The following is an 875,000-nucleotide window of genomic DNA, read 5'->3' on the forward strand; positions in this document are numbered from 1 at the left end:
TTGTTGGGCTAGTTGGTTTTTTCATAATTGAAGTAGTAACTTAGCGCGACAAAAGCACAGAGACAAGAAAGGTGGAGAAAGACAAGCGCTTCTCTTTGGCCACCTTTCTTGTCTCTGTGTTTTTATCGCGCTAAGCTACTACTTCAATTAAGGTACAGTTCCTTTAAGCACTCTTTTATTCCGAGAACGATAACAGAGTGGAACGCATTAAAAGAATCTACAAGATGTTGACAATGTGTAACCAGTCTGCAATATTGTCTCTGTTTACTTTTTTCTTTCTGCCCTGCTTCCACGGGCAAGCCTATAGGGGCATGTAATAAATGAACATAAAAATAAAAATGACTGACCGGATGGCTCAGACTATGGCAAGTGTTTAGAACTTTTCTCTTGCGCTAAATAGGCCCAAGCGCGAGGAGATAGTTTCGAATCCGTGACGTCATGATGACGTAACATTGCTGTGGTACGGGCGGGAAATCTTGACGTTCATTCTTTACATTTAGCCGACCCTTTTCTGCCCAAGGAATTAACACTGAGTTTTTAGAGAGCGCTTCATCAATATAAGCGAACTCTTAATGTCAACACGTAATGTTTTTTTTTTCTTTCTTTTTTAATGTGCACTGTACGATAAATTACGTTAGGCAACACCGCAAAACTAGATCTTTTTTTTTAAAGTTCGCAAGATGACTACACCATTGACCCCAATATTTCTGAACAAAAGAAAGCGAGGTTTGGTATTATTTTGTTCTTCTTTCCTAACGAGAATTGTCCTTTCCAGCAGAAAAAAAAAGAAAGAAGAGTACGAAGATTTTTGGATGGAATTCACAGATCTAGTCAGATTTGGTGTTTCTCGATCTTTTGACCCTCTATCACATAGTTTAATTTCTGAAAATAATTAACAGAGAGAACACTCGCGTTGAGATTGTTCAGCTATACTATGAGGGTGACCTGTCGTACATGCATCTGTCTAACCTTCGTGTCTGTGGCCTCAGACGTTCTTGTGGCTTTAAATTTTTACGGCTCACCTACATATAAAGCCGTTACAGAAGCCAGAAGTATGAAGTTTATACAAATCCGTCTGTTCTGCCCATCATTCCCCCTGCTGGCTGAACCGCCACATTTCGCAGCTGCCCCTAAATAACACTCCAAAGACAAAGGGTGTAATAAAGTTGTAAACGTGACTCCATCACAGTAGTGCCAGCATGCCATATATAGGACACTTTTTCCCCCTTCTTTTTGGAGTACGTGTGCTCCGTGTACTTCAAATCCGCCCCTTTTGGAGTCGACTACACTGTAGTAATTCAACTCCACTTTATGGAAAGGGAGTAACCGCAATAGTGCTGATATTAATCTATTGTGCAGCTGGTTAGTATGCCGAGCTCTGGCGCTGGAGTTACCGCTAGTAATTTTTTTTACGCATTTGTTATACTCTGACCCCTTCCTCTAGAGTGAAAAGTAAGTGCGGGTTTCTTTGCCCCATAATATCGAACACAACGGCGAGAAACGTATTCTCCAAGAAGAACTTTATTTCTTCGTTCTACACCATCGCTTGGGGCTCGGCAAACAAACTCACGTTACCGACCGGCAGCGGCTTGTAGCGTATAGTCGAGAGACCATTTTCTCCGTAGGACATATTACCCCACATGCCCGAACAGTTCACCGAAACAAGTGCAAGCCAATGTGACACTGCTGCGACGAACGTAACAACATACACTCTCATAACGCGACAGAAACCAGTAGCAAACAGAAAAAAAAGAGAAAAAAAAATAGACGCACATCACACATAACACATTTTAACATTAAGAGCACGTGAAACAAACTGCACAGGGCACAGGAAGACTTCCTTATTCAGTTAAAAAACTAAATCTGCTCTGTCAAGAACGTGAATAAGGGGAGAAAAAAAAAACGATACCAATACCAAGCTTGCCGATTGCGCTTTTATACAGCATCTCTGCAGACTGTAGTATACAAGCTCTAGCGTTGAATCAGGAGCAGACATTCTTGAAAAAAAATCTGAATGGCAGCATGTGACTGGCTGTACGCTCTATTTCTTCTAGGCAGCAAGCAAAATAGAAAAAAAAAATAAAGGAAAGAAAAAGAAAAATATTAAAGTAAATTAGAAGAGAGTCTCAATCGCAATCATTGCACTGAAGCACCTCTGAAAGCTGGCAACCGTTGGCTACACGCTCCTGCCACGCCCTGACAGCATAAGGACGTGAAAACTAACCACGCCCATTACTTTGCAAGACGTAATCAACGAAACAGCCGTAACACATGAAATAGTCATGCTAAGTAAACATTGTTTGGCATAAGAGAGAGGGAGAGGGGGGAGGGGGCATCAAACGCAACGGTTTTTGTTAGAGCTCTGAGCAGATGGTTTGGACGCACGTACGTGTGTTAACAAGTGCTAACCGTGAAATGGGAGTTGCCTACCCTTCACGTGTAGTTTGCCGCTTAGTACATGTTAGGTCATGTCGACAAGCACTGGAATCATGCAGCTGTACCTTTTCACAAATGCTGGAGCACGGTTTCTGTGCTTAGGCAGCGTTCAGATGATTAAAGAGAGGTCGAAAAACGTAACGAGGAATTGGAAATTTATGGACCATCTGCCATTACTCACCGGTACCTATGCCGCCCACATTCACTCTGATGGAAATTAAATATTTAACGGTTTGCACCATAAATCGAAGGTTTACAAAAAAAAAGTCAGTCGTATTCTAGACCACGCATTCTGTAATCACTTTCGAAAAGAAGTTGCGGGAACTGTTGCTCACGATTGCGTGCACTTTTCTACTTGCATCCTGGGGCTTTTACTTCCCTTTCTTTCTTTATCTCCTTTCTTTGTATTTTCAAGCGAACAGTATCTCGTGAACGTAGACTGGGACCCCACCTGCATTTGCATTGTCTTGTCTGGCTTCCTGCCATTCAATTACATTGCGTTGCCGGTTCGTTTCTTGCAAACTTCCATTCTAACAACCTGGCAATGGCTACAGCAGTATCGTAAATAAGATTGCAAGAAGCAGCTAAGTCCGGAATCCAGCCGCCATGGCAGTGCAGCAACAGTGAATCGATGTAGAGCATTCGAGGACAATGAAATACTCACAGAAAAGAGAGTAGAACAGTGAGTCGCTGTTTTGAAAAGTTTACGTATGCAGGCTAGTTTCCCATGCATTTCCTCATTCCGCGTGCACACGGAATCACGGTTACAAAAAAAAAAAAAAAAAAGAGGGGCGAGGGAGCAGAGTATTAAGAAAAAGAAAGGATCGGAAAAAAACCATAATGAGTACAGAAAACCTGCCACTGTCTTTCCCGAGGACAAGCATAACGACATAACAAGGTTTGGATATGTACACATTCTTGGTGCGATGAGATGTGCGCTAAGGCTACAAATCCATCACAGATACAAAAATACAAAGAGAGACAAAGCTTTATGATAACAAACGGTAACATTGTGCACTGATAGTCAGCACCATTGGCGTCGACGCCTTTCAAAGTGAACACCCTCACGCGAATAAATTATGAGAATATCGCAACCAGTGTAAAGAACAACTCTGGCGGTAAGAACAGCTTGACAATAATTATGAAAGAGCACATAAGGTAAAAAGAACCTGTTGTGTATATCATTCAAAGTTACACAGTAACACTTGTGTTTCCGTACACAAACAGACGCAGTCAACGAACGTTCGACGTTTGAGTGAATGGCAACAATTCGAGGTGAGATAAACACCCAAGAGTCATAGCGAAGGCCCCCGTGAAGCCATCGTGAACACTCGCTGCGAACACACGGACGATAACAGCGTGAAAAAAGTATATGATAACATCAATGTCATGGCGAGTCGCGTAACGTACTCATCTCGGTGCGTACAGTCTGCGTAATCTGCGTAGAAGAGACAAGTGTGTATCATACAAACAGACCCTGCATGCAAGCACTCTGTATAGAGGAAAGCCATTCCAGTCCTTATTGCTTTGCTCAGATAGTTCGAAACGAAAGGAGGCAGTATACATAAGCGATGTGAAAACAACATGGCGCATGTCTCACAAGGCGTCTAAGCAACACAGAAAACGTGACCAACGTTACACACGTTGGGCCAAAGTTGGCCCGACATTGGGCCAGCTGGAGCTCACTTGGGCAGAACATCAGCCCCTCTTCCTTGTGACAGCTGGATGAACGCCGAGAATCCATCGGGTTGTTTATTGTGTTGAATTTTTAACACCATCATTAATGCGTGTGTTTATTGAACAAAAAAGTCGACTGATACAAAGACCCAAACAGACCACAAGTGGACGCAAACCAGTAGAAAACACAGGGGGGTTCGAAAGTGAACATTAACCGTCCTGCTTTGCGAGCCCAATTATTATTGGTAAACGTGATAGCGAAGTTATATAGCAGGTGAGTACACTATGCCGAAACGCATCAGGCTTCAGCTTAAATATCAGTGACCTCCGGAAGCAACCGTTAACAATTGTAGTTCATGAGTGCAATAACGCGTTAGTTACAGTTAAGTGCTATTGTAACTCTAGGAGGGTAACTGTAATGCCGGAGTTGTCGAGCTTCATATTGTTCGCGCGTGACGGCGATGTCAATTCGTCTACAGTCACCTCGAAGTCATGTAGGAAACAAGTATAACTGACCGACAGCTTTCTGCTGGGAAATATTAGAGCCATAACACGCTGTAACAAAGTATTGTAAAGTGTAAATACATCGGCACTGTGGCAGTAGTTTGGCATTCAAGCAGATGAAGTTATCGCGCGTTTCTTTACATGCTCGCGGATGAAAGTGGTGATAAGTTATGTGTTGTAGTATAGTAAATTGTGAATTAAAATACGCTCACGCGAGGCCTGTTGCCACGTGACGCCTTTCAACGGTTATCATGACCACGTCACTACAACCCCTGCAGAAGTTCAGTGCAAACAACATCGTGTCTGTGCGCCTCATGAATATCTCGTGCAGGAGTTTGAATGTCGTGGCGAAGTCTCGATGCACCGTCCACGACTGCTCTCCAATTGACCTTACTTGGCTAAGGCTGTATATGCTGCAAGAGGTCTAAATGACCGCAGTAAGTTTTTTTTTTTTTTTTTAAGAAAACAGGCCACACTGTTCCAATGCGACCGATAGAGAGAGAGAGAGAAGTTGGACCCTGTAACACGCGCGCGACCAGCTACAAAATGTCCCCACGGAATACTCATTTGCGGGCCACAGATGTCACAGGAAAACAAGCGAAGGCTTGTCACCAACTGAATGACCGCGCCACCGTATCCGTGTATCCGTAACAGGATACCGGCTTTGTAGCGACTTTGGGGTGGTGCCGTGCTTTTGTAGCAATTTATTTCCTTCGCTTCCCTCTCCGTCATTGGCTCGCAAGCCACCGCAACGATGTTACAACGGACGGTACGAAGAAATTAGCGTCAAAGAAAAGGAATCGCTACAAACTACTCCCTTGGGCAAACTTTTTTTTCTTTGAGCTGTCGGTATTATATAATGAAAGAAACAACCCCGCGGCCAATGAAACTTCACGTCAGAACTACGTTACCCGTGGAACGTTGCGTGGCTGCCCCGCGGTGTTATTGTGAGCACTGTCGAATTCCGCCATATTGTCAAATTCTGAAGTGGCGGCGTTCTGAGCCAGTCAGAGAGGCTGTAGCCGCCCTGCGAGCCAATAAGAACTGGCAATGGCCAATTTAACAATCTGGCGAGATTTAACGACGTCTAGTACTATACCACCCCCGCACTCTCCCAAGAGTTTCTGAACTATTCACTCCATAGAGTTTCCTACGAAAACCACTAGAGAAAACTCTGGCGCTAGTGTCTACGGGTGCTGCAAGCATGTCGGCTTAGCCAGCACGGGAATGGTGGGCAGTAGATAGATAAGCCCCATCTTCGTCCCTGTGGCTTGAGACGGCTTAGTCACTTTGCAAATCGATCAACTTCAACAACATATTGCGTTATAAGTGAAATAATTTGCAATGATTACGCGTGCATGAAGTGTTAGAACGCCTTGGTGTGTTTCGAAAATGACGAGTGCTTTAGAGATCAAGAAAGGTAAAGAGCAATAAATATAACGTTACAGGAACGTTCGAAGCCACAGGCACGAATATTAGACAAACCCAAGTACTAACACCTATTCCCATGGCAGCTGGACGAAACGCAGCGCCAGAGCTTCCTCTATAGTGAATTTCGTACGAAACTCTGGTTCACTCCTCCCCGTCTTCGTCCGAGTCGCGAACCGCAGCATGGGCTCCGAACCCAGCGCCACCACCACTCGAAGGCTCGGATGGACCTCCGTGAAAGCCCTCGTTGACGTGGCTTACGGCGCCGTGTTCCTCAGGCGGCTTCCAGGTCGAAGACGTGGCGGCGGCGGCGGCCTCGGAAGAGTGGTGGTCCTGCATCGGCGCCGTAGGGGGGCCGTACGGTTTGGTGAGGCTCACGGGCGTCGCGTAGTCCGGCTCCTTCTCTGCCGTCAGCGGCATGCCGCTCAGGTCTTCGTGGTGGTCGGCGTCGGGACTTCCGGGCACCTTGATGTCGGGCACGTCCAGGTCGTGGTTGTCCAGGCACTGCGTGGTCGAGCCCGAACCCCCGGGCCCGTCGTCGTCGCAGTCCTTGTAGTTGAGCACCGGGTACAGGCGACCGTGCTTGATGGTCGAGTTGGCGTTGATCATGCCGTAGTCCTTGGTGTCCGAGCAGAAGCGCTTGAACGCCACGTACAGGCCGATTAGCGTGATGCTGATGACGACGAACAGCACGATGCCCAAGATGATGCCGAAGATCATGGCGGCGGCTGGGGGGTGTGTCTCACTCTGCGAGGGACTTGGCGGTCAGCGAGTGGAATACTTGTGCCTGCAAAGACAAGCAGAGAGCACGGTGTCATAGGGCTGTTTACAACATCGTTCAAAGGAGGTTAAGGAAATCGGAGCGAAAAGCTTCTGCACGCACGAACTGCTGTGCTGCGCAGTTATGTGCATTGTAATCCTGATTTAGCTTCAGTGAGGGAGACCTAGTGGCAACTGCAACTAGAAGAGTGCGGAACTATTGATCAAGCGATTTTCTAAACGCGCAAAGTGTTTGGCTGCACATTAAGCATCCGCGTGCAGAGTGCAACAGAAAATCAGGAAGTGCAGAAGAAAGGAAAACAAGCCACAAGCCAGACGTGCGAAAAGTAAACTCAAACCAACAAGACCCCTCAGCAAGCAGACGTGAACTCAAAGCCACCCACAAAAGGTTCCTGCTCTTGCTGTCATGCGTTATCCTGCTGTGGAACACGAGACTGCAAGATGTGCGGAAACCGTTACCATAGCTAGCCTATAGACATGTGTGTCCCGCACTTATGGGATGTCCTTCAGGAAGGCACTGTTCACACGTCCCCTAGCCGTAGTCTGAACCGACGTGTCCGCCACAATGCCGGCGTCGACGTTATCGTCCTCCGCCGTGAGGTCGCCCGCACCGGGAAGCACGACACCGTCGTCCACACTGTCACCCCGCCAGAGCGGTCTCGTGTCCACTCGGGACGCGTGCTCCTTGAAGAGTCCCACTGGCATCTGCAGCAGCTTCGGCCTCGACACGAGCACGCCGTCTCGGTCATCGTGGTTCACGTCGTGCACCGTGAACGGGTCCGGCGTCTTGGTGATCTGCGACGAGACGCCGCTGTCGGCTCCGGCCGACCTCTCCGGGCGGTCCCGACTGCGCACAAAGAACGGGTTGCCCACGTCCTCGTCTTCGTCTTCCTCCCGCACGCTGGGCATCGGAGGTGCCGGGATCGGAGGAGGAGGCGGATGGGGCTGTCCCGGAGGAGGTGGCTGCCCCGGAGGCGGCACGGGGCCGTGGACGTCGCACATGTGGACGTGGTAGACGCCCGGGTCCTGCTTGCACGGCTCGTTGCACTGGGGACAGGGCGGACACTGCTGGTTCCGGATCTTGTTCTGGAAGTGCGCCCGGCGCTTGGCCCGCTTGGACGCCGTTATGCAGACGGACACGCAGAGGACGATGATGACCCCTACGGAGATGACGGCGAGGGCTCCGACGAAGATGGCCATCCCCGGACCGGCGTCGCCCAGGAAGCCTCCTTCGTTACCGCCTTCATCGGGACTCGGCGTCCCTTCGGTGGCTGTCGCCGACGCGTTGTAGTTGGTGCTGTTGGCGAGGATGGCAGGCGTCGCTGAGCTCGGCAGGGTCGCCGCGCTGGCTTCCGTCCGCTCTGGCGGAACCGTCGGTGGGTCACTCGTCAGGTTAGCTGCTGCCATGACAACTTATTTTATTCCGGGTGTAAGGTGAGTGGTTAGTGGGTGAAGTTGGCGTGTCTCGAGGGCACAGAGATAGAAGTACAGAGGGCAGGAGTTACGGATGCATCTGGAGAGAAGGGGAAGGAGAGATAGAGAGAAAGAGGAAGAAGGCAGGATATGGTAATCTTGCGCCATACAAATGGCAAAGAAAGCATGCCGATACGGGAAGAAACAAGGAATAGAGAAATTGAAGAATGAAACCATGAAATAATTCGTCGGTTAATATTTTATTTCAATTCTTCAGAAATGTTTCTCCCATACCGTGCGCAAGCGCAGAGTAAAAGCTCACGATAATTGTGAAACTGATAGGCAGAAGGCCCTTTCTTCCTGCCGAGAAACCAATACACTTATATCTTTGTTTTTTACCCACCACACTATTACTTAAGTGTTCTCTGCGGGGACAATTGTAAGCACATCAGTGCTGCTCATATATCTCAATTGAAAACTCAAAACACCACATCACAAACGACAGTACTTCTTCCCGAGTTCGTCATTGCCATGACACTGTCATCGCTTATTCTTTCAAAGTGCCCTTTCGCGTCTATTATGCAGTAAACAAGACAAAAAGAATGCTCATCATAGTCACGAACACACTAGAGTGTTGATTTGAGCTAGTTGGTTTGTTTTCACGCTGAAACGAGCGCAAAAGACGAATGGAAAGGACGACACGAGAGCTTGTCTCGTGTTCTAGGTCATCCGTGTCTTTTGCACTGCTTCCATTATGCGTTATAGGTACAGGGTTCTTCGATCGCACCCCGTTCCGGAACTCTGCTCCAAACACCGGGCGCGTTCCGGTGCCTTTCTGTTGGGAGTTAACCGATGACGCGCCGCCAGCGAATAACAAGTTGAAACTCGCCGTCACCGATCGCCTGCTGAAATGATAATATGCGAGAAAGAAAAGAGGCGCGGTGATTGATTGAAAGTATACGTATTTGGCTTTGCTGACAGTGCCTGCCTAAATCGTGTGTTCTTGGTTTATTGCACTTTTTTTGCCTTTTTTTCCTGTGCTCGGATAATGTCATTCTATAGTTTGCCTTTTTGTCCGCAGGTGTCGCGAGAGTTAGCAGAACACCATCCCCCTCCCCCTACATTGTGAGCCAGTCACTGTTAAAAACAATAAATTATGGGGTTTTACGTGCCAAAACCACTCTCTGATTATGAGGCACGCCGCAGTGGGGGACTCCGGAAATTTCGACCACCCGGGGTTCTGTGACGCGCGCCAGTCACTGTGTCCATGGAGTTCTGAAGCACTGTTCCTATACGGGTGGTTTCGCAAATGGTACGAGTGGTTGAAGATTGGTTATACGCATACTGTCCGCGTATATGTAATGCTACATTTCATAACTTTACATCACGCCAGTGTAAGAGTCTTTATCGGCCAAAGTAACACATTACGATAGTGATGTATTCTTGCGTAAACAATACGACATCACGAATATATGAAGGACCTACACCGACCACGCCCGTGTTTGCGAAACTATATAGCTGGAATGATTACGTAGCACACGTCTCCTTTAATGCCGCCAGCGCACACATTCTGCTGGCTCGCCTATCGCAGCAACCTGAACAAGCAGCTGTGCGCGTGTTGTGATGCAGCTTCGCATAAAAAAAAGTAATTTCTCTCTGCTTATACGGGTTCTCCGCCAGTAAACAAGTTCGCTCGAAACTGCTCGGCGCGCTTTTTACGTCTTCTGATTTGCAACTCTGCGTTTTTATTTTTTTTAACGTAGAAACTGGACGTGCAGCATTCGTAGGGAAACCTCGGCGATTAAACGCAGTGCATGTGCATAATAGAAGCTTCTCGGAGAGTAAACTGCAGGAAAGAAACACCACTGGGCTTTCGGTCTCGTTCCGTTTCCCTTTCTCTCTCTCTCTCCCTCCCTCCCTCCCCCGCCGCCCCTTCAACGACCGACCTTGCGATAGCAGGCCGTTTTACTGTAGAGGCCAGAAGGGTTCTAGTTTTAACGCTTCAGTGGTGCCCGGCTGTTACTACGACACACACAGAGTCCCCTTCGCACGCAGAACACTTTGCATCGCTGGAAACGGCTCGCGAGCTTGACAATGTGCGCTGCCGGTGGCCGCCCAGTCACGCTCGCGTCTCCGTGAACAGCTACAGGAACAGCCCATTCCCCCCTCGAAAAAGAAAAAGTGCCACACCAAGGTCAGAGCCGTCAAGGGGGGGGGGTTCAAACCCGCGCCCCCTCGCCTCCCCAGCCTCTCTCCTTTTCCTTTGTCTCTCCTTCTTTCTCCCTTTACCTGCCTAACGGGCAAGAGCTCACCCGGCAACGGCGGGGCAGCAGGGAACTGCAATTAGTGATATTGGGGAGGGGAAAACGAAAAAGAGGAACGAGCAGGCGACAGTCAGCGCGGCCATGCGTGTTTCCCATTCCGAAGAAGCGCGGTGAGGCCACGTCAAGGGGGAGCGGGGGGAGGGGAGGGGGCGCACATAATTTGACCTCGCAAATGTCGCCGGCGAAACCAACTCGTGCGCGATGCGACGCTTCGTCAAGCAAGGAAGACCGGCCGCCTGCGGCGGGTTCAGTTCGGCCACATGCTCAGACCCTCCCCCTTGCTCTCCCCTTTCATGCTCTCTCCCCCTTTCTTTCTCTCTCTGTCCCTTGCGCACACATCGAGGTTCTCTCTGTCTTATCGTTTTGTTTTTCTTTCTCTCTGTTTGTTCGGTGCTTAATCTTTCCGTTTAGCTGGCGCGGGCGTCCGAACCTCCTCCTCCTCCGGTGTCATGCTCGCTCGCGGCGCGCGCGATTCGGCCATGGGTGCCGCTTCTGCCGCCGCTCAATGCAACGAGGCCGAGCATGCGTGGCGGCCTGGTCACACAGCGCTGACCACACATGGAACCGCGCGCGCGCGCGTTAGGAGAGTTGTGGCCTTCGCGATGGCCCCGTCTTTCTCGCCTCCCCCCTCCCCTCTCCTTGCACTCTTTATAAAATTCGGGCCGTAATTCGCGACTCCGCCCGTGACCCGGCTGTACGCGGCTGGCCTCCCGCTGTACATACATATGCGACCGCTTTCGGCGCCGGGACAGGCCGCGTTATTTTCCCGCGCCGGCGTCGAAACAAAAGCATGATCGCCTGTGTAACGAGAAAGGATGACCTGGCGGGCCGTTTTACTCGCTGCTTCGTATAATCTCGCGTTTTTCGCCCGTATGTGCGCGGAAGAGCTCCAGAAATACAACGTTTCGTCGAGCGTTTCGCTGGTCTTTCGGTCACCATAACGCTCTTCTTCTATCAGATGACGTTTCACTGCTTGCTACACCGTCGACAACGAAGTATTATTGTAATCATTACGATTAGTTTTACTGTGTAAAAACTAGTGTAACTAACCATCGCCTTTCTTTTCATTTTTTCCCCTGTAATCAACAGTGCGCTCGCAGTGTCAGCTCAGTCGAGATCTCCAGCGCAGACAAGGCACTGCAATAGTCGAAGGATTGCCGTGAACAGGTTTGCACTGAAGCTGCCAAGAATGAGTCCTCGGATGCAGCGATCAATGAATCTACAGATCGAGGATAAGGAACTGTACAGATCCTGGATTACTGTACAAATCCAGGATCAGTGTACGGATCCAAATTGGAAGACGATTCAACCTCTGGTTGACGTCGATGAAAGACGATGTCTTCCTGAGTGAGTTGGAGGCGAGGATACGGTAAGTGAAACATATAATTCGCGCTGAGAGGCCCGCAGAGTCTCGAATGACCGCGTCTGCCTTCAACGAGGGAGAGCAGCGTATCAAAACGCTAAAGGTGTCACGAGAACAGAATGCGAGAACGCTGTCCTTATATAGAACAGCACCACCGGTGCCGCACGGTGGTGCCACCGATATAGGCCCATTTTTTAGATCGCACCGTCTCCAGGATCGGCCCACGAAGAGGTTATAGCAACTTACAAAGCCTATACGGGAATGTGGCGATATCAACTCGCCAAGAAATACATTGTCTTCAATAACTTGAGCTGTATTTGCAGATTACATTTTTTGGGATACCAAGAAAGCCAGTTTTCTCGTCAGATGAGACTTGATAAGGAAGAGCAAGGAGGGGGAGGCGGGGATGAAGTATTGGAAAAAGAATATTTTAACAAGCCTAAACATAAGAGTCTCTGGGTTGTGGGGATAACTTTTTTTTTAAAAAAAGCGTGCAGCTGCTCTTGTCTCAATGACAGCGCAGCGACATTGAATGGTGCGCGAATGTTAAAGATGCCTGGAACAGCACACGAGTTCGTTCACTTGCAGTCGCATTCGCTGAAACACATTCAACCGCCCCTTCTCTGCTCCAGTGCTCGTTTTTTGGTGTAACGAACCGTGTATCTTGCTCTCACCTGAAACGACAATGTACCCTAGAACGACGCCAGCACGCCGGATGAAGCATCAACTCGTGACCTAGTCGACCCCGGAGGGTCCAGGCATTCCAAGTGATCAGGCTGCACCGCCAACGCAACGGGTAGGCGTTCCAAGCGAAACAAGATCGCCTGCCGGCAAAGTGACGGCCAGCGACCCTGCAACTCGCGCCTGTATAGGAAGCCCCCGCCCAACAGTTCGCGGCAAATAGCGTCTCGCTTTGAACGACCCGCACAGGAATACTTTTACACACGCCCAAACTGTCTTCGCAGGAACGCGCGTGACAACAACAACAACAACAACAAGAACATTCTCTTCTTTCGCGCGAATCCCGTCGTCAGGCGTTGACGCAGACGTAAAACAACGACACACTCATCGCTGGAAGCCTCCTGCTCGACCGAACGAGCGGGCGTGGGCGTCGCGCGACAGCAGGCCCCGGTGTTATGGTATTCAATGAAAACAGTGAACAGACAGTGGAGATACAGGGCCAGGAAATACCTCGGGTAACAGAATATAAATATCTTGGTATATGGATAAACGAAGGCAATAGATATATGGAAACACAGGAAGAAACAATAACAGTGAAGGGGAAGAGAAATGCAGCCATAATGAAGCACAGAGCGCTATGGGGATACAATAGGTACAAGGTCCTCCGAGGTACGTGGAAAGGTGTAATGGTTCCAGGACTTAATTTTGGAAGTGCGGTTGTTTGCTTTAAATCAGGGGTACAATCAGGACTCGACGGAAACCAAAGGTCAGTGAGTCGGCTCGCACTGGGCGCTCACGGGAAGACTACAAATGAAGCTGTGCAGGGTGATATGGGCTGGACTAGTTTTGAAGTGAGGGAAGCTCGCAGTAAAATTGAGTATGTAGAACGGCTGAGGAATATGGAAGAAAGTAGATGGGCTGGGAGAGTGTTCAGGCATCTGTGCAGGAAAAACATTGATTCGCAGTGGAGGAAAAGAATTAGGAAGCTTACCAGCAAGTATGCGGCCTGTAGGGTGCGCAACACAGCAACAAAGAAGGTCAAGCGGAAAGTCAGAGAGGCTGAAATAACCTCATGGGTGGTGGCAATGGAAAAGAAACCTGCCATGAGTAGCTACTTAAGTGGAAAAACGAAATAAGGAAAGAAACAATTTATGATAACTCAAAGGGAAGCTCATTACTTTTCGAAGCGAGATCGGGATGCCTTAGAACACGCACCTATAAAGCGAGATATAAGACGGAAGAAGAAGCATGTGCTTGCTGCAGTAAAGCTAGGGAGACTATGGAGCATGTTTTATTATAATGTCAAGACGTCTACCCAGCGGTCGATTTAGGCGCTACTGGCCTCCTTGAAGCACTTGGGTTCAGCGAGAGCAGTGGAAAAGCAAACATGTGCGCAATAGGCATTAGTAAGAGGCGATTAGAGGATTGGTGGAAGTAGGGAAACGACAAAAAACGGGGACGTACGAAAGCACAGTTCGAAATAGGGGATCGGAAAATTTGGGTGGGGTACCTATAGGTAGGACATTAGGCAGTGTAATAGCAATAGCTTGGTGGCGCAACCTACCGCCCCGTTCCAAAGGGGACGCTCATAACAGCCATCCAGCAGCGCCCAGCTAGCCCGCGTACGAGGCGAGCGACTCGGCGCGTCAACGAAGATATAGTGCACAGTGCCATCTCAAAGCCAATGCCGAGATTGTGCGGGCCGCCGCGGGTCAAGGCGAAAGCACCCTCTTGTCAACGAGTCCGCGTTTCAAACCGCCGCGAAACGCAGCGCAGCTCTCGGCTTGCGTGCCCGCTCGCTGAACTTGGCTGTGATGCGCCTCCTATCGGCGACCGGGTTCGCCGCAACCCTTCTCGGTCAACAGCAGCGCGCCGGCGCGCCGCGCTCGCGGCGCGTCTGTGTGTGTATTTCCCCTTCTGGATGCGGCGGCGGGGCCAACGTCCGTTGTTCCCTCCGCGGCAAACAAGTTCTGCGAGCGCCGCCGCCTCTCCGGCCGAATGCGCCCCAGTCGTAGTCGCGTGCGCCCGACGCTCTCCCCCTCCCAATCTCTGTCGTTTTCTTTCTTTTTCCACACACATCGGCACACCCCGCATCTCAGTATCGTTACAGTGGCTAGTATGGCCTGTAGCGATACTGAGATGCGGGGTGTTTGTGCATACAGGCGCATGCACGAACTCCTTTTTTCTGCGCTATCTTCCGCAGCGCACGATTGCCCCCTTCCCTCCTGGCTTGTTTTCACGATGGTTGTGAGTGCGCTCCGCTCGCTGATTATCGCGGAGGCGCTTCTTGGGCTGTTGGGGCCCCCATTAGTTGGGCCAGGCCGTTTCGTGACACCCGCCGGGCTGTTCTCGTTCGTTTTGAGTGGCGGTTGCCGCCCGACACGCTTCGAGTAAACGTTCGGCCTCGTTTTGCCATTCCTTGTTCTCAAAAGCCAGCAAACTTGACCTGCTGAGTCAGGTATGGTTCTACGCTCGGTCCACAGCCGGCAACGCTCAGTTGGAACATTGTTGGGTTAACTTTAGGAAGCTGAAACTGTTGACTATCCTCCTCATCATCATCATTATCATAAGCCTATTTTATCTCCGCTGCAGGACGAAGGCCTCTCCCTACGATCTCCAATTACCCCTGTCCTGTGCCAACCGATTCCAACTGGCGTCTGCGAATTTCCTAATTTCATCGCCCCACCTATAGTCTTCTGCCGTTCTCGACTGCGCTTCTCTTCTCTTGGCACCCATTCTGTAACCCTAATGGCGCACCGGTTATCTAACCTACGCATTACTGAAACTGCTGGCTCTATAAATTGTTAAAGTACTCCATCGTGAACCGGAACAAAATAAAATATTGTGCAGAACCAACGCACATGTTAGAATCAACGTGAAGCGAAGCGTTTGTGAAGTCGGTTAGTTAAATCCTGTAGAAGAAAATTAGGTGCACTCAATCGTGTTTATTGGTTCTAAAGACGTCTACGAACTGCTCTGAAGGCCTTTTGCATAATATTGCTATTATTGCTAGTATTGTAGTATTGCAGTGTCGAATTATTTATATACAGGAAACTTTAGCTTTCTAAAATTTATTTTTTGCTCTTAAAAATTTTCCTCATATTCTAGTTCTTATTGCTTAATGATTGATCTGGCTTTAATGATGGCTCGTTTTTCTCACACAGAATCGCAAAACTGCGCGATGCCTCATATTCTTTCTCTTTCCTTTCTTGTTGAAAGGGACTGTTCGTAACGTGCCTGTGAAAGTGTGTGCGAACGCTAAAAGACTGTGCCATGTCCTCTTTTTTTTTTCTTTGCTTGCAAATTACTGTCCTGCGTTCCGTAAGCAACTGCTAAATAGGTGAAGGGATTCAATTTATACCTACAATCATGGTTCGATTATCTAACACTTCATGTCGCGGTGAGGCCATCGCCAAACTGCATTTGTTGCGAACATTCCCGTTCTCATTATAAGCAAATCGCTCTGCTCTGAACGTAAAAGAAACGATGACAATGATGGTTACACAGCGCCTACTACAATGATGATGATGATGATGATGATAATGGCAATGGTGCTGATTCGTGGCATCGACATCAAGATATATATATATATATATATATATATATATATATATATATATATATATATATATATATATATATATATATATATATATCCCTAATTCACCGCCTTTATACTTCGCGAACCTTCGAGCATTTCCTTCACATACCAACTCCGTAGGGCGGTGTTATACCGCGTACGCACGCAACATCTGTTGCAAAAACCTCCTTGGGGAAGCAGGCTGCCGAATCCAGCAACAAAAGACACCCCGCCGTCTGTGTACCACCCCAAGGTCTACATCCCACTTCCGACCCCTGAGATCCGCACGCCCCCCCCCCCCTCCCCCCTCTTCCCGAAGCGTTAGACAAGAGCCACAGACTTCCGGCCCATAACGAAAGAACGGCGAGCCTCCAGTCAAGGCAACCTGCGAACGCGCTTTGCATCCGAAACGCGTCGCAGCCAGCGGCGCCCCTTGAATGAGAGACACAGCCTGCGATACGCGGCGGATCGAGCGTCTCGAGTCCTCGACTGAACGTGTCGTAAACATCGCGAGATACTATGTGTACTACCTGGAAATGCTGAGGCGTAGGTCGTATGTAAGGCGCAACCTTAAGCTCGTAAACGTGCCTCCCTCTTGCGATTCGTGCAGAAAAAAAAGGGGGGGGGGGAATATTCAGCCCAACGATTCTGACGAGTGTGTGCCTCTTCGTATATACGTTCGCTATACTTTCAACAGCAGTGTTCGGAGAGCGATGCTTTGTTCGGTCGTGGTTCGGTCACAGCCCGTTGTTAAAACCACGTGAAGTCGACAGACTATGAAGCCAAGGAAAGCACAGGGGAAGCTAACTGTTCATCCAACTTCGACTATAGAAATAATAAGGAAAAAATTTAATTGAGAATGGACGAAAAGACAACCTGCCTCGATTGGTAGCCGAACCCACATCGTTCCGCCAATGGCCATCCTCCCGCTCATTTTCTTGGATATCGCTGTATGTGTGCTAGCTCTATAGCTCTGGGAGTGTTAGCCAGCGCCACTCGTGGGCATGGCGGAAGAATGTGGAACATTACTTCAGCCGCAGGCGTCAGGAGTACCATGTGACCTTAGGTGCGAAATACGAAGCAGTCTAATACTCACAGCAAAACTGTAAATTGGGAAGAAAAAAAATGCTCACATGACGTCTGGTATTATCGTCACTTATTCGATTACTCAACATGCAACACGTTCGTAATATATCTCGACTGAAACATTACGCAAAGAAATGATGCATACATGGAGGCATGAGGTATACGTGTTTCGTTTACCTCTTGCTTATCATCTTCCTGCGTTGTTCAAGGAGTCGCAAAATATCTCATTTGTAGACGCGGTTCAAGCGAGTTCGCTGTTGGTATAGTTGGTACACGACATTCAGGATAAAAACAGTGCAAACAAACTGGACAAGGAAGAGGGACAGACGCAGCAACGGCATGCAACTGAAGTGGCCAAAAGTGGGGCGAACAAGAGGCATAACAGCCAGTGTTTCGACAAGAAGGAGTTGCCTTCGTCGGGACAGTCCGAACACGTGTCTCCTTGCCGAAACGATGGATCGAGGTTGTGGACTCTCCTGCTCGCCCGCTGTCGGTAACTCCCAAGTCTCCAACTTCCTGCGAATCCTTTGTCTCGAGCGGGAGCACTGCGAGTCATTTGAATACCACACTGTTGTGAATGCGTGGATTCAGGTCACACAAAGCAATCGCAGCAGTCTTTTTTTCTTCAGATATTTCTAGTCATTGTACGACTCGAGATAGAAACGTTGCAAGCGCATGGCACGAGAGATAACTGCTCTTTTCTTCTGCGCTTAGAGAAACACACAAGCGCTCCACCATTGTGGTGCATGCATGCTTCAGGGGAAACGGAACTCTATAAATAACAAACCCTTGGGAAAAAAAAAGCAAAGTTAACACACTTAAAGATGAAATATAGTGAAATTACAGAAAACAGTAATTAAAAGAACATCTGAGAAAAGCTCAACAAAAAGATGGAACCCTCTTACAGGAATCTCCCAAAGAGCAATTTTTTTGCGATGCATGCAGCGTCGCCCACGTCCGCCACAGTGTTGTTTGCTGTGGCCTCCGAAGTACATGCACAGACGCCGCCGCTCTCAGAGTCCACAGCGTAGCGCACAAGACCCCGCACAAATTGCTGCCAATCGATAATATTGTGCGGCAGGTCAGTGATTAGCGCGTCCGGCTTCCAACTGCAGAATACTGCAGGGACGTACGCTGGTGTCCACTGGTAAAGGGAGCACGCGAGTGTTTAGCACGTACCAATTGTTCCCTTTGGCAAATGTATAGAACACCCTGGATATACATGCAGCGCATGACCTGCGGTTGGTGTAGCCCTAGCATCGCTCTACGCACCTGTGCATGCAGTTCAATCACGCGACTGCAGCAGGTGCTTTCACTTACAGAGCCAGCAGAGTGAGAACCGCACAACAGAGTGTTCGCTTTAACAGTGAACCACACGAGCTCGAATACCAGTGGTGGTAGACAAGGCAAAGTTTCGTTTTTCTTTTTTCTTCGCCATATGGTAAAAGGAAATCTGAGGATGAGGTGACCTAACGACGACGGCGACGCAACATGTACGACAGACACAGCAAACACAGTTTCAAGCTCTTAACTGCACGTCGCAATCAAAGGGAAATCTGCCTCCTGCAAAACTACACCGTTACTGACTCGCTCATCCCTAATTTCCTTGTAGAGAAGTCAAGGAACGACGCGATTATGCCCTCGCGGAATTCTTGGTGCAGCGGTCAGGTGCACGTACGCGCAAACGGCCCACGTCTGGCCTTGGTTCGAGCGCTCCTCCTTGTGACGCCCATCGCGAGCAAAGAACCAAAACAACGACCACACGTCGAGGGTGCAAGCGAAGCGCGCCCTTCTCGGCTTAAGCCTATTTCCGGCATACGCGTGCTATCGGCGCGGGCGCCCGCAGGCGCAGCGACAGACGCCGTCGCCGCCAGGCCACGTCCCTGGTCTGCTGTGAACTCGATCGTGTGACAGCGACGAGTCGCGTCAGCGCGCGCAGGCATGCCTGGGAGAACAGTATGTAGGTTCACATGCACGCACCTGCCACGCAGGCGTTATCCATGCCTGTATGTATACACGCATGCCATCGTGGTGGTATAGTATAGCGGGACCATTGTCTGCAGGAGACAATGCCCTGGGAAACTCGCGGGACGTTCCCGCGGAGAGCAGGACGCACGGCGTACACAGGAGAAACCGACGCCGCTGTCGAACAGCCGCCGCCAGGCTTAACCCGAACACCGGCTTCTCTCTTTTCTTGTCTACAGAACCTTGCAGCGAGTATACTGTAGATGGTTTGTATTGACGTCACCGCGGCCGCCATCGTGCGTTATTTAGCGCATCGACAAGCTGCGCAAACGAGAAACGTGACGGCACCACACTGCAGGCGCGTCTTGCGTCGAACGAGGAATTAATAACGGTGGTAATCCGGTGAACAGAACGGTCGCTGCGATCCCCGAAAAAAAAAAAGGCTAAACAATGTACGCGCGATAATACGTTGCACTAAAGTCATGTAATGCGTGGCTGAGATGGTCGGATACTGTAGCACGGCGAGACGCTGCATCCGTGACGTCATGTGAAAACTATCTAGCTTCGTGCTGTCTGTTCTTAAACGTACGGCTTTTAACACCTTCGTGCACATATATATATAAGGTCGTAATAAAAATTAAACCTGGCATTTCTGCGTCTTAAGTGTGACGGCATGTAACGTATGTGGGCACAACTAACCAGTCTAACTATAAAATGTGGCAGAATATTTTTAGAGTAAGTAGGCAGGTTTAGCATCGTTATACTGCTCCCGCCCCGCCCTATAGCTGCAGCTACTATAGGAACTACTTCGCGCGCTACCTAATCTGCGATGTGCATGCATCCATGGCACCGCCACAGGAGCAGCAAAGAATCGGCTAGCAAGCACGCAGACTTGGCAGCTGGCTTGGAAAGTATACTTTCCAAGACAGCTGCCAAGCCTGCGTGCGAGCCACCGCTATAGCGGTGGCTTTGCTACAGCACTCCAACAAGACTGCTTATAGTATTAACGCATCCTACGATTTGCCATGCTTGTTTGCGCCAGGCGTATGAACACGGTAACCGCAGTACAAAAACACTGCGCGCATTCACCTTCGCGGCACAGTCACTGTATAGATCACCCACCATGCCTCCACTGCGAGGGCTATCCCAATTCAGCAGCACTTCAAGTGAATTTTTTAAACTGCGCGATAAAGACAGGACGTGAAGAGAAACATAGATGCACACACGAGGCGCTTTGTGTTTGCATCTGTGTATCTGTTCGCGTCCTGTCTTCCTCGCGCAGTTTAAAAATTTTGCTGAATCTACGAACCGGCTAGCCCAACAACATGCCTTACTTCGGCTATCCCAACGCGCCGCACATACTTTGGAAGTGCTCCTCATCCTCGACCCCTCCCCCGGGTTCTTCTCCGCTATTTAACTCCAACCCAGTGCATGCACTTACCCCTTTCGAAGCGTCTACTGCGCGGCTGCCTTAAGCGACAACATACGGGGACCTGGCGGAATTCAGCTCGGTGAAGCCCTGAGATCGCACCGGCGCGTTCACCTCATCCGGAAAGCGCCGGCCGAGGTGCGATCTCGGAGGCCACGGTGAAGCGTGAACTCCGCCAGTGAGGCCCTGCATTAATAACCTTCAATAATGGATTTACTGTATGCGCTTACCGTAATCGAATCTGCCAGGGCACTGGCTATGGGCACGCGTTGTATATGTAATGAGCGCCGGGCATAAGCGTGGGTGTTTGCACGTGGCGGGGGCGGTATACAAAAGATCGGCAAGCCACTGCGGAAGAGGCAGGAAAATTTCGCGCTTGCGAAAGGTTCAGACCCATCGCCGAGTAAATGTACTGCACGCCACGTCGCCTCACCTGATGAATCTCGATCGTTTTGCGGGTCGCGTCGATGTCCGCAACAGCATGGATGCGCAGCACTTGAAACTAATTCTTAACGACTTTACAGCGAAGAAAAAAAAAAAGAAAAGCTTCTCCGGTGCCAGGATCAAAAAGTCGAGCGTGGTGCCAACTTTACGTAAACAAGTGGCGTTGACAGCGATTGCATCTGGCATATCCGAACGCGCACGCGCTCGCATGGCGCGGATCCGGCCAGAAAGGGAAGTGCTTGATAAGGCGGGCCCGACTTACTGGCACGCCAGCCGGCTGCGTTTCCGCTACCGCACGTGTCAGTGTTTTGGCTATATGGAAATCGTGGGCTGGCGTGATGTCGATATGGGTGTTCGCGTTGCTTCGAGTCGTCCGCAACTCGACTGTTGGTCATCCGAACACCTATAGCCCGCGTGCCCGCGGTGACCATCGCTGACGTACGATACATGCATGAAAGTTGAAAGCCTACATTGCGAGACGTCGATACGTTTTCATCAGAGTAACAGTTCACAACGGTCGCCCTACTTAAACGCTTCATGGTGAAACACCTGCATCTGTAACGCGTTTCTTCTCTGATCCATTAGTATATCTCATGCGTACGCCAAGACTACGCACGGACTGGAAGGAAGACCAGCCGTGCTTTCTTTGACCGTATAACGCGATCATTATATTCACGATTTGTTTTTAACTCTACGCATGGGCCGACACCGATAGTTTACTAAGGAACCGAGTGCGAACAAGGCAGGCCTCGTCTTGAGACGTTTCGGCAATGACACCTGGCTATGCCCTGAGAAATTCCTTTGTCCAAACGTTCGCTCTAGCGCTCCTTGTTCAAGCGATGTTAATCACTACAAGTCCCTATCAACCTGCGAACATCCGTCTTCCTTAAATTTCACTGTGCACGTAACACTGAAGGCCCCATTGCAGTGTTTTCCCTATGAGACCTTTTGGGTATGCATGCTCGTGTAATGTAAAGTTTCAACGTACAAGGATAATAAACGTCAACTTCAACTTGGCTCAACTTGATTGGCAAACGACTCTGCATGCTTATTGTAAGCAGGTGACATATCCATAGAGAAAGAAACACGAAGTCTGTAAAGAAAAGCTCTCTAAGTCAGCCATTGGTCGTCGTCTTTCGAACGTGTTGCGTTCTCCCTCGACGCGGTCTGCGACTGGCACCTGGCGACAGCCTCCGCAGATACAGTCGGCCGCAAAAGTTCATGGGGCACGGGCTACGCGCGACAAATGCGCATTTCTGCTCTATCAAGGCGCGGCGCCTCTGATCCATATATGATCGCTGCATTGTTCGCTAAGGCTTCTAACACAATGACATTCCGAACCCGGGCTTCGCGGGAATTCAGCTTCTTCGCAAATTCCGTGTCCCGCAAACTTATGCGGCCGACTGCATGCTGCGCACCAACGGTTTCGCAACTAACACGTTTCTTATACTATACCGATTACCTTCCCAAAGACTCATCAACAGTTAATAAACAAAGGGCCAACAAAATAAAGTACACGCGCTAGGGAGACGAATACGCATTAAGGAAGGCCAACGACGTAACGGGTGTGCCTCTGTCCTTCGGTAACAAACACTATACCTATAGGCCAAGAGCAAGTTCTTCTGAAACGTTCCTGTTATCGCAAGGAACGCATTTCCCTATCGTTCGGCCCGCAGCGACGGGGAAAATGCTTCGCAAGTTGCCACCAATGTACCTTGTTCCCGCTTTGGTTATACCCGTTACATCGGCATTCCGCAGCTATCGCTGCGGCGACTCGTTTTCCAGTCAGTGCTGATTTGCACCGAGCCTGATGCAACTGTTGTACAAGGCTCGCGACACGCGAAGGGGGTCGTCATGGCGCGACACGTATACTACTGCGCCATGAAACTCGTTCTCGGCTTTTTTTTTTTCTTTATCTATTACAACCTCGAGGCGTTCTCCCGGAGGACATCGGTGGCGCCGACAGTGCGTGCTACGCATGCATATATAAGTATACACGTGCACTCTAAATGTGCGTCGCCCATCGGCCCATATAGAAGTCTCGGGCACGCCAGAGAGCCGCATGCATATGTGTGTACACACTGTATACTATCGTCTATAGCAAATCCGACCGCCGGCCGTTTCCTGTGGGTGCTACAGTGTTGCGGAGCGCTTCTCCAGGTCTTCGTTCACCTTGTAACCGTGTTAGCATAAATATATACACTACGTTGCATATATATATATATATATATATATATATATATAGGCTTTTTTCTGGCTCTTAGAATGATGTTAGAGCAAGGGCGAATTCAGCTGATGTACAACTATGGCACCGCTCACACACACACACACACACACGTATATATATATATTCTCACATCAGTAGTGATCTGAGAAGGAGCTTAATATTTGCGCCGTCTGGGCACGCAGCCTCGTACTCAGACTTAATTGCAGCCGTTTAATACGGTTTCCCTGGATATACGGTCACAAACTGCTCGAAAGTTCAACGTTTTTCTCGGATATCGCGGTCCGGCAAACTCTTTGTCGTCCACTGCATCATATGCGTGCGCGCGCGGCCCGACAGAAGCAAATTTGTTTTTTTTTTTTTTCCTTGACCGGCGGACGTCGGTCGTGCGCCTCTTCGCGTTCGCGTCGGGCGCTAAGCAGGAAGCTACGTACACGGCGGCGGCAGCGGGTATGCGCAGCTGCTCAACACTCGGTGACAGAGCTGCTACGAACGGTGCTTCGGTGCACCGTTCATCGGTGCCCCCTCTGCTCGAGGAGGAGCGGAAGTTTGCACAAGAAATGTGAACATATACGTAAACTCCCGACGAAGAGAGAGAGAGAGAGAGCAAGGAGAGGAAAGGCAGGAAGGTCAACCAGGCGAGCGCCCGGTTTGCTACCCTACACTGGGGGTAAGGGAAACAGAAAGAGGGAGAGGGGGAGCAAGGAGTGCACGTGGGATGATGTACAGGGACTCTACAAGTGGTCTCTTAAACCGGTGCACTTCAAGTAGTGTACGAGTGCACGAATAGCTTTTTGTGCCAGTGACGGGCGTAGCCACGGTCCGACGAAATACGAACAAAAACGTTCGAGGTGAATACCCTTTTCAAGGTAAAAAGAGGAGGATAAGGAGGAGGAGAAGGAGGAGGGAAAAGAAAGGAACGAAAGACACGAGGGCGATTCAATGTAAATAGTGCTTGGTTACCTTGTGCATGGGGAACTGGATAAAAGTAACACAATAGGAAATAAATTTACTTCGGGGGTAATACTTAGCAAACCGAGAAATGTTGGGCTATAAAGGGCGTTTTGCAATACCTGACGAGGGACCATGGCCTCTTCTCGGTATAGTTCAAGCACATGCAGTTGCAGCATGGTATTCGCAAAGCGACTTACATAATGATGTTTACAATTGCGCTGTAACTAGGATTCGAACAATGTTATGAATACGTGCACAGCTATAATAAGAAGAAACAGATACAAAAATAACATGCATACTTCAGTACGAAACGACAAGGGTCTGAAAGTTGATTGAAAGGTGGCTAAAGGACGGACGAGATTTCTTTCTTTCTTTTTCCTTTTTTTACGCAATAGAAAGGAAAACAGTGTGGCAGCGATGAGACGATGAGACATCCCCTCTCAATCTACTCCCGTTACAACGTGGACAGAAAAGCGCTTGATAAAGTGGACGACCGCCCCTTGCTGGAGGAGGGAATCCTGGGAGACAGGTCCAGGCCACGCTCAAAACAGAAGGACTTGAACGCGTTGTTTCGGTACTTGAGGACATGCGGATTGTGTGATGGACTGTAGGGGTTGTATATTCTCCGTGCACTCAAGGTAAGAGAAAACATGTTGCCCCAGGCCGCTGTGCTAGTTTGATCTCGCGTAGCTGCTGAGGTTAACTAGCGCTGATGCGACTCCTGCATGCAAAGAGGGAGACCAAACCAAGCGCTCTAATTTGGTCTCGCTTTCTATGCGTGCTGCTTTTTAGATAGCCTTAATTCACTTCGACGTTGTGCCAGCGCAAGAGAGAGAGAGACAGCTCTTCGATCCATTGCCTCAACAGTATGAGAGAGCGGGGAGGGGACATAGATGCTCATAATATTACCACTTTGGGACAAAGTATTAAATAATCAAGTCGGCAAGCGAGTTCACAAAGCTTCTTTCTACGCGAAAGAAGTTACTACACAAAATGGCGATCTACGGTTGTTAAGAGAAGAGTGCTCGGGAGAGGGATTAACGATAGTAGAAACATTGATTGATTGATTGATTGATTGATTGATTGATTGATTGATTGATTGATTGATTGATTGATTGATTGATTGATTGATTGATTGATTGATTTTAACGTTCCAAGTGAACACAGGGCGTACGGAAGACGACGCATATTGCGGAGGGTTCTGAATTACATTGAACATCGGATGCTCTTTAACGCGCAAGCAATGCTCGGCGCACACGCTTTTAGATTCCGCCACGTCCGACTACGGCCGCCGTCTGTAACCGAACCCGCGACCTTCGTTCTCAACAGCGATTCGCCATAAGTACTCAGCCACCGCAGCGCCAAGAAGAGGCAAATTCCATGAACATGTAGCCCGCAAATAAATGTCCAGTAGTCAAAGACGCAGGCCAGTTGACGCAAAAAAAAAAAAAAGTGTATAATATAACAGATGCAACACCCCTCCTTCGCCATTGGTTTTCGTAAGCGAACGGCAATGCCTAATAATCTGACCGAGTAAAAATGCAAAACACTTTACCCGAACGCGCCAGTGGTTTCCCCAGAGGACTAACATCTTATGCGAGCTCTTCCGTTCATTTTAGATTGCAATTTATTCACTCCGCGCGTATTTGATTCACGCGCCAAAGAAGTCATGCGGAACGAGGGATTCCAGCGGGGGAGGCGCGCCCGCGCTCCTCCGATTCCTCGCATTCGTCATCCGTGTGACCCGATTAGCACACGACTATACCGGCGACCATAGTATATACTACCGGTTACGGTTAGCTGTAACGTAAGTAATGTAAACAGTAGACCGCAGACAAACGCTTGCTCCATCGAACGAAACGTGCAGATCACGCTCCCCGTGTCCCCTGCGGAGCCGTTTCCGAGTCTGCGAGAGCTCTCGCTGCTTGGCCTGCGTGGCGAATGCGTAGTGGTAAACGATGTCAACTCTCCGCGTGAACAGCGAGAGTTCGGCGCGCGCGCGCGGTTTTTTCTGAGAACGCGGTCACCTCGGCGAGCGGCGGTGCGTGAGAAGGTCGCGCAGTGCCTATATACCTGGAGGCCACGCTGCTTACAACTACGTGCATACACCCCACTTGCAGGATTAGACACTTGGCTCTCGATCCGGTGCACACACTTAATTTGTGAATTGGAGGCGCGCGAGCGCTGACTACAGCGACCGTGGTATTCGTTCGTGAAACGAACAGTGTATACAGGGATCGACGAGCGTTTGTCGATCGTAACCGTAGAAAAAAAGACTTCTGCGCTTACCGCTACCGCTCTGTTCGTATACCCACATTTTCTTGCAGAATGATCGCGTTTTATGGTCCGGATCGTTCAGCGTAACATTTGGCACGGTTAGTGGCCTAGCTTTAAAGGGGGAAAATTAGAAATTGCTTTCGCCGGTGTGGAAGTTGCCCGCTGAGAAGGCGGCGCTGTGTGGATGGATCGATGAATGGATGCTATGAGCATCCCCTCCGAAACAGGGTGGTGGGTTGCGCCAGCAAGCTCTCGTCCTCATTTTGCCTAATGTCCTACCTATATATATATATTTTTTAGAAAAGACGCAAACACGAAGAATTCCCAGCGTCAAACTTTTTGAACGCTCACTGGAAACTGTTTTTGCATGCCTGCGTTTGTGGTCTCCCTTCTTCTGCCACCAAACCTCCAATCGCATCTTACTGATTTGTACTGCGGACGTGTTTACTTTCCCCCTGCTATCCCTGAACCCAAGGGCTTCAAAGAGGCGAGAGGAGCCTAAACCGGCGCTAACGTAAACTTGAGTCGCCGCCTGTCGGCAGCTGCGGAAAGCAGCGATTCCGGGGTTGGGGTTCCCGCGTGTTCCCGAGAAGCGGGCAACACGCGCGGAATCGCATTTTTTTTTTTTTTTTTTGAGGCGTATATTTTCCCTGGCCAGCGAAGCTTCGCACAGAGGACAGCCGAAGCTGCGCTTACATATGCTGTTCGAATGAGTTTCAGCAGTCGCTCGAATGCAGCGTCTCCACGTTTTAACTCGCAATGCCTCCAGCTGCTCATGCAGGCCGCGGAAGGTCACGGTAGGACAACGCGAGTGATACAACCCCAGGATGAGAGCTGATATGATGTGAACATTGGGCTAAATATCTCAGTTCCTGCGCTTACACATGTTACACACACTAACCCGCCGTGGTTGCTCAGTGGCTATGGTGTTGGGCTGCTGAGCACGAGGTCGAGGGACCGAATCCCGGCCACGGCGGCCGCATTTCGATGGGGGCGAAATGCGAAAACATTCGTGTGCTTAGATTTAGGTGCACGTTAAAGAACCCCAGGTGGTCAAAATTTCCGGAGTCCTCCACTACGGCGTGCCTCATAATCAGAAAGTGGTTTTGGCACGTAAAACCCGAAATATTGTTATTATTATTACACACACTTAACTGACAGTCGAACACATCCGCGCGCAAGTCACGGCGCATAATGTTAAACCAAATTCGCGATTTGCTATATGCGCGATTGGTGTACGGCACTTAATTTGGCCTACGAAATTGTGCCATTAAGCACGCATCTGTTCTGCATCATAAAATATAATAATAATAATAATCGCCTGTTCATTGCGGTACATATGCAGTCGACTCTTGAGTACTTATGAAACGCACAGACCACTTAACTAATATAATACCACGTGACATTCAACATTTCCTTTGCAGAAGATGTGACACTCGAAATCGGCATAACGCGTTCGGGGTCGCTAAATAAGCGTTCGCGTGCTTACAGGACCTCCACACCAAATGCGGCGTGCGATGATGCTTGGATACCGAAAGACAAGCTACTACATTTTCCATACTGAAGCACATCTGTCCAGCTTCTGACATTGACTGAGCACCGGCGTGAGTGCACGGAGATGATGACCCAGAAGTGAATCAAGTCGGATCACGGTCACGTTATAATATAGGTACGGCAAAACGTTAGCGCATAATGGATAATTAGGAAACGCATTCAACCCAATTCGTGTTGATAAGATGGCTAACTTTTCCGTATTACATCCAGCTGGACGTGTTGCTTTGGCTCACTGGTTTGATGATTGCACCTGAAAATATTGACAAATTTTTACGGCAGATGACAAATTCAGAATATCAGTACGGCAGTCAAAGGTAATAATTTAGCCAGAAACAACGAGCTTTTATTTTTAAATTTGCCTAACATATATATAGAGCCATAGCACTTGAGCTAGATCTGAGCAGACTCCAGCTGTCGCAGCTGTCTTTCAGACAGCTGCGCTCGCTACTTTTCTGTCGAGAATGCTCTGTCATGCTGATAACGCGCATGCCGTTCGTGACTTGGAAGTACCGGGCTCGCAGCGTTAAATAAAGGGAATGCGGACAAGACAGATGACGACCATTCTTGTGTGCACATACACTCTTAGAAAAATTTACACCCTTTGGGGCTTATCTTGTCCCACAACGATAATCGTCATCTGTCTTGCCCGCGTTTCCTTTATTTAACGCTGCGAGCCCGGTACTTCCCAGTCACGAACGGCACGCGCGTTATCAGTGTGACGCAGCATTCTCGACAGGAAAGTAGCGAGCGCCGAGTTTTCAGGAAAGGAAACGCAAGCTAGGCAGATGACGATTATCGTTGTGGGACAAATATACACCCCAAAGGGTGCAACCGTTTTAAGAGTGTATACACCCGAAAGGGTGTAACTGGTTGAAGAGTGTGGCTAGCGCTGGTTCGGAATAGCGGGGGCAGCGTTTATTGAGTAACACTTCATTTGGGCCTAGTTGGTAGTGTGTCGAGTCTTTCTTTTTGTGGATCTTCTTAGGTGTTTGCGCTGTAACGTAAAGTTCAGAGCGTATGTTGAAAATCTAGAATGCGCTGTACAGGGCCTTAGCAACCGCGGTATGACGCGATTGGCTGAAACGCCGCCGGTAATCTACGCTCTGATGTCACGCCGTGATGATTACTGCCTCTCGGTTTCGCGCACGATAGGTTAGGTTAGGCTAGGTTCGGTTAGGTTACGTTAGAGTAAAAGGTGGCGCGGCGTACTCTCACAGCGGTTGCAAAGGGCGTCAAGCGTCGCCGGCAGCGTTTCAGCCAATCGCGTTCAAGCGCGGTTGCTAAGACCTTCTAGATTTTCAATATATGCTAGCGGGGCATGCAGTGACGTCATCGAGCCCGCCATATTGCAGTACAGCCAGCACGGCGAAAAGCTGCGCTTTATCTCGATTCGCTTATCTTCAGCATCGCAGTGGAAGCTGTTAATACAATTTTTTTTTATGGCATATACGGTGACGTCACGCGAATAGCAGTCGATCGCGCCGAGCGGGTGCCACCGAACAGTATCTCTCCGTGCTTGTTGGCGGCGAAAGGGTGTTGTGGACGCGCGGACGTCAAGTCGTCGACCTCCTTTTCCGCGAATGATGGTCGCGGCGCCTATGCAAAGACTCGAAGAAGGGGAAAAAAAAATAAAGATAATAAGGGAGCCGGTAGACCGGCTCCACCACCATTCTTTCACACTGACGTTCCTCCGCCGCAGTTTCGCCGACGCCCCGTGTGCGCGACTGCGGCGAGGCTATCACCGAGTGACGTGTGCCCCGAGGCACTCCGGCCGTTAGCCGCACAGCTTGTTTCCGAATTCACAGAACCAGAATGCGTCCTAGGAAGCTACAAAGAGATAGGTGCATCAGGTGACTAAAGTCGAGCTGTTCTTGCTGACGCAGGCCCACATGATGGGAGGCTCATTCCGCGAGATGTGGGAGTCGGGGGGAAAGTGTTTCTTGGGTGTATTTGCATCGACAGGCATCCGCGGCACATCGTCCGAGGCTCTCTAGTAAAGTTAACGTCGCATTCACTCGAGTAACATAGGCGCGAGGTGTCATTCCTAAGGGATGCGGACCGATGAATGAAAAAGGGCACGCTGGCTCACAAAAACAAAGGTGCTAGAATTTTGATGACGCATACTGCACTTGGCGTCCGATCAGTACATCCATGCTTGACGACATGTTGCAGTGAAGCTTCAGCAGACAGCGGCGCTGACTTTAGTGGGAAACTGAAGAAATGACAGGACTCTGCATCCCTAAGTCAGAGCCACAGCTGACAAGGTTAGGTCAATTAACGTGCGCCGAAATCCCACAACACGGATTCGAACCCGCGGCCCTGAGCTCGCCGCCGAAGAACTCCCGATGAGGCACCGCAGACTGTTTTAGGGCGAGCACCTCGGCGCGGTGATTCAGGAACTATACGGTGTTCCGCTGCTGAACACGTAGTTGCTGGTTCGAATCCCGCTTGCGGCTGCGGCGTCCGGACTGGGGCGGAATTAAAAGAAATGACAGTGTACATAGATTTAAGGTGCACGCGAAAGAACTGGTCGGAATTTATCCAGAGTTCTCTACCGTGGCACCTCCGACAGCACCGGCCTTACTTTGAGACGTTAAACTTTATCAATCAATCAATCAATCAATCAATCAATCAATCAATCAATCAATCAATCAATCAATCAATCAATCAATCAATCAATCAATCAATCAAAAGCCGTGAATAAGCAGGAAACAGCAGAGAGTTTTAGATTATAGGGGACGCAAGCGTTGGGGCCCCATGGCGCTTGGAAGCCCCAAGCGAGTCCTCCTAATCTAAAGCTCTCATAGTACCGACGCGTCCAAAGGCGCGCTGACTGAATACAAAGTACATGGTGGGCTAGCTGTGCCAGTCGCGAAACTATATGCCGACTATATACCGCGGTGCGACAGCGAAGGTCCATTGATACTACCGCATTTATTTAAAAAGAGGTCGAACACGAATGTACACCGGCCCCTACACAATATTGGACTCACCGAGAAATAAAGAAATAGTAACAATTCGAATGCAGATCGACCCATATCTTTTTATTATTGAGAAAAAACGACAAAATTAACGCGACCACTCTTATATACCGTAACCTTGGTTACTACATAAACCTTCCTAGTCGGCGCCACACGTTGCATCCTCGTCGGAACTGCCAATAGAGTCGTTCTCCAACGGATGCTTCGCAAGCGGCGTCCCCGGCACCCCAAACGACGTCGTCCTCGCGGTGCCGTCGAGTACACGTCGGATAGATGCAGCATTTCTTGTATACACAGTCTGGATAATCTCCACACTGGCTATGACGAGGGGTCACGACGAAGTAAGTTCGTTAGCTCGAGATTCGTTGGTCACGTATATATATATATATATATATATGTCGATGGCTCATTTTGGGAAACTTTTTCTGAGGGGGGGGGGAAGGAAAGGTCCCCCTAGTTATATTCGAACAAACACGGTAAATCAATGCGGGCTTCCATACAAAGTGTGTAATGCCCTGCGCGTATGTCGCACGCAAGTGAAGCCTCCTTTGTAATGATTCGTCAGGCGTGACAACAAACGGGATGAGAAAAACGTCACGGCGAGGCGTTTGCCCCTGCAGTGGGCGCCGTGATCGCTCTTCGTTGGTACCTCGTCACGTGTCCGAAACGTGTCGTGTTTGCGTAGTTGAAAAGATTATCGCCAAGCAAACGAGCGATAAGGTATTCCGATGTTTACTGCTCTATATACTTTCTCACGATTCTAAAAATCTTAACAAAAGCAAATCGAATTTCTATGCGCCAAGAAACATAGAAACAAACATAGCAAATGACAAATAGATAACTAATATTATAATTAAGCAGCGAGTTTTCTTTTTCTTTCCACAGGCTTCCAGATGCCATCGAGAAAAATGAACAATGACCGTTGCTCGATATCGCAGCTCCAAGGACCTGTAAAAGCATCATCTACCACAAGACCAGTGAGAAATTTGCCGAAGTTTTCGCTGCGGCGTGTCTGAGGGAGCTGCGTTGACTTACCGAAAAAGAGAAAAAGAAAACACCACAAGCCCCATATGCAATAATCCGGTATGAACACTTATAAGGATCCCACATAAAAACCCTTGTGCTTCCATATGGGGCAAGGCCCATATGGTTATGTCACCGTATGGGAATTCCATGCGAAAACCTAAATATACGATATGAGGGAATACCCGTATGATATATGGGAACGTACGCGTTTTTATAGTGAAGTTCAATATGTACATACGGGATTATTGGATACGGGTTTTATGGGTTCACCGTCTTTTCTATTGGGTGCCGACATTAAAGAAAGACGCTTAGGAGGAAAATGGGTTAGGCTGTGTTAGCAAGTTACCCTTGCACAATTAAAAAAATAAAAAAAAATAAAGAACTCTTACCGTGAGAAAGTTTTGATACGAGCGAAAAGACGCATAAACGAAAGACGGGTGGCGACGTCGCCTTATAGTTTCCGCACCATGCAGGTCGGCGTGACGTCATCAATTTTGTCGGTTTCTGATAGGGCCCCTGCGTTGATCTTTTATCGGTAAAGATGGACTAAAAATTGAAAAAAAAAAATCCAGGGACTGAACATGAGGAAATTTCGAGAACCTTTTACTAAGCCACCCAACTGCCCAAATTCGCAAGAAATAAAGAAGAAAAAAAAAGCCTTCGTAATCCTTGACGTCACGCTGACGCGTCGGCGCTGAAGTTTAGGCGCGAAATTCAACTTTGACTTTCATTTTCTTTTCTAGTGAACAGTTTCTCACTGCGAGATGTCAACGAAAATATAGTTCAGAAATATAGTTTATCAGAATACAAGGTGATTCAGCGTTTATCTACTGTGTCCGTTTAATGCAGATTAAATGAATATATCAGTGTTGATCGCGGCTGCGGAAAACTCCACTTCTGCTGTCATATAACTAATCTTGACGAAAGCGAGCTCATTTTCTGCATGACAGGACCTCGTGGTTACTTTCCTAACATGGTTCAGTTCAGGTGAGTGCAAGACTCTGAGAAATCTTATTTAGAAAATCTTTGTCATAATTTTATAACCAGACGACAAGCAGCATAGCCACCGCCAGCACACGGCGACATCCTCGAGTACATATATATTTTCATCTCTACATAAAAAAAAAAGCGAAAGGAAAAGCGTAAGTTGCGTTGCATATGGTTTTACATATAGTAAAGTGAAGTCAAAGCGACCCCGTAAATGACTTGCGTGGGCATCGACGAGCCTACGACGATCAAAATTTTATGTAAATGAGCTCAAGTGCACGCAGTAGCGTTGTACACGCAAATAACGGGGTGGCTATACTCGCATTGACTGTCGTCCAATGCCACGATGAGGACCGTCGCTCTGTGCATTTTGACAGTACAGCGACACACGCGTGTCACCATGCAATCTCAATGTTCGCAGTGGATATCCGTGCGTCGACACTTTCTATTATTTTTTGCGCCAATAGCGAAATCAATGTCCTTTTAGCTTTTTCTCGACACTCTAGAAGAGCTACGCAACTACACTATACATGCGTTGATTTGTTCGAAAGCGTGTTGAACAGCACCAAACTGCACTGCATGTGAACATCAATAGCCCATATGATGGGAATATTAGCCCGGAAGCGCAATATACATACACCTTTGTTGTTCCGAAACAGTTGTATTCTTGCATGCGCTTCGCCTTTAACCTTCACCGACGCAGGCAGTCTGATTTTAATGCGCTTAGCATTATTTGGGAACAATACCAACTTTGCGGTATGTCCGTATGTAACCCCTTTCACTCAGTGTCCCAAGTTGTCTGCCAGCTTGGGTCACATGGGTATGCATGTGCAGTCTTGCCGAGCAGGCGACAAGGACCGCTGGGTATGTGACCGGAACAACTACATGCTACTGGCTGACCTAGTAGAGAATTTTGCGTGACTGCATATGTACCAGAAAAACAAATGACTTCGGAACTGCGTGTCTGATAATTGTATGTGCCCATTCTTGTCAATCATCCAGAATGGACGTGTCGCTACATTGCTTTAACATTAATCGCTTTAACGTCGACATTCACCGTGAGATGGGTTGTGCCGTAATTTTTCATTTATGTTAACTTACAATAATTCAATTCAAATGAAGAAAAAGAAAGGTCATGCTAATGTCAGCTAAGGCTTTTACACATACGTTCCAAGCGCATCCATTTCCCTAAGGCGCATACTGCACGGTTACGCGCGAGACGAAATGACTGCGCGCAACGAATAGAGATATAATCAGTGAAACGATGGATGACTATACGCACGCGGCCAGAGAACGTAAGCCACAACCAGCCAACGTGTACGCCCCATCAGAGCACTTGCAAACATAGCTTAGCCGCTGGCGTCAGCGACGCGGCCGGTACTATGATGCATGCAGCCGACCGGCGGCGGCGGAACCAGTATTCCGGCATCTCTTCATCCCCGCGGGAACACGCGCGTGAGCAAGTTTCAAACAAGAGCAAGAAAATGTGAGGCGGCCTCCGCGAAGAGACGTCGCTTTTTCGCAACAACGAGGAAACGAACTTTCTTTTCCTCAGCACACACACAGACGCACGCGTAATGACACAAGGCGTCGTACCTTTCCGAGCGACAGTCCACAGAGCGCGCGTGCCCCCAGCGACGAAGACGACAAAAAGTTGCGCGGTGGGACAAAGAGCAGACGGCGCACGCGGCTTCCAGTCGATTGCAGACGACACTGGACGCGATGTGACGTTATTCCATCGTGCGTCCCACGGCGGCGATGCACCGGCGGCGTAACGCACTCACTGCTTGCGGTCTGTGCGACGATCGACGCACGATGAGGCGGCGGGCTTTTTGCGAACGCACACCAGCCAGACGCGGAACGGACGACACCCGATCGGCGGGGCTACGCGGCGTCGCGCTGCTCCACGTAGAATGACGAGTCCCCTCCCCCTCCTTTTTCTGTCCCTCTCCAAGCCCGAGCCCTCTCAGTTACCACCCTCCACGAGTGCCCTCTCTCGCCTGAGAGTCGTCGCTCTCCTCTCACGTCGCATGAAAGGGGGCTAGGGAGAAGGGAGGGGGCGCGGAACAGGGGAGAGGACCCCAGAACCAGAACTGGCCGCGCCAGCTCGGGTGGAGGGTAGCTTCAAGTCAAAACGCCGCCGGCTCAGCCGGCCTACGTCGCATCGGGAGCTGCGTGCGCGCCGGGTCGCGCTTTGGGAAAGCGGAAGCTGCACGTGCAGCGCGGAAGTGACGTTCAAGGTCTCCCGCCGCATCTTTTTGACCTGTTTGTTGCGCGAGCGGGTGGGCCCCGCTCGAGGGGGCATCGTTTTGTAACGAAAAGAGTGACGTGTAACCCCTTCACTTCCCGCCTGAATGCATTTTCGCCGCTTCAGAAGCGGGGACTAGGTTTGCCTAGTTTGCGTGCTCCCTGCGCATTATACGCGAACAGTTAAAATACACCCTTCCGAACGTTCGGCGCTTAGATAGACGTGGATTTCCGTGGGGTGTGAACGCGGTTGCATTTTTTTAGACGTTGCACCCTTTATGATGCCAAAGTTGTCCCGCCACAATTCACACGATTCATTGGGGCCTTTCTAGTGCTCCTTTATGTGTCGTATATTTCTGCATAAATACTCATAAAGTAATAAAGGAGCATAAACAGCTCCACTATACGCACTTTTTCATTCGCTAATGTTCGTGCCCGGTGCTTCCCTGTCAGGAGCACTGAAAACTTGCAAGCTGCGCTTTCCAAAGTAACTGCTATTAAGAATTGCGGCGGTCATGTTTCTGTGACACAGTTGCAATCTAAAGAGTGCAACACCTTTGGGAGTGAAATTCGTGCTTGTGAGGGGTGGCGGTTCGGCCAACGTAGTAATGATTGGTAGTACATGGATTTGCCTTAGTCTCATCATTCTGGCTTGAAACGGCTTTCTGCGACTTTGCAATTTGATCATGGAAATTTTCAAAATTTAGATTGCATTAGATAACGCATGTACTTATTACCTTGCTGTGTTCATACAAGTATGACTGCTAGGAAATTTAGAAATATAATGCGTAATATGTAACGTCAGAAGAAGGTTTGAAGCCACAAGCACGTATGGCAGACAAATCCGCGTACTATAGCCATCGTTCGCATGACAGCTGAACGATTCAGCACCTGTGTTCCCTGCAGTAATTTTTTTTCTAAGAAACTCTATGATCAAGAATACCACTGGCGCAGCCAGTACAGTAAACTGCATTTGGAAGCTCCTAGGATTAACATGAAAAACATGACCACACGAAGAACCAAGCACTGAATGAATAAAATGGTCATTTTCCGCTTAAAAACAAAGTTTAGTTCTGTCGTATAACAGCTAAATGTGCACGTCAGTGCTTGATTATGTAGTTTTTTTTTTAACAGTCTGGAGAAGGAAGGTGCCTGTGCGTTCAAGAAATGCATGTAACCGCTCTATCATCATCAACAGCAGCCTGGCCACGCCCACTGCAGGGCAAAGGCTTCTCCCATACTTCAACTACCCCGGTCACGTGCTAATTGTGGCCATGTTGTCCCTGCAAACTTCTTAATCTCATCCGCCCACCTAACTTCCTGCCGCCCCCTGCTACGCTTTCCTTCCCTTGGAATCCACTCCGTAACCCTAATGACCATCGGTTATCTTCCCTCATTACATGCCCTGCCCATGCCCCCCCATTTCTTTTTCTTGATTTCAACTAAGATGTCATTAACTCGCGTTTGTTCCCTCACCCAATCTGCTCTTTTACTTATCCCCTTAACGTTACACCCATCATTCTTCTTTCCATAGCTCGTTGCGTCGTCCTCAATTTAAGTAGAACCCTTTTCGTAAGTCTCCAGGTTTCTGCCCCGTAGGTGAGTGCTGGTAAGACACAGCTGCTATGCGCTTTTCTTTTGAGGGATAATGGCAACCTGCTGTTCACGATCTGAGAATGCCTGTCAAACGCACCCAAGCTCATTCTTGTTCTGATTATTTCAGAAGAATAAGAACGAGCTGGGGTGCGTTTGGCTCTATAGCTGCTCTATGGCTCTATGGCTGAGGTCATGCACTAATGAAGGCGCCCACTTTAGTTTCCTTAGATGGGAACCTCCATTACACAGTAGCAGACATGACCATATACAAGGAGAAAAATTACGGTCTGCCTTATTTAACGCTTGTATATTAACCAGCAATGCCCTACATATCGCTGCAGCAACAAGCCGCACTATCCAATTTTTGGGGAAAAAAGAAACAGAAAACCTGAGCACTCCATACATACACGCACAGCGAGGTAATTGTCACACAGTTATCTTTGCGGTGATTCAAACTTATTGGCTTTAATAACGGCGTAGTGGTTCTATCCATTTGGACAAGAACGGCAACAGCAAAAGGAATTCACGTATACGCGCGAGAACGTTGAAGCTCTTTTAATTTCCACGAGTCGTTCGCAGGTAGCTTTAATTAAACGCGTTCGAAGAAGTGGGTCCTCGAAGTAACGTTTACAGTGGATCTTGGAAGCAGCGCTTACACGTATACCGGGCGGCTTAATTAAATGCGCGAAGTTGCAAGAGAAAAAAAAAAAAACACTTGTTTGTTTGATTTGGACACGCTGCATCTTGTACGCTTTACATGTGCTCTAAATACTCCTAGCGCTGGCGACTTCTTTGTATGGGAGTATGTGGTTGTTCTGTGTTTAACCCCAATTTAAGGAGTTGTCGTGCTCCCAGAGAAGAGGTGTGTGTTTATTCTGCTCCTTGCACTGAACCATGGCACCGACGTGACGAGACTCCCCCTTTCCTTCTTACTTTTGGACAAAAGAAGGGGCAACGTCACCCCCGTCTTCCCTATACCGGTTTCATTACACCCGGTGTTCGTGTACATACGGGGTGATCAAATTTAGGTTTTCCGCAAGTTCCGGAAATCGCCCGTTGCAGATAACATAACTCCATATAGTCATTGAGCTATAGATAATTCAGAGAGGCGGACATTACTTGAACGAGAAATCGAAACAGGTGTTCAACGAATTAACGAAAGTTCACTAATTAACTGGCTCCAGCTGAGGTGTTTGTCCGCTCTGACCTTGTGCTCTGCGTTTTGACGCTAATTGCAGGGCGACCACTTTCCACTGAGAGAAATCGAGAAATAGGAGACGAAAGACGGGGAGGTGAACCGCAATAAATGTCCGGTTGACGAGCCCAAATGGGGAGACGAGGAAAACGTATCGAACAGATGTGGCGAAAGACGTGCTGTTGTTGCTTGCAGGCTTCCTGCAGGCGATTGTGAGCCTTTGTGAGACCCCGCCCACCCACTTCTACACACACACACGCGCACAACTGGCGTCACTATTAAATCAGCGATTAAAAGAGGAGGGTCGATCAAGCCTTCTGTGTGTTCCGTGTAATCTGAGTGTTGTTGAAGCAACTGTAATTAAGTTGCTCTTAATATAACTTACGTTAGATCAGGACCGTGTAGTCCAGATTGGTTAACGAACACCATTAAAGATGGAAAACAACGTTAAGCATCTTGCGAGTAGGTAACCAAGCAGAGACTTTCTCCATGTACACATACCATCTGCTCTCGCACGAGGTGTCCGACAACTGCAGTAGGACAATCGTTTTCGAACGGCGCGTAGTACACACCCACTTTCAGGAGCTGCTTCGTCCGTCCCACTTGCTTTCGCGAGTTCAGCGCCGCGAAGGGTGTCTATTTCGAGACGAAACAGTGTCGCGTGGAAAAGGTGATCGCAGAGAGGAGCCGCTAATGTCTACAATGGGTCACGGAACAGTTCTCTTTTTTTTCTCTCTCTCTTTCGTGTACACGTCTTCGTCGAAATGATTTGAGGGTCGAAGCGACCGTTCGAGCCTCTTAAGCATCGCTAGAGGTCAACGTGTTCTCGAATCTGTACAGCGGTGCTATTTTTTCAGGGCGACTGATAAAAAGCAAAAAAAAAAAAGGGGGGGGGGACGGAGGAGCCGTGAGCACATTTGTTCGGCGAAGAAAGCTTAGCTTAATAAAATGTTTCGTGTATTTGAATTCAAACTTCGGTACTATATGAATATCTCTCCGGACACGCAGCTTGATCGGTGACACAATTTCCCGGCGCACAACAGATATGAGCCGCCGTTACCGAGGGGTCGTCAACGACCGCAACCCAACCAACGGAACCATACAAATGGCGAGAAGAATCTTGCCCGCCACTGCATATGGCTCACCGAGTATCAGAGATGCGATTTCCAATGCCACCAAGGTAAATCAATCAATCAATCAATCAATCAATCAATCAATCAATCAATCAATCAATCACGTGGTGCACCACGTGCGCTCGAGACCCCTGCGCTATGTACTGTATATGTAACAAGCTACAAAGTGCTACACTGCACGCTCAGTCATAGCGCTGATTTAGACAACGAAATCCAAACCCAGCGACGTGGTAAAATCCGCTGCAGCGAGAATACCCACTTCGATGCCCTCAGCATCGAGGAGCAGTTGCGTATATACCTACGGTGGTATATCTGCCCCCTCCCTTAAAACAGTCTGCCGAGATAGCTATAGGTCATGTCTTATAATTTAAAGGGACATTAAAGAGGAAGGAATAAGCTCAATGGCATTAGTAAATTACGCTTCGTCAATACAATAAAAAGAACAGGCCCCTCTTAGATTGAGACGAGGCATGCTAAGCGAGAAAATACCTCCCCCCACAAAAAAGATAAATAAATAAATAAATAAATAAATAAATAAATAAAATAACGAGAAAGGGCGAAGCCACATTGAAGTTCCCGCTCCAGGTCACAATGACATTATGGACATTGACAGGCGTCTGCAGGGACCTAGTTAATTATTTATTGGTAAAGACAGACTGAACTCTATTCTACAACGAAGCCAAAGATTGAACTTAGCATATTTTGAGAACTTTTTCTGCACAACAACGGCCCAAATACGAGGAAACACCTTGCAATACAAGACGTGACACTCTCGTACTGTACAACCAGTTATCTATAGCTCTACGCTAGAACCAGTATCTAACTATTCTACACTATCCGGCAATTTCTAATCCATACTTCACGCCACCTGTTTATCGTTTCAATGCCCGTTGCTATAGGGCGTTAGAAAGCTTATCAAATTTCCTCGATATGTTCGAAGATTCCTCCCCATAAACTAGTACTGTCCACATGCGGCGACAAGTGTAGAACCGTCACCAAGCTCACGCACATGACCGCCACGACGAAATGAAAATAGTGTCGCAGAACAAAAAAAAAAAAAAAAAAGCTTATATAATGCCCTCAGTTTCGCGGTTTAGTGACGTTCACAGGCTGCAGCGCGATGTGAACGTGCGCGCTGTCTCTGAAAGCAAATGGAAAGAGTGAGAGGGAGAGAGAGCCAATACCACTTCGGGGCTCCGTGACGTCTCGTGACGTCGCCAACGTCATACGGCATACGCACCTGTCGAAGAAATCCCGGTTGCCCCACAAAAGCCACGAGTTGGAGGGTGAGGCAGCGAGCTGGCCTCACTGTATATAGCTTTTCCTGGCCACGCACCATGTGGTGCTGGCTCGCAGCGCTTGCGCACCCCCCATTAAACAAGCCGGTCACGCGTCCGCCACGCCATACTGGGAAAGGGGTGGGAGACGTCTTTATCGTTAACGCCCTCCGCGGAGTTCGTATCCCGCGGCCCAGAGCCCCCCCCCGTTAGGGGCCCCGCAGCTGGAGACGAAAGAGAACGAAAATGTTAACGAAAACAGAAATCGATTTGCAGAAGAACCTCGTCGCTTATACGCCCAGCTTGGTGGCGCGTTCCTCCCGTTTGCGAGGGGCTGCTGCGCTGCTATTAGCGGATAGCAGCGTCACGTGACGAGAAAGCTGCACAAAGCGCGTACTACACGGACAAGGCGCGTCGCCGTTGCCTGTGCGGGTATCACGCGCGGGTCGGATGCTTCACTCGTGGATTTTTTTTTTGCGGGTTTGAGAGATTTCCTCCGTTTCATCGGCTCCACTTGGTTGAAACTGCAGTGGGTTGTGTCGCACTTTCACTACTAATACAAACAGCCAATTTAAAATTTTTTTCTCCTCGCCTCTCCTTGCGATAATAACCTTAATATCATTGACGTTACTATAACGTCAATGACTGGGCTAGTTGCTTCTGCATAAAACAACTGGCGTTTGTCACTGTCTTTTCCTCGGTTTTGTCCTCTTTAAAGAGACGCGCAGTTGTGCTTTGAAAGGGCAAAGATGATTTCAGCAGCAGCAACAAAATCTGCGGAGTATACGCGCAAGCAAATGAGCAAAGAGATTATGACGGCCGTGACCACGGGATTCGGAGGAATAGACGTGGAATGTGGCGAGGCTACAAGACGATCGATATAAACCCGTTGTTTGGATCGGACTGCTGGTACGATCTGTTGGGAACTCGGCGCTGACGCCCGTGGTTGTACCTGGGTCGCAAGCCCCAAGGGTAGCGTTGGCCTGGCGGCCTGGGGTACAACTGCAAGCATCCGAAGGTCCCGGCAAAGCATGAGTCGACAGGTAACAACGAAACAACTTGTTTATTTTAACATTGCAAAGAGTTGGCGGTCAGGTTTGACCGAAGTAGAGAGACGGGAGAGCACTTCACTCAACGGAAGAAATCGGAGCCCTCCTCTGGCGTCCGGGGGCAGCTGTTTTTATACTCTCGCAGTTGAGGGCAAGAAGGAACCCCTCAAAAGACGAGCACGTGAATGTACAATGGGCTAATGGTGACGCACACTGTCGTAGCGACGCCGTAGCACCATGTCGTGGCGCTGCGCACGATCTCGTAGCACCTGGTCGTGGCGCTGCGCAGCACACTGTCGTGGCGCTGCCGGTCGGACACAATGACTGTAACGAGAAGATGGTCCCTGCTTTGGCATCGCCTGTTTCGGGCACAATGACTGGAACGAGATCCCTGCTTTGGCATCGCCTGTTTCGGGCCCAATAACTGGAATGAGATCCCTGCTTTGGCATCGCCTGTTTCGGGCACAATGACTGGAACGAAATCCCTAGGCGGTCGCATCGCCGCAGACGCGCCTGGAAACACCTGGCGATGAGTGTTGCGGTGACGACGATCGGGCCAAAATGTCCGCCGCCCCGCCGCCGTCGCGCCGGCAAAACCACGTGTCGCAGGCGAAACGCAACAGACCGCCCCGCCGGGGAAAGGAGATCCCGATGGACAGGGGACTGCATCCGCTGTCCGGAGGGATGTCGCTCGATGATGCTCATAACCGAAGTCGGGCGTCCCTTGACGTTTCTTGAGCGCAGCGCACAGAGAAGGCCTCGTTCTCTCGTTCAGGTTCGCACGGGACACTGCAAAGTGACTTCGGGAGAGTTCACATTTTTGTTCTCGTTCCCGGCAAGCGTTAGAACTACGCTGAAAACTCAACCGCTCAGTCAGCAAGCACGGCACAACCCTCACTAAGCCCTGCCAGGCTCTTTCCCCTTTTGATACCACTGCCTAGTTCCTTACAGTACTCTAGCATCACTCAGAACGCGTCCACAAATTGAAAAATTGCACTAGAAAGCATATCATCACTTTGAAACACTAAACAAAAGCAATATGTTAAAAAAAATCCTGCCTCAGGAAGAAAAACATCAGTAACAAACAATTTTGAGGCTGATTCCTACGTTAGGGGCTTCGACTTAAGCCATCGGCGTTACCGTTGAGACTCCCCTTTTTGTAACGCACCTCAAAGGAATATTGTTGTAAAGCGAGGCTCCAGCGCAGGAGGCGGCCATTTTTGGGAGAGATGGTCTGCAGCCATTGGAGAGGGCAGTGATCTGTCTCAATGATAAACCTCGAGCCGGCTAGATAGCATGACAATTTCTGAACGGCCCACACGAGACATGCACACTCTTTCTCGGTGGCGCTATACGCCTGCTCACGACTGGTCAGCTTACGACTAGCATACAGGACGGGGTGTTCTACTTCTCCATTTTCCCGTTGGCACAGTACAACGCCCATGCCTCGCTCACTAGCATCGCACTGAACAATGAACCCTTTTGTATAGTCTGGCGATCGTAGCACAGGCTGGCTTGTTAGGGCACTCTTTAGGGCGCTAAAAGCTCTTTCCTTTGTCTCGTCCCAGACGACTGTTTGAGGCTCTGTCTTTCTTAGAGCATCCGTCAGGGGAGCCGCGATATCAGAGTACCTAGGGATGTACCTCTGATAGTAGCCGGCGACACCTAAGAACGACCGAATATCGGTCTTTGTGCGCGGTTGCGGAAAGTCTCGCACAGCGGCCACTTTTATTTCAGAGGGGCGGCGACGACCCTGACCAATCACGTGACCGAGGTAGACAACCTCGGCCTGTGCTAACTGGCACTTAGGAGCCTTTACTGTCAAGCCTGCTTCGCGCAGGCGGGTTAGCACTGCCCGCAAGTGTGTCATATGCTCAGACCAGGATGCGGAGAATATCGCTACGTCGTCTAGATACGGTAAAGCGAATTCTTGCTGTCCCCGCAACACTTTATCCATGAGACTTGAAAAACAGTATGGCGCGTTCTTCAAACCAAAACTCAACACTTTAGGACGGAATGTTCCCATTGGTGAAATGAACGCCGCATACCTACTAGCCTCTTCTGTAAGTGGAACCTGCCAATAACCCCTGACAAGATCTAGGGTGGAAATAAACTGAGCGCTACTAACTTTCTCAAGGCGCTCCTCGATGTTAGGGATCGGATAAATTTGATCCTTAGTGATGGAATTAAGCCTGCGGTAGTCGACGCAAGGACGAGGTTCCTTGCCCGGTACCTCAACTAAAATCAAAGGGGAGGTATAATCACTCTCACCTGCCTCAATAACACCGAGCTGTAGCATTTTCTTTACCTCAGCCTCCATAATATCGCTCTGGCGGGGTGACACCCGATACGCCTTGGATCGTACTGGCTCTGGGGAGGTAAGTTCTATATCATGAGTAAGTACCGAAGTCCTACCAGGCCTCTCAGAGAACAGACCTTGAAACTCTCGTAATAGCTGGTGTAGTTCGGTTTTCTGCTCAGGCGACAGCGGTGCTTTACTGATAAGGTCACTAATGACTTGACCGGTGTCTTCCCTGTTCGTCACTGAGCCTAGTCCTGGAAGCTCGACCGGAAGCTCTTCAGGAACGTTTACCATCATGCACACCACTGCTTCCCTTTGTCTATAAGGTTTGAGCAGATTACAGTGGTAAACTTGCTGTGCTTTCCGCTTTCCTGGCAGACTTACCACGTAGTTAACGTCCGACAGTTTCTGAACAATTCGCGCTGGGCCCTCCCACTGCACGTCTAGTTTGTTGTTTAGCGATGTGCGCAATATCATGACCTCATCGCCAACCTCAAAACGACGGGCCCTGGCTGTCCGATCATAATAAACCTTGGCCCTCTGCTGGGCCTTTGTCATTGCTTCACCTGACAACTCCTGTGCCCTTCTTAAGCGTTCGAGGAGCTTAAGTACGTACTCCACCACGACTGGGTCGTCGCCCCTACCTTCCCATGATTCTCGAAGCATGCGAAGCGGAGATCGAAGCGAGCGACCGTACACCAGTTCAGCTGGCGAAAACCCCGTAGCCGCATGCGGCGCGGTCCTTAAAGCAAACATCACCCCAGGCAGACACAGCTCCCAGTCAGTTTGATGTTCAAAACACAAGGCTCTCAACACGCGCTTCATGACGGAGTGGAGCTTCTCAACGGAATTCGACTGTGGGTGGTACACTGAGCTGTGTAGCAGCTTTACCCCACACCTTTCGAGAAAAGTTGTCGTCAAAGCGCTAGTAAACACTGTGCCCTGATCTGATTGAATTTCTGCAGGAAAACCAACTCGCGCAAATATGGACAGTAGTGCATTAACTATCTCAACTGAGCTGAGTTCTTTAAGCGGCACTGCTTCAGGGAACTTTGTCGCTGGGCAGATCACAGTCAAAATGTGTCTGTACCCCGTGGCTGTTACCGGCAGAGGTCCCACTGTATCAATAACGAGCCGTCTAAAAGGCTCCGTAATGATAGGTACCAATTTCAACGGCGCCCTCGATTTGTCCCCTGGTTTGCCCACCCGCTGACAAGTGTCACATGTCCTCACGAAATGGTCTGCGTCCCGAAAACACCCTGGCCAATAGTACTCTTGCAAGAGACGGTCCTTAGTTTTCTTAACTCCTAGGTGTCCGGACCACGAACCCCCATGTGACAAGCGCAACAGATCCTGACGATAGCATTGAGGCACGACCAGCTGATCGAACTCCACTCCTCGGCGGTCTAGATACTTCCGGTACAGGACTCCACCTCTTTCCACAAAACGCGCAGTTTTCCTGGCGATACCTTCTTTGACATTGCAGCGCACGTTTTCCAGGCTGCCATCCTTTTTTTGCTCGGCTATCAAAGCCGTCCGGCTGACTTTTAGCAACCTATCAAGTCCGTCTGACGTAGGCGCGATGAGCAAATCAGTAGATAGCTCTTCTAACTTTCCCGCGTCGGGATTTTCCTCTCCAGTATCTGGCGCCTTCAACGCTACAGACTCAATTTTATTCTGTTCGGGCGTGCTCTGAATATCAGCTTGCTGCGCCTCTGACCCTTTTTCGTTGTTTGATAACGTCGGCCCCGCAACTACCGCCTTTGCAGCGAGCTCCCGAACCTTCGATCTGGTTAAGGCCTGAACACTAGCTTCACCAAACAAAAGCCCCTTCTCGCGCAGGAGGTGATCGGACCTGTTTGAAAATAGGTACGGGTACTGGGGTGGCAGCATAGATGACACTGCCGCCTCCGTCTCAAGCGCTCCGAAAGGTCCTTCAATAAGCACTTTTGCTACCGGCAGACACACGCTATGAGCTTCCACGGCTTGCTTGATCCACGCGCACTCGCCCGTGAACATATGGGGTTCTACGTAAGACGGGTGAACTACATCCATCGTAGCTGCGGAATCGCGAAGCACTCGGCACTCTTTCCCGTTTACGAGGAGGTCTCGCATGTAAGGCTCAAGAAGCTTCATGTTCTCGTCAGTGCTGCCTATTGAAAAAAACACAACTTTTGGTGTTGTTTCCGGACACTGCGCCGAAAAGTGACCCGGCTTCTGGCACGTATAACAAACGCCCGCTCGCCTCATCTCGAACCGCTTTCTGCGTTCGGCTTCGGCTGCCGTCTCTTTACGTTTGGTCGGATTGCTTTCACTCGCATCCTCACTACGCGTGTCCCCCTTAAATCTCATGGGCGTGAACCTTGGCCTCTCAGACTTGGAGCCAAATTCACCCTTTTGACCGTCCTTAGCTCCGCGAGCTCGACGCGTCACAAACTCCTCGGCTAGCTCAGCGGCTCTAGCCACCGTACTCACGTCTGGCCTATCCAAGACCCAGTATCGCACGTTCTCCGGTAACCGACTATAAAACTGTTCTAGCCCGAAACACTGCAGAACTTTATCGTGGTCACCAAACGCTTTCTCTTCTTTGAGCCACTCCTGCATGTTCGACATAAGCCTATACGCAAACTCTGTATATGACTCACTTCTGCCTTTCTCATTTTCCCGAAACTTCCGACGGAACGCTTCCGCAGACAGCCGGTACTTTTTTAGCAGACTCGATTTTACTTTGTCGAAATCCTCTGCTTCCTCTCTATCCAAGCGAGCGACTACGTCGGCCGCCTCGCCGGGTAACAAAGTGAGCAAGCGCTGTGGCCACGTTTCCCGAGAGAACCCCTGCTTCTCGCACGTTCGCTCAAAGTTAACCAGGAACAAACCAATGTCCTCTCCAAGCTTAAACGGCCGCATCAGGTCAGTCATTTTGAACAATACGCGTTCTCCTGCACCGTGTGCCTGACTTCCATTACGAGCGCGTTCCATCTCTATCTCGAGACGCTTCATTTCCAAAGCGTGTTGACGGTCACGCTCTTCTTTTTTCTCTTGTTGCTCTCGCTCTTTCTGTTCTTTACGTTCGCGCTCTTCTCTTTTTGCAGTCTCCCTCTCTTCAATAGTCTCAAGGCATTCCGACAGCTCGTCATCCTCAGCCTCTAACTCAAGAATAGCCTTTATCAGGTCTGGTTTTCTGAGTTTGTCTGAGACATCCAGACCCAACTCTCTTGCAAGCTCCAACAATTTCGGTTTGCGCAACGACTTCAAATCCATGGCTGCTCTGAATGCTGCTTTCTCTACTGCTTACTATTGTCTTGCCGCAAACTAACCCGGCAGCAACGACAACCACAATTACCAGCTCTGTTTCTGACACTAACAAAAAGCCTGGCAACGCTCAGAAGAAGAAAGTCCCGCACTCACCAAACCTCGCAGGCAGGAATTCCGCGCAGTCGTTCCGCTGCAGGCAACCAGTCGTCACACAGGGCTCGTTGCACTGCTCCCGGATCGTCGTTGAGCTGCTCAGCATACTGTCAACTGCATCTCTTTGCTGCTGGCCTCCGTTGTCGCGATCTCGCCGCTGGCAGACCGTTGTTTGAAGTCGTAGGCGATCTCACCGCTGGCAACCAGATATTTGGATCGCGACACTGGAGCGATCGGATGGGAACTCGGCGCTGACGCCCGTGGTTGTACCTGGGTCGCAAGCCCCAAGGGTAGCGTTGGCCTGGCGGCCTGGGGTACAACTGCAAGCATCCGAAGGTCCCGGCAAAGCATGAGTCGACAGGTAACAACGAAACAACTTGTTTATTTTAACATTGCAAAGAGTTGGCGGTCAGGTTTGACCGAAGTAGAGAGACGGGAGAGCACTTCACTCAACGGAAGAAATCGGAGCCCTCCTCTGGCGTCCGGGGGCAGCTGTTTTTATACTCTCGCAGTTGAGGGCAAGAAGGAACCCCTCAAAAGACGAGCACGTGAATGTACAATGGGCTAATGGTGACGCACACTGTCGTAGCGACGCCGTAGCACCATGTCGTGGCGCTGCGCACGATCTCGTAGCACCTGGTCGTGGCGCTGCGCAGCACACTGTCGTGGCGCTGCCGGTCGGACACAATGACTGTAACGAGAAGATGGTCCCTGCTTTGGCATCGCCTGTTTCGGGCACAATGACTGGAACGAGATCCCTGCTTTGGCATCGCCTGTTTCGGGCCCAATAACTGGAATGAGATCCCTGCTTTGGCATCGCCTGTTTCGGGCACAATGACTGGAACGAAATCCCTAGGCGGTCGCATCGCCGCAGACGCGCCTGGAAACACCTGGCGATGAGTGTTGCGGTGACGACGATCGGGCCAAAATGTCCGCCGCCCCGCCGCCGTCGCGCCGGCAAAACCACGTGTCGCAGGCGAAACGCAACACCGTGCAAATTAGGTAAACATATGCCCTGCTGGTGCCAATTTAACTGAAGATAATTACCGAGGCCCATGTGTATCCTTTGCCCCTGTTGGCCGGAGCTTCGTTACTGGTGCGTTTCAGTGCATGGCAAGATGTCAAGCGCAAAACCGCGTGAACTTTTCTGCCATAGTAGAAAACTTCGGTGCTGGAAATGTCGCACCTCGCGCGAGGCGTCTAGCTCTCGGAACACAGGAGTTTTAACATTCTAATGAAAAAAACATTTGAAAAAGTGATGTCGCAGGCGACTAATGACTAACCAGTGAGCCCATGAATGCCACCTTGCGCTCGATCGCAGTAAACGCCACAGAACGAGTGCTTCAAATTACAGATACATTTGTTTTGTGCATGTGCACTTCCTGAACTACTTCAGGGGCTGCAGCACTTCGGTACGTTCGTGCGCTGGATGCGATGCAAGCGTTGTCGCTTAACGGCAACACTTGTAGTCTTACAGTGTGCACGGCTTGTATATACGATCACGCTGGCTGCCACAAGGCGTCCGAAATTTCCTGTGAGGTTCAGGCCTGTAAATGGCGATTTTGAGGTGACTCGCTGTGTCGCTCCCCGCATAGTCTTGGCGACGAGAAAACAACTGCAGTTTGGCTTTGGGAATGTGGTGGCGACAGGAGCGCGCAGACGCGCCAAACTGTGTATAATACGTGCAAAGTGCCTGACACATGTGTAGCAGATACAGTCGAGCGTCTCTATACAACGAACACCACTACAACGAAAGGACCTGTATATAACGAAGGAATAATTATGTCCCGGTTATATCGTGAGCTGTGCGGTGAGTTACCTTTACAACAAAGTGACCTGTACACAGAATGATCTTGGAGGCCACAAGCACTTCCTTATAAAGGCGTTCGGCACTGCTTGTTACTCGTCCCAAGCACGTCGGTGAACGGTGGGCACCTGACTTCTTCTTTAGCACGAGTTAAGAACAGGCCGTTGAGTGAAAATGTGTTACTGTGCCCTTAGGCCGGACGTCACGTCAGCGAAGCGAGTCGCCCCCCCCCCCCCCCCCCCTATCAAGGGTCTAAGAATTTTTCTTCAACACAGGCTATAAGCGGGTCCTTCGGACTTGAACGGGCCATGTACGTAAACTTCGTTTACGGGAACTTGGCGCGAATACTATTGGTCGAATCAGAAGTCGAGCTGACCCATCCCGACGCGACCGCTTTTGCATGCGTCTTTCCAAGCGGGTTGGGCGGGTAAACCAACCCTTTGAGGGCAGCCTGACGGAGCTGGGCTCGACGCTCGCTCGACTCGACCTGCTAGCGTTTCCACGAACACGACAAGCCGGCTCGACACGACTTTACCGCATTCACGTAAACGGCACTTTCTCCTCCTGTGCCCTCTGAGTAGCAGGCTAGAAAACCCCATGCCGACCATTCACTGGGTTTCGTCCAATCCATTCTCCCCCCCCCCCCCCCTCTCTCGCTCTCTCCATATATTCGCTTTCACCAGTGCTACATGGCGTCGTCTGCGCATCGTGATTATTTTTCCCTCAGTGCAGGTTTCCAGCAGAACGAGTTCACCGCGGTGATGCAGGTCTCGTGCACGAATTGCCGGACCTATTCTACAGAAGCGTGAAACTGGCACTGAACTGCCCCGTGAACTAGTTCACGAAGTGCACGATGAATCGAATGGAGGCTCTGCTATCAAACCTGTTAACTGAGCAGCGACGACCGTTGCAAGGAGCACTCAATCACCAGCGGCTTAAACGCTGGCTCAGAAACGGCGATATAACTTATAGTGCCGGCACTCGCTGTACTTCGTCGCTCAGTGACCCAAAAAAAGAAAAAGAAAAAAAAAAGAAAGAAAGATTGAGACAGCCAACAATAGACCCGCGCCGCTCTCAAGCGTGTCCTCGGGAGACCAATCCGGCAAGCCCTGGGCGCGGGTCCGCCCAGCTTAACCGCTCGGTTGCCATGGCGACACGTGTGTGCGGGTCCGCTTGTTGGCTGAGCGATTTGGTGCGGCAAGGCACGTACGCGTCGCACGTGCTCCGACAGAAGCGCAGTTTTGTCACCGTGTCCTCGTGAAACGCGGGGAAAATATGGAAATAAAGAACGAAGCAGCGGCAGAAGAGAAAGAAGGAAAACAAGGAATATCGCCGAGAGAGCGAGAGAAAAAAGTGAAATGATTGCGCACTGACTGATCAAAAATTAAAGCGAGTAGCCCGGGCTGAGTGCGCGCAATAAATTTTACATTCCGACGACTTCGGTCGTGACATTTGGAGCCGGCTCGTATACTATCTAAGCTGGTAAATTACTATAGCTAACAATGATTCCGTGCAGCATAGAGCGCAAGGCTCACGTACGTCATTGCTCATTTCATGCAGCGCTAAATGCAACTGAACTGTGTATTCCAGTGACGTCATTCGGTACTGTCTCCACGGCGATGCCATATAGACACTGAGAAGCACGTATTCTCTGGAGAGCCGTTTACCACTTAAGCAGCAATAACGCGGTACAAAATTTAGGGCGCGTCAGAACGCGTGTGCAGCCATTGGTCGAAGTTCGCTGGTTTTATTGCGATAGCAATTATATGGACACTCCAGGCGCACTTCTATCGTTACCGTCACCATAAGAGAGAGAGAGCGCAAGGACCGGAAAGGGAGGAGGTCAACCAGACGGGCAACCGGTTTGATACCCTACACTGGGGGTGGGAGAAAGGGGACTATAAAGAGGAAAAAGGGAGAGAGTAAGCACTCAGTACGTGTGGGTGGATGCACATGGACTCTTAAGCCGGTGCACTACAAGTATTGGACTAGTGCACGAATCGCTTTTCGTGCCAGTGACGGGTGTGGCCACGGTCCGAGTATCTTTGACTCGGAGAACGGACTTGAGTCCAGTCGGTTTAAAGTTGCCCGCAGAGAGAGGCGTTGTAAGTCGTAGCAAGGGCAGGTACACAATAGGTGCTCGATGGTTTCTTCGCACACACAGGAGTCGCACACCGGGCTCTCGGCCATTCCCATACGAGAGGAGTAGGTGCTCGCGAACGCCACTCCCAACCACAAGCGGCACAGCAAGGTTGTTTCGCCGCGGAAAAAGCTAGATGGCAGTTGTAGCCGTAGCTTGGAGTCCAGTTTATGCAATCGGCAATTGAGGCCTACAGAGGCACACCGAGGCCTTGTTCTCAGAGATAAAACGCCGTCATGGTTGCCGCCCGCTGAAGCCTGGCTCGCAGCTGAGGGCGAGTCGCCGCACAGGATCAGATGCAAATGTCGACAGCGTATATTGAGGCATGAACCGTCCGCGGTAAGTGCTCCGCTAGCCCTACCAGTACGAGGTTGAACAATATGGGGTTCAACACTCCACCCTGCGGCACACCACGGCAGATGTAGTGTTCCGAATTTGGGCCGTCTTCGGTAGATCTGTAAGAAAAAGCTAACCTCTCAGTCAAATAGTCCCGAATCCATTGATACGTCCGGCCACCAACTCCCACAGCCTCCAAGTGCGTTCAGTATGGCCTCATGGGCGACGTTGCCGTCGCCGTAACGTCCCGCATAAAGTCCAAGGGCGATAACGTCGCTGTCTGGTGTATATGCGAGTGAAAGCGTGCGAAGGTGAGCCGACGATGGCGGCACAGTGCCATGAAGGGAGGAAGGCGCTCTACTCCAGTGGTTGCCGTGTATGGCACGGCCGTGCGGGCCCTGTCTAGAAAGCGATCTGCGATGAGTACAGAGGCTAACTGCGCCGACGGCTCATAGCTTCGTTTGCGCTGTGATTTCGCCGCTTAGTTCGCGCTGAAGCGAGAGGCAGCACGAAAGTCAATTAGCTCGCTGCTGCTGCCGCGTTTCCTCACTCCAGTGTTTTGACAGTGCGTTTCAGCGGTCATCGAGTAAGATGAGTTCACGTTTGCTTGTGCGTGCGTGGCACCGTGCTTGTTAATTTAGTTAGTGTGCCTGCGTTTACAAGTTTATACGGCCGATAAAGCTACTATCCTTACTTCGTATACCTGTCTACTAATTTACTATCGCAATCGATGCTTCGCCTTTCGAGCGAAAATGCTGCTTTTTGTTTTCGTAATTTCATTTTCTTTTTTTTCTTTTTGTTACGCAGTGATGTGCTTGCACTTAGTGTGTGCTTTGTTGTACACTCAGTTTGTTTAGCTTTAGCTTTAGCTGTAGTTAGTCCAGGTTTCTGAAGGGTCATTTATTAATGATAGTTTCTTTTTCTCTCTTTCTTCGTGGTGGTGTGTTTGCTGCGGCACTTTATATTACAGGGCGGAACAAATTATCTGCATGGCCCTGCAGCATAAACAGTACCGTAACCAGCACCGCCATGGAACATATATGTGTAAAGTACTTTTTAGCCATGGAGCCCAATATTTCGTACTTCAGGTGCAACCTAAATTTATGTGATTGCGCAGAATTATATAATACAGGCCAGTGTATTGTAAGAGGAGCACGAACCTCTTGAGCGACCAAATTTTTTCGCAAATTAAGCTGTATCGAAAAAACTGCGAAAGAAGCTTGCCATTAATAGATTTCTTTTCAAACGCTGCATGCCTCTAAAGGGACACTTCAAGGACACTAAATCAGTCTAGCGTGATAAAATATTGTTTCGGAACTCCACATATAATTGTTAATTTCGCAGTTATTGGTTGGTTATTAGAAAAAAGAAAAAGCAAGGTCAAAGTTCCATTCTTTTTTATTTCGCGCCGATACCCCGCGTCGGTATACGTCAGTGCGACGTCACAAATTTCAAAGCATGTTTTTGTCGTACGTATTTAGGTCATTTTGATTCAGTAAAAAGTCCTTGAAACTTGCTAAGATCACTCCTTGGGTCCTTTAGAATGAATCGACTTCACCTTTACCGATAAAATAGCCAAGTATGCCTGACCAGTCACCGTGAAGAACCACGACGCCACGATCAGCTGGTGTGGGAACGAACATTAAGGTGGCGTCGCCACCCTGTCTTTCGATGTTTCTTTTTTTCGGCTTCCCGAGCTTCTTGTAACGGTAAGAGTGACCTTTCTTTGGTATTGTAAAATAGTAACTCACTACTGCAGCTCAAATAACGTTTCTCGTTAGTGTTCCTTTAGTGGTTCGTCTACTTGCGCGAAAGTTACCTCCCTTCTGAGGCCGGCATTCAAGGCTTCTGAAACATACTGTGCTCTTAACAAAGGAGACGATCAAAGTACATGCGGATCCGATAATGCTGCGACAAAAACAATTTGCTTCGCCATGCCCACGCATGTATATCTTCACATTGTGGACGGCAGTCCAGACTTGGAATTGCTAACTTTCCACTGCATTCGTCAATTTCAGTTGTTGCATCTCAGTCATAAATAAATTCAGTTTTATCGACGAGCCTGCGGCCGGTATACTTTTGTTCATGAGTTTACGTGCAACTGCAGCCCTACCATGGCGGACTATACATTCAGAAGTGCCTGCAAAACTTCGCCAGCGGAGCCGTGAACTGAGGATCTCTTATCACAGTGAGCCCTTACGACCACTATTTGTTTATTTGTTTACTTCCGTGGTCGGATCCGCCCGTGCTTGTCAGTGCATCGGTTAATTCGTAGCCGTCGTGCCGGAAGATACTAGAAATTTAATTTTTAGTGCTGCTTGTGCACTATCCACCGCTAATACTATACCGTATGCGACACCGGTTGAAGAAGAGAACCACGAAAATATTTAGAAGCGCGCAAGGGAAAACCTTCATGTTTTAGAAGCACAGCGGTTTCTCTCATATCTGTCCTAATTGTCCTAACCGCATGGGAATTGCGTCGGGCGAAGTGCGTCCGAAAAATAAAAAAATTAAAAAAAAATGTCGCAGTTTCGCCCGAAATGCAAAGCATCCATTGCGATAGCAAATTATTAGCCCAGCTATGCAAAGTAAGGATAGTAGTTTTACCGGCCGTACAAACTTGTAAACATTCGCTTACTAACTAAATTAGCAAGCATGGTGTCCTGTCACATGCGCACAAGCAAACATGAACACGTCTGACTCGATGATCACGGAAACTCGCTGTCAAAACGTTGGAGTGAGGAAGCGCGGCAGCAGGAGCGAGCGAATTGACCTTCGTGCTGCCTATAGTCAACTATAACAGATAGAGTGGACAAGGGCGATCCGCGCGTCGAGGTCGTTTGCACGGAAACCGGCAGGCGGCGTTGCAGCTCCTTTCGCCTAAAGTCCCTTGATTATCAAGGGGCTTTATTTCACCTTAAAACCCCGTGAAAATTTGAAAGCAGCGGCACTCTCCTCAGTGGCGTAGCAACGGGGGGGGGGGAGGGGGAAGTGTTATATACGCCTGAAGACACCCGAAAATTGTCGATATTCTCGCCTTCCTCGACTACACCCGGGGAGGTGACAGAAGAGCTATCGGCCCCGGTTGCCAGATGACCTATAGCTACGCCACTGACTCTCCTCCACTTGGCGCTTTCCTCCTCTATTCTCCTCACGCGCTGGCTGCGGGCGCTGCGCACGGCACGCTTTCTCCTTGGCTCCCGCAGAGGGGCCGCAGTATTCGATGGAGGCGCTTGATTTTGGGCCAGTTGCGCGCTCCAATGGTGTAGAATACTTGTAAAAATAGTGATAACAGCATCGAGAATGCTAAATTTTTTTTCTTGCCTGTGCGCGCATGTGCACCACAGGTATTATATTTAGCGTGCCTTCTACTAATAAATTAGTCGCGAGTGCATCGTCCATCCATGTGTTTGTCTTCTCAATGTGAAAGTAGCTTTTGCGCTGTGGCTTCTAAACTGAATGGGACGGTTGCGCAATTTCAGTGCCAGTAAGCGCGCGCGATCACGTGAGCACGTACCCCCTGCACATTGACTGTATCCGTGAGAAAACCAAACAATAATCGTCATACCCACTCGTGCGTGCGTGCCAGCTCAATTTAAAGCAAATTCAAGCACTGAAATATAATGCACATACTACACTAGAGTTGTCTAAGTACGCGTAAGCATTACTCCAAATTTAGGTTGGCCTAAGTCCAAATTTCAAGCTGGCTCCCCCTCAGATTTCAACTTGGCTTATCCCTAAATTTAAGTTGGCCCCACCAAATTTAGGTTGTCGCACCTCCAAATTTAAGTTGGTCCACCCCTTAATTTCAAGTTGCTCCCACCCTCCCCTAATTTTATGTTGCCCCACTTCCAAACTTCAGTTGGCCCACCCCCAGATTTCAGTTTGGCTCGTCCGCAAATTTCAAGAGCAGGGTGTTGCGTTTCGCCTGCGACACGTGGTTTTGCCGGCGCGACTGCGGCGGGGCGGCGGACATTTTGGCCCGATCGTCGTCGCCGCAACACTCATCGCCAGGTGTTTCCAGGCGCGACTGCGGCGATGCGACCGCCTAGGGATCATCCTCGCATTCCAGTCATTGTGCCCGAAACAGGCGATGCCAAAGCAGGGATCTCATTCCAGTTATTGGGCCCGAAACAGGCGATGCCAAAGCAGGGATCTCGTTCCAGTCATTGTGCCCGAAACAGGCGATGCCAAAGCAGGGATCTCATTCCAGTTATTGGGCCCGAAACAGGCGATGCCAAAGCAGGGACCATCTTCTCATTACAGTCATTGTGTCCGACCGGCAGCGCCACGACAGGGTGCTACGAGATCGTGCTCGACATGGTGCTACGGCATCGCTACGACAGTGTGCGTCACCATTAGCCCATTGTACATTCACGTGCTCGTCTTTTGAGGGGTTCCTTCTTGCCCTCAACTGCGAGAGTATAAAAACAGCTGCCCCCGGACGCCAAGGGGGGGCTCCGATTTCTTCTGTTGAGTGAAGTGCTCTCCCGTCTCTCTACTTCGGTCAAACCTGACCACCAACTCTTTGCGATGTTAAAATAAACAAGTTGTTTCGTTGTTACCAGTCGACTCATGCTTTGCCGGGACCTTCGGATGCTTCCAGTTGTACCCCAGGCCGCCAGGCCAACGCTACCCTTGGGGCTTGCGACCCAGGTACAACCACGGGCGTCAGCGCCGAGTTCCCAACAGATCGTACCAGCGGTCCGATCCCAAACATCTGGTGGCAGCGGTGGGATCACCTCCGACTTCAAACAACTGTCTGCCAGCGGTGACATCGCGACAACGGAGGCCAGCAGCGAAGAGATGCAGTTGACTGTATGCTGAGCAGCTCAACGACGATCCGGGAGCAGTGCAACGAGCCCTGTGTGACGACTGGTTGCCTGCAGCGGAACGACTGCGCGGAATTCCTGCCTGCGAGGTTTGGTGAGTGCGGGACTTTCTTCTTCTGAGCTTTGCCAGGCTTTTTGTTAGTGTTAGAAACAGAGCTGGTAATTGTGGTTGTCGTTGCTGCCGGGTTAGTTTGCGGCAAGACAATAGTAAGCAGTAGAGAAAGCAGCATTCAGAGCAGCCATGGATTTGAAGTCGTTGCGCAAACCGAAATTGTTGGAGCTTGCAAGAGAGTTGGGTCTGGATGTCTCAGACAAACTAAGAAAACCTGAACTGCTAAAGGCCATTCTTGAGTTAGAGGCTGAGGATGACGAGCTGTCGGAATGCCTTGAGACTATTGAAGAGAGGGAGACTGCAAAAAGACAGGAGCGCGAACTTAAAGAACAAAAAGAGAAAGAAAAAGAAGAGCGTGACCATCAACACGCTTTGGAAATGAAGCGTCTCGAGATAGAGATGGAACGCGCTCGTAATGGAAGTCAGGCACACGGTGCAGGAGAACGCGTATTGTTCAAAATGACTGACCTGATGCGGCCGTTTAAGCTTGGAGAGGACATTGGTTTGTTCCTGGTTAACTTTGAGCGAACGTGCGAGAAGCAGGGGTTCTCTCGGGAAACGTGGCCACAGCGCTTGCTCACTTTGTTACCCGGCGAGGCGGCCGACGTAGTCGCTCGCTTGGATAGAGAGGAAGCAGAGGATTTCGACAAAGTAAAATCGAGTCTGCTAAAAAAGTACCGGCTGTCTGCGGAGGCGTTCCGTCGGAAGTTTCGGGAAAATGAGAAAGGCAGAAGTGAGTCATATACAGAGTTTGCGTATAGGCTTATGTCGAACATGCAGGAGTGGCTCAAAGAAGAGAAAGCGTTTGGTGACCACGATAAAGTTCTGCAGTGTTTCGGGCTAGAACAGTTTTATAGTCGGTTACCGGAGAACGTGCGATACTGGGTCTTGGATAGGCCAGACGTTTGTACGGTGGCTAAAGCCGCTGAGCTAGCCGAGGAGTTTGTGACGCGTCGGGCTCGCGGAGCTAAGGACGGTCAAAAGGGTGAATTTGGCTCGAAGTTTGAGAGGCCGAAGTTCACGCCCATGAGATTAAAGGGGGACACGCGTAGTGCGGATGCGAGTGAAAGCAGTCCGACCAGACGTAAAGAGACGGCGGCAGCCAAACGCAGAAAGCGGTTCGAGATGAGGCGAGCGGGCGTTTGTTATACGTGCCAGAAGCCGGGTCACTTTTCGGCGCAGTGTCCGGAAACAACACCAAAAGTTGTGTTTTTTTCAATAGGCAGCACTGACGAGAACATGAAGCTTCTCGAGCCTTACATGCGAGACCTCCTCGTGAACGGGAAAGAGTGCCGAGTGCTTCGCGATTCCGCAGCTACGATGGATGTAGTTCACCCGTCTTACGTAGAACCCCATATGTTCACGGGCGAGTGCGCATGGATCAAGCAAGCCGTGGAAGCTCATAGCGTGTGTCTGCCAGTAGCAAGGGTGCTTATTGAAGGACCTTTCGGAGCGCTTGAGACGGAGGCGGCAGTGTCATCTATGCTGCCACCCCAGTACCCGTACCTATTTTCAAACAGGTCCGATCACCTCCTGCGCGAGAAGGGGCTTTTGTTTGGTGAAGCTAGTGTTCAGGCCTTAACCAGATCGAAGGTTCGGGAGCTCGCTGCAAAGGCGGTAGTTGCGGGGCCGACGTTATCAAACAACGAAAAAGGGTCAGAGGCGCAGCAAGCTGATATTCAGAGCACGCCCGAACTGAATAAAATTGAGTCTGTAGCGTTGAAGGCGCCAGATACTGGAGAGGAAAATCCCGATTCGGGAAAGTTAGAAGAGCTATCTACTGATTTGCTCATCGCGCCTACGTCAGACGGACTTGATAGGTTGCTAAAAGTCAGCCGGTCGGCTTTGATAGCCGAGCAAAAAAAGGATGGCAGCCTGGAAAACGTGCGCTGCAATGTCAAAGAAGGTATCGCCAGGAAAACTGCGCGTTTTGTGGAAAGAGGTGGAGTCCTGTACCGGAAGTATCTAGACCGAAGAGGAGTGGAGTTCGATCAGCTGATCGTGCCTCAATGCTATCGTCAGGATCTGTTGCGCTTGTCGCATGGGGGTTCGTGGTCCGGACACCTAGGAGTTAAGAAAACTAAGGACCGTCTCTTGCAAGAGTACTATTGGCCAGGGTGTTTTCGGGACGCAGACCATTTCGTGAGGACATGTGACACTTGTCAGCGGGTGGGCAAACCAGGGGACAAATCGAGGGCGCCGTTGAAATTGGTACCTATCATTACGGAGCCTTTTAGACGGCTCGTTATTGATACTGTGGGACCTCTGCCGGTAACAGCCACGGGGTACAGACACATTTTGACTGTGATCTGCCCAGCGACAAAGTTCACTGAAGCAGTGCCGCTTAAAGAACTCAGCTCAGTTGAGATAGTTAATGCACTACTGTCCATATTTGCGCGAGTTGGTTTTCCTGCAGAAATTCAATCAGATCAGGGCACAGTGTTTACTAGCGCTTTGACGACAACTTTTCTCGAAAGGTGTGGGGTAAAGCTGTTACACAGCTCAGTGTACCACCCACAGTCGAATTCCGTTGAGAAGCTCCACTCCGTCATGAAGCGCGTGTTGAGAGCCTTGTGTTTTGAACATCAAACTGACTGGGAGCTGTGTCTGCCTGGGGTGATGTTTGCTTTAAGGACCGCGCCGCATGCGGCTACGGGGTTTTCGCCAGCTGAACTGGTGTACGGTCGCTCGCTTCGATCTCCGCTTCGCATGCTTCGAGAATCATGGGAAGGTAGGGGCGACGACCCAGTCGTGGTGGAGTACGTGCTTAAGCTCCTCGAACGCTTAAGAAGGGCACAGGAGTTGTCAGGTGAAGCAATGGCAAAGGCCCAGCAGAGGGCCAAGGTTTATTATGATCGGACAGCCAGGGCCCGTCGTTTTGAGGTTGGCGATGAGGTCATGATATTGCGCACATCGCTAAACAACAAACTAGACGTGCAGTGGGAGGGCCCAGCACGAATTGTTCAGAAACTGTCGGACGTTAACTACGTGGTAAGTCTGCCAGGAAAGCGGAAAGCACAGCAAGTTTACCACTGTAATCTGCTCAAACCTTATAGACAAAGGGAAGCAGTGGTGTGCATGATGGTAAACGTTCCTGAAGAGCTTCCGGTCGAGCTTCCGGGACTAGGCTCAGTGACGAACAGGGAAGACACCGGTCAAGTCATTAGTGACCTTATCAGTAAAGCACCGCTGTCGCCTGAGCAGAAAACCGAACTACACCAGCTATTACAAGAGTTTCAAGGTCTGTTCTCTGAGAGGCCTGGTAGGACTTCTGTACTTACTCATGATATAGAACTTACCTCCCCAGAGCCAGTACGATCCAAGGCGTATCGGGTGTCACCCCGCCAGAGCGATATTATGGAGGCTGAGGTAAAGAAAATGCTACAGCTCGGTGTTATTGAGGCAGGTGAGAGTGATTATACCTCCCCTTTGATTTTAGTTGAGGTACCGGGCAAGGAACCTCGTCCTTGCGTCGACTACCGCAGGCTTAATTCCATCACTAAGGATCAAATTTATCCGATCCCTAACATCGAGGAGCGCCTTGAGAAAGTTAGTAGCGCTCAGTTTATTTCCACCCTAGATCTTGTCAGGGGTTATTGGCAGGTTCCACTTACAGAAGAGGCTAGTAGGTATGCGGCGTTCATTTCACCAATGGGAACATTCCGTCCTAAAGTGTTGAGTTTTGGTTTGAAGAACGCGCCATACTGTTTTTCAAGCCTCATGGATAAAGTGTTGCGGGGACAGCAAGAATTCGCTTTACCGTATCTAGACGACGTAGCGATATTCTCCGCATCCTGGTCTGAGCATATGACACACTTGCGGGCAGTGCTAACCCGCCTGCGCGAAGCGGGCTTGACAGTCAAGGCTCCTAAGTGCCAGTTAGCACAGGCCGAGGTTGTCTATCTCGGTCACGTGATTGGTCAGGGTCGTCGCCGCCCCTCTGAAATAAAAGTGGCCGCTGTGCGAGACTTTCCGCAACCGCGCACCAAGACCGATATTCGGTCGTTCTTGGGTGTCGCCGGCTACTATCAGAGGTACATCCCTAGGTACTCTGATATCGCGGCTCCCCTGACGGATGCTCTAAGAAAGACAGAGCCTCAAACAGTCGTCTGGGACGAGACCAAGGAAAGAGCTTTTAGCGCCCTAAAGAGTGCCCTAACAAGCCAGCCTGTGCTACGATCGCCAGACTATACAAAAGGGTTCATTGTTCAGTGCGATGCTAGTGAGCGAGGCATGGGCGTTGTACTGTGCCAACGGGAAAATGGAGAAGTAGAACACCCCGTCCTGTATGCTAGTCGTAAGCTGACCAGTCGTGAGCAGGCGTATAGCGCCACCGAGAAAGAGTGTGCATGTCTCGTGTGGGCCGTTCAGAAATTGTCATGCTATCTAGCCGGCTCGAGGTTTATCATTGAGACGGATCACTGCCCTCTCCAATGGCTGCAGACCATCTCTCCCAAAAATGGCCGCCTCCTGCGCTGGAGCCTCGCTTTACAACAATATTCCTTTGAGGTGCGTTACAAAAAAGGGGAGTCTCAACGGTAACGCCGATGGCTTAAGTCGAAGCCCCTAACGTAGGAATCAGCCTCAAAATTGTTTGTTACTGATGTTTTTCTTCCTGAGGCAGGATTTTTTTTTAACATATTGCTTTTGTTTAGTGTTTCAAAGTGATGATATGCTTTCTAGTGCAATTTTTCAATTTGTGGACGCGTTCTGAGTGATGCTAGACTACTGTAGGGAACTAGGCAGTGGTATAAAAAGGGGAAAGAGCCTGGCAGGGCTTAGTGAGGGTTGTGCCGTGCTTGCTGACTGAGCGGTTGAGTTTCAGCGTAGTTCTAACGCTTGCCGGGAACGAGAACAAAAATGTGAACTCTCCCGAAGTCACTTTGCAGTGTCCCGTGCGAACCTGAACAAGAGAACGAGGCCTTCTCTGTGCGCTGCGCTCAAGAAACGTCGAGGGACGCCCGACTTCGATTATGAGCATCATCGAGCGACATCCCTCCGGACAGCGGATGCAGTCCCCTGTCCATCGGGATCTCCTTCCCCCGGCGGGGCGGTCTGTTGCGTTTCGCCTGCGACACGTGGTTTTGCCGGCGCGACTGCGGCGGGGCGGCGGACATTTTGGCCCGATCGTCGTCGCCGCAACACTCATCGCCAGGTGTTTCCAGGCGCGACTGCGGCGATGCGACCGCCTAGGGATCATCCTCGCATTCCAGTCATTGTGCCCGAAACAGGCGATGCCAAAGCAGGGATCTCATTCCAGTTATTGGGCCCGAAACAGGCGATGCCAAAGCAGGGATCTCGTTCCAGTCATTGTGCCCGAAACAGGCGATGCCAAAGCAGGGATCTCATTCCAGTTATTGGGCCCGAAACAGGCGATGCCAAAGCAGGGACCATCTTCTCATTACAGTCATTGTGTCCGACCGGCAGCGCCACGACAGGGTGCTACGAGATCGTGCTCGACATGGTGCTACGGCATCGCTACGACAGTGTGCGTCACCATTAGCCCATTGTACATTCACGTGCTCGTCTTTTGAGGGGTTCCTTCTTGCCCTCAACTGCGAGAGTATAAAAACAGCTGCCCCCGGACGCCAAGGGGGGGCTCCGATTTCTTCTGTTGAGTGAAGTGCTCTCCCGTCTCTCTACTTCGGTCAAACCTGACCACCAACTCTTTGCGATGTTAAAATAAACAAGTTGTTTCGTTGTTACCAGTCGACTCATGCTTTGCCGGGACCTTCGGATGCTTCCAGTTGTACCCCAGGCCGCCAGGCCAACGCTACCCTTGGGGCTTGCGACCCAGGTACAACCACGGGCGTCAGCGCCGAGTTCCCAACAGATCGTACCAGCGGTCCGATCCCAAACAAGGGGGAAAGTAAACATGTAGTAAGATGCGATTGGAAGATTGGTGGAAGTAGGAAAACAACAAAAGAACGAAGGCGTACGGAAGCAAAGTTCCCAATAGGGGTTCAGAAAGCATGGTGATGGAAATTCATCGTGTTTTTTTTTCCCTTTCTTTTTTAACATAGGTAGGACATTAGGCAACATAGTAACAAGAGCTTGATGGCGCAACCCACCAGTCTGTTTCAAAGGGGACGCTCATAGCATCCATCCATCCGTCCATCCATCCTGATTCAACGTTACTAGTCTAGTAACGTTGTCCTGAATCGCACCGCAGTGCGCGCTTGTTCGCCGCGTACTCATCAGAAGAGTGCGATAGGTCTGCAACTCATGCTTGACTCCTGAATGCTTACGTTGCTCACAGTGTCGACAAAACGAGAATAAGTTGTTCTGTTTACAGTGAATAGATAGTTTTGTTTCGAAAGCTCCCAACCTATGGACTATAGGTATCAGGCACGTACTCAGGATATTTTTCTTTCGGGGGGGGGGGGGGGCAACCCAAGGTAACTTTCCTATGCAAATGAAGGGGAGGGTACTTTTACTAGTACAAATGTGAATAATGTGAATGTCACAGGTACGCCTGTGAGATACACCTCTTCTTTACTTGGCAAACAGCGAACCACATGAAATGGGCTCGCGCATGAAAGATGGGCAGGAAGAACCTTTCCAAGAACAAGTTAAGAAGCGAAAGTGCAAAATAAAGATTTCTAGCAGCGTTTTTTTTAATTGGCTCTGGAAGAATTACAGAGAAATGATTATTTTTGCAAGAATCACAGTTCTTTTGGATCCCTCGTTTACTGCTCTACCAAGTGCCAAAACCGACTTGTGTTGTTATTTGGGAAGTTACGTAACGATGCGTGGTCACGAGTCCCGTAAAACCGCGTAGAGAGCAGGACGCTGCGGTTCTAGACGTACTGCGCCCATTACGGAAGGTTAGAAAAAACACCCCCATTAGCGCAACAGGGAAGTGACTACGTCAGGCGGCTCGATTGATAATTGTAGAAGCGTCATTCAAAACACACGGAATTATTCTCCACATCCGGTGGCGTTTTCTCTACTTCCTTTTTAAATAAAAAAGATGTTGATTAATAAATACTTTTACAAACAGTTTTCGCTTTTTTTCCCTGTTTGGCTGTCACCTTGGCTTTCTCCCTTAGTAGCTAGCTTAATTTCTCATCTCCTTGCGACTCTTGTTCCCAGTTGCCAATTTTGCTCGAAAAGCTAGTGCTGTACAATTAGGGAAAAACCAGACGAGGTAACGGGTGACAGTCATATTGCTTGTGGTTTGAACGGTTATTGCAATGTCTGAAGTTGGACGCTGTTTCGCAATATTTTATTTTCCACCTTATCTAACGCATATCGCGGATATATGGTTCCGAGGATCTGCCAGCGTCGCGGCGAGCCGTCACTCGAGGAAATAATGAAGCAAAAGGAAAAGTTAAACGCAATTGTCGTTTTCTCCGACGACAACTCGTTCCACAAGCATACAGACCAGCTGACTATGAACCTAATCCCTTTCCTGCCCCCTGGATCAGTCTAAACAAAGAAGGACGAACTAACGAAGCAACATCATTGCGCGTGATCGTTGAATAGAGGGTGAAATAAAAATTGTGTTGGGCATTATAAATAAAATACTATAATTAAAACAATAAACTACACCCTGTCTGCTGCATTATATGGTGACAACTGAATTGATCTTGAGTTAATCGCGCGGGCACCGAATCGATGAGAAAACTGGCCTCCGCACCCCAGAAGATGCCGATAACTACCGCCATCCAGAAGGAGTGAAAAAAATTGACGACTATTCTACTCTGTGAAAATGGAATGGCACTGAAAGCTGACAGTTAAAGCTCTCAAACGGAAAGCAAAGTGTTTCACATCCGCTGCGGGTCGGCCTGAAGATCGGCCTTCACCGTGGCAAAGGTGAAGCAGGCGTTAAGCACTCCCCATACGTGGGCCGCTCCCGAAGATAGTGCATTACCGGGCCCACCCGCGCCGGAGGTGAAGCAGGCGTTAAGCGCTCGCCATACGTGGGTCCATCCCGAAGGTGGTGAAATGCCAGGCCGATCCGCGGTGGAGGTGAAGCAGGCAATAACAACACCCCATACGTAGGCCGATGCCGAAGATATTGCATTACCGGGCCCACCCACGGCGGAGGTGAAGCAGGCGTTAAGCGCTCCCCATACGTGGGACCATCCCGAAGGTACCGAAGGGCGCGTTACAGGTTACCGAGTCCACAGGGGTATGTGCCATTGATCTTGGACCCTTTTTGCACTATCACCAGGATCGGCCCACATGATGATTTTTTCTGGTAACGGACACCGAAAAAAGAACTACGGGAGTTAGTCATACACTGCTTTCGCTGTAAAAGGCAGCAAAATGTTGACTGCGAGTAGATTGATTTGTCGGCGCTTTAGGAATGTGTGGGAGGGTGGTGGCGTGGGCGGATAGGGGGCGGGGGGAGGGGGCCCGGGGCTCCCCCCCCCTGGGCACGTGCCTGATAGGTATACATATCCGCCTACGAGAAAGTTTGCCGAAGTACACGTGGCCACTCGGAGTAAAGGGGTGTACAGGGACATAGAAATGCGACCGCCGATGCCGTGATCGCAAAAAAAAAGAAAAAACCAGAAAAGCTCTGAAAGAATGCATGAAACGTTAATTAGGACAAAAGCACTCTGTTTACAAAAGAAACGTCAAAACAATACCAGGCACCTAAGTCGTTCTGCTCAGCTTAATGTGCTTAGTTCTCTGTCGCTCGAACTCTTAATACCTTTGACTAAGAAGTGGATCCGCGTGAGGACATAGAAAGAAACAATTCTCATGCTTCTTCATTGTGGACGTCGCATCCAACACCATTGCCGCAGAGGAAATTACTCTTTGCAAGAGCCACAACATCGCCGATGCTGTTCGTGGTTGAAGCATTTTGTGAATCTGTTCTTTAGAGCTTCGATGAATAAGTACATACGTACTACAAATCTTGTGACGGATACAAAAGTCCACCCCAGTCACACTGCTCAGTGTACTCTGAGGGTAAGAGGTGTGTTTTGACTTCTGTTCGCCTGACGAGGAGAATGTGCTCACATGAACAACAGTTAATCATGACGCAGTTCCTTGCAACGTAATATATTAGCCGCGAGTCACTCATCTTCATTACTAACGATGAGTGGCTAGCACAGGGCTTCTTCTAACCTCCCTTGGGCGAGTGTCTCGTATGTAGTAGGTATACGTGCGGCTGCGGCAAATCACTGCACTAGGGCTCTCGCCGTAGTTCACACCAGCACAGTCTTCTCAACGCTGACAGTGCTTTTCTCACTACCCGCCGTGGTTGCTCAGTGGCTATGGTGTTGGGCTGCTGAGCACGAGGTCGCGGGATCGAATCCCGGCCACGGCTGCCGCATTTCGATGGGGGCGAAATGCGAAAACACCCGTGTGCTTAGATTTAGGTGCACGTTAAAGAACCCCAGGTGGTCAAAATTTCCGGAGTCCTCCACTACGGCGTGCCTCATAATCAGAAAGTGGTTTTGGCACGTAAAACCCCAAATATTATTATTATTATTAGCGCTTTTCTCACTGTTCAATGAAGCCAAAACATACCCAACGCCGTCATAGTTCGGAAATGTGTGCACTGCCAATGCTCAGGGGTTTTGTGAATTTCACTCAGCTCAAAGGCGCGATTTTCAGCGCCGAAGCCGACGCCGCGTCGCTATTGGCCTAACGGAATCACGTGTACCCTCGCGCCAATTTGGTTTGTTTATAGCCGCGCTCCACCGCCATTTTCAAATTTCTCTTGAGAAGCGTCTACCCGATTGGCGAGGAGCAATGCCGTTGCTCTTCAGTGTTGTTTTGCAGGTGGTTTGCGAACGCCTTGATCTAAGTTTTGTGGCAAGTGCGACGTCGCTTCACGGCACTTTCCATCACCATGACCTGCTGCGCCTTCGTATGCCAAAATAGTTTCAACAAAGGCATGAATCTTCTCGACACCGCCCGGTAAGCGCAGCGAGTCAAGAAAACGTACTGCACAGTTCACTGAGCATGTTGCCATTTGCCTGCACGCTTTAACACGATTCCTACGCGACGTGTACTTTGTTTATATAAGCAGTGCGCGGTCGTATATGGTGCGCTTAATCGTTTTGTATGCCAACAGGCTTGAATTCGCGGGCACGCGAGGCTGCGTGCGGAAAAGTGATTACGAAACTTTTTCAGCCCTGTCCTTTTGACAAAGTTTCAGCCTCGAGCGTGAAAACTTATGTTAGGAAAGCAACCCCTTGCCTTTTGTGGTTACTTACTAGCCTTCTTTAGACTGAATAGCTTTGTTTGTCTCTTTTGTTCGTGTTCGTCGTTGGCGGCCGCCCTGTGGATTTGCAATACGAAGGAAAAGAGCGCGTGCTCTCCCGAAGCCGAGCTACGAGGTGCGTTCGTCGCCCAACGACAGCGCCACTTGCCTTTGAGACTTACTGTACGTGCTAATTAGCATGAGCTTTAAAGTGCGTGAAGGTCAAGATGCGCCGGTGGAGGACTCGCAACGAGAACGTTAGGTCGCGCGCTCGTTCACTGCCTTGTTTCTAGTCGTCGTTTGCTCCTTCGTTTAGTCGTTCGCTTGCTCGTTCGTTCAACTAACAGTCTGTACGGCCACTATGTCTCCGAGACGCTCTTGCTGTAGGGCACTTAGGCTGGTGCGTTTAATTACGTTACGAGACGACAAATGGTGCCTAAATATCAACGACTACATCATTTTCACTTACCGCAATTTCGGCCGCATCATAGCGCCGCAATTATTTGCGCAGTCATCACTTCACTAAAGTCATATCTCGCAAATGTTATTTCAGAGCGAGCGCAACCGCCCCCCATGCATGCACCTTAGTACAACTCGGTTCGCGACAAGCACGTCACTTTTTGAACGGACGAGCCAACACACGTTGAAATGTTACTCGGGATGAGTTGCTAACCTGAAAAAAGCCGGCAGATCCCACGCCCTGTGGGAATCTATGTTATGCGAACCAGTGTGTGTGGAGCCTACCAAGTTAACGAAACGACCATGAGAGCACCAAGATGTAGGCAGCTGTTTCATCACCTACATGACATGCATGTCATGACCTATCGTTTATGGCCGTCATACACTCTTATCATACTAAGCCAATTTTGGTACATATCAAGTTAAAGAAGCAACCATGAACACCAAGATGTAGGCGGCTGTTTCATGACATACATGACATGCATGTCATGACAAATCATTTATGTTCGTCATACACTCTTGTCGTACTATGTCAATTTTGGTACATACCAATACGTAGGCGGCTGTTTCATAATCTGCATGACACACACGTCGTGATATCCATGTCAGGACTGATCATTTATGTTCGTCATACACTCTTGTCATACTATGCCAATTTCGGTACATACCAAGACGTAGGCGGCTCTTTCATGACCTACATGACACACATGTCATGACCAATCATTTATGTTCGTCATGCACTCTTGTCGTACTAAGCGAATTTTGCTACGTACCAATACATAGGCGGCTGTTTCATAATCTACATGACACACATGTCGTGATATCCACGTCATGACCGATCATTTATGTTCATCACACACTCTTGTCATACTATGCTAATTTTAGTACATACCAAGTTAACGAGACGACCATGAGAGCACCAAGATGTAGGCGGCTGATAGATAGATACTGTCAAAGTAGGAAATGTTTGCCAAGAAATGGTTTGCATTTAAAATAATTTAATCAACATAAGCTTGCTATGCACTTGTATGAGCCTGAATGAAGTGCTGTTATCGCGTTCCCGCTTTGCAAATGAATACTCAAAAACTTATTTCATTTTCTATGTGTCCTGACTGGATGATTGGCCGCACATATTTTTGTCGACTTTGAGGCACGAGAAACATAACAGCACCACTGCCCACCTCTGGACTTTTGCGCGTGCTTAGAAGATTGGCACGCACGTTGGCGGCACTGTAGCTTGTAATACTATATAAAACCTCCAGAGCAGTGATTGTGCCCTTTGCCAGCCTTTGTGCGTCATAGATGATACGCATCGCGAATTCGCGTGGTACATGACAGCGTGGTATATTTAGGTTACTGAGGGCTTGCTGGAGGCCAGTATGTTGGCATTCGATCATAAACGCATTATTTACACCCATTCGCAACAACTTGTGACATGCTTCACAAACGTTGCCTACCTAATCGTAGCGCACATGATACTTTCGGGGCCGTCATGGTGTGGTGTTAGTGCTCGTTTACTTTTCTTTAAGTATAGTTATCAAAACGGGGGGGGGGGGGGAAGCTGCCATCACTGAACGTGTACAACATACGGCGCACGGTGTGATGTTATACCCGTTGGATGTTACACGGAACATGGAGATGGCAGAAATGTGCCTCGAGTGTCCATATAAATGTTATCGCAATAAAACACCAAGTATTCGTGTGCACAGTCCAGGAGGTTGTTGAAACAGTGCACTAAGAACTGTAACTGCGGCAAGAGGAGTGTGCATGCAGGGCGGGGAGATAAGGTGCTCCAGCGAGCAGTTTGTACGACTGAAACCAGGTGGTGCCACCAGCCTGCTTTGCGGTTGGTTTAGTAAAAATATGAGACGTCTGGGAAAGCCGATGCGCGGGAACTTCAAAGGGGCCTAGGGGTGTCGCCAGACTCGCCACCTGCTTTTTCATTCTGTGCATTTTTTGGCTTGCTTCTACTCACAGCAAGAGTGAACTTTTTTTGGTATTCTACACACGTAATTTAGTAACACAACTCATCTTAATATTCCGTTTGAGTGTCTTTTTACTATGTGTACAGAAGGTGAAAAACTGCAGATCACATGCACTTTGGGTATCAGTGTTATGCAAATAAGTTTTATACGCACAAGTTAGATTGACATTGTTGTCTATGTCATTGCTGTTGGCATGCCCTTGTTGCAGTTGTCATCGGCTGTCTTGTTATTGTCATCACTTTTGTTCGTCTCCGTCATGCCATTGTCATATGTCACCATTCAATGTAGCTAAAACCAAACTTTGGTTCTAGTAAGGCTGGTAACAATAGTCATTGCCATCATCATGCTTAATCGCTGCAGTGTTATTATGTCATGTCACCGTCATTATATTTTCTTCATTATCGTGAGATTCATGACTTATCGGCATCGCCAATTTGCTGCTGTTGTTGCACAAAGTGTCCGTGTCACACACAATTTCTCGCCTTACATGGACACTTAGTGCTATCTGTTAAAACGTATTGGGCAACCCCAAATGAGGCTAGATAGCGAGGTACTAACAGAGTAGGAGGGCGGAGAAATGAGGCTGCTGCAGAAATGTAATTTTTGTGAGATAAAGGTTGCCTAACTTGAAGGACTTATTGGCATCAACTGCATCAATCACATCAATGAGATGTCACACCAACATGCGGAAGTCATCACATTTATTTGAATTCTTGTTCACAGTAGTACGACCGAAAGTCGACAATGGCACGCATAGGGAGCACATGCACAGCTGTGGCACTAGGCCTTGCAACACTTTGATGCTACACTTCATTACAGCTTTGATAACAAACATTCAACATAGGGAATAGTGAAAATCAAGGGCAACATGAAACAGAAATACCATTTTATAAAAGGGCATGACGAAGTTCCCATCTTTTTCACACCAAAATGTGTACACGCCATCTCAGCAAGCAATGTGACAAAAATGTTCAAGAAAAGTTCATCCGCAAACAAGAACGCTCTAGTAAACTTTAAATGAACAAAATCTTTCAAAATGACAGCACATTTTATGTTCATTTCTGAAGGTACAAAAGCTAGAAGCAATAACAATAAAATTTTAACAGACAAATGAAAGTCATGGCATGTACTTAACTATTTCAATCCTTGCATACCACTTTCAATCGTTTTTGGTCATTAAGAAAAAGAAAGAGATTGTAATTCCATAATGCCCATAGCTTTTGGCAAGCAAACTAAGTGATGCACAATATTATGTGCACAAGAGTTAGTCGGTACAAGAGGTCTATTTTGGATAGGCCCAATTCAAAATGAAGGTTGTGCACATTGTGCCATATTGAAAGAGAGATATAAGTCAACTTGCATAAGTCAACTTGCATCAAGAAAAAGAAAGAGCAGTAAGGTTGATCTTTCTTGATGTGAACAAAATGCTTTCTGATAAGCATTGCCTTTTGCAAAAATTGCTTGAATGTATTGCCAAGCAAGAATGAAACATTACAGACAAAAACAAATCGATAGCCCTGCCTTGCCTTCCCTTATAAAGCTTGTATTGGCAGACAATTCTTTGTGGAGCCGGGCCAAGTTCATATGCTGATTACAGCATGGTCACAAATTAGAACTATAAGTAATTACCTATGAGATGGATTCTACTTTGCTTCTTCCCGTTTGCATTTCAATACAGCTTGCCCATATGGCTTTTGTTGGAAGTTTCGAAGCTGCTCCACGAGTGACAAAATCTGCTGCGTGGCTCCTGAGGCAGGCCTGCTGCTCAAAGTTTCAAAAAGATGCAGCATGGCAATTAAAAACCTTGTTGGCTTTTGAGTAGCTGAAGTGGTATGTGGCCAGTGACAGGTAGTCATAAACGCAGCGCCTTCAGAACTTTACAGACTGCATGTCAGAAGCTCTCACTGAGGAGAGACTCTGTGTCAAGCACAGATTCTGAAAGAAACTCGCCAATACGAAGACACAGGGAAAAAAAGAGGTACGCGGCCCTCATATGTGGGGTCCAGTAACAGGTGCAGTGATGAACGCAGCACCTCTCAAACTTTTCACACAGACTGCCCATCACAAACTTTCGCTGAGGACAGACTGTGCGATGAGCACAGAGATTCTGCAAAAAAAACAAAACAAAAAAACTTGCCAATATGACGAGCCAGAAATAAGGAACGTGCAGCAATCTCGACTGTTCAAAACGCCAGAAGGACCGTGAAAAGTGCCACATCTAACAATCTGACCACATAACTGTTCTGTGGAAGCACATATATTCGACAATGTGTGCCTCGTTTCAACCAGCTGCAGCAAGCTGAACATGCTGTGCACGGAATGCTCAACGTTGAATACAAGCATTTAACAAGCAAGAGCCGACACAGCCTGGTCGCTACTTTCAGTCAAAGTGGACCAGCTGCAATAACTTTACAACAACCAATACGCATGCAACACAGAAGATTAATACTGGGCAAAAGGTTAAAAAAACAAGTATGCTGAGGCAATCGCACTCTTAACATTTACTGACAGATTGATGCCAGTTCAAAGTTGTTTGATAAGTTGCTGTACATATTTTTGCATGGACTGTTAGGTACCTACAGTCAATAGCCAAGACTGTTATCCTTTATCAGACATTGCAAAAAGACAGAGGAATATTTTACATGACGTTGATTAGGGCATCACACATGCCACAAAAAACAGCTTAAATAGCTGCCAAAGGCTTCCTTGGTGCATGTGTGTTCTTTGTCATTGTAAAGAAAAGTTACATCGCTGAAGACTGCCATGAACGAACTTCACTAAAAAAGAAAACTAGCAAACAGTGGCTGCGATCCAATAGCCTAATGCATGCATGAAATAAATCACATGACTAGCTAACTACTGCAGACAATGATTGTACATAATGTTAACACACATCCTTGTAGTAGTCTGTCTTAAATTTCAAGACATACCAAAGGCATCCGTACTCCTGTTAATGGGTGCATGGCACAAAGAAGCAACGCTAAATAACTTTGTCCAGATGATGTGAAAAAAAAGGGAGTAAGCCTTAAGGACAGCACATAGTTGTTGCAGAGTGCACGGACACCGTAACAAAAGCAACTTCATGTGGATTCATGTGACAAAGATGCAACACACACTTGATTCTGCCTTCACAACAACAGTGATTTGTATAACTCTCAAACCAACACTTGTCTTGCCATGCAGCGATTACACACAACCAAAGGAAGTATTTTTCATGTTCCGCACACACTCTAGTTGTCTCCATTTGACTAAGCTTCTACAGTCAGCTTTTTTCTTTACAATGCTGCAAAAAGAAATTAAAGGCTAAGAACAAATGCAGCTGTTCCCATGCCTGGTAATACAGAAGTGTGCAGCAGGAACTTTGCTAAGGCACTTCAGCCTAAACTAGACACAAGATACATACACAAAAGAGAGCAACATAAAGCACCACATTCCTTCGTAGGCCATGCAAATCAATTCGTAGGCTCAGCCGTCACTTGAGAGCGCAAGTACCCACCTATCCCTAGCAAGACAGAAAACAAAGGCCAATGTCAACTCACATTGGCCCTTCATTGGACAATGTTGGACCAACATTAGTCCAGCTTACAAAAGCCTACTTGGGTATGAGAACTGTCAGAATTGGAGAGAACTGTCAAGCAGCAGAGTGTAACAAAGGGTCAAGATATCTGAGGTTGTATGTTCTATTGATTTTTTTTGCCTATGATTCTGTTCCTTCCTTATCATCAACCACATTGAAAGACCGATTCTGGAATGAATGATAGCATGGTGATACGTCAGCCAATGATAAAGGGCAAAACAAACAAAAAAGAAAAAATAATCTCTGATCATGTTAGCACTGGTACTCGCACACAACGGCTGACTGTGTTAGTCCTAAATTGTGTGCAATCCTGTAAAAAAACAGCTACTTAAACCATTGCAGTAATGTGCTGGAAGCCATAGAATGCCTTGTTGCAGTGTGCTATAACATTGATCGATTGAATAAATGTTTTATTTTGCAATGGATAGCTCTCCCGCCGAGTACGACGAAGGAAAAAAGGGTAGAGTGCTGCAACTCAAAACAGCCTTTGCTGCTCTCTGCCAGCTCCTGTGCCTTGTCAGAATTTCTTAGTCTTTGCTGCACTCGGTGCCAATCCTGTCCACTTGCTGCTGTCCATGCTCAAAACACCTCACTCTTCTTTTCTGAAGATAGAGAAGTGCCACTGCTACTTTTATCCTAGCGTGCCACATTTCACCAGGCAGTTGTAAGCCAGCAACAAGGTGAACGAGGTTTGTAAATGCTACTGACAGCTGTTAATTGTTTATGATATGTTAGCTCGTGAAAGTTGCACACTTTTCGCTAAATTTCTTCTGGAACAAGTGATGCAATGTGAAATTTAAATGGTAACAAAGGAACACAGGATAAATGTTCTTTGTGGATGCACATTAGTGTGGTCCAAAATCAAAGATCATTCTCCTCACTGCAGTTCTTACGAAGACTGAATTATGAGGGGGAGCCGTAAAATGCAGGAGTCTCATAGAATCCCATTTTATTGGGGACGATCACAGTAGTTAACTGACACAACTCTGACCAAAATAAAATTTGTTAATAGACGTTTAGGAGACTGTAAACAAGGTTCCTGTGGAACAGCTAAAATGTCTTTTAATTGTACCTTGCTCAGTGTTTGGTCTATTAAATACTGTGACCATATGCTGTGTGCTAGAAAAAAACAGAAATCGGATTCTTTCATACTGCAAAGCTGGGAAACTTCCGCGAAAAATAAGAGGTGTTATGCGGCACAAATGTGTTCGAAAGGAGATGACTATGCAAACTGTCGGACAATTGCACCACCGAAAATGATCACAAGGCAGTGACAAAATAGTAATGGATTTAGATAAAATCGCTGCTGTTCTCGAAAAGGCACAAGCTTCACTTTTATGTGTGACTCTCGGCTAGATGGACGGAAATGTGCAGTGTAGGCAGTGTGTGCTAATATGAACATTAATGCCGTGCCGTGCAGAGCGGAGAGAGAATTTCCAGTCAAGTGTGCTTCTATCTACCAGCAACAGTGCACACGTTCCATGTGTAAGTGACTCGAGTAACGCACGCAGAACTCCGAATCATGCATTGTGGCATGGAGCAGACATCACTTCCAGAAGGCTACCTCTCGCAACTCTTTCACATGACATCCACACACAATATGCCACAGGCTGCAGACCAGGACCACACATTGTAGCAGAAATACACGATGCTTTCAAAGAACACCTAGCAGACAACTTAATTGGACACTCATCGTTATCCACAGTAGTAACCTTGTACAAGGTTCAGCAACTGCTGAAGACACCAGTACCCGCCACGAGTGAAGAGACGCACAGAGGTAAACAAGGACACGGGAAGTATACTTATGTGTGAGCATTGTCATAAAGCAATGAATGCACCTGTTTATCTTCACTTTATTTTCTACAATGAGAAAAAAAAATTTTAGTAGATGATGAATTATGACTAACGGGCCAGACTTACAGTTCTTTCATCTGGAATGCACCTATGGTACAAATGCATCAACCACTTGCAGAGGGTTGTAAAACTGTATATGTACCATGTACCATGAGAATTCAAATGCAAACAAAAAGCAAACATAATGTGAAATTTTCGCTCATACGTTGTGTATATAAGGGTGCTTCTTTTTTTTTTTTGCCAACAAATAACTGTGCACAGCCTGCTCCAGTTTTGTTCAATGACCCTAATTTGTCTTGTGCTTACAGTACAATTTTATGATTTGCTGTTCTAATTTGACTTACTTGGATTTTAATTTGTTCATGGTAGTACCCCTTTTGCTAAAGGAACAGAGACCTGAAAATTTAGGTGTAACGTTTCTTGCCAGAGTATTGATATCCAAACAAAAAATTATAAATCACAGCATGGAGCCCACTGCTGAGAAGTGATTAAATGAACAATTTATTTTTCGATAGCGATAATCTTGCATTCTGAAGCTATCAAACACTAATATTAAATGCAGCAAGTGTTAATGTTACTGGTTAGGGAAATGTAAAGTGCACGCTACAGCACTACTGTTTCTAGAGGCAAACTAAGATGAGACTTCAGCTGCGAAATCTTTTCAACATAGCACTTCACAACCTAGGGTGATATCATCTTGAGCAACTTGCTTCCAGGAAACAAGAACAGAAAGCGGTGTAACAACAAAAACCTCACTTGCATTTTGAATCTCGACCTTATGCTCCATGATTTTTAATGACATTTCTATTACATTTAAGGAAGCGAAGAGCTGAAAGGTAAAATTTTGACATCTCCACTTCTTTCATTCAATGTCTGACATGTTGCCAGGTCGCAAGTAATTTCATCTGGATCCAAAAATGGGCATTTAGCAAGTTCCCTATATAAATGAGAGAGAAAAGAAATAATCATTCATGTGTGGTGTGGCCAGATGGAATACAGCCTTTGAGTCACAGGGAGCAACTGATGATTTCAACAGCATCGGCCTTCATATTTTACGCTTCACATTCAAGGGCAGTCATGACCAGTCCCAACATGTACCTGTGCATTCTGACAACTCGTCATTATGCATACAGGCTGATATAACCGAGCCTCCTGGCCCCACATTCACAACAGTACTTGGCTGCGGTAACTGGGTACATGGTGCCGCACTGGTGACATAGGTAAGGAACTTTGGTCTCCAGGCCGTGCCCCAGACCCTGCAACGAACCGTCGCTACCACTGCTGCTGACGTGAACATCACGGTCACTGATAGAGAGTGTTGCCACAGCATTGTCGTTCATCCGCTTGGCCCAGCTTGGAAAGAAAAAGATAGAAAGGAACAGGAAGGTGTTTTCAATTAAAAAGGACACGACAGCCATCACCTGTGCCATGACAATGTATAACTATATCATGGCACAAGCTTCATACTCAAAGGAACACTCATAAATACTGCATTTACTTGTCTAAGGCTCATACCCCCACTTAGGAGCACAAGCGTAAACTTTATCTTCAAATCAATGAGATTTGAGACCAACAAATTGCGAAAAAAATGTTTCCCTAACAGTCACACATATAACCGCATCATAACCATGTGCTGGTTCATCTCTGCAAACCGCTAATGGATGGTACTAGCTACTATCCTGTTGATAATGGCATCATCAATGTCACCGTATTCTACGAGATTGCGATCACGCTGCATCTTATATCCAGTGTGTTCCAAAGGCATCAGCTGTGCTGAGGCGCGTTGTTTATCATGTGCATCGTGCGTTCAGGCACACATTAAGAGGGCATCGCTGCAAAGAAGCATGTGCTTGAATTGTGAATGCATGTCATGCAGCTTCATTCGAGGCCATCGTTAAGAGCTTCAAGGTGGCAGGAATCTCAAACAGTTGTGGACGATGCTGAGGATGAGTGGCTTCAGGAGGAAGCTGATGAGGCAAGCTTGTCAAATGATGGGAGCAGCGGAAGCGACAAAGATGACTGAACAGAAGTGCTCATAGTTGGTCGCTAGTGGGTGCAACATAATGCATAGCTCTCGGAGCGCGCTTCAAGGATTCGGTGCATAGCCATGAGCCTGCCTCGTGTAAGGCTCGCACCCTATAAGAAATCCAAAGGAGTGCCAGCATTACACAGGTAAATTCGGTATTGCTTCTGAAGTTGTAGAAACCTGTCAGATGCTTCAACAAGTGAAAAGATGACACTTGGCAAGTACAGTAAACTCTCAGTTGTATGAACGTCGGTTTATCGAATATTTCAGAATAACGAACTTTTTAAAAATCCCCGGCAGTTTTCTTATAGATTCTATGCAAAAATGTTTCACTTGAACGAATTTCGGAACAGTCAATATTTCAGTTTAGTGAACTCGCTCAGAGGACCAAGGCATATTTTTGTGATCACAACCGATGCCTGCCCTCATCAAACCGCCGTTCCAGTGGCAAATGTAACGTCGCTGGCGCTACAGCACCCCTGGGGCAAAGTGGCGGCATGGAAAACAAACGGGCAACGAGGCATGGCCTCCGAGATCGCCCGCACAAAATGAGCAAGCATGTAATCTCGGAGGCCATGAACAAAGTAACATCGCTGGCGCTTACAACGCCGCAAGAGCAAAGCGGCGATCTGTCACACCACAAACCACGTGGTGTGTATTTTTTTCCGACTGGTTAGTCGTGGCATGGTCGCCGTCTCTTTCGAAGGAGAGGCGAAGAAGACGAAGAAGAGGCAACTGCCGAGCCAGTTTCAAGCCCTCTAACTCCAGCTGAGGTTGTAGGGTACATTGGAAAGTTGAGAGACTTTGTGTCTCAACAGCAAGCTGTGCCAGAAGTGTACAAAAACATTGACTCTTTGGACAGTTTTGTTACTTCCTGTGCTTTAAAAGTACAAGCGCAAGAATAACATTACAGATTATTTTTCTAAGTGAGAAAGGCAGCATTATAACTGTTATGAACCTTGTACTTGTTGATATGTACAAATTCCATTTCACACATTTCTAACACTATGGATGCCATGTCTTTTGCTCCATGAATTGCACTTCAAACTTTTGACTCTGTATGCCATGTCTTATGTTGGTCTAGTGAATGTTCAGTTTAGTGAACTTTCAGTTAAGCGAACTATTTCCTTCGGTCCCTTGAAGTTCACTCAAGTGGGAGTTCACTGTATAAAGGTTGGGCTCAAATAGTCAGAACTGCCTTTACTGACACTATCATGATATCACGACACCAAGTCAATTTGTTGTCTTGTAGCAATAAGGCTGGGTATGATGACACTGCTTCTAAAAAATGTAAACATGGATGATGTGCGCATGTTGTAGGCGCAGTAATCACAGGGGTGCAACAAGCCAGTGCATTGTGTTGTTTTACGTATTCGTCTCCTGGGTGCTGAAACTGAAATTAGTCCATAGAAACAAGTATGTACTATTACAATCAATTATTTAGAGTGCTGTGACACTTGCCAGTATTTGTTCTAGCTCAGAGGGCTTGGTCCTTCACTTAATACAAAACAATGACATCTCTGCATGGCTATCTCACACTATGCATCCTCCTGATTGGGTGTTGACATTTTGCCACAGCTTGTGAGCAATGTAGTGCATAAATATGGAAATTGCATGAGCTTAAAGTTATGACCTTAGCATTGCATAAACATAAGCAATTTATGGGATTACATGTTACGTAGAACTAAAATAGACGCAAATGTATGCATCACTATTAGTTGCATAGCATTTAAACAACTGCTTCACTTTATGAAGATTCCACCATATCACAAGGTGTGTTAATGGATCTGCATTTTTTTAAAAACTCATTTCAGATTATGAAGGTCATCAATATTTGACAATACAGTCAAACATGGATATATTGAATCTGAAGTGGATCACAAAAAAGTCTGACATATTGCTAACTGGATGTATAAAATAAAAATTTTATACAATCATTTTTAAGAGGCTTTTACTGCTGTTCACTACACACAATAATTCATTAAATGTGGGCTCAATATATCCGTGTTCGACTGTATTTGCAGAAGAAAGAGATAGGCAAGATGCGGATATGCAAGACTTTTGCAAGCCCTGTTGCGGGCTGATGATTATATTGCAATAGGTGGAGGCAGTATTTACCTCCTTTTCTGCACAACATTGACAGCCCTTTTCAATCCGACATTGGTAAGCACAACCAGGTGAACTTATTTCTAAGTGTACCTGGTAACGGTAGGTTGATTTGTTCCATTATTACCAATGGCTGACCACATAACCTGGGATGTTCATTCGGTTGTTTTATTGCAAGCAGTGTGCAGTGAACTTTGCTTATCCTTCCTTTTCCTTTATTTATACAACTACTGGAAGTACAGAAGCATTGAGTGCTCAATCTATATTTGAGGGGAATTTTTTGTTACAGAATATTTATAGCCAATTAAATTTTAGAATTACAGCATTTGCACTCACAAAGATACATGGAATCATCTATTCTTCAGTTCAGCAGCAAGTACCTATGAACTTACTTGTTTGTGAACTCCCCCGTAAATCCTGGCCTTGAGAGCTCAGCAAACTTTGCATTGAGGTAGTTCATTTCTTCATCCAGCTTGTTTTCAGATCCACTGGACAAAGCAAAGACAACTCTGATAAATGAAAAAAGTAACAAATTATTTGTTGAATCTATGTGCTAACTGCCTTAGACATATCAATTCTGATGAAGAGTCAGAGATACCTATACATATTTTATGAATGCCATAAAAATATGAAAGCACTAATAAAACTGGAGTGGCGATCATAAGAATTGAACGTCAGTGTGTTTCAGTGAGCCGTGCAGTGTCTGACACTGATCACTGCTGCTCTAAATAATGATCTCAAGCCATGACAAACCTCAAAATAATCTGATATGCCAAGGGGTAAGAATTAGTTACCCTCATGTCATGCCTCCTACAATTGTCATTTTTTAGGAGCGCTCACAGTGAAATAACTGAAGTCAATGATTGACATGTCAAAAATACACAGTTCAGAAAGTTATCATGCTGCAAAAATGCTGTAAGGGATCCTTGCAGCATTATTGAATGGAGATACAAACCCTACAATAAAAGTGGAAAATACAACATTTCATTCACATGACTGATAACATGAATAAAATATTATGCTCAGTAAAGCCAACTGTTTGAAAGGCTTATGTGGCTTTCACACTATAAGACTGCCTGAAAATGAGGAAAATGTTAGGACTATCTTTCCACGTTATTGGTACAGCCACACAGCGATGTTAAGTTCGAAAGGCAGTTTTCAAAAGAGGTGCTGCCCTGTCTACAGCCAGCTCTGAAGCCCTTTTTAAGCTTACCCTTTTACATTACATTACCTATGCACTATCATGCATTGGCAAGCCCTTAGAACCCAGACACAAAATCCGATTTCTCTCGTATGATTATTAGCACATGAGACATCAGTTTAAAGTACCACTGTGAATGGCACACATTAGAATTACAAGGTAGATGTTCACAGGGATGTGGATACTTAAAAGCATAAACAGTGTTAAAATGAGGGATTCCTCAGGCTGGAGCCAATGTTTTGACAAGAAAATAAGCTTTCCTCAGGGCCCTGGCACTATCACCAAGACAAGTCCCCCATGTAAAAAAAATTGGTTTCAAATTGAGGCATCCGTTGTTGTTGGCTGTTGCTCACTTTGTGCATTATCATTGTTGTTAGCACTTCAGGAATCTAATAAGTATAGAAAAAAAAAGTTGGAGGTTCAGTATAGCAGGAAAGTACTTTGTGTGCTTTGCATGTAAATGCTTTCAAGGTGCACATTTAGTAAACTGCTACGTGAGATGACTTGTAAAAGATTGTCACACCACATAGTGAAAACAAAACAACATGACGAAGGCTCAAGAAAGGAGATCAGCTGTCAATTGCCAAGCACAGTTTATTAAAGTAAATCAGAAACCTCCAAACTTGAACTGGATTTCTGTTTCTAAAAGAAGCGAAAACATACAATAAGACATTGCTGAAAGCTCAGCAATTCTCTCAGCATCGTGTTCCATTACTCTGATCATGATGCATGCTTTTTTTTATTCTCACACTTCAAAGCAAACTGATGCAAAGAAAAAGGCGCTATCACCATCCATTACGAACTGGCAAGCTGAAATGGCAGCTATCGCACTATTTGAATGACAGCATGGTTGCTCTAGCTTCAAAGTGCACTGTGATGTTTTCATGTAAAGTGGCCCTTTGATGCATCTGCATCTAAAACGGCTCCAGAAATTAGAGGACGGCACAATGCACTAATACGGCCTTGTGTTCTGGAGGTGCCTGAGGCATGGTTTTAAATATTTTCTTTGGGTGGCTTGCTTCTGCTTCCCTACACACAAAAGCCCTCTATTTAGGCAGGCGACAGCCGCAGGATGAGCTGAATGGCTATGGAGGTTATGTAGAACAGTTGTCATTAGTACTGCAGAGGAACCGCACCACTTTTGGGACAACTTTATCAATGTGAAGAAATGCAATTCTGAATCGGGACTTCATTGAGCATACTTTACAAATGTATGGAGCAGTGAGGAAAAGGCTTTGGAATGACAACCTTCAACATAACCATGAAGAATTTTCATGTGGCTAATATCTGGATGCCAGGAGGAATCTGTACAATTGCAAGAAAAAAAAGAAAACTAAATCTTGAAACAACCACATCATAGGAAATGGCCATTGTCACAAACACAACTTAATCACCTTCACAAAACAACAAAACATGAATTCATTCCGCTGAACAGATAGATGGCAGGGGAAGCCCATTTGGTAATGTAGGGGTGTGCAAATTTGTGTACGAAACTTTTGAATAATGAATTCAATATTGTCTTGTTTGATTTGGTCTTTGAATCGAGTGGTCAGTATTCATAAATAAGAATATTCTTAAAATGGTTTTTGAATAGAGGTGGGTGAATATAAATTTTTTAGCATATGAATCGATTACGAATAGTCGGTAATGAATATTGAATAGTCAAGCACAGATGCACATACTTACAGCAGGGATAACTATTTTGTTACAATTAGTTAATACCCCTTGACTAGTGAAAAAAAGTCAGTAAACTTTCTGGAACAAAGGATCAGTTTTAAACACAAGATTACAATTTTTGTTAAAGAAACTGCATGAATAGTCTGGTAGCAAACAAATTTTCCAAGAAAGAATGGTTGCTGTATGACTAGCTTTCCAAATATGCTAAACAATTGGTTATTGAAAAAATATCAGAGGTCGTGGGGAAAAAAAATCTGCTGAAGGACTTAAGTGCCGCAAGCACATGTAAAAGGGTCTCTTGCAAGAAAAAGATCATAGGTTGTAGCATAAAGCATAAAACTACTAAATGATAAGATTTCCAAAAATACAAAATGATAGGCTATAAGCAAAAAAATCACAGGTTGTCAAGTAGGATTTCCCTGCGAAACTGAAAACAAGGCTTTCAATACCCATTTTGTTTCTGGGCATTACTTCAAGAACTTATGTTGCTGTCATAACTTCTGATAATTAGCGATACCTTGCTTAGAAAATGCCGAACAGTAACTAGGCTTTAATATTCGGTTGTTCAGAAATATTTATTTAGTTTCTATATTCAAAAACTCCAAATACTTCCTTTTGGAATTTGAATATGAATAGTTAGCTTGTAGAATCCAAGTAGCATTTGAAACGTCAAATATTCCTCTTTCAATACTTCAAATCGCCAACTGTGCGCAATCAAGCATAAGATTGGAGCAAAAGTGCAATAAAGTTCATCCCAGCAGCTATAGTAGTCATAAAACACGAGAAGTTACGTAGCAGATAGTCCTACATCACTCGGAGCAAGACTTCTGCAGCTAAACCATTATCATTTGCACATGTAAATAAGTCTTCAATGTGCAAATAAGGTGCTTAATTGCTCCTAATGCTTCATAACATTCAGTGTAATGAGAGAAACTTGCTAACATTATGAATCGACTAGGATGTGAAGATCGTCTTATATTAACGGGGTAAATAGCTGCTCATTCATCAAGAGCTATTCCAAAAGTATTTGTTATTCATTTCATTCAATCTTAAATAAACTATAGGTCGTATGTGCCAAAACCATGACCTGATTATGAGGCACGCTGTAGTAAGGGACTCCGGAAATTTGGGCCACCTGGGATTCTTCAACGTGCACCTAAATCTAAGTACATGGGTGTTTTCACATTTCGCCCCCATTGAAATGTGTCCACCATGGCCAGGATTTAATTGATTCTGATTCAATCTTGAAAATTACTATTTCCACAGGCCTAAGTCACTGTGCTTCAACAATGTCTCTTAGCAATTTTTATGAAGAGTTGCCTCGAAAACACTCTCTTTCCAACATGAAAGCATTGGGGAAGCTGCAGAAAAAATGCTTCATTAAAAAATTAAATCCAGGAATTTTAATTACGCATTATTCAAGCATAGCATTCAGTTCAGTCGAGGTTGGCAGTGAACTCCACCTGGCAAAGCTGAAAAAACATGTTGAATCAAATCGTGTTTACGAATACTTGATTGAGATCACTTGCTAATAACAATGAAAAAATGCAAGAACAGCAGAAAAATGTGATTAGAATTCAGGTTAGCCTGACAGGAGGTGGCCAGATACAATCCAACAAACCCCTCTGAAGACTAAATGTTTGTGAAGCAAACAGAATAGGAGTTCATTTTACTCTATGCAGCAAACAATAGCAAACAATAGGAGTTCAGTTGACTCTATGTGAAAAAGGGCCACGGCCATCAGCAGAATAAAGCTCCTTGAGCGGGGATTCCTTACCTGTTGGTGCTTGTGAAGCTGTTGGAGTCACTCAGGTTTCCATTTATGCTGTTGCTACTTAAACCACCGGTTCGCACCCCTGGAACTGTCCTGGGTTTCTTGAGTGCCAGATTGGAGCCTTGCATCAGTTCTCGCATTTGCATATCTGCCTTCTTGTATGGATCATAGCTGTCATCAGAAGGATACCTGAATGCAAATGAGATCCATGAAAACGGGGATAATAACTATACATAATGAATTTCTCTGTAACCCTTGCATGCATACACATTCCCAACGAGAGCTCCCTAGGCAATGTCATAATGCCCTCTGTACTGTTGTAAACACATGTGAGCCCCCCCATCAAAAGCACTGCAGAAACTGCAACACACAGCTTTGTAAACCCCGGCAGCAGTCCACACAGGAGATGCTCTCTCTCCCTCCGATGGAAAGGTCTATATCAGCAGTCTGAGACTGAGAACAGTCCCTCGACATACAGATATCAAACCTCAGAAAATGGGTAAATATGAAGTGGCATCACTGGCTTTTAACTGCGACATTTAAAGCTAAGCTTTCTTTGCATCGTCTGGCAGGTTTAGATGCTCTGGTCGGTGGTGGTGGTTCTGATTGTGGTTGGACTGTGAACAGAAGGTTGTGGGCAGGGAGGAGGGCACATGTGCGACGTCAAGATAAGGACGGAGGGAAAAGAGATGGTAATGCATGTTGAGCGGTTGGCTTAAGATTGTCATCAGGGGGTGAAAGCGGAGTAGAGACGTCGCATGTGCTTGGGGTGGCATGATACGCTTGCACTTGGCCAACCACAATGGCAGAGCGGATGCAAGAACTTCACTTACACTGATAACCACAGGGTGTGGGATCTGTATGATTTCTCATACTGAGGTTTCATTTCATGATGCGTTCCTTTGAGAGGGAAATAATATACTGCACAATGGTCATTACCACAAACCATAGATTAAATATAAAAAATCTAGAGGAACAGCTCCCATGCATTGAAATCGGCAGTCACAAAGGCACTGCCACATGGCTACTCTGTGCAGGCTTGAAGGCACAGACGATGAGATTCGGTTCAGACATGATATGCAATCAACACGATCCCGAGCCTCCCTCATTATGGTGGCGACATCTAGTTCAGGCGCCTGTCAACACATCCTTTCACACACCGTAAATTATACATCAAAATTTTACAAAAGCCATCGGAACATTCTGAAGAATATATGAAATCAACTTTAGACATTGTCCATACGTATGTGCTAAGTGTAAACCTTTGTTTTTGCATCATATTATGAATATTTTCTGGCGTTATCAAAATGAAAGGTAGCAACATGGCAACGCCTTTGCGGTTGCCATTCTATTTCTCTAGAGTTAGTATACTAACTCTATGCCACAAATGTACAGCAACGTCAGGAAAATATGCATTAATAAATGCTTATGGCTTTTTGCTGGAACAGCAGAGACCTAGCAAGCAAAAATTATGCAGATCCCATGCACTGTGAGGAATCGTCGTAAGCGAAGCATTCCATGCTGGATGCTTTGATGGACGATAATTAGCAGTGATGTTGACGGCTAAAGCTTAATTTCTTCAACGTTCAGTCTAACACGAGAGTGGTGAGTTGATGTTAAACATTACGTTGCGTGCACCAATGCTGTTTGTCTGCGTAGCACACAGAACACACATGGAGAGGTGTTTGCTTGAGGCGTTGCTGTGTGCCATATTTCATAACCTCTGAGAGAATTGAGCACAATAATTGCCTCACATGGCACATCGCATTGTGGCAGAAGTATTAAACTTGGATTGGATTAGGGGGCTGTACGTGCCAAAACCAGAATTGGATTACGAGGCACGCCGTAGTGGCGGACTCTGGATTTGTTTTGACACCGTGATGCTCTTTAACATGTCCCAAAATCTAAGTGAACATCCATTTTCTATTTCGCCCCCGTCGAAATGCGGCTGCTGTGGCCGGGATCAAATCTGCGAACTCGAGCAATGCCATAGCCACAAAGCTACCGCAGCGGGCACAGAAGTGTTGGTTTGACAGTCGACACTTCTATAGTGTCACCTGCACCCTGCGGTGCGCTTTAATTAATGCGGCTCTGCTTCTGCACGCCCTGCATAGTTTGTCCGCTTGACATATTTGCATGGTGTTTACTTTTCAGAAACAGCAGCAAGGTACTGTACGGTACCTTGAACTTACGCTTATTGAGTTTCCCTGCAACCTAAATATTAGGATAATAGGGTTTGCTTGCCTTCTCATGTCACCTCCCCCCCTCCCCCGTCCTTTGTTAGTAGAAAGGGAAGCACTGCAGTTTCCTCAATGCTTCTGAGGAGAGTCACAGATAATTACAGCTGTCAGGAGGCTATTGTGGCACCCCCCAGGGGGCTCTAGAGGGCATTGTGCACATACGACGCGGTGGGGGTGAAAACCAGTTTTTAGTGTTGCCTTGCTCCTGTCATGTATGCACACACTGTGACCCTCCCTTACATGGCGTGCCTAACAGCAGCAGCAGAGGGAGCAGCAGGGGGAAAGTCAAAGGAAGTGGCAAAGAAAGCTTCGCTTTAAAAGCCCCTGTTTATAGAGTTACAATTAACTACCATTAGAAGTGATTTCTCTAATGCCTCTAATCCACAAACCCTAAAGTTATCATCCCTCCCTAAAATTAATTTTCGCCTAGCACTGTGTTTCAGTCCAGTGATTCTTAAAGACAACGCTAGGTTAAAGGTTGAGGGCTAAGATGGCTACAGCTTTTTATCAAGATACAGGGAAAGGGAGCCTTGTAAGCATGTCCCGGCTTAATATTGACATATGCTCTTTTTGCTTGCACTTGTGAGGCATGGCCATTGAGACACTGAGCACTAGATGTTATTGAAACCTGTCTTATCTAGTGCACTGCACACAAACCCTCTCAATTACAGCTGTGCTCCCGCATCGGACGACATAGTCATAACGTCATATGTTTACTAACTTTTGCACAAGGTGCTGCATAATGCTTTTAGTGCCTCTGTTTGCCTTTACTTTCTAGCCCTTCACTCCATGAGATGCATGCTCCAAGATTGTAGGCACAGTACTGCTACAGTACTCGAGCACAGACAGTATTGCTTGCCATAGTAATTGCATGCACTGAACCTCACTAAACAAATGCAAACAAATTTTCCGTATCTGAAACAGCAATATTCAGGAAGCTACACTGCAAGGAGCTTTTGCTCATTAAAGGGGTGGAGACATCAAAATTTTCGTTCATGCGTTTGTTGATTCAAACGTTGCGTCATGCTTCAGGGAGCACGATACACACAGCGGGATTCATATATATCCGATAAATAATTTAATAATAGCATTATTATACCGAGCGATTTCGGTTTCGGTTTCTGGGCTCCGGGGGATGCTAGACGTCACAGAGGAGGAAACGCAACATGGCTTGGTCACGTGGCCCACAAAAAATAGTGACGTAAAACTATGCTGCGTCGTCTGCTCGCGCATACGCGTGCTCTGCCAGCAGAAGTCAACCACTGGTGATTCGAAGTGCATGTCGCGATTATTATAATTATTGCGAAGAGCGACAACAACGGTAAGAAAATATTGCGGCTTGTGAGAGTCGGTGATTCATTCCGAAGCGCCGTAAGCTTTAGCTTTGAAGTGAACCGGAAAAGGCCTATCGACGATATCGGCGGCGCCGAACGATCAGAGGCGGTGAAGCTGCCGTCGATGCCAGAGCGACCACTCCTCGGTCGCTGATTGGCCGCTTCGCCGTACGGCTGCCGCACAAATGGGTCCCGGGCCCGTCCTCTCTACGGCAAGGAAATCTCGCCGTTCGCGAGCAAAACCGCCGTCACACGGGAGCCCGCGAACTGCAAACGGCTTGCGGCGAGTTTCCGTGCCGGTAACGTGGACGGGCCGTGTTGCGTTTCGCCTGCGACACGTGGTTTTGCCGGCGCGACTGCGGCGGGGCGGCAGACATTTTGGCCCGATCGTCGTCGCCGCAACACTCATCGGCAGGTGTTTCCAGGCGCGACTGCGGCGATGCGACCGCAAAGGATCACCCTCTCATTCCAGTCATTGTGCCCGAAACAGGCGATGCCAAAGCAGGGATCATCCTCTCATTCCAGTCATTGTGCCCGAAACAGGCGATGCCAAAGCAGGGATCATCCTCTCATTCCAGTCATTGTGCCCGAAACAGGCGATGCCAAAGCAGGGATCATCCTCTCATTACAGTCATTGTGCCCGACCGGCAGCGCTACAACAGGGTGCTACGAGATCGTGCTCGACAGGGTGCTACGAGATCGTGCTCGACATGGTGCTACGGCAGCGCTACGACAGTGTGCGTCACCATTAGCCCATTGTACATTCACGTGCTCGTCTTTTGAGGGGTTCCTTCTTGCCCTCAACTGCGAGAGTATAAAAACAGCTGCCCCCGGACGCCAGGAAGGAGGGCTCCGATTTCTTCTGTTGAGTGAAGTGCTCTCCCGTCTCTCTACTTCGGTCAAACCTGACCGCCAACTCTTTGCGATGTTAAAATAAACAAGTTGTTTCGTTGTTACCAGTCGACTCATGCTTTGCCGGGACCTTCGGATGCTTCCAGTTGTACCCCAGGCCGCCAGGCCAACGCTACCCTTGGGGCTTGCGACCCAGGTACAGCCACGGGCGTCAGCGCCGAGTTCCCAACAGATCGTAATAGCGGTCCGATCCCAAACATCTGGTTGGCAGCGGTGAGATCGCCTCCGACTTCAAACAACTGTCTGCCAGCGGTGAGATCGCGACAACGGAGGCCAGCAGCGAAGAGATGCAGTTGACTGTATGCTGAGCAGCTCATCGACGATCCGGGAGCAGTGCAACGAGCCCTGTGTGATGACTGGTTGCCTGCAGCGGAACGACTGCGCTGGACTCTTGGCTGCGAGGTTTGGTGAGTGCGGGACTTTCTTCTTCTGAGCTTTGCCAGGCTTTTGTTAGTGTCAGAAACAGAGCTGGTAATTGTGGTTGTCGTTGCTGCCGGGTTAGTTTGCGGCAAGACAATAGTAAGCAGTAGAGAAAGCAGCATTCAGAGCAGCCATGGATTTGAAGTCGTTGCGCAAACCGAAATTGTTGGAGCTTGCAAGAGAGTTGGGTCTGGATGTCTCAGACAAACTAAGAAAACCTGAACTGCTAAAGGCTATTCTTGAGTTAGAGGCTGAGGATGACGAGCTGTCGGAATGCCTTGAGACTATTGAGGAGAGGTCAAAAAGACAGGAGCGCGAACTTAAAGAGCAAAAAGAGAGACAGGAGCGCGAACTTAAAGAACAGAAAGAAAAAGAAGAGCGTGAACGTAAAGAACAGAAAGAGCGAGAGCAACAAGAGAAAAAAGAAGAGCGCGAACACGCTTTGGAAATGAAGCGTCTCGAGGTAGAGATGGAACGCGCTCGTAATGGAAGTCAGGCACACGGTGCAGGAGAACGCGTATTGTTCAAAATGACTGACCTGATGCGGCCGTTTAAGCTTGGAGAGGACATTGGTTTGTTCCTGGTTAACTTTGAGCGAACGTGCGAGAAGCAGGGGTTCTCTCGGGAAACGTGGCCACAGCGCTTGCTCACTTTGTTACCCGGCGAGGCGGCCGACGTAGTCGCTCGCTTGGATAGAGAGGAGGCAGAGGATTTCAACACAGTGAAATCGAGTCTTCTAAAAAAGTACCGGCTGTCTGCGGAAGCGTTCCGTCGGAAGTTTCGGGAAAATGAGAAAGGCAGAAGTGAGTCATATACAGAGTTTGCGTATAGGCTTATGTCGAACATGCAGGAGTGGCTCAAAGAAGAAAAGGCGTTTGGTGACCACGATAAAGTTCTGCAGTGTTTCGGGCTAGAACAGTTTTATAGTCGGTTACCGGAGAACGTGCGATACTGGGTCTTGGATAGGCCAGACGTTTGTACGGTGGCTAAAGCCGCTGAGCTAGCCGAGGAGTTTGTGACGCGTCGGGCTCGCGGAGCTAAGGACGGTCAAAAGGGTGAATTTGGCTCGAAGTTTGAGAGGCCGAAGTTCACACCCATGAGATTAAAGGGGGACACGCGTAGTGAGGATGCGAGTGAAAGCAGTCCGACCAAACGTAAAGAGACGGCGGCAGCCAAACGCAGAAAGCGGTTCGAGATGAGGCGAGCGCGCTTGTGTTATACGTGCCAGAAGCCGGGTCACTTTTCGGCGCAGTGTCCGGAAACAACACCAAAAGTTGTGTTTTTTTCAATAGGCAGCACTGACGAGAACATGAAGCTTCTCGAGCCTTACATGCGAGACCTCCTCGTGAACGGGAAAGAGTGCCGAGTGCTTCGCGATTCCGCAGCTACGATGGATGTAGTTCACCCGTCTTACGTAGAACCCCATATGTTCACGGGCGAGTGCGCATGGATCAAGCAAGCCGTGGAAGCTCATAGCGTGTGTCTGCCGGTAGCAAAAGTGCGTATTGAAGGACCTTTCGGAGCGCTTGAGACGGAGGCGGCAGTGTCATCTATGCTGCCACCCCAGTACCCGTACCTATTTTCAAACAGGTCCGATCACCTCCTGCGCGAGAAGGGGCTTTTGTTTGGTGAAGCTAGTGTTCAGGCCTTAACCAGGTCGAAGGTTCGGGAGCTCGCTGCAAAGGCGGTAGTTGCGGGGCCGACGTTATCAAACAACGAAAAAGGGTCAGAGGCGCAGCAAGCTGATATTCCGAGCACGCCCGAACTGAATAAACTTGAGTCTGTAACGTTAAAGGCGCCAGATACTGGAGAGGAAATGCCCGACACGGGAAAGTTAGAAGAGCTATCTACTGATTTGCTCATCGCGCCTACGTCAGACGGACTTGATAGGTTGCTAAAAGTCAGCCGGACGGCTTTGATAGCCGAGCAAAAAAAGGATGGCAGCCTGGAAAACGTGCGCTGCAATGTCAAAGAAGGTATCGCCAGGAAAACTGCGCGTTTTGTGGAAAGAGGTGGAGTCCTGTACCGGAAGTATCTAGACCGCAGAGGAGTGGAGTTCGATCAGCTGGTCGTGCCTCAATGCTATCGTCAGGATCTGTTGCGCTTGTCACACGGGGGTTCGTGGTCCGGACACCTAGGAGTTAAGAAAACTAAGGACCGTCTCTTGCAAGAGTACTATTGGCCAGGGTGTTTTCGGGACGCAGACCATTTCGTGAGGACATGTGACACTTGTCAGCGGGTGGGCAAACCAGGGGACAAATCGAGGGCGCCGTTGAAATTGGTACCTATCATTACGGAGCCTTTTAGACGGCTCGTTATTGATACTGTGGGACCTCTGCCGGTAACAGCCACGGGGTACAGACACATTTTGACTGTGATCTGCCCAGCGACAAAGTTCCCTGAAGCAGTGCCGCTTAAAGAACTCAGCTCAGTTGAGATAGTTAATGCACTACTGTCCATATTTGCGCGAGTTGGTTTCCCTGCGGAAATCCAATCAGATCAGGGCACAGTGTTTACAAGCGCTTTGACGACAACTTTTCTCGAAAGGTGTGGGGTAAAGCTGTTACACAGCTCAGTGTACCACCCACAGTCGAATTCCGTTGAGAAGCTCCACTCCGTCATGAAGCGCGTGTTGAGAGCGTTGTGTTTTGAACATCAAACTGACTGGGAGCTGTGTCTGCCTGGGGTGATGTTTGCTTTAAGGACCGCGCCGCATGCGGCTACGGGGTTTTCGCCAGCTGAACTGGTGTACGGTCGCTCGCTTCGATCTCCGCTTCGCATGCTTCGAGAATCATGGGAAGGTAGGGGCGACGACCCAGTCGTGGTGGAGTACGTGCTTAAGCTCCTCGAACGCTTAAGAAGGGCACAGGAGTTGTCAGGTGAAGCAATGACAAAGGCCCAGCAGAGGGCCAAGGTTTATTATGATCGGACAGCCAGGGCCCGTCGTTTTGAGGTTGGCGATGAGGTCATGATATTGCGCACATCGCTAAACAACAAACTAGACGTGCAGTGGGAGGGCCCAGCACGAATTGTTCAGAAACTGTCGGACGTTAACTACGTGGTAAGTCTGCCAGGAAAGCGGAAAGCACAGCAAGTTTACCACTGTAATCTGCTCAAACCTTATAGACAAAGGGAAGCAGTGGTGTGCATGATGGTAAACGTTCCTGAAGAGCTTCCGGTCGAGCTTCCGGGACTAGGCTCAGTGACGAACAGGGAAGACACCGGTCAAGTCATTAGTGACCTTATCAGTAAAGCACCGCTGTCGCCTGAGCAGAAAACCGAACTACACCAGCTATTACAAGAGTTTCAAGGTCTGTTCTCTGAGAGGCCTGGTAGGACTTCTGTACTTACTCATGATATAGAACTTACCTCCACAGAGCCAGTACGATCCAAGGCGTATCGGGTGTCACCCCGCCAGAACGATATTATGGAGGCTGAGGTGAAGAAAATGCTACAACTCGGTGTTATTGAGGCAGGTGAGAGTGATTATACCTCCCCTTTGATTTTAGTTGAGGTACCGGGCAAGGAACCTCGTCCTTGCGTCGACTACCGCAGGCTTAATTCCATCACTAAGGATCAAATTTATCCGATCCCTAACATCGAGGAGCGCCTTGAGAAAGTTAGTAGCGCTCAGTTTATTTCCACCCTAGATCTTGTCAGGGGTTATTGGCAGGTTCCACTTACAGAAGAGGCTAGTAGGTATGCGGCGTTCATTTCACCAATGGGAACATTCCGTCCTAAAGTGTTGAGTTTTGGTTTGAAGAACGCGCCATACTGTTTTTCAAGTCTCATGGATAAAGTGTTGCGGGGACAGCAAGAATTCGCTTTACCGTATCTAGACGACGTAGCGATATTCTCCGCATCCTGGTCTGAGCATATGACACACTTGCGGGCAGTGCTAACCCGCCTGCGCGAAGCAGGCTTGACAGTCAAGGCTCCTAAGTGCCAGTTAGCACAGGCCGAGGTTGTCTACCTCGGTCACGTGATTGGTCAGGGTCGTCGCCGCCCCTCTGAAATAAAAGTGGCCGCTGTGCGAGACTTTCCGCAACCGCGCACCAAGACCGATATTCGGTCGTTCTTGGGTGTCGCCGGCTACTATCAGAGGTACATCCCTAGGTACTCTGATATCGCGGCTCCCCTGACGGATGCTCTAAGAAAAACAGAGCCTCAAACAGTCGTCTGGGACGAGACAAAGGAAAGAGCTTTTAGCGCCCTAAAGAGTGCCCTAACAAGCCAGCCTGTGCTACGATCGCCAGACTATACAAAAGGGTTCATTGTTCAGTGCGATGCTAGTGAGCGAGGCATGAGCGTTGTACTGTGCCAACGGGAAAATGGAGAAGTAGAACACCCCGTCCTGTATGCTAGTCGTAAGCTGTCCAGTCGTGAGCAGGCGTATAGCGCCACCGAGAAAGAGTGTGCGGGTCTCGTGTGGGCCGTTCAGAAATTGTCATGCTATCTAGCCGGCTCGAGGTTTATCATTGAGACGGATCACTGCCCTCTCCAATGGCTGCAGACCATCTCTCCCAAAAATGGCCGCCTCCTGCGCTGGAGCCTCGCTTTACAACAATATTCCTTTGAGGTGCGTTACAAAAAGGGGAGTCTCAACGGTAACGCCGATGGCTTAAGTCGAAGCCCCTAACGTAGGAATCAGCCTCAAAATTGTTTGTTACTGATGTTTTTCTTCCTGAGGCAGGATTTTTTTTAACATCTTGCTTTTGTTTAGTGTTTCAAAGTGATGATATGCTTTCTAGTGCAATTTTTCAATTTGTGGACGCGTTCTGAGTGATGCTAGACTACTGTAAGGAACTAGGCAGTGGTATTAAAAGGGGAAAGAGCCTGGCAGGGCTTAGTGAGGGTTGTGCCGTGCTTGCTGACTGAGCGGTTGAGTTTCAGCGTAGTTCTAACGCTTGCCGGGAACGAGAACAAAAATGTGAACTCTCCCGAAGTCACTTTGCAGTGTCCCGTGCGAACCTGAACGAGAGAACGAGGCCTTCTCTGTGCGCTGCGCTCAAGAAACGTCGAGGGACGCCCGACTTCGGTTATGAGCATCATCGAGCGACATCCCTCCGGCCAGCGGATGCAGTCCCCTGTCCATCGGGATCTCCTTCCCCCGGCGGGGCGGTCTGTTGCGTTTCGCCTGCGACACGTGGTTTTGCCGGCGCGACTGCGGCGGGGCGGCAGACATTTTGGCCCGATCGTCGTCGCCGCAACACTCATCGGCAGGTGTTTCCAGGCGCGACTGCGGCGATGCGACCGCAAAGGATCACCCTCTCATTCCAGTCATTGTGCCCGAAACAGGCGATGCCAAAGCAGGGATCATCCTCTCATTCCAGTCATTGTGCCCGAAACAGGCGATGCCAAAGCAGGGATCATCCTCTCATTCCAGTCATTGTGCCCGAAACAGGCGATGCCAAAGCAGGGATCATCCTCTCATTACAGTCATTGTGCCCGACCGGCAGCGCTACAACAGGGTGCTACGAGATCGTGCTCGACAGGGTGCTACGAGATCGTGCTCGACATGGTGCTACGGCAGCGCTACGACAGTGTGCGTCACCATTAGCCCATTGTACATTCACGTGCTCGTCTTTTGAGGGGTTCCTTCTTGCCCTCAACTGCGAGAGTATAAAAACAGCTGCCCCCGGACGCCAGGAAGGAGGGCTCCGATTTCTTCTGTTGAGTGAAGTGCTCTCCCGTCTCTCTACTTCGGTCAAACCTGACCGCCAACTCTTTGCGATGTTAAAATAAACAAGTTGTTTCGTTGTTACCAGTCGACTCATGCTTTGCCGGGACCTTCGGATGCTTCCAGTTGTACCCCAGGCCGCCAGGCCAACGCTACCCTTGGGGCTTGCGACCCAGGTACAGCCACGGGCGTCAGCGCCGAGTTCCCAACAGATCGTACCAGCGGTCCGATCCCAAACAGCCGGTAACGTGGAAAGGCCAAGCGAAGGAGAGTCCGCTCCGAGCTGCCGGACTACGCGACTATGCGAGGAGAGAAGCAGACAACACGAACGCCGCATATCCTGGTCCCTTTCGGAGTCGGCCGGCTAGTGTTACACTCAAACGTGTAAAGGCCCGTCCGCAGGGCAACTCGCCGCACGCAGTTTGCCGTTCGCGGGCCGGCGTGCGGCGTTCGTGTTGTCCACTTCTCTCCTCTTGTGTCCGTGTCTGCACGCCTTACCCCTTCTTTGCATTAAGAAAGGATTTCTATATGCCTGTAGCTCGGTCGTAGTGGAGGCTATGCTCGGTTGCTCGGCTCAGCAGGCTCCGTAATCGGCATTTCATCGCTACTCATCATACGTCACGTTTTTGTGCTGGTGTGCTATGACGTCAATATTTTCGTTCCTCCTCTGTGACGTAGTAACTGCCGCGCTAGCGATGGGTCTCGACTACGAGAAGGAGTTTTTAATGACTCTTTGGAGCTCAATTAAAATTCTTTTGAAATGTTTGCAGCGTCCAATACCTCGTTCTGGGTGTCCTTGCATACGGAAGTAGCCTACAACATGCTTTTTATAGCCTCAAAATTTGGTGTCTCAACCCCTTTAACAAACTAAGAAAAGAAGCAAGCCTTACCTATATGGGCTACTGACGTGGTTTGGAAACTTTTCCTTGAACTTCATGACGCCTCCTGGCTTGAGCGGCTTCGGCTTCACAGGAGCTGGTAGCGGTTTCACTCGACGGCTGAAAAGTGAAATGAAACAGGAGTTGACAGGTTGCAGCCCCTTTTAACAGAAACTGTATTGTTTATATTTACTTGTGTTTCTACTTGCAGTAGCATAATATGAAATGAACACATCATAATGTATAAAGAACTGCGATACTTTCACAAACGCAATGCTGGAAGAACAATGTTTAACCACAGTGGGACTTTCAGGGTAGAGTTCAGTGCATAGCAGGGATTAAGGGAAAATTTCTTCAATGACAATGTCATTAGCAGTAGCAGACATCATGCTCCATGCAATAATCGCTAACCGAATAATAATATAGCTAAAATTCATGAATGAACTGTTCAATTCAGTTTGGGAGACATGTTTCAATATTGAAGTGATCTAGCATGCATAAATACATCCATTTACTAAAAATACCCAGACTAGCACCAGTTCCAAGAGATAAGTACACTACTTGAAATTTGCAGCAAAGTGCCAATGCAGTTCTAGTCAACGCTTTGCCAAACTGCATTTCTATGCAATGTCCGTGAGCTTCATATTTAGTGCAATCATTTATTCATAATTATGCTACTGCAGGTCCATGTATACTGCTTTTAATGATCACTTCCTTCAGCAACATGAAACCTTGTGCTGGTTTAATGAAAGAGCAGATGCACAAAGCAAATAATATTCTCTTTTGTATTTCAAATACAGTGATCGAACTGCGAATATTTAGCCACATAATTTTGGGGGGACAACCTAACATGAAATAATATGTAGTAATGAAATTATACAGATCAAACAATAGGTCTCTGTACAGTTCCAATGTCTATTCAAAAAGTTGTCGCTATTGATTTAGCCCCACAATAATTTCCTGCTTTCTGTACCATCATGCTCAGTACATATTGATGTGTAGTACTAAACATAAAAACGCAAAAATTATCAAGCGATGATTACTCCGATTTCTGGCTCATAATTTTCTCTTTGCACGTTAATATGTAGCAGTAAATAAGCTCTGCAGAAATTCACGAGCTAGAGGAAGTTTCATGAAATGAAAAAAATTGTTATCCACTTGACAGTAGCACGAAGCTACAAAAGAAACCCATTGTGCGGAGGTACTGCATGTGCTATTGCGTGCACTATGACACGGAACACATAAATTTGTATTTAGGCTGACTGCAGTTAATTTTCACTGTGACTGAATTTTTGCTCTTATTATAGATGAGTAGTGTATACATTGTCAAAGCAATGTTGGCAAGGCTGCAAAGCTAGTAAATGTCTAATTTCTTTATTAAAAGCCTTTATATGGCACTTGAGCAGATGAAACCAGCACTTGATGGTTGGTGGATATGACGCGAATTCTAAACCACGGCCTCAGAAAATTTCAACGTGTCTTGGGCCCCACCTAACCTCGGAAGTCACACCGAGGAGCCTTGCTGGTTCTCAGCATTCTGGGTTCTGTAACCTTTCTGGAGAGTGGCAGGGGTGACATATTTTCCAGTTTTGGTGTCAAAAGCATCTGTATATGCTAGCCCTCTGCAACGCACATGCTTTTATTTAAAACGTAAAACTTTGCATGGGGATTGCATTACACTGACACAATGCGAAACTAGGCTCTCTTCATGGTCTAAAATTTCGTTGCAGTTGGTCTTTTAAATATAAAATGGCGTAACATCTGTGTAAACACTTGTTTTCCTTCATTCAACTAAAAGCTTTCTTTCTGAGGGATCCACATATATTCCTTTATAGCGTCATGGTCCTTCAGGTAGATGAGAATGCTTGCCTTTTATAAATATACATCAAGTAACCTTCCTGCTCGACAGTTAGCAAAAAGCAGACGTAAGTTAAACTGCAGGGTTCAACACCCTGAAGCTCACAATGGGCTATGAGGGATGCCGAAATCTCTGGGCTAATTTTGACCACCTAGGCTTTTTTAAATGTGCACCCAAAGCAAGGTACATGGTTGTTTTGGTATTCAGTTCCCATCACATAGTGGCCACTCCAGCTGGGATTGGGACCTATGATGTTTTTTTCAGCAGCATAATGCCCTAGCCACTGAGCCACCGTGGCTACAGAGTTAGCACAGTGTAATAAGTGTGTTTTATGTGAAAATTAAGCCATTTTGGCCTTTCAAATACAAATTCACAAGTTTCCTGTCATACTGCCACACCACTGCACCTGCAGTACTTCTGCATGATGCATGCAGGAGTAGTTAGGCTTCACCACCCAGGGATGAATGAATATGCAGATTTCAGAATTGTCTCACCATGCTCAATGCCTAGCACACTATTTCTTTTCTGAGCTGCCTAAATGCTAAGGTAGGGCTTAATAATTCTACAGTGTCATATATGTGCTATAGAGTGCCAGCCCAACTGCCCCAAGTGCGGGGTTCTATTTAGAGAGTGCCATACCTTCCCCATTATAATCGGTGTGTCACAATAAAATGACAACTTTCTTTCAATGTCTGCCACTGCAGCTCATGAAGTCACATGTAGGCAATAAGGGAATGGTGGTCCTGCACGGTGAAAGCTGTCTATGCTCTAACAGAAACAAAGATCAACTTTCTAGGAAGTTAGCATCACCGCAACAAACCATCGACCCCCATGCCTATTGTTACGAATGAACAGGCATTGTATGTATACATGCCTCACAGGGAGATCAAAGCAAATCATTGCGTGGATCAATGTTCCATGTATACCATGGTCCACTGTTAAAGTATGGTTAAGGCAGTGGTACTGCGGTAGCCACCTTGCCAGTAGCCCAGATTCCACCATCAGGCAAGGCCACTATGTCATACCAAAAAAAGAAATGCTCTCTGCCAATTCAACGCAGGTGTGGTGACAGGGGATTTGCTTCGTTGGATAGAAGTGCTTCCCCACCCTAATCCCCACACCTCTCGTGAGAGACAAGTGCTATATCCAGTGGCGTAGCTAGGTCGTCTGGCACCCGGGGCCCATAGGTCTTCTGTCACCCCCCTCCCCGGGTGTAGCCAGCGGAAAGAGGGGTGTCTTCAGACGTATATGACACCCCCACCCCCCCTCAATGCCCCTTGCACCTGAGGCCCACGGCCCCCCGGCCCTCCCTGTTGCTACGCCACTGGCTATATCATACACCATTCTCACTTTGTTGCTGGGCACAATGACAATACTAATACAAATGAACAATGGCGCGACTGCTTCCTCCTCAGCGTGAAGTGCACTGCAGATCATCTCCGCAGCGCTAGTCAATCATTGTCCAAGAATTCTGTAGCCAAAGTAGCATGAGGAAACATGACACAAAAGAAAAGCACTTTCTTTTATCTATAGACCCAGAGTGCCTCCAAGAGACTCAGACATGCCCGGAGAAGGCCACTGTGTTCATCTCAGTGTTGTTTTCTCTTATCCCCTTCTGTAGGGTCGTCTTCCTGACCGAGCAAAAGACTTGCCTTGAGCAAAAGATAAGGCATGCATTTTATTTGTTGTCTTGAGAAGAAAAAGAAAAAGGAAATTTTGCTGGTCGGACTATAACTGCCTTGTGGACAGCTCCTGTCCCAGATGCTTGAGGTCATGGCTCGGTGAGGTGCTGCCATCAACAACCAGGGCTGATGTTCAGCTTCCTGTCTTGCCTTGTCTACATCAGACAAGCACCTAGTGCCATGAGATCATGGGCCACGTCAGTGAACGTGCCCTGCCAAACATCGCTAGCTTGCCATGAGTGACTATGTTTTGTTCGTGCATTCAGTTTATTGTGGCCCGTGTAAGTGTGCCGCTCATGAAAGTTACATGATAGGGAAGGAGGGAATATGGGGGCGGGAGACGAAAGCGGTGGGAAATATGAAATAGTATGAGGAGGTAAAACAGACAAGACAGGCACGATTATGCAGATATGACATGAGGCTGGCTTTCCACAATCGTATTTTTGCCATCATGATAATCATCAACATTTTGGCTACTGGTCCTGTGCACTTCGTGGCACATCCCCTTTTCAGGGCTATTCATAATGATGATTACGAGACATTTAGCAATAATTTTCAGCAGTAAGTTCGTGCATGGCTCTTACAGTAGTGTTGGAAGAGTTTGAATAGCAAAATTGCGCTTCAGCATTTAACAGCCACTGAAAGCATCTCAGAATGGAAAAATAAAATCAGCTACAATAAGAATCTGCCGAGTGTGCCTACCGGACATCTATAATAACTGTTGCGAGCACATGTGCGCATACACATGAAGTTGTGAAGAGTTGAACTTTTTGTATATAGTGCCATGTATTTACGCACCGCCATGCTTTCACCTGCTGCTACTGTTACGAACGACCTGCAGAGGCACCGACCTACAAAATTCTCCCAGCCCACCAATCTGCGGAGGCTGGAGTTCTTTGGGGAAGCGACCGATGGAAAGGCGCCACTAGGTCTGCTGCGATGACTCGTTTTGAAAGGATGACCAGACGTCAGTCCCCAGCCCATCGGTGCCACTATGGCTGTGGCGACAACCTGCTTTGTGAAGACAAGAATGCGCCGCGTCGACCGGGGGACAGCGCCGAGATGGCTAGACGCAGTCGGCAGAGCAAGTATCATCAGTGTGTACGCCGCCACCTTTACGGTTCGGTTTGGAGCAGGGTGGCTCCTGGAAGATATTTGGCGGTGCCGTCTCACGCAGCTTAGAAGTCGTCAGTAAATGGACAGACGCGGCGGCCATTGTCTGCGGCGTCGACTCTGGGATAAAGAGGCGCCTGCTCGGGTCAAGCACCGTGTCTGTGAGAACCCTCTCACCTTGGTGTGGTCAGTGCAACCTGTGTGAAAGTGGAAGCGTAAACCCTCCCCCTCAAAGGATACGATGACTTTGGACGTTCCAAATTAGTCGGCAGTGAACTGCCGTTTTCCCTTGCCTAGGGATCTAGGGGAGGACGGAGTGTATTTAAGGAGCGTTGGCTCATCAGTGTGCATTCCTCTTTCAGCCATGTTAGACTGATGAACTGTAACATTCTGATGTAGATACTGTAAATAAATCCCATATTCCTCATTCTCGATGAAAACAAGTCTCTCCCTTCAACAACGTCCTCAGCGTGGATAAGTTGGACGACGGCATGGGCCAGCTACCATCTATTTAATGCCCGAGGCCAACCATTACACTACGCACACCTCATCAGCCAGTTGAGCAGCCGTGATTGCGAACACTGTCAGATGCCTGAAACGCTGGAACGCATATGTCATTGCCTAGCATATATGCTGGAGCGACGAACGTTGGACAATTTCCTAGCCAGCAATGGCAGGTAACTACAGTCGGAGGATGCTATACCTGTCCTATAGTCCGACACTGGAACTGCAATGTGGACAACAAAAGCACTGTCGAAGTTCCCACATGACAAAAAACTAGATGAGCAACTCCAGTAGGGACACTGTCTAATGTAAATAAGTACTCACTCATGTTCTCATCATCGTCATCATTCATACCAATACTTTCACTCCCCTTCCCTCATTCCCAGCGCAGTGTAGCAGACTATAGCACAACGGCTCAGGCCGACATCTCTGCCTCTCCTGTAAATATAATCTATCGCTCTGTTTCTCTGGACACTGCCTAATTTCAGCCACATGAATAAGGAAAGTACTAAAAACACATCAATAACATTTTGCATTCAAACAGGACATTATACGAGCTATAATTGCTCCGAATAAGAGTCTCTTTTAGGTAATAGTTGCTAGGCTGTTTATACCAGAGATTGTTATATCTGGCTATTTTAGAAAGCAAAATTGGATAAAAGAAAAAAATCCAACATTATTAAGCTCTGTCTAGGAAATAGATAACTATGTCCTAAAGTTACAGCACAAGTCGCAAGGCTGTGAGTGCGGTAGATTTTTAAACATATATTCACAACTAAAACACAGTTAGCAATAACCGTGTATCTCACGCTCATTCTGGAAAATTTATTTCTAAAGCTTACATATCCAGTCACTTATACATTATATATATTTAAAATATACAAGCATTCAAATTTTCAATGGCACTATATATGACAACTTTATAAGGTAAGCAGAGGAGCTGCCATGGCTGTTCAAAAAGTGACAAAAACGGAGTGTTCGTGGCATTCGAGCGGGACCACCACCTTAAAGGGAACAACACCTAAACAGTAATAGAAAGAACATACCAGCAACACCTTCAACTTTATTGAGAAAAAAGGCTCCCCTGTGAAGCATTAGGCAGACATCCGTGCATATGAGCATAGCCTGCACACCGTGTCGCATCTCATCTGTGATCTATGAGTAAGTTCGAACTGGGTCTTCTTTTTATGAGAGGACTGTACTGTACAATAGGAGGTTGCCTAATAACAAGGTTTTTCTAGTTACTTCACAGCAGACAGCTGTGCAAATAAATCAAATGTGCCACATGTTTGCTAGTTAAATTACTCGGTTTTACGTGCCAAAACCATGATCTGATTATGAGGCATGCCGTAGTGGGGGACTCCGGAAATTTCGACCACCTGGGGTTCTTTAACGAGCGCCTAAATCTAAGTACACGGGTGTTTTCACATTTTCCCCCCATCGAAATGTGGCCACCGTGGCCGGGTTTCGGTCCCTCGACCTCGCACTTAGCAGCCCAACACCCTAGCCTCTAAGCAACCGCGGCGTGTCACATGTTTGCTCAGTTCCTCCCTAAATCAACAATGCGTGCTACATCTGAAAGTACTGTACTGCTGCTTTGCATGTTCCTGTGCCTTTAAGTGGCCATGAAAGCATTCTGGTGCTTACCTTATAGTTGGCTTCTTTGCCTTGTTTGTAGTTGTCCCATTGGTATCAAGCGTCGATGGAGATGACTTGGTCCTCTGGTGGTTTCGGTTGACCGCAACTCTACTCCCACTGCCTCCATCCTTTGAACCCTGAGAACCTGAAGGGCTCACGGTACCATTCTTCTTGCCTGGCGTTGGGACCTTATACTGCACAACCAAAATATAAATACAGGTGGCTGGTTAGAGTGGTATGCAAATACTTAAGTTACCAGAATAAGGTTTTTTTTTGAGGAATGCACACATTCAAGAAAACCGTACTTACACCAGCGGAGAGAGAGGGAGGGTAGAGAGAGAAGGCTAGAGACAGTTAGAAATACAGATACTATACGTAAAGGGAGGGAGAGCTATAGAGATAAAACAGAGAGAGAGATGAAGGCTAACAAAGATGTCATATATTGATATATATATCTTTAGGGTGGCTTAGGGGGAGGGATCAACCGCGCTCCTGACGAAGGACAGAGTCAGTACAGCTGAACACTTGTCGACTGATCTTGATCGAGATGAGATCATGGGATTCAGAGAACTAAATGTATTGCACCACTGCCCCTATCTCTCCCTAGGGAGGACTTGTGCCTCGTTAGTAAAGGGCCTTTGATCAACTAATCTGCCCACAAGATGCCATATAACAAATTCTTTGTTCTTAACAGATATTGCTTAAGAAGAAGTGCCTAGTACATTGCTTAAAAAAAAGGAAACAGTAAAAATTGTGCAGTTGGTTACTGAAGGCATTAAAAAAAGTGATGTTATAGAGAAATTATAAAGGCTTTTTATCTCCAACCTGAAAGGCCAGATTGTATGAAATAACTTGAACTAAGGCTGACTGCCAGTTATTGAATCTTGAGCCCTACCATTCGTGGCAAACTAGCAAGTAAGCATGCCCATATCCAAGCGTAAACGGAGGCATACCATTGTCTTCATTATCAGTTTAATTTAACTCTACTGTGGGATGAAGAAATTTCCTAGAGATATATAACCCTTGTTGTGTGTTAACTGAAGGTATTATGTGCTCTTAAGTTTTCCTATTTAAGTGCACCACTTGATCCTCTAGCAACCTCTACTTCATTCTTGTTTCCTTGGCACTAGTTCCATGACTCTGATGCAGTGAAATTGCCACAGTAGCAAATTGCTTCTGGGATTGTTCCCTACTGAATAAGTCCACACAGATTCATAATTCGGAAAGGTTTCTGTATCATACCTATTTGTATGGAAATCATGCCAAACTGATATGACGCCTATACTAACATATGCGCATTACAAAAGCCATATTAAGATATAAGGAACTACTTCAGTAGGGTGATATTAAGTTACCATGTGACAGACAGAAAAGGGAAGAAAGGTTTTTTTAAATTATTTTATTTGATTTTTATTAGTCATATCATAAGAAGCCAACAAACACTACACCAAGGACAACATACGGGAAATTACTTGTTCTTAATAAATTAAATAAAGAAACGATAAATTAATGGAAATGAAAGTGGATGAATAGACAACTTACCGCAGGTGGGGAACGATCCCACAACCTTCGCATTACGCGTGCGATGCTCTTCAATTGAGCTACCGTGGCGCTGTTTCCCCATCCACTTTCTTGGGTATTTATGTTTCCTAGTAGAACCCTGGGAGTGTTAGCCAGCACCACCACTCACGAGCCTTGGCGGCGGATGTGGAACGTCCTTTCTGTCGCAGGCGTCACGAGAACGTGATTTTTTTGGGCGAAGGCAACCAGTCAATAAACCCACTCGTGCTACCTGAACGCATCAATGTTGCCGGATTCGAGATCCTCGTTATGTAATAATAGAGAAGAAAGGGGGTTAACTGAGGGGCCCGATTTTTATTAGTAATATCATAAGAAGCCAACAAACACTGACACCAAGGATAACAGGGGAAATTACTTGTGCTTAATAAATTAAATAAAGAAACGATAAATTAATGGAAATGAAAGTGGAGGAATAAACAACTTGCCGCGGGTGGGGAAGGATCCCACAGGTAGCATGTGTGGGTTTATTGACCGGTTGCCTTCACCTAAAAAGATCACATCCCCCCATGCTGGGTTCCAATGCTCCCATTCGACCATGCTGGTCATTCGAGATCACCTTTATAGAGCCATCGAATGAGGTGATGCCAGTTGATAAATATTTAACTTGGCAGAAGTGTCAAATGGATTTCTTAAATTTCAACCACAGATAACTAAAACCAATTTTACATGCTCGCAAGTTTTAAATGCAGGAAAGTCAGCAAAATGAGGCCACCAGACTAAAATTATTGCATCAAACCCGGAAATTTCATGGTTGAACAGCTTCCATTTAAGTGCAACAATTTGAATAGTTCTTTTTGCAATAACCTCCGAAAGATACAAAAAATGAACTAGGAGCAAAAGCTCTGATGGTATAAAAATAAAAGTGAAGCCCTTTTGACGCAGTCAAATTTAACAGTGAGGCATACACAGTATACAAGATCACCACTGACCTTAGTCCTTGCCTTGAGCCTTTCCACGGCCTCAGCGCTGGCCGGACTCTTAGGTATCCGATTCTTTTTCTCTTGGCACCACGCAATGTGTCGGTCAGCTGCACGGTCGCTGAAGTTGCGATTGCAGCTGGGGCACTCAACATATCCTGGAGGCACAAAGAACAGGTGAGGCATGACTACAACAACATCCTGAGCCATCACCCATCACTCGGATGCCGCCCACTGCCTTTTTGTCAAAAAGTATCATTTTCCCCCAAAACATGCTGATAAATCACTGATCCAGCAAAAGATTCGCATACCAAGCAGTGCCACAACTTATCCATGCACACCAAAGGCAGCATGCAGCAGTGGCCTTAGGTTGTGTTTCTGTTTGTTTGTCTATGTTATGAGTCGACGCACGCACTTGCTAGTGATATATGGCAAACACGTGCTGGCACAGGAGTTTACAAAGCATGTTGAGCACAGATCACTCTAGTCAGTTCTTCACAATAAGCTTATGAACTTCCTTCTGGTCTTACAATAAGGCATATCCCAGTCCCATTTTCCTGACCATTTACATAATCTGGGGGCAGGATGTCAACTTAGGCTGTAATGGCAAGCATGGTCAAACATTATTATACAAATTTAGTTGTGACCATAAATAGGGTAACCAGATTTACTTACTATGAGCAGATTTTATCTTACTGCATTCACGGAGTCACATGTTGTTTATTGGGGGGGATGTTGTTTTGAGCTGTCCTACAAAAATAATGACAATTCAGTGCGTATTCTTACAGTAATTAGTTCCTCGTACGACCAAGTGCATCAGCACTCAGAACTGGAACCTAAGTAGCACATATGACCTGGTTTGCAATAATTTGGAATGAAAACAGACAGCTTGGAAGATGGGAGGGACTCTTTATACTGCATGCCAGCATAAAAGCTGTGGCAGATGGCATGCAACTTTTGTACACATCATCCACTAAGCTTCATTCCGGTGTTAAGTGGTCCCCTACAATTGCGGCTGGGAATGTCAAGCATCTGCAGTGAACTTGAAAAATTAACTTTTGCATTCTGAATTTAAGCTCTCCTTGAAAACGCAAACTTCAATCTAGATACATGTATACACACAGCAAACACTGCAGCAGTCAGCCTGAAAAACAAAACAAATATCGGCACGGTTCCTGGGATCTCCACATTAGAGTCCATGTTTGATAGTGGCATGTCAGTCATTCTGAGCAGGAAATTCATTATGGACTGACATCTGCATGCTTTGAAACAGGAAAGTAGGGCAAACTTTGCAAATTGCGCAAGATGACTGGATGAAAATAGCGGCAGGAGGGCAGTGAACTTGCCTGCAGGCACTGCTGGCCGGCTGCCATTTGAAGCTGCGTCGGTTGACGGCCCGACGTCCTCACCCCGCGCGGCGCGAATTGTCCGGATGAGCTCCTCGTGCTTCTCTTTCCAGTTCGCCCTGGGCTTCGGCTTTGGCTGCAGGAGAAAATCATTTTGCCATACTCAAATTCCAGGCTGACATGACAGATGCAAAGCAGCAAAGCTTACGAAAGAGAAAGATTATTTTTAAACATTTTCGTTGCTCAGAGATCTGAAAAAAATATCACAGACGTAAAAGAGGAACTAAATAGTTGCCGATTTGATTGACGAAATTTTGTGTCCCAAAGAAGAGCTCGGATTATGGGAGACATCGTAATGGACGGATCTGCATTATGGTAATCGTGACCCCCTGGGTTTTTTGAACTTGTCGATAAGTCTAAACGCATGAGCATTTCACTCGCATCAAAACGCAGCCTCATCCTTTTAACAGCACAATTCCATAGGCACTGAGGGAGGTACTAAAGGTGCAATTGGACTGATAGGTGAATGAGTGGATGCATGGCCGTTTAGCTAGGTCAACTATGCTAGTATCATTTGGGACCCACACACTTAAGAAAAAGAATGGCGCTTTGGAAATGATTCAGTGGAGATCCATCAGCTTTGTCTTTTCTGAACACCGCATGACGCACTCCCCAAACTTCTCTGATGCAGCAAAATACAATTTTGGAACTTCAACTGCGCCATAAAATGGGAAGATTAAAGTTTCTTTTTCACCTGAAAAAGAACCGCCTCGCCTTATACCCTGATCCATACATCAAACTTCTGATGCTACAATTAACCCGAAATTGTCATGCTGAATTGATAACACTATTAAGATCATAAACTAGCATGTTTAAGTTCTCCTTCTCTCGCGCTATTACAGAGTGGAACATACTGCCGTATGCTTCATAACAGCAATTCACTTCACATAATGACATCATAACATGCAATGTCATTTCTTGGTTTATATTTCTTTATGTTTTTAAGTACTGCCTTTATTTTTGTAGCGTTCATAGTCACGGCTAACCATGTACTAATTGTTGTCTCCTGCTGCTTTGTTGTACTACTGTCTTGCAGTTATACTATTCCCTTTTTGCAAGGACTGCAAAACTTTGAAACAGTTGTTGTCATGATTAATCAAGTGTCCATTGTTGTGTCACAATGTATTTTTAACAATGTGGATAGTTTGTGGTGCACTACTACGTTGCTGTTTTACACCAGTGCTTGTCGTATGAACTCTTTGATGCCCCTCCTGCAAAAGCCCACACATTGGGCCTGTGCTATTGTAAAAATAAATAAATAAAATAAATAAATACAAGCATTACAAGGTTTGGTTAGAGTAGAGTCGTTGACCATACTCCTGGATGTCTCTTTGCATTTATGATTAGAAAAGAGATGGGGGGGGGGGGCAGTCACTGAGAATTTCAGAATCAAAGACAGTTCGTCTTATCGTCAAATTAAATTACTCCAGAATGGAGAGCAGACTTCATCTATACATAGCTGCAGTGTAAGAACTTCGTACCGCTACAGCAATCAGACTACTGCCAGACTTTCTTGTCAGCTGTGAGTTATGTTAGATGTCATGCACCCCAGAATGGCACTGACAGGTTGCTGTGAACAGGTTCTGTAGAAAAGTCTAATTTATTTCGTCAAGTTGCATTCTCATTCATGTATAAGTGCAACATAATTTGCTCTACGTTATTGTCTGTTGACTAATCTTGACTAATTGCTACCAGGATAACTTACGTCAGCAAAAGTTAGATCTGCATTTCGAAATCAGTGGTATCATTCCTTTCCGATGTTTTATGCCTTCCTTTTCTTTTTCATTCATGAAATATTCATTCTTGGCAAAATAACACATTTATTCTTCTAGAATACCAATCTGTCAATTGACCTTGGCCTAGTTTTCAACTTTAGTGTACCTTTAAGCTTCCAAGCATAAAGTAAATGTGTATCATTGCCATCAAAGCATGGTGTAAGAAAACTAATGCTTAATTGAACAGCCAATCCATGTCATGGAAACAAACGTCCCTTAGCTAACATAAAGAAATAAACATACGCATTTACTTCTGTCATCACTCTGAGTTTGGCACAATCTAGACAGAAAGCAACATGCCAATGCGTGGTACTTCTTGTAAAAGGACACGTGGATGACAAGCAAGAAAATGCCAGGTGTTTTGCCACCACATGAAAAACACCCGAAAGATTGAGAAATAGCTTCAAGTGATTGATGCTCGCTTGAAAAGAAACAAATGGTTCTTGGCAAACGTTTCTGGCCGCAGAGTGAAGCGAAGGAGCAGGAAAAGAACATTAGAGCAACAAATGTGTGCTGCTGAGTTAAGTGAAGAAGCAGGAAAAGAATGTTAGAGCAACAAATGTGCGCAAAGCTAGACCTTTGGCAATAATATCTGAAAGGGGGAGTCGTAAAACATTCACATGCTGGAGTTTTGGTTTGTCGCCAAAAAAAAAAGGGAGGCCGTGAAAAATTTGAACGATGCAACAATTTGTCCCTCAGAAAATTATGTTCTGTGCTTACTATTGTGCTTTCTGGTTATCATTTGCAATAAATTTTGAGGACACATAAGCTTTGCCTTTAGGAACGGAATGTGATAGAATTCAAAGATCCCCGACTACTCGTGCTTCCTGGCAACTGCAGCTTATGCAACTGTAATGTTTACTGGGAAATGCTGGCGGTGAACAGTATGCACATAGGCGAGCTTTCTGGTAGAAACATGGCCTCTTGCATGGGCCGACCTCGGAGGGAGTGCGCAGCCACCCAAAAAAATTTGCACAATTTTCAGGTTTCTGTTATTGTTTCACATTTTTAATATGTAAGTTTAAGAACACCGACAGTGCATGCCTTTTAGGTTAAGTCTGAGAAGATTTGACCTAAAAGGCATGTACTGTCGGTGTTTTGTTTCATAACATTTGTTTGTGGGCTGTCATTCTCAAAATTCTAAAGAATAACTTTGTCAAGAATGTAAGACAATGTATGAGCAACTGTAGTGATAGAATGGTGTGGCAATATAACCCCCATATACTGCATGTCGTATATCAAGGCGTGGCATATACACACACCTAAATATATATGGAAATTTTCGCTAACGGACAAGGAAAACTCCACTGACAGCAACACTGGCACCGGATTTTCTGCGACGCGGGGCTTTTAATACTATCATGTTAAAACACGAGTCACAGGTGTGAAGAATGGCTTTGTCAACACTAATTTGTTAAGATTACTGAGCAACAACTGTGTTATCTGCATGAACGGTAATACAAGTTCTACCTCTTAATTGACGCACCTTACTTTGTGTGAATTACCATATTTGCAGAATTCTAACGTGCACATTTTTAAAATAAAAAGTGCATTCAAATTTGCATGCGCATTACAATCGTAACTAATTCTACTCAAAATCAAAAATGAAACTTATTCGTATTATATATAAAAGAAAGCTCAATGCAAGGTAGCTACAGTCAGACTGCCATTGAACAGACATTTATTTATGCCTTGGTTTGTGGTCGGCATTTTCCAGTTTGCTGTACGTGTGGCATTTCTAACACATTAGATGGAACTGAAGATGACTTTCTGTGGTTGGGAGACAGCGAAAAGGAGGTGTCGTCAGACTCCGATAGCAACTGGCCGCTAAGATTCGCGTGTCTGCCTGCCTTTTTATGATCCATAAAGTTGTTTCAGCACGGAATGCGTCGACTCAGGTTCCATTACTCAATGTGCGCAGTAGAATCGTCACCAAGTTAACTTTTTGGGTATTTGGGAGGTAATAGGCGCGGTAAAATTGCGAAGACACAGTAGCCCCGCTATACAGCAGTTATCAAGAGTCTTAATTACTTCACCTTTCCCATAAGTAATTAGCATACTGGTAAGTTGCCTATAGATAAGTGATTGGATTCGGAAAAAAAATGAATGGGTGTTGTGTGTGATGTTCATAACAACTGTGTCGCTCATAATAAAACAATGCTGCAATAGTAAGCCAAGTCAGTCACCTTTGGTGTAGGAGAGGGACGCTTGGGTGCATTCTTGATTTCTGTTCCTTCAATCCTTTGCTTTGAAGAATCAAAAACTTTGCGGGGCTTGGATTTGGTTTTGAGGCATACTTGCTCATGCCGGGCCTGAAATACAGAACGGAAAGTGCTGTGCTACTGTTTCATGGATTAGCAAACAACTGTAATCCAATATATATACCAAATGAAGAAACACTCCCCGAATGATTACAAAGTTTGTCACTGGTTTCAACAAGAACTTACCAAAGCATCAGGACGAAACGTTCTCCCACATATTGAACATGGAGTTAGCGCTGACTGTGTTGAGGCTGCAGAGATGCAAGCACAATTTGTTTTGTGAATCGAATGAGACCTTTAAATGTGCCACAATAAAATAATGTGATTGCCACGATGGATACAACTGCACATACACTGCTGGAACTACCTTCAAGTTTCATCTACACACAAGCTGAAACTTTCAAAGCTTTTGCCCAGCGCACGCTTTCACATCTACGTCAGTCAAAATATCTGGCGTACAATGTAACGCAAATATATGCCATTCAAATTCACGAATGCTCTGCTTTATATACCTGCACACCTCCCCTGCGATGCTTACATTACAATCCCAGTATCATATAATAAATATGCACATTCTCACGAAGACTTCACCAGGAAGACTAAAATACTCGCAACGTTGAGGTAATGAATCGCGAGCAACTCACCCACATCCTCCATACTGCCGCTCGGCGTGTCGCTCACATTCTGCACAGTGAAGCAGCTGGAATGAGCAATGGACAAGTATTACTATCAGGATTGCGTGTAGAAAGAGAGAAAGGTTTATTAGTCAACTGGCAGGCTTCAGGCACAACACGATGACGTATCAAAATGGTGCCACGCAGATCGATTTTTGACGTATCGAGATGCAAATCGCGCATTCCATCGGCAGAGCAGAATATACAGGCGAAGGAGCCGCGATCGCGAAACGTAGCGTTATATGCGAAGTTCAGCCGCGGTCGAGCAGTGTTCGCAGCAACGCACGTTAGTCGGAGGCAGCCGGCAAAGACAGGACAGCAGTCAACGAGCACGCACGTTTGAGACAACGCAGTCGCTTTCATGCCGAGGCGAGGCCAAAGCGAGAGGTGACACATTAACGACCGCCAGAGAAAGCGCTCAAGTTCTAGACGGCTGCCCATATAAGGGAAAGGATGGGCTATCCCACACAGTACCTCGGTTAGTCCACACCCAGCGAGCAAGTTGCCAAGCAGGCACACCAAACGCTGGCGACGGTACCACACCGGTTCTCAAGAGCCTGAGGAGTGCAAGCAAAATCCGTAGCGCACGCCGCAAACAATTCCTTTCGAGCAAATGCGTCCGCATCACCATGGCAACCGGAAGGCAGGCAACGGAAAACACCGCCGCGACGACGGCGTGATAGAGGGGGCGGGAGGGAGGACCTTTTACCTTGCCAGTCGCGCGAAATAGACGTTGCACATCGCTGCCACGCCAGCGCGAAAGCGACAAGAACTGGACCTATAGTGGACACTTACGCACCGGTCCACCTGGCAGGAATTAGCGGCTCCCGAAATTTAGGTTAGGAAAACTAGTCCCGAAGAACGGTGCCGACGCACTCTCCGAGCGGCTGCCGCGTACGGAGACCGAGCGTGTTTTGTTTTTGTTGTCAGCGTTTGCTTTCGACCGCCGTAGCTTTTCTTTCTAAGGAATTCTTGGTATGGCAGTGAAGACCGCGCTAGAATTGCGGCAATCCAAAAATCAAACTAACAGCCACGAGTTTCCTCTAAAATGCACGATCAAAATTTTGCCCTGTTCACCGATTTTGATTTCTTGCGCTCATCAGTAACAGTGATTTTGCATTTGCCAGATACTCTAAGAGATGGCGGTACGATCGCAATAATTCTTCTCTTTCTCTCCTAGATGGCAGCACTCGCCTTATGTGGCTTTTTCTTTTGGACCGTCCGTGACCTCTCACCGTAAACAGAGAGCCTTTCCGTGCGCGAGAGGTTTTGTAACACGGGGTGAATGTGTGTGTATGTGTGTGACTTGATTTGACAGTGAGCCCAGCGCTTTGGATCCGAACTCTGCTACTACGCTTTCCCCGTGCTATCGACGCAGCTAAAGGACTTTGGAGTCGCGAAAGAAAGCATCGAGGATTATCATCTGTCGGCGAAGCTCACTACGTTCAGAAGCGAAAGGCTCCCTAAATCTGCAGGTATGTGATGGAATTTTTATTCTACCCCTCGAGGAATCGCCAGTAACTAGGAGACATTTCAAAGGCGTATAAGGAAGCGACTATCAATGAATAAGAGCCGAGTGACGCTATGTTTTGACGCCGTTCGCCTACAAACAAAATCACAGCTGGGCTGTTGCCGAGGGCCTGCTAGCCGCTCACTATGGCTGTGATTCTAGGTCATTTACATCGTGCGCCCAGACCTGCATTTTAGAAAGCTTTAGTTAAACTTCGCTTTAGCATTCTTGCATTGGTGCCCTCGTTGGTGAGTTTTGTGTTTTGTAGTCCGCAAAAGCTGTCTTTCTACGCGAACCTGCTTTTGATGCAGCGAGAACGCGCGCGCGTTTCGTTCTTGCGACCTTTGTGTTGATCGTCTTCTCAGTCCTACGGTTGGTGAGCCCGAATTGATGGTTTTGTTCAGTAGTCCACTGCACTCAGCGAAGGCACAAGTGCGGATTAGCGCAGACGCATCTGTGACGTGACAGATGTCACAGCGAAACGCAAAAGCGTGACGACGTCTGAGAGACTCCGCACCAGGTGTTCCGACCACCAACCACATCTGACATGTCATCGTCTCGGAACAGCTGAGCAGCAGCCGCTATCGATTACTGCTGTGGGTTTCGCTTTTATGAGGTGGCCGACGGGCTGGCTGTCGATGAAAAACACTTAGAACCACGAGCCTTTTAGCGCCTGAAATTCTGTTTTTGATAACCCGGATGTCAGTACGCGGCTACGTTACTACAAAATTCAACTGTAGTTACATACGTTTGGTCACGGACAAATTAAAGAAGGGGAGGCGGGGACACAGTGGCGTAGCTAGGTCGTCTGGCACCCGGGGCCCATAGGTCTTCTGTCGCCCCCCTCCCCGGGTGTAGCCGGAGGAAAGAGGGGTGTCTTCAGACGTATATGACACCCCCCCCCCCTCGCTGGCCCCTTGCACCCGGGGCCCACGGCCCCCCGGCCCCCCCTGTTGCTACGCCACTGCGGGGACATTGTCTTAATTGTTCCGGCAACGTGTAAAAACCTAAATGTGTGTGAATGTGTGCGTGTAGTGGTGAGAGAGGGTAGTGTTGGAGGAAGGCGTGTGTGTGCGGAGGCGAGTGGGGGGTGGGGGGGGGGGTGAGGTCGTGGTAGCAGCATTCGGAGCGTGCGCAAGGTTGCAGGGTAGCCACGTCGTAATTATGCACTACTTTATGTCAAACCATAAGCTGAATCACCCTTGTGGTTTAGCTGCATATGCAGGTGTACCCCTTATTACCGGGCTCTTAATAAAGGCGGGAACGACTGACACTGACATCCTTTCTTGATGCGCCATAGGTGAACGAACACGCTCTTATTATATCACCCGAAAAAAAAAAAGTGATCCTTTATATAATGGAAGGAGAGAAAGGGGGATATGGTTAAGGGCAATTACTCATGCGCGTCTAACCCATTCTGCCACGCTGTTGGCTCAAGCGGGCGTGCAACAAGTTTGTTATGCTCGTGCGCGCGCGCGCCCGAGCTAATTTGTTCTCTAGAAAGCATGCGAAGGCGTCCTCATTTCGTGTGGAATTGATGTATATGGTTGATATGATATCTCCGGACATGATATGATATGATATGACAAACGGACACTTCGGTTCAAATTCACACGGCGCACAATTTATTTTCCCGCTTCGCGATTCAAGCAACAAAGAGTCAGTGGCAGTCCACGAATTCAGGGGCAAACATCTCGAAACAGAACTTGTATAGGTGCGCCAGCCAATTAAACGTTAGCTCACTACCGTGACGTCATGACGGAGACGAACTCCTTTCTGGGGAACTATTTCGGAACGCGGAAGGCGCTGATGCAGCTGTGTTTTTGGGGCGGAGGTTGTCGCGAATTCTTACCATGTTTTTTTTTTATTATTCTGTGTTCTTACACTCTCAACGAGTGCGGGTGATCATCGAATAGAGAACACAGCGCCTTGACGGCTTGACCTAAAGCACCGAGTCGTCACCATCTTCAGGACAAAGGCCTTACCTAGAGACCTCCAGTTCTATCCCCTGCCTGCGGTATGGATCAGAGTATCATAGAGAAAACGGGTGTAGCCGATATCATAGTTCAGAGGTAGAGGTGGACCGGGCCGTTATAGCGATTCCTTTCGTTCGATTCTATTTCTTTATTATCATCCACCGCTCACGACCAGCTGATCCGCGTGAAACCGTAGGAAGAGCGCCTTTGGGATCACTGACGAAGCTCGAAACGGAAAGCAATTGTAATAGAATCGCTGCATTTACATTATCGCGATTCAAGTTATGTAATTAATGCGTAATAAGCGCCGGTCTACTAGAAAAACGCGGTGGCGGACGGCAGAGAATTAAACGGTGCGTTGAAATTGGGAAATCTACAACGGTATCAGTTAAGGATCACTCACGCTAGACCGACCCGACACCGATTTCGGTCTGCCGACTTTCGGCGACAGCGTTTTTCACCTTCTTATCGGCGCCTCTGTCACCTTGTACAGACGCCGAGCTCTCCACCAACCGTCGGCAGATTGTCGGCGTCGGTGCAGTGTGACAGAGGCGCCGGCACGAAGGAAAAAACGCCGTCGCCGACAGTATGCAGACCGGAATCGGTGTCGGGTCCTCCTAGTGTGTGTGAGCCTTCAATCAGTCAGCACTTGCATGATACCGAACTGGGAGTGCGAATGTTGAACCGTGTTGTGTGCAGGATATCAGGCCGACGTGGAATGAATGGCACACAGCCTGTTGAGTAACCTCCGTTTCGAATCCATTATCTTCGTTAGTGTTAGCGTGTGTTACGATATGCCCTTGTTTGTCTACCTGGTGCGTCGCGTTATCAGATGTATTGTGACGGGCTGCGGACCCTACCGCACTTGACGAGTGGCGCCCGTGCGGAGAAATTTCCGCAAGTTTTCGCTAGGCTATGTCCCCCTGCAGCAAACGTTTTCGCTAGGCTATGTCCCCCTGCAGCAAGCAACGATCCTCATCATCCTCCTCTTGATGCACTTGTTAATATTTTTACTTGTCTTTTTAGGAGCGTCTTATGCGTGAAGATTGGAGCTTGCGCAGTAAGCGTTACGTGTGAATCCCGTGATAAAAAAAAAAAAGAAAAACGTCGCTCCTTCGCCCGAAAGGCGAAGCATCGATTGCGATAATAAATTAGTAGACAGCTATACGAAGTACGGATAGAAGTTTTATCGGCCGTATAAACTCGTAAAGGTTCGCCTTTAACTAAATTAAAAAGCACGGAGTCACGCGCACACAGGCAAACGTAAACACATCTTACTCGATGAGCGCGGGCACTACCCGTGAAAACGCTGGCTTAAGGAAGAGCAGCAGTGAGGGGCGAATTGACCTTCGTACTGCCTCTCACTTCAACGCGAACTATGCGGCGAGAACACACAGCATACGAAGCTATCAGCGCTCGACGCGCCTAGACTTCGTACTCATCGCGGATTGCTTTCGAGATAGGGCCCGCGCGGCCACGCTCAGCCGCGCCATAAGCAGCCGCCGCCGGAGTATAACGCCCCTCCGGTGCCTTGCTCGCTGTGGAAGACGGTGCGCTTCCTCCCCGCCTTCTTCCCTGGCGCGCGTGAGGCGAAGCCGCCATTCTTGGCTCACCCTCGCACACGCTTTCACACGTAGTACCTACAGCATTACGGCGCGCGGCCACGCTGTTATCGCACTCGGGCTTGATGCGGAACATCACGGCGACGCCGACGACTGCGGCGAAAACGCGTCTGGAGTGTCCGTATATTTCCTGTCACAATGATACTCGATGAACTGTGGTTATGCGTACAATAATTAAACGTTTACAGCTAAAAGTCGTTATGGCGAGATTTCGTTATAACGGGGAGCACGTATCCTTCACGGCAACCAGAGTTCTGTACCGTAATCGTACAAATACCACGTCGCGTATCTCGGGCCGAATTAACGTGTCCAGTTATTTTTTTTTTCGATCGCTCTGGCAATGAGTGCGTTTGAGTTTCATTCACTAAAGCGAAACAATACATGCGTACTCGCTCAGCCCCACTTGCGGCAAATAACCTTCGTTCTTTTTTTTTTTATATTGAAGCTTTCCTTCCTTACCCCTATGGAAAAAAAAAATCAAAAGGAAGGTTGTTTATTTTTTGTACTGGCAATCGACCTGCTAACGCGAAGTTAACGAAAGGAGGCTTTTGAAAGAACTTTCATCTGCCATAACTAATTCAGTGTTCCTCTTTGAATCCGCTAGGTCGAGCAGAAAATCTGCTAAACTGAACCCAGCATTTGATGCTGGGTTCGCGTCGTTTGCCTGTAAGCCGTGGCGGAAAGAAAAATAGCGTTAGCCACCGTGCCACCTTAATTCAGCGTCGTCATTGTCGTGGGTTGAGCTTATCGCTTTTTGACAGAATGCTTTCCCAGCCTAAACTGGTCTTAGTGTTTATCTTTAGGGTCCCTTTAAGGGCTTCTTTTTCTTTGAGCGACTTTTCCACAGTATTTTGTATTATATGTTTTTCGTTCGCAAAATGGGATCAGCTGACCAAGACAGGGGTAACTGGAGATCGCTGGCTAGAAGCCGTCGTCCTCCATGCAGTGGACACAAATAGGCTGCCGCTGCTCATCATTTCAATTCTCCACCAAGTTGCGCAGCCCCTGAATATGTATAAAAATAAAAAAGAACTGCCTTTTTCACTCTACATATTGAAAAGGCTACGTCATCGTCGCCCATCAAATATAAGTTTTTCGTTGCAACTTAGTGTAGACGGTCCGGCGTGGTACTTGTGCGCGCATACACGCGCGCACGCAAAGCTAGGCTCTCGCGGTAGATTTTAATCCGAAATTTGAATCTGAAATCTCTGACTCTAAGCTCCTCCTACCGACAGCGGCCGCCATTTCGGCATGGCGCGTGTGACGTCACTGTGTTGCCTGCTCCGAAACTCCCGAACCACGTGGGCGGTGCAACCACGCTTGGCCGGCGAGGGTGCCACCTATGCATTCTGTCGCAGCAATTGTTTCATAAGGAGGTCTGCATGCGGGGCAAGTCGGAACGGATTCGTTGTAACTGATGCGCTGAAGCAACGAGGACACAGACAGCTCCTTTGCTTGCATTCGTTCCTCTCGCGCGTTAGGAACAGAAAACCAGAGAACGCCTGCGCAAAGCGTCTCGGGTCCATAGCCGAGACACGTGTGTTAACGAAACCACGTTAGAAGCGCGCGGAACGCGGCTCCCGTCGTCACGGGTTAACGTTACCGGACTTCTTTCTGTACGATTTGAGCGATATATATATATATATATATATATATATATATATATATATATATATATATATATATATATATATATATATATATATGAAATCGTCTATGAGATATGCGCCTCGGCGAATGCGTTCAAATTTTACAAGGTTGCTATGGGGTGCCTACGGACGAACACGCAATGCAAAGTTCCGGTTTGAAAATTTGGCTTCATGGCCCGTTTAATTAAAAGCCTGTGCCCCTCTGTCTCATCGATACTGCGTATTGACGGCGCTCTTGCTTCGCTGCATGTTTTAGCGGAAACCCGCAGGCCGGCGCATTTTTTTCACCGTGGCGATGCCAGCGAATGGTAAACACAGTGAGTAAGGGCTTTTTGAGATCCATCATGGAACTAACTGCTCGGGGGCAGTGTCCGCGGGTGCCGAGTACCACGACCCTCCAAGCTGCTCCGTTGTTTCTTTTTTTTTTTATTCCTCCGCCTTTCTCGTCGCTCTGTAGGTGCACCGCAAACAAGCGGCAGTGCAAACCCGGAAAAACACACAGAAGCTTCTCGCTCCATAAATTTTTTGCGCCCCGCTCACGCCCAACGTGTGTCAAAACGTGACGCTTAGAACTGCGGACCAACCGGATCCCCAAACGGGTTGCGGCGCTTAGTCGAACCGAATAAGAAAAAGGAGGATATATATATATATATATATATATATATATATATATATAAACGCGCACACGTGCACTGGGCAAACGCAACCCAATCATCGCTTCCGCACTGGCAGAATTCTCTTTTTTTTTCTTACGCTGGCGCCGTGCACGTTTCTCTGTCAACAGGGTCCTTCGGACCACCAGTGGCAGCCAAGCGGGGGAATTTGCGAGGTGGTTCTCTTCAGTCTACGTTTTCTTTCTTTCTTTCGTCCCTTTCTCAAACTGCCGCTCTTCAGACACGCTTCCTCGGTTCCTTGGACCGGGGCCAAGCGTCGCTCGGCCGTGTGCTGCTGCTGCTGCTGGTATAGAGCCACGCGCCAACCCGTCGGCGAACTGTCGGCTCGAACGGGCGTTGATCGACGTACGCCCCGGTCCGGTAGCTGGAGCGCGAACGAACTTGGGACTCGGTCGAAGGGAGACCGGAATGCTTCGCTTCGACGGAATGACTCACACTGCGGTGTTCTTTTCGAAAGGTTGCGAGTTTTTCAGTTTTGCCGAATGTGTTATTATAAGGTGTCTGGCTTCTACAAGGGCGCGCGAACTCGCGCGCGCTTTTTGGGATACTACTAGACTTCATTTAATGGGCTTCTTTATGTAGTATTACAATTAAATGAATGCTTAAAAATTAGTATTTTTTTATCCTTCTCTCTCTCTCACCTATCGCATCCTCTTGCCCATCCCCCAGTACATGGTAGCCAAGCGGAGATAATCTCTGGTTATCCTCCCTGTCTTTCTCTTTGCCTCTCTCTCTCTCTCTCTGTGAAATGAATGCTCGCGGGCCTTCATCGTAAAAGAAAAAGAAAATCTACATGAGTGTCCTGTCGAGCTAATTGTTTATAATTAACTGTTGATATTCAGTGGGCTGGTGCTGGGCTGTCTGTGACCGTTAGTAGGCTGGTCTGTGTGACCTTCTGAGTTCTTTCTCTTTCGTACCCCTGGGCACAACCATAGCTCGTGGGCAAGAGCTCCTTGGGCACTTCACGGGGACTTCGGGTGCGGCGCCTCAGGCCCTGGTGGTTACGGAAAGTGCAGGGCCCCGTCCCAACCCGAAGGCTCCGGAGAGAGACCTCCTCCACCAGAGTTACGTAACGAGGAAGGCAGCATGCGCCGGCACACTGGAAAATTATACACCACGTGTTTCCGGTCGGAGAAGAGACTTTCCGGGCTACAAAAGATGGAGAAGGGGTTGAAGGGAAGGGGGAAAGTAGGGGGGGGGGCTGTCAGGTGAAGGCTGTGAATGAGTGATCGTGTCCGTTGTATTATTATAGTGGTTGTGACCCTGCATCCCGGGCACTTTGATGGTGAAGCGGGCAAAAATGCTCGATTCGGTCGCATTCTCGCTGCTTGACTAGTTTCGAAAGTGCGGTAAGTTAACTAATAAGCTAGCTGTTTCTACGTAACAGCTTGAAACAAAATCTTAAACTAAGAAAAACACTAAAGAGGAAGAAGTAGCAAATCATAATGAAGTAATTACGATATAGACGTAAGAAGAATGGATGGATGGATACAACTTTATTGAACGTCCGGCAAGGTTTAACGCAACCCGGACTCAGGTTTCCCACGGGGGAATGTTAAGGCCTTGCCTCAACGCCGCCTCACGGACTTGGACTGCCCACGACTGGATGCCGAGGTCTGAGCTGCGCAGAGCGGCGGCCCACCTCGACGACAGGGTCTTCGGAGCAACTACCATCCAAACTCTATCGACATTGCACTCCTACAGCATGTGTTTGAGTGTTGCTGGTCCTTCCTCGCACAAGCTATGAATTTATAAATTTGTAACGCATTGTTGCAACTTTTTAACCCAACATTCTCGTGAAAGCTCTGCTGGCGAACTATGGAGTTTGTGCTTATTTCTCTCTAAACGTGGACATTCTATCTATCTACCTGGCCATCTGTCTGAATTACCTAGAGTTAAGAAACTAAGAGGCTGGCACCGCGTGTGTTGCTTCGATAACACGGTGCTTCAGGTCGGCGGCAACCAAACGAAAATACGCGAGTTCGTGTGGTTCCTTTCTGTTTACGTTTTTCAATAAATACATTATACTTGCCTCCTCCAAGTTACCGCTCACGCTGCAACTATTTTCTTCTGAGGAAGCAATATTTAAAAGCTGGAAAGAACTTGAAAGTCTGCATGGACTCGAAAACGGGCGTACGGCTTTGCGTAGACGTATATATACATTGACGTGACGTCAGTTCGAATGCTCTTATATATATATATATATATATATATACTGACCTCTCGTACGTGTTCCACTAGAAAGCGATTTTACACTCTTGACAGGTATTCGCGGTGCGGGAGATCGGTTGCGGTTTATGAATCGGCATTTTTCTCCAGGTGTTTCGGCACCGTTAGAGAGAGCCTCGATCTTTTACGTGGCCTGGTTGCCGTCTTTTTTTCCAGGTTGATGTGTGGTCATTCAACCACGCAAAGCTTGGGCGGCCGCGTTAAGGTGACAGGGGTGTTTTCTTTTTTCTCGTCTTACCTTCAGTGTGAACGAGTTCCAGTATTACGCTTTCCGCTCCAAAATGACGCCCGCGAACGTGCGCGTAAGCAGGAAAACTATATTCGGTGGCCTGCCTGCACGGAGAGGAGGGAGCCGAGATCTTTGCATCCTCGTCAGCATCATCAAGAGCCGTCGGCTCTCGTCTGTCGCCTGCGGATGGCCGCGTTCAGAGCTGGCATTTCCTTGTGCTGACATCTGTGCCTTTACATTTGTGCAGTGGGCAAAAATAAAACGAGCACTCGTCTAAGGTGGAAAGAAAAAAAAATGTATTTAATTCATGTTTTGGGGCCGCAACGGTTCTCTCGTGTTCCCAGTGAAGAGCAACGCGAGATGATCCGACTGTCAACTAAATTACCGAACGCTCTGGCGTTGCTCTTCTGAACAAGGGGCCAGTAGCGCCCCCCCCCCCCCCCCTCTGTGAGTTGGCGAGTTTGAGTGAGTTGAAGTTGGAAAGGTTTGCACCTAATTGGTCCCCCCAAACAATAAATTGTTCAGTAATCAGCAGTGAACATGAGGTGAAATGAAAAGCGTTCCGGCATGATAAAACACCGAACGTAAAGTATATGTATACTTCTTTCAATCATTAGCGAGTGCTTGTTTTATTTCGATCATGCACAACCGTCGCCTGACGTGCTTTCGTCGAAAATTGCGCTACGTTTGTATAGGTGGCCGGCCTACCGGCTGTACCGGGGTTACAGCTGTGATCAACACGAATGGGAACACCTAACCTGCGTTCAAGATAGTGTACTTGTCCTTCCTTATTGCGCTGAAACCGTGGGAGCAGAAATGGACCATCTCTTCAAGTGGTTAGGGCTAGGAGTACTGATCGTTTGAAATAGAAAGGCCGCTTTGAGCGCATATATAAAGTACGCCGGAAGTGATGTCGGTACTAACTGTACGTACTTACGTGTCATCGTACGACGTGTAGGTGCAAACTAATACTACACGTCATCGTAACGCCTGAGCCAGTGCGTTGGTAATACACGCAGGCACGGAAGAGGTGCATCCTGTAGTTATACCGCGCCGAAGACCGTCCCATCATTCGGCGCCCCTTGAGCGCGAAACGTTTCACTCGAGGTAACTAAACAAGCCGACACCGCTGTTGCCGCGCGATTGCATGTTCTAATGGACTTATAACTACAGTGACGCTCAGCGAGCGTCCGCGGAGCGAGCTCAATGGCCCCGTCCGAACGAGATATATATGTGCGCCCACCTGTCTTGGGCGTCGACGCCTCGAAGCCGCGTGCCGTGATCGGACCACTTCATCCCGATGCCGCCGTTGTTGTGGCTTTCGTCGCGTCGATGATGCGGTGGAGGAGGCTTCTGCCGAGAGCAACTCGAGTGGCGCGAAGAAACAAGGACCACCCCACCTGGCGCCCTGGTGCGAGCAGCCCGGACGCCGTCGCAAGGCGAACGCGCGCACCGACAGCATTGCCGGAACGCGTGCGCACCTTCTCTTTTTTTTTTTCCTTTCTTTTTTTTTGAAGGAGTCCTCCGCGAGGGCCGCCTGGCTGTGTACTACCCAGTGTGTTGCGAGTATACACACACACATATATACACGCACACACACCACTGGGCGTGAAGGCGTTCTTCGCTCCGGCGAGTTTTGTCGCGGTAGGGTTCCGGCTTCGGTCGAGCGTGTAGAGACTCTCAGTACTTCGCCACCGTCACACCGTGCATAATGCATACGAAATCGGCGCGGCCGCCTTCTTGCCTGGGGACTGGGGGAGGGGTTTCTATTTTTAAATGCAACGCCCATGCACGGCAGCGCGAAGTCGTGTGTAAACAGTGGCATTATATGCGGAGTATGTGCGTTCACTATACGCTGTCGGTGACAGTGTATCCGAGTGACACCGCATTCGGATGCTACCGCGACAGAATGGCAGTATATGTGGGGTACGTTGCTTTCATTGACAGTACATGCGGAGGCGGTCGGGACAGCGAAGCGTGCTTGCAGTGACAGTGTATGCGTTCAGTGTATTATTTCAGTGACCGTATATGCGGATGCGGTCGCGGTGGTTGATGGTACACGCGTTCGTTGTATGCTTTCTGTGGCAGTTACGCATGCTGATGCAGTCACGTTCCCCGCTCTGCGTAGTTGCGTTGAGGCGCAGCTTATATAGAATCGCGTCTTGCCGGTGCGATGCGCTTTCTCTGAAAAGCAGGGTGGAAGGAATATTTTCGAAGTGTCGCATTCCTTTCGGTATACGGTGAATTACTTGCGCCGTGAATCGCACGCAGCGAAGCGACGGGTTCGCATACTATACTGACGCGTCGCGCCTTCGGTACGGCGCGCCTCTTCGCAGTGAGGAGCGTTGACTTGGAATTCCCGTCGAAAGCGTACAGTATAAGCCGTATGTGCCGATTGCGTTTGATGATTCAGTCCTTGCTTGAAGAGACTAATCGGTGAATTAGCTCTTTGGCCCTTCTATAGAGTGATTTATCGATCCATCCATTGGGGGCTGATTCCTTCCTTTCTTTATTTTTTTTTTGACATTAGAAGTGAAGATTTTAGGTTCGTATATATAGGGAAAGATTCCGATAGAATTTTCGCCGCCTGTAACTGTCAAAAGTATAACGTGATTCTCGAACGCATCACTTCATAGGGGGTGGGGGGGAGATGGGGGGGGGGAGGGCGTTTGAGTGCCGCATGCGTCTGGAAAAGGCTGCTGTACGCGTAGTCGGGGGTAGAACCCGTGACCTCCTGCTCGGCAGCAGGAGCGCCGCGAGGAATAATGATTCGTGGTGTGCTTTCTAAGGCGTTGGACAGCTGAGCCTTCGCCCGCAAGTGAGCGCTTATTTTATCGAAATCACGCCTGGAGCTAGCCGCCTTTGACTCGTGCGGCACGCTTAGATCACGAGGCTGTCGAGGCGTTTTCTTCGAGATTGAGTAAAAAAATCCTTGCTCCCCGAAAACGACGTCTGATTAGATTAGCGAGTCGAGCTGGGTGCGACGCGACGATCCGGTGCCCTCTTGACTCGGCATGCATGCTGGCACGGTGCCTTCGAATCAGTGGTTTGCTTTCGCCGTTTCGCGAGAAGGAGGTGGGCAGTTGGCGGCCGTGCAAGGCGGCTGATTGAAAGAATCGCGAAAGAGAAGCGCTGTAGTCGATGGCAACCTAAAAGAGCGCAGTGGTATATGTATACCGCTGTCCAACTTGAGGAGAATATGTATAAATGCGCCGGCCAATTACGTTCGCCCGCTTGCATGACGTCAAGGCGGAAGCGAACTTCTTTCAGTGTTGGCGTATGTCTCGCGGAAGCTACGTTTCGGTTCGCGGAGACGCAGGGGGTGGGTGCAGTGCGGCTTTTTTCTTATTTCTTTTTGTGCGAGGAGGTCGGGATGAATTCTTAATTAAAAATTGATTAAGGACTGCAGGTTTACGGGCCAATTAACCACGGCATAATTACGAGGCACGCTGTTGTTGTTGGGGACTCCGGAATAATTTTGAGTACCTGTGGTTCTTTAACGTGCACCCGAATGTATAAGCGCTCGAGCGTTGGCGTTTCTCCTCCATCCGAATGCGGCCGCCAGGGCAGGGTTCGTACACGCGACCTCGAGCTTAGCAGCTCAAACGTCATAGACACTAAGTAGGATGCCGTGGCGGGCCGTGCTAGGTGTTCTCGCTATTTTTTTTATTTTTCGCACATCACTTGTCAACCTGCGTGACAAGGACATTTATCCGCCACTTCTTCGTCGAAATGCGACCTTCGCTGTCGGCAAGGGAAGCCTGCCTGGACGCTCGTCACCGCAAGTTCTTATATAGGTCACTCGGGCAAGTTTGGAGGAACCGTACCGAGAGTACTACGTATGTACGGCATAAATTATAACGAGGGTGACCGCGCACGACGACTCATTCGCGTTTCACGTCTCCTTGGAATACCGCTTATATCATCCGTGTGGTCTCGTATAGAGGGTCGTAAAAGTAGCGGCAGCATGGGACGTTCGCTTTGAGAGAGAGAGAGAGAGAGAGAGAGAGAGAGAGAGAGAGAGAGAGAGAGAGAGAGAGAGAGAGAGAGCCATTTAATGAAAGGCGTGCACCCGGTTCCGGCGGCCCTCGTTACACCAGCATTGTGACCATCGAGCGGTGGCCGCATTTCGATGGGGGCGGAACGCAGAAACGCTCGCGCACTTAACATCATCTTTTTATTATTTATTTTATGAATTTCGTGCCGAGACCCAACGTTGGAACGTCAGCTGGCGTGACGTCACATATTTCAAAGCATTTCTCTCTTCTTTTTTTTCCTATTTTGACTGTTGTGCATGGCTCGGTAAAAGTCCTTGAAACTTGGTATGTCTTCGGCTCGTGTAGAAGTTGATCGTTACTGATAACAAGTTCACTAGACCAGAGCAGACGCTGTCTTAATCAGTGACGTAATGGTGACCTATAGTACGGGAATTTCGAGGTGGCGTCGCCACTTGTCTTTCGTTATTGCACGTTTTCTGGCTTACCAACCCTGCTTTTACGGTGTGTGTATATATATATATATATATATATTAGTCGGGCACTTCGCTTTACACAGCTCAAACAATTTTTCTCCTAGGCTTCCCTTTAAACTGAGAAGGAAGGAGTGTTTGTACTTTTCCGACGTTGCTGTAGGGCAGGGCGGAATCGCGGACACTTTTTTCCATGGTGTACACTGCGCGTGATTGATAAGCCGCCCTATGCGTCGACGGCTGCAGCGCAGGGCTGCGCCTTGACGGCGAAAACATAAGAGGAGACAGCAGAGGAGGAGGAGCAGGATGATGGGGTGCCGAGAAGACGAAGCCGTAGCCCGCCCAGCCAACTTCTGGCTTCTCGGATTTCACGTCTGGCTGAGCAGCTGCAGCAAGCCGCCTCGAAGCCGTGCAGACGAGACGGATAGCGCCGCGCGATTACGCGCGCTACCCGAATATGCAGCAGACGAAGAAAAGAGAAAGAAATATGTCTCGAATTGCCGTTGCGCCAGCGCTGCTGCTGCTGCTGCTGTTATATTGCTGTCTGCGTCGCGTATGGGATGTTATACTCGTTTTCCTTCGCAGATTTTCAGGAAACGCAGGGAATCCTCTTGCGCCACCTCGGGATTTTGCTTTTTCTACTTTTTGTTTTTGCTCGACATGCTGTAGGCGCTTCAACGGCGATAAACAGACGATAGTAGACGCGACCGTCGGCTGCGCGGAGCAGACGGCGACGTCTTGAAGGAACAGTAAAATATAAACTTGAAAGAAAGAAAAAGGAAAGATAGAAAGAAAGGCGAGAGACTGTTCCGAGGGCGTACAGTGTATATTGTCCTGGACAGTTTACGTTAAAGCGGGTATAATGCATCCTTGTTTCTTTTTCTTCTTTTCGATCCTGTGTGAGCGTATCGCGGCTGAAAGAGAGATGTAGCAACAACGCGTCTCGTTAAACGCGACAGTCGATGGCAACGGGCCAGGACTTTCTAGAATCTCAGCATCCGGCCTTGGAGAAGAAGCGATAACAGAAAAAAAAAAGTTCTTTCGAGAGGTTGGCCAATTTGTGCTCTGCTTTCACACGCTTCTGGTGTTGCTGCTGCTGTATCGTACGAGTTGTATTTGATCGAATGTTTATTACATACAGCCTGCATCGGCGCCTTGACTGTTGCATTGCCTGCTTTATTGAATAAAAGCAAGACTGGGCGACGGGCGCGTTTAGCGGCAGCGTTCCGAGCGGAAGCGACGCGTGGCTGTCTTGTCGCCGTTATCAAGTTACTTTTCACTGCGACCGCGCCAATCCGCATCGATTAACTTAAGGATGGCGCCACCGGAAAACACGCTCCGGAGATTGTGACATCGCCTGCGACACTACAGCCGTTCGATTAGCTGCTGCTGCTGCTGCTGTTCGCGGCGTAACTTTTTCTTTGCCCCCCCCCTTCCCCCCGCCTTTTTTCTATGTGCCTCGCAGCTAGCGCATTGACTGCGCTGTCGTATAACGTTGATTTCGACATGTATTATAACGTCGTAAAGGTAGGTCCTGGCGCGCTATGGTTGATTCTGTTAAACATTCCGCCGTTGGCACTTTTTTTTTTTTTTTTCGCAGCATCTGGTCTCGACTCGCGAAATGAACCTTGCAGCCTTCGTGCTGACTCATCGTAGTCGGAAGCCATGGCCTCCGAGATCTCCGGGGGGCGCGAGGCGTCCTGGCGAACAACACCGCGTGATCTTGGAGGTCAAGCCGCAGGCACCGAGTTTCGTTACTAAGATTACTAGAGGAAAACCCGTTGCTTCACTCGTTCGACAGCCCTGGGAATCATCGAGTCGGGAACAAAACGGCTTGCAGCCTCTGTTGTTCCCTGTGGTTCATCTGCATTGCTTTCTAGAGAAAGAGTTCATCATCGAAAAACAGATTGTTTAACCAGCGTGTTAGTCGCCTACATGCTACTCGGCATTGAATGGGACAAAATAATGAAAAAAGAAATCGTAGAAGAGGGGCAGTACAATAGAAAACAAATAAAACGTGCAGGTCTTTTCATGTTATCGACAGAGTAAGTGTCCTCGGCGATGAAGGCAAGTAATCCTGTGAAATCTCGCCGGTTAATGCGGAATAGAAAACAACGTTCTTGGCGGGTGAAACGGCCTGGTTACAGTCTAGAGAGCAAGCCTATTGAGGCGATGTATGTGATGTTATGAACACGGAAGTACAGGGCTCTGCGCTGCTTCGATGCGCTATAGGCCATGCATGGGGCCAGCAATCCGCTTTAAAATCAAGGGGCCTTGGACGAGCTTTTTCAGGTTCATCCGATATCCGTTTCCGTTGTCTCTGTGGGTTGTTCACCCAAGTAAGTGTGTGCTATAGCCTCACATACATCTGTTTAGAGAGCATTAAAGGGATTCGCACCTGCCGCGGTAGCTCGGCGGCTATATGGCTTTGCGCTGCTGCAGCTGCAGGTCGCGGGTGCGATTCCGAGGCCGCATTTCGACGGGGGCTAAATGCGAAACCCGCGTACCTAAATTTAGTTGCGTACACGTTAAAAAAAGAAAACAGATGCTAAAAATTAATTACGAGTCCCCCATCATGTGCAGCGTGCCTCATAATCATATCGGATTTTTTTTTTTTTTTTGGAACGTAAGACTGCAGATTATGAATTCAATGTTCAAGTGTTTCACGTTCGTGGGTAATTCCTTACATTACGAAATTCTCGGTGCACGATAAACCACCACACATTGAAGCACGCGCGTCCCTCTCAAAATGCAGATTATGTGTTCGGTATGACGCTCGATATGCAGAAATCACGAGCGGTGTTGGAACAGCGAAATTCCGGAATAGAATGAGAATATTCGACGAAAACGACCTTCAGGTATTGAGTCTAATGGCGAACGCGTTTGTCATTTCTAAACAAAGTTAAGGGGCCGGGTTTTTTCGTGGAGGCCAATTGGTAAACAAGGTTTACTTACATTATTTGATACACACATGTAATGACGATCGCGACTTGGATGTCAGTTCAACTGCATGGAGCCTCGTAAATGATAAACATCTTTCAGTTATCCGGTGCACCGTGACAGTGACATTAATTGTCAACACAAGCGCGTTGAACGCGTTGCATTCGTTGAAGGGGTCCAGTGTATTATATGGCACCGTACGTCGGTTTAAAGAGCTGCAATCGTTATTGAGATTGGCCGAACAAAAAATAAATTGCTTGGCTTAAATCTTAGCAATAAGTTCATAGTCTGCCTCAAGGGGAGTCATTCACGTTGAAAGACGGCCAGTTATTGCATATAAAGTGGCGGACTCCGTGCGTTTTCTTGTTAACTGGATCCCCTGCCGTGCAGCATGCCCGGGTGACCTGCAGTAGGAATATTGAGAACTGAGTCCCAGCTTGCGTCGACATTCCGTGCGTTTTGTGTCTTATTCTACGTAACAATGTGCTATGTACCACCCTGCTATGATCTTCTGAGATAGCAGTTTTCACAAGCAAGCAAGCAAGCAAACAAACAAACAAACAAACATATAAATAATCTTTTCCCCCCCTATAAAAGTGTTGTTATAGTCGAACTGAGAAGAATATTCCACTATTTCTAATATTGAATTTTCATATCGAATACGAAACAATTATAGCAAAAGCTTCTTGCTCTCGTATTCGAGACACGGCAAAATCAGTTTTTGCGGTAATCCCGCAAGCTGGAAGAAGGTTCATCCCGGATCAGGGCCATATTTTTTTCTTGAACTGCGAAGCTTTTCTTTCTGAGCAATCCGTCTGGGTTTCTTTTGTAGCTTCGTGCTACATTCGGGTGGGTGACAGTTTGCCTTTTTCAGGCGTATTCAAAAACATCCAATGTTTGCGCGCCCTTTGTAATTATACGTCCTCAAAGATTGCTGAGATCCATCCATCCATCCATCCATCCATCCATCCATCCATCCATCCATCCATCCATGCATGCATGCATGCATGCATCCATGCATGCATGCATCCATCCATCCATCCATCCATCCATCCATCCATCCATCCATCCATCCATCCATCCAATCCAATCCAATCCGTCGGGACTGTTCGGAGCAATCGCGGAAGTGTGTCAGAATTCGATCCGTAAGCCTTGCGAGCGCGTCCTGTGTGTCCGGCGCGATCGTGGTTTCTCTCGCATTGCACGGCTTCACTATGGCGCGGGACAATGGAGACGTCGGTGTGTCGGGGGAAGATGTCCGCCCGCCTTCCCTTGTTGGCAGACGTGGAAGACAATGCACTCCGAGAATCGCTTTCTCGTGTAACGTGAGCGTAGCGTGGTTTTCGCACCTGCTGCGTGTTGCACGCCCGCCAAACCGGAACAGGCTCGCGTTTTTGCCGAACCCGAGGCTGCAGGTCTAGCTGCGAGCTTTAATGTGTCAGCCTTCTCGTGTTCGAGCGAAACTATACTGGTTCGTTTTAAGCGGATGCGTTACAGTGCAGGATTTGCTAGCGCCACTCTACATAGCCTCATATCTCTTTCGATCGGAGGCGATCCCGTTGGTAATCTTCGCGATCTTTTTCGGGCCGAACTGGGGTCCATTAAATGCTTTGGCTTTGCGATCAAGCCAAAGTAATATAATTTAAGAGAGAATTAAGCTCTTCAGTTTTATCCTGGATGACATGGCGGTAAGGATGCAAAATGAAACGATTCGCACAGCGCACTTCCACGTGCAGGCACACATCTCGCACGAAACACACCGCAACACGCAATATGCACAGTCTACGCAGGGTATGTCATTATGACCACCGATGTCTCTCGGGTACGGTAGACGTCCCTGCGCTAGTGAGGGCGCGCAAACAACTCCGTGGACAAAGTCTTTGGGCGAGTCTTTAAGCAAGATTATGGCGAACCCGCCGTGGTTGCTCAGTGGCTATGGTGTGGGGCTGCTGAGCACGAGGTCGCGGGATCGAATCCCGGCCGCGGCGGCCGCATTTCGATGGGGGCGAAATGCGAAAACACCCGTGGTACTTAGATTTAGGCGCACGTTAAAGATCCCCCAGGTGGTCGAAATTTCCGGAGTCCTCCACTACGGCGTGCCTCATAATCAGAAAGTGGTTTTGGCACGTAAAACCCCACAATATTAAGTTTATGGCGAAGTCTTTGATGTATATTCAGTGCTGATATTAGGGCTGCCTTTTACATTGTGGTTGGGCTGCAAGAGTGGTCTGAGATGGATCTGTCTTCCCGTACGTTGCACTCAGTGCAGAATGGCGATCTTAACCGTTTGATTTTAGATGACAGTGAAGGCAATGTAGCCTAAGGCTTGGCCACGAGCCGGAGCACAGTTCCTTTGAGCAGTCACCGAGACAATGAGCGGGGCATTGCTTATTCTGTCTGAAGAACAACTTAATACCAGTGCCGCGATTGTTCAAAGCACTGTGCATTGTTGCATAGCGGCCACCGGCTCCGCCTATACAGGTCGGTCAGGAGCAGTGTATAGCGTGAAGACAGGCGTACATATCGTTCTCGCGTTCCTACGTAGGAACGTGGCCGGGAACTGAACCGCGGCCCACCCGCCCAGCGCCGGAGCACCGAGGTCTCAGCGCTACCGTGGCCGGTATATAAGTGCGCGTCGGAACGTAAAACGTGATTGCCCTTTTCTTTTTTATCCCTCCGAAAACATACCCCTAAAATGCACTTTGGGACAAGCGCAGTTCGTCTTCTATAAAAGGGTCAGCTTATAAGGACGGCCACTCGCGAGGGACACACATACACACGTGGCGGTCACCGAAGATACAGCTTGGCGTGTCCGACGTCCATCGTCGGAGCGACTGTGACCCCCCGTGTTTCGATGCGCGTCCCCCTCGTCGTCGTCGTCGTAGGTCCGATCGATGACCGCGTGTGCACGATGTTCCCTCCCGGAGAGGGGCGCGCCTCGCGTGACCAGCGACCAGCACTGTGTCCGCGCGGACAATGGGGCATCGCGCTCACGGCGCGCGCGCGCTCCGAGCGGCTGCCACAGGCTCGCCTCTCTCCATTCCGCGGTGCTCGTCTCTTGTCGTTCTCCGGCACAACAGCGGTTGGCGCTGGCCCCGTTGTCTTGGCGTAGGCCGCTCGCAAAGATCGAGGCTCGCCTGTCGGCACACACGCGCTCCGTTTCGCCACAACGACTCCGTGCAGTGCGGCGAACGCTATGCGCGTCCAGGAACAAGAATCTGATTCAGTACAGCCGCCGTTGGATTTGACCCGAACAATAGATAGTTGATAGCTTGTTCGTTTACGTACGTGTTACTCTTTACGGGAATAACGATTAACCGAAAGCGTGGGCGGCGGTAGGAAAGCTGGTAGCGGCATCACGTGACGCTTTGTGCAACCATAACGCGTTTGAAACATGTGCGCGCGCACGTGTGTGTTGCGTTGTCGTTCTGCTCGAAGGAAGATAGTAAGATGAGCGCATGTTAGCCATTATGTCACGTGCCGACTCTTTACGCCAGCAACTAAGTAGAATACGGTTAGTCACGGCAATAACAGCCCTCTGCCAACTCTGGACAAAGTCTGCGCCGCAAGGTGGTGCCACCAATGCAGCGGCTCTAAAGCCCCTTAAACTTCGTTGTTTAAGGGGCTTTAAGCGGCTCACTCCTACGCAGGAGGAGCCATAAAGTGGCTTAAGACGTGCTCGGTTTGAGTGCGACTGTGACTGCACACTCGGCAGAACCGCTGTGGTTTGGGCGTGTGTTACGAATGTTCTGTATTGCTAGCGTTCTCGCATTACTCGCATGTCCGGATGAGTCGTATGATATGGAGGAGGAGTTGTTGTGTATAGGAGTTGACAGTGCTGTTGGCCTCCTATCAAACGCGGTGCGATCTGGAGACCGTCACGGTGCATTTGGTAAGAGCAGCACCGGGTAATGCAAAGTACTTGACACGTGGCGCAACGGCCGGTTTCCCATTACCCAATCCCCGTGGAGGACCCACCACGGCTCACCAGACCCACTTCAACGCCGCATCACCGAGGGGTACTTTTAGGTAGAGCCGAAGCACCTCTCCAAAATATCCAGTGTCCACGTGGGAACGAAGGGTGTGGGCCAATTCTGGCCAACATCGGGGACAGCCTAAGTTTGGACACGTAAGGAGACAGTTGACGGCTTCGAGACCAAGTAATGCAACGCGTCTGAAGCCGTCTGGAAGGCGATGGGAAGGCGTGATGGATGAAGGTGCCTTTGCGAGTTGACGCCACCTACCGGCGACAAGAAAAAAAGAAAAAAAATAAGAACCTACGAAAAGCATCTATTATTTCTCTATTTTAACTCGTTGCGCTTGCGAACCTATGAAAAACACGACGTGACTTACATTAAGCGCATAATGGGAAGTGTAAGCCGAATCGAGGGGGCTCGATGTGTTGTTTGTTACAACCGTACGAAGCGAACAGACAAGTCGGAAAACGCCTAGATGAAATTCCGAGAAAGAGAGATTCAAATGGAAGGCTGGCAGCAGCGTGTGGATCTAATTTTTTTTTTCGGTAAAGGCGAGCGGGCGGCCGCGTCCCTTGCAAAAACATCGAAGCTTTAGCGAGCTGATATAACCTACTGTTATACGTGACGCAAGTTATCAAATAAGTAATCAAAAATAAATAAAGCTAACTTTCATAAAGGTACACGCGTCACCTTTCACTGTCGTTATTACCTTCTATAATGGTAATATCCGCCCTAGTTTTGATATTTTGAACATCCTTCGCAGATATCCGCGCAGTGGCTTATTTGGCTACGGCGTTGCGCTGCTGACCACGGGGTCGCGGGTTTGACACCGACCGCTGCAGCCACATTCCGATATAAGCGGTATTAAAAAAAAAAAGAACGCTCGCACATTTCGGGTGGTCCGAATTAACCCATATTCCCCCACTGAGGGGTGCCTCTCATAACCAGATCTTGGTTTTTTTCGGCACGTAGAACGCCAGAATTTAATTAAATAATATCCGCTGGGTCCACCCATATAGGCTTCGCCACACTGCAGCGAGTTGCTGAGGCGCGGACTATGTACGGGGGAAAGAGGAGCGACGGCTTGCTTTGCGTGTCCAAGGGCTTTCGAGTCGCTGAAATTCGTTGTTGTTCCGTTCCTCAAGCAGGGCCTTAGATATATACGCGAGGGTGGGTTTCTTATAACTTTTGCTTGTAACTTCAGGGTTCCTGTCGCGTGCCTCGCGTGGCATGCACGGACCCTCGCGTGAGGGACGGAAGCTTATAATACAGAGCTAGTTGGGGCGATAGATGTATATCGCGCGAGTCTGATACGCGTTTCCAGTTGAGCCGCACGTGAATTGGTCCCGTTGAGGGCGCGGCGCTCGCTGTCGTTCCGTGCTTCGACGCTGAGCACGTGGAAGGGTAATCAAGCGCGCGAGGAATATATAAGGAAGTTCGGATTGTTCGGAAGCAACGACCGCGGGTATAGCAAGCTACATTTTGTATATATTTACGGGTGTACCGTGATCGTGACTCTGCCTTTACCACGTACGGCTTCCAAGGCCGCGGCCTTCGGCGTGGGTATATCGGTCTTTCTGTTCTCTTTCCTCTCTTTCTCCCCCCCCCCCCCATTTTTTTTTTTTTTTTGCTTCAGTGATCGTTTTGCGCTTGTGCGAGCGAGAATCTTCCTTAAAACTTCTTTCTGGGCGAGTTGGTGCATGACGTAAAAATTGTAACAGCGCAAACACATGCAACCACAAGGTAACAAGGACGAGACACACTTGTTACTTTGTGGATGCATGTGTTGGCGCTGTTACAATTATGTAAAAAAAAAAAAGCGAGAATATTCCACGTGTCCTGTGCGTTCTTTAGCTAGGTTTCGACGGGATGACGGCTATCTCGGCTGGTGCTTTTAATAACGTCGCGCAGCGCGAAGAGAAAGCTCCGTAAGAAGCGCTTGTCTTGGCAAACGTCGCGACGCCCTCGTGGAGCGCTACTTCATTTAGCCTCGATTGCGCCGCGCACGTTTACGCAACTCGTCGCGGCGCGCGCGCGCCGCTGTGCGCTGATCAGCGTGAAATTAACGCGCGTCCCCGACGCGACGCGTACTTTCTTGCATGCAGCGAAATGGCACTCGCCCTGCCGCCCACGCAGTCCGTCTTCCCCTGCGATTTGCTGCGTCTTCCACGTCGTGTCACTACGTAGTTGCGTGCAGTATAGAGCGAACGCTTAGCTGGCGCGCACGGCGTGCTGTGCGTTCTTCGCGAAATTCGTCTCGGGGCCTCGACGTGACATTTGTGACTTGTCTTTCGTGTCTCGCTCCGCCGGTTAGCTCGGGCTTTGCGCATGTAAAAGGAGTACTGGCCAGAGGGATGTCCGAGAGCCGAGGGTGTACCCAAGAAATGTACAGATGTCCTCATGCATTACAGACTATAGATAGAAGAACGTACTTCCCAGCCCACCCGAAACTAGCAAGAAGCAGTGACTCTCCGAAAAAAACCAAACCAGCAGTCACGTCCGCATCGCACCTTATACTGCACGGGATCTGGCCCACTACTCGCAGCTGCGAATGCACATTCTGCAAAGTACCAAACAACCTACTGCACATGGTGTGGGGGTGTATGGGACCACAGGGAACCATCGGAACGAAAGACATAACCGAAGAGCAGTGCGAGGTTCAGCGGTCAAGCCCTCACTACGGATGATCAGCGTAATCTGATCGACCGGACTGGAGAAATGGCTCGTGTCTTCCTGGACTGAGGAGGCTGCCTACCTAGGGCGTCGAAGTCATTTCGCCTGCTCTAAATATTTTTTTCTCTCTCTCTCTGTCTGGCTGGCATATTTGCAGCTTCTCCTTTTCTTTCTTCCCCCGCCTCCGTTTTATTTTTATGCATGTCTGTGGGTGGGGCAGTGGTGCGTTAAACGGAGGTCGTATCCTAGAAGAATACGGACAAGCATGAGAGCGCCCTAATTATTATTTGCCTTATCACTTATTGCTCCGAACCTAGTTTATGTTTCGGTGCGCTTGCAGGGGACGGACGCGTCATGACGTCATGACTCTCTCTCTCTCTCTCTGTCACACACACACAGTTCGCGCTCTATCGACGCGGCTGCCTCGAGCGAGCGCCGCCAGGATAAACACGGTTGTTTATTTTGTCTTATGCAAACATCATTATGCCTGTCCTCTCACTGTTACACAACGTCAGCGAATTCTCCGCTTTGTCATGACGTCGCCGCAATGTGGATGACGCCAGGCCCTCATTTAAAGACCCGAGTTTAGCGTGAAATTCATCTCGCAAGTTTTTCCCAACGTTCATGCCTGCCAAAAATGATCAGAGGTGGTCGGACCAGGAATGTCGCACGGAGTAAACGTTTCCACGAAGGGACCCACGTTAGTCGGTTCTGCCACTGTTGATCGCTTCAAGCCCCCGTGTACTTCTGTATTGTTTCTATATTTAATAATAATTTTTGCTGGTTGAATAAACATCTTAATAGTGATTTTGGCTAAGTGGGACCCATTCCCGTGCTAGAAGCGCGTGGTAGACGTTCTACAACTTCGGAAATGTAATAGATATGTGGGTACTTCTTTAAGATAATTCGAAAACATAACGAGAAGGGTTGCCCAAAATATGGCGCCTGGATGTGTTTCCGGCTCTCTTCCGGTTCACCTAGTCGGCAAAAATCATAGCCTTCGAGATCCGTTGCCGGGGCGTGGATATTGAGAACACGTATTTATGTGCCGGCACAAGTCTTTTCGACACAAGAAAGCATTCTTCTTTTTTATTTTATTATGCTCATTTTTCAGATAGCAAAGTAGCATGACTACTTTCACGAAGCGCGACCCGAGTCGTCTCGCTTCCCGATCGGATGCTGAGCCACCGCCGGTTCCGCTTAACGGCTGCGCGCAACCGACGGGAAAGTGAGCGCCCCGTTCCTCGTTAGACGCTTACGCAAGCGGTGTGGGTGGCCAGTGAATGCGAGCTCGTTGCAGTTTTACACAGCCGGTGGCGCTATTGTGCGCGCGCTAAAAGAAGGGCATTCCTCGCGAGTCCGAGGAAACGTCGCCGCCACCGCCTTCTTGTTCTTTGGCTTCCTAATGACTGCGCCATTGAAGAGGAAGCCTCGACGTTCCTCGGGTTCTTTTCTCGCTTTTCCTTTTATTTTTTCTTCCAAGGACTTCTCGAGTATCGCACGCTCGTTTCAAAGAAAGCAGACCGACGACACAGTTTCGTGAAGAAAAAAACGGGAGCTTGAGGCTAAGCAGGCGCTATTGTGCGCAGTCTGAGTGGTGCGTACACGTTCGTGGCGGTGCTTATTCGTCGCGGCTCGAAATAACGTTTCGGAGCGCAGCTCTTTGGCGCCCGATCCTGCGTTTCGCGTCGCCGTCGTGCCTCGCCGTAACCAGCTCCGTAGCCGGGGCCAGCGCGCTGCTCTAGCTGCGCGCGCTCCTGGCGTCATCTCTCGCGCACGGCGCGAGCCTTGCTTTCTTCGCTCCTCCTCCAATGCCACCCCTGTGCGGCGGCAATCAAAGCGCCGGCTCGGTGGCGGCTAATCTCGATCATGTGCTGCTGCCCAAGCCGCCGCCGTTCGCCACGTGTACCCGCCTCCCTCCTCGTCTTTGGCGGCGACCGCGCGAGAGCGCGCGGTTGTTCTCCGGTTGCCGAAGCGCCGGCTCGGTATCAGCGGATCGCGCTTCCCAAGCCTAAACGCAGAACCACGTTCAGTTGGCTCGCTAGCAGCGTCAGCGGCGTCGGTCAGTCGCTGCCATCTCTTCGCCGCGCAACGTTCCTGTGCGCCGTACTTCGGCAGCAACTGCCGCGCTTGGTCGCGGGGGCTTTACCTTGAACGCGATCTGCTCTCGCCGCTCAGCTTGCGTTGAAGCGATAGAGACAGCACGAAGGTCACTTCGCTACATGCGCCGACGGCTGAACGGTAAACTGAACGGTGGTCGGCAGAGGAAGCGACGTACTGTAAGGAAAAAGAAAAGAAGAGAGGGGCGGGCGAAAGTTTGGATAACAAGAGAGAATAAAGTACGCAGGAGGAAGAAAAACTACCGTATTTACTCGTGTAAGGCCCGCGCTCCCACTTAGGAGTACGGTGGAGTCGGCAGTAATGTCGTTATTTTCGTTTCCTTCGTTTAAATTGGAATATACAACCAGATAGTATACTATATGATTAGTGGTCTGTGTACACGCGCCCACCCGGTGGAAACCTATATGTAGCGACATATTATTGTGGTACTCTAATTGAAATCACGTTCATTCTCAGATGTTTTCACAATACCTACGCGTATTTAAACCTTTCTAACATGTAGTTCACGTGAAGCGGAAAGTCTGTCCGAAGTCCACGTTTTCGGACCGCCTGATGCACGGCCGTATTGGTAATCATCAGCGTTCGTATGCGACCGGGCCCAGACGGACACAGCACACCTAGTTTCCAGCTTTTTTTTTTATTTTTTAAACTGCTGTCGCGACAAAAAAGGAAGTAGTAGATTACATTCCTACGTGAGCCACGATTCAGCATGAAAACTCCTGTGGACATTTTCTTCAAAACAGTCAAAATATGCGAAAACAACTAGAAATTGTACGATCAGACTGGTATTGCGCTACTAGTGTGTACTAGCTACTCGATTGTCATCGGCGTCGCTGTTCGATCGCGGGATTCAGCTAAAAAAAAAATGCTGGCCGTAGTTTCCCGCGGTCTTGCTCACGATAGACACAGGTTCCGAAGCAATGTCCTATCACAGTGAACTGATTTAGTGTTTCTTTTGTGTTACTTTAAAACTGAGACCAGCCGACATGCCAAAAAAAATAAAGAAAAAAATAGCCTACGATTACGGTGTTCCCTAATGCGAAATTTGAGCACAGCTGATATACGTGTTCTCGTTTCGCGATATATTGGCTGGCGCGGCACGTTACAAACGGAGCGAAGTGTGGCGCATCTGCCTCGCTAATCGGTAGCTCGCGAGAGGCGGCGCGTGGGTGACGTGTGGGCGTGATGCACAGCAGCGGCCGCAGACAGACTTCCGCTCATGCAGCGCTTTGTTTCCGCACAGACGACGCGCGCTACTCTGGCGCCATCTAGTAGCTAGAGCCCCTTAAACTTCGTAAAGCAGCGGCGCGATTTGAAGAATGCCGGCCTCCTCCTCGCGTGCTCTGGCCGACGCCGCGTCGCTCTTGGCCGGATAGCATCACGTGGGCTCTGGCGCCGTGCTTCAGCGCCATTTTTGCTCGAGAAGGTGTCTACGGAGTGGCGAGGAGCGCATGTTGGCGCCGTTGCTACGCTCGAGCAGTGTAGGCGGCGCCACGGTCGAGGAGGTAGCGTGAAAGAGTGGAGAAACGAGGAGTGAAGTTGGTGGAGGAGAGTGTCGCTACTTTACGAAGTTTAAGGGGCTCTACTCGTAGCCATCGTCTCCGTAAACTGCGGCACTACGCTTATCTTCTCACGCTTTCGCCATGCCCTCCTCCTCCTCTTTCCTCCTCGCGCTGTTCGCTAATGTCGCCTTTCATCTCCCGCTGTGCTCCGCGTTCGCTTTCATCCTTCTCTCTGTTCGCTCGGTTACGAGGGACAATGCCGACGCCCACCGCGAGAACGGGCGCCTTAAAAGTTCACTTGAAAAGAAAGAGAAGAAAAGTCAAAAACAAACGAACAGGACGTTTGATTGCGGAGAACAGATTGGGGCAGTACGTGCAGTTCTGCGAGCGAGAGAAGGGCGCGTTCTTTCGGTTGGGTGAGAAAAAGGGGTGTTATCTGGTAGCCGTGAATGGGCAGGGCTGTTGGTACTAATTTTGAATTGTTACTAATCGTTACACGCAAACAGGTGGCGCAGTATACACCATTGGTGCGCGCTTTATGGAAAACGAGGGACCTTGGTCCGTCTTTATGCGTCCTTCTTGACTATCATGCCTCATACATGTGTTTACACGAGAAAACTGGCTGCGACTGCTCTGTTTACAACGCTCAACGAAGCGTATCCCGTTTCTCCGCGTGAAACAATTCGTGGTGTTAAAACTGTTGCGTGTATAGTGGCCCTATGCGCGGAAAGTGGCCCCTCAAGCCCCACGTTTGGCGTGCGGCCAGAGCTATATACGCTGTGCCCAGCCCGAAGGAACCCGGCGAATTTGCCTCTATTGTTCCGGAAGCTGGCCGTCAGAGCGACGTCGTGTTCGGGTGACGTTGCCGTTACTTCCAAACCGTAGCCGACAGCTTTTGGCAGCGGTACAAGCCCTGCCGCGAGCCAGATAGAACGCTCCACCGCACGCAGCAGCGTACGTGCAAATTCTGGATCAGGTTAGAAGATCGCGGTATAAGGAGGCTGAAGGCGCTATAACAAAGGCGACGTCTGTGGTGCTTCGACACAGAGAGAGAGAGAGAGAGAGAGAGAGAGAGTTTAAACCGAAACAAACAGAACAATACGCTCGTACAATTAAAGAACGAGAGGAGGGGAGGAAGCGTGCGGTTCTACTTTCGGGGGTATTTTGGGGGGCCCCCTTGTTCGGGCCGTCGGAGTAATCTCCCTGGCACGGCAGCGACGCTCGAGACAAAGAGTGTCGGAACACAGCGGGATGCCGCGGCGGCTTCGCGAAGACGGACAGTTTTTATTTTACTCCTTCGTGAGAACTAGGAAGTGAGGAAAACGGCTTTCGGAGCGGTAGCGGCGGTGACGTGCCACGTATGCACGGCGTGGTCTCAAAAGCAGTCCCGTCGTTGGTTGTGTTAGTGCGAGAACCGCGTGGGAACGCGTCGACACGACCTACGCGCAGCGTGCAGACCTCGTGGTATACTTCCGCCCGCGGAAGTAGTGCCGGATTATATAAGCCGTCTGTTCCGGTATGAACGGCCGCTTTAGCAGTATTGAGGGAAACGCTTTTCGCGTTATACGGCGTGCGCCTTGCTCTACATCGGCATTAACGTGGGGCCAAGTGGTTCAAGGATATCGACGGGTCTCTTTCTTTAGGTCGGCGTAACGGTAGTCGCTCGAAAATTTTCCGCTCAACGTGACACTTTAGCAAACCGAAGATTTTGGACAACGAATAGCTGGCTCTGCGTCGCAGGGTCTTTCGGAACGTGTTCTGCAAATCGTCTGCAAACCACACAAAACCCATTGTATCGTTTTCGATGCGATGAATTTGATGTCTGAAAACATCTTGAGGGGAGGGGGGGGGGTATTCTATAAGAGACCACCTAGTCGACTGTCCATTTCGGTCGCTGCCGATTGGGTGCAGCTATATGAGCGAGGAGGATACGAGCGGCCCCGGCCAATCAGCAGCGGCCGAAATGGACAGTCCACTAAGCGGACTCCTACAGAATACGTCCGCTGGTTTAGCGCTGTGAACCCAATGTACAGCCCATACTGGCGTTTTTGATATTCTGGAGGCGGTGTTGAGTGGTGAATAGTTCAGAAAATGAAATGCTAATTAAATAATTACCATACTGCTTAATTTTTACTCAAATATATTTCGCCGTTTTCTTCATACCGATATACTCTCCGTGGCTAGAAATACGGGTGAGCAAGTTGCTTTAATTTCCTTTGACGTGGAATGCTGTTCGAGCCTTTGTGGGATGTATTACCTTAGAATTGTCTTAAAATTTAATTGAATGTCATTTTCGTACTCCGTCTGGCGTGTAGCTAGAGTTATTTTATGTACTGATATACAGTAACTCTAGGTGTAGCGTCGCGGGGTGACATCTAGCGTCATCGGACTCGGAGATCTCCAGTGCGGAGCAACGCGCCGCGCCGGGAATTTCGGAGGCTACATATCTCAGCGGCCAACACGTGCGTGAGTTTCTTCTGGCACCTGGCGGCGTTCGCAATTTGGACCAGTTTCACTGCTACCTGTGAGGTGTGCACAGCGTCTGGTGAACACGACGTCAAGGCGAATCCGGGGCACCATACTTGTTTGGTTGCGTTTGAGCTTGCGAGGAAAGAGTGAGTGGTCAGTTAGGCCTCCTGAACGAAGTGAAACCCGTCAAAATAAGTGATACAGTGGTACAGGGTTACGTCGCCGGTGTTCTTTTAATTGAACTCTGCGGGTTTTACGATCTGATTACGAGGCACGTTGTATGTGGGGGCACTCCGAATAAACCACCTGGGGCTCTTTACCGGCCCCCAAATCAAAGTAAAGCAACGTTCTTGCATTTCGCCTCCATCGAAATGCGGGCACCGCCGCCGGGGATCGAACCCGTGACCTCGAGCTTAGCAGTGCAATGCCGTAGCGGCGCCGGTGTCTAGCAGTGCAGCAGCTCCTCGAAACGATTCTTGCCACCGAAGCGGCCAGGCGACGGTGGCATTGACTCGGCACCATCCCAGGAAAAACTGCAACGTGAAACTACTTTGCGATTGTCTCAGTCCACGCGTGCTTGTGCCTACCTGCATTGTTAGCCTCAGTTGTTACTCGTCCAGGTGTTCCATTTCTGTCCAATCTGCACGCACTGTTTTGAGCGGAAAGCGCGGCTTTCGAACCGATTCGCCCGAACGCACGGGAAATACAACAACGACGACACAACAACAACAACGACGACACAACAACAACAACGACGACACAACGACAACGACGACACAACAACGACAACGACGACACAACAACGACAACGACACAACAACAACGACACAACGACAACGACACAACGACAACGACACAACAACAACAACGACACAACAACGACGACACAACAACGACGACGACACAACAACAACGACGACGACACAACAACAACGACGACGACACAACAACGACGACGACGACACAACAACGACGACGACGACACAACAACAACGACGACGACACAACAACAACGACGACGACACAACAACAACGACGACGACACAACAACAACAACAACGACACAACAACAACAACAACGACGACGACACAACAACAACGACGACGACACAACAACAACGACGACGACACAACAACAACAACAACAACAACAACAACAACAACAACAACAACAACAACAACAACAACAACAACAACAACAACAACAACAACAACAACAACAACAACAACAACAACAACAACGACGACGACGACGACGACGACGACGACGACGACGACGACGACGACAACAACAACACGACAACCATTGGCACAATGTATCCTTAGGCGCAATCATTTATCAACTGACGACGCATCATTGATAACCTAACGCTGTAGCGGCGTCCTTTCGTGCCGGCCGAAATAGCTCAGTTGGGAGAGCGTTAGACTGAAGATCTAAAGGTCCCTGGTTCGATCCCGGGTTTCGGCATACTTCTTTTTGTCTTTCTTTTTTTTTTTTCAAGCATACGTTGCTGCTGCATATGAGCACTTTTTCATACTTTAAAGCAAATTCAAACACGTAAACATGACTTTTGGAATTTTGCGTGCCAGTCCACGATACGATCATCAGGCACGCTGTAGCGGAGTATTCCAGATTAACTTTGACTGGGCCTCGGAATCTTTAGCGTGCACCTAAACCAAGTACACGAGTGCTTTTTCTCTCTCTCTTTTCTTTTCCTTTTTTTTCATTTCGTCCCCATCGCGGCCGGTAAGCGAACCGGCGACCTCGTGCTTAGCAGCGTGACGAAACCTTAGTGTAAAGATTCGGTAATGAGAAAACATGTCGCGTGTGTGTACTGAGGCTGTGTTTGGAGCTATGCGGAGACCATGTGTGCGACGGTCAAGGCGCATTCAGAGTTAAGAGGAGAATATATGGAGCACGAATTCTCGTATACTTGTATGTTCCTCTGTGGCGAGGTCACGCTGTAGGTCGTGGAAGTTTACGTGCCTCTGTTGCTTGCGTGTCGACGTATCGTGAACATGACATACCCAGAAAGAAGGGTTGAGGCGTATAGTGCGCCAGTGCGGAAAGCTACACATGGCTCGTTATAACGTTCCTGGAATTCTGATTACGCAATAGCGATGCGCGAACAATGAACTGGTCTCTTGTGGTACTCAGTAATACGCATTCCCGATGCGACATAAATCTATTAGCTACTCCAATTTATGTAACCTGGAATAAAAGTAATAAAGAAGACATCGGAGGTAGACGCGAATAAAGAAGCACAGCGCTGTTCTCTTCGTCCCGATCTTCCGCACTTTCCTTCGAGATCGAGAACGTGTCAACTGGGCCAATTCGACACGTTTTCTCGGATGAGTTATGTAATCGCATCTGTATACTGCTCAGTATCCCCGTCTATCGCCAGCTCTCCACGAAGTGCTGCCAAAGGCCTGAGTCGCGTCAGCTATAACAAGGAACGACGCCTTGCAACGTGTCTGTGTTGGCGACCCGTTGTGCTCCGCTAATCCATCCGTGTACCCTTGATCCAACGGGCGCAGCAGACGGGGGGATTAAGCGGCGCAGAACGGCAGTCAGCTGGTCTAATTCCCGATTGGCTTACGTGATCCGACGGAAATTTTGCTGCACTGCGGGGAGTCGGTGAGACGCTCGGTCGTTCTGTGTTCCGTGCACGTGCTCGTGTACAACGGTACACACAGACGATTCGTTCACGTAAAGGAACCTCAGGTGGTCCGAATTTCCGGAGTCCCCAACTACGGCGCATGCCTCATAATCAGATCGTGCTTTTGACTTTGACTTTATTGAAATTTAGACAATATACAGTTGTCCAGGTGAAGAGGGCTAAAGGTGACACACGTGGTCACCTGACCAGGCCCTTGCAAGTGAAACCCCATAATTGTAAAACCATAATTTAAGTTTAAGCAATAACCATCTACATGTAAAACCCCATAATTTAAGTTTAAAGCCAATTCGTAAAGTGTTGAATTGGGTTATAGTTGCAGACGATGCACGCATTGATGGCGTCTGCGGAGTCGCCACTCTATTTGGAGCCGTTTTCGGTGTATGCAATATAAGCGCTAACCACATTAGACAGTTTTAGCTGGACGTCGCGATACGCTCAACTCCGCTCACGTTTCACTCGCCGAAGCGCTGGAGGGAACTGCGTTGAATTCGAATTTTCGACAAGCACGAGTGATCGCTGCTGCCAGCTTGGCTTCAAAACGACAAAGACGACAAATTGAGGTTTTGTTTTCTTTTTAACCCTTGCACCACCCAATTCATGGCCGATCCGCCGCAGTGGGTTGCACCATGTCATTAAGGAACAACAACAACAACCACCCTCACGTTCCGCTCAGTTGGCTCTGAAGAGGAGCGAGGGGCGGCGCTCTACGTTCCGCGACAGGCTTGAGCGTTTTATACACGCGCGCACTACTTCGCAATGAGGAGAGGCTCTGTGGAAATTGCTGAGGGATCCGTAGCAAATTGCTGCGTACTTGCTATTCTTGGCACATTCAAATGCCGCCACACTGTTCAAGTTTTTGTAGCGGCTGGGTTTTGAGCCAATCGGAGAGGCCGTAGCAGCACCATGAGCCAATCAGAACTGACAAGATGGCGGATTTGACAACGTGGCGGAATTCGACAAACGTCCAGAGTACCGATCCCGGTCTGAGCGGACCGGACCGTGATCAAGGCTCTCCGCTGGCGCCGTCGGACAGAAGGAAAGCCGGCGTGCCCTCGTAGTAAACGATCTCAAGGACAACGCGGAGAGGCGCCGGGTCGTTCTCGTGCGGAGCCTTTTCCCGCAGCCCGCGACGTCGTGAGCGACAACTCCCCGCGGTCGACGCGATGCGTGGATTGTGCGCGGCGTCGCTTGGCCGTGAATCCTGCAAGTTTGCGGCTGCTGCTGTTGATGCTGTTGTGTCGGCGATGTGCGGGAGCGTGAGAGGTCCGATTCGACGGTCATGCAAAGGCATCACGTGCGTGGTGCCTCCAGCTTACTAAATACCGTGGTGCCCCCGTCGTGACCCGCCGAAGCCTTTGGCAGCCTCGCCGGCGCCTCGGTTTTCCTTCGCCGCAGCTTCTTGCCGTTGGGCCGGGTTACACTTCTGTGTGTCATTTTGTTAGTTCTTTCATCGCATTCCCTGCTGACATTCAATTAGCGTGCGCTTCCTTCGTGCAGTCGTAGGGAGGCGCCGTGAACAACGCGCATAGTTGTTGCGCAAGAAGGAGCTGCCTCGGTGTTCCGTCAGCGGCGAGGCGAAAGGAAGGGGAAAAAAAAGGAAGAAAAAGAAAAGCGACTCTCGAGCGATGACACCGATGGCGACGTCGCCTCTTTTTTTCGCTCAGGTTGCCGGTCATCGCGTGACGCTTCTCTTGCGATTTCGCTCGCGCGCTTGCTTTCCGCGCGGGAGCCACTGCGTTCTTTCGCGTCTTGTGAGCGTGTTCAGCTCTACTTTCTTGTTGTTTTTTTCGACTCGTTTGTAGGTCTGGTGACAGAGGAGCTCCTTTTGCTTATGCGGAGCAACGGCTTGTAGCTGAGTCGCGGCTGCGTTGCTCGAACGGACCGGCTGCGGCTGGTGACGTTCGTTTTTCTAACCGGCGGCTGATCACCACGAGGGTTCTTTAGCTGGTTTACGTTCGCACCTTGGATGACGAGACTGCCGATAAGAACCGGAATGAAGCGCTGAACGGCACGCAACGCATCTCTATTCGCAAGTGATGCTGAGCGTCTGAGCCTACAGGTCATCGGGAGGTCCTGAGTGTGTTGATTCGCACGTGTGTTTCGCTGTAGTTCGAATGCGGCGAAACATGTAGATCAAAAATAACGTACAGCGCGAAGGACAAGGACAGCGATAGACGACATACACAGCGCTGTCCTTGTCCTTCGCGCTGTACGTTATTTTTGATCATGAATTACCAACTAGCCCAAGCAACCACCCTAGGAAACATGTAGGCTCATTGGCTGTTGCGCCGCCGGCTGCCGCATTCCGATGGGGCTGGAATGCAAAAACATACACGCGCGCATGCGTGCACTCACTCACTCACTCACTCACTCTCTCTCTCTCTCTCTCTCTCTCTCTCTCTCTCTCTCTCTCTCTCTCACTCACTCACTCACTCACTCACTCACTCTCTGAACCCACGTGCGCCCACACCAATGCATGCGCTTGTGTACTGTTCCCGAGTGCAAGTAGAGAACTCCAGGTGATTGAAATTAATGCGGCCTTCGCCTACGGTGTCGCTAGTAGCCTGTGAGTTGTGTGGACTGTTTCCACTCAAGCGAACATGGGTTTTGTCGGTTTGCGAAATGGGCGAGGCACGGGATCTGCGCGAAAGAGCTCAGTGTTAGCTGGAGCTTGGCCACGCAACCTGCAAGTGAGGCTTGCGTGTTTGCTTGCAGATAGGCGACGACGTTTACTATACAAGCGTTTTGTCGGGCTTTCCGGTCAAGTTGAGCGGGAATTGGCTTTTCTCGCGGAAATCTCTGTTATGCCGCCTGTACTATCGCAAGCGAATGATCGCGTGCAATGCCGTTGAAACTCCCAAATCTTTTGACAAAGCGAACGCTTGAGCTCTGGCGCATTTTGTGATGTCACGAGGTATCCATGTTGCGCGCGAAAGAGAACATAAATTATTTTTAAGTGACTCTTAGTCCCGGTCATCGCTGTCGGAATCCGGCTGGGTCCTGGCCGCTGTAGGTGCCGAGTACAGCCGTCAGGACTTGTTTGTGTGTTTAGGGTGAACCACCTATACAGTCAGTGTGGTACACTAGGCACCTACCATTCTCCCCCTAGAACTTTCTGTTTCAGAAAGTACCTCCCCCTTCCCTTTCAAGTGCCCCCCCCCTAAAAAAAAGAAGAAAGACGCTACGGCTCCGTGTTGTGGCATAGCAAGAGCTACGCCACAATAGTGTCGGCCGTAGCGCTTGCGTAAGAGTGGTACAGCTCTCCAAGGTGCCATCATCATAAAAGCTTTATTGTAAGACTGAGGAGTTTGGAGCACGCAGGCTCCAAACCTACCTACTCCACTGCACTCAAGCGCCCATGAGTAGGTAGGATGTGATGCTTAAACAAGGCAAAATGTAGATATAGCGAAAAATCTAGCTAGTTACACAGGGATCGGCGCATCGCACCGCCTTCCGCGGGCATTTCCCGAGCCAAATGCTGACTCCGAAGGTACCGCGCAAACGGTACCGAACTAAACCTGTGCTGTCAAATTATTGCGTTTCATTCGTTGCTTTATATGTACTTATTATACTTTATATGTACTGTCCGAGCTTCGCGCTACATACATTTATGAACGTAGTGTTATTTCGTTTGGGTATGCTGGCATATGCAAGACGTGGGCCTCAGGTTCTCAGTACGGTTCCGCTCATGAGAATAGCTTGCGGAAGACAGAAGCGTGCGTGTACCGGGGCAACCTAGCGGTCGTCGTGTTCTGCGGTCGAGCTTCCTGGACCAAGCAGCCAATTTTGGCAATGTTGCTGGACAGGCGCGGTACCAGTGAATCGGTGTGCGCGACAGGCCCAGATGCGTGCCTCCGAAAATGCGCTTCGTTGGAGCGAATGCCGGAAGGTGATCGTCGCGGACACGCGCGCACACACTCGACAGACTCTCCACAAGGGTCGTCCTATCTGCAAATGCTTTGAGGGGCCGCGCATCGGACAAAAATACGCCGTGTCGGATGCTCTTTCTTCGCCGAAACTCGTCTGCCCGCGTGATCGACTCCTGCGGGTCGACCTCGTCGTCGCCAATTCGCCATCGCAGTCACTCCTGCAGCCACCGACCGCACTGCACCAATGACGTCGGGCGTCCCCGCAGCGCGAAGCGTGGAGGGCATGCGACCCCAATCACGACGGCCGGTGTCCAGGCATATGCGGCATGCCGAGCGAGCGAACGAGTTGCGTTATTCAGGCGCGGACGCTCTGGCGGCAAAGGGCATTCCACTTTTGCTGCTTCTCGTGTCCGCCAGAGGGCGCGAAGGCGCTTTATAGAGCTTGGTGGCGCAACTCGCCGCCCCGTTCCGAAGGGGACGCTCGTAACATCCATCCATCCGCGCGCGATGCCTGCCGCACAGCCGTGCGCGTTCGACGTCCTGCGTGACGGAAGCGCGGCCTTTCGCCGCCGCCGCCACAGGCCGTCGAGCGGGTGGCTTTCCCGTCGCTCGTCGTCGCGAATTTAGAAACGCGCTCTCTTCTCGCTCGCCTGAAGTGCCCGTTTGCGGGGCTGGCAAGCGTCGTTGGCCTCACTGCGAGGCAGCAACTAACTGTACGAGGCCATTCGCACTTTTCTCTTGACGGCCATGGCAGGCTGTGTCGTTTGGACGCGAAGACAGTCCCCGGCCGCTTTTCGGAGCAGGTTGGATTTAGACTCCTTCACACGCCGCGAGCGCGGTAACGAGTTCCGTGCAGCGCGTCGAAAAGCGCGGGCGCTCGGGCGAGAGCTTGCCAGTTGCCGCTTGTGGCGAACTTTTATTTCTGAACGGCAAAATAATACCAAGTGTGTTTGTTTGTGTGGGCAGGGGGGGATGTATACATTTTTCATGAAATGTCGAAATCAGCACTCCTGGTGTATACACGAAGCTTGTCTTACGCATAAGTGTCGTCTGTGGTTAGTCATCGCCGCTGCGATCGTGTCGTTATCGCGTCCGTTGCCATCAGGCGAGAGCTACGGCCACGATACCGGACGACACGCCTTGGTACATTGCGGTCCAATTTTATATGACACACATGTACGTAGGGAACGTGCGAATGTTTGCCTCTGGCAAACATATAATTGCCCGGTTTTGTAGCGGAGGCCTTGCTGTCGGTGGCGCTGACGACTTTCTGTACACACACGCGCGGCGCGTTGACATGTAAGCTTCACCCGGCAATTCACTGCCACACCAGGAACAAATTGAGAGCCGCGTGTAGGCTAGTGTTCCCGTTAACATTGTACGGTGCTGTACGCGTATTTGGCTATGTCTTCGATATTTTGCCGTCTTTCCGCAATGCGTATCGATGGACCAGCTTGTTTAACTGGCCGTATCGCCACACGTGCGTTACCTTCACACTCACCCCCCTTGATTTATACCACTTCTCCTGCGCCGCTTCCCCGCCAACATCCCGCATGCATTTATTTGCTGCGTAGCACAGTGCATTTAGGACGGTAAGCTCTTACGGCCTTGCCTACAAATCCGCCTCTGCTTGTAGCCAGTACAGGCTGCTCGTCGCCTGCAGACGCGGGAATGTAAGCTTCCTGAAAGCCCAAGTTAAAAACGGAAGAGGTAGCGAAAAGCGATGGTCGCACAGCGACCCAGCCACCTTGGTAGTGCGCCTTGACTTCCGACATACTCGACCTGCCGGACCAGATTGGTTCGCATTAAAATAAACGGGTGAAGGGCGGGGAAGCGGGGTTACGTGCCAAAGCCACTTTGTGATTATGAGGCACGCCGTAGTGGAGGACTCCGGAAATTTGGATCACCTGGGTTCCCCCCCCACCCCCCTCTTTAACGTGTTTTCGCATTTCGCCCCCATCGAAATGGGGCCGCCGTGGCCGGGATTCGATCCCGCGTCCTCGTTCATGGCAGCCCAACACCATAGTTGGTTTCGCATCACTGCAGGGAACTAATCAGATGTCCGAGTGTGCAGTGGGGGAGAGGAAGCGTTTTGTGCGCGAATGCGGGAGAGTTTTTCTGTCTATCGGGGAGGGCGTGCCTGCCTGCCGTGGTCCGGGGCATTTCCGCGTCGGACTGCCACGGGCGACGTGCTGCGGGTCATTTCTTCGCGATCGATCAATTTACTCGGTGACGGGGGGCCGACCGATTTGGAAATGTCTTCGGGCCGCGCTGATTTGAGCCCCGCCACCATCACCTCGCCCGGTTCCATCCAAAGTGTTGTGACGGCTGTCAGAGGGGCCTTCGCGTTCCACATACCGTCGAACGGGACGGCAATAGCGGTGCGGTGCGTCTGTCGTGGCGCTCAGATTTACTTGACGGAAATGCGTGCGCCGCGGTTCTCGGAACGCTGCTCAACTTGCACACTTTCATGCAGAGATTGTGCCTTCTGCCGTCTGAGAATTAGTTTTGATCAAAGGAGGGTGTTTCGATTATGCGTGCGTTCACAGTGATAACTGGGGTGGCGAAGCCTGTTACTGCACGTTATTCGAGCAAGCTTTTTCTTTATTCTTCTAGCGAAGCTGTTTACTTCAAGCCCCTGTATGCATCCCCCTCATGCGTTCCCAGAGGGCGGGGCTACCCTGGCCGGCTTACGTCCGTATAGGCGACAGGGATGTGTGTGCCGATCCCGGAGATAGTGCAATACCCGGCCGACCCGCGGCGTAGGTGAAGCAGGATTCAAGCACTCCGCCAATATCCAAAAATAAGTTTAATATGTTGGGTCCAAATAGAACTACGTTAATTCTACGTTGTAAGAGAAACAGTATATAGATAAAGTGTTGTTAGTGTAGCAAGTTTGCGTTCATGTGCTTTATTTGTTTTAAATCCTGTTAAATCATGTGCGCGTTGTAAGGATTGGGGTCGGGCATGAAATAAATGGTAGCTGGCCCATGCCGTCGTCCGACTCATCCACGCTAAGGACGTTGTTGAAGGGAGGGACTTGTTCTCATCGATAACGAGGAATACGGGATTTATTTACAATATGTACATGAAGACAGGAGATACATTTCGTCAGTCTAGCAAGGCTGAAAAAGAAGTACCCCGAGCAGCCCAAAGCGGCTGCTTAAAAACCCTCTGTGCTCCCTAGATCCCTAGCTTAGCGAAAAGTTCCGCTCAACCTTCGTCCAATTGGAGCGTCCAAAGTCGTAGTTAACTCGCCTTTAAGGGGGTCACACACTCACTTCCGCACTTTGGTTTCACTGAACACACCGAGGTGAGAAGGTTCTCGTAGCAGGCGCCTCTTGATCCCAGAGCTCACCCCGCAGCTAGCCGCCGGGTCTGTCCATTGACTATGACGACTTCTGGTGCCCGTGAGAAAGCGCCGCGAACACCCTTTTCCAGGAGTTCTCTTGCTCCAAGCAAACCGTGAAGGCGACAGTCAATAACCTACAATACTCGGTCCGCCGAACGTAGCTAGACATGCCGGCGCCGTTGGGCTGTCGAGGAGGCGCATTTTTGTCTTTACAAGCGAGTCGTCGCAGCGGGCCGGGAGGGTTCTGAGGTCGCTTATCCGAAAATTGCCGCCCCTGCAGGTCCATCAAAACAACTGCAGCGGGCTGGGAAGGATTTGCAGTTCAGTACCCCTGCAGGCCGATTGTAACAACGTTGCCTGGGCTTCTGTGGTTGTGACGTCACGGGCGTCGAAGGTGCCGGCGCGGCTGCAGCAGCGGTTGCGGCATATGCACGGGAAACGTGGCGGTTGTGTCGGCGTAGTGTGGTGCCGTATTAAAAAAAAATGTATGTTTTAATAGTGTATGCAGTCCATGTGTGCAGCCTAAAACGCTTCGCTGGTAATCCGTCCCCATATGAACGTTGCGGCCACACGATTTTTTTTTCTCCTTACGCGCAAGGCGACACGCGTATTCGTGCTGAACGCATTCAGCTCTATGTTGAGCTGCTTGAGCACGAGGTCGCGGGATCGAATCTCGGCCACGGCGGCCGCATTTCGATGGGGGCGAAATGCGAAAACACCCGTGTACTTAAATTAACGTTAAAGAACCCCAGGTGGTCCAAATTCCCGGAGTCCCCCACTACGACGTGCCTCATAATCAGAAAGTGGTTTTGGCACGCAAAACCCCATAATTTAATTAATTTAATTATTTCGGCTCAAACCACGTCGGTCGTAAATTCGACATCCGATGGGCTCGGGCACCGCCGCGCCTGCTTCATTGTCGCGCAGTATGCTCTTTGTGAACAAGGTTGAAAGAGGCTAACCTGTGGTTGTATAGCATAACTATGCGGCTTCGTGTCATGGCATTGCGCAGCAACTCGCTGCCAACGCGCGTGTGTGTTTATGTACGTGTGCTTTCTCAGCCGCGGTTAAAGCGAGGCGTGAAATAGGCGCGGCGACACGTACCGCTCTGGTAAGATGCAAGTACGCCCCCCACGTAGCTGCCGCCCTTTGTTTACCGTTCGTTCAGTTTAAACTTCATCCGCACGATTCAGCGGCACTCACAACACGGGCAAGTCAGTGTGTGCATGCGCGTGCGCGTGCATGCTTGCGGTGCATATAGGTATGTATAGGATGTTTAGTCTTAGCTAATTAGATGACAAACTCAATCATGAAGCTTGCTGACAAAAAGAAAGAGCTAGAACACACAAAATCCCAGGAAACTCAAGCACCCGATATTTAAAAAAAAGCAGTGACAGCAAGCCGATGCCTCAGTATAACAACATGTGGACACACGAATGCGAAGGGCAGCGAAATCGAAATGTGTTATAAGGTGTGTAATAAAACGAAGGTGACGGATAGAGAACTACAGATACAGGAAATTGTGTTTTAGTGTGTGTGTGTGTGTGTGTGTGCGTGTGTGCGTAGCGTGCGTGCGCGCACTCTCCACTCGGGACAGGCACCTCGCTTCTCCTCTCTTCTTTTTAATCCGAAACCTCTTCGCTGCTCGGTCGCCCGGAAACCGCCTCCCGCTCTTTCTCAGCGGCGCGTTATATAGGAGCGTTGAAAATGACCAGGAGAGAAAATAAACAATTTTCGCGGTGACCTCGACTCGCGCTTTCTCGTTTTTGGTGATCGCAGTAGCTTTTCTTGGACAGTTGGTGTTGGAGGAGCGGAGGCGATGGCGGTCCGTCAGCGATAGGCCGCGGCTTGTTTTTCTTTCCGCTGACCGCAGCAGCCCCGAGGGTATCGCGATGTTTGCGCTGCGCGTCCACTTGGCGTCACTTCGTTTGCGCGCTGAGATGTGGCCCCAGCAGAGAAGCGACGAGGGGAGAGGCGTCGAGCGAAGGCCACGCGTGGTGTGTCGACTAGCGCTGTTTGATTCTTCTTTTCGGTGTTCTGTATACGGTACTGCGGCGATGCTGGGTCCCGCATTTGTCCCTGGGCTAGAGCGCGGTGCTATTGGTTTTGTGAGAAGGGGGGGGGGGAGGGCTGGGTGGAGGGGGCTATAGGGCCGCTAAAGAGAAATACTGAGTCAGTATAACAGGAGCCGAGTTCTTACGAAGTTGGGGCTATATAACTGGTTCGGGTCAGGGGCGGATTTATCGTGATGACGTGCGCAGCGCAGCTATGGACAAATGACAGAAAGGAACGGCGGAGACGAGTTCCGACTTCATACTGAACTTTACTATCTAACGAGAGAGAGAGAGAGATGGCGCTTTAATGAAAGGCAGAGATTTTTTAATCGAGCGCACGTATATGTAACACGGGATCACAACCTGAAACTGCCGATGCATGTTGTCAAAAGAAAATGCTTTTGAAATCCTTTTTTGTCACCATGCGTCGGCAGCTTTTTAGCTCGTGGTCATGTGTGGTAGGATTATATGCGTATGCTTTCGATAATAAAAAGTTCGTTTGGAAGCCAGCGTTTGTCTCCGTCGTTGCTTTCCGTCCTTCGTCCGTAGTTGCGTACGCGCACGTGGTCTCACCATGCATGGATTACCGACTAGCCCTGTCTCAGAGCTTGATTTAGCGCATTTGTGGGCGGATCGAGAGGGGAGGAGCAAGTTGGGAACGTTATTGGTTTCTAGGGGTGCACGATTCTAAATTTTGAAACCTAATCGAATACGAATTGAATGGCATAGAATCGAATGCTTTTCGAAGGGTTTTCAAATAATTCACCGCTGTTTTCACAATTATTATGAAACTGAGTTCACATCCTGCAGCACTCGGAACGTTAGCGAGTTTTGCGCGTGATGAAGCGTTGTTTAATGAAGACACAGCTGAAATATTAGGAACAAATAAGCGGTTATTTTGCATACACCGCACTCTTTGTAAAGTGCATGCGATTGCTGAGGTCCATTTTCCAATCCATTTTCGAGGTGGTGCAGTTGCGCAGATAGATTTGAAACACCAGGAATGGGTAGGGTTCAGAGCTTCACGTCAGCCAAAGTCTACTTGATGAAAAGTTTGTGATCCCGCACCCTCGGGCTTAGTGGCGCAACACCGAAGCCACTACGCTGGTAAATAAATAAAACAAGAATTGCAGCTCTGCCCGATGTACGAATCATTCATCGCGATAGCGTAGTATTCGACAACTGCACGAAGTAAGGTTCCTATAGTTTCGTCGGCCGTGTAAATCGCAGCAAACATTCGCTTACTATTTACATAACGAGCACGGTGTCACACTCGCACAGGCAAACATACGCTCGATGGCCTCGAAAACTCGCCGTCACAGCGCTGGATTGATGAAGAGTGCCGACAGCGGGAAGGGAAAGCTTCGTGGTTGCTCTTGCTTCACAGGGTCTCCGCAACGCGGAATTCACAGCGCGCATGAATCCACCAGCCATCTCGGCTCGGCCTTAGCGTTTGCGCCCGCCGCAGATTATGTCCAGTATACGGCGCTTGGAAAGCGTATGCTCTCGGCCGCGCGGACAACCATACGCAGCCGCGGCCGGGCAAGAGGAAGAGACGCGCCGCTCGCCTCCACCCCCTTATCGCGCGCTTGATCACGTGACCCCCAACAGTGGGCGTGCGGCAGGACGCCGCGAATCAAGCCGCCATCCTTGTCGGCTTACTTTGTAGCTGGTATGCTTTCCTTCGCACCCACAGCTTACAGGGCGCGAGACGCGATAGGGCCTTATTGCACTTGGGCCGGGATTTTGTAGCGATGCCTTTTCCGATTCTATGCTTTTTCAGCCTTTTCGCGCTTGGCCAGTGGTCAGAGCGACGGTCTGCCCACATTATCAACGGGATCAGGCGGCCGTGTGTGGTAGATGATAAGAATAGCATAGAATAAGGCATAAGTCATCGCTACAAAATAGCGGCCTTGGACTTTATCCGGAACGGCACGGCGACGGCGATAGCCGCCGCTGTGTTTTTTCCCAATAATAAATGAAGCGCAGTAATATCGCAATAATAAATAAGTGTAGGAGCGGGTATTTGTTATTTCCGAAGAAAACGAAACCAAAACTCCCTTTTCTACCTTACGTTTCGTTAAGGTTTTATGGAAGAAAGTTCTTTTTGTTCCCATGTGGTATCGTATCGCGCAAAGCAAGCTTGTTACAGGCGAGTCTCTCAGAGTTGAGAAGAGCTGGTTTCTAATTAACGGAGTAAATCGCGTTCCCGTGCGGGTGTATCACTAGTTAATGCGGGGCTCTTCTCCGACTACGGATTATTCGTTACAGCGGATGTTTTCTTTATTCTTCTTTTTTTTTCTCTTTTGACAGCCTTTATAGCGCGCACGCCTAAATCTCGGCTCGCGGGCGATCATTCTGCGCGTTTCCGCACCACTGGCCAGCCGACCTCTCGCACACGCGATCTTGTGTCCACTCGTAGGCGAGAGCGAAGGCGGCAATGGACAAAGTATATGCTACTCGAGGCCGGGGCCGTTCGTCGGGAACCGCTATAGGGGTACCCCAGGGGCTCTCGCGGCGAGAGCGCGCCCGTCGTTTCGGCCCACTTTCTTTCCTTCTTTCTTACTTTCTTTCTTTCTTTCCCTCCTGGCGAAGCGGAAATTGGCTTCGCCGGCCGTCGCCCAAGATGAGTGTTTTCCGGCCGTGCGCGATGCGCCCGGCACTAACTGCGGGCAGCGACGACGGCGGCAGCAGTCATCGATGGCGCAGCGTCCCTCCACGACCCGCTGCTGTGAGGGGCGCACCCAACGCCGCGCCGTTCGTTTCTTGTGCGCACGACCTGCACCACCACGGCGGTGATACTTCGCGGTGTGTGTGTGTGTGTGTTGGGTTATTCTTCTATAACTGCAAAACGTCGGTGCTTCGGCCGCACTTTCGTCATCTGTTTTTGTTTCGGTTTTTTTTTTGCATTCCCAATCACATTAACCGTGATGCGTGAATTACGCGGTAACGATCGTGTCTGCGAAGTACTGAAATCGATGTAAGCCGCGAAAACAGCTGGAAATCGTAACAAGAGTCCACGCACTCTTCACCAACGTGGCCTCTCGGGCGGCGAGCATATACGACGACGCCACATTTAAAGGAGTGAGAGAGCGTTTGCAGGGGGAAGAGTAGCCGTGCCAGCTGCTGTTTCATTTGCTTCTATAAATCTGCGGCTACGGAACACTTTAAAAGGGTGGAGACATCAAAATTTTCGTTCATGCGTTTGTTGATTCAAACGTTGCGTCATGCTTCAGGGAGCACGATACACACAGCGGGATTCACATATATCCGACAAATAATTTAATAATAGCATTATTATACCGATCGATTTCGGTTTCGGTTTCTGGGCTACGGGTAATGCTATGACGTCACAGAGGAGGAAATGCAACATGGCTTGGTCACGTGGGCCGCAAAAAATGGTGGCGTAAAACGATGCTGCGTCGTCTGCTCGCGCGTACGCTTGCTCTCCCAGCAGAGGTAAACAACTGGCGATTCGAAGTGCATGTCGCGATTATTCTCCGCTGTTTTAGTCCTTATGCAACGAGTTCGACCCTCAGATAGCTAGACACTTCCTTTCGTGTTGTCGTACAGATTTTCCCTTCTAATTTATTTCTTCTCGTTCTTTCAAACCTCCGTGGTCCTTTTTGCATCCATTCTTTGCATCGAATTCACTGTCTCTGTTTCTCAAACTTTCTTTCTGATAACTCCTTGTTGTCTATTTGCACATTCAAAAACCCTGTACTTGGTTGCCAACTTTCTTGAGCTCTTCCTCCATTCTGTGCAAATAGTGAAGCTGGAAGCTACATCTTGTGACTTTTTGTGCAACTGCAGTGAGTTTGGAAAAGGTTTGTGCCGCGTCAGCGTCATCGTCGAAGGCAAATCGTGAAAGCAGTGCGCGTTAATGAATATATGTTGCTACGTACGCTTTGCAGCCTGCAGCATTTAAGCAGAATGCGGCATGTCAATGCAGCATTAGTTTTGCGTGGTCTCTGTGCGTTCACGAAGGAACTAAGGCTATATTTTAACTTGTTCGCAAACTTCTTGCCTTTCGCAGTTTTCCGGCTTAATTACCGGGTAGGTTTACGTAAGCAACAACGCCGGTAACGACATCTGGTGAGACTTTGTCTTACCGCAGTCACTTATACACATTTTCGAGTTACAGCAGTCGAAAAAAAAAGTTTAAAGGGCGACCTGTTCACGCGTTTACGCCGCTGGCGAAAATTTACGCCAGCAGCGAAGTAGATTAAAATTGGTTACTTCAGTAATAGAAAGGTATAGCTTCTCCGGTATTCGGGTAAAACGCAGGGGGCATTGGGGCGGAGGCGTAAACGAGAGCGGTCTGCATGGTGCAGCCACCTGGTGGCGCAGTGCTCAAACAGACAGAAACAGCTAATATTGCAGTAACCAAGTGTATTTTGCTTTGTAGCTGGTGTAAATTTTTGGCAGCAACACGATTAAGCCAGTGCCGGAAATATACACCGGCAGCGAAGAAGAATACGCTCGGTTAATGCAATATTAGCTGTTTCTGTCTGTTTGAGCACTGCGACACCAGGTGGCTGCACCATGCAAACCACTCACGTTTACGCCTGCACCCCAACGCTCCTGCGTTGGGGCGTTTGTGTCCTGCGTTTGTGTCTGTCCTGGGCGTTGGGTGTCCTGCGTTTCACCGGAATACCGGACAAGCTAAACTCTCTAATAGCTCTGTGTTTGTCCGGTTCAGCTCTGCGCCACCAGGTGGCGGCACCAATCCCGCCGCTCACGTTTGCGTCACAACATCCGCAAACGGTTAGAAGCCTGCGCCGCCTGCTAAAGCTCTCTAATAGCAGCCACCAGAAATGTGTTACGCTGGTCTCGCTCATCGCAGGAAAATGCAACGCGAGCCATCTCCCCTTTAGATGGAATGGATATGCGTTTCACGAAGTATGCATCCTCCCTCTGGGAGGGTGGGGGAGAGCTCTTAGCGGAATTCGAAACTATGCGCGCACGGCGTTCACGAGGAACAGAAACGACGGCATGTCGCATGCGTGTACGACACACGCGGGGGACCCGCATTACGCGCGAGGTTTTTCCGCTTTACCGGTTCCGTATGGAGCGGGAAAGGGTCGTTTCCGCCTCGGAAACTTCTGTAGGAAGAAAAAAAACACCGCGGGCGGGGCCCACCTTGCAGAGTGACGCCGATTACACGGATGGCAGTCGTTTCCTCTTCACGGCAGTCTTACGTGACGGGCGTTACAGAACCGAGTTCCCTAATCCGTCGCTTCGCATCTTTCATTTTATTTTTTTCCTACACGTCGGAAATACTTACGTGTATGACCGCGTAACCGGCGGGGAGTTCCAACGCCTGCGTTATACATGTAGCTTACGCGCGGTGACGTTTCGGATCCACGGTTCTCGCTCTTTTCCTTCTACGAGACGGAATCGCTGCCGCCTCGAGAGGCACGGGAAGGAAACGGCGCGGGAAATATTGCAGGAAGTGCTCGTGTGTATCGTACGCATAAACGCGCGCGCCCGTTGCCAAGATCGAAACTTTTTTCTTCTTTTTTTTTTCTTTTATCGGTTGCGTGCCCGTCGCTGCTTACACTAGCGAAACACGCGACTTTATGTAGCGTACATGCGTACGTGTCATATCTTCTTGGAGATGTAATCTTGAGATGCGGTCGCTGTTATAAGTGATCGGAACGTCGTTTTCGTTTTATTATATACGTATATTTTCTTTCGGCGCTGTTTTAGGTTCCATGCTCTTTTCTGCGGTCGCTCGCCTTATGTACACTCACGATTTTATTTATATGCACTCATGGTGTCATTTGTGTTGCAGGAGATATTTAAGAAACGAGCGGAGTACTATATTTGGCGGCTTCGTCGATGTGCTTGCAGCGCGCGTGCTATCACTGCTAATACGAATCTGAGTCGACGCGCGAGGAAATTACAGATTTGAAGTTTGCGGACTGTGCTTTCTCCTCATTTTTTTTTGTCGTATCTTTTTCTACGGTTTCCCGAGCTCTCCGCCCATACTTTGAATTATAGTAGGACGTATACCGTAATAAGTTCGCTATAGCGTGACTTCTTTGTATAGAAAGTAAAAAATAACACGCCGGCACTGTTTCAACAGTCATTTGGGTCGAAGCGCCAAACATGGCGAAAGGAAATGTTGCTGTGATGTTATTAGAATTACAGATTAGGAAAGTTCGTAACGATCCGTCTTCAATGAGCACAGCACAAGTGTTTAAAGAAATATAGGGCTTCACGTGCCAGAACCACGATCTGATTATGGGACAAGCCGTAGTTGGGGACTACATATTGATTTGGACTAACTAAGGTTTAAAGTGCACCCGGTGTAAGGTACACGAGCTATATTACATTTCGCCCCTATCGAAATGCAGCCGCCGCGGCCGGGATTCCATCCCGCGACCTCGTGGTTAGCAGCGCAATGCCAAAGCCATCACTATGAGCAACCACGGCGGGTGACATATGCTGTCCCGTGTTCTTTTTCTTGTCCCTGTCGTAACTGGTGCTGTTGAAGATGTGCAATGTAGTCGCCAGCTTCTTTTTTTCTTTTTAATATACTAAGTCTTGTTTAGCGATCGAGTTACCACCGCGTTTCCGTATAGGGTATGTTTGCAGCCTCTTTCGTGGGCCAATCCCGGAGATAGCGCAGTCTAAACATGTTCGCCGATCCCTAAGATCTTGTACCGGTGGTATTGCTGCCAGTGGCACAACTATGCTCTACTGGTGGTACCAGTGGTACTGGTTGTATCGATACTGGTGATACTAGTAGTATGGGTACCTGTTGTACCACCGTGCGGTATCGGGGCTCATGTAGTATTGGTGTCGGTGTTACCAGTGGTATCGGCACCGGTAGTACCACTGCGCGTTAAGGGTACGATACCAATCGCATCGGCACAGGTGGCAACGGGAGCGTTCTCGCATTCTTCGCGGCAGCGAGTGTTTTTGAGACGCTGTAGTGGAGACGCTGCGGGCCTCAGAAGAAATTCGATGGTTCATGAGCTGTTAGGATCGGCATGCAGGGGTAGTGCTCTGCAAAACTATCTCAGACCGCTGCAGGTGCTTCGATCGATCCGCGGTGTTGGCGCCCTTCAGAGAACTAGCGTGGACGACAGCGCTAACCGACCATGAACTCCCTTCGGAGAACTGGAGACTACGGCAGCAGGGCCGGCCATGTTTGGCAACCCGTGTATTGTTGATTGATTTGCCGGATCTTCGTGGTCTCTCTGCAGCAAGAAGAGCTTCCCTGACAAAAGGGTGCTTTGCGGTACGGGGGCCCCAGGATTCGTCACACTTTGTTGACACACGTGGCGACTACAGGAGAAAGGCAGCTCTGGAATTTAGAGGCGCTGGACAATGGACAACCGGCGGGCACGCTGCGGGGGTCAGCTCGGGGAAACTGACGCGCTTTTCAAGACTCAAGATAAAGGACAACCGGCGGCGACGCTGCGAAGGTCAGCCTGGTCAAGAAGCAAGCCCCGAGTTCTGCGAAGCCCGTCTGGCGTCGGTGGGGGCAGTGAAAGCTGTGCGTACGTGTGTGTGTGAGCCCTCCTCCTCCAAAGAGGCGGGTCAACTTCGATGACATTGGACGTTACTAATTGACTGGTCGAACGTTTCCCTCACCCAGGGAACTAGGGACCAATGGAGTGTTTATAAGCGGCTGTTTGCCGGCTGCTAAGTGTGCTCGTCTGTGATCGTGCTCGTCAATGTACTCGTGTTAGTGCTCGTGAGCTGTGTGCTCGTTTGCTGTATGCTCGTCTTGCGTGCTCCATTTGGCAGCCATGCTAGACTGTCTAATGTATCTCTTGTTTAAAATGTAAATACTGTAAATAAACCCTGTACGCCTAGTTCCTCCCAAGTTCCTCTCTACGACCTTCAACCCTTACAAATGGTGGCAGCGGCGAGGCCGTCCTCCAACTCTTACGGTGCCCCATTCTCATGTTTGACTGGTTCAGGAAGGCTTTGTCTTTCAAAGCTACAACAACCATACCGAGTAATAATGAACTTCTGAAATATTATAATCCGGTAAAAAGTGTCCATGAGAAAATTGTAGTAGCCCAAAATGAGAAACTCCCGATACAGTTTTCTGTTACTCGATATGTGCTACATGCAAGTGTTTCTCCGAGCGTGAAAGAAGCCCCCGAATGCATGCAAAGTGCCTCGAGCGCTCAGTCGCGCGGCAGTTGTGCGTGTATTCGCGGGCTCGTTTCGCGCTCGAAACAAACAAGCACACTTTTATGTAGCACGTATCGAGCAACAGAAAGCTGCATCAGGAGTTTCTCACGCTAGTTCTACAATTTTCTCATCGACTCTTTTCATCTCATTATAATCAGTTGAGAGGTTGAATAATTATTTAAGCCTAATTGTCTAATTAGGCGGAATGCAAAAAACAAAAAAAAAGAATCTGTGTATTTCCAAGCGACGGCAGACAACATTACCCCTTGGTTCTGACCAGCTACGTGCCATTTGCATTTTTTTTTTTAAATCTTGGCGCGCGATAGCTGGGACACACCGTGTAATGTAACTGGAGCGAAGTGGCAAGGCCGCCCGTACGGCGTTTGCGGCCGGGAATCGCGAGACTCGAGAGGAATGCATGCCGCGCATTCCGCCCTTCGTGAATGTGGCACCGCGCGCGTTCGATTTGGATCTCCCCACGCTTGACGCCATAGCAGGTCACTCGATCGCATTCTCTCTCCTTCTCTACCCCCCCCCCCCCCACTCCATTGCCGTAAAGCGATTCGTATCGGTGCGACGACGTCTTCGCTCGGCTCCTCTTCTATCGAGGCGATTCCACTTATGCATCGAAAGTGCGGTCCCCCCCCCCCCCCTCCGACCCTCGTCGTCGCTTCTCTTTCCCTACCCCATTTCGGAGTAATCGCGCGTCGAATTTCAGGTCTCTCTGCGAGTGTTTGTGGAACACAAGTACTAACTTTCCCTCAGGTACCCTCGCCACACTGTCGCCCGCTTTCTCCGTGATATATTTTTTTTTCTGTCGTAGCTTATTTCGAATTTCTCTTTTCACTTTCGACCGCTCGTCCTTAGAGTGGCGTCTTATCCTGTAGACGCATTGCTAGAGTTGCGATGACCTATTTTTTTTTTCCTCGATGGATTCAAGCGGCCCTCGATCACACGGAGCGATTGATTGATTCCGTGCTTGCCCATTATTGCCATAGCCGAGTGAAGCAAGCAATCGAAGCCCTGTCGCGCAGGTTTGAACGAGTGTTCTAAAACGCGTGCTCGGTCGCCAAGGGAACTGGGTGAGCCGCCGCAGTGGTAAACGTTGACGAAGGCGCTTAGTAGATGCGATTTTCCGCAGTTGTGGCCGCGTTCCGATAGCGAAGACGCCCGCGTGTACTGGCGTACGCTTGTTAGACATGTAGATGAGGTCATGAGGAGGAAACTTACAGATGAAAGAAAATTGGATTGTAGCGCATACAGCAGGCATTTATAATACAGACCGGCAGGTTAGTGCTATCATTGAAAAAAAATAATAATAAACTCGGCGCCCTTCCACTCTGTGATGAAGGATGACCAGTGAAGCTGTGTATGTGGGCCCCGTAATGGCCAACTGCACCTCCGCCGCGGGTCGGCCCTGTATTGCACTATCTTCGGGATCGACCAAAGGCTTTGGATCGACCCACGTGCGGGCAGTGCTTTACGCCTGCTTCACCTCCGCCGCGGGTCGGCCCGGCATTGCACTGTCTTCGGGTTTTTTTTCCTACACGCGGACACGATAGCGGGGAAAGTATCCCTTAACAGCTTCGCTGTAAGAAAGTGTGCAGTCATTGCATTCTACCGGTACTAGCATACATATGGGGAAGAAACTCGGAGGTTAACAAAGCAGCCTCATAAGGAGCTAATAATGACTGCGCAAGGAGCGATATAGCGATGAAATGAAAAAATGTTGCGCATAACGTTATGTTGTGCTATGCGTAAAAAGACAGCGGCGTGGGTTGGAAAGAAAACGGGGGTAGCCGAGATTCTATAGTAGACATTAAGAGGGAAAAAAAATGTAGCTGGGCAGGTCATGTAATGCGGAAGGTCGCTAACCGCTTTTCTACTAGAGTTACAGAATGGGTACCAAGGAAGCGAAGCGCAATCCAGCGCGGCAGAAAATTAGGTGGTGCAATGAAATTACGAAATTTTTAGATATATATATATATATATATATTTATTTACAGAAAGGCAGAGAGGTGGGCCTGAGCTGTAACTTGCTCTGGCCTGCTACTCTACACTGGGGAGAAGGGACGGGGAAGAAAAGGGATGATGAATAATGATGATAATATGAGGAGGAGGCGATGTTGTGGCATCTGTAAAACCGTTCGTCCAGTCCATTGGCTTGTTCAAATGCGACAGCGGCTCTTGTTATCAGGGCTTAGCTGTCCGCTACAAGATTTGTAGGCATAAGAATGGGGTCAGCTGGCGCAAGACAGGGGGAGTACTTGGAGCGCAATCGAGGTAATTGGGAGGAGGCCTTCGTCCTGCAATAGACATAAATAGGCTGGTGGTGACATTTAAATGTGCTGCGTTTTCGATTGTGCGCAGTGATATGCTTTACGCATAAGCGTATCATGTGTAAATAAAATTATGTGGACGCCATATAATGCGGGGACCATGGATATTCGTCAAGCTGCATCTGGTACCGCGTGGCATAATGTCACATAAACTGAATGAATGAAGGAGAATGAATGAATAATCTATTGAACCAGTAGAAGAACGTCGCGTAATATGTAAGGGGCACAGGACACCGGGGGGTCAAGCATTACCTGGCGCCGTGTGACATGATGTCATGTAAACTGAATGAATGAATGACAAACGAACGAAAGAACGGATGAACGCCATGTAATTTATGGCGCGAAGATCCCCGGGGGTTAGGTAGTACGGGGTGCCGTGTGACACGATAACAAGTGAACTGAAATAATGAATGAATTAATTAGTGAACCAACGAACGAAAAAAAAATGGATGCCTAAAATGGTATACTGCGGTATAGTTTTATAGAACAAAATACCAGCAGTATTGCATCAGTCATGTGCGCCTCACATGGCGATAACGTCAGCCCGCGGGGTCTGTTTGTAATCGCTAGACCCCTGTCTTGCACGTATATGGCGTATAACATCATAATACACTTTCTGTAATATACAGAACGCACGGTTCCCATTTTATCGGGCCTCCGGCAATATCTTCGCTCTTGGGGTCATTCACGGGCATGTCCTTAGCCACTTATGAGACGGTGACCGTACTGGAGAGTGCAGAGTCAAATTCAAATTCTTTATTTTTCAATGAAAATACAATAAAAGTGTGTCCAGTACTGTTTGGACCCGTAGCCGTAGGCTAGTTATGGATCCAAGAAATGAAATTATCCAATGCAGACACTTCGTCACATAAACAATAAAAACTTGGAAATGTGGAGAGGGGAATATATACATAATACATATGACAAAAACAAGGCATAACAAGAAACAGTTGATTCAATTCAAAAACATCGTGCACGCTATATATAATAAATGAAATGTAAAGAGCAGATAGATGTCTTGTAACTTGTTTAAAGCATTATTTTATTTCTAGCCACCTCCGTGATGGGAAAGTCGCAAGGGATTGGGACCCGTCGGTGTCCCTTCTTCGTCGTCTCTCTATCTCATTAGTTTTGTTTCAACTGTGCTGCGACTGTGCCTCTCGCTATATCTGTGGTACATGAAAGATGTTCTGTCCTTGGTCTTGGGTATCTTACATTTACTGGGATTGTATCTAAAGTACCCCGCTCTCACTCTGCGCTCTTCCGGCGATCCTTCTTTGAGGACGGTGTATGGCACTCAAAGCAGAGTGAAAGCAGGATGATAACGAACGCGGCGACGGCTATCGTTTCGCTGTGTCATTCTTAGCCTTTCATTGAGCGTACGAAGCGAGTGTCGCACATACGTCATGTGTTGCTGCTATACCAATTTCCTGTGCGCCCACATCTTTTTCTCGAGAGTATTCGGGCGATTTTCCGTCGTCGCGTTGTTTTTTTTTTTTCACTGTTGTCACTGTATCTCTTGTGTTTCTTTTCTGCTGGGGCCGTAGGTCCCCGTTTCTGGGCTCGATGTGGCTCTTCTCTTGCGCCTCCCCCGTGCCTTGACATTTCATTTCGACGTGTAGCAGGTGCTTTTGCTCTTAAAGTGAAAGCGTCGATAGTTCTTGTTGGACCATGGTTGATCGCTTCGAGTCGCCATATTCCCGTCACCCCATTGTGTCGTTCGAACGTCGCCTTTAATCAGCATCATTCATTCATGCCTTCGGGGCTATGTGTTCTAAAAATACCATGGTGCATGGCGATATATATAGGTGCATCGGCGAATTCGCTCAGGCAGTGACGGAATATTACCTACAGTCAAATATTTATTCAGCCGCGGCTTGTCACTACTCGCGGTCCTCCGTTTGTTCTATATGTGTCTTACCGTCAGTTTCTGCACAATTCGTTATGTTTCGGTCTAATTTTTTCTCTCTGAAGACACCTAGCTCCGCCTGTCGATATTGATGAAGATAATTGCGACCCCCATTAAACGATGAGCTAGGATTCGTCAGAAACCATCGTAACACTTTGTAGGCGTCTCGTGTATATCTCAGTTGTCTCTCAGTTGCGCCCCTAATCAAAGAATGCTTTCTGAAACGTTCCATGTGTATGAATAGAAGGCAAGCGGGAAGGGGGGGGGGGGGGAGAATCGAGAATGGCGATGCATATAGTGAAGACGAATACATGTGGTAACCGAATCGTTCTGTCGCTGTTCGTTGCTTGAAGCAGTATCATTCGCCCAACTCGTTTCTCTTTTTTTTTTTAAAGCTGTCTATTCTGAAGTACTACAGTATTACTGTTCCAGAAGACACTCATACAGGTAGATTCTGTCGCTATATATATATATATATATATATATATATATATATATATATATATATATATATATATATATATATATATCACATGCAGTGCAGTCGGTATCCGATGGCGTCGACATATCACCGTGACGTCAGGATCTCTATATATTATCTTGATCCTCGAAGATGAACGTTATATTTTGTGCAAGGGCAGCTGGCAATCATGGTAAACGCTCAAGCGCCCCAGGTTGTCCGCAGTACTTGCATCTGCAACCTTACGGCGTATCTGCACCCTTTAGTGAATGGCATACGGCGTTGCTTGTCCTTGTGCAGAATTCCGCGAGGCAGCGTTGCCCTTCATCGCTGAAATGGCCAAATAGGAGGACTTTATAGATGTTCTTGCGTCTTTTAAGAAAGCTTCGCGGAGCTCTCGAGAAAAGCCAGACCGCGCTGGTCGCAGTTTCGCCCGCGGTAAACAAGGCCATTTCATTACCTTAATGGCCCTCCACTCCCTGACGTACGCTCCTTCCGAGACAGTGATTGCTCAAGAGCGGGCCCCCCGGACTGTGTATGTCGGTGCACCACTGAGCTAATCGCACGGTTGAAAGCGAAATGTCTTCTCCACAGCTTGTCTCCTCGTTTTCGCCCGTATGCCCCCTGACGACCTTTCTCGACGACTCGAGCGAAATATCGCCAGCGCTGCAGTTCTAATACGGCAGAGCGTCGCTATATTATAACTCCGTGTATAGAACTCAGTTTGCGCTAGACGTAAATATCAGTGCCTATCCGATCTCTATGCTTTCAATGACGAAGGAGGAGGAAAAAATAAGGGCAAAACTTTATACATATTGTAGTCTTGTGTAAGCAAATAGCACATTATTGGCGACCTTGATGAGGGCATGCCGTTTGCATACCAGAAGCACACTTCCATGCAGATTAACCAGCGTTGATTCGCCTGAAGAGCTGGCTAGTCTATCGACGTTTTCTTTCTTTGCCAATCTGTTCGTATCGTTTGTTGGTGAGACAGGGCGAACATTTCTTGTTCGTTGATTGGCCGTGTGTCGAATACCAGAGACGCAGACGTCAACGCCAGCGCTGGTGGCGCCATCTTTGGACGCTGAGCTCAACCAGAGCGTGAAGAACTATTATCGCGATGATGCTCGGTGTGGTATACTTTGACTTTGTAAAGGCGTCGGCAGCAATGTGATCATTAGAGGAGTACTGGCACATATTTTCGAAGTCACAGAAACTTTGTCACGCGCTTCGTGTACTTAAAGAGGATAGCACTTCACTTGAAACTACGTTCGCTGATGTACATCATAAGATAGTTCACTTCGGTATATACTTATAAAGCTTGTGCGATAGACGTTTTCGTGACGTCATGTCACAGAGAAAAGTTGCTGACGTTGTGTAGCTGTAAGGCTAGTTATGGGGACGTTGATCCGATAATATAGACAAACGCATGCGTTTCTGACTTGTAGTAAGTTCTTTAGCGCGCACTGAATTACTTGCCAACTTGCCGCTATTTTTTTCCGTGGTTCGGAAGGATTGCACCTTTATTTACCGCAACAAAATCACGCGTGGAATATGTTATGCGTGTTTTAACGTATTGCGTTTTTTTCTCCTTTTGGCAACAACAGCCATACAAGACAAACGTGTTCCTAACATGTTGTGGTTGAACAAAGCACCGAAAGATGTCACTAACGGCGCTGACATATGAAATGCCTCAAGTGCTGCCCCCCCCCCCCCCCTTCCACCGTCTCCGGTGTTCCGATATTCCGTAAAAAGCAATACGTTATGCAGACAGGCTAAAACTGTCCAATATACTACTATCCTGTCTTCGAGTGACTCCGCTTACAGTATAACGTTGGTCGACGTAGTATAAAATTCCTATTACGGGCTTTCACTGTACGTAGCTAGCTGGACCTTCTTTGTGTACCGTGTGCTCTCGGGGGCTGCGAAATCGAGGAAGATGTGATCAGCGTCGGGCCGAGCAAGGTAATCACCGAGAGAGCTAGCGGTTCCGCCGAGCTCAGACTCTGGTCGAACGAACCTGCGGCGCGGGCGTTATTTGTGCCGCTGGTGTTTGGCTTGTTTTCCGTCCCACGCGGCTTGTTTAACTGACCGGTACAGAAGAGTGCGAGCGGTGATTCGGAATGGGAGAGAAAGAAAAGAAAAAGAAAAAGAAAGGAAGGACGTAAAAGCGAGTGGCTACTCTTAATGGAGGAGATCGAGTAGATCGGAACTGCTCTTCCGATGCGGTTGTAAAACAAGAAACAGAGGAAGCCGTCAGCTCTGCGAAGTCCGACCGAGTGCAGCGTTTCCTCCAACGTAGTCGACAGTGTTGCCAAGGTTATAAAAGAAATAAGTAAACAACTAAATGAACAGTCGATTTATTATGTTATGGTGACGCAGGTATTGGGGTGGGATGTGTATTATATACATCGAGAGAATCAGGCATTTGACGCCTAAGACATGCTAAATGTAAAATATAGAAGCTCACGAAGCCGTTATAACTTGTTGGGCATGCATGTAAATATCGTGTATGTAAACTCATTATGTGGTTCCATTTACCTACACGTGCAAATGAAGTATTTGACGTATAATTTTTTATTGTGTGCCATGGACGTTCGAACTCCTCACAAAGGGCTTTCACATCCCGGTCAAAATCGCTTTATTGCGGCAGTTTGCTTTTTTTCCCTCTCTCGCCCATTTTTATAACAGCAACAGCGATGGGAGCAATATCTTGTGAGCACACAATGTCAATGCTGCTGTGGCCTACCTTATTCCACTTAAGTGTTAGTGCAAAATGTTGATACCAACATAGTCGTTAACGTGCAGTCCTTTCATGATTTTCATTCAAAAAGATCAGTCAACGCCACACATATGTTTCAAACACATTTTAGTTAGTCAAATTGTCGTAAGATGTCGCTGCTACCAGTAGTGCTACTATGCTGGTAATGCGTAATCAGTAAGAAATTTACGGTCAAGCCGAAAGTTTGCTAGAGAGTTCTAAGTTGTCCGTAAACGGGGGCAATGCAGTTTACGGAACGCTATAGTCTATAGTGGTAGTCTATAGACTACGGCCGGAAACTGCACGAGGAAAACAAGTGACGCCTTGTTAGCTGCTTCGGTCGTTCATTAGGGTATTTCAGAAATACAGAAAAAAAAAGAAAGCAGAGAGAACAACTGTATGTACGCGCACACCGCAGTGTTAGGAATAGTTGAAGAAACGGTATTGAACATTGCCAAAAACACTTGAAGCAGCTAAATGTGAAAGGGACAGTTGTTGGAGGGAGCGCACTTGGCAGGTAACGCCGAGTGCTGATGGTGTTTTCGCCGTCCGTCCGTCCGTCCGTCCGTCCGTCCGTCCGTCCGTCCGTCCGTCCGTCCGTCCGTCCGTCCGTCCGTCCGTCTGTCTGTCTGTCTGTCTGTCTGTCTGTCTGTCTGTCTGTCTGTCTGTCTGTCTTATTTGTTTAACTAACTTAACCAAAGATGAGTCTATAGTGGGGCGGCCCGGTGAACGTCGTCGTTAGCAGCAGAGCCCCTGCGAGATTTAAACGGGGCAGCATTTGATGTGTACGCGCCGAGCAGTTGCACGGCAGAATGATTCACGTTTGGATGTGTGGGCTGCTGTATGTTCCGAGTGGGGGCCCATCGCGGCTGTAGTGGCGCGACACTGCACACAACTGCGGCGAGAGACGGCAGAGGGAGGCCGCGGCGTCAGAAGCCGAGTAAATGGCTTTCTCTGCGCTCCATTGTTTCCCATTAAAGCGGCTCAATCGATCGCAATTCCATTAGGCTGGCTAGAAGAGCCGAAAGAGACAGTGCGCAAGAGCAAGATATCGCACCCAGGCAGAGCTGGTGCACATTTCCTTTTTCTTTTTTTCTCGCACTGCGACTAGAAGGTTTCTAGCCGTCGTCCCTTACGCACCTAACTTATGGTATTTCTTATCTCATCGGATTTCGCTCCACAACTTCGGGCGGTGAGAGGTCGGGGGATTTCGGAACTCCAGGGAGGAGAGCTTTGCTTTGCCCTATCTTTTTCAGTGTTGGTTATCTGAAGCCGGCGCGGTGCAGAAGACCGAAACTTCGATTGCGGTCTCGCTGCCTCGGCTAATTTGCCATCTTCTCTTGTTGAGTCTGCTCCTCGTTTCCCATTTCAGAGTATCACCAATTGAAAGAAAGAAGGAATCGCTAAATTATGCGAATCGAATAAACAAATATGGTCTCGGGCGGTCGTGTGTGTTTTCAGTCCGCAGCATAGCGTCGGCGCTTGCATGTGTATATTCTTACAGTGGGCATTCCAATTTCCCTGATCTCAGTGTTGAGCGAAGCTCGGTGCGGCAAGTTAATGTTATCGCGAAACTTGAAAGACAGAAGGGAATAAAAGCACAATATGAGTTACGTCGTCCTCTCAATTGCAGTGGTTGCTGCTGTTTTTGAACTGTCTCGGATTGCGCACGGAGCTTGTCCCCTGGTTTCAATTCTACTCTTTATTGACGAACCGCGCAATTCCGAGCTTGACTTAGTCTAACTTGAAGCGTTTGCGCAGCCCATGCGAAAGCCTGAAGAGATCGTGGGTGTGTGTAGCTTTCTGTGTTTATTTCTCGTTTCATAAACGATAACAAGTGTGTACAAATGATTAGAGGGACTCCATTGTGTCTGCGCGTATGTAGCGTTTAACTTCAAAGCTGGCTTCTCTGCATAAGGAGGCTTTGTCGGCTGGAGCCCGCTTCTGTGCTTCCGTATACGTTTCACTAGCGATAGCCATAAGATTTAAGCTTGTAATCACTTCCCTTGGCATGTGGCTGAGAACATTACTGGTGGTGCAGCGTTACACAAGTTTTCCAGCGTAGCAGACACGGACAATCAAGGAAGGACGCGCTGTGATTGCTCAATGTTGTTTGTTCGGGTCTGTTGAGCAGAAAAGCTTTTGTTGTCGTTATCGATCTATAAATAACTGATAAGAGGGGCTGGTAAACCGCTATCGAGTCTGGGCCCTCTAGATTCTGAGTTCGGCGCTCGCTTCTAAGAACCGCTGGACTGTGTAGCTGTGCGCAACAACCAGTTGCGTCAAGCGAATGCGGACGCCTTATAGGCTAATGTAACAAGGCAACGTACCCGTTAAGGACACTAGTTCTCGCGATGAAGTTGCGACACCGATCACTTGCTTCGTTGACACCAAGTCGTAGCACTTAAAAACCAGCATTCTTTTTTTATACAGATTCTAGAATGAGTTAAATTAAATTAAATCTTAAAGCTATGCATATCGAATTACGACAATCTGCCCACCGGCTCTAGCTTGAAAGAAAAACGAAATGTATTCCTGAATTTCAGTAAGGAAATGAGAAGAACAATGAAACGCGGAAAAAAAAGTTAGCCAGACGCTCGTCTGTTTTGGTCTGCTGCTATAGGGATAGAGTACTCGGCTAATTAGTTCGCTTCCATTTATAAAGTCCGCTCCCTCGCTTAAAGTAACTCTGAGAAAATCACTCGTACGCACCCACACGCTATCTATTCATAGATAGCTTTGAAAAGTCGCAGACGATTCCTTTTGTAGGTCAGATTCTGGAATTTCCATGCAGTGCACAAGAGAAAGCGAATCGAGTTGTCCTACAACTTCGTTTGCACGAAGTCGACGCGAGCGAGTCGAGTCAGAAGTCGAGCAGACTCAGCCCGACCCGACCGCGTTTACGTGCATCTTGACGAGCGAATTGAACGAGTAAGCCCAGCCTTTGGCGGGTTTACTCGGTGGTATCACCGGCCGTATCAACACTCTAAACGTCTATTGCTTATCTCGGCGATATGTGAAAATCGTTTCAACTGACAATGGTCTATTGTCAAGGTGCGCTAGAACGGACGCCAGGGACTGTCTCTGAACATTATATTCAGGACAGTCGCATAGAAGACATCGCAGCTGAAGGCGACGAAGGGACTACGGTTTTTGAAAGAGACGGGGGGGGGGGAAGGGGGCTTGGAGAAGTGGCTGTGACAGTGATGTCACGTGCCACGCAAGAGTTGCGGACTGTAACTGACGATGTGTGTACTGTGCTATGTGCTTTCTCTTTATGCTCCCCATCTTTCACCCCCCAATCCCGCGCCCATGTGTAGGGTAGCAAACCGGTTGAGCTAAACTGGTTAACCTTCCTGCCTTTCCTTCTCCACTTTTTCCTTCCTTCCTTCCTTCTTGCTTATCTCGACTGCTGACCGCTTGATGTTTCCGTTCACATTAAATCCAAGCGCTTCTACAAGAGAGAAACGAAGAGGAAAATGTGCAGAGTGGTCTCCGGTCTTTTTGCTGCGGCATAGACATGCCTCATCTTGTTGCGAATATTTGCTCCGATATGTTCTTTTTTTCCCTAGGCAACCAACTCGAGCCTCAACTAGCAAGGCACTGCCTTTTGTGTTATCGAACAGATTTTGCCTTCTAATGTCTTTCTTCCCATCCTTGTAAATATCCATGGTCTTCTTTTTTTGCATCTATTTCGCTGTCTCTGTTTCTCTCACTCTGTTTGTGGCGACTCCTGGTAGTCTATTCGCACTTTCAACTACCCTGTACTTTGTTGCCAACTTTCTTGACCTCTACCTCGATTCTTTTACCCACGCTTTTCAATTACGGATACTTGTGCACTTTAGCCGCCCATTTATTTTGACCCATGTTCCTGAGTCTGTCTTCGAAACATTGTGCTCTGCGCTTTTCTGACTTGAAGAATAGAGGCCCGACCCAAGTCACCCTGCATTGCCTAATTTGTGGTGTTACCGTGGGCTGCCAGAGCAAACGGGCCTACAAATCCTTAGTTACCTTCCAACCCCGACGTGATATCCGATTTGAAGCGCGTAATGAATGGCCTTTGCAAATGCTAGCGCTGGCATCATTACTCCTTTGCAGATTCCACGCTACGCCTCATATTTATTGTGGCCACAAATTGCCCTATGTTTCGTTATTGCTGCATTCCGTTTCCCCTTTATTTTCACATTATCTTGGTGGGTGCATCTTGACTGAGTGTTTCCCTCGTTTATGTATACGCCGAGGTATTTATATTGCTTGACTATGGGTCTGACTTGCTGTTGAATTGACACCACGTAGTTACTCGTCTCTTCATATAAAGATCGATAATTCCCGATTTCTCGGTGCTAAACTTAAGGCCTAAATTTGTCGCTGCGGTGCCAAAGATATTAGTAAATGTCTTGTTGCATTTGGAGACGATCCCACCGCTGTCAACCAGTTGTTGGATCTGGAGGACAATCCCAATTGCTGTCCCCCAGATATATGGACCTTGCCGATGGGTGCGGGAGTTGGCCGAGGTTGAGGAGGACTTTGGGATGAAAACTGGAGGTTTATTTACATTATTTACAGGGAGAGTACAAAGAAATTAACAGTCATGAAGTCATTACGGGCCGGCAGCAACTCGGACGCTGCGGCCCGTGGCACGAAGCTCGAAATAGATGAATGAATGAGTGCTCCCTTGCTGCTCCCGGTCTCTGGCTTTTAAGCCCTTCGGTGTCACGAAGTCACGTCACGTTCGGCCAATCGGCGAGCCCGCTCAGGTGACGCCATTTTCTGCTAATCGGCGAGCCCGATCAGGTGTCGTCATTTTCGGCCAATAGCAGGCGCCCGTGCGATTGTGTCACACCGGGCGCAGAGGGTCGCTCCTTGGGCTCCAGTTGTCCGAGGGCTTACTTCTCTCTGCGGTATTGCCTTGCTGGCTTGCAAGCGCCGTCACAATAGGCGGAAGGGGGCGACTTTTGAGTGCTGCAAAGCAGCTTTGCTCGGGACCTGCGTTACCTGGAACCGTGCCAGGCTCCCGCTACACTTTCGGGAATAGTCAAGCAGTGAATAGCTCCACCTGCGGCGCACGAGGTGGGGGACGCCAACTCGTTTGCACGTGCCGCGCCTCGGGAACGGGGTAGATGTGCTTCTGCGCTCCTTAATTAGCTGTGGCGCGGTTCGATGTGCTCTGGTGAACTCGAATGAGGCTCAGGAAAACGTCCCGTATCGAACAGTCTGTAAATCACTCGCATTGTCCTCTAGTAGACCGATGTCGTCCCCATACATCGGTCTGGGCACCTTCTCTTGCACCATTTGCTCTTCCCTACGTGGAGGAAAGAGGCAGAATAAGAAACTCCCTGACGTAACGTTTTCGAAACCGGAAGTGCAGCTATGTTGGTGTGCCATCTACCTTTGCGCCTCCAATCAGCTCGCCGGAGCAGATAGGCGGCAGCTTTTGAACTTGCAGTGCTACGAGCCGCCGGAAGTGTGCTGCCGACGCGCGTCAGAACAAAGCCTACGAAATTTCTGCAACTGTTTTAGTGAAGCATACGCGCATCTGTGCTTTTCCGCGGCACGTAGAAGAAAACCCGCGCTGTGGTTACTTGAGTGTTTCTGTTGCTGGCTGACACTCACACTCGTAGACCATAAACACAACCTCCAAGCTGACACACCACGCTCCAACGCCATCTTGTCTCGCCAACAGAATGTGGTGAGAGAAAGACGCGGGCCGAAAAAAATCTAGTCTCACTTTTCAGAGGCCGATTGAGCAGCAGCGAGAGCTTCGGGAGTGCGGTTGCTATGACAACGTTGACGTTTGGGGTACCGGTTCCATTGCTGCTTTGCGAAAAACAGCACGTGACTTCCGCCAGACTTTCTTGAACGCGTCCGTGCTGGCCTAGGGCACTCCTACGCTGTCCTTATTACATGCTTCCCTACGAACACTCGGTGCCCTCCAAGGGCCGATTGGACTTCAGCGTGTATTCTGAACGAAGCAAAGTTTGAGTGACATTTACTGAGTCACAGTGGCCCAAACACGCAAAGATGCTTGGGAATTATTGACGTCATGCCGACGTCGCAGAGAAATAATAATAGAAAAAAAAAGAACTTCGACGTACATTTTATGCTTTAATTATTAGCCTTCTACCGCGAAATTAAAAAAAAAATATGTGAATACAATATGGTATATCAATTTAAATTGATTGAGTATTTGTGTTCAGTGTCTCCTTGAGGAATCTTCGAGTAGTCGTTTGCAAGCGTTCCGGTGGCACTACTGGTATGAAAGGTCCTATAAGACAAAACTCGTAGTTCTAGGATAAGTGGGCTATAACAGCCGATTTAGGTACATTATTCAGGTGTACGTCTGGTTTCCTTCCTCTAGTTGAAGGGGCACACAGTGGAAGTGGTACAGGGTGTATAAAAAGGGTGGTTACGTGTGAACAGGCTTGTTTAGCCTGGTTTGTCACCTCTACATCTGAAGAGTCCAAAGAAACGCCAAAGAAACGAAATCCGAAGAAGCTGGGGCTGCTAGGAGTGGCATTCCAGCCGAAGGGAGTGTGCCGGCGCCATCGGAATGCTGACCAGTTCGGCATTTCTGCGAAAAGGCGTGTCTCGATCCATTCTACCCAAATTAAGTGACTCATCCGCGACGTCATTACGAGGTTCAGCTTATGACGTGCGCCTGTCATTAAGGCGTGAAGGTAAAGTCTGCGTTCGTCGTGAGGGCGTCACAACGAGAGGTTTTCCCAGGACACGTTCCATATAGGTCGCCACTAAAAGGAGCCGGAAGAAGGTGTGCGCACGTGTGCAGGGAGGAGTGCCGCATCCAAAAGGCTAGCTGCTCTTCGCCGACGCCAAATTTTGATATTGAGGCCAACCTCTTAAACCAGTCAAAGAGTGTTTGGGCATTGTGGCAAGTGGTGCTATCCGTCAGGCGATCGTGTGACGTGGACCTCTTTTCCTGTCAGCACTGGGACAATGTGTTTGGTGCATCTTTTCGCTTTTTTTCCCTTTCGGCGATCATCTCGGAGGGCGGTGAGTGCTCTTTGCACTCACCTTCTCTCCTCGGAGGCATGCAGTGTGAGGCGACGGCTACGCAACATCTGATTGGCTGGATATGATGTCACCGGTTGCGTAAGTTTCGCGGTCTCGGGAACACAAGTGCTAGTCAAGAATTTTTTTTCTCTGTAACATTCTGTCTTCATGATGTAGCTATGTGAATAAAACTACTACTCGCCGTACTCCTCGACTCGACATCGCCCTCAGCGTGCATGAGGCGGTCGACGGCGTTAGCCGGTACAGTAAATTACAGTAGGACCTACTGCGGTGATCTGCGAGCCGGTGACGCATTAGACTGGTGGTCTCCTCAGAGTTTCTGTGTCTGATCAGGGTCTAATGTATCCGACCGGTCTAGCGCAGTTCGAAGAAGGCCGCTTTAGACATGTTGCGCACGGCAAGGACGCAAACGCAAGAGGTGGTTCGATTGTCTGTTGAGAGCCGCAGTGGCGCCGTACTACGCGGGCGTGTATTCTATTCAAACGAGGAATGGGTAAACTGTACTTTGAATACCCACCACCCTTGTGGCTCCTAATAAACAACAGCGTCGCGTCACGTCACCAGATCGAGTGGTTCGTCGTCTACAGACACCTAAGCTGGGCGCGCCGCGCGCTCTTCATCCTCTCCGATTCGGCTTCGCGCGTCAATCGCGAGCCAACATGTATCGGCGCCACGGCGTATCGCGAGCGAACCGAACCGAACGGAACCGTGCCTCGAAATTCTCCGCGTACCGGCAGACGGTGTGCGCAAAAGGGGGCCGGATGCAAAGTCTTGCACATCTCACAGCATATATATCTTTCTTTTTCTATCCCCGACGCTTTTTTACTTCCTACATGCCAACTCTCACCTTCCTGAACGCAGTGCATACGATTTTCTGCACCGAAACTGAAACTCAAACCCGTTCTTTCCCTTTTGCAAGAACGTGCATGCCTCTACGGCGTCTCGAGCGTTCGGTATACGTGTCCCTCTCCACGTACGGTTCGCGCCGAGAAATGACACGGTGCAACCCCCGCGTTACACGCTAAAGCGATGCGTGCAGTATAGCTTCCAGAATGGCGCATACAAACTTCGTCCCGAGCACAGTAGTACGTGGCCGCGCGGTCTTCCTGGTCGTTTTGTACCGACGAGGTGACCTGCTGCTGCCGCCGCCGCTGTATACTGTGCCGCCGTACTGTACGTGCATGTCGTGCCATACGCGAAAAAACGGCCCGGCGCTCTCGATCCCGGCACCGAGTGTGGGGGATGCCCGAAAATAGACGGGGCTGCTGCGCGCTGGCTCTTCTCGGACTTTCGCTTATGCATGCCGCGCAGAAAGTAGGAGGAGGGCGAGGAGGAGGGTGTGTACAAACTACATGCACGCATGCGCGTACAATACGCGTTCGCTCGGCCGCTGGCGTTTGCCTGTGTGCAAGCCTGACACAGATACAAAAAAAGCGCGACGTCCCTCGACCAGAGAGACCACGGCGCCTCGGCTTGCCAGAGTCTCTCTCTCTCTCTGTCTCTCTCTCTGCTCATTTGTTCGTTCATTTTCCTGTCTGCTTGGCCTTTCTCGCCCGCGCCAGCCCACTACACCACCGGCTGTTCGGCCCTTCTCTTCCTCGCCTTTATGGCGCGAGGCTCCACCTGGTTACGGGACGGTGTCTCGCTTTGGAGTGCGTTTCGTTCCTGCTTCGTCGCTCGGTGTGGCTTCCTGCTCTCCTTTTGATCAGATGGTTGTGGGAGCGAGGGCGGTTGTAGTCCGTTGATCTCTTTCGCCAACTGCGCTACCGCGTTCGGATGGCGCGCCAACTTGTGTGTGTCGCGCGGCTTCCTTTATGGACGGGAGTGTTTTACGTTGGATGTTGTTCTTGTTGTCGTGGTTTTGTTATATGGCGCGCCTTGTGTTGTGGAACGGGAACCTGCGCGGCTTCGGGAGACGCCGGGCCTTGACATTCGACGGCCGCGCGCTAAATGCCTCCGGTCTCGCCTTCTGCATCCTCGTATCCGCGTCGTCGTCGCCGGTGTTATTTGCGGTCGCGCTTCTGTGCGCCCCGCCGCGCGCGGATGTGTCAGGGTTCGAGCACGGTAAGCTCCCTTCTCCCTTGAAAGAAAGAAATAAAACAAAAAGAGAAAGAAAGAAATGAAAAGAAGAGAAAGAAAGAAAGGGGGTCGTATCAGCTGGTAGGAAATATCTGTCGAGCCGTTCGCGCTTTTGATCGACCGCTATACGTCGACGTACTTTTGCGATCACGCGCTGCCGTGTTTACTGCGCAGTGAAACAGTGCCGAGTTGTGCTCGAGCCCCCCCCCCCCCCCCCCCCCCCCCCAGAAACAACTGTCAAAGCAAGAGTCGTCCAAGTACGTGGAGTGCCATAGATGCTGTTGCATGGTGTCTGGTTAGCCCCTGTACGGGGTAAAAGCCGTGAAAACGTGGCGACGAGGTCCACTTCATCGTTGCAGCTCCTGTTTCCCCGATGGCTATACCGCGTCCTCTCGCTCGTGCTTATGCGCGTCTTCCTTCGTATAAACACGGGTGTACAAACACCTCTCGGCCGGTCTCGGCGCAGTGGCGCTCGCATTTTGCCGGCAGATTAATCTAGGGTCTTCATTATATCCTCTCTTGCAGGCCTTGCACTCTCTATGCATATGTTGACTACGCGCCTTTACGTATACGTGGCTGTATAAATAGGGTTGGCAAAACCTAGCTCCACCACAATAAAACGCTTTCCGAGGAAGAAGCTAAAAGCAAACTCGGTGAACCAAGAAGCCGACTTGTGCTCAACATAATGGGACCTGCTCACTGACCCGTGACCAGCAGCCACCTACTCTTGAAGAACGTCCCCTTCATACTCTAAAATAGTTTTCGAGGGGCTGGTAACATTGTCGACCAGCGGTTACAGCGTTTATATCCCGTGTAAATGGCTTTGTACGTTGTGCGTAATCTTCGCTTTGAAGTAGCGATGTATGCGCACACAAGTATTAAATACTCAATACTGAGTACTTACTAGAAGCACTAAGCGTTGCGCTGAAACTCTGTTCCCTATTACACTAATGTTCTGGCCGGTATAACGCTACAAAACCGTCATGGGGAAATTAAACAATATGGCAGGTTTACCACGCTCTACTACCCATTATCTGCATAATGTGACAATCGTTATAGCGCGAGCAATAAGAGATCCGTGGCCTGGGGAACCGCGTTCTTGTACCGTGTTATTCGGCTTTTACCGGGTGTACGAACATTTCTAATAACCTCCCGGGTCGATTAGGGAGCATTCACGTGACGTCTCCGTATGCCATTTTGTAGTCTTATTCACCGCATCCACTGTGCCGCTGAAGATATGCAGATCTGGTTTATGCGCAGCTTTTTCAGCGTGCTTTCTGTGGAGGAATATGGCGACCTCTATGACGTTCGTGCGTACCTATAGTAATCGAATAACGATATTCGATTGGTATTCTATCATTAGGATATTCGCACGGACCCGAAAGCTTAGGAAAATATAAGGAAGCCGTCGTGACTGGTGGACAAGAAAACGCTCATTTTAACGTTAAACTAGCAAAAGCAGTGGTGTGGATTAGATAATTAATGACAATAGAAATTATTCTAGGTGAGAGAAGCAAAAAAATGGAGTCGAGTGGGCCATGTGATTCATACAACAGAAAATCGCCGACGCACTTGAACAGCAGATTTGATGCCGTGAAACGCAGCATAGGGTGGAATACAATTAGATGAAGAAACTAGATTAGTTTTTTAGCCTAGAGGGTGAGTTCTGTTTGTTCAAGTCGGGGTTGATTGACGATCTGTGGGAGAGGCCTCTCTCCTGCTTTGTTGAATTTCAGTTGGCTGATTGTAACGGATATTATACGGAAAGATATCAGTGACATGTCGTACATTAGCATCGACGGCGCAGTATCGCAGCGTCGAGATGAATCACCGACGCCGTATGCTAATTCCTGCGCTGTTTTTTTCCGCACCCCGATCGTCGATCTCCACTCGAGCGATACGAATTTCGCGCGGCCTCATCGCTGAGGCCATCAGCTGGCTTGCGGCTGCCACCACCACAGCCGCGGCGGCGTTGCTCAGGCGACGACGTCACGCGTGACGCAAGTGAGACTGGGTCAGGTGACGAGGGAAGCCCCCCTCTTTGCTACAGTTGAGAGCGAGAAGGTGATGGAGAAAGGTTGAAGCGAAGATGGGGAGGAATTGAGAAAGGGACGGAGCGATGGTGCGGTTCTCTTCGCTCTTTTTGTTTCTCTTCGGCTCTTTCCTGTTTTCTCCCTCTCTCTCTTCCTCCACAGCGGCCCGCTTCCAACCCGCGCGGACCAGTCAGTCTCAGCTGTGAGGAGTCGCGTCGTGGACGGCGCGCTGAACTGAGCGCTTTGCACTGCGGCTGCTGCGCGCGCTTTCTGCGCGGCTGTGCTGGGAACGTCGCAGTGCGTGTGCGTGCGTGGCCACCTGGCTTTTCGAGCGTTGTCGCCTTTGCCGTTAAGCGCACCCGCGTGTTGAATGTATCGTTTCTTCGTGCTGCGCCTATTTGTTTGTTTGTTAATGACGGTGGTGCTTGGCGGAGCTGTCATCGCTTACCTGTGACATCGACGTTTCCTCCTCTGTGGATCTGATTCCAGTGATCGCATCGGGGAAGCGAGAGTGTGTGCTGCTGCTGCCACTGGGGATCGCGCTCCCCGACCTGCCTGTGTGTGTGGCTCATCACAACTGTGCGAGGTCAGTGTCTCCGTTGTTGTTGTGGAAGTGACCGCCGCCGACGGAGCCGAGCGGGAGGATATCGTCGGCTGCACTGAGACTGTGACTGCCGCAGTGACTTCCGTCGCACAGTCCGCACTGCTTACCTTCGGCAGTTCACGACAGGTGAGTTGGACCTGCACCGTCGTTCAGCTTTTCACTGTCTCTTCCGTGTGTGTGTGTGTGTGTGTGTGTGTTTGTGTGTGTGTGTGATTGTTTTCTTGGAGAACTTGAGAGCGAGGGTTGCGGGGACTCGGTGTATTGCGCACCTCTGGGACGATTAGACATCTGACAGTCAAGAAGCGAGCGACTAGGGCTTCAGCCGCTGACGTCAGACGTCATTTGAGATTGCCGCTGACGAATCCCCCCCCCCCCCCCCTACCTCGTCGTGAGCTCCTATGCGAGCCCAATGCAAATGCACGCTTCGTCTGCGCTCTCACGACGACGCACGTTCCTCGCGAAAGCGATCAACTGCCGAGTCCCACGTCATTACCGATTTGCGCGGTGTCACGGTCAACTCGTTGAACGACTGCTGCATGGAATGCAGGTTAACCTAGAATTAATGTCAAGCGCACGTAAACGTTCTCTAAGTTCACTGCGAGACTCGGGAACACGATCCGCGCGTAAACGAAGCTTGAGCCGCAACTGCACCAGTATTCTTACTTGCCGGGCAGAAATGCTTCGTTGCATCGATAACTCCGCAGCTTCATTGAAGACCGAATAAGTGAGCTGATATGTGAACGCTAGCCAGCGGGACACTGTGTTGTAGCGCTCGACAGCGAAACGTGCTTAGATTATAGCAGAGTTCCTTCGGGTGCGACCATCAGGTCACCAAGAAATGCAAACGCTGAGAGTAGGACTCTTTGATGTGCATGCAAAAGGACTCTTGATATGCATTCCGGCAATTCGCGTAGCCGCGGGACTGTTGTAACACCTGCGCGCTGCGGGCGCGTTGCCCTTTTATGCTCGGCGTGGACTTGTTTTCCTCCGATGTCGCCTGTCGCACTCCGCGCGCGTATTTTTTTTTTTCCTTTTTTGCGGGTCGCAGGGTATAGAAGGACCGCTCAGTTTTGACGGGCAAAGCGTTTCATATCGGTGTGTTGCAACCACGCTTCGTGAAAAACGTGCGACGCTCGCTGGTGTCAACAAAGTGGGAATCGGTAAATCATGTGGCGAAATCTCGCACTATCGAATCGGGCGCGAGGTTGAACTGGCGGACATTACGAAATCCCTGCTGCGATTTCTCGAAATATGCGTGGTTGGCCTAGTTCCGAAGAGAATAAATCGGGGCGTATGAATAAATTACGCATCTGCGGCAGCAAGGGGACCACATTTTACCTTGTTAAGTCCGAGAAGGTCGCGAAAGACGTAAGAACGATGGCAACGCCGCAGGGTCATGGGAGTTCCCGCACAAGCTTCTTATGACGTCGTGAATTTTGGCAGGTTCCCTATCGGTAAATAAATACGAACAACAACATTCCGTTAGGAAGGAACGGAAGAGTTCCGGGAACTTTTCCTGCGCCAAAAACAGCCGGAATGCCAGAAAATACTTCGAAATCCGTGACCTCACGCAGAGGCTGCGGCGGCGCTTATCTAAATAATTCGTATATTTAGCTTCGCGTTCTCTTCCAATAATAAACCTTCTTTGCCAAACAAATGAATATACAATTGGAAAGGAACACTTCGTCGGGATAAGCTGATTTACTGCTGCTACTCTTTCGTGTCGCTCTAAAACGAAGTAGGCACGTCCATCTGTCGGTTTTACCAAAACACCTCTGCTTTCCTCTCCTTCTCTCTCTTTATTGCTGCGAGCTTTAACCTGGCGTTTAGATAACGCCAGGTAACAAAGAGAGCGCGCGAGAGAGAGAGAGAAAAAAAAATGACCTCACAGGTAACGCATTTGTTCTGCATAGCTCGCTCGCTTAGAGGGACGTGTCACGAAGGCAGCCATAACGCAGTGAACGAACAAACTGCGAGGGCGCTTGCGTCTCGCCGCAGGGTGACCCCTCGCGCGCCGTGTGCGCTGGAAGAACCGGTTTGCTCTCCTTTCCATGCCGGCCCGATCAGCTGAGCTGACCGCTGCAGGGAAAAACTCGAAGGCGTCGTCGTCGAGCGATCGCGGGGAGACGACCGAAGTGGCGGGGGGCGACCGTTGTCGTTCCGCCGCATCAGCAGTTGCGACATGAGGCTGCGACCCCGGACAGTACGGGGGTGGGCACAAACGGCCGAAAATACCGTGTTTGCCCGTGTAAGGCACTCGTCTAAATACACACTTTTACCGTTGTACAGAGTCCCCGCTAAGCCGTTTGGTTTCCAGCGGCGACCGTTTCTTGCCGCGTGTTGCGGTATTTCAGGCCGTGCGTGGGCCTAGTGAAATATACTGGAATTGGAGCGTGCTATACGTGACACGTTCGCGCTTCGACGTGCTCGACAACTTTGCCTGCCTAAACGCAGTCCAAGTGCGTGAGAGTCAAACAACTAAGTTTTGGCTTTCGCTAGTTGGGTGGCAAAGGCTTACGACGAACGCGGTGAAGACGAACTTTCGGTTATTAGGAACAGTTAGTGAATGTTTTGTTGGTTACCTATAACCCAATAAAGAAAATTAACGCTTTATACGAACGGCGAAATCGATTAAGCCGAACTTCCTCAGCCGCTACTGTTGGCTGCTGCTCGGCTCGCCCGGAGGCCCCTATCGGTAGAATTTGGAGTTGCGACTCTGCTGGCAGCGCGCGAAGCAAATGTAGTTTATGTGGACGCAAAACAAGTACGCCAGCGTCGGCGATGACGTTGACACATGCAGCGCTGGCGGCACAGAAGCAACACTTGGAAGGATATCTTCGAAATTCCTCTTCAGTCTGCTAAACGATGGCGAGGATGCTGTGCTCCCCAAGATGCAGCTGCGTGCGTCATGTTCACGCGTGATGCAGCTGCTAAATGTCCTGAATGCTTTCGCGCTTATATATATATATATTGTTATAGCGAAATGAATATCTGGGGGGGGATGTGGGCTCTTCTATTTTTGTCTGCCAATGAGTGTCTATTGTGCCGCGAGCTTTTCGATGGCGTTATCGCCTAAGACTCAGAGGTACGAGCTTGGCGTCGGTTTGACCGCTTGCCTCTTAATATTACCTCCGCGTGCCTCTTTAATATGCACTAGCATTTCCGAAGCCGTGTATTGGCATCCCGATATGGCGTCCTGTAGACGCCGCGTGGTTGCTGACTATATTTTCGTTTCTCGCGACTTTGAGGACGCCGTATTAGGGAGTTTTCCCAGCCCACTCGTTCACTTTGACGTCTTTCTTAATATTCGTTATCGTTTGGTTTGGAAAACATTCACGGTTGATATAGAAAGTACAAGAAGTGAATGGGTAAGCATGCCCGCACTGGCAGCTGCCACCGGACATGAGGGGAGAGAAACGTATAAATTGAAGATAGGAAGTGAAGCAAGGAGGAAACGAATTGATTGAACGGTTAACGGGGTCCTTAACATTTCGGGAGCCAACGCTGCATGTTGGGTTATACCGAGAAATGCCGCTGTGTGGAGGGCTGCGGAATAGTTTTTGACCGCCCGGGGGACTCTACATATAATGCGCGCCTGAGTATTCACGCGAGCGTTTCTCGTATTAGTACGCCGCAGTCGATGCGGCGCTGCGGGTGTGCAAAAGAATATAGAAAAGAAAGAGAAAGAGAGAGGAGGAAGGAAAGAAAGAAAGGCAGGGAGGTTAACTAGACAAGAAAAGAGTAAAGTATGACAACGACAAAGAATAGAGTACAACAGCAGGAAAAGTGTAATATCACTGCAGGTTGCATTTAATCAAAAGAGGGGCATGAATATAATTTTATGAATAGATATTTTAAACAGAAATGAAAAAAAAGAGAAAGAACGTCTGCTTTATGTTTAGTCTTTAGTTTTGCGCATGCGGGAAGTCGCGCGAGCGATGAAAATCGACGCTCTGTAAAGTGTACTGAAATGTTGTGAAATTACCGAGAAAAATTGGAAAAGCGAGAAGGTGTTGACTTTCGGGCGAAGCTGAAGATTTTTATCTGGCTGGACGACATGGCATAAACCAGTAAGGTCAGTGCTACTCGGTAGATGTCCATGCAGGCTAAATGCTTCGTGTAGTTACCCTAATTTCACTCCTCAAGTGCCTACTGAAGCAATCGACGTACTGTGCCAAACATTATGTATTTTGCTACTGCAGGTAATCGCGAAGCTTCCGTCGTTTCGTCAGTTATTTCGCATCAATATAGGCTGCGTTCTTGGAAGTTCTTCCCGGACACATTTAGCCTAGAGAGAGAGAGAGAGAGAGATAAGATAATGCAGAGAAAGCCAGGGAGGTTAACCAGAGGTAGTTCCGGTTGGCTACCCTGCGGATGGGGAAGGGTGAAGGGGGATAAAAAGAGAAACAGAGTGGAAGGGGGAAATAGAAAGAGAGACAGTTAGCCTAAAGTCTATGGGTATTTAAGGTGAACTCGTGAACTATGTTTACGTTGCAGAAACGCTTTCGTTGTAAGCGATGTTGTTTTCGACCAAAGGACGGGGTCACGGGGACGCACGGCTTCTCAGCTTGCACTACTATCCATTGAGAAAATCTCGGGGGCGCACCCATTAATCGCAGCACCTCATCACTTTCGCTGCAGCTCGTTGACAATGCACCACACTGCGACAAAGTACTCAGCCTTCTTCTGCTCGTCTCCGCCATCTGTGCATACTGTAGGCCCGCAGCTAAAGGTTAAAAAAGCGTACAGTGAACCCCACGCTTCTCGGAATCTCTCCAGTTGAACATCACGAACTGACTGTGTTGACGGTATGCCACCTGTACGAATTTGAGAGAAGTACGCTGTCGGAAAGACTATTGTGCTTGAGAAACATACGCGAAGTTGGCTGTCAACTGCGCTTTGTTCTTAATTGGTTAAAACTTCGGCTTCGTGGAATGCTTGCTGGAGAAGCGATCGAATTGCACCCTATATGCGAAAACAGTGAACGAAATTCTTGCTTTGTGTGTGTGTGTGTGACCTAATTATTCCATTCGCGTTGAATTTGCACAGTGCAATGCGTCTCAGTCGTGTAAAAAACTGCAAATTTTTCATAAATAGGTTCCGTCTAACCACACGCTTAATGCGTCGTTGCTAGTTGTGCGGTTTACATTATTCCTATGGACGATTTCGTGCATGATTTAGCCTAACGCGTATCGTGTGGCCTGGCGGACTGATTATTTTTTTAAACGCTCGACCGCTCACTGAACAACTAGGTTATGCGTATATTTAACCAGCATCGTACCGTGCTGCTCTGTGTTTCGGTGCCTTGCGCTAACCGGTAATGATGGTGAACGTCATTCTATAACGCCATAAATGGACCACAGTGATTTCTTGCAGACCCCTCCCCAAATCGTTCCCGGTGTGTTTGTTTGCTGCATAACAAGTTTCGCGGCCATAATTGAGTTAGTAATTACAAAGCAGACGACATTGGTTCGTCTGGGAATCCTCCCCGCTGCGGCATCATTGCGAAGCCATTGGCTTCAGTTTTCTATATGTACGAGTCTAATCATGCGCAGCGAAGTTCAAGTGCGGCTATGGGAGCCGGGCTTTCTGGATATATATATAATGCTCACCACTCCGTTGCGTACTTCATGCATCGATACAGGAGGCATGGAACACTTTCCGTGTAGCCGTGTCCAGGCAACCGTTGTGTAAGGGGTGCTCTACTTGAGAACCTATTCTGATGCGTGCGTGCAACAGATTGCGTTTCCAGGGTGATCGGTTATAGCCCGCAAGGATGCCTTCACGTCTCTCTCACTCTCTCTCTCTCTCTCTCTCTCTCTCTCTTTATTTTTTTTTCCCCAAAGGAGCGTGGTGGCGCATCGTTCGTGATGATTACCCGCTGCGACATTGCAACAGACGCTAGGGCCGAGCTATATGATCAATTCGTAATTCGAGTGCGTGCTTTCTCTGCATCGCACGCTTGCCAATTTAACGTGGGAGTAGAGCGTAGAAGCTATAGGGTGGGGGGCACGTATAGCCGCTCTGGGGGACGTACCCAATGGCAGCACCGGGGTCACAGATGCTTTAGCACAGATGAAATGCTATGATGAAGAGCAGATTGGGTGAGGGAACAAACGCGAGCTAAGGACATCTTAGTTGAAATAAAAAAAAAAAGGAATGGGCATGGGCAGGACATGTAATGAGGAGCGAAGATAACCGATGGTCATTAAGGGTTACGGACTGGATTCCAAGGGAAGGGAAGCGTAGCAGGGGGCGGCAGAAACTTAGGTGGGCGGATGAGATTAAGAAGTTTGCAGAGACAACATGGCCACAATTAGTACAAGACCTGGGTAGTTGGAGAAGTATGGGAGAGGCCTTTGCCCTGCAGTGGGCGTAAACAGGCTGCTGCTGCTGATGATGATGAAGTGCTGTACTTGCAGATGCTCAGACTTTAGAAAAAAAAAATAAAGTTAGTATACTTGGAATATTTTTTGTAGAATTCCCACCTTACCATACCTTACTTTCTTTACTAAGTTTTATTCCCCTTCCGGCGAGTGTGATCCCTGCCCCGTTTATTGGATGGGGGCGAAATGCAAAAACGTTGGTGTAGGTTGTGCGGTAAAGAGCCCCGTGAGGTAAATATTACCCCAGAGTCGGCCTCTGCAACGCCCCTCACAATAATAGAGATACTTTGGTAGTTCAAAAGCCGGATTTTTTTCTTTCTTTTTTTCTGCTAGATATCCCTCGTTAGCTAATCCCCCGTAGTGGGCAAGCGCGAAGGTGTCATAGGGCAGGCAAGCATACTCGACGCTTTCGCATGGTTGCATCACGAGAGCCACGTATAACATTTTCCGGGTTCATAAGACAAGCAAATATTGCTCACCCGCGCTCATGTTTTGTTTAATTATGGGGTTTTACATGCCAAACCCACGATTTGATTATGAGGCACGCCGTAGTGAGGGAACTCCGGAGATTTGGACCACCTGTTCTTTTTTTTTTTTTTTTTTTAGCGAGCAACTAAACCTAAGTACACGGGTGTTTTCGCATTTCGCCCCCCATTGAAATGCGGCCGCCGTGGCCGGGATTCGATCCCGCGACCTCGTGCTTAGCAGCCCTACGCTATAGCCACTAAGCAACCATGGCGGGTATACTCGCTGAATACAAAAAACGACTATATGCTGCCATTAGCTTGGCAAACTATACGTAGCGGGTAAAGCGTTGAAATTATGCAAACGGTACATATCAGCGGCTGCGCGATCGTCAGGCTAAACGCAGCCGGCGCCATCATGTTGCTTCAACCTACCGCACCGTAAAGTAATTTACACCTCCGAGTGTGACCAAGGGTGCGAGTAGGTCTTACTCCCTTTTTTTGGGCGTAAGGGTAACAGAGAGTTTCAGATTAGGGGACGCAAGCGGCTTGCGTATGCAATAACTGTGGCCCACGGTAGTGCGCATGCGCAGACCCCTACGTCCGCGTCTGCGCATGCGCAGTACGGTGGCCCCTAGTTATGGCGCACGGTACCGCTTGCGTTCCCTAATCTAAAACTTTCTTTTAATTCGCACCCTTAAGCCCTCTTTGGAGCATATGGGTGTGCGCTTTTAGGTCGATTTGCAGCCTTATGTGCTCTTACGGGTGTAAATTAGTCTACCGAGCACAGGCAGCACTGACGAGCTATAACGCGGCAGCAGTTAATTGGGCCACAATCGTGGCACAGCAAATAGGACACCGGACTACAGAAACGACACGGACAATCCCGCACTGTACACCGTGAGTGTATAGGGAAGCCCCTTGCCGACTTCTTTGTCGCGCAGATCACGTGTCAGGATCCCCCCGTGATCCAGCGGAGGTTCCCCGTTAGGCCGTTTCCTTCCTCTCTACCTACTTTCCACTTTTCTTTTTAACCGTTCTCATTGGGCGCGTTTTTTTTTTTTTTCTTTTTCCCCGCCCGCTTTCGTACGCGGCGTATACGTTCCTGAACATTTAGCAGCGGTCTTCTTCGTCTCTCGCTAGTTTCAGAGCCCGTCCTTCTTTTGAAGCCACCGGGAGTGCCCGTTTCGTTTGGCTCGCCGAGCACGAAAGACAGCCTTGTTCCGACGGCGTCGCACCTTCCCCGTAAGATGTGGAAGATGAGCACAGCGGCGAAGGGACTGTGAAACGAAGCGATAAATGCGCGTCCTGTGGCGGGATGGGGGTGCTGGTGGCTCTGTGGCCTTTAAGCCGGATAAATATTTCGAGTATGGAGAGTTTTCGGCTAGGGGACGCAAGAACTAGGGGCGACGGTACTGCACATGCGCAGACCCAGACGTAGGGGCCTGCCAATGGGCCTTAATGCCTGCCGATGCCTGCCAGTGGGCCTTATTAATGGTCCCTTAATCTGAAGCTCTCTTATAACTTGCAGCAGCGCAAGGAAGACGATGGACAGGAATCGAAGACAAACCCAACAGGACAAGATGGATAGCAGTTCCGTTCTTTTTTTTTTTTTTTTCAGCGCCCGATTCCCGGTCGATCGCCCACGGAGCGGGTTGCGCCATTGCACCATAGGGAATAAGAACGTGGACCAGAGCGCTCGTCTTGTCCTGTTTCTTTTCGTTTCCCGTCCATCGTCGTCGTTGCGCTGCTTCGAGATATTTATACTCGAGTCGAACCAAACTTCCTCAATTAAGTTGTCGCTACAGTATAAACAACTGCACGAGTGGCTCTTTATTTTCTTTTTAATTTGTACCGTCGCCTTGTCTGTAGCACGCGGTGTCGTTGCGCGTTATGCCAGTGGCGCTCTCGGTGTTCGACTCCTGTCCACGGCAAAGAGCAACCGTCATCGTGTTCGTGCACTGAATTTTTTTTTTTTTTTTTTTTTGTGTGTGTGTGTGTGTGTGTGTGTGTGTGTGTGTGTGTGTGTGTGTGTGTGTGTGTGTGTGTGTGTGTGTGTGTGTGTGTGTGTGTGTGTGTGTGTGTGTGTGTGTGTGTGTGTGTTTGACGTGTCCGTAATGAAGAAAGTTATCCAGATTCAACGCGTGTGTTGGAATCTAGTATGTGAAGCGAGGCGAAGCTTTCGTGAAGCGTTCACCCGCCGTGGTGACTATAAAAGACTGTGGTGCATTGAGCTGCTAAGCACGATCGAGGTCGCGGAATTGAATCGCCGCCGCAGCAACCGCATTTTTGACGTGGGTGGGAAAAAAAAAAAAACAAAAGGCACCCGTGTGCCCTGCATCGGTCGCACGTTTGAGATCCTCAGGTGGTCAAAATCAATCCGTGGATCTTCACAATCCGGTTTATCTCATAATCAGGTAGGGATTTTTGACACAAGCGTTCAGTTAAATGCTATACAACTGAATACTATGCCTACCAATATGTTTATTTTTGTTCTATAAGGCTGTTTGCTTTAGATACTTATTTATCTGGAGGAACGCTGAACGACGGGACATGGAAAGATGACACAAGGGCGCGTATAATAAGCTGTTTTTTTTTATTTCTTAAGGTCCTTAAATTATCGCTTCTCCAAAATAAACTTTAAGAATGCACCCAACGAGCTCAATTTTCAATCATTTCTGCATTTAGAGATGCGTATAAGCCGTGTTTGGATCGCACCGCTGGTACGATCTGTTGGGAACTCGGCGCTGACGCCCGTGGTTGTACCTGGGTCGCAAGCCCCAAGGGTAGCGTTGGCCTGGCGGCCTGGGGTACAACTGGAAGCCTCCGAAGGTCCCGGCGAAGCATGAGTCGACTGGTAACAACAAAACAACTTGTTTATTTTAACATCGCAAAGAGTTGGCGGTCAGGTTTGACCGAAGTAGAGAGACGGGAGAGCACTTCACTCAACAGAAGAAATCGGAGCCCTCCTTCTTGGCGTCCGGGGGCAGCTGTTTTTATACTCTCGCAGTTGAGGGCAAGAAGGAACCCCTCAAAAGACGAGCACGTGAATGTACAATGGGCTAATGGTGACGCACACTGTCGTAGCGCTGCCGTAGCACCATGTCGAGCAGGATCTCGTAGCACCCTGTCGAGCACGATCTCGTAGCACCCTGTTGTAGCGCTGCCGGTCGGGCACAATGGCTGTAATGAGGGGACGATCCCTGCTTTGGCATCGCCTGTTTCGGGCACAATGACTGGAATGAGATCCCTGCTTTGGCATCGCCTGTTTCGGGCACAATGACTGGAATGAGATCCCTGCTTTGGCATCGCCTGTTTCGGGCACAATGACTGGAATGAGATCCCTGCTTTGGCATCGCCTGTTTCGGGCACAATGACTGGAATGAGATCCCTGCTTTGGCATCGCCTGTTTCGGGCACAATGACTGGAATGAGAGGGTGATCCTTTGTGGTCGCATCGCCGCAGTCGCGCCTGGAAACACCTGCCGATGAGTGTTGCGGCGACGACGATCGGGCCAAAATGTCTGCCGCCCCGCCGCAGTCGCGCCGGCAAAACCACGTGTCGCAGGCGAAACGCAACAGACCGCCCCGCCGGGGGAAGGAGATCCCGATGGACAGGGGACTGCATCCGCTGGCCGGAGGGATGTCGCTCGATGATGCTCATAACCGAAGTCGGGCGTCCTTCGACGTTTCTTGAGCGCAGCGCACAGAGAAGGCCTCGTTCTCTCGTTCAGGTTCGCACGGGACACTGCAAAGTGACTTCGGGAGAGTTCACATTTTTGTTCTCGTTCCCGGCAAGCGTTAGAACTACGCTGAAACTCAACCGCTCAGTCAGCAAGCACGGCACAACCCTCACTAAGCCCTGCCAGGCTCTTTCCCCTTTTTATACCACTGCCTAGTTCCTTACAGTAGTCTAGCATCACTCAGAACGCGTCCACAAATTGAAAAATTGCACTAGAAAGCATATCATCACTTTGAAACACTAAACAAAAGCAATATGTTAAAAAAAATCCTGCCTCAGGAAGAAAAACATCAGTAACAAACAATTTTGAGGCTGATTCCTACGTTAGGGGCTTCGACTTAAGCCATCGGCGTTACCGTTGAGACTCCCCTTTTTGTAACGCACCTCAAAGGAATATTGTTGTAAAGCGAGGCTCCAGCGCAGGAGGCGGCCGTTTTTGGGAGAGATGGTCTGCAGCCATTGGAGAGGGCAGTGATCCGTCTCAATGATAAACCTCGAGCCGGCTAGATAGCATGACGATTTCTGAACGGCCCACACGAGACACGCACACTCTTTCTCGGTGGCGCTATACGCCTGCTCACGACTGGTCAGCTTACGACTAGCATACAGGACGGGGTGTTCTACTTCTCCATTTTCCCGTTGGCACAGTACAACGCCCATGCCTCGCTCACTAGCATCGCACTGAACAATGAACCCTTTTGTATAGTCTGGCGATCGTAGCACAGGCTGGCTTGTTAGGGCACTCTTTAGGGCGCTAAAAGCTCTTTCCTTTGTCTCGTCCCAGACGACTGTTTGAGGCTCTGTCTTTCTTAGAGCATCCGTCAGGGGAGCCGCGATATCAGAGTACCTAGGGATGTACCTCTGATAGTAGCCGGCGACACCCAAGAACGACCGAATATCGGTCTTGGTGCGCGGTTGCGGAAAGTCTCGCACAGCGGCCACTTTTATTTCAGAGGGGCGGCGACGACCCTGACCAATCACGTGACCGAGGTAGACAACCTCGGCCTGTGCTAACTGGCACTTAGGAGCCTTGACTGTCAAGCCCGCTTCGCGCAGGCGGGTTAGCACTGCCCGCAAGTGTGCCATATGCTCAGACCAGGATGCGGAGAATATCGCTACGTCGTCTAGATACGGTAAAGCGAATTCTTGCTGTCCCCGCAACACTTTATCCATGAGACTTGAAAAACAGTATGGCGCGTTCTTCAAACCAAAACTCAACACTTTAGGACGGAATGTTCCCATTGGTGAAATGAACGCCGCATACCTACTAGCCTCTTCTGTAAGTGGAACCTGCCAATAACCCCTGACAAGATCTAGGGTGGAAATAAACTGAGCGCTACTAACTTTCTCAAGGCGCTCCTCGATGTTAGGGATCGGATAAATTTGATCCTTAGTGATGGAATTAAGCCTGCGGTAGTCGACGCAAGGACGAGGTTCCTTGCCCGGTACCTCAACTAAAATCAAAGGGGAGGTATAATCACTCTCACCTGCCTCAATAACACCGAGCTGTAGCATTTTCTTTACCTCAGCCTCCATAATATCGCTCTGGCGGGGTGACACCCGATACGCCTTGGATCGTACTGGCTCTGTGGAGGTAAGTTCTATATCATGAGTAAGTACAGAAGTCCTACCAGGCCTCTCAGAGAACAGACCTTGAAACTCTTGTAATAGCTGGTGTAGTTCGGTTTTCTGCTCGGGCGACAGCGGTGCTTTACTGATAAGGTCACTAAGGCACGGACCCAGCGAGCCGGCAACGGCGAGCGGAGACCCGCGCCGAGTAACGGCACCTTCGAGGATGACGTAGGCCCTCGTCGGGGCGCGCGAGCGCCCAACTGCAGGCATGAATAAAGTTTCTCCAATCCAATCCAATAATGACTTGACCGGTGTCTTCCCTGTTCGTCACTGAGCCTAGTCCCGGAAGCTCGACCGGAAGCTCTTCAGGAACGTTTACCATCATGCACACCACTGCTTCCCTTTGTCTATAAGGTTTGAGCAGATTACAGTGGTAAACTTGCTGTGCTTTCCGCTTTCCTGGCAGACTTACCACGTAGTTAACGTCCGACAGTTTCTGAACAATTCGTGCTGGGCCCTCCCACTGCACGTCTAGTTTGTTGTTTAGCGATGTGCGCAATATCATGACCTCATCGCCAACCTCAAAACGACGGGCCCTGGCTGTCCGATCATAATAAACCTTGGCCCTCTGCTGGGCCTTGGTCATTGCTTCACCTGACAACTCCTGTGCCCTTCTTAAGCGTTCGAGGAGCTTAAGTACGTACTCCACCACGACTGGGTCGTCGCCCCTACCTTCCCACGATTCTCGAAGCATGCGAAGCGGAGACCGAAGCGAGCGACCGTACACCAGTTCAGCTGGCGAAAACCCCGTAGCTGCATGCGGCGCGGTCCTTAAAGCAAACATCACCCCAGGCAGACACAGCTCCCAGTCAGTTCGATGTTCAAAACACAAGGCTCTCAACACGCGCTTCATGACGGAGTGGAGCTTCTCAACGGAATTCGACTGTGGGTGGTACACTGAGCTGTGTAACAGCTTTACCCCACACCTTTCGAGAAAAGTTGTCGTCAAAGCGCTAGTAAACACTGTGCCCTGATCTGATTGAATTTCTGCAGGAAAACCAACTCGCGCAAATATGGACAGTAGTGCATTAACTATCTCAACTGAGCTGAGTTCTTTAAGCGGCACTGCTTCAGGGAACTTTGTCGCTGGGCAGATCACAGTCAAAATGTGTCTGTACCCCGTGGCTGTTACCGGCAGAGGTCCCACAGTATCAATAACGAGCCGTCTAAAAGGCTCCGTAATGATAGGTACCAATTTCAACGGCGCCCTCGATTTGTCCCCTGGTTTGCCCACCCGCTGACAAGTGTCACATGTCCTCACGAAATGGTCTGCGTCCCGAAAACACCCTGGCCAATAGTACTCTTGCAAGAGACGGTCCTTAGTTTTCTTAACTCCTAGGTGTCCGGACCACGAACCCCCGTGTGACAAGCGCAACAGATCCTGACGATAGCATTGAGGCACGACCAGCTGATCGAACTCCACTCCTCGGCGGTCTAGATACTTCCGGTACAGGACTCCACCTCTTTCCACAAAACGCGCAGTTTTCCTGGCGATACCTTCTTTGACATTGCAGCGCACGTTTTCCAGGCTGCCATCCTTTTTTTGCTCGGCTATCAAAGCCGACCGGCTGACTTTTAGCAACCTATTAAGTCCGTCGGACGTAGGCGCGATGAGCAAATCAGTAGATAGCTCTTCTAGCTTTCCCGTGTCGGGCGTTTCCTCTCCAGTATCTGGCGCCTTCAACGTTACAGACTCAAGTTTATTCAGTTCGGGCGTGCTCTGAATATCAGCTTGCTGCGCCTCTGACCCTTTTTCGTTGTTTGATAACGTCGGCCCCGCAACTACCGCCTTTGCAGCGAGCTCCCGAACCTTCGATCTGGTTAAGGCCTGAACACTAGCTTCACCAAACAAAAGCCCCTTCTCGCGCAGGAGGTGATCGGACCTGTTTGAAAATAGGTACGGGTACTGGGGTGGCAGCATAGATGACACTGCCGCCTCCGTCTCAAGCGCTCCGAAAGGTCCTTCAATAAGCACCTTTGCTACTGGCAGACACACGCTATGAGCTTCCACGGCTTGCTTGATCCACGCGCACTCGCCCGTGAACATATGGGGTTCTACATAAGACGGGTGAACTACATCCATCGTAGCTGCGGAATCGCGAAGCACTCGGCACTCTTTCCCGTTCACGAGGAGGTCTCGCATGTAAGGCTCGAGAAGCTTCATGTTCTCGTCAGTGCTGCCTATTGAAAAAAACACAACTTTTGGTGTTGTTTCCGGACACTGCGCCGAAAAGTGACCCGGCTTCTGGCACGTATAACAAACGCCCGCTCGCCTCATCTCGAACCGCTTTCTGCGTTCGGCTTCGGCTGCCGCCGTCTCCTTAGGTTCGGTCGCACTGCTTCCACTCGCATCCGCACTACGCGTGTTCCCCTTTAATCTCATGGGTGTGAACTTCGGCCTCTCAAACTTCGAGCCAAATTCACCCTTTTGACCGTCCTTAGCTCCGCGAGCCCGACGCGTCACAACCTCCTCGGCTAGCTCAGCGGCTTTAGCCACCGTACAAACGTCTGGCCTATCCAAGACCCAGTATCGCACGTTCTCCGGTAACCGACTATAAAACTGTTCTAGCCCGAAACACTGCAGAACTTTATCGTGGTCACCAAACGCTTTCTCTTCTTTGAGCCACTCCTGCATGTTCGACATAAGCCTATACGCAAACTCTGTATATGACTCACTTCTGCCTTTCTCATTTTCCCGAAACTTCCGACGGAACGCCTCCGCAGACAGCCGGTACTTTTTTAGCAGACTCGATTTTACTTTGTCGAAATCCTCTGCTTCCTCTCTATCCAAGCGAGCGACTACGTCGGCCGCCTCGCCGGGTAACAAAGTGAGCAAGCGCTGTGGCCACGTTTCCCGAGAGAACCCCTGCTTCTCGCACGTTCGCTCAAAGTTAACCAGGAACAAACCAATGTCCTCTCCAAGCTTAAACGGCCGCATCAGGTCAGTCATTTTGAACAATACTCGTTCTCCTGCACCGTGTGCCTGACTTCCATTACGAGCGCGTTCCATCTCTACCTCAAGACGCTTCATTTCCAAAGCGTGTTGACGGTCACGCTCTTCTTTTTCTTTCTGCTCTTTAAGTTCGCGCTCCTGTTTCTCTTTTTGCTCTTTAAGTTCGCGCTCCTGTTTCTCTTTTTGCTCTTTAAGTTCGCGCTCCTGTCTTTTTGACCTCTCCTCAATAGTCTCAAGGCATTCCGACAGCTCGTCATCCTCAGCCTCTAACTCAAGAATAGCCTTTAGCAGTTCTGGTTTTCTGAGTTTGTCCGAGACATCCAGACCCAACTCTCTTGCAAGCTCCAACAATTTCGGTTTGCGCAACGACTTCAAATCCATGGCTGCTCTGAATGCTGCTTTCTCTACTGCTTACTATTGTCTTGCCGCAAACTAACCCGGCAGCAACGACAACCACAATTACCAGCTCTGTTTCTGACACTAACAAAAGCCTGGCAAAGCTCAGAAGAAGAAAGTCCCGCACTCACCAAACTTCGCAGGCAGGAATTCCGCGCAGTCGTTCCGCTGCAGGCAACCAGTCGTCACACAGGGCTCGTTGCACTGCTCCCGGATCGTCGTTGAGCTGCTCAGCATACCGTCAACTGCATCTCTTCGCTGCTGGCCTCCGTTGTCGCGATCTCACCGCTGGCAGACAGTTTTTTGAAGTCGGAGGCGATCCCACCGCTGCCACCAGATGTTTGGATCGCACCGCTGGTACGATCTGTTGGGAACTCGGCGCTGACGCCCGTGGTTGTACCTGGGTCGCAAGCCCCAAGGGTAGCGTTGGCCTGGCGGCCTGGGGTACAACTGGAAGCCTCCGAAGGTCCCGGCGAAGCATGAGTCGACTGGTAACAACAAAACAACTTGTTTATTTTAACATCGCAAAGAGTTGGCGGTCAGGTTTGACCGAAGTAGAGAGACGGGAGAGCACTTCACTCAACAGAAGAAATCGGAGCCCTCCTTCTTGGCGTCCGGGGGCAGCTGTTTTTATACTCTCGCAGTTGAGGGCAAGAAGGAACCCCTCAAAAGACGAGCACGTGAATGTACAATGGGCTAATGGTGACGCACACTGTCGTAGCGCTGCCGTAGCACCATGTCGAGCAGGATCTCGTAGCACCCTGTCGAGCACGATCTCGTAGCACCCTGTTGTAGCGCTGCCGGTCGGGCACAATGGCTGTAATGAGGGGACGATCCCTGCTTTGGCATCGCCTGTTTCGGGCACAATGACTGGAATGAGATCCCTGCTTTGGCATCGCCTGTTTCGGGCACAATGACTGGAATGAGATCCCTGCTTTGGCATCGCCTGTTTCGGGCACAATGACTGGAATGAGATCCCTGCTTTGGCATCGCCTGTTTCGGGCACAATGACTGGAATGAGATCCCTGCTTTGGCATCGCCTGTTTCGGGCACAATGACTGGAATGAGAGGGTGATCCTTTGTGGTCGCATCGCCGCAGTCGCGCCTGGAAACACCTGCCGATGAGTGTTGCGGCGACGACGATCGGGCCAAAATGTCTGCCGCCCCGCCGCAGTCGCGCCGGCAAAACCACGTGTCGCAGGCGAAACGCAACAGCCGACATGATTTTGCAGAAGTTTTATGCCGTGATTTCTGGTTTGGTTACGCCGAACAAAATGTGTTTTCACATTGTGGGTCCTGGAGACTGTGGTTCCCGTGCTTATCAGGCGAGAAACCGGAAACTAGTGCCTCCCATTAATTCAAAGTACATTACAGGGCTGTATCTGAAACATAGCCTGAGGTGGCTTGTGAAAGCAGTATATGGCGACGCAAAATATCTAATAAGTTCGGACAATACACGAAGCTTGTTAAGTCATCATAAATACAGGTAACAGTACAGGTTATGAAAGCGCGCACGTCAGGTAAAAGCGTATAGTTAACAAGAGAGGAAGCCGTTTAAGTACTTTACAAGGAGATGCGTAATAACCACCAGGAAAGTAATCGACGAGTTGTGAAATAGCGGTAACGAGCGAGGAAACCTAGCGAATAAGAATTTAGATCAAGAACATTGAAGGGGGCCGCTCTCAAAGCGATATTATTTATTATACGGAACAGCGTTATACCCCTGACACACGAGCAAAACTAAAGTCCTTTCCAGTAAACCCCTTTTGCTACTCTGAAGGACCCTTTGCAGAAAGGAGTTGCGCCGATGACACACGGCACCGCACTGAACTTCTTTAGGTAGTTCCTCAGATGAACGCCGCAAGAAAAATAGCGCTGGCTGTTAAAGCCACAAGAGAGAAAACATTCTTAAAAAGCTGCGTATTTAATTACACTTAGCTACTGTTGAACCTAAAAATATATTTTTTTCATTGTTGATGGCTAATAATGCTTATAGTCGTTTATTTTATTCGCGTTCTTGTGTTGTTAGCAGCCATTTAACTTGGTCCAGCAACTATGTGCAGCCGGTGTTTTGCTGTGCGTGCTGTTTATTCTGGTGATGCCCACGTTTCTGTCGTCCTTTTTCACGTCTTTGTCGTCCCTTCCTTTGTGCGCGCAGGCGTAACGCGTTTTATTCAATGTGTTATTCCAACAAGTGTGGTTTCTTCTCGGTATTTCCTGCGGGCGCTGATTGTGCAGTCTTCATCTCGCGACGTGAACACACCACATGCACGCAGCAAACGACGACGACACTGCCGGAATTCAACATGGCTGCACTAGCGACGTTATGCGAGCGTTTGAGAGTATAGCTAGAGAAAATCTTCACTATTCGACAAACTGTATTACCGCTAATAATTAAAACATTTTCGCAAGGTCAAAAAAAATACCTATCGGCACCGTAGTTGTGTGGCAGGTTTCCTTCTATTGACGAGTTGTACATTCTGTGTGCGAGAGTAACTCATTTTTCCGCTCGAAAAGTAGTTGCGCGATCTCCTTTCCCGAAAAGGTACTTTGCCGTAAAGGAGATACTCCTTTGTCGTGTGTCACTGCACTTGAACGCCTTTCCGGTAGATGTCCCCTTACCTAAAGGACTTTAGAGTGCCCGTGTGTCAGGGGTATTAAGCGTACAGGTCACGACAGTAACCTACAGAAACTACGATTTTTTTTTTTTTTTTTGTCTCATTGAGACTGTATTTAGGAAAGACCTGGGCCCTGGAGAAGCAGTGAGTGAACGGAACTCCGACGTATTTGTCGCGCCAGGCCACGCTTTCTTTTTTTTTACGAAAACGGGAACAAGACGCGACCGACAACGAACCGGGCGGTATTTGTTTTCTTTACTGTCCCTTTTTTTTATTCCTATTTGTTTTTCGTTTCTTCTCGTTTTATCTTTCTTAAAACGTTTTCCTCTCCCCCCTTTCCACACGCTAAGCTGCGTGCTCCGAAGCAGGAAAGAGAGAGGAAGTGTCTTTTTTTTTTTTTTTTCCTTTTCTGTTGCACGTCGCCACGCGGTCGGCGGGTTTCCTCTGTCGCGGTTGCCGCTGCGCGGGCGCAGATTTTTCTCCGTCCTGTCGCAAGAACCGCGTCAATGCGCTGTTGGGACGAAAGCTGCGGAAGAATACGCACTTCCACATCTGGCAGCTATCTAGCGTTGTAAGTAGTGCCCGCTTTTAGATAAAGAAAAAAGAATTTAGTGAATTATGAACTGAGAGGGAGGGACATTTTATTGTACTGTGGGTTGGAAGCGAACGCGTTAGAGAATAGATGTATAATAATTATGATGATGTATATTAGCGTTGGTATCGCAGCTGGAGGGGAGGAAAAAGAAGGGTAAAAGAAAGGTCACGACACGTCAGTGATTTTTTCTGACGATATCTTTACACCAACAGCTAAGCTCGACCTGGTCGTTGCAATTTCAGCCTCGTGGGTGTGTTCCGTTTCGACCCTGCGTCGGCGGATTCCGTTAGGCCAGCTGCTACGTCAGTACGTAGTCCGTCACTGCAGTAAGAATTCTGGGAGCCACCGTTGAACTCCGCGTCAAGAGTAGGCGCCATCAGTGCAGGTATGTAGACGCAGTAACACTTGGATTAGCTTGAGCAGGTGAGATGATGATGTGTGATCACTTGTTTCAAAGGAAATGTCCTTAGAAGTCATCATCGTCATCAGCATCATCATCACCCGAGTATGTGTCTCCGGCATTTATGGTATTCCGGAAACAACTAATACCTGCACAGGAGTGAGAAGGAGAGAAGAACGGAAAGGCAAGGAGAGTAACCAGACGCACGTCCGGTTTGCTACCCCGCACCGGGGGAAGGATGTTGGGATGGAGAGAGAGAGAGAGAGCGAGCACAGTTTCGCGCACCGTTAAAAGTTCGCACGGAGTCTGCGCACGGTGGCCAAGGCCTGTTCACTCGAGGTATCTCAACAGCGCACGGACACCAGAAACAATAGCTGCACGGACAGCCTGAAACCCCCTAATACCTCATACACGCTCTCCAGTATAGGGGCTCGGCTCGCCCGGCGGTGCGTGAATTGTCGCGTGACGACGACGGCGAGGACGAGTTGGCGAGGGCATGTACCGTCCTCCGACGTGGCACGCGGCGACACCGCGGTTGCTGGCCCCGCGTGACCCTGCTCCAGTTGGGGGGGCGGAGCGGCACGCGCGGCCCGCTTCGGGATTTTGCCGGCTCGTGACCGCGACCGACGACGGCGACGCGAGGTTGAACCTTCTTCTCTCGCGTCTCCCGTCGCCCGTGTCATCCGTCCGCGACTGCGACTCGGTGGCGACGACTATAATATAATATTTGGGGTTTTACGTGCCAAAACCACTTTCTGATTATGAGGCACGCCGTAGTGGAGGACTCCGGAAATTTTGATTACCTGGGGTTCTTTAACGTGCGCCTAAATCTAAGCACACGGGTGTTTTCGCATTTCGCCCCCATCGAAATGCGGCCGCCGTGGCCGGGATTCGATCCCGCGACCTCGTGCTCAGGGCGATGAGAAGCGTGGCGAGTGAGTCGGCAGGTTTCGGGCATCTGCGGAGAAGGGACTCCGCGGAGGCCGCTTGTTTGTCGGGAAGACGCCGCGCGCGATGTCGGCAGACGTTGGCTCATCTGTACCCGAATCGGCGAAATGGGTGCGGCAAGCGCGTTCGAGGATGTGGGAAGAACGAAAGTGCGTCGTCGAGAACTCGCCAGTGACTACGTAGTTGCGGAATTCGCGCGCGTGCGGATGTGGCACCAACCTGTACAACACGTGTCGATTTGAGAAAGAGAGAGAGAGATGAGGTTAGGCAGAAAAAATAAAGCACGGTTGGCTACCCTGCACGGGCGAAAACGACTAAGGAATAGGAGGGGAGAAAGACACAAGAAGGGAATCGGAAATCGGGGGGGGGGGGGCGCACAAAATTCTGCGGCGACGCACAATACAGTCTCGCGCAGGACCCGTAAATAACCGCAAGCTAACTAACGCCCTATAGCTGCCCTTGGCAGCTACGTCCGTTGTGACCGCTGCCCTGACTGCATTTTGTTTCTCAAAGCGGCTGGCTGTTCGGCGTTCGTTTGAATGCCGCGCCGTTCCTCCCAGGATACAAGTAGGGTATTGGGGAAACACTATATAGGTGACGCTAGGGCTCGAGTGGCGAGGAAGCCAAACTTTACTTGCGGTCGCTGCATACGCGAGCCGCTTGCATATCTCCTTGTCTAACTGTATCCCTGTTGTTCGCGTGACAGAGAGGCGAGTGAAGGAGAGAAAAATAAATATTCGAAGAGGAAGGATGACTCGGTCTGCTGTTTATGGTCGTGCGCATATACGGGCGAAAGACAAGGCTAGATGAAGCGAAACCAGGACGATGCAGGTCGACAACAGGAAATGGAAGGAAAGTGTGACACAGTGTCGAGGGGCGCTGCGAGGACACATCAATCAGTGCGACTGTTAATGCGGCGCGTTTATGTCTCTCACTTGAAGTGTTGTCTTCCATGTGTCTTTGATACACCGCGTATCTTTCTTTAGCTTTTTTTGTTCATATATTGTCCGTTCGGTGCGCGCGAATCCGCCCCTGGATCTCTGCTTCGCGTTGCGCGCGAAGTCGTTTGTTTTTGTTTCCCGGAATCTGGCCGCTCCCGTTGATTATTCGACCCGCGTATATAGAATATCCTCCAACCGCCGTCTTGGTTTCCGTTATTATTTCGGAGAAGAAAAAGAAGAAAGAAAAAGAAACGGAAGGAATATTTCCCAGAGTTTCCGATAGCGACGCTCGAGCTCACGTCGAGCTGTTGTGTGTAGTCTCCCTTTCCTGCCTGCATAGTCGTTCTGAATGGTACAGCGCCGACCCTTGCGCGCCTTTCTGAATTATCATTTCTGCAGTGTCGTCGAGGCTTATGTAAAATTACTCACGTGTTCCTCTTGGAAGTTCTTGCAAGTGGTTTGAGGACACAAACTCATGCTCCATTCCTGATCAGCATGACCGAAGCTACACACACAGTAAAATTATTTACGCTTTTTTTAACTTTTAATGGTGTGAATTATTTTACGGTGTATTCGTTGTCGGGGGTGCTCTCGTGTGCGCACGAGAACATCGTCCTGTTTAGGAGGAGTTTTTTTTTTTTTTTTACGCTGCAAGTGGGTTGTTATCTCGCTGATGTACGTTGCACGTGCATATATTGTCGGCGTAAGTTGAAACGTCAGCAATTACGTAACGCTAACTCCAATGCGTTGTTCCTTCTCCAGGTTCACCTGCGTTTGTAACAGCGGCCTAATTCAGACTCCTGTAACGTCGACAATTTGAAATGATCATCTTTAAAACGCAGGTTCCAGGTCCATCTCGCGCCGAACTTCCTTGTCATTACGCGTAACGGGCGATCTGATCAGTTATTTCACGTTCGCATTTCAGTTTATGCTGATGGTATGCACGCGTACGTGAAATCTTTCGCGAAAAGTTTTGGTGCCGTTGGATGCGGGGCCACATCCCGTACCCTTGCGCTGCGCAGTGAACGGGTTCCGGATAAAACTTTCATCACTCCAATAGCCTTGGGAGGCTGAGGAGGACAGATAAAGTGTTCTATGACTGAACAACAGCAACTACAGCAACAAAAATGCACTGCTTCATCCGCATAATCGGAACATCGCAGTGACAATTAATACCTCCCTCACTGCTGAGCTCTGAGCATCATCAGGCGGAGCTTCAGGAACTCTGGAGCGAACCTCGGTTTCGAGTTTTAACGTCCGATTAGGCGTTAATTAATTGGTTCTGTATACCATCGCCTAACCAAAGGAGAATGCGACCGCTCCGAATAGCCCGCGCACGTGGAGCGAGCGAGCGAGCTCTCGTGGGAGAAAATCGTGCGCGTGGGGGCAGCACCACCGCTCGGTTCTGTATTAGTTCTGTGCATGGACGCCGCCCTCCTGCGCTTCTCGTTCGTTCCGTGCTATTGCGGCCAGCACTTCCGGCATCGGTCTGTCGCGCGGCCGCGATTCATTACACGCCGCGGTTGCTGCACACCGGCCAGTACGCGTTCGTTTCTCTGATCGCAGAACGCTGACCCTATACCCATTTGTTCACTGCACGGTCTTGATTAGTGTCCTTGCGTTATTTCTTTCTGTGATATTTTTTGCACCTTTGAATTTATGCTCAGATTGTGTTTTTTTTTTATTCTGTACGTTTGCGGGGTCACTGATCTCATGTGAAGCCAGGGGGTTTGTTTTATGTAAACTATAGTTTGTTCTTTTCAAGCTCAACAGCTGTTAAAAAGTTTTGCTTGTTTCGTTATCTTCAATTCATTATTTGTAGACCTGTCAGGAAGTGTTTCCTTTTGCATGTGTTAACCTTCCTGCCTTTCTCTGATTAGCATATCTCTCTCTCTGCATGTGTGAGTAGTTCTGCCATATTATTTTACGTTGTTTTAGGTGCGCTTTTTGACGTTACTGGGGCACATACCTAGTTAAGCCATTTCTTTTTGCATTTTTGGTCCGTGCTCCTGACATTGTGTACACAATGTTTAATATGTCTAGAGAAGATTTTATTTTATTGTATTTGTTCTGTACTCCTTCTCACACGTCGTTTGTAGCACTGTGGATGCTCCAGGACCCTTTTATCCAATAGGAAAGCCGAATGCCCGTCGAGATGTGTTCGTTCGCGCTGCGTCGTCAGCCCACGGCTCCTGAATTTGCGGTATCCGGCGCGCATGCACAAAGTCCTAACATGCCACATGGTGCCGTAACGTATCATGTACCAAGCAAGGACAAAACTCTATAATCGTTGCCATAAATCATACAGTTGCGCCATGAACTATATTGCGCTGCGCAAGGTTGTTGCCTGTGTACGCCATCAGACCTTCGGCAGCGCTGCAAACGACTTGTGAGATGGTATAGAGTTCGTAATTTGCCGGGGAGACTTCTGCGTATCTGCTTCTATGAACCCGCAAAGACAGCAATTACCACGGCCACGGCAGATGAGAAGTACAACAAAGGAGTTTGGCCCGCTTTGGGAATCCGGATCTCAGCATGCGTACAGGCCGTGAGACAGCGACGTTACTGCGCTTCCCTTTCCTCCTGCGTGTCTGCTCTATTTGATTGTCCTTTCTTCGTGCGTGCGTGCGTGCGTGCGTGTGTGTGTGTGTGTGTGTGTGTGTGTGTGTGTGTGTGTGTGTGTGTGTGTGTGTGTGTGTGTGTGTGTGTGTGTGTGTGTGTGTGTGTGTGAGAGAGAGAGAGAGAGAGAGAGAGAGAGAGAGAGAGAGAGAGAGAGAGAGAGAGAGAGAGAGAGAGAGAGAGAGAGAGAGAGACTGTGCGAGTGTTACGCACGAGTCGTGTTTGGAGCTGTTGACCCCGGTTCAGGGATTTCTCTGCCTCGCGTGCGTCACAATGGCGTCTGTGCATTAAAAGAAAAGAAACTACGAAAAAAAAAAAGACGCATCCGAGCAACTGCCTTCTTTTCGTCGCTATCGTTCAATGTGTCGCAACATCTTTCGAGGGGCGAAAGGAGGGAGGGGGGAATGCCTACATTGCTGGCCCGTTATAATGCTATCCTTGCCGTGTATTGCCGCGGCGGCGGCGGCATGCCCAAGGAGCCGCCTTTCTCGACGTCCGTGCGTGCGGGGCCTGCTATACGAGGACTTGACAGCGCTCTCTCTCCGTACCTTGCGTGATGGAGAGTGTCAAGTCTTGCGTTTAGGGCCTTTTGCACCTGTCAAGGTTGTTTTTCTGAGCATCATTCACGTCGCTTCGCGCGAGCTTGTGTGTGCTGCAGGCTAAAATAAATTGAATTTTTGCAGGAAAGGGGGTGAGGTGGGTGAGGGGTGGAATGTAAAGGAGCGGTGGTTCAGCGCGAGTGTTTGCGGTGAACTTAAGGTATAGGGTAAGGACTGCCAGAAATGATCGGCGTACAACTTTAAAAGATTGGAACAGCGTTGTTGATTAGCCATTTGGCTAAAGAGCAGTTTCTGCAAAGACGACTTTAATGTATACCGATTGTGTGTGTGTGTTTTTTAAAGTATACCAAATGTTTTTCAAATGTAGGGTTTGACGGAATCCCGTCGGGTGTGGAGAAGGCATGATGTATAAAAAAGATCGCTGACCACAACTAAAAAAATATTTAGCGAGAAAATTAAAAGGACGTTTCGGCTCCCACGCGGGTTCCTTGTCATTGTAAACAATTAAGGTTCCCGTTGGAAACCGAAACGTCCTCTTACGTCCTCTTACCTTTTTCATAACATACTGTTTTTTAGTTCTTGTTCGGCGTTCATTTTCATTAGTGAACGACTGTTCTTTAACGTTTTAAATGTTCAGTAGTTCTTTTGTTTTGCAAGGCGAAGCGAGTAAAGCAGTGTGTTTTAGTCAAGCGCCAAGTCGGTCTGAATTCGGTATAGGTGCACGACATAAGCGAACCGAAGCAAAATCTCAGGATTAAGGACCCGCGAACTGTAGACATGGTTTCAAAGCTACGCGAAAGCTCCCTACATACTAACATAAAACAGCAATCGTGACGCTAATGAATGTTGAGGCACCTCTAATTATTCTTATTAGAGGCTCCTTCAAAACCGAGCACGAACCACCGCAGTATATTTGTTTCGCATTCTTTGAGGTCTGGCTGCAGCGTGAAGCTCCACACGACGGGGGACGAAAATGATGATTATAGCTTGTGGCGCTGACAGACACCCGGGTGTCGCTATATTCGCGACACTGTCCGAATTCCCCCGTATCGACGAATTCCGCAGTGGCCGTGTTTTGAGCCAATCGGAGATGCCGTAGTAGCCCTGCGGGCCGATCAGAGATGACGACGCGAAAGATGGCGAACTCGACAATATGGGTGGCCGAATTTGACAACGCCCTCTGGCAGGAGTGTCTCTCTTTATTAGGTAACTGGTGGACACGCGTCGAGCCGGCCGAGATGTGTCGCGAACACCACTTTCTCTTAATTTTTTTTTTTACTTTTTCGTTAGCGTGGTGCGAAAATGAGTCGTTCGTTCCTTCATTAAACTTCTTATTGTAGAGTAACCGTACTAATGGCAAGTGCAAGCGACGCATGGTCGTCATACTGTGAGCGCGCGAGCGCCGCGGGGTCGCGAAAAAACAAAAGAAACAAGAAACAATCGCGAATAGCAGCGGTACGTCAGCGCGAACCTCTTTAAGAATGGAAATGGCTTGGCCTGGCGACGCCGTAACGACGTCGCCCTTATTACTTGCGCGCGCGCGCCTTATACACCCTACATATACTGCAGTATTTCGTTCAGCATCCTCCCTCCCCCACCCCAACCCATAACTACAGAAGTTGCTCGGTGAAGCCAACCCGCGCTGCTTCTCTAGCTGCTCCGCGCGTCCTCTTTGGCTGCTCGTTAGCGCTCGGCGGTTCAGACCGCTGCCGCCGCCGCGCTAACGGCGTCGTTTCTTCGCTCTTGCCCCGCAACGACACGTGATGTGCGGCGGCGCAGCTGTCGAGGGCGCGAAGTGCGTGCGCCTCGCGCCGACAATGCAACTGGACCCCTGAGGAGCCATTTTGCCGGCTTTATTGGTGCGCGCTGATTACTTCGCCGAGAGCGCGCCGTACGGGCCAGCGCTGCAGCCTTTGCATACACTCTCCCGTAATGGTTTACTGTACTATTATTACGATTATTGCCGTCATTTCTTTTTTTTTTTCTTCGGGCGAGCATTCGGAGCGCGGCCCGCCCGGTGTTTTGAACCGCTTGCGCTGCTTACACGATGCCCCCCCTGCTTTCGCTCCGTTCTACGAGCCAAAGATCCTTTTTTTCCTGTGTCGCAAGCTCCGCCATTACGGTTCCGTCGACGTGGCTTTCGCTTTGTCGAACCTAAGTGGCTTTGTCGCAACGCCGTTGCTCTTCGACGAGAACCCAAGAAGCGATCTTGCGAGGGCGCATCGGAGAGGGTGGTTTGGTGTCCCGTTTGCTTTGTGCGTGGTGTGGTGGTTGTTTGTTTGCCCCGCTCGCGCTGCTGTCTCGTTTCCGCGGAGCGCCTTTGGTGTATAGAACTTTACTTCGCTCGTGTGTTGTACCACCGCTCGGCGTCTTCGAGCGCACAGGTGTGTGTGTCAATGCTCGTTCTACTCAAGAAAGAGTATATGGCCGGGCTCTTTACCGGCTCCTGCTGCTGCTTCCTGTCAAACGCGGATTCCACGACGTATTGTGAGTGTTCGCTCCATCGGAACCTTTCTTTCTTTCTTTCTTTCTTTCTTTCTTTCTTTCTTTCTTTCTTCGTGTCTCGTGGATGTAGCAATTGCGTATATAGGTCCAACATTGCGACACTCTTCGAAGTCCGCGCGCCAGTACACATTGAGAAACCTGCAACTTTGCCAGCTCCGTGAAAACGCCTCTTTTCCTGTCTATTTGTATTCCTGCACCCGCTGTTGTAAATGCAGGTGATGTTTACTCGTTACGCTTTCGGTAGTGCAGGACAGTTCGTGCGCCGTCGTCTGGTACAGCATCGGTTGTGCGCGTCACGTTGTGGACTTGCCGGCAGGCACTCGGAGTGTCTCGAGCCGATGCACTTCGAAAGCATGTTGTAGTGCGAATGTTGTGTAATCAACTGCGTAGCTCTGTCTTTTGGACATTGTATAGGCAGTCGTCTCGGCACTTTAAAATTTAAGTGCTGGTCTGTGCACTTTGTTTAGATTAAAGAACGCTCTCTTCTTATTTGTGTGGATCGCCGAGCTCATCTGTTTCTTTCAAGACAAAACTTCCAATATTCATAACCTGATCGCTGCTATAATATAAACGCTAAAGGTATTATATCGTGACATCTGTGGTTCGTATACGTCGAGAGAGAGAGAGAGAGAGAGAGAGAGAGAGAGAGAGAGAGAGAGAGAGAGAGAGAGAGAGAGAGAGAGAGGGGAGTTCATTGTGTTCTGCAGGGCGACTTATTTAGAGATCCCATTTACACCTGTTGCTTAGGTCACGTCTTCCCACCTCCACACTGTACCTTATCCGCCCATTGCAGGCAGTGGAGAATGTCGCTGCGTATTCATATTGCACATAGCGACAACCACACGACATTGAACAGTCATCACTTCTGCGTTGGCGGCGTATACCTGTATTTCACTGACATTGTGTCGTTTGCATTGCATCAGTAGTCTACATCGCAGCGATGATTTTCCTTTCGACATTTCTTTACCTGTCAGCAGCTGAGCGACTTGCTGGAAAGTGCGGGTTATCTAAATTAATAAAGCGTTAGAGCAGGTGTCACGTAGCGTTCGTGTATCGACGACACCTTGCACGATGACGTACGCGAATTCGCATGCAACGACTCTATGCACTGCAGCCTGGCATCACAGCGGCGTATAGGTTATCTCTCCGAATCAGTAAACACAGGGACGCTTTGTGTATATATACCTTAAGAAATGCATTTCCGTTGTGTCGGCATGGTATTGTTCGCAACAGCGACGTAACCAACCAAGCGACCACCGTAACCTAACGTCACTACCACGGCCTAATTGTATTTACGAGCACCCGTTATCTTTCATCGAGCGTGTAAAAAAAATTTTTTTTTTTTGCTCAACCGGTTCCTCCCATTATTCGTGCTCTTTCCTCGTGTCCCTGTTGCAGTGTACTCCAGTAATCGCTTACAGCGCCTTCTCGTTACGGAGCAGCAATTTAGCGTCGCTGGCGCGCTCTGGCGACTTCGTTATCTACGCTGCGTCTCCGCGCGCTGCTCGTTTAACCCGTCGCACGGCACGAATCTTTTCTCTGCATAACGCACGCGCACTTCTCGAGGCTGCGCGCCGGTACGCTTGCAAATCTTCCCTACTAGGCCGTCAACCGAAGCAGTAATTCCTGTTCCGGGTCGCGACGGAATGGCGTCGCAGGTGCGTACGGTCGTTATACCGTATTCACTCACGCAGTGTCTGCACCTTCGTTTGGTTTTCAAAAGAAAGGGGCCAGGTTTCCGCTTCTCTCCGCGGGCAAAAACACAGTGCGCCCGTGTGTCAATCACGTACGGATGTCATTGAAATAGTCAACCTATTTGCGAGAGATGTCGAGGGAGGTAGCTCAGTCGATTGACATTCACCATGTATACATAGTAAAGCGCAACTAAAAGCGAGGACCGTGACAGCCATAGTATAAGCGCTTATTAATTGTTCTGCGGATTTAAGTGTTAAATCTTTCGACATGATTTTAAAGGTATGTGCGCGATGAATGTCAATCTGCTTGACCTCACAGAATCTGTGTGGGTATACTGTACCAACGCATCTGTACCGTATAATCCATGTTTTAAGAGTGGTCTGTATATGTTCATGCCGGATGAAGTGGACATGAACAAGTAGAACGCGCACCGGAGTACGTAGGACTGTATATACCGTCAGCTCGCCGCCTTTAAAGCTGGAGGCGTATGCGTGGTAGATTCGACGTCCCAATACGTTGTTCTGTGCGCTATAGGAAGATGTCTGCAGCGAGTGGTCAAGCCTTTTCGAAACTCGTTGTAACCTTGTTCGCAAATAGTTCCAACCTGCTGCGGAGCCTTGTCGTATGCGGTTGTTGGCACTATATAGGCAATATGATAGGGTCACATACGCAGACCGCACGCCAACTCGTACTATGTTCGCGTCCTGCTTTATAGCCCCGGTGAGCTTTTCAATTTCACCGTATGTAAGGGCCCAAATTCGTTCAGTTCGCGCGCCGTGTTGCACGACACACAGGTAGGGCCACCCTAGCACAGGTGCACCGTATACCGCCTCATACGGAAGCCTGCGCGGACGTCTCTACAGCTGCACTCGGAAAGCTATAGCCTAAATGGCGGTTTCCACTTCACAAGCTTCGAGGTGCGCGCCCCATATGCAGGCGACATCTAAGTACATTTTCTGCGTGGAAATTTTTCGATCAGTCCGTGGCTATCCCTCTGCTGTGTATCGTGTAACCGCGAGGGCGAATCAGAAAGTCTTTGCCCCTGTCCTTTATTAGCCAAAATAAGGTCCATATACGGGTAATTACGAATATAAGTACTATTCTACGTACCTTACACTATTTTTCTACATAGTCCCCACGTCGGTTTGGGCATTTGTCCCATCGCAGTCGTCAGTCAGCGACGCACGCGGCCTGCTCATTGTCATGCAAGTCTTCACGGCCTTTTGCGAACTCTCGACACCACCACTTGACACTTCTCAAAGCGAGACACTTTTCCCCATGCGTGGGCTGCGTTTCTCTTCTGATGTCGATCGGCGTTCATCCCTTGCTCCATGGAAAACGAATCACACTTCGTTGCTCGTACGCCGTGGACGTGTGAAGCACAAGCGCCATCTTCAACAACTGACACCAGCGCCGTGCCGTGGAGCTATCGGCAGATAAGGCCGCGCCTGTCCAAGAGAGGTGGAATGGATATGTCGCTGGGAATGGATATGTCGACTTCATATTTACAGCCGTAATTTGGTTAAAAAACACACAAACGCACACACACAAACAGAGGGCAAAGAAATTCTGATTCGCCGTCGTACATAAGGCATATACCATACCTGCGCCTGGCTGGCTCGAGACACGACACGAGTCTTCTGGCCCGGTTCAAAAAGTGGGCTTTCAGAAGGCCACGCGCCTGGCTTATAAGATACCGGTCTATATAATGAACGCGAGGGTCTACGGAGAGGTTAGGAAGGAGGGATCACGCATAAGAGCGTATAAACGCGTGCTCCTTTGTTGATCCACCGCCGTCGCCGTTGTTCCGGTTTTCACGCCTCCTTTCCCGCTTCCTTCCTTCCTCTTCGATTTGCCGCAGCGGCGCATGGAGTGCGCTATTGTCTGCTGCAAGTGGCCAGTGCGGGCGGGGGGCGCTGAGGGGGAGGAGAGGAGAGGTTTCGTTATAAAGGCAGGACAGTTTGACTCGTGAAGCAAGAAAAGAAAAAACGAGGCCACGCTTAGCTGACGGCGCGCTATAAAGGCGCGTGCGCTGGTCTCATAGACTGCACTTCGTTGAGGCAGAGAGAGAGAGAGGGGGGGGGGAGGGGCTGTGCCGTTCATGGTGGCGGCGTGTGCCTTTTGTGAAGGCGCCAGCGGGCGGTCTGCAGTGCCGCGTGGCCTTGGCTTCCGGGGTCCGGCCGTGGCAACAGCGTGCGTGTGTGTGTATGTGCTTCGTGTACGGCTAGACCGGCGGATCTGGTTGGCTTCGGCTGTTTTTCTTTGCGGCGTCGACTTCTTTCGCGCCTGGGCTAGAGCGTTTGTCTCGGTTGCTGCCGCGGTGGTGCTGGTGGTGGCCTGGTTGTGGAGTTACCAGAGAGGTTGTAGCAGCGACGAACTCGAGGCAGAATGACAAATTATCCTGCGTGGATCAGCGTAGTTAATGGAGCGTCATGTCTCTCTCTCTTTTAACCGGATAAGCTTTGTTGTTATTTCTTCGTATCGTTTTGTGTTAAGAGCAGGGATCCTGTGACGTCGAGGCGGCTGCTTAATCGGTATACGCTATCTTGTTGATTGATTGCATCTCTTCTGAAAGAAGCCGGTACATCAACTACCGGAGCAATGTTTTTTATATAGGAAAAAAAAAGTGCTTGCTTTACCGATCTTACTTTGTTATTATTATCGTGCGTTACGACGACCGCCGCTAAGATCTTGAACCTAACCCATACCTAACCGTAGTAGGTGTATACATTGTATTCCGTTGACAAGTGCAATTGACTCAACGCTTGACCGACCCTCGACGATCGCTCACTACAAGTAGCGAGTCGTGTTGACTTGGACCCAGCGGGGACTTGCGGTCTTTTTCTTCTTTTTCGTTTTAATCCTGTCGTGGCGCCAATAGGTTAGGTTTTAGCAAAATCCTTCGTGGTGTATTTTGTTTGACGCTCGCTTAGCTCGCTAGCAAGCTAATGCAATACGCGTGGCGTGTTACAGGCGCGCTGCCGATCTTTAATTGGAGCCGTCCAGCGTCTTGTCGCTACTGGCTGTGCGACCCCACCGAGTGACATTGAAACTGCCGTTCTCATGTGCTTCCTGCGTGCTTATTCTGCCCTCTCTCTCTCTCTCTCTCTCTGTTTTTACATTGACCATCGTCCGCATGGACAGCGTCCAACAACGGTCGCATTGTCGCTCTATAGCGCTCCCCGGGGATTAGCAGCCAGTGTCACCGTGCCAGTCCAACCAGCATTGGCTCAAGGCTTCACCGAAAGGATTACAATTATCAAGTAGCCCACGTGGCAGGTCAGCCACTGTATCTCCTGTTTCTTTCTTTTTTTGTTGTTGTTTCCTTCACATTACTCGGCTGCCAATGTCGCATGCTACGCTCACGTATACTGCGCGAACTCTCCTGTATAGCCCACGTATGTACAGAGCTTCGCGGGCGGACGCTTCTGTAAGTAGGTCATGAATAATTGAGATACATTTCTTCGGGCTTCCTGTCTGTTTTTGTTTTGTTCCTTACTTTTCTTTTCCTCGTGGAAAAGTATACAGCGCTTGGCCGTGCGCCCGTTCGTGGTTCTGTGGGCGGGTTTGGAAAATGCAATTTTTTTTCCTTTTACGTTCACGGAGCGGCTTGCTTGCATGGCGAGCCGATGCTCCGGGTTATATACGACGCGAGTAATCCGAATCCGAATGGGGAGGTGGCTCGCGTTACGACGGTGGCGTTTATTCACTCGTGTGTGTGTGTGTGTGTGTGTGTGCGCGCGCGCGCGCGCGCGCCCGCGCGGTTATGCGCGCTGTACGAAGATGCAACATCAACCACGCGATACTTCAAGGACGACTCGAGGGCGTATCCTTTACATCCAGTTCCCCGCATTTCGACGTTTGACTTGCCGGTGAAACTAATCAACCACCGTTGGGGAAAGAGGAAGAAAAAAGAAAGGAATAAAAGCGCGAGTTAAAGGTGTACCGCTCGAACTGCGGATTTCAGCGGTGAACGAAATCGACTCTTGAGGGCTGAACAATTTTTCGTCATGTTTTTATACGTTGTCAATATTTCTTTCGGGGTGTTCGGCGCTGTTTGGCCGTCCGCCGGCCGTGAGCCACAGGATTCTTAGATCTTGTACCACGCTAGCTTAAAGTGCTTTAGCATATCGCTCTGTACTAATTGCTTCGGCCTACTGGTTGGCTTTCCTGTTAGCTCGCACGTGTGAAAAGGGCACGTGACCGGAGCTGTTAAAACAGCAGATCAGCGGTGGTGGGCCGAACTAAAGTGCAAATATTTCAAGGTCAAGGTGGTATGCCAGTTTGTCGCGCAGTCTTCTTAATGAAACAAAGCCCAAACGGCTTTTCACAGCAACGAAAATGAGAAAACTAGTTGACATTTTTCTTCTGGTTACGGTGAGTACGTCCGTTAATAAAGCAGTAGAGTGTTACCCGAATTAAACTTTTTCTTGTGGTAATTCATTAATTATTAATTGGTGGAACTGAAACTTTGTTCTAGCACACCAAGAAGGCTTTACTATGACATTTGCATTATGTTTCGCGCGCTAAAATCAGAATTTTGAGACATGGAATTCGGGGCGTCGAGAATTATACGTTTGGCTTTATGGGATTAAAGTATATAAATTCCCCCCTTTTATTTTTTAGTTCCTATCCCCCCCGCTCCTACTCCATTGTTGTGTTGTTTTGCATGACATAAAATGTGTGATTACGCGTTTTGGTGTAACGAGAGACCCTGCTCTTTTCCCTCCGTTTATTGATCCCGGTATTCATCTGTTTCACATGCTACTGGTAAATCTGTAATAATCATTTTTTTAATAGTCACTTTGCTGAATTTATGTGCTATAGTAAATAACGAACCCAGCCTTCACTTTCGCCGTGTCTCAGTGCGCGGTTCTGCACGGCGTACACTTGGTTATATACAGTCGTAATTATATTCTCAATATTTTAAACCGGTGTCTTCAGAAACCTCAACTCGGTCCATCATTGGTGACGCTACGGCAATTCCTATACTTGTCCTTCGCAAGGCCGATCGCCACCGATGGTTGAAGGTTGGCAGAAGTTTAATGACTTTCGCGTCTCATCCTGAAACCTTCAACAACAACCTTTGGCGATCCTGAGCACGATTTATCAATGGACACAACTTTCGAAACATCTGCGCCCCCTGTTAGATACGGGACCTTTTCCTGAGCCTCCTTCGAGTTCACCGGAGGATTGGCCTTGTCAACTCGGAGACGTCGATTCGGCTGTTTCTTAGTAATCGAAGCAGCTGCTCGCATATGGGATCAAAAGCGCACGAAGTTCGTGGCGACTTCTGATGGTCGACCCCCAAGGCGATTGGGCCCTCTTCTTTATTTTTTTTTTGAAGTGTACTGAAGGCCTCACAAATATCCATGGACCTGGGAAAACGCCATCACTGCGCTTTGCTATAGTGGTAAACTTGCTTTCCTGTCGCATTCATTTTTCCTTATTAGAACATGTTTGTCTGGCCGCAATTTTTTTTTTTTTTGCGAATGTTATTGCAGGATTGTCAATTTCTTCAAGAATTTATATTTATGATTCGATAAACCTCCGCGCACGCACACACTATATATATATATATATATATATATATATATATATATATATATATATATATATATATATATATATATATATATATATATATATATATATATATACTTGAAGTTTAATTTCACGAGGCCATGCAGCGAGTAGGTACCTTAGCTCAACGTGACGCATGCGTCCTCATCGGATGTTTCCTCGCATTGGTTATGTTGTCCGAGTCGCACGTTGATCTGAACGCGGAAGCGAGGAGGACGTTTGCATATATACGTGACTCGGTCGTGCCTCCCGTCCTCGAGGTCAGTCTTCCAGCAGACCTGTCGCGTTCGCGGACGAACCTACCTCGATGTCGTCGCGTGTCCGAGTCGTCGCTCTTAATATACGCGTGGCGAGCTCGTAATTAGAGTCGTGAGCTCTCGAAGCGAAGCGTTCGCTCTCTCCCAAGTCGACTGCGAGCTACAACAGCACGATCGTCTCTCGCGTCTTTCTTTCTTTCTTTCTTTCTTTCTTTCTTTCTTTCTTTCTTTCTTTCTTTCTTTCTTTCTTTTTTGTATAGCGCGACGTTTTGATGGGGTGGGTGAGCAGTCGCTGCTTCGGCTTCATCCCAAGAACTTCGCAGGAACGCTGTCGTGTAAAAGGTAAGTCCCGCGCGGTTTCGAAAACCCTGCCTGCACTCTCGTGCTAAGCGTCGTGTCGTTCGTTATCGATGCGATACTGTTTGCTGTCGTTTAATACGTGCTCGTGAACGGTAAGGTTAGCTACGTCAGAGCCCAAAACGCGGTTGTGAAATTCAGGTTAACGCTTTCCACACATGACACACGCGGACGTCCTACGGACACCGAAACATATATTAAGCTTACAGAAAAATAAATCTGTGAACAAATAAATCTGTGAATAAATCTGTGAATCCGAGAATCTGTGAAAAATGAATCTGTGAATCTCTGACAACCCTACGTGATTTCCTTGTGAACCCACAAGGAAATCACGTAGGGTTGTCAGAGAAGGCGACCACGCATAGACCAAGTGCTGTCGCTACCTAAAAGATTATGTCTGTCCGAATGGCTCACCTTATCGCTCAATTTGACGGTGCCACGTAGGGCATATTCGTCGCTTCATGTTACGCCGCGTGTCGTTTTGACTTCGCGGAATGAACTTACCGGTGAGTTACTAAAGCTGCACCGTCGCGCTTCGGGCAACGCGTATTGCAGCAGTGTGTATAGGTTAACCGCGCACCACCGCATGCACGAGAAGCCAGCGGATTTATGTACGGTGCTCCCTAAGCTTTAGTAGGACGTTCGTGAGGGCTAGTTGGTATAGCGCTCGTGATGCGTTGTATGTTTCTTTCGCTGTCCTTGTTGTTCGCGCAGTTCTAACCTACCTTCCCCATAGCTGATCGAGCCCGTGGTCGACCGCAAGTTCGATGCTTTATAGTCGCATACCGACTGGAGCGCATGTATAAAGGAATGAGAGAGACGCCCACTTACAGTTACGCCCAGTCTAAAAGAGAGCGCACTTGGAGTGGTGTACTCCGCCATCGATTACAACCGACGTAAGCCTGAAGTCATTATTTTTTTCTTGCGCATGCAAGTCTGCCCTGTATGCGTCGTATCAGCCATTTCCTTTTTTTTTCAGTAGAGCTGAATGAATGTTTCAGTTGCGTTGGTTTTCTTGCTGTAGTTAGTCCTTACGTCTTAGGACACATCAAAAACCGCATGGCTGAAGTAGTTTTCGAGCCATGCACTCTGCACGACGTCTCTCACAGCCCTCGTGCAGTATTCATAATCAATCAGTAAAACAATCAATGGTAATCGGTTTGTCGGTCGGCTACCCAGCCAATACACGTTTTCCTGTATTTTGTCTCCGTCGCCAAAAGTGCGCCCGTTGTCGTCATCAGCTTAAATAACTCCTCTGAAGAATGATGGCCTTTCCCAGATGGTTAGCAGAAGCCCCGCGCCCACATCCCCCCTCCCCACGTCTACAAATTTCCTGATGTCACTGGTCTACCTCCATTTATTGCACTTCCCTTCTTGTGGTACGCATTTTTTTGGTTTTTGACAGACCGCCTTTCCTGTGATGGTACGTTGGGCACGTTTGCTAATGTATTTGTTGGAAAAAGAAAAAAGCTCTCAGGGGGGGAAGGGGGGGGGGCGTCGTACACTGTTCGCTATAGTAGCCGTCGTAGCGCTGGAATAAGGCTAAAATGGCTGCTTGGCAATTCCTTGATGTACGTTTTGTGCAGCGCACGGGGTTAGAAAAACTAACACACAGACATTGCGGAAGACTGCGGCAACATTGCTTGTGCAACCGTGCAAATGCACAGGAGGACGATGTGGCGCCGCGCACTACAGGCAGCTAACGTAGAGTCACGCATGGCTTAGCGTCTTCGGAATAAATCTTACCACCACGCGTCGCAATGCTGTTTTAAGTGGAGCTGCGCTTGGAAACGTCGGCGAGACGCCTGTTTCCTGAAAATTGCTCCGGGGCTTCCCTCAGTTTCTCCGCTGCTCGTAACTCTTCCACGTTTTCGTCCCTTCTTCGTGCAGCGCAGCTAAGGCTGCGGTGTCTGAAAGCCACCCAGGATCGAGAATCTGTTGCGTGTCTCAGAGTAAGGAGGAGGTCTCGCCAGCTGGTGCTTCGCTAATCCTTTTATAATCCTTCCGTTCATCCGGGGCGGTGCACCAAGAGGATTAGCGGTGGCCACTGGACTACAGAACGTCTCTACGTTTCTCGTTCTTCTACAGAAATGGTTGGACGTGGGTTACGCCGCACTGCACGGATGTGGGCCGGGACCCTCCTCTTTTTCTCCTCTCCACGGCGCCGTTGGTATGCACTCCAACCACGCTGTCGACGACAGCGCGTCGTTACACTAACTACCCTGTCCGCAAGCGACCCGTTATTTTGATCGGCGATGGCGTGTCCCCGCTTCGCTCATGTATCTACCGCGCGCGGCCATCTTGGATGGTGTGCGAGCGTTGCGGAGGGGTGGCTGTTTCTCCTCCAATCTCTCGCATCGTCCCTCACCCCCCGTTCCCCTCCTCGGCCGTCGTGTATTCTGCCGCCGCCGCCTCGTGCAGTGCATGAGTTGACCCCGTTTCCAAACGACCGGTGCTGGCAAAAGGCCCCCCGTGCCTGCCTGCTTGCCTGCTGCGCGGTTTCGCCTCTCAGGATGGACGGGGCCCTGGACCTGTCCGTCTTCATTCCTTCTGCTGCTTCCGCGCGCTTCGCAGTGACGTTCATTGCCGCTGCCCGAAGATGAGGGGACTGCCGTACTTTCTTTCCTTTTTTTCTTTTCTTCGCGTGTGTACTCTGATGATGCAGGCAGCTAGCATCTTCCTTTATATTCGTGTGTTTGTGGGCGTGATGGGAAAGAGTTGAGCGCGCGCAGAGATTAGGCTGCTTGACACTGTTTGCAGAAGCGGTCGTCGAGAGGCGTTTGCAGCCAGGGGGAGGGCCTCCCCCTCGCGTCCGCTGTGGTGCGCCGAGGACCGCGTGCAGACGAGGTGAGTGAAAGGGTACGCGCATATATACTGCATACACGTTCGCCGCTCGTCTTGGAATTTTCGTGCCTGTCCCGGGCGGGTTTCCTTTTTCTGGGCCGACGAAGAGTCGCAGTCGGCGCGGGTCGGGTAGCTGACCTAGCGTTCGGGTCGGCGTTTGAATGCCGCGTCGGCAACACTTTGTGAAAGGCCCGCCGTTAACCTAGTTCTCTGTGACTAGACGGATGGGTCCGAAAACGTAGTCTACGCATTGTGCCTTTCTTTTGTGTGTGCGTTTGTGAGCCCGGGAAAAAAGGCCGGTGGCCGCTTCCGGTGTTAGGAGTATACTATCCGCTGGTTGTCTGTGGACTTCTGCGCGGTGAAGTGGTGGCTCAGTGGCTATGACGTTGAGCTGCAGAACACGACTTCGCGGACTCGATTCACCGGGCGACTGCGGCTGCATCTCTACGGGCATAAAGTTCAAAAAAAAAAACAGAAAAAAAAACAAAGAACGGTAGTCTACTGACACGCAAGTGCACTTTAGAAGCAACCCTATCATGGAGCTGTCTTCATGTGTAACAGTCCGGCTACGAGGCGTCCCTGTATCGGGCGTCGCCGGTGTCCCGAATGTCGCGTGTAGCCGTATAGAGACGTATTGTACGGAAAGGTGCGCGTTCCTGTTCGACACGTGGGTTGCTGATGGGCCCAATCTGCCAGTTACCAGCTTGTCTGGAATGACACACGTGCTGTGACACCTGGGCCGTTCTCATGCGAGCTTGAATTTGAGCCATACTCACGCGCAGCCAAACTACATACATCCCTCATTCAATTTAATCTTCAGGCCTTGAGTGTTCGTCACTTTTCTGTTTGAGGTTTCGATAAGAGAACAAAGGTTGGTTTTGAAAGAAAGGGGCTGTAGATAGATAAAGAATGCGTGCGTGCGTGCGTGCGTGCGTGCTAGCTGGGACTGGTTCTTTTGTAAGCGGGTATTCAATCTCTCCAGCCTTGCATATCTCGGTGAGTGAAAGTGGTTCACCCAGATAGGAACACCAGTTACTTTTGCCCATAATGTCGCCTACTTTCGTTCTCGCTCGTTGCATTTATTTCTTGCGGTAATTCCACCTTTTCTTCACGCGAGCTGGCAGACATCTGTGTATATCTTGTATGCTTGAAGCGATCGAGGCCGTTGGTCCCGACCATGTGATCGGCCGATGAAACGCAGAGAGACGCACCGGTGTGGTGCAGGTCATCAGACGAAGACGGCCGATCCGTATCTGCGCTATCTTGTCTCGAGAGCGATCGACCCGCATTCAGCGACGAGCACCGCCCGTTCGGTTGCAGCTCGTTTCGGCAGTGCTTCTTCGGCTCGCCGGCGCGTGTATGTTGTACACATACGAGGAAGCCTGCGATGATTTCCCGTGTGCGACGATATCTCGCGATGCCTATAAGCAGTGCAGGGTCTCAGAGCGCGTATACACGCTTCAGGGATGCCCAAAGTACACGTGTAGTACACGCGCACAACTTTCGCGCGCGACGCTGTTTTTCTGCCGCTCCTGCCTGTGCATGTACACCGGCTCGCTCGGCCGCGTCTTCGAGGGACGCGTCTCCGATATCGACAGCCGCCTATATATACCGCGTATGTCGGAAGGCTTCGCGCTGCCGACTTTGTGTAGTCCGTGTTATATCGTACTGTATTCAGAGTGAACGACTGGGGCATGGTTTTGAGGTGCTTCCTGGTGTGCGCGAACTTGACACGTTATGGTGTGTGCGTGTGTGGGGTGGGGTGGGGAATAAGCCTGGGTTTCTGCCCTCGCGCATCGGATCATAGTACCACCACCGCCACCTCTCACTCCACTCCCTCTGTTCCCGCATGCGTGCTGAGCCGTGCTCCCACCTGGGAGGCAGAGTATAGAGTGTCTCCTTTCCCCGCCGAAAATCTCTATTTCTTGGCCTTATGTTAGATACGGAGAACACGTAGGGGCGCGCGGGTCCCCAAGTTGTGCACTTGCGGGTTCTGCCGGAGCCAATGCCGGTGAGGTTGCGCAGGGGCACACTTTCTTCCTCGCCGATTCTCCATGAGCTAGGCAGGAGAAGGCGCTGTCAGAGTCCGCCCACTGGAGACCGACAGTGCAGGAACTCCGAAGGGGGCGTCGGCACCCATCTTTCATTTTTACCACACTGTAGCTTTTTAAGAGCGTTGGCTCTTACTCATCACGTTTCTCGGTTTTTCGGGGTCTGCTACCACCTCCCTTCGGCGTGACATTTTCTGTCCAAATAATTCAAGATGGCGGCCCCCATAATAAATCGATACAGCAACCCAATGGTGATTGGTGACGTCATTAGTATATCAAATTGGTGATTGATTGGTGACGTCACTGATATATCCAAGATGGCCGCCATTTGATGACGTCTTCGATAAATGCCAAGATGGCCGCCCCCATAGTAAATCAATAGCAACCCAATTGGTGATTGGTAAAGTCAAGGGACTGTGACGTCATAATCCAAGATGACTCCAAAATTCTCGGGCCAATGATGACGTCGTCATCCAATATGTCAATAGAAGTGAACCCACGTGATTAGGACGTCAGAATCAAAGATGTCGTCATAGTTTCGGAATATAAAATCGAAGATGGCGGCCAAATTTGGGTGCCAATGATGCCGTAAGGGTCCAATATGGCGGATAGAGGTGGAACCACGTGATTATGGCGTCATCGTACGAAATTGTACAATAGTTTCGGTTTTCCAAATTCAAGATGGCGGCTTTTAGTGTGACGTCATAGCCGAGATGGCGGCCACTAAAATTAGCCTATATTATATCCGCTGCGGGACGAAGGCCTCTCCCTGCGGTCTACAATTAGCCCTGTCCTGCGCCAACCGATTCCAACTTGCGCCTGCGAATTTCCTAATTTCGTCGCCCCACCTAGTCTTCAGTCGTCCTCGATTGCGCTTCCTTTCTTTGGCGCCCATTCTGTAACCTTAATGGTCCACCGGTTATCTAACCTACGCATTACATGGCCTGCCCAGCTCCATTTTTCTATCTTAATGTCGATTAGAATATTGGCTATCCCCGTTTGCTCTGTGATCCACACCGCTGTCTTCGTGTATCTTACGTCACGCCTAATATTCTTCGTTCCAGCGCTCTTTGTGCGGTCCTTAACTTGTTCGCGAGCTTCTTTGTCAATCTCCAACTTTTTGCCCCATATGTTAGCACGGGTAGAATGAATTGGTTGTATACGTTTCTTTTCAATGATAGTGGTAAGCTTCCAGCGAGGATCTGGCCATGTCTGCCGTATGCATTCAAACACATTTTTATTTTTCTGCATTTCCTTCTCATGATCGGGGTCCCCTGTGAGTAGTTGATCAAGGTAAACGTACTCCTTCACAGACTAGAGGCTGACTGGCGATCCTGAACTCTTGTTCCTTTGTCCGGCCATTTATCATTATCTTTGTCTTCTGCATATTAACCTTCAATCCCACTCTTACACTCTCTCTGTTAAGGTCCTCAATCATTTGTTGCAACTCGTCTCCAGTGTTGCTGAATAGAACAATGTCATCTGCTAACCGAAGGTTGCTGAGGCATTCGCCGTTGATCCTCACTCCTAAGCCTTCCCTGTTTAATAAGCTTGAATACTTCTTACAAGCATACAGTGAATAGCACTGGAGAGATTGTGTCTCCTCGTCTGACCCCTTTCCTTATAGGTATATTCCTACTTTTCTGGCGAATCAAGATAGCTGTGGAATCTCTACAGATATTTTCCTAGATATTTACCTAAGCCTGCTGCACTCCTCTATTACAGGAGGCTGTTGCAGAAACGACTAAAGTGGTAATGTACAGCTTAACGCGATGTTATCGTTTAATTGCTTTCTGGTGCACTCACGCAGTGCTCCTCGCGAGCCCTAGTATACGCTGCTGCGTTCGGAGGTGAGTGGGAGTGCGTACAGCTTTCAGGCTCGGGCGACACGCGTAGGTCCACGCGCGCGCTCCTTCGCACTTGAAGCGCAGGCGTTCTCCGCCGACCGACCGACCGACCGACCGACGGAGAGGGGGGCGGGATGTTTCGCCAAGCGTGCATACGTCGATCCTGCGGCCTTTCGAGCCGCGGTGGCCGAGACAGAAGCGAACGACTGCGTGGCCGCAGGCGCGGACGCCTTGCTGCTGCTCTTCCTCGTTGGAAAGCGGAGCGTTCGTCACGTACGAGAGCGTGCGAGAGCGGCACGGGCGACGAGGCGCGGAAGGGGAGGGGATGGGGGGGGGGGGGGAGAGCACGCAGGCCCCGTCGCTGGCTTCGGGCTTGCGAGGTGGTTGTGTGTACGCGGTGCGAGTCCGAGTGTTCGCTGCGCCGCCGGAGAGGTCGTCCCTTTCTCCTCCCCCCCGTCCCATGCAATCACGTAGCGTGGCGCCCTTATGCTGCAACCATACTCGTTCAGGAGTCTCACCTTTGTCTGTTTGTTTGTTTGTTTGTTGTTATCTTTCCCTCCCTTCCGCCCCTAATTTTTTTTTATCGGTTCTTGTCAGGGCGTTTTTTGCCGCACACGCTTACTCGGTGAACCCGCACAAACACGCCATCACGAGTGCTATACAGCGAGGACTGGAGGCTGTATGCAGTGTGGCCCGCCATCGCATTTTCTAATTATGAAATACGTCTTTTGACAGGATATCCTGGCTGGTGTCTATTACCGCTTTTTTATAAGTTTTACGCCGCCAGTATAAGAAGCATAGTCTAAGTAGTAGTAGTGGTAGTACTAGCAGCAGTATTATGTTTGTACTATGGTAGTAGTTGTAGTAAACACTATATAGTACGTGCGTACATATGGGTTCAGGGCTCAGTTTGAACGGGGTTTTAGTGCGCACACTTGATCGCATCCGGAGCCCCGTAACGTTCACTCTTATGATAAGTTCTCAGCTACGTTTGACCCCTTCGCTTTCGTCTGTCGCTGTACCTAGCCTGTTTTGCTACATCCGCCTTTTTAACGCCAGCTTTCATATTGCGGAAGGTTTCCTTTCTTTCATCTTTTTTTTTTCCTTGCGCAAATCTTGAGTACCATAATGACGCTTGCGGTTTCTTTTAATACTCGATGGCAGGCCTTATACGCCGGTGATCACGGTAACTCGGCGCAATTATATCGGCCGCGCAGTGAAAAAGTGGTGGGAAAGGAGAGAGACAGAGGGAGACCACGATGCGGACGCCGTGTTTACCGCCGCAGGGTGGGTGTTTTTGGTCTCGCAGTATTTGCGCTTCTCTGTGTTGGACGCGTGTGTAGTATACGCTCACGACGGAGAGGCCGGTAGGAAAATGAGTACGGCGCTGTTCGGTTTCCCGCGCGTTAATTGGTGGCAGCGAACGTGACCGTCGCGTCCGCGCTGAGTTCTCTGCTCGAGACAAATTTGATCTGCATTAGTTCTTAGGGTTAATAATTCAAGATAGAGAGAGCGCTCTATGTGTCTTAAGGACATGTCTTCGTGGGGGATGCAACTTCGCCTTTTCGCTTAGCTGGAAAATGATAGGCCGGCTTAAGAATCAATCAATCAATCAATCAATCAATCAATCAATCAATTGTTTATAATAATGCTCTACGGGTGCACTTCGCGTAGGGTCATACAGTACTACTCCTACTATTACTACTGCTAATCATAATAATAATAATAATAATAACTTCGCCTTTAAGAGTGGAACGCAATAGCATTCAAAGACCCTTAGTGCTCGGCAACTGCAGCTTACGTAACCGTAATATATACGGGAAAAGCTGGCGGCGAACGCTATGCACTAAGGGCGAGCTTTCTGGTGGAAACAGGGCCTCTAGTGGGGCCCCGATGGGGCGGAGGCGAGCGCCACCTGGAGGTGTTGCAAGGAACCGGGCGCGTCGCTTTATGGCCTTTGAGATTTGCGCGCGCAAATCTGGGAGGCATATGGCCGCTCTATGGATGCTAGAAACGCGGAAAAAGGGATTTTTTTTAGTTCTTGCGTAACAGAATTATGTTTTCTCGTATATTCAAATTACAATCCGACGCTATCACGTCTCTAGGTTGCGTGTAAGTCTTACTTTATAAATTTTCTACGTATTCTACCTTGAAAAATTCAATTAGTTCAGCAATTTCCTTGCGCCACATGGAGGGTCTGCGTGGTTGGGTATGCGCGGTTCGAAATAATTCTTGCCGAAGCGCCGTCCAACGCTGGACGCTGGATTTTGTGCGACACAAGGCCCTTAACGCTATCGCGTTAATGTAAACGGTTGGAACGCGCTTACGCCATAGCACCACGTCTGCGAGACTTCCAGCGTGGCGATTTTTATGCGCCGCACCAGGAGCTCTTGTCCAGGTTTGCCTGGTTTGCACATCGATTTTTGCTCGGTTCCTTGTTCCAGTCGACGAAACGTTATCGTCTCTTAAAACGGTCGAAGCCATTCAGTACATACGCTTCTCTGTCAGTTTTATCGTTTGTTCGTTTATCCTTTCGCTTGTGTCTTGGCGGGGCTAGCCAGACAGAGTACAGGGGTGAGCGGCAATTTTGTGCCATTTGTCGTCCGGGAACTCGGCCGCGTATGTGAGAGCGCGCGTTATGTATACGTGAGCTATAGTAGCGGGGACAGGGGACAGAGAAACATAAAGAAAAGGAAAGAAAGCGAAACCACGAAAACGCAGTCGCAGCAAATGACGCCAATACGAAGCTGCCGCGGTGCCACGGTGTAGACGTCCAGCGTTGAACTCACCGCTGCCGTTGCGGTTGTTCGAAGCACTGTCCCCTTTTCTCCACCCGTGTTATTTTTTTTCAAGCGGTGGGCCAAGCTGCGCGTTGCCCCGACTACGACCTGAATCGCGCCGGCCCGGGACCGCTGATGCAAGCCGCCGTGTATACCACTGCACAAAACATACGCGCTTGGAACGAGATCGAAGCGTATACGTAGTGCGTTATGGGCGAGCCCTCCGGGCCTCGCCGGCATTTCCGTTTTGCAGCGAGAAGAATGCTTTTTACTTTTCCACGTGTACGCGATATGCGGAAGCCACGGCCGCTAACGAAAATTTTTGTCGTGACGGTCTCGAGAAAGACGGTGAATGAATTAAAAGTATGTGGCGTGTCTATGGATTATCGACGTCATCTTTAACCGTGTGGGTTTTATAATCCCAACCGGCCACTAGACTCGCTTCACAATCAGGTGCAGCGAAATGTTTGATGACGAAGGGCAAGCTGACGTTCGCAAACGCACACGCACGGGCGCACATGCCCCCTCCGCCCCCCCCTACACACATGCAGAAACAAGCACGCACGCCCACGTACGTTCAGACAACATAGAGAGAGAGATAGAGCGCCTGTCTCTACACTGAATGTTGTGGGTATGCGCGACTGTCACGCGTCCCCTTATGGGCTGTTTTCCCTGCATATCTCGCGTCTCTTGTGATCCGGCTTCTCCGCCTAGCTTAGTGCCGGCGCAGTCTGGTTGCTGCGCATTACGAGAGATGGCGCGGTAGTCGCGCTGCTAGCGCCACCTAACGGTAGGGTTAGTCGGGCGCGAAATGGAGTAGACTCTTCCTCTTTGGCTCCGACTCGGCAAGCGGCACGGACGTTCCGCGCGTGCGCCGATCCATGCTTATGCGAGAAAGTCTCGCGAGGCCTACACCGGAATGGACGAACACGATCGTTCGAACGCGTCACCGAACGACCAGGCGTTAGTGTCCAGCATGGGGCGAACATATTCGCCCACTATCCGGTCGCGGTGAGTCGGACTGCCGCGATTTGTCGCGCGCCCGTCGGCATCTTTTGTAGATAGCAACTCGGCTAGCAAACATTAGAGTATGAAAGGTGCAATAAATGCCCTTGTGGCTGTTTGCACTACTGTGTTGTCGTTCCTTTGTGCCAAGAACACAGGTGAGAAACCCATGATGTAGACGTCATATGGCTGCATAGGGCGAGGTCTACACACATCGCATACGCGTCTGAGAGCGGACCAAGCAAGCTGGCGGAAGACTTTGTCGCTGCAGAGTCTTAGAGGGCAGCCACATGAAACCATTTTCGTGAGGCATTTTGGCTGTGACGTGTCGCTGCATCACTCGTGCAACCACTTTGCACCGCGATAGCACTCCAAAGTCGTCACTCCAAAGTCAAAAAAAAAAAAAAATTACCGCTCAACATGGCGTCGCGCGATGTCCTCGTGCACGCTGCTTAACTATTATCTCTATATAGCTGCGGATTGATGGTGGTCGTTGCATATCAGGACTGCGATAATACAATGATTCTATTTCAGTTACTTTTTTTTTTTTCGCGTTTCGTCGGTGGTTCGAGCAGCGCTCCGCCTGCGTTGTCACTACGACGGGGCTCTCGTGAGCGGTGGATGATGAGCAATGCATAGAAACGAGCGAAAAGAGTCGCTACGTTATACCGGCCCTGGCTATTGTATAGGTGTTATGCACTCACGTAACCGAAGCCGCCGTATTGTTGTTTAACTAGCACGCTGTATGGGGTGCACTTTATATCTCTAACCGCCCATCTCTTACAGCAGAGTGGAAGCTGTGAATGGAATAACAAAATGGCGTACGTGATGTCACGTGAATGCACTGACGTCATCGAGGCCGCCATGTTGTACAGCCAGTACGGTGAAAGGCTGCACTTTATATCTCGTTCCTCTTATCTCCTGCAGCACAATGGAAGCTGCGAATGGAACAACAAAATGTAGTTCGTGACGTCATGTGAATACTACGTAATGACGCCGCATCCCCCACTTCCTACATGCACCGGCGTTTCAGAAACGCATGGTGCACGCTTCCATTACTGTTGCCTTAGTAACTGTATACGTCGAGAGAAATTCAGCTGAAACGTTATGTGGCCACATTTTTCCTCAATGCATTGTATTGTGTTTAACTACGACAGCTTCAGGAATTCGACTATTGAAGAGTACGCTATCCCAAAAGTGTCGCCAAGATAGAAGAAGAAAAACAAAGGGAAAGCACTGAACGATAAAATAATATAAAATATAGAAGTAACCACAGTACGTCAAAGTGCACGCTGAGAAGGCAATAATGCGGTGCTATTTTCGGGGTGCGGGATCCCTCAGTGTTCAGTGTACGGGCAGTCTGTTTTAACTCTATCGCAGTTATGCAGTGCGCGTTCTATATTTCCCGTTTCCGTCAACCCCCCTTGTAAGTGGGGGTTCAGCGCTGCCTTTTATACACCATCTTCGTTGTGCTGAAAGCCCGGCTTCCACCACTGGGGCAGGTAGCGTAGCGGAATCTGCCCTCCACATTAGGCATGCGCGCGACACCTTATCCCTCACTATTCCCTCTCCCCCACTTTCCTTTCGCTCCCCCTCTTTCTTTCTGGGTGTTCCTCGATCGCCGACGAGTAAACGACGTTTCGTCTTTCGGGCTGACCCAATTTCCGCAGGTCGTCGGGTGGCGACTGTTGCGGAAACGGCCCCCTTCACTTTGCGGGTCGTTTCGCACGTACGCCTGCGCGCCATGTTTATGCAGCGGCGAAGCTATTACTACTACTATTATTATCATTATTACTGGGGGCGACTGCTCGCCGAAACGGTCGTCCGATGGACGGTCTCAGATGACGGGGAGAATGGGCTGCAGGCCTTCTGCGCCCAGCCGGCGTTGCCTGTTTTGGCTCGTTAAGTTTGCGGGATCGACGCGTGCGGCCCGCAATTGACATCGCAGATGTTATCGTTAGGCGCTTTGTCCGGCGCCGTAACGGCTCTCGGCGTTTGTGCGCGTCGCCGTTGCCTCGATGAGCCGAGATGTGACGCAGACGTAGGGACTTCTCGTGTATAGGACGCCTGTTGATGCGAGAAATATTGATGAAGCCGGCTCTGACTGCAAACACCGGCTTAATGCGTGCCGCCCTGCTTCGCGCTATAATGACGCTCGAAATCGCCAAGCAATGCCGAAGCTCGAGGGGGGGGTCTCTTCTGCGTGGGGTTCGTAGAATAGGACTTCGAGACAGACAGACGGGCGGACGGGTGTGTCTGCACTGTGGAAGGGCAGATAGTGAGCAAGCAGATGAAAATAATGTGGTCAGTTATGGAGAGTGGCATCTTAAGGAACGTACAGCAGGGCGCTTTTGTGGTTTTGCTCGTCGCGGACGAACGAGGTCACTGTCTAACTTCTGTGAAGGAATACGCGTACTAAGTATTAGGCATAGTGACGTCTATTATAAATACTAAGTAAAACTAAAGTATACCAGAGGGAAACCGGGCAGGGCCGACACTGTTGGACGAGTTGATCAGTAGTGGTAACGGTATTTACAGTGCAAAGAATGGTGCGCAGAGAGAGATGGAAGAGACAAGAGACAGGAAGTCACGTACTGTCGTCCGAGTTGACCGTCAGCATGGTAGCTGAGCCGGCGTGGAAGGGATGGTATAGTGCCATGCATTTGTCAAAATGTCATTCCTCCGGCTGAAATCGAGTGGTACGATTTTATGTCTGAAACTCCGAACGAGGTCAGCGAACAAATGCCGGCACTGCTTGGACGCTCCAAAAACGGAATAAAAGGGCTATGGCCACTCGATCACTAAACGTTAACGGTGTCGTCCTCTTGAGTAAGGTCCGTGGAAGTCAAATCGCCATTGAGGCCGCCACCGCTTGCGCTTGTATGTAAGGAGCCATGACGAGCATTCGCCGTCCGGCTGGCGTGTGTTGCGTGCACTGACAGTTATTGCTTTAAACTGCAATCCAGGGCCGCCGAGCGTGTTGGGCAAAGTTGGACGGTCGACCCGCGCTTCTGTAGCGCGTCCCAAGGAAAAGGGCGAACAATTGAGAAAAGAAAGGAAGCTGTTTATAACGGGCGTGGAGGCCATCAGCGGCGCCATAGCAGCGAAAGCTGACACTCTTTCGTCAGACGAACCCGTGTCCGCTCGCATCGTACGCCTCGCACGCCAGCATGCAGGCGCAGAAGGGGCGCTGATATCAGCTTTATGAGCCAATTCCATCCACCCCGCCATCATCCAGTTCCGAACCCGCGTCCTTTATTAGAAAGCGAAAGCCTTAAGCTGTTGTCAGGACTTCATTGAGCTTCTTTTTTGACATTTCATCGATGTGCGGCTTATACCATGCCGTTCCAACGAAGAGATTGTCAAGCGCCGCCACGCCTCGCTCTGGACGCTTGCCCGGAAGTGATAGGAAATTTGGGGCATCTGGTCTCCATACTGCTTACAATTGATTGATCAATCAATCAATCAATCGATCGATCGATCAATCGATTGATTGATTGATTGATTGATTGATTGATTGATTGTATCGTTGCAAAGCCAGCGCTTGGCCTATTATGAAGCTGCAGTAGCGGAGGTATGGGATTAATTTCGTGCTGATGGAGTTTTTGTAATTGCGTGGCTTGCCGTCCTTTAAAGTTCGCCTAGATTTGCGTACGTAAGCGTGTCTTTGATCGTTAGTTCGACTCCCGGCGACGGCCGGGAGTCGAACAGATGAGTCGGCTCAGCGACAGAACGTAGCTGAGCCGTCGGGGCATGGTAAAGCGGGTATTGAGACACTCCCCTATGCAAGGCAGCTGCAGCTGAAGGGTCAAGCTTCGCTGGACAACTTTTCAGGTCAGATTGTGTGTGTGTGTGTGTGTGTGTGTGTGTGTGTGTGTGTGTGTGTGTGTGTGTGTGTGTGTGTGTGTGTGTGTGTGTGTGTGTGTGTGTGTGTGTGTGTGTGTGTGTGTGTGTGTGTGTGTGTGTGTGTGTGTGTGTGTGTGTGTGAGGGGGGTGGGGAGGTCAGACACGAGGCGATGGCGTTTCGCAAACGCGGTGTTGGCTCCGCAGTGAAACTTTTGTGCAGTCTCGGTCACTCGCATAATCTCTCGCGTCGCAAGCGGGTAGACGACGACTGCGTCGCCGAGTCGGTTTGCCGCCCCCAGTGCGTGCGACGAATAATCGACGGGCGATATGTAGAAGGGTCGCCACGAGCTCGACGCGTGCGCGGCCGGGTTCATCCCAGTCCTGCCGGCATGTATAGCCTTGACACGAAGGAGCAGGCGGCTGGCAGACCGTGGAGATATGAAAAACAAAAAAGAGAAAAAATTAGGGTGAGAGACAGGGGCGTTGGGAGGCCATGCACGATGCGGCCATATACCGCGCGTGATGCAACATTGCACACGTGAAACTCAAGAGGCGAGAGAACTCCGGCGTGGCTACAGAGACGCAACTGTGGCTATCGCAACGCTAAAGGGACACTGAGGGGTAAATAAAAAGTGATAGGGCGGTTTATCATCCTCCTCCTCGCATTTCTTTCTTTCTTTCTTTCTTTCTTTCTTTCTTTCTTTCTTTCTTTCTTTCTTTGTATGTATGTGGTGTAGACGTGGCAGGAAAACGGTCTTCGGGGGCTTAGTGCGAATCTCGTGTGAGTGGTGAATTGATTCGTTCCGTTTTTTTTTTCTCTTTTTCTTTCTTGCGAATGTTCGTCACTATAGCGGCTGTTATGCGTCAGTTGGCACTTTGTGGGTGCGCAAACAACTGTGGACAGGACGTATAGAGTTTGACGACCTCATCATTCGGTCGCCTCTCACTGCCTTGCGTCTTGCATGTTTTTCTCTGTACGGGAAAGAAAAAAAAAAGATTAAGACGGTATTGTGAAACTTCTTCCACTGTACGCGCAGTGCGGCAAAAGTGTATGAACTATGCGTATTGTGTGAAGAATACGGCCTCAACTTCACGTATTACTGTTTCTCTCCCGTCTGATTGGTCAACCAGACGTTGTTCTGGTCAGTGTCCATACCCTGCCCTTACTGATTCTTTTTTTTCCGTCTCCTCCCGTGGCTGGCAGCTCGGAAATAAATTAATGTTGTCTTTAATAATGGAGCTCGTGTTATCGCCTTAGTCATGGTGTACACATTTGTGTGCGTGATTTGTTTTTTCCAGGGCTGTCCAGTAGCGGCAAAAAAGAAAGTTACAATGGCAGTGTGATACAGTCACAGTTAGTCACAATGTATCGCAATAGAATTGTTTCTTTTGTGGAAATGGTGGTATCCGCTGTGAGCGCCTTCTGATATATATCTCCCACTGAATGGATTCAGGGCCGGAAGCATGCAGCTCTGAGCCCTGCTTTCTTTTTTTTTTTTTTCTGTCTTACGTTTTCTTCCCCCTCTTTAACGAACCTACCTCAGCAGGGTGTCTTACATTCAGGACTATTGCATTTCGGTAGCATTTCTGTTATAGGGACTCTACTTTTCAGGTTTCGAGGGCGCTTCGAGCGGCGAGAGCCGGAAATGTGTTACCGCTACATAACTGGTCTGCCCGGCCGCCTACGGTGTTCTTGCTCTGTGCCGCCCTCGTGATGTCGTGGGCGTAATCGCATAACTTTTATCGCGATGTGCTAGCGAATTTGAAATGCGTTGGGGTTCGTTGCTTTCCGGACGTTGCGGCTCTGCAACGTCCCAACTCCCATCTGTAGTCTTTTCGGGGCACACATACTCGCGCGAACACAAGATTTCCGCATCAGCGAAAACTACAAAAAAAAAAAAAGAAAAGAAAAACCAATCACCTCGGTTCGACCTCAGCTTATCCTCAACATCTATGGGTCTTCACGGCTTTAAGTCGACGTTCTCTCTTCTTGTATTTTTTTTTCTTAGGGAACAGCCCATCAAAGGGCAGGGCCGAAGCTCGTTTCGGATTGCAGGATTCAGACGGAGTCGGCTTTTGCGGCAGATTGCAGCGCTCGACATTCACGTTGAAGCGTGAACGTTTGTTCGTGGAACGTCCTTGACCGATGCAGCGCAAATCGCTAGTTCGCGACAACCCGACCCGCATGTGACGAGTGCAATCACGACCGAGAAATCAGTGCGTTAGAGATGTCACACATCCTCGTGCCACTTGCGCAAGCGTTCCCCAGCTCCTTCTTCACTTTCCTGACGTGGGAGCTGTGACGTCATATCGCATGCGAGAAAATAGGGGCACGGTGTAGTTTTCGCGTATTTAGTTTGCGTTTCGGTTGTGCCAACCATGCGAGAACGGGATGATGTCCCGGAGTCAGTTCGAGTTTCTTGTTTGCGGAGTCTTTTTTTGTCACGTTCGCAGGGGCCGCAACCATTTCCTAGACCAATCCCTCCCCCCCCCCCCTCTATTCTCAAACAGCTCCCACTTCGGGTACAAGTACGAACGAGCCGATTGCCGAATCTGGCATACATAGCATACACGACTTGTGATTGCTCTTTGCAGCGAGCCACTCAGCGTAATTGGAATCCTGCTCCGAGCAGTGCCCGTTGTGACGCAATCGAAACGAACTACTTGGCGGGCTGATCAGATTTCTCCGTTGCCACTCGTGGCGTGACAAGCGAACCGAAGTGGGTACGTATTCGCACTTGCGCGCGCGCCTCTTGACGAGCGTCACGCCCACAGGGGCGGAGCCCGAGCCATTTCGACCTATCGGGGAGGACTAATGGCCGATTTTGGTGTAAAAACAGAACTGGAATAGCCGAGCCATTTCGACCTGTCGGGGAGGACTAATGGCCGATTTTCGTGTAAAAACAGAACTGGAATAGCCGAGCCATTTCGACCTATCGGGGAGGACTAATGGCCGATTTTGGTGTAAAAACAGAACTGGAATAGCCGAGCCATTTCGACCTATCGGGGAGGACTAATGGCCGATTTTGGTGTAAAAACAGAACTGGAATAGCCGAGCCATTTCGACCTATCGGGGAGGACTAATGGCCGATTTTGGTGTAAAAACAGAACTGGAATAGCCGAGCCATTTCGACCTATCGGGGAGGACTAATGGCCGATTTTCGTGTAAAAACAGAACTGGAATAGCCGAGCCATTTCGACCTATCGGGGAGGACTAATGGCCGATTTTGGTGTAAAAACAGAACTGGAATAGCCGAGCCATTTCGACCTGTCGGGGAGGACTAATGGCCGATTTTCGTGTAAAAACAGAACTGGAATAGCCGAGCCATTTCGACCTATCGGGGAGGACTAATGGCCGATTTTCGTGTAAAAACAGAACTGGAATAGCCGAGCCATTTCGACCTATCGGGGAGGACTAATGGCCGATTTTGGTGTAAAAACAGAACTGGAATAGCCGAGCCATTTCGACCTGTCGGGGAGGACTAATGGCCGATTTTCGTGTAAAAACAGAACTGGAATAGCCGAGCCATTTCGACCTATCGGGGAGGACTAATGGCCGATTTTCGTGTAAAAACAGAACTGGAATAGCCGAGCCATTTCGACCTATCGGGGAGGACTAATGGCCGATTTTGGTGTAAAAACAGAACTGGAATAGCCGAGCCATTTCGACCTATCGGGGAGGACTAACGGCCGATTTTGGTGTAAGAACAGACTGGAATAGCCGAGCCATTTCGACTTATCTGGGAGGACTAATGGCCAATTTTGGAGTAAGAACAGACTGGAATACTTTTACGTTATGCAGTGATAGTGATAGCCTCGACGCAAGTTTATCGGCGTCTCACGGGAACCGCATTTTGGCACGAACTGGGTAGTCTCTGTAATCGTCGCTTTTTAACCCCGCCATGTCCAACGTGTTATATTTTGATACGCCGTGTGTGACATTTCAAAAATGATCACTTAAATGTCCAGAAAGTTTAACGCACGACTCATAGTAGCTCGTTTTTGACGCGCTGAAGATATAAGTTTCAGTCGGGGATAGCTAAGCAAACCAGGTCTTAACTAAAATTTAAAAAAAAATTAAATTATGGGGTTTTACGTGCCAAAACCACTTTCTGATTATGAGGCACGCCGTAGTGAAGGGCTCCTGAAATTTCGACCACCTGGGGTTCTTTAATGTGCACCTAAATCTAAGCACACTGGCGTTTTCGCATTTCGCCCACATCGAAATGCGGCCGCCGTGGCCGGGTATCGATCTCGCGACCTTGTGCTCAGCAGCCCAACACCATAGCCACTGAGCAACCTCGGCGGGTAAACCAGTTATTAATAATTATTACTGTAGTAATTTTAGCTCAATTTGAATACCTTTCTATTTATATTATGGTGCGAATTCAAACATGGGGCTTGTGCTTAGTTCGATTGAACTACTACCACGGCGTGGAACGCCGTTCCATCAACCGTTATTACAGCACAAGCACCGCGTGCCGCGAGGCAGACGCGCTGTGCTACGCAGCGCCGGAAATACGCCGGAAATGCGCGTACCGTGTGGTTGCCGCCATGTAGTTTGCTGAAAAAATCACTAGAGAAATCTCTGGCGCTTTGATGCTTCGGCTACCATCGGAGCGATGGATAGCATGCGTGAATTTCCTTAACCTTCCTATACACGCGTGGCTCCGGACGTTATTTTGACGCAAACTTTTTTAGGCTTTATCTCTCTAAATTTCTACGAACTATAGTTTTCTTAACAGATAAGGTAATGCAAAAAATACAGGCGCGAGTGTACATAGTCATTGCGAATCGCTATCCATCGGTAGCGCAATGTGTAGTGGAAAATTACGAAATTCTTCGAAATGACAAAGCCTTCCGAAGCCAGAGGGAGGGAAGTCGAGCCAAATCCACGTATACAGAGCCCGCGTGCTGCTGCCGAACCGCCGTGCTTTGAGATCTCCGTATAGACAACTATATATAGCGCCAGAGTTCCCTCTATATAGTGATATTTCGTAGCAAAATCACTGGTTTCCGCCCTGCGCCACCGTGCCTCCTCACTGTGCTCGGTGGAACGTACAGCAACCGACTTGTGGATGGCGATGAAAGATAGAAGCTATAGAGGTCTCAGACGTCCGAAACCTTTTCAGACTCGTGGATGACGTAGGAAGGGAGGGGGGAGGAGGAGGGGTATGACGAACGAACCCGCACCGAGAAACAAACGAATGATACAGTGTGTACACAAAGGCTGCCCATTTACCGACGCTGCAATATGGTGCCGTCGTGAGCGGCTTGTAGTATATATACATTGGCCATATATAAGAAGCGTCTCGCCGCAAGAGAGCGTGATGTGCGCGGGCGTTCCTGTAATTGGACGTGCGGGCGGCGCTGACGGAGCGCGCCCGCGAGCGCGGCTATAGCCGTTATACGTACGCCGCCGGGACGTCGCGATATATGCCGCCGTCACGCGCACTTTGTCTCCCGACGGGAAGAAATTGCGGCGCTGACTCCGCGACCGCAGAGAACATTCTTTTTTGTTCTTGTTTTTGTTTCGTTCTCGGCATTGAGACGCGATGTTTCTTGGGCCGCGGTGTATATTGCTCTCGGGACGAACCGCGCGCGCGATTCATATAATGCGCCTTCGTTGCCGTTATATATACCGGCCCTTTCGTCCGGGCCCGCAGCGTCGCATTGTGTCAGACTGTTTCTTTCGGCAGTTTCGGCCGACGGCAGGCAATAATAATAATAATAATAATAATAATAATAAGAAGAAGAAGAAGAAGAAGAAGAAGAAGAAGAAGAAGAAGAAATGAACTAGGGCTTTCGAAGCACACTTGAAAATCCCCACGTACCGTCGTGTATACTGAGATTTCTTTATTGAGCAAGGGTTCAGGTTGTGGCTTAGGTCCGTTTTACTCAAGCTGAGGGCCTCATTGGGGATTGATACGTAAGGATACGAGCGGCCACGGTAGCGTGCCGCAGCTTTCGTGAGTAGTGTAGGTTCGTGGTTCGTCAAGGCCTGCGTTCTTTATCTTCTTCTCTTTGTTTCTATCTCCTCACCTCTCCTGCACCCCTTCCACCCCCACGTTTGTGAAAACATGTACGAAGGCAGCGCCGGGGCTTGAGCCAGTGAAATTAAATTAAAGTGTTCCGTTTAAAGTTCCGGTACACTGGCCCCATGATGGATGCCGCAGCGGAGAGCTCGGGATTTATTGTGACCACCTGAGGTTCTCTTACGCAAGCCCCAAAGCGCGATAAACGAGAGTTTGTCGCATTCTATCCCCCATCGAAATGCGGCCGCCGTGGCCGGGATTCGAACTCGCTACCTCAGCACGGCATGTTTAACGCCACTAGCCACTGGGCCAGTCGGCGCCGGTGCGGAGAAAATATTGGCCCATCATGGCGCCAATGCGTTGTCCCAATTTGGGCCAGCGTTGGTCGACGTTGGACCTGCGCGATAGATCTGGTATATTTGCGCTTGTTTCTTATATTGCGAGATGTCATATAGGAGGTTGAAATCTTAGTTGAGGAGAGGGGGGGGGGAGGCATGGGCAGGGCATGTAATGAGGAGGGAAGATAACCGATGGTCATTAAGGGTTACGGACTGCATTCCAAGGGATGGGAAGCGTAGCAGGGGGCGCAGAAAGTTAGGTGGGCGGATGAGATCAAGAAATTTGCAGGATGCATGTTCCACGATTAACACATGACCGGGGTAGTTGGAGAAGTATGGGAGAAGCCTTTGCCCTGCAGTGGGCGTAGCCACGCTGATGATGATGCTAGTGAGACAGCTAAATCACGCACGAAGACCAGAGAGAGAGAGAGAGAGCGAAACAGAAGGGAGTTAGGGTGTCCATATTGGCACGCATTCACGTCCAGCTGTCGGCCGGATATATCTCCTCGGGCTCACCGGCGGGCGTCGCGCTCTGCATGGCGACGCCGCTGCGCGATATTGAAATGAGCGCTACGCCGGTTCGTTGCCGGCAGGCGTAATTGCGTCCTCCGTTACGGCACTAATTGGTCCCTGCTCGCACGCAGTGCGGGCACGTGGTGTTACGAAGCGAGCCGGTTTCTTTCTTCCCGATGACGTTCGCTCTCTGGAGTTCGTACGCACACGCACAACATAAGCAGACTCTGCAGGGATCGAGTGTGTTCTTTGTTTTGTGCTTTGCCCATGCGTGTTACCCACGAGCTGGGTCCGTGTTCTGCGCCGACGATCGCTTTCGAGAGCGTGCTGCTTCTCGCCATACGTTCTTGCGGTTCGGGTTCGTGTTGAGCGCATTCGTCAGTTATACCTAAACGCGGCTCGAGCCTTGTGCGCTAAATGATTGACAATTTAGCACACACCTTTAATTTCGCTTCGGCAGCAGTTCGGAGCTCGAAGCTCAATTGGCTGCGTCCGCTTGTCCTTTCAAAGTTACGCCGACGGCCGTTAGTGTGAAGCCGTCGAGTCGGTTCCTCTCTGTGGATACGCCATAGGACGAAGATGAACAGAACTTTGCCTACCAGCGCAGCCGCCGCAATTAGAACTAACTTCCCTGCGACCATGTGCAGTTAGGAGCTGGACGCGCTGAAAATTGCGTTACCTTGCGGCTTTGGCGCTCTGTAATCAGGACGTTAATCACTCACTCACTCACTCACTCACTCACTCACTCACTCACTCACTCACTCACTCACTCACTCACTCACTCACTCACTCACTCACTCACTCACTCACTCACTCACTCACTCACTCACTCACTCACTCACTCAGCGACATGCGTTATACATCCGGGGCTGCGAAATATTTCGCATATACCGTTGCAGTCTTGTGACGAACGGTTTATTTTGCACGGACTTCCCCTCGGCCTATTTTGTGGGTGGCCAGGATCTCAACGAAGGGCGAAAGGCAGGAAGAGGGGGGGGAAGGAGGGTTGATAGAGAGGAGAGGACCAGCCCAACACACTGCCCGAGCCTTCTTAGCGCGTACGTACCGCAAAGAAAGCAAACCGGGGGAAGTTGTTTCCTCCGCTTCCCGTACACACTTGCTCGTCGCCACATGTGTGCGTCCACGTCGCGAGCAGACCCATCTCTTTATAGACTATTCATCGCCGCTGTTGCTACGGGTCTACACTCTGGACAACATCCGGTGCGTGTTGTGGGTCTTCTCTCATCTGGAAAGCCTTTGCCCCCGGCCTAAGTGCATATGCCCTCTTGCCACACCGTTTGCTCGAGCCTTTCGTGTTCCTTTGTTTTTTTCTTGTAACCTCCGCCCCATCTCTCTCCCATTGCGTCGTGGAAGGTGCCTGTCGGCGTGTATGCTGCGGTTCCTTCCTTGGCGGGGTGGCTCCTTGTATAGTCGACCCTCCTCGAAATGGGGGATTCAGTTTGTGTATTTGCGCGCCGTATGACTTTTCACTTGGTACGCTATGTGCCACCTCTCACAGGAGGACAGGACCCCGAGACACGCACTCTGGTCTCAGAGCTGCTGCTGCTGGGAAACTGGGGATCGCGCGCAGTCTATTTCTGGCCACCTGCGTCGGTCGGTGGTGTGGTGTCTAGAGGCGTTCGGTGATGCCGACGGGCTCGCGCTGATTCCAGTCTCCTTCCTTATACTTTTTTTTTTTTTGCAGCAATCTTCTGCCAGCGCACGCGTCTGCTACCATCCCTCGCTGCTACAAGACCAACCGAATTGATGCCATGTACTTCCTGTTTAGCGCGACGTGAGAGTTGGCCCGTGGGCATCACACCAGGGACCTGTCTGCTACTGCCTCGAGCTCTCTTCCCTAAGTCCACACTCACAGCCCGAACCACCTCTCCCACCTGGCTGGTCAGGCGTCAACATTGAAGTGGGGAGGTGGGTTTCCAGCCGCTTCGCCGAACCCTCGTTACGGGTCGACGCTGTTTAACGGGTCGCCAAGTTTTCTGTCTCTCTCGCTTTCCGAGATGCCTGGTTGCCGGTTCTTCCTCGCTTCTCGCCCAGGGCATCTTGCTCGGGCACCGTTGCTAGTTTTTTTTTTTCCTTTCTTTCTTCCTCGTGTGTTTCGTGCCTGCGGGAGTCACGTGATTCCCCGCCGCTTTCTCCCGTTCCCTTTCGGTTAAGTGCCGCAGGGCAGTTTGAGGAGGGAGGGGCAGAGTCGAGTGTGGAGAGAGCGTCCGGCAGGCGATGCCGTCGTCGCTGTTATCGGTCGCGGTGGTGGTGGTGTTCTGCCTGCCTGCCCCCGCCGTTGCTGCATGCGAGGTGCACGTTCGGGCAAGCAGGCAAGCAATCTCGATGCTGACTGGGCTGCCGCTGCCGCCGCTGTAGCAGCGGTGGCCGCCAGAGTGTGGCTCCGGAGAGTTCATTGACTTCTCCTGGTGCCACAGTGCGCACGCCTACTACAACTTTGTGCGTGCGAGAAGTTCTTTCCGATGTTTAAAGAAAAAAAAAAAAAGAAGGAAAGAGAGAGAGAGATTTGAAGAGTGTAGAGAGGATGGGGGAGGGGGTTAATGGCTGCGTGTGCGTTTGCCTGCGAGAAGCGCGTAACCAGTGCCGTTAGCGAAGTCTTTTCAGCGAGAAAACTCGCTCGACCAAGCGGTCCGCGCTGGACTCAGGACTCGCATGCGTAATGGAAAAATGAAGTGGAATGGGGATGGGAAGAAAAAAATGAAACCGCAGACTGCAGTACTCGCAGCCGAACAGAATGCACAGGATGTCCGGAAGCGAGCGGGAAGACGTGAACTGTTGAAAAGGAAAAACGAAAGAATCGAAGGAAAGAACCCGAGGGGTCATCGTGAAGAGGAAACGGTCAAAGAGGAAGGCAGGGTCGCCGAGAGGACGCGCGGACCGGCGTAGAGTGGTGGATACGTGAATATGTGAAAATTAGATGGAAATGAAATGAAAAGAGGAAATCCGGACGAGTGAACGAGAAATAAAAAATAACAAGGACGCGCGCAATATGTACGTGTAGAGAAAGCGCGATGGCGTCGGCCTTCGTCATAGCTGTGTAACCGGAACACCGTGCGTTTCGAAAGCTTTTTCGCTTATACTTAATTTCATGTTCTTCCTGCTCTTTGTTTTTCACTGTAGTTAAACACCAGAAAGCGGCAGCGCTTGCAAGGTAAAATACTTCTTTGTAGGAATCACACAGTTGCGAACTCTATGATAGACAGTTGTGAACTCTATAAAGAACAGAAGTCCTTCGCAACTGAGTTTCACTTCCGTGTTCTGAATCCGGCGGAAGGATTCAAGCTTCGATGCTGCTGCACTTCTGCGCAAACTGACGAAAATTCTGAGCCCCGTCGACAAACGCGTGGTCGAAGAAAACTTCGCTTTTTTTTTTTTTTTTTTGACGAACGAGTCACATTCATTCGCTCCAGTGACCCTGTTTTGGTGCTGTCGCAATCTGCAGCTTATCCTTTGAGTGTCAGTCGCGCTTTTCCATAAGAGGCTTAGGGGCAGGGCAGCGGGAATCACTGGGAACGTGTGTGAGCCTCGTATTGCGTCGCCCGGCGCCGCAAGGGCCTCCTTTTTTTTATCCGGTCGGCCTTAGTGTCACTCTCAAATGCATACGCCCTACAGCCCACCAGATCGACAAGGTCGAAAGGGCAACCTACGGAAAGCAATAGCGCTTTATCACAACCGGGAAGGACGTGGCTCTCCATTGCCTCGAACGCCTCCACATAAATTAACTTCGGTCGTGCAAGAAGAAGAAGAAGTAAAAGAGAAAGCCGGACGAAACTGTAAAAGTATCTCTTCCTGTTTAATAGCGCCGTGACAGGTGTCCTCGAACGCCGTCGGCGAGTCGAAAATCCCACGTCATTAATTGTGTTTTCTTCCGCCTGGGCACCTGCCCGATGAATGCGGCCCGATAAGTGCGGCCGGACAAATGTGCAGCGGGCGACGCACCGCATGCACGGCGAGAACAGTTGGCGCCGCATGCGGTGTCGCGGGTTCGACACCCGCACACGGCGCCCACTTTACGACAGGGGCTTTGTGTGGTCGTTGGAAGAACCTCGCGTAGGTGGCCTGATCAGTTCCTCGATACGCGGCGTCGCTCAGTATACAGCCCCGTTGTTGCTTTGGGACGTAAACCCCATCGTCTAGCTAGCCAGCGGCGTAGTTCAATTGGGTCTTTGCGCATCTGCAGAGCCCAGACAAGGCTTGTGTGCGTTTGATGGATGGATGGATGTTTTTTTATCTACGGGGCCAAGTGGAGAGGTTCAAAGCTTGCGCTTCGTGGTATAAGCTATTTCACTTCTATATGGGCGAAATCGTCGCGAGTAGTGAGCATTGTTCTAGGAAAAACGCTGACTAACATCAGGAAGGGCCGAATGACTCAACATTACACCTAAACTGCAGATTGAAAAAGGAATAAATCAAATGAAGTTCAAACACGCATGCACACTGTCAGGGCTTCCATGCTATTGGGGCACGAAACAACAAGAAAAATAAATCACACAGCGCCAGAAGGCACCTTTAAGGTTTCTTCCGACTTTGCGTAGTCCTCGTCTTTTTGTACGTGGAGGTTGGGAAGCGTACGGGCTAAATGTGGTCGCGCCGTTTCCGAATCTCCCTACAAGTGACATTGCGCAAGAACACAAAAAGGGACGAAAGGGCGCTTCGGCAAAATGTGATTGCTTCGGCGCGATCCTAGAGTCCGTCGGCTCTGCGGAACCTCGGGAAATCCTCGGGAACGCGTTTCTCGTCTGACCCACCCGCCAGGGCGCGCCGATGTTTCACGTCTCGTATGCGGACGAGAGCGACGCAAGACGACCAATGAGGTTTGAAAGACCCGGCCGCTCGAGCAGGTGAGACGTGTGTTGAAAGGTGCGACGAGGGCACCTGAGAAAAACGTCGGGGGCGCCTCGACCGCTGGATTTGCCTATCACGAGCGCTGTCTCGAGGGGCGCCTTTCTCTGCGTGCCTTGGAACGAAAGTGACCGCACCTCGTTTCTTTTTTTTATCTTCGGCCAAGCCCGCGCAGGTGTGCGGCCTGTGAAAAATGGGGCTCTCGCGCTTTCACGGAGCCCCCAGTGTAAGGAGGTTCTTTAGGAGGGACGTGAAATTGGGGTAAAGTGCAGGGCGCAGTAACTGTCTCTTAGTAGAGGACACCTGTCGCGGTCATCGGAAAGGAAATATGGAGAGAAATGCGTACTCGCGCTGCGGTTTTTCGCTGCTTGGGGGCGTTTGCGAAGAGGTTGCAGTTTGAAACTGCCGCTTTTGTTCTCTTGTCTCATCTCTGATCAACCAGACTTGCTTTTTTTTTTTTCTTCTTCTGATGCTGCCACATGTAAATGGCGCGGTTACCCGGTATTGCGACGCTCCATCCCTAAGGCCTTCTCCCGCTCTGCTGTTATTGTTGTAAAATGACTATACTGGGCCGGAAACCCATTGTAGGAACCGCGGTCCTCATATGTGGGCCTTGTGTTTGGTGTTGTCAAGGCTAAATGAAATACTGCGGCTGCAGGTCCCGGATGAAGTATTAAGAGGCTGTCCAGCCCAACCGAAACGTACCCAAAGCCGCTGATAATCGGGTGTTATCTCGAAAAAAAAAAAATCATGTGTGTAAGTTATCCTTAAAATTTCAGCTACACATGGAGCCCGAAGTTTCTCTCAAACTGGCAAAATTTCCTTTATTAGCACATAGACCCGGAAATCACCTTAATCTGGGAAAATTCCTTCGAGTTGACAGCCCTGGGTATGGCGTTCTGATGCTCAGCACGAGGACACGGGGTCGATTCACGACTGCCGCATTCTGAGGGGCCCCAAGGGGGAGGGGGTAACATGCAGAAGAAGCGCTCGTTAGAGCACACTTAGAGAACTCCGCGTGGTCAGAATTATCCTGTAGCCGTGCAGCGCGTCTCTCGTAGCTCCAGTCTCGCTTTATCATTAAAATCAATCAATCAATCAATAAATCAATCAATCAATCAATCAATCAATCAATCAATCAATCAATCAATCTCTTGAATAGACCTCTCGATGCCACTGAAAGGAAGATGAAGCTAATAAATATTTTTTCAGCTGTTACAGACCTGACGTTAATATGGTGCTAGCTATCGAGACTTGGTAGAACGGCGTACAGCCTGAGGTTGCTTTATTTCCCTATAGGTTGCTTTTTTTCCCTTTTGCCTGCTATGCATACGGATGGATATTTGAATCGTTTTCAATTTTCTTCCTGAAAAGCAATACGTAAGTAAGAAAGATTATGCAGAAGAAAATAAGCAAGATATGCTATATCGTTAATAGGACGATAAGATGCACGGGGTGAAAATTTCATTTACTATGTGCTGATAGTTAGCTTATTAACAGCACTCTAAGAAAATCGGCAACCGAGCGTGTACGAGCATATGCACCCTTTCATTACTCCAGGTTCGGCTGTTTTATAAAGTCTCTCAGTTGCGTGACTTGACGGAAGGGCGCGGGGCGCCCCTGGCTTCTTATCTCGAAGTCGTTTGGTCTCACTCCACTTGCGTGACCTGAACTAAATACAGAATACTACTTGTTACGTCATGTTCGGACCGCCTACTTTCGCGAGCCGGTAAGCCGACCATGTAAGTGCGGTCGCGCCAGTTTCGACGCAAGCGGGAAAGGGTGCTGAGGAGAAACAGACTGACAGGAGCAGAAGATATGCGCACTCATTTCTTTGTGCTTCGCATTGTTGCGCGGCCCTCCACGCGCACTCTTACTACGCACGCGATATATCTTAAGTTTTGAGACGGCGGCCATTGTGTTGTGCCGACCGAGACGTATAAAAACACGCTTGTGCTGCTTTTCCTGAACGCCTAAGGCACGGCGTAACCTTTTTCTTTTTTCACTTCTTTCTTTGTTTGCGTTGTTCCACTGTGGTTCGCTTTCTTTATAGCCTGTTCTTCTTCTTTAGTTTGTTTATTTTTATTTTGTTAATTTTTTTTTGTTACGGTTCGCGGGATAACCGACAAACGTCGATTTTGCTCGGCGTGATCGTTGAGTATCGTTAACGCACTACGCGTGCGAACTCTGCACATTCAGCGGGCACAGCGTTCGTTTCCAGCGGTTACGCGTCATGTTCGTCGAGTTTATCGCCTTAAGCCTTCGCGAAAATGAGCGTGGAAATTCTTCGCCTTGACTGGTGTGAGTTCTTGTACGCCCGTCCAAGCTTCTGGCTATCAGAGTATGCGTGCCGGGCATAGAAAAAAATAATAATGGCAGGTCTCCTTTACTGAGTGAGTGAAGTAACTTTATTTTGGTCCAGAGAAGACGCAGGGAAGACCCCGCGCCACCCGGCTAGTCCCACGTAGGGACCGCCAAGCCCAGCTTGACGGCCCGATCGCGGGCACTCTGGACGGCCAGGGTTTGGTCGTTGAGTTCGGGGCTGCCCAAGAGCGCAGCCCACCTATCCTCGCTGAAGGAGGAGCCGATGGCTTCACACTCCCACAACACATGGTCCAATGTTGCCCTTAGTCCAGAGGCAGGGCAGTCCGCACTGGGATATCTTTCAGGGTATATGGCATGAAGAACCGCGAGGTTAGGGTATGCACGGGCTTTTAGAAGTCGAAGGGTAACCGCCCGCGCCCTGCATAAGGCTACTGTGGTTCGTATAGACTTGCGAACTGGTCGTTTACAGAGAGTGTTTAGTCGTAAGTCGGTAAGACGCATAAGCCATTAAAGTGTTTATACTTCGCCGACTGTATCTTCAAGGACTTTTCCCACGCCTGCCCCTCTCGTGTGCAATTCTGGCGAAGGCTTGCTGAACCACCCTTTTTAAATTATTGGGCGATTGGTTTGATTTAGGTATTCAATGTGGTATTGGAAATGTTCGCAAGAAATAGCTCGCCGGCTTCTCGACAACGAGAAGTTCAACAAATGAATGGGTGAGGATGATGTGAGGTGAATTGATTTCTTACACTTTATAAGCATTTCGTTCCCCCATGCGGGGCAGGTATTTCTAATAATAATAATAATAATAATAATAATAATAATAATAATAATAATAATAATAATAATAATAATAATAATAATAATGATGATGATGATGATGATGATGATTATGATAACAAGGATGGCTTCTGAAAGAGAAATTCAGTGCTTTGAACATTGTGTCAGATAAGGACGTGAAGAAGACGAGCCAGACACAGTTACCTAAATAAAAAGAACCCGTCGTGGTTTCTCAGTGGCCATGGCATTCATTTGGCGCCTGCATCAACTGCTTTACGATGGGCGAGGGGGGGGGGGGGGGACGGCTGGCCAGTCTTCCCGATGGGGGCGGAATGCTTAAAACGCTGTTGTAGCCGTGCTTTGGATGCAAGTGGAAGGGACACTAAATAAAAGACAAATATGAAGTCGAGCTAGATCGATAGATCATTCACTTAGAAGTCTGCCATCGTATTCTATGTGCCCGTGCATTTTGCCGATAAGATCGCCGTCGAAGGCCCAGCTTCAGCCCGCGCCGAAACGGACGAGTTGACGTAATCTGCACGTGACCGTCGTCTACGCCTCTCCGCTGTGAATCAGCCAGTGCTGACGTCGCATGAAAGTTGCCACAGTCCACAACAGGTGACGTCACTCCGGCTTTCCATTTTTCGGTGCTTTCTCACTTATATACACACACACACAAAAGAAAATATCGAGATCGGTTTTCGCTACGAACGGCTAATTCGTGATTACAGAAGCCTGATTTTTCATTGTATAGCTCGCCCTGGACATTTTCCTTCTATGTACTTTTAAAGAAACCTAGGTATCAAAATTATTCCTCATATCCGCACTACGGCGTCTATCATTGCCCACTGTGCGGCTACCAGATGTTAAATCTCATAATTTAGCAATAAAATAAAACGCTTCGCACGGTTTTGCGATAAATACCGCATGCATACTACCGTCATTTTTTTTTCTCCTTGTACGCATTAGCGCCCCTCGTTCCGGCTTATAGAGCGCATGTGTCGGAAATTTTGGCGATTGTATCGCTTCGCATTCCGATGCAGGCGGCGCTAGGGCTTCGTCGCGCATATGAGGCACGCGGCAAAAGCGGAACTTGAGACACGTTTGCCTGTAGTACGCTTACCCGCACGCACAACTCGCGACGCCGGGCTGGTGTGTACGTCGAAACGTTTTCCGAGCAATCTAGCACGGGGGTGTGTATGCGACGTGGCCGACGCGCTCGCGGTCCCGTTTCCCCACTTCCGCCATGCTCCCATTAGACGTCGCGCGGGCGAAGGAGAACAAGTGTTCGCGGCAAACGGCGACCGCCGCGCGGGCGGCCGAACCGAAAATCGCGGGACGTCCTGCCTCGTACACACAACGCCGGGGGGCTCCCGTTCGTGCCCGTCCTTTCGAATCGATCGTGGTGCACGCCCAAAAAAGTGCTCCGTCGATGGCGAATGGGCGGTTGAGCGGACATTGGACGTCGCGTGTTATCCGGGAGTTCGCATAAAGAGGTGTGTTTTCAAGAACTTCGCTGTAGATCTGTAGATTGATACGCTCCCGGAGCCGAAAATATACCGCATTTTTCGGGGAGCTGGTATTTGCCTCGAACTGACGCAGAGGCAACAGCCGGGGAGCGTGACGCGCCGCCGAGTAGTTTCAGCACTGTTTCACCGCGACGCCGTGAGATGGGGATATTGCTCATACGCATGCGCAGTCTGCATGCGGCAGGTGACGTCGCTAATGATACATAACGGTAACGCTGTAACGGTGTAGTGTCGCTTCGAGCGCCGAATTGAGCCCTGGCGTGGCTATACGTCACCTCAACGTCACGGTTCGGCAGACCAAGGTCCTCGCCGTCGCTCTGCACCGAAAAAACGGTAGTTTGAAAAAGATAGGTGCCTTGGCTTTACTGGCATCCGATACCTCACCTTTTGAAGCGAAGCTTTCTTCATTCCCCCCCCACATCGACGTGGGCAGCTGTCTGGTCGAACTACATGAGCCGATCCCGAAGACAGCGTGATCAAAGGATGGCAACTTGGTGGTCCGATCCTGATATCAGTGCAGCATGTGTCTACTCGCGAGGGTTTTAGTGCCGTTTGTAAAGCGGGCCGATCCTGTAGGCGCGTGTGGCGTGTCAACACCAACGTGCCCCCCTCACAATATTTAAACAGTATATAGCTAACCAATAACTGTCCTCAGCAGCATATCTCGGCAGGCCTACCGGTAAGCTATCGTTCGGCTTCGACAATCAACCTATGGCGGTTTCTGTCCTCCATCCCCCCCTTTTTTTAAATATTTGTCCTAATTAACAGACTCCATTATGTTTTATATCTGTCCTAATTAACAGTATGATTTGTCCCTATGGGACATTCACTGCGCGTTCAGACGTGGTTAGCTTGCACGGCGCCCCTTGTAGCGCGATCTAGGTCGCGGCGTATCTATAGTATGTTAATGATTCTCTTCAGTCCTTTCTCACTATATCCTGCCTTCTTCAGTCAGTGTGATAACGGCGGCGCTGGAACCGCTGACGAAGGTCGCTAACCATGTAGTAATCGGATCATTATTCGCTGGTTAAGATTATACTGTCCATTTTACTTTTGCCTGATGAAAGCCCCACGCGTATGACGCGAAGAATTAGAGAAGAAAGAAATAGAGAAGTGGGGTTTGGGAATCTGGCAAGCGATCGATCGTCCGCTCTATACAGTATAGTGTATGTTAGCGTCCCCTGATAACGGACAGTGTGTTGCCGATAGGAAGGTACCGGGCTCTCCTCCGCGACCTGTTTCGCACGATTGCACGGCACACTTACGGAAGTACGGACATTAAGCGAGGTATAACTAATAGGTTGTGTTGAAGAAAAAACAAGATATGAAAAAAGGCGAGCGTGATGAACGAATCAAGCACGCATCTTGTTATTGCTGTCGTTAGTCAGGATTCACATGCAAATGTGCCCTATATCAGGGTATCTTTTTTTTTCTTTTTTCAAAATATCGAAACGGACTCATTAATAATTCCATGCGGTAACTCTGTCACATGACGGATTACTTGAAGAGGCAGGCATTACTTGCACCACTATTTGCGCACTCTGAGGTTGGCTAATTATCGAAGCTGCAGTAATTGCCCCTCGTAAACGAGCACCTTGGCGCACTTGCCTCAGTGGCAGATTTGAAGCCTATAACGGTAATGAATCCACGTCCATTTAGCGGAATTCAGCCAGTTTTTCAGAAACGCCGCGCTTCAATATATCCGACACCCGCTCCGCTGTAGCCGAGTGGCTACGTGGCGTTGCGCTGCCGAGGTTCGAGGTCGCGGGTTCGATTCCCACCGCGGCGGACGCAATTCGATGGGGCAGGTGCAGCGCGCATTGCTTGCACGTCAGAGAAACCCAGGTGGTCAAAATTGATCCGTAATTCCCAGCTTTATCCGGTGTGCCTCATACGGAGACCGTTGGTGTTTGGATGTAGAATCCCAGGGATTTATTATTATTATTAATAAAAACACCTTTCTGCGAGATTATCGACGCATGGAAAGAAATCTTGTTCTAACTCTTTCTTCCTTTCTTTTTTGTCTGCGTGAAACTCTCGTAAAAAAGTTTACACCCTTTGGAGTGTATATTTGCTACACAGCAATAATCGTCATCTGTCTAATTGCCCGCATTTCCTCTCTTTAACGCTGCGAGCCCGGTGCTTCCAAGCCACGAACGGCATGCGCGTTATCAGACTGACAGAGCATTCTTGACTGGAAAGTATCGAGCGCAGCGTTTCCAAGAAAGGAAACGCAAGCAAGACAGTTGACGATTATCGCAGTGTGGCAGATATACACCCCAATTGGTGCAACTGCTTTAAGAGTGTAATCATCATCCACCGTACTTGCGAAGTTTCCTCTCTCGAAAACTCGGCGCTCGCTACTTTCCTGTCGAGAATGCCGCGTCAAGCTGATAACGCGCGAGCCGTTCGTGACTATAGGAAGTACCGGGCTCACAGCGTTAAAAAAAGAAAATGCGGGCAAGACAGGTGACGACTACACTCTAAGAACAGTTTACACCCTTTGGCTTGCCCCTTCTGCCACACAAAAATAATCGTCATCTGCCTTGATGCATTTCCTTTCTTTATCGCTGCAAGCCCGGAACTTTCCAGTGACGAACGGCACGCGCGTTATCAGAAGGGGCACTCCAAAGGGTGTAAACTGTTCTATGCTGATAACGCGCGTGCCATTCGTTACTGGAAAGTTCTGGGCTCGCAGCGATAAAGAAAGGAAACGCATCAAGGCAGATGACGATTATTTTTGTGTGGCAGAACGGGCAAGCCAAAGGGTGTATAGTGTTCTTAGAGTGTATCGTTTCGAGGACAAAAAGCAACCCAAAGGTTATAAACATTTCTTTTTCTTTCCTTTTATTTTCTGTTTTTAGAGCGTGAAGTCCTCGTAGCTCCAAGGGGGGCCCCTGTAAACCCCATCCGTCTTAAATAACACCCTCGGTGTCGTTAAAAGGAAGCGCGGAGGATACACTCAAAAAGGAACGCGCACGCGAACCTCTGCACCGCGCGCGTTCTTTTGGCGCGCGCGTTTTCGGCGCTCGCGGACGCCTCCGCCGCGGTTGGTTCCTCGCGCGTCTCGGTCGCGCATTCTGTCTGTCCGCAATCCGGTTTTGGCATGGGCCGCACGGCCCCACCGCCTCCGATGACTTTGCATGGCGAGCGCTCATTAGGTGCCGGGTTCTCTCTCTCTCTCTCTCTTGTCTGCCGCCCTTGAAAGGAACATTTGCCGAGCCTCGGGAAGCGAGCCAGAGGGGAAAGGCTCTACTGCCCTTCAAATTCGCGCCCCCAAACGGGTTTTGTCAACTCGGATTACGGCAGCGCCTGGCGATCGTTTCCGGCGGTAGTTTTCCCCTTAAGGCAACACCCTCTATTCATAAGCGCGCGGGCTGTTTTCACTGTGCTCGAGAGAATTCGCTCTTACCCTCACTGTTTGTCGAGAGGGACGGCTCCGATTCTCCTTGTTTTTTTTTAATTGCGTGTTGGCTTATTTTTTCCCCCAAGTCGCGTTTTTTTTTCTTCCTTGGTGAACTCGGCCACGCTTTCCTCGACTGTCCATGCAAAGCGCGTATTATAAGCGGCCTTGTATTCGGGGTGCAAAAGCAAACTTCGGCTCTTTAAGTGACGTTATTGTAGCCTCTTCGCTCACGTCACCTATACAGTGACTGCCACTTCTGGCTTATATTTATATTTATTAAATGTGTGTGTGTTATCGCATGTGAATGTACTTGCTCGTTTTCTTTTTTTTTTTCTTTCGCGTTGCCTTTTTTCTATTACCGGAGATTGTCAGTTAGACCTATTGTAGCCGTCAGAAATGACCTCTATATACCTCCACACATTAAATGCGCGTATCCCACTGCGTGTTAACGCCGTGGCCCGTTCGGGAATGCACGCGATATCCTTTTCGCCGATCGCTCGACGACGCGGCGCCTCCGGCCGCCCGAGCGCTTTGAAGAAGCCGCCGAAGCGCGGCCTCCTCGACCGAAATTTTTCGCCTCAAAGCGCGCGCCTCGTGATCCAGGGGCATCCGGGCAGGGGACGCCCTGCGGTTATGTTACAGATCCCTACGGGGGGGGTTGGTAGGTTGGTAACGGCCTTCCTGGCAAGAGCCGAGTCTACTACACACATGGAGTGAGTTTCGGTAGAACTCATCTCTATTCCGAACACGCGAGGTCCGTATGGAACGCGGTAGCTATAGTGCAGTAGAGATTGTCGATCGCCGGGCAATCCGCTTAGCTCCACAGTTCCTGCGCGCGCGCCTCGGTGTTTACGCTTGGCGTCCTTCCTTGACCACCGCCAGTGGTGGCCGGCGCTTTCGTGTTTGCCGCGGGGCGCTCGCTCGACTGTTTGTTCGAGTCTGTGCTACGAGAAGGTAGGGAGAGCCCTTGTCGAAACAAACGATGATGCCACGCGGCCACGGGCGCAGCTGGAACCCGGACGCAGACCCCCTCGTGTATATTCGCAGTGGCGAAGGTCTTCGAGCCAGCTGCTGCCACCACTCGACTTGAGGCACCTTGTTCTTAGGTTTCGCCAGGTTTGGACTGGCCGCTATGCCGAGCCTTTAGCGAAGCAGGTGTTACCAGTTGACCAGCTGAATGAAGATTGGGGTTAATGTAAATGGGGGGCGAAGTGAAAGGGATGATAGGGAGAAGGAACATTGGTAGGAAGCTTTGTCGATCGATCTAGCAATTGATTGATTGATTGATTGATTTAAACTGCTGGTATATGTCGGAATTATGAGGAACGTATAGCGTTACTGGAGGCCTCCTAATTCATTTTAACCGCCTGTAGTGTCGTCTACTCAAGCCCCGACCGACATAACTCGCGGCCCGTGACTTAAGTAATCGTAGCGGTCGGAGACCTTGGCGCGGCGCGGCGGTTATACTTGCTCGTATAGCGGTGTGTATACATCTTTCCCGGTGCCTCTCCGTGCCTGTCTGCTTACAAAGTAACAACGCGCCCGTCAGCGTTCAAACACAGCCGGTGCGCGTTGTTCGGGGCGCCGCGTAAATATATCTGCAAGCGCTAGATACGTGCGACGTCGGGCGCGACGAAGGGGCCCCGCTGTTTCTCTGCGCTGGCGTCCTCGAGCGCGGTGCTTCTGGGATTTATAGGAGACCCCGGCCGGGGTGCCCGGCGGGGGCAATAATTTTGTGCAGCCACTTCCAATAGCAACCGACCGCCTCCTCACCCGTGCGCTCCCCATTCCCCAACCCACAACCGTCGCTCTCTCCACGCGTAGCCTCCTCCTGCTAGCTGCCCTCCCCAGTTCCCCTTTAGCGTTTCCTTTCTACGCACACATGCCGCTCGATCCTCGGGGATGGGTTGCATGGCTTTCTGCACGATAGCGGGGCCCCGCGTGCTGAGGCCGTTACGTTGCGATACCCGGACGCAGCGTGCGTGTGTTTGCACACGGCGTCGCCGGCGTGGCCTCTTCGCCACCGGGGCCGTTTTTCAACGTTCGTCGCGTGTCGCGCGCACGCGATACGTACCGTGTTTACTCGAACCTAAGCAGCGGCTGCAGCTCCGTTTCTCAGCAGTTTGCCAGAAGGTCATGTAACAGAGGAAGAAGAGAAAGAAAGGGTGTCCTCGAGAGAGCTTGCAGGCTTCACAAAAATACAAAAGAAGAACCAGGGACGTCACAAGTATTATTTGTGTATATATACAGAGAAGGGGGATATAAAGGCTGATGGGTTAACGATAAGAGCCGTCGGATTGTATACTTTCTAATTTTTTGAACTGGTAAGGGTAGAAAGGCGAAAAAGAGATCAAATCAATGTTCGCGCACGCGTGTTTGAGAACCTGGACGGACAATAGACGATCGCATTCTCGTCGATGCTTTCAAAAAACACGCTCGTTCACTAAATCAGCTCGGGCTTATATCGGAATAAACACGGTGCGGTTTCTTTTTTTTTTTTTTTTTACTTGCGAACACTATACATACATAAAAGCGCGCGTGCCCGGTGAAACGGTGTTGACAGAATCTGTGCAAATCGGTGTATGATGTGCCTGTACGTCGTGTGCTTGTGACACGTAGTAGTAGTATGTGTACGGCATTACTGCTGCTTCGTGCTTTCGTTTGTTCCCTCGCGTTGAGTTTCATAACGTTGACCGACGGCGACGCGGTGTGCTAGCGTCGATAAATTGCGTGTATCCGCGGTGTATCGCCATCGCGTTAGCGGTGGTAATAGAGATAAAGCTCTGACCCCTGTGCCGCCGCAGGCCGGTTATTCTGCAGCCGCTTCTAGCGCAATTTTGCGCACGCGCGTACACATACACACACACACACACACACACACACACACACACACACACACACACACACACACACACACACACACACACACACACACACACACACACACACAGTTCTACGTCAAGGAAAATTTCACAAGTATCAATGAACACGGACGGTCCACTTATACAAAAAAAGGGAAACAAAAGAGACATTTTATTTGAGTTGGAGGCTAATCACTACAGTAATGGATTGATTAGTAATTTGTTTGTGGAACTGACCACAACTTAAAACTGACATGTATATTAATCGGGCAGCCGGTTCTTGTTCCCTCTTCTTTCACGCGTATGCACTTTGCTAACAGCTCTGGTGCTCCGGCTAATGGCGGTAACTAGTTATGTGGTTTACCGCGAGAAAGGTGTATATGCCGTTAATGAGGCTGCACTTGTGGCGCGTGTGTGTCTCCTCTTTAACAATAAATAGCTGGTGAGCTTTCGCTGAAGTCCCTGCTTTCTGTGCACTCAGTAATTAACGAGCTCAGTCGCGATTTCTCACTGCACTATATAATGTCGTGTTCCGGGAATCCTTGCTGAACAGCAAAGTAAGAACACGTACGAACCGAACGGATAACATTGTGCGCGCTGATTGGACGCGTTCTGTTTTGCTAATTTAGTCGCATTGCCTGGACATATCTGTATATCAACACCCGAAGACATGTCGAAAAAAATAAAAATAAGGACGAACCTGTTATATGTGCCCGATTTACTGCGCAGCCGTGGACGTCTGTTATAGTATACTCTCTTATTCTGACACATTCCACACTGTACACGTTCCACATTGTATGCTTCCTTTGTTTGGGGAGCTAATTATTCCGCGACTTTATTATTTTTGTTATTTCTTTTTGTGCCATTTCATTGTCAACCTTCTTTTTCTTTTTCTTTTGTCATTATTGCTGAGACACTATTTCGCGTGTTATGAATTAATTTAAATTATCGTTGAGGCAAGCAGGTTATATACTAGCCGAGTTATAAATCCAGCGACTCAATCCAGGTTGTGTTGTATGTTCCCGAAGTGTCGCGGGCATGTGAAACGTAATTCGCGGCAAAATTCTGCATGTTTTCGAGAGACAGCTATCACTGCCAAATTATGTTTCATCTTGGCCTAAGGTACAGGAAAGAAACGGGAAAGTTCTATTTGACCACGTAGGACCTTTTGTCGACTCAACATTGATAATGGTCACCGAAGCGTAAACCTGCGTAGCGGGTCGCCAAAGTTGATAGAAAGTTGGTGGACATCCGAAAATCAGTGGGCACCTTTGCGTCTGTAGTCGGATCGCAGCCGGATAGGCTGAACAACTTTCACGGTTACTGTGCTGCTTACAGGCCTGCTTGGTGTTGATTGATCGACTGATCGATCGACAGATTGATTGATTAATTGATTGACATGCAGTTGCTGCTGCCGGCTACCACCACCACCGCTCTTCACATTTCACATTTTCAGCGTACAGTGCACTGTATTTTCCGTTCTATCAACAGCATGGAACTCACATATATTGAATGCCTCAATTTCGTACTGCGCACTTATGTGCGCCGTTTACAAAGTTTGCTTTAGATCGATACACAACGTAAGTGTTCCGCATTTCGCCTTCTCACGCATGGCTGGCGGCTTCTCCACAGCACCGTCGGTGAATATATACTGTAAACACATTATTTTGAAGATTCAATATTGCTTCTTACAAGTGAGTTGAAATGGAATTTCAAGGACGCGGTCTCTCTCTCTCTCTCTCTCTCTCTCTCTCTCTCTCTCTCTCTCTCTCTCTCTCTCTCTCTCTCTCTCTCTCTCTCTCTCTCTCTCTCTCTCCACTTTGTACGATGCTTAAAAAATGGTAACGCAAGGTCGAAACTCTACGCTTTCAGGCCGCGACAAATCTTGGCACCAAGGTCCCCAGTGGTCTTCGCATCGCGCCGGCTGTATTTCAATCTCCTCGGCTCTCGCATCTCGGCAGTTCTCGCGATAGTTTTGCCCCTTCGGCGTTCTAACGTCGGTCTCTTCGGTGCGCGGCCAGCCGCATGGGTGGTCAACCCCCTCACATAGGCGAAAGTCCTGGGTGCATGGGCCTTGCCCATCGTTAATTCGGCAAGCTACGAGCACTCGAACGACCTTCCTAAAACAACGGAGCCGAGAAAACGCTTGTAGGAGTCCCGTGTATCCTACTTTGCACGTGATCTCTCTCTCTCTCTCTCTCTCTCTCTCTCATTTGCCTTTCCACTTCGCTGTTTTAAATCCCATTTCTTCCGTACGAGGTAGCCAGCCGGACGTTCGTCTGGTTAACTTCCCTGCATTTCTTTATTCTCTCTCTCTGTCTCTCTCTTTCGTTCTGACATCCCTCGTGAGACTCACGTTGACGAATTGCACCAATCTTTTCACTACGGCCCCAAAGAGCTAGTTCAATACGTTAAACTGTTCCGGAATAATTTTTTTTTAATTGCCAGTTATACGTCGGTTGCAATAACTCCGCATATGTACAGTGCGCAGACTCTACAGCGGAGCATACGATACTGCCTCCGTCGCTATGCGGTCTGTTGTCGATTCCCGAGTTCGCGCGTGAGCTCGCGTCATCGCGGCGAGACACCGATGAAATTAGAGACGCGTGTTCGCTTATTATTCCGCCTGTCTCGCGCGAATCTCGTTGGAGGCGGCGTTGCGCCATCGCTGAGGATCTCCTCTCCGATTTTCTCCTCTCCGTATCTTCGCCAGGCACCTCGCGATTACTGCTATAGCGAGAGGCGAGTTACTAATGGTGTTGTCTAATGGTGGTTTTTGGGGACCGAAACGAATGCAAATCGAATAGTGGCAGCAGCAGCGAATGGAATCGAACGTCGAATGGTTTTCGAATAATGGAACAGCCCATACGAGAATTGCTATGAAACGATGCTGGTATCCCGGTATTCCTAAACTTGGCAAGTTTCTGCCATTACGTGCTGCGTTGCGAAGTGGTGTTTTCTAAAAGCGCAAATAGAGAAGCATTGGGAGCAAGCAAGTACATTCTTCGCATGCACAAGACTGTCCATAGAGTGCGAATGATCACTGTACATCCTGCAAAGTATGGCTATACCTAAGCGACGTAGCCTGGTCCACTGCGCAAGTTCTCACGTTGTTTGTCTATACTGATCCCGCCGCGGTGAAAATTTACCGTACTTTTGCTCTAATCTTCTGTTTCATTGGGTGCAGTTGACGTTCTGAAATATTCGAAAATTATTCGTTTTTATGAATATGACTGTTCGGTTCGAAGACCGAATCGAAGAGGACGTTGTTCGATTCCTTATTCGAGCGTTTCGAATATTAGTTTCCCCTTAGTGCTTTGCATTGGGTGATCTGCAACGCAGTGTTGCAAACCGGGTTGCAAACCGGGTGCTCGTCTGGTTGACCTCCCTGCCTTTCCTCAGCCCCCCCCCCCCCTCTCTCTCTCACTCTCTGTCTCTCTCTCGGAGCCGCCGCCGGAGTCCTGGAGCGAGTTGCTCTGATTTCACCATTCCGAATGTGCCGGCGGGAAGCAAGAAATGCTCCGTATAGTGGATCGCATACCGGAAATTTATTGCGCACACGTCACTCAAGCCAACTTCCGCTCTGTACGTTTCTGTGGCAACCAGGTTCGCCGTCCCACAGCGTACGGAAGTGACGTATGCTTCTCGTCATATTTCCGCCTGAATCCGCAGCCTCGGCTACGGAGCAAGTGAGAGCGACCCGGCGCGGAGCCAGTGTATCTGGAACGGCCAGTGGAATCAAAATTTCGCGCAATTCCCTTCCAGATCAACCCGTGAAATATGCCGTAATATATGATATGCGCGAGGCAAAGAGATTCCTGCGAAAATTACTGGTGGAGACTATGAACAAGAAGAAGGCGAGCCGATGCGCCCGGTTTACATGCGTCGCAAATACACAAAGAGAACAGGCAATGACGAGGGTGGACTATCGCGCTTTAGAGGGGTCAGAATATTCGTATATATAAAGTATTAATGAATCGAATTCGGTCGGTCGATTCCAGCAGTCACTGTTCACAAGTGCCAACATTTTTTCGAACAGTTTTCGAATATTTCAGAATTGTCAACTGTGCTCAAATCATATGGAGAAAAAGTACGATAAATTGCACCCTGGTGGTCATAGCAGACATAAAACATGAAAAGCTACGTAGTGCAGCAGGCTACGTCGCTGTTCGAGCCAGACTTGATCTGCTAAGCTGCGATACTTAGCACTCTCCGAAGAGTTTTTGGGTATGCTAGCGAAGCACATGTTTCTCCCTAATGCTCCATTTTTTTTACTAAGCAATGCAGCGCAACTGCAATATAATGACAGGTACTTGCACAAATTGATACTGGGATGTGAACACTGCTTTATAATAACGGTGAAAACAACTATTAATTATTTGAAGACTGTTAAAAAAGTGTTTGACTGATTTTATACGATTCGCTTGGGGCACTATCGGATTCGTATTCAATTCTGTGTAGAAATTACTGTCCGTAAAACCCTGCAGGCGCTAGCTATACCATGTTTTTTTTTCTTAGATGCACTAAATTTTTAAAAATTGCCCGTGGCAGATAGTACAATTAATTCTAACGCGTGAGATAAACTATTTAACTCGTTGGGGTACCCATCACTTCAACGAGAAATCGAAATGCTTAAGGGAGTAATTAATGTTACTACGCTAATTAAATGTTAATTAATATTACATTACGCCACATAACTCAACTTACGAAACGTAGCCGGTAAGTTCGCATGACATTCATTCATTCATTTGTATTACTATGAAAACGGTTTGTTTCGGTGTTTGTCGTGTTAGCACCGACGATGCTTTTGAACAGCTGAGCCCTTTTTGTTTCCTCGTTTTGTAACGCCGTCGGAGTCCTTGCGAGCTCTCTCTCTCTCTCTCTCTCTCTCTCTCTCTCTCTCTCTCTCTCTCTCTCTCCTTGCATCTCGAGCGTGGGTGCTGTTAAACCGCTGCCACCAGACGTTGCAGCAGCAGCTGCTGCTGCCGTGTACGAATGCGTCGGCGTCGAATGCGTGAACGGGCGTCTCGAAACGGTGTTGGAGCCAACGCGTTTCGCTGTAGCTTATTTGTGGAGCCATCCCTTAGTTGCTCGCTATTAGCGGGGTCATCATGATCACCAAATCAATGTGGCGTCCAAGGCTGCGGCTTTCTGGCGCTCTCTAAAAATTAATAACCAGCCAAACTCGCTATAGAGAACATGTTAAAGCGCTGGCACCCGGAGCGTGGCCGTTGAGAAACAGTGTTGCCAACAGTCTAAAAGCGTGCGCCTACCTTTTGGCACGAATTCTTTGGAGAGTGATCCCCAGCCGGCTCTGCAACCAAGGCCGCGTCGGCGTTCCGGGAAAACAAAAACAAACAAACAAAAAAAAAAACCGCCGCGATGTCAAGGTGACGGAGCACTCGCTTATACGTGAGCTTCCCGTACGTGAGATGGAGCGGTTGGTGCCTCGTAATTTCCAGCCGGTCGAGGTCACGGGAGCGGGTGCGCCAATCCTTGCCCTGCGATTGGCAGCTGCTCCACATCCCGTTACCGCAGCCTCGATGCGTGCCAGTCCGTCTCACCTTCGCTGAGGTATCGGGAGTACACGGATGCGTTGATCCTTCTGTCGCACGGAGTGGTGCCGTCTCTTCCAATTTGCGAAGCGGTTGTTACTGGCGTGTATTGAACTATTTCGGCGCCAGCGACTAAAGTATAAGCGGCCTAGCACATGCATCCCAACTCAGAGGGACGCAAGAGAAAGAGAGAGAGTTTACTCTTTATTGCAAATGAAAGTTGGTTTATCGATGCCGTCAGCCCAAGGGCATCGCTTGCGCTGTGCTTGAGAGCTAGCTCAACGAAGTCCGCAACGAACCTTTGATTGTTAAGTGCGAGTGTGGTGGAACGACCATTCGGCGGACGGGACGAATGGGATCGATTATGGTTTTAGGGGTATACGCGCCGTGCACGCCGACGGACGCGCCACTGGTGGCGGCCTTGCGCAGAACACGCGGGAGAGGAGCTTGGCGCGCGTCCTAGTTTGTTGTGTCGTTGATCGTGCTTCTCTGTCTTATTCACGTTTTCAGAGCAAGATAGGCAATACCATTCGCAAGTGTGGGGTGGCCAAAGCTTCAAGGGAATGTCGAAGAAGAATTTTTGCGGGGTGGGGACTCAAATACCGGTGAAAACGTGCCGGCGATACGGTTCTAATCATTCCCGGCGAAGCCTCATCAGCGGGAGCAACGGTAGCAAAAATGGATCGTCGCTTCGAAGGGAAATTTCTTGTTCTCATCCTTTCCTTTGTCTCGTCGGTGTTTTTTTTTTCCACTCGATCATAGTTAGACGCGTGAGCAACGAAGTTCGTCTGCAGTGCAGCATGAGGTTTAAAGGGATTTCGCTAAAGTTCGGAATGCTGTTTGCCGCTTATATTGTTTTCCACTTCTTTACCGCGTTGCGCTAGCTAGGCAGCACGACTGCACGAGCGTATGCGTCGTATGTTAAAGCTACTGAAGTTTGCAAGAACTGAAATTGTTGCTTTCATGTGGCGCGGTAAATCCTCGCACCAGCTGTCGCGCACTTCATGCTTTTACATCTATTTTATGCGTGGCTTTGCACATGTTTAACTGTTGCTAGTTGCTCCATGCATAACTCTTGTCGATTCTTTTGAGCTGCGAAGTTTTCACCCTGCCTTGTTTGTAAAGGGTATAAATCACGCTGTGTCTTATCGGAATGATGCTGAGGAAGTGCTTCTTTAACAGCTTTATTCTTTTCGCCCGAGGGCATCTTAGATATTGTTTACGTTTTTGGAAATGTGTTTAGAAAATAGGTAGTTCAGGGCGAGAATTGCTAATAGCTGCTGCATATGGTATTTTTTTTTCCATTTCTCGCTGAAAAGTTCACGTCCCGCTTGAGAAGTTATCACACCTCGATGCTGCCTGAGCAAACTTAACACGCCGAGTGATTTGTTTGTTTCACAGCGTAGTCCCTTCTTGCATGTGAGTTTTGTGCTCAACTGAATTCTTTCTTATACTTACGCTGCAGACGACTGAACCGGGCCTTGCCGCCAGCGCTCATCTGCTTTGACTGGCGCTGCTCTGCCTTTAAATATATCATGTGGCACCTCTATCTAGTAATATAAAAAAGTACTGAAAAGTTAGTCAATCTTTAGCTTTGTACGTTTCCAAGCAGCTCCTTTGGGGAATTTAAAATTGCACAAACTGCAGCGGGAACGGTAGTTCATCGGCGTATGCAGCAGAATTGCATCGGCGGTACAGCACTAACACGCGCTTTTATTAACCCGTGTGTTTGGTGACTTCGTTGGCTAGTGTACGCGTTTTCATCAATAAATTGGCAATTACTCTTCTTGAGGCGACTTCGACTGCACTTATTGGGCGATGTCACATGTATTCATCGGCAGAAAAATCACAACGGCATATGCAGAGACTGCACCGTGCGGATTTGTTTGATATAAGTCTGCACTAACGACGGGTGCTTATTATTCAGGTACAGAAGCAGCATTGCGGCAAGGGTAGAATAAAAAAGAAAACCATCGAGAGATCGCATCACAACAAAATTTATCGGCTAGTGAACATGAGCTCCACGTCATGCAAATGGGGTTCATGGCGTTTGTCTGCGGGACACACCTTGCACGTATGCGGACCATGTTGTCCCAAACACCGGTAACATCGTGTTCATACCCGCTCGCACAGAGGTCAGCATCTTCCCTACAGCTGTCACCGCAGAAGAAGCAGCCTGGCACCCGAACAAAGAAGAAATCGCAGCCGCGAACTTCAGCCATCCTTGCTGCAAAGGGTTGTCGTCTGCTACTGCTCCCGCGTGTACCGTTGGAAGCGTCCGCTAAGTGGCTTTCAGTGGCGCCTCTATAGGCGGTGCACGAGGCGTATAGTGGTGAATGGCACTGTGGCAGAACGTGCGGTGTGTTGAGATAGTGGCCTCGGGAACGACAGGGAGGCGGGTATTCTGTGAGTAGACTTCTAAGAAGATGCTTGCGCGATCCGGTGAATAGAGCGGTTTGTCTGATCTGGATGCAGTCCGGGATGTACCGCGCTGTCGTCCCTGTGTGGTTGCAGTTGTGGCGTTGGGGAATGAACGAGCCAATCAGATCGCCCGCGATATCGTATGCGAGGCTCCCGACATTCACTTATCCAGTCTACTGTAGTTTCCTTCGTCCGATAGTCTCTTCCCCTTCCCCCGCCCCTCCAACATCATGTCCACTTCTTAGCGCAGTTCAGGTGTCAGCACATGTAGCTATGACGGTTACAGCGTGGCCAGCGATAAGTTACTTACTTTAACCTTATTTATAGTCAACTATTTAATAACACTACTAAACAGGCATATTAGGGGAATCTGGATTCGTGTACGGCTCTGGAGGTGCACATGAATGGAAAAAGAAAAAAGTGATAATAATAGCTCATTGTATGCCTGTTTTTGATGATAACTTGCACCGACACGTCGACTTACCTGCCGACCCCTCTCTTGTCTTTTTTTCTCGCAGGAACCGCGGCGCCAATAAGAAGGACCCGGACACTCCGGAAGTGAGGTAAGCAGCACCACGTCCGACGCACTTCCTGCAACGCGCGCGACCCGCATCGCCTGTGTCCGACCCAGCATATGTGTATAACAATGCGTAGAAGCCCTTCCCCCCGGCCTTCGTTTTGCCTCGCACACACACACAGGCACGCAAAGACACGCACTGCAGCGGCTTCCTCTCGCTCCGTTGCACAGCGATTGTCGTCCCACAGCAGTGCGTTGCCCCTTTTGTCGTCACATGTCCGGTTGGTGTTATTGCGGCGTCAACACGAGGGGGCGGGGGGAGGAGCGGGGGTGGGGGGCTGTAGCAGTTTCCTGGTTTCCGCGTGGCCGCGTGCAGAGATGTCGCTGCCTGGTGTGCGCGCTCTAAGAAAAGTTTACACCCTTTGAATCGTATCTTGCCACGCAACAGTAAACGTCGTCTCTCTTGTCCGCATTTCCTTTCTTCGACGCTGCGAGCCCGGTACTTCCCAGTAACGAACGGCATGCGCGTTATCAGCATGACATAGCATTGCCGACAGGAAAGTAGCGGGCGCGGCGTATTCAAGAACGGAAACGCAAGCAAGGCAGATGAAGATTATCGTTGTGTGGCAGATATGCACCCCAAAGGGTGCAAACCTTTTTTAGAGTGCGTGCATTTAGGCCTTCTTCTTTCACATACCCGTTTCTATCGGAACCAGAGAGGTTCAAAATAAAAGATTTTCTGAGTGGCAGCCGGCGGTGGCTTCCTACTAGCAGAGCTTAATGCCAGCACTTGGCGTCTATACTTAACTGAAACGGGGCCGCACCAGCGAGCGGTTTGGGCGGATTGCCGGATGGCAGGGGTAAAACGTGAGCGGCCGGAGCGGTGCAGCCGCCTGCCTGGTGGCGTAGAGCTCAACCAGACAAACACAGAGCTAAAATTGCAGTAACCTACTATAGTCTGTTTCGCTGATGGTGCAAATTTTCGGCAGCGGCGTAATTGTGAACACGATTACGCCGCTGTCGAAGATTTACACCCCAGCTAAGAAGAATACAGTAATTGGCTCATTGTTTATGTGGTTGAGCTTTGCACCACCAGCTGGCGCCACCAATCTGGCCGCTCACGTTTGCGCCCCCGCTCATCCGGCAAACTGTCCGCGCTTGCCGCAATGCCGGACGCGCTAAAATTCTCTAATTTAAAAGGGTAGGCTAATTGGAAAATAGAGTTTCGTCGATTCTGGCTAAAATGCCACCTTTTAGCTGGGTATACCGATATGACCCCCATCCAATCTGTCGGGGCGTTCAGATTTCATTCCAAAACTATAGCGAGACAAAGATGCACGTGGATCAATCGTCACTACGGTAAAGTTAGCGACATTTATTTCCCTGGGAGAAAAACAAAAGCGCTTCGTGTTCTTTCGTGACATGGTAAGATGGCAGCGGCCTGTATTAAGTTTCGTGTCACGATCTCCAGTATAGAAGTTGATTGGAACGAGTATAGCTTGCAACCGGTGCTATATCGAGGTTCACACAAAGAGCACGCGCCCGGACCGGCTTCATTTTCGCAATTGCAGCTTGTGCGCTGAAGAACTAAAGCGTTAATTAAAGGAACTCGTATCAGTAAATTGAGTTATTCAGTGCTCATCACTTATTTATTTTGTCCATAACCGAGCAAGACGCGCGAAATTTAACACCTGAGGCCAGATTCGCAAAGGTTTTCGTTTGCCAGAGTTGCAATCAAGCGACTTTATAACGGAACGAGATATAACGGATAAAACGAAGTCAGTGAAGTTCTCCTTTAATTTCCCATCGAGATTCACAGTGCAGTGCATGCAGTAATGGATATAACGAAGTAATGAATGTAAGAAAGTGTAATTTTGGCTCCTCCTTCAATTTTGTGGTATCCAGATTTTACTGTATTTACCATTCATTGGTTGGTTGAATTCGTTAATCATATGTGCAACCTTACGAGTTGTCCGCCATTGCACTTACGAAGTTCTAGTATTTAGATAGGTCCTCCTGTTTAATCAGCGCCGACGATATGGCGCTTATTAATTATAAATGAAAAAAAATCACAGAAGCTCTGAAGCGTGCATACTTACTACTCCGTTGAAGTGCATGATCCAGTTGTATGACTCGCCAACGCCACCAATCCCGTTGCACAACCTTTGTACTCTCCCCCGTCCTGAAGCTTCTCCGGATTTTCCCGTGCAGCTGTTTCAGCTTCGTATACAGTTCGTTTGTGTTCTATATAAGTGCGTTTCACGCAAGCAAACGGACTCGCTGTCTTTACGGGAAGCTCGGAGTTCACCTTTCTTTTCTTTCCTCCTTCTTCCATCCTTTTATTTCACATGCGTTCGCAAGCGGATTGCCTAACTGATTTGTCATGTCGCAGTGCTCTTAATAGTTGTTATCCCTCCCACTCCGCTTTCTCTCGACTGCCAGTGGCTAACCCCTGATTGCAAAATCGTGCTTCATGCTTTGGCCTAATCGTTCAGCACGAACGGAGAAAGCGAGCGTCGAGATAATACACTGAACAGAAAGAACTAAAGAAAGCTTACGAAAGTACACGGCGGCGGTCTGCGTTCGGCCGGGGCGTCCATCGACCTTATTTCCTCTACTTCATGCGGGAATTCCCCGCTCGCCAGCCACGCACGGACATCTGGAGGCTCGCCTTGGCAGCACTTTCCTTGCGTGCCGTCTCTTTTTAGTGCAGCAGTGGTATATCCTCGTGCCCATGGCAGAATGCTGTTCCTTTTCTTTTGAAGACAAAGAAGATAGCAAGGGGGGGGGGGGGGGGGGGCTAGAGAGAGAGGTTGCTTTTGCCCTTTGCCAACGTCTGTTCTCTTGTCCGTCTGGTTATTTCTACTTCTGCCGCCCTGGTTGCAACACTCAGCCGTGCTTTGAACTGCTAGAATGCATTTGTAGCGACATTGCAACTTCATTTGCGGCGTATGTAGCCGCCTTATAGGACGTTGCTCTTACTTGCCGACAGCGATAATTATCATCGAAACTTGTCGACGATGAGAGGTAAGAAGAAAGAGAGATAAAATGTTTGACCTGAAATCAATGCACTAAGTCAGCCCTGACAGTGTCATCTATCTATCTATCTATCTATCTATCTATCTATCTATCTATCTATCTATCTATCTATCTATCTATCTATCTATCTATCTATCTATCTATCTATCTATCTATCTATCTATCTATCTATCTATCTATCTATCTATCTATCTATCTAATCTCGCGTTCTTTCCTTGTTTGCGACCCTGCACTGAGGAAATGTGGTGAGGTAGAAAGAAAAGAAGAAAGCAGGGAGATAGATAGCCACCACGGCTGGGCTGGTCGTTCTCACCGCACAACTTCCACATCACATGATCACGTTTACTACGACGAACACCACTTAAAGCTAAAACCGCTTGTGTGCGTGTCGTTGCCCCTATAGGAACTGCAGCAGTATAGTTGCTAACGTGGGAAGCTCGGTGCGACTGGGCTGCTGGCATTCTCAAGCATGCTTTGCCTTCGCCTTTCCGGTAGCACCCTAAAACCGTGTTTCATAATGCGACAGCAATGACTTCGTCGCCCACTGCTGCAGGGGCTCACGAGGCCGTCATTCCGAATGAGCTCTGTCCCGACGAGGGTCTGTGATCAACGTGAGCGCTGGCGTAGCCCATATAGCTCGATTTGATCGCAGACAATTGCAGTTTTTCGGCGCATTCGCGGTAGCTCGCGACTGCACGAAGAAACTGCACGCGGTATAAGAGCATCGGTGCCTGATGGTCGGGCGAGTGTCTGTAATCCTGTAACCGCGGATACCCACTAATACATAAACTCTGTGGAATGTGCGAGCGAGGTCGGTATTTTCGGACATTCAAATTTCGCTATGCTGGCATTTTTAGCCATTCAGAGAGGCCCTGTCAGCCAATAGTCGGCATGACGCGCTTGCGCAGGAAATGGCATGCATGCTTGTTTCCTTAATTTCGAATGCCGCGCCTGTGCCCCTCCTCCTCTCTTTCTGTGTGCGCTGTGTGTTTTCGTCGCGGCGACCAACTGTGTGTGTTGTGTGTTGTCGTCTGTTTCGCTCTAATATCTTGTTTACTGATATAATTTAGATTTACCATTTTGCCTCTTTATCCTTTCCGTTAACAAACGTGAGCGTGCCGTCACTTTCAACGAATCATCGTTTTCTATCTATGTAACCGTGTATTGGCATTCCGTGTACTTGTTCTTCTTTATTCGTATTAATTCGGAACTTATCTCTCTCTCTCCCCTCTTCCCACGTTGTGGACTTAACGCTTTCTTACATGTATACGCATACAGGGAGCATAATCACTCCTGTGCAAATTGTAAGAGAACGAAAACATAAACTCGAGTTATACCAGCAGTGTTTCTTTTTCCCTTTGACTCGCAGTAAGGTCATTCGGCCGGAAGGCTGCTTTTCCTAGGGAAACAGCCTTCCTAGGGAAACAGTCTGCTGCAGCCACCGCCGGGGTGCAGGGGGGGGGGGGGGGGTGCGTGAAGCGTCGCGTTTGTGGTCGTCAGCCGGGTAAACCAAAGTTGTGCGTGCTCGGGGAACCGAGCTCTTTTCTGAGGCAGCAACAGCAGCATCAGTGAGCTTCGAGGGGCGCTCAACTACTCGATGGGGTTACCGCTGCATCCTCGTCCTCGCTCTGTTGTTGGTCGCCGCGAGTTTGCTTTTGACAGCGCGCGGAGGAAGAACAGGTTTCCTTTTGTTGCTTGTGTCCTTTCGTCGTTTAGGTTGCGCGTTCTTCCTTCTTTTGTGCTTCCTTTAATGTCTTATTCTCTTATTTGTGGATGCACCTATGCTCTCGTGATGCGTGAAGGGCATTCCTACACAAACTAGTGTTCGAGGAACGAAGGTCGATTCTCTATCTCCCTCTCTTTCTTTTATTTATGTATTATTATTAATTTTTTTTGCGAGTGCTTTTTTGCTGTACTTGTTCTACGTTTCTCTTTCCGGTTTGCTCAACTCTGCGCGGAATGCTGCTTGTTTATGCATACATAACAGTTGACCGACCTGTTTCGTGCTGCTGTTTTAACGAGCGTTCGCTCTTGCTCTTTTCTTTTTTTCCTTCTTTCTTTCTTTCTTTCTTTTTTTTTTTTTACGAGACGAGCCGTTCGGCACAGGTTGGTACGGTGTTCCGTTTACGGAGCAAGCAGTGCTGCGAGATTCCCGGCATTGTAGCGCGGTCGTAAGGTCGCTCGTTCTTTCTTTCTTTGCTTCTTTCTTTCTTTTTTTTTCTTCCTTTCTTTCTTTCTTTCTTTCTTGTGGCCGAGCAGGACGTGGCGCAACCGCGCCAAGCTGGCGGCAAGAATACCACAGCATTTGGAGGATAAATGCGTTTTTTTTTTTTTTTGCGCAGTCGGCCATGTTGTGATAAAGTTTTAACCGGTGCTTTAAAAAAAGCCATATTGTTTTAGAAGCACCTTTATAGATACATTGCCTTTGCCCAATTTATACGTTTAGGTATGTTTGGCTGCGTAATAGACAACGGAGGAGTCGCAAGCCAACTTGTGGCATGATGATCTGTGGCTGTTATAAATTATCATAAATATGTGGCGCACATAATGATTCACGGCGTGGGGCAGGGAGCTCAAGACTAATGATTGAAAGGAGGAAGTCGGGCTTGTCCGCGATGCTTGATCGTCTGCCGCTGCATACGCGAAGGCTTCACCGCGATGACCACTCCGTGTCTGTGCCAATTTCGTTTCTATCCCAGCGTTTCTTCTATGCGGTGGGACCTGCGGAAAACGTGACGTAGTGACTCCGCTTTCCTTTTTTTTTTATTGCGAAAGCAATACCGCTCGCACTTTCGGCCCATCGGTGTTCGTGGCGCCTCCTTACACAGCTGCGCGTCACGTGACCGTGTGACGTCACGCCAGACCGAGAGACGGGGCCCCAGCTCGCGGCATTGATGGTGGTGGCGAAGCCTTGAGCGCCGCTGCTGCGGCGCTACCGAGAGAGGGCGCTCGCTGGTGTGACGTCACGCTAGGAGGATAAATGGGGCTACAGCTCGGCTTCTCGCAGTGGTCGGCGCGCTGCCTTGCGCTATGTCGGATGATGTATAGCTATAAGTTTAACAAAGGGTAACCATGTCCACACCATCAGCCGAACCAAGGCGCAGCCAAGGGTATTGCTTTCGCAATCTTCCAGGCTTAACCAAGCTAAGCCTTCAGCCAATTTATTTTTTCGCCTTCGCTGGCTCGTTTTGGCTTGTTTGCTTGCTTGCTTACAAGGCTTCGTAACGTAGGGTGCGTCTCAGTGCCAGAACATCGCAGCTCAGCAGCTTCTGTGTTGTGTGCACTGCTTACGTTAAAGGACGCCAAAACAGGAAAAAAACTAAAATGTTAAAGGAGTCTTGACAGATATTTTCGAAGCTACTAAAACTCTGCGACCCGCTGCTTGCACTTGAGAGAATGAGACTCAACGAGTACGAACGTCGGGGAATGCCCGAGTATTACAACTTGATGCTGACGTTCCTCTCGAAAGGCGGAGCCCGGCGTCATCATATCATCGTGACGTTATGAAATTGGAAGAATGGACTGAGTCAGTGTATCATAACGTCATGAGGCGTCCAGCCCAAGCATGTTCAGTGGGCCTGGACCTCTATTTAACGCAAAAAGAAAGAAAAATAAGGCATCGATAATATCGTGTCAGTGTGCCTTTACGTTGTGCTATAGCCGGGTCGATTGCGCATCTAGAACACGGCATACGCCAGCCTTTCTTCGAGCTGAAGGCACGCGATGCGTGAGTGCATCGTACGATATCGCTTGGCGGTCACGAAGGACAAGGGCCTTGGGCGCCGTTCTTTTTTTTTTTTTTTTTTTTCAGCACAGGGCACGCGGCCGCGCATTTCGGAGCACTTTTCGTGGAGAAACCCGATGCGCGTTTGGGAGGCGCGGCTGACAGCTCCGTTGTTGCCGGCTTATGTAACGTGTAGTTTGAACGGTCTCCCCCGCGACCTTTCTTTCTCCGGAGCACGAAGTGACGGCGTTCTGCACACGCGCTGCTCTGCAAGGGCATGGCGCGGCGATGCCTTCGTTTTGTTTTCTTCTCAGAAGCATCGTTCCGGGCCGCTTTTTGTTTCGTCGAAGGGTCGTGGCGGCTGCCTGCTCGGCGAACGGCCTTGAGATTCGGAGAATGCGGCTGATGGCTGATGAGAGAGAGAGAGAGAGAGAGAGAGAGAGAGAGAGAGAGAGAGAGAGAGAGATGCATGAGTGAGAAAAGAGAACAGGTTACTTCATACAGAAGTTTGAGACGCTGGGACTAAGGTTTGCTTTTGACGGTAATACGGCACAAGAAATAAAAGGCGGACAATAAGGAATGAACAGACAAGTGTTGGCACTGACGGGGGCGCTGTGGAACGCTGCGAGTAGATGTTAGAAGAATGCGGCGCAGCGGTTCACTTTTTTGTTCCTGTCACGGCAGTGCTATAATCAGACTCCTTGAATCATGGCGGTTTTTTCTCGGTATGGGGGAGGGGGGGGGGAGTGCAGACGGCGCGTTTCGCTTGCGCACAAGGACCTTTTCGGCAGGCAAGCAGCGAGAGAGTATAGGCAGCCAAGCAGGTGTGAGGGCTGACGCTACATTGGGACCCGTTGCCGAAAAACTTACTTCTTTATCTCTATACTGCGCCGTAACATATATAATCGTCTAGACGTTCGCAGCCACCGGGTCTACCCGTATTGGTTAACGTCAACGCAAAACGTCATTGGGCACGGGACGGTCTCATTGACGGCTGACTCGACTGAATGTTTTGAAGTCTGATTTGCATGTACAGCGGGTGCCAACGCCAGATATAGTTTGCGAGAACGCAGTTTTGGATTTCCTTCCGCGAACTGTGGTGTTACCAGAGCTCCCCTTCCTTTATCGGAGAAGGAAAAGAAGCTTTAATGGGGGGGCTCAGGGGGGTTTAGCCTAGCCTTACAATGGGAGTGTCACTCATTATATGTGTTAGGGTGAAATGTGTAATACGGGTGTCACACGGTGCACATTCGATCGGGCTCGATCGCGAACGAAAACGCACTGTATGACACCCGTATTACACCTTTCACCCTAAAACATATATAATGGGTACCGCTCCCATTGCAAGGCTAGGTCCGATCGCAATCGAAAGTGCACTGTATACTGCACCGGTACAAAAGATTATATGTAGAAACACGAAATCTACGGCACCACTGTTTGAAGAATTAAAAGAAAGAACAAAGATAAAAAGAAAGACGGGAAGTGGTAGAAATGCAACGCATACCCTCACCTGAGACAGAGAGCACGTACACGGCGATACGTATGCCAAAAAAAAAAAAAAAAGAACGATCAATTTATGATGGAACCTGGTTAATCTGAGGCTATTCAACGTCGATAAGTCGCGATGCCTCGTTCACCGTCGCCTATCCAGCTTGCTCGCGGGGCAACAAAAAACGCCCCGGCGATCCGCGCGTGCGCGTTTCCTTCTCGCATTGTTCCCATAGTCAGCAAGCATGACCGCTTGCAATCATTACGCAATCCGCCGGGCTTGACAGCGTGCCTCGTTCTCACTATATCAGACTCCACCTTTCTTTTCTTTGTTCTCTATGTTTCTTTCTTCATTTCTTTCTATTTCTTCCTTCTTTCTTTCCCCGTCATGCGATGTTGTTCGATGCTCTACTTCGGAAATGACCATTTCGCTCACGCGCGCACGCAGAGCGGGCGGCCAGCGTTGCTCAACGCGGATGTTGATTTGCGCGCGCGCGCTCGACTTTGCGCCATTGTTTTCACGAGCCCCGTGCTCCAGCGTTGCTGGCGCCCCCCCGTGACGTAAGTTTTGCCAAGTGGGGTGTGCGTGTTTAGTATACGTACATATACGTGCTGGAAGCGGGCGCGGACACAGTGTATGTGCTGTTTTCATTTCTCTCGCTCTCTCTTCCTTTCTCTGTTTGTTCCGTTTGCTCTGTCGCGGAAGCTGTTCCGCGTTTTCCTCCTCAGCCGCCGCCCATTTCCTCCGAATCGAGCGCACGGCGCACTTCGATATGACTCGCTTCTCTCGGTATTGTTTTCCCTTGTTCTTCTTCTTCACTTTCGTTTTTCTCGCTCTCCTTTCTCGAGAAGTTCGTCTCGTTTGTACGGTGTGGGACTCCAGGCTCGTTATGCAGTGCGCAAGGCTCGGAAGAGCTTCCTGCAACTTTGCACACGTCGACGCTTTTCTCGTTACTCGTTTGAAGTTCCGAGCAACACCGCAGTTCCCTCCAGGCTTTTGCGGTTATGCGTCAGTCGTCGTCAAATACGTCTGCAAATTATCTCCGCGTCTGCAAATTTCCGTTACCTGTAACTTGGTTGATGTGCCTGCCGTACCAGGAATGCCTTATCGCGTGGTGCAAGATGGAGGCGCCCACTGGCGCTTATGGGATGTTGATAAATTATTAATTAAATGCTCGTTGAGTCACTGCGCGAAGGCATACGCTGTTGCTAGCGGACCACAGTGGGGTCCACTGCTAAAGAAACACGAGGGTATTGAGCACGCATTTTTTTTTTTCTCCGTTTGGTGAATAGTCGCTCGGCCTTGCGGCCGATGACTTGCGGCGCTTGCACATATCTAGGTACACCTACGCGGTGCTTTGGCGTAGCCTCTGCTGGCACCTGTTTCTAGAGCGCCCGCAAAGTGAGAGGCGCGCCATTAGAGTTTGACCGCACCGTATGCAGGAAATGAGAGAGAATACGCGGCTCCCTTCTTAATTTTCTGCTCCCGATGCGTGCGTGGCGTTTGACAAAGCATTTCGTTCGCGAGTGATGCCGTTTACCATTGGGCTGCTTGCCTTCGCTGACGCGCACGTGCAGCATCGTGATTGAATACACCGGCCCAGAACGTCGGTTATACCGAGGATGCTGTAGTGTACGGCTTGCGTGGCGCCCCCCCCCCCCCCCCCCCCCCACCGCGCCGAGCGGACGGCTCGCGTGTGCTTAGACACCCATTGGATAGCACCGCGCCTCGGCGCCCTGCGCGTGCTTGGCGAGCGCTTGGCGGGAGCGGTCAAGAGGAAAAAATGAAAACAGGGTGAAGGACGCGGCGCCCAGACATAAGATGGGAGGAACTATTTCTGGATTTCTCCTTCGCAAGCTCGGACGCGCGCGGAGACCCAACACCTCTCGTGGAACGGGAGACCGCCGCCGTTATAGTATAGCCGCAGTTTAGTTGCTGCCTTGAAGCGAAGAAAGGAAGAAAGAAAACGGTGCCAGGCCAAGCCGTCCGCTCCTCACTACCGAGCTTCGGCTCGGCCACGCGCTCACTGCTTGAACGGACTTGGCAGCTGGCGTCTGTGTAAGGAGGTTCGCTCAGGTGCCTATGTGAACCGTTCGTCTCGGGTACTCGTTCTGCCCTTCGTACACAGCGAAGGATCTTCTGCCTTCGGGTTGTTTCTCTAAAGAATTCTTAAGCAGGCTCTCGAACCTAACACTGCGTGCACTAGGCATTTCATTTCGTTTCTTTTCATATATGACTCTCGGGGACGAAGCATTACACAGAGGAGCGGGCATTACGAAAGTGCATGACATATAGTATAACAAACAGCAACGATTTACAATGATGACCCCGTATTCTCAAACTGTCCTCCACGTGAAACTCTTGGCCCATGCACTTTACCGAGTATGAGCACATGTAGTGCCGCCCCTCAGGTGAATAAGACGCTACGCTTCTCGTGTAATGCCGTGAAACGTCAACGAAGCGTTTTGATTTCGCGTACAAGAAATGGTCGCATCTTCGAGTAATTTAGATCGAGTTTTATAATTGTGCTATCTGCCACATGCAATTTTTAAAAATTAGGTGCAGCAAAAAAAAAAAGAAAGACACACACACACACACCCTTTATATAGAATGTGTGTGGTGCGTTCAAGGTGTGTTTTGGAACTACTGAAGGCGCTCCGCATATTCAAGCTTCTGTTGACATTTTGCGATAACACCGCGGATACCTTTAGGTAAAGTCGTGGCTTTGTAGAGTGTAACTTTTCGCATTCGTAACGGAATTATATAGACAGGTATAAATAACCTCGTGTTTGTGGAGAGGGGCTGTGTTTAAGCTCAGGTTCAGTGTCGGCTCGATCCGCGTCCACGTTTGCAGGCCGTTGGTTAGGCGCCTGCTTTATGTACAACTCGTGTCGTGACGTAGAGCGTGTTGATGTTGTTGTGTCTATGCCGGTGGAGTGGGAACTGAGGTCGTTAACGCGGCTCATAGCCTTTGCGTGCGTTATAAGCGCATACCAGCGGCTATTCATAGCGCGCGCTTGCGTCCTTGTATTGCGACACCACCAGACCTCTGTGTAGCGCTTCCTTCGCTTTCGTTCGTTGCGTTTGCGTCCGTAGAGCGGCAAGACACCTGGAGTGTATGCATTCCCGCGTGTTTGCGGTCGCGACGACGGCGTCCATTTTGAGAAACGTATGAATACGATAGGCACATGTTGTTGCGGCTGAAGCGTAACGTATAGACTCGTGTAAAGGCCGCACTTTTTGTTTCACGATTTTGACGAGGTGCGGCCCTTACACGGGACCAAGCCATTTCGTCAATATAATGCCTGCGCAGCCGGCGACTTGGGACACACCCCAGATCCCCGGACGTACCATTGCATCAGAGGCCGATGCGCAACAACTTTCCCCATCTCCACACGAAAGTACGCAGCGTGCGAATACTCGCCGACGCGCGCAATTAAGCGACATCGGGGCACCGAACGCGATTGGCTTCTCTGTTGGAATTTTTTTCTCTCCATATTTTTGGGCTCCCAAGTTATGGGTGTGGCCTTTACTCGAGTCTGTGCGGTATTCCGTGAGCCATTCGCCTTGTGCGCGTAATCACTAGGAATCCTTTTTCTCCCCGCGGAGCGCATGCTATACATGCACGGTCATTGCAGAGCCATGCTTACAGCTTCCATCTCCTTCGAGTGCTAAGTTGTGGACGCTGCGTCCCCGCCATCATGTCAAATTCTGCGATTTCGAAACAGTCAGAGAGACCGTAGCAGCTCTCTGAGCCAATCAGCGCTGACAAGATGACGAATTTGACGGCATATCCAGTATGGCATTCCTGGTTGGAGGCAAGGACTGGCAAAGGCTCGCTATAGTGAAACGTGCTTCGGAGGGCAGGCGCACGACGCCTGAGCACGATACATAATATCGCAGCTCAAAAGTCAGGTGACACGAGCACCGTGACAAGGTCGAATACGTAATGGGTATACCGGTACTTCGGGATTTCTCCCCCTACACCTCTTGAAACTTCTCTTGACCTGAATGGGAACGTGAAGTGTACTATCACGAGTTGTGATACTCAATTTATTTAAAAAAAAAGCACTTCGCCGGCTTTCTAATTAATCACTGATTGCTCGTGTGATTGCGCTCTTCTCGCGAGCTACGTACAAAATCGGACGGAAAAGTGGTTAGCGGTTCAGCGTTCTGATGCACTGTCGTGCGAGAAGCCGCTGGCGTATAGCCCCCTAGCGATAAGTACCCGAACGGCGGGCTCTGTGTAGCAACAGCCCATATCGGCAGAGGAGTTGCTGCCTGCCCCGCCACTTCGGTCGCAACTTTCGGGACATCCATCTTTGCTCACATAATGCGTGCGATACGCGCGCGCGATGCCCTTGCCCACCGACACACACGCGCACATACACACTGGGAAAGAAGGAAAGAAAGAGAGAACGAACGGGAAATAAACACGAAGAAAGTTGCACGAACACCCGCGCGAGCTGCCGGCCCGCTCTCGGCGAAGGTAGTAAACACCCCCGATCAATGCAAGGCCGGAACCTATATATCGATTTGCTTACGGTTTCCGCTAGGTGGAGCGCGCGCGCGCGCGCTCTCGCAAACGCGCGATTAATTTCCTTCCGTGACGGAAAAACGATGAGCGAGTGACGTGACATATGGACGCTCGCATGTTCCCGAGAAGCGCTATATACACGCGAGCGTCGTTATTTATATTGGCAGTATATTTCCCTTTCTTTCTTTCTTTCTTTCTTTCTTTCTTTCTTTCTTTCTTTCTTTCTTTCTTTCTTTCTTTCTTTCTTTCTTTCTTTCTTTCGAGACATTTCCTTTTCCTCGCTCGAAGGCTTCGTGGACAACGATTCGAGCCGCCGCACATCATCTGTCCGTGTCTCGCGTGCGGCTGAGACGCGCCTGCGGCAGAAGCGAGAGCAATTTGTCGCGCGCCGACGCGCGCTTGCGCGCGCACTTCGGCGTCTGCATTTTTTTTTTTTTATCAACTCGTGGCGGCGGCTCGCGCGCGCGGTGCATTCCTCTCGGCGACGCAAACGCGTTTCGTTGCGTGAGGATAAGATGCAAGACAGTGTTCTTATGCGAAGTGCGTGCGTGTTATAATACGCGTTGCAGTTATAGCGTGTTTGCATACGCGCGCTGCGTTTCCGTCCGAGAGTCGCGCTTGGTGCGCGTTCGACGTTTCCGGGTGTCGCCTCTTCAGACGCGCGTGTTTGTTTCCTGTTGAAGGATGGAGCGAGCCATTGTGGTGGACATAAAAGTTTGTAAGAAGCCTACGCGGTACTTTGTAATGGCAAAATAGAAATCGTCACGAGACGTTTCCGAATACAAAAAGAAGAAAAAGAGAATAAGGAAATAAAGGAAGCTCGCATTCTCATCGGTTCTTTAAAAGATAGTGCGTCGCATTCGAGGGACGTGCGTTTCCCTCTCCCTTTGTATACGCGTGCATTTTTCGCTTGTTGGAACGGGCGCCGAATTGCTCTTGGATTATTTATAGCTTCTTAAACGCGTGTGTATTTTCTCAATTCGTTTCGCTGGTCAGTCCGCTCGTCATCGTCACCGTAATGAGTTAAGGAGTACAATGTTCCGAGGGGCGGGTAGAGCGGGGGGGGGTGGAGGGGGGGTTATGGTTCCACGACTAACCAGGCGAAACTGCAGGCTCGATCTTCACTCATCACTTCATGCCTTTGTTTCTTTCTTCATCTCTACTTTGTTATCACTCTACCTCCCCTCTCTCCCCAACGTAGGGTAGCAAACCGGATCTTCACCTCTGGTTAACCCCCTGCCTCTCTCTCTCTCTCTCTCTCTCTCTCTCTCTCTCTCTCTCTCTCTCTCTCTCTCTCTCTCTCTCTCTCTCTCTCTCTCTCTCAAGTCTCTGTTCCCCTTGAAACGTCAGCGTTTCACGATAGATAGGGAAGCCGCACGATCTCCCGAGCGTATCCGTATCGCTGGTCCTCGTATGCCACCGACCTCGCGATCTCTCTCCTTCGGCCTCGGAATGAAAATAGCGCGAGACGGGCGGGCACTTTCTCCCATGCTGCCGCGGAGCATTACACTCGCGCGTTCCGGTGGGAACGGAGGCCGAGCACGCTCAATCGCGCGCACTGCCGTATATGTAATCGCCGAAACCCCTTTCCCCTTTACACCTGCCCGCATGAACGTATATATGCACGACTGCGTATATCGTGTTTTGTTTTGTCGGTGGCGTTCCCCCTCCGTCCCGTTTTGATACCTCGCCTATTGCACGCAGTGCAGCGACGTCTACCGGTCCCATGAGAAAATCAGGAACTACTTCGTTGGAATTATGCAGTCTTTATGCTTCTTACATCTTCCACGTTTTTCTCTTGGTACTGCATTTAATGGCCTCTGTCTAGTCGCAGAAGCTGTTATTCTGTGTTGTTGCTGTTGTTATTGCTGCTGCTAGTGCTGCTGTGCGTGCGTGCGTGTCTACATTCAGATGACTGTTCTATGAGCTCATCACGCGCCACGTTATCATCCGCTAACCATCCGGATTAAGTCAAAACAGATATTTCTTCCGTGGGAATTACGCGACCTGTCCACTGTCCCCGGACCAGGCAGCTGCCGGTCAACAAACTTGCGTGAGCAGCTCGCGATACGACAAATCAAACTTTCATTGCAACGAAGAGTGCACCTATGTAATCCAAGCGACATAGTTCCGTCTTTCTTTCTCTTTTCTTAACATTTTGAATGAATAATTTGTGAGAAAGGCAGGTACAAAAGAGTTGCCAATATCTGCGACACTATCCAACTAAATCATTCAATCAGTTCAAATCGACAGCCGCGGCTGCTGGTCTTCGGCGAAGAAAATAAGCTCACCCATCCTCCACGCTTCTAAATCCGTCGGTAATCCTTCGGTAATCTCTCCGGCTTCATCACGCGTCCGCAGGGCCGGTTTTCCCGCTCAAGAGGAGCAGTATTATCGGTGGACAGTGGGGCGAACTTGTGGTTCTCGCTCCTGGCCGGCTCCGCGAGACCCGCGTACTGTCCACTGCACTGCACCTAACTTCTGATGCGCGTGTATACAGTCGCCTCGTGCGTCATGTGGAGGGCACCGACCGCCGGCTGGGTTCTTCGAAACACCGTCGCGGCGAAGCCGAGGCGTTCGGGTTCGGCGGGTTCGGAAGGCAACCGGAGGAGCTGGCACTCTCGACGGTATACAGCGAGTAAAGGCTGTCCATTAAATCTCTCGGATTTCGTTTTTTTTCTCGACTTCTTCGGTCTCTTTCGAACACACCCGCGTGCGTAGCGAACCGCGAGCCGATTGAAACATTCCCGCTGCTCTGCAAGGCGGGGCGTTTCGAACCGTTTCAAACCATTTGGGGATGGGGGGAGCTCCTTGCATTACACTGAGCAGCTTGCGTTTGGGGCCAATGCCGCTCTCGAACGCGTTTTAGAGTCGCGCGCTCTGGTAATCCCGGAGAATACATTTTGAGTGCCTTGGAACGATTTCTTGCATGGATTTTTTCCCCTTGGATTTGTTCCGTTGTTCAGTTTAGAGAAGAAATAAGTATAATCGGCTCTGATGTTCGAAGGGGAACGACCGGCGTGTTTATGTAGCTTGCCTGGATCGCTAGCTGAGCAGCAGCAGCAGCAGCAGCAGCAGCAGCAGCAGTAGTAGTAGTAGTAGTAGTAGTAGTAGTAGTAGTAGTAGTAGTAGTAGTAGTAGTAGTAGTAGTCACGAGCACGCAAACGTATTCGTGTTTTCTATTTCGTTAGCATTGAAACGGACGATCGACAACTCTCAGCCGGACTCTCCCTAGGTCGTTTCCCCTGAGTGCCTCAAGTGCCCTGAGTGCCGCAAAACGTAGGAACGTTTTCAGTGCCCTCTTCAGTTTCTTGTAATAGACGAGGACGCGTTCCGAGCAAAATTTTTCAAATATTTTCGTTTTAAGCACTCTTGGTAGTTATTACCACCTCTCTTTCTCTGTCGGCTCTAATTTTTCAATTACACGCAAGACAATTCAGTTTGAAAGGTTAGTCAAAACCGAATGCTTATGAATACAAGAAGTGGACGAGCTGAACCAGAAAGCTGAACTGTAGTAAGTTTTTCCAGCCTTCGACTCGCTACATTACAGTAGAATGCGGCAGGCTAATTTAGGAAGAACTTATCATTTCGTACAGGTCATAAAACAGTTGTAATGAACCACACTCCAGTTGAGCAAGCTGCTCGAAAATGGAACAGGCTCTGTGATCGATACACTGAAAGTGCAAATAGCTTAAAAGAGCGCGAACCAAAAAGACAAAAAAATTGGAGGACGCTTAAGCTTCGCCTTTAAGAGTGGAACGCGATACAATTCAACGATCCTTGACTGACTCTCACGCTTCCCGGCAAGTGTAGCTTATGTAACCGTAACGTTTACCGGGAAACGCTGGCGGCGAATGCTATGCACGGAGACGAGCTTTCTGGTAGAAACGCGACCTCTTGCGAGGGCCGCTATGCGGCAGAGACGATCGCCATCTGGAGGCGTTGCAAGGAACCTGGTGCGCCGATGAATGGACTCCGAGATTTGCGTGCGCCAGCGCGCGCAGCTCTCGGACGCCGTGGCCGGTCTATGCGTCTAAGTTCTCGTCCTTTTGTTGCTCCGTTTCTTTGTACCTGTTTGTTTTGCGCACAAAAAGTTTGTTTAAAAATGAATGGGTAGAAACGCTGGAAAATGGGTTTGAGTTCTGCTTAACAGAATTATGTTTTCTCGTACGTTCAAATTACCGTCCGACGCTATTATGTCTGTAGGTAGCGTGTAAGTCGCACCTTACGACGTTTCTGGCCTATTTTACTTTGAGAAATTCAATTCAGTAACATCTTCGCGCTGCGGGGCTGGGAATTATTTTTGCCGAGACGACGGTCGACACAGGACGTCGACGCCGGATTTTATGCGACACGAAACCCTTAACGCTGTCGCGGTAAAGAACTACACGGGCAACAAGGAAACAATAAAGAATGAAAAAGTAAAAACGATTTAAATATTCCACGACACTGCGAAATCATATATGTGACGTTCTTTCTTGATCACCTCCTGCTTCACAGTTCTTGATCTACATCATACGTGAAGTGCGCCGCGCCATGTTGTTTGCGAGCAACGTACAACAACAATGGCGACGACGAATATCACGAATAGCGAGCGGCTTGCTGCCCCGTGTAAGTATAACACTGCCTGCGAACAGCTAGCCTTTAGCATGTCACGTTCCCTCCGCAAGTCTCGGCCGAACGCCACTCGCAAACCTTGGCGCGGCCACTCACGCGTAGTGCACGTTTAATTATTGGCGACTCGAACCCCCCCTCGCCGCCTCGTCGGATTTGCGCCTGTATTATAGAACCGCGCTCCTATTACACTACGCGGTGCCTGTGTTATCATACGATGCCTTCATGCATGCCGAAATATTCTACACTCGCCGTATACGTTCGCTGCGACGCCTTCGCCGTAGACGGCGCGTTCACCTACTACATACTCTCGGCATCTATACACGCGTCGTGTATGCGTGCGAATTTATGCAACAGCCGATGCCTACGCGAACCTCGTTTTTAGAGCGTCTGTACTGCAGAGACGACGCCCCGCAACTGTGTCTAGCGCTTCCAGCATGCCTGCCCACGTCGTGCGTGGAGTTTTTTTTTATTATTATTTTCCATGCATATAAACATATTCATACGCGCACGTACAAATTCACGCGCGCGCGCGCAAATTGGGTCGCCTTGTGTGCGCGCATATTAGGCTGGTTCTTTGCGCGAGACCACGCCTCGATCGAAACGATGTTGTGTGCTGCATTATATAGCCTGGTGGGTGCGCAGCGAGTAGCTCTAGCATGGCGTACCGTCGTGAGGCGGGACGCCGATATCGTTGAACGATGTATGTAAATGAGAGGGAAAGTCCGGGCAGTGGCCGAGGCATGGCTTGTGCGCGGGTATGTGTCGAGGCGCCAGGACAAAGTAATTACCCGTCCAGCGTTCTTCTTTTTATTTATTTAGTGGATCAATTTAGGCCGGTGTTTACATCGGTAGTTGATGAGCGGCACATGCGAATGGTGCGAATGTGACTGGAACATAACTGGTGGGGCGACTCGCAGCTTACGAAAACCGGTGCACGTCCTGGTCGGCTCAGTATACACGCGCTAAAGCGCAATCGAAAGTCCTTTAGTGGCCTGTAATATAGGAGTTGGCTCAAGTATATGTTTTGCCTTTATTCGTTATATTGTTAGCTTCTGTTAATTGGCGTCCTTCGGTTGTCTATATATGAGCGTTCGCGTTTTTTTTTTCTTTTTTGTTATTGCGCTTTCTTTTTAATTTTTCCTTTTTGAGACGGGGGTTGGGGGAGGCGGAAAAATATTAAGCCGGCATAATGGATAATCTTTGCTTTTTCTGTGATTGGTCTCCACCCTCGCCATTTGCCGCATTCATTCGGTGACCCTCGTGGTCTGGCGTGCATACAGGGAAGATCACAGGGAGGAAATAAATGGTTTGTTATAGCATCAAGATACCTATAATCAGCGTGTGGTCCTCGTCTGTTGTGGCTCACCGCGTATATGGTCTTCCTCGTGGAATCTCCGGCTCCTTGCATGTTCACATGTACGGACGAAAGCTCTCTCTCTCTCTCTCTCTCTCTCTCTCTCTCTCTCTCTCTCTCTCTCTCTCTCTCTCTCTCTCTCTCTCTCTCTCTCATCGTTCGCAGACCTCCTTTCCTTCCCCTAGCTGTGTAATGTAGCCAACCGCAAGTTGCTGCCATACCTGTGTAGTATTTGTTCATTCCAATAAACCATAGTTGTGAGCGTGCTGCGCTTTGTCTGCGTCTTGCTTTATTTTTTGCATCGTATCTTTCGTGATACAGTGCTCCATGTTCACTGGCCTAACCTAATCTAACCTTTCTTTTCTGCTATACCTTCTTATATCTTTCCTTCTTTAGTTCTCATCCTCTCCCTCTCTACTCTCCTTCTTTTCAATTATGACACTTCCCTGAACTTCCCTGTTCTAGGATTTATAAAACTCGTGCTGAATAATTGATCGACTAGCAGCTATACCACCGTGTCCGTTGAACGATCTTTCTCCTATATTATTACGTGCTAAACGATTTTGATCATCCTTTTATAACGCTTCGCTGCTAAAACAGGGAAGAGTATTGCCAGCCCGCCTGGTTTTCTTCTAGCGCGGCTTTCCGTTTCGCGTGCAAGTGGGCTTATTCCTGAACCATCTCAGCGTTTAGCGATTAACGTCACATAAACTGAAACAGCAGATAAAAGTAAAGAAAAGAAAGACAACGGGGCCACACATATTATAATGCTATATAGTACATTTTGCGTAATCCGTTTTTACAGTGTCGCGATGACCTGAAGGCCGAATTCACCACTCATTTTTCCTTCGTAAGAACCTTTTTGCTGTCGGTCGGCCGGCTTCTCTAATAATATATCCAACACGAGCGATTGTTTCGCAGCGTATACTCCCCTCTCTCCCCAGCGTAGGGTAGCAAACCAGATCTCTCTCTCCCTCTCTCTCTCTCACGAAAAGTTCTGGCATGAAAACTTCGTTGTTAGCGCAAGCGTTAATTGCGTCTACCAAGTGCAGCTTCCCGACCGCTATACGGGACAAGCTCGTCCCATATCGTTTCTGGCGACGAGGACTACATTAAGTCTGCGGCTTATGCCATCAAGTTTAGGCTTCTTTCAGTGGGATTTTCTCCGGGCGGTCGACCGAATTGAGCTTACGACTCTTAAGAGAGCACGCAGTCTATCCGTAGATTATTCCGAATGGCTGCTGTTACGAGTGAGCTTCTTCGTTTTCATATTTGCTACTCTGCAGCTTTGCCATACGGAGCTCCGCATGAGCGAGCGTTTTTGTCTCGTCATCCTTCGGTTTCCTTTCATATCTTACGTTTTTTTTTTTTTTTCGCGCGTACTCAGAAGATCGCCCCTTGACGAAATGCGCCTAAAAGGTGCTTTCTGGCGCTTCTACAGCGTGGCCAGCGTGTATACTTTGAAAGCGCGCGCCTTCCTTTTATCGGCGCAGTCCTCGCGGCTATAACGCGGAAGCCATCGGACCCTTGGGCAAACCGAGAAATCCTTTTAAAAAAAAAGCTGAGGCGACGGATTCCGCGACCCCCTCGACCTCCTGTGCGCGCCCGCCCAGCCGGTTTCCCCTTTGGAAAAAAAAAAAAGTAAAGAATTAGACGACGAGAGAAAGAAAGCTTTTTCTTATTTCTGCATTTCTGCACGACGGAGCTTCCGAGGGGAAACACGTGTGCGTTTTGCCGCTTGGCAGGCCTTGCACACACCGTACACGCGGGGTCTCTGGCACGACCCTGGGCAAATAAGATCCGTGGACCGAAACGAAGAGCTCCCGCGGCTTTTTGCAGCTTTGTGCGGGAACGCGCGGCTGTTGAGCGGTGCCGCCGGCGGCGTTGCGTGGGGACCGATCCATAATTTCTTCGGCAAACTTGGAACGCTGACGCGGAAGAAACGCTCCGCGGTACCCGGGTGTGCGAGCGCCTCTCACCTGCGCGGCATCTAATTACTCTCGTTTCGTTCTTTCTCGTTGCTTTGTAAGTTTTCCTTGCAAGACCTTGCCTGAGACCTCGTGAAACGTGTCGTTTGGTCTCGTGTGTATAGGTGGATGTCGTCGTCGTTGTCCTGCAAGTTTCGGCTGCAGTGTGTTGAATTGTCCGTGCGCGCTTGGCGCTTGTTTTGCGAGCCACGAACACAGCCTTCCCAGCCGTGACTCTGTGCTTTGGTGTGTCCGTCAGCTTCCGGATTAGCCACAGCTCCACGGAGGCGTTCTCGTTTGTTTTCGCTATCTTTCTATAGTTGCTGCCGAGCCATACAGTGATGCAAGGACGTCGGCATGAATGCCGTTTCGCTTTTCGGCGTGGCTGTTTGTCGCAGAAGCGATCTTATCTAATTTTGGTAATGCGAGCCTTCTACGTGCAACATTCGTTCACCCATCGCTAAGAGTCGTACGCCCTTTGGGGCAGGCTGCGTCCTTGTCCGCGACGTCCCCGAAACTTGCGTTGCACTCAATCCTAATTGCTCCCGTCGTAAAAGTCGTCTGCTCACTGTAGCCCTTGTTGAAAACAATGCGCGATTGGTTAAAACATTCGTGTTTCAACGCACCGGTGCACCAGTTTTGGACGCCTTTGTGGAGAAAATGGTCCGTGGGAAGTTCAAGGGCGTAGAGATTCGAGAGAGCGTTGAAAGGGTCGGGCCGCCCACGGTTGAGGTCGACCTCGATTGTTTCCCGCCGATGGAAGTTTACCGAAAAAAAAAAAAAAAAAAACATTCCGCTCATCACAGTCTCATCACGCCTGCTCTCTATCTCTCTCTTTCAGACACTGTTGTGATAATTTACAGCAAGTACGTCACGTGACCTTGCCCTTCAAGCACTCTGCGCCGCAGCTGTTCGCAGCTCTCCTCTGCCCGTCAATGTCAAATAGCGGCGGCGTTGTTTTTTGCTTCGCGCAGCAGCGGCCGTGACACTTGTGATGGCAGTTGTGGACGTGCGTGTTGTGGAGCGTGAAGCGCGAGTGAACCACGAAGAATTGAAGGGAGAGAGAGAGAGAGGGGCGGTGAAGCCGATGCTCTGAACAACAGACAGCGGTCGTTCGATCCATGGTTCGATTCGTTCTGTCTTGTTCATCGCATGCAATAGCGGCTCTTCCATTGTGCGCGCACACCCGCACCTGCATGCGTACGCCCGTTCCGCCTTGGCGACTGGAAAGCGAAGCGACGCGTGGCGATTGAGCGGCGAAAGGTGGGCGACGCATGCGAAGTTCGTGGTGGTGGTGAAAGCATCTATTCAGGAAAATACGAGAGAGTTGACCCCCGAAAAGGGGCGGGGGGGGGGGGGGAGGGGCGGGGGAGGAAACCTAAGTGGACTGCCTAGCTAGTGTGAGATTCCATAGGAGATGGCAGCCGCTCGGGCTCGCGCCGCCAGGGCTCGCTGGCGCACAGGGTAGATCACCTTGTGCGCCAAGGTGATTTCTTTAACCTAGGTATGACATTAGGCAGTATAATAGCAAGAGCTTGGTGGCGCAACCTACCACCGCCCCGTTCCAAAGGAGACGCTCATAACATCCTTCCATCGATCCATCAGCTGAGCAGGGTCTCCTCTCAGCATGCGAAGCAGCGCCGCTGACGTTCGCGCTGTCAATCTCTGTATCGCTGTGGTTTGCCATAATGTGTCAAGTTTTCCAATCTTCTCCTTAACTGCTGGTGCTATTATTCTTTACTACTACTACTACTACTACTACTAACAAGTAGTAATAACATAGTACATGGACGCATCCTTGTACTTTGAACGTCGTCTTTCTCATTTACTGACTTGGTCGTATAGTTGTTGCTTGCGCGGCAATAAATGTAATTTATCGTGCCCCTTCTTTTGTGTTGGCTGATGATTGGCGTCTGTCATTTACGAGTTAGCGTGCGCCTTCTTTCATCTCTATTTCTCTTCTAATTCGATAGCTTGTCCTGCGGCACAATACGGTTTGGTACGTCTAGTAATATAATAATGAAGATATAGTTCTGTTCAGTTAAGTACAGACGCTACTATCTAGAGTTTACGATCTCTTCTGTCTCTTCTCTGTGTCTGTGTGCCCGAAGCACACCGCCAGGTTAACTGAAGCTTTCTCTTATGTCACGTCTATCGCTCAGTGGTCGCGCTGCAGAGTCTGCGGCGTCCGTCGCAGGGTCACGGAAGGAACAGAATAAAACACGCTTTATAAAATCAGTGCTTGATTGCTTTGTAGATCGAGCGGGTGGGTCGACACGGCGAAGGAGAACTGTTAAGCAGACTCACAAATCTGCGAGAGAAAGAGTGAAGAATTACCGGTAGTTTTAAGTAAAAGGAAGGCGAATTCGCACGTGTACACGTAAAGGGGGAAGGAGGGGGAGGAACAAACGTAAAGGCGTCGATCTGTTTTGGGGCGTGTATCCGGCAGAGAATTCTCGCCGGAGGTTACTATATAAGCGCACAGCCGCATACGCTTTGGCTTGCTGGACCTGTGCTTCATTTTTTTTTTTGCGTTGCTCTTGCGTTGTACGGCCCACAGATCCGCGAAAAGAAAGGCTGCTGATTTGTGTGCGTGTGCGTGTGCGCGTGTGTGTGTGTGTGTGTGTGTGTGTGTGTGTGTGTGTGTGTGTGTGTGTGTGTGTGTGTGTGTGTGTGTGTGTGTGTGTGTGTGTGTGTGTGTGTGTGTGTCATGGGGTATTCTCACGCAACACTGAATGGTTCTTCTCCAATAATGTTTGTGATTTTCGTAACACCTTGTTTCGTTTCGTCGTAAGGTGTCTCCCATGTTTTATACAGTGTATGCAGAATGCTCATACGGAGATTGGATTTAAAAAGAAAGGGTTTCAAGTTTCGCACTTAATACGAAAGACTTTGACGTTTCAACAAGCCAACATGCTGACCATGACCAGCAGGAGTATCGAGAGATGGAGGGTGCATGTCCCATATGGCCGCATGGCTCGGGCGCCCGCATATAGGACTACTCACACATACGTTACAGCAGCGGATGCCCCTTGCGTGCGCGTCCAAGGACTTCGCGTGACGGTCTGCCCGCGACACTGACAAGGACAGTGACCGAGCGCACGCTTTCTTTCTCTGTCTCTCTCTCTCCTTCCATGGTTCGTCGACGGTGGGACAGAGGTCAACTGCTGTTCGCCGCAGTTAAGGAACAATCACAGTACAAACAAAAATGAATAAGCACTCGGGTTTTCTCCCGTGAGACGAATGACCATCCTGCATGCTATAGAGCACGTCGTTTGATGGACGTTTTTCGTGAACGAGTTCTTGGCTGTCGGTTGTCTTCGAGACAAATCGCTCTGCATGCATGGCGTCTATTGTTTCGAGTTTCTTAATGGTGCGGTAAGTTATTCGTGTGAGGCTGCTGTTCGACGCTCTGCTTCACAGACGTATAAAGCTTGCGCGTGCTCAACCAACTAGCCGACGAACTCGTTCTAATCGTGATTTCTGATTCACTTTGTTTTTAATAGCTGACGCCGCTTCTTGCAGTATTGGTCTGCTGTCCTTCGCAGAGCTGGAGTGCGCAACCCTATACAGCACTGAATTATAATCGAGAGCGTGGGGAAGCAATCAGTGCGAGACTGCATGGTGCGCGGAGTACTTATACGCGTGGACGGAAATGTGAATGCATGGCAGCTGGGGCAACAAAGCAGCGTTGTTTTGACGCCCGCCTGCAAGCAGAAGGCTAGCACAAAAGTTTGATGCGATGCAGTCATTTCTTTTTTCACCAATACAGACCAAGTGGAGTCATTGTTGAAGCTGCGTAAAACATCGGTCGGTGTCGGTTGCGTCTGCCGAGTGAGGTCGGTGAACCAATTCGTTGCCTCACAGTCAGCTCATTGTCTCTTCACGAGAAACAATTAGTGTGGATGCGTTATAATTCCTTATGAGTCCTTGGTTGCAAGCCGTGCCCAAAAATGTCGCCTTCAACGCACCTCTCCGCGCCTACGTATCTGTCCAGCGTTTCGTAAACGTTATACCGTATCGGTGGCACAAAAGGCGTTTCGTGCACTAGTACAGTACTTGAAGGGCACCGGCCTGCGTGACCGTTTGTAGGCACATTCCCGCGTGAACTCACTGCTCACTCCCTCCCTGTTTTCCTCTTTATATTCCCCCGCTCTGTTACCCAGAGTGTATGGTATAGCAAACAGGACGCTGGTCTGATTGAACTCCCGGCCTTTCCTCTCCTTGCGTTCTCTCTCTTTCTGTCTATCTCGTTAACACCGAAGGCAAGATCTCTATAATGTACCGACTGCCATACACGCACGTCAAACTAAAGCTCTCCGTAACGTAAGCTTAGTAACGTTAGTTCAGGTCACGGTCGTCCGTCATGTCGCCGCGCTTGAAGACCGCGTGTAACCAGCTGCGGCAGGTCTCCCACGCATACCCATAATGCGCGCAACCGTGTGATCGCCGTTGAGTACCGTTATACGGACCGGGAAACCGTAGGCTGGTCGTCCTTAAATTCATTATGTATATGCGACGTCAAGGCGATCCGCAGACACCACGTCTGCACCGTAGCGGCCCGTCGGGCCGGCGATCGTGCGCGCTAAATCGTTTCTTTCTTTCTTTCGTTCTTTTTTCTCCTACGAACCGTGACGGCGGGCCATCCGTTGGGCCCGGAGATCGAGCTTTAAATGACCCATTCTCCTGTGCACGGGGTGGGCGGGGGGGGGGGGCGTGCACGTGGCGAGGGCGTGTAGCCTGTGCAGTACGTGCATGCATGCATGCATACCGGACGGCGTTCGACCGCGTGCTTGCATGAAGGCAAGAACGTCCCATGCCGATCTGATCGAAACGCCGCTCTGTCTGGCAGCAGATCGATAGCTTATACGTATGCACGTGGCGTGCCTTGTCGATCTGCATTATTTTCGCCGCGCGTCGGTGTGATATGGCGCGGTGACTGCCTTTCGCTGATTGCACCCGTTTGTGTTCGCCTCAACCGTGGCCTCGAGCGAATGTTGCTTCTGCAGTGCGGCTGCCCAAATCGCGCCGAAATGAATTGCAAGCCCCCTCCCCTCATGTGCGGCGCGGTACAGTTGCGGGCGGTTTCTCGATTTTCGGCTGTATACCTGTCGTTGCTAGGATGCGGACAACTATATCGCAACGTGCCTTTGTTACATCTCTCCTCTTTGCGTGCTTTACCGAAGCGCGTGCCTTATCACAGTCTGAAAGAAGGCTGTCGTCACCCTATACGGACGCCGCCTGCGCAGTGGCCACGTTACGGAAGTGGCGTTTCGCTACGTCATAAAGAGGCGACGTACTGTATTTGAATATTGGGACAGATGGACCCATGGTTGATTTTTGTCATTGCTCGTGCATATTCGTCAAGGGGAACACGAGCAACACTCTAAAGCAACAGAACAGGACAAGGCATTGGCGGTTGAATTATTATATTATATTGTTCTCATTACTGAACTCTTCGTTTCAGGATGTTTCTAGAACGTTTCGGCGTTTCAGTTCCTTCACCGGTAACCAAGCCCCGACATGATTAATGCTTAACCTTTCTTAAGCGAAATAGTTACCTGGGTTAGCAGTTTATAAAAAAAAGATGAAAAAACGAAATACCATTACCGTCGACGTCGCTCATGTATAGTCCAGGCGAGAAGTCGCCTGATGCAGATGGGCGATTCCAAAACTCCCAATTAAGGACCACCGCGACGAAAAACGTGTCAGTGCGATGTATTGAGGAACGGCACGGAATACGTAGTTATAGGCAGCTCGTGCAAAAACGAGTGGGGCGCAATTTTCGAACCTCCGTATGCCACGGTTCCCCGCCATTCTTCGGTCATAACGAAATTGGAGAGCCTTTACTTGGCAGGTATAGGTAACGATTCCTAGGGAGCACAGAGAAAAAGTGAAGTTATTTAATCAAATCTGGTGAGGGTTTGCCGTGCGGCAGGCACGCCTTGTACTCCAGGTCAATGCAGTGACGAATGAAACACTGTAATGGTGCGCGGGAAAACAAAACATCCGAGAGTATGTCTGTCAACCAGATGCAGGAGTCGTCAGACGATCTCGCCGCTGCCACCATTTAAAGGAGTTGACGGTCGTAGAGAGGGACTCGGTGAACAGGATTTATTTACATTATTTACATCTTAGACCATCTTACATCATAGTGCCGAGGCTGTTATTCCACCGTTTTGCGACTGCGTCGGTTGTACCCATTCTCTGCCTCCTTTCGCCCTCCTTCCAACCGTTGTATCTAACTTCCTTCTGGGCCTGCACGTTGTTAGAAAGGTAAGCGCTGCAATTCGAGCAATGCTTTTGGCGGTGGTGACGGATTATTGCGGCTGTCGAGAGGCTATGTGGCGACGCCCAGAGAGCTCCAGAGGGTACCATGCACATTCGACGCGGTGCCAAGGTCAAACGAGTTTATCGCGTCTCCTTTCTTCTCTGCCGCGCACTCTTCATGTATATACACACACTGAACCACCACCGACGCACCCGCCGTGGTTGCTCAGTGGCTATGGTGTTGGGCTGCTGAGCACAAGGTCGCGGGATCGAATCCCGGCCACGGCGGCCGCATTTCGAAGGGGGCGAAATGCGAAAACACCCGTGTACTTAGATTTAGGTGCGCGTTAAAGAACCCCAGGTGGTCGAAATTGCCGGAGTCCCTCACTTCGGCGTGCCTCATAATCAGAAAGTGGTTTTGGCACGTAAAGCCCCATAATAATAAAAATAAACCACCAACGCGGCGTGCAAGACAGCAGCAGCTGGAAAGTAGAACTAAGAGGCAAAGAAAGCTGCGCCTTGAAGAAAAAAAAAAACGAAATTATGTACAACTGATGAATCAGTAAGCTGAAAGCGAATAAACAGGAAATTATATACAAGTACAACTGATGAATCAGTAAGCTGAAACTGAAAGCGAATATCACACAGCAAGTTTTACATGCGCCCGTACACATATGTACGGGTATCTGCAGACACACACTTTGTATCCAGAATCGCCGACGACTTGCGAGTCCATCAGCGAAAAAGGGGCGTCCGCGAAACGTGACCGGCCGGCCGGCACCGACCGACCGACCCCCCACGGGAACCGACTCCGCGATCGAGTCACTCGCTCCAAGGGCAACAGCGCGCGCGGTCTCGCCGAGCCGGCATCAGTGGCGCCGCGAATACTGGCTGCGACGGCGGCAAGATCTGCCGAGCACGATCCCGAGGCCGCCGCCCGCCGGACGGCAATTTCTCCTTGGAGCGACGACGATCACCACGACGGCGCCGCTCTCGCTCGCTCGCTGTCGTTTCGAGACGACGGCCGCGTCGAGATCGCCTCCGCATCGCGTTGGGCGCCGGCCCTCGCCTCGCATCTACGCGCTGCATGTCGTGAGCGACGGCGGTACATGCGTCTATAATAGTCTACGCGCCCGTCTCAAGGTTTATGATTCGGAAGGAAGGACGTCTTTGCTGGTATAGTGCACGCTGTAGACTTTTTGACGCTGAAACAGCGCAGGAAAAACGAAAACAGAGAGGCGGAGGAGGAATGAGCACACAGGCCACTAAGCGCCGTCAAAAGGTGATGTTGAACCGACTAGCGCAGCGTCGCATGCACTCTCTCTACATATGGCCTCCGAGATTCGGGCGGGCGGCCACTGTAGGATCTCGGAAGCCATGCCATACAACCCTGATTCCCTGTAAAAATGAATAGAGGTATGTTTGGTGCTGCATCCCTTCAGCTGTACCACGGGAATGATGGGCAGTACGTAGATCGGTCGAATCGGCGTGCTAGTGGCTTCAGACGCATTTCCGAGAAGTAATACTCTTCTAAACGCATTTAGGTCGCCTAGTTTCCGCGCACGTGTGCGGAATCGTTGCGAATTGTCGTGTGCGTAGAGCAATATTTTGTTGAATATGGTCAACGTTCCAAAGTCCCGTAGCCGTTTGAATTGAGAAGGAAGAAGCTTACTCAAATCCATGCCATCGTTCTCGTGCTAGTTGAACCGTTACGTAATTGTAGCTCCTGTGCAGACACTATATGCCATCAGTGCTACCTATATTAACTTTTTTAAGGAACGCTATGTGCAGTGTAGCACATCACGAGTGGTGACGACACTATACACTCTTAGGCAAAGTTACACCCTTTGGCTTGCCCCTTCTGCCACACAGCAATAATCGCTATCTGCCTTAATGCGTTTCCTTTCTTTAACGCTGCGAGCCCGGAACTTTCCAGTAACGAACGGCGCGCGTGTTATCAGAAGGGGCACTCCAAAGGGTGTAAACTGTTCTATGCTGATAACGCGCGCGCCGTTCGTTACTGGAAAGTACCGGGCTCGCAGCGTTAAATAAAGGAAACGCATCAAGGCAGATAACGATTATTGTTGTGTGGCAGAAGGGGCAAGCCAAAGGGTGTAACTTTGCCTAAGAGTGTATACCGCGTCTGTATAATATACACATCCCGTCTCGGGGTTTATGCTTCCGAACGGCGTCTCGCCAGCATAAAATTATGTACGATGTACACGGTCGGGCATAATTCCTTCGGGGTATACGTCCGGCGCTGCTGTGCACGATACGATGTGTCACGCGCGGAAAAGAAATCGTTCCACCCACTGTTCTCGCTTCCTTGCCATCCATTACTTTTATTGCGCCCGCGTATGTGTCGTGCTGGCTCTATGGACTGCGCGGACGACATCGTCATCGCTTCGGCGAACTGTAGGTGAAAGAAGAAAGACTATCCTCATTTCAGTGTTGGTAAAATGTGGGGTTCATTACGGCTTGCTGGAACGTGTTTCTCTTTCCTATATAGCATGGAAGGAGTAAGGAGGCGGCCTGCGTATTTTGTACTAAAGATGATAGTGGTTGATTGCAATAATTGGTTCATTGGATCTTGAGATGGGTAACGCGTTCGCTTCTTCTCGTCCGAAAGCGTGCTGCTCCTTAACTGATGTCATACGGCAATCCCTAGGCTTTGCCATTCTCTACAATATGAACGCTCCTTTCCGGCTCGCTACATTGCGATTGATTTTGTAGTACACTTACGGGTCACGTGCCCCTTGACAGCCCTCGTTGTGTGGTATGCCAGATCTCGCGTTAACCCCGGCAGTGCTTACGCGTAATAGAATTGAATAGCGATACACTGAAACTACGTCGTGCACACCGAAGTTTGAAAGGATCGGTTATTCATTGGCCGTCTAAGAGTCTTCATTTTGGATTCGGGCGATGTTTCGAATGTCAAGCCCAGCGAGGCGTGCGACGTAGTGGTATTACGTGACCCACAGTGGCATTCGGCAGAGCGACAACACCTCGACGAATACAGGTTCCCACGGTCGATCGGAACGCCGACTCCCGCGCGAGTCATCTCTCGATCGCGCTTTGTTAGTGACTTCGAGTGCCCATCTTCGCGCGAGCCTCTGACTTAATTTTTTTTTAAATCTAACTGTGTCGTATTCTTTAGGTATAGGCAGCCACGCGGTTGACTGCCATACCATACAGAGTTGCTGGAAATTTCGTATCCCTATAGATAAACCGTGATGTCTTTCTTGTGCTGCGCACTGTAATACCGCATGCGCGAGTTTGGATAGCTACATATGCTGGAGTTTGTTAGCCGTTCTAATAGAACACACGCGCACTCTTCTTGTTCTCAAGGTGCTCATTGGCCACACAGCGAAAGTGCGTGCGTCCGATGAATGCTTCTCTCTTTCACTCCCCATTCCCCACCCCACGTGTAGGGTAGCAAACTGGACTCAGTCTAGTTAACCTCCCTGCCTTTCCTTCTTCTCTGTCTCTCTCTCTCGCTGGTGCGCGCACGGCCTGGGCATGCAGCGGTCTCTCTCTCTCTCTCTCTCTCTCTCTCTCGCTGGTGCGCGCACGGCCTGGGCATGCAGCGGTATCTCTCTCTCTCTCTCTCTCTCTCGCTGGTGCGCGCACGGCCTGGGAATGCAGCGGTCTCTCTCTCTCTCTCTCTCTCTTGCTGGTGCGCGCAGGGCATGCAGCGGGAAGCGTCGCCTTGACGCGTTCTCTTCACGACTCGACGCCGCCGCCATCGGGCGCGCGCGCTTCTAATTCCGGCACGAGACGCCGCCGGCGCGGCGATCTCCGATGGATATAGTATCAGTTGGGCGTCGTCCATCACCTTCCGACGAGAGGGCTTCCTCCGTCGACCGCCGTGCAACGCGGGAAAGCATGTGCTCGAACGTTGCGTCGGCAACGGCGCTGCCCGGCCGGAACCCCGTGCTTCATTTCTTTTTAAATCTCCTTCGTGTTTGCGTTGCTCTTGTTTTGTCGGGATAAGACTTTCCTCCCGCTATTCCCGTCTGAATGCGCGAGAAACGCTTATAGACGCCCGACGCCGTGGTGCGCCCCTTATATGATGCACTGGCTTAAGTTCTTTCTTTTTTCTTTTGCACTTGGGGATATTTGCTACGTCTCCCTTGCGAACACTCGTTCTGTATTTATTTCTTCATTCTACAGCGAAGCTGGCTTCTAGTTGATCGGGAGTTTTCGTGGCGTGCTCAACCCGTCCCCCCCCCCCCTTCCATAAAGAAAACATAATTGCAGCTGGGAAACGGGTTTGTGTTTGAGTTTCCGCCTAACAGAATTCTGTTTTCAAGTACATTCGGATTACAATCCAACCCTATCATGTCTGCAACTTGCGTGTAAGTCGTACTTTACGAAATTTCTCACGCAATTACCTTTTGAACATTAATTTAGCTCAATAAGGTGCTTGCGCTTGGCGGACGGCCTAAAAGAATGAGGACGTACGCTGCACTCCCGCACAAGTGCTTTCTCGGTGCTTGGTGGTGATGCTTGTGTAGCATCGTTTAACGCCAGTTGGGGCGGCGGTGGTACTTGTTTAACGTCCGCATCAACTTCGCCGTTCATCCACTTTCACGGGGTGGAATGGAGGCGGATATTTTTTTTTCTTTTCCTCCATGGCGATTAAATTTTATGGCGTCCCGTGAGCTCAGCCTCGATACTGAACCTCGCATGACCGGTGCCCAGACCGATCGCCTCGAAAAAACTCGTAAACACGTACATTACGTCCAGCAGAAAGTTTCGAAAGCCCCATGAAGATATATGCGTCGGGTCAGGAAAAGAGGCCAAGTTTGGAGGACGCATGCCAGTCGCGCAGCTGATCCGAGTTTTGTGATTCGGTAAACAATGCGCGGAGTTAAGGGCGGGTGCAAAATGTTTGACTGATCGATGCATTGATCAACCGATCAATGTTTACGTCCGAAAGCGACACGTCGGCTATGACAGACTTAGCAGTGTAAAGGTCCGTATTGATTATGTCTGGCTCTCTTCATCATGGCCCAAAGCGCGATGCGCAAGCGTTTCCGCATTTCACCGTGAATGCTTCAATGCACAAAAGAGGGCTTTGCTAAAAAAAAAAGAAAAAAAGAAAGATAAGTAAGTGGAAAACCAGTGCATTCTTTGCGGCCAGTTTGATGGCGCACATCTCCGAACTGCTGCCATTCTGGAAATTCATTCCAAGTGGTGGATACGCCTTGCAAACTCACCGTCTACAATTCGTAAATTGCGGTATGTGCCGTGTAATGTCATTAATTAATAAATGCATCAGTCATTTTTATTAATTAGTTGAATACGCGCTTCGATTTATTGTGCGAGTGGTGTCCGCCTCTCTGGGCTTGCAGTTCAGCTCAAGGACTATGGAATTGTGTTATCAGCAATGGGTGATTTTTTTTAAAAATTCCGGAAAACTTAGAAATGATGACCCCGTATATTGAAGCGCATGCGGTCCTTTACATCGAAAGGCACGGCGGGAGGCCTATTCAGCGCCGAGGAAATTCTTTTGACTTTCACACATGCTTGTTGCACGGCGCATGTGGCTGTGGCGTTCGGCACGTTGCAGCAAGAGGTCGCGGGCTTGACTCTCGACTGAAACTACATACATACATACATACATACATACATACATACATACATACATACATACATGCATGCATGCATGCATACATACATACATACATACATACATACATACATACATACATACACACACATACATACATACATACACATACATACATACATACATACATACATACATACATACATACATACATACATGCATGCATACATACATACATACATACATACATACATACATACATACATACATACATACATACATACACACACATACATACATACATACACATACATACATACATACATACATACATACATACATACATACATACATACATACATACATACATACATACATACATACATACATACATACATACATACATCTGCCTATACCCATATCACGCGTGCACTTTTCCTGCCTATTGTTTTTAATTATTATTTTCCAATTTTATTAACATTATTCGTTTTTCCTCGGTTAAGGCTTGCGTCGTAAGCGACGTTCAGCTTAATCGTGGCTGTCTAGCAGCGTTAAACCGCATTCTGGAGATGGATAGCCGCACATCTTCAACTTACTTAATGAATGGAAAATCAGACATCCACCCGTTCGTAGCAAGTGCTACAAAGGAAACCCATACGGGTTCCTCGAAAGAAAAGCCTCAGAGTTGAAGAAAAATTCGTCCGGACCAGGACGAATTTTTCTTCAACTCTGAGGCTTTTCTTTCGAGGAACCCGTATGGGTTTCCTTTGTAGCACTTGCTACGAACGGGTGGATGTCTGATTTTCCATTCATTAATTACTTCTCTCCACCTTGCGGGTTTCCGCAGAACTACTACATCTTCAACTTACACAGCACGTGGAGCCGGCGTGGCACGTGTATGCTACACACCGGACGCGTCTCGATTCCGTAACGTTCGTGACGTCAAGATCAGTGGCCCCCTGCAGAAACTGGTTCTCGTCTGAACCACCATTAGGTGATCTTTTCCTTACTTCTTCTTTTTTCTTTCGTGTTCTCCTTCATTCTTGCGATACCCGACGTCCAGTCAGTGAGGAAAGTCATTAGCGCGCGGTTATAGCTGGTCGGCGGCCGACCGGCTTTTGCTAACTCTTCGTCCACGTTTGCGTGTTCGCGGCGAGGCCCTCTTGTGACGTCACCGCCGCCGCCCGCCTCGCCCGGGTTGACGGCCAGCGGGCGCAATTCACAATCACCGCCGCATTACCAGAGCGCGTAGCAGTGCGTGCTCCTATCACTCCGGAAGCGCAGCTTCGGCCATCCACCGCGCGTAAAAAAGAAAACTCTCTCTCTCTCTCGTCCGTTCCTTATCTCACTCGTGGGGCGATGGCCATGCGAAATGGCTGGCCGGCCCGGAGCGGCCGACTGGCTTGCGTCCCTAATGGTCTTACTGCTGCTATTGCTGCTTCTTGCTATGCATTCAGCCTTTCCTCGCGATCGCGTCCCGTGCCGTTCCTATCGTCTTGCTGCTTTATTATTTCTTGCCTTTTGTTTGTTTGTTTTGTTTTGCCGCTTCGAGCGAGTATTCGGCGCTAACTAAGCTCTCGCTGCTCGTTGAAGTTCGTTGGTCTCTCAGCGTGTACTTCTCGCGCTTGATTGCTTTTCTTTCTTTCTTTCTTTCTTTCTTTCTTTCTTTCTTTCTTTCTTTCTTTCTTTCTTTCTTTCTTTCTTTCTTTCTTTCTTTAACAATCTCGTCGCAGCGCGCTGCGGTCTTGCTCTGTAGTTACATATGCATTTAAAAACTTTCAATCGTCCAACTGCTTCCGTAAATATAACGAAAGAAATTAAGTGTACTGCGCAAGACATGTGCGCAGTTTATTTTGAAAAAAAAAAAGTTTATTTTGTATCTTTTTTCGTGCATTTCTCGTGCGTACGTACGCGACACGTTATCGTCGCGGGCTTCCTATTCCACGCGACTCCGCGATGGGGCCATTAACGAAGGACGTTATCATGATAGCTGCCGAAAATTATGCTCGTGCGCATAGACTTTCGTCACTATTTAAGTTTCGTCGGCGGGCTTTAAATGCGCTCGCGCCGACTTGGGGGGGCAGGGGGGGAGGGGGGCTGTTGCGACCTGCATAGATGTTGTAGTGTTGATCGTCGCTGAACAGACATCGCGACGGCTTATACGCGATGTGTCGCGGTTGTACGAAGTTTCATTAAGCAAACCTCGCGACACATACGCTGCAGTATATAATCGTTCTCGGAATTCCGAACCCGGGTACGCGTCCTTATACAGCGTTTAACTTTCTTACACTCTGGCTAGTTTCGAGAGCTTTGCGACCGGGGTCGCTGGCTCGCAAATTGCAGATACCAGAGCACTGCGCCAATCGGACCGCGGGTCCCGATGCCCACCGCGCGTTGTTATTTATGCGAAGCGAAATCGGGGATTCGGGATCGCAGTACGCGCTGCTATATCGCCTTTCCCTATATACATAAACGGCGATTTCATAGGCTTGGATTAGTACAATGTGCTGCCCGCAAGTCCCTTTCGGCTTTCGTAACTCTCTAGACAACCCGCCGTGGTTGCTCAGTGGCTATGGTGTTGGGCTGCTGAGCACGAGGTCGCGGGATCGAATCCCGGCCACGGCGGCCGCATTTCGATGGGGGCGAAATGCGAAAACACCCGTGTGCTTAGATTTAGGTGCACGTTAAAGAACCCCAAGTGGTCGAAATTTCCAGAGTCCTCCACTGCGGCGTGCCTCATAATCAGAAAGTGGTTTTGGCACGTAAAACCCTATAATTTAATTTAATTAACTCTCTAGACAGGCGCAGGGAAAGGAGGTGCTGGCGGTTTCGAAAGGCGACACTGTGTCGACCCGGCGGCCACTGCGTAGTGAGGAGAAGACCAAAAAAAAAAAAAAAAGAAAGATATGGTTACGGCACTCCGGCTATATGTATATGGTTGGCCCCGTTTCTCGCGTGGACGCAACCTAGCGTGACACGATGTTGGCGCGGAACGCGAAAACTCACTCGGTCGTTATATATGTGCACTATAAGTATATGTCCCTCGCCCTAACTGCGCTGCTGGCACCACCGCGGAAGCCGGCAGGCTGTTACAACATCGTTGCGACAGGCCTTGCGCGCAGGAAGGGCTTCGCGTGCGAGGCGAGCGGCGGAGAAACCGCGGAAATCATTTCTCTCGAATGTTCACTGCAGTGCTCTGCTCGTGTATACTGCAGTGTGTAACACGCGGTGCTCCCTAGATTGCGCAGTGCTTCGAGACGAATTTGCCGGATCGTATATATTGTGCACCGCGGGGGAATTCGTCGTAGTAAAAGTTGGTGCCGTTGCGAGGTCTCTGCAGTACGTATAGCTCTATGGAGTTTGTGCAATCTCCGCTAATCGGTTTGTTTTGTGCACGTACATATGCAAGAGTATGTCTTATCTACGACTCTCGGGACCTCGCGGGCGCATTACTCTCTCTCTCTCTCTCTCTCTCTCTCTCTCTCTCTCTCTCTCTCTCTCTGTCTTCTTCTTCTTCTTTTCCTTTTTTTTTTTTTGTTCGTGCTTGCGACTGAGAAGTCCTTGTGAGCACTGCTTTCCGATCGCCCGCACAAGTTTCCAAGAAGGAGCTGAGAGAGGAGCGTGAAATTTATGACATCGTTCCTCCATTGCAATCGAATTGGATGTAGCTACACCGAATAGAAAAAAATAGATTCATCTCTATTAGTAAATTACCCTTACGCATTACTTTTAAAAAGCCACTCTTGCCGTGAGGAGAAGCGTCTCGGTAGGCCTGAAATAACGAGGGGAAAAAAAAACCCTGGTATATAGTTAGGCTGCGTTGAAGTTGCTGCACTAGCTCTCCGCGACATCATTGATTTTGGCGGCGTCTGCTGGGGCTTACAGTGTAAAATACTGTACACCCTTAGTTACTTTCGAGGGCGTAAATTATTTTACATTGTTGTTTGCTTTTTATCTGTGAAGACTTACTACATTGTATTCTGAAGGAGCCAGGGACTTACTACTCCTCTCACACGGGCACCCGGGAACTGCTTTGAACTCAGTCGTCTTTATCTCGAAGGAGGTCCATGCGGGTGTCGCACGATCTCCCTTCCTCCAAGGAAGTTTTAATGGAGCTTTTTGGCGAAGCGAGTTCGAAGGCAGTGACCATTATGCGATTGGACGGAGTGCTCTCGTTTCCAGATATATAGCTACAGCTACGAAAAGAGAACCGCTCTCACAAAATTGTCGTAACTGTATAGCTCACTTATAGACTTTAACAACATTAATTTTTTTTCCTGGCATAATACACCACATAATAGAAGATTTTTTTCAATCTGTTTCTTTCTTTCTTTCTTTCTTTCTTTTTTTTTTTTTTAGGGCATCAGCGCACTGCATCGATGCTTCGCCGTGCCGCGTGGGGGAAATGTCGTTCCGCCATTTCCTTTGTTTATCCGTGTGCTTCGGGTTTGTGAAACGCGTCACATTTGACACGAGCGTATAAATAGCACACCGCGAACCCTCAGAACCCGCACGATTTCGCGGCACACAAGCGCAACTCGTGTAAAGCCAGTCGCGCACCGGTCGAACAACGCGCACCCACCCACGCCCCAAAGCAAGAACGCAGTGTGGCCAGCATCGCTTTAAACATCGCTATGTATGCTTGAAGAATGCAAGTCCTGCGGCAACATTTAGCACACTTTCTTGCTGCGGTTTTATTAGATTGCGTACTGCGTCTGCTAATGATAATGAAGAAGCTACGTACAGATTGTTTCAAGAACAACTACACGTGCGAAAATTTGCACGTGGATATTTAAGCGCAGCAGCGCCGTTCGTGTCCCATGCCCATGCGGCTCCCGTGCTCCTACTGCGCCGTGTGATGCGCCCACGACTCCGGTGTCGTAAATCAAGGGAGTTCCACGCTCGACGGAGTTCGCGGGTGCCCGTGTGACAGGGGTATTAGCAAAGTTCAGAAAACCTTGCCGGCGCTTGGGCTCATCACGTGCTGCCATATACGGACAGAGCCGGCATTTGGTACGGCTGATAATGTGTTGCAACGAAAGCGAAGCTCACTCGCTGTGTGACATGCTGTGCGACTAATGCCGTATAGCACGCGTCAGAAAAAGGAAGAAAGAAAGAAAGAGAAATTCAGAGCAGCTTCCATTTGGGTATTTGCTCTCCGCGGTGGGCAAGGTCGTTAACAGCCCGCCACGCCGCGCGGCACTTGACCACCGCCCTGTCACTGATGTATTAGTCACCTGCGTGTCAGCGAAGCCCTAATTGCGTCTGGAAAGAATACGCATACAAATACAGCAGCAGCAAGAAGTCAGCTTTGTGGCGCACGAACCAACAAAGCAGTACCGAAAGGGACAGATGGCGCACGGCGAGGTTGAAGCCTGCAGCTTCGTTTACCCGAAATCGACGCGAGCGTATCGAGTCGAAAATCGAATTGGCCAAGGCCGACCCGACCGCCTGTATAGAAGCGGGTTGGGCGAGGCACCCCGACACTCTCCTCAACGATCGATCGGGCCTGACCCGCTAGGGTTTCCGTTTACGTCAACGACCGGATTTCGGTCCGACAAGCCGACTCGACCCGACTTTGTCAGGTTCACGTAAGCGTTGCAATGGTAGCGTCGTGTCCTCTGTCCGGAGGTCTCATTCGGGCCCTACGTATTTTTTAGCGCTAAACAAGCAGCCGGGGGTCGTTCCCATTTCGCTGACAGGACCCGTAACATTCACTTCGCCGAAATATAGTTGGTGACGGTGTGTGTAATATGACCAGACGCACACTCGCGCACCGAAGTATACGGTCATGAGAACGATAACGAGAAGCTGCAGTAACGCGCGCTGTTCCCAAACGTCAAATACGTATAGCGCAAGGCCGGTGCACTTCGACCACTGACGTCATGCTACCTTGCCCTAGTGCCATAGAACACAATGGGGACGCTCCCAAGTAAGCTGCGCTCATTTTGACGTCACCTCTTTCGTCACGCCGGGCTTGGCAATGGAAATTTCGGTCCAGGTAGCATGACGTCATAATGCCGAGTGCACAGGCCTGCTATCTACAGGAGGCGTTGGCTGTTCACGCGCCCACGTGCGCGATTGGCGCAGACGAGGTTCTTTAATTTTTGCCATTATATGATTCTCTTTAGTTGGCCCGCATTGCCTTAGATTTGTACGTGCACATTTTGCTCTGCGCACACGGACGCCCGACCGTGCAAAACGCCGAACCCTGGCGCGTTCCCGCGGAGGACGCGAAGCGACCTTGAAACTGGCGCAGCAGCTGCAGTGCCGCCGGAAGCAGCACCGGCGCAGAGGCGTCGACGTTGGCGCGCTTGCGCTCATAACGCCACTGGTGCATAGCCAATTGCGTAGCGAGCCAGAGGACGTTCCTTTGCGGCGCACGGAGAGAATGGAAGCGTCGGAGAGGGGGGGTGATGGAAAAGGGGTGAAAGGGCTTGGCCTTTATGTCGCGCATGCATATACCGCTCTTCAATCAGCGAGATGGCTGCCGTGTCTATAATGACGGCACATCGTCGTCGCCCCAAACCGGCGTATGTGCTCTGCATGCGGTGATGAGAAAGCGCGCCCGCGCGTCGATTTGACGAGCCCGCGATGCCCATCGCGCGGTGCGCACCGTGTGCATATATTACCGCGCGTGTGTAGTCATAGCTACGCACGTCACTGTGGCGCTCGTTGAGCGGCGGCTCGGGGATGGGCTCCGGGCGCCTGGTCGCGTCTCTTTCTTGGCTTATGTGCCAGCGTGGGATCAAAGCGAGTCTTTTTCTTTTTTTCGTCGTCGTATATTCACCTTTTCTCAGCAAACTTTCCTTTGTTCATATACCACGCTCTCCTGTATAAGCGTGCACCTTGTTGTTTTGTTTTTCGTTCCCCTCTCATATTTTATTCGCGAGCGCAGCGTTGTGTTTGCTATGCAAACAAACCGCCCGGACTTCAATGCCCAAAACCATTCTCGGTTGGTTCCTTGTCTCCGCAAATGGTCTTTCGCGAAGCTCGCGGATTTGAATTTTTGAAACACGCGGCAGCGGTCGCTCTGTTTTGCAGACTCGGGAGGTCGCCCGCACGGTGAAGCTATGGCGGTACCCCGAGCTCGGCCCGGGTCGTTCTGTTTCTAAACAGGCAAACGAAAAGAAGACGGAATGTGCCGCCCGGGAAGCAGGGTCCCTCGCTCCCGTCTTTCACCGAGGTCAGTGCGGTTGGCCTTTCCGAGTTGTTGCCGTTGCTGCGAGGTCGTTTCACCACAGGGCGCATGCCGCTTGTTTCAAAAGTTTTGGAAAGTGAATGCGAATGGAAAGCTCACTTGCATAATAAAGGAAGCCAAGGCCACCCTCTGCGGCGTATGCTGCAGTAGCCGGCTGGCTTTTGCGAGGCTTGCGTGTATGCATATATACTTCGCGTCTTCATCCTGCTCTCTCTGATGGACTGCGTGAGCTCACTCTGAATCGTTGTATAGCTACCTGCGCTGAGCACAACTTATAGAGGAAGGTCTCGTCGGGTATCGTTGCGTATCGTTTGATTTATTTCGAGGCGCTTAGAAATGTCGACATTTATTGTATCGCCTCCACGAAGCATACATTGTTCGATGATCAAGAGAATGCTAACGTCCTCCCTATAGCTTTTCCCGCTTGGCGAGCAAGTCGGCATAATCTTTTCCGGTGGCACTATACGTTTAAACTTCGCAGTTGATCGCGACTTTGTTGTGTTTTTTTCTCAATGCTGCTGATATAAATGTGACAAAGAGCTCCGAATGGTTCCGTGTAACCGACTGCTGTGACGTCTTGCTGAACGAGAGCCCGCACGTTCGTCATATTCACCCTAGCTTCCGGTTTATAGCTCCTTATTCCAGTGGTTACGGAATGGTGTTGATGATCTATATTCGAAGAGTCCATACGAACAACTCTTGTATGTTTCGTCGTGGCTCACTGTAGCTCACTTACCCAGGCTTTATAACCACCGAAGGGAGTCCTTATCTGGCCACGCATCCGTCAGCGTTTCCTCAATAATTGGCCAACAAGGGCAGCCTTTACAGAGCCAACGTTTTGTCACCGACAGTTGTCAGGACAAGAAGTCTCTTGTAGACTCTAGAGACTCGTCTGTGTGAGGTTTATATATTTCGTCTATGCAAGAGTTATTACTCGCCAGGAGACCGCAGTCAGCGGCAGTGACACTGCCGAAACTGCGGCAACGTCACCTAGACGTCCGCTTCTCTCCGCATTTAGTGTGAAACCAACATAGCGACCCACACTGACCCACTTATTCAACACAGAAAAAAGAAAGAAAGAAATGAAGTGCCGTGAGGTAAGCGGCAAAGAAGCGCATTGCGCCTTCACAACGCTACGCGCTAAACGTATCTTCTCGTGGCGCTTAACGAAGGATATATTAACGGAACAAGAGGAAATAAACAACGGCGCATGACGGCGAATCAAGAAAAAAAAGCAAAGAAGAAAACAACATGATCAAGAAGCTCGTCTGCCGGCCTTCCTTGATTAAATAAATCTCTCATTCAGCCATGAAAGTTATAGCAGGGCTTCCCACGCTTCGACTCCATCTTCCCTATAACACTCATTCCGGGCGCGGCATTATCCGCGCCGCGCTATCCGCGAAAGGGACGCGTAGGCGGAGACCGTGCGGTGTGTATACTGTGTGTGCCTCGGAAGCTCCCACGCGATGCATCGCCTCGCATTATTGAGTGCATGCCTTTTCTCCGCCGTTCCAGACTCCCTCCTCTTGGTCTCTGATTCTCTGTCCCTATATACGTGCGTGTATATTTCTTCCTTTTTTTCCTCTTTATTTTCCTCGTTAACCTGGAATGTACATGTGGCGTCTTTCTCCCGCGGTATCTTGAGCGCTGATCGTCGCAAAGCTCTCTCTCTCTCTCTCTCTCTCTCTCTCTCTCTCTTGTTTTATTAATACCCGTATACAACGGGGGCCATTAGGCGAAAGATAGAGTACGTGTGGGGCCCCGTTGCCGGCGTCGCCAGGGGGACACACCTCCGCGCGGCTCTTTCCCTCAATCCTCCCACGTGATGCGCGCGCCGTTATATAGGCTTTGCGATTTATTTATCGCCGCCAAGCGCAATCTATCTGTACAGTGCCTGCGCGTGCGCCGTGGGTCCCCTCCTAAGAGATTTGTTATTCATCTTACGAAAGTGCATCGTCTGCATCGTCTCCCGGAACCCAGACAGAAGCCACTTCGCGGTGTAAACTATAATGTCCGCATGTATAGTTCATTCGGTGATATAGCTGGCGTCGGTAATCAGCGCTAGTTTACGCGCATACTCTCCCCTTCTTGTGTGTATGAGAGAGGGAGTGTTTTCCTATACGTGATTTCGATTCAAGCCCGAGTATATACCTCCTGATTTCCAGTTGCATTGCTTCATTGACAAGCGCATACTTCGTTGACTCGCGGAGCTAAACGTCATTCCCGCGCGAAAAAAAAAATGCTATAAGAATTATGTGCCATTCCCATTGCGTTTTTGTTGCCCTCGGTATAGACTTTCTCTTGAGATTCAATTGAATGTTTCTTGTGGTTATTTTTTCTCCCCTTTACTCTTTTTTATTTAAGGGTTGGAGCTACGAGAAGTCTCGTAGTGGAGGGCTCCGCGGATTGATTCTGACGCCCTGGTGTTCTCTAATGTGCGCTTAAATCTTATGGTACACGAACGGTTCTTGCATTCCGTCATCGCTAGGCGGCCGTCGCAGCATGGGAGTCGAACCGGCAACCTCGTGCTCTGCAGCAGAGCCTCCCCCCGTAGCCAGTGAGTCAAGGAGACGGGTTTCTGTGGCCCTGACTACTAAAGATTAGCAACAGTTGAGATTTAGTAAAGTCTCGTATGGGCGCTGTAGGCTTTGAGCAGCGCCATAGTGGCTTAGCGGGGGCAGTCTGCGCTCTTTAAGAAAGAAAGAAAGAAACGAAGAAAGAGAACGAAGCAGTTACTAACAAGGTTGGTGGCGATGTGTCATTGCTAAGTTCTTATGACTCGTATGGGCGCTGTAGGCTTTGAGCAGCGCCATAGTGGCTTAGCGGGGGCAGTCTGCGCTCTTTAAGAAAGAAAGAAAGAAAAGAAGAAAGAGAACGAAGCAGTTACTAACAAGGTTGGTGGCGATGTGTCATTGCTAAGTTCTTATGACGTAACGTGGTGCAACTTGCGACTAACGTGCATGTTACTTAATGCAACTAGCTCGTCGAAATGGCAACTGTTCGGCGGCACATTCACTTTGGCTATTTTTCGTGTGTCCCCCCCCCCCCTCCCTTTCTTTCTGTACTTTCTGAGTTCTAGCCCGTCGTAACGTGTGTTTTAGCATTCGATTAGGAAACTGGTAACTGATGTTTAAGCACGCCCCTAGGAGCCCTTTGCCTCATTCTTTCCGTTTTGTCTCGAAATGAAGCGGCGTCAAACTGATAACTTAGCGGGTTAGCGCGAGGGATGTGGCTATGTATAAAGAAGACAGGTCAGAGCTTTTGTTTGCTCGCTTTTGCAGTGCTCAGTGTCAAAGACCCCCCCCAAAAGCTTGACCAAGCCATCCACTTAGTTTCCGCGAATACAACTCTTATTTAGTAGCGCGCCCCAGGTCAACACTTTGCCAAAAGCCCCCCCTCCCCCCCTCCCCCAACTCAATTTGGTCCTCTTCGTTTTTTTAAATATTTATTTCGTTCTTTCTTTTTCTTTTCTTCAGAACTTCAACGAGGACATGAGCGAGGTTTCTTTTTCTTCGAAGGGATTGTCCGTAAATATAGCGCTGGCTGCTCGCATCTGCCTCGTGTGTGGTAACGCGTGTACTCTCTCTCTCTCTCTCGTTCTTTTTTTTTCTTTTTTTCATTCATGAAAGCGGCGCGTGTGTGACCTCGTACACTTTCGGCGACTACGACCTGCTGGTCTCCTAGCGGGGGGTCTCGTTGAATCAGCGTTTGTGCACGCACACATATGTCCTATTTTGGCGTTGCAACGCTCAAAAAAAAAAAAAAAAGAAGGAATGCGAAAAAACAATCGTGGAAGCGAGACTGGAGATTAGTATGAGTTGTCCTGCAGTGTACGGGGAATGTGCGAATGTATTTCTTTAGAACCGAATCGCGTTACGGTGGTGCCGGATGACACGCGCGAATCGGAACAGAGACAGTGTCGAATATATATATATATATATATATATATATATATATATATATATATATATATATATATATATATATATAGTACGAACCGAACGGTGGTGGTGCAGTAGAGAGTGCGAGACGGAATAGTTAAATTTAAATTATGGGGTTTAACGTGCCAAGACCACTTTCTGATTATGAGGCACGCCGTAGTGGGGGACTCCGGAAATTTCGACCACCTGGGATTCTTTAACGTGCACCTAAATCTAAGTACACGGGTGTTTTCGCATTTCGCCCTCATCGAAATGCGGCCGCCGTGGCCGGGATTCGATCCCGCGACCACGTGCTCAGCAGCCCAACACCATAGCCACTGAGCCACCACGGCGGGTGGAGACGGAATAGTGGCGACATCGAAGCGAGTACGAGCAGACTAGTGCTGACATGGAATCGCATCGAATTGGAATCGAATCGAGACTCACCAAATCGGGTAGCGAGAACACCTAATTAAGCAATGATGAGTCGGAATAATATAAGGATCAAGTGTAAAAATGTCGCCGAATCGCATTGGAATCAAATGATGAAGCACCAAATCTGACAGTGAGGGCACTGAATTGAACAATGATGACGTCCAATCAAATACAAATTGAATATATGAATAAGAATCGGAAACGATGACGCCGAGTGTAGTGTGAATCGAAAATGGTGGCTTCGGAAATGGTGGCACCGAATCGAATTGCGAGGACCGATAATTGAATAATTACGACATTGAATCAAATAGGGGGTCGAATAGTAATATTTTTAATCGAACGCGAATTCGAAACAATGGCACTGAATCGAATACGCGTCGGTCGTTTGGCTCCATCGCGTCGCATGGGCGGGGCTACTTGTCGAACTCTGCCATCTAGTTACGCTCATCGTTCATTTTATAGTCTTAAACAGCACTACGTACAGAAATTAGTAGATCCCAGAAACGATGCAAAGGAGACAAACACGGTCTTGTCTGTTTTTGTTCCTCTCTTGGTGTCTGAACTGTTTGGTGTCTGACTCCGTGGCACCCCAGTGTTTTTGTTTTGTCTTTTTCTGCGCCACGCGCACGACCACGTGACCGTCGACGTATAGGCGCAATGCCAGGAAAGTCGAAACGCGAAGGCACGTGACTTGGGTGACGGTTTGTAGCTGTCCTCTCCTTCTCCGTGCGGCCCTTCTCTATGCACTGCAACCAGCGAGGCCCTTGGTCCGGTGGGCGTGGTGGGGGTGAAGGGTTATTACTCTATCGATCGGGTCGCCGCATCACTTTCTCCGATGTACGCCCACGTGTGCCAGGAACAAACAGAAGGAGCGGGCGACGTGCTGCGTGGGCGAAAAGCGAAGCGTTAAAAGAAAAAGTGCAAGAGGTTAGGAAGGAAGAAGTCGCGAGAGAGAACCCACTCATGGTCGCGCCGTAAAATAAAGTCTGAAGGCTGCCGCACTTTGACCCACGAAAACCGGGCGCCTCTGTGAAAGTATGTGCGTGTGTGTGCGCGTGTGTGTGCGCCCGCGCGTTTTAGTGAAACCCATTTATTTTATCTCGGCTGTGGCATATATCGCAATTCTATCACAGTGCCACATCGACGGGAATTATTTAAAGAAGCGGACATTGAGTGGCACGACAAATCGGAGCGTGATCGCGCATAGCTACTAATTAACAAAGTTTGACTAATTCACTCCTTTACTATGCACTTTACGTGTTCGATTTTCGCGAAATAAACGCCGATCACTAACGACGTTCTATCCGCTTCGCAGAAATCTCGTGCTTAGCGCCAACTGCTCCAAATAAAGAATAAAGATTTAGTTGCTGTCGCTCGATCGTCATCTCAATGTCGTGTATCTTTTTTGTTCCAACCGGATGCTTCACTCTATTATCACTTTTCGCCGCTGCGAGTCTCCCCCCCCCCCCCCTTGATTATTTTCCGGAGGGGGTTTCTCAAAGCTTATGTGAATGGCGGAACGGAGAAAACATGGCGGAATCGCCTAGGAGCTCCCACTAGGAGGTTCAAGAAAAACTGCTGGAGTGGAAGTCGCCTGTACCGGCTTGTGGGCTCGGGTGAAGTCGGCGGCGGCCATCTTGCGGGGGGCAAGAAGCAGCCTGCCGAGAGCTTCGCAGCGCTGTTCGCGGACTTTTGCAGCGGTTTTTAATTGCTTAACGGATTTTCAAGTTCAAATGCAACACTGGGAGATGAGGCGAGCCAAATTGGAGGTCTCCGGATCGTCGATACCTGAAACTGGGGTCTTTTTGTCATTTTATCGGTATGAATATGCAGCCGCCGCAAAGTAGAAAAAAATTCGCGCAATAATTTGCGTTTATTCGCCTTCTTTAATACAGTGTATCAATCGATCAATCATGAGAGCTGTCTGAACAAAAAGCAATTAAAACTGAAAATGTAGCATGAGAAATAGCAGTGCATGCAACAAGCATAAGTATTCATTATTGTCTTCATTATCATCGGGTGTTGCCGCTGCTTTAGCATCCTCATTGCATAGAGGAGCTCGGAACATTAGTGGCGGCCGCTTTCCTTGAGCCTTCAATAAAAAATTTTTTTCCTTTGTTTTAGAGTCAGGCAGTGATAATCTGCAACCTTATTTAAATGAAGAGGATAGCGCTAACATCTCAACTGCTCGTACGTCAACTTTCTTCAACACACCCGAGCGCGCTAGAATATTTTGGGATCCGTACAGCACCGCGCACGGCAAAATACGACGACCCGAAACACACAAGCTGCGGCGACTGGCGTGCTTTTGCCCCCCGCAAGATGGCGACGCGGCGGCTTCACTTGACGGGCGCTCCCTCCACTCCTGCCATGACTCCAGCAGTTTTTCTTCGACCTCCTTGACTAGCATAGAGTTTAGGAAACTCTATGTTGACTAGAACTCGACCGGCGTTCAACTCCTCTGATTCGCGCACACATGGCAGCACGGTCGGGGGGCGAGTCGCCGCTGTGGACGCGTAGTCCTCTGGTTGGTCGCGAAGGGAACGCGCATAGTATGTGTACTGCGCGCAAGCGAGGTATTGTTAGAAGAAAAAAAATTGCACCGTTAAATGACGTGCCTCTGTCGAAATTTGGGCGCGAACGATCTGGCGGTTCGGCCGGAACGTCCGATTGTACGCCGCCGCGTTGCCTTATACCGACGCAACATTTCGCGCACTCTGTTGTATAGTGAGGCAGCCGGTTTTCTCGGACTCGTTTCGTACGTCGATCGGCGGTCGGCGCATCTGTAGCACTCGCGGCAGTGAACAGTCTTGTGTAGGGAGGCGAGGTGCAAAGCGAAAATAGAGTGAGTAAGCGCAAACGGGAACTTTGCTCCGTACGACGGCTCGGAGCACTAAGAAACGAGAGACAAAGGGAGATGGAAGTCCCTAAAGGAAGGAAGAAAGAAAGGCGTGTGCCGATGTCCTACGGACTGCGTCTAAAAAAACAGTAAGATAGAAACGCGCATATTGAAAGGGGGGAGGGCGAGGGGGTGTTGCGTGTCGATGCACCAAGCATCTGGGAAGACCAAAGCGCCAGTGAGAAACGTATATGCATGTATACCCCATTCTCGGCCGTCAGGAAGGAACGCTGCAGGGGCGGCGTTCCTCTTTCTTTTTTTCGCTCCCTTTCTTTCTTCCTCGGTTTGTTTGTTTGTTTGTTTGTTTGTTTGTTTGCTTGCTTGCTTGCTTGCTTGCTTGTTTGTTTGTTACCCTTTGTGCAGCGCGCATATCACCGCGGTGGCATCGAGTATGCGTGATGCGTGGGGAGGAAGTCACCGTCATGGCGTACCGAGGGCGTCGACTCCGCTTTTCTTTTTTTTTTTTATTGCTTGTTTGTTCGGTCCGTGCATTCCGAATCCGCCCGCGGCGGCCAAAAGTTGTTTACGTGTTCGATAGCGTCCGAGTTATAGCCACAGTTTCGTTTACGTAAGGCTGTTTTGCTTCTTCCTGCATTACGACGAAGACTGCGTTCTGTCCTTGCGAAGACCGTAATCGTTCTAGCGGATCTCTTCGACGTTCTGCTTCTTTAGTGCGATGAAGGGAAAGGGATGTAATTTATAATCGGCAAAATAATTATCCTCGGAACAACCTTCGTTCGCCGCGCGATTTCGTTGCACAGACAGTATTTGTCTTTCTTATATCTGTATCTCTTGCTGTCGTTCTTACAGGCTAAATACATCGATGCGCCGGTGTGTATGCATCATCTCGTATGGATATCGCCAAGTACATCGGGTATCTTATTCTTTCGCAGTGTCTGCATCTAAACGTCGAGGCTGTTGGATGACAACTTGTTTTCGTGACGCTCTTAGAGTCGCCTCGGGCGATAGGAAGCAATGCCTCTGTATAGCTCCGACGACGATAACGTGAAGGACACACCGTAACACAAACGGACTGGGTCGTTGCTGGAAGATCCGGCGGCGGAATTCACAAATGTTTTGATTAAGAAGCGCTATTTGCCAGTGGCCGTCCGCTTTCGCTAATGATACGTTTAACATCCCCGCTTAGCTGACCAATATGCTCTTACGAAGATTTTTTTACCTCGGGTGCTCCTATATCTGAATGCGTGGGAGAGGAGTAATCGTTTTTCTCGGCAACCACTGCACCCCATTTTATAAGGTTGCTAACATTTGAAAACAAAAACAAAACAAACACCTAGGATCTAATGACTTTAGCATGCCGACTTTCTTTTTTTGCCGTCGATTTTTTGACGTACAAATCGTTGAAAATTGCGAAATTTAGAAAAACGAGACTAAAAGGTTTACAAGTCTACAAGTCAGTAATGAAAACTGATATAAATATTATGTAAACTGCCTTCAATAATAATTTCGAAGTGGCCAGAATTCATATATTATACACTCCTGTGTAAAATATTGCTAATTTCTGAATAGGTTTTTTTTTCAACACTCTCGTAGCCATTGTAACAAGTTCACGTAAGCTGTAGACTAATCTGTCAGGTTTGTCCGCTTTAGATGCTCTAATTGATGCAGTTTACAGAACCGCGATATCTTATTTTCGTGCCACGGTATGGATTTGTGAACTTCATGCTTCTTTGTTTATTTATTTATTTTTTAATCTTTTCAATGTTGGGCAATTTTTATAGAAAAATTTGAGCCTTGAATCAAAATTTTGCTTTCTACAGTCTCTAGAACTTAACTTTCTCCCGTGCAATAAGTTTTATTAAATTGGTTCTAGGGTTTATCCCGGAAGAAAGATTTCTGCTTCTTACATGCATATATGAATAATCGGCATCGGAGTTGGGACCTATAGCAAAAACTTCCTCTTAAGAACAATTCTCACGTGAGAACTTTTTTTGTGAATACGGGCCCTGTCGCAAAGGCACGCGGATTCTCTTGAATCAGCTGCCAGGCAACAGCATTCAATCTTCATCGCACTCCGCGCTAAGTTTCGAGGAGGTGTTATATGCACGTTGTGCTTTAGTGGCGTCACAGTTGATGGGAAGAATTAATTGACACCGCAGGCAATTCGATCGGGCAAAATAGGGGCTACTCGAAAATAGCTTTTTGTCTCGTTCCCTTGAACCTGTTGGCTCGTAGAAACCAGTGGTTATGGCCGTAATCTTAGTTTGGCTGCAATCCTTGGTCGTAATAGTTGGCTGTGATATACCTAGAAGTATAGCAAGCTTGTCCCGCGCAGCGGAATGATTGACGTTCTTGTCCTGCTCGTTGGCCATCAACTAACTCAGTGGATGACCGCTCGCTTATGCGGCTTAAAGTTGAAGACGTAGAAAATACACAGCGCCCCGGATTGGCAACAAATCTTGTGCTGGAATTGTTCGTGAAAGAATTTTTACAGCGAACCTGTATATGGCTAGCCGATTGGTGCGTCGTCGGTCCGTCCGTCTGTCGGTCGCCTGTACGCCGAAAACTCCTCCGGCGCAACCCTATGCGCATGCGCGAGAAGAAAGAAAGAGAAAGGGAGGCGCGCGATTAGCGCACACCACCGAAATAGCGCAAGGCTTGTTTACTCGGATCCATGACGTCAAGCTACTTGGCCCGAAAAATCCATTGACAAGGTTGGTGTGATGAAAGCGGTGACGTCAAAATCACTGTTGCCTACTCGGGAGCATCCACATTAGATTCTATGGCTGTCGGGCCAGCTGACATGACGTCATGGATCGGAGTGAAAAGTCTTTGTGATGTCTAGGTGGCGTTGGATAAGCTGCGCCAGTATTGTCGTTGCTGCTCTCCGTCGCATCCGATTGCGCGCGCAGCAGTTTCTCTTCGGCTCCGAAATGGGTAGGTCACGCGTCATGCGTACTCCTTACGAACAGGCAGCTTTCGATCAGCAACGCCGCGAACAGAACCGGGAACGAGCTCGTCTACGCCGTGACGATGCTGCAGCCCGGGCTCAAGCACAGGCTCGTGCAGCCGAGCGCAAGCAGCAGCTGCGTAGCGAGGATCCGCCAGCCTACCAAGCCGTCGTTTAATGAACCGTCGGGATTAGCCGAGTGATAAACACCGGGGCCGCACGTTTCAACCTCACTTGTTAAATACCTCTACGGAGTGCTTGGGCGGTGATTTATTTTAGTAAGTCTTGGCGCTGCACAATATCATTAGCGAAAAATTGTGGATCCGGCTGCTGGAAAGCTATGTATGGGAACGCGAGTGAGCCTTAGAATGTAAAAAAAGAAGGGGGGGGGGCGGGCACGCGGGACGTTATACGACATCGAAAGACAGCTGTATTCATTATACATAGCTTATATTAGGGGACTTGATGGGATGAAACGCAGCTGGGCAGGTCATGTAGTACGTAGAACACACATCCTGTAGTCGGCTATATGCTAACGGAAAGGGCACAGGGGGAGAAGGGAAGCGAAGTCGTGGGAGGCTGTCAATCGGATAGAGTGACGTATGTGCAGGGCGAGTTCGTTTCACGGAATAGATGAAGAACTGGGGGTGTTTGGGAAAGGATAATCTTTCCAGCAGTATACCCAATTATGCTGACGATGATGGTGTTATGATGATGAGTGGCGTTCGCAAATGCGAGTGTCAGAGGATCGATTATGGGCTCGGGGCACATCTCGACTGCAAGTGCGACGCCCAATTTCTGACGTCGTGTCTTTTTTTTATTTTTTTGCGTATCTTATTTCGCGCTACTAATTCGCTCAAGGCGATGTAGTTGTCGCGCAACAAAGCCACGAGGAACGGCACATTTGACACACAACGTGTCCTCGTGTTATTGCGCCATTACTCGGCCTTCACGCTGTTGTGCCATTACCACAAGCCCGGATTCCGAATCTGCAAGATGCAGAATTTATCCTGCGAGCGCCCTTTGGACAAACCCGGGGCTGCGCCGAAAGGCACAGCGCCCTAATTCTCCCTTGACAAGTCAAGATGCTGAGCCGTCAGGCAGTGGTGTCCTCCGGAGAAGCATCGGCGGGCAACATGTTCAAACGTGTCGCCAAGTGCCAGACAGCCCGGCGCCGTACCTCCCCTTTGCCTGGAGGTTACCGCGCCCGCCAACTTTGAACGGGGTGGCCAGCGTGGTCGCTGGTTGGACCCCTCCGACGACCGTCGAGTGCTCACTTTGTATTGGGCCGTTTGAGTGACAATGGTTTCTGGGGGCTTATAAGCCGCGGCGCGCCGCCTGGAAAACCGGATCCGCCGACCCACCGGGAGCAGAGTGCCGCTCTCGACTGGAGTGAGATGTGTCACGCGTTTTCGCCGGACGTCGCCGTGCGGGAACAGTCGCGTTTGCTGTGAGCTCTCGGCCCCAGTGCCGATCCCTTCATGTCCTGTATAATGACCTGTATATAGTGTATAAAGTCCCTTTTGTTATTCTCACCGACGCCTGACTCGGAGTCTTCGCTACCAACGCTCTGTCACGAAACGGGTGACGAGCGCTACGGGACCACCTCAAAGTCGTAACAACGCGTAAGCAACCACCAATGCCGCATCGCAACCCCGATATAATCCGGCATTTTTTTTTTTCGTTTTCCCAGGACTGGAAAAAGAAAGAGACCCGAAAAGATGCCGATTATCTCTGTAACGCGTAATAGCACTGCACGCGCAGAAACAGTCTATCCTGAATCTCTTTATCTCCCCGGTTCCGCCGAGTTCTCCACCCGGCAATGAAGACAGTAGGAAAGAAAGAAAAAAAAGGGGGGGGGAAGAAAGGCTTCCCGACGCCATCGTCCCAGCTGAAAGCTTTCGAGTCGCCAGCTGTGTGTGTCGCGTCGTCTTTCCCTCCGCCTCGCGCGCTTCTATCCGGTACGCGGAGGCGGCCGACTCAGACGAACTCGCCCACGCACGCTCGCATGGCAAAACAGCCGCCTCTTCGCGTCCAGGCCGCCGGTGCCTCTGCGACCCACCACCGTCGCCGAGACCCATTTCGCCAGGTGTCAGTTCCATCGTCACGGCGCCCGGAATGACTTCAATCCGGACGGTACCGCGCTGGGAGAGGGGCGCGCCATTGTGGAACAATGGGCCATCCTTAGCGGATTCAACCGAGCGCGCGGGTGCCGATAGAGAATTCTTGACGGGTAGTTCGTGTTCTTCCCCTCCCGTTGCGTGCTCGTGAGATTGCTCCAACTTGGCGTGCGTACGGCAATCGCCGCGTGCATTGTTGTCGTTTTCTACGCGCGCCTATTGTGTCGGGAGTCTCCCCGCCGACGCGCAACGAGGTGGCGCTTTTTGGCGAGTTGTGTATACGGTACGGCATTTCGGCCGCATATCAGCTAGCGTAAGCAACCGGGTAGAGGGACACCGACAAGTGATGCGCACCCTCAAATCATCTTTTATTTCACGTACGCGCGCGATTCGTCACAGGGATGTATTCACAAAACTTCGTCCCACAAGTTGTATATGGCCTAGAGTCTAGACCAAAAGAACGCGCGAGTACCATGGCCTCCCCGAGTGCCGTATGCGCAACGAGCCGAATGGGGAGATAAAAGAAAGAAAAAGAAAAGGATGGTATAGGTTCTGAGATGGTTGTGATGGTAAGGAGATGTTTGCAATTCGGGGGTTTTACGTGCCCAAACCACGATTTGACTAATGAGGCACGCCGTATAGTGGGGGACTCCGGAATAATTTGGACCAACAGGGAATGTTTGACGTGACCCCTGTGCACAGGACACGGACGGTTTCTTTTTCTTTCTTTTTTTTTTGCATTTCGCCTTTATCGAAATGCGGCCGCCGCTGTCGGGATTTGATCCCGCTATACCTCGCGTGCTTAGCAGCGCAACGCCATAGCCGCTAAGCCGCCGCGGCGAGGAATAACGATAAAGTTCCCGGGATGGCATCGAACAAGAGGGGATATCGTACCTTTAAGTAGAAGAAGACAAACAAACATTTGTCCACCACCTTCAAACGTCCTTTTTCCTTAATTGTAAAAAACCAATCAGTTGACACATGCTCGCCTCGCTCGTCCGAGAGGAAGAACACCGGGTTCCGAACACAACGTTCCTAAGGAACCATAGCGCCAAAGAGACGACACAAGAAGAAGAGACACGGACTTGTGTCGTCTGTTTGGCGCTATAGTACTTCAGTAATATGCACCAACTAGCCCAACAAAAAAGTTCTGCTGGAAGTTCCTAAGGAAGTCCGCCGAAGAGCGGCAGTGTGGTGGACACCATCGTGAAGAGAAGGCACGGGGGAGAAGGGGGGGACGAGACAGGCTGTGACGTTTCTCTATCGATCGCGCGCTCGCGCGTGTGTTCGAGCGCTGCCAGTCAGCTCGTGCTGCTATACCATGGGCGAAATGAGGGAAAGGAGGCTTCACCGCCGTGCGCCGGTGCTCTTGGCCTCCGTGAAGAGCACTGGGTCATCGCGCATTCTTTCTTCCACTATTTGTGCTTCGCTATACACTTGCGGCCCCGGGTTCCTCTTCGCTTCGTCGCTGTCTTCCTCCGCTCTCCGCATCCTCGTTGAACTTGTCAGTGAAGTATCATTTCTGTCTCTCTCCTCACACACACACACACACACACACACACACACACACACACACACACACACACACACACACACACACACACACACACACACACACACACACACACATATATATATATCCTCTTACTGGGAGGTTTTGGTGGCTCTTCCATTCTTTCCTACTTGCTATACGCGCGTACGACCCCGGATTTCTCTTTCCTTCGTCGTTATCTTTTTCTCTCCCCGCTCCCTATTGAAATCATCATCAGCTACGTATTTTTATGCACACGGCAGCACGAAAGCCTCTCCTATTCGAATGCATATATTAAAGAAGTATCTATCTATCTATCTATCTATCTATATCTATCTATCTATCTATCTATCTATCTATCTATCTATCTATCTAACTATCTATCTATCTATCTATCTATCTATCTATCTATCTATCTATCTATCTATCTATCTATCTATCTATCTATCTATCTATCTATCTATCTATCTATCTATCTATCTATCTATCTATCTATCTATCTATCTATCTATCTATCTATCTATCTATCTATCTATCTATCTATCTATCTATCTATCTATCTATCTATCTATCTATCTATCTATCTATCTATCTATCTATCTATCTATCTATCTATCTATCTATCTATCTATCTATCTATCTATCTATCTATCTATCTATCTATCTATCTATCTATCTATCTATCTATCTATCTATCTATCTATCTATCTATCTATCTATCTATCTATCTATCTATCTATCTATCTATCTATCTATCTATCTATCTATCTATCTATCTATCTATCTATCTATCTATCTATCTATCTATCTATCTATCTATCTATCTATCTATCTATCTATCTATCTATCTATCTATCTATCTATCTATCTATCTATCTATCTATCTATCTATCTATCTATCTATCTATCTATCTATCTATCTATCTATCTATCTATCTATCTATCTATCTATCTATCTATCTATCTATCTATCTATCTATCTATCTATCTATCTATCTATCTATCTATCTATCTATCTATCTATCTATCTATCTATCTATCTATCTATCTATCTATCTATCTATCTATCTATCTATCTATCTATCTATCTATCTATCTATCTATCTATCTATCTATCTATCTATCTATCTATCTATCTATCTATCTATCTATCTATCTATCTATCTATCTATCTATCTATCTATCTATCTATCTATCTATCTATCTATCTATCTATCTATCTATCTATCTATCTATCTATGCTCCCTTGATGAGATATTCTATCTAAGCTCCCCTCGGGATATGGTGAAATCCTTCAGCGGTATTGTGCGAGACGCTCGGGCGGAGCAATTGCCGGCCTTGTTCGACAGGCTAAACCCGCCTGTTGCTACAATTCACCACCACCACCACCACCACATATGGTGCCAAACTCGTACTCGAAGCCAAGGTCGCTCTGGCCCTACTGCGCAAGACGGTTCTTTAGAAGAGAGACCGCATGCCGGTGACGAGGCTGTCGTGCGCAGCTGCCGCTGCCCGTGAGGTTTTCTTTCGAAGCAGATGCTGGAGGAGCGAAGGTGCTAGGAGCCAAATGAAAGCACCGTGGATTGGGAAATTATCGCCGCGGTAGAGTTCATCGACTTCTACGACATATGGAAGCTCTGCGTTATTATTAGTGATTGCGTGTACGTGTCAGAGTACGCTGACGGGACCTTGAGGTCGTCTGAGCATCTACATATGCGCATCTACATATTCGCAGTTGGTCAGACATACGGCCCAAGTTCAGTCAACCAATCAATAATTTTATTTCGTCTGTTTGAACAAACAGACACAAGAACGGCGGACAAAAGCTGCCGTTCGGCGGCTTGACGAGCCCGCGGCTCCGAAAAATTAGCCGTGCGGCACTTCTGCGCACGTACTTATGTAGTGCATGGTGCGCGTGGTGCTGATTTTTTTTTGTGCCGTCTTAGCTTTCGTACTTTGTTTTCTTCTACTGCGAGTACTTTGCTACGATGCTTAAATATTGAAGCATAGCCGGCTGCTGTGTTCTCGTTTATGAATGAACGCATCGTTCATTCCTTGCGCGTGCATCCGTTCATTTCGGCAGTTCCTTCTTCTTCTTCTTCTTCTTTTAATGGTTGGCAGTACGAACAAGCGGTAAACTGCGAATGATGGGCCTGTCGTGTCCAGAACACACAAACCGTCCTCCTTTCACTATTTTCAACTCTGCCTCTGGTACTTCTACAAGGGGTCCTTGCTAAAGGAAGATAGTCTGGGCGCCAGACAATTGCTCTGCTATGGTTCGTACTAAAGTCGTGCTAAAGTGGAAGTCGAGACGCGATTCTAAAGTTCCTTAGTTTTCCTTACCGAAGTTTGCAGGCTTCCTATCTGTCTCCTAGTTTAGTAGAACTTTTGTTTTGAGGAAGCGTATTCGGCTCTTCGACATCATAATGTTATTAAAGACGAGAGCGAAAGAGAGTTACCGAGTTCTACAAGTCGACCCTGTCCACCCAAGCGTACGATGATGCGTGATTTCTTAAAGGCGGTTATCAAAACAATCTCATGTGCAGGCTCGGAATGATGGGTCTTTCTTAGGAATGGTGCAGTTGGGCGCGAAAATGGCCGCCTCCTGGTTTGATGGGTGCCTTCACACAATGTAGTACTAGCATGAAGTGCCACGTGAATCGCACCCGCTGCTTTGCGATTCTGTTTTCTTTTTTCGTCGTGTTCTCAGTGGTGGCGCATCCGTCTCGGTCACATTTCGGTGTTATTTCTGACGTCGTTTTCCTCACAGTTTTTTTTATTATTATATTTTTTGTCCAATCCTTTGGTATAGGGATAGTCAGCAGACTGAGCCGTGACTCTTAACCGTGCTTTGCTATTCCGACCACTTATTACACCGTTACCCTGCGCCCTCTGGCGGCCGGCGTTCGGGTGTCAGCCGTCGGCTAGGCAGGTTTCCTCTTCCTTCCTTCTTCTAACAACCGTAAAACACGCGCGCGCACACACAATAAAAAAAAAAACGAAAAAAGAAACGTGAGTTGTCGCGCCACTCAAACCACAACGTAAACTTTCCAGATACCCATTGTTTGTCAGGGTCGCCCACTTCATGACTACGATTGAGCCAACGAAAAAGCGAGGACGAGGCGGGAAGAAAAGCAACCACGGCCGCGGTGGTCAGAAGAGCATGCGCACTTCCTTCATGTGTGTATTTGAGGTGCGTGGCCGTCGGACTGGAACGACGGTTCTTTTGTCATCCTCTCTGCGATTGCTGTTATTACACACCTGCCGCTGCGGCAGCTATATAATAAGCTCCCGCACGACGTCACCGCGTAGCACGCCGTTATCGTGTCTCCGAAGCATCATCGGAAGGCACGTGAGCATCATTAACGTCGCGTCGCCGGTAGTCGTTAACTCGCGCTTCGCGTTTTTATTTTTATTTTTCTCACATCCGGCCTCCTGGCGGTTGCTAGCGTGTATATCCTCAAGTTTACGCCTTGTGTGGGTGCGTTGTTTTCTTAATTTTTTGTTTCAGTTAGTGAAGTCCGCAACGCTTTGTCGTACACCATGTATCACTCACTTTGCGCGTGTGTATCGTAACCGAGCGCTGCAGGGATGTCGTTTTCTGTTCTTTTTTTTTTCTCATGTGTGCCCTAAATTATCAGATCCGGTGTGGTACTCTTATATAACTGGTAGTCTGATGCTTCTGTCGCAGTTACCGTGCAGTTATCTGAATGTTAGTCTCAACACCGGACGTGCGCTGACGGTGGTCGCGTGTTGAAGTACTGGCTAGAAAACATGGCCTACATTGGAACGGTTAGCGCTTCCGTCACATGCCACTATCGGGCCGATGTTGTTGCCAATTTCTTCTTACAGTGTCCCAGTTTTGGCCCAACGTTGGTGGGCTAGCTAGCCGCGTTCGAGGAGTTATTGTTGAGAACATTGATCACACATTTCCGTCAACTTTCTGGGTTGCTTCCCCTTCTCAACTATGCAAATGCTATACATTCTACGATTTGTTATTAATTCACGAGGTCCCACGTATCACTGACAGCAGGGCCAGCCTGCAGGCCCTGTTGTCATGTTGTACGAACGTAGTGCGATGTTTGGCCAACGTTGGCCGGGCTTTCTAGTGCTTACACGGGTGCGGCGTTCCAATGCGCAACGCCTGAGCTATATCAAGGCGTAGTTGAGGGCTGCTGTAATGGTTGGGGTCGGGCATGAAATAGATGGTAGCTGGCCCATGCCGTCGTCCAACTTATCCACGCTGAGGACGTTGTTGAAGGGAGAGACTTGTTCTCATCGAGAACGAGGAATAGGGGATTTACTTTACAGTATCTACATGAGAACGTTGCAGTTCATCAGTCTAGCATGACTGAAAGAGGAATGCGCACTCAGCAGCCGCGCCACGGCTGCTTATAAACACTCTGTCCTCCCTAGATCCTTAAGTGAGGGAAAGCGGTCCTTCAACCGTCGACCAATTCGGAGCGTCCAAAGTCATCGTAACCGACCCGCCTTTGAGGGGGAGGGTTTATACACTCACTTTCGCACAGGTTTCACTAACCACACCGAGGTGAGAGGGTTCTCGCAGACACAGGTCTTGCCCTTAGCAGGCGCCTCTTGGTCCCAGAGTTGACCCCGCAGACAGTGGCCGCCGCGTCTGTCCATTGACTGACGACTTCTGAGACCCGTGAGACGGCGCCGCAAAACACCTTCTTCTAGGCGTTCCACCGATTCAAACAAACCGTGACGGTGACGGCGAATCCACTAACAATACTTGGTCCGCCGACTGCGCCTAGACATGGTGGCGCCGACAGGCTGGGGACTGTCGTATCTTCGTCCTTTCAAAGCGAGTCGCCGCAGTAGACATAGTGGCGCCGTTCGGTTGGGGACTGTCGCTTCCCCTAAGATCGCCAGCCCCCGCAGGTCGAACGTAACACTGCGTATTCGTTTGTGCGCGGCCATTCTTGAATTTTTTCTTCCTTGGAATGCGGCTGCGGCAGGCAGAAATCGAATGCACGACCTCGCACGCAACTACAGAGAGCCATAGGCTCTTTGCCCGAGCGGCGCGTGATATCTCTTGTAGTTTCGAGTGCTTTAGTTTAGAAGTAACATGAACTGAACTAGCCTGATGAAACCGTTCTAATAGACACATTGACAATAAACAGTATGCAGTTCTAATAGACAGACATTTACCTATCTCACGCCAAGACAAACGCCTAGGCCGGCGTTTCGCAATGAAGCCTTTTCGTGCAGACAAGGAGGTCATTGTCAAGCTTTGTGTGTGCGTGTTTTTTCTCTTTTTTTTTTCGATCGCCCCAGACCTTGGGCGCGCGGGGTTATTCAACCTCCGGCTTTACCGCGATGCCTTCAAGCGGGTGCCGGGCGGCGGCCCCCTGTTGACGCGGTGCGTGGGGAGATCTGGTCTCGCTTAAGCGATCGTCAATCAACCTCAGCCGCGCCGAGCGGCCCCTTTCGTTTGCGTCACACGGTCGCGCCCTCTAGGGAACTCCCCCGCAAGCCGTATCTCCGGATGCACTTAGCTTGTGTGCACATATCTACGGTGCAACGAAGCCGTCGTCTACCCTACACACTGGCAACGAGTCCCTATTGTACAGCAGGCTTGCGTATATATGGCCACACGCTTTCGCTGTGTAGGATTCGATCGATTTGGCGGCCACTGTTTGCGGTTCCACCATTATCGGCGGGTCCGACAGGGGGCAGAAAAGGCGATTGGAAATGAGACGTATTGATCGGATAAGTGTCGCCTAACTTCTTTTTTTTTTTTTTTACCCTGTCTTCTTGATGTTGCTGCGGCGCGTGCGCCTTTCTTATCGCTTTTGGAAAAGTTCGGAAAGTACAGAGCAAAGTGGAGCGATTAAGAGTTGCCCTGGTGGGCAGTAACAAAAAATGGTTGCACAATTTGGGGGTTCGTTACACTCGCGCAACGCCGACCGCTGCGTGTGAATCTCGTCGCCCAAGGAGAATCGGCGTGACTCTTGGGACCCCTCGGCGCGAAGCGGCAACCGCATGGAGCGTATCTACGGCGTACTTGAGGCGTTGGTGTCGCCCAGCGCCTGCGCAATGTTTTCTGAGGACACGGAGTTACAGTTACGCGGTCATCGTGGCTGGATTGTGTGCCACGGTGTCATCTCCGTCACCACGCGAAACAATAATTACCTGAAATCTTGCGCAGCGGGACGTCAACACGCCGACGCCGGGCAACGCTGTACGCTGAAAATGTGTCGCGAATATGGTCCATGTAGTTGCCGCTTCTGACGTGATATCGTATTCTTTGTAAGTGAAAGAAATATTAAAGTGAAGAATCAATTGACTTGGTACTTTTATCTTTAAGTCAGCATGCCAATGAATGAATGAATGAATGAATGAATGAATGCACATGGAAGGTTTCAAAGGCAACTGAAAGCAACGCGATGACGCACGGAACAGAAATATGCATTTACGCAACTTCGAAGTCGGCAGCTGGGGAAGGCTGTTGAGCTTCGAGACCAGAGTGGTTTTTGTTTTTCTGCGCGTGTTCTTGTGAGGAGGCAGCGTCTAGGAATAGCAGAAATGCGCCGAACGCGTCTAATATGCACTTGCGTGCCAGCAGCACCCATTCCAATCTTCGTCGAGAATTGCGCAATGCCCTCCTTTCTTGCTCAACGGTCGCGCGGCGCTCATGAAGAGGCCATCAAAGGAAACGCCGCGGCGAGCGCGTTGAGCGTGTGCCTATACTTATCGGCAAGACTCGGCCGCCCTTACAACATTTCGCTTATTACTCGCGTGCGTGCTTCGATCGATGTTTTAAAGTCTGCTGGCTTGCTTGAAGCCTCTCGCATGAAAGACGCGAACGCGAGCGCGCGCTTCTCTCCTATTTGCCCATCATCTTCGGCGCAGCTCTTCTTTTTTTTTTTTTTTAACTACTTCCAATGAGGGCGCGTTCCGCTAGATGAAATTGCGTTTTGAAGTGGTTGAAAGAGGGCGAGGACGTCGGTGCGTGAATACAAGTGTGTACGGGCACGATTGATGACGCGCGCGATGGGGGTCGTCTAGCAAGAGAAAGAACGCTCCGTTCTCGCCGCGCATATATACCGCTTGTCTTTGTTGCCATGGCTTCGAATTAGGGCGAACCTCCAACTAGCGGGAAGTTCCGTTAAAAAAAAACTTTTGAAAGACCCTATATAGCGGCGACCTTTACAAGGTCGACCAGCCGCCGCTCCACTGTTGCTCTGGTAACCTTGAGAAGGCGTTAATGGCGAAACGGGGAGACCAGTGTGCTTCCGTTCGGCGTTGTTCGAGTGGTTATGCGCGGGAGGTCCGGGAACGAGCCTTTCAGGTTGCGTCTGGCCTTTTGCCCGATGCTGTACTGGATTGCTGTACTGTGTGTGCTGTACTGTGTGCTGTTCGATGCTGTACTGTGTGTGCCTTTGTCCTTTTTTTAATTTCGAAATGACAAGCTTGAATGCACAGCGTTTTGCCTATTGATCTGTGGCAAACGCAGGTGATGTCATGACTTGTGGACGCGAAAAGCCATATGTGCTGGGTATCCATGTCGTTCTGATTCGCGCGCTCCTTCCTTCTGGCCTGAGAAGTTGTGTTGTCCGATAGTACTCGATCCTCGTACAAACGCTTCTTCTGCGTCTGTTTTTTTTTTTTTTGTTTTCCATCGGCTGTTTTGAGCATTTCACAGGCGGACAACCAAATGTTACCGGTAGCAGAGGGCCTGCGTATTCGAACGTCAACGCAGTCGAATATGACGTGTCTACGCCTGAGTGAAAGTCCATGTAAAGACCGTTCGGGAAAGCTGGCTTCTCTGCATTAAGAGACCTTGCGAGGAGAAGCGAGCTTGTTTCTTGCTCTCGCATTTCTTTTCTTTTCTTTTTTTTCTTTTTTTTTTGCAAAGAAAGCGGGAACACGTTCTTCCGGCCGTCGATGTTCCCGTCTAGTAACGTGCCTAGAAACTGTCGTCATCATATCGTCGTGGCACAAGAACTAACTTAACCGATAGCTACACTTTGTTCTTTCCGACCGGTTCGAATCACGGTACGGTATACCCCTGATCCACAGCGGGCCGTCCTCGGCTTAGAACACCGTAGGTCCAGCTGTTTGCGTTTTTGGGCGGCGATTTCACGTTTTACATTGAGCGATGCTCTACAGTATACCTGTTGTATAAGGAAGAAGACGAGCATCGGTTCTAAGGGCATCGCGAACGGTTCGCGCGTAGTAGACGCTCGAGCTCGGTGTCAGCTAAACGTAAATGCAGAGCTCACGTCGCCGGTGGACTTTCTTCAATGAACGTTGTTGTACTGTTCACATCCGGGTGTACTCCCAGCACACATGAAAGGACGCAGGCGTTGCCATGCGGTACACCGTACGGGTATCCTTGCGCAGTACAGTCGAGCGTCTTTACAAGGAACACCTGTGCAACGAAATGGCCTGCATAGCGAAATAAGGTGATGCTGTCCCGTTTCTATGGTGAGCTGTGCGGTTCGCCACCTTTACAACGAAGTGACCTGTATAGCGAATGATTTCGGAGGCCCCAAGCACACCTTTTTGAAAGGTGTGCTTTTCGTCTGCTTTTCGTCTGCATTTCGTCTGCTTGGGCAGACGAAATGTTTGCGGAAAAGAAGTGAGGCACGTGCCCCATATTTTTTTTCTTTTTTGTCAACGTTGTGTGTGCTTAAAGGTAACGTTCAGCCTATCCTCAAGTTCCTCTTCCCATTAGAGCGGAAGTGTGCGGCGTTCTTTGGGCTCTCTGGTCAGCTTCCCCCGTCAATCACGAAAGTGCGTCAACGCGCGCGTAACGTGCCCTACTTCGGGCCAGTGAATGAAGCGCCTCCTCCCTACTCCAACGACTCGCGATGGCTTCCCGTAGCCGTTGGCCAGCCGCACCCAATGCGCGACGGCATAACACCGCAACCCCAGAAAAGCCTTCACGCGCGAAACACAATGGACTCCCGGCGTCCTTCGCCCATTCGTCGCCGATTCCGCAAATAGACGACGGTATATATACCTCATGTGACATTGCCTTTTTTTTTTTTTTATTGACCGTTATTCTCTGCCAGAGTTTATTTACGGACGTCCGACGACAGGAAGCGGCTTTTGTGTACACGGAAACCCCGCTCGTGGGCGGGGGTGGGGAGGGGGGGATGGTTGTCCTCGTAGGCTTTTTTACGTCGGTACTATATGCCGCCCCATCCCATTCGGCGCACGCATGCATGCGAGCGATGCCGGAAGCCAAAACGACGCCGTAAATTCCGGTGCGCCGATCTGCGGCGTTCGTGCAAAAGCACGCGCTGCCGCCCCTACTATGCTTTATGTGTGTGCATGACGTATGAGCGCGAAAGGCGAGACGGTTGTTGTGGAGAACAATAGCTTCAATTACGGCCCTGGTGCCATTCAGGACGAGACGCCTTTCTGTTTCTTATTGTTCTGATCGCTCATGGTTTGGTTTCCTCCAACCTTTCATTTCATTTCATTTATTCAACCTTAAGGGCCCGAAGGCATTACATAAGGTGGAGGGGAGTACATCAAAGTTGCACAGCTTCATAAAAAAGTAACAATAAGAAAGCGTACATTGATTGTAATAGGTAAAGAAAAGAGAAAATTGCAGAAAAATAAAGAAAGATGAAGGAGCGTATAAACAATACCAACCAGGCGGTAAATCAATAAATGAGACGAGTGTGGTATTTAGGCGGTAACGTTGGCATTATCAAAATCGTTTAGTTTTTCCCGAAACGTTTTGCGGTTCGTGCACGAAACAATCCGGGAGTGCGTTCCAAAGTGTTACGGCATAGGGGAAGGATGATCTGCTCATGGCCGTCGTCCGGCACTTTATCGCCGCCAAGGGGTTTCTTGGGTTACGTGGTGCTTATCCGTGGTGCTTATCCGCGTATGTCACACGCTTTTATGAAATGCGGAGCGTAGATGTACGCTCGGGCGTCGGCGCTGTCGGGCAATCAAAAGTTGAACACACGGAACACTATATATATATATAGAAGGCGATTTCACTGAAGGCTTGCGCACTCCGCGTGTTTGCCGCAGAGTAAAGATGCAGACACTGGAGGAGCACCGGCTCCTTTCATCTGGAAGGGACACATCGTGTAGCTGTCCGTTCGCTAGTTCACGGCGCGTTCGCCAGACGTCGCCCCGCGAGGGAGAGAATGTTGGTGGCGCAACCCACCGCCCCGTTCCAAAGGGGACGCTCCTAACATCCCTCCATCCATCCATGTGTCTTCTGCAGCAAAAATTGTGAGACGAACCAGGAAATCGTAGTGAAATGCCAGGCATTCACCCAGGCAGAACCGCATGGAACGTCCACCTGCCGGAATCACTGGGGTTGACGATACCGTTAGTTGTTCAGCGGGTGAGTGAAGCAAGATACGTGCAGAGTATTGGTCGAGAAAAAAAAAAAGACACATACAGCGGGGAGTGCACCGGGATGGTATGGTCACAGACGTATACGCAACTAAGAGGTAATGCAGAGATAGGCAGGATGCTATATAACACAACGGCAACACGTGAGTAGCTCACAAGGGCTAGGTGACTATTTGTTGCCGTCCCGATTCAAAGGGGATGCTGTTAGCGATCATCAATCATCGTCCTTCTATAGAGAAGCCTTCGTCGTGTTGTCTTCATGACGCGTGCGCTCCTTAGTGAGCCAAACGGAAACTTGTGCGCAGGAAAGCTATTATAATAAATTATCTATGGCTCTCTGCGGCTTAAGTATCTTTTTGCTAGCGTTTCAAGGTCTAGCATATGACCTTTATTTAATCAACGTCAAAAAAGCAGTAGTCGAAAATGTCATGTCAGTATATATTGCGTATGTATGCTGCTGCGCAACGTGATATATGACAGGCCACGACTTGGGACGTATCCAAGTCAAGACCGCATAAGCAACTACAGCGATAAAAACTATCCGTCGCCGTTTTCCCCCACTGGAATACCGACAGCACGCGCGTAAACCGTCCGCTTGGCATTATCCTGTTAACGTTACCGACGACCACTCGGTTGAAAATAAATTGGAAGAAAGGGGGGGGGGGGGGCGAAAGCGTTAGAAGTACAAGACATTAAGTTCTCCGAACGCGTTTATAACACTGGCCTACTTAAGATATATGTGCGCTTCTGGGTGGTCATCTACTCATTCCGTCAAACGACGCCTTATAAAGCTTTTCCTTTGGCCTTTGTGCCCGTTCGCGTTCGTCTGAGCAAGGTTCGAGAAACTGCTTGGGACAATCACAGTGGTAGTATAACCTTGATTTGTCCTATTTCTCTCTCTCTTTCTCTTGCTGAACGTCGAACCTTTGTGAAGCAATGTTTCGCAATCACCCGTGTTATTAGTGCTTTTCTTTCTTTCTTTTCCCCCTTCTTTTTCTCCTCACCGCGCGTTTGGTTCAATGTCTCTCAAATGCGCACGCCGCCCCGTAAGCCAGCTTTTCTTTCCTTATCGGATCCCGTTCTGAACGTAATTTTGTATTGAGCGCCCTCTCCGTCCGAAACGACCCGATTGCGCGTCATTTGTTGTAATGCTCCTGTTACTGGAACCGAGACGAAAGCTTGTCCTCCTTCGTGCCGCTTTGCCTGCTCAGTCGAAGCCGTTTGGGTCGACGTTTCAGCCTTATACTCGATCCTCCCCTTCTTCACTTGTTCTCTTTATTGGGGCTGTTTTACCTGGTCTAGAGTCTTTAAAGGAACACTATAAAAAGGAATATTAAGTCGGGTTCTCAAATTACGCTTCTTCAATAGCGAAGCGGCTTTTCTTACGGTGATAGGGTAGATTAGCAAGTCGGCAACTACGAAGAAAATAAGGTAACGTGTGGCGACGCCGCACCTAAGTTCGTACAGCAGCTCGCCGTGACGTAATAGATTTTGACAGCGTCTCCACGAGTTTAGTTATAGTCGCTCGCAAAGAAGGATTACGCAGTGCTCTAAAGGGAGTCAGCGGTTCGACCGCAGGTTTCGAGAACTTTTCTTTCGCCACAACCCCGGCCCAGGTACGAAAAGATACGTTGACATCCGTGACGTCAAATCGCACTGACGTACCGGGGCGAATATTTCGGTGCGAAATTCAAAATAGGTTAGTTTTGGGTTCTTTTTCTTATATATATATATATATATAAATATATATATATATATATATATATATATATATATATATATATATATATATATATATATATATATATATTGCGAGAGAGAAAAATCAGCCCTTTCCCGCGATATGAAAGAAAATCGAGTTTTGAAATAACAATTCACCATTGCTCTTTTGTGCCCGTTTAAGATCGCTCGCTCCGCTGTCACCTTTCTGCGGCAGACAGCGGATCAACGTCCTCAACAGCTGCGCGCGCGGTCACTGCGTGATCCAGTTTTTGAACGCTCCCCAGTTTCTCCTCCTCCGGCTCCTCCTGATTGCGTTCACAATGGGGAACGAACTACATGTACCCAAAATAGTCCATCCGTTCACGTGTTTTGCCGATGGCTTGTTTACAAATGCCCGGATATGCGCACTGTTTCTGAACAGTGTATATCCACTTGTTTGATTCATGCACCCTAATACAAATACATGCACTTGTTCAGTTGATTTGCCTCTTCCTCTCGCGATTTTCTCGATTTGATTCCTCAGTTTCAGAATTTTCCGCGATTTATTTAGCGTTTCTTTCGAAACATGCCCAAATCGCAAATCTCGGCCGGCATAATCTAAGGACTTCTTTCAGTCGATTATTTTTTGCGGAGTCTTGTCACGAAAAGCGAGAGATAGGAACGATGAAAGTCACCAGCATCATAGTTTCGAGTGACTTACAAGAGCCGAAACGTTACTAGCGCTATCGCTACTGATGATAATTATTGGATTTTATTGTCTCAACGGCCAGGTGTGGCCAAAGAGCGCCAGGTATTATCACTGCTACTAGTAAAGGTTAGTTACTACTATATCTTCTGTAGTTTGCGGACCTTTGTTTATTCACTTACACCGAATGAATCCCCTCCAACATAGGTAGGGATGCTTCTCGTATGTTCGTTTTCACCGGTGCTTCTCTAATTCGAGGTTTTCGTGAATAGTGTCGCCACGTGCTACATGTGATGTACACACTAAGCACAGATTATTAATCGCTCGTGTGTTAGTGCACTCCTCGATTCACAGTGCTTTTCCCGTTTCTTTCTTTTTCTCTACCACCAGTTGCCGCGAAGCTCGCAGCACCCGAAGACTACATCAGAGACGGCAGCGGCGGTGCCAGCCGCAGCCATGCGGGGTCGCGTCGGCGGCTGCCCTGAGACGAGACGGCCGGGAGTCGTGCCGGCGGCTCTGCACTAGGCCCTAAGCGGCCGCCCCCCCCCCCCTCCCCCCTCCCCTTCCCTCCGCAGCTCAACCCCGTTTCCCGTACCTTCCCGCCGCTCCCCCATCCGACGACACTCACGATGACGTCCAGCTGCCTCGACCTGAGCGCCAAGATGGCGCCGTGCTTCATGAGCCGCGACGACTCCCACTTCACGCCGCACGGCTCGCTCCAGCAGCAGCACCAGCAGCAGCCCCACTGGGCGCGGGGCCACCGGCGCACCAAGAGCGCCGGCAACTACGGGCCCCGCGACCTGAGCATCTACACCACCATGGGCCTGTACGCTCACCACGGCACCACGCTGCCGCCGCTCGCCCAGTCAGAGTCCACGCTGGCGCTGGCGCCGCTCTACGAGTGGCAGCAACGGCACCATCAGGTGGGGCCAGCTTCTTCGATCCGTGGACGATGTCGATGAATCAGTCGATGAGTCAGCCGTTCAATCAGTCTATGGTCCATTCTTGTCTTCTTGTCTATATTCTCTTCGTTGCAGTCTTAGTCTTGCCTAGCTCCATGCACTCTAGTCAATTTAGCCATGTCGATCAGACTGTCAATTTAGTTTTTGCGCCTATAGTCCAGCCAGTCCAGTTATTTTGGCCAGTCAGCCTATCAGTCTATACATAGTTCAGTCAGTAAGCTGGTCGGTCGGCATATATATAGTGCAGCCTAGTAAAATCATTTCCAGTCCAAACAAAAATTGTTCAGAAGTAATTAGAGTGCGGTGCCGTCTTGCTGATGTCAAACGACAGCTTCGCAGTGTGGACCTGCTGATGTGCTGCTGGGGACACTTATTGGTTAGGCCTAATGGTTGATTGGCTACGAGGCGCGTGTGGGTGCTGTGACGTTGCACTCCCTTCGGCATCGGCCCGCGCTGCAAACCACATTAATAAACTCGCGAGCACGCGTATGGTCCACTCGTATCGGAATTTGACGACCGAGTCGTCAACTTAGATTGCGCCGTCTCCGGACACTCTCAAATTCCGGCACGTTGTCGAATGCAACATCTTGTCCGCTCTGATTGGCCCACGGGGCTGCTGCGGCCCCTCTGATTGGCTGAAAACGCCAACATGGCGGAATTGACAGCGTCCAGGATAGCACCGTGGGATCGCCCCAGTTTACTCGGCCAGACTTGCCGTCCACGCAAAGTGCGCCGAGGGGAGGGGAGGTGGGGTGAAAGAGAGAGATAGAGCCAAAGAAGGCCTCGCTCGATAAAACTTGTTTCGGAGTCTCCCTTTAATGGACCACTTCAACGCCGATCGATAAGGTTTCGCCTGCCCTAACGAGAGCGTTTCGCGGAAAGAATCTAACGCACCCGCATCTCACGCGCCGCTAGACTCGGTGTTAATTTTCGAACGTTAATTAGTGGAGCTTCGCTGCTGATGACGTCAGCGTTGTTCTCCGCTCTGCGGGTCTTCTTTTTCGCCGGCAAATGACAATGCAGCGCGACAGCCTTCCTAGATCTTTTTTTTTTCAGAACACCAAAGAGCGCGCCTGCAACGGGCAATTAGGATGTGACAGTCCTTCCTATACGTTTCGGAACTGCTCTGTGCTATCCGGTTAACACGAAGGCGTTTGGCTGCGATGGACGCCGATCGCTTTGCGGTTCAGGACGCAAGAACGAATACTGATGACGTCGTCAGCATTAATGCTCCCGAAGATGCGGCAATTAGCAGCGAGTGGAACGGAATGATCCGACACTCTATTTTCGTAAATGTCATCGATGTCTCGGTGGTATAGCGAGAGATATTTTCCGGCCGAAGTTTGGTGTACGGTCGGCCACAAAACCTTTCGGGACACGGAAATTGCGGGAAAACAAACTTAATTGCCCTGGAACCTTGCCACGTTGACAGCCTCGAATTCAAAGTTCGTGTGTAGTAGTTTCAGCGACCTGCATTTAGGTCCATCAAATTAGAAGCGTCCTGCCTTAACAGGGCAGGAATTAACCTGTCGCGGAACCCGTGTCCCATAATCTTACTTTGCGGACTGTATGATTGTTTACTTCTTGCAGGAGATCAAGAGGGTTCAAGAGAAACCCAAGCAGTAAAGGTGGGAATCGAAAACCGACAGGGGTCGTCCTCTTCCGTATCGTAAGAGTTGGCTTTCCTGCACTGTAGAATTCCATTTACGATGTCCGACGAGACCCCTGTTGTGTCCCCAATTTCAGCTACACTTATAGCAAACGACGTGCACCAAAGGTCTCATGGCGCGTGTAACACAGCTTGCCGTATACCCTAACATCAAGACTGTGCTCATCACATTAACTTTATTTCATTTCCCCTTCCTGATATGCACTTTCCTTACGAGGAGCAGCAGGTGGCATAGACTGAACCAGGTGCGTGTGTTCAGTGCTAAAGTTCGAAGGATCCAGAGCCGCAATGTGCAGCCGCACAGAAGCACACACTTACGGAATGCAGTTTTTAACTGGCGTTTCGCGTCGCCCAGAGGTTGTGGGTTCAACTCCCACTGGCGCCCAAGTCTTCTACTTTCGTATTTCTTTTCTTTTAAATTAGTGCGAAATCTATAGCAAATTTAAGCGTCATTCTTATTATACATCTCAGTTGAAGAAACAGTTATGTTAGACATTTGCAACTGTCAGCTGCGGCAGAGGGCGTAATACTTTCATGTTCGAAAGTTTCGCGTGATGCTGGGCACCACCACGAGAGCGCCCTTTGTGTGACGCACCCTGCTGCGCCTTTCTTCTTTTTTCTTTTCCCCGGTTGCAGCTGTCCGGCTTGGGCGGGAGCACCTCGGGTCACCACCATCTGCACCACTTGCACCACCACCACCCGCTGTCCGAAGTGACCTACAGCAGCGCAGCCGAGTTCGCCAGGACGGGAGGAGAACACCGCGGAGAGCGCCTGCTCAGGCCGGACCTCGGTGAGCCACTTAGGTTTCTTTTTCGACCTATCACTTACCTATTTATTTCGTCACTCATCATCAGTGCAGGAGGAGGTCCCGGAGTTACAAAAACTGTCAGAGGAGCCTCCCACTAGTAGTTTAATCAATATAGTAAGTAACACGTTATGGCAACATAGCAGTGACCGACATCAGATTACACGAAGTTAGTGAAGTGGATAATTAAATACAAGAAAGGCGCTTACAATAATTGAAGTTCACATCAAACAAGCTAGTGCAATATGTGATGCGTATCAGTGAATAAACATGTAGTAATTGACACATTAAGGAAGCATAGGAAGGACATATATCCCGTGGGTGGGAACCTTCTTATGCCCCGCATCGCCCCACCTAAAGAGACAATAAAGGGGAAACAGTGAATCAGTTTATGGTGATAAAGTATTCTTCCGAAACTCCATTCTTCGTAAATTTCCCAATAGGTGGACTATTGAAAGAGGAAAAGTAGGTCAAAGTTCCAATTTTCGAATTTCGCGCCGAAGCCACCGTGCCGGCGCGTCATTATGACGTCACAGATTTCAAAGTATATTGTCGCATTTGGGTCCTTGGGGTGCAGTAGAAATTCTAGAACCTTGCCTAGTCGTCAGCTCCCTCAGAACAAAATTTAGTCAAGTTATTTAGTGGCGAAAAAATTAACTACGGCCGAGGAGACGCTGTCAAAACTCATGACGTCATGTCGGGATGGTGCGGGAACCTCGCGGGGGCGTCGCCACCAGTTTTTCCCTCGATCGTGCGTCTTTTCCGGCTTACGAAACGTCTTCTCCCGATAAGATTGGCTTTATTAGTATACTGTAGAAAAGTAATGTACTTGTGCAATTCAAATTACTTTTCTCTTTTAGTGTCCATGTAATACACTCCAGGAGACGTTACGTTGATGTCAGTTATGCCAATGTATTGAAGGGATGCGAAAACAAAATGTAAAGCTTGACGCTGAGACGTGTCATATCCGTAAGTCTAGTATACAGTGAGAGCATAAAGACAAACTGCAACGAAATTTCAGTTTGGCTAAATTCGTTAATTTTAGACGAGCACATCCTATTGAAGCAAACTTGGCAAATCTGCAGGGCTGGTAATGTCTAATTTTCTTATTAAGAGCATTTAGATAGCGTCTAAATATACGACGCGAGAACGTGATGCTTAGCCGATATGGTACACAGTTGAAACCATGGTCTCGGGGATTTTCCGACTGATCTCGGAGGTCATGTCGAAAAGCCACTCTGGTTCTCAACGTTCGGGGTTCGCCGTCATTTGCGACGAGCGGTAACGATGGCGTTTTTTCTTTTTATTTTGATAGCTTGTGATAGCAATAATATAGACACTCCACGCAAAATTCACCATCGCCGTGAGGTTCCGTATGAAGTCCATAAGATCCCATCGCGCGCCGCGTTCTGTACTTGCGAGGGTGAGCCGAAAGAAGGATGGTGTCAAGAGTCCTTCAGTGTCTTTGCGGTGGCTTGATGCGCGCGCCCGGTGTCTGAGGTCGCGTTAGCAACCAAGCGCTAGGAGAAGGGGTGCAGGCGAGCGCGCGTCTCCTCCTCAAGCCCGGCCGTGGCTGCGCATGTGTCGTCCGCGCGTTTGAGCGCATACGCGGGTCACACGTCGTATCCTGCTAGTAAACTTCGGGTGAACTGTGACTTCTTGTTTCTTTTCTTTTATTAGTTTCGTTATTAAAAAAAACGTCGGTTTTTGCGAGCCTTTCATCGCACATCCACTCGTATATAAGACGTGGAATTTAGCACGGAGGCTGCTTGTTTATCTTCACTGTCTGTCTTTCACACGCTGTCCGAAATTTCGTTCCACTTGACCGGTAGGCGCCCGTAAAAAAGCGGAATATAAGTCGAGGTGGAATATAGGTCGACCCCTGACTTTCAGGTGAATGAAAGTAAAAAAAAAAAAAACGTCAACGCAGTTTGCCGAACACCCTTCATTCGATCAATGCGCTAATTCGTCGCCAGAGACGAGAGGCATGCGTAAACTTTGAGGATTCTCGGGCGGCGACGGCCGCTAGCCACTTGTGACACCTCGCAGCACGTCACCGGTGATGTCTAACAGAATTTATTATGCAAGACTTCGTAGGGTAATGAGCGGCACGCGCCAGGGTGGGACTCGAGTTGCGCGCCAGCGATCACTGCACCTGACTGCATGTATGTAGGCGTCCTCGCTTTGACTACTGGCTTTTCCCCCCGTTTTGGTGTTCCATGCAGCTCTCGTCGATTGCGGCTTCAGTTCTTTCTTTCTTTCTTTTTTTTTTTTTTTTTTTGCGTGCGCGGTTTTCGTACACTGTACGGTGACCGAGAAGACTTTTTTTTCCTTCCGCGCCGCCGATTCGATTTCTCCCAGCGGATGTGCACTCGTTTCTCGAGCACGATGCTCGCGAATCATTTCCGCCGCGGCGACTTCGAATTGAGCACGAACTGCGTGTCATGTGTATGGTAGTGGCTGCGCACTGAAGCTTTCGGTGAAAGTCAACAGTCTGCGCTCACCGCGCGGTTCTCAAGGTTTCACAGACCAAACTTATATACAGTGCCGCCCGCCGCGCTGTCCTTAGGGTCTGCGAGTTCTTTCACTTCCTTTTCGAATGCGGAACTAAAGTGAAGACGCGTGACTTGCTAATGTAGAACGTCGAGACTAACGCACGTTAGCGTAAGTAATAACGCACGTTTGCACTGCGAATTTCGCGCGTTCGCAACGCCACGCGCGAAGAGAAATTGTGTCAAAGACTGCTATCTATATGAGAGGGCACTTTTCTGTTAATCTTTATGAGGAAAAAAGACGACGCATATTTCGGTTCTTAAGGTAAAATGTCTGTGCGAAAGCGCGCAGTACAGGCAGGGACGGGCTTAATGCAATCTTCGAGCCAAGCTCCAAGATCGACTTTTCCACTTCATATCATTCCTGACGTCAAGTATTTCACTCGCTGGCGCACGAAACAAAACGGATAGAAAATACTCGTGCGTTATATATGCGCATAAGGGCCTTCGCCGCGCTTCTAACGCACTTAGCGATACGGGGCAGTGAAAAATTAACGCTTCAGTTAATGCAAGCTCAGCATTTCTCTTTCCTTTTTCGCTTTATTCTGTTCCATCTTCTCTTTCTCTATCTCGCTCTCTGTATCTCGTGCGAACGCATTTTCGACGACCCGGATTAGGATTGCTTCGATGCAAGTGAATAGCATTCGCCTCTCAAGTTAACGAGCTTACGTGCTGGGCGCAGGCATAAGATGAAGAGACGCCGCGGAGCAGAAGACAGGCTTAGTACCAAAATGAAAAGATTGTGGCGAAGAAAAAAAAAACAAAGAGAAAAACACAGTCGCAGCTACCGTTTATTTTTCTTGCGCTTGCTGAATAATTCACTGCGGAGTTCTCCTCTGCTTACTGTTTATTATTTTTTTTCTTGTTTTTAAGCGTAACCTCCCGATTTATGTGTGCGTGCACGTGTGTATGTGTGTGCGTATGTGCGTGCTCTACGAGGCTTCTGTTGCAGCTCGCGGTGTATCAAGTTGTAGCCAGTCTTAATTGACTCATAAAAAATGCATCGCCTTCGGCAGTGGCCGGTCGTTCCCTCGCTGATTTGTTTTTCTTTCTCTCCCGGCGATGAATTCGGATGCACGCTACTACGTACGTGGGCGCGGCACTTCCTTGGTTTCGTGGTCCCTTGTTTTGATCTTGCGGCTCGTGTCTAAGAAGCAAAATAAAAAAGACGCATGCTTTGAGAAGCAAGCAGTAGGCGCGGCTGTTTACAAGCATCGATCGCCTGCTGCGCACGCCAGCAGGTCGTATACCGGTGTACGGCAGCCGCCCAGCGGAGATTCGTAGCTTTAACGTGACGAGGGTTGCAATATGGGCTTGTTAGTAAATTAGCGCTGTGTGTGTCCCTGTGTGTCTTCTTTTGTCCCGTCTTTTAATCGCGCTACCGTACACCCCTTTAACGTGACGAGACCCGCGCGGTCAGCCAGTAGTGTTCTCGTCACATGTTGACGCGGGTGTAGCGTTCGCGTTAAATGTGTCAACCAGTGAGTGAATGGTGACTAGTTTGTTTATTTGTTGATGAGGGTAGAAGAAAATGCGTGGATAAGTGAGTCAGTTGGCTATAGCGGGTTGTGCCAGCAGCACTTCGTGATTTCGTCCTTGAAGGCTGTTAGATTGTTAGACTGTTAGATTGTTAGTGTTAGATTGAAAAGCACGTAGTAAAATGAGTTGAAGCATGAATCAATGTGCTAGTTAGGTTAAGATAGGTTAGGCTAGGTTAGTGGAAGAAATGAAAGTAAAGGCAACTCTTCTTTCTTTTTCACTGCCACTTCCCTTTTTTTTTTCTTTGTTAAGAATATGCACCTTATCTCATTTTCCAGTCACTCATAATTAATTACAGATTTCCGGTTTTTAAAAAGATGTTAATTTTCCTTGTGCACTTAGCTTCATTTGCCTGGTGGGCCCCGTACGACTCTTGAAAACTGCGTATATGGAGCACGAATAAACGGGACACTATGAAGGTGCGCAGAACGACGTACATGAATTACACAGTACTGTTCGCAATAAATTCAGCGGGTAATTACGTCAATACTTCATACCGGGCGAATTGGTTCGTAACAGCGCAAGCAGACGACCACAATAAGGGACGTACACACAAGCTTTTTTTCTTTTTCTTGTGGTCGTCTGTTTGCGCTGTTACCCGTATGTTTCAAGGATAATTACGTAAATGGTTATTCTCTGGCGAAGTAGAGGCATCATTCCAGAGCATATTCCGAGCCTCGCGGTCCAGTGCAGCGGCGCTGTTTGCAGTTGTGCGAGGCAGTACGGCTCCCAAAAGGCACAGCCCGAGTCAAACGCCACTCACGCGCTCCGTTTGAGCTAGACGAGGCGGGATCCGGCGCACGTTGTGCTGTGCTCGAGAACGAGCATACGACGCTCCCATATAGGTGGCCAGGGCGGGGCCTCAGCACCCGTCTGTCAGAGATGCAGATCACTGAAAAATGCGGAATTTAAGCACCGCGCTTACGTCATCGCCCAGAAGCGCGCCACCGTCCTGCAGTGGCGTCCGTGCTGTGGCGCCAGAATCTCAAATTAAGCAGGCACGAAGTCGCCGGACTCGGCTAGGGAGGCCTGCCATTTAGGCTCTGTAACAGGTAACCTTTGCTCTCTCCCCTTTCTCCTCTCTCTCTCTCTAGCTTCACTTTCTTCCCAGCGGAGAGGCTCTCTTCTTCTAAGCCCCACAGTTGCAAACTCGAATCGCGAGCCGTGGGACACGCACTCGGCAGCGCTTATTGTGCCCGAGCCACTTACGCTTATCCAGGAACGGCGGCGTACACGGTCGGGGGACTGCGGCGTCGACAGACAGCGACCAAGCGCGCCAGCGCATAGTGGCACACAAATCCCGTCTAATCCCGAACCCATCTTTTCCCACGAGACGCCGAGCGCGAGCGTCCCCTAATTACGCCGGCCGCGCGCGCGCTCTTGTTGCCGCGATGCGCGTCGTCTGGTTGTGACGTCGGCTGATAGAGCGTCTGGACTGGAGACGCGACGACGACAGGCCCGCAAACTTCTTTCAACGGGCCTCGGGGCCAGAGGCGCCGTTTCACCCGCGCGCTGGAGAGATAGAGCGAGAGAGACAGAGGGAGAGAGAGAAAGAAGGTCACGTTACATCTGTGGTGGACCTCGGCTCGCGCGATATGTCGCGGGACAAATTGCGCGCAGCCTGAATGGCGTGCCGTCTTTTGTCGAAAGTTCCCTGGCCCCTTGCGTGCCACGACTAGAGCGTAACTTAGAAACACGCCTGCTTAGCGAAATGGGGCCAGAAACACTAGGGAAAGTACGGGATAAGGCACGCTCTCGTCTGTTTCTTTCTTTTTTACCGGGTGTTCCTCGTCCTATGTTGGGATGAGGAAAAAAAGAAAAGAAAACGCGCCCTAGTTGCTGTAACGAACTACTCTTGACTGCAGGCGGTTAGGCCGAAACGGTAAGCCAGTGACTTCAGCTAATAGCATACATGTGCCGAAACCAGCTGATTCACACACTATGTGATTCGCCAGCCCTGTTGGAGATGTGAAAAGGCTCATTGCACTTTTCAGCTCTTGCTTGATCAGCTTTTTTGTCAGAGAATGCAAAGCGCAGGGACGTCAGTTGAAGACAGCAGCTTGTAGATGACAGGCCAAATACGCAAGGGCGCTTCTCCTCACATATCTCGCCCAACCTCACCAAGATGACGGACCTCACGTTAGATAAGTAGTAAATATAGTAAATATGGCATAGAACACAATAATTGTACATAAGGCATCAGTGTAGGGACTGGTGCCTGCCACCTAACACCGTAGAAATTCCCAAAATATAAACTGTTACCTCTTCAGCACATTAATTAGCGGGAGCTCGGCCGTCTTTGTGAGGGCATGTTAGCTGCGAGGGAAAGCCTCCTTATGTGCTATTGCATATTGTCTATTGCTCAGGCGATGTGAACTAGCAAGTGCGCGAAGCTGCTGCCTGGCTGTGTGTTAATTGAGACCGAGGAGCAACATTCCGTGCATCCTCAGTTCGCAAGGTGTTTCAGATATTGCTGTGCAAACCCGACAACTTCACCTGGCATCGGCTCTGGTCCCACGTACTTGCTTGCCTTTGGCCATGTGCTGAGGCACACTTCACTTGCGTGAAGTACCTAATCGTATATTGATTGTGCTCTCGCTTTTATTTCTTTTCTTCCAGATGAGGTAGACCCAAACTTGCGAGAGTGCGGCATCCTTGGCTGTCGGCCACGGTGGTTACAGTACTTTGCCAACATCAGAGTTTTTGTGTTTCTGTCGTGCCTGCTGGTTACCCTGCAGCAAGCGTTGTCTACTGGATATGTAAATAGGTGAGTGCTTAAAGACGTATACATATTGACAGTTGAGTGTCAGTACAGCAGACTTCAGTTAATTCAACTCCGGTTAATTCGATTTTTATGGCTAATTCGATTCCGACCGAAAGTACCGATGGGTGCCCATGCATCTCTATGAGCACAAACTTTCGTTATTTATATCCTAAAATTGGCCCTCGTTGGATAATTCTAGTTTGGCCAGTCAGCACACACGCACCTGAACCATATGATGACCACAATATCGACCCCTTTATTGGCAGCGTCTGTCTCAGCGGAGTTTAGGGACTGTGAATGCGTTGAACACACGTCATCTGCTATTAAAAACGCTTATTTACAACCTGCCCTAGGCAGATTTTCAAGCAATAACCGTAGCTCACAACTCCTGGTTAAAGTATTTCAGTTTCAATTTCAGTTTATTGTTCATTTATGGTACACTTAGGTAGTTAAAATAAATATACAGACAAGGGTCCCAAAGTCAAGGACTGCACCGGAACCCTTAAATATTTTACCAGATTTTGCTGTGCGTCTATTTTCTTTGGTGAAATTGGACTGAAAATAGCCTGCGCGGTGCAGTCGGACACGAAACCAAAACCGCCTTCGCGGCGTTCGTATGCTTTCCCGCATAACATGAATGCATTGCGATGAAGCTGACCTTATGAAACCGGGTGCCGTGGTGTTATAGATAGGCCCCATTTTCCTTCCTAAAAATCGGGTGCGCCATTCATTTCTACTTTTATTAGGAGATTTAGTGTAATTTGTACATTAGTTTTCTACTTTGGACACACAGAAAGTGGGCGTGCGTGTGACTCGGGGTCATGTCAAAATTGGGTTACTACTGCCAAATTAATCAGCAGTGTTCTGGTGTCTTTTCTGCATCTTGCTTAATTCGATCCGCTGGATAACTCGATCACTTTTGCCCGTCCAGGTAGGGTCGAACTAACGGAAGTCGACTGCACCTACGAAACAGCACCATTTTGTAAGCTTTAAATGAGCTGTGAAATCATGTGACTGCCATCATTTAGTGGGTGAAGAAAAAGTTAGCATTAGCTTGGCTTCTCAAAACACAAAATGACGACCACACGTTGTACATTAAACATATTTGTTGTTGTAATCATCAGCGTAGGCATTACTGAATGACAGCACTCTCCTATGGCATACAAGCATATTTCATACCTCGTGGTAGCTACCGATTATGCTGCCAAGACTGAAAACTAAGTGAAAGCATTACTGTTTGATCGAGCAGATGTTTGTTGGCATGGTCACATTCTGACTATCTCTTTAATTTTGTTCTGAAAATTTGGCTTGTCATGCTGGAATTCTTTTTTCTTTTATTGCAGAAGAATTGTTATCTGTAGCATCATAAACTGAAGTGGCAGCTTGTTAAGGAGAATCCCAAGAAAAAGCGTACGCCATTCTTCCGTCATATCATGTCAGTGTTTTTCACTCGCACATTCTCTTCTGTTGCAGTGTAATTACAACAATCGAGAAGAGGTTTGATATCCCTAGTCGAGTGTCAGGAGCCATTTCAAGTTCATTTGAGATTGGAAACCTGCTGACCATTATTTTTGTGAGCTACCTTGGGAGCCATAGGCACATTCCTGTTTGGATTGGCAAAGGTAAGCTTGCTTTCACTGCATCTGGTAATATGACCTTTATTGGAAAATCACAACATTGGACTAAGAGACAGTGCTGTGACTTCAGGGGAAATGCTCTGCCAATCTCCAATGAGCAGTTCTGGAAAAAATGCACAGTTGCAGCAATGGCTGTTAAATGTACCGCACAGTTCTGAGCAACTTACAAAGGACGAATAAAACGGCACCTGCTATTTGCATCCACAACTGCCCATTGATGTTTATGCCTTTAAAGCACAATTCGAATCTAATTTTCGTGTTCAGCAACGTTCTTAATTACCTTATTCTATTCAAAACTACCAGCTTCGTTGTGGCAGTAGTCAATTAGATAAATACAAGATAAGCTTGCGCTTCATTCATCATCTTCAGACAAAGGAATAAAGGAAGGTGAAGGTGATACGCACAAACTCTATAGAAAGAAACATGGCAAAATATCTTGCAGGGGCTTCTCCGGGGAGGGAGGTGTAGGCAAGGGGGGCGACGAGGCGGCCGACCCCCAGTATTTTGTCATGCCCAATTCCTGACACCTTGGAGTGTTAAATGATTGAGTGCGCTCCTACATACCTTACGAAAATGGAGAATTGCACTCTGCTTGCCCAACCGAAATATCTTGGTGCTGCACTTGATCTCTTGGTTCACAAGCTAAAATAAAAAAAAAGGTAACGTACAAAACAAAGACAAAAGAAAGTGACGAAGATAGAAGCAAGAATCTCTGCCCAAGCACTCCATACAGGTGGTTAACCAGCGAAGCTGAAACCTGCGGCCCCGGTGTTTATCGCTGGGTTAATCTCGACGATTCATTAAACGACGGCTTGGTAGGCTGCCAGATCCTCAGTACACAGTTGCTGCTTGCGCTTGGCTGCACAAGCCTGTTCTTGTGCCTGGGCTGCAGCATCGGCAACATTGTAGATGCGCTCCTTCTCAGTTCTGTCTCCGTGTTGCTGATCTAAAGCTGTCTGCTCCTTAAGGAGTGCATATGGTGTGTGGCCTACCCGTTTCGGAGCTGGAGAGAAACTTATGCACGCGCGCTCGGCTGCGATGGCGGGCAACGACGTCAGTGCTGGTGCAGCCACACGCCCGCCCCCCCCTCCCCCCCCCCTCCTCTCTGTCACTTTGGCAGTTTGTGCTGGAGAGTTTTCAGCCTACAAGCGGTAGACGGGCGGCCGAATCAACTAGCAATATACAGCCTCACTATAAAAGAGCGTAAAAAAAGGGTTGGTGCAAACTGTAGTCACAATACGGATACAGTAAAACCTCGTTAAACCGTAGCCGATTAAACAGTAGTTTCGTTTTAAGAGTAGTAAAGTCAAATCCCCGACTCAGCGGCCATTTAACATAATGTGTTTTGTGTCCGCATAAACAGTACCAACTTGTTGCGTACGTATCGGTTAACACATAGTGTTTCCACTTTTCATCACGCAAACGCGGCGGTCCGTCATCTCCAGCGAGCGGCCCGGCAGAACAACAAGCCTCAGAGATGGAACAACGACCTTCAAGCGCCCTGTGCATTTACGCGTAAAGCCACATCAGCATCAACATCATTTCGGCGCCTTGCATAGCGAGGTTCCAGAGAGCATTGTGGTACGGTGTACTAGAAGGCTTCTAGTACATGTACACTGTAGTTCTGGCGTTGCGCAAGCAAGGACTCGCATCACGCCAAAGCTCGGATAAAAAAGACGCCAGGTGCTCAGCATAGAAGAAAAATTAGACATTGTTCGTGCTATCGAATGTGACACGAAGAAGTCGGCACTAGCACACGACAGGGATGTACCGTTGACTACGGTGTGTGGCATTCGGAATGCGGAGAAGTTGCTTGGCAGTGCTGCTGCGACCGCAAAGAGATGTCGCCTACAAGGTTAAACCTTTTGCCATCGTTACCTATGCTGTTGCCGAAGTGTCGCCTAGCGACAGTAATGAGGATGACACGGAAAGCGACAGCCTGGGCGATTCAGGCCCAACAGTGGCAGAAGCTGCATGTTACGTCAGCCTCATGAATGAAATCGTCGTGACGAGAACAGCACCCCGCAATGAAAAGATGCCCCGTGACTTCTGCTACACGACCACACCTATGCACGGAGAATATGCAACGCCAACGAGGAATCTGCCATGCGAGTGTTTGCCGAGAAGAAGGGGCTGGCTGAAAAGCTGGCTTGCAGCTTCAGTAAGTTTGATTCCGCTGCCGTCGCGGCTAGGCTGCCACGGCATCAAACAAAAATAATACTTTTGTCATGTGAAGTGAATAAATACTGCATGTTTCTTGCCCTTTCATCACACTGTCTCTGAGTTCCGTTTTTGACAGGTAAGTGGGCAATCTCATGCTATTTCGTTTAAGCAGTACTACCATTTAGTACATACTTCTTCCGAGTTCCGGCCAACTACAGTTTAATGACGTTTCACCATAATTACAGATAGAGCTGAAATTGAGGTTGCGGTCATTATCTGTGACACTGTGCGGTGCTCCTTTCCTTCGCTGCTTCCAGAGTTTAATGGTTACATGTCTTTGTTTTCCAGGAACCATTGTAATGGCAATCGGGTCTTTTGTCTTCTCGCTTCCGTACTTCATGGACCAATCTAACTCTCCAAGTATTTATAGGCTTAATGTCACTCGCATTGAGGACGAAAACACATGCCAAATGCCCACAGCTGCCATGGTGCCCGAACACACAAGGTAAGAACACCTGCAGCGGCTTTTTCTCTGTCACATTCTGGTGCAAGAGCACTTTCAGGTTTGTGCATGGAATGAATGACCAGGAGGGAATAAAGTAAGTTTCTTGTCAGTTGTGATAACTCACAATTTATAGTCATCATAAGCCTTCACAAAGCAACTGATTCTGCATTCATTATTATATTTGCATATTACAATTTGTGGAAACAAGTCCTTAGGGTTGTAACCTGTGCCCTATAAAACTTTCTTCATGCTGTGAATCTTCTTGCACAGTTAAAATATATTTTCTTCATCTATGTCGTGTTATTTGGCTTGCCAGCTGGTAGTATTGCTCTATATATATGATTAGCACCCAACTTAATTATGGTGCCACATGCTTCCGCAGTATTAGGCTCTTTGATGATCATGAGCACCTGGGAGCTGTCGAAATACTTTTCTGTCAACACCATGGCAGTCACTGTTGGGGCCTTCTTCGTGGTTTCCTGCAAAGCATTCAAGCCGACCCATGGCGCCAAGGATAAAGCAATCTACTTTAAACATGTGCATAAAAGCAGCTCACGAAAAGCGCATATTCAAGAGTTCTAAGTTCAATTAATTCATCTTTGCTCAACATGGCAAACAGTGTGGATGACAGGACAAAAGATATACACATCTGTGCTTTTCATACATCTCTTGTCACATTGTCTACGCCGATCACCATGTTGCTCATGCCACGAATTTGTATGCATTTTACAATACTGAGAAATTTTTGCCCCCAATTTACGTTGCAGAGCTGTACTTCCTAGCATGAACGAAGTAATTTCTAGAATGCACTTTGTATGATATCGCACCATTTGGCTATGATGTTGTGTTGCTAGAATCGGCAAAGCACAAGAACAAAGTCACAGTGACGTGCGATTCTTTTTCCATAATACAACTACTAAAGAGCGTTACTAGTGCATTTTGTGAAAATGTGGTTCACGTGAAAGTGTTTTCGTAGCATTAGTAAATCTTATTGTGGACGAACTGGAGTCAGTTGCAGCTCATTTATTGCTTACATTAAGCTGTAAAAAAATGTTAATGTTTTGCTGTAGCAAACGGATGATTATGAAATGGCTGTAATTCATGAACAAAGTAACATGCTAAGTTCACATTCCAGGACATTTTGAATAGAAGTCGGCATGTCTACCAAGCTTTGTAGACTTTCATTAGGTTTTAGCGTGTGCCTTGAAATCAGAATTATTCACTGCGATAATAACAGAAAAGTAGCGTTACGTCACTCACGTGTTGTTACTCTTCTCTAGCGTGCCTGTCCTGAATTGCCTAATTTCTTTTTTTCAGCAGCCACTTTATTAACCCGCCCTTGTCACCCGACGCTGAGCAAAGATGCATCGACGGCAGGTCTTCGAATGCCTTGTATATTTTCATATTTATGTGTGCCCAAATCCTGATTGGGTGTGGTGGGACACCTATTTTTACTCTGGGAACAACCTACATCGATGACCATGTTCGGAAGGAGAGCTCTTCCATGTACATTGGTGAGGAGCCATTCTGACCTCTTGTATTACTACCTTCTTTTGCCAGTCATGCCAACTAGATAATTTGGTCAAGTTCGAAAAAATGATAAAGTATGTTTCAGGCACCAAATTGGTTATTGTACCTCTCGGACCAGATTCACACAGCCATCTTCTGCCCCATCCCATCACCATTCCAGCACAGTTTTCTGTCGCGGAAGAGCATTTTCTCACCGGTTTCTCCTAAAAAATGGGACATTGGAAATGGCTGACGCTGCCAAGGTAGCTGGCATTACATCTTGCAAGACAGATCAGTGAGGAAACGTTTTTCACTGACAGAAACCTGTGCCGTGATGGTGATGTGGCGGGGCAGACAACTGTGTGAATCGAGCCTTATGTGGCACAGGGCGCAAGGTGAGGCTGTGGATTGTCTTAAAAGTTGTCTACATGTTGGTTTGCCACCCATTCTCTCTGTCTGCGCTAATGCCCATCATACTCTTCCCAGACTTCCACGTTCCTTCAGCACAGAGCAGCTGCCTAGAATACTGGTTCACAAACTGTAGGTCATGGCACCCAAAGAGATCATAGTGTATTTTCGTGATGGGCACAAGTAATTTGACATGAAGTGTCTCGGGAACTGCACTCTGCAACTCCGCTTCATGAATTCATCACAAAGGTCAAATCTACCTGAATTTTGCAACCTGTAACGAGGGCAGCGCTCGAATTTTGTGCTAGTTTAGAAATATGGCGATCTTGCAGATGAGCTCACTTTATTCACTTGATTCACTTGGCTGCGTGATCCTTAGAAGTATAGTCGTGCCTCATAAATATTGACACCTTTGTTCCCAACCAGTATTGTCTATAAAGCTAGGAAGTTAGGTCATCTGCGTCATCATGGAGAACTAAGACCGTTTATAGAGAAAAAAAATATGCTTTAAAGTTCATTTGTGCATGTTGTACAGAAATTGAAAATTGAGAAAATATAGCTCGTGAAATGCATTTTTCTTGTCACTACTATGTGCAAAAGTATCGTTTTGCAGCTTGAATCACCCCATGCATCATGGGGGCTGCGACAGTACATAGCTTTTACTCAAAGACAGTGATTCCAACGGGGAGAATACAGTGTAGGGAGAGCTGCAGCCTGTTGATAAAATTAGCGTGTAGATGGAAAAGCTAATCTTTGGAAAAGCTCATCTTTTCCCTCTAGTTAATGTGTACAGGATGCCACTAGAACAATTGGAAAATGTATAAGTCCCAGTCTTTGCCTCAGAAAGCATGTACGCTTCAAAAAACACATGAGTACTGAAGCTGTCACGTGGCTGCCATGATGGAAGAGGCGCTGGCTGGTGCTGTTCTGACGACAGCCACTCATCGTGAGCGGGGCTTTTGGCGTCTTTTGTTTAGAGAAGGTCCTGTCTATACCGTTGCTGTCCTCATTAGCAAGACAAGAATATGGGGGTTTGTACAGGCTATATGCTTTTTCTCCTGTCCATTGTTTGGACAGCGAGTTTCCATGTTAATGAGGAGCAAACACATTAGAATAGCTTGGTGCCCACAAGAGTCGGCCATAAATCTAGTCACAGTTTGACGGGTCATAATAATGAAGCACAACTGCATAAAATTATGTTCTTTCTTTCTTCTATTTCCTTCTTTATTTTCCCACGCAAGGTTCATCTACGTTCATTACCGTTAAGTATTGTTCAAGCACGTGTTCCACATGTAACTGTGCTGTGAAGTCGAGAAGCTTGTGGGATTGCGAAGGTCCTACGAATGTTGTGCGTCGGTGATGGAGGAGGAGCTCCAGTGTCTCAGGAGCACTGGCGCATACAGCCATCTCCTTCATGCCAGCTTAACTGCCTTCTTGCACAAGTAAACACCTTCTCTCTCCTCCCTCTCCCCCTGCTCTGCATTTCAGGCTGCATGTACAGCACAGTGGCCTTCGGCCTAGTGGTGGGCTACCTGCTGGGTGGATTCCTCCTGTCTCAGCACGAGAATTCCTTCCTGGGTGGCACCGTGCCGCGAGGCATCTTTCCCGGCGCCCCCCGGTGGATCGGCGCCTGGTGGGCTGGTTTCGTCCTGTGCGGCATCTTTCTCATGCTGGTGAGTAGATCAGAGTCTTGATGAAATTGCTTAAGCTGCATGAAAGCCTAAATGTCGTGCTTTGCAATTCTCTATGGCCACAAGAAACATGCATACCCCAGCAACGACACTTTACAGCGATTCTTAAAGAAATTAAAGGCCATATACAGGCGGCCTTTAGTAGTATGTGATATTCTAGCTGAGATTAAGAGACAGAAGTATAATTTGGAAGGCCATCTAATCTGTTGGGCACATAAGCAGTGGTTTGTTAAACAGTATTGGTGCCAGAAAGAGTAACATAGTCAGAGAAGGAAGGGTTTTGATGGAGTGATAAGATTAGAAAGTTTGCAGGCATTAATTTGGCCTCACACTGCCATCTACTTGCCTCCTTGCTAGCTCCAATGATTGAACAGCCACCCCGAAAGACGTTGGTCTTGGGTTAGATTCTCGAACCAGGGTCAATTTTTAAACTGCGACACTTCCTTTCTGAGAAACTCTTATCGGTTTCCTTTGTAGCTTTGTGCTTCTCTTATATGTGTGACATTTCTTTTCTTTCATGAAGTTTCTTCCACCTTGCAAACTTCTAAAGGATCAATTTGCTGTGTAGAATGTGTTTTGTTGATGTGGGACGGAGGTAATGGACAGATCTCTTTGAGAGGTGCTTGTCTTGTAATGGGCATAATATGTAATATGCTGATGCTGCTGATGTTATCAATCTGAGCATGTAAAAGTGCTCGTCTAAATCTGATAGTTCAGTGTTCATTGGCAATAGGCTGTGTACGGTCCTTCATCTCAAATGCCAGTGATGTCTGCGAGTTTGAGCATAACTGGAGAATGCAGCATCAACTAATGCACTACTGCAGCTTGTCATCATTCTTCTGTTCTTTTGCAGAAACTGCCTTTGAAATTTTCCATGTGGCTCACCAACCATAAATGGAGAAGAAACACGACTACAACCACAGTACAATTAACAATACAACATTACAAGCATTTATCCAAAACCTCACAAAAAGAACAATCATAAGAACAGCAGGGGCCACTGGTGGCAGAAGGGTGCAGTTCCTTCGCATACCTTATAAAAAATGCGGCTCAGTGATATTGACTAAACATTAACTGCACTTTTGTGAAAGGATATTCTCTTGTTCACAGCTGTTTGTTGCATTCTTGTTCTTTGTTCTCCATCAAGTTCCATGGATGATGAATCCGCTTCTCAACTGTGCCGCAGGTTGCAGTGCCTTTCTTCGCATTCCCCAAAGCCCTGCAGAGAGAGAAAGCACGGCTGAAGCGTGACGAAGAGTACATGATGGGAGGAACCAAGATGGTAGTTCCAGGTGTCAACCAGAAAGTGGAGGTCTGGAAGCCCTCTGGAGTCGCAGACCAGCACAACGCTTCCTCTTCTGAGATTCCACAAAAGCAGAAATACGGCCGCGACATCAAAGGTATTGTGCATTGTCATGGCAGGTCATCCTTGTGTTGTTGGAGCTTTGTCTCAGGGGTTTTTTTTTTTTTTTTTTTTGTCCTTTGCTTTGAAGCACGAATTAAAGGCGTTAGTATATGAGGAGTCGCACGTAGATGCCTTGCAAGCTTTGACTACAACACATCTAGAGATTCTATCACAAACAAAGAGTGGCTGTGTTATCAGCGATATTATCAAATGGCTCGGTAGGATGCGCTCCTTGGTGCTCCACAATTCCTGGAGCGGCGCTCTTAAGCTGTGCTCTTGTGTGAGAGTTTGATTTGGAAATCCTTATTTCATTTCATGCACTGAATTTTAAATTTTATAACTTATTCGCACTCGATAGACATGAAAATTATGCAAATATTGTGCGGACCAAGGAATACAGTGGCTAGTATGGAAGGCAGTAAATAAAATACACTCGCATAAATACACGGCACACAGCGGCAGTTGACAAAACACCAAGAAATCAACTTGTAAATGCAGCCAACGTCTTATTTTTCCCCGACTCCCTAAGGCGGGCAGTCCAAAAAAACGAATATGCAGGCTTTTAACTGCCCTCAGGGGCTCAAATCGCCACAGCCACGTCTGAAATAGCTTTAAAGGCCTGCCAGTACGATTGCTAGTCATCTCGGTGCTCATACTGTGACAAGAGACTGCGGGTGTGCACACACATAATCAAAGAACAAATTTATGACCTGCAACAGTGGTCCCTTTGCACTCATGGTGCACTTTACCGCAATACATTGCATGTGCTTGATCGCGTAACACCTCTGTATTGCGGCGAAGCTGACTTCCAGGCACCGGCATTATGCAACACTTTTCCCTTGCTGTGCTTTGCGCGCTTTGACGTCATCGGCGGGGATGATGAAGGCAAATTCGGTGCCGTGGCCAACAGCGGGGAATCGTTTCGTTGAAAAACACGGCACTTAACAGCAGGGAGCTTTATAGTGAGTGCCGACGCAGCTAGGCCTAACGACAGCATAGCCGTTTGCAAGAATGTTGCTGCACATGTGCGAGCATTGGTATTTATAACCACGTAGCCTCATCCACAGAATGGCACAACGAGCTACTGTTCCTATTCAACACCTTCCAAGTTACCACTGGCAAACCCTGCACTGCTGCAACAACGAGGATGCACGCTTTGCAGCGACTTCACTTCATATTATGCTATCTTCCTTATGCCATTTTTAAAAGTCATGGTATTTTAGAAAATTCGAATTTCATTGGCACATTGATGCATTTATATAATGTATGTCGATGACCTAGCTGGTACATGACTTGGAAAGACAAACAGCGCTAAAAATGGGGCCATACAAAAACAAGACAGCGCACTATCGTATGTCTTGCCATTTGCAAGCCAGACTTGTTGCAGTCCAGGTGACAGTAGAGATCACCATTGTTTTCCAGCCAGACCTTCTAGTGAGTGGTACGGCCACGGCTACGTGCAGGAGAGGGTGGGCACTATTTTGCAAGTTTCCTATCACTGAATCATGCTTTTGGCATATTGGGCATGCTATATTATTCTAGATTTAAAAATAAAGGAACGAAGCTTTGCGCTAGAACTTCGATAGTATCATGTGATGCAAGTTTCACTCATTTTTGGTGACCTGCTGTCCGACTTGTTTGAATAGATGCTTGCAAATAACTTGTGATCATGGTATCGCAGTCATGACGCACACATATTGTTATTTGATCACACTCTGGAACTGATGAGGCAGACAGTCCGAAGCAGGGCTGCTTCCTGTTTAGAAGCCTTTGTGAAAACTGCGGCATCTGTTGTTTGCAGTAAAATAAGGGCCAGTAGCTCCGAGAGATTTGAAAGCGTCGTGTCTCCTGACACCCATATGTTCAAAAAATTGTTGAGATGTTTAATTAGGTTGGGCTCTCCACAGCAAGCAGCACGTGTTACCACGTGGCAGGTGAGCCTCAGCTAGACGACTGGCCACAGCTGTCTGGTGTCGAGCGATCGGGCAGTGACGAGACGCTCTCCCAATGTCCATAACTATGCGCCAACTTCATTATTGACGCCTTTTCTGCATGTCCCCCCCTCCTCTTATCCATCACTCCAATGCCCTTCTTAACAGTCGTTTCCTTTAGTCACTGTTACACTCTTCAACATTCACCGGTTCGTTGAACGGTCCGGTGGCCGCTAACTATTCTATATTTGTGTTTCTGCATGGACTTCGAGGCCATTCTTCTACCTGCCCGCCCTCCCAGCTGTTTGTTGTGGCGGTTTCATTGCTTCCCTGTCCCAGCACCCCCATCCTTGATATATCTTGCCGTGCGCAAATCACGGTTTCCTTTAAAGCAAAGCTTTTTCTTTTTTATTGAAAGTTGGCCCCCGTCAGGGGTAGTTCAGACCATGTATTTGCATGGAAGGAGCGTAGCAGAGAGGAAAGAAGACGCGAGAAACTCATTTAGACCTTTGCACCGTGTCGAATGTGCACAATGCCCTCTGGGGCTCCCTGGGCCTCGATCGCCACGTTAGCCTCTTGACAGCTTATGTAATTATCCGTGAGCCCCTGCATAACCACTGCAGAAATTGCTGTGCTTACCTTTCTGCTATACCCAATTCTAGAGGGAAACTGGATAGAATGGTAGAGAGGAGGGAGGAGAGGAGGCAGAGAATGGAAAGAACTTATGCAGTCACAAAACGAGTGATTAACAGCCTTGTCACTATCCCTGTCCCCCCCCCCGCCCCCCATACAAGGGGTGATATGGAAATGGTGACTTGAGAAGGCAAGGAAACACTACTACTATAGACACAGCAGCTGTTGTGAGCCAATTGGATAAACTTGGGGTCTAGGTACGGTGATACGATTACCCCTCCTTCCCCTTCAGACTTTTCCTTTCATCCATGCTGCTCCTTCAGAGCCCACCTCCTGACACTTTCTGTTCCGTAAAAAAATGGGGCAGTTTCATCAGAAGATTTCAAGGGAGAAGGTGTTCAACTCTCCCCTTCCCCCTCCCCCCCTGGCTACGCCAAAGCATGGTATGGAGACCTGTGCACACACTTAAACAACACAAAAATGCATGTGGCGAATGCAGGGTCTACCACTGTGCGGACACTTACAGGTTGCCCATGCACCAAAGGCACAATAATGAAAAGAATGAAGACAAAAAAAAATTCTTGAATTCTCGATGGGCGGCTGCCCGACTCATCAGGAAGCAGTGTTTAGGTGGTAATGGAACTTTTCGCTAAGCTCGGTCTTGCGGTGGCAGTTGGCAGTAAATTGTACAGACAGACTCAGCACAATTGTCTATTAAAAGTAATAGAAGTGTCCACCTCTCAGTGCACTGCGACATGTGCTGGTGCAAACCGCAACTGTGCGAGTTGAAAATATACCAGGTAGGAGCAAAAATACAACCGCTTGCGAGTGCAGTAGCTTGAAGCAGGTGACATACAGAAAGAAGGTGCAGCTTGTATCAGCGAAGCATACCTATCGCCGTTCTCGGCTGAAATTATTTTTTTATGGAAAAATTATCACGTGGTCTGATTAGAGGCTACCGTTATGTGGCACGTGCCTACTTTATAGCTATAGACTGCCTTTTCTTCTCTGAAGTAAACAATTCATGAGTTGGATAAGAATAGCGATGTGGGTGAGTCCGTCTATGTTCGTGGCGTGATTTTTCTGTACAAAGCACTTAACAGTTTGTCCTTCTTTCGCTAAATCTTCATTCTTTTTCTTATCTTTCCACACTTAAGTGCTTTATGCTACAAAAATCACGCCACGCACTCCTGAGTGTGGTTTACGTCTCGGGCTCTGTTTTAAGTTAAATTTTTCTAGAACATTAGCACATGTTACAAGATCTAAAATATCTTGATGCAAACTTAAAGCCCTGGACAGGGAGTCGAAATTAACCAATTTCTCTGTCTCCTGCAGACATACCAGCATCGATGTGGCGCCTGCTGTGTAACCCCATCTACATGGTGACTTGCCTTGGCTCCTGCATGGAGCTGGCCATTGTCAGTGGCTTTGTTGTCTTCCTGCCCAAATACCTGGAGACTCAGTTCAACATCGGCAAATCGCAAGCCAACGTTTTCACAGGTGACAGCTCTGCTTCTCTGCTCTCCAGCAGCAGCCTCAGTTCGTTGAGGAAACCTGGATTTGTAATATAGTTTTGCCGATTGCAATAGCCACGCACGTGACCGGTTTGCTTCTATTAAGAAGTGATTTTTTAGTACAGTTTATTGATTTTTAGTGTTATTAAAGGGGGCGCGAGTTGCTTAGTAAGCCTAGCTGGTCTCATGTTTATAAATTGTGAATGGTGGAGCGAAGGGGGAGGGGGCTTAATAAGAACAGGAATAAAAAAATCTCTAGAATAATATTTGCATTAGCTTCTTCACCACACTTGCCCTTTTAGTAAAACAGGTGACTGTAGCTCATAGTGTCACCTCTAAACACAAAAAGTCGTTTATGTTTTAAATTTTAAAAATACACATATGAACATTATTTTGTGACACTATTTTCCCGTGTTGGTGCTGCTTAAAAATTGGAAAGTTTAGTGCACTGTGGTAAAGTTATGATTTGACATATAAAAAACATTGCTTATGATGATCAAAGCTTTTGAACATAACCAGCCTGTTCTTTGTCTCTATGTAGGAGGTAGACCACACTAGTCGTGCATTTATTTGTTGTTGGCTGAATATAACCAACGAATTCTGTGTCATGAATATGTTTTGGAAGAACGCCAAGTATCATTGAATGAAAAACAAGAAATTTCGTAAGTATAGCACATTAAAAATCAGTATCGGCAATTGCAAACACGAATCATTTTCCAGCGCACTTCTATACGACAGCCGTGAGCGGGCATGTGATGACTGGATTGATGCGTGTCATTTGTGGCCTTGGCCGCTTCTGCTGAACCAAACTCGGATTTTATGCTTTCCCGGGTTTCTTTTTTGTTTCTTAATGCTAGACACCTCATATCATTTGTTGTTTTATCAATCCTGTAGTAAAGATTTTGTTACTAGATAACTTGTTCAAGGCGCATGCGCTTTGTGGGTAAGCTAGTTCTATTTGCGAAGTCAGCAAATGGCTGTGTTTGTTGCTGTAACAATATTCAGTAGTGCCGTAATAAAATATGCCATTATTACAAGGCTTCTGTGACACTGGAGTACTATGAAGTGAGCTGTTACTATAGTTGGTACTTGTCTGCAAGTTATAAGTATGGGCTGGTTGGTAATTCATAATGGAGGAGATTGTAGTGTAGAAACAGACAAAGGACTGCGCCTGTAGTAACAAAGACCAACACGAGTGCTTTTACTTCCTAGTAAAGGATTATTTTCAGTTCCACAGGTATTGGATTCGCAAATTTCGGAGCACACGACTGCCAATCGCAAGACACGTGGGCTTGAAAGCAACCTTGACGAGAATCACACAGACGCAAAACAAGCTGTTTCAATATCAACAAAGGAACATTGCATGCCGCACTTCCCAGGAACGAAAGGAAAAAAAAATTGTCATCTACTCGAATGTAGCACAAAGTAACAAAGGAAACCCATATGGGTTTTCTGAGAAGGAAAGCTTCAGAGTTGAAGAAATATTCCTTCTAGCGTGGGGATCAAACGAGAGCCAGGACAAATTTTTCTTCAACTGCGAAGTTTTCTTTCTCATAAGCCCATATGGGTTTGCTTTGCGCTAAACTCTGCTTGATGAGAACTTTTTTTCCTTTCATGAACCTTCCTCCACCTTATGGGATTCCGCAGAACTGATGTGCCTCTACTGAGATTAGACGGTTCTTTTTCAGAAAGGAGAATTGAAGAGCTAAGGCTCAGGTTGCCATCTTTGGCTATGGCTGCTGTGTCTTTCCCCGTTAATCATCCCTTGCCTGTTTTGTGCACTGTAGTCACTTTTACTTATCTGCAGCAAAGTGAAGCACGCAGTAGAATTAAGCAAGGACAAGGAAGCAGTGCTTACTAGTTTTGTTGTGAAGGCACACATCACTATGTGCATCACATCGCCAATTTGACATACACAAGCAGCCCAGGCTGCAAAAGTTCTCGCAGCAAGGAATGCGAGAAAAAATTGAAATTTCTGTGTAGCGAGTTCATACATTCTTGAATGGAATAATGGAGTAGACGTTTCCTGTACGACCGCCACATTATTAACCTAAACTTAAGGCTACGTGGCAAAGCCGTGACAAAATTGAACTTTCTAGCACTTTCTATGATACAAAAACTTTTTTGACTGGCTGTCTCCTGAAATAAAGCACTTATAGTGTCAGTGGAACCCACTAATCAAAGTGAACTGGGACTGCCTAATGTCTGTATTTTCCAGAATGTACAGTTTAATCTCACCAGATAGTGGCCTGCATAGGCATGTGGTACAGCACATTAGCAAGTGGGCAAGACCCCTATTTGTAATTGAAAGGTCGTGTCCTTGTCATTTTGTTCATGAACTGCTGTATGGTTTGTGTAGATAGTAGAAAGACTGTGCCATCTAAACAATCAACACTTTTCACATAAGAAACTGGCATACTTGTAGAATTGAAGTTCTGCTTTTGTGCACCTATTAAGGCATGTGACAAGATAAAAAGAAAAAGCAGCGGCACAGAAATAACGATAACTTGTTTAAGTTATGGATTTCTTTCAGCTTTGTGATTACAGTTGAGAGTTTATTATTGCGCTATCTTACTAAAAAATTATCAGGTAAGTGAAATTTTTTTATTCTTTCTTCCCCATGTTTTCTGTTGCTTTAGTACTTGCCGTGACATTTTGGAACATGAGTATTTGATATTCTTGTCCTTCCAATGCTCTCAAGTAGGGCAGCACTTTTTCCATCTGCAAATGTCTGAACCTCTTTGTAGGTTCACATTTAGTGCTGAGAGCAGTATACAAGGGGGGGGGGGGGGAGGACCCAGAAATAACTGATATTTCCCGATAACAAGCATGGACATCTTTTCTTTTTTTTTCAAATACAGCTTTAATTACCCTCAAAGTACTCTCCATTAGTACTAATGCACTTGTCCAAATGTTCATTCCACTGTTGGAAGCACCTTGAAAATTTGGCCTCTTTTATGCCTGCTAGCACTGTCGTGTCATTGCGTTTGACTTCGGCGACATTGGCAAATGCTTGACTTTCAAGTCCGTTCTCATCTGACAGAACAGGAAGAAGTCCCCAGTATCCAAATCTGGCAAATAGGGCATGTGGTTCAAGGCAGTCATCTGCGTTGAGGCCAAAGACCTACAAACACTGAGAGCCGCATGCATGGGAGCATTGTCATGATGCAGGAATCACTCTCACTGGAATTCCACAAGGCCGGGAGTTTTCGCTCCACATTTCTTTGCAGCTGTTTAAACATCTCAAAATAGAGTTAGTTGACGATCTGGCTTTGAGGGACGAATTCTTAGTATACGATCCCCTTTGATGTAAAAAAAAAAACAGATCTGCATTGTCTTCAAATTCATTTTAGCCTGACGATCTTTTTCTGGATGAGGTGAACCTGGTGACTTCCATTGACTTCTCTTACTTACTTGTGGGATCATACCCATAGCACCGTGACTAGTCACCTGTGATGATTTTGCTGAAAAACGCTCGATCATCTGCGGCTGCGTCTTTCATTCCACAACAGGTTTCCACAGAACGACCCCCTTTGCTCTTTGCTGAGAAGTCTGGGCACAAACTTACTCGTCACCTGTCGCATTCCAGAATCTTCATGCAAAATGCACTGAATGGAGCTCCACGACAACCTGGATAAGTCTAGAGTCGGTCGATGGTTCTGCATCGATCTTCCCTTATGAGATCACGGATTTTGGCAATGTTGCTCTTGGTTCGCGGACTTCAAGGATGGCAGTAACGGGAATGATCTTCGATGGTCATTTCCCCCGTTTTAAACCAAGCAAACCACTCGTACACTTCCTTGTAACTGAGAGCATGTTTTTTGCAAGCTGTTTGCATCATCACAGTAGTTCCTGCTGCATTCTTGCCTATTAAAAAACTAAGCGACAAAGCTGCATGTTATTTGGGAGAATCCGCCATTTCTTCGTGTCATGAGTGCACTACGAACAGAAGTGCCAAAGAAACCACACACTTGGTTGTCGGTTGACGCCAATTCCCATACTGACTCGGGAGAGGTCCTCCTGCAGTGCTCTAGCTACGCAACCTTGGTACTACAAGTACACAATGCGCAGGAGTGCGATTCCAATTATTTTTGGGTCCCCTCTCATATGAGGCCTACTAACACTTCTTTTTTATTTTTCCTGAACAGGTGGAATCGCCATTCCTGGTGCCTGTGTTGGAATATTCTTGGGAGGCTATGTCCTTAAGAAGTTCCAAATGAGACCGAAAGGTAAAACTCTATGACTTGGTAATGTTGTTCAGTGTGAAGGACGCCAGGTAATTCAGGTTCCTAAATGCACATTTAGGGCTCCACAGTGTAAGGAAATGGCTTCAATGCGATCACATGTTGCACTAGCATGTAATTGTATACACAACAGGTGTTCCCAACAATTTCTTCCTGTTCATGTTTCAATTTATGCTCGTAGTACACTTGATTCCCTGTTACCCCCTTATTTGGTACTCTCATCACTCCCACTGGATAAAAAAATTCCTGGAGAACCCATCTACAATGACTCTCTAGGTTATGCGAGAGCACTCACACAGGCTGTGCACGCACACACACACAAACACACACCGTATTTACTTGCATAATGATCTCACTCTCGTAAAGATCGCATCCCTGAATTTTGTTGTCAAAATTCGATTTTATTCTATCCAATGTAATGATCACATCCTGAACTTGCCACAGAGATATGTCGTGTGCCAAGTCTATCTAATGATGATCGTGCTTACCATCTGCCAAATGCTGTCGAATGCTACGCAAAGGACTCTTCAAGACATACCAAGCGGTCTGCACACGCCAAACATTCTTAAGCAAATGCCCCATTTCCATTTTTCTCTTCACTTTCCACACTTCTATGAAAAAAAAAAGGCTACGTCCAAACTTGCCCTGGCTTTATTTTTTGTAGGCTTTATAATGGTTGTGGTAAACAACAACAACAACAACAAAAAAGGCGCCTTTCAGTTATTCTCGTCTGCCCTCGTGGGCACGTAACGAATCGCATGTGGCAACGGTAGTAGTCACATTTACGGTGCATTACCACAAGCTCTTGGGCCGGTTGGTGCATAATGAACTTGAAAGAAAGGGGGTACCAGCGAAACACCAAGGATGCGCACAAAAGGAAGAGACGTTAGACACGGACGTCCGTGTCTAACGCCCTTTCCTTGTGTGCAATTCCTTTGTGTTTCACTCGTGCCCTCTTTTTTCAAGTCGCATTTACACTGATACGTTAGAAGTGTACCCTATTCATATGCCGACGCTTGTAACACAGCTAAGATATTCGCCCACCCATAGTGGAAACGTGCCATATTAGGATAGTTGGGAAAAGAAATGGCGCAGTTTTCGCAGCATGCCCGCCATGTGTTTCTATGTCGCTGGCAGCTAAGCGCACCCATCTCTTTCTGTCTCCTCAAAGTGGACATGGCTACGTTATTGCCGCAACCTGGCCGATATTAACGATATTATTCATTACTGGTATGGAAGAAACTGTTTCAATGCACGTAATGTACTCACGAGAAGAAAAAAAATCACGTTCGGCTTGCTCCACCAGCCACCATTTCTGTTTTGGTATCCCACACTGTTACAGTGGCAGCCGGCTGTTTGTTGACCTGTTGTCATCCCGCAGCAAATGTGGGATGAAAAAAACATTTTTTTTTTCTTTTCGCGGAAAATTTACCTCACGTAATGATCGCACCCCTGAATTTGCATCAATTCTTTTGACAAAAAAGTGCCATCGTTATGTGAGTAAATACATTATTTTATGCAGCTTCTATTGCATCATTGTTCATTTCATCTTCATCTGTGGTGCCCAAGATGGCTAATATGGGACGGTGCAGGCTGAAGTATGATGTGTACAATTTTGCACCCCTTGTTAGCTACCGTATTTACCCGCGTATAACCCGCCCCTGCGTATAACCCGCACCCCTAACTTTGAACTCGGCGGAAAAAAAAAAAAAGAACTCGCGTATAACCCGCACGTTTACCTGAAAAAAAAAAATGAGCGCTAGAAAGATGCAACTCACACTCAGTGATCATTTCGTTTTCAGAACATTTATTCAAACGACCGCCACCACGTCACTGCTTATCCGATTCTTAATCGTCGCCGCTCTCACTACTGCCATCCGAGGCTTCATCGCCACTCTCAAAGACGTAGTCGTCCTCGGAACCATCCAGACTATTACTGATCGCACATTTTTTAAAGCTTTTGCGCACCAAATCGGCCGGTATCGCTTTCCACGCATCCACGATCCACTGGCACAGCAATGGAATATCAGGCCTTCGCACGCGTCCCGTCGGTGTGAGGGCGTACATGCCGTCGGCCATCCACTGGGCATACAGCCGCTTCACGTGTGCCTTGAACGGCTTGTTCAGGCACACGTCGAGTGGCTGTAGCATGGACGTCATGCCGCCAGGTATTATGACGAGGTCGGTGCTGGTCTCGGCAAGGCGAGCCTTCACCGCATCAGTGCAGTGGCCTCTGAAGGAATCTAGTACGAGCATCGACCGGCGTGCCAGCAAGGCACCTGGTCTTCGCTCCCAGATTACTCGAAGCCAGTCACCGACTAGGCCACTGTTCATCCACGAATTTTCTTCCGCACGCACAACGATTCCTGGGGGCAGTGGAATGCTAGGTAGCGTCTTGCGTTTGAAAATCACATACGGGCGCAGTTTCGTGCCGTCAGCCAAAGCGCATAGCATGACTGTGCAGCGCAGCTTGGCATTTCCGCCGGTCAGCACGCCGACTGATTTGGAGCCCTTTTTTTCCATGGTCGTGTCCATCGGCATCTCAAAGTACACAGGTGTTTGATCAGCATTTCCCACCTGAGACAGCAAATAGCTGTGCTCCTTCCGAAGTGCGATCACATATCGTTGAAAGTTCAACAACTTTTCCTCGTAGGCTTCAGGAAGCCGCTGGCACATGGTTGTTCGCCGCCGCATAGAAAATCCATGTCTTCGCATGAAGCGCTGAAGCCATCCACGGCTTGCACGAAACTCACGTGGAATGTTCAATTCCCGGGCCAACTTCAGGGCTTCCATTTGCGCCATCTCAGTCGAAACAGCGTGGCCACGACTTCTCTGCTCCTCAATGAACTTCGCAAGCTGCGTCTCGAGGTGGGGGTACGCGCCAGTCTTCGGACCCCGAAACGCTCGCCTGTTCCGGTTCGTTGCTTCGAGACTCTCTTTTTTTCTTCCTCCAGTCGCGAATGCACGACTCGTCGACGTCATGCTGTCTTGCAGCAGCTCTGTTGCCGATTTCTTCGGCAGCGGCTATAATCTTTAGCTTCTCTTTCGCTGTGAAACACTGCCGTCGAGTCGCACTCATGATGCCAAAACAAAGCAGGCAAACAGTGCAAACTGGGGTAAGTACACTAAACAGCGCCTAACGCGAGGCTCAACAATGCTGGCCTTTACTTTCGTTGGCCCTTCATCGGCTTGACAAGCGTCGATGACGATGGGGATGGCGGACTACACGGGGAGGCCGCCGCACATTGCGGTGAAGCCGACCCCCCCCCCCCCTCCCAAGGAAAAAATTCGCAGATAACCCGCACCCCCACTTTTTAAACGCGTTTTTTCACATTTTGGTGCGGGTTATACGCGAATAAATACGGTATGTATCAAGTTGGCATCAAGGATAGTTACTTGCTTATCATGCTGTACGCCCATGTTCAATTCCTTGCAAGGGACTAAACTCTCTTCATTGCTTTTTCACTCAACCATTATTCCGAGGCCAGGGCTGCGATTTTGTGGCGACGCCTTTTCGCGATGCTATTGCGTGCCGACGCTTTTCGCGTTCGTGAGTGGTCAAGAGACGTTCCGCCCCGGCTGGAGTTTTGAACGCAGCCACTCACGAACGCGGCAAGTGCCGGAACGCATTAGCATCGGGAAAAGGCATCGCCACAAAATCGCAGCCCAGCCAGATAACCAGCCAGGCTAAAATGGGTAGTGAAGGAATGCTCTTGCATTAATGAATAAATTATTATGCAAATAAATGTGCGAAGTGCTTCACACAGTAATGATTGTGCCTGCTTGCTCTTTTTCAGGGGCCATTCAATTTGTGCTCTGCTTCAACCTGCTGTGCATGGGTCTCTACACACTACTGTACTTCTTAGGCTGTGATAACATCCGCATGGCTGGGGCCACACTTCCTTACTTCAACAAGTAAGTGTTCTTGCAGAAAGTTGCTGTTGCGTTGCTGTGCCGTGCAACTTGCTTCTTCTGATTTCTTATGTTGGCTCTTTTGCAACGGTAAACCAGTCATGTGAGCTGCATTTTATGTCTTCCTGCACTTCTATGCATCATTCTGCCGCTGGTTCTGTTTAACAGCTGCCTAAAAAACAAACTTGGCTTCTTTTTCTATATTTTTTAAATTTTTTTGTGAGATATGGTACATTTAAAACAAAACAGTAAGCTCTAGTGACTTTTGAGAGCAAACTTTTATTGAAGCTTTCTAATTTCTTACAAAGCACGATGAACATTTCTTCAAGTGTGAGAAGGAAAGCATCGGGTATACTGCTTTGTAGCAAAAATGTTTCATCTTTTATTCAGTCCTTCCCATGTGCGATGGCAGGCAATGAAGCTCCCAGCCTGATTGGCATCTGCTCCCACTGAAGCCTCTGTTTCTTTCTCTCCCCCACCCTATTTCTGTGACACCTGCAGTAGCAGTGAGCTGGATACGTTCCAGGTGAACCTAACAGCCGACTGCAACATGGGCTGTCGCTGCTCACCCAATGACATCGAGCCTGTTTGCGGCCGCAACGGCATCACATATTTCTCGCCGTGCCATGCAGGCTGCAGGCCAGGAGCTGGCCATGGATCACACGTGAGTGCTCAGAAAGTGCTTTCCTGATCTTCCTTGTTCTATTATGTTCAGTATTTTGCAATGGTTGCTCGTTCAACTTCTGGTATTTGGTTTTCTTTTCTCTCTCTCTCGATAGTGGTTGCAAGTGCTCATATATGCGTGTGATACTGTTATAATATTTGTCGAGTTGTCTTCCTTCAGTGTCCCTTCTCTTAATCTTATTAGTCGTCGCTTTCATTTTAGTTTTCTTCTGATATTTACCTATGTTGCATTGCTTTTGTATTTCCTTTGTGTGTGTGTGTGTGTGTGTGTGTGTGTGTGTGTGTGTGTGTGTGTGTGTGTGTGTGTGTGTGTGTGTGTGTGTGTGTATATATATCTTGTGTCACTTTGGCGTTCTTGACTAAAAAAATAAAAGTCGATTGCATTTCGAGGAACATGTCACTGCTTACACTTTATACAAGAAGCTAAGAAGAATGGGATTGGACACTGCAATAATATCTCTGTGTTCTCAGTGGTTCAGCTTTGTGCGAATAGATGGTACCGCCAATGGTCACCCTTGTAAACATCTTCGATAACCAGGTTATTCGCAAAGAATAACTCGTTTACGGACAAGTAATATCTCTCTAATGGCATAGCTAAAAGCACAGAGAAGAGATCATAGAAAATTTCAAATGATTTCATTCGAACACCACAAGATTTACAAGAGCAGGTCTCTCCGAGGAGGCTAATAACTACAGCACGCCGAAAACGAAGACATACGAAGGTGTAAACACAACAGAGGCACTGTGCCTACACCTTCCTTCATCTTCATTTTCAACGTGCTGTTGTTACAGTCAACTCTTGTTAATTCGAAAACGCTTAATTCGAACTTTCAGTTTATTCGAACTGACACTGTTGTCCAGTCAAAGCTATGTGTATTCCAATGAGCAAAAATGCCCAGTAATTCAAACGCGCAAGCATTTGCGACAGTTAATTCAAACATACTACGCTTCGACAATGCTCTCAGCAGCGTGCCAAATCACGCGGCGGGGCCTCCGACTAGCATTCCTCTGACCTCGCCATAGACGAAAAACTTAGGAGAGACTTCTCAATGCCGTGCGCAAAGAAAAAAAAAAGAGCCGTGGTGGAAATTTGTGTGCAGGCTTGTGCAGGCATGCATCACCAATTACTTGTATTCGTGACGGGTTAGTGACTTCTGTTAGTGCCGCGGCACTGCCACGTACCCCATAAAGTCAATGTATAAGAATGTCTGAAATTTCGGACGCAAAAACCTTCACCTTCTGACTTTCCGGACTTTTTGTCATGACCGCAGGTCCCAAACAGCATTAATCGAAGCCGCCACCATCACCATTTTGATTATCATGCCACCTCAAGCCGGTGCTCTTGCTGGCAGCCATAGCCACACCACGGCAATGCTAGGCCTACCTACTTCGACGTCGATACCTAGCTTCTTGCGGTTCGGTGCCGTGTTTTTCATTGAAACAGTTTGCCGCTGTTAGCAATGGCGCCGACTCTGCCTTTGTAACCCTCGCCAATGTTTTCGGAGTGCGAAAAGCACAGCCGTTGCATAATGCTGGTTCCCGAAAGTCAAGTTTTATGCAGTGAAGCATGCCAAAAGTTCTAAGGGGCAATAGTCACAGGACATGATATGTTGCCTTTTATTATACATGCGTGCACCCACCACCTCCTATCACAGTACAAGCACTGATACGCCTAATAACTGACTGTAATTTGTAAATACGTATGAATCAATCTTCTGAAACATGCACCACGGCAGGTGAGCCCTCCATTCGATTAGCTTCCTTTAATTCGAACAAATTTTTGGGCCCCTTCGAGTTCGAATTACCGAAATTTGACTGTATTGGCCATGAAACAGTACCAGCTCGATTATTTTCTATCCTCATTCTCTGAGGAGGCCTGAGGCCGAGATGGCCCTGACACCTCAGGTCACTTTGGGTTCAATGCCCAAAGACTATGTGACATGTTCAAACTTATCTCCTCCCACATCTGCAGAAAATAGTCATCTGCTGCTTTGTTTATGCCCAGTAGCTAGCACTATATGCAGAAAGATTCAGCTGCCAGGCTACATACTAACCAACAGGACAACTGCACATGATGGCATATAAATGATAAGCGTTGAAACTCCATGCAGCTGTGCCTGCTTAATGTAACCCAACACCCTTCTATTATTTAATTTATCTCATCTACTGTGCCGTGTTCCAACCCACATGATATCGAGGAACATTAGAATGGAATATGACATCAGTTTAAACAGGTATAGCATGCTTTGAGAATTCTTTGGGTATTCTGCATTTTGTTGACACGTAAAACGGGCGAAAAGCATGGCCAGGCCTTCCATTTTGAATATGGGGCCGAAGCTGGCGATGCCAAAGATGCCAATTTGATGTCACAAATTTAACAGTATTGTTACGGAAGGATGAACAAAGAGAGGAAGAAGAAGATCGTGAGACGCTGGCTGCTGCGGGCTGTTGGTGGTCAGCCATCTTAACTACTCAGACTCATTTTGTATATATATTGTAAATATAATCTTCCATACTCCCAACATCCCCGTAACACTATCCTCATGACTTGTGGCCGTTTAGTGCAGAAAAAAGCCCTCTCCCCCCCCCCTCCCTACAATGTTGCCACCTTCAGCTTTTCCTGACTGTTAATGCAATGTAGTCTTTCTTCACTTGTAAACAATCGAGTAGATTCAAGCAGCCATGGTCCATGAATTCAAGGGCAGCCGGTGCTGGATTTCTTAAAGTTCCTATCTTTTGCTTTTGTTTGTTTTGGACGTACTTAGTCCCAGATCACAGTAAAACTGGTTGTTTGTTTATTACAGAAGCATAAGATTAATCAAGCATAGCTTCGTATTTCTTTAGTGTTCCTTTGCTTGGATAGGCATGCAAAGGTGCCCCGTAAACAGCGTTCCCATTTGTGTTTTCATTAGGAAAACGGTATGCATGTGTTAACATGCCATTTCCAATTCCTGTCCTCCTTGGAGCATGATGTAACTTTTAGGCACGTGGGTTTCCTCGTGCAGCTCAACTACACGTCGTGTGCCTGCATCGTGCCTAATGTGACCATGAACCCCGAAGTGACAGCCGTACCGCTGGCGACCAGTGGGCCGTGTCCACAGCCGTGTCTGGCATTCATCCCGTTCATGGTGCTTCTGTTTGCCATGACTTTGGTGGTCTCCATCACGCAGATGCCACTGCTCATGATCATACTGCGGTGAGCCCGGCTGTCTGCCGAAAATATTTCCTTATCCCTCCCAACATGTGCATGACGCCTGTTTGAACATGCGCAAAGTATCTGTTTCAATTCTAAATGATCATCAACTGTTCATTTTGAAAGGGTAAACTAGCATCCACCTGAAAGTATGAATGAGGTGTTTTTTATTATTATTTTCTGCATTTATGTGCAGAAAATTGAGTAAAGCTAAACGCCATCCTGCCTGATGTGGCTTCAGTAGCGTACAGCTGTGATGTAGCTGACATGGCTTGCTTGAAAAGAAAAGTCCACTGTTTAAGAAAAATTTATGTAGGTGCCGATATTTGATCCCAGCCATCACCAGCCCTTCGAGGCGGACCCATATGTGCTACTCGCAGCTGACCACTTGTGCGGTATGCCAGTATGCAGCTGCTTTTCCTCTGCTCCCTTATTTATGTGCCACGGCACACTTTAAACTAGCAAATTCACACCAGAGAGGCTTGCATAGTCGAAGTGACAGTCCAGGGACTGGAACCTCCTTTTTAGTGTTTAGCTTCTTCATTCACATGGGTGTTGAATGACTAAGAGAAGTGGGCGTTACTCGACTGACTTTGCAGTGTCTGCTCTGGACACCAGGGATAACTGAGGCAGTATCAGCAGTGGAGGAGTGGCCACAGAGTGCTTGCATCGCCAGATCAAAGTCTCCTTCGTCCAGTTTGGAATTTTGCGTCACCATGTAGTGGGGCAAAAAGTGGATGTTTTCATTGTGTGATATGTGCCTTGCCATGCTGAATGGCAGGTTTCTCGCCTTTCCCATGAATGCAAGTGCCGAAGTTCAGTCTTTCTCTTAAGACATCCTTAAATGTTCAATGCAAAATATGGACACAGAGGGACAGAATGTGAGCACTGTAGACATACGAATCGAATCTGTAATTGCATGGTGAGTAGCGAATTCGTGTAGCCAATGGCAGGTAGCATGTAAAGCATGAAACTGTGGTGGATATATACAGGCAGCAAACAGGACTTTTAATATCTGTCATTGTTTCCACTCATGATTTCATTCATGCAGGCACAAAAATCATGCTTAAACTGCTTTCTTTTCACGCTTTCAGATCTGTTGGTGAAGAAGAGAGGTCCTTTGCATTGGGAATGCAATTTGTAATATTTAGGTTATTTGGTAAGTGTGCAACTAACCGCATTCTGCGCAGTTAATTAGCATCTTACGAAGATTTACTGTAAGAAACGAAATCCCTTTTTTTTATAATGTCCCATCGCTCATGCATGCACATTGTCTATATTATGCTAAGCTAATGTTACCTATCGATTTCACACCAGCAATATGTTCATATTGCTGGTGAAATCAATAGCTCTGTGTTAGAAGCACAGCAAATGTCCAGATAGGTGAAAGACAGCACACATAAATGAAGCACAGCTTCTTTTTTTAGACAGACAGCTCAAAGTTGTGGAGGGTACCAAAATCGTGGTTGCATTAAACTACATATCGTTCACACTGAAATAGTTATCTGTCACTAAAATATTATGCTGATAATACATATTCAAGCATTTGTTCCTTTGTTCTAGCTTTCCTGTGTTCTCTTGTAGTATAAGTATGAATTTTGAACCAAGCCTGTCATTCAGTCAACCACCTTTGTCTAACAATACAAAAGTACAGCATACTTAAATGAGCTCTAGCTACAATAGCAGCGAGCACGTGTTGCATGCAGTACCATGGAAGCTGCAACTCGAAACACTTGTTTCTAAAAAAAAATTAACCATTTAAATAAACAAACTTTTAGCTAGTTCGAATCAAAAATCAGGTGTTATGAGGCTGTGTATGTTCCAAAACTTGAAGTCTTTCAAGCTAAGTAAAACTTACAATAATGAGACATATGGCTAAGCCTAACATAGCCACAGCATCTGGTCTCTTTTAGTATTTAATCCTTACTAAAATTTATAATGTTGTGACACAAAGCAATCTCAAGAATGTTTGTTATTATCGACATTGACACTCTTTGTATCTGCTTCCAGGTTACATCCCAGCGCCAATAATGTTTGGTAATGTGATAGATTCGTCCTGTATCCTTCGAAAGGCTCACTGCGGCAAGCCAGGGGGCTTCTGCTTAGTCTATGACATTGAGCAGTTTCGACTGAGGTGAGTTTCATTCAAATATTGCCGGTGCCTTGATGGCTCTAATTTTCGGTTAACGGCTAGAAATGTTTCCAGCCACACAAAATTTGGTCGGCACTGCTGTATCAAGCCTCCCTCACTGCACAATGTTTACATCACGCCTTGCTAAGGATCCTGGTCCAATGGGAAAATTAATTTGCCTTTTCTTTTAGTGCAAAGCAATCTTTGGCTATATTAGACACCTTGGGTCTATCTATCTATCTATCTATCTAGCCTCTTACACTCTCCCAGTGACCCAAGTTGTCTGCTAGCTTGAGCCAACAAGTGCGTGCTCATGGTCGGGATGCCTCGTGCTCCATCTCTTCTGTCCCAAGTTTGGGGCTGCTTGTGAGCTGGGTCTAAAGCTAAATCATCGTTAATAAAGTGTGCATGTATTCCATAAATGGCATGTGCTCGTGCAAAGTTTTCATTTCTTTAAATGCGTGCTACACCCCAATAATTACATGATATTTACTCATTTTAAACGCCACAGGTAGGCACGTATGCAGTCAATTACTAAGGTCTGCAGGCTACGAATTGTTTGTTTCTTATGATTTAAATTCTTACATATCTTTGCATCACGAAAAAGCAACAGATAATCAGAAGGTAGCGAAGGACAGATGTGAAAAGCTCCGCTGAACCAGACAATGTAGGAGGTCATTTTCACATTCACTCATTTATTTTGCTGTTTGTGTAGGTACATTGCCGTCTGCTCTGGCCTCAAAGTGGCCGCCGGGCTACTGTTCTTCCTCGACTGGCTTCTGATCACGTGGCGGCACAAGCGCGAACTCAAGGAGGCGCCACCCATGACGGTCGGAGAAATCGTCTCCTCCATCATCTCGCTGGACCGTCTTTCTGCGCTTGGCTGGGGCGAAGGCGAGCAGAAGGAAGACATCCTCCCTCTGGGGAACTGTGCAGAGGACACTGTCGACAGTGGCAATGAGAATGCGGCCCACTCGGTTACGGAGCATGAAGAGAAAGACCGGCACTGTCAGCCGCTGCTCAGGAGCACCGCAGCTCAGCCGGGCCCATCAGAACTGGTCTGCTAGCTCAACTAGTACGGTGTGTTACTGTGTGTGAGTCATGCGGCGAGTGTTGAGTCATCTTCAGCCTCACGTGAACATACATGACAAGTCAACAAATAACGCTAGAGGCTCAGCCTAAGCCCTGCCGTGCCCCGGGTGCTTCGACCGAAACCGCAACGGAAGCTGAGTTGGACTTGCACGCTCATCAACTGCCTTCTGATGGTGGAAGAAAGAATGTTTGCAGCTACCTCCAGCTGGGCTGTATTGCGATTTTCCAGAAGCCCCTCCTGGCGCACGGAGAGCGTACGATGAGGCTGTTGGCTCAGCACTCTGCCTATCGTGTATCGGCAACTAGCCCCCAGGTTCCGGATGAAACCGACCACCTCTTGGTTCTACTAGCTGCAAACTACGGACTTGACACGTGGCGTAAATGCTGTGCAAGCACATGTCAGAGCCGTCAGACCGTCGATGACACCGCTGGTAACAGAGAACATGCCTACTAACGTCACAGGCCTTGTTTCTGGGCCTCCCGAAAATGACAATAACCACTACATCCAGAGTGGCTCCTGGCAGCGTTGGGATGCGGGAACCACTGTTCACAACATGTGCAGGTAATATGCAGACCTTAGAGTGCCTACAGTGCTTATACCCTTGGAGATTTGGTGGCGTTTCTGAAATGACAAGTTTCAAGCCAACGTCGCATCAAAAGCCACTAAGCAAGCGTGCGTTCAGAGCGGCAGATCATAGCTGCAATCACCTCTTCGTTCTCTTTCCTTTTCTGCGTTGAAGTGATTGTTTGCCGTTAGCCTACTGAGATTGTTTTCCTTGGGCATGGTGGCAGTGTTATTTTTGATGCACAACTCGTCATCCACATCACATTGTACAAATATTATCGGGTGGGGAGGATACGTTCAAGTCGGTAGTAGGTAGTAACACACTTCCATTGGTAATGACAGGCTTTTTTTTTTTACTCCTATCCTTGTTCAAACAGACACCTAGCATTTACATAATGGCTCTCTTTCCGCACCACTGCATTTTCTTGTAAAGTTTTTATTGCTCGCTTGAAAACTGCTATGGCCCTCTGTTCCTTGTGCATTAAAGGGACATTAACATAATGATGCAGTTTAAGCTGGCAAATTATCCCTTCAAAATCCTAATGTACATTTCGTTGGTAGAAGAAATATATTATTGCAAAAACAGAGGACAAACTTGTCTTCTTGAATTCAGCACCAAATTGCGGCACTGATGGCATCGCGACATCACAGATATCACTGCATCTTCTTTATGTTAGTGCCCTTCGGCAGGGAGTGTTCACAGAATTTTCAAGGTTGGTTGTTCTTGTTATTTTAGAATACAATTGACTCTGTCAATAAGCATTTGTCCAGGCCTTGGCGGTTACTACCAAAATCTGTGATGTTACACGTAGCCTATTCAGAAATTTCAAAAATTACACCTTCGCTTTTTTTTTTTTTTTGCAGAGCAAGCCTTTGCTCATAGCAGGACAAACATGTTCGCAATACGAGCAGTCTGATCCTTCTGTCTAGATGAAATCAATATTGTCTTTAATGTCCGTTTAAGGTCTCATTTTTTGTCATCATCATTGGCACTTTTGTTCTGGCCAAGTTATTTCGAATCACCTTACCCTAAACACTAGACAGTAGTAACAGCATTTAATTGCAGCTGTGAAAATTATATGTTTCGAAATGAAATTTCGCTTTGCGACTGGCTCGTGCTGTTGATTACAAAACAAGTTGCATTCTTTCTCAGCCCGTCAGAAAATGAGAAGCTAGTTTCTTTCACTCCGCACTCGACACCTCACAACCATGAGCATTAGGGTGGTTTAGGCCCGTGTTTTGCAACATTCTATTTCATTTTTCTATGGATCCTTTTCCTAATTTGTAAGTGTGCTTCTCTACATTGCACATTTTCTAAACTAATGGCGGCACCAGTTGTTGTCCAAATGAAAATTAAATTCCACCTGCACGTGCCGGGAATTGACTCTCACGCATGCTTTCGTCACGAGAGCCTCACTTCAATTCACGTCGCTTTTGTTTCCTTAACGTAGCCTCATCTACTTTTTCCATGTCGTAATACAAGCAAGCTGTGCTTGTGCATGCTGCATGCAAAAACGACCAAGCTGCCATTAGTAGGGCAAACTGCCTTGCAGGAAAGCTACCTTTACAATTTTCAACGGTATCCAAGTGATAACGACACAGCAGCAACCATGCTATATTTGAGCCAATTACAAAAGGCAGAAAGAATGTAAAATGAAATGGAGTGTTAACAAAATACAGTCCCAAGTTCAACTTTCTCCGTGCAATGACACGACGGCCGCGCCAGCTAGCCTGGTACTGTTGCCTTATAAACTGTCACAATTTCGATGCAGTGACACTTTATCTGTGTTAAACTTGTCAAGTCACATCACTTTATTTTTTTTCCCCCCTATTTTTGATGTGCCAGAATGCTTTATAAACAGAATGCTTATGAAGCAAGAGGGTTAACGAATTGCTTCTCTTGCTATGTTTCTGAGTCGTTCCGTGCTTCCTGGCATGTGTTTCATTACAGCAGAGAAGCAGCGCATGTTTTATGTGGCTTCCATTTTTACGAATTAGTATTCTTCCCTGGTTCAGATATTTATGGCTTTTACAGCTAATCTTCCTAAGGTCATGTCTTGTTCTAAGCGGTTCAGTGGACCAGATAAACTGCCCATGTGTGTGTGTGTGTGTGTGTGTGTGTGTGTATGTGTGTGGCATATCCTATCCTTTACTCTTATCTTTCTTTCACATTTTGATGAGAGTTGTAAAGCTACTATTTAATGTTCTTTTGTGAGAGGGTCACATATTGACTAGAATTTCATAGTTTGTTACTTTCTTTCTTTCTTTCTTTCTTTCCTTTCTTGCGCCTGTGGCAATAGCATTTATTCTTGTCCTAATCTGTGGGGTGCTGTAAGGTGAACATTTTACTCTTTATAAATGGCAGCATAATCATTGCATTCACAAATACTTCACTCAGAAGGCTGTTTCTCATCTCCACAGCGTGCAGCCTCTGGCATGTCTGTACTTGCATTCATTTTATCTGATCTGATATCTGCAGCAGAAAAATACTTGCATTCACTGCATGTTCTATTTATCGTGGTTCAAACAGCTGTAATAAAAACTGCATGCGACAACAAAGGTTACCAGGTGTTTGTTTCTCAACTGAAGCATGTTCACATTGTAACATCAACATTAATTTGAACTTTTTGTTCTGAAAGGAGCATATTCCCATATAATTGCTGTTTCCTTCTCTTACATTATTAGCAGTAATGAAAGTTACACCTAGAATTACATCTACATAAAGGTTACACCTGAAAAATATATATTCTACGGAGCTTAGAAAAGGAAGACCGCTTTTAGGACCTTGAGGTTAGCTAAGCTCACCCAGTTTTACCACATCATGTACCACATGTCGTAGATAAGGCAATTTCTTTTTCTTGACCTTTATCAATTTACGTGTGTCCTGTTTCTTCATACACTATGTAAAAAACAAACTTCACTTGTACAGAGCAGGTAGAATTTTCAATCGGTGTTATCACAAATTGCACTGATGAGTTTATTCACAATTCCACTTCTATTTTTGAGCATAGTTCTGTTAACGACCCCTTACACATTGCACACATTTAATGAGCATCGAAACCTGTGACCATTAAAATCCACAAAGTTTCATTGGATATAATGCGTGGGATCATGTAGCTGACCCCACAGCACTCGATGATTTGAAAGGTTATTGGTTACAATGGTCGTTGAAGGTGTCATGTGATATGGGTGTATGGCTCGATGTTTTCGATAGTCAATGCTGGTATCATACATCATAATGCAAACTCTAGATGAGAAGTTACTTCACTGATAGAGTTTGCTTCTTTGTTTTACGAAAAAACTGAACCATATGATCACTCTATGGCCTGAAACACTAACGACTTGATGGAATCTCAGTGGTCAGAGTGAGCAATCCTGAAGTCGTGTTCAAGTGCATATGTGATACACTGTAAAATATTGTCACAGGTGGCTCTTGCCTTTCGTAATGTATATACATGTATGTCATAGATGAGATATTTTGACAGAGCTAAGATTTAGGACTTTCTTCTAGAGTGCGACAAGTTTGTGCACAAAGCCCTTGATGAGGGGTAAAAAACGCCGCGCGTTCTTGCAAACTATGGCAATATCCACGTGCTGAGCATATGAACCTAGCTTGTGTGCCTACCAGGCACACTTGAAGCAGCCTTCGTCTCTTTAGTCTTGAAAGGTGCTTGGCCCAGCAATAGACTTGAGCACTCCGCACATATGGCTTTCAATTCAAATCAAGCAGCTCTCATCGCACAGGAAAGGGGGCCTGTCCTGACCAATGTTGGTCCTGTATTGGACAGCGCTAACTCCTCTTCAAGTCATGCTGGCCCAGTGATGGGGCGATGTCAGCTGGTATTGGCCCCCTTCTCCACTACTAGGAAAGTGAAACAAAAAATTGAAATCACACACTTTAGGGTGCACTGCGTTTTGTATTTTCTATATTGTTTTTTGTGGGAAGGAAAAGAAAGGAAAAACGAAAGTCCACAAGTGTATGCATACATTTTAGAGGTAAGTTATGTATAATAAACGTTAAAAGTTATGCAAGTGAGAGATAAGGAGGGTGTATTCATGTTGGTAGTCATAGGAATTATTTCTGTGTGCGCTAACTAAGAATAGAAAGAAGCACAAGCCAGAGACACCCTTTTATAGTTAGTTTTTGGTTTGTGTAGATAGGATAATGGGAAGCGATGAATAGAGCATATATTTGAGAAATAGTCTGCTGTGTCTCCAGCATATCATTAAAGTTAGTTCTTTACTGTCTTGTGGTCCTTTGTATTGGGTACAGAACTGTACAGAATAACCTTGCTTTGGTAAACTTTTTGTACTCGTGATTATCTCTAGGAGAAACAGCCTCGGATCAAGACTTGCAAATAACCGCACATCTGCATTCTGTTATAATCCGCTTTCATAGCATATCCATTTGATAAGTTAGATCAAATTTACCTAAGGTGTGATGTGCGGTTTGGTCGCACTTGTACTTCCACACTGGGCCCGTAATGAAGCTGCATAGAAATACAGCCTTTAATGCAGAAACTGGAAGTAAAAGAATGTGCAGTTAGGTTCATGTAGTTGCTCTGAAGATGTTCAAAAGACAAGCGCGTCTTTTCTGAGGATACCATAGACGAAGTTGGCCAATAACCACATGCATCAAAACATTCACATCGGAAGAGCAACTAATCTGTTTAATCTCATTGCTTCAGCTCAGAAATGTGAAGCACTGTCCTCCTGCATTATGATTCAGTGTTTCTTAAAGCATGCAGTTAACAGACTTCTAATAATGGTTGAAAACACATTAGTGGTAAATATTTTTTCTGGTTTTGCCAGTTGTAATGCAGCAAGATTATCACTGTATCATGCACCGTCCTATACGGGACACGTTTGACACTAAATGGTATGTGTTATACATCATTCCCTGAGTGGTTTGCAGTTTTTATGTATTTTTCCATGTTCAATTAACTTTTGATGCAGAAGAGCTTGGCAGGGGAAAATCGCCAATGGATGCCAGCAACAACAGAGAGCTTTTAGTGCTATGCATCGTCTATTTTTCAAGTTCTAACACACCGCAACAAGCATGTTTTGTGTGATGCCATTTTGATAAAAAAAAAAATACAGAAAGTGGTGGTTCTGAACGAGGGTATTTAACCAGTGATGTGTGGACAGTGGGTCAGGTGGTACTAATTTGACTGATTAACATGCCAACATAGGAGTCTTCTAATTTCGCAGGAAACTGCCATCTGCATTGCACACTTTTCGTTTTGTACAGTGCAGTTGCAGTTTTAAGGGCTTGTCCCAAGGTGCGTTGGGACACCTTGTATATCGTGTAGGCTTCCAGCTTTGGTTTTCACGTGTACAGTTACAAAAGGTGTTACACGGACAATGTAGCAAAGCAAAATTTTTCTGTTTAGGTCAAGTTGTGCAGGCAAACAAGACATGTCTGTCATGCAGATTTGTATGCATGCTTGCTCCCGTTTCACATGCGTTGTACACCTTGTTATTTTTTAAGGCGAAGGAGGGCACTGTAGAGATTACTGCACGGAGTGTACTTTGTTCTGACGTTGAAACTTCAGTGGTTTTAACTTTTATTTATTTCCGCCTGTTTATACATATGGATGTGTATCTAAGACAGTGATGTTCTTGCAGTGGTATTTAGGGTTCTCCAGTACATGATCAGCATGTTGTTGTCCTCGTACTAGGGAAGGAATGCATGGAGATACCATGTTCTTTTGGGGGGAAATTGTTACCATGCATTGTGTCTTCGTCATTACAAATGAATCTCGGCGGAGCATAACTGTGCAATTTCTTTTTATATAAGAGATGATTTTCTGTAGTGTTTCACTAATGAGTTGTTCTTGCGTAGCTGACACTGACACGTTTAAACATGTTGGCACTTCATCTGAACTAGCGTACTAGCATGCATGTCTGTGCATATGCTGTTTTCTTGAAGAGGACTGCCCCTTTGTTGCCATTGCCGCAGTCCCATTAAAGTGTATTGCCAGTATACATATAGCTGCGCTGCAAGATTACCCTGTGGCTTCGCGAGTTGTTGCCGTTTTCATACATTTTCTTTTTGTACAAGAAACATCATGGCACATTAAAAGCTGTATTGTTTGAAAATAATGGCATTGTCTTCTTTTAAAGTGAATAGTTTTCTTTTGACTCTTTCAACCGTTTTTGTGGTGGTCAGTGGTGGATGAACTTTCGTTGCCGTTAAAAAGGCGCTGACACAAAGCGCACGTGTTCTCGTGCAAACGAGCTGCGGGGCACATTCGTCGTCGAACGGCCCATCGTTATAACTCTTTGAGGCGCGCACATATTATCACGTGAGAGCTGTGGGGTGTCTGAAGTTGCCAATAGCCTTCCACACCAGCATTTGCACCGCTCAAGATGACACAGGTATGATAAATCGGCTTATGTGCATAGCCACCTATACTACCATCACAGATGTGGTGGTTAATGGCCTGGTTCTCTCTATGGGTAAATTGAGGCGTCGGAAGTTTCAACAGTATTTCTATTACCTCTGCTAATGAGGAAAATTAGTGCAAAAAAAAGATATAACTCATAAAGGGAGAAAAGACAATGACGAGCGCTACACCACCATTTCCCACCACGAGGGCTTGGCTTGGCAAGATAATGCTTAGGAGGAAGGCAACACTATCAAGATGGAAGAATGTTGCAGTCAGGTTGTCACTACTGGTACGTATACTCTGCAGGAGTACGAGACTTTAGCTGATGTTCTGTTACCTGCTCTGAGGAGAGTGTTGAAGGTAAAATCTCTGAAGTTCGTGACAAAGACCATAATGTTTAGTGACAGTCATGACATAGGCATTTACTGCTCTAATGCGCGTTATTGTTTCAGGCCAGACAGAAGACATTTAGTTGAAAATCTGCATTGCTAATTTGAATGCGAGGCCTCCGGCGGTATTTTTGGGAAGTACGCAAAGCAATAATCAAAGCAGAGCGCAATAACATTTTTCTTGTTTCACTACAGTAAACCTAAAGCACTCGGTGCTTTTCAAACAGCTATTAGTAAATTTGGTGCCCTTCACCTTAACAAAACTCCCAATTAATGGAACGTTTCTTTCTGTTCCTTCAAGTTGCGTTTACATGCAGTCTACTGTATATGCCTTCAAGGGCATCATTCCTTTAACAAAACGAGTAGCTTTCTAGAAGCATTCAGCTGTTCGTTTACATTGCCATCATTGTCAATGGTTCCTGCACAATTTGCTTCTCTTTATTTACATTTTTTTTTCAAATATCAGTTCACAGAACAATGAATTCCTACGCTAAGGAACATAGTGGTAATCTCCTGTTAGCTTGTAAGGCATGTCAAGAAAGGGATCTACGGGCTTGTATTCCATGTGGTATATATCTCTCGCCTAACAGGACATTAAAGAGCCCAAATAAGTGGCACGGAATATGCCCAAAAATATCTGGAATATTCCGCCCACATAGTCTACTCAGTTGTCTTTTAAATCCGGCTGGTTTCAATAGCTTTCAATGTCTTTCAATACACGGCTCTGGATGGGGCGCACGTGACGGCACGTGGCTCGGGCACGTTGAGACAAGAAGTGACGCATCCGCCTGGCCGGCGCCGGTCAGACCTCCTCGCTTCACAGTTGGGGAGCTCCTCTCCCCGGCTGCCGCGCTTTGACAAGCGTGGGCACCAACATGCACACACGCACACACGAAGACACGTGGCATTGAAACATGCCTGGACGCGCTTGGCGGGGAGGCGTTGCGGCAGCGCTGAACAGGCCAAAATGTCCGCCGCTTTGAACGAAGCCCCGGCGTCCGTTGCATCCGCGCCGGCTATACCGCGCGTCGTAGGCGAAACGTAACAGGCCGCCCCGCCGGGAGAAGGAGATCCCGATGGTCAGGGAACTGCATCCGCTGTCCGGAGGGATGTCGCCCGATGATGCACATAACCGAAGTCGGTCGTCCCTCGGCGTTTCTTGAGCGCAGCGCACAGAGAAGGCCTCGTTCTCACGTTCAGGTTCACACAGGACACTGCAAAGTGACTTCGGGAGAGTTGCCATTTTTGTTCTCGTTCCCAGCAAGCGTTAGAACTACGCCGAAACTCAACCGCTCAGTCAGCAAGCACGACACAATCCTCACTAAGCCATGCCATGCTCTTTCCCCTTTTATACTACTGCCTAGTTCCTTACAGTAGTCTAGCAGCACTCAGAACGCGTCTACAAATTGGAAAATTGCACTAGAAAGCACGTCATCACTTTGAAACACTAAACAAAAGCAATATGTTAAAAATCCTGCCACAGGAAGAAAACATGAGTAACAAATAACTTTGAGGCTGGTTCCTACGTTAGGGGCCTCGACTTAAGCCATCGTCGTTACCCTTGAGACTCCCCTTTTTGTAACGCACATCAAAGGAATATTGTTGCAAAGCGAGGCTCCAGCGCAGGAGGCGGCCATTTATGGGAGAGATGGTCTGCAGCCATTGGAGAGGGCAGTGATCCGTCTCGAAGCATGCGAAGCGGAGACCGCAGCAAGCGACCGTACACCAGCTCAGCTGGCGAAAACCCCGTAGCCGCATGCGACGCGGTCCTCAATGCAAACATCACCCCAGGCAGACACAGCTCCCAGTCAGTTTGTTGTTCAAAACACAATGCTCTCAACACGCGCTTCATGACGGAGTGGAGCTTCTCAACGGAATTCGACTGTGGGTGGTACACTGAGCTGTGTAACAGCTTTAACCCACACCTTTCGAGAAAAGTTGTCGTCAAAGCGCTAGTAAACACTGTGCCCTGATCTGATTGGATTTCCGCAGGAAAACCAACTCGCGCAAATATGGACAGTAGTGCATTGACTATCTCAACTGAGCTGAGTTCTTTAAGCGGCACTGCTTCAGGGAACTTTGTCGCTGGGCAGATCACAGTCAAAATGTGTCTGTACCCCGTGGTTGTTACCGGCAGAGGTCCCACTGTATCAATAACGAGCCGTCTAAAAGGCTCCGTAATGATAGGTACCAACTTCAACGGCGCCCTCGATTTGTCCCCTGGTTTGCCCACCCGCTGACAGGTGTCGCATGTCCTCACAAAGTGGTCTGCGTCACGAAAACACCCTGGCCAATAGTACTCTTGCAAGAGATGGTCCTTAGTCTTCTTAATTCCTAGGTGTCCGGACCACGAACCTCCATGCGACAAGCGCAACAGATCCTGACGGTAGCACTGAGGCACAATCAGCTGATCGAACTCCACTCCCCTGCGGTCTAGATACTTCCGGTACAGGACCCCACCTCTTTCCCCAAAACGAGCATTTTTCTTGGCGATACCTTCCTTGACATTGCAGCGCATGTTTTCTAGGCTGCCATCCTTTTTTTGCTCGGCTATCAAAGCCGACCGGCTGACCTTTAGCAACCTATTAAGTCCATCTGATGTAGGCGCGATGAGAAAATCTGCAGATAGCTCTTCTAACTTTCCCGTGTCGGGCATGTCCTCTCCAGTATCTGGTGCCTTCAACGCTACAGGCTCAATTTTATTCAGTTCGGATGTGCTCTGAATATCAGCTTGCTGCGCCTCCGACCCTTTCTCATTGTTCGACAACGTCGGCCCCGCAACTACCGCCTTTGCAGCGAGCTCCCGAACTCTCGATCTGCTTAAGGCCTGAACGCCAGCCTCACCAAACAAAAGCCCCTTCTCGCGCAGGAGGTGATCGGACCTGTTCGAAAATAGGTACGGGTACTGGGGGGGGCAGCATAAGATGACACTGCGGCCTCCGTCTCAAGTGCTCCGAAAGGTCCTTCAATAAGCACTTCAACAAGACGAACGAGAGTAAGCTGAGCTGGTTGGTAAGGCTTCATAATGCAAAGAAGGGGTAAGGCGTGCAGACACGGACACAAGTGGACAATACGAACGCCGAACGCATGCGTTCGTGTTGTCCACTTCTGTGTCCGTATCTACACGCCTTACCCCTTTTTTGCATTACACACTTCAAGGCGCTCGCATCGGCCACGTTCAATGGTAAGACACGACAAATTGGCGTTGAACGTCGTGGCCTGCTCGCTATTTAACACGACGAAAACTGTCGCTTAATTCTGCGGTTGCAGCGACGTGGAGAGCGTCCCACTATACAAGCCATAACTGAGAAGAGCACATGCAAGCAGCGTGGCAGCCAACGAAAACTTGTAACGCGGCGTTTTCTCGGATTTTTGCAATCCTTCTTTGACGTCGATGTCGCGAGGTGCTGCGTGTTGCGGTTGACTGCGCGCACGTACTCTAAAATTGATTTTAGGTATGTTTTAAGCTATATTCGCCGTTGACGTTTCCCAGACGACGTCTGTGTGCCCACATAAATCGATCTCACGCGTAATCTTTAGGCAACCTGCATTCCGCGACCAGCCCAGACGAAAAGGTGGGCTCCCCTGCTTCTGCGGCCATATCAAGAGGCAAGGCGCAAGTTCCCCAAGCTCAGCAAAGTGCTCACCCGTGAACAGGGTGTACTGATTCGTCAGGCATGCAGACTGAAACACTCCCTACACCAGCGCACCAGCACCTCCTCCGGGGGGGCCTCTTAACTGAAGATCCCCAACCCTGCCGATACTGTGGCGAACACCCGAACACATCCCATATCCTCTGGTCGTGTGGACCAGCCCCACCTCCCCTGCCTGCCCCTACAAATCTCTCCCCTAAACCTCGTGCCGGGTGGCAGACAGAAGCAGCCAGCGCCGACGAACAACGGTACCTTGCAGCGTTTATCAGTGCTGTGGTGAAGAATACCGCAAGCGAAGTTGTGGACTGAGGGTAAAACCCCTTAAACTTCGTAAAGTGGTGACACTGTCCTCTTCCGCCTTCACTGCTCCTCGTTTCTCCTCTCATTCACGCTCCCTGCACGGCCGTGACGCCGCCTACACTGCTCGAGCGTAGCAACGGCGCCAACACGCGCTCCTCGCCACTCCGTACACGCTTCTCGAGCACAAATGGATGCTGATGCACGGCGCGAGCCCCACGTGATGCTATTAGGCCAATAGCGACGCGGTGTCGGCCTCGGCCAGAGTGCGCGAGGAGGAGGCGGCATTCTTCAAAGCATGGCACTACTTTACGAAGTTTAAGGTGTTTTAGACTGAGGGCCTTTCCACCGCACCACCCAACATGAAAATAAAGCTCTCTCTCTCTCTCTCTCTCTCTCTCTCTCTCCCCTTTTCATAATTTTGTATCGATAATCATCCCGAACCCCGCGTTCCGATCCACGCAGGCTCTCCGCCTGGCGCAGAGGCGATACTGAACTGATTGAATTTCTCAAAGTAAAATGCCGCAAAAAATTCGTAAAGTACGGCTTACACACAACCTTTAGACATCATAGCGTCGGATTGTAATTTGAACGTACGAGAAAACCTAATTACGCGGAAACTCAAAACGCAAACCCCTTTTCCAGCTGCCCTTTGAGGTCTGTCTTAGCAGGAGCGGCGCGCCCCGCTCCGTTCTTTGCAACACCCTCGAGATGGCGCTCGCCTCCGTGCTTGCGCGGCAGCGGCTGCGCCCGCCATGGGGGCAAACAAAAGAAAAGAAACCAGAAAAATCGCCTCAGTGCATAGCGTTTGCCGCCAGCGTTTCCAGGCATACATTACGGTTACAAAAGCTGCAATTGCCGGGAAGCGTGAGAAACAGTCTGGTGTCTTTGAATGCTATCGGCGTTCCACTCCTAAAGGCGAAGCTTTAAGAGTCATTCAATTTTTTTTTTTCGATTCATTTAGGCGCGTGGGATGAAGAAACTAAAGGCAGATTAACTCTGCCTAGCTAGGGTCCCTCCACACGTACACATCGCTCAGCGGCAGACATGGGCGCACCCTCACGAGGGCCTTCCTCACCCTCATCTGCCCTCACCCTTACGTAGTGAGGTGAGGGAGGGTGCGGAAACCATGGAAGGTTAAATGAGGAAAAGGCAATTCGTATGCTGTTGAAGTACAGAAAATTCACTCAGATCATATGCGTGATAGGTCTAAAGTCTTAAGGTTTTGAACTGCGCCGGCGGGAAGTCTCCCCAGTGAAGATGTACGTCGAAGCCCACTTTTATGTTACTAAAGTCATAAATAGCTGTTGATGTTAGTTGTAGTTAAACATATTGAAAGCTGTAGCCACTGAAAGTGGCGACGATAGCGGGAGGAGTGACACCCGCTTCTTGACGTCACCCTGAGATCATCTTTCTTCTGTCACTGATCACTATATGGGTCAGCGGACTCCTTTATCCGACGTAAACACCGTCGAATTAACAATTTCTTGCTCTGATTGAATGGGCAAACATTTTGGTTTGAGGATGTTCGGGCACTGATAGTGCCTGTTGACATATGAGCTAAAGGAAACATCAAGATGAAGAGAAAAAAAAAAGAAATGCCGGTAATATAGCTAGAGGCCGCCTACAGTACAACCAAAACTTGTCTGTTTTATTCTTAAGCTCGCGCATTCCAACAGCATTGATAGGGCGAGTTTATGTACTGTAAACACTCGGATTAAGTTCTTTAGCTCAACCTATACGATGTCGAGCTCTTGCACTGATCCTCAAGAATAAGCCTAGCAGAATAGTTGAATGGATTAACGCATAGTTGCTTGGTATATAATAATTAATTCCGGCAAATTCTCCGTTTTCAGATCCCCGTAACCAGCCTGAAACATTCGGCATGAAAAACACTGCTATAGATTTATTAGAAGCATGAGAGCACTCAGGACATACATCCACGTTTTGCCTAGTTCGCCATCCGTAGGCATGCATTGTAAAATATAATGGTGGGCGTAAGTTTGCGTGTGAGTTGGGGTGGATGGTGCAGACGTCGTGAGATAATCTACGCCGGGAAGAGGCGCTGCTCCCTTTGTCACTGTGTAACGAGCGGTACTCGCCCTTGCCGATCTTCCGAGATTAAAGTCCTTTCTTTCGAAGTCAGCGATACAAAGCTGACGCATTAGTGATTTTTTTCTTCTTTCTCCTCAAGGAAATCCGTGCATTGCGAAGGGATGGCAACACAGGCAGTCCTTGTGTAGCAGCGGTTCGTGGTCTTGGTTACACAGATTCATTCCGTTTGCTAATATGCCGGTAACGATCTCTGTAGCGAACTACTGCACACGTCTACCCTCTACTGCTCCACATTTTGCTGCATGAATGCCGTACCGTGCGTTGGCGAACACCCAGTTGCATTTCCGTTCCTACAGCTGATCGCGCAGTAGCAGGGCAGAAGCGATAATGGTTTCGTATTCGTGCGCTTTCTCTGAGGCGACGTGCGGATGGATGGATGGATGTTATGAACATCCCCTTTGGAAGGGGCGGTGGGTTGCGCCACCAAGCGCTTGCTATTGTACTGCCTAATGTCCTACCTGGGTTAAACAATGAAAAAAAGAAAAAAAAACACTATGAACTACCACGCCCAAATTTTCTGATCCCCTATTGAGAACTGTGCTTGTACCTCTCCGTTCGGTGCGCCTCCGAAAGCGCCATCTCGTTCCTCTAGAACAAACTGCTCCGCGAAGAGGGTCTGTAGTGCATGCCGTGTAAACATTCCCTGTCTCCTTTGGGGCCAAGGTCAAACAAGGCGTGCGGGGGGCTGCGTTGTTGCGAGAAGCGAGCAAGTTCGATGCCGTCAGAGTTTCTATAATTTAGTAGGTCTCGTCAGCGCAGTTACACCGTTCCGCCGAACTCCGCCTCCGATGTTGCACCTAAGCCTCCGCATATCTTGCGAGTGCGTATTGGTACCATGGGCGGCATATTGCGACCGATTCGACGATTGTGATTGGCCGCGATACAGTCATCAGCTGCCATAGTCTAGTCGCCTAGGAAAGACGATGGTATTAAAAGCGGAGACCTTTGGAGCAGTGGGGCTGCCGTGTCCTGATGCGAACTCGGCCGTTTAATATGCTCCTGTATGGAGTGGGCTTCTGTATCTGGAGCCAGTGTAAATAGTGTAAAATAAACCCCTTTTCCTTCATTCCTAATACCGAACGTACTCGTCGATGAGCTTGGTGGATTCCTGGCCCAGACGTCACCTCGAGCCGCAAGGGTCCGAGTTCGACTGAGCTCGGCTGAGTAGAATTTCGGTGAGCCTGAGTCCGAGTCGGCTCCAAGCAAAATATATAATTTGTGAGTGAGTCTGAGTGAGCTCCGTTTATTTTGCCGACCTATGGTCAAGCGCATAAAAAGCAAAGCAGTGTGGCACGCTTTGACAATAGGAATGGCACCAGACAATCAGCGTTGTAAACTAAGCTCGTGAGTCGGGCAAATGTTTTATTTTAAATTGTAGAAAGTGGAAGGTAAGAGAAGGATGGTAGCCTTGTCAGTGTGAGGCTGAGTGTGAAGGAGGGCGGATAAAGTTTTTGTAGGTGAGGACGAGGGTCCGGAAGGGCGGTCAAATTTTTCGGCGTGAGGGTTAGGTGAGCACTTGCGGCGTGAAAGAGAAAAAAAAAAAATGAGGGCATTTGCCCACTTCTGCTTAGCAGCAGTAAGGAAGCGAGGTTTTTTTTTTTCTTTGCACTTAAGAACATACAAACAATCACACAGATTTAACGAAAGAAGGATCGGCATCTCGCTAGACACTTAAATAACAAGAAATGCAAGAAAGAGCGAGAGAGAGAGAAAATAAATCGCACAGCGCACCATGCATCATAAGAAGCAACTACAGAACCAGCGGCTTTATTTTTTAATCTCTATTTGTCATTTGTGTGGTGCACTTTTGATTACCTCCAATGTGGCCAATGCCCTAGTGGGTACGAGCCGTATTCTGGCGCTACAACAACCGTCCATTTCTTGGCTTATCCCCCGTAGTGGGTAGGAGCCACACACGTCATAGGAAGGAGAAGAATAACAACAACACGACGGGGGACAGCCACTACGGGGGGATTAAGCGCCACAAATGAGGAGCAAGCAAACAAGCAAGCAACCAAGCAAGCGAAGCAAAGTAAATCAAGGCAAGCCAGCCAGCCAGCCACTGCTCTGAGGTATAGATGTTTGTCTTGCCACAAGATTTCTATTTCGTATCTGTGTTTGCTGTCGTTTTTGCAGGTACAGCGTCGCTCACGCATTTTGCTGCGCACAGAGTGACGCGTCATTGTACGGCAACTCGATACGTTCTGATGGAGAGACCGTGGTTATTGCAACGGCCTCGCTGCATGGTTCCATTGGCTCTTTGCGCGTTCTGTCCTGCTGTGAAGGCCTCAGTGCCAGATAATGCACTTCTTGGGTGATCACGACTCGCGGCGAAACAATAATTTGGCAATTTATGTGCGCTGAAAAAAAAAATAATCGGCATCTGTATATTTTTAACGCGTCGTTCCACCAACTTGACTTTCCTACACGGTTTTCCAAACTATAGAATTTTCACGGTTCAGCGTTTCTCCCCGCTAACACTCGGTGGTGGCGTCTAGAGTATATGATGCGCACCGAGTGATGAAAGTTATTCTAGTTGCACCATAAGTTTTCTATACCGACAGCAGCGCCGGATCACAGAACATATATTATGTAGAAATATCATACCTTGTAGGAGACACGACGCGTTATTCACAATGCCGTCTAGACGTCGACACAGCTACGTATATAGAGTGCTTAATTTTTTTTAAATTATACAAATGTTCTATAAAAAGAATATGAGCGTAGCGAACGTTCCTATGCGAGGCGGGCGTACTTTGCCTCTATAGCAACATCAGCTTAGAGGATTAATGAGAAAAAAAGAAAAAAGAATCATGCAGTGCAGTAAACTTACTTGAATGTAGGCGGGTACGATTATTGTGCGGCACATAATCATCGGAGGGTCTCTCTCTCTCTCTTTCTCTCTCTCTCTCTCTCTCTCTCTCGATATAGTTATGGCTTGAGGAAAACGCTGGCCCCGGTAGTAAAACGAAGAAAAAAGAGCACGACGGTACGTTGAATAAGCACAGTATATTGCACTGACGTTTCGGCTGGTGGACCACCAGCTGAAACGTTAGTAACCTATACCGTGCAAACCCAACCGTACGTCGTACTCTCTTTTCCTTCGTTATACTACCGGGACCAGCGTGATTTCTTTAGCCACAACTATATATATATATATATATATATATATATATATATATATGTTTATGATCCGACAGTGGCAGCTCACGGACAGAACCAGGTACCTCGTTCCGACATTCGACAGCTTGCGGGCAAAGAAAAATGTGTTTGAAATTGTTAGTGCGCGCAAGGAATGAAATACTTGAGGATGATCGAGTCTGTGGCATCTCCTATAGTTTCGAAATCACACGAGAAGAGACAAAAAATCACTGTTTTCCGCAAATGCATATATATATATATATATATATATATATATATATATATATATATATATATATATATATATATACGTACACGGGCAGTCTAAAACAATCTCGAATTTCGCGGGCAGGAGCTGTTCCGGAGAGGAAACGAACGAGAAACGCCCCGCAAAATGATTCGATTCTGCGCAACCTGCGCGAATATGCTTTACGTGGACCGAGGCGAGGACGGTTTCTACTTCGCCTGCCACACCTGCCCGTTCGTGTACTACATCAAGAGTTGCATTCGCACCCGCGTCTACACGCGGCTCAAGGACGTCGACGACGTGCTGGGAGGCGCCGCCGCCTGGGAGAACGTCGACTCGACCGAGGAGCAGTGCCCCTTGTGCGGACACAGGCGCGCCTTCTTCATGCAGATACAGACGCGATCGGCGGACGAACCCATGACCACGTTCTACAAGTGCTGCAGTGCCCAATGCGGCCACCAGTGGAAGGAGTGAACTGGTCCGCTCATCTCCGTCAGCCACTGCCTCGCGCCAATTTTTTTTTTTTCTTCTTCTTCTTTGGTATCATGGAAACGCGGAAAGTGCAGAGCACGTACATACCTTGAAAGAAATTGGAAATAAGTTTACGTCGAAAAGTTGTAAAATCTATAAAAATTCGGCAGTGCGTCGTCAGCGTGCGCTCCTTTTTGTGTGCGTCCTCTCCGCGGCGAGTATGTCTTTCAGCTGTGTCGACAGGTACTACGGATGTGTTCTAATTAGAAAGCTAAGCGGACGGTGGCCGTGTTTTAAGACTGGTCCCAGATCTGAGGAATATGAAAGGAAAGACAGATTCACGATGACAGCGAAAAACGTCGGCTATAAGCAGAGCGCTTGGAAACGCGACGATGAGGTCTCTTGCGCGCAAAAAAAAAAAAAAAAAAAACGCAGTTACGTTCGCTGTGTTTTTCATAAACGGGGTGTTCCTCTTTTAGCTGCACCGAATTGAAAAGGAAAATTCTCTCGGCAGACGGCACAATTCTAAGGCCCCGGAACTAAATTACGCGATGAGGTGGCCACCACTCCTACGAGAAACCAGTATGCTTAATTGCGATAATTAAGTGCTTAATTATTTTACGGTGCATATTGCAATTTGGGAATTGTAGCCGCTGAGTTCGCAAGGCGTATCCACTTGAAGCGAATTCTCAGGACTTTGCCAGTCTCGAGATATTATTTTTTAAGGTGTCCGACGAAGTGCATTGGTGTTCCTGTTACTGTTTTGCTTCAATGCATAAATCGGCATTTTCCTAAACAAGCAACTAGAAGAGCACTGCATTTTCACCGAAAGTTTGACGGCGTATTGGGCACCGGGCCAACACCCTCTAGAGAACTTAAGGCCGTCTGTCTGTACCCTCTCCCCTTGAGCTATATACGTCTCGCAAAAAAGGCCCACACAGAAGTTCCGTGCAGCGTGCTACGAAGCTATGAGCGACGCACCTGTGTTGAAAATAAGACGCGGAAGACCGAGTGGGTGACGACGGCGATAACTATTCGATTAGTTCCGGGAACCCTGCCGCTCCTTGGATAGCTTCGGGTTACACTGTGGCTTTGGGATTAGAAAAGTCCTGGCATGTTGCGACATGCTTCCGAGCGTACTTTTTTTCTGGACGTGAACCGTGCGTGTAGTCTCTGTGCTTGTGCTGCGATTGCGGTTGTTTGTCAGGCAAGCCTTCATTGCCACGGAATGTGGATTACGTTCATGCCAGGACATGCCTAATAAGTGCTGCGTGCCCAATTATTGGGGCAATTACAAATCGGCGCCGAAAACTCATGCGTTCATGTTACCTCAAGATCAATGACAGAATATTGGGTGCCAATGCTGAGGCAAAGAAGAGAAAAGCTGAAGTGCTGCTGAATAAGGGAGCTGTTTCTTTGTAAATGGTTGCACGAATGTTTTGTTTCTCCATTGCTAAACTCATTTGAGGTTTTGTAAATGTGTGGAGTGCGGTACTGTATGTAATAATGCCTCGAAAGCGAAATTATTCGTTTAGAGCCTAATCTAGACTGGAATAAATGCATGTGTCCCGAATGTGAAGAAGGGCCCACCAGTGAAGTTTTCATGAGATATGTTTTATGGTGCACTGCTAACATTTTGTTGAAGGACTTTTGTGGTCGCATGAACGGCAAACTTTTTGACGCCGATGATAAATCAAGGCAAAGGAGCTACTTTGAAGAAGAGTGCAGCACTGTGACTTTTCAATATAAGCCATGCTCCCTGTCATCATTTGCCCGAAATTCGTTCTCAGTCCTAAGGTTGAACCAGTTCATTTCTTTATGGACGGGCTTTTTAATAATGCAGTGCGTAAATAGTTTTTCATAAATAAAATAATATTGGAACACCCTCTGTTCTCCGCGGGCCATCAGCTCAACTGTGCCTAAAAGAAAAGAAGAATATCGGCGTTCTGGTTAACGTTGTCCATAAGGGCGCGATCCCTTCATTCAACCCGTACCCCCGAGCACGCCGCCGGCCTCTTCTCCGTGACGTCACTGACCGAGCGCTCAGCCTTTCTCTTGTCTATAAGCTACGTTGTTTAATGTGTTCCATCGTTTTTTTTAATGTTTTCCGTTGCCGAAATGCCACGTGAAACCAAATCTGATCAAACATGTCTTGAGGCAAAGAGTAAAATAGCACGTGTAGGACAACAGAAGGAAACGAAGACACAGCGCTACTAACAACCGAATTTTATTGCACATGGTTACACCATATATTCTATGTAGTACAATAGGAAGAAAGAAAGAAAAGAAAAAGAATACCGTCGCAACGTAGGTTTCCTTTCGGCAAAATCATCCACGTGCTTTGCTCTACGTGTTATCTTGCGCTTTGCCTCAGGTTATGCAGTAGAAATATAGCCCACCAGTTTGTTGTCTTGATCAAACATGTATTTTCGGGTGCACGTACAGTAATTGCAACATGACTGAAGCTGGTTAGGCCATTCACTTCGATCGTTTTTCATCGCGGCCTCACCAGATGGAACGGTGGAAAGACTGGATGCGCGCGATCTGTATGCAACATTGTACACGTACCGTGCGCAGCAATTGATACGCGATACTCGAAGCGCAGGGTCGCCGGCACTTTTTTGCACCGAATGTACGCGTTGGGGACACCGAGCTGATGCATCGTCGTGTACAGTGAGAGTGAGATCCTATGTGACGCACTGGGGATGACTGTATTTGGTCCCACGGCAACCACCTAGAGCTCACCTGTGGCGCAGAAAAAAAAGAAAGAGACGGTAGCTGCCGCGTGCTCCGAATATTGCCTTTCCATCTCTGAACACTGCACATTTCCGACGCTGCTTTGCTATGGTCTAGTAGTTCTAACATTAATAAAGGAGTCGTTCATACGCAAGAGCTTCGTGTACCATGGGAATAGCCTGTCTGCGTCTCCGCAGCTGTAACGGCTCCGGATCTTGGGGTATACGAAGCCGAACACTCAGATTTGTAGTCGCCATTTGCCGTTTTATCAATCCATCAGCCTTCCTTCCTTTTAGGGTATATTTTTCTTGCTCGCGCTTCCCAACTATAGTTGCGTACGGTGCATGACTGTTTGCTGTGCATCGACGGCGAACGCAAACGCACCGACGTATTCGCGCTTATCGCCACCGGCGGCTCTCGTGGCGGTAAGCTGTGTGGAATGGACCATGACTGAAGATTGCGTTAAGAATGACGAAGCATTGCAAATGTAAATATAGTTGCAACGAACAGAGAACGAGAACTTACCGACACACGTGCTATCAGAGAAGCAGCTCGAGAAACAACAAAGAAAGAAGAGGTGGACGTAAATCTCCTTTTTTTTTGTCCATAATTTAAGAGCGCAGCTATTAGGCGCCCGTTCCTGCGTTGACCGACGGCGTCGGTGTAACCGAGCGAACGAGCACAGCGAAGGATAAAAGAGCGAACGCGAAGCGCAGCGGGGCATGAAAGACGATGATAGCGAACAGAGCGCGAGGAGGAAAGAGGAGGAGGAGGGTGTAGAGGCACCACGAGGAGGAGGGGGGAACGGGCTCTGCTGTGACGACCTTTGCAAGATGGCGCAAGAATATCGCGCCGTCGTCTCTTCACCGATTGCATGCAGAGAGCGCGTCCACCGATAGCATATAGGGAAGCAAAGCGCTGAATGAAAGGAGTGTCTGTCTGCGGCGGCTGCTGTGAATCGCGCCCACGCGTCACGTACCGACTCGCGATCTCACGATTAGCGAGGTAGTCACGCCACACTCCCTCCGTTTGCAATGGCCCGCACGAGACAGATTGGCCGCGCCAGCCTATATATCTCGAAATAAAAACGCGCGCATATTTCGCACAGTATCACAACCGTTGGTGAATTTTTTTACTCCAGAAATAAACGGTACAACTTGGGTCGAACTGGAAGGCGGTACAATGTCTCGCAGCATCTTCATAGTGTTCAGCTTCGGGGAAAGGACTGCAGGGGAATGAGAGCCGACTCCGACGGAAGGGTTCAGTTTAGGTATCACAGCGTCCCAAAGCGTTAGCTACCACGACGCAGGGAAGAAAGTCATTGATTCTAGTGGCCGAATGGAAGCAATAGGGCGCATACATGTGCTCTAGCTCGTGCTATGCGGGACGCGACGTATACGTAGCAGTCGTGTCAAAGAATTGTAGTACAGACGAAGTGCTTGGGCCGTCCGAAATCCTTCATTATATAGGTCACTTCTTCGTAAAGATCGCGCAGTGCACAGCTCACAGAAGAACAGGTACAGAGTTATTCCTTCGTTACAAGGTCATTCCGTTCTGTAAAGAGGCGCTCGACTGTAGTTGGCGTCGGCATGAGCGAAGCATTCGTACGGTTTGAAAACCGTGCTGCTGTGTGTTGTGCCAGGGGTTCCAACACTCCCAATGTTAGTTCTAGTAGAACACGTAAATACCCAAGAAAGTGGATGGGGAAACCGGCGTCGCAGTAGTTCAAATGGTTACAGCATCGCACGCGTACTGCGAAGACGTGGGCTCGTTCTCTACCTGCGGCAAGCTGTGTTTCAGCCGATTTCATTGCCTTTATTTACCATTCTTTTCATTCATTTAGTAAGTACGAGTAATTTGCCCTATGTTTTTCTTGGTGTCTTTCTTTGTTGGGAGGCTTCTCGCGATATACCCAATAACATTTATTTTATACATCTTTCGTACCTCGTCGGTGAATCTTTTTTTTCCGATCTTCCCCTGTTTACATGATTAAGTATGCAACAATGTTAACGCGCACAGCAAATAACATCCGGAATATAAGTGCTGGAGCTCCGCGTCTTAGCTCACCGCCGCGACACCTGTTGGCGGGGTGCATCCGAATCGCAATTTGCACGTGTTTTCTGCTTTATACAGTACCTAGCCCCATGAACATAACATGATCCGTACAACTGGCGACCTTTCTCAAAAGCGGACACACGAAAATTTGTTTTCCTGTACGTCAGGCCTTGAAACCTGCATTGCGAAATCTCTTGAACCAGCGCGAGCTGCGTTGGTCCCGTCGTCTGCTTCACATGCCAGTGCTTGACTTCTGTCGTTGGCGGCGCTGTTCGCCAGCATGCCGCTCAAACAATCGAAATCAGGAAAGAAACAATTTATGATAACTCAAAAAAAAGCTCATTACTTTTTCGAAGCGAGATCGGGATGCCTTAGAACACGCACCTATAAAGCGAGACATAAGGAGGAAGAAGAAGCATGTGGTTCTGCGGTGAAGCTAGGGAAACTATGGAGCATGTTTTATTAGAATGTGAAGACGTCTGGTAAGACACGGCTATCATACACTAGCTGTGTCTTACCCGTACTCACCTACGGGGCAGAAACCTGGAGGCTTACAAAAAGGGTTCTACTTAAATTGAGGATGATGCAACGAGCTATGGAAAGAAGAATGATGGGTGTAGCGTTAAGGGATAAGAAAAGAGCAGATTGGGTGAGGGAACAAACGCGAGTTAATGACATCTTAGTTGAAATCAAGAAAAATAAATGGGGCATGGGCAGGACATGTAATGAGGAGGGAAGATAACCGATGGTCATTAAGGGTTACGGACAGGATTCCAAGGCAAGGGAAGCGTAGCAGGGGCCGGCAGAAATTTAGGTGGGCGGATGAGATTAAGAAGTTTGCCGGGACGACATGGCCCCAATTAGTGCGTGACCGGGGTTGTTAGAGAAGTGTGGGAGAGGCCTTTGCCCTGAAGTGGGCGTAACCAGGCTGATGATGCTGATGATGAAGACGTCTACCCAGCCGTCGATTTAGGCACCACTGGCCTCCTTGAAGCCCTTGCGTTCAGCGAGAGCAGAGGAAAAGCATACTTGTCAGCAATAGGGATTAGTGAGAGGCGATTGGAGGATAGGTGGAAGAAAAGTAGGGAAACGATAAAAAACGGAGACGTAGAAAAGCACAGTTCGCAAAAGGGGATCAGAAAATTTGGTTGTGGGAGTTCATAGTGTTTTTTTTTAAACCTAGGTAGGACATTAGGCAGTATAATAGCAAGAGCTTGGTGGCGCAACCCAGCACCCCGTTCCAAAGGCGATGCTCATTACATCCATCCATCCATCCATCCATCCATCCATCCATCCGCTGACGTGCCGCTGGCGCCTTACGACGGCCGCCCACTGCAGGCCTATTTGTCGAAACCGCTGCCATCCTCAAAATTCGTTCCAAGTCGATCGGCCTTGCAAATTAACTAGCTACAATTCATGGATTAAAATATGAGCCGGAAAGTAATTAATCGACATGCTAATTAGCATAAATATCTTTATTTTTCAATTTTTCATTTTGATTTGTCGTTACAATTCATGTGCACGCGCCACAGCCTCCCCGATAACATAGTTGCGGAAACTGACCGTGAAAATTTCAGGCACTCGCTCAACTCGATTAACCCTCGTTAACCATTGCTATCATACTCACTGTTCGGTTTTATTTTTCTTACTTCTTCCTTGCATTGTAATACGTTTGTAGTCAACTCATCGAGTTCCTTTTTATTGTACTCAAACACAGCAGCATATGGCCAATATCTTTCTCTAAATTTTAGGCTGTACACTTGGCTGGTGTGTTCTTTTTCTCTACCTTATATTGTTGCAAGGTCGTATGTGCTTACTTGATTCATTGCCTTCCTTACTCAATGCACCATGTAGGGGCCTTGTAAGGTATTTTACAAATAAATAAAATAAATACATAAATAAAGTAATGGCCGCCCCATCCAATAATTTTGGTCAAGGGTCACAATTTGGCTGTCTGTAACACGCAGTTTATTAAAAATTTGCTGCAGCTTAAAGAAAAAAAAGAAACGCCGTATAACACGTCGTACGGACGCAAAGTCTTAACATACAGCGATAATATATGTTGCGCTTGGATTTTACTTGTAGATGCGAGGCGGTATCGAGTCACAGAGACGTCTTCCAAGAGCGTCTCATTATACTGCGTTGAACTTGCGCAGTACTCTTTAAATAAAGTGTCTCCAATGCCAGCCGCAATTGGAATACCCCGTGTATTGTACAAGTTGGCGTCGGGCATGTCAAAAGAGGTAGCTGGCCCAGACCGTCGTCCGACTCATCCATGCTAAGGACGTTGTTGAAGGGAGGAACGTGATCTCATGAAGAATGAGGAGTACTTGGTTTATTTACAACATCTGCTCGAAGAGGGGAGAACGTTACATCTCATCAGTCTAACATGACTGAAGTGAAGCACACCGATAAGCCGAAAACGGGTCCTTAAAAACCCCTCTGTCCTCCCTAGATCTCTGGAACAGGGAAACTGCCCTTCAACCTTCGTCCAAAAGGAGCGTCGAAAGTTGTCGAAGGACGCACTTTGAGGGCGAGGGTTCACGCACTCCCGCATCTGTGTCTCACTGAACACACAGAACGGAAAAGGGCGTCGTAGACAGGGGCTGTCACGCTTGACTCAAGCTTGCGCGTCTTGGTTCCTGGAATGCCCCCGCAGTTAACTGGGACGTTTGTCAAACGACCGTGGCGGTTACCGGAGTCGCCGAGAGAACGCCGTTGAACACCCTTTTCCAGGAGTTTCTTGCTCCCATTGGTCTTTCAAGGCGACAGTGAATCAACAAACAACGCTGGGTCCGCCAAGCGTGTCTCGCTTTGTCTCTCCGAGGTGGGGGGGAGGGTCAATGAAACGACCGGACGAGTTCTTTGCGAGGGCCCTCGTTATGAAAAAGTGCTCGACTGCAGTAGGGAGAGGAATGAGCGAAGCAAATGTACAGTTTCAAAATCTTGCTGCTGTGTCTTGAGTCAGGGGTTCGATCGCACCGCCGGTGAGCCACTTCTGTGACACGCCTTATAAGAGTTGGGGTAGGGCATGAAGTAGATGGTAGCTGGCTCATGCCGTCGTCCGACTCATTCACGCTAAGGACGTTGAGGAATGGAGGAACTTGTCATCGAGATTGAGGAATATGGGATTTCTTTACGGTATCTACATGAAGGGTGGAGAACTTTATATTTCATCAGTCTAGCATGACTGAAAGAGAATTCACAATGAGCAGCCGGCAACGGCCGCTTAAAAACACTCTGTCCTCCCTAGATCCCTAGGTGAGGAAAAACGGCCGTTCAATTTTCGTCCAATGCGAGCGTTCGATGTCATCGTGGTCGACCCGCCTTTGAGGGGGAGGGTTCACACACTCACTTTCGCACTTTGGTTTCACTGAACACACTGAGGTGAGAAGGTTCTTGCAGACAGGGTTCTTGACCCGAGCAGGCGCCTCTTGATCCCAGAGCTGACCGCGCAGTCAGTAGCCGCCGCGTGTGTCCATTGACTGTGCCGACTTCTGGGGCCCGTGAGATCGCACCGCAAAACACCCTGTTCCAGGAGTTCTCTTGCTCCAAGCAAACCGTGAAGGCGACTACGAATCAACTAACAATACTCGGTCAGCCGACTCTCACTAGACATGTCGGCGCCGTTGGGCTGTGCAGGCGGCGCATTGTTTTCTTTAGAAAGCGAGTCGTCGCAGCGGGCTGGGAAGGGCGATCTTCGGAGGTCGCATCATCCGAAGATCGCCAGCCCCCGCAGGCCGATCGTAGCAGCCTTCCTTCGTTATACAGGTCATTCCATAATATAAAGAATTGCTCGACTGTTGTTGGCGTAGGAATGAGCGAAGCATTCGTACGGTTTGAACATCGCGCTGCTGTGTCTTGAGTCAGGGGTTCGACCTCACCGTCTGTGCGCCACTCCTGTGACACTGCTTCCTTCGTTATACAAGTCATTCCGTAGTGTATTAAGAAGTGCTCGACTGCAGTTGGCGTAGCATTGAGCGAAGCATTGGTACGGTTTCAAAATCGTGCTGTTGTGTCTTGAGTCGGGGGTTCAATCCCAGCGACAATGCGATCACGCACCGGATAGCGAGTTAGCATTGGGACAGCCATTGGAGCCAAAGTACACACGTGCAGGTCTCACATGTTATCGCTCATAACCACCGCGTTCACTATGGCAATATTTGTAGTTTTTTTATATATACTTCATAATTTTATGATTAACGAAAAAATCACAACATTCTTTGTGAACCCCTTCGGTAGCAGCCACAGCCTTTTAGCTCAATATGTTCTATGAAAGCCCTTAGAGAGCATAAACGCGATGTTGAAGGTCATGTTGGGCGAGAACGCGCCTTTTGAGAGTCGAAGAAAAAGCACGACGTCGACGCCAACCATCATTTGCAAGAAAAATCTCATTACGTGCACTTCACCGTGTAGGTGTGATGTTGAAGAGATACTTGCAGTTACCGAAGTTGACGTCAAGAAAGGCTCATTGATGAGTGGCATATACCCATTGGCTCCTGAGGCACAACCCCGCGCACGTGTGCACACCCAGCGGCCCCATGATACATACCGAGTGGTATAAACGAGAAGAAAAGGGATTAACCGAGGGGCCCGATTTTTATTAATCATATCATGAGAAGCCAACAAACAAGGACACCAAGGAAGACATAGGGGAAATTACTCGTACTTACAATGTGAAATAAGGAAATAATAAATAGTGGCAATGAAAGTGGATGAAAAAACAACTAGTTCCAGGTGGGGAACGATTACAAGTCTTCGCATAACGCGTGTGATCCTCTAACCAATTGAGCTACCGCGGCGCAAGGCTTGTGATTGGTGGCGCTGGCTAACACTCCCAATGTTAGTACTAGTAGAACACATAAATACCCAAGAAAGTGAATGGGGAAACCGGCGTCGGAGTAGTTGGATTGTTTAGAGCATCGCACGCGTAATGCGAAGACGTGGGATGGTTCATCACCTCGGCAAGCTGTTTTCTCATCCACTTTTATTGCCACCATTTGTCATTCTTTTGATTGAATTAGTAAGTACGAGTAATTTGCCCTATGTTTTATTTGGTGTCCTTGTTTGTAGGCTTCTCATGATATACCCAACGGTATTTATTTTATACACATTTCATACTTCGTCGGGGAATTTTCTTTTTCTGATCTTCCCCTGTTTTGATGACTAGGTAGCCGACAATGTTCAAGTGCACAGCAAATAACATCTGGAATATAAGTGCTGGAGCTCCGCGTCTTAGCTTTCCGCGGTGAGCTCTGTTGGCGGGGTGCATTCGCATCGCAATTTGCGCTTCTCATCTGCTTCATGCAGTACCTGGTGCCATGAATGTAGCATGCTTCGTCCAAGTGGTGACCTCTCTCAAAAGCGGACAGAAGAAAAAAAATTTTTTCCGGTACGTCAAGCCTTAAAACCTGCAGTGCGAAATCTCTGTAGGCACCGTGGGCGCGTTGGTCCCGTCGTCTCTTCTTCTCGTCTTCTCATCTCTTCAGGTCTTGGCTAATGCACTACCACTCCCCATTAAACTCGACCGCTTAAATGCACACTTTTCTTTATTCGCGCTCAAGGCCCTTGCCTGTTATGGCCCTGGCACCTACAATCTTACACAAGTCCAATACCCACTGAACCCTTGGGACTGTCATCCCAGCCTCAAATCTCGTTTTTCTCATCACATCTTTCAACTTCAAGAGGCACCTCTGTTACCGCTCTGCCGGCCTACCACCTGTATACTGATGGATCATATACTTCCCACTCTGCTGGCGCTCCTTTCATACTTTGTAATCGAACTGGCCACATCACGAAGGTCGGCAAGTTTAAACTCATCGGTGCCACTTCTTCTTACGCCACCGAAACCGTCGCTTCACTAGAGGCACTATAGCCTACATACGGACTCTGCCTCATTTCACCCCTCTGCACATTTACACCGATTGTCTATCAATGCTCACTGAACACCTTCACAACCACCAATACCTATGTCCGGGATATCAACAAGCCCCTCTTGTTCATTTCTACCCGGCGACGGGTGTCTCATTTTCATGTGCCGGCACATCAGGGCGTCGATGGCAATGAGACGGCGGACCTCCTTGCTAACTCCGCCACCTCCCATGGTGTTTCTCGGTTCCTCCTTGCCACTCCTTCCATAAAATCTTAGACCCGTGCCAATTCCTTCGCGCAGTGGAGTGCTCATTGGACGCGAGAGAACCGTGGCACTGGACTTTTTAAATGGATCAAATACATTACTTTCTTCCCGCCAAAAAGACCCATCGTTCACCTCATCACCGCTCATGGCCGCTTCCCTTTTTACTATTTCCGCTTTCATCTCTCATCTACCCGTAACTGTGCATGTGGCACTCCATGCTCAGACTTGCTACATTATTTCAACGACTGTGCTCTCACATCTCATATTGCTCATCTCCTTAAAGATAATCACCAGACTACCGTGACACCTGATCTCTATAACTCTCTTGTTACCGACCAACAAAGCCGGGCATTCCTTATCAGTCTTTATCGCGTCATCTCTTCGTTCACTTTCCTTCAGCCACCCGTATTTCTTCATTGGTCTTTTTTTTGTCTATCCATTTCTCTTTCCCTCTCCTATTTCTCCCTCCTTGCTCTTCGCCTTTCGCTCTATAGTGTCCTTAGTTATGCCTACTAAGGTGAAGCTCGTCTCCGGGAACACTATAGACGGAATGCCTGACCTCCCGACTCAATCCCTTTTGGTTTCCCTCCTTTTCTTGTCCGTCTCCTCTGCTGAATGCTCAATATACACTTACTGAAACTGATTTGCTACCGCTTTCAAGCCTCTTGCAGTTATTCAGTCGCGCAGATATTCAGTAAAGCGGCCCCTAAGCTCTGCTTCTGCTGCCTGGCGCACTGTCGGGCCTACCTGAGACCTCCGATCCCATGTAGCAGGTGCGCGCCGCCCCACGAGCCTTCATGCCTATACCACTGCGTCAGTCACCGGGAGCCGCCTACCAAGTGCCAGTCCGTCTCCAGCCTCCTGCAGCGCGGCTCACCCGAACATCTGCTCGTGCTTTCCGGCATCCTGCAGGACCTGCTTAGGCCTCCTCAGGCCCTACCCTCTTCTGCCGTCCTGATTATTTCTTCTTTCCTTTACTCTTGCTCTCCCTTCCCTCACTCAATTTCCCTCTCCACGCTTTTCTTCTGCTCTGTGGCTTAATAAAGAACTGGTCGGAATCCCGAGTCGCCACATGCCGTGCCAATGCAGACCTATACTTCGCGTTAACTCCTGCCCCCTACTTCTCATTTGGCTTCACTTTATGTCGGCTTGCCTCGGTTTTTATTGCGAAAGCAATATTGCTCGCACTTTCGGCCCATCGGTGGTCGTGGCGCCTCCTTACACAGGTGCGCGTCACGTGACCGTGTGACGTCACAGCCAGACGGAGAGACGGGGCCCCAGCTCACGGCATCGATGGCGGAGGCGAAGCCTTGCGCGCCGCTGCTGCGGCGTTACCGAGAGAGGGCGCTCGCTGTTGTGACGTCACGCTAGGAGGATAAATAGGGCTACAGCTCGGCTCCTCGCAGTGGTCGGCGCGCTGCCTTGCGCTATGTAGGATGTATAGCCATAAGTTTAACAAAGGGCAACGATGTCCACACCATCAGCCGAACCAAGGCGCACACAAGGGTATTGCGTCACACGTCACACAGAGCTGACCGCGTCCTCTGTCCTCTGAGTGAACAGACCATATTAGAGCACCGTCCCGACCGATCATCGGCTCAGAAGGCACTGAAGGCACTTTTCTGTTTTCTCAGAACTTCTGGTTTGCTCGAGCGACTTTAACTCAAGTGCTGTCCGTACACGTATCTACACGTTCTCTCTCCCTTCTTTCTCTTCCCCTTCTCCCATCGCCCAGTGTAGGGTAGCCAACGAGACTATTGACTGGTTAACATCCCTGCCTTCCTGTATTCTACTCTCTCTCTCTCTCTTGCTTTCGCAATCTTCCAGGCTTAACCAAGCTAAGCCTTCGTCCATTTTTTTTTTCTTTCTACAATTGGCTTTTCTCAAATTACAATTTGGGTTTCTAACCCTCTTTATTTATTTTCGATTGGCTTCAACCTGCTATAACTTGGTGGTGTGGGTTTCTCTCCTTTTATTTCGATAGTTTTTGTAACTTGAGAGGCTTAAAAATACGCCGTGGAACACTCATTTCTAGGAATGTTCTTGCTCCGCCCATTGGTCTTTGAAGGCGACAGTGAATCAACAAACAACACTCCGTCCGCAAAACGTGTCTCGCTTTGTCTGTCCGAGTTGGCGGGCAACGAAACGACCACGCGAGTTCTTTGCGAGGGCCGTCGTTATGAAGAAGTGCTCGACTGCAGTAGGGAGAGGAATGAGCGAAGCAAATGTACAGTTTCAAAATCGTGCTGCTGTGTCTTGAGTCAAGGGTTCGATCGCACCGCCTGTGAGCCACTTCTGTGACACGCCTTATCAGAGTTGGGGTAGGGCATGAAGTAGATGGTAGCTGGCTCATGCCGTCGTCCGACTCATTCACGCTAAGGACGTTGAGGAAAGGAGGGTCTTGTTCTCATCGAGAACAAGGAATATGGGATTTCTTTACGGTATCTATACGAAGGGTGGAGAACGTTACATTTCATCAGTCTAGCATGACTGAAAAAGAATTCACACTGAGCAGCCGGCAGCGGCTGCTTAAGAACACTCTGTCCTCCCTAGATCCCTAGGTGAGGGAAAACGGCCGTTCAACCTGCGACCAATGGCAGCGTCCAAAGTCATCGTGGTCCACCCGCCTTTGAGGGGGATGGTTCACACACTCACTTCCGCACTTTGGTTTCACAGAACACACCGAGGTGAGAGGGTTCTTGCAGACAGGGTTCTTGACGCCAGGCAGGCGCCTCTTGATCCCAGAGCTGACCGTGCAGTCAGTAGCCGCCGCGTGTGTCCATTGACCGTGCCGACTTCTGGGGCCCGTGCGATCGCACCACAAAACACCTTGTTCCAGGAGTTCTCTTGCTCCAAGCAAACTGTGAAGGCGACGGCGAATCAACTAACAATATTCAGTCCGCCGACCGTCACTAGACAGGCCGGCGCCGTTGGGCTGTTTAGGTGGCTCATTGTTGTCTTTACAAAGCGAGTCGTCGCAGCGTGCGGGGAAGGGTTCGGAGGTCGCTTCTCCGAAGATCGCCAGCCGCCGCAGACAGATCGTAGCAGCCTTCCTTCATTGTACAGGTAATTCCGTACTATAGAGAATTGCTCGACTGTAGTTGGCGAAGGAATGAGCGAAGCAATCCTATTGTTTGAAAACTGTGCTGCTGCGTCTTCAGTCAGGGGTTCGATCTCACCGTCCATGCGCTACTTCTGTGACACGCCTTCCTTCGTTATAGAGGTCATTCCGTACTATAAGGAAGTGCTAGACTACAATTGGCGTAGGAATGAGCGAAGCATTCGTACGGTTTGAACATCGCGCTGCTGTGCCTTGAGTCAGGGATTCAACCTCGCCGTCTGCGCGCCACTTCTGTGACGCGCCTTCCTTCGTTATACAGGTCATTCCGTACTATAATGAATTGCTCGAATGTAGTTGGCCTAGGAATGAGCGAAGCATTCGTGCGGTTTGAGCATCGCGCAGCTGTGCCTTGAGTCAGGGGTTCGACCTCGCCGTCCTGGCGTTCTTCTTTGACATGGCTTCCTTAGTTATACAGGTCATTCCGTACCATATTAAGAAGTGCTCGACTACAGTTGGCGTAAGAATGAGCGAAGCATTCGTACGGTTTGAACATCGCGCTGCTGTACCTTGAGTCAGCGGTTCGATCTCAACGTCTGTTCCCCACTACTTTGACACGCCTTCCTCCGTTATACAGGTCATTCTGTACTATAATGAATTGCTCGAATGTATTTTGCGTAGGATTGAGTGAAGCATTCGTACGGTTTGAACATCGCGCTGCAGTACCTTGAATCAGCGGTTCGATCTCAACAACTGTGCGCCACTACTGTGACACGCCTTCATTCGTTATACAGGTAATTCCGTACTATAATGAATTGCTCGAGTGTAGTTTGCGTAGGATTGAGTGAAGCATTCGTACGGTTTGAACATCGCGCTGCTGTTTCTTGAGTCAGCGGTTCGATCTCAACGTCGGCTCGCCACGTCTGTGACACGGCTTCCTTAGTTATACAGGTCATTCGGTACTATATTAAGAATTGCTCGACTACGGTTGGCGTAGGAAAGAGCGAAGCATTCGTACGGTTTCTTGTGTCTTGAGTCAGGGGCTTAAGAGGAAGCTTTAGCTCGGGGGCTCCTATCTAAATACATGTAAAAGGAGAATTCGTTTTTCTCAGCAACCACCGCACCAAATTTGACGAGGTTTGTTGCATTTACAAGAAAAACTCAAAATCTAGTGACTATTGGTTTCGAGTTGTTGAGTTAGGTCGTGCATTTTTATTAAAAATTGGCAAAAATCGAAAAATTTCAAAAACGAAACTATCAAGTTTACACCTCTGTAACTCAGCAATGAAAGATGAAAACACAATTCCGTGAATTGCATCTAATAGTACATCTAAAGCGGACAAAATTGGTATATTACACATGAATATAAAAAATTTAATCATAGGGACCTACAACGTTTGCAAAACCGTTGTAACCAACTTAACAAATTCACGTAATATGTAAAATGACATGCTGAATTTGTCCGCTTTCAATGATCTAATGGATGCCGTTTACAGAACCGCGATATCAGTTCTTGATGCAGAGCTATGAATTTGTAAACTTTGTGCTTCTATTTTTTTTCAAACGGTCACATATTTGAAAATCGCGTTAAGAAAATTTAAGCCCTAAATCGAAATTCCGCTTCCAACAGTCACTAGAATTTAACTTTCTCTTTCAAATGCAACAAACTTCATCAAAATCGGTCCAGGGGTTATCTCATAAAAACGTTTTTGCGTTTTACATGTATTTGAATAGGCCACGTCGGAGTTGGGCCCGAGCTAAATCTACCTCTTAATCCCACAATGAGAACTTCCAACAATCACTTCCTATAGAAGCCGAAGAATACAGGCGCAACTCTACATGTTCTGGCTCTTAACCTCTGCATTCACTATGGTTTTATTTGTAGACTTCCGAGAAATACATCGTAATGCTGTGAGTAACGAGAAAAGCAGAGCACTTTTCGAGAACCGCTTTGCGTGGCAGCGAAAGCCTTTTATCTCATTATCTTCTAATAACGCCCGTAGAGAGCATAAACGCGATGTTGACGGATATATTTCGCAAGAACGCGCCTTTTGAGAGTCGAAGAGAAAGCACGACGTCGACACGCGGGGGGGGGGGGGGGCAACCATCATTTGCAAGAAAAATGGTATTACGTGAACGCCATCGTGTAGGTGTGATGTTGTAGAGATATTTGCAGTTACCGAAGTTGACGTCAAAAACGGCTCATTGATGAGTGGCATATACCCATTGGCTCCTGAGGCGCATCCCTAGTGATACACGCCCATACATGATACGTACCCAATGTTATAAACGAGATGAAAAGGGGTTAACCGAGGGGCCAGATTTTTATTAATCACATTATAAGAAGCCAACAAACAAGGATGCCAAGTAAAACGCAGGGGTAATACTCGTACTTACTAAGTGAATTAAAGAAATGATAAATAATGGCAATGAAAGTGGAAGAAAAAAACAACTTGCCGCAGGTGGGGAATGATCCCACATCTTCACGTTACACGTGCGATGCTCTAACCGATTGAACTACCGCGGCGCAAGGCTGGTGAGTTGTGGCGCTGGCTAACACTGCCAATGTTAGTTGTAGTAGAACACATAAATACCCAAGAAAGTGGATGGGAAAACTGCGCCCCGGTAGCTAAATTGGTTAGAGCATCGCACGCGTAATGCGAAGACGTGGGATCGTTCTCTACCTGCGGCAAGCTGTGTTGCATCCACTTTCATTGCCATTATTTATCATTCTTTTATTTCATTTAGTAAATACGAGTAATTTGCCCTATGTCTTTCATGGTGTCTTTCTTTGCTGGCTTCTCATGATACACCCAATAACATTTATTTGATACATCTTTCGTACCTCGTCGGTGAATTTCTTTTTCTGATCTTGCCCTGTTTACATGATTAAGTATGCAACAATGTTACCGTGCACAGCAAATAACATCGGTAGTATAAGCGCTGGAGCTCCGCGTCTTAGCTTACCGCGGTGAGATCTGTTGGCGGGGTGCATTTACATCGTAATTTGCGCTTTCTTTTCTGGTTTATACAGTACCTGGTGCCATGATTGTAACATGATTCGTACAATTGGTGACCTTTCTCAAAAGCGGACACAGGAAAATTTGTTTTCGGGTACGTCAGTGCTTAAAACCTGCATTGCGAAATCTCTGCAACCACCGCGAGCTGCGTTTGTCCCGTCGTCTGCTTCACATGCCAGTGCTATGATTTCTGCCGTTGGCGGCAGATTTAGTTCCAAGTCGATCGGCCTTGTAAACTAACTAGCTACAATTCGTAGGTTAAAATATGTGCCGGGCAGTAAATTAGCATAATTATCTTTAATTTTCCATTTTCATTTTGATTTCTCGTTCCAATCTTTATTTATTTCACAATACTGCCGGCTTCCTTTTGGAAGCCCAGGCAGGAGTGGTACAAACATAACCTGATTTCAAACTTTTTCCTCAATCGTATAGAAAAAATAAGTAATAACACAGCCTAATAGGCAAGGCAAACATATGCAAATACACGAAAGAAATACGATGATGCCGTCACATTGCTGCCAATAGGAAAGGCATAATAAAAGAGACATCAGTATATGTAACAAGCAAAAGATATAATGAATGCATGGCATTACAAGCACGTCTGTACTGCAGATAAGAAGGAATCTGGAGTGGCTGAGTTGACCACGCTTTGCGCAAGGGCGTTCCATTCGCGAATTGTCTTGGGCAGGAAGGAAGAAAGATATGCCTTTGTTTTAGCACGCGGCAATAATATTGTTTGATCGTGCTTACCTCTGGTCAGTCGCGATTTATTAAATTGCATTACACGTGCGATTGCACACGCCATAGCCTCCCCGATGACATAGTTGCGGAAACTGACTGTGAAAAATTCGGGCACTCACTCAACTCGCTTAACCCTTGTTAACCATTGCTCTCAGACTCACTTTTGGTTTTATTTTTGCTACTTTTTCTTTGCACTGTAATACGTTTGTTATAAACTTATCGAGTTCCTTTTTATGGTACTCATACACGGCTGCATCTAGCTCATATAGTTCTCTAACGTTTAAGCTGTGCACTCGGCTGGTGTTTTTTTTTTCTCTACCTTCATGTTGTTGAGAGGTTGTATGTGCTTCTTTGATTCTATGCCCCCCTTGCTCAATTCACCATGTAGGGGCCTTGCAAGGAATTTTACAAATAAATAAAATAAATCCATAAATACAGTAACGGCTGCCTCATCCAATAGTTTATTTCAAGGGTCACAATTGGGCTGTCTGAAACAGGCAACTTATTAAAAATTTGGTGCAGCTAAAAGAAAACAAGAAACACCCCGTATAACGTCGTACGGACGCAAAGTGTTAAAGTACAGCCATAATATATATTGCGCTTGGATTTTTCTTGTAGATGCGAGGCGACATTGAGTCACAGAGACGTCTTCCAAGAGCGTCTCATTATACTGCGTTGAACTTGCGCAGTACTCTTTAAATAAAATTTCTCCGATGCCAGCCGCAATTGGAACAGACCGTATATTGTTAAAGTTGGGATCGGGCATGCCAAAAGGGGTAGCTGACCCAGACCGTCGTCCGACTCATCCATACTAAGGACGTTGTTGAAAGGATGAACGTGTTCTCATCGAGAACGAGCAGTACTGGGTTTATTTACAACATCTGCATGAAGAGCGGAGAACGTTACATCTCATCAGTCTAACATGACCGAAGTGAACCACACCGATAAGCCGAAAACGGCTCCTTAAAACCCCCTCTGTCCTTCCTAGATCTCTAATACAGGGAAACTGCCGTCCAACCTTCGTCCTATAGGAGCGTCGAACGTTGTCGAAGAACTCGCTCTGAGGGCGAGTGTTCACACACTCCCGCATCTTTGTCTCACTGAACTCACAGAACGGAAAAGGGCGTCGTAGACAGGGGCTGTCACGCTTGACTCAAGCTTGCACGACTTGGTTCCTGGCATGCCCCCGCCGTTAACTGGGGCGTTTGGGAAACGACCGTGGTGGTTACCGGAGTCGCCGAGAGAACGCCGTTGAACACCCTTTTCCAGGAGTTTCTTGCTCCCATTGGTCTTTCAAGGCGACAGTAAATCAACAAACAACGCTGGGTCCGCCAAGCGTGTCTCGCTTTGTCTCTCCGAAGTGGGGGGGGGGAGGGTCAACGAAACGACCGGACGAGTTCTTTGCGAGGGCCCTCGTTATGAAAAAGTGCTCGACTGCAGTAGGGAGAGGAATGAGCGAAGCAATTGTACAGTTTCAAAATCGTGCTGCTGTGTCTTGAGTCAGGGGTTCGATCGCACCGCCTGTGAGCCACTTCTGTGACACGCCTTATAAGAGTTGGGGTAGGGCATGAAGTAGATGGTAGCTGGCTCATGCCGTCGTTCTACTCAGTCACGCTAAGGACGTTGAGGAATGGAGGAACTTGTCATCGAGATTGAGGAATATGGGATTTCTTTACGGTATCTACATGAAGGGTGGAGAACTTTATATTTCATCAGTCTAGCATGACTGAAAGAGAATTCACAATGAGCAGCCGGCAACGGCCGCTTAAGAACACTCTGTCCTCCCTAGATCCCTAGGTGAGGAAAAACGGCCGTTCAACCTTCGTCCAATGCGAACGTTCAATGTCATCGTGGTCGACCCGCCTTTGAGGGGGAGGGTTCACACACTCACTTTCGCACTTTGGTTTCACTGAACACACTGAGGTGAGAAGGTTCTTGCAGACAGGGTTCTTGACCTGAGCAGGCGCCTCTTGATCCCAGAGCTGACCGCGCAGTCAGTAGCCGCCGCGTGTGTCCATTGACTGTGCCGACTTCTGGGGCCCGTGAGATCGCACCGCAAAACACCCTGTTCCAGGAGTTCTCTTGCTCCAAGCAAACCATGAAGGCGACTACGAATCAACTAACAATACTCGGTCAGCCGACTCTCACTAGACATCTCGGCGCCGTTGGGCTGTGCAGGCGGCGCATTGTTTTCTTTAGAAAGCGAGTCGTCGCAGCGGGCTGGGAAGGGCGATCTTCGGAGGTCGCATCATCCGAAGATCGCCAGCCCCCGCAGGCCGATCGTAGCAGCCTTCCTTCGTTATACAGGTCATTCCATAATATAAAGAATTGCTCGACTGTTGTTGGCGTAGGAATGAGCGAAGCATTCGTACGGTTTGAACATCGCGCTGCTGTGTCTTGAGTCAGGGCTTCGACCTCACCGTCTGTGCGCCACTCCTGTGACACGGCTTCCTTCGTTATACAGGTCATTCCGTAGAGTATTAAGAAGTGCTCGACTGCAGTTGGCGTAGGATGGAGCGAAGCATTGGTACGGTTTCAAACTCGTGCTGTTGTGTCTTGAGTCAGGGGTTCAATCCCAGCGACAATGCGATCACGCACCGGATAGCCAGTTGGCAGTTCGACAGCCATTGGAGCCAAAGTCCACACGTGCAGGTCTACATGTTATCGCTCATAACCACCGCGTTCACTATGGCAATATTTGTAGTTTTTTTTATATATACTTCATAATTTTATGATTAACGAAAAAATCACAACATTCTTTGTGAACCCCTTCGGTGGCAGCCACAGCCTTTTAGCTCAATATGTTCTATGAAAGCCCTTAGGGAGCATAAACGCGACGTTGAAGGTCATGTTGGGCGAGAACGCGCCTTTTGAGAGTCGAAGAAAAAGCACGACGTCGACGCCAACCATCACTTGCAAGAAAAATCTCATTACGTGCACATCACCGTGCAGGTGTGATGTTGAAAAGATACTTGCAGTTACCGAAGTTGACGTCAAGAAAGGCTCATTGATGAGTGGCATATACCCATTGGCTCCTGAGGCACAACCCCGCGCACGTGTGCACACCCAGCGGCCCCATGATACATACCGAGTGGTATAAACGAGAAGAAAAGGGATTAACCGAGGGGCCCGATTTTTATTAATCATATCATGAGAAGCCAACAAACAAGGACACCAAGGAAGACATAGGGGAAATTACTCGTACTTACAATGTGAATTAAGGAAATAATAAATTGTGGCAATGAAAGTGGATGAAAAAACAACTTGTTCCAGGTGGGGAACGATTACAAGTCTTCGCATTACGCGTGTGATCCTCTAACCAATTGAGCTACCGCGGCGCAAGGCTTGTGATTGGTGGCGCTGGCTAACACTCCCAATGTTAGTACTAGAAGAACACATAAATACCCAAGAAAGTGAATGGGGAAACCGGCGTCGGAGTAGTTGGATTGTTTAGAGCATCGCACGCGTAATGCGAAGACGTGGGATGGTTCATCACCTCGGCAAGCTGTTTTCTCATCCACTTTCATTGCCACCATTTGTCATTCTTTTGATTGAATTAGTAAGTACGAGTAATTTGCCCTATGTTTTACTTGGTGTCCTTGTTTGTTGGCTTCTCACGATATACCCAACGGTATTTATTTTATACACATTTCATACTTCGTCGGGGAATTTTCTTTTTCTGATCTTCCCCTGTTTTGATGATTAGGTAGGCGACAATGTTAAAGTGCACAGCAAATAACATCTGGAATACAAGTGCTGGAGCTCCGCGTCTTAGCTTACCGCGGTGAGCTCTGTTGCCGGGGTGCATTCGCATCGCAATTTGCGCTTCTCATCTGCTTTATGCAGTACCTGGTGCCATGAATGTAGCATGCTTCGTCCAAGTGGCGACCTCTCTCAAAAGCGGACAGAAGAAAAAAAATTTTTTCCGGTACGCCAAGCCTTAAAACCTGCAGTGCGAAATCTCTTTAGGCACCGCGGGCGCGTTGGTCCCGTCGTGTCTTCTTCTCGTCTTCTCGTCTCTTCAGGTCTTGGCTAATGCACTACCACTCCCCATTGAACTCGACCGCTTAAATGCACACTTTTGTTTATTCGCGCTCAAGGTCCTTGCCTGTTATGGCCCTGACACCTACAATCCGAGACTAGTCCAATACCCACTGAACCCTTGGGACTGTCATCCCAGCCTCAAATCTCGTTTTTCTCATCACATCTTTCAACTTCAAGAGGCACCTCTGTTACCGCTCTGCCGGCCTACCACCTGTATACTGATGGATCATATACTTCCCACTCTGCTGGCGCTCCTTTCATACTTTGTAATCGAACTGGCCACATCACGAAGGTCGGCAAGTTTAAACTCATCGGTGCCACTTCTTCTTACGCCACCGAAACCGTCGCTTCACTAGAGGCACTATAGCCTACATACGGACTCTGCCTCATTTCACCCCTCTGCACATTTACACCGATTGTCTATCAATGCTCACTGAACACCTTCACAACCACCAATACCTATGTCCGGGATATCAACAAGCCCCTCTTGTTCATTTCTACCCGGCGACGGGTGTCTCTTTTTCATGTGCCGGCACATCAGAGCGTCGATGGCAATGAGACGGCGGACTTCCTTGCTAACTCCGCCGCCTCCCATGGTGTTTCTCGGTTCCTCCTTGCCACTCCTTCCATAAAATCTTAGATTCGTGCCAATTCATTCGCGCAGTGGAGTGCTCAATGGACGCGAGAGAACCGTGGCACTGGACTTCTTAAATGGATCAAATACATTACTTTCTTCCCGCCAAAAAGACCCATCGTTCACCTCATCACCGCTCATGGCCGCGTCCCTTTTTACTATTTCCGCTTTCATCTCTCATCTACCCGTAACTGTGCATGTGGCACTCCATGCTCAGGCTTGCTACATTATTTCAACGACTGTGCTCTCACATCTCATATTGCTCATCTCCTTAAAGATAATCACCAGACTACCGTGACACCTGATCTCTATAACTCTCTTGTTACCGACCAGCGAAGCCGGGCACTCCTTATTAGTCTTTATCGCGTCATCTCTTCGTTCACTTTCCTTCAGCCACCTGTATTTCTTCATTGGTCTTTCTCTTCTCTATCCATTTCTCTTTCCCTCTCCTATTCCTCCCTCCTTGCTCTTCGCCTTTCGCTCTATAGTGTCCTTAGTTATGCCAACTAAGGTGAAGCTCTTCTCCGGGAACACTATAGACGGAATGCCTGACCTCCCGACTCAATCCCTTTTGGTTTCCCTCCTTTTCCTGTCCGTCTCCTCTGCTGAATGCTCAATATACACTTACTGAAACTGATTTGCTACCGCTTTCAAGCCTCTTGCAGTTATTCAGTCGCGCAGATATTCAGTAAAGCGGCGCCTGAGCTCTGCTTCTGCCTGGCGCACTGTCGGGCCTACCTGAGACCTCCGATCCCATGTAGCAGGTGCGCGCCGCCCCACGAGCCTTCATGCCTATACCACTCGTCAGTCACCGGGAGCCGCCTACGAAGTGCCAGTCCGTCTCCAGCCTCCTGCAGTGCGGCTCACCCGAACATCTGCTCGTGCTTTCCGGCACCCTGCAGGACCTGCTTAGGCCTCCTCAGGCCCTACCCTCTTCTGCCGTCCTGATTATTTCTTCTTTCCTTTACTCTTGCTCTCCCTTCCCTCACTCAATTTCCCTCTCCATACTTTTCTTCTGCTCTGTGGCTTAATAAAGAACTGGTCGGAATCCCGAGTCGCCACATGCCGTGCCTATGCAGACCTATACTTCGCGTTAACTCCTGCCCCCTACTTCTCATTTGGCTTCACTTTATGTCGGCTTGCCTCGGTTTTTATCGCGAAAGCAATACTGTTCTCACTTTCGGCCCATCGGTGGTCGTGGCGCCTCCTTACACAGGTGCGCGTCACGTGACCGTGTGACGTCACAGCCAGACGGAGAGACGGGGCCCCAGCTCGCGGCATCGATGGCGGAGGTGAAGCCTTGCGCGCCGCTGCTGCGGCGCTACCGAGAGAGGGCGCTCGCTGGTGTGACGTCACGCTAGGAGGATAAATGGGGCTACAGCTCGGCTCCTCGCAGTGGTCGGCGCGCTGCCTTGCGCTATGTAGGATGATGTATAGCCATAAGTTTAACAAAGGGCAACGATGTCCACACCATCAGCCGAACCAAGGCGCACACAAGGGTATTGCGTCACACAGATGTGACCGCGTCCTCTGTCCTCTGAGTGAACAGACCATATTAGAGCACCGTCCCGACCGATCATCGGCTCAGAAGGCACTGAAGGCACTTTTGTGTTTTCTCAGAACTTCTGGCTTGCTCGAGCGACTTTAACTCAAATGCTGACCGTACACGTATCTACACCTTCTCTCTCCCTTCTTTCTCTTCGCCTTCTCCCATCGCCCAGTGTAGGGTAGCCAACCAGACTATTGACTGGTTAACATCCCTGCCTTCCTGTATTCTACTCTCTCTCTCTCTCTTGCTTTCGCAATCTTCCAGGCTTAACCAAGCTAAGCCTTCGTCCAATTTTTTTTTCTTTCTACAATGGCTTTTCTCAAATTACAATTTGGGTTTCTAACCCTCTTTATTTATTTTCGATTGGCTTCAACCTGCTATAACTTGGTGGTGTGGGTTTCTCTCCTTTTATTTCGGTTGTTTTTGTAACTTGAGAGGCTTAAAAATAGGCCGTGGAACACTCATTTCTAGGAGTGTTCTTGCTCCCATTGGTCTTTGAAGGCGACAGTGAATCAACAAACAACACTCCGTCCGCCAAACGTGTCTCGCTTTGTCTGTCCGAGTTGGCGGGCAAGGAAACGACCGCGCGAGTTCTTTGCGAGGGCCGTCGTTATGAAGAAGTGCTCGGCTGCAGTAGGGAGAGGAATGAGCAAATCATACGTACGGTTTGAAAATCGTGCTGCTGTGTCTTGAGTCAGGGGTTCGATCTCACCGTCCATGCGCCACTTCTGTGACATGGCTTGTAAGAGTTGGGGTCGGGCATGAAATAGATGGTAGCTGGCTCATGCCGTCGTGCGAATCATTCACGCTAAGGACGTTGAGGAAAGGAGGGTCTTGTTCTCATCGAGAACAAGGAATATGGGATTTCTTTACGGTATCTACATGAAGGGTGGAGAACGTTACATTTCATCAGTCTAGCATGACTGAAAAAGAATTCACACTGAGCTGCCGGCAGCGGCTGCTTAAGAACACTCTGTCCTCCTTAGATCCCTAGGTGAGGGAAAACGGCCGTTCAACCTGCGACCAATGGCAGCGTCCAAAGTCATCGTGGTCCACCCGCCTTTGAGGGGGATGGTTCACATACTCACTTCCGCAATTTGGTTTCACAGAACACACCGAGGTGAGAGGGTTCTTGCAGACAGGGTTCTTGACGCCAGGCAGGCGCCTCTTGATCCCAGAGCTGACCGTGCAGTCAGTAGCCGCCGCGTGTGTCCATTGACCGTGCCGACTTCTGGGGCCCGTGCGATCGCACCACAGAACACCTTGTTCCAGGAGTTCTCTTGCTCCAAGCAAACTGTAAGGCGACGGCGAATCAACTAACAATATTCAGTCCGCCGACCGTCACTAGACAGGCCGGCGCCGTTTGGCTGTTTAGGTGGCTCATTGTTGTCTTTACAAAGCGAGTCGTCGCAGTGTGTGGGGAAGGGTTCGGAGGTCGCTTCTCCGAAGATCGCCAGCCGCCGCATTCAGATCGTAGCAGCCTTCCTTCATTGTACAGGTAATTCCGTACTATAAAGAATTGCTCGGCTGTAGTTGGCGAAGGAATGAGCGAAGCAATCCTACTGTTTGAAAACTGTGCTGCTGCGTCGTCAGTCAGGGGTTCGATCTCACCGTCCATGCGCTACTTCTGTGACACGCCTTCCTTCGTTATACAGGTCATTCCGTACTATAAGGAAGTGCTAGACTACAATTCGCGTAGGAATGAGCGAAGCATTCGTACGGTTTGAACATCGCGCTGCTGTGCCTTGAGTCAGGGGTTCAACCTCGCCGTCTGTGCGCCACTTCTGTGACGCGCCTTCCTTCGTTATACAGGTCATTCCGTACTATAATGAATTGCTCGAATGTAGTTGGCCTAGGAATGAGCGAAGCATTCGTGCGGTTTGAGCATCGCGCTGCTGTGCCTTGAGTCAGGGGTTCGACCTCGCCGTCCTGGCGTTCTTCTTTGACATGGCTTCCTTAGTTATACAGGTCATTCCGTACTATATTAAGAAGTGCTCGACTACAGTTGGCGTAGGAATGAGCGAAGCATTCGTACGGTTTGAACATCGCGCTGCTGTACCTTGAGTCAGCGGTTCGATCACAACGTCTGTTCCCCACTACTTTGACACGCCTTCCTTCGTTGTACAGGTCATTCTGTACTATAATGAATTGCTCGAATGTAGTTTGCGTAGGATTGAGTGAAGCATTCGTACGGTTTGAACATCGCGCTGCTGTACCTTGAGTCAGCGGTTCGATCTCAACGTCTGTGCCCCACTACTGTGACACGCCTTCCTTCGTTATACAGGTAATTCCGTACTATAATGAAGTGCTCGAGTGTAGTTTGCGTAGGATTGAGTGAAGCATTCGTACGGTTTGAACATCGCGCTGCTGTTTGTTGAGTCAGCGGTTCGATCTCAACGTCGGCTCGCCACTCCTGTGACACGGCTTCCTTAGTTATACAGGTCATTCCGTTCTATATTAAGAAGTGCTCGACTACGGTTGGCGAAGGAAAGAGCGAAGCATTCGTACTGTTTCTTGTGTCTTGAGTCAGGGGCTTAAGAGGAAGCTTTAGCTCGGGCCCAACTCCGACGCGGCCTATTCAAATACATGTAAAACGCAAAAACGTTTTTATGAGATAACCCCTGGACCTATTTTGATGAAATTTGTCGCATTTGAAAGAGAAAGTTAAATTCTAGTGACTGTTGGAAGCGGAATTTCGATTTAGGGCTTGAATTTTCTTAAAACGATTTTCAAATATTTGACCGTTTGAAAAAATAGAAGCACGAAGTTTACAAATTCATAGCTCTGCATCAAGAAAGGATATCGCGCTTCTGTAAACGGCATCCATTAGATCATTCAAAGCGGACAAATCCGACAGGTCATTTTACATCTTACTTGAATTTATTACGTTGGTTACAACGGTTTTGCAAAAGTTGTATTTCCCTATGATTAAATTTTTTTATATTCGTGTGTAACATATCAATTTCGTCCGCTTTAGATGTACTATTAGTTGCAATTCACAGAATTGTATTGTAATTTTTAGTGGTTAAGTTACAGAGTTGTAAACTTGATAGTTTCGTTTTTGAAAATTTTCGATTTTTGCCAATTTTTAATAAAAAATTGACAATCTAACTCAAAAATTCGAAACCAACAGTCACTAGATTTTAAGTTTGTCTTTTAAATGCAACAAACCTCGTCAAATTTGGTGCAGTGGTTGCCGAGAAAAACGAATTCTCCTTTTACATGTATTTAGATAGGAGCACTCGAGCTAAAGCTTCCTCTTAAAGGGACACTAAAGGTTACTATTAAGTCAACGTGGACTGTTGAAATACGATCACAGAAACCTCGGAACGCTTGTTTCGTGCCAAGGAGAGACTTATTTTAAGAGAAAATGCGTTCTGAAGCGTCCGCGTACCTCTAGCGCAGTTCAAATCGCCCGCCCTCCGATCGAGGAGTACTGACATCATGGTCTCATAGTGACGTTGCGCCATCGGTGAGTAGAACGGCGTCCGCAGACGGCGCTACGGCTTTTCTGCGCAAAACGCGAACGCGCGGCCAGAAACAGAGCCAAGACAGAGCCGACAGCAGAGCGAAAGCGGGAGTATGGTGGCTAGCAGAAGGAGAAACAAATTGCGTCCCACATTACGTCCCACGGCACACGGAGAGTCCGTTTTCGTTAAACTATAGGCTGCGGCGAGCTCGCAGCGTGGTCGGCGTGGTCTATGAGAAGCGACGAGCCTTTTCGCACTCGCAACAGGGCATAAAAATGTGCGAATCGACGCAAAACTCGGCCTAGAAACGTGCTTCGCCACAGCCAGGGCTCAATACGACCCAAGCTGGCACGACCCAGATGTCGTTTCCCGCACCGCCACCAGGCGCCGCTACTATACCTCAAACTCCAGTTCAAGACGCCCATAAGCTGGTACTTCTTTCTATGACGCTAACTTCGACGCTCGTCGCAATGGACCCTGACACCGACAGATTGGCTCGCGATGGTGGGCTCAACTTCAGCGATTTGAGCACCGACGAGCGCGACCTGCTGCTGAGGGCTCGCACTGCCGGCGTCGTTGCGTACTACGACGGCGGCCTCGACACCGGCTCTCCGGAGCGGGAAAGCAACGAGGGCTTCCCACGACATCACATGGACGTGGCATTCTCGCTGCTTGTTCCAAATGAAAGTTTCGCGAGCCAGCAGAACCCTCACAGCACGACGCGATAACGAAACTACTGAAACTCCAAAGCGTGCGCGGCGCAGAGTCGAGCGCGCAGAGTCGAGCGAAAACGAAACCTTTCGAACACCCATATTACTGAAGGGTAACGTCAAAATGTTATTTTTTCTTAGAATCGAATAGGCGTAGACAAGTAGCATTTTTTTCCGTCTTATAATCGAATGAAATGATATTTTTAATACGACTGGTTGAGTATTAGTAACACAAATTATGAGGAGTCCTTTCGTCATCGGGCTAGTACCGGAATGTCGCTGGGGGGTCTCAAATCGTGTCATGCATTTACCTCAATTTCTCGGTTACTAAAGCTCTGTTCGCGATTATATTGACGCCTCAGACGTTCTAGAACATTGCTCTACCACTTTAACTTGAGTTTCTGGTAACCTTTAGTGTCCCTTTAAGAGGAAGCTTTAGCTCGGGGGCTCCTATCTAAATACATGTAAAAGGAGAATTCGTTTTTCTCAGCAACCACCGCACCAAATTTGACGAGGTTTGTTGCATTTACAAGAAAAACTCAAAATCTAGTGACTGTTGGTTTCGAATTGTTGACTTAGGTCGTGCATTTTTTATTAAAAATTGGCAAAAATCGAAAAATTTCAAAAAACGAAACTATCCAGTTTACAACTCTGTAACTTAACCACTAAAAGTGATAATACAATTCTGTGAATTGCATTTAATAGTACATCTAATGCGGACAAAATTGATATGTTACACATGAATATAAAAAAAATTTAATCATAGACAAATACAACTTTTGCAAAACCGTTGTAACCAACGTAACAAATTCACGTAAGATGTAAAATGACATATTGAATTTGTCCGCTTTGAATGATCTAATGGATGCCGTTTACACAACCGCGATATCGGTTCTTGATGCATAGCTATGAATTTATAAACTTCGCGCTTCTATTTTTTTCAAACGGTCAAATATTTGAAAATCGTTTTAAGAAAATTCAAACCCTAAATCGAAATTCCGCTTCCAACAGTCACTATAATTTAACTTTCTCTTTCAAATGCGACAAATTTCATCAAAATCGGTCCAGGGGTTATCTCATAAAAACGTTTTTGCGTTTTACATGTATTTGAATAGGCCGCGTCGGAGTTGAGCCCGAGCTAAAGCTTTCTCTTAATCCCACAATGTGAACTTCGATCTGGCACTACCTATTGGAGCCGAAGAATACAGGCGCAAGTCTACATGTTCTGGCTCTTAACCACTGCATTCACTATGGTTTTATTTGTAGACTTCCGAGAAATACATCGTAATGCTGTGAGTAACGAGAAAAGCAGAGCACTTTTCGAGAACCGCTTTGCGTGGCAGCGAAAGCCTTTTATCTCATTATCTTCTAATAACGCCCGTAGAGAGCATAAACGCGATGTTGACGGATATATTTCGCAAGAACGCGCCTTTTGAGAGTCGAAGAGAAAGCACGACGTCGACACGCGGGGGGGGGGGGGGGGCAACCATCATTTGCAAGAAAAATGGTATTACGTGAACGCCATCGTGTAGGTGTGATGTTGTAGAGATATTTGCAGTTACCGAAGTTGACGTCAAAAACGGCTCATTGATGAGTGGCATATACCCATTGGCTCCTGAGGCGCATCCCTAGTGATACACGCCCATACATGATACGTACCCAATGTTATAAACGAGATGAAAAGGGGTTAACCGAGGGGCCAGATTTTTATTAATCACATTATAAGAAGCCAACAAACAAGGATGCCAAGTAAAACGCAGGGGTAATACTCGTACTTACTAAGTGAATTAAAGAAATGATAAATAATGGCAATGAAAGTGGAAGAAAAAAACAACTTGCCGCAGGTGGGGAATGATCCCACATCTTCGCATTACACGTGCGATGCTCTAACCGATTGAACTACCGCGGCGCAAGGCTTGTGAGTTGTGGCGCTGGCTAACACTCCCAATGTTAGTTGTAGTAGAACACATAAATACCCAAGAAAGTGGATGGGAAAACTGCGCCGCGGTAGCTAAATTGGTTAGAGCATCGCACGCGTAATGCGAAGACGTGGGATCGTTCTCTACCTGCGGCAAGCTGTGTTTCCTCCACTTTCATTGCCATTATTTACCATTCTTTTAATTCATTTAGTAAATACGAGTAATTTGCCCTATGTTTTTCTTGGTGTCTTTCTTTGTTGGCTTCTCATGATATTCCCAATAATATTGTCACGGTCGACGACACGCCACACGTTGTCCCGAACTACCGTTTTATTTCCCGAACTTCAACCTACCGCGCCGCAACATCCGGAACCCCGCTCCGATCCCTTTTCACTCTCTCCCCGCACACTCGCGCCGCTGTCCTCTAAACTGTCCTCCCCGCACTTACGCCACCTTTTCACCGCTCAGTCAACTACTGTCGATCCTGCGCTTGGCCTCCGAGATTAATGGCTCCTCGTCGTGGGTCTTGGGCTCGCTTGTCCCGGCCCTTGCACGTCACAATATTTATTTTATACATCTCTCGTACCTCGTCGGTGAATTTTTTTTTCTGATCTTCCCCTGTTTACATGATTAAGTACGCAACAATGTTAACGCGCACAGCAAATAACATCTAGTGCTGGAGCTCCGCTTCTTAGCTTACCGCGGTGAAATCTGTTGGCGGGGTGCATTCACATCGTAATTTGCGCTTTCTTTTCTTTTCAACTCGATTAACCCTCGTTAACCATTGCTATCATACTCACTGTTCGGTTTTATTTTTCTTACTTCTTCCTTGCATTGTAATACGTTTGTAGTAAACTCATCGAGTTCCTTTTTATTGTACTCATACACAGCAGCATATGGCCAATATGTTTCTCTAAATTTTAGGCTGTACACTTGGCTGGTGTTTTTTTTTTCTCTGCCCTAATATTGTTGCGAGGTTGTATGTGCCTACTTGATTCATTGTCCCCCCTTACTCATTGCACCAACAGGGGTCTTGTTAGGTATTTTACAAATAAATAAAATAAATACATAAATAAAGTAATGGCCGCCCCATCCAATAATTTTGGTCAAGGGTCACAATTTGGCTGTCTGTAACACGCAGTTTATTAAAAATTTGCTGCAGCTTAAAGAAAAAAAAGAAACGCCGTATAACACGTCGTACGGACGCAAAGTCTTAACATACAGCGATAATATATGTTGCGCTTGGATTTTACTTGTAGATGCGAGGCGGTATCGAGTCACAGAGACGTCTTCCAAGAGCGTCTCATTATACTGCGTTGAACTTGCGCAGTACTCTTTAAATAAATTGTCTACAATGCCAGCCGCAATTGGAATACCCCGTGTATTGTACAAGTTGGCGTCGGGCATGTCAAAAGAGGTAGCTGGCCCAGACCGTCGTCCGACTCATCCATGCTAAGGACGTTGTTGAAGGGAGGAACGTGATCTCATGAAGAATGAGGAGTACTTGGTTTATTTACAACATCTGCTCGAAGAGGGGAGAACGTTACATCTCATCAGTCTAACATGACTGAAGTGAAGCACACCGATAAGCCGAAAACGGGTCCTTAAAAACCCCTCTGTCCTCCCTAGATCTCTGGAACAGGGAAACTGCCCTTCAACCTTCGTCCAAAAGGAGCGTCGAAAGTTGTCGAAGGACGCACTTTGAGGGCGAGGGTTCACGCACTCCCGCATCTGTGTCTCACTGAATACACAGAACGGAAAAGGGCGTCGTAGACAGGGGCTGTCACGCTTGACTCAAGCTTGCGCGTCTTGGCTCCTGGGATGCCCCCGCAGGTAACTGGAGCGTTTGGGAAACGACCGTGGCGGTTACCGGAGTCGCCGAGGGAACGCCGTTGAACACGATTTTCCAGGAGTTTCTTGGTCCCATTGGTCTTTGAAGGCGACAGTGAATCAACAAACAACGCTGGGTCCGCCAAGCGTGTCTCGCTTCATCTGTCCGAGGGGGGGAGAGGGTCAACGAAACGACCGGGCGAGTTGTTTCCGAGGGCCCTCGTTATGAAAAAGTGCTCGACTGCAGTAGGGAGAGGAATGAGCAAAGCATACGTACGGTTTGAAAATCGTGCTGCTGTGTCTTGAGTCAGGGGTTCAATCTCACCGTCCTTGCGCCACTTCTGTGACACGCCTTGTAAGAGTTGGGGTAGGGCATGAAATAGATGGTGGCTGGCTCGTGCCGTCGTCCGACTCATTCACGCTAAGGACGTTGAGGAATGGAGGGACTTCTCATCGAGAATGAGGAATATGGGATTTCCTTGCGGTATCTATATGAAGGGTGGAGCACGTTACATTTCATCAGTCTTGCATGACTGAAAGAGAATTCACACTAAGCAGTCGGCAACGGCTGCTTAAGAACACTCTGTCCTCCTTAGATCCCTAAGTGAGGGAAAACGGCCGTTCAACCTTCGACCAATGGAGCGTCCAAAGTCATCGTGGTCGACCCGCCTTTGAGGGGGAGGGTTCACACACTCACTTCCGCACTTTGGTTTCACTGAACACACCGAGGTGAGAGGGTTCTTGCAGACAGGGTTCTTGACCCGAGCAGGTGCCTCTTGATCCCAGAACTGGCCGCGGAGTCAGTAGCCGCATCGTGTGTCCATTGACTGTGCCGACTTCTGGGGCCCGTGAGATGGCGCCGCAAAACACCCTGTTCCAGGAGTTCTTTTGCTCCAAGCAAACCGTGAAGGCGACGGCGAATCAACTAACAATACTCGGTCCGCCAACCGTCATTAGACATGCCAGCGCAGTTGGGATGTTGAGGCGGCACATTGTTGTCGTTACAACGCGAGTCGTCGCAGCGGGCCGGGAAGGGTTCGGAGGTCGCTTCTCCGAAAATCGCCAGCCCCCGCAGGCCGATCGTAGCAGCCTTCCTTCGTTATACAGGTCATTCCGTACTATATTAAGAAGTCCTCGACTGCAGTTGGCGTTGGAATGAGCGAAGCATTCGTATGGTTCCAAAATCATGCTGTTGGCAGTCATGGACCTAACAAGCGGTTACACGTTGGAGCCAAAGGGCACACGCGCAAGTCTACATGTTATCGCTCATAACCACTGCTATCACTATGGTTGTATTTGTAGACTTCCCACAAATATTTTGTTATTGTGAGATTAACGAAAAAATCAGAACATTTTTTGAGAACCGCTTTGGTGGCAGCGAAAGCGTTTTATCTCAATATCTTCTATTAAAGCCCGTAGAGAGCACAAACGCGATGTTGACGGTCATATTTGGCAAGAACGCGCCTTTTGAGAGTCCAAGAGAAAGCACGACGTCGACGGGGGGGCTAACCATCATTTGCAAGAAAAATCGCATTACGTGAACATCACCGTGTAGGTGTGATGTTGTAGAGATACTTGCAGTTACCGAAGTTGACGTCAAAAAAGGCTCATTGATGAGTGGCATATACCCATTGGCTCCTGAGGCGCATCCCTAGTGACACACGCCCATACATGATACATACCCAGTGTTATAAACGAGAGGAAAGGGGTTAACCGAGGGGCCAGATTTTTATTAATCACATCATAAGAAGCCAACAAACAAGGATGCCAAGGAAAACACAGGGGAAATTACTAGTACTTACTAAGTGAATTAAAGAAATGATGAATAATGGCAATGAAAGTGGATGAAAAAAACAACTCGCGGCAGTTGGGGAACGATGCCACGTCTTCGCATTACGCGTGCGATGCTCTAACCAACTGACCTACCGCGGCACAAGGTTTGTGAGTGGTGGTGCTGGCTAACACTCCCAATGTTAGTTCTAATAGTAACACATGAATACCCAAGAAAGTGGATAGGGAAACCACGCCGCGGTAGCTCAATTGGTTAGAGCATCGCACGCTGTTACGAACGGCCTGCAAAGGTACCGACCTTCAAAATTTTCTGTTAGCCGCAGATGCGATGGTGGTGATCTCCCGAGAAGCGACCTGGGAACCCTTCCCCACCTGCTGCGGCGACTCGTTTTTTTAGGGGTGACGATATGCCGCATCAGCAACCCCTCGGCGCCCCTATGACTAAACGCGGTCGGTGGACCAAGTATTGTTAGTGGATTCGCCGTGACCTCCACGGCTTGCTTGGAGCGGGGGAATTCCTGGAAAGAGATATATTGCAGCTGCGGTGTTACGGGTGCCAGACGTCGTCGGCGAATGCACAGACGCGGCGGCGTCTGTCCATTCACCAATTCTGGTTGTCATCCACGTCGTGCTTTTTCTTCGACTCTCAAAAGGCGCGTTCTTGCCAAATATGACCTTCAACATCGTGTTTGTGCTCTCTAAATGCTTTCATAGAAGATATTGAGCTAAATAGCTTTCGCTGCCACCGAAGCGCTTCTCGAAAAGTGTTCTGATTTTTTCGTGAGTTCTCGGATCAAGAGGCCTCTGTTTGGGTTCAAGAGATCCCTGTCTGCAAGAAAACCACTCAACTCGGTGTGTTCAGTGAAACCTCTGCGGAAGTCAGTGTTTAAACCCTCCCCCTCAAAAGCGTGTCGACGACGATGACTTTGGACGCTCCCCTTGGTCAAAGGTGGAACGGCCGTTTTCCCTCACCTAGGGATCTAGGGAGGACAGAGTGTACTTAAGGAGCCGTTGGCGGCTCCTCAGGGTGCATTCCTCTTTCAGTCATGTTAGACTGATGAACTGTAGCTGATGAACTGTGACTGATGAACTCATGTAGATACTGTAAATAAATCCCATATTCCCCCTTCTCGGTGAGAACAAGTCTCTCCCTTCAACAACGTCCTCAGCGTGGATAAGATGGACGACGGCATAGGCCAGCTACCATCTATTTCTTGCCCGGCTCCAACCATAACAACTGGCCGACAGCGGTGAAACGGCCGCGCACGATCTTTGCGAGGGCCCTCGTTTCAGCCAGCAAAGAGCAGCCGCTCTGTTTCACACTAGATCAGCTGGACAAGCGCCCGCTCGCAGAAAACAAAATTCTTGGGCACTGGCGTGCACGGAGATCAGCCCGAGCTACTATCCAGTGTTTTGATCCGGACTGCTGGTACGATCTGTTGGGAACTCGGCGCTGACGCCCGTGGTTGTACCTGGGTCGCAAGCCCCAAGGGTAGCGTTGGCCTGGCGGCCTGGGGTACAACTGGAAGCATCCGAAGGTCCCGGCAAAGCATGAGTCGACTGGTAACAACGAAACAACTTGTTTATTTTAACATCGCAAAGAGTTGGCGGTCAGGTTTGACCGTAGTAGAGAGACGGGAGAGCACTTCACTCAACAGAAGAAATCGGAGCCCTCCTTTTGGCGTCCGGGGGCAGCTGTCTTTATACTCTCGCAGTTGAGGGCAAGAAGGAACCCCTCAAAAGACGAGCACGTGAATGTACAATGGGCTAATGGTGACGCACACTGTCGTAGCGATGCCGTAGCACCATGTCGAGCACGATCTCGTAGCACCCTGTCGTGGCGCTGCCGGTCGGACACAATGACTGTAATGAGAGGATGGTCCCTGCTTTGGCATCGCCTGTTTCGGGCACAATGACTGGAACGAGATCCCTGCTTTGGCATCGCCTGTTTCGGGCACAATGACTGGAATGAGATCCCTGCTTTGGCATCGCCTGTTTCGGGCACAATGACTGGAATGCGAGGATGATCCCTAGGCGGTCGCATCGCCGCAGTCGCGCCTGGAAACACCTGGCGATGAGTGTTGCGGCGACGACGATCGGGCCAAAATGTCTGCCGCCCCGCCGCAGTCGCGCCGGCAAAACCACGTGTCGCAGGCGAAACGCAACAGACCGCCCCGCCGGGGGAAGGAGATCCCGATGGACAGGGGACTGCATCCGCTGTCCGGAGGGATGTCGCTCGATGATGCTCATAACCGAAGTCGGGCGTCCCTCGACGTTTCTTGAGCGCAGCGCACAGAGAAGGCCTCGTTCTCTCGTTCAGGTTCGCACGGGACACTGCAAAGTGACTTCGGGAGAGTTCACATTTTTGTTCTCGTTCCCGGCAAGCGTTAGAACTACGCTGAAACTCAACCGCTCAGTCAGCAAGCACGGCACACTCCTCACTAAGCCCTGCCAGGCTCTTTCCCCTTTTTATACCACTGCCTAGTTCCTTACAGTAGTCTAGCATCACTCAGAACGCGTCCACAAATTGAAAAATTGCACTAGAAAGCATATCATCACTTTGAAACACTAAACAAAAGCAATATGTTAAAAAAAATCCTGCCTCAGGAAGAAAAACATCAGTAACAAACAATTTTGAGGCTGATTCCTACGTTAGGGGCTTCGACTTAAGCCATCGGCGTTACCGTTGAGACTCTCCTTTTTGTAACGTACCTCAAAGGAATATTGTTGTAAAGCGAGGCTCCAGCGCAGGAGGCGGCCATTTTTGGGAGAGATGGTCTGCAGCCATTGGAGAGGGCAGTGATCCGTCTCAATGATAAACCTCGAGCCGGCTAGATAGCATGACAATTTCTGAACGGCCCACACGAGACATGCACACTCTTTCTCGGTGGCGCTATACGCCTGCTCACGACTGGTCAGCTTACGACTAGCATACAGGACGGGGTGTTCTACTTCTCCATTTTCCCGTTGGCACAGTACAACGCCCATGCCTCGCTCACTAGCATCGCACTGAACAATGAACCCTTTTGTATAGTCTGGCGATCGTAGCACAGGCTGGCTTGTTAGGGCATTCTTTAGGGCGCTAAAAGCTCTTTCCTTGGTCTCGTCCCAGACGACTGTTTGAGGCTCTGTCTTTCTTAGAGCATCCGTCAGGGGAGCCGCGATATCAGAGTACCTAGGGATGTACCTCTGATAGTAGCCGGCGACACCCAAGAACGACCGAATATCGGTCTTGGTGCGCGGTTGCGGAAAGTCTCGCACAGCGGCCACTTTTATTTCAGAGGGGCGGCGACGACCCTGACCAATCACGTGACCGAGGTAGACAACCTCGGCCTGTGCTAACTGGCACTTAGGAGCCTTGACTGTCAAGCCCGCTTCGCGCAGGCGGGTTAGCACTGCCCGCAAGTGTGCCATATGCTCAGACCAGGATGCGGAGAATATCGCTACGTCGTCTAGATACGGTAAAGCGAATTCTTGCTGTCCCCGCAACACTTTATCCATGAGACTTGAAAAACAGTATGGCGCGTTCTTCAAACCAAAACTCAACACTTTAGGACGGAATGTTCCCATTGGTGAAATGAACGCCGCATACCTACTAGCCTCTTCTGTAAGTGGAACCTGCCAATAACCCCTGACAAGATCTAGGGTGGAAATAAACTGAGCGCTACTAACTTTCTCAAGGCGCTCCTCGATGTTAGGGATCGGATAAATTTGATCCTTAGTGATGGAATTAAGCCTGCGGTAGTCGACGCAAGGACGAGGTTCCTTGCCCGGTACCTCAACTAAAATCAAAGGGGAGGTATAATCACTCTCACCTGCCTCAATAACACCGAGCTGTAGCATTTTCTTTACCTCAGCCTCTATAATATCGCTCTGGCGGGGTGACACCCGATACGCCTTGGATCGTACTGGCTCTGTGGAGGTAAGTTCTATATCATGAGTAAGTACAGAAGTCCTACCAGGCCTCTCAGAGAACAGACCTTGAAACTCTTGTAATAGCTGGTGTAGTTCGGTTTTCTGCTCGGGCGACAGCGGTGCTTTACTGATAAGGTCACTAATGACTTGACCGGTGTCTTCCCTGTTCGTCACTGAGCCTAGTCCCGGAAGCTCGACTGGAAGCTCTTCAGGAACGTTTATCATCATGCACACCACTGCTTCCCGTTGTCTATAAGGTTTGAGCAGATTACAGTGGTAAACTTGCTGTGCTTTCCGCTTTCCTGGCAGACTTACCACGTAGTTAACGTCCGACAGTTTCTGAACAATTCGTGCTGGGCCCTCCCACTGCACGTCTAGTTTGTTGTTTAGCGATGTGCGCAATATCATGACCTCATCGCCAACCTCAAAACGACGGGCCCTGGCTGTCCGATCATAATAAACCTTGGCCCTCTGCTGGGCCTTTGTCATTGCTTCACCTGACAACTCCTGTGCCCTTCTTAAGCGTTCGAGGAGCTTAAGCACGTACTCCACCACGACTGGGTCGTCGCCCCTACCTTCCCATGATTCTCGAAGCATGCGAAGCGGAGATCGAAGCGAGCGACCGTACACCAGTTCAGCTGGCGAAAACCCCGTAGCTGCATGCGGCGCGGTCCGTAAAGCAAACATCACCCCAGGCAGACACAGCTCCCAGTCAGTTCGATGTTCAAAACACAACGCTCTCAACACGCGCTTCATGACGGAGTGGAGCTTCTCAACGGAATTCGACTGTGGGTGGTACACTGAGCTGTGTAACAGCTTTACCCCACACCTTTCGAGAAAAGTTGTCGTCAAAGCGCTAGTAAACACTGTGCCCTGATCTGATTGGATTTCCGCAGGAAAACCAACTCGCGCAAATATGGACAGTAGTGCATTAACTATCTCAACTGAGCTGAGTTCTTTAAGCGGCACTGCTTCAGGGAACTTTGTCGCTGGGCAGATCACAGTCAAAATGTGTCTGTACCCCGTGGCTGTTACCGGCAGAGGTCCCACTGTATCAATAACGAGCCGTCTAAAAGGCTCCGTTATGATAGGTACCAATTTCAACGGCGCCCTCGATTTGTCCCCTGGTTTGCCCACCCGCTGACAAGTGTCACATGTCCTCACGAAATGGTCTGCGTCCCGAAAACACCCTGGCCAATAGTACTCTTGCAAGAGACGGTCCTTAGTTTTCTTAACTCCTAGGTGTCCGGACCACGAACCCCCGTGTGACAAGCGCAACAGATCCTGACGATAGCATTGAGGCACGATCAGCTGATCGAACTCCACTCCTCGGCGGTCTAGATACTTCCGGTACAGGACTCCACCTCTTTCCACAAAACGCGCAGTTTTCCTGGCGATACCTTCTTTGACATTGCAGCGAATGTTTTCTAGGCTACCATCCTTTTTTTGCTCGGTTATCAAAGCCGACCGGCTGACTTTTAGCAACCTATCAAGTCCGTCTGACGTAGGCGCGATGAGCAAATCAGTAGATAGCTCTTCTAACTTTCCCGTGTCGGGCATTTCCTCTCCAGTATCTGGCGCCTTCAACGCTACAGACTCAATTTTATTCAGTTCGGGCGTGCTCTGAATATCAGCTTGCTGCGCCTCTGACCCTTTTTCGTTGTTTGATAACGTCGGCCCCGCAACTACTGCCTTTGCAGCGAGCTCCCGAACCTTCGATCTGGTTAAGGCCTGAACACTAGCTTCACCAAACAAAAGCCCCTTCTCGCGCAGGAGGTGATCGGACCTGTTTGAAAATAGGTACGGGTACTGGGGTGGCAGCATAGATGACACTGCCGCCTCCGTCTCAAGCGCTCCGAAAGGTCCTTCAATAAGCACCTTTGCTACTGGCAGACACACGCTATGAGCTTCCACGGCTTGCTTGATCCACGCGCACTCGCCCGTGAACATATGGGGTTCTACGTAAGACGGGTGAACTACATCCATCGTAGCTGCGGAATCGCGAAGCACTCGGCACTCTTTCCCGTTCACGAGGAGGTCTCGCATGTAAGGCTCGAGAAGCTTCATGTTCTCGTCAGTGCTGCCTATTGAAAAAAACACAACTTTTGGTGTTGTTTCCGGACACTGCGCCGAAAAGTGACCCGGCTTCTGGCACGTATAACAAACGCCCGCTCGCCTCATCTCGAACCGCTTTCTGCGTTCGGCTTCGGCTGCCGCCGTCTCCTTAGGTTCGGTCGCACTGCTTCCACTCGCATCCGCACTACGCGCGTTCCCCTTTGCTCTCATGGGTGTGAACTTCGGCCTCTCGAACTTCGAGCCAAATTCACCCTTTTGACCATCCTTAGCTCCGCGAGCTCGACGCGTCACAAACTCCTCGGCTAGCTCAGCGGCTCTAGCCACCGTACAAACGTCTGGCCTATCCAAGACCCAGTATCGCACGTTCTCCGGTAACCGACTATAAGACTGTTCTAGCCCGAAACACTGCAGAACTTTATCGTGGTCACCAAACGCTTTCTCTTCTTTGAGCCACTCCTGCATGTTCGACATAAGCCTATACGCAAACTCTGTATAAGACTCACTTTTGCCTTTCTCATTTTCCCGAAACTTCCGACGGAACGCCTCCGCAGACAGCCGGTACTTTTTTAGAAGACTCGATTTCACTGTGTCGAAATCCTCTGCCTCCTCTCTATCCAAGCGAGCGACTACGTCGGCCGCCTCGCCGGGTAACAAAGTGAGCAAGCGCTGTGGCCACGTTTCCCGAGAGAACCCCTGCTTCTCGCACGTTCGCTCAAAGTTAACCAGGAACAAACCAATGTCCTCTCCAAGCTTAAACGGCCGCATCAGGTCAGTCATTTTGAACAATACGCGTTCTCCTGCACCGTGTGCCTGACTTCCATTACGAGCGCGTTCCATCTCTACCTCAAGACGCTTCATTTCCAAAGCGTGTTGACGGTCACGCTCTTGTTGCTCTCGCTCTTTCTGTTCTTTAAGTTCGCGCTCCTGTTTCTCTTTTTGCTCTTTAAGTTCGCGCTCCTGTCTTTTTGACCTCTCCTCAATAGTCTCAAGGCATTCCGACAGCTCGTCATCCTCAGCCTCTAACTCAAGAATAGCCTTTAGCAGTTCAGGTTTTCTTAGTTTGTCTGAGACATCCAGACCCAACTCTCTTGCAAGCTCCAACAATTTCGGTTTGCGCAACGACTTCAAATCCATGGCTGCTCTGAATGCTGCTTTCTCTACTGCTTACTATTGTCTTGCCGCAAACTAACCCGGCAGCAACGACAACCACAATTACCAGCTCTGTTTCTGACACTAACAAAAAGCCTGGCAAAGCTCAGAAGAAGAAAGTCCCGCACTCACCAAACCTCGCAGCCAAGAGTCCAGCGCAGTCGTTCCGCTGCAGGCAACCAGTCATCACACAGGGCTCGTTGCACTGCTCCCGGATCGTCGTTGAGCTGCTCAGCATACAGTCAACTGCATCTCTTTGCTGCTGGCCTCCGTTGTCGCGATCTCACCGCTGGCAGACAGTTGTTTGAAGTCGGAGGCGATCTCACCGCTGGCAACCAGATGTTTGGGATCGCACCGCTTGTACGATCTGTTGGGAACTCGGCGCTGACGCCCGTGGTTGTACCTGGGTCGCAAGCCCCAAGGGTAGCGTTGGCCTGGCGGCCTGGGGTACAACTGGAAGCATCCGAAGGTCCCGGCAAAGCATGAGTCGACTGGTAACAACGAAACAACTTGTTTATTTTAACATCGCAAAGAGTTGGCGGTCAGGTTTGACCGTAGTAGAGAGACGGGAGAGCACTTCACTCAACAGAAGAAATCGGAGCCCTCCTTTTGGCGTCCGGGGGCAGCTGTCTTTATACTCTCGCAGTTGAGGGCAAGAAAGAACCCCTCAAAAGACGAGCACGTGAATGTACAATGGGCTAATGGTGACGCACACTGTCGTAGCGATGCCGTAGCACCATGTCGAGCACGATCTCGTAGCACCCTGTCGTGGCGCTGCCGGTCGGACACAATGACTGTAATGAGAGGATGGTCCCTGCTTTGGCATCGCCTGTTTCGGGCACAATGACTGGAACGAGATCCCTGCTTTGGCATCGCCTGTTTCGGGCACAATGACTGGAATGAGATCCCTGCTTTGGCATCGCCTGTTTCGGGCACAATGACTGGAATGCGAGGATGATCCCTAGGCGGTCGCATCGCCGCAGTCGCGCCTGGAAACACCTGGCGATGAGTGTTGCGGCGACGACGATCGGGCCAAAATGTCTGCCGCCCCGCCGCAGTCGCGCCGGCAAAACCACGTGTCGCAGGCGAAACGCAACACCAGACACTACTGGGTTACCGAAGAGAAACCGGACTCTGCGATAAACTATAAGTGTGCGGCACACTGCATCGCGACGCCATGTACATTGACACGAATCGAGCGACATGCCTGCAGATAATAAAGTGCACCCATTGGCTACCTCAATCCCAGATGCTGCCTGTAGATGGCGTTGCGATGCAGTTTGCCGTTGCTCAGGCTCCCGCTACGTGGAGTATACCACTTTTGTCGGTGCCTGTACCTGACTCCGACTCTGTGTGAAACGATGCGGCGCCTTTATTGTGTGACAGCACCTACATATTCTGTAGAAGGAACTGTTGGGCTAGTTGGTGTTTGCTTACCGACATAGTGTAGGGCGAAGACAGTTACACAGAAGAGACGTGTTCTGTGTCTCTTCTGTGTAATTGTGTCTTCGCACAACATTACGTTGGTAAGCGCCTACATAGCCTCCCTCCACCCCCAGCCCCCCTTTTTTTTTATTATTGTTCATCCGTACATTTTGTACTTCTATCTTTTCTCTTTTATTTGTCACACCCATATTCCTCTATTGAAGTGGAAAGTTGGGCGAGTTGGTATGCATTCACAATGGGAACAGCGCGAACAAGACGACGACGGAGTGTTCTTGAAAAGTTGAAATGCATAACCGACTTATTAACGAGAATTCACTAATAAGTGTTTAACTAATTACCTTGTGGCACGTATTGCATTTGCAAATCCTAGCTGATGAGTTTGCAAGGCAGATCCAGTTGAAACGAATTCTAAGGATGAGACCAGTTTCTGGGTATTAATTCCCTAACTTTGAGGAGAAATGCATTGGCGTTCCAGTTACTTTTGTGTTTCAATGCGTAATACGACGTTTCGTTAAAAAAAGAACGACAATGCATTTTTACCTCCATTTAGACGGTGCATATCTCGTAAATGGTGTCATCCACACAATCATATTCAAGTGGATGTGCCTTGTAGTCTCACCCGCTAGAATTTGTGAATTGCAATATTATTATTATTTTTTTATTATTTACATATACTGCCATCTTGCACAGCAAGATATTGCAGGAGTGAGTGCATACATATGTGAATCAATTGAAGAATACATTCGAGTGGCAAAAAGAAAACAATATAAAAACAATATCAGGAAGAGCTAGTTGATTAATGAACGTAATTAGGTAATAGGTTGGCAAATTCACCACTTGATAACTCGCGCAAGGAGTTATGTGCCATAAGTTAATTAGATAAACACTTAATGAGTGAATTATTATAAATTCGTTTGTTTTGCATTTCAACTTTTCGTGCTAGTAATGTCCGCCTCTTCGAGTAGACCAGCTCGTAGAATAGAATTGTGCGAGCTGCCACAGGTGACTTTTTTTTTTTAATCTGAATGTGTTCGTCGAAACAACTCTACCTTTGGTAGAGTTTCTATATGAGCTTAGAGTTACTCTGAGTAACATAGAGTTACTACATACGCTACCTTTTGATAGAGAGACATGTCTCCAGCTTCTTAACTGACTGGACGCCGGCCCACTACTACGTGGAAGCGCATGCGCACTCCATAAACCACCTTCCCTGTAGTTCCCGCATGCAGCGGGTGTCCACGTGCACATACTTATTTAACTCTATTTAATGTGCCATATAACAGGGGGGGGGGGGGGGGAGAGGGGCTGGGTGTGAAAGTTAAGAAATTAACGGAGAAGTCCCACTCATTGGATTTAAACCGTTTCAAAACAAGTCGCGCGGCTGCACAACGCTCCTTCGAGGCGCAGAATTACCGCGACGGCGCTGCCGCCAGAGCGCGTTGGCGCGCGGAGACGCATCTTTGAAATTCGAGCGCCGCCGCCTTCCGTTCGAGCAGCAGCGACTGGAGCGGCCGTACCCCGAACGTTGTGGCGCGGCGGGAATTCGAAACTTGTCCTATAGCATGCAATGAATGCTCAAATCTTTGTCACCCGCCGTGGTTGCTCAGTGGCTATGGTGTTGGGCTGCTGAGCACGAGGTCGCGGGATCGAATCCCGGCCACGGCGGCCGCATTTCGATGGGGGCGAAATGCGAAAACACCCGTGTGCTTAGATTTAGGTGCACGTTAAAGAACCCCAGGCGGTCAAAATTTCCAGAGTCCTCCACTACGGCGTGCCTCATAATAATAAAGTGGTTTTGGCACGTTAAACCCCAAATATTATTATTATTATCAAATCTTTGTCCTCTCCTCGCGCACAGTTCAAGTATCTCTGACGAGCCTCGCGTCTTCTACGTTAGCGCTGGGCACAATTTAATTTTGACGTTAATTTGGAAGCAATTGGGGTGTTATGCTTTGGGTATGCAAATGCTGTTCGGGAACGTCCTTTCCAGAACATCCCAATTGTAACTTCCGCGATATGTGCATGTTAAACGGGAATGTGAAATCCGCACGTAGTAGGCCTATCGCAGCGCCGAAAAACGCAGTAAAAATCACCCATGTAATAAATTTCATACAAAAGAAAAAGTCCCTTATGTGTTTCTGTCACTCTTGAATGAACATGTGAAGTTGACACTGATATCGGCTTGCCCGTAAGCCGCGTTCACGAAGTGAAATGTCACTGTAAATTTTGTTTGACTGAAATTTCAATTTCAATGCACCGCTGCCGCCCACCTTCCCAATATTACTTTACCTGCACCTTCCTACATCACGTTATGGATAATAATCGTCTGTTGCCTTCATAGTCCTTGACAGTTAAAATAAATACATGTTAACATGGTAAGGTTAATTTGTCAGGAACGCCTAATTCCAGTGTTTCTGAGCGATAAAATAAAACTTTCGGGTATACATCTTGGTCTAATTAAAATTTGACTGCTTTTGTTATATATATATATATATATATATATATATATATATATATATATATATATATATATATATATATATATATATATATATATATATATACCAGTATACCGTTTCCATTTCCGCGGGGCCAGCTGTTTCTCGCGGGGTTCTTAGGCATTACGCCCTCCGGCTTACGAACCGGTTAACTCTCGGCATTAATACCTCTCTCATGCCTCCATATTCATGCCTTCGTCATTCATAGCATGTTTCCATTGTTGTTGCCTGTTCCCACCGTGCAGCAGTGCTGGTATTTCTATGCGCGAAACGAAGACGCTTTTAGCTTCCCTCGGAGGCAGTGGCCTGGACCAGACGTTCTAGTTACTTGTTACTGCGTGTGCTTTTATGCGTGTGTACTTTATGTGAATACATCATTTCATATGTCACTCCGACTACAGCATCGTACAGGCCCGCATGACCGGACCAACACTTCCAACATCCATTTAAGAATGTTTCTCTCTTTCCATTCGAATCATTATTAATTGCCGTTTCACCTGTGCAGTACTCGCCTGTCTCTTCTCAGTGCTTGTCACGTGTTCTCCCTAGGCGCTATAACGCAAAGTGATTCAAAACTGTTTCTATTCCATTTCTGAAATCAGTCCTCCACTATTGGTCAGACATTTTTTCGGGCCACGCGTACTTCGCCTATCGATCGTGCGACGTCACGAAAACCTCGAAATCTGATATGACGGGTACACACTGATTGTGCACTTTTAGACAGCAAACGAAGGAAACATTTATTTCCGACTCTATGCCCTTTTCTCGCCATTATAGTCTTCCGCGATTAGCCAAATGTTTTCAGGCTGCGCGCACTTCGTCTCCCTGTCATGCGATGCACAAATCCGTGAAAACTCACCACTTCAAAGTGACGTGTATGCATTAAAGACACATTAACATGCCGAACAAAACTGAACTTTTTTCCGGAATAAGCGGAGACTGCCCCGTTCCGAAAGTAATAGAAGACGTCAGCTTACCGATCGCCATGGCACTGGCTACTTCGATCTGTCGGGAAGAACGGATTTATCTGCGTGCAATAAAAAAAAATTTACGTGGCAGTATAACGTTGTTAAGCCCTTTTGGCACGTATACAGGACATCTCTCTGCCAACTCTTGTTCGCTGAGGATCATTTTTTAACAACATTTTTAGCCTTCCGTAGCACCACTGCCGCGATTTTCAACCAGTAACTGCAAGCTAAGCAAGGGGAAGCGGACCAATCGCAGACGCCGGCGCCACCTTCCACTTTCGAAAATAAATATGCGCACTTAACCAAGGATATTATGTTCAATGGCTCAAGAATCGAAATAGTAAGATCATTTAAAACATTAGGAGTACATTTCAGCGACGCTATGACATGGAGCGACCATACTGACTACATTGCGGCAGAGCTCTCTATTGTCATAGAATAACGTATACTAACAAACGGGCTCTGCCGACTAGCGTTAAATTACTCTTGTACAATGGCTTATTTTACTCACACCTAAATTATTGTCATTTAGTATGGGGAACCAGGACACAGCAGAACATACAGAAACTCCACATTCTGCAGAAAAAATATATTAATAAATGTTCATAATGTCGCATATGATCGTCCATCAGAACCTCTTTTTAAGAAAGGAGATGTAATGCCGATGCATGGCATTTATAATTTCCATTTTATCTCGCACTATAAAATGGAAATAAAAGATAACGTTTCTCGACTTTCGGATATTGCAATATTGATCAGGAAAAAAAAAGAGACCCAATATGTGACACGTAGCTTAGACATTGGGCAAGTGTATTCATGCAGAACAAATTATGGTGAACGCAAGTTGAAACACACACTACCAAAAATACTTAATAAATGTCATATGAATGATATAAACGTGATGTCAAAAATACAAATACAGAAATTTATTTCTCAACTCATTTAGATTCCCTCTGTAATGCTTGTTTTCTAACCTGCTTTTGTGTGTAACGTCTTTATTATTTTGCAATGATTATTATGTATCTGAGGGGACTGACAAATGCATGTACGAGGGCGAATCAGAAAGTCTTTGCCCCCCCCCCCTTTTTTTTATTTAGCCAAATTAAGGTTGTGAATGCGAAGTCAACATATCCATAACCTTTCTTGGACTGGCCCGGCATTATCTTCCGATATCTCCACAGCACGGCGCTCCTGTCAGTTGTTGGATATGGCGGTTGTGCTTCACACGTCCACAGCGTACGAGCAATGAAGTGTGATTCATTTTCAACGGAGCAATGGGGGGACGAAAGCCCATCGAAATCTACAGGGAAATGCAGCCCACGTATGAGGAAAAGTGTCCTTCTTTGAGAAGTACGTGTCAGGTGGTGGTGTTGTGAGTTCGCAAAAGGTCGTGAAGACTTGCATGACAATGAGCGTTCGGGGAGGCGGCGTGCGTCGCTGACTGACCACAGGGGCATCTCCAATTTAGTGTTGCGATGGGACAAGTGGTCTGAAGCGGTGTGGGGATAGTGTGGAAAAACAGTGTATAGTACGTAGAATATTACGTATATTTGTGATTACCTGTATGTACCTTATTTTGGCTAATAAAAAAATAAGGGCGAAGACTTTCGGATTCGCCCTCGTATTTTGAGGAGCTTTATGTTATAACTAGCCGTTTAGCTTATACCTCACTTGCCTACAGTTATTGTTAATTAAGCTTGCTTTTTTTTCAGTATTGGTGACAGATCTACCGCTGATAGCCAACAGAAAAGGAAGTGCGAAACCATAATTTTTCCCTATTGGGGAGTGGAGATATAGTCAAGCCATCTCTATCTCTCTCTCTCTTTCTCTCTCATTACTGTCTGGATGGAAATGAAGTATTGTTACTATTACTATTACAATCGGTTATCTGCTTTCACTGTGCTAGCTCAACCCCCCGAGACCCTCTCCACCTTTGCGTGCTTCTCGCGCCTCGTGTCAGTCAACTATAGATAAGAAAAACCTGTCAATATAGGTAATGCTATTCGCTTCGGAAGCAAACAAAAGTGCCCTCCCCTAAATGAGGAGGGTGATATTGGGCGGTTCAAACAATGCTGCAGGTCACCGTCCGATCCTTTCGTCGGCGGTTGCGTAAATCTGACGTAAGGAGATTGGAATAAAAAAAAATTGATTGGAATAGTTTTACGTTATAGGGCCACTTTTCTCTGTACCGCGCCTCTCGTACGCTGTAGTCATAATGAACGGGAACCAACTCGCCAAATTTTACACCATATACTATACACCTGTCTCCGTCCTTACCTGCGTTCCCTCGTTCATTTCCTTTTTTGTTTTTACCTACTTCCGTCCGAGATGGCACATACCGCACTCTTAAGTTTTTAGTCATTTTCTGGGGATAGAATAACGCCAGTAGTGTGGCAAAGCCATCTCGGTGGATTCAGATTGACAAGGTTTCATGGTTCCGACGAGCAAACCCATCTGAACCTTAATTGGCTTCACTGTTCTTGCGAATGCTCTTCCTCGGTAATGTAGCTGTCCCCAGCTCTGTCGTTCCTAATCACGACTTGGACTTCTTGAATGTGATACTACGTTAGCACTTCAAAGTACCCTTTCAATTCATTGTACAACCTAACCGCTCCAACGTGTCTAGCACCTTCTCGTTTTGCACATACACCATTCCAATCTTTCCATCTTGTCTGGAATATTCTAGTCACTTCTTTTTCCACAATGCTTTGTTGAACCACACAATGGAATGACAAGATGCCTGAATTGAGTTCTCATATCGATTATCGGGCCATTCCGGCGAGGCCGGAACGGCCATTATTCGCGTAAGTGGCTACCCATGTATGGTGCCCGCTATGTACACATTGTTTCGCTTCTGCTGATTCTCGTGTTACTTTCCTCCAAAGATTTTGTCCGGTGCTCCAGTTTCGCATGAACACTTGGTCACTTTTTCTGTGGTAATATAGTGCCCGAGGAGAAGTATGACTACTGAACGGAAGAAGGATTAGTAGAGCTGAATCTCGGCTTGGCCCCACTGTCAGCCCGGAGCTTTCATTTTCGCGGAGGCAGCATGTAAACATCGGTCCTTGTTTCTCTATGCGTTTCATTGATTAGCCGTGTGTAATTCTCTGAGCCGTTCTTTCTCTGAGTTCTACATGTAATACATGTAAAACGCAAAAACGTTTTTATGAAATAACCCCTGGACCGATTTTAATGAAATTTGTTGCATTTGAAAGAGAAAGTTGAATTCTAGTGACTGTTGGAAGCGGAATTTCTATTTAGGGCTTGAATTTTCTTAAAACGATTTTCAAATATTTGACCGTTTGAAAAAAATAGAAGCACAATTTTTAAAAATTGATTGCTCTGTATCAAAAACAGATATCGCGGTTCTGTGAACGGCATCCATTAGAACATTGAAAGCGGACAAATTCGATATGTCATTTCACATCTTACGTGAATTTGTTACGTTGTTTACAAGGGTTCTGCAAAAGCTGTATTTCCATGTTACTAAATTTTTTGAGATTCATGTGTAATATATCAATTTTGTCCGCTTTGGATGTACTATTAGATGCATTTCACAGAATTGTATTATCGTTTTTCCTTTAGGTGTTACGTAGTTGTAAACTTGGCAGTTTCGTTTTTAGGAAATTTCGGATTTTCGCCAGTTTTTAATAAAAGACTGACGCCCTAACTGAAAAATTCGAAACCAACAGTCACTAGACTTTAAGTTTTTCTTTTAAATGCAACAAACCTCGTCAAAATTGGTGCAGTGGTTGCCGAGAAAAACGAATTCTCTTTTTACATGTATTTAGATAGGAGCACCCGAGCTAAAGCTTCCTCTTAAGGCCTCAGCAGACTTCCCGCATTGGTAGTGTGTTATAAGCTTTCTCCAAATCCATGGATCGGAGAGCATAGTTGCTTGCTGGCGCGTTCTCGATATACCCCTCCTTTTTCTTTCACCGAAGGCTGTGTCTGATTGAATGTGGATCCCACTAATGAACCCAAGCCCCTGGGCGCCGATTCACACTGTCCTCTGTTACGGACGAAGGCATATGCTAGGGCGAGGGGCTCTCTACTGACTCGTTTCTTGGCTGCGTCGACCCTATCCATTAGCTACCTGCTCTCCCCTACGTTCTCTCTACCACTCTGTCCACCTCACCTCTGGACGGTTGTAGGTTGCAGAAAGGTAAGGGCATTGTGCACATGCGACGCTGTGAAAAAGTCCAAACGAGCTTCTCGCGTCGCCTTTCCTCTGGCTTGCTCTCAACCACCTCCCGACGCGGCGCGCAAGACAGCACCAGAAAGCGATGCTCCTGTACTTAAATTTAGGTGCAGATCAAAGAACTCCAAGTGGTCGAAATGAATTTGGAGTCCTTCCACTACGCGTGTCTCAGAATTAGATCGTGGTTGTGGCATGGTAAATTCGAGAATTATTATTATCATTATTATCTGTAACGACCGCCACATGTGCTAATGCTCTCACAGCAGCGCCAGTGGCTTCCGCACCGCCCGGCGCTTCGCTCGAGCGCCTGCGCGTTGCGTACCCGCAGACGCCGAAGCGACAGCCGCGACGATCTGCGGCGGCGGCCGGCGGCAGGAGGGAGCGTCGGCCCCCCGTTCGGTCGCGCATGCGCCCGGGCCTGCGATGCTCGCGCTCTCGTGTTGCGACAGTAGCGCCGCCGCACCTCTACCTGGCCGTCTGCCGCGTGCGCCATGATGACATCGGCGCCGGCCGCCGCACTTCAGTTCCTCCGGCAGCAACTCTCGCCGATCTCCCCGGCAGCGTACCCCGCGAGCTGCTGCCTCCGCCCGCCACGCAGCAACAGGACCCTGCGAGACCTCCCGCGATGAACGGCTGGCTCCTCGCGAACACCAAGCCGGCGTTGCGGCGACCAACGGAGCAGCGCCTCTAGTAGCGACGAGAAGAGCGTCGACGACGACTTCGTTTCGCGCGTGCCTGTGTGCGTGCGTGCGTGCGGATTATACAATATTACGGGTCCCCGTTCCGCGCGCTGGTGCTGTCTCGACGCGTCGCCCCGTGACACGCGGTGGCCGTTGTTCTTTTTGTGAATTTCTTGCTTATCTGCGCGGGAGAAGCACGCCTGTTTCGCAATTTCGTCATTATTCCGCGCGGCCCCCGACGCGGGCTCTTCTCTCTCTCTCTCTCTCTCTCTCTGGATTTACTGTGCCTCCACACCAACTTGCCACGCATCGTGTGCGCGCAACTGGATACGCGAACTGTGCGTGCGTGCGGCCCAGAGTGGTGAACAACATCTGCGTGCGACACTGGCGACAGCTTTTTCGCCGGTAACGGTAAGCCTGCGATTTGTGTTCGTCTAGTGTTCTTTTTTTTTTTTTTTTTCCTTCGGAAATCGGGCGTGTTCCGGCAATCGGTCTGCACAGCCGTCTGGCCTAGTGCGCCGAGCACTGTCGCGCTGGAAAACGTTGTTGCGTGCTATCGCCACAACGAGATGCATCGTTCTTTCGAGCTTTTATCGACGGGTAACGTTCGGGCCCACATACAGCTTTAGCCAGTCACCAGCGCGCGGACCAAACTTGCGACACTTTATTTATTACCTTCGTCCGCCCTGCTCTATTTTCACTACTTCTGTGTTCCCTTTCGAGTCACGCCGACACGCCTGCGCGTGTGTGGACTGGCGTGCTGGCTAGCGGCTGCTCTTGCGAGCAGTGTTTGCAGCCGACCTTGAAAAATGAGCGTGTCGTCAAGGCCTGCGGCAGGCTCGCCGGCTCCCTTTAAAAAAAAAAAAAGAAGAGAGAAGTTGCCCCAGTCGGCTCCTCTAGTCGGCGTTTTCCATCACGTTTTATTTATTCGGCGAAACGCAGCCAAGTAGTAGACGGCGCTGACTCGTATTCGGGGGGAATCGCGTGCTTGTGTTTTCTTCGGTGTCTCATCGTCGTTCTCAAGGTCTCCACAGGCTCAGGTGAATGAGCGGCCTGTCTGTAAACGCTGGAGCTTACATCCTTCCACGCTTATGTGTCACGTGCGCCGTGCCCCAAAACAATATCGCCGAGGCGGGTGCGGCCAGCAGCGGTCGGTTGGACGAAACCTCGGCAGATTTGGACCTAGCGCTGCGAGCTAGCAAAATGTTTCATCCTTTGTGAATTTTGCTTTATTCACTTTTTCCGTCCCTCCGGCTTTCACTCTTGGCGTGGCTTCGTTTCTTCTTGATATGCGCTTCGGGAGTCTGGTTTTTCGCGTTCCATCTGTCTTGGGGCAACCCTTTGGCCATTTAATAGACACGTTGTAGGCGTGCCATTAACCGACGTTCACGTAATGCGAGTGCCGGGAAAGTTACGACGTGAAGAAAAGGAAAAGAAAGTAGGGGGAGAGGGGGGCGGAAGTTGGATTAGATAGACTTCCGTCGGCCGGCTCCCCTCCTCAGTGCTGCTTGCATTTACATTTCCTTTCGCTTCTCTCCCTTGAGACGTTGATTTTCTTAGTTTTTGTCTGTTACTTTCTGTTCCCCCCAGTGGGTGTGCTTGGTAAAGTAAAAGGCCAAGTTATTACATTTTTATCTTTTCGTCTTGGCGTTACGTAACCGCCGGGTGGAGAAGGAAAAGCGGCCAGACCCGTGAAGGCTCATTTTGGTCGTGATTTATTGCCTGTAAAACTCGCCGAGCATTCTTTCCTCGCGGGACCCGTATGAGACTGATCGCGGTGGACCCGTAGGTCCGTAGGTACGAATTTGCGGAGCGGTTTTTTTTTCTTTTCTTTTTTGGCGTGGGTCGTTAATGCTATGCTGCGTGTTTTGCGCTGACTTGTTTGTGTGCCGTGGTGGAGGGATAAGCCAGGTTTGTTTTCTCTTTATTTCTCTTCGCGCGCTTTCCGGTCGGAAATGCTCGGCTTGTCGGACCCCCCAGCTTGTTCGGCTGAAGAATTGCTGAGCGGCTTGTATCGTACAGCGTGTATGGGCTAGGGCGTAGCTTTTGTAAACAAGGTTTGGTCGTGACGACTTTCCTTGTACTTGCTCCCATCCTGGCGGATGTATAAGCTTCGTAGCGTTTGTTTCCGCGTAGCTCGGATGAACAAGACGCGATACATGTCTGTTGTTTGCTACATGTGCGCACGTATGCTGATATGACTGGAATAAGCCTTTCTGCATCCTTTCCCCCATTGCTTCATTAATTAGGGACGCGACTTTGCACTTTCAACGGCGGGATTTATTTGCGTTGTTTCTACTTTGTTTGCGAGAAGCCTACGTGCGCTTCTTGGCCATCGCGAAGCCGTTTTTCTACTGCTACTACTTGTGCGGGGGAGAGTTCTGCAGTAAAGGAAGTCGGCGTGGCGACGGCTAGCCTTGGTCGCTAATCCCGTTTTCTTTTTCTTCCTTTTTGGCTTTCTTTTTCTCAATGTGGCGCGGCTGCAACAGCGGCGCGCTTTGGAAGTAGAGCATGGCGTGGCGGAGTCGAGCAGGGCTAGACGATTGGCGGGGATGGATGAAGGTCAGGGACTTGCGGACAGGCGGCGGATGGCCGCTGGCTGCTTCTACCGCTTACTGCCCCGTCTGTCGGCCGGCGGCTGCACTGGTATCGAGGGGGGACAGGTTGCGCAACGCCACACTCCGTGCTCACGGTATCTCTAGTACCGTGCAGTGGCTTGGGCGTTAAACTAAACGCTGTGACGCACCCGTCGTGCGGTAACTTTCGATATTCATAGAAAGCGCGATCTGGTATGTGTCCTAGCGGAGCTCGCAGAAATGGAATGAAAGTTGCAGACGACGTTTTAAGTATACTGCTTCCTATAAATGGAGCTGCGATTGGTGGCGTTTGTTTCTTAACTGTCTTAGTATAACCGGCTGCTCTTAGATAGCCTATTTTCTTGTTTGCAGTTAATTAGCAACAACATCGGCAAGGAAGGATTGATCGTTTAAGCGGGATTAAAGATGATCATTTGTAGCGCTCAGTGTGCATCGTCTTCGGAGGCGCGTGCTCATATTCACAAAACTTATCTGACATGAGTACCGTCCGCCGATTGGCCATCGCGGCCTATTTTGCCTCGTTACGCTGACTGCTATCATGACTTACTCGCACTATAACGCGATCCAGTGGGGAAACGTTCTTACGTAAGATAAATTTTATAATGACGGCACAGGAAAAAAGAAAAGGGGGGGGGGAGGGGGGTTTGGTCGACTTCGATCTCTCTTACTCAACTACGTTTCGGGTTTCGATAGAGCTTGAAAAGTCCGGTGCGGTAGGCTCCACATCTGGATGGAAAGTGCTCATATGACAGGGCTATATAAGCCAAGCAATATAGGTGACAGACAATTCCAAAACATTATAGATGTATCAATTTAAATGGTGGCAAATGCATAGAAGAACGGCGTGAACTCCGCAATGCAGTTGGCTGTACCACCTTCGGGTTCGCGAAGCATCTTATTGTGGCATCGCAAGACTGTAGAACGTCTTCTGGAGCTTGATATACGACTGTTGTAAGGTACCGGATTGCTTTCTGTAGGAGGAAATGAGGGATTTTTCAACCAGGGAGCTTTCCGAGATCTTGCCGAAGATAAAAGTACCTGGACCCGTTAAGGAACCTATACGTACTCTGCGTCATCACGCAGCAAGCCAACCTTAGTTGCACCCGCCGTGGTTGCTCAGTGGCTATGGTGTTGGGGCTGCTGAGCACGAGGGGATCGAATCCCGGCCACGGCGGCCGCATTTAGATGGGGGCGAAATGCGAAAAACGCCCGTGTACTTAGATTTAGGTGCACGTTATAGAACCCCAGGTGGTCGAAATTTCCGGAGTCCTCCACTACGGCGTGCCTCATAATCAGAAAGTGGTTTTGGCACGTAAAACCCCATATTTTTTTTTAACCTTAGTTGCACGCGGTGGCTCCCTCTCCACTGCAGTTAGTGCGCATTAGTAATAGAGAGAGATGGGGAAGGAGGGTGAAAGCGAAGTTGTAATTTTCACCGCTAATTAGATCATCATAAAAGAGTGGCAAGCCGGGAAAACTGGTATATATGGTTGCATCGTGGATAGAAGCGCTAGGAAAACAAGAAAATGAATACAACACAACAGTGAGACAGCATGCCCTTTTTGTCACTTGTTTGGCGTTTCTTTTTCTTTTTTTTCCTCGTGCGGTTGTCCCGGATAAGATCATCTTTCATTTCCCCCTGCAGTACGAAGGCCTCTCCCAACGATCTCCAAACAGTCTTGTCTCGCGTCAACTAACTCCATCCTTTTGCCTTCAATCTTCCTAATGTCATCGCTTAATCGCCTACCGTTATCAGTATAATTTTCTTTCCCTTGGCAATCGACAAACGGCTGCTGCGGCCTGCTGCGGTCGTGATTCACTTAATAATTGCCGCGTTCGAGAGACGACGGCTGTACGCGGCATGTTGCTGACTGTTTTCAGGCTGCCATTCCTCAAACGGGGCTGGACGGCTAGCGGAGATCCTACCGCGTCTTTAGATAAATGGGGGCCGAGATTTCGAAATTTGTGTTTCGTGCCTTATTTCGCGCAGCATGAGGGATATAGAGCGTACTTATTCAACTGTGTAAGGCTTCCGGCATCCATTCTTCATTAGTAACCCGGGGTACGAGACATCGGGCATTTTACAAGAGGAATTGGCCAGGGACTAGGCTTGAATCTTCGGTTGCCAGTCCGCACCGTATTGTTCACTTTCCTTTCCCTCTTTGTTACCTCCATCAATCAATCAATCAGTCAATCAATCCGCGCATTGTGAACGTCCGTCTCTCTTTACATTATGTCAGTAAAAAAATTCAGTGACGATTACAATACACCCTAAGCGAAATGCGAGTGCAGCTCTATACGTGTTTTCATTTCGCGATATATTGGCTGGCGCGGACAATCTGTCTCGTGCGGCACGTTCCAGACGGATCGAAGTGTGTTGCGACTGCCTCACTAATCGAGAGATCGCAATAGGCAGCGCGTGAGTGACTCATGGGCGCTATTAATTTACAGCATCCGCCGCAGACAGACCTCTGCTCATGCAGCACTTTGTTTCCATGCAGACGACGCGCGCCACTCTGGCGCCATATCGTAGCCATCGTCGCCCCACAGCCCGTCTTGCGCGGCACTACGCCTTTCTTCTCACGCTTTCGTTGCACCAAGTACGAGGGCGGCCCTTCGTCGCGGGGTACCCGTGCCACCAGTGTCAGAGGCGACGACACCCAAGGGAGCGCCACGCATCAAGCCTCACTTGCAGCCACCTGCCATCACCCCTTGCAGTATAGCAGTGATCCCTGTCACACACGCTGGTACCGCGGGCTGACCTTAGTACCAGGCGCCGCGGACGAGCGGAACCCTCCCCACCTCACAGCACCATGGCCCCCCCTCCCCTCGGAAGCGCAGATGAGATCGCCCACGTGGCTGCGGATACTGTGGCCGCCGGCAATCCAGCGCATGCGCAGGCCGTGTCACCTCCGCTCATCCTCCGCTTTCCGCCTCATTTTTCCGCTGCACCCTCCACCTGCGCTTTCCTCCTCTTCTCTTCGCTATGGACTTTCTTTCATTTACCGCTGCGCTCCGCGTTCGCTTTCATTCTTCGCGGCGCTCGTTCGCTCGGCTACGCCGCTGACGCTCGTCGAAGGAACGGGCGATTAAGAGCTGCGAACTGAAAATCTAGTACTGTGTGCTTGTTTGGTGGCTTAACAGGGATGTGCAATGATTTTTCGTGTGAGAGGGCGAGCCGTGGGGGTGGCTCGGCGGTGCGTACGTGCTGCGAGAGAGGGTGGCGTAGCTGTGCAAGCGAACGGAGCTTATCGTGACGCGCCATCCGTCGTGACGCAACCTGTGCGCGTACCGCTCTCCTTCGAGAAAGGAAAGGCGAGGGGCGCAATCAACGCCACCTCTAGGTGGCGTTGGCGCAGTGCGAGTGATGTCGGAGGGTGGGGGGGGGGGATGCGCCGGTCGCCAGCCGTGAATGATGGAGACGGACAGGCGGCTCTCACTTGATAAATTGTGGCGAGCATCCAGCATCACCTCCTCTGCTGCTGTCCGTTAACTCTGGCCGTATTCGTCTTCCTTTCTGGTGGTTGTGGCGGCTTTTTTTGTCTAGGTCCCTCCAGGCTGCAAAGACGCCACAACCACTAGAAAGGAAGATAAATACGTTCGTGTCATACCACGAAATCACTTCAAATCATAGGTTAGAACGACGAATTTCACCTCCTCCTCACCCAAAGCTCAAAAAAGCACAGGCCGTCACTTACAGGCAGTTGCAGACTAGAACATGCATCACACCAACGACACTAAACAGGATCAATCCAGACCTTTATACTGAATGCCCACACTGCGGCAACGAATACAACTTCGAGCACGTGCTCTTGCTGTGCCCTGCCAACGCCGGCACGGACTTTCCTGGCCAGACCTCCTGGCACTCAGCCCTCAGAAGCACAGAGCTTATCGCTCCGCTGAAGGCTGTCCAGAGCGCCCGGGCCGTCGTCGAAGGACTCTGTCTGCCGGCCCCGACCTGGGTGGAGCCGCAGGATTGATTCAATTATTTCTCCTCGGTACCTAAATAAATTTCGCACTCACTCATTTGTGGCGGCTTGGTTACGTTGTTTCAAACGTCTTCATTAAAAAAAAACAACAACTGAGGTTTCTTGCCGATGCATCAGGCCTCTTGGGAAGAGGGACGGGAAATGGTCACGGTGGATTATGGGAAGGGATATATATAAAAATAGGGTGGGCGATATGTATATGTTTCCTGGGCCTTGCAGGATCCGTGCCATTTTCCCGTTGCTTCTCCTTTCCAGCACTGCTTGCCGATGTTCATGTGATCAGCCGCGCGCCAGACAGTTACCGTGTGGTCAGCCAAGACCGTCTAGATGGTCAGAAGGCTTTCCACTTGTCAACCGGCCGTTCGTCTGAATACACAACACGCGGTACGCGTCTTCTCTGCGGGACGCTCTACGACAACCGGGCCATACATCTCGTCTCCCGGCTGCATGCTTTGTGCTGTGGAGGCGTGTGGTGGTTTCTCTCTAGTATATACGCATGCGTCATCCCCTTCGTCGGGTATTTTTCCTCGCGGAGAAATGAGCACGCGCATGTTTACAATACGTGTTTCGCCATCGTTTATTACGATGACATTTTACGCCCCCCCCCCCCCACCTGCTGCGCGGTCTGACGGCAGGCGTCATCTGCGACTGTAGAACTCGATCGCCTGCTGTGGCGCCGCCTTGAGAACCGGCGGCAGTGCAGCCTTGATGAAATTGAAAAAAATAATAATAATAAAAGTGAAATAAAACGAAGGCTGTATCTCAGAGTAGACTCATGCTATAAGAGCTACAATGTATAAAGACACACTCCACCATACAATTGTCACGTGGTGTACCTTCGCGAGAAAGTACATGTCCTTCTCTCTTCTCCCTGCGCCGTGTTCTGCCATTGTCCCTGGCTTCTTGCAGAGAGAAGTTTCTGTCTATGAGAAACTGTGCGTTCTTTGTGTGTCGGAAATCTTGGCACACACTTGCAAGGATCGAATTGTATTCAACAGCACCTCAACAGAACCTTCATTGGAGACATCAGAAAGTAATAAAACACAATACGATACCCTCGACCGTTTTCTTCCATTTTCCGTGGTTCTTATGCAGAGACGTTCGTCTCTCATCGCATACTTGCAAAAGTAATAAATGATAGGAATCTCGACAAAAACTGATGAGGGCACCAAAAACTCAGAAGGAGCGACAGAAGGCTACGGAACGCCAACCGTTTCCTGCCCTTCTCAATGGCTTCATATGCAGAAGTTTGAGAGAACTATGCATCTCTCTCTCTCTCTCTCTCTCTCTCTCTCTCTCTCTCTCTCTCTCTCTCTCTCACACACACACACACACACACACACACACACACACACACACACACACACACACACACACACACACACACACACACACACACACACACACATACTATGTATATATATGTATATATATAGACATGGTGATTTAAACAAACTCGATTGAAGGGTTTTGAAGGCTAAAAAATGAAAACGCAACAGCATTGCACTATCTTTTACAAGGGCCCAGTAAAAACTCGGGTCCGGTTATAGCTTATCTCTCGTGTTAATGAAGAGAGGGGACTGCAATCCCGATTGATTTGTGTTTTCCTATGGTACTCGCGCGTAAAAAGGAGTAGAAAATTTGAGGGCATTAGCTCTGCGACATCCTAAACCCAGAGTATATTCACGCAGTAACCATTAAAAAAGAACGCTGTTACGTGTGCTCTGTGCTATATTGTATAGCAAGGTTACTGAAGGCTCTTGTTATTAATTAGTACAGTGGAGAGCCGATACAACGAAGTGACTTGCATAACGAATGATTTCGGATGCTCTTAAACACTATATATATATATATATATATATATAGTGTATATATATAGTATATATATAGTACTCTGACGAAGGCTGGTCCACCAGCCGAAAACGTTAAGTAAAAGAAGTCTCCCAAAAAGTTCGTCGTCTCTTTCCTGCGTATATATATATATATATATTTCTCCTTTCAATATCATTCCTTTCTTCTCATTGTGTGCTTTCGTTTTCCTTTTCTCTCTTTTCGAGAAAGCACTCCCTCTTGGGCCCCTGTGCCAGATTAACGGCAGGAACCAAGATGGCGTTGAGGGCCCGCTCTGACGAAGGATGGCGCAACACAAAACGGACATGAAAGAACCACAACACGAACGCAAACTAAAAAACAGATTTAGTTACAGAAACACGAATATGCAGAAATGAAAATAAAATCACCGCCCAAGCACTCCGTACAGGTTATAACCAGCGCAGCTGGAACGTGCGGCCTCGGTGTTGATCACTGGATTAACCCCGGCGGCTCATTAACCGACGGCTTGGGAGGCTGCGCCGGATCCTCGGTACGCAGCTGCTGCTTGAGCTCGGCTGCACGAGCCTGTTCTTGTGCCGGGCTGCAGCACCGGCACGACGTGCACGAGCTCGTTCCCGGTTCTCCTCGCGGCCTTGCTGATCCAAAGCTGCCTGCTCCTAAGGAGTACGCATGGCGCGTGACCCCTTACAAATTTTTTTTGTAGTAAGTCTTTAGACAGTCTATAGACTTTCTATAGCATTTTTTTTTTTGTTAGGGGCCTACCCATTTCGGAGCCGGAGAGAAACTGCTGCGCGCGCGCTCGGCTGCGACGGAGAGCAACGACGTCACTACCGGCGCCACCTAGATAGCAGAAGGCCTTTTCACTCCGATCGATGACGTCATGTTAGCTGGCCCGACTGCCATGTAATCTAATGGGGATGCTCCCAAGTAGGCAACAGTGATTTTGACGCTTTCATCGCGCCAGCCTTGTCAATGGAAAATTCGGGCCAGGTAGCGTGACGTCATGGATCGAAATAAACAGGCCTTGTGCTGTTGGCTAATCGCGCGCCTCTCTATTTCTTCCCCCCGCTTGCGCATGTGGTGGCGCCGGAGGAGTTTTCGGCGTACAGGCGACCGGTCGACAGACGGACGAATCGGCTAGCCATATACAGCTTCGCTGTAAAAAGAACAGATCAAACTGCAAGTTGTTCCGCTCACAGACGGCCTCGCAACACGCATATCACCAAAGTTAGGAATAATAATAATCTTTGTATGGTATGGTATGGAGAACTTTATTGGGTCCTGAAGGTCAACCATACGTTGACGCGGGCGGCTCCCACGTTGGGACTGTCAGGCCGAGCCCTTCAGCCACATCGCGGGCCTTCTGGACTGCCCGTAATTGGTCAGAGAATGATTCGCTGTGTAGCATTTGCCGCCACCATTCTTGTTCCTTGTCACAGTCTGTGAAGACCGCGGGGCACTGCCAAAGCATGTGGTCAAGAGTAATGATGCCATTGCGCTTATTACAGTTGGTTTGAGTTTCCCTCTCCGGATAGATCCTGTTAATAAAATCTGGACTTGGATATGTTCTTGTCGGTAGCAAACGTAATGTGACCGCTTGGGCTCTGCAAAGCTTACCGTGTGGCAATGGGCATTCCCTTCTGCTTAAATAATAATGCTTCGTGATTTCGTTGTATGTTAATAATCGATCCCTGTGTTCTCCGGGTGAAGTGTAAGTTGCTCGGTCTTGAAGAGCACGGCTAGAAAGTCCTCGTGCTGCTTCACTGGCCACCTCATTGAGGTTTCTCCGAGCTCCGTCCACCACCCCCAGATGTGCAGGAAACCAGCGGATTTCGATCCTCTCACTCTTGACCTTCTCTAATAATTTTGTTGCTATCCGTGTCACATATCCGTTGGTAAAGTTGCGTATGGCTGTTCTAGAGTCGCTGTAAATATGTGTCCACCGATTAGCCCGGATGGCTAAGGCGATTGCTACTTGTTCTGCTACTGTGGGGTCCTTGGTATAGACTGTGATGGCATCCTGTATGTTACCTTGAGTGTCTACGACAACGGAGGTATACGCATCCTTATTTTTAACCCAGGCAGCGTCAACGAACACCGCCTGCTGCTTATGTTGATCTATGTCTTGAAGGAGTGCCTTCGCCCTTGCCTTCCGTCTCTCGAGGTTATGTGTCGGGTGCATGTTCCTAGGGAACGGGGTCGTCTTTATTGTTTCCCGTAGTCCCGCTTGCAATTGTGTTAATAATTCTCCTTCGTTGGTGTGGTTAATTTCTACGCCAATGTCTTCAAGTAGCGCCCTCCCAGGGCGTGTCCCCATTAGTCTCTCCTGGTGGGCCACCTGTTGAGCCTCAGCTATCTCCTCTAGTGTGTTATGCAGCCCTAGGCGCAATAAGCTATCATTGGCCGTGCTGATGGGAAGTCCTAGTGCAGTCTTTATAAGTCGTCTGATTAAAGCGTTTAGCTTGTTCTTATCAGCCTGTGTCCATTGGAGCATGCCAGCCACGTACGAGAAGTGGCAAAAGGCGAATGCATGTACCAATCTTATGGCACTGTCTTCTCCTAGCCCCTTATGCTTGTTGGTAACTCGACGCAGAAGCCTAATGACTTCTTCTGACTTGTTAGAGATGTATTCTATCATCCTGCAATTAGATCCGTTCGCTTGCAGGAGAAGTCCTAACACTCTAATAGTCTCCACCTGCCTGATTGGTTCTCCATTCTTGGCGCATATGTCAATGCGGGGTTCTTCCTCTGGGATATATCCGTTCGGCCTGCGCCCACGCTTACTGCTCCGTAATACCAATAGTTCTGATTTTTTAGCAGAGCAGTTCAGTCCCATACCCTCAAGTGTTGTTTCTACCACATAAATGCTTTCCTGTAGTTTGATCTCTGCTTGTCCCATATTACCTTCGGCACTCCAGATTGTTACATCATCTGCATATATAGCAAAGTGGATACCCTCAATCTGCGCGAGACCTCGAGCCACTTTTGACATTGCCAAATTAAATAACATGGGAGATAGGACAGACCCTTGTGGTGTCCCACGATTCCCAAGTTCCAGGGTTGTCGATTGGAGTTCGCCTAACCTGAGACAAGCAGAACGGCCACCGAGAAAGGCTTTGACGATATTGTGCAATCGCTTACCCAATCCCATCTCCGAGAGGATATCCAATATGGCCCTGTGCTTGATGCGATCAAAGGCCTTTTCTACATCTAGGCCTAGAAGAGCTCTCGTATGTAGCGGGCTAGCAAGAATAAGGTGATGCTTGATTAAAAGCATTGCATCTTGAGTCGAAAGTCCAGGACGGAAACCGATCAGGTTATGCGGAAGAATATTTCTGTTTTCTACATACTTAGTCAGTCTATTGAGTATGACATGCTCCATGGTTTTGCCCAGACATGATGTTAATGATATGGGTCTTAGGTTATCTAGATTGAGTTGCTTGCCTGGTTTGGGAATAAGAATTGTGTTAGCAATTCTCCATTCCTTCGGATAATCACCGTTTTTCCAGAGTTCGTTGAAATACTCTGTTAAATATTTTATGGAATGATCGTCCAAATTTTTCAACAGCCTATTGGAAATGCCATCTGGACCGGCAGCAGATCTACTGTTGAGGTCGTACAGGGCTGCACGAACTTCGCTTTCTGTGAAGTCTTGATCCATAGGCTCACAGTCTTCCCCTGTATATTCAGGCAGGTCTGTACTCTCATCGCTATCCTTAAGTGGTAAATACTTAGCTGCGAGCCGATCCAGAATGGCCTCCTCCGTTGTGTCCTGACTCTCACGATGGACGAGTCGTGCTACTGCTGTTCTCCTATTAGATTTCGTGTCGTTCTCATGAAGCAAATGTCTAAGTAAGTTCCAATTCCCACCACGTCTGATTCGACCATCTATGGAATTACAAAGCTCATCCCATTGTTGTTTCTGTAAATTTCTGGAGTGTTCTTCAATCTCCCTATTCAACAATGCTATGCGCTTCCTGAGTCTCCTGTTCAGCCGTTGCGTTTTCCATCTATTTAACATAGATTGTTTCGCTTCAATCAAGTGCGCCAGCCTACTGTCCATGATTTCGATATCCTCCTCTGTGGTAATATCCTTCGTTGCCGCCTTTACATCTTCCCTGAGCTGAGTGGTCCAAGTTTGGAGTGTTTTCTTTTGTCCTTCCTCTGTCTCAGCTCTGATTTTCCTTGCTTTCCGAAAAAGATCCCAGTCAATGTAGTTAAAGTGCTTTATCTCATTACTTGGTGTTTCCAATAGTATTTGTAATATGTAATGATCACTACCCAGGTCAATATTGGAGTTATTCCAGCCAGCGTTCGCTAAGTTTGATACAAAAGTAAGGTCTGGGGTGGAGTCCCTGCATGTAGATGTACCACACCTAGTGGGATAAGCTGGGTCTGTGATGAGGGAGAGATTAAGATCTGTAGCTAGGTGCCAGAGTCCATCCCCTTTCTTAGTATTCCAGCGATATCCCCAGGTTTGATGTGGGGCGTTGAAATCCCCTCCAATAATGAGTGGAGCGTGCTTAGTAACAGCCATAGTCTTATTAAGAAGTGCCCTGAAACTCTGTTTCATGTCGCTAGGGCTGCTATAAACATTAAGACGAAAGAGTCTTTGCGGTTTTCTTCTATTCCTTTTCAAAATTATTTCCACTAGTAAGTATTCTAATTTGTTTAGTCCAAGGCGCAAATCATGTTCTATGTAAGGTATTTTCTTATCTACGAGCGTGGCTAGCCCCCTACCCGGCTCTTTGCCCCTGCATGTCGCTTTGTATCCGGATAGGCTGATCTCATCCGCCAAGGTTTCCTGCAGCATAATTATTTTCGGTTTGTCTGGAGAGGCTTTTATTAACTGCATAAGAGGTGCTTTTTTGTGATAAAATCCTCGGCAATTCCATTGCCACACGGTAAAGCTCCCCCTGCTAGCCATTGCTTATAGAACCCGCCTTACTGCTACCCGCTAGAGTACGCTTCGTAGAACCCCCCGACACGCTAGGGAGCGATCTGACTCGGCATGATTCTTGCACCTGGCAACAACAGCTTGCACTCGGACTCTTTACATTGTATAAGGCGCAGCGGGAGGAGCCTATATTTACATATGATATATACGATGGAAATTGTTGCATGAATAGGTGTGCACATAATGCGAATATGCACATAAACATGCACTTTATGCAACCGAAATCATATTCTCTGAACTTATTGGTCATGTCTATAAGCGCCATATGTTAACACAAGAAGCACATCACTATGAAATAGACGCTTGTAATACGCAATTAGGTGAACGCGGAACAATTTCTTAGAAAGACAGGAAGCTGAGCTAGTTGGTAGGGATTCTCTACTCTACTCTCTTCTCTTCTGTACTCCTGTGTCTGCACGCCTTTTCTTTTATGCATAATGAACAATTTCTGTTGGCAGCAGATTTTGACAGAGGGGTCAGGGTGGCAAGTGTAATGTCGAAGTTGTCTTTATTCAACTTACGAAGCAAATTTATCACGATCATCTAATTTATATCCACTGCAGGACTGAGGCGTCTCCCAGCTATCTCCAATTACCTCTGTCTTGCCCCAGTTGGACTTGTCTTGTGCCTGCAAGTTTCCCAATTTCATCAGACCGCCTGCCCCCCCCCCCCCCCCCCACCTTTAACAAGTAATCTGCAGCGTTATGGAAGCTGCAGGACTCCTTAGCCAATAGGAAGGCCGAATACCCCTAGCGATGTGTTCGTCCGCGCCGCGTCGTCTGCTCAGCAGAACTCGCGGTATGCGACGCGCATGCGCAAAGGTCCCAACACGTCACGTATCGCTGTAACGTATCGCGTACCAATTAAAGCTGAAACTCTCTAATTCCGCCGTTATTCGGACATTTACGTCCGGAATTATATTACGCTGCGCAGCGATATTTCCTGTGTACACCTCGCACCTTCGGCAGTGCGACAAACGACTTGCGAGGCCGAGTATTGACCCTTTCCGCGGAAGAGTTTGTTCTGGGGAAACGAGATGGCGCTTTCGGCGGCGCGCCGCACGTCGCCTCAGCGACAGCGCACGAATACGAAACCATCACCGCTTCCACCTAGCGTCAGTGCGATCAGCTGTCGGAACTGCAACCGAGTTTCCGCTAACGCACCGTGCTCCAATCATGCCGGATTTAATCATGTGGTTTGAAGACGTGTGCACCAGTTGGCTGCAAAAATAGTGACTGGCATATTGAGGAATGGAATGAATCTGTGTAGCCATGTTCGCGGACCGTTGCTGCAACTGTCCGTACGTGTACTGGCACTTCGAGATGTACGGCTTTCTTGGAGGATGTAGAAATTTGCTCGTCCGCCAGCGTTGTATCGCTAACCTTCAAGGAAAGAGCTTCAGCCCCGGAACGTCGGCAAGAGTGAGTAGCGCTCCTCAAACAATGACAAAGGGAGTAGCGCTGCTTCCTGTCGAGAGTAAGTTTCGCGCACAGTATTGACACTCTGCGCCCCAACTGGCACGTAATCTCACGCCAACTCTTTCGCCAACGCGTCATTAAGTGAATGGGCGCACGCTTGAATATATATGCACACCATATACGCACAATAAATGACGGGCTACACCGGTAGCGCAAGAAGGGTCGAAGCTGAATGTTTCGTGACGGCCCACAAGGGTAAGCGAATTACTAGCGATAATACGTATTTGGCTACAAGGTACTACAGTGTACTTAGTAACGGCTACGTTTCAAGCCTAGCGCGCAGCAAGAACAAATCTATCGGACCTGAGCACACCCGCGAGCGATCAGGCAGAAATAACCAGATAGTGACCGCACCAAGGAACTTTACTGAGTCAGAAAAGTGGCAAGCCGCTGCTTCAAAATATTTGCCAAATAAAAAACACTAATCCTGATTCAATTCATGAGCGTCAAGTTTGGATAGCTTGGAATACATATTTAGCCTCGCTTTTACTATAAGCATCATAAATGCGGCTCGCGCCGTTTGGACACAACTTAATCAGCTCCCAAAGCGCTTTTGCATGTTCTCTGAAGCTGTGGCCATGACTTCGTTTCGTCCACCAAGTCACCGTCTTCGGTATCTCCCGAAACAGAGGTTTACTAAGCCGCACCGTCCTCATACACACCCATTGTAAACACGGAGGCAACGGAGCCATTAGAGACAAGCAATGGAGGCGTCACCGCGTGATCAAACATGGCAGCGCCCACGGGATAGCCCCGAAAAGGGTCAATAGTTCCCTGTCATCCTTGACTGCGCTTTCTATACAAAATCTTGGTTGTAGCATATCAATTCGTTCACAACACGTCAGATTTGAATCTCCGCATCACGAGTAATCATTCCTCGAAGGAAAGAGTTTTGTGGTTTCTCTCACGTCGCTCGCGACCGCATGGGTGGTGGTGGTGCAGCAGCAGCAGCAGCAGCAGCGGCGGCGGCCCGGCAGGTATACATACACGCGCCGTTGTCAGGTGGGAAGAGCACTTGGCACCCAAAGGTGCCGCGTCCCAGAGCTTACGTGTACTCATCAACCCAACATCATTCGGTACTGTTAAGAACGGCTCAGCTGAGGTGCAAGTTTTGCCAGCCAGTTGCGACAGCGGCGTCAGCTTTCCTGGAACGCCACCGCAAACCTCTAGCCACGGCGTCACAAAGTCGACTTTGTGAGAAGAACAATACGCGCGTCCTCGACTCTCCGTCGCTGGAGCCAAGATGAGTGCGACGAAGCAGGCTTTGTGCCTGAACCCGCCACCGCCAATCTGGTCTGCTGTGAACGAGGGAGTCCCCGAGGGAACGTAGTTCGAGGCTCCTTCCCACACGCCGTTCAAGAGGCAAGACAATGGGCACCTGGTGGCACGCTGCGGGGGTCAGCTCGGGGAATAAAAGGCGCCTTTCCTGGAGTAAGCCCCGAGTTCTACGAAGTCCGTCTGACGTCAGCTCCGGACCGTGAACCTGTGCGGAAGTGTGTGTGTGTAAGCCGTCCCGCAGAGAGGCGGCTTGTTTACGATGACTGGACGAACGTTTCCTTCACCTTGGGATCGAGGGGGGGACCGAGTGTTTTTAAACCGCTGTTGTGCGGCTGCTCTGGACTTTCTCTCGCAGTCATGCTAGACTGATGAACTGCAACATCCTTATGTAGATACTATAAGTAAACCCATATTCCTCGTTCTCGATGAGAAGCAGTCCTTCCCTTCATAAACGTCCTCAGCGCGGATAAGTTGGACGACGGCATGGGCCAGCTACCTTCTAATTCATGCCCGACTCCACTCTTGACAACTGATTACGAGCGATGGGATTGAGCCCCCAATGCTAATAGTACTAATAGTAATAGTCTACCCGGGATGGCTGGACCGGGAGCTTTGGTTCGGGCCAACGGTACTTCCCGGATGAGGGGGCTGCTGTTGTGCAGCACAACTGAGCTACTGCACTCAACAAAAACAGCCACGTCGGTCTTACAGGACACGAGCTTGACAGACGCTCGGTTTGCCTTAACGCAAAAGAGGTCAAGGCATACAACCACGGAGTCCACCACCAAAGCCATCCGCGGAGCAGCGCTCGCGCACCTGCCTGGCCTAGCGCAGCGGCAGTCTGTGCAGTGCCTGTCGTGCTTCCCTGCCTGGCATTTTCGGGGGCGCCGGCCCTCCGGCGGCACGCGTACGTTGTTTGTAAACAAGCGTGCAACGACTCCATCCCCGCCCGCATGTTCGCGCGTTTTGCGGGCAGCTCTCTCCGCGTTGTTGCAGCCGCGTCTGCGGTAGTCGCAGGTGGGTGGTGAAAGAAAAAAAAAAGGGGGTTTGTGTAAGCGTTGTTGTTGTGATCGATGCGCGTCCTCCCCCTCTCTCCACCCCCCACCCCCCCGCGCGCTGAGTGGGGACGAAGAAGAAGCCGTGCCTGTTAAGGTGCGAGGGACTATAAACGGGTCACATCAACAATCGCGTTAGTCTGGGGGGTCCGGAGGGACAAGGCTATGGCGACGACAAGAGCGCAACAAAGAGGTGGGTCGGGAAGTGGGGGGGTCGCAGAGAATGTGGTTCGGGCTGCCTGAAGAATGGGGGTCTTGCCCCCACGATGGCGCGGTCTTTTGCCGCTTGTCGGAGCGTGTATATGGCGTTCGGGGTGTAGAAAGGGGGGGCAGAGGATAGGGTTGGTGTGAGGATTACCTTTGGCGAGTTTGGTTGCTCTTTTTTTCTTCTTGAGGACGGGTAGGAGTACATGGGTGGAAAGGGAGGTGTTGATTTGTGACAGCTAGAAGCGGTGCGTACTTCCACAACAACAAAGAACCTCACTGTCAACAGGTGAATTCCTCAGAGCTTTGTCAGCAGATTTAAAAGTCGGTGCTTGTCGTATTCTCATCGTCTTACCTTCTGAAGCTCTCTTGACATAAAACCTGAGTCGTCGCTGCCTTTTGGTTCTTTTCGTTTACTTTTCTTTATCTTTAATGGGAAGGAAAGGGCAAAACGAGCGATTATTGGAATAGAGAAACCATGGCGACTGTAGCACTCGAAGATGGATTTGTGAGTTTCCAGACGCTTCGAGAGTTAGCGTGTAGCGACTGGGAGAAGTGTGCTGTGATCACTGCCAAATTCTTGGCCGTCCTTGCTTCTTTTTTTTTTTTTTGCCTCACCTCCACGGTGAAACGTAGCTAAAGCTACGCGTCACATCAGCCAGCCGTAAAGGAAAAGCACGAGAAGGGCTCCTTCATTGTCTGCGTCTGCGCCGCGCTCGACGGCGACGTAAAGTGAAGCTTCGCGGAAGGATTATCACTGCACAAATAGGCGAGACGGCTGCCATTCTTCGGAGCATGCAGCACGCTTTCGACTTTCTCGCACGAGAGATCGCATATAGTCTTCGCTGCACTGCGCGGCATTGACTTTTCGACGCGTCAGGCGGTGTTCGTGGCATTGCAGGAGCACTTCTGGGAGACGTCCTCGTAAGTACCTCTACACAACGTCTAAGCGAAGACGAAAAAAAAGAAGTGCCGGTTTTGGGCAATGGCAGCGCATGTGGTTGGGTCCCCGACATTACTAGGTGCCACCAGCGAGTGCTCGCGCATTTCAGCGGCGAACGTGGTGGCGGCCATTGAGCTTTCCGTGAATAGGTCATCCGCGAATTTTTCTCGGTCCGAGTTGAAAAGCTGGAAGGGTGTTCTTATCTTTTTTTTTTTTTTTTGTCGTGCGCCCAAAGGCACACTTTGGGAACACACTTTGGGCACAGAGCAGGCAAACAAGCAAATGTACGTCTGTTCATCTCGGTCTGCGTCGCGCCCTCGGGTATCATGTATGGACTCAGTAAGGCTTGTACTCTCCTTTTGTCTCTGTGTGTTCCTAAAAATCGTCATATGGGAATCCTGTAGCGTTGCTGCTGAATTGTCGTTACCGAAGTGTATACTTTCTGGTGAGATACAGTTGAATGCCATGTGTGATTTTTTTTTTTTTTTTGGTAAGGGATGTTCCACTGTAGCTAGAAGTATCTGCGAGCCTCGTTTATTCTGACGTTAGCTTACAGTACGTTTCGTTGTGGGTTCTATGTGAACAGCAGTTGCCGTCACTATTCTAGGGTGACTAGATAATTTTCTTTTATTTCAGTAAAAACAAGGTAATTAAGCGATTTGTTTCTTAATGTAGTTTCTCTTTTTCGCCACATTTCCTTGTTTTTCATTCCTATAACCGCGATTAGTCTATACTCTTAATGAAAAAATGCAAACCATAAACGTTTCTTGGGTATAAAACAAGCTTGTCCTTACAAACTGTCACACGCCGCTCTTCGTATGGCGTTCTGCTACTTTTAAGAATTGCAATAAATGCTGCTGTTTTGAGGGTATTGACAATGTCTTTGAGATCAGTTTCTTATTAGTGTGGCCGAATACTGTTCGATGATGGTGTTCAAGTTTTATATGTCTTATAGTCGCGCTTTTGCTCTGTACGAGTGTGCAGGTTAACCAGCATAATGGGGTTCAGCGGCAAACCTGAAGAGAGGAAACGAGGTGGTGACGACTTGCGCATTCCCGCGTTACTCGTTCGATCGGTTTATTCGACGCCTCAAGCCTGCTACGCGTGGAGACTTTCCGAATTAGTTCGCTTCGCGTTGCCATCGGTTAGCGAGCTTCCACGGGTAATTAAGATAACAGAAAGCTTGAGGCTATCAGTAAACGTATTGTACAATTTACGGAATACCGGAACATCTCGAGGGTGGGGGGGGGGGGGGTTGTTCCGGTACAGACACAGGTTTGCTCATCACGTAGTGTTGATGTAGCTCATCAGCACTGGTGGCGCCGTCTCATGACGTTGACGTCAACTGGAACTGCAATTCTGCAATGACCATGTTCTGCAATGACCATGTTCTACCGATCAGCGGTTGCGAGGACGTAGGCTGGAATAATAATCAGCTTACAGTGGAGTTTCTGTGTGTGTGTGTGTGTGCGTGGGTGTGTGTTTCACTTGCGTGAACGTTGACTCAAAACAAAAATTTTTTTTTAGGCTTCGTATTTCAAGAAAGCGTCACAAGATGGGGGGATGTTGCCAGCGGCGCTGCTGCCATCGATGTGTCTGGTTTTCAGGTATATTGCAAAGTGTAATACTCTTATACGAGCAAGCTAAACATCTCTTGCGTCAGTGATCGCTTCTCATCGGCTTTGTGCCCTTCGGCTCTATTCAATACTTTTACCGCCATTCCGAGTTCTCTGTTATAATTTTGTAGATATGAAACAGCAGATATCTGCACATCTTTTCTACTGCCACACAGGGGTTGACACGCGTCGCGTAAGTGCATTAAACAATATTTGCTAAATGTGAAACGTATAACGTTAAGGCTTGAGGAGGGCTTAAGCTGAACGACGCACCGCGAAGTTTCTTTCCCTGCGTATGATAGTATCGTCGTGGACTACTTTGAAACTGTACAGTTCGTCCACAACAATCCGCATATTGGGGAATACCTTGAGCCGCGTGCGAAGCCTTCAATCTCAGACTAGCCGTTTGTGGTGATACCTTGGGATGATCTTTCACGCCGTTCAGAAAAGTGTGGCCGTGTCCGACACAGCTTCACCCGATTATAAGTCGTTGTACGTTTCGTAGAAAGCGAAGGCTTGAGCAACGGCCTTCACTCGTGTTCTTTGTACGCGTGGCAGGACCTGTACGCGCGCTTGGAAGTTTGCCCCGGGCCCCTTCGGTCGTTCGAGCGCGTATCGGGCGCGGCGAGCTCTTTGACAGCTTCGTTGCGTCAGCGCATGTCGCTGCCTATTTGTGCGGTTATGTAATTTGTCACGAGGCGCTGGGATAATTCAATTTCTGTCGAAGCGGTCGCCCCCCCTCTCCCCCCCCCCCCAGCCAGGATTCAACGAGGCGAAAAGAAAGGACCGATCAAGAGTGTACAGAAGACCCATAACACCGCGCGTCCGTGTTCATTGTGAACATGAGAGATTCATATACCGTGTGCGGCCGGAGCTGTCAGTAATGGCTTAGACTTGCGCGCGCGCGGTCTCGGTTTCCTCTTGGCCGCCGCCGACGTCGTGTTCGGGTTGGGACCGCGTTACGTCACCGGCCGCGTCTCGCTGGCGGCGCCGCGTCAACGCGCATAGCGCGGCCGAAGTAGAAGCGTGGTGTACGTGTTACCGGGGCGCAACAAAGTGATACCCTGAGTCGAGGGATATAGGCTTGCCTCGCCGCTGCCAGTCGCCCCCCCCCCCCCCTTCGCCCCACCCTTTCGAAACGGCCTTGCGCGGCAATCCCCGTTCATCACTCGCAATTCGCCGCCATTTGAAGAAGGGGGTATTCGCTCGGTCCCGGCGGCGCCCCTGCGCAGTCCGCCGTCGTGGCGTTCCAAAAGAACAGCTCGCGCACCGCCACCTCCGGTTCGAAGCCTCAACTCTCCCTCCCCCCCCTCCTTCCTTTCAATGTATCTCAGTGTATTTTTTAGCAGTGCTTCACGGCTTGATTCGCCAGACGTCGGCTCTCTCTCTCTCTCTCTATCTCTCTCTGCGGAATGTCGACTGTCTCACTGACTGCCCGGCCGTACTTGGCTGCTGCTTCTTCTACTTATTGCCGCTATTTATTTTTTTCTCGGCACTTTCTGTTTCTCTGTCCCTGGCCTCGCATTGTCGCCTTCGGATCGCTCGCGTTGCCTTCGGAGGCGGCCACGCGGGCCCCGTCCGTTTTATAACGCGGGAAGGCTGAGCGGCGGAGTCTTGCGGAGTCTTGGCTCGGCTGTCGTCGCGCGCGCGAGGTCCTATACACTGCTGTCTGCGGCCGGCGATCGGTTCAAGTGACCGCGACTTCGCAAAGCGCTGGGCAAGTCAGCGAACGTGAGTCGCGACACATTTCCGAGAAGCTGGGCCTCGCGGTTTTCCCTTCTCCTCCGCCACCCAGCTGCTTTTCTGGCACTGTTTCGTTGGCGCTCTCTTTCGCCGTTTCGCGACCGGTGGAGCGTGGGGGTGGGGGTGGGGGGGGGGGGGGAGAGGTAGAGGCGCGCTCGGCGCCGGGAGTGAGGCCTGCGCCTCGCCTTGTGCGCGATGCTCCTTATTCTCCCCCCCCCCCCCCTTTTCTTTTTTGTCTTCCGCAACCCGCATCGAAACACCGTTTGTCTCATTCCCCCCACTCTCCCTTTCGACGTCACCGCCGCGCCCCGACGTCGGTGCGGTTATAATACCGGGTAGCCGAGAGGAAGCCAGTCGTCGTGATCGTCGCCAGTTGCGGAGATCGCGGGCGCAGTGTGGCCATTGTAGCCGGCCATCTCTGGAACTGTGCCTTGTCGTAGACTTCGTACTCAACCAAAGGAGTCATACAGTAAGGAAGCGCATCCGGGGGAAGGCTCTCTTTGCTTAGACCGTCATCGACGATATACGTGTAGGATCCTCGGTGCTCGGATCTCTCACGAAACGAATCGGCTTCCCTCGGCCCGAAGACGACGGCTGGCTTCGTCAACGGACGTTGTCTACCGAGCCCGCAGCTATCTGCTTTCCGAGGCAAGGCGAGCGCTGCGTTTATCAGACTAGATAGTTGAAACACGTGCATTGGTACGCGGGCTCCAGTTGGAGCATATACTATTTCTTTTCTTCAAGGTTCTTATTTTAGCTCTGCCAAGACGAAACTTGAGGACTACGAAGACAAGGACGAATGAGGACAGACGAAAAAATCTGTCCGGATTCTATCTTTGTCCCCGTATAGACATCAAGTTCCCTCTTTGCAGCGCTGGAAGAACCTTGATATATAGTTGATAAGACGCATCTCACCGACACCCACGCTGTATATGGACGTGTTACTTCATTTCCCGTTTCCTATTTTTCTTTTTTGCCTCGGGAACCGTTAGTTGTGACCTGCGTGGCAGTGTAAGGTCTCGTCCTTAATTAGCTGCCATGCCCCGCAGTTTTGTATCTCCACTACATATTGCATACAGGACAGCGCTGGGTGCGAACTGTGTAGACGCTTAGTCTGGACCGTTTCTGAGCGATATGTAGAAGCAGAGGTGTGCGAATAGCGATAAATTCTGAGGCTGAGTCGAACACTAATCGAATAGTGCCTGAAGCGAATCGAATAGTTTTCGAATAATGAATATAGCCGTTATTAAAGAAATCTGTACTCGCACCCCAGTATTCTTAAAATTATGTAGTTTCTCTCATTACGTAGTACGGTCCGAAGCGTTGTTTATTAAAAGCACAAGTGAAGCATTAAGATCAAGCAAGTACTTTATTCGTCTGCACAGGACTCTTCAAAGAGTGCGAATGATCGCTGTGTAGCCTGTAAAGTATGGCTACCTAATTGACATATAGCCTGCTTCACTACGCGAGCTCTCATGTTTTATGGCTATATATTGTGCCTGCGGGGGTGAACACTTACCGTACATTTGCTCCAATTTTATTGTTTGTTATGGCGTAGTCGACGTCTTGAAATATGAGAAAAGCATTAGAAAAAAAATATTTGCATTTACGAATAGTGACTACAGGGCGCTATTCGGTTAGTTATTCGAAAGTTTGGAATGTTCGCACACACCCATAGTATAGAAGCAAAATGTAACGGTTCGTGTAGCTGAGTGGTGGTGGTGATAAACTTTATTGAAAGGGGGAAGGGTAAAGAGAGACGTGGCTGAGGGTTAGGGCTCAAGTAAGGCCCTGGGCCTGCTTGGCCTTTTCCGCCCAGTCCACCAGTTCAAGTTGTCGGTCGACGTCCCCGGCTGTCCAGTCAGTCTCGCTGCTGACGGGGGGATGAGAGAACGGGAGCGAGGTGCATTCCCACATTATGTGTGTGAGTGTTCCTGTTTCTGAACAGAGCCTACATTTGTGTAGCTCAAAGCATGCGCTGCTAGCCGCAGCATTCAGCGGAATTGCCAGTCGCGCGAGCAGGGATTGGGAATGTAAACTTCGCTGTAGTCGCGAAACTTACCTCGTGACGGCCCTTCTATATACCTTTTACGACCGAAGGGATATTGACGTCATGATCGAGTCGCTAATCAGTTAATTGTGAGGCGTTTACACGGGTCTGTGTGGCCGTATAGTACCGCCTTTTGTGTCAGCACGTGATTTATTTATTTATTTTATTGTTCTTATCAGTGGACCGCGTGTACAAAATACGGAGTCCGACGTTGCGTTTATATATGTGTGCCCGCGTTTCACTCTTCCTTTCTTTTTTTCTTTTTACTGTGGCGCCAAGCCCAAGATTGTTTTGCAATAGGGACGGCGCTGTAATTAAACATAACGTGATTGCGAAGCGAATGCACTCTTGTTGTACTGGGAGTTCACCTATGTACGACATTGTTTGCTTGTATATCCACATCCACAATTAAGGGGAATTGCGTGCCGTTCTATATATATATATATATATATATATATATATATATATATATATATATATGGTTCTCGGTTGTTGCGGCGATTCCGCGACGTTGCTTATTGCCTTATGTCGAAGGAAGGTACTTGCAGTATCCGGGATGCTCTGTTTCACGTGCGCGTACCTTCCGAAGCGATTTCGGCGAATTTTCTCGCTCGAAGAAGAATCGCGCCGGGAGTGGGGACAATTCTGCGAGCATATATAATGTGTGAAGCTGCAGCCGTTCAACGCATACAGCTTATTCATTGTATCAGAAGTCGCCGGGGCTTTCGTGTAATTCGACTAGACCGACGTAACGCGCTGCTCTTTTTGTCAAGCTCTATAACTTTATGTGTATAGGTGCTTTCGAGGAGAGATAACGGCGCGAATATTGCCTCGTTACAACTGATTTCGCTGTAGCGTTTTTCAAGTTTGCTGTATATATACTGTTTAAGTGGATATTCAATTGGCGACGAGCGAGGTTCGCGCTGTTTTTGAAATAGCACGAAGTTTTGAAACGGCGCTATATTCGAGCGACGCTGTGCCGCCAAGGACGCGACCGCGCGAACCCGGTTCAGCGCCCCGCGGTTTCGTATACATAACTAGCAAATAATTACGGCTGAATTCGCTTCGTGATTGTGTAAGTTGTACGCGAAACGGAAAATGGCGCTGACATATATATGCGTAGCATTAACTTATGCGCGCTCCGTATAACTGTACTATATACTCGTGATCGACGCCGCAAGCCATACGAAACAGGTAATTACCGCGCACTGCGGGGTGGCTGCTAAACTGGCATGAATACGCCGTGCTCTCTATGGTTACGCGCGAACGAAGGAAGGTGGCTGTAATAGCCGTGTAACACTGCAGGGCCCTCAGGGCATGCAAGGTAAATTGCACGGATTGCACGGCGCACTGTGATGTATAAGTGTAGTCGGGTTTGTATATTCGCGTGCAGCACGCGCGTGCGCGAGATGTTCGCCCGATGAATTTCTTTGCACAATTCTTTGTATCTGCGCCCACAAATGGCCGCGGCTAATATCGCGCGCGCCACCGCAAAGCACGCGTCCGTGGCGAGATTCGATTGCACGCATGCATCGTGTCGGCACTTATTTGCGTGCGCGGCTGCAGCTGGGTTCCCGCAGTCGTTTTCCATCCCGCGTGCTTGCGCAGTCGGCGATGTATCTGGGTTGCAGCACGTGTGTACGGGTCGACGAGCAACGTTTTTCTCCTCCCGTCTGCCCACGATCGTTACCATTTCTTGCGCACGCCGGTGTTGAGGGGAAGGGTGGCGGCAGAGGGAAACAAGTACAAACACATGCAACAGAAGAAAGTACGAAGGTGCTTGATAGATAGATAGATAGATAGATAGATAGATAGATAGATAGATAGATAGATAGATAGATAGATAGATAGATAGATAGATAGATAGATAGATAGATAGATAGATAGATAGATATCCCAACGCAATCAGGTCGAGCATGTATATATACGGACTCAATGTTATCTCTCTTGTGCAATATGGTCTAGCTGCTCCTTAATTATGACAGCTGACCTTTTCTTCTTTCCTTGAGATTGCGTATGAATTCAGATTCACTCCTGTTTTGAACAAAAACGCTCCCTATAAAGCGAGCACTGGGAGAGATGTGCGATGCATGCATGCATGAACTTAAGCGGGACGCGCCATAACACGTTGCAAAGTCGTGCTGCGGGCGCAGCATATATATATTGCGAGGCCTGCATGGAGAACTAGACAGTTCATGGTCTTGGAAAGAGACTAAGCCAGCCGTGCTCTCTCCGTCCTTTTTCCTTTCCTTTTTTGTTGAAAGACCTTTTGGAAGAGAAACGAAAAAAAAAAAAAACGCTTGTGAGTGGCTAGGTCAGCGCACGATTTGACAACAGTAGTAATTCTAGCGTTGATGAGAGAGAGAGAGAAGGATAAAAGAAAAGCAGGACTCTGATCTCGGTTGACTTCTGTGCGCTGAGGAATGGTAAGGGGGAGAGAAACATGATAAGGAGCAGGACAGATGTCATGTATATATAGGCTGCGTAGACGCAGGCGGGACTGCATACGTTCACCCCTGCATCAGAAGCTGTTCCGATTCGCTGTTACACCTATAGAACAGTCCGACGGCTTGCGCGATCAAAGAATCTTGTTGAATGTATATTATCGACCGATGTGCAGACACAGCTCTCAGGCGTGCCATCTACGAAACGGGATTCAATGGCCGCGTTCCACCTACCACACTCCCGCAAGCTCTTCCCTAGGTCTCTCCCCCTCCCCAACCATGCCACAGTCGCGGCGTATCTCGGTATATTGTGGGCAGGTTTCCCCCTGTTGCCAATGTCACCACGCTGTTTGCTCTACAGTATGGTGCCAGTCGTAGCAGCCGTAGTACCCCCCCCCCCCTCCCTACCCCTCTCCCGGGACAGTTTGAAAGGGAACGCCCAATTCCCTTTCAAGAAACGTATTATGTAATGCTAACATGTCCGGTTCTAGTTCAAGTGTACGGTCCGAGTACGAGTATAATAACCCGTGCCTAAAACCAAATTGGTGTTCCCTCTCAAGACTGTACGTGAGGAACAGTGGGTGGGGAGAGTCGGATAGTGTGGCGCAGCAGGAAAACTCTCTCACGAAATCGCCAGTCTATTCGGTAATGCGCGCACTGCGAGTAGGAGTAATCAGGCAGCCCCCCCCACCCCCCCCCACCCCACTCTTTTCCTCTGCGAGCGGCCGAGCTGCAGAAGCCTTCTTTCGTGTGACACGCCACGCGATCTGGCCTTCCTCCTCGTCCGCTGGCGCCGTCCTCGCTGCCGCTGTAGTCGTCGCCTGGGTGGCATCGCACTCCCGAACGGGGGGGAGCTCGCAATCGGCAGCCGCCACCGCCGCTCCGCTAATGAGCTCATCGCGAGGCCCCGCCGCTGGGGACTCGTTTTCAGCGCTTTGCTGCTCGCTGTGTACGCTAGACCGGCGTCCGCCTTGCCTCGCCGCCGGTGCCTCCTCCTTCACGCTTGGCGCGCGCCGGCGTCGTTCTTTTCTTCTTTTTCTTTCTTCTCCCTGCGCTCGCATATCCGTATGCGCGTACAGTCGTGTACGCAAAGAGGCCCTTCTTTTGTGTACCAGGGATTGGTGGCTACAGCCCATCTCCTTATTAAACAAAGCGTGCAGCGTCGTGGAATTCGCGTTCCCAACGGAGGGAGCTCCCTTGTCGCCGCGGCCATGATGCACGCTGGTGGAGTGCAAAGGTTTGCGGAACGCGGCGTCCGACCGCCAAGGATCGCCTGCAGCCACGCGCGAGTGGCTTCAAACTTACGAAGTTCTTGCGTGTGGCCGGCGCTTGCGTCGCAACTGTTCGATTTATTTCCATGAGCTTCCTTAAGCACTCCGTTTCATACATAAGCAGACGGCGCTGCGAAGGCTCTAGGAACTCTTTTCACTGATTGTATTCGCGATAAAAAAAAAGCCTAATAAGTAAAAAGAAATAGTGCGTCAGATGTATGAAATGTATGTATGCGTCATGCAATTCGACGTAACATCTTAACGTACTTTTATGTAGATAATTATGACGCAATTATTTCGGGGAAAGTGTAGGAGATAACCTATTAACCATCGAGCGAGCGGAGTGCCAATTCTTTGGGACCGCAGCGCGCTCGTCACCGAGACATAGTGCGCTGCATACTGGAAGCACAAAGGTGCCAGAATAATAGGTGATTTACCGAAAAGAATTACGTCACGCACTGTAAACACGCGCACGCACGCAAGAAAGGTGCATACGTGACGTGACGTAACGTACATGCGCAATTTGTAGTTATAATATGAAAGAGTTGTTCCAGGCAGAAGGCGCCGCAGGTCTAAAACAACAGCACTGCGCGATAGTCGCGGAGTGAGACTTCTGTGACCGCACTACTTTCGTAGCCTACGCAGCATCGTCTGCTCAGAAGTGTGAAAGGGAGCGCAGGCTGCCGTTCGTCTTTTTTCGGGGCACCCGCATCGTGCAAACTTCAGATGCCTATTCTGTGTATATTTGCGACAAGTGTGAGTGAATCCGATTTGGGATTGGGGGTGGGCTGACGTCATACGTACAGCTCGCGCAATGCTGCACGCTATTAGAGAGAGGCGCCGCGTAGAACGTGCATGCAGCGGGTCGTGCTTGTGTTTGTGTCTGTGAGAGAGAGAGAGAGAGAGAGAGAGAGAGAGAGAGAGAGAGAGAGAGAGAGAGAGAGTTGCATCGCGGTGGCGTCCTGCATCGTTGCCTAATGGGATTGTTAACTTTCGCCGGCTTTCCCGCTGCGTCACATTGAGCTCGGCAGAAAACGACCCTCGGGGCGATCATTCCTTGCGCGAACTGCTGGCCCGCTCTCCGAGGGGGTCCAACCGGCACGGTTCCATTCCGAAGCAGAGTCACAGAGGCGGTATAGCCTTTTCGTGTTTAACTTCTTGTTGTATTTGCATATGCAGGCGCGACAATGACAATGATGTCTATTTTCGCATCCGTACAGCGTAATGATACGAAGGGGCGTGCGGAAAAAGAAAAGCTGTCATTTCGACAGTTTGACAAAGCCGCAGGTCCCCCCCATCGCGTTGACGATTACGGCAATGACAAACACAATCAGCCTGTAACTTTTAAGAAATTATACGCAAAATTACGCAAATAACTGAAGAAAGATGTGTACGAAAAATTCAAGCTTACGCAATCTTACAGGAATACATAGAATATAATCACATATTCCTACACAGACAAATGCAACCTTCTACAGAGACGCTAAAGAAAAGAAAAAGCCCTAGGTGTACATTATTATACAAATATTCTTCTTCTGGATGCAGAGCAAGGGCGAGAAAAGCAAACATACTACACTTGTCCAAAAAGAAAAACAAGAAGCACCAGACCAACAACAATTCTTTTTTGCTCAGAAAGAAATGGAACGTTTAGCATCTGTGTAATTTTCTTATTTTCGCTCTGTTACATTTGCACTTGCAGTAGATGCATTGATTCAGTTGTACTCGAAGCGTATCTTTTATTTCATGATATCTGTATTGTCTTTTTACTAGTCCATGTAATTTTTCTTTTGTTTGCCCTGATAATCACGTCATAATGATGTATCCCCATCCTGCAAAAATCCCGTAACGGGATTGCAGTATTTGTAAAGAAATAAATAAAAATAAATAACGGCCCATTAATTGCAACTCTCCCTCTTAGCACAGGGTAACGGCGGCATCTCCAGCGAATGGTCTCCGTATTCGGTCTGGGGCGAGAGACGTTTCCCTAGCAGCAACACTATAAGAAGCAATACCACAAACGTAAACCCAGCATAGGCCGATGTCGGTCTAACCTTGGACTACATAAGCCGTTGCGTAACATTGGCGTTTTTTTTTTATATTGACCCCGCTTTGGTTATTCACAGCCTCGTTGATTGAAGGTGTTAATACGGCACTTGGTAACGCCAGAATAAATATAGACACACTCTGACTCGAGCGTAATATGCATGTTTCTAACTGGAGCACGAGGTCGCGGGCTCTATTCCCTCCTGCGCCGCCGCATTCCAATGGGCGCGGAATGTAATAAACGTTCGTGGAAACGCCATGCTAAGGATCGAGGCTCGGTAAGGAACCCCAGGCTGTCAACATAATTCGGGAGCCCTCGACTAAAAGGCATCTATCTCATATCGTGTGTCGTTGCTTCTTCCATAGTTTTGTGTTTTCGCTGGCTGTGTTAAGAACGGCCCGATGACGTGCAAGTTTTGCCTGCCATTTGCGACAGCAGCGGCAACCTTGTCTCGGAACGCCTAGCGTTACGCTCGAGCCTCGTCGCCGTTGTGACTAAACGGGCTCGGCGGACCAACTATTGTTACTGAGCCCGCGGGAACGTCTACTGAGACCCCTTCCCACGCGCCGACCAAGACGCCAGACAATGGGCAGCCGGGGGGCGGGCTGTAGCGCGGCGAATAAAATGCCCCTACGGTGCCTCGTCAACTAGCCTACGGTGCCTGGACGGCCGTTTCCGTCATCTGGGTACCGTGGGAGGACCGAGTGTTTATAAACCGCTGTTTTGCGGCTGCTCAGGACACTCTCTCAAGCAGTCATGTTAGACCGATGTAGATACTGTAAATAAACCCGTACACCTCGTTCTCGATGAGAAGCAGTCCTTCCCTTCATCAAAGTCCTCAGCGTGGATAAGTTGTACGACGGCATGGGCCAGCTACCTCCTAATTCATGCCGGACTCCAATCTCGACAACGGGTTACGAGCGATGGGATTGATCCCCAATCCTGACAGCTGACAGTCGTTGTATTTTCATCTGTCAAACGAAAGTCCACTCCACGTATCCTGATCGTTGGACGCGGCACCGTGTGGCGCCATGGTCGGTATCGGGGAGGCACGCGAGCCTTTCACAATGTCCTCCGAGATCAGAGGTTATGATTCTACAGAGTGGAGCCAGCGCAGTTTGTGACGTAGCATGCAGGAACATGCGTCGGATATTGTCACGCCGCTTTTACGGCGCAGAGGCTCGCAGGCAGGCACCTATAGGCGGACACAGACGGAATAAACTGTGTAAAAAATGTTTATTTTGTGAACTTCTGGCCTCTAAATTGATATACAGCTCGACAACGGCCATAGCTAGTGATCTAATGTCGTCGGCGGTCGTCGAATGGAATCTCTGAGCTGGAGTCCGTCTGCTGTTTATACAAGTGTCACCGTGCATTCCAGAGTGTTCGCTGGTGATGGCGTACATTCCTTACATTGTATACAATCGCACCGCGTACGCACTCTGATTAGACAAGACTGTTTCACTGTACTACTAATCGGCGACGGCATGCAAGCAGTTTTGGATACCGTAGGCCTGTCTCGGGCCCAGCGATAACTACATAACAGTGAAAGTGGCGAAAAACGGTCACGTAAAAAAAAAAGAAAAAAAGGAAAATCAACACACTGTACGCGTGACAATATAGCGGCGAGTTCGGAAGTCTATAGATCGGACGTTTATAAGGAAGTGTTTCAGACGACCTGACGTTATAGTTACTAAATTATACGTTAACTTTCCGCAACTGCACGGTAGGTTATTCAAGTATAAATACGTCGGGGTGGAAAGATCCGGATTAATTACGACCACTTGGGTTCATTTGACGTGAAAAAGCAAATGACGGTATATCGTTTTCGAATTCAACCCTCATTGAAATTCGGCCACCGTTGCTGCGAATCGAAGCTGCGGCCTCGGCGTTCAGCAACGCTGCGCCGTTAGCCATTGGGCTTGGCGGGGTTCGTTTGCAGCACTGCCGAAGGTGCGAGGTGTACGCAGGCAATAATCTTGCTCTGCAGGATGTAGTTCCGAGCGTAACTGTCCGATTATTGGTGGCATTAGTGAGTTTTGTTTTTGCTTGGCACTTGATACGTTACAGCGACACGTAACATCTTAGGACCTTTGCTGCGCATGCGCCTCGGAAACCGTGAAATGCTGCGGCCGTGAGCAAACGACGCAGCGCGGATGAACACATCTCGATGGGGCATTCGATCTTCCTATTGCACAGGGACTCCTGCAGGTTCTGCAGTGCTGCAAACAGCTTGTGAGGTATGTATAGTACTCTCCACGGGTGCGAGAACTCCCTCATAAAGCATTGCTGTATTTGATGTATGACTTCAGCACAGCAGATTTACATACATCTGCAGGGTTGTCGCTCTCTCTCTCTGTCTCTCGCTCGCTAATACACACACAAACACACTTCTTTATTTCTTCCGGCGTTGTTCGTGGCATCTTTGTTCGCCTGCCTTCGCATACGCATACATTTATAGCATTGGCGGAGAAAGTTCGTAGCGTTCAAGGTTTCGGTTCGCTGACTGAGTAATGACGAAAACGTGTGTGTGCGTGTGTGTGTGTGCACACGCCGCCCGGCCCGCCGGGCCCCTCTCTGTTTCGTGCGACGCCACCGCCGCCTAGCGATGGCCATCAGCTTTTTCAAGCGCGCCACAGAAACGCATTCTTCTCCGTCAAGTCTAGAGAAAGTGCAGACAAAAGGTGAATGCTCACTCTCGCGCCGCTTTTCCTTTCTTCCTGTTGACTTTCTTCTTTTTTTTTTTCTACGCATCGTGCGCGGCGCGGCGCTAATTGTCCTGTGTGTGCAGACGGCGTATGCACAGCCGAAGGAGATCGTTAAGGACGTTCAGCTCCTCCGAGAGGGCCTTTACCTCGCGTTCGCGGTGCGTGTATATTGCTCCTCTCGGGATATAGTCTGCTGAGGAAAACGACAAGAGAATGAGATGATGAAGAAATGAAAGAAAGCAGCGAAGGTTGTTGGACGAGGACATGGGATTTTATGACTTTAGGTATAAGTGTTCGAAATTTCGCACCGTGCGCCCTCCCATTCCCCTCCCCCTCCCCCCCCCCCACTCGCTCTCCCGCTCTGCCTTGAGAGAGAGAGAGAGAGATGCTATTTTTAATGGCAGTTGGATATGCTTGTTTGGCTGACGCCCTGCGAGAAAAAAAAGCACACGCACGCTCGCACGCGCGCGCGCGCACTCCATCTCCACCACCATCAACAACAGGTTGATAAAGCCTCGGCAAAGACTGTGTTGTCATCATCAGCCTATATTTATGTCCACTTCAGGACGAAGAGCTCTCCCACCGTTCTCCAGTTGCCTCTGTCTTGTCGGTAGTTTGTTACGAGTTACAGAATGGCTGCCAGGAGAAGGGAACTGCGCAGTGTTGCGTACTCCAGGGTAGCGTATCGTACTGCTGCCGAGAAGTAGCGGCGCCTGCCTATCGAAGCTCGACCGACCTTTACTTACTGGGCAGCGTGGCGTTGTCGGCGGGCTGCAGGTATCCGGCCGGTAGACCATGGCGACCAAGCAAGGGCGAGACGATTTCTAGTGCGAAACTTGCATGGTTTATTCAAAGGTAGATGAAAGAAAACGAGAAGAGCATGAAGTGATCAAAAGTACATTTCGGAGCTCCTTAAAATGGCACTCTACAATCGTGGGCGGGATCTTGCTTCCGTCGACGTCACGTGACCGGCACAGAAAGAGGGCCCCTCCTCCTCTGGTTATACCGAGTCTGCTGCTAAGAGGAGGTCGTCACGCCTCCTGGAATTGTAGACGCCTGCCCGTCTCTTCTGCGCTTTGCGGGTTCGTGGAAGTTCTCCTCTGGGTCCAATTCGAGAAAAAGGTCTCTCTAAACTCGCACACCCACACACACATACACAGACAAAGGAGGCCTGTACACTGCGGGGCTTCCGGCAGACAGTCAGACACTCGAAACGCTCATGGCGAATTAGAAAGTCATGCTTCATTTCGACGAGGCCTGGTGAAAGAAGGTCGGGTGAGAGAAAGTTCTTTCTGCACGTGGAGAGGGACGCCAACAATAATAGCAAGCGAAGTCACGCCTCATTTCGACGAGGCAGGGTGAGATGGTCGATTGAAATGCCTTTCAACACGTGGCGCCAGACGCCAACCCTAACAGTAGTCGAGGATATCAGAGATTTAGGTGGTGTATCGAAATTTGTAAATTTGCGGGAATAAGAATGGAATTGTAAAGTAGTCCATTGGCCATACCAGAACCAGAGTAACGTAACGATTGCTCTCTCTCTCTCTCTCTCTCTCTCTCTCTCTCTCTCTCTCTCTCTCTCTCTCTCTCTCTCTCTCTCTCTCTCTCTCTATTTTTTTTTTCGTACTTCTTCAATGCTCTTTCTTAGCTGTGCTGCGCCTGTGTTATCGCAACGATCGGCTGGTTGGTTACGGTGGATGATAAAATAAGGAATGGAATAGAGCGAAGTGAATCGCTACATTATACCGGTTAACAGCTCGTATTTTGAAAACTTTTCATATCTAAGTTGATTTAGTGATCGACTGCCGGGGTTATGGGGGGAGCGGGGGTGAGGTGGATGGCTCCCTTTATAGGAACGCAGGGACTACTAGGGAAAAAGCCGTAAGTAATGGACTCCTTATTTATTTTCACCACCTGGGGTTCTTGGAGAAGCTCGGCGTACGAAGCTTGTAAAAAGGGGGTATTGCCCGATAAACACACGGACAACAGAAGTAGAAGTGGGCAGGACTGTTGTTGCCCAGTAGAAGTGGAACTGTTCCGTTGTCCGTGTCCCTATAGCGCAATACCCCCCTTTTTGCTAGATGAACGTCCACTAACTAGCCCAACTTGCCGCTCTACTCGGTATATGCGAACGTTCTTTGCAATATGGGCCGGTAAAATGTAGCGATTCCTTTTTATTTTCATTTCATTTTATTTGGGCCCATTTACAAGCAAATGGAGGGGGCCACGATAAAAGCTGCTTTTTGGCAGCTTGAGTGGTCCCTGGCCCCCTTTACTTATTGGCAGACCGGTGGCAAAGAACACTTTCAGAAATGATTCGCTCGATTCTACTCCTTCCTCCTTCCTTGTGAGCCCCGCACACGACCTGCCCATTCTAGTGATGACGTATAGGAAGGCTCGAGTGCGGCCCGGACCACTGATGAAGCACGAAAAGGAACAAAATTAGAATAGAACCGTTACGTTATTCCGGCCCTGCGCACGTCGGATTGCGGCCGCAGCCGTCGGGAACCGAACCCGCGCCCTCGTTGACGTCACTGATGCTTATCGCAGCAGATCTTAACCCTGTAATGCTGAGACACAGTTCCACATGAATAAAAAAAAATTGAGCAGCTTCTTCATCTCTGTTTCTCATCGCGGCGAGTAATCTTTATACAAAGCGGTGGTATGTTAGTTAAACACTAATTAGTATGATAATTAATGAGTAATTGAGTTGCTGCGCGAAGCTAAACTCGCTCCAGCGTATCAGAAACGCTACTCTGGGACATATGCGTTACGTTTCCCGGGCCTGAATCAGAATTTTGAGCTATCAAACCCAGCGTCGCATCATGTGATCAGCTGCCGTGGTTGCTCAGTGGCTATGCTGCTGGGCTGCTGAGCACGAGGTCGCGGGACTGAATCCCGACCGCGGCGGCCGCGTTTCGATAGGGGGCGAAATGTGAAGACGCCCGTGTACTTAGATTTAAGTCCACGTTATAAAGAACCCCAGGTGGTCGAAATATCCGGAACGCTGCACTACTGCGAGCCTCATGATCGGAAAGTGGTTTTGGCACGTAAAACCTCGCAATTTAAGTTTAATCATGCGATCCGTTGGACGGAACATTACGGGGTTAAATTAAGTGCGTGCCCTCCGCCATCGGCCCATCGGCACTTCGACCGTTCCGTTATCGCACCGGCCGACGAGGAAGATCTCTTCAACGAAATTGTGAATGCAGGCCGCGGTGCCGCTCTGCTGCATCCTTGCCCGTAGGAAACACAGCTCGGAGAAAGGCTGTTGGCATTCCGAACGTATGGCGCGTTCATTGAGAAGGAATGCGAACGAGAACTGCTTCTCTACGTCCCTTCTGTTGAAAGCTCAGGAGAGTTTGACGTCATCGGTCGGTGGAAATTCTTCCGAGTCGTGAGTTGCACGGTGGGTCGCAGTACGCGGGGGTCCAGGGCGTTTTGTCCTTTTTCTGCGTTCTGATTCCGTACTCATATTGCATCTCGCTAGTCGTTTGCGTCATACTGCCGAAAATGCGAGGCGTACGCAGTTTAAATATCTTTTCGCAGGGGATTATATAGTTTCGGGGCCTAACTGTCTGATTGTTGGTGTGGCATTTGGGAGTTTTATGTTTGTTTGTTGCACGATACGTTAAAGCGATACGCGACATGTTGCAGTGATACACGACGATACGCGACCAATCGCACGTGACTGAGACTGACGAAGCGCTGGAAGGCTGAGACAGCGCTTCGTCGTTTCGTCTGTCTCAGTCACATCCCCTTTTTCAACGCTGTTAACTCGTGGCCTTTCAGGGCTTTTTTTTTTCTCCCTTTTTTTATCTCGAATCCTCACAGTATCTCGTTTATCCTCATTCTTAGCGAAACTGTCATCGCCTCTTCCCTCCATTTTATCCCCTTTCCTTTGCTCCATGTGTAGGGTGACAAACCGCGACGCTCGTCTGGTTGACCTGACCGCGCAGCTTTATAATTACTATTCCTTATGTGGAATCAATTATCCCAAACTTTCCCTCCTGGTCAACCGCCGACGCTGCTACTTCACTGAAAAAAGCTTCGCATCTTTCAGTTTAGGTCCCGACAGTACGTTGGATCTAGGGCCCCTGTCTCCACATCTTGCCGACTGGCATGTGCGCCGGCACATTTCTCCGCTTTCAAATGAATAACTATCTCTCTCTCTGCTAATTTATTTCGATGTGCAAACAAGTTAAATTTAGGAGCCCTTTGTTGCAAGCCCATTCGCGGCCCCTTTATATAAAGGCTTTCTATTTGCCTCATCGGACGTGTGCATTTTCTTTATTTGTTATTTTCTTTTTAACCGCGTCTTGCCCCTGAGAAGAAAGCGTAACCCTCCCCGAAACTAACTTTCGTTAGGCGAATTGTTGTTTTCCGCTGGCAGGAAAGGGAAGGAAAAGTAGGTAAGGGTATGACGATTTGGGCAAAGAAAGAACGAGTGAAGCAAGTAGAAGAAACAAATATACTATATACGTTCTTCGCTGAAAGCTCTCTCCTCGCGACCGCAGAGGTCAAGGACGATGGCGAAGACGGACGCCGAGCAGCAAGCAGAAAAGCCACGCTATCGCTAGAGCGAATGGAGGGGGTAGGGAGGGGGGGGGGGAGGCGCAATATCAGCGGGAGCAAGCGTCAGCAGCACAGAGAGAGAGAGAGAGAGAGCTGTGGCGGCGTCAGACGCATGTTGAGCGTGGAGGGTGGGGGAGGTGGGGAGGCTTGTGAACGCGCTCACATTTCGGGCACCCACGCGGCTCGAAAATGCTTGGTGCGCGCTCGGTGTCGGCTTTGCTGGGCCTGACCCCGTTTGGGCTCGCCTCGGCGAGGCGAGCTTCGGCGGTCGGTCGTAGTCGGTCGGACGGACAGCATCCTACGCGCAAGCCGCGGTTGGGGGTGGATTCCGCGCTCGTTGTTGACTGCCGTCCTCCTTCCCTCTCACTCGCCCTATCCCTTGGTTTAACGTTAATCGCATTGAAGCGAGTTTCTGCGAGCAACATCCCCAGGCGCTTGCAACACTTATAACTTATATAAGAGCGATCTCAAATGATATGTGTTGCCATGACGACGAAAACGGGCGTTAGCGCGGCGCTCTGGTTCAAGCACCAGGCAGTTTTCCTAAACTCGAGATCGTACACTCGCATGCGCGAAGAATACACGCGCGCAACCGCAGCACACACACGCACGTACGCCCCAGGCGCCTGCCATTTGCTTTTTGCTCGAACGAATACGTCCTTTGAAATCATGCGGCGTCAGCGAGTTTGCGTAGTATTCGTTGCGGTACTAAGCTGGATCCCGACAAAGTGTGTAAAAACAACACAATAGAGAGCACGTGAACAACACGGGTCGCTGTAGTGTGTATTTCGAATTTTGCTCTGCGCTGGCCGTGAGTGATGGCTCGATTGTTTGGCGGCGTCGGACAGGATCCGTGTAGTGTAGTGTCGTTGATGTTTTCACGTGAGCCTCCCGATGGTCTCCACCGCAGCCGTATATAACGAAACCTCGTTGCTCGGTGACCACGCCTTCACCGCCACAGCTGCGGGGTGAACATTTCTTTCTTTCTGCCGCGCTGCATATAGCGTCTGCCCAAATACACTCCTCCTCCTCCTCGTCCTTCCGGGAGCTCTATAGCGCCTCCTGTACGCGAGATCTAGGGTACGCGTTAACGGGCGTGAGGAAAAGAACCGCCGGTGGTTGGTTCTCGTAGCAAGCCGGCGTGACCCGACCTTTCCTTGTGCCCCGGCCATCTGGCAGCGTTTCACGCGTACTGGCCCTCACGGTGACGAACGGCTGGCAACAGACTGTCGCCGGATTGCGCTCTTTTCCCACGACCCCCCCCCCCCCCGCCCTCTTTCCTTTGCCTGCCGGACGAAGCCCGTAACGGCAGCGGCTGTGACGTGATTGACGACGAACGCGCGCGCCCGGTCGCATGGTGACGCTTTCCTTATTGTTTTTGTTGTTATTTATTTTCCCCCACGAGCTCCGCGGCAAACCGCAGGCTCTCGCGTATATTGGACAGGTGGGTGTCTGCGAACCGGAAAAACGCCTTCGGGGCACGCTTATGCAGGCGGCAGAGTCTTTCACTTGCCGATATAACGGCTTAAACCTGGGCTACAAGTTTAAACAACTATATATACATACATATACTCACGGACAACTTTCATTGGCCATGGAAGCGAAGGCTACGTAACCGAGGCGTTCCTTTGGTTACCGCTGTTGGAAATAGTGCCGCAATTTTGATCACCTTTTCTACTGTATTGCGTGGAAAATGAGCAACGTAATTGTTTTGTTTTCTACAGCGCGTCACCATTCAGCTATTGATACTTCGTTTTTATTTTCTGTAGTTTGCCCTGCTTTCGAGTTTTGCGCTTGCGAGGCCGTCGCGCGTTTTACGCAAGCCTCGAAAAGCAAAGATGGCGTCTTCGTCTGCCGCTGAGCTTTCGTCGCCTGCTGATGCCCACGTGTCAAGCTCGCCACTGAGACTGGTGACGGATATTTTTTTTGCAACGAATGGGGGGGGGGGGGGGGGGGGCGTCGAAGCAGACGAAAACAAATTGCTTGCAACGTTTGCGCCTGAACCAGACGAACTGATCCGGAACTCGCAACGGCATTGCTGATAAACTTGAGGAGGAGCCGGGACACCTCTCTCTCTCTCTCTCTTAGACATCCAATGTCTTCGCGGGAAGAAATTTGGACACCTGGAACTGGAGCGTGAATGGCGAGATGTGTGGGCCGGCAGTAGCAGTGTTATCAAGTTGGGTGGATGGCGCGCGGCATGTATATATAGCGTACGCTTTGGGCTCCGTCCTCGCCACCAACCCCCACACCTCCCCAGCCTGTCCCTACAAACCTTTCTCTCCAACCTCATGCCGGGTGGCTGACAGAAGCCACCAACTCCGACGGCCGGCGGTACCTTGCGGCATATATCAGTTCTACACTGAATAATGTCGCAATACAGGGAGCTCTGTACTGAGTTCCTTTTCACCACGCCACCCAAAATGAAAATAGCTTTTCTGACCGCCGCGCCTTGATTTTGCGTGCATAGAGGCTGTAGGAAAGGCAGCCATAACGCCTGACGTTTAACGTTTTTATTTAGTGTGAGAAACAGTAAACCATCTTAGACTGATAAAGTAGTCCTTCAAAACTATGTATTTACGCTAATTTCGCCGCCGAGACCCAGGCGCCGGCACATCAATGTGACGTTATGTATTTCAATCATCCACGACCATATAAAGCGTGCAGCAGTCAACGAAGTCAAGGAAAGCATAGCTGGGCAATTGGGTGGGGTTGAAATTCAAAATATAGAAAATAATGAAGGAAATGGGTAAAATGAAAGTGGACTAAAAAAAAGAAGATAGCTTGTCGTCTGTGGGGACCGCGAACCCCGCATCTCGACAGTTGTGGCTGCGAAAACGTTCTTGAAGCTTGCCAAGTTCACTCTTTGGATCACTTAGAATACACCGTGGTCCATCTTTGCCGATAAAAAAAAAAAAAGGTCAAGTAGGCTTTAATTAGCAGACGCCGTAAAATATCTGTGACGTCTTGGCGATCTGGTGCGATAAGTTCAATTAAGGCGGCGTCGCGGCAGCCTTTCCTTCTTGCGTATATTCAGGATTACCAGGCGCGGTATTTTGGCAAGAGTAAGGAAGGAAGGAAGGAAAAAGTGGAGAAGGAAAGGCAGGGAGGTTAACCAGTTTAGCTTAACCGGTTTGCTACCCTACACTTGGGAGAAGGATGGGGGCGATGAAAGATGGGGAAGGGGGAGAGAAAGAGGGAGCACATAGTACAGCACACACACGTCGTCCGTTAGAGTCCATCAATCTGGCACGGTACGTGATGCCACTGTCACAGCCGCTTGTCCAATCCCGTCTCTTTCAAAAACCGAAGTAGCCCCTTCTTCGCCTTCGCCTGCGTTGTCTTCTGTCGGCGGCATGTGAAAATCGTGTCGAGGGACAGCGGTCTAGTGTCAAGGTGCGCTAGACAAGACAGTGGCAAGAGTAGACATTTTGATATTGTATAAGGGTCATTTACTAATACAGCTCGAATGACTAATAACACCCCTCTGAGCCCTGCCTATATAATGCTCCGGTACACACGGCTGACTGCATGTTAGTGCAATCACACACACACACACGCACACACGCACGCACACACGCACACACGCACGCACGCACGCACGCACGCACACACGCACGCACGCACGCACGCACGCACGCGCGCACGCGCACACACACACACACACACACACACACACACACACACACACACACACACACACACACACACACACACACACACACACACACACACACGCACACACACACACACGCACACACACACTATCTATCTATCTATCTATCTATCTATCTATCTATCTATCTATCTATCTATCTATCTATCACACACACACACGCACACTTTCTCTCTCTCACTCACTCACACTCTTCCGTGTTTTCCACCCAAACGAAGAAGGTGAACCACATCTATGAACCGAAAGGGAGAGTAGTCCGTGCGTGACCCAGCGGAGTTTGCGGATACGCTGTTTGTGTCTCCTAGTTTCGCCTAGGAAAAAAAAAAAAAAAGGTTTCGCGCGCTCGCGCGCGCGTTTAGCGAAGAGGAGAGAAACCTTTCGCATCGTCCTTATTTTTTTTTTCTCCCCTCTATTCTCTGCCTTGGCCGGCGGCGACCTCGTTTCCCGATGCGGGTGCAGGAGAGAGAGAGAAATGGAGAGAGGAGGGACGGGGTGCGGCGCTGACCCGGGTCGCGAGCCCGTGTCCCCGAGGCCGAGCCCATGCACAGCAGCGCAGGGTGAACGGCCATTGATTTTCTTTCTTTTTTTCTGTGCCGCGTTGCGCGGTCCTTGCCCCACGCGCCACTGGCCTCGGCCCCGCGTCTGCTGACGTCGGACGCGCATCCCTTTCCACCCGCGCGCGCGGGGCCCGGGGCGCAGAAAATGGCACGCGCACTCTATTCGACGTCCCGGAGCGGCGTTACGCGTTTAATTGTAACCATCTGCCTATCGTATGCAACCTTTCCGTAACGCATACTACCAAAACGTGCAACCTCCCGCTATACTTATCTATCGCACGAGCATCGACCGCACCCTCAGTCAGCGCCTTGCATGTAGCTGCTATAATCTATGGTATAATCTCTCCACTCTCCTGCAGTGCAAGCGTCGCGTACATGCTATACGCCGTTTCCTTAAGGACGACGCCTTTCTTAGCAAAGCAGAAGTTTCGCGACGTTACTATCTGTGACGGCTCTTGCACTGGAGTGCGTTTTGTGCGCTTAATTGAGCGTGCTGCTACCGCCAGTCTCGTAGATTGTCGCCGTCGTAAAGCGCTGATGTAGCGTCTGGTCTTCGCTCGCGCGATATAACGAAAAATACGGGAGGTTGTACGCTTACCGTTGACGCAGCGACATTGAAGCCGCAGGTATCGTATACGAAGGAAGCGAGCCTGTGCATCGTGACGTCATGGCGCATCCAACTCCTTGGTGCAGAAACAAACTGTTTCGTAGGAACAGGTTTCGTAGTAAATTAGGGCTCTCTGACACATCGTGGCGTCACAACGCGTCCAACTTCTTGGTATAGAAACAAACTGTTTCGTAGGAACAGGTATCGTAGCAAATTAGGCAGGGCTCTCTGACGCTTGCCGTTACTTTTTCTGTGGTTTGAAGCGTCTGCAACCTTATTGTTAACGAAAATAGACAAGCCGGAAATGGTCTGGTCGGCACTCCTTCAAGTCGTGTCAGCGCGAGGGCATTCTTTGCGGAGGCTTTTGGTGATGTGATTGACGAACGAACGAACGAACGAACGAACGAACGAACGAACGAACGAACGAACGAACGAACGAACGAACGAACGAACGAACGAACGAACGAACGAACGAACGAACGAACGAACGAACGAACGAACGAACGAACGAACGAACGAACGAACGAACGAGCGAGCGAGCGAACGAACGAACGAACGAACGAGTGAGCGAACGAGCGAACGAACGAACGAACGAACGAGCGAACGAACGAACGAACGAACGAACGAACGAACGAACGAACGAACGAACGAACGAACGAACGAACGAACGAACGAGCGAACGAGCGAGCGAGCGAACGAACGAACGAGCGAACGAACGCTGACATTACGCGACGAGCGAATCAATGAACTAGCGCAGACGTGCATGCACGACCGACTGTGTAAATAAATCAGTGATATTCATCGAAGCTAGACAGAAAGCAAATCGGGCTGTGGGTTGTAAAACGCGGAATAAAAGTAAATATTAGGTCAAACTGTTGGGTTACGCCTCTGCAGCAGCAAGACGACTACTCTTACCATCACATTTGACTTTGTAAGCCAGAAAAGGCACGTGTACGAAATACAGATGGCGGCGCCGCTCGAAGGGGACGTCCCGCATTAGCTCGCCGTGACGTCATGGATTTTTGACAGTGTGTAGTCAGCTGTGGGGAACGAGTGGCTTTGTAGATTTTCCGTAAACGTATTACTCATTACAGAATGCCGGCATATCGGTTTCACGAAGTCGCGAAGCCGTTTAAAAGCCGCCAGAGTGAAGTTTACACAAACACGCGTCCTACTACCGAGCGTCATTCCCATGCTATGCTTTGTGCACTGTGTATTCTGGCCGTCAACTGCCATGCTTACAAGCTCTCGCAGTCAACTACAGGGCCAGATTTCTCTCTAGTAATTCGTTTTTTGTAGTAAACACAACTCTTGCGGCATGGCCTCTGTGATCGGGGCGACGCGCGGCGACTGATCTCGAATGCCGTGCTCGCGGCGACCGAGACAGACGCGGTTGCTCTTAGCGACCCGCCGTCTGGCGCGGTTCCTGTGGCAGCAGCCGGCGGCGGCAGCCGCCTTTCTCCTTACGTTGTCTCGTGCGCGCGCCAAGTTGGACGGGGCGTCGGCCCAGGAGCAGCAGCAGCAGCAGCAGCAGACAACAGAGACTCTCCTTTGCCAAGGCAGGCGCGAGGTCAGTGACAGCTGCGGCGAGCACGCGGTCGCGGATGCAGGCACCGCGTGGAAGCCCCTCTTCCAGGTCGCCCTTCGACGACGCCCGGCCGAGGAGTCGAGCGGTTTCCCCCTCCTTTGTGCCCACATTTCGGGCTATCGCCCGCCTCGGCAGTCGGAGGCGGTGACACTGCGATTTGCCTGCGACGCGTCGCACGCAAGAATAAGCTTTTGTTTCAGGGGAGGCACCTCCTTTTGCTTACCGATATGTAAAAAAAAAACAAATAAATGCCATTGCTCGGCGTCCACTCAGTCGATATTGAAAGGGCGTGTTGTGATTCCAGAGCTTACCTACCGTTGGAAGCTGATTTTATTGCTAAACATTGATTGATTCATTCTTTGATTGTTACCGTTTTGTTACGGTTCAGACACAGCGGCTATACGACAGACGTCGTTGGACCATCCGCGATTCTTAAGCGTGTACTGAAAGTGTGGTACTTGAGTTTCTCTCCTTCTTTCTTTCTCTCTTTTTTCTGCATTCAGTTTCCATCGTAATTGGGCTGCCTTGGCTGGGCATGAAACCCACGGTTTTGTGCTCAGCTGCAGGACCCCAAAGGCTCCTTAGCCATCGTGGCGTGTTTGCAACGACGTTGTTATTACGGCTATATGGGTGCTAAACGACCTTTCGAAACGTTCGTCCAAATAGTCTATATAAATTCTTTCTGACAGGGTCATTGGATCCAGCACAGTGAAAATTAGAAGGGATTATTGTTCACGTCAAGCTTAATGTGCGGTCGGGTTGGCTTGCCTGAGCCCCTGCCTTCTGATCTGCCGAACATCGGCGCCCTTTGCCGTAAGTCTGTCATGCCACTATCCCCAAGGGTATCATCCTCAGTTACGCAATTTACGCTGTCGCTGCTTCGAGCCTTGGGCGCGGCTTTTTTTTTCTTTCGCCTTTTTTTTATTTTGACATTCCGTCACGCGCCTATTGCGGGCGACTGTGTACGCGAAAGGAAGAGAGCTCATTCGCCTACTGCGAAGCAATCATCCACAAAGAACGCCGCGGCGATGTGGGTCAGCGGAACAGACCCGGCGGTCGGTCGCGGGGTATACCCTCATCACACTCCCCCTTTCCTCCTCTTCTCCGCGTACCCCCTCCCTCCACCCGCCGCCCCAACTTCGCTCCCGGCTGCTTCACATGTGGGCTTCAGTCGGCAAGCTCACGAGGGCGCCGATTCACTCCACACTGATTTCACAGCCGTGGACTAGACTGTGAGTGAGCGATAAAAGGGTGCGATTGTAAGTGGGCGCGAAATGGGATGAGTGCCGGTGAGTTTTAGCGGAAACGCGTGTGAACAGTGAACGAATGAATGCCGACTAACGCGAGTGTCACCCGAAAGTCGGTGAGTTGGAGTGAGTGCATACGATCGTAGTCACGTGACTGTCGCCTAGCGTCGGTGGGCGCGAGTGCGGATGTTTGCGATGGTTGGCGATTGTGTGCGAACGCGGAGTACGAGCACGAGTAAATGGAATCGAGTGTATATATGAACGCGAGTGAGTGTCGGGGCTAGTACGCGTTGGGTGCGAGTTAGGAACCTGTATGAGTGAGTGCCAATGACTGCCAGTAGACACGAGTGTGACTGAGCATAAAGTTCGAAAAAAAAAAAAAGTTAGTACCCGTTATCGACCTATGTCTGCGGAGCACAGCTTGGGCACGAGCTCCCTCCCTCGCCCCTCCCCTCTTCCGGTGATGGGGAAAGTGCGGCTCCAAGGGAATAGCGAGCGAGCGATGCGCGCTCCCTGCCTGCCGTCTCGGCTCGCTTTACCGTCGCCGCGGTGAAGCCGGCTTCGTGAGTCGTAACACGTCGCACACGTATACACGCGCCCCTCGTTGTGACGACGAAGCGGGAAGTTCCCGGGAAGGCCGCTGCGCGGCCCGTTGTCGGGGTCAGTCGTACGTCTTGCGCCTGCAGTGGCCGCCCCGCTACCAGCACCCCGTCGTTGCTTGACTGCCTGCCTGCCCGAATCGGGGACGCTCATCGGGCTCTTCTTCTTCGGTGAGCCGGTCGCAGGGAGGAGGAGGAGGAATGGGAGAAGGCGGGGAGGCCTTGCCGCCTCTTTGGGTGACGGGCGGTGCTCGTCCGGGCCGGCCGCGTCGCTGTTGCCGAGCGCCCCATGCGCGTGGCACGGGCGGCGCGCGTTCCCAAACTGTAGCGGGGCAGAGAAGAGGGAATACCCGAAACGGTGCCCCTGATTTCGTTCCCGCAGGTCTCTTGGCGTAGCGACGGTAGTTTGCCGCGCGAGAGAGCGGTTTGCGTTGGGATGGCACTTATAAAATGTGTGGTGTCTCTCATTTTCACCCAGTTATATAATTCGCTCAGTTGTGTGTACTTGCGAAGCGTGATTTGCGACGTGCAATCAGTCTCCGCTATAGCATGTGTTTGGGAGAGGAACTTAAGAAATTTCGAAAGCGTTGAAAGTTTAGTTGACGGGCTATGCACTTTGGTTGTATATTTACGGGGGCCAAATAAAGAGAGATAGAAAACCTTTAGTGGGTACAAAATCGCACAGCGACGCTCCCTGCCGGATGTTTTGGTCGCGGTTGGAGCCCTCAGTCCAGGACCCCGGGAGCCGTAGCCGCAAGACGCGCTCTCCTGACTAGAACAAGCTGGTCCCCGGAGTCGACGTGGGACACCAAACGCGTCATACTGTTTTGTGCGGTCGGATGTATTTACGAGGTATCGATTTTGTTTAATTGGCGCGCCCACGTGGCCCGGCAGAAGAGTGGCCGGTGCTTTCCAATCGGGGCAAGTGTGTGGATAATGCGTAGGATATGCATCGCACGATAAAACAGGGCGCCAATAGGTGAGCTTCCGAATCTTTCTGCGTAAAGTGCGAAACGTGAGCGCCTCAGAACCATCCGACGCCGTCGCACGACCGCTCGCACCACCAACGCGTTCGGCAAACTCCCAACACCACGGGTTCCAGCATGTCTCGGCAGTCCGACCTTGTCATCCACCAGATCGAGGAGTTTTGACACACGTGTGCCGACAAACACTTAAATCGGAACGCTCAGGGTACGATTGCATGGGCGGGCGATCCTGCCGCGGTACTGACAACCGCGTCCAACGAGTTTTTCAATAGATTACATCAAGATCGTGATATATTGCAGCAGCCGGGTAGTATAGCCAACCTTCGGAAAGTAAGGCGCGATTTCAGTTGTTCCCGCGTGGCTTTTTCAACGAACTATACGGTGTGTACAGTTACTATCGCTTACACGTGATTTCTCTAATCTAGACCAGCTGTATAAGTTACAGCAACCGTGCTGGTCGTATGCTCGTCTCGTCTATCCGTACACGCTTTCGCGTTTGGGTTCGGCATGGGTAAAGGTTTTCGCTTTTAGTCAGTGTAAGTGTAACACATTTATCCAAGAACAGTGATTCACCAATCTCAGCCTCAGTAGTTCCGCTAATTCTTGGGAACGAAGCAGCCCAATGTCAAAACAAGACGACGCTTCGAGGTCCGCGCGGATTGCTTATTTACAATGGAACCTGATGTTGCCTATAACCGGTCTGTATTGCGCCGAACTTGTTGCATCACTAGCTCAACTAATAGCATTTCTGACTACTACTTTATGACTCAGTCAGTCCACGCATCTGCTGGAAGGCAGACTCCGGAAGCCAGGGGGTTGCGAGCTTGCACCGCTAGCTAGAAGCCTTGCGCGTACCAGAGAGAGAGAGAGAGAGAGGGGGGAGGGAGGGGAAAGAAAGATGTATTGAAAGGAATCGAACGGGAAGCATTGAGATCGAGCGCGCAACGGCGGCTGTGACGTAACGGGCCTCTTTACATAATCCAGCCGAGCGAGGTTTCCCGCGTCTGCGCGAAGAGTTGGTCGCTTCCTCTCCAAGTCACACCACTGAACCGCTACTCCTTGACGTGCGTCACCGGCTCCCGCGTAGCGTTGGCGCGGAAGTTCTTTTGAGAGCTGTTCTACACACGTGGCGGTCTGCTATGCGCGCGCTTCTATTGAAGAAGAAGCAGCAAAAAAAAAAAAATGTTTAGAAAGAAAGGCATAGAATCAAAGCAAATAGAAGTTGGCAAAAAGTGAGGAAAGATGCCGATGATAATGGAGCGTTATCCCTAGCGGCAGCAGGGCAGGCACCCTGCCTCTAGGGAGGAAGCAGGAAGCGGCAGCGCTAGCATTTTCATTCTTCGCTTCCCCTCGGAGAGAAAGTGGGGAACAGAAACGACAGAAAGCAAGCAAGCAAAAGGAGCTAGGAAGAGAGCGTTATGGGGGTAGAAAAAAAACGTTAGCACGTAAGAGGAAGGGGGACGGCAGGGGGGGGGAGGAGGGAGAGGGACAAAAGAGAGCGCCGGTTTGAAATTGGAGCTTTCTCCACTTCTGAAGCGGCTGCTGTCTGTTGTGTCTCGTCGGCTCTGGTTTGGTTTAGCTCGACTTGCCTTGGCGGGTGGGGGGTATGCCCCCGGCGGGGACCTTGGCATTGAACTTCCATTTTCTCTTCGCCCGCCCTGGTATTTCCTTCGTTTTTCTATATTTTCTCTCTTTCTTTCTTTCCCTCCATCCAAGAGCACCCTCCGCCTCCCACTTCCCCCATTTTCTGAGACGACCCTGAAGCCCTCCTGACCTCGTACCCCGGAATACGGGGGTTGCCGCTGTCCCAGAATCCGCGCCCCTATTACGCAATTCAAAACCTTCCCCTTCGTTCGTCGGGGCGAGTGCAGGGGTGCGTACACAATGCGGATCGGTGACAATACGATTGGTTTCTTATTGTCAACACTGTGGTTATTGTAACAGTCCTTCTGTTCGACTCCCCTTCAATGGCTAAAGTCTAATGTTTCCGCTTCTTCTTTTGTGTGTGCGTGGGGAGGGGGTGGGTGCGTGTGTGTCTGTTGTTTCTGAAATTAGGTCTTCGTTTGCAGAGGGAAATATTAGCTAGCCCTGTTTGCTGAACTTTGAGAATGCGTTTGAAAGGAAAGCAAGTCATTGGATAGCGAGCAAGTACGCAAGTAAGCCAGCAAACAAAGCTATACCATCGGATCTAGCTGATAATAATCCATGGTAAATGAACCGCAGATTTTCGATAATAATCAGTTGCTAGTTCGCGCCTAGTTTGATCGGTGTCATCTTTTGCGTCCCTCAGTATCGTAACAGGCTTTGTTTGTTTCTTTGTGGTGTCCACAAAGTGAAGTTAGGCCTAAAAAATACTTGGGCTTGTTTCACGGGTTTTAGTACTATGTAGTGGCGCGTTTTACTATGACGCCAGCAAGATAAAAAAAAATGTTCCATAAAAAATGTTTTTACATTGATGCAAATGCAGATAGTTCCCCAAAACACGTACAGTGCAGGTGATGTTTTAATTACGGGCAAGAATGTTGAATTGAGCGTCACACGAAAAATTTCATGTTTCAATGGAACCGCAGTATACAGCGATAATGCAGGATAACAGGATGTGCACCAATACTCAAATAGGAAGCGGTTCCGTGTGTGATTGAGAGCTGGTGTCAGATATGCCTCTGAGGATTTGTGTATAGTACACGAGGTACGCGATAACCATATGCTGCGGAGAAGTGTAGGCCACTCCGTTCACTGTCTCGTCTTATCCGAGGGGGTTGACGAATAGCGTTGCTATGTGTGGCAGTGAGCGAGTTCCCGGTTACGTAATAACGGGACGCACTCGAAACGGCGATGCGACGAAATGTCAAACTACATGCCTTCGAGAGGTCGCGCAACGATGGTGCATACGTCTTCGTAACGTTCCCGCGGATGTCCCTGCTATTCCGATCACGCGCCCTTTCCCTCGAGCGGTCGTATATCGGCTGCCATTTGCGTCACTACTTGCCGTGATTGACGTCACGCGACACCCGAGAGTTACTAACTACGGTCGTGTCTCTGCGTGTGCTGGCAGAAACAAGAGATATAGCTCAATTACAGTTCACGGAATAGCGGAGGCGGGAAGGGGAACAGCGGTAAGCAGGTTCTGTCGACACCTAGTGACTCTCGCGTTCAGTCAGAGCACGTGCGTAACGGTTATTGCAATGAGACTATGCTTTACTTATGCGCAGGCGCAAAGGCAATCGGTAATGACATACTGTTAGTATATACATATTTGCAATCTTTTAGTTTTTCGATATTGAGAACAACACTCGTACAATGTTCCTAACACGTTTTGGTTTAACTAGGCGCCACAAGGTGTCGCCACTGTAGCGCAGCCCCCCCCCCCCCCCCCCCTGTTATATATATAGGGCCTCTGGTGTGGACCGACCGTAGGCGCTCATGTATTTCTGAAAGCAAGTGAAATTACCCTCCTGGGACAATGCGCATAAGACGTTAAATTACGAGCATCACCCGAATCATTTTACACACGTGGCGTATTTTTTTCAGAACTTCTTTTATTTATTTGGCGGGAAAGGAAGCGATAAAAAGAGAGAAAAATAGAACCGAAGGGGCCAGACTTCACTTGCATTTGGCGCAGACACCTCAGCGCCGGTACGTCAGGACGACGTCGCGGGTATAGATGTATTTTTTTTTTGTATTTGTAGTGTTTTAAAGGAAAAAGTTCTCAGAATTTGGCAAAAAAAAAAATCTGAGTTTTTACGTGCCAAAACCACAATCTGATTATGAGGCCCGCCGTACAGTGCGGGACTCCGGAATAATTTTGGCAACCTGCGGTACGTTTTTTGAATGGTACTTAAACGTAAGTACACTAGCGTTCTTTTTTTCCCGCTCATGTTGTTGCCGCAGCCGGGATCCAACCCGCCACTTCGAACTTAGCAGCGCGACACCGTAGCCACTGGACCACCGCGGTGGTTCCGGAATATGGTAGGTCGAGCCACCGGTTCCTTTAGATTGCAACGTGCGTGGTCCTTCTTTAATGATGGACAATTAAACAGCGCCCGCGAACAGACGCCCTCAATACCCGTGACGTCACGACAAGCTGGTGCGGACACTTGGCGGTGGCGTCGCCACCCGTCTTTCGATTCTGGGCCCTCGGGTTTTTTTTTTCCCCTTTTCTTTTTTCTTTTTTTGCTTGGCTTACCGAGACCCTCGCAACATAGTATGTACAAGCGGCCGTTGAGCTATTGAATAAGCGCTATTTGCCTAATGCGGCTTAACTTTCCCTTTAATGCGACTCCGCTTAGAGTACGGGGCACGAGGTCTTTCTTTTCTTGAACCCCCTCCTCCTCCTCCACCTCTGTTTTCTCGTTTTTTCTTTTTTATTCCTACTCTTTCGAGAAACCTTCACGCGCTTTTATTTGCCGACGGAAGTTCGCCATTGAGCTTTCCTCGCCTGTTTGCCGGCGTGCGCATTGGATCGAGTGCCTCTGCACCGCGGGGTCCCAATCACACGGCTTATCTTCTTCTTGTCGAAGAAAAATACGGCTGCGCAATTTCCTAAGCTTCTTCTTTTTTTTTTCTGCGACATCGGCGAGTCCGACACGCGCGGTATATATGTTGGGGGTGCGGACGAGGCGTGCGGTGTTCGTCAAACCGCCATCCCGTCGTCAGATTTTTCTCTCTTTTTTTTTCTGTCGGTATTATCCTGTAGCAACACGGTATCAGTGTGGAAACGGCGCTACCGTGTTTTCTACGTATTCGCAGGAAATGGCATTCGTTTATAAATAACGAAAGACCGTACGTGCGGAGTGCTCTCTCTCTCTCTCTCTCTCTCTCTCTCTCTCTCTCTCTCTCTCTCTCTCTCTCTCTCTGTATCTTTTATCTTTTCTTTTTCTTCGTGTACCTATAGGAATTCCGGATGCAAAATGTTATTCCGTGGAACCACGCGATGATCCGAGTGTCTCTTCTTCTGCATTCAGCTTAGTACGCGGAAAGAAATTGAATTCTTGGCACTAACGTGCCGAAACAGCACAGTGGATTATGAAGGACGCCGCAGTGGGGCCACCTGGGGAGGTATTCTGTAGGAGTCCACCTAGTAGACTGTCCATTTCGGCAGCTGCTGATTGGCTGGGGCTGCTCGTGCAGCGGCATCCAATCAGCAGCGGCCGAAATGGACAGTCCACTAGGTGTACTCTTGCAGAATACCCCCCCCCCCCCCCTTTCCTGGTTTCCTTAAGCGTGCACTCAATGCATGGCACGCTTCTGCATTCTTTCGCCATGGCAATGCGGCAGCCGCGGCCGCAAGCGAACCCGCGACCTCGTGCATAGCAGCGCAACGCCATAGCCACGGAGCCTCTGCGCCTGGTTAAGAGAGAGAGAGAGAGAGAGAGAGAAAGGGGAAGAAACACGGTGAGTAGAATTGTAGGGAGAACCTTCTGAACAATGGTTGCGGGAAAAAAAAAAAAACTGCCCAAGCACTCCGTACAGATGGTTAACCAGCGAAGCTGAAAGGTGAAACATCACTGGGTTAATCCCGATGGTTCAATAAACGACGGCTTGGTATAGGCTGCCGGATCCTCGGTACGAAGCTGCTGCTTGCGCTCGGCTGCACGAGCCTGTTCTTGTGCCCGCATCGGCACGGCGTATACGAGCTCTTTCCCGGTTCTGCTCGCGGCGTTGCTGATCGAAAGCTGCCAGCTCCTCAGGAGTACGCGTAGCTTTCATCAAGCCAGTCTTGTCAATGGGAATTTCGGGCCAGTTAGCGTGACGTCATGGATCGGAGTAAACAGACCTTGTGCTACCTAGGTGGTGTTGGCTAATCGCGCCTCTCTTTCTCTCTCCTTTTTTTCTTGCGCATGCGCATGGGGTTGCACCGGAGGAGTTTTCAGCGGACAGGCGACCGATCGACAGACGGACGGACGGACGAATCGGCTATAGCTATGTACAGCTTCGCTTTAAAAAAGAAATAGAAATAGTCATGTATATTAAACTGAAATTTGCCTTTGATCCTCTCCAGTAATAGTAATCTTTTTAAGCGCCAAATGAATGACGATGCGGTTATGCAAGAATACGTTACCGCTCTAAACTGCCTTCCTTTTTCTCCTCTTCTCCCTTCTGTCTCTCCCTTCGAGATTCTTTATCTTGTTTCTTTTTTTTTTCACGTATGCTTTTTTGTGTTTTGCTGCACTGAGTGAGTGTTTCCGGCATGACCCTCAGCATACCTTTTCCCCGCCGAACTTGCGCCTATACACTCTCCTGGCGTCTGACAAGCTCAGTGCAGTCTTTGAAGCTTCAGGCGCCGTCGTCTCGTGGGCTTGACTTCGCGGCTGTCGCTTATTTATAGCCTTCCTCGAGAGGGAATCGTAACGCCACACTTTCCTCGTACTATTTCGTTTTCTTCGCGCACTTTTGCTATTTTCCCCCCTGACGTTTTCGACCCGTTACACGAGCGTAGCGTATACCGTGTGACTTATCCCACGTTCCGCTTCTTTGCCACGTGACGCTTACTTCTCCGTATAGCCCCGATAGGGCTGTTATCGCTTTTGGCCTCGCTTCTTAAGTGCGTCAAAAATGTGTGACAAGAGAACCGTCGAAAACAGGCCAGTATAGCACTCGAGAGTTTCCTACGAAAATCAATAGGAGGAACTCTTGCGCCAGTGTCGCTTAAATTGTTCGCGCTCTAAATTGTTCTCTATGTTCGTTTCTACGAACCAGCTTCGGCTTCGGTACCTATGTGGTAAATATGCGTCGTGACGTCATGATGCATTGGCTGGCTCCGGCGGTATCGGTACCGGTGCCCGACACGTGTGGTACCACCGATACGTATACCCTATACTACCGCGCGGTGATGTTGGTACCGGTACAGTATATACCAATGGTACCCCCGATACCACTGCACGGTAATGGTACCGCGTGTGGTGGTACACCGATGGCATATGGGAAGCGTTCTCGGATTCTTCCCTCGTGGCAACTAGCGTTTTGAGACGCTGTCGTCGAGGTGTTGTCCCTCTGGTCGAAGACGCAGATGTCGTCATTTGGGACGTTGCGGGCCTCGGTATAATTTCTATGGTTCGTTCACCTCATCCTCACCCCAACTCGCTTAGAAGCCCTTACAAAAATTTTTAGTAACATTTTATAAACCGTCTTAAATGTTACTAGAACCTATCGACATTCTATAAACCGTCTTTAGACATCGTAACAACTTCCTAGTAACCTCCTACCGACTATTGGCCACCGATATTGAATTGAAAGTATAGATATAAAATGTCGATAGAATTCTTACCGACTGCTTATTATCTTATGTCGTTAGAAAGTGTCAACTGTGAAGCGACTATTTATTGACCACCTTTATACATCCTAACAACTTGCTAGTAACATCCTGTCGACTATTCGCCACAGATAGTTGACAGGATGTTACTAGGAAGTCGTTAGGATGTATAAAGGTGGTTAATAAATAGTCGCTTCATAGTTTTTAGGAAGTACATAAAAATTTTATTCAGAGGTAACTACTTTTGCAATTATGTATTGCAAAAATAAGCTTTGATTATCTCTGAATAAAATTTTTATTTGCTTCCTAAAAACTGTGCTGCGACTATTTATTAACCACCTTTATATATCGTAACGACTTGCTAGTAACACCCTGTCAACTATCTGTCTGTGGCGAATAGTGATTGCCAAGTGGCTAGGTGTGGCATGCAACAGAAGAAGACAGGTTTCCATTTGTGCTTGAACACATCCATTTAATATCCCCAGGCTAGTAAGGAGGACGAGTTCTCCAGCTGCCCTGGAAGTAGGCTGAAATGTTGCGTTGTGTAGTCTAGAAAAGAGAAGAAAAAAGGCAATATATTAGTTTTGCTACAGTGACGTTGCAACACACCATGCATCTGTTTCTTAAAAAGGAAGTGCATAAGAGACAAGCTTTCAACCCTGTGAGCTCTAAACATCTCCACTTGTTTTGTGCAAAGTCCTAAAAATGCATGAAATGACTGAATTAGTGCATGAAAGCTGGGAGCGTGATGGATGTGCGTAACACCAACAGATGCACGACACATAAACTCTATCATACCAATTGTCATCTACAAACAAAAGCTGTAAATCAACTTCAGTTTAATGAACTTCGATATTCGTATTGTGACCAGTACATGGAAGTTTCATGTGTGAATTATCTTAGGAAAGGCAAAATGCCAGTCATAACTGTGCTGCAGCTTTGCTTGGGCACAGGTACATAGAAGAGTTGACTTTTGTGTTGCACTTAAGAACCACGAAATGATACAAGCAACATGTAAGCAGTTGAACAGGCATTACGGACGTTCTACAGCAAGATTAGAAAATGCCTTTGCTGTGCAGGCAGACATTGTCAAAGTGAGCTTGTTACTAAACATGTTAGCTTTCCACAAGACAGGATATTATATTATCAGTGCATTCATATGACCAGGGCCTCTATCACAAAAATACATATGCCAACAGTAATGACAATTTTCTAGTTATGGTGACAAAGCTTGCATTATAATATGCTATTATAATCAGGTTAATAGCTATATTAGCAGGAAAGAAAGGAGTATACCCTAAGATAGCACTGAAATTGCCATGAAAGGAGTTTTGTTGAAAACTGCACAAAGAATATTAAGATGCTTCTTTGTGACACACATACCTACTATGGTGTTGACCTTCTTGGAATCCAACGGATCCTTCTGTGGAAGGCATTTGACAGCCGCCCAAAAAAGGACCTCCCTTCAACGTCTTCTATTGAAAAAGGAGCTTTAAGGAGGTCCTCCGCGAAGTGAAAGCCTGAGTTGTTAGCATCCAGGCACAGCCTCTTCAGCATGCCCTTTTCAACGTATACACCGTCACCGATGTTTACCTGTGAAAGAATACAACAACCACAGATTCATTTTATACACGTTTGATCAAGGAATGGTTAGGAAGTAGGATAAGGTTTGCAAAAACGAAAGTCGCTGCTTCTCGTTGATTCGGTTTAAAGAACAAAGCAGCCTTACGTATACCATACATGCATTGTACTGAGCTGTGCACTTTTACGTAAGACTAGAAAGTATTGGGAACTTCAATGCGAAAGAAAGACATGCATCTGCCTAGAACTAAGCAAATGTGTGCCACCCCTTGACACAGAGTGAGATCTGGTGCTGTTTTAGTGATTAGCAGACATTGAAAGCTTCAAGCCTCATCGAGTATTGGGCCAAGCTGTGCTTGATTAGTGACGCACAAGTGCTCGAGAACTATCAAACAAGATGCAATTGTCTTCAAATACAATTCTGACTTCCCCTTGCAGACATGCAGTTTTCAATTTACTGACTGCACTTGGGTGTAAAGATTTTGTCTGACAGAGTGAATAAACCACATACACAAGCAGCATTTTCATAGTTAGCATAGTCTTTAATAGGTACTGATACCTTCAATTTAGAAAGCCCTGTATATTGGGCCTCATCAAACTAATTTCACAAAAGGTTTGTCAAGGTAGAAGCATAGAACTTTAGTCATTAGAAGACAGGTGAAATGAGTTAATTATTGCAATTATTACTGAAAATTAAATTCTAGACTGCTCATCCCAATGAGAAATTGATGCAAGCAGTTTGTACATGCCACATAAGCATTTAGATATCAAAAATAGGTATTAGAGAAAATCTTCCCTTAGAGGTTCATTAGTACAAGCCGCCATGCCCTCGAGGAGACATAACTTCTTTTTCTGTAGGCAGAAAGACGCTCGAGTATTTTATTGACACATATATGTGCCCATGCATATATGTCATCTCTGTTGTAAACCTTTTTTTCATGTACATGCAAGGTGTGTTTATAACATCTCATTGTGCACAAAATTTGCGTAATAATTTAAAGACCGCGATTTTGTAGCGATGGTATTCCTTTTCGCTATTCGTTAGTGGGCTGCTGACCGACGCCCCGGCCCGTGCTACGTACTGCAGCTGCCGGCCGTTAGCGGTGGGCGAGAAGAGTGATATAGAATCGAGGGGTAAGTATCGCTACAAAATCGCAGTCTTTAAATTATGACGCACTGCCGTAACCTACGATTGCAAGAGCTGACATCTCGTTATTAAGATTTGGTTGGTCTGTCTTTCTTAAAGGCCGGCGTCTGATTGAAATGTCTAGATTAAAAATGCACCTCGTTATTGTAATATCGGCCTATATCCGCTCTGTAACATAGAAGACAAATACGCGAAGACACTCAAGAACATAAACAATACACACAGGTTCTCGCGACGCGGACCTCCAAACCGAACTATATACATACAAAAATCTTCATACAAGCTTCTATCTGCTTAAGCGTCAAACATAGCAATCGTGTGTCAACGCGCGAAGCCCATGATACATCGACGCATACATTACACATGTACTGTACTTGCGGGAATGCCTATATAGCGAATAACTTCTTGCCAGGAAACTACCGAACGAACACCAACTTTCAATGTGTTTTCATAATTGTGTGCCCATTCAGGCATAGCAATCAAGGCGGGTAGCAGAATGCAAGTACGCTGTAACATCAGAGGAAGCTTTCGTGAAATTGCTTGCTAAATGTGCACAACAACATGGTTAACATACGATAGGAAAGCGCTTTGCTCTAGCTAGTTACACAACGCTCATTACGTAAATCATAAGCTTCAAGAATGCGCGCAAGCGCCAAACTTGCTTACCTTTCAAGACTTGGCAAACGCTCCTTCGTCTAACAGGTACAAAGGCACCGACGTTTCTCTGGCGCAAGCACTGTAGAACTTCCGATGAACTCCAGCTCCACAAAAGCACAACCTTTAACAGTCTTCCAAACACTACAATTCGAAGCCCCAGTACCAGACTTTTCACGAGAGCGCGGGCAGGCAGCTCGGCAGAACAAAGGCAGCTCGGACGGGCGCTGTACTAGGGCACTCACTGACGACACTGGTGGATCGCTCGAAACACACGGCGAACTAATGGCGTTACACGAGTCCGGAGGGTTTGGGATGGTTACTGCACACGACAAGGAGCACGTTTTGTCTAGGCACTTCTAAAACATAACTCAAATACCACCTTACTGCAAGGAGCATTCACTACAACCAACGTGGTGTGTCGACCAAACAGATACTGCAGTAGAGCCACTCTGCGGTTTTTTAGAAAAATGTATCTTAAATGAAAAAATTGCGTGTTTTTTTCCTAATAACATTTCATAGAGTCCTTTAATATATTTGTTTGGTCCAAAAATGTGTACTTTGTACTTTGCGATACGAAGCTTAAGGAAATGTATATATAATAAAAACTAAGCGGATGTTGCCTTCAAGATTCGCAGTTGCTTCAGGTGCATGCAGGTTGCAAAAGCACGGCCTTCGAGATCAGACTTTGTCACTCAAAGGAAGCCGTAGTGGGAGGCGGAGAGGCATTAGGCCCCAATCGTTGGGTTTACAGAGCCTAGGTAGGCTTCCTTATTTATAAAGAACATACGGGGACTTCAGCCGAACCATGAGCGAGCTATACAGACACGCGGTACGATTCGGTGTCCGATCCGACGTGCGGCGCTGCATGCTACGGCATGAGCGGCGCGTAAGCTCCGCCCACATCCAGCTCCCCAGCTTGAGTTCATATCCACGTCGAGAAACGCAATATAAACAACTCTGCACAACACTGCTTCGCTTTACGCGAACGCTGTCGATAAAATTATGCCCCTGTGAGTGACAGAACACTTCATGACGGCGCGTTGTCCACTGACGGCTCCGCTAAAGCCAGCGATAGGGCCGGTAGGCATAGCTAGGCGGACGTTGCAGCCGACGGCGCTTGCGATCCAGCCCGAGCTCGTCGAAGAGCGCTTATTTTTGCCAAAACAATTAACACTGTACACTTAGGTCGGCCGTAATTAAATACAATTGGTTTACTTGACGCAGTCGTTGCGAAGGGCAAACGTGCAAGCGAAGCGAGCGGCCTCGCTCAGATGGTCGGTGTGTGATGTCTGCTCGCGAAATGCCCTCGCGTCGCGGCTCCCGATCTCACCAGTAGCTTAGTGCTACTGTACAAGGCGCTGGTTTGCATAACAGGCACACGTTCGAGATAATTTTACTGAACTGTTAACTATTTCATGTCAGAAACAAACTGCAGCAGGCAAGGAAAAAGAATAACTGCGAGAAACCGGCCAGCCAGCATCGCCTCCGTGGAGGGAACGTCAGAGAACGTCACATGCCAGCCGCGCTGCCATTGGCTGCGACCAGACGACGGTGCAGTTGTCGGACACGTCGGACGATGAAAATCTGCCCGGTTTGTCGCACGCCGGACGTCCGATCCGGCGCTTCGGCACGGCAAAACACCTCGATTCGGGCTGCAGTTTCGGCGCGTCGGACGCCGGATCGGACCGTGTGTCTCCCGCTTTAGTTGGCGAACACGAGCCGATCAGCGCGCCGTCCGTGCAGCTTCATCTAGTGCTATGGTGCATGGCCTACGGGCTTCTTTGACACCTACTGAGCACAAATTCATGATCACCGCTCATATACACGCTTCCCATGGCACTAGCTGTCGTGTTTTCGAGAATACGTGCCCTCATCTTGAATTGGTGAGACCATATTTCCTCTTAGCGTCCGGTATTAGAAGCAATTTTTTTCTATGAACATTCTACTATCATCTGTTACTAGGAAGTTGATTAAAAATTAGGAAAACAGTTACTGTGCAAAAAAAAAAAAAAACATTTTTTTTAAAGCAGCCAGTCTTTGCATATTCATTTATAGTTCAGATGCTGTTATATGTTCATTTTTCACTAAATCATTTTTAACAACTTTCTAGTGACCAGTGTTACTAGAAAGTTGATTGAAAATTGTGGAAATTTACACCTGTCCATGAAACAAGACTGTCTTGCACCAGCCATGTTCACTGAATAATTATAACCTTATTGAATAATATTCATGCATGTTTTGTAACTTGGGTTATGTACTTTAAGAACATAATTATTTTTATTGACTTCCTATTGAATCGTGTTTCTAAAAAGTTAAGATAGTGTGTCTTAACTTTCTAGTAACTTTCTTTTTACATACTGAAGTTAGAAAAGAAGTAACCAACTTTCTTTTGACAAACGTTACTAAAAAGTAAAAGTCAATAGGATGTTACTAAAGTTGATAGGATGTTGATAAAAGTTCTAAAGAAAGTAAGGAAGCATTTTTGTATGGGAGGACATATAATGTTGCTTTTCATCGACGTCAACTATAGGTAGAATCGCCTTACAGATGTATTTATTGCGATAGCAATTATATGGACATTCCAAGCGAATTTTTGCCGTCCTAGCAGGCGTCACTGTCGGGTATCCGTATATATTTAGCTACATGCATGCTTTATGCCAATTCGTGCTATATGACATGCGGTATGTGCGGGTTATATTGCCACACCGTTCTATCACTAAAGTTGCTCATACCAGGTCTTACATTCTTGACAAGAATGATTCCTCGGAATTTTGAGAATGGCAGTCCACAAACAAATGTCATGAAACAGAACACTGACGGCGCATGCCTCGTATCTTAAATATTCTCAGACTTAAATATTAAACCTGAATATGATGTGACATTATTGGCGCCGCTGCGCACTACCTAGCTCTATGAGATCGGCCCAGGAAAGAGGTTTGAAACATACGCAATACGCAAAAGTGGTGGTAAAGTCGCCAAGAAAGACGTTGGAATTAATAAGCAAACATAAATGAAATTGTGCGGTGGCAGGATTCAAACAGAGGACCCCTGGCACAATAGCTCGTTTTTACTTAGCTTTCAGTTGCTTCAATTCATACTGCCACTATACAGCTAGGAGTCTCACACTTCGTGTGTTATTCCATCATGCTGCCATATCGCACTCGTTGCTTCGCCCCTATGGCGATACTGTGATATTCCTTTGTGTGAACAGCATTATCATATCTAAGCCTTGTCACATATACGCCTTCCCCAAATATTGCTCTGTGTCGTGACATCGCGATAACGAGAATGACACCGGGTCCGGCACTTCGAGAATATCTATAGTATCAAAATTAAGATATAAGTGTTTCATAATCTTCACACTTGCTAAGTGCCATCCTTTTACTTGCTAGAAGCACACGGCATTAGTTATTATAGAACTTCGTCAGTACGTGTCAGTATTCCTTTAATTATAGCGTCCCGAGCAGAGGCTGTGCAAATACGCATGACCTTAAGGCAAGCTACAGTGCGAGTATACTTGAGCGTGGTGTCGCCTTCTCTCCCCTTTTGTTCCTTTTTCTTTCCGTGTTTTCTGCCATGTTGAGTATCCGTGCACGACAGGGCTGACATTTTCGGTGTCTGAGAATGTGTACTAAAAATCCAGCTACCGAATGCAGAAGCAATCCAGGACTGACATTTCCGGTGTCTATAGGAAGTTGAATTCAGCTCCAGAATCCACAAGCGATCCAGGACTGACATTTTCAGGGTTTTATACCGCTGTCATACGGCCACTCTAAATCGCGATCAAGCCCGATAGGGATCCCGAGCCTATTGCGACCTAGAAATTCGATCCCGATCTTGCCCCATCGTGATCAAAAGTGCGCCGTGTGACACCCGTGTTAGAAGTGTATACTAGGAGTCCAGCTCCAGAATCCAGAAGTAATCCAGGACTGACATTCTTGGTGTCTTAGAAGTGTACTGGGAATTGTCACGTCTCAACACCACAAAGGCATTAACTGGACGTTTGCCACAGGGCAAACACCCGCCCATCCATCAGCGCCTATCCAAACGTCAACGCAGCGTGGACACCGACTCTTGACGGGTCCCAAAAAAAAGGCCATCACCCCACCATTACTTAGTAGCCTGAACTGAGGAGGAAAGGGGGGGGGGGGGACAACGACGATGACATGGGAGTCGCAGTTAATTGGACGTTTGCCACGAGGCGCAAACCGCCACCCATCTTACAGCGCCTTTCCAGAGGTCAACGCAGCGTGGACACCGACTCTTAACGGGTCCAGAAAAGGCCGCTAACCCCACCATTACCCGACAGCCTGAGCTAATGATATAAGTGGGGCGGGAGGGTTGGGGGCAACGGCAGCGACCTTGCATTCGAAGGTTGCTTTCTTGCCGCATATTCCAGACCATCGGGTTTCGGAGGCGGAGGTACTGCGGAGAGTTGCGAGCATGGCCGTGGTATCGCAGCGGAGTCGACGATTGTCATTTGCTGCTGGACGGTCTTCAGGTTCCCTAGTCGACTCGCCTAGGGAAGACGACTGTATTAAAAGCGGGAGACTTTTGGAGCAGCGGGACAGAGGGTCCCGATACGAACTCGGACGTTGGACTTGCTCCCGCATGGAGTGGGCTTCCGTAACTGGAGCTGTGTAACTAAGCTAATAAACCCTTTTTCCTTCATTCTTACAACCTGACGTAGCAGTCGATGGACTTGGCGGATTCCTCGCCCTAAGCCGCAACAGAACCCACCTTCAAAATCCAGAAGTAATTCAGGACTGACATTTTCGGGGTCTTAGAAGTCGACTAGGAATCCAACTTCAGAATTCAGAACAATCAGAAAGGAAAATATCTGGAGGGAGCAATACGTTACACAGCCAGCCTTGGCAAGCGAACGCTCCGTGAAGCCACAGTGGTGGCCCTACACGTGACCTCATGCGTCGAGATCACGGAGGAAGGATCGAAATTTTCCGAAACGTTTGGTTCCCGTAGCTGTATGACAGTAGTTTTTATTAGGTACGCGCTCGTTCGGCTGCCCTGCCGTGGCTTTGCCTACAGAGCGGGAACACTAAACCAACCGCGCACTTTAACGTACGATCACGTGGTGGGCCACCACTGGCCCAGCAGATTTCGGCTTCAATCACGTTGCGGTATGCTCCCTCCACTTTTTCCCTTCCTCCATGATTCAGAAGTAATCCAGGGCTGGGACATTTTTTGGTGTCTTAGAAGCGTACTAGAAATCCAGCTCCAGAATTCAGAAGTATAAACCAGGTCAGCTTGATGTTTTTCATTAGTGCCACTTTAATTCTATAGTGGTAGTACTTGGAAGAACTTCAAGCTAGCCTCATGAGAACTCCTGGTCCTCCAGTGGAATTCTCTGTTTGTTGTGCATGTTTTCGCTTACCGTTATTTGGCGGCAGTCTTTAACGTGACACGTGTCGCGTTCACTTTCACATTGCGATAAGTCAAGAATTATTGCCCACTTTAAGCGTTTTGTACCGTTACACAATAGCTGTTTGTTGTCAACATCGGCTTATCGAGGAGCATAGAAAATGCATTTTGCTCACTTCATGGCAGGGACGTCTTGTGTTGGCGTGCCTCTCAACCTAAACAACTCATTCCATTATTGTGCATGGAAACTTGTGCACCTTAATTATTGTATTATATTAATTATATTAGTACTAATTATAGTAAATCTGCAACTAGAGCGCGTTGACAGAGAATGCATTCTTGGCGAATCGGTAATCCGGTGCGAATTTGCACCTAGATGTGTCAAGTCGCCTTTGTTAATGTATACCATCGGTTATATGTACAAGTTGGGGCGTGTCTCATGAAACTTGTGAAAATCAAAGCCGTTGAATCTGTCGGACAAGCGCGACTGGCAGGCTTCTTTACATTTAGCACCTTCTGTATTGCCCTGAGTTCTGACTTTGCCATGCTTAAATTCACGAGGAAACAAACCAGTCCTGAATAATAAGGTGCGACTCTTTTCGGGTACCTACAAAATACGATGACGTGGTGAACACGAGCAGGTTGCGCTGTGTCGAGCGAACTTCTTTTGGGCAACGGTTGAAAGAACGGACGGCGGCGTGGCCTTGTCCTCTGACGCGCCGCCGTTTTTCTTTCATTCGTGAACTACGCGGCGTTCACCCGACTCGCTGGGACTACGTGCTTCCCGCCTACGCTTCCAGGGCGCCGACCTTTTAACTAACTGCACGACCCATTCCGGCAACTATCTCAACAGTGTGTCTCAACTGCCGAACGTACGTGAATGCATTTGTGAATTGTGTGTCGTGTTCACTGGCTTCTGAACCAGCTTGGCTTCCATAGATATGTGTACGCTTCCAGTTGACCTTTCAACTAAGTATAGCAGGGCGACGCACTCGGCCAATGCGATCTACTACGTCGTGCATATTATCTGTCCCGCCTAAATCTGTAGCGTGTGCGTGCGTGCGCGGAGGTAGGAGTAGAGTGGGGAGGGAGCGAGGGGGGGGGGTGAGGGGTGTACCGCATAACGCGGGGCATGACGTAAGCGCGGTCTCGAATCAGTCGGGTAGGGGAAGGGCGGCCTCCACGCAACCCAAACTGCAGCAGGCAAGGTGGGGCGGCCCATGCGAGCAATGTGGGCCACTTGCAGTGAACGCACCGCACGCCGGCGTTCGGAAGAGAGCTGCTGCCTGGTAACAGCAGCAGCGTTTCTGCCACGGCGCGGCCTGGCCGCCGGCGGTTGGTGACAGCGGCAGCAGGCAGCAGCGCCGGCCTCAAGAGGAGCCTCCCCCCACGACGACCGCTGCCGGAGGCTGCCTCGGAGGAGGGCGAGAGCGTTTCTCTTTTCGAGGGCAGTGCCGACCTCCGTTCGATTGGGGTCGAGACTGACAGCGGGCTGGGCACAGCTGCCCTTACTACTATACTACTACTGCTGCTGCTTGCTTGCCTGCCTGCCTGCCTGCCTGCAAGGCGCCCTTGCCCTTCTCTCGGCCAGGAAACGGGTTGCGCCGTCCCTGCCGCTGCTGACCAGGTTGCGCTGCTGTTGCACTGCAAAGCACTCCCCTCCTCCTCCTTCTCCTTACCCCCATCTACCCCCCCCCCCTACCGACGACGAGCGTTGGCGCAAAGGGGGTCCAAGTGCGCGGCCCGATTCTTCTTTTTGTTGCTCGGCTGGTCGAGACCGAGCTACGGGGGCAACCGGGGGCCGCCGTGGAGGAGCCGGGGCCGTTTTGCTGTGCGCTGCCGCCGCTACTGTCGCTGCTGCTGCTGCTGCTGTTACTGCGTGAGTGGCGGGGTCCTCCTTTTGCGCTTTTGTCGTATGCGGCCGGTTTCGAATACCGTCGTGTGGCCGATCTGCATGTGAACGAAACGCCGTTACGCGGGCAAAACCCGATGCTCGTCGCGACGTTGATCCCCCGCCGATAGTGTGCGTTTGTTCCTGTGTATGGCCCGGTGGATCCAGAAGGAAACTCAGAAGGAAAGTTGGGAGATGCGCCCCTGACCGAGTGAAACCATTGTGAATACACTTTTATCGGGAAATAGCTATTTATTGTTGTAGTTTTTTGACGGAGTGTGCTTCAATTTTTCATTGTCGTCCCCGCCGGGAGCATGCAGTTCCACATTCGTGCACGGTATTGAGCGAAAATGCTTATCTGAAATGTCACTAGCTTGTGTTTCGTGCTTTATTTATTTATTTTTTTGTTGTTGTTGGCTTTATGTGATTGCTTAGTTATCTCTCGAGCGCCGGCTCGCTTATGCAGAACTGGGGGAGGCTGTTGACGCCAGCCTCTCATCGCGCGCGCGATTTTTTTTTTTTTAGTCGCGAATGACGAAGCATATAAAATCAGGTCCGGTAGCAGGATCCTTGTCAAACGCTTCTGACCTTGCTAGGACCGCGCTCGATGCAGATCGAGCGCGATTGACTCGGAGACACTGGAAGGTGACCGCGTAAAGAGGGCTACAGCACAGTGTAGCGATACAAACGGCTTTGGCGACTCGGCTGTCCTCGCGGTGATCCGAAGCCAATCCACGCCCGTTAGCGTTCCTCCGCATTCGGAAGAGGCTTTAAAGCTTAGGTTTAAAGTTACGTTGCTCGGTTGCTTTCACGGAGGTCAAGGCCAGCGAATTCTGTCGACGTCGATTTCTTTTAATTCATTAAATTATGGGGTCTTACCTGCCAAAACCACGATCTGATTATGAGGTACGCCGTAGTGGGGGATTCCGGAATAATTTGGACCACCAGGGCTTCTTTAACGTGCACCCAAATCTAAGCATACGGGCGTTGTCGCATTTCGCCACCACCGAAATGCGGCCGCCGTGGCCGGGATTCGATCCCGCGATCTCGTGCTTAGCAGCCCAACACCATAGCCACTGAGCAATCACGGCGGATGGCGTCGATTTTTTTCAGGAGGCGACACGTGTACGCTGATGTATACACATTATACGGGCTGTGGTGTTGGGCTGCTAAGCACGAGGTCGCGGGATGGAATCCCGGCCACGGCGGCCGCACTTCGATGAGGGCGAAATGCAAAACACCCCTGTGCTTAGATTTACGTGCACGTCTAAAGAACCCCAGATGGTCCAAGTTATTCTGGAGTACCCCACTGCGGCATGCCTCATAGTCATATTGTAGTTTTGGCCCGTAAAACTTCATTTAATGAATTTTAATTACACATTATATGGATTGTAGAGAGCGCACGGCTGGAGTTGGAGTTTCTGGATTAAAGGAAGAAATGCAGTGGGGCGCGGTCGTGTTATGCTCCAGAAGGATGTCTAGCTGGTCGAGTTGGTATCCCATCCCTGAGGCAAGCAGCACAAAAAAGTAACACAATACGGACGCAGTCCCCCCTCCTTCCTCCCCCCTCTCTCTCTCTCGTTAAGTACGTGCCTGTTCGATTAACTTGGATGGTGAACTAAAGATGTTTAGACGGAATTTACATGAGGATGTAATTTCAGTTGTAAGACGTTCCAACGTATATATTCTGAGGTTCGTTAACGTGCGCTTAAAAGCATTGGACAAAAAGATTATATATATGTTAATTCAGCCCCCGTCGGAATGAGACGTCCCTGCAGCGGCCGCGAATCGAACCCGCGGCCTCAGCAGCAGAACGCCATAGCCAAATGCTTCAGATCTCTATATACACATTGCGGTATGCCGTTAGCGCATTGTAAGTTACATTAACGCACTGCGAAGTGCTTGTGAGAAGAGCGTGTGTGCCCCTCGACCAACGCCAGTATACACATCAGGTTCGCGCTTTCAGAGGGGAAGTTTCGGATTGTGCGTTGCCGTTAGTCAAGCGAAGGTGCAGCGCGCGAGATCGCGGGCTGACGCGTGCGTAAAAGGAACGCGCGCGTGCATGTGGTTAGTCCTCGCGCACGCAGCGCAAATGTGTGCGCGTGCGTCTGTGCCGCGCTTGATCTGCTGCGTTCGCGCGCCGATCGGCACGTGGCTGCTGCCGCCGCCGCCGCTTGCAGTGGTTACGAGATGGGGTTGGGGGGGGGGGGGTCGAACCGGTTGCGCCGATGAGACGAGTCGCGTTGCACGTGCGCGCCTCGGCGCTTGCTGCTCTCAATTCCTGTTCCGCCGCCGCGCCTGCTGCCGCCTTGTGTCTCCACTTACTAGGTTACCGTGTTCGAGGTCGCGCGCCTCCTGCTGCTGCTTGCTGCTGCTCGCTGATGAATGACACCCTTCCCAGCCCCTCACTGACGTCCAGCTAGCTCGTGAGCGCGCGCATGCCTTGTTTCGGGCATCGGAGAAGCGCGCGCGAGCGGAGTGGAGGGGGGGGGGGAGGGGTCGAACGACTCGATGCGCTCCGGACAAACGAGACGCTTGCGCTGGGTAGAGAGAGAGAGAGAGACTCGGCCATCACGGTCGGTGGCTTGCGGCGGCGGCGCACCCGACACGCACTGTTTGGTGCGCAGCGTCGGGCCGGCCTGGTGCTGCGGCATTGTTATGACTAAAGCGCGAGCGTGCGCGCGGAAAAAGGACGGAGTGAAAGAGCGCGCACCGTGGTGTCTCGTACTGTCACATTTTGTCTGGGACCCGCCGCAGTATATGTAGCTTAGTAGTGGCGTTGCGCTGCCGAGCACGAGGTCGCGGGTTCGATGCCGGCCGCGGCGGCCTCGTTTCTACGGGTGCGAAAAAGCAAATATACTTTGTGTATTTGACTTAGAGAGAGAGACAGAAGAGACGGGGAGGGAAAGGCAAGGAGGTTAACCGGAACAGATTCCGGTTTGCTACCCTACAACTGGGTGAAGGGCAAGGGAAGTGAAAGACGGAAAGAATAGTGGAGAGATAAAGTAAACTCGCAACAAAATAAACAAATAGAGAAGGTGGGGAGTGTCCGTGAGAACTAAAGTCTCTAATACGCCGATCGAACGCAAAAGGCGGCTCTACAATGCTTCTTTTCCGCCTTACGCCGTGACGGACCCTACGAACGACTAGTTCTAGAAATCCGAGAGCCCCTTCATCGCCCCGTCGAGCAAGGACACGACGTAACATTTCGGTGGCTGCCTGTAGCGACTGTGACGTAATGGGCAACGAAGGTGCCGATGAAGCTGCTCGATCAGCTCGTGAAGACGGCGTGCAGGAACCGATCCAGCTGTCAAGAACAGATGCGGCAGTGAACATTCGGGTGCTTGCAAGTGATTCCACGCTATCGTTGTGGAACACACCTATAGCTTCCACCACACACGTCTACATCGACTGGACCCCCGTCGTCGACTTTGTCCTCCTCCTGGACTATCCCGAACCGAGACAACAGTACTTTGCCGATTGTGGCTCGGCGTACGTCGCTTTTACCAAATCCTTTGCCTTCCGCATCAAAAAGGGAAGATAGTGCTGCGTGTGACCACTGCGGCAGCGAGCAAACTATCGAACACGTTCTTTGACGTTCTCCCCGATACAGCGCACACAGGCAGTCACTCGCGACCGCGCGGGCCCATCTTGACAACCGGCCGCTTTCGGAGCAATCCTGGAACGTCGGCCTATACGGTCATCGCACCACAAGCCGGTCAAGGCGCTCTTGTATTTCACCTAGGTGTACGTTTAAGAACCTCAGGTAGTCAATATTAATCCGAAGTCCCCCCATGCATTACGGCGTGCATCATAATCAGATCATGTTTATGCCAAATAAGACCACGGAATTGAAAAGCGTCCTGTCGTCTGCTTGCCGGAGCCAAACGGGACAGTTCAACATGTTCAGGCGCCTTGTATATGTCCACTGCTTTTCACTGTCCTGGTGGATGCCGATTGAGTTCGGTCTTACACTGACTTGAACGTCGTGCTTGCCTAGTTTTACAAAGTTTGCATTCTGCGACGCTGGGACACAATGTTCCATTTGATACTCACTCGTGGCCGCTGTCATGCAGGCGCTAAAGTTATCCAACCGGCATTTTCCGCGCCGCACCCGACATGACGACGTGTATTTGGGCCCGTTCGCGCCACCGGCGATGAAATCCTGGGGATGCATCGTTCGGATTCGGGAACACGAATTTCAGGGCGACTCTATCGGACGCGCCTGCGAATAGGTTCCCGTAGCTCTGTTGGGGCTGCGCGTTTGAAGTTGCGTCACACAAAAGTGGAAGCGTCCCAGAAAACCTCAGCTACGTGTAGGTGACTCACCGGCTGCTAACAAGAGACGCACCGGTCTCGGGATTACTTTCTCAATGGTCGCGACCACCCGTGGTTCTTTAACGTGCACCCAAATATGAGTGTATATACGAGCGTTCTTGCGTTCCGTCCGTCAGCAGGACTCCGCATAGATGGAAGCGTGCACTGAGGCAAGCGTGTCCCCGAAAATGGTCGACCAAGGAATGCTCCTCCCGCCTCCCCCTTCCCCCCCCCCCCCCCCACACGCCCACCTGCTTAGTTTTTGTTCTTTTCTTTTTTATCTGTTTGTTCGAGTGTTCCACGCAACCACGAGGCCTCGCCGGTGACCTTGCTGCGGACCCTGTCCACTCTCGGGTCAAAAAATAGCGCGACGCGAGGCGGATAACGCCGCGTGTGATGGAGCAAACTCGTCGTGTACGTCGAGTGCGCCTCGATTACTGAGTGCATCGTTTGTTGAGGGCGTTGGTTCCACGCGTGTTGAGGTGCGCTTAACTTCTCATAGCCATGTACGCTGTACAGCAGTGCAGACTGCGATGTTTTTCAGAAAGCGAATACCTGTGCAACAACAGGCGGTCTGTCCATCGCAGTAAATTGTTACTGGTATTCGGTCTGAGGACACGTGTGAAATAGACAGAGAAACGAATAAGGTAAGAAACAGTTTGGTTATTGCCACCTAAAAGGGCCGAACGTCTACATACATACTCTTTAGAACTTGTTGAACAGAAACAAACACTGTAGATGGAAAGAACGGAAGGGAGAAGGAGAAAAAGACCAAGATGACAGACAATAAAGGCTAAAGTAAAAAAACGACAAAGAATAGACCATATAACAATAAATAAATTCCACGCGCTCCACGCGATTCCAATCGGTGGGAATCACTGTGGGAAGGAATCCATATCGCACTGCGAACACTGAGCCGTTGTCGGTTCCGCGGTGCAGGCAATGTGGCAAAGCAGATGTTTTTACGTGTCCGTGAAATAAATGTAACGCTTAACATTTGACGCATGCGCATTACGAAGAAGTGATCGACTGGACCTCCCGGTAGAAAAATTTGTAAATGCCCGTCAGCGTCGAGCTTGAAACAGTTGCGAACGCCATCTGTGATGTATAAACTCGCGCCATCGCTGTCCGTCTACGCCCAAGCTTTGCATGTGAGAACCCCCCGCCGCTTCGTCTGCTCACTCGAAGCCAAATCGTCTGCTCACCCGAAGCCAAACCGTTTGCTCACCCGAAGCCAGACCGAAGGAAGGCTGAAAGAAGCCAACGTCCACATGCTGCACCCGAGTGACTGTAAAGCGACAATGGCATTATCGGTATCGGCGCACAAACGTCTTTGATCGCACCTGCATGCAGTGTCGGCCCACGTTTACGAACGACGTTATTAAAACTCTCGCGAGAACGCATGCCGTGCACTGACATCATTGTCGGCCCATTAGGTCGCCATCTTCGTTTTCACAGTCACCTACGTTGTCCCAGCTTTGTAACGTACCGTCTCCACAATCGGTTCCGTGCAGTATTATTACACTGTCTGGTAGAGAAAGATGAGTTCGATTAAAGATAACGTTAACGATAAGATAACGATAACAAAGGGTCAACAAAAGCGCGCGCACACTGGGATTAAAGACCTATCCCTGCAGATGAGTGACTTGGTTGCACCACATTTCACCCGGCGAGACGCAAGATACTCCCAAACCCCGGGTACACGTGGGCAAAGAAAGCCTTAATAATAATAATAATAATAATAATAATAATAATAATAATAATAATAATAATAATAATAATAATAATAATAATAATAATTTGCTGCTGGCTAATGTTGTAGGTAACGTGTGCATCTTGCAATCAGGTGATATATATGGGAACTGCCGGGAATTCCAAACGCATGCTAACGCATACGTTCAAGTGGAGGTTGCTAAATATAACGTAATAACGACGCCGTCTAAACAAACAAACAAACCAGAGATAGAAACACAGAGAAGGAAAAAAGAAAGAACGGGAAACATACATAGGTGACTATTCGCGTCAAAACAACTTCACGAGCTACACGTAAACATTTTTTATCTGGTGGAGACGCTCGGTATCGCAGTCGTTCGACACTTGTGTAAAAGTTGGGGTTGGATAATGGCGTCCTCTTCCTTATCTCGAGGTTCGTGCGAGGACCCGCAAGCACGCAGAGCTGGGACCGCGTTCACGAAATGGAAGGGACGGACGAATATTCGAAATTCCGGATATATGAATCGAGTAGTCTTCGCTATTCGATTCACGTTCGAGAGCTTGCCTTTCGAAGTTTCACGATCTTTGCACCCTATTAAAACAGCGTACGGTGCTTAAGGATCTCATTCGTCTCCTTCAAATGTAGCGCTACCACTCTACATAGTGCATGAATTTACACGCTGTATTCCTGCTTTACTATACTATCATTGTATTGTGAAGCAGAGAACTGAAAGTAGCCGTTTTTTTGTTCTTTACGAGACCACCAGTTGACCGGACGTCTATAGTTGCATGCGAATGCCGCCATTACGTGTATGTATCAAATAATTTAAGCCTCTTCGTTTATGATGTCCGGAGAGCCTTCTTTTTCTTCTCCAATATGCGTATTCGATTCCATTTGGAATTACGCTATTGAGAATTAACGCCCCTTCAAAATATAACCTTTCCGGAAGGGCCTGTTCATCGATTCCCTATTGCTCCCTATATGATTCCCTATATGATCGATGTGATCGCAACCAAGATCCGCACCATATCGCGAATCTTGGTTTTGTGATTGGCGGCTGTCTGTGCAGCAGCTAATAACAGCTCTTACGCAATATAAGCGCTGCGAATGCGCCGCCCATGCAGGGTTATCCGCAGAGTGTCTTCGATGCTTTCGACGAAGGCTGTGTATGCACGTGTCTTGAAGTGATTGCAGCCGTCGGACACAGGGGATCCTTAATGATGTGTGTATTGGCTCCGGAACAGCGGAATCAGACTTTTCTAAAGTGTTTGGAAAGTGATTACTCACTCCTCGTGTACTTTTTGAGGCATGACCTAGCAGTAAGGTTCGCATACGAGTACGCTCACTGGCTCACTTGAGAATTATTTGATAACACGTATTAAAAGGTTAGCGTACTGTATTCACGAACTTGCGCTCTAGGAGCCAAACTACTACTAGTTCTTGCCTGCCAATTCGCTAATCTTATCTCCATATAATTTCGTCGTGGCTAAGGCATAATACACGCTCTAAAAAAAGGTATGCACCCCTCCTTCTGGGCCTTATAATATCCCCAAACGATAATCGTCACCGATACACATTGCCTGCTTTTCTTTCAACACTTTATACGCTCGCTACTTTCTTATCGGGAACGTTACGTCTCGCTGGCGTGCGCGCATGCCGCTTTGTAAACCCAGAATACTGGTAGCGCAACGGTAAATAAAGGAAATAGATTCCGGATGGATAGCGATTATTGTTGCAGGGCAAAGATAAACCCCAAGGGGACCAACTTTATCATTTAGGTTGCAGAAACAAACGGGTTCAACACAACATATCCGAGCCGGTGTAACGTACATATATATACCAACGTATACCGCACATTATACTTATTCGAGATCCTAACGGTTCTAATTCATCTTTCGTGGACAACCGTCGATTGAATGACTGCGAAAGACCGCGTTATACGGCGTCCTCAAAATCCGCTTGGAATCCCGTTGAGTTCGGAACTTTCCCTCGCGCCCCCAAAATGAGAGAGCTGTACGCGTAGAGCTTCTTCGTGGAATCGCCCCTCCGTGTCCTTCCACTTTCTTTCGCACGAACGAAAAAGAAAAAAAAAAGGAAAAATGCACACCTGTCACAGTTCATCCACCATCAAGCGAGATGATATCGAAGCGGAGCACGCATTCCTGCGCGCACCCTGTACTATACATTTAGCACCACTGCGTTTACGTTGTTTCCACGCGCGCGCGCGCACGCACACACACACACGCCCCTAAGTATACGCGTATACCTATACTACAACCGCTGGTTGCGGTCGCCCCTGCAACACGACGGTGGTGCCGGTGGTTGCAGTGTAGTTCCCGTTTCCGGAGGGAGGAGGGATTCAGTAATGAGGGGGCATGAACCCCCCCGATACTTCCTACTTGTCGGAAGGGGGAAATCCCCCGCTCCTGCTGCGCGGGCGCGCTGAGGGTTCGTTGCACTTTTGGAAACCATTGCGTGTAACGTCGAGCGATCCCGCGAGCGCCCTCTCCATTCATTATGTATATGGATTCCGCTCGAGGGCGTATCGCTGGCGCTAACCACCAGAGGTGGTGACGCCGCCGACAAGGCTTGCTTGAAAAGCCGTTGCTTTGGAAGATCGGTTTCCGGCTTGTAATAAGCTCCCCCATTCGCATACCTGCGGGTCGTTCTTTATCCTTTTATTTCTTTGTTTTTCGGCTTTCGGCTGCGAGCGTGCTCTAAAATACGCCTTCTTGGGAGTGAATCATCGCGGAAAACAGTGCCGCGAGAGAAAGTTGCTATCGCTTCCCTGTGCCACCAGGTAACGACAGCTTTGCGGAGGGAAGAAAACAAAAACAAAGTAAGCGTCCAATGAGAGAAAGTGAAGGGTGTAGGTACGCTCTCTCAGTTCCCTCTCGGCGCATCAACTTTCAGGTTGCCCGGGTCATTGACTGCGGGCTCTTTCGAATCGTAAGTGCCATGTATAGCAGACTTGGTGGCGGCGTCGTCGGTAGAGTTTAATACCCCTTTACCTGTTTGCTTACTGATAATTACGTGCATTTTCTTTTTTATTATGGGAAGCGATAGCGTTAGTGCACATTGAGTGATTGAGCGATATGTACATAGTTGTTTTCAGCGAAGACTTTATTGCATAATTTTTCATTCTTTTTCTATTTTTTCAAGTTATATGGCTTCGTATGGTTTCCGATAATAATGAACGAGGAACCAGCGTGTTCGACTTAGATAATATTAGGGAGCTTAGATTTATTTAAGCGCCAGCGAAAAAAGTACTACAAATAGCGGCCTGTACTCGTTGCGGGTATCTGCACAGACGTACGTAAGAAGACAGCCTTCTTCAAAAGTTCCAAGGTCACTGTTCGCTGTGATGCTAGTGCCCTTGAGGTGGTCTCGGTTATTCGAACCGTGCAGCAGAGAGGGAAGACGTTACTTTTCTGGCTACGTCAGGGCATGGAGCTATACCAAAATTGGAGTTACAGTTCGCATTATGTAAAGACTACACGTGGATTTCAATCCTTGGACTGTCTGTCCTAGTGTATTGCAATATGATCGATGGTTGGGCGCGTTGGTACGGTAACATAATTTTGTTGCAGCGAGAAAAAGGACGAAGACGTAGACGAGGCACAAGTATAGTAGGAGCGCTGATCTCTTTTTCAATAAAATCTTTAATTGAGAGTTAGCGCTCGTCCTTTGTGTCTCGTCTACGTCTTCGTCCTTTCGTGTTGCAACAAAATTATGTCCTGCAGTAGTCAGGTACTATGGGTCGATGATGTACACACTATATAATAGTATATGCACCGTCGACGCTTACAATATATGGGAAGGAAGGAAGGAAGGAAGGAAGGAAGGAAGGAAGGAAGGAAAAGAAAGAAAGAAAGAGGTGAAAAGCATATAGCGGTTAACCAGGTGAAGTGTCCGCTTGGCTATTCTACACATAGGGATGGGCGTAAGGGTAGAAAACATAAGGAAACAAGAGAATATAAAAAAAAGAAAGACAGACATCAATTCGCACATTCTATAGATTTTCAATGCGTCCCGTTTCCTTCAAAAGCACTCTAGCGCTTTTAAACCAGTCCGTGCCGACATCGGCTGGGACCAGGGTCCAATAATTCTGCCTTCCGTAAGGGGACGGTTGTCAGTCCTGTCGAGCGTGGTGCTGATGACTTTTCTTTGTGTATCGAAACGACGACAATCACACAGAAGGCGCGCATCGTCTCTTTGCACCCGCAAATTTCACAATCTGAACTTGTGGCCATTCCGATGAGGTGAGAGTACGCATTGGCAAAAGCTACTCCAAGCCATAGCGACAGAGAAGTTACCTCTCGTCGTGGTAAGCCATGTGGAAGGCGGAGCTTCACATCAGGATTCAAAGAACAAAGGCGCTGGTTTTTAAGTCTGCCGAATTCCATTAGGCCAAGGTAAGCTCGCGAGCAAGCGCACGGACCTTTGCCGCAGCGTCTGTCTTTGGCCGCGCGATAGCAAGGCAATCACCACTGGTACGTGAAGATCGAGCTACTGCGTCTGCTTGCTCGTTTCCAAGACGCCGGAGTGACTTGGCAACCATTGAAATACGATGTCATGTCCTGTCTCAACCGCCCGACGGTAATGTTTCCATGTGCCCACGACAAGTCGTTCGTGGGGGTCCACGGCGTAATGCAGAGAGCGAACTCTGGAGGGCGTCCTTGAAATCGCATAAGATGGACCATTTACATCCTCGTCGCCAATCGTTATGTTTTCGACAGTGTCCCGGGCGGCGGCACCGCCGTAGATTTCGGGGGAGCGCGCCGCAGGCCTGTCGGCTGATGACACAGAAGGAAGGACGCTCTAGGGCGTCCCGTCCCTGTTGGTGGATGCGTGGACGTCATCACGTCATCCCCCCTCCCCCTCCTCAATAGAACAGAACATGCATAGGTGTATACGGTAGCTGTACACAAGACTCACAGTATATGGGCTATGAGTCAATGAGCTACAGGCCACATCTGATATGGATTGCGGATGGGGGTCCCTACCCGTCCGTGAGGCAGAGAACCCACCGATAGTATATGGATCTCAAGGCGGACACAGGGCGGACATCGTGTTGGACTTAAACCTGGCCATTACATCTTACGGTGTGCCTTTCGCGGCCCCCGAAGGAACTATATTGCTCATGGCGCGTGCTTTGGTGTGCGTGGGCTTGACGTTAGTCTTGGAGCCCACGCGCTTGAGTCAGGAACCCACGTCCCCTACACTGGCGCCCTGCATGGAAGACCTCGACTGTGCTGAGGGGCGGACACGTCTCGCACACCCAGTCGCCACGGTACCTGGAATGTGTTAAATGGACCTCTTATAGACACAGCACCGTAAATGCAGCAAGAGACCGAGAAGTGCTCGCTCGAAGCTGAGCCTCCTCGCCGACATGCCACTTGGCCACCGTGGACAGTCAATGCCTGTATGAACCTCAGAGACGTGAAGCGCATCGCGGAGATGTTGTTCACTGCGAAGAATCGGGCGTCTGCCCGCAGTATGCGTCTTCAAAGAGTTTTCCAACAAGAGTTTCGCTATAGGCAGGAAGCAACTGCGCGTTCTTCGCAAGCTCTGTAGCGCCCCTGCATCTATAGGGGCGAACCAGTGCCAATGCTGCATTTCTGCCGGATGCGTCTTCCACTGGCACGTGGTTGGTCCAGGGGCCGACAGGGTGTGTCGAAGTGTCCGAGTAACGTGGGCGGGTTCGAGAACCTGCACTCGCCTGGAAGATCTGCGCTTGCTTGATCGTGGGCGTGGCTCGGCGCACCGCTACTATGCGTTTGATCGCGTGTGCCAGGGACTATGTAGGGACCCGTCTGGCGAGCTACACCGTAGGTTTGCGGCGTTGAATGTGCTTGGGAAGCCAACGACGTCGTTGGTGATGGAGAGCAAGCGCGGGGACTGATGTCACTCGGGAGCGAGACCGCGGGCGAGAAGGCAGAGAAGATCAGCGGCAGGACTGACTGGGCCGAGACAGCCGGGATCCCGGCTGTCTCGGCCCAGTCAGTCCTGCCGCTCGCGGACCCTGGACATCCCCGAGCTTTTAGAAAGAGAGAAAAAAAAATCCTGTGTTCTATTAAGGCGAAATCCTTATGCGCTTCATGGAACGGAAAAATCCGTCGTCCGTTGTTATCATCCGATGGTACCGAAACCCACGTGAACAAGTGATGACGTCACGTTCCCGGCGTTGGACCTGCGGCTGCTCGCACTGCGAAAGCCCATGGTGAACATCCACGGCGTCGAATGGACGCCGTGGCCTACACCCCCCCCCCCCCCCCCAAAAAAAAAAATTAATACAACTTGGCCCACTACCAAAATTGGATTAAGGTGGAATAAACTGGATCAAGGTGGATTAAGGTAGAACTTTAATGTAACGGGATAACTTAGAGAAGTTCGCGTTCAAATCACGTAAGGATGCTTAAATGAGTGTCAACTTTCCAAAGAACCATGCGGCGCTGGCACGCGTGTTCAGAGTTGTCGCTGGGGCCGTTGACCTCTCGCTGCAATGATGGGCGGTGCATGGATTTGTCTGATCTTCGTGCTCGTGGCTTCAGACGTTGTTGTTGTGGCGTCTTATATATTGTGAACGCGGTCTCTGAACGCGTCAAGGTAATGAGTCTCTACGCGCAAGAATTATAATTGCGTATTGTTACACTTATAACGCGATATTTTTGCCGAACATTACCAGTTTGCGAAGCCACAGAAGATTGTTCGAAGCCGAAAGGACAACATTTACGCAATTTCACGTGCCATCCACCGCTCCCATGCTAGCTGAGCCGCCATTTAAATACATCATCTGTAGATCACCAGAGCCAGATTTATTTCTGTTAATTGTTGCAGGAAACTGCTCTCCCGTCGCCACTCGTGTGCGGCTTACGCCAGAGCGGCGTTGTTGCGCTGCCGGCTCCCCCCCCCCCCTCTCTCTCTCTCTCTCTCTCTCTCTCTCTCTCTCTCTCTCTCTCTCTCTCTCTCTCTCTCTCTCTCTCTCTCACACACACACACACACACACACACACACACACACACACACACACACACACACACACACACACACACACACACACACACACACACACACACTCGCACACACCTTCTGCCTCGTCTGCCGAGCGCACATTTGCGTGGTGAAGGCGCCGGCGCGGCACCTCCCCTGGCACGAGGACTCGTCTGACGAGAGACACCTCCTCGTGCCTCCCGTCCTCCCCTTCGTTCGAGGAGTACGCGCACGCCGGCTGCCCGGGGTCTCTCGGCCGCGGAGAGCGAAAGCGACCACCTTGCGCACAGCATCCTCGCCCATGCAGACAGCTGCAGCGACCGTGTCAGCCGGCCGGTCGACCATTAGGCCGACTCCGCGCTGTATGCTGCAGCATCGCGTCATCTGCGCTACCCAGAGAGAGAGAGTCCTCCTCATTATATATATATATATATATATATATATATATATATATATATATATATATATATATATATATATATATATATATATATCAGCGGGTGTCCACGTCCGGTCCGCGCGAGCTAGTGGGGAACCCTGCGGGGTGATCACCTCTGCGTTGTTCCGGGGCTATGTTTCGAACTCCCAGGGAGGGGCTCGATCGATATTGTCACGTTGTAGTGACACTATTTACGTTCCGCACTGGGCTCGGATCTTTCTGTCCTTCTCGGTAGAAGCTCTGGCATGCAGTCCTCGAAGTCTGCGGCTAGCTCGCAAGTACGGGGCGACGCCGATGTTGTCTTCACGCGGTTTGGGTTATTCTCGCAGCTTGCAGCTGGTGCCCGGTTCACGACGAAGCACCTCCACCAGATGTCACGGTGAAAGTGGCACAAGTCCGAGTCACATCATTCGGTTCTTATTGGGCGAACTTGCGCCCGGAAGAAAGCAACTACTTGCGGCAAGTGGGCCGTACCATTCGCACTTATGCGCCGTACCGTACGAATTCGCACTTGCGAATCCGTAAGTGCGAAAATCGCAAGCAAATTCGCACCGAGACAGGCTTAACATTTGTTGGTCGGTGAAAAACTGTCACCGATAAAACAGTGTACACGTGTCAGTATTTCAATAGTAATAGTAAAATCTTGACTGTGTTTCATAATTGCGCAATATGGATTTTCAGAACTCTCTGCGACCACGAGGTATCTTCGGAGAGAGAGAGAGAGGTTAGCCGTTGTAAGGGCTGGCTGGCGACCCCCTGCACTTGGGTAAAGTTGTAAACGGACGTAAAGATATTAGCATAGGTGAAAGGAAATATGTGTAGAGACATTGAAGGTCACTTTGGGGAAGCGTTCTGACGTCTTTAGTTCAGCATTAACCGTAAGATATATTTTGACGCGCGCTGAAATGTTGTGCTGCATCCGAGTTCGCGCGATGGTGTATTATGGACGCGTAAATGCGACTATAGACCATCGTGCAGGGGCATTTCATTCGCCGTTCTCGCTTGCGGCGAAACCCGTTGTTGAAACCCGCGATGGCTACGCTTTATTGCTTTGTATACGAACTGTTACGTAGGGCTGTTTATCCGTTAGGAGGGATTCGCGACATAAGCGATAATTCTTTCTTTTTTTTTTTGTCGCGGAAAATGATTTGCAGTGGTAGTCGTCAAGAAAGAGCGAGTGGTGAATTCAGAGAGGGATACACAAACTTTTGCTTTTTAAACGAACAGTCCCAAGTTCACCTGGCCGGATCCCAGGGGCTGTCGAGTCAATTTGACTGGACCGCCATCGTTGGCCACGTGTAGTGTCACGTGTATAGCTCTTGCGCCGAAGCGTTCCAACACTCTCGGTGTAGAAAAGGGCGAAGAAGTAGATATATTTTTTTAAATGTTGGACAACTCTATTCCGAGTCTTAATTTTTGTGGAGGTGGAGGCTTCTCAGTGATGAACTGGTGACGAAGTGTCATCGTCCTCTGGATGCATGGCGGGCGTGGCACATCCGGGAGAGCTGCCACAGAGTGGCGAGGATGTTTTAATGAGTTGAAATGCGTCGAGAGCATAGAGTGCCGTGGGCCCTTCCTGTGTGCTCCGTGCTTTCTTTCTTTCTTTCTTTCTTTTTCCCTCGTGTTCGGTCTATCCTCTGTTTAGTGTATTGCTTGCCCTCTATTTCGCGGGGAGCAATATAATAATAATAATAATAATAATATTTGGGGTTTTACGTGCCAAAACCACTTTCTGATTATGAGGCACGCCGTAGTGGAGGACTCCGGAAATTTTGACCACCTGGGGTTCTTTAACGTGCACCTAAATCTAAGCACACGGGTGTTTTCGCATTTCGCCCCCATCGAAATGCGGCCGCCGTGGCCGGGATTCGATCCCGCGACCTCGTGCTCAGCAGCCCAATACCATAGCCACTGAGCAACTACGGCGGGTGTGGGGAGCAAGAGGATCAGCCTGATCGCGTCAGCCTTCACTCTCCGGCCTTCGCGTTCCAACACCAGTTACTTTCTATAGTGTATGCTCGTAAACCGAAGTTAAGGCAGTATGTAACCTTTTTCTTTTTAAGAAGAAAAATCGCACTGGAGCGAGCGATCTTGCTTACGTTCGAGAGATTTAGTAACGCTGTATCGATCACGTCATACGGAAGATACATTATGTGGTCGTACGGTGAACGTTTCCGTCACGCCGCGAATGTAGCGCGTACTTTACAGAGGATTACGGTATTATCCGCATGGCCGATAAGAGTGGGGCACCGCGGCGCTAGTTACGGTAACTTCAGTTGGTAGTCTGGTAGGTAGCACAGTCAGTTGCTTGTCCCATGGTAAACTCCCTTTTGGGAGTTACCGTTGTTCGCGCACGAGCAGTGCATACGCGTACTCCACAGGGACATGTCGAAGCACGCGAGAATGGGGGAGTCAGAAATTGAACCAAGTGCTGCACCCCTAAGAAAGAATTGCACTCCACTTTTGAGCTAATCTTGAATAACCTCGAATAAAATAACCTTGATCCATTTTTGCGTGTATTTCCTTTTAACACCGCGCTCCCATGGTACCTTATATGTCTCCAAAGAACGGCAGGGGCGTATCTGCGTGACACACAGCGTTCCCGACGGGTAATTAGCGCGCTGCAGTATGTGTGTGCTCGAGAGAATGCACGCGAGGTCGATGACGGTGATCGTTTGGTGACAAGTGGGCCCCCCAAAGGGGTGTAAGAGTGCCGTTGCTCTATGGCATAAACTGATACGGACTATACCGGCGTTCCATTGTTTCAGTAGCGTAGCATTCCATGGCGCGCAGTGACGATGATCAGCGGATCGGAGAAGGGGGGGGGGGGGTCCTCACGTCGCACACCGTCTCGCGATGACTTCGGCGTTTTGGGCTGGGCGAGCGAAAGTCCCTCGCTCAGAGGTCTTCGTACGCGACCTCGGCTCCGCGCCGCTCGGCGGCTGGGGTGAAGGCCCCGCGCCGGCATTTCCACGTCTCCGTCCTCCCCCCACCCTCCCTACCCCCCCGCTTCCCTCCCCACCGCCAAACCTGTTTGGGGCGTCAGCGGCGTGATATGGAGCCCTCTCTCCCACCCGTCTCCTCTCTGCTGCGCCGTCATCGACGATTCGATCTCGTCCTCCACGTCGTCGGTCTCGTCTCGCGTGTGCGTGCGTTCGCAAATTTTGGCGGGCGAGGGTCGTAGTACGACACTGCTTCGGGAAGCCACTCGTGGGACGCAATCCGCGTCTCCCTAGGGTTCGCGCCCGCACGCAGGGAACGCACCGCGTCGACTCGTCTGGAGCTGTAGCCGCGGTCGTGTATTTCGTAGGTCTAATTATCCAGTTGTGGAAATGTTCTCATCGTATGAGAACGTCCCCTTTCTCTCTTTCTTTCTTTCTTTCTTTCTTTCTTTCTTTCTTTCTTTCTTTCTTTCTTCAATTGGGAAGGAGAGAGTGGCGTCAAGTCTGCGGCGACGTTTATCGACGTTCAGCACGTGCTTGGCGCATGAGTCGTTAATCGCGCGCGTCGACCGAACCTAAAGGTCGCGTGCCGCAGATCAGACAGACAATTTGCATGCGCGAACTGTCGTTATCCCCTAGGAAATCAGTTCGTCGCGATTTTCGAGGCCCGTACGTTACGGTGCTCTCTCGAAGAGCGTGGAAGGTCGCCACAGGACGGGTCGGCCATTTTTGGCCCCTGATCGTTTGGTGAATCTCCCGTTCAGTCACGAGAGGCAAATGACGGAGGAGGGGGCCGCCCCTCCTTCTGGTTGTTTATTCTGGTCGGCCGCATAGCTTTGGCTGCACCGCGCAGAGTTGGCTAGGCGAAGGGCGTATATCCGATGGGAACAGAATCCTAAAAAAGGAAAGAAAGAAAGAAAGAAAGAAAGAAAGAAAGAAAGAAAGAAAGAAAGAAAGAAAGAAAGAAAGCACCGGGAAACGCCTCGCTCGACATCTGCTGGTGGCGCTCAAACATCCGCATCCCACACATGACTACGATGGAACGAACACGACGGCGGGGATCGACGACGACGGTATGGGAGTGAGATGACGACGACGACGGGCTGGCGAGCGCTGGAATGACGACGAAGGTATAGGATGACAGTGGGATGACGCAAGCCCGAAATTATGACGGGAATGCGACGATGCTATATACGACCGCGACGACATCACTACGGCGGTGTGACCGTGAACGCGTGACAACGACCTCATTAAAATCGAGCATGACGACGACGGAACGATAACGGCGCTATATATGATTACGACGAGTGCGTGGCTGCGACGACGGCAGCACGATGGCGATATAACGATGACGAAGGCATTGACGACGGTATACACGTAACGATGGCGACGGCATCGCAACGACGGTATGGCAACGAATGCACGACGGCGATGACGACTGATGACAGGCGCAATGAAGACGACATGACGACAACGGTAAGATTAGGATGGTGCGATTAACGTGACTGCGTGATCAGGGCGGCACGATGCCGGTAGAATGATGGCGACGGCGGAATGACGCCGGTGTGGAGACAATGCAGTGACGACGACGGAGTGAACACGGCATGACAACGAAGGAATGATGGATCAGAATGGAGCGATGAACTGACGACGATGGTGGGCTCGCGTTGGAGCTCATGTCGGGGCTCACGAACGTCACCTGCCGCCAAATACATCCGGTGCCAATGTGCACTCTATCTGGTACCGGCCGATCGAGCAAGACAGCATCTTTGCGTGTATACTCGCATCCACAAGTATGCTCGCCGAGGTTCCGATCGACCCAGTAGCAGACGCCCCCACCACCGGCCCCTCCAAATCCGGGAGAGTAGGCAAAAAAAAAAAAAAAAAAAAAAGAAAGGGAGCTTAGCTTTTAAAAACAGCTTCGCCGTATAAAGAAACGCGAGCTACTCTGACGAAAACGTGGTCAAAGCGCTGTATACCGCCGCGAAATTCCAAGAAGCGCGCGTGCCCGGACGGGCCGAATCGGGATAACAGGATCTACCGCTCTCCGTCCAGCGACACCGCCCTACAATGCCCCTTCCCCGCACGGCGGTTCGCCCACGCGTCGTTCGGTGGGCGAACTAAATTGAAAAGAACGCCGGCGGGCTGCGCAACGATCGCGCTCCTGTTCGCCGACGTGTTGCAACTCTTTCAACTCGGCTTTTGCGCCCGTTTGGTGTCAAGTGAACCCCGGCGAAGTTGTTTCCGAGAAATCGAGCTCGGCGACGGGACTCCTTAAGACGCGGCCGCGTTGTTGCCACGGCGACGGTTGACGCCGCCTTGAAGTGTAACACTTCGCGCATGCTGTAAGTCGCGTGTCCTTGGAAATCCGTCTTCTACTTGTGCAACATCGTAGCGTTAGCGGCTATTGTGGAGTAGTGGCGCGAGTTACTGTTCCAAGTTTCTACCGTGGCAGTCCGAAAGGTCTTGGAAAGAGCTCGAATTAATCATCCGAGCTGAACTCCCGGGTTACCTTTGCTTTGCTGGCTTTTGCTTTAGGCGCACTTCGGCATAATCGAACCGCAGTGTCTGTTCACTGGCTATGGCGTTAATTACGGTGCTGATCACGAGCTCACACCGAATCGATTCCTGGCATCGGCGCCTGCGTTTCGATGAACAATTGAGTCCGTCTGTATATATATATATATATATATATATATATATATATATATATATATATATATATATATATATATATATATATAATATTGCCTTCATTTTCCGTTGGGCACAGATGGTCGTGAATAATGGCAAAAATCGGAAGCCTCGGTACGTTTTACTTGTCCACGATAGTGCATAGACATGCGCCACTGCCAGTGTTGCCATTGGCCGCACCTTTCCGTCAAATTGGCTTCACTTTTCGCTGGCGTATGTGGCGCTTAAAAATTGAGGTTGCCTCCCCTGGCTTCATTTCCCCCTACATTTTGTTTAAAAGTTCCGCGCTCTTTTATTGTCAATACTTCGAGTGCACGTGAGCGTGAACGAGCGCTCGTAGTAAAGAATGGGACAACGATACCGCGTCCGGGACGTTATATACACGCTTACCCACGAGTCTCTCTGGATGAACGCGCGCCCTCTTCGCATTAAATGCGCCGCGCCGAGAGTCTTTTTTTTTTTTTTTTTCGGTGCCGTTGTCCTCACCTTGCGAGTGGGTTCCCTGAACGACGAATCGTTGCTCTCCGACCGAATGTCATTATCTCGGGCAGATCGCCTTACCGGAGCGCCCCCTTGGCTTTAACGAAGCGCCGCGCCTACGCTCTGTGAAAGGCTTGAAACGGGTGTTCTCTTTGTTTGTTGTTCGCAGCGCGGGCCATGGATCTTTGGTGTGCGGCCAAGCAAGTTGGCGCCCGAGCGCGCGGTTGTAGTTTGCTCCCTTTTCGTCATCTCGCGGAGGCTTTGGCTTCGTTTTGCATGAACTCGACGCGAGCCAGTCGAGTCGCAAGTCGAGCTGGCTCGGCTCGACCCGACCGATTTCCCATGCATCGTTGCCACGTGGGTCGGGCGAGTCGACCCAACCTTTGTCGCAGGCGGGTTGACCGAACTCGCGTCGACACTCGCTAGCTCGCCCGGCCCGAACCGCGAGCGTTTTGCACGAACCCAGTTTCGACCCGACAAGCGCACTCGACGCGACTTTGTCGGGTTCGTGTTAACGTAGCTATTTCCGTTGTCGCTGATGGAACTGTCGCATCTTGATTCCTGAAGAGTTTCACGGGCCCTTTTTCCCCTTCCGTATTTCTGTAACTTCTCTTTTCTATAATTTTTTATTCCCTTTTCCCCAGCACATGGTAGCCAGCCGGCTTGAGGACTGACTAACCTCCCTGTCTTTCCGTCTGTTTCTCCTCCTTCACGGGACCTATACGCGTTTTAGCATTCCATGGGAACTTGGTGCAGGTTGCAATATGTCTGTCACTATGCATCTATGCGCGTGTCCGCGCCTAACCTCTTTCCCGCCAACTTGGGTGAGAGGTAGTCCGTGGTCAAATGGGCAGAGCACCGGGCTGCTGTATAAGGGGAACCGGGTTCAAAACCAACCGTCGGACCAACTTGGGTCGCTGGGTATGTAACTCTGGGTACGTGCTAGGTATGGACTAGGTAGTCCATGGTCAAATGGGTAGAGCCCTGGGCTAATGTGAAGGGGCAACCGGATTCAAGACAACCGCTGGACCAGCTTGAGTCACTGGGTATGTGGCGCTCTTCAAGAAATTTGATGCCAACTTGGGTCACTGGTTTTGTGCGGCCTTTTGTAATAATGCCGCTGGGTATTTATCGCTCTCTGCTGACCCTCTTTCATGTCAACTTGGGTCAATGATTATTTTATGGCGAAGCTGTCAGCCTCTAGCTGGTCGGGACTTTTCGCGGGCTCGCTCTGTGCTCACGCCAAAACAGTACCGCCACCTATAGCGGCGCTGGCACTCAAGACAGACCTCAAACGGCTGCCGGAAAAGAGCTTTTGTATTTGAGTTTCCGCGTAACAGAATGATGTTTCCTCGCGCATTCGAATTACAATCCGAAGCTATAATGTCTGCAGCTTGTGTGTAAGTCGCACGTTACGAATTCTCTGATGCAGTTTACTTCGAAAAAAAAAATTTAGTTCAATGAGACACTCGCGCTTGGCGGAGGGCCTATAAAAATGAGAATGCATGCTGCAATTCCGCACACTCGCGTGTGACGCACGTGTGCGCACGATGTATATCTGTCCCTGATTCTCGATCATTTTTGTATATACCCATCTCATAGCAACACTTCAAAATTATGTAAAATGTCTATGTCGTATCGTCATTGTACATAACCATTTTGTACACTGTATATCTCAACATCGTTTTATATAACCTGACAATTAGTTGCTGTGTAACTGTGTGTTGCGTGGATCTATGTGGTTATGTCTTAGTGAGTGAGGGCTGGGACACCTGTTTGAAAACGTGCCGTATATACAGTGCTTCGTACTTCGTATATGTGATCGTCCCGGTGGAATCGTGTTGTGATTGTGACTCAGTGTTCGTATCGTCTCTTGTTGAATAAACTTTTTTTCTAAACACCCTGATACTTGAGCGCTCTGCCCGTTGCATCTGTCGCGCAGCGTGTGCTGGGAATCGACGTTATGGCGAACACTGTCCAGACCCAGTGCCGCCGCCTAGCGGCCGCGTTCACTCAGACAGTCCTCGAACGGCAGCTGGAAAATTTGGACTTGCGGGCTGACGCGCCACTATAGGCAGTGCGCACCTGCAGCTGGAGGCGCGTGGATTGGCATCAATCGGCGCAGCCCAATGGCAGATGGCGGGGGCCTTTTCAAGGAGTAGTAGCCTAGCAACGTGCCTAGCGCACGCTTCAAAAAGTTTTGCTACAGTGGGTTGTAATGGTCCATTTTTGTGTGACTGATAATCAGGGCGGTCAACGACAAAGATAACTCACAGTGAGAGTTTATATATATATATATATATATATGCACACACAGAGAGAGATAAAGACAGATAGCGAAAGAGGAGGCTAGCCCCCCCCCCCCCCCCGCGAAACATAGTTGGCACGCCACTGACCCGCTTTTTTCGTGTCGAAAGTAGTGACGTCACAGGAATGTGGCCAGCGCTGCCACATGTCGGCTTCGCCGTTTTGCAACACGTGCAAAAAGTGGCGACACACGCACGGGCGTTTGCGTCGCGTGTGGTAAAGTGCATGCCCCGTGTATAGTCGCGGAAAGGCGACCCGCGCGCATATACCGCTTTCGAGACCGACGGCGTTTTCGGCATTCCCGCCACCTATTGGAGGGGGCGGGTCTCCCACTATTCAGGTGCGTGGCGAATTCGCGAACGCTTGAAGCGGCCTATAGCATCGACACCGAAGAAGCGAGCAAGCGGGCGGCTGTTGTCGATTGCGCAATCGAAGCTCGCGTGGCGCACGCTTGGCTTACCCGCGGAACACCGTGCTCGCCTGTATAACTACACGGTGCGCGCATACCGATGCACACGCGCATTACACGCGGTTGCGTTGCGTACGCAACCTCTTGCGCGGGGAGGGAGAGAGTGGGAAAGGGGTAAGAAAAAGAAAGACAGAAGGAAAACGCCAGGGGATAGTATTATAGCAGCCGCAGGAGTATAAGTAATCCACGGCGAAGCCGCATCAGCGGACGGAGGTTATAGCAGCCAGTGAGTGCATGGGCATGCCTGTGCGTATACTTGGTATATACCGGTGCAGAAACAGGTTTTCTCGTCGTCGTCGTCGTCGTCGCCGTCTTGGCGAGTTTACGTTTTGGGATGCGGAAACGTTCGCGCGCGCGTGAGCTGCGATTGGCGCGGAGTCTCCTCCCGCGCGTGTATCTGTATGTACGCGAAGCTGCGGGACCGCAGCCGCCGAAGGAGGCTAATTTCGAAGCCCTGCGGCTTACATTTGGCTTGAGTCGCGTCTTGGAAAGTCGAACGCGGGGACGGTGCGATGAGGTTTGTCTCGGCTGCGACGACCGCGGCGACACTGGTATAGGTGACGACGAGGACACGAGGGGTGTATATAGGTGCAGCTTTTTCCTTGTACTAGAATCGAAGCCAGTGACACGCGCCGTCTCGGCGAGGGAAAGAGAGAAAAAAAAGAAAGAACAAACGTGGCGATCGCGGTGTGGGGGACCTGGGAGCGTGGGGGGGGGGCGATGTGGGAGGGGGGAGTCAGAGGTGTATAGTCGTTGCGTTCGCGTATGTGGGACGCTGCTACTACACTATCGTTCCTCCTCGGGTTAAGTAAGCGGAAAATTTTTTTTCTTTTACAAATACCATATTTGCGCGGGTCTACGGCGCCCCCGATTGTCACGTGCAGTTACTTTACCGCCCGAATATCTAAAAACAAAACAAAAACAAAAGTAACTTGGCGCCGATTCTATCGCGCACATCAATTAACGAAACCTGAGTTGACGCGTAGCGTGTTGAAACGATCTTGTGAAACATGCAAAAGCACACGGAGACGCCCACAACTGAATCTTAGCGGCTAGTCGCTGTCGAAGTCCGACGACGCCCTCCCTGTCGCTGACTAATAATAATAATATTTGGGGTTTTACGTGCCAAAACCACTTTCTGATTATGAGGCACGCCGTAGTGGAGGACTCCGGAAATTTTGACCACCTGGGGTTCTTTAACGTGAACCTAAATCTAAGCACACGGGTGTTTTCGCATTTCGCCCCCATCGAAATGCGGCCGCCGCCGTGGCCGGGATTCGATCCCGCGACCTCGTGCTCAGCAGCCCAACACCATAGCCACTGAGCAACCACGGCGGGTTGTCGCTGACTGCTGACCACAGAAAGTCGTCTTCAGTTCTATATCATGCATTACAAACTTTTTTTTGTTGCTGCCAGTTGGCGACGACGCACGTTTCGGGAACGCTAGAGTACATACGACTCTGCCCGGTTACCCTGTTATTCTGCCACTAGGATCACCTTATTCTTGAGGGATGCCTCGTAATGAAAACGTCTTCTTTTTTTTGGCATCCTGCCACTGGGCTACGTACCTCCACAAAAGGCGGTGGAGCAGAAGCGATACGACATGCGTATACAGCAAACTTGGGAAATGGCGACCGCAAACCAAGGCGTAAATCAACAATGTCTCTTGGATGGCAGTGTGGCTAGCTACCTAGCAATGAGGCTCATTCTTTAGTGAGCATCGTCAGTTTGAACGCTCTTTTTATTAATAAAAAAAAAAAACGTGCCTGCTAGAATCGTGTATATTCGGTATATTCAACTTAGTTGGCAGAACCTGCGTGCGTGGAAGGATAATATTTGATGTTCTACCCACCTTTAGTCGGACGGTATTAAGAGTACAGTGTACTGTACAGTGTACGTCAAGCGGTGCGGATAATCATCACTCGCGCGCACTTCGTAGTTCTACACGTGACGCTTCCATTTTCAGAGAGGTTGAACTTTTCGTCGTTGACCGCGAGCTCGTTGCACGTAAATTAGGCATTGTGGCTTACCGGCCTCAGTAACCATTCTAACGTTTTGGTCATTATCGAAACAGTATACAGATGATTCATCGTGATAATTCTACATTCGCCGTTTAAAATAATCCCCAAAGGGTTCGTACTATCTACGGAAGGCAGACAATACCATTTCGAGCCATAAAGTTTTAGACTGGCTTATCAATTCGTACTGAGGCCGCCACGTGCTTTCAAGATCGGCGCACTCGATTGCATTTCAGTGTTGCATTCCAAATATATTTCCATGCATTTGTGTAGCGCTGACTATGAAGGTGAATTATACTTTGACAGCGGACCTATGCTACATATAGGTTACGTCGGTACAACTTTGAGACCACATAGTTTTAGAAAAATAAGAGGGGGGAGGGGGGAGGTAGTGAAGTTCTGCAGCATTTAAAACGAAAAAGCAAAAAGGAACACGGCCTGGCGCCTTGTGATTCCACAAGCTGTTTCCTCGGTTCAGTTCACGCTTCACTCCTTACGCAACATTTTTTTTTACATGTAATCTGTTGCAGCTCTCCAGCTCTTACGCCAGACGGCGCAGGTTTATGTCCTTGCCCCTAGATATACTGTATACTATATATATATACGCACACACAGAGAAGTGGCTGGCCAGGGCAAACGAAAATTGCGAGCGTTCAAAATCTCCGCGCGTTTCTCCGCCCGGTTAAATCGAGGAAAGGAATTCGTTCCACTTTTCCCGTCAGCGCTCGTAACAGGAAAGTCTGCGCGACGAGTATTTCTTCTTCTTTTTCGGTAGGTTCGGCGCGTATTCGTTCGCGTGTTTCGCTTCCTCACAACGTGAACTTTCCATCCGACTTACTCTCTTGCTGTCGTTAAGACCACCATTGCTTTCTTTCTTTCTTTCTTTCTTTCTTTCTTTCTTTCTTTCTTTCTTTCTTTCTTTCTTTCTTTTTCTCGAAAAGCAAAACAGGTAGAAGAAGACGATAAAAGGAAACGTCCGACGTTATACGCAAGGCAGAGCGTTCTGGCGAGAGCCGTGTAAGCGCGCGCTTTTAAGTTCCAACTCGCGTGTCTGCGCGTTTGTGCACGCTTCGCGCTCCCCGCGATAGCGAGCTATAGTCGGACGCTATTTGTGGTGTTCGAGAGTTTGTTCACCGCTTGCTTGCATACGCGGGCGCTTCTAAATCGGGCTCGTCTCGACTACGGCGAAAGTGGAGGATAGAGCTCGAGGAGCGTTTTCTTTTGTTCTTCGCACGGGGCACGTCGGTTGTCGTCTGCTGCGACGTCTGCGCGCCGCGGTGTGGCAGCGCAGACGACGAGGCAAGGGTTTGCCGCCACATGCGCGATAAGTTCATTACAGTGCGTTCCAGCAGGGCCCACGCTGCGTATGCAACCGTCCAGCTACGAACATGAACTTCCGTATGACTTCTCCAATTGGATACGTTATACAGTAAAGCAAGTTGGCAGTAACAACGTCTCCCTGTGCCGTCTTCTGCGGCTGCTAAAGCGAGATCTGCCTAACCCCCTCCTTCACCTGGTTCGCGGGGTCGCTCAGCTGCCCTCGACGGGAACCATCTTGCCAGGCCTTGTAGTGAAGCTTAGGGGAAGAAAAGAAAAAAAAAACGTGTACTGCACAAGCCAAAGGGTAAAAATGATAACAGATGTGCAGCAGAGGCGCGTCTCCGTTGCTAGGCGACGCGTGACTGGGCGGAGCACACCCAGCTGGAGCGGGCCCTTCTGGAACGTATACCGTAAAGAACCTTTCTCGCCACACACGCGCACACGAGCCACCATTACACGATAAGTACAAGGATGTTCCTAAAAAAAAGTCCATGCGCGCGTGTGTTACCAGTATTTGTCGTCCTTCTCGCGGTCTTATTTTCTCTCGGAAAGCGCGTGAAGGGAACTAATAAGTTGTTGACGTGTGAATGGGGGCCGGCGACCGACCTTTCAAGAAGCAAGAGGTCGTCGGGTTTGTGGGTAGAGGCGTAGTGCGTAATAAATGGGCGGCTTTCCACATATCGCCGCTGCGCACGCTACGCAGTCACTCACGTTTTCTCCTGCGATGCCGCAGTGTTGAGGACGACGCACGCGAACGAGGCGAACTGCGTCGTACGTGCGTGCGTGTTTTGAATCGGAACTGTGTTGCAAAAAAGAAAATCGCATTCGAGTGGTCGGCGTGTTTTCTAAAAGGTTAGCCGGCGCTTGTCGACTGGTGCTCCCCGTAGAACATTTGTACTTGTGGGCTTCAAACTTGGCTTCTCTGCACTGAAAGAAATGCTAAAAAAAGGGAGCGAGAAAGGACGGCTGCAGGTAGGCGAGAAAGCGCACGAATGCAAAAGACTGCAGCGATGTTTTCATGCCATGTGTGTCCTACCTGTATAGTGCTCACGTTTGCATGCGCATGGTCATGTTGTAGATCGTCAATGATTACTTGCTCTCTGGGGGTGTGGGTAGTTTCAGCCGGTGAGCATTACTGAGTGAGTTTACCGCCGGAAAAATAATGAACAGAAAAGGCTTACAGCGTGCGGACATGTTTACTCAATTTGTCGTCTGCTACAGTAAAAGGAAATGGCGAAGAGTAGCACGCTATAGTGCTGAAACGCGCACTTTTAGCTATAACCTAACGGCAATAAAGAGGTCTTTAAAGTTGTCTTTCCTTGTTTGCCTTTTTCAGGGTCTGGATTGGCTGGCCACGCCGCACGTGATTCGAGCTTCTCATCTTCGGGGTTGTTTCTTTCGCTGCTCCCTCCTTGGGGTGTCGGCGTCTGTAGGTGAGTTCGTCTTTTCGCACTCAGTGTGGACACATTTAGAAGTGGTATACACACCTTGACGCGAAAGTGTAATAGGCCACATTCTGTAGCGTCGCCTTCATTCTTGCACGTTAGTGGGCTGTAGGGACACGACAAGGATCATTTCCTGCAGTTGAGCCTCAATACGAGACAATAGACGATTTGAATCCGAGGTACTGAAATCTGTTGGGATGGTAATTGGGCTGGCTGAAGCTGCTAGTGTACTGAGATAATTAGTAAAATAACACGCCCGTGGTAGTTGCGGCGATTCTTTTGCTGTAGGCGTGGCGCAATCCGATTGGTTACTCACGTTTGCTGGTTAAAAATATTGATTTCTCAATCGCTGTCGTATATACGCTACCAGATTTCAAGTTTGGAGAGATCAGTCGCTTCATACGCCGTGATTGGTTTTTTGGATTAAAGGGGTGCTGAGTATAAAAATGGTTACGGCGGCATTCTACTAAATTAGTACTGTTCTACAGTGTGTGGGAGTGGTTTTAAAGGGCAAAAGGAAGAGATAAGTACAGCGCCGTTACTGCCTCTCGTGCGAGGGCACCTCCACGGCGCTGTACGGGTGAGGGGAAAGGGATAAAAAGGGTAGCGAAGAAAACAGAGTAAAGAAGTGAGAGATAGCCCAGCGGTAAGGCACGTCAGGAAGGTGCGGCGGCTACAGCCGCTCGTACAGTTCAGCGCCGTCCAAGTGACAAGAAAAACCACTCTTACGATATAGAGGCTTGACAAGCCAGAAAAGACGCCAACAAGACAAACCGGTGGCGACCACTCCTGGTGTAGTTCCCGTACCAGCTCAGGATTACGTCCTTAGCCAGAATGGGATGGTCTTAGTTCGGGTGTTTTTATCCGAAAGGATGAATGTTCCAAAAAAGCCACAAACTGAACTTGGCAAGTTTCAAGAACGTTTGTTGAGTTACAACGGCCCTAGTATAGGAAACAAAATATTTCGAAATATGTGACGTCGCAGACGTACCGGCGCTGGGGTTCCGGGGCCAAATTCAAGAAATGGAAATTTGACCTTCACCTTTGCCTTCTAACAACAAACTCGTTACTGCGAGATTCGGGGAAAGCGAAGTTTTGCAGTAAGTAAAACGGCGTTATAACGAAGTTGAAGGGGGGAGCCGTAATTACTTCGTTATATCCATTATTGCGTGTACTGCGCTTCGAACCTCCGTGAGGATTTCAAGGGGAATTTCACTTTCTTCGTTATATATCCACTTATAATTTTGCCCCGTTTCGTTACAGCGAGGTTTGACTGGTTCGCTATCGGTCTAAGGTGTCTGCCTTTCTCTTTGGTATCCCGGGCCCTCAAGCAAAAGAAAAAGATTAAAAAAAGAACAAAGAACTTCGTTATCTCATCGCGCCTTCGAGTTGTGTATCCCGATCCTGCGCGCGCGCGCGCAATTCACGCGTGGCCTGCCTTCAAGATTGAAGTGAGCGACGACAACTTCGCGGAAATTCTGTGTGCTTGCTTTTTGCATGCGTCTAGAGGTCGTTGACTCCGCTCGAAGACGCGCGCCGCGACCTCTTCGAGCGCGGGGCGCGCGTGCTGCATATATACACCGCGAGCACTGTGCGGGGTGAAAATGTCGCGGCGACATTTCTAACACATGCCCGACACTGTCGGCACCGTCGTGACGAGGTGGCGACATTCGAAGGTCGGCGCCCGCGCGCAGCCGTCTGCCAAGTCCGCTCGCGCACGCACTTACGCCCGCCCTCGGTGACCTTTCGAAGCTTTAGGGCCGATTTGACCTCGAGCCGCCCATCGCCGCAAGCCGCACCGCACGCGTGCGGTCGCGCGAAAGACTGCACGTATCAAACACTCGTGCACCAATTTCGGTTTACAATGTCTAAGGTATACGCTGCGCACACAGTGTAAATGGTAATTTGTGCTCAAGTGCTGGATTCGTGCATTTTTTCGCGCGACCGCACGCGTGCGGTCGCGCGAAAAATTGCACGAGTCCAGCACTTGAGCACAAATTACCATTTACACTGTGTGCACAGCGTATACCTTACACATTGTCGCGCGAAAAATTGCACGAATCCAGCACTTGTGCACAAATTACCATTTCCACTGTGTGCGCAGCGTATACCTTACACATTGTAAACCGAAATTGGTGCACAAGTGTTTGATACGTGCAGTCTATCGCGCGACCGCACGCGTGCGGTGCGGCTTGCGGCGATGGGCGGCTCGAGCGCAAATCAGCCCTTAGAGAACTGCAACGTCGATGGCTTCTCCGCAAGGGGGCGTTGATTAGGACTCTGAAATCGGTGGTGTAATCGCTTCGCTATAAACGCCTACCGGTGGTGTAAGATCGCTTCGCGTCAAGAACAGGGAACGTGTTTTGAGCCTGGAGCAGTTGACCAGTTAGTTGATTTGTTTATTACTGTCTGTATCCCTCGGGACGTCATGAACACGCTCATGGACGTGTATACGCACTGTATATTCCGTTCCATGCATTGCAGTCTACGCTGTGGAAGCTACGCAAGAAGTTCGGCCGAGATGAATTAACACTCCGCGCCTTCCGTCCATATGCTTCGCTGCGCGCTAACAGCGTTCGCTCGCGCGAGCATCCACTTGGGGCTTCTCGCGACGGCTTGGGAAAAAAAAAGAAAGAGAAAACCCGCAAAGAACAACAATAAAAATGATCTATAACAACGCATTAGCAGCCATATACCGCAGTGCGTTTGCTTTGATGTGAGCAAGAAACGCCAATGTATGAAAGCCTCTAGCCCTACAGCTATAGAACAGAACTGGCAGAACTTTCGAAGTTAATCAGCAAGCGTAAGACAGCTGACATAAGGAAGTATAATATGGATAGAAGATAAAATGCTCACAGGAACGGAGGAAGGCTAAAAGCAGTGAAGAAGAAACTATCAATTGGCAAGAATCAGGGGTATGCGTTAAAAGACAAAGCCGACAATATCATTACTAATATGGATGAAATAGTTCAAGTGGCTGAGGAGTTCTATAGAGATTTATACAGTACCAGTGGCAACCACGACGATAATGGAAGAGAGAATAGTCTAGAGGAATTTGAAATCCCACAAGTAACGCCGGAAGAAGTAACGAAAGCATTGGGAGCTATGCAAAGGGGGAAGGCAGCTGGGGAGGATCAGGTAACAGCAGATTTGTTGAAGGATGGTGGGCAGATTGTTCTAGAGAAACTGGCCACCCTGTATAAGCAATGCCTCATGACCTTGAGCGTACCGGAATCTTGGAAGAACGCTAACATAATCCTAATCCATAAAAAAGGGGACGCCAAAGACTTGAAAAATTATAGACCGATCAGCTTACTGTCCGTTGCCTACAAACTATTTACTAAGGTAATCTCGCAAATAGAATCAGGAACACCTTAGGCTTCTGTCAAGCAAAGGACCAGGCAGGATTCCGACAAACGCTACTCAACCATAGACCATATTCATACTATCAACCAGGTGATAGAGAAATGTGCGGAATATAACCAACCCTTATATATAGCTTTCATTTATTACGAGAATGCGTTTGATTCTGTCGAAACCTCAGCAGTCATGGAGGCATTACGGAATCAGCGTGTAGACGAGCCGTATGTAAAAATACTCAAAGATATCTATAGCGGCTCCACAGCCACCGTAGTCCTCCATAAAGAAAGCAACAAAATCCCAATAGAGATAGGCGTCAGGCAGGGAGATACGATCTCTCCAATGCTATTCACAGCGTGTTTACAGGAGGTATTCAGAGACCTGGATTAGGAAGAATTGGGGATAAGGGTTAATAGAGAATACCTTAGTAACTTGCGATTCGCTGATGATATTGCCTTGCTTAGTAACTCAGGGGACCAATTGTAATGCATGCTCACTGACCTGGAGAGGCAAAGCAGAAGAGTGGGTCTAAAAATTAATCTGCAGAAAGCTAAAGTAATGTTTAACAGTCTCGGAAGAGAACAGCAATTTACGACAGGTAGCGAGGCACTGGAGGCAGTGACCGCGGATGCGGATCATGAGACGGAAATAATCAGAAGAATAAGAATGGGCTGGGGTGTGTTTGGCAGGCATTCTCAGGTCATGAACAGCAGGTTGCCATTATCCCGCAAGAGAAAACTGCATAACAGCTGTGTCTTACCAGTACTCACCGATGGGGCAGAAACCTGGAGGCTTACGAAAAGGGTTCTACTTAAATTGCGGATGACGCAACGAGCTATGGAAAGAAGAATGGTTGGTGTAACGTTAAGGGATAAGGAGAGAGCAGATTGGGTGAGGAAACAAACGCGAGTTCATGACATCTTAGTTGAAATCAAGAAAAAGAAATGGAGGGGGGGGGGAGGCATGGATAGGACACGTAATGAGGATGAAGATAACCGATGGTCATTAAGGGTTACGGACTGAATTCCAAGGGAAGGGAAGCGTAGCAGGGGGCGGCAGAAGGTTAGGTGGGCGGATGAGATTAAGAAGTTTGCAGGGACGACATGGCCACAATCAGTACATGACCGGGGTAGTTGGAGAAGTATGGGAGAGGCCTTTGCCCTGCAGTGGGCGTAACCAGGCTGCTGCTGCTGCTGATGATGATGATGATGCGCTTACTTGTAATGTCGTTGATAATATAGTCGTACTCCTGGGAATCAGTAACTAAAATGATAACAGAGAGATAGAGAGAGAAACGGCAGTGGGAAAGGCAGGGAAGTTAAACGCAAGCGCTTCTGGTCTGCTAGCCTGCACTGGGGGGAGGGTAAGGCGAGGCGAAAGACGGAAACAGCAGCGGAGGGTTAAAGCAAAGGCACGAAGAAAAATAAATAATAATAAGCCATTGCCGTGGCAGCGTCACCCTATAAGATGGCAGGTGAAATTTTGGCTTATCGTTACATTGATATTTCACGAATAGACGTCGTGAACAGTGCCGTTCCTCTGCGATGCAAACAATTTCTTGCTGGGGATTTTCTGACGCGATGTTTTAGTGCATTTCTGAAGCGTCCCTACAGGTATTTTTTTTAATGAACACTGCGCGTCTTCACTAATGAAACAACGTTTAGCATATTAAACAAAATGTTGGCGTTTCGTGGCTTCGGCGGTAGTATTTTTTTTTACATTTTAAGGTTGGCAAGTCCGCGCTCGCTGTATGAAGCATGTGGTCTCTCCACATGCGCGTTATTCGTTGTGTCGGAGGACAGTTGCGTGATCCAGCCGAGTCGTCGCCGGCAATAATCCCTGCTATTAATAACGGTCGCCGGAGGGGAAACCATGCCAGGCGCCTGTCATTAATAACCGCGGTGGAAAAGATTGAAAGGATTGCAGAGGAGACCGCTTCTCGCGTTTCCGCTTCAAGTCAGTTCTGCTGTCGGCATGCGTGTGACACTTGTGCGGTGCAACGCCGTCGTAAAGAAAGATGTCCGCTTGCGCGCGCGCGCGCGCGCGTGTGTGTGTGTGTGTGTGTGTGTGTGTGTGCGCGTGTGTGCGTGTGCGTGCGTGTGTGTGTGTGTGTGTGTGTGTGTGTGTGTGTGTGTGTGTGTGTGTGTGTGTGTGTGTGTGTGTGTGCGTGTGTGTGTGTGTGTGTGTGCGTGTGTGTGTGTGTGTGTGTGTAGTGTGCCGTGCGTGGAGCCATTCTATGTGTGCGTGGGCGTGTTTGCGGGGTAGCAGTGGGGAGGGGCGTAGTGCACGGTGAAGGGGAATTCAATGCGACGTGTGTGCGGTGGTCTGGGTGTTTTTCGAAGCACCGCTGGGTGAGTCTGAACACCGGGGCTATATATGTTGCGACAATCAGTTACATTTTCTATTCTCTATACGCCCTTCGTCATTGGCTTATGATCACGTTGTCGCCCTGCAGCCTCCTGTCGTTGGTGTCAGCCTCACGGCGCGACCAATGACAATTGAGCGAGAAACGGTGAATGAAATGGATCGTTAATAAGTGTGACCTCCTCTCGAAAGAATATATATGCACGCGTTCGCACCAGCGTAACTGAAATGAAGCACTTTCTTCGCTGTGAATCGTGGACTGGAGCATTGTGCTTGCTTAACTCTTTGGTTCGAGCAGCTTGTCGTAAAGGCCTTGGTTCATAATCCGTACGTCTTCGTCCGACTCCGCCGTGTACTTTATGCGCACATATCGCTTTCAGTCCTTTTCACGATTATCGCAGGAGCGATCAAAAAAAAAAAAATTCGCTGCAGAACGATGAATTTTATTTTATGCCTAATGGTAGGTCTGTCGTGACTGTGTTGTCTTCTTTTGTGTTCCTTCGCTTCGTCATCTGAGGCGTGCTTCCGTGGTCGACCGCGTTTCGCAGCTGACGCTGGGGTAGACGCTTCGGAGTGCATCGAAGTAGACACAGCGCCGATGAAATGCAAATGCAAAGAGCAAGTGATGCGCGGGAGGCAGCGGCGTGGCGTGTGCAATGGCGCACGCACTATAGGCACACCTCGTCTTATACACTCCTGATTTGGCGTCGAGAGTGCATTGCAGTAGACACAGCACCGATGAAATCCGAAGAGCTCACTTGCTCTGCGGAGGCAGTGATGGAGGCAGTGACGGAGGCAGTGACGGAGGCAGTGACGGAGGCAGTGACGTCACATGCGCAATGACGCACGCACTAGTTAGTCACAACATTGGTCAACCATAACCATGGAGACACCGTGGCGTCGGGAAATTATGCTCGCATCGCCCCCTGGAGGCCCGGATGAATTCGATGCCGAAATTTCCCTAATTTTATTTTCGAAGGCATTAATTTGCTTTGTTTACGGAAACCTGCCTGACAAGTTTGACGTCAATCCGAGTACTCTTGACGAGTTTTTACTCTTCGCGCCGTCGGCTATTTTTGGTCTCATCTTTCGGTCATGTCGCAAACAACGCCGGATTTTCGCGTAATGGGGCACATAATGCTTTCGCATTAAAAAGGGTTTCCTCCTACGCGTATAAAGTCGGATGTATGTAAGTACTGTATGGTAACTGATTAATCGTGATCTAAAATTGACGCCAATCTGACCCACATATACCATTGTGTCGACGTGAACGAGAAGAGGGTTAACCGAGGGGCCTGATTTTTATTAATCGTATCATGCGAAGCCTTTGTTCTTCTTTCTATTCCCCTTTCCCTCACCCCCAGTTTAGGGTAGCAAACCGGATGTTCGTCTGGTTGGCCTCCCTACCGTTCCTCTACTTGCTCTGTCTCTCTCATTAGAAGCCAACAAACGAAACCGTGAAGGACAACATAGGGGCAATTACTTGTACTTACTAACCGAATTTAAGAAATGATAAAGTACCCCAAGAAGTGGATGGGGAAACGGCGCCGCGGTAGCTCAATCGGTTCGAGCATCGCACGCGTAATGCGAAGACGTGGGATCGTTCCCCACCTGCGGCAAGTTGTTCTTTACCCACTTTCATTGCCATTACTTTATTATTTCTTTAATTCAGTTAGTAAGTACAAGTAATTTCTCCTGTGTTGTCCTTGGTGTCCTTGTTTGTTTGCTTCTCAGGATCGGATTAATAAAGATCGGGCCCCTCGCTTAACCCCCTCTTCTTTCACCTATACCATTGGTATGTTTCCTGGGGCCGCTGTGGGTGTGTGCCACTTCGGGTGTGCCTCGTAAGCCAACGGGTCATCAATATCATCAATGAACCTTTTTTTTTTGACGTCAACCTCGGTAACTGCAAGTATCCCTACAACATCGCACCTACACCGTGATGTTCACGTTATGCAATTTTTCTTGCATATGATGGTTGGCGTCGACGTCGTGCTTTTTCTTCGACTCTCAGAAGGGGCGTTCTTGCCAAATATGACCATCAACATCGCGTTTATGCTCTCTAAGGGCTTTTCATAGAAGATATTGAGCTAAAAGACTTTCGCTGCTACCGAAGCGGTTCACGAAGAGTGTTCTGATTTTTTTTCGTTAATCGTACAATTACGAAGTATTTGTCAGAAGACTACAAATATTGCCATAGTGAATGCAGCGGTTATGAGCGATAACATGTAGACTTGTGCGTGCGTTGTATTGGCTCCAATGGCAACGCTCTGCTGGTAGAACCATAGGGAAAGATGGTAGAACTGTTGGCATTGTCGGTAGGATTGAACCCCTGACTCAAGACACAGCAGCACGATTTTCAAACCGTAGAAATAACGAGGGTCTCGAATCCGGCAACATTGATGCCTTCAGGTACCATGTGTGGGCTTGTTGACTAGTTGACTTCACCCTAAAGGATCACGTAATCGTAACGCCTGCGGCAGAAGGGATGTTCCACATCCGCCGCCAAGGTTTGTGAGTTGTGGCGCTGGCTAACGCTCTCAGGGTTAGTTGTAGTAGTGAAGAATAAATACCCAAAGGAGTGGACGGGGAAACGGCGCCGCGATAACTCAATTGGTTAGAGCATCCCACGCGTAATGCGAAGATGTGGGATCGTTCGCAACCTGTGGCAAGTTCTTTTTTATCCACTTTCATTTGCAGTAATTTATCATTTCTTCTACTCAATTAGTAAGTACGAGTATTTTCCGCTATATTGTCCTTGGCGTATTTGTTTGTTGGCTTCTGATGACATTATTGTGTCGACATAAACGACGGGAAATACCCTTAAAAAATGAGCTTATAGGATACCGCGAGTCGACATGAAAATCTAGAGTGTAGCATCGTTATGGGAACCGACCAGGCTCTATTAACCCGTCACCTATGAGTCCAGGCGTGGCCTCCGAGATTGCATTGAACATGTGGTCTCGGAGGACACGGTTTAGGCCTAGAAAATGCGGTTTTTCCCGACGTGAAACACGAGGAAGAGGTTACTTACGCCACGCACACGGAGATGCTGCCCCCAGAATGTAACCCGCGTGGTGCTGTAACAAAAAGCATTTTCTTTCACGTTTTCCAGTCGGCATGCAATAAGAACCGACCTGATCGGCGATCATATTCCTGAGCGGTCTCCAGCAGGTCTTGGTATAGGATCTATGCAGGTTTCTGTGTCATGCCTATACCCAGCTTTCTTTGATTGAGCAAAGCATCATCACACGTGCCTTGTGCCCCACCGCGATTCATTTTTTTTTCGTTCTCTTCCTCTCTCATTCACGCAGGTATGTCGGTGCGCGATGTCACCGTACCGTACCGTGCCCTCTTGCAGTTAAAAGCGCGCGTGCCGGTTTTCTTTTCTCCTTTTCTTTTTTTCTTTGATCAGGATATTGTGAAACGCATGATTCACGAGTATCGTTTGTCGTAATGACTTCGCGCGTAGCAGGTGTTCCCGTTCCAGTCCGGTCGCGCGCGCCCGTCGACGTTTCTTTTTTTGTCGGGAGAGTGCGGCGTCGTGAAGACAAATAGGCGTCGTTCTTCTGGAACGATCTGCGCGATAAAGAAATGGCGGTTTCGGAAGCCTGCGCAAACCTATACCTGCTTGTTAAAAGGAACCTGTTTCCGACTCTTCAACAGGGACTCGTTGGTGGACGCATTGTTTCTTTAAACCATGGGCAGGAAAGACAAAACGGAGGCAGAGCAAAAGAGAAGCGCAGTCTCGGAAAGGCGGGAAAAACCGAGGCGTCTGCCGAGGCCCATCACGTACGCGTGAGTGTCTGCCGATCGTCTCTCTCTCTCTCTCTCTCTCTCTCTCTCTCTCTCTCTCTCTCTCTCTCTCTCTCTCTCTCTCTCCTCTGCGTGTGGGGGTCGTGCCGATTCAACTAAGGCCTCGTCTGTCTCTCTTATCTCAATTTATCAGGTCCACTTTAAGACAGACCGCGGAGGTTGGAGAAGGCGGCACGCGAAGGTGACCCGTACTCTCGTCTTCGGTTTTGCGATTTGACCGCAATGGTGCGCTTTGAGAAAACGCGTTCGGCGGGGGACTCCGTCTCGCCAGTTGCGCGCAGTGCGGCGAAAAGCTACGCGTAACCGGGGAAACGGTAACTCGCTTTGTGCACGTCTCTGGGGAAAGACGGAACCTTGGGAACTCCCCGCTAATCCGCCCAGTGCAATCTCTCCATTCAGACGGAGTCCCGTATTTATTAGGGTGATTAGCGGCGGTCAACGGAATATGTTTTTCGTTTTTTAACAGTTGTTTCGTTGTCTGACGGCAATGATAGCTTTTTGCGGCATTGCACGGAACTTCCGGTTGACCAACTGCGCGCTTGTGTACCCGGTGCCTGCGAAGGGCTGTGAAGACCACTGTACAGTTGACGCAATCTCTTATGCTAGGGCTGCAGGGAAACGCGCGGCCCTATAGAATGCTCTATCCGATTTAGTTGCACCTTACTGGCTTACGGGCAAGCTGAATTTACTTTAAAAGTTCATGGCTGTATTTCACGAGGAAAACAAGTCAGTGCAACTTCACCCATCATGTAGCGTACGCTCTCACACCTGCCTACGTGTTTCTCCTGACATCTCTGGCGTATTTTGTTAGCAAGGAAGGCTTGTGTAAAGTTATGTGATATTGACAGATGGTTTATTATGCTACGCGCTGTGGGAAAACTTGGATGATGAAGAGAGTCGGGTGGTAACGTAATGAACAGATTACGGAGTTAGCGGTAACTAGCTAGCAAGATTGCGAAAATTAGAGCCTCTTGAAAGCAGGCGCTTAAATCACTGATCTTTTCGTTTGTAGGGAGCGCCTGTCATTTGCCCGTTGCACTGTACGATACTGAAGAAACTGTATGGCGGATATCATTGCTGATTTAGAACTTTGTGAACAAAGGGAAGGCGAGTCGTCGTTGTGTATAAAAAGCACCCAGCTGGCTGAGAACTTGAGCAGAAGGCGCGCGCTCCTTCTCCCGTTATCAGCCACGTAAAACAACAATCTCCGGCAGGCAACGTTCGAGAGAACTTGCACCGCTCCCTGGAGAGGGCGGCCGGCAGTTTTACCTGCACCAAAACCGCCCACAGCGTCGTCGCGTCCCCCTGCCGTCGCGCCATGAAAATTCGTCTCGTTACGTCACGGGAAGGTGAAAGTGTCGCCGCTAGTGATTAATCGCGTCGCAGCTGCCTGGACCGGGCGCGCCGGCGAGGTAAAAGGGGGGAGTACCGTCGAGGGCGGCAAGTTTAGCGTATACACAGTGTTTTGTTTTCTTTTGTCGTCGGGCGATTATTGCAATAACCCCGCCGCGTTGCCGCAGGTCGGTTGCGGTTGTGGGAGGGGGAGGCGAAAAAGAAGCGCCGCGTGAGCCGCGTGCCCTTGTCGTGTCGTTAATGCGCCGGTCCTTCTTCTGTTGCTCGGTTCGTTCGGCCGGGTTCGTGAAACTCGGCGCCATTATTATGCGCGCGCGCGGATCGAGTGTAATAGGCGCGGCACGCGAATGCGTCGTTTTCGGGGCGGCGGCTGGCTGGCTGGCTGACTGACTCTGGCTGGCTGTGGCTGTAGTATAGACAGACGGCGGCTCGCCGCCATGTGTGTGTGTGTGCATGTGTGTGTTGACTCGCTGCATCGTTCAGAAACAAGAGCGCCTAGAACGCGCGCGCGCGCGCGGCTTTGGAGGGGTCAAGGTCCTCTGCGTAATCTCGTTTGCCCTGTCGGTCTCTCCGTCTCGTGGCGGCGGCGGCTTGCGCTAGCAGCGTTGGCGGGAAAGAGCGATGGGCTCTCTCCTTCGGCGCATCTCTTCAGCTGCCGTTGTTGCGACTAGCTCCAGACGCTTCTTGGCTTTTGTTGTGGGGAAAAAAAGAGAATATTCGGTACGGCGGAAGAATCGGCTGTAAATGACGTGTAATGAATTTTCTGTACGAAGGGATCGAAGTGTCAGTGCTGTAAGGGAGAGAGAGAGAGAGAGAAAGGCAAAGGAAAGACAGGGAGGTTAACCAGAGATTATCCCCGGTTGGCTACCTTGTACTGGGAGAGGGGCAAGAAGATGCAATAGGTGAGAAAGAAAGAAAGAAGAAGAAGAGCGAACAGAGTGGTACTGTTCTCTCGGACATCAGGGACCGATCGAATTCACAAAGATTATCATCGTTCGTGGACGCTGTGCGCTATTTTCGGGCCGCCCTTCGCGAATGATACGCCCAGCATCAGGATTGGCGGACATTCTTTTTTTTTCTTACGAACGCGTGTTGACGGGCTAGTAGTTGGCTCGACAAACTAAGGCCGACAACGCAGGGAAGACGGACATCAGAAACGTAAAACACGCCACGAGGCCAAACACAAAGCGGACGCTCGTGGCTGGCGTGTGTTTTACGTTTGTTGTGTCCTCGTTTTCCCTGCAGTGCTGCTGCCTTAGTAAGTCTTACGAACAATTTTCGTGTAAGAGGTTTTCCTGAGTAGTGGACAGGTACACGTGTTCACGAAAGCTCTTTTCTTTTCGTTCGTAAGAACTGTTTTCATTGGCCAGCCGCTTTCGATAATGCACTCGAGCCTGTGCGTAGTGAACACCGACATAAGGAGTTATCGGACACAACAAAGTTATTTGAGAATTCCTTGTTTTTTGTGTGTGCCAGGCTTTGTTTCATATTTCATTCGACGTTCTGCTGGGGACGTATTCTCGTGCGATCACTTTTGGCGCTATTGTCGCCCTTACGTGACGCAGTGCTCAAACAGCCAGCCAGCCAAAACCATCAGAACCGATCGTCAGACAATACGTCCCCTGCTCTAGCGGTAAGCGGAAATAGCAGAGCCTCACGTTGGTATCGCTTACACCCGTGCAAATTTTTGGTTCCACGCAGGGAAGTCAGAATACGCGAGCTATAGCATAAAAAAAATGGTAATCTCAGAAGGGGCTGACTGAATGGACGCTTTGTGGAAGCGGCGCGCGATTGGTGAGCCCTTCTCTACCTTTTTCTAGAACACGCAGCCGGCCCTCGTTATTTGGTTGGATGGCCCGAGCCCTATAACCTTCGCTGCGTTGCAAAGAGTTCTTAAGGCGTCGCGTATATGCATGGTTCCTGAATCTACGTCTCCTCTTGACGGGGCACACCGGTCCTGCTTTTATTTGTGTACATTTAGGTCCATTGTTAAGGGAAACGTGTAGGCAGCCTGGGTAACATCCATCGTACAGAGCCTGCCGGCGCCTGCGGAAGTTCTGTGGATGAAACTTTACGGGTACGCAGATACGGCTGAGACCAGCCAGCGCCATCGTTTCACGTGTCATTTGCGGCGAAGCCGGACGTTTTCAGATTTGCCGCCGGGGGAAATTCGCATATGCTCTGCTAATGTGTGTCAGTGTCCGTGCCTTCTTCTCTCTCTGCCCCTTGCGCTCTCTTTCTCTCATCGCCCTGCTCCTTCCCCCCTGCAGAGAGAGTAGCCAACCGGAACCACCTCTGGTTCCCCCTGCCTTTCTATGCATCCTTTCGCTCTCTGTACAATAACTGGTCTCCTAATTCACTGCATGCGCTGTTTGTTAGTTTTGCTATCACGCATTGTTTCGTCGGTAAGAAGCCCCCAAGCGGCACTTCTGCGATACATCGCCGCCCCGCTTTCTGAAAGATCGATGTGCCGTAATGCAGGCCTTTCTTTCGAAATGCCGGAAAGGATACGGGCGATGACGTGATTGAAGAGACGGGTTGGCGGAGGACACAGCTGCCACTGAGAGAGAGAGAGAGAGAGAGAGAGAGAGAGAGAGAGAGAGAGAGAGAGAGAGAGAGAGAGAATAAACAATGCCGCGGGGAGGGGAAGAAATGAAGACAAAGAAAGAAAGTATCCGGGCGAATAGCCGCATTTTCTCCCTAATGGAGCGAACCATCTAGACTTCGCAGACAGACACAACTGCATGCGGCGAGAGATACGACTTTTTTCAAACGTTCACTTGCGAGCCAGACGGCCATCACAATTGGCAGCCTTGCCGTCTCAGCACTTTCACCGGCCACCACCATCAAGGAGGCAGGCAGGGAGGAAGGCCTTCTACTTCTCCTTTCTTTCTTTTTTTCTTTTTTCTTGTCTGCTTCCTTATGTGTATACACTTGGCTATTTGTTGCAGCGCTTAAACTTTCTTGCTCTCACCCTCTTCTAGCTATCCACGCAGCTCTTTCTATTGTGAGCTGTAGCGACGACGGGCCACTTAATCGTTCCGTTTCGTATCCGCGAACCCGCAGAGACGAAAGTGTTGCACAGACGCTCCTTTTGTTTATTCATTTTTATTTTTCGTCATTCTTCGTTCATGACGTACGAGTATATACTCCACTCGTGCTACTTCCGCCGACTACCATATGTTTCCGTTTCCGTATTTGCCTGCAGTGGGAGGGTCTCGTTATAGCTGACGACTGTCGCATATGGAGCGACTCGGAGATCGCATCCTAATGATCACAACCACGGTTCCTATCAATCGTCATCTGTGGGGCTCCCTTTTTTTTCTTTCTTTATTCTATTCGATAGGGAAGAGGAAGTCGGCGACTACCTCACACGCGTCCTATAGGCGTAAATAATAGTGTTGCAAGTGGCATTCGGCTTGCGGGAATCCTGGCAGCGTTTGCAGCAGGTGTTGCAATGCATCGCCTGTATCGCCTATTAGCGCCTATTAACGGGGCTGCGTTCGTAACACTGCTACATCCGGCGTTGTGATGGCCGTCGATCTCAATATTCCAGCTTGTACTTCCGGCTGCGGCCGATGTGCAGATTAAGGCCGAATGTTTTCTCCGAGACACCGTGTGATGGACAAGAACGCTTTCTTCCCCCCTCACACACACACACACACACACACACACACACACACACACACACACACACACACACACACACACACACACACACACACACACACACACACACGCACGCACGCACGCACGCACGCACGCACGCACGCACGCACGCACGCACGCACACACACACACACACACACACACACACACACACACACACACACACACACACACACGCACGCACGCACGCACGCACGCACGCACGCACGCACGCACGCACGCACGCACACGCACGCACGCACGCGCGCGCGCGCGCGCGCGCGCGCCTAGCTAGCTAGCTAACTAAAAACTAACTAACTAACTGAGTAAATAAGTAAATAAATAAATAAGTTGCAGAGCTAGCGTTTCTGCAAAGCAGTCTCCTAAGCTTGGCGAAGTTGTCAACTTTTGTTACCCGTGTTATGTTTAGATTTCGTAGGCGATCTTGCAGTGACACCACGTGCAACAAGCGAGCGCAAGCTCGTGTAGTTCACATTCAGTATCGTGAAATCACGTTAAAATTCTCATATTGTGAGGAAAGTCAGCGGTCCGCGGGGGAACGAGGGAGATATATATTTTTGGCAATGTAAAACGTGGATTTTTTTTTTGTGTGTGTGTGTGACGTCGAAAATGTTTTGTTTCTTTTTATGCGTGTGCTGCGGATTACCAATATTAGCAATAACGGTTGCCTTTGTGAGCATAGTCACGTGAATTTGAGTCAGTCCTTGCATGCATGAAGCTTCACGCAGACCCTGTTTTGTATAGTTTCGGATTGCTGGCGTCCTTCGGTCCGAGCCAGTTTTGCCCCTTGTGAAAGCTGCCTGCCAGGACTGTTCCAAAGAGCATTCCCTCGGGCTCACGTGGGCGGTTTTTATAGATATAACGTGCACAGCGCAACAGCAGACAAAGGTCGGAAAGGCACGGCGGAGTCTCCGTGGTGCCTTTTCATCCTTTGTCTGCTGTCACGCTTTGCACATCATGGATTACCACCTATATCCCGGTATATATAGCTTGTTTTAGAAAGAGCATTGTAGCGATCGCAGGGCTCGCGAAACTAAATGTTGGAAGACGATTGAGCAATGTTGGCTGGAAGATCATTTGTGAAAGGGTTGACTTGCTCGAATACAAGGCGACGATTACCGGAACTTCAAACGTTCTTGTGCCGTCAGCGTGTGTGAAGGACATGCCCCGCGCGCGCGCGCATATATATATATATATATATATATATATATATATATATATATATATATATATATATATATATATATATATAAAGCCTCGAAGATTGAGAGATATTTCTCTTTCAAAGTGTTTGAAAAGTAATGTAAGGCTGACAAAAACGCTTAACGCCCGAGGTTTAGGAGAACGTTTCATCTAGGCACTGTACTAGGTTTCTAAACAATTGCTTCGGACTGCCCCCGTACAGGTGCGTATGCGGGGCTTTATAGTGTTTGTTAGGTGTTCGCTAGTTGAATGCGCCTTGACTTACTTTTAGGTCACCTTTGAGGGAGTTGATTATAACTGCAGGTGCTCTAAAAAGCGATATTTCTCTAGGAAGAAAGTTCAAGGACTCTTGAGGCACTAGTGCTATTGTATAGGTTTTGTTATATCATGTCTTCCTAAAGGAACGTTTATTATCATAGTACATATCAATAGCCATTCTCATTATTTTAATACTTATATATTTCACGCAATTTGTGGCAGATTCTTTTTAGGCCCTTATACAGCCATGGTACATCTTCCACTTGTCATTCAATTAATTTCATACAAAATAGAAAATCCGTTACCATATGTCATGGCGCTCTTTGGCTATAGCTGTTCCTTGCGCGATTAAACGCCACACATCATCATCATCATCTTCAGGAAGAAAGTATGCGCTCATCCACACCGGCGACTTGAGGTCGCGCGACCATTTGCGACTCGCGATCAAAAAGCGACCGAAAGCGAGTGATGTTCACACCGGCAAGCCCGGCTGGGCGTGACCCGCAAGTCGCAATCCCGGAGATTATCGTTCTCAGCGAGAATTCTCGGAATCTACGCGGAATTTGCCGCGACGCGGGAGGAGGCCGGATGTAGACATATGAAAGATCACTTCCGGTGCGCCGCTGATTGGTTGATCAGTTTTGCGACCACGGTCGCGCGAGTGAAAAATCGCGCGGAGAGCGACTGGCCCAAAATGGTCGCTTTTCGAGAAAAGCGACCGTTTGCGACTGGTCGCTTTGCGACCAACTTGGTCGCGCGACCACTGTCAGTCGCCGGTGTGAATGAGCCCTATAAAATAGAAGCGTTTTCGATGCTTTAGAAACTGATTGTGACTGTATTCGCTCGTGGTGCGAAGGAAACGTGATTTTACCGTGGAACAAAGAACTAAGAGGCCATTTTGCCTCTAAATAACTACATGTGACAACATGACAACAGTGTTCGCATTTCGCCTTCATTTTAACTATTGAGTGGTGCCGCGAATTGCTGGGCAGATGCGCAATGCGGTGAAGTGGACTCGCCAACGATGCTCCGTCTCACAAACTCGGCGCGGTTGCCGCGAATGGCGGACACGAGTCGTGTCAACCTAATAGCTATAAAAAATATAACAGTTACGGTTGTAGATATCGAAGCATTTTGGAGCACTGTCAATAACAAAACTACGAAGCGGCGTCTGCCAGGCCGTCTGCGAGTGAATCCAGTGAGCGCGCGCCGTCGCGCGTCTTTGTGGATGCAAACCGCCATAGAGTTTCTCACTACATTACCTAGAGGGAAATCTGGCGCTGCTGCGCTGTGGTGTGCATGGGAATGCCGGTATATTGTGACTTCGGATTGGCATCGTTCTCGGAGAGGCAGGACGCCTTGAAGACGCGCTTGGCAAGCACCGTTCCGTCTGTCACAATGATTCATTTTCTACTAAAACAGCATGTGAAAAGCTGTTTTGGCTTTATTATTACGCAAAAACATGTTTTGTTTAACTATGAGTACTTGTTATTGTGTGTACGACTACATGTTACGTAAGAAGTATCAGCGGGCCGCTAAAGTTGGAGGACAGACGACAAGGTTCGCGCTCGCTTTGAAACAGTTTGTCGTCTGTTCTTGCTTTTCTTCGCTTGGTCATGCATTGTGGGTGAGTAAAGATGTAATATGCGTGAATGGAAACATTTCATGAAGATTTTACTTTGAGAACGCGTTATTTGCGCAGCCATATCCACGTTTTAGACGAAGCCTCTTACAACACCAGCCAACGCGAGCCTCGCAGACACATATACCGTCATTCCCATGACGGCACGGTGCCCCCTTAAGAAACTCCCATAGACGGTGGTGCCAGATTACCCTCTAGGTGTTATAGTGAGAAACTCTATGCAAACCGCCATTCCTTGCGAGGCGCGGCAGGCGCTAGGCGTGCGGACGCGAGCTTGCGCGCGTCCGCAAGCGTAGGCGTGGTTTCGGCTTAAAAAGAAGGGCTTCTCCGTCGCGCGCCTCTGCTCGCTTTCGCCATGACGCCTGCTACAACGGAATCTTCGCGGAAGGATTAGTAGAGCACTGCGGGCGAGTGCACACTCTTTCCTGCTCTGGAAGACGTAGCCGTTACAAAATGGTTTGTTACGGAGTGGCTCATTACACTGTGTGTGTGAGACGGAGTCCGGTAAAGAGCTTCTATTTCGATTATACAGGGTGTCCCAGCTCTCGTGGGACACCATGATAGCACCGGAAACAATACAAATGTGTATTTCCGAAGGCGCTCTAACGCGATATATCTTCCGTAAATATAATAGTTAAAAATGTTAGTTAACGAATCGTTACAAACTAAGTTGAAACGAAGAATGGAAACAATGCGACACGCTTCCTCAGGTTGCTGCTACCAACACGCAATTGGCTTCATCCGCTTAGAAGGCATCGCTTTTGTGTGTTTTTTTTTTAACTTGGTGCGTGATTGCTGTGGGACGTCCTGCATACATGGGCGTACGCCGGCTGTCCGCGCAAACTTGCGAACCCGTACGTAACGCGCCCGCGCCTGTCCGCCTTCTTTCTGTTTCGCTTTTAGACAACTGGACCCGACGTGGGCGTCGGTCCTGCGTCCACCCGTCCTCCCACGGAAGACTTACGCGGTAGACCTTTTCTTCGAAGCGATTTGCATCGCGGAAGACGCGCTGAGGGAGAAAGCGAAGAAAGTACGGCGCGCGCGCTGCCGGCGACACTTCCTTGGCTCGCTGCCCGCTTCAGCTCCCGCCGGCACCAGCCGAGCAGACTTCTCGCCCACGCTCAGAGCGGATGTGCAAGTTGCGCGCGTCGCCACTTTCTTTCCAGTTCACCATCTCTCTCTCTCTCTCTCTCTCTCTCTCTCTCTCTCTCTCTCTCTTCGTTGCTACGGCCCTTCTTCGCTTTCATTTGCTTTTCGTTGCGACGTCTGCACTCCCCTTCTACGTCTTCGCGTTTTTCGCTTAAACGTGTATGTATGTATATATATATATACATATATATTTGATTTCTCGCTAGTGTTTCACCCCTCCCCGACGGCTTTCTTCCCGTCCTTAGTTGTGCCTATTCACGTCGGAGACCCTTAGCCGTGCGGCTCACGTGCGTAATCGAATGAGCAGGTCAATGCACCCCCCTCCACTGTTTTCGCTAGGCACGGAAAAAACAACATCAGCGGCATGGCATCCCCCCTTTCTGCCTTTTTCTTTCTTTTTTCACACTCCGTAGCTCACAACTTTTCCGTGTCAATATAGTCCTGCCCCGTACGTGCGCTTGCGTACACGTTTTGAATGCGTGCGTATGTGTGCGTGTGTTGGTGCCGACACCGTCCCTCCCTCCTTCCCCACCGGATCTCTAGCTATGGCGTCTTCCGCGCTCGCGGTGTTTTGATTGCTTTCACCGCACGCATGCCGTCCGCTCGTGCCTTCCTCGTTCTCGGTTGCGTGCAGCCGTGCACCGCGGAGACTTGAAATAACTTGGGAGGAAGCACTGAGTGCCGCCATCGAGTCCAAACGAACCGGCCCAACGCGTGGTCAAGGTGTCGCAGCGCCCGGCAGGTTTTATAGTGCTCCCGCTGTGTAGGCAGAACCACTATGGTCCGTATAGAATATTGAGCTGCGACAGAGCAGCCGAACAAGCGTGCATCGATTATAAACTGCCAGGAACTTTGTAAACATTCAAGGCCAATACAGTGAGTCTCAAGACGCCACGTGTTGGGCCGGCACTGCGAGGGAAAGAGGGGAAGGAATGCCTTCGAGGATCCGTTGCTGATCTCCTAACCCGTAATATAGCTCGTAACCCGTAAGCTCGTGACTATTTTCTGAGTCCATCGAGTAGGGAGTCCTTATGGAGGCGTTTGCAGGAGTAATTGGGGACTTTACCACCGAGTGGATCAGAGCGCCGCATCTGAAATTCAACAAGCCACGTCAGTTCGAGAACGCTGCTCGGTTACTTGTACGAATATTAGTTGTTTGGGAAGCACACCTCGCTAGGTCCCTATGCGGCCCTGTACCCCGTCTCAGCGACATCGCGCAGTGCGGCCAGAACCAGGGCTTGTGTCAGTCAATCAATCAGTAACGATATCAACATTACCAAAATGTCTATTGGCGGTGCATAGAAAGCCTTTAGATAACTCTCTATAACGTCAATGATTGTCATACGCACATTATGCAGACTAGTCTATGGGTAGTCCAAGAACTTGTGGTCTTACGCTTTCTTTTTTCGGCTATTGTCCATACAATGTCTTGACAGTCGGTAATTAAGGACTTATATCTAATGACATAGAAAGTCTGAGGTCATGACTTTACGCTTTGATCGACATTTCTCTATAGAATGTGTATAGACAAATTTTTTATAGTGGCCGATATGCAGTCATATTATGGGCAGATTTGCTACAAAAAGGGGCAAATCGGTAGAACAGCAGAACCCTCCATCTGCTGCCGAGTAGAATGTCCTGGCCACTGACCGAGCCGGCGCGGCGGGTAGCCTTCGCTGCACTGCACCCAGGTAGTGAGGTGCAGTGTGCATGCATTACATGCGCGGGGAATACGACGACGGCCTGGATATTCAGAAAAAAAAAAAAAAAAAGGACGAACGTCAAAGAAAGCTGAAAAAGTTCCGTTGCCGTCACGTACTGTATACGTCTTCACGAATGACACCCTGAGCGGCGCCTATAGTTACTCGCTCCTCCGTCACCCTCCTGCACTTCAACGTCGTCGAAACGTCTTGGGCCCGGCCGCGATGCGTTGCGCCATTTTATCCGAGCTCGGCTGATTGGTCGGGCGCGCTTTGCCGACCATGCGGCGCGCTCGACGACAGAAGGCGGCCGCCATGCGCGCGTATCGCGAGTCAAGAGCGGATACGCGTTGTTCTGCAACAGCCGGTATCACGAGGAGCCCCCTCCCCCCCCCCCTCGCTCTACTCTCCTGTAGCGCCTTCCTACTGCTGTGTCTAGACTTGAGCGGACGTAAGAAAGAGGGGGGAGGGGGGTTTGCTGTCAATATCCAAGGTCGCGCACGTCTTGCTGCTGATGCCCCACCGCTGTGCGCGTCCTCCTTCTTCGGACCGTCTACTGACACTTCTCTTCTTTTGCTTTCTTTCTCGGTATTTTTCCGTTCGTTTGTGGATTTGCTTCCACTTGCGTCGTATTCCCACTTTAAGCGCTGACAAGAAGTTCGCGTATTGTGTGCTCTTCATAAGCTGGTTGTACTGTGCACGCAATACCCTCCGCTGTTTGTAACACGCGCACTGTGTGAACGCGGGCGCTTTATTATACGACGCCGCCAGTTCTTAGACAAGCCTGCGTACGCTGCAAGGCGGCAGGAGAGGAGTGCGCGTGCGCAGAAGGGAACGCATCTATATTTCGCGGATGCGTGTGTAACGCGCGGCTTGCTGCGTGACACACAAGCAAGACGTAAACAATGCATGCAGCCAACGCCGCGGCTTGACTTGGATGCTTGTGGCCGTTACCGTGACCTCCGCGGTCGTCCGGTGCGCCGATCGCAGAGGCTGTGTCGTTTGTGGAACTTGGCATACTTCTAACGCTTGGTGGCGCCGAGAAGCACCCAAAAAAATGCTTACACCTCGTATATGACATGTCTCGTTGAGCATAACGTACACTCTAAGAAAAGTTTACACCCTTTGGGAGTGCCCGTTCTGCCACACAACGATAATCGTCATCTGCCTTGATGCGTTTCCTTTCTTGAAAACGCCGCGCCCGCTACTTTCCCGTCGGGAATGCTATCATGCTGATAACGCGCATACCGTTCGTTACTGGAAAGTACAGGGCTCGCAGCGTTAAAGAAAGGAAACTCATCAAGGCAGATGACGATTATCGTTGTGTGGCAGAAGGGGCACTCCAAAGGATGTAAACTTTTCTTAGAGTGTATCACGGCATGTTGAACTAAAAGTGTTGTGGCGAGCTTCCTTTGCGGCGTACGCAACGTATATTTTACTACGTACGCATGCGCTGCGTAAACCGAACTTAGTGTGTCTGCTCCGAACGACGCTGACGGATTATCTCTGGTCTCCGCGCTATAATCCGGTATTATGGGTATTTTATGAGGTTACGTAGATACACTCTAAGAAAAGTTTACACCCTTTGAGTCGTATCTTGCCACACAACGACAAACGTCATCTGTCTTGTCCACATTGCCTTTCTTTAACGCTGTGAGCCCGGTACTTCCCGGTAACGAACGGCATGCGCGTTATTAGCATGACATAGCATTGCTGACAAGGAAAGTAACGGGCGCGGCGTTTTCAAGAAAGGAAACGTAAGCAAGGCACACTCTAAAGAAAGTTTGCACCCTTTGGAGTGTATCTCTGCCACACAACGATAATCGTCATCTGCCTTGATGCGTTTCCTTTCGTGAAAACGCCGCGCCCGCTACTTTCCTGTCCGGAATGCTATGTCACGCTGATAACGCGCATGCCGTTTGTTACTGGAAAGTACCGGGCTTGCCGGGTTAAAGAAAGGACGCGCATCAAGGCAGATGACGATTATCGGTGTGTGTCAGATATACACCCCAAAGGGTACAAAATTTTTTTATAGTGCAGATGACGGTTATTGTTGTTCGGCCGATATACACCCCAAAGGGTGTAAACATCTTTTGGAGTGTACCCTCTTAAGCGAAATTACTCCCTTTTTGCCACACAACAATAAAGGACATCTGTCTTGCCCGCATTTCCTTTCTTTGACGCTGCGAGCCCGGTACTTCCCATTAACGAACGACATGCACGTTATCAGCATGACGTAGCACTGCAGACAGAAAAGTAGCCGGCGCGGCGTTTTCAAGAAAGGAAACGCAAGCAAGGGAGATGACGATTATCGTTGTGTGGCAAATATACAATCTAAAGGGTGTACACTTGCTTACGCTATAAGAAAGAATACCGACCTGCCTACCTTGGCCTTCAAGCAAGCAGCTCTGGATTGTTTGCACACTTTCTACTTTGATCGAGTCCACATATATACGGATGTCTCTTCCACTCAGACCAGCTCCACCAGCGCAGTGGTTATGCCATCAAGATCACTGAGCATCCAATACAAGATTTCTCACTTGACAACATCGACCGGTTCGGAGCTTGTTGCCCTCCGAGGTGCCGTTGATTATATTAATAACCAACCGGCTAATCGGTGGGCTATATTCTGCGAATCGAAGGCGGCCTTAAAATGTCTTCTGGCATCTCTTCGTCGCGGGTCATGTGAACAACTCGTGTCGGAGATACGAGAAATGCACCATCACATGATCGCGAAAGGACACGACGTCGTGTTTCACTGGCTGCCTGGTCATTGCGTTATCTCCGGCAACGACCTCGCTGACGAAGCTGCTAGAAAAGCACACGAAGGAGCAAGCCTTGTTTCAATACTTTTATCGTGGACCGACGCAGCCCAACACTTAGGCAAGCTAGCGCACTCTTTGACATTGGAGAAGTGGCACACACCTGAATTCACTCAACATCGCTTGCATTCCCTCGATCCCTCTATGCAACTGCGGCTGTTACCCGGTCTTCCGCAAAATGAGGAAACAGTGCTGTGCCGCTTACGTTTGGGCGTCGCATTCACAAATGCTTATGCATTTCTGATTGGAATGGCTGATAGCGCCGAGTGCAATGCCTGCGGTGTCGAGGAAACCGTAGAACACCTACTGTGCTACTGCCCATCTTTTGAAAATGAAAGGCAAGACCTCTGCACAGCTCTCAATCAGCTAGATGGAAAGCCGTTCACCTTGAGCAAGATCTTGGGATCATGGCCTCGCATATCGCAGCTACAAAAAGCCACAAAAGCGCTGCTGCGATATTTGAAAGCGACCGGATTGAGTCAGCGTCTGCGATCCGGGCTGAGTGACCGACTGATATCTCCAGTGGACTTTCTCTTCTTTTAATCTTTCCGTCCCCCTTTCCCTTTCCCCAGTGTAGGGTAGCTAACCGGGATCAGTCCTGGTTAACCTCCCTACCTTTCATTTATCACTTTCTCTCTCTCTACACTCTAAGAACAGTTTACACCCTTTGGCGTGCCCCTTCTGCCACACAACGATAATCGTCATCTGCCTTGGTGCGTTTCCTTTCTTTAACGCTGCGAGCCCGGTACTTTCCAGTAACGAACGGCATGCGCGTTATCAGCATGATAGCACGCTGCGAGCCCGGTACTTTCCAGTAACGAACGGCATGCGCGTTATCAGCATGATAGCATTTCCTGTCGGCAATGCTATCATGCTGATAATGCGCATGCCGTTCGTTACTGGAAAGCACCGGGCTCGCAGCATTAAAGAAAGGAAACGCACCAAGGCAGATGACGATTATCGTTGTGTGGCAGAAGGGGCACGCCAAAGGATGTAAACTGTTCTTAGAGTGTAAGAGTGTAGTTGCATGCACTCTTAAGCCAGTGTGGAAACAAAAGCGCTGGCGTGGGCTTCGTACCCGCTGCGCATGCGCTACTTCGCCCGCGGCGCCGCCGCTAGAGCGCGCTCCGTGCGAGACACGCGTAGCTACGCGTTCCCGTGTTCGCGCTTTCTTTTTGAACCATGAGCAACGCAAACGGTGGAGATGTTTCGTTTGTCGCGCTGCTGTTAAACGCCAACTGCCCGAGCAGAGGCTCACCGCCGCCGCCTAGAGCAACTGGTCCTTCAGAATCAAATTCTTTAACCACAATGTATGGCGGATTCAAAGCACCTAAACAGGTGCTCTCGAAATTCGCATTAGGGAGTGTCGTAACTGTCGGTGAAATTTTTATCGCGTGGTAGCTGAATGATGTGGTCTTGCTCGTTCGAGTATGCGAGGTTGTGGGTTCGATCATCTCCGCGGCGGCCTCGATGGGGGCAGAATGATTCTGAAAAAAAAAAAGAGAAATTAAAATAAAGTCTACTGAATGTTTGGAACCCTTCGAAAAAAATACCTGGTGCTGATTAATTTGGAGCCGTCCGCTGTATGCGGTGCTTATCGTACGCCCTAATTGTGGCCTTGGGCTGCAGAGCTTGGTTTGTAATTACGTGTTACTCGCCATTCGTTCACTCCTATTGAACAAGTGCGACCTGGAAGTACCGGACGCGCAGCGTTAAAGAAAGGAAAGGCGCGCAAAATGACGATTGTCGTTGGGGGTCAAGATAAGCAAGGATGCAATGGGTGCTACGAGTGTGCGTTTCCTCTCTTGACCGCTAAGGGCCGATTTACGCTCGAGCGCGCGCCCATCGCCGCAAGCCGCACCGCACGCGTGCGGTCGCGCGGAAGATTGCACGTATCAAACACTCGTGCACAAATTTCGGTTTACAGTGTGTAAGGTATACACTGGTGCTCACAGCGTAAATGGTAATTTGTGCACAAGTGCTGGACGCGTGCAATTTTTCACGCGACCGCACGCGTGCGGCTTGCGGCTTGCGGCTCGAGCGTAAATCGGCCCTTAGCGCCCGGTATTTCCAGGTCAAGAACGGCATGCGCGCTGTCAACGCGGCGTCACGTAGCATTCTCGACGGGAAAGTAACCAGCGTCGAGTTTTTCAAGAAAGGAAACGCAAGCCAGACGGATGGAGATTGTCGTTTAGAGACAAGGTCCAGCCCAAGGGGTTTAAAACGTTGTATTAATTCTTTTCGAGTGTAAAGGCGCTATGCTATTCCCAACCCCCTTGAAAGTCATGCCATTAAAAAAAAAGAAAGATTCTGTGGTGATTTAGCGGTAAATACGAGGAGAATGCGTTAGCGTTACGTCTCATCTCTTCGAGGTTCCCGGATCCATGATTCGAACCGCGTTCACCACATTGCGAAGTGTTGTGCAGGAGCTCACTCGACACGCGTCCTACCTCTTCGAGGAGCAAAGTGCTGACGTTGGTTCGCAGGAGAACACCGTCAGTAGCACTAGTGTGTGTGTGTGTGTGTTGCACTTGATTGCGCATCGTAGTGAAACCGGACGGCGGACGTCTGCCACACTGACTGGTATACAACCTCTGGAAAGATCGGTGTTCACATAAAAATCAGTGGCGCCGGGCGGTGGTGCGAGAGACGCGACGGCGGCCACCCACGTGGGCGGGGCGTCGTCCCTACGTTTATTACGGGCAATATAAGAAGAGCGCGCAGACGCAGCTGCGACGTGTATGTATCTCGGCGGGGGAGACGCGACACCGCGTTGCTTGATCGTTCTGCCTTTTTTTTTGCTCGAGCGATGATTTATCGTTGCCCGGACGGTGCTGACGAGCGGCGATAACGCACCGTCTTCTCGCCCCCCCCTCCCCCTCTCCCGCTTTCTTCGGCACTTTACGAACCGTCGCCGCCGGCGTGCGCTGGCCGACTATAGCCGCTTGGACCCGTGCACCCTCTTTATCTGCAACTGCGTGCAGTGCAGCAAAGGCCGGGGCTCGGGTCAGCCAATCGTCAACGAGAGCCTGTTGTGCGTTTTGAGTCCGCGGTAAAATAATTTACACCCTTAAAGGGGTAAATCGGCATATGACTCGCACCTTCACGAGGGCGTAAGGGTGCGTGCTAGATAGATATACACCGTTGTTAAGTTGTACGGGGGTAACTTTGACGTATGGGTGTAAGCTGTAGACCGATTTACACCCTTACTTCTGAGGCGGTGAAGTGAGTGTTCGAGTGCGAGTTATAGATTGATTTACACCCTTATTAGACAAATGAGGCGCAAATTGGGTGTAAGGTTGTGAGTTATAGATACAATGTACACCCTTATTCCCTTCTAAGGCACCCGCCGTGGTTGCTCAGTGGCTATGGTGTTGGGCTGCTGAGCACGAGGTCGCGGGATCGAATCCCGGCCACGGCGGCCGCATTTCGATGGGGGCGAAATGCGAAAACACCCGTGTGCTTAGATTTAGGTGCACGTTAAAGAACCCCAGGTGGTCAAAATTTCCGGAGTCCTCCACTACGGCGTGCCTCATAATCAGAAAGTGGTTTTGGCACGTAAAACCCCAAATATTATTATTATCCCTTCTAAGGGGGTAAATTGCGTGTAAGGGTCCGAGTTATCGATTGTAATTTGAACTATCAACATTTAATGGGGCAAGTTTAGTGTAGGGTATAGAGCGATTTACACCCTCATTAACCTTACTGCACCCTTATTAAATCTTTATAGCGTAAAATTTTTTATAGCGAAGCGCTTACGTTTTCCTATTTCTCCCGTTCTTGTGGTTTCTCGGTATTCGGAGTCGGCAACAAAAAACGTCGTGTCGTTCTTTGAATGTGTCCTGTGTCGCGATGTTTAAAGGTGTTGTTTAGAAAATGTAACAGCCAGCCCAAATTAACGCGTTGTAAGCGAAAACGCTCGCTCTCTTGTTCGCGCGTTAGTTCGTTCTGTTTGTTCCCTTGCATTATCAATCATCGTGGATGGTTTCTGCACTTTCTAAATTTTTTTTTTACTTTGTGCGTGCGTGCGTGCGTGCGTGCGTGCGTGCGTGCGTGTGTGTATGTGCGTGCGTGCGTGCCGGCCCTGGTTCTCTATTTCGGTTGGCTGACGCAGTGCGCAGCGTTCGCCGTACTGCACGGAATTGCAGAGACGCAGTGTATATGCGTCCTCACCGCGTGGCGGGACATCGGGTGCCCCCAGACGTCCGTCGGGGAATACCCCTCCCCCCCCCCGCCCCCATTTGCGAGCACGCGCAGTGCGAGCGACCGACCTTGGTCAAACGTCGTCGCCCCCGCGGTCGCCCGCCGTGCTGCCCCCTCCACCTCGTCTGCACAGCCGTTCTCTCCCCAAGTCTATACAGCGTCTCCGCGCTCTCGCTCATGAAGCGCATGCCTGCGTCTTCAAAGCGTTCCAGCTTACCTGAGTTGAACATGTGGTAAAGATAAAGGGAAAAAAAAGAAACGAACTAAAGGCCCTCGGTACAAAGCTATTCGACATAAAGAAGTACGGCGAATCAGGGGCGGCTTGGACGAACATATTTAATCACGAAAGTAATAACGAATTTATGAACGCGTTCTTGTGCGGACTAGGAGTTGTCTGGGGATAATTAAATTCGTTATTACTTTCGTGTTTAAATGCTCGTGCAAGCCGCCCCAGTTCTGCGCGCTTCAGGTTGCCCGTAGCAACTCGCCCAACAACGAGTTCTGCTATAGACTTCAGTTCTGTGGCAATCCGCTAGGTGGCGGAAACTTCGTGAGAGAGAAAGAATTGTCGTCCACCACGCGAATATAAAGCATAACAAGAGGCTGTATATATACGCGAGATTCCGCAACCAGGCTTTCCCACTCATCCACCTCATCCTAACCAAAGAGGACCGCGTTCCAGCTGAACGCCGAGACCCGTTTTGAAAGCTTTGGACCGTGTGGCGAATGGAGAGCGGCAGTAATGACGTCACCTGCCCGAATGTTGACACGTTTGCCTAAGTGCGATTTAAAAAAGAAAAGAAAAAAAAAACTGATGACACGCTTGCACTTGGAACCTCTGATAATTCAAACTACTGCGCGCTCGCTTAACTGGAACACTAGCAATCTCTCTCCTTCTGTCTCCCTCTCCCCGCCCTTGTATAAATGCGCGATGCCTGCAGCACGGGATGAACACGTATACTTAAACGAGTGCCGTTTGTGGTAACTGTGAACAAGGCTGCCGCGAAAGGTCTTTTACTTGGAACATATTTAATCTTCTTGGTCGGTGCCGTGTGTTCCAATTGTCAATTTCGCGATTTTATATGAAACGCCGGTCAAGTTAAGCGAAATATATCTTGAAAAAGAAAATTCTTATAGGTGGAACCTTAGGGCAACTCAGATTAACGGTGCGTAGAGACAGCTGCGAGATGTATAGTCTCGATTCAGTTGGCATACGCGAAACAACATTCGGCGCAGATCTTGCGCTTCTTTCTTTTCTTTTTCTCGTTAAGGAAAGCTGTTGCTAGGCTCAACTGAGCTTGTATAGGTGTGCTGAGAAGGTTCTGTCTCGTCCTAACCGCTTTCTTACCTGTGGCTAAATCGTGAGCGGGAACTTCGAAAGCACAGAACTTTCGCATAGAAAAAAAAAAAAAAAAAAAGAGTGCGCAGAAAAGGCGCGATTGTTTCCTACACCTCATCGTTCACGGTGGGTGGGCCGTATATAAATCATTCTGATCGCCCCCTCTTGCGTATTGCGAGACCCTCATGCATTATAGGTAAGCGCGCTGCTTGGTGCTTGTTAAGTTGTTAAGCGGCACAGCCACAAGGCAGCGTCTATTCAACATGTTATCGACGTTGCACCGCTCTGCACGGACATGCAGCGTCCATGCATATATTCTTGCCGCAATGAGGTTACCGAGTTGTTTGCGTGATTACACCGATTGCAGCTGATCGGGCGCGCAATAACGTCACGTGTGCGCAGTAACGTCACGTGTGCGCAATAACGTCACGTGTCCTGGCAAAATTTGCAGCTTGTGTGTGTATCGACCGCGCGTCACGTGATATGGACGCCCCGCTGAAAATGCGCTCCTTGCGGTAGCCGTATACGCTTTGTCGCTGCCGGTTTCGATAAAACCTGTAATGTTGCCTTAATGCTACAAATTTTTCTCCGTCGACTGTGCTGACACTGTGTTGCTTCGGACGTTCGGTTGTTGTTGTTGTTGAACACATTTGCTCGTTAAATCAATTATTTTTATTTTTCGTTTTGAGACAACCTGTTTCGTCCTTGGTGGCCAGCTGCGCGACTTGGTGATCTATTTCACCCCGAGGACTCAAAACTAAAGGCTGTTTTAACGCGTCAGCGTTGAGTACCCCATGTCGCAGAAGATACAGCGTCCGGCGTCGACCATGTTTTCACGCAAAAAATAATTCCGAATCGCGCGTACACAACCACGCAGGCCCTCCGTGTAGCTCAGATACCTTACGGAACAATTTGAATTCTTCAAAGCGAAAATTCGTCAGAAAAATCTTAAAGCACGACTTACACACAAGCTACAATATTGTAATTTGAATATACGAGAAAACATAATCCTGCTACGCGGAAACTCAAACACGACCCCCCCCCCCCCCCTTTATTTTTTGTGGTCCTCATTTTTGTGACGTCTTCAATCAACATGAGCTATCCTGTCGACGCAGGCCGGCGTAGTGGAACAATGATAGAATGTACAGGATTGCTTAATATGAGAGATATTATACCTTGTCGCCAATTCGAGCAGCGACTGCAGCAAGTTAGCTGCAGTGGCTAATTCACCTCACTGGCTAATTCTAATTGTGAAGTTCTACTGTCGATAGGCGTGTCACGACATAGTTTTGTATATTAGGCCGTAAACAACGATGTCAGAGAGCTTCAAGCTGGACTAGTTAATCTTCGTTCGGCATGGGCAATAGCGTAGATGACATGAAAAAGAAATATATACAACGGATCTACGCTGTTCGTATAGATACGCAGAATGGTCTTGGATGCTAATCACTCTTGATTTTATTCTTGCGATTTTCTTCATCCGAATGACGTAGCCTTGCTCTCGTTTCCTCTTTAGAAGAAAGTGTCGTTCCTCTTGTTACTACGCGCACTACCTGGCCTATATATTCATCTGTCCTTACAATGCCAGGTCGTGCGACTTGTCGTCCGCTGATTAATTTGCGAACGCAGCAGTGAACAGCTGCAGCACGGTTTCGCCCAATCGTGAGAGAGAGAGAGAGAGAGAGAGAGAGAGAGAGAGAGAGAGAGAGAGAGAGAGAGCGCGGTTGGCGAGGGAAGAGCAAAAGCTGGGATTCGGAGTTTGTCACAAAGCGGCCTCTTTGCTCTCTCAGCGCGCGAGGTCTTCTCGAGACGAACTATCTCGGCCGGTCTGTATTTGCATCATTGCCTGATATATTGTCCAGCTTTCGTTTCCACGCACGCACACACGGATATAATAATAATAATAATAATAATAATAATAATAATAATAATAATAATAATAATAATAATAATAATGGAAATTGTACAGAATGTGTACGGTTGTGTGTGCGTGCGAGTTCGCGATCATCTCTACGGCTTTCGCTTAACCCACACGCACGCACGCATTTACGTTCCACTATATGAACGTAAATGCGTGCGTGCGTGCGTGTGTGTGTGTGTGTGTACTGGCGCGCGTGCATGTTTGTTTGTGTGGTTGATTATTAATATTAGAACGCACGATAGCGGTCAGCTGGAGATGTCTGCCTTTATATGCTTTAATTTCGCCCGAGCTATCACGAGTATTGCGGACGGGTGGGTGCAAGATGATAACGTTTAGATGTCGGACTGTACCAATAAATATAAATAAATAAAAAATTCGCTATAACAGAATTTGCTGGAAGCTGTACTCCCATATGGTAATCTAATCTTATCTGCCTGAACTTCGGTTCCAATCTTCGTAGCTAGCTTTCACCCTTTTTTTTTCTTCTTCCTGGGCTCTCGTCTACGGCTGCAAAACTAAGATCCGCGTCTGGAATCCATTAGCTATGTATACATATACTATATCTGTTGTAAGCAAGCGCTCGTACAGACGCAAATGACGATCTCGACACCATTCGTGCATCCTCGCATCTGCTCCATGCTTTACTGTTTTTGTTCTTGTTCCTTCTTCTTCTTCTTCTTCTTCTTTTCTTTCGTTTTTTCTTCTTCTTTCATTCCCAGCGAAACGAGGTCACGCAGTCTAACACGGATGGGGTGGTTGTCGTAATAGCAGCCGTTCTTAGACCCGACATCAATTAGGTCCTCTCGCCAGATGCAATCGAATTAGCGTGTATATATACACACACACACTGCAATGGGAGATAAATATCTTCTCGCATCGCAAGCTTCCTCGCTCCGTAGGGAAGCCACTCTGGCCGTATGCCTGGCGTTTAACGAGCGTTACAACGCTCTATGCGGCTACCCCTACTGCCCGATGAAAACGAGTTGTGCGGTCAAGCTGGCCGAACCGTTTCTTTCTGTCTTTCCTTTGCCGTTTCGGCCGCTCGAGTCTGACCCTCCACATGAGCCGTGTGACATGAATAGCTCGTTCGCAAACGTTTCCCCGTTTGCGTGTTACCGGAGAGGCAGATGTACGGCAGCAACTCAACGATGGAAGCGACATCCTGTGACCAGTAGTTTAACTAGAAAGCACGCAAAGCTTAAAGCTTATACTGTAGTCAACTACCACGTTCTATTTAACTGCAGGCTTAAAGCGTCGGTAGTGGTGTAATCGTTAACATCCTCTACCTTTATTATATTCGCTCGACAGAAACACTACGCAACGCGAAAAAAAAAAAAAAAAGATTTCGAGCGCATTGCAGTTGGATACATCGTCACAAGACGGCGCTACCTTCCTTTTCTTGTATAGTTTTTCTTGCTAGTCTTCTAGTCTTTCTTCTTTTTCTTTTCTTTCTTTTCTTGCGTCGTTTTCAATAGGACACCCAACTAACTATTGACCAAGTCAAAACTGCATGCTGACCAGGGCCCGCATTTACAGAAAAAAAAAAAAAAGCGTTCGACTAAACGTGTTCGATAGAACAGACGTCTCAGGCAATCGTGGTGTCGGACTTATACTATATGTATGTTATAGTGGAGGCAGCTGTCCATTGGCGATCAGCTCATGCAAAAAAAAAAAAAAAAAAAAGAAAGAAAGAAAATGTTAATTCGGTTCCCAGATTACTTCGAGGCAGTTAGCTCTCTCATATGGATTCATCAAGTGTTAATTGTGTAGAAGGTAGGCTTACGTACGTAGGAACCACGCGTTTGTACCAACCAACCTTATCGCACTGTTTGTAGAGGCCGCGGTTGCTGCGGGGTTATGGCGTTCTGCTGCGGAGAACGAGGTAGCGGGCTCGATTCTCGTCCCCGGCGGCCGCACTTGAATGGAGGCAAAGCGCGTTTAGATATATAGGTACTTTAGGCACGCGTCAACGAACCCCACGCTGTAGAAATTAACGTGCATAGCCCTTTACTGCCCCCATTGTTGCTTTGGGACGCGAAAAGCGGCGAACCATGTCTCCTTGTTTTGTTAGACCGCTTTCGACAGGCGGGGCTGTATTAGTTAGCAGCACTGCTCCCTGCTGCCCCCATCGTGCGCGAAGCTCTCTTCGCGCGCGCCAAAAAGCCGCGCCGTTCGCTGTGTGCGCGTGTGCCCGGCGCGGTGGGCCTCCCAGCTATTCTGGGATCGAGAGCGCGCCTGGCTCTCTCGACGTTGCGTGCTGCGCGCTCTAAATTAACGGCGAGCGGCGGAATGCCCCTTTCGTCGTCGGCGTCGAACGCCATGGCGGTCGGTGGTGTGCCTTTTTCTTTCTTTACTACCCCCCCCCCCCCCTGCCCGGCTGGTCGCGTCGACAGACAGGCAGCCCTGGCAGCCCTAGCTTGCAGCTGCGCTCCGATCGTTGGCCGATTTTTTTTTATTCTCATCGCGTCGTTTATGTACTTAGTTGCTTCCTTTTCTTGCATCAACGGCAGTCGGGTTGGTGGCTGCTGTCACCCGGGCTCCTTCGCGGGAGGGGTCGTCTGCGATGCCGCAATGTAGGTATAACGTCCTGAACGCGTGGTGGCCGTGGCGTAGTTTTCCGGCTTCCGCAATCGGTCCCGCGGCGCTTGCGGTGCTCGAAAGCAGGGTATTTGAGGTTAGTTGCCGTTACTGCGAGAGACTCGACGTTGGCGGCACGAGTTGGACGTAACGTAGAACGGCCACCGCTTGTCGGCTATGGTGAAAGAAACGAGCGAACCATCGTGCCTTACGGTGCGTGCACAAGTTGCGAGGAGAAAGTGGCTGCAGTGGCTTGACGCAGTAAAAAAAAAAAAACAAAAAAAAAAAAGGGACAGGCTATATTCGCGCCTCGCTTAAAGCAGCACACGCACCCACGCTAGGGATATGACGTGTTCACTTCGGACACGAAGTTTAGTGGTGCTACGTCCTCACGTAAACGTGGGTAGTTAGCCCCGACCGCAAGTGTATTACCATCGTAGAAGTAAACAAACTGTAGGAGAGAGCATTAAGTCGCCTTAGCCAACCTCGGCAAGCGAACTCTCCTTCAAGCCATTCCCTTCGCTTTTTCTCTCGCAGTGTTAGCCCAACACGTGACCTGTGAGACTCAGCCTATTAGCCGAGAATGTTAATAGTTCCGGGCAGTTCTTGATCGATGCGCACTCGAATTCGGAGGTCTGCAGCCGTAGCTATGTCTTGTTGCGTTTCGCCTGCGACACGTGGTTTTGCCGGCGCGACTGCGGCGGGGCGGCAGACATTTTGGCCCGATCGTCGTCGCCGCAACGCTCATCGGCAGGTGTTTCCAGGCGCGACTGCGGCGATGCGACCGCAAAGGATCACCCTCGCATTCCAGTCATTGTGCCAGAACCAGGCGATGCGAAAGCAGGGATCATCCTCTCATTACAGTCATTGTGCCCGACCGGCAGCGCTACAACAGGGTGCTACGAGATCGTGCTCGACATGGTGCTACGGCAGCGCTACAACAGGGTGCTACGAGATCGTGCTCGACATGGTGCTACGGCAGCGCTACGACAGGGTGCTACGAGATCGTGCTCGACATGGTGCTACGGCAGCGCTACGACAGTGTGCGTCACCATTAGCCCATTGTACATTCACGTGCTCGTCTTTTGAGGGGTTCCTTCTTGCCCTCAACTGCGAGAGTATAAAAACAGCTGCCCCCGGACGCCAAAAGGAGGGGCTCCGATTTCTTCTGTTGAGTGAAGTGCTCTCCCGTCTCTCTACTTCGGTCAACCTGACCGCCAACTCTTTGCGATGTTAAAATAAACAAGTTGTTTTGTTGTTACCAGTCGACTCATGCTTTGCCGGGACCTTCGGATGCTTCCAGTTGTACCCCAGGCCGCCAGGCCAACGCTACCCTTGGGGCTTGCGACCCAGGTACAGCCACGGGCGTCAGCGCCGAGTTCCCAACAGATCGTACCAGCGGTGCGATCAAAACAGTCTACAGAGCTGGAGCTGCTGCAACCCACCACGCGCTCTGACGTGCCGATCACGTGTTAGGCCGTAGGCCGAAGCGTTTGGCTTCAGTAGTGTCGCGCAGTGCTCCCTTCTGGTTCTTCGCTCCCTCCGTGGGGCGTGGCGACATGCAGCAGTGACGAGGAAGGCACCCTGCATGCACAGCGTACGGCAAGCATGCGGTTAAAGTAATCAAAACGCCGCGAGCGGATGGCGTCCGCCGGTGGCACAGAACTCCGACGGGGAGAGGGAAAGGCCGGGAGGAATGGAATCGAAGGACCTCCCCATTTCCCTTCGGGACATCCCAACACCTCAGAGCTGACTGTATTCAGGACGATCATATATTAGGCTATCACCTGGACAAGCGAGGTATATGGATGTGCGGCAATGGGCCGAGGACCGCCTGTGTATTCTTGCGTTTTTCCGCGAAGCTATCTATAGTATCGGCAGGGCAGTAATTGGACCGCCTTATCCGGCGAGTCGACATGTATTCACTCCTGTTTGTATTATAGTCCGAGGTATACACGCGACTCGTTTGCATGCATACTGCTTCTCGTAGCAAGCACGTTTCGCTCCATGTTTGCATTCATCGTGCGAGCGAGCTTTCCGGGGGCCCATAGGCGTGGCCTATAGGTTAACATTAAATGCGCGAAGGTCGCGTCGCAGCGCTCATTGACACGTTTGTATGCAACGCGCTCGACTCGCGTCGGCGCAACACAGCGGCGTGAGAGAGAGAGAGAGAGAGAGAGAGAGAGAGAGAGAGAGAGAGAGAGGAGGAGGAGGAGGAGGAGGAGGAGGAGGAGGAGGAAAAGGCGCAAGCAGATGCATGCCTCGGCGCGGGCCGCGTTGGCGGGCACTTGACCATTACAATTTCTGTACGACGAGCTTTTCTTTCCCACCAATGCCTTTCACAAAGCGCTGTAGCTTGGTGAAGGTGCTTTTTTTCTGAGCTTTTTCTGGACTACAGTATACACCACGTTCGTGTATCGTGTGCCGAACTGTTTTATCCATCCCTCTTCACAGGAATCACCAAGGAGCGTAGTGGCGCTCTGATCCACTGCACTTTCTAAGGCTCCAGCTGTCTGGCTGAGGGCGTTTATAACCACGAGGGCTTACTACTCGCAACGAAATTACTCCAGTGTTTGCCACAGTTTCGAAAGAATCCACTTCGAAGATGTATGCCAATCTGACAACTGATGCATTAACCGCCTTATTCAGAAATGCATCTTAACTTGAAGCCCAAGCTTGACTTGATTTAAATGACGCCTGTCGTGAACGCGCCTGAAGAAACGCAGCTAGCGTCTTGGGTGCGTTCGCACCGGGGGGGGGGGGGGGGAATTCTGTAAAAGTCCACCTATTGGACTGCCCATTTCGGCCGCTGGTGATTGGCTAGGGCTGCTCGCCCCCTATACTCGCTCGCATAGAGTTTCATACAACAATATTATTGTATGAAACTCTATGCTCGCTCGTACAACTGCTTCCAATCAGCAGCGGCGGAAATGGACCGTCAACTAGCTGGACTCTTACAGAATACCCCCCCCCCCCCCCCCATCCCACCAGAGGTCAAGCAAGTTAAGATGCATTTCTTAATACGGGGGTAAAAGTCATCTAAGCAAGTGTGAAGGCTCCGTGGGAGCGCATGCATCGTAAGCTCTCTCTCTCTCTCTCTCCTCATCCCCCTCATCCTTTCTTCTGGTTCACTTGTTTTATCCGAAACAGCCCTGATTTAATAAGCGGACGTGGCATGTTCCATGTGGGACATTCCTTTTTCTTGCGGGAATCGGGTGGAACGTACGCATATACTTGACGGTGATATATTAAAAACAAAGCATAACAAGAGATAAAAGAAAAACATAAATAAATGAGGAAAGGCGACTTCTCCCGTGCACAGCGACGGCATTGGGATTGGAGCACGTGTGCTAGAATATGCCAGCAGGGCTCGCCGCGGGGCCTCCGTTGGCGCAGTTTATGTTGCGTCACGCATGCATGCAATATATATATAAAGCACATACCCTGCGCAGCAACGCCGTGTTTTCGTTAACGATTTTCTGCGTGCTACGTCTCTGCTCATTTCGTACTATAAACAAAAGGAGGCCGGTGTTCGCGAGGGGCAAGCCTGTGCACCCCCCCCCCCCCCCTGCTGCACATAAGTGTACTGGTGTGTAGGCGCTTCTTAATTCGATAAAGACGGATAGCGGGGAATATGCAAGTTTCTGACAACGAAGAAACGCTGCCGCCTTCTGGTGTTTTTTCTCTTTCCTCTTAGCCTCAGTCTTTTACTGGCGTCGCTAACTTCACCTCTGTTACTTCATTTTTACACGCCGCGTCGTCATCCGTGCCAAGTGGTCGACGCTTATGTGCATATGTTTCTGAGCGACCTGACGGCTTTATTTTTCCTCGACGCAACCAATTTGTGCGTAGAGCGCTATATAAACTGTGTAACTTGTTGTTTCTCTTAACTTGCCTTCTGCTTCTCCATCTTTCGGCTGTGTCGTTTTCGTGGTGTGCTGCCGATCGAACCCGCAGCGTCGGGCTCGTCATCAGCGCACTGTCATAGCCACTGATGAAAGCGCGCATTTCGAAACGCAGGCTTCAAGCTTCCTTTCTGTTCGCCTGTAACGTCGATTACACGAAGTCGCTATCTTCCTCTCAAACTCTTTGTCTTTGCTTGAGAGAGCGAGAGAGAGAGAGAGAGCAAATGATAAATGAAAGGTAGGGAGGTTACCCAAGACAGCCTCGTTGGCTACCTTACACTGGGAAATGGGAAAGGTGGGAGTGGAGAACAGCGTTGGGAGGCGACCGGTGGCTTCTTAGCCGGCCGGGAAAAAAAAAAAAAAGAAACACGCGTATTTCCTGTGGACATAATGCGTGAGGTGCACCGTCATTAACGTAGGCATGCGACATCGGCCCCCGGGAAATCTGCGCATGCGCTCATACGGCAAGCCGAGGGCGTCACAGAGGGTATAGAGCGGACGATCCAACACGCTGAAACACTCCGCCTAGTCTTTCTTCGCCTCCTTGAATAATGATATCGGACAAGTCAGCTCAAGATAGGCAGAGAAACATTTCCAACCTCTGCAAAGAGGAGTTCGACCTCTCCGTACTCTTTCTGTGTCGGCTTTCTGCATGCCCCCTCATGTTACCTTCCTGTAGACTCAGCCTCCCTGTGTCCCGAGTCTGTCGGTTTTTCATTGCATCCAGTGTTAAAAAACGGAAGACACGTACTTTGTCGAGACTAAAGTGTGAAACGGCGGAAGCCTGACACCATTGCCAATGGCGTTTGATGCGTCGGAACACCACGGAGGCACACAACTCGTACACTGTTATGTCAATGTTTGTTTATTAAATGCCTGCAACGTCGTCCTGGACGAAGTGTCTGTTAAAGTAGTTTGTGGCCGCCTGGAACTGTTGCAGCGCCGTTTGTGGATCAGGAGGAGACGCGTCTTCCATGGCGGTGTCGGGGTGTAGTTGGCCATCCTCATCATCCACTTCGCTCTATTGACTTGTACTTGCTCGGCTTGCCGCGGCAAGATGGCGGTCACGGTGCTTCCGAGCCTCATTTGCCTTGGTACCCGGAGATGCAGCGAGTCGCTTCAAACGCATTGCCTCTCTTGCCGCTCATCAATCAGTAAACCTTTTTTTTTTTTTTTGAAGTCAGCAGGGATCACTGCAAGATCATAGCAACATCACACCTACGCGGTGACGTTCATGTAATGCGAGTTTTCTTGCAAATGATGGTCCGCGTCGACCTCGTAGTTTTTCTTCGACTCCCAAAAGGCTCGTTCTTGCCAAATATGGCCTTCAACATCGCGTTTATGCTCTTTAAGGGCTTTGTATGGGAGATATTGAGCTAAAAGGCTTTCGCTGTAACCGAAGCGGTGCACGATGAGTGTTCTGATTCTTCTTGTTATTGTATAATGACGAAGCATTTGTCAGAAGACTACAAAGAATACTAGAGTGACTGCGGTGGTTATAAGCGGTAACACATAGGCTTGCGTTTCCTTATAGTTCGGCTCCAAGGACGGTATGACAGTACCGAACGGGAATGGCTGATGTTGGCATTTCATTGTGTGCCATCTTCATGTAGGTTACGCATATTGTGCATCGATGGACTCGCGCAAGCCACTGCAGCCCACCGCTCAAGCCTGTCACGAGTTGGAAGCATTTGCCTCCCTAGACACCACATGAAGTCGCGTAGGTGGCCAGGCAGAAATGATGCTGTTATCGCACCCCACGACACATTATCGGAACGCGCGCGGCGCGCTGGGGGAACTAGAGGAAGCAGTAAGGCTGACATAGTATCTGCAACACGGTTTTCGATAACGTCTACATCAGGACATACCTGTTGTATGTGGTGATGCCGCCACCTACAACAGCCGCACGGGACGTCACTGTACTAACCCGTTAAAGCTGACACGCCGAGGATGACGAGGCCGCCTTTATCGAAGGTAGGCCCTCATATCGAAACGTTGGCCAGCCTTTCTGAGGCACCTTATCCCTGTTTATAACCTTTATACCGGTGTCCCTGTTCTTGTGTGAGCTGTACGCTGCGCCAGCTTTACAGTGAAGTGATCTGTATAACGAAGTATTTCGGAGGCTCCAAGCACTTCGTTATAAAGGCGGTTGACTGTATTACACTTCCTTGGCGCGTATACGTCGCGTCGCATATAGCACGAGCTTGAGCACTTGCGTGTGCTCTAGTTTCCATTCGGCCACTAAAATGAATGACTTTATTGTTTACGTCATGATCGGGAGGGTGTCAGTCTGTCCCATTCTCGGCTCGTGGCAGCTAATGCTTTGGGACGCGCTGTGCTCAACATCACCCCCGCCTTCGGGGTCGGCTCTCATTCTCCAGTCCTTTCCCCGTAAGTTGAACGCTACGAATACGCTGCGATACATTGTACCGCCTTCGGGTTCGGCCAAGGTTGTACCGCTTCTTCCAACGGGCTCGAAACATCGCCGGAATCATCTTAGGGACCCTGGACTGAGGGTTCCTCCCACACTGCTCTCGCCATTCAGTTATTATTAATAAAGATGTTTTACTCTCTCTCTTCCTGGAGTAAAAAAAAATAAAAAATTCGCCGTCGATTACGATACTCCCTAATACGAAATCTACACGTGGTTTCATTTCGCGATGTATTGGCTGGCGCAGAAAATTTGTCTCATGCGGTACATTGCAAATGGAGCGAAGCGTGGCGCGACTGCCTCGCTAATCGTGAGATCGCGAGAGGCAGCGCGTGGGTGACGCGTGAGCGCAATTCACTGCAGCCGCCGCAGATAGACCTCCGCTCATGCAGCGCTTTGTTTCCATATATGGTACCGGTGGACGCGCTCTCCGCATGCCATCGGTGAAGAGACGACGGCGCACTACTCTGGCGCCATCTCGTAGCGCTCATCGCCGCAGAGCCGTACTTGCGGGGTACTACGCTTTTATTCTCACCATAGAGTTTCTCACTATAACACCTAGAGGGTAATCTGGCGCCACCGTCTATGGGAGTTTCTTAAGGGGGCACCGTGCCGTCATGGGAATGACGGTATATGTGTCTGCGAGGCTCGTGTTGGCTGTTGTTGTACGAGGCTTCGTCTAGAACGTGGATATGGCTACACAAATAACGCGTTCTCAAAGTAAGATCTTCATAAAATGCTTCCATTCACGCATATTACATCTTTTCTCACCTACAATGCATGACCAAGCGAATGAAAGCAAGAACAGACGACAAACTGTTTCAAAGCGAGCGCGAACCTTGTCCTCTATCCTCCAACTTTAGCGGCCCGCTAATACTTTTTACGTAACATATAATCGTACACGCAATAACAAGTTCTCATAGTTAAACAAAACATGTTTTTCCGTAATAATAAAACCAAAACAGCTTTTCACGTGCTGTTTTAGTAGAAAATGAATCATTGTGACAGACGGAACGGCGCTTGCCAAGCGCGCCTTCAAGGTGTCCTGTCTCTCCGAGAAGGATGCCAATCCGAAGTCACAATATACCGGTATTCCCATGGATACCACAGCGCAGCAGCGCCAGATTTCCGTCTAGGTAATGTAGTGAGAAACTCTACGATTCTCACGCTTTCGCCATACCCGCCTCCGCTTTCCGCCTCCGCTTTCCGCCTCCGCTTTCCGCCTCATGGTGCCGCTGCTCCCTCCTCCTCCGCTTTCCTCCTCGCGCTACCTTCGCTGTCGCCGTCTTTCATGCTCCGCGTCCGCTCTTTCATCCTTTGCTGTGCTCGTTCGCTTGACTACGCCGACGCCGACGCTCAACGCATGAACGGGCGCCTATAAGCTGCGCTCTAAAATCATGGGAAAAAAAAAAGACATACGTCTCTCTCTCTCTCTTTCTCTCTCTCTCTTGCTCCTTGAGCTGTTTCGCCGATCGCACATGTGTCGGTAAGCTCTCTTTTTTTGTCCATTGTAAGGCTATTTATCTTTACAATGCTTCGACATTCTTAACGTCTTAGAAACTAGCCCTACCTTCAGCGACGGTCCATTTCACACAGCTCAGCGCCACGAGAGCCACCGGTGGCGGGAAATGTGAACACGCCGGTGAGTTTGCGATCGCCGTCGATGCACAGCATACAGTCGTGTGTCGGACACAACCAGAGTTTGGAAGCGCGAGGAAGGAAATTACACCCTGGGAGGAAGGCAGGCTGATTCACTGATAAAATGGCAAAATGGCGACTACAAATCTGAGTGTTCGCCTTCGTAGCTCAAGCTTCCCGAGCCGTTACAGCTGCGGAGACGAAGATTCCCACGGTACACAAAGCTCTAGCGTATGAGCTCCTTTATTAACGTTAGAATTACTAGACCGTAGGAAAGCAGCGTCGGAAATGTAGAGTGCTCAGCGATTGAAACGCAATACTCGGAGCGCGCGGCTGCCACCGTCTCCATCTTTCTTTTATTTAGCTCAAGGTGTGGAGCGCCATGGTATACCAAGCGCAGTCACAGTGCGTCACGAAGGTTCTCCCTTTCACTGTATGCCACGATGCATCGGCTTGGTGTCCCCAGCGCTTACAATCGGCGCAAAAAGCGCCGACGACCATGGGCTTCGAGTATCGCGTTTCAATTTCTGAGCCCTGTACGTACTGCACTGTAAAATAATTTACACCCTAAAAAGTGAAAAAAAAGGGTGTAAATGTGTCTATAACTAACACCCTTAGGGTGTTATCTATATACCGGGCACCATAAGGGTGTGAGTTATAGACACATTTAAACCCTTTTTCCCTTTTTAGGGTGCAAATTATTTTACAGTGTGTTGCCTACAGACCGGGCGTATCCAGTCTCCGCCGTTGCATCTGGAGAGGCAGCGAAATACACTTTTGCTCGACAATTTGCACTCGTATTCATGGAAGACTGTACATACGCTTAGAATCAACTGCGGAAACTGTCGAAGTTCACGATCGTTAATTTGAGAGAGTTATACTGTATACTGTATATAAGCGGTCGCATGCGCAAGGCCGCCGGTGCTACAACCGTGTTTTATAGTTCCTCCCCACACAGTGCCGTTTCCTCTCTATATATGGATGGTCACGGCGCGGCGCACAATTTGCTCGCTGTTCTTAACAATTACTCATGCGACCGTGGTGCCCCCTACAGGAAACTGCGATTGGCACGGCGCCTGTGCCGTAATGCGGGGCGGCTTCCGTGCCGTTGCATGCACAAGTCCCGGTATACTTTGTTAAGCGCAAAAAGACAGACACAAGAAAGACGACTATGGAAGTCGTCTTTCTTGTGTCTGTCTTTTTGCGCTTAACAAAGTATTCATGGATTCGCACCAACTAGCCCGCCAACGCATTGTGCTGAACAAGTCCCGGTATGGGATTACGAGAAAAAGTGCCGCCGCCGCCGCCGCTATCTGCTGCCGTGGCCCATTCAGGGCACCGGTATATCGGGAAAGAGAGAAGGGACGCGGGTTTGGCTGCAGGTGGCGACCGCGAGGTCGCGTCGCGGTGCGTCTGCAGGCGTCGATAACGAGGGGGACGTGTGAAGAGACCGGCGGGGCCGGGCCATCGCCGCTCTTGCCCCCATTCGAGCGGCGCTGTTTCTGCGCGGAGATTACCTACATTTGCTCTGCCGCTGGTGGTCAGCGGGGCGCCGCGGTGAGCTTGGCGCTTTCTGCGTCCGCGCTGGCCGCTGTCTCCAAAAGCAAACCCCGCGCACCGCGGAATTCATGCACGCCACGCGTGTGTATATATATATATATATATATATATATATATATATATATCCTCGCTTCTGTCAATGCGACAGAAACGTGTCGGACTTGTATAAAGCATCATGTGCGCTATACTACTTGCCCGAGAACGCTTACCACATGGCGCAATTTCCCCTTTCGTCCGATGCGATGCTGGGCCGCTATTTTGTAGCGATGCCTTATGCCTTATTCTGTGCTATTCTTATCATCCACCACACACGGCCGCGTGATCGCGTTGATAATGTGGGCAGACCGTCGCTCTGGACCAGTGGCCAAGCGCGAAAAGCCTGAAGAAGCATAGAATCGGAAAAAAGGCATCGGTATAAAATACCGGCCCTGGAAGCTGTCTTCGGCAATTTGCGTTTCGCCTGTGAGGGGAAAAGAGCACCCTCCGGCAGTTGATTTCATCGACAGTTGATTTCATCGACAGTTGATTTCATCGACAGTTGATTTCATCAGTTGATTTCATTTCAGTTGATTCATGATTTCAAGAGAGTACCGGGAGATTGGGTGGATGAAGAGCGTGTCTGTGGCATGCGGCTCCTCGTTGGGGTCATGGTAAAGCATGACTGTTGGGGGAGGAGAATGACAACGCGACGAGGATGAGAGGCGATGAGGGAAAGCTCAGCGAGATTTTTTCTTTTTATTTTGTGCGTTCGTTGAAACACCAACGAGAACCGTCTAATTGCAGTCATGCGATACGCTTACTACACTATTCTTGCTTTCATTTTTCACGAATATAGTATTTTAAGGTTAACTGTTCTAATACACTTACAGACATCTCCTGGGGTGCGATCGGAGATCGTTGTTCGGCGCGTTCGTTCGGTTACCGGTGGGCGCGATTGGCCTACTCCGCACCGACGTCGCCAGCCGCGGGGCGCGGCCATGTTTTTGGTGACGTCAAAATGACGACACGCTCCTGTCAATCATCTTGCCACCGATCACGTCGTCTACTAGGCGCCGAACGCGACGGGAGTTGGGAAGTTTGGAGCGACCATTGCTCGTTGCGAGGCCGGCTTCGCATGGCGCGTCTGGCGGATTGGATTGTATCCAAACGGCGGCTCCGGCAGCTGTATAGCACGTTCGGATCCACTCCATAGTTTAATTCGAGAAAAATGGCGCTTGTGTTGATCGAGGAGGAAGGAGAGCGGGTGGCAGCGTAAAACGCGTTTGAAGAAATGGCAGAAAGCGAATTCCGGCGTCGCTTTTGTTTCTCGAAAGGAATAGTGCGTTGGTTGTACAGCGAAATCGGCCCCATCATCGGTGCAAGCGAGCCACTGGAATGTTGTTGCTGCCTCTTGAAAAGTGCGCCACATTTCCCGTCGTGTATTTTTGTTTCTTTATTGTTGTCGCTGTGAGCGACACCACCTAGGAACGACGCAGAGAAACCGATAGTTATAAATTGCAGTAGTCACATGTACTATTAATTGAAGATGTGTTTGAGCATGAGAAGAAAAAAAATAATTTTTTTAGATAAAGATTTCATTCATTGGAAGACGAGAAACACTTCGATTCGTAGTATGCTGTCTGCAAGCAGACGACAAACGAGGGAGGTAAATTTCCGCGGAGTTCACCGCTTGCCGACTGGCTGCTCTCTCCGCCCCGTTCTTAGAAATTTGCATACTGCCACTTTGTGACGTTGCAGCAACCCAACGGAACGCGTATCGAACAAAGGTCTCCGATCGCGCCCCTGATTCTTGGCCAAGCCCCTGAGTTGGTACACGCCGCTGATCATCATGATCATCATCATCATGGAAGGACTCGCTCTTTGGCGCAGTATGCGCGCGTTGATGGAATCCAGTCGTTCGAAATCTGTTTCCTGCAGACTTTCTTAAAACTGAAACAGCGAGAAACAGCGAAAATATTCGGAAAATGCAGGAGAGAACGGAACGTATGTTCTCTCTTCCTTTTTTTGCCTCTCGCCTGCAGCTTCAGTTAAAAAGATTGAAGATGAATCAGCTTTGCCGCAACTCCAGATCTCTTCATAGTCTAAGTGGGTGGCCACGCGCGCGCGTGGAATGAAATGTTTCTTCCAACAGGAACTAGGTCGACAGCGTGCGCTTAGAAATGCTTTTTCTTTTTTAATTTCCTCTTTATTTCGCGCGCGCATTCTCTCGTTCGAGCGCCACTACGCCTGTACGATCAATTCATCATAGGAACAGTTTCACGGTCGATGCGGCGGAGTCTGCCGTTAACGGAGCTCGCGTTGTACAAACTTTTCTCTCTCTCTCTCTCTCTGTATTTCCGTACGACCCGCATTTCGCGGAATTTCGCGCTAATGCCGCGCGCAAGCACCGCAAGCTCTGCGTGAGAGCTTTGCTTAATTTTTCTCTTTTATTATCGAGACGATACAGAGCAGCAGGTGGCGGACGAATCATGATAGCGTATATATATGGTGGGAGAAATTGATCGCGTCCGTGTGCGAACACCTGTCTTGCGCGCTTTCCCTCTTACCCGACCGGTATGATTGCGAAGCGACGCGGGGGTGTGTATCCACTGCTGGAATGTCCTCTCCCCTCTGCGAGCGGGTGGGCGTGGCTTCCCTTTTGTCTTGGCTTCCCGCTTGCAGCGCAGTAAAAAGTCACAGACCTCATTGGTGGCTGCTTTCGACGCGTTTTTTGCGCCGCGCATTTCGGCCGGAGTTAGAAAACGGTCATGGCAATTTCACCGTTGTGTGTGTGTGTGCTCCAGTTGGAAATCGGCGTCACAAGGTGACGCCACCGGCGTTTCCGCATCTCCGCGCCATTCCGTAGGCGGTAGTATACAGTTCACGGGCCGCGCTAGAACTTCGCCACGTTTTCCCTCGGGTGTGTTTTCCCTCGAACGTTTCTCAGAAGTATGGATATACTCCAGTATATTCGAGATGCGGTGTCCGCAAAGTGATAGTGGTTACAGAGAAACAGATAAAGAGAAAAAATAAACGAGAAAAAGATAAAAATTCCTTATCTCCGTGGGATTCCGTAACCGCCGTAGAGGGCGAGATACGCCTCTCGCTTAAGTAGTGGCCCTTCGAGGAAACGGAACGTCGTTATTTCGTGTCTATTGTCGCGCCTGTGTCGCTTTTGTGGCTTTCACATGCTTCGGTGCTCGCTTACGTCTTCTCTTCCGTCGCTTCTGTATCTCTTCCAACTTGGAGACTTGTTTGCGACCCCCTTATCATCACCTGCCGCTTTTTTTTTCTCTTTCCTTAACGCGTTTTATGCAGGCTATCTTCGCGGCCTCTTTCGGCACAGTTGCGTGCTTTGTAGTCTCATATACTGGCGGGGCCGTTCTGCAAAGCGGAACGAAAAAGAATCTCGGCGGTCTATCACTCCGCCGTGGCACTCTTCTTTTATTTTTGCTTTCCTTTATTCGACGAACCCATATACCCAGAGTGGTTCGCACCACGAGAGAACGACCGCAGGCAGCCTTCGTAACGCTAAGCTTCACACGTGCCAGGCTTCTAATCCGTGTGACGTCGTCGGGCTGTGGGACTACTTCGTGCGTCGCAAGACACCGAGTGACGCAGTCTCGCTCCGCGTGCCTCGACAGCGCTGCACGCAACTCCGCGCGCGACAAAGTGCTATCGATTTGCTCTTGAAACCGCAGCCCGACCTCTTTCTCTCACTCCTAGTGGCCCACGGCGCGCGCACATGTGGCATGCTGTGTAACAGGGGGTGCGTGGGCGTGCGGCGGTCGGTCGCATCGAAACTGGCTCACTCTGCGATGCGCTCATCCTTTAATCACACCACGTGCGGGTGATTTGATTTCTCCCGCATAGTCCACGCGTAAACCGCCGGTGTTGTTGTTGCATCCGTGCGCTGTGCGGCGCGCAGTATAGTTCGGATACCTCGCACACGAGCGAGCTTCCCTCACTCAAGTGTCGGTGGCCCTTTCTCTGTGTCTGACTGCAGGACTGACCTGAAGTGAAAGAAGCAGCGGCGGCGGCGGCAGCAGCAGCAGCAGCGGCAGGGCCTGCAACACCGCGCTTAACGGTAAGCAGTCGTCACTTTTTGCATTTCTGTTCATCAGTGCGTGAAGTTCTTTTGTCGTTGAAATATGTCCGCAGACCCTCCCCCCCCCCCCCAACCCTTTTCTTTTTTCTCACGCTGATTGTTGTAGCGGTGTACCGCGTGTTCCCACGGGGTGACTGTCTCTTTGACGATAGGGGAATTTTGATAAAAAAGAGAGTTTTTCAACTGGCCAGGCTTCACACAGCAGCGGCGGACGTGAAAAAAATTGCGCGATGTTTGCCTATATGATTATTAATTGTACAGCATTCCGAAAATATATTTTAGTCGTGACTTCAGGGGGCATGTTGTAACTGCGGAATTGAAGTCAACCAGTACACGAAGCACAACCGTTTTTTCAGTAGACACTGTGTGCCTCGCACCAGATTCGGGAAGTACTCAGAAGCGAGATGAATAGCTGTTCCTGTTAACATGTTTTTAAATTTTGGGAAAAGAAATAGTACACTGCAGAAATGTGCTAACTAGAACAGCGCAGTGCATTACGCGGAGTCCGTATTTCTCCATGGCGGCCCTAAGCAAAGACACAGCTTCTAGCAAAACGTTATGCTTTGAGTACTGGCCGACTTCGATACTACAACTATAGCATTCGCCCGTAATGTCAATACTTCAGTGTTGATTAGGCGAATTTTGTTAGCGTTCCGACGATTATCGCTGGAATTTCGATGTCCGTCGCTGCTACATGAAGCTTAAGTAAAACTCTTGCTTGGGCTAGTTCGTTCATGCTTGAATGCGTAAAAGCAAGGCGCAAAAGAGCAGAACTGAAGAATGACACAAACGACAGGACCGGTGCCGGTCCTGTCATTTATCTCCTTCTTCAGTCCTGGTCTTTTGCGCCTTGCCTTTACTCGTTCAAATATGAAGCTTGTACAGTGAAAATGGCCATTCTGTCATGAATCGCCTATATTAACGATCGAGACAGTCTTAGCAGAAAAAATAATTTGGAGGACGCTTAAGCTTCGCCTTTAAGAGTGGAACGCGATAGCACTCAAAGATCCTTGACTGCTTCCCACGTTTCCAGGCAAGTGCAGCTTATGTAACCGTAATGTTTACTGGGAAACGCTGGCGGTGAACACTATGCACGAAGGCGAGCTTTCTGGTAGAAACGCGGCCTCTTGCGTGGGCCGCGATGCGACGGAGGCGAGCGCCATCTGGCGGTGTTGCAAGAAGCCGGGTGCGGCGATCCGTGGCCTCCGTGATTCGCGCGCTCCGACGCGCACAAATCTCGGATGCCGTGGCCGGTTTAAATGGATGGTAGAAACGCTAGAAAAGGGGGTTTTTGTTTGAGTTTCCGCGTAACAGAATTATGTTTTCTGGTACGTTCACATTACAATCCGACGCTATCATGTCTGTAGGTTGTGTATAAGTCGTGCTTTGCGATTTTTCTGACGTATTTCACTTTGAGAAATTCAATTAGTTCAGTAACTTCCTTGCGCTGCACGGAGGGTCTGAATGGTTGGGTATGCGTGGTTGGGTTTGCATTGACCGATTGCGGTTTTTGCCGAAGCGACGGTGGACGATGGGTACGGCACGCCAACGCCGGATTTTCTGCGACGCTGGGGCCCTTAACGCTGTCGCGTTAAAAACGCCCGTTACGTGCGCGGGCGTTTTGCCCTCCGGTCTGTTCGTCTCGACGCGAACGTCGAAGGCGGCGTAACTGCTGCGTAACTCTCAGCACGTTGGTTGCCTAATCGAGGCCGGAGCTGTCTATAGGAAAAGTTCAGTGAACGCGTGTGTTCCCTTCGCCCGCAGAGCTTACAAAAGAGAGAAGCTCTCACGATTGGCGAGCGGCAGAGACAATGCGCCTCGGGATACGTGCCGATGAAAGCTCCGTCTTAATCACTTTCGTCGCAACCGTATGTACGCGGGCGGCAGGCGCACCCCTTTCCGCGGCGATTGCGTCACGGTTCACCGCTTCTGAGCACGCGAGGCGACGGATCTGGGTCTCTCATCGCTCGCTTCGAGTATGCGCGCTCTCCCAACGCTCTCGTCCGTTACGCTGTTCTGCAAATAACTGCCGGCGGCGCGCTGTTACTGTATACCTCGGGTGTTTCGCCCCTGGATTGTGTCTTCGCCCCCCCTTTTTTTTTCCTTGCTTCGCCTGACGTTGGTCGTATTAGCGCCGCCATGCGTTACACATACAGCCCACTCACGCGTTCTCCGAACGCATTGAAGCCCCCCCGCCTGTACGAAGAACTGCTGATGTCCGAGTTCCACTTTTAGCATCGCGAGTCAAACGTTGCGCTGCAGTAATTGTTCGTTCCTTTTGGCGGCTATTTCCATCTTAGCGTGCCGCGCCGCCCCAACGCTGCATAGTGACGTTCGCTGCATGATTATAGCTAATGTAAGCGTTTAGCGATGCGCTAGATCCTAGTGATCGAGTGGCACGCGAGCGAAGAAGATGGACGGCGATGATAGGTCTCGCGCGCTGACCTACGTGCAGGCGGCCGCGAAAGTTTTCGGGACGCGGTTTCCCCGCCGCCACAAATGTGGAATCCGGCCGTGTTTACGGCTTGATGTTTCTTACTTAGCGGATCGCGCTGCCTGTAGCAAGCAAAAAAAAAGAAAAAAAGGAAGCTGTAGATTCGACCTTCGAACTCCGGGCTACGTGCCCGGGCTTGACGAGAATTCAGCTTTCTCGCGAACCGCGTGTGGCGTGAGCTTTTGCGGCCAGATTACGTCTTCTGCGTGAACACTAAGATGTCGTACTGCGTGTTCCAGTATTTTGTAGACGCAGAGCGGGTTGATCAATAAGTGGTTCGCGCGGCACGTTTGGCGTTGTTGTAAAGTGGTGGAAAAATTAATCAACGCGAGATAAACAGCCAAACGTTACCCAGTTTATCCCCACAATAAAGATTGCGAATGGAGTGCGTACCAGGGAAGATAGACGTGCGCGTTTTCGCCTGTGCCCATCCCTTACTACGGCCGCCGTGGCGCATATTGTAGTGAACTCGCCGCGGTTGCTTATAGTGGCTATGGAGTTGGGCTGCTAAGCACGAGGTCGCAGGATCGAATCCCGGCCATGGCGGCCGCATTTCGATAGGGGCCAAGTGCGAAAACACCCGTGTACTTAGATTTAGGCAAAATTTCCGGACTCCCCCACTACGGAGCGCGTCATGATCGGATCGTGGCTTTGGCACGTAAAATCCCATATTTTCATTTTAATTTTTTAGCGTTGGATACACCGCTGTACCTTTGGGCTCTACACTCATCGTTAGCTGTCGACACGCTAAGCGACCGCTAGATAAAAAAAACACGATTAATTAGATCTGATTAGCACGTGTTGATACGCAGTGCCCTAATGGTACATTTAAGATATCCCAGGTTCCACGCAATCGATTTGCATTTATTGTTTCCTGATGCGACGTTTATTATTGCATCGCTGTAGTTTGTGGAACGAAATGAAGTGCTCTTCTCCACATAAAGTGTGTTATTGCAGAGAAGCCACCTTTGACGGCTGTTGTTTTTTTCCCTCTTCTTTCTGAAAGGCGTTATCGCAGGCGCTGGGACAATATTCTGACCTGCGCTGTAAATATTTGTGTACCTCCTGGCAATAGTTTCAAGCCCAATAACGTCCGACTGGTCTTTATTTATTAGTTATTATTACTGTAAGGTGTGTAAAAAGAGGGAGCGGGTAGGTGCAGGAATTGTTCTGTAACATTCGCTCTAGCGACGGCCGCGTGCATGTCTATGGTATTTGCTTTTTTTTTTATCCGTCAAGTTTCGGGCAGGTTTCCAACGGGTTCCAAGGCGTTCGAATATAAGCTCCGCCGATGTTTCTGTGCGCGTAACGTAGCCACGAAAGCGGCCGGCACAGCGCTTTCGCAACCTTTCACGTTGGCTGCAGCGGCGGCTATAGCCGTACGCCGAGAGCCCAACCCTTCTATAATTCCGAGCCGACCTACTTTCCCGCTGCGCAGCTTCTCCCATCGGAGCCGCTCCGCAGTTATGCAGCGCGCCGCCGCCGTCGCCGAGACCTTTCGCTTCCACGTGCTCCGTCTTGCGAGAGAGAGAGAGAGAGAGAGAGAGAGAGAGAGAGAGAAATGGCGCCGCGATTCGCTCCCGGCGGCGAAGGAAAGTTGCGGCTTCTTTCTTGAGCTGCCCGTCGGCAGGCGCTCTCGTTTTTTTTTTCTTTTTCTCCTCGCAAACGAAAAGAAGTAGAGGTAAATAAACAGAGAAGTAATCGAAGAGAGAAAGAAAACATTTTAGGCCGGGCGCACGCAAGGGACATCAACGGAGACGAGTTGCGCGACGAGACGGCGACAAAAAAAAAAAAAAAAAGAAAAGCGTGGTCGCGCGGTTTTCTGTGGCTTATATAGCGCCCACAGAATGAGGTGGAGCACGCCGAAGCAAAGAGAAGGAACAGTGGAAGAGGTGTGGCGATAGCCGATTAGAAGAAAAGCGCGCGCGCGCGCGCATGCGCAGGTTCTTTCGTGGCATTCGCGCGTTGCTGCACCGTGTTTACATAGACGCGCAAAACAAAAAAAAAACGCGCGAAAAAAAACGCGCGAAAAAAAGGAAAACGGCGACTGCGCGTGCGTGCGCTATGCGTCCGGCGCGCGACGCTTCGCCACGCGTATTTATCGCGTTTACACGCGCACCGCTGCGTCGCCCAAAATCTAGGCCGCCTCCCAATCACCGTACTTGCGCGTACATCCTCCTCTCCCCCCGGTTCCCGCGCAGCGGCGGCGGGGATTTGCGCGCCGCGATGACCCAAATTGCGCGCGCTTATATATATCACCTGTGTGCGCAAGGCTTACGTATATATTGCGCCTCTGCGCGCGCACTTGCGCGGTCGGTTTCGCCTTCTCCGCTGCCGTTTTGGAGGGCGTGGGGTTTATGGCGGAGGCGGTTCGTGTCTCGACGCGGGCTTGCGGGTGCCGTCGGCTGTTTGCACCGACCCCCCACCGGCCCCCTCCGCGCGCATATGATTGCTGGCGTCTCAGCGGTGTGATGTAGGTGCGCTACGTTTTGCGCCTCCGCGGCGCCTATATTTTTCGCTGCTGCGAAGACGTTGTACGGCGGGGTTTCGTAACTTGGAAGTCGTTTTGTGCCGCCGTCGTAAGAACAGTGGCTGGGGTGGGAAAGACGAAACGTATACATGGGGAAAAAAAAACTCTCCGCGACGAAAGCACACGAATTGGGTGTGTGCGTGTTTGCGTGCGTGCGTGCGCGTTTCATTAGTTATGAAATAGTAGTTGAGTATTTCAATAGAAGCTCAGTAGTGGACCTGGTTTCCAAAAAAAAACCCGATACGCGCAAACTACGCGTAAATCCAAATGTTGCGGGAAGCGAAATTGCTGCCACCGTCACCGAAATGTTTTCGAAGTAAACTTAATATTTCCGCTTGACGGTGTAGCAGGCCGTTCTCTATAGCTTCGTTTGTTGGGCAAAAGTACCTGTTCGCAGAATCACTACACAACATTCTGTTTTGTTTATATAGCAGTTAATACGCTAATGTTTCAGCATTTCCTGACACAATTATGCACTCTCTTTTTTGCGCTGGCTGTAATATTATTTAAACTTTTAAACTGACAGTCATGGATGCATAATTGCATGGCTTTCGATTTCAGCCGTGACTTTTTACCGGGAATTCGGCCCGTTAATTTGATCTATCTCTTCATTCCGGCAAATGGAGCAGGCACGAGGCAGTGATTTACATACCGTGCCACGACACGTCGTCTTGTACGCAAACGCGGCAGAGTTAAAAACTCTTCTCGCCGGTGCAGCGTGCAGATCGTTGCGATAGGGAAAAAAAGGACAAAACAAAATTCCCGCGAGTGCTCCGAAAATGGTCGCACGTCGCAGGACGAGGATATACCTATATGTCGTAACGTTGAAAGGAGATGCCACTGCGTTCGCTTCGAACGCAGACGAGACGCCACGGTATGCTACCCGTATCCTCCCTCGGAGCCACGCGTTGCTAGCGGTATGTATATACGCACCTCGTTTTCTATTCCTCGGATGTGTGTATACCCTACTTATGCGCGCCAACCTCACGGTAGAGGCGCGCGAGTATAGACAGCAAGACGCACGTCGCGTGTCGCAAAAAAAAAAAAAAAAAAAAAAAAGCCGCTGTGGCTCTAAAGCGTCCGTGCGCTCGGAGCGGAGCGCCCTTGAAATTCTGCAATGCGCCTCACGCGTCTTTCTTGACTCGCGGATATGCTTGCATCATTCTCCTCGCACGAGGATCGTGCCGGCATGTGCAAGTGCGGGCGTGTGTTTTTTAAGCGCGTTTACGTATATGGGTGTTTGCATGTGTCATGTGCACATACAGGGCACCAGTTTGACTCGGGCTCCGAGGGGCCACGCGTGGGTGCGCTCGAGTTTGAATTCTGTTACCAGCTTGAGTGCCAGTTCAGATTGAGGGCTGTATTGGGGGGCGAGCTCCACCACTGGAAAAGCTGGCGCCACCGTCGGCGTGACGTGGCATGAGGGATCACGTGGACACAGCGGCCGCGTTGGCTGCTTCGGAAGCGCCAAGCGAGCTGAAAACGAAAGTTTAAAGTCCCGCCTGCGCTGCGGTTCTGATTAAGTGGTGAAGCCTTCCAGCCCAGGGTGTCTGCTTGACAACATTTGAAATCACTATAATAGGTAGTGGCTGCCTTTGGAGGCGTGCAGCATGGTAGGCTACTGCTCGTTGCCGCAGTGCCGGACGTACGCAACGGAGCCCGTAGTCAGCCTTATTCACACGTAGCCGCAGGACAAGAAGCTGCGTGAAGCTTGGCTCGCGAAACTTCGAACCGGTAAACAGCCATCGGCTACAACTCGGGTATATGCCGCAAGCACAGACGCGAGGAAAATTTCTGCTACGTCGCCGGGATTGCCATGTTCGGTGAGCAGCAGAAAACGCGCACTGAGACGTTCGCTGGCGCTCGCTGCCCGGCTAATGTCACGACGGTTTGATATATGAATTTGTTGATGCTAGACACTGGCAAGTTTACTGGAACGGAAAGGGAGTGGTAAGAAGCGCATTAAACGAAGGCATATGGCATATGGCTATGTTTGTGTTATGAATCAACGCACTGGATTGCGAAAAAGAAGCAGCGCGAAATTGCCCGGTGAGTGCATACAGTGCAACGCAACTTTAGAAATAGTATTGAAACGTCCAAAAATTTAGAAGAAAAAAATATTGAAACGTCGCGATGGCACATCACAGTCGCCGTAGGCGTCGAAGTCCCTTGTTAAAACGAAATTGTTTTTGAACAGCTCTGATAACGTCCCGGCAACAACGGTAGCTTGTGGACTGTCAAATGCTCATATTCTGCGATCTAAAGCTCACAGGACGGTGCGAAAACGCTCTCAGTGAAAGTGAAACATTGTGCGCGCGGACATGCGTGCAGACGCTCAGTCGGTCGCCCCGAACCCGTGCGATCGCTGCGTGCATTGAGGCTTCGTTCTGTTATGCGCCATTTGGGTATACAGACCGCCCACTATAATAACACATTTCACATAGTTTGTGCTCAGCGTTTGCCTACCTTTCACGCGAGAAGCCGGTTCGGGAGACTCCATCGCGGCGACCGCGCGCAGTGGCTTTCACTGTACGTATTCGGACGAGCGATGGCGTCTGCAAACGATTCTGTGCGTTCAGTTTGCCCAAGATTATTACATCGGCAGTAATAAAGTTCGCTCGTTTTGAGAGTACTTACAGAAATCTCCAGGAGGACTGCCGCGTGGTGTTCTTACTGAGCGCCGTAAGCGAAACCTGTGAGGAGCGCGCCGCTTGATCCCTCGTACTACGCAAGGGAGGCGCTTCCGACAGATGGCGACTCCGTAAGTCCTCGCCCCCATTACCGCCTTCCCGTCACCTATAGCTATGCCGCTGGCGACTTTGGTGGGTCTGGTTGTGGATCCCGGCACGGAAGCGCGGTCTGTCCACAAGGCTTCTTTTTTTTTTTCTTTTTTTTTTTCGGCTCACCATGGGATGGCTTCTTTTGTGACACTTCACCGCCTCAGCAGCGAGGTGAACTATAGTCGTATAGCGCGCCTCACCGCCAATGGCCGACGTTCTGCCCAGACTCGAGTAGCGTATGTCGCCAGGCTGGAAGCATACATACACAGCCTGACCATCTGACTCGCCCTGCGGGCTTCGTCTTAGCTGGGGCTGAAATTGAAAAGTAGAAAATAATAAAGAAAACGGAAATGAAAGTGCACACGAAAAGATAACTTGTCTTTCATTTCCATTTTCTTTCATTTCAACCACAGCTAATTTTTCCCTGTGCTTTCTTTGGCTTCATTGAGTGCTGGATCTATATAGGTATATATGTGTACACACATATTGTAGAGAAGGATCGGAACGGTATAGTGGGTAGTCCCACTTCTTATGCGCGCTGACCCTCTCGTACGTGGTGAGGCAGTCCTCCACATCGGGACCCGCCGCGGTTGCTCAGTGGCTATGGTGTTGGGCTGCTGAGCACGAGGTCGCGGGATCGAATCCCGGCCACGGCGGCCGCATTTCGATGGGGGCGAAATGCGAAAACACCCGTGTGCTTAGATTTAGGTGCACGTTAAAGAACCCCAGGTGGTCAAAATTTCCGGAGTCCTCCACTACGGCGTGCCTCATAATCAGAAAGTGGTTTTGGCACGTAAAACCCCAAATACTATTATTATTATTATCCACATCGGTGTCAGCTGCGCCAGTGAAGTTGGCAGGGCCGCGGTGACTGGGTGCACCAGGACACGTGGTCGGTGCAGAAGGAGGTGGTGGTTGCTAGGAGGCGTCCTATTGCATGGTGTGGGGATCGAAGTTCCATGGTGGGAGTTTTGAGGGCAAAGCACTCTCCACCAAAAGCGCTGGCGAGGGCGACCCACTACACCGTTCCAATCCTTCTCTACAGTATATATAAGCACGCACCAGCCAGCGCAAGCAAGCCAGGCAGCAAGCCCGAGAGGCGGCGACGAGGCAAAGCCTCGAAGTCCCCTCATGGGAGACCTGAGCCCGGGTCATCAAATTTGCCGGATTCAGAATAAAGTTGTTTCCATCCATCCATCCAGCCAGCGCAGGCGAACAGAACCTCCCAATGAGTTCGAGTGGGGCACGAATCGCTATAGGAGTCCCGGTGAATCGTAGTTTGTGCGAATCTGAACGAGTTCGTGCAAGTCTGTGAATCGCACGTGGCTCAACCTTACAGGCGCCGGTGTTCACGTGATCTGCCGCGGTTGCGGGGGGGCGAGCATGCAGACGCGACAACGAGGGTAATCGCGCACTTGTGCGCGCTCTCTTCCCGCGCGCCTGTATAGTGTTGCAGGTCACGTGGTCTGCTGAGTATGTTGCAGGCCACCTCACATTTGTGAGGCATACACGGCGCGTTTCGTCAACGACACCTGACCATACGCTCCTTCGTCACCGTTGCGACACGAATTCGCTCGAAGACTGTGCACATAAAGCAGGTGCTTCGTTTCCGTGAATGCCATTGTCAGCCTGTGACGTCATCTCCACAGAAGCGGCAGTTCGAGTAGTGCGCGGTGCCAAGGGGCCTTATATTCATATATTTTTTTTTTACTTTTGCCGTCTTCATTAGCTAGAATGCAAAAGCACCTTTCCCAGAAATCCCATTCTCGTGCGTGCCACGTTGGAGAAGCCGCTGAACAGCGCGCTGCTATTGTTAGGCAGCACGCGCCGGTGCTCATGTCAGGCTGTGGAGGAGGTCTTATACGGCGTGGCTATGGCGGCCTTGTTTCGCTTAGCGATTTAAAAGGAAGTAGGCCAGATTACTAGAAAAGAGAACAAGAAAATCGGGAACATTTGCAATGCTTCTCGCCTTCATTCAATCGCTTGAGTCGGGCCTCTCCGAGTACAAACGAATTGACATGTAAATGGGATCCCGTACGTACTCCTATGTATTGGCTTTCTTGTGCTTCTTTAAGTTTCCCAGAGGCCCTCACCTGCGCTGTATGATTCGATCTCGTAAACAGCAAGCTGATGTCGTTTTCTTTCTTTTTTTTCACTGCTTCTGAAGGCTTGTGGAAACCCGCGTGCGATTCCTGACCGTTTATGCTCGCCTTTTTATTCACCATATCTCCGTATACTCTTTACCTATAGAACAACGCGCGTTCGGGGCCGGGTGCGCGCTTTTCGAAGAAAGGCTTCTTTCTTCCCGCCGCTAGTTTTCTCGCATCCTGAACCTTGCGTTGGAACTCCGATTTGCACTCCGTTTCCCCTCCTCGCTCCAGACCCTTTCTTTTGCAAGCGCCTCGAAATGTATCTTACACTTGCTCGGCATATTTTCACTCGGTGTTACAGCGCGCAGCCACGGTTATTAGTGCTTCGTTGCCAACATCCCACGGTGCTCGCGAGAAAACGCGAGAGCGAAGAAAAAAAGCACCCCGTCATCATTATAGGAGGAGTAATCTGTGTGTTCGCCCCTGTTGGGACGCGCCTTGACCGTCGCCGTGCTTACGTCCCCTGCAGTAATGCGACCTTAAGCACTGGTAAGTCGATCCACTCCTCGTGCTAGCTGGATTCGCAGAGGGCCAACGTTTTTTTTTTTTTTTTCATTGTGCGGCTTCTTCACTATGCACGCAGGGCCGCCGTGGCGTACACCCGTAGTTACACTGCGCGCCTCTCGGCCGTTAAGTACAGTCGTGTGCAAAAGTCTAGAGACCACGGCACATGCAATATACATATAGCCGTGCTACGTGAAATTGTATAAAAGCATGGCGCTGATCAAGCAGGCGCACGTACGTGGGCAGCACACTTGATCTCTGCCTTTATGAGGCTGGGAAGAAAAAAAAAAAGAAATTTAGCGGCAAATCTGGTCCATAACATTTTGCACTCATCTGTACAACCGTGAAATAAGGTCCGCGTTTCCGAGAAATTCTTTTTTTCCCCCTTTATTTTCCTTTTTTTTTTTTCTCGCATACTTTCCATTGCCGGTATGCATCCGCGAGACCGAATTCGTGAAGCTTTTTTCGTTCTTAGACGCTGTTTCTGGTTGTTCGGTCGCCTCCGCGTTAATGACGTGTTTGCTGTCTTTGTTGGATAGTTCTTGTTCTTACGAACTCGTGTGTCGTAAACCTCTGCTTCCTCATTTTTCGGGCCCTGGAGCCGAACGCACAAATCTTTTCGTTCGTACGAGAGCTGTTTCCCGTTGTCCGATCGCCTTCGCTGATAAAATGACCTGCGTTATGGTTGACTAGCATTTGCTTTAACTGCCAGTTCTTGCGTAAGAACGTTCTTTCTTTTTTTATGGGTCCGCAGGAGTCCACCTATATGTCACGCTTCCAGCTGTGGTCTTTCGCCCTTTTTATTGGCCAATGATTACAGTAAGCTTCTACTAATAAACTAACAGTGTCACATCTTGCTCTTTACTATATAAACTCGATGAAGTTCTCGTAGTGCCTCCTACAGGTTCTTAAATGATGGTGAATACATTGGCGAGTAGCCGCACGAACAAGTTGTGCTCGGACACAATGCCGCTGATAATTTTTCGACGTGAGAGAACGGCATCATTTTTGAGCAAGTTACGTGAAATGTCGAATTTTGAGGCGGCACGCAGGTTTATTCGCAAAGCGCCGACAAACGATATTGCCGAGTGACCCAATTAAAAGTGTATAAACGAATATTGCGAGTCATGCAAATGCAACAAATGCTTTTCGTTGACACGTGTTTTTTGCTTTGAATACTTGGAGTGCACCTAGAATGTCGACTTTCTTCTTTTCTTTTTTTTTTTTTTTTGCGGACAAATGTTCTTAATTTCGTCGAGCCTAACTTCACGGGAGGCTACTGTATAAAGACTGCACTATACTGTAAAGGGCAGAATTGAAAGCATTCGACGTATAGCACACTCTACTGGAGATTGGTACTAACGGGTCGAAATCAATAGCATGGGAGAACGCGTGCAGAACGCATCGTTGTATCGCCGAACAGTTTTTTACATTACTGTTGAATCGCAAGTACGAAAAACTTTTCTCAAACTCCTCCATGTCGTTTAACTGCGCCACAAGATTCCATTGCTGGTTCCGAAGATCTTATAATTCACGACAGAAGAGGCGCGAACTTGAGAAAGTGTCCCTGGTTTCGCGCCGGCTTTCTTAGCTCTCGCGGTATACTGCACGGAACTATCGAGTCCGACAGCTTCGAGCTACAACGGTTGGGCTCTGTAGCTACTGTAATTTATGGGTGTGATGGCTCAGTGCCCCAAGGCACTTGACACTGTGTGGCGCGCACACAAGGTTGTCGTCACCTGAGCTCGACCTTGTTAACGGCACACCGCCGAGACGATCCTGATTGTTCCGAGAAGTGTTTGTGGGCGCGCCCGATTTGCCCTTAGTATTTGTCGAATCCTATATCACTTTCTTTTTGTTCTTTAATTGTACTCGAGTGTCTTTCTTTGCCTCGGGGGCGTGCGCAGCAAATCCTCGCGTGCACGGAGAACGCGCAGGCAAGCATCGAGTTAAAGGGTTGCACGTTCACGAAGAGAAATTGCGTTCGCTGTCACCAACGGCGCGCAAGGCCTTACGCGCGAAAAAAAAAAAAAAAAAAGAAAGAACAGCTGACAACTGAGATAAAGTGTTGCGAGCCATGGCCTGCATGCCCGATTTGTCGTTTCTCGGAAGCATTTCGGAGAAGCGCGTTTCTCGGAGAAGCGTCCATTTTGCGCAGAAATTAGTGGTGTGGCCGGAAACGTGATCGGCCGCAGCAAGCGACAGCGCTTTCACGGGCTTGCGACACTTCGTGATGATTGGAGAGTGCAGCTCGCGCGTGATCCGTTCGATTGTCGACACAGCTGTACTGCTTCTCGCCCCCCCCCCGCCCCCATCTTTCTTTTTTTGGTTGCCTGTTGCTTCTTGTGGAAACAGTTAGGAACAGGTTTTTGTTGTTCAAGGTAAGCATGACAGATGGAACATCACGTTGCCGCTGCGCGGAGGAGCGCGGGGACATCGACGACGACTGCATGGGTCAGGTGACTCGCGGAGGAGCGGTGCAGGTAGCACTCGAGAGATTGACAGGTGGTTACAAGAAGGCTCGAAAGATGAAGCGATGAGGCGTGACGAATATCTGGGAACCGCTGCAACTGTCAGGATTTCGTGTTAAGCGAACATTCCTCGACTGCTGATCCGGCGTCAATATCGATCTCGCAACGTGTATGCTAATAATTAACAGATAGCGTACGTCGGGATATTATTTAGTCATTCAGTGATGTCACACACGCCAATTAAATGGTGATAGTTGTACCTGGCTTCGCGGCCACTGATGGTCATGCGTTCAAAGGTGGACTCGGTTGCGTGGTACTGATAGGAGATGCTAATAAACTTTAAATAATAATAATAAAAGAAAGAATGTGTGGTGACTTTGCGTCCGTGCCATGATCCATTTGTTAAACAAGAAAATTCGTAATACCGGGTTCCATTGTGCGTGCAGTATACTAGACAAGTATACACCTGCCGCCCTTTCCACGTTTGCTTTTCCATGGCCGCTGCTGAGAATTCTAACGTCATCAAACAATTAGGAAACAAAAAGTTATTGTGACTGCATCGGTTTCCCTTTATTTGTTCGTTAGACAGGAAAATTTGTGAGATCGTGTTTATAACTGCAGGCAGTTTAACCAGAATTATTCCGGCTTGCCACCCTTTCCGCGCTTGATTCCGTACGACTGCTGTTATGAGGTGTGACAGTCATCCTCGAGGGGACGCCGCATTAAGAAAAAAAAGAACGTGGTGACTGCACGTCTGACAGTTATAATTGGTTCGTTAAACCGCGACATTCGTAAAATCCAACTCATAACTGCTTCGAAGTTTCACCATACGTACCTGTCTGGCATCTTTCCTGCGTTGGCTTCGCAGGGCGTGTCGTCCTCGCTAGTCCTCGTGATACCGTTTGTACGAGTCACTATTCGGTAGCTATAACGGGAAAATTCGCGAGCACGGAATTTCATCGCAGTTTCTACCGACAAACCCGCGGTATTTCCCGCTTTTGACTTCGCAGGGATGTGTATTCTTCGAGCGCTCCTTCCTGTCAGTGTTCATACGCGAGCCGGGGATTAGTTCGTTAAACCGAAAAATTCGCAAAATCGAGCTTGGGACTGCGTTGTAGTTCAGCAGAGAAACCTGCCTGCCGTCCATGCCGCTGTCGCGAAGAGAGTGTACCGCGGCCCTCTTTGCTGTCTTTCGGGGAATTTTGTGGGGTCCTTGACGCGGGGCAAACCTTTGTACACAAATGACCTCGACGGCGCCGCGGACAGTGCTGCCGCGCGGCCGCCGCCACCGCCGCGCCTGACGTCACACGTGCACATGTCGCGTCGTCTTCCCATGCTCGGCTGTCAAAAGCTGATTAGTTATGGTCAGAGTGCTTTTGTATACGGAGTGTTGACGCGACCATTTCTTGACCCCTTGAACTCTGCCGCTTATTGGATGATGTCGGCTTGCCTGATTGGTCGGAGTAACGAAGTAGCCCATTGGTGGAGAAAAGTGTCTCTTGGATGCTATGTAAACTTATTTAAGGAATAGTTCGAGTAGTTTTTGGGAGTGAACAAGTAGACAGCAGCAGACGGCGCATCTTCATCAGGCAGGCCGACAACGACGGGTATGACATCGTTCTGTTTGTAGATATTTTTGTACAGTTTAAACTTACGGCAGATGCCAAATGAATAAACCTAGCTATTCAAATGCTACTCTCGCCGTCGTACCTGCGGATTTGGACTTTCCCTTGCCAGAGCTCATCCCCATTCTTCTTCCGTCTCCCTGGTGAGTTGATGCGTCTGATATCTCACGGCTGCGTCACTTCGCTACACCGCGTTCGTTTCTTCGCGGCTTTTGTTACGAAAAGCGTCGTCTACGAGCCTCGCAACTATGAGAAAGAAAGTAAAGAAGAAAGAAAGAAAGGGTCGGCAGAACAGTGAGTCGGCCATGCATTTTGCTGGCGTCTTGCTGTCTTTATTCGGTTTGCAGAGAGCGTGTTGTATGGTATATCCTATACATACGCCTGCTTTCTGACGAAGGCAGGACGCAGCTGGCGAGCGATAACGCTAATTGCTCGAGAGATAGCGAGGCGGTCCTTTCTTTCGAGCCCTGTTCCTTTCTTTCTTCCTTACGTTCTTTGTTTTCTCTCGTCTTTATAGCTTTTCAAGCCGAGTTGTTGTGCGACCTACCTCTCTTCCTCGCAACTTGGAGCGCCACAAGGATTTTCTTTCGTTCTTTCTTTATTTTTTTCCCTGCTTGAGCTGTGCGCTGCAGGAGGTAGCTGCTTTCCGCTTTTTCTCTTTTTAATGAGCTTCGTGTATTCTTGCTTTCTTCGCTGCGCCGAGCCTTGGCACTCTGTGCAGCTCGTTCTGTGTATTGCGTGTTCGCTTTCGAGGCATTGTTCCGTCGTTGTTCGTCTCGCTACGTGCGGTGCCGCGTTTCTAGTGCCTCGATGTGTTCTTTTCTTTTCTTTTTTCATTTCTTTTTTGCTTTTCCAAACAATGGGCTTCCTCGCCCGCGTTTCCCGCGTAATGAATGATGAACGACGCGGGACGCGTAGGGCGAACGTGTCTCGCGTAATGTACGAGTTTCGAGCCTTAAATGGCAGCCGCGGCCACGAAAGGAAGGCAGGACGCGGAGCTTATACTTAAAGAGCGCAAATATTTTCACTTACTGGTCGTAAAAAAAAAATAATTGAAAAGGCGACACTCCTAGATGGCAGCAATGGGCGAGTAGAGATGTCGGAATGAGACACCCATCATTAAACGTGATTACGTCTTTTTCTTTCTTGAAATTTTGTGCTAGTTTCCCATTGAGTAGCAAGTCACAGCGCAGCTGACATTTTACCAGAGTTATTTCTTATTTTTATAGAACTCTGCTTTCTACGTAAGCTATAGTGCGGTAGCTAGCTGGGCCGACTCGCTACATCTGCATTATTACTTACAGCTCGAACAAATAAAAGAAGGAAAAAGAGGAGAGACGAACACGAGCGCTGACTCACGACTGAAAAAAGTTTATTGCTTACAAACATCATAAATTACATAACCTAACCTGACCTAAACTAACATGAGTTGAGCTTAACGTGCGGAGTGAACAAGATGTTGTCACAAGAGCGGTCCTTACGCTGGGACAGTTCGTGAACAGCGTATACCAGTTTGATGTGGGTCATATGAGTAGAGAAGGCAGCCGGTCAGCCAACGGCAGTCAACACTTGCGAACGAAAAACAAAAAAAAAAAATGCATGCAGCTGCTCGAGTACGAGATGATTGATACGAACCGTGATCTACGGTTGTCTCGGGATATATATTTGAACAAGGACCCGGACAGAAATTATTTTCTCGGCATCTGAACTGCAAATCCGAGCCCATGTCTTAGCTGACGGGACTTTTGAGCTCAGATATATTAGTGATATTTAACGTTGCTGAGGACGGTGCTACCGGAGCTTCGGCGAGCCTGTAAGCACAGGCATCAGCTCTGGAGGCAACGCAACCAGTGCGCGTGCAGAGCATTTGTTTGGGCGTTTGTTGCGACGACAAATCTTGCGTTCAACATATCTGCGCGCTATTGTTAACATGTCAGCGGCGACGCAATCATCACATCCCTGTATCTTCTAATTTTGGAACAAAAGAGCAGCGTAACAAAAGAATGTTTCTACACCGTTATAGTTGATCGTATACATCGTCAGAATTGTGCGCCCGTTAGCTTGCTTTCAGCATTGTTTAAAACATTCACCGAGATAACTTGCAATAGTGCACCTGACTTCAGTCAACCAAGAGAACGGGCTGCAGCTTCAGGAGGGGACAGTCTACAATGGATCACGTCCGTGTCATCGATCAAGTAATTGAGAAATCTGCGGAGTGCAATCAATCTCTCTATGTTGCTTTCGTAGATTATGAAGAAGAATTTAATTCTGTAGAGATGCCAGCAGTCATAGAGGCATTGCGTAATCAAGGAGTACAGGAGGGATACGTGAATATCTTAGGCAATATCTGCAAAGATTCCAAGGCTACCTTGGTTCTCCACAGGAAAAGTAGAAAATTACCTATCAAGGAAGAGGTCAGGCAAGGAGACACAATCTGTCGAATGCTATTCACTGCTTGCTTAGAAGTATTCAAGCTATTAGACTGGGGAGGCTTAGGAGTGAGGATCAACGGCGAATATCTCGGCAACCTTCGGTTTACAGATGACATTGTCCTGTTCAGCAACACTAGGGATAAATTGCGACAAATGATTGAGGACCTTAGCCGAGAAAGCTTTAAGAGTGGGGTGGAAGATTAATATGCAGAAGACCAAGGTAATGTTCAATCGCCTGGCAAGGGAGCAGTAATTCATGACCGCCTTTCAGCCTCTAGACTGTGCAGGAGTATGTTTATCTAGATCATTTACTCACAGGGGACCCTGATCATGAGAAAAAAATTTACAGAAGAATAAAAATGGGTTGGAGCGCACACGGCAGGCATTATCAAATCCTTACTGGGAGTGCACCACTGTGGTTGAAAAGAAAAGTGTACAATCATTGCATTCTACCGGTGCTAACACATGGGGAAGAAACTTGTAGGTTAACAAGAAGCTCTAGGGTGGAGGTGGGGGACAAGTTAGGGACCGCGCAAGGAGAGATGGACCGAAAAATGTAAGGCGTAACGTTCAGAGACGGGAGGAGAGCGATATGTAGCAGAGAGCAAACGGGGATAGCCTATGTTCTAGTTGACATTAGGAAAGAAAGAGAGAGAGAGAAAAGAGCTGGGCAGACCATGTAATACGTAGGGCAGATAACCGGCGGGCCATTAAGTTGCAGAATGGGTGCCAAGGGCAGGGAAGCGCAGTCGAGAAAGCCAGAAACACTCGGTGGGGCGATGAAATGAGGAAATTTGCAGGCGCAAGTTGGAATCGGCTAGCGCAAGACAGGAGCAGTTGGAGATCGCTAGGAAAGGCCTTCGTCCTGCAGTGGACATAAACATAGGCTGTTGATGATGATAATACATGGTCACAGGATGGCGCCACCAGCATTGCTGTTGCCAGATACGTCACTTCAAGTATCTCTCCACTCACAGTTCTGATGTGTCATAATAGAGAAAGAGAGATTTAATGGACCCTGGAGAGGTGTGCCTGGTGGCACGCCCATACGTGCTACTCCAGATTGGATCGCTTGTGCGTGTGTGCGTATTATACTAATGTAGATATTCAGATCGCCGCGTATGGGGTGTATTTACGTCAGCGCTGCGATTCTGATGACTTGCATTTCTGATGAGTCTGTGGCGCTGGCACCGTTGTTGACATCCATGGTCTGGCATAAACGCAGTAAGCTGCTCTTAATGGGCAAATGTTTGTAAAAGGCTTTCAAACGCGGAACGGGAAGGATGGGGGGGGGGGCGAGACTGTGCCGTGACCGTCACACGGGAATGCATCGGCGGAACTAGTCGTGCTGCGTGACAAAGGGTTAAAAAAAGGAGGGGGGGAGGAAGGGGGTGCTGGACTATCGTTAAAGAGACGTGACTCTTTATATACACTTGCGCCGTGTTATATAGGATGGAGCGCGTTAAGCGTGTTATCGCGTGCTGGTTAGTTTCGGCACACAGCCGGGGCTGGCGGCCGGAAAGCCTTCGACACTGCAAAACAGACTGCCCGCGCGTGCTTTGGCCGCAACCAAAGCTGTTCGAGTAAAACTTGCACGTCCCTTCTCTCTCTCTCTCTCTCTCTCTCTCGGCGCGCTCGCGTCGCCGTCAACAGCCGAGACGACCGGCGCCGGCGTTTCTTTTTAGTCGGCTGGAAAGCGGAAACGGTTTGGCGTTTTGTTTCTTTCGCTCGAAATGTATTTTACTTCTTCGAGGAGGGGGGGGGGGCCTTTCACTACTCGCTCGCCACCCTCCCTCTACAGTGTAAGTATTGCGACGAGCTCACGTCGTCGTACCTCACGCGCGCTCCCTTCTTCTATTCGCACGCTCGGCTGCTCGGTTTTAGCATACGCCACCTGGGAAAATGGCGTCCCGGAGCTTGCAACTTTGTTGCTACGTGCATGTGGCCCAGCTCACTCTGTCCGGGCGGCCGCTCGGCACGGCTGCGTTATATACGCGTGATTCCTCTTGACGGTAAGGGGGGGGGGGGGTGAGGGGAGGTTGTAGTACGTGTGTATTATACTCCCGAGGAAGGCCTCCTTTCGTTCTGCAGCGGCCGTGAACTGTCTCGCTTGCTGTCTTACGACTTGATTACGCCGGTCATTGTTCGCCGGATTGCGTATAATCTTACCGCCGCTGGCTCGTCGCTGAGCCGCCGATGGTCGGTGTCGTTCGTAAAGCAGGGAGAAGCGCGCCCTCGCTGGTTCGCAGGTCCGAAAGGAAAGTTCTTTGTCCTTAGCCGGGACGTGAACGCACTGCGAACGCCGGGCCGCCCCATTTTTCACGATGGTTCCGAGAGACAGAGAGAGCGAGCGAGATAGAGAGAGATACTGAAGAAAGAAACCAAAAAGAACGAAGGAATGGAGGGTAGAAAAGGAGTGGGCGGGGGGGGGGGGGGGGCATATGCATTGCATTCAGAGTTCTTTGCGGTGGTTATTTCAGAACTTAAATTTGCAGGGAGCGAGATTATCTCTTAAACGAATAGCCAAAAATATATTGCAGCGGCCACGCGTTACGCTTATTTCTCCAATGAGCAGCCTTTACCGGTTAGAGCGTGCCGCGCGGTAGACGATAATGAGAGAATGTAAACGGTGGCTCGCGTTGCTGTTATTGCGTTGGACACTTGCGCTGCTAGCGAATGTCCTGCGACGTGGCTGCTTTAAATTGCTACGGATGCCATTACGTTCTACTGGATGTCGCGAAACGATTGTGTTGGACGGCGTTCTGTTTGTAGACGATTTTAGTGAACATGATGTGTATCTAAACCAAAGAAATGTGTTTACTTCACATTATTTATGCAAGGTCTCCCAACTATCATGCAGCAAGGTTTAAAAATATGCAAATGCCACGTTGCTGGACGGAACCAAGGTAATGTTGTTTGCCGTCACTTGGTGATACTCAGTCTATTTCTTTTTTTGCATTCCGCCTAGTTACATAATTGGTCTTAATTGTCAAGTTCTCACATATTATATTTAGATGAAATGTGTCAGCGAGAAAATTGTAGAGTAACGTGAAAAACTCCCCGATACAGCTTTCTGTTGCTTAATACTTGCTACGTGGTGTTTTCCCGAGCGTGAAAGAAACCCGCGAATACACGCGAAATTGCTGCCCGACTGGCCGCTCAAGGCACTTTGCGTGTATATATGCGACAGCATGGGATTTGCGGGCCCCGGAAAAAGTTTCGATGGTGTCTGCACGTTTGTAGCATGCACCTGAAAAGCTGGCTTCTCCACCATGAGAGTCTTCGAGGGGGGAAGCCAGCTCTTCCAGTGCTTTTGGTTGTACACGTGGTTAGGTTAGCCTGACTAGGGAAATTGTAGAAGCTACCTAGATAGCACGGGCAGCTGGAGATATATGCGTTGGCATGCCTTCTGTGGCTTTAGCAAAGAAAGAGCTTGACTTCTTCGCGTAGACGGCACGCGGCACTTTACCTTCTTCCTCTCTCGACTCTTTCCATTTGCAGATTCAGATGTGTGTGTATATATATGCTCAGGATCCGGAATAAAACCTTAGTTGAAAGTCAGCGCTTGTTCCGTCTCGACCTGTCCTTTGTTCTTACTGCGCTATGTATTCTGCATAACGTTGAATTACCAATATGGCCAGACGTATTCCCTTGTGAGGTTAGTAGTACTACCTGTGTTGGAAGTATACCTATGTGTACATCTTCGCTTACGCGAAAGCGTTACCGTGGCAACAGTATAGGCCTTCGCATTGGTATACACAAACATGCGAGTATTTACACACATTGTTATGCACAGGTTGCGCACTTGCTTCGAGGTATGCAACCTGATTTGCTGTGCAAACAGATTGAACCTTTTCCATCTCTTTTCTACAAACGCGCGCTCGCTCGCTCGCTCGCTCGCTCGCTCGCTCGCTCACTCACTCACTCACTCACTCACTCACTCACTCACTCACTCACTCACTCACTCACTCACTCACTCACTCACTCACTCACTCACTCACTCACTCACTCACTCACTCACTCACTCACTCACTCACTCACTCACTCACACAAGCAAGCACGCGCGGATACGCTGCTACTCTCTTTGTGTGCGACACGCATCAATACACAAACGTATGGGACACGCTTGAATCTTTGAGACTTCGCACTGCGGTATATAATCGCTATGGTTTGGTTCGAGTACCAGCTAATTATCTTGGAAGTCTCCTCGCGATTGACGATGAAGTACCTATTCCCTCGCACTTACTCGTATGCGCCATTTAGCAATTGCGCAACCGCGGACACGAAAGCTCTAGATAGCGTTTCGAAGCGCGCATTGCTTGCGTGCATCGTGCCACTGAAGAAGAAAAATAAAGAGATAGAGAGCGAGAGAGAGAGAAAGAGAGCCGACTCTCTTCCTCTAATCCCGTGCGCGTGCTGATCGCTATCTCGAGCCTGAATAAAATATGAGAGCGACGCATGCGAGGCATAAAAAAAACTGACATTAGGCCGCGGCCGCCGCTCCTCCCTCATCCGGAGAAAGCGCCAGGGTCGACTTCTTCACCGTGCCACGCGCGTGCGTTCCCTTGGCACCGGCCGCCCTCCTGATATCCGTTAATCCGCGGCGCTGAGAGATTGCAATCTGCAGAGAGAGTGAACAGCGCATGCGCCGAATCTGTGCCACTCTTGACTATTCGGGGCCTCGCGTGAGTCGACTGCTCGAAATGTCGTCGGCACATCTGCACGCTTCTCCCGCTGCCTTCCTGGCAAAAAAGAAGAAAAGTGGAAGTACCCAAACGGGCCGTTAGCTGTTTAATTGGGCGTCTCCACCTGCCATTCGACGCGGCGGTTCGCGCAGCGCTTCCTGTGTCGCCCACACCCACTCCCTAAAAGCGTGCAGTATATCGTAGGAGGTGTCGCATGCTTAAGCGGTAGGCGGCCTGCAGGCGGGGAATTGTTTTGATTCGGTACCATCAGTACCATCGTGGGTTGATTATTACTGGGGAAGAAATGAAGACCTAACTTCCTTCATAATTTTTTTGTTTCGTGCCAGAGCATTAGATCCGGTATACGTGAGCATGACTTCACGAACGTCAGAGTACTTTGTAGTAGTTAGGCTTATTTGGTGTAGAAATAATTAACTCTCGGAAACACTTGCTAGGTCGATTCTTTGGTTCCTGCAGAATGCAACGCAGTCCTTTTTACCGATAAACAATTGATCATATTAGAGCAGGCAATGTCGAAATCCGTAACGTTACGACGAGCTGGTTCCAAAACTTCACGGCCGGGCGCTTCGCCACTTTCCCTTTTTGCCTCCCTGTCCTGGCTCACTTAAAAAAGCATCTTTCAAGGGCCGCTTCGCTATCACAGAAGGTTAATTCAAGAATTGAGCCAAATTAGTAGAGACATTCAGATTGTCTGCTATTCCGGCAAACCGGGGCGGTTTGGACCGATTGCCGGATGGTCGGGGGCGTAAACGTGAGCGGCTGGAGCGGTGCAGCCGCCTCGTGGTGTAGAGCTCAACCAGACGAACACAAAGCTAAAATTGCAGTAACCTGCTATGTTCTGCTTCGTTGCTGGTGCAAATTTTCGGCAGCGGCGTAATTGTGAACAGGATTACGCCGCTGTCTAAAATTTACACTCCAGCTAAGGAGAAATAGTAATTGGCTCTGTTTATGTGGTTTACACCCCAGCTAAGGCGAAATAGTAATTGGCTCTATTTATGTGGTTGAGCTTTGCACCCCCCCCCCTTCAGCTGGCGCCACCAATCTGGCCGCTCACGTTTATGCTCCCGCTGATCCGGCAAACCGCCCGCGCTTGTCGGAATACCGGACGCACTACAATTGTTTAGTGTCTATTTGAGGGGTGCCGACAGCCCTGCCCGGAATGCCGGGTTACGCAGACGTTTTCGTGAGCGACCTGTTCGGTGGCGTCACCTTCTGACTCAGAGTTTAGCTGTAGATTACGCAGAGCCATGTTTGTACTGGTCAATCATTTTCTACTTAGATTCTGGTTTAAGAATCGGCAGCGACATAGTCGTTTATATGAAGTCAGATATTTTTTTTCCTTCTTTGAGAGCACCCATGTAACGAAAACGTGTTCTGGTTGTACAAAGCGTAACAGGATGGCAGTGCCAGCGTCGCTACAGCCGTCCGACGGCTTCAGTAACCCGGTATGCCACAGACAAGCGAAAACTCTCTATTGTCGACATAATGATTATCGCGTTTCCCTGCCAGTAGTCGCCAGAAAAAAAAAAGACAAATCCGAGGACATGTAAGCACTTCTTATGAGTTACGAGTTGTGAATGCGAAAATGTCCAATTGAACGCCGCTGAGCAGTCCTTCGGGTTTTGCGCTTCGAGAAATGCTTTCGAGTTTCGCTGCGGGGTATTTTGTCGAGTTTTGCAGATCCGCTGCTGTCTCACATCACTGGATCGACGCGTCTGCACTTCGCGTTTTTCCGCTAAACGTTCACCATACGTTCTTCGGAGCTCGTCGCCGCCGCTCGGCGCCGCTTCGCTTCGCGTTTTCTGTAGCCAACGGATGCTCGTGTTCTGAGCCACACTTCGCCGCATATCGAATACGTTCCGCGTCGCGTCGCCGTACCTGCTCCGCCGAGGCGCGCTGCAGTGACGTGACGTGGCGTCGCGGCGATGCCCTCTCCACTTACGCAACGGAGGGCGCGCTACTTCGGCGCAGCAGATGTTCCGATTCGCCCCCTACTCCGTCGTGGCGCGCTCGTCACGTGGAGTCGCAGCCAATCGGAATTTAGGTTGCCGTTTCGCTGTTCCAGACAACGACGACGCGGCTTTTTTTGCTCAATAGGCCCATTTGATGCTTTCGCATTAAAAAAAAAACTCTAAATGTGTCCACTCATGATTTCATTCCGTGTTCGCGGCGCGTGTACCCATCGGGCCTTCATCGTATTCACTGGAGTCTTTAGCGTATCGTATTGCCGATGTTGTCCGCACGGTCTTCGTCGGACCCGCTATCTTTCTTGAGTGCCCCTTCGGACTCAGTCTGTTCTGAGTGACCTTCTGTAATTTTTCTCCTTGCGCATTTCGTAGACGACGTACATATGGCAAATCTAAAAAAAAGAGAAAGAAGGGTAAGACCACTAGTCTGCAGATAAGGGAATAGTCTATATCGACTGCTTGTACCTGGCTCGCGCATGACGTCACGACGGACGCCCTACACTCTTAAGCGAAATTACTCCCTTTTGCCACACAACAATAATCGTCATCTGTCTTGTCCGCATTTCCTTTCTTTAACGCGGCGATCCCGGTACTTTCCAGTAACGAACGGCATGCGCGTTATCAGCATGACATAGCATTCCGAACAGGAAAGTAGCGGGCGTGGCATTTTCAAGAAAGGAAACTCAAGCCAGGCAGATGACGTTTATCGTTGTGTGGCAGAGATACACCCCAAAGGGTGTAATTTTGCCTAAGAGTGTACTGGTTCGGCGCCCACGGCGGACGCACAGCGCTCCTGAAGGCAACATAAGACATCGACTGGTCGAATTTTAGTCGCACCCTTATTCCCTCGCGAGCCATCCTCAAGCATAGCAGCCGCGATAGCGTCAACCCGCCGTGGTTGCTCAGTGGCTATGGTGTTGGGCTGCTGAGCACGAGGTCGCGGGATCGAATCCCGGCCACGGCGGCCGCATTTCGATGGGGGCGAAATGCGAAAACACCCGTGTGCTTAGATTTAGGTGCACGTTAAAGAACCCCAGGTGGTCAAAATTTCCGTAGTCCTCCACTACGGCGTGCCTCATAATCAGAAAGTGGTTTTGGCACGTAAAACCCCAAATATTATTATTATTATTATAGCGTCAGGGAGTTTTAGCTTGTCCGTTAGCTTATTTTAGCTTTTCATTTGCCGAATGCTGCATAGGTTATCGGAGTTGTAAACGACGGTGGCATACACTGTAAAATAAGTTACAGCCTCAACTGTGAATAAGGTGTAACTCTTTCTGTAACTCACACCTGGCCTTACACTCAATTTATAGACACACGGCGCACTATGAGTGACTTTCCAAAAAACTCTTTAAGAGCAGCCAACGCACGTACTTGACGAGTTTATATTTGCCACGTGTGCCACGCGCTAAATTACCCGAACTAAAACACAAATAAATAAAACCTGTCGTTTGTAAAGCCGTCACAAATTGCTTCAAGCATCACCGAGCCACCCGAGATTTCGGGCTTTGAAGTTGACGACCAGCACTCGGTGACCCGTGTACGGCTGTCTGCTGTAGCTTTCCGCAGAGAGGTGCCGAATTCGGGACAGTATTAAGAGGAAGCTTTGCTCGGGTGCTCCTATCTAAATACCTGTAAAAGGAGAATTCGTTTTCCTCGGCAACCACTGCAACAAATTGGACGAGGTTTGTTGCTTTGAAAAGAAAAAAACTTAAAACCTAGTGTCTGTTGGTTTCCAATTTTCGATTTAGATCGTCAATTTCTTTATGAGAAATTGGCAAAAATAGAAAATTTTCAGAGAATGAAACTATCAAGTTTACAACTCTCTAATTCAGCAAGCAAATATGATATCACAATTCTTTGAATTGCATGTAATATTGCCTCTAAAGCGGACAAAATCGATATGTTACACATGAATCTAAAAAAAGTTGAGCAATGTGGAAATGCAGCTTTTGCAGAACCCTTGTACACAACGTAACAAATTCTCCTAAGATTGACATATCGAAATGGACGTATCGAATTTGTCCGCCTTGAATGATCTAATGGATACCGTTCACAGGACCGCGATGTGTTTTCGATGAAGAGCTATTAATTTATAAACTTCGTGCGTCTATTGTTTTCGAGCTTTCGAATTTTCGAAAATAATTGTCATAAAGTTCAGGCCCTAAATCGAAATTCCGCTTCCAAGAGTCACTAGAATTTAATTTGCTGCTCATGTGACTGCACATGCTTGCGATCAATGTGAGAAGCGCGAACAATCGTGGGCCTGAACTCGTCAAAACGCAGGGCATAACGCTCCGACGAGCGACGAAAAGTGACCCCTATCGTTTGGAATGGCGCGTCATTTTCATAACCTCGCTATAGCGGCCGCTGTCAGCGACGCTGGGGTGAAAAATGAAAACGTCGTGGCGCCCTCTGAACAGCGCAGGGTGTCCATTCCCAGAGTAAATGCGTGTCATTTCGCGAAAGAAACTCTTCCTTTCGTTTTATCCACGTGGCAGCTGCAGCCCACGAGGCCACATTAAGAGTTCTGGTCACGATCCTTGCACTGATGGCGAAGAAAGGTATAGGCCATAAAACTTGAGTGCCGTTTGCTTTGCAGACGGCTTTTATCGTCCCCTGCTGCACTCAAAAGTTGTCCCCGAGCGCGTATCTGTAGGCTCGAATACACTGTCTCAGTAGCTATGTGGTAACGTGTCGTATTTCCGTTTTGCGTCTGGTTCTATGGGGCAATCATTAGAGCGAGAATGTTCGGCCAACTTCTCTCTTACTATATATATATACACACACACATATATATGTTTTTTTTTTCTCTTTCGAAATCTCATCATCTGGGGTTATATACACTTAGGCGATCTGAGGCATTCGCTGTCGCGCGCGAGAAAGTAGAGCCAAATTCCAACAATCCCCCAGCAGTCACCGTCCACGCGTCTATTCAATTATAGACAGCTGGAGCTGTCGTTCCGCGGTCGTTTTGCATAGCCGTCTGCTTGCCGTTCGCGATAGCAGACGACGGTAGCTGGCGGAGGAATACAGCTAGAGGAGCACGGGGGATTTGATTCTTTCGATTAGCTGACGCGCGCTCCGCTGTACAGCGCTTGCACAACGTTGCATATTTTTGCATGTGTTTGAGTCTGCTGTACACGTAATGATTCCCAGCGTGTCTGGGCAAATTCGCGCCGTTGAAATCACGGCACACGGGAAACCTTCGCGTTTAGTCCACCTCTGTGCGCAGATCTAGGAACGTGTGCATTCTTGTGCGAGTTGATCTCCTGTCTCCTTAAAGCGGCTGCAGGAAGTGAAACGAAACGTTTGCGAGAGCATCAGGTGGCACCGGTAAGCGTTCATGCGACCGCTTTTCTCATATTGTTAAATATACGAGGGCGAGTCGGAAAGTATTTGCCCCTATTTTTTTTATTAGCCAAAATAAGGTGCATACAGGTAATGACGAATATACATACTATTGTATGTACCTCGCACTATTTTTCCACATAGTCCCCCACACCGGTTCATACATTTGTCCCATCGCCGCACTAAATTTGTCCCGTCGCAATCGTCAGCCAGCGACGCACGCGGCCTCCCCGAACGCTCATTGTCATGCAAGTCTTCACGGCCCTTTTTGCGAACTCGCGACACCACCACCTCACACTTCTCTAAGCGATACACCTTTCCCCATACGTGGGCTACATTTTCCGGTGGATTTCGATGGGTGTTCGTCCCTTGCTCCGTGGAAAACGAATCTCACTTCGCTGCTCGTACGCCGTGGACGTGTGAAGCACAACCGCCGTCTTCAACAACTGACAGCAGCGCCGTGCCGTGGGGCTACCGGCAGACGAAGCCGCGCCGGTCCAAGAAAGGTCCACCGCTGGGAATGGATATGTTTTCTTCGAATTTACAGCTGTAATTTGGCTTTAAGAAAATGGGGGCAAATACTTTCTGATTCGCCGTCGTATAAGGGGATTCAAGACGTGGCAGTTCTTTTACTCTTCAAACTTTATAGCAGCGGTGGACATCAGAATTTGCTCGCGAGTCGCGACGAAGAACCCATGCGGATACTTGTATTTAGTTCGCTTATTAGAAGGAGCCAACTGAAATCTAACTCGCCGCGCATGCTCGGTGGATGCATGAGCTGCTGCGGCGTTCTGCTGTGGAACGTGGCGAGGCTTCACGTTAATTAAATTTCCAGACCCCGGCGGCCTCGAAAACGCCCGTGCACCGGGCTTTCGGTGCGCATTAAAGAAACCGAGATGATCAATGTAAGTTTGGAGCCCCCTGGTATGGTCTCTTTCGTGCGGGTTGCATTGAGACGTTGAACCTTATATTGGTCCAGTTGAACTGAAATCTTGAGGAATAATGCAGACGAATTTTCGTATTGCCGCAGGGATGGTGTTGTCACATCATCCTGCGTTCCGAGTGTGACACCTAGAGAGTCAGTTTCACAGCCGTGGGGTTCTTCGTTCCCAACCCAACCATAACTCTCTCTCTCTCTCTCTCTCTCTCTCTCTCTCTCTCTCTCTCCTTACCGTTGGTATCTTCGTGACCAGATAGCTAGCCAGATTCAGGAAAAGTTGGCGGATACGCAAATAAATGATATTCAATTTAAACGCTGTTGCATTTAACAGTACACTTACGATGTACTTCGATACGATTGTATTGGGTTGGCCGCAGGGATGAGTTCTCTTGACAAACGGCCTATGCTACGTTAGTACAGCTTCGAAGCCACGTAGCCAGGCTCATGCAGGAATTAAAGCGCAAGGGCGGAGGGGTGCACGCAAATAATTATCGTCACATTTTAAGATAGCTGACGCCCGCAAGCCAGCCTTGCAAAAGGACTATCGCGCGGGCTCGGCATGGCCGACGCCGATACGCAGATGCCGGCGGCGCATCAGGATGGTTTCCCGGAAGGAAAACCGTTCAAAGCGCGGTGCCAGTCGGCGCGGTCGTCGGCGAGTTTTTGGCGCTGCATCCAAAAGCTGTCCCGCCTAGCTTTTCCGCGTCCCGCCGTCTCGATATAGCGCTTGCATGTCTATAGGATGCGCACTGGCGTACGCGACATGCAAAGTACTTGACCTCCGTCTCGATGCTGTCGCGCGTGTATACACCGCCGTGAAAGCTATATCGCGTCGTATCATTCGATCGCGCATGCGCAGAGTATACTGTGTTCGCGCATTGGGAGTTTTTTTTTTATGTCCAGACGTGGTCCAGACGATGCTTTCGCCTGTTTACAAACAGAGACCCCAGGAGACTTCCGGTGTCGATCTCATCTGGAATGGCTTTGTACACACGTGTGCACACCTTTATATAGAAGGCGCGCACGGACTCTCTTTGTACAGGTGTCACACATGCATTTTGGATCGCGATCGAGAAATCCGATCCCGATTGGGCTCGAACGAAAGTTGCCCGTGTGACGCCGATAACGTAAGGGGAACAGAAATGGGAACACGAAATCAGTTTGTGCGAGTATATCGCCTGAAAAAAAAAAAAAAACTTACTTTCGCGTCCTTGGCGGGAAAGACTTGATTATTACTGAATACATTACGACGGCCGTGTTCCCGCGTCTTGAATTTCGTCGCGCTTAAGACTCCAGTGCACGACGTCGCAAGAATGTCGTTCTGTTTTTGCCTTATGTAAACCTGGGCATTTTTGGGCAGGACGACTCTCCGAAAGATGCGGGGTTGAGCCGTTGCGAGTTTTAGAATGCAGCCTGACCCTTATATTAAGGGGACACTATAGCGAAACAATAAATCAGTTTAGACTAATGAAGCATGGTTCGGGAACCCTGCAGGCAGTCATTTCAAAAAAATAGTTTGATTATTAGATGAGAAAATGAAGGTTCAAGTATCAGTATTTGAATTTCGCGCCGAAACCCCAGCGCCGATACGTCATCGTGACGTCAGGGATTCCAAAGTATGTTTTCGCATTTGGGCGGTGTTGGCTGAATAAAGGTTCTGGAAACTTGCCATGTTTAATATTTGGTTCCTTTAGAACACAATGTAGTCAGTCTGTACCGCTATAGGACCCGCCGTGGTTGCTCAGTGGCTATGGTGTTGGGCTGCTGAGCACGAGGTCGCGGGATCGAATCCCGGCCACGGCGGCCGCATTTCGATGGGGGCGAAATGCGAAAACACCCGTGTGCTTAGATTTAGGTGCACGTTAAAGAACCCCAGGTGGTCAAAATTTCCGGAGTCCTCCACTACGGCGTGCCTCATAATCAGAAAGTGGTTTTGGCACGTAAAACCCCAAATATTATTATTATTACTGTACCGCTATATATATTTAGTAGGCCCTAGAAGATGCCATCAAAATCCACGACGTCACAGTCCCCAGGTGCGGGAACTTAAGTAGGCGTCGCCACCCGTATTTCGTCCTTTCGCTTTTTCTGGCTTACCAAACGTCTTATCGTTGCAAGAGTGGTGTTTTTGGTGTTGTAGAGCGGTAATTTACTGACGCAGAAGAAATCATTTTTCACTTTAGTGTCCCTTTAAGTTGGGCTTGGTCGGTAAATTATTGAGCACCAAAAATGTCAATCGTTACCGATTGGGGAAGGCTTAGCAAGGCTCGTGCAATGGAAAGCGGGGTGGGGAAGCCAGCTTGAAGCTCCCGCTTCAGCAGCCCGTTACGCCTTCGGCAGCGTTTTCTATCGTTTATATAGATGAAGTAAGGATTTAATTGAGCTCCGAAGGAACGAAAGAATCAACCCAGAAAATTTTCAACGCAGAAATTTCTTTCTGCGTTGAAACGCCCTGTCATTCGAGTTAACTTTTTTTTTTTTTTTTTTGAGATCCCCGAGGCCACGCCTAATGTGTACGGACGCTGCGGTTTGGGCGCGAAATTCAATTAACTGATGCTTGGCCTCAGTTTTCGGGCATTGTTAGGGAACCTATCTCGGCAAAGTAAGTCCAAATGGGTTTCTGAAACAATGCTTTGACAGTCCAGAGAGATTTAGCGTGGTCATTTAGCATCCTCTTAAACACTCGAACATTGTCAGAAAATTCGTGGCGTTATGCGGTGGCAACTTCAATTCTGCGTCGCTAGTTCTCGCCTCATTCCGTACTTTATAGATCCTCAAGTTCAGCGCTATTCGAAGTTTGTGTAGTTGTAGTCTATGCATATAGCGTTACTCAACTTTTTTTGTGTGTGTGTCTCCCTTAAGGCGGCAAATAAGTGAAAGTGAAATCGACTCGGGGCGGTAATAAATGAAATGTATACGAAGTGAATTTGCTTGACGTCACGTCTACGAGTTGGATATAGGACTGCGCGCTTCTGTAGAAACCATGCGCCCGCCGGGCCGGGGCAAAAAATCCGAGCGGAGATTTGAGGACTGGGCCTGCACTGCTTGCCGGCGCGTGGGGCGTGCTCGCCTGTGTGTTGCGCGGCGTCGCCTGACCGACACGCACTTGTGCCCCTTGGGCCGCAGGAACGCGACCCGGCCGATAACGGCATGCGAGGTTATATGCGTGTGTGTGTGTGCCTGTCTGTGTGTGCCTGTGTCTGTTGGGGAAGGAGGACTAGACGACGCATCGGGTGCGGGCGCCGTCAACGAGGACGCGACGTACACACGCATCACTGCGACAAAGAGAGAGAGAGAGAGAGAGAGAGAGAGAGAGAGAGAAAGGGGAAAGAAAAGAAAACGAGAAATGTAATAATGGACGAGCGGTGCATTAGCGCCAGCATGGATGCACGTGTGCGCCTCCTATACGTACGTGTTCGTGCTGCTCGCGGTGAAAAAAAAAAAAGGGGGGGGGGGGGCTTGTCCCATCGCGCGGGCAGGCTCCTTTCTGAATTTCTGTGAAGTGTTGTATATTATAGAGGTGTTCGCTGCGAGTCCTTCTTACCACGCAACTGCGTTTTGTTACGCGAGAGAACTCGAGATCGTTGCGCATCTGCGAGACGTTGCGTATGTTTGACAGAGGGCATAAGGCCTGAAAGTGACCGCACGTCAGCGTATAAAGTAATCGCTTGTTGACGGTGAGTAACCTTTGGAAGCAAAAACCTACGTACTTTCTACAGACCGCGAGGGCCGGTACACGAGGGACAATTTCGAGGATGCAGGATGGGGATGTGCGTGCGTTCGTGCGTGCGTGCGAGCGGGGTATTATGGCCTGTTTTAGTACAATAAAAATATACAATGCAGGGTCATCATATAAGACACAATAAACTCTTGAACCTCTGCAAAATTGTACTATGTGAAAAATGATTAACCAACAATGTTCATTAACATTCAAAAGACCTCTCGTATATATTATATGTGTGGCGTTATGGTAACCCTCTGCCATTTGTTCAGCTTCACTTGAGACGTAGAACCATCAGTTTTTTTTTTTTTTTTCGTTCAGAGTAGCCAATTCCGGAATCTCCTCTCATTTGCAGGCGACGATGACGTAACCGGGTCCAGGCGGTGCTCCCCAAATTAGGACGGCTTAGGGTGCGGTGGCAATGGCCGGCGACGACCAAGCACGGCAGCGTACCACAAATGGGTGCAGCGGCGCAGGCATCGATGACTCCGGGAAGCTCAAGAATGGCAACGGTCTCCTGCTGCCACAGTCCAATGGCAACAACCACCACAAGGGCCTGAACGGCGGCGTCGACGGGCTCAGCTGCAAAGTCCTGCAGCCCGTGCATCCTGAAGAGGACCCAGACTCTATATGCGGCCTCTGGTTCTTCAAACCGAGGTTGGGACCTACCTCTCTTTTTTTGTTGCTCATAGAAACGTTACTAATTGCCAACCTGCACCGTCAGCTGTTCGGACCACTTTCATCGAAAGCTTGTCGTAGCCGTCACTCTGCATACTTTGTGGGCACGTGGGTGACTTTCAAGTGATTACAGGAACATGCAAAATGTCGTACGAGGAAGAACACTGTGCAGGAGCCGACCTTGTGTCTACTCTGGTGCTGGTGAATTCTGATGAGTTACTGGTGAAGTTGTGAAAGAGCGTTCTTGAATTTGTGAAGTCCGTAATTTGCAAAGTTGCAAGGAACCTTAGATTGCATTTGGAAATTCTCTGAGACGTTCAAGGACTACATCTGCAGCTGTTTTTGATATATGCCTAACCAAGCGCTTGCATATGTTTGAGAGTTTGGATCACTTTACTAATCAATATGGTGTACATCTCCTGCCCTGCTTATTTTTCTTTATAACCTTCTGTGTACTTGCGAGCATTGAGTTACGTCACGAGAGAGAGAAAAGGCTGCATAGAAAGGGAGGGAGGTTAACCAAAGGTGGTTCTGGTTGGCTACCCTGCATGGGGGAAAGGGTTAAGGGAGATAAAAAGAGAAAGAGTAGAAGAGGGGGAGATGGGAGAAGAGGGAAAAAAGAAGAAAGAAAAGGACGAACAACCTGCACATTATAGTGCAGGTACCAAAGGCCCACCTGAAAGTCAATGTAGCGCACATCGGTCACTGTAATGAACACTACTCCTATCTTTCTTCTAGTGAACTTTAGCTTGGCTTAGAATCATCAGCTAACCCCAACAGCAGAATGTCAACAAGATGCCACAGGTTAGCTGCCTGAAGGATAACTGTATAAGCTAGAGCTTGCATACTATAGTTACTTCATGCAGCATCACTATAGCATGTAAGCTCAACTTATGCAGTTATCTTTCAAGCAGCTAGCCTGTGGCATCTTGTTGACATTCTGCTGTTGGGATTAGCTGAAGATTCTAAGCCAAGCTACAGTTCGCTAGAACAAAGGTTGAAGTAGTGTTCATTACAGCGACCGACGTGTGCTATATTGGATTTCAGGTGGGACTCTGGTACCTGCACTATAATGTGCAGGTTGTTGGTTTTTCTCTTCCTTTTTTTCTGTTTTTCTCTCTTTTCTTTCTTTATTTTGTGGGTGTTGTCTGCAGTAGTCAAGAAAAGTTTATAAGTTTGCTTCAAAGCAAAAGTAAGCACAGCATGATGTGCGATGCAGATTATGTGGGCACCAGACTTTTAGCATGATATCTTGCGCCACTGCTGTCTGGAAGTGTTTGCACAAGCAAATATGACATGCTGCATGCAAAGCATGCCCACCAGTATACAAGTAAAGCTAAATTTTTTTATTGCTGGTGCTTACCAGGGAAGAGATGAACTGTTCATTGGACGTCAATGCTGAAATCATTTGTCAGGGTATACCTTATTGACAGCGCTGCTGCACATATTGATTGCTTGATTGCTATTTTATAAAATTGAATCTTTAAGTCACCTTAGTGGGATTTAGTTCAATCCTTCCATCATAGCAGTTTCATCACATGAATGCTGTACTGACTGCCCTAATTTTCAGTTCCTTTATGGGCCTAGAGATATTGAACATCATGTCTGTATATATGTGGAACATGCAACTAGCAGCAAAAGGCATCACAGAAAAACTCAGCACTGGTGTATCTTACTTCGACGATTGTGGAAACAAATCGTCTAAATTTAAGCTCCTTTTCGTAGCAGAAAGCCAGAGTGCCGGCGACGTAACCGTTTTCCACTAAGTTAACAAGTAGTTGAAGTGCATGATGCTCACACGTCGCAATGAAAGAAACATGTGCTTCCACCGTTTCTTTAATTGTAAAGAGCAAGAGTGATTTACAAACTGCCCAATATTCCCTCCAGATGGCTGCAGCGATTTGCCAACAAGAAGGCATTCCTGGCCGTGTTCTGCCTGACGAGCGTGCTGCAGGGCATGTACTACACCTACTTTGTGAGCGTGCTCACGACCATCGAGAAACTGTACCAGATCCCAAGCAAGACCACAGGCATCATCATGTCGGCCACCGAGATCGGCCAGATCGGCGGCGCGCTGCTGCTCACCTATTACGGGGGCCAAGGGCACCGGCCCAAGTGGATCGCGTGCGGCATGCTCGTGTTCGCCGTCGCCTCCATCCTGTGCGCCACGCCGCACTTCATCTTCATCGACGACTCGCTCCTGGTCACGTCGCAGGCCAGGGTCCGAGGCGCCCAGAACGCCACCGTCGCCTCGCAGTGGGCCAAGCTGTGCCACGCGCCCGAGCAGGCTGCCTCTGCCTCTCCGCTGCCGGCCAACCTGACCGCACTGTTGGCCGCTGATGGAGGTGAGTGCAGGGGCGCCGTCATCATCACCTTGCAGCAGGGAGGCTTCTCTCGGTGATCGCCAGTTACTCTTGTCTCGCGTCAGGCCACTCCCATGCCTTTAGTAGTCCAGCACACTAATAAAATATAAAGATGTATGAGGCGTAGTAGTTCTACGGAAACCCGCAAGGTGGAGAGAAGAAACTATTAAAGGGAAAATCAGACATCCACCCGTTCGTAGCAGCTGCTACAAAAGAAACCTGTACAGGAACCCGTGTTCTTCCCCCCCTTTATTAAAGATGTAGGGGGTGACAAGGATGAAACCCTGAGTTTGTACATCATCCATTTCATCTGTGTTAGAAGGAGCTGAGATGTCCGAGTCATGCACAGAGGTAGTTTTGTCAAGGTGGCAGTACAAGAAAAGCATATGATACATGGTTCTTTCATGTCATCATCTGATGTAGTCTGTTTTCGATGATGATTATCTCAAGGCAGCTGCCCCGCTGCATGTGTGCATCGTGTGCATGCACTGCATCTTTTATCTTTTGTTTGTGGGCTGGCCTACTGAAAGTATGAGCTAACAGCACACTGAATTGCATATTCTTTGCATCCTATACACGCAAATTCCATAATCTCGTCTATCCACATGAGTGATCCTCTGCTGCCCTTACTGCCGTCTATTAAAACTCATTCTGCTGTTCTAATAGCCCACTATCCAGCTGTTATAGGCCTAGACTCAACTAAGGTGTCATCTAGATGTTTCCTTTTTTTTAAATTCTTTTTACTGCTATCTTCTTTTCTGTCACATTTTTGTCATAATGTCACATCTGCCATTTTTCGTCGCATCATTCATTGTGCACGAGTAATTGCTGATTTTTTGAAGTTAAGAACGAGGCCACTAACATGCAGATGGAACTTTTATTTGCAGGTGTGTTCTTGACCTGGTCAATTAAAAGGAATGCTTCCAGAATTGCAAACGGGTCACTCCTGCCGTGTGCGGAGGCTTGGTGAAACCTGAAGGGACGAAAAAATGACGGACCGGTGGCAATCACGCCACCTCCGATTTCCCACTTTGTTTAATACATATCTAGCATTGAAGACGAGGGTGAGATGAGATGTGTTGGCAAGGGCATTATCCACAACAAAGAATTTGTGCCCTTCTGCACTTGGACAAAGGGTCAGCAAATAGATTACTGCATCCAGAACACAAATATCGCATAGCATGGCCAGTTCCTTCAAAGGTGGTATTAACATGCCGACTTCTTTTCGAACCGCAAGCAAACTGCAGTTATAAGTCTCAAAATGAACTGTATGTCTCTGTTTGCCCTCAACAACTGTGCTCTGAGCCACTGCGCTGATGCTTGCTGATGTCAGGTGCCCAACACGTGGAGCTTGGGAAACGTTGAGGGGTTTTCAAGTATGGGTAGGGCAACTGTGCCTGCATACTTATTATTAGTTTCAGACTGTTATTTGCAGTAATTGAGTTTAAAAAGGGAGTCACTCGTTGTCATTTCCTTTGTTTGGCACTGCCGCACAGCTGCCATTGGTGTGTAAAACGACGTTGCCTTGTTTGCAGCGTTGGCCACGACGGCCACTTCCTCTGACGCATTGCACCTCTTCGCTGACGGCGGGGGAGCGGGGGGCCCAGTGGCTGATGCGCTGCGACAGGCTGCCATCTGCGATGCCTCAACGCGGCCGCTCAGCCAGAACCGCATTACACATGTGGTGCTCTCTGTTTTCTTCATCAGTCTGCTCTTTATTGGGATTGGCGCCACAGCTGTCTACACGCTCGGAATACCATACATCGATGACAATGTTGCCAACCGGGAGTCGCCGCTCTATTTCGGTGAGGGTGCATCCACAGCACACATTCTCGCCGAAGAAGCTTGTTTGTCAAATTAGTGCTTCAGCACTTTGAGTTATCAATTAATTTGCTCCTTTCCCTGTTGTCTGCTGACTCCCTTCACTCGGTTTTGCTGCAATTTTTTCAACTTGACAGCGCAGTGAACTCAATGTTGAAGAGCAGGATAATATATGGGACTTCATAACGTTTGTGGGGCATCTAAGGGGATTCGGAGGTCGCTGTCATATGTTGCAAACAAAACAAAGAAATATGCAGCGATAATATGTGGTTGGTGTGACAACAGATTACACTGCGCACTACAAGTTGGTGTTGCATACTTAATGAAATTTTGATGATTGTGTTGTTTCTCAACAAATTAGCCTATCATCAGATAATCTTTAGACAACTTCATCGTCTTTGTCTTACAGGTATCACGATAGGCGTCAGGATATTCGGTCCAGTATTTGGCTTCCTTCTTGGCTCCTACTGTACAAGCGTGTATGTCAACTTTCCATTTGGTGAGTTCGTGTTTCAAATGCGCTAAAATGTGTGGGACTAATATAGGCCTCATAATTGCTGTGGCCTACAAGCATATAGTGTTACCTAGCCTTTGAATGTTCCTTGAATTTACGGACAAGTCTCTATTTACATACCTGATGCTAATGTTTCTCGAGGTGTTGCATACCACATCCATCAATATGAGAGCTATAAAATGTGATGATGCACTGTACAAAAGCTCTCTTATCAGAAGTCCATGCACTCAACGAGCTTATGTGTTGCCTGTGAAAAGTCACAACATGGATCATGTTAACCGTGCATTTCTAACAGTGGCAGCAGTGTTTACCTAATAGAAGCTGTTGCTGAATGAACCTTGCAGGCATGTTCCATACCGTTTGAGCGATTGCACTCGGGGACAGTCATGTACTGTAGTCAGGGCTCCAGGCTTCACAAGTCACACAATTCTGTCTAAACCTTTTTCGCTTTGCATGTATTATAACTGCACACAGTGTTACTTAAGTGCTGCTCGTCACCGCGCAGAGACGTCCAACCTGTCTCCGGGCAACCCTCACTGGGTGGGTGCTTGGTGGCTCGGCGTGTTCATAGTGGGCGCGGCACTCATCGTTACGGCTCTGCCCATGATGGCGTTCCCGCGCAACCTGCCCCAGCGGCGGTCCTCGCAACGGGTGCCGCGACCTGTCCTGGACCGCAACGGCACCATCTGCCCCAAGCACCAGCTTCAGCAGAAGGTGCCGCTCATCAGCTCGCCGCCGGCATCGCCGTCCGGAGCCAAGAAGGCTCTCAAGGACAAGCCGACACTCAGAGGTGCCTACCGTCTCCCGTCGTTTTTTTCCGTTCGGGGGCTGCATGCTAGTCATCCATGCCGACGCTGTGCTCTGCAGTTGTTTAATTGGCTCAGATTTCTGTCCATTCGTTGTGCTGTACTGCTAAAGAGGCATAGTATGCAAACTTATTATTGGTATTATACTCCTTAATGATCGTAGCTTGTCTGAAATAAAGTGCAAATGTTTGTTTAGAAACGTGTGCTGAGAGATTCACATGTACAGTCACCATCATACTTAACCAAATATGCCTTAAGCACCTTATTGCTTCTTCTGTGGAGGGGGCTGGAGATTAAAGGCCAAACCATATGTATGCTTGCTGATCCGCACATGCTCATGTCTATCTGCCTCCTGTGCCTGGCGAGGAATGGCGGTTCGTACACAGAACACCTATGGTAAACTTAGAGAACGGAAACCGTACCTTTCACAGTACAACAGAACTAAGATTGGCAGCGGCGTCGTGAAGTAAAGTATGCGACTGAGGAATGGCGCTGCCAAAATCAAAACTAATATCATCATCATTATGTAGTGAACAATATGGCCGCTGTGGTAGCGGCTGGTGGGGCTGGTTGCGCTGCTGGTTTGCTGGTTTTGGGCACTTACTACAGATATCTTTATTATGTCGCCAGGTGACCGAGAAGCCTCAACTGGCAAAAAAACCCCACGAACAAGTAAGCTTACATTGTTTATTGTCAATGGTGAATGAAGCAGTACATGCCCACAATTTTCGTACAGGTCAGGTGGATGCTGTCAGTCACTGAGCTTGCAACATACAGAAGCGCACAGCCAATGAAATGGAATTGAAAGCTGAAATCAATGGAATTTCAATGGAATTGCAAGCTGAAATCGAGCGAATATTTCTCATTGTGTTCAGCGCGCCGTTTAAAGCAAGGAGAGCGAAGCTTCGGACAGCAATATTTATGCTGGGCTACCCTCGTACTGTAGTTGCATACCATGCTGCTTGCCGTGCTTCACACTATACATATCGTATCTGCATTCGGCGATTTCAGCTAGAGTAAAGAAGGAAACGTCAAAAGTGCTTGGCAAAGATGTAGTATTCGCAAGATAAGCTCGAGCTACAATGTCCCATTCGTTTCATAACACATTGGCAAGGGGGCATGTAGTGTAGGAAAAAAAAAATAAACAAAAAGAATGTTATGGTAAATTTTCCAACACATACTGTCTGCTCTTGATATTTATGCCGCACACGCACATATATTTAGTGTTCACAGTAAAGGTTTCGACACAGGCGGAGTACTCAAGCAAGGAAGGTTATGGAGGTAACAATACTTACAGGGACTTCTGCAAAGATTGTGTGAATGTGACAAGGACACTAAATAAACATATAAGCAAGCCCAGTGAATGCTCGCAGATGCTTGGAAAACGCAATTTATGGTATCATGTAAAAAAAGAAAAAAAAATCTGTTTATGTGTTCAAACAAGCCAAAGAAGTTGCAAGGAGATGAACACTTCAGTTGAGTAACAGAGGTGAACAAAAGAAGCCTTAGCCTGGAGCCGATGTTTCAACAAGCAAACACATTTGTGAGGGCTGTGACAAAGACAAGTTCCAATGCTGAGGCTTCCCTTGCTCGTCCACTGTTGATTGGCTGAATGTGAAGCCGAACTTGCTATTCACGGAGTATATTTCAAAACCTTTTGGAAAAACATTGTGCACAGTTTTGTCATCAGCCGTTTGAAGAGAAAAAAAAGTTGTTTTTAGTAGTTTTTAATGTTTGTGAAATGTGGAGTAGGCCAGTTGTGGGAGCTTGCCTTTTAGTTTTCTAACAACTGTTATTTTACTATGCAGGGCTTGCCTAGTTATTTAATTCGTTACTAACTGTTCAACTACCATGTAAGAGTGACTGCCAGGGATTCAGTCACCATGTGGTGCCATTTCCTCAATATCGCATTGAGTGCTTTTCATCGTTCTAATATTTGCATTTTCGTTAAAAAAATTATTGTGAGGAAGCATGTGATACTTAGTGGCATTGCCCGCCAAGCTGATTTGCATAGAGCATATGAGAGTTTGTGCATTCGCAAGCAGGGAGCTTGCTGCCTTGTTTCTGTCCTGATGGTCACAGTTATAATGACTAGAAAAGAAAAGTTGGGGCTCAACATGCTACTTCTCTGTTTGTCATAAAACAGCCTTGAAAGAAAGCAAGCTGTTATGTAAAATGTTAGCGTTCCTGCTTGGTACATGTATAATACAAAACTGCAGACTGCTGCCTTCCTGTATAGTGCTCACCAGATGGAGATCTGGTAAACTTGCAAACGGTTCATGGTGAGGCACGGAGATCAAGAGAATCTGCTGTCGTTACGATGACCATTGAGCCTCCTACAGCTTGGCACGGGCAGACTGCAGACCAATAATTTCTCGTTTTTCCGTTTTCCTGAAAAGAGAAACGTTGAAGTCATGACAAACGTGCAAGCAAAAAACAGTGAAAGAAATAAAGGTTAGTCCAATAAATGAACGAATCATGGTTCTAAGCGAAGTGTTCAGATATATACCTTGCGAAGATTCTGGCCCTTGAGGTTACTTCCACTTGTGACACATTCACTGTTGACTTGTACATCCAGAGACAACAGAGTCCAAAGGGGTGAACAGATATGAGTAGTGCCTTGGAGGCTGGCGTCGAAAGAACAAGAAACAGCATAGATTACTGCGGTGGAAGTGTGGGTGAACTTGTGATTCATGTCAGACTAAGTGCACACAACACTGCACGACGGAAAAGCACATACGCAACACTATTTTGCCTGTGCATTTTTTCCAATGGTGCCCTTGTGTGGGCTGTGCTTAGTCATGCATTGATTAGATGACAATTGTTTCCGTCAGATACTAGTAATAAAAAAAATACAGAACAGTTAATTTATTATGTTTCAAATACTATTAATCTAAATGTGTCATCGGAAGTGCTTTGGCCACTAGTGTGCAGTGAATTATCGCAGGGGATCATTTATGTAGAAACAGCCAAAACTATTGCTGTACTCCATGGTAGGGATTTTAGCAATATGGCAAAATAGCAAGAGCCTCGTTTGAATTGCCTTTGAAGAGCAATAAACGTGAAGGCAATCAAGAGCTTTAGGAAATGTCTTTGGAATCCACAACCTTACATTTAAATAGCGTCAAGTCTTGTAGCTTTAAAGGGTCCCTGAACCACCCCTCGGGTTTGGTGAAATAACATAGTCCGCGGGGGTCATACGCTGCTGTGAAAACCTCGGCTACATTTTGCTGTCGAACACGGAGCATGGAGCTCGCAGGCAGACTGCAAAGTCACCTTTCTCTCAAACACTCTCTTTTCAATAGAAGGCCCTGTCCTCGCCCTCTTCCAGACACACTGTTTCGTCACCGGACACACTATTTTGTCATTCCCTTAGATGGCTGCTTTAGGCCGATAGCTGACATCAAGCTGCAGTTGGCTACATGGCGTAGATGCAGCAGTCGCCGCGGGGGTGATGGCATGAGTCCACTGGCTAAGCGGACTGCGGCTCGCTCAGGACAACCGCGTTTACCTTATGTTTAGCGCGTCGTAGGCACCAAAGGCGGAAGTCGAGACGACTGCGCTATAACATCCAGAGTGAAATTTGAACTGCACGCCACGGCGACATCTAGAAGGCGGAGCGTTGTGGGCACGCCCCACTGCGCCGTAGCCTTCGCAGTGCAAGGCATTGAAGTACGAACGGGAGCACAGCGGAGGCCGTGTTTGACTGCCAATAACTCCGCTTCTGCTGAATGCATTGAAGTACTTTTTGCGGCAAAGTATTTCTGAAATAGCCTATTTTCACTTCAAATGCCTTTCTCCACTTCGATAAGAAGTGGTTCTTTAAGAAATGGCTACAGGATTCTGCTTTATCCACCTCGCACGCAAAGAAATTCAAAGTTGAAAAGGCAAAGGAGTGCATTTTTACTCACCGGTGTGCGTGCCCATAGACTTTAAGGTTAATCCGCTTTTGTGGGTAGTCTCCTAGCAGACTGTGCTCAGTTCCAGTGATGAAGTTTCGCACCAGCTAGCACCTTTTTTCAAGCAACACATCATTGCTCGGCCTGACGTCGCAGATCACTAACTATGGAAGCTGTGCAGCTGTTATGCGAGTGAAATGCTGCAGCTGGATAAAATTCGCTCTCCTTGGGGGTGGTTATCGAAAATCGGATGCATAAACTGGCTGAGATAATACTATTATAAAAAAACTGCTTTAAAATGAACTTGCATGATGCTGCTCAAAGAAAATGACCACCCCATTCGCAAATATTACCGCTATACAATTTAAATCAATAAACGTCCCGGACTGCAATCGCTACCGATGGGTTGCTGCTTATTGCATGTCAGTAGGGTCTCAGTACCTTGTTCCAAGTAATAAAAGCACAAACGTTAATAACAAAACTTCAACGAAAACGATGGCCTACTCGTTTTTATAAAGAATGACATGTTATCTGTTTGGCGCATACTACAGCTATACTTGTTGATCAAATACTTAGCAGTGTTGAGCGCCCCTAACAGAAGAAACGCGAATCAAAGTATGCAACCAAATTACAGTAGCTCCACTTGCACGCTTCATGCTGAAACCTCTGTGTACGATCGCTGGAACTTCAGAGTGTTTTCGACCTGGTTTGCATTGACAACAGATACGCGACAGTGCGCTCATGCTCATAGATGCCTTGGCACATACGACTTCGTACTTTATTATTATTCACAGTGTTTCAATATGGTTCAATATCTGTGAACGTACTTGTTATATTTTTGGAGCTGTTAGATGAGCACAAAAAGGAAAGAAAAAGCACATTCTCACATGATATGAATTTGCCTCACTGAGAGTTGATTTCCCCACGCCGTAGCTGCGTCGCTGCAGGCATGCCGACTCAAGGCAGCTTGAACGCGCAATAACAGAGGGGAGCTGATCACCGGCGTTGTGGCGCGCTTCGGCGCATGCGAGTTGTGCTGCACCGTTCGCGTATTAGTTGACATGCGGACGTGAGCTTGTGCACGTCAGCATGCGTATGTCAGCATGCGCACGTCAGCATGAACGTCTGGCCTTTATGGTTGGGGTGCTTTGAACGCTCTTGTTCAGTGTGTCTCCCATCCATAGCATTTGATATTTGCTCCTTAAGTGTGTGTTTGTTAGCGTTAAGTCATCGTGTATGTGTCTTTGTTGTTCGAGTTGAGTCTGACGGTGGCTGCCATCAGATTTGAAAGTTTCAAGGTGCTGAATTTGAGAAAAATCGAAACTTTGTCTCAGTGAAATCATCTGCTTTCGAATCGAAACGTGCAGTAAATATTTGTGACTATAAACCTTACATCTATCACCTAAATTTCAAGCTGGGACATAAAGTTCTGAGGAAATTTAACGTTGTTGAATATTCCCTACTGCAATAAATTTTGTAGCTGGCTGTACTTGTGCTATATTGAGTGATTGATATTGCTGGCAAATAAGTTGTTTGTGTTGGTGGTGTAATGTAGTTACTTTGACTAAAACTGGCAGCCTGATGTGAAAAACATATTTAGGCGTCTCATATTCTCATTCATTCTATTTCTAAGTAAGTGCCAATTTACAGCTAACTATACCAGACACCCATTTAACCTTGCGGTGCCCAAACACAGTTCCACACCAAGGAAAACTGGAACAACTTGTTCAGCTTTATTTCTGTCCATGGAGAGTATATTTCTTCAAGAATAAAGAAACGATGAAAGGTCATTTGAGTTTAAACTGGATTAGTAATTTAGTAACTAAATAATTAGTCATTTGTTTGCTGAACTATCCAAAGCTGAAAACATGCTCCAGTGTGTAAACAATGCTACTATAGGCTATGCATTAAGTTTCCAATGCTTAAATCAGAATTTTGTGGTATCAAACTCAGGATAACATACATTGCAATTGCAATTTTCCTGTTGCTGGTGCTCTCAGTATCCTATAAATTGCCACTGTAACCTTTACTTTATTCAGCAGAATACTCAGGCACATGCTGCTGTGAACATTCAATGTGCAAATGCGCTCCCTTACAGAAAGAGAGTCGCAGTTTTCTGAAAGGCAAAACATTGACAGTGATAGCAAAGTATTAGACAACTGCACGAAGCTAAGTTCATAGTTTTTTTCTGCAGTATAAGTTGCAGTAAGCATTCCCTCATTAATTAATTTAACAAGCATGGTGTCACGCACGTGCGGGCAAACGTGATCATATCTCACTCGATCATCGTGAACGCTCGCTGTCACAATGCTGATGCGATGAAGAGCATTAGCAGCGGTGAGCAAATTCACCTTCGTGCTGCCTCTCGCTTACACGTGAACTAGGTGCATGACAAATGCAGCGCACACAAAACCAGGCACCGTTCACATAGCCTAGCCTGTGCGCACTCCGTAGATTGCCTCCAAGATAGGGCATGTGTGGCTGCCTTCAATGGCGCGATGTGCAGGCATGGTGGGAGTAGAAGAGGAGGTGCTTGCTAACCTGTCCGCCCCCTCCTTCTCCTATCCTGGTGCTCCTTCTAGTGCTCGTATACCGTCGGTCGTCTCCCCACCTCATTTCCCTTAAGTGCTCAACTCCTTGAGGATGTGCACTTAGGTGCGCATTCTTAGGTGCCTCCCTCCCGTGTACTCTTGATGATATGCCTCTTACGAAGCCATCATCATTCTCGGCTCACTCTTGCATGCTTCTCCTTGCACCGTGGATGCAATCTGATTGCATCTCGTCTTTATAGGAAACCTCATGTTGGCACCGACGATGGCGAAAATTTGCCTGGAGTCTCCATGTAATTGCTGTCACAATAAAAGTAATGGGATACAAGTGTAGACGTTGTGCATTGTTAGATACAGGACCTTTTTCTGAGCCTCCTTCGAGTTCACCAGACCACATCGAATCGCGCCACAGCTAACTAGGGAGCGCAGAAGCACGTATACCATATTCCCGAGGCGCCGCACGTGCAAGCAAGTTGGCGGCCCCCACCTCGTACGCCGCATCTGGAGCTATTCACTGCTTGACTCTTCCCGAAAGTGACGCGAGAGCCTGGCACTGTTCCAGGTAACGTGGGTCCGAGAGGCAAGACGGGTGTAATGTACCGTGAAGCCCTGGCAGCAATCCCCCCCGTCCGCCTTTGTCACGATAGTTGCAGACCGGGAAGGCAAGACCGCAGAGAGAAGTAAGCACTCGGACAATTAGGGACGAAGGAGCGACCCTCTCCGCCGGGTGTGACGCAATCGCATGGGTGCCTACCATTGGCCGAAAATGACGACACCTGAGCGGGCTCGCCGATTGGTCGAACGTGACGTGTCTTCGAGACACCGAAGGGCTTAAAAGCCAGAGACCGGGAGCGGCAAGAAGGGCATTCCTTGATTCATCTCTTTCGTGCTTCTTGCCATGGTCCGCAGCGTCCGAGTTGCTGCTGGCCTGTAATGACTCTATGACTGCTAATTTCTTGGTTGTCTTACTGTAGATAATGTAAATAAACCTCCAGTTTTTCATCCCGACGCCCTCCTCAACTCTTACAGCATGTAGAACAAATAGTTCTAGACACAGTATGACAATTGTTCACTCCTTCCTTTTTTTCAAGTTTGTGCTCTCGTGGTACTGAACATTGGAAATACACCATTTTAAGAGAATCGAAAACAGCGCAGGAACGGGATGGAGAAATACCTAGGATGAAGGAAATGCTGATGTTTAAAAGGAACACACGGATGATGCATGCTTTTAAATGCCAGCCTCTTCGCACATTCTAGCAGCACCACACTTCACACTTTCTTCTGCCTCTCCCTCTGCTGTTTCCTTCTGTTCCAAATTAGCATTACAAATTAGCCCAAATTAGCGCTCCTCTGCATTACATTTCACCATTTCAGGCATATGTTTTTATCAAATTTAGTATGGTTTCATGTCGTGTGCTTTATTAAGAAACGTAAAAGTGGTGTTCTACAGTGTGTAGCAGTGTTGGGTGACATGTTCAATGCTGTGTGTCCGTGCCTTGCTTTGCTGCTTCTGCTTTACGCTGCATGCTTGCTTTTCTACACCTTGCTTTGCCTGGCTGCTACTTATAGCTTTCTATAGGTGCTCTTTCTCTTTCAGATTTCCCCACCGCCATTCGGCGCCTTCTGAAGAACGAGATCCTGCTGTACCGAACGGCCAGCAGCGTCCTTCACATCTTGCCAATCGCCGGTCTCTACACTTTCCTCCCAAAGTATTTGGAGAGCCAGTTTCGGCTTACCGAGACCAAGGCCAACATGATCACAGGTGAGCCATGGGAGCCATCTCTTCTAATGACTGCTGAGGTTAGCAGCAGCATTTTGACCTGCTTCTTGCCACAGTGTTAAGTGTAATTGCAGCATCACTTCCCACTTAAAGGACAACTGCAACTAAGTCTCTCTTGAGCTTAGTTAAAAATGGGTACTACATGTTATAAAAAGTCATTGTGGCAACGTTGGAAGGTTGCCCCATAGTGGATGACAGGCAGTCCTAGTGGAGTGCTGCATGACTACACGATCAGACAGGCTCGATGTCAATCTCAGACTCTCATGTAGCCCACTGGAGGCTGTCCCAATGGTATTTTGTGCCTTTATATGCAGAATCAATGTAGAATTGCAGTATATGTGTGACCCAGCGAGCACCGGCACATCAGATCTGGCCATGCTTGCTTTGCAGGCATGATACTTTGCAGGAAAGCTTGCAGGCTTGGCTCCTTTTCGGACAATCAAATTCTTTCCAGCATGCAGTTGCTCAGTGTTAATGTCATTAGCAGGTAGTTGGAAGAAAAGACAACACATTTGCCTACAAGTGTACTCAACTCTGTTTTACTGTTATGGAGTCTTGAAAACACGGCTCTGTGGCAAGAAGCATAAAAAACTTGAGTATATTGGCGTTACTACTGTAACACAGCTATGGTTATACTGAAATTATCTTTTAACTCATTGAAAATAGGTCTCTTGTCTGAACCGTGTCTGTAAAACAGTTGCCAATATGCATCACTGTATACCAGCTGTAACTGCTTCTGTTGGCTTGCAATGAAATGGTTATTTAAATGAATTTAGGCTTAACTATTTATATTTTCAAACGGCCTTCTAAGAGGCATGTTGCATTTGACCACTTACTTTGTGTGAAAATTATGATGTGGCGGCCCTCACTGTAACTTCCCACATTCTTATCGCTTGCATTTTCTCTCAATTTTTACTATACCATAGTGGCTCACAGAGACCCACTCAATGATATTGATCATTTTTGTTTGTCTGTAAAGGCTATTATAACAGTTGCCAAACGCCAAACTTTCAAATGTCATGGTTGGCGTCTTTACACGCCGACCTAGAGTGTGAAAGAGGTTTTAGCAAGCTTAGAAAGGTACGCACCCAGTTTCGTGCCTCCACGTTAAAAGACAGTGGAATAGTTGCTGGTCATGAGGCATTCTCAGCCTCACTCAGGGAAGTGCCATGAACAGGCATTCGGCAAAGACTTCCTCAGGAAGGCCAAAGCTGCAATGGTTGTAGAGTTAGCCCAGCCCTCAATGTCCTAGGTGCAACAAGTTTGTTGTGCCGCATTTCACCTAACCAAAAGTTTCTGAACAGTAAAACAGTATTTTAATATTTCCTTGTGCAACTGTAGCATTTTTTGGCATCTCGTGTAGTATCTTAATTGCTCTGGGGTTGGTAGGTATGAACACGTGAACAACGCTAAATTACAAGCGCACTTTTCGTTGTCGTTTATATGCAACTGCTTCACTAATACAATTACAGAAGGATGGGCATGTTTGCTTGCCGACTGTGGGCCAGCCAAGCCAAGCCACTGGACAAAATGGGCGCGCGCATTCAGAATTCGCAATTTCAAGTTGCTTTGGCTGCATGTTTTACATTTTTTCCCCCCAGAATAGGTACCTTAAGCTGGGAGCAAATACATATTTGCTTTGCTGTGACCATCATCGTATCAGATATGGCATTTTCTGTTTCGTTACAGCAGCAGAGTAGCCATTGAAGTATAGCATGGGCAACCAGATTTTATATTTACTTTGCTATATACAATAATTCATGATATCTGTGTTTGTTGTTTTGCCCTTTGACGTAATAATAAAGGCAGCACTTGTAAGAGTGTATATCTGTTGTACATTGTGTCAATACTGAGAACAGTGCTGTTCTTCTCTTCTTGTCACCGCAGGGTTTGCTGGCATTCTTGTCATGGGTGTGGGCATTTTCGCCAGCGGGACGTTCATGCGCAAGTACAAGCCAAATGCCCGCTTTGTTGCCAAATGGATTGCATTCACTGCCCTGGCGTACTCCATTGGCATGGTCATCCTCATGTGGGTGGGCTGCCCTCTTGGAGACTACGTCGGCCTCAATTCAGAACAGTAAGTACACAACGTGGAGACAGGCTTCGACTATAAAAGACTCTTTTCAACCTAAACAAGCAAGATAGAGGTTCACAGGGACAGACTGCAAGTGATCAAGACTGGCCGAACAAAAGAAGCAAATTCCAGGCTATAGCAGTCGTACTCTCATGGAAGCTTAATGCGAAAGTGCCACCATAATTTAGATTTAACGGGACATCAAGGAAACCCAAGTGGTCAAAGTTAACCCGGGGCCTATGCACTATTGTGTCTGCCATAACCCCTGCGATGATTTCGGACATTTAACCCCACAAACCAAATCGAATCAAATGCAGATCAAACAAATCCGCTACATGTTTCTTCTTTCCTTTTCCTTTATCTTCTGCAGCAGGGACTTAGACTATCTACCTCCAGCATGCAACAGCACCTCGTGCGAGTGCAAGTCTGGGCTCTTTTCTCCAGTGTGCCATGATAGTGTGACCTACTTGTCTCCTTGCCTGGCTGGCTGCTCACAAGTCTCCGGCAGCGATCAGCAGGTGCGTTGCCCTGGGTCACTTTTTGCCATTGCCATCTACACATCGGCGTGCCGTATCGTATTGGATTCGTAATGACTGGGCATTACTATACTCCCTCAGTAACTCTGTGCAATGCAGTGAAAACATTGGGGTGCGTCAGCCAATCAGAAAAGATAATCAGGAGGGGTGCTTCTCTGTTATCCACCTCTGATCACACCATGCAATCTACTGATTGAGTGCAACGTACTGACTGAAATGTTGCCCCCACCGTTTGCTTTTCGTCGCGTGGTCATTTTCAGCCCATTGATGCCGCTCGCCAAACACGCGTCTGCATGACTTTTGTAAAAAAAATGTATGGGCACAAGCACGCAATGCTGCCAGAGCTCTAATGCCACAGTTAGTCCAAATACTTGTCATTGCTGTCATTACTTTGCCCTTCGAGCAGAACTGTAATTTTTATTAATGTACATATTTATGAGCGTGTATTTTTTAATGTGCGAGAAAGCGGCTGCTGCTCTTTACAGGCTTCACTTTCGTGTAATGACGAGTCCCTTCCACAGAGGGATCAGCCAATTTTTTTTAGCCCACCAAAGTTTTCATTTCGTTCTATTTTTTCTCTTTTCTTTTTTTTCTGTTACAGCCAAATTTTAGCGACTGCCATTGTACAGGAACCAACGAAACCATTATCAATGGGTTCTGCTCCCTCGAGTGCAACAGCCTCACCTGGTACATTGTCATCTTCTCCGTTTTCGTGCTCATACACTCGACATCTGAAGTTGGGTCCATGCTGCTGACTCTCAGGTGAGAAAAGTGGCGCGCTATTTTGTGCAAGCTCTGAACACAGTTCTGCACGCTGAGGCAGGTCAACGGGAGCGCGAACAACTTGCCCATCTCGAAATTAATTTGGTGTGTCCGACATACGTGCCGGTGGGCTCTGATTGGGTTTTTACAGCCTTCTCTTCTGCCGTGCACCTCCTCACTTCTTTGCACCTTTGGAACATGCTCTCTCTCTTTGTCTTTCTCTACAAGCTGTTAGTGCCAAAACTTGCGCGATGCCTTAAGGACAGGGTAGCTAAAGGAAAAAAAGTAGAGAAACAAATGGTGCACTAGAACGGACAGTGTACGATGGCCAGTTGGGCCATGCCAACATCGCGAAACCTGACATCTAACATGTAAAACATGTCATCAAAGTGCATCAGCATGGGATCTTGCGGCTGGAGAAAGATGTGACAGGCCCATTGTTGCGCCGAGAGCTTTGCAGTATTGTCGGTGCTGCAAGAAGGCACAGGCGCTAAGGACTGCAGTGATTGCTAGGAATAACTGATAAGCTTCAATGCCACCTAATAATGTGTTGGTTGGGTAGGCACATTTAATTGGTAAGACGCAAGTTGGATTACCCTAAAAGGCATGTTGGGAATCTTGTCTATCCCTACTATCCCTATCCCCTACTCCCTACTATCCCTATCCCTACTCTGCGGTTGTGTGTTTGTTGCCAAAGTCACGTTTTACTTTTAGCTCGGAACATGGTGAAGAGTCCTCACTGGACAGTGCTCCGACAAGTGACTGAGGATATTATTGCTTTACGCGCTGCAGAAAGCTTACAGTAATGTTAGAAAAAAAAAAATGCCTGCCCTTCAGCAACTTGAAATCCCCTCCATATTTGACTCTTATGGCAATGCAAAAACAAACATAGTGATGATAGGACCATTTACTTCAAACTTCGTGACTGAGCATTGGACTAAGCAGGACCAAAAATGAAGGAGCCTTATTACGGACGAAAGGGTGGGGTACTATTCGATAGTGGAGGATGCCATCGTGCGAATACAGTGGTCTCTGGGAAATATACTAATCTCGGAAATCATGCTGATGACAAAGCTCAGTGTGATAATGGGTGGAACAATGAGGGCCTCACTCTGTCGGCGCAGTGACAAAACTTTGAAGAGCATGGCCGAAACATTTGATGTAAAGGGTGCTAAAGTCAGCGAACGTAGCATTCGATTGCATGGTGCATTCAGAAACTTTTCGTGTGGAAAGATTTGTTAGGTGATGCCCTGTAATACCAGACACATTCCGCATCTTTTCCAAGGGCATGTTGCAATGCCTTCTTATTCAACTGCATCTGCAAGTCCACCTTGTTTGTACAGTTTTCTTAGTTATAACCAATTTTGCAATTTCTATGATAGCCCCGAGACGGCATCATGTGTTTATGTTTGAAATGATGGGTTCTTTCACTGTTTATATTTACTGTGTATTGCACTGTGTGTAGTGCTCTATGTGTTTGTGCTTTAGAGTTATTGACTAAATAAGAAATGCCAGAATAAAATATGCCGAATTTATTAAAAAAGAAAATTCAATCTTGGCAAAGAAAAGAGTTCATCAATTTAGAATGCTGGGACACAGAAAACAAATAAATAAAGAATAAATGTGCTGGCAAATGCTAATGCATTTACAAAGCTTCTTTATACGTGGTTTAAATGTCATTATAGAAACATTAAACTTACTGAAGGTTGAGCCTATGTCATTGTTACAAATGTATTATTTTTCTTTTCTTCTTTCGTTTCTCTTCTATGCAGATGGTATAACCAAACTATTTTTTATGATGTATGTTCAAATAGGAATGTATAATCTTATGCATGTGTGACTGTGTAACCAAGCAGATATTTAATGTACCTTCCCTGCTGTAATCCCTGACAATATTGGCAGTGTTCTTAAATGAATGAATGAATGAATGAGGATTCAGTGTCGTGCGAGGTTTTTGTGTTTATCTATGAAACAATAATTGTGAGTGCGTTGCATTATCAGGCTGAGAATTGTGCGAGTCTATAAATGTTTCAAACGTTCAACGCTGAGAGCATGTGAACATTCATTCCTTAATAATTTACTGCTTATTTCACTCGACGATGAGCCCGCACCTAAAGCACGAATCTTCCCCTGTTTTTCAGGTGTGTAGAATCGCATGACAAGGCCCTGGCATTGGGACTGATCCAGTTTGCCATTGGATTGTTTGGTAAGTATGAACTTCAAAAACGTGAGTGGTTTATTTCTTGCTGTTGTCAAACAAAGGGTTCTCAGTAGCCAACATTTGACAAGAGGACTTGTCATTTTCAGGGCAAAAACTGCGTTCCCTGGCAGTATTTACATAGTTCACTCTCCCTCACCCCAATTGGGAGAGGAGAATAAGTGAGTTTTAAGAAGTAGAGGTGGCAAAAATGGAAAACAATCTTCACGTTAATGCAGGCATAATGGAACCGGTGGGCCTAGTTTTTCCTGAAAACGGAACATGAGAAGGGATACAGTTTTGACAGTAATGCCTGGCGACTTTGTTCTTTATATTCAGGTGTCATAAATGTAGAATTTTTTTTTTTTTGACAGTACATTGAAATTTAGGTGATTAACTACGAGGATGCACATATCAGTTTTAGCAAGTGATTCAGATGTGTATTGATTTTTAAAAATTTTACTCCCTATTTACTCTTTGGATGAATATTCGTAACCGGGTTTGTTATAGGGCTGGTCAGTTAATAAAAATGTGAAGAAACTTGGCTATGAGTTTGCTTTCCAAAAACTCAATTTAAACCAAGTGAAACTGTTCAAAATGGTATGAAGAATTGAGTTGTTTTGGGAGGTACCATTCACCCTGTGTCTCATTTGTGTCTGTGCAATTAAAATTTATTTTTAAAATGTTGAGTGCGATCAAATTAAATGAGATTTAGCCTCCTGCAGCTACCACTTAAGAGGAAGCTTTAGCTCGGGTGCTCCTATCTAAACACACGTAAAAGGAGAATTCGTTTTTCTCGGCAACCACTGCTTCAAATTTGACGAGGTTTGTTGCATTTAAAAGAAAAACCTAAAATCTAGTGAATGTTGGTTTCTAATTTTTTATTTAGGTTGTCAATTTTTTATAAAAAATTGGTAAAAATAAAACATTTCAGAAAACGAAACTACCAATTTTACAACCCTAACTCAGCAATGAAAAATGATATCGTCGTTATGTGAATTGCATTTGATAGTACATCTAAAGTGGACGAAATTGACATGTTACACATGAATCTGAAGAAAATTTATTATATGTAAATACAACTTTTGCAGAACCTTTGTACACAACATAACGAATTCACGTAAAATATAAAATTACATATCAAATTTGTCTGCTTTCAGTGGTCTAGTGGATGCCGTTTACAGAACTGCGATATTTAGTTCTTGATTCAGAGCTATTTGTAAACTTCGTACTTCTATTCTTTTTAAACTTTCATATTTTTGAAAAATCCTTTTTACAAAATTAAGGCCCTAAATTGAAACTCCGCTTCAAGCAGTCACTGGAATTTAACTTTCTCTTTCAAATTCAACAAATTTCATTAAAATTGGTCTAGGTGTTATCTCAGAAAAACGTTTTTGCATTTTACATGACTAGGCTGTGTCAGAGTTGGGCCAGAGCTAAAGCTGCCTCCTAATGGTGAATGTAGTTAGAAATCAAGAAGGTAATTGAAGCTAGTCAAAAGCAACTTGGCCTTGCATAGTACCTTTCTAGCAATGATATTAACTGACCAGACACTGTGCCATCAAACTCACTTGAGTACATCACAACTGCCGCTGAAAAGTTTCAATCACGCCGGCTCGCTAGGCTATGTCTTACTGATCTTGTGCGCTTGTCTGCAGGGAATGTGCCTTGTCCCATTATCTACGGTGCGGTCGTCGACTCGGCCTGTCTCTTCTGGGAGGACAACTGTGGCGAGCCTGGGGCGTGCCGTGTCTACGACCCCACCAAGTTTCGCATGGTGTTCCACGGAGTCACGGCTGTCATCATGTTTGTGGCCTTCCTCGTGGACGCCGTCGTCTGGTACAAGGCCAGCTCTATCCATATTCACGAAGAGGAGGAGGCCAAGGATGCCGCCGTTACAACGGCAGCACACGACGTGGCTTCCTCGTCCCCGACAGTCCCGACAGAGCACCCTGAAACCGAGTCGTGTGTGTGAGCGAGGCACCCACCTCCATCTCTGCAAGAGTTTAGGGCTTTACGTCAAGAAGGATGACGCTGTGGTTACACTGGGCCTCTGACTCTCGCCTTCTTTTTTTTTTTTTTTTCTCTTCCTCTTCTGGTGGAAGTAGTTTGGGCAGCGCTCATGATGAGCCCTTCAGATCATTGGTGCAGCAATCGTTCAGTCTTCGATGTGCTTGTAGAGCCGTCAGGTGAAACAACCGGTCTGTAGCCCATCTCGACACTTTGCTGCTGCAGCACTAGCAGTCCGAGGCCATTCGGTTCACGTAGGGACAAGAAACACCGCGTCTCCAAAGTGCCAGTCTTAGGTACCTTCTGCCCTAGATATACCGCCGCCGCCCCGCCTTTGCGTGGCCCACGTGATTCTTAAAACGAGTTTGGAAGTGTCGGTTTCCAAATTTCACATACATGTTGTCTGTTAGTGTGGCCCTAATGTGTTGCTGTTGTGAGGCTGGCAGTGTCGGTGGTCGCACCACGACAGGCGCAGGACCACCTATGGCGTTTTTTCACAGTTGCTCCACAGAATCGGTGAGACGAAGAGTGCGACTCTGGACACTTGCTGCACTTGCGGTTGCATTGCCATGCGGCTTTTTTTGAGACCGCACCGTTCACGCTCCACGAATGGACTACTGTATGGACTTCAACAGAACTCGTCCCACCAGTTTGAGTAGAGAAGAGGAGGAGGACCCACGTTGTTTGCATCGCTGGACGATAGTGTGCACATTTGTGTTGTATAAGAATGACTCCATGCTGTGTGTTGTGGCTTGTCGTGTGGTGGTGAAATCACACTCCCGTAACCGCGGTGGTTCTTGTTGCTGGATCAGCGTGAGAAGGGCAGCTTTTTGAGATGTGCACATGGATTCTGTTGTTTAGGAGGTCGCTGTTACCCCTTTTTTGCTTTTTTTTTTCCGTCTAGATTTGTTATGCTGCTGAGTTAGTTACTTGAGCGAGAGAGAGAGAGAGAGAAACCTGAATGAAACAATTTCAGTGGAATGTAGTGTTGCATTGCTGAGATGGGAGTGTTGTTTATTGAACAGAGCGCTGATTGTCACTGCACGCAGTTGGAGAAAGAAAACGCACAACTATGGGAGAGCTTGTTTCCTGTTCTCTTTTTTCCCCCTATTTGTGCATATTCTGTCCCCTTCCCTTGTTTTTGAGTTTAGTAATATATGAGACCTGTTTGACAAAGTAGCGTTCCTTTTCGTTGGGTGAGAGTCATCCAAACTGTGTCGCGCAATGCTGTTTGTATGCTTCTGACGTCAGACCGAGTAATTCATCACAGCTCCAGCATTTGGAGTGTGTATTAAGTGAAAAAAAATCACCAAGGTGAATGGTGCACCTAACACTCTATGTTTACGGTACCTCTCTAAAAATTTTATGTCAAATTTTTTTACTGTTAGAGGTGGCCGTGAGCTTAGATTAATGATTGAAGTTAACCCGTTATTTAAGCTGCAGTATCTTTTAAATAAGTGCTTGCACATGATGAAACAGTGCACACGGAAATCATTTAAGAGATCTTATTGTTAAGCTCTGTCGCTCGCTCAAAGCAAATGAGCGCAGCATTTGCTTGCTTGAGAATTCTAAAAATCCATACCTACCCTTATGTGCCTGCATGCAACCGCTAAGGCAAATATGATTTGTCAGTGTTTCTGAAATACTCTCTGGACAGAGGAACTTGTCCTGCTGAAGACAGGCATTGAGTTCTCTTGGGCTACTTGTTTACGGCACAGTTTTAAATAGTGTGCAAGAGGTGCCTGATGCCACCGAGAGCCGGTACAGCTGTTTTATTGCAAATGCACCTTTTATGCCACTCCCTGCTCGGACACCGCATGAACATGGTGGAAAACATTTATGGTTTACCAGTTAATTTGATCAGGGAAAGGGAATCTGTGGGATGCTTACAGTTATGTTTGTGTACCGTTAGTTCCTTATCAGACATGCTCCTTTCACTCTTGATGTTTGCCCTGATGCATACATTTGTGAATCACAGTATAGTCTACGGTTAAAGGGCTCACCCACTTGCTATTTGGCTACCACTTAAAGCTGAATTATAACATGAAGGCATCGATACTATCTTTTAGTTCATAGATGTTAGCCTTAATGTGTCCTAGCAGCCATATTCTTGCTCCCGACGTAGATATGTTTAGGTTATGTTGGCTTTATTACCGGCTAGGTGTTCACTTTTAGAGTGTTCCGTCCTGTACTTGCAGCAATCCTTGCAGATGCTCTGCTTGTTTGGTGCAGGTGTTTTTTTTTTGAAGAACACTAAACGTTGTGTCACCCACAGTGACGGGTTAGCTAATATTGTGGCTTGGCTTATTCACGCTCCAGTTCTGTTCTAAGGTGGCATTCAACGTAAGGTGGCATTCAGTATCAGGTTTAGCAAGCAATTGCCGTCCGCGATCACCAGACTAAAGCCACTTGATTTTACAACCCACCGCCACCACACCAGTACTTGCCTGTTCTTACCTGAATGAATTGTACATCTCCTCTGTGGCAACATCGTATTAATAAGGTTCACTTTCCCATTGAAAGGAATTGGTGTACAGTCAAATCTCGTTTTAACAAACAAAACAAGGATATAACAAATGATCAGATATAACAAAGTAAATCTAAAGCATTTCTCACTGATAAGAGCATGTAAGGAATATATGCTCATTACAAATATTGGATATAACGAAGGTATTTCTGTGTCAGATGTGGCTTTGTTACGAGATTCGGCTGTAAAACCTGCAGCTTGCACAATCTGAATTGCAGCATTTAATGCCGAATCAGGGTCTCTCCTGTGTTGTGAGTAATGTCCGTACACTGCATAACTGTAATTGTACACATGTACCCCTGGCGTAATGCAGGCTTACGTACGTGGGATGTAAGCTCATGGGTATTGTCTCTTATACGCACATGTAAAAGCGGACTCTTGTCAATAGCAGCATGTGGGAGTTTACTACTGCTAGGCGTGCTTTGTCATAAGCATTCCCCTCTACAAGAAATCTACAGAAGAAAAAAAGGTGCTGTTGATGAAATCACGTTAAGAAATCAAAATGTTTTGTAAATATGTATGTGTGTCTGTAAATGTGTATGTATGCATGAATGTTAGTTGTTGCTGGAGATGTGTTATAGAGAGTTTTATAACATGTGGCTTAAGAGACATCTACGAAAGAAAGAAATTTAAGCATTTTCTTTTTTTGGCAAGCCTGTTGAAACATTTTTCACCAAAGAAACACGTGTGCTTACAAAATATGAATCATGCCACGCTGTTAACAGCGAAAGAAATTGTTTCTTTGTTCTTAGCTTCTGCCGATAGAGTGCTTCTTTTTTTTTAGGCATGTTTTTCATAGTATTTAACCAACGCGCTTACCATACAACATTGTATCATTGCATCTGTCCTATAGGTGCACCCTTGAAATTCGACGTAAAGTTTTTACGCATTTTCTGCCTTTTTATGAATAAGCATTTCCTTCATTGTCACGTCAGGTAGGACAAGTATTCTGCTTTGTGGCTAGCGAAAATTCTTCATACAGCAGCTGGGACGTGAAAAGTACTTGCATTTGGCTGAGCGTTCAGTACTGGCTACTACATAGCAATGTACGAGCATCTTGCGAGACGTTATCAGAGAAGCAGTTTTCACACTGTAAAACCCAGCGCTTTTCCTATTCGAAATGCCCGATCTCGGTGCCCGCTTAATGCATGCGTCACAGCATTTTGGTTTGTAACGTTTTTTCCCTTCATTTATCTTTGCAATCATTAAGATGCACATTATCTGCATAGTATACGTCTGCGATCACAGTAAACTTGATTGTGATGCCGAGTTAGTTGTGCACCTGTCCTCTATGGGACCTTATTTTTGTAAAAAAGAAAACATGCGAAGTGAAAATGTGGAATAGTATATTTGATTGTTTAAAGTCACATAAATAAATAAGGTAGTTTTCTAAACAAATGAGAAAATTGCTGGTACAAGCTTCGATGTGTAACAGCGAATGTTCGAAACAGAATTCACACAGTGTTTGACATTCTAGGGAAGGGCAGTTGGTGAAAGCATAGCAAAAGGATAGTCACATTGTTTATTCAGGTGATGAGTGCCGTGGTGCTTTGTTTATACATGCTGTTTCTATTGAAACACTGATGTGGTGTATATGACAATTAGCATTGAGACGTGTTTAGTAGTTTTTGATGAGGCTTTCTGAGCAAGTCGTTTTCGACATGTTGGTTATTGTTGTTTCTTTTCACCCTTGTAGCGTTGGCCTAAATGCCAAATACCCTAAATTCATAGCGCGAAATTGTGAAATGGACCGTTTGTTGTCAGAATTGTGAACACAAAATAAAACACCTTACTGACTCTTATCACCACCTATAAGTGTCTTTTGTTGGCAGTTGATAACTAAAGAGCTGGTTGGTACAAGAAATGCTGTTGGTGGTTGCAATTGTCTAATTATATATTTCAGTAAAGCCTCAATAAAATAAAATTGTAGAATGAGCCAAGAATACTGTATAACCATTATTTCGCTATAAACATTTGTTCACCCTCATAACCAACATTGCCCATTGGGGGGTGGGGAATTACAATTACCTTTTCATACTTATTACTTTATTATAATTACCTGTTTTGTTATGATGAGGTTTTGCTGTATGAAATCCTATGTACTGCTGTCCCATGGGTGATGCTACCATTTTATAAAATTTTACACTAGATATAAGCGATCATGTATTTGCTTTTGGTAAAAATGTGCTGCTTGGAAGTAGCAGATCGAGTAGATGTTGAATGAAATTCTGCTCAGCATCTTTCTGGTAGGATCACAAATATACTTGGCAGATTCTAGTGATTTTTACTGCTGTTTTAGTGTAATCTACAAGAATAAAACGCAACACTGATTATCAGTGCCCAAGTTTAAATGCCTGTCGATACACTCTTGCATCACATTCTATCGGGTGTTCTTACGATGGAGAGTTTTTAAAGACTGCCTGCAGCACAATTCTAATCCTTGAGGTGAATTGTTCGAAGAAGTAGACATTACTTGGGCCAGACATGAAGATGCGCAATTTACTAAACAGAATTTCACTAACTTTTCATTTGACTAAATACTTGACGGCACATATTGCAATCGATCAATTGCAGCTGGTGAGTTCGCACAGTGTATCCACTGGAATGAATTCTCAGGACATCACTTGCAAGATTATTTATTTCCCAGGTGTACAATTAATACATAGGCATCCTAGTAATGCTTGTGCTTCAATGCATAAAATGACGTGCTCTTAAAAATGCAAATGAGACACCAGTGCATTTTGACCACAAGTGCATACCTCGAAAGTGGTGCCATCCTTGGAAGTCATTTTAAATCACTATGGCTTTAAAAATTTCTGGCTACAATTAATAAATTGCAGTATAATGCTGTAATGTAACTAATTTCAAAATTAATTTGTGAAATTCTGTTAATTAGCCCAATATGCATTTTTATTTCTCAAGGAAGTAATGTCCACCTCCAGTTCATGTAATCCAGTTCATAGATTAGAATTGTGCTATCTGCCATAAGTGATTTAGAAATTCTGTAGAGTCTAAAAAGAATGCCATGTTTCACAAAGCATTACGGTTTTCATAAAATATTTAAATAAAGCACACTCAGCATCGTGAACTGACATTGCACAAACATTTACGCATATTTGAATCACATTTTGATTTATCCATATTTCTTGTGCGCATGTTTCTGTATGATTTATTTCTGGTTTAACTGTTTCTGAGCTAGCTTTTTTACGAGTTGATAGTGGATTGGTAGCGAACAGTCATTATTGACATAATGGAACACTGTGCTGTGAAGCAATATATATACTGTCGACACAGATGCAAAAAGTTGTTTGTTTAAGCGCTATTGGTTCACAGCGCAGTGTTCCATAGTGTCACAGAGCCAACCAGTTCACTGCAACACATTATTTCATCACCGCTTTAGCAGAATCTCTGATAGAAAAGTCGCAACACTGCTTACTTCGCAGGAACTTCATTTTTAGCTCGGGTTCAGTATGTGCATCCTGTTGCGAAAGTATCAAGTCCACTTCTCTCGTCGCGGGAGTGACACTAGTGAGAAAATGTTCACCAACAATTACGATACTCCCCAATGCGAAATTTGAGCACAGTTCTATACGGGTTTTCATTTCGCATGTCAATATTTTGTATTGTGATTATATAAGTACACGGTTTGTATGAGGAATAGAATGCTGCGAGTAGTGTGGCTGGTGCGGACAGTCTGTCTCGTGCAGCACATTGCAATCGGAGCGAAGTGTGGCGCGACCGCCTCGCTAATCGGGAGATCGCGAGAGGCAGCGCGTGGGCGCGATTCGCAGCCGCCGCCGCAGACAGACCTCCGCTCGTGCAGCGCTTTGTTTCCATGCATGGTGTAGGCAGGTGTAGGTGGACGTGCTCGCCGCATGCCTTATCGATGGCGTCATCGGTGCACAGACGACGGAGCTAAAGCCCCTTAAACTTCGTAAAGTAGTGCCGCGCTTTGAAGAATGCCGCCTCCTCCTCGCGCTCTCTGGCCGAGGCCGACGCCGTGTCGCTATTGGCCTAATAGCATCACGTGGGGCTCGCGCCGTGCATCAGCATCCATTTTTGATCGAGGAGCGTCTGCGGAGTGGCGAGGAGCGCATGTTGGCGCCGTTGCTACGCTCGAGCAGTGCAGGCGGCGCCACGGTCGAGCAGGGAGCGTGAAAGAGAGGAGAAACGAGGAGGAGAGTGTCACTACTTTACGAAGTTTCAGGGGTTTTAGACGGCGCTCTACCTGCTCTACTCTGGCGCCATATCGTAGTGGTCGCCGTCGCAGAGCCCGTCTTGGGCGGCACTGCGCTTCGCACGCTTTCGCCATACGTTGCTCCTCCGCTTTCCTCATCGCGATCTCTTCGCTATCGCCGTCTTTTGTCGCCCGCTGCGCTCCGCGTTCGCTATATCATCCTTCGCTGTGCTCGTTCGCTCGGTTACGCCGAGGGACGCCGACGCTCAACGCAGGGATGGTCGGCTAAGACTTGCGCTCTAAAATTAGTCGAGCTTCATCAGTAAAGTGCCCTTTTACAATACGGAAAGCACCACGCTTACCGTGAAATGAGGTTTAATAACCCCAAAATACTCAAAACAAAGAGATGGGTGGCGACGCCATATTGAAGACCAGGAAGGGGGGGGGGTGTATTTTGTAAGTGTTCATATAGTGAGCATGCTAATTTCGTCTGCTGCTGATGTTCCGATTGGTTGGGCTGGGGTACGCGTCAGAAGGAGACATGCGGGCGCCCAGAGCCAATCAGTACTTCAGCAGCAGACGAAATGGTTATGTCAATTATAAGTGGACACATACAGAATACCCCTCCCCCCCCCCTCCGCCACAGCGCACTGCGATGTCATGCATTTTGACGTCTGCTCGGGCACCGGTTAACTAATCGGTGAAGATGGTCTACATCGTATTCTAAAAGTGTCAAAGACTGAACCTGCCATGTTTGGAGAACTTTTTGCCGCTCTAGCTAGGCCTAAATACGAAATGATGCTTCGAAATCCGTGACGTCAGACTGAAAGAATGGCGCTCGTGTTTCCGCGGGAAATTAAAGAAAATTGTAGTGTGGCTAACGTTTTTTTTTTGTAATCATCCTTTTACTGTGAAATTAACGAATATGAGCGTTTTGAAAGAATGATTTATGAGTTCAAACTTGTTTCATGTGAAAATTTCTTGGAAAGTCAAAGCCAATCATCCTATAGGGCTCTTATTCAAGACACGCATGTCGGCTGCAATGCCGCAATTATCCTGCATCTTGACTCTGATTGGTTGTCGAGAGATAGTGTGTTTTGAAATATTGTACCGGGAAGCGGAAGTTCTGCAAAATGCAGTTTTGCGTTATCATCAGGAAGACGAAACGTCACATGGAGGGGAAAATTTTATCGACTAACATATTTTCTTTTTCTGGTCCTTGGCAACTATAGTGCGAGTTTAGCGCTTTAAAAAGGGAGTGAGCACTGAGCCGTATAGCGTGCAGAAGCCCGTGCAATGCATCTGCAATTACGCAAATGTGTGGTGGTGGACCATGGTAGCCGCCATGTCAGCTTGCCGATTGGCTAGATGGATATCTCGTCAGGGGCGTGGCAGGAAGGGCCGTTTCGTAAACGTCAATTTGACGTTGCGGGATGTTGCGTTGGGTCGCCATTGCAGATATTTTCCGCCACAATTTGTGGTGTGACCAGCCGCGCGAATTATGCTATTTACAATGGCGCCCGAGAGACATGCGTATCGCCGCACTTCCCCCGTCGTTTTGGCCCGTGAACATCTTTTATTGATAAGGCGTGCTCATGGTATTTTGCATCGCTCTCGGTGGTGTTGCCATTTCTCTTTCGGCCCACCATAAAAAAAAATCGTTTATTTGTAATAATATTGCTTGAACATTACAAACCTTCTACGATTTCATGCACTTTTGACTGCTGTGTTTGTATTGTAATCAAGATTAATCACTTTTCACATGATCAGAAGTTACGATAACGGCGGCTTTTTAATTTATGAAAAAAAAAATGTACGCAAGATGGCGTCTTCCTCACACAATGCGGGTAAGCAGCGAAATCAACAAAGGATGGCAGCGCCGGCCGATGTTAAGCCAACTGAGTCGGGCTGAGTCACTTGCTTTTCACGAGATAGCGATAAGGCGACCTAAAATGATATAGGTCGCGTACGTTGTCGCCAGGTGGAAAACAAGCGCGTCGGCGACAATATTCGATGACTCATTCGGTTTCCCAAGGACACGCATCCTGGAGCGAGGAGCGTTTTCGACGGAATAATCGCACGCTTTGAGCTAGCTGCTTTATTTTTGCTGTGGGGAAAAACTGTTTTGATTTATCATGAACGTTAGGTTCAGCGCCTTCATTTCAGTTTCTTAGGCGAAATGTCAAATTTGTATCACGTTACGAAAGCAAAACGGGGCCATTTTGTACGCGTCGCGCCTACGTCACGACTACGTCACGCCTTGAAGGAAACGGCGAAATGCCCAGAATCATGGAGGAAAGAAGATGTCCAGAACAGAGCCCCTAGAGAGGTCGGCAGGCTACCATATTAAAGGCCAACAGCAACGAAATTTTGGAGTTGGCAAAGAAAGCCTAGTTGCAGATAGTGTAGCAGGCACCCGTGAAAATTTTCACGTTTGAAATACGAGTGAACTCGCCACAAGAAGTTCGCAAATATAGACGATTTTTGACACCGAAACTCGAGAAACGCCGGAAATGACGCAGAAACCAGGAAGTTCACAACCAGCGCTGCTGTTCAGCATGCTCTCCGAGATAAGGCGACGCCGACGGCATGCTAAAAAATGTCGAAGGCGACGTGTGAGACTTTCGTCACATCCGCTAACCAGGTGTATGCGTCGTCTGCTGTAAGGGGCTATTTAAAGGATTTAATAAGAAATTTGGTCAACTGCAGCCTTCAAGCTTTGCCAAAATTGCTTTAATAATACATAACCAAATATCCAAAGTGAAATTTCGTTGCTGTTGGCCTTTAGAACATAACCTCGCTGTCCTGCGTCAATCCACAGTCCAGTTACAGCGGTAGCTGTCGCGCAGTATCAAATGCTTTTGTATTCTGCAGTAACGCGTATTAACGCGACAGCGCTAAGGGCCCCGTGTCGCAGAAAATCCGGTAATCCGGTGTCTGTCGGCGTCGGTGGGGTTGTCCGTGAGCGAAAATTGTCGCATATATTTAAGTATACGTGTATATGCCACGCCTTGCTATATGGCACGCGGCATATGCGGGTTATATTGCCACACCATTCTATCTCTAAACTTGCTCGTACCTTGTCTTAACATTCTAGGCAAAGTTAGTCCTCGAAATATTGAGAATGACAGCCCACAAACAAATGTCATGAAACAAGACACCAACAGCGCATGCCTTTTGTATTAAATTTTCTCAGACCTAAATATTAAAAGTGGTAAACAATAACAGAAACCTGAAAAAGAATGTAATTTTTTTGGCGCGGCTGTACACTACCTCTGGAAACGGCCCACGCAAGAGGCCGAGTTTCTACCAGAAAACACGCCTTCCTGCATAGCGATTCGCCGCTAGAGTTTCCCGGTAAACATTACGCTTAAATAAGCTGCAGTTGCCGGGAAGCGTGAAAAGCAGTCGGGGATTTTTGAATGCTATCGCGTTCCACTCTTAAAGGCGAAGCTTGAGCGTCCTCCAAGTTTTTGACCTTGTGATGACTGCGATTAATCCGCAATAACGTTGAGAGAAAGAAAAGGGAAAAGAGGTCATGTAGGGATGTCGACTAGACGCACGCCCGGTTTGCTACCCTACAGTTGTAGCAGGGGAAAGGGGGTTAAGGGATGACAGAAAGAAAACATGAACTCTGGAGGTACGTCCGGAGTGGCGTATGTACATGTGCCACCAAGAATGACTTTGGATCTAGGTGATACAACGTGGTTCCTTGACCTAAGGCACTGGTCGCTGTAGCGTGGGGACAGACGCAGATACGTTCATACAGGCTCTTTACCAAGACGATTATATACGAAAAGCATATAAGTAACCGTATTGCTCCATAAACACGCCATGGTTCTCGTGATGCCACTACATCTCTCGGTATTGGCCTCGAGCTCCACCACTGGAAAAGCCGGCGCCACCGTCGGCGTGACGTGCTAGGAGGGATCACGTGGACATAGCGGCCGCGTCGGCTGCTTCGGGAGCGCCGAAGCGAGCTGAAAACGAGAGTTTAAATTCCCTCGTACGCTGCAGTCCTCATTTAGTGGCGAGATTTTCCCGCTTCGAGCGTCTCCTTTACAACGCTTGAAAGCACTTCAATAGGTAGTGGCTGCCTTTGAAGGCGCGCAACATGGTAGGCTACTGCTCGGTGCCGCAGTGCCGGACTTACGCAACGGAGCCCGGTGTCAGCCTTATTCACACGTAGCCGCAGGACAAGAAGCTGCGTGAAGCTTGGCTCGCGAAACATAAAACCGGCAAACGGTCATCGGCTACAACTCGGGTATACAGGAAGCACAGACGCGAGAAAGATTTCTGCTACGCCGCCGGGTATGCGATGTTCGGAAAAGGCGTACTGAGACGCTCGCCCGAGTCCGCTGCCCGACTAATGTCATGACGGTTTGGTCTATGAACTTGTCGATGCTATAGATACTGGCAAGTTCACTGGAGTGGAAAGGGAGTGGTAAGAAGCACATTAAAAAAAGCATGGCATCTGGTCATGTTTGTGTTATGGATTAATGCACTGGATTACCAAAAAAAGAAGCAGCGGGAAATCGCACGCTGACAACGCCGATAAACATACAGTGCGGCGCAACTCGAGAAGGAATATTGAAACGTCCAAGAATTTAGAAGAAAAAAACATTGAATCGTCGCGACGGCACATCACAGGCGTCGAAGCCTCTACAATGAAATTTTTGAATAGCTCTGATAGCGCCCACGCAATAATGGTTGCTTGTATACTGTCAAATGCTCATATTCTGCGGCTTAAAGCTCATGGCACGGCGCGAAAACGCGCACGTGGTGAAAGCGAAACAGCACGCGGACAAGCATGCAGACGCGCAGTCGGTCGCTGCGAATCTGTGCGATCGCTGCATTGAGGCTTCATTCTATTAGGCTCCATTTAGTTATACAAACACTATAAGGACATATTTCACATACTCTGCTCTCAGCGTTTGCCTACCTTTCACGCAAGAAGCCGGTTCGGGAGACTCCATTGCGGCGACCGCGCGCAGTGGCGTTCACTATACGTATTCGGTAAAGAGACATAGCGTCTGTTAATGATTCTGTGCTTTCAGTTTGCCCAAGGTTATTATTTAGACAGTAAAAAACTTCTCTCGTTTCGAAAGTACTTGCAGAACTATCCGGGAGAGCTCGCGCGTGGTGTTTTCAGTGAGCGCTGAGAGCAAAACCTATGAGGAGCGCGCCACGTGATCCCTCTTACTACGCCAGCGAGGCGCTTCCGATAGAGGGCGACTCCGTAACTCCTCGCCGCCAATAGCTACCTGCCGATTAAATACGTCAACGACCGACACCAGCACCATTGCCTTTGAAGCTGGGCTGAGGGACGAGTAGTACATATTATAATGGCTATCGCTGTAAAAGCTACCACAGCTAGGTCCCACTGTAACTTCTTTTGCAACACCTGCTTAACAAAGCTGTGGTTATAAACGTCGAACGGCTAGCTTTTCGCTGTAAATGTAAGTGAAATATATTTGCTGAATCACTTGCAGCTGGCGGAGCCTGCACGAAGGTCGCATCGGAATGCAAGAGCATCACATGTTGTTGCTGCCTATCACGTGTGTGGCTCCGACCCACGATGGGGAATTGGGCAAGAAATGGGTGGATTATTCCAAATTAATATGTAGCATAAATTTCCGAATATCTATGGAATTAGCATTGAATAACGTAGAATTATATGTTAAAATAAAATCAGGAAGGACATCAAGTGTGTAATAATTAATACTTGCGCCCTTCCTTCCTTTTGCTTTGCTTTACCTCCGAGACTGGCTCACAACCACTATGGGGTATTGGCCAAGAATCCAGTGATTTAGGAAAAAAAGATTATCCGAGTCTGAAAAGAATCACGATTGAGAAACTTAGAATGGCTAAAGAAATGAATTCAGATAAATTTTAAAAGAACTTAACTAGGAAATCGTCCTGACTCAATTATATACTCCACAACAGCTGCACCAACATTCCTGTGACAATGTCCCAGAGAAGAGGCTCCCAAAGATAGAATACTATCAGGAATCATTATATTCAATCCAGCACAATGAAATTTTCCTTCTAAAGTGTGTTTTCTTAATGCGTAAAAACGGCGGCGTGACAGCAAGTGTTGTTGTTTCATCTTCACCATGAGGACAAGGAGGAGGACGCCAGACCAGATAGATGCATATAACAGAATTTCTTGGCCAATCCCCCATCGTGTGTAGGAGCCACACGCATCACAGGCTACAACAACAACAACATAATGCAGCTATTCGACATCGGAATTTCGTCAACAGGACTTAAACTTTTCTATTACTGCAGAAGTTTCTGTTCCAAGGAAATACGAGGTGTCGGTAATCACTTAATTTGTTATTGATAGGTTCCAAGAGTCTTGCATGATTTCCCGTCTCCTGAACCTAGCGGCAATTATGAAAGCGTATACAGGAAGGATCGGGAGAATTGGACCACTAATGGCAGCTCTCGCCAAGTTGTCCCATAATTCAGTGATAACTAATCCTTTATCACCAGGCGCCCATACCAATCTAATTAGTGTTAAGTGAGAAGGTATTGAACAATGAAATGTACGTGAAATGTGTGAGCCACTAGTTTCAGTGAGAGCTTAACATAAAGATAAAGAATCCGTTATTATTACAATTTCTGAGATTGAGGAGTTCACTTTTCGTGGAGCCAATGAACCGCCAGAAAATCAGCTATAGATACCGGTACGTAGTCAGGAAGTCTTAAAGAGAAGGACCAGGCAAAGAACGGAAGAGAAAATTCAATTTACAGATTTTATTCTGTTTGTGATGCATCTGTTGCTACGACAGCGCTTATTTTTAGTTCCAATAAGTCATCTTGTAATAGCCCATTTAATACATTGTAAGAGAGGCGTTTTGCGTTGTTTGGGCATATATGGTCAAAAATAATCTGGAGATTCTGTCTTTCGCTGCCAATAGGAAAGATCTCACATAATCGTACATCTAAGGGACCAACAAGTTCCAGAACGAAGACGACCTGAGGAGTGTGGAACCGAGGCCAGGAAAATTGAAAAAAAAAATATATTTCCTTCCTTATTGCAGTATTAGTAGTAAACGACTTTATTGGGGTCCTGAGGAGCTAGGCAGGGGGCATGCGAGGTATGTCCCTATACCAGCCGTTGGCTTGTCCCATGTCGGAACAGAGAGGCCATGCCTCTCCGCTCGTTCACGGGCCCTCTGGACAGCCAGGAGCTGGACGTCCTGTCTCGGGTCTGTGATGGCCTTCGTCCAGTCTTCTTCTCGCTTAAAATCCTGTAACACAGGGCACTGCCAGATCATGTTATTTAATGAGCGAAATTCAGTGGCACGATCTCGGCAGAGTAGATCAATGTCGGGGTGGAGCATGTTCAGAAAGCCCCTAGAGGGGTAGGACCCCGTCTGGAGCATGCGGAGTGTGCCACCTCGCAATCTGTCGAGCTTATGATGGGGAAGGTAAAACTCTGCCTATTACCTCTGTAATGAGATGTGATTTCGTGAAAAGTAACTAGAGGATCACTGTGGACAAGCTCTCCCGATCTCACTCAAGACACCATCCCGTCGCGGCATATGAAACCTCGCGCACGGTCGTGGGCTATCTCACTGAGGTTCAGGTGACCGGGTAATACATCTGGTCCCGTGTGAGCTGGGACCTAGACTATGTGATGAATAATGTCAGAGGGGGGTTGGCCGTTCAGAATCCTGGCTGCTTCTGTGGCTATCAATCCCGATGCGAACGCTATAACGGCTGCTCGGGAGTCCGTGTACACCGTAGTGCGTATTGTGTCAAGTAATGCGAGAGCTATAGCAGCCTGTTCCGCCACGTCGACCGAGGAGGTCTTCAGCGAAGTTGCGGAGAGGTGCTTCTCCTTTGTCAGTGACTATTGCTACAGAAAACTTGTTGGCACTGGCATGTCGCGCCGCGTCAGCAAAGGTCTCCGTTCCGGATATGTTCTTTAAGAAAGCCCTAGCCCTCGCTAACCTTCGACATTTACTGTGTTGGGGGTGGGCATTTCTTGGAAAGGGGTCAACAATAAAGCTGTTCCTTGTTTGAATATAAACTTGCGTGGTCTCTCCCTGATTGAAGCTAGGACGGAGGCCTGCCGCATCCTGCAGTCTTTTGCCTGCTTCGGAGTTTGATAATTTAATCATTTATGCTTATCTTTGTGCTTCTATTAACTCCGTAGTTGTGTACTCCCAACGTCATGAGTTTCTCCGTGCTAGCCGGGATTGGCACGCCGAGCACCCTTTTGACACTTTTGCGCATGAGCGTGTCTAATTTATCTCTCTCTCTGGTTTGGTCCAACTGAGGGCCGCGTCCAAGTAAATGACATGACTCATGAGGAAAGCATGGTGAGCCCTAAGGAGTATGTCCTCACCTACGTCGCCTTTCTTGTTGGACACTCTCATAATTAATCTAATGTTTCGTTTATTTTCTTTTCTTTTTTCTCCTTTTCATAAAGGCGTTTACAACATCCTCCCTTATCCCTTCCTAAGGTTCTCATTAGAGCTTTTTTACTGTCCGCTGGAAGCTTTTGGAAGAAAAAAAAGAGAGAACAGCGAAAGGTACTGCGCGTGCTAATTTTATCGTTTTACTTTCCTCAGTATGAACACAAAAATACAAACTTCAATAGAATAGGATTTATTGACAGGAAAGACAGAGAGGTCGACCTGAGCTAGTGCGCTCTAGTGTGCTGCTCTGCAGTGGGGAAGAGGGAAGGGGAGTGAAAGTACTGGGATGGATGATGATGATAAGAGAAGTGGTGAGTGCTTATGTACACGAGACAGTTGTCTTGCTAGAGCCGCTCGTCGAGCTTGGTGTCCTGCAGAAACTTCAACAACACTTTAGTTGCACGCATTGAGGTTGCAGTGTCAGGCTGTGGGTCGAAGATAGCGGCCTCCGACAGTGGTTGCCTGCCAACGCTGGCTAGGGAACTTTCCAACGTTCTTCGCTCCAGCATATATGCTAGACAATCGCACATTATGTATTCTAGCGTTTCAGGTATCTGGCATTGTTCACAATCAGGGCTGTTCGACTGCACAAACTTCAAACTTTAAAATAATATAGCCTGAAAATCGATAGCAACGATTAGTATTTAATTTAATATCGTTTTTAAATTACAAAATTACATATCACTATTATTCCCTTCTTACCTACACTGCCACCCGATTCATGTCCTCCGTGGGCCGAGGCCCCGTAGTGGGTCGAGCCATATCCGTAGCCACCGAATCAAGCCAAGCGGCGCGTGGGGCGCGATTTCGCGCAGCAGCCCCGCAGCGGCTTCTCTTGGCTTAGCACGCGAGCAACGTTGCAAGGCCGAGCGCGGTGCTCTGATCACGGCCGCCGAGCCAAGAGACACATATATGTTGTGCTCGGTCGCCGATTCTGAGGCCAAGCTGCTGCCATCGGGCATGAATGTGAGTGCTGCGGCTACGTTCTATGTATATATACATATCGTGCGACGAACAACAAGGTAATCTCTCACGCGATAAGTGGTCATTCGCGCGCGTTCCATTCCATATCCTGACACGACGCGCACGAGTTGCGCCTGGTTCGAATGCGCATCGCCCCGTTCTCGCCACGTACTGTAAACTCCATCCTTCGCGATGTGGGCTCATCAATCGCAGCCGTGATTCGGAAGTGCATTCCGCGGCAACGTCGCGGGCTTTAGCATGCATGCAAGGCACTGCGACGACATGCGAGGACAGGATTCGGACGTTATCGAGGTAACTCAACAAACATGATGCAACTCGTTTACCTGCCCTCATTGTTCAGTGCTGTCTGTAGAGGCTATGCGCAAGCAATCGCACCGTCCGAGCGTTCCGTCATATGAACCACATCCTTCGCTGCAAGCTAACGCAATAATACAAGAATGCTCGTACCCTCAGACACTGTGGGACGTTGCCCGTAAACATGCGTATATGATCTCAATGGTATATTCTAGCGTCTATCATTAGACCCCATTCCTTCTTTTCCCCGTCATAGCGAAGCGTGTCGCCTAACAAAGGTTCTCTCTCTCTCTCTCTCTCTCAGTGCAAAGAGCGCAAAGCTTGCGCAAATCTCTTTGCGCGAAGCACGGGCTGTAGAAGGGACACCTTGCGAAAAGCGGTGCATGTTTGTTTGACTGGTGGAACGCAGACGGATGGGACTGAGCAAGCCTGTCGACACATGCCTTGGTGTTATTTGGGGTTCGCCTGCACACTGTTCAATAATTTACACCCTTAAAAGCGAAGAATGAAGAGATGTAGATCGGGACTATACCTCGCACCTTTACACCCGTAAAAGCGAAAATAAAGTGTAAATCGGGTCTCTACCTCAACTTTACACCATTTTGGGTGTAAACTATCTTGCAGCGTACCAGCAGACTCTGTTACAGAGAACAAAGCTTCCCTGATCGCCCTTTGAAAAGGAGGAAACGTGCGAATGTCTCCTCGCATGCACCGCTTTGATGCACCGGCGTGCCGTTACCGCAACGACGCCAGCATGGTGCGGTCACCTCCGAGGAAAATGCGACGCCAAGTGAAAATGTTACCATTCCCAGCTGGGATTATCAGATAAGAAATGTAATCCAGCTAGGCTCTTTTTTTTTTTACGTAACTTTCGCAGCTGGTAAATGTTTTGCTGTTACGCCGATTCCATGCCTCACAATGAAAATGGAAAGGCGTTCGCGCATTCTGCCTACGATCTGCTTTAAATTGTGATTCGTCAGACACGGTCGATCGACTGCGCGGGGTCGGTACGGTGTGGTTTCGCACAAGAGAGGAGCTTAATTAGGCAACACAGACCAGCATGCACGCAAGTGTCGGGCCGCTAAGTCGCCTCCTGCCGTTGGGGTCTAACATTAGTTTAGAGCCGTAGACATTCCCTGGAAGGTCCATTGTTAAGGGCGCACGCCAGGATTAGCATGACGCCTTACACGAAATTAGCATGACGCCTTACCTGGAAAGTGAGAGCAAAATATGTTTAAGAAGTCAAGTAATGATCGAGTTCGCGACCACCGATCTCCGACAAGACCGTCGCCAAAGCATTATGTGGCATTCTGTCCTGTTGGCCTGTTTCATACAAAGGCGCCAACTTGAAGCGTGTTACATTTGTTTGTGGGTTGCCGTTCTCAAAATTCCGAGGAATAACTTTGTAAAGAATGAAAGACAATGTATATATGAGCAACTTTGGTGGTGGTAGAGTGGTTGAGTACGCGTGGTTGGGAATTTCGTTCGAAATTCTTTTTGTCGGTGCGATGTCTTACGCTGGACGCGGGACGCCGACGCCGGCGCCGGATTTTCTGCGACACGGCGGGTGTGGTCAGTTATCGCACAGCTTTGTCCCGCTCTGCACCAGGGGGAGGGGGGTATTCTGTAAGAGTCCAGCCAGTGGACTTGCCATATATATATATATATATATATATATATATATATATATATATATATATATATATATATATATATATATGTGTGTGTGTGTGTGTGTGTGTGTGTGTGTGTGTGTGTGTGTGTGTGTGTGTGTGTGTGTGTGTGTGTGTGTGTGTGTGTGAAAACCCGTTCCCAGGGAATATGAAAGTTCTCCGGCCATGCACACACATACGCACTCTTGTGTTGCGTGAACCACTGCGCTATCCATCATGAAGTCTGCTATATATACCAACTAGCCCAAACTTCAACATCATACAGCGAATGAATTACGACGCGTACGCACCAAACGAGCTAGCGAGTTCCTGTGCCGCAGACACGTCCTTTCCTTGCGCGGCGACGCCTGCTCGTTCCACGCAGGAGGACTCGCACAGCCCCGGCTGCTCCTACCCCGGCGGCAGCAGACGCGCACCGCCGCGGTCGGTGTTGCGCCAGCGACCGCTGGGCAACTTCCTGCAGCGTCGGCCACCCGCCGCCAGAGACGCGTTTCCGGAGACCGAGATCATGTTCCCGCTGCTGCCGGACAGTCGGATGGACGCCTGGAGCGGCGGCTACCCGCTGGACAGCCCCCCGGACTCCCTGCGGCGCCGCTCGGCCAACGGCCGGACGCAAGGTCCGAGCTCGGCGCGGACGGGCAGCTCTGCAGCGCGCAACCGGACGTCCCGCGACGGCGGCTCGCGCCAGGGCAGTCATCGGCGTCACGCCGCGCGCGACGCTGGAGCCAGGAGGAGCGTGTCCAGCGGTTTCTTCAAGAGGATCTTCCGGGGAACGCCGCGGAAGTACTCGGTGCGTGTCGAAGCAGCGCGTGCTGGTTTTTTAATTAGACTTTTGCGCGCACAAAGACAGGACGTCGAACGAAGAAAGGACACACAACTTCGTTCGACGTCCTGTCTTTGTGCGCGCAAAAGTCTAACAAGAACCATGTAAAACCAACTCGCCCAAAACGTAACGCTTTTGATCAGCGTATAGTGTCCGAGGAAAAAAAAAACTCGTAGGTCATCGTGCTATAGCCTGATCGACTGCAATGCGATAGCAGTATCGATCGGTATTGGCCCACGCTGGGCCTTTCATTCCGCTACCTCCAGAACCGGCCGGATTTACGAACCGCATTACGTTAATCGTCCGCGCCGGGATTGACCCGCTTAATTTTGCGTCGACACTGAGAATGGAGGCCGGTGAGTGCCGCGGGTATATATGATGTTACATTAAAGAACTTGGCCTACCATTGGAAGTAAAAAAAAGAATCGATGACAGATAACCCATAGAATATTGTGTACCTTTTAAGGCCGCATAAATAAAAGGTATACAACATTCTTGCTCGCTAATTGCCTCGGTATTGCGAGGCCGAGTTCGTGTCGGCTTCGACTTTGCCGGGCCCGGTCTCTGACTTCGATGTCCCATAGCATAGATGGCGACACGAGCATCGGAAGAAGGGCGTACAAAGATTGCAGAATCAATGATTGCACAGCCTAAGTTGTGCAGTTCGCGTTAAACGCGGCTCACACGCTTAATGGTGTTTAACAGGGGGACAGACATTCACTCCGGTGCGTTCCAATGGACACCGGGATCGCCTGGCAATAAGATTTTGGATCAGGAATCGCTGTTCACTATCAATGAAGCGCAGTGACCACTTTTGTCGAGAGGCAGCATCGCTGCTCGCTTCCTCGAATCGAGGTGGAGGGGAGGAATGTTCTAGGATAAAGGGGTCAGATTTCTAGGACAAAGTGGTCAGACTTCTAAGATAAAGTGGTCATATTTTTAAGATAAAGTGGTCAGGTTTCTAAGATAAAGTGGTCAGATTCCTAGGATAAAGTGGTCAGATTTCTAAGATAATGTGGTCAGATTTCTAAGGTAAAGGGTTCAGATCTACCTCCCGAGAACACCTTGCATCAAGGCTGCAGGCCACCAGAGGTCGCCTTCTCTACTGCCTGTGGTCATGCGTCGGACAAATGGTGCAACGGAGGCTCCCTGGACTGATGTATGCTGACGACATAGCTCTTCTAGCGGTCAATAAAAGAGATTTACAGACACTTGCGAATATCTGTGGCAATGCAGCGGCAAATCTGGGCCTCAAGTTTAGCACAGAAACATCGGGAAATGTAATCTTTAATGAAGATACGAGCAATAACGGGGTGTCAGTTCAACAGCAAGTCACACTCATAGTCAAGCAACACAAATACGTTGGCGTATACATAAACGAAGGAAATACTTAACCAAGCACCCACCAAGAGAATCTGAAAATGAAGGGGAAGCGGAATGCTTCCATAATGAAGCGCAGAGCATTGTGGGACCATAACGAGTATGAGGTGGTGCGTGGAATCTTGAAAGGGGTAATGGAACCAGCGCTAACGTTCATAAATGCTATTCTATGCTTAAGATCTGATATCGTGTCTGGGCTGGAAATTTACCAGAGATACGTAGGACGGCTGACTTTGGGAGCCCACGGTAAAGCCAGAAGCGAGGCAGTGCAGGGTCACATTGGTTGGGCCTCTTTTAAAATATGAGAAGCACAGAGCAAAATTAGTTTTGAAGACTCAGGAACATGGATGAAAATAAACGGGCAGCTAAAGTGCAGAAGCATATGCACTTGAAAAGCGGGGACACATAATGGAGGAAGAGCTCAAGAAAGTTGGCAACCAAGTACAAGTTAATTGAAACTGCAAATAGACAACCAGCTAGGAGACATCAGAAAGAAAGTGAGAGAAACAGAGACAGTTAGTTGGATGCAAAGAATCGAAACAAAAAGCCCGTGGAGATTTACAAGAATGAGGAGAAAGGAACTAGAAGGGAAAATCTGTGCGGTAACACAAAGGGCGATGCCTTCTTATTTGAGGCGGGAGCCGGTTGCCTAAGGACAAAGATATGCCGGAGCAAATATTCGGAAGTAGATGAGGCATGTGTATGCTGCAGCAAAAACCCGAGGGCCACTCCGCACATCCCAATGGAATGCGAAGAGATTGGCCCAGAGAGAGCCGTAGGTAGCGTATTCCTTCCAGAAGCACTTGGGTTTAAAGTGGACTGAAGCATCAACCGGTCAGCAGTCGAGATAAGCGAGATACGATTAGAGCACTGGTGGGAAAAAAAAGCAGAGAAAATATAGATATGACCGGATCTCTTGCAGTCATGGCTAGCCGTACAAGGTAGATATTGAAGGAAAAACAAAACAAACAAAAAAGATTAAGGAGATGTACCCAAAAATGCCAGCTATGGATCATGTGCAGCGTACCTGATTAAATCAAGCAGTCTAGGTGACTTTCTCACCGCCCCATTTCAAGAGGGCTGGCATAAAATCATCATCGTTATCATCATCATCGTGGTCGGACGACCACCACTGCAATCGTCGCTCCCAGGTACCCCACATGCGTGCGTAGCGTTGTTTATATTTCTGGTCACCACGCGCAGGCTCATTGAACAGATGTATGTTACTCCAACGAAACAAAGAAAGACGTTCTTGTCGTCCTAAATGTCTGGCTACTACCTAGCGCAGTCTGTCCGTCGGTAAGAATTAAGCCACCTTAAGAGGAAGCTTTAACTCGGGCGCTTCTATATGAATACATATAGAAGAAGAATTCGTATTTTTCGGCTACCACTGCACCAAATTTGGCGAGGTCTGTTGCATTTAAAGAAAAGCTTAAAATCTAGTGGTTTCGAATTTTCGATTTAAGTGGTCAATTTTTTATTAAAAAGTGTCAAATATCGAAAAGTTTCAGAAAACAAAACTATCAAGTTTAAAACTCTGTAACTCAGCAATGAAAAGTGATATGACAATTATAGGAAGTGTATTTAATAGTACATCTAAAGGGGACAAAATTGATATGTTACACATTAATCTAAAAATTATATGGAAATACAGCTTTTGCAGAACCCCTGTACACAACGTAACAAATTCGCATAAGATATAAAATTACATATCAAATTTGTCCGCTTTCAGTGATCTAGTGGATGCCGTTTACAGAATCGCGATATCTGTTATTGATTGAGAGCTATTAATTTGTAAACGTCGTGTTTCCATTTCTTTTCAAACTATCAAATTTTCGAAAATATTTATAACAAAATTCAGGCCCCAAACCGAAGTTCTACTTCCGACAGTCACTAGAATTAAACTTATCTCGCAAATACAACAAATTTAATTAAAATCGGTCCAGGGGTTATCTCAGAAAAAAAAGTTTTTGCGTTTCACATGTATTTGAATTAGCCGCGTCTGTGTTGGGCCCGAGCTAAAGTTTCCTCTTAGGTTTAAAGGTAACAATAAAAAAAATGGCTGTGGCTTAGCTAAGGTTAAGCCCAGGATGCGAAGCATACAAGCCTTTAATTTAATTGTTGAACCACTGTTTAGCCTGGTGAACTGCTGTTGCTTGGCTATATTTGGTTCGGCTAGACGAAGAAACAACTCATGCAGGCGAGCGCACGAGCTGAGACCCGGCTATGTAGCTACGCGGCCGCAAGCGAGCGCACGAGTTGAGCCTCCGCTTTTGCAGCTGTTATGACGTCATATGGTAGCTACGCGGCCGCGTGCGGCGCAGCAAGGAAGAGCGTGGTTGTGCGGCTAGTATGCTTCGCATAAAAGAACAGGGTGCTAGGAACATGCGGCGGTTGCGTCGAAATCGCATCACCTGTTGACAACTACGTCGATGCATGCCGCACTGAGCGGGCAATCCAATGCAGCGGCTTGTCGGCTCCGCAACGCCGCAGTTGCCGCCCGAGCCGAAGGACACGCCCCCAGAGCTGAGCTTCAGCGAAGTGATGATGCGCTACCACCAGCAGTCCCCGGACTCCGGGAACTCGTTCGGCTCGGCCACGAAGAAGTCGGCGTCGGAGCGGAAGACGATGCCGGAAGTGGTTCCCGCAGCGCCCCCACCGGCGCAAAGGTGCGCGTGCGGTTAAGACTTTTCTCATCCGCGATGTGGCAGCAGTGCGTTATGACCCCAGAGAGAACTACCGGTCGGCCATTTTCGAGAGTCCAGTTAGCCAAGAAAAAAAAAGAAGTATTTTGCCGCATAGTATACTGTAGGCACATATATTCTTGGATGTTTTCAGATATAAAGAACGTGCAGCATGCGTTGAACTCATGTGTGCGCTTTTTTGTTGTATTTAACAATACAGTTCATCGTCGAACACTCCAACTACCCAACAAAAACTGGTGCCAGCTGGAGGGTCCTGTAAGTTTATAGGTTATTGTAACTTCCGTTGTTTTTGAGGGCTTAACCGGAAATCTTCTGGGAGCTCTGTTTGTAAGCATGAAAAGACCCTAGAAATCCGCTCTGTGGCAGCAGTGTGTTCGGGCCCTTGGGAAACTTCCTGTCAATGCGTTTTGGACAGTCAAGTCGGCCAAGAAAAAAAATGAGTATTTTATCGCTAGTATACCGTAGGCACATATTCTTGGTGTGTTCAGATATAAAGAACGTGCGCCATGCGTCGTGCTCATGTATGGGCTTTCCTTACTCCTGGGGGGGGGGAGGGGTCGTACCTAACAATAAAATTCACTTGTCGAACAACGTGGTGCCAGTTGGAGAGTTCTGCAAATTTGTAGGCTATTGCAACGGGTGCTGCAATAACCCGAGGGCACATTTGTTAACGCTCGATATGTAAACCTTTATTCTGCACGTCATATCTTGTGAATGCATGCGAACAACGTGTGAAGTTAAAGCTTTCTGCGTTCTCCGTGTCCTATACGTGTTTTACTCATAAACTTTTTTTTTTTCGCAGGAAGAAGCGGTTCACAGCGCACGAACGAAAGGTTAGTTGTTTCTCTTAATGCGTTACATATAATATAATGCGCGGTAACGAACGCTGCTTGACCCGCCATGGCTGCTCAGCGGCTATGGTTGCTATGGCTGCTGAGCACGAGGTCGCGGGATCGAATCCCGGCCACGGCGGCCGCATTTCGATGGGGGCGAAATGCGAAAACACCCGTGTACTTAGATTTAGGTGCACGTTAAAGAACCCCAGGTGGTCAAAATTCCCGGAGTCCTCCACTACGGCGTGCCTCATAATCAGAAAGTGGTTTTGGCACGTAAAACCCCATAATTTAACGAACGCTGCTTCAGTGTGTATATGTGGCCAATGAGCGTGGGTGGTATTTGTGAGGCTTAACCCTTGTTCGGTAAATGGCATTCTGAAGCACCTCAATGTCTCCACACACCCGGCATCGGCTTAGGCGACGTGCAGGTATGCACGACAGACACAGAGGATATTGTCGAGGGCTGTGATATGGGCTTCTTGGCAGTTAACTTTTAGGAAACAGGAACGAGATAACTTGGTATTGAGATAGCTATAACTAATTATAGCCAGACTTCAGTGTACTAGAGTATTCTGTATACTAGAGTATTCTGTATACTAGAGTATTCTAGTACACTGTAAACTAGACTGACTGATTGACTGACTGTCTTGGCGCTTGACTTGGCTTAGCTGTCTTGGCTTGACTTGGCTTCGCTGGCTGGATGAGGAACTGATGACAGACTAACTAACTAGGTTTTGGATGCCATATGTTAGCGATTATAAAATTCTTCAAATGGAACTGGAAATAGCTTGACCCCATACAGTAATAATTTTCAGAGCAGGAAAGGTATTCTGTAAGTGTGCACCTAGTGGACATGTCCAGTTTGTCGGCTGTTGAAATTCTGATAGGCTGTGCTGGAGTGCGCGTCAACAGGAGCCAGGCTCCCCCCCAGCCAATCAGCGTTTCAGCAGCAGACGAAATGGACACGTCCACTATAGGTAGACACTTACAGAATGGCCCTTTCTCCCTCTCGAAATATAAGTGTGTCCATGCATCCGTTCTAGCACGCAACTAGTGTCCTCCGCGTGTGCTCAGCGAAACGGCGCCTTCTGGTTTCTGTACAGATGGTGTACGTGAAGATCCTGCAGGACGCTCTCAGCAGCCAAGACGCGTGCCCCAACAGCGCGCTCATGGTGACGCCCGACGTGGAGAGCGGCTGGTTCCTGGTCTCCTTCCACGTCTGGGTGCGACACGACCACCAGCCGCTCAAGGACGCCGTGGCCGCCAAGCGCTTCCCCAAGCCTGGCGCCACCTACTTCGTGCATGGTGGCACCGGCACGCTCTGACGTCGAACTTTCGGAGTACCCGCGGCAAACGAGACTCCGGGATCTGCATAGTGGACAGGACAGCATTGCAGACGAGGAATCGCTATGGCCGCACACTGCGTGAGCACATGAAATGGAAAGACATTACAGCGTGGACTGAGGCATTTAAAAAGAAAGAAAGAAAAAGGAAAAAAGAAATAAACCCACAAGGACGTGTGCTACTAGCATGGTGATAGAACATAGTACTTACTTGATTACCTTGTCGGACAAATCTAAGACCCGCCGTCGTGGCTTAGCGGCTATGGTATAGCGCTGCTAAGCACGAGGTCGTGGCATCGAATCCCGGCCTCGGCGGCCGCATTTCGATGGGGGCGAAATGCAAAAAAAAATAAAAAAAAGCGGCCTTGTCCAGTGCTCTGGGGGGACACGTTGAAGATTCACTGGTGGTCAAAATTAATCTGAAGTCCCCCGTTGCGGCGCGCCTCGTAATCAAATCGTGGTTTTAGCGCGCAAAACCCCAGAATTCATTCATTCACAAATCTAAAAAAAATGAAAAGAAAACGAAGGTCAATCACTGCATTGTTTTCACTTTGAGAAGACGGCTGTGCGTCATTATAGTGAAAACTACTGTGAACACATTGGCCTGATTCCATTGCGTTCGATGTAGGTCAATTCTGTAGTCTAGGTGATGAAGTGGGTTGTTACCTTTTGTTTTGGCAATATGCATCGTTAATCGTCTATATTCAGGGAGGGTATTCTGTATAAGGCCACCTAGTGGACTGTCCATTTCGGCCGCTGCTGATTGGCTAGGGCCGCTCTTCTCCTCTCTCGTACAGCTGCATCCAATCAGCAGCGACTGAAATGGACAGTCCACTAGGTGGACTCTTGCGGAATACCCCCTCAGGTCTCGACACGACTCCAAGGTCTAGTGGACAAGTGCGCTGACAGAAACGTACTCATTGTTCACACCAAGTGCGATCTCCTAACACCGAGAAGGAAACTTCGTATCACCGACCCGTATTTCTCGTTCAACTTTGTTGTGAGCGCCGACCTCGCACATTCCTTGCTTGTTTGCACCTACTCACCCATGCACAGTGCTCACGTGGGCCTATCTGCACACTAAGGCGCTGTAGTCTCGTGCGGCACCTGATCGCGGTTTGCAAAGGTCATCCCGATAACGCCGCCGGCAGCGATGCTTGCGCGCCCAGTGCTAGCTCCTTAGATAAGAGAGCCCCCCCTCCCCCACCTCTCTCTATCTCTCTTTCTCTCTCTGTCTCTCTCTCTCTCTTCGGCGATCCACTGTGTTGTCACGCGATTAAACGGCGTCGCGAGCGTACACACCTGCATAACGTCGGCCCTCGCTATCAAGCGTTGGCAGTTGCGCGTTGTTTGTCCGGCGCGTTCTTCACCAGCGACTCCGCGGGCGATCTGCAACTCTCGTTCGCCATGCCACTCGCGCCGTCTGTCCAATTGTCGCGCCGCCGCCGCCGCAGCAGTCAACGCTCGGAAGGTGTCGTCTGCCTCTAGACCTTCTCCCTATAGATGCAGCAGGACGCAAACAACAGGGCGGGCGCTGAGCCCGTCGCCGAGGGACTGCTCCCCGAGAAAGACAACGCCGGGGACGGCGAAGGGAACGTCGCCGCGTACGAATGCGCCATCGGCCGGCTCCGCGCACCCCTCTTCCGGCGTCTGGTCACTCCCAGATGCTTCCTGCTCCTCTTCTGCGTCCTGGGCATCCTGCAGGGAGCCTACCGGACCTACTTCATCGGCGTCCAGTCGACAGTGGAGCGCCGCTTCGCAATACCGTCCAAGGCAATGGGCCTTGTGCTGACGGCCGAGAACGTCAGTCCCGTGCTGGCCGTCATCGCCGGGTACTACAGCGGCGGCGAGAACTACAACCAGCCGCTGTGGCTGGTGTTCGGCATGCTCACGGTGGTGCTGAGCTGCGGCCTGTGCGTGCTGCCGCACTTCGTGTTCGGGCCGGGCCTGCCGTTGGCGCTGTCGCGCATTGCTCCCGGCCAGGAGACGGCCGCCGGGATGGCGCCCGGAGCCGGCGTCGGTGCGCTGTGCGGCCAGGCTAGGGACGACGAGGACTGCCTGTCCAACATCAACCTGGAGGGCGACGTCACCATCTTCATCATGTTCATCGCCAACCTGCTCAACGGCTTCGGCTCGGCCACTTTTTACGTGATCGGCATGTCGTTCATGGACGACAACGTCAGGAGGAAGAACTCTCCGATGTACTTCGGTGAGGAGCACGACGAGCATGCGTTAAGTGTTTTTGTTTAAGCAGATAGTACTTGAGCAGCCACTGGCTGAGGCCCAACGCGACCAAGAAGTCGCAGATGACGGACGGGCTTCTGTGTCCTGTGTGTTGTGTCGATCGCGTTGGACTGTGTTGCATCCCGCCGTGGTTAAAGAAGGATGTCAAACGGTCGTAAAGTGTGTTGCTGCAAAAGCAACAAAATCGCGTTTTTGTTTCTCACAGTGCCTTTCGAGTTTTTTTGTTTCACCGTCGCCCTTACTTTTTGCAGGCGTGTTCGTTCTAATGACGCCGCATTATCCTAGTCGTCCAAGGACCATAATATTTGACCTTCTGGAATATCTAGAGAGACTGCTTGTTGACATTAGTCTTCGGTATGAGGCTGAGTGTCGATCGAGCGAACTCGTGTATGCGTTCATTCTGAGCCGGGAAGTGCAAGGCAAAGAAAATAGTGCTGCAAGAACACAGTTTTTCTGTTGTCGACGCATTGTCGCGTTGTCACACCAGTCAACGACCATAATCAACTAGAGCCGCTGCTTCAGGGGTTGTTATTCTCCTGTGCATACTTATCCATTCTCATTTGTAAACGCTATGAATACTGTGAAACACCTTCAAGAAAAGTACATGGAGTTATTTTTCGTGGGCGGCACAGTGGTATCTAGAAAGCAATGCTGCGATCGCACCGAAGGTCCCTTGTAATGGTTGCTAACGGAAAGAGTAAATATCATCCGGCTTGCCGAAGGTAAGAAAGGCGAACTCTGTCTCAAAGTTTGATGTGCACTTGCAAAGATATTCTAAAGGTACAATGGGTAAGTCTGGTCTCCTTTACTGAGACTTCATGTGACTATAGCATGAAGTAATCAAAATGTTGGCACACTGCAAAACTTGTAGCAACTCTCTGCCATTCCCATTAACTCTCCCCTCACTCCCGTCTCGCTGGTATCTACCACTACCTCGTATGGCGCTGATTGGATATCCTTACACGCTAGAGAGATGTCCACAAGCGACATAAATTCGCATTTCTTCCCTAAACCTCATTCTTCCCAAAAAGAATCGCTTTTATTACATCACCATTGCATTTTCGTGTCTTTCAAAAGGCAAGCTCTCGTAGAATCGGCTAGATTTATTTAGTGAGTGTATTTGCTTGACTAGGATAATGTCTGAGGGTATCATTAAATCTTGCTCTCTTGTTTTTTGAGACCGCTAACACTCGTGAGGTATACTTGCCCTCGCCACACCACTCGCTGTTGCCTTAAGCTCGTCGTGGTGCATGAATCGGTGACTATGACGTCCTGCTGCTGAGCGCGCGGTTGCGGGGCCGATTCCCTGCTACGGCGGCCCCACTCCAATGTGGGTGAAATTGCAAAAACGCCAAACGTGCGCTTATCATTAGAGGCATGTCGCAGAACCTCAGTTGGTCAAAATTAATGCGGAGACCTTCGCTACTGAGTGCCCCATATCCCAAGTGTTCGCTTGGGACGTGAAGCCGAATCAATCAATCAATCAATCAATCAATCAATCAATCAATCAATCAATCAATCAATCAATCAATCAATCAATCAATCAATCAATTGCATTCCGTTCATCTCCGTTCATCTCTTCGACCTACCACCGATAAACCACGAAAAAGGCCGAAAGGGTCAAAGAAATCTATTCGCTTTAAAAAAAAAAAGCGGTACGTGTATTATATGTCACAAGACATACGTCTATTAAACGTCCCAACTGCAGAGCATTCTCGCCCATTTTAGAGCACCTTGTCGGCGAGACGGGGCGAAGGTCGCTCTCGCTTATCGCTCGCTTTTTCTGCCTCCGGGAGGGAAGACCGTGGGGCAGAGCCGCGCCGGACGCTGACACAACAACCTAAAACTGTTTTTCTGTCCTCGCCATTCGTGTCGCGAGGCTGGCCCCGGAGTGGGAAAGTGGCGAGGCATCCGCGAGGGCGACAGTGCTGCGTGCAGCGGTGAAGCCCCGCGCGCAGCTCTCTCTGCGCGCTTATCGGATGCCTCGCCGACCTGTGCGAGTGTAGATGATGCTCCTACCTGGAAGGCTATAAAAGCGTACCCTCCTCCTCGGTCATCATTGCTCTAGCGCGCTCTTTCTTGTACTCGACATTAAGAAACGCGTTTTGTTTTGCTTTGAAAGAAAGAACGATAGAGAGAGAGAGGGACCGCACTGTTAGTGTCGTAGCCGTTATCAGGGGCTTTCGCTGTCTGAAAAGCGACACCCCCCCTTCGGTAGGTCCCTGCTGCTGCCTCAATTCCGTTGGTCTACATATGGCGGCTCGCGTTTTGGCGACTAAAGGAAATTTTTTTGCACAGCTTCTTTTGCTTTACTGCGGAACCAGCTAAAAGCTAAATATTGAAAATTGAATAATTAGCATAATTACCGTAATGAACTATTTATTTAACTACTTCACGGCACATCTTTCAGTCTACAAATTGCAGCTACTGAGTTTGCAAGGCATGTCGACTTGGAACGAATTCTGATCGATGGCACAGATTTTGCCGCCGTCGAACATGCGGCAAAAAATACACTGCTGTTCCACTTACTTCTTTTAAAACACACGACACTGTTTTATGCATTGAAGTGCAGCAGTAACTGGAACGCCAATGGATTTCGTCGGATCCTCTAAAATTTATCTCGAAACTGGCGTAGTACTGAGAATTCGTTCCAAGCACCTACGCCTACTCACTGGCAGCGTACAGTTTGTAAATTCTGTTCGTCTATTACAAAGTGACCCTTTATGCAAAGCTCGCAAGAATTGGTGCTGTAACATGGGTTTTCTTGCTGCACATCAATGTTTGAAATACCTCGAATATGTTTTGATGCATACGTTTTTTTTATAGAACTTGGTTTACACAGCCACAATTGTGCTTTTGAGTACCGGACGGGATCTTTCGTTTTTTTTCTGGGCGAGCATCGCAATTCATACAGCACCCCCTAAATATTAATTTAAACAGTTTGTACATGTGTATGTAGATTTCTTACAGGCTGACTTTATTTTGTATACACTTGTTTGTTGGTTTGTGTAAAATATCGAAAATGAGTATGCCTAAAAATTATAATAAAAGTATATTTTCTTCTTTGTATCTGTCATCCGTAGATGAGCAAATTGTTTGCTAAGAGCTTATACGTTATCTCACACACAAACACACACGCACACACGCACGCACGCACGCACGCACACACACACACACACACACACACACACACACACACACACACACACACACACACACACACACACACACACACACACACACACACACACACACACACACACACACACACACACACACACACACAGATTTCATTAATCCGCAGGCCACCTGTTGACATTGTATATTGTCTGGTAACATTGTATACTTCAGCGAAAGACACGCGGCAGCTTTCTACAGACTATCGGACAAAATCTTGCTATAGAACGTAGTCTAACAGTTTCGATAACATTGTCGCTATTGCTGTAAATTATTTCTCACTAATGTGCAATCATTTCGAAGGGGTGCCATTTACAAAAGGGCACTGAAATGCAACTCGAAATCAGCGTAGAGTGGTAAAGTATTCGTCAGTGAAGTATTCAGATGATAAATCGTTCGAACTAGTAAAGTATTCGGTAGAAAAGATATAGTAAATGAAGGAAATAAAGCTTCACTCATTTCGAATTTCGCTCCGAAACCTCGCCGCCGGCTACGTCACTGTGACGTCACTGATTTCAAAATATTTACTAGTATCTGGGCCGTTTTGGCAACGAAAAGATTCGCAAAACTCACTAGGTTTATATTTATGTTCGTTTAGGATTAATATGTAAGTCCTTCATTGTCGATACACAGTAAAACACACTGTCAAAAGATACTGTCAAAATTTTGGGACGTCACGGCGAGTTCCTGCGGGAAAGGACGGTTGGTGTCGCCACATGTCAGTCGTTTTGGCATCTGTTCTGGTTTTTCTCTCACGGTGACAATGGCTATTTTGCTATCGCGAAAGCGTAACTAAATATTGCTAGTAATTAAGTCAACGTTTCTCTTTAGTTACCGTTTATGATCATATCGAAAGAAGACAAGTTGACTTGTACGTTGCCATACCTGTTTTATCTTCTGTTGCGTTCCTCTGTCCAGGCACGATGTTCGCGCTCCGTCTGTTCGGACCCTCCATGGGTTTCTTCTTGGCATCGTATTGCCTGTCCCATCACGAGATACCTTATGGTATGTATGGGTACGCTCACCTAGCTGTCATCTTTGCAGGAGCGGATGACGTCGGCTAAGTGCTGACGTCTGAATATATTACAAGATTATTTGTAGAAAAAGAAGAAACGTTTGCTAACATCCCATTAGGTGCTCGGCTGATCGGTGACCTTTTATCGTAAAACTTTTTATAAGTTATAGTAAACGGTTCATCGTGAAGACTTGAGTAGATGGCCGAAAAGGGGGACGTTCACTTCGGAGGCAAATGTTTCAGTTGAAGCCATTGCAGGTGCTTCGAAATCCGAGCAACCCGTACATCAAAGACGGCAAAGCTGCTTTACAGATTTCTCACATTCTTCGGAAGTCCTGTAGGCGTCTGGGCGAAGGGGGGGGGGGGGTATGCTGTAAGGGTCCACCTAGTGGACTGTCCATTTTGGCCACTGCTGATTGGATGCAGCTGTACGAGAGAGGGAGAGACGGGCGGCCCTAGCCAATCAGCAGTGGCCTAAATGGACAGTCCACTAGGTGGGCTCTTACAGAATAACCCCCCTGGTAAGTCACCTCCCGAAACCTGCCCGAGACTTTGCAAACGCCTCACTAAATCCGGTGCAATTCCTTCACTGTGCCCGAATCTTTTCGAGCGTTTCGCCCTATCCGGGCTTAGTACTTCTACATGGTCCGTAATACCGGACGCCACGTTCCTGTACTCTACGCCTCTTCTACTGCGGCGTCTCCGCTTTATATATACGATGCCCATGTGATCCTGCGCCACGAGTTGCCCCCCCCCCCCACCATTATACAATATTGTTGTGTAAACCTCCCTATACATCTTACTTGTAAACTGGCACTTCGCTTGGTCAGGACAACCGCTTACCTGAGCAGGGTTTGGGTTTATAAGTTCTATCTGCCCAAATGGCCGGAAGCCTAAGACGATATGAAGGAGTAAGGTGAGGACTAGATAATATAGGCGGAAATGCTCAAAAGTAGAAATAAATTATGATAACGAGAAGGATCGGGAATGTGGGGGGGGGGGGGGAGGAGAAGGCTGGTGCTTGAACGTATAGCGCAGGAGGTTCCTAAAATTTACGTCCTCTTCGCCAGTGGACCCGGGCATCATGAAGAGGGACCCGCGCTGGATCGGTGCGTGGTGGCTGGGATACGCCTTCATCGGTGTCCTGGTCATCGTCTTCTCATTGCCCATGCTGCTCTTTCCCAGGAAGTTGTGGAAGACCAGGATGGCTGACAGCGACCACAAGGTCAGCCTCGCCTCTGGCACGGCGGCCGTCGACGCGTTCGGTATGAACCTTTCATCACACTTGCTGCCTAGTTCACGTAACTTGATTGTCGGTCCTGTACTGACCGACGCGTCGGGGCTCAGGATGAAGATCGGGACTTGTCTCCACATTACTGTCCTCTTTGCTTCCTTGTGAGCTCCATTCACTGCAGTCCTGTGATGTGAGGGTAAAACAAGTGAATTAACTAGGAGTGGCTGCTTTTCCAGTTCTTTCGAGGGACGAATCTCACCTTTTCCTTATTAATAACTCTTCAAGCGATCGCTAGACCACAGTGCTTCAAATTTCTCCTACAGACCTCATTGTCTAATCCGCCATGCTATGGTGAGTTACGACTACGAAGAGGACACTGACAGCAAGAACAGCGTCAGCCGCTCAACCTAGGGGCACTTCGCCCTTGTGTGAATATCAAAGCACACATACACGCGCACAAAAAGAAAGAGAATAAATGGAAGTTAGAGGTAATTACTGTGAAGGCAGAGAGAGAGAGAGAAAGAATGAGGAGAAGAAGATGCAGGGAGGGTAACATATTAAGGTCTTGGCCAGTTCGCTAGAGCTAAACTTTCATTATTAGTCAACTACAATTCATTGGGTAAGGGGTATGGTTGAAGGAATCGTCTGCTGGGTGATGGTAATAAGAGCACAGAAACGTGGTTGTAAACAAAAGCAAAACTCGGCGACATTGCTAAACCAGCGATTTCATTCCAGTGTCATTAAAAAAAAAAAAAGCTCAAGGTGGCTGTCACATAACCACTGTTGTATCGTTGACATCATTCGGACTTCGGTCGATGTTCCGTTTTCATTTTACATGCGGAACATTTGTTTGCCTAGTTGGAGCCAAGGTCAAATGCGACGCCGTCCAAGGTCACATGTTTTGTCGCCGATGAGCGCGCACCGCCATGCGTGCCCACTTCGCTGGCCGCTATTGGCTCGGCCCCTCCTTGCTCCACGCGCCCGCTCGCACACCGCTACTGGCTTGGTGCTTGCTCCACTCGCCGGCATGGGTGTGCTAGCCACAATGAGACGCGGCTCGGTTGCGCTAGCTGCGCTATGCTGCGCGTACGCGTCTGCTTGCAGATACAGCAATGGGCCCTCGAAAGTGACAAACGGAAGAGGGTCTCTGGAGAAACTACAGAGGTATGTGATGCGTAACGAAGTGACCTGGCAGGAGGCGAAACTATGGACCGACGAGGTAAGCGCGGCCGTGGAGCCCGAGCAACAAGAGAAGCGACGCGCAGCCGAAGAACAGCGGCATGCCAAGCGAACGGCTGCCGAACACTAGCTGAGACCGAGCGGCGCAGATCGGAGGGACCGCCACGTGCGGGATGCAGACGGCGTGCTAAGAAAAAAAAAAACACTTTGTCGAAGGCGAATTTGGTGCGACGTATAGCGTCTGCGATTACTTCCGACTTTGAGCGTATAAACGTCATCGTGGTGTCGCGGCTCGCGTATGTGGTGGTCCTCGGGCGAGTGCTTCGCCCAGGAGTTAGTTCGGGCTTTGCGCCACATGCAGGTGTGAAATACCTCGCGTCGACTTTAATCATTATCGAGGATTGTTTTGCCGTAATTTATTTGCGCATGATAGTGGCGTTAATTACGCTACACTATGCGCGTGCGCTTACGCTCTTATGTTTTTTATTGAAGCTCACGGTTTCCTGATAAAGATTCAGTTGCAAGTGTAGCGGTCATGTGTGCCTCGTTCTTCTAACGTGCCCCGTCTTCTTAAAAAAAAGTGCCAACCGTTGCAACATTCGAGAGAGACCAATTGCGGACCCAAATGACGTCCTTCAACGCTAATTCCTAGTAGTTGCTTCCACCATATGGCCTGCGTGAGTGGTTCGGGCTCATGTTGGTTCTAGGAGTTGAAGAAATCAAGTGCGAAATAGGCTGGCTTTCTCGTTCCCTCTATACGGTACAATTTCAACAAGCGCAAGGAAGCCGTAAATCTTTCGTGAACGCTCGCAGAATTCGCTGCAGTTTTATGCTCTTCATTCGCGCCTTTTCTTTCTTTCTTTCTTTCTTTCTTTCTTTCTTTCTTTCTTTCTTTTTCTCTTTCTTTCTTTTTTTCTTTCTTTCTTTCTTTCGACAGAGCTGAAGGAAGTTGTGAGGAGACTTCTGGGCAGTCCGCTGTTCATCTGTCACGCTGCCGCACTTGTGTTCACCGTGAACGGGCTCATGGGATTCCTGCTTGCGACGCCCAAATACATGGAGACGCAGTACCGGCGCTCGGCGGCTACGGCCAGCCTTTTCTCAGGCAAGTGGCCACAGAGCACTTCGCTGCTGACGTGGAAAGATGCCAGGAACGCCTTTTGCGTGTATTACAGATTGAGAAGGTGTAAGAGTGGGCTCGAACATTAATATGCAGAAGACAAACGCAATGTTTAATGGCCTGACAAGGGGAAACAAGAATTCATGATCGCCAGTCAGCGTCTAGAGTCAGTAGAGGAGTACGTCTATCTAGGTCAGTTACTTACAGGGGACCCTGATCACGAGAAAGAGATCTACAGAAGAATAAAAATGGGTTGTAGTGCACCCGGAAGGCGTTACCAAATCTTGACTGGGAGCTTGCCACTTTGGTTGAAAAGAAAAGTGTATCATTGCATTCTACCAGTGCGAGCATATGGGGCTGAAATTTGGAGGTTAACAAAGAAGCGCGAGAACAAGTGAAGGACCGCGCGAAGAGCGATAGAACGAAAGATGTTAGGCGTAACGTTAACAGACGGGAAGAGAGCGGTGTGGATCAGAGAGCAAACGGGGATAGCCGGTATTCTAGTTGTCATTAAGAGGGGGGGGGGGGGGGAAATGAGCTGGGCAGGCCATGTATTGCGTGAGGGAGATAACCAAGAGTTAGAGTTACGAACTGGGTGGCAAGGGAAGGGAAGCGCAGCAGAAAGTTAGGTGGGGTGATGAAATGAGAAAATTTGTAGGCTGAAGTTGGAATAAGCTAGCGCAAGACAGGGTTAGTTGGAGATCGCTTGGGGAGGCCTGCATCCTGCAGTGGACCTATATAGGCTGCTGCTGCTGATGATGATAACAGATTGAAGGTATTGTCATTCAGTGTTTCTAACGCATCAGAGATGAAGCGAAAGTGTAACTTTTGTATTAAGATAACTGTGTACTTTTACTTTGTGGTCTCGCTTGCGAACAAGTGACGTTTTCGTTTAAGGTCCTTTGTTCTTGACCAGATAAAGAGGATTCAAGAGGATTAAATGTCGATGGCCTCTAGAAACAGGTCTATGTCGTGCTGGTACGCATTCAGAAGGTCAGGGAAATGTTGTTGTTTCCAAATAGATTATATTACATGGAATATGCAATTTCTGAATCTTTATATGTATGGAGACGAAGTTGGAGCCACGTAGACATGCTACACCATGCCTTTCAGTGATCATGTATCGTACACAGTCTGCTCTTTCATTCCATGACACATCAAGCGACCTCTTGCAATCGTGTGGGACGACATCATCGTCTCCACATCCACACTACACTCGACATTGACACTCGTAATACTTCTGCATCTGGATATGTTTTGTGCCGTTCCTGTACTGGACGAAATTTCTTGCGCAGGCCCAGGTGTAGACAGTTGGTCATTCTTTCATTCTTTCCTCATTGTGTCGACGACGAAAACAAAAATAAAAACACCGCCACTCTACTACTAGTACTGCGACTACTAATACTGCTGTTGCCGCCGCAGCTACTGCTACTACTACTGTGCTACTGCGAACAAAACAACAATTGGTACTACTACTACTACTACTACTACTACTACTACTACTACTACTACTACTACTACTACTACTACTACTAATAATAATAATAATACTGTTACTACTACTACACTAACTACTACCACTACTATGCTGCTACTACTACTGTTACTACTACTACTACTACTACTACTACTACTACTACTATTACTACTACTACTACTGCTACCTCCTGCTAACTGTACTAGCTATACAACTAAAATAACTTCCCGTTGCAGGATCGGCCTCTCTGGTAACCATGCTCCTGGCCGTTCTGTTCAGCGGCGCCGTGGCGCGGAGGCTGAAGCCAGGCGCCGGGATAGTGTCCGCCTACATCTTGGTCGTCGACGTGCTCCTGCTCGCCTGCTTCGCCGCCTCTCTGCTGCTGGGCTGCCAGCAGCTGAACGTGGCCGGCACGGCGCTGCCCAGTGGCGAGTGGGTGACACTCACGCGGCGCGCGAACACGCTGGCCGACCGCTTTGCGATGCGCCATGTCTCTGCCAAAGTAACCCGGAACCGATCGTTAAGGCCTGTGAGAAATTATGCGAAAAAGAAATGAGGCATTGTTAGGTTAAGCTAGATTGGTGCGTTAAATTTTTTTGTTGTTGTTATTAATAGCGGGCATTTAGGAATTCCGGCATATGATAGGTAAACCTGTTAAGACGGATAGCGATCGATATCACCTGTAATTTGTGCCGCACGTCGGTCCGCGTGATTGTCGCCTAAAGGTTGTGTGGGAACGTTGGGAACGTGATTGAAAAGAAATGTTAAAAAAAATTTTTGCGTTGGTGACTTTCACAGACGTCCTACACGAATAGGACCCACGTACTCGGAAGTGCGATGAAATCAGAGAAGCTGCAACGACACCTTCGGTGTCATATTTCAGGGGCGAAATTTAAAAATGGAAGGTAGGCCCCCATTTCTTGCGCTAATCAGCGATCTTTATTCCCCCGAACACGCGAAGAGAGAGATAGAGAGGCAACAAGAAAGAGAGAAGCGACGTGTTCTTTATTGAAATCCTGGAACGTTTAACTGGCGGCTCACATATAGAGCATGTTACTCCAGAAGCGATGGTGTATGAAATGAACATACAACAAAATGCTCGTCCATTAGCAAAACATACCAAAAAAAAAAAAACATGGTACTCACTAAGCGAGTCGCAGTGTCTAGCTGACACGAGCGTTCCGAAGCTTCCTGATATTTGCGAAAGAGCAGTCTAACACACTAACCTGGTTCTGTCTTTTCATTTACCGTGCCTCTAAATTTGCGGCTTTCATCAGAACGTAAATGCAACAACACGTCGTAAAGGATGACTCGATGCTTGGGGGAGCCGAACCTGCAACCTCCGCAAGTAGCATGCGGGGCTATATTTGTAAGGCTTTGTTTGTTTTCGGGCGCCTTCATCGTGTTTGTGCAAACATATTGTCTTCACATCTTCTTTCCTCTTCGTCTTTGCAACCCGTTCCAGCTTTCCCCGATGTGCAGACACTAGCAAGCAGGACGGTTACATGGGTTAACCTCTCTGCCTTTTGCCTCGTATTCTCTCTCTCTTTTCCAGTCTGCTATGACCGCAGCTCTGCGCTTCTCTTCTTTAGGGATCAAAAGCTGTTAAACAAGTGATGCCTCAGTGTCTCAGGCTGGGATGGTGACGCATTTCTTTGTTTGACCACTGATGGCCATATCAGGCCTCCATCTTCCTGCTAACCTCTGTCTTACTGTCATATCATAGAGATTTTCTATGCATGCTTGACCTGCATACGTCGCGGCATTCGATTCTTCTGTCGCAGTGAGTGGCTAGGCTGAGTTTATTTATGGCTGGGCTTTCTTGTGCATTTCAGAACAAGTATTGAGGAAGAACGCTAATGCTGGCGCCGATTGGCTCTTGAATGTCTAAATAAGTAAGCGAATAAATACAACATTGAAGAGCTAACGTAGATCGTGCAAAACAACCGGGGTAAAGTGCAGACTTCCACTTATACTGGCAGGGAACGAATGACTTTGTTATCATTCATGAATGATAAGAAAAGTCATCCGTTCCCTGCATTGAAACGTAAAGGTAGAAGAAACGCTTGACTTTGAAACTGGACATGTGCGCTCAGGAAATTCAGTGGGTGCGCTTTCCGGCACGTCCGACTGCCGGCTGTTTTTTTTTTTTTTTTTTTTTTTTTGCGGAGAGCAAGATAGCACGGAGCGAGGATGAGAAACAGCGGGCTCACGTGTTCGCTATACACGAGGCGCTCAAGAACACCATTTCCGGTGAAGGGAACCCTCGAAACTGCTATGTGCTTATCGGCAGCCATTTCCATGCAGTCTCTTAGTTTTCTTCTTCTTCTTTTTTGTTCAACCGTCGTATAGTTATCTGTGGCCGCGGCAATGATAAGCGTACGCGTAGTTTCTCCTTCGAGAGCGTGAGTCGAAGTAAGCCACGGAATTATTCTGCGGCTGCCCCCCTTATGTGTCGGTACTATCGCTCGGACGCGAAAATGAAGAAATTATGAAAATGACGTTCCACAGTTAAAAGGCAAATATATATATATATCGAGGCTAGGCAGACCTCCTAACGACGTGGGACAGGTCACGTGTGGTCTAACGAAGAAACAGCACGAGTGCCAAGGCGACAGAAGCGCTGCCAAGGGCGGTGGAGGCGCGGATCTGAAATTACTGATTATAATTTGTATACTGAATTAAAATTTCACGAAAGTATGGGGCTTAGGGTCGCAATGAAATTCGTTGTCTGTGACACATGCCCATAGGCGTAAAAGATGCGGGCTTCGGAATAATTCTGACGGCCTTAATTTCTATTACAGTGCACCCAAAAGCACGGTGTATACACGGGGCGTTTTGGCATTCCACCTCCCCGTCGGTGGGTAGCCGCCGCGGGCACGAATTCGAACCCTCGACTTCGGGCTCGGCAGCGAAACGCCATAGCAAATGAGCAACCGCGGCCGGCTCTGACGTCACGAGTCTCGGCGTTGCGGCGCGGATGCAGAATGTTATGAACAGACAAACGAATGAATGCGTTCAGCATGCATGGTGTGGTGAACAGCACAACTATCCCTGCAAACTATTTAGCTCGACTGCATTTTCTCTGCAGCGGGTCCTTCGTTTTGTAGACATGGCGGAAAGTAGCGCAAAAAGTGAGGGAAAGAAAAACAGGAGGGCGGAACAATATGTCAATTAGCCAACACACCAGCACACCTACTACACCGACACGCCAACTAGCCTAGCAAAGCACCTTGTTGAGAGAGACATTCAGTTTACCTAAAGCTTCCTTCATCAGTGTGGTGATGAAAATAAACATTATTATTGTTATTATTACTTCAGCCGCAGCTGCGCACGGCTCCGCTGATAGAGACCGCGCGCGTGCTATCTTGGAGGTAACCTGCGGTAGGTTCGAAGGCCAGCCGACTCGAGAAAGCTGATGGCTTTGCGCACGCTGTGTCCTCACGGGCCTATACTTCGCGTTGAAGCGAGAGGCAGCAAGAAGGGCAATGGGCACGTCGCTGCTGCCCCTCTTCATGACGTCAGCGTTCTGACAGCGAGTGTCCACGTTCGTCGTGCGAGATGTGTTCACGTTTGCACCTGCGTGCGTGACAGTGCGATTGGTAATTTACCTGGTAGGCAGTTATTTACGACAGTTTATACAGCTGACAAAACTACTAGCCTTGCTGCGTATAGCTGTCTAATAATTTGCTATCGCGATCAGTGCTTCTGCTTTCGAACGAAACTACGACTTTAGAGCGCACGATGCCGCTCGAGGAGAACGCTGAAGCAACCCGTTGTCATGGAAACGCAGGCTGAACCTGGTCAACGAATGCAACTCCCGGTGCTCCTGTAGCACGGACGTGTTTGAGCCCGTGTGCGGACCCGACGAGGAGACGAACTACTTCTCGCCTTGCTTCGCGGGATGCCACCATTTCAACAACTCGGACAGCAAGCAGGTAAGCAAGTTCTACAACAACGAGAGACCACCTGACCACGTTGTTTCTCGTGAGTTTTCGTGCCGCGTGTCCCAGTGGACGTGGTCCAAGCTGTTTTAAAGAAAATGACCAGGCTTAGCTTGGTTAAGCCAAGAATGCGTTGCATATTGCGCGGTCAGGTGGTGGCTGCGGCCGCGCGCGACCGCGCCAGTTGGGGCCCAGCTTTTCCTCCGTGACGTCACGCGCCGGCGCAGTGCCCCTAGCGGTAGGAGCGGGAGTCAGGTGGTGGCTGCGGCCGCGCGTGACCGCGCGAGTTGGGGCCCAGCTTTTCCTCCGGCTGTCGTGACGTCACGTCACGTGGTTGCGCTAAAGGTCAATGGTGGCGGCCCGGCCGCGCCCAAGGGCTGAACTGAGTGATTGCAATATGCAACGCATAAAAGGGCTACGATAGACAAGGCGACGGCGTAGCTATTGGCAGCTGCCACGAGCAAGGAGCCGAGTCACGCTGTTTGCTAGAGCATTGCGCACCGGCTTAGGGCGAGGATAACAGATACGACTGAAGCGCCGTAGTCAACAGGGCGAAGGAATACCGGCTTGTCGGGTAAAACCATTGTTACAAGACTGTTAAAAGCATTATGGTAAAGGATTGTGAACAAGGGATCCGTACGGATCTCGAAACATCGTTTTATTTTCATTTTGACCTTGGTCAGCGTCCTGCTTTAGATTTAACAATGCTGAAGTGGTTAAAAAAAGAAAGCGGTTACTTGCTAGTAGCAGCAGCAACCAAGTTACCAAGTCGGTCACCAAGGCGGTCATTGAGCAGTGTTGGTTCTTTGAAACGGATTATGAAAACGCTGCTAACGCGCGCGCAGGCCCGCCTTCACGTCGCTTTCATTTTCGCGTTTTGCGCCACAACTTTGGGAACGCCGAGGAAAAAAAAAAAGACATCTGGGGAAGATGTAGAGAGTTGGAAACTGTTGAATATGTTTTTTTTTTCGAATGCGACACCCAATTTGACATTCGAGCTTATGCAATTATGCAATAAATTATAACACTATAAAGCAGTGAATCTTAATTGACTCATGAGCTAATCAGTGATAACAGGAAGATTCAGCAATGTGCTAGCTCAAGGCGACTGCTTGCAAAACAACGTTGATCCCATAGTCGTATTGCTTTTTTTTTCCTTTTATGTGACAGGAGAGCCCGCGTTAACTGGGACACGCGGTATACATGTTTATAGGTTATAGCATCTAACGTGCCAACTCACCACACGGGCGTACACGCAATAGTTGGAAGGAAGGCAGGCTGTGGACTTATGTGAACCAACCGGTCTTCTGTATAACGGGCACCTAAAGCAGAACACAGGAGTTTTTTTTTTTTTTTTTTCGTTCCGCCCACATTGGAATGCGGTCCGCTTTGTCTGCCCGCGGGAGTTGAACCGGTGACATCGTGCTCACTATATGGCCCAACGTCATGACGTTGTGCTTCTACTGACTATGTAACTGCGACAAGCAGCCTCAACTGTAGCTTCCGCTGCGTCGTATAATACATCTCACCGGACCGCTAAGTGGTTCTACTCCGTTGCCACGTTCATGGTTATATATTATTGCGTCGTGGAGCGGAGGATACTGTGAAGTATTTTTTTTTTCTATTTCACTTCAAACAAGCATTCTAAGCAAAGCCATTGCTGGACACCTGTCATTGGCGGCAGAAGTGTGTTAAGAATTTCCGTGTAATCCAGCAGCACTTGTTAGCCGGAGACGCACTTGGAATTATCACGTGCTGTTTATAACTTAGCAAGCAAGGATTGCTTCCTCACGGTAAGGATATGTTCCAAGTGTACACGGACAACCGTAAAGCTGGTGAGAGTAGGACACCGCAAAGCGAGAAAGAAGATACGGCGTTTTTCTTTTCTCTCAGTACGTGCTCCAGTTCTCTAATTGTGCGGTGTGCTGTTGTCAATTTCCGAGTAACGACTGGCCAAAACAACCACCAGATGGTGTAAGCCCGACAAACCCGTCTTGCAGCTACTGGATTGCCAGTGCCTACTGGGACCGGAAGGCACGAACTACGCGTCGAACGCGACCGCAGGCTTCTGCTTCAGCGAGTGCACCATGTTCGTGCCTTTCGTCGCGGTGCTCGGCCTGGCAAGAATGGTCTTCGCTACGTCCAAGGCTGGCAGCGTTCTCATCGGCATCAGGTTGGAAGCGCACTTCTTCCGAGTTTACTTCATCGTTAAATATGTAGCCTTAGTACAAAATCCCCGTCTATGTAGGGCTCGGCAACATTGCATTGGTCAAACTGGAAAACCGTGGTACAATGGGGAGGGGCCAACTGAAAGAGAACATTAGGTTTGCATTCAACACCGCCGATCGTACTTGCTTTTGGAGTGAAGTCTAAAAAAATGTAGGTACAATGGGGGAGGGACCAATTGGAAGAGAACATTAGGTTTGCATTCAACACCGCCGATCGTACTTGCTTTTGGAGTGAAGTCTAAAAAAAAGTAGGAAGGGACCGCTTCTCCAAGAAAACCGATACTTATCGGGTACCGGTAAGCGATGCATACGGGGCCAAGATTACGCAGTAATTTGTTCTTTGAGTAACGGTGCTGTGGCGTTCCGTTTCAAGTAAGAGCAGTCCGTAAATTCGCGCCTGCGATCCTTCGTATATACGACTAGGCGGACAACTTTCTATAGCAACTTTCAATAGGAACTACCATGATTCCGAAGCGCGGCATGTTCTGCCGGATGCCTAGTCATATAGCCCGTGTCTCCTGCTTAACAGTGTATCTCTGCTCGTGTTGCTCATGAAATTCTGTTAGCAATAATTGTTTTTGACCCTCACATGTACGACTCAATTGGTGTATTCTTATGAGACATGTGTAACAGCACTAACAACAACCTCGGAGAAAAAAAGATGGCATACAGACACAGGTGCTCTCCTTTGTTGGAGCCACACTATATATTTCTAGAAATCAATCCCGAAAGACTAACCTTGTTTGCCGCTTTGATTCGCGTGTGCCTCTGAACTTTTTTATTTGCTTTTCCCCAGGCCCAGCTGCCTTCACCCAAGAGAAGAGAAAATCGCCATCGCGGTCCTGCTCACGCTGGGCTCAATTTTCGGTGCGTTTCGTGGTTTGCGATTTTTTACGCATTGCTCGCCGCTGAATCGAGCTGACCGCGTCTTGTGGCAGGAATATACTCTTGTGGTTGCGACATGTCAAGTATAGAGGTCCTTCACTCATGATGTCTCGTCTTACATGACTGCCGTATGCCGTTCTTCAATGTACTCGGCACTTTCGTAACAGGTGGCCGGGTCGCGTTCGTAACATACCATACGGCAATGAGAACCGGCTCGAAAGGCGACAATGTCCCTGAGGTGCCGGTAGTTCTGGAAAGCTCGAAGGGGTTGCAGGAATGATTACAGCGAAGCTGTTAGGGCTAGTTCCCCCAGGATCGTGTCCGTGTGTAGACACAAAACTACCCATACGTGGACCGATCCCGAAGATAGTGCGATGCCGGGACGGCCCGCGGCGGAGGTGAAGCAGGCGTTAAGCACTCTATACGTGGGCCGATCCCGGAGATAGTGCAATGCCGGGCCGACCCTCTGCGGAGGTGCAGTTCGCCATTATGGGGCCCGCATACACAGCTTCGCTGATCATCCTTCTTCACAGAGTGGAAGGGCAGGGAGCTTTTTCTTTTATAATCTTTCCTCCCATATTGTCTTAGTCTTTCACATCAAAAGTGGCAAGTCAATCAAGAAGCGGCAGAGCTGGGTATCTTCAGTTTTCAATAATGTCTCCCCTCTCCCCCAACCCCTCTCTGTCTACATTCCAACAGGTTTCATCCCGTATCCGGTAATCTACGGGGCCATCATGGACAGGTCTTGCCTCGTCTGGGAAGTAAACTGCGGCGCGCGCGGCAACTGCTGGGTCTACGACGCGGCCACATTCCGCTACCTGCTCCACGGCGTCTCGATGGGCTTCATCGCGCTCGGGGCGTTCTTCAGCCTCGCCGTTTACGTGTTCGGCCGTCACTCGTGCCCTCTGCGCGCCGACCTGCAGGAAAGCGGAGACGAGGACGAGGACGTAGTCTTCATGCGACACATCGGACACCCCGGCATAACGCACGCCACGTGACGGGCAGTCGCGCATGCGCGTTTTTTCGCCATACTTGCCCTTCGTAGCGAGCTTTTCTTGCTCCATGCGACGAACTAGAACTGGCCGTGCCCGCCCCGAGTTGCGGCGTATAGATAGCTTGCACCTGACGTTATGGACGCAGCTTCTCACTTTGCTGGTCCTCCAACATGACGGATAGGAAGACGTCAGTGTACCATATTCACTGTCAACGGTAACCTGCTTCAATGTCACGGAGACGCGGTCGGAACGCTGCTGGCATCTGCGCTAGAACCACGGCAGAATCTGCAGAACCACCTCGCGAGACCGCAACGGACGCAGCTTCTCACCGCGTGCTCGTGCTCCAACATTGCGGCTAGGATGACGTCAGCGCAAGCCATCCATAGGCAGTGGCGTAGCAACGGAGGGGACTGGGGGGCCGTGGGCCTCGGGTGCACGGGGCCAGCGGGGGGTCATATACATCTGAAGACACCCTGAAATTGCCGAAAACCTCGCCTTCCTCGACCACACCCGGGGGGGGGGGGAGGGGGTTGACAGAAGACCTATGGGCCCCGGGTGCCAGACGACCTAGCTACGCCACTGCCCATAGGGCTCTCGCAAGGACGTCGCAAGCATGGAGACTGGTAACGCGGTCGAAAAGTTATTGTAGCGCATTGCTGCGCGTTATCTTGCTTTTAACGCGAGCGGCAACTCCTCGTCGATGATCAGCACTCGTTTTGAGCGAGGTCTCGGGCTATTCCAGTACTACAGGCCATAGAAATCTCTGTGAAGGAATCGCCTATTTTATTGATAATTAACTATGGTTGATGCATCCGTCTGTGGCCGCAAAACTCACGCGTTTTACTGTAGCTGCAGTAGCAATGTGAAGGAACACTCTTCCAAATTCTCTAACAAGGCATTTCCTGTGCCTAATACTCCCACACCGAAACAACACAGAGCTCATTTGTCTTCGGTACGTGGCTTCTCTGAGAAGCGACAGAACAAACTATATGTAGACGAATAATGATGTCCGATACCATTAAACTTTTTTATACATGAGAATACATTGCCACTGGAGAATATTATGCTGTGTTTTGTTATCGGCATATTGTTCATGAAAACCAGAAGTACCTGGACAAACGAAGTAGTGGTTATTCGTGATCATCCTTTCCCGCCCTGTTCTACCTCTTGCGTTGACTAGAAATAGCCACGGTTGCCTCAGCCGAGACTGCCCGCGTAAGGACGCATCTTGTTCTTCGGGCGAGAAGCGACAACGAGCATTGTTAAGTTATACTAAAATAAAATACATTCGTTAAGTATTCCGAGTGGTTTGTAATGAGTGGATCTTGACAATAATTGTGACATGGTTCACATCTGCTGACATCGATGGATTTACAGTCACAAGCATAGCAAACCATCGCACTCTGGAGAAATCAGTTGAACAGTGTCTTAACATTTGCAGCGCTCAAGGTAAGGTAATTTTCTTCTAGGGTACACGACACACGTGTTGTCCAAGATCCACAAGTTTTGAGACACTTCGCACTTTGAGAGGACGAAGTTCACAGTTTGATGGCTGTTACACAAACTCGTCGCAAATGCCGATTCACAAACTACATCGCAGTCTTGTTCTCACAGGCGATTTCCAAGCTGCTAAACGAGGTCACTGCGTGCCTCGAGTCCTCCTTCGAGGGGGCAGTAGTAGTCGACTCCGCGGCATCACACTGTACGTCGTGCGCTGTTTCGTTGGCACCGTCTTCCAGCACGATGGAACCGAGCAGCGGTTCGTCGTTGTCGGTGACGACGCCTTCTTCGGCGTCCGGGACGGTGCCGTTCTGGACGTACTTCCAGTCGCCAGTCTTCTTGTAGTACACGTCCGACTTGGCGTCTGCCGTGGCAGACCAGGCGCAAGGGTAATGCCTCTGCGAGATCCAGTAGTAGCTGCAGATGGCGGCTAGCAGAAGGCCCAGGAACACGGTGCCTCCGACGATACTGAGGACGAGCGCCAGGTACTGCATCGGTGCCAGTGGTGAGCAGACGACACTGCAACAACGGAGCCTCTAAGACTTTCGCTGACGGCACCCAAACGTCGAATTAAAGGCCCTTTAGTGTAGCCGCTCACACCTACTCGTGATAGGTGGGCCACGGAACGAAAACAGGGTTCGCTCAAGAGCTTATACTCACTGTATTTTGGAGTTCACGTTGTAGTACCGCTGCAAGACGGCATTCGTTACGCAAGAACCTGTAGCGGCGAAAACAACCGGAAACCAGAAAGCGAGTCGCAAAATGGATGCACGGCAGCATACAGTGGTCGAGATTCGTTGTCGTCCTTGCAGGGTCTTTTTTTCGTCCAGTGCTAATGTATGCCTAGACGTTCAGTTTGTCAGGGCGCAACCGTCTTCAAACTCAAAGGCGCCAAATCACTAGCGCACTCACACGCGCATGGTTCGGCATTGGAAACTGGTGTACGCTAGCTAGAAAGCACTCGCAACGCACCAACTTGGACCTCGCCACAGACAAAGCCTGGGAAGGCTTGCTCTTCTCGAGTCGTGGTTCGAGAGAGAGCCGGGGTTGACCAACGTACGCTTGCAGACGACTCCCTCCCGGCAGCTCTCCGCAGACGGCGTTTGCTCGCCGACAGTGACGTTGCTTGCGGTCCTGCTAGTCGACACCCAAGTGGCAGCAAGCAGACGGCACACGTAACACCGCACGTATAGTGAGCTCGCCGCACCACACGCGGGCCTTTGATCACTTCCGTTTGCCGATGACGCAGGATCGTGAAAGGGCGCTCCTTGCTCGCGCCTGTCTTGCGTCGACTGCGAGCGAAACGGTGCGGTTCAGTTCCTCCGCAGGCGCTGTTCGGATCCGTCGACGAGTGACGCTACGCCGCTCGCCCGGAACTCGTGCTGCAGTGCAGCCGCTGCTGCCTCCGCCGTGGCACCGCGGTAGCTCCTTCCGCGCTGCACGGGGGAGGCATGGTGTGAAATGGCTTCCTCACGGGAAAACGACGTTCCATGCGTGCCTTCTCTCGCCCGCCGCGTCGCCGTTGTTCCGTCGTCGGGGCCTGCGACGTGAAGAAAAGAAGGAAGTCCGAGTGCAAGTCTTTAGGGGTGCGGGTGTACGGGGGGCGAGTTGAAATTTGCCGCTCGCTTCTATATGCGCCGCTGCGCCGGGCTGGACCGGACTGGCGGCGGAGCGTTGAAACCGGAGCGGACGACGCCGGCAGCCCGTAAATAAAAGAGAAAAAAAGAAACGAAAGAGGAAAAAGGACGACGCCTGCCCCGTGCCTTCGTGTGTAAAGGGGTCCGCCGTAGCTTCGCTGGCTTGCGCGTGCTTCTAGAGCAGAGAGCTGGTGCGGTAATTTGCTCAAAGGAACAGGTGTGTGTCGGTAAGATTGCTGATGCATGCAGACGGGTGATGTGAAAGGCTAGCCCCGCGATAGCTATGAGGAAATCGTTACGTCTTTACGCTGGAGAGTTTTCTAAAAGGCTGCGTTCTTTTCTTCACAGCTGCTGGTCATGCTCGAGTTTTCCTATCGTCTCGGCGATCTTGTCTAACTGTGCAAGAAAAAAGAGGAGAATGAGAAGCACTTGCCGATCGGGTTTGTTATGGCGTGTGATGTAATTATAAAAGATGCCTTCGCTTTTCGCTTGAGGCAACCTTGGAATGTTGAATGATGCGCGAGTTTTCTTCCCTGTGATGTGTCCCGCTCCTTTCAACCAATTTTTCTATTGTATTGAGTGATTTGCTTTGGGGATCGACGTGCTAGTCTAAAGTTCCGTTCACTCCCGGTGGTGTGCACTGGAAATCTTACGACAGCGGTGCTCCGAATTTTCAAAGTAAGAGAAGTCGACTAAGCTTGAACAGTCTGCTTAGCGCAGCGGCTCTTTTACGCAAATCTTACACGTTTCCTCTACGGTGAAAAAACATCTTCAAAAGTGCATCCAACAACACATTTATCCCCCTAACATCTTTCTCCCGTGTAGGGTAGCAAACCAGATGCGAGTATGGTTCACCTCTCTTATGCTCTTGTTTTCTTTTCCCAGGGAACGTCTCAGCATTTAGCATGACGATAAAGGCGGAACTTTCGAGGTCATTTCTTTCAGGAGCACCAACATATGCTTTGGCAACAGGACTTTGTTGACTATTGCGATGTTTTAGTTCAGTAACAGACCATGCTTGTATCTAGGGCGTTGGATACTCTTCACAAAGCCCTATCACTATCGATCAAAGCACGCTAAAACTGCTGTCCGCATTATCGCTCGGTAGCAGCCACTTCATTGCTTTGATAACTGGCCGTGAGCAGCGTGCTAAAGCACCCGGATAGTAGGCTGTCTTAGAATAGGGGTCCCGCTTAATGATTAGGGCCTCGCCACAGCACAGTGCGTGCGCCGTAAACGGTATCTTTGGCATTGGGTTCTCGCACGCCCCCTGACAGCTAAATTTCAAGCAATAACGCGGGTGCCCCAAGCCTTCTTTGCGTCGTCAATCTCAGTGGTGACGAGAAAAAGGTTATTTAAAATAATAACCATTGAAAATAATCGACTCTGAAGTATGCTTTTCATCCTGTAAAATACTAGATTGCATTACTCCATGTCTCTTTTTTTTTTCTCTGGCATTATGTTTTTATTGTTCTTCCGCGTCCAGGAAGAGCACTGAAATCGCGTGACACTAACTCGCAAGCCGGGAAACCCTTATTCTAAAGCACTTTACACCGGCGGGCCAAACCGCGAATGCGAAGCCGTCGCTTGTTAGGTGCACCCTAAGTGCTACGGACCCCTATTCTAAACCTCCCTAATATTTGGAGCCCCCTTTTCACTGTTTGCTTCAATATGCACAGGGTTGTTCAGGTTACACCTTGACGTTCTTCACGCGTCTTTTTAATTTCTTTGTGGACCACGTAACCTGCGAAACGGCGTGAGCATTTTAAGATGTCATCTGCGGGCTGCTACGAGATAAATGTTGAGGCAACGGCCCAATCTCGGGACCAGTGGACCTGTCTGTGAGCGCGAGTTGCTCCGTTTTCGGGCTGCTTAGAATCGAGAAAGTGTATACGGTACTTACTTGGAGAAACTCTGCAATCGCAACGCAATGAAGAGGTTGCCGATAATCGACTTCGACGGGAATGTTTTCGCTCTTGCGGAAGCTATCGACGGAACCGTGGTGTACAGGCAACGGAGAAACCCGAGGCGGACGTCAACAACCTTGACTGTCCCCCCCTTCTAATGCGCAATTCGTTTTCTTCTACCCTCGCCGGGTATGATAGAGCAAGTCGACCTTCGGCGTCAAGGCTGCCCTCGCGATCAACACGGGAGCCCAGCCTGACCGACAAACGGCTGCTTCTCGATTCGCTCATTCCGAACGCTCGTGTATACGTTGGAGCCAGGAGGAATTTGGCACACCGATATCGCGGAGCCATTTGGGCCTGCCCAGAGTTGTGTACTTGCAGGTGTCGATGAACTTCTGAGTGTAGGCGTGTGTACTGGCCTTCGCAAGCTCTTGCGCGTTTCCGTTGCGCTAGATAGTGAGAAATGCGTGCGTGATAAAAGCTTGATGGAGCTTTGAGATATGGGTATGTTGAGCGAATGTAGGCAGTAGGCACACCATTACGTGCGCGAAGGAAGCAATATTTATTTATTTAGTTATTTAGTTATTTATTTATTTATTTATTTATTTATTACACACTAAGGCGTTATCCACGTTCAGGTGCCGAGACAGCTAGTTACATAGGTATATTAACGGTTCAAGAACGAATAGTTTAGGAAGCGGTATGCATTGCATGGTTAGTATAGCGACACTATCATCACAAATTGTCGTAGAGGCTACATAATATGTGCAGAATGCAAACCGAAATAACAAAGTTTGCATTCATATTCTAGCAATTGCTATACCAAGGACAAACACGAACATTGTGCTAGAAAGAGGACACACAGTGTTACGTTGTTGCATGGGGCACACATAGAGAGAGAAGAAAGAAACTGCTTATCTTTCATGGAGCACATTGGAAAAGCAATTTTTTCTTCTTTGTTCTTGATGTGATACATTTCGCGGGGCCTTCACACACAATCTCGGCCGGAAATTTGTTTCACACCGCCTCGGTGCCAGGGAAGTCATATCTATAATAGCCCGGCGAGGAAAGATCTCGTGTTTTCGAGATTGATACGTCTTAGGAAAAATGAGAATGGAACTAAGAATACTAATTATTCATATATGTCAGTGGTGATGGCTACACCTTTTTCACTCGCAGGCCACAAATGTAATTTCATCATTCCAGCGCGAAAAGGAAGCTCCAGAACGTCAAACAGCGCACAAGTGGTCGTACCGCTAAAAAAGAACAGAAAGATAGACACATAATCGTTAACGGAAAGAGAAAGATACTACGAAGGAGGAAACGGTGGACAACTAAACACGTGGAACAGCATCAGCTATCGCCAACTTAAATGCGCACGTGCACTAAGTGTTCTATCTATCTATCTATCTATCTATCTATCTATCTATCTATCTATCTATCTATCTATCTATCTATCTATCTATCTATCTATCTATCTATCTATCTATCTATCTATCTATCTATCTATCTATCTATCTATCTATCTATCTATCTATCTATCTATCTCTTCGCATCTAGTAAGATCGAGCAAGGTCAGAATGGAGCTTACTTAATAATACTTTCGGGCTCCTCGCCTTCGATAGCAGCCACATTGAGCGTATTCTCGGCGTATTTTCGGCGCATGCTGACACCGGGCGACAGGGCATCGACACGTCTGTTCCACGCGGCGCGCTAACCACGCCAAAATGCGTTAAAAAAAATGGCGAGGGACCTTCGGGGGCAGCGAATTCTCGCTTCATCTGTTCTGAATGTTAAAATCAGTGCCGGCGGCGAAACTGTTACCGTACAATATAGATGGGTGTAGGGATAGGTATACGTGCCGCATTTACGGCCGGTCAAGGCTACCCATGCATTTCCCTACGCTTCAGCGCCGGCCGCCTTTCTTTCGCTTTTCTCATATCACAGTGTTTTTTTTTTAAATCACAGTGTCCCCTCCCCCTCCCTCTTCTTTCTTCATCAAGGCACAACACCCTGACACGCCGCATATATTGATTTTGCTATAGGAGATCAGGTTCGAGAGGTTCGAAGCGCGCTATTCCTCTGCTACTGCTACGTTTCATACACGAGCTCAGGCCACGAGCGATAAGAATTACTTTAAAAAAAAAATGTCGAATAACGTGGTAAAAAGAAAATCGTGGATGACATAACGTCACCTGCTCGTTCGCACCATTTTCGCCGAAATAGCAGGAGCTGTCCAAACGCCGAGCACGTTCGTATATATATATGAAGCGATATATACGCGAAGCGTACGGGGCTTACCTCTCACGTGACACGACGGCCTTGCTTTGGGCGTGCACGTCCGGGTAGTATACGTACGGTGGCTGCTCCCTCGTACACCGGCGACAGGCGCAAGAGCTCGGCTGCGGCCGGGCCCCTTCTTCGTCGACCGTCCCTGCCGGCGCCTGGTAGCGCGCCAAATGAGGGAAGGAAGAGCCGAGAAGTCGGCGTAGCCAGATCCATCTGCTGGCTTGGCCGGGCGAAGAAGAAGAAAGAAAAAGAAAAACAGAAAGGCTCGACGCACCCTCGTCGAGATTCTGAGCGCCCCACAACCTACTTTTCTTTTACCTCGCCGTTTTTTTGCCGCCAAGCCAGCAGCGCCGCGGACCGTGTAGGTGTGTGTCGCCTTTGCGCGGGTATAACTCAACCCTCGATACGAAATCGGAGGCAAGGACAGAAAACAGAACGCGAAGACGGAGGAGAACATTTATAGGCGTCTGCGAGGAAGCGTTGGAAACGCCACCGTCCCGGCTCACTAAATTGCTGATTTCTGTAAAGAAATTTAAAATTAAATTATAGGGTTTTACGTGCCAAAACCACTTTCTACTTATGAGGCATGCCGTAGTGGAAGACTCCGGTTCGACCACCTGGGGTTCTTTAACGCGCACCTAAATCTAAGTACACTGGTGTTTTCGCCCCCATCGAAATGTGGCCGCCGCGGCCGGTATTCGATCCCGCGACCTCGTGCTCAGCAGCTCAACACCATAGCCACTGAGCAACCACGGCGGGTGCTGACTTCTGTATATTAGCTGTGAAGGTACACTAAAGAGATATACTATACGCCTGCTGTAGAAGTTAGCGGCAACTAACTGCCACCGATTGCTCCGCCCGAGCATCACCAAGTTAATAATAATATTTGGGGTTTTACGTGCCAAAACCACTTTCTGATTAGGAGGCACGCCGTAGTGGAGGACTCCGGAAATTTTGACCACCTGGGGTTCTTTAACGTGCACCTAAATCTAAGCACACGGGTGTTTTCGCATTTCGCCCCCATCGAAATGCGGCCGCCGTGGCCGGGATTCGATCCCGCGACCTCGTGCTCCGCAGCCCAACACCATAGGAGCATCACCAAGTTAAGCACGTTGTATAGCCTGGCGCCCGTCTCGACACCTACAAGCTTCGTCCACGCGAACTCCACGCGAGCGGGTCGAGTCGGAATTAGCGATGACGTTATCTTTCCATGTGGGTTTAATCCCTCAACCCTTGTTGGTTGACTAAACACCTCTACGCTCGCTCCATCCGACCTCGCTGGCGTTTGCATAAACCCGACGACCGGATTTCGACCCGATAAACCGACACGACCCGACTTTATCGCGTTCATGCACACGTAGTAGAAGACACGGCTAACCGACTCCGTGCAGTGTAGAAAAAAAAAAAAAACTTGGAGGACGCTTAAGCGTAGCCTTTAAGAGTGGAACGCGATAGCATTCAAAGATCTCTGACTGCTTCTAACGCTTCCCCGTAAGTACAGCTTATGCAACCATAACGCTTACGTGCAAACGCTGGCGGCGAACGCTATGCACGGATTAGAATTTAAAGAACGCAAATCAACGCAGCAACTAGGAGGAGAGGGCTTAAGAGGCCGCAGAGGGAAAGGGGAAATACATTCACTCGGCAAGAACCGTAAGGAACGTGCAGCTCCGACAACCGCTGGGATTCAAAGTGGTTGGAAGCATTAACTGGTCAGCAGTCGAGATGAGCAAGACACGTTTCCACTATTGGTGGAAAGGAAGCAGGGAAGAAATTGACAGAGCTGGAGTCGTTACAGGCATAGGTGTAACTGTGCTGAAAGAGATAGTGCTTTTAATCCCGACAGAAATATCAAGGAAAAAGAAACCAAATGCTAGACTGTTATGCGTGTACACAAGGCCTGATCAGCTAAAGCAGGCTAGGTGACTATTTGGCACAGCTCCTTTTCGAAAGTGGATATGCCAACAGCAATCTTCATGATCATGATCACGTCATATTGCATTGGCACCCATGCTTCTGGAAGGCGTAACGTCTTTCATGTCCGCTTCAATCCTCTCTTTTTCTGTGTACTTCCCTGTATGCAGTGGTTGTCGGCTTCTTGAGTATTAACACTATTAATAAATACATTTATTGACCAAACTAAGAGGTAAAATACATCGTTCAATTCCGGCGAGCCACATTGGGCTTGTAGAGCAGCACCTGGCAGGCAGCGTTAAATACTAGGACATACTAGGACATATTAAAGGGCGGTGTGGGGAAGGGGTGACATTTAGCAATTATAACTTAGTCAGGCGAGTAAAGAAGTAGTTGAAATGTGAACAAACAGTGGTTGAGCACAATGTAGGTGAGTGCCCATAGCAGATGAACAATAAGAACCTTCATTGCCAAGAATAATCAGAAGCAGAAGGGGGAAAAATCGGCACCGACGGAAAGATCACATTTCACTGAGAAGGAGTACGCCACAACATCGTGTTTTTTTTTTTACAACGAAGCTGTATATGGCTAGCCGATTCGTCCGTCCGTCCATCTGTAGCTTGTGCACTGAAAACTCCTCCGGCGCAACCCCATACGCATGCGCAGAAAAAAAGAAAAGGAGGCACGCGATTGGCTACGCCCGTAGTGACGTCGTTGCTCTCCGTCGCAGCCGAGCGCGTGCGCAGCAGTTTCTCTCCGGCTCGGAAATGGATAGGCCACACGTCATGCGTACTCCTGAGGAGCAGGCAGCTTTTTATCAGCTACGCCGCGACCAGAACCGGGAACGAGCTTGTCTACGCCGTGCCGACGCTGCAGCCCGAGCACAAGAACAGGGTCATGCAGCCGAAAACAAGCAGCAACTGTGTAGCGAGGATTCGGTACTCTACCACGCCGTCGTTTAATGAACCGTCAGGATTAACCCAGTGATAAACACCGGGGCCGCACACTTCAGCTTTGCTGGTTAACCACCCGTACGGGGTGGGGTGCTTGGGCGGTATTCTTATACATGGAATTCGCACTGGAAACACTTGGCAGGAAGTAGGTTGTTGAAACATTTTGGAACTTAGTGAAGAGGATACTGAACTAGAATAGTAAAGGGGTAGAGAGAGAGAGAGAGAGAGAGAGAGAGAGTGCAACACTTTCAAGGCAAGTACAGCACACGTTCAAGATCAAAAACACGTTGAACAGTGTAGTCGTTCACACAGGCCAGTTGTTCCAAGGAAACACACCATCTATCATCTGTGCTTGCACTCGCCAGCGTACGGTAGCAAACCGGATATTCCCATCTGGTTAGCCTCCCGGTCTTTCCCATTAGCACTCTGTCCCTATCTTGGAACTTAGCAAGTGCGAGTCGGTGCACCTTATCATGTGTTGCAACGAGGTGTTAGGTATCGATAGAAGCAGCGAAGTAGATACGGAGTATATACATATACAGACGCAGAAATTACGACCCTGTTCTACAGGCGTAAACACGGTACTTGCTCCTGCCTGCGCTGCGGACAGCTTGCGCGGCGCCCGATTATTGCCTCCCGCTCGTTTCTTTCTCTTTCGTCGTGCCTTTCCCGTATAGCAGCTCGACTGACCCGTGTCGCTTCAGTTGGCGTGTAGACGGCCGGCCGAGGCTTTAGAAGCGCACTGCCTGCATTTGAGGGCACCGTCGCTACGAGCTGAGCAATGCCAGAGTACAGTTGGCCCTTGGGGCGCCAGCATGAGGTCACGTGCGCTTGAGAACTTGCGCGCTTTTCACGGTTGTCGGCGAAGACGGAGCGCCACCGACGGCCGATTGCCGAATCATGAGCAGCCTTGGATGCACGGAGTTTGCCGTACAGCTTTCCGCACCGGCTGATACAAAACAAATGGCACGTGCTCTAGAAGTTCAATAAAAAGCGAACGGTACTGAAAAGTTACTCAAAGAAAGAGCGAGGGGAGAGGTGGAGAGGCGGTGTGTCTCAAGCTGGATAACCATGTTTCGGTACGCGAACGCCATGTAAAGCCTAAAATGTGCAAACACTCATTTTTGTTCTTAACTTTTTATCAAAGTGTTTGGCTGTTCTCGATTTACAAAAGAAAAAAAGTCAAAGCTACAGCTGAGCAGTCGCGTACTCGTGGGCTGCAGAAAACACTTGAGCGAAATTAATTTTAAATAAATTACGGAGCTTTTACGCGCCAGAACCACAATCTGACTATGAGACACACCGCAGTGGGGGACATTGGAAATTTCGACCCCCTGGGGTCGAAATTTCCAATGTCCGAAAACAGAAAGTTAATTTCACTTAGATCTAAATCTAAATATAAATCTAAGTGAAATTAACTTTCTGTTTCAGTGGAGTGATGGCAGAGTGTCACGAGGCTGCCGAAATCGAGCGCGCTCGCTCCCATTAAGGCAGCCGAGTCGACAATCTCCACGAGCCGCGTACGGTGTTCTTACAACCGATGACTTGCTTCTGCGCAAGTTGGTAAGGTTTGTTGTACAATATCGTTCGGAGGCGAAAGGCGAACACACGGGAAGAAGAGCGCGCGCAGAGAGCAGACTGATTCGCGATAGTACTGATCCTGTGGCAGCTCTTAAGTTCGTTAGCCAGCGCCATGCCTGTCCATGGCGGCATGGAAGATGTACAGTAAATGTAATGCGATATCAGGAACACGAAAACGCTTGACCGGCAATTTGACATGACAACGTCAACGTTGTGTGTGTATATATATATATATATATATATATATATATATATATATATATATATATATATATATATATATATATATATATATATATAGTGTGCGTGTGTGTGTGCGTGTGTGCGTGTGCGTGCGAAATGTAAAATCGCTTATGTTCGTTAAATCAGGCTTTCCCACAATGAGAGCCATTTCAAGGAGAAGTATACCTCACTCTTCACTTCCGATGACGAGCCGGTTGCGCCAACCATAACTTCCGTTTCCTTAATCTATAGATATAATGTCCCCGACACACACACACACACACACACACACACACACACACACACACACACACACACACACACACACACACACACACACACACACACACACACACACACACACACACACACACACACACACACACACACACACACACACACACACACACGTGATGATCCTTGGGAAAACGTTGAGATAGCGAACTTTCAATTCTAGTCTTCTCCCCTCGATGAAGGGTGGATCAGGCGAAGCTGCCGAAGGGGCTCTTCCAGCAGTCATTTTTCTTTGTAACGGAAAACAACGAGGTGATGCAGAAAAATTAACTGCACACTCATTGTCGTTGGAGAAGCGTCCTAAGTTTCGACAAGGCTATGCTACAGGCTTGTGACAATAAGAACTGAACGGTGGTAGTCGTACGCAAAGTAACTCTCGTAGCCCGCACTTCGATGCTGCACGAATAGAACAGAAGGATGAGAAGTGTTTTGTGCAGAGAAGAAGGATATCTCTACGTTCTAAAACTAGTTCTAGCGGAAAAAAAGAAAAAAAAAAGACGGAAGCCAAGAGCCAGCGAATGGACCATGGTAGGACACACTTTAGGCTACGAAGTGGTGATTTACTCTGCACGTCGTAAATAGTACGGAGCGGAAATTTAGGCAGAACCCCGGGGAAGGGGCGAACGAGATTACAGCAGAAGGGCTGCTGCGTCCCGAGGCCACACCGCCGCGTGGTGTCAAATGCAGGCGCAGCAACTAAATGGCGCCACTTCTAAAGTGAAGCTATTCCTTAGCCTTCTTTGCCATTCCTTCCCTCTACAAGCATGTCATACATCGCATTCGTCGTCATGAATATCACTGCATTGACGTCGCACACACGTGCATTTCACTGATTTGGAGTCTGTCTGTATTTCGGCGGAGCGTCTGAACGGTGCAGTGCATAAATATAAAAATTAAATGACATTAAAGCTGTTACCTTCGCAGTGCATGCGTAAACGTTACACGAGATTCCACGTTGCATAGATAATGAAAATAGACGTAATTGTACGCATTACTATCAGTTTTATATCGTTTAATTACCCGTTTCACTACAGAGATTGGATGGATGGATGCAAAACTTTAATGAAGGTCCTGAGGTACATACGCGACTCAGCGCGCTGCGGGCCGCTCCCACGTTGGGACAGTCAGGCCATACCTGACCACCGCATCCTGGGCCCTCTGGACAGCCCATAGTTGCGCCCCGGCATCGGGAATCTTGATAGCAGAGAGCCACTTGTCCTCATCGATTCCTACAGAGACTGTCATATTTTTTTTTTCATTAGAAGGCCTACTGTGAGAATGGGCAGGCGCTTGCAAGTCCTTTTGTCGCTCGTCATTCTATTTTGTTTTCAAGTCGTTCGCCTCTCCACGGCGAGTCTCTATACATGTTATCTCCATCCTGCCTGGTATCTGTTTGCCGTGTGCAATACACAATTCTCCAGTTGAATGTTTGTGTGTCAGGTAACCGTCCCATTGCTCGTCCTGGTTTTTTTCTCCGCTCCAGAACAATCTGCAGCCTATATGCCAGGAATAACGAGCCCAGTTGCTAAGATTGAGCGCTTCATGAATCTGCTGTTCTGCATATGGAGACGTAAGAATGAAACTCTTTAATCCCTGTATAAAAACCTGACGCATAACAAGAGCTCAGCGTCCAACATGATTACTCGGATCGGAATATACCCGTTCGAAAAGTTGAACGCTGGGATTCTAGCTATAGTCGAAGCTCGTCTGCTCTAATTGGAACGGAAGGAACCAAGACTAGCGCAGTGCCGTGTTCATCCAGGTGGCGCCGGCTTGGTTTCGAAAAGCGAGGCCCGCGTAGGCTGCAGGCTGCGTGACCAAATCTTTTACGACGAGCAACTGGGTCACGACAGGCAGATGCTGTGGGACACCACGCGCTGTTTGTTGTTGCATGGCTGCAAACAGAGCTGCGCCCTTGGTCCTCGTAGGATTTCGACACACTGTTGAAAACACTCGCTGCTTTGTTTTGTGCCCCCCCCCCCCCTTCCGTCTTTAGCTTCTTTTGTTACAATGTCGAGGAACGCAGAAAACGCTGAGCGTGCGCGCATTCGAATTTCCGTTTCCTTCATAACGTGCGGCATAACGCTTCGGCGATTGGAGGCCGACGGGTATTACAAAAAAGACAGAAATAAAAGACAGGCCGATGGTCGAAATCTACATTTTTATTTGTCTTGCTTGACATGTATATTACTTATTTCTGGAGACTCGTACACCAATGCATGTCATTAGTTAGACGCCGTTCTGATTGCATTTTAATCGAAGCTGATAATATACCTTTATGGACTGTATTTGTAGGTAATGATGGAGCTTACGACAACGTAGTGAGGGGATCGCTATGGAATATTCTCAAGCACGAGGGCACAAATGATGATTTTGTGGGGATGCTGAGGGGGGTGTTCAGGGACAACTGAGTACTAATTGTGTAGGAAGGCCGGAAATGCAAAGAACTAGCGGAAGTTCATCGCGGACTGATTGAGGAGGTCTTCTGTCTCCATTGTTGTTCACGCTTTATGTTAAATACACAGAAAGGCGACTGCTGGACTGCCCAGAGTTGGCCTTCCAGGTTCGAGCTGAGCAGCGCGGCCTGCCATCGCGGGAGGAGGCTGTCGATGGAGTCTTCGCTCACATTGTCCTGTATTAGTTCCTGGCATTCCCATAGCGTCTGTTCTAGCGTGGCTCCGGTGTCATACACTTTGCATCTATCTTTTGTATATATGTCTGGATAAATAGCGTGCATTAGTATGGGACTCTTGTATGATTTGGTTTGTAGTTGTCGCCACTGGACAGCTTGCGATCTAGTGCGTTGCGGATGGGGTGGTGGATAAGTGCATCTTTGCATCTTGTAATGGTTGGTGATGTCGTTGAACCTGATCATTCTGTCTTCCCATTCCCATACTTCGGAGGCCCCTGTCAATGGGTCTACGTTCGTCACAGCTCGGAAAGTCAGTCCTCGAGCTACGTTGGGTGCCGCCGCGTTAGGGTGTCCTCTCCCGTTGAGTCGGTGCTGTGGGCTGGTATCCATAGAATTTGGACGCATCTCTCTTCCCTTGTTGGTTTGCCTTTCCTGAGTACGTTTAGCGCCTCAGCTGAGATCCGGCCGTTCGTGAAGTTGCGTACTGCCGTCTGGGAATCGCTGATTATATAGTTGCGTTGGTTTGTGCTATGGCTAAGGCTATAGCCTCTTCCTCCGCCGTTTCAATGCTTGTCGTGTTTATAGTCAAGCTTGTGCAGCATTGTCTGTTGTGGTTAACTACTGCTGCGACAAAGCTGCGTTTGTGTTGGCAATGTACAGCGTCTACAAAGACCGCGTCCTTGTTCCTTCCGTAGTTCTTTGCCGTGTTCTTTGCCCTGCTTATTCTCCTGCCCTCGTGGTGTACAGGATGCATATTCTTGGGTAAGGGAGGTACCGTGAGTTTGGGCCTTATTTCCTTGGGTATGTCCCGTTTGTGTCCATGTTGTCTGTGATAGCGGATACCTAATTTATGTAGGATGTGTTTGCCCGCCGTCGTCTTGGAGAGGCGTTCGTTTTGCGTTATACGTTGCGCTTCTATTAAGCCCGGAATACATGGAGCGTTTTTTTGACGCCCGGCGTCGAGAAAAACGCCCGCCGCCGCCGCCCAGGACCGGCTAGACTTTGACGCGGCGCGCACGCGTCTGACGCTACCGGAAGTGCCTGTCGGAGTCACTTCCGTCTGTTTTCGGCGGGAGCGGCCAGCCGTCTCACCGTTGCTTGCCGTCCCTTGAACACTTCGCGCGCGTGCGCTGGTCAGCACCATGGCTACGTCGGCGAAAGCATCACGCGTGGAGCTTAACGACAAACTACATACATATTAGTGGGGTATTTGTTGCATAATTTATTAATTATAACACAAGCAAACAACATATAAGCATTGTTCGTTCATTTAGTGGTAGCCAAAACATTTTTGCCTTGTCTGGCCACACTGCGGCGGCGTTCGCCGCTCGTACGCCTCATGTAGCCTGGCCAGCGTCCCGCCAGCGCTTTTTTTTTTTTTGGCGCGCGATAATCGCAGGAGAAAAACGCCCCATGTAGCCCCCGCTTTAGCTCCTCTAGCGTTTTGTGCAATACCAGCTATAGGAGTTTCGCCGTGCTGGTGCTTAGAGTGAGTCCACTCGCTTGTTTATATATCTTCCTAATCAGGCCGTCTAGCTTCTTTTCTGCGGCGCACCATCTGTGGTATGTATCCACATACGTGATCTGACTTATGACGAACGCCTGGATGATTCTCATGGCGCTTGCTTCTTTCATTCCCTCGTGCCTGTTGGTGATTCTCTTGGTCAATCGCATCTTCTGAGAAACTTTGGCTTCGATTTTGCGAATAGTTTCTCCGTTGGTGCCCTTGGCTTCTATGATCATTCCCAACACCCTTCTCGGCTTTGGGTATAGGTTGCCCATCTTGGGTCACGAGTTGTATGACTTTGTCGGCTTGTGTGTGTTAGTTCTTGGGAGGTCTCCCTTTTAGCGTTGGTCTGTACAGCAACAGCTCAGATTTTTTGGCCGAGCACGTTAGACCGGTGCCTTCTGGGTATTTCTCGACTGTTTCAACAGCTTCTTGTAGTTTCTGTTCAATCGATCCATCACTGCCATCGTTTATCCATAGCGTGATGTCGTCTGCATCATTGTGCGGTTAAGTCCTTCGAGTCTTTGCAATTTGCTAGGAAGACCAATTAGAGCCAGGTTAAAGAGCGCAGGCGATATAACCGATCCCTGTGGTGTGCCTGCACTGCCAATAGGCACTTTCTCGGACCTCAGATCTCCTACCGTGATTTTTTCTTCTCTATCCATTAAGAAGTTTCGTATATAGTTGTACGTTCGCTCGCCCAAGCCAAGGTTGCTGATTTGGTGCCGTATGGTTTGGTGTGCCACATTGTCGAATGACTTCTCGAGATCTAGCCCGAGGATGGCTCGAGTCGATCTCCCAGGTTCGTCTATAACTTGGTGCTTCAGTTTCAGCATGGCGTCTTGTGCAGGCAGGTTTCTTCGGAATCCTATCATCGTGTTTTGGAATAAGGCATTGTCTTCTATGTAGTTGGTGAGCCTCACGAGGAGGGCATGCTCCATTAGTTTGCCCCCGCAGGAAGTTAAAGATATGGTTCTTATATTCCCGAGTTGTAGTTGTTTGCCAGGCTTTGGTATTAAGATGACTTGTGCCGTCTTCCACTGCTGCGGTATCTTTCCTTGTTTCCAGTACTCGTTGATATATTCTGTTAGTTTGCCACTGGACGCGTCGTCGAGGTTTCTGAGTGTCTTGTTTGTAAGGGCGTCTGGGCCCAGTACCGATTTGGTGCTGAGTTTGTGCAGGACTGCTGTTATTTCTGCTTCGCTAAACTCTTCATCGAGGTCTGAGTTCTGCGTTCTCCCTCGTATTCGGGATGAATACACGGCGATGTCTGTGATATGTATTTGAGTTCGACGTCTTTCAAAAATGCTTGCTCTGTTCCTTTATACGCGTATAGGATCTTGTGCATGTTTTGCCTGTGCACCGTTATTGTTTCCTCTGGGTTAAGGAGATATTTGGGTAACCTCCACGTCTTGTTCGTGCTAAGTGGCTGATCCATCTCTGTGCATAGTTCCTACCATTGTCGTCTTTGGAGCTGTTGTGCATATTGCTCTATTTTTTGTTTAGTAAGGCTATCTTCTTCCTTAATCCCTTGTTATGTTTCCGCGCTTTCCATCGTTTCTGCAGTGCTTGTTCGACCTCCCTCATGTGCATGTGCGAGAGGCTGCTGTCTATCGCTTCTAGCTGAACCTCTTGTGGGAGCACCTTCGTTGATTTGGAGATGTCTTCTTTTAGGTTGGCTGACCACTGGTCAATGTCTGTAATGGTTTCTATGCTCCTCTCTTTCCTTATTTTCCTGAATTTCACCCAATCAACTAATTTGAGTTGATTACCGGTGCGTTCGGGGCCCCTATTGAGCTGGATTTCGATTATGGAGTGGTCGCTCCCCAGGTCTTCCTGTGTGTTTAGCCATCTTATGGATCGTATATTCTTAGCGAAGGTGAGGTCTGGTGTGGAGTCGTCACAGACGCTGTTGCCTTGCCTTGTGGGTGTTGCTGCGTCCGTGATGAGGGTTAGACCCTCCTGTTGGGAGTCGAGCCATAGATTTTTGCCTTTGGTGTGAATGTACTTGTACCTCCCCCCCTCCCCCCCTTTGTGTGGGCGGCGTTGAAGTCTCCACCTATTATCACCTCCCGGTCACCTGCTATGTTGAGCGGGCGTTTGAATACTGTTAAGAATCTGTGCCTCTTGAATTTTGGACTGCTGTATATGTTTAGAATAAATATACTATTATTTGTCTTCCTTGATGGTATAATTTCAATTAGTATGTTGTATATGTCTGTGACTCGTGTAACATGTTGTACAACCGTATGGTCTCCTCTGGCTAGGGTGGTAAGGGCCTTGGTTTCTCCTGGATGGATTGGTACCCTGACAGTCTGGCGAGACCATTCGTTTCTTGTAGAAATATTACGTCTGGCTTGTCTTTCGTTTTTAGGTATTGATACAGATTCGATTTTTTATTTCGGTAACTTCTGCAATTCCATTGCCATATGGTATATCTATTTTTTCATTGCCTGGCCATGATTATGCTGTGATATTAGATGCCGTCGGGTCTAGTATCGACGGCCTGAGCAGTAAAGAAGACTTGGGAGTTGCCTGGACTGCTTCTATTTCCTCTGGAGGGGCTGCAGCGTCCATTCTTTCTTCTAACCTCGTTACTATTGCGTTTATATTCTCAATATGTTGATGTACGGGTTGTGGTTGTTGTGCGACTATGCTGACCATGGGCGCCTTAATTGATTCTTCCATCTGGCTCATGCGCTCTTCTATCGTTTTCTCAAGTCTGGGTTCAAATTCTTTTAGACGTTGATTTCTTATGCTTGCGGTTTTAGTTTTGTTGGGTTTGGTCCCGTTGTTCTCAATAATCTCTGCCGTTTTGTGTTTAAGTTGTCGAGTATCGTTGTTTTCTTTCATGTTCACATTCTCGCTCTCCATTGCGTTTGTTGAACTTTCGCTCTGTTTTCGTTTTTCAACTTGGTGTTTGTGAACTTCTTCTTTTAATCCCTTATTCTCCCCACTCAATACTGCCATTTGTTGTTTCGTTGCTGCAACGACTTGTTTTAGCTGTTCCAGCTCTTCCTCTAATTTATGATTAGCTACAGCCTCCGCCTTTGCATGCTTCTCCTTGACCGCGCTTGCCCAGCTCACCGTTGTTGTTGGCGTGCTGCCTCCAGAACTCAGGGATTCCTTGGCCTTGGACCTGCCTCTGCTCCTGGACGTGGATCTGTTTGACCTGGTTGTGGACCTCTACCATGCCTCTGCTCCTGGACCTGGATCTGCTACGCCCTTCTTTCGAAGGTTTCCAAGGGGGTTCTGGTCGATTCTTGAGGATCCTTAGGCCATGCGGTATGAGGTAGCTCGCGTAATTTGGGAAGCAGTAATGGTGCGAGCGCTAACGTTAAAAGAAAAAAATAAAATAAAAAAAACAGGGCAGATATTGAAAGAACCGGAGTCGTTACAGGCACAAGTAACTGTGGAATATGCAGAGAGGATAGGCTTTGCCGAAGAGAAAAAAGATCAACAAGAGATAGACAAAGTGCTAGACTGCCATGCATGTACATAATACATGATTAGCTCAAATAGGCTAGGTCACTAATTGTCGCTTCCCCGTTTTGAAGGGGAATGCCAATAAAAATTATCAACATCAGGATTGACGCCTACGTTAACACGTATACAGACGCTGCACATGAAGTCACTTCCTGTTTTCCTGCCACGCGTCCGCCCTTACCGCGAGCCCGCACGTATGGGAATGCCGGTGCCAGCTGTGCCAACGTTCTGTTTACGGTCGTGAGGCGTGTCGCACGCTTTTGCTTACTCAATTGCCTTATGATCGCGCGTCGAAATCGTGTTGAAGGAGAATTGTCCCGGTCTGTGTGTCTCGCATATTGTAATTATCTTGTGAGACTGACGCGGGCCCGGTGCAAAGAGAAAATTGCCCTGCATGATACAGTGTTGTCGACCGGTGCTAACTTCCACGTGGCTGCGAAAGGCACAGTTAAGGGCGTGCCTATATGCTGCAAGCCGTCACACGTACCGACAGTACAAGCTGTCTTGTAAGCCAGTTACGCTTCGCTACAACAGATGATAGGCGCACAAACCACTCGACTCGCGCAAATATACTTCAGAGAGCGGACGGGTATACAGAAACTGACAGCACAGAAGTTACCATTTTAATAGAGTGTCGTCCCGCTTAGCCAGGCAAGTTTAACGCGTTCTTTCGCATATCGTAGCAGTGATGAACCAGCGATGACAGGGTCAGAATGTACCAGCTTGAATGAAATTAAATCTTTAGAAACGTGAACGACTTTTAATCGTGACACAGTGGCACGGGCGCTGCGATGTCGCCGAATGGGGATGCAGAGCACCTGTGTAGTTTCATGCACCTCTGGAGTTTGAAATGAGCCGACGCAAGCTGAAATCAACAAATACCACTCCTGCCTTTAAAGAAAGGTTATTTGATGTTATCCGAAAGAAAAGTGGAACTATAGTGAATTCAGCATTTACAGAAAGCAGGTCCTTTGTCGAGTAACGAAGAGTGGGATTCTCACTTATCTCTCGTTTTTCCCCATGAATTACTTGCGATTAGCTGCAAGAGGAGCTCGACAACTACGTGCTAAACTTATGGAGAACAAAATCATCACCAGCTATGTGCCAGCCAACAACACCGCAGACAGGAAATCCCACCGTAAACTGATTGACAGCCTTAAGAGAGCACAATGGTGCAAATTAGTTTGCAGTGCAGGTACTCATTCACCGCATCTTTTCTTTTTTCTTCGCAGATGATTTTAATTATTCTTAACACGAGAGTGAGACATTTGTTTTGAGGTATAAAACAAAAACAAAACTAAAAAACAAAAGCGACATCGTGCGCTCGCTAACAAATTGCGACAGGCTTCGTTCAGTGTATTCACCTCCTCTCTATTAAAATGCGCAAGATAAGCAACTACGTCCCCCCGTATCGGACAACACCTTCGCGCGGTCGCGCGGGCTCGTTGCCTTATCACCTTAGCAATTAAGCGGAACATTCCTGGTCTGGGCCCATTGTCATTTCCCTTGCATCCAATTCCTGCTCTGCCGCCAAATGTTGCAGAAATCGCCATCGTGACCGCGTCGACGGGGAACGCGAAAGTCTTAGAGCACGAACCCACGAACCTGTGAGAACGTCAAGCAGTGTCGTCTGCTGCGACGTGCTCAGCAATGGAGGCGGCGTATCCCCGGAATCCCTGCAGTCTGAACCTTCATTGTTTTGCGGCTTACGTTGCCGGTAAGCCAAGGCAATGGGATCGCATTGTTTGTTACGCGTAGTTATCCATTGTTCTTTTAGCGCGACAAGGCTCAACGCGTTCAGAAAAGGACGCAACCACTACACAGAAGCCACTCGGAAGTCGGCTCCGTTGGATCTCGTGCGTGTGCCTTTTCCTGGGCAGTGCGTCTCTTGGCGCTATGAGGAGAAATGCGCCCGCTCAGTTCGAATAATTAAACGATGCGTTAGAAGTTCTGAAACATGCGTTATAAAAGACGGCGGTCAGCGCGTGGTTAACAGCATTCCCAGTACAACGAGCCGTTTGTATTGTACGGGTTCGAACTTTGAATATACGCCTATGTGATTCTCTAACACGTAATTTTGCACATCGTTCCCCTCCATAAACACGTATTTCGTGCACGATTGTTCAGTGCCATGCTAGAACGTGTAATGACTGAGTGAGTTGCGAGTTTATACGTTGTCGATTCATCTTCAATTTCTTGCGTAAATGTGTAGGACAGGCGGTACTGTACTGGACGGGGACGACGTTGCGCGCATCGCGAACCGCTCACAAAAATTTAATTTTCTAAGCTCCAACCGTCAATTTGTTCACTCCCTTGTTTTTTACGCACTGAATTTAACCACTCCATTCGTGAGCAATCCCCCACTGTGGGTTTGCGCCACAAGCACTCAGGAGAAGAACCTCCATGATCACAAGGAGGATCCCATGCGAATTCTTCCGAATCAATATTCGAATAATTCACCGAGAGGCCGATGGTGTATTCGAATTTATTCTCACACCGCCAAATTTGCTGTTTGTATATAATTATTACTGTTTCTGTAATTGTTAGTTCTCAATTAAGTTACGCCGAACGCATCTAACCTTAAACGTTTACTATCACATATAACTATCACATATAATCACATATAACATATCACATATAAGCCAACAGACAAAGACACCAAGGACAACACATGGGAAATTACGTGTACTTACTAATTGAAAGTAAAGACATTATAAATTAATGGAATTGAAAGTGGATGAAAAAGCAACTTGCCGCAGGTGGGGAACGATTCCACGTCCTTCGCATTACGCTTGCGATGCTCTACCAATTGAGCTACCGCGGCGCCGTCTTCCCATCCACTTCCTGGGGTATTTATGTGTTGCCACTAGAACGAACTCTGGGAGTGTTAGTCAGCGCCACCACTGACAAACCTTGGCGGCGGATGTGGAACATCCTTTCTTCCGCAGGCGTCACGAGTACGTCAGCTTTGTCGGTGAGGGCAACTGGCCAATAAACCCACGCGTGCTACCTGAAGGCATCAACGTTGCCGGATTCGAGACCCTCGTTACGTAATGAACGAGAAGGGTGTTAACCGAAGGGGCGATTTTTGGTAATCATATAATCGCACTCAACGTGGGCGCAGGTACACAAATCAAGCGGCGAAAGCCCCTGGACCCTTCCAAAACGTTTTCAGCGGCGTGTGGCAGAGGGCAGCACACGAAAATGAAGAAGGCGCATTGGTAGAGCATCGCACCTACACTCTTAGGCAAAGTTACACCCTTTGGCTTGCCCCTTCTGCCACACAACAATAATCGTTCTCTGCCTTGATGCGTTTTCTTTCTTTAACGCTGCGAGCCCGGAACTTTCCAGTAACGAACGGCACGCGCGTTATCAGAAGGGGCAAGCCAGAGGGTGTAACTTTGACTAAGACTGTAGAGCCCACCTGCGACGAGTTGTTTCTTCGTCCACTTTCAATTCCATTAACTTATAATTTCTTTATTTCAGTTCGTTACTACAAGTAATTGCCCTGTGTTTGTCCTTGGTGTCTTTGTCTTTTGGCTTCTTATGATATGATTAACAAAGATTGGACCCCTCGGTTAACCCCGTTTTCTTCTTGTTTATATGTAACCATATATTATATATAATATATATAATTCTCAATAAGTTATGCTATGCTTCCTAATTGTCTAAAGATTTCTACCTTAGGCTGCCGTTCTTTAAAGTTTTCTCCCCCGTAGTGGGTACAAGCGCCACGAGGCAGGCAAGGTAGCGACGTCCAATCTGCTGTCCTGTCGGAATCCCGCTAGTCTACGCATTCTTTCTTTTTTTTTTCTCCCTTTAATGTTCGTTTATTCAGCGCTTCGCGTCCTCGATGCTGTGTTTTTGCGTTGCTTCAGCTGCACCTGCGCAGCCGCTTCCATTTCCTGTCTGGCTTCAACGGGCAGCGCTGTGTCTCCGTGTCGCTGCCTCCTCCTCTCGGCATCGGAGGTCGCATGCGTTGGCGCTGTTTTCAAGCCGCCATCCGCCAGACCGTACTCGCCTCGGGGTAGGGCGGGCGTCAGGTTACTGCATTCTCGCCGTGTCGAGTTCGTGGGTGCCGCTCAATTTCGCATTTGCCCGGATACTGCAGCCGGTGGTCGTCGCTCTTCTCTGCCGCAACATGAACGCCTGGTCACTGGAAACCGGTGAGTCGCTTGGTTTCCGTTAGAGCCTCGGCTATAGTTCGCAGAAAAGATGGTTTGTTACTGCGAGTCGGGCTAGCGCGCTCATTTGTTCGTATGTTGCCAAACGCGGCAGCCGCAGCACAGTCAAGGACGAGTATTCGTTTAGCTGAGAGCGACCCGAGGCCTACTTGTCGCGCCTGCGCCGACAGAGGCGCGCGTCTGCGTACACTCTTCTAAAGCATATATTTGCACCCTTTATGGCATATTTCGTCCCACAACGATCATCGTAATCTGCCTTGCACACATTTCCTTTCTTTAACGCTGCGCTCCCGGTACTGGCGGGCCATGATCGAGGTGCACGTCATCAGCGTGACGTAGCATTCTTCGGCGAGCGCCGAGTTTTCAAGAAAGGAAACGCAAGGAAGTCGCATGACGATTATTGTCGAGACAAGACAAGCCCCGAAGAGTGCAAACTCTTTAAAGGGAGGAGCAAAACTGGGCGGTATTCAGCTCGTATCGTAGCGCGGAAACTTGGGCAGGCTCGGAAATGCGCTGTGTAGGGGAGAATGGCAGCATCAACATGGTCGCCGATGTGGATATGCTATCGTTTTGTCACGGTGCTGTGAAAACACGTTTGCTTGCTGTGATGCACTTGCGGTCCGTTGACCCTTCCACGACCAGACAATCCGGCTTGGCCTGTCACCTCCCAAACCGCACGTAACGTTTACTTTGAAATCGAAAGCCTGGAGACAAATTGGGCTTATCTAGTCCGTGCTGTAGGCTACACTAAAAACCGGGAGAAAAGCCACAGCACATCTGTGGAAAGGCGACACCGGGTCACCCAGCTTGCTTCGGTCCTGTGCTTTACATTTTACAGCGCTCCGCGGTGCGGTGTCGCCACCTAGTGGTAATTCATGAAAATCCTGAGCGCAAGTGGTCGCGCGGTTCATTTGAAACTGAAGATGCACTCGCCGCGGGGCTCGGGGCAGCAATACTTTCTCCGTGGCGCGGTGGATCAAGCACGAGGTTGCGGGTTCGATGCTCAGCCGAGGCGCCTGCATTTAGATAGAACCGGAGTTCACAAGACCCTAGTGTAGTAAGCCGAGCTAGCAACACTGTACCCGCAGTCTGTAGCATTGTACCGATTCTCCATTCTACCAAATTTTTACGGAAATAGGAGCCGCAGGTATAAAAAAATACGTCAAGTTAAGCCGCTGGATTGCTCGCGTTCAAAATATTCACAAAGGTGTCATTTTGCGTTGGATGCGCTGTGGTATCACGTCTGGGTGCATTATTACTTGCCTACCACCATGGCAGTTCTCTCCGCGAAACGTATCCACACAATAGTCCCATGAATCGCCAGAAGAAATGCCGGGCGGAAATCAGGCTTCTTCGTGTCTGGCACTCCAAAGTTGGGCATTTTCCTCGGAACTTTCAGAAGCAGCACAGGCAATGATTTCGATCCTTCTGGCCAGAAACGTTTTAACTAGGGAAGCAAAATCATTCAGAGGAACAAATAATGACAAAGAAGCTGTTCGCAAGTCGTGGGACGAACTTATCTACTCATATTCTTATCCGCAGACATTGATTACAATTAAGACACGTATTTAAAATACGCAAATGTACAAAGGTACAACAACAAATGTACATGTTTTCCTATCCAAAAGGTGTGATGGTTTTCTTGATAGCTCCTCTTGATGTGCATTATCATTCGCATTTAATTTTTTTTCTGTGTCTATCCCATGCCTGTAAGGCCTTTGAACATACCTTAGTTGGGAAAATGTCCCCTCAACGTCACAGCGACCTTTCGCAACGCCGAGTAACCGCAGGGCAGTGTTGGTAGATTGTGGTTAGTGTTCCTGTATATGCGGCAGCACATACAGGAACACTAATTGTGGTTACGGGCCGTGCCGACCTGAAAGATTGTGGGGTTTTACGTGCCAAAACAACGATTTGATTATGAGGCACGCCGTAGTGGGGGACTGGGGAAATTTTGACCACCTGGGTATCCTTAACGTGCGTCCAATGCAAGGCACACGGGTGGTATTGTATTTCGCACCCCATCGAAATGCGGCCGGGTTGGGTCGTGGCGATCTGCCAGCGGGCCAGCAAGTGAGTGATGCCCTCAGCGCTCCGTTCTGGCGGCAGATATTTGAATGCGTTAACATCAGGAGCGTCGTAGTCGAAAAATGTGTGCCTGTGCGAAGTGTGAGAAGCTGGTCACGTGGCAGAGGTAGAGCGAGAATGGGAGAGCTTAGAAGCGTGCGTGCGTGCGTGTGTGTGTGTGTGTGTGTGTGTGTGTGTGTGTGTGTGTGTGTGTGTGTGTGTGTGTGTGTGTGTGTGTGTGTGTGTGTGTGTGCACCGTCATTCAGTTGCACTTAGCTCCTCTGTCGAGTGAGCATATGCCGAGTGAGCTCCTGAACAACACTTTTCAATGTGGCGAACGCGGTTTAAATCATGGATCCGGGACCTCAAACAGGTGCCACGTAGTGCCAAGGAATTTCTCTCGCATTCACCGCTATTTCGCTGCTGAATTTCTTCGGGCTTCTTGTTTAAACTAATTCTTCGGAGAATGTACAACAGTAATGACGTAACTCAGCAAAGCATTTCTTTCTTCCTTCCACGCGGACGCACCAGAAACACATCGCTATAGGGTCGAGTTAGATTGCCTCCTTCCGACGGAACGCAGGCTGTTGGCACAGAGACGACGCAACCCTTAAATGCCTGCATTTTTTTTTACTCGCTACAAAAGGGCGCAACTTTGGGAAGAAATCGGCTTTCGCCCGATTTCCATATCGGACGAAATCCTGGTTTTTCGCCCGGTGTTCTGCCAGGAAACGAAGGACACTCGCACCAGAAGGCGGCGAAGGCGCCAGTGAAGTTTCCTCGTTGAGTTGACCTATAGTTGAACGACTGTGACACTCCCGCCCGCTTTGTTTATTGCGTGTACGTGTGCATGCTCTCTCTTTCTCTCTCTCTCTCTCCGCGTGCATTCCTTTATCGTTCTGTCTACTCATTTCCCAGTGCAGGGTAGCAAATTGAATGTTTCTGTTCGGTTAACCTCCCTGCCTTTCTCGTCTAATTTTTTCTTTCTCTCTCTCTCTCAACTGCGTTTTGATTTCGTGCAGGCTCGAAGCTCCCGCCCCTTGTCCCGGGAAAACTGCGGCTGTACAGCATGAGGTTCTGTCCGTACGCGCAGCGGGCGCTCCTGGTGCTCAACGCCAAGGGTCTGGAGTGAGTGTATATATGCCGACAGCTGGATTCGAATTTCACCTCACGGGTGGTCTTACGATGACGTTGTGCTTCTCTGGTGAAGCCTCGAGGCTAGTCCGACGCTCCTGCACTTGTGGAAAAAAACAGCCGAGTGCGTGGAAGAGCGCTGGAATAGACACCGATATGTAGCCTCTTGTCGTAGTCGCCTTAGCGCGATAGCATAACGGCGGTCGGCTGTTTTACGGCCTAGGAGCGAACGCGGAGCCTTTTTGTCCTTCAGGACCGTAATCAAGGTTGTCGTATAGGCATCCGCCATGCATTAAGGGTTCCTCGACCCAGCCGCGTGTAGCGAAGAGCGAGTTTCAGCCGGAAACATCTCTACTTCCATGTCGCGTGACCGATGATATATATATTCATTCGCACCACTACATGTTATCGTTGTTTGATCGTTTAACAATTCATTGTTGGTGGAGATGCGGGTGGCACGTGCTATAGTTGCCAAAGTTTCTAATTTCCGCAAAAAAATTAATTGCGTATTGGCTTATAACTTGGTTCTGCTGAAACGCCGCGGGCGTCGTTTTCAGCCACGAAGTGGTCAACGTGAACCTGAATAAGAGGCCCGAGTGGTACAACGACGTGCTTCCAGCGGGTACCGTACCGGTGCTCTACCAGGACGAAAAGGTCATCAGCGGCTCCATGCCCATCGCCGAGTACCTGGAGGAGGCCTACCCGCAGCCGCGTCTCCTGCCCAGCGACCCGTACCTCAAGGCCCTGGACAGAAGCTTTCTGGACGTGGCATTGCCCGTGAGTGGACACAAGCGTTCGATGGCCAGCGTTCGTGACGATGCTAGATGCACGGGGAGTACTGCCGCTGAATCTTTTTCAAAGGCATGGCGGTATCGGCTTGCGCTTCGAAAGGCCCTTTCCCGAGCTGCCACACTCGTTTCGCCTTTTCGCACTATACTGTCAAACTAGCGACAATTACATCCAAGCTAATGTGAAAGTAAAGCTCAAACCATTATTCATTTCTGCATGTGACAGCTGCTATGGTTCTTTACAGGTTAAGAGGCGCCACCTCGAAATCTCTCGCAACGTAAGACAACGAAGCTGGACACTTATTCGATGTAGTTAAAGCGCAGGTGGAGTTGAAATGGTTTCTAAAACCGGCGATGTTCCAGTCTGCGGTCCTTGACACATATGTGGCAACTCGCTTACATGAAGCGCACCGTAACCCTCGAGACACTCTGACATGGTTTTCTTATACAGCGGAGCTGTTTACCTTTACCAATCGGCGATTCTTTCGTGGCGGTCCACGTGGGCCGATCCCGGAGATAGTGCAATGCCGGGCCGACCAGCGGAGGAGGTGCAGTTCGCAATTAAGGGGCCCACATACACAGCTTCGCTGCTCATCCTTCTTCACGGAGTGGAAGAGCACTGAGTTCTTTTTTTTTTTTTAGTGTAGTGTGTGCGACGGAGAATTGAGAGGGCGTTGAAACTTTATTGTTGATCAGCGGTGGTTGATGAGCACCTGGCCTCAGTCCAGGCCCTCTCTTTCGGCGTGCTTCGGAGTGAAAGTGATTTACGCTGCCAGGTATTCTTGGTCTTGATTTTGGCTTCTAGCGCGAAGTGAAACAGGGACACAGAAAGGAGCAGACAGATTTCACTTCGCGCTAGAAGCCAAAACCATGTTACCGTACCAACTCGCCCAACTGTCTATCCTTTTGCATTCTTGTTCTTGAACTATGGTGGCCTCAGTCAGTCACACGGGGTAGGTGACAAAAATTGAGAATCTGAATGCGTCGCTGCAAACTAACTGAAAACTGCAATTCCAGAGATCTTCAGAATACAGTAGTTATTGCAATACGAGAGAAAAAAAAGAATAATTCGTTGCATTTCTTCCCATTCATTCCACTTGAAGTGTGCGTCTCTGATCAGCAGCATCTCGACGAAGAGGGGATCGAAAGAAGAACACTGGGCCAACTTCGTCAAGAAAATTGGGCTATTTGAGAAAGAGCTTGGCAAGAGGAAGACGACGTACTTTGGAGGTACGTATGCGACATTGCCTGTTATAGCCGTCCGACTCTGAGTGTGAGGAACTTGTGTTTTCTAGAAACGGCTTCCCCTGAAGAGCAAGCAATTGTTAGAGGCTGCTATATATATATATATATATATATATATATATATATATATATATATATATATATATATATATATATATATATATATATATATATATATATATGTAATACACACACATACGCGCAAGGATCTGATTGTAAGGCACGCCGTATAATGAGTGGCCCCGATTTAATTTTGATCAACTGGTGTTTCTTAACGGCGCACGAGTGTGTTTTCATTCCGTCCCCAAACGGAATGCGGCAGCCGCTGCTGAGATCGAACCCGCGACCTCAAGCTCAGCAGCGCAGCGCCAGTACCGCCCGGCTGCCGCGTCGGGTGGTATCTTACTGCTTGCCATATGAAGAATTCGTTAACTTGTGCGCACACACAACATCGGTCGTTCTTGCTTTCAGTCCTTTGTTGTGCCTGTTGCAAATCAACGTTGCGTTGTTGGATACTTTCAGACTGGACAATATGTATGCGTTGTGCATGTACACGCGGTGTAGAATTACGGAAGTTGCTGTGCGAGAACGGAACCTTCTGTGTTATTTTTCTTATTGAGGCCGATTAAACAGGTAGAACAATGCGGCAACGACTTAACCAGGTGCCGAATTTCAACTTGTAGGGAGTGTATATACTCACATCATCCGGAAGTGCCATTGGCGTGAATGACTGGACACAAACCTGCATGATCGTATACGCAGGCGACCAGCCTGGCCTGGTGGACTACGTGATCTGGCCCTCATTCCCAGCTGCCCGCGCCTACAGTGCAATTTATCCCGAGCTCAAGATGCCGGCTGCCGACGAGTTCCCGCTCTTCTCTCGCTGGCTGCAGGCCATGCGCGAGCACCCGGTGGTCAAGGCCACCGTAAACGAGGACCACGTGTTCCTCTTCGCCAAGAGTGGCGTAGACGGAGAACGCGACTACAACGCCGGACTCCAGAAGTAGGACGTCGCGTCGTGTCGCTGATGTTCGTGCTTTCTTTCGTGCAGGTTGCGCAGCCGCAGCCGCACTTGTCTGGAACGCGAGAGGCGGTGCTTTCCGAAGTGTGCGGACGACAATTGAGGGCACCAGGCGAGCATTGCCAGGTGGGCTCGAGATGACGTAAAGTTCCGAGCGTGAGAGAGAGAGAGAGAGGCAGAGTTCATTTGAACGAAGCTAAGGACATCTGCACGGGCTAGCGAACTCTAGCGCTCTGTGCACAGGGGAAGAATGTAAGGGTGTAACAGTAATCAACCAAGCGGCCAATGTTGTTGCTGGCTTACGATATACACCAAGTTCAGTATATCTTGCGATGTCTCCGCGGCAGTCCGGAGAGCACAGCTCTGGCGCTATGGACAAGTTCAGCTGAAGGGGCTTTATAATCTTTGTCATAAGTACGTAGGTCACTTAATGCGTGACCCGAGCACTGTCCTTGGGCCTTGCGGGCGCCGTCCTGTGGGTCACACTAACTTTCCTGCTTCAGTGCTCATTCACTGACAGCGGGACTGGTTTCTTCACGTGCGTAGAAAAAAAAACGCAGAAAGCAGCGAGCCACTCGGACACCACGACGCGCCCCTACAGTAACGTGGCCATGGGCTAGTGAGGGGCCTGCGTGCTTTTGACGGAGCTGTATGTACACTTAGAGAATCGACTTGCTTCAAAGCGAGAAGTGATGCTGAGCGACGCTGGTGAGCCAAAGCTCACTGCATCTGGGTTTCTGGTTGTTTACAACTTCTAATAAAAGCATTGAAATGAGATAATTAGAAACCGCACGTTTCCTTCACTTTTTTCTTTTCTCTCACTTTTTTTTTTCAGACGATGCCACTTCGTGTCCTATCCGGTGCCGCATGTCTCTGCTCAACGTGTGGGTTTCTATTGAGCTTTCGAAAGCGCTCATTTGCGTGGAGCCTCGGCTAATTTTTTTAACCTTCAAATTTTCTAGATCTGAACCAGTGATCGGTTGGAACCGGTATAAGCAGCCGAGTAACGGTCGCTTCCGAGCATCGCTGTGTTCCAACCATTACGACGTGCGGCGGTTTAGCGCCCGGTCGCCGTTCCGTTTTCTAGTCTCGGCGGCTGCTTCCCAATATGATCGAAATGCAAAAGATACCCGTGCGTGCCGGGATTTATGTATGCCGTTTGGTCAAAACATTCCCAGGAGCTCGTTACTACGCACTAAGAAAAATTACACCCACGAGGGTGTTTCCGTGTCTATAGCTCACCTCATTACACCCATATAGAAAAAGGGTGTTTGAGCGAAGTAATACACCCATGTGAATTGGCAATTCTCTCAAATCTCACCTTTTAGTGCAATGGGTGTTTTGCCGAAATGATCACCGTAAGTTTTCTTTTGACAGCGATATCGTTTATTCTCTCACTGCCCTATAGTCTTTCAGATGTACACCGTAGCAATCCTGAAATACTTTCCGGTACGTTTACACAAACACATATATGTATATGTATATGTATGTATGTATATGTATGTGTGTGTATGTATGTATGCATGTATGTATGTATGTATGTATGTATGTATGTATGTATGTATGTATGTATGTATGTATGTATGTATGTATGTATGTATGTATGTATGTATGTATGTATGTATGTATGTATGTATGTATATGTATGCGAGTAAATGAAAGCGAAGAGAAGAAAAAGGGCATGCAGCACTCCATAGGGTGACCAATTGCGGGCCTACAGATTATTAGTCGGAAGTGTTAGCTGGTCAGCCACTCCGCCGACAATACCACAATGAATTATACAGCGCCTAAACAGTTCCGTGCATTGGTGTCTCTAGATGCCCTAAAGGGCTGACTCCACGCTCCTCGGTTTGTACCTAAGCCAGCACCAAGATGAAACAATTTAGGCGAAGCTAGCAGTAAGATCTGAAAGGGAGGAAAGAGGTCAACGCAACTGTCTTCCAGCTTGACGACCGGGGCACACCATTTCCGCGATAAACGCTGTCTTATCGGTAGGAGACAGCTCCGGGTGCATGTACCCGTGAATGTTTATTTCTACAGATACTGCATTAAACATTGGAAGACTTATTGCGTACAATGTTGCGCCGGCACCGATGCTGCATCAGAAAGACCATGCTCGGCTTAAGAACTACCATTGGCTGACGCGTTATGTGATTACCTGACGTTTGGCAGCCTATCTGCCGGGTGTCTTCTTTTCTTTTTTTTTTTTAGACAATAGAGGTTTTTTAAAAACTCTCGTGTGGCAGGTAGCATAACTATCAAAAGTGAGCTGGGTTACTCGCAGAGGCGGACATGCATGAGAAGTCGAAATACTTAATTGAGAAATCAACAAAAATATCACTAATTAGCTTCCTAATTAATTTATTTGCTGCACGCATTTCAACTTACGAATTGCAGCGGTGAATACGCGAGGCGTATCCGCTTGCAACGAATTTTCAGGTTAACACACCAGTTTCGACATATCCCTTTTCCAAAATGTGCGGCGAAATGAACGAGCGTTCCAGTTAACCTTCGTGCTTCAGTGCACAAAATAGCAGTTCTGTTACAAAACCTAGGTGGAGCAATAGTGTTTTTTCTTTCTTTCTTTCTTTTTTTTTTTTTTTTTTTTTTTTTTTTTACGGGAAGCTTCACGTTGCATATCTCGAAACTCGTGTGATCCTCGGAATTAGCTCCGAGCGGATATGCCCTGCAAGCTGACCGGGCGACGATTGCTAATTTGCAGTATGCGCAGTAAAGAAGTAATTACAAAAAGGTTTAATTATTGGTCAATTAACATCGCTCGCCTTAAGTCGGCCCTTGGTTCTCATGACGCTGTCGGGCGCGCGAGCGCGATCTCTAGGTCGCCAGAGTGAAGTCGGTCCTTACTGCTACAGCAGCTAGAAGCTGGAAATTGGGCTTGGTGGGACCGTTTGTCATGGCGTTGCTGTCATCACGTCCTTAGGCCACCGCAAGAGAGATTCACAGGAACATTGAAATGATTAAGAGGGATGTAACAGTGCAAGGCCGCTGGAGCCTCCGACATTTCCTATCCGACCGCTGTTACTCACTTAAATACAACAAAGTATAAATGTTATTGGGGAGGCGGCACGAACAGACGTCAGTGAGCGCCCCGTTGCGATGTTGTTATCCTTGTTTGTTTCATTTCATTTTATATTCATTTTATTTTAGCATTATCGTTTCTTGCCTTATTTTCTTTTTATTGTATAACGCAAGGAAATGCAGTAGCCGACGTACTCTTCACCTGAATGGCTCCACAGCAACACATGTATAAGAGAACAGAACTTCAGGCCACCTCAGTGTCGCCGATCGCCTATATGGTTGAAGGAAACAATTTTTTTTGTTACCACTGTGGATCGAGCTCTATCTGGCGTTACTATCCGACGCGTTAACCACTACGACAGCGCAGAGCTTTTGAGCTTGTCTGTTTATATTGTGTGTGTGGAGGGGGAGGGGGGGAGGTATTACTACGTTGACGAATTGGTGGCGTTCTAGGCCGCACCTGCAAACACTGTAGCGAACAGAGACGACGGTGTGTGCACCATTTGATATATATATATATATATATATATATATATATATATATATATATATATATATATATATATATATATATATATATATATATATATATATATAGAGAGAGAGAGAGAGAGAGAGAGAGAGAGAGAGAGAGAGAGAGACATACACAACGCCCTGTGCGCTGCAAAAACGGTTGTTTTCGAAAAAATGGCGGGCGGTATACGTCGCGAGAACCTGCTGCTCTCGCGATAACTGAGCTCGGAGCCGGAAGAATAGCGGAAGTCCTTCTGTATTTCACTTCTCGTACGTGTCAATTGGCAAAACAGCCACGTGTGCTTAAAACGCAAGCCTCTCACTTTTTTTAAAATTAAATTACATTATAGGGCGTTACGTGCCAAAACCACGATCTGGTTACGAGGCACGCGTCGTAATGGTGGACTCCGAATTAATTTCGACAACCTGGGGTTCCTCGACGTGAGCGCATAGTACGGTAACAATATTAATTTCGCAATGACGTCTAAAGCCACAAGCAAGAAGGTCAGACAAATCCACCGTTCCCACTGTGGCTGAAAGATGGCAACGTCAGAGTTGACTCTCTCGTAATTTTAGTAGGGAGCTTCATGCCGCCAACTTGGCCTCCACAATCTCTGATGCCGAGCCGCAGTCCAGCTGTACATTAGCCTGTGTACGCATATACATATATATATATATATATATATATATATATATATATATATATATATATATATATATATATATATATATATATATATATATATATATATATATATATATATGCTGTTTTCGTTCGTAGCCACGCGCTAACAAACGCCATCCCGCGACGAAAATAAACTTGTGAGCAGTACCGGTTTTGAACAGGCAGTGGAAAGAGGAGTTGGGATTGCGCCACGCGAGCAAGTGTCAATGTCTCTTGCTAGTTATATTCCGCGCGCCGACAACTCCTCGCGGCAACAGATAAAGCGCATACCGCGGCGGGGTCGTACGTAGTAGACATACTTGCAGGCCACTTCGACGACATCCAGATAACGTTCTAATGAGCATTGTCTCTTGTCCTAAGAGAAACGCCTTTCAACCGGCTTGGTTATCGTGCCCCACTCGTAGCGCACCGCTTTGAGGGCAGAGCTTGGGCGCTTTTGTGAACGACGGTTAGGTCAGGGTGAACACGTTGTGTCAACATGGACTCCTGGGCCCTTGCATCTGGTAAGTGTTTTACTCGCAGCCAGTTTTGATCCTTGTGACAGTGCTCCTTGTCTGTTTTCAACTAACCTTGACAGCAGTAGAATGGCATTTTAGCGGCGCAGTAATAGCTATACAAGCAGCGTAAAAAAAGAAAGAAAAATGACAATGCAGTGTCTTCACATTGCTGTCGTGCATAGATATGATTGGCGTTAGTCAAGGTCAAATGGAATGGCAATGATCTTCAAGTATTTGGAATGACTGGGAATATTGTCAACTTAGTTCGGGACACATTCGAGTGTGCCATCCACAGTGCTCCCTTTGTAAACGAGTCGACTGATCGGCTTCCTCATTTAACTGTAGCCACATGCAGCCAACAGATAATGAAACCAATGAGAGCTTAAGGGAAATGAATTGTAGCTTTTAATTGAAATGTAGAAATGATAAGGAAAAGGGTAAATTAGAGCTGACGTAAAGATAACTTGCCGCTGGTGAAAGTCGAGCCCACATGTAACCGCACTAAGCGTTCGACCAATTGCCAGTCGACACTTGTGTCGTAGTTTTACATTTGCTGCTGCTGTGTCGTCAGGCGTTACTGCTGATACTGTAGCTGCCTAGCTTTGGTTGCCGTGACATGTGAGCGGTGGTAAGCATTATTGGGACGGGGCTCGGGAAGCAAAAGGACAGAGAGAGAGGGGACAGCTGAGAAGCTGAAGAAGGAAACTGTTTACATCTGTATACAACAGAGCGACTATATATAGGTAAATGTGTGTCCACAGTTCGCTTGAAGGTTTGAAAGCTTATTTAACATAAATCGGGTATACAATTACAAAGAACACACTTTTGGAACTAAGCAAATTAGTTGAAGGGTCCCTACCCATTGTTATTAGGAAAAAAAAATCTTCTATGGCAGCTGCTTTCTAATACTGCAGAAACACACAAAACAGAAATAGCTGAAATAAGTAACAAAAACAATACAGTGGTAGGGAACTTTCACGCGTGAGATACATTTTTCTAACAATTTTCTTTTTTACATTATCGAAAAGGTCCGCATAGGAAAAGAAAGACTGAGCATTTGTGCAAGTACCCGCAGTGCTACGCATTGTCAATAAGTGAGTGCTTTAATTGTTTCGGAAATGTATGCAACGTTCTTGGAGTGGTCACGTGTCTATCAAGCCTATTCCAAGCTGAGGTGCCTGTGAACTATAGTATAGAGGGACCGTAATTAGTATTTACCTTAGGCAATAAATAACGACAGCGAGATTCATTCCCAACATTGCCAAGTGAGGGGCGAAGCTAGGCTGTTGTCAAGGCTAGTTTTTCATTAACTATTTGATGCACGACGGAGGCGACGTTGTATGTTGTCAAATCGTAAATGCTGATGATGTTTGATGTTTTTAAATAAATCTTCACTCTTAATATGCCCATTTTGGGGTGTTATAATGCGCAGAGCTCTTTTTCGACGTGTAAACACCGGTGACACATGAGTTTCGTATGTGCAACCCCAGATCGCTATGCAGTAATTAATGCGAGAGTGAACAAATGCGTAGTAAAGCTTGATAAGTATCTGGAGATGGAAATAGTTTCGACATTTAGATAGCACATGCAAGCCATGTGAAGCCTTATGAACTACAGAACGCGCACGAAGGCGGAATTTTAAGTGGTTATCGCTAATAACACCAATAAATTTTGCCTCTCTAGATTGTTTTATGGGATGGTTATTGTAAACGACATCTAAATTAAAAGCCGATTTCCTTTTTTTTTTTTTGGAGTGAAATAAGATAAAAACTGCCTTCGTTGGGTTAATGTGAAGGGTGTTCATTGTACATCAACGGTGCAAAATCTGTAATTCAGAGCACAAAAAGACGGCTGTCGCCGTTTAGGGACGCGCATGGCCGATGACCCATTGCAGTTCGGGGTCCAAGAACTTGTCCCGTTCGCCAGCTCTGGGTCGTCGAACAGACGACCTCTACTGCGGTGACTCTCGAACTATACTGCGGCGACTCTCGTTTCGTCACCCGCTGTTTGGCGTTGAAGAGACGATGAAGCGTGGATGGCATTCCATAGCTTCCCGCTCGCCGGTGAAGCATACCTTGTCGAGGAGGAGCGCCTGGCACAACACCACCAAGAAGCGGCAACAGGCGCTCGGCGGGATGTATCAGACACCCCCGCACACCGGCATCTCGGACTTGGTGTTTTCGTCTCGTCTTCCTTATAGGGCTCATAACAAGTTTCACAATCGCAGTAAAACGTATTACAGTCGTTTCCGTGTGGCAGCGTGCAGAGGCATGTGCGCGGCATCATACGCTAATTAAAGAACAGCCACAGTCTCGAATTTTTGCTTTCAAACCGTATTTATTGTCAAGATTATATTAAAAAAAATTGACGCAGGAACTCCGCTGTAGTTGTCAAAGAATGCGTAGGCATTGTGCCACTTGCTCATCTCCACGCAGCCGTTGTCGTTGTCGATCTTATCAAACATGACTCGACCAGCATAAACATATATCAATCCTTATCGGTCGTTATTAACCTCACCGAACTACAGCCATCTCTTGTCTATCCTTATCGGTTATCAGCCTTATCTGACTCCATCCGACCCTTATCGGTCGTTATCTACCTTATCGCAATCGATCCGATCGTTATAAACCTTGATTTGTCCTTATCAACCTTATAGCACAGGAGATGACCCGACCGCTATAAACTCTTATTAACCTTATCGTACTTAATCCGACCATTGTACTGAAGGCACTGGGCAGTGGGCATGATGGCCAAGCGGACGGATTGCACACGTAAAGGGCAGCAGAACCGTCGCGAAAAGTGACGACAGCAAGCGGAAGCAGAAAGTTCCGGCGGCGCGCACAAGTGGCCGACGGCGTAAACATAACAGATGAGTTCGCAGCAGAGTTACATGACACAGGAACCAGAGCGGCTGAGGAAGATGCGATATCGATGTCGGAGGCGGCAACAACTTTAGGAGAACAATGGTCGTCAGAGTCAAAACACGGCACTGATAACGTAAGTTCGGCACGAGTGCAGTCGATAAGAGCTTGATTTACAGATAGGAAATTCCGTCCAAGAATAACGTCCAAGAGGAACGAGGTAGGACGACAAGTTGGATAACACACATAACGCTTTGAATAACAACCCGGGCTTTGCACGACGCTGAAGGCTGAATGCAATGCGATGTTGCCGTACGCAGAGAAAGAGAGGTAAGGGGAATGGTCACCTTGTTCAAATTATGGCAGAGCTTCTCACTAATAATAGAAACGGCGGCTCCGGTGTCGATAAGTGCGTGTACTGTGACGCCGTCTACGCAGAGTTCAATTTCGTTCGCCGGTGCAGAATGAGGCCTTGAAATGTTCGACGTAAACGCAGTTCTTGCCTCTGGAACTGTGACTGTTAGTTTTCCTCTCGGGCTAGGCTGGGTCGTCGAACCATCGGGGAAATGGATCGGCGACGTGGGGAAGGCGACGCTGTGCTTTCGACGTTTCGTTTGAGTTGAAACGAGAGATGTACGATGGTCAATTCAATCGCTGCTGCTGCCGCGATTCCTCACTACAGCATTTTGACAGCGGATTTCCGCGATCACCGAGCGAAATGTGTTCATGTTAACCTGTGCACGCGTGACACCGTGCTTGTTAATTTAGTTAAAACGCATTGGCGGGTTAATTCTTTTGAATCCACGATAGAATGTCTAAGCGCGACTGAGTAAGGACGTAGAAAGAAACAGACACAAAGAGACAGCGCTGTCTCTGTGTGTCTGCTTCTTTCTAAGTCCTCGTTCTGTCGCGCTTAGACGTTATATCATTGTTAATTTAGTTAATAAGCTAATGCTTACAAGTTTATACTGCCGATAAAACTACTATCCTTACTCCGTATAGTTACCTTACTGATTTGCTATCGCATTCGCTGCTTCGCCTTTCGAGTGGAACAGTGACCTTTTCTTTAGGCTGCACACTTCTACCCTGCCAGTTACAACATATCTCTCGGCGTGGCGCAGATGCGTCACTGATTTAATTGAATTCCTCAGAGTAAGATGCGTCAGAAAAATACTAAAGTACAACACAAATACAACCTACAGACATGATAGCGTCGGATTGTAATTTGAATGTACCAGAAAACATAATTCTGCCACGCAGAAACTCAAAGATAAACCCCTTTTCCAGCGTTTCTACCAACCATAGAGCGGCGCGTTGCACTCGGTTCCTTACAGCACCACCATCCAGATGGCGCTCGCCTCCGGGCATCCGCAGCCCAACGCAAGAGGCCGCGTTTCTACCAGAAAGCTCACCCACTCACCCTCGTGCATGGCGTTCGCCGCCAGTGTTTCCTGGTAAACGTTACGTTTAGCATGCCGGGAACGTGATACGCAGTAAGGGACCCTTGAATGCGGTCGCGTTCCACTTTAGAGGCGATGTTTAAGCGTCCTCAGAATTTTGGAGCTCTTTGAGACGCACCTGCCGTCCACTTACGCTGGCGCCACAGATGTGCCGGTTAACATCTTTCTCATCAGCGGAATCTCGGAATGATGCAATAAACGCTACCTAAATGTCCTCACTGTACATACACAACAAGTATACGCCTTTAAGCGCACCACTTCATTATATAAAAGCAAATAGTTCTCTCTAGGCGTCCAGCTATTCGAATGCATTGGCAATCATTGTCGTTGGTTTCTGCACCATTTTTTTTTCCTTTTCTGACTAGAGTCCGCACCTCTTCCAGGACCTTTTAAATGGTTCTAGGAGGTGTCGGTATACAGCGTACGACCACCGTACTCGTTTGTCTTTGCGAGTGACAGTTAGGGGACGATAGAGAAATTTAAGGGTGCGAGACGTGTTGAAATTTGGAGATGTTATAATCTCTGAAACGAAGTAAAAAGAAAAAAGACAAATAAAGAAAGTAAGAAGGAAAAAGGAAGACGTCAAATCGGGCAAATATCAACGAGACACAGAGACGGTGTATACAAAGCGGACAATCGATATGTGATTGGGCCGAGATGGCGCACAATTAGCGCACGCCTTCTCTCCCGCATTATTTGGTTCCTTTCTTCTCAGGCTCGAAGTTCCCACCGCCTGTTCCCGGAAAACTACGGCTCTACAGCATGAGGTTCTGCCCCTATGCGCAACGAGCGCTGCTCATTGCGAAAGCAAAGTCTATTGAGTGAGTATACTGACAACATTCGCTCCGACTTCGATCCAGAAAAAAAAAAAAAAAGAAACGAATCTAAGAAAGTCATGACTCTTACGTTCTTTTTATTTGGTCGTAGTTACAATCGCGAGTGATCAATTCCGAACGTGGCGATCTTTATCACTTGATTTTGTTGTTTGCGCGCAGTCCGTGGTGCAGGAAAAGGGTGCATTTAAGGTCTCACTCATTTTAAGCGTGTGCGGCGCTCGAGCTATTGCAACGGAGTTGCTTACTGGGAGGAAAGAAAATAAAAAATCCGCCTCCGTTTCCGCTCTGAAAGTCAATGTACAGCGAAGCAGTTGCCGCCTTTATAGACACGCGCCATGACCACCACCACCGCAAGCGACGTGCCCCACGCGCGCACGGCTGTGTGCGTCAGTTGAGCCTCAATCCTAATTTTTCTAGACCTTCCGTCAAGCACAAGCGCGTCATTGAAACAAATGAATGTTTAAAAGTGAATTGCATAAGATACATGTGTAATGTACGACTTCCGCACAAGCTGCAGACACTCTAGCTTCGAATTGTTATTCAAATTTACGAGAAAACGTAAACCTGTTACGCGGAAACTGAAAGGCAAAGCCATTTTTCAGCTACGCTCGATGTCTGTCCGAGTGGCCGCAGTCGCTAGGTGGCGGTACCGTTAACATAGCATTCATCCGCCTTCTTTTAGGCCCTCGATCTGCCTAGCGCGAGTGCGCTATTGAACTCATTGAATTTATCGAAGTTCGTAAAGTACGACTTACTCAACCTGCAGAGATGGTACCATCAGATTTTAATTCGAACGTACGAGAAAACAACATTCTGTTACGCGGAAGCTCAAACACACAGCCTTCCAGCTGCCGTTTGTTTTTGTGGGATCACCGCACACGCGGACACGACAAATCCTGACCTACTGGAGGCTTACAGCTTCGGTGTTAAAACAAAGAAAAGAAAGATAAAAAAAAAGCGTGCGCAGATTGCACTAGTGGTGCAAGGCTGGAGTCAACAGCGGAGTTTGGGGTCCTCTAGCTTTCACGTGGCTTTCCTAAGTTGTTTGTAAGTTTTGCGAGGTTATGCTAGGTTTTGCTATGTTGTTGGTATAGGCTTGGCTAAGTCGTTGGTTTAAGTAAGTTTTTCTTCTTTCCTCCACCGCCGGGTTCTTCTTGATGGTTTGGTTTGTTGTCGTTGTCGGCTCCTTTTAAGCCGCTGCACTGTTCTCGTGCTTCGGTATTTCGGGACACGAGATCGTGGATGTGTATAATTCGAACTGAGTTTAATTGCAGACAGACATTAGAGGTTACATTGCGAGTATGTAGTCAACAAGGAAAGCGAGTGCACATGGTTAATGAATGCGGCTGAGCAAAACCCTCGGGGCAGTCCGTCGCTCCGCTCGGGCGCTTGGGAGATCGGTCCGTTGTCTCCCAAGTCTTGGACCACACTGTCCGCTTAGCCACGCAAATTCTGGCCCCCCAGCGCCGGGACCACTTGTCCTGGCTCCATAACTCACTGGCACACTAACACTAATAGCACACTAATAACACACTGGCCGTGGGCGCCAACCGCACCACCCGCGCCGCCTCGCCCCCGAACCGAACACTCCTCGAAAACTCCCCTCTCCAGATGCCGCTATAGGCGCGCTGCGCGATTTATGGCGAGAACCAGTGTGCGACAACCCATGCCGCTAACTTTTTCTTCTCCGAACCGCGTCCGGCCACCGCCTTCCGACAGCAGGCTTTACGCACGCGTTCTCAGGAAGCGACTTCGGTGAGAGCCAACAGCACAGCATTACAAGGCAACACATCCGCAAACACAGAGAGGAACACCGAGAAGGCGAGCGACCACGCTTTCCAACTAAACAAAAAGATTGCATGCATGAGCCAACGAAGGCGAACCTTCGCAACGATCCTGCAGGTTACTACAGGTTATCGTTTTTTTTTTCACCGGCAGTCATGAAGTGGTCAACATCAATCTGGCCGACAGGCCGGAGTGGTGCAAGGAGGTGCTTCCTGCAGGGACCGTACCCGTGCTTTCTCAAGATGACAAACTCATCAGCGGCTCCATGGCCATTATTGAGTACCTGGAGGAGGCATACCCACAGACGAAGCCCATGCTGCCTAGTGATCCGTACCTGAAGGCACTGGACAGGAGCTTCTTGGATGATGCTTTGCCCGTGAGCTCAACCGCCTTGTTAAGATTTAGAGGGTTTTAGCTTGTCCGTAAGCACGGTCGCCTTTACGGGTTAATGGTCTACTGGAGCCGTGGAAGGGAGTGACCTTAGAGTGGCAACGTTGGTAGTGACATCCTGTCACGCTTTGTCTAACTACAATACATTGGAAACTTTTTACAGCGAAGCTGTTGAGACTAGTTTCGCAGCCGTTTCATGCGGCAAACCGGGCTACGCGGCAGCGTGGCGGATATCAATACACAACGCAGTCTGCACTGGAGTCCCGAATTTTAATGCGAAGCATTCTTGGCCAACTCAACCTAGTCTACAGCGGCAACTACCTTGCCGTTTAAGTGGACCGATCCCGAAGATAGTGCAGTCTCAAAATTTGGGTTGATCCTGAAGGTAGTGCAGTCTGTGTGCCACTGCCTGTGTGCCACCTAAAAATGTGGGCCGACTCTTGCAGACAGTGCAATTTAAGTGTGCGGATCCACTGCTAATGTAGTGCAGTCTCAAAATGTGTGCTGATCCCAAGGGTTCTGCAGTCTATAAAAATGTGGACCGTTCTCGTGGATACGTGTCGTTGGGTATGTCGCACTGTGTGTATGTGCCAGCCTTCGATGGACCTCTTGGACACCAAGTTGGGTATGGGCCGCCGGATATGTGTCGCTTCTCGATGACCTTATCTTGCGCCGATATGAGTTACTGGGTATCACAACAAGAAGCATTTGATTCTGTCGAAACCTCAGCAGTCATGGAGGCATTACGGAATCAGGGTGTAGACGAGCCGTATTTAAAAATACTGAAAGATATCTATAGCGGCTCCACAGCCACCGTAGTCCTCCATAAAGCAAGCAACAAAATCCCAATAAAGAAAGGCGTCAGGCAGGGAGATACGATCTCTCCTATGCTATTCACAGCGTGTTTACAGGAGGTATTCAGAGACCTCGATTGGGAAGAATTGGGGATAAAAGTTAATGGAGAATACCTTAGTGACTTGCGATTCGCTGATGATATTGCCTTGCTTAGTAACTCAGGGGACCAATTGCAATGCATGCTCACTGACCTGGAGAGGCAAAGCAGAAGAGTGGGTCTAAAAATTAATCTGCAGAAAACTAAAGTAATGTTTAACAGTCTCGGAAGAGAACAGCAATTTACAATAGGCAGCGAGGCACTGGAAGTCGTAAGGGAATACATCTACTTAGGGCAGGTAGTGACTGCGGATCCGGATCATGAGACGGAAATAATCAGAAGAATAAGAATGGGCTGGGCTGCATTTGGCAGGCATTCTCAGATCATGAGCAGCAGGTTGCCATTATCCCTCAAGAGAAAAGTATATAACAGCTGTGTCTTACCGGTACTCACCTACGGGGCAGAAACCTGGAGGCTTACGAAAAGGGTTCTACTCAAATTGAGGACGACGCAACGAGCTATGGAAAGAAGAATGATAGGTGTAACGTTAAGGGATAAGAAAAGAGCAGATTGGGTGAGGGAACAAACGCGAGTTAATGACATCTTATTTGAAATCAAGAAAAAGAAATGGGCATGGGCAGGACATGTAATGAGGAGGGAAGATAACCGTTGGTCATTAAGGGTTACGAAGTGGATTCCAAGGGAAGGGAAGCGTAGCAGGGGGCGGCAGAAAGTTAGGTGGGCGGATGAGATTAAGAAGTTTGCAGGGACGGCATGGCCACAATTAGTACATGACCGGGGCTGTTGGAGAAATATGGGAGAGGCCTTTGCCCTGCAGTGGGCGTAACCAGGCTGATGATGATGATGATGACAACAAGAAACACCACCATGATTTGCACTCCGCACCAGTTTGCAGGGTGTCGCAGAAGCATTAACCGCTCGCTGCAGAACAATTGTGTGATTCACAAGAACCACCCTCTACCGAACCAAACGTGGTTCGCATGACGTATGTGTCAACTGGAGTTGAACCTGCTTTAGTATATATATATATATATATATATATATATATATATATATATATATATATTGCTTTGAAACGTAATTATCTATGATTATAAGATATAAGTTACCTTGCGTACACCTGATGTGAATAGACACCTTTTTATGCTAAATACTACGTTAAGTGGAAACCTGCTTCACGTGAAATGCTCACATTTCACCAAGCTAGCCCGACTGTTTATTCTTGTGAACTTCATTTCTACAGTAGTTCCAGCGGTGTATGCTCCTGTGTGTATCTCGCTTCCTCGCTATGTCGTGCACTAGAATTTATTTGTCACGAGATGGCGCAACCAGCGCCTTTGCTCGCGTATTTTTTTTTTTTTCTGATTCCGCTATTCCGTGAATAGTTATGCGTGTACGAACAACTGGAGAGTTTTCCCCGAAGACTACCGGTTAAGCCCTCAGTAGCGGCATATGTTACAATAGCCTATAAACTTATAGGACCATCCAGCTGGCACCAGTTTTGCTGCAGAGTTGGAACGTTTGACAGGTGAATTGTAGTGTTAAGTGCAGCAAAAAAAGCCCCTACATGAGCTTGATGTTCAGCGCACGTTCCTTATATCTGAAAACACCAAGAATGTGTGCCTGGAGTATACTATGCGACAAAATACTTCTTTTTTCTTGGCTAAATGGACTGTCGAAAATGGCTGACCGGAAGTTCCCTGGGGTCATGAACGCACTGCTGCCACATCACGGATGCAAAAGGTCTATATATTAACATTTAGAGAATGTGCCGCATTACTAGATACTTACACCTGAGCATCCGCGTTGGTGGCGCCAACGTGTGGTGCAGAGTTTAATCAGAGAGGATACAGAGCTATTATTGCATTTAGCAGCCATATTGCACTGAGCTATTGCTTTAAAGCATCAACGGCGACGCAATCATTGACGTTTGTGTCTAAGACAAATACCCATGTAAAGGGAAAATGTTTCTAACTGGCTGTAGTTGGACAAAACGTCACGAGCGGTCGCTACCGGCGTTGCTCTTGTAGTGTTCCTGTATAAAGGGCACTATATCTTGCCTTCCGCGTCTCTGCGGTATAACCCTGTAATGCGTGAAAAGCGATACATATGTGGACTAGCTCAAACTAATCTCTAATCTCTGCAAGCTGTTGACGCAGTAACATGTTTCCACTTATCCTGCAGGCAGTCGAGCCGCTTGTGTCTGCCCTGAAGAGAAAAGAGACCACGGAGGAGAACTGGGCCAGCTTTCTCGGGAAGATACCGCGGTTCGAGAAGGAGCTGGTTAGGAGGAAGACCGCTTTCCTTTGTGGTACGCCTACATTTTCGTTTACGAGAGCTGGACGCGAGGAGATCGAGTGAGAAGTAAAGCTGACCGAGGCTTACTAAACATTGTTTACGTGCATCTAGCCAAGCCGATCGGATTGGTCGAGTCAACCCGACCGTTTGCAGGGGGGTTGAAGACACTCACCTCGACGCTGGCTCGGCCCGACCCAACCCGCTAGTGTTTCCATCAGCCCAACGACCGGAGCTCAGGCTGACAAGCCGACTTGACTCGTCTTTACCGTGTTCATGTAAATGTTGCTTATGAATACAGGCGCACTTGAAGCAGCAATGAAACTTAAAAATAAACGCAAATAATTTAGGTCGTAGAAAAGACGGCTTGGCATTGCCTGCTGAATGTGACTTTTCGGCAAGAAATCCGAGCTTATCATTTGCTGCTTTGCAGATATACGCAGCTACGCGGGTTACGCAGTCTTATCTCTGTACTAATACATTCGCCTGGCGTGAACGTGCTCCAACATTTTCATCGCCTTTACTCGGGCGCGCTCGGGTCAGGCGTTGTCTTGACAAAGTCAAAAGTCAATATGTGGCATACGGCAATTCGTAAAAAAATCAATTAGGGAATTTTTATTACTCAGTCAATTATCCGTTTCAACTTTTTGTGCGAGTAATGTCTGCCTCTTCGAGTAGACCAGCTCATGGACTAGAATTGTGCTACCTGCCACAGCTAATTAAATAAAAAAAATGTTTAAAGTGTTCGCTCAAACAGCCCGCATTTCATGCGTATGCAAATAACTCTCTTGTGACAGGTGAAAAAAAATGCCAGCGCACGATAATTTCGAACGCAATATCTTGTGCATATCCTTTTAGAATCTCGAGTTATTGAAAGTATAGGTTAAAAGACATACGTTGGTGAAGGAATTCCTTAACAGTACAACATGCACTTCATGGTTCTTTTATATTTAAGTGAAAGAAACGCACAAGATTTATTGAAAGATGTTGGGCAACAATAGAGGTTGGCAATTATAGCACGCAGGAAGCGGAGCTCCAAGCTACATTCGCTTGTAAATTTTGCGTCTGGGTTTCGCTCTTTTCGCGCAACTGTTTTTACTAAGTCTCCCCCACCCAGTCAGCCCGGGTTGTGGGGGAGTACCGGGGTCAATGTATCGAATGATGCTGGGTTGATGAGTACATGAAAGCTCTGGGACGCGGCGCCTCTGGTTGCCAAGTCCTCTTCCCATCTGACAACGGTACTGTCATCATATTCGTGTTGTGGCTTCGGCGCTGCTTAGCCGAAGCCCGAAGAAAATCTCGACGAGCCGCCTACACGGCACTGCAGGAAATTCGTTCACTTATTTTTTCGTAGCGCGGAAGGGCCAGATAGACTTTCCAGCGTTGCCATTTCGAAATCACTCTTCTCATGACAGGAACAGGAGAAACTGATGGGTCATTAAGTTGAGGAAGTACGGTCAGAAAATTCAAGGGGCATCACGTGGGTCCACAACGCGTGCAAGTAGTGGCGGTAAATTTGACTTTTTTGTGTGTTTTTGATGTGTGTGTTTCATACCTCCCCGCCCTATTTTCTTTTAAATGCGAACCATTTCTTGGTGAACATTTGCCACTTTGACAGTGTCTGTCCGTCGGTCCGTCCGCCTACGTCTTGGTGCTCTCATGGTAGTTTCGTTAATTTCGTATGTGCCAAAATGGCATAGTATAACAACAGTGTATGACAGACATATACGATAGACCATGACATGAATTTCATAAAATTCATGCGATGTAGGTCATGAAACAGCCGCCTACGTCTTGGTATGTACGAAAATTGGCATAGTATCACAAGAGTGTATGATGAACATAAATGATCGGCCATGAAATGAATGTCATGACATGCATGTCCTGTAGGCCATGAAACAGCCGCCTACGTCTTAGTGTGTACCGAAATTGTCATAATATGACAAGAGTGTGTGATGAACATAAATGGTAGGCCATGCCGTGAATGTCATGACATGCGTGTCATGTAGGTCATGAAACAGCCGCCCACGTCTCGGTGCTCTCATGGTCGTTTCGTCAACTTGGCTTTAACATCGATTCCCACAGGATGACAGATCTGCCGACTTTTCTTTCTTTTTTTGTGTGGAATGATCCAAACTTTTGATGGGGGGCTCGGTTACGGTGTGCAGTCGGACGGAACAGTTGTTTGTTTTACGTATAAGCATTAGTGTGCAGGTTTTCACAGTAAGGGACACCTGTGCTGTTATTATTATTAGTACATCAACAAACTTCCTTTTGCTGCCAACCTCTCGCAAACTTTGTTCTTCATGTTTATGTTTGCCTATAACTAAAAACCGATGTCTAAATGGTTAAGTCTTTTCTGAACCTTTTCCTCCTGATAATTGTGATCGGCGGTTAGATTGGTGTCATACGACTTAAGATTAGAAAGAGACTTTTGAATGTCATCTCTCTGACTGCCAACAGCTCTTAGTGCTGCACTCAGTGACAAAGTTATTCAGCAGTGTCCCGCCCTCAATAATGAATGATCAAGGTCGTGTTCGAAGGTGAACAACCCGCCGTGGTTGCTCAGTGGCTATGGTGTTAGGCTGCTGAGCACGAGGTCGCGGGATCGAATCCCGGCCACGGCGGCCGCATTTCGATGGGGGCGAAATGCGAAAACACCCGTGTACTTAGATTTAGGTGCACGTTAAAGAACCCCAGGTGGTCCAAATTTCCGGAGTCCTCCACTACGGCGTGCCTCATAATCAGAAAGTGGTTTTGGCACGTAAAACCCAATAATGTAATTTTTTAATTTCTCGAAGGTGAACATTGGGTTGAAGTCTGAATGGTTGGGGAACACTTGAAGTTAGACTGGTGAGACAAGTACAAAATAACTAGGTTTATTAGATAAAGCCCAACGTTTCGCTGACTTCTTCATCGTTGATGACTTCAGCAACACGCAGCAACCTTTTATTGGTTCGGCTTGCGGCCCTGGTAGTGGTTTCTTGGCGAAGTGACCTTGCGGAAGCCCTTCACGCACCTTGGGGGCAAAGCTCCTAACCGGCTTTTCAAGGTCCCAATGATGGCCGAGATGTGTTGTGATCCAAAGAAGAGCCGCTCCCGTATAGGTTCACCTCTTAGGTCGCGGGATCGAATCCCGGCCACGGCGGCCGCATTTCGATGGGGGCGCAATACGAAAACACCCGTGTGCTTAGATTTAGGTGCACGTTAAAGAACCCCAGGTGGTCAAAATTTCCGGAGCCCTCCACTACGGCGTGCCTCATAATCAGAAAGTGGTTTTGGCGCGTAAAACCCCAAATATTATTATTATTAGGTTCATCTCCATCTTAGAGGGAGGTCTTGCTTCAGATGCTATTGTATAAAATGCATGGCAACCCGGATGTCATTTTCTTCGCCAGCCACTCCACCAATTTCCATGAGGATTGTTGCGTTCAAGCGTAAATGTTTGCAAATCTAGTGACCATAGGAATTAGATTTCTTATTCAGGCCTTCATTTTTTTAAAACAAATTCAATATCGCGAAATGAAAACAATATGTATCAATTAAATTTACAACTCTGTACATTACCAGAAAAAAAAACGACGTCACAGTTCCGTAGACTGCAGATATTAAGAACTAACTTATATACAAAGAAACCGACCGTAAACAGGCAGAACACATTATGAAAAACCGCAAAACACATCGCTAGCACCGTAAAAAAATTCTGAGCTTCGTAATACTCGGTAGAAACTTGAACGGTGTTGAAAGAAACTTGAGAAGAATATACGGGCCGCGCTATTGCGAACTAGCGACGCGAGGGAACAAAAAAATCATAGGCGGTACTTTAAGGGGCAAAGTTAAGGTTAGGAAGAAGAACACGATGGCGGGCTGCATGGTTGTTTGGGATTCGCGATACAATGTGCAAGCGCAATACAATGTACAATGTGCAATTCTGCCCTAGAAGGACAGAGATAGAAACAGACACACGCACAACGCGAGGAAAGGAGTTGGGCAAGTTGCGTTAGACGTTTGAGCAGATAACCGGTTGTCTTTGGTAGCAACAGAACGGTACCATAGGAAAGGAAATGCAGTTGATCGAGGACGGCAGAGGGTGAGGCGGTCTAATGAAATTGAAGACGTTGCATGCAGGGAATTAGAGGTTCGAATGGTCGAAAAGAAAGTGACATATTGCGGGAAAAACATCGTTATTCTTTCTGTTTTTTTCCTTGAGCAACTAAGAATTTGGCCGAAATTTCTAGCCCCTCAAAACCGTAACTTAAATATATGTGGGCAGAAAGAGGACCAAATTAAGAGTCCCCGTTCTGCCCTAGAAATCCCCAAGCGAAAGCAAAGATACCGATGCAGAATCACTGCTGGATAGTTTTTGTTTTGCGTGCTTGTGTTACGAAACCTTTATGCTGTGTTTGTCGAAAGATGATGTTTGGATGTCACTTTGTTTGCGGCATGTACTCTGAATGTTATATTTCTAGTCAAGCGAATAACATATATTCACAGCATGTTGCTATTTTTTACCTGCACAGGGTACACGTTGGTGGGCTAGTTTGTTCGTACTCATCATACAATGTGCAAGCACAACTGCACAAGGACAGGGATAGAAAAAGGCACACGCACAACGCGAGAAAGAGTTGGGCAGGTAACTTTTTCATTAAAATTAATTTATTTCTCATTTTTCCTGAAAAAAAAAATTAAAAATGATTTCTTTTTCGGGCCTTTCAGTATTACCCGAAATTTTGCATCTCTACGTAGGGTGCAGTCGGCTAACGCGAGACAGGGGCAACTGGAGATCGCTGGGGGGAGGCAGTCGCCATTTATAATCTACGTAAAGGAAGCTCATGATGACATGACAGTACTGATTCGGTTTTCCTAATCTCTCGCAGGCTTTGCACCGGGATTTGTGGACTACGCCGTGTGGCCAGCTTTCGAGCTTGCTCGTGGCCTGTCCGCGGCTCATGCTTCGCTGGAGATGCCCAGCTCCGAAGGTTTCCCGCATTTTTCGAGCTGGTGTCAGAAAATGCGCGAGGACGCGGTCGTGAGGACGGTCGTAAACGAGGATAACACAGTGCTTTTCGTGCAGTCGTTCGAGAGCGGTCACAAGGACTTTAACGCCGGCCTGCATTGATGGAATCTGTGTTTGAGAGCAAGGGTAAACGTTTTGCTAAGGGGTGGGGGAGGTTCGGTTAGCTAATATCTACTGATTAGTTTCGTGGTACACGTGCACGTTTTCTCCACATAAATCAACGTTTCTTTCATGTTTTTCCAACATCCTGTCGTGAGAACACGAGACGAGTGTGTTGCCATCGCCAATATTTCTTGCGCTATTCGAGAGCCTATGCTCTGAAAATTTCTACCGTGGAGCTGAGAATGGTTAATGATAGTTCAGATTAAATTGTGGGGCTCGACGTCCCCAAACTGTACAGTGGTTTATGAGGAACGCTAAAGGGCTGCGTATTAATTTTGGGCCACTCGGGTTATTTAAGTGTTACTGATAGTCAGCATGCCATCTTAGATCGGACAAACATCTGCTGTTGCATGACCTGTGGTTTCTTCTTGTGATAGGAAAGAAATTAAGTTAAAATAATTAAGTTAATGAAATGCGTGTCCCCCCCCCCCTAACTTCAAACCTCCACCTAATGTTATCACGCCCTTTGAACATTCTTGCAAACCCATTGTGCCGTTGTTGCAACGATGACGTGAGCACACCCTTAATTGGTCGCGGCAGGTAGCAACAGTCTGATTCTCACAACTTTCTGGCGTCTAAGTCTCTGATAAGCTACATGCCTACAAGCTAGACTTACTGCCGTTTACTGGCGCCTAGAAATGGAAAGTATATAGCATGACCAATTGTTTATATATATATATATATATATATATATATATATATATATATATAGAACACGTGCCTACCTATCCGGAGAGTAATCTTCAGATTATACGTACTGGTAGATTGGGAACACTCAAATAAGGTCAATAGGCAAGCAACACATAGCAACTTGTCTCTTTAAAGACTACACCGTAATGTCGAAATAACATGATGAGCGCGCACGACTGATACCTGAGGCCTTCCATACCCAAAGCAGTGGCGATGCGTGCGTAACATTCCCTTGCGTATCATTTCTTCCGAAGGAGATACAATTTCTATCGGAGTGATTTCGATCATTCTGTGTTACTTCCACGCCCGCTCGCTTTCTGTCCATGCTGTTTTTCTTGAAAAGTGGTAACCCTGTATACATGCTGTTCGACAGAATAAAGATTTCATTGTCGGTTAGCGCCGTTTTTTTATCTCTTTCTTGCGACCTGTCTGATTGCGCTGTTTCTGCTGAAACCAGATGCAGGCCTAATAGATGCCGTGGACTCATTCATTCAGGCCGAGAAGATGTGCGCATAAGGCCGCTGGAGAAATAGTTCGTCCTTGAGCCTCGACCGCACTCAAACTCGCGCACGCGGCTGAGGACAACAGGGCTGACGTCACTGGCAGGGTTTCTAGCAGTCGCGAACCTCAACCTCACCACGCGAGGTTGAGGTGAAGTTGGGGGTGGAGGCCCCGCCTTCGCGAGGTCAGGGCCCCATGAGGTTGCCTATCTTCGCCTGTCATATTGCCCCACTCGGCGTATCTCATGCCATGTAGTTCTTGGTGCTTGCCGTAGAGTTTCCTAGAGGAAACTGTGGTGTTAATGTCTACGGGAGCTGCAAGCAGGATAGTTCACTCAGCATGGGAATGTTGGTTAGCAGTACATGGATTTGCCTTCGTCCTTATGGATTTAAATTGCTTCGTGACTTAGCAAAGTGATCATTTTTAAGAAAGTACTGCATTTTAAATAATGAAGTAAACATTATTAAAATTGTCCAACGGCAGGATTCGCACACAGGACCTCAAGCACAGAAGGCCGACAACTGAAACCATTATGCTACGGACGCACGTACAAAAGGAACCGCTGAAATTAGCTGGGATTCTGCGCGCTCGTCGAGTCGTATTACCTCCTGCATTAAAAAAAGTATTAATTGCTTTAAAATTTAGGTCAATTTAGGCCCAGATAATGGGAAATAAACAAATCCACAAGAGCGTCTGAAGCCCTAAGCATGAGTATCAGACAAAGACATCTACTACCCATCATCCTCATGGTGGCTCAACGATCGCAGCGCCAGAGTTCCCTCTAGCAATTCTAGGGACTGAGAGAGTGTGAGAGAGGAGGAAGGCACGGCAGGCAGGTTAACCATAGCTTGTCCAGTTTGCTAACCTACACGTGGGAGGAGATCGGGGAGTGAAAGAAATAGAGAGGCGAAGACACGCGTCATTGTAGGAAATTATATGGTGCTTGCGGCGTGTTTGTGAATCGAGGACAGCGACGCCAGACTTGGCCAAGCTCGTCGCCATAATCACCATCATACTCCCATGCCTTATAATGTATATCAACCGTAGGTTCCAAGCAAAACATCGACTTGTGCTTTCCAGTTCCCCATTTATTTTATCGCTTGCGTTTTTACGAGTCCTGAAAGCTTACTTGCAGCTGCCACTTCCATGCAACATCGCCGTCACTCATATTCATTTCGCATCAGTGTTTAAACGCTGAATGCGCAATGCAACTTATCTCTCTTGTCTCGTCGTCGTATAACCTGCAAAACAGTTATTCCACAAGCTATTCCATTCTTCTTTTTATCGCGAGCCCCTACATGCTTATTGCGGCGCACAGGTCATGTCAAGAAAATTGCCCGTCCACGTGCCCGTACGGCAACTTTTTCAGCGTCATTCTTATGCCGAGCTGCGAAGTACCTGAACGGCCTTCCCCATCACATCACCGCCATCACCTGCTCAGCAGCGTTTTTAAAATCTGTAACTGCTCGTGAAATTCTCATGTAACTGTGCGTGAAATTCTGCGGTGCTGAAAAAGATATTTCAGACCCACGCCTTATGTACTGTCGTCTTCTCGGTCGTCTTTTGGCTAATAAACTGAATAATCCATCCGATCCTCGGTACATTCCCCCTTAGAGGGTAGGAGCCACAGATTTCGTGGCTAAAAAAAAAAAAGAAAACAGCAACGACCAAGTGCGCGCGCGGGCTTCACTGAACGCGAGAAGCGGCGGCACTGAAAACCTAGGCTCTCAAAAAACAAGGCGTCCAGGTGAAACATGCATGCCTTTCCTCTGTGAGTGCGTGCGAACACCGCGCAGCCGCCGGGCTTGTGCCGCCCCAGCCGTCGCCGCCATGCTGGCCATGCTGAGTCATGTACCGCCTCCCGTCGAGATCCTGCAGTCGGACCTGCCCTGGTACCAGCGCTTCTGCGCCTGCCGACGTCAGCGAGAGAGCGGCTCGCTGCTCAACGAGGCGCTGGCCAAGCGGGCCGCGGCCGGAGAAGCGGGCAGCAGCACGCTGGACCGCCTCAAGACCATCAGGTACATCGAACGCTACCCCTGCGTCGTCGGAGACGAGCGCAACCTGAGGGTTTGCCTGGAGAACCTGAGCAACGCGCTGGGCGCCAGCAGCCCGGAGGTGGTGGTCGCGTCGGCCGACGCCCTCGCCTCGGTCCTGGAGAAGCACGGCTCCAAGATGACCACGGCCATGGTGGAGAGCGTGTTGAGGACGTCGTTCGACCAGCTTCTCTCGGCGCGCATCAAGGTTCGAAACAGGTCGGTCCTTCTGAATGGCCGCGGTCGATGCAGGGCGCGAGGGGCGTGCTCCTGTTCTAGCGTATACCGAGGAGGGAATACTATACTTCGGGGAAATTGGCCATCTTGCGCGAAGATTTATAGCGTGCTTGAGAAGCGGCAATCCGGTTGTCCCTGAATCCGCCGTTACGTGGAGGGATTTTAACAGACGCATTGGTCGCGCTCTCGCAAGAAACGGAATGTCTGCCAGTTTCCCTTTCATGAGTAGGCGATCTGACATTCCAGCGAAAGAAAATACTACGACCCTCACGACCATCTTGTGAATATCACCTTACGTCCCGTACAGGATCTACCTCTTTACTGCCGTTCACTGACTGTATAGTTGTGCACGCAAGAGTCGCGAGGGGGTGGGATGTGTGAACGCGATCGAGCTTGTTTATTACCCTTGAGCGTTGTTCGGCTAAGTAGCGTCAACACTTATCGTAAACAAACAAAAAATTTCTTTTTTTTTTTTCGCGGTTAACGTTCGGAGTGTGCTCCGAACGTTCGTATGCCAACGTTTGGATAGTCCAATTCAAAGGACTGTTAAGGGACTTAATAGTATTAAGGGCAATTCAAGGGACTAGTATAGACCCTTGAATATTGCGTTTAGTTTTATTGAATTGGAGCCCTCGAGAGACGGTAACGACGTTTCAGACGCTGTGGGTCGTTTTGCCGTGGTGGCCTCGAACACAGGTTCGTCGACGTCATCGTGCTTCTGCTGAAGCAGCATCCGGGCCACGCCTCCAGCAACCTGCTCTACCTGGCGCAGCATTGCGACGAGCTGCAGACGGTGTGCGCCATGGAAGCCTTCTGTCGCGTCATCCAGACGCGCTACCTTAAGCTCCTCCCGCTCAAGTGCATCTTTCACTACTTCTCCATTCACATTGACAGCAGCGACCCAAGCGTTCGTTCGTACGCGACGAAAGGCGTGACGCTGATGGATTTTTACTTTTGAGCGAGGCTGCTGTAAGGGTTTGCATTAAACGAATCGTTGTGCCCCGCTTCACGTCGCAAAAAAAGCTGCAGTGCACATTGGCACGTACAGTGCTCCGCGATTGAAACGCGATACTCAGACAGCATGTCGGCCGGCGCTTTTTGCGTCACCGGTGATCGCTGAGGAGGCCGCATGCAGTTACGATGCATCAAAAAACTACCGGCCGCCATGTTGTCCGAGTATCGTGTTTCAATCGCTGAGCACTGTACCCTGCTAATTGAGCGGCTAGGACATATATGCCTGCGTTTAATGCTTAATCTTTTATCAAGCCAGTTGAGGAACACCATTGCATCCCTTAAGCGCCTGTCTAACCCCAAGTCCTGCCTTTAGATGAGACAGCGACTGACGCAGCGCAACATTTCACTTGGCACTAATCCTCGCTAACTTCCGAGACGAGGGGCAATGGGAGAATCCTTCGTCACCATTGCAGTTATTTCAACCATTTGATATACATATTTTGTTTCCAGGAATGCTTTTCTAGAGATCTATATTAGTCCTTTCTTTAACGTGGCACAATTGGCTGCGAAATCGAGCAGTGTCGCCAGCTGGCGTACACTGGCTGAACCTTGCATAGTGTGTCACGCCATCCAACATCTTAAAGGTGCGCCCGTGTAATCTCGGAGGCCATAATTGTGGACTGCGCAGCTTGTCGTCTGCTAGGCACCTGTGTTTACACGTGCTTGCACGGCAAGTGCATGCTTTAAAGTCTGTTTGTTTCGTGGCTGTAACGCAGTCGTAAATGCTGTTCTTCGCTTTCTTACGATGTAGAGGAGCATTTCAGCTTGTGCGTTCGTCTTTGAAGCTGTAGTAAGATCAGCGACCACCCGTGTCTCGCGCGTGCATGTGGGGATGGTCGCACGCTCCGTTCGCCACAACCATTTCAATTTGTGTTGTTGATCTGTGCTTCGACTACGAAAACGCTTGACCTCGCTTAAAAGATAAATAAAAATTAGGCGATGGCAGCGAAACGTGAATACCGTGCTTTAGCGACGTCTTGTCACGATGTGTCGATCATTCCGCAATCTTTCGGACACGATGAAACATGAATAAGGTGGCGTGACGACCCCCTATCCGCAGCAGAAAAAAAAACGAATCTAAGCAAATTGATATATCATGTCGCGCGATACACTTGGTCTTTACGAGTATAATTGCGTGATTGTCGCTTAGTGGTTACGCGACCAGCTTTTGCTGCACCTGAGATGATCTTTGGTTTTGAAGCTGCTGCACAGAAAATACATTTTGCCTCGCAGGTAAATTGCGATGCTTTCGAGCTTTCATTCTCTGGTACAAAAGGAAAGCTAAAATATAGTATTGTATAAGGAGAATGTGCGACACGGCAGTCTCCAGACGCAAGACGTCATAAGACTGATCTGAAAGGTGGCTAATACAGTTTCCTTTCGCTCTTTAGTGTGACGTTGTCAGCTTGAAGAAAGGCAGCGGTCGTTATTAGCATAAGTGAAGAAAACGAATGATTTTACCCCTTAAAGTTATTGTAATTATTTGGAACGTTGTCCGGCCCTTGACTGTACAAGGGCAGCTTCGTGCTTGATTGACAGGTTTTAATGTGATGAGCATTCTTGGGATACTTCACGCGATTCCCGGTACGTGTTCTGGCCTCTAACCGTTTTTCTTCCACGCCGACTTGGTCCACAGCGTGTACATGTCACTGGATATGCGCCGTTCTTCAGTGAACCTATTTAACGTCACCTTGAGTCAGGGCTGGTACGCGCAACTGGGTATGTATACCGGACTTCAATGACAAAAAAAAAGAAACCATTTAAAGCTTTTCCGGTGCTGGGAGGAATCGAACCTACGTCACACATATTCAGGCGCATGCCACGCGCGAACTTTGCGGCGGCACCGCTAGATGGCGCAACGTGTGCTGAGTGAAGCGCGATAGAGGAGCGCGGCTGCAGTACACGCCTCATACAAGACACGTCTCGGCGCTGGCCATGCGGCTCGTCGCTGTACTTTGCTTCAATGCTAATCGCATTAACGTCGACTGTCATCCTGATATGGTTTCTGCCGGATTTTTGTTACTTTGCGGTAGGCTTCAATATAACTGTGTTTGAAGCAACCTGGCGATTTTACTGGCTCACAGTGGTGCAGCTTGTTAAGTGAATTATAGTATCTGGCTACATTTCACAGTGGTTAAAGAAGATAGAGGGGAGAGATAGACAGGAAAGAGTGTGGAGTGGTGAAATCACGCTGATATGCTGTTGTATTTTGGTTATATATTTATTAAAAACACTTCGTGCTTCTTGGCCAATACGCCGATGTGGCTATAAGCCATTTTTCAGAAAATATCAGTGTTCATCACCTTGGTACTGTACCTTCACTGTACTGGTGTGCAGGCTTCTTTTGTAACCAGTGCAAGGATAGCAGGGAATGGGGCAATATTTCAGTTGGGCAACAATATTAAGAGTAGGCGGAACACAAGCCGAATATACGTAGAAGAAGCACTAAAGAAGTGCCGAGACATAACCTGCATTGTAGGAGTGCCCTTCTCCCTTTCCATGGCCAATTGCGCTTCTTTCATGTAAATAAGAATGTCCTGCGCATGTAATGCGAAAGTGTGTCACTGGGGGCAATATATGCTCAATTTAACGCAGTCGGCGCTCTTCATTACAAGAAAATCGGGCCATATCGCTCGCAGCGAGGTGGCGCTGCGTACATTTCAATGCTTGCCGCAAACCGCCTAGCCACACTAACGCAGCGACGGTGCTGCCACCTGCCGCTCGATCTTGCGGCGAATGCACCAGCGTTTTTGTGTCACTTTATTTTACCAGTGATTTCTTTATTAATATTAGTTTTGAGCTGCCCAATCACCGTTGCTTTGGCGCTCTATATGGCCATACATAGACAACATCTGTGCCAATAACTCCATAGATCATCATCTTTGTATTCCTGCCTTCTGAGAAAGGTGGGGTTCGGTATTTTATTACCATTACGCGAGATTTTTATTCTTCTGATTTCATGCAGAGGGCAAACAACGCAAGCGGTAAAGTAGTAGTCGCCTGAATATAGCCCTGATCCAGAAATGTGTGCAGGCTCTTTCTTTCGCTTCATCAGCAAGCGAACCGGTCATGTGACTACGCAGCTTGCTTTGGTAAAGCGCAGAGCTAAGGAGGTGTGCCACATGGCTGAGGGCACCTCTTTCAATAGATTGGAACGTACCTGCGAAAGTCGACTATTGCAGGAGCGGAGCAATTTAACATCCTTGATCAAAATTAACCGGCACCAGCTTGACCGAAATCTTAGCACCGGTAGTCGCCACTCCATCTGGCCCCTACTGAACACATGGACGGACGGCGCTTTTCCATAAAGCCACCCTCGTCGTTGGATATAGCTTGAACGGCAGGATTTTACCTTTTAGACTTTATCTGCAGCCGTTTAAATTTTCAGACACACATACTAGTCATTTTGTTCTTTAAGCCACAGATGTGCTGGAATCAATTGGTTGAGGAAGGTTTGTCCGCCATCGCTGAACAGGAAACGGTGAACTAGAAAATATGATCATACGTACGCAAGACTGATGACTGGCTTCAGGTTCTTTGGCTTCAGTGCTGTCGGTTACCATCTCTGGCCAAGATACATGTTGCTCATGGCCGAGGTGGCACGGAGCTACATGGTTTAATGATATCTGAGCTTGACGTTGAGCAAGAGTTGGCTTGCTAGCTATCGCTCACTCACCGACCGGTCAAGGACATCTTCCGCTTCAAATGGTGTAAGTCGCGCGCAATTCCGCAGGCACAGTGACACACGGACGAGTGATTCGTCCCCTTGTTTTCACCATCTCACACATCTTTATTTGTACCAGCAGATCGTTACACATAAGTTACAACAGTGCTGGCCGCGCAGCACCGCTGCTTGCCAGACCGTCAGAGACCCGCATGCCGTGAGGAAGAGAGCGGGCTTGCTGGACGGAAGCGAATATGCACCGAAAGTTTGGCCCCCTCCTGTCGCGCCCGACATTCCAAACACATGTCAACACTGCCACAAATGCCGCTCGTCTATCACGAACCCACCTTGCCAAGCCCGCTTCGTTGACTTCAAGTTTCAAAGTTTAACACATTTCTACGAACCCCCTGCCCCATTCCTTGATAACGTCTTTGGGGGCGAGTAATGCTGTAGAAGAGTCAAAGTAACTTTCACCACTCTAGCCGTGAAGCAGACAAAGCCTCGAAAGTATATATGTTTGAGTGTACCTTTTCTTATCAACGTATATATCTAAACAACTGAGAATTCTAACAGTAACGACACTAAGCTTCACTAACATCAAGAAGGTCAGTTCATGTTTTCGCGCTTGTTCAACTACTCGAATCTTGCTAACGGATTTCTATTGGCAGCTGTGTGCCCTCCCGTACCCCCTTTCAAAAAAAATTTGAAAAGAAACACGATGTGCATTGAAATGAATCACTGCCTTTCATAGGTGACCGGCAAACTCATCTTGCTCGGTTATCAGGCATCATGACACTTGATTTGCGAAACTAGTCGGAAACACTTGCAAGGAAAAAAAATTAAAAAAGAAGCCTACGGAAGTACGAATTCTTGTCCTAAGGAGTCACTAACTCGCTGCTGTGATGTGATGCGACTTCTAGAGAAATAGTCATACGCAAATCGGCTCTGAGGAAAGATGCCGGCGGAATCAATGTCGGAGAGGAAATCGTGGGCTCTTTGGCCGTACGCATTCTCTCTCTCTCTAGCATGACTGCAACTTTTCGTAAGTCATATATAAGTCGTTTACAAACGTCTTCACGACGTTTAACAGTGGACGAATCGGGGGACGTCTCAGCCTCGAGCTCGCGTTTCGACAACGTGGACTTTTCTTCATCGTGGCAAATGTTCTTGTCGAAACAGTGGTAAGGTTTTATGGCATCGGCTTCACACTGGGAGGGTTCCTTGTGCACTTTTTCGCCGCTGTTGAATTCAGACCTCAATCTTCGTGCGAGTGCTCTGCGTTTTTTTCTTTTTCGTGCCGGCGGAGATTAGAGTCGCGAAAGCGACTTTCCCTCCACGACAGTGCCGTCTGTTTTGCGGATTCGTTTAGCAGTGCCTTCGTCTACGTTCACAGATCTATGGTCACCCTCAACCCGTAATGACTGTTCGTTCACCCGAAGGGGCCCCAAGTTCGGTCACGTTTCGCGCTATGAAGCAAGCAGCGCAGTTTCTGGTCGCACCGCAAACGTCGTCAAATTTTCTGCTTCCAGATGGTTCAATGTGTCGTGATGCATGACACTGAGGTATTTCGACTACAATTTAGTGATGGCAACTGAATGAGCCACCAGCACGGAAATTACAGGCAGTGCGTGGATTTCAATGAATATCGCCCTCTTTGGCTTAAAACGTGCCTTCGACTTGTTTTAGGGAAACCTTCTAGAAGCTATAATTTCTCCTCACAAAACTTTTATGCGGTGGTGCTTAAAGTTAATCTCCGAGTGCCACGACGAAACTGATTTGCAGGGCATCTCGCTTGCCTGTAAACGTAAATACTTACGATATAAAATATAATTAGCCACTTCGTATATTTCTTTCTAAACATAATCCATATTTCGCGATGCAGATGTTCGGACTTGTCTTCAACGTAAACGAGAAACGGTCCATTCGCAGCGAAGCCTGCCAATCCGTAGAAAAATCCACGTGCTCGTGATTTGCGAATTCGAATCTGAAACAAGCATCGTTTCCGTTGAACATTTAGTTTGATGTGGGTTTAGCAACTATGGCGTCATGAAAAAAATTTTGGCATTCATATTTATATTGTTGCGATAGGGATTTACTGCTCTCGATTCCCACTGCGCTTGAAGCGTTCCAAGCTGACTTTTCTGAATTTCTGTCTTCTTTAATTCTCTCTTGCTCATCCCATCCACCCGCCATGATTTAGGTAGCAAACCGGACAAAGTCTTGTTCACTTGTCTGCATCTCCATCTCTCCCCTCCCCCCTCTCTCAGCACTGGACGACCCTTTTGTAAGAAAGCGTGGAATCTATAGACTTTCTTACAAAAGTTGCCAGAAGGAAGTGCGGCTCTGCGATAGTTCAGATACCATGGAAATGATACGGCTAGTACACGGATTTGTCTAATCTTCGTGCTTGTCGCTTCAGACGTTCTTGCGATTTCGTTCACTGCGGTTTACCTGCCTTTATTGGCCCAAACTTTGAAGCAGTCCCATCTTTCTAAACGCCAGAGGCGATAAGGCTCTGCGCGCGTGCATAAGCACTGCAAATAGTTGTACTTTGCAACGCCACATTTTGTTACAACTGATCCATTTCCAAAATCACAAAAGCCGTTCGAAGAGAGAAGGACGAAGATTGGGCAAATGCAACGTGCTGACCATCTCATGTATTCATAGTTTATTTCACATCTTGGAGTATTTGTTTTCCTTTCTTTTTGCGTGTTATTTATTTATTAACCAACTTATTTTATTTTATTTATTGAGTCATATTACCACCCGATTCTTCGTGGCCTATCCCCCTCAGTGGGTTTGTGCCATTACATGAGGCTTCATCATCATCATCATCATCATCATCATCATCATCATCATCATCATCATCATCATCATCATCATCATCATCATCATCATCATCATTCCCATGCTGTCCGAACCACCGAGCTTGCAGCTTCCGTGGACCCTAGCACCAAAGCTTTGTCTAGTAATTTTTTGTGGGAAACTCCACGGTCAAATGCACCCGAGGGAGACGTGAAAACAATATGAGAGGAACTGTACCCGTCCACAAACTTTTTTTTTTACTCATGTACGTAATATTCCGCTCGGTTTCAAGCCAACCAGCTCACGCGGAAAACGATCTCTCCGAAAGTGATTCCGCCAGAAAGAGGGCCCCTTGCCGCTTCGGACTGCAGCATTTCCCCGCTCTCACGTCGGCGGTGCAACTGAACACACCTTATCTCACTGCGCTAATGGGCTAAGCAAATTCACATTGTAACCACTTCTACCAGCGAGGTTTCGTTTCAAATACCGTAAACTCGTATGCTGCACTCTAAACACAGTATTATTTACGTAAAGGAGCGGATTCTGGCTCTGGGCCGTCCGGATGGCTGAAGACGCCGCCAGAAAGCAAGGACTGGCCGCCGGTTCAGGGGTGGCGGGGACTGACCCCCGCCACCCCTGAACCCGATCAAGGACATAATAAAGTTTTATCTCTCTCTCTCTCGTGACTTAAAGGTAATCAGCACTACTTACCTTCAATAATAGTAACGTCCGCACAAATTTGGAAATTTTGGACCTTCATGTCAGGCCCCATCCCTGTAAATTTTACCAGCACAGATGCAAGTTTGCAACCTCGCAACATAGAGGCAACGTGGCACTATAGAACCCAACACCGAAGCTCGTGCGACTGTTATCATTCCATAAATTAAATAGCGCTGATTACTTCTAAATTCCGAAAATGTGCACCTGCAAGAAAGGTATTGTGTTTAAAATGAAACTGGCTTCACTAACGACACGAAGCTCAATTTACGTAGAAAATCAAGTAGAACCTAATTTGAACGTATTCAAGGAGCTGCGTCAGCGAGTCCCGTTATGCCACACATTGGCACGTCACAGCTTAAATGCGTCTCACGCGCCGTCTCTTAGAGTGAAAAATATATTGCATGACACTCAGCCCCGATTACAGCTGGGACTGACAGAAATGCCGCTGCGTGAGAATGTGTGATAACTTTCCTCATATCTGCACCTTGACAACGTTTCTGTGCCAGGCTTAAGTGGTGTAAATGTGTCTCTGTTGTTATCGGGAACCGCACAACGCCTTCAAACACTCGTTTTCGCATAATACAGGCGAAGGACGCGGGAAGATATCGCTGATCGCACGAATGAGCGGAATATTTTTTTTTATTATGAACTGCTAAAATGATCGCATAGTAACACTGGACGAGCACAAAAGAAAATATATGTACAAGAGATATTTACAATGCTGTCTTTTCAGCTTGGGAGAGGCTCACTTTTCGTGTCCGCTCGTTTCTAAAGGTGAACCAAAGCACTTCTTTCATGGGAATCAAATGGCTCAGGAAACGTCTCTTGATTCATGCGACCGATCAGGACGAAAGATAGCACTCTGCCCGAACCGAACCCTCTGCTAAGACGGGACGGCATCCATTTTGAATTTTGAGGAAAAGGCCAAATTAACCGTTAATTATTCTGAAGTCACAACTTGAGCTCGTCTAGATCGTATGCCTACAATGTTGTTAGCCTTGTGAACAGCGTTTCTTTCCTTTCTACATAGGATACAACTTCACCGTTACCATCAAATAGGTATTCGTTCTGCGTTCATTCTTTTCTACCTTCTCTTGTTCTATAAGGCACTAAACAGACTAAAAAAAAAAGAATTTAGTGCGGGATATGTTCAAGCTCGTCCTCTTAAGACCACCGATTGAAAGCATCCCGTGAAAAGACACGAAAAGATTGTAAAAAGCAGCCCAGCTGCCATTTGAAAAAGAAATTTCTGAACGCTGCGTACAAATTCGATCAGACATGGCATGAATTCAGGGTCTATCCTTCACGGCTTTCGCCCGGACCACTATACGAAGAAACATCAGAACATTCACTACTTTCTCGCAAGAAACGTGCAAAGTTTCTCTCAAACATCCGATTAACTTGGTATGCGACGACTTATACACGGCGACTCAAGTGATAATAAAGCTCACATAACAGGATAACAACTCAAGCACAACATAGCACGAACAGCCGCTGGTCGCGTCACAAACCATCTCACACACTTCGGAGCCCCACTTCAAGATGCCTGACCAATCCTGTACGCCAATCTATACACCAATCTACAAGCTGATACGTGTCTCAAGCCTGTACGCCTCTAGAGCTGCCGAGTGAACGGTTCATTTAAGCGCGGAACTAGAGGGGAAAGTGGAATGAGTTTGTTCGCAAGCTTTTACCCGGGAACACAGGAAGACGCCTTTCCGAATCTCACCATGAGCCAATGCTTGCTATAACCTGTAGTAAATGCGAGCTAGGTTGACCTGTAAAAGCCACTTCTAGAGGAACAGACGAAATTACCAGGGCCTATCACTTTCCTTAAAACGTTCAGCGCCGTTTGGTAATTGCTTCGCAATAACATCGACATAAATGTTTGTTCAAAACATGTGAGGATTTTATTATATTCTCCGCTTATTGCTGTGCGCATGTTCTTTAACAGCTTAAGCGGAATTGATAAACCCACTAGTTAACAACTCTGTTTCTATACAGGGTCTGAGTATGCACATGTGAGTTATCGTAACCATACAAAGCGCGTGCTCGCATTCGCTAGATTTTCTGACGGACAGAGAACGAATTTCACGTGCATTTTCTCTGACGTTTACGTAATTTAAATTTGGCTCCGTCCTTATACTAAAGACTAAATACATTTGACACTGTTGACAATAAAACTGAAATTTAGCAAGGGCTTCAGGCTAAGCACTGCTAGTGGTTTCATAGACATGAATGTTATTTATCGATCATTTCTGGCTTTTTACGTGTGACTCGACTTAAAGTTCCCCAGCAGTCAAAGACTGTGAAATTCGGTCCGCTTTTGAGGGTTCGCGAGTATGTAGGATATATATTGCCGTCACAGACCATCCACCTAACAAGTTGTCGCGACGCGATCATTTGGTACAATGCTTGCTGGTTTCACCAAGTAACCAATGGCTGTTAATTAGGAACTGTGCTGTGGTGTACCACACTTTTGCCTCTGAAGAACCACATAACAAAAGCCAGCAGTAAGTCAAGTGCCGGCACCGTTTACTCTGTTTATGATGCTTAAGAGGAACATTTCAACTCCGACGCGGCCTGTTCAAATACAGGTAAAACGCAAAAACGTTTTTCTGAAATAACCCCTGAACCGATTTTAATGAAATTTGTTGCATTTGAGAGAGAAAGTTAAATTATAGTGACTGTTGGAATCGGAATTTCGATTTAGGGCTTGAATATTGATAGAAAGATTTTTAAATATTCGCAAGTCTGAAAGAAAGTAGAAGCACGAAGTTTACAAATCAATAGCTCTGCGTCAAAAACAGACATCGCAGTTTTGTAAACGGCATCTGTTAGATCAATGAAAGTGGAAAAATTCGACATGTCATTTTATATTTCCCGTGAATTTCTTACGTTATGTACAAGAGTTCTGCAAAAGTGTATTTCCATACAAGTAATATTTTTAGATTCATGTGTAACGCATCAATTTTGTCCGCTTTGTATATACTATAAGATGTAATTCACATAATTGTGATACCATTTTTCATTGTTGAGTTACAGAGTTGTAAACTTGATAGTTTCGTTTCCTGAAAATTCCCGATTTTTACCAATTTTTAATAAAACATTGACGACCTAAATCGAAAATTCGAAGGCAACAGTCACTAGATTTTGGGTTTCTTCTTTTGAATGCAACAAACCTCGCCAAATTTGGTGCAGTTGTTGCCAAGAAAAGCGAATTCTCCTTCTACATGTATTTAGGTAGGAGCGCCCGAGCTAAAGCTTCCTCTCAAAATGCTTCGCGCTACCCTATTTGTGAACAAGCTCTGTTCCTCGTCACGTAAGCAACGAACCCTCACAGACTTTGAAAACGTTGTCCAGCGACCGAGGTGTAAATCCGTTCCTTAGCCAGGATGGTCTGCGGCTTGTGGCGTGAGTTATGCCCTGGCATCTCTCGTCTGCTCCTCCAAGGAAATGGCTTTACAGATCGCAACGGCACGCAAAAGTTCAAAGAGGCCTGAACTGGATCATGTCCGTTGCCGCCGCCGCCAGAGCCGCAGGGTCAAACTGCGGCAAGTCGGCGATCTGCAGCGTCCCGCCGGCACCGTCCATGAGGCTCACTTTCTCGCCCAACCGCACGGGTCCGATGCCGAACGCGGGCTGCTGGGCCGAACCGCCCAGAAGCAGACCCTCCTTCTGACCCTGGTGCCCGCCCCCGCCGCGACCAAAGTTCTGCACGCCCTGGAAAAGGTTCGCCGGAAATGCCGAGCCAGCGAAGTTGTTGCCGCCGCCGGCGTCTTTGGCCAACGCCGCCAACTTGTTCTGCAAAGGAAAGAAAGAAGCGAACGACAACGATAAGAGTGGCAGGATACATTGAAAGTGCTGCTCGAGCGGGCCATGACGCCCTCCGTCACATGGGCATTGCGATCGACTGCCGGTCTACCAAAGAACATTTTCCAAGCGTTCGGCTTCTGCGACAATGGCAGCTTGTTTGACACCTGCTTTGGTTTACACCCTGGTACGTGTGTAGCCAAGCTGTAGCTGCATTGAAAAGCCGAATCGAAGCCGGATGTACAGGGCAGTTACCGTGTGGTGACAGCAGGCAAAGCTCTGCAGACAAGCTGCCGCAGTTCCTGCGCAGTGCAGAGCTGCACGTGTTTCTTTAATGTTCTTTTCTCGTTGCGTCCTGCAGAAAATTCTTCCGAGTAAATTGTCAGTAGTAGTTACCGTGCGTTGCAGTGAACTGCAACGTGCGCAAGTGCTCGGCTCACATTCGTAGCTTATAGCGACGCTGGTATGCGAAGGAAGCTGACGTCCGCATTGTACAAAACTCTGACAGTGCGCTATTCCGCGAGGTACATTTGATGACGATTGCGGATGCCTGTGGACGCGCTAAGGAGACATTTGTGGCGCGACTAGGCAAGCAGATGCGATCTTTCTATGCCTAAGCATATGACACGCGACTCTCAGCCTGGACAACTAGGGCTGCAGACGTATCTGATATACTGCTGGGAATTATTTCCGTGCTAGGAGATGCCGACTTTCTGGCATGCTCATTGGGCACGCGGGTCCCATTGAAGCGTTCTTGGGAGCCCCTATCTAAATACATGGTAACGGAGACATGGTTTTCACTGTAACCACTGCACTGATGTTGATGAGATTTGTTGCATTTAATATTAAACGTTAATATCTATTCACTGTAGGAAGAGTATTCTTTTGTTTAAGTCATAAATGCTTTAACGAAAATTCTTGAAAATCGTAAAGTTTCTGAAACCTCGAGTATTAAGTATAAGCTCAGTGACTCCGCATTAAAGAAACTGACTCTGTAAACTGCACGTAATAATACGTCTAAAGCGCACAAAATTTATCTATTACACAAAGCTGTCAATTGTATCAGTTATTTGTGAGGAACACTATTGCGAAACCTTCGTAAACATTGTAACAACTTCACGTAAACTATACATTATTGTATCACATTCGTCCGCTTGAGATGCTCTAACAGATGCAATTTACAGGACTTCGATGTCTGCTTTTGGTGCAGATTTGTAAACTTGGTGCTTATATTTTTTTGAAACGCCTATTTTTTGGCAATTTGTGAAAAAAAAAATAAAGGTCGTAAATCATAATTTTGCTTCTTGGAATCGCTAGAATTTTACTTTCTATTTGAAATTCAACAAATTACATTCAGATCGGCCCTGTGGTTGTCTCAGAAGACTGCACCACAGCGACCGCTTGTAAGTTTCACGTGTATTTTAATAGAAAAATTGTAATCGGCCCCCAACTAAAGCTTCGTCTTAAAGTCAGTGCTTTTTTTTCTCTCTCTTTCAATTTTCATAGTGAGTCAGTAGAAGCTATTTCTTCTGTCCTCGTTCTTCTTTGTGTTCGTGGTCCTCAAGTGTGACGGCTCACCGCTAAACCCCTTGATAGAATCAATAAAGTTTTTCACTCTCTCTCTTACCTTTGAATTGCTACAATACCTGCGGAGTACTGAAGAGGCACGTGCTTACAGCATCAGATTTTAAATCCACGATTAACGGAAATGGAAGACAACGCTCCGCTAAATACAACCGCTCCTTGGACCTCTAAAAGTCCAATTCAGTGCTCAAAGTAACTGAACTGGGAATGTATACCTTTAGCTGACTTGGTCTTCTCGCGTTCTGCATAATTGTTGCTCCGAAAGAAGCAGTCTCACGGGATGGAACACAAACATAGTCAACGCGAATTTCAGGAGGTAGAAATATAGATTGCCCCGGAAAACATTCGATGTCCCCGGAAACACGGTTACGTTCAGGATGTATCGCGTCCATCTCTTTTTTAATAGACTTGCATCGTGAATTATATCACCAGCGGAACGAAGAGAGAAGACCTATATATAGCCAGCGGGGTATTGAGCGCGCCGCGTTCGGGAAGCGACACTGTTGACGCTCGGACGTGTTCCGCATCACCACCGTACGTGAAACGCTATATCTAGGACTTGTCGTACACTTTAAGAAGCAAGCAGGTGTATAATTGTTGCGTAGCTTTAGCCGTTGACAACACGGGGCCCGATACCGCAGGAACGAAGATCCACGGAGTTCCTTGTCTGTTTATAGCCGCATGTAGCTTATCGAGGAAACTCGTCACAGAAAGGAAACACAGTCCGAGCAAAACACGACTCACCGCATCGTGGAGCGGGACAAGCACTTGCGAAACTTTCCCGTCGGGGCCCCTGATGCGCACGTCCACGGCCGGCCGCGGCGGGAGGTCGCTCACGGGAATGTGCACGTTGACCGGCTCGTTGTAGCGCAGCTTGGAGCTGCCCGTGCCGTGGATGAGGTTCTTGGGGAAGACGCTCTGAAGGCTGTGGCTGTCCACGAGCAGTCCGGCCACCTGGACGTTCAGCTTGTCGTTGAGCTTGACGCTGGCCGCGGCAGGAAACGCCTGCTCGGCGTGGCTCTTCTGCTGCGAGTGGTGCGAGGCCGAGCCCTTCGGCTGGCGACCGGCCTCGCTGCGGCTGGCGTGCTCGTTGTTCAGTATCTGTTGCACGGCTCGCAAGACGCTTTCCGGCATCTGGCCACCCTGTGTGAGACGCGGGGGGGAGGGAGGAGAATATAGCGGGATAAGAGTTACTGGCCGGATTCTCGGAATGGTTCCTCTCTGTCCAGTTAACGTACAAAAAGATGTCCTGAGCTTAACAGTAACACGGCGCTCGCTGAATTTGACTAGCAAGACCAGTGACCAGGGGATTGACCATGGCAGTAAGGAATTGTTACCCTTAGTTTCAGTTTAAATGAGGAGGTGCTTCAAGCAGCGATAAAGTTCAATGTTTTCGTCATTTTTAGCGCAGTCTAGGTGCGGAATCTTGTACGAGGCAACATGTTTTTCGATTTCATTTAGATAGGAGAGACAAACATATGGCGCTCAACGCAAGCACACCGAACGTAGCCGAAATGATAACTACGCAGCGCCATTCGGCTGTCAATAAAGACAAGTGGAGTAGTTATTGCTTTGTTTCGGAATGTATAGCGGACTCAGCACTAAAGCACAATGAATACGACGACTATAGACGCAAGCGCTGGAGATTGCTGTGCGGCACTTGTCGCGTCCATTGGAATCCACCATGCATTATTTCTGACTCAAATGGTGGTTGGCGCACTCGGAAAAGCTTAAGAGAGGGCTAAGGACCATCTTTTTCTCGCAGAACAAGTTCACTACAATGTCTACTACGAAAAAGCGACATTACTGGACAGCCCCCAACCTACCTATCCGATCACAATTCACATCGTCGCACTTCTGCAGTGCATCTCATCTCAAATCAGGATCCACCCCATGTATACTAAACTGCTCAATAAACATGTTTTGTCTCTCTCTTTCTCTCACCTGACTTCCATCCACGACGATCACTTCTGGCTTCGGAAAACCGCCCGCCGACATGATCGCCTTCTTGGCCGCATCCACGAGCATGTTAACTTCGAAAGGTATGTCGTTCGCCCCTCCATGAGGACCATGACCGACCGGTGATGCAGGCAGGGGAATCGGCTTCAACGCTTGTATGCGCACGTCCTTGATACCGTCGCCGTCTCCCGTTCCCTTGTGGTTCACGTCAAACAGTGGCTCGACCTTCAGCTCGATTGGCACGGGCCCCTGAGTGATGACCTTCTGAATTCCCTGGTTCTGCGGCACGTACAGCTGATGCGACTTGAGCATCTGTTGGATCGCGTCCTGCGGCTGACCGAACAAGAACGGCTGTTGGTGGGGTTGGTTGAGCTGCTGAAGCTGTCGTTGGATCTCCTGTCTTAGGTTGTGAAGGTGAGGTCCCTGTTGCTGGAGGTTACCTGCGGCCAGAAGGGGAGATGCCACCTCGATGATGGGAACGCGTAACGGCTGGTTCGGGCCTGCGGCTCCCAGGAAGTGTAGTGGCTGCATCAGTGGAATCTTCTGGTGGCTGGCCAGCAGTTCGGTCAGGTGGTGATGCTGAAGCAAATTGTTCTGCTGCTGCTGTTGCTGCTGCTGCAGTTGTTGTTGCTGCTGCTGCTGTTGCTGCTTTTGCTCCTGCTGCTGTTGTTGATGCTGCTGCTGCTGTTGTTGCTGCTGATGCCGATGTACGGCCTTGAGTTGGTGCCCGTAGACCTGTGCTTGGGGGTTGTTGATTTCGACCAGGAGTACCTGAGCGTCCTGCGGAGGCGGGGTTGGTTCTGCGGGAGGCAACGGCAGCTGCCCGCCTCCTTGCTGATGGTCCGGCTTCGGTGTAGCGCGGAAGCTACTGCGAAGAGGCGGCGGGGCAGGCTTCGAGTACTGCGGTTCGGACTGTCCGGACGCGGTGTTAGATCTTGTCGTCGTTTTTCCTAATGAGTGAGCTTGCCCGTAGTGCTGTTGCTGGTGCGGAGCGAAGGGTCGATGCGAAGGCGTCGTTATACCCTGCGTGTTTAGGCCGTGATTACCTTGGCGGCTGTAATCTATGGGAGAAAACGGCCCCTGTCCATCGTCCCCTTGCTGCGTTCTATCCTGCTGGTAGGTTCCCCGGTGGTACTTGTACAAGGTTGTCTGCGTCCTCGGTTGCTTAGGAGTCGTCTGGTACCGCGAGTCATACGCGGGCGTTCTCGCTTGCTGAGATCCCTCTTGACTGTCGTAAGAACCGGAGTTATGCTGGTTTCGTTGGTAGGTTTGTTGTTGTTGTTGGTGTTGTTGCTGCTGCTGTTGCTGGTGTTGCTGCTGCTGCTGTTGCTGTTGTTGCTGGTGCTGCTGTTGTTGCTGTTGCTGCTGCTGCTGGTGCTGCCGCTGCTGCTGGTGCTGCTGCTGCTGGTGCTGGTGCTGCTGCCGCTGCCGCTGCTGGAGGTGCTGCCGCTGTTGGTGGTGGTAGTTTTCGCGAGATGACTGCTGCGCTTGCGTTGCGCCTCCCTTTTTGGAAGAGAGATAGCCCTGTTTGAACGACAGTGTCGAGCTCGGTTGCGTCGGGCTCCTTTGGGTTGCGTCACTCACTCGTGCTGGGTAAGTAGTGCCACGGTGGTAATCATGCTGCCCCTGCTCGTTCTTTTGCGTGGCAGTCCCTTGGCTGTAGTCTGACACCTGGGCTGATGCTCCTACGGTCACGCTCCTGATGTCTTGCGGTCTGTACCCCTGGTTGGCATACGTATCTTGCTGGGCGGCTGTAGAGTAACCAGCGTCCTTGTTCGTTTGGTCCGACTGCACCGGTGTTGTGCTCTGGTACGACGAGGAGTCGTAAGAGTTGTAGACGCTAGCTGTTGACGGAGGCGTCTGCTGCTGCTCTTGGTTCTGTTGCTGTTGGTGCTGGTCTTGGTAGTGCTGGTACCTGGCGGCCGCTTTTTCTGCAGCGTCACCTCCGATGCTCACGTACTGAGTGGAATGTGGCGTCCGTATTTCGTACGTGTTGCTCGTCCTCGGCCTCTGCGTCAGCTGCGGCCGCTTCTCGTAACCACCCGCGGCCCTTTGCTCCTGCTTGAAGGTCTCCTGACTGGTGAGACTTGCGCTCGACGGGTGTTGATGCGCAACTTGACTTGCCTGACTTACACCCTGGGCCGACTGCTCTGTGCTCGCCTGCTTCGATTCGTAGTCGACGACCGACGCCGGTGTCGGATGCGACGTTGTCCTGTGCTTGTACTGCGGTCGCGACGTGGGCCGGTACTGGGGCGTCCTTTGAGGCTTGGGGAACGTTCTCGCGTGGTATGTCTTTGGCCTTTCCTGCGTAGTTTCGCTCTTCTGCGCTTGGCTCACGCGTTTCTGCTGGCGTTGTGTGATGGGCAGAGATCCCTTTGACGTGACCACGATTCTCCTTTCGTTCTTGTTGGGCTGGCTGAACACCGTCCCACCTTGCTCTGCGCCAGAGCTGGTGTCTTCTTCGCTCTTCTTGGGTACGGGTATGGCAGAGGCGCGCGGTATCTCGTAGCTGGTGACTAAAGAAGATTCCTCTTCCTTCTCCGGCGTCTTGGGTTCGAAGAAGACCTGGCTGCTCCGCCCCTGTTCTACTCGTAGCGCGGAATCGGAGACTAGGCCTGCCCTGAAGGCAGAGGCAGAAGGTCCCGACACGTCTTCGACCTGCGAGTTGATCAATAGCCGCAAGAAATAATTTATTGGTATGTTTCACGTCACTTACACCCACGGCACGGTGACGTCAATACTTGCGAAATTTTTGTACAGCACATTTAATACCGAAAGGAAAGCCAGCATGACAGTTGCCTGACATTCTCGTTCTCTTATATAAACAAGCTGCCTATGAAAATAAAAAAAAACTTTCTTGATAACAGGGTGTCTGTTCACGCTTTTGCGAGTTTGAACTTTGGTGACATAAAGATAACACGGCGTAGACAATCATTCCCGTGATCTTGTAGGTCAAACAGGTAAAGCGAAATGTGCAGCTTGGCTGCACACAACACTGTGCAGCGAGCACCAGAAATGTTATTACTAAAATTCTTATACGGTGCGCACTTGAACAGTACTGCAGTGGTCGCGTGCGTAGGTATGGGATAAGGTTCATTTTTCAGGCCAAGAATGACGGCAAATGAGTGACGGACAGCACAAAGCGCTAGGTTGTGGGATGACGTGCATTAATGTCCACCTTTGTCCTTGGGTTTACTATTTGCCTGTTAAGCACGAGCTATAAACCTGTACGTGCGCTTGTGCCAATATTGCCAATGACGAGCCTTACCAAGTTGCACCACGGTTTAATTCAGTGTTTTGAATCCTAAGCACAAATCCCACTCGTTAACTGACTTAAGCCTTGCAAATATGTATGAGTAGTTTTGTATATTAATTAGGCGATTACTAAGCTGCTTACATTCGTTTCATTATTACTTGTACAGGCAAGTACTTTCGAAATACTCGTGTGTGTTTCGGGAAAGACGTCTCCGGAGCAGGAGGAGGAGGAAAAACTTTATTTGCTCTAATTGATTAGAAATTAGCGGTGGCAGATGTGGTCGGCCGTCTTCACGGTCTTCTTCCCCATCTGCGCAGGGTCGACGCCCCTATTCCAGGGCACCACTGAGGGTGGCTACTCGGTGAGCGTGCCTTACTAGTCCATGCTGGACTTTCGGGTCGCTGCTGGAGAGCACCCTTTCCCACTGCTCCGCACTCGGGTCTTTTATTTGAAGGAATTGTTGGTTCTGAACGCATTCCCATGTAATGTGGTATAAGCTGGGCTTGGCGCCGCACCAGGGGCAAATGTCTCTATACTGGGTTGGAAACATCTTGCTTAGTGTGTTTAGATTTGGGTATGTTCCTGTTTGCAGCCTCCTCCAAGAGGTTGCTTCATGCTGATTTAGGCTGTTGTGGGGTGGAGGGTATTTGATTCGGACCCCCTTATAGTAATTCAGAATGTCTGAGTAGCTTGGATTGACTGGTATGGGTTCCTCAGGGTCGGTGCTTGTGGCCTCTCGCTTTGTGTGCTCTCGAGCTGCCTTGTCCGCCCTTAGGTTCCCGTCTATTCCAGCGTGTCCCGGTACCCAGAAAATTGTATGCCTGACTTTGTTGTTAGCCCTGCAGGAGCGGAGGATGTGAAGCGCTCTGCGTCCTATTCTGCCGTTCATGTAATTCCGACACGTAGCTTGCGAGTCGGTGAGTATCGTTAAAGACCTTTCGGATCGGTAGCCCTCCACTGCCGCTAGAGCTACGGCTATTTCCTCAGCTTCCGTTACCGAGCAGTCCTTCATTGACGCGCTGCTGATCTCTTTGTAGTCCTGGCTTATTACTATCGCAGCTGTCTTTATTATGTTTGTGCCTCTTTGCTTGGCGTATACTGCAGCATCTGTGTATACTGTTGTGTTTTTTGTGGCCAGGTACTTTTCGACGTATTTCGCTCTTGCGTCCCTTCTCGCCGTGTGGAGGTTTGGGTCCATGTTTTTGGGTAGGGGGCTAACAGTGTATGTTTTCCGATATTCATCAGGAATCCCCTCCGTTCTGTGGGTTTCTTTGATTCCGCGAAGCCTAGCCTTATTGGCAGTTCCCTTCCCGTTTTGGTCTGCTGGAGTCTCATGAGCTGTGCGATACTTTGGGCTTCTTTTAGTTCTTCGAAGGTGTTGCTTAAACCAAGTGCCATTAGTTTCTCTGTCGATGTATTGTTCGGCAGGTGAAGTGCTGTTTTGTACGCTTTGCGTAAAAGCAACATTCCTTTTTCAATAATTTGGATGAAAAGAAAATATCAACCGTAAGCCTACACATATATAGTAAGGTGCACTGTCAAGACGAATTTCTAAATCATACGGAGGCAAATAGGAGCACTTCAACTGTATTGGAAAAAAGGTGTACGATATTGCTAGGTTACACTGGACGACAAGGTTAGCGCCACCGGACTGAAGATGACGAAGCGCCTTACTACTAATTATCAAATTTATTATTTGTCTATTCGTTCCTATACATGTCAGTGAGTTCAACACCCCCCCCCCCCCCGCATCCTCATTATTGCCCCATCTCCCGCTGTGGGTAGGTGACATACCTTGAAGGCACATCATCACCGTTATCATCATCATCATCATAATCATCATCATCACCACACCCCCAAAACCATCAACTGGGTTCTGGCCTCCATCCTGTGGCATTGTCTCCTACCTGTTAGACTACCACGTAACAGTATGAATCGACAGCTATACGTATAAACACATACTATGAAGCTATACGTATAAACACATACTTGGTAGGCCTTCGTATAAAATTTTGTGAGCAATAAGCTGGTGTTCTCTATTTCAGTGGCCCATACTCTTCATATTTCTCGTATTTGGGTGCAGGGAATTCAGCAGGACGTCGTCGAGACAAGGACACACAAAAAGAAAGAACGTGATTCGGCGCAAAGACTTTCAACTCAGTCTGGACGTTGAAAGTCGGGATTTTGTATACATTCTCGGTTCTCGTACCCATCTTAACTCGTTAGCCCTCCAACTAGACTATAGATCAAGAAATTAAAATACTGGGTGGGCCACCCGCCGTGGCGGCGTAGTGGCTTTCGCGTTCCGCTGCTAGGCCCGGGGCGCGGGTTCGAATCCCGGCCGCGGCGGCCCGCATTTCGATGTGGGCAAAATACAAGAACGCCCGTGCCCCACGCACTGCTGGGCGCACGTCAAATAACCCCAGGTGGTCAAAATTGATGCGCTTTCATTTTGCAACTCGGCACGTTGCACCAAAAGATTGGCTCGCTCTACTCATTATCGAGTCACATTCGTGTAAACGCGGTTACTCACTCAGACGAAGCGCACGACGAAGCTAACAGCTAGTTGCGCATACCTGCTGGTTTCCTGCGACGCTGTCCTTCACAGGATACCGTCCAAGTGCGATGGCACTCGACTCTTTGGCGCTCGCATCCAGCATCGACGAGGGTGCGGAACCCACTTCGTAGCCGTACTGGTAGGTCTGCAAAGGAAAGGAGCCGCAAGATTACAGCGTATGCTTAGGAGTTGGAAGTACGCTTAGGTGTTGAAAGTACGCTTAGGAGTTGAAAGTACGCTTAGGGGTTGAAAGTACGCTTAGGAGCTGAAAGTCAGTGCTGTCGAGGGACAGCTTGAAGCACGGTCATGTTGTAAACGGCTTTGCGTTTGCGAAGGCATCTGTGTTGCCGTTTTGGTTGCTCTTGTGTTCGTGTTTTCTACGCCTAACCTTTCAAACCGTGAACTTGAAGCGCTATTGCTGTAATATTGCTACGTATAGTGGTAGCTGCTACGCCTAGCGGAACGGTTAGTGTCTATAACTTGGCCCTATAGCGTTGCTGTAGGCACTATAGCGTTGCTGTAGGTGCATAACCTTATCATATCCATTTCCCTTTTCTTAAGCTCAGGGGCTGATGACGTAATTATTGATGCTGTCTCGTTAATTCGCCCTCTCCTGTAGCATCGGCTCCCCCCCCCCCCCATATCGCAATGAGAATTCTAAATATTTTGGTCAAAACAATTTTACTTTACGTGGACACTTCCTCTGCGAAAGCAATAAGAACCTATAATTGAGAATAGGGGGACTTTGCGGCAGGTTCCACTACCTAGTTTCAAACAGGACGCACAAAACGTACAGCCCTCCAACCTTCACTTCAGGGCCTCAACATGACGGTTGTGTGCGTCGGAGGCAATTCGAGACGACATTCAGGAGCTGCAGTTTGGGTTACGAGATATGTAGTGCCGCAGTATACTATTGACAACCCGGTTTTCTTTGACTTGCACCTAAACCTAACCCGACTGTGCTCGCATTCCGCCTCCGTTGTAACGTGTAACGTGACCGCCGCGGCCGGGGAAAAAAATGGAGGGCGCTTAAGCTTCGCCTTCAAGAGTGGAACGCGATAGCGTTATGGCACCCCGTTCGCACTGCCCACTCATTCGCTCGGCATGCTCTTGACGAGACGAAGGGGAGAAGCGGGCGAGTGGCGCGCCACCTGTCGAGGCAGCGCCGTACATTGCGAGGAGGAGATCTTCTGTGCTTGCCGCAAGATGGCTCTTAACGTGCGCCAAGCGCAGAAGAAATGTAGCGGAAACGTACTTCGTTACTCGTTTAACTGCGACTTCTGTAATTTACATGCTCATAATTGCCGATATACACCACAGTATAGCTTTGTACGGCACGTTTCTAAGGCAACACCGCATTCACTAGAGGCGCTTTTGTTCTGCTTTGAACCATCGAACTCATGGCCGAGTGGTAGCTAGCGTCTTCGTCTCACACTCCGGAGACCCTGGTTCGATTCCCACCCAGCCCATCTTGCAAGTTGCTTTTATTTATGAATTGCATTCCGGGAATTTTCGCTCACGGCCAACGCAGCCGACACCGGCATTTCTGCGACACATGCTCCTTAACGCTGTCGCGTTAAGAGAGTCCTGAACTGCGTGCTCTGCAGTTCCAAACCATGTAACCCCTGATCCATCGCTAGTGAGTAACCGTCGTACAAATCACTTAACGCTGTCCGGTTAGAGACCAGATTTGAGCAGAGACTAGTTATACGGGCTGTCTGTTGGTCTCTCGCGTCGGGAGTAAACCGACCGCTCCTGCACCGTGTCGCCGCAGATGATTATATTACCGCCGGTGGTGGGGATGGCGATGGCGCCACTGTGACGATGGACTTGGTGGACCCCCTGCTCTCGATATCCTTGTCGGCGGACGGGGCGGCGACTTGGGCTGGCTGCTGCTGCTGCGACTGCTGCTGCTGCGACTGCTTGCCTGCTGCGGCGAGCGTCGCCAATGTGACTAGGGCCAGGAAGAGTGGGCTCCATGACTGCGCCGACATGCGTGAGAGAAAAGAAAAATGCAGAGGGTAAAGGAAGTGGACGGATGGGAAAGCTGAAAGTGTAAGTAATTGATTGATTGGTCGAATCATTCATTCATTGACTGGTTGATTGACTGGTTGATATTTATTCGCCACCTGACTGACTGACTGACTGACTGACTCATTGATTCATTCATTTATTGACTGATTGATAAATTTATTTGCTGAATGGTTGATTGTTGATTGAATGAATGAATGGATGGATGAATGAATGAATCATTCATATACCGATTGGTAAATTTATTCGCTGACTGACTGACTCTATTAATTAATTAATTGGCTGACTAATTGATATATGAATTCACTGACTGACTAACTGTATCTCATTCATTCATTCATTCATTCATTCAGTCATTCATTCATTCATTATACTAAAATGTTGGCAATCTTCGGCGCTAACTTTTACACGCCATTTAATTGTTATACATGCTGGCAGAAATGACATGGGATACAGAAAATTGGCAAGTAGGCATTGACGAGCGTAATAGTGCCACAAGGCTTCAACCAATCCCAAATTCAGTGCAAGCGTTAAGATATACTTGTTACAATGATGACAAAATAGTACAGCTAAGCCACACCAAGCGTATACGAGAACGCTGGAGCGCAGCAGTGCAGGACGCTGGGCTAACTGGCGTCACGTGGCTTCTCAGGTGCGAGATGGTGCAGCAATACGAGTGACAAATAGGAAGGTAGCCCGCACAAGCGCTGACTAACAGTGAGTTTATTGCAGCAAGGCAATACGTAGCATTGACAACCCTATACGCAGGCGTACACACTTCACCGTCCGCGGAAGATGTAGCGAATGTCTTTTATGATTGTTATTTCTTTGTAAGCGTCAACAGAAGAAGGCGCACGCTAATATCGGTATCAGCGTAGGACGGTCGCGCGCCAAGCATCGGTAGACCTAGATTGCCCTTCGTAATCAGCAGGCATGCTGGCAACAATTACGCGTGCATATATCACACCGCACAATGGGGCCCGGAAGTACGCGTCGTATGCAAATGCCATCGAGGGGCCAAAAGTAGATCCAGGAAACGCAGGCCCCAACGCTGCATCAGATGTGCTCACTGCACAAAATGTTATTCTAAGGAAACTATACTAAGTCAACGGTCGTGGTGATACGTGTATTGAAACATAACTTAGTATATAACTTTTAAACTATATATGTGGCGACTTTTCAGGGGTTGGCTCCCTCAAAACGCATAAGAAAACACAACACACTCAAAAAACACTCACACATGTACTCAGAGCATCGCACACGTAATGCGAAGACGTGGGATCGTTCCCCACCTGCGGCAAGTTATTTGTTCATCCACTTTCATTTCCCTTAATTTATCGTTCCTTTAATTCAAGTAGTAAGTACAAGTAATTTACCCTATGTTATCCTCGGTGTCGTTGTTTGTTGGCTTCTTATGATATGATTAATAAAAAATCGGGCCCCTCGATTAACCCCCTTTCTTCTCTTTTATCTCACATACAAACACACACAAAGAAAAAAAAGAGGTGCATACTATCAATGTGTGGTTTTCTTCTTTTTCCTTTGTTTGCCCTCGCTCTATGTGCATCTGATGTGCGTATAGACCTTTTGCAGTTTGTCGATTATCCATTGCGCATGTATGCGGTATTGTGTCAAATTTCCGCGCGTTGCTGAATCGTTGTCATTGTGTGTGGCCATTACCGTGTCATATAGCGGGCGCTGCGTGGGGGTAACGCGGTATGCAAATACGGTAAACGCAGCACACTTCTCCGACACCAAAGGTTTCTGTTGGGAAGCTATAGCGCGGCAATGACGCGCGTTTTCATGGTCACGTATACATTATATTGCGTACGCAGATATATGTTGCATATGTACCCTTCCCTACATGAAGCACGCGATCCTCTATAAAGTATACAGGGTACGATATACTCGATAGAGCCCTGTAGAGTTTGCATACTTTCTCATAGAGATACGTTGGATTGGAGATACTGTTGGGCGAAGCTACACAGGGTGTTCCAGCTGGACGTTAGCCATAGTTTTAAAATATGCAAATGCCACGTAGCTGAACAGAACAAAGTTATAGCTGTTTGCCGTCGCTTGTAGCTACTCAAACTATTTCTTTCGTTGCGCCTAATTGAATAATTCGCCTTAATTAATTGATCAACTTCTCTAGTATTATGATTAGATGAAAAGTGTCAGTGAGAAACTTGTAGAGCGACATGATAAACTCCCGATACAGCTTTCCGTTGCTCAATACGTGCTACATAAACGCGTTTCTCGGAGCGTGAAAGAAGCCCGCGAATACACGCAAAGTGCCTCGATCGGCCAATCGCGCAGCAATTCCCTCGGCGCACACCGGCACTGCAAGAGAGGTCTCCCGTAACAATTTATACACCTTAAGGATTTCTTCACCACGACTTCCTCCAAACACTAACCCCCATTCTCTCTCTCTCTCTCTCTCTCTCTCTCTCTCTCTCTCTCTCTCTCTCTCTCTCTCTCAGCTTGCAGAAATGGCTTCCCTTTTTCGAATATCTCGTCCAGACAAACGTTCTGACCAACAACCTTTTTCAATGTGCACACTTCGTGCCCCTGAAAGCGGCTTCATTCATTCGTATGCTAGTGTCCGTGCCTATTTACGACGCCATTCACAAGCGTCCGCTTATTGCAGCCGTGACCGGTCGGAGCGCTACGTTAACTCAGCCCTCGTTTGACCGCATGACTTTCCCTTTGGCTTACATAGCTTAGGTTAAGTCAGGTTTCCCTTTAGGTATGGCGGACCACGTTGCCATTCGAGTCGAGAAATGAAATAATAAAGCGTTAAGGAGACAACAAACGCAGTAATGGCTGCAAGAGCTGGCATATATCGCGCCGACGACGTCTGCGATGGGAATCGTAACGGTCTTGATGAGCGTTTTCCGTGCTTTTATGTCTTTGCCCAACCATGCGTGAGGTTCACTGACTTCTGCGCGCACGAGCAGCGTCTCTAGCTACTTTCTCCATTTGTTTTCCTTTCTTTCTTTTCTTTTTATTTTGCCTATACAACTGCTCTGCGAGCTCACACCTGAAGAAAAGACTGGTTGATATAAGCGCTAGCGCGCGAACGTATCGCGTTTTTCGTACGCTGGTCACGCGAGCACACACCACTTCACGTGCATGACTCACATCGGGGCACCGAACTCTCACAGGTGTACAGAGAGCCAGCAACATTGGGATGCTGAGACAAACCGCAACAGAGAACTTTAGAATAGCGGCCACGTATTAGGCTGGACGTATTGCCATTAATTAGAAAAATAATTAAAACGAAATTGTACGGTTTTACGTCCCAAAACCACGATCAGATTTTGAGGCATGCCGTATAGGGGGACATTACACGTGCGCCTAAATTTAAGTGCACAAGCGTTATGAAATGCTTGCCTTGCGGTCAAGCGAGCGCGTTGAGACGCTTGGCACGTTTTGATTTGGCCTTATCGAGGCGCAGTTAGAACGCAGGCGAGAGCCCGCGCAGACCGGGACCGCGCGGAAAGAAACATTTCAGCTTAGGGACTCTTTTGCCCCCGTATTCAGAAATTCATCTTAACTTGAAGCTCATGCTTGACTTGATTTAAACGATGCCTGTCGTGGACGCCCCAAAAGCAAACGCAATGAGCGTCTTGGGCACGTTCACGTGAGGCGTCAGTTATATCATGTTACGCATGGGCTTCATGTTAAGATGCACTTCCTGAATACGGGTGTTATGCTTTCGAATTCCCACACGTAAGCAGTGTTAAGTGTCTTTGCCGAATTTCGTTGTGTCTGTTCTTCTTTACGAAGAAGACAGTTGAGCAGCGTCTATATATATATATATATATATATATATATATATATATATATATATATATATATATATATATATATAAACGTGCTCCCACGGTCCCCGACGAATTAAGTTCGCTTTATATATATATATATAAAGCAATTTCCTCGAGTCATTGCCCTTACAACCCACCCACTCCTCAAACCCTACAAAGCGAACTTAATTCGTCGGGGACCGTGGGAGCACGTTTGGGTGTCTATATAAGCACTTTCGTCATTATCATTATAATTAACGTAGCAGACCTCCACCACCACCACCATAATCATCATCGGCACCATTATCTAATACCAGCGACAACAACTACGGTGACGACGACAACAACGACAAAAATAACAAGACAAGCATCATTACCGTAGTCATTCTAATCGAGCTGACAGTAGAACGAAGTCGTCTGCCAGGCATCTCCAATTATCCCTGTCCGGAGTAGCCGAACCAAGCCCGCACTAGGTGTACCCACCAATTTCGTTACCTAATCAGTACATCTAATGACTTGGGTGTCCACGGCTTCCTTTCTTTCCCTTATGACACCCATTATGTTACTTTATAATAGGCCAGCGATTATTTCTATCGATATGCGTCGTAAGCGCCTGCCCGAGACGTCGAAGTAGGCGTTATTTAGACGTGCTACCAGCGGTGCCCGGAGAAGCCGCGAAATGAGGCGCCGCAATCTGTGTCAGAAGCATCAAATCTTCTCTCTTCTTTTTATTTACTGCGCGGGCTGTCGTGCGCTTTATTATATTTAAATCAAAGCGTGCAAAGCTCGTTCACAAAGACGCTGCCAAAATTGGCTTGTGGAACTCACTGTCCCTAATTATCCGTGTGCAATGACCAAGCATGGCCTCTGAGATGATGGAGTTTACGACGACGCACCTGCTTGGAGGCCACGGCGAACGCATCAGCTTAGCTATACACCGAGTTTCATCATCATCAGCAACAGCCCTGTTTTATGTCCACTGCAGGACGAAGGCCTCTCCCTGCCATCTCGAATTACCCCTGTCCTGCGCCAACCGATTCCAACTAGCGCCCCGCGAATTTCTTAATTTCATAGCTCCACCTAGTCTTGAGCCGTCCTCGACTGCGTTTCGCTTCTCTTGGTACCCATTCTGTAACCCTAATGGTCCAACGCTTATCTAACCGGCGAATTACATGGCCTGCCCAGCTCCATTTTTTTTCTCTTGATGTCAATTGATACCTCAAAATTCTGATTTAAACGTGGGGACCTATAGCATAGCCTGCATATCAGCGCTTTTTGATACGCTGGAACGAATTCATTCCCCCTGCCTCAACCCCCTGCTGGGAATAATTCAGCAAACCAATTACAAATTAATTACGCTACTAAGTAAGTTCTTACTCAAGCATTATTTCATTGTTGATTAGAGGAGAAGAGCATCAGAGAAGTGCATGTGCCAGAACTAATAAGATAACGCGAAAAGCTGATCTCACAACAAAAGCTTAATTCTAAACGCACGACTTAGCAACAACCCTCGGGGACAAGCAAAGCGAATAGTTTAAAGCCGTGCCGATGAAAGTAGCACAGTATATAACGCTAAATCCGAACAACGTGTTCTAAAAAAAGGCGCAGCCGACGTTTGCCCAGTCTTCCCGAAGCGCTTCATCTGCGTCGGGCCTTGCTTTGTCCACTCTCAAAGACGCCCAAGAGCAGCCTCACATGCCCTCCCTCCACCCTTCTCCTCCTTCGCCTCCTCTCCCAAAGTCACAAACGACAGAAGCGTGTAAGTACACCACCACAAAGAGGCGCTGAGTACAAGTCCGAGAAACAGTGCCTCAACGTGCCACTCACGTTTCTTTCTTTCTTTCTTTCTTTCTTTCTTTCTTATTTTGATCTTGTCCGTGTTGATGAGCTGAACGTCAGAGAGAGAGGGGCGGAGAGATGCCACTGTCTCTCTGTCTCTCTCCGCGATGGCTTTCATGGTCGAGGAGGAGGATGGAATTTCGGCCATCCGCAGGTTGGCACATACGCACGCTCCGCCCGTTTTGTACGCGGCACAAGGGAGGCAGCAGATGTACAGCGCCCGTCAGTTGAGGACCGCGTGCGAACGGGGTTAACGGCGACGGCGGCCACAGCAGCCGGCCAAGCAGCCAAAAACGAAACGCCTGGCGCTCGCCCGACACCGCGAGCGTTGCCGCCGGTCGGCCTGGCATCGTGTTTTAAAAAGAAAGGGGGAGTCCATTGTACAGTGCACCGGAGAAAGGGATGAGCTGCGTTGACGACAACGACGACAACGGCGCGACCGCGGGTCGCGTGTTTCGTTGTTTGATCTCGGCGGTGGGCTTATCGGAGACCTTGACCGACCGACGTCGACAGCCTTTGGCAAGAAAAGGACTCGAGGGCGTGTCGACGAACTCGAGACGTGCGTGCGAACTCTTCTTGAAAAGGGGGGAGCCTTCTCGTTTTATGACATGGGAGGCAGCTGTGGGAAAGCGACCTTTAAGAAAAAGTGAATTGTTGTAAGCACCTTTTCTTTTCTTTGCTTTTTTAATAGAGGCTAAAAAACACAGGCAACTGGTGAGAGCGCGGGGCGAGAATGGCAGGCACAAAGCAGGATAACGGGATAACACGGATAGCAGTACACAGGATAAGCGCTGCACCGTGTACAATATGAGCCAACTAGCCCAAACCGAAATCTTCTTTGTATTAAAAAAAATGAAAACATAATACGGGTTCCTGCGAGTGCGTAGAGCTTGTAAAGAGCCCAGTGTCTCTCTCTGTCTCTCGCTTTCGAATTGGAAGCCTACTTTTTTGACGACCTAAAACGCGCTTCTAAAGCCAGACGTACAGCATACGAAGGTTTATGCTGACCGGTTGCCCGTTTCGAAGGTCACGTGCTGCGTGGTGACGCGGTCTGCAGTTGAAGATATGACCTGCATCTGCAGGCATGGTCGTGAGGTATACTGGGTATACCACTTTAGCGACATTGGACGGAGTGAGAGACGCCGGCCTAAACCAATTGGTATAGAGCGTCGAAGACGTGGTATGCGAACGTTTTTGGTATGGCTTCTATCCGCGGCAAAGCGTTAATTCATGTTTCCACGCTTCCATTTTACATTATTATTAAAACGAGTTATTAGTGCATTTGGGTGATAATCGTTCTGTCGAAACGTATTTATCGGTGCCTTCGTTAGCCTCTAAGCTACAAAAAAAAGAAAGAAAGAAAGGAAAACAAGCGACGTGGCAAGTTGCCAAAAGGAACCAAAACGAGATTAGCAGTAATCAAAGAAGGACGTTGTGAGCGATGATGGACGCCTTTTTATAAGAAGGCACGTATAGGCCACTATATTTTGACACCTTTTTCTTTTATGCGGCGACACTAAACATAGAGACTAACAAGATCAGATTAGACTGGTAACGTGTTCTTTCTAAAGTATGCTTTAATTCTGTTTTCTTTCTTTCGTTCCTTCTTTCTTTCTTTCTTTCTTTCTTTATTTTTGATGGGAAGAGGGGAGGGGAAGGAGTTGTTTACAAGTGGAGCAAATGAAGGTCGCACTTTGTTGGATTTCGCGCCAAGACCTCTGCGTCTGTAAGGCAGCGTAATTAAAGCGGCATAAGACAGTGCGATGTCACTGATTTCAAGGTAAATTCTCGTAGTTGGGTCGTTTTGGCGCAAGCATTGAAAGGGAGAGATACATTTATCATTTTCTTTAGAAACGATGGAACCCAGCCCTTAAGACGCAAACACCAGGAGAGAAGTAGACAGACACACGCTGGGTGTCTGCTTGCTTCTCGCAGACAGACACCCAGCGTCTGTCTGTCTACTTCTCTCCTGTTGTTTGCGTCGTAAGGGCTGGGTTCCGTCGTTTCTAAAGTATGTGCCAACAGGCCCAGCAACAGACTATTCTACATTTATCATGATGGAAAAGCTGAGAGTTCGGCCTGGAGTCAGTTCTGGCCCGCTGCGTAGAACTGGGTGAGTGAAATGGGAGTAAAAAAGAAAGAAGAACGAGAGAGAAGTGTAGACGGCGAGGAAGACTTTTAATGCAATAGCATTTACAGGGGGGCTTCATCCGATTTGGAGGCATCGCGTTTCTCTGACGAAAGAAATGTGGGCCGATCGCGAAGGCAGTGCGGCCTAACGCAGCGCCTTAACGCAGCTGCGCACGCATTTCTTTTAGAGTAATAATGGCGTATACTTCGCCCACTTCGGAGGTACCTCACATAAAAGTCGAGGTGCGTCACAGCGTGCACGAAATGACAACTTCGTGAAAGACTCGGGGCTACGGGAATGTCACTTCGATAAACGAGAATGTGCGAGAGTTTGCGCGTGACGCATGCACTTGCGCAGCTGTCGAGACATCACATGTTATTAGCACGCTATCGGACAGCTAGTTTTTTCTTTTTTTTTTGCGAAACTTGCAAATCTAAGGTGAATCTTTGGTTCCTTTAGAATGCAATGCTCTGCTTCTTCCCCGATAAACGATGGACTAATGATCCAAGTTCACGCTGTTCAAAGTCCATGACGTCACATCGAACTAGTGAGGTTACTTTAGCCACCCGGTCTTTCGTTTTCGCCTTCTCTAGCTTGCAGCTCGCAAAGTCTCATATTACGGCATGCGTTGTTGGCCGCTTTGTTATTGCAGTAGCATACAATTTGTCTGTATGCGGTTTCACTAAATATTTCTCGCTAGTTGTCCCCTTTCTCTCAGCGGTAATCGCGTTTACGCACGTCGTAAACTGTAACGAGCAACCCTATGTTCAAGCCGCTATCCAACCAACCATCTCTTCCCGACCTTCCTTGCATTACATCGTTTTAGGGATTTTTAGACACTCTCTTTTTCATCGCAAAAACGCCTTGCAACGAGGTCAAGTTACAGCGCCAACACATACGCGCCATATTACGTGTGCCACGCCAGCCACGTTCCACGGTACCTGACTTCTCGTTTCGACCTGAGATGGGAAACATACGGGGAAATAAAGAGCAGCCGCCGTTAAAGAAAGAAAGAAAGAAAGAAAGAAAGAAAGAAAGAAAGAAAGAAAGAAAGAAAGAAAGAAAGAAAGATCAGAGGCTTTTAGTATAATGGATGGAACTACTAAAGGGGCTCGCCTCTCCATGCGTGGCTTGCCACTTTATGAAGACACTCGGCAAGCGTGCACCGTGTTTTTGAAGGCGCCGGTGCGGCGGGGCCGCTCAGAAGCCGCTGCTGGGCTATTACCAGAATAAAGGAGCGCGAAATGCTGTTCTCGAGGGCAGGCGATAAAAAAAAAAGGAGCCTCGGAGCAAGGTTACGCGAGAAGCACGCTTTGTTCCACGCGAAACGGGCTTTTTAGGCTAAGCGAAGAATAAGAAGAAAAAAAAAACATATTAAGCAGCCCGGTCGTCTACCGTCCAGCGTCACGCTCCCCTAGTCGTGTAAGAGGAGCCATTGTGACGCTTGCTGACGGCGCGATACCGTGATAGGGGGCTGTTAAGGGAAAACGGTTCAGATTGAATTAACACATCGAACGTGTACTTTAGTATCACGAGGATGTCTGAGACGGTCGCGCTATTCGTGACTGCTCTATAGGAGGCAAGGTTTATATAGATGCTGGCATGCCCGGGCTTCGACGTCCCGTCGGAAATCGTAGCTGACGTGTAAGCTTGCTTCGGAATAAGTTCGGTGTACCGTCTCGCATTGGATGCTGTGCGAACAATGCGTGTAGGACGTCCCTTTGGGTCGTTTCTGTCGTCAGTGAGAGAAATGGAGCTGTATATTCGACTGCAGTTTGTGTTTCCAGATTTTTTTTCTTTTTTTTTTTATTCGTGCGCATCTGCTTTTCTTTCCTTGTCATTACAACGTCTTCGCTTTCACTTTGTTGTCTCCTTTTGCTCCTGTTACCCCAATGCTTAGTAGTGAGCTAGAACACAGCAATTCAGTCTAGTCTCTCATTTTTTTTATATAATGAATCTCTCTCTCTCTCTCTCTCTCTCTCTCAGACTTCATCGTGACTTTAATGCCGTCTACGCAAACGACCAGAACATGGACGACCGAAAAGTCGCAAACACGCAGAGAAATTGATGTTAACCTGGCTCACAATGCCTAACGTGTAATTTCGATGTTCGCCGAGTTTGATAACCTAAATTTCCGATCTAAGTTACAAATTAAGGAAACGACCCATATACGTATAAGACAGGTGTTTCAAAACGAGAATCATATCCTGCGCCACATCAAAACGCAAAGGAGTTACGGATTCGGACAAGCTGCTGGCGAAATCGGACTGACTATTCCCGCGCGGGTGCCCCAGATGGTTCCGCTACAGTTCCCTCCGTGGATGCTGTCCTCCTTTCAACATTCGGAATTGCGTCCCTGGAATAGACTCCGAGAAGTGCGTGTCTCGAACAGCTGCTATACAGGCAGCACTGGCCTACGTGAGTGTCAAGTACCCTCCGACGATGCACATGTCTACTGACGGCTCCTCCACACGGCACATAGCTCTTCCTGTGTTCTTTCCGTACCTTCCACAGGCCGGGCATTTTCGTAGCGTTTAGAGAGAGTGACGTCAACAAGATTGGCCGATCTATACGCGATGAGACAGCCGATGAAGTACCTGCTGCGACAACTTCAATAAGAATGAACAAGTTTCACAGATTCAAAAGCAGCAGTGCAAAGCCTTTGCGCGAAAAGCGCTATAGATCAAGTAAATTACTTGTTGGTCCGTGACATAGCATACCTACAACAATTGGAACCTAACGCTGGACATGTGACAACATTCCAGTGGCTTCCAAGACATTGCGGTAAAAAGGTAATGAGAATTCTGATGAGGCAGCCCGCAAAGGACAAGGCCACATAAACTTTATTAATAGTATTTTTTTTTTTCACTAAAGGCGACGTTTCAGCTTTGGCGAAGCGTTTTGTACTCACCGAATGGAATAAGCTGGTCTTCACTTTCAGGGAGCTACAATTTTTTTTTTTTTTTGTGCGCAACATCGACCCAGAGCTCCAATAAAGACTACCGCAATGTCTCTGGCGGCATCTGGAGACCTATCACCGGCTTCGACTAAGCGTGGCATACACCAGCAGCTTTAGTTGTCGCAATGGCCAGACTATGTCAGTCAATGTTGCGACAACCGCGGGCCCCCCTGAGTCCCTAGATCGCACCTGGCTTCATTGCTCGTCTTACAGAGACGAGCGATATCGATATGAAATGAACGCAGAGAAGCTCGACCAAGGTCCGTTTACTTAGACACGGATGTTTGGTCCGTGGCATCGCCCAACAACATAGCGCAAACTCCTGGGCTTCTTGATTTCTTTTTCATTTGTTGAATCTCAGTAAGCTAGATCTCGAAACTATAATCTATCCCAAACCATCTCATCAAAAATGTGGTTTCATTTCATCTTTTCTTTATTAACCTTCATGCTTCAATAAGATTACGTACCTTCATTGCTAAGACACTTACTTTGCTGCCGATAAAATCATAAAACCTGCACTTTCTCTCTATCTCTCTTTTCTGCGGCCTTCCCTTAGGACCTTTCTTCTCCTTTCCATTCGCTGCAGGATAGCATGTATGCGAATATACGCTGGCTAATTACTCTGGTTTTCACTAAAGAATTCTCTCTCTCTCTCTCTCTCTCTCTCTCTCTCTCTCTCTCTCTCTCTCTCTCTCTCTCTCTCTCTCTCTCTCTCGCTCTCTGATTTAAGTGTCGGAAACTTAACGCAAAGCCCGTAGTAGCGTCTGTGATACACTGGAGCGAAGTTTCTGCGGTGGTTAATTCAGAAATTTAATTAGTAAATGAAGAATTGCCATACTATTCAAGATTAACTAAACTACCATTTTCATTTATTTTCTTTATACGAATACACTCTCATGGCCAGAAACTACGGTTAGCAAGTTGTTCAAATTTTTCTTGATACGGAAAGGCGTATGAGCGTTGTGGGGTTAAGCGCGCAGTTCTCAGAGCTTCCATAGTGAAGGTTTTGTAAAATCCATAACGCAATCCCTCAGCAGTGTCTAATGCCACAGGTACAGGGCAACGACGTCTGTCTACAACGCAAGCATCTTTTTTCTATTTGCACGCTTCTCTCATTAACTCTGCATTAAATTAAGCTTAACCGCGCGCGTGGCTGACCCACGTTAAAATATACCCTTAACCGACCTCAACTGACGCTAACCAGAAACATTCCAGCCAGAAATATATATAAAAAAAAAGAAGCATAACAGATGGAGGCCAAGGTGATTACGAACTGCACGCAACTTGGACGTTCCGCGGCTAAGTGAGGCCACGAACCAGAGCGAGGCTTCCACATTTAATGAGCCCAGACACTTTTGCCTTCACTGAGCGTGTTTCAAGAAGAGAGAGAGAGAGAGAGTAAAGGAGGACAGCGAGGTTAACAAGACGTGAAGTTTGTTGTTGCTTACTTAGAATTACTTGTTACACGGGCTGCCTAACTTAGGTTGTATTTAGCCCATGGGAAAAGAAGCTCGGCTTAGCCACAGACAGCGATCCGTATGCTGTATTTAGCCGATCGCCGCACTGACCCCATATCCTCACTAGGTGAACAATACAACGGCACCGGACAAACTCAGTTTTTAAAACAATGCTTCGCAAAACTTTACGACCCCCTCACATATGTTCAATTTAGCACTCGGAGAAAGAGGTAGACTTATATTGTACTTCAGGAGGTCGGTTTGCTGGGGGTGCTTGTATTCCAGTCTTGAAAATAATAGCGCAAAATAATAATAATAAAAAACCCATGACAGGAAGAAAGGATCGAGACGGCGCTTACTATGAATTGAATATTCTGTTTAAATTTAGATTAGCACACACCTTCGACACGTGGAAATCAACATATTGTGACCATAGTGTAACAATATTAACACCTAATAACTAGAATCCAAATTATCTATATTACAACTCTGCAGCACGAGAGCCTAGCAACACACTATGGACGCGAACTGTGTGCGAAAAACGTTTCGTCAGCCTCACGCGCTCTTAGTGAAATAATCACACTTACAGAATAAGCACTCGGGCGAATTTACAAGCGCTACAGGAACGTATTCAGCAGGCATCGTTAAGGAATCTGCGCGACTGCTTCCGCCGAGACGGTGTCTCTGTGATAATTTCATGTCGTGTACTCACTGTTGTGATCGGCCGTTCACCCCGCCACAACCTCCGGTCACGGATAACGCGATTATGGGAAACTGGTGGACGGTCTCGTCAAGGTCGTTCTGAAATGGGATGTTGTGTGGCCACCACTTGAGTACGTCGGTCAGGATAGGTTTGGGCAATTAGCAAGGACACGCTCCTTCACCTGTCAGCCGCCCAAATTGGCACGTTCACGCCTAAGACAGGGTCAGTGTGCTAATTCCCATCCTCTGTTTGTGCCCAGTGATGTGCGTGTGTTTCCGACAAAGCTCCCTATGGAGGAAAAGGGCAACAAACCTCCGGATTGGTGGCACCTGAGGTCATCGGTCTCCTGACGCCGGATTGGGTGAGGCGACTGAACAATGACCACGCAGGGGATAAAAAGAGCGACGGACGGCTGGAGAGATCGGCTGCTACAATTTTTTCATGAAATTTTTCTGTACCACCTTGAATTTTCTTGTAAATGTGTAATATAAACGTGTTTGTAAAACGTCCTGGATATTGGGCCCAGTCACACGTTCCCTTATTCCTCCACGAGCAAAGTACATGCCATATCTTTCGGACCCCCAGTCACAACATCACGTAAGAATGTAAGGACACTGTTCTACTAAGTGTTTCTTTCTTTCTTTTTAAACAAGGCATATGGCCTAGTGCGGCACTATGTCCTATGTTGTACATCGTCAAGTTTCTGATCCCGGTCGATACGCAAGCTAGCCGCAACCACATCAGTGATGCAAGCAAGCAACTGGATACGTTAGGGGTTTTGGCCAGCTGTCGTTAACAAGGCACGCAGGCACGGAAGTGCAAAAACGAAGACCCCGCTCCTCGTTTTATTTGAAAAGAAAGAAAGAGAGAGAGAAGAAAGGTTAAATATAACCTCGTCTATTTTGGCGTTTCAGTGTCAATTGTTGCTATAGCTGAACCTTGAGGGCTAGCAACCAATTGTGTATAGCCGTAAACTAGGCTATACACAATTTTACGTCGTTTTATGGTTTAGGAACTACCGTATCAATGATAGCAATATGCAAATTAAAGAAAATACTAGAAGGTATATAAGAACTCTTATTTCACGGAAAGTGGAGGAAAGCCCAACTTGTTTACGGACAGCCGCTCCAAATAGTCGACATATCCCACTTCCCACTTGCAGCTTTCTCGGTGCACGAAACATCGATATCGTGCTCCAATGGCACATCGCTGAATTCAATGGAAAGCGCCGAGCTGTCGCACACCTACCAATCGGTAGATCCCCAGCTCGCGGAAAAAAAAAATTAACGTTTCCTTCTCTTTCTTTTTTTTTTTTTTTGCGTTTGCGAGGAACTGACTTTTGCAGTCTCTGTACCTCTGCTCGCTTATATGTAGGGTCCTAGCGTATACACTCCTGACGTACTCGCTAAACTTTGGTACGCCAGGCAGAAAGAAAAACAAAAAACAAAAGCTGCAAGACAACAGCTAGAAACGATGAGTAGACCCCGGCTGTCCTGTTGGCTGTCCCTTTTTTTTTCTTTCTATTTCTTTCTCAGCTTGTGCGTCGCCTCTCGTTTTCCACATGCATGGAAACAACTACACCGACAAACGAGCCGCCGTGTCGGCACTCTCCTTTGGTCCGCGGAACGAGGTCGTGGGAGACCACGTGTACCGGGGGCGAGGGGGGGGGGGTGGATGTTACCTTTGACCTAGATTAGAAAGTGGACACTTCTTCGCCAGGGCTACAGTGCGAACCCACACACAGGTCGTACATACCGCCGGTATATACACATTCTCCCGGTGCTCTTCTTCCCGGGTCTTTATGTCGTTCCGTTCACTTTCGAAGAAAGATGGCCGGATTCTGGGTCAGCACCTTCTTCAAACGCCGCCAACCCCCCTACATCAACTCCCCCCCCCCCCCCCGCACACACACACCTCTTAACGTCTTTCGCCGGGTGTTCCACCTGCCCAGTGTGTGCCTTCCGCTAAAGCCCCACCCGCTGAGCAGCACGTGAGGAGGATGATGGGCGTTATAGTGCTGTTCTGGCGGGAATGGAATCGCTCCGATGCTATACACGTGGCCGTGAATGTGTGCTGCTGCTGCGTATGCATGTGACGAGAGCATATGTAGAGGATGGGATGAAATGGACGAGCATCGCAAACCGGGAGTAAGAGGAAGAGGAAGACTATATAAAAGTATCGCGACGTGTTGCCGATGTATAATTGAAGCTGCGGTTAAGAAAAGAAATACGACCGCTAGGGGGAGGTTGAAGATACGGTGCGAGGATCGGCAGCGGTACGCGCGAGAATGTAGGGCAGCGTTCGGCTCAACCCCCCACCGTCTATAGATTTGGAGATTTACGGCAAGTATGTAGCAGCACCTATAGTGCGGCAGAATAAAGTGGAAGAGGCGAGGATTGTACCGCGCTAATCGGTCTGCTTCGAAGATAAACGTGATAGACGTTCGGCGGGTAGGCTTGAATTTCGTATGGCATGGTCGTTCGTCGGATAGCAGCTCGCGCTCGAGAGACGGCTGATAAAAGCGCTATTTGAAATATGAGGCGCGAGAAGGTCCTCATTTAAGTGTTCTTGGTGCAGGCGGCGGCGGTTGATGATTACGGCAACTCCGTGAGAACAACATCACTGCTGCATTCCTCACTGGCGCTCTATTATTTTATTTTTTTCAGTCATTCAGGCCTCCACCAATTTGCAAGAAGCAACGTGGGGGACTAGGTGTAGGCGGTGGAGGATGTTGGCTGTAGGCGGATCTAGCCTTTCAAGACATGCCGACAATTGCCCCGCCCGGGCGTCTCCTTTCAGGGAAGTTTTAGGAAAGTTTGTAGCTGTTCAGAAGCGCAGCAAGCACAAGGTCGCGGGATCGAGTCTCGTCCACGGCGACCGCATTCCGATGGGGGCGAAATGCAAAAACAACCGTGTGCTTAGATTTAGGTGCACGGTAAACAATCCCAGGGGGTCAAACTTACTCCGGAGTCCCCCACTACGGCGTGCTTCATAATCAGATCGTGGTTTTTGCACGTAAAACCCCATAATTTTATTTAATTTAGAAGCGCGGCTCGAGACGCCGAGTGAACACGATGACGCGCACAGCGAGGAAGAACAGGGCACAAGTCGCACGGTACCTTGCCGGGCCTCCCACCAACGACGCCCTGAAATGAGACTGTCAACCGTTACCAATCATAGCCTAACCTTACATCACTTAAAGAAGAAACTTTAGGAGAGCATGGAGGGCTTCAAACAAAAGTTTTGTGCTCTGTAACGAGTGATTTATACTCTAACAAATAATGTTCAGCATCACCATGAATCTTAAGAGTCACAAGGGCGACGCGGCCAGTCCGATCTTGTATAACCGTGCCGAAGCATGCGCGGACCAAACTAGCTGACCTCGGGCGGAGGCGACGCAGCAGGGGCGCCTCTGGCGTGCTCAGCTCCTTGGTCACACAGGGCTGGTGAAGTGGCAGCCATTAAAAAATATATGAAAATAACTGGCCGCGGAGTTGGTTTTTGGAAGACGTTGAGGAGGACTGGAGCCTTCTTGAGAGTTGAGGACTAGGAGCCTTCTGAGAGTTGAGGACTAGGAGCTTTCTTTGTGGGCCTATAACTAGTCTGTGCGAGCTATAGTCTGTCAACCACTTGATTTCCCGCTACGCCTACGTGCGACAGAAGCCATTGAAACTTTGTCGTGAACCGGTGGCGTTACAGTTCTTACAGAACGTGTAAAAAAACATTGTGTGCGCTTCTCAAGCACAAAGCTTTTCTTGCAACATTGGTAGAGCGGACTCGCTCTCCGACAGCCGCACTACAAGTTGCCAAGTCCGACAAGACTTGAGTCTCTTCTGCATGCCCGATTCTGCATGCCCGAACTTTTAAACAGTAATTTTGCTTTCTTTTGAGCGCGCTGCTGCACGGTCAGTTTCTAACACCGACTTTACATATAAGCACAAAGGTTGTGCGAAAACACAGCATTGCGCTCGACGCTGCTTTTCATGTGGTTTAGTATACTTTATGCACCCGAGAAACATTAAAACAAACCTTGTTTGCTACAGCGACGCGCAGTCTGCGAACTGCCGTGGCACGGGAAAACTCCGGACCATCAAGGCGTGAGTCACGACGCAAAATCGGCGATGGTTCCAGGTAAATTCTCAAGGTTATGTGGCAACTTCAAACCACAGGACTGCAGGTCCCGGTTTGTATGCACACCTTGCGCAGAAGCAGCCAGCCATACATGACGCGCAGGCGCCGGGGGACGGTTCAGCTTAGCCTGTCTTTCGATGCAATCGCACCGACCATCGGGCCAAGCGCATCACGGAATTCTGGCTGGGCCACACTGTGCCATCTGCGGTCGGTCATCACGGAGCGAAAGCGCGTGTTGTGCGGCTTATTGCCAAGCAAATATTTGCGGGGCTTCAGCTTGCAGCTCGGTCCGCAGCCTTTTTGTCTTTCTCTCATTCGCTGCGCGCACGTGCCAATATTGGCTCCCGCATGCGGAGCAGGAGGCGGCAAACGCTGCGGCTCCAGTCAAGGTCAAGGGTCGCGGCGTGACCCAGTGCGCCCGAAGCGGTCTTCCTCTTCTCGGGGGACGAACACCATCGCTTTCGTTGCGGCCGGAGAGAGTGTGCGCGCGCGTACTGTGGCTGATGCCTTCTCATGCCGCTATGTTGTTTGTGTGTGTGTGTGTGTCGAGCCTACAAAGGGTCGTTAAAGCCCGTCGATTCCCCGTTGCCGGATAATCGCGGTTTTCCACGGATGGCGGAGTTGAGGGCGAAGCCGCCGCGGAGGTCGAAAGGTGGGACGCATGCTGAGACTCTACGTAGCGGTGCACGAGCATGTGTGCGTGTGTGAGCGTATGCATAGCGTTTCTTTTTTTTTTCTCACGGACATGCAAGTGCTATGCACGCTTCTTTTCTACGCCGATAGTATGTGCCTGCTTCTGGCGTGACTGCTTAGCTTTCGCGAAGCAGAACGTCCGGGTACGAAAGAGAGTTGAGTGTACTGCTAGGCTGTCACGCTGTGACCTTCAGTGAAGCTGGGCCGCCCGTGTACCATCGCTTTTGTTCTCTCTGCCAGCCGAGACTGCGGTTATTTGTAGCAGTTTTTAATACGTTAGCACTAGGAACGTCACAGTGGAAAAAAGTGTATGTGTGTAAAGTGTGGGAAGCCAGTCACGTGGTAGAGGTAGGGAGGGGATGGGAGAGCTTAGAAGTGCGTGCGTGTGTGTGTGCGCGCTGTCACTGGATATTCAGTGTCAGCTTTCGACTTTTTTTCGATGTTCTGCGCATCGTAAACGAACTAAAAACAATCGCCCTTTTGATGAGCGCGAATGCGGACACTCGATCATGTGATGAAAGCGCGATAAAAGGGCACTCCTAAGCTCTCTAAAAATGCGAGACTCGAATCATTTACCATAGCTAACAGCTATATATCGGAGCTGTGATTACGCCATCGAGCTCTGTCTGAAACAGCTAAAATTTTCGCGTGTTATGACATCGACAATAGCGGAACTTTCTTTAAGGTGCCTTCAATTGCATGATTCAGCAGCCGCCTAACCTACGGGCATTTCTTCTCTTTTCTTTTTTTGCAGTACATTGCAAGCTCTGCAGTTATCTTTGCGTGATGGCTCTCAGTGGTAGCTATTATATCAAACTATAGGCACGCTACCGTGTCTACAGAACCCCTGTGGACTTACCGGCAATGAGAGTGCAGATGAAGCAATGCACTCGTATCATCAACAAGATAAGCGCGAGCTTATACCGTTATCGAGAACAGATGCTATGCAGGGATTTTTGCCCACTTACATCAGATTTCGACAATGGAATTCGCCGGATTTCACTACAGCTCCCGATTGTATTTACTGCATCGGCCCTGACCCGCGGCTTTGCGAGCCACCACGACTATTCTGCTGTCGTGAAACAACTTTGGTGCATCGCATTTGGGCGGATGTCGCATTTACCAACGCTCATTCATTCCTATTTGGAATGTCAAGGATATGCGGTGCTTACTGAAGTCTCAGTCATACATTGAATGGGGTCACGCATGGCGCTAAGGGCGAGGCCGCGACAGATGCAACAACTCGATGCACCAACTACCAACTTATCTATATGCAAAGACACACGCGCGTCTCTCTCTCTATTTTTTTCACGCGATGCCTGTATTGGTTCACAAGTTCCGGTGGCGGTCTGGTCACGCAATAACCCAGTTGATCCCAAAGCAGAGCAGCTGCGGGAAAGGGTGGTTTGATGGGTTGACAGCTGCGCCGGAGCAGGAGTCATCAGCAAGGATTCCAGCTGCATAGGCGCGCGCTCATGCCATGCGCGCAACCAGACGAGCCGTTTCTCCTACGCAGGGGAGGGAAAGGGTAGGAAAGGGTGTCGCGCGCGCTGCGCCGGCTTCGTTTCCGTTCAGTTCATTCTCGGAAAACGGATGGGGCAGCCACGCGTTCTGCGTTCCCCCGAGGAACTGGCAGCGTTCGACGAGCGGCGGCGAGAACTCACCCGTGAAAGAGCTCGCGTTCGGCGCGCCGATCGAGCCGCCTGAGCCGAGACAATCCGACAGCAACGAGCAGTTACCGAACAGAGGAAGTGGGAGGCCGAAGCAATACGGCACCGTTACCTGTGGCTTACTTAACCGTGACGAAGGTCAGGTGCACGCAGGACAAGCTTCGCTTACCCCCGTTTTCCGGTAAAGGAAGGGTTCGTAATTTTTCTTTTCTTTTTGCGCATCCGGCTTACATAGCGAACACAGTCACCACGACACACCAGAGACCAGAAAAGTGAAGACTGGCAAAAGCTGATTCTATACATAATCAGGCTGAACTGATAGAGACATCTAAGAACATGTTCCTATTTGAGAACAAGCAAGATGCTGACGCACTTTTCACCTTTACGTGTGATACTGGTTTACGTCAATGTTATACGTTAGTCTTTGAGGTCTCTCATCTCGTTCTTCCTTTTCTCTTTCCTTACCTTGTTCCTCTCTGCCATATCTATGTTTCTGTCCCCTCTCTGCTGAAGAGTACAGGCAGGCGTTGTGCACCTCCCAGTGGCCAGTTGACCGCCTGATCCTTACTTTGTCTTTATTTCAAGCGTTTATATGTTTTCAAGCCAAGTAATAATAATAATAATAATAATAATAATAATAATAATAATAATAATAATAATAATAATCTCATCTGCGGGTGACCACTGACTGTCTCTTTCCTTATTAAGTTCATTTCCTCCTTTCCATTTCCCCACGTGTTCAAACCAACTGGGCAAGACCATGGTTAGCCTTCCCGCATTCCCTTCTCTACCTGACAGTTACCCTAATGCCCGCGCTACTACCAATATCCAAATTCAGAGTACGCTACTCTGGCAAGAATAAAGAAGCTGCCGCTTGTGTGTCTTTGTGATTTTGTTTACAAACTCATTGTGGTGCGACTTTCCTTTCATATTTACATCTTCGTGGGTGTAGGGGACTGTGTGCTGTGGATTTCTGGCCCTATGACGTCGTTTCTTTCCATTTTCTTATCACATATTTTTCACTGTCGCTTCTGCTATGCAAAAAGCAGTAACCGCCGCCATTATAAGGTGACTACATTTCTTTTATTTTGATTTCAATAAAAAGAAAAGACAGAGAAAGCAAACAAGAACATATCGGCACGCACTGTACACACGAACGCAAGTCAAAAGCACACAGATAGTGTCATTGGACAGGCACCACACCCATTATAACGGAAGCGCGTCCCAACCTAGCCTAGCCTTACCTATCATGTACTCCATCTAACAAAGCGTTTGCAGCACTTCCGAACGTGTTATCCGTACACAGGTAATATCCTTGCGCAGCGGAATATAGTTCTTGGCGTAACTATCTGTTTATTGGCGGGATTAGCGAGCTTTAATTTTGCTTGGTTCATGATACGTTACAGCGACACGCGACATGTTGGGACCTTTGCGCATGCACGTCGTGTACGGCGAATTACTGTGACGGTGAGCAGACGACGAGGCGCGGGCGAACACGTCTCAAGGGGCATTCGGCCTTCCTATTGGCTAAGGAGTACTGCAGCTTCCACAGTGGGGCAAGCGACTTGTAATGTGTAGTATGCATAGGTTAAACAGGTGGGGGGAAATTGCGCCCAAGCCATTCCACGTAAACATATTTGCAGCATCCATATTTTATGGGGATGCGTGACTCTTACGCGTCCCCTGATGTGTTGTTTTCCCGCATAGCTCCCGTCTCCTGTTATGCGGCTTCGCCAAGTGGCCTGGTGCCCGCGGCAGTCGGTGCGGTTGAAGCGCAGTGCGAGAGATGGCGCGAGTGTGGCTCTGCTAACGCCACCTAACAACGGGGTTACTTGGGCGCGGAAAGGAGAAGGCTCTTCCTCTTTGGCTCGGCATCAACAAGCGGCGCGGACGTTCTGCACGCGCGCCGATCCATGCTTCTGCGAGACCGTATCGAGAAGCCTACCCCGGAATATACGAACGCGCTCGTTCGAACGCCCCACCGTTAGCATGACCGCACGCGCGAACGACCAGGCGTTAGTGTCCAGCATGGGGCGAACATATTCGCTCGTTATCCGGTCGCGGTGAGTCGGACTTCCGCGATTTGTCGCCCACCCATCGTCACGTTTTGTGGATAGCAACTCGGCTAGCAGGCATTAGTCTATGAAGGGTGCAATAAATGCCCTTGTGATTGTTTGCACTACTGTGTTGCCGTTCCTTTGTCCCAAGAGCACGGTTGAGAACCCCACAATTTGCACGTAAAGCTGACCGCGCAAAGGACAGCAAGGTCGTGACACGAAGATGCTCAAAAGTCGGGCAACACTGTAGAGCAAAAAAATCGTGATATATATATATATATATATATATATATATATATATATATATATATATATATATATATATATATATATATATATATGTGTGTGTGTGTGTGTGTGTGTGTGTGTGTGTGTGTGTGTGTGTGTGTGTGTGTGTGTGTGAGAGAGAGAGAGAGAGAGAGAGAGAGAGAGAGTGTGACCACGTTCCAAGCACTTTTCTCACTGTGGGATGACGTCTATCAAGAATATGCAGAGACGTGCCGTCGGAGCCATGCGCGCATTCTTACTGGACAGCATTCTCATGGAGAGCCTGTTCATTAACTTTATGCGCAATAATTTTAATCACATTAAGCTTATGCGCACGTTTGGGTTCCGCTTAAACATTTGACGCAAAGTCTGCGTGACTCTCCGAATGGGACGTAACGATTGCACCAAGTAACTATAGACCAGGCTTCCGGTGTTGATTCTGTGGTGACACAGCTTGTTGTGCTTGGGTCTTGTGTCGTAGCTGTGCTTGTCTGTTGTTAATGTGTGCAGTGTTGTTAATTGTTATTTTAATTTTACTTTCTCTTCGCCCTCTCTTCTATCTTTCTCATTCCTGAGTATGGTTCGGAACATTGGGATATCTAAATGTACTATCTATATATATATCTGTACTGTACTAAATATCTGGATATCTGTACTAAATAGACATACCTTCCCATCGTTCTCTGCTTAGTAAATTCGCTCGTTATTGATAACTTGCTTTTCCTCCCCTCTTCGTTCTTTCTGTATTATTTGTGTAGTAGTTGTATTTTTTGTCGTTATGTAATTCGTGAGTTATTACGATCACAATTTATGTATTACCCACCCCCCTTTACACATGCCCTGCTGGGCCTGTAAGGTATCTTGAAATAATTTTTTTTAAATTTGTGTGTGCAGTGTTGTTGTTATTTTAATTTTACTTTCTCTTCGCTCTCTCTTCTATCTTTCTCATTCCTGAGTACGGTTTGGAACTTTGGGACATCCAGTACTAAAGAGACATACTTTCCCATCGTCCTCTACTTAGTAAAAATTTAAAGAAAAATGTTTCGAGCAAACTATTAGTCGAGTGCCCCACTGGCGTAACCATAACCAAAAACAAACTTCACGAGCCGTTCGGCCCCCGTCTGCGCATTCTCGAGCAGTGCCCTGCTTTAAACTTTATATGTATCTCCAAAGCCCGCTTTATTTTTTTGTTTCTTCGCGCGAGAAAGCTCGAAGAAAGAAATGTAACACAGGCAGGTGCCCCAAAAAATGAGGGAAGACAACGCAGGCTCGCGCGTGCCACGTCTGGAGCAAGTGTGCAGACGACGCGCCGAGAGAACCCATCGCTGCGATTCGGTCGTGTACCTGGCACGCGCGCCTGTCAACCCAGTTTGTAGGCTTTTACTTTCCTTTAAAAAAAAAAAAAGACTAACCTGTGTACAGACACACACGTTGCCAGCAAACGGTAATCTACCGAACACCCAGAAGCGACGATACCCACGGCACACTGTTTCACCCACTCTGAGGATACCGACCCGCCATCTTTCTTTTTCTTTTCTTTTTTTCACTTCGTCTGTTCGTTCAAAATGTCGTGCGACCGTTATCGTCTTAACCCGCATCTTTTTTTCCAGAAGGCTTTGCACAAACGCGGCTACGGGAGCGAGAGTACATATATATAAGGTATCATTACGGTGTCTTGCCCTAGGTGTGCACGAAGAAACAAAAAGTAAATAAATAAGATTAAATAAAGGACCGGCGCGCGCGCTTCGCTTCGAAGTGGAGCAGTGATCTCGGCCCGATGCTCACGATCAAAATCTGGCCAGAAAGTTGAAAACCAGGGCAGCAGCAGCGCCAACGCCGCCGCAACGTTGCAAGCGCGTCTGTAGCGACGCGTACACATACAAAGGTTAAGGTCGGCTAGACGCTGTTTTATCCGGGAATCGTGCCCCGTCAGCTTTCGTTTATTTTTTTTTTATTTATCCATTTCTTTTTCTGGCTCGCTCGCTTGTAAAGTGGCAGTGACCTAACGATCATTTTGTGCTTCGTGATTTTTCGCAGTGTCGGTCTTCTTCTTTTTTTTTTTAGCGCAATGTAAGAGAGAGAATTTGTAATTTAAGAAAATTTGCAAGAATTTATAGGGTGAAGTCAGCTGATGCTACAGAGGTGTAATTGGAGATCGCTGGGAAGGAGCGTTTCTGTCCTGGAGTGAACGTAAAGGCTCATGTTTACGATATAATATCGTGGCACCGGGAAAGTATGTTGGGTGAGACGCAGGTTCGTCGCGAGCAAGGCGTTGAATCGTAGAGGCTAATTTCTTCGTGTATACTCGATCACTGGCATCGCAGAAATCTGTACCAGTGATCATCGCGGGTTATCTTTACGTCATCCCGTAATTTTTTATTTACCTTCTTCCTCATTTATTGCTTTCGTTTAACGCCTAGGAAACGAATAATGCAGGAATGGCTTCGACTGTAACTTCAAGGCTCGCTTTATAGCCTGCTGGATCGACGGCCTAAGGGAACTTCACGGGTAGTACAGGCGATTACATCCGCGACACGAAAACCCGAGTTTAGCATACGAGTGCTAACCGGGCAAAAACATACTGTAGTATCGCGGTAAAAGGTTGGCTGACACTAAACGTAAAATATCAGTAAGGAGGATCCACGGAGAGGCTATTGCACGATTTGATGCAACTGCTCTCAATGCATCGACAAAGGGCTTGATTTGACGCAACACGTTGGCAGAGACGCAAGAAAGCAAAATACGTGAACGAATAATGTAAAACAGATATAAACATACGCGGCGCGTAACACCGCAGTGGACAAATTTGGACTATTTTTCCAACTGTGAGGGATGCAGAGTTTGCAGGCAAACGAATTTCGTTCACTTATTCATAAGTTGCGCAAAATTGCAACTTATACCAAATGACATCATTCAGTGTCCGAGGAAATGGCACTGTTTACGGATTTCTTCATACTTTGCAGAGAGAACGGTAATGCAAAGGGAGAAAAAAAGAGAGAAGAAGTGAATAGAGTTCTCTTCCTATATGCTAGAAAGATGACAGCAGCTGATCCGGCACTTTTCAGCAGTTGTTTAGTAACTTTTCATTTAAGAAACGGACTAGCGGACGACGCAAGAAGCCATGTTCATAATACACTATAACAACAAGGCAGGGCATGGAAGCAATTTTACAGTGTCACTCGTGTGTTTGGCTGACGTACGCGCTGTTTTGGCGACGGCTGAAATGATAGAATAGAAAGATATATGTAAAATATTTCCCGCTTGCTAGAGAGTACGACGCAGAACGTCGAGCGATTTGTTCGTACGGCCGCTTTCAAGATATAAATTTTGACACAACGCGTCTGAGAGTACGCTGTCACGAAAAAAGAAAGTGGTATGCGCAGACTCTTTCTTTTTTTCGAACAGTGTAATGATCTTCTAGTAAACGAAAGTGCCGGCCTCAATATTAGGCTAAACCCACCTACTCCTACGTCACAACTACCCGCACCTGCACTAACGCAGCCGCGTGCAGGTTATTTCGCTCGCTCGTCAACACGACCGCTGCATCATAGGCAACCGATATGTAAGAGTGTTTCCAGAAAATATGGGCCCATAACATGCAACCTTGTGACTTTCGGTAAAAGAAGTGTCTTTCTTCGGAACAGCATTGAACTCCGTTTGTGAACAGCTCTGTCTTGCTATATCCCGTCTTTGGCATCTGTAACCGAGAAGGGTGTAGCAAACCGGAATATATTCTCAGTAACCTCCTCGCCCGACTTCCTGCATTTCTTTTTTGCAGACAGAAATAGCAATTTTGAACATATTAAAGTCCGAAACTTTGAGGGCGTATCAATTATACTCCTAAGTTGATGTTAGAAAGCTTTAGCAAGAAGTTGACAGCATGCCGTTACCACTGCTGCACTGCCTGATGCCATCTACGCACGCGCAGTAGAGCTGTGGCCGCACGTTGTTGAGAGCTGGGTTGGGGCGTTTGACGTAGAGCGGTATCGCTATATGGGCTAGGAAATTCTACAGTCTTTGCTGAATCGAGTGAATTGTTCCTTCGCGTTTCTGAAGCTCCACGTCATTTCGATCGTCTCAGCGCGTGTTTCATTTCGCTTAACTCTTTTTCTTTTCTTTTTCCTGTGACATTTGTAGAAATGCATGGAACTTCAAGGAGTACGCAGAAACTACCTCCGCGCCATCTCAGCCGAGAACTTTACCAGAAAACCGAACAGAAAAACGTTCGCGACCTTTCTCAAACGCACACGCGATGGATATCAATGGGGCCTGCGGCCGCTCGCCGCTCGCATCGCTTGGTAACAAACGAGGTGATAAACAAGATGGCGGCCAAGGCAAACGCGAACAATGAGCAGCACTCACGTGAGAGAAGTTGTGTGACCCTAACCCTCGAGTCGTTCGCTTCGGCCGGGCAACAGTTTTCAGTCAATGACCCCTGTTTAAGCCCGTTCTTTTCTTTTTTTTCTTTAACCATGAATTCCAGCACGCCAACAGCTACTTATTTATCGCGTGCTAAGAGCACTTCGACGCTCCGTCTTCCGCCACTCTCTCTCTCGTTCTTAAAAGCCTCGTTCATAACAGCGCGATCCACCCCCCCCCCTGCCCTCTTTCATTTTTTGTTCTAACCCGAAATAAAACTTTCCATAAGGCTAGACCGCAGGGCATGGTCGCGTAGGTGCTATTATTTTTTCCCGACCCATTGGAGCACGTGACCTATTTGTGAGTGCACGTGAGGCTAGATGAGTCCTCTGAATCTTCACGTTGGTAGCAGCGGAACACATTCATGCAAAAGCTTATCGGCTCGTTGCGTGCAATCTCCGACGAAGCTCCGAAGCGGCGACGGGAAGCTCCCGGCGTTCTACTCTCCCCGGCACGCTCCAAGGAGTTTGGGGCACGTGCGTGGAGCAGGTGTTCCTGGTCATCCTCGAATTTCTCTTACTGTAGCAGAACTTGCCTGCGTCTATGTGGACGGTTATCCAAGTCGGGGGCGCTCTTATTTTTGGCTTCTATGAATTCCGGATAAAGCATGCGTGCGCCGCGTCTTTCGGTATTGCAAAAGCGTGACATGCTCGTCATGCCCCAATGAACTCGGCTTCTCCGTTCAGCATTTGGGCTGCGCGGGAAAGTTCTTTGAAAAGACGAAGTTGCTAACGGACAATGGAGCCATGTTCGGGAGTGGCGCTGGTAACACCCCCAGGGGAGCTAGATCTAGTGCGCATGCGCAAATGCCCCAGAAATCGTGATGGGAGAATGGAAGCCGCGGTAGTTTAATCGCGGAGCATCGCACGCATACTGGGGCAGTTGTGGTTTCGGCTTCCACTCGCGTCAAGTTATCATTTAGTCTATTTTCATTTTTCTTTTCCTTATGATTTCCGCGTTTCAATTAGACAAACAGTTCGTTTTGTCAATGATTTGTCTGTTTTCATTATCTGTTGGCCTCATGTGGCTTCATATATCGCTTAAAGAGGAAGAAAACGATAATGTTTGCAACAATTTTGACGAGACCCTTGATTTCAGACCACCACATCTGCCACTTTCGATTTCAAATTTGTTTCCGCCTGGCACTATCCATTTTCATGCCAGTCATCGTGCTGTTCGTTGATTCATTCACGAATTCGATTTCTTCACAAATTGCTTCTCTAGCTAATCTTCGCGCGAGAGAACAAACTGCACACTTCTTATTAAAACACGTTTGCACTGCGCGTCAGCTCGCTTTTAAGGAGAAGAAACGAGCGGGCAAATGGGGGTGGTTTGGGGGCCCAGTGAAGGCCGCTTACGAAAACGCGTCTGAATATCATATCAAACTAATTTAGAACCTGTCTGAAACAAGCCTGCATTTCTAGTTCGCAAGCCGGAGTCATTCGAAAAAAAAACTGACTTATGAGTAAAGGGAATGTTCCCACATTCGCAACAGTGTCTTATTAAAGTGTTCGTGAATTGCGCAACCTGCTTACATTATGGTGTGATAACGAAGCAAATTAGAAAACCAAAACTTTGAACATCTCTAAAATCGCCTACACAGAATATATGTAGGCTGACGGACAAAACAAACAAAAGTATAAGTGTACGCTGCTTGCTCCTTTATCAGTCTTGTTGAGGTGCATCGTATGCTCACTGCTTCCAAAATAACCCCGGCGGACAAGTCTTCCTCTGTGTTGTTGCCACCCGCTGCTTTCAGCCCTGAAGGACACGGACCGCAAATTGCGTTCATCTTCGCTTAACAGGAAGGTGACTGCTTTCAACAGCGCTCGCCCTGGGCACCCACGCCCAATATAGGCGAGACAATGCGCGCGCTCACTTTTCATTTCATCGTTTCCGTTCCTGTTTTTAAACCAGTCGTGCGCCCACTCAGGACATCATCCGCCTCGGGCGGTTACTTCCTCGTTAATTTCGCGCGTGCGCGCACGCGCGCATCTTCAGAGGCTCATTTGTTACTCGCTCGCGGAGCAGAAGAACTCAAGAAGAACAGCAGAAGAGTATCAGCAGAGAAGCAGAAGAGAAGCAGAAGACAGTACGCTGCATAGAGAATGCAGAACACAAGCTGCCCTCTGACGCCACGCGGTTACCTCTTCCTCGTTTCTCTTCCTCTTTACCAACTAGCATGCGAGCAGCGGCTCACACATACACCCGCACTCCCCACACCACGCATGCCCGCTAGCTCTAAACGGTCGACATCGCGGTCGACCCCGCTGAAACAAAACAATACGACGACCTCACCTGCCACGCGGTGGCTTTCACCGCAGGAGAGAGCAGCATTGCGGTGCGACCGCTATCGTAAAAGGAGTGTGTGTGTGTTTGGAGGGGGGGGGGGGGGAGGTGTAGTCCGCGCGTTCCGGGCTATTCATCGCGTCGTTTCCATATACTACACGGCGCTCCGTAAGCGGACGCACCGCCTGCCATTGTTTATGAAGCCGAAACGTCCTACCCGAGCCGTGTACTTATACGGTATAGCATAGCCGTTTGCCGGCCGGAGAGAGACCGGGTAGTAGTGTGCTTGCGTGGCCGGTGGGCCTCTTTTTTTGTATACGTGTACTTGTTGCGTGAGTGAGTGTATGCGCGCGTGCTGTGAGCCGCACAATGGGCTATTTCGGCCTCCGACGGCGTCTCGGCTTATGGCGAACTGCTGGGAGGCGGCTCGCATGCAGGCCGGGCGGCCGGGCGTTGGCTGTCCATGCTTCGCGCGTGTGTGTGTGTGTGTCTCTCGCCCTGACCGACAGGGGTCAACGAATCCCAGCGGAGAGACCCATTCAGGTGCATATTAGCCGTTCTGCGGCGAGCTGATAACGTGGGCGGTGACGCAACTGTCGCGCGCCGTCGTCCCCGGTCGTCATTTTTTTTTTTGTGTCGGCTGACCGCGCGTGCGCGTCTCGGAGCGACGCGATGGATAGCTGGCACACGCCCTCCTATAGCGATGCCCGACAGGCTTCTTCATGCTGCCGCTGCATGCTGTCTCCGTTCATAGTTTGGGCAGGGACTATCCTTCAGCGATGCGGCACTATATGGGCACGGCCGGTCTGCGGACCTTCCTTTTTTTTTTCCCCCCATATGAGCGGACCTATGTAGGTCGCCTAGCCGGGCACGTGCAGTGTATCTGTGATTGGCAGGCAACTTCCTTATTGCGTTTCGAGTCAGCGTCGTCGACTCCTCCAGATTCGCACGTGCGGATCCTGCCGTAAATTACGAGCTAGCGAAAAGGAAAGCGCTGTTCTACCGGGTGTGCTGCATCGCGGCGAGACGTTGTTTGTACGCAATGCGTGCCCGAACCGCGGTAATGGGCACAGGTACAGCTGCTCGTCTGTTTGCACAATTACCTGGTTTTCCTGTTTGTCTTTCACGGGTGGGGATACATTGTCTCGATTCACTTCGCGAGCAAATGCTCTGGCACTAGACACGATTCCATGCTGTGTCTGTTCCTCTCTCTCTCTCTCTTGTCCCAGTGAAGCGGGTAACTTGCCCGACGCTGCGCGACTGCCTAAGAATCTGGGCCCGTAATTCGCAAATATCTCTTAGATAGAGTTGTTCACCGGAACAAATTCCAGCCAATCCTGGTGCCGAACATATTATTAGCAAAGTCGGCCGGTCAAATGGCAAACAGCACTTGCGAACCAAAAGGTTTGTGAGTTCAGCCCCAGGTGAATACATCTGTGAGATTAATGCACGCTGGTGGCCGAAATTAGTGTTTTGAAGATGATACAAGAAAAAATGGTGACATCATCTTCAAACTATAAATTCAAACTGTACACCAATGGCAATGTTGAAACGGGTCAGCGGTCGCACGTGTTTAGTAACTCATCCATGTCAGTCTGCTCAATGTGATCGAGCTTCCAATGCACATAATTCGCTGGTAGGTATCGTGCGGGAGACACACCTCATTTTGTCTGGACGTTTGTATGTTGCGCCTAAAGGACTTTTTACGGGGTAAGGATATACTTTCACCGGCAAATTAGCGGCAAAGTTGGAAATGATGCCAATATGACGGCAATGGCGAAGAGAAGGCAAAGTGAGAAAATTGTACCCTTAATCCCGTCATATTCAAAATCACGTTATACGTTTAATAGCGAACGTCTTATAGTGAGTGGAGTATCGTTGAGAGATTTCATTGATCCGTTCATTCCGACACGATCATTTGGCAAGCGTCAGTTTAATGCCCAACGAAGGTAATGGCTGTTTTCGAGGATAATTTAAATTCCCCCCTCTCACTTGAATATGCTGGTTTACTTTCCTTCGCACTTTCGGAATGCGCTTCTTCAACAATGTCAGCACTGGTACCATTTACTCATAAAGTGTGTACCTTACAATTAAGCAGCATGCTTGAATTTGCCACATAGTTGTCATCGTTTGCCGTATCATATAGTTGCAAGTACTAAATGTATAGTTTTCCCGAGATCCTATCATCACATCAGTTGTGCCGATAACTGACCGTGTAACATTCGGTAACATATACTCTGAATCCTTACCAAAAATTCACCTTGCAGTTTCACCAGCGGCCTTTAACAACAGTCTCACTAAACTTACTTAACGTTGGTCGACACGCGTTTGAGTGCGGTACGAACGTGTGGCATTCGAGAGGTGCTTTGATTCGTAACCGCTGCTTTATCTCTCCTCCGACTTTACTAAATTGTACAAAACGGTACCGCAACTTATATTCATCTAAAAGTTGTGGGTGCGATTGTTTGCACCGTACGTTCAGGCATCTGACGGTGTGCTCCTGTACAGTGCTCAGCGATTGAATAGCGACACCCAGAGTGGGTGACGGCCAGAGCTTTTCTGAGCCGCCAGTGTATAGGAGCTGGGCACACCGGGCTGATGCATTACGTTGTACGATGAAAGCGGGCGTCCTCGTGACACATCGCGACTGAAGTTGGCGCGCCCCAGCGATCGACCAGTGCTCACCGGTTGCACGAAAAAGCGTCGGCCCCCCATGAAGTCCCAGTATCGCGTTTCAGTCGCTGATCGCCGTATTATGGCAGTATGCGTCTCCCGAAATCTTGTGCTTGTGCATTTAAAATGCATGTCAAACGTTGCCAAATAATGCTTCAGCGCTGCAGAACTGTAGAAACAATGTAACGTGTAATCATGCGCGGCTTAAGTAATACGGGATGCGGGATGACGCCTTTTCCTCCAGTGTCTGTTGCCGCCTCTCTTCGCAGCGCGCCGAGGGGTGAACACCGTTCACACAACCAATAAGCTGCGTCCCTACGTCCCTAGGAATTGCTCACGCCGAAGCTTGCGATTTAATGCGTCAGCTTTGATGTCTGTAGCAGGATCTATAGGTTTGGGCGAGCGGGTATGTGGTAACAAGTTTGTGGGAGCCTGAAGAAAGGCGCGGACGAAGGCTAGAAACACAGGCTGAGCACTCGTCCTATGTTTTACTAGTCCCCGCCGTGGTTGCTCAATGGCTGGGCTCCTGAGCACGAGGTCGCGGGATCGAATCCCGGACACGGCGGCCGCATTTCGATGGGGACGAAATGCGAAAACACCCGTGTGCTTAGATTTAGGGGCACGTTAAAGAACCCCAGGTGGTCTACATTTCGGGAGTCCTCCACTACGGCGTGCCTCATAATCAGAAAGTGGTTTTGGAACGTAACACCGCATAATTGTAATTGTATGTTTCCAGTCTTTGCCTGCGCCTTCTTGCGCTGCAACGAGCGCATTGATGTTCGTGTCTGGTGGCTAAGAAGGTTTACTCACAGCGACGCATGCTGTCGACGTGAAGGCTAAATATTTAGGCCGCGCATTAGGTACGCGCTCAAATGCAGACAGAAGACGTTTCGAAGCTCTGCAAAGCACGCTTTTTGTTTTTGTAAGACGCTTTTTGATCGCGCGCGTTTACAGCGTACGCTATATACTCCTCTGCGTAGTGTCATGCTTACGTAAGCGTAACGGGCGCCCAGTCTCGTTACGCGGAGGACGCACTCCCCGAACGAGCCATGCATGCAGACGAGAGGAGCGTGACGCGTGCCCACACAAGGCCGAGCCGAATCCCAAGTCACAGCCGAAGACAGCACACTGCGTCCGTATTAGTAAGGTTGGTCTGTGTGCGCGCTTGTGACCCCTGTTGATTTCATCACCCCAACACTGAAAACAGAAGCCAAGGTAGTCGCTTCCCGTTGGACCCTGTTGAAACCGAAGACCGAAGGCCCACCCGGGATCCCGTTGCAAGGTACGGGCATGGACCGCGGTTCAAGGACCCCGGATTTACTCACCGGCACTGTCCCGCACCGTCTGCACGCCATCTTGTCGGAGGGGAGAAGGCGGCCCGCCCGCAAACACACACAAACCGGCGTAGTCAATCAAAGGCACCGAAGAACCACCACACCGACCGCGATGAAATCCACAGACAATTCGTGTAGATGCGCGCGCGCGCTGGCCAACAAGACCTCCATTGAGGAAGCGCCAGGGTTTTATACCTGGACGGGAAAGGGGGAAAAGACCACTGCGTTTCTCCTCCCGCGCAGACCAACCGAAGGACCAACCGACCATTCTCCGTCGGCCCTTTCTCCGTCAGTGGCGGCTTCTTTCCTTCGGCAATGCCTGCCCCCCCCCCCCCCCTTACCCGCAGCGTCCAATGACCAAAACGAGAGCAAAATGGGGACAGCCAGCCCGCCGACGTTCGGACTGCGTTGCCCCCCCCCCCCCCCCCCCCCTCTGCCACCGCCGAGAGCTCCGGCGCGATGGGTATGGATGCCCCGGCAGATGCGAGTCGGTGCGTTCCCTTCTTCGCAGCATCTCTCACTCGTGCGTAGGACCTCAACGCTGGCAGACTTCCCCGTGGGACAGATTCGACGGCGTTCGGGCGAGGGTTTCGGAAGTTGACCGTCGGCCGTCTTTCTCTTCTCGACGATGCGCCGCCGCCACTCGAATTCCTCCTCGTCCGTCGTACCGATAGAGGGGCGGCGAGAGATGTTCCGTTATTTTGGGCCAGACTCTCTCGAGTGAGAGAGAGAGTGCGCCTCTCTCCCTCTCTTCTCGCTCCAGGCCTGGCCTGCCTCACGGTCAGGGTCAGCAACCGAGCGGCGAGGAGGTTGCGACCGGAGAAGGGCTGCCTTTGTGACCCATATATCGAGGAACTGTCTGCCGTGTGTGTGTGTATGTGTATGTGCGCGTGCCCGGCTGCGCGCGCGGTCGTTTTCTCCCTTGCGCGCGGCGTGGCCCCGGGGTCCTCTGATGCGCCGCCGCAACCGCTTTCTGTATCGATTTGGGAGTGAGCGCCGACGTTCGACTGTCGCTGCCCCTTTGGCATAGAAGAGTGGGACAACGCTTCCAGAGCAATGCCCGCGGAGACGCCGGTCCGGGTGTTGTGGCGCGATGGAGACGATGATGCGACCTGGCTGGCTGGCTGGCTGTCGATGAGCGTTGCATCCAAAGGCCGAAGAGTTGCACGGGACAAATCCTGCTCATGTCAAAGGCCTGCGCATGACAAAGTCCTCCGTAGGACAAGGCGGTCTCGGGAAGATAGGGACCTCGATTGACCAACTGACCAACAGGAGAAGCGTCAGTCAGGATTGACGCTTCCCTCGTTTGAACACCGTCGATGAACGCTTGCACACGCTTACTTCGGAGAAGAGAGCCGGCACATTTCCTTCGCTTGCTTTCAGAAACAAGGCAGTCAATGCAACCATGTCGGACAACACGATCAGGTTCATTGTGAGATATACAGAAACGTTCGGCGTCTTATAATAGCATCTAAAGTAGAAATAAAGTAGACGTCATTTCAACCGTTGTCCTATGCTTACCCACGTCGCTGTAGGACACATGGACAAGCCGGTGAGAAATGTGACCCAGTCAGTTGGGATGCACGAACGCAACTATTTACGTCACTCACGTCATTTAAGTCATGCTCACGCACCATCCCTGCACCACACGAGCCTGCTTGCTGGATGCAAGCAAGTTCGGGATTTCTGTGTACCAGGATGCCGCCTGCCAAATTCTCCCTCCTCCACTCCCACCCCCCTTCCCACGTCAAGTGCATGCCGCATCTACTCCCCTCCCCCCAACCTCCCTCCCCCCAGAAAAAAAAACGAAATCCTGGCTACGCCACTGAATGTCGTTATCTTGTCCAGGTTCAGATCCAGGTTCAGATCCAGGTCGGCCAAGACGCTGAATGTGTGTTGGGTGTCGATGTTCAGTGTACTCTTAAATAAGAAGCGTTTTGATTTCACGTCGTTTAAGGCGCTCCGGTTTGTACATACAGGTGGCAGTCTTGGCCGCGGCTGGTAAGAATTAATAACATGTTTCATTGACGCTGAAAAGCAAAGGGGCAAAAGGGCTAAAGGAGCTCAAGAGGAAAGGGGCCTGAGGGGCTTTAAAGGAAAGGGATAGGGTGCAGGTGGCAAAGCGGCCTGTACTCTGTCACAAACATAAAGCAAAATTCATGACGTACCAACGACTTGATTGCTAGGGTCAAAGAAAAACGTTTGCCCTTCTTTTGAGAAAGGAAGTTTGTTATAATTATGAATATCTTTTGTCTGCTGCAAATAGGCCAATACTTTTTTTTTCGTCCAAGTAATAGAGAGAACGTTTTGAAATAGTAACCTACGAGTCCAGTCCTCCCGTGATCATTTTCTTTGGTGTGTGTCAGCCTCTATCAAAAGCGCTTTCGCCGCACCTCCGGTCGAGCAACCGAGACGTATGAATGAAAAACACGCGTTGCATGCCATCCGTATCTCCGCGCAATGTCTCGAGCGTATTAGATTCCCAGATGCTTGTTCTGTCACTCCTGTCTCTCTCGTTTCGTCTGTCTCGGCCTGCCGTACGTCAGGAGCCGTCTGCATACATGCGTATACCTCTGTGAGTGTCCAATCTCTACATCACACCACAGACCCGCGCAAGTGGAGCCGGCGAAAGCAAACAAGAAAGTGTGCCGCCATCACAGCCAAGGCGCCGCAAAGCGAAGGAGAACAGACCAACGCTGACTCGCTCGCTGTCCGGCCCCGCTCACGGCTGTCCGCGTGTCTCGCAAGCGAAATGAGCTTTTCTCTGCACCGGTCGGCCCATCTATGTAGGCCCCTACAGAGCTATGGGGCGCAGTGAAACATGCATGCACTCCACAATTCCGTGCAGTACTAAACATGATGCCGAGCTTCGCCTTGTCGTCTTGCTCGATCGAGGGAGAGAACATGTTCAACCAAATACATAGCCCAAACTGAACCTTTGTCGTCTGCTCTGCAACCGTGCTCGTTCGTGTGAGCATTTAGTAGAGAGTCATTTTTACTGATCAACAACTCCCCAGGAATGGCCCTTCCGGTATTAAGGGCTAAGTAGTGCTGATGCAAGCAGAACTTCCACATTGCTCTACTACCGCATTAGTATTAACAACATCGATATGTAAACTATGACGTCGACCAGGACTCAGGATCCGGGTCTTCCGCAACCATGACCAAAAGCTTAGCGTGCCACGCGTCCCCTATATGCGGCAGACTACGATAACTAACTAGAATCAATACGACGAGTGAAAGTCTACCAGCAGAATGCTCTTCAAGTCGTGCTGTCGTACAAATGGCTAGCAAATGGCGTTGAAGGAGAGAACAATCTATTTTTCTTCCCATCTTGATGACACTTTATTCCTGTTAGAGAGCGACGTTCATAGAAAAAGTAATATTTTATTCAGCATCCTTTCCCCATCCCGATTTATCCATAGTCGGGGGTTTTCGCCCTCGAGGCTGGTATATGCATTCGAGCAAACCCACGGTAATTTTATCACCATGCACGGACGTCCAAGAGCGGACTCTTAGTGCCCGCATCATTGCACAGAATTTGGCACGGGGAGCATCAGTGGTAGTACGTAAAGAAGCCGAGACAAGGCTCCTTCCGCGGCTTCTTGAAAGGGTCTCTCTCGTCTTCCCACCTAGGCGTTCCTGAGACGACTCGCGTCGCCGAGAGCCTGCTGCGGCGGCGGCGTTGAATCGGCGCTCCTCACGTCCGCGTTCCGCGCGAGGCGGTTTGAATTATCGCACGAATTATGCCGTATAGGAATATATGCTTCTTGCTGCCTCATTCGTGGCGTCAGTGAGCTCTGGGCCACCGTACGAGACGTAGCGGAGACTACGAGAGACTACAGGGCCTAGGAGCTGAGTTCTTCCTCATCCTTTCTTGGCAATCGCGAGATAGAGATGCTGAGGCTCGTCGCCTGCCTCCTCGCTTACCCCCTCGCTTGTGCCTGGTCGCGTAGAAAGAGACCGAGAAAAGATCGTCCCGCACCCTCGCGCTGAAACTAAAGCCTGCAGCCAAAGTGGACTTTGGTTGAAAGCAAGCAGAAACATCGGGACGGAATGGTTCCTCACTGCGAACGAGGCAAAGAGGTGGAAGTAGGGAAAGGGGGAGGAAAGGGGCGCGATAAGTTTGCATCAATCCGCGCGTTATGTTCCTATCTAATGCGTGCCGGTAACATAAAGACTTGCGTACACTCTTCTTCTGGCTTTCTTTGGAGACATGCGACAGCTGTGTTAGGAACTCTTCACGAAGTCCGCGAAGCTATTCTGAGTGCTTTTCAGCTATACGGGAGTCGCCTGTCGGCATTGCCCATCCTGCTAAGCCTGCTTGATGTGATATGCTGTGCTTCTCTCTTCCCCTCCTTTATGTGATGCTCTTCGAGCAGGCGAGTGGGGTGTCCCTTTCAAGAGAAAATTGACAGCCCGTTTCTCTTTCTATGCTGTGTGCTGCCTACGTCCAAGAGGCGGGAGTGGGTGGGTTGGGAGGGGCGATGTACATCTGTCGGCTCACGTTATTTACGGGAACATGCACATCCCGTTCTTATAATATAGATTAGAGGGCCTAGAAAGCATCAACATGTTAACAATAATAAAGAGAGTAAGAAGCCAGCAGGGCAACATAGCAGCAGCAATAATTTAGCGATCCGGTGAAGCGAAGCTTGCAAAGCTAGAGGGCGGGTCACAAGGTAAACAGATCTATCCGTCATTCTGGCAAGGAAACATTCAACATGAAAAGTTCCCCGCAGCCTTTAAATATATCTCCCAAGATATGACGACCACCAACGGGCACGACAGCAGCAAGAATTCTTACGCTGTCTTGAACGTTGACGTGGGTTGTTGGCGCACAGGTTCATTTCCAAGATGAATTCATGGACGCCCACTGAACGACTAAGGAGGGTCTTTCATCAGCCGGTTCTTTGGTAGCGTGTTACCAGAAGGCTGCTGCTCTTCAATCGATCATTAAAAAAAAAAAAGAACAGCGAGTCTCGAGAAGCCTCGATTGCTCTGAGAAGCAGCGATAGCTTAGTTTCACGTTTCTCGACATTCTGCAAGTTTACCAGGGCCAGTTGCTCGACGATAATGGTGTACTGTAGATGGTCTTGTGTGCTTACAGCGCGCTCGCCTAACGGAGTCGACAAGGTTTTCTTTGCCCAAGCGAAATGGTATGTATGTATGTATGTATGTATGTATGTATGTATGTATGTATGTATGTATGTATGTATGTATGTATGTATGTATGTATGTATGTATGTATGTATGTATGTATGTATGTATGTATGTATGTATGTATGTATGTATGTATGTATGTATGTATGTATGTATGTATGTATGTATGTATGTATGTATGTATGTATGTATGTATGTATGTATGTATGTATGTATGTATGTATGTATGTATGTATGTATGTATGTATGTATGTATGTATGTATGTATGTATGTATGTATGTGTGTGTGTGTGTGTGTGTGTGTGTATGTATGTATGTATGTATGTATGTATGTATGTATGTATGTATGTATGTATGTATGTATGTATGTATGTATGTATGTATGTATGTATGTATGTATGTATGTGCGCGCCTGTGCGTGTGTATTTCGCTCGCTTCAGGGCACAAGATCAAGGGTTCGATTCCCGACCGCAGTGGCCGCATTCCGGCGTGGGCGAAATGTAAAAAAAAAAAAAAGCTTGTGTACTTCGATGTAGGTGCATATTAAAGAACCCCAGGGGGGGGTCAAAATTAACCTGGAGCCCCCAACTACGGCGTCCCTCCCTGGGCTTATACCTCATGACGTTAAACCCGGCGAATCGGTGAATCAGCGACGCGATTAAAACAAAACAATGCTTGGATTCTCGCTTTCCACGGCGGCGCGGCCGCCGCCCGGAATGAGGAAGAACGCGAAGACGCTGGCAAAGGGAAGGGCAGTTGGTTACGTCGTGGTTCCTGGGCGGCCGGCGTGTCGAAAAGGCAAATTATATCGCCGCCCCGGCCGGCTAGTTTCGCTTTCCCGAGGCGATGAAGGGCATGCCGCGGGGACGTGTCCAGATGCGCATAAACGGCGGAGGCATGCGCGGCAAGAGCAGCAACGGTAATTGTGTCAAATGCCGGGACGAACAGCGCGGCATCGGGTCTGCTTGCACGCTCGAAAGCGTGGAACGGGGTTAAACGCGGCCACCCCGCAGCGAAAGTCTCGGGAAGATTGAGCGCCCCCCCCCTGCGGCTATAAGCAAGGTAACTAAGTGTGGCACCGCAAGATGGGTGCGTGCTTCTCGCTTGTTGCGTTTCTTTTTTTTTCGTTTGCTGTCTCGATTAGTTTAGAGGCTCTTGTAAGTGAGAATAAAGAGCAAGAAGCAGGATGAAACGGTCAAGGCTGTTAAGTGACACTAAAGAGACAACGCTAAAAACGATGTGAAAGGGAAAGTAATTTTTCGGAACTATATTTTGATGCGAAAGCATTATTCAGGTGCGCTATATCGTGGACACTGTCGGGTTCCGCCATGTTAAGCGTTTTGAGCCAATCGGAGAGCCCGTAGCAACGCTGTGAGCCACTCAGAATAGGCAACATGGCCGATTCGACAATGCGGCGAAATTTTACGGGTTCCGAATAGCATCCCAAGAGAGGCAGCGGCGCTAGACAAATTGAAGGCTGTGTCCGGTGGCGTGCGGGTGCAATCGAAGGTCTTTACAATGAACGCCTGTACAACGAACTAACCTGCATTACGAAGGATTTCGCGTGTACCGGAGGAATTCCCATCTTTCATGTGCATTGTGAAAGCCTGTAAACCGAAGGTGATTAAAATTAAATTATGGGGTTTTACGTGCCAAAACCACTTTCTGATTATGAGGCACGCCGTAGTGGAGGACTCCTGAAATTTCGACCACCTGGGGTTCTTTAACGTGCACCTAAAATCAAAGCACACGGGTGTTTTCGCATTTCGCCCCCATCGAAATGCGGCCGCCGTGGCCGGGATTCGATCCCGCGACCTCGTGCTCAGCAGCCCAACACCATAGCCACTGAGCAGCCACGGCGGGTAACCGAAGGTGACTACAACGAATCAGCCAGTACAACGATGCAATGTAGGCGCCCCCGACGGCTGATTTGGTTCTATACAACGGAATCACGTAGCGGCACACATCTTGCGTAATGCATAGCCACCACAGAGCGGTGGTGTGCATTAGAAAGCGCCGGTCGGCAACACAACAAAGACCGCGCGGAAGGGAAAATTACCGGCTTAATTCACAAATCCCGTCAGTTTACGTTAAATACGGGTTTTTATTTTGCTGAAAGTGCTTAGCCCGCTTATACTGCGGGTGGCACGGCGCGTGATCATTAACGAAGTTACCCGTATGGCGAAGGATTTTTGGAGATCCCTAGCCCTTGGCGCTTGATTGTAGTAATTTTTCAGACGGAGTCGAATGCGAAACGTGTAGTGCCAGTATCGAATCGAACCGAATATCGAAATGCTTTTCGAATAGTTTTCGATTAATGAACCGCTGTTCTCTCAACTAATATCAAACAGTGTTCACATCCTATAGTATTGATAACGTTAGCAATGCTATGTCGTGTTTGGATCGCACCGCTGGTACGATCTGTTGGGAACTCGGCGCTGACGCCCGTGGTTGTACCTGGGTCGCAAGCCCCAAGGGTAGCGTTGGCCTGGCGGCCTGGGGTACAACTGGAAGCATCCGAAGGTCCCGGCAAAGCATGAGTCGACTGGTAACAACGAAACAACTTGTTTATTTTAACATCGCAAAGAGTTGGCGGTCAGGTTTGACCGAAGTAGAGAGACGGGAGAGCACTTCACTCAACAGAAGAAATCGGAGCCCTCCTTTTGGCGTCCGGGGGCAGCTGTTTTTATACTCTCGCAGTTGAGGGCAAGAAGGAACCCCTCAAAAGACGAGCACGTGAATGTACAATGGGCTAATGGTGACGCACACTGTCGTAGCGCTGCCGTAGCACCATGTCGAGCACAATCTCGTAGCACCCTGTCGTAGCGCTGCCGGTCGGGCACAATGACTGTAATGAGAGGATGATCCCTGCTTTCGCATCGCCTGGTTCGGGCACAATGACTGGAATGAGAGGGTGATCCTTTGCGGTCGCATCGCCGCAGTCGCGCCTGGAAACACCTGCCGATGAGCGTTGCGGCGACGACGATCGGGCCAAAATGTCTGCCGCCCCGCCGCAGTCGCGCCGGCAAAACCACGTGTCGCAGGCGAAACGCAACAGACCGCCCCGCCGGGGGAAGGAGATCCCGATGGACAGGGGACTGCATCCGCTGTCCGGAGGGATGTCGCTCGATGATGCTCATAACCGAAGTCGGGCGTCCCTCGACGTTTCTTGAGCGCAGCGCACAGAGAAGGCCTCGTTCTCTCGTTCAGGTTCGCACGGGACACTGCAAAGTGACTTCGGGAGAGTTCACATTTTTGTTCTCGTTCCCGGCAAGCGTTAGAACTACGCTGAAACTCAACCGCTCAGTCAGCAAGCACGGCACAACCCTCACTAAGCCCTGCCAGGCTCTTTCCCCTTTTTATACCACTGCCTAGTTCCTTACAGTAGTCTAGCATCACTCAGAACGCGTCCACAAATTGAAAAATTGCACTAGAAAGCATATCATCACTTTGAAACACTAAACAAAAGCAATATGTTAAAAAAAATCCTGCCTCAGGAAGAAAAACATCAGTAACAAACAATTTTGAGGCTGATTCCTACGTTAGGGGCTTCGACTTAAGCCATCGGCGTTACCGTTGAGACTCCCCTTTTTGTAACGCACCTCAAAGGAATATTGTTGTAAAGCGAGGCTCCAGCGCAGGAGGCGGCCATTTTTGGGAGAGATGGTCTGCAGCCATTGGAGAGGGCAGTGATCCGTCTCAATGATAAACCTCGAGCCGGCTAGATAGCATGACAATTTCTGAACGGCCCACACGAGACACGCACACTCTTTCTCGGTGGCGCTATACGCCTGCTCACGACTGGACAGCTTACGACTAGCATACAGGACGGGGTGTTCTACTTCTCCATTTTCCCGTTGGCACAGTACAACGCCCATGCCTCGCTCACTAGCATCGCACTGAACAACGAACCCTTTTGTATAGTCTGGCGATCGTAGCACAGGCTGGTTTGTTAGGGCACTCTTTAGGGCGCTAAAAGCTCTTTCCTTTGTCTCGTCCCAGACGACTGTTTGAGGCTCTGTTTTTCTTAGAGCATCCGTCAGGGGAGCCGCGATATCAGAGTACCTAGGGATGTACCTCTGATAGTAGCCGGCGACACCCAAGAACGACCGAATATCGGTCTTGGTGCGCGGTTGCGGAAAGTCTCGCACAGCGGCCACTTTTATTTCAGAGGGGCGGCGACGACCCTGACCAATCACGTGACCGAGGTAGACAACCTCGGCCTGTGCTAACTGGCACTTAGGAGCCTTGACTGTCAAGCCCGCTTCGCGCAGGCGGGTTAGCACTGCCCGCAAATGTGCCATATGCTCAGACCAGGATGCGGAGAATATCGCTACGTCGTCTAGATACGGTAAAGCGAATTCTTGCTGTCCCCGCAACACTTTATCCATGAGACTTGAAAAACAGTATGGCGCGTTCTTCAAACCAAAACTCAACACTTTAGGACGGAATGTTCCCATTGGTGAAATGAACGCCGCATACCTACTAGCCTCTTCTGTAAGTGGAACCTGCCAATAACACCTGACAAGATCTAGGGTGGAAATAAACTGAGCGCTACTAACTTTCTCAAGGCGCTCCTCGATGTTAAGGATCGGATAAATTTGATCCTTAGTGATGGAATTAAGCCTGCGGTAGTCGACGCAAGGACGAGGTTCCTTGCCCGGTACCTCAACTAAAATCAAAGGGGAGGTATAATCACTCTCACCTGCCTCAATAACACCGAGCTGTAGCATTTTCTTTACCTCAGCCTCCATAATATCGCTCTGGCGGGGTGACACCCGATACGCCTTGGATCGTACTGGCTCTGTGGAGGTAAGTTCTATATCATGAGTAAGTACAGAAGTCCTACCAGGCCTCTCAGAGAACAGACCTTGAAACTCTTGTAATAGCTGGTGTAGTTCGGTTTTCTGCTCGGGCGACAGCGGTGCTTTACTGATAAGGTCACTAATGACTTGACCGGTGTCTTCCCTGTTCGTCACTGAGCCTAGTCCCGGAAGCTCGACCGGAAGCTCTTCAGGAACGTTTACCATCATGCACACCACTGCTTCCCTTTGTCTATAAGGTTTGAGCAGATTACAGTGGTAAACTTGCTGTGCTTTCCGCTTTCCTGGCAGACTTACCACGTAGTTAACGTCCGACAGTTTCTGAACAATTCGTGCTGGGCCCTCCCACTGCACGTCTAGTTTGTTGTTTAGCGATGTGCGCAATATCATGACCTCATCGCCAACCTCAAAACGACGGGCCCTGGCTGTCCGATCATAATAAACCTTGGCCCTCTGCTGGGCCTTTGTCATTGCTTCACCTGACAACTCCTGTGCCCTTCTTAAGCGTTCGAGGAGCTTAAGCACGTACTCCACCACGACTGGGTCGTCGCCCCTACCTTCCCACGATTCTCGAAGCATGCGAAGCGGAGATCGAAGCGAGCGACCGTACACCAGTTCAGCTGGCGAAAACCCCGTAGCCGCATGCGGCGCGGTCCTTAAAGCAAACATCACCCCAGGCAGACACAGCTCCCAGTCAGTTCGATGTTCAAAACACAACGCTCTCAACACGCGCTTCATGACGGAGTGGAGCTTCTCAACGGAATTCGACTGTGGGTGGTACACTGAGCTGTGTAACAGCTTTACCCCACACCTTTCGAGAAAAGTTGTCGTCAAAGCGCTAGTAAACACTGTGCCCTGATCTGATTGGATTTCCGCAGGGAAACCAACTCGCGCAAATATGGACAGTAGTGCATTAACTATCTCAACTGAGCTGAGTTCTTTAAGCGGCACTGCTTCAGGGAACTTTGTCGCTGGGCAGATCACAGTCAAAATGTGTCTGTACCCCGTGGCTGTTACCGGCAGAGGTCCCACAGTATCAATAACGAGCCGTCTAAAAGGCTCCGTAATGATAGGTACCAATTTCAACGGCGCCCTCGATTTGTCCCCTGGTTTGCCCACCCGCTGACAAGTGTCACATGTCCTCACGAAATGGTCTGCGTCCCGAAAACACCCTGGCCAATAGTACTCTTGCAAGAGACGGTCCTTAGTTTTCTTAACTCCAAGGTGTCCGGACCACGAACCCCCGTGTGACAAGCGCAACAGATCCTGACGATAGCATTGAGGCACGATCAGCTGATCGAACTCCACTCCTCTGCGGTCTAGATACTTCCGGTACAGGACTCCACCTCTTTCCACAAAACGCGCAGTTTTCCTGGCGATACCTTCTTTGACATTGCAGCGCACGTTTTCCAGGCTGCCATCCTTTTTTTTGCTCGGCTATCAAAGCCGACCGGCTGACTTTTAGCAACCTATCAAGTCCGTCTGACGTAGGCGCGATGAGCAAATCTGTAGATAGCTCTTCTAACTTTCCCGTGTCGGGCATTTCCTCTCCAGTATCTGGCGCCTTTAACGTTACAGACTCAAGTTTATTCAGTTCGGGCGTGCTCTGAATATCAGCTTGCTGCGCCTCTGACCCTTTTTCGTTGTTTGATAACGTCGGCCCCGCAACTACCGCCTTTGCAGCGAGCTCCCGAACCTTCGATCTGGTTAAGGCCTGAACACTAGCTTCACCAAACAAAAGCCCCTTCTCGCGCAGGAGGTGATCGGACCTGTTTGAAAATAGGTACGGGTACTGGGGTGGCAGCATAGATGACACTGCCGCCTCCGTCTCAAGCGCTCCGAAAGGTCCTTCAATAAGCACTTTTGCTACCGGCAGACACACGCTATGAGCTTCCACGGCTTGCTTGATCCATGCGCACTCGCCCGTGAACATATGGGGTTCTACGTAAGACGGGTGAACTACATCCATCGTAGCTGCGGAATCGCGAAGCACTCGGCACTCTTTCCCGTTCACGAGGAGGTCTCGCATGTAAGGCTCGAGAAGCTTCATGTTCTCGTCAGTGCTGCCTATTGAAAAAAACACAACTTTTGGTGTTGTTTCCGGACACTGCGCCGAAAAGTGACCCGGCTTCTGGCACGTATAACAAACGCGCGCTTGCCTCATCTCGAACCGCTTTCTGCGTTCGGCTTCGGCTGCTGCCGTCTCCTTAGGTTCGGTCGCACTGCTTCCACTCGCATCCGCACTACGCGTGTTCCCCTTTGCTCTCATGGGTGTGAACTTCGGCCTCTCAAACTTCGAGCCAAATTCACCCTTTTGACCGTCCTTAGCTCCGCGAGCCCGACGCGTCACAAACTCCTCGGCTAGCTCAGCGGCTTTAGCCACCGTACAAACGTCTGGCCTATCCAAGACCCAGTATCGCACGTTCTCCGGTAACCGACTATAAAACTGTTCTAGCCCGAAACACTGCAGAACTTTATCGTGGTCACCAAACGCTTTCTCTTCTTTGAGCCACTCCTGCATGTTCGACATAAGCCTATACGCAAACTCTGTATATGACTCACTTCTGCCTTTCTCATTTTCCCGAAACTTCCGACGGAACGCCTCCGCAGACAGCCGGTACTTTTTTAGCAGACTCGATTTTACTTTGTCGAAATCCTCTGCTTCCTCTCTATCCAAGCGAGCGACTACGTCGGCCGCCTCGCCGGGTAACAAAGTGAGCAAGCGCTGTGGCCACGTTTCCCGAGAGAACCCCTGCTTCTCGCACGTTCGCTCAAAGTTAACCAGGAACAAACCAATGTCCTCTCCAAGCTTAAACGGCCGCATCAGGTCAGTCATTTTGAACAATACTCGTTCTCCTGCACCGTGTGCCTGACTTCCATTACGAGCGCGTTCCATCTCTACCTCGAGACGCTTCATTTCCAAAGCGTGTTCGCGCTCTTCTTTTTTCTCTTGTTGCTCTCGCTCTTTCTGTTCTTTACGTTCACGCTCTTCTTTTTCTTTCTGTTCTTTAAGTTCACGCTCTTCTTTTTCTTTCTGTTCTTTAAGTTCGCGCTCCTGTCTCTCTTTTTGCTCTTTAAGTTCGCGCTCCTGTTTCTCTTTTTGCTCTTTAAGTTCGCGCTCCTGTCTTTTTGACCTCTCCTCAATAGTCTCAAGGCATTCCGACAGCTCGTCATCCTCAGCCTCTAACTCAAGAATAGCCTTTAGCAGTTCAGGTTTTCTTAGTTTGTCTGAGACATCCAGACCCAACTCTCTTGCAAGCTCCAACAATTTCGGTTTGCGCAACGACTTCAAATCCATGGCTGCTCTGAATGCTGCTTTCTCTACTGCTTACTATTGTCTTGCCGCAAACTAACCCGGCAGCAACGACAACCACAATTACCAGCTCTGTTTCTGACACTAACAAAAAGCCTGGCAAAGCTCAGAAGAAGAAAGTCCCGCACTCACCAAACCTCGCAGCCAAGAGTCCAGCGCAGTCGTTCCGCTGCAGGCAACCAGTCATCACACAGGGCTCGTTGCACTGCTCCCGGATCGTCGATGAGCTGCTCAGCATACAGTCAACTGCATCTCTTCGCTGCTGGCCTCCGTTGTCGCGATCTCACCGCTGGCAGACAGTTGTTTGGATCGCACCGCTGGTACGATCTGTTGGGAACTCGGCGCTGACGCCCGTGGTTGTACCTGGGTCGCAAGCCCCAAGGGTAGCGTTGGCCTGGCGGCCTGGGGTACAACTGGAAGCATCCGAAGGTCCCGGAAAAGCATGAGTCGACTGGTAACAACGAAACAACTTGTTTATTTTAACATCGCAAAGAGTTGGCGGTCAGGTTTGACCGAAGTAGAGAGACGGGAGAGCACTTCACTCAACAGAAGAAATCGGAGCCCTCCTTTTGGCGTCCGGGGGCAGCTGTTTTTATACTCTCGCAGTTGAGGGCAAGAAGGAACCCCTCAAAAGACGAGCACGTGAATGTACAATGGGCTAATGGTGACGCACACTGTCGTAGCGCTGCCGTAGCACCATGTCGAGCACAATCTCGTAGCACCCTGTCGTAGCGCTGCCGGTCGGGCACAATGACTGTAATGAGAGGATGATCCCTGCTTTCGCATCGCCTGGTTCGGGCACAATGACTGGAATGAGAGGGTGATCCTTTGCGGTCGCATCGCCGCAGTCGCGCCTGGAAACACCTGCCGATGAGCGTTGCGGCGACGACGATCGGGCCAAAATGTCTGCCGCCCCGCCGCAGTCGCGCCGGCAAAACCACGTGTCGCAGGCGAAACGCAACAGTCGTTATATGGCCCGTTGTGAAGTGTTGTTTATAAAGAAGCACAAATGTAGCGTTAGGAACCAATAAGCAGTTTGCTAACATGCACCGTACGCTTCAGAGACTGCGAATGATAGCTGCATAGCCGGTCAAGCCTGTCTCCCTGAGCGACGTGGCATGCTCCCCAAAGGAAAATTCCGCAGTTAATTGGTTAGGCATAATTAAAATGGTCACGCAAAGCGACGAAGAGATAGTTTGCGCTCGGGTGTCGTGGCAAGGCAAGGCCTGGAGCTTTCACCTGAGAAATGTGCACTCGTTGCTTTTACTCGCAAAGTGGATTATCCACTTTGCCGTATCCCCGTATCCCCGTATCCTTTGTGGATTAATGACCAAACTGTACAATACAGACGAACGCACTGATTTCTTGGGCGTCATCGTTGACAGACTTGTCTTGGAGCCCTCACGTCTCGCACATGACAAAGCGTTTGGCCGCCATTGTGGACCTTCTTGCATTTCTCGGCGGGAAGTCTTCTTGTATTTCTCGGCGGGGCGCAACAGTACCATCAATGTTGCAACTAATATAAAGCACTGTTTTGGGGCTTCCTGAGGAACAGCTTACCTGTACTAGGAAGTACTTGCGCTACAAATATCCGCAAACTCCAGAGTGTGCAAGCACAAGCCCTCAAAACTTGGCTCGGTCTCCCAAAAACTACGTCATTGATTGCGACAGTGGCCATCGCCAGAGACGCTCCAATTTGACAGTCTACATTGACACAGATGACCTGAGAGCACACATCCGACACATGACTCGGATTCCCTCACACCATCTTGCTTGCTTGCCATCAAAGAGGCCACGGCATTCAGCTTTTGCCAAAAGTATTGTGAAACATCAGTCCTACTTGCCATCACAATTTACGCCTGCTACACGAATATCAAACCCATTGTGGTGTCTGCACCGGCCGCAAGTGCAATTGATAGTTCCAGGCATCAGAAATAAAGCTGGAGCGCCGTTGCAAGCTTTGAAGCAAGCAACTTTGGAACACATTCACAACGTGCACAGATTCCGGCATCATGTCTACACAGATGGTTCGGTAAAACTCAACAGCTCTGCCGCTGCAGTCATCATCCCGGCAAGATCTGAAGAACTGCCATTAAAAGCTTCATGTGGGACCATATCGATGGGTGCAGAACTTGCGGCACTTCGTGCTGCACTTGATTTCATTAATCAGGAACCCCTACAACAATGACCAGTGTTTAGTGACTCCAAGGCAGCCCTTCAGTGCACACAAAGCCCAATGCGCCACAGACCCAATGAACAACTGACCTGAGAAATTCGACACATATATCATCGCAGCCGTGACAAGGGACACAACATAATCTTTCAGTCGCTTCCAGGACATTGCAACATCAGCGAGAATGACCACGCCGACGAATCCGCCCGATCTGCACATGAAAGCGGACAACGTGTCTTGATTCCGCATTCAAGAACGGACACTGCGGCTGCACTGCGATTGGTGTCCCGTGAATGTACTTTGCCCCTGTGGGACTCGAACGTTTTCACCGTTCGCGTTCCTTGTCTCCGGACATACGGATGCACCTACCGCCTGGGTTACCACGACGTGAACAGACCATGCTGTACCGTCTGTCGCTAGGCGTTGCATATACGAACTCATATGCTTTCCTTATTGAAATGGCCAACAGCCCCACGTGCGACACATGCAACAGCGATGAGACGCTCGCGCATATTATCTGTCTCTTGCCGCGTTATGGTGCCCAGAGACAAGTGATGTGCAGAGTACTGGACCAGTTGAACAATAGTCCGCTATCACAACTCAACGTTTTAGGTCAGGGCTCCCAAAGAACATCCGCGTTGAAGGCCTTACTCGCGTTATTAAGGTTCCTGCGGTCTACGGGACTCACGATAAACTTTAAGAACGCAGCCCCCCCCCCCCCCCCTACCGCTCTATAGTGTACGCGGTTTGTTCGTGCTCGTGTCTCTTTCTCTCTATCCCCCCCTTCCACTCTATTTCTCTTTTTATCCCCCTTAACCTTTCCCCCGTGCAGGGTAGCCAACCGGAATTACCTCTGGTTAACCTCCCTGCCGTTCTATGCATCCTTTATTTCTCTCTCTCTCGAAATATTAGAAAACTCATCGTGGGGTGTTATTTACAGATTCGTATTTACCGATAGGGACTAAAATCTCGTTACGACGAAGTTGAAGCGGGAGCCATAATTACTTAATTGTATCCGTTATTTCATGTGCTGCATTATGAATCTGTATAGTAGAACTAAAAAACAGAACGACGACCTAAACGGGGTTGTCCAAAATTGTGAAACGTTTCGGCTTCCAGAAGGAAACCTTCCACACGGAAGTCAGTGAACAAGGCTTCCGTGTGGAAGCCCAAACGTTTAAGAATTTTAGACAACTCCATTTTGGTCGGCGTTGTGTTTTTTATTCCTATTATGCCGTTCCTGACCAGACGAGATTTCGTCAAACTCTTTATTTCATTCAACTACGACAGGCGTATACGGCCAACCAACTCTCACCGAAATAGTCAGCGAACAAGGCTTCCGTGTGGAAGACGAAACGTTTAAGAATTTTAGACAACCGCATTTTCGGCGTCTGTTTTGATTTTTTTTAACTTCCTATTATGCCGTTACTTCCCGGCCAGGCGAGACTTCATCGACCTCTTTATTTCATCATGAATCTGTAAGAGTATTTCAAGGGAAATGTCACGCACTTAGTTCATATTATGCTGTTTCGTTATAGCGATGTTTGGCCGGTTTCGATTCGTTATTGAGAGTGACTAATATTCGCACACCCCTAGCAGACGTCGTTGAGAACCGCTCCCCCACCTCGACGTCGTTGATAGGATGGTGAGCGCGCCTCTATAGTTGGGAGCTGCACCGCCATCTTTTGACAGCGAGCAGGCTGTTGCGTTTCGCCTGCGACACGTGGTTTTGCCGGCGCGACTGCGGCGGGGCGGCAGACATTTTGGCCCGATCGTCGTCGCCGCAACACTCATCGGCAGGTGTTTCCGGGCGCGACTGCGGCGATGCGACCGCAAAGGATCACCCTCTCATTCCAGTCATTGTGCCCGAAACAGGCGATGCCAAAGCAGGGATCATCCTCTCATTCCAGTCATTGTGCCCGAAACAGGCGATGCCAAAGCAGGGATCATCCTCTCATTCCAGTCATTGTGCCCGAAACAGGCGATGCCAAAGCAGGGATCATCCTCTCATTCCAGTCATTGTGCCCGAAACAGGCGATGCCAAAGCAGGGATCATCCCCTCATTACAGCCATTGTGCCCGACCGGCAGCGCTACAACAGGGTGCTACGAGATCGTGCTCGACATGGTGCTACGGCATCGCTACAACAGGGTGCTACGAGATCGTGCTCGTCATAGTGCTACGGCAGCGCTACGACAGTGTGCGTCACCATTAGCCCATTGTACATTCACGTGCTCGTCTTTTGAGGGGTTCCTTCTTGCCCTCAACTGCGAGAGTATAAAAACAGCTGCCCCGGACGCCAAAAAGGAGGGCTCCGATTTCTTCTGTTGAGTGAAGTGCTCTCCCGTCTCTCTACTTCGGTCAAACCTGACCACCAACTCTTTGCGATGTTAAAATAAACAAGTTGTTTCGTTGTTACCAGGCGACTCTTGCTTTGCCGGGACCTTCGGATGCTTCCAGTTGTACCCCAGGCCGCCAGGCCAACGCTACCCTTGGGGCTTGCGACCCAGGTACAACCACGGGCGTCAGCGCCGAGTTCCCAACAGATCGTACCAGCGGTGCGATTCCAAACATCTGGTGGCAGCGGTGGGATCGCGACAACGGAGGCCAGCAGCGAAGAGATGCAGTTGACGGTATGCTGAGCAGCTCAACGACGATCCGGGAGCAGTGCAACGAGCCCTGTGTGACGACTGGTTGCCTGCAGCGGAACGACTGCGCGGAATTCCTGCCTGCGAGGTTTGGTGAGTGCGGGACTTTCTTCTTCTGAGCTTTGCCAGGCTTTTGTTAGTGTCAGAAACAGAGCTGGTAATTGTGGTTGTCGTTGCTGCCGGGTTAGTTTGCGGCAAGACAATAGTAAGCAGTAGAGAAAGCAGCATTCAGAGCAGCCATGGATTTGAAGTCGTTGCGCAAACCGAAATTGTTGGAGCTTGCAAGAGAGTTGGGTCTGGATGTCTCAGACAAACTAAGAAAACCTGAACTGCTAAAGGCTATTCTTGAGTTAGAGGCTGAGGATGACGAGCTGTCGGAATGCCTTGAGACTATTGAGGAGAGGTCAAAAAGACAGGAGCGCGAACTTAAAGAGCAAAAAGAAAAAGAAGAGCGTGAACTTAAAGAACAGAAAGAGCGAGAGCAACAAGAGAAAAAAGAAGAGCGCGAACACGCTTTGGAAATGAAGCGTCTCGAGGTAGAGATGGAACGCGCTCGTAATGGAAGTCAGGCACACGGTGCAGGAGAACGCGTATTGTTCAAAATGACTGACCTGATGCGGCCGTTTAAGCTTGGAGAGGACATTGGTTTGTTCCTGGTTAACTTTGAGCGAACGTGCGAGAAGCAGGGGTTCTCTCGGGAAACGTGGCCACAGCGCTTGCTCACTTTGTTACCCGGCGAGGCGGCCGACGTAGTCGCTCGCTTGGATAGAGAGGAAGCAGAGGATTTCGACAAAGTGAAATCGAGTCTTCTAAAAAAGTACCGGCTGTCTGCGGAGGCGTTCCGTCGGAAGTTTCGGGAAAATGAGAAAGGCAAAAGTGAGTCATATACAGAGTTTGCGTATAGGCTTATGTCAAACATGCAGGAGTGGCTCAAAGAAGAGAAAGCGTTTGGTGACCACGATAAAGTTCTGCAGTGCTTCGGGCTAGAACAGTTTTATAGTCGGTTACCGGAGAACGTGCGATACTGGGTCTTGGATAGGCCAGACGTTTGTACGGTGGCTAAAGCCGCTGAGCTAGCCGAGGAGTTTGTGACGCGTCGGGCTCGCGGAGCTAAGGATGGTCAAAAGGGTGAATTTGGCTCGAAGTTCGAGAGGCCGAAGTTCACACCCATGAGAGCAAAGGGGAACACGCGTAGTGCGGATGCGAGTGGAAGCAGTGCGACCGAACCTAAGGAGACGGCGGCAGCCGAAGCCGAACGCAGAAAGCGGTTCGAGATGAGGCGAGCGGGCGTTTGTTATACGTGCCAGAAGCCGGGTCACTTTTCGGCGCAGTGTCCGGAAACAACACCAAAAGTTGTGTTTTTTTCAATAGGCAGCACTGACGAGAACATGAAGCTTCTCGAGCCTTACATGCGAGACCTCCTCGTGAACGGGAAAGAGTGCCGAGTGCTTCGCGATTCCGCAGCTACGATGGATGTAGTTCACCCATCTTACGTAGAACCCCATATGTTCACGGGCGAGTGCGCGTGGATCAAGCAAGCCGTGGAAGCTCATAGCGTGTGTCTGCCAGTAGCAAAGGTGCTTATTGAAGGACCTTTCGGAGCGCTTGAGACAGAGGCGGCAGTGTCATCTATGCTGCCACCCCAGTACCCGTACCTATTTTCAAACAGGTCCGATCACCTCCTGCGCGAGAAGGGGCTTTTGTTTGGTGAAGCTAGTGTTCAGGCCTTAACCAGATCGAAGGTTCGGGAGCTCGCTGCAAAGGCGGTAGTTGCGGGGCCGACGTTATCAAACAACGAAAAAGGGTCAGAGGCGCAGCAAGCTGATATTCCGAGCACGCCCGAACTGAATAAACTTGAGTCTGTAACGTTAAAGGCGCCAGATACTGGAGAGGAAACGCCCGACACGGGAAAGTTAGAAGAGCTATCTACTGATTTGCTCATCGCGCCTACGTCAGACGGACTTGATAGGTTGCTAAAAGTCAGCCGGTCGGCTTTGATAGCCGAGCAAAAAAAGGATGGCAGCCTGGAAAACGTGCGCTGCAATGTCAAAGAAGGTATCGCCAGGAAAACTGCGCGTTTTGTGGAAAGGGGTGGAGTCCTGTACCGGAAGTATCTAGACCGAAGAGGAGTGGAGTTCGATCAGCTGATCGTGCCTCAATGCTATCGTCAGGATCTGTTGCGCTTGTCACACGGGGGTTCGTGGTCCGGACACCTTGGAGTTAAGAAAACTAAGGACCGTCTCTTGCAAGAGTACTATTGGCCAGGGTGTTTTCGGGACGCAGACCATTTCGTGAGGACATGTGACACTTGTCAGCGGGTGGGCAAACCAGGGGACAAATCGAGGGCGCCGTTGAAATTGGTACCTATCATTACGGAGCCTTTTAGACGGCTCGTTATTGATACTGTGGGACCTCTGCCGGTAACAGCCACGGGGTACAGACACATTTTGACTGTGATCTGCCCAGCGACAAAGTTCCCTGAAGCAGTGCCGCTTAAAGAACTCAGCTCAGTTGAGATAGTTAATGCACTACTGTCCATATTTGCGCGAGTTGGTTTCCCTGCGGAAATCCAATCAGATCAGGGCACAGTGTTTACTAGCGCTTTGACGACAACTTTTCTCGAAAGGTGTGGGGTAAAGCTGTTACACAGCTCAGTGTACCACCCACAGTCGAATTCCGTTGAGAAGCTCCACTCCGTCATGAAGCGCGTGTTGAGAGCGTTGTGTTTTGAACATCGAACTGACTGGGAGCTGTGTCTGCCTGGGGTGATGTTTGCTTTAAGGACCGCGCCGCATGCGGCTACGGGGTTTTCGCCAGCTGAACTGGTGTACGGTCGCTCGCTTCGATCTCCGCTTCGCATGCTTCGAGAATCATGGGAAGGTAGGGGCGACGACCCAGTCGTGGTGGAGTACGTGCTTAAGCTCCTCGAACGCTTAAGAAGGGCACAGGAGTTGTCAGGTGAAGCAATGACAAAGGCCCAGCAGAGGGCCAAGGTTTATTATGATCGGACAGCCAGGGCCCGTCGTTTTGAGGTTGGCGATGAGGTCATGATATTGCGCACATCGCTAAACAACAAACTAGACGTGCAGTGGGAGGGCCCAGCACGAATTGTTCAGAAACTGTCGGACGTTAACTACGTGGTAAGTCTGCCAGGAAAGCGGAAAGCACAGCAAGTTTACCACTGTAATCTGCTCAAACCTTATAGACAAAGGGAAGCAGTGGTGTGCATGATGGTAAACGTTCCTGAAGAGCTTCCGGTCGAGCTTCCGGGACTAGGCTCAGTGACGAACAGGGAAGACACCGGTCAAGTCATTAGTGACCTTATCAGTAAAGCACCGCTGTCGCCCGAGCAGAAAACCGAACTACACCGGCTATTACAAGAGTTTCAAGGTCTGTTCTCTGAGAGGCCTGGTAGGACTTCTGTACTTACTCATGATATAGAACTTACCTCCCCAGAGCCAGTACGATCCAAGGCGTATCGGGTGTCACCCCGCCAGAGCGATATTATGGAGGCTGAGGTAAAGAAAATGCTACAGCTCGGTGTTATTGAGGCAGGTGAGAGTGATTATACCTCCCCTTTGATTTTAGTTGAGGTACCGGGCAAGGAACCTCGTCCTTGCGTCGACTACCGCAGGCTTAATTCCATCTCTAAGGATCAAATTTATCCGATCCCTAACATCGAGGAGCGCCTTGAGAAAGTTAGTAGCGCTCAGTTTATTTCCACCCTAGATCTTGTCAGGGGTTATTGGCAGGTTCCACTTACAGAAGAGGCTAGTAGGTATGCGGCGTTCATTTCACCAATGGGAACATTCCGTCCTAAAGTGTTGAGTTTTGGTTTGAAGAACGCGCCATACTGTTTTTCAAGCCTCATGGATAAAGTGTTGCGGGGACAGCAAGAATTCGCTTTACCGTATCTAGACGACGTAGCGATATTCTCCGCATCCTGGTCTGAGCATATGACACACTTGGGGGCAGTGCTAACCCGCCTGCGCGAAGCAGGCTTGACAGTAAAGGCTCCTAAGTGCCAGTTAGCACAGGCCGAGGTTGTCTACCTCGGTCACGTGATTGGTCAGGGTCGTCGCCGCCCCTCTGAAATGAAAGTGGCCGCTGTGCGAGACTTTCCGCAACCGCGCACCAAGACCGATATTCGGTCGTTCTTGGGTGTCGCCGGCTACTATCAGAGGTACATCCCTAGGTACTCTGATATCGCGGCTCCCCTGACGGATGCTCTAAGAAAGACAGAGCCTCAAACAGTCGTCTGGGACGAGACAAAGGAAAGAGCTTTTAGCGCCCTAAAGAGTGCCCTAACAAGCCAGCCTGTGCTACGATCGCCAGACTATACAAAAGGGTTCATTGTTCAGTGCGATGCTAGTGAGCGAGGCATGGGCGTTGTACTGTGCCAACGGGAAAATGGAGAAGTAGAACACCCCGTCCTGTATGCTAGTCGTAAGCTGACCAGTCGTGAGCAGGCGTATAGCGCCACCGAGAAAGAGTGTGCGTGTCTCGTGTGGGCCGTTCAGAAATTGTCATGCTATCTAGCCGGCTCGAGGTTTATCATTGAGACGGATCACTGCCCTCTCCAATGGCTGCAGACCATCTCTCCCAAAAATGGCCGCCTCCTGCGCTGGAGCCTCGCTTTACAACAATATTCCTTTGAGGTGCGTTACAAAAAGGGGAGTCTCAACGGTAACGCCGATGGCTTAAGTCGAAGCCCCTAACGTAGGAATCAGCCTCAAAATTGTTTGTTACTGATGTTTTTCTTCCTGAGGCAGGATTTTTTTTAACATATTGCTTTTGTTTAGTGTTTCAAAGTGATGATATGCTTTCTAGTGCAATTTTTCAATTTGTGGACGCGTTCTGAGTGATGCTAGACTACTGTAAGGAACTAGGCAGTGGTATAAAAAGGGGAAAGAGCCTGGCAGGGCTTAGTGAGGGTTGTGCCGTGCTTGCTGACTGAGCGGTTGAGTTTCAGCGTAGTTCTAACGCTTGCCGGGAACGAGAACAAAAATGTGAACTCTCCCGAAGTCACTTTGCAGTGTCCCGTGCGAACCTGAACGAGAGAACGAGGCCTTCTCTGTGCGCTGCGCTCAAGAAACGTCGAGGGACGCCCGACTTCGGTTATGAGCATCATCGAGCGACATCCCTCCGGCCAGCGGATGCAGTCCCCTGTCCATCGGGATCTCCTTCCCCCGGCGGGGCGGTCTGTTGCGTTTCGCCTGCGACACGTGGTTTTGCCGGCGCGACTGCGGCGGGGCGGCAGACATTTTGGCCCGATCGTCGTCGCCGCAACACTCATCGGCAGGTGTTTCCGGGCGCGACTGCGGCGATGCGACCGCAAAGGATCACCCTCTCATTCCAGTCATTGTGCCCGAAACAGGCGATGCCAAAGTAGGGATCATCCTCTCATTCCAGTCATTGTGCCCGAAACAGGCGATGCCAAAGCAGGGATCATCCTCTCATTCCAGTCATTGTGCCCGAAACAGGCGATGCCAAAGCAGGGATCATCCTCTCATTCCAGTCATTGTGCCCGAAACAGGCGATGCCAAAGCAGGGATCATCCCCTCATTACAGCCATTGTGCCCGACCGGCAGCGCTACAACAGGGTGCTACGAGATCGTGCTCGACATGGTGCTACGGCATCGCTACAACAGGGTGCTACGAGATCGTGCTCGTCATAGTGCTACGGCAGCGCTACGACAGTGTGCGTCACCATTAGCCCATTGTACATTCACGTGCTCGTCTTTTGAGGGGTTCCTTCTTGCCCTCAACTGCGAGAGTATAAAAACAGCTGCCCCGGACGCCAAAAAGGAGGGCTCCGATTTCTTCTGTTGAGTGAAGTGCTCTCCCGTCTCTCTACTTCGGTCAAACCTGACCACCAACTCTTTGCGATGTTAAAATAAACAAGTTGTTTCGTTGTTACCAGGCGACTCTTGCTTTGCCGGGACCTTCGGATGCTTCCAGTTGTACCCCAGGCCGCCAGGCCAACGCTACCCTTGGGGCTTGCGACCCAGGTACAACCACGGGCGTCAGCGCCGAGTTCCCAACAGATCGTACCAGCGGTGCGATTCCAAACAAGGCCAAGTGTTCTCGCCAATGCTCTGCAAAGCAGGAAAACAAAAAAACAAAACGCCGGGTCTCTATTGGCTGCAGCCTGCGGGTGACGTGGCTCGACGCGCGGAGAGGGACGCGTGCGCATCGAGACACCCTATGGTGACGTCATTGCGTCTCCCCGCTTCGATGCGCATGGAGCTCGCCTCCGCGGCGGACCTGGCTCGTCCTTGTTACGTTCGCGGCACAGGTTGCTGTCACCGAGGATGGGCAAAACAAGCGCTCGTACAGCCGACGGCTCGCGTCTTGTAAGAAGAGTGTGCGACCGACGCGGAGGTCGCCGAACGCTGCCGCGCCGCACGGCCGAGACTCCCGAGCAGTGTACACGGGGCGGCACGTTTTGACTGTCGACAGACGCCGTCGCGGTGGCACGAAGCGGCAACAAGAAGGCGCCGCGGCGCGCCGCCAAAATGGCCGAGCGATGATGAGCTGCGCACTTGGGAAGCTCCCCAAAACACTTCAGTGCGTTTTGAACGCCCGTCGAGTCTTAGTGGGATGTAGAGCCCAGTAAATTATTTTTTAAAAAATGCGTACACACGTTGCAGGAATTCTCTTTACAGTATATTGTGGTATAAAGGTTATAAACAGGGATAAGGTGCCTCAGAGCTTTTCTGAGGAACCTTATCCCTGTTTATAACCTCTATACCACAGTGTGCTATTCCATCTGTCAGCCCCTCACGTGACACTTAAGCGGCACGGCTATCATGCGCTACGACTGATGGCCGCTCAGTATGGCCCTTATATGCTCTTTAGTTAAGAATTACGATGTATTGTCTACAAATAAGTCAAAGTTACACAATTATATACTCCAAGGTGCTGCAAGCTTGAATGAATAAAAGAACAAAAGTCAAGGCGGTCGTATGATGCATTGTGCATTTCATCCCAATTACAGAGTGTGCAATCAGCCCTGCCATGTTTTTTTTTTTTTTTCCAAAGAAAAGAAATTAAGTGACCCCGGCTTAGAATAAGTGAACAAGTCAGTTATTGTCCGGAAGCATTACGAGAAAGAATAAAAATGATTGTTTCGCAATTGCTATAGCGGAAAGTAGCCCGTCAAACGTTCCGTGAATCGTGGCAGGGCCATCAGCAAGGAGATGGCGTGTAGCAAAACTCGGAGCATTAAAGTGAAATGTAGCTCCATTGTGTAACGAAAAGGTTCAATTTACTCGCATGCTGAATGATCGGGGTTTTATTCCTCGCTTGCGGTGGGCAGAACTGTCAAAAAAGTAATTGCGCACGCAAATGTGTACCATCGGGCATTCGGTGTACGAGCTATACAACTCGTCCGCACGTGTCAAAGCGGTTGCGCGTTGTAGCTCACACTGAGTTCGATATTACACCCGCACACTGAAAGGTATATACGGAACGATACATAATGGGCAGACAAAAACGTAGACAATGACGAGGACAAACAGGTTGGAGTGAAACACAAACGTGTTACGAGTTGGGACAGCAAGAGGGATGTCGCCGATGCTTTTCACTTCTCCCTCGCTCGAGCGTGGCACGAGAAGCTCTCCAAATTATTGCGTCTATTAGGATAGAGAACGGCTGATTATTGTAGCGGAGAAAATTCAGGGTTACAGGCGTTACTGCGGAAGCAGTATACGTATCGAAGTTTAGTTTGCGTTTGTGTTCCTTTTTGCAAAACGTGGGCACGTACTTACGAGTCACCAGATACGTTGAGGGGCTCTGCGCCAGCACAATCGTACAGCGTCGCTTCCTCATTACCACCCGTAAATTGTTCTAAATTCACGAGTGGCACTTAGCTTCTCGCACTAATGACTGTACGCTGCATTCGGATTCTCGTGTGCGGGCACGACGGCGAGAAATCCTCGTGTGCCGTCGCTTGGTCCTGCACAGGGCAGCCTGTATTGTGGACCTGGACCCCCACTGGAAAAACGGGGGAGGGGCAGAGAAAGACAAGGGGAAGGAGCTGGGAACGTCAAAGTCTACTACCGGAGAGTAAAGGACAGAAACAATTAGAACCTCGAAATTTCCCCTCTCTCTCGTCTGACCTTTGCTGCTTTGGCGAAGCACCTGCGCTTCCCGTCTCAGAGTTACTCCCGTGTATGCTTCGGCTCGCTTCGCAGCTGGGTCCGGGACTGTTGGCACAGCTTCGTGACCGGCGAAAGTGGGTATGCAAGCGATGCCAGAGAGACGTGAGAGGCCACGTGTAGGGGGCGCACGCAGTGTGCATAGGTGGTGGTCGCCATGTTCGCCTCCCTACATCACGCTCTCCCCTCCAGACGCCCCCACCCCTACTAGTCCCCCCCCCCTATCCTTGGGATACATCTCCCACAGCCCTGCTAGCTTACTGAGGTAGCAGAAGAAAGAAAGCGCTAACGAGAGGGAGATAATGAGAACGACGGAACAAGCGCATCTTTTATCGGTCCGGACCTCTGGCGCATAACACCGCGTCCGCTATTTGTTACGACGCAGCCAAGGTGTTCGCGCAGCCCAGTGTACAGACACGTCAACGCGTGGGGTTCCTTGATTGGGCCCGTGAAACAAAAAGAAAAAGATTATTATCGGCAAGGGGTTGTTTTTCTTTTTATTAAGTTGCAGTTGTTGCATGAGCACCCCAACATACCACAGAAAACAGAAAGGAAAGCTGGCTAGCAGGCTTTGTTCTTTTTTTTTTTTTCATTAGCCGAATAAATGTAAGGAGATAGGCCTCTTTAGGGCTAGCACTCGCAACGTCCCAAACACTGATCAGGAGAGGAGAGAAGGAGAAAACTAGATGAACGCGACAACAGACTCTGCACACGAGTCATAGTACAAAAAGTCACAAACAGACAAGCAGTGTCATCACGGGCATCAACCACCCTCCCGGAAAGAAGCAGTCTCGAGGGAAAAAAAAAAGTAAGCTCGAGATCGGGAAGGGAGAGAAAGAAAGAGGATGGCTATTAAGAGCATCACAAGCAGCTCCTGATGCGTGCACACAAATCGCAAATGGAATTTTGCCTATTGGGCCTATTTGCCTATTCGTCTATTTTGCCTATTGCCTTTTTATTCTTTCTTTGTTTATTTATTTATTTCTTGTTTTGTTTCTTCTTTCTTTCTTTTGTAACGTGCACATAAACCTAAGTACACGAGTGATTTTGCATTTCGCGGCCACGGCGAAATGCGGCCGCCACGGCCGGTTAATCGATAAAAAATGACATACAGCGCGAAGGACAAGGACAGCGAGAGACGACATACACGGCGATGTGTTTGTCGTCTCTCGCTGTCCTTGTCCTTCGCGCTGTATGTCATTTTTTATCATAAATTACCGACTAGCCAAAAGAACCACCCTAGTTCTATTAATCGAACGTGCGACCCCGTGCGCAACAGCACAATGCCATATAGGCACTGAACCAGCACGCGTGTACTTGGAGTTTTAGACACGATTTCTGAAGGCCGCACTTTACCTGCAGTGCAACCCGCGTTTTTTTTTTGTTTGTTTTTTTAAACTACGGGACATTCTCGGCCCGTAAAGCACCACGAACCTGTGTGATGCGCGCATCGAAAACTGTTCTGGTTATTTTTAACGTATACATAAAAACCTTAATGAAAGTGCGAACAGCTTGAGTGCATGCGCGCGGATCTGTGGGTGTATGTGGCATATGTGACCGCTGTGTATGCAATATTTGTGTATCACGTGATACGCACGCGGTATACAGATTCACGGATTCATCTATAGAATAAACTTCAGTTGTCTGTACAGCACTTGCCCTGTATATGTTCTCTTCTGTATCATTTGTCGTATTTTGCGGCACCTCCAGTAAAAGTAAAAAATGATAATCGAGGCGTAGAAAACTAATTGCAAGCCCCGAAAGGGATGGGATGCGTACAGGTCAGCTATAGACAGCTCAACGTAATGAAACGTCGCTTCGAAGTAATTATCCGACCTGTGCGGTGGCGTGCTTTTCTCACAGCCCAATTTGTTTCGCGTTCATTTGTATGCAACGGTGGGCGCCCATTCCATTTCTATCCGATTCTCTCGCCTCGCGCGCGGTACGTCGGTTGAAAGCCCCTTGAAACGGGGGCCGACTTTAAAGCCGCCCCGGCATCGCCTCGCCAAGAGCGCAAGAAGAGCTCTATTACGCTGAAAAGAAGATGACTATATATAAACGTGTGGACGCATGCTGCATCGGGCGAGCAGGCATGCATTAAGACCACGCATCGGCGAGCAGACCGAAAGCGAAACGATCGTGGTATGTACAGCGAGGATTGGAAATAGATGGCTATCAATTACACGCTTCGAACCAAACCCCTTCCCCCCCCCCCCTCCCCAGCCTTTACTTCTGTAACTATACGCGCGGTCGTCGATGAATGGCTCGTCTCCTTAAACGCTCGATCGAATTTGCCCGTGTACGCACGATTGATCGTTTCGCGCCGGCAAAAGGAAGCGGAAAGAGAATCGAGCGTTCTCACTACGCCGGACTCGCGATCGGCTCTCCGTAAAACAATTTCCCTCGTGCGTGTGTATGCGTGTAGGTACATGCGCGCCGTAGTCGTTTAAGATGCCGATTGTAGGTCGCGCCCGTGTATAGGAGGCGGCTCACCCAACGCGAAGCGGCGAGATTTTAGGCGCAGTGTTCGTGCCAGGCGCCACGAAATAATCCCGGAGAAGCCTTTACTGTAGTGCGCCCGGCCGTGGCTTTCCGCTTCTTCGGTGGCTGCTCCCGCGTATACACGTGATCTGCGCGCGTTGGAACACGTATATACCTCGCTAAGAATAGGAGCGGCGCGGCGTTGTTCAGTTTTACGCGCGCGCTCACACGTGCATGTTCGGAGAGCGCAGACTGTGAGGGATGCTCCTCGATCGTGCCCGATGTACCGTGTTTAGCCGCACATAACTCAACAAGAGCGTGCCTTGAGAGGTCTAATTCGAGCTTAGCTTTCGAGAACGCGGTCAAGAGGGGGACGAGGAAAGGCGTGGTCGGTGGAGCCATCCTGGAGTAGGGCTTTGTAGGAGTCACGGAGAGCGAGCACAACTTCGTGTTATTTACACACACACGGCCGACAACAGTTTAAATCACCCGTATAGCTCCTGTTAGCAGCGTCTCGATGCAAAGAATAACTACAGCCCGTTCTACACACATCTCTATCCCGTGAAGACAGCTAGTACTAAACTAACGTAAATAGGAAGAAGGAAGAGTTTGGCAAGCCCCACCAGTATACAGAGCACCGGTAGCTATACAGGTACATAAAGGTAGCAAGGCGAACGCCTGTAAGAAGCATGCAGGATCAGATGGTAAGGAAGAGATAATCATATGTGTAAGGCTCTAGTTGGTCGGGGAATAACTTCATGGTATATTTCGGCAGGATTCCGACAGGGGGTGGCCTCGATTCGTATCACGGCGACCACACGAAAGGCATGACTACAGTTCGAGAACGAAGAAAGGAGAGGAGGCGGTAATCGATACCCACGACCATGCTTGAGTTTCGTGTCTTACATGTCGACCATGCAGCTGGCAGCTGCACTTGTCAAGACAGCGAAATTCGATATAATTAAAAGACAATTAATCAATCAATCAATCAAGGTCAATTAAAAGACAAGGACGCCGACACCGCGTCGTCGACGTCAGCGAAATTGTGATCCGCGCCATCGTAAAGATAGGTAGACCCTTTCGCAAATACTGCTTCACGATTTCCGACAGCACATCGCTTCTTATGCCTTGAGAAACTCTAAACGCAGGCCTGGAGAAAGGCTGTTGCGCAGCTGCCCTTTAGTTCAACAAGGTGTGGGTTTTGGCGCGTTCGTATACAGCATATATTGATCGCATATTAGCGCAGCTCGTGCCTTTTACCCCGCCCTGTTTTCTGCGCCGTTACGCAGTCAAAGGCGACCGCATGTTTACGGCAATCTCAACACTGAGGGCTACGCAGGTGCCGTCCTGCAGATAATGATAAGAGATATTGTTAGTAGGAAACAAAGCGTTATGTTCGCGGCTCCCTGCGTTGTATTTTCTCTTGCGTGTTGCGCCTGCTGATACCATGCGAATCAAAACTCTGCCTGGGGAGCCGATAACAATCTCCGCCTGAGAAAATGTTTGGAAAGAAAGCTGAGAAAATAATATTTATTTCTTGGAAATGACTAAAGTGGATCCGCGTATAGCTAAGCGGTCGGCTCCTCACTCGTCTGCGATTCACTTCGAACATAAACGTCGAGTTTGGCAAATCAGTTCAGCGGAAATGCGCAAAGCGCCGGAAGTTTCACGAAGGAAATCAATGTCATCCACCTCACTGTATTGCACAAAGCTATACAAATGGAGAACCCGTGCGGTTTGCTCAGAAAGAATGTCTCGCAGTAAGAAAAAAATGTTCTAATCACGGTGTCAAACAGGCGACGCCAGCGCCATTCAGGGGCGGTCGCTCTACTAATTCTGAGCTAACCAGGAGGCTTGCGGATCGCAGGACGAGGGCGGGCACTGCTCGACAACTCGAAGCAAGGGACCGTAAACATGGCGAATGAGTTTTCCAATTTTGCTTTCTCTTCATCTGCGAAGTATTCTTTCTGAGAAACCTGTATGCATGGGTTTTCTTTCTAGGTTCGTGTTTTACTCTCAGGTGGATGACTTTGGTCTCCTTTCGTGAAACGTTAGTTGTGTGCACTCGAATGCGGCATTCGCGCGGCATTTGCGCGGCATTGGTCACTCCCGTTAATATATAGGATCAAGGAAGCGAAGCAGTCCAGTTTTGGATTCGCTGCCTGCTGTCGTCGTCGTCGTCGTCGTCGTCGTTGTTGTTGTTGTTGTTGTAGCAGCGCGTTCCGTGTGTATGCCACGTTGTCTAGAAGAAGCTACACCGCTCCGTGGCCACAGCATCGCCGGGTGCGCGTACGGAGATAATCGAAGGCCTATTTATGTTTAAGACCGACCTGCCTACCTTGGCCCTGAAGCAAGCAGCTCTGGATTGTTTGGACACTTTCCATTTTGACCGAGTCCAGATATTTACGGATGGCTCTTCCACTCAGACCAGCTCCACCGGCGCAGTGGTTATACCATCACGATCAATTAGCATCCGATACAAGATTTCTCACTTGACAACATCGACCGGGTCGGAGCTTATTGCCCTCCGAGGTGCCGTTGATTACGTTAACAACCAACCTGCTAATCGGTGGGCAATATTCTGCGACCCGAAGGCGGCCTTACAATGTCTTCTGTCATCTCTTCGTCGCGGATCCTGTGAACAACCAGTGTCGGAGATACGAAAAATGCGCCATCGTATGATAGCGAAAGGACACGACGTCGTGTTTCAGTGGCTGCCTGGCCATCGCGGTATCTCCGGCAACGACCTCGCTGACGAAGCTCCTAGGAAAGCCCACAAAGCAGCAACCCTTGTTTCTGTACCTTTATCGCAGACCGACGCAGCCCAACACCTAAGCAATCTAGCACACCGTATGACATTAGAGAAGTGGCACACACCTGAATTCACCCAAGATCGATTGCATTCCCTCGACCCCTCTATGCAGCTGCGGCTGTTACCAGGGCTTCCGCGAAATGAGGAAACAATGGTGTGCCGCTTACGCTTGGGCGTCGCATTCACCAATGCATATATACGTTTTTGATTGGAATGGCTGATAGCGCCGACTGCAATGCCTGTGGTGCCGAGGAAACTATAGAACATCTACTGTGCTACTGCCCATCTTTTCAAAGCGAAAGACATGACCTCTGCACAACTCTCAAATCAGCTAGATAGAACACCGTTCACCTTGAAGAAGATCTTGGGACCATGGCCTCGCTTATCGCAGCTACAAAAAGCCACAAAAGCGCTGCTGCGATATTTGAAAGCTGCTGGATTGAGTCAGCGTCTGTGATCCGAACTGAGTGACCGAACGATATCCCCTGTAGACTTTCTCTTCTTCTTTTAATCTTTCCGTCCCCTTTTCCCTTTCCCCAGTGTAGGGTAGCCAACCAGGCTCAGTCCTGGTTAACCTCCCTACCTTTTCTTTATCATTTGCTCTCTCCCTCTCTTGGCTCGTCTTGATTGGCCGGTTAACCCTGAGCGCGAGAAGTTCACTCCGCGCGGGAGCCAGTCGTATATATAGACTTCCTGTATTTTGAGATCCTCAGTCGCCGTGTCGAAAACGCCCCAAGCCGCGGGACAACTTTGTAACGTCCCGAAAGAAAATTTACATACTTATATGTGTCGGCTTGCTGGACAGGAGGAAGTACGTATTTGAGATTGCAGGCAGCTTTCGCGCAGCGCGCATGCTGCAACCGTAAATGTGTTATGAACGTAAATGAATAGAGTTCTCCTCACCGAGCATGTATACACAGTCGGCCGCGAGAGTCTACGGTACAGGGGCTCCTTGGCGAACGCTCATTTAGGCTCTGTTAATGCATTACACTTCAATCTTAATGGATCAGCGTGTATACATCGGAGACACCGTACACTAGAGATTAAATTTGTGTAATCGGGGCTATATGCGCATTCCCAGGCTTCTCGGGAACGCGGCTTTCTCGCAATTTCCATGTCCCGCAAGCTTATGCGACTTTACGTTATTGTGTATCTGTGGCTTACTTTATTCAATGTGAACGTATACATTATGTGGCAAACTTAACGTAAGTTAATTGTTAACGTATAGTTAACGTTGTCAAACATGGCGCCACTGGCATACGTGGCCCACGCTTTAGTGCAAATTTCTGTGATGGCTGCACTCAGGGTATCGCTGAGGGCAAACGAATAGTGTATTCAGCTTCCGATTCCTCTAAACTCACCCGAATCGCAAGTGATCAGAACGGCCAGCCCGCCCAATTTTTTGAGCTCTTTCGCACATTCTGGCGTCCGGAGCTATAGCTCTCACAAGATGCACCGGATTGTCTTGTCTCGGACAGGGTTTGACAATACGTAGGCACCAGGCCACGAAACACTGGCTCATGTTTCCTTTACTTTCGTTACATCGAGCTCAATGTATTCAAGTCGCGCAGACCGTAACGTTACGCAAACCGCTTGCGTTTAATGAAGGTACGCTGTTTTTAAAACTGGCTGTCATGTCGTACGCAACAGACACAGAAAGTTTCGTTCAGCGTCTGTTGCATGTTGTTAAGCTGTTAAGTCCAGGTCATCTGAAACCGTTTGACCTGGATGATCCTGATTTCTACGCGCGTATGCGTTCTGTAATTACATGCACCTGTACATTCTTGCTGAAATTTCTCTTCACCCGTCACTGCATATAGGTCAGAATTTACGTCTGCTGCGCAGCGCATGGTTTCAGATTCCATTGCCAGCTGCAGCGGCGACCGCATTCCAATGGACAGTACATAAATATGCAAAAAAAAAAAACGTCCTCGTACTCAAATTTCTGTTCACGTTTATGAAACCAAGATGCTCATAATTCCCTCGCTCCTCCCCCCGCCCGCTTCGACTGGGTCCCCAATTGTGTTGAGATGTAGCTTCACAACGCAGAACTTTGTCTTGTTTGTTGAGACCTCAGTGTGTACAGTTTGCTTCCGCAATGTGCCGTGTGTGGTACCCAACGTGCACGGGATATCGCACGGGAAAACGGCCACGGCAATGCACGAACGAGCTATTCCCGCGGGTGCGTGCTGCTATTATAGCTTCACGAAACTCTGCGTATGCCGACGATCTCGTATTCGACGTAGCTTCACCGAGAGAAATAGCGTCCCTCCATTAGACTATCAAATGAGGTGGCCGTACGTGTCATTCTCACGTGAGCTTATTATATAGGACGCTTCTCCGGGCGAGCCTTTAAAAAAAACAAAAAAAGAACAGGGATGATTGCTCATTTGTCGTCTATATACACACCTTTATCGCGATTCGTTCGAAGACGAGAGTCAGTGCGCGGCTTGGTCGCTGGACTGCGTGATTACGGAGAAAGGGGTCCGATGCTTTCCCGCCCGTGCGTAGCTAGCTTAAAATAAATCTCGCGGTCCCAGCGAGACCGCCTTGTAATCAGCTACGACGCGTCAAAGCTTGCGCGGACGCGACCACGTTCCACGTTTCCGTCTTTTCACTTTTGCTTCGCGTTCCCAACAATGCGACGCCGTTGACAATGCCGCAATGGCTCTGTGAGGAAGTTCGTATAAGTTGCGTAGACCTCAGCTTGAAGACGTGATATATATATATATATATATATATATATATATATATATATATATATATATATATATATATATATATATATATATATATATATATATATATATATATATATATATATATATATATATATGGTCAGCATAAGAAGGCGGAGTAACCACGTGACCGACACTAGTTTGTCATCCATGGGTATGGCTGCGCGCGTGAGTGTGCATTCATTTCAGATTAGCCGCCTTATTATATCCAACTCTGCTCTGGCGATGTGGTTATTTGAGTCCCCGTGAGGGGATGCGGATTAGTGAGAATATATCGAGCTGGGGAGGAACATATAGTGCCTTTGCGGTCCGCTTTCCTTCGCACGAATTACGAGTACAGACTAGGCAAGGTTAAATGAAAAATAACAAATGTTGCGTGAGCCAATGCGAAAGAAAGAAAAAAAAAAGAGTGAGTGGCAAAATTTAGGGCACTCAACGCAGGCAGGTCTCGTTGATTTATTAGTTGTTGTTTTTTTTCAGCAATAAGTAGACCGCGAAGCTGTGAAGAAAGATGCAGTATAACGGGAAGAAATATACGGTGGATCAGCTTCTGTTTCAAATTTATATATATTTGACTTCTGTGAGAGTATGGTCAGCGATAAGATTCGCAGAATGTTTGACAACTCCATCGGCATAGTCGGCAAATATACAGCAGTGCGGCTAAAGCCATGGGGTTGTTGCCACGAAGTAACAGATGAATATCTGCAGCAGTGACTGGCTACATACGTATACAGTCCATGCAGCAGACTAAACTGGTCATCAGGCTGTTGGAAAAAAATATGGTTCTCATATGTTAACGTGAACGTAGCAGTATTCGACAAGCATTGAGAGTCTTATAACCCGGCGTGGTTGTTTGGTGGCTATGGTGTTGGGCTGCTAAGCACGAGGTCGCCTTATCGAATCCCGGCTACGGCGGCCGCAATTTCGAAGGGGGCGAAATGCGAAAACACCCGTGTACTTATATTTAGGTGTACGTTAAAGAACCCTAGGTGGTCCAAATTTCCGGAGTCTCCCACTACAGCGTGCCTCATAATCAGATCGTGGTTTTGGCTAGTAAAACCCCATATTTTTTAAACTCAAGAGTCATACGCGTCAGAAGTCTGACGTCATAACGCAACACACTAGCTATTAGAGACCCTTAATGGTGTAAGAGGGAGAGGGTGGTGGATGTTGGTCGTCCAACACGAACGTCTTTCCATACCACCTCCATCTTGCACTAAAGAGAAACAGTTAATCAATTTCTACTGATAAAGCTAATAATTATTCCAACAGTATATTTTCGTGAATTTCGCTGTAAGAAGTTCGTGATTAGAAATGGCAATGAAAAGCCAAACTTCATTTTTTTTAATTAAGCGCTAAACCCCGAAGGGGGGGGCGGTACTTTAGTGTGACGTCACAAATTTCAAAGGCCCTTCTTTCTTTTCTTTTTATATTTGGGTCGTTGCGGCCCACTGATGTTCTCGAAGCCTGCCACATTCAGTCATTGACTCCTTTAGAATACGGTGTGATACACGTTTCTGATAGAGTAATGACTATATAGGTCTGAGAGCGTACGCCGTCTGTGACGACCACGGCAAGCTCAAGTGCGAACTTAAAGGCGGCGTGGGCGTTGTTGCATCACCTCTGACATACACGAAGCCTCATCTCGCGGCATAATAAGGAAGGCCTTTCTGGTATTGTGGAAGGGTAATTTGCTAGTACAGCTAAACTCGTTTCTTCTCTTTAGTGTCAACTCAGCGCAGCCGGCGCGGCCTGGATTCGAATCAATGACCTCGATCCTTGGCAAGCTAGCAGAATTAACGACAGGACCACAGAGCCACCGTATAGACCGGGGCAAAGTACTGGACAACATTGTCTACCCCGACAGGCACGCTCACGACTGGCTCCAGTACCTATACACCGGCGTCGTCTGCGCGAGCAGATGACGCCGGTTAAAATTTGTGACGTCATAGTACCGTCAAATCAACTTCAAGGTATAGCGTCGCCGCTTGCATTTCACTTGTGCGTCTTTTCTGGCGTATCTATACGGTAGCTTAGTGGTTTCGGTGCGTGGCGCCGCTGCGTTCGATGTCCCGACCGCGGCACGCGCCCGCGTTTCGATGGGGACGAGAGAGAGAGGAATATAGGAAGGCAGGGATGTTAACCAGTCAAGAGCCTGGTTGGCTACCCTGCGCTGGGGGAAAGGAGAAGGGGTACGAAATGCAAAAACGCATCGTCACTTACATTTTCTGTGCACGTTAAAGAACCCTGGGCGGTCAAAATTTATCCAAGGACCTCCCCCCTTCCCCCAACTGCGACGTGTCTCGAAATCATATCGTGGTTTTGGCACTCAAAGCCCCGTAAGTTAAATTTGTCCCCATCAATCGTTCGAGCTTACCCCTTAATTAGTAAGTGTGTCAAGCATCGTCCTTATGGGTGCAGAGAGAGAGAAGTCGATCCTGCACTGGGGGAAGGGGATAGAAAGATAGACTTTCGCACTTTGCGCTGGTAAGACACACAATCAAGCGTTCGTCGCCGAGTCAAACAAAATCGGTTATATAGGCTGGCGCGTTTTTTTTTAACTGTGCACACGAAGGTCAGCTCAACGTTCAGTCGTTGCACGCGTGGATCTGCACCGAAGAATTCCTTATGCTGGGTAAAAGTAGAAAAAAAAAATGAAGCCGCGCAAGAAACATGTCCATCCCTTGAGCCCGCGCGCGCGTACCAAAATAATGGAGGAAAGAAGTATTCCCGTGTGACAATATTTATCTGCGGGGCTGCGGCGTACGGGGCACATGGAGTGCGATGGCCTAGTAGATGGGAGGCGCAGTCGGGGCTGGCGAAAAAAAAATAATAAATCGGAGCAAAACGTAGCGAAAAGTTCTGCCCTTGAAAGGTGGAGGGGGGTCTCTCGCAAACGACATCGAGCGCCGCGACCGTGAAAAGGTCGCGCTTGGAAAGCACTGTCTCGGCAAAGGTCTACACGGAGAAATGGGGGAAAGGAAAGAAAATGAAAGAAACCGAAAGCGGGGAAAACCCTTTTTTTTCCCTAACAGACTTTCGAGATGCGTGGCACAATGGCTTTGAAAACGCAACGGGCTGGATTCCATTGCTGAGAGCAGCTTCGTGGCTACGTTGTGATGGTGCGAAATTGAAAGTATATACTATACCGAGCGTTTTTTATTCTTATGCTGACGCAAAGGACTATAATGGCGCGAGGTTACAGAGGTTACCTAAAGGTGCCTTTACTTGAATTCTCATATAACCCCCTTTCTCCATAAAACGTTTGCTTGTTTTGACATTTTATGCTGGCGTTTTCCTGTGAATGCACACCATCTAAAAATTATTCCTTTAGTTTGCAATCTGTGCAATAAAAAGGGAAGGTCAAACACCTGTATTGGTCATTGATTAAGCACCCGTATACGCTAAAATCTTGTCATCTTCTGCGCGCGCGAGCGCGCGCGCGTTTGTGTGTGTGTGTGTGTGTGTGTGTGTGTGTGTGTGACACATACGTCATATCTTTACCTACGCCATGCATACGCTCATTTACGAAGATAATGTAGAGAAGCCGGCGACGAAAGTCCCCAAACTTTCAACATCATCCAACAGCCCAAACAATAGCCTCTTATGTAGAAGGTTATGCCCAAACCAATCAATCACTGCTTAAGCAACCAGCCCAGAGTTAGATGCTTTCTGCGTTGTGCCCACACCATACATCGCATCTGTTACTAGTATACTTTAGTAAACTTAAAGGGAACCTGAAACGGTTTTCAATTTCCATGAAGTGCTGCGATCGGGAAGAACAGACCTAATAATTTACGGTTCCGAAATTTTTTTCTTCGTTTTATTAATATAAGGGGCGGAAATCGCTTTCTAAATCACCCCCGCGGACACGCCCCCATCGCTTCCCGGAGCGCCGGGTGAGGTGGTTGCCAGAGGAGAGAACCGGCGAGAGTGACGTCATTCGCGTGGACCGAGCTGCCGGACCGGCGTGCTGGCATGCCTCTTTCCGTCCTGCGCTTTACTGAACGACGCTACGAGAGAACTGCCGCCGCCGCCGCTCACGTTTGTTTTCCTTTGCGATTTTCGTAAACTGTTCTTTCGTGAAGCTGCCCGTCGCGGCAGCTTCACGTGCATGCTCGCGCGAGCAAACGCCGCTGGCGCGCTGCGAAGCATAGACGGAAACGCGCGCAGCAATAAATTTTGGTGACCGGACTTCGTGCGTAGCTTCCACAGCGTTGCACCTGAGGTATGAAATGGAGTATAGGCTTGCCTAGTCACATTCGACGTACGGTTGCAGTTATCGTGTTTACCACACGGCGGTGCTAAAACTGCTTAATATCTTTATGTCAAAACTAGCATGGAGCACGCATACCGATTCTTGATCGAGCCAGAATCGTAAAGTCGTCGAACCATAGTATGAATATTGCACATATAATACCACTGGTCATCTCTGGATGTGTATGATAAGCAACTTCCGTGACTGTACCTCACAGCACTGCATGTGCGCGCTTTGAAACGCGGCACTTATGTTGGCGATCGTGTATCAACACTCAAAAAACCACGGGACTTTAGACAAGCAGCGGCAAGGTGCTTGACATCGCGGAATTGCACCCGTGTTTACAATCTAATGAGAAATTGGTGCTTCGGCATTCTTCCAGCACCAAGTTCCCAGTGACACTTTAGCGCATTTTTTCTCCCGTCATTGGAACGTGCAGCTACATGAAAAAACAAACATAAGTACCAGCTAAGATTTCCAACGCGCGAGAAGGTGCACAAATCGCTCTCGCTGTTGGCACACTCAACATCGTCGTTGCCGCCGTTACCGCCGTTGCCGCCGTTGCCGCCATCGTTTTCCGTATCGGCTGTCGGTTCGAACATGTACGGCGAAAATACAAGCTGTCCGAGACAGCGAGAACGTTCCATAATGCTTACAACTCAGCTATGAAGCCAGAACAGAACAGCGTGCTACGCTCCGAAACAGCGGCGCCAACCGGCGACTGCCGCGATTGACGTCACAGCGGCCCCGACCAATCACGGGCAACAGCGGCGTTCGCGCGATGCCCTGAGGAGCTGGTGCGCGTTTTCTTGAATAAACAGCCGCTTGCGTTTGTTTCCGCCCTTTTTGAACCAGGTATTCGTGTTCAGGGGACTCAAAACTGTAGAATGCCGCAGAGAACTCATTTTTTTCGAAAAGTGTTTCAGCTTCCCTTTAACAGCAAGCGGCCAGTAACTTACTAGCCATAAAACTGTTTTCATACACTTTTACGTCTTAAGGCCATAATGATAACCTTCCTTATGATACCTGAGTCGCAAGTCTCTTCATCAACAACAGTCTCGGCAGACTTCACAGCGACAAAAAAAAAGCAAGCACAAAAAAAAAGATGGCGCGGGTTATTAATTACCATAATGCCAGCCAGCGAACTCGTGAGCAGTCACCTCCGCATATGGGCGCCAGTCCTGCCTCCGTTCAGAATTTTGCTATACAACCACGAGACGATAGAAACACAGCGTAGCGTAGTCTGGTCATCAGCGCATTGGCGCTTACTCCGAAGCTGCGAAGCGTTCGGCGTAATGGCCCGGGCAATGAGTTGGGAGGCGCGCGCACTTAATTGTAGCAACTTGATCGATGCCAGTCGACCAGCGATGGCCGCTGTCGGCGTAAGTTCACGCGCGAACCTGGCCAACAAGCGTGCCTAGTGGCGTCGTCAAGTCACTCGTGTGGTCATCAATCTCTTAAATGGCTCACGCGAGCAGTAGATTAAGCAGCGCGCCCATTCACGGTAAGGCTTTCTTAGCTGTTGCTTTTTATTTTTCGTATGCGCACCAGCTCTCTCTCTCTCTCTTTTTCGTCATGTTCGTCCGCTTTATGCCGCCGCTGAGCCTTTACCAATTCCTGAAGTTCACCTCCCATGTAGTGACAACTGAGCGAGTTTGTTACACATGCAACGTTGAAGAACATACAGCAACTGTCATCTTGTTCTCTCCGAGCTATATGTCTTTTGTATTCGCACTGCTTTCTTCATCTTGAAATTTACTAGCTGTTCCCCGTGCTGTACGTTTGCTCCCCTATATCTTCAGCTGAGGAGTGTTCGTGCCTTGACCTCTCTGCATTTCGTATCGTGAAAGTTTTCTGACTCTCTCTCTCTCTCTCTCTGTCTTCGTTTTCTTCTCTGACTTCATTTTAAACGATATACGATTAATTCAACAACTTTCTTTTTACTTGTTCGCTAACTGTTTCGCCACCAAATAGAAAAAAAAAAGGGGGGGGGGGGGAGTCACCAAAACTAGATGAATAGTTCTCTCACATTCTGAGCAGAAGATGATGATGATGATAAATAGGAGTAGGAGGAGGAAGATATACCTTGCGAGAGTAGCGCCTATCAGTAGCGTTTAATGGACCACTGGCACATTCGACCGGTCGACTTCTGGAGAGCACCCCGGCTCTGCTTCACAAAGATCGTTAAGGACAGCCATATCATTAGTACAGAGCAGTACATACCAGCCATAACCTGACTTAATTATCTGCACTGGAGTCCGATTACGGCCCCACTAAGCCCCACTATATAGTTACTCGTGTTACGCTACATTTGTAGTGTTGCCAGAGCGCTCTGAAACAACAACACTTTCCTATACGGGCCGCATAACAAACCTATAAATAAAAGCTACAGGCCGTCGTTTAGTGCGTTATCAGTGAGGAAAGAGCACAGCGCGCGAGACAGAACAGAACGCGAGCCGGCACGGCTTGTGATCTTAAATTAAATAATGGGGTTTTACGTGCCAGAACCACTTTCTGATTATGAGGCACGCCGTAGTGGAGGACTGCGAAAATTTCGACCACCTGGGGTTCTTTAACGTGCACCTAAATCTAAGCACACGGGTGTTTTCGCATTTCGCCCCCATCGAAATGCGGCCGCCGTGGCCGGGATTCGATCCCGCGACCTCGTACTCAGCAGCCTAACACCATAGCCACTGAGCAACCACGGCGGGTGACTTGTGATCTTATGTAACGTGCTGCGGCCTTGTTCATCCTCTCGACACAACATTCTGAAGAGAATCGGGTAAGCGCTGCTGTACTAAGATGCCAAATCCACGTCACCTGAGAACTTCAGGAGAAATCGGGGCAGCTTCCTGCTGATGGTGGTGGTGGCGAGCTGTAACAACAGGCGGTTTTAGCCTGGCGATCAAGGCCGGCAACTGCTCCGCTCGAGCGTCTCTCATAACATCACCGTGGTGTTTCGCCACACGTCTGTGAGACCAGTCTCTCTTAAGAATCCGATAAGGAGACGTGAAGCATCTTTGCGGGCTATAACTGGTACTTCGGGTAGCACAAGGTGTTCCAGGCACGTATGCGGAAGGTCCCTTCGTTGCGGGTTTTTTTCAGGAGAGCGCCCCTTTCATCTCGGAATTTCGGGCACGGCCTCAGGAAGTGTTCAATTTCTCATGTCTGTTGAAATACATTGTTCTCGCGGAAATACCACGTGGCCCGCGCGCTATGTATAACGTACGGGACGCCTCGACGCTTCAATGCCTTTACCCGTAGAGTTACGTGCAAAAACTACGAGATTGCAACTTACGGCGCTGCGATCGCTAAGCTCCCCAGAGAATTATAGCTTCGGTAATACATTTGTACGCTCCACCAATCTACTGTTCAACATCATCGCACTCTGTGCTTTCGTCTATGAATAGTATACTGTTAACCTTTGAACTCGTTCGCAAAAGTAGTAGTAGTGGCCCGTTCAAGCCAGTTTCACTTATATAAGACTGGCTTATAATTTATATAGTTTCACTTATATAAGTGCACGCCGTCGGAATAACACATTCGATGAAGCGACACGCCAACGTGATGAAGCAAAGTTAGGCAGATTCTTTCTTTAGCTCGAAACGCCCCCAATGCGTTCCACACAATGCATGCGTGATCCATTCACATCGTGCGTGTGCGTGAGCGCTACCTGCTCCTCAATGTGGCCAATTTGCAAACGGCATACCATGGAGTACGCTTTCTCACGGATGAAAGTCTATTATAAAATTCCATCGTAATGTACGAACTGTCGGCGTAACCGCAACAAAAAAGCCTGCCTTGTCGCAGAAGAAAGTGAGAAAGAAAGGGAAAAAAAGAAAAAAGGCAAGAAATAAAGAAGCAAGCACGCCAAGGAAGGGGGAGTGGGGGCTATAATGGCGAAAATAGGGTGGGCCTGCAGCAAGTCCGCGGGTCACACAGGAATTCTCGGAAGCGAATTCTCGTGGGTAAGACAGACCGCGGGCTCCAACTGCGTTCTCTTTTTGACTGTTTCGTTTCTCACCGGCGAAGCGAAGTTATTCCCGGGTAATGCACGTATATACAAGCTGTACGCGAAAAGCCCATTGCGTGCGACCAGCCTCTTCCTCGTCGCTTTCTACCGGACGTTTCCTGGTCGTCAGCTGACGAACACTCGCTGCAATCCCATGCAAAAAACGCTCGCATACGTAGACGCGCTTCATAACGTGTGAACGGGGGTCGAAACACGAATTTCTTATCCTTTCTTTCTTTTTTTCGTCGCCTGGTCTGACGTCGCTAGCAGGCATAGCAGCAGGCGTACGAGCAGCAGACGTCGGAAAAGGCGCAGCAAAAATGGTTGCGAATAGTCTTCTCTTCGTAACTATACTCGTCAGGATGCCCGCCGCCCCAGAAGTCGTTTATGCATTACTCTTTTTTTTTTTCGCCTGTCTCGCATACTGACCGAAACGCGGGAGCAAAGGAAGGACGGAAGACGGGCATATTTGCACCGAATACCGTAAAACCTCGCACAGATTGCGAGGGTTAAGCTTAGTTTATGTTAGCGAAGCTTTTAAGCCTGTCGGCACCGTTTTACATGACGAAGGTTCTGCGATGGGCTTGTTTGTATATACGTCGGCGTCGTATCACAGGGCTAGGCGTCGCGCAGTGTGTGTGTGTGTGTGTGTGTGTGTGTGTGTGTGTGTGTGTGTGTGTGTGTGTGTGTGTGTGTGTGTGTGTGTGTGTGTGTGTGTGTGTGTGTGTGTGTGTGTGTGTTTGTGTGTGTGTGTGTGTGTGTGTGTGTGTGTGTGTGTGTGTGTGTGTGTGTGTGTGTGTGTGTCTTTCAGCATAACAAAGCATGACTAACGTATACAGTACACGGTACGTGTTCTTGCAAGGGATGAGATTGCGTTATACAGAAAAACTTGGCCTTCGGCCATGTAGGGAAGTATCTCCTCGGTGGGGCGACATGAGAGCGACGAAGAAGGAAAGGGCAAGGCAGTATAGTGTAAAGTAGATAAAGCAGGCGACCAGAGGAGCGGCAGTTGTTCACAATCCAGCAGGAAGCGCTGCATTGTGCAATGCGCTGAGCGGATTTGGTTGCAGTAAAGACATCGACACTAGCGCTGTATTGAGGTGGTTGTAATAAAACGATAGCTATGACTCGCATGGCCATGTGTTCGTGCTTATAGGTATTATAGCGACGAACATAGTCAATGTGAACGAGTTCTGGAGCGATATCTGTGGGGTGTATGGGTATCGTGTTTAAGAGCAACAAACTAGCAGTCATTGTGCTACTGTGACTTTGTTGACTATATGTGACGTTTAAGCGCGCAGACAACCACAGATAAGAGAGGAGCAGGTATACACGAGCAGTATAGATGTTAACGACGTGTCTCACAGATTGCCATGAAGTAAGCAGAGTCATGCTGGTACCTACAGATAATCACGGAACCATAAGATCTCAAATGCTTTTCGCACGTCTCTCGAGTGAAATACGATAATATCTTGCATCTTATTTGCCCCTTCTATCACTGCTGTGTCATTCTCTGGTGCTCCTCCTGCTGTCGCTGGTCTCTTTGGCGTGACAAGAACCGATCGTTCTTATTCGCGTCACATTATAGGATACGTTTCCTTTTCTACTACACGCAGCTTTTGAAAGAGCCCCTCGTATACTGAAATTGTATTTCCTGTTTAGAATTACGCATTACTACCATACGTGGTTGTTTTATCTTGCGCCGGCGTTCGTTTTTCATCGCATTCATTAACACGATCAAGTTATCGCTCGGTGTAATTAAGACGTGCCTACTGCATCCGAAGTTGCACGAACGCCGTCCCCAGCATACTATCGCGAAAAACTCGCACGTCTAATCAGATTGAGCGCGATTCGCGAACAGCGTTGTACATTCCGGAACGTACGGCGAGACATTCATAAATACCGGACACACGCGACCAGCGAGCTATATAAGATTCGACGACCCGATCGACCGTTCTCACCGCCGGTCTTGCATGCCTCGAGTGTTGCTTGTCTCTCTGGGCCAACGGGTCGTCGCAATATAAAGCGTCGGAATTCTCACTTGCGGCAGTGTCTTGCTCTTCGACGTCACTGTACAACGTGACAATACGAGGGATATTGCGGCAATATATACACCAGAGAGCTGCAGCCGAGTAGAGCTTGCCGTCCGTAGCGGCGGCGGGGTCCACGCGAGAGACGCGTGAAAGAAAGGAACAACCAAGTCTCCCTCCCCCTCCCCCGCCTTAGCCAGGCGTGTGCCGTCTGCTCGGAGCTGACAGGTAATATGCGTCAGCCGCCGCGTTGCATGTGCCATGCGGACTGACCGACCGACACGTTGCTCGCCGCTCGATGAACGCATAAGTCCTCTGCGGCCCGCCGCCCCGTAGGGATTCTAGGTCGTCGCTTGCTGGCCACTGCGGCTGCATGCGTAACCGCTGCTGCCCGCATTGCAGATAGATAGATAGAGAGAGAGTAGGAGAGAGTGCAGAACAGACGAGAACGGCAAACGAGACTGTAGCAGACGGACGGACGGGCGTAAAAGAACGCGATGCCGTTCCTGCATCGCGGGAACCGTTGCACGAGAGGGAGACGTTGAAGCCTGTGTGTCTGGGCAGGATCATTAAACGAGTGATGTGTGCGCTGCGCGGGGTTTGGCAGAGGCGCTTGCGCATGCGCCAGCATGTCCTTGCAGTGTATACACGGTGGGAGATGGCGCATGCGCACTGCTGGGGTTAGGGAACGTCCATATGCGCACGCCCACTGCGTTTGAATGTGTATGTGCGGGTTTTTGTATGAAGTATAGGCTCCCCATCTGGGGCTAAAACACCATGGCCGAGCGATGGTTGCACGCTTGCTGTCAGCGTCTTTTTATGCCCTAGTTGGCAGCGAGAGAATTGCTGCCCGGAGGGGTCAAACTTTTGTTCTCCGCGAGGAATGTTGTTTGGGAGGTGAAAGGTCTGATCTCGTGGTGGGCGTCGTGGATAAGCACTGGGGTGGATGTATATGTTTTTGACGCGTAATGATAAGTTATGGGTTCCAGTAAATAAGGGAGCGCAATGTGGAATGTAACAACCAATCCTTGAAAAAGAAAAGAAAGTTGAAGTAAACGAAGGAAAGAAGAAAGGGAAGGTTGAGGTGAGGGGGTCATGTATAGAATCCTCAGCGCACGGTGTTGCTACCATGCCTCCAACCTCATTGGCGAGATTTGTGTGTCACGTACGTGACACATTCCTGGAGACAGCAATTTTTTTTAGTAAAACAAAACCCACAAAACGGGTTGGCAAAAGCCTGGGCCTTCGGTCATCAGCTTATTGTTCTTTTCTTTTTTTTCATTTTTGTTGTTATTGGTGTGTTCACACATTGGCGTGTGTGTGCGCCCGCGTTTTGGAAAGAATACTTATATTGCTTGGAGCTTAGCTATTTTCTTTAATATATAGAAAAGGCGTTCTAATTTATATTGATAACTACAGACAGTGTCTGGAGAAAGGAACCTTGCAGTGATAAAAAGAAGCGAAAGCCAATATCTTTCGTAACACTGTCGCCCCACCCCGCAAACAGTTATTCATCGCGTGAAAGCTGTCATATTTCCGATATCAACTTGTAATCATTCAGTCGTTTAACAGTTTACTGCTTATCGAGAAGCTGCCGACACAACAGTCGCCAACGTTTCCAATTTCGTACAAATCGATTCAGTAAAACTTGGGGAAGCTTGGCCTCACTCACTCCAAAGGCCGATGTCATAAGACCGGAGGGCAAACCATAAATCCGTAAAAAACAAAAAGAAAAGAAAAAAAACTTGAAAGTGCGAGGCACGCGAAAGGCGCAACCGGTAAGGGAGATACAGCCCGAATATAAGACAAGCTAACCAGGTTCATTCACCCAACTCCGACGAAAGAAACTTCGGAGCCGGTTCTCTCGTCGCGCATATGTTTCAAACGCCGCAGGTATACACGTGCTTTATTCACGCGTCGTCTGTAGAAAACGAGCAGGAGCTGAGAGGGAGAAAAAAAAAAGATATATGTATACACGCATACAAATGAAAAGAAAGAACGAAAGAAAGATAGGAAAGGTGCGGGAAGCCGCGCCGCGGCGCGGCGAGCGGTGATCTCTGAGCGAAGATAAACCTCTTGACCCCGAAATTAGAACGCCGCGCTCGCTACGCGGTCCACCAGTGAGATCGCGCCGAGATAATGTGCCACACGCAAGTCGGCTCGTCCTCCTGGATGCCGGCAGCGCCGTCTGCTACACCTCTTCGCCACCGCTTCTTCAGAAGTGGACGAGCCGCGACGCGAAAGTATATCGGCCAAAGAGAGACGTCACGTCTCCATCTTTTATGAGTTGTACGGGCCTTCTTCGTTCGCGGTCGCTATCAGTCCTCATCGATCACCACGAAAGACGCTGTTCCTTTTGTTGTTGTTGTTGTTGTTGTTCTACGGCAGCTTGTCCTATACGCGCATACTCGGCGTTCCTCGAGAACAACGCGCGGCGCTGCTGTTCTGCACGCGCTGCGCAAATCCGTCGTCGCGTGCGTTGTTGCTGGACAGGGCCACTGACCAGCCTTTGCGTTTTCCTTTGTTTTTCTTCTCTTTCCCTTCGGAGGATACATCGTTCGTCCGCAAGAGTTGGGCGGGCGGGTGCACCCGGTGCGAGATGCCGTTACATCGCCGTCGGCTGCAAGGCTTCGCCCGCTAATGGTGCCTTAAGTTAGAGCCTTCGGGACGATCCGATTGAGGAAGCGTGTGTCCGCGCCGTATATGGTTGTTCGGGCGGTCACGTATGCGCATGCCGAAAGAAGGGGGGGCGTAGTTACTTTCGGGCGCGTCCGACCGGAGCGCGCGCCTTTTGTGCCTAAATGTAAGAGAGCGTAAGTATGCGCGTTCCGGCAGATATAGATGCTCCGTGAGAGCGATCCAGTTTGGGTGAAGAAAGAGACGGACGCTTTAGGACAGAACACAGTGAAGCGACTACGCTCACGGTCGTTGCGCAGGATATATATATATATATATATATATATATATATATAGACATGCAGAAACATGGAGGCTTACGAAAAGGGTTCTACTCAAATTGAGGACGACGCAACGAGCTATGGAAAGAAGAATGATAGGTGTAACGTTAAGGGATAAGAAAAGGGCAGATTGGGTGAGGGAACAAACGCGAGTTAATGTCATCTTAGTTGAAATCAAGAAAAAGAAATGGGCATGGGCAGGACATGTAATGAGGAGGGAAGATAACCGATGGTCATTAAGGGTTACGGACTGGATTCCAAGGGAAGGGAAGCGTAGCAGGGGGCGGCAGAAAGTTAGGTGGGCGGATGAGATTAAGAAGTTTGCAGGGACGGCATGGCCACAATTAGTACATGACCGGGGCTGTTGGAGAAATATGGGAGAGGCCTTTGCCCTGCAGTGGGCGTAACCAGGCTGATGATGATGATGATATATATATATATATATATATATATATATATAGAGAGAGAGAGAGAGAGAGAGAGAGAGCAACATTTAGGCCAGAAACATATATATATATATATATATATATATATATATAGAGAGAGAGAGAGAGAGAGAGAGAGAGAGAGAGCAACATTTAGGCCAGAAACAGGTTGCTTTTTTTGTAATTACTTTGAGTCGTATAACGATTGTGTACTGCACTCTATGTTAGAACATTGTAACGATAGACGGATTCAAGAGTCGCCTATAACATCTAACATCATTTGATTCTGACCTGAAACTGACACAGCGGCAAACATGTGGTGAACATAAAAGGGTTCCACGAGAACAAATGTCGAGTTAATTGGTACTTATGAACATATGAGATTGTCAAGCCTGTCATCAGTATAGCTCGTTCAATACGACGTCATTACAATAGGTCATCACAAGTAACAGCGGTTTTCGATGCTTTTTTTTTTTTGTATCGAGAAAGAGGACATTTTCGTCAACGTTCCGGTGGATAAAGAAAACGCTTTGTCTAATTAGATGCATGCTTCGTTTACTCGTGTGACGGATATATGTAACCTTGTTTTATGAGAGTGATTTGCGCTGCAATAACGTTACATGTCACCCTCTCAGCGATTGCTTTTTTCGCATATAGAGAAGTTCGGTTTTGTCGAAGCTATAGTAAAGGGTGTGCATTATTGCGTACTGACTGAATTTGGCGCTCGCAAATCACGTTTCGCAACATTGAGACATCAACGTAACTTCCATTCAGATTCACGCCAGTTTCATCCAGAATACAGCCAGCTTCTACATACAGCCAGCAAAACACAGAAGGACCTCAGCGAAAAACCACGCGTGCCGATCACCCGCTGTACACATATGCGGGCAGATGAGACGGTAACTACACGTTGTTCGACAAACCGATATCGTCGTAAGAGAAAGAAACCTTACGCCTGTGTACACTCCAGCGCAGCCGCAACGGTGCTTATAATAAGCGTGCGGTATAATAATGCTTCCAGTACGTTTCACTGTTGTTTTCCTTTAGGTTACGCTGTTCGTGCCAACAAACGAAGCGGCAAGCTACAGGCACTGCCGACGTGCTAGAGACGCTGACAGTTCCCTCTCGCATTGAGCCTCGCTTCAACTATATCTATACGCAGCGCTGTCCGCACGTTCCCCTATGGTTTCTCTTGAGTGACAGGCTGCGCGCGACGGGAAAGTAGAACCGTGCCGATACGGGTCGACAACTTCTACGCTGTTCCAGCGCCGTGAGCTCGCGTTCGTGCGATCTGGCAATGAGCAAGCGGTGTGGCTGCTACGGCTGCAACCTGTGCGCGTCTCTCTCTCTCTCTTGTGGACCTCCGTCACGGAGTGCTGCGCCCCTCTCCTTCTAATCCCTAGAGCTATAAGGCCATTACGTAACTTCCTCGTTGTGCTTCTTTCTTCGGCTGAGCGTGGTTTCTTTTCTGCGCGCGCGGAGGCGCGCGTAGCGTGAGCGAGAATCACGTAACGTGTGTACACGCGCACGCACGCACAAGCCGTGAGACTCGGGGTGGCGAATATGGAACTCAAGTGTGGCTTACATGTTGCTCGTGCCAGCACGTGCGCGCTTCGGTAGCCCGACTCGAAAAAAAAGGGGGCCGCCGCATAACACGAGCTAAGGACGAGACAATAAAACAGACGGGAGCATCTGTTGCAGGTCGGCATGCACATTTGAATCGAGGCACGCATCGTCAGGACAAGGCTCCGTACGCTGGGGCGCGGGGACTCTTCGGTTTCTGGGCTGTATTACCACGGTTTCCGTGACGCTCCGGTCGCGCTGTTCGCGGAGCACGAGAACTATCGAGGAACGATGCGCGGGAAATGTAATTCGTCTTGTTTTTTCGTCGTGCGAGTCGTCCAAGCGGCCGATCGATTCACCAGGAGTAGGAGGAGTGGGAAGACCAGACGAGAACACGTAATGCTTTGCACAGTGAACACGTAACGAACACAGGAACACAACCAACGAAAGGACAATGAACACGTGGAAGAAACATGACAGGGAAAGACAGTGAACTTGTAACGATTTGCAGAAGTATAGTGCGGCTGTGCAGAACGCCCGCGCATGCGTCGTATACAAGCGATCGAGTCTGTGTGTACACAGCCTTCGAAGCCTGCCGAGCCCCAATGTCCCACTAAGCAGCAGACATCTGAGATGTCGCGGCAATTCGGTATGTGTTGTAGGCCGCAGTTGAAACTCGACGACGACGCAGTTTCGACTATAGACGTAAGGCATAGTTTAATTCAACTGAAAAAAAAAAGAAGAAGCCAAGCTGGTGTACATGGTCTTTTCGTGCGCGCCACCCTCAGCAGCAGCCCGGCGGTTGTGGCGTTATGCTGCCGATCACGATGGTCGAGGGTGCGATTCCCGACGGCGGCGGCTGTGTTTCTGTGGAAGCGAATAAAGGCACACAAAAAAACCGCTGTTTTATTTACATTTACAGCTGCGAGTTGAAGAAATCCAGACGGTAAAACAATTTAATCCGGAGCCTTCCGATTTGGCATGTCTCAGAGTTGCTCGGGGCTTCAACCCCGACGAATCAATCATGTTCCACGTACGCAGTGGGGAAAAAGAGAATGTAGTGAAAAAGGACATTTATTGAAAGCGTGAAACGGACCGTCGGAGAACCGAGGTTACGAAGGATTTCAGCTCCTGAAACAGCCCCAATAACCATGGAATAACCGGGGTTACGAAAGCCCTGAAAGCCTTCATAACATTAATAAATTAAAGCAGGACTGTGTATATTTATCGACGTACAATGTTTTTTTGCGTGCTAGTTTTCATTGTGGCTTCGAATTTGGTATTTTATTTTTGGACGCGAGCAGGCACATTAAATGTTTGACGTGACTGCCCTAACTAAATCCATTGAAGGGACCCTTTCTTTAGCCATAAAATTGATTTCGCCTATAGTGGTAAATTATGCCCTTTTACAATACCAAGAACGCCAGCGTTATCGTGAGAACAGGCTTAGCTACCCAGAAAGTGCGCCAAATAGAAACGTAGGTGGCGACGCCGCCCTGAAGTTCCCGAACTAGCCTCGCCATGACGTCACGGATTTTAACGGCGTCTCCGAGGGCCTAGTTGTTTATCGGGAAGAATGGACTACACTGTGTTCTAAATGGAGTCAAAGACTGAGCATGGCAAGTTTCGAAAATCTTTACTGAGCCAGTGGTGGCTCAAACACGAGACATTTGCTTTGAAATCCGTGACGTCTTAATGACGACACGGCGCTGGCGTTTCGGCGCGAAATTCAAGAAGTGGGACTTTGACCTTTCATTTTCTCTTCTGTAGTCACTGTGACGACCTAAGGGTAAAAAAAAATCCTACAGAACTCATCACACGATGACCGTCGACAGTAATGCGGAACAATATGGCGACACAACGTATTTGCCACCGTCGAAACGAGTTATGCGTGAGGAGTGTACTGAAGAGCGACTCGTCTTTCTTGTTTCGATTATTATTATTATTATTATTATTATTATTATTATTATTATTATTATTATTATTATTATTATTATTATTATTATTATTATTATTTATTGGCATGCCTTTAAAAAGGGGCGGTGACAACTTGTCACCTAGCCTGCTTGATTTATTCAAGTATGCTATGCACGTTTTTCCCTTCTAGAATTACTTTTCTTGCGCAGAACTGGCCTTAGAGAAAGACTTTAAGCAGCGCCGTATTTCCTTTCCTTCTTCCCATTTATTCTTGCTCTACTTTCTTCTTCTTTTTTTTTGGTAACATCGCTTTTCTATTACCTTGTATTCCCCTTACCCCATTTCCCTAGCACAGGCTAGACAGCCGGTTTGAGAACTGGCTAACCTCCCTGTCTTTCCGTCTATTCCTGCTTCCTTCTTTCATTCTAGAATTCCTGCATACATCTCCTTTATCTTTCTTTCTTTTTTTCTTCCTCAAAACTTCTCTATCCACTTTGTACCGCTACCTATGTCTGTAACGGACCCGGTTGTATCAATCTCTTCCCTACTTTTTCCCCATCAGTACTTAAACGTCTCTTGCATATCTCGCCTGCTGACCAGTTGATGCTTCCTTCCACATAACATCCAACTGCTTCTGGAAGGTGCACGTTACCTACGGGTCTCATTGGGCGAATCCCTTCGCATTTCATTAGGATGGTATGGTACAAACTACCCTAAAGTCTATAGAACACGTCATTCCAGACAAAGAAACTTACTGATCTGAGAGGCATAAATAGGCGATCAAACATAATTATTCATGGTGTTTCTGAATGCCCCGATGAAACAGAAGCGCTTCTCAAGGAAAAAGTTCTTACAGAAGTAACGAGGGATAAGCTGAACGTACAGTGTGAATCTATCGGCCGCATTCGCAGGGTTGGCCGACAAGGGAGCGAACGTGCGGTCATCGTTTATCTGCAAAAGTTTAACGAAAAGAAGCTGATATTCGAAAACTGCAGCAAGCTGAGAGGATCAGACGCGTCTATTCAAAATGACTACTCGCAAGTGACGCCGGAGAAACGAGAGCTCCTTGTGGGAAAGTGCGAAAGCCGAGAAACTGCGTGGTAAGAGAGTACACTTACTTCATGACACATTAAAGCTTCGAAAAATTTATTTTTCTGGGATGAGACAAAATACACGCGAGTCGAGATAGTGAATCAACACTTCCAGCACACTGAAGCATGACGCCCTTCCAAAGAATGCGACAAGCGCTTGCGTATAATCAACTTAAACGCTCGTAGCGTAATCGACAAAACAGAACCTCTTGAGATCTACTTACTAGAGCGAGCCCCACACATCGCCGTCATAACTGAGGCGTGGATGCGGACTGAAATAGGTGACGAGGATGTTTTCTCACGCTGTTTTAAACCTTTCCGTTAGGATCGGCCTTCCAGGGTAGTCGGCGTAGCAGTCCTTATTAAAGACTACATAGATGGTGTTCTCTTAAAAAATTTTCTTGGTCTCGGATGTTTATGCATAAATGTCTGGTGCTCGTGCCATAGCTTATTACTGTGTGCCATTTACAGACCTCCTGATGCCGCTCCTGAGTATCTAGTCAAGCTGGAAAAGCACATGTCTCAATTCCAGAGAAACAAACTGCTGCTGATAGGGCACCTTAACTTGTCAGGCGTTAAGTGGGGGCGCTTTGAGTCACTTCCGCACAACAGCAATCATTTAAACAGTATCCTTCACATATATGTTAACTCATTAGCTAATCCAAATACGAGTGGTTTAGGAACCAACACGCGTGCAAGGAAATTCCAAATCTATAATGGATTTGATATTTTTATCTAGACCTGGATATACTATTCAAGTTGGGGAAGAGATCACTTGCTTGTCAGTGCTTACTTATCCGTTGTCACTTTTATCAAATCGAATAACCCTGTGAAGCGTTCTTCCAATGACTACTCATTTCAACTAGCGATCAGAACCATCTTAACTCCGCTCTTGCTAACATTTCTGAATGGTGTGAGACATGGGATGTGCAGCTTAATACGGATAAGACCGTCTTTCTTCGCTCCTCTCGCCAAAAAGCTCCGCTCTCTTTTACGGACAGGTTAGCTTCGTCACTTAATACAAGTACTTCGGTGTTACAGTTACTGATACTTTGTCCTGGTATATATATATATATATATATATCATTTGCTCTTCTGCGTACAGGGAGTACAGTTCAATAATAAGACCGAAACCTGAATATGCATGAGTTTTTTGGGACCCGTTTACTTAACACAATATTACCCGACTGAAAGAGGTTCAGAGGAAAGCTGTAAGGTTTATATACTAAAAACTTTCTCCGTATGAGTCACCATCTGATATAATACAGGTTAATGGCATTCAATGTCTCGAACAAAGAAGTAAATCATTGTGTTTGCAATCTCTTTTCTTGCTTCGGAATAGAGAGCTGGGAATAAATCCTGCACCTTATATATCGTCCTCAACATCAAGGCGTGCTCACCACCATCATCCTAATTCGCTGACACCGTATTTTGCGCGAACAGATTTATTCAAGTTTTCAGTTTTCCCTCGCACTGTAACCGATTGGAATGATTCTTTGTTGCCTTTCGCCACACTTTGACACTTCGAAACTTTATTAACTTTGTTTATATTTGCTTTGTTTGTCTCTGCAGCATACACATGCCTCATCTAGTTGCGAATATTTGTTCCGGTATGTTTTTGTTTCCTTAGGCAACCAGCTCGAGCCTCAAATGATAAGGTAATCCGGGGGGAAGATAGTCGGGGGATAAGGAAATGTTTGTGTTATCGTGCAGATTTCCCCTTCTAATTTCTTTCCTCTCATTCTTGTAAATCTCCCCGGTCTTTTTTGTTTCCATTCTTTGCAAGAAAAGAATAGTTACAGCGTTTTCAGTACCCACCGTACTATACCAGCGAGCATACCATACTATACTATACCACTATACCACCATACTATCTATACCAGCTAACAAAGACGCAGCGCTCGGAATTCGACAACCTGTACAGGCAACTCGACAAAATGATTTTAGGGCTTCCAAGATACGCACCAAATCACGATGTAAGCCAAACAGGAATACTTCCAAATCTTAGCAAACTCTTAGACGTCCACACAGAATCCGAAATAAATAGATTGAAGCGCCCACACACACACACACACACACACACACACACACACACACACACACACACACACACACACACACACACACACACACACACACGCACACGCACACGCACACGCACACGCACACACACACACACACGCGCGCGCGCGCGCACGCACGCACGCACGCACGCACGCACGCACACACACACACATCGATATACTACGAATAACATGGTACAGCATATCACTGTTCAATGGGTACCTGGCCACTGAAACATCGAGGGAAATGAAAATGCACACGGATTATACCGCGCAAACATTCCTGGACCTTCTCTTCATACAGCGGACAGGCGCACTCACTCCCACAGAATTAAAACGAATAGCTTCAAATACAGGGATAGCACGAACAAGAAACTATATACTCTCCCACCACCACCACACCCCACAACACGCGAGGCCCCTGCCACTTGGTGCCGAGCCCAAACGCGCTGTCTATACCCACACAAAACATTCGGCACTACGTAGCCGGAAAAGAAGGCTCCCTCTAGTGCACACAATGCCCCAATACACCCCCATACGCTCTCGGACTGCCCGGGAAGCCAACACGCACTTCATTCTATACGTAGGACAAGAAGCGAGCCAAGCTCAATCAAGAGTAGACGCCACCAACGTCGCACCTTCACCCCCGTTTGCAGCAGCCCCTCACCACCACGCTAACGCCCAGTACCCCTGACAGGGGGCCGGAATGAAAGAAATTCTCTCTCTCTCTCTCTCTCTCCATAACCAATGTTATACAAGAGAATAGAATGCCAGCATGGCGGCTGTTCCGTTAGATGGTGCAAGGGCTGTGAAGATCTGACTCGAGAAAGGAACAAAGACGATAACGGTGAACTGTAGTACATCGCCCTGCCAATTCGCGCACTGCAGCCCCCGTGAAACGACGAGCGACGCGCGACCTGTACAGACATCCGCGCGAATCGCTCCGCTGTCTTCGCTCGGTTGCTACCGCGTTGCCATCGAGCGTTCTTCCACGTGAAGCCGCGGCGCGTCATCTGCATTGTCACGCGTTCACGCGTTGCGTCTCTTACGCGCGCTCGCTATAGTGTATGCACTCAATGCGCTTTGCGTCGAAGGGGGCGAACAGAGAAAGAATGAAGAAAAAAAAAAAAGAAACGAAATTGGAGAACGCCAGGCCTCAAAAGGCGCCTGGAACGTTGCGGCAACCACTGGGGCTGGCACGTCCAGTAACGTGTATAGCTGCGATCCTGCGGCGTTGCACATGCGCATCTGGCGACCAGCATATACCGTTTCAAAAAAAAAGAAAAAGAAAACTGCTCGCGCAGGCGCGCAGTCGACGCGACCTGTAATGTCCCGCGGAGGGCGACGAGGCAGAAGCGAATCGGTCTGTACGCAATGCGCAATTCAGCAGTGCATGCGCATACGCAGACCTTGCGGGACTGCCTCTGAAGTAATGGCGGCACGCACATATAGACGAGTGACCTGCATAGGTCAGGCACCGCTATGTTGTTTGCCGTTTCTTTGTTTCGTTTTCGTTATGGCCACGACGGAGCTCCGGCCAAGGGGGACGAATGTCCCTGGCCGTATGTATACCAGCACAATTGCTGTTGTTCTGCAACGTTGGATGATGCGGCCTCCTGCGTTTATACAATAAGCATGTTTATATATAGCTGCGGTGGTCGAGCGATTATATATATATATATATATATTACTTGTTCTTACTCGATCTAGTCAAAGCACTTGTTTCTCTTTGCGCGACGCGTTTGTGTTTATTTCTTCTCTCTATTCAATGCCGAAAAGGTCTGTTTATACTGTTCAAGGCAATCGAAGGTTAGGATATGAGGCCGCTTGAAACACAAATACAGAGGAGCTCAGTGGCATTGTGTGGGCGCACTTCTTCCCCAAAATTCTTAGCAGCAATGTCCCGTGTACTTCCTTGAGAAATCGCCAGCCCAATCATAGTTTCGTCTATTTTCTTTGTAGGATAGTGATTTCATATTATGTATGGGGTTAAGATTCGCTGGCGCTTGCAAAACTACTACGCCGCTCGCGCTTGCAAAACTACCGTGCACATCGTAATCGACTACGCAGAGCGCCGCAGCTTACCTAAGCAACCGCACAGCGTTTAGTGTACATAGCGTGCGGAAACGGTGCAGTAACCATAGAACATCTGTTCCAACACCAGAGTGTCCATCCATGCAGCCACAAACGTAAATCGACAAACGTAAACGCAGTTAGACGGACCGAAATGCTGTTTTTTTAAAGGACGATAGTTTAGGGCAAATGTAAATGATTGTGCGGTGGACACTGCTAAGGGCGACGGCTGGGAGATTTGTGATGTAATTGCATGGACTAAGCAAACTTTGCTGGGCCATATTACGTCATGCAGCCAGCCTTGACAAACCAACTCTCCGAGATGTCATACCCTTCGCACTTTTATCTCGCAGTATCGGTCCAACGCGTGACCTCTGAGACTCGGCGTATTGGCCGGGAATCCTTGGTTCCTGGTAGTCTTTAACCGATACGCGCTTTAACCGAGGCTGCAGAGCGTGAGCACTAGATCCTGCCGCGTGCTCTCACGACACGATCACGTGTATGGCCGTTACGTTTGGCTTCGATCGTGCTGCGCGATGCTCCCTCCTGATTATTTCCTCCATCCGTGCGTAAATTGAAGGAATGCGTGCAACGCAGCGAACTTTGTACTTTGAATGATTGTAGCTCAGTGTAAAAACGTATTAAAAGTTTAAGGTACACCAGAAACATATGAAGGACGTGATTAATGGTCTCTGCCATTGCACTGCTTCAAATGGAATAATGTACCTGTCATCGTCGTCGTCATCGTTGTTGTCATCGTCGTCGTAATGATCATCATCATCATTCTAAGCTACGGTTTGTGTACCGCACAACGGTAGCGCATTTCCGTCAGGTGAAATACAGCGTGGTAACGCCAACGAAAAGAGAAGGGTTCCATTCATCGTTGACGGAGCAAGCTGGGAAGCAGTTGCCTTCAGCACGGTCTCAACTTGCCGATCTAGTGAGAAACTCGGCCTGCGGTCGCCTCCAATGTCGCCATTCGTGAAAACAAAAACACTTCGCGGCCTCGTAAGAGCTCTTCGCTCATGCGGCCGATGACGCAGCCTCCTTATAGAAGCTTTAGCTCGGGTGCTCCTATCTAAATACATGTAAAAGGAGAATTCGTTTTTCTCGGCAACCACTGCACCAAACTTGACGAAGTTTGTTGCATTTAAAAGAAAAACTTAAAGTCTAGTGACTGTTGGTTTGAAATTTTTGAGTTAGGCCATCAATTAAAAAAAATGGCAAAAATCAAAAATTTTCAGAAAACGAAAAATTCAAGCTTACAACTCTGTAACTCAACAACGAAAAATGATAATACAATTCTGTGAAACGCATCTAACAGTACATCTAAAGCGGACAAAATAATGTGTTACACATGAATATAAAAAAATTTAGTAATAGGGAAATACAACTATTGCAGAACGCTTGTAACCAACGTAACAAGTTCACGTAAGATGTAAAATGACATACCGAATTTGTCCGCTTTGAATGATCTAATGGATGCCGTTCACAGAACCGCGATATCAGTTCCTGATGCAGAGCTATGAACTTGTAAACTTCGTGCTTCTATTTTTTTCAAACGGTCAAATATTTGAAAATCTTTTTATGAAAATTCAAGCCCTAAATCGAAATTCCGCTTTCAACAGTCACTAGAATTTAACTTTCTCTTTCAAATGCAACAAATTTCATTAAATTCGATCCAGGGGTTACCTCATAAAAACGTTTTTGCGTTTACATGTATTTGAATAGGCCGCGTCGGAGTTGGGCCCGAGCTAAAGCTTCCTCTTACGAGCTTACGTACGCGAAACAATCATAACAGAGGCCTCGCTTAAAAGAAACACATTTCCTTTTTAACTTTTGCTTGCAATTTTAATTTAAAAGACCTGCATCGAGAACGAAATTGTTTGCAGATTTTATAAAAAACTTAGGAATGGTTCAAAAATGCTTGAGAATTTTCTGCCTAAATTTTGCCGCCACCCAGAGCAACAATGACGGCCTTGCAAGGTAACGTCTCTCGTGCTCTACGCTAACGTGGCTTATAGTGTACATGCATTTGCAACGAGAATTATTAGAAGAAGAAGAAGGAGCTCGGAACAAGCGTTTCTACCGACACCCCTGCGTGTTCCATGTCGGGGACGTCCACCTCTCACGCCATGGCGCCTACAGCGTCATGGACTCCCTCGAAGGCCCACGTCTTCGATGTTGTTGTCCCTACGGGGAATGGTCCCGAGACCGTCGTCGACGCGACGGCCTCAATAGTTGGCCTCTCTGAGGTCTACTGCGTTCAGCACATGGGAGGCCTCAACTTCCAAGTCACCTTCAAGAGCATGGCTTCCATGACTCTAATCGTCGATGCTGGCTGCCTCGTCATCGGTGGCGAGCGTTGTCCCGTCGGCCCGCAGGTAACCAACGTAATCTGCCTCTTTTTGCCGTCCTTCGTTCCGAACGAAGTCCTCGTCCAGGCAGTATCACCATACGGCAAGGTTCTGTCTGTCAACGCTGGTCTTATGAGCGGACGACGTGGCGTGCTCACGGGCACACGCTTCGTGCGTATGGAAATGAGTGCCACAACCCCGGTCCCCAATTATCTGCGAGTCTCTGGTCATCGTGTGACGTTTGACTACCGCGGCTTGCAACGCGTGTGTCGTCGGTGCGGTTCCAGCGACCACTACCGTGCACAGTGCACCGCAGCGTTCTGTGGCCGTTGTGGCGTCCATGGCCACGAAAGCGACGGGTGTGACCGTCCTTGTCGGCGTTGCGGGGACAGTCACCCTACGGTCGCGTGCCCTGTGCGGCGTTCATACTCAGACGCTGCTACTGGAGCCTTTCCCCCCTTACCGCCGGCGTCAACTGCGGTTACGACTGCGCGTGACGCCGTAACCAAAGGAATTGCACTCACACCGCAAGAACCAGCGTCAAGAAATGAAAAAGAAGAGGCACGCAGCTCGGGAAGTCACAACGCGCCATCTTCGCCGGCCTCCTCTACTGAAAAAGAAGACCGCGACGTGGCGGATCGCAACACACCATGTTCGCTGGCCTTCCAAGCAGCGAAGGACACGCGTGCTGTGGCCGAAAGCGCCTCCACTTCGGCTGCTACCATCACTCCTCCTGATCGCAACAAAGTCTTAAACGCAGATAAAACACCTGACCCTGCGATCACTACAGTCGATATACCCACGAAATCTGCTGTGGCTTCATCCGCCTCATTTGCATCTCCTACAACGGCGCAACCATTACATCTGAATGAGCCCCCAGCTGCCGAAGTTGTCGGCGACGATGAAATCAATCCCGCCGCCCTACCGCTACCGACATCATCCTCATCAGAAAACAGCTTCAGCCTCGGAGTTGATAGCAGCGTTGGACTCTCGCCAAGCCTGGATGAACTCGACATAGAAATGGCGGCCCCACGAGACGTAAAGCGCGCTCATGCGTCAGCCTCTGGCTCAGACGGCGGCCCCGATCGCCGTGCCGAGTTACAGCTGCCCAAAAAACCTCGGCCTTCTTCGAGAGGGTCGAAGAAGTGACGCGTGCACTGCTTAACCCCTGGACTTGTTCCCGGGGCGCCGACTTGAACAGCGCCACCAGGTCAGTTTGGTGATACATTTAATTAATTATGGCTGACACCCTGAAGATTATTTCATTAAATGCACAAGGGTTCCGAAGTCCTGTAAAACAAGCCGAAATTATCAGCGTGGCCCGCGCAAAAAAATTGTGACATACTGTGTTTACAAGAAACAAATTTTTTCACCATTGGACATGTCCTTACTTTCAAACGCACCTTTAACCTAGACTGTTTCTTCTCCTTTGCGACATCACGATCTAGCGGAGTTGGCATTATTATTTTCAACAGAGCTCTCTTGCGAGATCATCATGTCTTTTATGATGGGACTGGGCGAATATTGGCATTTGATTGTGTACTATCTTCATTTAGGTTACGGATTTTGTGCATATATGGACCCGCGCAGGCCATTAAGTCCAATGATTTTTTCCGTGACCTGGACGTGTATTACCTTGACGGTCGTCACGTGGTGCTCGTTGGGGATTTTAACTGCGTCTTAGACACGCGAGCAGATGTGCAAGGCCCGGGCTGGGGTCGCCCTGATTGGAACGCACGGGAGTTGCGTCGCCTCGTCCAGCATTTTTCGTTGCTGGATACATATCGACTTTTTCATGGTTCTTTATTTGCCTGGACCTGGCGACGCGGTGCGTCGTCAAGCAGGTTAGACCGTGCCTATGTGCCAAGCAGTTTAGCTCAGTATGTCACCCGGTCTGATGTGATAACGTTACCTTCATCCCCTGTTTATATTTCCCATCACAAACCAGTAATACTTGAAATTCGCTTCCCTGCTTCCTCATCAGTAAAACCCTGGCGCCTGGACATCCGCGTTCTACATGACGCGCGCTGGTGCTCTTGTTTGTCAAGAGTCTTGGGCGCCTCTGTTTCTAGATCTGACCGAGAGTCATGGGATGCGCTCAAGGTGCAGTGGCGTCTGCACTGTTCAGTTGAAGGACGTGCACTCAGACGACGTATGTCGGAAGAACTGGCGGATACTGCCACGAAGCTCCGCATCGCCCTTCGGGTCAATCAACTGACTCCGTTGATGCGGTCCTGGCAGCGTGAGCTACGGAGGCGTTTCCAACGCCTCATCGCTGCGTCGTCTTTGTCAGCTGCTGCTTGGCGATGCAGACGTAATCCGTGTGCACACCCCGAAGTTCTGTGCTTTTCAAGGAACTCGCTTTTTAGACAGCCGAATGCATTCGGTTCTGCGGCCCCAAGAACACTTCCTGTTACACCACCTCCCACGCGTGATTATTCGCTCTTTGTAACACATTTTGAAAACATGGCGCGTACGACCATGCAAATAGATTCTGGCTCTCGAGGATTTCATACATTGCTTAGTGGGCTGCCTCAGGTTCCGCCTGAGGTAGCTGACCGTCTTTGTGCACGACCATCAGCCAAGGAAGTGAAGGCAGCATTATCTTCCATGAAGCGTGGCTCGGCCCCAGGGCCGGACGGCTTACCCGTTGAGTTTTATCTAACGTTCTGGGAAGATATTGGTGCCACTTTCGTATCTGTTATCAGCCAATGCTTTGAGAACTTTGATTTCCCGTCTAGTTTTCGGGACGGTCGTATTGTGCTGATACCTAAGCACGATCAGTCATCAGTTCGTCCAGAGGAATGGAGGCCAATCACGCTTCTCAACGTTGACTACAAAACCTTCACAGCTGTTCTCACCCGGCGCTTGACAAGCATGATGCCTTCCCTAATAGGACACCATCAGGCATGCTCAGTCCCTGGCAGAGAGATACACAGTCTTTCATTCGTTACGCGTGACATAATGACATACACGCTGACCAGGTCGGCACGTGGTCTCTTAGTTTCACTAGATCAAGAAAAGGCATTCGATCGCCTTGAACATAACTACATTTTTCATGTACTGACCTCGTTCGGCTTCTCGTCAAATTTTGTTGAACTTATTAGGAATACCTATTCAAATATCCGAAGTACATTGTTCCTTGATGGTCGAGAAAGTGCACCGTTTCCCGTTACTCGTGGCGTTCGTCAAGGGTGCCCTCTATCCCCAGTACTTTTTGTGCTCAGCCTAGAACCATTTCTGCGCTCAATAGTCAGAGACCCTTACGTATGCGGTCTCCCACTGCCTGGTAGCGGTGTTGTGAAGGTGACAGCCTTCGCCGATGACATCACATTATATCTCAGGAATGAAGATAGCTTAACCCGTAGCCTTCGAATTTTCACTGAGTACGGAAATATTTCAGGTGCTGCGCTAAATTTTTCAAAATGTCGTTATTTGTTCATTGGTTCACCACAGACACGCCTAAGTCCCCTTTTCCGTCTTCAAAAGAGCAATTCTCTTCGCATTTTAGGCCTTGACTACACCTCTAATGGCATATCAAACTCTGTGTGGCTCTCAATTCTTGAAGATGTAAGGCGAAATATTGAAGATGTTCAAGGTTATGATTTACCCCTATCAGAAAGAAGGTACTTAGCGCAGTCTGTATTTTGCGGCCGAGTGTGGTACGTTTGTCACGTCGTACAGCCACCATTACGGGTTACTAGGTCCTTGCAATCCCTTCTTGGTGCCTTCTTCTGGTCGGGCCGTACAGAACTAGTCTGTCGCGCGGCGCTTGGGCAACCACGCTCTCGCGGTGGATTCGCCTTCCCATCCGTGTCTGTCCGCTGCCGGCTGCTTGCTCTGCGATTTCTGCTCCGTCTGTTACAGCATGATCAGTGTCCAGCGCGTGAACTCGCTTGCTATTTCCTTGGCACAAAAATTCGCTACATGTTACCGGGCGTACACTTAAATCGCGGCCCACAAGTGTTAAACGCACCTACATTTTACTGTACGGCCGTGGCATTTTATCGCCACATACAACAGGTATGTCCTGATGTAGACGTTTTCCAAAACCGCGTAGTAGATACTATGTCAGCCTTACTGCTTCCTCTAGTTCCCCCAGCGCGCCTCGCACGTTCCAATAATGTGTCGTGGGATGCGATAACGGCATCATTTTTGCCTGGCCACCTACGCGACTTCATGTGGCGTCTAGGGTGGCAAGTGCTTCCAACTCGGGACAGGCTTGAGCGGTGGGGCGTTGTCCCATCTTCACAGTGTCCCAATTGCCCCCTTCAAGAATCCAATAAACATGTACTGCTGCAATGCGTCGTTGCCAGGATATTTTGGAGGGCCGTGCATACTGGATTTCGTGGCCTTGGAGTTAACCGCTTTATTACATCTGGTCGCTGTTCACGTGGCCGCTTCGCGCGACTTTTAATTGCTGCGGGGGCCTTCTGTCTATGGCGTAACCGGTGCGAGGCAGTTGCCATGGGACGTGGTCACCGCGCTCTGTTTCCACTTATGGGGAGGCTCTACTCTGAGCTACTGTCGTTTCTGTCGGAGGAGTTGTTCTTCCTTGGAGAAGAAGAGTTCCTTCGACAGTGGTCATGTCGTTTCCTGTCGGTGGCTGATGGACGCGTATGGCTGAATTTTCGTCCAGCCTGGTTCTTGTAGCCAGACCATCAGTATTGATTTAATGCACATAGAATGCAGGTGCCCGTGATTTCTGTGTGTGTGTCCTCTCGTATACATGATCATTTTTGTATATACACATCTCGTGCACATCACTTCAAAATTGTGTAAAGTGTTCTATCACATCATCATTGTACATAACCATTGTGTACACTGTATATATTGAAAATCATTTTGTACATGTGGCATTTAGTTTATGTGTAATTGTGCCTTTCCGTGGGTATACGTGTTTATATGTTGGTGCGTGAGGACTCGGACATTACTTACGACGTGCTGTGTTTCGTTTCTTACATGTTATCATCCCCGTGGAATTGTGCCGTGAATATGACTCAATGTTCGTATCGTCTCTTGTCGAAATAAACTTTTTCTAAACACACGCATCTCATAGCATCGCTACAATTCGCTTGTAAAGTCACGTCATCCTTATACATAACCATCGTGTACACTGTACTGTATGTATTGGACATCATTTTTTGTAATGTGACAATTAATTTATGCGCAAATGTGCGTTTCCGTGGATCTATATGGTGTTACGATCGACCAGCGGGGTTGCCGACCTTTGAACCTCTCCCAGCCCGTTGCGACGAATCGCTTCGTGAAGCCAACAATGCGACTCCACGGCGCTAGCAAGGCTAGCCACGTTTGGCGCACCGAGTGTTGTTATTCGGTTCGTTATCGCCTTCGCGGTCTAATTGGAGCAAGAGAACTCCTGGAAAAGGGTGTTTTACGGCGCTTTCTCACGGGCCCCAGTACTCGTCACACTGACTGCGGAGGCAGCTCTTGAATCAAGAGGCGCCACCTTGAGTCAAGCGTGACAACTCCTGTCTACGAGGACCCTCTCCGCTCGGAGTTCAGCGAAACAAAAGTGCGGCCGTGAGTGTGTGAACCCTCGCCCTCAAAGGCGGGTCCTTCGACGACTTTGGACGCTCCGATAGGGCGAAGGTTGGACGGTAGTTTTCCCTCGCCTAGGGATCTAGGGAGGACAAAGGATGTTAAGCAGCCGTTTTCGGCTCCTCGGTGCGCTTCGTTTTCAGTCATGCCAGATTGATGAAATGTAACGTTCTCCACCCTTCATGTAGATGTAAATACATTTCATACTCCTAGTTCTCGATGAGAGAAAGTTCCTCCCTTCAACCACGTCCCTATCGTGGATGAGTCGGATGACGGCAAGGGCCAGCTACCACTTTTACATGCCCGACTCCAACTCTTACAGTGGTTATATGTTAGAGGGGGGGGGGGGGACTCAGGACACTCCTTTCAAAACGTGCCACGTATACAATGCTTCGTAATTTGTATATGTTATCGTCCTGGTGGAATTGTGCCGTCATTGCGTCTCAGTGTTCGTATCGTCTTTTGTTGAAATAAACTTTTTCCAAAACGTACCCGTATGTATGTTTGCGAATTTGTTTATGTTCAACCATGTTCTCAAACGTACAGGGTGCCCCAGCTAACTTTAGCCAGAGTTTAAAAATATGCAATTGTCACGCAGCTGGACAGAAGGAAGGTAATGTTTGCCGTCGCTTGGAGATACTCAAAGTACGTTTTTTTTTTCAATCCGCCGAATTAGATAATTTGTATTCATTAACTTCTCGAATATTATAATTAAATGGAATGTCTCAATGAGAGAATTCAAGAGCGACACGAAGAACTCCCGATACAGCTTTCTGTTGCTCAATACGTGCTACTTAAAAGCGTTTTACCGAGCGTATATAAGAAGCCCGGAACACACGCAAAGTGCCTCGAGCGGCCAGTCGCGCGGCAATTTTGCGTGCATTTGGAGCGTTCAAAAAATGGAGCTGAGAAGTTCATGTAATGCGCCGGTTAGATAACCGTTGGACCATTAGGGTTACAGAATGGGTAACAAGAGAAAGGAAACGCAGTCGACGACTGCGGAAGTCCATAGGTGGAGCGATTAAATTAGTAAATCCGCGGGCGCTATAGTTGGAATCGGTTGGCGCAGGACAGGGGTAATTGGAAATCGCAGAGAGAGGTCTTCGTCCTGCAGTGGACATAAAACAGGCTGCTGCCGCTGCTGCTGCTGCTGCTGCTGCTGCTGATGATGATGATGATGATGATGACGATGATCTCGAGGCATCGATGGCGGTAAACGTGCATAGTGAACGCGCCAGAGAGACCAGAGGTTCTCGGAAACATATAGCTTGATACAGCGCTTATTATAGGAAACTCTGGCATCGTGCCCGATAATCTATCATAGGAATAGGTGATATCTAAATCCATGCCCCAGTGTTGGCGCCGTCTGGATAACAGACGCAGTATTCGAAGGTTATGCTTTCGCTGGCTGCATGCGGCGGAAGTCAATGCGGAAGCTGGAAGCGCGTCATAGATGCCGAGTTTCGGACACCAGCTGTAACGGGCTGCACATTTATTTTGTCAAAATATTCGGGCTTGTGGCTCCAAACGTTCTTATTAAGCTTTGTTTTGTTTTGATTTCCTGGAAATCAAATCTTTTATTTTAAGCTCACGAAGGAAATTTAGTCTCTTCAATTGTATAACTATATTGGAAACCGTTTCATTCGCAACGAGATATTTCGTTCAAAGGGATATCTATTCGCGAAGTCACCAAGTCGTTTGAATCCAGAAGGACGAAGTTCAAGCAGATCCGTGTATGCTATACGCACATCTTTCCCGTGCTGACTGAACCGCCATGCTTGCGGATCACGTAGAGACTGTAGAGCCGGAGTTCCGTCTAGTGATTTTTGGAGGAAACGTTATAGTCGGAAGCAAGGAAAGCCTACAGGAAACTCGACAAACATTAATTGCAAGACGGGAGGAAGCGGCGATCGCGTCAGCTCGGATGACGCTGCGATAAACTCGCGCCATCTTCCTGTGCCCCCGCACCCAACCCCCCCCCCCCCTTTTTTTTTGTCTTGCCCTATTGCGAGGCTACATTCGCATGCCGGAACGATCGCACAGACTCCGCTTCCGCGAGAGACCTTCCGCAGTTGTGTGTTTTTCTTATCTTTTTTTTTTTTAACTACCCGGTACATTTACGAACCTCGCCCTTTCGAAGGAACTGCAGGAGGAACTGCTTCCCGAACGTAACCTTCTCGACGACTACACGAACACGAAGCTCTCTGTCTCCGCACGCGGAACCGGTACGAACCCGTGTTCCTTGTACGTATACCGGCTACTGAGTCGTCCGCCTGCGTCATCCCCTCAACCCCCTGCCCCCCCCCCCCCCGGCCGCAGAGGACGCGTACACTTCTGTGGGCCGCGAGCGTATAACAGAAATTACAGAAGCGCCGGTCCGCAGCGTGCGATGCTCGACCGCCGCCAGAGCTTTCTTTAAATACACTCCCTATACGAGGAACAAGTGAACCCCCAATAGCGATGAAGCGGCGGGTCTGAGTCTATATGTTTTTCGCCATTTACCGCTCTCCTCGCATCTCCCAGACTCCGAGTGAACGAAGAGGGCTAGTGATAAGAAAATAGAGAAGGAATATTCGAGTGGGAGCCAGCACGAGAAGCGTACTCATCGGCCTGTTTCCACACTTCTATACCCTTGCCTTTTCTCTGTCGTCGCGTGTTTTTTTTTTTTTTCTGTTTAAAGAGTGGCTACTTGCTATACGCGCTTGCGTTCTCACACTACGCGAGCACGCAGAAAACTTAACCATTTGAACCACTCATTGCAGTCTCGTTTGTCTGTGCATGCACAGCTGCGTGTCGGAGCGTATACATACGAGAATCGTCTCTCGCACTCTTTGTGTTCCTTGTCTTCTGCTTCTTTTTCTGGTTTCTAAATTTGATCATCGATGGCTGTGTAGTATAGCGTGAATTCTTCTCACTCCTCTATTGCGGTTGCCTTTTACTGCCGAAAGAAAAAAGGAAAAGACAACGACGAAAAAAAAAAGAAAAATTCGCCTTTTCCATTTTCTTCGCTCGAAGTCGTCGCACAAATATAAGTTTCGTGCGGTACGTACGTCACAGAACGTTTTCGGGGTACCAGATGGGCGGAGGGGGGAAGGGGTACCAGGAAGCGCATACGAGGTGAGGCGGCCGAGTACAAATACCACAAGCACGGTACACATACAAGGACAACGACGTATAGTAGCGTCAGTAGTTCGCGCGCGTTCAAGTGAGTCCTTAGGCATATACGGAAGAGGATGCGAACGAACAAACAGAGAAAGGATTCGTCTGCGTATGTGCGGGTGCGATGCGTTCGGCACTTTTTTTTATTTTTTCGCGAGCCTCACGAAAGAGGAGCCACGCAGTATAGTGGTCGTTCGGAGCAAAACCGTAAAGAGACACTGTATATGTATACATACATGCACACACTGTATACGCATATATACAAACGCCGGACTTTCACTTTGGCACGCCTACAGCGTGCGACTCACGGAAAAGTTCGCATCGTTCGTGGTATATAGTACGGCCCCGTAAATACACGCTGCGCCATACGGGGAGGCGCCTCCCAGTGTGGGCTTGTGGCGAAACAGAACACGATCGCGTTGTTCTCGAAAAAAAAAAAACAGAAAGAAGAAAGAGAAACGTGACCGGACCGACGCCACAGCACGCGTGTTTATGCGGTTAGGCTCGTGGATAGACGTGTGCCATCCATCTTTCCTTACCTCCGAGTCGCGTGTGTAACACCGATGTTCTCGATTCGACAAGTATTCTTTTTTTTTTCTCGCGCTTTCACGTACCATGCGCGTGGTGCTTTCCTGGTGACCTTCGCTGAGAGCTTTCGAACATGCCGCGGAGGCGGGCGGCGTGGGGGAGGGGGTATTGATGCCGGAAAGGGAGCTTCACCCTTAAGCACGCGCATGTTTGGTGCTCTTCGCGGTGTTAAAAATAGGAGCCGCGGGCGGTCAGGGATTGTGCGCGCTCATCGACGATGGTTCGGCGTGCCCGTATTCTTCCTTTATTTTCTGAACCCGCTGTGCGGAAAGAAATAAATAAAAACTGGTTCGCGATCAAAAAAAGAAAGAATGGAGATGCGCTGCGTCGCTACGTAGTCACGCGCTTTTGTATGCCGACGCCGTGCGGTAGACTACATAGATGGGTTAGCGCCACCGCCTCGAGATTGAGACATGAACGTCACGTTCTTGCGGGTGTTGTTGAAAATGGACGCTTCAATCTCCATCAAAGCGGCGAGGCGAGAACGGCGTGATAGGAGTGCGCTCCTTGCCCCGTTCGCACGCTTCTCGCGCTCGGAGCGGCACTTCTGCCATGCCAAGACAAGCCAAGACTTAAGTCTGCAGTGGAGACGCTGTGAGTGTCTGCGATCGGCTGCTGATAGATCTGTATAGCAGGGACGTGCTCGTTCATGCCTTTGTTTCGAAAGCGAGAACGAACTATAGAATACGGGGAAAGAAAGGAAAGAAAGTTTGAAACGCAGTTTTTCTTTACGATGCCGATGTCGGGCGTAGACTGTTTCACTGAAGTGGACGTTTTCATTGACTGCATGAATAGCAGTGCAATCAGTTTCGTGCAGTGGAGAAGTTATTTGTTAGCGAGAAATTATGATCACATTATTAATTAATTTATTTATTTATTTATTTATTTATTTATTTATTAAGCCTTTCAGGCTCCTATATTGAGCACTGAATAAGGAAAGAACATGACATCAAAAAACGAAAGAACTGATTACGGAAACAGTGTAACTTAATTTTTATATATATATATATATATATATATATATATATATATATATATATATATATATATATATATATATATATAAGAGAGAGAGAGAGAGAGAGAGAGAGAGAGAGAGAGAGAGAGAGATGAAGTACTGCACTAATGAAGAAAAATAGAGCACTACAGCTACAATACGAGTTAAACAGCGCTTGAACACGAAATGAGATAATGTGTGGCATTTGTATAAAAAACGAAACAATTTAGTTAAGCTCACACAAGCAATATAGAAAGAAAACGCAACGCTGTACACCAGCAAGAAGCATAATGTTCATTAAATGTTCACAAAAAGAAAAGGTCGCGATCTGTAATGAAAACTATGGCATCAGGAAGGTTGTTCCACTGTGTAACCATTCCACTGTACTCAAAGTACGCGCACAATTTGCTTAGCCTGGAACATGCACATGGTCGTGTGGGTTTGCCGTGGGTGTGCATGTCTTCCAGAAGGTAACGCCTGGCTGTCGTGTGAGTGGCGCCCAAAGTACGCCAGAATGCTTCCTCGCGGATCGCTGCTTATACGCGCACGCATCTACAGTTTACCAGAATGTGCCAACTCGCATGTACATATCTAGAACTGCACACACATCAGCGCGCTATTCTATGCAGAGGCGGAGCTCACAGTGTATGCAAGGTGCTAGGAGACACCACCACGCTGCACCGAATTACTGCCCCCGCGTTGTACCAATTGCTGAATTACTGGGTATACACTGCTGAGCAAAACGAGAACAAGGTGAAGGCGGGAGCCAATGTTTCGACAAGTGGACTTGTCGTTTTCAAGGCGACATATGCTTTCCTCGGCACGCTATATATAGGTAAGATTCTTCTAAAGAGGAGAGGGGGTAAGGTGGGTGGGCGCGGCAACGAGCGAAGGTGTGTTAGCGGCGAGGGTGTATTATTGAGAATAAAGGAGTGCTGTGCACAAGGCCGGTGACATGGCCGTCTGTCGGCCATGTGTCAACGGCCATGTGTCATGGCCGAAGCAGATCCAAAATCAAGAAAGGGGCTGACAGGTGGAATAGCACGCTGTTGTATAAAGGTTATAAACAGGGGTAGGGTGCTAGCCTCTCAGAGGCACCTCATCCCTGTTTAGAGGGGGCACAAAGGGGGCACAGCACCCCTCTGTTACCTGCTTCGCTGGTGGTCGTGGGCTATCGTGTCTCAGTGTATAGTGCTGTCACGATGGAGGAACATTGCTGTTCGGGGGGCACTGTCTTGGGCCGTTTTGTGAATGATCCAAAACGAATCATCGACCTGCAGGCACCCTGCCGGAAGACATCGCAACGATGCAGTTCGAGGTGACGGTTCAAGCGGTAGCCGGACTTCAGCCCCGTTACAAAAATTCGCGTGTTGATTGCGAATCGGGTGTTCCCTTTCGTACGGATACTACCCTAATGCACTGTTACTTAAAGAAAGAACGCGAATCCCACGGTGCTCTGGGAATCGGTTTAAGCGAACTTTTCATTGTTGTTTGCGGAGGACGCTGTCCTCGTTTAGCGACCGTTTCCAAGTACAGAGAACATGACCAAGTTTGACACATTTACATTGAGAAACTCAACGCAAAACGCGAAAAGCGCCCAAAGGAATAGCCTCGGAAAAGGCATCGTTATATGCAGCGGTGTCTTTTTCGACGCTAGTTATTCCTTTTCACGCTTTTGACGCGATTTTGCAGCGATGCCTTTCCTGACGCTGTTTCTTTTCGCGTTTCGTCACGTTGATAACGATAACGCTTCGCGTTATCAACAGGATCAGCTGGCCATGAGCGGTGGGTGATAAAAATTGCATGGTACGCGGCCTAGAAATATACCGTACGTAACTGTTCACTAAGGAGACGTCCGTTTTTTACAATGTCCTCAGGTGTGTGTGTGTGTGTGTGTGTGCGTGCGTGCGTGTGTGTGTGCGTGCGTGCGTGCGTGCGTGCGTGTGTGTGTGTGTGTGTGTGTGTGTGTGTGTGTGTGTGTGTGTGTGTGTGTGTGTGTGTGTGTGTGTGTGTGTGTGTGTGTGTGTGCGTGTGTGTGTGGGCGTAAGAATTTACAAAAAGCGCCCATTTTAATGCCTAAGCTTCACTCGTGACAAACGTAACCAAAGCGTCAGAGTTCAGATGTTAAATTACCGGACGTAAATATGATAGTGTGCACTGTTCCAGTTCTATTGCTTCTGTCATAGGCGTGGGACCAAGAAATCAGGCGGCTTGACCCTATGCAGTTGGCATTCAGACATATCAGTTAATAGCGCACATAAGCACAATTTGCGATGTCATAGTAATGCGACGGATGAACGTCGTAAAACAAAGCAACCCAACATGAGTAAGATGTGACGCTACAGACATGACGTTATCGAAATTATACATTTTTACCAGTATCGAAATTATCACGCATTCTAATGAGGAAGAAAAAGTTAACTTTAGGCGAAATCAAGTCATCGCCGTAATGACCTCCTTTCGTATCAGAAACTCATACGAGTACGACTTCTATTCTCTGTACTGTTACTGCGGCAACAGCGTATACGTTTACAGCCGAACCACGAAACAAAGGCACGTGCAAACTTCAGTGTGAACGACTTCAATCCCTAACGGGCACGTGCTAGTCGTAGTTTTCACACTTCTTCCCGATGTTATCTGTGGTGTACATTCGAACTACCGTTCTAACTAGTGCTCTGCGTTTTCTAGAAAAATTGTTAAAGTCGGGTTTAGAGCTGTTTTAACTATCTGTAATCGGAGGTATTGCAAGCGATCATCTGGCTTCGTTGTCGCCACTGGAACCCTCTTATGCTCGGGCTTTAGCTTTTAGTTTGCTGCCTCGACGAGGCCTTTGAAACGACCGCTCTAACGTGCCCGTTAGACAACAACGTACAGTGCATTTCTCCTCGACGCCAGCGAAACTAACCATAACCCACCGAAGCAGTCGAGCACGTAAGCGCGCCGAGCAGCACCGTCACGCTTAGGGAGCGCTCTCCACTTCGTCTTTTTACTGATTCCTTTCTCGTGGATCTTTTTCTTGCGATAGCCATCGAGGTGGTTTCGCTCGGGGAAGTGTTACCGTAACGGATCTCTCTCCGCGTTCTTAGTATAACGTGCACACTTCGAAGAACAAAAGTGCGAACGACGTCTCGCGCGAGACGCCTTTAGAGACGCGCTGCAGGGAAAGAAAAACCATTCGCGCCGCCGCTGTTGCACGCGAGATCGCACCGGTCTGCAGGGTGCACCTCGAAGCGAAAGCGTGTGCTTTCTCCAAGCCGGCCGATCCTTGTCACGTGGCTGTTCTTCCCTTTTTACGGGTTTGAAATGCGATAGCGTTTCTTCGCGTACAGCCAGTCAGTGAACCCCGCGATGACGCGTGCGTGTTAACCATAATTCTCGATAAAGAGTCAGTACGGGCGTGGTTTGATAAGCAGGTCGCCGCTACGACTATAGTGCTGTTGTTAATCGTTAACTTGATGTAGGATTTAGGCGTTTCCTCTGGTATGGGACACCGCTGCACACAAGCGAGTCCAGTATTGGCACTTAATGAATTCACTCTCGCCCGTCCTAAATTTTTACGCGGAGACCACCGGGCATAGGTCACACCAAGTCACCAGCTAATGAGATCGAAGCTCCTGACTCATTTCCAGCGAATGCTGACCTGGTAATTTCGGGTCAATGTTATAAAATTGGTCGACCTCAGTTCTTTCAAGTTTTAAGCGTCGTCCTCTGATGAAAAAGCTCAGCTTTAACGTCTTCGCACAGAAAGAAAGAAAGAAAGAAAGAAAGAAAGAAAGAAAGAAAGAAAGAAAGAAAGAAAGAAAGAAAGAAAGAAAGAAAGAAAGAAAGATTTATGAATGAATGCAAAGAGGCTTGTCAATAAAATTCCTACAAAACTTCGGGTGGTGGAGTTCACGCGCTTGCCAAAAAAGACCACGCCGCCTTTGCGTCGAAGTTCCGTTTTACGACGCTCCTTCTTTAACGAACTCGTATTTCGACCGAACGCCCCTTTCTGAGCTCCTTCTTGCATATTCGGTCTCGAGGCCACGCAGCGCGACTTTCCCACGGCTGGCGTCAATCACCCGAGGAGCGGGCCGCCGGTTTGAACTCGCTGGCCTCTCCTCTTGCCGCCAGCAGCGAAAAGGGTCACTCGGTTTTCCAGTGGACAGAAACTTCCGCGTCCGTCAAACATCAAGATTGTGAGATAGAGAAACGAAAGATGAAATACACGGAGTATTGGAGAAAGAGAAGGGGGAAAAAAAAAGAAGAGAGGCAGTGCAACAACAAGGAAGTTCCCAGTGTCACGGGAGCACAGTCCAAAAGACTATAAGTGTATATAAAGCTGCTGGTTGCTTCTCACCTGTGTACGGCGAAGTCGACAGGAGCGAAGATCGCATGCGTCTACCACATACGCGTCTATATGCTATGTATTATACAGGTTACGTTGAGGAGCGTAGAATTTCCTATGCAATTACAACGAGGAAACCGCGCGCGCGACACCTCGCGCTGTCCTCCCTTGACGAGATGACTTTGATGGGACAAGAATCTGAGCGGCTGGCCGGGCAACGAGTTGCGGCTGCGATGCATAGAGCCGATGCATCGTCTGTCTTCGACGCGGCCTGCCATTGGCACCTGGCGGCGCCTCCCCGTTGAGCTGGCACTAATGGGCGAAGGGTGACCTCGAAACATTCAGAATGTGCATTCACTGTTTCAGTGATCAACGCCGCGAAGCTAAATTTACCTGCTCTGCCTTTGATACACCCTCTTGAAACAGATTGAAGACAGACAGACAGACAGACAGACAGACAGACAGACGGACGGACGGACGGACGGACGGACGGACAGACAGACAGACAGACAGACAGACAGACAGACAGACAGACAGACGGACGGACGGACGGACGGACGGACGGACGGACGGACGGACGGACGGACGGACGGACGGACGGACGGACGGACGGACAGACAGACAGACAGACAGACAGACAGACAGACAGACAGACAGACGGACGGACGGACGGACGGACGGACGGACGGACGGACGGACGGACGGACGGACGGACGGACGGACGGACGGACGGACGGACAGACAGACAGACAGACAGACAGACAGACAGACAGACAGACAGACAGACAGACAGACAGACAGACAGACAGACAGACAGACAGACAGACAGACAGACAGACAGACAGACAGACAGACAGACAGACAGACAGACAGACAGACAGACAGACAGACAGACAGACAGACAGACAGACAGACAGACAGACAGACAGACAGACAGACAGACAGACAGACAGACAGACAGACAGACAGACAGACAGACAGACAGACAGACAGACAGACAGACAGACAGACAGACAGACAGACAGACAGACAGACAGACAGACAGACAGACAGACAGACAGACAGACAGACAGACAGACAGACAGACAGACAGACAGACAGACAGACAGACAGACAGACAGACAGACAGACAGACAGACAGACAGACAGACAGACAGACAGACAGACAGACAGACAGACAGACAGACAGACAGACAGACAGACAGACAGACAGACAGACAGACAGACAGACAGACAGACAGACAGACAGACAGACAGACAGACAGACGGACAGACAGACGGACAGACGGACGGACGGACGGACGGACGGACGGACGGACGGACGGACGGACGGACGGACGGACGGACGGACGGACGGACGGACGGACGGACAGACCCCCTTCCCACGGACATACAAAAAAAAAGATGACGGAAAAAGTGAAGCCTGCCATACTCTGCCCCATATTCCGAGTAGTCTGGGAAAAAGGCGTACAAGTTTTTCAAAGCTTTTTCAATTGAATCACTCGCGCCCCTGCAGACCTGCAACTGGCTGACATCCGAAGAGCTGCGCGTGCTTTGCTGTGCACCGATCCAACGCAGATGACGCGAACGGTACTTGCATGTATACCCTGGTTGCACGTGCTGCATGTCTCGCCGTATAGTCTGCTGCACACTCTCGTCCCTTGTCAAGCCTCTACGTCTGCAGCTGTGCACGCCACGATAACGTCACAGCACCGTGAGCGCCTTTGACCCGTCGTCTGCTTCACATGCCAGTGCTCTGACTTCTGCCGTTCGCGGCACTGTTCGTCTGCACGTCGCTGACGCTCCGCTGGTGTCTTACGACGGCTGCCCGGTGGCTATAAGACGCACACAATGCCCCTATACTGAAGTTTGAACTTTCTCGAGCGTGTCCCTCTCAAAGCACGCTTTATTCTTATCAAATTACATCTTTATATGCTTAGCAGTTCGCAAACGGCGAAGGTTTTATTCTACGAGCAAGTACAAAAAGCACTAGTAAGCACTACTGTTTACTAGTACTAGTGCTTACAGTACTAGTGCTTACTAGTACTGTTCGCACTAGTAAGCACTAGTGCAAACAGTGGCGTTTAAGCTTATTGCGTATATTCTAACTCAGTTGTGGTCACGTGTGCAGCTACGTTAGTCTGTAGGCGCAAAGTTTCCTAGAAAAGGAAAGCGGCGGCTCCAAGATAGCCGTTAATGTGCGTTTGTGTGCGTGCGCGTTTTTTTTTTTTAACGGCGAAGCTGTTATTCGAAAGGTCTAGCTTGTGCGTAAACATCTTAGCTTTTACGGATTCCCAGGCGGCCTAAGCCGTCAATGGCAATAGCATAAGCCTCTTGAATAAAAGGGGCTTAAGTAGCATAATGTCCCTAGATAACTTATACAGGGACCTTAATGTAGTAAAGCTGGTATCGACAACTTGGGACCTTTTGTTGAACTACAATTTGTTTGAACAGTTTCTTTGTGTTACGCTAGCGTTCGATCCCAACACAGAGCCAACGTGCTTATTGGTATAAGTCGCGATAAGGATATACTACGGGTTAGGAGGAACACGCCCAACCTATTTCAAACTTGTAGCTGATCTGCGGCCGTCGTCGGGTATTATCAAATGTGTGCTGATCGGTGTTGTTTTTTGTACTTGCTCGTAGAATAAAACCTTCGCCGTTTGCGAACTGCTAAGCATATAAAGATGTAATTTGATAAGAATAAAGTGTGCTTTGAGAGGGACACGCTCGAGAAAGTTCAAACTTGAGTATAGGGGCATTGTGTGCGTCTTATAGCCACCGGGCAGCCGTCGTAAGACACCAGCGGAGCGTCAGCGACGTGCAGACGAACAGTGCCGCGAACGACAGAAGTCAGAGCACTGGCATGTGAAGCAGACGACGGGGCAAAGGCGCTCACGCTGTTTACAGTGATTTCGCACTGCACATTTTAAGGACTGACGTATCGGAACACGCATTTTCGTGTGTCTGCCCTTGAGAAAGGTCGCCACTCGTACGAGGCAGGCCACATTTATGACACCATGTAATATATGAAGTAGAATACTAGTGCAAATTGCGATTAGGATGCACCCCGTCAGAGCTCAGCGCAGTAAGCTACGACTTGGAGCTCTAGTATTTATATTCCAGTTGTTATTTTGCGGTGCACGTTAACATATTCAAAAATACATACCACTGGGTATGTATTTGTGTAAAATACTGTAAATGCATATGTGTAAAATACATACCACTGGGTATCTATTCATGGGCCGCTGGCTGTATGTCACTAGGTATATGCCCCAGGGGCCAGCGGGCTTCTGCCGCTCTCCAGTGAAACTTTTTTGAAGTCAGCTGGGGCAAAGCCACCTAGAAAAAAATGTAAGGCCTCCGCACGCCGGTGTGACGTCACGCTAGTCGGAGGGGCCGGACAGTCGACGCCGTCGGCGTCTCCGCGCCTAGGTTCGTTGCGCTTGCAGTGTGTCTCTTTGCGCGTCGCCGATACTATGGCATGAGAAAATTAGTGCTGTCCTTAAAGTGACAGCAACCTATAATTTTAGATGCTTCGTTTCCAAAGCAAGACACATATAGCTGACGCAGAAAATAAGGGGGAGCCGCTGGTTCACCGCAGTCAACACCACCATAGCAAGCAGCATTCTTTCATACCTTCCTTAGATTACTTGATTGGCAACATTTTTGTTTTTTGCGTGTATCGCAACACGACCTGCCTTATTGTGCTTGTGATGTTTGGTCGCGACTAAGACAAGCAAACTGCATGCTGCTTAGTCACTCAACTTTAGACGGAACGAAAGAAAGAGGAAAACTGCATATTGAAGACACAGAATATACTTTATTCACAAATGATAAGAACTGCATTCAGAAACAAACATTTTAAATCTTCCATATACAATTATCATTCTCACTCTTGCATTGCGTAAAACAGCCCTCACTAGACACACGAATATCGAGGTTAATTTTATTGTGAAAATTTTATCATTATAGGGTCACGCACAACTAATTCTCAAATAGAATAAGCTTCCGTCTTTGTTGTACCATTTCTTGTGGTTATTTTATTTCCACCTGCCTTGTTTGCAGGCCTTATTGGTCTTCATAAAATACTGAGATAATGTTGAAAAGTAAGTAAAAAACAAGAGGCCTACTCTCAGTCCTAAAGGAAAACATGCAATTAATGGATTGCGGTAGCATGGAGAGTTCGAATCATAAACAGGTAGCACAATACACTCAAATAACATTTGAATTGGCCAAAATGCAGGGTTTAAATTTTGATAATGTAGGTAAATAAGTCCTAGATACGCCACAGGTTTCTTTTTACAAGGGTTCTGTCAACACAAACATACGTAGATGTTCAACAAAACAGAGCTTCATGAATAAAAAATAAATAATGAGAAACATCTCAGGCCTTCAAGGTCTGCAATTTTCGGTCGTTCTTGGCGTTACGTAATTTGTCGTTTTCTGTGCGGCACAAGTTGTTCAGCAGTGTATTCGCTGCAGCACTTACAACATGCCCAATTGCCTCCTGTGCAGGATGACCGAATTCACACACATCGACATCCTCAAAGTCATGAAGGGTAGCGAACACAAGGCCGACAAGAGTATCTTTCTGCCTAGGAAGGCTGAAAAATCGTACGGCATATTCTGGTGTCCTGAGCTTGTCCAATATAATTTCAGTAAAGAGTACAGCATTAACTACAACTGCTCGTGGAAACTTCAGGCCACCCCTTGTCATCTTCGTGATTAATTCATTCTCAGGGTCATCTAGATCGACGTCTTGCATCACAAGGCTTTCACTGCAAGATGCGCATGTCAGCTTTTTTAGAGCTGCATGGGCACAATAGCCGGCAACATAGGTTAGTGCCGGTAGCCTTGACGCTTTTTTCTCTATGTCGGAGTCGGTCACAGTGACTTGAAACTGGCCGTTTCCTGAATGTACACTTGTCTCCAACGTGTTCGCGCTCGGTGGTAGTAGAATGTCCAAATCTGGCAGGTCCAGAACCTTCTGCAAACGTAATTTGTTTTCAGATTCATATATCTGCCTTATAGACACGTGGTAATTGGCACCAGACAATTGCCGGTACTTTCCAAAGCGATCCTCTAAGCTATCAGTTTGAAATTTGCCCAAAAGAACATACTCGAAATGAAGCTCTTTGAGACAGTATATGGCAAGTTCGTGCAAGGCATGGGTAGTGTGGCTGAAAGCTATGTGCGCTTCACGTGTCAAGCGGCCATTGTCATGTTCGAGGCTTCTCCAGTGATCAAGCCATTGAACTATTCTCTCTAAGAATTCTAGTTGAGGACATGACGATGAAACTATTGGACCTTGCAATTGATCTCGCAACCGCTGTCCTTTTCTTGGCGTCTTGACGTTAACAATGTTCCACCAAGTCAAAATGGTGTCGACATATTGAGAGGTTTCCTTTGCATGCTGGAACGTTGCAACACTGAGAGCAGCAACAGTAGATGAGTTAAAAATCTTTAAGGCCAGTTTAACGTTCTGCCGTTCCATGTTTGAGGGGTTCAGTGCCTTCAAAGTGAGCGTTGGTGCTAGCTTCAAGAGCTCATGCTTTTCAGCTTCGTGCAGCTGGCATAATACCTTGAAAGATGCTGTAAGTATCTTTGGTCCAGCCTCATCACTCTTCCGTTCAGGAAAGTACATGCATTTGCCAATGTTTCTTTGATTCAGCCAGTTATTTCTTATACACTTTAGTATGTGAACTGGGTCCACCACAAAAAACAGGGGTCGTGATGGGTCAGCAGGATGCTGGTAAACAATGCTGACACTTGCCGGCTTAGCGAAGTAGGACATGGCTTTTCTGTTTATGGAGTTATTGTCCGAGATCACTGCGATTATTCTAAAACCAGATGCCTCTAGATCAAGAACAATCTCCCGAAGGAAGTCGTGCAGCGCCTTAGCATCGATTTGTGCCACAGGAAGGATGTGTACAACATCCTTGTTTGAAGAAAGCAGGCTCTGTATCATAAATAGGTGGGCAGTTTTTGCTGCAGTCGATGACTTTACCGCAGCACCAGTAACCAACCCAGCCTTGTAATCAAAAAATGATTGAAGGTGAATCTCATCAATCATTAACGCTACAGTCTTCTCATGCTCTTTATATGTGCTTACAATACGCTTTGCATAGGAAAGAAAGCTACATTCTTGCTGCTCCGTTTCAGGGCGTACATCGTACGATGAACACAGTCTTCTGATCGTATCAGGATGCGGCATCTTAAGCTTCATCGAACTTCTCAGGAATCTATATGCATGAGGTGAAATTGTGAACAAAAGGCTAGCAAAAACCAATAAATCGGGGGGATATCGGCCAGCATCATTCAAAACAAGATCAACTTGACTCTTCAGGAATTTAAGCACTTCCAAATGCCATTCTTGCAACTCGCATGCGAAATGTTTTCCACTTACTTCCTCTAGCAATGTCGAAACCAATGTCAGTAGATGACGGGCCTTTTCAGAACGCTCAGTGCTGATATCCTTACGTGTCTGTTCGATCATGTGTAACACACTTTTCAAATCTCTCAAGTCGCACAGCTTTTCAGGAACTAAAACATCACCACACTTCCTCACACCCGTTTCACCAAAAAATACTTCGACGCGCAGGTCTGTGGACACGATCACCGAAGTACGGACTGCAGGAGCAGATTGAAGTGACAAGTCCAAAAAGAAACCTTGGAGCCCTTGTTCAAAACTGTCCAGAAGTCCGAACACTGAAAGCTTGGCAAGGCCTTCAGCAAGTCCGCAAAGCTACCAACCACATTTTTGGCGTCCTCTTCTGCTTGGGTTTGCTGAGAAAGCATTATTACTTTTTGCAAATATGTGGCTTCCAAGCGCGCTCTTTTGGCAGCCGGCGCTTCTCGAACGCACACTTGCGGACGCGATAAATAGGCAGGGCAATTGGGAAACAAGCTCGGAACTGCAGTTTTCTTCAGACGGATGTTTTTCATGGCAACTTCGACCGCTTTTCCTGTCTTGACGTCCGTGTAAGAGGTCGTCTTCAAGTAATCCGATGGCAAGAAATGCTTTTCACAAAGCTGAAATAAAAAAAAAACAAGCCGTTACAGGTATGAAGCTCGACGAAAATGTTGAATTTACAAGCGCGTCGACAGGTGCAGAGACCCATCTATTGTGCACGCGTGCACGAATGCATTGCGCACTATGCTGACGAAACCTATTCGTCTGCGAACCCAGAATAACAATAGAGAGAAGAAATGCTTACCACTGTGTACTTCCTTGGCGAGAAGTCCTTCCGAGGAACTGCTCTCGTCCATGCTTCCCGAGTGGCTCGGTCAGATGGGAACTTGTGCACTCGGACACTTTGTCCTCCGTCATAATTGGACTTGCAGTTTGGTGCGCAACAACAGCCAGGCATCGTTGCGCTTCCGTGTACGACGAACCACGCACAATCGAAGAAAAGCAATCGCGTTTACGGTGCAGCATGCCCCACCAAAGCCACCAAGCAAATGCTCCACGCGTTGCCGCTCTAGCGTTGCAGCCACGGAGAAAATTTGTTTTCAGAACGCGCGCCGCGTTCTAGAAACGCAGCGCTCCCCCATCCACCGCTACCATCCGACTCTCGTGACGTATTGACAGGGGAGAGGAGGTGATGCGGTGGCCTTACATTTTTTTCTAGGTGGCTTTGGCTGGGGTCACTGCAAGATCACAGCTACGTCACACCTGCGCAGTGACATTCACGTAATGCAATTTTTCTTGCAAATGAGGGTCGGCGTCGAAGTTTTTCTTCGACTCTCAAGTGGCTCATTCATTCCAAATATGGCCTTCAACATCGCGTTTATGCTCTTTGAGGGCTTTGCATGGGAGATATTGAGCTAAAAGACTTTCACTGCTACCGAAGCGGCGCACGAAGACTAATCTGATTTTTCTTGTTAGCTAAATAATAACGAAACATTTCTCAGAAGACTGCAAGGATCGCCAGAGTCACTACGGCGGTCATAAGCGGTAACATGCAGGCTTGCGTGGGCGGAATATTCGGCTCCAACGACGGCAATGATGACCTGAACGGGAAAGCATAGGTAAGCGTGGTCTTCAGTTACGTTACATGTATTGTCCATCTATGGACCCGCGCAAGCCACTAAGTCCAGTCATATTTTTCGTGACCTGTGCGTGAATATCCTGGACGGTCGTCACGTGGTGCTTGTTGGGGATTTTAGGTGCGTTTTAGACACGCGAGGAGATATGCAAAGCCCGGGCTGGCGTCGCCCTGATCGGAACGCGCGGTAGTTGCGTCGCCTCGTCCAGCACTTTACATTGCTGGATACATATTGACTTTCTCTTGGTTCATTTGTCTGGACGTGGTGACGCGGCGCGTCGTCAAGCAGGTTAGACTGTGCCTATGTGCCAACAAATTTAGCTCAGTATGTCTCCCAATCTAATGTATTAACTTTACCTTCATCTCCTGTTTATATTTCCGATCACGGACCAGTTATGCTTGGATTTCTTCTCCGCGTCTTCTCCAGCAAAACCTTGGCGCCTCGACATCCGCGTTATACATGGCGCGCATTAACGCTCTTGTTTGTCAAGAGCCTTGCGAGCCTCTGTTTCTAGTTCTGACCCAGAGTCATGGGACGCGCTCAAGGTGCAGTGGCGTCTGCATTGTTCATTTGAAGGTCGTGCACTCGGACGACGCACGTCAGAAGAACTGGCGGATACTAACTCGAAACTCCGTATTGCCCTTCAGGTCAATTGACTGATTTCGCTGATGCGGTTATGGCAGCGTGAGCTACGGAGGCGTTTCCAACGCCTCATCGCGGCGTCGTCTTTGTCAGCTGCTGCTTGGCGATGCAGACGTAATCCGCGTGCACAGCCTGAAGTTCCGCGCTTTGCAAGGAACTCGCTTTTTAGACAGCCGAATTCATTCGGTTCTGCGCCCCAAAGAGCACTTCTTTATATGTCGCCTCCCGCGCGGGCTTATTCGCTCTTTGTACCACATTTCGAAAACATGGCGCGTACGAATATGCGAATGGATCATGGTAACGTTGAAATGCTTAGTGAGCTGCCTCAGGTTGCTTAGTGCACCTGAGGTCGCTGAACGTCTTTTTGCACGACCATCAGTTGACGAAGTGAAAGCAGCATTGTCTTCCATGACGCGTGGCTCGACCCCAGGGCCGGACGGGTTACCCGTAGAGTTTTATCTAACGTTCTGGAAAGATATTGGTGCCACTTTCGTGTCTGTTATCAGCCGCTGCTCTAAGAACTTTGAATTCCCGTCTAGATTCCGAGACGGTCGTATTAAGCTGATACCTAAGCACGATCCATCATCAGTTCGTCTAGAGGAATGGAGGCCAATCACGCTTCTCAACGTTGACTACAAGACCTTCACAGCTGTTGTCACTCGACGCTTGGGAAACCTGATGCCTTCTTCCTTCATAGGACAACATCAGGCATGCTCAGTCCCTGGCAGAAAGATACATATATAGTCTCTCGTTCGTTACGCGTGACATAAGTACATACACGCTGACCGGGTCAGCACGTGGTCTTTTGGTTTCACTAGATCAAGAAAAGGCATTCCCTTGCCTGGAACATAGCTACATATTTAATATACTGACGTCGTTCGGCTTTCCGTCAAATTTTGTTGAACTCATTAGGAATGCCTATTCAAATATCTTAAGTACATTGTTTCTTGATGAGCGTGAAAGTGCACCATTTCCCATTACTCGTGGTGTTCGTCAAGGGTGCCCTCTATCCCCAGTACTCTTCGTGCTCAGCCTTGAGCCATTTCTGCGCTCAATACTGAGAGACCCTAACGTGTGCGGTCTCCCGCTGCCTAGTAGCAGTGTTGTGAAGGTGACAGCCTTGGCCGATGACTTGATTACACCTATGCCTTCATTACACCTATGATGGCCTGTCAGACTCTTTGTGGCTCTCAATTCTTGAAGATGTAAGGCGAAATATTCAAGATGTTCAAGGGTGTAACTTACCCCTATTATAAAGAAGGTACTTAGCACAGTCTGTATTGCGGCCGAGTGCGGTACGTTTGTCGCGTTGTACACCCACAATTACGGGTTGCTAGGTCTCTGCAGTACCTTTTTGGTTCCTTCTTCTGGTCGGGCAGTACTGAGCTGGTATGTCGCACGGCGCTTAGGCAACCGCGCTCTCGCAGTGGGTCTCGCTGCCCCGTTTAAATCTCGCAGGGGTTTTGCTGTTAACGACGGCGCTTAGCGGGGCGCCCCACTATAGTCTCGTCCTTGGTTAAGTTGGTTAATTAAACAAATAAGGCAGACAGACAGACGGACGGACGGACGGACGGACGGACGGACGGACGGACGGACGGACGGACGGACGGACGGACGGACGGACCGACAGACAGACAGACAGACAGACAGACAGACAGACAGACAGACAGACAGACAGACAGACAGACAGACAGACAGACAGACAGACAGACAGACAGACAGACAGACAGACAGACAGACAGACAGACAGACAGACAGACAGACAGACAGACAGACAGACAGACAGACAGACAGACAGACAGACAGACAGACAGACAGACAGACAGACAGACAGACAGACAGACAGACAGACAGACAGACAGACAGACAGACAGACAGACAGACAGACAGACAGACAGACAGACAGACAGACAGACAGACAGACAGACAGACAGACAGACAGACAGACAGACAGACAGACAGACAGACAGACAGACAGACAGACAGACAGACAGACAGACAGACAGACAGACAGACAGACAGACAGACAGACAGACAGACAGACAGACAGACAGACAGACAGACAGACAGACAGACAGACAGACAGACAGACAGACAGACAGACAGACAGACAGACAGACAGACAGACAGACAGACAGACAGACAGACAGACAGACAGACAGACAGACAGACAGACAGACAGACAGACAGACAGACAGACAGACAGACAGACAGACAGACAGACAGACAGACAGACAGACAGACAGACAGACAGACAGACAGACAGACAGACAGACAGAGAGCAGCTGCATAAATCTCTCTTGAAACATTGCCAGGAGTTTCCCCACGTCTCCCTGTCCCCCTTCCCACGGACATACAAAAAAAAGATGACGGAAAAAGTGAAGCCTGCCATACTCTGCCCCATATTCCGAGTAGTCTGGGAAAAAGGCGTACAAGTTTTTCAAAGCTTTTTCAATTGAATCACTCGCGCCCCTGCAGACCTGCAACTGGTTGACACTCCGAAGAGCTGCGCGTGCTTTGTTGTGCACCGGTCCAACGCAGATGACGCGAACGGTACTTGCATGTATACCCTGGTTGCACGTGCTGCATGTCTCGCCGTATAATCTGCTGCACACCCTCGTCCCTTTTCAAGCCTCTACGTCTGCAGCTGTGCACGCCACGATAACGTCACAGCATAGTAAGCACTAGTGCAAACAGGGGCGTTTAAGCTTATTCCGTATATTCTAACTCAGTTGTGGTCACGCGTGCAGCTACGTTAGTCTGTAGGCGCAAAGTTTCCTAGAAACGGAAAGCGGTGGCTCCAAGATAGCCGTTAATGTGCGTTTGTATGCGTGCGCGTGTTTTTTTTTTATATGCGAAGCTGTTATTCGAAAGCTCTAGCTTGTGCGTAAACGTCTTAGCTTTTACGGATTCTCAGGCGGCCTAAACCGTCAATGGCTATTGCATAAGCCTCTTGAATAAAAGGGGCTTAAGTAGCATAATGTCCCTAGATAACTTATACAGGGACCTTAATGTAGTAAAGCTGGTATCGACAACTTGGGACCTTTTCTTGAACTACAATTCGTTTGAACAGTTTCGTTTGAACAAAGAGCCAACGAGCTTATTGGGATAAGTCGCGATAAGGATATACTACGGGTTAGGAGGAACACGCCCAACCTATTTCAAACTTGTAGCTGATCTGCGGCCGTCGTCGGGTGTTATCAAATGTGTGCTGATCGGTGTTGTTTTTGGTACTTGCTCGTAGAATAAAACCTTCGCCATTTGCGAACTGCTAAGCATACAAAGATGTAATTTGATAAGAATAAAGCGTGCTTTGAGAGGGACACGCTCGAGAAAGTTCAAACTTGAGTATAGGGGCATTCTGTGCGTCTTATATCCACTGGGCAGCCGTCGTAAGACACCAGCGGAGCGTCAGCGACGTGCAGACGAACAGTGCCGCGAACGGCAGAAGTCAGAGCACTGGCATGTGAAGCAGACGACGGGGCAAAGGCGCTCACGCTGTTTACAGTGATTTCGCACTGCACATTTTAAGGACTGACGTATCGGAACACGCATTTTCGTGTGTCTGCCCTTGAGAAAGGTCGCCACTCGTACGAGGCAGGCCACATTTATGAAATCATGTAATATATGAAGTAGAATACTAGTGCAAATTGCGATAAGGATGCACCCAGTCAGAGCTCAGCGCAGTAAGCTACGACTTGGAGCTCTAGTTTATATATTCCAGTTGTTATATTGCGGTGCTCGTTAACATATGCAAAAATACATACCACTGGGTATGTATTTGTGTAAGATACTGTAAATGCGTATGTGTAAAATACATACCACTGGGTATCTATTCATGGGCCGCTGACTGTATGTCACTGGGTATATGCGCCAGGGGCCAGCGTGCTTCTGCCACTCTCCTGTGAAACTTTTTTGAAGTCAGCTGGGGTCACTGCAAGATCACAGCTACATCACACCTGCACAGTGACATTCACGTAATGCAATTTTTCTTACAAATGAGGGTCGGCCTCGTACTTTTTCTTCGACTCTCAAGTGGCTCATTCATTCGGAATATGGCCTTCAACATCGCGTTTATGCTCTTTGAGGGCTTTGCATGCGAGATATTGAGCTAAAAGACTTTCGCTGCTCCCGAAGCGGTGCACGAAGACTATTCTGATTTTTCTTATTAGGTAGATAGTAACGAAGCATTCTCAGAAGATTGCAAGGATTGCCAGAGTGACTACGGTGGTTATGAGCGGTAACACGTAGGCTTGCGTGTGCGGAATATTCGGCTCCAACGACGGCAAGGAAGACCGGAACGGGAAAGCATAGGAAAGCGTGGTCTTCAGTTACGTTACATATATTGTCCATCTATGGACCCGCGCAAGCCACTAAGTGCAGTCATATTTTTCGTGACCTGTGCGTGAATATCCTGGACGGTCGTCACGTGGTGCTTGTTGGGGATTTTAGGTGCGTTTTAGACACGCGAGAAGATATGCAAAGCCCGGGCTGGCGTCGCCCTGACAGGAACGCGCTGTAGTTGCGTCGCCTCGTGCAGCACTTTACATTGCTGGATACATATTGACTTTCTCTTGGTTCATTTGTCTGGACGTGGTGACGCGGCGCGTCGTCAAGCAGGTTAGACTGTGCCTATGTGCCAACAAATTTAGCTCAGTATGTCTCCCAATCTAATTTAATAACTTTACCTTCATCTCCTGTTTATATTTCCGATCACGGACCAGTTATGCTTGGATTTCTTCTCCGCGTCTTCATCAGCAAAACATTGGCGCCTCGACATCCGCGTTATACATGGCGCGCATTCACGTTCTTGTTTGTCAAGAGTCTTGCGAGCCTCTGTTTCTAGTTCTGACCCAGAGTCATGGGACGCGCTCAAGGTGCAGTGGCGTCCGCATTGTTCATTTGAAGGTCGTGCACTCAGACGACGCACGTCAGAAGAACTGGCGGATACTGCCACGAAGCTGCGTATTGCCCTTCGGGTCAATCGACTGACTCCGCTGACGCGCTCATGGCAGCGTAAGCTACGGAGGCGTTTCCAACGCCTCATCGCGTCGTCGTCTTTGTCAGCTGCTGTTTGGCGATGCAGACGTAATCCGTGTGCACACCCCGAAGTTCTGCGCTTTTCAAGAAACTCGCTTTTTAGACAGCCGAATGCATTCAGTTCTGCGGCCCAAAGAGCTCTTCCTTATATGTCGCCTCCCACGCGGGCTTATTCGCTCTTTGTACCACATTTCGAAAACATGGCGCGTACGAATATGCGAATGGATCGTGGTAACGTTGAAATGCTTAACGAGCTGCCTCAGGTTGCACCTGAGGCCGCTGAACGCCTTTTTGCTCGACCGACAGCTGTCTAGGTGAAAGCAGCATTATCTTCCGTGACGCGTGGCTCGACCCCAGGGCCGGACGGGTTACCCGTAGAGTCTTATCTAACATTCTGGGAAGATATAGGTGCCACTTTCGTGTCTGTTATCAGCCGCTGCTCTGAGAACCTTGAATTCCCGTCTAGTTTCCGTGACGGTCGTGTTAAGCTGATACCTAAGCACGATCCATCATCAGCTTGTCTAGCGGAATGGAGGCCAATCACGCTTCTCAGCGTTTACTACAATACATTCACAGCTGTTGTCACTCGACGCTTGGGAACCCTGATGCCTTCCTTCAAGGACAACATCAGGCATGCTCAGTCCCTGACAGAGAGATACATACTCTCGTTCGTTGCGCGTGACATAAGAACATACACGCTAACCAGGTCAGCACGTTGCCTCCCAGTTTCACTAGATCAAGAAAAGGCACTCGATTGCCTTGAACATAGCTACATATTTAATATACTGATATCGTTCGGCCTTTCGTCAAATTTTCTTGAACTTACTAGGAACGCTCAGACCTCCGGAAGCTCAGTCTCGAGGCCATCCCCGAGGCCACAGAGTGCATGACGATTCCGCGAAAGGTCAGGGGCATATTCATGCCCCGCCTCTACCGCGCGACATGGACCCGGAGTTCCATCAGGACCGTCGGCAGGCACGTAGTGAAGCCATTTGACGACGCTACTGCTCGCAAGATGGAGCGGTCTACACAGACGTAGCGAGACAGCCTCGCGGCGACCTCATGACCGCGGTGCATGGTAACGGATCACAACGGAGGATTGATAGAACATACAACAATCACGGCTGGCCGAGTGGTGGAAATGGAGGAAACCGCGATTTCCGTGGACATGCATGCGGAAGCGAATACCCTCATCAGTGATAGCCAGCAGGCCATCGGCAATTTCGTCCGCGGTAGAATTTCCAAACAGGCGTACCATGTCCTCACGCGGCGTCCCCTTAGCGGATTGAAAACCCTCGTGTGGACCCCCGCTCACGCGGCTGTGCCCGGCAACGCGTCGGCTCACAGTTTGGCTCGAGATCTCGCGCCGAGACTGCGAGAGGAACCCTGCGAGACTTATCATGAAATAGCCCGTAGGTATCGCTTTAGGCATCGCGTGCTCCCACCACCGGCCAAGCAACTCGACAAAACGCAAGCGGTCGCGTTTAGGAGGCTCCAGACAAACACATACCCACACCCAAAGTACATTAACAAAATCACAGGGGGCAAGGAAAGCGACCAATGTAGGCTCTGTTCAGAAACAGGAACACTCACACACGTAATGTGGGAATGCACCTCGCTCCCGTTTTCTCATCCCCCCCGTCAGCAGCGAGACTTGCTGTACAGCATGGCTCAGTTCCGGGGACATCGACCGACAGCTTGAACTGGTAGACTGGGCGGAGAAGGCCAAGCAGGCCCAGGGCCTTACTTGAGCCCGATCCCTCAGCCACGTACCCCTTTACCCTTCGCCCTTTCAATAAAGTTTACCACCACCACCACCACCACCACCACCACCACCACCACCACCAGGAATGCCTATTCAAATATCTTAAGTACATTGTTTCTTGATAGTCGTGAAAGTGCGCCATTCCCCGTTACTCGTGGTGTTTGTCAAGGGTGCCCTCTATCTTCAGTGCTCTTTGTGCTCAGCCCTAAGCCATTTCTGCGCTCAGTACTGAGAGACCCTTACGTGTGCGGTCTCCCATTGCCCGGTAGCGGTGTTGTGAAGGTGACAGCCTTCGCCGATGACATCGCACTGTTTCTCAGGAACGAAGATAGCTTATACCGTAGCCTTCAAATTTTCACTGAGTACGGAAATATTTCAGGTGCTGCGCTAAATTTTTCGAAATGCCGTTATTTCATTTTATTGAAATGAATATTAGGAGAGGTTGGCGCCTTTATGGTGGCGCCGGCTACTCTTGGGTCACTTGGCAAAGGAAACAAATTTGCGTAAAAAGGGAGAATAGTGACACAAAATATGACACTCAGTAGAACACTGGATGAATAAAAAATATACAGGCCAACATTGTCATTATTTGTTCATTGGTTCACGACAGACACGTCTCAGTCCCCTTTACTATCGTCGAAAGAGCGATTTGCTTCGTATTTTAGGCCTTGATTACACCTATGCTGGCATATCAGACTCTGTGTGGCTCTCAATTCTTGAAGATGTAAGGCGAAAAAAATGAGGACAGACGGGCGGACATGAACCAGCCTTACAGACGGCGAGAGTCCGTAAGGCCGGTTGATATCTCCTCAGTTTTATTCATTTCATAAAAAAGAAAGGGATACTAAGCACCCGTGTTTGAAGTTTATTCCATACGTGTTCCATACTGACTTCTTTTCATTTCTGATGCACTCAACTTATCTTTTCGCACGCCTTGCCTGAACTTCTCCGGGGACAGTGACCGCTCCCTCAATTTCCCCACAGCGATTTGGACGCAAGCTCATCGCTCTAGAGCAAACTGCCCGGAGCTCCGCAGGGTCTGTTTATGATTGGCTCTTTAATGGCCGTCATTGCGCCAAGTACCCGCATCCCTCGTTTTTTCTACTGCCCTTTGACTTGCCTTCTCAGTCCTATCAAGGCACCTTGTGGAGGGATATACATCTGGTGTACAAGTCTGCCACATTTGGGTTGTCTTCGGAGTGCTCGTAATAGCACTTGGAGAGTCGCGGCCGATCATCTTCGACTTTTCTGCAGCGAATGAACCCTGTTGTAAATAAAGTGTTCCCTCGATATGTTGTGCGACTCTTGTGAGTTCATATTACTGCTTGTATACCGTGTTTACCCGAACATAGGCCAGCCTTGAATCAAGGCCGATGCCCAGAAATATTAGCGTTCAGAAAAAAAAAAAGTTTCCTCTGATGTAAGCATGTAAGCCAGGCGGGAATGTCCGTATAAGTAAGGTGTCGCACTTTCAACCTACCACGTTAGTCGCAGGCGTTTTCTTCCGCATGATAATCCAAATTTCACTTTCGTGACGCAAACTCACCCGAAATCACATCTACATCGACATCACTTGGTTCCTTATAACTTTGTTCCTCTCACAATGCAGTATTACTCTTCTCGGATTTGCACGTTGCTATTGAAATGCACATATTTTGAAATGGTCGCGTGAGGTGACCTTGGAAGGATGGAAGGTCATTGTAAGCACCTGCCATTCTTTTCACCATGCAATCAGCGCGGTCGGTGCGACCGGTCAACTGTAGCTGGCACAGTTCTGCTGTCAGCCGATTCATGCTGCGACGTAGCCGCGGTCCTCAGACGGATTCAAATATAACTATCTACTTACTTGCAGAGTCATCAAACTGCCTCCTACAATTCAAGTCGAGCTCCGATGCCACCTTCCTGCATCTTGTAAAGCAATCGCAACACGTTAAATTCGAATAAATGCGGTATGTAGCTTCAAGAGGCGCCCAGCGTTTAATCAAGCACGGCTGGCGAATAGGCCAGCCTCACGCCCGCATGAAACAGCAGCGTGTGCATTGGTTCCCTATACCTCTCTTTCTCGGTCCCATAACTGTTATTGCCCTTGGCACCGTGGCTGTGGAAGGAAATTAAATATGCTAATGACACAAATCGATCGAAGACGAGACATGTGACTCTTCATCGTACATTGTCGCTCCTCGCAAGCATGCAAGATGAACAATTACGTGCGTGAGGCATCATCATTGCGAATTCGTTGCTGCTCGGGTCATGTGTAAGGGCAGCCGTATGCGACAACAAGACTTCCGATGGAAAAGAAAAGCGTCAATGCGCGATGTTGTATACCCTACCCCACTCCCTCCGAGGGAAAGCGGGAGGGGTATGTGGTGAGAGGGTCTTGCGGCGGATTCGCAGTTCGCACTGCACTGGCGTCTGTTGCATACTAAGCAGTTCAGGTTTTTGGGAATGTTAAATTTTCTGCATATGGTAGGCAGATGCGCCGAACAGTTCTCGGTATACGCGCCGCGGTCGTTCAGTGGTTATTAACTATAAAGGCTGATCAATTATATAGTTACAAGAAACTATCATAGGTGCCCGTAACCGCTTGACGCAAAATAAATAAATAATCGTTAATGCCATTTACCATTTTCTCAAAAAATGTTAGCTCTTCCCATTTGAAACAGGTGGTACACGCGACTGTGCAACTCATGCTTTTGTGAACATGAGTAAAGATCATGAGTACTCTCATGACTCTCCCTCGTACTCTCAAGATCATGAGTACTCATGAGAACCACTCTGTTAAGGTGGTTGACCAGCGACGCTGTTTAGCGCACGGCACGGAGGTGACACATAATTTTGAACAAAGGTACGCACACATTTATTGTCTTGATCCGTGGCTTTTATTTCACACGCAACTGCAATCACGTTCTTCGATAATGTAAATCGATGCACGTACGCCTCTGGGTGTTCAGTTGGGCCGGATCGGTGTGGCACTGCAAGGGATATGACCGCAACACGGAACGCGTAAACCGCTCACTTTTCTGTACCGACACGTCCACATTGAAATCACCCGTAACAACAGGGGTAGTGTCAGCGCAGCTAATTCACGCGGAGTAGCCATGAACCTTACGTGACTGTGGATGGATGGATGGATGCAAAACTTCAATGAACGTCCTGAGGTATACGCGACTCAGCGCGCTGCGGGCCGCTCCCACGTTGGGACAGTCAGGCCATGCCTGACCGCCGCATCGTGGGCCCTCTGGACAGCCCATAGTTGCGCCCCAGCATCGGGGCTCTTGATTGAGTCAATGCATTTTTTTTGCTTGCTTATACGGGGGTATGAGCCATTGCTCACGGTGGTGTGAGCCGTTGATGACGAGAGCTAACGACACGCAGTTCTGTATGCGTGATTAGAAAGAAATTAAGCACTGTTCGCTTCACTTTGCTGAGTGCTTGTAGCCCCTACCTTACGGGGCTTATGAGCAATTGCATCTTTTGCTTGCTTACGGGAGCATGAATGCTTACGGGTTTAGGAGCCATTGACAATGATCGTTTTTGTTCACGCAGAACAAAAATGCACGGAACCGAAGCCATATACAGCTTCGCTGTAATAACTCCCGCGCTCGACCCGTCTTCACAACAAACAGGATATATTTCTAAGTGTTCGTTTTTATTCAGTTTCAATGTAGAAAACTGGAAGGCGGGTCCCTTTAGAGCCGCTTATCCTGAAGTCCCAAATACACTATACTCAAGCTACTAAGTACTGTGCACTGTATATATACGAAAGAGAGGAGTCGCCGTCTACACGTCATTGCCTCATCAACGCCGAACCTTCATCACGCTTGTAATACACGTTGTCCAGCAAAAGCTTCGCACTCCTCGCAAAGCGCCTCTAGAACTCTCAAGGTGCCTATGATTATAGGCGGGCCGATACACTGAGTGCATATGCCCGAGGCCCGCGCTTCTCGGTGGGTCATGTCGGGGACATTATAGGGTATAGCTCGTTGGCCGAGTTGGTGCGTGGCTCCAGCGCCCCATCTTCAACTCAGGTCATGGCCAGATGCTGTTGTAGTTGTCGTTGTCGTTGCCATCGTGTTAAGCCGAGGCGGGGCAGTCCCTCTTCTCTTCCTTCTCTTCTAAATAGGATAAGCCGCCCAGGACGCAATAAAAGTGAAACGATCGCTGCAGTCTCTCGCGCGCAAATAGCCCTGTGTTCAAATGATGCGCCGTGCCTTTCTTAACCTTCTCCTCCTCCTCCTTTTTTATGCATGCGCGTTCTTCTGTAGAGGCGAAAGTATACCGACCCACACCCTGAAGGCGCCGAACGCCGTACCGAATGTCCTTCTTTATTCCTCCAGCGCTTATGGGTCGTCTATATAGACGCGAACTTTCTGCTCGTATTCCTTGCCCTATACTGCGGGCCATGCAAGCGCAGGTCGTTATATGGAAGCTCCCGCATCATATGTCGACCCTAAACATCCCGACACGCAGGGCTTCGCCGTCCGAGTGGCCTTCTCGAGAGAAGTTATTATAAGATGCGCATTGGGGGCCACGTCCGCCTACAAAACGTTTGTGCCCCTGAACCGTCCTGGCGCAAGCAGGCCATGCAGGGACCGCCACGCATTATATACGAACCCGACGACTCGTGTAACACGACAGTGAAAGAAGGGAATGAAAACAAAAGCCAACGAAAGAAGAGCCCCCCCCCCCCCCCCCAAAAAAAAAGCGATAGGCGACCAAGAGCTATAAGCGCGAAAGCTTTGCGGGGCACCGAGCAGTCTGCATGCCCTCCGGTCCTGTCTTTCTTAAGCGGCCGCAAGTCCCCGACAGATAACACAGCTCCGCTGGTATGACGGCGCCTTGGGGCAGCGTTCGGCTATAAGTAGTGAATCTTCCATCCTATTTTTGATAGTGTCGTGTGTGTGTGTGCGCGCGCGCGCGCGCGCGTGTGTTTGTTTGTGTGTTTGTGTGTGTGTGTGTGTGTGTGTGTGTGTGTGTGTGTGTGTGTGTGTGTTTGTGTGTGTGTGTGTGTGTGTGTGTGTGTGTGTGTGTGTGTGTGTGTGTGTGTTCCTTCGCGCACGGTGGCACACGCGTTATAGTGCACACTTGCTTGCGTACGTGCGCGTTTGTGCGAGTGTATATGGTCGCCCGTGCGGTTCGAGATGTGAGCAAGTGTCAACGCTTCTTCTTCTTTACTTTCCTTCTTTCTTTTTATTCGTTGGTTTTTTTCAGTTGGCGCGGTGTACGTGACAAACAGGAGAATAGTGTCGCGGGTGGCGCGCGCCGCGCTACCTCCCGAGCAGCCGGCTTCGACCGACCGACCGACCTGCAACGGCTACTGGAATGTGCGTGGCCCGGTCGTCGATGGCACGTACGTGTACGTGCAGGGTCTTCTGCAAGAGGGCAGGAAACTGATACGGGTGGCGCTGGCGCGTTTTCGGAGAAGCCACGCCGCTGTATAGCGTGCGCGTACGTGTATACGACTTTCCCACGTGTGAAGCGAGCGCACTGTTCACAAGAGGGGACGCCCCTCGGCGGTGGTGGTGGTGGCTCCTGGAACAGTTCGCATGCATATGCGCCCAACTGTCCCACTTTGAATGGCCGCGAAACCGTCCCGCGCGTGCGCTGCGGCAAAGCCGCAGCGCACCCATAACGCGTTGCGTGCTGGGTGTTTGCGAGTATATATACACAACCGCGTCTCAAGAATATAGGCGAGCAGTTCGTTCGCTGCCGAACGAGATCTACATAGGGGGCTATGACATCGGTGGCCCTGGAAAATATGTGGAAACGGCGTAACTTACGTGAGCACCGGGTGCCTCACTTCTTTCTTCTCGTGATCCGGGTCCCCCCCCCCCCCCCGTGACTAATTGGACTAGATAAATGCACCCTCGCGCGGGTTCAAGAGTCTCACTAATATTCACGAACACTTGATGTGTCCAATGCCAGGGATCTGAGCGATATACGTATGCCTTAGAATTTTGCGTGCATAACTGTGAATCTACCCTTAGACGTTCCAGGTCCAGGTTTTCAATCACTTCCCGCAAATCAACTCCAGTGTTGATGACTGAAACAATGTCACTGCCAAAAAGCTAGAGTAAAAAGCTTCGATGCTTCTTTCAAGCGTTCAGCGATTTGGATTGGAGGAATTGTCTCGTTACCCGGAACAGTTCTTACGGCCCGTTTACAGCGGCAAGTCCGTTAACTCGCGCGATTAAGTTGCTTGCAAAATGCGACTGTATTAAAGGGAAATGCGACTTCATTAAAAGCAAATAACCGCTTCTGGTGAGTCGTTCGCTGCTTGATTGTTTTGCAGCTTCGCAATCGGCGTC

At 48.8% G+C, this 875,000-nt stretch overlaps 10 protein-coding genes, 1 long non-coding RNA gene, 3 other non-coding genes and 2 pseudogenes across 31 annotated transcripts; 10 read left to right on the top strand and 6 right to left on the bottom strand.

Moving 5' to 3' along the window:
- Nucleotides 1-1,510: 1,510 nt before the first annotated feature.
- On the bottom strand, nt 1,511-34,990 carry LOC142585308 (uncharacterized). 3 transcript variants are annotated; one of them, XM_075695974.1, is made up of 3 exons: nt 34,710-34,990; nt 7,285-8,338; nt 6,744-6,832 (listed from the first exon to the last, which is right to left on the bottom strand). In XM_075695974.1, the coding sequence occupies exon 2, from the start codon at nt 8,230-8,232 to the stop codon at nt 7,318-7,320; it is 915 nt and encodes a 304-aa protein (XP_075552089.1). In that variant the 5' UTR covers nt 8,233-8,338; nt 34,710-34,990; the 3' UTR covers nt 6,744-6,832; nt 7,285-7,317. The 3 variants fall into 3 exon arrangements, with proteins under 3 accessions (XP_075552090.1, XP_075552091.1, XP_075552089.1); XM_075695975.1 differs by lacking the exon at nt 7,285-8,338 and having other exon boundaries at nt 1,511-6,832; XM_075695976.1 differs by lacking the exon at nt 34,710-34,990 and having other exon boundaries at nt 1,511-6,832; nt 7,285-7,371.
- A 21,520-nt stretch (nt 34,991-56,510) lies between these two features.
- On the top strand, nt 56,511-629,186 carry LOC142585313 (solute carrier organic anion transporter family member 74D-like). 7 transcript variants are annotated; one of them, XM_075695987.1, is made up of 15 exons: nt 56,511-56,529; nt 523,959-524,055; nt 570,963-571,043; nt 603,091-603,392; nt 605,301-605,758; nt 607,312-607,581; nt 608,007-608,096; nt 608,617-608,901; nt 609,548-609,589; nt 616,945-617,127; nt 619,033-619,222; nt 619,590-619,737; nt 620,357-620,517; nt 622,659-622,723; nt 624,373-629,186. In XM_075695987.1, the coding sequence occupies exons 4-15, from the start codon at nt 603,157-603,159 to the stop codon at nt 624,687-624,689; spliced, it is 2,445 nt and encodes an 814-aa protein (XP_075552102.1). In that variant the 5' UTR covers nt 56,511-56,529; nt 523,959-524,055; nt 570,963-571,043; nt 603,091-603,156; the 3' UTR covers nt 624,690-629,186. The 7 variants fall into 7 exon arrangements, with proteins under 7 accessions (XP_075552102.1, XP_075552103.1, XP_075552101.1 ...); XM_075695988.1 differs by lacking the exon at nt 56,511-56,529 and adding an exon at nt 432,747-433,387 and having other exon boundaries at nt 619,593-619,737; XM_075695986.1 differs by lacking the exon at nt 56,511-56,529 and adding an exon at nt 432,748-433,387.
- On the bottom strand, nt 69,844-121,545 carry LOC142585310 (uncharacterized). 5 transcript variants are annotated; one of them, XM_075695981.1, is made up of 11 exons: nt 121,380-121,545; nt 110,218-110,273; nt 109,760-109,824; nt 109,499-109,624; nt 105,478-105,613; nt 104,144-104,289; nt 101,643-101,827; nt 94,851-94,958; nt 83,378-83,563; nt 79,115-79,210; nt 69,844-75,943 (listed from the first exon to the last, which is right to left on the bottom strand). In XM_075695981.1, the coding sequence occupies exons 1-11, from the start codon at nt 121,430-121,432 to the stop codon at nt 75,712-75,714; spliced, it is 1,389 nt and encodes a 462-aa protein (XP_075552096.1). In that variant the 5' UTR covers nt 121,433-121,545; the 3' UTR covers nt 69,844-75,711. The 5 variants fall into 5 exon arrangements, with proteins under 5 accessions (XP_075552096.1, XP_075552099.1, XP_075552098.1 ...); XM_075695984.1 differs by lacking the exon at nt 121,380-121,545 and adding an exon at nt 111,047-111,159; XM_075695983.1 differs by lacking the exon at nt 121,380-121,545 and adding an exon at nt 111,043-111,148.
- On the top strand, nt 111,469-371,765 carry Oatp30B (Organic anion transporting polypeptide 30B). Of its 3 annotated transcripts, none has more exons than XM_075695979.1 (19): nt 111,469-111,722; nt 179,505-179,745; nt 259,787-259,831; nt 326,528-327,060; nt 329,405-329,558; nt 336,284-336,431; nt 337,902-338,050; nt 340,577-340,733; nt 342,054-342,247; nt 344,139-344,323; nt 345,528-345,741; nt 349,646-349,810; nt 353,973-354,053; nt 357,866-357,983; nt 358,482-358,644; nt 361,670-361,860; nt 362,952-363,016; nt 363,868-363,991; nt 364,704-371,765. In XM_075695979.1, the coding sequence occupies exons 4-19, from the start codon at nt 326,767-326,769 to the stop codon at nt 365,053-365,055; spliced, it is 2,754 nt and encodes a 917-aa protein (XP_075552094.1). In that variant the 5' UTR covers nt 111,469-111,722; nt 179,505-179,745; nt 259,787-259,831; nt 326,528-326,766; the 3' UTR covers nt 365,056-371,765. The 3 variants fall into 3 exon arrangements, with proteins under 3 accessions (XP_075552094.1, XP_075552092.1, XP_075552093.1); XM_075695977.1 differs by having other exon boundaries at nt 111,470-111,722; nt 342,051-342,247; XM_075695978.1 differs by lacking the exon at nt 179,505-179,745 and having other exon boundaries at nt 111,470-111,722; nt 342,051-342,247.
- On the top strand, nt 141,682-141,754 carry TRNAF-GAA (transfer RNA phenylalanine (anticodon GAA)). Its single transcript has one exon. It is a non-coding gene; the product is annotated as a tRNA-Phe (tRNA).
- LOC142586451 (U2 spliceosomal RNA) lies at nt 149,549-149,701 on the bottom strand (annotated as a pseudogene).
- Nucleotides 382,016-382,377, top strand: LOC142584381 (DNA-directed RNA polymerase III subunit RPC10 pseudogene; annotated as a pseudogene).
- On the bottom strand, nt 412,340-412,412 carry TRNAT-UGU (transfer RNA threonine (anticodon UGU)). The gene has a single exon. It is a non-coding gene; the product is annotated as a tRNA-Thr (tRNA).
- Nucleotides 486,725-490,037, bottom strand: LOC142585312 (uncharacterized). Its single transcript, XR_012829069.1, has 3 exons — nt 489,668-490,037; nt 487,657-487,866; nt 486,725-486,822 (listed from the first exon to the last, which is right to left on the bottom strand). It is a non-coding gene; the product is annotated as an uncharacterized LOC142585312 (long non-coding RNA).
- On the top strand, nt 531,338-531,410 carry TRNAT-CGU (transfer RNA threonine (anticodon CGU)). The gene has a single exon. It is a non-coding gene; the product is annotated as a tRNA-Thr (tRNA).
- Nucleotides 629,187-638,568: 9,382 nt separating the features above from the next.
- LOC142585314 (uncharacterized) lies at nt 638,569-650,245 on the top strand. 2 transcript variants are annotated; one of them, XM_075695994.1, is made up of 5 exons: nt 638,569-640,829; nt 643,179-643,604; nt 647,511-647,686; nt 648,525-648,555; nt 649,662-649,980. In XM_075695994.1, exons 1-5 carry the CDS (start codon nt 640,776-640,778, stop codon nt 649,881-649,883), a joined length of 909 nt encoding a protein of 302 aa, XP_075552109.1. In that variant the 5' UTR covers nt 638,569-640,775; the 3' UTR covers nt 649,884-649,980. The 2 variants fall into 2 exon arrangements, with proteins under 2 accessions (XP_075552109.1, XP_075552108.1); XM_075695993.1 differs by lacking the exon at nt 647,511-647,686 and having other exon boundaries at nt 649,662-650,245.
- A 920-nt stretch (nt 650,246-651,165) lies between these two features.
- Nucleotides 651,166-670,694, top strand: LOC142585316 (solute carrier organic anion transporter family member 74D-like). The gene is made up of 9 exons (XM_075695995.1): nt 651,166-652,110; nt 656,241-656,327; nt 657,408-657,602; nt 659,688-659,852; nt 661,581-661,776; nt 665,138-665,282; nt 667,289-667,461; nt 668,313-668,383; nt 669,101-670,694. The coding sequence occupies exons 1-9, from the start codon at nt 651,405-651,407 to the stop codon at nt 669,397-669,399; spliced, it is 2,037 nt and encodes a 678-aa protein (XP_075552110.1). The 5' UTR covers nt 651,166-651,404; the 3' UTR covers nt 669,400-670,694.
- LOC142585317 (uncharacterized) lies at nt 670,436-676,916 on the bottom strand. Of its 2 annotated transcripts, XM_075695997.1 has the most exons (3): nt 676,742-676,916; nt 671,557-672,436; nt 670,436-671,415 (listed from the first exon to the last, which is right to left on the bottom strand). In XM_075695997.1, the coding sequence occupies exon 3, from the start codon at nt 671,388-671,390 to the stop codon at nt 670,986-670,988; it is 405 nt and encodes a 134-aa protein (XP_075552112.1). In that variant the 5' UTR covers nt 671,391-671,415; nt 671,557-672,436; nt 676,742-676,916; the 3' UTR covers nt 670,436-670,985. The 2 variants fall into 2 exon arrangements, with proteins under 2 accessions (XP_075552112.1, XP_075552111.1); XM_075695996.1 differs by lacking the exon at nt 676,742-676,916 and adding an exon at nt 674,437-674,949 and having other exon boundaries at nt 670,436-672,436.
- Nucleotides 676,917-693,262: 16,346 nt separating this feature from the next.
- LOC142585318 (glutathione S-transferase omega-1-like) lies at nt 693,263-700,537 on the top strand. The gene is made up of 5 exons (XM_075695998.1): nt 693,263-693,484; nt 696,592-696,697; nt 697,261-697,480; nt 698,595-698,721; nt 699,499-700,537. The coding sequence occupies exons 1-5, from the start codon at nt 693,460-693,462 to the stop codon at nt 699,741-699,743; spliced, it is 723 nt and encodes a 240-aa protein (XP_075552113.1). The 5' UTR covers nt 693,263-693,459; the 3' UTR covers nt 699,744-700,537.
- Nucleotides 700,538-704,122: 3,585 nt separating this feature from the next.
- On the top strand, nt 704,123-720,284 carry LOC142585319 (glutathione S-transferase omega-1-like). 2 transcript variants are annotated; one of them, XM_075696001.1, is made up of 5 exons: nt 704,123-704,497; nt 709,528-709,633; nt 711,587-711,809; nt 714,921-715,047; nt 719,909-720,284. In XM_075696001.1, the coding sequence occupies exons 1-5, from the start codon at nt 704,473-704,475 to the stop codon at nt 720,148-720,150; spliced, it is 723 nt and encodes a 240-aa protein (XP_075552116.1). In that variant the 5' UTR covers nt 704,123-704,472; the 3' UTR covers nt 720,151-720,284. The 2 variants fall into 2 exon arrangements, with proteins under 2 accessions (XP_075552116.1, XP_075552115.1); XM_075696000.1 differs by lacking the exon at nt 704,123-704,497 and adding an exon at nt 707,585-707,682.
- Nucleotides 720,285-723,081: 2,797 nt separating this feature from the next.
- LOC142584382 (uncharacterized) lies at nt 723,082-724,704 on the top strand. Its single transcript, XM_075694530.1, has 2 exons — nt 723,082-723,653; nt 724,368-724,704. Exons 1-2 carry the CDS (start codon nt 723,160-723,162, stop codon nt 724,627-724,629), a joined length of 756 nt encoding a protein of 251 aa, XP_075550645.1. The 5' UTR covers nt 723,082-723,159; the 3' UTR covers nt 724,630-724,704.
- The last annotated feature ends 150,296 nt before the right edge of the window (nt 724,705-875,000 follow it).

Source organism: Dermacentor variabilis, chromosome 6 (genome assembly GCF_050947875.1).
Source record: "Dermacentor variabilis isolate Ectoservices chromosome 6, ASM5094787v1, whole genome shotgun sequence".
Taxonomy (NCBI): Eukaryota; Metazoa; Arthropoda; class Arachnida; order Ixodida; family Ixodidae; genus Dermacentor; species Dermacentor variabilis.

What these genes read in the sequence shown, in the direction of transcription:
- LOC142585308 (XM_075695974.1), bottom strand. Translation starts at nt 8,232, where the DNA reads ATGGCAGCAGCTAACCTGACGAGTGACCCACCGACGGTTCCGCCAGAG.
- LOC142585310 (XM_075695981.1), bottom strand. Translation starts at nt 121,432, where the DNA reads ATGAAGTGGTCCGATCACGGCACGCGGCTTCGAGGCGTCGACGCCCAA. An exon ending in GTCCCTCTCCTACACCAAAG is followed by an intron (nt 105,614 to 109,498) that starts GTGACTGACTTG and finishes TTTCTCCTGCAG; the next exon opens with CCAAAGCCGAAGCCCAGGGC. An exon ending in AGCTTCACAAGCACCAACAG is followed by an intron (nt 79,211 to 83,377) that starts GTAAGGAATCCC and finishes TGCTTTGTCCAG; the next exon opens with TGGATCTGAAAACAAGCTGG.
- Oatp30B (XM_075695977.1), top strand. Translation starts at nt 326,767, where the DNA reads ATGACGTCCAGCTGCCTCGACCTGAGCGCCAAGATGGCGCCGTGCTTC. An exon ending in ACACTTCCTTACTTCAACAA is followed by an intron (nt 357,984 to 358,481) that starts GTAAGTGTTCTT and finishes TGACACCTGCAG; the next exon opens with TAGCAGTGAGCTGGATACGT. An exon ending in TGTAATATTTAGGTTATTTG is followed by an intron (nt 363,017 to 363,867) that starts GTAAGTGTGCAA and finishes ATCTGCTTCCAG; the next exon opens with GTTACATCCCAGCGCCAATA.
- LOC142585313 (XM_075695987.1), top strand. Translation starts at nt 603,157, where the DNA reads ATGGCCGGCGACGACCAAGCACGGCAGCGTACCACAAATGGGTGCAGC. An exon ending in GGAGTCGCCGCTCTATTTCG is followed by an intron (nt 607,582 to 608,006) that starts GTGAGGGTGCAT and finishes TTTGTCTTACAG; the next exon opens with GTATCACGATAGGCGTCAGG. An exon ending in GTCGGCCTCAATTCAGAACA is followed by an intron (nt 619,223 to 619,589) that starts GTAAGTACACAA and finishes TATCTTCTGCAG; the next exon opens with CAGGGACTTAGACTATCTAC.
- LOC142585314 (XM_075695993.1), top strand. Translation starts at nt 640,776, where the DNA reads ATGTTGTGCTCGGTCGCCGATTCTGAGGCCAAGCTGCTGCCATCGGGC. An exon ending in TGCTGCCATCGGGCATGAAT is followed by an intron (nt 640,830 to 643,178) that starts GTGAGTGCTGCG and finishes CGTTCCACGCAG; the next exon opens with GAGGACTCGCACAGCCCCGG. An exon ending in GAACGCCGCGGAAGTACTCG is followed by an intron (nt 643,605 to 648,524) that starts GTGCGTGTCGAA and finishes TTTTTTTCGCAG; the next exon opens with GAAGAAGCGGTTCACAGCGC.
- LOC142585316 (XM_075695995.1), top strand. Translation starts at nt 651,405, where the DNA reads ATGCAGCAGGACGCAAACAACAGGGCGGGCGCTGAGCCCGTCGCCGAG. An exon ending in GAACTCTCCGATGTACTTCG is followed by an intron (nt 652,111 to 656,240) that starts GTGAGGAGCACG and finishes TCCTCTGTCCAG; the next exon opens with GCACGATGTTCGCGCTCCGT. An exon ending in GGCGGCCGTCGACGCGTTCG is followed by an intron (nt 657,603 to 659,687) that starts GTATGAACCTTT and finishes TTCTTTCGACAG; the next exon opens with AGCTGAAGGAAGTTGTGAGG.
- LOC142585317 (XM_075695997.1), bottom strand. Translation starts at nt 671,390, where the DNA reads ATGCAGTACCTGGCGCTCGTCCTCAGTATCGTCGGAGGCACCGTGTTC.
- LOC142585318 (XM_075695998.1), top strand. Translation starts at nt 693,460, where the DNA reads ATGAACGCCTGGTCACTGGAAACCG. An exon ending in CGCCTGGTCACTGGAAACCG is followed by an intron (nt 693,485 to 696,591) that starts GTGAGTCGCTTG and finishes GATTTCGTGCAG; the next exon opens with GCTCGAAGCTCCCGCCCCTT. An exon ending in CTCAACGCCAAGGGTCTGGA is followed by an intron (nt 696,698 to 697,260) that starts GTGAGTGTATAT and finishes CGTCGTTTTCAG; the next exon opens with CCACGAAGTGGTCAACGTGA.
- LOC142585319 (XM_075696000.1), top strand. Translation starts at nt 707,652, where the DNA reads ATGCGATGTTGCCGTACGCAGAGAAAGAGAG. An exon ending in CCGTACGCAGAGAAAGAGAG is followed by an intron (nt 707,683 to 709,527) that starts GTAAGGGGAATG and finishes CTTTCTTCTCAG; the next exon opens with GCTCGAAGTTCCCACCGCCT. An exon ending in TCTTGGATGATGCTTTGCCC is followed by an intron (nt 711,810 to 714,920) that starts GTGAGCTCAACC and finishes CTTATCCTGCAG; the next exon opens with GCAGTCGAGCCGCTTGTGTC.
- LOC142584382 (XM_075694530.1), top strand. Translation starts at nt 723,160, where the DNA reads ATGCCTTTCCTCTGTGAGTGCGTGCGAACACCGCGCAGCCGCCGGGCT. An exon ending in CGCATCAAGGTTCGAAACAG is followed by an intron (nt 723,654 to 724,367) that starts GTCGGTCCTTCT and finishes CCTCGAACACAG; the next exon opens with GTTCGTCGACGTCATCGTGC.